At 40.6% G+C, this 1,153,433-nt stretch overlaps 5 protein-coding genes and 2 pseudogenes across 67 annotated transcripts; 4 read left to right on the top strand and 3 right to left on the bottom strand.

Annotated features, from left to right (window-relative positions):
- Positions 1 to 17,669: 17,669 nt before the first annotated feature.
- Arsj (arylsulfatase family member J) lies at positions 17,670 to 67,876 on the top strand. The gene is made up of 2 exons (XM_075981446.1): positions 17,670 to 18,893; positions 65,665 to 67,876. The coding sequence occupies exons 1-2, from the start codon at positions 18,496 to 18,498 to the stop codon at positions 67,067 to 67,069; spliced, it is 1,803 nt and encodes a 600-aa protein (XP_075837561.1). The 5' UTR covers positions 17,670 to 18,495; the 3' UTR covers positions 67,070 to 67,876.
- Positions 43,163 to 43,369, bottom strand: LOC142854939 (protein transport protein Sec61 subunit gamma pseudogene; annotated as a pseudogene).
- Positions 67,877 to 214,677: 146,801 nt separating the features above from the next.
- Positions 214,678 to 465,519, top strand: Camk2d (calcium/calmodulin dependent protein kinase II delta). Of its 13 annotated transcripts, none has more exons than XM_075981432.1 (21): positions 214,678 to 215,193; positions 216,734 to 216,828; positions 300,549 to 300,608; positions 347,862 to 347,916; positions 383,402 to 383,467; positions 389,804 to 389,876; positions 400,395 to 400,497; positions 403,624 to 403,707; positions 414,015 to 414,109; positions 415,495 to 415,617; positions 416,396 to 416,479; positions 416,933 to 416,975; positions 420,396 to 420,433; positions 424,175 to 424,234; positions 426,395 to 426,436; positions 428,800 to 428,848; positions 454,418 to 454,493; positions 458,923 to 459,017; positions 460,821 to 461,049; positions 462,155 to 462,243; positions 463,384 to 465,519. In XM_075981432.1, exons 1-20 carry the CDS (start codon positions 215,129 to 215,131, stop codon positions 462,219 to 462,221), a joined length of 1,602 nt encoding a protein of 533 aa, XP_075837547.1. In that variant the 5' UTR covers positions 214,678 to 215,128; the 3' UTR covers positions 462,222 to 462,243; positions 463,384 to 465,519. The 13 variants fall into 13 exon arrangements, with proteins under 13 accessions (XP_075837547.1, XP_075837554.1, XP_075837560.1 ...); XM_075981433.1 differs by lacking the exon at positions 389,804 to 389,876 and adding an exon at positions 390,805 to 390,877 and having other exon boundaries at positions 214,970 to 215,193; XM_075981439.1 differs by lacking the exon at positions 462,155 to 462,243 and having other exon boundaries at positions 214,680 to 215,193.
- Positions 465,520 to 523,244: 57,725 nt separating this feature from the next.
- On the bottom strand, positions 523,245 to 1,045,183 carry Ank2 (ankyrin 2). Of its 50 annotated transcripts, XM_075981391.1 has the most exons (53): positions 959,435 to 959,645; positions 897,755 to 897,815; positions 689,377 to 689,478; positions 672,028 to 672,126; positions 669,780 to 669,878; positions 652,934 to 653,032; positions 649,280 to 649,465; positions 648,832 to 648,855; positions 645,181 to 645,279; positions 643,614 to 643,712; positions 638,737 to 638,835; positions 631,742 to 631,939; positions 629,080 to 629,178; positions 628,822 to 628,920; positions 623,173 to 623,271; positions 616,473 to 616,670; positions 612,053 to 612,151; positions 611,333 to 611,431; positions 609,717 to 609,914; positions 604,621 to 604,719; positions 603,902 to 604,000; positions 598,720 to 598,818; positions 597,709 to 597,807; positions 588,621 to 588,693; positions 587,122 to 587,175; positions 581,768 to 581,912; positions 579,586 to 579,597; positions 576,735 to 576,837; positions 575,964 to 576,067; positions 571,669 to 571,704; positions 565,445 to 565,669; positions 563,877 to 563,975; positions 562,748 to 562,902; positions 561,250 to 561,461; positions 560,516 to 560,720; positions 558,629 to 558,725; positions 557,218 to 557,446; positions 556,900 to 557,025; positions 555,178 to 555,300; positions 553,328 to 553,360; positions 551,545 to 551,566; positions 542,328 to 548,534; positions 540,770 to 540,844; positions 538,721 to 538,852; positions 537,682 to 537,825; positions 535,871 to 536,129; positions 534,201 to 534,552; positions 531,219 to 531,311; positions 530,659 to 530,742; positions 530,383 to 530,547; positions 529,322 to 529,504; positions 528,097 to 528,188; positions 523,245 to 525,544 (listed from the first exon to the last, which is right to left on the bottom strand). In XM_075981391.1, the coding sequence occupies exons 2-53, from the start codon at positions 897,773 to 897,775 to the stop codon at positions 525,361 to 525,363; spliced, it is 12,435 nt and encodes a 4,144-aa protein (XP_075837506.1). In that variant the 5' UTR covers positions 897,776 to 897,815; positions 959,435 to 959,645; the 3' UTR covers positions 523,245 to 525,360. The 50 variants fall into 50 exon arrangements, with proteins under 50 accessions (XP_075837506.1, XP_075837518.1, XP_075837498.1 ...); XM_075981403.1 differs by lacking the exons at positions 897,755 to 897,815; positions 959,435 to 959,645 and adding an exon at positions 1,044,819 to 1,045,183; XM_075981383.1 differs by lacking the exons at positions 897,755 to 897,815; positions 959,435 to 959,645 and adding an exon at positions 800,867 to 801,116.
- Positions 920,846 to 921,337, top strand: LOC142853545 (large ribosomal subunit protein eL21 pseudogene; annotated as a pseudogene).
- A 36,837-nt stretch (positions 1,045,184 to 1,082,020) lies between the features above and the next one.
- Positions 1,082,021 to 1,098,109, bottom strand: Larp7 (La ribonucleoprotein 7, transcriptional regulator). 2 transcript variants are annotated; one of them, XM_075981377.1, is made up of 13 exons: positions 1,097,975 to 1,098,109; positions 1,092,713 to 1,092,900; positions 1,092,497 to 1,092,597; positions 1,092,168 to 1,092,251; positions 1,091,912 to 1,092,076; positions 1,091,729 to 1,091,822; positions 1,091,298 to 1,091,645; positions 1,091,072 to 1,091,219; positions 1,089,412 to 1,089,563; positions 1,088,658 to 1,088,764; positions 1,086,479 to 1,086,638; positions 1,086,221 to 1,086,312; positions 1,082,021 to 1,082,342 (listed from the first exon to the last, which is right to left on the bottom strand). In XM_075981377.1, the coding sequence occupies exons 2-13, from the start codon at positions 1,092,897 to 1,092,899 to the stop codon at positions 1,082,262 to 1,082,264; spliced, it is 1,719 nt and encodes a 572-aa protein (XP_075837492.1). In that variant the 5' UTR covers position 1,092,900; positions 1,097,975 to 1,098,109; the 3' UTR covers positions 1,082,021 to 1,082,261. The 2 variants fall into 2 exon arrangements, with proteins under 2 accessions (XP_075837492.1, XP_075837491.1); XM_075981376.1 differs by having other exon boundaries at positions 1,091,072 to 1,091,645.
- Positions 1,098,110 to 1,098,302: 193 nt separating this feature from the next.
- On the top strand, positions 1,098,303 to 1,151,550 carry Zgrf1 (zinc finger GRF-type containing 1). The gene is made up of 26 exons (XM_075979169.1): positions 1,098,303 to 1,098,454; positions 1,100,560 to 1,100,650; positions 1,101,930 to 1,102,007; positions 1,104,775 to 1,104,834; positions 1,106,586 to 1,106,771; positions 1,107,248 to 1,109,459; positions 1,112,540 to 1,112,610; positions 1,115,556 to 1,115,741; positions 1,118,607 to 1,118,730; positions 1,120,594 to 1,121,189; positions 1,121,743 to 1,121,881; positions 1,123,337 to 1,123,521; positions 1,125,794 to 1,125,990; positions 1,127,779 to 1,127,918; positions 1,130,199 to 1,130,342; positions 1,133,336 to 1,133,450; positions 1,135,574 to 1,135,836; positions 1,137,202 to 1,137,361; positions 1,140,939 to 1,141,016; positions 1,142,058 to 1,142,205; positions 1,144,490 to 1,144,617; positions 1,146,557 to 1,146,680; positions 1,148,971 to 1,149,147; positions 1,149,282 to 1,149,416; positions 1,150,087 to 1,150,348; positions 1,150,524 to 1,151,550. The coding sequence occupies exons 2-26, from the start codon at positions 1,100,630 to 1,100,632 to the stop codon at positions 1,150,658 to 1,150,660; spliced, it is 6,066 nt and encodes a 2,021-aa protein (XP_075835284.1). The 5' UTR covers positions 1,098,303 to 1,098,454; positions 1,100,560 to 1,100,629; the 3' UTR covers positions 1,150,661 to 1,151,550.
- Positions 1,151,551 to 1,153,433: the final 1,883 nt, after the last annotated feature.

Below are 1,153,433 nucleotides of genomic sequence, written 5' to 3'. Positions count from 1 at the left end.
AGAAGAAACAAACTATTTGATTTGCGTGGTAGAGGCTTAGGCTGATGTAGGATTCCCATCTGAGTGCTGTGACTACCACTGGTGAATAAGGAAACTGCCTTGGCCTGTTGATAGGGCAGAACTTAGGTAGACAGGGAAAATTAAACTGAATGCTGGGGGGAAGGAGGCAGAGGGGGAGAAGCCATTTAACTCTGCCTGAGGCAGACACTAGAACTTTAGCTGGTAAGCCACAGATTAAGAAAAATGAGTTAAATTAATATACAAGAGTTAGCCAATAAGAAGATAGAGCTCATGGGCCAAGCAGTGATTTAATTAATACAGTTTCTGTATGATTATTTTGGGAGTCTGAGCAGCTGGGAAATGAATAAGAAGCCTCCTTACAACATTAGGCCAGCTGACCTAACCAGGAAGGATTCCCTCCAATCTGTTGCACTGCCTGAATGCTATGGAGTATGTTCTAGATTGCCAACATTTGTGGGTTGTCACTCATGCTGGCATGGGCTTTGGTGATGCAGATGTCTTTGAATCAGTTTTGCTCCTGTAAGTAATCCTTGGCCATATTTCTGTAACCCAATAAAATTCACTGTTTCATTAAGCTGGACTGGTAGTATCATTATTTTGCTCTGTCATTGATTCCCTTTCCAAGGTGAATAGACATTTGTTCACAACTCCTAAGGAATACTATTTCATCATTTTGGATCAACTGATCCTTGATCTTTGAGTTGACACAACCTGCTTCCCATATGGTCATGCACTTTAATCAAGGAGTTCATGTACATCATCTGTACTTACTCTGAGATTATGTAAAGGGCAGAATCCTGTGTACGGGGTGTAGTTTTTTGTTGCAGTGAAGCGTCTGAAAACTCGAATCAATATAGTACTCCAGAAAAAGGAGTTTCAAATGAAAATGAGGCAGGGATTGCATAGTCACTTAGGGTATGTGTCATTAGAGAAAGACATCGCTGCCAACCTAGAGATTCTGGATAATCTCTAATTATTTTAATCCCACCAGTGAGCTGGAGGCTTATGACAATTGAATAAACTGAACTGCAGGAGGTTTTAAATCTCTTCCAGAAGAGGTACATGAGTGATTTACAAATGCAGGTAAAAGTAGTTAGTAAGAATAGTAAGTATAGCCAAATGTTAAAGTCACTGGCTGCATATAAATGATCAACAATAGCTTCTGTGAGCCCAAGACATAATCTTCAAAAGCCTCTCCCAAGCCCTCAGAAGGAAGACAAGCTGGAGCAAGAGACCTGAGAAAACCCATCCTTTTTCACCACATTTGAATCACAGCCAGTTGGTCCCTGAGTTCAACATCTACCGATTCCATAGCCATGGATCCGCCAATCACAGAGCAGAAATGTTTTTTTAAAGATTATGATTTTATGAAAATATATGGACCCTTTTTCTTATTGTTATTTTATAAACAGTACAGAAAAGAGCTACTTAAATAACATATATAACATACTATCTGTGTTTCTAAAATTCCTCTCATAGGTAGGGATATATAAACAATATCGACCCCCTCTCATAAGGTCCCAAACCAAGACACGATTCCACCAAATTTTCCATAAGGTGAAAGAAGGGATATAAGTATGGTTGGCTTTGTTTTGTTTTTAACTTGGCTTTAAACCCTATAATGTAAACAATATCTACACTATATGAAACTGTACATTAAAATGTCAATATACCCCTTATATGAAGAGAGCAGAGTCCTCTTGAGTAAGAGAACCTCCAAACAGGAAATGTGGTCCATGAATCAGCATGCCATCCCAGTCTACCACCACTCTGCCAGTGGTAAAAGAGCCTTATCTAAAAAGTCAGAGTTCTAACACCATTTGTTAGAGAGGAGAGTGTGATGAACTTCTTGAATGTTTATTGGCTACACAGGGAAGATGAAATAAGTAAATTAAAGATCTAACCTATCTCATTGTGCTTGTGAAAAACAATAGTGACTATGTTGGACATTTTTGATTAGCGATATAGCACCAAGTGTTCCTCAACTAGTCTTTCATTCCCAAAGATGAGGGAAGGGAGTTCTCTGTGAGACACATTTAGAATCTCAAGGATATAATATGAACCATCCTAGGACTTAATCGTCCCTGAAAGAACTAGTTGTGAAAAGAGAACTCCAGATGATGCATCCATAAACCCCCTATTTCTTTTTATTCATCTCATATTTATTAATCACTTGCTCTGGAACAGAGAGAGGCATTAGATCCAAAGACCACGATGATAAATAAACGTAAGTCTGTTTTATGTCCCAGTATATACATATATTATCAGTAGATTTTGGGTTGTGGTATCGCTCAACTTGGATACAAATTATGAAAAAGCGAAGTATAGGCTTGAACTGTTCAGCTCTGTGTTCAGTGTTACCAACTCTTGGGCCTATCACTTCAGTTGAGGGCTCTTTGGCTCAACATGAGAAATCAATTTACTGAAGCTTGTGCTGGAGCATGATGAAGACAATAAATGGAGAAAGGTCACAAGACTGGCTTTCCGAAGACAGGAGGAATGACCTTACTGTAGTCAAAGGGAATTGGCAGGTGTTTACTGCATTCTTTTTTCACATTTTTAAATTTATTTTTACTTAAAAGTTTCCACCTCCTCCCCTCCTCCCATTTCCCTCCCACTCCCCTATCCTCCTCCCCCTCCCTCTCCAGTTCAAAGAGAAGTCAGGGTTCCCTGCCCTGTGGGAAGTCCAAGGTCCTCCCCCCTCCATCCAGGTCTAGGAAGGTGAACATCCAAACAGACTAGGCTCCCACAAAGCCAGTATATGCAGTAAGATCAAAACCCAGTGCCATTGTCCTTGGCTTCTCAGTCAGCCCTCCTTGTCCAACACGTTCAGAGAGTCCAGTTTGATCACATGCTCTATCAGTCCCAGTCCAGCTGGCCTTGGTGAGCTCCCATTAGATCAGCCCCACCTTCTCAGTGGGTGGGCGCACCCCTCGGGATTCTGACTTCTTTGCTCATGCCCTCCCTCCTTCTGCTCCTCATTTGGACCTTGGGAGCTCAGTCCAGTGCTCCAATGTGGGTCTCTGTCTCTAGCTTCATCCATAGCCAGATGAAGGTTCTATGGTGATATGCAAGATATTCATTAGTATGGCTATAGGATAGGGCCATTTCAGGCTCCCTCTCCTCAGCTGCCCAAGGATCTAGCTGGGGACATCTCCATGGACACATGGGTACACCTCTAAGAGTCAAGTCTCTTGCCAACCCTAAAATGGCTCCCTTAATTAAGATATAAAACTTAGGCTTATACTTATTTTGCTCTCACAAAACTTCTCAATAATATGATATATGTTTACTCAGTTTACTCAGGAGATCTTGTCTTTTTCTGTGAACCATATAGTTTTGATCTATGTATGTCTCTCTTAGGGTCCTCATTGTTGCCTAGGTTCTCTGGGATTGTGAATTGTATGCTGTTTTTTCTTTGCTTTATGTCTAAAAGCCACTTATGAGTGAGTACATATGATATTTGTCTTTCTGGGTCTGGGTTACCTCACTCAATATGATGTTTTCTAGATCCATCCATTTGCCCACAAATTTCAAAATGTCAATTTTTTTCCTGCTGTGTAGTACTCCATTGTCTAAATTACCACATTTTTCTCATCCATTCTTCAGTCGAGGGGCATTTAGGTTGTTTCCAGGTTTTTATTATGACAAACAATTCTATGAACATAGATGAGCACATTGGTTATATGTACAGTGTACCCTCACATAAGAAAACTAGAAATTATCTGGAGTTAAGTAGTCTCACTAAGGCTGGTAAGGAGGGAGAAAGTAAGAAAGACAAGATGGCAGAGCTAGGGATGAATGGTTTGACCTTCTACATCCAGCGGCAACATCCCTGTTATTTAGGTGAATGTTACAGACACTCTCCTGAGCAGACACTGGAAATCTTATTGATGAAGAAGAGGCACTAAAGGCAGAGGACATCTTACCACTAATGTTACTCGGTTGTTTCAAGTCTTAGGAAGGCAAATGAGTGTATTAAGCTTGGTTGAGGACTAAGTGACTCTGACACCATTTTTATACCGTTGCCCACTCCTGGCCAAGTTTACTGTAGTCTTTAATAGAAGGTCATATTTTCTCCCTAGAAGTTCTGTGCCTGTTGCCACCCAACAACAAAGCATTTGTACCATTGGCCCTGCTGAGCTTCAACATCTTTAACCATCATGGAAATGCATCAAAGCCATGTTGCAATTTCATTTCATCCCCGTCAAAATGGCTATGATGAAGGACACAAAAACAAGGTGCTTGTAGGGATGCTGGGAGAAGGGATCTTGTTTATTGTTAGTGGAAATGGAATTAATGTTGCTAATCTAGGGCTCAATCAGGAGGCCCCTTGATATATGAAAATAGGACTACAATAACTACCCTGTTGCACAATTCCCGCACACACAATGAAAGAATCAAAGATAGGTTGCCTGCACGCCCACATTTACCAGGGCAATGTTCGCAGTAGCCCAGACACAGATTCAGTTTAGATGCCTAGTAATTAATGAACTGATAAAGAAAATGTGGTACAAATACATAATAGAGCATCAATGATAGGATAAAATCCTAGAAAGTCGATGGAACTGGAGAACATTGTGTTTAAATAAAATAAGTCAAACATGAAATTATGATTACCACATATTTTCCTCTCACATGTAGAACCTAGCAAAAAAGATGATATGAAAATAGGAGGAGGATGGGTAGGGCAGCTAAATGTCAACAGATGTCCCCTTGAGGATTTAACATAAATCATATCCAAACCACAGCAACAATTTTGAGCAAAAAGATTCCACATTCCAAACAGTATTGCAGCCTTGAAGGAAAGAGCAATTAGCTAGAATTATTTTCGACTTCATGTTGGGAATTTGAAAAAAAAAAACCATAATACCATCTGTCCACAAAAATTTATTAATCATTTTATCTTAAATTAAAATACATGTATATTAATTGTTGAGTCCACAAACATAGCTTATGATTTCATGTTTATTTATATGTATTTTTGCCAAAAGTCCTGGAACATTATTTCAAAGGAGGAAACGATTTCTTAAAATTAATTCATATAAAAAGAAATTCATGAATTTTACAGGACAAGTTTCCTTATGGCATTAAACAAAAGAAAACTAAAAAAAATGACTTCAAAGTGTTTTTAAGGTTTATTCTTGTAATTAAATTTAAGTAAGCTTTCTGGCTCAGATACTCAATATGCTAATAGAAACATCTGCAGAAAATCTGTTTTCCTGCTTATTATTGCAAGGAAACACAAGATAATCCTGAGGGAAATATTCTCCATCATATCTATAAGCCATTTCATTGACACAAGAAAGAAATCATGCCCATTACAGTGATGCTTAAATAATGAAAGTGTCCAAAATAGTTCTCATGAGATTAACTTAACAGGAAAACCTGACAGCATTTTAAAACAGTAAATCTCTTCAAGATGTATTTTTTAAAACCTTATGAATAAAATTAGCTCTCCTTATTTTGTACAAGAAATATTCCAAAATATTTGCATTTTCTTTAGTGTTGCCCAGCAAACAGCTTTATTTTTGCAGCTGACCCAGTGACTTAAAACCAAATATTTTCAAAAAGGTTTGAGTGGGGCATTATTAGTCAGGGTTCCTTAGAGGACTAGAGCTGATAAAATACATATACTATAAAAATTGATTAAATTGACTTACACAACCAGAGGAGGAACATTCCTACTGTGGCTGTCTACAGGGCAGCAAGGGAGACAAGTAACTATTTATTCTAAGTTTGGATCTAAGTGGGAGGCACACTGCAGCTCCAAGTTCAAGCTGAAGAACAGAACATTCTGTGGAGCCTCGCTGGTCCAAGTGTACACTGTAAGACTGAAGAGTCTAGAGTAGCCATTGTCGATAGAGAACAGGGTATAAAGAGGTGTCAAGCTGTACGCATGTCCCACATTCCCCATTCCTTTAGTTTTGTATTTGGGTTTTAGTTTTTTGGTCCCATCCAGATCTCCACCTTATAAAAGAGAGCCAAGCACATTCAGTGTTGGTCTCTTCCCTACATTTTGATGACCCACAAGTGAATCCAACCCCTTCACACACACACACACACACACACACACACACACACACACACACACACACACCACAAAGTGAACTTTATCAATTGTGCAGGTGCTTTTCAAACTGAATTGTAATTTCACCATCACAAAGGTTGAGCAGGAAAGAGAAGCAAAGGGCTCCTTAGGACTCTCATCATAATGCAGAGGTACTGCCATAGACAATGCATTTCATATTTTGGAAATTATATTTCTGCTAAACATAAGAATTGACCTCATAAATGATTCATGTGCATTCTTCTGGTTGAAAGTGTTTCCAACAATCGAAACCTGATGTTACTATGAGACACAGTCTCACAGCAAATCCCTGATCCTCTGACTCTTACAGTCTTTCTGCCTCCTCTTCCGAGTGTGGAGTGATTTGTAGATGTATCTATATGAACTGTATCTATATGAACTGGACTCCATAACTCTGCAGGTTGATTGATTGTGCTTTCCTGTAGCCACCTCTGTCTGTTTCAAAGAGAAGTTTCCTTGAGAAGAGGTCAAGACTACACTCATCTGTGTTGTAAGAATGAATGTTACAAACTGTTAGTAGGGCATATTCTGATTTAGTAAACCAGTGGCTGTGGTTCTCCACCAAGGACAATGAGAAGACTAACACTCAGTAACATCAGTACTTATCCTTGTATAATCTCACCATGACCACCCAAACATGAGCTAAACAAGAAGACACCAACGAAAATAAAATAGACCCTCATTATATAATGTAGAGTCCCAGCTACTATGTATCCTCTAGATCATATGCAAGGCCAGAAGCTGTCTGATGTGTGTACAGTTTAGATAAGTGCCCTGGATATCTGGGTCCTATATCCAAACACCTTGGAGTGCAAAAGTAGAGATAGAAGGAGAAGAAAGGCTTCAAATAGTTGCCAACCAATGTGATTCAATGTAGAAGATAGAAGGATTAAATCTAATTTATTAGTTTATTACTGAAGGGGGCATTTTTTTTTTACTTAGACAGTTAAATTATGTAGTCCAAGTTGCCATCAAACTCAGAGCCATCCTTCTGCATCAGCCTTCTAATAGCTGGAATCACAGAGATGTTAGCACCCATATCTGGATGTTAGCTTGGTTTATAAAAATTAGATACATTTTAAGGGCTATATGATCTGAATTGGCCCCATCGTACAATAGTGAGGGACTGCCTCCCAGGGTGCAGTTTTGAATGGTTCTTCTCTATAAGCTAGCGTCAGCTGCTTCTCCAGGCTCCCCCTTAGCCAGGCATTTAGCTTTAGCCCTTCGCCAACAGCTTCAGTAAAAAGGAATCATTTTTATTCTCAGGTGTCTTACATATAAAGAGTTTTTGAAGTCACAGATGAGGAGAAAATTGTCGAAAGATAGGAATTTGCAGAGAATCCTGAAAGGTAGAAAACACTTCTATTATTCCAACTCAATCCTTAGAAGAAGAAGAAAAGAAGCAGTGACAGCAGAGAGCACACTCCTCACACTTACAACAGTTGAAAAGATTGAAAAGCTGTTTGCCTATTGGTGGCCCACAGAAATAAAAGTCGAACCTTGTTTTAAACAATCCTTTTTCTTAACGTATGTGATCTATTTTAAAAAGTTTTTAAAGCTTTAGACATGTACAGTGAAGGTTTTATATATATAATTCTATTGTGAGATGGTCCAGTAGTCTTTAAGAGACACGAGCTCTTGGAACTGGCTTCTGTTTGAAAGTTTTCTGACTTATAGTTGGGCTGATGTCCAACTGGCTTCTGCCCTAGAAATCCAGCATTCTTCTGTTATGGACAGAGAAAAGGAATCTCAAAGAGAAAGGGACTGGGAATCATCTAACTCTTTTTATGTATCTGAAGCCAAGGAAGCTCAGAAAAGTTAAGAGAAGTGCTCTAGATCACAAGACGATAATGCGTGAGACTTCAGAAGCAGAGCTGATGGTCTCCTTGTGCTCAGAGAAGTGACCTCCACTCTGTCCAGGGCTGTTCTTTCTTCCCTGTTTCTTACTATTCTCTCTTCAGTTTAACACTATCTCTGCCCAGGACTCAACATTACTAATTCGAAACTATTAGAAGATGTGCACCTCTTCTGGAGCTACCGTAAATATCTAAATGTAGTATATAGGCTTAATGTACAAAATATTTTTATGTTCCTTATGTATTCTAAAATAGGTTTTGTTTGTTGTTACATTCAAAGTGATTACTTTTAATGACTGTAGTATTCACTATCTGGATGACCCCAAATTTCTTTAAGCCACTTTCCTAAACTATGTTCATGTTTTCTGTTGAGCTGGTACTATAGTGTTCAATTTTGTAAATGTACTTACTTTATTCTCCTGAATTGTTTGCTTAGGGTACATGTTAAAGAATGATACCACCTCATTACTATGTAGAGGTATTTGTAATTGTCATTGTTGCTATACTGTTTTTAAGACAAATGTATCAAATCAATAGCCATAGAAGTTGGCGGGTTTCACACACCCTTACCTAAATTGCACATCAGGAACCACTAAAATTGATGATTCCATGGGAATAAATTTAATGGGCAATATTGCGTATTTCATGTTACTTCATTACTAATAAAACAAATATTTTGTAATTGAATGTCAATGAATGTCTTTCTTGTCGTTCATTCCTGTTTATATTAACTTTGTCCAAGCTCTTTACATATGGATTGGGAAATATTTCTCTTATAAGCTTGAATCAACTCTTTTTAATTAAATACATGTTTAACTGTTTTCATTCTTTATTGATGAAAATAAAACAATTCCGTTTCATTCTCACACTTAATTTTGCTGTTTTCATGCTAACACGTCCATACCAAACTGTGTTGCATCGATTTACGTGAACATAACAAAAGTTAGAGTCATTGAAAAAGGAGTGTCGTGGCATTTCAATTATATTTTAATTAATAAAGCTTGCTTGGGAATAAGGAAAGTAAAACAACCACACTGGTCAACCTTACAGAGAGGCAGCAATGGCATACATCTTTAATCCCAGTAGTCACAATAACACGCACCTTTAATTCCAGTAGCCACACTAGTTGCCATAGAAACCGGGCAGTGCATGACTTTAATCCCAATGGTGCATGCCTTTCATTCCAGCCCTAGAGAGGATTATAAAATGGGAGGAGACAACTCTCAGTCACAATCTCATTCTGCAATTCCTGGAAGCAGGATCGCCATTTTCAGAGTGAGGTCAAGGCTGACCAGTGGGGCTGTTTTACTCTCTGATCTTCAGGCAAGCTTTATTTATTAAAATACAAATGAAATGCCACTATAAGGGAAAAGTCAATTAGGCGTTTCAATTAATAATGCCATGAAAAAAACTGGGCTGCAGGCAAGCATGTAGGGCATTTTCCTAATGAGCAATTGATGTGGGAGGGCCCAGACCATTATGGTTGGGACCACCCCTGTGCAGTACTCTGCCGTAGCCCCACCTTCAGTTTTCCTTCCCTGTTTGAGTCTGTCCTGATTTCTTTGATGATGAGCAATGACGTAGAAACATAAACCAAAAAATACTTTTTCTTCCCAAGTTGCTCTTTTCTTTTTTTTTTAAATTTATTTATTTATTTATTTATTAAGGATTTCTGCCTCCTCCCCTCAACCGCCTCCCATTTCCCTCCCCCTCCCCCGATCAAGTCACCCTCCCTCATCTGCTCGAAGAGCAATCAGGGTTCCCTGACCTGTGGGAAGCCCAAGGACCGCCCACCTCTATCCAGGTCTCCAAAGGTGAGCATCCAAACTGCCTAGGCTCCCCCAAAGCCAAGTTGCTCTTTTCATGGTGGATTTGTTTTATTTTTGTTTTTTTGTTTCTGACACAGGTTTTTCCTGTAATAGCCCTGGCTGTCCTGGAACTCATTCTGCAGAACAGACTGGCCTCACAGAGATCCTCCTGCCTCTGCCTTATGAGTGTTGGGATTAAAGGCATATGCCACCATGGCCGTGGTGTTTTATCAATAGTAACCCTGACTAAGACAGTAATACTACCGCATTGAAGAAGCCCAACCAATAATTTGAGCATTAGCAGTCTTTTTTGTCAATTAAAAGTCTTTTGATTACTACTCATCACAAAAAAACTGATCTCAATGCTGAAATGTGAGTTCAACAATATACAGTTACGACAAATGTAAGTTTCAGTTAAAGCAACCCCCTCCCCAGATGTAGAAAACTGTAGTGTTTATCACATAGTTCCAATCTTCCTTCTCTATGCAAGTGTTACAGCTCTGGAGGTAAAATATCCTGACTTGTTGGGAAGTCAGGCTATACCTACACCTGTGAAGGAAAGGGTGGAGGTGTTTTTCCCCCAGGGAGAAGACTTTCAGGGAGAGAATTAGTCAAATTTCAATTCCTTTGAGCCTGGGCAAGCCAGATTGGCTAGATTTGTACTCAGGGATTGATTGGTTTTCTGCTCAGGTATTGGTTGGTTTTCCTGTTCAGGGATTGTTTAGTTTTATGCTCAGTTGATCCGGAACTGATTTGGCTCTGGCTTTTCTTTCAATGGCCTGTTTTAGCATTTTGACTCTAGTTTCAGGGCTTTTGTGTGTTTCTTTCACTAACTCTAGTTCCAGAGCCAAAGTGTGTTTCATTGGCTCTGGTTTCAGGGTCAGGATGAGTTTCTTTGGCTGGCTCTTTTACCCTACACCCTATCTTCTTAAAATAAATGTCTCCAAGTTAAGTCAAAATGACCAGTATAATAAAGGCTGAGCCACTTTGTATCCAGGGTGACTTTGGATTGCAGGGGTGCCCCATCAACCCCTGAGGGCTTTTATCCAGAGATATAATCTAGAGTCACCTCTTCAGTGTAAAGCTTGCCCTCCATACTCTTCTCAGACCCCACCTGCACCCAGTTCACAGACCAAAGGCAAAGCTTTGCTTTGCAAGGGGTAGCATCTGGTTCCTATGAACCACGCAAGCAAACTTTTCTGGAAGGAAGTTGTGGAGGATCCAGCCACCTTCTGTGACCTCAGCTTTCCCTCCGGTTCACCAGTAATGACAAGTTGGATTTCTGGGAAAAGGCCAACCACCAGACCATGTGAACTTCAGGGGGTCAGAACTACCTACCACAGTCATGGGTCAGGCATAAGTGTATTCAGGGCACAGCTATCCCTCTGAAAAAGCATCTCCTCATGAATTCTCTCCAATCTATGTACTTTGGAGTGGGTAAGAATTTTAATAGTTGTTCAACTGGTTTTCTATAATCTGTATGGAAAATTGGCATCTTGTTTTGGCACACTGTTTTGGAAAATCACAGCTTTTTTTTCTTAGTTCCTCAGATAAACTTCTGACTTAATCATCTTTTGGATTTGTTTCATAATCAGTCACATGTCGCAAAAGCTCTTGTATCACTGAAAAGCTGAAAATAATATCCATCCATGAAAACATCTATTGGAGTTTCTTAAATACTTTTAAAACCTGATTCACTTTCTAAATGAGATTTTCTTTTAGCATATGCTAAAATATATGGGATAATTTTAACATAGTTAGATAATTATATAAATATTATGTTCAGTACTTGAAATGTTTACCCTTCCTTCCATTTTGAAAAGTTTATTTCACATATTGTTTTTCTATAACGCCAGATCCATTTTGCCTCTCCTGTACTTTATTTATGATCATATATCATGATTATGTAATATCATATTTTATATAATAAGAATGGGAGTATTTTGTTACATTGAAGTCATTGTATATTGAGTATTAAATTGTCCAAATTGGACTGATGTTTTCATTAGAATAGTGCTAACCTATAAATTAGTTTAGACAAGGATATAATCAGAATAAAAAATTAAAATGAATATTTATAGTCTTTAAAAGACACACTGTAATTTCTTAAATACTTCTCAAATATTAAATTACTTCATTCTCAAAGCAACTACTGTAGATTTAATTATCAGTGCCAATTCATTGCCCCTCCCTGGATCCACAGTTTTTTTCATAGCTTCACTCTAGGAGGGACGTATTTCTTACTCCTTGACATTAGTCTTTGTTTTGAGATTTTGTTTATTGAACAATGGGGTGTAAGGAGGTAGGCTGAGTCTTCATGTGTGCCTCCTTCTTTGGACTTATATTCCTCAGCTAATGTGTCAATGTGACTGATCACAGAAAGACAAAAAACACCAGGAGGAAAGCTGGCCTAATTCTGAGATTTGTAAAATTGTGTTATCTTTGCCTTCAATCGTTGAACTTTGTGGAGATTATTTAACAATAGCTTCTGGCAATAGCTAACTAACATAACACGTCTCAGAGTGGGTATTGTTTTTGTTCCTACTTTACAGATGACAAAAACTGAGGCAGATATAGGGCAAGTAACTCATTAGCTAACAGGTAGATAGACGCCTACAGTTTTTCATCATTATACTATTTAGTGCTGGTTTTCAAAGAAAAATATTATTCAAGCACATTTGCTTGGATTTTTCAACTTCTAATGAAACTGTACTGCTTATTATGAAGATTCTATATGGTTCATCCAGCAGTCTAATACTTTTATTATTTGTCAATATTAAGTAATTTTTATAGATTGAGTTAAAATCATTTCCTTCTTAATCCTACTTCATGGATGTCAATGTGTTTGACCTTGGAATTCTTTTTTACCAATGTTTGTAAACTCATACAAAAAAAGGCATCTGTAAGCTATTTGAGGGACTTTATCCTAATAAGGTGATACCTGACACCCAGGATTTATGTTCCATGCCATGGGTCCCCCTTGCCATACCTGGCATTCCGGACAGCTTCTCCCACTTCCTGGTGGGTTTTTTTATTGTTTATTTTCTTTCCTTTCTGGCCTTTATGTATTTGATTTTCTGCTCTTTTACTGTGTTCCTTTCCTTGCTCCCACCCCTTTATACAAACAACCTTAGCTTCTCTCATGGGCCTACCTGAATGGAGTGGTTCTGGAAACACTATGATAGTTCATGGGAAGCCTATCAGCAGGGTGCTGGCATCAGTCTTTTACTGGGTAACATTTAATTGATGGTGATTAAAAATATTTAATTGATGGTGATTATAATATATATATGAAATATAGTTAGTTACCATATTAGCAATAGGGTCATATTTTTAAATTATAGAAAATTGCAGATTTTGGTATTATAAAAATGTTGGTTAAGAGTTTGGTTTCACATAAAAATGTTAAATTAAAAAAAAAGTCTTCTTTGGCAGTTCAAATCCTCTGACATTTTGATGTCAAAAACTTTGCTATTGTTGGGGGGGTTTAATTTTGTACATTACATATCGAAAGTTCACTACCTCCTACATCTTTTCTTTTAAAAGTGTTATAGTTTATGACCAAAAGTTTCCCCAGAAGAAGAGATGAGTGCCACACAGAATTACTAACCCAGCTAGTTAACCATTCTGGTCTTATGTAATTCAAGCAGCATTGCTCAGTAATGAGTTTATTGTTAGGGTTGTGATGGTTTCAATGAGCATCCCCTGAAGATTCATTCACAAGTTCAAGGATCCATCTCCAACCGATACCACTGTTAGGAAGCAATGAAAGAGTTGAGATGGTAGTTAATGGGAGGTTGACGGTCAGTAATATTATGCCCTAACTGTGTACTGGGGAGCTCTGACCATTTCTATTCCGTCTATGATGCCCCAGCCTTCAGCCTTCCCCACCGTGATGTGTTGCTTTGCCACTAGCACAAAAGCAGCAAGGCCAAAGATCATTGACTGAGCTCCATAAAACTGTGCTAAAGTAAACCTCTCTCTTTGCACTGCCTCCCTTGGGTAGTCTGTAATAGTAATGCAGAGGTGACTGACACAGGCCCATGTCAAGATGACCACATCAGGACAGATATCTGTTCTGTATTACTCGTGCTTTAACTTAACGTTCGCAATATTTCTTCATTTTTGAGTTTTTAATGTACTCATAAACTTAACGAAGCTCTGATAAGGTTTTAAATTTCTTGAGTCATCCATAAGTGATTAATGTACTGTTTTCTCAGTGTCTAAACCTGCCTTTGAATTGGGTTGTATCTTCTAAACATCTGAGTACATGCTTATTTGAAAGTAAGCATATATTGACAGAAAGAATAATGAAACGGCAGGAATACTGTCTGATCACCTTTTGTAAAACTTAAGCATGCGCAGTTTGTAAAGCTAAAGCAATCCTGTCCTCACATTACAGGAATGAACAGTGTCATTTCTATGGAGTACCTGAACATGAATGCCACAGAGTGATACTTGTCCAGTTTGCCTGTGGTGTTCTTAGCTTTCCTATGCTCAGATGGGTCACTCATACTAAATGCTCTACTCTATTCTTAGTTTCAAGGATGTGACACCCAAGTCTGTCTCTGGATAGAGCTACAGTCTGTGTGCTTGCCTTATTTAGATTGTAGTAGTGACCGTCCTCCTAAGTTGTCCTAATTTTTATTTTCTTTTTATATTATCAGATTAAAGTTCTACTTGGAGTTCCCCACATTTGCATCCATTTCCCTCTCTTTGCCGAGTAATTTTATTGAGCCTTCAGTGAGCATTCGTTCTCATAACATAAGCATAGTATTTTAACCAAGGAACGAACTACTATAAAGAATTCAAACTCTCTAGCAATTGTGGGATTCCACCCTGTCCTTCTCCAAACCCTGGCTGAAAAAGAATTCTCCAAGTTCTCTTTCTATACCTTTCATCACTACTTGTTCTAATAAAAAGGTTTCACAAGTTTTAGCCATCTTGAAAGAACATTACAACCAGTCACACTGATGGGTTGAAATTTCATTTGTTGATTCTATCTTTATACTTCCAGCCCAGAAGAGCCCATGCTAAAATGGCATGTCCTACTCATAACCTATCCATTTCTAATGTCCAAAATGCCAAGTGCCAACTCTTCCAAAGTTTCTGGTCTCCTCAGTATCTGATGTCACAGAAATTCATTCATCTCATTTCCTGTACTGGCCCAGATGTTTCTAGCTAGTTCTCTCTCTCTCTCTTTGTCTCTCTGTGTGTCTCTCTGTCTCTGACTGTATGTGTGCCTCTCTCTGTGTGTGTATCTCTCTCTCTCTCTCTCTCTCTCTCTCTCTCTCTCTCTCTCTCTCCCTCAACACTGCCTGCCTTCTTGCTGCCATGGTAATTGACTCACTCTCTGAAACTGTAAACAAACCTCTAATTAAATTCTTTCTTTCTGAAGTTGCCTTGATCACAATGTCTTTTCACATCATTAGAACAGTAACTAAGACATACAGCCACTCCATAATAAAATGCAATGGGCTTTATTTATAATTAAGTATACCTAAGCTGCTGAAATAAGCCTAAGAATAGATTCCATAGAAACCACCGATGCCTGAGTATAAGAAAGTTGATTCTAAAACGAGGAAATAACTACTAAGCTGTACATATATTTCAACTTGACATTTCATGAGAGTGGTAAAACTATTGCCTCAAACAAGAGTGCGTGAAACCCAACTCCGTAGTAGGAAATGTTGAGTGTATGTACATATAATCCAAGCACACAGTCAATAGGATCATAGCTGCCAGTTGTGGTCAGTCAGTGCTTCTTGAATGGGAACAATTTTAAACCGCATTTGTAAGATCTTCTTTTAGAGAGAAGGAGCTTTAAACTCACATTTATATGCCCAAATTTTCTGCAAAAAAAGAGAAGATAATAAATAAAATAATACCCCTTCAGTTTAAAGGTTATTCCCTGACCTGCCTCACCTCCTAACCACATACAGCATAAACATAAGCTTTGTGATTTCTTTGAGTTCTTTTTCTCTTCTCCAGAATGCATTTTTCACAGTAACAATTGAGACTTGGGGTGGTTGCTGAGCAGAATGTTTTGTTTTCACCATAGTATAGGTTCTAGCAGCAGAAACATTTTGATTCAGTTGCTCCGTACCAGTGATATTTCTGGCTCAGCTGATCCGATGTTGTGGAATGGAAGACTGCTCCTCATGGCTGGGAGAGAATGGATAAAGTATATGAGGCACCACGTCAAGACTTAGTAGCACATGCGTGTGCATACAGGTGTCAGTGTCTAGGGTCCTATGGCTAGCTCACAAGAAATAGTCCATAAACGTTGGCTTAAAAATTTCTTGCCAGAAATATAATGGTATTATATTAATCAATTAATTAATTAATGGAATTAATCAATTAATATGGAATTGACTGTCTTTGTCACACAAAAACACAAACAGTTCTTCTCCTACCTCATTCATGAGCTCTCCAATTAAAAGTAGCTGGGTCTGTCAGAGGATTTCTGTCTTTTCGGCTCTAGTATCCCATGAGGCCAGTGAAGCCTGGAGCCCTGCCCCCCAGTACTCTAATCTCTAGTAGGACTTTCCTCATAAGTCTGGAAATTTAAACTCTCAGAATTTCTATTCCCAGTTCTAAACCTATCTTCTAAATCTCAACATCTCTCCCCTGAGCAGCGAGAATAAGCAACCGCCTGTGAGTGCTGGTGAAATGAGTTGCATGAAACAGCAGCCCATCTTCCAGGTTCAGTTTCTGTTTCGCCAGCTTCGCCTGAGATTTCGACAGGAACTGCAGTACCAGGAGGGAATGAAAGTTACAGTTAGTTGAAACTTAGAACTATGACTTCACCATTAATTGAGTCTAACGTGTTGTATGCCAGTCCTCGAGAGGTGTTCAGTGAAGTAAGTGTTAAACAAATACGAAAGAAGCAAGCAAGCAAACAAACAAACAAAAAAGCATATCTCAAGGATTTTTGACGGCCTCTTCCTTAGAGATCCTGCCTCTGAGCAGTGTTTTTAAAAGGCTACAATCATAGCAAGAGTATGTTTTCTCAAAGGAAACAAGCCACTGTTGTGGGGAGAAGAGAGAGAGAGATGGAAGAAGAAAAAGGGGAGAAACAAAAAGAAAGAGGGGGCAAGGGGAGAAAACCCGAAGATGCTAGACAGGAAACAATGTTTGCTGCAAAAATTCAAAGGCACAGCTCAGCTGACAAGTGCTGGGGAACTGATCCAACACTACATGAACCTGGCTTGGAAGAATCTTAAAATTAGGGGAGTGGAGGTTGTAGGATCAGAAGTTCCGAGTCATCCTCAGGCACACAGTGAGTTCCACGTCTCAAAACTACACACACAGATGGGCTTCCCGTCTTGAGGGTGTAATCCCCCCCCCCCCATCTCTCGTGTCTATCTCTCCCTCCCCCCATTCCTGGCCTGCAAATCCCTGAAAGTTTGGAAAGAGTAGGAAAAAAGCTTACACTCTTAACATCTTCACTTAGGAAGAGAGTAGGGGGTAAATCGGACTGGAGAGGTCAACTATTGATAGAAAAAGCATTACTTGAAAGGTTGTAATTATGACTGTCAAAAAAAAAATCGGAGAAAAGAAAAGGCAAAGTCAGGGAGAGATACAAAAGGAGGAGGCCAGCAAGGAAGAAAAGTGAACAGTCATCTGTTGCTTTTCTCTCTTCTCACTTGTTTCAGTGTCTTCAAAAGTTTCGGGATGGGCAAGGGGGGCTTCTATTTGCGTACCTAAGGAAAGACAACCTGCACCGGGACATCGCATAGGGGACCCCTAGGAGCCGCCCTGCAGCGAAGAAGCCGCCCTTCCAGGGTCCATCCTTCTCCTAGCAGAGAGAAGGGCGGAGAGCCAGCGCCTCCCCTGGCCTGGGCCCGCCCTCAGCCAGCAAGCATGGTTCTCCGGCTGCGGCTGCCTGGCGAGTAGAGAGAGAAAGCACAGGAGTCAAAGTTAAGTCAGCCACCCAAGCTCACGCTGGGGCAGCTGCAGCACCTACGGGGCACGTGTGCGCTGGCGATCACAGGCCAGGATCTTGTGAGTGTTCCCAAGCGCTGCGGGGCAGAGAAGGGATAGCCGAAGGGGTGGGAAGGCCGGCTCTAGAACAGGATCCTGTCTTCGCCTCTGGAGAAGGGGTCCAGGAGATTGACTAACGCACAGCGGAAGATGGGGAAACATCCCTGAAAAAGCCGGGAAGGCGGCCTGCCAGAAGCAGGTCCCCTAGGCTCAGTCTGTCATCCATCCAGAAGCAGGGAGTCAGTCGATCAGAGCAACTTGGCAAGGCTTCCGGAGTGCCGGGGCGGCGGGACTGATGCCAGCCAATTCCACCACCCCTGGTGCCGGCCTGCGCATGGGCACAGTCCTACTCCCCGACGAAGTGGAGAACTATATGAACACCAAACGTCCCTGCCCTGTGTGGCTATCAAGTCCTCTCTTGTTTGTTCTTTTCTCTTCGTGAGAACTTTTCTGCGAAGATACTAACTTTTCTGTGGAAACTGCTGGGCGGTGTTAGGAGAGGAAAAAGTGCAAACTGATGGAGAGGACCTGCTCCTTTCTACTTTTTCCAGCATCCGCGGGTTAAACCATCACCTCCAGAGCACCGAAGTTGTGGGAAGTGGAGACAGCTGGGAGGGGAGCAGGATTTCCTTGCCACCTTCAGCTGGATCTAGCCCTCCGCATGCATGAGTGTGCCAACACCAGCAAAGTGGGCAGGGTTCTGCATGTGGAGTCTCTGCTGGGACCCGAGTGAATGGCCCCCAAGGACAGCGCGGAGCCTCAGCCTCCGCCACCTCCTCAGGGCTGGGTGTGGCCTGGAAAGATAGTGGCAGTGGCAATGGGTGCCCTGGCAGGCTTCTGGGTCCTCAGCCTTCTCACCTTTGGCTACCTGTGCTGGGGCCAGGGCTTAGAAGAGGAGGGGCTCCTGGGAGCTCAAGCTGAAGAGAGATCTGAAGCAGGCGCCACGGGCACCACCCAGCCTCATCTCATTTTCATCTTAGCTGATGATCAGGGATTTAGAGACGTGGGTTACCACGGATCTGAGATAAAGACGCCCACTCTTGACAAACTCGCTGCGGAAGGAGTTAAACTAGAGAATTACTATGTCCAGCCTATTTGCACACCGTCCAGGAGCCAGTTTATCACCGGAAAGTAAGTGTTACCACTTCTAGTTATTATCTGAAAACATTGTAAACCTTCATTTACATTGGTTTCTCCATTTAAGAGAGAAACAGAAAGTATGGGGCGGTGGGAACAATCCAATGAATGAAGAGATGAGTGGGTGAATGATGTACCGTCTGTCAATATTAGTGTGAACAGCGAGGTCCTATTCTCCTGCCTTTCCTTTCCCTGACAGCTGCGAGCTTTTGAGTGGTGTCAGGCTCTTTATATTCATCCAGCAACCAGAGAACTCATTGGTTGCTGCTTGGATTCTGGTTCGATCCTCACGTATGTTCACATTTTTTGTTTCAGGTACAGAGCAGAAATCACAAGGCAAGGTGTCGTTTACAAACTCTTTGTTACAAAAATCTAGAATTGTGTGACCAAATCCCCAGGTCATCACAAAGAGAACAGAGGCCACAAAAGAAAAAAAAAGTGACGTTTAGTGTGATGGATATAGAATATGCCTCTGTTGGTCTCTTTGTTTCTTTGTTGGTGTATTTTTTTTTCTTATGGTGCCATATCTAACTGCTAAGATAATTCTGAAGATGCCGTGAAGCTGAGTGGAATTTGCTGCTGTTTCTCCGAGTGGGGTGGAAGTCTGAGTGACTGTCACAGTGCAGATACCTGAGAAATGCATAAAATGCTGTCGGTCTGCTAACTAGAATCTTCTTAAGGTGTTCATACATTTTTCTGTTTTTTTTTTTTTTACTCTGTTAGAATATCCATGATCTTAACTTTTTTTACATGATGCAAATTCAGTTTGAAAGGCAGGTAAAGCATTAGGGTCAAGGGTCAAGCTACTCCTCCTGAACAGTTCATGAGTTAATCTACGTGTCTATTGAGTTTGGTTTCAGGACAGAGAACTTCACTTGCTTCAAGTTGTTCTTGGAGTTCGATCCTGTCAGAGTAGCCAGTAACGAGTCTGGAAAAATCAAGACTCCAGTTTTTTGTAGGAATCTTGGTCTTGCAAAGACTTTTGCTTACAGCATAATTTCCACTGCTTAGCACACTGTCAAAAGTTGCCATCACTAGGATAAATTATCTTTTCATCCTGAGAAGAGCTAGAGTGCAGGGCATGGTGGCACACATTTTCAATCCCAGCACCCAGGAAGCAGAGGCAGGCAGACCTCTGAGAGGTTGATGTCAGCTTGGTGTATATAGTGAGTTCCTGGTCAGCCGGAGTTACAAAGTGAGATCCCTATCTCAGACATAAAAAAAGAAAAAACAATGGTAAATAAAAGAAGGAAGAGGATGGGGAGGAGAAAAGGGAAGGGTCTCAGTGTCCTCAGAGTCATTTTCATTGCATCATAAAGTCAAGAGCATTTGATGGTTATAAAAGAGCAATTGTTGGCTGGAAAAATAAGCCCATCTGTGGCCTAGGATTAAGTTCTTCATCTCTATTCCCAGCCGTCCTTATCCTTGGCTCATGAAATGAACGTGTCATAAAGACACTTCAACTGATTTATAGAATTCAAATTTGCACAGAGAGCCAACAGAAGTTGAAAAAAAATATGAAACTGAATTATATAAACTTACTTTACTCAATAAAGTATGTTCAAGGCTTTCCACTGAATCAGGACATTTGGTCCTGAACATCTTATACTGATAAAATATCTATCCTGCCTTTATGGTTATCTGGAAGTTTACCCAATAAGATGGAACAAGATGAAGATGGAAATGACTCCTGTTTTTCCCCCTTTAATCAAGGGCTGACTCAGCATTTTCAGGGGAGCCAAGCATCCAGTAAGAAGATGCTGATTCCTGCTAACATTTCATGTTCGGTCCAATAAGTTGCATAATTGCTTTGTAGACAAGAAAAGTTCAAATTGCTCCTGTGATTTGCTACAGCTTTTTACTTGAGTTAAGCAGTGAGAGATGTCTCACTTGGAGTTTTCCCTGGGACTTTCCTGTAAATGAGTACAGTTGTAAAAAAGTGGTCATGAGTGCCTAGTTCTGGGCTTAATAGCAATACTTCAGGCCCAAGAATATGGCACTTATCCTGTCTGTGAGAACATGTGTGTGCTTTCCGCATCCTCTAAAGAAAAAAAGGAAGGAAGCAATAAAATCCCGGTGGGATGGATTATTTCAAGAGGAAAGTAGGTTACGGGAAATGTGAGAGGAGTCAAATATCTTTACGCGAGTTGAGCAGAGTCTAATGTCTGGAGCTGAATTCACGTTCGATACCATCAACACAACACTCCTTTTTATGTTTGGTTTTTTTTTTTAATTTTTTTGAATCAAAATATGAAACTCTTTTTTATGCTGCCTAGCTAATGTAACAAATTCCCCTTACAATTTATGTCACACCGCTCTGACAACACTGCACATCAGTCACCGTCAGGAAGCTGTTATGCAGACTGAGGAGCCATTGAGAACCCTGCTCTCTAGGTGGTGGTAGTTCTCAAACTCAGAAATGCAGACTGAGTCACCTCAAGGGCCAGTCGAAGTGCAAATCTCTAGGCCTACACATCATTCAGCTTCAGCAGCGATGGGGGGCTTTCCAGAAATCACTAATAGTTTTATGAATACGTTCCATTATTCTGATGACAATTATGCTGATGATGAATTAAAAGCACCTTTGTTAAACACCAGAATCTAGGGAGCTATCATTGTTACACACGTTCCTGTTTTACATAGATTTGGGAAGAGGCCAAAAGGGATAATGATGCAGTGTGGTCAATGGATGCTCGTAATTGTTCTGATGACAGAAAGGATAATTGAGAAAGTGACTGCCTGCATTCAATCCATTTCAAGGTAACTTTATTATTCTTCAGGAATTGTTCCAAGTGGTAACCCAGAGAAATAACACCACTTCTCCTTTAAGAAGATCATAATGATGGCTTCTGAATCATGGACTTTGCAAACCTTAGACACACATTTCCAAAAACCTAAGGAAAGGCAGGAAATCTGAATTGGATTTCTCTCCTAATAAGTCAGTGTCTTCCTCTTATGGATTTCTCCACGTCGTTGTCTATTGATGTAACTTGTTGAATCTCTCAGTGTGATGGTGTTCCTTTGCGTAAATATGCTACAGTGTTTACCCATCCCATCACCAAGAATGTTGGTGCTTTCCAGTTTGATACTAGTATGAAAATACTGCTAAACAGTTGTCCACGCTTTGTTGAGCATATCTTTGCATTCGTCTTTATTTTTATCAAGTAGAATTGCTGAGGTACACAGGTCCATGGTGTGTGACTTTTGTAGATACTGCCCAGCAGTTCCCAAAGTCGTCACGTCTGAGTTGAACTATGAATCACTGCAACTATGTGGTAAATTCCATCTGTAACAACAGTTTGTGCTGTCTCTTTCCATTTTAGAATTCATGGTCATTGCACACTGGTATGCTGTCCTGATTAAAATTTCCATTTTCATAATAACTAATAATGTCAAGTGTCTTTTAGTAAATATTCATGCAAATTGTCCTTCTACTTTCTGTTTAAGTGCCTGTTCATTCCTTGATGGAGTGTGATGATTATTTATATAATCTCTTCCTTTTTCTGTTTGTACTGCACGACTCCTCCACTCTGGCTGGTTCAGTAATGGGGTTGTTACTGACTAGGTTTTAATTTTATTGTAGTTTAATTTCTATTATTTTCCTTCCTTGCTTATTTAAGACTCTAGCTTATACTATATCATCATAATAGGCTTTTCCTCCTAAATCTTTTATTGCTTTGTTTTTACATTTAAATCAACTAGAATTAACTTTTAATGTAGTATTAAATCAGAATTCCAAAGTATTCACTCTCATTTGTCTGTCCATTTGGCCGGACAACTTAAATTTGATCCCCAGAACCCACAAGGTGGCTGGAGAGAACTGACTCCCAAAAGACTCCCTAGAATTGTCCTCTGATCTGCATGAGCAGGTCCTGATGTGGGCATGCATGCTGTGGCACATGAAGGCCTGAACACGCGCACACACACATGCACACACGTATGCACACACATAGAGGAAGGGGAGAATGAGACAGAGATAACTTTTAAGACAACATGTTCTCCATAACATTGCATAATCATCATCAACTGTTAACGTTTGGTCCATTTCTAGAATCTTCTGTTCTAATAACTATCCTTTTCTCCAATGGAAACTTCGTTGTATGATAAATGTTAATGTGTAGACCAGTGGTCCTCAACCTTCCTCTTACTATGACCCTTTAATAGAGTGCTTCATGCTATAGTTATGGCCAACCCTAAAATTATTTCATTGCTACTTTGTAACTGTAATTTTCTACTGTTATGAATTGTACTGTAAATATCTGACATGCAGGATATATAATCCATGATCCTTATGAAAGGACTGTTAGACTCCCAAGGGGTTAGATTGCCACAAGTTGAAAACAGCTGATCTAGAACGTAAGTCCTCCTAATTGTCCCTTAAAATCACATTGGCTGTTTTTTATCTTTTCACTCATTATGAAAGGAACAAAGATGGTTATAAAGTGCAGAGAGATTGGAAACATGATTGGAGGACTATGGAGGAGTTCACTTTGGAATCATTCTGCTTTCTACATAACATGAAAAGTGAGATCACCAACTGAGAATTAAAATTTAGATGTCTGAGAAAGTTGGATATAAAATGGTTTCTAAAGGGACTGAAAAAAATGAACTGAGCAGGGAAATGTAGTCAGAAAGCTGGCAGTCCAGGAAACCCACCTGAGCTTTGTGGCTTAGTTTTGCTGGGGTCAGACATAGTGGTTTCTATCCTGCCATATTCAGGTGACACAAGGGTAAGCACCTCAATTGCAGAGCTGGATTTAAGCATATTGGGAGATTTCCAAAGTGAACACAGTGGCTGATCAAGGACTTGACTGTGGAAAGAAGACACATAGGGGATTTATGTTCTGACAGTTGGTGGTCTGAGTTTGTGGATACAGGTTGAGTGAATAGATTGCTAGGGGAAAGGACAGGAAATAGTGGTTGGGAAAACTCATGATGGGACAACATTCCAAGTAGTGCAGTGTTTACACATAATAGCGAAGTGAGGGCAGAGTGAGCTAGAGGGTGAGGTCTTTGGAAGTGAGGAAGTTAAGATGTTAGGATAGAGTGCTGGATGTCTCATTCCTGTGGACACCTAAACCACTGAAAATTATGAGAACAACCATAGAGAAGAGGATCGTGACCCAGTGCTGGTCCATGTCTTAGGGATAAGGGGTGAGGCACAGAATTAGCTAAAAGACTGTGAGACTAGTCTGTTTTGCTGCTTTTATTTCTTTCTTTTAAGGAATTATGCATCTGAAGGAGACAATAGCAATAGTTGATAAGAAGTGTTAATGAGAAAGTAAGACGATGAAAAAGCAACTAAATTTTGGAGTGACTCTCAGCATAAAGTGAGAAGCTTGAGGACTAGATTTAATTAGCCCATTGTATGTTGTATGGCCTTGTGTGTCGACACACACACACACAATTTCCCATCAACATCAAGGTCGTATATGCTTCCTACTCTATCTGCTTGTTGAAAATCCTAGTTGTAAGTAGTGTTCTGTACCCAGATAATGTTCAATACTAGCTATTAAAAATTCACTCCTTGCCTTCACAAATATTTAGTTAATGCCGAGGCACTTGAAAAATATAAATGTTTATAGTTATCTGTAGATAAACAAGAATTTCTTTCAAGACTTGCTTCACCTTTAGAAGATGAATATAGCAAGCAGAGAGTAGTTTTTCAAGTCTCTCTTAGACCATCAATAAAGAAGAACCCAAAGCCAAGGTCATCCAGCAGATAGCTGCTAGTCTTACTCAACTTTTGGATTAGCTGAGAGTAGACATGTTGATTAGGTAGGCTAGTGGCATACATTGATGTTCAAAGTGCTGAATATTCAATGAGCCTCAAAAGACTCATTTAAAATTAGACATATTCATCATCTGGATAAATATCTGTCCAGGTAATACTGTTGAGTTTCTTAAAAATGCTATTCTAGATGGTTGAAATGTATCCAGGTGCAGAGGGCTAAGAACTACGAATTCTAGCAAATTTCTACAGACAATTGTGATTTCATCTCACCCTGTGGCTATTTTACTATGATGTAATTAGTTTGATGAAATGTTCTTTTATTAGCCTAAATAGTAAACATCCCCACTAGTGGTTTTTCTTTGAGGCATCTGTTTCTGTGTGTGTTCTATTGTAATTAAAAGAAGAAGGAAATCTTTCTTACTCTCATCCTTTAGCTTTTACCCCCTCTCTCTTCCAATTCATCTAGTACAGTTGCTTTACTAAAACATGAGACTCATAACAACAGCCCCTTCAGCAAACAGCGCCCTTGGTTCCCCAATGTATCAAAAATGAGAAAAGAAATTAATTTTCTCTGGGGGATTTTACGTGCCTGTTTCTTTTCAAGCATCCTGCCTTTTAATCTTCACACCCAATATTTGAAAATATTCATAAAATATTTAACAAATGTTCTCATTTTTTCTGGGTAGAATATTAACATTTTAGGGAGTTTTATAAGCAGACCATGAGTACATAGCTTCTAAACTGTAGGGCATGCATTTTGAGCTTAAACTGTATGGCTCGGTCAATGTCCCCCAGGCTTTCTTCAGTACTTTCTGCCTTACATATAAACTATAATCACACCTTGGCCTAGTTTTTGAGCAGTTTCTTCTGCCTCTACATTTTCAAACTTTCCATACCAGAAGAAGGGACAAATGGCTCAAGGTTTCTAGGGTTCCTCTAACTGTTCCCCATCTCTTTGCTTCACTTCTGGAATTCACACCTTTGCACTGTTTGCCCAAATGCCAGCCACTAGTTAAGATTCAGCAGAAACCCCACATTCTTCATGCAGCTTCCCGTGAGCTCTTAGCCAGAAATAATTTATCTTAGCAGTGACCTTCCACAATTATTCCTATAACTGTCTTATTAGGCATGATTTTCCACTCCTTCACAGCTCTTAGGAAGCTTTTTACCTCCCTTGCTGGCCCTCTGAGAAGCAAGATTCTGATTTATAACTCCATAAATTTCACAGGACCCAGGCCAGGGCTCTGTATTCCTAGGTGCTAAGTAAACATCTGAGGAATGAGAGAAAGAAGAGTTGAATAAGCAATTACTTATTTCCCTTATGTAGAGAATGTGATCAAGCCAAAAAAATGGTCCAGAACTTTTTTATTGAAAATGGATTTTTAATAAAATATATTCTGATTACTGTTTCTCTTCCCCTAACTCCTCCCAGATCCTCTCCAATTTCCCATCCACCCAAATCCACACTTTTCTTTCTTTCTTTTAAAAATACTAATGAGAAATAAATAATAATGTAAGTAATAGTAATAATAGATAAAAAAAACAGAATAGGACTAAACAAACACACAGAAGAAAAGTAGCCAAAGAAAAGGCCAAGTAACGTGTGGATACAGAGATGCACACATTTGCACACACATATAAACTATAGGAACACAAAACTGGAAACCATAACATATACCCTAAGGACCTGAAAGGGAAAAGGAAAGACAAACAAACAAACAAACAATCCTGACAAAGTATTATCGGACAAAGAACCTCTAGAAATGCTAGAGAGTTTGTTTTGTGTTGGCCACATACACAAAACCTGCATGAGGCCTGCCCTTAAGACTGGCTTGTCTATGCAGTGAGCAGTGAGACTCCATCAGAGAAAACTAAAGTTTCATTTGCAAATGGTTATCAGCTGTAGATAGCTTTTGTGTTAGGGATGTGAGTTTGTGTCCACTTTCACTCTCAGGGCTGGGACCCCACTCATCAAGCCCAGACCAGTGTAGGATGATTTTTTTTCTTAGTTCCATTCATTTACTAGCAAATTTCATATTTATAAGAGCTGAGTAAATGTAAATAAATAGTCATGAATGTGTGGGGGTGGGGATTTGGAATGGGAGGGTCCGATGGAAAGGGGGAGGTAAGACTGGGGTAATTTAGCTTTGAATCCCATATTGCTTCATGGTTGACACTTAGTAGTTGCATCAAAACTAGTTTTGAATTAGTACATAATCTAGGCTTGGTGGAAATAAAACTTCATGTGCTTGGTGGCCACTATTTCAATTACCTCTTAAAAGACAGGGAATGCTTGCAGCATAAGAATCCACCCCTACAAAGAATCAGAGTGAAATTCCCACAGCACAGCACTAGTCCTGCCAGCTAACACTTCAGCACTTCCCATTCCCTGGAGGCTGCAATCCAATTCCTAAGTCCATCTGAAGACCTACAAAATCTGGCTCAACATTGATGAATCTACTCAGGGTCGGTCAGCACTGCAAAGGTTCTAACACTTTCTCACAGGGCTGTGTGCCCTTCCACAGTCATCTTTCTTGTAGGACTATTCTTCATTCTCCTCTGGGAAACTCCACCCAGGCCCTCTACCACTTTCATCTCCTTTTGCAGAGTTTTCTGATTGTTTTCTCACCCTATACCAGCACAATGGCACTCATGCGTCATTTTCATTCCTACAGTGGCTATTGCATTTCAATTATTGCAATATGTTGTAAACATGAACCTCATTCTTCCTAATCCCCAAATATGCAATATTACACTAAATTTAAAATCACATGCAAATATAAATTCTTGACATGGAGGTACACCTATCATCCCAGTTATGTAGTTACTGAGCCAGGAGAATTATGACTTCGAGGCCAACTTGGAAGTGGAACCCTAACTCTAAATAAACACAAGCACATGCATATGGAGAGCTTTATTTTTAACACAATTCTAGAGTCAATTTATTTAAGACCAATAGAAACAAATCTTCCTCAAATATCAAGTGTAGAACCTTTATCTGAAATTATGACCACACAAGGTTCTTCCTTCTGATATGTGTCTTAATCTTCAGAACTACCATTTCTAATTCTTTAAAATGTGAGTGTGTGTGTGTGTGTGTGTGTGTGTGTGTGTGTGTATCACACATATTCAGGTGCCTATCAAGGATAGAATAGGGTGTTTGATCTCCTTGAGTTGGAGTTACAGGTGGTTGTAAGCTGCTCAGTGTGCTTGTTAGAAACCAAACTCAGCTCCTTTAAGAGATCAATAAGTCTTTCTGACTTCTGGGTCATCTCTTCAGCCCCCATTCTTTAATTTCTTAATACTTTTGTCTTTACTTGGTTTCTATTGTTGTGAGACTATGGCAACTCTTATAAAGGAAAACATATAATTGGGGATGGCTTAGAGTTTCAAGGGTTTAGTCCATTATCATCATGGCAAGAAGCATGACAGCATGCAAGCATACAAGGTACTGGAGAAGGAGTCGAGAATTCTACATCTTGAGCCACAGACACTGAAGGAAGACTGAGTGCCATGCTGGATGTAACTTGAGCATATGAGACTTCAAAGCCCACTTCCACAGTAACACACTTTCTCCAACATGGCTACATCTACGCCAACAAGGCCATGCCTCCCCCTGGGTCAAACATTCAAACACATGAGTGTATGGGGACCATACTTATTCAAACCAGGCCATCTCCCAATATTGTAAAAGATCCCTGTAAAAGTGATCTCTTTCATATTATTGACGGCAAATTTATAAAGCTGCTATCATTGCTCATAAGCCATTTTCTATCTTCCTTCTCGTCTGCCTCAGTGTATCAAGAAAAGACAAAAGACTTGACTCCTTCCATTATCTCTCTCCTTCATAATTTATATTTATACCCCCCAAATCTTTCTATCAACATTTAGATGAGTTCAAGATGGTTTCTTCCATCTAAAATAAACCAACGTTCTATAGACAATTGACCCAAATTCTATGCCGTCTTACTTAAGAAAAAATAGAGTTACCTGTTCTTGCTAACCCCTTACATTAATAACCTATACTTTAATAACTTAGGCTGTAAATTTGATAGTATACCTATACTGGTAAAATATTAACTAACAATAACTATTTTATACTCTAATTTTATATAGATCCTCCAATGGATGGATGCCAAAATGTGTGGACCTATCTAAATCTGTGTCTCAATACATTCTCTAAACCTCATTTTGTGTGTGATGAACTCACACATAGAGAGATTTGTTATCTTGGCCAAAGACCCAAAGTAATGAAAATGGGATTCTAATTTAAGAACTGATTTTTCCATTCCATTTCCTAGATGATTGGCAGGACAGACTTGGTTTAGCTGTATAGTTTATCTTCAGGGTAGAAGTCAATAATATGTTCCTCCAGTAAAAGCAACTAGAGCAAAATAGACATAATTACTTAAAAATTCATTTTCTAACTGGCTCCCCCATTCAAATTTGGTGCATTGATATAAGTTCTTATTTTGGTTTGTTTCATATATAAATTTAAGATGACAATATCAGTTTATCTTCCCTTAGTGAGAGACAAAATTTGTTAATATTTTATCATCACTCTGATAACTTAAATGTTCAACATATATAGGTCCCCTAAGACAATTAAAATGTACCTGAAATCCAAGTTTTGTTACTGTTACAAACAGCAATTATCTACTTTCTATATTTTAACTTTGAAAATTTTAAATATTTCTTCAAATATATTGCTGATTCTAATATCCTTCCTTTAATGTTTTTATTTGGCTTTGAGACAGTATGCCATGCTGCCCAGGCTGATCTCAAACTTTCTATGTAGCTAAGAATGACTTTAAACCCTGAGTCTTCCTGCCCCCACCCCAAAGTGCTAAAATTACAGGCATTTTCCACCACACCTAGTTTGTTTTTAACAAGCTCCTAAGTGTTAATAATTAGAACTTATGACAGTAAATAGTACTGAGAATCACATGAAGGACTTTTTCTGCCTACTGCCCTTGGTTTCTACTCTAATATGGTTCTCCTACAGAAGGTCTAGTGCGGAGTGTGAGGTTTGTCTTTAGTAGCAAGCTCCCCTGTGATGGGGAATAGGTGTTTCTGAGGGCCATGTTGAGTGGTATTATAATAGAGCTCCAGTGCAGTGTTCTGTACAAGTATGTCTCTCATTTTCCCACTGCCATTGAAATAACACCTAGTGCAATCTCAGGAGGAAGATGGAAGACTTGTGTATCGGATTTTATAGATCCCACGTTTTGGAAAGAGATTCCTTTCTTAGGCAAAGCAATTTGTTTAAGATAAAAAGGCAATAGGCTTTCTGAGAACTAAGTCATAAAACTAAAGGTATTCAGACTTGTAAACATTTGGAACATTGCCATTTTTGAACTTTAATACCTCAATTCCAACTGGAAGAAAAAGTATGTCAACAGCACAGTGTGTAAGAGGTAGTAGCCTTCTTTGCAAAAGATGAGAAGGCAGGAAGGAGGGTTTAAGTCAGAAATTGTGGGCCAGCAATATTATGGAGATCAGGGAATAAGGGATAAACTTCTAGCTAACTGCTCCAAGAAAGAAGAACAGAAAATGCACAGGTCTTGGGAGAGTGGTACCTCTGATGTGCCCAGAAGTGATCCCAGCAAAACTGGAACAGAGAAATGAAGAAATGAAGGGGAAAAATGGGATGGAAGAAGTAACAGAAGCCATCTCCTAAAGGCAAGGACTTTCCCTCTAATCAAGCAGAAGTTTGGATCTTAGGAACGCTATGATCTCAAGTAGGTTTATGGGGTTCCTTTAGTAGCTGCACTGAGGATAAATTTAGACGTGAGGTTTACCCAAGGAAGACCTGCTATGGATACCTTTACTCTGCCCTATGCAAGGTTTAATGCTGTCTAGACATTAAGCGATGAGTGAGCTCTGATTGGTTGCTGAACAGATCCAGCAAGCATGGACATCTAACAAAGGGAGAGATCAAAAATCTTCAAAGCCAGGGGTTATTGTGCAAAACAGAAAGCATTTTAGTAAATGGGTGTTGTTCAAATGACAGAATCAATCACAAAGGAATTGCTGAAAATTGTGCTTTTTGTCTTAAAAGCCTACAATAAATAATAACCTTTGGCTTCCCCTTGCCTTTTCCTGGTCCTTTAGGTTTTGTAGCTTGAGAAGTTACAGCCATAAACATATTTTTAAATTAAGCACAATAGATAGAGCATAATATCTGCATGAAATTCTGACATGGACACTCAGTAATATTTTAAAAGAAGATGCAGCCACACTGGTGACTATGACCAAGAGGTGTTGCCAATGGAAAAGTGTTTGTCTGGCCATGATTGTCCAGGGCAGCATTAACTGAGTGAGTATGAGCTGTCCCTAGTTGGCTCATTTGTCTGAATACTCTCTCTTCAACCAGTAGGACTATATGGGAGGCTGTGAGGCCTGCCAGCTGGAGGTGAGTCATCAACAGAGGTCCATTATGAGGTCCTAGCTTCTCCCTGCTTCCTGCCCACCAATACATGAGTATACCACACTGCCATTGCTGCCACTACCACGGACCAAGCCACCTTACAACCCTGCCTTTCCAGAAATGTCAAAAGAAACCTCCCCTTCAAGTTCTTCTGTTGAGCATTTGGTTACAGCCATGAGTAAAGTAAAAGACTATGAAAATGAAAGTGCTGTGCTTTTAGATATTAGTCATATTAGATGTCAAATGTCCATCCATGCATACACAGGCACGCACGTTTGCCTTCTTTTCTCTTACTGTAGCAAAAGACTGGGCAAGCTGGTTCCACATGGGAAATTTTAGAGTTATAACTTTTAGGGATTTATTTCTGAGAGTACTCTTAATTGTGGCACATATTTTTTCTCTTTGTTTCCTAATTTTCATGTGCCTAAAAATGTGTCATTTTGCTTTTATTTTTAAAAAGTGGTCTTTTAAAAATAATCTTTTCCACATGGTGATCTCTTCTTTGTTCTCCAGGACACATCACTTGTTGAGCAACCTATGAGCCAGCCTGGGAAGTAATACTGCTGCGTTCTGCAGTGGCTTCTGGGCCAAAGAATAAACAACTGTGCCAATAGTAGAAACAAGTTTATAAAGATAAATGTTTCCTACAATACGCTCTTCTTAGTTACCACAGCAAACTTCGAAATTAAAGTATACAGTCTGTCCAACCTAACATATAAGCCCAAGCATCCATTCCCCTGGATTTTAAAGACAAATATTATAAAGTCTCTTTTTTAATACAAAAGAAAGTTCAGTCTTTCTTAAGTCAAACAAGGTCTAAGGAATTCACTATCATTTTGAATCTTCCCTCTCTGTGTCTCTGTCTTTCTCTTCTTTCTCATATTTAAAATTTTCCATTGTTTACAGAGTGATGCTCTCTGCGACAGTTGGGTTAAAATATATCATATCTGGGTACTCACATTCCCTTCTCCTGCTATTTAGTGTGAAACTCTGAAAAAGTTAGTTGTCTTATTCTGTGGAATTTTACCACTCAAGTTCCCAAAGCTTTCTGAAACCCCCACACCCTCATTGGCCTCTTATGCTGGCCTACCCACTGTCTACACAGAACCACACACTAGTCTACTTCTCCCATCATTCAGTTTTGGACTACAGAAGTCAGCAGGTTAGTACATGTTGTCTTCCATAGGTATATTGGCTTATTTCCTTGTTGGGCTTGAAACTTGTTCTGTGATTTGCTCTTTCTCATTGGGGAAATTCTTGTTCAAATGCCATCTTTGACAGAAAAGCCCAATACCTCAGACATGAAAGGTTCCCAGACACCAACTGCTGTCTTCTAAGGCAGATTCACAGCCCGTCCACCCAGGCTTCAGGGCTCCTAGGTCATTGTTTGAAAGACTCCGGGGTTTTATTTTTCTTTCTTTCCTTTTTAACATATTAAGGAAGACAAATTACCAAGTTATTTGCTGCAAATTAATAAAATGTTGAGCCATAATCATGTTCCAGAAATAGGCATCAAAGTTAGAAAACATAAAAATGACAATCCATCAACATCAGAAATAGAAAGCTACCAGGATCTTAAGCATGTATTTTATTAGGAAATGTGTTGTTGTTGTTGTTGTTTCGTGCAAAGTACGACCTTCATTTTAATGTGTATGCCAGAATTACACATAACTATTAATGATGAGGTAGTTCAATGACAATATTTTTTCCTATTTGTCTTAGATATAGCTCTTTATAGTTAAACCATTTTGAATTTGTTTCATCCATGAGAAGATACACTTAAGATCAGGTACTATCCATTGCTCATGCATACTCCTCAGTCCTATCTGACGCCATAAATAATTTGTATTCCATGAATTCTCATTTAATGTTTTCACTTCAAATGCTTTTTTTTTCTATTTTTACTCTTTTTTTAAGACAGCACAGGATTTCATTTGCAGGAAGATCCTGCAGTAGAGAAATGTTTAGGGTGGAAACCTCTGTAAGAATCACAGCGTGCTTATACACCCAGGTAGTTCTAGGGTAGAAAAGCAGCAGGCAGGGTTGATAATCTGTCTTTGTTAGGGTTTCTGTTGCTGTGAAGAGACACCATGACCATGGCAACTCTTATAAAGGAAAACATTTAATTCAGTGGTTTACAGTTCAGAGGTTTAGTCCAGTATCATCATGGCAGAACATAGCGGCATGGGAGAAGGAGCTGAGAGTTCTACATCTTGCATGCAACAAGAAGTAAACTGAGATACTGGGATTGGCTTGAGCATATATGAGACCTCAAAGTCCACCCCCACTATGACATACTTCCTCCAACAAGGCCACAGCCGCTCCAATAAAGCCACACTCCTAATAGTGCCACTCCCATGGGAACCATTTTCTTTGAAACCACCACATAATCTTATGACGTTGCAGTGCTCCAGAGGATGTAGACAAGAAACACTTAGGCTCAAGTCTAGGACACAAGGAGTATGTGGAAGATAATAACAAACACAGTTACTTCTGGGGTGTAGAGTTTCTCAGATGTCAAAATGCCCAGTTTTTCAAGCTGTTCTCCAGTACCATAAAATAGCCACTTAGAGAAGAGTACAAAGTAACAAACTATTGATCCGTATGGCAGAACAGATGCAGTGAACAATTATAGGACACAGGACTTTGATGTCTCTTGTGTGACATGCCTATTGATGCCACATTATACCAACACCTCATATTTAACATCTTACCATTGCCTCGTCACTGTTCACTGGTTCCTTTCCAGTCCTGTGAAACTACACTGTTGGCAAAGAAAAGGGAGCTGCTGAATAAAACCTGAAAAAATAAAATACCAACACTGCTAAGAATGGAGAAGCAACTAATCAGGAAACAACCAGTGACAGAAAGAATCCTACTAAAGGACGGGTCCTCAGAACCTTCAAATAAGAACAAGGGCAGCCAAAACTTTCAGAAAACATTCTGCTCAATGTATGGTGGATCATAACATTACTGTGAGGTGGGGAGTAATTTTAAACTATGCCATTTGGTTACATGTATTTATTTAATCTTTCAGGGAAAATAATACTTTAATACTACAGTGCCAAAAAAACCCCACATTCTGATGAAATAGTTAATCCTGTGCCAAATGGCAAAAAAAAAAAACCCCGTGAATTATCAAAAAGTAAGATACAACAGCTATCTGTAAAATCTTTGTTTAAATGCCACACATGGTAACTGTGAGCCTTTTAAGGAAAATCATGATAGGACTTGAGATTATCTGAATAGATGTCTAAGTTCAGGAAAGATAAGACAGGAAAAGAGCTTCATGCTGTTTCTCTCTTACTCTAACATCTTATAACAGCTAAAACTTCTGTCTCCCTTGAGACCAAGAAGTTGTTCACAAGTTTACATATTTCCCTCACGTTCAGTTAGCTACATGTCTGTCTGCAAGAGTTCTATTGCTCTGACTCATATTTGCCTAGATGATTCAATACTGGGGATTTGAGTCACCAACTTAAGAGTCAGTGAATTTGAAACATTAAGCAGACGGCTTCTGAGAAGAAATGGCATGCGTAGTTAGAGGCTGGACTATAAATGAGACAGAGCACTGAACTGAGTGTGAACAGAATTATTTCCCCACAGTCTAACACTGGATGACGTGGTTATGTTCCACGTGAGCCAAGCAGCACAATCCCCTGAGCAACTGGTGGCATATCGCTTAATTCCACAACGTTTGCCTGAAAAAGAAATGTTCTACTCTGAACTCTAATCATAATTTAGTTTATATTGTGCTTTAAATTGGCAAAACGGAAGTTCATTTAACTACCCAACCCCCACTACCACCATCACCCCCACTACACACTCCTAAACAAACGCTTTGACTCTTGAAGGATGCTTAAATTTGCTGATGGAATAGAAAAGGAGAGCGTTGTCGGCTAGATGTGGGTTTCAGCCTATAGTGAAGGAGAGAGAGGATACCACGATAATTAAAGGGGCCAGAGGTTCAAAAAGAAGGTGTTTCTGAGATGGAAAGACAAACTAGTGAAAAGTCAATGATTAAATCAGCAGGAGGAGTGAATTTGAATAATGAAACCTGATTGAAATTTTACTTACCCTTGAAAATGCATCCAATGTCATCATTTTCTTTTCTGATCTTCTGTGCTTTAACTGAGCTAAAGATGCAGTTGCATGTAAAAATAACACCTAAGATTGAAATAGGCAAGTTCACAGACACAGAGAAAAACAGCAGATCCATGATGTAGGGTCTAGTCTGAATTAAGGTATAGACATCATCTTGTCTGCTTAAGGGAGCATATTGCAAATAAATATATTAATCTTATATACATAGATAAACATGAAGTCATATGCTATCACTAGTCATAACATTGATGACTCTTTGCATTGCTAGAATGCACGCAAGTCTTTGAACACGGGTTTTTGCTTCTCTATATCTCTTGCCTATTAGACTTGGCTTTTTTATAAAGTAATGCTTTAAGCATAGAAGCAGCCAATACACCGGTGATCCTAATCTTTCCAGACAAGCACCCTGACACCAATGAGAGTGAAAGAGAGAAAATGTCACTGGTTGACCAAAACCAGGACAGCTTCTGAAAGCCTTAAATGCTGGGTCCAGTTTGTGTTCTCATCATAGACTCTAAAAGACAAAGTAGGTTGGGTAGGATTTTACAGATGCTTACCTAGTAGTTAGCAGGTTGTAAAGGGCAATGACCCATAGTTTTTATTTACCTGGGTCATTCTGATTGAGCTAAAAGTGAAGTCATGCTTGGTAAATAGGCAATACAAGCAGTTCCGTAAGTAAATCAGTAAATAAATCATAAATCAATATCTGATAGCCTTTTCTACCTTATTCTACTTAACTCCCCCTCTTTTTCTCCCCCTCCCATTCTCCCACCTCTCTCTTTTTGCTTTTAAGCCCATAGTATGTTTTGGAGGAAGAACTCAGAAGAGGCTTCGGATACTAGCAATAGCTGGAAGGCATCTCTAATTAGATTCCAGGTAACCTCTGGCTGTGTTTATAATCTTCCATGTGTTGGCTTACCATTTCTTTTTAACTGCTTCCCAAAACAACATTCAAATGTACAGAGATGTGCTGTACTTGTATATGTCATTCAGTGTGGTTGTTTTGCTTGGGCACCTACGCACGGAATATGAAATGGTAATGCCTAAGGTTTAACTTGGAAGATGTTATCCAGACAGGATGTCAGACTCATGTCGTGAATCAGTGTGCTACTTAGTCATAAAACTTTCAAGACTGCCATTACATCATAAAACTGAGAGAGGTACTTAAGCCTTGCAGATGAAGTCCTAGCTTGCTTTTAAGGTTTTTCTGTTTATAATCTTTTCTTGCAACTTGATGTTCCTTTTTTTTTAAGAATCAAAAATTACATAAAATAAGAAAGCAAATCATGTGTTCAGTATGTAAAAGGAACTCAGTCCCATAAAATATAAAAGCACATTTGTGGAGTGGGTTACATGTCTGTGCTCAAGGGGACTCACAGTATACATCCTTAGAGGCTCCGCCATCCAAAGGTTGATTTGAGCGGCTTCAGTGGAATTCTACATTGCTACAGAACAATTTGAAAAAAAAATTGTTTTTCTTCTCAAATAAATAATCATGCTGGGTGCTTTCTTTTTTCCACTATATTTTACAGTGTTGTTGCTTTTCATACACAAAGGAGTTATTTTTTTTTCTGTTTACCTGTCTCAGAAAAGGTCTTTTAAACTTAACTTTTTTTAAAAAAGAGAAAAACTGGTGTTAAATTGAATTGTAACAATACTTTTCCAAAAGCAGAATATAAAAAGAACCATTTCTGTCACAGGCATCAAATACTATGTTGAAGCCTCTGTTGCTATTAACTTTTTGTATAATGAATCTTCCCCAAGGGCCCTGCTCAAGACTAGTGTTACTGAAAGCATTCCATGTGAGTATTCCATGTTGTGAGTGCCCAATTCATTAAACATATATTTTTAATCATCAAAGTATCCTTTATTGCTTATTTAGGTTAACATGAAAAGCAAATGGGTTCATCATGGAATCTTCATACATATATGTCATATAATTTTTTGTCCTTCATTACCCTTCAGAGACTATGATCACCCAATTCCCCTCCCCTTTCCCAAACAACTGCTTTCATATTACATTGTATTCCTTAATTCCTTAACTTCATGAATTCCCAGCTTCCTTAAGATCTTTTTATTCTCTCTCATGATCTCCTTTCTAGTTTTGTGAACTACAATAATTACAATTACACTTGCAATAATTACACACACACATACACATACACACACACTTTAAATGTGAGTTCATGTGAGAAAAAATGTCATGTTTCTTATTCCAATTCCTTTTGCTTGCCATAGTAACTTTTAGTTGCATTCACTTGCCTCCAAATGTCATTATTTCATTTCTCTTATGACTCCATAAAAATCACACTGCATATGCATGCCACATTTCCTTTATCCAGTGTTGAAGGACATCTAGGCTAATTTCAAACCTTGCTATGGTGATTTGTTTTGTAATAGACACAGATATGCAAATACCTCTGTGGTATATTGACTTAGAATCCTTCCGTTTTATTCCCAAGAGCAGGATGAGTGGATTGTGTTTGGGCTTTGTAAGGAAACTCCACAGTGTTTTTCAAAGTGACTGCACCCGTTTGGAGTCCCACCAGCAGGGAATATGGCGTCCCTTTCCCTGCATCCTCCACCATTCGCACTGATGTATTTCTTCATGGCAGCCATCAGAACTAACCTAGATGGCATCTCAAAGGAGCTTTCGTTTTCGTTCTCCTCTTGACTTAGGATATTGAAGATTTTTCACCTTGCTTTCGTATTTCTTCCTTTAGTCTCAACAGTCCATTTACTGATTGGACGATGGGGTTGTGGCTGAATATATCGTTCTTTATATATCCTAGATACTAATTCCCCTTTGACATGCAGTTCTTCCCATGTTGAAGGACACCTCATCACTCTGGTGATTTGTTCCCTTTTTTGAGCAGACACCTTTCAATTTGAAATAATCCCAGATGGCAACTCCTGAGAGTCTTTCCTGTGCTGCTAGATACTTGTTCAAAAAATCCTTAACTATGTCTGCATCCTGAAGGGTCTTCCCTAGGGTTTCCTCCAGCAGCATCCAGTTAACAGTTCCTACCTTAAGATCTTTAATTTCTAAAACTGTATTTTTGTGCAAGGTGAGAAATATGGTTCTAATTTCATTCTGCCTTTGGAAACACAGTTGTACTGCAGAAGACATAACCCCATTTGTGTGAACTAACAAACAAACAGGCAGGTGTGTGTGTGTGTGTGTGTGTGTGTGTGTGTGTGTGTGTGTGTGTGTGTGTTTGATACCTTTGTCAAAATCTAAGTGGCCATAACTGCAGGAATTTATTTCTTAACGTTAATACTCATCTTCATTTCCTTTGTCCAGTGTGACTCCATTGCAAATGTAAGATTGATTAACTTGGGCTACATGAGACCATCTTAAAACAAAGTAACAAACAAAATGAAAGTGCTCACAAAATTAGTTCAATGGGATGATTTTAGCAACAATTATAAGTGTTCACAAATTAGTTAAATGCAATGATCTTAGCAATAATTGTAAGTGTTCACAAAATTAGTTAAATGCAATGATATTAGCAATAATAAAACATGAGAGTTAAATAAAGAGAAAAAAAAAACCCTAAAGCGAAGTCAGAATACTACCACAGGCAAGCAAAACTTTAAAAAGAAAGCTTCTGCCAGGCCCCCGGCCTAGGCTACCTGCCTTCCCCATGATCTGACATCTGACATCTGACTTTGCCTTCTCACCCTCACCAGCTGGGGGGATGTGTCAGGACCCATGGAGCCCGGGTGGGTGGATGTTCGGACCTAGTAAGCTTCCAAAGGCCTCCAGGGGTCTGGAATCCAGCTAAGGGTTGGACCTGGCTCAAAGGTATTGGGGATCACCCTTTGTCCCTGCTCTATGAGTTCCATGGAGGATGGCATATTGGGGACCTCAGGTTGGACTGGGCCTAGTGCTCCAGTTGGCCTGCAGACTTTGCAGCCTGAGGGCCAGGAAGGAGCCAGATTGGAGAACAACTCAGAGGCGGCCTTTCCTGGGCCCTGCACTGTCTACTTACTGCTGTGAAGTCAGAGAAGGTGGAAACAAGACCCAATTATCTCAGCTCTAAATGAGGATTTTAACAGTTATAGCCTGAAAACACTGCAGTGGAAAGGGCTGCATTTTAGTCATACTTTACTTGGTATTTTATTAAGCACTACCCTTGGAAACATGGGGCTTCTTTTACAAGAGAAACCACATCCTGGCCCTTGCAAGATGAACTAAAGCCTGGCTTCTGAGTGTTTCCATTGATTTTTCCCAGCCAGATTCCTTATTTAATTATACCATCACTGAGATGATCATACACAGCTAAGACCTTATAGAGCTTGGTGTAGTGTGCGAAGTGAATATCTCCATAGCAACCAGGATGCTCTTTCATTTTGATAAATTTTTGCTTCCAATTGACGGAGAGAAGGCCAGTGTAGCGTTTCTCCTGGACTACTAAAAGCGAGACTCATCCTGAGTTTATAAGATGCCTCTTGTTTGGTGGAAGTGGTTTCAGTATACTCCTGACCAGTGTGTGTTTTCTCGGTCCCACCATGCTTTCATCCTTCTCATCCTGCCTATGTAAAAAGCACGTTGACTTTCTTTTCCTCAGATTTTCCCAGTGATGGATTGTATCCATCTGGCTTGGGCTCTCAAACAGATGCTCACGCAAGCTAAAGAAAACAGTCGAGAAATTGAGAAAAAAAAAGAGAAAAGAGCAGAGGTCCATCTACAGAAGGGAACAGAACAGTAAACTAGCGCTAGACAAATAAGTGCACAGGGACCAGCGAAAGGAAGAGCGCTGCTGCCGTAGGACGGATCCCAGGCCACGTCTACGAGGTTGCATGGCTCCTAGAGTACAGGCAGAGGTTGTCCATGAGCCTCTTAGACACAGCCGCACTGTCAGAAGCTGCACTTTGCTGCCTGGTATAAGCTGTGAGCAGCTGTCCTGCTGCTATGAGATCAGTTTCCACCTATTGTGCTTGTACATCACAAATGCCCATAAGAACTATGGGAATATTCATCCTTGGAATAGTATGTACAGTGAAAGACAAGAGAGAATGTGTTTTAAAGTACCTCTGTATGGTTAAACTTTAAATGCAATAAAGAAAAAAATTCTTTTGCTATTTGGAGTTTCCTAGCTGTTCTTCTTGAGGCCAACTTTGGAATACAACATATTTTTATTTTTTTGGTACTCATGATTAATTTTGAATAATACTTTACAAAATTGAAAATATAAGCAAATGATGTGAATTAGGAGCCTATAGTCCATAAATCCGGAGCATTTTCTACTTCATACTGCCTAAACATTAGTGGGACTTTTTTTTGAGAGAGAAAGCAATTATGAAAGTGACATGTGTTAATTTTAAAGAAGAATTAGGGATTAGGTAAAAGTAATGTCATATTTGTGTGTGATAGGAAAGAGGAGGTGGAGCCAAGGGTGGTCATTACTACTAGCTTTTATGTTTTTAGATATGTAATGAATTCATTCAAACATTTAAAACATTAGCCACTCTGGGAAACAAAAATACAGGTTTTTCATTCAGAAGACTCCAGATAGATTATTGTCCTAACATAGTATTTATTTATTATTAATTATAAATTGATAGATATTTTAATTATTAATTAATTATTATATAATTAACACATTAATTATGCTTTTGCTGAGAAAGCTTCTAAAATCCCAGAACAGTAAAACTACAGAGAACTGTATTTACAAAAGAATTCTGCTTGTTACAGTCACTTATAGTTCACTATATGGTACTTCCAGGATGCATAGAAGTTCCAGGATGTTTGAGGTGTAGGCCTTCTCAAACAATTTTTTTTAAATGCATGCCATGCACTTTTGACCACAGTCTCCTTATCATTTTGAATCATGCTTATTTTTCAGAGTACTTGGTCTTTGCTATTTTGGTCAGTTCTTTAAAGGTTCGTTATTAAGCTTTCACTGATCATCTTAAACAAAGATGTATTTATCCATCCACCTAGTTTTATAGATGAACAAATTATAGTTTCTAGCCTTCTAAGCGTGACCACCCTTAACTTTATTTGGACACATCTTCTCTAAAGTTAGAATTGTTACTGAAACTTCTCACTGCACTTATTGTATGACATGCAGAGAGTTAAACTAAGTCTTATTTATTATACTTATATGGCATATGCTTTCCTTATGACTTTCAAGAAAACCAAATGTATCAGTAATTTTGTTTGCATTGCCATACAATGAACTTGCAATTGTGAAGGACTAATGAAGCCCGAGTTAAGACAGAAGACAGACCACCTCTTTACAAAGACTCAGAGGGATGGCTGGCTCTTGGGAGTAGATTTCTACCCCACTCCCTCCCGCCCCTGTTTCCTCCCAGGCAATCTCATTACTGAAGTCATATGCCCGCAGTCCTTCACTACATAGTCGGTGCTCTGCAGTGCAGCTGACTTCCCCTCATACCGTACATGGCTCTGTTGTCTAAATTCCTAACGCCCCATTCTCCAGTTTCCTACTCATGAAACAAGCATAATATCTCTTTACAAAAGTATTCCAAAAATGAGAGATATTGTGGTTCTCTAATAGACATGTGGTAGATAATAAGCGTGTTTAGGCTACTAATGCTGACTCTTCACTATTTTGATCTTGGCTTTAAATACAAATGTCGACTTCAATCAGCATTCCAAGGCTTCTATTGTCAAGACTTAGTAGTAATATCTGACATTACTTTGTGATTGGTTAAGCGTCTCCTAGCTGATTCATCCTACATTCTGGTTCTGTCCAAGTTATATCCATGTCCTCATGGGATTCTTATCTAGACTTTAATAAGCCTGAATGAGATTAGCCTCCCCTACAAAGAGGTAGGAACTGGTGTTTACTCACCCACCTGGAATGGTCCTGTTGGTCTATTTGTCCTTTTGACCAGGCCACTGCTTTGTACTTATTTCTTAACCCTCTATTGCCCTCTAGTGACCGCCTCCAGCACTACCTCGCCAGGGTTTAACCTCCCACAGAAACCGTTGATTATCTTAGTTAAGGTACTGTAAGAAGTTAGCTGAATCGAGAAGCAGAACAGATTAAATTACACACTATGTTTAAACACAAGTACGTATATGAAATTATTAATATAAGACACTGAATACTCACGACAATCAAGGATATAATACTGAAGGTGTTGAACGGGCCAGTGTCAAAAAGACAAACTCTGAATCTTAGAAATAGGACTGATTATTACAGTCACCATGATTAATTTTTTTGTCAAGTAATTGATTGCATTGAGGAAGTCACTAAAGGCATTAGCGATCACTAAGAGGTACCCTGTATTATTTGCAAAGAAACCATGCTGCAAAACATCATTTAAATTTGTTCTAGTATAATGACATCAGAGAAAGTTAAAGGTACGCTATTTCCTAGTTTCAATATGGAAGACTTATAGAAAAGGGTAATTAATTTAAATAAAAGGCAACAGTGAGCAATGAATAAAATGCTGTGCCATTCAAAGTGATTTTACTATTTATCATTAACTGAAGTACTGTTACTGCAAGCTCTAACATGATTCAGAGGAAGGCACACGATTCCTAAAATTAAGTAGAGGGTTTGGTGATACAGTGAGTGAGAAAACAAATACTTCAAGAATCATAAAGAGTGTGGAGAGGAAGACTCAAGAAATGGGAAAATTCTATAAAGATCAACAAATGAACTGTTCTACAAGATGAAGGAAACCTAGGTTAAGGACAACTTAGATGGAAAGAAAGTATCTTGGGATTTTTCTCTGCCTGGAAGTTCACAGGAAGATGCCTAACTTCCCATGCAGGAAGGTGATAGTCCCACTGAACGCTACACCACTGAGAACACATTCAGAATGCTACATTCAACTCAAAGTGAGATATTCTTATGGAAAAAAAATATTCATTTTGAAATAATTTTCATTTAGAAATAGAAGACATCTTAGGGAAGAGGAAATGAAAGAGAAACACAAAGTATACAGGCAGCCTGTATCCTGAGCTTCTCACACCCCATTTGTTCACTAGTTCCCACAATGAGCAAGCTCTCAGCCACACTCAACAATGTTATTCATAGGGATATGAGCCAATTTCACAAAGTAGTCAATGAGTCCCATGATAGCAAATCCTCTGGCTGTGGCCATGGCAATTTTCTAGGATTCTTTTCTATTGGGTTTGGTGTATCATTTAACCAGGCAAATTGAGTCCTTTGTGGACTGCCAACTTGTCTCAACAAACTGCATTATCTGATCCATGGCTGAATGCAGGATGGCGGTTTGAGAAGGTAGAGACACCTAGCATAGAAGAGGATTCCACAGTACCCTATTTTAAGAGCAGATTGATACAATGAAACATGTGCTAAAGACAACTGACAACCATGGAGCATGATGCTTGGCAAGTAACAGACAACTCAAAAACATGTGAGCAATCCTTACATGAGTGAAGAACTGAATTCTGGGGAGGGGGTTGGAATTCTGCACTTACTGAGATACCAGGCAAGGAGAACGTGGGTGAAGGCAAAAATAACAAACTCATTATTAGTAAATAGCTCGGATGGCCTGGAGAGAGGTGGCTCGGTAAGTTAGTAGTGCCTGCCGGGCAACTGTGGATACCTACTTGAGATTAGACGTAACAAGCCAGAGCAAGTCCGTGTGTGTGTGTGTGTGTGTGTGTGTGTGTGTGTGTGTTTGTATGTTTGTATTCCCTACATTGGAGGCGATGGACACAGAGGATTGGCAGGGCTTGTTGGTTATCAGCCTAGCAAAAAACACAGGAGCTCTGGGTTTAATGAAAGACCTTGTCTCAAAAGAACAAGGAAGGGAGTGAAAGAAAGGGACACCTGGTTCCCTCCACTGGTGTAGTCTGTTTTCTGGGACAGTTTCATAAAGCCCTGATTGACCTCAAAAGCTGATCTGCAGTACGTTCATGCCATAGATTTCTATTGGCAGAGCTCACAGAGTTAATAATACACCTTGAGGTCACTTAAGACGGATGTCCTACTCTGTATTAAGCCTATTTGTTTAAACTTCCTTGGCAAGAACAATTAACCTTACGTGCCTTGTATTCACCAGGTAGTCAGCTACCTAATGCAAAAAACACCTAAAATCTGATGTTGTGTTCTACCATGCTCCTGACCCACGGTAATGTGTGATAATGATCATTTGCTGAAAAAAGCAAGCACAGAGGTTTGAAGCAATCTTATGCCATGAATATCCACCATAAATGTTGAACACAGTAATCAGATATTGGTAGATAAACAGCGATGTTTGTAATACTGTTATCTGGGGCAGTTGGAGTCAGTGACACAATCCCTTTTAGAACCCTGTTACGATTCCTCTAACTTACTCCTCATTCTTTCCCAATGTGATCTTTTCTGTGTTGTTTAGTAGAAGAGAGAGCAAAGCCCTGTGTTGGAGATAGACACATACAAAGTCACATACGGGGACAGAACTAACCCTGGGACACATTCACAAAATGGCCATTAGCTCCACGCAGATTCAGGCTCTTACAACAGACATCCAGAGGACAGAAAAGACAGAGAATGACACAGAAATTCAAATCTAGACTAGTACTTAGTTAAATGTCACCAAAGAAAAGTGTTTTTATTTTTTCCCTAATGTTACCCTAGCATATTATTGGAGAATGAGTGATTATTGCTAATACATTCATTCCAACTGCGATGTGATACTTAAAGATTCACTTCTAAAAGTATGAACAGACAACACCTGACAATTCAGTCAGCTACACGGAAAATAGGGGATTTTAGTTTTCATCAAAACATTTTAGGTAAGATTGACATTTATTCAAATATTTAAAATTACAATATTTAAGCACTTCAGTAATGATTTTAAATTGAGGAATAATTAGCTCGTTCTTAACATGAAGACAAGACAGTTAAAACCAAAACTACATTGACTATAAAAGGTTCCTAGCATGTTTCACTATTTCCTTTTGTTTATCTTTAAAATCTACTATGTACTATAGTAATTGCCATATGATAAAACATTGCCAAACTTATTTTTCTCATATATTTTTAATTAAAGGTTCTTTCTTACCCTTTCTATAACTGCTTTCTGAGTTTTGGGATGAATAAAGAGGGAAAGTTTGATCTGAGAGAAGGAGATTCCTACATAAAGTGCAGTCTGAAGCTTCTAAGGGCAGCCAGGAAGGGTGTCTTTCATCCCTCTCCACTCCCAAGTCATATAGAGTAGTAAAACATACACGGATCTAGGGACTTTTGTGATTTTGCTTTTCAGACTTATTAAAAATATCATTCATTAACATCAAACAGGAATTTAGGCATCTATACAAAAATTAGTCCATCAGTTAAGAGGGTCTTAACTTTAGGACAAAGAAAGTTTTTCAAAAAATATATAAATATAAAAAAAATTATGTTGTTAGGAGGCATCCTTTCTCTTCCTTCTTCCATGCTCTCCATGTCCTGCTTCCCTTCTTTTTTTAATTTATTAAAAGCTTATCTTTTTTTCATTTTACATGCCAAATCCATTTCTTATTTGCTCTCCTACTCCTGCTTCCTCCACTTTCCCCCATCCCACCCCTATCCACTCCTCAGAGAGGGTGAGCCTTTCCATGGGAAGTCAGCAAAGTGTAGCATATTGTTTTGAGGCAGGACCAAGACCCTCCCTATTATATCTAGGCTGAGCAAGGTATCTTTCCAAAGAGAATGGGCTCCAAAAAGCCAGAACAAGCAGTACGGATAAATCCTGGTCCCACTGCCAGTAGCCCCTCAGTCTGCCACAGCCATAAAACTGTCACCGACATTCAGAGGGACTTGTTTGGTCGTATGCTGGTTCCCCTGTTGTCAGGCCGGAGTTGGAAGGCTTCCATTAGCTCAAGTAAGCAAGACATTACCAAATTTATAAGGGTACAGGTTATATCTTTTAATTGTATGAATCTCATTTAATCATTTTTATTACAATTTTAATCTTTCTATCTAATTAAAACATATTTACATATACCATTTTTCATATAGATGAGCTCCAGTTGGGAATTACTTGTTGTAATTTTCAGTTCTTCCTTTATGGATCATTGATTTCCTGACTTCAACAAAGAATTTGAACCAGGAAATATTTTAAATTTAAATACTTTCAATAAAGGAATACTTCATTCAGAACTTTCTTTGGAGTTAACAAAGATTTGAACACTTCTCAGAACCCTAGGGGTACATTAAACCTTGTATTTTATAGTTTCTAGGAAGTTTTAAAATGAAATGTTGACATTTTAGTTTATCTAGATAATAGTTGGAAATATTCTAATATTTTGCCCATCCACCTTGATGATACCCTTTTGAATTACTTCTCTATTATGCTTCTGATTTAATTATTTCTGTGTATCCAGGAAACCATACTTTAGAACTAAATTCCAGTGGACACACTGGAATCCCTAACAAGTACATGGCCATAGGATTTCAAAGAGAAACTCGGTGCTCCGTGCTATGGAGGAGTCGGCAGCAGCTCTCCTTTAGCTCTCTTTTTTTAAATCTGTCTTTGAATGTTCTCATGTCCTCATTGCACTTAGTCCCCATGCTCTTAAGGAACTACGGTAAGAAGCCTGCTACATCTTCCAGGCCTGTTTTTTCTGCTTATAGAATTGAAGATATGGTGCACATCAGAGAAAAGAACAGTTCTTCTTTGTGCTTGACTCCCATCAAACGTTGGAAAAGGGTTACATAGATATGATGTGTGGCAATGCACAGTAGACTCTCTTATGGCTAAGGGAGGTTTGTGATCTGTGAACATTCATTAAGACCAGTGCTCAGTGAACTTCCATTATACCAAGGGTACTCCATGACGGCACCTGTAATTCCCAACTTTAAAATGGAAATCGTGTGAGCAGCTGAATGTTATGGAGATATTCTCCAGACCAGACCAGCCACTGTGTTAAGGGGTTCCCCCCCCAATTCTCCACTTCTCACCAAAAGCACCTCACAGGATAGATGGATAATTTGCACATATTGGTGCCATCTTGAAAATGAAGAAACAAGGATGTAAAAATATGGAATAGGTTCACTCAGTGCTGATGGCACCTTTGAAATCTGTGGCCTTCTCCATGTGTTTCTCATTATACCTGCTAATATCTCTGTGAGGTCAAAGGTCACCACCATGGCTCCCAGTCTCTCCACTTGATGTTAAAAGATGTTCTTTAGAGAAACACAAGTATGGGGGATTTCCCTCAGTTGGATTTTCCCAGTTTTTGACCTGAGAAGAAAGTTATACACTTTAAAATTTTAGGTGTATAGCAATGCATGGCTCACAAATGCAAAGCTATCTGTTTTGGAGGGCAGTAAAATAAGTCCTGATAAGATCTATTGAAAAGTGGTTACACAGACTAATCCTGCCCAGCTGCTGGCAGGCAGTACAGTTCTCAGCTTCCCTCTTCTGAAGTGACTTCAGCTGTCGAGGCTGACCCTGAAGAAAATCCATCACAGAAAAGAAAGGAGCTTGCTATCTTCTCTTGCCCCATTCCTTTGAGGTTCTTTAATACCTGCACCCAGTAACCACACCCTTCTCTCTGCTTTATGGCCTGAAGAGAAATACTATTCCCATCACAGCAGATGCAGAAGCACCTTCCAGAACTATTAATATCGATTTGGGATAAGAAAGGGCTCCAGAGAACTGTAGGAAAAAAAAAACTGAATCACGGGGTTGGAGGGGAGTGGGGAGAAACACCAACATCTGGGAGACAGACCTAGAAATAAAAGAGTGAATGAGGGAAATATAAAAAAAGGATATGAGAAAGAAGGGCTGGCAATGACAAGGTCAGGAGGGCATAGGGGAGAAAAGTGGCAGAGGGAGAGAAGATAGAAAGACACAGTTGCTGATTCTGAATTCAACAGAGTCTTCCAAACACAGTCTTTTCGAATGTGAGAGAGATAATTCCATCCTAATACATGGCCACACTACATGTCACTCCATTTGCTGACTCTTCAACTCTAATGGATAAAAATTTAATATATTAGCATGTATTTTGTTGTTTGTTTTTATATTTGTTTTTGAGGGGTGGCTTTGGTTTTTAAGGAAGAATTTCACTATGTAGGCTAAGCTAGGCTTGGATTTGTGATCCTCTGGTCTCAGCTTCCTGAGGGCTGGAGTTACAGACTTGCATCACCAGGCCCAGTTCTAAAGGCATTAACCTTTTTTTAAAAATTTATTTATTTATTAAGGATTTCTGCCTCCTCCCCGCCACCGCCTCCCATTTCCCTCCCCCTCCCCCGATCAAGTCCCCCTCCCTCATCAGCTCGAAGAGCAATCAGGGTTCCCTGACCTGTGGGAAGTCCAAAGACCGCCCACCTCCATCCAGGTCTAGTAAGGTGAGCATCCAGACTGCCTAGGCTCCAATGGAAAAATGGATGAAGAAAGTATGGAATATATACATATTAGAGTATTACTCAGCAGTAAAAAAACAAGGCATTAACCTTTAACTGTGGTTGAAATGATGTTCCGACTTGACGCTTGTAATTTAAATAGTAAGTACGTATAGAAAGAGGAAGTAAGAAGCTAGAGACTTCTGTGCAAGGAACAGGAGAGACACACTCATGTCACATCAGCAACACAGCTGCTGCTTCTTGATGTGAAAGGCACTGCTCGACTCCAATGCTGTGTAGAGAGGGATGACATAATTCACACAAACATGAAATGATGAATATATTGCTATTATTATCGGGCAAAGAGAAACGTAGACTGTGCAAATCAGAATGGAACTCGGAGCTTGACATATTAAAGACATAAATTATTTTCCCTTATAGATGTATGTATGTAAAAAGAACCTATTATTTTATTATTACTCTAATTGTTCAGTGTTAGAATATGAGATGCTAGCTCATTGTTGAAAAGATGATGGTTTAAAGTTATTGTCAGTTTCCTTGTCTTTTGGTGCATTTGCTGCTGCTGTTAAAATGTCATTTTATATAGTCTCCTTCATATAAAACCCTTCTGCTACTGCATTATGGTATTTATGCTGGCTGCAGGTAAATCAAGGGTGGTGGCCGCATTTGAAAATGTGTTTGCTTTAATTATGGATTAGAACGAGCGCCGTCCCTGCTATGTGAAGTTCAAGGTAAACAGAGGATGCAGGTAACAAAATTGAAAAAACACACCAGAAAGGGTGAAAAAGGAGACTGAATTATTTCTCACCGTCTTTCACTCACCCAGGGAATATGGTTAAATGTGATTTACACTCCTTTATTTTAACTTAACCATTCCAATAGCTACAAAGCAAATTACTTTTATGCCAGGAGGGAAAAGTGATTCTGGAGGGAAATTTTTTTAAAGAATAGAAAGAAAAGTATTTTATGAGAAATTGTTTTCCTAAATTACTCTGCCAGCAACTCTGAACCAATCGATATTTTCAAGCCCCTCGGGGGTCCCATCAACAACCAAAATGGTTGTTGGTTAAAATTACAGAAGCTGTGTGGAAACTACATAAGAGAAGTGTTTTTGCCTTCCCGCAGAAAAAAAGAAGACAAAGACAGACCGAATGCATGAATCCAGGCCATTTCTAAACAATAATGATTGTATCTTTTTGTATAGACAGATCTATACAAACATAAAAGTAGCCTATGTCAAGCATGTTAATATTTCAGAGAGTTTATAATGGCAATTAAGTGAGTTTTGTCATGATTATTTATAATGTCTCTTTGAAAATTTCAATTACATCCCTCAACCCCTCCCCCAGTTGGGATCAATTCCGTAAGTATTCCATGATGGGAATGGTATTATGAATTTCTATAGGAAAGCTTGTTGTATTTCTATTCTATCTTGTCTCATTGTCAGAAAAATATTTGAGAATGAGACTAAAAAATAAGTAAAGGCATCATTTGTCTATTTGAACTCAGAAATGTTTGTTAGTTTTTCTGTGCACAACTGTTTTCCAGGCTAACACATAATTTCAAAAGCCAAAAATGTTATTCTCATATACAGAATTAAAACATATCCAATATTTTATTAAAACCATAGTTTTAAGAAATTAAAATACCACTATTTCAAATGAGAATGGGGGAGTTATGTATATAATCAGAAATGTTCAAGTGAATTTAATGTGCATAATACCATTTAGCTTGCTTTACAACATAGTATTTGAGGTAGTTTTTATATGAAGAAAAGTAAATTTTATCTCTATTGAACAAATTCAGTTGCATTCATATGGGTAAAATAGTTGTTAATGTCCTTAATTCTCTACCACTTATAAAATACCTTTTGCAGTCATAGGGAAAGTATGGCCCTTGTGATCTCAACTGAAGCCCTCTACCTCCTGTCCTACCCCTGAAAGGACACTATGTCACTCTTTAGCCTGTTTTCAGGCCACAGACAGCCTCTCTTTAACACATGACATAATTTCGCTGGACATGTAGATTTCAACTTTTTGTGTGTGTGTGAATGGGTATCTTTGGTGGCTAGCTGATTCTAAAGTTGTGAACTGAGCCATTACTTGAACTCCACCAAATGAAGCAGCTTCCAACATCCAGAAAGGTACAGGCCTTTAAAAAATGGTATTCTATTTTTATTAATTCAGGACAAGGGGAACTGTGCTTCAGGCTAGGTGAACACTCCAGGGAGTGCAATGTACTAGCAAAATAGGGATGAAAACAGAAAGAGAAATGTTGGGAGTCAATGGGAATCATGGATACACAGGTGCTCAGTTCATATGTGGTGTGTGATTTGCAAAAGTTAAAACACAGCTGGTGTTAGAGTTGAGCCCAGCAGTGAGGAGTGATGCAGACATCGGGGTGATGAACCTTATGGTCACAAGAACATCATTAACAAAGAGGCTGGAAAAACAGGTGTTTTAGGGAATAAGATATTTGTTTTGTGATTCCTGAGTGAATAAATTCTTAGGGATAAATAGGTATATGTCTCAATGGTTAAGAGTGCTTTGTTATACAAACATGGTGACATGGTATATGCATGAATCCCCAGATAGCCACCTAAAAACCTAGGCATTGCCACATCACCCCAGCATTATGGGAGGCAAACAGAAGAATTCCTGATTCTGCCATCCTGTTGACTCTATCTCAGGGTCGTCTGTTCCTGCCCCACGTTTGCATGCCAATTTGTTGTAGGAGGCCGCTTGTTTGTTCCAGGCTTCTAGGTCCCAAAATAACAACAAAGAAACTATATTATTTGCAACACTGTTTGTCCAATAGCTTAAGCATATTTCTGGCTAACTCTTATACCCTAAACATCTCCATTAATCTGTGTATCACCAAGTGGCTGTGGCATACTGGCAAAATTTCAGCATGTCTGTCTCTGGTGGCAGCTCCTTGGCTTCTCTCTGACTCTGCCTTCTTTCTCCCAGCATTCAGTATAGTTTTCTCAGCCTAGTTGTACTTTGCCCTATGAGCAAGCTAAGGCAGTTTCCTTATTCATTAACTAATAAAAGCAAAACATAGACAGAAGGACCTCCCACACCACCATCCTAATTCAAATTCATTTAGAGATCCATTCCTGGGGAAGGAAGGGGGGGGAGTGACAGAGCAGGGCACCCAATGTCCTCTTGCAGCCTCCACAGCATTAACGGCCACATATGAATGCAAGCACAAGTTATGCATGAGCAAAAGCTAATAAATAAAAATGGAATAAAATGTTCAAAATGTGAAAATATTTAACATTCACCAGAAAACTCTACCTCGAGCCATTTACAAATTAATGGACTGGGAATTTAGCCTAAACTGATTCAGTTTACAAAAGAAAACTCTTGCTTAGGGAATGTTTTGTGTGAGTTGTGTCACATCTAGGTTGTCATCGTGATTCCAGCATTTCATGCATGTTGTTATCATGCTCTTGAGCAGATGTGCTGTTTCATTTTCTGTAAGAGAGATAATTTCCTGCCTCCTCCATTCCCCTTCAGTTCCTTAGAATCTAAGTCTACACTAAGTAACATTCAGCTGGAGCCTGGTTATGATGGATATAGTACTCTGGCTGAACTAATTTTCTGGCCCAAGTACCAGTGCTAATTAGTTAAAAATATATCTATTCTCAAATTCTGCTTAGCAACAACATTGAGGCTGAAAATTAGATAATTGCCAGTTGTCTAAGTAATATCAAGTTGTTCTCCTCTCTGAGATATTTCCTGGCTCCTTTCCTCCCTCCTTTCCCTTCCTTCTGACCTTCTGATGAATTCTGTTTGTAGTCGTTGCTCCTGAACAGCTCTGCCAAGAGGCAGACTGGCCCTAGATTATACAGAGCAGAGTTTGTTGGAAATTTACAACAGAAGCACGGTCCTAGGGGGCAGCAAGACCAGTAGAATCTCTGGAGTTTGGATCTAGGTGACTTCATTCAACCTACTATGTACCTGGTTTTTAGTTTATTGTAATATCAGAGTCAAGTACATTCCTGATACCAGGTTTGATGTGAAGATACACACATCACCCATATAATTTGAGCATGCGTGAAAAATATCCAGCTGGAACAGAATTACTCTAGGGCAGTCAAGGGACCACATTTCATTACGGTTGCAGCCATGCTAGCTGAACCCACTGCCATTTATCTAGTAGCTCCTGTTTTACTTTTGTGCCCCTTTGTCTATACTTATTTTTTCATAGGTTCTACGTACCAGAAAAAAATGCAATCCCTACTTTTCTGAGTCTGCATTATTTCCCTTAATTCAATGACCTCCAGTTCTATCCATTTTTTTGCAAATGCATTAGTCTTATTCTTCTTTAAGATTGATTAAAACTCCACTGTGTGTGTGTGTGTGTGTGTGTGTGTGTGTGTGTGTGTGTGTGTGTGTGTAGGGAGAATATGTTTCATATTTTTGGTTCACATGAACACCTAAAATATTACCATAATTATTTAGCTATTGTTAATAGTGTCATGATAGGTGTGAGTGTGTATCTTTCTCTACAGTGAACTGACTGATTCTTTAGAGTATATACCGATAAGCAATATGGGCGAAAACCACCTAATAGTTTTATTTTATATATTTCAAATAACCTCCACGCTAATGTCTCTAGATAGTAGACTAATTTACACTCTCACACAAAGTAAATAAGTGCCACTTTTTCTGTTCATCCTCACCAATATTTGATGTTGTTTTCTTGAGAGAAATTTCTGACTGAAATGAAGTAGAGCTGGTACATCTTTGATTGGCAGCTCCTGGCAGCCAATAAAATTCAGCTCCATTCTGGGTTGTTGGTTTATTGTGAGTTACCATCAATGGTTCTTGATTAAGACTAATAATTTCCCGTCTTTTATATTTCAGTTTGTCTTAAATAAGAAAGTAAAATTACACTTTAATATTTTCCAGATGAAGATATCTCCCGCATTTCAGCCTTATTTTAATTTTTATTTATTTGACAGTTAATACTTTTTTTTTTACAAATGTTCCCTTCCCCATAGCACGACAGTTTGTTTGCATATGTTAATATTCCTCACAGGAAAGCCATTTAACCTCTTCTCACTTCAAAATCCAAAAGTTACTTTTAATCATAACTAGGTAAAAATAGTTTCTTTGACATTTGTTGAAAAAAAATTCTGGCAATCTAGTACCTTTGGGCCCCTTTGTCATTTGGCTTCGCTTTTGTCTGCCTTTGTTTTTCTTTTATTATATCATTGTTAATTTCTTTCCCCTTTTATTTGCATTTACCCCTCAAATCAGAGAGCAAAGTTGAAAGTCCATCCTGTTGAACATGGGTGTGTTTCAAAATTGTAAAGGCTGAGCCTTCAGCTGTTTTTGCTGCTGCATGTACTTATTTACTTAGATTTTATTGGACGGATATTTCCAAACAGTTAGTAGAATCAAATATATATGTGAACCATGTTGAAAATTAGTATTAGAAAGCAATACTTAAATGTTGGTACTATTGTGTGTTATTTTACTTTTCAATTTTCATGGTTCATGGGCTAGTATTTGGATTTTAGAAACTTAAGCAAAAACAGATATCTTTCACAGGACCTTAAGTAGCCAGATTCATAAGACAAGCCCATTTAGAGGCGATTGCTTATTTGTCAATCTGAAGCATAAGTTTTTACCTAGTAGAGAATGTTATTGTGTTTTCATAACCATGGTATCCCAAATGAGTGGGAGGAGTTCATAGGCAAAACCCTATTCAGTAAGCTTAGAACTAATGAAGATGCTTGAGTCAAGTGTTTTGCAGTTTCATAAGAACGAATACCTTTGAATGAAAGAATTTCGAGCACATATCTGTAACATATATGTCTCTAATGTATATGTGAATAGTTATGTAAGCATGAATTACAAATGAAAACACATATAAATATGCAATGTATGAAATAATAGCCTTGAAAGAGAAATTTTAAAAGAATTATGAAATACATACAATTTTTAATCTTTGTGTTTTTTGCTTTATAAGCCACCTTGATGTGATTATATCCAGTTTGTAGATTACTAACCAAATACCTGTCATAGCGTCTACAGAATGAGGGTCTGAAAGCCAATGCAGCTGAACTACTGAGCACTCGGGGAACACAAACATTAACAGTGTCCCCCTGGCTCCCCTTTCTAGGTTACCAATCCTCACCTTTAATTGCACACTCCTTTTGGAGGAAGTGTGGCTGTTACTGTTAGTAAACAGTAGATGCATCCATCCAACGCCTGTGACATATGTCCACATTCTTCCCTCATTCGGTTACTTTTGAGGTATAACTTTTGAAGGGAATAGCTTTAGCTTCTTCTGGAGTTTGTGATGCTGTTCTTCTCACACACCCCAAACAGCAGCCTACATGTTTGTGCTGTTTGTAGGGAAGCTAGCCTCAATTTTAGAAGATCCTCTAAGTGATTGAACATTGTCAAAATAGAAAGAGAGGAAGCAGGCTTCAGGAACTTTGACTTTTGGCTTCAGGCTCTATTGTAGGAGGCTGCTTGTTTGTTCCCAGCTGCTCAGCCCCAAAATTACCACATAGAAACTGTATTATTTGTAATACTGTTTGGCCAATAGCGTAAGCATATTCCTGGCTAACTCTTACATTTTACCCGTCTCCATTAATCTATGTATTGCCATGAGGCTGTGGCTTACTGGGTAAAGTTCCAAAATCTGTCTCTGGTGGGGCTACAAGGCTTCTCTCTCTGGATGGCATTAGTCAAAATTCTACAAAGAACAGAACAAATATGATAGATGGGGAATGATTTAAGTAATTACCTTGTGGCTGCCACAATCCCAGCTTCCATAAGATAATCAGGCACCCAGCAGGCTGGAGACACAGGAAGGATGGGGTGATGCCGCAGTTCAAGTCAAAAGGTGTTCTGCTGGCAGAATTCTGTTTTCAAGACAGATTCACTTTTTCCATCAAGTGTCTGGACTGATTCCATGAGACCCACAGATTGCCATGGGTAATCTGATTTATTCATAGTCAACTGACTTAAGTCAATCTCACCTAAAATTACTCTCAGAAACTATCTAGAATACAGGGGAATGAAATATCTGGGTGCCTGCCTTAGCCAAGTTGACTTGTTTCATCCCACAGTTTTTGTATGTACAGCAAATTGTATTCTTCCACGGAGCACACTGGAAGGGAATTTGATTAAAGAAAATTGCCTTATATAATCACATGGAGCTCCATCACTAGGTAGAGCTTTCCAATTCAATTTTATATTACATAGTTTCATGGTATCCTAAAACATTTGATACCATAATTTCTTGTTTTCTATAAGATAGGAGTATGTGTCTAAAGACCATAAAGTTTGCAATCACCCTAGAGAAACTATAACAGTGATTGATGAGAGCTAAATCCAGCATTGCTTATATCAAGTACCTATAAAACATGCCTATATATTAGGTGAAGTGTAAGAAGACAGAAATAAGATTAGATAGGACAATACTGTACTACATAGGCCATTATTAAACCAGAACAATAGCTAATCACAAAAGAATAATCAAAATATTTGATAGTAACTCTCTTCTTTATATTTTAAGTATGAAAATTAGGTGTTGAATTATATTTCTTCCTTGATTACAAACTCTCACAAATTAACACTAACTAAAACTGAGTGACAATATTTAATTGGTACTGGTTTACAATTTCACAATCCAAACTCCAACATCCAAAGGGATGAGGCTTAAGTTAATAAGATTGTTGATGTGGTAAAAGAGTTAGAGGCAACTGTTTCATTGTTTCTTAAATGTTCTAGCTTGTCATCAACACCGTACTTTCCTTGCAGTGACATTGGTGGATCCTAAAATGAGCTAAATCGTTGTGTGTTGCCGAGGCATGCTGCCTGTTATTTGACTCTTTCTTGTGGCTCCTTACCATGGAATTCCTAGAGATAACCCCACTTGGGTAACACAAGAGGCTCCACTCAGTGCTTGTCACTCACCAGGCTGCTTGAATGTGTCTGTCTGCTGCGAAAGAGGGACTCTTGTGTGCGATGTGGCTTAGAAACTGCTGGCTGCTGCCCTTGTTCAAGTAATCTGTGAAAGAGAAAGCTGAACTCAAGGGCATCTGCTCTCTGACTGAGAAGCAAAGCTAACAGGCTGGGGGACTGTACCTAGGGCTTCCGACTTTTCCTTAGACTACAGCAGCAAAGCTTTCCATAACAGCCTGTGGAGTGAGCGTGGTGGTATTTGGAACTTTGAACCTTGGTTAAATTTCCATCTCTGGCAATTTAAATGAATTTTGTCGTTCTGGATGAGCAACTGTGAATGCCTCCTCTCTCCCTCTTCATGGGCATTTAACAGAGAATGGGAAAAAGAGGACACAAATTAAATGAATTTTACTGGCATTCTCTCCTGATGAATGGCGGGCTGACTTAGGCCCTGTTCTCTCCACTCCTGTGTCCTGCTAACAGGAGTGATGCTCAGCATGGTGGCTGTAAGGCTCTGTGCCAAGACTCCACTCTCAGGGCTTTCTATCAAATATTCTTGTGTCCTAGTATCCCCCAGCGCTTGAAGCTTCGAATATTTATTCTTTACCGTTTTCCTGGGGGAATGAGGGGCCCAGACTAGCCTTAAACTCATTGTGTGCTGGAAGCTGATGTTGAACTCCTGATTTCCTTTCTCCACCATCCAAATGCTGGGGTTCCTGGCAGATATCACCACATCTGGGACAGATGTCTTTACTTTGGTTTCCCAGTCATGGACAATTAAAGTAAGAAAGTGTGTGTGTGTGTGTGTGTGTGTGTGTGTGTGTGTGTGTGTGTGTATGTTATCCGGGCTCCAAATTTGATTCTTGGCCTTCATTCTGTCTCTATATGATCTGATGAAACTATGCCTGCAAGCTAATGAGTCTCGAATCTCCCCTGCTTCAGTGTTACCTCTGAGGCAATTATTCTCTTCTAAGTACTTCTAGCAATACAAATAGGACTCACCGCCCTCCATTTCACTCCTATGCATCTATCTTCCTGGGTTGCAAGAAACCTCCTCACACCCAGTGTGTTCTGGCTTTGACCATTCTGTTTCTCTTGCTCGCACCCAGAGTTTATGTCCCTATCCAGAGTCCACCATAAACTCAAACATTGTATCTCACCTTCGCTTAACCATTCTGTTTCTGCTGTCATTGTTTATCTCTTAGACTAGAGTGAATATTCACAATTATGCCTTGTTTCATTAGACTCTGTCCTCACTACCACCTCAGTGAGTTTCCTAGTGCAAAGGTTTTACTGTGCATTCTGTTTGGAGCAGCACTGCCGTGCCTGCCCATGACCTACATGAAATTGGTTTGCTCTGCACTGCAATGCAGTCTGTGTCATTTGACAGTCTCCTTCCTCTGTTGAGCAGTGGTCCCATCAAGACGTGTGTGAATCTTTTACATTCCAAGTGATTCATCAACAGAGGGGCATGCTTTAATAGCTGCATTCCGCCCCTGTTACTGAAACATTCATTTTTTTTTGAGCCCTCACCTGGATGGATGATGCTTCATTTTGAATGACCTGTCTCAGATGTGGGTCCCCATGACAATGTGCGTTATTGTACTCTTCCCACTGCTTGTGATACTTGCCTCTGATCAGCATCTCCAGATACTCCATCTGTACTGAATTTCTAAACACAGTCCCTAAGGAGTGGTCTCCAATCCCGCCTGGAAACACTTAAGGAATCCTTTGACTCGTAGCTGGGGGTGCTTGCTGCTAATCAGGTGGTCCTCTAATTGCTTTTGTTCTCATCCACTAAACTGAACATCTTGAGAGCAGAGACCATTTTAATTATCTCTGTGGCCCCCAAAGTAAGCACTGTGTCTGTGAGATTGTAGGAAAATGAGTGTTAAGTGAGTAATTTATCCATTCATTCACCAGATGAAAAATTAGTCTTTCTCTTGTGATACTCCAACCCAATTGCACCACCCTCCAGGGTGTAACTAACTGAAAGATGAAATTAAAGCCTATAAATAGAATTATTTTTTGAGACAGCAGAGTCCATGAAAGCAAGTGATAAATGAATACATTTTTCAATATGTAATATTAATTATGTTTTGTGCATTATGAATATCTGTTACTTGATTTATAAAATACAATCTCCTATATCTGTTTCCCTCATATTAAAATTAATTTGTACTGAAATAGTGTCAAGTAACTTTTAAAATGGTTCAAGAAAAAAAGCATTTCTGACTATCCTTGCAATTTTTCTATAAATATGAGACAGTTTCAAGCATAGTAAAAATATATAAAAATAAGTATAATAAGTGAAAAATATTTCTGTAAAAATTTCAGTTAGACTGGGCAGTGGTGGAGCATGCCTTTAATCCCAGCACTTGGGAAGCATAGGCAGGAGGATCTCTGTGAGTTCGAGGCCAGCCTGGTCTACAAGAGCTCCAAAGCTACAAAGAAACCCTGTCTTGAAAAATAAAAAAAAATTCAATAACTTTAAAGACTATAAATGAATCCAAGGAATTAGATCCCTTTAACTATGAATTCTTGAATTCAATAAACAAAAAGAGAAAACATAATAATAAAAAAGAAAAAAAATATCTAAAATGTTAATAAGAACTATTGGGATTCATTTCATACGCCATTAATAAATGTAAATTAAATGTGCAATAAAAATAATAATTGAGCCTATATTTACAAGCAAGAATGCATTCTCTTTTAATATAATATAATTTCTTTGAATTATAATATCTAATACTTAGTGATACAAATTAGTATTTTTGAAAGATTATAAACTTCCTCATATATTCTTCTGCCAAGATGAAAGATTCATTTAGCTTCTTTCTTTTAAATTGACAGACAAGTGATGGCTATTGTTTTTAACAGAGTTGGCATTAATGCCTGATTCACTCCATGTATTATCAAAGTTTCTTTCCGTGGCATAGGGACAAAAAAAAGTCCACTCTATTTCAAAAGTATTTTCTCTATTTAACATAGGTGATGAAAACTTTCAAGTTATGATCTATAAAGAATACACACTTATATATTAATCACAGTTAACACAAAAAACTCAATGGTATTTTAACACACATCATACAGACCGACAGACACCCATGCACCATCTACTGCAAGAAGAAGCTTCTCTTGATAGTGGCTAAACAAGGCATTAATCAATGGGTATAGCAATACCATTGGGAGTCATTTTATTGCTATGATTTTTAGCAAAATAATAGTATTAGGCTCCCCCCAGGGTTCATGATCCATCTAGTTTCAGGCTCTTGGTCACTTTAGCAATGTCGAGCATGCATTCCACCGCATGGGCTAGATCTTAGGCATAGTCAAATGAAACTTTCTTTTGGTTACTCTCATTGCATATTGTACCAGTTTATCTTGCAGGAAGGTCACTGTTGTAGATCACAGGGTTTGTAGCCAGGTAAGAGTGATGATGAACTTTTTCTTCCAGTAATATACAGAGTCCCTTCAGAACCGTGAACACTTATCAGCAGGTGTAAAGCATCCATTAGGAATCAGCTTGACCTCTCGGTGGTTGATAATATGAATAAGTATTGTAGTCAGCAACAGGGACTTAGTGTCAGGTTGTAGTTAGTGAGCAACCAATAGCCTTGGCCATAGCCTGTGATGTTAAGGGAGTCCATGGGACCACTTTGGTCAATGACTCAACACATGTAACTCATTCTTGCCACTGGTGGTTTTACTTGGTGGAATAAGATATCAAGCTGGAGTATTATATCCCTCATTTTGGTGATCTCATTTAGATTTCATATATGTATATAAATTAGGATACTTCTACCATAGTAGGTACACATATGGCTTTTGAAAGGGTTTTTAGTATTAGTTCTTCCTCTCCATATTTGTTCCTTTACACTGCTCTTCCATCCCTTCCTCGTTTAGCCCTCCTATTCCAGTTTCTACTTTATCTCTCCATAGCACTAAATTCTTTGTCCCCTCCCTTGGGAGATCCTCTTATCCTCTTGGTCCCTTACTCGGTACCTAACTTGTGTGGTTCTTAGGTTGCAGCACTCACATATTTTTTATTAATATTTTAGATCTTATTTTTCTTTTTCATTCTTTTATTAATTAATTAATTTATTAAAGATTTCTGTCTCTTCCCCGCCACTGCCTCCCATATCCCTCCCCCTCCCCCAAACAACTCCCCCTCTCTCATCAGCCCAAAGAGCAGACCAGGTTCCCTGCCCTGTGGGGAGTCCAAGGACCTCCCACCTCCTTCCAGGTCTAGTAAGGTGAACATCCAAACAGCCTAGGCTCCCACAAAGCCAGTACGTGCAGTAGAATCAAAACCCAGTGCCATTGTTCTTGAGTTCTCAGCAGTCCTCATTGTCCGCAATGTTCAGTGAGTCCGTTTTTATCCCATGCTTTTTCAGACCCAGTCCAGCTGGCCTTGGTGAGTTCCCGAAAGAACATCCCCATTGTCTCAGTGTGTGGGTGCACCCCTCATGGCCCTGGGTTCCTTGCTCATGCTCTCTCTCCTTCTGCTCCTGATTTGGACCTTGGGGTTGTAGTCTGGTGCTCCACTGTGGGACTCTGTCTCTTATGTTTATTGAATTTATAGTAAAAGGGATCTAATTCCTTGGATTCACTTATACTCATTAAACTAGTTGCAATTCTAACAAAAATAATTTTCAGTCATTATAATTATTTTTATATATTTTTATTGTAGTTGAACCTATCTCATATTTATAGAAAAATGGCGGATAGCCTGAAATAGTCTTCCAGATAGTTGCTGCTGTCATGTGCAAGTCAGGTGAAAGTCATGTTCATCCCAGTCAGGCAAGTATTTCTTCCCCTTCCTGTTCTCAATTAAAACAATCTACCAACGTTCTTGACCAGAGAAAGAACAAAGAGAAACAGCATCTTGCTTTCCAAATGACTGGCAAGCACTGTTTCCATCACCACTTGGTCTTGGGGCAGGAGGAATTGTACCTTTAAGTTGCCTACAGTGTTAGTGCTGTCTTGATTGGGACATCCTAGGAAACAGCAAAACTTTAGAAGGGAAGAAGGCACGTGTGGGGGTGGGCTGGAGACATGCGATGAAGGACAGCAGCAATTTCTTTTTCCTTTGCCCAAATGGGTCCTGCCCAAAATGCTCAATCATTCATCTACTTCAAATTTTTTCTCAATTATTTCTGGAATAGGTGTAAGCCTCACTATCTGGTTCACTTTCGATGGCCCCTGGATGTTTTCAGAAGTATTCACAGTAACTAATAATTTAAAAACTGAGTGAGTAACAGACTTAGTGATGCTACTCCAAAATCAGTATCACAGCTTGATGGGAAGTTAAGGCGATTCATAAAAACACCACAAATCCATTGTGTAAATGTACCACATTTTCGTGATCCATACTTTAGTTGAGGGGCATCTAGGTTGTTTCCAGGTTCTGGCTATTACAAATAATGCTACTATGAACATAGTTGAGCACATGTCTTTGTGGTAGGATTGAGTTTTCTTTGAGTATATACCCAAAAATGGTATTGCTGGGTCTTGAGGTAGATTGTTTCCTAATTTTCTAAGAAATTGCCATACTGATTTCCAAAGTGGCTGTACAAGTTTGTTGTCCCACCAGCAATGGAGGGGTATTCCATTTACCCCACATCCTAGCTGGAAGAGTCTGTCATCAGTGATCTGGTCTTGGCCATTATGACAGGTGTAAGATGGTATCTCAGAGTTGTTTTGATTTTCATTTGTCTGTTGGTTAAGGATGTTGAGCATTTCCTTAAGTGTTTTTCAGCCCTTTGAAATCATCTGTTAAGAGTTCTCTGTTTAAATTTATTCCATTTTTAATTGGATTATTTGTTCTTTTGATGTCAAGTTTCTGGAGTTCTTTGTATAATTTGGAGAACAGTCCTTTGTCCAATGTGGGGTTGATGAAGATCTTTTCTCATTCTGTAGGCTGCCGTTTTGTCTTATAGGTCGTGTCTTTAGATTACAGAAGTTTCTCTGTTTCAGGAGGTCTCATTTATTAATTGTTGTTCTAACTGTCTGTGCTACTGTAGCTATATATAAAGAGTGATCTCCTGTGTCAATACGTTCTAGTGTACATCCCACTTTCTCTTCTGAGAGGTAAAAAATAATGGCATCTTGAGATTTTCAGGCAAATGGATGGATCTAGAAAGAAACATATTGAGTGTGATAACCTAGACCCAGAAAGAAAGTATAATATGTACTCATTCATAAGTGGCTTTAGACATAAAGCAAAGAAAAAGCATCTTACAGTCTACAACCCCAAAGAACCTAGACAACAAAGACGACATTAAGAGAGACATACATGGGTCTAAATAGGAAGGAGAAAAGGAAAAGACCTCCTGAGTAAATTGGGAGTATGGGAGTCACAGGAGAGAGTAGAAGGGAAGAGGGAAGGAAGGGTGGGGAGCAGAGAAAAAATATATAGTGCAATAAAATCATTTAAAAAATACAAAGCAAAACAGAAAACACCAAAGCTCTCTGCCCATCTGCTTTCCCAGTCATGAAATGAAGACACAGAGTGTGAGTTGCCCTCACTGCAGTAAGGAGGATGCGGTGCAATTGGACATTTGAAAGAAAATCTGTAAAACTTTCTACAAATGTGTCATAACATATCACTCTACATTTTGGGGTAGGCACAGTGACAGTTGCCATTTACTAAACTGTTCTCCTTAAGCTAGACTCCATGCTCCTCTCCAGGGCCTACCACGCCCAATATATCTCATCACTCAGTGTTTCTGATGAGAAAACCGAAGATCAGAGCTAATGTCCACAGGTAACTGGAAATCCAAACTCAGCTATGTCAGATGTCGGCACCTGACAGTGACCCACGTTCTTTTCCCAACTCAACAGTAGTCTGAGTCTCAGAACTACCAATAGAGAAACCAACTTGAGGAAGCTCTCATTTGTTATGAGTTGATGACAAGCCTTTATGTTATTGAGTCTACATTTCCCAACGAGGAAACTGTTCTACCTTCCAGAGAGGCAGAAGCCTCTTGGTTCACTAGTGACCCTAAGACTCTCGTTGATCTGCCAACATTACACCATCTCCTGAAAGCAGTTTTCTCTCCTCTCCCCTCCTCTATTTCCCCTTCCCTCCTCTCCCCAACCCAGAACATTTTTTATATTTTGATAATCATCTTTTTACTTTACCACTAGGTGAGAAATAATCAATTTAATTACAAAACTTAAAATTTTTAGCCTTTTGAACAATTAAATAACCATTCAGATTAAGGATAAGATCTTTGTATGATAACTATTTATTTAATAATGTATCCCTGTGAATTGTTGCTAAAATTTTTACAAATAAACACTTCTCCCCCTTTAGTTTTTTTCCCAAGTTTACATTGGTAGTCACTTCATGACAAGTGATTGTTATGGATCCTAAACTAGACCAAAATTATGAAGAACACCTTCTGAACTGGATGTGTAACAACACTTGTGAAAGGTCTTTATGAGTATATCCATCTTAAGTTCCCGTGACCGCGATTGCTGGGACATGCTAACTACTAACGATGAGTAGAGTAAAGGGTAATGCAAAAGCAGCTTTGAAGAGTGAGAAGTCGTCACCAGTGCCAACTAACTCATCAGCATGCATGTGCCATCAATACTCAAAAGTTCACACTTGCATGAAAATACCTGCTAGGCATTTAAACACAAATCAGACTAGTCACCCAAAGTATATAAGACATGTCACCCTTGCAGAATATATCACTGTGGACAAAAGGTGTCTGTTTGGGAGGCTGTGTGTGTGTGTGTGTGTGTGTGTGTGTGTGTGTGTGTGTGTGTGTGTGTTCTGGGAGGTCTATGTGTGTGCATATCTGTGGAGCTCAGTGAATCAGCTAGATGACTGGCCACTTAGCTCCAGGGATCTGCCTGGCCCCACCTTTGCTGGGGTTACAGACAAAAGCCACCATGCCCAGCTTTTCCTATATAGCTTCTGAGTCTCTAAATTCAGGTTTGCATTTTACCCATTGAACCATCTCCCAGCCCAAGTTTGGGTTTTCTGTCTTAGTTTTCCTCTTTACAATTCATTTGATTCCAAGAACACCTTCACATTTAACACCTTCACTTAAATGTTTGTATAGCCTTTGTGTTTCTGTTCTACTTTAAAAGTTATTTAGGGAATATGCAATAACCTCTGTCAATTCCTTTTTTTTTTATTATTGAGAAAAGGGAAAAAAAGTATCCGCCTCCTCCCAGCCTCCCATTTCCCTCCCCCTCCTCCCACCCTTCTCCCCCTCCCCCCACTCCTCTTCCCCTCCCTCTCCAGTCCAAAGAGCAGTCAGGGTTCCCTGCCCTGTGGAAAGTCAGGTGTAAAGGGATTCACACGAAGCTCACATGTTTAATGTGATAGCAACCAATTCTCAAAGGAAATCTCTTGGGAAAACGTGTAGGGAAAAAATTCTGGAAACCAGCTTTCTTATCATTTTAATATAGAAAGGTTACCTTGCTTTCTTAGATTCCAATCCGAGTGATTTATTGATGGTGGCAGGGGAGACACAGGCAAACAGAAGCACAGTTACTTCCTGTGGCACTGGAAGAACTGTTGCCAACACTAGCTACAAACACCAAGGTTTGTCATAAGCAGCCAAAGCCACTTCCTTTGTCAGAGATCCAACAGGTCAGGGGTGAAGTGTGAAATGATGTTTGACAAGCTACCAGGAGACTATTTCATAATAATTCTGCCTGTGTTCCAGAACATAAGAGTTAGTTTGAAACATACGCTCTCAGAAGCTACTGTCACATATAAGACTCCAATTCTGTGTATCCTTCTCTGTAGCGGCGTAAACGAATGCAGACAGATTGTAAAATTATATATAGTTTTAATGTAGAAATAGACTTACAGAACCACCGTTCCCGCGCAGACCAGGAAAGCAGAAGAGACAGCACGGAGCATGCTCGCCAAATTTATAGGCAGACATTAGCCCGAGGTGAACACGCCCCCTAAGGGGCGGGACTTATCCCTACACTTCTCTATCTCACTAGCACTCTGTCCTGTAATTAAAAGACTAAATTTCATTGTCGTTCATTCCCTTGTAAGGACTTTAAAAAGACTTTGAGATAAGTGGTAAAAATCTTAGTTGCCAAAGTGCTGAAAATGTACTTCACCTGTTAAGCATGAAGCCAAATTAAAGCTTTGGAACGAGAGTAGAGCTGATCTTATCTATTTTGAGGTTGAGTTGATCTTCAGAGAAACTTTATAATTTTAGGATCATCTGTATAAAGAATTTCCCTTTTACCCTGCCTTGACAAGATGTTTACTCTTCCCTTAAAGGTATCAGATCCACACGGGACTCCAGCATTCTATCATCAGACCTACCCAACCCAACTGTCTACCTCTAGACAACGCAACCCTACCTCAAAAGCTGAAGGAGGTCGGCTACTCAACTCATATGGTTGGGAAATGGCACTTGGGGTTTTACAGGAAAGAATGCATGCCCACCAAGAGAGGATTTGATACCTTCTTTGGCTCCCTTTTGGGAAGTGGAGATTATTATACCCACTACAAATGTGACAGCCCCGGGATGTGTGGCTATGACTTATATGAAAATGATAACGCTGCTTGGGACTATGACAATGGCATATATTCAACACAGATGTATACTCAGAGAGTGCAGCAAATCCTAGCTTCCCATGACCCCGCCAAACCTATATTTTTATATGTTGCTTACCAAGCTGTGCACTCACCACTACAAGCCCCTGGCAGGTATTTTGAACACTACCGATCCATCATCAACATAAACAGGAGGAGGTACGCAGCCATGCTCTCATGCTTGGATGAAGCGATCCACAATGTGACCCTGGCTCTAAAGCAGTATGGCTTCTATAACAATAGCATTATCATATACTCCTCAGATAACGGTGGACAGCCCACAGCAGGAGGAAGTAACTGGCCTCTCAGAGGTAGTAAAGGAACATATTGGGAAGGGGGCATCAGGGCAGTTGGCTTTGTGCATAGTCCACTTCTGAAAAACAAGGGAACGGTGTGTAAGGAACTTGTGCACATCACAGATTGGTACCCAACCCTGATTTCATTGGCGGAAGGGCAGATTGATGAAGACATTCAGCTGGATGGATACGATATCTGGGAGACGATAAGTGAAGGTCTTCGTTCACCCCGAGTGGATATTTTGCACAACATTGACCCCATTTACACCAAGGCGAAAAATGGCTCCTGGGCAGCAGGCTATGGAATCTGGAACACGGCAATCCAGTCAGCCATCCGGGTGCAACACTGGAAGCTGCTCACAGGAAATCCTGGCTACAGCGACTGGGTCCCCCCTCAGGCTTTCAGCAATCTGGGCCCAAACCGATGGCACAACGAGAGGATTACCTTGTCAACTGGCAAAAGCATCTGGCTTTTCAACATCACCGCTGATCCATACGAGAGGGTGGACCTCTCCAGCCGATATCCCGGCATCGTGAAGAAGCTGCTGCGGAGGCTGTCACAGTTCAACAAGACGGCTGTGCCAGTCAGGTATCCCCCGAAGGATCCCAGAAGCAACCCTAGACTCAATGGAGGAGTCTGGGGCCCGTGGTATAAAGAGGAAAACAAGAAAAAGAAAACAAACAAAACCAAGGCAAAAGAAAACAAGCAAAAGAAAAGTAAAGCAAGGACGAGAAAACAACCAGTGGCACACTCTTTAACAAAATACCACCCAAGTGTTACTGCCGGCTGAATGCAAGACTTTCTGACTTGGTTAAGCTTAAATCGCCTGGTTTCTAGGTAATTCAAAGAATTTGCCTCAGAAATACCACCGCCAGTCCCCTTGGGCGTATTTTCATTTTGCTCTCTGCCAGCGGCTTCTGGCACCTGGCTGCCAGTGTGGACCAAACTATCCTCCTGCGTGCCAAAGGCATTGCTTCTGTGGGCCACACAGAGAGCAGAGTGCAGTTATTTATTTCTCTCTGTCCTGTCAATGATTAGTCAGTTGACAAATCAGAATGCTTTGAATTGCAATAGGGACGGCGACCTATAGAGGATGGAAATCACAGCGTAACATGGTTAGAAATGACATTTGATAACAGTCAAAGACTGTGTTACCTCAAAAGCCTAAAAACAGTATTTTTAAGAGAAAATTTTTATCTGTATCATATGCAACTTGGGCTTTTAAACTAATTCTACGTTGTGTTGTCTTTGCCGCTTCTCTTAGTGAACAGCTTGCACCTCACCTCATCCTACTTAAAGCAACAGCGGATAACGTCTGAGCATTGCCAGAAATGAATGTAACTATACCCCAAACACTTTAATAGGACAATAATTTCAGGAGAAAGTGCCTAATTTATTTTTCAAAAAAAAGTTATGCAGATGATTTTAACTATTTTAAATTAATTAGTTTCTAAGTAAGAATTGTATTCCAATTCGTTAAAGTTACTAAGCACTGTCATGCCGTAAATCACTGTTATATTATGTATGTTCATAAAATATAAAAGGAAACTCATTCAGAAAAAAAATACAGCCTTCAGTTTTTCACCATTATTTGAATGTAAGACGATAAATATATTTTTTAAATTTTGTAAATTTGTGATTGTACAGAGTTGATTCTACTTTATTGTTTCCACCACAAACTATTTATGTATATTAATTATTAAAGTGATTTATTTTATGGCATTAGTGTGGCTTTTCCAATTTCATTATTACACTTCTAGATACAATTGTATTATTCATTTTGACAAATAGAAATCTTCTTAGTGATTTTAGCTGCCCAGGCTGGCATTGAATTTGTAATTACAGGTATAAAACAAATGCCTGGCAACAGGCAAAAGTCTGTGCAAATAGGCATTTGAAGGGACGGTGTGCTGGCATGGTAACAAATAAAGATTTTTCCAAATGAATAGAATTATTTTCTCCCATGGCTGCTGCATTGAGAACAATGTTTTGTTTTGAGAAATAATATATTATTTATATATATTATATATACATATGTGTATGTATAAACCCTCCTCTTACATAAAGTATAAGATAAAAAATAGAAATTGAAGATGCAGATAATCTGAAGACAGAATTAAAGGAAGATTATATGAAATGAAGCCAATCACGGGGCCATGGGACAGCAAATGTTCCTGGCAGCCTCAGAGCTTTCTTTGACATGTCTCCTCTTAATGAAGAAGCTGTGAAGCCACACCCGAAGTGCCACGACAGCAGAAACTGTGGCCTGGAAACTAACAACCATGATAAAACAGTTGGTAATAGAGAAGGTGAGTGGACCTGAACCGTTTATCATGCAAATATGAGTCAGCAAAGGCTGTCCTTCATGATTCTGAGAACTTGTGAAGGCATCTGCTAGCTAGTTCTGAAACTGCAGACCAAAATGGGCATAGTGGTTTTGTTGTTGTTGTTGTTGTTGTTTTTTGAAAGTGGTTGATTGAACCATTTTGTTTCTAAAGGATATAGTTCCGTTTTGCTCCATGGCATTTCCTGTAGCTTTTTCCCATGACAACATTGTCAGTCCATTTCTTTGTGGGATGCAAAACAGTGCTGTGACTGTTTTCAGAGATGTCATGAGCTTTGTTAAAGTTATAACTAAACTAAGGTTTAGAAGAAAACCGGGTGTAAGTAATGCTTGGTTGATCCAGGCATGGTGGCTCACACTTTTAACCCCAGCACTGGTCTCTAAAGTGAGTTCCAGGACATTCAAGGCTGTCATACTGAGAAACCTTGTCTCCAAAACAAAATAACGAATTTTACCATGTGGTCTTCTCTATGGTTCTAGTAAGGAAAGGGAAGAAAAGGGACCAAGGAGATAAATTAAAATTGTATTAACCCACAGTGGAACAGGTGAGTGCTATCTATTGTGTTAGGGTTATAAATAACTATAAATAACTGCGAATTCTTAATACTGTATTTACAACCAAAAGATTTTCTGCCCGAAAATGACTAAAGTGATCTGTTGCCATTATGAAAATATTTTTATTTATTATTTGGCAGTTTACTGCATGTAAACAATGTATTCTAATCAGCCCCCATTACCTACCCACACAGCCCACAGAACCCCCTTTTCTCCCTCCTGCTCCCTTTAAAAACAGAACTAATCATCTTTTTTTCTTGAGACAGTATCTCTTTGTGTAATCCCGGCTGTCCTAGAACTTACTATATAGACCAGGTTGGCCTTGAATTCACAGAGATCCTCATGCTGCTATAGCCCAAATGTTGGGATTTAAAGAGTATGCTATCACCAAGCCCAGATTTTCTTTTTGTTTTTAAACCAGGTCTCATGCAGCCCAGGCTGACTACAAATGCCCTATGCCCATGAGAAGGACTGTCTCAGTTACAGCTCTATTTCTGTTAAGAGACACCATAACTAAAGCAACTAATAAAAGAAAACTTTTAATTGGAGGCTTGTTTACAGTTTCAGAAGGTGTGTCCATGACCATGATAGTAGGGAACACAGCAGCAGGTAGGCAGGCATGTTGCTGGAGAAGTAGCTGAAGCTTATATCTTATCTGCAAATTGAAGGCAGAAAGAGAGAGAAACTGGGCCTAGGGTGAGATATCTAAGCCTCAAAGCCACTCCCAGTGACACTCCTTTTCCAAGAAGGCCACACCTCTTAATCCTTCCTAAACAGTCCATCAATTAACAACCAAGCCTTCAAATATATGAATCTATGGGGGCCATTCTCCTTTACACCACCATGGTGGTCTTGAGCTTCTGATCACCCTGCCTCTACTTCCAAGTGCTGGGATTACAGATGGGTACCACCATACCCACCTTAGAATTAATTATCTTTAATACCATTCCTCATAATAAAAGAATTGACACAAAATTCAGAAGTTTCTAAAGCTATAAAAACTTATTACTGGAACATGGAGTTACAGTTAAACGTTCAGAAAAAAATAACATAAAATAAAATAGAAAGCAAACCTTATCTGTATCATGTTTATTTCCTCATAACACAGACCACTGACTTTCTAGCACAGTGCTGAGGGTTACAGAATGCACTGCCTTAAAAGTGATCTCCAGAAAAGAAGCATCGTGAATGACTTCGTTGTATCACTTTGGGAAAAGGAAAAACTGTAATCATCAGATAAACATTTGTGTCTCTGTAGAAATATGGAAGCTGAATGATTTGTGGTTCGAATATTGGTATTTTGTTATGAAGCTATCCAGACTTACAGACTATGAATCTTGTTTCTGGAAAAGATGTGCCCCTTTCACCCAGCTTACTGGCCATCTGAGTGAAGCTGAGTCATTGACTGGATATGATGTTAAGCAAAGCACAGACTCAAGATGTTCTCTCAGAAAGGAGAGCCGATTAGATCAGACTTATCTAAATCCTGACTGCACTCCTCTGAGGAGAAGTTTCCTTGCTCTCAAATTTGCCACCATCCTGTCACAGTCTATGTCAACTGGCAAATATAATTTCAGGGAACAATAAATTCTCTGTTAAAATATAATAAGAAAATAGCAAAGGCTCATTAGCAATGTCCTGCCTATTCATTCACTACCTTTTTTTTTCCCCAAATGGTAATTAAGTGGAAAACATGCATCTCACAAATCAGAAGTAAAATTTGTCTTCCTGGTAAAAGTCTAAACACAGTCATTAATGCAATTATGTCATATGACCTTCTAGGACCAAAGCTTTCAGAATTAAAGTTCCTTTTGCTTTGAGAACTACCTGGGGAGGGCCATGAACTGACACCTAAATTCTAAACAACCATTGAAGTCTAATGCCCGAGAGTGAAGGCACAAGAGGAGGGTTGTCTGTGCCTTGGGAAGGTATCCAGAAATGGACTGCTGTCTATTTAATAGGAGAAACACGCTAATTGTTTACGTGCCCATAAGTATTCATAAGGAGAGTGCCAGAGCAACAGGAGACAGAATCCTCTACCCCACTTCCCAGAGGGGAGGGTGAAGGCAGAATGCAGACAGTTTGGGGGCACAATGGTAAATGATGTGTAGGAGAATCAATGGGCTTGGAGACACTTTGAAGAACAGAGCCTACTGTGCCCATGGAACAAAGGATTGCAAGGAATTCTCTTCGGAAGAGCAGAATAAACAGGCTCAAAATAGAAGAAAATGTTGTGTGACAATGGTGTGTATGACAGGGTGTGTGGCTAGAACTTGTTTTAAGACTCAGCAGGCTGTATTTACATTTTGTTAGCATGTGTGTATAATCAAGTATATATATATGTATATATGATATATATTGTATATATTTAAATAAAGAGACCATGAATTAGAGAGGAAGGTAGGAAATACAGAAATTAGAGGGCTGAGAATTAAATGATGTAAATGTAATTTCTGTTTACAATTATATATATATATATACTTATACACATATATAATATGCACACATACATAGATAATTTTGAAAGTAATTTTAAAACATACTTCAGTCTTCCCTCTTGTGATAGGTGTTTAACTAATGAAAACTCTAGGAATGAACCACAGATAGTTGCCTTCCTCTTCGGCAGATCAATATTTTGGCAAACAAGTAGATCTCACACTAAAGCGTCCTACATCTTATGGTCTATCACAGTGAAGCTTCTTCCTACATCCTGTGGGCTATCACAGTGAAGCTTCTTCCTACATCCTGTGCTCTAAATTCCTTTCACTTAAAACTATCACTCGTGATAGTTTTATTACTTGAAACTACTCTTTATGTTTTTTTCACATCTCTGACACCAAACCTCCAAAGAGTACCTAGCAGAAGAACTAGCTTAACATCAGCCATGGAAAATCCCTCTCTCCAACATGGGCACTGGTTGTCTGTGTTTAGCATTTCCTGGTAGGAACAATCCTGACCAACATCTATACAGAGAGAAAGGTAAGCACATTCACTATTCATTGCTAGGCATTTAAATTTAATAACAGCAGAATAATGTTATAAATTATTTTTCTTTTCTTCAATTTTTGCTGAAAGCTACAGTTGCCACACAATTCCAGATATTAGCTTTGCGGCTGCCGAGGTGTCCCGCTGTCTCTCAGCTGGCTTCAGGCAGTGCGGACAAAGTGATGAGCAGGATGAAGACGAACCACCCTTACCTACACTTGGTTTTGTGTTTTCCAGTTCCTGACATCCACACGGGCCTCCAGCTGTGCCTTTCTACATCTCCCAAATGATTGTTATCGCAGACTCAACAGTTGTTCTTGAACACCAGTCTCAATGCTCCCATTAAAGAGATGAATGATGGGGAAAAGTAGAGAAATTATACTGAATTACTGTGGCACATTAGAAAACGGAGAGCCGAAAAGGGGATGGAATGATCCCAAGTTCATCTCTGGGAAACTGACATGAGCTTCAGGGTTAAATGGAGGGAGAATTGGGGTGGGATGCAGAAGGTATGCACAATGAAGCAGTCCTGGTTATGAGTAGAGTCTCCTTAATTATGGTCTCAATTTGGGTTCTGCAAGGCAGTTCCAAGAAGTTCCTTGCTTGAGGAAACAAGCCAGTTCACATGGGATGATTACACCCACTCCAGGGTACACACCCTCATTTGTAATTGCCCTCATCCACTGAGGTTCTTTTTGGCTAGACCTTGTTCTTCCTAAAATCCTAGGTGACTGCATGCTTAGGACAAAGAATGCAGACCATCAGATGTCTTTTAGGGGTCTGGAATAGGATGCTGCAACACACTGCTGATACGATGGCTCATTTATTGTTGTAATAGGAGCGGTGGGCTGCGTCCCCGCACCCGGCTGCCGGCATGGCTAGCTTTACCCGAAATAATTACACGGAAACTGTATTCTTTTAAATACTGCTTGGCCCATTATATCTTGCCTTTTCTCGGCTAACATTCGCATCCGGACTAGCCCATTTCTAATAATCTGTTTAGCCCACGAGCTGGCTTACCAGGAATGATCTTAACCTGCATCTGTCTGGAGTGGAGGAATCATGGCGACTCCCTGACTCAGCTTCTTTCTCCCAGAATTCTGTTCTGTTTACTCCACCCACCTAAGGGTGGGCCTATCAAATGTGCCTAGCAGTTTCTTTATTGCTTAACCAATGAAATCAACAGATTGATATGACACTCCCACATCAATTTATCATTATGCCCACAGCCTTGAAAGGGAATAAGAACGATTGGGATTTCCTAGCTTTTGGATGGCTACTCTTTGTGTGAGTCTCATGGCTGCCTGCAGAGAAAGCAGCGATGCAGAAGTAGGTAGAAGTGCCAAGGTCGATCCTTTTGTTACCCTGCAGGCCAGTTCTCCTTAGCCAAAGCAATTTCTCAGTACCTAATATACAGGTATGATACATGTTTGGATTTAATGGAACCTTGACAACCTCCAGATCCCCGCATCCTTTCCTGACATGAAATAAGGCTCATAGAACCCAGGTGAACAGTGGTCAGTATTTGGTGCCTCCTCCCTGAGGCCTCTCAGCATAAAGAGATGGATTCTAGAGTTACCAGAACACCTGGTGGTCAAACCTGTGCCCCACCTGTAAACCGTAAAAGGCATGAAATGAGGGCAGAAAGGAAAGATGAGGGAAAAAACTGTCTACCCACAAGTAAGATCCAGGTTTTGGGGGTTTTTTTTGTTTGTTTGTTTTGGTTTTGTTTCGTTTTGGATCCAGAACAGTTTAGGAGTTGGAGCCCCTAAAGTCATTCTTAGCTTTGGGAGCAAATCCATTTTCTCTATTTAGAAAAGAACAGCAAGCAAAGCAACTTCTACTATTTGAAGCGCCCCCCCCCCCCAAATCTCACTTTTGGGAATTCTCATTCTTTACTCTCCAGGAACTGGGAGAGTTCTAAGATTCTTTCTCTGCAGAAAGCCCATGTTTAGAAAGTTCCAGATCTTCTTCCTTTCCCTGGAAACAAAGTCAGCTTTCAGTCTGCCTGACCCACAGCCCTCAGCCCAAGTCAGTACTTTCTCTGCCCACTTCAAATGTCTGCAGCTGGTCCTGTTGGCTTCCCTCAGATCCTGATAGTGAAAAGTAGGTCCCTTCTCTGTTTCTTGTAGACTATCATGTTCCAAAACCCAGCCCTGGTGGCACGAACCTAGAATTCCAACACTAAGGAGACTAAGGCAAGAAGGTTGCTTGGGATTCAAGGCAACCTGGGTGATATATGGCAAGACTGTTTCAATATGAAAATAAAAGGGCTGGTAAGTGAAGAGAAGGAAAGAGGCAGGAGAGAAGAATGGAGGGAAATAGGGAAAGGAAAGAAAACGAGAAGAGGAAAGGGAACCATATTTTAAATAAGAGGCCATCTTGTCAGCAAAGAGGGCCTCCAGGCCATTGCACCTGGTTCCTCTCGCTCTCTCCTCTTCCTTCCCCGCTTCTCCTCACATGACACAGCTCGTTCTAGTTATGCCCATTCCGCACTGCCCCAGATGCCCCTGTCTCTGCATCTGGCTGTGCTTTCCCACACATATACAATAACCTTTTCCTCCACAATACCTTAGAGCAGTCATAGTCCTTTCTTTATCTTTTCCTTTTTATTTCTTTTTTAACATTCATTCGGTGCTGACACTCGGGAATGGCAGAAATGAGCTCCCTTCTGGGGAACTCTGCCAAGCTGCTGATCTGACTCTCCTAAATGGATATTGGTTTCTGCTGGCTTCTGCCACTCACAAAATTTGGTTCCAAATTCTAGAGTCTGATTCTCTACCTGCTTTCTCTGGCCTGCCCTGCGCCTTCTCTTCTGGGCAATTGTCACTCAGCGTCACCTGCTCTGTGTACTGTTACTACCAAAGCCACACTGGTGTGCCAAGAAGCTCCTCTTGCTCACACTGAGTTCCAGTCAAAGAACAAGGGATGCCTTTCCTCTGTGATGTGGAACATTTTTCTCTTTTACCAGTTTCCCATCATGCTTAGAAATATCCGGATGGAAATTCCTCTTACTAAGGCATTTTACACATTCCAGCTACTCACGTCTCTCGGCTGCACTAGTCTGGGTCTCTCCATTCCCGCCCCCCTCGCTTTCTCTCACCTCCCCTAGTAATACAGACCACCCAGCAGGACCACTACCATTCTCTCTAGCCTGCAGGTCCTGCAGTTTCAGCTCTCAGCGCCTCCTTCCAAGTTTAAGGGGACACCCCTCTTCCATGCAAGGTTCTGTTTTGAGACCCTGTCCCTCTCTTCCACGGATTCAGGGTTTATTATTACAGTTTGCCTTTAGTGCAGAGCAATGGTCAAAAATTGGCACACTTGATTTGCAAGTTCTCACAAATTGTTAGAACTGCACAGACAAATGATCCCCAAATCGTTCTTATCTAAACCTGCTCTGCCCTCCTCTTCCAAACATCTCTTATCTCTAAGGTACCACTCCAGAATCTGCTGCCTCTGTGATTTCTCTATGTTGTGCTCTCAAAATATCTCTTAAGACTGCTGTAAACTCTGCCTTAAGATTTATAAATTCACTGGATGTGCCTAAGAATCTGTAAAATTTTGACAAAATAGCTTTAAAACTTATAACAAAGGACTTATAACTAAAACTTATACATAGAAATTTTAATTTGCTGCAACATCCTATATATGTGATTTGGCTCTTGTTTAAAATATACTGTATATATAATTTAGATACAACTCTTATTTAGAAAAAGAAAGAAGTCTTTAAATAATAAACAATGTGGCTTTCCTTGATATTGGGAGATAGCTTCAGTCTCTGGCCCATGTTTGAAACCTCACGTGCACTAAACAGGCTTCTTAGCGATAAATGGAGTTTAGGATTGCGAAGATATAAATGTTCATCAGAATCGATCAGCCTTAGGCTTAACTTCCCTAACAAAGGAAACAACCCTGACTTACAAAAAGGTCTTAGGCTCATGTCCCCACCAAACTATAGGTAACCCAAAGGGCAACACAGGATGGGCCTGCCATAATGCTCCCAGCTCTCTTCTTAAGTGAAGCCCAATTCCTCCATGTATGAGGAGTCAACCCTGGGTTAATTGAAAAGAGCAATGCCAGTGTGTTTAAGAAACAATCCTATCAACCTTCTCAGAAATTGACCACATGCTTGGTAACAAAACAAACCTCAACAAATATAAAAAATATTGGAATAAACCCATGTGTCTTATCAGATCACCATGGTTTAAAACTAGAATTCAGCAGCAATATTAATTCCAGAAAGCCCACAAACACATGAAAATTAAACAATGCTCACCTGAATCATCAAAGGGTCAAAGAAGAAATAAAGGGAGAAATTAAAGACTTTCTAAAATTCAATGAAAATGACCACACAACATATTCAAATTTGTGGGATACAATGATAGCAGTGAAGAGGAAAGTTCATAGCACTAAATACCTACATAAAGAAGCTGGGAAAATCCCACACTAGTGAATTAACAGAACATTTGTAAACTTTAGAACAAAAAGAAGCAAACTCACCTAAGAGAACTAGATGGCAGGAAATAATTGAATTGAGAGTTGAAATCAACAAAATAGAAACAAAGAAAACAATACAAAGAATCAATGAGACAAAGAGTTGGTTCTTTGAAAAAATCAACAAAATAGACAAACCTTTATCCAAACTAACCAAAAGGCAGTGAGAGAATATCCAAATTAACAAAATCAGAAATGAAAAGGGAGACATAACAACAGACACTGAGGAAATAAAGAGGATCATCAGGTCATATTTCAAAACCTGTACTCCACAAAATTGGAAAATAAAATAAATGGACAACTTTCTGGATAAATATCACTTACCAAAATTAAATCAAGACCAGATAAACAAATTAAACAGACCAATAACTGCTGAAGAAATAGAAACAGTCGTCAAAAGTCTCCCAACCAAAAAAAAAAAAAAAAGGCCCAGGACCAGATGGTTTCAACAAAGAATTCTACAAATTTTTTCAAAGAAGAACTAATACCAATACTCCTCAGATTATTCCACACTATAGAAACAGAAGATAGAATCCCTGCAAACAATATCCTCTGGGCATTGAACGCATTGGCCCAGGAGATCACTTCCTAAATATAACCCTCACAGCACAGACACTTAGAGAAACAATTAATAAATAGGACCTCCTGAAACTGAAAAGCTTCTGTAAAGCAATGGACATGGTCAATAAGACAAAATGACAGCCTACAGAATGGTAAAAGATCTTCACAAACCCCATGTCAGACAAAGGTCTGGTCTTTAAAATATACAAAGAACTCAAGAAATTGGTCACCAAAAGAACAAATAACCCAATAAAAAAAAATGGAGTACAGACCTAAACAGAGAACTCTCAACAGAGGAATCTAAAATGGCTGAAAGACACTTAAGGAAATGTTCAACATCCTTAGTCATCAGAGAAATGCAAATCAAAACAAATCTGAGATTCCATCTTACACCTGTAAGAAAGGTCAAGATCAAAAACACTGATGACAACTTATACTGGAGAGGTTGTGGGGTAAAGGGAACACTCCTGCATTGCTGGTGGGAATGCAAGCTGGTATAGCCCCTTTGGATGTCAGTTTGGCAATTTCTCAGAAAATTAGGAAACAATCTCCCTCAAGACCCAGTAATACCACTTTTGGGTATATATCCCAATTGTGTCTCAAGGACATGTGCTCAACTATGTTCATAGCAGCATTGTTTGTCATAACCAGAACCTGGAAACAACCTAAATGCCCCTTGACACAACGGAGTGTTGTGATCTAGCTGCCCTCACTCTCCCTGACCGGCAGCAGAACTTACTTGTGGTCTGTAATTGACAAGGATGTTTGTGTTCTTTCTGGCCAATGGTTTTCCACAGAAGGAGTAGAGGTATAAAGGGCTTTAGCTCAGGGAAAAATAAAGGTTACTATTCTGCCACCTGAAAGCAAGCCTCCCTGTCTCAATCCCAGCACCCCTCGCCAGTCTCAGCATCCAGGCTGTGCTAGTGGTGCAGCAATGGAGTACGACACAGCAAAAAAAAAAAAAAAAAAAAGGCATCTTGAATTTTTCAGGAAAATGGATGGAGCTAGAAAACATCATTTTGAGTGAGGTAACCCAGACCCAACAAAGACACGTATCACATGTACTCATTCATAAGTGGGTTTTAAAATAAAGCAAAGAAATACAGCCCACAAATCACAATCCCAGAGAACCTAGACAACAATGAGAACCCTAAGAGAGACTTACATAGATCTAATCTATATGGGAAGTAGACCTAGACAAGATCTCCTGAGTAAATTGAGAGCATAGGGATCTTGGGAGAGGGTTAAAGGGGAGGGGAGAAATAGGAAGGGGGGGCAAAGAAAAATCTAAAGCTCAATAAAAATCAATAAAAGAAGAAATAATCTTAGCAATGCATTTGCCGTGGAAATCTCCCATCTGCCTAAGTGGCTAGACTGGCAGTCTCCTGATTGTGTTTAAGTTGTTGAAAGTATAACCTGGGACTGGGGGATGAAAGCAGTTTTAAGTGTGCCCGTATAGGTGGAATGGATAAGCATAAGTTCTATCTATATAGGTTAGTAAATTTTTCTGTTTGAGGCCAGTTACCCTTTGGGCATTAGCCAGAACCGGATAAATTTTACTTATAATTAAAGTGCTGCTTCCTCATGTTTCCTCTCTGTGTGTAATGAGTTCTCACAGGAGGAGGCTAGATTTCTCTGCTTCAGTTTCACTGTCTTTATTTCTTCCTGTCATCTTGAAGAAGTGAGTCTTCAAGAACACAAGTCACAGTCAGCACAGCAGAGCAGTGTACAAGGCATACGTTCAAAGCTCATGCAGAGGTCAAGGGTCATTACTGGATAGAAACTCTGTAGTTCTGACCCTAAGGTCGAATAAAAAGAAAAGCACAACTTCTGCCCACCATCCCTATCTTTTCTTCCTGAGATGGGAAAACCTCCTTCTCCTTCAGTCTTTTAAGTAGGGAGCTTCACGTGTGTGTGTGTGTGTGTGTGTGTGTGTGTGTGTGTGTGTGTGTGTGTAGCTCTATCCTTTTCCTCTGGCACTCTCCTCCATGGTTTTCAATCTCTCACTGATTCCAGAATTTATTTATCAATTGGCTAAATTGAATTCTGGCAATCCACTCTCTGTTGTGCCCCGGCACCATTAGAGCTGAGGTTACAGATATGTGTCACCATGACCATTTTTATTTGACTGCTAAGGATGCAAACACTGGTCCTCATGCTTCCATGGCAGGCGCTTTGCCGACTGCGTCCCCCCGATATTCTTTTTGCAAGCCTTTGAAACCCAAGTGAATTGTCTCAAAGAGGTAAAAGAGTTAGTGAGAAACCCAGACTGCCAACCATTTGGTTCTGAGGAAAAAAAAAGTTTATTTTCCTTTCCCACAAGTGTTCTTTTGCCCAGGTGCTGGCAACATTTGCTCAGAAGGCTCTAACTGTTCTGAAACATAAGAATATTTGCTTCTTCATATTGCTCAGTGGCTGTCTGTGGGTGGAGGCTGGGATAGGGATTAACCACAGATAGGTATGACGGAATCTTTTGGGATAAAGGGAGAATTTATAACTGAACCATGGAGATGACTGTACAGCTGCATAGGTAATGTACTAAAGACTCCTAATTTATACACTTACAAAGAGCAATTTATACAGTGTTTAATGGATTAAATGAAGGTTGCCAATTGGGAAAATTGTCTTCAGTTCATACATTTCACAAAATATTAATTCTTGAAATACATAAAAAAAACTCCTACAAAGCAATGAGAGAAGTAAAAATTGTTTTATGAAATGACACATGTATAAGCAACAAATTCATAAAAATAAGATCAGAGTCATTAAATACCAAAGAAATACACCTAAAAACTATAGCATTTCTGCTATGCACTTCTATAGGAAGTGAAATGAAAAGACACTATAAAATAGTAATGATTATGTTGAACATCAGACTGATAGGACTGGTAAGAATCAAAGTTAATGCAGTCTCTTCATCTGAAACCTTTTAGGCATACCAGTGAAGTTGAGCATATATCAAATATTTTTGTTTGCATTAATCCAAGCTACTAGTGTATACCACTATGGCCTGTAACTTATACTCCTAGGGATATACCCACAAGCAGTGTGTTTCATATATTCAGCAAAATTGTCATAAAGATGTAAAAAAAAAACCAGTATTCTTAATAGCTCAATTCTGTAAATTTTTCCAAATACCCATCAATAGGAGTGCAACTGTGGTATGCCCTTAAAAAGAAATGCTATTCTATGGAGGAAGGAAGTGTTAGGAGCTTACTGAAAGGGCACAGTTGGGGATTCTGGGTGTAGTGGTTTGAATTTTAATGGCCTTTATAGACTCACATATTTGAATGTTGGGCTTGGTCCCAGTGGATGGGACTGTCTGAGAGAATTAGGGCATATGACCTTGTTGGAGGAGTTGTGTCATTGATGTGGACTTTTAGGTTTCAAAAGCCCACACCTGTCCCAGTTAGCCTACCCCTCGACCCCGTGTCTCTGCCTCCTATCTGAGTATAAGATACAAGTTTTCAGCCACTGCTCCATCACCACGTCTGCCTGCTTGCTTCCATGTTCCCTGCTGTGATAGTCATGGGTTCACCCTCTGAACTGTAAACTCTCAATAAACTCTTTCTTCTGTAAGTTACCTTGGTTATGGTGTCTCTCCACAGCAATCAAAAAGTAACTAAGATGTGATATTCTTTCTTTGTTTTCATCTGAGAGCCATTTATGAAAGTACAGTCATCTTCTTGAGTTTTATCTCTCTGTATAACTGTGATGATGTTATTCCTGTTTTAGTGCTTCACTCCTTTCTCAAAGCACCTCTGCTGAGTCCCCTCCACATGTCAGCATGGCTACTCTGTGCATATGTAGTTAAATAGGATTTCCACTTCCAGGTAGCTACACAATTCCAGCAAGAAAAACAAGACGCAGGTAGCAGAGTGTCTTGCCCATTATGGTATCCAACAATACAGAACACATTTGGAAAAGCAGCTTCTCCACTGAGCCACCTCCATTGTCCCTATTATAGTCTGAGTAGTTCAAATTAGTTCATTTGCAATTACAGCAAGAAAGTGAGGCCATGTAACTAAGATAATATGAGTAACATGAATACAGTTAATCAGATTCAGAAATGTAATAGAGTCTACATGTGTATTTAATTCACAAATGAGTCATGTCTGCTCATCACAACCGAAACTTAAAATTTTTAAAAATATGCTGTGAAACAATCTTTGTACATTGTAAGTATGTTTTACTCTCATTGGTTAATAAAGAGCTGATTGGCCTATAGCTGGGCAGGAAGAGATTGGGCAGGAGAGCCATATCAGGAGAATGCTAGGAGGAAGAAGGTGGAGCCTGAGGAGTCGCTAGAAGACACAGAGGAAGCAGGACAAGAACATGCTGTACTGAGATAAGGTACCAAGCCGTGGAATAGAATGTAAATTTTTTTTTAAAAAAAGTTAACTTAAAATATAAGTGTTAGTTAGTAAAAAGCCTGAGCTATTGGCTGAGCATATATAATTAATATTAAGCCTCATTGCGGTTATTTGGGAGCAGTTGCCGAGACACAGAGAAACTCCAACTATAAGAATTATGGCCTTGCATATATGCTCTCATATTAATTCCTCTTGAATGCTCTGTTATGCTGATTTTCCCCTGGGTCTATCCTTCTGTTCCCTGGGCTATCCCACTCCACCACTCCTTTTTTCCTCTATTCACCTCTTCTCAACACTGACTCTTCTCTTTCCCATTTCTTCCTTCACCCTCCTACAACAGTTAAAATCAGTTTAATAACTCTACTAGCTAAAGGAACTTGTTTGCTTAAACACATTAGAATCTATGCGCGTGTTTTCTGTTTTGTTAACTTTTAGGTTACCATACAGAGCAATCTTATTTATGGCACTTTTATATGCATTTTGTTCTCATTTACCCCTGTGCCTCACTCTCTCCTGTAACCCCTAATATTCAAATATTAGTATCTTCACCTTTAGCTAAAGATATTGAGGATATCTAATAAGAGCAAAGGCTTAATTAACTACTATCAGATTCACAATTTTCTTTGCATGTTTAATTATAATAGTTCTGCTTGTATAAGTTATGATACCCTGACCTCATGTTTTACTGTATTTCCTATTGAAAGGGGAACATATTGGTGGGTTATGTATTTTTAAGTGAATGAATATTTACCCTGAAATGAGACAACTAAAGTTATGCTTTTTGAATTAGGAATTGTTCATATATAATAATATTGTTTTCTGTTTTCCTTACCTATCCCTGTTTTATCATCCAAAACCATTTCTTGTTTTCTTCTAATATCTTTTAATTTTTGCTTAGCAAATTTTACTATAAAAATACAAATAAATCAAAAACATAACACCAAAATTTGGTAGACCCAAAGTCTACATAATTTAATGAACTTCTATATACCTAGAACTGGCATTTGAAACATTAAATTCATGGTTTTGGTATCAAGTGAATTTAATGCACTTATCCACCACATTCCCGGGCCCCAAATCCATTATAGAATTAAGATTTTAAAATAAATTAGCTATCAATTTGTAATCATAACTTTTTTTGTAAGTAAAATTGACATAAAATTGAATTTGAAAACCAGGGAATGAAAACAATAAGAAGGATCAGTTGGTAGAGTACTTGCCACGCAAGTTTGATGATCAGAGTTGGAGCCCCAGCAGGCACACAAAAGTAGACAGGTCAAAGGAGAACTAACTCCACAATTATCATCTAACTTCCAGCCATCCATAATGGCACGCGTGCGCACACACACACACACACACACACACACACTCCTGGAACATGCACAGCAGGCATGCACATAAACACATAACACTAACTAAAAATTAGTAATTTTAAAAACTCATGGACACAAAGATAGGCGACTCTCCTCAGTACCATCTCACCAACCCTTGACCAGAATTATAGTCTAACTTTCAGGCAATGATGTATTTGCCCAGTTTGCACTGCATTATGGAAAACCTTTTTGTAACATGTGGTTTGAATTATCTTTGACTTCAGTAAACTCACTTATTAATCTAAAGAAACAGTACCTATTTTGTGGGTTGCCTAATTTCATCTCCAAATGGAGCCTATTAAGCAAACTTCTTACCACACCATAAGCCTTCTCTTCTCTCAGAATGCATTCCAACCACTTTTCCACTATGAATTATTCTATTCCCTTTACTATCCACAAGTAAATCTGGCTTTTTATTAATGGGAAAATGTTCTGATTTTCTGTAGCATGTTATTGAAGCTAATCTGCTCCATAATTGATTTGCCCTTTGCAGCTTCTCTTTGACATTTATCTCTCTATGAGCAGCGGTTGCCAGTCTGCACATGTTGTTAGCTGATTTGGAAGCTGTACATATTCATTAAACATGGCCACACTCACGCTTGGGAGTTTCCCTGTAACTTCTAGCCTAGTCTTACACTGAAACATGTAGGATCTATTATTGGCTTGTCAATTTTCGATTTCTCAAACCCAGGTCTTACAATTTAGCTGAAAATGGAGAAAAGTTGGTGTAACACCCGATTTGGTGTTACACCCTCGGTACAGTTCGCGCGCCACTGTACCGAACGCGAGTCGGGCAAGGGCCTGGAGATTGAAAAGAAGACACAGAGAGACCAGGGTCATTCGGAAGGAGATCAGCCGAATGCCACTTTATTCAGCGTTGGGGGAGTTTTTATCTACCTGACTGCAGCACAAGGATCTCCGCCCAGGCAGGTGGGAAATTACCATATTATCAATGGAATGAATGCCCTGCAGCTAACCACCAGGCGGGGCAGGCATAGCACAGATACACACAGGAAGCTTAGCTGGTAGATCATAAACTGTCCCCATGAATGCACCACAGGAATAGGGGAGACCAGGGCCCTACAGGTCCCCCTTTTGTATAAATTATGACTAGGCCTGTCTTGGGTGGCATTGGACGTCAGGCAATACCCCTTACCCGTCATGGGAAAGCATCCAGGTCAAAACACATTTCCTGTCTTAGGTTGAGGCAGCCCCCCAAAAGCCTTTCCCGTCTTTGGCTCACTAGTCATCCATCACCGAGTTCAGCCAGATTTGTGCTGAAAGATTCTCTGGGGCAATAGCTAAGAGGACTTGCCACATGGCAACATTGACCTGAGCTTGCTTTTGGCTCTGGCATCATAACCATGAAGATGATGCTCCAGCATATGTAAGCATCCTTTAAGGAGACTGTGCTTGCTCAATTCTTAATAATTCTGCCCAAATTGGAGCCCTTTAAGTAAGGTCTCAGCGCTGGTGAAAATAACCCTGGTATAGCTAACTAGAATAATTTTAAGAGCCAATTTGTAAATTGTACACCTCAGGGTCCGTAAACAACAGCAATAAGCTTATTACTGTAACATCTAGCAGTGGTCTTTAACCACAACCAAGAGCAAAATTAACTGCAATATTCATTTGTAAATTTAGCTCAATTTGAATGGCTACGGCATTTGCAACCTGCCCTGAGAAGGTATCCTTTGTGCTAGCAGGAAGCAACTGACTGACTAATGAAAAATCCAGCAGCTTAGCTGCTGTGGCAGCAACAGCTGTGGCTGCCGATATAGATAGGTAGAAGGGCGAGGAACAATCCTTGGCACTCGGACCACCATAGCCAGCTCCTCAGGAAACCCGCAACTCTTCAGTTGACAAGCCAGAATCTCTTTGATCTCTCGGCTCTGTCCTGTCTTCAGGCTTCTGGACAGGAAAATCCACAGCACGCACCAGCCGCTCAGGTACCCATATTGGATTGTCAGCATCCTGCGGGAAAACACAAACAGCCCCTCTTCCCCACACCAGTACAGGATCTGGACCATGCCAGGTGCCATCTGATAGATTCTTCCATTTGACATGAGGCATCCCGGAAGAATCTGGCCGCCAATGCCTGTCAGCGGCAGTATGAGATTGAGCATCAACAGTCAAAAAATTTAAAATGTATAAAATAAAAGATAAATGATCTCTGGGGGTGGAACCATATTCCCCCTTTTTTGTTTTATGCAAATAGGCTTTGAGCGTACGATGCGCTCGCTCCACTATAGCTTGTCCTTGAGGATTATAAGGTATACCCGTTTTGTGAGAAATTGAAAACTCAGAACAAAATTTAGCAAAGCCAGTGCTAGTATAGGCTGGTCCATTATCAGTTTTAACAGTTTTAGGGACTCCCATGTAGGCAAAAGCCTGGAGACAATGACTTTTTACATCTCGTAATCTTACTCCTGTGTGAGCTGAGGCAAAAATGAGATGAGAATATGTATCCACGGTTACGTGAACATATTGCATGTGCCCAAAAGAAGGAACATGGGTGATATCCATTTGCCATAAATGATTAGGGGCAAGCCCACGAGGATTAACTCCCAAATGGGGAACAGTTAAAAGTTCTGTACACAGAGAGCACTTTTTAACAATATTAGTGGCTTGCTCTCGAGATATCTTAAAATTAAATCTTAAAGATCCAGCATTGAGATGAAAACGATTATGAGCTTTTTCTGCAGCTTCATAAGATTCCTGACTAACTACATAAATCTGACGAGTAAGCTGATCAGCCAAAGCGTTTCCCTCACTCAAAGGACCAGGGAGGTCAGTATGAGCCCGCAAATGCCCTACGTAAATGGGTACAGATCGGGCCCAAAGCAAAGTTTGAATAGCCAATAACTGCATCTGGACTCGAGATACAGAGGCAATATAAGCTGCAGTTTCCAACGGTGCAAGAATTTTGCTTATATACTGACTGTCAGTAAAAAGGTTAAATGGAATATCAGCATATTTCTCTAGGGCCATCTGGACAGCAACCAATTCAGCCACCTGAGCAGAGTTAGTATTAACAGACTGAATAACAAAATCAGGAGGGGAGGCTACTACAGCTCTCCCGGTGGAAGATCCATCAGTAAACACATTTCGTGCCCCTGCCAGAGGCTGCAAAGAAATAATTTTAGGGAAACATACCGGATGATTTTTAAAGAAGGTGACTAATTTATCAGAAGGATAATGATTGTCTAACTTGCAGGGATTAGTGCATAAAAATAAAGTCCAATCTTCAGCAAAATTTTGTAACCAAGTTATTTCTGCCTGGGTATAAGGTGTAATAACCTTATCAGGTAACATTCCAAAAGTTTGCAAACTAAGCTTATATCCTTTCTGAATAACACGTAGCACAGCTGATGGATAAGAGATAACAATTTTTACAGGTGACACATGTTCATGTACCCACAGGATGGGTCCTTGCTGCCAAAAAACTCCAGTAGGACTATGCTTGGAGGGGAAAATTATCAACAGCAGTGGCTGACTATAGTCAATATAATTAATATGAGCAGAGGCAAGCTTTTCTTCAATTAGAGTAATACATTGCCTTGCTTGAGGTGTTAACTCACGAAAGGAGGTTGGGTCTGGATTCCCCTGCAGAATGTCAAAAAGTGGTTTTAAGTCTCCAGTAGGAATTCCCAGACTGGGCCGGACCCAATTTAGGTCTCCAAGCAACTTTTGAAAATCATTCAAAGTTCGTAGTCTATCTAGGCGAAGAGTAACCTTCTGCGGTTTTACTCCTGTCTGCAACAGCTGATGCCCCAAGTATTGATATGGAAACTGTTGTTGTACCTTTTCGGAAGCAATAACTAACCCAGCATGTGCTAGGCATTCTTGCAAGTCAGCAAAAGCCTCAAGGACTACTTTTGGGTCCTGTCCAGCTAATAGGATGTCATCCAAATAATGACTTATATACAGTTGAGAATATTTATACCTAATAGGGGCAATAACCCGTGCCACAAACATTTGGCAAATTACAGAACTATTGGCCATACCCTGGGGCAATGTTACCCATTGGTAGCGCTTGTAAGGTTCTTTGAAATTTATAGAAGGTACACTGAAAGCAAATTTATCAGAGTCTTTTGGATGCAAGGGAATGGTGAAAAAACAATCCTTCAGGTCAATAACTAAAAGATAATATCCTGCAGGAATACCCACAGGCTGAGGCAACCCAGGTTGAGTTGCCCCCATAATTTCCATGCAATCATTTACTGCTCTAAGATCTTGCAATAACCTCCATTTACCAGACTTTTTCTTAATAACAAAGATAGGGGTATTCCAGGGAGAAGTGGATGGCACTATGTGTCCTGCTTCTAGCTGTTCCTGGACTAGAGTACGAGCAGCCTGTAATTTTTCTTTACTCAGGGGCCATTGCGCTATCCAAACAGGTTTTTCAGTTTTCCATTTTATAGGAATGCTTTCTGGCTGCTCTGCAATGGCCCCTAGGAAAAATTTCCTAACCCTGCACGCTGTCCAGGTGACTGTTGTATTATTTTCTTGTCTGCTAAAATCTGCACATCCCCCTGCAGATTTTTGCCCAAACCCTGACCAGGGACAAAGCCCTGCTTCAATAGCATACGCTGCACAGGTTCAGTGGTCAGAACTGCTCCCATAGCTTGCAAAACATCTCTTCCCCACAAATTAAGAGGAAGGTGTTCCAGGACAAATGGTTTAAAAATGCCTTTATGGCCTTCTTCGTCCTCCCAATCTAAATACTGAGTACTGCACTCTGGAGAACTGGCCGTTCCTACTCCCTGCAAGGTAGTAGAGGCTGGCTGTAGAGGCCAGGATGCAGGCCAGTGCCTTTTAGCAATCACTGAAGAATCAGCCCCTGTATCAGGAAGGCCTTGGAACCTTTTCCCATTGACTATTAAAGTAAGAGTGGGGCGATTTTCTAAACTAGAAACCCAATAAGCTCCAGGGGATCCTGTGGAGCCAAATCCCTTGTCCCCTCGTTCTTGTTTAAAGAAAGGATTAGTAGAGCGAAACATGGGCAAAAGCACTAATTGAGCTATTCTCGCTCCTTGAGGGATGACAAGGACTCCCATACCAGCTTCAATCATAATTTTAATTTCTCCAGTAAAATCACAGTCTATAATTCCTGGTAAAATTTTGATTCCTTTGAGCGCAGAACTACTTCTACCCAAAACTATACCTACTGAACCCTCTGGGATAGGTCCAAATACTCCAGTCCCCAAGGCTTGCACACCCATTTGTGGGGTCAACACTACTCGGGCGGAGGTACAGAGATCTAGTCCTGCACTTCCTGAGGTGCCTCGTACAAGGTCGCTGACAGTGAGGCATTTCTCTGAGGAATGAATCTGATGGGAGCTGCTGCTCCGCTCATGGCCCCGTACACTTGTGTATTGGGGGCCCGGGGCAGGCCCCTCCCCCCGTTTTTTGACCTGGGGATAAGATTTCCTTGACTGTCCGTCTTAGAGTGACAGTCGTTGGCCCAGTGAACTCCCTTTTGGCATTTTGGGCAAACACCTGGATTCCTTCTAGGCTGATTAATTGCTCCTTTGCCAGCAGGGCAGTTCCTTTTGAGATGTCCTGACCTTCCGCATTGAAAACAATTCCTAGGCCTAGCTCCACCCTGGCCTTCCTTGAGGGCAGAAACAATGACCTGGCCCATCACGTGGGTGCCATCAATGTCTCTGCATAATCGGATAAAGTCATTCAAATCTCCATCTCTATGGGGGCGTAAGACTTGCTGACAGAACTTGTTAGCATTTTCGAAAGCCAAATGTTTAACGACTGGCATAGCTGAATCCACATCCCCAAAAATGCGGCTTCCCACCTGTAGAAGGCGGTCAATGAACTCAGAATAAGGTTCTGAAGATCCTTGAAGGATCTTTGAAAGCTGTTCTCGTGATCCTTTGTTAGGTAAAGTTTTCCAAGCTTTAACGGCCGCTGCAGCTATCTGAGCATAAATAGCAGGATCATAAGCAATCTGTGCTTCTAAGCTAGCATATTGTCCTTCACCAGTTAACATGTCAAGGTTATTCTGGGGGAAACCTGCTTCAGCATTTTTGCCTGCAGTCTTTTTGCAATTTTCCTGCATTTCACCTCTCCATAACAAATAATCTCCCCCTGAAAGACAAGCCCTGCAAAGCTGCATCCAGTCATTTGGTATAAGGTTGAGGTCTGCAAAGGATTCCAATAAAGCTACAGTGAAAGGAGCATGAGCTCCATAGTCTACAACTGCTTCTTTCAACTGCTTAATATCCTTAAAAGCCAGAGGGTTATGTTGCCTGGTCCTCTGTCCCTGTTGATCAATCTTTTCCACAACAGGATAAATCTGCTTCTCTCCACTTAGATAATTTAACCTGTCCCGGATCTCTCGGATTTCTGCCTCTAAGTCCATAGGGGCAGAAGCAGTAGTGCAAGGATTATGCGGAGGCGGTCTCATGGAGACATCTCCGTTTGCTTCCTTCCTTTCCTCTTTTTCTAACTTCCTTTTTATAAGTGCGATCTCCTTTTCTAAAATTTCTTCTTCTTCTTCTATATCTTTTCTAATACTTCCTGTTCCTGTAACTTCCTGTTCCTCAAAACTCTTAATAGAACTCACAGACTCTACTTCCTGAATCTCCTCAAGGGTTTTGTTTAAACTCTCTAATTGCTCTTTCACTTTAACATCATCACTGAGAAGAGCGTCTCTGACCAAGCGCCATAGTGAAAATATCGCCACGGGGAATTCTTGTGGCCCTCGCTCTTTCAGTGCATTTTGAAGATCAGCCTTTACCTGCTCCCAATCAGTAATATTAAAACCCCCTGCATGTAGGAACCAGGGACTAAACTCTAAAACTGTCTTAATGATCTCTTGTGCTGTCTCAACTTTAATACCGGTGCCTTTATTTTCCAAAAGACCTAACAACTGGCCTGTTAACCGGCCCTTTAACACAGGAACAGAATAACTTGCACCCATAACCAATACACCCTCGCCGCACAATTTCTTACCTGCTGGCCAGCCTTCCCGAGGGCGACCTCTCAGGGATCCCTACTTCCCGATCTCGCAGATGGGTCTAGTTGCCGATGATCATCCCAGCGGTGCCTCCAATTGTAACACCCGATTTGGTGTTACACCCTCGGTACAGTTCGCGCGCCTCTGTACCGAACGCGAGTCGGGCAAGGGCCTGGAGATTGAAAAGAAGACACAGAGAGACCAGGGTCATTCGAAAGGAGATCAGCCGAATGCCACTTTATTCAGCGTTGGGGGAGTTTTTATCTACCTGACTGCAGCACAAGGATCTCCGCCCAGGCAGGTGGGAAATTACCATATTATCAATGGAATGAATGCCCTGCAGCTAACCACCAGGCGGGGCAGGCATAGCACAGATACACACAGGAAGCTTAGCTGGTAGATCATAAACTGTCCCCATGAATGCACCACAGGAATAGGGGAGACCAGGGCCCTACAAGTTGGCACATACACTTTTTGAATATTTCTTAACATTCTTTCATTTTTGAGGCTGCACTGGTGATTGGGCTGTTTTTCATTACTTTTTTTTTTTTTTTTTTTTTTTGGAGAACCTAGGTGCATCCTTTAGGGTACGAATCCTCTATAGCTTTTCTGAAGAAAGCCACACAATCATACTGTCGTGACAATGTCACTCACCCAGTTTTCAGTTCATTTCACAACAGGTGATATTTTTTAATTCCTATAGTGCTTGAAAATTAAACCAAAATCTTTGAATATTCTTTATGATTGTGTGTAAAAAGAAATGGTTAATGTCAATTACATAAGATCAATGATTTCATGATTTATTTTGTTCCCTTTGTCTAAGTCAAAGAAGCATCGTTGATGCTGAAAGGAGGGGAGACTTGTGCCAAGAGGCATCCTGTGCTCACATCTATCTTCTAGAGAGCACGCAAGAGTAGAGGTATTTTACTGATACCATGTTGTTGGTTTTTCTTTTTATCTGTTTTTCTCTTTTGTATTTTTAATTTTTTATTTAATATACGTCTTTATTGAATCTTGGGGTATTTCACCTCATGCACCACAATTCTGCTCACCTCCCATTCCCCCATATCTTCGCTGTTCCCCTGCAGTGACCTCCCAAAGAAAAACTTAAAAAAAATCAAACTAAAACAAAACATGCAAACAGATAAAAACAAAAAGAAAAATATAAAACAAAAGAACAAACAAAACAAACAAATCATCATCAGATCATGATGGCTCTGGTGGCAGCATGAACCCCAGAAATCAACAAGGCCTCAGGTTGTGGCCCTAACCCCAGAGTTTGTTTACACAGACCCTGGCTACAGTGGGACTACATACCCAGACATGATCCTCAGCAGCAGCAAGTAGGGGATGTCACCATTGTCCCAGGTGGCAGTGCAGGCCATTACACTGTGCATGGCCCCAGGGACAACATGGCCCTCTGACACTAACATGGCCTCAGGTCTCCGGCATCCACATGGCCTTCAATAGTAACAAGGACCTCAAACATCAACACAGACCCTGATTGCAGTAGGATCACAGATTCAGACATGGCCCTCAGCTGCAGCTCTGCCCGGATGTCACCAAGAGATCACATAACAGCAACAGCCACTTAGTACAGTCCCAGGGGCAGCATATCTCTGAGTTACCAACATGGACTCAAGTGGCTGACCTGACCTCAGGCATCAACATGGTCCTCAATGGTAACATGAGTCACAGACATCAACAGAGATCCAGGCTAAAGTCCTGCGCTTTTAGACCAGGCATGTGTATAGGGTATTTTGTATGTGAGAAGGAAAATGTTGGACTAAATCGAAACAGTTCAAAAACAGAAAAGATTGATTCTTTGCAAGTCATGGTGTCTAAAAATAGGTGTCTCCAACCTTTGATGTTGACACAGTCTCTGAGTTCCACCTGACTGTTGCTTCATCCTTGGGCTTTAGTAGGTTAGCAGAGCTCAGCTCTGTCCTCTCTGTACCTCATACTTATTCTCCAACTTGAAGAGTCTTGGATGCAAGGAGTGTTTATGTGTCTACTTATTCCTGAAAAATGTAAAATGATGTGTCTATAATTCCAAATAAGAAAAGAACATACTATTACTGCTGACAAGATGTTCAGAGTTTGCCACTAACTGGCAGGAACCTTGTGTTCTATGACTGAAATGGCTGACAAGGAGCTTCAGGGAGGAGGATGCAGTTTATCAAGGAGGGGAAGGCAGGTGGCAGGCACAAGAGGTAGCTGGCCACGTGGTGCTGACAGTCAGGAAGCAGAGAGCTAATGGGAAGTGGAACTGAGCAATGAAGCAAACTCCAAGGCTTAACCCTTGAGGTCCTCTTCCTCCAGCGATGCTGTACTTCTTAAAAGTTCCACAACTTTCCAACATGGTACCAACAGCAGGGGATCCTGTGAACCTATGGGAGTCATTTCGCCTTCAAACCACAATGAACACATTCTGGGAAAAGTGAATCATGAAACGTCACAAACTAATGTGACTACATCACCAGGTATGTAACTGTATGTAACCACCATCATTCATGAGATATACTGTTAACCAACAAGGTTCTTTGTTATATGGAGCGTGACCATATACTATTGTTATTTATACTGAGTAATGGTTTAAATGCAGCTAATAGGAGGTATATTTAAACACATCATTGTTAAATGCATTATATGAGGCATTATCTCAGTCATTAAAGCTCATGACTAGGTTAAAATGTTTTTAAAACAGCTGTGGGTGACTCACTAAAGTAAACTCATCAGGTGAAATTACTGGAAGACACATTTCAGTTCAGTATAAACAAGATCTTTCCAGCAATTAGTGCTCTTGCAGTGGAACGAGGCAGCCTCTCAAGACATCGTGTTTCCTGTTGTTGAAAGGAAGCTGAGAGAAACGGAGTGTAAACAGGCAGGAAGCATCCGGGCTCCCTGTGTGAAGGGACATGGAGCTCACTTCTCTCAGGCTGCTGGAACAGCTCGCAAAGGCATTCAGTACAGTCAGTGAGTCTAGCCCTCACTGTCCCATGCCAAGCTTTTTGGTAGCAGTGATTCCAAGAAAACTACAGTGGGAATCTACCTTCAACACAGGAGGCTTTGCCCCGTGTTACCTGAATTGGGTAGGAAAAAGAAAGAAAGAGAGAGAGAGAGAGAGAGAGAGAGAGAGAGAGAGAGAGAGAGAGAGAGAGAGAGAGAGAACTGAATTGCACCATACTTAAGAGCTTATAGGAATAAAGTCCCTACAAATCACCTAAATTTAATTAAATTTGCCCCTCATAATCTCATTTTTGTGGATGTCATACACTTCTATCCAATTCCATTCCATCCCTATCATCAAGGGTTTATTTATTTATTTCTATTATTTATTTGATTCTCTAAAAGAAAAAAAGAAAAAAATCATGACACACTATCATGAGAAGACAAGCTGTTGCCAAGGAAACGTAAGTGCACAGTTCCTTTCCTGAAATCCCTCCCTGTTCTCATCTGACCTCACTCTTGTGTCACTGAAGTGTGAATGTGCTGCATTTTCCCCTCCCTCTTTGACAATTCTCAAGTCTCATTCCTTTACTTTCCTTCCGTTCTACTGGCTGATGCTTTGTAACTCAGGCAAACACATTTCTCTGCCTTGAAAGCAAGGATATCTTCACCCTGTTTACACATCTACCTTAAATTTTTCGATTACATTAAAAAATGTAGTAATGAGGAACAGTTCAGGAGGTGGTGGTGCACGCCTTTAATCCCAGCACTCAGGAGGCAGAGGTAGGTGAGTTCGAGGCCAGCCTGGTCTACAAGAGCTAGTTCCAGAACAGTCAGGGCTGTTACACAGAAACCCTGTCTCAAAAAAAAAAAAAAAAAAAAAAAAAAAAGAGGAACAAATCCCACAATAAAAAAACAACTATAATTTACTAAGATGTTTGTTTTGTCTTGGGGCTTGAGAGAGGTTCTTTTGAGTTTTTGTTGCTGTTAGTTTTGATTTTGGCATATTTAAAATGAGTAAACAAGCATGAAGTAGGTGGGTAAAGAGGTGGGGGAGGATCTGGATCGACTTGGGTAGGAGAGAACATATCGCACGAAAAAAAATTAAAAGCTCATAAGAACAAAAAACTCATTAATGTACATCTAAAATAATTTAGGTTGGTCAATGCATTGCATTTTATATCAATATTGAACATCTATTTGAGTTTTCTAATCATTTTTTCACTTGAGAAGTTTCACAATGGAATTTTATTAGTTTCAATATACATCAAAATAAATGTAATCATTTTAATTTTCCTTTGTGGTGCTAAACTTCATGTATCAGAGTTCTGCAAGCCCTTTCCAAGCCTGGCATGAATGTTCTTTTTCCATTCATCTCAAATATTCCTGAAATCATCTTTGATTTCTGTTAAGATCAAGATTTTTCTGATATTAAGATAAGGAATTATCCAGACTTGAAGGCTTATGTCTGCAAACCTAGTCTTCAGAAAGCTGTGGGCACTTCATAATGAATTCCAAGGCAGCCTGAGGTAGAGAGCAAGACCTTGTCTCAAAACAACAATTGCCAGAAAAATAAGTAAAGGACACGACGTCATGTGTTCAGCTATAATTCACAGTGCCCACCTAAGTTTGGAAATAAAGACTATAAGAAGTTACGACGCTTATATGATAGGTCTTATGTGGAATTGTGCCTTGTGACAGAGAAATCAGAAAGGACACTAGAGGACTTAGGAAATGTGACAGAGTTGCTAACTAGTGGACCGTGCCTTAGCTCTTCACAATGGTGAACATGTTATGAGGGTAACAATAGTTCCCAAAATTTTCTTAACATTGGGACTAAATATAGGTGCCTACCAGAGTCTACAGGAAGGAGGGAATTAGTTAACAATAGTGTTTCCTAGAATTCTACTTTAAAAAGAAATATATGCAGCCAGAGGGAAGCAAACGGGCTTTTCTTTTCTAGAAATGACAGGATGTTTAAATGAGACAGTCAGTCGGAAAGAGCTCAAAGGCTCTTGTCTGTTCTTTCTTAAATATATTAATCTTTTAATTAAGTTAGAAACAAAAATAGTAAACCGGCCGAGCAAGCTCATAGGAGACAATCTAACATTTTGTGGCTATAGTTCATGTCTCACAGCGAGGATAAAGGAGCTTTGTGGGTTTTTCTTTGGACTTTTATTTTTAATCACTGTCTAGTAATTAAAATATAAGTTTCAGCAGATCAGTCAGCTGATCTCCTCAAATACCATCTCCAACATCAGCATCAAAGGCAGTGGAAAGAAAGCTCAAAGAAATCTGAGAAGATTTATACATGTACTTACTTCTGAATAAAACAAAAGGTAATGGTTAGTTCAGAATGACATCCTTGGAATGTATCTTGAAGATATATTTCTTCCACAAAATAGAACTGGTCTCTCTTTCAGGATGTGGCTCTGTGGGTGTAAGAAAAATGCTGTCCCTTTTATGACTTCATGTGGAAACTTTAGAGACAGATCAATTATCGCCAGTCCAGTTGCCAACCATTCATGTGATATTGGTTTGTGATACTTTGCCCCAGAGAGCTTATTAAAGTGTTGCATCAGTCTAGAGTCATTCATAAACCTTAGCATCTTTCAGACCTGGTGATGCTCCCAAGAGCATCAACTACAAATTTCCTACATCCATCCTCAGACACAACATATGCCGAGAATGCAAAAGGAGTCTTTACTTCCCTTCCACGACTCTTTGTTTTTTTTTAATTATTGAGAAGTTCGCCAATGAAGGGGACTATCTGTCATAATTTTCAATTAGGACTACTGAAAAACTTTGTTTTCTGAAGAAATACGATGGTTTTGAAGTATACTGTACCTGGGATGGAAAAATGGCTCAGTTTATAAACTTCCCACCATACAACCATGAAGTGCTTAGTTTGGATCCCAGCACCCACATAAAAGGCTAACATGGTGATATGCATATATATACAGCCCCAGTATTGGAGTGTAGGTGGGAAACAAGTGGATCCTCACAGCTCACTGGTCAACCACGTTAGTGAAATGGTGAGCTCCAGATTTGGTGAGAGAACTCGCCTTGAAAATTAAGGTGGAGAGATGTCGGGACCACGAGGAGTGCACCCACCCACTGAGACAGTGGAGATGATCTACTGGGAGCTCACCAAGGCCAGCTGGACTGTTACCAGAAAAAGCATGGGATAAAACTGGACTCTCGGAACATGGCGAACAATGAGGGCTGATGAGACGCCAAGGACATTGGCATGCGGTTTTGATCCTACGCAATGTGCTGGCTTGGTGGGAGCCTAGCCAGTCTGGATGTTCACCTTCCTAGATATGGATGGAGGGGGGAGGACCTAGGACTTACCACAGGGCAGGGAACCCTGACAGCTCTTTGGACTGGAAAGGAAGGGGGAGAGGAGTGGGGGGAAGGGGAGAGGGGTGGGAGGAGGGGGAGAAGAGTGGGAGGAGGGGGAGAAGAGTGGGAGGAGGGGGAGGGAAATGGGAGGCTGGTGGGAGGAGGTGGAAATTTGTTTTTTTTTCTTTTCTTTATCCTCCTTTTATCAATAAAAAAAACTATTTTTAAAGAAAATTGTTTAAAAATAAAGTTCACTTTTAAAATGCAAAAAAAAAAATTAAGGTGGAGAGCAATCAAGGAAAATGCCCGATGTTGACCTTCATACATACACGGCACATACAAACATGCAAGCACATACTATACCCAATATACACACAAAAAATAAGTTAAAAGAAAGATGCTGTATTAGTACTTGTGTGTTGGAAGACAAAATCGTCATGGAAACTGTCAATGTGGAATCCATAAGAATTTGTAAACAAAAATTAGCATCAAATGCAAACAAGGCTTACTGTGAGATAAGGAAGCATGGATATCAATCAAATTCTCACCTATTTACTTTATTATCAATAATATGTATGGGAGGAACTTACATTTTCTTAACTAATATGCAGAATAACTATTGTATATGTATAGTCTCCAAAATGTATTATTATTGTACTAATCCTGTTAAGGAGACAACAAAAATAAGAATAGAAAAAACTGACCTTTCCTTCTAAGTCCAGTACAGCTTGAGGCAAATCTCAAAAGTATAAAAGTAAATTTATGAAATAAATAAGCACCCCAGATGTTCCCAAGCCCACTAGCTCTGTTTGCTACTCATTCACAACAGTTCTGCAAATTGGAACACTCATTTATTTAGGATTGTAATGTGTGCTTGGTAAATTATTCACTTAATTATAATGAGGTGTCCTTCCTTATCTCTTTTGGTTAGTTTTATCTATCTTTTTCAGATACTAGGATTGTTATGCCTGTTTGTTTCCTGATCTCATTTGCTTGGAATACTGTTTCTTACAAAAAACAACAACAAAAAAAAAGGCTTTTGTTTCTTAATTCTTTCAGCCATACTGTATTTTAATCAAAGAGTTGAGACCCTTATTATTTCACATCATTATGGAGAAGTGTGTGTTGATTGCAGTCTTTTTTTTAATCATCTTGGAGTTTTTGTTTGTGTGTGTATTTAATTGTACTGGATATTTTAGTAATTATTGTTTCATTTGTTTTCTTTCTAGACTGTCTTAGTTATACTTATTCCTCTCTTCAGTCTAAAGAATTGCTTCTAGAATTCTCTTTAGGGTTGGTTTTGGAGGACATGAATTCCTTAGACTTGTCTGTATAATACAGGTTTTCTTTCTCTTTCAATTATGACAGATAGTTTTGCTGAATACAGAGATCTAGATAAGCAGTCATGGTTGTTTATGATTTGGAGTGGATTGCTCCAGGATCTTCTGGCTTTTCAAGTTTTCATTAAGAAATTAACTGTCATTCTCATGGGTTTTACATTATATGTGACTTGTATTTAAATCTCTTCTGATTTAAATGCTTTTCTTAGTTCTATATATTTAACGTTCTTAAACTATTTTATGTTCTGGGGATTTTTTCCAGTCTTTTCTATTTCATTTTCTGCATGCATCTGGTATCTGAATTTTCCTTTTATCTTTTTGTTTCTTAGTTTGAGAACTTTTATTCTATAATACTGTTGAAGATCTGGTCTGTGTAATTTACTTGGGATTCTTCTTCTTCATTTATGACCATAATTTGAAGACTTATTTTTTTCATGGTGTTTCACATGTTCCATATGTTTCATTCCTCTCTGTGTGTATACATATGTGTGTATATTTGTATTTAATCTTTAATACTCTTTGTTTATGTTGCATAATTCCTCTATTTTATCTTTGAGACATGACATTTGATTTTCTACTTAATCCATTCTAGCAAGAATCTCCCCAGAGTTTTATTTTATTATTCAGTTCTTCAATTCCATCTTCCTTTCAGCTTGAGTTCTCTTCACTATTTCTACCTCTTTTAAATTTGGTTCTCAAATACTGGGTTGTCTTTATCATTTCACTCAACCTATGTTTGCATTTTCTTGGGCATCACTCAAGCATGCATTCTCTGCGAGTGTTCTCTTTACATTCACTAATCTGTTCGTTTGTGTCTTTTTTTAAACTCCTTGGATTCTTTGAGGAAGATTATAATTGTTCTTTCTAATTCTCCATCTTCAATTTCACTTAGGTTATTTCTCGTTGGAGAACATTTATAGGACTGGTGAATTTGGGGAGTGGGGCATACTGTCTTGACCTTTCAATTGTTTCTGCAATGAGATCTGGGCATGTGGACTCCTCGTATTGGTTACATATGTGGTGTGGATATTGTAGACTATGGTGAAGCACACAATATACAACCTAATACAAACCTGGGGTTTACAGAAGCACCAGGAAGACTCGCTAGATTGGAACCATGCCTGTGGGATTCAGGGTAGGCCTGGGAATTAGGGAGCATATGGGAAGGATAGGGTGAGGCTGACTCACAAAGATGGGTCAGGGAACAGGATTTGTGCCTGGAAGCTGGATCTAGCCTAAGTAGGTCTGGAGTTTAGGGAAAGAGTGTCCCAGGGGATGAAAGCAGGTTACCTGCATTTCCATGCCATATGGACTGGTTGGACGGTTCCTGAGATTCAAGGCTCAGAGGGTCTCAAAAGTCACTAATGGAGGAAATGACCCCAGAGAAGGTCATGATCCCTTCAAGGAGCCACAGCAAAACTTGAGTTTGGCTCAATAAAGTCTTAATCTCGCCTACAAGACTGAGAATGCCAAAGCTGTTTTTCACTAAGTTGTAACTGAGTAAAATTTTCTAGGGTACTGGGCCATGCTGATTTGTGGCATTCTAGACTTAAAGCTGCTGCTGACAGAACTGGGGGACAAGAAGGAAAATAAGAACATGTAGCTACAATAGAAGATAAACTGTATGTCCACTGCGTAGCTGAGGCAATGATGTATTTCCCACAATCACCATGGGTGTTGAGTAGAAATTATCTTCCTAGTACTTTTGATGCTTGCTCTGAGACAGGAAACGCCCATCCACAACAAGGAATGAATTCCACCTTCCATTGCAGAAAGGAGGGAGAGTGACTCACTATACCAAGCTGTGGAACCATGAAGGAAAAGGAACCCCACATCCTGTACTCTCTCCAGAGTCAATAAGCACCTGGCATTTGGAAAACAAGCCTGCCACAGAGAAGAAGCTGCCCGTAACAAGAGAGAGAGGAGAGTTATCCACCTCGACTGCTTGTGAGCATTTAAGTGCTGTTTCTGCTAACAAATTAAATGATCACCAAAGAACTGTGTCCAGTCGTCTATGGAAATACAGTTTTAGATTTTCATCCTTCCTACTCCAGAACCGAAGTGAAGTCCTTGAAAAGAGGAAAACTAAGCAATGAAAGAGTTGTCTGTCACCATTAACCTAAGTCCCAACCCAATGGACACTGAAGAAAGAAAGGTCGGAATGCAGGCCAGGTCTTAGGCTCCAGAGGAAACAGGACTGTCCTAGCAGTAGTAGGTTGTGGTGTTAGTCTATTTGAAATGCTCCCTCCCATCATTTCTTAAAGTTCCTCTTAGCGTGTAATTCCATGGGAAAGGTGCTTTTCTCTCTATTCTTGCAATACACTGTGTTAGTGTTCTCTGGCTTTCATGGCTGCTGCTGCCAAGAAAGTAACTGTTAATTTGATTTTTCTTGCTTTGTGATGGATCTGTTTTTACCCTGTGATGCTTTGACCAGTTCAATCTTAATGTCTTACTTCTGCTATGTCTAGTTGCATATTTGTTTTCATTTACCTCCTTGGAACTCGTGTACCTCCAGAGTTCGATGTTTATGCTCGCATGGGTTCTGGAAGCATAAAAATTTTCTTCAAGGGTTTCCTGTGCACTGTCTTCTATTATTTAAGAACTGTTATTACAGGTAGCTAAGCACTCATTCCTCTGTCCCCATTCTAATATTTTCATTTCCCTCCCTCTCTTTGATGCATCCTGGATCATTTCTCTGAAAACATCTCACAGCTAGAAACTCTCTCTTCACCTAGTAAATATTTTTTCATTAATCATATTTTTATCTTACTTTTGTGTTTTAATTTTTAGAACTATTTTTAGTTTTTTATTATCAATACAATCTTCACCTTTGCTTATATTTATTATTATCTTCTCTTTCCTAGAAGATTCCATAATCATCCATTTTTTACCTGATTGTTACAAAGTCAACAGTCTTTGAAGGTATATAGCATGTTTTCTGTCTGGTCTGCTAACCTTATTTATTGCTTACTTACATTTTTAATATTTTACTGTAAGATGATATTCATTTGAACTAAAAAAAATGTGGGGAAATTGGTTTCCTAAGTTATTTCCTCTGCTGGAGGTTTGAGTTTCATTTTCTTAGGTTCTTGGGGTGAACGCCAAACCCCTTCAACTTAATTATTGATTTGTGCAATGAGATTCTTGTCTCATTCATATCCATGCATGTAATAAATACCCTTTGACTAGGAACTCTTATAGGACTCTTGTTATTCATGTTACATTCTACTCCACTCAGGGCCAATTTATTTTAATATCTACCTAGGATTTGCTGTGATTAATGGATAAGATGACAGAAAGAGACAACCAATTTGAAGAGGAATTGGCTCTTCACAGTCAGAAGAAAGGCGTATTACTTACACCTCTCATGGTTGTGATAAAATGCCCAGGCAAAAGCAACTTAATAAACAAAGGAGCTATTTTGGCTCATGGCTAAGGAAACAGTCCACCGTGATGGAGAAGGCATGATGCAAGGCGTGTGAGCCAACTGGTTGTGTTATGGTGACAGTCAAAAAGCTGAAATAGGTGAATGCTGGTGTTCAGATGGTTGTCCTCTTTGTAGATAATCTAAACCCCAGTCTATGGAATGCTGTAGCCCACATTTATGGTAAATATTTCCTCTTTAATCATCCTCATCTCTGAAAAACCCTATAGGGATGTCTAGACTCTCCTATGGGATTAGAGGTCCCATTGTCAATCATACGCTGCACCACGCAGAGTCATTTGGGGAAGAGCCAGGGTCATCCAGGAGGCCTCAGGGCCAGAGAAGCACAGACTAGCTCCTTCTTTTGTGGCTTTTCCAGGAAGGAAAGGGAGATGAAAGGAAGGTGAACTGAGTTGGTATATGACTGAAGAGCTTAAATATTGCTCTAGCCCATCAGGGTGATTGTCATTGTCTGATTCTAGCTGTGGCAATACTTTAGACCAGAGAGACTACTGAGAGGTTTTATGCGTTCAAAGGAGGCTGAATACGAAATCAAGATAATTGGCTTGTCCCTTAAAAGAATGCCCAGAGGCAGAGTGTTTGCTGTCTGTAGGAACTGTCACCTACCTTTTGGAGGGAGAGTCTCTCCAAGATCTTTGGGGCCTCAAGATGAGAAAGATCCATAAAGTCTTCTAAAAGCATATTTAATATGGAATACTAAGCAAGTTTTCCCGATACTTTCCTCGACAAAAACAGAATTCTCAACCGGCTTCAGATTCTGAGGTGCCCAAGAGAACTCTGGGAGACGGAGGCTGAGCTCACCAACAACTCTCATGCAGTTTCTGTGGATCAGGATCCTTGCTTTCCCTCTAGTCAGTTCAGACCCGAGGAGCAAAAGACCCAGGGTAGAGGGTTTGGACAGGTGGCTCAGCATTAGCATGTGCATAGGTTCAAAGTCGGTCTAACTCCAATTCCAGGGATCCAGTGCCCCGTTCTGACCTTTGTGGGCACCTGCACACATACAGTTCACATACACAATTAGGGGCACGCATAAACATAAAAATAATATAAAAATAAATGCCTCTTAGAAAGTGAAAAGTGTTGGGCCTACCAAGGAGCTGATGTGCAAGCATCTCCAGCTAGCATTGCTTTCCACATTCAGGTTTTCCTGTTAACTACACCCCCTTCTAAAACCCTTATGGTTTTTCTTAACTTGTGTCATTTTTAACTATGATTTTTAAAGGGATCATTAAGACTAATACATTATTCAGACATTCAATACAGAGGGTAGAGTCTCTGCTCGGATAATTTTATTTTCTGTATGAAATTTTAAATTTTTTCTACAGTTTTATATTCTGTTGTCAGAAGTCTAAATTACAAATTAAATTAAATGTCTGCTTCTTTTTCAAAATGAAAGCTAGTTCTTACAAGATATGAATATTTCTTGGTGTACTTACAATTCATTCAGTCTAGCTTACTAGTCACTTTATAATAACGAAGTCTCCAGGGTTATTTTTCTGAATATGCAATATGCCATAGCAAGAAAACATATTAAAACCAGCCAAAGAAGATTTGGCAGACAGTGGACATGAATGCTGATAATTGGTAAAATGTATATAAAAGCAAGATTTGCAACTGGTAGACTATCACATGTAATTTAAATGTTATATTAATTTGTATTATTTACTTTTAAATGCACATAATACAGTAATGCTACTCTATCATTGTAAGAGGAATGTTCAGTCATATACTTAGCTATTCCTGGTTGTACAATAGAGCAGATTTCATTCTATTTCTTTCATTTTTAACTTATTTAAACTAAGTACATCAGAAAAATAATCTTAGTAAATTTTATTTTTATTGTTCCCAAGTTAAACAAATATTAACTTTAATTGATCATTATTCCTATTCTATAGAAATCTTATATATTTTAATCATTGTTAATCATTTTAATTAATATTTTTAATGTTTAATTAGTATGTTAATTGTGGGAGTCAGGCTGGACTTGAGAAGGCATTAGCAAGCAGGAAGCTGGGGTAGAGCCAGCATGAGCCAAAAGGATCTGAAAGACAACATCTTATAGGTAATAGCTACATCGAGGTCATTTGCTAATTAACGTATAAAACATTCTGGATTGGTCTATATTAACACTGGCAGAGAGAGGAAAGAGGAAAAAATAGTTCTGAAAAATTTGCCTTGGATGAAAATGCTAATTTTCATCTGAACCTCGATGTTAATCATAGAAAAGCAATTTAGTACAAGGTATCATTTGACTATCAGTATCAGAAGATGAACAATGTGATACCCAGGTTAAACCAGAGTGGAGGAAACTGGATGTTTCCGTTGCTATCAGCCACAGAGAGATAAATTGGCCAGGTTAAAACAGAGTGGAGAAAACTCCAGAGTGAAGCAATGATATTTTCATTGCTACCAGCTAAGGAAGACAAATTCGCTTTTCACGTTATTAAAATCCTGAAAGTACTGTGTATTCCTTAACCAACTAAATGCTCAGAACATTTTTTCTCTAAAAATTGTGTGGAAAAAAAATGTAACTACATAAGTGTTTATCACACCTTGAAGGCACTTTCCTCTCAAATCTTCCTCTGCCTGACTGGATAGAGTGAGGTTAGGCTATTTTTCCTTCTCCAAAAGCTATTTCTGTGTTTGATCATCTCAACATAAACTTAGACTTATTACTAATTCATAAGATATTTTTTCCTAATTTTTATTATCAGTTCAGGGCTTTATTTTTATGTTTTATGAAACAAATGCCTACTTTTGTTTTCCTTAACAAATATTTTAATAAAAATAATTTGATTTTATTTGACTATTTGAAAACATCCTGCAGGTCTTTATAACCTTATCTGTGAGATTTTTTTTCCTGAGAACTATGGCTTATCATTATATATTATATCATGCATATGTTTATTTCCACTTCTACACATTTAAATTAAGATTTTCTCTTTAGGATAAGTTATCTTTTACTGAAGTCATTTCTGTACATTTTTTGTGTCGTATTCAGACTCACATATGTCTCTATCTCCACATACTGCCTTGGTTTTCTTGGGAGAATCCTTGCCTGTCCAATGCTAGTTCCTTGGTCTGCCTACCTGAAGAGGAGAGCTTGCTATTGCTTTACCCCAGTGATGCTGAACCTCAGCTCCCACTAAAGCATTCCGATGCTATTTGCCACCTCTGCTGGCATTAATTCAAAATGTCAGTGGTAACGTATCAATCTGACACAATTCCTAAAACAATTTCATTTGAAAGTTTTAAAATTGTCTGAGGATTGTCTGAAAGGAATGCAGGCCTTCCAAAACTTTGTAGGGTCCTCAGAATTCTTGGCTTTAGTCAGACCATGACAAGTTTCTGCGTGAAGGACTGTGGTCTGCTCCCATACATAAGTTCTTTAAGGACTCGCTTTTCAGGTAGTAAGAAATTGATTATCCTAGGAAGAACATTAATGCATTTACTCTGGAGAAGATACTCACAACTCAGTCTCCTTGGAGTTGTTACATCATGATGGTTTTGCACCTATTGGTAAGGTCACTTTTAGCTTAGTGACCCTCCGAACTGAATGAGCTATTTTTTTTTTTTTTACTCTTGCTGGTTAATAGAGAACACAGAGTCAAAATCATGGGCCAATTCCAACAAGCACACAGTAACTCTTGGCAAGTAAGTTATGATTCCCATGTTTATTTTCTTCTTCTCATTTCAACACATCGTCTTTGCATGATTTTCATAGTTACTTATACTGTTTGGGCAAAACAGACACGTTACGATATTCCATCTGGATAAATTTTTAAACAAGAGCTATACTGAAAGAAATACAAAGAGAAACAGGGATGTCAATTTATACCTAAGGGGAAGAAGACAGTAGAATGATAGGCAATTAGTTAGTAGCAGACGTGGAACTTAACAAGCATCAGTGGGGTATGAAAAGGCTCCAGTTCCAGAGCCCTGAAGCCATAGTCTGTATTGCTATGTTATCATTGCCAGCTTTCCATCAACACCAGGATCAACCAACAGTCAAAAATAGTCAAATTCCTTGTCCTGTTTCTGTACTTTATTTTGAGTAATATTAAAGTTCCATGAATACACCAGCCTAAGCAAAGCCAGTAAGGACATAATCAGCTCTTACTTCCACACCATATGCTCAGAAAAATCTCCAAATTCAACTGATGTTTCCTCAGATAAAATCACTTCACCAATGGGTGAAGGATCAGCTTGAAGTCCTCAAGAACTGTCAGGGTTATCTGAACAACCATAAAATAATACCCATTTTGTTATTAAAGTCCACTTTACTGTGCCATACTAACGTTTCAAAGAACACTGATGAAATGTTTTAGGAAGTGGGCTGAATTACTCTGACAGACACCATTTCTAAGCCACAAAACAGTTTGAAAATCAGACTCTGTTCCATGGTATTTTAAATTTATTTTAGAACTCTGTTCTGTGTTTGTATTGTTGGGAAGTTTTCTACAAGATTTCTTTTGCTTTGTTTTGTTTAGTGGATATACAAGTAACTTTGTGTTCTAGAAAAAAAATGGAAGGAGTGTAAAGTACAGAAAAAAGTGAATATCAAAATTTAATATCCAGAGAAGTAATTATAATGAACATTTATTAAGAACTGACTTTGTGTACACAAAGATAGTTAATTACTGTCAATCGCTGTAAGGAGACATTGTGACCAAGGACACATATGAAATAAATCATTTAACTGGAGGCTTTTTCACAGCCTCAAAGGGTGAGTCCATGTGCATCATGACAAGGATCATTGTAGCAAGCAGGCAGTCACGGTGCTTAGCAGCAGCTGAAAGCTCACATCTGGTCCTTAGGTTATAAGAAGAGGGGGAGGGAAAGAGAGACAGAGATGCACAGAAAGAGAAGAAGAGACACATAGATGGAGAGAGACTGATAGATGAACAGAGAGAGAGAATCAGAAAAAGAGGGAGACAGACAGACTGACAGACAGAAAATAAGAGAGGCAGAGACACAGAAAGACTGACATACAGAAAGAAAGAGAAAAAAGAGAGACTGACAAAGAACAGAGAGAATGAAAGAGAGAAAAAGAGAAATAGAGATATACACACAGGGAATAAAAGACACACACAGAGGTAATGAGAGACAGAGAGACTGACAGTCAGAGACAGAATGAGAGAGAAACATGGAGACAGAGAGAAACTATCAGAATGAGAGAGAGACAGGCAGACAGACAGACAGACAGAGACAGAGAGAAAGAGAAACTGGGTCTGGCATAGGCTTTTGAAACCTAAAAGTCCACCCCCAGGAACACATTTCCTCCAAGGCTTCACCTTGAATACTTTCCAAATGGTTCCAGTAACTAGAAACCAAGCATTCAAACATATAAGCCTATGAAGGCCAATGTCATTCAAACCACTACAACTTGCTGCATACTTCCCAGCAAGAGGACAAGACAGATACACTGTTTACCCCTATTTTATACCTGAAGAAAGCAAGGCTCAGGGAGGCTCATTAACTGATTCACAGACTAGGACCAATAATGATAAAGTTGAGACATTTGATGTACTATGTCACAATGTTATTTATTTTTTTTATTTGTGAGATGTATAAAAGCATAAACAAGAGAAAGATGCTTTTCTCATTATTAGTAACATTACGATTGAAATCTGACTCTGCTATATGCGGTTATGGGGTTGTAACCATTCTGAATTTTTGTCAAGTATTTAAAAATCCTGCTGGCTTTCTCTGAAGTGGGCTCAGCTAGGAGATGGAGAGATGGTTTTAACATGGAAAACAAAGAAAGAATAAGTTCCATTAGAAGAATGAACGCAGTGAGCATAAGGGAGCAGACATTATTTTGAAATAGATGAGCGGCGACCCAGTCATATTTCTTTTCTGTCATCCTTAACAGACAGGTCTTAATCCCCCTGCTATATTTCTTGCCATCATCTTTTAGGAATGAGAAAAAGAAGGGGACAAAAGATAAACAGGGCCTGCCTATGGTCTCTAACCCTCAGAAAGCCCTCCACACTATTCACCACATCTGGTTTACATAGTATTTCTGCTAAATGCTGCTGCATAGTTAAGCTCCCAAACACTGTACAGTCAAGAAAATGACACAATTCTGCCCTCTGTACAGGTGTCACCAGGGGAAGGTGAGTCTCTGGTCCGGGCAAATGTTAGCTGAAGCGGCAAAGTGGGCACTAGAGGATACAAAATGGCTGCCCCCCCCCCAAATGTTTCACCCACAGTACATGACTGGCTGGACTTCTCTTATTCTCTTTTTAATTTATCATCATCTAAGGTTTTTCTTCACTTTAGCCCCTAGGCAGACTCTTCAGACAAGGGCATAAAACAAACAAGGCTCTGGCTCTGCCCTAGCACTGCGCTCAATAAACAAATCATTCATTTTGCCAGCCCAGGGCCTCTCTTGGAGCTACCATCCTTTTTAGGATACTGTTCCCTTTGAGCCTAATGCTTCTCAGGTGACTGCCCTTTCTCGGCTCCTGTTATCTTGTGGAGGAATAGATAACAGCCTGAGCCAGTCGTTTATTTTTCTGCCTTACCTGTGGGAAACGGGCTGACAAAACCATATACATTTCTAACTTCTGCCAGCAGATGGTTCAATTTAAAGAGTTACACAAGATGGGCTTCCACGGCTGCCGCCATTTTGTTTGAGCTTAAAAAAGGGAGGAGCCACAGACTTGTGAGATTCTACCCCTAGCTAAAGGTGCCTGAAGAAGGTTTGAAAGACCCCAGCTTAGCTGCTGTAATGCCATTTTGCAAAGCCTTCACACAAATAAATGTAAGTTCTAGGTAAAGTCAGTACTCTTAGGTGGTCAAACAGGATATCTGTGGTCAGATACCAGGCCTAGGAGGGGAACGAACAGTTCTGGGAAAAACTACATGTACCCTAGATAGGGCCAAATCTGTTATTATTATCAGACCTTCATGTCTCCGGGGAACTTGTCCCCTAAATGAACCCATGGCCTCATTCGAACTGACCAATGAGATCCCTGTAACCATGCATTGCTTCTGTATGCCTGCTTTTGCCACCCTTTTCCTATAAAAAGACCTTCTCCCAGCCTGCAGGCGCGCAAGTCCTCCGAAAGAACTCTGCCGCCCACAGGTACCTGTGCCCACCCAATAAACCTCTTGCTAATTGCAGCCAGTGGTGTCGACTGTTCCTTGGGTTAGGGGTCTCCTCCTGAGGGAAGGACCACTCTGAGGGTCTTTCAGGTTCTCCACATGAGGTCCCACCACTAGCCATATGGTGCCAGTGCCAGCAGCCTACTTGATTGCTAACAGGCAAATGCACTCAGATAGTGGTTTGGCTGCCACCAGCTACATGATCTGTCACCAGCTACCTTTATTAGTAATGCTTTCTACAACTACTTTTATGCCCTGTTGTATTTGGTGTATTTGCATGATGGTTCACCTCAGCAAGGCCCACTGAGGCTCTCATTACACACAAAGAACCACCTGCAGTACATCTACTCCCCTGCAAAAACTCTACTTTCCCAATAAAAAGTCAGTTGCCTCTTGCTCACTTTTCATTTAACTTAATACAGTACTAAAATTCAAGTGTGTGTAAATGTACGTATACTTACTGTTAAATGAGACTAAGAAAGCAATAAGTTTCAAGTATTTTAAATTGCTTTAATCTCTTACAAAATGCCATGTATATAATCCAAGACTGCTTCAAAATATAGTAAGCTGTTTTCCATTAGTTTAAGTTTCTATTATAAACAGTTTTTTTTCTTCTTTGTCTTTCACAAGTATAAATTTTACCTGTTACATTAAAAACCAGTACAGTCAAGCTTAGACCCAGCTCTCCAGACAGATCCTATATTGTAGTCATAACTTTAAATATATGCTGGTTAAATAGCCCTCAAATGCTCAGAGATCTGGGAATGTGGCATATAAATGTTTTCTTATTAAAAGGTTTTTCATAACAGAGAAACAGATTTGCTCCTATCAGCAGCCCCCATTCTCCTCCAAAGAAGAAAGAAGACAAATGGGCACAAAGCAACATCCATATGCAAATTGCTTCATCAAACACTGAACAGAACTGCCTTTCATTTAAACTCCTGAGGATCTCTTGACAGTGGAGAGAATATCTGGAATTGATAGCCTAGCTGGTCGGGGTAAGGTAGGCTTGTCTTCCTCCAGATTTCCTGACCGACAGGATTTACTGGAGCCTGGCAGGCCCTGCTTCTAACAACAGAAGGCAAATACAAACACAGCTCTAAAAGCCCCTGCCCTCACTGAAGAGTGGCTCTAGGTAGCCAATCGAGTAAGTTTTCTGTCATTTTTTAAATCAATAATTCAAGTAAAATTTTATCCTTCTCAAAGATCTCTGATACAGTTTGACAGCTGAGAGGTAACACCAATTTCGTATAACTTCTTCTTACTACGTTTTAAATAAAGGATGTTTCAAGATAAAAATCTCAAACCAAAAAGCTATCCCTGAACGGAGGCCTAGTAGAGAGGCCATTGAATGAAGCTGTGAGGTAGAAGTCTGGATTGCCTTGAAGAGTTCAAGACGTTATAAATGCCAGAGCTGGGGGATAACCGCCAAGAAGAGCTGCAAACAGAGTGGAAGCAGCCAAAGACAAGGAAGTGTGCTGCAGTCAACAACGCTGAACAAAACTGGAGGTGTGGAGAGTGCTTTGACATCAGACATAGAGATGCAGAGCTTGGAGCTTGCCCGGCTGGTTTTTGGTCTTGCTTTAGTCCAGCATTTCGTCATTATGCTCCCTTCCCTACATTTTGGAATGGTAATGTATATCCTGTGCCATTATAGGTTGAAAGTATGTGATCTGGGTTTTGGTTTTTATTTTTCAAGGGATTACAATTAAGAGATTATATGAATCTCAGAAGAAACTTTGGACTTTTAAACATTGTTGAGACTATGAGGACTTTTGAAGATGGACTGAATGCATTTCTTTGCATTATGATATGGCTATAACTCTTTGGGGTCCAGGAAGTGGAATGTGGTGGTATGAAAGAAATGTCTCTCAAAGGGAGTGGCACTAGTAGACGATGTGGCCTTGTTAGAGGAAGTGTATCACTGTGGGGTGGGCTTTGAAGGCTCTTTTTCTCACGTTTCCCTCAGTATGACAGTCAGTCAGCATGCTGTTGCCTTCAAGATGTAGGACTCTCTGCTCCAGCACCATGTCTGCCTGCATACTGCCTTAATCCCCTTTGTGATAATAATGGACTGAACCTCTGAAACTGTGAGTCACCTCAATTAAATGTTTTCTTTATAAAAGTCATAATGGTTATGGGGTCTCTTCACAGTGATGAAAACCCTAATATACTATGCAGGATGTCTGAGGAGAAAATAATCATTATTCTTACCCGGTTATGGACCCTGAAATCTGTAGGACATGCCCCCTGGTTCCATACTAGCACAAATGCCATGCTAGGGAGTAACCAACCTATTTCTGACTAGATTTAAATTCCTTTCCCCAGCAAGAAAAACGGAACCATTGTTGATCAAACAAACTGTGACTGAACAGGCCCTAACACTAGGAAAAAGCTTACTACTATTGTAGTAATAAGCAGACATAATGTTAACCAGCTCCTGGAGGCTTAATTATTATTATACCTATAGACTGATGCTTCTTTCAACTTTCATCTGTTTCTATTTACAGTAGATGGTACTAACACAGAGACCCATAACTAGACAAGATACAAAGAAAGCGATTGTGGAATCCTGAGCCCTAAATGAAGCTCGTGGATCATTGCAGAAAAGACGGTACAAAGAATGTGAGACCCAGAAGTAGTGGGCAGATGAAAAAACAAAACAATGTATTCTGGACACAACAGAGTAGCTGCACGTAAGAACTCACAGTGTATGAGTGAGACCTGTGCATGATCAAGCCAGACCAAATCTCAACACAGAAAGAATAGACATGAAGTCCCACCCCTTGCTGAGGAGTTATTGACGATTGATAGTTACTGAGTAAGGAAGAGTCAATTTCATTTATGAACATAACTCCCGGTAAATAAACCGTGCTCCAGTGGGAGGAACCCAAGAACATGTGGCAGCACAAGTCAGACTTGATGAGTGTAAAACAAAACAAAGAAAGAAAAAAACAAAACAAAACAAGATACAACATTGGTTGGGTAGGGAAATGAGGTTGATCTTTAAATACATTGCGTGAAATTATTAAAGACCTAATACAAATTAATATTAAAAAAAGAAAAGTGGGAAGATTGCCACTCTGAAAACTTCTGGGAAGGAAAAACACATTATCTCATTAAAGGAATAATTTTCACCCTATCTCTTTACCAGAGCTTAAGTATCACATGACTTTTCAGTAGTGAAATCACCTTAGCCAGGTGACTGACCTGCCCAACTGGATTAACTCTTAAGGGAGGCAATATTGGCTCATCTCTACTTAGAAGCAGATTCCATTCTTTTGCTTAGAAGCAGCAGTTTTCATTTATTGGGTTTTCAATATTATGACAGCAAATTTTTATCATTTCCTGATCTTTCATAATAAAGTTATAATAGAAAATAATAAGTGCACAACTACAAAAACTAATTTTTGTCTAGTTGTAGACAGAAGTTTCTGTCCTGCCTGATCCTGCAGACATTCAATCCCAAATTAACATACAGGTGCTTGTATCAATTATGAACTACCTGGCCTGTTAGCTCAGACTTCTTATTAACTAGCTCTTACAACTTAAATTAACCCATAATTCTTGTCAATCTTTAGCCACAGGGCTTGGTACCTTTTCTCAGTGAGGCATTCTCATCTTGCTACTCTACATCTGCCTGGTGGCTGCATCTCTCTACCTTTTCTTTTCTTAGAATTCTTAGTCTGGTTGCCCCACCTATACTTCCTGCCTGGCTACTGGCCAGTCAGTGTTTTATTAAATCAATATGAGAGACAAATCATTACAGTATACAAAAGCATTATCCCCCAGCAACTAGTGACATAGTATCACATTTTCTAGTCAACAAAAGTAGTTTACATTGTTCTTTATAACTAATGATTGAAGTTCTTGATTATTTTCCCATTAAACTATGCAAAGATAAGCAAATATCTATAAATATGCAATTATGCTCTTAGAATTCTGTTTTTCAAGAAATAATACTTTCATTTAAACTTTGACCAGAAGCATATAAGGCAGTCTGCCCACTCATTTCTTCAGCAATACTGAATGCATCTACATTTGTTCACTTCCTATAATGTTTTCACTGCCAGTTTTTATAGTTTGTGAATCTAATATTCTATAAAGGAAATTTTGGCCATCAGTATATACTAACTAAATAAGCCATTGGCAAAGCTATCAGTTTTTCTGTTAGAAACCACAACGTTTCTTTCATTGGTCATTAGGCCTTCATATGATAAGCATATTTTCTTTTTGCCTGTAATCCACAGTATTTTTCTAGTCTCTCATTTGTCTTTATAATGTTTATTTGAGACAAAAAGTTTATTGTTATTGTTTTTCTTTTGTTTTTGAAGGATATTGATAGTTTTCATTGATATTCTATCTCAGGGCATATATGCTTCCATATATACAAGGTGATTTATGAAAAAATTAACATTTACTAATTTTCGCATGAAAATTTTTGGTCTGTGTATGCTGGGAGTTGAACTCAGGACATGCACATAACACAGGCACACAAACTTCTGAACTATACCTGTGCCCTGTTTTAAGAAATATTTCATGTCTTTACAATGAGACAATGGAGATCTTTCCTCTCTCCCTTCCTCCCTCTTTCATTTCTTCCTTCCTTTCTTGCTTTCATTTCTTTCTCTTTTTTCTTTTTTTTTAAAGTAAATGCTTATAAGTTTCATAATGGAGAGCATATTATTTATCCTTTGCATTGTTCTCTTGCAGTATTGGGAACGAAATAGCGTACACACTAAGGGCTAATTATTACTCCTGGAAGTTATTGATTTTTCCATTGTTCACATGACTGAACCGTTTATCATACTATTTTGCTCATATTACAGTTTCCACTCATTTTCTTGGTGACTCTTCATAGACATCATATAGCTAACAAGCAAATATTTTTTGTCTTATTTGCGACCAAAAAAAAAACCACTTTGTTTTTCTAACTAACATCTTATATGTTGACTTGAATCCCAGAACACTATTTTGTGATTTCATTCATTCACATAATGGCTAATTTCCAGTTTCCAGTCTGTGCTAGAGTCAGATAATTTTCCTATTTTAAAACTTTAAAAAAAATTGGCATACTCATCCCATTTTTCTAATTATGTTTCTTGAGTTTTTTGAGTGGGAAATCCCTCCCAATCCTCCCTTGTACTTTCCTTCCCTCTCCCTTTCTCTTCTGTGTGTTGGTGGTGGTATTTTTGTCTTTATGATCCTAAGAGCTACAAAGCTTCAAACCTTGGCCATTCATTAGCTGTTTCAGCAGGGGATGGATGAATGACGTAGTTTGCAGTCAAAGACCTCTCTACACAGAGCAAAAGTATGTGTTTGTTTAGTAAAAGTGTACAGTGGTTTCCCTGTTCTATCTGTTTATTGCTCAAGGTCACTTTATAGGTAAGAAGTTTCATTTCCTGTGGATGAGAACTCTTAGATTGCTTGTTTCCAAAGCTTACTTTATTTAAATTGTAACTCAGAGAGTGTTGGTGTCTTTACTCTGAAATACTTAGAAAGAAAAATCAGAGCAATAGGAAGCCACTATTTCCCCAAATCAGTGGAGTTACCTAAGAACTTACAGAATCTGGCTGCCTTAAGAGCCCAGATCTAATAGTACCTTTTGTCTTTCTTTTTTAAAAATCTGATCCATTCCAAACCTTAAAAATGAAAGCATTGTCGCGTCTCGAAAAACCAAAATAATAATAATAAAATGAAAGCTTTGAATAGAAAAGGCCTAGGCAAGCTTCCTTCTCAAGTATTAGGCAAAAAAATGTTGCATAATTGTCAGATACTTCTGGGCATGGCCCCAAAATATTACTTCATTAAAGTGGAAAATAAGTGTGCTAGGTATTTATGAAGAAAATTTAGTGGTTAATTACCACTGTAAGCTTGATTGGATCAAGAAATGCCAAGGATGCTAGAGAAAGGCACTCAGAGTGTACCTGTGATGCCTTCCCTAGGCAGCTGACCCCAGTGATGATTGAAGTTTTGAGCAGAATATTGGGGGCTGGGAAAGGATGAAGTCTGGATGAAGGAAGTGGGTCACTGGAGTCCTTGGTTCCCAGAACAGGCCTTGCCACTATTCTGCTATGTGTCCCTTCTGTAATCATGTGAACTCCTTTACATGGCACAGCTTCTCTGAGGTGGTACCCTGAAACCTCTGAGTCTGCCTGCCTGCCTTCCTTCCTTCCTTCCTTCCTTCCTTCCTTCCTTCCTTCCTCAGCATCAACATTTTCCCCCACAGCAATGAAAGCCTAATATGGGATAATTCGGGAGTGTCAGTCTCTGACATGTGAATGGTTTCAGAAAGAAGGAAATCTCATTGTATTTGTTACATATAAATTATTAACACATAGAAGCTACTTTGTGTTAGTGCTACTGCTTCAAAAATTACGGCAAGGGAACGTCTACACTGATAGGGTGATAGATAATAAACAGAACTTCAAAGAGCAGATCACTCAGGTGTAGGATTTTAAGTTAGGCATACATATGTAGAACTTAGGAAAGAAAATGGAGGCTAAATGAAGAATTTTCTAATTCTGCATTACCCACCAGAGGGAGCTTAGACAGGCAAGAACAATATAAAGAATAACTAAAGTTGACCAGAAAACTAAATAACTTGTTCTCTGGGTTTGGTTCTAAAAATACATATAACATTTTCTAAATGACACCGGCATTCTTTCATAGAAACAAAATGTCAGAAGAAATCAGATATCATTTGTGTACAATGTTTCTGTGACTATATTTATATTTTGAATCAGGCCTTTCATCATAACAGATTATAAATAAAATATGAAACTTCTGCTTCACACATTCATGGCAAATACATATACAGTGAAAGCCTAAATTAGTTTTCACTCTGCACAATGAATCCAGGCCTGATATGAAATAAGTACTTGCTATTTTAAGCTCTATAGCCTAGTTTAGTTGAAACTAACACAAGCTGGAGAGGAATGACTTAGAAAAGATGGCAAAGCTCACAGACAGCAACAAAACATAAAGAATCTCTTAGACAGCAGAACTTGGCATCCCACCAGCTGATGCTGCCTCCTGAAGATCTCTGTAACTCAGTCTTTTCAGTGACTATGGAACTCGCTTTCAAAATTCTAGAAATATGAAAAGATATATAAGCCATTGGGTGGCTTTCAAGACCCAAACAGAAAGAATCTCAGAGCAGTTTTCAGTATTAAATTTTCCTTTTGTCTATATTTGTGTGTGTGTGTCTGTGTTTCAACTGTGTTCATATGAGTATGTGCACATTTACACACGCATCCACACACCATTGTCATCCACCCTGAATATTCATCATCCTAGGGCTAAAAACGTGTTGACTATAATTATTAGAGAAGTACAACTTAACACCTGATAGCACTCTTTTTATAATGCAATATAAAGAGTTAATATATGAAAATATAGGATATTAATTCTATTAATTACAAATATTTTATATTGGAATTTTTGTAATGTGATATAAATTTAATGTTATTTTTTGCTAGAAAATACTCTATATATAGTTCTCCTACTTTGTTTAAGGTATTTTTGTATCTTGTTGCAAATTTAATGTTATTTTTGCTGTACCGTATATATACTTCTACTCTTGTTTAAGGTATTGTACCGATACAGATAATTTAAAAATGTAATGTATAATTAAGAAATACAGGTTACTAATTAGTCATCTATAATAATCAAACTTATAGTCATGTTAAGTATGTTTTTTTTTTTTTTTTGGTTTTTCGAGACAGGGTTTCTCTGTAGCTTTGGTGCCTGTCCTGGAACTAGCTCTTGTAGACCAGGCTGGCCTCGAACTCCCAGAGATCCGCCTGCCTCTGCCTCCCGAGTGCTGGGATTAAAGGCGTGCGCCACCACCGCCCGGCTTAAGTATGTTTTTAAGGTTAAACAGATATATTTTAGATAGAGAAGTGGTCTTCAAACACTTCAGAAACCTACAGAATATGACATTTAAGATGTTTTGATATTACAAGGATTTTCATGACAGTGAGACACATCTACTCCTGGCAGCATCAATTTACTTCAAAAAAGGATGATGGGCATTGAAGAAGCTCCATATGGAGTTTGCTTTCATTATGGCAAAGTTAACAACTAGACAAGAAACTGCCCTTGAGTCAACTGGTGACCGTACGGTGTCCAAATTGGACAGGCAGGATATAAAAGAAAGCAGCTGCCAGCTTTGCCGAGACAAATCAAGACAATCCTTCAAAATTCTTGTTTTACAGTAAAGTCTGTCAGCTGTTCTAGGCCTTTAGGCTGAAGATGAGTGCCCCAGTGCTGCATAGGAATCTTTGGTGACTGTCCAGGCACCCAGCCTTTTTTGTTATTTTTATAGTTTTGGAAGTTGCTTGCTTTGTACTTCCAATTTACTCAGGTAATATAATATCCTTCTTGGGTCTCTGTTGGGGTTGAAGAATAGGTAGTATAGTTATGATTTTCCTTGTTACCAAATTCAGAAATGAAACTTACATAAGAAATGTAAAGTTTATAAGGTTGAGAAATATAAAAGCTTAAGTTGTTTATCCAAGAAGATCTTTTAAGGTCTAAAAAGGTATTTTTAGGATGGTAATACAAGTAATAATAAAAAATGGCTTGGGTATAAAACTTTAACTTTTTCAAGAGATTATAGATAATAGATTATTTTCTCTGAATATGCCAACTACAAATTACTGGACTTTGCAAATATGATTGTTAACATGATAATTGTTCTTATCATATAAAGTTCTGCTACTTTAAAGTTAAAGTTTTTAATTTTTATATAGACAAAAAAGAAAAAGTTGTGGGATATTTGTACACTGTGTGAAGATGAGTCACTGTGATTGGTTTAATAAAAAGTCAAGCAGTCAATAGCTAGGCAGGTTAGCATACGTTTGACTGCAAAACAGAGAAAGAACTCTGGGAAGAAGAAAGGTGGGTCCCAGACTGACATGGAGATGAGGTAATGAGCCTTGTGGAAGAACACAGATTAAAATGTTTATGTTAATTTAAGTTATAAGGACTAATTAGGAACAAGCTTAAGCTAAGGTGGAGCTTTAATAATCAATAAGTTTCTGTCTCATTCTTTGGGGCTGGTGACGCAAAGATAGTCCAACAAGAAAGCTTGCTACACCTATTACATTATTAGCTCCTAAAAGTCTGAATAGCAGAGTATGCATGTCTACATGTGTGTTTTCCTGTACACACATGTCTGCATGCACACTTGCATGTACATTTTTCTGCATGCATGCTTGCCTATACATGGGCCTGCCCATGTGCTTGCCTCTACACGTGTCTGCATGTGTGCTTGCTTATGCATTTTTGTTAGTTCCATCTGTAAAGTGTTTGAAGGTAAACAGAGAATTTTATAGAGAACAATAATTTTAAGGAACATATGCTGTCTAAGCTACAAAGATGATCAGTTGTTTTCCTACCTTTAACGAGAATTTTGGACCCTAATGTCAATTTGCACATTTACATGGACATTCTTCATCCAGTCACATAATCAATTCCTGGATTCAGCCCCTGTCCTTCTATGTCCAACCCTTTTTCCTATATCAATTTTCACTAAACATCCTTGGGTAAAATTCATCAATAATTAAGATCGCCTCTCATCTGAAATTGACTTCTACTTTGTTTGCCAATACCATATAATATTTTGAATTCTCATCTCTTTGCTTAGAACAAATAAAACCTTGGAGGATTTTTGCTTCTTTCTATAACCCACAGAACAAGCTAAAGTGTTTTGCATGAGGAATAAATATCAATTAATATCATTGTTGTGTGATGACCTGCCTCAAATCTTTCATTTCACTACACGCCTTCATGTCAAAGGAGACCACACCAGTTGTCATTGCTGTGAGTAACACTTTCAAAGTTGAATGTGGGCTTCAGGGCACTAAAACTTGAAAACATTCTAAAACTTAGGAAATGTATTAAAACAGAAGACATATAAAATACATAAAATAATGGTTTCATTTATGCCTCCAATAACATTTAAATATGGATATTTTATTAGAGATTAAGTGATATTACTTTTTTGCATTCTTATGTTTGAATTTCATCTCTAAGTAGCCCCTGGGAAAGAACACAGTATGGCCAAATAATTTGTAAAGTAAAACTAATCATTAGTGAATTCTCCAAAGAATTCAGTTCTTAATATTAACTTTTTGTGTCACACTTTATAAAAAATAAATCTAATTAAATTGCATAGCCTCTATGGTCTTCTCTTTGGACTTAGGATATCATTTCTTTATCTCCAGAGAAAGTGATTTTTTTTTAATTTAATGTCAAACTTGAGATATTATTATTTCAAACCTTATAGAATACAAGTATATAAGCTGCCTTTAAAACTGTTATAATCTCATATATTCATAATGTGAAGAGTTCCATTTAAGTGAAACAACCTAATAATATGCTCCAATTCCAGTGCATAAACAGGATGTGAATAGCCTCAAGAAAGAAGTGTCTCAAGAAATCTTGAAACTTACACTCTCTTATTCTTTCAACTCATTTCTCTTTCTTCTGAGGACTGATATCTTTTGATAAGGGGAAATTGGATAAATAAGATGAATCAAAGAAGAAATATGAACAATAAAGCATAAATGAGGAGAGGATTAAATTCTGTTTCAGTCACACTTAACAACATCTTTATGTGTTTTAGGCATTTAATATGGAGATTATCGTGGTTTGAATATTAAATTTCCCCAATAGTGTAATGCGTTGAATGTTTGATCCTTGTTAGTGGCAGGAAGTGGAAAGTGGTAGAAACTTCAGGAAGTGAGGATCAACTGGAGGAAGTTGATTTTGAGCTTTGGAGGAATACACGTAGTATGGTGATTTGAATAGAAATGGCCCCTCATAGGCTAGCAGATTTGGATGCTTGGTCACCAGGAACTGGCACTATTAGAAGGTATGGCCTTGTTGAGGGAAGTGTGTCACTAAGGGTAGGCTTTGAAGATTTTATTGCTCAAGCCTATCCCAGAATCTCTTTCACTTCCTGCTGTGTGCTGATCCAGATGTGGGACTCTTGGCTCCTTTCGTACCATGTCTGCCTGAGTAACACCATGCTTCCAGACACGATGATAATGGAATAAATCACTGAAATGTAAGCAACCCTCATTTAAAAGGTTTCCTTTATAAGATTCGCTATAGTCATGGTCTCTCTTCACAGCAATTGGACATTAACGGAGAACTAGTTCCTCTATCTGTCTGTCTATCTCTCTCTGTATCAGCCTCTCTCTTTCTCCCTCTTTCCCTCCCTATCTTTTCCCTGCTTCAGTCTATCTTGACTTAAAAAAACTTCTACCACACACTCCCATAACCATATAATGTTCTGCTTAAGTGCATAACACCAAGCAACTATGGGTTAAATCTTCTGAAGTTATAATCCAAAAAGAGTTCCTCTCCCCTCAAGTGGTTTACGTGTACGAAAATTAATACCAAATAAATTAGTCATTGCTATGACTACCTGACCACTTGCTCCAGCAGCCTCTGAAACAGGTTTGGAGATGTTAGTTAGATAGACTTGGTTAGCTATAGCACAACTTAACCAGTGATACTGGTGTGGGCACAAAAGATCACAATGCTGATGAAAATACAGGCAGTGAAGTGGAGTTCATGAGATTTCAGATGGGAACAAGGACGCTTCACGTACCTGCACGAGAGATCCTTCATTTTATATTCTGGCAAGGAGCATTGTATCAAGGTCCTGAGACACTGAGGAAGGCTGAATTTGAAGGTGGATAATTAAGTAAGTACAAGAAATTGAAAGACTTTTAAGCTATGACATGTTTTGCTAAGTATTGTAAGACTGGCTCACCTACAATCAAAGTGAGAAGCTTTTTAAGCAGAGGGGAAAAAAACTTAAAATGTGCAGTCTGGTCAGAAAGCTGGTGTAAAATTGAGGCTATGGAAGGCAAAGTTTCTGAAAAGATCTACACCAGCACAAAGCAACCAAATTCTTTGAGTTATTACAATAGGAGAGATGCTTTGAAGGCATCTCAGGAATTACCTGACCTCCTGCAACAGTTTCCACCCAAGAACCCTTATGGAAAAACCAGCCATGGTCTAGAGTGGTACAGCTCCCCTTGGAGATGTCCACAGACTTTGATACACTGATGCCGGATTTGCAGCCATACTAAAATTCAGCTGTGGAGTCATGAAGACTTAAACTAAAGATTTAAAGGAAAATGTGAGAAATAGTGCAATGTGGGATAGCTTCTGGTTCCTGCGGGAGATTTCGGAGAAGACAATGTTCCCAAGAGAAGCCCCAAACAACCCAGTCTGACGCTAAGACAAAGGGTTGCTCTCCACAAATTGACAGCAGGGTTTGCATTGTCTGCATTGACAAAGGACCAGAGAACTAGGGTAAATACATACATAACTGATATATAGACAGATAGATGGTAGATGATAGATAGATAGATAGATAATATAGAAAAATTGAAATATATATGTATATATATATATATGTGTGTGCTTCTAATGATATTCTGCTATATTCCTAGATCAGTTTCTTATACAGTCTTCATAAGAGTGGCTTCCTCTGGCAGCAGATGGGAACAGATGCAGAGAGACATACAAGACATTATAGAGAGAGAGAAAGAGAGAGAGAGAGAGAGAGAGAGAGAGAGAGAGAGAGAGAGAGACTAAATGTGAGGTCTCCATCAGATCCCTCCCCACAGAGCTCAGGGAATCTTGAGGAAGAGGAGACTGAAAGATTTTAAGAGCCAAAGAAGATAGAGGACACCAGAAAAACAAGGCCCTCTAAATCAACTAAACCAAGTGCATCTGAACGCACAGAGACTGAAACAACAAGCACAGGCCCTACATGTGTCTGCCCCAGGTCACCTGTGTATATATTCTAGATATTAGTGTTTTATGGGATTCCTAACTGTGAGAACAAGTGGATCTCTGACTCTTGCCCCTGTCTTAAGACTCTTTTCCTCCTGTTGGCTTGCCATGTCCAACTTTGATATATAACTTTTTGCTTCATCTTGTAATTTTTGTAATTTTTTTGTCCTCTTTGGTTGCTATTTCTTAGAAGCCTATTCTTTTCTAATGAGAGAGAGAAAGGGAGTGGATCACAAAGAGAGGTGGAAGGAACTGGGAGGAGCAGAGGAGGGAAAACTATAAGCCAGGTATATTATATGAGGAAAGAATATTTTTAAAAAGAAAAATCATAATCATATTTTATGTTTGAATTCCAGAGAAATGTTTATATTTCAGCACTTGGCATTTAAACATTCTTACTGAATTTTAACAAGTTGAATTTGAGCATTGGCTGTATACTATGTATTATCTCTGATACAAGCATACCAAAGTCAGAGTTAGCCAATCCTCAACCTTCAATTTAGACCAAATTATTTAAGTCTTGCATGTGGATCCATAAAATGGGAATAAAATATTTTCTACCCATTTCAGTAAGAAAGGGTCATAATTGTCTTTCTTATTAAAAGAATTGTCTTTCTTATTGAAAAAAAACATAGACAGTTCCAATACCCAGTAGGCAGAGATAAGAAGTTTAAGACCAGTGGGAGCTGTATAGCAAATTCAAGACTAGTCCGGGATATTTAAAATGTTATCTCAAAAGGCAAATGAACAAAATCAACCTAGAGAGATAGTTCCATGGTTAAGAAAAGTTGCTACTACTCTGGCAGATGACTTAGGGTCATTTTCAAGAACCCACAAAGCAGTCCACAGCTGGCTGTAATTCCAGTTCCCATAGATTCAACACCCTAAACTGGCCTTGTTGGGCTCCTGTGTACATGGGATGCTCATCTTCTCATTCAGGATTACATGCGTACACATAGATTTTTAAAAAGTCTTTAAAAAGTAAATAAATAAACAAACATAGACAGGTGGATATTATTCTCATACCTGTAATACCATTAATGTCTTGTTTGGTATAATTTTCAAATTTGTTATTTTCTTTTATGTATATGGATGTTTTTCTGGCATACAACTCTGTGCACAACACATGTGCCTGGAGAGCAAGACTGAGTCCTCTGAAAGAGCAGCCAGTGCCCATTACCTTTGAGCTATCTCTCCAACCCTTTGCTCAGTATTTTTAATCCCTTAAGCTTCTTAGGAAAATGTCCATCATGTAGACTGTGCTTAAAAGATAATGAATACAGAAAGGTAGCTTGAGTTAAAGGACTAAAAAAAAAAATTGCCAAAATGTTCATACTATAAAAATACTACATACTACAGCTCCTGTGGGAATCTCTCAATATTCAAATGATTTTTAATTATTTTTATGTATTGATGTTTTGACTGAATGTTTGTCTGTACATCAAATGTATACAGTGTCCTCAGAAGCCAGAAGGGAGTCAGATTCTCTGAAACTGGAGAGTGCTTCTAACTAGTGGGCCATCCCCTCAGACTTCCAGTGCCATGTTTCCTAGAAACAGAAAAATAAATCTTACAATTTGCATGAAACTGAAAATAATTCTAAATAGCCAGATCAATCTTGAAGAAAAAGAATAAAAGTGTCACGCTAATTTCAAAATCAACACAAAGATGTCATAATCAGAGTACCACGGTAGTGCTATAAAATCAGATACATAAACCAAGGAAACAGCATAGAGATTGAGAAACAGACCCATGTAGTTAAAATCAGCTGGTTTGAGACCAAATTGTTAAGAACACACCATGGGAAGAGGAAAATCTCTCTGATAAGTATTATTTGGAAAACTAGATATCCATGAATAGAAGGGTGAAATTATACTCCTCATGTCACAACATAAAAAAGCAACAAAAATGGGTTAAAGTTATAAATGCAGGATCTGGAAATTTACTTCCACCACAAGACATAAGGGACAAAGGAAATTCTTGTGTCAATGTTCTAGATACAACCCCAGAGCCATAGACAAAAATAGACAAATAGAGTAATATCAAACCAAAATGTTTCTGCACAGCCAAGGCAACATCAATCAGCAGATTAAAGAGGCAAACTAAAGAATGGGAGAATATTTGAAAGTATAGTAAGCATATAAGTATGTAATAGATATGATAAGGGGGTCTAAACAGAGACCAATTTAACTCAATAGTTTAAAAAATAAAATGGCAAGTTGCCTGATTTTTAAATGCACCAAAGACCTAAACAGATATTTCTCAAAAGAAGACGAATATCTGGTAGGTGTATGAAAGCATGTTCATCACTACTAACCATCACTGAACACGGTTTTAACCACATGGGATTTTATCACACATTCTTTAATGGCTGTTTTCCAAAGGACAGAAGAAAAGCATTGAAAAGGGTAAGGAAAAAAGGAACCCTTGAAAACTATTAGGGGAAGAGGGACTTTTAATTTGGACCTAACACTCATGTGGCAAAAGACTTGAGATAGTGGAATTTTTCTAATTTATTTTTATTCTTTAACTGTCTCATGTACATCTAACATGCACTTGAATGCTTTTCACTCCTGAATTTAGCAGAACAGCATTAGCACATTTGCATACGGATGTGGCTCAGATTGCTTCTAAGACTGAACCCCTCACATCTCTGCTCACTTTGTGATTGCTCTTTCTACCTAAACAGCAGTTTTAACATCAATCAGTGCGTTAAAATACAATACATCTAAAGTCAGTAGCATGTCCAGCTTAATCATGCTTTGTGCCGGAGAGAAACACATGCTTCCCATACGCACTGGGGTGATGAGTACAGAATGGTCCCCAGGCTCTTACTGCTCTCCTGCTCCTTGGCTCCCTTATATCACAGCCAGACATTGTTTGGCTGCCATTCCAGTTCCAGGCTTTGGCCTTCACTACGGGATTTGGAACCCTAGCTCTTCTTCCCAACTTCACTGGAAAGTATTAACCAACAATGAATTCTTTTGTGTAAACGGCCCCAGCCCTTCATCGGCATGTGCTGTTTTCCTTGTGGCTGATATTTCATCAAGCCTGCTCCATGAGATATTGTTGCCTTGGCATAGCTGCAGCTGGTTATCCTTCTCCACTGGTGGCCTCCATGTTGTAGAAACTGGCCATCTGACCATCTCCAGGTCTTCCCAGGCACTACTCATTACAGAGATCCTGTTTCTGTGAGTGCCCAGATTCACTATCCCTCTCAGATTGCAGGTCATTTACTTTCTGTCCAAATCACCGACTGACCCGGAGAGTAAGAACAGTCACACATTCAAACAGACACTCGCCTCATTCAGGATAGTGAACTTGTTCACCTCAGAAAATACTTAAAGAAAAAAAAAAGAACAGGATTTGGAAACTTGTCACCGCTCAGCACTAAAAGTTTGCCAATCTTTGTTATGCTCAAATACACAAACCATCCAGAACATTGACCCAGCAGTAATTGACAGAGACTCCTAGAAAAAACCCTTAAGCCTTCATTCTTCAGTTTAAAAACCTGACAAGACCTACATAGAAGGGAAAAAATGAGGGAAAAAAATCCTCTGAAATCAATACTTTTCATCTGCACAAGACAGAAACTGAAGGAGAAAAACCTGGCCCCAGGCTGGCGTTTACCTCCTTCCATGGTTGTTCTGTTCCCTAGGCTCTAGAGACCATGAGGAGCAGCAGGCAACGAACAGAACCTGAAACTCATGCAGTTTGTTCTTTCGTAGACGTTATAATTTAAGCTTTCACTATTTCCTGGGAACATCAAGGTCACTACCTTCCCACAGCTTATAATGTCACGGAGGAGACAGACAAGAGGCATATAACTAAGTTTAGAACACAAGGTAAGTTGTGTTAAGTGGTGAGGAAAAATTAAGTAAGCAAAAGGAACATCACACATGCTGGTCTATTAGACATTGTACATGGGGGATGCCTGTCTGCCTTTCTCTTTCTTCTTCTCTTTCTGTCTTCTTGTTTGGGTTTGAGACAGGGCCTTGTGTATAACAGTGGACCTCAAACTCCCTAAGCCAAAGAGACGTTGAACTCCTGCTGTTCTGTGATTACAAGGGTGCACTACTTCATTGGCTGCTATGAGGTGCTGGAGATCAAACACAAGGCTCTCTGCTCTCCAACATCTGAGCTGCCTCCCTAGCCTGCAAACATCTTAAGATAACATTAAGTGTGGACAGAGTCAGGCAAAGCTCTAGGGATGTATGAGGGGACAGTCTGGCAGAAGGAAGGAGGAAAGCAAAATGCCCCTTAAGAATGTGCCCCCTAAGAACAGATTCGAGCACCATACAAAGAGAAGCAGGATATGCCATAAAGAGTGAACATTGAAAGCTGACAGGAAATTTACTTGAAGATTATCTTATTTTAAATTGATTTTCATTGAGCTCTATGTTTTCTTCTGCTCCCCTCCCTGACTCGCCCCTCCCCTTCAACCTTCTCCCAAGGTCCCCATGCTCCCAATTTACACAGGAGATCTTGAAAATTATCTTTTTGTAAGCTCTAGTAATGTTGTGATCACTTTTTCCCTTAAGTGCAAGAGGAAGACATTTTCTGAAGACTTAACTATAGGGCCCAATATTTCACTTACATGTAATACAACTATACACTTAAACTCTTGACTACATTCATTTTCACAGTGTCCTTCCATAAGCTTAGAATAGATTCTCCCCATATTCAACAAATGCCATTTTCTTTGGTGAAGAGAATATTATCAAATATGACATGAAGACCTTAAATATGCTCACAATAGTTGTCTAGGTTTCTGAGATATTAGCCTGGTGACTACTAGAGATTAAACTTCAGATACTGCCTCTTCAGCAAAAGCGCAGAGTCAGACCCATGGTGCACAACAGATCCATGGGAAAACCCAAAGCAGAGCCAGCCCAGCTGTCAATTCTTACCAGGTACATAAAAAAAATAAATAAACCTCTGAAAGTTAGGATGCTGTGTTAGGCATTCTTGCTGAAGCAAGAGCTGACTGGTGCACCACAGGAGAGTTTTAATCAAAGGAATAAGGTAGCCCTGGTTATATTTTTCAAAGGCTATCGTGAACTGCTGTTAAAGAACTTTATAACAAAAGAAAGACAAGTGGGGGAGTAGTGTGGTGTGGCGGCTGCTAAAAGGTCAGCGTGAGACTTGGTAGTGGTTTTGGCCATGGGAAGAGCAACGGAGTTGGTAGGGTTTGTTAGTGATGGAGAGCGGAGAGAGGAGGAGTGAATTAAGAAAGCATTAAAATGCTGCCTTCCAGTAATTTTATCATCCAGCTTGTTATTTCATCCCACCAGCCCGGCCTACGTTTCTAAGCATAAAAATCAGCACATAAAGAGTGTTTTTGTCAACTACCATATATCCAGGGACACAGTTGCTATGGCAGCCAAGCAATTCTCTTTAAGCAGCCAGGTGGAAACCAAATAGTTCTGAAGACTCCTAAGCTGAATAGGTTGCTTTTGTCAACATCACACAACAAATTTCGTAACTGCCTTTAAAAACTAAGAATATCTAATTCAAGCGCTCGGCTTTGACATATAATTATCTTTGGGGCAAATCGTTCTGTTTTTCCATTTTTGCATTTTGTGCAGGGGATTTTAGGCTGCTGTTGATCTGTCCTCGGGCCCTCTAATGGGAGTACAGCATGTCTCTCTTCTCAGCTGAATAAATTCCTGCAATGTACCCAGCCAGTGTACTTCACTCCTTATTGGCCAAGGCACTGCCTCAGACCTCTGTCCTCTCTCCTAGCCCATGTCAGACAACACCAGAACGTTAAAGGCCATCTGGCCGCTCTCTGCTACTCTTCCTCCTGGCTCTCCGTCAAGGCAGTCTCTGGGTAGCAAGCTACTTTCGTTCCCAGAGAGCATGCCTCCACTCAGCTTGCCAGAACCACTGTCTCTCATAGGCACAATGCGCACTCAACTCAAATCCTTCTTTACCAGATGACAAATGAATTGATGTAGTTTCCATGATTTGTAATCTCTTGTTCATATCATAAATTCTTAGCCTTTAGTTCCCATAATCTGAAGGATGCTTTACCCTGCATTATATTCCACTGTATTCCATTGCATATGGATATGACCATTTGGGTGCTCCCATGACTCCTGCAGTGGTCTTCACAGACATCTGAGTCCCTCCTCTCTGAACACCATAGTATATTAAGCATTACTTTGCTGCTTGTGGTGTTTGAATGAAAATGACCCCCAGAAGCACAGAGGAAGTGGTACTATTGGGAGGTGTGATCTTATTGAAGTAGGTGTGGATTTGCTGGAGAAAGTATATCAGTGGGGGTGAATTTGGGGGTTTCAGAAGCTCAAGCCAGGCCCGGTCTTTCTTTTCTGGCTGCTTGCTGACTGTAGAACTCCCAGCGACTTCAGCACCATGCCTGCCTGTGGTGCCACCATGCTTTCTGCTATGACAACTATAGGCTAAACCTCTGAACCACGTCCAGTTATAAGAATTTCCCTTAAAAAAAAAGATAATATGTTATCTAAATTGGACAAACAGGACACAACAGAAAGTGACTGCTTAGCTTTGCAAGACAAGGAGGGTCAATTCTTCAAAAATATTTCTCTGCAGAAGAGTCTGTCAGCTATTCTTGGCATGCAGGCTGAAGATAACTGCATAATGTTATGGAGTGACTTAGGTGCCAGACTATCCAGGCATGCAGCTCTTTCTGTCAGGTTTTTTTTTTTTTTGGAAGTTATTTGCTTTGCACTTACTATTTATTCAGGTAATATTAGTTCCTTCTCAGGTCTTTGATGGAGTTGAAGACTAGAAAATTATAGTCTTTCTTTGTTATGATTAAAAAGGCATATTAAATGTAAAACTTTCTACTCAAAATGATAAAGTAGATAATAGAGTATTTTCTTTAATTTTGTCAAATACAAATAGACTAGATGTTATATCTGTAATTCTTACTTAATAACTGTTTTGTTGTATATAATTTTACTATGTTAAAATAAAACCTTTTTTTAATAAGACAAAAAAAAGAATTTCCCTTATAAGAGTTATGGTGATCATGGTGTCTCTTCATAGCAATAGACCCCCTAACTGACACACAGCTGTTCTTTATAACATTCAGAATCAAGTTTAAAATACATAATGTCCATCTTCTAGTCAGAAAAAAAGTTGGTCTAGTGAAATGGAACAAAGAACTAGTACCCCAAAGCTCTTGGCTATTCAAAATAGACAATACCAATGTGAGAAAAGACAGCCAAACAATCCATTAAACTCATGAAAGTCCTGAGAAACTCTAGAGTACTTGAAATAAATTACATTTTGGCACAGAAATTAGAGAGAAATTGCTCAGGAAGGAGTTTAGAACTGTTTGTTATCTGTGGGACTGTGTTTCCTGTGTTTTAAGAAGCCTTGCAAAAAGGAGAGATTTGTTTTCTGATTTTTATGGAGCCAGTAAGTGCTAGGTAAATAGGATAGCCTACTGATGAGAAGGCTGTTGCCTGTTCTTGCATTTTGGTAAATGTGAGCTTGCTGTCATATGACAATTAAACATACATTTGGAGCCCTACAGGCACAGAACTTGCCTGATCCAATCATATTCTTCAAGGAAAATGACGTCCCCCTGCCATATACTTCATAATCTTCTCCATGCTTGTGGAAACACATATCACTATTTGCTCCTCTAATTTATTCAAATTCACAAACGACATGTGACTCTAAATGTCTCAACTAGAATCATTAGCATCTGGATGAAGAATTGATTTCATGATATTCCCTGGAAAACAATGTCAGTAACACATCTCCTTATACTCTAGATGAGAGTCCAGAGGTAGATTCTTCAACATCTTTGGAGAACCACAAGCTATACATAAAAATGTGGGAAATCAGAAAATGTACCTCTGTCCCACCGTGAATTCCCATAATACCTGGAGCAAATTTCCATTTTTGGCTCTGTGGCCCTGTTGCTTCTGTCCTTGAGGGTTGTATACACTCCTCCTCAATGATGAGCATTGAGCAAAAAGAGGGACAAGGAACTTGTGAACTTAACTTTCTCACTCCTGATCTTTCGTGTGTAGTGCTGACTACGCTGTAGTTAAATAAGGGTAATCATTTCAGGTCTTTGGTTCCCTGGGTGTCCACAAGTTGAGATTGTCTCCAGTAGAATGATAGGAGATGCTTTGGAACTTTTAAGAGATAAAGCCTCCCTAAGAGTATCCTTAAGTCACGGAGGTATCCTTGGGATAATCCTTCGAAGGGATTAGCAGAAACAAGAACAGTGGGGTCAGAGAGTGATGGTGTCTACGCTGACATGCCCGAGAGCAGGTCTCAGCTCACGAGAAACCGAGAGTAAGAAGCAGTGGTACTGTCATTAACCTGAGGTCGGCCAAGTCCTTTAAAGTAAGAACCTAAAAACAAGGTGTCTGAGGACCTAACATATAGCCAGCTGAAGAAAATTAAGATGAAACCCACAGATACAGAATATTGGAAAAGTCAGAAGAGGAAAACCATTCCGAAGGACAGTGACTAAGACTCACTCCCTTATGCACTTAGCCACCTGCTCAACCTCACTTATCATGGTTCCCTCTCCTCTTTCCCTGTCCCCGTCAGCTCTTGTGATATCAGTAGGAAGAACACTAATAGTAATAGCTCAGTGGCTTTTTCTATGACAATGTAAAGTCAAGTTTTATGCCTTGATATTCAGCTCATATAATTCCCATGCTTTATAGAAATGGCACTGTTATTAGCCCAAAGTAACAGAAAAAGAAATCAGTGCTAACAGACTAACGTTTCCTTCCATGATAACACTGCTAGTAATACAGCCTAGCTTTTCTTTAAATCCAGGCATATTTAATGCACTAAACCATTTGCCAGTCCCAAACATAGCCAAGTGTTTTCATGTCTTCCTGACTTTGTACTTGCTTAAAATAACCTTGCTACACCCACCTTGTCTGGTGCAGTTGCATTCTTCCTTAGAAACACAATTTGTGTTTAACAAGTCAAGTTATGTCTTTGATGGAGCTTCTCTCTGTGCTACCTTTTTTCAGACAACACTGTCATTCCCTCTCTCAGGATTATCCTTAACATTTCATTCCTCCTTTGTCACATGTGTGATAAGAAGGTGGACTCCCAAAGAGATCCTTACTGTAATCCTTGGATTAGAATATGCTACCTCACATAGGAAAAGGAACATTTTAATACAAGAGTTATCATGAATTACACAGATTAACCGGATCTCGTGACACAAATTCTTAAAAGTAGAGAGCTTACTCTGGCTAGAATCAGAGACATTTGTAGAAAAAAGAGAAGTGATAGAGACCTGCAAGGAACATAAGGGGAAAATGCATGCAGTCCAAGGAGGAAAGATTGACAGCCAGCCCAAATAAAGACATTAGACCTGCAACCAGAAGGGAGACAAGACAGCCAATAACCTGGATAGTCTTGGAAGCTGTCTTCTCCAGTTCTTCAAGTAAGAAATTCAGCCTAGTCAAACCTGAGACTCTAAGTAAAGGACCCAACAATTTGGCTTATTGAAGTTTTGTATTATCCTTGAGATATTTGTTCTTACAATTGTGAATAGCCCAGAAAACAAATATAGTCCTGAGTAAATTGAATGGACTAGAAGATATTTAGGATGGTCATCTCCGTCACAACATGAATCTCCATGTTGTGATTATTTTTGTTCTGGGTTGAAAATGACCTTTCTTCTACTTGAAGATCATCTTAGTACAAAGTAACAAAGAGAATATGGGCTGCCATTACTTCAGGATTTCCAGAATTTGCCACTTAATGTCTGTTCCACCAAGTTGAATTAGTTTGTTTTCAGTGATGGCCCTAATCTGGACCCAAACACACATTCTACAACATGCCCATTTTATTGCCTGACTAAGAACTGCTTGCCTTGCTGTCTTCTAAAGCATGAGGCATGTTAAAGAACATGGGGTCTGTTATTTTGGCAAGGGCTTGGAAATTCTACTCCACTGGGGGTGTGGTACCCACTGACTGCATGCAAGCTCTTTGACCAAATATTTGGGGCTTTTAGTTCAATCAAGGTAGCATAAAATTAACAGTCATGGTGGTGAATTACTTTAGCTTTTGTAACACAGAGTTCTGCTTTGTTCTCCTGATTTAATACTATAGAGAAATATAATTGCTTGCCACAAATCATCTGTTTAACTGTGTGTGCCTTTTAGAATGTTCCCTTCATTCTCTGCCTTTTGTTGTTTTAAAGCATTATTTTCCTCACTCCATGCATATTTATCTAGTGGTTGCTGAACCTGAACTACAGCTTTCTGGGGAGACTTCAAAAGCATCTCCTTAAAACACATCCCAGATAGTCAATGTTCTTGCCCTCGAAGTAATTCATAATGAACCCACCAGAGGATGCACACCAATGGACGTCCATTCAGATTAGATTTCACCACTTCGTGATGTCTTGCATACAATATTACTGTCTGCCTCTGGGCAAAGGCAGAGAGGTTCCTACTGCAGATGACGGAATCTCTGCCGAGCTTTCTTCTGTGAGATCTTTTATTTTCCTTTAGCTCTTTGGTGAAAGCCGCTGTTGTCATTCATTAGCAGACGCTAGGTCAGCTACACCTCTGGAAGTTCTGGAGGAAGGAACTTCCATTTCTTACTCATCGTACTGCATCTTCATCCTTCTTGTCAGCATCTCTAGAGCATCTGTCAGTCCCAGACAGTACCCTAGTTTTGAGACTAGCTTTGGGTATTTGCCCTACAAAGGCAAATTATTTTTTCATAGTCAAGGTGTAGGGTAAATTGGACTTCAAATCTAACAGCATAGTTATTTTCTGACTTGCTAACTAAGGGAAAGTTCTTTTATCTGGGATATTGGTGTTAATTTTAAACATCTTTTTTATTCAAAATATTTTCAACTGTGAATTTCATATGTCCAGTGTAGCTAGTGACACAAAGGAAATTTATTAGGAGAAAGCTAATCATCTCTCATGCTTCCCTGAGGAGACTAACATCAACAAATAAATGTGCATCATCTAACCTTTCCCTAAGGTGAGGTCAACACACAAAGGTATTCTAAAGTTGCTTAATTTTATGAATGATACAACATACACTAATCCAAAAAATTGCTTTTTCTCATTTAACACTTCTCTCTGAAAAACCCTGTAGGTTAACTAACTAACTAACTAACACACACACACACACACACACACACACACACACACACACACACACATAGTTAGTGTTTTATCCTCAGTCCCTATAAAGATCCAGAATCAAGAGGCTTCCATGGTCATTTTATTTTGGAAAGGAAGCCCTAGGCCAAGAAGTAGAGAACTGAGCCAAGTGAGGCAGAGGAGGCAGAAAGGCATCCAATGGTGACCTTCAAGATGACCATAACTATAAATAGTATGGCATGTGAGGAACAGACATAGAACAGTCCCAAATCAACTCTGATATGCCCCCCACTCCCTGGTGGTCAGGGCATTACTTGTACCCTTTGCAATTTCAGGTTCCCATGTATACTGGAAAAGCTGAAGTCCCTCCTACACATGTCACAAGTTAACTGAGCATCTCACTGCATGGTGAAAGATATGCTGCAGCTGAAGCAAAGTATTGTCAATTATACCTACATGCAGTTGGTTGCTATAGCAACAGCTAGAGAGCAATATGGACTGAGAGGATGTGAGATGATGCCCAAAAGATGAGTAAAACAATCATGTCCATAAAATTTTGTGTATATTTGTTTAACCATACACAGTTGAGCAGATGCTCATATACTAATTTTATGTTTGCACCATCACAATACTACAGTGTATATCCTTAAATGCAAATCCTTATTTCCTAGTATATTTATACCTATGTAATGTATTCCTCAAAGTGAACTTGCTTTTTCAAAGCACTTTTCATCTATTAATACATCTGTGCCTTCCAGAGCACAGCCATTATTCTGTCTGCAATTTTAAGTGAGGAACACAGGGTGTGAAGACAGTTTGTTCAGTGTCATATGAATTATTAAATTCAAAACTCATTCTTGGACACTGAAAAATAAAATGCTTTAATACTATTAATTTTTATTCATTCATTTTTCTGTTATTGGAAATTGTTCACCAACTCTGATAGATGCGAGACAAGCACTCTACTCTTGAGCTAAGTAGTGGTTTGAAAAAGTTTGACTCACATAGACTTATGTATTAGAATTCCCATAGGGAGTAGCACTATTAGGAGGTGTAGCCTTGTTGGAGGAAGTGTGATCTTGCTGGGGGAAGTACGTCACTGTGGAGGCACATGTAAGACTTGAGGTCTTGTATGCTCAAGCTACACCCAGTGCGGGACACATAGTTTACTTTCTACTGCTTGCAGATCACGTAGAACTCTCAGCTCCTTCTCCAGCACCACATCTGCTCTATGTACCACCAAAATTCCAATCATGATGATAATGGACTAAACCAGCCCCAGTTAAATATTTTCCTTTATGAGAACTACCATGGTCAGTGTGTCTCTTTGGGGCAATAGAAACCTTACCTAAAACAGGATACATCTCTATCCCTGTGCTCATTTCCTTAATCTATATTATTATGTTTCCTTTCAGCCATTTCAGTATCATAACTCTAGCAGATGAAGGCTGGATACTGTAGCACAAATTCTAGTAGATCTTAATAATAAAAGCCCAGAGTCAGATATAAAGAAAAATGCTGAAAGATCAGAGAAATGAAGAAGCAAAAAAACCACAACTACCTTATATGCTCACCTTTCCAGCTGAAAAGAAACGAAGTTTCTGTCTTCTTCCTCCTTATCACTTCCTCTGTCTGTACAGATCTCCAGACCTCTGTGGTTAGCTAGTGGCTAGTTTTTGCCCACTGATCTTTAGACAAGCTTTATTTGTACAGACAAGATATCACCACTTTCCCCCTTTTTATCTAAAAATTTAAAAAGAAGGTTATAAATAATATAATAAAAAGTATACACAGTAAGTATTAACTATATACAATATATACAGCAATAAATACATCAACAGTTTCTAGTCCATTAGCAATTGAAAAACTCAGAGAAAACAGTCCATATCCATCCTGTCTTGGTGAATTCAAAAGCTTTACCTAATTCACTTTCTATTCTAACTTGCATTACAAAATCTATCTTTTTGTGTCTCTCAATCTTATACATGTTACATTTCTTTAGTGAATTTCTGTTCTGAATCTGGTAACAAGGAAAACTATAATTATAACTATAACATCTCCAACTCCATCAGAGCCATGAGAAGAAAATTATGTTACCTGAATAAACAAGAAGTGTCAGCAAACGGCTTCCAAAATCTGTGAGAAATGACAGAAACAGAAGGCTGCCTGGACAGTCACCCAAGATTCCTCTACAACGTTGGGGCATCCATTTCCAGTCTATACACCTATCATATCTTATAGACTTTTCTGTGATGCAGGATATTCTTATGGGCTGTTCTAGATTGTCTTGGCAGAGTTCAATAATCCTCTCTTTTGTGTCCTGCTTGTCCAATTTGGACAGCATTCTACCAGCAATCGAGGTAAGAGCACGTTCTTTCGCAGTGGCTTACTTTCCCCCAAAGAAACTAAACTTCATGTAGAGTTTCTTCAATGCCCATCATCTTCTATGAAGTAGATTGGTGCTGCCAGGAGCAGAAATGTCTCATTGTTATAAAAAAAGAAAAGAGAAACCTATGTTATGAAAACATCCTAAATATCATATTCTGTAGATCTCTGAAGTGTTTGAAGACGACATCTAAAATGTATTTCTGTTTAATCTTGAAAACATACCTAATATGACTACAAATTCAATTGTAATAAGTGACTAATTGCTAACCTGCGTTTCTTTATTATCCTAAAGAGTTGGCAATAATAACATTCAAGAGCTAGAAATTTGCATTATATTGTTAAATAAGTTGCAAAGGAATCATACCTTGAACAAGATTAAAAATGTATGTACAATATGTTCTAACAAAAATAATATCAAATTTATATCAATATACAAAATCCAAGGTGATATAAAATAATTAAAACTAGTAATCACTTTTTTGTTTAAAAGTAGATTCAACAATCTACCTTCTAATCCTGTTTCTATATCCCCCTTATTTCTTTTCAGAGTTCACTCAATAAGCTACCCTATCATATCTATATTCCCTTTTTTTTCAAAACAAGAACTCTGAATCTAATCTCATTTGTTCAACTTTCTTCCTTACTATAATTAATAACAACTTGTAAACAACTCCCTTAAACAATGACAAATACCCATAACCTACTGAACAACTAAAATCCATCATCCCACCTCTTGGGAATGTGGGTATCAAATTACATTAAATTTACTTCCTCCCATGGAGGGCGAACAGCATCTTTTGGGGATCCTGAAAAGAAAAATTTGGGTTAATTGTCAAGTCTGAAAGAGGTAGCTCTATCATTTGTTGTCCAGTCTCTGGAAACTAGTTAAAGCCTTTTTCTATAATTATTTAGTACCATTAATATGACCATTAATATCATGATAAAACTTTAAAATTTATATTTTTAACCATATAAAATTTTAGATAATTTATAATACCTCAAGGAAAGCTCTAAAAACTCAAAATAGAACCAAAGAATTATGAGATTACTGGCAATAAAATAGTCCTTTAATTTTGTTTTTCTTCTGTCCCATCTCAGGATATCATTCCCAGAAGAGAATGCTATGGTCTAGCAGAACTCTTCACACAGGAGGATGAATAGGGAAACCCTTGCCTGTAAGAATGTTCGCCAGGAAGGGCACCTTACCTCAAGGTGGCGAATATAATCTTCAGCTGAGAACAACAGGACTGACATCTTGAGCGCAGCACCTAGGGGCTGCTGTATCTTTTATAAAGGATAAACCCAATGCCTTATCTATGCCTGGATTACTGGTTTTAAAAGTTAATCAGCAGGGTCAGTCTGTGGTAAAACTATCCCTAACAAGTACCCTCTTCTTATCTCCCACCTTACACTAAAGCCAAAGCCTGCAATCTATTTATAAGAAATAACACTTTTTTATACTTAGGAAAATCAACTTTAAAGAGATCAAAAATATACACATGCCAGGTTACATGAAGCAGGAATGCAGCTTATAATTCTAGCTATAAAAATTTTAATAAACCCTATCAATAAAAGCCTCTTACCCCTTGGTCTACTTATGATGTTAAAGATTCGGTAATAACATCTCTTTATTTTTTTTTATAAAGACACACAGAACTCAAGATAATTAACTTTTTTAAGACCATAAAAAGTAAGGACACTCCAGGGAAATTTTACCAGCTGTTTCCAGAAGGAAATAATTGCCAAACTTTCTGAAACCATGGATATTATTAGTCTTGATTAAAAAAGAAGAAAAACAATGTTAATAGATTTGTCCAACTGAAAAAAAATAGAGTAGATGGAGCTGGAGAGATGGCTCAGAGGTTAAGAGCATTGGCTGCTCTTCCAGAGGTCCAGAGTTCAATTCCCAGCAACCACATGGTGGCTCACAACCATCTGTAATGAGATCTGGTGCCCTCTCCTGGATGCACCGCATACATAATAAATATAATAAAACTTTATAAAGAAAAAAAATACAGTGGAAAGACTTCTCAAAAGTAAAATGCTTACCATAACAAAAACATTCTTAAGTTCTGAAAAACAGTTGACATGGTCTGATTAGTGCAATTGAAAATCAGAGATTTTCTTCCCTTTTTAGAATTTATTTTATTTATGTTTGTGTCTATGTGTCTGCGTGTGTGGCTTGCACACGTGCATGTGTGGATACTCACAGGGGCCTAAAGGGGATGTCTGACCTTTTGGAATTGGAGTTACACATATTTGTGAACCACATAACAAGGCTGCTGGAGTCCAAACTCTGGCAGAACTGTAATTGCTCTTTAACTGCTTTTCTGCTCCACAAGTTTTTCCACTGCTGAAGGCGATTTATTTAAATTCAGAGTTTTCCCATCCTCATTGTTACCTCCTCCCTCGTATCACCTAGAAAGTGAGCAATTAAGAGTGTGCAATCAGTGTCCACTTTACAGTGTGCCACTTGTAAAGCCGTCAAAGTCTTGTTTTGCTCATAGGGGGTATGGAAGGGGTGTTAGCACATGCCTCTCAGGTTTCCCGTGGGAAGGAAATGGGACAGTACAGGAAGTACAATGGGAACGAGCTTTGCACATTTGACAACCAGGGTGTATCAGCTGTTCCTGTCACGTTGTTCATCACAGGAGAAAAAAGCAGAGTTCTCTCAAGGAAGCAATTATAGTTATTAAGGAAGAGGATATTGCTGTAGCTGAGAGCACTGAGCATTTACCTGGCCCAGAACTCAGAACAGCAATAAGTTTTAACTTCAATAGAGTGAAAGAGAAGCTTCAAATATGAATCAAAATGTACATTCCCCTACAACTTCCCTTATAGGTAATTCTAGACCGACTAGTAAATGGTGAGAAAAGAACACATTGAAAAATAGTGTTTTCCAGAGATTTAGTTTATTATAAATTACTATATTTAATGTGCTAGTTTAGTTATAAACTAAAATCTCCGATGAATAAAAACACTGTTCACAATAACCCACAATGTTGCTTAGCATCTTTGGAATCAATCCAAAGGTTTTAGTTACTTGAAGTTCCATAAAGCTTTATTAAAATATGATTATAACTGTCAATAGTCTTCATCACTGAAGGTGGCATTCTAAAGAACTACAAGACCATCATAGAATCATATGATATATAAATTAAAAACTACTGCAGAATTCATCATTCAGTCCTTTTGCTGTTTACCTAAGGAAACACTGAGAAGTCTACTGTCCAGTAATGTTTTTAATGTAAATACAAAACAATATTTCTGAAATGGCACCAGCCTGGTAACAGAACAGGACAAGGAAGGGGTAATGTCATGACTCTGGGGAAGGCATAACAAAATTCTTAGCAGACACATCTGTTTTTTGCCTTTAATCATATTCTGCTGATCACATTATATGTTTGTGTTTTCTTAGTTGACTCAAGCCTTAGCTCTCTCATTTAGCAGTGACCCTAATGGCTCAGTGATGAGTCATGTTGGTAATAACAACCTCCTACCACCAGGGCAGATTCCACCAACATAGCTAATGAAGCCGACACAAGCCTTGCTTCCTGATCATCACAGCTTCTAATCATCATGTTTAGCCTGTCTCTGCAAGAAAAACAAGAATAGGAAGTGAAAGAAGTCCTGACTGATGTGTGCTGTTGACATGGGCAAAGCCACACAAAGAACCCCAGTGTCTCAGTCCCATTGGGCAGCAAAGCCTTGGCTGAGTGAGGCTTAGAGGGATGGCAAAGCCTTCCTCGGATCCACGAGTGGATATTGATAGTTTGTAGAGAATTCCACCATAGCTTCTCCATCTGGAATAATGGTCTGAAATCTTCTCTCCTATAGAGATAGCTCCAACCAAAATCAACTAAACTTATGTCTTTGTTAATCTGTATATAATAAACCATGTCTGTGTTTCTCCACCCCAGAGCCTAATCCATCCAATCCCAGATTTTTTGTCTAAACATGTGTCTGTCCTTTCTCCATTTCCTCACAACCCCTGGTTAAGGTTTTGGGACTCAGGCAAGGACGCAGCAAATGATAGCATAATAACACTTCTCCTATGTTTTTATATACTCTTAAAGATGATAGTTACATTCCTGGGCTGCACTTATGTATAAGTCATCATTGAAAAAAACACTTTAAAGCAATAACAAGGTGGAATAATTTAATATTTCCTTGAGATGCAAAACTTGAGGCCAAACTGTCAGTTAGAATGGCCTAAAAGCAGAAACTAATATCCACACCCAAGGAATCTCATGTGTGACCTCTTAATTCTACAAATAGTTCATTCAACACCACCACCCCCCCCAAAAGAATTGAGGAGTCTTTAACACCATGAAGGATTAGTGAAAAATTGAGGTTTAAGGAGTTAAGTGTAAAGAGGACATTGAAAATGAGGAGACATAGCCAAGCCATGTTATAACCCAAATCTTAGTTGTACCCAAACCTGAACTTCAGCTTTGCAATTAGAAGTCAGGAGCAATATTGCCTGTTTAGACTATAACAGAAAGGCTCTGACCCGGTTCTTAGGGGCTGCATTTTCTTCTCTGCAATCCCGGCTTAGGGAAAGACCAGCTGGTCCCCTACCATACACACTGCCCTACTGCCTGTGGCAGCTCCTGAAAACCCTTCCTGCTTTGCCTTACCAGCTTTGCTCATTTCCCTGTAGACCAGTCGTTTTCATTTTTTTTTTTTCAAGACAGGGTTTCTTTGTAGCTTTGAGTCTTGTCCTGGTCCTAGCTCTTGTAGACCAGGCTGGCCTTGAACTCACAAAGATCCACCGGCCTTTGCCTCCCAAGTGCTGGGTTTAAAGGCATGCCCCATCATGGCCTGGCCTAGACCAGTGGTTTTCAACCTGTGGGAGGGAATTTCTTTGATGGTCGAATGATCCTCCAATCAGTTATCCTGCCTGCCCGATATTTACATTATTATTATTCATAATGGTAGCAAAATTACAGTTATGAAACGGCAGTGAAAATAATCGGTCACCACAACAGGAAGACTTGTACTAAAGGGTAGCAGCATTAGGAAGGTTGGAAACCACCGCTGTAGACAAAAGTAGTGAGTGCTGGATATCCCTTCTGTTATGAACCCAGCTACCCAAAGAAGTGAGAAAGGGGGAGGAAAAAGCAGTGCCCCAGGACAGCTTCATTTGATTTGTCCCAGCTTCCTTTCTCCTGTCTATTGGTCTGTAAAACTAGTGTCAGATTCAGTGCTGAGCCAGCCAAGTGAATCTAGAATTTGTGTTTTAATTAACAATAGTTCAGTATGTTATAATTTATAAGATTTTCATGTGTATTCTCATAGATATATGAATTATACTTTTATCTTATATATTTATTTAATAAATAAATCTAATAAAATATATTTGGTTCTATAAATATGTATTGCAGTATATTGAGTATTCAAGTTCATTTGTTATCCTCATCATAATGTCTTAATGTCTTCTTCTCTTTTTTTAAATTATATTTACCTGTTTAAATGATACATTCCTAAGCCCACAGATATTGCCCCTCTTCATTGTTTAATATTTTGGAAATTTTAGTTATTTTATTCTATTTAAAATTATGTGTATATGTGTGTCTCTGCATATAGGTAAAGGCAGTAGTGCAAAGCTTGTGGAGACCAGAGAGAATATCAGATCCCTTGAAGCTGGACTTACAGGCAACCTGACATGGGTGCTGAGCTTCAGTCCTCTGCAAGAGCAGCACAGCCTCTTAACTGCTGAGCTATCTCTCCAGCCTATATTTGGGAATTTTTATCCTTAAGCCACTATGTTTTGAGGTAACTACATGAAACTGGGCAAAGTAATCCAATTACATCCATTTACTCTGCTAACTTCAGAATGCTTTCAATTAGCTGTGTCTGCTCTGCTGTTAATGAACCAGGTGTCCTTGAAATCAGCCTGCATCTTATCCTTGTGCTTGTGTAGAAGAGCAATCTAACAATAACGTGGGCAAAGCACTAGAAAATGCCCTTAAAACTATTTAACATTATTTGTATGCATACCTGTGGCAAAGAGTGAATCATGGACAAGATATTCAACGTAAGGCATCAATCAGGTGCTGCCAAGCAAGAGAGAGGTTCTTGGCCTTAAGATGACTTTTTTTTTTGTTTTTGTGGATGTCAATGTAGTCTGTACTATATCCCTAATGTAAGACTCTGTCAAAAAAAGAAAGAGAGAGAGAGAAAGAGAGAGAGAGAGAGAAAGCATTCCTTTGAGCTTCCAATGTGTAATTAACTTTGGTGTGAACAGAGTAAATAAACAGCTAAGCTAATGCCAGTTCTGAAAGGGCTAACTGTTCAAAAGAGCTTTCCAACATTAGAATCCACAGTTTTCAGGAGTAGGAGAGGCCCTGAGTTGCACATTTTGCAGTCCTACTGTGAAGGTGTTGCAATGGTTATCTATTTACTCTTACAAATGCACTTTGGTATAGTTATGCAATCATTTTCCAATACACTGTCACCTCTGAACCAGAATGACCTTTTAGAAGTAGATTATTACAATGACTAGTATGTTTCACACTGTGTTTGTTTGAATAGGAATGCATGCCCCCCATAGACTCATGGGTTTGAATGTTTGTTCTTCACAGAGTGATACTAATAGGAGATATGACCTTGTTGGAGTAGATGTAGCCTTGTTAGAGAAAGTGTGTCACTAGGAGTGGTCTTTGGGGTCTCAGAAGCTCAAACCATGTTCAGCATATCATTTTTTTCCTGCTAATTGCCTATGTGGATACAGAACTCTCAGCTCCTTCTTCAGCACCATGTTTGCCAGCAGGCCTCCATGCTTTTCACCATGTTTACCATGACTATAATGGACTAAACCTCTGGAACTATAAACCCACCCTAATTAAATGCTTTCCTTTATAAGAGTATCTTTTTTATTTATTTATTTTTATTTATTTATTTATTAAAGATTTCTGTCTCTTCCCCACCACCGCTTCCCATTTCCCTCCCCCTCCCCCAATCAAGGCCCCCCTCCCTCGTCAGCTCAAAGAGCAATCAGGGTTTCCTGCCCTGTGGGAAGTCCAAGGACCAACCACCTCCATCCAGGTCTAGTAAGATGAGCATCCAAACTGCCTAGGCTCCCACAAAGCCAGTACGTGCAGTAGGCTAAAAAACCCATTGCCATTGTTCTTGAGTTCTTAGTAGTCCTCATTGTCCGCTATGTTCAGCGAGTCCGGTTTTATCCCAGGCTTTTTCAGACCCAGGCCAACCGGCCTTGGTGAGTTCCCGATAGAACATCCCCATTGTCCATAGCAATAGAGACCCTAACTAAGACTACCACCAAAACTCACCCTCAATGTCATTTTTCAGTAATACATTCATCAAAAGACTTTTAACTTAACCAGACAGGAAAGTTAAAAGATTTTAATATATATCAATTGTATACTTTTCACATTAAAATGAAAAATTGTGATTTTTAGCAATGTCATGTATATTTAAGTCTCACCATTAAAAATATAAATGAAGAAAAATAACACCATGTGTTCTAGTTTGATAGTTCTGATAAAACACTGACAAAACAACAGCCTAGAGAAGGAAGGGGTTTATTTGCCTTATGTTTCTAGGTCATAATCTATTATTGAGGGAAGTCAAGGCAGTTTGAAGCACAAACAATGGAGTGGTGTGGGAAGTCCTTCTGTATATGTGTTGCTTTTGTTGGTTAATGAATAAAGAAACTGCAGTGGCCTGTGATAGGGTAGAATAGAGATAGGTGGGAAAAATTAAACTGAATGCTGGGAGAAAGAAGGCAGGGTGACTAGATGCCATGTAGCTGCCCATGGGAGACATATGCACCAGAACTTTGTCAGTAAGCCACAGTCACGTGGCAATACACTGATTAATAGAAGCATTTGTTCACATTTCTCCGACAATAGAGTCACATACAGATAGATATCTTACAACTTGAACAGACTCAAGTTTAAGGCATAAGGTGTGACATAGGTTCAGCAACAGTGAGTCATAGAAAAGACTGGCCTTTACAGCCAGATAAACCTACATCTGACTACTGGTTCTTTATTCCTCTATGGGTATCACTGGTCAAGTACTTGTGCTCTTTCAGGCTCCAGATTATCAGAAGCATGTAGGAAATGTGCCTGCTGTTTTGTAATTCTCTTACCTAATTCTGCTACCTACCTTACCTTCCCCCTGGTTTTTTCTAGCCAAAGTACCAGAATCTTAACTATAAGATGTGTGTCATTTCTGTTAGAGTCCTAGAAAAGTCCAACAAAAGATCACCACCCACATATGTGATCAGCAAGAGTGCTTATTTTTCCAACGTGTCAGGGCCAACCATCCTACACAAAGGTAAGATGGTGACAACCCCCAGAGGAGCTAACAGGCTCCTTTTAAGCACAGGCAAGGGGAGGTCATAAGGCAGGTTATGTTGAAAGGAGGCTGCTCATTTGTTCCCGGCTGCTTAGACCCAAAATAATTACACAGAAAATATGTTATTTAAATCACTGCTTGGCCTATTAGATCTAGCTTTGACTCCACCCTTCTTTCTCCCAGCATTCAGTTTAGTTATTTCTGTTCATCTCAGTTCCCCTATAGCTCTGCTATAGGCCAAAAGCAGTTCCTTTATTAACCAATGGTATTCACAGCATATGGGGGATGGGCGGAAATCCCACATCAAGGTTAGTTTGAATAAGATTGGCTCAAGCAAGTGGCAATCATATTAGTGCATTCTAATTGGCTTGGGCTAGTTAGAGGTTGGTCAGGGTTACAGTTTTACAGTTTTCCATTTTGAGGCAGGCCTGGGCAAATGCCAGGCTTTGTCCTTATTTAGTGATCACCTTGAGTTTATTGATTGTGGATGCTGACTCAGGCCTGGTCTGGACTAGTGCTGCATGTACCAGGGCTCCTCCTTGCTGTTGGGGGTATTGGACACTGACTGTCCTTTCTTCATGGCTCTTTCTCAGAAGCTGCTTTCTCAGACTCGGGAAACTGAAATGGAGGCCTGGATCTCCAAGAGAAGACTGAACAGCTTGCTATGGCATCTGCTCATTCTTTTCAATTTCATGTAAAAATCTTTATCTAACAGGATTTCTGTCTTAGGGTTTTAGTAATATGAAGAGACACCTTGACAATGGCAATGATTATAAAGTGAAACATTTAGTTGGGAGTGGCTTACTGTTTCAGAAGTTTTGCCCATTATTATCATGGCGGGAAGCAAGGCAGCATGCAGGCAGCCATGGTGTTGGAGAGATAGCTGAGAGTTCTATATATTTATCTACAGGCAACAGGAAGTGACTAAGTGAGCTACTAGGTCTGGTTTGAGCTTCTGAGATATCAAAGCTCAAGCCCAGTGGTGTACGTTCTCCAACAAGACCACACCTACTCCAACAGGGCCACACCTCCTAATAGTGCCAATCACTAAGAGCTTATGGGTCCATTTTCATTCAAACTTCCATAATTTCTAAGGCTCAGCTCACTAGAAACTACATGAAAATGTTAAAAAAAAAGATTATTCAATTTAACTGTGCCCACATTCCTTAATGAAAAATATACTAACCTTTTCTGTATAACCTTAAATAGATGATCCTTAAAGGATATATCGGTGCATTCCCTGAAGGATTTGCTGATGTTTTCACTAAGGGCTTATATTTCTATGCTTCTGCTGTGGCACACTAACCAACTAGATTAGATCTAATGTATCTGCTTCCTTCTTCCAGAGTCTTCTAATTAATAGGCTGTTGTTAGACTGTTTTTTTTTATCAAATTATAATTTCGAGGGGCAAGTTGGGGAGATGGCTCAATTAGGGATGTGCTTGCCAAGTCAGCACGAATACCTGAAGTCATACTTTGGCCCCCATTGAAAAAAGATGGGGGCAAAGGTGTGTGCATACCAGCGCTGGGAGGCAGAGAGAGGAGGTTGTCTGGGGCTTGCTGATCTATGTCTCTGTGATTCCCCAGTCAATGAGAGTTCTGTCTCAAAACACCTCATGTTGATGCTCCCCCCACAGGACACCTGGGATCCCCCACATGACACCTGGGATTCCCCACAGGACACGTGGGCTTCTCCACAGGACACTGATCCCTGGCCTATGCACATGTGCACATGCAGCTACAGAAATATGTATATATAAACAAACATAGACTCTCACAAAGTAACATTGTATGCACCAATATCCTCAGAGTCAACAGGTTTATTGCTCTCTTGATAAGCCCTAACCTGCAAGCTATATAATGTGAGGCCTTGTTTGCCCCATAGTCTGGCATCCGTTAAATCATCTCTTCCTCTGGGCAGGGCCACTTTTCTTTCCCATGCTGTGGAACTTCACAAAAGTTTAAATACCTCTAGGCAAGAAAGTGATTTCCTGTTCGGAGCATAAAATGAAACCATATCCATATGCTGGATGCCCGTCAGGCTTACGATGCACTGTGTTACCCACTCCCGGAAACAATAGTTCAAAGACTTTTCTGTTTAATCATTTCATGCTTGCCTTCTTCTTGTGAGCAGGAACTGTTACAAGGCATAATCCTGGTAAGATAATATTTTAATGTTAAGTGTAAAGCTCTTAATCCCTCCTGCTGGAACCGGGACATGTAATGGCAAGTGGCAGGAAGCAAGGAGGCAAGCAATGGATTTTGAGGAATCTGAGGGAGAAGAGACTAGATGAAGGAGGAAAAAAGGGTGACTTTAGAGGAAACAAAATGAACCTTACTAAACCAAACTAGAAGGTGTGTGTGTGTGTGTGTGTGTGTGTGTGTGTGTGTGTGTGTGTGTGTGTGCGTAGCATGAATTCCAACAGGTCTTTATAATAAAAAGTCAGAGTCGACTATCAGGGGAGGCTGAAGGATCAGAGAAGCAGAGCAGTCTGCCACTAGAGTTCTTACTTCAGTCAATGCTCAGACCAAAGGGGCCATCTTGTCCCTACGAAACCTCAGACTGAATTCTCAGACTGCATCTGTTTCTATGAATCCTCAGACTGCCTTGAGCTCTAGTCTTCCCCCTCCACTGCCTTATATTCTTCTCTCCACCCAATGTATCACTCCTGTCTCCATCTCCCTAGTGCTGGGTTTAAAGGCATGGGATCCCAAGTGCTGGGATCACCTTTGTATGAGCTGAGTTTCTCATTTAGACAGATGCAATCTCCTGTAGCCCACAGTGGATTTGAACTAACAGAGATCCGTCTGCCTCCGTCTCCAGAGTGCTGGGATTAAAGGTGTGTGCCACCTCTGCTCCTGGCCTCTGTGGCTAAGCTCAACCAATACCTTAGGCTTGTACCTAACTAGCTCTTATAATTTAAATTAACCCATTTATGTTAATCTCTGTTCTGTCTCGCGGCAATATCTCTTTTCCATCTTGCACCTCCTGTTTCTTTTCCATGTCTTCTGGCATTTCCTGCACACCTAGATTCCTCTTCCTCTTCCTTTCTCTCCCCAGAAATCCAGCCTATACCTCCAGCCTAGCTATTGGTCATTTAGCTTTTTATTGCATCAAACACAGCTATATATCTTCAAACGGTGCACACCACTGTTGCTTTAATAATCCTTTCTTCCTTCAGAAATGTTTTGAAATTTCAAGATCTTAAACATCATTATTGATTCTGGTACACTTAGCTCGTGAATGTGTCTAACTAGTAAAGGGCTACCACAACAAGCATTTTGTGAGCAGCAATGAGAATGAAGAAGCCATTAACTAAGGTGATTTTGAAGAAACAGATGAGATCTTAGAAAGACTGGTAGTGGTAGCAGTGGATAGACTTCAAGAATGGGAAACTGTTCCCACGTGAAAGTTATTTAAGATGTTTTTCTACACAGCTTTCAAAACAATGAGCTCCTAGGTAGGCTTGAGATGATTTGAACAAAGTCACAGCATCAGCTCTCTCTTGCCCATCATTTATCTCTCTCTCTCTCTAGCATCTAGCTTTTGACTCCAGAATTTGTGTATTGCTATTTTTCCATCTCTCTTTCTCTACCTTACCCATTACCTCTCTGCAACCCCTCATGGCCTCATTTCCAACCACACTTTCTTCTTCAATCAGAATAAACTCTGGATGTGTTAACATCTGATTACGCTGAAAAGGCCTCTTCTCTACCGACCTTATAATTCTTTATTCTGTGAAGCTTGGTTTAACTTCTGCATGCTCAACACCTGAACTGAGCATCCTTTCCTCCACACGTCCTTGTCATTGGTCCTGTGCTTTTCTGCCTGTTTTTTTTTATTCCTGCTTATAACATATGTATTTACCAGTACATTACACAGATACTTAAGTAGGCCTTGTTTATCAATGACATTTCAGCATCTGGTATTTGTTCAGTCCATACCAACGTATAGGTTGTCAATTGAAATATTGAAAGATAAATTTAAAAGTTCATATATGTATCAAGTGGTATAGCGTTCAGTTAGTTCAGGCTCCCTGGAATTTCTCCTCTTCCTTTGTATTCCAGGGATACCAAAGACTGTTTGCATTTCATCGTGGGATTGTTAGAGGAAATCACATAAGATAAGGTATGTAAAGATACATGATGGGGGCTCCAGAACACAACAAAGAATGACTCTTGTTATGAAATAAACTGTGTTCTGGCCATGTTGCACAATTGTTTTTCTCTACAAGTGGGTAAACTTTATCATACTTTGATGATGCCATGGAAGAAAGTAGCTGCAGAAATTTCGACAGGTCATGTGGAGAAATGAAGTCTAACTCTGCCCTTACCTGCCCCCAGTACCAGAATCTTTGGCCTCCTGCCATTCTCACGTCTTATCCCATGAATAATCCATCTATTATAATCCATTCTGCCAGGATGCTTTCCCTGGAATTTTGGCTACCATGCTTTGAAAAGCCAAAGCCACAGGGATATGGAGGTCCTCAGGCACATACTGTGGCTGAGCCTGTTTTTCGGGTATTTTAGCTCAAGAGTGTGATGTGCATGAAGACAGCTGAAGTGACTTTGACAGATGCAATTCTAGAGCCACCCCCACTGGGAACCAGAGTATCCACTCCCAATTTGCACTTCAGAATTGCTGGCCCATAGAAGACAAAAGCACAGTAGAAGCATCATTTATGCCAATAAATCTTCATTTTATAAATAACTGGGAAAGGATTTTAGATATGCCATGACATCTTTACCTTTACTGTTTATTTATGTGTTGCTCAAAGCAGGCTAGGTAGCTGAGGAAAAACCAGCAACCAGCAGTCTCAGTGATTTTAAGAAAACTACTACATTCATCCAAATAACAAAATATTATATCTCAGATTGTTTAAAATGACTTATATTGCAAATACATGGTAGGTCGATGGGAAGGCTCACCTCATTTTCATTTAATCAAGGACTCAACTAATTGGCACTACCAATCATTGAGATAACAGGTACTAGAATTGTGTGAAGTCTTGTACCAGTAGCTACATGTTGGACCTGGAAAATATACGTCATTTCTGCTCACAGTTTATCCCTAAGAACTAAGCCAGTGTCTCTCTCAACCCATCCCCCAGAAAACACCAGAACCGTTAGCCTTGTCATGAACTTAAAATAAAGAGACCCAGAAAGACTCGAATATTTCTTTGGTTTTGCGTTTTGTTTTTCGCAGTATTGAGGATCAAACCTAGGGCTTCATGCATGCTAGACAAGCACTGTGCTATAGCCACAGCCCCTAGAAATAATTGGCAAACAGATATGAAGATTATCACATAAAGATATTGCAAGACTGGCCTTTCGAGCCCAAACCCTCACCTCAACCTCTGGGTCCAAAGTATTACCCGTTTCTTCTTAAAAAACCCAGTGCCTTTTTATTGCTACCTTTTTTTTTTTTACCATACTGAACAACATCTGCATCTAATCTTACCTATCCTGCGGCACATTGTCTGCATATAAAGCAGTGGTTTAGTGGTCTCCATGGAAACCAAGACGATTTGCTGGTTCTGCTAAACCTCTAATCACAGTTTGGGATTCTCTCTCTCTCTCTCTCTCTCTCTCTCCCTCCCTCCTTCCATCCCTCTCTTTCTGTCCCTCCCTCTGTCTCTCCATGTCTGACTTTTCTTTATCAGAGACAATATCAGATTTACATAAACAATTTACTGTCCTTTTAACCTCACATAAATAGATAACTTAGGCATACATCTCTAGCATAAGAATAGCTAAGAAGCATTAGAAAAAAGAAAAAATTTTCACATAGATTTTTAAGAAGGAAATATGACGAGTAAAGATATGTATGGACTGATGTGTATTTGGATGGGAATTCTATGACAAATTCAAGCACCCAGACGTTTCACTTACTCTGTTTTTAAGATTGGAAGAATTTTACATTTGTATATATCACAGTACGCTACAAAGCTTCTTGATAGTCAGGTGGCTGGTTAAAGGGATAAAATAGCTAGGTTAATTAACCAAGTAATCCTGAATTAAAATGAAAAGTACCAAGCATTGGTATTATATCTGCTTTAGAAGAGAGTATTACATCTGCTTTAAAAATGGTGGCTGCTCAAAAGGGTCTCTGATAGGTCTTGAAGGTTTGTAGAAGGGTCTAGAAATTCCCAACCTATGATACATGTCATCTTGATGCTTAAGATGTCTAGGTATAAGATGAAGAATGAGCAGCAGAAATGATACAATGGGATGGCATAACGCCAATTAAGCACTTTCGGGAAAGTCTTGCCAAAGGCAAGAAATGCTCACCTGACAGAAATGCCTTTCAACACTACCGGTGTCCTCAATATCTTCTCTCAGCATCTCTCCCTCCTTGAGATTTTAGCAAACTCTGATGAACCCTGTTTCCCAGTTCCTTTAGAAATGTACTATGTCGTATTTACTAATTTATTTTTTTCTAAAAAATTTTAATGACAAATAGTCAATGTTACCAAGTTTGCAATGTAATTTCTACCAAATAAGCCACCCTTCATGTTTTGGCCAGTTTTATGTTAACTTGACACAAACTATAGTCATCTTAGAGGAGGGAACCTTGATTGAGAAAATGCTTCTATAAGATCTGGATGGACAGAAGCTGTAGAGCTTTTCTTCATTAGAAATTGATGTGAGAGGGCCCAGTCATCAAGGTGACTGATGCCATCCCTGGGCTGGTGGTCCTGGCTTCTATAAGTAAGCAGATTGAGCAAGCCATGTGGAGCAAGCCAGTAAGCAGCATTCCTCCATGGCCTCTGCATCAGCCCCTGCCTCCAGGTTCCTGCCCTGTTTGAGTTCCAACCTTCCGTGATAAACAGTGATGTGGAAACAAGAGCCAATAAACCTTTTCCTCCCCAAGTTGCTTTTGGTCATGTCCTGTCACCACAGCGATAATAGCCCTAATTAGAACAATTTGTGTGCCTTTACTTTTCTTAATTTACTTCTTTTGCTATGGGAAACAAAGTGGTGCATTTTAGAACCCAACGGGCAGTGAATAGATCAAGCTTAGCAGCACCTTTCTCTTCAGTTGTTTTGTGTATTTGGAGCTGAGAACTTTATCAATTTACTCTTTCGGCAGCATTAAAACACACGGTGTTAAGTCATTAGGTGCAACAGCTTTCTGCCTGTGGCTCCGGCTTTTCATTCTCCAACACCTTTAAAGGATCTTGCTTGCTGTGTCCTAAATGTGCAAACTTCCACTGGTGCTGGTCTTGCTTCAATACCAGGCAAAACCGTACAGAGACCCCTACCTTCCTTCGTCTGCAAGTCCTAAACTTAGACTTCTCCCTGCTCACTGACAATACTATTAAAAACAAAATAGCTGACTGCCAATGAGCCACAGCCCTCTGAGGGGGCTTCATGCACACGATTTCATTTAACCCACACAAACATATTTCAGTATTACAGCTATCTTCATTCTATAGCCAAGGACCCTAAGGCTAGAGAGATGAGGAAAATTTCCCAAATGTGTGGTGGGGAGCAATCAAGCCTGAGTCTCCTTGTGCCTATAAGTAACATTTCTTCTTCTGTGATTTTTTTTTCCTGAATCACTGGAAGCATCTCAAAATCAAAAGACCTAAATTCAAACATCTAAAACAAAAAGTTTGTCCTATTTCTGTTAATATTTTTTACTAATCGCCTAGCTTTATTGTCATATATTCCATAAATATGTTTTCATTGTATTATCAAATCATACAGTTTAACCATATTCAACACCCACAGGCTCCCTTCTCTCCACTTCTTGATCTTTGTTTCTTCTAGATGCTTTCCTGTCTTATCCACACATATAACAAATATATACGTCTCAAATCCAGGACCAATATAGGAGAGATAAGGCTCATTTCACTCAATGTGATGATCACTAGCTACATCAGTTGTCATGAAATTTGCATAATTTCATTTTTCCTTATCGTTTACTCAACTCCGCAGTACAGACACATCACATTTTCTTTGTCTGCTGATCTGTTGACAGACATCTAGGCTGATTCTAAAACTTGCTGTTGTAGATAGCGTTGTAGATATGGACGTGCAAGTACATCTGTAGCACACTTAAGGGGGGTTTCTGCAGGTGTCATACAGGGAAACTAACCACTCAAACACGTAAAAATAAAAATCGGGTGAGGATTGACTTCATTAACCTGGATCAGGCTTTAAGGAGTCTAATTGAAGGAGCAGGTGATTTACTCCCGAAGTATTTAAGCCCAGTATAGTTAGAAAAAAAAGTTTCTGGGTGTATTACAATCCCCATTGCACAAGGAATTATAATTACATGAAACTTAACTCAGGGAACATGTCATTTTTTTTAAGAAGATGGATTCTAAAAATAGGCTACCTGTTCTAGCTTCAGGGCCTCAAGATCTGGCCTGGTTTCTGCCATACAGATAGCATAGAGGTCATTCGGGCTGTTAGCCACCTCTGTTCCTGGTTGTGGGAGATTGGGTGAGCCTCTGGCTATCAGAACCGCTTAGATTACTAGCCATGTCCAATCCTGGTTGTAGGAGCTTGACATGGCCTGGCCCAAGAGATAACACAGATCCCAAGGATGTTAATCACTTCCAATTATCAGCTGTCTAGATGGAAAATTAGATTTTTCATCTTTCCCATTGGAAAGATAATTTTGTATGTTTAACATTCTTGGTTTCTCTGGGCTCAAGAACCCTTGTGCTATGCTCCCAGTTCACACTGACTTAGAGGTGTAGTAATAAGGGTGGCGGGGCTGCGTCCCCAACACCCCAGCCGCCCCCACGGCTAGCTTTACCAGAAATAACAACACACAAACTGTATTCATTTAATCACTGCTTGGCCCTTTAGTTCTAGCCCTTACTGGCTAATTCTGATATCCTGATCAACCCATCTCTAATAATCTGTGAGCACCGGTCTTACCGGGAAGATTCTAGCATAAGTCCATCCTGGGTCGGAGCTTCATGTGTGCGTTTGCCCAGGAGCCGGGAGCATGGCGTCTCTCTGAGGTGTCTGCTCCGGAGAGGAGAGCTGTGGAGTCTGAGCTCACTTCCTCTTCCTCCCGGCATTCTGTTCTGTTCACTCCACCTACCTATGTCCTAACCAATAAAATGGGCCAAGGCAGTTCCTTTATTAGCCAATGACCTTCCTCCATCATAGAGGCCTTCAGATATAAAACCAGAGAGTAATGGCTGGACCATGTGGGGCTTATGGTAAGTTTTCTGAGGAAGCTCCACACTGATTCCCTTAGTGGCTGACCTAATTTATATTCTTATACACTTCCTCACCAACATTTGTTGGGCTTTGTTTTCTTAGTAATAGCCATTCTGATTGGAGTGAGACAGATCCTCAGTGTTGTCTCCATTAACCTTTACCTCAAGACATGTTTTATTGCCATTGGTACCTCATCCTTTAAAAGCTGTCTGCTCATTTTATTAGTGCATTTATTGATTGGATTAATTAGGAGTTTTTAATTTAGATTTCAAGGGTTTTTTTTAATACATTCTAGATAATAATCATCTCCCAGAAGGTAGAACTAGCAAAACTTTCTCATATTTGCAAGGCTGGTCCTCCCCTCAAAGAATTGCTATCTTTCCTGATCAGAAAAGTCTTCATTTTATGCAATGCATTTATCAATTCTTAGTATTATTTTTTGAAGTTTTTTTTTTTGAGCCCTTTTCAGAGTGGCATATACCTACATCTTGAAATATTTTCTATTTGTTTTCCTCAGACAGTTTCTGCATTTCAGGTCTTATATTAAGGCCTTCAATCCTTTTATAAAATGGTTTTTATATAGGGTAAGAAAGAAAGAGCTGGGTGGTGGTGGCAAAGGCCTTTAATCCCAGCACTCAGGAGGAAGAGGGAGATGGATCTCTGAGTGATCGAGGCAGGCTTTTTCCACAGAGTGAATTCCAGGATAGTCACCAAAGCTACACAGAAAAATTCTGTCTCAAAAAAAAAAGAAAGAAAGAAAAGAAAAAAGGAAAAAAATTAAGTAAAAAAAAAAAGGAAAGAAAGAAGGATCCTACTTCATTCTTCTACATGTAGATAATCCAGCTTTCTCAGCACTGTTTATAGCGGAGGATGTGTTTTCTACTCTACAATGTCTGTTTGTATCACATCTGTCAACAATTAGGCAACTGTAGCTGTATGGATTTATCAGGGTCCTGTATTCTACCCTATTGGTCTACATCTCTGCTTTTGCTCCAGTGCCCTGCTGTTTTTGCTACTGTAGCTCTGTAGTATAGTTTAAGATAAGAAGTTATGAAACCTCAGCTATTGTTCTTTTTGCTTAATAACGGTTCAGTTGTTAGTGGGTTTTTTTTACTTTGTTTTGAATTTTAGAATTTTTTCCTATGTTTGTAAATAATGTTAGAATTTTGATGGGGATTGTGTTGAATCTGTAGGTCACCTTTAGTTGGTAACATAGCTGTTTTTATATTAATTCGATCAACCCAATGCCTGGGAGGAATTTTCAACCTTTAAAATCAATTATTTTCTTTAGTGTATTAACATTTTCACTGTAGGTCTGGGAAGATGGCTCAGAAGGTAAAGCTGCCTGATAATTCACATTTACTGGCTCCCAGGGAAGCAGGTGAAAGGCTGGTTTTGGCACCCCAGCATTCCTGCAGGAAGGTGAGACAGAGCTAGTTAGCTAGTGTATATAGTGCACCAATAGCCACAAAAGGGACCCCAGATCTGTCTTCTCTCTCCTTGGTATCTCTCTCTCTCTCTCTCTCTCTCTCTCTCTCTCTCTCTCTCTCTCTCTCTCTGCCTCTCTGCCTCTGTCTCTCACTCTAGTTGGCTCTCTCATTTTCTCTTTATCTCTTCTGCTCACATGTACATACACACATACAGACAGAATAAAATAAAACAAAAAAATGAAAACTATAATAAAATTTCATCATAGAAGTCCTTCACTTCTGTAGTCAGCTTTATGCCAGGGCGATTGTTCTGCTTTCAAAACTATCAGCTCCCTATCTTCCTTCCTCACCACCACTTCCCCGGCACTGCATTCTGTGATTAGGGCTTTTTACTACCCTTCACACCAGCCCATGTCAGGGATTCTGATCCCTGTGATTATACAGCATCTGTATCCTTCCTGTAGCTCCCCATATTTCACGTCTCTTCTGCTAGATACAATTCTCAGAATGTTTCCTTCCTCCTCTTCTAGATATTCAAGTACAGGCCCCTACACCACTGCCATCAGCATGTGCTCAATCTGCCAGCAGACTTGATCTACAGGGTTCCTCTGTAGGAAACTCAGCTGAGCACATCTAACCACAACAGAGTATTCTTTTCTTTCTTCTGCCCTTTTTCACTCCATAAAAATCTAATAACAAACAACATTGGATTACTCCAACACTTGTAACTCTGGCACCTGGGAGACAAATGCAAAAAGATAAGAGTTCAAGGCTAGTACAGGCTGCATGCCAAGGCACTCTTTCACAATGCAGTCAAAAGTAAGCTGCAACACCCCAGTTTACAATGAGATCCTTCCCACTAGCTACAACCATAGTCAAAGCTGTTTCCTCTTTGAAGCCCAAGAGAGTCTTCCCAACAAGATTCACTTCTCTGATTTCATGACTTTTTTATTTGTACTCTTCTGAATGTACTTATCAGGCATGCCTTTGCGTTCTGGTCCTCTGTAGTTACCTCGTTTGCTGTTCTAGTACTGCCATGGTCACTATGTAGGAAAGCAGTTTGTTTTCTATAGTGTTGCATGTTTCACGGTCCTAACGCTGTTTTGCACACTGAGTGCTACCTGGGTAGATAAAAAAAGAAACTCAGACTTGAAGCGTATCTTCAGAAAGGTGCCTTATACATCACACAAACAAGCAATTTATGAAGTGGATGGTGCTGTATGCTGGGTGTGTATGCCATGCATCACAGTATATATTAGTCATCAGCAACCACATCCAACTGTCTACCTTCCAGAAGCTACATCTCAAGCAGAAGGGACATTGTTTTAAAGATCTTGTCTTAATTAAACTTTGGCTCTCTGACAGTCAACACTGGAAAGAAAGTGAAGTGACTATTTCCAACTCTTTGTATTACATTACCTAATACAACTATGCTACATGCCAAAAAGCAAAGGGAAAAAAATTAAAAAGCACGATGATTATTTTGTGCAAAATGACAAACTGAATTATTTGGATTATAATGCAGTTGAGAACTAAACTTCTGTGAATCCCAATGCCCAAAAATAGCATTTGGAAATGCTAGATGTTAAAAATAGATGACTGTCTACTTTTTTTATTCAGTCTTCCAACACCATTTCTGAGACATACAAACATGTTCAATATAATTTTTATTATATTTGTTTTTTATGGGGGGAGTAATGTATGCCACAGCACTCTCGTAGATGTCGGGAGACAGTCTGTGGGGTCCAGTTGTCTCCTTCCACAATGTTGGTTCCAGAGTTGGATAGAGGCAATTCCTTTTATCTGCTGAGTCATCTTGATGGCCTCAACCATCCATGTTCAACGTGAAACCTGAGAAATCCTTCACAACTTAAAACTAGGATGGGTGTATAACGTGTCACGTTATGCTGTGGGTCTTAAATGATTTATGGCTCCATTTATTAGATCAGTTATTTTGCATAAAAAAAAGCAAATAGCATCTTAAGACTTTGGTTGGGACTGTTCAGAAATTCTTTGAGTAATGAAGCAGGAGGCAAGTTAAGAGGCCATTTCAAGCTTGTGGCTGATGCATGAATTTCTGTTGATGCATAGCAGAAGGCAAAAAAGTCTCCATTGCTTTCCACACAAGGTACCGCACAAGGTAATCAATTCTATTTTTATACTGAAGCTGTCTTAGATTTTTCATTGCTGTAAAGAGACATCATGACCACAGGAACTCTTATAAAGGAAAGATTTAATTGGGGTGGCTCACGTACAGTTTCAGAGGTTCAGTCCATTAGCATCATGGCGGCATACAGGCAGGACTGGAGCTGACAGCTCTTACAGCTTGACTCAGAGGCAACAGGAAGTTGACCGACTGTCACACTGAGGAAAGCCTGAGAAAAAGACCTCAAAGCCCCCCCCCCCCATGATACACTTCCTCATACAAGACCACACCACTCCAATAAGGCCATACCTCCTAATAGTGCCACTCCCTTTAACGGCTATTTTCTTTCAAACCACCACAGCAGCCACTGCCAGAAAACTATCTGACAAAATTCTAACCAGTATTTTAGACTAAAGACCTAAGGCTACTTAATTGAATGCCACTTCATTGACTTGAAGACAAGTATAGCATCTGCCTTCATCCAGATAAAAAATGTAAGAGGATATGAGCTTACTTTTAGTTCAAAGGATAATTGCATTCAGTACCTGCTATTGTGGGAGTTTGATGAGCTTTCTGCTGGGGTTTAGGCTTTAGTCGAGTCTCTGTAGGCATGCCTACAGATATGTTCATAGAGGACAGTCCTAACCCGCAGTGGATGCTTTAAACTACAGATAATTATAGAAGTTGGTTGTGGTCTCTCGGCGTGTTCCTGCCCTCACCCTGCCTCTTGTGATGAGATGGTACGCTGCTGCACCTGCCACAGGTAATAGAAAAGGCTGGCAAGGGGCAACTAATCGGACTGTGATGTGTTCCTTTTACACGAAACTACTCACTAAGCTCCATTAATGCAGTTGTAGATCCATCTTGTTATTGTCTTCATTTTTTTCATGTCATAAATCTATATCATCTCAGATATATTGGTCACTTCAATCACCATCCTATTCATGAGCAAGTCAGTAAGACGCATTCCTCCATGGGTGCTTCTTCAGTCCCTGCCTTGAGCTTTTGCTGTGGCTTTGCTGAACGATGAACTATTAAAGTGTAAGGTGAAGTAACTTACACCAAGTTGCATTTGGGTCATGGTGTTTGTCACAGCAACAGAAACCAAACTAGAACAATAGGCATCTTAGAGTGGGGAGAAAGAGATGGAGAAATAAAAGCTTCTGGGGAGCCGAAGAGATCTGTCAAACACTTGTGGGTGTGAAATGGGTCAACACTAAGCGGGAGAAAACTCTCAGCATCAGGGAGGATCTGCAGTCACCACCAAGCAGCCATGTCTAGGACTTGGAAAAGCCCACTCACGAATGTTTTCTGGGGCGTACTTGAAGAACTGTGGTTTTTACATTTGTCTATAATTATTTGATTAGTGTATGTCTCTGTCCATCTCAGACTAACACCACACAAGAACAATGTACCCTTTGTATTCAGGAATGTAGACTACCGTCTAACATTTAGTAAGCACACAACAAAGGTTTTTTATATGAATGAAGGATGAAAATAAATGGTGCTAGTGTAAGAGAGAGTGTAAAGTCATCGAGAATAAGTAATTAGGTCATTGTAGTCACTCTTTCTGCTGTTGCTTGTGGAGACAAGATCTCAGGTGTCCCAGAATAATTATGACTTGGTATGTAGTCAGTTAATTTATTAATGTAGCCAAGGATGGCCTTAAATTCTTGGTCCCCCTGGCTTCACTTCTTACAAGCTGGATTACAAGCAAGTGTCACCATGCCTGGTATTATCTACACATTCCTAGCTATTGGAGACACTGGCATAGAGTTTACAATCACAGTGCTTGCAGTTTTCTTAGCTAGCCATTTTACAGTTAACAGTATTTGCAGTACTCCACTAAATAATCTTTGCAGACACTGGAAGCCAAAATGGAACAAAACAGACACATGAAGACCTTTGAAACAGAAAGAAAAAAAAAAACAATGTGCTACTTGGAGATCATCAACATAGGATTCAGTAGACAGCCACAGCACTGGGTCCTGGCAAAAATAACGGCACACATGGCATCAAAACATGGCCTATTTCAGGCTTGAACAAGCCATGCATTGTGTAATAATCAACAGTCATCCAGGGCGGGTGCTCCAAACTGGCATCCCTAGATTCTGCTCCAAGCTGGAAAAAAAAAGCCAAACAAACAAACAAAAAACATCTCAATGATTTTTTTTTTGTCTTTTCTGCAGCCAGTTTGAATAGTCACAGTAATAGAGTACTCAAAATGTTAAAGCTGATTCCACTCCAACTTTTTTAGTGATGCACTTAGTTAGCTGATTATATACAGTTTCTTAGAATGGGCTAATTGGAAAAGGATTGAGTGCCTGCGCTCCCTCTGAGACAGCTGAGGGCACCCTTTTGACCTTGAAGCCTCAAGAACCAGAACACTGGATTGCTCTTCTCAGCAAGGTTCAAAACTGGTAGGACTGGCAGAGATCTCTTGGACTTTCAGCGCAGGAAAAATGCCAGTGTTTAGGCAAATAATCCCTAATCCATACTGCTGTAAACAGCCCTAATTATAGTCATTAGTGCGCACATGTGCACACATGCACACACACACACATGCAATAGTTTTACTCACAAGCTTCAGAAGCAGGAAACAACTCACAGGCCCTTTGTTCAATGAATGAGTAAGTCAACTATAGGAAATATGTCTTCTAAAGTGAAATTAAATACTTCAAGAACAAAAAAAAATGATAAGGATACATTTAAAGAACCAGTGATTGGCAGTGTATTCTCAAGGTAGCTTGTGGATGAGGACACAGAATTTTTAAGCTGTTTTCAATCTGCTATTTGACACTGGCTCATCCCTGGCCGCTGTACTTAGTCCCTCAGAACATTAATACTCCTCCATGATATTTTTCTCAGCAGTCAACATCCTTAAATGAAGTAGACTGTCGAAAAGTAGTTGTGTTACAAATACCAACAGGACTACAATCACCAGAGAGAATAGATCATGTCCTCTATCCCTGAGAATAACTTAATTTAGAAATTAATCTCTATCTAATGATGACAAAACTAAAGTTTTTGAGACTACATGTATTATATATATATATATATATATATATATATATATGTTACACACACACAGTTGGTGTGTGTACTGTGCATGATAGAGATTCATTCTGGTGGATGACATCTCTTTTCCTAGGTGGGTATTTTATAGTATTATAAAAATTAGCATCATTAGCACCCATTAGCATCAGGAGGATTGCATTTCCATTGAAGTAACAGAACCAGGCAAAATACCTTTGCCTAGATTAATAGACAATTTATTAGATAATTAAAGAAATTCCTGAGAACCTTTTTAACCTATTAAGGTTTAACTTCCAGCTTGTTCTAATTATCAGTTGTATAATTCTAATCACTTGGAGCAGTTCCCCTGTAAAGAAACAAACATTTGACCTCCAACTTCCATCGTCTTTCTCCAGCGTGTCTAAAAACATTTGAGCAATGTGTCAGCAGCCAATGCCTCACTTTTCTCTCTTCCTTCAGGATGGCAACTTTAATTAGGTAGTTTCACCTCCTACCATCATCGACTCTGGGCTCAGTAATATTTTACTTGCAATTATCCTAGGCCTCCCACTGGTTGCTTTAAAGAGTAAGCAGAACTTCTCTGACTAGAGTTTTGGTTTCCCCTTTGTTTTTCCTGGCAGATACAGTTTGCCTTATAATATGTAACACCTACGGTAATTGCTGCTGCTTCAAAAACTCTGTGAGCTCTTTTCTGAGTGTTACTAAGCCATGCAGAAAGAAGAGTTCACAACATAGAGACATTACTTTGTTTGTATTTCAGCGTTCTCAGAGGGAGAAGAGTGCAAAACCCTTCACCCTGGTGTCTCATTAATTCTGACAATATCCCTGGAGGCAGGGAAGTGACGAGAGCCGTTATTCTTGTTATAGTGGAGAAAACATTGAAGAACCCAGAGAGGTTAGCTATCTTGCTGAAGGTGACATACAGTTATTTAGAGCCCAGAGGGGAATTTTTTTTTTAATGCACACAAACTTCAAGTTTCTGACTCTTAAATAGTTCATCCTTTCTCAGCTCTGCTTATGTGTCTGTTTGTTAAGGCTGCTTCACATTAAATTAATACACACAGTTACCTCTGAAATTTAATGTAGGACATGCCCCAGAAAAAATCTCAGGTAACTCCAAACAACCTGTCCATGTCCAAATTTACCAGTGTGAAGAATCCTGTACCTAAGCAAGTATTCTGGCATTACATAGAAAAGGCAACTAGAGGAGCACACACTAGCAACTAGATTGCCGAGATTTTATTCTGTTCTCCTGGTGGGTAGCATTCAGAGGTTAAAAACACGAGAATACATTTTCTCAGATTCCTTGGCAGTTAGAACAAACAGGCACTGGCAGTAAGATGTCCTTGAACAGTTTGGAAGGCAGAAATGAGGAAGAGGGTGTTTCTTGTTTCCGTGGCTTGCTGTTTCTAGCAAAGGTTCTTATGCAGATGCTTAATATTTTACAGAAGAACCCAGTGGTACAGATTGAGTGGTACCTAGGCTGGCCTTGCCAGCCATGCTCTTCACGGAGCCGTCGAGTCACTTATTCTAGCAGCAGAAGCAGTTGTCACCACTGGGCAGCTAAGTGTTTCTGTATCCTGCTTGAAAGGCATAAACAATATAACTAGAAAAGGCAGGGACTTAAGAAAATCCTAGAACTACAATTGCCCTCTGCCATTGCCTCTTATTTACATTTTAGTCTTAGCCACTTCCTCATATGATAAGGCAAGGGCTCTGTAAAACAATAATAATAATAATGCTGACATTGAGCAGGTATGATAACCATTAGAGAACCCAGAATGAAGGATTAGGCACAGTATCTACAACAGGCACCCATTCTATCAAATCCAAAGCCACAAGGCAGAAGCAATGACTGTTTTCATCGTTTTTGTGATTGATGTCAATAATATGCCTATGCATGAATATGTCTAAGCGGCTAGCTTTTACATCTAGAATTAACCCATTTCCATTATTTTATATTTTACCATGATGCCCATGGCCTACTAGCAAGGTTCCAGCTGGCAGCTTGCATCGTTCCCCTCTGGCAGCTCCTTGACTCCGCCTTCTCTTTCTAGATATATCTCTTCCAGCCTTCCTATATTCTGCTAAGCCACTGGCAAAAAGAAGCTTCTTTATTCATTAACCAATAAAAGCAACACACATACAGAAGGACCTCCCACACCATTTGCGTATAAAAATGAGACCATAATTCAATTCCGAAAGATGCTTCGATGACAACAGTATGTTTCTTCCTGTCTGGCAGAATAAAGAGTCTTATTACATGGCATTTGCTCATCACCTATGCAAACATCATTTAAAGACTGCTTTATCCAGGCCTCTTAATATTATTTTCCGCTGTCCAATGTCCTGAGTTTCCAGTAATCTAAAGATGTCCTTCTTCCTCTGAAATTACCTTATCTTGCTCTCAGTTGTCAGCCATGCTTAGGTTTTAGAGATGATTTTTACCAAGCTCATCCTGCAGCAGCAAGCTGAGACTATAAAGTTTAATTTTTGAAAACAGCTACAGAAAAGTATCTCAGAACACAGGAGAATAACAATGTTATAAGAGTATCTTTAAGAACAAGACTGAATGTAGCCCAGATTTCAGAAATACCAGAACCCAGAAATGCTAAGCAGTTGTGTGAATCATAAGAATGCTACCTTTGTGTGTCTCATTCTTATTCTTTTGCAAGCCAGATTTCCAGGACTTCTAATTGATAGGAGAGAATTTAGCTGTCAACAACCCTGACTTTATGGGTTCTGACTCTGGTTGTGTAGCATCTGGATCCTTCTCTAGTTCCACATCCCACACTCCTAAATTGGAAATTCCAATTGATTCCGCTATGATCTGAGCACATTCACACTGAACTGTGAAACTCCACAAGAACAACAGCTTCATGCATTTTGCTAATTATTGCACAGTGCACATGTTGAGTTTCAGTACATTCTTGAAAACTGTGGAAGTATATTTATATACAAACATGGCTGCTGGGAGTATACCCTTGTGATTTGAATCTGTGAGGTTGGCTGGCTCTCTAAGATGTCCCATTGTACATACTTCACAATCTGTCTCCTGGCTTCCTTTCCAATTTCCAGTCACAATATTTTGCTGTCTTAGCCCTTGAAAACAACAGCTTTTGACTACACAAGTCTTTCTAGTTTCTATCTGTCCAGAATTCACATTTGCCTTTTACACAGTGACATCCTCTCAACTGTTAAAACAACTAATTATAGGAGGCTCATAGCCCTACATCCAGTTATCCCCTTCATAGAAAACACCAAAATCTATAAGCATCCTATTAATCTACTTTTTCTTATCATTTTCTCTCTTTATGCCTTTTTCCCTTCCCTGGCCCTAATAGCTAGTATAGCATCTGAGGATTATGGGGTTACACACACACTCGGTGAGTCTGTGTGGCAAGATACCAAGCTCTCTCCATGGCTGCTTTGTCTGGAGAAATTACAGAATCAGGTGACCAAAGCCTGAACTCATGAATTTACAACAGAAACCTTCAACTTGTGGCAATCAATTAAGTAAATGGTTTTCTACCTTCTTATTATGGATGAAAAAGAACAGCATTTTTTATACTTTTTCCTCATAGGCTTAAAGAAAGAAGAAATGATATCCTACAGAAGATCTTTAGCAGTTAGAAGGTGAAAGGTTAATGCCATGCTTAGCACAGCCCTTAGCAGTGGTAACTGACATTCATAGTAAAAACTGTGTCTGTCTGTTTACCAAGTGTCAGGGCTGAAACTGTCCTGAGTTGATACAAAAGGAATTTGTGCAATTAGCATGGGATACTATATCATCTCTCCATGTGTTTCTAGAAGGCAAGTGGACCACAAAAGTTGTGGAATTTTCCTTGTTTTCCTAGCAAAGTTTCCACAGACTGTCACCAGTGAAGGGGGGGGGGGGGCTTCTGTGCACTTACCTTGGCCATTCCCGTTTCCCACAATGCTCTTCTTTCCACCTTTGCTCATCTCTATCACCGTCACCTCAGAGTTTCCACCTCTAAACATATATTTCCTTGACACTTTATTGGGCTTCCCATGGGCCTTTGTTTGTTAGCAGGACTTATGTGTTGGAAGTCTGAAGGGATGGACGAAGGAAGGTGAGCAGGCTTGTGAATTGGGAGTTTGGGGAAAAGGGAGCAGGAGGAAAAGACAGTTTTGTTGTTGCTGTTGCCGGGTTGTTTTTCCCTAAGGAAGAGAGAGAAAGGATGGGTCAGTGGCAAACAGGAAAACATGAAACTGATATCACCTAGAAAAAGAAATGACCCATGGGAACTCTCTATTTTTCAGTCCCTTCCACTCAGCTCCTTTTCATTTTTCCTTCATAAACCTATGTTCACTTTGCTTTTTTTAAAAAAATGTACATTAAAATATAGCGTAAAGTGACTAATATTCACTCTAGAAGTCAAAAAAGAGTATCTGCTATGTGTTCTGACAAATTTGAAAAAGCACTAAATTTAAAAAGACTAATACCTATCAATATCTTATGTAGACAACAAAAGCATAACAATGTAGCAATCTGCTGAACAATGTACCAAGAGTTTTATAAATATTATAGCCTCATTTAATTCTGAAAGAACTCTATACAGCTGCTATATCCATATTATAGATTAGAACACTGATGTCCATAGATGATGTAGGATTCCCCTCTGTATGCTGTAAATATGTTTTATTACCATTAGTTAACAAAGAAGTCACCTTGGGACTATGGAAGGTAGAATTTTAAGGTAGGAATTCCAAGCAGAGACAGAGGAGAAAAGAGGGCAGAGTCAGGGGGACATCATATAGCCTCTAAAGGAGAATGACATGAGCTACCAGCTAGAACCTTACAGATAAACCACGAGACTCATGGTAAAATATAAATAAAAGGAATGGGTTAACTTAAGATGTAAGAGTTAGTTAATAATAAGGCTGGACAAATAGGCTGAGCAGTGTTTTTAAGTAATACAGCTTCTGTGTGATTATTTCACGCCTGGGCCATTGAGAAGCATACAAGCAATCTCCACCTACAAAGTGGACCCACTGTCTGGGGCATGGATCCAAATAAGACCTAAAAAAGCTTAAGGAAAAAAAGAGGGCTTCTAGAACCACAAAATTGGGAGCCAAGCACAGATTCTTAGTAGCTGCATTTATTCACAGAGACTCTGTTTGCTGGCGGCAAGTACAGGCATGGCTCCTTTAAGAAAAGTTTTCCTGACTCAGTGTTCATGGCAAAAAAAAAAAATGCATTGCTTCTTTAAGATCAAGCTCTCTGGTTCATGCTGGCAGAATGAACTCTGACTCTTTCAGAAAATCATGCACTTAAATGGGATCTATGAGCAGCATGCTATAAATTGCTTCAAGGTGGCATAGACCTGCTGTATTCCTGGAGCTGGGGCACTGTGCATGGCTCCCAGAGGTGGTGAACATGCCTCCACCCTATTGGAGTGGTTGAAGCAAACAGACAGGACTCAGAGTTGGTCCTAGTGATGCCCACTTAGCATGCTTATTTATTTTTTTTAAAGAGGTGCTTCTGGTCAGAAAATGATTACATATAAGCAACAAAGACAAATTCAGATTAAAAGTACCTCTAATTGGGTTTTGAATAAATGTGCTTGGGAGAGAGAAGAAATAGTTATAAAAAGAAGTAATTTTTTTTGAAAGAGACCGAGTGGAGGGAATGGAAACTATGATTAGGATGTATTATATGAGAAAAAAATAAATAAAAAGAAAGGGGAAAACGTTGGGTTGGGCTGCGTTCATGGCTACCCTGAAATGGCTGCAGGCTGGAATTGAGGGTTGGGCAAGCCTGGTAGCAATTATTCTCAGCGTCAGAGATGGTGCACCCTCTGGACGTATGTGCATAATTTACCACCATCTCCCTGTCATATTGCTCTTTGTGGATATGGTTTATAAATACGCAGACCAGTTTGAAGCTCATTTATACTATGAAGAGTCTCAGTAAAGTGAGGAACTTAACTCCATATCCTTTACACCCTCTGTGTATAACTAAGGATTGGAATGCTATGAAAATTAAATTTGTTTCCTTAAGGTATTCTGTTTTGTTCACATAAAAATTATAATAAAGTTTATCTTTGTAGTTATGATTATTGTTAATAAAGTCTTAATACCTAAAAATACATAAGTGAGAATTCAGGCTGAGCCCGTTCTGCAATGCTCTTTCTTCACCAAGAATTTTGTTGGACTTAGCAGGTGTTAGTAACTAGAAAAAAAAGAACAGAAGAAATGGGGCACTTACTTCAGCAATAATTAGGTTCGCTGTAAAAACAGTATTCTTCATGGTCTACTGTGAGAGTTATTTGTAGGCACACCAGTTCTTACATAAAATAGCACTTTTAAATCATTTATTTTTATTGCTACTGCCAGACCTACACTATAGGTATGTCATACTTTTTCCATTTCTGTTCTTTGCATACCTAGAAGTTAATGAAATATTTACAATATTTATTCTTTAATTATTCAAATTCAATCAGCTTTGTGGGTAGATTGAAACCATGGAAATAATAAACATCTCCTCAGCCAGCGCCTGCATGTGACAGAGCATCAACTCCCATCCAGATGTTGGCAGCTCCTCACATTGCTCCCCCACAGAAAAGCACAGATCTGAATTTTGGTTTTGGGTTTTTGTTTCCAAACAAATAGGTTAAAATTCTTTGCACATACACAAAAGAAAGTATGGTACACAAACATGTTGCCAATAAAAAATTGATGTAAAAATTAGCACAGAATCTGTAAGGAAGTATGACTAGGATCACAGTACAATAAAAATAGAACAAAGCTGTGGGTAGGTGCTAAAGGAAGCCCTCCAAGAAAGGTAGCCAGCTCACACAATTGCATATTGAAGTATAATTTTAGGATCCATTAAGACTACATTGCCAGCAATTTTGTACTTTATTCTATATTTCCTTCTCTTGGTAGGTAGCAGCCATTTCTCTGTGTGTTCAAAGGTGCAGAGAAAGCTGTCTGGTGTCTCTCCTTTCAGGAACACTGATCCGACCAGGAAGTCCACCTTCATGATACGGATGTCTAATATCCCAAAGTCATCATTTCAGTATTAGCATCCCAACCTATGATCTCAAAGGAGCACAAACTTTCAAACTCTAATGCACAAGACCCATATGGCTTTATCTCATTTAACCTTTACCGTGACCCAATGAGACGTAATCAAGTCAATTGCTTTTATATTTCAGAAATAAAGAATCTGTGCTCTTGGGGGTGAAATTCATTTATATAATATTAACACCATCCATAAATACACATTTTAAGGTCTTCACAAAGAGCCTATTTATGTTTTGTCCACTCATCTAGCTTTAGCTAACTGAAAGGTCTATTGGTTGGGTGAGTGGGTAAGGATATAGAAGGTTGGGTTTGTTTGTTTTCCTTTAGCAAGTGTTCTGAGTCTTAAGACATGAATATGTTATAACTTCTTTTGCTAAGAACGGATTCTAGAGATGACTCATTTTTCCTCATATGTAAAATGAAAGAAATGCTAAGTCATATTCAAGTTTTGCTTCTCTTTTCAAATATTTTTTTTTAATTTTAAAGTGTAAATACTTGTAATTTACAGCAGCATTCTTAGCAACACACAAAATACACAAATTTTAATTCTATGGATCAAAACTCTTGTTTTTCTATGAACTGTTTTTATGCTCTGAAGGGACATCGTAATCTTATGAAACATACCTAAAATCACAGCACAGGCACTACTGTTCCCTTGATCTCTGTGCCCACTTATCAGTTTGCCCCACAAAGGAAATGTGTTCCAGGGTGCTCTCATGATCAAGAATAAAATACTGAACTGAGAAACAGTGTGAGTTAAGCAGAGTTTGGGGTTGTGTGCTTCTGCAGCACTTCTTTGTGTTTATTCAAAGTGTTTCTGAAAACACAAACAGAGAGAGAGAGAGAGAGAGAGAGAGAGAGAGAGAGAGAGAGAGAGAGAGAGAGCGCTAGAACAACTGAGGAAGCCCAGAGACTCACAGCATGTATCCCAGTCAGCCACTCAATGCAGGGCGTTCCTCTGCTTGTTCCCTTCCCTCAGAGAATGCTGACCCCCTGTGTGGCTTCCACTCAATCTGCCATACCAAGGTGAAGACTGGAGCACATGTTTAATCTACACTATCTGGGTAATTCAAATAAAGCCTGGAATGAAAGATGCTCACCCTTTGCAGAATCCGAGTGGGACTTGTGAGAGCAAATGTTTTAATGAAGTGCCCCTGGGTCTCCAGGAGAGGCAGAAAATCAATGATCAGATGCTGTAACTTTCCACTTCAGAGCGTGCAACGTGTGTCTTTATTACTGGTGTGTGAAACGTGTTAATCTTTAAATGCTGACAAAATGTCCTCATCAAAAGGATTGTGATTCAACCTGACTTAAAAGTGGACCTTAAAACAGGCCCCCTTGTTCTCCAGCTGCTTTCCAAACAGTGTGTGAAATATCGATGCATAGAGAAACCTTTGCCAATATTGACTCCTCTGCTTTGAACTCTCCCTTTCATTGTAATTCCTTCCTTGATTAAACAAAACATGTAAACAGCTTGGTGTATGCAAACCATTTCTGAAATGCTACCAGAATGTGTTCATATTTCCATCACCCTTCGGATGAGGGAAAACATTTCATGATATGTTGTCGACAAACAGCACGGAAGGAGTCTTCCTCCAAAAGGAAGTGTTGGTCCATTCCTAAATGACTCGCACACACTCATCATGTTGAACTTAAGTTGAACTTTATTCTTGCCAATTTTTTTCCAAAGAAATATCACCAGAAACTGCAAAGCAGAAAATATGAGAGGGAAACTCAGAGAAAGAACTCTACCATGGCACATAAAGCCTGCTGCGGCGCAAGGTCATCCCCAAGCTGGTTTGACTTCTGGAGCAGGCAAAGTACTACCCTCATCTTCAGTGAAGCCACATCAAGGGCTGATTCTGAGATTTGCTGCCAGGCATTTGGGAGAATTTTGATAGTCTTGTCATCTCAGATCCAAAGGAAGTACAAGCAGAAATATAATGAATTGTTTCTACAAAAAAGACAATTTTAGATTTTATGTGATATACTTGGTTGAATAAAAATATATTTAAGAAATCCTGATTATATGATACTAAAAGCCTTTGCGCGCTCTCTCTTTCCCTGAAGCACTTTCCTGACACTTTTGTTCCCAAATCCTTTCCCCACAGTAAGTACTCATTTCAGCTAATTCTGGGATGGCTCGGCAGTATAGGTATGAGGTCATCAGCCCAGGCTTCTTTCCAAAGCTCCAATTTGACTCACCCCTTATTTGAGCAACTTTCAAAGAATAAGAATTTGATTCGTGACTTTCATTTCTAGCAAACAGCATGTTTAAAAGGCATCAGGAACGTGGCAACTCAAGATCTAAACCTCTAGGGGTTCTTTCTTCTTGGGAATTGCTTGCTAAATTCTTTCTATAAATAGCAGCATAACAAAGAAGCATATATAGTTGCTGGGCAAGGCAAAGGGGCCATGTTTTCTGAGCAGAAGGTAGGAAATCAATCAAGGAAATTGCTTCTAGTGCTGGTTCACATTTACCTTTCATTTGAATTGCAGATCTCACACATGCTGGGACAGAACTGGACTATAAGGCCACACCCCTTAGCAGTATCTTTGGGATCTTGAAATTATTTTTTGAAATACTGAGTTAAAATGAATATTATACGTTAAGAAAATGAATGTTTGCACAAAAGGGAAATACATTTAGTACAGAAAATGCTGGTTCTTCTCCAAATTATTTCTAACAAGGAAATAATCAAAAGTTTGGGTTACTGAAGTGAGGGTTCTTTTATTTTTCTTATTCGTTGAGATTATAATATAATTACAACATTCTCCCGTTTTTTCTCTCCTCCAAAAGCCTCTCATACACCTCTCCTTGTTCTCTTTCAAATTCATGACCACTTTTTTCATTATCATTGCATGCACACCCATATAGACATATACATTCCTAAAGATATGAGTACAAAGTGTTCAGACTGTCTGATGCCTCTTGGATGTATCATTTCAGGGGTGACTACTTGGCACTGGATAACCATTTGGTGTGCTCTCTCCTGGGGAAGATTGCTTCTCCCACTCTCAACATTCCTTAGTTGCCTGTCATTCTGGGTGCAAGATTAAGGCCTCTATTTGTCTTAGCTTATGTATTGCTGTTAGTATATGTAGCACTGTCGTATAGAACACTATGTAGTGTTGTTCTTCTTGACCAGCTCATGCTTGGAGAGTCATGTTGGTAAGACTGAGTGGGTGTAGCTTCTGACATCCTTAGAAGACACTGTCTCACAGCAAACTCCCTGATCCTCTAACTCTTACAATCTTTCCACGTCCTCTTCTGCATTCTTGGGCCTAGGTGTAGATGATGGAATTGCGTTGTATATGGATTCATTGGGACTGGGCTGCACAACTCTGCATTTTGATTGGTTATGGTTGTCTATAATGATTTGTCTGCTACCATAAGAAGTTTTCTTAATAAGGGGAGGAACTGCATAAGTGAGGGTTTAAAAAACAAAATAGTTATCACTTCCCAACCTTTTAGCTGCAATCAAGTGTAAGAACAATGGAAAATGAGAGGAAAAGAAAATTGAACTTTCAATATTTGATCAACTAAAAAAAAATCAGGTATGGGAACACTCTTTCTTAATACCATTACAGCTGCCTTTGGCCATGTAGATTCTGTCAGCACTAAAAGCCAGTGGTTTCTCTAAGGTTAGTATTCAACTTCAGGATGCAACCCACTTCACTGAACAATAATACACAGTATAAAAAATAAATTAAACACTGTGCACACAGACACACACACACACACACACACTTAATTGCAGTAGAAATCGATGACTCCAGAAGGAAAGGTGCAGTGAATCCTGGAAATAAGATTTCTGGCAATCAATAAATTACATATTTCCATCATTCAATATGTCATAAATCTTCATGCAGCCTTCTCCGTCAGTACTAACATGAATATTTTTAAATGTATCCTCCCTACCGCAGCACGATGCTACAAATCATACTGAACACTGCAAAAGGAACCCGTGGGTCAGGAACTTCTATTAATACCCAGATAATCACCTCTAATGAGGTGATTCTTTAGTGCCATTATAATGAGACCTGCAGTAATTTGAATTTTGTGCTTTCCATTATTCAAATGTATGAGATTTTTTGTTACACATTACTCTACAAAAAAAATAGCCAAAAAGGGTCTTCTTTTCTTCCCCTTTTGCAAAACATAATAAGACATAAAGAATTCTATCAAAAAATTTAAAGATAGATTAGAATTTATTTTAAGCCTTGGTTTCTATAACAACAATAATGCAATAGCAATCCAGACACGGTGTTCAAGTTTGGATTTACATTACAATGTATTCTAAGGGACTTTAGTACTCATCACCCACCTTGTGATGTTATTTTGATGAACAACAGCAGCATTTATTGATGGGAGGGACAGAGAACCAGAGTCGGTCCACCCCAATCTCGTCTTTACCCTTTCATGATTATCTTGAGAATGTAACCAAGACTAAGAATCCTTCACTTTGGGTGATGGAGTCAACTGCACAGTTGTCCTGAGTCTTTCCAGATTTAACTTTCCATGACCCTAGAGCTCTTGACACTGACTCACTGGTGAATTGTAAAATGGAACCTCTAACAGTACGAACTTGGCAGCGAGTTTGAGGCTGGTGCCGTACATAAAACTCTGGTCAGTTTTTTTTTTCCTTCTCTGCCCCATGTCAGACCAGTCCTCAATTTGACAACAATAATGGGCTCAGGATCACTTAAAAGATTTAAAAAAAAAATTAATCAAGTGAAAAAGTATTTCTTGACAGATTATGCCTGTTGCAGATGGAAAACTACTAGTCCCTCACAAAGGACCAATCTAGAGATTATGGGTGGCGGGAATTACAACTTAATATTTAGGCTAGCAGATGAGACACTTGGCAGGGACTGCTTACGAGCATGTAGTTTGGGTATTGGGGAAACTTCTCAGCATGGGAAGCTGAAGAGAGAACTGTGCATGGGCAGGCACTCTGGCAACAGGATGAAAAAAAAAAAGCCTGCTACTAAAAGCCTGAAGTTGAATACTAACCTTAGAGAAACCACTGGCTTTTAGTGCTGACAGAATCTACCTGGCCAAAGGCAGCTGTAATGGTATTAAGAAAGAGTGTTCCCATACCTGATTTTTTTTTTAGTTGATCAAATATTGAAAGTTCAATTTTCTTTTCCTCTCATTTTCCATTGTTCTTACACTTGATTGCAGCTAAAAGGTTGGGAAGTGATAACTATTTTGTTTTTTAAACCCTCACTTATGCAGTTCCTCCCCTTATTAAGAAAATGCTACTAAAAGGCTACTAAAAGCCTGCCATTCAGAACAAGGAGACTCAGAGATGCCTGAGATCACAGCCTGTAGCAGGGACCTTTCTTGCTTCTGCTAAGACTTTTTTAGAGTTCCATTTTCAAGGGCATCCATGAAGGAAGGAAAATATTGCCATAGCCGGTAGCTAGTTGTAGGCAGTCTGTTGCTGGGAATTCCAGCTCCCAAATAATCACACAGAGACCCATTTCAATCACGAAAGCTCATCCAATAGCCCAGGCCTGGTTTCAACGAGCTCGTATAACTTAAATCAACCCATTTTCATTTATTTATGTGCTGCCCTGAGGCTCGTTTACTTCATCTGTGTACTTCTCTTGCAGCCTCTTTCTGCCTGGGTAGAGGCCCCAGACTTCACCTTCTTCTTCCCAGAATTCTCTCTGCTCCAAAATTCCTGCCAATCTACTTGCCAATTAGCATTTTTTAATTAAACCAATCACTGTGACATATAATCACAGAACATAAAGGAATATTCTACAGCTAGTAGCTTTGAGGAAGAAAAATTTCTTTAGCTTCTTAGCTGGAGTTATTTAGGTTTCCTAGAAATCATAATAAACACCACCATCTTGGTTTTTGTGTTCGTCTGGTTTTTTTTGGGGGGGGTAGGTTTTTGTTTTCAAATACAGATATCATACAGGGTAAATTGTGTAAAGAAGACACAATTTACCTCTGCATCCTTAAAGTTTTTGTCTTGAACTGATGACAAAACTAACATAAGACATTAGAAGAAACAGATCAAGAGATATGTCAAACTATGACAAGAGAAAGAGACTTAAATTAGGAGAGTTACTGGGGTAACAGCAACTAGAAAGGTGAGATGAGGATTTTTAAAAGATTTAATTATTTTAATTTTATGTACATGTTTTTCCAGAATATATATATATACTTCCTGAAAGCCTAGTGTACTAGAAGAGGGTATTTGATCACTTGGAAATGAAGTTACAGATGACTATCAGGTGTCATGTGGTGCTAGAATTCAGTTGTGTGTGTGCGTGCACACACGCACATGTGAATGTGTGTGGTGTTTTGAGATTAGTTTTATAAGGCATGTTTATGCTGATTTTTCTCAGCCTGATCCCCCATTCCCTGATGTTAAGGATGCAACTTTCCTCCAGGAATGAAACCGCCTCTAACATAAGGCATTTTATCTTCTGCTTTCAGAAAGCCCTGAAGGTCACAATGCCTTTGTCTTGTCTGCTGTTCTTTTCTGTGTGCTGTTAACTCAATATCCTTCCCATGCCAAAATAGCATATTTTGGACTGGTGTTTTCTGTCATCATTCTAAGTTTTATGTATCCTGATATCAAAAGGAAATGGGTGATTGAAGCAGATGTATCTATCATATCTGATAAAATTATAGAAATAAAACCTGTTTTTCACTTTAGTTATCACTAGAAATTGTCTTCAGTATTAGAAATCATTTAAATGCAGTTTTTTTAAAAAATTATGTTTCTTAAATTCTAGTTATTTTATACGTCTTCAAAATTAATATATTCCGTTGAAAAAGGCTACACTTGTGGGATGCGTCCATGGTAAAGATGCTTACCAACAACCGATGACCTGAGATCACCTTGGGATCTAGATGCTAGGAGGAGAAAACAAACTCCTACAAGTTGTCTTCTGAGTGAATTTTCTTTTTCCCCATGTGGACTGCAGTTGGAGGTTATTCAGTTATTGGCTTTAGGATACCAATAAGACGATCACACGGGAACTTACCAGAGAAACAGGTCCTACTTTGTCCTCTGATGTGGGAGTGATTTCTTATTAATAAAGAAACTGCCTAGACCCATTTGATAGGCCAACCCTTAGGTAGGCAGAGTAAACAGAACAGAATGCTGGGAGAAAGAAGCTGAGTCAAGGAGTCGCCATGATTCTCCCACTCCAGGCAGACGCAGGTTAAGATCATTCCTGGTAAGCCAGCTCGTGGGCTACACAGATTATAAGAAATGGGCTAGTCCAGGTGCGAGAGTTAGCCGAGAAAAGGCTAGATATAATGGGCCAAGCGGTGTTTAAAAGAATACAGTTTCCGTGTAATTATTTCGGGGCATAAGCTAGAGCTAGCCATGTGGGCGGCTGGGTGCCAGGGACGCAGCCCCGCCGCTCCTATTACAACAGTCCTCCATTCAGCTAATGTCCTAAACCAAAGGGATAGATCCAGAGAGTCTCTGGCTGCACTAGGGTTTCAGCACATTAGCAATAGATCTTAAACATGTGCCTCAATGAATTATAACTTTGTAAATACAACCATGAAACCACTGAGAACAAGAAGTAGACCGTCTCAAAAGTTCTCAAAGCCCACTGATGCCTCCTCCTCCACAGGTTTTCACTATTCTGACTTCTACAACCAGAAATGTGGTTTTGATCTCTTTTTGAACCTTGGGAAAGTATGCACAATATTCTACTTATGCTTCACATCTGTCATTCAAAATTATGTTTGTAGTTATTAGCTATTAGTTTGAGTATCTACATTTTATTCTTTTTTGGACTTTTTTCTTTTATTTTTGAGATTATAATACAACATTTTACCCTTCCTTTTCTTCCCTCTAAACCCTTCCATATATTCCTCCTTGTTCTTTCAAATCCATAGCCTCCTTTTTCATTGATTATTACACACACACACACACACACACACACACACACATACACAAAGGTTTTATTTAGATCTTAAAACCTGCTCAGTCTATATAATGTTACCTGGATGTGTTTTCAGGGCTGTGGTGTTTATCACAGCAATGGAAATTAAACTAGAACACTAAGGTGAAGGAAATTTTTTTAATTGTAAGGCAGCAGGTTACTGTGTCAGCTATAGATGACAATCCTAATAATCTCACCACCGAATGCATTTGGTTGTTGTATTTTAACATAATTCCCTCTAGGAAAGAATAATCCCTCTTAAGATTAAGCTGCAAAGGGATTGATTGTTGAATTGCACTGCACAAATCAATTGCAGAAACCAAATGCACCATGACTCCACTATAAAGCCTGATTGATAATCATTGTAAAGATAGAAACTCACTGATCCTTAAGGCTATACATACAAATGCTATACTCATTTTTCCACCAAGCCGTTGACTAGTGGGATTTAATATTAACTTCATTTATTACATACAAATTGGAGCTCCTTTATATCATGCCTGCCCAAAGCACTTTGATCTTTTCATGTTTTTATATATGTGTTGCCTTCTCTAAACAACATTTCTAGGAGAACAGTTTTTAAACTATTATTATGCCTAAATACACAGTTTTGTTGATTATTGAATTATTTATTATGGAATTATTATTTTTACTTATAGTTCTAAAATAACATTGATATATGATAGTATTTAAACTATGTAGGGTATATAAGATTACTTTGAATGTTATTAACCGTACATAATCCCCAAGAATAACAGAGTGTGAATAAAACTGGGAATGAAAACTAAATTATACTCTATGTCCTCACCAATATTTCTTGCAGTTGTTAAGATTCATATCAGACCAGGATCTCAGTCTGGCCTCCCTTGGTGCTCAGGTCTTTGTTCTCTGTCAAATGAGTTCAGACCTGATTCAGAATCGTGTGCAGAAGGCATCACTGTGGGTTTTTTTTCTTTCTTGAGGATACAGAAGCAAACCTCTACTCACCACAGACAGGTGGAGTAGATAATATATGGGTAAATTATCTTGTGTTGTTTGATCTCACAGAGAAACTACCTACAGAAGGGGTTGCCTCTCCCATTTAAGACCCAAGCATGTCTGCCTCCAAGTGTCCTTTAGGCCCTTTCCTGGGGTTATGGGAACCTAGCCCCACTGACCCTATGACAGGGAGGGAAGAGAACAATAAACCAGCCCAAGAATAAAACACTCTGTCCTTGAGAACACTTACAGGGTGAACAGTCTTTTCCAACAGAAGTTAGTTGTGAGACATTAGTTTAATGATTCAAAGATATGCTGCATTCTTTCATGTTGCATTTGTTTAACTCTATAAAGCTGTGCTACTTTGCCTGTCTAAAACACCTGATTGGCATAATAAAGAGTTGAACGTTTTATAGCAAGGCAGGAGAGAGAAATAGGTGGAGCTGGTGGGCAGAGAGAATAAATAGGAGTAGAAACCTAGGCTCAGGAAAAGAAAAGGGGAGGAATGAGAAAAAGAGGAGAGAAGGACACTAGGTGCAAGCCACCCAGCCACCCAGCCAGCCATGGAGTAAGGAAGAAAGAAAGATATATAGAGTATAGAAAGGTAAAAGGCCCAGAGGCAAAAGTGTAGTTAAAAGAGAAACAGGATAATTTCAGTTAGAAACAAGCCAAGCTAAGGCTGAGCATTTATAAGCAATAATAAGAGACTCAGTGTGCCGTGTATTTATTTGAAAGCTGAGTGGTAGGCCCACAAAGAATTAAAAAAAAAAAGGTTACTGTTGTCCATTCCATGATATAAACTGCCTGTCGTGGAAAGGGAAGCCAGTTCAACCACGGGAAGCTCAGCCACCAACAGAAAGCTCAATCAAGAATTCCATCTGACTGCCTGAAGTTCCCAAATTGATTTCTGTTGAGTTGTAAGTATTCAATTTGAGGATGTCATCTCTCTGTGTTCTTTTACTTGAAAGCCTCACAAAATCGAATATTCTGATTTCCCCAGGACTCTAGCTGCCTGACTTAGAGAGACTTCCCCCTCATTAATTTTTGTGGCTGCTTTGAGAACCCAATTTGATGACATTTACTATCTATCTATTCATCCATCCATCCTCTCCATTGTTTGCTGTTTGTTATTTTTCTTTGGCTTACTATTTACTTAATAAGCTCACTCATTACAAACTAAGTGTGGTTATCACAGATCATCTCCTTGACTATATAAAACAACAGGGCACCAAAGACAGAAACAAAGGAACTGCTCCATCAAATTGTAGCTCGGTGATTCAGTAAGTTTTATTGTGGTTATTTCCAAGAGCATGGGTAAAGAGCTACTTAGAGGAGCATGAGAAAGGAATGGGTGGCTGAACTATGGAAGAAAAAATATTCTCTCAACATGGTGATTAGTATTGTCAATCTGACAGGATCTGGAACCCTCTAGGACATAAACTCCCAGACATTCCAGCGAGTTATCGTTTGTCCTCTGGGTGTCCTTTTGAAAAATTATGTTAATTAGGCCAATTGAAGTGGAAAGATCCATTGTAAGAGCAGGTGGTACGATTCCCTAGGTTTGGGTCCTTGACTGTGTAAAAATGTGAAAACTAGCTGGACACCAACATTGCACTCTTCTTCCTGACCCCAGACCCAAGGACCAGCTCTTCAAGCTCCTGCTGTTTTGTCTACAGTACGTGATGAACTGTATCTTAAACTGAAAGCCTTTCTCCTTTAAGTTGTTCTTATCCTATCCAGGTATTCTATTGCAGCAACAGCAAGAGACACTCACCAATTCTTAGTCATCCATATATCCTCAGGACTCCCTCCCTCCTTCACCATGGAGTATTAACGGGCCCAATCTTGCGAAGCTCTGCTGTCAGTTATTACAGCTACTGTGAGTTCAAAATAGCAGCAGCCATATCATAGTGGAGGAAAGAGTCTTACAACAGACAGAATTTATTAGAGATCATCTAACGCACTCAAATTATGAGAATGGGAATGCAGAGGAAGGGGTCACTGCAGAGGAAAACACTCTTTTGTTGGACAATGGAGGAAAACAAATAAGCTCTCTCCCAGAGAGTGGAGAGTAACCAAAGGAACCACTGTGCCAACCTACTTGCTGATGTAGATGTTACAATAGTCTTAAAGTTTCTGGAGCACATTACTCTCTTAAGGGTCAGTTTTCCCATCTATGTGATTGGCAACCAATTGGGTTAACTCTTAAAGGAGGGCAGTACTGAGCCAGGATATAAAAGTGGAAAAGAGAGAAGATGCAGGTAAAGGGTTATTCACTCCTGCATCTGGCTGAAGTTTCTCACCATCTGAGAGGTAAGAATTCTGCAGAGTTAACAAAATTCTAGTGACATTGCCTTCATAGAGATAATATTTCCTTTATATGGACATGTTTTCAAATGAGAGAGTTAAAACAGCAAAAAGCTGTGCTTAAGACCTAAACACACAGGATTTTACTCCTTTTCCAGACACAAACCTTCCACTATCTGAGAATGTCACAAGACTATTCACTTTTGTTTTAACTTCTTCTGCAACTTTTTGTGACTCAGGGTTTTACCCTAACCAGCTCCACGCTAACAAATCTGGGATTCTTGACTTTGTTCTTCAGGCTGTTTGGGCAGCAATGTATAACTGTGTTTCTGGTGTGCACCTCGTGGCCACTGACAATATGTCTTCATTGTTTGTTTCTTTGTTTGCCAGAAAGCCTCTGCTAAGTGAATGGCAATATGTGACCTATTTGGATAGTTTGAACTGCCGTGTATTCTCTCCGGGGCCAGCTGCATGACAGCTCCTGTTCTTTTGACCAAAAATCATGTAAAATAGTCCATTTAAAAGAATATTAAAAGTTGGGGCTGGTGACATACATTGTTTTTCCACAACATAATATTTTTATGGTTATTTGGGAGTTTTGCATAATGAACACTAATCATATTCACTTCCCAGTCTTCCTAGATCCACCCCCCAACTTCTGTGAATCCCCCCGAAACAAACAAACAAACAAAAATAAACAACAGCAAACAAACAAAGCTTTAGTTTACCAGGAGGAGCTCGTTTTCCTTTTATATGTCAACAAAGTCCTGCTACAAGTCTGAAGGACTATGGTACTGCCTCATACTTAAATTTGGTGTGTTACAAGAGACTTAGGAGTCAGGGTCCAAAGCTAACTATGAAAGAGAGGTCCAGCCTTAATTTTAGAGCTACCTAATACACTATTTCAAATAACAAAACATAACATTAATGAAAATAATCTTCCCTAAAGCTCTATGTGCTTCCTTTTATTTTTCATTAGAAGAAAATATCATCTGAAATGAAAACTACCAAAATATTATAAATTCACATAAGAATTTTCTTATCTCTGTCACAATCTTATCTGATGAGGCTTTCCTCTGAACAAGAGAAGTGCAGATATACAAGTGGTATGTCCCTGGTAACAAATGCCATAAAATACATGTTTCATTTTGGGGCCTTCACAAGCAGCAGTTTTTAATTAGATACCTCCAGTGCTCGCATAAATTTAAAAGCACAACCACCATGACTACGAAACTTCCTGAATCAAAACTTGTGAACCAGCTATCAATATTTTCCTTTTTTAGAACAAGAGGACTCAATGTTATCAGGGAGTCAGGCTGCTAGCCAGCCAGTCTAAAAGTGCTTGCTAAAAGAAGGCAGATTGTTAGGGAGTTTGGCTAGCCATTATTGTCCCTGGCAAATAGGAATTATCAACAGAACACTGAAAAAATTGGGTTGGCTGCTGGATTTATTACCCAGCTACTCCAGGAATTACCTGGCTTCGTCTAGTCTGATCAGGCCAACATCAGTCGGCTTGAAAGGCAGGGAAAAATATAACTTCCCAGTTCTAGCAATGAGTCTTAGCAATATGATACTTTCAAAAAAAGTTAGCTACCTGAGGTCAATTAAAAAAATAACTATCGGTAATTAAATGCATCTTTTCAGTGTCTGTGATTTCCGACAGCAAGGGATGCCTTCAGTGCCTTAGCTCACTTCTGGCCTTTGCAAACCTCTAGGTATGAATAATGTATTCCTAGGAGCTGCTGCTGCTGTTTTTGTTCTTGATGTCTAGACTGGCAGAGGCAGGAAGCACAGTGCTGCTCTGTCCCTACAGCAGCTGGAGGAGTTCCCCTAGTCTTTTAGGAACCGCTGCAAGTCAGTACAAACTGGCATCCGCGGCTTTGCTGCAGAAAGAATTTCAAGGCATCCCAGTGTGAAAAAACAGTTAAAACAGTTAGGGTTTATGGGAATACATTTTTAATACAGATTTTAAGTGTGTGAGTTAAGTACAAGGGCTGAGAGTGGGCGTGAGCTTCTCTGAGAGTCCGACATTTCATTTTCTTTAGAAAAGCTATGTATAAGATATTGATGGGTTGAAGCTCTTCCCTTCTAGGGTTAGTTCAGGAACCTAGATAATATCACAGTGTCATTCCTGAGGGGCACCTGACAGGATTATAATTTATAAGGTCAAAGTCGGGATCACAAGGATGCTAAAAGGTAGGAGATTTTACTCTTAGCTTGTCTGAGCCCAGAGTATTTCTGGGGAAAGGATTAAGGCCATACCCAAGGTCATTTATACCCAAGCCTGGGCCATTGCTGTTAGAAATAAAATGTGTGTCTAAGAAAGAAACCGCATCAGCAACCTTCATAGCAAATGTTAACTGTGTTGCAATTTTGGCTTCTCACATTGTTACCAAAGGGGGTTTTAGGATGTCAGATGAGACATTAGGTTCTTTGTGTCTTGAAAACTATGCAAGACCTGTAACCAAGGAACTGGGGTTATCTTCCACACATTCTTTGTCTCCTTGATAAAAGAATTTAAAAAGAGACTCAAAGCTTAATGGCCAATTATTAAAGTTTTCGAGCAAAAGCACAGAACAAGCAAGCTGTGAGGAATATAGATATGGAAGAGAAAATGTCGTGCTTTTGAGTTTTGATCAGAAATAGAGGTCTGGAAGCAAGCAGATTCCTAAGAAAAGCCCACGGTCTGAAGACCAGCAAGGCTGAAGGTTTTGATTAGCATTAAAAGAAGAAATGCTGTAGATTATTTGAGAGCTACAGAGCCTTTCTCTACTCTTGGTAAACATAAACTGAGGGTTAAGGTGCTGGATGATCATGGCCACCAAAGTCACAGTGGTTTCCAAGTTCTTCATCTCACAGTCAAGTAAGAAATGAGAAATAATCAGAGGGTCACACCTCTTGAGGCTAGTATCTAACATGCAGAAGCCTCCTGAAACTGGCAGGGTCTAGGAGACACTGGTGTGCTGCCCTGACCAAAGGTCATCTGTGGGACTCATGGTGGGAACTAAACAGAGACAAAGATCAGCTGTATTGGGATTGCCCATTTGTTTGTTTGTTTGCTTGTTTGTCATGGTAATAATTGGGATTGATCCCTTGTGTAAGCTAGTCAACCACTCTTCCACTGAGCTGTCTCCAAGGTGGGACTGGTCATTTTTTGAGTGCATCATGGCTGAACAAGTAAACAGTTCAAACAGCCTATGCATGTTTCCTCAGTCCAACCTCCAGCCATCACACAGGATGTGTGACTAGCACATGACCCACCATGGGCCCTGCTCTTATTGCCAAAGACATGTTAACTAGTCTCCATCACACGGTGGAAGGGGAAAGGGGAAAGAGTTTGGAGAAAGGTCTGAACTGGTCTTTTATAATGGCGTTGATCTCCCCAGTGGGGTAGAACCCTTATAACACACCACTTCTTAGAGTGATTAGAGTGTTAGGTAATATGGTTACAATGTTAGATAAATTTCATCGGGTTGAAAAGGACAAACCTTCAAACCTTAACACTTACTTGGAACACAGATAATTTACTCCTTATATTTACCACTTGACTTAAATGTTCAGATTGAAAATCTCTAATGAGACCATGCTTCCAGTTGCCTTTATGTTGCAAATTCTAGCCTGAATGTATGACTATCTTTATCCCTTGGACAGAGGTTTCTAAAGTCTTGCTTGAATGAAAATAACAGCTTTTCAAAGGCAGTAACTTTTGAGCAGGCCTTAAAGAACCTGTACTATTCCATCTGCCAAGAAAGGCATCCCTGGGAAGAAAAGTAACAGAGCCAAAGACCTAGAGGAGCAAAGGCCTGGTTCCATGCAGAACCCCTATTTTATAGCTAAAGACAGGTTGACTGGAGTGGATCTTAAAAAGAAAGAGCTTCCTTGCTGTTGGACTTGGTTCTTTAAGGTCTGAAGAGCAATACATATTTTTTAAAAATGGCAGTAGCATGTGTCAACAATTGGCTACTTACACACAGGATCAAAGGAGTCACATAAAGAAAACAGAAGAGATCATTGTGGTGGTCTGAATGAGTCTGGTTCCCATAAACTCACAGATTCGAAAGCTTGCTCACCAGGGAGTGGACTATTTGAAAGGGTTAGGAGGTGTGGCCTTTGTGGGAGAATGTGTCACTGAGGGTGGGCTTTAAGACTTCAAAAAGTGCATTCTAAGGCTAGAGTCTCTCTTCTTGCTGTCTGTTGTTGGAGGCCGCTCATTTCTTTCCCAGCTGCCCTGACTCAAAATAATCACACTGAAACTAGATTAATTTCAATACTGTTTGGCCAATAGCTTAAGGGTATTCCTGGTTAACTCTTACATCTTAAATTAACTCATTTTTATTATTTTATATTTTACCACAAGACTTGTGGATTACTGGCAAAGTACCAGTTGGTGACTTGCATCTTTCTTCTCTGGCGGCTACATGGCTTCTTCCTGATTTGCTTCTTTCTCCAGCATTCAGTTTAGTTTTCCTGTCCAGCTCTACTCTGCCCTATCACAAGCAAAAGCAGAGTCTTTATTCATTAACCAATAAAATCAACACATATACAGAAGGAGCTGCCACACCAGCTGTCTGCAAATCCAGATGTAGAACTCTAAGCTTACTTCTCCAGTGCCATGTCTGCCTACAAGCCACTATGGTCCCTGCCATGAAAACCCTGGGCTAAACCTCTGAAACTATAAGCAAGCCCTGGTTAAATACTTTCCTTTGAAAAAGTTGCCATGGTCATGGGTCTTTTCACAGCAACAGAACACTAACTAAAACAACCATTTAAACAGATATTCAAAGAACAATGGTAATGATATTTTAGGCAGAAATTCAGCCGAATTTTTTTTATTTAATTCCTGAAACCACCTTTTTCTAGCCAGTAGCCTATACCTTTTGCTAAATATGCATTATTTTGAATTTCCATTTGACTCCTGTGTTTAAACTCAAAATAATTATGAACATCTACAGATTCTCCTCTCCTTCAACACTTTTTATATGTCTATCTGTACTATGTATAAGTCTATATAATGTGGAAATACCAATAGAAATCAGAATGCATTTACTTGGTGTCTATTGAAACTGATGTAATTCTCTTTTCCTTGACATCAGTCTTCTCTTTGTATCTCACTTCTGGCATGATCGATTTTCAGTCATACTTAGAAGAAATTCTTTGAATTTTGCCAAAGAATTTATTTGTTGAGCACAGCATAATTTATTTGAATTGCCAAGGAAATTCTAGGCAAATAGAGTCTGTCCAAAGATGTTATGAAGTAAAGCATGTTCAGCCAGGACAGCTGTTTCTATGCCTGTCCTACAACTTCAACAGACTTCTCTTTCATCATCAATAGGACAGTAACAGCCAGAACAACCCAAGGAAACAGGCCAGGAACTGAGCAGTGTATGTAAGAGACTATGCCAGATGGTTTAATTTTGATATAAGTCAAGTTGGATCAAATTGAAGGCTGGCAACTAGTCAAAGACATTATCTGGAGTCAGGAAAGACACTGAAGTCAACACAGGCACCGGACCAGCTTCTGAGACCTGGGACCTAAGCCAGTAAGCCAGAAGTCACCACAGTCCAGTCCCTTAGAGAGTTTCTCAAATACACAGATCTAGGAAGGACATGAATGCTTCTCAACAAAGTGACATTTAAATAGAAACAAGGAGGAAATGGAGAAGGAAATCTTGCCCTGACCGTCTATATTCTAGGGAGAGGAAATGATAAATATAATTCAGTAACCATTTGGTGAGAAGCAGATGGCAAAAGCCAGCAATGCTGAAGCACAGCGAAGGGAATGAAAAGTAGAGCTCACGAGCCCAGAGAAGTTCGGGAGCAGAAAAGACTTCAAGGATGAGAGACCAGACTTTTGACTTTGGTGGGCACAGTGGGGAAAGGCATGATCTGAATGTACTGAAAGATTCTCATTGTTGTAGAAAGCAATTCCACGATTTTAGGTCAGATGTAAGTAGACTGGAGAAAGAGCCTTAAAGTCACCCAAAAGTTGATGAGGTATTGATGGAAACTGAAAAAAAATGGAGATATATATAGTTGATAAAATTTACTGATGGAGATTGGACCCGAGGAAGAAAGAGTGAGTTTGGTATTTTGCTAAGATCAACTGAGAAGATGAGAGTTTTCACTGACATTACAGTGGCATGTGAAGAGGACTAGGAAATCCTGGGGAATGGGGTCAGGGGTCTGCTGAAATGTGAGAAGCCCAGCTCATGTATAATTGGAAGCACCAATCTGATATCTGGACATGTAAGACTTAAGTTTAAAGGGGAGATGTAAGATGGAGCTTTGAGTTTTAGAATCTGTGTCATTTAAAACACAAAATTATATTGGAATTATAAGAAGTGAGTGTAGAGAAGAGAACTGTTGCCAAGATCGAGATTCAGGAAATTTCAAATCAAAAGATTGAAAAAAATGAAAAAGAGCCTTTTTGAGACAGGGAATAACAAAGTCTGAATGAGAGAGAAAATGGGTGTTTCAATGTTCAAGAACAGTAGTTCAAATGAGAGAAGCTAATTAATGGTAATTCTGATTATATGGATCAGGCAATCAGAAGACGGAAAAATGACTGTCGGAATGGTAGACATTGAGTCTTGAGCAGATTCTGGTGGAATAGGAAAAGAAAACTCGGAGAGTAGATTCAAGAGAAAATGAAAACAGAGAGAATTAGAATAGACAACTTCTCCTTGAATGTTTCTTAAAATGGAGCAAATCACGGAAGAAATGTGAAAAGCGGGTGAGGTCTGTTAAGGCAAGTGATATCATCGAATGTGGTCCAGATAATCCAACAGGGTAAAATCTAGTGCTGTGAAGGATGTGGTCCTTTAGTGCGTGGAAGTGAATATGGTATGGAGTAGTCCACAACTTTGTTGAGGACTGGACCCTGCCATGTAACCAGTAACTCTGGATGTTTCTCTCTGAATTCCCTTCTCTTTATCAGCAGCGTGTAACTCCTACCTACCAAACTCAAGTTTCTAAAAGCATGTTATAATTTCTTCCCTCTTCCTTTCTCTTTTCTCTGGCTATGTGTTGTCCCTGTTACTGTTGTGAGAGCATTAGTAAACTTTAACTCACATTTATCATTATAAAGCCTTCCTCCTCCCTGCAAATGCCCTTTGCCATTACTACCATCATGGTAAAATACCAAGAAATGGGAATATACATTCTGAGTAACTTGAGCAACAGCATATTTTAATTTATTCCTTTGGCTCTATTGTCAGTTAGATTTGGTCTTTTAAGGGTATTGACTGCTGACAGAATCTCTAGAAAGACTAATGACAAAAAAGATGCATAAAGACTGTCCAAAATTATGCTGCATGCTGAATACACTCTACACCATGACCCTGGTGTTAGGTCACACCCCAGAACTATGCCAATCCAACCTATGCTCTCATGTTCACATTCCTACTGCTCTAGAGGGGATTCGCAACTAGCCAGCAACTGGGGTTGTTACCTTGCTTAGCACAATTAGCACAGTTTGTGTGTGCGGGAAAGAACAGAAAAATAAGTAGCTAATATTTCAACTGTCTGTACCTTGGTTTTGGAGTTGGCTTAGTTTCTGATTCCTACCCTAGAAAGTTCCATCAGTTTTTCTCTCAGTTTACACTGGCATGTGCCCTGGGAAAAACAAATGGAAGAACAAGTGTTGTTGGTGTCTAACTTCTTGATCAAATTTTGAATGTCTGAAGTTCCAAGTTTGTCCCTTTGTTCCCAATGTCCTTAAGGACAGTCAATTTCACACACACTGTTCCTGGAGCACCTAGTCATACTGCATTCTGGCTTTGAGACAGTGACCACAGACTTTCTGCAATCAGACCTTTGTAACCTTTGAGGAACATAGAATGCATTTAATACTGCAAAGTTGGCATGCTTAACTGACTGATGAAGAAAAATGGAGGTTATCTCTTGTTAGAGACTGCTGTGACTCCGAGGTGGAGTCAGACACATTTCATTGTTATCACAGTAACCCTAAATATTAAATATTATAAGAGTAACTAAATGAACTTAATTTAATCATTCACATAGTATATGATGGAAATAAAATATAAACCTAAGAATCTCTTTCTTTTTATTTTCTTTCTTTCTTTCTTTCTTTCTTTCTTTCTTTCTTTCTTTCTTTCTTTCTTTCTTTATTCCTTTCTTTCCTTTTTGTAATAGGGTCTCATGTAACTCATGCTAGCCTCCAGTTCTCACTGAGGAGTTGAAGATGTTGTTCTTAAACTCTATCTTCCTGATTCCACCTCTGAAGTGCTGGGGCTATTGACATGTGCCACAACACCCAGATCAGAATTCTTTTGGGGATTCTATGTGTAGGAAACTGACTCTTTGTGGTGGTTTGAATGAGAATGGACCCTCCCCACCCCCATAGTCTCATAAATTTTAATGTTGGTTCTCAGTTGGTAGAACTATTTAGAAAGGATTAGGAGCTGTGGTCTTCTTGGGAGAGGAGTGCTTCTGGGAATGGGCCTTGAGATTTCAAAAGCCCAAGCCAAGCCCAGGTCCAGTCTCTCTCTCTCTCTCTCTCTCTCTCTCTCTCTCTCTCTCTCTCTCTCTCTCTCTCCTTACATATTTGGATGTTATCTCTTAGTCTGCCTGCCTGCTGTTATGATTTCCACTATGATGGCCATGGACTAACCCCCTGAAACTGTAAGCAAGCCCCAATTAAATGTTTTTTTACAAGTTCCCTTGGTTACAGTATCTCCTCACAGAAATAGAACAGTAACTAATATTCTCTCTACCCAACATCTTATCACTCCATAGAAGTCCCCCTGCATCTGGCTTATACATCTTATTTAAAATAATAAAATAGCTACAAATAACTATTACTCATGATAATGTTTTATAACTATTTAGGTGACACTTTAGACTCTGGCCCCTACTACATGTGAGTTGAAGTACTTGACTCCTCTACATTCTCACCCCGACTAGATCTCACCATTTTGTCCTCAACATCTTAGTCTGGTGTATTAGTCCTACAATATGGCAGTTCTAAACACTTAATGTTTTTGTACTGTCCTTCTGGTTCCAAGTTGACCCCTATACACAGCAGCTTGCATTTCTGTTAACCTATTGCCCAACTTCATTCCTATCCAGCCAACTCAAATTTCATCTTATTCTAACACACTTGTATATTCAGGAACCATCTCAGAAGGACAGCTGATTTTAGGATGTGATCTGAAGCTCTGGTGAATAGATTCTATAACTAGCTCTGAAGTAATCAAATACCTTCTGAGGATATCATTGATAAGATTAATAACCTGTGAACAGCCCATGTCTCTTTTTTGTTTCTTTTTTGTGAAAAACTTCTGATATTCAAAAATGAATTCTACTGAGATTTGTCTAGCTTTCTGGGTGCATGTGGGCCTCATCTGATTTGTTCTACACTGCAATTATGGCTATTCAAACAGTTCAGCCAAGTACATCTGAAGGTTGAGAGTCCAGCAGTTTGGACAGAGTAGTCAATAAGCAGTTAGTACTGTTCCTTCAGAACACTCTTATCCGCACAGCTAAACACTAATTTCATCAGCCTGGCCTCTCTGAGAGCCACTTAATTTATAATCTACCTACCACTGCCCTGTTTTCCTGTAAACCCCAAGATGCTTATGCAGTAACAAATGACGTGAAGATTTACCAATTTTCTGACTATCTGAATGCTGACCATCAAGCTATGTAATTCAGAACTTGGTGTTTTACGGATTTTAGTTGTTTCCTTGAATTATTTGGCTTAGCTGGCCACTTCAATCAAGTTAATTAAATACATAATACATTTATTTAATCTAAAATCTAATAGCATTTTTAATTCCACGAACATACTTGCTGTTGATGGCACCCCAGGGAGAGTCACCATACTGTCACAGAACTGATGGCAGTGGGCATTTTTCTCATGATTTGGGATACTTTGGTTTTTCCAGACTAGATGTGATTCTTCTGTCAATGCCCTGGAAGATAAACAAATAATATTCTTCGTTGTTTCTAAGATTTGAAGATTTGCTGAACTTTTTCCTCCCTCCAGACAGTCAGAGAGTTGTCTTCTCAGACCTTTTACAATGTGAGCTGCTACCAGAGAAAGAACTTGCTGGGATTCCTTCTGCAGATGAGAAAAAAATGAGTAACAACAGTAGTCCTCCAGGATTCTGCTTCAGAGAAGTTCTGCATGGACCCTGGTCATTCCATGGTGTTTTCTTTAGGGTAAAAAAGTGTTGCAAACTTAAAAGCACATGAAGCTAGTTGGTTTCATTGGGGGGGAAAAAGTGTTGCAATTTTTTCTTTTTCTTTTTTTTTTTTTTTACTTTTTAAAGAAGAAAACAAACTATCTCTTTTTTATTTTACATACCAATCCCAATTCCCACCCCCTCCCCTCCTCTCATTCCTCTACCTTCCCCCTCACTTCACACCCATCCACTCCTCAGAGAGGGTAAGGCACATTGCTTTGGGGGAAGGTCCAAGACTCTCCCTACTATATCTAGGCTGAGCAAAGTATCCTTCCAAAGAGAATGGATTCCCAAAAAGCTAGAACAAGCAGTAGGGATAAATCCTGGTCTCACTGCCAGTGGCCCCACAGTCTGTCCCAGCCAAACAACTGTCACCCACATTCAGAGGGTTTAGTTTGGTCCTATGCTGGTTCCCTCACTGTCAGGTCAGAGTAGGTGGGTTCCCATTAGCTCAGGTAAATTATTTCAGTGGGTATCCCCATCTTGATCTTGACCTCGTTGTGATGTGGGATTTCCCTCTGTATGCTGTGATCACCATTGATTAATAAAGAAACTGCTTTGGACCTATAGCAAGGCAGAACTTAGCTAGGCCGGGAAAACTAAACTGAATTCTGGGAGGAAGAGGCAGAGTTAGAGAGAAGCCATGTAGCTCCGCTAGAGCCAGATGAAACTTTTCCCAGGAAGCCACAGCCACGTGGCTATACGCAGATTACTAGAAATTGATTAAATTAAGATATAAGAGTTAGTCTATAAGAAACTAGAGCTAATGGGCCAAGCAGTGATTTAATTAATATAGTTTCTGTGTGATTATATCAGGAGTCTGGAAGGCCAGGAAATAGACAAGTGGCCTCCATACAACATCTTTGCTTGTATTCTCACTCTTCCCAGTCTTCAACAAAACTTTGGGAGCTCACCCCAGTGCTCTGCTGTGGATCTTTGCATCTGTTTCCATCAGTTGCTAGATGGAGGTTCAATGATGACAATTAGGATAATCATCAATCTGACTACAGGGCAATGCCAGTTCAACAACACTCTCCACTATTGCTTAGGGTCTTAGCTGGGGAAGTGTTGCAATTTTAAGGACTCAAATGCAGAACAGAGCTTCTAATTTTACTGTTTATTTCAAATTTTCTGCAAACATCATGACAAATAAAGGTATTTGCATATTTCTTTGGAACTAACATTTGAGAGTTCTCTGACTATTCATAAACAGATTTATACTTTCCACAATTTTCTACAAGCCAAAATATGCACCATGTGCATACAGTGCCTTTAGAGGCCAGAAAAGTGTTTCAGAATCTCAGGAATTAGGATTACAGTCAGTTGTAAGTCACCATGTGAGTGCTAGGAATTGAACCTCAGTCCTCTAGTAGAGCAACAAGTGAACTTAACTACTAAGCTATCTAGCCATTTTTCTCTTTAATTCTAGAAAGACATCTTTGTTTTAATAGTTACCTTAATAAATGAGACTGGAGAGATAGCTTAGTAGTATGCCCATGGTATACATGCATACATGTAGAAAAATTTCCATACACACTAAACAAACAAACGAATGAATAAATAAAGACAACGGAATTAACATCATACATTCATTTTCTACATTTACTCGACAATTTCAATGACTCTCATGTCTTTTAGAATGAAAACACGAACAGAGTTAAGATAACACCTACACAACCAGACTTACATAGGTACAGCACCTACCAAAATGCTCACTCAGAGGAAACTCTCGACAACTAGCACTAATATTGATAGAGTTGATATGGTCTTTGTTCAGTCACTCCTCAAAGACTGGTAACTACTTCCTAGGTCCTGAGTTTGTGACCCAGTTCATAGATACAATCCACTCTGTGCCACAGGAAAATCTAAGCCACATTCTGGGATTGAGTGAGTCAGTGCATAACAGAAAAGTCAGATAAGAAAGAACGGCATGTAAATGCCACCCCAGTTGAGAGCTCTTTGTGGACAAAGCTTCGAATTGTAGAGGAAGACTGTGGGGTGAACAGATCTGCAAAGGAGTCATGGACAAGGGACTTCAGGGTTTAAAGGTTCTGGGAGAGATTTTCCAGTTACTAGAGTCACTGAAAAGACCCTTGATAGAAAGGAAAGGTCATTGGGTGGCATTCATTCTCTGGCCTTTGAGACCAAGATTTCCATATATCTCTTGCTCTGGCGTCTCAGGGACGAGACCACCTCCTCCCCACTACTCTTGCTCCAGCAGTATCAGCTATGCTACACCACTGCACAAGAATATTATGTGGTTTCCAAAGCAAAGTAATACCATCGGCAACACGGGGTTCTCCAGGAACTCAGTTTCACAGACTTTATCCCCACTTCCTCTCCCCAACAATCAGTTGTTATCAAATGGTATTTAATTTTCTATTAGATGTCAAATACACTGATCTATGAGTAATGCAGCCGCCTTTGTGACTTTTGCTTTTTCCAGATTTTTAATGCCAGTAAATTCCAAATTTCAATTCTTTTGAAGAAACTATCTGCTTTATCAAAAAGTTGTTGTGATGTAATAAATTGCACAGTGGTAAAGTCCTGGAATATATTAAGAATCCTCTAAAGGTCATATCCATAATAATTATTATTTAGCACATTCTCAGCTCCTGGCTTCCCATTACCAAGCATTTGCTATCCACCCAAGAAGAGGATACTGAATGTGTTATTATTGATTTATTTTTTTCCTTTGCTATAGTTTCTCTTCAAAAGAATCTCTTCTAGTTTTTGCTGGCTACTTGTATGTACAAGTACTCTAAAGTTCTCCAAGGTTTCCCACCAGATGTCACTTCAATTGCATTGTCTTCTGCTTTCCCCATGATGGTCTGACAAATTCATCAAATGATAACTGGAAAAACCTACCCTGATGGTAGAATTGCTTACAATCATTAACTGTTTCATTTTACACAAATTTAGTTATAACACGTTTAACATATAATAGCCATGGAGTCAGTGTGTCTGCTTTTTGGGACCCTAGTCTAATTGGATGCAAAGCTTCCTAGGCCTGGATATAGGGGGGAAGGGCCTTGGACTGCCCTCTCTTAGTGAGGGGGGAGGAGGGAGGAGGGTGAGTGGGGGAGCAGGAGAATAATGGGAGGAGGGGAGGAAGTGTAAATTTTTGAATGGAAAAATAAATAATTTTTTTAAAAAATTCACTAAAACCCCTGGTGAGAGGGCAGTGAGGACCCCTAGAATACTAAAAGGAATCACATACTTGTTCAGCCCTCTAGTGGTGGGCATGGTTGTGCATTCTCTTCAAAGAGTGAAAAAATTACTTTTACTCAAAAGGTATTTTTGCCCAAAGGTAACTGGACATTTTTCAAACCCTTTAATATGCTGTATCACAGCAGAGGTGAATTCTTCTTTGCACCAAAAACAATATTGGTTACTAATTCCAGTTAATTCTTAAAAGTGATGCTTATCTTTAATAAAGCAGAAAATCAATACTTCTTTTCTTGAAAGTTGGCCAAATAGTTTAGAAAAAGAGTAAATTTATAGGTTTTAGGACCAGCTGTAACCTCCTTATGTATGTTACTCCGAGGAAGTGGTAAAAAACCTCTGCGCTCCCATTTCTAACAGTGTTTTGATTTAGATCATGGCAAAGTTATTCTTGGTAAATCAGCTTGACTGGATTTGGAATTTACCATGCAATAAGCATCTGAGCACATTGATATGAAACTTTCTGAATTGAAGTGGAAAAACCTACCCTTTATGTGAGCAATAACATCCAGCGACTTCCCAGCTATAAAACATGTTGCAAGGAAAAGCTTTTGCTTTTCGCCACTTGCCTTCTGGTCCTGCTGTTGAGTTTATCTGCTGTTGGTGCCACCACAGCAGCGGTTTATCCATCACTGGTATCAGGACCCACCTTCTTCAGCCTTCAACAAGGATTGATAACCCGTGACTCCAGATCTTTGGGCAGACTGGACCTCTTGAGTCAGTTATGGTCTGGGCATGGACCAGTTCCCAGCTTCTCCTATGTTTAGTTACCTAGACATTGTGGTGTAAGACAATCTATCTCCTTTAATACATCTACCTACTCAGTTCTGTTTCCCTGGAGAATCCCTATTAATATAATCATAATATGACCTGTTAGGAATCACAATCATAATTTTGTTGTGGTGGTGGTGGAGGTTGTCGTTGTTTTCAAGACAGGGATTTTCTGTGTTAACATCCCTGCCTAGTCTGGAACTCACTTTGTAGACCGGGTGGACTTCAAAGTCACAGAGATCCACCTGCATCTGCCTCCCAAGTGATGGAATTAAAGGCATGCGCCACCATGCCCAACCAAAAATAACTACATTTGTATATAAATTTATAAATATATATAGACAAATATACTCCATTAAACATTCAAGTAAGTGCTTATTGACTGGACAAAATAATGGTGGTGGCTTTAGTTTTGAGTAATAAACAAAAATAAGTTATTTATTTAATTTATTAAAAAATTATACTCTTAAGAGAAATATGTGATTAATTCTGAGTCCTCATATAATTTCTGTATTGTTAAATAACAACTTTCATGTTGCATGTAATTTTCTAAGACACATATCCTTCAACTTTTTAAGTTAAACACCACGGTGCAATTTTCAAAAAGTAAAGACCATTCATCTTCCTTAGTTTTGATAATAACAGGCAAAAACAAATGTTCTTTGGTAATCATTTTGTACATTGTAAAGATGTGTCATTGTAATTGGTTTAATAAAAAGCTGAATGTCCAATAGCTAGGAAGGAGAGAACAGGTGGGATTTTTGGGTAGAGAAAGAAGAAAAGCGACAGGGAGACACTGAGGAGGTCATACATATGACAAAGAGTAGAGGTAACTGAGTCGTGCGACACAACATAGATTAATAAAAGCAGATTAATTTAAGTTACAGGAGCTACTGGGACAAGCCTAGGCTAATAGCCAAGCTTTCATAATTAATAGGAAGTCTTCATATAGTCATTTAGGGGCTGGCAATCCAAAGATAGTGCATCAAGAAACCTTAGTACATTTGGTGTTCCAACTTGTGGCACAATCAGGCAGACAGAAAAGCCACATCAGTCAACACTGCCACAGTCACCACCTGGGCCTATTCGTGAGCACTCACAAGAGTCAGCTGCTGCTCACTCATGGGGACTCCAGAAAGTGGGCTCAGCAACTTCCCAGAGATAGGGTGATAAATGTGTCTCTCACTGACATGAGGCTAGGTACTCAGGGAACTGTGGGAGTGGGGTGGAGACAAAGATAGCTGCTAAAGCCACAAGGCAGAGGACCTAATCACTACCACCTACCAGTTTAACCTTTCGCTCACGTGGTCAGAGAGTGCTGCAGGCACTTAGTAAAGCAAAGTCAGGGGAGCAACACTTCTAATAGATGCAGAATGCTTTAAAATGTGTGTATATGCTAAAAAGAAAAGAAAATGGGTATAGATAGTCATAAAAATAGTTTAAAAATAATAGTAAATTCTTTAAAAATAGAGTAAAATAATATAAAATAAAAAATAATTCACATAAAGATGGGAAATATGTAGGGTGTCTGGATACAGTATGGTGCTTTGTTGACTTTGAATTTTTAAAATGCTAATGTACAAAAACAATAGCTGCGGAGAGGCACTGGATTATAAAAAGTACTAAATTAAACCAGGCTTTGTGTTTTAAGAATATATTAACTTCAAAATGGAAAACAGAAAATATCTTGCAGTAGTAGAAAGAATATACCTTTGTTTCTACGGGAAACAAAAAGCTATGGATTTCTACAAAATTAATAAAGATGAGATCTGACCAATATAGTGAAGCAAAATAACCTTAAAGTTGTATAAATATAGAATAATCCATACCAATGTAAAATATTTGAGGCTAGTTAAAAGTATTGTACCTATGCAGCTCAATTTAAAATATAATGTAAATTTCTAGTTCACAAAGTTATTATTGCAAACTATTTAAGATAATTAAAAAATGCAGGTTACTGCAACCAAATGTGTGCATATGTTATCTATGCCTTCGAGGCTAAACAGAAATATATTTTAGAAGACAGATGGTCTTCAAACTCCAGAGATCTACATACTATGGCATTTAAGATGTTTTAATAACTTAAGACTTTTTATGACAGTAAGACACAACTGCTTCTGGTTCTGGCAGCACCAATTCACTTCAAAGAGGATGATGGGCATTGAAGAACCTTCATATGGAGTTTGCTTTCATTATGGCAAAGTTAGCCACTGGACAAGAACTGTGCTTGCCTTGACTGCTGACAGAATGCTGTCCAAATTGGATAAGCAGGACATAAAAGAAGGTCACTGCCAAAATTTGCCAAGACAAGGTAGAACAGTCCTTCAAAATTCCTGCTTCGCAAAAACTGTTTGTCATATATTCTCACTCTGTAGGCCAAAGATGGGTACCCCAGTGTTATAGAGGAACCTTGGGTAACCGACTAGACAACCAACTCTCTGTCATTTCTATAGTTTTGGAAGTTTTTTGTTCTTCACTTCCTGTTTACTTAGATAACATTTTGTCCTTCTTGAGTCTCTGCTGGGGGTTGATGACTAGATAGTTAGTTATACTGTTTACCAAGTTCAAAAAAGAAGCTTAAAAATGAGATGTAATGTTTATAAAGTTTGAGATACATAAAAAAGCTTAAGTAGCTCACCCAAGAAAATGTTTTAAGGTCTAAAAAGATATTTTTAGGATGGTAATACAAGTTATGATAGAAAGTGGTTTAGGTACAAAAATTTGGACTCACTGAGATAGGATATATAATACAGTACTTTCTCTGAATTTGCCAAATTAAAAATGGAATAGATATTGGGGATGTAATTTTTACCTAATAATTATCCTTATTGTATATATTTTACTGTGCTAGAGTTAAATACCTTTCCTTTTTATTTAGACATAAAGGAGAGATGTTGCGCAACAATTTTTTGTACAATGTGTCACTATAATTGTTTTAATAATAAAAATAAAGAGAATGGAAAATAGCTAGGTAGGAGAGAATAGGTGGGATTTCCAAGGAAAAAGGACTCTGGGAAGAAGCAAGGTGGGGAGAAGGCAGGGAGACACTGAGGTCAGACATATAGCCCAGAATAGCAGTAACTGAGTCAGGTAGCACAACATAGATTAATAAAAGTGATTAATTTAAGTTATAAGAGCTAGTGGGACAAGCCTAAATGAATGGCCAAGCTTTCATAAATAATAAGTCTTGGTGTCATTATTTGTGAGCTGGCAGTTCAAAGGAGAAAGTTCTCCTACAACCAGATTGTTTTAAATGGCTACCTATAAATAATTACAGTGATTCTATGTAGTTAATTTAATATCATTACAATATTTGATATAAATACTAGTATGAAAAAGTATAAAATATGAATGGAGGGCTATATCATCTGCCTTATTTCCTCTCTAAAAAGGAAGTTAGCTCACATTATTTAATCATATTTAAAAGTAAAACATTTTTCTTTCACTATTATTGAAACCACATATAGTACTATGAAAACAAAGTAACCTGTCATTCTTCTCTCATATTATTTAAAGAAAATCTATAGGCCTTTTTCATTCATATGGAATAACTCCATATCATATTTTAAATTAAGTCACCAATTAACGACTTTTATGTGTCTGTTTTTTATTTTCTTGACTATATCTTCCAACTTAAGCTGGATCTGGAAGTGGTTCAAAAAGGACCAGAGCATGTCCTTTAACAACTATGGATTCTTAATTAGATTGAATTTCTGAACCTAATGACAGATTAACTAGAGAAAATTAAACAAGAAAAACAATATGTCTACTTCATATGTGCATGCCAGACACCCAGAGAATGTGTATCTCAGAAAAATGGTGCAAGAGTGTAGTGTACCTGTGATATACTGCATGGAACACATTTGCATACATAGTTACCTATTCTCTGAAATTTGCATGTTACTGGGGATATTTAATTTTACTTGACAGCCTTACTGTCTTTTTAAAAATATGTATGTAAGTTGAACTCTATACAGTTACACTCATCATTTACATGAAACTCAAATTAATCTGGGAGCCCTGAATTTTTATTTAATAAATTTGATACATTCATAAAGAATTTTAAAATTATTTTGAAGAGAAACCTAAACCAAATATTTTTAACCAATCACACCGTGATTAATCAAAAACTGGATGGATTTCAGAGTCCCTCAAAAATGTACGGCTAACCTGTAAAGAATTATCTGCACATAGAAAAAGCACTTCCTCCAGATTTACGTCATTTTCACAGCTTTTGGCAAATTTCCCACCCGACATTAATGGCAGAAGTAATTGAGTGCTAGAAACGTCTACGTTAGAGAGCGAACTGAAATTGTTCTGAATAGCTAACCTTTCCTTCAAAATCTATACAATTGGCAACCAAAACCCAACAAACTCAAATACCCAAACCTTCTAAACAGAAGGAGTTGCACATTCCCACAAACCCTCTTGGGAGGGTTAAATTTTCAAGAGTATTTATTTGGGGGTAAGGGCATGATTTAGACTTAAAACATACAGATCCATGACAGTCTGATGGCGACTCCACTTGGCCATATGCTTTCTTTTAGAAACTGGGAGAAGAGCCCTTTCTAGGTCAGCTCAGCCTGGAGGGATAGAATTTAGCTGGCAGAAGGAGGATTATGTTTAACTCCCTCAGCTGGGCACCCTTTCGCAGTGAGTGAGCCACCTGTATAACCTTAAGGGACAACTTCCCATTTGACACTGTGAAAAACAAAATGTCAAGCATGGAATGAAGCACAAGCATGAGAATGCTGGTGAATTCTTAGATCTTCAATGCTCTTCCACTTCCAAATTAGAAACCTCTTTGAGACAAAAGTTATTGCTTCTAATGTTTGCTTCTATCAAGCAATCTTGAGTTCTTATAAAAAGTTCTTTGGTTTTGCTGAAGGTAGTTTTAGCACATTCCTGTCACTTGAGAGAGAGAAAAAAAGATTGTAATTATGTAAACACTGACTTTAAAGTAATGTCTTAGGAATCACTGGAAAAGCCTGGTAAGATTCCAGTAATAACACATATATTGAATTGACATTTGCATATACCAAAGTGCTTTTCTTCTGCGTCTATGTTGGGCTTTTGAAATGTCTTTCAGGTTCTACATCTCTTATGGTTTCAGAACTGACAAATCTCTCTGGAAGACACAGAACACAATGGATTGCCTTCTACTGCACAGAATAAATTTAACTTTCACCCACTTCTTGTGTATAATGGGTTCTTCAAGATGGACAATAAGCCGCCTTGTTTAGTATAAAATGTTCTTTCTTTCTTCAGAAAACTTTGTACATGTAGAATTGAAGAGGTGGTATAAAAACAAGGGACAAGAAGTTTCCAGAACAACACAGTCTAACAGGAAGAAATGACGCTGGAGGCTAAGGGATAGACAAGTATTTATGATAGAATGATTCAATGTTGAAAATCCCCATCTGGGCAATGGCTTGGGACTTTGTGTTTTTAATTTCTGAAGCTTGCTATGTTTTGCCATATTTTATTTTACTTCTAAGATTGTAGAGAAAGCTTTCCTTTTTCTTAATCTGTGGCATCACAGGTATTTGAAGAGTCATTTTTGTGTACATATTTACTTTCCTTCCAGCTGAAGGAATGGCAAGTTGTCTCTTTTTTTCTTTATCACTGTGCACAAGGGCCCAACTCACTTGAGTACATAGTTCACTAGAATGTCGTTTGTACTTATATGTTTACATGACAACTTCCAGAGGCTGCCCCTGCCACTGTTTGCCATGTATTAAATTGCTTTTCTTTCTTACAGTCGTCATCACACTTACATCTAAATAAACTCTTGGTGACCTAGAAATGACCATCTCTTGAATCTGAGAAAATAGATTTAGACTAGATTAGAGCATTAATACCCATATTTTCATATTAACATTTAATTTTATTCTCTGTCATTAATGGAAGTTTCTGTCCCATCCTGATCCACAGCCATTCAGTCCCAACAAAACACACAGAGGCATATATCAATTATAAACTGTTCGGCCTACTAACTCAAGATTATTAACTAGCTCTTACAACTTAAATTAACTCATAATTCTTACCTATGTTTAGCCATGTGGTTTGGTACCTTACTCAGTGAGGCATTCTCATCTTGCTTCCTCTGCATCTGACTGGTAACTGTAGACTGAGTCTTTCTTCTGCCCAGAATTCCCCATGTCTGCTCATCCCACCTATATTTCCTACCTGGCTACTGGCCAATCAGCATTTTATTAAACCAATACAAGTGATAAATCTTCACAGGATACAGAGCATTATCCCACAGCAACCTTGGACAAACACCATTTAGTATTTGGTGGCAAACCCACTTAAAAGAGCTGTGAGATTTTTGCTGCTAACACTGAGTCAAGAAGCCTCTCTTAAAGGAGCTGTGCCTCTACTTGCCTCTAGAAAACTGAGTCCACCTGCAAAAATGCTTCTACCAAGAAGTCATGCTTAACTCCATTCTTGTCTATCTAGAATCCTTTCTCAAGTTCTTTCAGGCTTTATGTGGATGTACATTGCCCCACATTGGGCACCATTTTGTAAACAGAGACTGTGCCTTCATTTCCTGATTGCCCAGACCCAAATAATCATACAGAAGCGATATTAATTACAACACTGTTTGGCCAATAGCTTTAGGTGTATTCCTAACTAGCTCTTACATCTTAAATTAACCCATTTCTATTAATCTGTGTTTCACAATGAGGTTCTGGAGCTACAGGTAAGGTTCTGGTATCTTTCTCCTTTGGAAGCTATGTGGCATCTCCCTGATTCTGTCTTTCTCCCTGCATTCAGTTTAGTTTTCCTGCCTAGTTCTGTTCTGCTCTGTCATAGGCCAAGGAGATTCTTTATTAACCAATAGCAATAAAACAAATTCACAACATATAGCTGTGAATCCCACATCACTCTAACAACAAAAATGTCTATGAAGTGAATATACTAGCCTCCTTAATTTTGTTCCAGGAGTTGACTTCTTAAGGTTCAGAATAATAGACAGCCAACTAGAGATGGAAGATAGAACTCTGATCATGAGCAAGTCAGGTGGGCAGTCTCCCAAGCAAAGACAGAGAGAAGGGGATACAGGAGAGGTTCTCATCAAAAGTTTTTATCCTGCTCCATTATGCAATCAAGGAGTTCAAACTTGCAAAGAGAGCCTAGCTCCAAAGGCTAACATCAGGTCTTCTAAGCAATAGCAGATTCAAGTTTGCATCACGTGCTTGATCCCAAGAGGTCAATGAGCTTCATGGTGGGCAGTTCATCTCTGCTTCTAGAGTAAGAGAGGTCTGGGGGGAGGCTGGCTCTAGTTAAACATGTGTTAGTTGAATGAAAATGAGTACATGACTTGTCCAACGTATAGTTGAGGAGAAAGTTTCTTATTATAGTTATGAAGGAGAGAACAGCGAGATGCATCTTGAAGAGTCCAGACTGAAAAGTGGCCAGCAGCATAGACCAACTCCTGGGAAGAGGAGACAGCTCAAGAGAAGAGAGAAGGGATAAGAGAAGGATCCAAGAGCTAAGAGCAAGTCAAGAAGGCAAAAGAGAACCAAGAAGTCAGAAAAGTGCCAAAAGAGTACATGGCCAAAATGACTGAGTTATATATAGGCATCAGAAGCCAAAGGAAGGGACGGTCTGGAGAGGTTTAAGAGGGTGTAGTGAGGGGTAGTGAGAAGTGCTGAGAAGAGCCAGGACTCTGGAACAAGTACCTGCTCAGAAAGTCTGGCAGCCAGGATAGCTTTGATATATTAATAGCATCTCAACCATTTGTCCAGGGTTTCTTAGAAGCCTAAGGTTAGTAGGATACATGTTATCTGTGTAACTGTTACACCTTTAACTGAGGGTAGGGGTTGCAAGTGTGCTCTGCATGTGAGCTCATGTGATCCCTACAGTGTTCTTTCCCAGTATCTGATTATCCATCCCTTATCTGAAAGGCTTCAACCATCTCAGACTGAGTTTCTATGTTTTTCTAATATAGAAGCATAAAAACAAATAATTTCATTTAATTAAATAACATTTGTCTTACATGTGTTTCTGAGATTATATATAACTATTATACATTATATATACATTCACACACACACATATACAATCTCGGAATAATGGGCCTTGAATTAAGAGGCAGGCAACATTCTAGGATGATCACATGAAAACAAAAATACCACTGAGCAAAGTCGGTTTTCTCAGCTATACAAGTGATAAAATAAGCTTTACTTTTTAAGGCAATCATTACAAAGATCATTTAAAAATAAACAGTTAAAAAACAGATTAATGGGAATATTGTTAGCAACATGTTTAACAAATGCTAAAAAATAGTCACTATGGATGAGCTGTCTATACCTTCATATCTTAATGTAATCTCATTTTCAATATAGAAAGCAACTACTATAATTTGTAGGAGGCTAGCGAACTGGGCTGGTGTTTTGAAAAGGGGAACCCAGTAAATGGAACATATTGGAGACAATGTAGCCCCTGCGTATACCTTCGTCTTAGGGTTTCCATTATGACCAAAAGCAACTTGGTAAGGAAAGGGTTTATTTCCCCTTACACCCCACCCCACAATCTATCACTGAAAGAAGTCAAGACAGTAACTCAAACAGGGCAGGAACAAAAAAGCAGAAGCTGATACAAAGGTCATGGAGGGGTGCTACTTACTGGCTTTCTCTGCATGGCTTGCTGAACGTGCTCTTATATACCTCCCTGTACTACCTACCCAGACATGACACTACCCACAATGGACTGGGTTTTTCTGCTTGTCTTAGTTATGGTTTTAATGCTCTTAAGAGACACTGTGACCAGGGCAACTCTTCTAAAGAAAAACATTTATTGGGGCGGCTTGCCTACAGGTTAGAAGTTTAGCCCATCATCATCACGGTGTGACATGGTGGCATAGAAGAAGACATGGTGTTGCATCTGAGGCTGAGAGTCCTACATTCTGCAGGCATTAGGAAGTGATCTGAGGCAAATTTGCTTCCACAAATCAACAGAGCAAGCTGTGATGGCTACAGGTGCATTCTTTTCAGAAAACACATCTGGTCTCTCTGGAAAAACAGTTGTTGACTAGATAATATTATTTGACACTGAGAGAGTAGGGTAGGGCATTGATGAGAAAGGAAATATAGTTGAATTTTCCCCTGGAGACAAATTATTATACTTCAGGAGTGTATTTGCTCACTTGAAATTGTTCCTCCTTCAAAGAGCGGCTCCCCCTAAATAACTCAGTATTTTCAGCATTACACACCTGAAAAGTTTAGTGTGTTTGTGAGTATCAAGCTTTGGCATATGTTCTGGGTTAGTTTTTGACAACTTGACACAAACTGGGTCATCCGGAAAGAGGGAATCTTAATTGAGAAAATGCCGCCATTGGACTGGCCTGTTGACAAGACTGCAGGGCATTTTTTTTATTGATTAATGATTAATGCCAGTGAACCCAGACCACTGTGGGTGTTGTCACCTCTGTAGAGTGTCCTGAGCTGTATAGAACAGCACAGTGAGAACTGGAGAAATGACTCAGAGGTTCAAAGCACTTGGTGATCTTTCAGAGGTCCTAGGTTCAATTCCCAGCAACCATATGGTGGCTCACAAACCATCTACAATGAGATCTGGTGCCCTCTTTTGACATGCAGACATGCGAGCAGGCAGAACACTGGGTACACAATAAATAAATAAACCTTAATAAAAAAAAAACAGCATGGTGGGAAAGTCATGAGAACAATACAGCAAGCAGCATTCCTCAGTGATCTCTGCTTCCATTCATTCTTCCAAGTTCCAGCTCTGAATTCCTGCCTTGGCTTCCCTTCCCCTGATTATGTACTATAATCTGTAAGTCAAATAAACCCTTTCTTATCAAGATTGCTGTTTTGTCACAGCAATAAAAAGCAAGTTTCATAAATAAATGAATAGAATATGAAGACAATAAAGTTATTGAAAATACATGTTCTAGGGACTGGAAAGATACTTCAATTTGTAATGTGCTTGCTCTACAAGCAGGAGGATCTAGGTTGCAACCGCAGGGCCATGTAGAAATAGCAAGGCAGGGGGAATGGACTTGCAAACCCACCACTGGGGAGGTAAGTAGATCTGTGGTGCTTATTGCAGCCAACTTCCCCTCCTCAGTGAGTTCCAGGTCAATGAAACCTTGTCAAAAAGACATGTGAGGTTGTTCTCCAGCTTACACACACACACACACACACACACACACACACACACACACACACACACACACACACGCTTTCGATTTAGCCTTCCAGGCTATCATCCCTCAAGTCAGTCCCTTTCTTTGGACTGAGTACCTGTTAACAAAGGCTATAGAGAATGACTTCACAGTGTTGTGAGCCCTATGGTGAACAGTTAATGGTCACCTGGTGTTAAGTATCAAGAAAGAACCTACGGACCTAACATTTTAAACTTCTGCTGGACTACCTATAAACTCAGAAGTTTTATCCTCTTTCACTACTCATTGCTTTTATTCTACAAGTAAAATAGAGTTCAGAAAATGCTGGGAAACTTCATTCACACTTCTGCCTCTGCACATCGTCATCGAAAATGTTTGCTTGGAGAACTGAATATCTACACCTACGCATACCTTCCTCCCAACAGCCAAACAGATAAAAGTGAGCTTAAAAATATATAAATCATTCAATAACTTTAAGTATTGGTCAATACATTGCACCATTTCTCTATGCAAATACTTTCTGTGGAATAATTCATGCTAGCTTTTCATTTCTGTTACTAAATATCTGAGAATGTCAACTTGAGGGAGGAAAGATTAATTTGGCTCATGCTTCCAGAGGATTCAGTCCACGATGGTAAGCACGGTGGGACAGGGAAGGGAACTCATATGGTACTTATTCCATCTGGGGTTCTAGCCAGCAGGTTGGTGCTGCCCACATGCAGGGCAGATCTGTCCCCTCAGTGAACCCTCTCTGAAAGTGCCACCATAGACAGCCCAAAGGTACGCTTTATTAGTTTCCTAGGCAGTATTCAATCTAATCAAGTTGACAGCCAAGATTAATCATCACAGAATTTGATGCAGTAACACTCAAATACTTCTATTACTTCACTGTGTCATTATATCTGTTTTTGTGAAATAAAATCAGGCATTCCCATTATTGAACTGTTTTAAATGTCCTCAGCTGACCTGCTGATACTGCACAATCTTACTGCGCTTATATTGCACTGCAAACCCTCATCTGGACAGTCTTCATGTTTCAGAAGGAGCCTGAGGTCAGATTTGGACTGGCCTCAAGCAACTTAACAAAGTCTTTCAAGAAAGTAGATTGAAAGTAAGAAAAAAAAATCACATTGCGATGGTTTAAAAGTGGGGAACACAGTGAAATAAATTTTGATAACTAAACAGATAAGCTATTTTTTCAGGTAACAATTTTTTTGAGCAAAATGATATTTATTGTTTTGCAGTCTTGTGTTATCTAAGTAAAATATAGAAACCAAAATTTTAAGTCATGCTTACATAGATGGTTTATATAGTTTATCTAATTTCTATTAATACAAACAATTATCAGATACCAAATCATTTATCATTTCAGTGTTCCTTTTAAAGTTTATTTATCTGGCTATTTTTATATATCTATCTTTATTTTTGCCCTTACCCTACCACCTGAATTCAAGCTATAATTTTTGTTTCCTTATTTTCAAGTCAGTCATCATAGATCAATAAAATCAATTTAAAAGCCATAATGCAATATGATTCCGAAACATCAAGTTCAGCCATTCTTGAGTAGTTTCTCTATCCTCACATCATTGCTTGTACTATTTAAAGGTTTCCCCAAGATCCTCTCCTGCCTACTCCAGTGACTCATTCTCCTCTTTGTACCTTAGCCACACTGGGCCTCCTTCCATTCCTTGAATTTCTGAATTGATATGTTGCATCTCCTAGAATGATTTTTTTTACACCTCACCTAGTTATTTCCTACTTGCCCTCTAGATCTAATTTTGTTCATCCTTTCTCAGAATAACCTGCTGTGCCTGTTTCACCAGAAAATGCTATGCATACTTTAAAAAGATTTATGCTTATTTACGTGTGTGTGTGCACACATGTATGTGTGCATTTGTGTATGTGTGTGTGCGCACACAAGCACGTGCATGTGTATCTCTGTCACATGTGTGCAGATACCTATATGGGTCAGAGGAGGACATCAGATCTCCTGGAGCTAGACTTATAGGCAGTTGTAAGCCGCTCACTGTGGGAGCTGAAAACTGAATTCGTTAGAAGATATGCAAGTTTCTCCTATTCAAATGTTGAGTCGTCTCTCCAGCCCATTTTGCATTCTTATAGATCTTAGATTCTCCCCTATATTACTTAAATTTATTGTATTAAAACGATGTAATGCCTATTTGCCCAACTCGAAAGTAAATCCTGTAAAACTGAGTTATTTACTTGTCTGGAAACCATATGCTTAGAGTGCTTATCTTAATAACCCAAGTACAAGCACACATACGCCACAGAAACCTCCTGCCAAACTAATGACTCTCCTCTTCACGTGTAAGCTCCAGGGCACTCCGGTTTGTTTTCCACCGCTGGGCTCCTTGGCAACCCCTACCCCTCCCCCAACCCAGGTTAGTTGCCCTCCTATTCAAAAACACCTTTTCATACTGAGTTGAGAACACACCTTCTTTCTGTCAGGCAGTTGTGAAGAGCGACGTTGTTCACAAACAGGTACTAATTGAGCACTCTCACCTTCCTGCAGATGTAAAAAGAGAAATAGAAGAACAACATTCATTACAAATGAACCCAATTTAAAGTTAATGTGCTTGGCCCTTTTCAGGGATATTGTCATCACTTCTGGACCCTCTAAATACACGTGATTTCTACTGCACGGCAATCTTTGCATGGAAAATATAGAGGGAAAGCATAGGCAGTAAGAAATATAAACTGATTCTTCATTTAACTTGAGCTGCGTGTGGATTTGTTCTGACCGAATTTGGGTCATTCTCCAACAGCCAGCTCTCAAATGGCATGCCAAGGGAAACAGGCACAGTATGAAAAACATGTAACATGGACACAATCCAAACACATAGATCTTTTCAGGTATTAGCTGTAATTTTATCCCTAAATTTTGAGTTAGAATGATAACGCATTTGTCCCGACTTTTGATATAAACCCCCACCACACCTCCTGCTATTTTAGATCTGGTAACCTCAAGTCGCCTAGGACACTCAAGTTTCAAGTCCTTAAAGAACAACTTTATGACTTTGGCCCAGAGCGGAACTTCTGCGTTTGCAGCTTTGCTCTATGAAGTCCTTGCCCAGACTGGCAGCTACTTTTCCATCCTCAATGGGCTTCTTATAAGACTACCTTTGGCTTTACCACACCAGTGATTGAGAATCTGTCAGGAACAGCAAAACCATGAATGGGACGTTTCCACGGGCCAGGTCTGGAAGTGCAGGATTCCTTCTGTTCTTCCACGTTTGCCAAAAATACACCCTCAAGTCAGAGATGTCTGCTATGTATATATATTCCAGCTAAGTATGAAACTCCAAACCTATTTCTCTAGTGGGATGGAACACATCTTGGTGAATGGTTTAGCAACATGTGTTGTGTGATGAGGCAAACAGATTTTGAAATTTTTCTGGTTTTTGAAGGAATGAAAGTATAATTATATAACCAATGTTGGAAAACCCCGAAACCCAAGAATAAGAAACATCAGCACCTTGATGATTTAGGAAAGTAATACATAGAACCTGAGCAATAGTAAGTTAGCTGGATTTCTCAATATGCAAATGGGATAGGTTTGCCATAATTATATAGGTTTGGTGAGATCAGATTAAGAAAGAGATTTTGTTTTAGATTCATTATGTGGCTGTGACAATTAGCATGACCTAAATAGCTTCGAGGAGGGAAGGACTTATTCGATTACTTTTCCAGGCAATAGTCCACCACTAGGGGTGGTCAAGCAGAAACTCAAGCAGGAACTTCAAAGGCAGGCAAGCCTGCCATGTATTCCATGCAAAATTGTTTCTGACCAGAGAACTCACAACCAAGGGAGAACAGCAGAAACCATGGAAGAATGTTGCCAGATGGCTTGAGTCGGCTCATGCCTAATTAACCTCCCTTACAGAGCCTACACCGCCTGCCTAGGACATGGTTCTGTCCACAGTTACATGGGCCCTCTTACATTACTTAACAAGACAGTCCCCCACAGTTGTGCCCACAGGTCAATGTATTCCAGGTAATGAATCACTTGAGATTTGCTTCTCAGGTAGCTGGAGAGTGTGACGGGCTGATTGTTAAAGCCAACTAGCGCACACCTAAGTAAGGTCTGTTCTTGATCCTGTTTGAATTATCTGCTTGAAACAGAGCATCCAGCCAATTCTGGCCATTGGTATGATGCAAAAGAAAATCTCAGTTTCTACTTTCTTTCTTTTTATTTTTTAGGTTTACCTATTTTTATTTTATGTGTATAGGTGTTTGCCTACCTGCATGTTTGTGCCCGGTACTCATGGAGGCAAGAAGGAGTTAGATCCCCTGAAAATGGAGTTATTGCGTGAGCCACCATGTGTATGTGGAATCCTCTAGAAGAGCAACAAGCGATCTTAACCATGGAGTCATTTGTCCCTCCCCATGATCTTTTCACGAAATTTTAAGTTATTTCCTTTAAAGTTAATTTTTAAACATCAACAGTCATGCTCTGCAAATTAGTAAGAAATTGTCACAAAAGTACAGAAGCTAACAGACAGAACATAATTGAGCACTGAAACGGTCTAGGGCATACATAAATGCATGATTACCTGAAAGCGTCTTTCCAGGAATAATAATGATGGGCTACTTACTTAACGTATTGGGAGTGCTGTGATACTGTTTGTTGTCATTTGGTTCTTTTTTTAATATTTATTTATTATGTATACAATATTCTGTCTGTATGCCTGAAGGCCAGAAGAGGGCGCCAGACCTCTTTACAGATGGTTGTGAGCCACCATGTGGTTGCTGGGAATTGAACTCAGAACCTTTGGAAGAACAGGCAATGCTCTTAACCACTGAGCCATCTCTCCAGCCCATTATTTGGTTCTTGAATGATAACAAATCCCACAGGTTGAAGGCTGGATTCCCAGCCTGTGGAGCTGTAAGTGAGAACTGCACTGGGTATGGCAGGACACGCCTTTAATGCTGACACTCACAAGCAGGTCTCTGTGATTTGGAGGCCAGCCTGTTCTATACAGCCAATTCTAGATCAGCCAAGACTACACAGTGAAATGAGAGAGAGAGAGAGAGGGAGAGAGAGAGAGAGAGAGAGAAAAAGAGAGAGAGAGAGAGAGAGAGAGAGAGAGAGAGAGAGAGAAAGTGAAACCTACTTAAGCTCCTAGCAAAGGGTGCCTTGCACGGGCCCAGGAGTCAACCAAACCTGCCCAGAGAATTACCCATTTAAGGAAAAAAGGAAAGTAGATCCTTACATCATTCACACACAAAAACCGCAGTCAGGATTAAATACTAACCACAGTCACTCTAACGTTAAAGGAGGACATTTTTATGGCTTTGGGGATTTGGAACGTCTTAAACAACATGAGGCACAGACAGCTCACGTAAGGCTTTTTGAAATAGGAAAGATTTTAGTTTCCATGTTAAGATCATCAAAGAGGTGTGTGCAATACTTCAATATTTCAGAAGACAAGAGTCTCAGTTGTGCGTAGGAACTGGGGATATGCAGAAGGATTAGTGCACTTCAGACGCTGCTCCCAGAAACTGGGTTGGCAGAGAATTGGAGAGTAGTTACACAATCTAGAAACCTTGAGGAATCGGGGATGGGGTGGAGACAGGAGAGGAGTATGAAATTAAGCAGGGCTCAGACCTCTAAATGCTTGCTTGATGTACTAAAGAAATTTGGATTACGTTCCTAAAGGAGCCAACAATGCTACTACCTACACTGAGATGGGGCTCATTAGGTTTCCTTAGTGAAAACTCCTGGGGGAAGGTTGACCTCTACATGTCTGAATTTAAGCGGGAATATGTGAAATAGTCTTATGAGAAATTGTGCGAACATGGAAGACAGAGACCTGCACTTTCACTGAGCTAATGAAAAAGTAAGTCATGTTTGTTTGTTTTGGATGTGTTTCACCAGAGGCAGAATATCGAAGAGGAAATTTCCAGCAGGGAGTGAACACAGGACTTGGAGTGCAGGGAGATATTGGAGCTGAGGTATCAACTTCAGGGCCACTAGCATGTGGCTGCCTGCCCTCCCCACTCTCCAGAACAGAGTTCTAAGACCACATACGAGTTCTGGGCTCACACCGCTGTCCTGTGTTCACATCCAAATTCTAGAGGCTTTGCTTACATCCTAGGGTAGCAAATCCTGGGGCTACTGTACCTAATTAGCCTGGAAACTGGGGTGTCTCGCTCTGATATTGCAATACTGAACACTCATGCAACCAATGACTGACGGACAGGATCTAAAGTCCCTTGCATCCCAAGAAAAACACGAGGCACGTTTTATCTTCCCAAGAGTCCTTAAGACAGGCGGGTGCTGGCTCTTTCCTTGATAACTCTTGACGCTCTGAAGAGCTGTTTCACTTCTGTGCAGTTTCCTGGGCTGCTTTGCTCACTGTCTCTCTTTGAATTTTATTTGGTTTCCATCCAACCTTCTTCTCTGCCCTTGACTTGAGACTTCTGTATCCATCTTCCATGCCCAGCCTTCTCCCACAAGAATCCTCTGAGGTCAGGCCACCACCAGCATGCTTGCTGACCCTGATATTTCTTTCCTCTTAGCAATGCCCCCTCATGCTCTCCATCAGGTATATGCTTCTGCTTTTTTTCTTCCTTCCTTCCTTCCTTCCTTCCTTCCTTCCTTCCTTCCTTCCTTCCTTCCTTCCTTCCTTCCTTTCTTTTTTAAATTGGGAATGGCTCACTCTCCCCCTCTGCAGTAATTCATATACCCACTGTGATGTCTTTCTTACTGTACTGTAGAAAGTATCATTAAGTTAAATGTTCTCCTGGTGCTGGTGAAAAGGAAACTCAGAGATAATAGGATTCTAGAATGGTGACCGCTAGCCTAGCAGAGGGGAACTAGCCTAGCACAGTGGACTTATAAAAGTGGTTCTCTTGCTGTCAGTCATGACCCGTTGGGGTTGAATGACATTTTCACAGTAGTCACATATCAGATATTCACATTAGGATTCATAATAGTAGCAAAATTACAGTTACGATGAAGTAGCAAAGAAGACAGTTTTATGGTTGGGGTCACCACATCATGAGGAACTATATTCAAGGGTTGCAGCATTAGGAAGGTTGAAAACCACTGACTGTAACAACCTAGTCTCTCTTGGAATAGTGAAAACACTGAAAAAGTAATAAAAGTAAACGGAAATTAAAGACAAAAAGAAGTGTAAGCAACAATCTAGCTCCAGGTACTCAAGTCCAGGGGTAACACAAAAGTGACAGGAAAAGTCAAGGCAACATCATTCGTCCGAGTGTACGAATTCTGAAGTAATGGCATCCAGGAAATTCCAAGGAGAGAGGGTGAGTTTGTTCACAGAAATCAGAAAAGAAAATAAACTTCTGAATAAATCTCAAGAGAACATGAATTGTTAAGTGAAATAAAAATGTTGGTAAGACAGGGAAGAAAAATTCTAAAAGGGAAACATTTGGAGAGGTGGCTTAGCAGCTAAGGGCACTGCCTGCTCTTGCGTTTTCACACAAATGGCGGCTCACTAACACCTATAATTCCGGTTGTAGAAGACAACCTCTTTTGGCGTCTGTGGGCACTGCACACACGTAGTGCATATACATCATACATTTAGGAAAAATATTCATACATGCACACTTGGGGATGGTGGCGAGGAATTATCAAACTGAAAGGCTAGAAATGAACATGTTCATTCAAACTGAAACTCTGTGGAAGGCCTCATCGGCAGAACAGGTCAAGGTGAGGACAGAGTATCCAAGCTTCAAGACCAGGTAGAAGAGTTGGGACATTCTGACAGTATGATGAACAAATAAGGAATAAGCAGTATTTTTCACGGTATTTAGGGCACTATATAAAGCGTTTGGAGTGCCCAGCACTTGTTCCCACAGATCACCAGAGAAAGAAATGTTAAGCATGCAGGATTGTCTTTATAATAGGAAAGATTAAAACCCAGTTTTTTTTTCATCCAGAAAGCTGGGGATTAGAAATAATTAATAGTCTCATGATTTCTGTTACCTGTTGGGCCAGGCAATAACAAGCTTCCACAACCAGGACCATCAGTAGCTAGTAATATGAATGACCCTTATAACCAGGGGCTCCCCAAGCTTCCACAACCAGGACTAGAGATATCTAACAGGATAAAAGACCCTTATAACAAAGGCTCCCCCAAGCTCCCTCAACGAGGACCAGAGGTGGCTAATAGCCCAAATGAACGCTACAATATCTGTATGACCTCGACCAGTCCCTTCTTAGACCTGTAAGCTAGTACTGGTAGTCTATCTCTGGAACCCATACTCTCAGAAGAAATGACATATACCCTGTGTCAAGTTTCGATGTAATAATGCTTCCTTGTGCTTTGGGGATTATATTACAACAGGAAACTTTTTTCCAAATTATACTGTATTTGAATTTGTTGGGAATAAACTACCTGAGACAAGACTCCTTAAAGTCTTCATAAAGGTTGATGAAGTCAATCTAACTGAGTTTTTATTCTTACTTCTTTGTCATTTGCTTCCCTGCCAGAAAAGTACAAACCTAATCATAAAAATAAGGTGAAGAATTCAATTCTAAATTCTAAGATCTTCAATAAAATTCTCAGGAAAATGAATGGAACTCTAAACTAGTACAATATTTGCAGGTAACCCAGGCTCAGAAAGACAAATCCAGCATGTTTCCTCACCTCTGCTTGCCTGGCCAGAATCAGATTAGACTTTTAGTGATTGTGAAGAGGTTGAAATGGTGAAGGCCGGGGTCTAATTACACATCATCTTGGGCTATGTTGGCCCTCAATAGTCATTTGTCATTCACCTCTGTATGTGACATAATATCTTTGTGACTATTAGATGAATCTTTGAGAATATATAAGTAGACCCTTTGTTTCTGTCAATCAAGGCTAAGAATGACACCAGGCAGTGTCTGAGGCTCAGAACTGAGATTTCCTCTTTTCTTTATCTGCCTACCTGATATGTTCCATCAATGTCCTTGGAAAATGTCTTTATTTACAACTTACTTTGTTCTGTTACCATAAGACTTTATTAAACTATTACTACTACATTGGAATACGGAATGGTAACCTGCATTCCTGGGCAATGGTCACCCATATCTGGCTCCAGAATAAATTTTTTGAGGTAAGAGCTGTGTTTCATGAAAAGTTTGTATGAAGAATAATAAAAGAATGCTAAGTCTTCGTATACTAAGTACATTCAACATTTGTCCATTCTGAGAGTACTGAAGCATCGCAGTTTTTAATTTCAAGTACCAAATGAGAGGAGCAGAAGAAAATGCTCAGTATTTACACTAACTGATCTCTGCTATCCTCCTTGGTTATAAATCTCTGCTTGTCCTCTTTTGAATCAGAGTTGAAAGATTAGGTTACATCATGGGCCCAGTTTGAATAAAATATCTTACTATTTTAATACCAATGCAGCAGATTATTACTGTGACAGACCTGATTATGCTTTTGGGAGGATTACGGAAGGACTTTGGAACTTTGGGCTAGATGAACCCAAGTGTTAAGAGCTCTGGGGTAACTTGGAAGATAAAAATGTGGAGAGCAGGCAGAGGATAGAGGCCTGGCTTGTGAAGTTTCAGAGGGAAGTTTAAAGACTCTATCAGGGTCATTTGTTACTTTGAATTAAGAGTCTGTGGTTCCGGTTGGCTGGAACTGAAGAATCAGCTGTGATTAACAATAACAGAAGTACTAAAGTGAAACCTTTACATGACTGGGACATTTGATGCTGGTCAGATGGAACTAAAAAGTTAGCAGTGATTAAGAAGATACCAGCATCACTGAGGTGAAATCTTTGGGGAAGTATTTCCTGAGAGCACAGAGAAGCTGTGGTTCAGAGGTGGCCACTGTACTTTATGTTGGCAGCAGGACTTGGTAATGTGTAAGCATCACCTAGGTGGTACTGGTTTTGAAGGCAAGAAAAAGTCATGGAGAACAGCTGAGGATTGGCCCTGTGGGAGGTCAGAAGAGGTCACATTGGTGGAGGTGCAGCCTCAATAGCAGTTGAAAGACCAGGATTGAAGGGTCAAGCAAAAAAGTTGAGGCTTGGCACCATGAAAAGAGTCTATGAGAGGCCATTAGTGAAAGTACAGCTTTGTTGCAGCAAGAGACCCCACATTTTGGAGATGATGGGATGACCATCAAGAACAGTAGCACAGTGGAGTGGAGTTAGGTAGATCCTAGAAGACAAGCTGTGTGTGTGCAGAGGGCAGAGGCAGAGAAGTGACCTGAGCCCTTTGAAGAGACTAAAAGATTGTAAGTGAATCCCAGATAATTGGACTGAATTATTTGTAGCTTGGTTTTGCTTGGTTCAGGTTGTGATGGTGTTTTAATTTTTCCTTCCTGAAGAACATATTTAATTTACAATACATTTTGATTTTTAAAGGAGCCCGCATGTTGACAGAGGTTTCTGTCCCACCTGGTCCGCAGCCGTTCAGCCCCAAAGAAACACACAGAGGTCTACATTAATTATAAACTGGTTGGACTATTAGCTTCTTATTAACTCTTACATCTTGAATTAACTCATTATTCTTGTCTGTGTTAGCCATGTGGCCTGGACCTTTTATCAGTGAGGTGTTCTCATCTTACTTCTTCTGTGTCTGGCTTTCTCTGTGACAACTACAGACTGAGTCTTTTCTCTTCCCAGAATTCTCCTCTTCTCATCACCCCACCTATACTAAGTCAGGGGAAGCAAGCCAGTAAGCAGCACCTCTCCATGGCCTCTGCATCAGCTCCTGTTTCCAGGTTCCTGCTTTGTTTGGGTTCTTGTCTTGATTTTCTTTGGAGATGAAGAGCAATTCTGAACTGTAAGCCAAATAAACACCTTTGTAATGAGTTTTTTCTCTGTCCTACCAGCCAGCTCCCAAATGACAACAGAACTTATTATTAATTATGAAAGCTCAGCCTTAGCTTAGGTTTGTCCCACTAGCTCTTGTAACTTAAACCAACCTGCTTTTATTGCCACCCTTTACCATGTGGCTTTTTACCTTTCTTTCATCTTGTACCTCCTGTTTCCTCTCTGTGTCACTTGGCATCTCACTCACAACTCTTTTCTCCTCCCACTTCCTCTCTCTGCCCAGAAGACCCTCCCATATACCTCCTGCGTAGCTATCAGTCATTCAGCTCTTTTGGTTTGGTTTGTAAGACATTGTTTCTCAATGTAACAGTCCTAGCTGTCCTGGAACTTGGCTTTATAGACCAGGCTGGCCTTGAACTCACTGAGATCCCCCTGCCTCTGCCTCCCAAGTGCTAGCATTAAATACATGCATCACCACCACTGATTCGGCTCTTTATTATACCTTCTCAGCAATATATCTTCACACAGTGTACAAATATCCCATAATACCCTTTCCTCCTCTCCTTGCTTTTGGTCTCATGGTGTTTCATCACAACAATGGAAACCCTAACTAAGACAACATGCTTTGTGAATTATCTTTTGGTTTAACATCCCCCTTTCTTTGTTAGTCTTCCTCTCTTCTTTGTTCACTGGAATAGTCAGGTAAGGATGCTTCACTAAATGTAATAACCTCCAGAGTCACTCCGTTTAGAAGTATATCTTCTAAAAACTTGACTCTGTTTTGCAGCTCTTCCTAAAGTGCTAAAGCAGAATAAAAAGAAAATAAAGTCAATCTGCTAGTGTCTTAAGGAGGTCTGACCTTCAGAAATAACTGAAATAAAGTTAAATAAAAGGAACATTTTAATGAGACCACAATGCAGATCAAAAATGAATCAAAATTACATAAAAATCAGAGAACTTTCTAGAATCCTTTAACAGTGTTCCACAATGACAACTGAATAGCAGAGGTCTCCAGGTAGGATACAGAATAGACGGGACATGCGCAGACCCCGTGTGCTTGGCAATGTCAAAAACCCGCAGTAGGAATCTAATGCATGGGAAGAAGAACAAAAGATACAAGTAAACCCGAGGGGAAAATTATAGTAAAATAGGCCAGCAAATGACATTTTCATGGGCAGAACAATGCAGACATTGAATGATGACTCAACACAAAAACTATCTTCGTGTGGTGTTGAGTGGGAGAGGTCTATTGGAAGTATGAGCAATATTTGAAAAACCTACAACAGAAAAGCATTTAAAGATTTTCTGACTAGCTTGAGTACTTGAGTTCAGGCGGAATAACATTCTTTAAAACAGGAAATCAAAGACTTAGGAACATGTGTGTCAGTGAGCAAAGAGTGTCTCAGAACTGGCGACAAAGTCTGTACAATCGCCATAACTGAAAGTTATCTATTACCTTTCTGCTGTGAAATTTTAAGCGCCTGATGTAATTCTAAGAACGAGCAAATTAGCAATAGGAATGCAGGATTTCATGATATCCTGTAGAACAAAAAGCAGAAAAAAAAAGAAAAAAACCCTGCTCATGATGCTTCTGTTTTCTGTAGGCCTCTATCTCTTCAATTGCCATGTTTATTAAATACCCAGAAATTATCCTAGCAACCAGTGACAACTTAACCTATCTAACAAGCTAGTGTTTTCTCCAGGCTAATTTTTAAACAACAGTGGCAGATCTGCCCAAGAGCAGGCACCCTGGCACTCTTTAGAGGCTTTCAGGATAGCCACTGTCGGGGGTGCATTCCTGTGCCCCTACCCGGCCTGCTCGATGAGAACGTGAAGCCAAGAACTCAGGATGTCCCCTCTCTTTTTCCCTTCTCCCCTAGCAAAGTGAAACAGGCTGGCCACGCTCACGTGATGCCAATGACGTCAGCCCCCACTGGGTCGCGTGACCCGCAGCCAACCTTCCTACCGCCCCACCCCCTCGGCAGCCGAGTGGGACGTCTCGCGAGAGCCCTGATTACTATCAGAACTTGCTGAGGTTACCGGGGAGTTTACTCGGGAGAGGCAGGAAGGTGTGGTGGAGTGTTGGACTTTCTGCTTTCATTATGTTAGGATTTATGGCCAAGCAAGGGCTTATGGGGCTTGCCCCAGTCAGGAAAACAACCGGAGAGCAGGGCGAAGAGGGGGACAGTAAAACCTGAAGTGAAATGTGGCGCCCGGGCCATCCTCGCCCCTAGCTGAGGGACAGCGGGGCGCAGCAGAGGTGGCCAGGGTTAGCATCGCTGCGACCCGGGGGGGGGGGGAGGGGGACGTGGGACCCGGGTCTGGGGAGCAGTAAATGCCAACCGCGCCCTGATGCAGCGGCTGCATCCCTCCCTCGGCTTCCCCGGCACCGTGGTTGAGTGGCCGGCCTAGAGACGTCCCCGGTGTGGGAGCTGCGAGTAGTCCATCATCTTCCAGACCCCTCGTGGGTCACTGCGACATCCCGGTGCACCCCGGTCCCCTAAGTACGCTCCCCAGCCACTCTGCACATCCCCTCCCTGCGGTCTCCCTAGACGGCTGCAGGAGAGCAGCCCGGAGGGACTCGGCTGGAGTCGCTAGAGGGAGGTGTAGGGCCGGCGAGGAGGGGGCTTCGCAGGGCGGGGAGAGGCGGGAGGAGGCGCCGGGGAGGAGCTGCGGCCGCCAGCTTCGCCCGCCCGAGCCGAGCGCACTCGGTCGCCGCGCGGGTTCCCAGGCTCGCGGCCCCGTGGGGAGCGCGGGCCACCAGCGCCGCCTCCGCTCATAGGAGCAGCCGGCCGGCTCTTCACTCTCTGTCGCCGCTCGTCCGCCAACCCGGGCGCTGCGCCAAGCTGCTGTGCGAGCCTTGGTGTCAGCGGCCACCCCTCCTGCGGGTCCCCCTCGACCCCTTTCTGGAGTACTCTGCCCCGCGGCCGCGGCGGCAGGAGGAGAAGGAGGAGGGATCGCGGGCGGCGCGGGTTGGTCTGGCCACCTCGCCCCGCGCCCCGCCCCTGCGCGCACTCCCTCGCGGGCGAGCTACTTTCGGACAAGGAAAGTGAGGGCGGCCCCGGGTGACAGCGCGGCGGCGCCAGTCCCGGGAAGCCGCGTCTGTTCGCGTGTCGCCCGTCGCGCTGCCAGCGGTGCACTGCCCAGACCCCGCCATGGCTTCGACCACCACCTGCACCCGGTTCACCGACGAGTATCAGCTCTTCGAGGAGCTCGGAAAGTAAGCGTCCTTGCCTGGCATCTCCTCCCGCGACCCCCGTGTTCCCCGTGGGGGGAGAGGAAGCCCACAGGCCGAAGCGGGGTGACGGACCCCTGACTTGGTGCGGGTGGGGCACACAGAGGAGGAAATCCCTGCCCCACTGTGGCGGGTGCCCCGAAACCCCAGCCCACCTCTTTGGGTCCTCCACCTCTCCACAGGAGACTTAGTGAATTTACGATCTCTGCAGTTGTAGCTGTCATCCTGGGAAGTGTGCGCGCACGCGAGTGTGTGTGTGTGTGTGTGTGTGTGTGTGTGTGTGTGTGTGTGATCTTCGGAGAGGAAAGGAGATGCATGCAAAAACGCAACCTTTATCACATTTTCGGTAAATAGATGTCTCCTGCTCAGCCCGCGGTCGGTGTGTCTGCCGTCTGACCCAGGTTCGGATGAGCTGATGAGCACTGGCTCTCAGAGATGGTGCCATATTTATCGATGCCGAAAGTTCAACTTGGCTTGGTGGAGAGTCTGGTTCGGCATCCAAATAGTTGTTCTGTCCAGGAAAAGGGCCACCCAACAGAACCCACGCCCCTGCCCCATATCCGCTATTCTTTGCACTAAAGGATTCGCTCACCATCATTCTTATAGGATTAAGTACGTGCACATCTTATCGGAGATTTTTTTTATTGAGGCAGCAGAAAAGCCCCCTCTCTGGAGCTCAGGAAAGCGCTTCCCAAGGTAGCCTAGCCTTGTGGTTGCTTAAAACGACCTCCTCCACTTAAGTGCCAGAACTTCTTGTTAAGGAGGGACAGGGTACCTAACAGAAGATCTGTACAGAGATCCAGCCAGGAATGCTGATTTGCCAAAGCATCCAACCTCAAAACAGTTCTTCTGTCGCTAATTTCGACAATTAGGGAAAAGATGCATTTCTGTGTGTGCCATGGGTTCCCACAGTTGCATAAAAGGAAGTGTAAGCATTTTTAATGGAATGGAAATGATATCTTTATAGATGATCTGCTGTTGAAACATGGAGACATGTCGGAAGAGCAGCTTAATTCAAATCTCTCCCCTCCCCCAGCCCAAACCAGGCAGAGAAATCACCTTACCCCAGGATCTGGTAAAGCACCAGTGAGCCCCAGATTTATGTTGTAATGAAAACAATCACCATATTTACTTACTTGGAGCCACGTTAATTATTTTTCCTACCGAAATAAACAGGCAGCAGATTATTTTTTTCCTCCCCTGTTCCCAGCTCTGCTCTTTGCAGGGTTTGCTCTGAGCATTTGGTGTTTTGTGAAATGTTTGCACAAATTTCATGTGCAAACAAGAGTGGTCATAATTGGCATTTCCTTTTATTTTGTTGATTAATAATGTGTGTTTCCAGGCAATTAAAAACTACTTTTTATTCCTCAACATCTAGAAATAATTGTTTGTTTTCTAGATAATGTTTTTATTATGCTGATATTTCACAGACTGCTCAAGACTCACAAATATGCTCAGGTTTGTAAGTTTCTAAGTGGATACTGGATCTGATTATATTGCTGACTTGCTGACTGTTGGTTTCTAGGGGGGCATTCTCAGTGGTGAGAAGATGTATGAAGATCCCTACTGGACAGGAGTATGCTGCCAAAATTATCAACACCAAAAAGCTTTCTGCTAGGGGTGGGTATTTTAAACCACATTTATTTACACATGTTAATTCTGTATTTGTTGTGTGGATTGGTGTTGTCTTGTAAGTAAATATAGCATGTAGTTTTAATTGAATTTTAAGCTTAGGTGTCATATTACATACTGATATTTTTTTTGTTGCCAAATGTCTCTGGGTCTGTACACTTTGAAAGTAAATGGAAAAAAATGTAATTGTTATCAGTGACTGATTGAAATGCTGTCTTATGAGCAGTAACATAAATAAATATTTTGCAAAGCAAGTAAATGCCACAAAGTGCATTTTGCTTTTAGTTCTAGTGTGAAATAACTTTCAGAAGGATCTTAGAATGGAAAAAATGTAAGTCTCCTAACTGACATAATTCCCTTTTACTTCTGAGATGAAAAACAGGTCATGGTTCAGTTGAATGTACACTGCAGCTGTAGTTACTGCTGAACTTAATACATTGAGGTCTATTTAACTTCAGTGGCTTTGGCAAGATAAAAAAAGACCATTGCTGTAATCTAGGAAGTTAGCTTAATTTTGATGTGTGTAGGTTAGGCCTTTAACTTGGTCTTCTGAATTACATTTCCCACCAGATCATGCGATGTATGTTATACCTGCAGTTTATAGCCATGGAGATAATTCATACTTAAAGCTGTTGATATAAGTATTTTTAAAAAGCAACTTGGAGCCATGTGTTCACGTTTTTTAAAAATCATTTTGTTTGAAATCATGCAAAAACACGTATGCTGAAATGCTGGGCATCGCAGTGTCTACAGGCATGTGGCTAAGGTATTTCCATGGGGATTTATGGTTTGATGGAATTAAACTGAAATCAAAATGAGCAGAATACCATACTGCATCCCATCTCAGTGACCTGGTTTATTTTAAGTAATGAGAGGAAATTCCATTAGAGCTAGTTTTCCTCACTGAGTATATCTTTTAAGACATGCCACTTAAGGATGTCTAGATAGCATTGCTTTTGTCCTTTGCTGAGGTAAATGGATTTACAAATCCTACTTTTAAGGTGCGCTGTAGGGTTCGGTGTATCTATTATCTTGATCTGATGTGCTGTAGCTCGGAGAAAGGTATATGCTAAACTACCCGCGAGCACTGGGGAGTCCTGCTATGAAAACAGATGAGGAACAAGCTATGCTAATTACATTTCCCCTTCAGTCTCCACTCCATTGGAAGGTTTGAAAGAATGACAAGGGGTGCAGAAGTATAAATGGCAGTTTAAGGGAAAGAAGAAGACTGAAACCAGTCAGACCTTTCCTGGTGATTGTGTTATTTTCTCTGATGTGATAGGCACTTTGCCCGTGGTGGGCTATCAGATTTGGAGAGTGTTACCATGCCTAGTCCGAGTGTTTTAATGACTTTAAATTTCACCTCAGGACCAATGAGACGGATAGTCCCTTTTACTAACTTTATTAACTAGAGTCAACACTTTTTATCTTCTTTATCCCATCCTCCCTATATCAGACCTGCAGTCTTGCTCCCTCTCTTCTCTATGGGAGAAGCGTGCCCCGGACTGATTGGCTCCTCCTCTTTCCTCTCTGTGCCATTCTACCTGTAGAATGCCATTCCTTCCCTCATCTGCTCAAGCTGAGCTTGTACTCATTCTTCCTATCTTTTTTTGCTACTATTCAGTTATTCTTTATTATTTTTAGTTGTGTGTGTGTGTGTGTGTGTGTGTGTGTGTGTGTGTGTGTGTGTGTAGGTGCCCTGGAGGCCAGACACATCTGATTCCCATAGCTGTGAACCCTCAAGCATGAATAGTAGGAACTAAGCTCCTACCTCCTGTTGGAACAGGAAGATCTTTTATCTGCTGAGCCTTCTCCAGCCTCTTTCTCTGCATTTTCTTCCCCTCCCAAGAACAATGTCTGTCCGGGAATGATGTGTTCTGATTCCTGTAGCTGCTAGCCATGCGATCTTAGGAAGTTTACCCATTTTAATCTGAGCCTCAGTGTTTTCATCTGCAAAATGGGGTGAGATCGAGCCCTTTCTTACAGGGTTTTGATTGATCTGATTGCCTTAATGTATAGTGCAGAGTGGTGTCTCTTATAGCGTATGCACTTAGTATCAACCGCTACTGTTATATGACAGGAGTGTAGTAATGATTAAATCGCTTTACTTTTTTTTGAAAGATCTTACTTAAAGTAAAAGCACTTGAGAATTGTCGATCTTGTGACAGTTCTGATATGGTCCACTTGAAACAGTGACTCAATTGCCTAGTGTGTAAATTTGATCCAGACATATACTTTTCTAAGATCTCAGATTCTTCATCAATAAAACGGTAAAACTTATACAATGAGTCCCATGGGGTGTTTCAGGGAGTTAGTGAATTTTGTGAGAACTATATCTTAATTTGGAAAGTGTCTTGCCGGTTTGACTTATTACACTCCTATGTAAAGAATATAGTCATTTCTTATCAAATGCTGGGCAACTTTATGTGATAGCCGCCTATTGAAGGTGGTTATAGAATAGTTTTATTTTGCACTGTATATATTTGTTTGAATTGTTTCCATATTGGATTACAGATTATTTGAAGGAAAATGCCATCTTTTACCTTTGACTTAACATTCAAGTGTATGGCTTTGAGGACATTGAAGCGCTTCAGGACAAAGCAGCTGGAATGAAGTGTGCTTACTATATGCTTACTATATTATTTGTGAAGCCATTAAGTACTTCATTAATTTCTGAGAACCAGCCCATACTGAAATCTGTCAAGTCTATCCAGAGACTGTGTTTTAAAAAACAAATTTTGGAAGCTGGAACAATAGCTCAGCAGTTAAGAGTAGCAACTGCTCTCGCAGAGGATCCTGGGTTTGATTCCCAGCGTCCACGTGGTGGCTAAGAACTGTCTCTAATTCCAGTTCCAGAAGATCTGAGGCCCTCTTCTGATCTCTGCGAACAATTCATACGTGGTGGACAGACTTACATGCAGGAAAAACATCTACACACATAAAAATAAATATTAAAAATACATAACTATTAACACTCATTTTACAATAATCTAGTATAAATGTTTTTTGCAGGAAATTTTTACAGTGAGAAACATTCAAAGGCAAATATAGAATTCAGTGCAATATAGTATGCTTAATTTTTTCCAAGAAAATAATTTTTTGGGAACTCCATCAGACACTTTTGTGAAATGGACAATTTTTTTTGTGTAACTTTTTGCTTATATTATTTGATATAGCATGCCTTTGTAAATCTAATCCTTAAGGCTGTGTGTTTTAAAGACAAGAATATTTCTACCACTCAACTAATTATTTTTAAAATTCCTTTTGTGCTGGGAATTTAACCTGGGGCCTCACACATGTTAGGCAAACACACTACCATTGAGCTGTGTTATCTGCTCTCAACTAAGGCTCTTTAGCTGTAACAGACAGAAAGAGAAAGTGCCACTTGTCAATAAATCCAGGGCTATGAGGGAAAGTGCCAAACATTTGGCCGGATTCCTGCACAAATTTGCACATCCCTCTCCGTTGTCACTTGGGCCTTTTGCTGTGCCTAGCCTGCACTGGGTTTTCAGCAGACAGTTTCAGTTACATTTTCTCTCACCGTTAGTCACACACACCGCGTTTGGGAGACCCAGAGTCTGTTGAAGAATTTCTTTGTGTTTTCATCTGCATATGTCTACAGTACATTTGGTGGGAGTGTTACTGAGGATGTAGGTCAGTGGGCGCAGTATACTCATTTGGTAGCTTGTTAAAAACTTCTTTGAAAAGCTCCTAAGCATAGTCAACATGTGATACCTTATATATGGCTTACAAATTCTGAAAAGTTGTTTTAATTAGGGGTATTTAGTAAGTAGTGAGTAGTGATGGTAGAACGTGTCTTGGTTTTTCATCATAGGAACTGGCTATGCTGACATTTTGATCCAAGCCCTTAGCTTAGTATCTATCAGATGCTAACTTGTTGTAGTGTAGATATTTTGTCCATCATCTGGGCATGTTTAGGGCTGTGAGCTGTTGCTAGGTGATTGGAAGACAGTGGTGTACGCCCCAGTCGGCTGGTGGTGCCGACCCCAAGAGCCTTCAGGGACAGTTCATGTGGTAGATGGTGCGGTTTTTTTTCATTGATAATTTTTTAAATTTATTTATTTATTAAAGATCTCTGTCTCTTCCCCGCCACCGCCTCCCATTTTCCTCCCCCTCCCCCAATCAAGTTCCCCTCCCTCGTGTTTTAAAACTCTTCAGTCATGGTGATGATTTCTTGATGTTCATTTCCTAACATGTGTTTTCATCCTTGGAAAGCCCTCACGACATCATAACCAGGCATGTCATAGTTACTGTTTTTACAAAAGGAAAATTAATTATAAGCTTGAAGTAACAAATGGCATAGAAGTTTTTTTTACATTTACTCCATTGCTAAAATTGGCAAGTTATATTTCTGTAATGTAAATCATTTTAATTTTATTATCCTAATTCTGTTAGTTCCTAATTTCATAGTATTAGGTGGAACATACATCAGGACCCTAGGAAACTAGTTGACCATGTATGTGAATTCAGTGTTGTATCTATACCCCAAGTAATATTTCCTTTTGTTTATTTCAAGAAAGATGTCAAAAAACTGAGGCTTGCTGCTTTTGTTTTGAACATCTAAAAAGTTAAGAAATTATCTTAGTCTTAATTTTATGCCTACTTTCTTGAATCGCAAGTAAGACTGAGATTGAATGAAGCTTCAATTCTATCTTGTTGATTTGTCACTTTGGACCAATTGAACAACAACAACAATAGTAAAATATTGAAAATAATGATCTAAGAAGGCATTAAAAGTTGTTCTTGTTCTGTATGTTCTGAAAATAGTGTATGCTATTAGCATTACCTTGTGTCCTGTTACTATGGTTAGTCATACTTAACTTTTGTGTTTGGAAAGATTTTTTTTAATGTGTGTTTTTCTCTGTATGTGTGGGGGTAAATCAAATGCCATCTGATGTAAAAGGCCTCAACCTTTCCTTGGAGCTGGAGATGTTTGTGAACCACCCTGTGGGTACTGGGAACTGAACCCAGGTCCTTTGTTCGCACACCAAGTGCTCTTACCTGCTAGGTCACCTCTCCAGCTCCATATCCTTTTTTTATACTGGAACTTTTTTCATACGATATATTCAGGTCATGCTTTCCTTTCTCTTGCTCCTCCCAGACCGTCCACCTCCCCATCCACACAGCTCCTACCTTTTTCTTTCTTCAGAAAACAAACAATCAAAAACCATAAACAAACTAGAATAGAATAAAACGCACACACACAAATACAGGAACAAACAAACACACAACCCCTCTCAACCAAAACGGATAAAACAGCAAAATCAGAAGCTTCAATTTACAAGCACAAACCAGTAAGACGTAAAATGTCCAAACAAAGCCATAGTAGGAAAAAGTCTATAAAAATACCATTGAGTTCATTTTGTGTTGGCTGTCTACTGCTAGGCATGGGGCCTGTTTTTAAGTATGGTTCATCACCCAGTGAAACTCTGTTGAAGAAAACTAAGTTTTTCCTTTCCAAGCAGATGTCCATTAGGGGTGGGAGCCTGTGTCCAGTTCCCCCTCTTGGTGCTGGGACCCCATCTGGCTTGAACCTGTGCAGGCCCTGTGCATGCTGCCAGTCTCTGTGGTTCTTATATGCATCACGATTTAGAACACTATTTTCTTATGTCATCTATATATTGTTATGTGGGTCTTAATATTGGACATCTATTTTCTTCAGGAAATGAATTAGATTACTGTTGACAGTAAAACTATTTAAATGATTAAAATATTTTAGTCTATATCCAGGTTTTCTGCTTTCCAATAATAAGACTTAATAAACACTGTAACACAGGTACCTCTCTGTGATACTAAAAATATTGTCACTGTCTCTTTGTATGAGACTGTTCACCAACAAAATATCTTTGTTCATACATTTAGGTGAACACTTCCATTTTCATTGAAATATTCAATAAAATCAATGTGAAAAAAGTTACCTTTAAAAAATATTGTATTTATTATGTGTGCGAGAGAGAGAGAGAGAGAGAGAGAGAGAGAGAGAGAGTGTTCATCCACAAGTAGCAACAGATAGTTCACCTACAAGCATGTGGGTGCTTGTGTAAATCAAACATTCAGGAGTGGGTTCTCTCCTGAGTGTTGAATTCAGGTCATCAGGCTTGGTGGCAGGCATCTTTACCCAATAAGCCATTTCTCCAGCTTATAAGTAATTCCTTATGAATCCCTTTTATGTTGATCATGATATACTCGCAATCCTATTGGGATTTTTCCCTACATCTTATCTTCAAAAGTTTTGCCTTGAGCCAATGCATAGTGCTCTAGATTTGCCTTTTCCCTTCCTGTCCATTTTATTAGGGTGCAGTATATTTTACAATGTGTTTTGTATTTCACTGGTAGTTGATTAATGGTTGTTTACATAGGGATCTATGTTAAACAGTTTGCTACAAGACATTTAGTGAAATTCCCTGAAACACCCTGAATAGATGGGGTATTAGCAGGCTCTTAATACTTAGCACCTGTCTATCTATTGACAACTTATAGTTCACTTCCTTCTACAGGCTATTAAACGAGTTCACATGATTTGCTTAAGTAATTGTTGGATACGTTTCGAGCGTGATTACAGCATAGGAAACTAAAGATTACACACATAGACATCATAGAAGATACAGTGTGTTACAATCTAGTGAGAATAACATACTATAGGGTTTTAAAAGAAGAAAAATGGGTTCTTCCTGGGAAAATCAAGGGAAACTGTTTCTCCTAACGTAGATTTAAAAGAAGCTTAAAGTCACAACGCCCCACTGCCAGGCCCAGCTCTGCAATTTGAGGAAGTTGTTGAGAATGCCGAAATATCTGATTAGAAAGAAAATGACATTGTATTACTGCAGTAGGTTTATTGAAATTATTCATACATATACCTTTTTTTTTTCTTTTAAATACGATCTGTTCTTAGTTTAGTTTACTTTTTGCTTTTGGGAGATTTTGAGACAGGATTTCACTCTGATGTCCAGGCTGACTCGAAACTCAGCACATGGATTAGGGTAACTTCAAACTTTCGGCAGTCTCCTCAGTGCAGGGAAGATAACTATGAACCCCCACACCCAGCTATTTTATTTGTTTCATTGTGCTGCTGGGGACTGAACCAGGGGCCTTGAACACACTCAGTCAGAAGAGCTCTCCACTGAGCTGTCACTCGGCTCTTTGGGAGGAAATCATTTTAAGTTAAAGCAGGGCAGTTTTCAGCTGACAGAACTGTTCTGATCCCGGTTCAGATCCGTTCCATAGTTGTACATAAATGCAGGAAATCGCATTAGTTTTTGCATTCAGCTGCAGCCCGCGCTATTCTGATACTCTCTTACTCTCCCAATCAATAATGCCATCTTCATCAATAATGATTTAGAAAAAAATGAGGTGGTCTTAGCTATTATTTAAAGAGTACCTTGTAGGTGTCATGGCTGCACATCCATAAGGCACTTGGTTTCATTTTGTTCAGTCTATATCGCAGACTACTAGAAGCATACTCTTATCTCATTTTTTTTTAATTGGAAGCTGAACCTGTTGCATAAGGCTAAAGGTAATAAGCTGGGGCTGTTGCTCATTTGGTACAGTGCTTGCCTAACATGCAGGAAGCACTGGGATAAACCAGACGAGACAGTAGAGGCCTGTAATTCCAGGACTTCAGAGGTGGGGCAGAAGAATCTAAAGTTCAAGACCATCGTTGTCTCTTTAAAGAATTTGAGGTCAGCCTGGGCTACCTGGAATGGGGTCTTGTCTTAAAAACATAGTAAAGTGCTAGATTGAGAATTTCAAGCCAGTTCCTCTTGCTCTGGAGGCTGACTCTTTCCATTGTCCTACCCCATGGACTGCTGGTACCCAGAACTTAAGCCTTCTCTATTCGCTGGTACGTGCTTGGCTCTATGCAAAGCACCAAGTCTTACACCTTTTTACATTTCTGTTGAAGTGAGGGCCTTGAGTCATACTTTTTGGAGAATACATTTAGAATTTCAACTTGTGAGAAAAGATAGCATTTTAATCGCTATGGTAACATCAGATCCAGTTGAGGTTTCAGATGACTGTGTGTTCCTTTCGAGAAGGAAAAATAATACAGTGGAAATGTTGTCGAATGCTAGGCAAGTGATTGCAGAAGAGTTTCTGATGCCCAGCAATGCGTTCCTAGGATCACTTCTGAACAAGGCACCTGTGTCTGCAGAGAAAACCAGCCATTTAACCAAAGGTAGACTAGGAGACATGTACTTAGGAAGCTATTCTAGTTCTCTGGTTCATTTTCTTTAACCAGTGAGAAAAGGAAGACAGCTTTGTTATTTTGCAGTTTCTTTTTCAGCAGTAGTATTGAGCGTGACAGACTCATACAGAAAGAATGGAGCAATTGAAAGGAAATAAAACATTGTATTCAATGTGCATTGTAAAAATAGGTGTAGCAGGAACAGGACAGGTGTCCAGATGACCCGTGATGATACTGCTGGTTAACAGTTAATCTTTTACTGAAGGTGCTCAGCGGTGTCCAGGTTACATAGGGCTTTAAATGTTTTATTTCATAAATGTTGGTATATATATATATATATGTATATATATATGTCTGTGTGTGTATATATATATATTTAATTATGAAACAACTATCAAGGGCTCAAAAGTCTCTAGTTGACTCTGACTGGGCTGTGTCCTGTTCTTTTGAGGCTGTCTGTTAGCTCCTTGCTTTTCTTTTATCTTTTCTCTGTCCAGCATCAGTTACTGTCCCTTGTGATTTTCGGAGAGAAACCCCTATCAGCCTTTCAGTTGATTTTTAGTTAACGGGGAGATCTTCAGTCATGGAAAACTTACACACTCAAGATACAGGTTAACTGCATTTTGTTTTGTGTTGTATAATATAGACTCATAAAATAGAAGGCATCTTTTTTATGTATTAATGTATCATTTTGGCCTGGTCAGATGCCTGGGTAGTTAAAGGTGCCCGTCCCACAAGCCTGGAAACTTACGTTTGATCTGATCCCTTGACTCCATGTAAAGGTGAACGAAGAGAATCAACTGCACAGAGTTGTCTTCTGACCTTCACACACATATAATAATAATAAAATACCATTTAACCTTTTCCTTTAAGGTTTTCAAAAGATGCAAAGTATTTGGAGTTTTTATTAGTATATTCTTTTTTTTCTATTTTTTGCAGAAACCTTATTAATATGATGAATACACATTGAAAAATTAAGAATAATTTATATTAAATGGATTTGTTAAATATTAGGGTTGGAGAGCCATATCAGCAGTTAGGAGCAGTCACCGCTCTTGCAGAGGACTGGAGTTCAGGTTCCAGTGTTCACTTTGGATGGTTAGCACCTTCCTGTAACTTCAGCTCAGGGGATTTGAGGGTGACTCCTAAACCCCCTGGTACCCACATGCACGTATGCAGACACTTATACACAGAAATAAGAAATAAATATTTCTACAGAAGTAATATAGCCAGAGCAAATTTATTAAAATATCATACTGTCCTTTAAAGTCTATGGAAGGTTGAATTATGCCATGTTACACTATTTGTATTTAATTTAAAATTTTAAGTTTTGATGTGGGAACTAAACAGTGTGTGATATTTGGAGGACTGTGCTTCAGTACAACCTCAAACTGCGAAGGGGGTCATCTTTCTTTGGTTTTTTTTTTTTTTTCGAGACAGGGTTTCTCTGTGGCTTTGGAGTCTGTCCTGGAACTAGCTCTGTAGACCAGCTGGTCTCGAACTCACAGAGATCCACCTGCCTCTGCCTCCTGAGTGCTGGGATTAAAGGCGTGTGCCACCATCGCCCGGCTAGGGGGTCATCTTTCTTTCTTCCCTGAATGGTACCTGAATTTCCCCCAGAATCCCAAGCACATGTGGTTGTCTTTTCCTTACCCCATCTCAACACACTTTGGTGTTTGTAGGGATTCATCTCAACTGGTGCTCAGTTTCCTTCTTGCTACAGCACTATTCAGTAGCTTCCCAATCAGGTTTTCTGTCCTTACAGTTAGTCAGTTCCTCCTTATAGCTTTCAGCAGTGACTTAGCTGTGGGCATCTTGATTAGTTCTTGCTAGCACAGAGTAGAGGGTTTCTGTCCTCTAGTACTTCCTGGTCTATTGGGGTGGACTTCAGCCTGGAGAATACAGAATTGTGAGAGGGCTCTTAGGAGGTCAGGCCTTTGGGGAAATTGTGCTTAGAGTTAAGATAAGGACAGGAAGGGACTCTGTACAGAGGAACAAGAAAGCAGGTCCCACCCTAAGGTTGGAGTGTGAGCCTTCCAAAAGAACAGCACTGAAATCTTCCTCCTTCCAAGTCCTGCCCAGCTGCTGCCTCCTCTACAGCATCACCTCCAGGATCACTCTCCCTTCCTCTCTTTCCTAGCTCTAGCCAGAAGTGCCTTTGCTCCCTTTCAGTCTGTTGTATTTTGAATTGTTTATAGTGCCTTTCCTTTTATTGCAATAATACATGCCGCAGTTTTGAGGCACCTTGTGGAGATTTCTTCATGAATCGTAGCATGTGCCTGCTGTGGTGACTGTAAGATTGTAAGAACTTGCCACTGTTGAATGAATGGAGAAAAGAGAGGGAAAGAATCAATACAATGCTGCCTCTTAGAGTAGACCTCACAGAGAGACAATAGGCAAGGAGCAATGGAGCTGGGGCTTCACGTCAGATGACATGCAGTTATTTCAAAATTTAACTGCTGACTCACGAATTATTTCCTCAATTCTCTGCTTACAGATGCCACAGTTTTGTCTAATCTTGTAATTTTTTGAGCAAACTCAAAGTTTCTCACTGGTGTTTCCCTCTTGTTCTATTCTAAATGTCTGTTATTCGGGAGTGTGGGAGCGTTTTGATGCCTGTGAGCCCCACATCAACACTGCCAGGCTCATGCCATCATTGCACTATTTTAAAACATATGAGCTTGTAAATTTTTGATTCATTCCACAAAGACCAGTAAATACTTACTTCTCCATTTATTCTTGAAGCTCATTGTGAAAGCCTTTTGTTGAGCTTCAATCCTGGGTGCTGTTTACTTAAAGTTGGCAATGGGTTTTTGATCCTACCACACTTAACTGGCTTTGTGGAAGCCTAGGCAGTTTGGATGCTCACCTTACTAGACCTGGATGGAGGTGGGTGGTCCTTGGACTTCCCACAGGGCAGGGAACCCTGATTGCTCTTTGGGCTGACGAGGGAGGGGGACTTGATTCGGGGAGGGGGAGGGAAATGGGAGGCAGACGGGGGGGGGGGGGGAGAGACAGAAATCTTAAATAAATAAAATAAATAAAGTTTTTCTTTTTAATTTTAATTTTTTTTAAAAAAAATTTACTAATGGCAGTGAGAGGCCAGCTGATACAGTGACTTGTCTGTCACTTCAGAAATGTGGTGAAAGGAAAATGGCTTTATTTCCATGTTGTGGGCTCTGAAAACAGCTGTGTGTTGGTTAACATTTGTCTTCCATATATGTTGTAAGACAACGAGGGTCTATTGTGTATTTATGCCTAAAAATTAAACATACAAGCCTAATATATTATGATACAAATTATATGTTATATCCTGTTGTGTATTATAGAGAATAGAAAATACTTTCATAGAAATATTTCAATAATGTTTTTAGGTGATAACTTAGTGACTACAGTCATGAGGAAATTTCAGAAATTAGTTTAGGCGAATGAATGTTTTAAGCATTTTTTAGATATTATCTAGGCTGAAACCTTTATTATATTAATCAAATGATACATTCTTATATTAGATATATTAATATTTGTTAAATATATAATTATAAACTTCTGAAAGAAATTATTAATTCTTATAAATACATTTAAAATCAATTATAGCATAGAATGCATATCCTTATGTAGAATTTAGGAAAATATAGCAAAACTAAAAACGGACCTATTTATGTCTTTGCAAACAAGCACTATAATTTTTTATTAAAAAATTAATTACATTTATTTATTTTGTGTTGCTTATGTGCAAATGACATTGTTGTATATGGAGGTTAGAGGACAGTTTTGCAGCAATCCTGGTTTAGGATTGAGCTCAGATCTTCAGATTTGAGTAGAAGTTCATTAATCCACTGAGCCATCTCAGCTGACCCTGACCTTCCCCTAAGCACTTATTTTCCTTGTTTTTTCTTTCCTTCTTTCCTTCTTTCCTTCCTTCCTTCCTTCCTTCCTTCCTTCCTTCCTCCCTCCCTCCCTCCCTCCTTCCCTCCTTCCCTTCCTTCCTTTCTTCCTTCTTTCCTTCCTTTCATCCTTCCATCCTTCCTTTGAAACTAGACATTTCGGTATGCATTTTTATTTACAATTATGACATGACCCTGGGTTGTGGTAATTCCTTTCAATTCTTAATAACTGAACTATGCTTCACCGAGTGAGTGTACAGAACAGCAGTTCATTATTTGATATCATTGTTTACTCTTCTCCCATAACCTGTGCTCTTTACTGTGTGGACAATGGATACAGCCTAAGCCATGGTTTTGTAAAATTTTTCATCCTTATGCTTTTTCCGGAGTATTCACAGAGGAGAAGTAGTGAGACAGAGGGTTAGCTGTTTTCAGAATCCTTTATGATATTGTCCTGTTGCTTCATGAAGGCCTTGTCCATTTTCCTGGAGGACATTTAATTACAGTTGTGCTAACTAAATTGAATTTTGAAAAAATATATATAAATTTCGTTTTCACCTTAATGAAAAAAAGAAGTTCTTGCCAAGTCCCACTCCCTCTGCTAGTTAGGAAATAAATAAAGGCGCAGGCAAAGTCCTCTGGAGGTGAATGGACACAGAGTGAACTCAATTGCCAAGGTGTCTTCTGGGCTCCGAGCACCTCAGAGATAACTGTTGGACTGATGGAGACTTCTTTGAGGAGCTGGTACCTGCACTAGGCTTTGGAAATAATCAGTTTCGAATAGCTAGGAAAACAAGCAGGTGGGGAATTATGAGAAAATATTTGTGAGAAGGAATCAAATCCAAAAGCCCCAGTGAAGGATTTAGCTTTCATTAAAGCATGCGGAACCCGATAACAGGAAGTGGAATTTTTTTTCACGTTCTGTAAGTCCTGAAGTGGCAAACTCCCTGGGAAGGATGAATGGGCAGGGGGGGGGGCACGATCATGAGATTTTATAGCTCTGAGTCATTAGGGATGAACAGCTGATAAGAGAGCCACAACTAACTTCTTATCAACCTCACATTCTGTTTTATTAAGCCTTGGGGCAAAATACAGAAAACAGTAGGCACAACAAAGTAGAAAACAGAGGACTGAAAATAATTAGATTTTTTTTTTTAAAAAATCAAGCGTCATAAGAGTGCCCAAGAGAAAATTCTGTTTGTGTTTATGCATGTGGAAAACTAGTCTGCAGCTGCAAGTATTCTGTGTCCGGTTTGAGAACTATTGGAGGACTCTACATAAAGCCAGAGGTGGCTAAACCATCTAAAACTGTGTTATGGTATTTCTTGTCAGAATGCTTGGGTCCAGAAGAAGGCCGTGCTCTGGTCTTTACCGATCTGATGGAGGAGTAAATGCCTCCCGAAGTCTGTTCTCTTATAGTCTTGCTAGTACACGTTTATGGGCTCAGAGCTTTTTCTTTTAGCTTTGTATATACTGCACTGAACTGCTGCCTTCTTCCTCTTCCTCTTCTTTCTCCTCTTTCTCCCGCTACCCCTCAGCTGTGGGCACACAGTGAGGGCAATTTTATCCCACAGTTTTGAATTTAGCAAACTGGTTGGAAAATAGGAACTTTTTATTCCGTATTTCCACTACTTAAATAATGAAAAAAAATCATTCATTCACTTAGACGACTTCAGTTTAAACATTTAACCTCCCTAGGGTGGCTCAGCCATGCTAATTTTGCTCTGTCTTAAAAACAGTAAAAAAATGATTAAGTAAGAGCTCTGAGTTCTGTTCACATTAAGGTTTTCATGATTTTAGTTAAAGGGAAAGAAAGATCTTTGTTTTATCCAATACAAATATGTAATTGATAATAATTCAACTTTTTTTTAAGTTAAAGTTGGAGCTTTGGGTATGGAGCAGAAAGTCGTCTATTGACTGAAAGCTCAGTGACTCAAGATTTACATAGTCATTGGAAAGACTGAAAAAACTGTATTTCCATAAGTAGTGTTGGACTGCGAACGGCCAACACCGTCCTCCATACTTAAGTAGACCCGCTGTCTTTGAAGTTTGGAAACAAGTTTTGGAAATAGCTTTCTTGTTTAACTTTGACCATTGCTCCCCATTTGTCTGTTATATGAGCAGGAAAAAGAAAAGTGAGATTTAACCTAATTTTATTTAATTCTGTTTGAAAGAAAAACGTTTGTAATGCTTTACCCTGGCAGACAACTAGTTCTGAGACGGCCGTTCCTTCTACTCGCTGTGATAATCCTAATGCCAGTAATTCTCTAATGGCAAATGGAGGTGGTATTAACATGGGTAAGGATGGCTCATGGAACAGAAATCGCTATGTTTTAACTGATAACAACTTTAAAAACTGGAACTCATTAGTTTACACGTATATGGTTTGAAAGAATGTTTTGAGATTATCCAAATGAAATAACCATACACCTCGAAACAGCGGTGTTAGAAATATACCATGGCCACACACAGGGACAGTTTTAAAAATAACGCATAACTTTGAGAATGTCCTTCCTTTTCTCCTTGCATGTAAATGATTTATTCAGATTGTCTATAATAAGCTTAGGGGAAAAGGGAAGGAGGAAGTGAGAAGTGAGACTTTGAGAAATCCTAACAGCCCATACTAGGGCTCATTATGAGCACCTTTCACCCGAGGATCTCAAGACCTCCTCTAGCTGAGAGCCACAGTTCTTCTGGAAGGGACAGGGATGCGGTACACTTAAGGAATTCCTGTGCCCAGTGCTGTTTGCCTGCCTTCCCTCAGGGACTTGTCGCAGTTATATCCTAACACACCACATTCCTTCCAGGGTCTAGGAACAGATGACATAGCTCCCCACTGAAACAACAGAGGGATTATGGGAGCAAGAGTGTTACCTTGATGGGGATCTCATTGGTCTTCAGATCAGTTATCTTATTTCTGTAAAAATGTTCTATCCTGGAGATGCTTGATATCCCACTTTATCTCCCCCAAATCAACTGTTTTAATTCTGGAAGACACATTGAAGGGGACATCGAAGACATCACTTAGCAGGAGGGAGTCAGGAGGGTAGACTGACACAGACGGTGAAGGACACTGAGATCCAGAATGCTCAATTTAGTAAGGGGTAACACAAAATGATGAGTGAGTGGGGCTTCAAGTCCAAGACTCCTGGGGAGACCGCAATTTTCATAAAACAAGTTGAGAGGTGTCAGCTGATCTTGGCGAGGGGAGATGAATTTGTGTTGAAGATACAAACGCTAGATTTGTAGGATGAAGTTCCTAAAAGAACGTGGGAAACTGGGTGTGGCCCTTTAGAAAGGACTTTGGAGGCAGTGCAGTGCACCCATAAGTTAACAACGCTGACTCTGAAATCCACTCACCAAGATTCAAGAATACCTCATGCTCCTTGTGGCTTTGGGGAAACCGCATGGCCTCCCCAAGCCTTGGCCTTCTCTGTGGAACTTGAGTGGCCACTTCAGCTGCTGGCAATTATGATACACATGGCTGGAGAGTACTGGAGAGCAATTCTGTGTTTTGTGGGTGAAATGAAGAAGTGGTACTAGTTTGAGGAGAGAAAGGATTTGCTAGAAAGGTAGAAAAAATGGCAAGTGTGAACTTCACATTCCAAGGGAGGGAGTTACAAAGGCTAGTAAGAGTGCTATATCAATGCCGTGAAGACCAGCCTTCAGCAGTGCAGGAGTTGAAGGGGATCCACAGAGTCTTCTGCGAACTAATCAATTGACTTGACTTTTCTATCTGAGGGAATAAAACTCTCTGGGACTGATGAAAAAGGGATAAAACACACACACACTTTTGCTATGAAAAAGGGAAAAAACACACACATACCTTTAGGGTCTCTCCATTATTTTTTTCAGTTCTTTATTTCTTATTCCTGTCTCTATTGATATCTTTCTTCTATGTAACTTTATTTTTTCCCTTATAGCCTATATATCCCAGCAAAATCTTTCAAGTAGAATGAAAATTATAATGTGGTTACATTCTTTTTCTAAGTGAATGATTATAATGAATACAAGTAAAATTTTTTCCCCATTTTCCTTACATAACTAAACATCTTACATATTACAGAGTTATATGAAAAACAGATTATCCCAAGAACCCACATACATTCATATCCAAGCAACTTGTTATGGATTAATGGAGTGTGAGCAAGCAAGGTATTTTTCTGAGCCAGTTCTTTTACTGGCAGGCTGCATTTTGTGGTTACAAAGGAAGGAAAAATCATTTTATTCCTTATGTCAAAAGGTAATCTTAGAAAGAATCTTAAGAGAATCACAAACCTAAACTCTACATATAAAAAACAATCAGTTATCTCTATTTTAAATCCTCAGGGTGCATATCCATTCCTCAACAGTTATTTTATTAAATCATATCAGGAAACTGAGGGTATAAGTGGGTACAAGGAATTAATCATTGCCTTTGAATTATCCTGGCAAGAAAGACACATCAGCTAGCAGTAGCCAACCTACTATTGTTCCTGTTCCCCGACCCCAAGGAGTTCCTCACTCAGCTATTAAAGTATGCCTTTCTAAACTTCAAATTGTTTCCCAAGATTTTCTACCTCAAAGTCATTAATAAAAATGTCTTAACCTAAACTTAAGCCATATTTAAATCTTTTTTCCAGTTATGATACTAACCAAAATCCATGAATACATCTCTCAACAAAAGATTAAAAACAATTTGAACTAACTTAGCTTCTGGGCCTCAATTGTTTTTCTTAACCATTAACCTAAGCCACAGTCTGTATAGCTCCTCCAGAGAAGCTAGCTGAGTGACATTTCCTATTCTTATTTTCTATCCTCTGTAGCCCCTGCTATATCAGGGGTGCAGACAACACTGAATCTTGCTTTTACTTATAGGTACTCATATATTCGTTTTCCCATTCAGCTAACCTCTATCATAATTCCTTACTATTTCTATTAAAGACCCTCAATCATCAAAATCCTATTTAAGCTAACGCTATTATTGTTTAAAATCATTTCTTCAATTAAACAGTACAATTTAAGAGGAAATCATCTTCATAATAATCCATAGGTAAAAGTGCCCAGTAGAATGGGATATTTCCTTGAGATAATCATACAACATTAAAGGTAGTGGAGACTTCCCAATATCCGTTCACATCATGCCAGATACTAGAGAAAAATGGCAGGGGCAAACATGTAAAGGCACATCAGTAACAAGGGACATTCTGGGCCTGAAGCCCTCTGGACCTCGCCTGTCAGGCTTTGCTTCCTGGTGGGTCAACCTCACAAACCTCGATTGCCACCTGCTGCTCCTCTGACATAGCCATTAGCAGTATTGGTTAGTTTCTGTCACTGGAGGCAAACCAGAGACACCTTGGAAGAGGACGTTTCAAGTTAGGAATTGGCTCTTTCAGATTGGCAAATCTGTGAGGCGTTTTCTTGCTTGCTAATTGATGGAGAAGGGCCTAGCCCAAAAAAAAGTGAAGACCAAGAAAAAGCTTTGCACTGCCATGTAGTAGAGCTAGAATAGTTCTGTGGACAAGTTCATGTGGATTGAGTCTGTCTTAGTTAGTGTTTCTGTTGCTGTGAAGAAACACCATGACCACAGGACCTCTTATACAGGGAAAGGATTAATAGTTTCAGAGAATTAGTCCACTATCAATATGGTGGGAAGCTTGGTGGTGTACAGTTAGACATGGTGCTGGAGAAGGAACTTGAGAGTTCTAGGTCATGGTCTGCAGGCAAGAGGAAGTGAACTGTGTTCCACACTAGGTGTAGCTTGAGCATAGGAAACCTCAAAGCCCACCCCCACAGTGACACACTTACTCCAAAAGGCCAAACCTACTTTACAAAGACACACCTCCTAATAGTACCACTTGCTGTGGGGGCCATTTTCTTTCAAACCACCACAGGATCATTAATTAGCCATGCACCATCTTCTCATCCTCAGAACCTAGTACACTGCATGAAAAATACTACTATTTTTTTGAGATTAAGTAATAAAGTGATAGCCTGTAAAAAGCTTACTTATTTATGAAAATAGTGGCTGGGGTGGGGAGCATGAATAGCAGTGATTTCCTAAGTCAGAGGAAATAACTCAGGGATAAATAAAGCTAAAGTTTGTTATTTGAAAGAGAAAAAGAATGAGAAAGAGAAATGTTATACGAAAAAGATGAGAAAATTCATGGCACAGAATCCTGGAGGAGGTGAGTATAAGAATTTGAAATTAGCCAAGTTGAGAGTTTGAGGGGGCAGTCTTGGGGTAGCTATGTGGGACCTTAAAAGAAGTCTGCCAGAAACAGCAGTTGTGACAACAGCCTGAGTAACAGCAGGTTAGGCTGAGATAATAGGATTTGCACTAAAGGGCTCCAGGACTCTTGCAACTTAGGACTTAGCAAGGTAACTGCAAGGAATCTGACTTTTTTCTTTTTCTTTCTTTCTTTCTTTCTTTCTTTCTTTCTTTCTTTCTTTCTTTCTTTCTTTCTTTCTTTTTAAAAAAAAGACTTTGACAAAACATTCGTTTTCTGTCTTACATTATTTTCCTTAATTGGGCTGGCTCATGAGAATGAAAGAGCTGGAAATTCAGTGGAAGCCAGGTAACAGAAAAGCATCACCCCCCCCCCCCCAAAGATGCAAGAAATAGCAAGAGAGGTGAAATCAAAAGCAGAACCCTGATTAAAAAAAATAATAATAAAGTATGTTTCCCAAGAGTAAGTGCTAGAATGGTGCCATTTGGATTTAAAAAGAGAATAAGAACAAAAACAATTGTTACCTCCACCTGAAAGCAAAACCTGGGAGATCTGTGGTTCATTATCTAAATGAGCCAGTTCCCATCGTCTACTCAGCTTCTCTCCATAGCAAAGGCCCTGTAGGCAGCTTTTGATAGGCCAGGGTTGTGCGTAATTTCATCAGCAGGAAAGCTCTGTTTGTGGAGGAAAATGATTGTACATCAGGAATAATATTTAACTACTGTAAAGATAGAAGCTGGTTCATCTCAGGCCTAGTTCCATAGACTCATTACTCAAACTTTATACTGTTCATTCATATTGACTGTCTCCTGGGCCCCCTTGGCCTTTCTTTCTAAATTAACCCCCTGGTTCCATAATTGTGATGATATCAACTTTTGATTCAGGAAGTTTTATCAGCCCTCTTGGTACCTTCGCTGGCTCTTAAAGACACTTTGTTCATTTCCACTTTGCTTTTCCAAGTTCACTAACAAAAGCTTGTGTTAGAAAGTACAGAGAAACCCTGTCTCGATAGACAAAAAACAAACAAAAAGAGAGTACCACCAGGGATTCTTATTGCTGGAGCTATGATTGAAATATGTTTGATTTTTTTCTTTTTACATCAAATAGTTAAAAAGGTTTTTGTTCTACCACCATTCTTGACCCATTGTTGTTTATATTGAGGCTAATCATCTAATTATGCCTACGTTTTGCTTTGTGTAATAACCTATTTCTCATGAACAGAACAGGACCTGGAGTTTAGATTGCCATTCTAGAAATGAAGCCATCATCTTCCTACTTTTCTTGGATCCCATGTTATAGCTTCTACAGAGAATGTGATTGTTTCTTATGGTGGAACTGGACTTTGTTTTCCAAGTGATATTGAGCTTTATCTTATCCCTGTCATGATACTCATTATAATCTAGTAGCTTTCTATTGAGCACATGCTAGAGGCAGCTGCAGGTTCTGAGTGTAGGGATACAGTAGTGAAGTGAAGAAGTTAGGTGGGAGAAGCACAGTGAGTCATTAAGGCAGAAAACTGCTATTTAATGCTATGAAGGAAAATAAGCAGGCCTACTAAGCCCTGTAGTAACTCATATGAAGATAATCTAGGTTGGCCTCTCAGAGATGTAGCATGTAAGATGAAGTATTAATAACGAGAGGAAATAAAACATGAGAAAATAGGAGGTCATTCTGGACCAAAGGATGAAGGCGACACATAACTTGCATAGGGGTAGAAGGAAAGAGAACATGGCTGGAGTGTGCTCAGTCAAGAGGAAAAGCATGATTGTGTTGGACAGTAGGCAGAGGATGGACTGGCAAGAGGGTCGTCCTATGGGAGATGTCAGCATGGAAATGGAATAACTTTGGGAGGAAGAAAATAGGACCAGCTGTTGGAAAGGAAACACGAGGCTTCATTAGGAGGCCAGGATTCACAGGCAAAAGAACTATCACAATATGTACCTGACAGGGAGGGATGAAGAGAGTTGGGTTGAGATGAACAATGAGGAATGCAGTCTTGGCATGCTAGGTGGGAACTTCATCATCCCCCAGAGAGCGATTTCATATTGGTACCTCTCCACTCAAATCTGGGAACTGCTGATCTGTTTTCTGACTTGATGGATTAGAATTATGCATTACGTAGTCTTTTGTGGTTGGTGTTCTTCATTCTCAGTATAGCTCTTTCAACTCACCGACGTAGCATGCTTTATTGTTAAACCATGTTATGTTCTGTTCTGTACCGTATGCTTAGTCGTTCATGTGTTTATCTGTTAGTTTCTTGGTGGTCAATCTGGTCAGGATAGTGAGTTTCAGGGCCCCTGGCTATGACGCTAGAGCTTACCTCTAAACAACAAAGCAAAGCAAAAACAGTTAGCTGGAAAACAACAGAAATCAAAGTCAAATTTATACTGTAGAAGGCATCTTACAGGACACCATAGGAATTAGTGACCACTCCTGATTCAATGTCCAGATTCAGTTAAAGTTCTGCGGTTTGCACAGCTTGGTATGTGAGAAAGGAATGGGTTTCAGAGTAAGAGAATGAAGTGTGGCTGTGCCCCTCGGACAAGGAGGGAGTATATCGTTTTGGAAGGGCTTCATTTAGTCATTATTTTAAATTAACTCTGACCAGAGGTGAAAGCATGGATGTCAAGGATGCATCAATCTAGCCTGTTACTGTAGCAACTCTTCTTTCCCTGACAGCTCTCACTGGAAAGAATTTGGCACGGTCCCCTTGTGCCCTGGCTCTTTGTTATAGTGTTGATACAGGTGCCTGCTTTTCTTTAAACTGAACAGGAAGTTTCCTAAGAGTCTCATTCCAGACTGATTCCCCTCCTTTTCTTATTGTGTTGGAGAAGTGTGTGCCTCTGCACATTGCCTGCTGGCTGTAGCAGAGGTTCACAATATGTTGACACTGGCATAAAATTTGCTAGGCTTTTGCCTTCACAGTAAGAAGCTGTTTGGGGGCGTGATATGGCAGCAGCTGAGAGTCTGTGGAAGTTTCATTCTCTCAGGCTTTGGATTTGTATGAAAATCATTTTTTTTAAAGTTCCATTTTATTCATTGAAATTGAAGGGTGAATTTAGGATTCTTTGAAGATCTAATAACACAGTACATTGCTGTTTTATTCTTGATGAATTTCAGTTATGTTGTAGCATTGTCTTTTCGTGGTTGGCCTGACAGAGTGAGATTAGCACATCTGTCAAACATTCCATGGAATGTGGCTCTCATTTCCATGAGCAGCTTGAAGATAGAAAAAACATAGTTAGAAGTAGATACTTTAATTCATAATTAATGTTTGTTATAAAATTAAAAACTCAGTACTGTTGGCAGGCTATTTTTGGAATGGATTGTATATTGTACGTTATTTACAATTAGATGCACATTTCCAAAGACAAATAATAAGTATGTTTCTTCATGTTATGTCCATCAGGAGATACTTTAATTAGACTTAGAGAGTCGAATGATTTAATAAACCTTGAAAGATCCTCAGAATTGATTCTTCTCAGTAACTTATTGGTGACATGGAGCCTTTCATATGGAAAAATTTGTCATTAGGAAATAGCGGGGACTGCGGATTCAGCTCAGTTGTCCAGCATAGACCTAGCGTATGTGAGGAGACCCTGTCACCACACGTGCATGTGTGTGTGATCCTAGTTACTTTTCGGTTGCTGTGATAAAATACCACGACTAAGGCAATTTATAGAGAACCAAGAGTTTATTTAGTTCCAGAGGGCTAAGACTCAATCATGGCAGAGAAGCATGGGAACAGGCTACAGATATGGCATCAGGAACAACTGAAAGCTCACATCTGAAATCCAAGCAGATTTCATCATCTAAGAGATGATGAACAGGGAATGGCCTGTGTCTTTGAAACCTTAAAGTATGACCCAAGTGACATACTTTCTCCAGCAAGAGCATACCTCCTAAGCATCCCCAAATAGCACGACCAACTGGTGAACAAGTCTCCAAACATCTGAGCCTATGGGGACAGTCCCGTTCACACCACAATGTTATATTTGCGTATGTACAGAATAAGAAATACCTATTATTGTAATATTTTACCATTGTGTGTGTGTTTAGTATAAGGATAAATATATCCATTGATCCATTTTCTATAACTGAGATAAAACACCAAGACCAAAAGTGACTTGGAGAGGGAGGGGTTATTTCATCTTACAGCTTATCTATTCAAGAAAGTCACAGGAACCTGGAATCGGGAACTGATGCAGAGATCACAGAGAGGTGCTGCTTACTGACCATGGCCCACTCAGCCTGCTTTCTTATACCATCCAGGACCACCAGCTCATGGGTAGTAGCACTCACATGTGCTGGGCCAATTTATATCCATCATCAAACAAGAAAATGTGCTATAGTTTTGCCCACAGGCCAGTCTGGTAGGGTCATTTTCTCATTTGAGGATCTTTCTTCCTAAATGACTCTAGCTTATGCCAAATTGGCAGAAAACTAGCCAGCACAACTGACCCCTTTTGAACTTGACACACAAACATATTATTCATTAATTGTAACCTTTCGTTTCTTACTCACCCCAAGAACTCGTATGAATAGTGCAATATAAAACTTTAAAAGTCCCACTTTAAAACTCTTAATAACTTTAAGAACTTTAAAAGTTCTTAAAAATTCACTCAAGAAGTTCAATCTCTTTAAAATATCTAGTCTCTCCAAATTGCAAAGTTTCTCTAAAACTCTAAAGTCTCTAAAATTGCAAACTTTCTCCAAAATACCTAAGCTTTTATAACTCTGAGTTCCCATAAAAATGAAAGAAAACAAAAGTTAAATACTTGATTACTCCAAGAGGGGAGGACAAGAGTACAACCACAATCAAATCCAGGCACTCTCTGTCCAATAGTCTGGACTCAGAGTTAGACTCCTGGAACTCACCACCTTCTGAGCGCCAAAGACAGAGCTTGCCACGGCACACACAGCTTGGCCAGACTCAGTTGGCTCCACTTCACAGCTGTAGTCGTCTTTGTTAGCCATCCAGTGGTATTGGCATCTCCAAAACGTTGGGGTCTACATTGCAATTGGGCTGCACTTTGACCAATAAAGCCTCTCCTGGCCTCTCTTCGAGGACTCTAACCCTGCCACATGGTACTGTGCCTCCTCTTCTTCTCTCCATGACCCCTCAGTCCTGGAGCTTCTACTTCAGTTGAAGTTACACATTCACCAGTGGCCACTTCCAGCCCCTCACGGGGTCAAGCCTTAGCTGTTCTCTATGATGCCTTCATGTCTTATGAACCAGTGCCACCTGGGAAATCTGCCTACTCAGTCCCAAGTTTCACTGCCAGTGCCAGGTAAAACCATGGTGCTCTCTGGACTACAACTTCTGTGTTCTGACCCGCAGGAAGCACTTCCCAGGAGATTTCACCTCAGTGATGCTTCTCTTCTTAATCACAGAGCTTTCTGCAGCCTCATATGGCCAGCATCCTGTCATTTGTCCCAGCAAAGCAAAGCTTTCAGCATTGTCTTCTAAGTTCCTACAGGACAGGCCCATAAGCTCTGAGCACTCAAGAGCTTTTCCAGCTAAAAGTTCAAATGCTGCCACAGCCCTCCCAAAACACACGGTCTGGTCTGTCAAAGCATTATCCCATGATCTGGTGCAAATTTCAGTCTTCGTTAGCATTTCTATTCCTGTGATAAAACACCATGACCAAAGTGACTTGGGGAGGAAAGGGTTTATTTCATTTTACAGCCTATAGTCTATCATGAAGGCAAATCAGGACAGGACCTCAAGGCAAGAACTGTTGCAGAGGCCATGGAGGGATGCTGCTCCTTGCCTTGCTCCCATGGCTTGCTCAACCTGCTTTCTTATGTCTTCCAGGACCACTAGCCAAGGGTTGACACTATCCATAGTGAGCTGGGACATCACCCATCAGCCATTGATTACCACAGGCTTGCCTACAGACCTATATGGTGGGGGCAATCTTTTCAGCAAGGTTCTCTTTTGCTTAATGACTTTTGCCAAGATTATGTAAAGTCAGTATATCCATATGCATACTTGGTGAGTTCTAAGAAGGAAAAAGTTCATAATTTGGACCCACTCTTTTTGGCCAGTATCCACTAAAAAGCATGATGATACGATAAAAATGTTTTGTATGTGTTTGTTTCTTGCATAATACTCTGCTTCATACAGAAAATAATGAACTGGAAATCTAAGGCTGGCTACATTCCCCATATTCTTTTCCCCTGTGGGTTTTTTTTTTATGGGTATCTTTTAAAAACCACCTGAAACTAGTATTTGTGGAGGATCAAGTAGAAGGGAGCATTCATAAAATGTCTTGAGTAATAGTCTGGTCTACTTTAGGGAAAACGATTAGACAACTAACAGTGATTTTTATGGACTTCCTTTAACTTACTGTTTCATGTGGCCTGGTTTTCCTCCGCACAGTAGTGATTTTCAAAGGACATACTTCGATGCTTTACTCATTCTTGTGATGAATAAAAACTGGGATTTGTTATTTTTTTCCTAAAAAAATGGAAACTTTGATTTCTAACATCAACAAAAACCTTAGGTAATTTGCTTAAGTTACTGCTTTTGCAGAAGCTCATTTATTAGAATACACATGAGATGAGAACAGAAATTAGTACTACCTGGGGGAAGGAATGGAGCCAATAAGAACTGGGGAGTTCAAAGAGGAGGGCATGGTATGTGTGTATGGAGGGCGGGCATCATGGTGCACGATGGGGTTGTGGGGAAGGAGATGAGTTTGAACAAAGTGGAATAGCACGTTTATATAGAAGTGCTGTAATGAAGTAAGTCTGTTGCTTAGTGTGCTACTGTTAAAAACATAATAAGACATAATTTGTGGTTGTGAAAAATAATGAGGAGACTGGAAATCATAGTGTCTTCAGTGTATATATATTTCATATGATTGGCTTCTCAGATGGAGAGACGTACTGGAAGTCATTGTCCTGCAGGAAATCACCCCTGCAGTGTTTCCTATTGCATATTCTTATTTATTAGAGGGCTTGATGTCCTGTTTTTGATCTCTTTTCAAGTTCATTATAATAAATATTACTCCGTGAAAAACGGAACTTTACGTCGTGAAATATTTACCAATTCATGGGGGAAATGGCTATAACTAAAATGTAAAGGGGAATGAAGGATAGATACAATTAATAAAGATTGTATATGTGTGTGTGAATACCTTATGAACCTCCCATTTGGCTGTTTGTGAGTGTGGTTCAGTGGCATTAACTTACCCTGTAGGACAGTTGTCATTATGATCGCTCTACAGAGGGCATTCATCTTCCCCTCTTGCCCCTCCCACCCAGCTCCTTCTGGTCATTAACTCTTCACCCCTGTTCTTCTTTCCCACAGTCCCTAGTAACCACCATGTTCCTTTCTGTCTCTTCATTTGACACCTCTTGACACCTTGTATGGGTAGTATCAAAGCAAGAGTTCCTTGTTTGTGATTTATCCAGTGACATGCTCTCCGGTTTCCTCCATGTGGTAGCACATGTCGAAACTTCTCTCTCTTTCCAGGACTGGACAGTGGTGTCTCAATGTCTCTGCCTCATACTCCTTAAACACTGATCTGTTGCTAGGGATTATCGGTGGCAGGCATCGGTTTCTTCAATGTTCTTGTATTTGTTAACAGTAAAGAATTTTTAGAGTTCTGTCTTAAAAGCTGTATATGTTTATTAAATTAAATATGGCAATTGAAGGAAATAGGGAAACAAGCAATGAAGGATATAAATTGTATATTGTACGCTTTCGATTTCTCACACACAGGAAAGTATTAGGTCATTTTACCCCGGATATCATCGTCTACTGCTTCCCTTTAGTACGCCATCCCAGGGAAGGAGGGATTGGAGTACTCATCTTGATGCATCCTTTACCTACCAGGGAAGGTGGGATTCTCCCTAATCTGCATATTTGATGATCTGCTGGGTTTGCCAGCTCTCAACTCTCATTTTCGTTTTGACTTCTTAGTATGTGATGATGTGGTTTAGTACGTCTGGAGAAGTCAGAGAGATTTTATTTTTTTGCCCTTTTTGTAAAACCCTTCACTTTCCTGCCCTATTCGTATTTTTTCTTTTGCCCTTATGGTTTTACTTTAACTGATTTTATCACATCAGCTTTAACGTGCATGCAGACCAGCCATGTTTGCTATTGTCAAATCTAAAATGCGTTGTACTGTTGGGAAAACTGGGTCGCTCTGTGGTAGGAAATGCTACCAATGCCCAGACTTGAAGGAATTCTGAAACTTTATTAAAATGTTTTCAGGTACACTTTTTAAAATATTCATATGGAATGCATGGGATTTTGTTACTCTTTTGTTCCTTTGTTTTACTTGTTTTAAAAGTAATAAAGCAAACTTTGCTTGAATCCAACTGATGAATTTTTGCTGTAAATTGTCTTTCTAAACCCATGGTCTTTTTTTTAACTGTTTTATTTCTTTATCGACATCACACAGAAACAGAACAAGGTATGTCATAGAGTTGTCTGATTCAAGAATGTCTGTTGGTCTGCAAAGAAAGTAACAGAAAGCAAAAAGTAAGAGGGAACAGGGCCAACTGTGCTCTTTTCTTAAAACCTTTCCATAGAAGAGTTATTCCTTCATGAAATGGATTTTATTTTATTTTATTTATACATTTGTGTGTGTGTGTGTGTGTATAGTATACATGTACAGTAAAGCTCCCACCTTCTGAAATATCTGTAATCCATTTTTTTCTTCTCTTACAACAAGTTCTCTAGGGAGAGTTCACTCCAATCCAAGTCAGTGCCCCAAAGAGTGTTATACACTTTTTCATAAAACTCCTCCCAGCTAAGAGTTTTACATTTTAAAGCTCTAAGAAAGTGTGGAATATATACATATTAGAGTACTACTCAGCGGTAAAAACAATGACTTCGTGAATTTTGCATGCAAATGGATGGAAATAGAAAACACTATCCTGAGTGAGGTATCCCAGACCCAAAAAGATGAACATGGGATGTACTCACTCATAATTTGTTTCTAGCCATAAATAAAGGACATTGAGAGCATATAATTTGTGATCCTAGAGAAGCTAAATAAGAAGGTGAACCCAAAGAAAAACATATAGTCATCCGCTGGGATATGGGAAGTAGACAAGATTGCCGGGCAAAAACTGGGAACTTGGGGGTGAGGTGGCATGGAGCTAAGGGGAAATGGGGTGAGAAATGTGAGAAGGAGAGGATGGGGGAGCTTGGAGGAATGGGATGGGTGTGATAAAGGAAGGGTGGATACGAGAGCAGAGAAATATATATCCTAATTAAGGGAGCCATCTTAGGGTTGGCAAGAGACTTGACTCTAGAGGGGTTCGCAGGTGTCCAGGGAGATGTCCCCAGCTTGTACCTTGGGCAACTGAGGAGAGGGAACCTGAAATAAACCCATGGGTCTTTAAATGCTAGTTGTGTCTAATAGTTTTGCTTTTGGGCATTCATTTAGGGTTAAACAGGTGTCCTTATGGCCTTACAGTTTAACACTAATGCACCAAAACTGTAATCACAGTAAATGAGCACTGGAGAATACCATCTAAAGGCTGGACTGGAATTAAGTAGTCTGCCTAGATTTCACTTGGTTTCAAGGTTTCAATGGGAAAGGAGACTTGAGAAAAGCCCTTCAGGTGAAGTTTGTGTTTTGCTCTAGTTTTCATTTCCCTGTTTCTAAGTTCTCACATGTGTGAGGGATCCTATCCCAGGTCTGCTGCCTCTGTACCAGTAGGACTGCCATTCAAAGAGAGCAGCATGCACGTAATGTGCTTTCTCTAATGTCATTAAGCTGTAGTCTGCCCAGTCTTGTCTCTTTACCTTCCTTTCATTATAACTGTATTTAGAAAATAGAAATATTTCCTGGCTATTTCTAATGAAATTGGTGTTCTTTAGTTTGCAAATTGGATAGATTTGCATATAAGAACACAGATTCTTTTAAAGGCAGAGTTACATACATTCCTCATTTCTGACCCTCAGTTGGCACTGCAATTTCTGTGACAGTCCAACGGGGTTTCATTTTAGACCTGTGGTTTAGTTCTTATTCTAGATAAGTTGTGAAATCCAATTTATTAATTTGGTCTTTATAAACTGTAACTTAGAACCTTGCTATGAATGACAATGACCATGTCCCCTTTTCCACTTTTCTAAGTCTGTTAGGAACAAAACTGGGTCACCGAATTCTTTTGAGATACTTGGAAATGTTAACTTTTAAGAGTGGTTGTATTGTCTCTTTTCCCCCTTTATTTTCCTTTTGTATGGAATGAACTCAAGGGTTGCATTTAAAGAAATGTGGTCATACAAGAATGTTTGTTCTTCAGCCACTTTTCAGGTTTGTTTTATGGTGTTGATTCTGAAGGTGTTGGTTTTAATGCCCATCCTTTGGGGATGCAGCTGGTTCTTAACATGGGAAGCTGCTTCCAGCTTTAATATTTGGGCTCCTCACTCTCCTGCCATCAACACAGAATCCTAGACAATTAGCACTGTTTGTTTTGCATACGCTTTAAGTGTCCATCTATGTCATTATTTGGAAAAATTACTATGAAATTTCTGTGAGATTTCTGCAGAAAAGTAGAACAGCATAGCATATTGGGCTCCATTAGAGCATGATGCAGCATTTTGCAAATTTTCAAGACATTCTGCAGTCCACATTTCTGTAACTTTCCCTCTAGTGTCCCCTCCATGCGCCATTACATAAGAATTAGCAGAGGGTTTTTAACATGCCCATTTAAAGTTTTATTACCTAAAGCTAAGAGAAAAACAATTAGAAATGAGTGAATTAATAATTGCTTGTTACTAATAATCCAAATAAGATGTTTAAGCTATACTGATTTGTCTGAGTTTCTTTTTTAGTGGGCTCGTACATCCAGACTTTATTTTTTATCCTGTCTAAAAGCTGAAATATTAAAAAATAAGCAGGGAGTTTTAAGAAATCTTATGCTTTCTGTGTATTGAAGAAGTCCAGTGAGACTCCTTGTTTTTAATAAACGAAAGTTATTATTTCCTGTAAAGGCAGAATAGACATTTGTTCTCCTTTGTACATTTTAGGCCTGGTCACCTGGCTTACCAGTGTTTAAATCAGGAACAAAGTGAGTTGATGTAAAACTCATCACTTTATGAAGAGACTCGTGGAGAAAATACCACTGATAGAATTCTGTCCTGGAAAAGCCATGTAGTTGAGCAGGGCTTATACGCCTATATTTAAAAAGATGAAGCGGCCTTTTCTCTTTCTGTGAGAATGTACAAGGACAGTTTCCCACCACCATAGTTCCGCTTTTAGGATTGTTTCTGAACGTTCAATAGATGAAGTAGCAAATCAATTTCCAATAATTTAAGCATTGATGTATCAGGCTTCTGCACGTGTAATACTTTGACATTTGTCTTCATGTGAAAAACAGCCGAAAAAGGAAGGAAAAGGGCAGAGTTTAGCAATTCAAAGGATTTGTATTTGCTGAGAAGGGGTTTTTAGTTTTTACGTTGAGTCAGCATCTAGTTCCTCTTTGACGTTTCCTTTGTGGTATTTGTGACTAGACCTTTAAGTACCAACTAAAGGAAGAGTGCTTATGTAAGGCATCAGGGACCCAGGATTCCTTCCATAACACGGGAAATGATGAGAGGCTTGTACCCTTCTCCTTACCTCTGATCCTCTGGATGACAAGGTGCGGGGTCATTCTACCTCTCTGGTCGGTCTCCCCGAGCCTAGACTCTTAGGGACAGCAAAGTCCTCCCCAGCTGGGGTGTTACATTGGTGTTTCTAGTGTTACAGGTTGGATTGCTTAAATTCAGTAAAACATTTTTTAATGAATCATAAGTTCTGTTAAGTGTTAAACTTTATAAGATTCTGAAATGCTACAAGGAAGACATGACAGCCCTGACATAGCTGCGTGTTCGGCTTTTTTAAAAAAAGTAATCTAAAATTACTGTGGCTTCAAAATTAAATCCTTTATTTTCCATTGTCCATTGAAAAGCAATTTTACAATAATTACTGTTTTAAAATTCACAACTATAGTATCACGAGAGGCTTTTTGTTGTAACTTACTGTGGCAAGAAATTAGTTTTAGATGAAGAATCATATGTGTGCTTAGCTGTGATTGTGTTAGGCAAGTTCTTTGGAAAGCTTTGATTAGTAATAAGTTAGTAATTATAGTGAAAATATTTTAGCAGACTCTATTCCATGCACTGTAGTGTTTTCTTGTTTTGTTTGTCTTTTGTTTTTTGTTTTTCGAGATAGGGTTTCTCTGTGCCTTTGGAGCCTGTCCTGGAACTAGCTCTGTAGACCAGGCTGGTCTCGAACTCACAGAGATCCGCCTGCCTCTGCCTCCCGAGTGCTGGGATTAAAGGGGTGCGCCACCATCGTGTTTTCTATCCTTTATCTTACACTACAATAGGGCTGTTGCAGAGAAGTTGAGGAACTTTCCAAGATCACAAAAAGAAATGATGTAACCAGAGGTTGTACTTTCTGGTATCACAGAATGCTTTAAAAAAAAAAAAACCCAAAGTATCTTCGTTGAGATAAAATTTAAATTTAAATATAAAAATGCACAGATGTTAAATCTATAATCTGAAGAATTTTGGGATTTTTACATCCCTGTTACTACCTCCCCAAACTAAATACAGACTATTTCTGCCACAGGAGAATGCTCCAGGGCTCATTTTCTCTGAGTTCTCTCAAAATCCTTTTACCCCACAGAGAACTTTTAGTTCATGTCAACATTTGTTGGTTTTGACTTTCTTGTATTTCATGTGCATGGGATAAAAAAAATAAAACATAAATTGGAAATTAATGTGTTGCTTGTTTTTTCTTGCTCATATATAGTATTTCATTGTGTTAGTATAAATCATTTCATATGTTGAGACATTTAAATATGCCCCAACCCTAGATACTTTATGTGTGGAGTTGTTATGAGCATTTGTGTTCAAGAATGTGTCCCATTTCTGCTGGGCTAATACTTCAGAGCAGAGTTACTGGAGCATGAGGCCAGCTGTGCGTTTCCCTTTTTGGGAACTTGTCCAGTCACTCTTTGGAGTGCTGTGCCATCTCACTTTCTCATCAGGAGTGTGTGTGCACCATAGCTGCTCACACTCATACCAACACTGGGCATTGATACTGTATTTTAGTCATTCTTGGATGTGAAATGTTATCTCACTGTGTTTTGAATACCCATTTCCCAAGAGACATATGGCTTTGGATACCTTTCAATCTCTTTCTCTCTCTCTCTCTCTCTCTCTCTCTCTCTCTCTCTCTCTCTCTCTCTCTCTCTCTCTCTGTGTGTGTGTGTGTGTGTGTGTGTGTGTGTGAAATGACCAAGATTGCCTTTAGTGTTTTTGGATTCCTTGATTTTTGTTAGCTATTTCTAGGGCTTCCTCATACATTGTCAATATTGCTTCTTGTTAGATGAACAGTGTTCTTAGGGTGGTTTGCCTTTTCATTGCCTTGGTGTTGGACTTCAATGAGCAGACGTGTTTCTCGTGAGTGTCTGTCTAGCTTTCAGCTCTGCCTTCACAGCGAGGGATGTCAGGGGCCCTGGCTCTGCCTCAGAGTCACAGGTATTTTCTCTTGTGTTTTCCTGGCAGGTTTACTTCACTTGAGCTTGGTATTTGCACCTTTGATTTACTTAGAACTCATTTCCCTGTGAATGAAGGTAAAGGGCAAGGTTCTTTTTCTTCCGTGTTGTTCTGTCATCTATGTCGATGCTTTCTTTTTGCCATTAGGATGTTTTTGCTACCTGCCAGGCCAGCTGACCAGCTTCTAGACACTGCTCAGTCACTGCTCCATCCTTATGCCATCACCTCCTTGTCTTGTCCACTGTAGTGAAAAAATTCACTTTTTTTGAAGCTACTAGGATCTATCCTAGATTCTTGTGTTTTCATTCAACTTTTAGGAACCGATCATAAATTTCTCTAAAGTATAATGTGTTACTTTTTGTTGTTGGAATAACACAGGATGATTTTTGAGGTCTTTACTGAGTATTCTGACATAGAGATGTAGTTTCATCTGCATTGTTCAGTAGCCTAGGTTATATTATCAGTTTCCTCCCTCAGATGTGGAATTGGTCTTTTTTTTCAATTCTGTCTAACGAAACACTGATTCTGAGATAACATAATGTGATGTTGGAAAGGCTGTTGCCAGTGAGAAGTGGGTGAGCTCTGCTTCTATACAGTAATAGGACTAGTTAGATCTTCAACACAACACTTGTGTCTTAAGAAATACTGTTTCAAAAACTGTACAATTCTTTGACTAATATTACGTACTTTTCTAATAATGCGTGAATTCTCATAGTTTAATTTGCCTATCTAGTAAATCACTTTATGAAGATTAATATTATAAATAACCACATATGAAATGAACTGATTTAGGAGAACATAGAAAGGCCTTTAGATGGTGAGCATGGCTGCATTCTTTCAACATAGGGAAAGTGTGCAACAGAGCTAATGAAACAACAACGCTCAGGGTGTGAGCTTCTCGGTGGTAACACTGATCCAGAACATTTGTCTTTGAACAGTCAGCTTTGGAGTTGTGACAGGTGGGCCTTGCAGGATGCTGCAGGGCCAGTGTCAGGTGCTGAGCGCAGGGATTGGCAGGAGGTCCCAGGGTGAGTTCTACCGCAGTCGCTCCTCCTTGTCCATCTGTGCTCCTCTCTCCACATGCTCCTGCACAGCCTCATGCTTAATGGGTCTGCTAAAGCGCTGCCTTTCTCAAATACTGCTTTGACTTTGAGTCTTATCTCCTTAGCAAGAAGAGAGTACTGTACTGCATGCCTGTGTGTGGACTCCTGTGTGCATCGCATGACACCAGTGTTCATTTTACAAAAAGGACTTGTTTCTCCTTTTGCTAGGCTTGGAACTACTGTTAATTTAACAGAATGGCGCTCCACAATTCTTAAAAAAAAATCTGTGCCAGAGATGAATGATTTTGGACCCATAGCACTTGGTATTATTTTAATATTAAAATATGTGTTGTTTTAATTTGTAATCTCTACACTAGAGCTAGGTTTTAGTATCTCCACCTTAGAAAGTAATTTGTTATATCAATTATATGCGTTGTTTGCAATGTGTGACTAATTGATAATATTAGTGCTCATTCATAATGTAAATGACCTTCAGTCTAGATATAGTCAGAGATAGGAACAAAATAAGGCAAACGAGAGGAATGCATGGGGATGGAATGTAATGAGTTTTTTTTCTTTTGGTTAAGCAATAGGTGTTTGCTGCAGAGACAGCTTTCTTTAGATATTAATACCAAATACTTCAATGAGATTATGCATTGTTAATGAAATTAAACTTTCTTTCTGTGCCTAGGATACGGATGTATATGAGTTCAGCTCCATGTCTTAAACATGTTTGTGCAAATTTTGATAATATTCAGATAAGGCTTGGCTTAACATTTTTTTTGGAACTATGCCACAGGACCCAGAAAATATGTTTTTCTAAATTCTGGTAGTATTTGTGCCACAGGTCCTAAATCAAGCCTATTTAGTTTCGCAATTTTTTTTTTCATGGTTAAAATGTCTCTAACCAGCATTGCAGAGAACTCTTTTCCAAGGAACTTGGAGTGTGCCAGATGGTGTGTGTGTCCCATCTAGGTCAGGAAACCGGTGATGGGGGAAGTGTTGATCATTTCCAAAGCTTTACTGGGTGTGGGGGTGGGGTTGGAAGATAGAATTCCAGGAGGCAAACCCACCTTTTAAACAAATATTTTCATCAGATCCCCTTATCAGCCCATTGAGATAGACAAGCTATCCCCACCTTAAGGTACTCACTTAGCCTGTTTTGTGGGTTCTTTGTTTCTCTTTCTCGAGGTTTGTGTTATATGCTCATAGTTTACTTTCAACATTTTTATAGTGTTTTAGTAATAAAGAATTTTTAGGGAAAATCAGCCCAGATACATTCATGACACCACAAAACCCGGGAGTCTCTAGGGGGGGTGCATGTGGAAGGCAGATGCGATGTCACTATAGCTGTGTGAGGCAGAGGTTTTCAAACATGCTAGCTGCTTACCGTCCTCAGTGCAGTGCGGCTTCACAAGGGCTGCCTTTCAATAATAATCAGCGATAGCTTTTCATTTTATCACAACTTGCATTATAAAGTAGAGTTCTCTTTAGACCAGTGGTTCTCAACCTTCCTAACGCTGCGACCCTTTAATACAGTTCATGGGTGGTGACCCCCAACCATCCAATTATTCTGTTGGCACTTCATAACAATTTGCTGCTGTTAGGAATCGTAATGCAAATATTTGCCGTGCAGGACGTCTGATGGCCATTCCCGTGAAAGAAAGCACCATTGAACCTGAAGAGTGTCACAACTCACAGGTTGAGAGCCACTGCGATAGACTATGCCAATGTTTTACCAAATAAAACTGAGCGTTAAGCACAGGGATGAACTAAAGCTATACTGGGAAATCAATAGAAAAAGAATGCTGTATTTGTGTGAGGGGGAAGAGCTGTATGCCCGTGAATACATTGGATACACATTGTATTCCTGTGAATTCCTTGTTAACATTCCTTTGAAATAAAGTGCATTTTATGAACTTCTTTATTGCCTAAGGAACATTGAGTTTTTATTGTTATGTCCATTTTTCTGCTTGATTTTTTATTTAGCAAATGTAACAGGGAAGGCACTGGAGATCTAAGGGTGTACTGTTTCTATCAGCAGTGTCCATGAAAACAGCTCAGAGGATTGATTCTTTTAAGCTTTCCTTAACGCATTTATTTAGATCCACTTTGTTAATATAAATGAGGAAATTCAGTGGCTCCTGAGAACACAGCATGTAGTGCTGTGAAAAAAAGGGCACAATGCTTTTGGTTTTAGTAGCTCTGTGCGCTTCTAAGTGGGATGCGCATTGATGGACAGATGAGTTGTAGAGCGGTTTACGTTCAGAGCAAAATGAGTAAAACGCAGCAGGGAGGCTTGAGTGTTCCCGTGTGCACGGTTTCCACCTCTGTTCACTCTGACGTCTCTGTGAAAAATAAATGCCACAGCGGGAAGGCAGTTACCAGGCGGACTCAGGGAGGTATTAAAATAATCCAGAGAAGAGATAATGGTGATTTGTTATGAGGTAGGGAGGTGTTCTAGAGAGAGCAATGTTGGATTTTGATAAATTTTGAAAACAGAGCACATGGGATTCTTCAGGGAGGAAAGGGAAAGAGTTGATGCTATAACCTCTCAAACTCTTTATATTGTCAAAATCTTATGTTGAAATGTCTTATCTATACTGAGAAGACATTGGTATCTATTAATACTTCATAAAAAATTAGATTCCAAGTTATGCAACTGCCAAAACCCATGTCCAGCTCTCTGAAGGCATTCTAGACGTGTGTGTGTGATACATTTAACAGGGGCTCCTTCTAAGCAGATTAACACCATTCATAGCTTTTATAAGCCGCTTGTAAGCTATTTAAGGCAAGAGAGCTTTGTTTCACCTTGTTGGCTTAGCTAGAGAGAGGAAAGGAGAGGAAGAGGATATGGTCCTTTTCAGGCAACTTGCAATTTGAATTAGTGGAGAATTCACATTTTAAAATGCATTTTTATTACTATGCCTAATTTACCTTCCATGAATAAAACACCAGTGTTAAGGTTGAAAAAGGTGATTTTTGAAAATTGGCTTTATTGAAATGTACAGGTGTACGTATTTAATATATATGCTGGATGTTTATATCCTCACGTGAAGATCACCAATTTAAAGGGAGTACTATTTGTCAGCCTGTTTCACTCTGCAAAGATAGCTTTCTTTGTTTCTGTGAACAGTGATTTGCATCTCCTTCCAGAATTGTGGTGGGCATTTATCACCTCACTATTAATTTCTAGAATTTATACAGATAGTTAGATTTCAGTGAGGTTTTGATTCTCAATCAGAAACCCTTTCACTTTGTAGCTTCAGAATAATCACACTGTTCTTTTTTGTGTGGTGTAGGTTTTTTTTTTCCTGAGACAAGGTTTTATGTAGCCCAAACTGACTGTCACTTCAGCCATGTATGGAGTACTTTGGACAGTGTATTGGCTATATAAAAAATAAATTTAAAGCAAAAATCAATTACAAAGGAATAGCTACCAAACCTGAATCACAAACACGAAAGACTGTTGTAAAAAGAAAACCTCTCATAATCTTGAAAATGTTTGTGCTGATTAACCTGGAAGGTTACTGCACTACTGCCTAACTCTATATTAAGGCTTTAGAGCAACAGAAATCAAACAAGGAAAGCTAGAGGAAACACTTACACAAAGACAAGTCATAGGAGAAACTCCGGGGTAGTCACCGATCGGCCCAAAAGCTGGTTGATTTATACCATGAGGAAGATTGGAGAAACACCAGCCACCGGGGATATTTAATTTTACTTTATTTGTTCTTCCTGCCCAGGGTCAGGCAGTGCCTGGATGTTAGTACGCCCTCTGAAGAGTTTGCTAATGTGTAATTATTTCTTGCAGTACTATTTGGTTGCATTTTGCTTTGCTTTGTGTTAATTCTTCTTGTCTTTTGAGACATGAGCTCATGTAGTCCAGCCTGGTCTGAAACTGCATATCCTCCTGCTTTTTACCACTCAAACACTGGGATTATGGAAATGCACTTGGCTAAAGATTGCTTCTATCTTCATTTTTAATAGAATGTGAAATTTAAAAATATAAATGAAAAGAGAATATAATAGTAATGAAGAAAATATTATATATTTATATGTGACTCTCTGAATTACACTCATAATTTCCTGGTAAAAATGGCACAGTAGCTAGTAAAACTGAACATACCAATAATAATCAGTGAAGAAAAATTATTTGAAAAATTCCATAACAAACTGGTATGTTATGATTTTGCCATTGAAGCCCACAGATCTGTGTAAGCAATTCAAGACTTAGAAATGAAGAAAATTTCTGTTTCACTTTATAAAAGAAGTTTCTTAAAACATGAACCATCCTGATGAAAAAATATACAAGGCTGTAAGCAAATGGACTCACGAGGAGGGTTAATCTAACGAGTGCACACCTGATTCAGTAGTGAGAATTTAATACACATCCCCTTTGTTCTGCCAAAGATGGCTGTAGCAAAGGCAATCAGTAATATTCAGTCCTTCGTCTCGTAAAGAAAAAAGTCATGAAATACAAGTAGGATTTTTAAAAGCCCCGTGATTGTAGCATTCTGCAAGGTTCTTCCTCATTTTTTTTCTGTGCTGTCCGAATACCACATAAGATACTTACAAACTGAGTTAGGAACATAAACATGATGTTTTTATGAACAGTGTCATTTTCCATTCATTGAGCATTGGGTTCGTGGACATCTCACCGTGGTAGGGAGAATTTTGTTTAGTAGATCCCAACACCACAGTTTCATTGATAGTTAAATTTAAGAACTCTCTAGATTACTGTCAAAAACCATGGTAGATAATTCTCCCTGATAAGTTTCTTAGTTGCACAGCTTAGATTTATTTCTTCTTGCTTGCTTAGTAATGATATTTGTAGAAGACTCACTAAAGTAAGTGTATACCTTCTTCTTTGTCTCCTTCTTCTTCTTCTTCCTCTTCTTCTTCTTCTTCTTCTTCTTCTTCTTCTTCTTCTTCTTCTTCTTCTTCTTCTTCTTCTTCTTCCTCTTCCTCTTCCTCTTCCTCTTCTCTTTTCTTCTTTTTAATATGGGTTTCATGTAGCCTGAGCTGGACTAGAAGTTGCTATGTAGCTGAGGAAAACCTTGAATTTCTGATCTTCCTTCTCCCTCCTGATTGCTAGGATCAGAGAGAGACCTGTGCTCTAGGCTTTATGAGGTTGTGAGGATTGAGCATGGGACTTGGTATGTGCTAGGCAAGGACTCTACCAACTAAGTCACATCCACAGCTCTTTGAATGTGTATTTCTCAGTGGATATTTATCTTTATCTAAACAGCCCACATACAACTAAACGTTTGCTTTGCCCTAGCTTGCCAGAAACTTAAAATATTCATTTATATTTAATACGATGCAATAAATTTTATTCAATAAGATATAGACCTATAACAAAATTGGGCACTATATCTGGAAGAAATAGAGTCAGATAAATGTCATCACTTCTCTTTCATGGAATTACATATTGAAAATATGACATATTTTAAAATCAGCATAATAGATAAAACTATTCGCATGTGCTTAAAATAATAATAAAGTGTTGATATGAAGCTATGATTTTTTTATTGTCCAAATTATTATTCTTTACTTTTATTTATAATGCTTATTCCACAGAAAGCAAAATGTTTCAGGCAGTAACATACTTTCGGTTAAACTGACAGCAGCTTCTATGCACTGCTGTCTAAAATTCTTTCTCCCACATCAACCCCAGGGAACCTTAAATGTTCAGTTAGTGTGTTGAACTCTGAGCCATGGATTTAACTAGTCAGCCACCAGTTAAGTTGCTTCCTGTCCTATTTCAAAGCACTGCTTTCAAGATTGTCAAAAGACCGTAAATTTACTTTAAAGATCTAAACTTGCCATTAGTACATGCTCATCCAAAAATTTAGAGAGGTTCTTAAGGTAGTAGGATAACTATTGTTTTCCATTTTTGTTGGATGGTATGGATTAGATGTATAAAGTAATGAGTTTCACTATGACAGTTCTATACTTGCATATATTATACTTTGATCATATTCATCCCCGCTTCCCTTTTGTATAACTTCCACCTCCCTTTTCCTTCCATATCTCCCCCTTTATCTCTGCATCCTCTTCCCCACTTTCAGTTCAAATGAGCGAAAACACCTAAACTTATATTGAAACTTAGTGCATGTCACATGGTGATCTTCAGTTTCATTTTTCTACAGAGAACGTAGTTTCATTCTTCTTGGTAACTGAATAAAGCTCCTATTGTGTGTTTGTCCTCTCTTCCTTACCCCTTCCTCTCCCCTTCCCTCCCTTTTCAACACACACACACACACACACACACACACACACACACACACACACACCTACTTCATTTCTTTTAGCCATTGAGCCAGCTCTAGCCAATTTTTGGACGATAGATTGAGCAGGACACAGGAGGCGGCACGATACTCAACAACGTGAACTGTGTGACATCAGGTGGCTTTCTTGTGAGGGGTTTAAGCAGAGCTGCTTTCCTCCCCATGCCTGGGACACTGTCTTGTTCATTCAGAAGTGGGCTGATCGCACTCTCCTGATTCTGGGAAAGTTGGATAACAACTTAGTTTTCGTTTCCTGACATGGAATTTTCGCATTAATAATTCCGTTTGATGCAGTTTGTTCTGTTGGGAGCCAGTGTGGAGAACTCAGTCCAAAGCAATGGCCTTCCACATATTTCACTTAGCAGGATTAATGGGCATCATTTTCAATGAAATTCTGAGATGACAGATGTGCAAGTCTGTGTAATCTTTTTAATTATCCAGAGACAGTTTGAGTTTGAATAGCATGCATTTTTCTGTCAGTCCATTTCTTGTTTTAGGATAAATGTTAACACACCATTTTCTCAAATTGTTACCTGTTACTTTTTTATTTTGAATCTAGACCTCCTTGGGCTTTTCTTGATATTTGACACTATTGTTTACTGTCATTAAAAAGAATCAACTTTATTTTACACTATGATTTTGTCCAACATTGTATTTATATCCATCTTTTGATTCTATTTTTGCTTGAAAAACAATTCTGCTAGATTTTCTTTAAAATGTGAACCATCTTCTAATTAAATCTTTTTGAACTTTGTTTTGAAATGTTAATGGGCACTTTGGAGCTTGCTGTAATATGGCAGAAGTGCAAGTAAATACGATGTGGATCATCATCCTCTTACCTGGTTCTCAAATACCACCGTCACATAGTTGTAATCACATAGTTACATAACCACAGGATGAAAGCTTAATTGGTTAAATAGAACCAGTTGTTTAAGATGGAAATAAAACATAGTCAAGCGTATGAGCAAGTCCTTAGCCAATAATAAAAACCTGGCGAAGACAGACTCCACACCCTCATCTCTAACTAATTTAAAGCTAGAATGTAGAGATTTAATGCAGGCATTTAAAGTGTTTATGAAAAGGCTTTGACTTTCCCTCAATACTCTCTTAGGAGGTGAAGATTTATTTTTCTTTTGCTTGTCACTGAATACAAGGTCAGTTGAAGTATAGTTTTGTAACTCCAGTTTCAGGCCATACTGAATCCTTACCTTTTTTGAGAACTTAATCATAAGCATGCTATAAAATTTTATGAATGAGGTTCTCCAATTTATGGCTATAAATTTCGTGTGTGTGTGTGTGCATGTGTGTGGCGCGAGGGACTAAAGAGATACCCAGACTGCAGCAGCAGAGGATCTGAGCTCCATTCCCAGTATCCAAAATCGGTAGTGTTCCACCCCCACTCATTCCAGCTCCAATGGATCTGATGTCCTCTTCTGAGTTCCATGGGTAACTGCCTACACAGATTCAGATGCTCACACACAGATGACACATAATTAAAGAAGTAAATTTTGTGTGTGGTTGTGCATGTGCTTACACATGGGGGTGGGTGGGTGGGTGGGTGGGTGTGCCCACATGTATTCATGCCTCTCAGCCATTGGTGACTACTTGTGTCTACTGTAAAAGTTTATACAGAAAGGTGCAGATGACTGACAATATATGATTAGTCTCATCTCCAAATGATGCTTTCAACTTAAGAATTTTCCAGAAGTTGAAGTAAAATAACGAGTTTCTAAAATCAGAAGTTAAGGCTTCCTCACAAATCTGTTGCCCCAAGACAAACACCCACTTCTTACCTCAGAGGCTAAATGAAGGGGAAAATTAATGCCGTGGAAATGACAGTCACAAAATGGAGATAAATTAGAAATCACAAACATCTGTTTCCTTGAACATGTTTAGTGTAACATTCTTTGTGCCCTGAATGAAGCATTTAAAGAGAAGAGGGTACTGTGATGGGGACCCCCTGATAGATTCTGTGTGAGGTCTATTTTGGTGCAATGAAAATTATAAGGAAGTTGCTAGATCATTATTCTCATGGAAAGTCATAAAAGCTCTCTTAATGCTGTTCTGCATCTTTTGTGAATGACCATCTCATTATAAACCAATATAATCATGTATGTCAGTTTCATTTTGTATTTTGCTCTGAGGCCAGAATTTTACTCACATTAAAACAGGTACACCCCTTTAGGTAAAATATATGCTCTTACTTAGACTAAGTAGACAGATTTTAAATTTATTTCTGTGTTAAATACTTTCTTTCAGGCTTCTTTTCAGACAGTTTCTGTAAAAACAGACATCTATTAGTGGTTTAAAAGTGTTCTGCATAGGATATGTTGAGGTGTTGTAAAGTGTCAGTGAATCATATATGTACATACATGTAGGCACTCAACTCTAAATATCTGTGATAAAACGGTAGTGTAATGAAGCTTTAGAGATATAAATATTATTTATATACATATCTTTTCTGTAAACTCAGTGACATGTAAAATTTCAAGTAGGTATTAGAACTTAAAACTACTGTAATGAAACTGCGTATTTCCATAGGATTAGAATTTTAAGGAGTGTGATCCAGACACATTATGTACAACACATTCAGAATTCGTGAGAAGATGGCATGTACTAGACAGGTGATCAATCTCTTACTACAGAAGCGGAGCACTTGATCGATTCCCTCGATGCTTATTAAGACATTTTCCAATTTTTTTTGGTCTCAGCTTGGTATTATCTAAAGTCAGCAGCCTGTGAGCCTGTATTTTCTCTGGAGACATCACTTTCTTACCCCTCTACTTCTGATTGCTTTGCCTCACTGCTGAAGCCTTAGCAGTAGCGACACTGAGACAGCCGTAGCCTGTCAGTCGATGAGGTTGCTAGACTGGAACTGGCCAAGGCTCAATGTAGACACGTCTGCCTGCTCCACTGGCTGTATCAATGTACTTCCTTATCCCTTAGCCGTAGTGCTTTTCCTTTGCTCTTTCTTGACTAAATGGGGGAAAGGAATAATTGTCATTTGTTCCTGATGGTGTACGTGGGTGTGCACATGTGCACGCGCAATGGTAACTTAAGTTAGGTGGCTACAAAACAAGGTTTGTCATCTTTAAGGGCTAGGAGAACAGGACATCTAGGAACATAGAATGTCTTTGTATCTATACTTTCAGCTCCTTGGTGGTGTTCCCCAGTTCTAAAGAACGCTACTTCAGTTTCTGCCAGATGTGATATGTGCGCCCAGGGCTCCGCAGCCATCCCAGTGAGTGATGGCTTTACCAGCGTTTGCCTTGCTTTCCAGTGAATAAACACACCCTCTTCAGTCATGCCCTGGCCATCTTTTTTGTTTTAAATGACAGAAATCTAATCAAAAACAGATGAATAAATCTTGCCAAAGGCATCCTAGTCTATAAGTATCAAAATACAGCTGTCATAAACTCTTTAATCTGAGACTTGGTGGGTTCAAAGAGTGGTTCTTTAAGTGGTTTCCTTACAGCTACACTAATTCCTTCTCTTATCTTAATTATCAGATTAAAGTTAATCTGTGGAAACAAAATTAAGGATGGTTGTTCATCTTATTCCCCTCCGCACACAGAGATTTTTACTTGCGTGATTTTTGTTTCCTTTCTGCATGTTTAATATTCTAAGGCTCTTTCCTAGCTTCCTGTGTCTCATAGATGCCACCTTTATTCTACATATAAAAGCTCCCTTGAAGAATGACCAGACAGAACTGCTATGTAGTTCTTTATCTGTGATGTTGGGTACTTTGGAACCAGATGTGTGTGCAGGCTGCAGTGACTCACGAGATCCATAAAAATCATCCCATAAAATATCTCAGGGATTCTACCTCTACCTTTCCCCTTCTGAAGTGTAAATAATTACATGTCAAGAAAATCATTCCTTTTTCCAGTAGCTTTGCTGCTTCTTTTTTTCAACTCTGAGATAATTCACATATTTTAGCTCAGATTACAAACAAATAACTCAAATTACAAATGAATAAACTCTAAATAAATGTAAATTACAAAAAAATTGTTACGGTTTGGTTATGAAATGTCAATTTGATTCAAGTACCATGTGTTGGATTTTTGGTTCCTTGGCCCCCACTGGTGGCAAAATTGACAAGTGATTGGGTCATGGGGTCACTGACATCATCAGGGGTTAATCTGTTGAGCTCACAGCTGAATGGGCTGTTAGAAGGTGGGGCATCGTTGGAAGAAGTGACTCACAGAGGGTCCACTTGCCTTCCAAGAGTATATCTTCTCGTTTTCCTCTCTTTCTGTGTCCGCATCTTTCCTCCTTCCTTCCCACTTCTGTTTCCCCCATTTTTCCTTCTCTCTTCTCCCCCCACTTTCCTACTTGCCATGTGGAACCACCTGCAATCATGCCCTTCGACTCTGATGTTTCTGCCTCATCACAGGCTAAAAGTCACAAAGCCAGCCAGAGCCTGAGACCTCTGAGATGAGAAATAGAATGTTTGCCCCTTTAAGTACTGTCCCCCTCACATGGACGCGCACACACAAACACATGAACACACAAGGGCACATACAACAGCATAAAACGGACTACCCCAGAGACCACTGCTGTCAACTTTCCATGCATGAATCGAGATAACATTCATTTTTTATTACAGACTAAGATTTCTCTGAAATGAGCCATAAGTTATAAATCCTCAGACAAATAACGTTTTGAGACAATATGATTCGTTACGTAGATGGCTGGGGATTTAGTAAACTAAATAGAAAGACAAAGACTTTTCTGTTGTTATTACTGGATGAGCTTAGTATATTAATGTCATTTTGTCCTTCGAGTTCCGTGTGGTTTGACTCCATCAAAAAGCAAGAAAACCGTCTTTGAGTCTGAAGGGAAGAAATCAAATTCAGCTTGAGAGCACATTGTGGATTCAAATACAGACTTCTGTAAGAGTTCCCAAAGTTTCTCCATCCACCTATTCTCTGGGCTATCTGTGTGCTGCAATGATGCTGCCACTGCATGAGGTGGTTAGAGGATAGAGTCAAGCACAGTAGCCAGGCAACAAATAGACTAAAAATCTGTACCCGCACCAAAGGTTGCCAGCACTTTCATCTTTTCCTTTGAGTGAAGAGACGCTCCAGCAATGCAGGCCATGGCCCTGGAGTTATTTATAGTGTTAGATGATTCTGGAAGAATCCATTCCCAACGTTTGTCTGCCGACTGCTAGAATACTTTGGAAGCCTTCAGGTTATGACAGCATTAATCCTGTGGACCACCTAAAACATGAACTGCATTATGGAAAATGTAGAGCCCCTCTGGAGTGCTACCCTCTGTGCAGTACGGTAACTGTGATTTTCGAAGCCAAGCTGCTGTCTGTGAACATTAGGCAGAAAGTAGAGAGGGAAGGGGTAGAGCGATTGAATGAATGTGAACTGAAATTAGAGCGAGCCCTTTCTTGAGGGTCGATATGTGTGCACCTTGCTGCTTTTCAGTCATGTGAATAGTGTTAGGAAAGATTCAGGGCAGGTTTGTGGTGCAAATCTGTTGCTTAAGGAACATTCCAATCTTTCTGCATTAGCGCCATCAGGGAATGGAAGGGAACATCTTTTAAAAATAGAACTCTGAGGTTAAAGTTCTTACTTAGTGTCTCATATTATGGTCAAAAGCATTTTTTTAAATTGTCTTCTTTAATTCAGAAAAATCAGTTCTGTTTAGTAAAACCTAATGCCTCTTGATACATTTAATGAGCATCTTGATAAAGACTATCCAGATATTAGCATTTAGAGGTGCCCTGAGATGCAGCTCGCAGACCTGTACCTTAACCACCACAGATGCATTGCTTGTCTAACCAGTTTTAAGTGACCTTTGAAGATTCCCCAATTTCCATTAAGACCTAAATTTGCCATTACTTTGATTGAAGCCATTTCCTTCTGGTTTGTCGTTAGTAGACATGAGAATAGCTGGTTAGCATTTCCACTACAATACTCCACATCATTCTGGATCGCAAATAGGAAGTCCCAGCTTTCCCTTCCCAGCTTGGATACACATTGTCGTTTGACCTGTCTTTTCCAACCCTTTCATCCTCTGTGTGTGCTTCCCTTTCCACTTCTCTGCATTCCCTTCAGATATCAAGATGGTCACCAGGCATGGGCATCTAGCACAAGACAAACAGCTAAGAGTAAATAAAGCAGTTGAGCATAGTTTCTAAGTGAGCCCTCTGTTTATGAACCTACTAGTGTGCCCCCCCCGTTTCCCTCTTGGCATCCACAAGCAACAGCCTTATTTTGACTATCACAGGCTACTGCATCATAGCCTGGGTGTTTTGGTCCAAAGGACCTCTGCACTTTCCATTCCTAGAACTGTGGCCTGCTCTCATATTTCACCCATCTCTGTTTTGGTTCAAGGTATTTTCCCTACTGTGTTACATTTGTTGACCACAGCCAGCTCTCACCTGTGTTTGTTGGATGTTAGATTGTGAAACATTTTTGCAGAATGAACAGAAAAGACCCAAATCAGTATGGTAAACGTTTTGATGAGTAAAAAATCTTGTAATATTTTAATCCATTAAAATAGTCGTGTTACAAATGCTTTGTTATCTGCATACACTGGAACGTCAAAGAACTCCATTTATGTCTAAATAGTTGGTATTTCAGCTGTCTCCATCATTTTGTTACTTATGTATTGGCTTTCTGATATCCTAACCTCGTGTTGGAAATTATTGTAATACAGACAATTGTTTCTTTTATTTCTCTTATGTTGAAATAGGAGCGGCGGGGCTGCGTCCCCCGCACCCCCGCCACCTGCACGGCTAGCTTTAGCTTATGCCCCAAAATAATTACACGGAAACTGTATTCTTTTAAACACTCTTTGGCCCCTTAGTTTCAGCCTCTTAACCCATTTCTATTAATCTATGTAGCACCACGAGGTGCGCTTACCAGGGAGATTCTAGCCTACGTCTGTCTGGAGTGGGAGAATCATGGCGACTCCTTCACTCAGCTTCTTTCTCCCAGCATTCTGTTCTGTTTACTCCTCCCACCTATGTTTTAACCTATGAGGACCAACCAGTTTCTTTATTGCTTAACCAATGAAATCAACAGATTGATATATGACACTCCCACATCACTCTTATGTACTAAAGAGAATGTGAGAAGCTCACCATATAATACACTCTGTATTTTTCTGAAGAAATGTTAAGTAATACAGAGTATGATGACAGCGTTCAATTACACACCCACACTCCAGAACACATCTTCCTGGAGTAGCCTCCATATCCCACTTCAGAACCTTTCAAGTTCGAAATTCACAGTGCATCTTAGACCCTTCTTCCACTTCACTTTCTCTACTTTATGTCAATAATTTATCTTTTTGAATGGTCAACCATATTTTGCTAGTATCCCTTCAATATTTAAGTGTTTTTAATTAATTAATTACCTATATGTGTGTATGGTTTTTTTATATGTATGTATGTATGTTTGTGTGTGTGTGTGTGTGTGTATGTGTATTTGTATATACATGTGGAAGCCAGGACAACTTAAATGAGTTGGTTCTCTTCTATCATGTTGGTTCTGAAAACTGAACTCAGGTCTTAAGGCTTGGCAGCAAGCACCCTTAACCCACTGAACTATTTCATTGGCCCTTACATCAATCTTAAAGAGAAATTAACGAGTACTGGATACATCACTGAAGTCAGTCATTGTATAGAAAACATGTGGGAACTCAACACATTTAGAAAAGCCTTAACTAACTCTTAACTCGTACCTGCACTGAAGTTCTAGGTTTGATGAATGTATTGCTTACTTTTTCTTCAGTGTGGTAAAGTGCCTGAGAAGACACAGCTTGAGGGAGATGTTTATTTTGGCTCACGGTTTGAGGAAACACAGTCCGTGTGGTAGACAAGGCAAGACCTTGGTAGGAGCAGGAAGTAGTTGCTTTATCACAGGCAGGTGGATCAGGAAACAGAGTCATGCTGGTATTATTAAGTCCCCCTTTTTCTCTTCCAGTTTTTATCTGCTTCCTCCAATGGGTTGGTCCCACCTACACAGACACACTCAGAAGATTGCCTCCTAGGGAATTCAAAATTAAATCGATAGTGCTGATTTACTGTCATACCGGTCCCTTTATGACCCCTTACCCCTTTAGCACTGTATAACACTCTCTGGTTCACTAATACCTCTTGTTACTAAATATCTACCTGTAACCACTATGAAATACTGTCGGCTATGAAAAAAATTGAATCATATTGATCTGTATTTTTATATTTATCTTAGATCAGTTTGGATTCTTAGTAACTAGTTCCTAGTGAGTGTCCATGAAATGAACATATTTGTGTGTGTGGAAAACACCATCCCTGTGTTCTTCCTGTCCAGCATGGCAACCACTGCCCATGTAGTAAAGTAGCACTTAAGATGTATCTATTTTGAGTTGAGATTAGATTTAAATATAAAATATATACTCAGGTTGTGAAGATTTATAGGTTAATATAACATATATATATATATATATATATATATATATATATATATATATATAATTTTATATGGAATCAATTGCAATGAGAGTTCTAAAATATATTCATTAAACATATCATTAAATTGATTTCTTATGTTTTTTTTTAATGTATGACTGTCAAACAATTTAAAATTGAATCTGTGGTTTGCATTGGTGGCTTATACTAAATATCCTTTGTCAGAGCTGTCATTAACAAAAACTGAGAAGTGGTGAAACATAGGCTGTATCTGGCCAGTTTTCAAGTGGACAGCAAGCTAAGAAGAGTTTTTCCATTTGTAAAGAGCTGTTTTTAAAAGTATGAGCAACAGTGACATCATGTGCTCTACAGGACTTACATAGCTACTGTCTGGTCCTTACTGTGTGCCCATTGCTTTCTCGTGTTCTGAAGAAGTTCTGAGGGTAGAACTTGAGATTCTCACCCTCCAGCAGCATACAGACGAAAGGAAGTAACATTTTAAATGTAATTTAATTTGGCGATAGTATTTTGAATCTGTTCAGATATGGTATAAGGCTAGAGGGGGAGAGGAAGGGTGGTCTGCCCGGATTGTGCAGAAGAATGATGGGCACCTTCACATCTGCTTTGTGAAGAGTGGCTTTTCCCATCCGCAGTATGCTGCCCAGGCGCTACAGGCTGCAGTGGGTGAACAGCAATCTCACTCTCTGAGAATTTAGCAAACAAGGGACAGGGAGGAATAAGTAACAACTTCCCTGGGGATTAGTGAGATTAATTACCTGGACAGTCAGTGTTTCTGTTCGGGATGATAAGCCATAACGCTGCCAAAAAGCTTCCTCCTGGGGAGAGAGGCGAGCCTCTTGGGCAGAATATTGTAGTATGTGTTTAGGAAACAAATTGTTAAAGAATGTGCCTGTTTCTTTGCCATTTCCTTAAACCTATATCATCCTTAAATCCGATCATGGCTGAGTGCAGTGCTTAACTAGATTTTAAAGTTTGGGATGATTCTAAGAATAGATTTGGGAATCTTTCCTCAAGGCTCACTTGAGTTCCCTCTCTGTAGTGTGTTTTGTTCCTAAGATAATAAGGGTGATCTTCTAGAGTGTACTAGGACAATCCACAGGGTCACTGGCATCCAGTCATTCCTGGTTACACAGTTTCTGCCTGGTTGCCCTCTTCTGCAAGGAAGACAGTAGCCCACATCTTGGAGCTCAGAGGGAGCACAACCATGGCCAATGAAGGATTCACTTGGGATTCTGTGTCCTCCTGAACTGCACCATTCTAGCTGCTTTGGAGGGACATGGTTACATTTTTATTGTTTATTCTGAAGGATTGAAGAAGGAATGGCTTTTTAAAACTGCCTTTTAGAGCTAAGAAGAACCCCTTGTTCCAGGACTGGGAAATGTGGCTTAAGACTGGGGTTTAGAAGCAAACGGAATTTATGCAACCTCCTCCCCTACCTAAGTATCAGGCTCCAGAACAGGGAGGAAAAAAATACATATTTTTCATCTGTGCATGCTTATGCCAATTTTCTCAAATAAAAGAACTTTTTCCTCCTTTGACATTTATTACAATTGGTAGAATATAATTTGCATAAATTTCATTGACAAAAGTGAAGATAGGCAATGTTAAATTTTAAACTTCTTAAAAATAAAGGCAATTGAATGACACTTTGTTAATAGCATACAGAGTTTTGAAAAGTAGCCTTACCTTTCCTGGCTTTGGTCATTAATTTAGGTAAATTCAGTTTTAGTTGCCTGTTGAATGCTACATGTTCTGTATCCACATCAAAATAAAAAATTAAAGTTGATATTCAGAGAGATGGCAGTATTAGAGGTTTCAGTACATATTCAGTTGGAATGAAATAAACAATCCAATCAATTTGTTATTATAAAACATATTTTCTGGGGAATATTTGCATTGTAAATGTGCCCAGTCATTTTATAAATCAGTTACTGCCACTTCTGCATAAATCTTGTTTCTAAAAGTTGGTGCTTTTGGTTTATCTAAATACAAACTTCAGATATATAATATATGGCATAATACATATAGAATGAATATAAATTACATACATGATGAATGAAACTTTATATATATAACTAAACATACACATATATAATAAATACATATTATATACATCATGAATGAAACTTTATATATATGATAACTGAACTTTATATATATGATAGCATCTGGGAATGAGCTTTTAATTTTTAGAATTAGTTTTGTCATGAAATTCACGTTTACGCTTACACCTTTGGGGTTTTGGAATGCATACATCACGATCTTGATCCTAAACATTTGTAATAATCTCCCATTTCCTTCGTTCGTGTTTGCATTCAGCTCCTTTACCTTACATTCTGGTCTAAAGCAGGCTGATGTTGTTGCTACCTCTTTGCTGTTTCTGAGATTTGATAGAAATGTAAGCCTACAGCATTAAGTTTTTACGAAATCTCTTGGCTAATATAATGCTTTGTAAAAATTCAGTGTTGCTGCATGTGTCGAGAGTTGGTCTCTTTTTGTTGCTAAGTAGTGTTCCTTTGTGTGGCTGTGCTACCCTTTATCAGTTTACTGTGGATATTTGGTTTCTCTGCAGTTTTTGATTATTGCAAATAAACTATAGCAACAGTTCAAATGCACCTCTTTGTGAGGAAATGCCTTCATGAGTAAGATATGGTAACATGTTTCCATAAGAAGTTTGTCATGCATTCTCTTTCTGAGTCAGGGTCTCACTGTGTAGTCCTGGCCATCCTGGAACACACTATGTTGACCAGGCCGTCCTGGAACTCAAAGAGATTATTCTTCCTCTGCATCCACAGCATTGGAATTAAATTCTGCATTCTTGTGCCTATTTTTGAACAACATATTTGCTTTAATCTCTCAGTTAAAACAAAAAGAACCACATGTCTTCGGATTGTTCCATGACATCATAATGAAAGGATTGCACAGTCCTTAAACATGTCAGTGTTTTTCCGGAGTGCATCGTCTGGAACGGCAGGGTCAAGGCAGTTCAGCTCCAGGGGTGGCATTATAAATATTCCAAAAGAACTGTGCTTGAGATAAGCACAGTAAAAGCAGTATGCGCATGATCTTTTGGAGTTTAATTCTAGTATGAGAGTTGGTCCTACTATTGCCTCTTCCAGTTACTTGCCAACAAGCATTCTTGCACCTGTTAGTAGCTCTTAGTCTACTTCATTAACTTTTCTCTGAAGGTATTTCTGCTGGTAGATAAAGCCAAAGGTGTCATCATATGTATTTTCAGCTACTGAAATCCATCCATATATTTGTGTTCTTACTATTTTCCAATTTAGATTAACTTGTTTTTAAGACTTTAAAAGTATGACATACCTCAGGAGATTTCACATTATTATTCTAATTTAAATATGAATGTAGCCCTGGATCAAGGAGCAATATCTCTAGGATTTATTATCAGGATATAATTCCAAAAGGATGTGTGCTAATATAATATTTGTTTCTCTATTATTTAGTAATAATCAAAGCTGATGGCTATCAGAGGCTATACCTGCAAAGAAATGTATTTATTCAAAGCATGTTGGGGGGGAGGGAAGCAAATTAGAGAGTTGTTTATACAGTGTGAATCATTTTACACAGTAACTGTTTGGATCAGGAACTATATCACATGAGATAAAATATACCTGGAAGAGCATACATGGAGATACCTTTGGAGACCAGGATTAAGAAATGGAGATGAAAATATTCACGTCTAAATTTTTATCTTATAAGTTATTTGAATTGCTTCAATATGAATGTGCTCGTAAAGCATTTTAAATTAAAATGCAAACCACTAAGAAAAAGAAGAAAACAAGCGATAAAGACCGATTTTCATTGAGTGCTTCCAGTGAACATGGTGCTCTTCATGAGTTACATACTCACTCAGTTGCTATAGGTGCATGACCAGGTGATCTGCTGAGAACTCTTGGTGCATGATGAGTCAGAAGCATAAGATTTTGGTTCTATATCTACGTCAATGTTTGAGGAAAGATTTCAAGTAAAAATGCTAACTGTAGGCATTAGGGAAGATTAGTGATTATCAATAACGTTTTCAGCATGGCCAGAACGACTCCAGAGATTGTGGCTGGCTCGTTGTATAAACCAGGGGGAAAGCAAAGATGTGTTCTTTAGCTTCTAATGTCTCCAGTGGTTCATGGGATTTTAATTCAAGGAGAAAATTTGATATTTGATATATTCCAAGGACTCTTTTCTGAGAAAGAAAGTTTCAAACTAAAAAAGGTATGCACTTTGAAGTTTCTTTCTTTTATTTTGTTCGCTCCAGACAGAAATATCTGAGTAAGTTCTTACAAGAACTGTATTACTTTAGCTAGAAAGAATTCTCATGTTTCCCTGGGTTATTGTGTTATTGAGAGAAGCTAACAAATGACTTCCTCTTTGAAATAGTTGCCCAACTACAGAAAGGGGAAAACCAGGCCATATGCCAGGACTTTGAAATAGTCGCCTAACTACAGAAAGGGGAAAACCAGGCCATATGCCAGGACTTTGAATGCATCTCAGATTCTTTTCCATTCCAAAAATATTTGCTTCTCACACCTTTATTCCCAGCATGGCAGAGGCAGGCAGATCTCTGAGAGTTCCTGGCCAGCCTGGTCTACGTAGTGAAGCCAGGACAACCAGGGCTAACACAAAGAAACCCTGTCTGGAAAAACAAAACATACTAAGAAAACTTGTGCATTCGTTAGTTAATATATTCTTATAAATAATCTCAGTGTCTCAGTGTATATAGTCTTGAATAACCTCTTTCCTTTTATGTGCTAACTAACCCCATTGCCTGCTGTTTCCCATTATACTCCCTGTGCATCTGTGATCTACTTGCTCTGATTGTATCCTCACCCTGAAACTACCTATGCCAAGGCTTCAATTCTTTATCCTCCAGGGCTATTTCTTACTCTAGTCCCAGATAGAGTAATGTCAGTGGAATGAACACATTTCCAGATGTAGATTTCCCCTTCCAATTCTCCAACTCCTTCAGCCCTCAGAGGAAAATCACCAGCTTCCTGTGCAGCCTCCTATTGCTGCCTACTGTACCCGATCATCCTCTTTTGACATTAACGGGACGTTATACCTAGCAATATCTGTGTGTAGTTTCATGTGGTATCATTTCTGATATTACCCCAAACATGAATGTATCATCTTCCCTGTACCCCCAACCCTCTGGTTATCTTTCCTTTGGAGAGAATAGTGTAGTTTCTAAAAGGCAGGCCAGTTTCAAATTGCAACTTGTGAGTGCTTCTGTGTCTCAGTATTTTCTTCAGAATGAACCAGGAGCTTGCACCGCAGAATTATCGTGAGGACTGAATAATCTTTTACAGCACTTAGAAGAGTGCCTGGTATTTTGTAAGCATGCCTGCATTCTAGGTTGTGTTTGTATGCGCTGTGTCTTGGGTGCTGGGAAGAGTAGGGGTGCTTTCATCCTCCACAATTGCAGTCGCTTAAGAGCTGTTGTGAACAGATTGTAAAGTGAATTTCAGCCTTGAGTAGGAGTGGGGGAGACTAAAGATTCATCATGAGTGCTTGTAAAGGTTTTATGTTTTATTTATAAATTCACTTATTTGGCCCTGGGAATCAAATTCAGGACCTCATACTCCATTTAAGCACTCTACTACTGGGCAATACCAGCCTGTACACTTAAAATCTCTCCTGCTTCTCAGCAAGTCCACTAATTGATCAAACTGACAATTATTGTTTGGTATATGTTATGTGCTGTTTCTAGGACCTAGTGATAATTCAGAGGTTGAAAAAGTGGTATCTTTCATCATGCTGTTTAGACTTAAATAATAGGAAACATGCTAAGTGTGTGAGATAGATAGTAGGTATGCGAAGAATGAAGCAAGGAAGTGGGACTCAGGGCTGTGCGTGTATGTAATGGGTAGTAGATTACAATCTTAAGGGCAGATGGCTAGGAAACATTTCACGTAATACGCTTTACCTGAGAAGTCCTGCCAGAGGGAAAGGAGAAGCCTTGGGTTCATCTGGGAGAAGGGCTTCCCAAACCAGAGTTCGGAAGGCACGAGGTTCTTGAGTCGGGAGCATTGTCGAATGCAAGTGAAGGATGGAGAAAGAAGTTTGGGTTTGCAACCGTTTTATACACAGCACCCCAAACTCCAAGACTGAAGGAGTGGTTTGGAAGCTCTCGACTTTGTGACACCATTGCCCCCTCGGCTTGTCGATTTTACTTTTCTTTCCTGTCCACCCTCACATTCCCACGATCCCAGAATGACAACATACAGTGCCATTATCCTCTAACTTGGGAGTGTAGAACAGTCTGTTTTCCTCACCTTGAGATGTAATCAATTGATTCTTCTCCTTGAGAGGCCTTTTTTAATGAGGACTCTTTTTGGTAGATGAGGAGCTGTGATTTGATTATATTCTGAATTGAAAGGTGCAAACTGCTGCATTCCTTTTGTGGGTATCAGTTCCTTTTGCATCAGTTATACCACTCCCGTCAATTTGCTTATAAACCTGTACAGAAGGAATCTACAGGCTAGTGCTGGATTAGTTCAGCCATGCCTATCTAAACTAACGAGAGCACAATGTTAGGTGCTGCCAAAGTGTGCTTCAGGTCTCTTGATATGTAGGGAAAGCTTATGTTTTTTTTTTTTTTTTGACAACACTCTGATGAATTTTCAGTATATAGATAAGAGGTAGAACATGCAGCAGAGGAGACCTGCCCTTCCTGTTTGTCCTGTTCCCACAGGTTCATGTGGTACCATGGGGAAACATTAAAGTCAAACCTGCTTCTTCTGTCACTCCAAACTTAATGAGCACGTGACCTACATTGTCAGAGTTAGAGCTTTTGGGAACCCCGATGATGGCCATTTTATTCATAAAAATGCCCATCTTTTCTTGAAGTTACGTGTGTTTTAGTGGTCTGCAGGTACATTTTTCTTGGCTACTCGCTGCCAAAACAAGCACGTCCATGGCAGTTGGAAGGCAGCTTCATCGCGAGGATTGAAGGCATTAGCGGAGGTTAGTATTGAGGCTTCATGAATAACTCAGCGCAGGCTAGAAATTAGATCTTCCTTTTGTGAAGGCTTTGACTGTGTCTCCACTCTCATTGGTCTAGAGGTCAGGAAACTCGCAGTTTGAGGTCAGTTGGTATCACATAGCACTTCCATTCCCTGGATACCGGGACTGACTCCTATACTCCTGATGTATCCACTGGTTCACACAGACCCTAGTCAGCTGGTGTGGACCATGAACGTCCATTTTGTTTTTATACGAGGTTTTTAAAGACCAACAAGTAGAAATGGTTTCTATGTAGAAGCAGAGTTTTGACTCTATCTTGACAATACTCCTCCAGCAGCAGTAAGTGAGGGACCTGATATAGTGAGGGAGAGAACTCTCAAAATCATGATGTTTTTAAGTCTTTTGTGAGTGTCGTGTGTGTGTGTTTGAGTATGGGGAGAAGTGCACTTGTGGTGTGGCACAGTGTGGTCAGAGAACAGCCTCAGGTATCTGTCCTCACTTTCCACCTCGTCCTGTCACCGCCTGCCACCCCTCTGTAGGAACACTGGGATTATGAACACATGTTGCTGCAGGGAATTTGAATCCAGGTCCTCATGCTTGCACAGCAAGTTCATAAACCCACTGAGACAGATTCCTCTCTTGTTCGTGAAACTGCACTGGGCAGGATTGCTGCTGCTGCTGCTTGGTTTTATATAGGATTGACTCGTTCACCCCAACCTCCCTCTCAGATCGTTTTATTCACTCTGGTTGGTGGATGGTGCCCGTCTGTAAGGTTAGCTTAGTGCCAGCATCTAGACAGCTGCTTCAGGCTGGTTTTAGTAAGCCCGAGGCTCCCGCTTAAGTAAGGAAGTAAAACTGCCATGAACTTTGTGGCTTTGTGCAAACTGCTGTGAGAAGCTCTGCACATTTATAGAAACGGAACTTCAAAAGATTTATTTCAGATGATCGGCCACAAAGGAAACCCTTGGCCAGGCATGGAGACATTCTACTGTAGTGCACCGAGGCAGGAAGATCCCAAGTTCAAAGGCAACCTGAGCATGATGAAACCCTGTCTCATAAAGTAGAAAATATTAAAAAGAACAGTGTAACTTTTATAGATTTGTATCCAGAATATCTGTATATAGTTCCAAATTTGTGTATTTCTGTTTCCTGTGAATATCTAGTGCAACAAAAAATAACGCTCTGTAAATGTAAATAATCAAAATGTTGTTATTCAACTGTTCACCAACATTGAAGATTATAGACATTTCTTTTGTGTATGGAGTGACATTATCCACTTATGCTACATATTTGAAGTGTGTACTTAAAGAGGTCTGAGGACGCCTGTTTTCCTCCCTTATGGATAAGGTTGAATTGGTGTTTTAACGTCTGAATGGAATAAACACGATCAACAGAAGCTGCTAAACTGAGACAAGACACCAGGATTTGATGAAAGGACCCTGAATGTGAGACATAATCTTTCCTTAGAGAACACGAGATTGAAGATTGAAGCGCTGCGAGAGAACTCTTCAATGATTCAGTGACTTCCTTAGTAGCATTTTAGTTCTTGCCTATGAGGTTGTTTCATGGTTGACTTTATTCATCTCTTGCATTGCTATTTTTCTTTGTCTTTCCTCCAGAATATGAAGAAAAATTCATTCAAGATTATGAATAAAATCGCATTAAGGCGCAGCACAGAGTTTTATTTATTGGCCAGGCTTCATGAAAGATGGATCGCACAATTTGGCATTTGCCTTGTCGCCCATTTAAACAGTGTGGCAAATATAATTGGGACTTTCCCAACCACCCTTGAACATTTATTATTAATCTTTTGTAATGTAGACACAGCTCATGAAACTCTGCTCAGCCTGAAGGCGTTGCCTATTTCTTCTTTTAACTGTATATGGCTTTGTACATAGTTTTCCAACTTGGACAAGGTATAGTTACCTTTAACCTCTTTATAAAAAAACACTTATTTACGCACATGTGCATAGGTATATGTGTATGTGTGTGTTTATGTGTATGTGGGTGCATGTATTTATGTGTCTGTGTGGGTGCATTGTATGTGTGTGTTCCCTGGGTTAAGGTCAGAAGACAACTTTCAGGATTTAGTTCTTGTTTTCTATCATGTGGTTTTGGGAATTGAATGCAGGTCTCCAGTCAAGTGTCATAATCCACTAAGCTATCTTTCTAGCCCCAAAAGTATTTGTTTTGTTGTTTGTGTGTGTGTGTGTGTGTGTGTGTGTGTGTGGTGGTTAGCTGTGTTTCATGCAGGTCAAGGTATAACTGTTGGGAGCCACTTTTTTCCTTCTACCTTGGGTTTCAGAGACTAAACTTAGGTTGTAGGGCTTGAGGACAAAATCTTTTACCCAATGAACCATCTCACCATCAGTTTAATCTTATAAAGTGTATCCCTTCATTTCTAACTATGGTAGAACCTGTGTGATACTTTAACTAAGGGTCTATGCTGGAATTCCGTCTTCAGGTTTCAGGAATCCTTTTGTTTTCTAGTATATTTAGTTGGAGTGTGTGTGTGTGTGTGTGTGTGTGTGTGTGTGTGTGTGTGTGTGAGCACTGATGGTGACTGTCTTCAAAACATCTGGGTTGTTGTGAGTATAGATGACCTTAGCAGATAATCTTCCTGATTAAAGATGTGAAGCTGTTCTGATTCTTACTGTCTGATGTAATAACTTCTTTAGTCCACTAAATTAATCTGATTTTGGTTTCTGCCTAAGGGTTTTGGGCCTTGTGGTATTTACAAACATGCCTGTCATATTTCCTGTGTAATCTCGTAGCGAAGTGTTCAGAAAGAGGAGACAATAGGTTGAAGACGGTGAGGTAATTAGTATCCTTGCATAGAATGGCAGTACTTAGTTTCCAAGCAACTTGTAGGTCACTGTGGAATAAGTGAAGATGCAATAATGTAAATTAAAGGCTGCTAGGACTGACAGAAATTGTTCACTGTTAGTAAGGAAGTAGTCACTATTATAAATGGAGGGAGAAATTGCACCTTCATGTATGGGAAAATGATAAGTTGGCTGTTGGGAAATTCCTACCAATATGAAAAGGATTGAGTGAATACTTTGAGAAATACAATTTTGGTTACAAAATAGTAGCAATTTCAATTAAATAGTGTCTCTGCAGTGTCAGCTTGTTTGGAGACCGTTGATGACAATTCAGTCTAGGTCTAGGGTTCCAGGAAGCTGCTGCTACCATTAGAGACTCCTTTTCTTTATTTCACAGGTTGTCAATTGAAAACATTTAGAACTCCCCTCCCCCATAGTCTCCTTGCTGTGTGCCATTGAACAACAGGTGAGAGGATGCCAGGGATGTAGACTTGCAGCCTTTTGTTCTGCTGTGGTTTGCTCAACACCTCCACCAGCATGAAGTCAGGAATCGGGAGACAGCTGCAAGGAGATGAATCATAAGTCATGCCGCAATGCACAATAATCTCCTGGTGCCACACAAGGTCATCATAATTTGAAATTTTCAAAGTCCAGCTCTTCTCTTTTTTTAAAGTTCCCTTGCTTCAGGTTGTTATTCTTGGTTTGGCCTCATTTTGCCATTTTCATGTTGCTGTTTCTACGTGTGCCCTCCTCCTCTAATGTGACATCAGTGGTAGTTAGATTTAAAGTTAATGCCTATGTAGTAAGTTCCTCATTCTTGAAACAATATTTATTGGGCACCTATTATGTGCCTGGCACTATTTTTGCCTTTGGAAGAAGACTGGAAAACACGATTCCATGTTCCCTGTCATCGAGTACTTAAGGCTTTAGTAGGAGTGTAGGAATGTTGGAGGTGGCAATGGGTTCCTTTTACCGAACTAGTCAAATAAGTGTGATCATTTGAGACCATGAGAAGGGCTCTGACGGAAATCAGCATGATATGATTCAGATTAGCAGAATGACAGTGAAGCTACCTGAGAACAGTGAGGGACAGTTGCTAGCACTTCAATCCTGAATGCTTAGCAGGCATGTGGGAAAAGCCAAGGAGACACATGTACGCCAGAGAGAAAGGAAGATGGACATTGAGACCAGGGACAAGAGTAAAGAGTAGGATGGGGTGAAAGAAAGGGTTTAGCTATTCATGAAAGAAAGAGACGACTACAGCGAGGTCAGAAGCATTGAAAAGAACCAACTTAAGAAGGAATTTATCTTTGATCGAGTTCCCCACGCACCAGGGTCAGAGCTGGAGGTTTGTGAGCGAAGTGTTATTGGGGAGATTTGCTCTAGGTCCATATCACGAGGGAGTGATATGAACAACTAGCAAGGGGCTAATTCTGTAATGCATCCTAAGAAAGGCCTTGACCTGTCCTACAGTGGACTCAAAGTTAGGATGGCCCTTCCACATTGTCCTTCGTTTAGAGGATGGGACATGTCTTTATGGTAGCACAAAAACTATTACTAAACGCAAGAGTGACCTTCATTGAGAGCGTTTCCTCAGCTGGGGCAGGTCTTTCTGGCCCAGAGCCTTCCCAGAGAAAAGCTGCACTGAGAGCCAGCTGCTCCCTCAGCTGCAGCAGTTGGGGGATGAGTTCCCTAGCCCTGAAGATGGATGATGCCAAGCATCCATCACACCACAGAAGGAGGTCAACGATGAGCCCTCAGTCTGTTTTTCTGAATGCTATCTTTAAATAGTTGGTAAATAATTGAAATGGCAATAGATCATGCTATCTATACACATTGTTGTGTGTGTGTGTGTGTGTGTGTGTGTGTAGTTTTCTCATGTATATCTCTGTGTTTTTAAAGGATAAATGTGGTCTATGGAGCATTAACTATTGACAGGAAAGTTACAGCTTTGTAACACATATAGTTTTGGACAGGCCTGTTTTATAGAGCGAGTTCCAGGACAGGATCCAAAGTTACAGAGAAATCCCGTCTCAAAAAACAAAAACAAAAACTAATATGTGTGTGTGTGTGTGTGTGTATAAATTCTTCTGTAATATAATATATGCAAATATGTATATATATTGACTATTCTAGAAGATCTTTGAAATTAAACTGCTGTTAAGAACTCAGTCATTATTTAGTCAAGAGATTAAATATTCTTTTTCTTGGCTGAGACTGTTGTACTCAATGGTTGTTTTATTGGATTAGACCCCCTCCCCCCACCAGTGTGACTTTATTCTTTTATGAATATCAGCATTATTTGGTCATATCTACCACGCATGCTCCTGTAACAGAACCATCTGATAATGCCTTGTTTCCGTGATGAGTGAAACAAGAACAGATAAAGGAAACAGGACCTGCTGATCTTATATTCCATCTTGGGGCAAAGGAAGAGTGGATGCTTCCTGTTGAGTTTTGGCTGCTCTACCATGACTGACAGGAACCGTCAGAAGCTGCCCAGACCCTCTGGCACAGGGTAAGCCAAAGAATTCTTCAACTTCTCGGTTCTCATAAAGCAGATGCCAGTTATAAGATCTCAGAGACTGAAAAGTTTCCTTGTTCAGCCGCAATAGGAACTCAGTATTTGCTGAATGAAGCACACTTTGTCACTGCCTGCTTTGGGGTCTTGTGTTACTTCCAAGCTTGTGGACAAATCCCTCTGGTCCATTCCAGACATTCGTGCTCCAGTAAGGGGATTGGTGACTTTTTGGGCTACTTCCTTTTATATTCTTGCAGGTTTGACCTCGAATTGATTTGGTTCATGACCTGACTTGCTTTTAAAATATTTTGTGTCCATATTCTACAGAAAATACCATAGCTGGCCAGTCAGTATTAGGTAAAACATTTTGAGCCAACCGTATTATATGGACATTGTACTCTTTGGATGATTCTTATTGGTTATAACTTATTAGTGATTTGTAACAGAATACTGTGGAGCATAAAACACTGTGTCAGAATGCTCTTAAGTATGTCTTCTTCCACTTCAGTGATACATGGCTGAAAATCTAGCATGAGGGTTATTTCCCTCAAATTGGGGCAGGGGAGAAGGGAAGGACGTCAATAGTTTCATGAACTCTGGTTTGGAAATAAAAAAACAGTTGGTACAATTGAAGAAAATGTGTGCTCATGGCTAGCTTTCTGGTGACTATTGTAAACATTTTAATATATATTGTGTGTGTGTTTCTGGGAAATTTGTATCCTCTCTTCAAGTTTTATATTTTCAAACTTTTCTATTTTTCTGTTTTAAAAAGTCCTTTTAAGATGGATAGGGGTGGTGCACACCTTGAATCTCAGCACTTGGGGGGCAGAGGCAGGTGGATCTCTGTGATTTCGAGGCCAGCCTGTTCTACAGAGGGAGTTCCAGGACAGGCTTTAAAGTAACAAAGAAACCCTTTCTCAAACTCCAACAACAAAAACAAAACAAAACAAAATTCTTTTAAGTCGAAAAAAGTCAGTATTTGAGCAATTTGTTATATTTCAATACCTATATTGAAAACAAGAAAGAAGCTTAGTAAGTTTACATTGACAAATGTGTGAATTTGGCATAAGCTGTCTCACTGACCAATATCAATAAGAGCATGACCTTTGAAGACTGTAGTGGTTTCTGCCTCTAGACTCAGATACTTGGGAAGCTTGAGGCACAGGTGTCCGTTGAAGTTAGGGGTCCTGAACAAGCTTGTGCAGTAAAGCAAGATCCTATCTCAAAACAAACAGACAACAAACCCCGGAGAAAGCTATCTATGTTACTGAGAAATCATGGCTGAAGGCTTTTGTTCTTTTGACAATTATCATATTAAAAATATATCCAGGGCTAAATAGGACGCTAGAGACCTGACATATGGCTCAACATTTTTGCAGATCTAATTTCAAATATTCTTAATGACTCAGGAAAGAGAGTAATTATGTAGTATTCTTCGTGTTTCTGTCATAAAAGTGAATGTGTTGAAGCTGGGTTACACGAACCACGACAGCTTGTTTTGAGGCAGTGTCACACTGCGCAGCCCAGGTTGTCCATCAACCTGGAGTCCCCTCCTCTCTCAACTTCTACAACGTGCAACCTCTACAATGTGCCACCGTGCCTGGTTCCAAAGTGACTTCTTCGTAAAAAGACTTAGGACGTCATGGTGGACATGAGAAAGAGAGCTTAACTAAAATTTTAGCAGTTTTAATATTTTTAAAGTTCTCCATGACTAATTATTTAGATATTCGTACAAGGATTTCTATGGGGCACCTTCTGTATATGTTATTATTTGGGACTTAGAAGCGTCTCAATAGCTTAAATTGTCGCCTAAAATTGAGCACACTTTAATGACTCAGCATTTGCAGTCATCATCTGTTTTATTTTTTTAATTGTCATTTCCTTGAAAAGGAACGATGGCACAGAGACTTTCAAAAGCTGTCTGTTACGCATTCTAGTAAGTGCACGGTTTTTAGGACTATATTCACATAAGGCTAAATTCTCCATTTCCTTTGAAGTATCATAATTTTGATTGCTTTGTCTGAGTTTTTGTGGTTGGTTAAATGAATCTATGAGCCTTCATTGACGCTCAAATTTCCAATTTGGTAAGCTGGATGGATCTATGCAGCGATCTGAACAGGTGGAAGTCTCGTACTTGGTGGTAGTTTCAGCTTTTTGCAGATGGCAGGTATTAGGAGAGACACCTAGCTGTTTTTGGAAAAAACTGCTGGTTTGGGGGCCTTTGCTCTGCTTTGCTTGCCTGGGTGCCTCCCTAAAGAGAAGAGGCCCAGTCCTGGGGAATTTGAGCCTCCATCCAGAGACCTGTGCGGAGAGCAGCAGCTGGTTCTCGGCAGATGGTGTCCAAAGTGAGGAAAAGCAGATCCGTCCTAGGGAGTCCTCTGCCCACTGTGGGACAGATTGGGGCCACTGCTCCTGTGGCTGCCATAGCACATTACTTGAAACTGACCTCAAGACTTTGATTCGTTCAGCTTATTTTTAGAAGTAATGACAGTGTAGCATTTTGAGGGTTTAGATGTTATTTCTAAACTGGTGAGCAATGTTATTTTATTTTTTTGAGAAGTAGAATTTCAGGATTTTGAATGGGCTTTTTTGGTAAAGGTTTCTGAACTTTTTCCAGTAATTGAGACTTTGTGAGCAGAAAGCAGAGCTGGGAAACCAGAAGCTGCCCCGGTTCCTGCTGGCCGCTGTTTCAGGCACTGTGACTCACTCCGTCTCTTAGTGGGTACACCGTCATCCTGTCCCTTATCTGAGAGTCTCCTGATAGACAAAGAAGGAAAAGAATCATCATTTAAGTCATTTGCATTACAACTTACTACATTTCAAATTATTCATTCGCGAGTGGTGCTTTCTAGGTCGTGTCTAGGAAACACGCGTTTTTCATTTCATTTGTAAGCTACATTTAGGACCTACATATGCACAGACAAAGCTGGAATGCGCCCGCAGCAACTTAGGCTGTATTTTAGCTTTTGTGTTAATTGTATGACATAATGAACGAGTATGGATATCTGTACAGAGAAAGGTACTCAAACTCCCTAATTTTCTCATATAAAATTTTCAGTAGCATCCTAAGTGAATTCTTTCCCTATACTCCTTTCCCCATCTGGTTGGTACTCCACAATCAACTCTTTTTCTAAAATAAAATGGTATCCAGAATTTTTCGCTTAAATTTATTTTTCTTATCTCTTTACTATGTGTGTGAATGTACGTGAGCATGTGTGTAGATACAGTGTCTAACTCCAACCTCGGTTTGGTCCTCGCCACCCATGTGGGTTCAGCTCAAGTCGATGATGGACGTGGCAGGCTTCTATCTCTCATCTGGGAGAGAGACCCTTGCTTCCTTTTATGTACAAGGGTTTTTATGTGGAAATCTCTCTTAGCAATCCTGTGAATAGATGGTGTTCATATCGTCACTTCACAGAAGAGGAAACTGAGGCCTGGTGACATCAGAGGCTTGTCCTACTGGTACATCTCCTCAGTGCCCGCTAGAGATGACCTGAAAGCCCAAACAGCTTACCTCAGATGTCAGGACACTGAGCCATTGTGTTAGTTAGACTGCCTTGCATACAAAAATCAAGCTACCACATCCTTTCAATTGCATGTCCCCCGGCAGTTCCATGTGTCCTTTTCTTCAATAGAACATCCAGGCTATTTACTATGGGGATAAGTCAACTATTTCTGGTTCACATTTGAGGTTGTGGTCCACAGACAAACATTTCTTACTTCTTACTGTTCTCCAAACCCTCTGAGTGTGTTTCTTCCTGACTGTGAGTCACTGTGTGCTTTTTGCCAGAGTTTCACTTCGTCACTTTCTAAGTGGGAAAACCTCTGTACTCTCTTACAAGGCCAAATCCTCCTTCACCTAGTCCTTGCTTCTATTTTTCTTCTCTCTTGTCCCCACAATAGTTAAGTATGTTCCTGTGCTGGGTGTTTCTTACGTTGTGTACTGTTCATGGCTCACATGGCTGTCCTTCTTCGTCTCCTGGGCTTCTGTGAGGTAGGGTCTACTTGGTGTCACTGAAGCCTCTGCATGGCTCACACAGTACATCCATGCCAGTCATCAGAGAGTTAGCCTGTGTCTTAGCGAGCAAGGGCCTGAGCGACAATGTCCTGTATCTTAAGCTTGTCCCACTTGTTGATTTCATTCTACTGTGTGATAACTAGATGTGACCCTGGCCTACTCCTCCTGCCCCCCCATCCTTGCCGCCCCACCGGAGCCTGTCTGGTTTTCAGTCAGAGTTTCCTGTGCAGGTGGTGGAGGATTTTGAAATGCTTGAAACGAAGCCATTACACCCACTTGAAATAGTTTCTCTCATCTGTGTGATAAGAGGTGGGTAGGAAAAACGAGTTCACAGAGCCCATGACAGAGAGCTGAGATCACCGATTAAATGTCATGAATGGTGCATTAAAAAATAAAAAGCTCAGTATTGGTTGCACTCCGAATATTTTCTCTGACTTCTGTTGCCTTTCATTTCGAAAGGCAGTTTTCGGATGTTGGAGGAACGCTGACTAACTCCCCTGTCCACGCCTTCTCTGTTTTCTGGGTTTATTGATCATCTGACTCATGTGTGTTTAGGGAACTGGCAGATGACTGGACATGGTGAAGCCAGGAGCCATTTAGATCTCCAAGGAAAACAGGGGCTCCAGTCATGCTTGTTACAGCCTTGCCCTTCGCCCTCCTTTGATCCGGCAGCTCCGGTGACTCACTTTAGCATGGTTGGCGGAATGTTGGAATGAAAACTTCATTCACAGTGCTAGTAGTACAGGAGCAGTCCTGTTGACTGAAGTAGGACAAGATGGTAGAATTCCTCATTTCAAATAAAGCAGGCGCCAAATGAAAAGTCTTTGTGTGATTTCAGCAACGAACGAGATTATTTGAAAAAGCTGGACACTTGGCTGGAGTAGAGAAACATGTATGCAGGCAAACTTGGCCTCTTCTTCACAGCACTCAGGACAAGATAGCAGGGAACTGAGTTAAAAAACCTACAGATCATGAATATGTGTTAGGAATAGTAAATGGGAACATTTTGCAGCTTTGAAAAATGTCAGTGTAACTTTTAAAATCAATTCAAAAAATTTAAATACTTGTTTTGCTCATACATCTTGCTCTCTAGACTAGTATTTAGAATTTTTTTTTAAAAAAAATGAATTCGCTGAAACAAAATATTGTTTATTTCTCTAACCTCAAGCTGCTGAAATCTTAGGCTTGTTTACTGTGGTACAAAGTTCTCTCTCTCTGTCTCTATTTCTACAAACACACACACACACACACACACACACACACACACACACACACACACACTCCAACACATTCTTTCTGTGTGTGTATGCTCCTGTTCCATATCTGTTTTGATCTCTAGGGGCTTAAGAACATGGTATTGCTTAGCATTAATTGATGGAGTCATTTACATAGGAGAAAGCAAAAAGACCAATGGGGATAGCCCAGCACACGTTGTAACCACTTGGTCTCCTGGTAACCTGTGGTTTCCTTTGATGCACCTCTCTCGCAAAGGTGGGGTCTCCAGCGACTAAACACCTCCCATCTCAGAAAGGTGCTGTCCTCTGTTAGTGTCAATCTTGTAGTCCGAGTATAGAGACCTTTCTAAGTGTGACCCATATCTGAACCGTAGTTTCCTGTTAAAAAAAAAAAAGCCTTATTTTGTCTTGTAAACAAGGAAAAGAAAAAGGGCAGATGCAGTTCACATGCCCCTGTAGTTTTTGTGTTTTCCTCCCTTTATGGAGACAGGGTCTTGCTATATAACACTGACTGTCCCGAGATTCACTATGTAAACCAGCCTCATGAGCTCACAGGGATCTTCCTGCTTCTGCCTCAGAGTGCTGGGATTACATGTGTGTATCATGATACTCCATGAGAGCTGTGGTTCTGAGTATAGCTATTTCTTAAATTAAGGAAACATTTATACTGAAATTATAAAACCAACCAATTAGTGAAGTAAAACTCATGAAGGCTGTTTTTTATTCTTTTTAAATTAAGTAAAATATTAATTCACATGTCAATTATTTAAATTCCAATAGACCACTTAATTAAATGTACTTCAAACAGGTCTTTAGCCATCTTTTTTTTTAATCACTCAATTTACGATCACTTATTTCAGGGAATGAACTCAGGATGTAATTTGAGATGAGATGTGTTCCTGGTCATGAACTGAATTTTCTGGTGGTTAGCGAATGTTCTCTTGGTACTGACTGTGTCATTCCTGGCATTTGGACTGAAAATAAAGAAAATCCAGTTTCTTGGTTTTTCACCTTGCACACAACAGTATCATACACGACAGGAAAGGAAGCTGGAGGAGAGAAGAAACTTACATTCATGGGTCACTGGTAGGAAAGTGAACTGTCACTTCAGTAGTCAGCAATGAACTGAGAATTCCTGAGTCTTCCTCCAGCATCCTTTAACCCATGAATGGCTGGAGGAAAATTGTGAGCATTCTTATTGTTGAGGATCTCTGACTGTAAATTAGGGTCAAGCTCTTTGTGGCTTACCTAGCTCATAAGGAAAAGGTAAAGATTATTTAGCTGGTGACAGCTGCATGCTCAGTCCCCAAGAAAGGTGTTCCATAGATCAGACCATTCACTAAGAGGTCACTCTGTCTCCATGTCTCAAGCAATGGGGCTTTACTCAATTTTGGCTTTAGAACATTCTAAGGGGAGCCACCCACACTCAGGCTAAAGGCAGATTTTCCCGCGACACCAGGGACGTTTGTTCTAATTTGATATGGCAAGGCTCATTTCCCCACTATATGCTATAGTCTCCTCATCTGTCAAAAGCAGCAGCCCATGACTAGGTAACATTAAGAGAAACATATTCCAGACATGCCATAATCTATGTTCTTTTCATTCTCTTGTCCCACCCATTAAACTACTGCTAAGGTATTTTTCAAAGCCATGCCCCAGGAAAGTGCAGTGACAGATATTCAGATCCCTTTCTAAGGAAGAACCCATAGTAGCTAGTACAGCCTCTAGGTCAGGGTCAGTTTCAGGTGCACAGAGCTGGTCCTCAAGAGATCACATTCCTCCTGTGGCATTTCACATCTGCTGGCCGCAATGGGAATGTCGATTCTGACTGTGGGCTACATTAACGGAAACCTCCTTTAAAGCTCCCGGCTAACACAAAACCTTTTTGGGTTTGCTTTCAGTTTGCTTCTTATATGGCTTGGCTTATGCTCTCTCTTTCTCCAGTTCTAGGAATATAATTTTAGAGGTTTTTTTCCCCCTCTAAAAATATCGTGCACCACACATGACATTTCAGCATCTGTTTCCACAGAATCTGACCTGTGAGAAGAACTTGAGCAGAATGTAGAAGAGAAGTAGCCGGGGGGAATATTAGCATAGAGGATGGTTTCGCAGTCTGCGTCTTATTCATTTGAAAACTGTATCTCTAAACTAAAACAAAACGAGCCTAACAAGGGAAAAGTCAGTTGCTATTGGGCGCTTGATACCCATGACACCTCTGGCAGGTGAGGTTGCTTGCTAGTCCTCGCAGTGACAGGTATACGCCTTCAAACGCCTTCTTAATCATGAAATCCATCATTTACATTGTTGCTTAGAGAATTTTGTCAGTCTTTGGAAAGAAGCATCGTACATTCACCATCACCAGATATCTTTGGTTTATTTTAGAGATGCGGGTTCTTCAGATCACGCACCCTTTCTGCTCTCCGTGGCTTTGGCTGGTTATAGATTGTTTGTATTTGGGTTGTCTTTCTCAAAAAAAAAAAAAGGTCTTTGACAGATGCTGTGAAGTTGACCTCTAAAGACTATTGTATGATGAGTGTAAGAGATTTATTTCTTAATTGGAATGGAAGGTTTGTCTATCCTTGCAGGTACTCTTTCCCATTTAAGAATTTGGCATATTTTTGTTTTAAAATGAGAATTACCACACTTTACTGCATAAAGTTACGTAACTTAAAAACATTTTGCTTTTTCCCTTTCCATGGCTTCCATGATAAGACTTATGTGTGTTCCTGTTTCCTCTTATGTTGTGTTTTCATTTATTTACTTTTTATTCTTTTTTTTTTCTTTTGGTTTTTTGAGACAGGGTTTCTCTGTAGCTTTGGTGCCTGTCCTGGAACTAGCTCTTGTAGACCAGGCTGGCCTCGAACTCCCAGAGATCTGCCTGCCTCTGCCTCCTGAGTGCTGGGATTAAAGGTGTGTGCCACCACCGCTGGGCTACTTTTTATTCTTAACAAGCTGTTCGGAAGTGGCAAAGCTAAGCTTCTTTTGACTCCACCCTCTATTCATCTATTCTGCGACCACACAGTAAATTATATTTCTTATCCCGTGGTCTGAAAAGCTTTACCGCTTTAGCATTCATGATCATTCACACTGCTCTCTCCTTCTGTCCACCCACACCCCCCAGCCCAAAACATAGATGCACACATGCCGCACATAAACACACACCACCAGTTTGCACCTAGCCCGGGGACAAATGGGGTCTGGCAGCAATCTGGAAAGTGAGTAGTTGGCGGTAAAAGACTGGGAATTTTAACTTTCTGGTACTGAAGGGGGGGTGGCAAGAGTGACGACTGAGATAAAGTGGGAAGTAGATCTGCGGTGACAGCGAGGTCAAGGGACCCGGCGGCCAAACATTGGGCCAGTTCCCTATGTTTGTTAAAGTAGCACAGGGTATTGGCAAGCTTTCAGGGAAGTGCAATGCTGGCGGCATGCCAGGCCTTTAACAAATAAAGCAGGCTGAGCAGTGAGCAGTGCGAGATGGAGAAGCACTCAGTGTGCCGAATAAGCCATCCACAAGCCTCAGGTGGCTTGGGCAGCACAACCCCTGGATTCTCAGGGGAATTGTTTCTCCATTTTTCATCATCCTTTGGTTATTATCTTGACTGATCAAAATCTGAACCACAGGAGCTGTCCACTTTTGGCTGTGTATTACAAGGTGACAGGAATTGCATCTTTATTGCTAGGTTAGATCTTGTTGCTTTGCACAAGCAGTAGACACTGATGGCTATGGCACAGTGATAAATTATGAAGGAAGTTATTTTTAAGAGAAGATGGCATTGTTTTTATTTTTGCTTAAGTCAACAGAATTTCAGAAACTTAACCTGGAATTTTATTTCTGCCACCACAGGAGCCCTCCCTTGTGCCTTATTAATGTAGTAGTTTGTTATGGTTTCCTTAAAAATATTCCCTCTAGTCAGAATAATTAATTTTAATTCTACTCCATTTTTTCCCAGTTTTATAGAGTCAATTAGATTCTGTAAATGGAGTTACACTTGGGAAGCAAGCAGTGATTTGTTATGATATGTTTCGCCTCCTCCCAACCCCAATTTCAGTTCATGTGCCTTTTAATAGTTTCATCCTGCAGTTTCTCTATACCAAGAAATGATCTAAGGAAGATTTAGTTTACAAACATAAACAAAAGCCCATGTAGTGTGCATAGGGAGACACTGGCAGGGTATGCATTGAAGCTGTCAATGATCATCTATTTACAAAGTAAAGCTTTAGGAGATTTTCTTTTTCATTTAGTTGAAATGCATTCACAATTTCTATGAAAATGTATCATTTGAGAGTCAAACTTCTCAAAGAAACAATAGGGGAAATTTAAACCAGTATAGGGGAAAAAAATCTTGGGAATTGAGATCTGAAAAGGGAGGAAAAAGATTTACCTTGTGGGAGGCAGGCAGGCTGTAGAAGGTGGGCTATTCAGGTGTCAGGCAGGAGGACTGTGAAACGTGGGTTGTGCAGGTGGGAGGCAGGTGGGTTGTGGAAGGTGGGCTGTGGAAGGTGGGCTGTGCAGGTGGGAGGCAGGTGGGCTGTGCAGGTGGGAGGCAGGTGGGTCGTGGAAGGTGGGAGGCAGGTGGGCTGTAGAAGGTGGGCTATTCAGGTGTCAGGCAGGAGGACTGTGAAACGTGGGTTGTGCAGGTGGGAGGCAGGTGGGTTGTGGAAGGTGGGCTGTGCAGGTGGGAGGCAGGTGGGCTGTGCAGGTGAGAGGCAGGTGGGCTGTAGAAGGTGGGCTGTACTGCAGGAGGCTTATGCAGGATGTATCACAGAGGCTTCCATCACCTATTTCCAAGTCACCTGGCAGAATTTTTAGTCTCGGGATTTAAGGAGCGAATACCCATTTGCACCTCCCTTGCTCTATTCCTCAGAGTTAGATAGTAATGGGACTGATGTGCAAAACTCGGTGAAGGCCAGGCTTCCTCTGACTCTGCCCAGATACTGAGAAACCTCGTTTCCATCCTGTTGTATTCGTGGCCTAACACAGATTAGAGATCGCTTCTGTTGCTGTAGCGGCGTAAACGAATGCAGACAGTTTGTAAAGATATATATAGTTTTAATGTAGAAATAGACTTACAGAACCACCGTTCCCGCGGAGACCAGGAAAGTAGAAGAGACCGCTCGGAGCACGCTCGCCAAATTTATAGGCAGACATTAGCCCGAGGCGAACACGCCCCCTAAGGGGCGGGACTTATCCCTACATCTCCCCTTTTTGTCTAAATAAGACAGAACTAAACCAAATACAACTACATACAATAACAACAAATAATAAATATAACAAACAATATTGAGAACAAAAGCTTTGCTAAACATTCTATCTCAAGGAGCCTAAATAATGTAGAGAGTAACTACAATTATATAATCTTCAACTCCATCAAAGATCTCAGAAGGGAATAAATATTACTTAACAAACGAGATATATCCAAAATGTGCAACAATTGACAGAGACAACTGACTACCTGGGCAATCACCCAAAGTCTCGTTTGCAATGTTGAGTCAACCAATTTTGGCTAAGGGCTATTTTGCCCTCCACTCAAGCGGGTAGCCCGGCTAGCTCAGTCGGTAGAGCATGAGACTCTTAATCTCAGGGTCGTGGGTTCAAGCCCCACGTTGGGCGCCAAAATGTAGCGGCGTAAACGAATGCAGACAGTTTGTAAAGATATATATAGTTTTAATGTAGAAATAGACTTACAGAACCACCGTTCCCGCGGAGACCAGGAAAGTAGAAGAGACCGCTCGGAGCACGCTCGCCAAATTTATAGGCAGACATTAGCCCGAGGCGAACACGCCCCCTAAGGGGCGGGACTTATCCCTACATGTTGCCATTTGCACTTAGCAAGCCGAGAGTGGCTCTGCTGCTTTTATGGAGTGATTCCCAACTCTAGGACAGATTCTCACTTGCTGTTTTAGAAGTTTGCCACACAGAAGGAAGCAGAGTCAGTTTTGTTGACATTGATTATCTATGCCTCCTTATGAACTGTGATCTTGAGCCAGGCAGGGTTGCAAAAAGCTCTTGCTTTAGAGCTAACCCAGTTGGAATGCCACATGAATGTCCAACACATGTTCTAAATGATGCAGCACTTGCTTGAGATGCAGCATCCTAGGCCAAAGACGGCTCATTCATCTCCAGTGAGTCAGATAAAGGATCTAGAACAGTGATGAAGATACCATTTTCTTGAGACTGGAAAAATGTCTTGCTGACTAAGAGCAATAGCTGCTCTTGCAGAGGTCCTCTGTAATTATTGTTCACAACCATCTGTAATTATAGTTCCAGGGGACCTGGCCCCGCACTTATGACCTCCATGAGAACTATACATGCATGTGGTATGCGTGCATGTGGACAAAACCCACATTATATAAAGTGAAATAAAGTAATCTAAAGGGGAAAATGCCATTTCTTCAAGTCTTCTGACTTACAGTTTTAGCAGCTTATGCATTCCACCCTGTATGATTGTTTTGCCTCCCAAACAGACACCCTTGGGAATTGTTCTTTCCTTACGGGACAACCCCATCCTAAGAAACACATATTTTGTTTTTGCTATTGTTGGAAGCACAGTTCAGCCACAACAGAGACTCCAGGCCTGCAGTGTAAGAGAGGAGTCCTACTGAATTTCATCCCTGTTAGTCAGGGGTAGAATAATTATCCTTGCTCTTCTCAAGCAGCAGGAGTTACACTGATGCATCTTTCCAGTTGTTCGCTGTTCAGAGCCAGACCTTCCCTCCAGCTTTGTACCTTAAATAAACTCCTGCCCTGTCAGGAGTAGGAGGGGTTGCAGGAAGTCCTGGCCATTCTCTCCAGAGCAGTGCCCTCTGATGGGCTCATTATCCACTCTTACATAATTGGAAGTGAGCAGTGGGTTCCTGATTGCAAAATGATGTGAGCACCCACCCGTCGTTTGGTTCCGAATGCATGATTTTGGGGCCCTATACCAGACAACCATTTAAATTTTACCCTTCAGGGTTTCCACCAAAATGAATGTTGTTTCACTTTAATATCTTGTCTCAGTAGGAAGTTTTGCATTTAAGTGGCTGCATTTGTCTTCCTGTATTTGTACAGGTAGGAAATAAAAGCACTCGCAGAGTGTGACAGACCAAGAATGAATAATAAAAATACACAGTTTTTTGAAGTATGGTCTTACATAGGCATAGAAAGTGATGGGGTCCACTATGCCAGTTTTATAAACATATGCCATTATACTCTGTTTTGATTTATCCCTGTTCCTCATTCTCCTTCCCCATCTCCCCTGTCTATCCCTTCCATTACCTAAGACTGTATCTTTTTTTAAAAAAATTATTTATATTTTTATGCATGATAAAGGATTTTATTTTAAAATTTTCAAAGTCAAGCAACTTGTAGGAAGTAATCTAGAAAATGCCAGACAGTATTTTGTGTATTGTTGTGGTTTTTTTCTTCTTTCATTTTTTTGAGATTCTAACCAAGCCTGTATCTTACTTACAGTGTTTTACCTATGCATTCTTCAAATACCTTCAGAATTTCAGGGCTTTCCTACCACTGTTTAATCCACTTATGAGTTGATTAGATTTGCAGCTAATAAAGTAGGTAAAAGTTCAGTTTTCTTGCACTAACATGGGTAATAAATGCAGTCTGATAAATGATAATTTCACTTTCCTCTGTAGGGCACCTCCCCCATTCTATAGTCAGTCTCTCTCTCTCTCTTTCTCTCTCTCTCTCCCTCCCTCTCTCTCTCCCTCAACCCTCATGTGTTTGTGTCATGGGATGACAAAGACCAGTTGTCACTATGTAGTAGAACCCAGGCTATCCTTCCACTTGGCAATCTTCCTCCTTCTTCCTATCGTTGCGATTACAGGCTTGTGATCTTACACCAGTCTTGTAAGTCATCCTTATTTAAACTATCACCTTCTGGTTTTATTACTAGTTTGTAAGTATGTGAACCTTTCCAAAACAGTTGTCAGAAGCTGCATAAGTTCTCTTATTGCTGTGACAAAATACCCACATTTGGGGAACAGTGTCTTCTCACCCTATTTATCTTAACTTAGATAGTTCCTCACAGATAGGTCCAGAGCTTTCTTTCTATGACAATTTTAAGGTCAACCAGTTTTCAATCAAAATTAACCAACACAATATCCCGACTCTGTTTGATCATGTGGTTATGAAGAATGACAGTGGTGAATATGCTCTAGTACCATACATGACAGAAGTTATTTTCCCACTGATAATGAAGTTATATTACCTCAAATTTGTAATATTTTAATGAGATAATTAATTAATTTATGCCTCTCTCATTAATATGTTAATATTAAATACAAGGTTTTGGTTTCATTGTTTTGAATTCATAAGGTTTTCTGTCTTTTGCTTTTGTTGCTTCGAAAGTCTTTCTGGAATCCATTTTTTTTTCCTTTAAGTTTTTTTTTTGATTTTTCGAGACAGGGTTTCTCCGTAGCTTTTGGTTACTGTCCTGGAACTAGCTCTTGTAGACCAGGCTGGCCTCGAACTCCCAGAGATCTGCCTGACTCTGCCTCCCGAGTGCTGGGATTAAAGGCGTGCGCCACCACCGCCCGGCTCCTTTAAGTTTTCAACTTGGTATTTTTTTTTCTATGTGGTGGGTGTGTATGTATGACTGATGTAATACAGGACTAGGTCTTTGGTGACTTGTTTGACAAAATAAATAACTTTATTGACTTAAAGAGGACAGCAGTTATATAACTTTTGTGAGCTATCTTAGTGTGCAAATCTGATCTTTTACATTTAGCATTGAAACCACAAGTAATATTCTATCTTCCATCATAAATGTAGCAAACCCTGAGCACCGAAGCAGTGTGATTTATAACAGTCTTTAAAAAGTAAACAACCTGGGACTTAGAAAGTCAATTCAAAATAAATATATATTATAATGAAGATAGGCAGAGAAGTCCTAAGTTTTCTTTTATTCGTTTTATTGTTTTGTTTTTGAGACAAGGTCTCTGTAACCTAGGCAGGCCTCAGACTCACCATGTACCCAAGGGTGACCTTGAACTCCTGATCCTCCTGAGTCTGTCTCAAGCACCCTAGGTCCAGTTGAGTTTTAACGAGCTGACAAATATTATGAAATATATAAAATCCAGAAATAATAAAACTAAATGTTTCTATCTCTCTCCCCGTACATGTGTGGAGCAACCTGCAATGTGGGTTCATAATTATGACGCTATCGATGGGGTGTCACATCCTCCCGCTGACGGCTAGATGCTGGCTGTTACTAGAAACATTCCTACACTCGGCTGACTAGTAATAATTCTGCACAGATGTGGCCTGCAAGTCAGGTGCATTTATTTTGAAATTTACTTGCTAAATAGATCTTCAGCTCAGCTTCTCTTTGGTTGGCTCTCAAAGACCTTTGCTGTCACCCCAGGGCCACCAGACATAAATGTGTTGGGAAGAGAAGAGGGGCAAGGGGGAAAGATTAATTGCTGGTGAAATACCTTGTGCTAAAGTTTTTGTGGAAGCATAGTAGCAGACTATGAAATCGCCGCATAGGCCAGTGTGGGAGCCCCTGCACAGAAGCTGCAGCTTCCTCCATTCTTAGGGGAATTGGCTGCTGGAATGAAAAACTCCAGGCGCTTCAAGCATCATAAAAATTCACTTTGCTTGTAGTTCTTTATTCCTCTATGTTGTTATTCAAAATCACTTTTTATCTCTATTTTAAGTTGTTAATATTAAAACTACATTAAAATTGTCCCTTAGAAATCTGTAAGAAAAAAAACACAGCCCATGCTTTTCACCTTTAGAATAAATTGTGTATATTTAATTCTTAATTAAAGTAAAATACATTTATTTTAAAACACACATACACATATGACCCAGAAAAAAAATCCACTCTTGTGTTACTAATCAACTGCCTGTATAGATTGCTAAGGTTGCTGTGAAGAGTGGAAACGTATGGATTATATTTATATTTAGTATGTATTATGCCCATTCTGGGTCCCTTTAATCTCTAGGCAGTCAGAGTTTAAAGGATTTTCATACAAATTATGTCAAATGGCTCAGCTCCATTGTGTCTAACATGAAAATGGAGTGGTATCTTAAAATCCCTCCAGCCTCACCGGTAACACTACACTGGAGGATTCTGGGAAACAGCAAATGTGGAAGCAAGGTAAAGTATTACACAGGATTCATCACATAACTATTTATAGAATTGCATTGCTGGCATAGTTTAAATACATACACAAAAATAAACCACTTTAATCTTAATAGGCGTCCCAATTATTTCCTCCCGTCCTTATTTTTAAGGGCCTGTTTTTAAATGATATTGACAATCACTTGAGATGATAGTTTATACCATAGACAGACTTCTGGGTAAACACTCTCACAAACAACTTGTACTATAAATGCTCCACTTACACCCCTCATCCACCTTCATCTTGGATTGACCTTGATATGACCTTCATTCCACTGTTTCTCTTTACCCTATAGGGTCATGCCCTGCTCTGGGCCTGTCCAGGACACTGCTCCTCCCATCAGAGTCTGTGACAACCTTAATAAGTCAAGTGCCCTGTGAAGAAACTGCCTGAGATGCAGCCATGTTTGCAGAAGGCAGAGGAAGTCATTGAGGGGCAGTAGGAAAACCATTCAAGGGACCCGGATCAGGGTTGGCTAATCAGGCAGGGCTACAAGTTGTGATAAGACACACGATACATACACTCTCTTGGTTTTATAGAGCAATCTACAGTCTGGTATCTGGTCCTTTGGACCCTCCTGTCTGCATTTAACTATACAACAGTGTTTCCACTTTGTTCCTAAGCTTCTAACCCAGAGTTCAGCACCTAGAGGTAGTGATAGGCTTCCGTGGAGGTTCTTCTAAGGCTTGTTAGGTCCTGGCAGGTATCTCCATCTTCAAATGTAGATATGCTTATACTCTATATAGTCAGACCTTAAATACATGGCCATAGAAAAATGTTTTATGAGTTTATTACACAGTACTTAGAATATTAAATCCCAAGACATACTGTGTGATTTGAATTGCAATTGAATAAGACCCCTACAAGATACGGATTTTGCCATGTACCATCTCCCAGCTAAATAAAATATTAAAAATTACATAACAGGCTTATATATGACATACACCAATTTAATTTGTTTAAAAAGCTTCACACATAGACTAAGTATTTCCCTGGTTTGGGATTTGCTTAGGAGACAAAATATACTGTAAATATGAATAACTTTTAAAAAATGTTTTGATTTTTCTTTCTTGTTTTAATAGTGATTCTGATAATTTTGTCGTTCATAGAGAACCTACTTCAACCTAGGTGCCGTACCTGGTGCTCCATATGCCATGCCTATTTTGTATGTGAATATATTTTTAAAATATACTTTTAATTAGTACATGCTTATAGGTTTCAGTATGATTTTTTTATAACGTATTCAATGTATAATCATCAGATCAAAGTGATTTGTATATTTGTCATCTCAGGGATTTATTATTTCTCTGTATTGGGAACATTAAAAGTTTGCTCTACTCATGATTTTGAATATTCTATAAACTGTAGTCAACTACAGTTGTGTTTTAAAACATTGGAAGTTCATTCTCCTATGTAAATGAGCTAGCTAGCCCACAGTTCATTAGTCTGTAAGTCATGTGATGTGTCAAGTGACTGAGGTCTATGGTGCCTGGTACAGAAACCAAGTTGTCTAGAGACCCTTCCAATCTCATAAGTAAAACTCCACATAGAAGAAAGCCCAATACAGGTCAAATGGTGAAAGCTTGGGGGCAGGTCATTGAGGTATTCAACTGTCAATTAGTGCTAGAACCTGGGTAGCAACTCTTGTTCACTCTGTCCCGAAACCTTCTTCCCATCTCTCCGAGTTGCATTTTTTACCACGTGTGTAAGGTTCTACAACATCAGGTACTATATTTATCCAGAGTTAGTCCCCTTTTCTCCAGAGGCAAACATGCGGAAATAAGTCAAATCAAACAGAATGCCTCCTCCTTCTCTCCTTCCTCCTTCTCTTTTAATGAAACGAGTTACTAAATAAATGGAAGGGAAGACATCTCTATAAAGACTATAGCATCTGCTTAGTCTATACTGATATTGGATCAGCATCATAACTCATAATTTAGTGTTTGTATGAACTTCCTGCACAAAGAAAACACAGGGAGAGTTCACTTCTCAATCAGAAGAAACGAACATAGGGTGCAGGAAGATTCTCATCCGTATCATTGTGAAGTGTCACTGGCATGGTCAGGGTGTCATTAGAAATAGTGAGGGTTTGTTGACACTCAGTGTCAGAAAGAATCTAGATCAGGCAGTTAAGAGTTTAAATTTGTATTGTAACACATTCACAAGAGAAGAATAAAATGAAAAACATGAATGGATTTGAAGACCTTTAATTACATGATGACTTTAAATCCATATTCAATGATGTGTTTTTTAATGTGACCTATTTAAATGGGCAAAATTTATAGTCTTTCCAGAGGACTGCTTTAATTAGTGAGATAATTTTTTTTTTTCACTAGGAAAGCTTGTTCAGAATGTAATTCTGGAGCTTCTAGGAGTAAGGCCCTGTAAGATGGAACTGTTTCTAAGACAGCTTCTCTCCAGGTTTCCCCACTAACAAGTTTATGTTTTGCTAACCTTGTCTGCCTTCATTTTAGCTCACAGAAGTTGTCAATAAAGAGTGGAGCATCCATTTTTTTCCCTTAAAAAAAACACCAAATATTTATTTAATGCCTTTTTTGTGCATCTGAAACTGTCAAACTGTCTTATATGTTTAACATGTTTATAGCAGTTAGAGTGGACAACAAAACTTTCTTTTAATTTTTTTAACGTTTTTGAGAGTATAATTACATTATCCCCCCCTTTTTTCCTTGCATACAAACCATTCCATATACCTCTCCATTCTCTCTTTCAAATTCATGGTCTCTTTTTTTATTAACTGTTGCTACATACATACATACTGACACACACACGTATCTATACATATACTTACATATATCCCAAAATGCAGTCTTCCCAGTGTGTATAATATTACTCCTGTGAATGTTTTTAGGGCGGACCATTGGTAGCGGCCTCGTGGGCTTTCCCCTTCCACCTTAGCACATCTATATTGTCCTTGTCCACTCATTCACACAGTCACGTTGATGAGACTTCATGGGTGTAGCGCCTGGCATTAGGAGATACAGTCTCCTAGGAAACTTCCTGATCCTCTGGCTCTTAGATTCTTTCTGACTTCTCTTCGTAAATGTGCCTTAGGTGTAGGAGTTGTTTTGTAGATTTATCTGTTGGGACCGGGCTCCACAAATCTGAATTTTTTAATTTAATTTTATTTATGTTTTAAAAAACAATATTTTCTCATTTTGCATACCAATCCAGTTCCCACTTTCTCCCCTCCTGCCACTCCCCCCACCTTCCCACCACCCCATCCCCCATCCACTCCTCAGAGAGGGTGAGACATCCCAAGAGGCGTCAATAAAGTCTGGCACATCATTTGGGACAGGACTAAGGCCCTCCCCACACTATCTAGGCTGAGCAAGGTATCCCTCCATAGAGAATAGGCTCCAAAACATCAATTCATGCACTAGGGATAAATTCTGATCCTATTGCCAGTGACCCCACAGACTGCCCAAGCCACAAAACTGTCACCCACATTCAGAAGGCCTAGTTTGGTCCTATGTAGGTTCCCCCACTGTCAGTCTGGAGTCAGTGCGCTCCCACTAGCTCAGGTCAGCTGTTTCTCTGGGTTTCCCCATCATGGTCTTGACCCCTTTGCTCATGTTATCGCTCCTCCCTCTCTTCTATTAGACTCTGAGAGCTCGGCCCAGTGCTTAGCTGTGGATCTCTGCATCTGCTTCCATCAGTTGCTAGATGAAGGTTCTAGGATGATAATTAAGATAGCCATAAATCTGATTACAGGGGAAGGTCAGTTCAGGCACCCTCTTCCCTTTCCCTTAGGGTCTTAGCTGGGGTCATCCTTGCAGATTCCTAGGAATTTCCCTAGTGCCAGGTTTCTCACTAACCCCATAATGACTCCCTCCATCAAGACAACTCTGCCTTTTGATCCATTGCGGTTGTCTGTAATGGTCTCTGTCAGACAGCAAAGCTTTAAAAGTAGGAAGATACACAGTGAACACATGCAACAGCACAGCATTGGAAGTCCACATCACTTAATCCTCCCTCTTCTGGGAGTGACTCACTTACCACATTTAGTTCCTACAAGTCAGGGGTGTCTCCTCTTAACTGTGCCTGTGATTGGTGACTAAACAAAGGCAACAGAACTGAAATTGGATTCAGCCTAATTGACCAGAAGCCAGAGGAGCATGGATAGCCTGAGCTCAAAACAGACAGACCCAGGAGATGAATCCCAGACTGGAGCATCGGGCCTTCGGAAGTGAGGACCAACCTAGGCAATAAACAAAAGAGCTGCTGTGTGAAAAGCCATCAGACAGAAAGGGGTGATAGAGGTAGATGTTCAGCCCTTCATTTTCATGGACCTGATGGGCGAGATGAGACATCCACAATTTCATAGATTTGATAGAAGTTACTTAAGAGTGAGCTTCTCTTTGTGTGGAGGGGGATCTGGGATAGGCAAACCCTTTTGGCTGTGGCAACCCCAAGCCTTTTTCAGACTGCACATTCATGTAAGCAGGTAGTTTGTGTCTCGTGTGTAGGTATGTGCATGTGCTGGCAAAATGGATGGTAACTGATGATCACGACAGAAGGTCAACCTCTTCCTCTGCCCTGCTGTTTCTCAACGCTGCGCTAAGATGCCCCATTGGACAAAGCTGTCGGTTGTCACACCTAAGATCCCCAGGGCCTATACTGCATGAGAACCAACTGATCATGTTAAATGATGACATCACAAAGCAATGTGAGAAGTCAGTGACAGCTCCCCTCCCCATGCCAGATCAGCACGTGGTCGTCTTCTATAGTTCTCATGGCACCGGTGTTGCTGCGGGAAAGTGGCTGAGGGCTAGCACTTACGTGTTTGATCAGTCGGTTTGCAACATACTAAAATTTCATTCTTGAACACGTGAAACAGTCACGACTTCATGATGTCTGAATTTTAAGTTTTCATTTTGTTTGACATTAAGCTATCCTATTATAGTATCTTAAGCAGGCGAAGGTGGATATGGGTACTCAGATTCTCAGAAACTCTTTCCCAACCCATAGGTCTGTTCTTGGTGACGCTATTCCCCACCACCTCCGTGTCAAAACCGGATGAAAATATGTTTTCTTTATGGCATTGTTTATGACAGCTCTTCAGTCATGTATTGCTAGCGCTGTGTGTCTTATCAGATCGGAAAGAAATCATAGCCTCAAAGATTATATGGTTATTCATAAAAGTGTGGGTTTTAGCTTCACAGGAAGAGGGGAGCCCAACTGTTACCACTAGTGTGCTTTAATCAATATAGAATGCCAAGAAAGACAGTTCTATATTAGCCTCAGCGCCTATGGCTAATAACATCTTCAGGTCTGGGGATGCAACTGAGTCCATACAGTGCTTGCCTGTTATGTGCAGAGCCTTGGGTTCCATCCCGAGACCCACACACCGGTAAGTCCTGCTATGGAAAAGTGCTGTGAGTATCAGAAGGTTAAGATCAACCTCAGCTCTATAGTGAACTGAAGGTCAGCATGGACTACATGAGGCACTATCTCAAAAAACAAAGCAGAACTTCCCAAGTTTTCAAATAGTGCTAAACAGTATCCTGAGTCTCTTGCCTTTTACAACCATCCGTGTCTGTTGCTGTTGTAGCTGTGAGTGTTGGGAATAATGAGGCAGGATGTAGGAGTTTTGCTGCTGACTGAATTAAAATAAAGGAAACTTTAAATGTATAATGAATTTATCTCTTTGGCAGGATAAATACAGACATGCTTTTGAAGGAATAGGTACTTAATCCCTCCTCCTCAGTTGCCTACTCCCTTTAAACGTAAAACGGTGAATTTGATATTGAATTTGAATCACACCAGGTGATATGCATATCCATTATTATAAAATTCTCAATTTAGTGAAAACTAGGATTTACATAGATCATCATACTTTTTGGAGTGTCAAAACACGCCCCGGGTGGGAGAGTGCAGAATATCTGATGATTCACAGGAGAGTTCTAGCTTGATGCCTGGGTGGGAGCAAAAAAGTCAGGGAAGCTGCTCAAGAAGTGAAAGTGTGGAATTGCAATGTTGGAAAGTGAGCTGTGGTGGGCAGACCATAGAAGAGTCCTACATCCCTTGCCGCCTGCTGCCTTTGCCCTTGTGTATCCTTATCTCCATCATGAAGTTATGAATCTTGTAAGCATCTGACTTGCGTATGCTTCCGCATAAAACATTCTACTTGTGGAAGATAATGGTAATAAGTACATTTTCAAAATTTGGTGTAACTTTCTGTGTTTACTTATATATTTTAAAATAATAATCTTTACATATAGTTAAGAATCAGAAGTTATTCAAGGCATCACAGCTTGAAGAATTTCCAGGGAAAGACACATGGCTTTAGGTAGCGTAGACTACTGTTTGTCAGTCTAGAGACAATGGTTTTTGTGCTCTCCGTACAATGCGGCTACTTGATGAAAACACTGCTTTTCTCACAGTTGCATGTGCACACAGACACACATGTGTTTGTACACATTATTTCCTATAACTCCAGAAGAAAGTTTCTATGTGCAACAGCAGTTGGCAGTTCTAAAAATATGACAGTTCTGGGAGAACTTCTGCACTTAGTGGATTTGTAAGGTCACATGTATTTTTAAATAAAACTAAGACCTTATTTGCCTTTTGCAAACAAGCTGTGAACGTGTGTGTGTGTGTGTGTGTGTGTGTGTATGTGTGTGTTGACATGTGATGTGTCATGGATGCAGAAGAAATGGCAAGCAGCATTGCTGGAATTTGCATGTCTTAAGGCAGTGGTACTTAACCATAGTTCCAATCCTGGTATATTTAGCACCGTTATCCCACTATGAGAAATAGAAGGGGGTTTGATTTTGTTTAGTATTATCTATGATGAAGAAATCAACGTTGTTAAGCTTAAACTGTTGCATCTTTGTAACAGTCTACGTGATGGCTAAGCTGTATTTGCTCAGCAGAGAATCTGTGTGATGGCCTGCGGGGATGCTCCACCAGCTGTTCCTTCAGCAACATCAGTGTTACTGGAGAAAAAGGTTGACAAGCTAGCTGTGCTCAATCAGACTCATGTGGACAGACATGATCAGAGAGCCTCTCATGTCACAAGGAAGGCAACTGCAGCAGGCAGTGTTTAATGCTGGTATCATAAGCTTTAAAGAAAATTAATTAGAACTTAGGGATAAATGTATCTATCCGTGAGAGCTGTCTGGCACCCCAAACTAACGGTTCTTCTCATGAGAGTGGTGGTGATGTTAACAGATTCTACCTTTATGAAGGCCTATAATGAAATATGACATCATTAGGAAGATCTATATTTTAGGAAGAACCACTATTTTCCAATGACAGTGATATCATGTGCTAATATTGTGTACGTCTTCCTAGGTTAAAAACCAAGAACAAAACCAAAAGATTTTAATATATTGGAGTAAAATTTAGTTATATTAGACAATACGTAATGTTGATAGTCCATTAGATTTAAACATTACATTTATAACCTCATTTGATAGGGGTCATAAATTTAATTTGTAAAGTTTCACCTTTCACATGGCACCTAAGTTTTAAAAACAACAACAAAGAAACTACCATATGTTGAGTTTGGGTCTAATATTGAAGAACAATATTCATAGTTATCTGAGACGCCCATTAAATTATGTCCAGTACATGCTTGTAAGGTCAGATGTTGGTCATACACTGAAACACCAACCAAGTGGCACAGCAAACTGAATATCAAAGCTAACATGTTGGTGTGATTCTTCATTTGTTGAACAGAAATCAAAGGGACTCACAAAATTGTAAAGTGGATTCTCTATTTTCATTATTATATTTACCTGAGAAAATGGAATATGTTTCCCATGAAAAATATGGTGAACCAGCAGAGGAGGGTGGAGCTGAGCAACAGATGTGGATTGTTGGGAGTGTTACTGGCAGGGGGAACACCTCACACATAGTGATGTAGCCATGCAACTATACAGAGAACACTTGATCTATGCTCCCCCAGGTGCTCATCAGCATTTAGATGACTGCATCCTATATAAATTTGCTTATTTTGAGTGACTTCAGGTGTAATGAATGCTGGTCATCCCAGCACATGAGAGGCTGAGGCAGGAGGATCTTGAGCTCGAAGTCAGCCTGGAGTAAACCAGCAAATCCCAAACTCCCCCATAGAAAAATAAATGCTAATCAAAATTCAAAGACAGGAGTGTTATTGTTCCGTGCCAGCTCCATCCCGTCCAACATTCCAAGTGTGCATTCTGCTGTGCTCTGTACCTTAGTAAGACACCAAGGCAACACAGGCTACATAACACTAGGTTGCTGCAGTAGGTACTCTTCACCTAAATGCAGCTTCAAATGATCACTGTTTTCAAAAGAAATCAAAAGATGAATAAGAGCAAAGAGCTTCATGCTGTCTGTAAGCTGCCTGTTATGCTGTGACTTACTGTTTTTGGCTTTCTTGTAATTTCTAGTTTCTCTGTCATTTTTCAACAGATCACCAGAAACTGGAAAGGGAAGCTAGAATCTGCCGTCTTTTGAAGCACCCCAATATTGGTGAGGAAATATTTTTAATGTTACTTAAATGCTATATGCTATATACTGTATGAAACTAAAGTAGAAATGTTAATTTTCATAATTAGAATATTTACAACTACTAACAAATAGATTCTAATCTCTTGATCATGGTTACATTTGATCCTTCATAAGTTTATAAATGCATATATATATATTATTGAATCATTCCTTTTGATACAATTTTTGAAGCAAGATTGAAATTTTTTAAAAATATTTCAGTTAATTGCTTCTTTGGGGGAAATAAGCATAACAATGAAATAGATATTGTTTATTTCCTGTTGTACTGAACATTGATTGCACATTATTAGCCAATGAGCATGCTGAGAATAATTTAGTAATGCCTGACTTTACTATTAATATTATTATTAGAAGAATAATAAGTAATGTCGGACTGTAACTTATTCACCTTATTTTAACATGTTTTGAAGTCTGCTCTGTTAGCTTACAGTTTCCCTCTGAAAATCTCTTGAAATAAAAATGATGACCTTTTACCCAGTTAGGAAAGGAATTGTAAAAACAGCCACAACTTGTTAAAATTTGTAGCTATATTTTTTCAAGAATTAGTGATTCTACATAGACAAGCAGTGTAAAAACAAACAAACAAAAACCCCCATCTGTTAAAACCGTTAAAGAGTTTAAAATTGGGAAAGAAGAAATAAAAAGCACAACGAACAATGATACTATTTGGAATCTCAGTTTGTGTGTGAGTGCATTTAAGAGTTGTTCAGCCGCTGCTGGTGAAGGACGGAGAGAAAGAGGCTCAGTTGCTTCTCACTTGCCCTGCCCCACTGAGATTCCAATTCAGAGAAATAAGTGGTCAGGACCATAGCGCTCTCAATAGAGAACCTGAGTAAAGCTCCACTTGAGATGACCTCCTGAGAAGGAGCTAGTCACGTGGCCTGCTGGAACTAGAAGATAGTCATTATAAAGAGAGGGGGAGGGGGTAAATAGTGAAGGGGAGGACCCCAAGGCAGAACCTTGCCCACTGAATTCCACCAGCTTTGTTTTCTAGTTGGAGGAAATAGGAGCGATTGAGTTTTTTTGCTTTATCTTAACTGTTATAATTGCTGGGTCCCTAATTACCTAATCCAACTCTCTTGTATTTGCTTATGTGAAGAACAGTGATTTAGAAACAACACTAGCAACTATCCCAGGGGAGTAATCGACTGCCAACAAACAAGGGATGTTTTAGCCTGAAAGAGGCATCACGGTGGAGCAGGCCTTAATCCCACTCAGGAGTCAGAGGCAGGTGAATTTCTGAGTTCTAAACCAGCATAGGCTGCATAGGGAGACTGACTCAAACCAGCACTAAAGCAAATAAGTTTGAAAGAGCACTTGTGCTGGGGAGAGCGGCGGGGTGCCACCCAGCAGAGCTTCCTGCAGCTGCTGTTCCCTGCTGTCTAGACTGCACCAGGAGGGAGGCCCAGAGGGTCCTTGATTGCCCAGCAGCTGAGATGCTTAACCTCAATCTTATGACTTGCTCTTTTCACTGCCTTGTTTATTATATCATTTAAAATTCTGTTGCATTCTGAAATTTCAAGAAAACAAACGCTGTTCTTAACAGTTGTGAAATTTTTCTTTTTTCATTTCTTTTCCTCTCTCTCTCTTTTTTTTTTTCCTTAGACAGGCTCTCACTGCATGTTCTGAAGCTCACTATGTAGACCAGGCTGGCCTGGAAGTTACAGAAATCCACCTTCTTTTGCTTCTCAGCTTTAGGATTAGAGGCATATTCCACCAAAGAGGCAGGGCTTGAGGACTTAGAGTAAATAAAAGTGTTTTGTTTTTCCCTAAAGAGAAACATTTTAAATGACTTCAAGTCATTTAAAGACACAACTTTTCTTCAGTGCTTTTTAAAACACATGTTTTTTTCTGATCGTAAAAGTAATTTGTAAACTTAGAAATAATGTCAGGAAAAGATACTGATAATTAAATAAGAAACCAGAAAAAAAAACAATTTGTAATATTTGTTCATGTTTCTGACTTTTTATATGAACCTTATGCATGGCTAACTTTCAACCTTCCTCAGTGTGCGTTTTCTTAGATTGTCCTCACATTATAAGAAGTGTCCCACTCAAACAAGGTGTCTGGAGAATAGAGTACTAGGCTAGCAGTGTCCTGGGCTGTCACAAAGGCAGGGAAGCAGTAGTCAAGAGACATAATGTCTCTGCCTCCCAACCTCTCATTTGAGTGTGTAAACAAGCCAACCTCCCGATAATGTCATAGAGATTCCTTATGCTTGCAATTGATGTAAGGTAATTGGATATGTAGAGACTGAGTGGCTCCAGTAACAAAAAAAAAAAAAAAAAGCAGAGACAGATGCAGGGTAGAGATGAAGTATGAAGACAGATTTTACCCAGAACTATTATACTATGGGAAAGAAGTGAGCTGCACAGTCACATGCTAACATGCAGCTTGACTGACTGGATTCTTTTTTTTTATTTTTTTATAAAACAATTTATTTTTCTCCACTCCCCTCCCTTCTTCCCCCCTTCCCTTTTATTCTCTCCCATGATTCCCATGTTCCTAATTTACTCAGCAGATATATTGTCTCTTTCTACTTCCCATGTAGATTTAGGTCTATGTATGTCTCTCTAAGAGTTCTCTTTGTTGTCTAGGTTTTCTGGGGTTGTGAATTGTAGGCTAGTTTTTCCTTGCTTTATGTCTAAAAGCCACTTATAAGTGAGTACATATGATATTTGCCTTTCTGGGTCTGGGTTACCCTCACTCAATATGATGTTTTCTAGAGCCATCCATTTGCCTGCAAATTTCAAGATGTCTTTTTTCCTGCTGTGTAGTACTCCATTGTGTAAATGTACCACATTTTCCTTATCCATTTTTTGGTCGAGGGGCCCTTAGGTTGTTTCCGGGTTCTGGCTATGACAAAGAAAGCTGCTATGAACAGAGTTGAACACATGTCCTAGTAATACGATTGAGCATCCTTTGGATATATACCCAAAAGTGGTATTGCTGGGTCTTGAGGAAGGTTGTTTTCTAATTTTCTGAGAAATCACCATACTGATATCTAAAGTGGCTGTACCATTTTACACTCCCACCAGCAATGTAGGAGTGTTCCCTTTACCCCACATCCTCTCCCTCATGAGCTATCAGTGTTTTTTATCTTGGCTGTTCTTACAGGAGTAAGATGGAATCTCAGAGTTGTTCTGATTTGCATTTCTCTGATGGCTAAGGATTTTGAGCATTTCCTTAAGTGTCTTTTAGCCATTTTAGATTCATCTGTTGAGAGTTCTCTGTTTATATCTGTACCCCATTATTTAAAATTGGGTTGTCTTTTGATGATCAATTTCTTGAGTTTTTCATATATTTTGGAGATCAACCCTCTGTCCTTTATGGAGTTGGTAAAGATCTTTTCCCATTTTATAGACCGTAGGGGAAAAAAGAGCATATTCAACAAATGGTGCTGGCAAAACTGGATATCAACGTGTAGAAGAATGAAAATAGATCCATATCTATCACCATGCACAAAACTCAAGTCCAAATGTACCAAAGAAACAATGAAAAAAAAAAAACCACACTGAACCTCACAGAAGAGAAAGTGGAAAGTACACTTGAATGAATCAGCACAGGAGACCATTTCCTAAATATAACACCAGTAGCCCAGACACTGAGAGAAACAATTAATAAATGGGACCTCCTAAAACTGAGAAGCTTCTGTAATGCAAAGGACACGGTCTACTGACAGGATTCTTTAGTCACAGACAGTCCTAGGAAGGTCATGAGCAGCATCGAGGGCAGTGCCTGTTTGAAAAGAAGAATTTCTCTAGGGTTTGATCAAGGAGAGCATATTTGTCACTGCCTTAAAATGGCTTGTCCCGCAAAATATGACTGTGGTGATCACATTGAAAGTAACATGGAAACAACTGTGGAAGATTCATGAGCGCACCCAGGGAACAGTTCAGGCTGGAGAGACCTTCTCTTGTCAGGAAGAGTGAAGGGAGCAGCCAGAGAAGAAGAGAATGAGTGAGCGGCTGCGTGGGTGTCTGGTCCCATGGGACTGCATATGCTGGCTTAGGGAGCTTGGCTCTCCTTCTAAGTAAGTGCAAGGGGAGGCCAGTAGGCCAGTAGGAGGATTTTAATCTGATTGCCTTTGCCTTCTGTGTGGAAAGCAGATTATAGCCAAGTTCTATATATATAGTCAGAGATCATAGTCTCCAATGTGTTACAATTCCAGCTTTCCAACAACAGGCCAAAGATTATGTAATATAAACTCATTTGTTTGTTTTCAGAAATGAGGACATATTGTTTGAGTCTCTGATATAATAATTCAGTCATAATTCTTAAATGAGTCTGAATTCTCAATGGCCTAAGTCTTCAATGTCCTTCATAAAGAGGCACTGGCGTTTAGAGATGCTAACTCGAGGATTACAAAGATATAGGTGCTTTTGTTCCCTCTTTAAGCAACAACAAAATCGAGGCTGTTTGCTTCATATAAGTTCCTCTGATTATAAGCAAGGCATTAAATAATAAATTTCGGTTCCTAGGTAGGCATGGTGAAGCACACCTGTAACCCGAGTGCTTCGAAGGTGGAGGCAGGAGGATTAGGGGTTCAAGTGTATCTTTAATTACATAGTGTGGTTTAATGCCCTCCTGGGATGCATGACACACTGTCTCAATAACATAAAGAAAACTAGGTCAAATACTGAAGAAAAACATCTAATATAGAGCTGTTTCAAGACATGTTCTGTGTGCACAGGTATCACACAACACATACAGCAGCACATGACGTTCCACTTGCTGACAAGTGTTGACTTAATAGAGAGATGTTCCGCTCCCTACAAAAATGTTTTTAAAGGCCTACTATTGCTAAGTACATTTAGAATCTACATAATCTTCTTTTCCTAAACCGTAAGCCTCAAAGTTTCCTTAAGAATGGTTTAAGCCTACTTTATGTTCTTCAGATAGAGACTGAAGGTTCTAGTAGCTAAGCATATGCAAAGGTCACACACACACAGGGCTCTCATGGGAGCTGTTTGTCCCCCCCCTCCCCCTATCCTGCCTCTGCTGGTGTGAGGTTTCCACTGCAAGCTGATGCTGTGACTCTCCTCCTAGACCTTCCTGGTCTTTACATCATCCCATCCCTCAAGTTCCCACAAGACATTATCAGCAATGGTTTTTGTGCGTGTGTCTTTTTGCTGTTTTAGCAGATCACTGCATCCAACTTGTAAATTCCATTTTTCCATTCTACCCTGCCAGCATTTGTCTTCCAGCATCCTCACGTTCTGTGGAGAACTAGTGCCGCCAGACACTGTGACTATCAAGCCAAAATAATGCTGTCATTACTTAACAAAAGAATAAATAACCATCACTGTGGTATTTATAACTTTGAACCCTTTGGGAAAAAAAGTAACACAGAGAAGGCAAGTGGAGTTGAGTAAATACTGATTGGTCTCCAAGAAAAGGAATAAAAATGATAAAATTCCAGTGGTCCTTTGAGGCAGCACTGAACTTTTTTCTTTTGGATGATGGAAATTCAAAATCTCCAAAAGCAACACTTCCCGGTTTTTCCCGTGTGATCCTTCCTTTGTTATTGGTTATTTTAATATCCAAAGCATTTTATTTACACAGCGGGAATAATTTGTACTGCTGAGCTACTTTCTCTAGTGATTTCTGAGAGAGAAAAGAAGGTCACATATTGCTTAGTATAGAAAGCAAAGCTGACTTCTTTTATGGTTAACTTTTATTTGATTAAATCTCACCTCTTTATCTTGATTATTTGGTGTGAAGGGCAAATTTCCTATTATATATTACCATCTGAAGAATTGATTGTCTTTTCCAATAAATGTGAAAAACAGCAGGAAGAGATTTTTCCCCTTAAAATAAATGTTTTCAAAATTTATTTTTATCCGTATGTTTTATTTGCTCTTCCCTTCTTTCTTCTTGGCTCCCAACTGCTCCATCTCCTTCCCTTTTTTCCCTCCCTCACCTCCTCTCTTCCTCCTTTCTTCTTTCTTTTTCCTTCATTTCCTCCCCTCTTAGTTTCTTCCTTCCTTTTTTCCTCTGTCTTCCCTCTCACCCTTCCTTGTTCATATCATATTGCACCAGCATTACACCCTTTATAATACTTGATTGAAAGTGAAATTCATCATTCTTATGTAGACAATTCAGTAGAAAGGCAATCTGAATAGAAAAGATAAATATTCAATATGATACTTCAAAAGCTATTAAATGGTAATCTGTTAATCTGAATGTGAAGTTACTTGCTTCTTTGTAGATAAAGTTTTTTTTTAATTTTGTATTTTTATAAAAATTCTTGGAAGTGGTAATATCATTTATGCATATCAATATTATTGTGGCACTGCCCCACCAACTTTTCTGTATTATTGACAGAAAATTACCTCTTACAAACTATCACACTAAGATTGGAAAATGGGCTTAATAACCACAAATAAATAGTGTTGTGTTGGAATTCCAAGGAACTTTGCCCCTAGAATTAGTAATATTGTTCCCAGGCACTGATCTAAGGGCAATCTTCTTGTGCATTCTGCCCTTTAGTTCTCATAGCAAACACATGCTGTTGTTGGAGGTCACTTGTTTGTTTCCCAGACTCCCAAAATAATCACACAGAAACTATATTTTTTTTGCAATACTGTTTGGCCAATAGCTTAAGCATATTACTAGCTAGCCCTTACAGCTAGAATTAACACATTTCCATTATTTTATATGTTACCATGAAGCTCATGGCCTACAGGCAAGGTTCCAGCACATCTGTCCCCAGCTGTGACTACATGGTGTCTTTCTTGACTCTACTTTCTTTCTACCTGCATTCCGTTTATAGTTTTTCCTGCCTACCCAAAGCAGTTTCTTTATTAATCAATAGCAAGCACAGCATACAGAGGGGAATCCTACATCAACTTGTCATTATTTTATAGACAAAAAATAGAAACGAAAGCCCTTAGAGATGGCTGAGCTTAACTTTGTCAGGTTGGAATCCACACGCCTGTACTCTAGTTTCACAACTCAGATCTTCCGTGCTCCAAGTTGGTGCTACCCACTGTAGCAGTGTGTGTTAGTCACCCAAATCCACACATCTGTGCTCTAGCGTCACAACTCAAGACTTCCCATGCTCCATGTTGCTACTACCCACTGTGGCATTCGCCCTGTCCTTTCAGACATATAGAAAAGAGTCTTAGGATTTTATGGAAATTGCTTGGACCAGTTCCTTGGCATAGAGAAATTACTGATTTGGGTCTTTATCTTTTGCCAGAGGGAAATACCAGCATTAAATTATTTAAACACTAATGATTAAGACAGATTCTATAGACCCAAGTACACGTCAGTAACATGGGTTAGTATTTTGGTGACACACTTACCTTGTCATTTAGGTGAGCATGATTGACCTGTAATCAATTTTATATGTTGTGCAAGATAGGCTTTTACTTTCTTCTCATTGGTTAGAATAAAATCAATGAGCCATTTAAACGAAACATAAGGAAGCAACTTAGGATAGCAACTGATGTGATGTTGTATAATTTTTTTCAAAATTAATTGCAAACACTGCCATCTTACAATGTGTGGAGGGCGAAGTCAGGATCAGGTTGCTGTGTGATACTGAAAATTAAGTGATGACTAGGAGCACGATGAGTCATGCAAGCACACGAATGTCTTTAAAATAAACCTACTTAAAGCACCTAGAATATTGATTTACTAATTTAAAGGTGTTTATAGTTTTTAAATTGTTATACAAAGTCTTGTGGGGTGCCTAGTCTGGCCTAGACATGCCATCTCCTGAATGCTGGGATTACAAATGTGTGCCACTCTGCCCAGAACATGTTAGAATGTTAAGATAATTTCTGACAGTGTACTTTAGCGTGCAATTATAGCATATTTTTGGGCATTTTGCTAACTGTCATTTATTATGGTAGAGAAGTTTCTGCATTGAGAAAAGTAGCACTAAACTTTTATTGCTAATACATTTAAATATGGGATTTTATTTCTTTAGAAACACTCCATACGTAGACAGCTTTCCCTCTTAATTTGATTCATAGTGCATCATGTAACAAAATCAAATTCAGGTTGAATTAAGTTGCCACGAACTGGTCTCATTTGATATAATGTTACATTTAGCATCTAGCTTTAAGACTGATAGCCTGCGCTGAAGAGAATGGAAACATTCAGAGGAGTGGCTTCATTTCCTCTCTTGAAATATTCCTTCATGTGTTTCACTTAAGTAACATTTTAAACTCATTTTCCATGAATTGACATAAAAGTTGTTTGGTATGCTTATGTATTACATTTAAAACCTTTTGTAATTCATTTTTAAACTTTAGAATTTTAGTAATGAGTTTATTTACTAAATATTTAAAAAGTAGTAAGAAATTTTTAATAGCCTGAAAACCAAAGAATGTGAAAGTTTTGTGAGCATATTATTTTAAAGTATTTGTCTTTCTTCTGTTCTTCTGAGAAAAATAAATGCCTCTTTTGTTGTTCTTTTTACAATTATCTAAGAAATCTTACATTCTTTAAATATTTCCTTTGTAAGCACATCCAAAATTATTGCCTTTGAAGCTTCAGTATTTTGCCTATTTACATGCATTTGTGTGAGACATTTATTTTTTTAAAAAAAGCTTTTATCTTATCTATTTTTATATACATAGAACTGATGAAACAACATTGTATTTTAATTAGCTCTTAAATGTTTCTTAAATTATTTTTAAAATGCAATTTCCCCACTTGTTAATTTGTTTATAATTTATTAGATATCACTAGATGGGTTTTACATACAAATTTGATTTGGGAATTAAAGAAAATTAGATCTGTGTGAGTAATGGTACAAATGCGGCAAAAAGCAAACAGATGAACGTGTATAAATAGTTTCAGAAACTGTCAACTGTTTCCAGTGAATAGAGTTTTGATTGAGTCTGGTAGTTGGCCAATCACTAACTCTTACTGCTAAACTACTGAAAGACCACGAAGATAGAGGGGCATATGCCTTGATCCCAAGCAGAGAGCCAAGAGTTACTTATGCAACTATAATGTAGTAACAATGACATTCTATAAAGAAGCTGTTAATTAGGTGTCTCTGAAGTTGATACAGTCTAAGAATATTAAAGTTGTAAAAGCCCTTATCATTCCCGAGTACAGAGAACTGGAATGATTTTTTTTTTGTTGTCATCCATGATGGTTTATTGGAAGTAATAGTGGAGAAATTCTACCTCCTAAGGGAAAGGATTTGATCTTTAACCTGTAGAAACCGGCGAGTTTACTAAAAATGTAACAATGATCACTTTTTCAGAGGAATGCATTGGTAGTAAAAGACCAAGGTGTTTGGCATCAGGAGAAACTGATACAGAGCACACCACACCACAGAACTGTTCAAACTTCTGGAAATGGGTAGATAACAAATGCATCGAGTCAGATTCTCAGTGTAGATAACGAATGCATCAGTTCAGATTCTTACTGTAGATAATGCATCGAGTCAGATGATTCTCAGTGTAGATAACGAATGCATCTAATCAGATTCTCACCATAGATAACGAATGCATCGAGTCAGATTCTCAGTGTAGACAGTGAATGCAGAAACAGCACCATTCAGTCGTGGCTTAGTATAGTCTCCCTGCTCTTCCATGCCTTTGCAAACTGCGTCTCAAGTTGACATAGTTGTATAAATGTGTATGTTTGCATACTTGTGTTTTATTTCTGTGAGGTAAAATTGCACGGAAATCTAGAGAGCATTAATCTATATTTCCTGAGCCCCCATTACATACAAGAGACAGTGGATGTGGGTAAGTCCATCTGCCTTGTAGTATAATTAGGTTTTAGTACAGACCGTAGTCAGATGAGAAGACTGATTAATAAACAAAACTTTTTATAAAGAGCAATAGCAATATTTTTCTTAGATTACTTTCATTCTGGATATGCTTAAAGCAGACGTTAAAGCAGCTATTTTTAAATTTTAAATAAATATGCTTCTTTTCCAGCCTTCAGGGACGTTGGCCCCTCCACTTTCTCCTTCTTCTGCAGACATTTGACAATGCGGGGAAGAATTTTTTAGTGTCACAACTGGAGTAACCTGATGACATCTTTGGAACATGCTGCAGGGCATCCTTCCCTGCACAAGACAGCATATAATAATCATTAATTATTAGGTCCAAGGCTGCAAAACCTGGACCTCAAAAAAACTGCATCAGTAATAGAAAAACAGCAGACAGTGTATCTTATTGGTGTACCTGCAGAATCATGAATCTTCCTTACATATCTGAAGAATCAGTCAGTAGATCTCTCTCAAGTAAAGGGCACGTCTAGTGAACAGAGTGAACTGGCTCGGAATAATATTCATTCACTAATTAAACTGAAGCATAGGAAGTCCAGTGGAAGGCGAGAGCGAGGGAACACAGCTGGGGACTCACACACTCTGACTCTATTTTTGCAAAACAGTCTAATTACAACCATACCAAGCATGACTCCGACTGTCACATACCAAATGGTGACAGCATTAATTTAAATGAAGTAGAATAATTCAAACTTCTGCCTAATTTTGACATGCCTTCTCCTCAATTCATCTGAGTCAGTGGCTTGTCTCTGCGATGGAACTGAGTGGATCAGCTACCTCAAAAAAAGAAGAAAAACAAAAAGGGCGATGTGAACCTCTATGGGATATTTTTTCTATAAAACAAAAACTATTAAATTTTTTGAGACAGAAAATAGGCACAGTAGTTGAATGCAGTTACTTGCTTTTCCTTAGGGGAGATTTTAGTTTGAAGAGTGAGATGGCAGTGCCCAATTTCATTTTAAAAGATTGTCCTGGCTGCTGAAAGTGTCACCCCAGTCACCCTCTGTCAGAAACTTCCTACAGCACTCCGAACAAGCCAGAGTCCTCAAGGGACGGCAAGACCAAGTCCAGTGAATGGCTGCCCTTCCCCCTAACCATCCTGATATTGCCATCTTTGGTTTTAACTGGTACTCCGCTCCAGTCCCTGTGAAGGGCTTGTGTTTCTTTGGCTATAACTGAGTTCTGTGGCGTGGCGGGGCAGGGCCTAACTCTCTTCCTGAGCATGTTTCTTCCAGGACCTCAGCATCACCTCTCACCTGGCAGGTCTGGGCTGACCCCATCCAGCTGGCAACGAAGGAAGGCTGCTGCTGGTAGCTCAGCTCGCCTCTTAGCCTAGGCGAGCATTCCCAACCAACCTTCTCATTTCCATTCTTTTTCTCAGTCACACTTAGTAGGTTACTGTATAGTTATTCTTGATTGTTTTCCTCCTGGTTGCACATAAATCCCGTGAGGGAGGAATTTGCCTGTGTAGTGTCATCTAAGCGTGGAGTCACTTCACAGGCATGTAGGTAACCAAAAGTTCTATTAATACAGTTTAAGAAGTCACACAAATTTTGATTTATGACATGACCAGTTTATGCAATCACAAGAAAGACTTCTGTTTTTCTTCTGGTTACAGTGAATGCCAGTGGTCTAAGGCTGAGCCACACCTAATAGAAGACTATCTAGTTTGGCCCTTGAAGAAGGATGGGTGGGTGGTTGTCAGCATGCTTCTTTCATAAATCTGTTCTTCATCACTTACTCTTACATTCCAAGAATTGGTCTCTCTTGGCCAGATTCTTGTGCTTTTTGCTGTCTCCTTCACTGTATAGAGAACCTGAGTCCTCTTGTCAGGAGTGTAAATGGTTCCTTGTCTCTTTTATCTGCTGGGCAACTAAAGCTGCTAACTGCTTCCTCATCCTTCAAGGAAGTGATTAGATGATCTCTCAGAAAGCATAACTATAAATTAAAGTTATGGGTTAACCCCCCCCCCCTTCCAGACTGTCTTTGAACTCAGGCTCCAGATTGTTGGGATTATAGCCTGTGCCACCATGCTTGGATGAATATTTCTTAAAGACTTAGCATTTAAATAGACTGCCCTGTAATTTAAAGCCAAAACCTACTCCAGATGAAATCGCGAAACCAGTCACTAGAAAGAGAGTTGGTTGTGTCTCCCCGCTGTTAGCACCAGCTTGTCCTGCTGCATGTGATTCCTGGAAAGGATCTCGGGAGTCCTGGTGTGAAATGAGGATTGCGTAGTTTTCCAAGGGAGCCTCTCTTACTAAACATCCCAAGCTTGGGTGCCTCTGCTCTCCAGTCTCATTTGTGTGACTCGTGTTGCTATAAAGCTGTCATACCATTTCATAAAGGAAGGCATGCGTGATGGTGTCCTAGCAGAATCATGAATGGGCATTGAAAGCTATATGTCATAAAATATTATTCTTCAGGGGCTGAAGAGATGGCTCAGCGATGAAGGATGTTTGATGGTTCTTATGAAGAACTTGAGTTCAATTCCCAATACCCAAGTAACACACAGTGGCCTGTAACTCCAGTTCCAGCAGATCTAACATCCCTTTCTGGCTCCTTAGGCAATTGAATGCATATGGAACATATAAACTTTTGAAGCCCTACACACATATTTAAAAAAATAAATAAATCTTTAGAAATATTGTTTTTGATTTATTTCACACAATTAAAAATATGAGCCCATTGCCAGGCCACATCTAGAAGCATGGGTGGTGAGCTGGGTTTGCCTAATCCCTGCTTCAGAGTCTAGAAGACTTTCCTGTGTAGGTTTCTTGAATCTGGGCTATGAGCTGACTCCTTGACTCTACAGAACAGCTCAGTAGCTCCTGGCTACTTCACATATCCCAAGAAGATAAACTGCTGACTGAAGTGGTAACCTATCTGGCTTTGGAATTCAGAATTCTTCCTGTTCTGGAAGATGGGTCCAGTCTGTACATTAGTTCTGCTGTAGAGTCTCAGTGTAATGTGACCTGAAAGGCTTTTCCGCAATTGCTCAGTTTGAATTGTGTCTTCAGGTTGATTTGCGCTTACCTGTGCTACCCTTACAGTAGAGTTTCTGTCCCAGGATGAAGTTATAGATGTCTGTTTCCCATCTCTTTATGCATCATTACTCAACTTCCACCCCTAGGTTACCTATGGCTCTGGGACTAAGTTTAATACCACTCCAGGCTCATCTCTATTTGTGTTTTGTTGTTGTTGTTGTTTGACATAGAGTCTCCTGCTGTGGCCCTGGCCAGCCTGGAACTGGCTTTGTAGACCAGGCTGACCTTGAACTCACGGCGATCACTTGCCTGTACCTCTCTAGTGTGGGGATTACATGCATATGCCACTGTGCCTAGCCCTCTATTTTTGTTTCTTACAAATCAACTATTTGATTCAGATGATCTTTGAATTTATGCATACATGATAGCACTAGGATAATTTTCACTATGGACTTTTTCCTCACAGTTTTAAGCTTCTGGCCTATACATAACCGAGGCCAACTTTGTTTCCCGATTTAGAATTCATTCCCATCTCAGGTGGGAAACAAAGAAGACACTCATTTATTTTCCCATTTCTTTCAGTTGTATTGATGCTGTCTTTTTCTTCTTTTTTCTTTCTTTTTTTTTTTTTTTGAATCTCTCCCTTCCCACCTTTCCCCAAATCCCCTGAGTTCTCCAGTTGCTCCTCTTATGGAATTGACCTAGAATGGCCCCAGTGAGAGCTTGTCTTTATATATAACAAAAGCTAGTCTCAAAGCGATGGATGTACACCAGAATGAAATAACTTGCCATAATAAAAGCCCTTTCTAGGAGAGTACAGAAGAAAACATATTCATCTTCATTTCTTATGAGGCAATTCTTATTATCTTTTGGAAGTTTTATTTTTAGTCGTGAAGCGGACTTTAGTCCATTTAGAAGCTCATTGCAGTTTCATCAAGATGTGTAGTGTGGTTGCTGGCAGATACAGAAAGAGAGAGAAACGGTCAGGGACAGAGAGACAGAGAGAGACAGAGAGACAGAGGTGAGGGGCAGCCAGCTCTGAATGTGTCCACCCTTACCAGGTATAAACAAATTTCCCAAATGAAAGAAATAAGCAAATCCTGCCGAGGCACAGAGCCAGAGCCAGAGCCAGCAGGTTATCAAGATGGTCAGTAAGAGGAAAGACTGATGGTGTCACTGCCAAGCGTGAGAGACTCTGACTCATAAGCCTTCACTGGCTTAGGCATAGATAGGAACCATGAGCTGCCAGAAAAGGAACAAGCCTTGCTTTGTGTAGGCAGTACAGCAGAGTCCCAGGCCTCATCGGCTGTCACTGCTCCAGACTCTCTCATCCTGCTAGTGATTGATACTGCTGTCTGAGCTCATGCTGGAGGTGTACGTCTAAGGCTCTGGACAATTTATTCCATACAGTGGCAGGTTAGGCCCCTGAGCTCCCGTGCATGACTTCACAAACAGCCCTGTGGGTGACCTAGATCTGTGACAACTACTCCTGACCCTGTTCTTTTGCCCTCTGCCCTTACTGGACTTGTCTGCCTTGTTTGTCTCACATCCTCCGAGATAGAATTCTTCCCTTCCCCTTGAGACGTCACATTTTTTTTTTAATACTAATTGGGATAAATGTAAACTGAAGAAACACAGTATAACTGATCTCCAAGCAGTGTTTTCCATTTCTCTGGATTTCGTAGCGCTTTGATTGTTTCTCATCCTTGACTTGTATAGAGAAGAGATGCCCACCCCCCTCATTTCTGTGTGATAAATCTGTCTTAAAATAATTTACAGTTCTGTTCAGGTATTCTCATTCCTCATTCTTAATTTTAAAGTGGGGTCTATTGCTTTTATTTTATGGGTGTATCTTAACTTGAGCCAAGTGTTCATTTTGTAAGCCAAGGAATTTAGTGATCACCATGAGTGGCTAATTGTATAACATTTTCAATAAGTGGTCAACAGCAACCTATAGCATTATTCTAATTATTAGAGTTCTTGGTAGTATTTTGTTTTATAAATAACCTTTTAAATATAATTCTACAGAATACCAAACTTCCAGTTCTTTATTCTATTTGGAAGATAAAAACTTTAAGAAAGATAAATATATTTTTAGATAGTAGTCACCTGAATCTTACTGATTTTGAACATTTATTTTAATTATCTTACTGTTTTTCCCAACTACTCTTCAAGTCTTGGTAGACTTAATCTCCTTTTTATTTTATTTTATTTTATTTTATTTTATTTTATTTTAACTATTGGTAACTGATTGTGTGTCTATATAAATGGAGACTCAGTGAGTTTCAAAGATGTTAATTAAATTTGGTTGAGCTTGCTTAGTTTACAAGGGTGGAACCAAGATTCAAATACATTTGTTTGATTCCGAAGTTCACATTTCGGCCTGACAAACCTTCCGTTGTTTACTTCCTCATTCATACAAATGCCCTACAGCTCTCTGTGTAAGAATATTGCTTTGCATTTGCATAAAGTACTAAAACACAGTACCAGCCATGTCATGAGGTTCCACTTTGTGAGTGATGTAAGATTCTGTCTTGTGCGGAAAGCTAGGACAGTGCATGGGAGCATGCAAAAGAAGTGCCTACATTAGGTATATGAAGAATAGAGGGTTGTGGCAGCTGTGGAAAGTTTTCTACAAACTTGACTATCTCTAAGGACAGGAAGGGAAGAGACAAAAATCTAGAACAAACAAGTAGCACTCCTACAACATCCCCAAATCAAAGCTATGCCTGTGGTCACTACTAGGTCATCATCTTTACCTTCAAAACGTCGCTCACTAGTTTTCAAGGAGGAATATCCAGTACAAGACCCGTTAAGGCCTTCTGACTCAGGCCCCCACTGTTGCTGAGTGAAAGAGCTCTGGGTCACTCCATCACCTCCTGGTTACCAAGTCCACTGGAGCCTCCTTGGCTCCAGTCTTCCTCATTGTCCTTCTAGATTTGAAAATTAGTCCCCGCCTCAGGCTTTTGTATAATACTTCGGTTTTTAAGCTTTCTTCTTTGTCTCTATCTTCTTGTTTCCCATATTCTTTATGAATTTCTCTTCCTCTGTGTCCCTCTTAAGTCTACCCAGGGTATCTCATTAACATACTGGTTTTCCTCATTTTCCTCTAGACATGGTCCTCATTGCTTACTGGAATATTCATATGGATTTGTATCAATACCTTCCTAATAAGATTGTGTTTGAAATGGCCTTTGATATGCACCCTACCCAAGCCTGCTGCTGGCCTACTGTTAGCTTGCAAAGCTTCTGCTTCACCTTAGAGACACCCCCAGACTGCAGACTTGGTGTCCTCTTGACCCCTCCTTTTTCCTTGAGGATTTATGTAACCAAATTCCTCTCCCTTTAACTTCCCCCAACAACTTGTAATGGCTGCTGCTGCCTCTTAATTCACACTCATTAGCCCAGGCTCTGCTAAGCCTTTCCTAGAGCTTGCTTTGGTTACTGAGTAAGGGATCTTTTATAAGGCACAGTCAATACCAATTCCCTTCTTAATGCCTTTCTACAGATCCTTAGTTCCTCAAGGTAAATTCTAAAATCCCGACATTGAAAGCTTCTAACATTCTAAGTTCCTAAAATTGTTTTCTCTGTATATGTCTCACGATATGTACACCCATCTCCACAGCCACAGTTTCTTATTTTCCCATCTTTTCTCAGTGCCTTCCTACTTGTACTTTTTGGGTGGTAAATATTCTTTTTTTCCTTCTCCTTCTCTCTAGTTGATTTATATTCAATCATTTTTTCTCTCTCCTATTCCTCCCTCAAGCTAAGGACCACACCCTGGTGTTGGGGGCTTCCAGACATGTTATGATACCCTTGAGCTATACCACATCTCCCAACCTGTGTTCTCCTTTCTGTCTCAGACTCATCTCCAAATTTTTTTGATATCCCTAATTTGGCGGGTGGGTCAGAAATAGGAGAAAGCTTTTTTTCTTATTTGTCTAGAGGTGTTGGGTATGTTGAGGTGCCGTGCTATCTGTTCACATGTGGGGTTGCCCTAGACCAGGGATAAGCTCCTTGACCTGAGGAACTTTGCTCATGTCCTAGCACAACACAAGTTGTCCTTAAAAGTACGGTACAAACTATACCAACCCTTTGTACCCGTATGTATAGCTTCAAAATTTACTAAACATTTTGATTTTTTTTTCTTTTTTTGAGTGTTACTAAGAAGTCTGGGAGAAGGGTAGAAAGGAGATTAAAATGGTACCTTTTTTAAGTCACTTGAAAAATTCTGCCCTCTTCACTATTTGGTTCATAACGCAGCTCTGCATCCTTGGAATGTCTCTGTACTTATCTGTTATTTTTCCTGGTGGATGAAATTAGTACGAGACAGATTTGGAGGGCATTTGGGTCGTACTTTGCTTAGAGTTTCTTCTACAAAATCAGAGTAGGAACAAAGCCTTCCTGAGTGGTTGTTAAAAGCCATAACTACTTTCCGAGGTAGAATCCTGAGCCTCGCTTTGCAAATGTCATAAACTAGCCCAGTTGCCTTTTACCTCTAATTCCAAGCTGTTTTCTAAAAGCGCAGCTGGCAGAACCAAGAGCACATTCTGTATCTCGTAAGTTCCTAACCTTCCTTCTTGGGCGTTGCCCTCTGTGGGAGTCACACCACAGAAAAGACAACAATGAACTTCCTGCCTGCTTCTCATTATTCACGTATTCACATTGTCCAAATACCCAGCTCACTCCCCCTTACACATGGTGATTCTCGCACCACCCCCATACACGTAGGTAGTACCCACCATGCGTGCGCAACTGCAACTGGGACTTTTTCTGTGTTTCCATTCAAGGTCTATAATTTTCAACATGATATGCTTAATCTGGCATACTCTTTTATATCTAAACTTGGTTTTTTTCATATTAGGTTTCAACAAATGTATAAAGTTACTTTACATAGCTTCTGCTCAGTGGACTGGTGTATCTATCTAATCACGACAGGCACTGGAATTGCACGTTGGGACGTTGGGGGCATAGCAGAAGTGAATACACGACACAGTTCTTTTCATAAAAACAGTAAGAAAAAAATAGCCCATGCTAGGTCGGAGGAGTAGGGAAGAGAGAGCAGAGTGCCATCCGTCTGGGTTAGAGTGGACCAGGATGGGATAGTAATCCTTTTCTATTGGTACCCTAACCATCGAGACCTAGGAAACCAGCCCGAGTGCTTGATTCCCTGTGATGAGATCTGAGTATTTCGAACTGCTTCAGAAGCACTGAGCTCTGGTTTGCCTAGGCAGCCTTTCTCAGCCAATTTCAGTAAAGGTTGGGAACAAACCTAGAGACTAAAACCAAGCATTTTTTATCCTTTTATATGTTTTGTAAAGAAGGATTTCAGATGCTTTCTTTCTCAAGGGTTATTTTGTTGGCATCTAAGTTCATGACTCCGTAAATCTCTAGATGATGGATTTCAGTCTGCTGAATAGTTGGATTATTGTGTGCTTGCTGCTGAAATTGTTGGTTGTGTGCCCACACTGAAACAGAAGGATACTCTTAGCTTCCTCGGTGAGGACTAGTGAAACCAAACACAATTGAAACCAAGGGAAGAAAGATAAGGGTCTGTGAGTTTCTCGAACAGGCTAATGGTACTTTAAATAACTCCCCTGTGGACTTTGATCTCATTCAGCTTTCTTAACTTCTCTTGATATTTTTTTTTTAAGTCAGGCTCTCACTATATAGTAAACCAGTCTTGCCTCTAAATCACAGAGGCATGTCTGTCTCTACCTCTCCAGTGCTGAGATTAAAAGCACACAACCTGTTCCTTGTTTTGTTGTTGTTGTTGTTGCTTTTAAAAACCAAAATGTGGGGCTTTGCTCTATTTTTAATATAGAGCTGCTTACAGAAATACAGACTGTTCATTGTAGATTTAGAATTATATTATTCTTCAATAATATAATTATTATATTATATAATATAGTCTGCAAAATCATATCATTCATTTCTCACTCATTTGTCATTTTAAAAACTCAGTCTTCCAGACACCTTCAGTACAACAATGACCCAAGCTGACAAGCGAACAGATGAGAAAGTCGCTCCTTGGTTATATTGTTATAATGAGCCATATTCTGAGGAAGGAGGGGATGGGAGAGGCTTTGCAGGCACTGGAGGTCATGTGAAATGGAGCCTGACTGGCCTGGATGAGACATTGAGTGTGACATGGAGTAAGGGGATCAGAACTCCTACTAATGGTAGCAGAAAGGGGCCAGAGTCTCTGCACCCTGTGAGAGAATCGCATCTTTCTCTCTCCATGAGATAGTACATGGAGTGAACATTTGCCCCTGCTCATATGTTGAAACCTTGACCCCCAATATGGTCGTCTTTAGAGGTCAGACCCATGGGTCTTCTGAAGAAGACTGGACCTAAATAAAGTGATCACAGGTGGGGTTATTCTTCTAAGATCAAAGAAGAGGCCAGAATGCCTTTTCTTCCATCTGAGGATGCAAGAACCACCAGCAGCCTGCCAGGAAGGACGCCTTTCTTTTAAACCTTAGACTTTCCAGCTTCAGGTACTCTGAGAACTAGAATGTTCTGTTTAAGCCACCAGCTTCTTCTTCCCCAGCTGCCCACACTGATTTCCACAGTCAGGAAGGCTTTGACTATTGCGAGGAGAGAAGGGAGCTGCTCTGAGTTCTTGGTTGAGATGACTCTAACCACTGCAGTCCAAGGAGATGACAAGGGCTAAGGCAAAGGCTGGAAAACTACTCAGAAGGCAGCTGCCATAATTCATGACTCAGGCTGAAGAGGCAGCAGTGGAAATGTCTCCATCCTCAGATGTGGGGTGTGTTCTGAGAGCTGAATGTACAGGTAGAGTGGCTAGGACTTGTCAAAGGAAAGTTGGGGAGAGGGTCCTAGAAACTGGAAGGATGGACTTTCCCAAGAGAAGATTGTGAAGGGCAGAGAAGAGCATTAGCTACTCATCCATTAATCTCTAAACGCTGTCAGACCTCTTAGTTGAGATGCCAAGAACGCTGGATACAAGTCTGAGGTTTGGTGGAGGGAGGGCAGAGCTGGAAATGCAAAAGCAGAAGCTGTCAATGTGCAAATGGAAATGCTATTTAAAATATTGACCAAATTGGTGTGGTCTGAGTATGAATCAATCAGAACAAACGCCCGCCTTGCCAAGAGGCATGGCAGGACAGCTCCCTGTAGGCATAGTACTGGTCCAGCATGTGCTGGCATTGGCTGAGGACTTTGTTCTCACCTTGTCTAGTCTGAGTGCTTACAGATAGACTACAGACCTAGAGTCCAAACCCAAAATGCGAGTTCTTCATTTAAAATGAGTAAGAGAGGCACTGACATTTATGTCCTGTATTATTATATTTCTCCACTTTTAGACTATGCTCACTTTCTGTTTTTAGGTAGAGTTCAAATACAATGTGTTATATTTTTAAAACCAAGGACCGATTTGTAATTGCTAGCTTCGAGTACCTAAGAACTTTGAGTCCCCGGCCTTCCATTTTCTACTCGTTTTTACAGAAATACGTGCTTTTCCTTCCCTATCTCTGAAAATCAAGCCTGTGTAGACAGAAGGAACTGGAGCTCACATTGTTAAGAGGATACGAAGCTCCACATATGGAAGATTTACCCACGTGCCTACTAGCTGTGAGCAATAGCTCTTTAAGCTTCTAGTTGTATTCACTTTACATTTTTAATAGTAGCTATTCCAATGATCTTAATAGTGTTGATGCCAAAGCTGAGGTATGGTTTGGTAGCACTTGCCTAGGATACAGGAGGCTCTGGATTCAATCCTAGCAGTTGCAAAATCTAAAACAAGCAACAAAATGGCAGGGGAGGGGAGGCGAAGTTTGTCTCACATCATCCAACATTGTCTATGTTGGGTTCAGAGAGAGAGAAATGTTCAGACTTAAACTTACACACATGTCCACTTTTATTTACTGAGAAGAAACACAAGTCATTATCAAGGAAAAGAATGATTTGGGTTACCCCTTTTTAAAAGTCATGTTGAAAACTCCAGTAAAAAGTGTTTTCTAATGCTGTGGGATGTTTCAATTATATTGTTCACTCCCCTTTCTCCAGGCGAGTGGCAGCCGTCCCCTTTATTGACATGCTTCTACAAGACAGAGATTCCATCTCTTTTCTCTGATTTTCTAGAACCCAGCCTATGTACTGTTATGTGAGGATAATTGCACGTAAAGTTTACAAGTAATTATTATGTAAAACTTATAAGCAAATGTGTGTGCTTGGAGAAGGAGAGCCTTGACCACCCACCAATGCCTGTGAAGGTCTGGTGCTCTCTGGGATTGATGCTTTTTGTTCTGGATAAAATGGAGAAGGCCTTCATTGCATACTTCTCATGTAAATTATTCCCGAGGCTGTTCTGCTTTCAATTTATTCCTCTCGTACCTTGAAAGTTTCCCAACATGCAATGCTGGGAAAACGCTCAGGGCACTCATTGAACTAATACATATTAACAAAGCACTGTGGTTGTAATTATACAATAGCATCTGTAGATTTTTACAGGAAACAGACACCACCCGAGCATCTCATTTCTGTGAATGCACTCGTGATTGATTTACAAATGACATCCCTTGAAGCTGTGACAGATGGTATTGGTTTTGGTGTCCTGTTGCATTCAATATAGCTCTTTGTTTTTTCTCCTTGTTAAAATTATGGATTTTGCTTACCAACTTTGCTCCACATCAAAGAAATGTAGAAGAAACTGTGCTCTCCAGTTTTCAATGAGTCATTTCTAATTGTCTACTTCACATTTCTTTGAAAGCGTTCTTTCCTGGGAGGCATCTGTCACTGTTGTGGGCATTGACCTTCATTTTCCAGACAAGCTTGAATGAAATTGTTAGGAGGTAGAAGTGGATGGAGCCCAGAGTCCAAACTTTGTTCTGAAAGACATGCAATAAAAATGTGGGTAGACATACAGGATCAAAGAAGGAAATAAAATTTGAAAAATTGAACCCTGTTTTTTTTTTTTTTTGTGAATGACATTGTAGAAAGCTGAAGAATGGCTGTCAATCTTCTTTCAAACTTTATTAATAGAGTTGAGACTCTGTTTTCTATTTTTTAAAAGTGAATAAAAGGGAGTTGGTAAGATGGGTCTTCCAGAGAACCCAGAGAACATGGAACATGGGTTCCATTTACTGCACCCATATGATGGCTCCCAACCTTTTGTAACTCCAGTTCCAAGGTATCCAACATCTTTTTCTTGCTTCTATGGGCACCAAATAGATAATATGGTTTACAGGCATCCATCCAAAGTATCCATGCACATAAAATAAAACAAAAAAAAGAGAATAAGTATTTTCTCTAAAAATATTCTCATATTCCTCTCTCTATATATCTCTGTGTGGATGTGGATGTGCGTGTGTGCGTGCATTTGAGTATGCACGTACCTGAGTACAAGGTCAGAGAACAACGTAAGGAATCAGTTCTCTCCTGCCATTTAGGTTCTGGGGATTAATTCCAGGTGCCCAGGCATAGAGATGAACACCTTTACCCACAGCCTTGACTCTTGATTGGTTGATTTTGATGTTGTTGTTCTTGTTATCTCAGCACAAGCCAGAGTCATCTGGGAAGAGAATCCTCATTTGACAAAATGCTTCCTTAAAATTTCCTATTTGAGTCAAATTCTATTAGTGATTGAAGTGGAAGGGCCAAACTCACTGTGAGTGGTACCACCTCTGGGCAGGTGGTCCTGGGCTGTATAAGAAAGTAGATGAGCAAGAAACAGGACCAAGTATGCAAGCAGCATTCCTCTGTGGTCTTTGCTTCAGGTCTTGTCTTGGGTTTCTGCCGTGACCTCCCTCAGTGATAGACTAGAAAGTGCAAGCTGAAATAAACATTTTCCTCCCCAGTTGGTTCTGCTTAGTGTTTTGCTACAGCAATACAAGTAAACTAAAACATATACTGAGCCTTCTCTCCAGCCTCCTAAGTATCTTTAATGCAATTTGCCTAGTAACTCTTTCCAGTTTTTTATCCTAAATCTTTGAACCCAATAACAACAGTAAAAATGTTTAAGGTGCATATATATGTTTGTCTGCCTGCAATATATATATCGGCCAATGCTGAGTGCTCTATAGGATTCTTGAGTTTTTCGTATCTAAACAACTGCCTAAGCAGGTACTTTCTATTACGTTCATCTATATTGGTACAAAAAAGATGACAGAGTAACCGAGTCCTTTGCCTTCAAGTATCGTGTCCACAGACCAGTTGGAACTACTGCCACTACTGCCAGGCATTCTGCTGTCAGAGTCACACTCACGTCTGTGCTCTGGCTTTCAGTGACAGCTGAGGAAATCTGAGATGGTTTTGTTTATCCTATTAGAAATGACAATTACAGTAATGGCCAAACATACTGTGACATTAATTCCCCCTGGAAGTGTAATTTGATTATGTTTGGTTAGCTGAATGAGTGTGCGGTATGTCTGGATGTTGCTTTTAATTGATTTACAAATGACATTACTTGGAGCCATGGCTCCTGTATTGGACTGGGAGCCATGGCTGCTGTATTGGGCGTGGAGCCATGCCTGCTGTATTTATTGGACTTCGTGCTCAATGATGTACTCTGCATTGCTGATTTTGGTCTCCCTGTATGAGCAGTGTTTTTTTGGTGGTTTTTTCTTTTTTTTTTTTTTTTGTATTATACTTTTTGAATCATAGACTTTAAAAGTAGCCGTCTAAAGAGAACTAAGTCACTGTGGTACCCACAGTGAGGATACCTTTGAGTGTGAGTAGTCAAAAGCATTATTTAAACTCTAAGTGGAGAAAAAAAGAAAAGGTTGACCACTATTATTCTGTGAGTCAAGGATCCAGACTTGACTATACTATAGACAGAAGACTATAAGCAGGCCTGCTGATCACACTCTGAACTCCAAATAATACTGTTTCAACTATGTAAGTAGTGTATCTGCAAGTCCAGTATTGGGGCCCTGTTATTTTATAGTCTTCTTCAAAATGCCCATAATAAGATTAAACTCTAAAGGCATTTTGCTTTCAGCATTGTCGGAGAAAAGCTTGCTGTCATCCAGGATGCTTGTCCTCTCATTCAGTGTTGGGGAATGACTGACTCCCTTGAAAATTATTTTTCAGATTCTTGATAACTGCCATCACGCCCATGGTCCACACTTTCACGCTACCCTCTGGACTCACGTCAGCTCTGACACTGTAACTCCAAGGAAAAGCGAAGGCAGCATTTGATTTTTGCCTAGACATCATTCTAGGACATTCAGCTTTTTCTTGTGCATTTGAGTTGGCAGAAATGAGTAGAAGCTCATATATTCCAGAAGCCTGCTATCTTATAGACAGCATACAAAGTCACGAGCTAGCAGATTCGCAGAGGTGAGAACATGTTAGCCACTGTTGGATGCATTGGCTGCAGTGATTATAGGTACTGTTTAAAATCGTAAACTGGTTGGCAATGTGCCCCAGAAGTAGAGTTCTTACCAGGTATATGCAAGACTCTGGTTGATGCCCTAAACTGTGCTACAGACACACATGTGTGTGCTCGCACACATGCCCATGCACACGGATAAACCAAGTATACAACCAATGATATAGTTCCATATGTTTTTGGTTGAGCCATTCTCTGTTGATAAATAATACTAGTGATAGAGGATAGTAAACCTCAGTTTTTACTAACCCAATAAAAGTATTACCTGCTTTATAATAAATATCAACTTATGCTGGAGAGAGATCTGTGTTTGTAAATACTTGCTAAACTAGCATGAGGATCCAAGTTAATCCCTAGCACCCATATCAAATGGTGGGTATGGTAGCATAAGCTCCTAATTCCAGTACTGGCTGAAGGGGGGCAAGCCAGGTGGATTCCATGGAATCATTGGCCAGTCACCCTCGCAAGGGAGTCCTATATCCCAGTGAGAGAACCTGTGCCAGTCAATAGTGTAAATGGCTCGTGAAGAATGGCTCTGCTTGTATATGTTCATGTGTTTATTGTGCACACACACACACACCTGTGCATATACATACCTACTCAACCACACACTCTAAATGAAGGCCCTGTTCTTTAAAAAATAAAGAAAGCATACATCAACTTGTGCTTTGCTTTTAATTAATAAACAACTCTCCTAGACTCCGTTTATATAGCATGGAAATGAGTTATAATTGTTTGATAAGGTTCCTGTCAAATTTTATTTGCTGAGGCATTTTCTTTTTGGTTTTTAAAAAGAAAATAGTTTGTGTTTATGACATGATGCACAAAGTACAATTAAGGTAGGCCAATTGCCATATCCCATTATATTATGAGTAGGCTATCTAAATTTATTAAAAGTAGAGCATTGCAACTCCTGTTCTCTTATTATAGGCATCAGAAATCAGTTGCCCTGAGTCGGGCATGTCATCAGTCTGACGTCCAATCTAGCAGTTGTCCTATTCCATCTGAAATTTGATTAGTGCCAGGAAAAGGTTTGCATAGGTTGTCTTGCCTGTCAGTGAGTGGGATGATCCAAAGCTGGTTTGAGACATCAGAGCTTTAAGCTCTCATTCTCATTTCACTGATAGCATTTGTTCTGATGACACTGACAGTTGGGGTTATCACTGGTGTTAGTGACTGGTGATCTGTGGTTGCTGTCTTCTCATCAGCTTTCCTGGACCCTTTAATGCTGAACTAGCCCAATGATGCAGGAAGATATTTGATATTAATTTAGGAAATTTATTAGACTAGCTAGAATCATAACGAATGTTTGCCTTCAATATAGTGACCTGGAGACCCAACTAAACAAATGCCTAAGTCATTTTCTCTAAAATTGCATAGGGTTAATCTTGATTAGAATGAATTAATGGCAGATTCAAAGTCACAATGGATAATGAATTTATGGAGCCTCTTATTGATAGAATTGTAAAATGTTCATTTCTTAAGGGTGTTTAAAACCTTGTATTTATACTTCTTCTCCCATCTCCCTACAGCCAAACAGTATATAGGACTTTCCACTGAAAATAACTAAACAATCATATTTTGCTACCTACAAAATGAATATTTGGTGTAGTAATGAAATTACGTGACAAGGAAGAAAGATAGTGGTGTTGGTTGTATGTCTTCATTGTCTGGCTTTTGAGTAGTTTAGAACTGATTCCTCACGATGCTAAATGAAGTCACTCCCGTTAGTCAACACTGTGATGTCTACTGAGGAGCTCTTCAAATGCTCTGAGATATGCATCATTTCCTGCATGCAAGTCTTCCCAACCAAAGTTGCATTCGAGAACTACCAAAATAAAATTGGAGCATAGAGAGTTTGCTTTTTCTCTGTCTCTTGAATCATTATTTGTTTGTTTGCTTGTTTATTTTAAGAACATAAGTTAAAAGCCACTTATGAGTGAGTACATATGATATTTGTCTTTCTGGGTCTGGGTTACCTCACTCAATAGGTCCAACCATTTGCCTGCAAATTTCAAGATATCATTATTTTTTCTGCTGTGTATAATGTACCACATTTTCCTTATCCATTCTTTGGTCAGGGGCAGTTATGTTGTTTACACATTCTGGCTATGACAGGCAATGCTGCTATGAACATAGTTGAGCACCTGTCCTTGTGGTACGATTGAGCATCCTTTGGTTACATTTCACAATCCTAGAGAACCTAGACAACAGTGAAGACCCTAAAAGAGATACATATATCTAATCTACATAGGAAGTAGAAAAAGACAAGATCTCCTGAGTAAATTGGGCTCATGGGGATCATGGGAAAGGGTAGAAGGGGAGGGAGAGGAAGGGAGAGGAGCAGAGAAATATGTATGGCTCAATAAGATAAAAAAGAACATAATTTATTTGACAAGAGAGAATTTATTTGACATGATTATCATCTAATGAACTTAAGAAATATAACATTTTTCCATTATTGAGTAAATTCAATAATGCTAATACTGAGGGCCCGAACTTTTGAGTAATTATGTATCCTATATATTATACTTAAAGTCATTATTTGTGCCACAATGCACATGTTTAGGTCAGATAACAGCCTTAGGCATCTATCCTCATTCTCTGTTCTTTGTTGTTCACACTGGCTGGCCTGGGGACATCAAGAGATCTTCCCATCTCTGCTTCCCGTCTTCCACAGCAGCCCAGGGATCACAGACACACACTGCTGCTCCTGTCTTTATATGAATTATGTGGATTCAGGTTCTCATGTTTGCCCAGCAAGCTATTTACTCCATAAACCTTCTTTCCAACCTATAATCGTTTTTCATTGAAAAAAATTAAGTTAGCAGGTATGAGTTAGATGACCGAAAAGTACTTTTGTCAAGGTACGTCCATCTTTGCCTTAAATGTTAAATTTTTAAAATTGTTTTGTGTCTGTTTTTGTTGTTTTATTTTGGTTTCAGATTGTATATGGCTCAAATGGTCACCTCAAAATTGTTCTAGTATTTTCTGATATAAATGTTTTTATTTAGATGACTCTGGTGTGTTTGTCATGGAGTATCAGTCTGATTCTTGGCAGTCTCTATCTCATTGTGTATCTCTCTCATGTGTGTGTGTGTGTGTGTGTGTGTGTGTGCATGCATGTGCATGCGTGTATTTAATGTACAATATCACAGGGGAATCACATGCTTCACATAATAAACCTTAGTCTCTAATGGTTGTCAGTATTCTTTTACTGTTTATGTTTTATCCAATTGTAGAAATGAAGACACTTTAGGCTAGTGGGAAGCTATTCCAACTGACTGTGCTGTCACTAAGGGTAACGTGGAGGGGAAGCCCAGCCCAGCCACTGGACCCAAGCTCTCAGTCTACTACACAAAATTTCAGAAAGTTTGCTGCCACAGAGATATTTTGAATGTATTTTTTCCAAAATGATGCTGAACTAACATTTCATTTTCTAAAATTTTATTACCCTTTCAAAAGAAAAAGCAAAGGGAAATTCACCTATGTTGGACAGAGCATGGCCTTCATTCTATTGTGTGATGGATCTTTACTTTCCACTGCTGTCTTTACAGCATCATCTTTGGAAAGGTGCTTTTTCCAGCGAGCCCTAAATCTGTCATGAGATGACGAATGATTTGAACATGCAGAGGCTTTGTAGCAGGGAAGATAAGTCCTCTGAGAGGATCAGAGGGAGTGATAGATACCAAACTCATGGCGGACCTCACTGATGCCAGGCAGGAATCCAAAAGGGAGGTCACCTGAGCCTTACATTTTCCTGCTCATTTTTAAACATAATTTACATATTAATGTTAAGGATAGTTCTTATTCATATTCAAGGTGACCTTCTAATATTATCAAGGATATATCATATTCTATTTTTATGTGCCTTTCCTGTATGAAAAGTAATCTTAGAGTAGGTTTTAAACTGTAGCTTAATTTGCCAGTAATGGAGTCTTTTTATAGTGTTTATGATTATCCATGAAATATTAAATATTTAGAAATTCAAATACAAAAAATATAAGTTTGCAAAGCACATGGGTTATGTAGTAATTTATTTATAGAAAATTTTGCTTAATTTCCACACCCACAACTAAGTATTTGTATTTATTAATTAATAATATTCTGATCATTGTGTCCAAAACCAGAGAACAATGGAGAGCTAAAAGCAATGATCATATGTGTTTGAACAGAAAATACAATTGACCTTTGCTGCTTGTGGATTCAACACCTGCAGGGTCACCTGTTGTGTACTTATTGACAGCTCTGTTAGTGTGTGAAGGATTTTGATTGACACTCATGGGCATTCACAGACAGGAACCATAAAGTGCTGAAGTATCCCAAATCTGTGTCCTTTCCCACTGAGTTCTAACCCTCAGCCTTGTGTTAGCTTTAAATAACACATCCTCTCTTTACTTGCTGTGGAATACAATGTGTTTTTGTCGGTTCTTTCTATTTGAAGCGGGCACCATGCCTGATGTTTCTCAGCTAAGAAGGCTTCTATGTGCCCTATGGAGGAAACAGATATGGTAGCTAAGTTTCACATGTATGACTTACGGTGTTCTTGCCACAGAACTCAATGTCAGTGTGTCAATAATTTGTGTTAAATGAGCTATCTTTGTACAGAAACACAAATAAAACAAGTCTATATAGTGATTAGTTGGGAAAAAATTTATGATCCTGGCCTATAGGATGCTAATCATATGTTTTCCAGAAAGCTGCAGTTTAGCATTGCTAATTCAGTGTTCATATTGACTATGTAGAATTTCTGTAGACAACAACTGCATGCACTAAGGGTCATTAAACTATCTGAATTTGTTGTACTTAAATGTGATGAAAAATAAGGATTTGAGCCAAAGAAGCAAATTTACCTTCACTTTCATGGAAACAATCCTTTTCTCTTTCTCCCCATTGCCCAATATATGGTTCTCTCTCTCTCTCTCTCTCTCTCTCTCTCTCTCTCTCTCTCTCTCTCTCTCTCTCTCTCTCTCTCTCTCTTTCTCTCTCTCTCTGTGTGTGTGTGTGTGTGTGTGTGTTTCGTTGGAATACAGCCCAGAGACTCCAGCATGCTAGGTGAGCACCCTATCCCAGAACTACACTTCAAGACCGCAAGTGAATATGTTTCTGTATAGAAATGTGTATATATTCATTAGCATCATAATTATTTTATTATTTTGAAAGAAATTTCTGTACCTCCTTTATTTTTAAAGTGAATATCAAAATACTACCAGCACTTAACAAAAACTAATGGATGTGGAGCAATGGCTCAGATAAGAATATTTGCTTTTCTGGCAGGGGGCCTGGTTTGGTTCCCAGAACCCACACTGCAGCTCCCAGAGGCCTGAAACCTTAGTTCCCAGGAGTCTGAAGTCCTCTCTGGCCTTCATGGGCACAAGGCACACATGTGGTGCACACACATATATTCAGGCACTCACATGGCCACATAAAACAAACATAAATCCTTGTTAGATGTCACTGGATTGTTTTTGCTTTGTCCTCCTAACTCTGAGTGACAAATGGAGAGATTCACCTATATTGTCCTGAGATTAGAGACCAAGTCAGAACCTAACTGAATGCTTTCTGACTCAGCAGCCCTGGCTTCAGCTCTTCCAGTATAATAATTAGGCTAAGGCTCCTGAAGCCATCTTATTAAATACCCCACCTCATGTCTGTTGGGAGGTCTCATCCGCTAATCAATTCTGTATCCTGAGTTGTAAGGAGAGGAGGTGGAGAGACATGAATGCAGACTCTTGACATAGTCACAGCCATGTTAAAGACCCAAGAATCTCAGACCCATGAAGGAATGGCAAAGCCTTCTTCCTGGGCGGAGGTTCAGAGACATAGAAAAGCCTTCCTCTGGGACCAGGTGCTAGTGTTGACAATGTGTGCAGAATGTGTCCTTCATTGCTTTCCCTTCTCCTGGATGTTTATGGCCTGGAGACTGTTTCTACGCAGAATAGATAAAACTGCCTCCGTGAGCCAGCTCTACACCGTAAACCGCACCTCCTTATTTATCTGTAATCCTGCCTCCTTGTTTGGATGTATGCAATAACCTCACCTCTGTGTTCAACTCTATTATAGTAAATACACAGAACCCTGGCGTGTTGTGGTTCCTCCAGTTGAGAGTCCAGACTATCTGATTCCAAACGTTTCTGTCTGTGTTTCTCTTTCTTCATTTTCTCACCCCACCCTCTTAGTCACGTCCAAGGAACATGGACACCACGCTCAAGGTTACTTCCCTCCCTCATCTGAAAGTTGCCGGCATCACAGTGTACCTTCAACACTTCAGCCATGTTGTTCTTGTTGTTGTTTTGAAAGAAGCAAAATACCTCATCTCCTCCTCTGAGCCCTACACTGAATTGCCATTTACCCCAGGGAGAAGCTAATGCCCTTAATAGGACTCCCACAAAAGCCCCGTGGACATCCTTCCACACAGGCATAGCTCTGACCTCATCTCCTGCCGTCGCCTCTACTGCAGAGCGCTTTCTCCATCACGTCATAAGCGGTTTTGTCATGTGACTTTGCACGGCCTTCCATCTAGCTTACGGCTTGTTTTTCTGGAGGCTTGTTGTCTGCATTTCCTCTGTCTCCTTTTAGAATTCACTTTGTCAATGCTGTAGTTTCCAACTACTTCTGTCTGCCTCCTCCCCATACTCTCTTTTCTCTTGCTTTATTGATGTTCAGACCAATTAGCACCCCTACCTTTATATTTACTTTAGTCAGTCTTTCCACATTTGAGCATCAGCTTCATGGCATCAGTCATTACTTCCCACTATGTATAATATTCTACACAATCTGTGGGCTCAGTAAATACTTCTTGCAGGAATTAACGAGTTCATCACCAACGGCTCATTACTGAGTTCCTGCAAAACCATCTTCGTTATTCTAAACTACTTATTCCATATTAAAGAAGATGTGCTCAATGAATCGTAGGATAAGACTGATCTTGCTACACTCTCCTGTGTCTGCCCCATTGATCACCAGCCTGGGATTTGGCAGGCCAGGCAGCTGGCCCTTTCCTTGTTACTCCACTTGCTTGTCCTTCTATCAAGGACATCTGTCAAACTCGAGATACGGCAAGTTTTGATAAAACATTTTTGTACATAGTAGGATATTAATAAAGTTTATAAAAATGTAGACACTTTCTAGGGGATTCTTCGCTTACCTATATGGTAACTGTAGGCCGTTCGAGGCCCAGGATTGAGTTTCCATTTGTTTTGAGAAGCATGAGTTTATTGTATACAAACATAAATTTTTGTAAGGAATACTCAGAGCAAACCCAACAACGGACTAATACCTGATCAATATGTTCCTTCATAGTGCATTTACCTAAAAGGTTATATATGCTAAAATATACTATTCACAGAGAGTATTGTTACCAGAAGTACAGTACCAGGTTTAGGGGTTCAGTAACTTTGGTGCCACTATCTTGACTGCCCAGTGAACAGTAGGTACCACTCCTGGGTAGGAGTTCCTGGAGAGAGCCATGGAAAGCAAGTCAGTGAGCAGTGTTTTTTCAGGGTCTTAACTTTAGTTTCTGCCTCCAGTGCCAGCCTTCAGTTCTTACCCCAACCTCATTCATGATGAACTGTGATCAGGATGTATAAGTAAAATAAACCCTTTCTCCCCAAGTTCATTCTGGTCGAAGTGTTTGCCACAGCAACAGAAAGCAAACTGAGCAGAAGATTTCCAGAGTGACATTCTAGGCCTTAAACTCAGTGTAACTCAGTGATAGTATATGCAATGAAAAGGTGCCATTAACATAAGCAAGATCCTATGTTAAGTCCTCAGCACTAAACAGTTCTGATAACTGGCTAAGTGGTCCATAGTACATCTCTATAATGTAATACGGCTCCCCAATTAGAACAATTGAACCTGCATATAGGTCTACATAGAGAGATATGAGATGCACAGTTATATTACCTGTTACATAAGACTCACTTAGCTGATTTTTGAGGGAAATCTTGGGATTGTACAATTATAGGAATATCAGAAATGCTTCCAGTCTCCAGCAGAAAGCAGGCCAGCACAGGATTGCTAAAAACTAAACTGATCGTGGCTTTACACACCATAGAGCTATAATCCTGGACAGTTGTTTGCTTTATCATGGACTTCCCAATTGTAAAATATCATAATCTAGACTTTTCTTTAAAGAGGTAAATATTTTAGGCTTTGTTGGCTGTGGACTATTTTTTGCTTTGTTTTCTGATTGTTTTACAACTCCCTAAATATGAAAAAGAATATCATGAGCATGATTTGTATAAAAGTAGGCACTAAGGTTATAGGCCTTTGTTATAGACTCCTTATTAGAGCCTTAATTGATGACGAATTATGAAACTATATCTAAAACAAGATTCTTTTTCTAGAGAAGCCGTCCTCAGTCTGTGGTTTGGGAGCCCCACAGAGGTTGAATATCAGATACCCTGCATATCAGATAGTTCCATTACAGTTCATAACAGTAACAACATTACAGTGATAAAGTCGTAATGAAATAATTTTATGGTTGGGAGTCACCACAACATGAGGAACTGTATTAAATGCCACAGCATTAGGAAGGTTGAGAACCACAGGCCTAGAGAATTAAATAATCCTTGGATGATCAAGTCAAACAGTATCTCTATGACATTTTAAAATATATGTTTATTCTTCTACAGCTTTTGAAATACATATATTATTAAGTGCTCATTTTTTTAACAGAGGTGTCTGAAAGTATTTACTAGGTTGCATGAGTCTTGTGAAAACAATCAAGTAAGGAAGACAATGTTAATTAAATAGCCACAGGATCAAAAGTATTTCAGTGTGTCCAGTTCTATAAAAGACAGGTGTCAGGGCAATGGAGTTGGTTCAGGGAACAAAGAGACACTCCAGAATCATCAGTATGTGGAAAATAAGTTTGTAAGGATAGACAGGTTAACTTGAGTGGAAGACCAAGCCAAAGAACCAGCAGTGGAGATGTGACTTAAGGCCAAAGGGGCTGAGAAAACCTGCGTGGTGAGGGCCCTGATGTTGGAGGGAGCATGAGTGGATGAGTTGAGACCAGAGGACAAAAGGCAAGGCTGGGTGATACTTTCCCCACTCTCCCAGGGCCCGTCCTGCTTTACTGATGTAAAATTAGTCATTCTCTTGCGCTCTCATAGTGTCCCAGTTTGGGTGATAAACTGGAGCATAACTGGACCATGTTAAGGAGTTCATTCCCTGCCTTAAGTCAATAGGAAGGACAGAATTGTGAGCTCTGTGAGTGAAGAGTGCAGTCTGTGTTTCGAGAGGACAGCATCTACTTCATGTTCAGTGAATCCGAGGCGGGTCACTGAGGATATCAAATGGCTGCTTACCATTATCTTACAGATTAAGCAGTTTATTAACTTTTCTAAATATCAGGCTAATTCAGAAGCAACAACATTGAAAGGCTATGAAATCATTTGGTTGAAAAGTCCTTATCTGTGGGTAAAGGCACTTGATATAGCAGCTATGTGAAGAGATTTTCCTACTTCATTCAGCTATAGCTTGCGTCTCATTTACACTGTTGGCTGTGCAATACTGAAGCTCTAGGAAGATTAAAAAATGAAAATGCTAGAAAAGGATTAAAGTGCAGATCCAAGAATCTAGAGTCTAGAATCAAAATTATTGAGGTAGTTTGTCCCAGTGACTGTGGGGGGCTGAGACCTTACTCACTTATTGGTGTCTACACACCACAACATAATCCTCAAGAAAATGTTCTGAATGATTGAAACAATGTATCACCCAAGAACTTTACTTCCAATGGATGTGCTACTGTTCCTTTTTTAAAATCTTAGCTGTGACCATTTGTCCAGCTCATTAAACAATTTAATCCAGAGCCTTAGAGTTGCTGAATGGAGAATCTTCTCAAGACTACAGAGCTAAAATAATTACTTACAATACTTAATATTCCTATTAATGTTGTGACAAAATATTTTGCTTTAAGAATAAAGATGATAATTTTTTGTGGGCAAATGAATGGATCTAGAAAATATCATATTGAGTGAGGTGACCCAGACCCAGAAAGACAAATATAATATGTACTCACTTATAAGAGGCTTTTAGACATAAAACAAAGAAAAACCAGCCTACAATTACAGCCTCAGAGAACCTAGACAACAATGAGGACCCTAAGAGAGAGATGGATGGATATAAATAGAAAAGATAAAAAGACAGGAGAGAGGAGACGGGGAGAGGGGAGGAAGGAAAGAGAGCAGAGAAAAATGTGTAGCACAATAAAAACAATTTAAAAAAATAGAAAGAGTAAAGATGGAACATTTTTTTTGTTGCCGTTCTTTTGGTCAGAGGTGTCCTCCCTTTGAGTGCTGGTAGTATAGGCATGTGCCGGCACATCCAGCAGCAAAGCAAATCTCCATCTAAAAAAACCCAAAAAACAACAACAAAAAAAAACCAATTAATGTCATATGAGTGTTTTACTGAGAAAAAAATGAAAATGTATTTTTTTCAGGCAAATAGAAACCAGGAAAAAAAAAACGAGCATAAAGAAAGTATCAAGACATTAGCATCTTTCTTACGTGAAATGTTAACACCATGTGAACACTGTGATAAAGTGATGCTGTGGATACATGTGCTCAAAGGTGTAAAACTCTTAATAATGCTTGAGTAAGACTGAGGTTCCCCCAAGGCTTTACGGTAGTCAAGGGGCAGAACATCACAGCCCTCAGATTTTATGTTTCAAAGCGTATCTGCTTCAAAGAGGAAGTAATTTAAAAAAATTATCTGCATGATCGAATCTATAGCAATTTTTCTAGACTCTGAGGAAATTGCTGTTTTAGCGACTCTCACCTCCCTTTAATTTTGAAATCCTGAACCTGACTTAATAGTTGTAATAGTTACTTTTCTCATTGCTGTGGCAGAATGACTATCAAGAGTTGCTTGACGGAAGAGGCTTATTACTGCCCACAGTTTAGGGGATATTGTCCATCCGGGAGGAAGTCATGGAGACTGGGACAGTATTCTTCTTTTCTGTGTCACCTGTGACATCCCAGTGCCAAGTGTGAAACAGGATGCTTGGATCCACTGGGGCCTTCAATGTCTGCCTCTAATGGACTACATCAGTTAATCTACTTCCTGAGTCCCATGGCCTCCTCCAACAGTGGCACCAGCTGTGAACCAAGCATTCAAACACATGAGCCCTTGGCTCATTCAACATACAAAATGAAGATAGTCTCAGAGTTAGTCTATTTTATACTGCTATTATATTACATGAGTCTGAGAGATTTCTGTTGAGCAGAAACTTCTAGCTCATAGGGATGGTTGTTGGGAAGTCAAAGTATCACATGACAGAAAGGCAAAGGGACCGTGTGGGACAGCAGGGGTATTTAACTCCATTTTTAAAAGCAAGAATATTGTCCTATAATAATGCCGTCCGTCCATTCTCTCCACCTTCATGGCCTTCCCATCTCTCATTAGGCTCCACACCCAGTAGTGTTGCATTGAGATTAAATTTCAATACATTGGGGAATATATTTGAAGACTTTCTGGATGTCCCTTCCCGAGTCCCTCTGACTGGGCCTGCCTTGACCTTGACTTGGCTGCTGTTTCTGCAGTGCTAAGCAATGGATACTGGTTTTCTCTTTGCTCTCCGCTCTTCTGTCCAGGGATGGGTGGCTGTTTCCTCGCAGTGCTTTGGTTTTGTAAAATAACTGCTAGGAGCTCCTCCCTCGGCCTCCTCGCCATCCATCCTTCCACCCCTTCTGAAGCGCATTTGCTCACTTAGCACATACGATGTTTCTTAGTACAGCCGTTTTCCGCCATTTTCCCTGGAAGTCCCCTGCTTTGTTTAATTGCATAGCAACTGACTGCTCCTACCTTCCGTCTTCTATCTCTCATTCAGTGTGTGCTAACCATTGCAGGACGGAACCTCGCTTTCTCCCACCTCCCACCATCATTGTTTAGGGGTAGAATTAGGCACACAGGTAGTCATGCCTCCCCATAGCCCCTCCCAGGCTTCCTCGGTCTTTCACCCGTTCTTGTCTTCCCTTCGGTGGTCAACATGCTCTTGACCAGGAGTGGGGACTGGAAGGAAATGAGAAAGCCATGGAAAAATATCAGGAAGAAGTATTTTCAGGAGGGAGCAGAAAGTTTAAAGATGAAGCCAAGGCCTGACAGTTCTCCAGAGACACCCAAGCATCCTGTTTCACACTTGGCACTGGGATGTCACAGGTGACACAGAAAAGAAGAATACTGTCCCAGTCCCCGTGACTTCCTCCCAGAAGTATGGAAAGGGCCAAATAATTAGTAGATTGCTTCCTGGAAGTAAATCTTCGTTTCACAGACTAAACATTGCCATCCTAACTTGAAAGAAGTCTTATGTAAAACATATACAAATGGACACAGCAGTGTCTCAATGAAGCCATAAGAAGCAAGTCTTATGGAAAGCTCAGGAGTGGGGGCTGGAAGGAAATGAGAAAGCCATGGAAAAATATCAGAAAGAAGTATTTTCAGGAGGGAGCAGAAAGTTTCAAGATGAAGCCAAGGTCTGTCAGTTCTCCAGAGACACCCAGGATACTCGTCCAGGGGAGAGCAGTAGAAGGGGCAAAAACAGTAACGGAGAGATGTGACGAGACTGGGTTTGGGCTGCTGCACAAAGGCAAAGGAGAATCCCTGGAGGGTGCTGAGCTGACAGACAGTAATCAGACCTAAGGATGGTCAGGCTTCTGATAGAGAGAGGTCAGGCTAGAAGAACAGAAATGAGCTCAGGGGCTCCTGAACTACGTCAAAGGCCAGGCTACTAACAGTAGAGGAGGTGAAAAGTGATTGGGCTAGCAACAGAGGAAGAATCAAGAGTGATTGTGTGTGTGGTACACACACACATGTATGTACGTATGTATGTGTGTATGTGTTATGTATGTGTGCATATGTATGTATGTAATCATTGCAAATATTTTTATCTCTATATATTATAAACAATTGTCTTTGATATTGGATATTGCTTCACAGGAGAGAGGCAGATATTTCACATTCATGTTTTTCTTGACCAAATGTAAAGTCACCGTGGGTAGAATAGGTTTCAGTAGAAAGATCACAAATTCTTGTGTTGTATAATTCAAGATGCCCATGAGATTTAAAAAAAAAATGTGAAAATGTTTGCAATGCCAGACATTGATTATAGTTTAATTTCTTAAGAAATATACAACTATTTTTTTTAATCTTAAAAAAATCATGGCCTGAGCATAACTAACCCATAAGTGCCCCATAGTTACAGACTGGTTTAACAGTGCATAAAGGTTCATTTATCTGTAGATTCTATCATTCCACTCGCAATGAATTCACGAGAAATTCATAAATAACATTAATGGTTCTCCACAACCCACAAACTGAGATTATGGAATTATTTTAGTATGCTTCGTTTTTGCATATTATTCCTAAGGGTAAGCTAACTTACTTTAATGTGTGTATATGTCTATGTTTATGTGTGTGTATGCATGTGTGGTTATGCACACATGTGGTGGTTTATGTGCCATTTGTAGAAAAGTTGTCCAGCTTCTTTGAGACAGGCTCTGTGATTGACGTGGTGCTTACCGGTTTGGCTAGGCTGACTTGCCAGTCAACCACACTGACCACAGTCGCTCTCACTGCTCAGGACTGCCATTACCGCCCCATGCCGCTGCTCCCTGCGTTTACTTCACACGGTTTCCAGGGATCAAACTCTGGTCCTCTTGCTTACAGGACAAGCGCAGACCACCAAACCCTGTAGATGTCATGAAAATACTTATTGTCATGAAAATACTTATGAGAGAAATGTGTTAGCCTAGTAAAAATCTATCACAATTCAGTATATCATGGTTACTTGCTACAGATTTTCTTTGCACCTATTGTAGCAAAATTTTGAATTCACGTGTTTATGGTTCATAGGCAAAATCAAGATCAGATGCAATATTTTATATGAAGGGTTAATTTCAGAAAAAATTGACAGATGAAAAGATGCTCAGCCTGTTGATCTGCCAGGGAATTGCAGTCGTGAGTGTCAGGTGCAGAGAAAGGATGAGTTAATGCCTTCTCCATTCTCTGCTCACGGGGACTGCTATCAGAAGTGTCAATCACCTGCTTAGCTAGAGTGTTGAAAGTCCAAGCAGGATAAATGGTGTAAATATTATCTCTAGTTCATCATTAAAAACAATTCCCAAATCAAATGAGGTGAACTCTAAAATTGTTGGGATGTTGAGAAGAGAAAGACCTCACACTTGAGGGTTGTATAATGCTTTGTATTAACAGGAACCATTTGTCTTTCTGGCTGTGGTGCTGGGAATGACATCCAGTACCTCACACATGCAAGGCAAGCACTTCTTAGGTGAGATGCCTCTCCAGCACAGCCAGCTGACTGCCATCTTCCTATGTGAATATTCCTTACTGTTAAGGATATCCTTGGCAATTAGCTTAGTACAAATGGATATTATCTCCAAAAGGAAAGGGGAAAAAAACAGAAGGGAAGAAGTGGGAGCTACTAATTGTAATAAATAACATTTTTGAAAGAAAGAAATCTTGAAATTTGTACTACTTGTTTCAAGAAATGCAGTTAACAAAAAACTAAACAGATCATAGTAAATAGAATGGATTCACTCAATTAAAATATACAGGAAGTCCATCAAATTATTTTTAGAAGAAAATGGGCATTTTCAGATGTCACAATATATAATTTATTCTTACATGTATATATGCATAATTCATTTCAAATGAGCAGAATAAGGTTTAAAATAACTGAACTATTTACTCTTCTGTTTCCTCAACCATCCTTGAGAATCTATATTCAGCCATTTGTGTCTTCTTATAATAAACAGCCACCGATGACCTCTCTGTACTCCCCACCTCCTCTTGGGTTGAAATTCTCCCCAGTAACAGATATTCTGACAAGCTAGAAGTCCCAGGGACTAAGGTGCTCCGTAGCTGAGTGATGGGAACACATCACTGTTTCACCTAGTTGGTCTTGAAGGTTACTACGTATCCTTGATAATATTGCTAGTCTAACTTGGCTATTAACTTTGAATCAAGAATAGGGTGGAAAATTGGAAATAAGAAAGAAGATTGTATTCAGGAAAGTTGATATTAGACACTGAGGGGATCCCCCAATTGCCCCTGGCAGAGAAGTGAACCACAAGAAGAGGTAAGAATGAAAACCCTGTACAGATTGGCTTTGCCAACCTGGATCAGACTTCAGGGAGCCTATTGTTAGGTGGAGCATCGTCAGCATATTTAAAACACAGTGCAATTTGTGAAAAGTTTCCAGACAACAATCAGCCCAGGTGCACAATGAAGCTTAAGGTGTGACTACATGGAAACTCTTCTCCTAAGCACATGTGACAGTGAGGGCGGGCTTTATAGCCAAAAGGCCTAGCATCTAAGTGTGGTCTCTGGCTGATAGTATAGAGGCCAGCAGGCCATAGAGTACTGGTGACATCTCCCCTAAGGATGAGTAGTGGTCTAGGTAGGGAAGAGTCTGGGGACTTAAGGTGAGGTCTGCTTCTATAGTAAAAGGTGGGTGAGGTCTGCCTCCACAGACAGCAGAAAGGTCACCAGGTCATTAACAAAATCCATTCTTGGCTTTCTGGTAAGGTTCCCAGCTTTCTGGCTGGAATGCCGGTATTTGAGTAACCCTGTGTGGATAACATTCCTGATTCTCTTGGTGCTTCTCTGTGAGTACAAGGATCTCTGCCCCCTAACAAGCCACTCCAGGAATCATGTTCAACTCCACCCTTTTTTGTATACCTCTAGAATAATTTGTAAATTAATGTGGATTGAACTTCCCATCGAGATTTTATGTAAGAGTTGAATTGATTGCTTCAAAAAGTGCTCAACTACTTTTCAGTCTTTGTTCTTAAGGTATCAAATTGCTTTTAAATATGAGTGAATATTGGTTAATGTTAATTTGGAATCCTAAACTTTTCCTGGCACTACAAGAAAAAAATGAAATTTTATTAAATATTTTTGTTCTTTTGGAAGTAGGTAGAATTTTAATTCCTGAATAATAATTTATTGGCATTTATTAATAAAATAATACCAGATATTTTGTCAAAAATTCTCATTTTTTCGTAGCTTTAGAAAAGTATGTATTCTCGTGTTGCCTATGAGGATGCGTGTCATAATCTCAAGACTTTGGACACTGAGATAGGAGAAGCCTAATAGTGAGTCCTAGGCTACCCTGAGGTACCTAATAAGACCTTGTCTCAAAAATAGTAAGCAAAAAAAAAGTTTAAGAAGAAAAAAGAAATCCATGTGTTCAGATATCCAAATTTAGCAGATTATGGATTTTGTGCCTAACCTTAACCAATGCAGTCAAAATTCCAATTTATAAATGTGATGTTAAAAAAACAAAAACATGAAGGAAATCAAAGTACAGATAGATGTTAGTGACTTAAACCACAGCCCCAATACAGCAGTAAACATGTATACCTCTAGCTATATTTTACTAACGAAAAATAAAATAAGTCATGTCCTTGGACCTGTATGCCAAGGAAATAGATGATGTATATTTTCAAACATATTTAATTAAAATCTTTTATTTAAGAATATAAAAATGATTCTATTTTGTTAATTTATATTGCTTACATTATAGAAAGACGGAGATTAATTAAAGCAAGATATATTTGTAGATCTACCTACAGGGATTTTTTTTTTTTTTACAAATGTTAGACTTTGATTAATTTTTCAGTGTTTCTGTTTTGTTTTTGAAAAGTCTTTTTTTCTAAATGGAGCAACTTTATTAGAAGACCTGGTAGGAAAGACTGAGCTGCAATTCCTCTAGAGTACGTCTATTTGACTGTTAAGTGTTCTCATACTAGCATAATTTAAAAAAATCACAGACAGACCAGGGTTGGCATCCCTCTCGTGGGGAAGGCCTGGCGTGTTGCATTACCTGACTTGGCTGGGACTGACTCTAGCTGTGAATTATAATTAAACCACTGAGGGGACTCTAAGGAGGCTCTGGCTTACAAGCTGCCATTTTTACATCTCAGTATGTGAACCGAATCCAACTCGCTCCATCCTTGCACCACAACAAAGCTGAAAATGCAAAATCTGCCTCGTTTATAATCAGGACTGTGAGTCAGAGCTGACAAACAGTGCTTACGAGAACGCAATACAATCTGTTAGCTATGAAATTCTCTATTAGTATTGTGCTAACATTGGCAGCGTGTCGCCCTACCATGCTTAGCTTCAGAGAGCTATAGTAATTCGGGCTTTTGTTCCAGGCCAAGCTTATTACTCCTCCCTGAAAACTGCTTGTGATAGGGAACCATCGTTTGAGGGCAGTGACACGTTTCAGATTAAATATTTCCTACGCGTCTGTCTATCATTGCTTAACTATCTGCATCCCTGACTCGGTGGTCTGAAATAGTATCCGCTTGTTATTTGTCATGGTTCTGTGGGCTGACTGCTTCATCAGATGGCTTTTCTGCTCAGTTGGAGGTGAGGTCACTCATGCGGTTACATTTAGCTCTGAGCTCTGCCAGGGATGGAATGTCAGGGTGACCTCTCTTTCTCCAGGGTATCTGTCCACTTGGCCTCTTGTCTTTCAGTAGTCTAACCACACCTTTCTTTTAGCACAGCAGGTGCTTTCCAAGAGGTCAGGTGCCATAGATAGAGCTCAGGAGGGCTCTGCTGCCTTCACGCGTGCTTCTCATGGAGAGCAGACTTCATAGCCAGGCTCCGAGGGGTGTGGGGCACTTCTGGAAAAGACGCAAACATGGATGAGTTCACTTGGTCCACCAGTGTGACTGACTGCTCATCTCCATAATGGATGTTCAGCGGGGAAAAGTCCCAAATTCGGGGTGTGCAGAAGAAGTGTAATAATAACAAGTTATAGTCATTATAACTTGAGCCAGAGCAAGTTGCCTGAGTAATTTCACAAAATCATAATAATGAATGAATTTGATTTCATCTCATCAAGGATATGAAATAGAGGCATAAGGAAGTAGTGCTTAAATGTTAACAAAGAATCTCATATTCTGTCAAGGATTTCTTTAAGAAAATGCATCTCTCTAAGATAATATGGTAGGGGATATTTTTGTGGGCTTGGTGGAGATTTACCCAAGAGTTCTGTACATTCTCAGTATGTTTTATGCCACTGGGCTACATGCGAAGCTGCTGTTCCTTCTCTTGACCAAACTGTTTTAGTATGATGTGCCTAACAAGTAATCTTGACATGCTTTCTATTTAGACTTTATTAGACTAATTAGAGTTAATTCTCCCACTTTCCCTCTTTCTCTCTACCAGGAAAAATATGGGTCGTGAAACAATATTATGTTCATAATACAAAGTATAAAAGTAACACTGTTCTTATGTATTGAGTGATATACGAAAGGCCAGTGTGGCTTCGCTGGCCCTGCATCTTACATGTCTTCTCTACATCTTCAAACTGCATGTCAGGGCATCTTAAACTGACGCTCAGAACGACTTTCTCTCTTTGTGAAAATGTTCTTCACTCAGCACCACCTTTGCTTCTTTAGTCGCTGGACTGTTTTTCTTTTTCTTTTTCTGCTGTCTAAATAGTGTTGCACACTGACCTATTAATTTGTTGCAAGATAGTGAGGAGTTTGCTGATACACGAACACACACATCTGCACAAACATAAGTATACACACATACACATATATACACACACATAAACATAATGCATTTTGGACCTAAATGCATACACACTAATATATACACACAAACATGTCTAACTATATATAGGTATAGACACACATGCAAACAAATTTATACATATACACACATGAACATTTAGTATGTGCACATAGAAATTCATGCAGACACACATCTATACATATATATAAATATACAAGCATAGTAACATATACAAACACATGGAATCAATATACATATATACATACAAGTGCATGTATACACATACCCCTCATATATACAGACACACACACACACACACACCCCACACTCCTTACCCTTCACACACCATTTCTCATTCTACTACAGTATCTGTGCATATTTGAGGAAGTACACACAATATGCTGAATTTGGGCCTAGCGTGGCCACATGCTAGCCATAACTGGATATTTCCTTACTATCTCTAATGCTATACACATTCACTATAAAAATCCATCACATTTATAGTCCTGATCCTTTCATACACCAAATACAATAACTCTTAAGAAAATCATTCGAATTGTGCCTGACATAGTAAGAATTATAACTATTTTATCTTTTATTTCTTAAATAAAATTGACTCTTAAAATTAGTAGAATGTTACTCATAGTAAAATTCTTTTTTCCCAGCCCATTCAAGGCCATGGTCTGATATGGGCCCTTCTATCGTTCAGCTGGAATTGTATAACAACAGCGTAGGGCAGGAAGAGGAAATAGCAAACCATCAAATTTATGCAGTACAGAGACAAAGAATATTAGGCCATAAAAAGAATTTTAGCTTCAGTAGCATTTTTCTCAAGTCCCATACTTAAAGTTACAGAACTTAAATTTTTCTTCCGGGCAATCATAATACTGTTTTGCTTTATGAGAATTCATCTATTTATTCTTACACTTGATGTTACTTTTGAGAAAATGTCAAAAAGCAGTGACGTATTTTAATCTGTTTTCTCAAATGCTTTTCTCATGATCTTTAAAATTTCCCTCTTAAAAACATTCAATTAATGTAATTGTGTGTGCCCATATGTGCGGCGTATGGCAGTGATAGAGCAGCTGAGGCAAGAATGGGATACAATCTGGTCCGGCACACAGCCGCCATCCTGCTTTGAGAGCCTGCGTGCAATCAGGCACAGGCTAACAGCTGTGTGAACAGAATGCCATGCAATTCCTTTAGTTTGTAAAGGAATTAACTGTTATTTATAGGGAATAATTAATGTAACATTTATATGGGTAAACACATTTTCAACCCTTGAGAATCTGTTAAATTTTATTTTTTTAAGTATGGAAGATGAGGAATGCTCTCAGATGCCAGCAAAAGTATGAGAGCCAGTTTATGTTTAAATATAAAATAATTCTGCAGACTGTGGAGACAGATCAGCTCTAACATGAAGCCCAAGAGTTCACAATTAGAGAAGACCCGTTCTCATATTTGTAACCATGTAAATATACTCATGAGAATATTCACACAGTTCTGTTTAGAAGCGAAAATTCCAATGCTTCCATGTGCTTCTGTCTTTCTATTTTTTTTATTCTCAAAACAGAATGGACAAGGACCAGAAAGGGTATAAAAAACGAAAGAAGGAAAAGACAATGCTGATTTGTCTACCATAAGAGGAAGGTCATTTATCAACATTAATCGCCAAGCATCAAATTACTGGGTACTTTGGATGTGTGTGATGCTAAGCACTAAATTTGGACAAATGGTTTGTCTTGATCCCCCATCACGTTTGTTGGCTATATTCTTTGTGATCATAGATTTGATAATAAGGCTTTGATCTACTTGTATGACCCGCTGGCCTCTGAATAAGGATCATTTGCAATGATTAGATTACCTTTGAGATAGCAGTGAATCATTCTATGAGAACATTTCTCCTGCCGTGATCAGAAACTAGTAGTGTTTCTCAAATTGCACCTGAAATAATATTTTCTGAATAGTTTTTTAATCATCCAAATATTGAAGAGCTCACCTCCCCTTGAAGCTTTTCTCTGAAACAACAGGAGAAAATAGTGGTGGTCTGCTGACGAGCGAGCTTTGAGTCATGGAAATGCTATTGTAGTTTCTAAAGTAATAAAGACTTTTTTAAAGTAACCATATCATTGATTCAGTTTGTTTAAACACCAGCTGTGCAGGTATCTCAGGCACTCTCTTTGGAGAATTAATATTCTATGAATACTAATTACAATTAGTGGCCATGGTCTGTCTTCTTTTTTTTAAAGATTTATTTATTTATTATGTACACAGTGTTCAGCCTCCATGCCTGCAGGCCATAAGAGGGCACCAGATCTCATTACAGATGGTTGTGAGCCACCATGTGGTTGCTGGGAATTGAACTCAAGACCTCTGGAAGAGCAGTCAGTTCTCTTAACCTCTGAGCCATCTCTCCAGCCCATGGTCTGTCTTCTTTCATTGTGCCAAATAATCATGGACAGGACAGGCAGTTCAAATCAATCTCTTCCTTTCCATCAGCAGGGGACATGTAAGCAATGGTATCTTTGATCCTGGAAAATTGAAGAGCACTCTTGACACAATTAAAATTATATGACAATCACTTTCATATCTGTAATTTTAGAATTATAGGAACATTGAGATTGGGTGACAGTTTTCCTCCCAAATCCTGATATGACTGTGAAAGACAGGGAACAGTGTGCTGGCTTTCTTGGAGAGATGCAGGGATTTAGGAGTATGTTTTCTACTTCATGATACCAACAAGAAGGAGGTTCTATATTCTGAAGAAGGGAAAGGGCTTTGATTTAGCTGCATTCCAGAATTCAAGAGTAATGCCAAGCTGCTCAGACAGGAAGGATACCACAGTGTTCGTTGCCCTTCCATGCACCAAAGAGTGACATGTGTTAAGGTCTGGGACTGAATTCATGAGCCCAATTTGTTGTCTCCATTTTAGGTTTCATTCATGCTAATGACTATGGGAAATCCACATTTTTATAAATAATCATTTGTAATTTAATGTTGGAAGAAAATTTTCTCTTCCTCTACCTCCAGGGGCTACTGGAGAGGGATTTAGAAAACCAGTGGTTGCACATAGAGACCTAAAGTGGATGGAGCAGCGTTATGAGGATTGGACATGGTAGTAAGTGTGTGGGTTAGGAGTTACATCCCTAGTGTAGATTCTGGATCTAGATGCTTGTAGTTTGAGTCTACTTAAATACTCTTCCTGGTACACTTTTTCCATGTAACCGCCATCGTCAATGAGGCCTGCACCAAGTGTCTTAGTTAGGGTTTCTATTGTTGTGATAAAATACCATAACCAAAAGTAACTTGGAGAATAACGAGTTTATTACAGCTTATACTCTCAAGTTACACTTCATCACTGAGGAAAGGACAGAAACTCAAGGCAGTGACCCTAGGGCAGGCACTGAAACAGAAGCCACGAGAAATGCAGCTTATTGGTTTGTTGCTACTGGCTTCTTCAGCCTGCTTTCTTGCAGCATCCAGGACCACCTGCTTAGGGGTGGCACCACCCACAGTGAGCCGAGCCCTCCCATATCAAACATTAGTCAAATCATATCCCACAGATTAGACTACAGGCCATGCTTATGGTGATACTCTCAATTAAAATTTCCTCTTCCTAGATATGGCTATGTTTCTTTCTCGGGATTGATTGGGTAGAAAACTTTATGTTCTCTCATGACTTTTGTGAAATTCGTTGTGTCCTTCACATTGCTTGTTTTTCTATCCTTCTTGGTCCCCAATAAAAATCAAACAGAAAGAATTACCACCAATGAGAGAAGAGAGGAGAAAATGAGGACTTTGACAAACTAAATAGTAGATAGATAAAGCAGTAAGTTTACATGTGTGGTTTGAGTAAATAGTGTTTTGAGTTCCTTGGATTCGTATATAGGTTCAGCTATTGTCACTTATGAGCCTACCCCACTGGGAAGTCTTCATGGAGTAGAGAAACTGGTTTATTTTTTTACCAGAAAATTCTAAGAGTTGCATTTAGCTACTTTTGGTGACTTAAACAAAGAAGGCACATTGGTCATGTAGGGACTCAAGGACAAAGAGAAGGTCGGGGAAGGGATACCTCTTTCTAGACTTCCAATGTCCATCTTTCTGTTCCTGGTGTGGTGGTGATCAAGGCATGTTGATGAAGACTTCGATAAGGGCAACATCAAGATGAAAGACAGGGAAGTGTGAAACGTTTTCTGAACCTGGAAACTTTGGATGTATACTATAATCACCAGTGACATTTCTATAGCATTTACCTGGTCATATATGGATTATCTTTTTTTATTTTCTCATTTAAATTCCAGCAATTTAGTACATATATGAATGTCATTACAACTTAAGTAAATTTCTTAAGCTCAGATAGTTAATAATGATCAGGACTAAAGCCCAGATCTTGGATCTTTCTTCACTCAGACCTTGCTGTAAATGATATTGATATATCACTAGTTTGAAATAATGGGATGCTTTAGTCATAATAATGACTTTCTGTAGGAGATTGCAATAACAACAATACAAACTTTCTTCTCTTTTCTTTTCTTTAGTGAGACTTCATGACAGTATATCGGAAGAGGGCTTCCATTACTTGGTGTTTGACTTGTAAGTACATGCTTTATATGTTTATATATTTTTGTCATATAATTGAAAACTATTTTGGTTCCAACATGATTCTTCTCATTGCATAGTCCAAATTAAGGACTACTATAATATTTTAAGTTTTTTTTCAAGTGATTTTTCCACTTTAATTTTTTTTAAAAGAGAGAAGCTACACCAACAGTGTACTGTTCACATCTCAAACTGTTGTGTGTATTCTGCTTTGCATTGTCCATGGGAATCTTACAAATATGACTGACATGAACAAAGTTTTCCATTGAATTTTCTAAGAGCTTCTAAAATGTATCTTCAATAAAAAGAAGAATCCAGAGATGCAACCCTGATATTCAAGGCTCATTTAAACTAATTACAACTTAAATCAAAGTCCTGCCAACAAGAGTCAAGGGGAGATGTTGACTCCTGGCAGGCATATAGCAAAACAGCCCACAGGTGTGACTGGCAGGAGCTGAATAAGGACACACTTACTTGAAAGCAGCTTGATACTAATTATTTAAGAGATTAAAAAAATAGTTGTGTCATTTGATAATAATTTGACTTCTTGCAAAAAAAAGTCAAATATTATTTTTATATATATTTATATATATATTATAATTTTTATAAATTATATTCTAAATCCAGTTAAAGTTTTATGCCCAGAGATATTCTAGGTATAAGTTATATCACGTTTATAGTGTGTGGAAGGAGAAAACAGCTTAAAAATCCAGCCATGAGAAAGAATTCTGCAATTACAGTACACTTATTTAATGCATGTTCTCTTGCATTGTGTTGTTTGATCACAATGCGTTTGAAAGTACACAACAAAAACATAAAAGCATTTCATATTAATCTAAAAGTAGTTTAGTAATAGGTTTAATTAAGTTGGATTTTACTGGTTTCATGAAATCATCCTTCTATCTGACTTCTGTAACATGTGGGTTTGCCTTCATCTTAAACTCTACGTGTCCTCCAAAACTGATGGCTTTATTTTCAGTTGTCAGACTGACTTCCAAAAGAAGCACAAGAGAATGGTGATGATGTCAAAACTATTTTATCCATTGAACAAAGCTTTCCCAGGAAGAGAGCTGACTCCCCCAGATCTTATGATATAGGCTATCACAGAAGGACAATTTATTATTATTTTATTATTGTGATGATAAAAATCAAGACGAGCTTGGATAGGCAGCTATGCACCTCCTTCTGTTATACAGCGATCCATGTGTATTTGGAAAAACAGTATCCAAAGACTGCTTAGACACAGCTCTAGAATACAGGCTTGTCCTCACAGGCACAGGCCATCCTTGGTGTCCTCATTCTGTCCGTGTCATCCTTTATCCTCTGCCTCTTCTAGGGCTTTCATTCTTAACCCTTTCAGTTCTTCCTTCTGGCTTCCTCTTCCTCATGGACCGAAGCCCTGCTTTATACTTTTCTCTCTGAACTCTCTTTGGCCATTCTTTTGTTTGTTTGATATTGATGAGGTGTAAATATATAGATTTTGCTCTCTGTGCCTCCTAGTTCCTGTATTACAGAGATGGTCCAGAACACCTTCCCCTTCGGTTTTCCTTGAGAGCAGCAAGCTAGCAAGAAATTCATATTTTTCTCTTTTTCCAACCTCTCCATTTGTTTCGTTTTCTATGATTATTGTTTAGTCTCTCCCTCCCCCTTCTATACTGTGAATTAAGTATAGTGTCTCATGTGTGCTAAACAAAGACTCTACCCCAGCCCTGTTTCTTCAGCAATGTGCCACTTCCTACTCTATATGTTACAAAGGAGAAATCCCATCATCCTAATAATCATCTCCCTAAAGATAGTGTTATTTCTCCCTGGTAGTTCTCAAGATTCTCCTTTTATCTTGTTTTTCTGAAATGTGATTGTATTCTGTTTCGACTTGTACTTCTGAATTTTTCTTATTTGTGGTTGGTTTTGTCTTTTGTGGGTTTCTGTCTGTCATATTTGCACATTTTTAGGCACTGTTTTTTGAATACGAAATTCAACCTCTCTTTCTCCTTTACTCTGAAGCGCTGACAGTGTAATTGTTGGATTTTGTTGGTGTTCGTCTTCTCCCATTGGTTTTTCAGGCTCTCCCTGTCCAGTTTTGTTTGCAGTCTTTTTGTTCACTTGAGTAATTTCTTCTGTCCTGTCTTCAGATTTGATGTTGATTTTCTGCCTCTTTCCTCTGTTTTGTTTTTCTTTCTTTCTGTTGTTGAGCTTATCAATTGAGTCTTAGAAAACTGCAATTATTCTGTATTTTAGTTCTGTGATGTGTTTTGGGGTTTTCTGTATATCCTTTGCTTTGCTCCTGAGACCTCCTGTTGTTCCTATTTGTTCCAAGCATGTTCTTGTTGAGTCATTAAAGTACTTTTATTTGACAGATTGACAATTCCTCTCTGTAATTGCTAGCTTTGTAGTGATGCTTTCCGCATCAAATTGAGCTTTTCTGATTCCTAATATGATTAGAGATTTGAGATTATATTCTCACTTTGTATTATTTTTCCAAACTCTAGATTGACTTAATCTTTCTTTTTGGTCGTCCTGCAATGATATCACAGCAGCAGGGAAGGGAGGAGGGGTAGACAATGGTAGGCAGCTACCCTGTGGCATAGTTCTTTGCTATTGATCAGGGATTGTGCTGACAGTAGCATTGGAACAAGGATGGGACTATATTTACCAGGAGAAATGCATCTATTTTGTTTTTTCTTCCCTCAGTATGCGATGTATTGGTATTTATTGATGACTTCATTAGTCAATAAACTTAGGTATATAAGACATGGCATCGTGGTTTTCCTGTACTCGTCCAGTTACTGATATCTGTACTATTTATTTTATAGGCTTTTGTATTCTTTATTAAATTAAAGAGGTGATAAGAATCCATTATTTCTCATAATTTCCATAATTCTGAAAAAAATAACTGACAAAACATATAAGAGCAGTTCACATTAAAACAATGCTTGTTATTAAATGCAGTTAAGCAAGTGTAGTCTTAAAGGTATATGAGCTTTTGTGGTATATTGGAAACCACTTGGGCAGTTGCTTCCAACATTTAAAAAAATTCTTAAAGAGGGAGTATACCCCTTTAGATCTTTTTTTTTTTTTTTTTTTGGTTTTTCGAGACAGGGTTTCTCTGTGGCTTTGGAGCCTGTCTTGGAACTAGCTCTGTAGACCAGGCTGGTCTCAAACTCACAGAGATCTGCCTGCCTCTGCCTCCCGAGTGCTGGGATTAAAGGCGTGCACCACCATCGCCCGGCTTTAGATGTTCTTTTTGAGGCCACTTGACTACCTGAACATTCATGCAGGCATGGAGAGAACTCTATGCTCTCTATATAATTTATAAAGATTATGTAATTAATAAGTTACATAATTAATTCATTAGTTGGGATCCTGTAAATTCCACTAACATGTAATTTAAAGACTTAAAAAAGCAAAAAGAATTTTGTGAACATGTATATCCTATGTCCCGAGACAAATAACTCAAACTGTAAAATTTCTTCCAAAACATGTTCATTCGGCATCTCAACAATATAATATACAGTTTGGTTTTAGAAAACATCTTGACAAAATAATCATTTTTTTAGGAAGTCGTGACAAAGGGAAAAACATCTTGTGGGGCAGCAAGTTAGATGTCGGGAGAGCTAATGGCACATGAAGGTCACTCTAGTAAGTAAGGTCTGTTAAGTGGGTTTTTTTCACGTGTAATGTTCAAGCTGATAAAGACTGAAGGAGTAACTGGGTGAGACATCAAGGAAAACAACTTCACAAAATTATATCCTGCTCCTATCTTTTCCAATGGAAAGTCAGAGACATTTCCTCTCAGTTGCATTCAAGTCAAAGGAATTGCTATCAGTATTTAGAATACAGTTAAAAATGTTATTTGTTTATAAAAATGGCAATAATAGGTTCTTTGGGGTCTAGGACCTCTCCTGTTTTGGGTATTTAGCTAAGTTTACAGTATCAGGCATATTCTTTCTTCTAGATCTAGCCTTAAGTCCTGTTAGACAGCTGTTCATTATCCTATGATAAAAGGGCCACTATCTTACCCTTGGGGTCTTTTCAGGCAGGTCATTATGTGATTGACCAGCTTTGTAGCTGGGTAGGATTCTTGGCTGCTCTTCCCTCTTGGCAGCTTGCATAGCATCTTCAGATACTATCAAAGCTAATCCTTGGGGAAGAGGCTACTATGACAGTTCCTGCTCAATTCCTCCAAGTCCTGTGTCTGAAGAGTGTGGTATTTTCAACAGCAGAATATTAATTTTAGGCTTACCAGAAGCTTCTTTATGCAACATATTGAGACTATGACAGAGATACACAAATGGTCAAAATATAGAGAGTAAGTGAATTTTGACCAAGTACCAATTGTTAACATCTGTAACCAACACTTACACCCAAGACTCAGAGAAAACTGTGGAAGAGGGAGTAAAAAGGTTGCAAGAACCAAAGGATCAGTTGCTAGATAGTGTCTTCTAGACATGATAGAAAGGCTGTACCCATGAAATCTCAATAGCACAGCTACCTAAACCACACCTGCATAATGATAACACCATTCGACTTGCTAAAGAGGGCGAGGGTCACTAGGTCAAGGTCACACCCCTAGATGAAGAACAATCAATGGCTTCTGAGAGAAAGAGAATGAGTTTTCTTTAGGGAGATGTTACCTGATAGGTTATCAAGTTCTGAGTGGTCAGCCTAAAAACATGTAAATGTGAGCAAGATTAAATGGACTCAGACGTACGTGTGAATGTACGCATGTGTGTATACACATGCATATGTATATATAGCAGTAGTAATTACAGAAGAGGTCATGAATGTCAAGGGAAGTATCAGAATTCAGGAGGAAACGGAGATGGAAAAGGAGGGGTAGAAATGATGTAAATATAATACAAATATATGAAATTCTCAAAAATTTAATTTTAGATGAAAAATGTTATGACAGAGTGACATGTGTTGGGCATTATGTTTTCCTCATCTTCATTTGAGACATAATGTGCAACGGGAACTGACAGGAGGCACACGCATTGTACGTCTGTGGACACGCTGTGTATGTATATATTGGAATACACATTTGTCACAGCACTGTAAGCCATTGGAAAATGTTGTAGAGAATAACACTGGGGTTGAATATTTGCAGTCTTCTTATGAAACTACGCAGAGAGAATTGAATAGGTTTATGAAAAAGAGTCGATAATAAAAACTTAATTTTTGTTCTCAGAGACGCCCACTGAAAACCATTTAGCATTGCCAGTCCTCTTAGCCCCTTCGTTTTTATAGAACACGTGCCGGTGGGGCTCACTGAGAAACGTGAGACATCTCTGTCTCTCAGGTCCGTTCTGTTTTAGGAGCCTGGGAAGCTAGTTTCATTTTTTAGGCTTGTGATATAATTAATAGGAATGCTTGGTGTCCTTTACAAATATAAGAACATTTCTTACATTTCTAGGCTATTAGAGGAAAATGCTGTTATTACTTCTAATGTACAAAAGGTCACTTTCCTCCTAGTGAAAACACCGCTTGGAACATAAAGTCCTCTTTGTTTCTCTTATTTAAAGTGTTTCTATCAGTGTACCAAATATGAAGTTTTCTTCAATATGCAATAGCAGCCTATTAAATGCCTTAGTTTCCCTCAGATGTCTATAATAAAAGTGCCATTTTCAAAATTTCGAAAAGGAGAATTTTAAGAGGCTGTAACACATTGTTTCTGTCGTTCCCATTTGATTTTTTTTGCCATCAAAAATAAAGCTTGTTTGATTCCTAGTTATTAGGAAAACATATTTTTCATTCTTAACAACAGAAATAATTTTTGAGTCACACTCTTGAAGCTATGGAACAGACATTTTTCTTGGTGATATTAGAAATAAAGAGATTAGTTAAGTGTCATATTTTTCAGACTGCACAGATGGAGTTCTTAAAGCGATTAGGTGACCTTTAAAATCCCAAATCTCAGGCTTAATGACTGTATGGTGATGAGAGCCACCACTCATCCGGTCAGAGTCGTGAGAAGTCAACGGAAGGAGCGGAAACTGAGGTGAACACACTCATGTCCTTGGAAACATTTCTTCACTGAATAAACATGTTCTGAGCATCTCTTCCAGTAGTTCCTGTTTCTACTTGACACAGTTCTTGGACCTTGCTGTGGTTTGTGTCCCCAGAGGGTCCATGTATTGAGATTTCATCTACCTTTGAAAGCGTGAAGAAGGTTGAACCTTAATCCAGCCACAGTGTTTGGAAGTGATGGCTTTGGGAGTCACTTAGCATTAGATAGGTTTGTTGGGTGGAGCCTATGATTTGATGCTAGGAAGTTAAGAAGAGGGATGGTCCAAAACAGGCTCATCATGAGACACATTGTCTATCTGTACTGTCTGCACCAGAGGGCCATCAGCAAGTAGGGGTCTTTGAATACAGAACTGTGAGCTAAAGAAATGCCTTTCTAAAGTTACCCAGATCCAACTATTTTATTATAATAATGAAAAACAGACCAGGGAAAAGGTTAAGCTCATCAATGTTTACAGAGACTTTAACGAGATTCTAAAGATTGTGTTCCCATGGAGTTTTTAATCTACTAATACTGCTTACCATGAGCTTTACTAATTCATCAAAAATTATGATTTCTAAATTTCCACTGGATTTGAGGAAGTGTTCACTGTCAACTTCTGGGGTGGTAAACAATAATGTGCTATAGTCATTTGTCTGACTTTCCATACGTAGAGCATGGATTTACATTGTAATTTCACTTTCGACGTCTCTACGAAGAGTTGTTCATTTCCCAGTTTCTTTATCTCCTTGTTTATTATTTCAAAGTGATGGTTTGTAAGCTCTTCACACACTGGCCAAGTAAGTGGAAAGTTTCACAGTGTTGCTATAATTAGTTAAGTCTATTTTCTTCAAAACTTATAAATTGTTCTGATTCAAAAATACAAAGAAAATGTAGTTATTTATTAGCTAGATGTAAGAAATAAAAACCAAGAGTTTGAATTTTTACAGCTAATCTTAGTATATAGAAGACTAGGCTATATTTTCTCATACACTAAAAAGAATCAATGCTGATAAAATAGGTACTTTTTGTATTTCTGGGCAAATAATGGAAACTAATCATGTTTAAAAGCACACCAACACTGGTATTCAATTTCTAAATTCAGTAAAGATGTTTACTCCTTCTTTTGTGCAGACAGATTCTGAAAGCACACCATTCTCAAAAAAATTAATTAAATATAAAGTTGTGGATGGTTATTAATTTTGTCTTACTAAATAATCTTACTGCAACTCCTCCATCCAAAGTTTCACCTTGAAACAGACTAGAATTGCTTGCTATACTAGTTATAATTGTCATTTTTGAGGACAGTGTCTGGGGACTGTCAGTGATATGCTGCTATGTAGAGGATCTGGAAAAGTTACAGTTTCAAAGATGTTGGACTAAGTTTAGCAGACAGCTTCTTCAGTGTGGGATATTTTCTGCTATGTGCTCATCCATTTCATCTCCCAGCCTAGACGCTGTGGCAGGAAGCCCAGATCCCACCTGATCTCTGCTTACTTTTCACTTCTTCTTGAGCCACTCAAACTTGGCAGGTTCTACTCTTGGCTCATGATTCAGACACCCCTCCCCACCTCATACCTGGGTGCTTTAGACATTCTCCACAAATAGATTTGCTATTATAATACATTCATTCAGTGAATACTGACTGAGTGCTAATTGCGTGTATAACACTTTGCTAAATACTAGGGATAAACCAGTGAATAAGACACAGTCCCTGCCTAAGAGGAACTTACATGTAACCAGAAGGGGAGGCTACAAGCTGTAGTGAGCCCCAAGCAAGGAGAATGCATGGGCAACACCCAACAGCACAGGTGCTAACAAAAGCAGCATGTGGAAAGTACCAAAGAAGACTAGAAAGTTCTAGAAATGGGTTGGACATGGTGGGTAAACCATTAAGTCTGAAGGTAGAAGGAGAGGGCACCAATAAGGCACTGAGACTAAAAGGAAAGCAGGCTATAAGAAGTTCCAAATGCTCCTATTAGATTTATCTCTTCTTGCGCTAAAATTTCATCCCAACTTAAAAAAAAACATAAAGATAATAATGCAATATATGTAGGGGAAAATTCTACATCTAGTGATGAAAGGTGTTGCCAATCTGATGCAAGTTTATAGATTATAGGGTCAAAATAAGAAAGAAGAATGATGGCAAGCAAGCCATTTTTAGTAAGGTGGTAGAAAATAAATGTAATGATTAATTGGAGTGAAATTCTTTTCATGTACTTTATTGAAAATACATTTTTAAATACAATGTATTCTAATTATGGTTTCCCTATCCCTTTACTCCTCCTAGTTCCTCCTTACCTTCCCTCCCATCTGGGTCTACTGCATTCTGTCTCTCCTTAAACAAGCAGGTAGCAGGGTGGTGGTGACACACATCTTTAATCCCAGCAATGGGGAGGCAGAGGCAGGCAAATCTCTAAGTTCCAGGCCAGCCTTATCCACAGAGTGAGTTCCAGGACAGCCTGAACTATGGAGAGAAACCCATGTCTTGGAAAGCAAAAATAACAAAGCAAACAAACAAACAGGCATCCAAGGAATAATAATAAAATAGAATAAGATAAAATAAAAGCAAACAATTCAGAATAGAACAAAAACAAACAGAAGGAAAAGAGCCCAAGAAAAGGCACAGGAAGCTGATACAGATGCAGACACACTAATCTGTTGTTGGAGGCCACTCATTTGCCCCTGCTGCCCAGACCAGAAATAATCACACAGAAACTATATTATTTAAATCACTGCTTGGTCAATCACTAAGCATATTGCTAGCTAGCTCTTACATCTAGAATTAACACATTTCCATTATTTTATATTTTACCACAAAGCTCATCGCCTACTAGCAAGTTTCCATCTGGCAGCTCATGTCTTTCCCCTCTGGAGGCTCCATGGCATCTCACGACTCTGCCTTCTTTCTCCCAGCATTTAGTTTAGCTTTCCCCACCTACCTCTACTCTGCCCTATCACTGGCCAAGCCAGCTTCTTTATTCATTAACCAATAAAAGCAACACATATACAGAAGGACCTCCCGCACCACTAATACTTTCATTGAAGACTTCTGTCTCTCGAAAACATTCCATTCTTAAAGTAGTTACAAAGCTCTGATTAGAGAAAAGGAAATTTTAACTCTCACAGAGCTTTTATGGCTCCGTGATTGGGAACATGTTTAGCTGTGTGTTTCAAATTGTGTGCATGTGAATATAGTGATAAAGCATCGCATTAAAGGCAACGATGACAACAAATCCAGGGAGTACACGCCTACTAACAGTCACACTTCAAGAAAGAGCAAGAATGTAAACAGCACAGAAGCACAGGGAGGTTTCAGAAGGATCCCCTGGATAAATGACTTGACACTTTAAATAAATCAGAAAAGAAGAGGAAACAGTTGCAGAGAATGCTGCTTATATGATCATATGCATTACCTGGCGATGCACAGACATCCTTCCATCACATGCTTTCTCCTAGTGTGATGTGCAGCCATTCTGTGAGGGGCTATATGCCCAATATTCAACTGAGCAGAGTTCCTGGGAGTCGAGTCAAAACTTAGCACAATAATGCCCTTCCTCGTTTATTTGATTCTAAAGATAGAACCAAAGTATATAAAAGACGAAAAGTGGTTCCTGTTGGTTCAGAAATATCTCTGTTCTGAGTGCTGATAAATCATAAAATTTTAGTGTGAGGTCGTATTCATGCCTTTACATCCTTTCCATATGCTTTCATATCTGTCTTTTAGTCCACTTGCTTGGTTGGTTGATTACCAGTCTCTTTATCCATAGAGCAAGCTCTCTCTCTCTCTCTCTCTCTCTCTCTCTCTCTCTCTCTCTCTCTCTCTCTCTGTGTGTGTGTGTGTGTGTGTGTGACTATTATTGGTCTGTATGGTACTGCATGTACATATTGTATGTTTGTATTCTTAAAGTTTACTGTTTCATTTGGTAACATCAATTATTTTAAGATATTTCTTTGTCTTTCAAAGAATACTTGAAAGAAAAATGGTAATCTGATTTTTCATAGGTGTTGCTAAATTAATAAGGTAATGTTATTTAGGACTTTCTCTGAGCCTCCAAAAAATAAAGCTTTCAAGAAATGGGGAGTGGGACAAGACCAAATCATGTTATAAAAGTAAAGTATGTGTATGAAAATGTCACAATGAAATCTATTAATTTATACAGTTAATAAATGCTAATGAAATAAGTGCTCTCAAAATAGAATTTTAATGAAAAGCCACAGCTTCTTCTGTCCCATTTTAGCATAATAATGTGTTTATGTAAAGTTTTATGTGATGTACATTTAGTGAGCTGGGATTCATGGCACAGTAGTAAAACACTTGCTTAATATGCTCAATGTCCTGAATTCTATCCCCAGCATATGTGCATCACACACACACAAACACACACACACAAACACACACACACACACACACACACACCCTACTGCAGATTTTCAATTGTATCATGACCCTTCGATGTTTTTCCTTATTTTATACTGTGTAATTAACGTTTATTATATCTTGTTAAATGAGAAGGTGGGAAGTCAGATCTTAGCAAATGATATTTAAGAAGAAACTATCTGTTCCCTAATGCGCATTCCATTTTCATCTCTGCATAGCATTTTCATATTAGCTAGTCCGATGCTTCCTTCATAACAAATGAAACCATGTATTTAAATTCAGATATTGATTTTTCTTAATTTTTAAGATGCTTAAACATCCTGGTTCTTCATATATTTTAATTACCTGTGTTTAGTGAGCAAGCTAAACAAATCATTTAATTATCCTGAAAGCCTGACACTGGTGGCTGTAATTATTGAAGCAATGGAAGTTGCCATTCTGGTTGTGAGACCCACAGAGTACTAGGATGCTGGAAACACACAGTGTAAACAAGGCCTGGTATGATTTCCTCTTTGGTTGAATTTGTAATTAGAAAACATGGAAAGAAGGGCATTTAGGGGTTTTTGTTTGTTTGTCTGTCTATTTTTGGCAGCCTTTTATTTTAGAATTTGGAACTTATTCAAGTTTCTCCAGAAATGGTGACCCAAATGAGTCATTTTCATTTCATGGTCAATAGGAAGTATTTTGCCTGTTCTTGCTTGAACAAGGAAGCCATGAACATTATGATCAGCATTTGGTTCCTGCCTTAACATTGGATATTTAATTATTTGTGATACAGGCTTCTTCTGAGCCTCATTGCTAGGCAGAAAAACCCATGGGAACTATATGCAGAAGTACAGTGATTATTAGAAAATACAGTACCAGCGCTATGTAGCATTCAGACCCTTAAAATCATGCCTTTGTATCAGCTAGCCTTCTGTTTCCATGACAAAATACCAAACTGAGATAACCAACTTCTAAGAAGGAAAGGGGATTTTGGCTCAGAGTTTCATAGGTTTCAAAATCCTTGGGCAATTGACTCTGTTGCTGTGGTTCTTAACCTTCCTAACGTTGCGACACTTTAACACAGTTCCTCAAGTTGGGGTAACCCCCAACCATAAGATTATTCTCATTGCTACTTCATAACTACAATTTTGCTACTGTTATGAATTGTAATGTAAGTATCAGTGTTTTCTGATGATCTCAGGTGACTCTGTAAAAGGATCACTCAACCCCAAAGGGTTGAGACCCTCTGCTTCATTGTTATACTTCACAGAGTTCATGTATGTAAGAAATAGGTGATAACGTGGTAGCACAGTAGGAGATGAGGTTACCTCAAGTTCCTCAGGAAACAGAAAAAAAATGGCGACAGGCCAGAAGGCCAATGACCCATGACCCCTTCATGGGTATGTGTGTGTGGCATGGGGCCACATCAGTGACCTAACTTCCTTCACAAATACCTCTTTAAAGCGTTCCTGTCTTCTCAATATTACATTGCAGAAGAGAATTTTAAGGATTGTAATCTAGGGTTGGTCTCCGATAAATGCAAGCCTAAGCCATGCAAATGATGCCTAGAATTAAATGATGTTTGCTTACATGAAATTGTTAAGTGAATGCTATTGAACAACCCCTATCAACACATTGTGTTGTGGGAAATTTAGTTTTTGTAAAGGAATTTCTGGCCTTAACAAAAACTAACATTTGCTGAATAGTTAATCATGACTACTCTTTCCCAAACTGTTATAAGCATATTGCCAATGTTGATTTTTTATAGTAACTCTGTAACATAATGTTGGTATACTTCTTATCTCTAATGGAGCGCTTGAGGCAAAAGAGGTAGGTGGCTTATATGCCTGAGCTCACAGACCAAGTAGTTAGATTTACTTGTTTCCCTGACATGGAACACAGTGCTGCGGACCATTGAAGTCCTACCTTTTATTTATTCTTGGTCAAAATTTAGATGGATAGTATCTTATACTTGCATTTAGTTTGAATGATCTTATTGTATTTTGGTACACAGGTGAACAGGGTGGCTTTCTGAAACCTATTATTTTTTTAATTCTTTCCACTTTTCATATCCTCCCCTTCATGTGCCTTTCTACTTATCCCTGTGCCTGAAATGGAGCTAAAAGAAGTTCCATTTTAATTTCCTTATTTTGTTTCTTTTACAAGGAAATGTTCAAAGAAGTTTTCTGTAACTTCTGGATGTTACAGACCCTCAGTCATTACTACTGGACAAAGCTTATTTACTGATTGAAGGCAAAAGCCCTAAGTTATTAAAACAAATCCAAATGATTCTTCTTAGTCGGGCAGTTGGGTAAAGGAGAGCAGAACTAACTCCTCCCAGGTCCTCCCCACCCACAACAGGTAAGTATCATTGCAAAGAGAATCTGTATCTAGTCATCATAGCATCTTCCATCTTTGACATAATTAATTTGACTAAAGTAATTAACTGTCAACCCATGGAGCTACAAATGTGCTACATAAGCAGGATGGGCCACATGGGTCAAGAATTTGGGCTGGATGCTTGTTGTGGGGAAATGGCGAGCAATTAACTCAGGAGACATGATTATCTGGCAGGCAAAACACCCAAATCCAGTACAAAAGATGAGAGGCTGATAGGTTTAGTCCATTATCATGATGGGGAGCATGGTGTCACATAGGCAGACATGATGCTAGTGAAATTGAGAATCCTACATTTGACCAACAGGTAGTAGGAAGAGGAGAGAAACACTTGGCCTGGCTTGAGCTTTTGAAACCCCAAAGCCCACCCCACAGTGGCATACTTCCTCCAACAAGGCCATGCCTCCTCATTCACTCGGAGTCCAGGCTCAGGCTTTGTAATGAGTGCTGAGCCCATCAAAGCCTTTGGAACTGTTAGACAAAGAAATGAGAAACTAGAGGACTTTCCCTTTTTTGTTCCATCCCCTATCTTCTCTTCTCCACTCCCCTCCCCCTGCCTTTTTCCCTCATTTACCCAGGAGAGCTCATCTGTTTTCCTTTCCCAAGGAAATCCACGGAAACCTCTTAGGGCCCTCCTTGTTACCTAGCCTCTCTGGGGCTGAAGATTGTAGTCTGATTATCCTCCACGTCACATCTAATATCCAATCACGTGTGAGTCCATACTGTACTTGTCTTTGTTGGTCTGGGTTATCTCACTAAGGATGATTTTTTTTCTAGTTCCATCCATTTGCTGCATACTTGTTCAACTATGTTCATAGCAGCATTATTCATAATAGTCAGAAGCTGGAAACAACCTAGATGCCCCTCAACCAAAGAATGGATAAAGAAAATGTGGTACACTTACACCATGTAGTATTACTCAGTGGTTAAAAACAAAAAACAAGTACTTACCTTTTTTAAAGATAGAAGTAGGTATCATGGATACCCTTTGTTCTTGCTAGACTTCTGTTCTATTGTTTTGAAAACAACCACAAGTTAACTAGGAGTAGCCATTCCCCACTTTGTACCACTTGGGGCTCTGTTCAGATATGTTGTGTTCTCCCTTATCTAATGACATGACTGAGCCATGTAACTAAGAGACTGGAAATCCTGGCTAGTGCATTCATGCTATGGTAACCCAGAAGAGACATCTGTGCTGCCCCTAGACCAGAAAGCTTTCCTGTGTTGTGTGTTTCTCTGAGATGCCCAGTATAATGTCAAGAATCCCCTTCCTTTCCTCCATAAGCCACATACATTTCCTTTGGCTACAAATCCCTAGTTGAAACAGACACAAAATCAAGAAAAAGAAGAGGGGAGAATAGAAAGAAAACATTAAGAGGGCAAACCAAGCCCAAGGTGCAACAGAAAGGACTGCGAGGGGCCTCAGTCTGTGTGATCTCGGGTAACTATCCATTTTTTGTTTTGTTTTTCTATGTTTAGGTGGCTCTTACCTCTCACAGTGATGTTCATGTCAAATTAATGGCATGGTTGTTAAGCTGGAATCACAGGCCTGCAGACACTTGTGTAGATTTGGTCTCTAGTCCTGCCAATTACTGCTATTCTAATTTTGAGCAGTCTACTCAAAAGCTCTTAGACCCTCAGTTTTGTCGATTATTTAATCAAAATAGAAATACCCATGTTGTCTAGAAAAATTAACTCCACTGATATAAAATTTGCCAGAGAAGTGTTTGCCAGAGAATAAGCATCGAATAGGTATCACTGTAGTTTACGAATTCTGAGTTCTGTGAAAATAAAGAGTATCCACTCAGTTCATACCCTAATGTTTCAGAAATAAGTGTTGGTAGGCGATGGAATTGCGTGCGATGAAGGAACTGGGAGTAAGCAAAATGAGTCCAAAAAGTCTGGAGGAAGGAAAATCTTTCCCAACTAGTCATTGATAAACTGCTCTGCCCATGACTGGTCATGAAATATGCATGAATTTTTACCAACAGAGCACAGCAAGAGTCAAGATCTGCAGTCTTTGGACAATAAGTAGCTTTTTGGGCTGTACACCCTTTCTCCTCTTCATCAGAACCATGACAATGAAGCGCTTGCCTCTACTGTATCTTTCTGTCCTGACCATCATTACTCAGAAAGAAGCCCAGAAACAACTTATGTCCGCTCTCGTCCTCCAACTCACACAGCCCCCGTGTCTGAGTCCTCTGATCTAACTTCGCATTGTCCATCTTTAGCCCTTCCTTGGGACAGTCCCTCCAGGAAACTTCTCTCCCATGCTGCTGTCCACTGAGTTACAAACTCTTTCCTGCGTAAAGCATGTCATCTAGAACGTGCGCTTCACATGAGGAGCTCCAACAACTTCTGAGCCACGTTCTGTAGCTAACAGCAGGCTTCCACGGCCAGTGGAGGGGGTGTGGGAAAGAACTGAGATTGGGCCTCATGGGAAAAATCGTTTCAGATCTTCCGGTCTAAGAAAATGTCATCAGCGTATGCTGTTAGAAAGGTGGTGACTGGTTCAGACCTTTCGGTCTGTCTCGTGTACAGGGAAGCAGCTGATCTGATAGACCATGGTAGTAATAAAGGGCATGACCGGATGATGTGAATCTTCCTTTTGAATTCCACAGTGCACTAAAAGGTAGTAAGGAGTCATGAACAAGTGAAAAAACTGCTTTTGCTGGTATGTTTTGCCTGTATCCTTGTTTTATATAAAGGTAACTGTAGCAAGCAAACAGGAAAATTGCATTCTTTATCGCCACATGTTCCCATTTCAAACCGCAGGTGCTTTATTTTTTTTTCTGCCTTCCGACCTTTATTTTCAATGTATTATAATAAAATCGCTTCATTTCTCTTATATAATACTTTTTTTTGATTTTTGGTTTTTTTTTAACTTTCTTTTTGTTTTATTGAGAAAAAAACAATTTCCGCCTCCTCCCAGCCTCCCACTCCTCCCTCCCCCACTCCTCTCCCCGTCCCCCCACTCCTCTCACTCTCCCCCCACTCCTCTCCCCCTCCCTCTCAAGTCTGAAGAGCAGTCAGGGTTCCCTGCCCTGTGGAAAGTCCAAAGTCCTCCCCCCTCCATCCTGGTCTAGGAAGGTGAACATCCAAACTGGCTAGGCTCCCACATAGCCAGAACATGAAGTAGGATCAAAACCCAGTGCCATTGTCCTTGGCTTCTCAGCAGCCCTCATTGTCCGCCATATTTAGAGTCTAGTTTTATCCCCTGCTTTTTCAGTCACAGTCCAGCTGGCCTTGGTGAGCTCCCAATAGATCAGCCCCACTGTCTCCGTGGGTGGGTGCACCCCTCTTGGTCCTGACTTCCTTGCTCATCTTCTCCCTCCTTCTGTTCCTCATTGGGACTTTGGGAGCTCAGTCCAGTACTCCAGTGTGGGTCTCTGTCTCTATCTCCATCCATCGCCAGATGAAGGTTCTATGGTGATACGCAAAATATTCATCAGTATGGCTATAGGATAGGATCATTTCAAGTTCCCTATCTTCAGCTGCCCCAGGAACTAACTGCGGACCTCGCCTTGGGCACCTGGAAGCCCCTCTAGGTCCAAGTCTCTTGCCAACCCTACGATGACTCCCTTAATTAAGATATGTGCTTCCCTGTTCCCCTATCCAACCTTCCTTTATTCCAATCATCCCGTAGCCCCAAGTTCTCCCCATCCTACCCTTCTCACTTTTCTCTCCCCATCTTCCCTTACCCCCTTACCCCCCCCCACCCTTAAGATCCCGATTTTTTGTCTGGCAATCTTGTCTACTTCCCCTACCCAGGAGGATAGCTATATGTTTTTCTTTGGGTTCACCTTTTTATTTAGCTTCTTTAGGATATCCAATTATAGACTCACTGACCTTTATTTAAGGCTAGAAACCAATTATGAGTGAGTACATCCCATGTGCAGGTGCTTTAAACAGCAGTTAATAATTGGGCTTTCCTCCTGGCACAGTTAGTAGAGAATGTTGGATCTGGGCAAAGTTATCTGGAAGAATGATACTTCCTAGCCATGTAAAGGAGTTGAATTTCAAAGTAGGTGATATCGCCCATTTTTTGTGGGTCATGCCCCATCATAACGCCATGGCAATGCATTTCTCAGTGGCATTTAAAGAAGAATTCTAGCTTGTTATTCCAGGAATAATTGGTTATGTTTTTTTTAATTTCCTTTTAGTGATTTATTTTTTATCATAGAGTGTGATATCAGTTATGTTAGAATATTTTAGGTTAAGTTCTCATGTGAAACATATCAAAACTTGATAATGGAAGCTTTGATTCAGGTGATAAGTCAATTCTTATTGCTTTGTGCCCCCTGTGGGCTGCCTAATCACAGAGTGGACACTGGAAGTTACCGCCCTGGGAAATTCTTATGTAAAACCAGAGGTACATCTGAACAAACTGGGCGGAGCTTCAGGGTGACACTTGGGAGAAAATTTAGCGTGCAGCAATTTAAAATTAGAAGCCCTGGTGAAAGATGAGCTCTGTCTGAAGCCACTTGGTGAGCCCCACCTTTTAAAGGCGAGACCAGACTCCAGTGGGTTCTCACTGTCATGGGAGGACACTCTGTCTCTGCCCAGAAAGAATCCCTCTCTCTTCCCATTCGGTGTGCGGTGGTGTTAAATAAAGCTGCGACCTCTGATTATCACCCAAGCATTTCCACTGGCAGAGCTCCATGAAAGAGTGCATCAAGAAGTTGGGTCTGAATTCAGACACAGTCTGGGCTCAGAACACTATCTAATGCATGTAGTGTACATGCAGTAAAAGAAACATTTTCCCCGAGGAGTAAGAGACATTGTTGGGATCCCTATGCACCAGCGACAACTTACAGATCGCTGGTTTCCTGAAGTCCTCTCTAAATTGGTTCCCTGAGTGCTTAAATGAGAGTGGGAGGGTGGTGTCGTCTAATCTCCTAGAATCTCCCAAGTATATCACATGTATGCTGCCCCTTAAAGGAAGATTTTAAGTTTTAACAATTTTATTTATTTAATTTATGGGCAACTGAATGTGGACTAGTGTGTATATGTGGTTATCAGAGGACAAGTTGTGGGAGTCATTTCTTTCCTTCTGCCATGTTGCCCAGGGTTAGGGGTGTGGACATCAAGTTGCCATGCTTAGTGGCAAACACCTTTACTAGCTGAGCCATCTTGCCAGCCCTGACTTTTGTGGTTGTTGTTGTTTTATGGAGATGTACTAAAGACAGTATTATAATCTGTCTTAAAAGTGCAAAGGGCGATATTTAAAATATGTGTCTTTAAAAATGTGAAGTTATGAGTTTTCTGACTTGGTCCCCTGTGATGACTGCACAACTACATGTTTTTCACAGTTCATAGGAATGTACCCTGAAGAGATCATGCAAATTGTTTCTCAACAAATGAAGGTGAAAAGAAGGTCGTGCAGAAGAAAAATCAGTATGGGCCAGAAGCATGGGTCTTCAGTTAAACACTTTTATTTACTTTATGACTTCTAAACAAATTTTCTTCTTCCAGTCATTCTCTAACGTCCTGAACGTCACATGATTCCAACCTCTAGACAAAGTTTCCTGGATCAAATGGAGAAAGCTTCCTAACCAACCTCAGTTAGAACTAAGCAGCAGACTAATATTCCAAGAGCTTACAGACTTGGGAACAGAGAGAAAAATGTATCCATGCCCCTAATGGTTGAAATGGAAGCTGCAGGAAAGGGTTATGCAAAAGAAGCCATGAGGAAGTGAGGGCATGGGACCAGGTCTTCTGGACAGCTGAGCAAACCTGTGCATTTTCATGTAAAAAGAAGGGAGAGGTGTGGTCTCATCACTTCCCATGTTCTCAGAACCTGAGCTAAACTTGGAACTGAATTCTCCGACTTGCCCTTATGAACCCACTTTTTCTGCTTTTTACAGCTGTTGTGAGTTCCAGTTTTCATGTTAAGAGCAAAAGAAAAAGATATTTTTATTACATTTTTTTTCTAAAAACTAATTTCTCAAAAATTGGCATTTGATATTTTAAATCAAAATGTATAGGCTTTATTAGTTACTTTTCTGTTGCTGTGATAAAATACCCTGACCAAGACAATTTATAGAAGGAAGGGTTTATTTGGGCTCAAGGCTCCAGACGGACAGGCATCATCACCATCACGGCAGGGAAGCTTGGCAGCAGAAAGGCAATGGCCGCGAGAGGAGCAAGCTGAGAGAACTCACTTCTTAAACCACCAATACAAGTTTGTCCAGAGTCTTTAAACTCTCAGTGTCCACCTGCAGGGATGCACTTGATCCAGCAAGGCCACACCTCTGAAATCTCCCAAATAATACCATCAACCAGGGACCAAGTATTCAAATGCCCAAAACTATGAGGGACGTCACATTCAAACTACCATATAGCCATTATCCTCTCTCTTTCTCTCTCGTTTTGGCTAATGTCAGGCTTTCTATTCCTAAACTATAATAAACTACAGGCACTAAGTGTGGAAAGAATAGACTCTCATGGAAAACAAAGTTAGTTTTTCAACTCTGTTGGAATGTACTTTAGTAGTAATCCTATGTCCAAGTAAACAGTTGCTCTTTGATGTGGGACGCCATCTGTATACTGTGAATGCCTTATTTCCATTGGTTAATAAAAAAAAGCTGCTTTGGCCTATGGTAGTGCAGAATATAGCTAAGAAGGAAAATCCAAACACAGGGAGAAAGGAGGTGAAGTCAGAGAGACACCAGCAGCCACCACAGAGGCAAGATGTGAGGTAACGAGCCACGAGCCTCATGGTAAAATATGGAATAACAGAAATGGGTGAGTTTAAGTTGTAGGAGCTACTTAATAACCCTGAACTCATAGGCCAGACAGTTTGTAATTAATATTAAACCTCTGAGTGGTTATTCAGGAACTGATGGATGGAGCAGAAACCTCCAGTGACAGTTATTGGTCCCTTTTATTTCTGGTATACATAAGCCTGATACTCAATATAATGATGTCAAGTTAAATGGTTGGACTCTATCAACCCAAGCAGATGTGTTATGTGGAGTTATGATAACTATAACAAATATTCACTGAGCACCTGTTGTGGACCTCATGCTGTTTATATTCTCCTTTAATCTTCCATCATCAGTATTTGGTATCTTTTTGCCACATTGTAGAGTTGGACACTGAAGCTCAGAGAGGCTAAGTCACAGCTAAGTGACAGAGCCGCGATTCTGCTCCTAGCAGATAAGTTTTAAGTTAGCATTCTAACCAACTTCACGAGTTACAGTAAAAAACGTTCGAGTGTGGGGTGAGGGAGAATAAAATATTGTGGCCGTCAGAGGACAACTCATTTGAATCAGGTCTCTCTCCTTGCACCGTGTGGGTTTTAAGACTGGGACTGGGGACCTGAGGCTTGATGGGGAGCACCTTTGCCCCTGAGCCTGACCGGCCTGATTTTAACCAATTTCAAATTTTACCCAGACTTTGTTTTGAGACATATAAAAAATTGGCTATGTTTAAAATATCATGAATGATAAAGTTAACAGTTGGAACTCTACCGTAGGCACTGGAGATGTTTCCCTCACTAACAGGTCAATAGATAGGAGATCTGGCAATCTCACTGGTGTGTCTTGGCGCTGGTCTGCCTTCTTCACAGTTTCAATGTCGGTACTTCCGGCTGTGTATCATCAGCTAAGAAACACATACAGATGCTGCCAATGTTTATACTCGGCAAGCCCTGGTAACACGGGCTGGAGAGGATGGAACTATGCCCCAACCCAGGGAGAATGGATAAACATAAGTAAATAGCCAAGTGAATCCACAGAAATAATTTTGGGTATGCTATGATTAATACACCTGAGAGATCCAGAGGGTGATGACGTGCTGATGGATGACTTAAAGGGGTACCAGGGTTTGGTCACCATGGGACATCAGGAGCACAGGCCTTCATACTGAGCTCTGTCCCTCAAGATTCTCCCAGGGTGAGCAACAGGTGCAACCCTAAGAGGAGCCTAAGTGAGGGTCATAAGAAAGGACGGAGTAGGGGACCAAGATAGAAAACTCTGTGAAGTAGTTATGAGGCAGAATGCAAAAGGCCTCAACGGCCAGGAAAGTCAATTTAAGGTTATCCTGTGTGCTGTGGGAAGCCATGGGCAGGCTTTTAAAATGGGAAAGGAAATAATCCAATTTCATTTCTGCAAAGCTCTTTCTTGTGGCGGTGTGGCAAAGGGATTACAGGAGCCCAAAATAGAATGGGGATGGGGAGGGGAGGGTATTGACAAAGTCAAAACAAACAAAAATTTAAAAAATGAATGCAATTCAGACATAAAAAGAGGGGCAGAAAAGACTAAAGCTTTGCTTTTTATCTTAAAGATAAACCAGACTTAAAGCAGACTTTTAAAAAATGCTCAAACTCTATGTGCATAACATAGACACTGTGGATGTTGTATACCCAGAGCTTTGGAACAAAAGAGGGACTTAAAACAGGCTTTCCCAGTCCTGGAGCAGAAATACCCGAGCTGACCCTCATGATGGAGGTGTCAGCTACTTTTTCCTCAGAGGGGAGAAAGGCTGAATCTTTCCTCTACCATATCAGCTACCCCTCTCCAGCTTAGATCTGTTCTCTCATGGAACTAATGATAACACTGGAAAGAAAAATGAATAACAAAGGAAACGAAAACATATTTTACAATGAGGAAAGTAGGTTGAATTTCTAATGATCAGTGTGCCAGAAAACGCACACAAACGTCTTCTAAAGACCCTGAACTCATTGAAGCCTCTGGTGAACTGGTCACCATTCTGCTGAAAGCCACTCAGCCATGACACTTGAAAGGTCTTCAGGGTTCAGGGAAGCTCGTCTGTAGGGACACAGACCTCAAGTTACGGTGGCTTTCTTATCCTCCAGCATCCGCGTCCTGTTTACGTTCACTCACTCTATGTCATAACTTCTGAGTGAAAGCATTCCTGATTCTGACGGCCATGAAATAGAGGCATCGCACCACATTTTGAATGATCCTTTTAGAATCTGTGATCCATTTATGGAGTGGCTGCAGTCCGATTCCAGTCTCCAACCCCATGCTCAATGTGTTTGCTCTCCTGTACACTCTGGTGAGGGCTATGCCTGTTTCTAGTCAGAGCGTTCATGGTACCATACTTGCTGTCTGAGTAAAGACTCATCACATTCTCTGTGTTAAAGCAAGGCTTTTGATGACTCTTTTTGTTTTTTATTTTGATTTTATGTTATGTGCATTATGTGTGTGTCTGTGCACCTTGGGTATGTCTGGTGCCTGTGGAGGCCAGTAGAGGGCATCAGATCCCCTGGAACTGGAGTTACAGAAGTTGGTGGGTGCTGGGAATCTAGTTCAGGATCTGTGCAAGGACAGCCAGAGCTCTTCACTCATGGGCCATCCCCAATCCTTGAAGACTCTTGAATTATCTTAGCTGTTTAACTGACCATTCATCAATATCATTTATGCCCTGGCAATACTTAAGCATGCATGGGCAGCCCGTTTACAGCCGTTCTCCAGTTGTTCCTATCCTGGGCAATCTTAGATGACTGTGTTATTGTCATACCCAAGGTTCCACAGTCTTCCTTTATGGTGTCTATCCAGTGTTTTTTTTGACCCCTCCTCTTCACATTATCCCATGCACTCCTCCAAGCAGCATCTGCTGGCATTCATTTTTATAACATGACCGAAGTATCTCAAGCACTGTTCCTGTATCGTGTAGTTTACTTCCTTCTGCAGATGGAGATGCTTCTTAATGTCTTCCTTGCGCAGACTATCTCTTCTTGTGACGCCTAGAATCCTCCTAAGACATACAATCTCAAGCACATTCAGCTGCTGTTCTAAGGAGCATTTCATTGCCCAGGTTTTGTTTGGAGTTGTAAAGAAGGCAGCTCAAGACAGGTGTCTCATATACTTGTAATTTTGTCATTGATATTATGTTTCTAGCAGATCAAACCTTTCCTAGTGCCTGGAATGAAGCTCTCAATGACTCTTGAATTATTTTAGTTGTTCTTTAGGTGTTTTAACTGCCTTTTTTTCTAATAACTAAATCTTTATCTTTTGAAGCATGAGTGAGAATCTTTTTATAATATCCCATTTCACAGTATATTTTGTTTTCTTTTCTTTTATGTATTTATTTATTTATTCAGGTTTTTTTTGAGACATGATTTCTTTGTGTAACCTGAAACTAGCTTTTGTAGGCTAGGTTGACCTCCAACTGACAGAGATCTCGGGGATTAAAGGCATGTGCCACCACCACTCAGCTTTACTGTATTTTCTAGTCATTTTTTAAGTTAGAAACTGTCACATCCTTCATATAACATAGGGGTCACGTTAGATGAGTGTTAAAGGAATGAAGTTGTGAATAAGTATGAAGGTTAAAATCCCCTCGTAAAGGAAAATCTCAATCTGAAAGTCCCCATAGTTTCACTTCCCATTTTAACCACTTTTATATTTGCATTGAACCTTAACACCTTAAGCCAACCAATGCTTCCTGAGCAGCAACTGTGACTCAGGTGGTTCGTTAATTTTGGAAGATACAAATGACAAATAAGACATGTCCCTTGTCTGTGGCAAGAGGTATATAAACACGTGGTCTCAATGTCCTGTGAAATATAAGTCCGGGAAACACAAAAGATTGTGAGCATCTGGGAAAGGAAGTTCCAGCGACTTCCTGGAGAAATCCCAGGCCAGGCTCTTCCTTAACAGATAGGCAATAACATCATAAGTAGGTTGTTTCAGCACTGCTAGCAGGAATTGCATTGAAAAGAAATACATGAGACTGGGCATGGGGACACATGACTGACATAAACATCCTACTGCAATTTCCAGACCAACCTGGTCTGCAAAACCAGCCCCTGTCCAAAGGAACAAATAAATTAGTTAGGTCATGAAGATTTAGTATGTTACAGTAATGACTTAAAATCCATACTGTGGGAAATTTTGAAAGGGAGGGCACTGATGTCTCAAAGCCGCACATGAAGCACATACATGCAAATACACCTTATTCCATCACCAACTCAGGGATGAGTATGCATGTAAATATTTTAAGCAGGAACATGACATGGTCCGTTTGCCTTTTTGCAGTAGTAACATGGCAAATGACATAGGCACGAAAAGAGAAAGGTGTTTTATAAATAACAGAAAATTGTCTCATTTATTTACGTTTCCAGTCATATATACTAGCTTGTATACGTACTAGCTTGTATATGGACCAGCTTGTTGTATTCTAATGCTTGCACGTCTATTGTAAACACATCTTTCATGGCTGCAAATGAGCCCCATAAGCAGGTCAGTGTCAGCATTATGTCTCGTTGTGCTGTATCAAAATTACTAAATAAGTTTGCAATGACGAGTGCTTATATGACTTCTGTTCTTTCTCTGTTAGAGATGAGGATTGTTGTCCTGTACTGTAGGCTGCCCCTGTGCTCTAATCAGGATGCCCTCTACAAAAGCATTTTAGAAATTTGCAGAAGCATGTGAGGTGCCATGTCTCTCTCCTGTTTTACAGATTCTTGAGAGAATTGTTAAATATTGGGGTAGGGTCCTCCAATAGCGTCATAATCTGTACTATTGTCTACTCACCCTCCTTTTCTCCTCAAGAATTACTAATGTTAGAATTTCCTCATGAAAAGCATGGATCTTGATCCTGTGGACATGATTCTGTGATCTTGTTCTCACAGGGCTTCATCGAGCAATAGGTGAGGACAGACCCATTTCAGACTCGAGTAAAGTAGCCGCACACACAGCTTGCAGGTTATCAAGTAGAGTAGAATCCTGCCACATCTCTCCCCTTTATAGATTTGTCTTTCCTTATCCAAGACGAAAGTCCTGTGGGATGGCATCGTCACCAGTGTATCCATCATCCCGCCACCTTCAATTTGGAACGTGGTCAAAACCTGAAGCATTTGGGACTTTGCTATATAAGGTTCTACCACATCGTCTCCCTGTATTGTTGGAGAGGGGAAGATGGATACAGGAAGAGCCAGGAGTGAGACACAGAAGAGCCATCACTGAAGGGAAAGCCCAAACAGGAGCCCTTCCACATGTGTGCATATCCCGATACGACGCTCACCCTGACAATTGATACCATGCATCTGAACTGCAGCCACTTGACATCTGCATCCCAGAAGTCAACTGCTGTCAGTAATGGTGGCTAACACGCTACGCTCATGGCCAAAGTGTGAATGGGTCTCATATTTGAGCTCATCGCTGAGGGCTATATTTTTTATGGTTGAGTGGTGACAAAACCACTAATTCTGTGCTGAGTGGATGAAGAAATTGTGTAATAAGTTAAAAACACAGTCTGTTTTAATAAAACATTTATTTCCTAGCAGGGAGTCTTGTGCATAAGTAATAATTATTTTCACACACACACACATACAGACTTATGAACAAATTAGTTATTAAAATCGGGCACATTTACGCTTTCTGATCTTTATAAAAATTTAGAGCACTTGTTAGTCACACAGATCTTCGTAAGTAGCAATTGAGCATAAAATCTGTTACTTCTTTCATAAGAAGCTTTGCGTGGAGGTGTAGGAAGATGATACCATTAGTACAGTGAGTGAGAAAAGTTGGGTACAGTAGTACATCTGTATGAGCATGGGCAGACAGAGAGAGGGATCCTGGTGCTCTCTATCCAGCCACTCTGGCTTCATTAACGGACCCTGACTCTGAAAATAATGCAGAGAGTGCTTGAGATACCCTGGGTCAAACTCTGGCCTCCACACGCACACACAAGCACACTACATAAAAAACATAAACAGCCTCACACACAAATGCACAGGGAGCTCAGGTTAGAGAACTGGATAATTTGGAGACAATAAGATGTTTCAGATCCCTTAAAGGGAACATATAGTTTTTGATTGGAAAAATTGGCATACAATATTTTTTATCATGTTCCCCTCCCCTAGTTTTTCCCAGACTCTCCTCATCTCTATACCCATCCAGATTAATATGTTCTCTTTCCCTCTCCCCCATCTCTCTCCTTCCCTACCTCCATCTGTCCCTCTAAGTCAACAAAAAAGCAAAACCAGTAACTTTTAAAGTGATGATGATTAGAAAAACCTTGCATGTGGCAGGCTGACACTAAGCTATTTCTTAATGGAACTCCGGTAGATCTTTTCATTTCTAAAGGAGACTAAGCTCTCTGTTACATTTACTTTAGAAGAAGTAATACTCTGTTTTCTTAAGAGAAAATCGATAATTCAGAAACATAGATATTCAGACCAACTTTCTCTCTTCTAATTATCCTTGAAATAAAGTAGCATTAACATAATGCTTATTTTTCATTTTGAAATCATTGAACCCTCCGTAGCCAGTAAAAGTCATGAAATTACTAGAGAAAATATTACTCTTATTAAGGAGGTGTGTGTGTGTGTGTGTGTGTGTGTGTGTGTGTGTGTGTGTGTGTGTTTGCACACGAATGTGTGGGCAATAGACCATGTAATTTGTAGCTTTCCAGACAGACAACTGGAATGTCCCTGAAAACAACCAATCTCTTTTTCTGAGCACACTCAGGCTGCAGCATGGGAAAATTGTGGCTATAAAGACGTCAATCCTAGAAAGAGTTATTAAGTCACTAATTTGTTATTGACTAAATCAAAAGCTTGGAAATAAAACAAGTGTTCCTCTTGATTGATATTTAAAAATGAAATTGCTCCCCAGGCATCCCTGCAGGAAGCATTATCTCTGTACTTCTATGTGAGAATTAATCTGTCAATGTCTTGATCGATTTAAGCCTTTATTCACATAAATGAGGAAACATGATACCAAAAATGAGCATTCTGCAGAAGCTCAGCTACTTGCACACACCAGCAAGATTGTTGATAGAAAGTAGGAAGCTGAAAGCATTTGAGAGAAAGTAGTTTCTAGAATGTTCTTTAGTAGTAAGACCTCAGAAACTCTGATTTCCAATAATTTTGTTCCCTTTTGCCCATGTCCTTCTCAAACTGTTTCTGTCCAACCAGCTATTATGTCTGTGGGGTCACCCTGGAACAGTACCTTCTTGAAGGAGACTCTGACCCCCATGGAGCACTTCCTTGTTTCTTAGTCTTGGTGACTTTACCACACCCCCTAGGTTGCTTGTTTTGCTGTTGTTTCTTTTGTTTGTTTGTTCTTGGTTTATTTCACATATAGTATATGCTGTGGGATGGGACAGTGGTCTGTGCCCTGTCACTTGTATTATTTTTAATAAAATGCTGATTGGCAATAGCCAGGCAGGCAGTATAGGCACGGCAACCAGGCAACGTGGTATCTTAAAGGCTATTGGCTGAAGGAGTCAAAGGAGCTCCCACAGCAAGTATAACTTTTAGACAGTGATGTTCTAGAACCCTCAAAATGGTGGGAGTAAGAAGGATTCTTCTCAATCTGTAGTTAAGTGACCAAAGGGGATAGGAGATGGGCCTTGTTGGTTGATTGGCTGCTCTCTTGGGACAGTGTACCAGGTACTCCTCAGCCTGTTAATGCTGGGAGAGCTACAAGAGAGCCATTGGTGTTTGTTTTCCTTATCCATCATGCCAAAGGGATGAGTATAAGGTGAGACACATGTGCTCACAGTTATGTGTACTTCCTTATAAACAGGACGAATATCTAACTTGGGATTTGCCAGGCCATAAGGATTCTGACTTCAGAAACAGACCTATGCTTTAAATAATGTTCCTAAGAAACATTTGCAGTTGTTATTTTTCTCAGTCTCCTTGTGTTTTGTAATAGAATTCATAACCCAGTTCTCTATGCCGATCCATTAGCATGGCCAAATTCATATTTCCAGATACCATCTAGGAGCTTTGACAGCAATAGAATTAGTGTAAAAATTACTACTTTACAAATAATATTTGGGTATGTGTGTATATGTTTGATAGTAAATTACCAAAAATACTGATATTAGTAAATATTAGTGAATCTACTATATAACAATGTGGTATAAATATAAAAAGAATAGCAAACTGAATAGTATGTGCAGTTGACTTGGGTAGCTGAAGTAGGAAGTTGTGACTATAAATGTTCAGTTTGCCTTTATGGATCATCTAGATTAGAAACTAGTGAAGTTGTCGCCTCTACCTTCTCCTCTTCCTCCTTATTTTTGTGATATGTGTTTGTGTGTGTATGTGTATTTGCATGTATGTGGTGTTTGCATGCTCACATATGCATGTTCACCCATGCTGGTATTTGAAGGTCAAAGGTTGATGTTGGCTTTTTTTTCCCTCAATGTCTTTTTCGCCTTATTTCTTGAGACAGGCTTTCTCAATGGACTTAGTGCTGGGAGTTCCCTATTTTGTCTAGACTGGACAGCCTACAAGTCCCAGAGATCCTTCTGCCTCAACCCCTCCGTCCTGGGGTTACACGTGCATATTCCATGCCCGACTTTCTTTCTGTGAGTGCTGGGATTCACACTCAAGTCCTCATGCTTGTTCAGCAAGTCCTTTACTGGTCAACCATCTCCCCAGCTCTGTTCTTTTTCATATTGTCTCATGTTTTTAAATGGAAGATTATTGTTGTCCAATTTAGAGCCGAGACTGTACCAGACTCCTCAGGCAGATCCTTCACCTGGACAAAAATGTCTCCCTCATTTGAGTGTGAGAGGGGCTTCCACTTCAGGGCTAGACATCTGAAGGACCCCTGGGAGCTTGGTGCCCTGGATAGACTGTCAGTGTTTATTGATTTGGTTTTTATATTTTACATCATAACACACATGTGTTTTCATATCAACTGTTGAGTCTTCCTGCAAAGTATTGTTTATTTTTGTATCACTTCATTCATGTTCATGGGTCCAGCATGATTTGGATGAGTTGAGATAAATGGAGGATATATAGTTATAAGTCACAGGGTCCCTAGGAGGTAATATCTGAATAGATTGTCAAAAAAGTCTTGCTATACTCTGAGAAGACCTGGTCTACTTAGTCTTCAATGCATAATAGCCCTAAATTCAATACTAAGATTTTTATGAAGGTTTGTGAAAGCGTCTGTGAATGACTCACACCTTAGAGACACTTCACCTACACCACAGAAACACCCCCCAATACCCTTTGGTGTTGTTGTGGTGGTTATGTTTTTCCATGAGTGTCTTATCCTTATGCTTACGCACTGATCATGTTATTGACTGACCCAACTCCCTAGCCTAAACTAAGACCACTAATTTCCAAATTCTGTGTTCCCAGAGAAAGAACACTTTCCCTGCTTCCGTGAGCATCCTTGGGACCATAAAGAAATTCTGGGGCAAGGCTAGAGTTATATCTTGATGAGCTGGGGACACAGAACTAAATTATTCATGGAGCTATTTTTCTTTTTAATTTGTGTGTCACACATTTGGAAGTGCGAGAACAACTTCTGAAAGATGGTCCTCCCTAGCATGTGGGCTCCAGGCATTGAATTCAGACCATCAGTTTGATAGTAAATGGAGGCATTTATCAGCTGTGCCATCCCACTGGCCCACTAGTGGAACTCAATTAAAAGTGGATGGAGTTGTGTGTTAGCCCATTTGCTGATTCTGTTCCATGAGAAATGGTTCTTGGTAAGGCCTGGCTTAGAGGGCCTGTGTCTTAATTACATCATGTCCACTGTGATTCTTAGTCTGACTCAGCAGACTAAGGTCACTGAACCATACAATGATCAGTTAAAAAGAACTTGGGTCATTAAAGAACACCTTTGGCCTCTTAAAAAAGGTATATTTCATTAGTGTCAATTATGCATACGTGTGTCTGTGTAGGAGCATGTATACCCGAATGCAGGTGCCCTCAGAGGCTTGAGAAATCAGTGTCCCTGGAGCTACAGTTAGAAATGGCTGGGAGTTGACTAGCATAGGCCATGGGACCTGAACTCAGGTCCTCTGCTAGAGTGATATGTGTTCTTGACCTCTGAACCATGTCGCCATCTTGTCTCTGTTGCCTTCTTGATTTTCATCCACCCTACTTAACATCCATCATGAGCATTTATCTGGACACCCTCTGGTAACCTACTACCTTGGAGGTATTGTAGAATGCTGGGTATTCAAATGTGAAATAACTTGGCTGATCTTAGCTGGGAACGGTATTGGCTATGAAGCTAAAGAGAGCTATGTGTTTAAAACCTTCCCTCTTTGCTTGTGTGGGACTCACACACCTGCTCCTGCAGCTGCTGTAGTACAGGCTAGCACACCTGATTCTGGCCTTAGCTAGTGATATTGCATGATACATGTGGAAAATCTGATTGTTGACCAAGAACGTTGAAACTTTCTAAACACATGAAATAGGCCAAGTTTCAAAGAGTCATTGAGTATAAAAGTTTTCTCGCTCTCTGTATTGGGTCATACTAAAAGAGACATGGGTTCCATTCATTAAGAAATTAAATATAAGCAAAATACTTGTCTGATCCTGGTTTATTTTGCTCAAGAGGGTCTCCAATCCTATCCATTTTCCTGCAAATTACATAATTTCATTTTTATTTGTGACTGAATAATACTTGGTCATGTGTGCATGCGTGTGTCACACACACACATGTGCGAGTGTGTGTATGTGTGTTTCTCCATTATTCATCTCTTGACAGACATATAGACTGATTCCATGTCTTATTTATTGTGAATATTGTAGCATTAAACAAAGATGTGTGTGTGTGTGTTTGAGAGAGAGAGAGAGAGAGAGAGAGAGAGAGAGAGAGAGAGAGAGAGAGAGAGAGAGAGAGAGATTTTTATTCTTTTGGGTATATACCTAAGAATGAGCTAGCTACATTTTCATTTTCTCAGGAACTTCCATACTCATCAACACAATCACTGGACTAATTTACAATGTTCTTTTTATATTCCAAAATACTTCTTGAGAAGTACATTTACAAGGTATAATACATGGGACAATTGCCTTCAAGTAGAAACTGGTTTGGAGCCACATACAATGGTTTTTATGATAGCCATTCTAACTAGAATGAGATGGAATGTCAATGGAGGTGTGGCTGTGCATGGGCACAGATGTGCAAGGATGGGCCTGCATGCTTCTGACCAGAAGACAAACTCAAGTGGCCTAGAGAACAGCAAATAGGCCAGTGTCTCAAGTCCATCCCTCTCTGGCCTGTCTCTGCCTTCCAAGCTCTGAGATTATAAGTGGGTTCTTAGGATGGAAATCTTTTCCACATATTTGCAAGACAAACACCTTATCAACTGAGTCACCGAGCCAACTCCCCTGTTCTCCCTGTAACTTTATTTGCATTTCCTTCATGGCTAAAGGTATTATTTCTTGAACACATTTATTGTCCATTTGTCCTTCTTTTGAGAATTCCCTCATCAACTCAGTTTTTCATTCATTGATTGAATTATTTGTGTCTTAGGTGTTTGATTTACATATGCTGAATATTGATCCCTAGTCAGATGAATAGTTGATAGTTGCCACAAGTTTTCTCCCATTTGATGAGCTGCCTGTTAATCCCTGTTGTCAACTCTTGCTGTTATTATCTGAGATTTTTGCCTCTTATTCTGAAAGTTGTTGTCTTTCCCTGTATATGAAAGTGTTGTGGCTAATAGATTCAGAGTTTCAAGTCTAGCGTTAAGGACTTTGTTCCATTTTGTTTGGGTGGATCTTTATGCTGGTTAGGAGGTAGAGATCTCAACTTTCCAATCTCCTGAAGAGTCTTTCTCCTCTCTAGTGAATGGTTTGAGTGCTCCCACCAACAGTTAGAAAACTGCAGCTATGCGGCTCGTTTCTGAGCACTCTGTTTCATTCATTTGATCTACTACATGCTTGTGCCAGTACCCTGATGTTTAGTTACTATGACTCTGTAGTGTAATTTCAAGTCTAGTATTATGATACTTCTCACATTGCTTCTCCCCCCTTCAGGGTTATTTTTTTTTTCTATTTGAGGTCTTTTGTGCTTCCTTGTAAATGTTAGGGTTGTCTTGTCTCCTGCTGTGAAGAGTTTTGTAGAAATTTTAATTGCATTTAATCTATAGATAACTTTGAGTAATGAATATAACTGTTTTCACAATGGTAATTCCTCCAACCCATACACATGAGATGTCTTTCCGTCTTCTAGTGTCCTCTTCAATTGCTTTCTCAAGTGCTCTATAGTGTTAAGTGTAGAAATCTTTCATCTGTTTGGTTGAATTTATTTCTAGATAAGTTTGGAATGTTTGTAGCTTTTGTTGTTGTTTTCTGTTTGAATTATCTTTTCAGAGGGTAAGTCTATTATGAATGGGATTCTTTTCTTGATTTCATTCTTACTATATTTATTATTGGCATATAGAAAAAGTACTGGTTTCTGCCCATTGACTCTATTTTATAATCTGCAACTTTCAGTAAATGTTTATTAAGCTACCTCTAAAGGCTAGCCAGACACTATGTACAATGCTAAATTTACAATGTCTCCTTTCTATGTCTGCCTAAAAGATTCTTATTCCAATGTTTTACTGGACTTAGTCAACATCTTAGATCTTACCTTTCCTACTGAATCTCCTCAGACTTTGCTTCCTTTGCTCAGTGTTTCTTCAGAGGTTCTCAGGGGACCTTTGAGGTAACTGGGATTAGATGGGATTAACACATTGGTTACTACGATACTGTAGTGCTGCTGGCACTCAGTGTGGGGACTGGGCTGACAGTCTTGCCATGTTGGGAACAGACACATGAAATAAACTCTCATCAGCTTTAGTCTGACCACTGACTGTTCTCCAACTCTACTCACAGTCCAATGGGCTGATGTCTTCCCTATGCATAACTGGGCCCTGATGGTACTTCCTGTTTTCGAACTCCAGCCCAAGACTTCTGGCTTTCCCTCTACCACACTGGGAACCAGTTCTGATCTCCAACTCTGCTTTTTGGATCACTTTATCTTGTGGGACCCCACCTTGATCTATACCAACTGTCTAATCTTGTTGTCAAAGCCATATTATTCATGAAATGTTATAAGTCAAGATGAAAATACTTTTGATCATTTCTAGGGAAATATATAAACTAGAAACAAAAGAAAAATTAATTCTGAATAGTAATACAGCATGAATCAGAATCACTATAAATAATACAAATAGCAAATATTTATCTTTTTTATACACAGAACCTCCTATTTCAAGAAGTAAATTATCCTTTTCTCTGTAAGTCTTCATGTTTTTAAGATTTATAAACAGTTATTAGTGCTTCAAGCCTATAGTTGGTAGGCTTCAGATCATAGCAGAACTCTGGCATTATTTTATTCACAAATGTCTAATTGGTTAATTAATCTAGCAGTTTATTTATGGAACTGATTTAATTTGTGGCATTATGAAATCTTACATGTCTCCCTAAAAATTTTCCAAACTTCAATAGCTTAATTTAGTGCTTCATTAAACAGTAATGTGAATATGATAACAGTTTCTCTTTAGGACAGGACATTTCATTATAATTCCCTTGTTTTTCTTTTGTCGATGTTTGTCATGCATGATGCTGAAAGAATAATGTGGTTTCATTGAGAGAAAAATATTTTAAGTAGTGCAAAAGGAGTGTGGAAAATTGAGAAAGAATGCTGTCCAAGATATCTAACTCTAAGCTCTAAACTCGACATTAAAAGCTCAGCATCTGACAGAGGATATAATAATAATAGCAGTGGAGTGCACACACATAACATGGGCAGGGCGCTGGTCTAGTATCTATATCCCAACACCCCTCACAAACATTCTTCAGTTCTGAACAAACTATAACTGCTTAATGCTGCCACCAAAGATTACCAGGGTGTCAGCTCCTCTGACTCTTTAATATCCCCCCCTTAAGTACAGATCCCTTAATAAATAAAATCCATTGCAATACATATCCAACCTTAAGTGTATGATGATGCCATTACCCCATTTCCTAAGCCCATGCAATAGACTGACTTAGAGTAATTGGCACAGATAGTGTCCTTCTAACTCAATTAGTTGATTTGATTATTATTCAAATAGTTTTTAATTAAACAGGCATTTTGTGTTAATGCTGGAGGGTACTAATGTAACAAATATTGAACAGATTTTATTAACAGAAACAAACTTTTCAATTTGTTTGTGCTTCTTGTCTTTTTTCTTTTCCTTTCTGAACCCTGGGCTCCACACATGCTGAGCATGTGTCTCACCACTGCGCTATACTACCAGCTCCTAGATTTTCTAACGAGTGTTTAGTGAGCGCTTTAACCATCAAGTTGTAACATAGAGAGAAAAAATAGAAATAAAAGTATAATTATATTATCCTTGATCATAATGCAGGAAGAAAGTCCACAAAGTCTTACTTTACAACAGTAAAAGATTTGCGAAAAGTGCTTTGGTGTCTGATCATTTTATATGAATTTTATATAGGGCACATTTTAATTGCATTATTAAAGATTCTAGCAGAGAGAAAATAAGTATGTTAGTGAATTAAATTACATGTACCATTGTTTCAAGGGGAAAAAAGCAACATATAAATTCACGTAATCAATTTCCATATACTTTTTCTGTGAAAATGGTGGTTGGGAAAAAAAATAGGACTCATATTACAAGACTTTGAAGAATTCAGAATGCTGCGAAGAGGGGAGAAAGTTACTCAAGTGTTAGATACGCATACAGACTTAATGCCTTGTGTCTACAGTATTGGTGCTGCTACCCGGAGGGTACAGTCCTTCGGTGATGCCCCAGGCCAAGAGAACCAAGCAGGCAATGGAGAGAACAAAAGGAAGTGTATTACTAGGGCCTAAGCTGATGCACACGACTTGTTACCATCAGTCGATATCTTTCCAAAGGTTGTAAGCCCATGATTGACAGTGTCTTACTGGAAAGGCTGTGCTGGTTAGTGGCTGGGAGCCGAGCTGTGCAGTATGGGATCTGCTCCATGCTGGATGCTCTGTAGTCACTGGCTTCTATTTTATCAAGAATAAACCTGACTATCTCAATTGTGAAGCTTTATAAGCTAGCCTAAGGCGTTTTGCACCTTGTGACACACTCTGAAAAAAGATACTAGTTGCACAAATATAACTTACAACAAGGTACCGCCAAACTGAATCCTTCTCTTCAAACCCAAACACAACGTAATGGAGGAAGGACTAATGCATAAATATTATCAGAAGACCTGTCTCAACAGTAATAAATGAATTCATATTGATATGAGATAATGCTTTTTACTAGATAGATATTTTTACTGATTTTTAGCAAATACTAAGAATGATTTAGCCTTGAAAAGGCAGCTTGCCTTGTCTTCTCCACAATTTAAATGGGTGCACTTTGACGTGGAAATTTTACTGGTAAGAATTTTCCTTCTAGAATTAACCTACAACATGGAAATATGTATGTACACACATACACACATATAATAATATTTGTTGTATTAAACAGGAGAATCTATTTCCAATACTAAGAAATGCCCTTGATTCAACATAATACTATAAGTACGGTTTATTTATCAATGTTATATAATCTGCTACTTATTAGAAAATTATTTCTCTGTGCATCTTTCCAAAGGGAAAAAACCCTAAAGAGATAACAATTGTGGCCTTCAGGGTGTCTTTTACCCTATGTAGCAGTCATATTTATATCTTTTTTTTCATAAAATGTTGCTAGGGTATGCCATATATTATTGTTGGACCTCAAATGATATCTATGAAACTAAAATGAAAAATTTCTTAGAAACCCTTTTATGTAGAAGATTTTGCTGTATGTATTTTGAAATAAACTCTAGACCTATTGATAACACAAGTCTGAGTACTAGGAAACTAAATGCCATACTGTTTTAAAATAGTTTGGTTTAACTTAGTATTGAAAAATAATACAAGGAAAAAATTCTGTATGAACATTAGATACTTACTATGCCCAATTCTTTTCTTCTTTTTATTTGAAATGTGTTCCTCTTGTTATCCCAGAGTGACTGGAGGTGAACTCTTTGAAGACATAGTGGCGCGAGAGTACTACAGCGAAGCTGATGCCAGGTAAGTGGCTTGCTCTGAGCAAGATAACCTCACCCTTCCATCACCGACACTTGTTCTCTATACATATGTGGAGCTTTGAGTACATCATGACGCAGCCGTTATGAGAATCTCATATCCCCACCTTGGGTTCTCATTATGATGAGCCCTTCATCGGAGACGTTTCTCTCCTCTAAAGATTTCCAGAATGGCATTCAGAAAAAGGAAAAACTATAGTCTGTTTTAAATCTTATTTTTAATCAATTTCCACTTGAGCTTCCATGTTGTGATGGCTTAATAGCCACAGTAACTGTAGAGTGTGAGTGGAATAGAGTTTCTGTCACCACAGGAAGTTCCACAGTGCAGCACAGGTCCTGTCAGCAAAGAGAAAGAGACTGCAGACGGTCTCAGTAGCCCCTTTATGGTATATGCTAATAGTAATATTAGCATGTAAAGCTTTTGGAGGTTTCATTAGAACCTTTGGAATGCTGATGTGAAAAATCATCTATTTTTCTATTTCTGAGGATTCACAAGTAACTTCCTGAATTCATTAATTAGCAAAATTTTCGTGGAAATTTTATAAAAGGCCAGCATTTTATCTAATTTTAAGTTCGCTGGGTTGTTCAAAAATATTTTTGGAATAAAATAGCATTAATCTACTTACCTAGACATATTTAGACTTGGTGATGTTAATTTTCCTTCTGTATTCTATAATTTTTATTATGTTGAAAAACCTGATGAAGAACAAGTAACTTGCCATAACATAATTGATGCTATGAAAGTTCAATCATAGGCTGTCTGCCCCATCTCTACTGCTCTCCAGGTTTCCCCAAGTTGTAGGGAGCCTTAGTGATACCCAGCTGATTCTGAGTATCACATGGTATGTAAAAGCTCACCTTTCAACTAAGTGTGGTAGCTGTCTATCACCCTAGCTCTTTGGATATGGAGGCTGGAAGGTCAAGAATTCCAGGCCAGCATGCACTGTAGAGTTGAAACACTGCCTTAAACTAAAAACAGACATAAATAAATTACTTTCCAAAAAATCTCAGCTATCACTTTCTAATTTTTCTTGGGTTTTAGCCACTACATTTTCATGGCATAATACTAATGTTCATGGTATTCTGTACATCTGACTGTACATGACTACACTTTAATCTCTAGCCTTTGTGTTGCTGTCAAAGTCAAGTAGAAAATTCTGTTTGTGCTATGTTGATTAAATGCTTAGTTGCTTAATATACTCAAATCCTCATATTTATCCCCAGAAAAGGAACCTAGAGCAGTTCAAGAATAGCTATTTGCCCATTTGCCAAGCAGAACCAATAATTTTAATTAGAGAATCAATTGAAGAGAAGATTTGTAGCATGATTAGTAAAACCTGCAAGACAGAAACTGGGGTTCAACCTGAAGGTGAGGAAAACAGAACAGCCAATCAATGACTCCTACCTCTACCTCCATCCAAAATGGCGATCCTGCCTCCGAGAATCTCAGAATAAGACTGTGTGTGCAAGCTGTATCCTCTCTTTTACTTCTCTCTAGTGCTGGGATTAAAAGTATGCTTTGCTGCCACCGGCTTTCTATGCAAACTAGTGTGGCTACTGGGACTAGAGGTGTGTGCCACCACTGCCTGGTCTGTAAGGCTAATCAGTATGATTATTTTACTCTCTGGATTTCAGGGAAGCTTTATTTATTAAAATAAAAATGAAATATCACTACAAAGTTTAGCAATTAAGAGCACTTGCTGCTCTTGCAGAGGTTCAATGCTTGGTTTCCAGAGCCCACGTGGTGGCCTACAACCACCCCCTAACTCCACTTAACAGGGATTTGATGCCTTCTTCTGACCTCTGTGGCCACCAAGCACACATGTGCACATGCAGACAAACCTTCATACACATAAAATAAAGTAAATAAATCTAAAAAGTAAAAAGATCTCTAAAGGAAACTTTATCTTCTTTGCCTTTCTAAGTAAGAGAAACATGTTCTGTTTGAAAACTTGTGGTTGAAGTGAGCTAGAGACTATTATAGCTGTTGGCAAACAGTTTAGAAAGCAAGACAAAATCCACAGACTGGGCCACATCACATGTAGGTGTATATTAGCTGAGGAATTAATTATGGAATAATTCTATACCCAGATATAAGCACTAAGAGGCTATCTTTTCATATATTCAGGCTTTGTTTTCTCATTAGCCCTCAAGATCTTAGGCATGAAATCCACCCTCACTAATAAAGAGTAGTGAAATTAATTTAATATGAATCATTACTTCTTAATTTTGGCCATAAGCCAAGTAAGTCATTTTTATGGTTAGACAAAACAGAAATGTTCCAAAAAGACTATGTTGTGGATTTCAAATTATGAGATGAGAACCACACAGTTAAAAAAGTATGAGTAATAATCCAGGGAGCTATGCAGTTGACACCTCCAGTTTGAGTCTGTTTCAGTAGCCATATCAATAGGTTTGTTATCAAAAACTCACAACCATCATGGGCATTTTGGTGTATGTATTGTTAAAAATTAGACAGTGATTGCTTATTTTCAGTTCAGTAATTTCTGGCAGAGTACCATGATGTTGCACAGCAAGTGTAGTTTCCTGTAGAGTACCATGATCTTACACACCAAGTGTACTTTCCTGTAGAGTAAGTATCATGATGTTAACACATCAAGTGTAGTTTCCTGTAGGGTACCATGATCTTACACACCAAGTGTACTTTCCTGTAGAGTAAGTATCATGATGTTAACACATCAAGTGTAGTTTCCTGTAGGGTACCATGATCTTACACACCAAGTGTACTTTCCTGTAGAGTAAGTATCATGATGTTAACACATCAAGTGTAGTTTCCTGTAGGGTACCATGATCTTACACACCAAGTGTACTTTCCTGTAGAGTAAGTATCATGATGTTAACATATCAAGTGTAGTTTCCTGTAGGGTACCATGATCTTACACACCAAGTGTACTTTCCTGTAGAGTAAGTATCATGATGTTAACACATCAAGTGTAGTTTCCTGTAGGGTACCATGATCTTACACACCAAGTGTACTTTCCTGTAGAGTAAGTATCATGATGTTAACACATCAAGTGTAGTTTCCTGTAGGGTACCATGATCTTACACACCAAGTGTACTTTCCTGTAGAGTAAGTATCATGATGTTAACACATCAAGTGTAGTTTCCTGTAGGGTACCATGATCTTACACACCAAGTGTACTTTCCTGTAGAGTAAGTATCATGATGTTAACATATCAAGTGTAGTTTCCTGTAGGGTACCATGATCTTACACACCAAGTGTACTTTCCTGTAGAGTAAGTATCATGATGTTAACATATCAAGTGTAGTTTCCTGTAGGGTACCATGATCTTACACACCAAGTGTACTTTCCTGTAGAGTAAGTATCATGATGTTAACACATCAAGTGTAGTTTCCTGTAGGGTACCATGATCTTACACACCAAGTGTACTTTCCTGTAGAGTAAGTATCATGATGTTAACACATCAAGTGTAGTTTCCTGTAGGGTACCATGATCTTACACACCAAGTGTACTTTCCTGTAGAGTAAGTATCATGATGTTAACACATCAAGTGTAGTTTCCTGTAGGGTACCATGATCTTACACACCAAGTGTACTTTCCTGTAGAGTAAGTATCATGATGTTAACACATCAAGTGTAGTTTCCTGTAGGGTACCATGATCTTACACACCAAGTGTACTTTCCTGTAGAGTAAGTATCATGATGTTAACACATCAAGTGTAGTTTCCTGTAGGGTACCATGATCTTACACACCAAGTGTACTTTCCTGTAGAGTAAGTATCATGATGTTAACACATCAAGTGTAGTTTCCTGTAGGGTACCATGATCTTACACACCAAGTGTACTTTCCTGTAGAGTAAGTATCATGATGTTAACACATCAAGTGTAGTTTCCTGTAGGGTACCATGATCTTACACACCAAGTGTACTTTCCTGTAGAGTAAGTATCATGATGTTAACACATCAAGTGTAGTTTCCTGTAGGGTACCATGATCTTACACACCAAGTGTACTTTCCTGTAGAGTAAGTATCATGATGTTAACACATCAAGTGTAGTTTCCTGTAGGGTACCATGATCTTACACACCAAGTGTACTTTCCTGTAGAGTAAGTATCATGATGTTAACACATCAAGTGTAGTTTCCTGTAGGGTACCATGATCTTACACACCAAGTGTACTTTCCTGTAGAGTAAGTATCATGATGTTAACACATCAAGTGTAGTTTCCTGTAGGGTACCATGATCTTACACACCAAGTGTACTTTCCTGTAGAGTAAGTATCATGATGTTAACACATCAAGTGTAGTTTCCTGTAGGGTACCATGATCTTACACACCAAGTGTACTTTCCTGTAGAGTAAGTATCATGATGTTAACACATCAAGTGTAGTTTCCTGTAGGGTACCATGATCTTACACACCAAGTGTACTTTCCTGTAGAGTAAGTATCATGATGTTAACACATCAAGTGTAGTTTCCTGTAGGGTACCATGATCTTACACACCAAGTGTACTTTCCTGTAGAGTAAGTATCATGATGTTAACACATCAAGTGTAGTTTCCTGTAGGGTACCATGATCTTACACACCAAGTGTACTTTCCTGTAGAGTAAGTATCATGATGTTAACACATCAAGTGTAGTTTCCTGTAGGGTACCATGATCTTACACACCAAGTGTACTTTCCTGTAGAGTAAGTATCATGATGTTAACACATCAAGTGTAGTTTCCTGTAGAGTAAGTATCATGATGTTAACACATCAAGTGTAGTTTCCTGTAGGGTACCATGATCTTACACACCAAGTGTACTTTCCTGTAGAGTAAGTATCATGATGTTAACACATCAAGTGTAGTTTCCTGTAGGGTACCATGATCTTACACACCAAGTGTACTTTCCTGTAGAGTAAGTATCATGATGTTAACACACCAAGTGTACTTTCCTGTAGAGTAAGTATCATGATGTTAACACATCAAGTGTAGTTTCCTGTAGGGTACCATGATGTTACACACCAAGTGTACTTTCCTGTAGAGTAAGTATCATGATGTTAACACATCAAGTGTAGTTTCCTGTAGGGTACCATGATCTTACACACCAAGTGTACTTTCCTGTAGAGTAAGTATCATGATGTTAACACATCAAGTGTAGTTTCCTGTAGGGTACCATGATCTTACACACCAAGTGTACTTTCCTGTAGAGTAAGTATCATGATGTTAACATATCAAGTGTAGTTTCCTGTAGGGTACCATGATGTTACACACCAAGTGTACTTTCCTGTAGAATAAGTACAATGGTTTTTGTTGCGCACCAAGTGTCCTGTAGAGTATCATGATGTTACGCACCAAGTGACCGAAAATGTCTTTATCAGGTTATGTACTTTTCTAGTGATTCAGGGAATGTGCCTTTGTTTGTACTCAGGTTTGAACTGCACCATAAATACGCACAAGACTTGTCAGTATGTGTTCTGCCTTGTTGTGTGTCAGATGGCAGCTTGTCGGGGTCTTGCTGCTGACAGTCAAAAATTTTCTTCTCTCTAATTTAATTAGCCATTAATTTGGTATCAGTAAGCTTCTAATAAGAATAGCATTAATGGTGCAATTTAACATGATAATAAGTTAAACTTCCTTTGCTAAAAGGTATAGAAATGGACTTAGCAAATTACCTGTCCCCAGGGGATTGTAAGCTTATTTGAAAGCATCTTAGCCCTTCCCTGGACTCTTCTTACTGTGAAAGGGGTTTATTTTATGTCATGGGTCAACTCTCGATCTCCCCCAGCCCCTCCCTGTCCTCTTGGAGCTTGTCCTTATGTTCTTATTCCTGTGTAACACAGGAGACACCCCTTCTAAATCACTGGTACATGTGTCTCTTCCTTTGAAATCCCTGCTTCACCTACCACTTCATCTGTGTTTACCCTCTTGTTTCAACATATTTAATTGTGACCTCAGATCTTAAACAGTTTAGATTGTGTATGACAAACACAATGAGATTTTTATATCTCTAGATAATCTTCCCAGGACATTTTGGGAATTAAACATCAAATTTTCTTCCTGAATATGGAGATCCAGACTTCTATAACAGATGACTTAATCTGTAGACTAACAAGAAGAAACACAGCTTAAATTGTTTTGTCTGAATATGTCACAAATTCTATGTTGGATGTCATTTTAGTAAAGATCAGAATTAGCTTTCTGCAGCATTATTTATTCCCAGTGTAAAGCTAAGAAGTGTGAATAAATATAATTTTGTCCGTTTGTTTCGTTTCGTTTGAACCTTCATTTTATTTTGTATCCAATGTGATTATGTGCCTTTAAAATGTTCTCCCTTCCATTCTGCCCTTGTATCTTTGCAGTCATTGTATACAACAGATTCTAGAGAGTGTAAATCATTGTCACCTAAATGGCATAGTTCACAGGGACCTGAAGGTCAGTATATGGAGTCCATAAATCTGAATCAAAGAAGTTTCTTTGGTTTTGTTTTTTTCCTGGGGGGAAAGGGCAGAGGTGGGGGGTATCGAAAATGGTGTTGAAAATGCCTTTCCCAACTTGTTCTTGAAATGGATAATGAAATGACGATGCATGATGCCTCTTCAGTTTGCTCATCTACAGGCTAAATATACATCATAGCAGGAAGGGAAGAGCAGCACCAATACAACCTGCTACGTTTCCAAGCAACAAATTCCCAGAGTTGGTTTGAGGGCAGGCTTTCCTGAACTGTCCAGCACTGGCCTGGAATGACCTTGGCCTGTGATGTATGTCTGCCTGTAGATTCAAAACACCACTTCTGTTCTGAGACCACGGGTTGCTGAAGCAGGACAACTGGGTACACACTGCTCACTTGAGCCTGACGAACCCTAGGCACGGGGTGACAACGGCCAGCCTGACGATTGTCAACAACTCACTGTGTGTCCTCATTTAAACCTAATGGTTCCTTGTGTGCTAACAGGATAGTTTTTCAAAGAAGGATCCTGGGAAAACGGGAAAAGAATGGGGAGAGAGTTTATGTGTGTGGAGTAGCGGCAGAGCATAACAACTTCAGAGATTATATTTGTGTTCCTGTTCATTTCCTGGAAGAATTTATAACCAGGAAATGAGCTCCAGAACAAAATGAGATATTGGCCAAATGGATCTTTTTTAGAACAAGTTGATGCACACCATGGCTCACAGCTGGCAATATCCTGATTGTTCCCAGGCAGTAGTCACTCTCCTTGAGCAATGTGTTACTCTGACTGAAGGAGGTGAATTCAACACTAGTTGTCCCCTAGCTTTGCTCTTTAACCCGGTCTCTCTAAGGGTATACAGACAGTGAGTGTACGCTTGGAACTAACACACGCCCCCTGGTGTTTGCATGCAGTCATTGCATTCAGCAGATCCTGGAGGCTGTGCTACACTGCCATCAGATGGGCGTAGTCCATCGGGACCTGAAGGTGAGTAATGCTGTTGGAGAAGATAAAGGAAGAGCCACAGAGTTGCTAGTGACTGTTCAGCTGCAGTTATGCCCGGAAAGGCAAAAGTTCCAGTAATATAGATACATGGACCCATTGCAACACACGTTTCCTAGTGCTTCCCCTCACCATAGCCTCTCATGTTATCTCCTAACATGTGCTTGAAACAGAGAGAAATAGTTCCCAACATTAGCAATAAATAGCTTGCTTTATTTCCATACTCCAAGGAATAGGCAACTAGTTTAAGATGATAGTTTACATTTATACTGCATATCTAATATTATATAAATGATTTTTAAAATTGCAAGCATAGACTTAGCTTCAGTGATTGAGTGCCTTTTTGAAGTCTGAACTCTTTCCCATACCAGCAGTTCTTGGACTTCTAGAACTGTAGACTTCCTGCTTCTTTTATTTGTATTTCTAGGGGACATACTTCGATCTCATAAAAATACATAAAAAGATAATATCAGATCAAGCATATGAAACATGTTTGTATTTTTCCATGGGGGCCTACTAATAGTTGTAGGAGTTTACTCAGTTCCTGTTACCACCAAGAAAAAAAATAGATTGCTTAGGATGAGATAGTTTAGGGGACTCTTCCAATTATTTCCTGTTCCCATTCTATCATGATTCTAGTTTCACTTGTTATATTTCTGAGAAACACAGAAACATACAATAGCAAATAAAATAAAGCCACAAAGTGAGGAGAAGGTGGCCGGTGTACATCACTGTATATTACAGTTTCGGTTATTTGTTTGCAATCTCAGCATTCCAGTTATTACTGCAGAGGCAATGTAGTGGTCAGTGGAAGGGCCTGGGCATTCTCATACACACTTCTGCAGCTTTAGAAACTATGAATTTGTAGTTTCACTTAATGCTCAACAAGAATATACATCTGAATCCCCGGTGCTATTAGTATGTGGAGGTATGATGGGTACCAAAGCATTGACTTTGTTTTCCAGACACCTTTTCAATTTCAGTTGATTCTGAGAATCTTAACTATGAAAAGCAAAGCTATGGTTAAGGTTATTTTCTTTGGAAGAGTCAGGATAGAATAGTGCATATTTTCTAACACTTACCACATATGTGTATTAGGATAAAGAGAAACAACAACATGTTCCTTTGAAAAGTCCTGTCTTGGACAACCATGTCAAAAATTCATTAGTGGTCAAGGGAACAGTCAGAAGCCCTGTGTTAGCTGTCAGGACCCATAGGACTTTTTACCTTTCCAGGGTGCTTTCATGGATAGGCACATCCTTTGTGCTGTTTATCAGATGCTGAGACCCACTTGGAACATTTTACTGCATTTATGTGACCAAATGTATATTCTTAAGCTAAACATAAAAAATGGGAATTCTCTTCCCTCGGTTGTATGATATGTTTTATGGGGTCAGGATATGGATTGCTGCTATTGTGTCCAGACTTAGCCAAACCCTTCAAAATCTGGAATTTGAATCAAAGATGGCAGAGGTCCTGGGGCATTGCCTGGAAAGGAAACAGTTTCCTGATAAAAGATCTAAACTCAGTGATCAAAGTCCCAGGCAAGTACTTTCTAGCAAGGCTAACTACCAAAAGAAATAGTGTACTATATGCCTTGGTTTCTCCATCCTGCCTCTCCAATCTTCAGAAAGCATGGAGATGACATTTTGAGAGCATGTTCTGTAATTTCTGTAATTGCTGACCTAGTTCTGTCAAATTTGATGACTAGGGTAGACTCCTACAGAGTCTGCTTCCCAGTGCTTGTCAGCCAACCACTTCCTAATCACTCTAATGGAAGCAAAACTTGTACAATAAAAACATCATGTGTACATGTAATCTTGGTAAACCCCTGACTTTTTTTGTGCCTTTTTAACCAAATGAATACATTCTGTGTGATAAATACACACTGGAAGTGTCATATTGACCAATTAATCAAATATAAAGGCATTCACCACCAGATTTTAAACCAAGTTTCCCTCCTGGTTCCCATACCTCCTGTCTTTATTTCTTTCTTTATACTGATTTGTGTGTTAGTTCACATCTAATTTACTGACTGTATGTGGTTTAGTTCATCTAAATCACTTAGAGAAGAACATAGGCTGCACTGTGTTTATTATCATTATTAAAGGTACTTGTGAGTGCTGTGCATTTTCAAGTACTCCTAGACTAACATCCATGTGACACCACGGTGCCTAGCAAAGGACCTTAACCTAATCAAGGCTTACAACATGCTTCTTAAATTCAGGAAAAGATAAAATTCAAACAAAAGAATAAATGTATATTAAGTACACGTTTATAATGTAAGAGTAATCATAATAGATTATCCATAAACTATGAGGATAACTATATCTTAAAATAACTATAACACTCACTATTTTGAATACTTGATTAACTGCTAACCTCTTTAATCTAAAATTATGATACAAAATTATTCTGTCTAAGGCAAGAAGGCAAATTGGGGAAAAGAAACAGGAGGTGGCTCAAAGATGGGGAGAAGAGATCAGTCACCACCAGACTTTTCTCAGTGGACATTTGGACAACAGTATTTTATTTCTTCAATAATTTTGGGGACCTAAATATTTTTTTAAAAAAATTAGGGGCTGGAGAGATGGCTCAATGGTTAAGAGCATTGCCTGCTCTTCCAAAGGTCCTGAGTTCAATTCCCAGCAACCACATGGTGGTTCACAACCATTTGTAATGAGGTCTGGTTCCCTCTTCTGGCCTGCAGACGTACAGACAGAATATTATAGACATAATAAATAAATATTTAAAAAATAATAATGTTGGGGACCATGCTTTGACAAGCGTACCACTTACCAGGAAGGGGGCATGGGGATTAGAAAAATAAGAAAAGAGAGTGAAGATATAAGTGAAAATAACGAACAGAAGCACAGGATAGTATCAGAAGTGAGTTCCAGTGAATACTGAAATAGACCTGTGTTTAATTTTCCATACATTTTATGTCCCGATACAAAAAGGGGGAAGAAGGCAAAAGATTGCTTTAACATGATACAAAGGACAATTGGAACAGTTACGTGGTTCCTCAATACTTGAGACATCAAGTCACTGGTTCTTGAGAAAAACAATCTTAGGCAGTGAACCCACACTAGATCAAGTATCCTGAAGGCAGCCACTTCTTAGGTCAAACCTCTTAAATCAAAAGAAGGAACAGAAGTATGCTTGAATTTCCGGACCTTTGGTCATGAGTGAGTGGATCTACATGTATGGACCATCTTCATGAACAAAACACCAAGCAACCATAACCTAGGTCGGGTTGTGTAGCCTCACTTGTCAGCAACTTTGAACAAGCTAAAACTCTCTGAAGAGACAAGTTGGAAGTAAGCTCACATTTTTGGGCCTCCACACAGTAGTGGGACCATTGGTTCACATCTAGATAGGATTAGAGGTTCTAACAGTAATGCTCACATTATGGTGTTATTGGATAAGTAGGAAGCTTCGTGGCACAACTGAAGCTATTAGCCACAAAAACGAAACTCTGTGTATCCCTCAGCAGAGGATGCTGATTTTCTACTGGCCTCTTTTTTAGTAGCAGGTAATGGAAGAATCATCAAGTAGGTGGATAAACAGATGGATGGATAGATTGACAGAGGGATATTAGTTAAGAGATAGATAGATAGATAGATAGATAGATAGATAGATAGATAGATAGATAGATAGATAGATGCTTTAATTCTAGAAATGTTTATGGCAACCTCATAGAAATTCATAACTGAATAGAAAGAAATTAGTTGTCAGAGAGCATGGATGATGGAAAGCATTTAGTAAGTCTTTGTTAGTTATGGTATGTAAATGGAATTTACATAATATTGCAAATTCTAAATTTTGAATAGTTAGAAAATACTGTTTTTCTCAGATCTTTCTTACAATAAAGTTCTTTAGATAAAGATCTGTGTATCCTGTTTTTTTTCAGACCTACCTTTAGATAAAAACTTAAAGGACAGTCATTTCTGCATAACATTTGTCTAGTTATCTAAAATCCAGTTCGTGGGGGGAGGGGTTGATTCTCTCATTTATTGTGTGTCTGGGGTGTGGGAGGCTGTAGAGAAGCAGGGGCTGTGGAGTGCGGTCCCAACAGTGCCACTCTGCTTCCTTTGATCAACGCAGCACACTTCACTCAGAGCATAGAAGTAAAGTAAGAGAGAAAAATAGGGTGCAGAGTGCTTTCAGTGAACCTGTCTGTGCGTGTACTAGAAGTATGGTCCTGAATGAAACTCACGTGCCTACATCAGCCGGAACCCCCCGGTTCTCAATACAGGAAACCAGGAATTTGCTCCTGTTTAAAAAACAAACTGAATAAAAGCTAAAACCATCTGTCCTGGTGCACAAATGAAGCAAGTGTAGATGGCATTCAGGCTTTTTCAACTCGGGCTAAATCGCACTGAGTTGTTCCGGGAGCTTTGCTCACACCATCTCTGGCAAAAGAAAGAGTGACTGCAAACATACCAAAGCAGAGAACAGCCAGCTTCTAGTTAGATTCTTGAGATTCTAAAATAAAGGGAAGGAAACTTAAAAGACCTTTAAAATTCACTGTAGCCCAAATAATAAAAACCCAGAGACAGATATTAGGGTTCAACCTGAAAAACCATGAAAGCAAAGCAGCCAAACCACTAAAGAAGACTAGAGAAGTCTTCCCTCTACCAACGCTAGGCAACTGCAACTGAGCCCCGAGCCTCTGTCTCCTCCCATTTTATATTCCCAGTTAGTGCTCAGATTAAAGGTGTGTGGCTCTCTAGTACTGGGATTAAAGGTGTGAGCCGCCACCACCTTGATTTGTTGCTGCCTTGTTCTTGTGTAGCCTACAGTGGCCTTGAACTCACAGAGATTCAACTGCCTCTGCCTCCCACATCCTGGGATTAAAGGTGTTTGCCACCACTGCCTGACCTCTACTGGTTTAGCTTTGCCCTTTTGATCTTTAGGCAAACTTAATTTATTAAACATAAATAAAATATCACTATAATTCATTACAAATAATATCTAGGCGAATTTGATAATCAATACCTCACAATAAAATCGTGTGTTTTTATGATAAAATATAAAAATATTTAGAGTAAATACTTATTTGACATGTATCACATTAATGCTGGATAAACTCTGCGACTAATGCCCATGTGGTCACTGTCTTTTCAGATTAATCTCTTAATAAAGATGGTGCTAATTAAAGACTCAAGATTAAGATCGTATCTTATGTTTCTTCGGTTTTCTCTTGTTTCATTTAGATATAAATGGCAATTACTTTTTGATTACTTCAAAAGTGTCTTAAAATACCTACCAAATGGACTGCCTTATGAAAATGAACCATTTTTATATCATCAGAATGGAATACCAATACTTTCTTGGTCAATGTTCTAATGCTGTAAAATCACACCACGAGCACCGGAACTCTTATAAAAAAGAAAGTAGTTATTGGTGCTTGCTTACAGTTCAGACGTTTAGTTCATTATCATCATGGAGGGAGCATGGTGGCATGCATGCAGACATGGTGCCAGAGAAATAACTGAGAATTCTACATCCAAATCAATAGGCAACAAGAAGAGAGAGACTCTGGGCTTAGAATGAGCATTATGAGACCTCAAAGCCCACTCCCAGTGACACACTGCCAACAAGGCCATACCTTCTAATCCTTTCAAATAGTGTCACTCTGTGGTGACCAGTTATTCAAATCTGTGAGCCTATGTAAAATATTCTCAATCAACCCACCACAAGTACTAAATCCATAAAAGAATTATGGGGCTAAAGAGATGTCTCGGTGGGTAAAGTGTTTGCTGCCTGAGCATGATGAACTGATTCTGAATCACCAAGGCCATATAAGAGTCTGGTTCTGCACTCCTGTGGCCCCAGCACTGTGAGGCATAGACAGGAGGATCCCGGGGGCTAACTAGCTAGCCAACGTAGCCACTCACCAAGATTCATGTTCAGTGAAAGACCCTGTTTCAAAAAGCAAAGTGGGGTGTGCTAGAACAAAACACTCCGTATTGGCTTCTATGTGAACATGTACATGTACCCTCTTTCTTTTGGACATTTCTCCATTTATAAACTGAGGGGCTTGGGATTTATTTTCGTTTCCAAGTTTCCACTAGTTCTGAAGGCGGTTGCACAACTTGCTTAAGTAATTCAAGCTATCTGAATAATTTTAATAACTCTTCGCATTCTCCTGGAAGCTATTGCTTTCATATCCATATGGAAACACAGAACAAAACTTGTACACAGTTGCTGCTCATTGCAGCTGATATGCTATAAATGGTTGTTGACACTGAGACCAGATGTCATGGAAAATCCTGCACCATTAGGAAGAAATGGGGTGGGGAAGGAAACCTATGTGTGAGAATGTCAGGAGACGCTATTTTAAAACCAACCTAAAAAGTGATCGCATTGTAAGAGGGTAGAGATCATTGCGAAGTATACAGGCTAACCTAGGGATTGATATGAACATTTCTTCAGTTTGAAACACGCGTTACAGATTGAAAATGTTTCCGCATGTTGAAATGACCAGCCCCAGGGGATTATAATACCTGATCACCAACATGTATAAAGTATGCTGTTCTTATGATTCACTTCCACTAGCTATTGCCATGAGATACAATTCAGTAGCTTCACGATACTGTTTGAGAGATGAAGGCAGTGATCAATCAACAGCAGGGGTCCATGGGTTGCCCAAGCGTGCAGCATCAAAATGAAAGTGAGGACATGAGTTTTGAATTCACATATTTTTCTACTTCATCGTTCTACCCACTTCACTCCTGTTGCTGAGTCAGCGTTCATACGCAGGTGTGTGGGAAGATGCCTGCTGATCCTGCCCATCACATTCATCCTAGGAAGTCAAAGCAATGGGATAGCAGCAACTGGTATGTGGCAGAAATCCTTCCTAAGGACTGCGCCACCACCATTCTTGTTTCCAGATGAACGTTCGGAGTGAAAACCCAAAACAAATGTGCCAGTTCCCATTAGAGGTTTCTTTAGAAATTATGAGTGAGTCAGCCACCTGCACCCCCACAGACCATGACAGACAAATTATTCTAACTGCCCTTTCTAAAAAGTCGAAAGAAACCCTACGCAAGTAAAATGAGAGTGACATTTTAAGGGTTTTATTAAAGCTAGCCACTTAAAGCAATCTTCAAGTGAAATAATAAAAAGCAGATTCCTGTAATAAAATCAAAAACTGTTCTAACTTTTCAACTTCCATTCCATATTCTCTGTGTTATTTTTTCCCAAATGATATACACAGAGGCAAAGCTGTCTGATTTAAAATGTATCTTAATTTTAATTCTTAATCTTAAAATGTATCCCATCCCTTGGAAGTAGGCCTGCCTTCTCCTGTCCATAGCTGCTGCTGAACAGTCTTCATGGGTGCCAGGTGAAACTCATATACAAATTGCCATTTTCTTGGATGACTCATGCGTCCTAGAGTGAGGCCTTTTAGGTCATCTCTAGCTAGCAATACTGCCCCAGTCAGAGACTTGGGTTTTCAGGGCATTATGCATAAAGCCCTGCCCAGAAACTTTTTAGTGTAGTGGGGAGAGTGAAGGCACATTAAATTTTAAAGGGCTTTACTCACTAATGACACTGGCATTTGCTCAAGTGGCTTCTATACCAAAGGTTCTAAAACGACCTTGATTTCTTAAGTGATTGGAACATTTTCCTTGAATGAGTCTGTGGCTGGCAAATTAGATTGGAGTATATGAACAGGCATTTCTGAAATCCCAGTGCTTTGGAATGTGAAAGTTCCAAAGAAGGGGAATCAATTATTGCCTACAGTTCAGTGTGCTTGGTCTAAGTTGCTTATTCCATAAATAAGCAGTAGAAAATTATGTCGATTAAATTAGAAAATGGAAAGGTAGTTAGTTAGTTGACCATAAATTTTTGTTATGAAATTAAAATGTCAAAAGTAAATAATTTAGCTTGATTAAATACATTAGCACACTGATAAATATCCAAGGTTCCAATTTCAAACATTAAATCATAATAAAAGTTACATCAGCTGAAGGGCTTTCAATTCTTGAAACATGTTCATCTCAAACTCCAAATTAAACGATGTTTTTGATGTCGACTTAGTTCAAAACCATACTCAAGCCTGAAAAGCTACCAAGGTCCTTTCACATGTCCAGTGGTCACAATAGTAGTGAATCTGATGGCAGTGGGCAGCAATTGCCTGAAGAATTCTGGTATTTAACTGAAACTTGCTTGCTCGCCCTCTAATTTCTTATACATTTAACCTGATTTCTTCTAAACTCTGCTTATGGGTGTTGCTGTCTTGCATGGCTGGCTTGATTAATAACTACTGGCTTAGGCTGTGTTTACACAAGTCCAAAACAACCCATGAAACTGACAAATCCAACAAAGAGAGAGAAGTCAAATTGAGGAAACTTGTTTGTCAACACATAAACAAAATCATTTGGCTGACGTTTTCATATTTATAGAGAACAGTTTTGGTACTTGGAAGGACCATTGTTTCCCAACTGTTTTGGTGGAGACATAGACTCAAAATTCATGGGTTCTTATCCAAAGCAGGAAGACCTTGGACCATTCTCCCTATCCAGATACCTGGGTGGGCAAGGCTTCATAATATTCAATACTCTTCTCCTAACCATATCCCCACTCTGTTCCTTAGAATCCATGAGGACTACCAGGGAAATTGAAGGCTCTATCTTGATGCTAGTTTTCAAAATTCCAGTGTGGTTGGGAAACAATGGTGTAGACACAGCCTCGTTCCAAGACTGCTTTGTCAGTCCTTGAGGAAGGATCAACAACAAAGAAAAATGTTTCTTTCCCGCAGTATTTTAGGTGGGAGAGTAAGTATCTGTATAATATTTTAGTTACACTTTAAAGGAATGTAAGTTACACAGTAAAAAGTGGCTGATAAATTTTTGTTTAAAGCTAACTATAACATTTGGCAAACCGTACACTCTTTCTGCCTTTAAGAATAAACAGATTCTTAAAGACCGCCATTTCAATACATAATTCAGAGTAAGTCTCTAAAATTTGTGCAGAAATTGTTTGGAAACATTGAGGAATCAAAATCACTGCATTTGAGTCCAAACTCTTACAAATCAAGTGGGATTTAATTTGCTGTTTCATTTGCCAAATGTCTGTAGGTTGATCCAACTCTGGTTATCATCTTGCCAGGTTTCCTCCTGCTGAAAATGTCTGTGCTTTGTTAGGCTTCTAAGTCCGTGTCAGTGGCCAAATGTGCACTTGAATGGTCCTTGGAGGCATGTGAGCAGGTGAAGCCAGCGGCTCTACTAACTGCATCCCTCCCCATTGCCTCTGCAGTACCCAATGCATCTGTCTGAAGCCTGCATCCATGGTTCTTCTCCATAGTTTTCTAATTATCCTTTCCCTGGGATTTAGGAATGGAAATCTCCACAGGAGACAACAGTGCATGAGTTGGTTTCCCAAACCCCACCTCCCCGTTTAATCTTGTACAAATGTCGGTCATTTTAAGTAGTTGCTTAAAATAGAGTCTCAATTTAGTCTCTCTCTCTCTTTTTCTTTCTAAATAAAGCCTGAGAATTTGCTTTTAGCTAGCAAATCCAAAGGAGCAGCTGTGAAACTGGCAGACTTCGGCTTAGCCATAGAAGTTCAAGGCGACCAACAGGCGTGGTTTGGTGAGTAGGGCGATTCTCCTTCCTGTAACTGTGTTCTCCCAGCCTGGAACTCCAGGTTCCTGACACCACTTTCTAGCCAGAGGACAGTAGCCATGGTCATCCAGCAGCTTCTTCACTAATTCTAAAACATGAAACCTGATATTAAATTAGTCATAACCAGAAAATATTGCAAAAACAAGCCATGTATACCTTTTCAAAAGGTTCACGGTAAAAGGGATTCTGTGCTAAGACTCAGTAGGAGGGTTTTAATACAGAATGTGACCTCCAAACAAGTGTTGCAGATGCATGCACTCTCTCTTCACAGTAATAATAGATAGTATTTTTCATATTTAATCTAGAGATGGTAGTTTGTGTTTATCATCCCCACACTAGGGGAAAAGAGACAGACAGCAGGACCCTGGAGCTCACTGACAGGCCAGCCTAACCTCCTTGGTGAGCTAGTCTAAACTATTGACTCACCCTGTGTCAGACAGCAAGGTGGATGGTACCTAAGAAACTAAACCTGAGGTGTTCTTCTGGCACACACATTATGGTGCATACTGAAAAATACAAATAAACCTTTTATTTTCATTCTCATTTTCAGTTCCACGAACTTTGGTCCTTTTATTCACTTTTCACTCTATAATTCTGGTCTCTTTAAATAGTGGCCAAAACTATGAGAATTAGCATCCAATGTAGCACATTTGATAAACTGTAAAAAATAAAATAAAATAAATTTCCACAGCATTATTCATATACATCCCATTTATCCTAAGGTACGGGGTGCAAAATATATCTGCAATATTATTTTAGCATCATATTATTGCTATGGCAGCAGAGGCTCTAGAAAAATCTTGCATCAAAGAAGATTTTCTTAGTTACTATCATGTCTCTCATTTTAAATATTAAGTGATTTTATGAATGAGAAGACAATCTAATGGATATATTTCCGATAAGGTAATATTTCTGTTTCTTTCTTTGTCTGTTTTGATACTCCTATTACTTCTTCGAAGTAAAATCATGCTATCTCTGGAGAAAGCAAGTTCTTATTAACCTTGATAGCATTTATCATAACAATCCTACATTCCTAGGAATTAAATTCCCTGATGAATAAGACCTTGTCTACTGTATTCCAGAATGCTGTATTCATGAGGTCATTGTTCAGTGTATTGTGTATGATTTTGAATACTCAGGATTAGAACCAACAGGCAGCTCAAGTAATAGGGGTTCTCAGTAAGGATAATAATGATAGCATTCTCGTGGAACTTCAGTCTCAGAGTGAGGGTTCAAATAGTTTATATCTGGAATACTTAATTATTTATCACTTTATAACCCAGGTTGTCTTGAACCCACACTCCTCTGATCTCAGTACCCCAAAATGCTGGGATTTTACTCATGTGTGTCTCCATGCTCAATTTGGTCTTTTTATTTTTTACTCGTTTGTAGTAATTTTCTTCTATGTTTTTTCCAAGGAAAATATCATTAATTCTCCTGCACTTGGCCAGTTGTAAGACAAACAGAAGTTGACTAGTCGTCAATTGTGGAATACATGTATTTCTTGTAAAAGTGAAATCAAAGGACGCAAATATACACATCTAATGAGACCAATGATGGAACAAAAATGAGATGCAAGTATTAGCATCATTGTAAGAATGAGAAGTTAATTTCCAAGAGAACTAGAAGAGGCTAGTCAGGTCATGTACTCAAAATCAAACCAGTCTGTGTGTTTGAGAGGGATCTGAACGCACACGCTCAGGACACTAGTCTTCATCAGATTTTAGATGATTTTCTCATTGGATTCTCTTTGTATACTATTCAAGAATTGGAAAAGAGTGGTGAGCATGGAAAGGGTAAGGACCATATACCTGACCATTTTAAAGCCACTTGCAACAATTGTACCCACCCCTACTTTGCAGTGATACCACATTATGTCTTTGGGTAATCCTTGAGCTACAGGTGGTGGAACCTCAGTGGATTCATGATGCCTTGTAAAACTTAGGCACAGAGGGACCCTATCCTGGAGCCCTTTCTCATGGTCCATCACTTTCTTCCAAACAGATGAGAAAAGTACTAAAATGAATGAAGATTAGGCAAAAGAAAATCCTTTGGCTTAAATTCAATCCAATTTTGCTTGTTTCTATTTTAAAGTAGTAAGTATAACTTCATTGCAGAAATGAGGACTCACTCATTTCTTGGATACTTTGCCTCCTGGTAAATAAAGACTGTGACTTGACATTAGTTTGTGATCAGAAGAACTTCTGATTGTGTGTTTTTTTTTAATGAAACTTTCCATTTTCCATTTCTTTTTGCCTTTTAAAAGAACACTTTCAAATGAACATAGTTACCTTTGTGATTTTTTAAGTATTCTCTACTTGACAAACTCATTTTCAGGAATAGAAAATATTTTCCACTTGAGTCTACTTACAGATTTTATTGTTGCTCAAGCATTCCTTATCAAATTCTACACTGCTTTATATAATACAAAGCTTTCTCTGCCATCAGCCCTCTTCATTGTGTCTTCTGGAGTTGGCGGTCTCATTGGTTGGTGTTCAGTGGTGATTCATCTGAGTGTCCTTGAGTCTCCTCTTAGTTGCCAGTTATTTATTAGTACACATTGAACTGATATATTTCTGGGCTTATTTCTTCTCCGAATGTGAGTCTTTCAGTTACTGGTAGCCCTGTCCACCTTCATGGTTCTGTACTAAAGGACTAAAGGATGTCCCTTTTAAAAAATATTTTCTGAAGATCTGCTTTTGATTTGTCCATAGTATGTAGTTGTTCCGACCCCCTCTTTTATAGGTGACTGATTGTCAGAGGCATTCGGGTGTCATCTTTTGCAAAGAACTAATCTGCCTCCAGTTTTCTCATTATTTCTTTACAGCCGTAGTTTAAACTTCAATATAAGTGATGTCAAAACATCTAAACAAAAGTAGTGTCAGCATATTATAGTAGATTGACCTCCACACCTCCAGTGTGTTTGTGTATATGTGTCTGTGTGCGTGTGTATGTTTTAAATAATCTACAAGGTAGGACAGGCAGAGCTTATCTTAAGTTAAAGAAGTCCCTAAATCATTCTTTCTTAGCTGGCCATTTCTCACTGATGTTTGTCATGCCAACCCTGACTCATGAGCTTCTCTTTTTCCCTAGGTTTTGCTGGCACACCTGGCTATCTTTCTCCAGAAGTCCTGCGTAAAGATCCTTATGGAAAACCAGTGGATATGTGGGCATGCGGTGAGAAATTGTATTGTCCATTCGGGGTACAATAATAAAGCATGAAAGACTGACTAACTTAAATACCTAAACATGTATTTGTAATGGTTCTAGAAGCTGGACAGATTATGGTTATGGTGTTTATGACTTGCTGTCTAATAAGGGTGTACTTCTGGATTCATAGATACCCATCTTCTCTATGAGGCCACACATGGTAAAGGGGCCTTTCTCATAAGAGCTTGCTCTGAGTCCTGAGGCCTTTTCTCTACCAAAGGCTTCACTATTGACTTCATCACAGTAGCAATGAGGATTTCAGCATGGGAGCTGGGGGAAGGCACAAATGCTCTGTAGCAAGAAGAGCTGTTAGGCTTGAACTCAGTATGTCTCAAACTTTAGACTCCTAAAGATTGATGGCTAGGTGGGTAAGGGATAGATCTCTGTTTCCGATGAGGTCTGGAGTGGGCAGATTGACACTCCCCTGGTGACTCCAGTGCTTTATCGAGGAACCCTGAGGACAGAGATGCAGAGAGCCTTGTTTGCAATGTTGCACACTTACTCTCCTGAGCCACCCAGTCCTTCAGAAAGAAACCATCTGCCTAGGATGCTTGGCGAGAAGTACCGGAATGAGAGTCAATCTTGAACATAGCGAATGAATGAGGTTTGATTCCAGCCCTAACCAGTCTAGCCCTAATTTAAAATGAAACAAAACATCCTGGGCAGACCCAGCCACACACTGGGGAAAACTGCAGCATCATTTCTCAGAGTAAATCTCTATGTGTTGACTCATTCTTCAAATAGACAGAGGATTGGAATAAGAGGATGCTGCCAGTCGTTCTGAAATGTTTTTCTAGTGAGGCTCTCTGCACAAGCCAGTGTCCTGTGCTCCACAGTCTCCTTTGTACTCTCTAAAAACAAGTGTGAGCTGCTAACATTTGGCAGTAGCACTCTGTAGGCTTGTTTCAGTGCCCTGTTTGCCGGCAAACCAAGAAGACATTGATTAAAAATTGATTCATAGGTTCTGGAAATAACTTCCTCAGTTCAGTTTTGGTTTGGTTTATGTTGGAATGATAAACTATACCATACTCTATTCCTTGTCAGATTTCAGATTTCCATCCCCCAAAGCAACTTGATATTGAATGCAAACTGATGGGATCCTGTGTGTTCTGAGTTCCCTCCATATCCAAAAAGGCAGCTACAAGGAGCTGGATTTTCATCATACTTGGCTGCCAGTCTTTGGTTCTCAAAGGCTCTAATATCTGAGCTCCCCTGCCCCATTTTGCTTTAAAAAAATATTATACCCTCCCAGAGTTGTGAGAGGGCTAGACAAGGCACATATTAAGGGAAAATGTTTTATGGTGGATAAAGCAGTATGAAATGCAAAGAGGTACCATTATTCTTGAGAGTTAGAAGTGACACTTAATCAAAGACTAAGGCCTTGGTTATATCCCAAACGCTCTCTTCCCCCTGCCCTCCTCAAGCTGGACTCCAAAGTGCCTGTAAGCAAGAGCTGGTGCAAACTGTTCTTATCCACGTCTGAATCCTAATGAGGTGAAAACTCGAACATTTCCCTTATACTGAATTAACTCTGAGCTTAGATCTGTTTCTGCTGATGAACTTCCAGCAGATTGGACCAAGATTCAGACTGACTGACAATGGCAGGTTTTATGGAGTATAGTCATATTTTTGAAATATTTTAAAATATAATAGAGTCATATTTTCTTGAAGATATGGGGCTGTGGAGAGGAAAGGTTATGCTCTGATGTTAAACTCTATAGTGACTGTGTGGTCAGTTACTGGTCCAGAGCAAGGGGAGAATTATTTCAGTATGAGGGTCAGGGTCCCAGTTCTGGGAGTCCTAAAAAGCTAGACTTGGCCACCCCCTCTAAACGCTAGTTAGAGACTACTAGATTGAAAAGCATAGTAAGCATATTTAACCAAGGTGACCATACTGGCAAAAATGAGAAACAGGGGTCTGTGATCCCAGGTCTGTTTGAGGTATTGGCATGGACTTCAGGGTAAGGAGCAGGAGAACTGTAGCAAGAAAGCAAGATGGATGCATGATTGAGAACCCTGGGTCACGTGTGTCTCGTTTACTGTCTCGGTTCTGCTTTGGCAGTGTTTGAAGAACTCTTTATCCTTAGAGGGACACGCTGGTCCTGTGAACTGCTCCAGGATGCAGTCTGGCCATCATGGATAATTGTCTCCCTTTAGGGGTGGTCTGTCCTCTTGGACTTTGCTGCAATTGGAATCCAAGGTAGCTGGAGGTGTAAGACAGTGGCTCTGGTTTGTGTGGCTTGGGCCTTGATGAGGAATCATCTGGGTTGACTGTGGCAAGTTGCTAGATAGATATTCCGTGAACAATGAACATACCTATGAGGGATTAAATGGGACTCTGACCCATAGCACTGAGTAGACATAAAATAGAAGGGAAGCGATGCAGGCTTTTATCCTGCTTTCAGTTACCCTGTGTGCCCAGAGGAGGAGGAGTGAGTGCTTTATAGGAACAGTAACCCGTGGTTGGCACAGGTGTATAAAGGTCTTGTGTGTGAGTGTGTGTGCACCTGTTTCGGTAGATACTCATCTCTGGCTTGCCAATCCCATGTAATTCTTCCATCCTGGTTTTCCTCCATACTCTGCCATCTTGGTTCTCCCTCCCTCCCGTCCATTTGGTAGCATATGCCGTGGTAGGAAGAACACACACATCTCTTCAGCTGCTTGCTGTAAGAGAGTTGAAATTCTTTGTTCTCTTTGTCTCAGCCTACTCTTAAAAAATGGAGATAGCATAGGGCTTGACTCAGCACTGCCAAAGAGATGTGAGAAGATTCGCTTAATGCATGCTCGTTCCTCTTACTATTGTTGCTAGAAAGTTATTTTTTGTTTTTGTTTTGCTTTGTTTGTTGGGATGAACTTTCTGGATAACTGATGTAGCCTTATTTTAGAAACAAATTTTAATAGCTAATTTAACATTACAAGCAATTGTGATAATTGGTTGAATATTATAATGACCTCATGATTTTCTGAATATCAAATTCTCTCTGTGTGTCTCTCCTGTCCTCCCCTTCTTTTTCTCCCTTCTTCTCTCTTTGTCACCTCACAGGTTTCAGCGTCTTATTTTCTGCTCTCCTCTGTGCTGTCCTTTGCTTTCTTCTCCCGGCTTTCTGCAAACAGCAGGATGCCTTTGCATTAAGCAAGGTTTCAGCTGGAGCATGAATCTGTAATCAGTTCCCGTTTCCTTCAGAGACTATGGACAAGCTTTAGTTAGAAATTCAATTAGATATTTTCATAGCACATATTTAGGGAAGTGACCACTACTGTACATAGCATAAGTATTATTATTATCATTATTATTATTATTACACTTCTGGGCCATTGTTATTGGTTTCAGCTGACTGCTTCACCATTTTATTGTGTCCTCTCACTCAGGTGACATGACAAAATATTAAATTTACTTTAGTTATAAAATGTTGTCTTCTCCTTGCTTATCTTTTTTTTCAGCTTATGGTGTACCTTGAGGGTAAACTTTTCATCATCAGGTCTCACTTGCCAACTCATTCTTTTCAAAAATAGGTACTGCATTGTGAGCTAAGAAATGATGCTAGCCAATTAAAAAAAAACAATTCCAGAGACTAAGCTATGATTTTATGTGAACTAAGGTATAAACATTTGCTAAAACAAGGTCTTTGTCATACTAGCAGTTGACACAGAATAGAGTGTCCCCCAACGTGGGCGCAGGGACTAAAGCAAGGCTGTGTAGTATTCAAAACATGTACTTGTCTGCACTTGGGAATTCTCAAGTATGGTCTGGTTGATAACTGGTCTTTGAAAGCAACCAGTCCATTAGTGAGATGTAAATTGCAGACACGAAGGAAGCCAGAACATAACACTGTGCTCTGCCATTACCAATACTAAATTGGTTTTAATGGTTTTCCTTGTATGAAGTGGCTTCCATAATTCCCTACTGGGATGAGCAAATGTTTGTAGACAGCACTGGATTGCTGGATTTTAGTAGTGCTCCTTCCCGAAAATTCCTTGAAACTAAAGGAGAGAAGGAAGAGGGACAAGTCTGTAAGCAAAGGCCTGCCTTCCAGAATATATTTATGCTTTTCCAACTTTATCTGTCTCATTAGATGTCTCTCGGAATGATCATAAGTAACAGTATATCAGCAGTCACCACCCAGGGGACCTTGACTTCAAATATAATCTCTACCGCCATCCTCCTGCTCATAACACACAGTGTTTTCTTACATTTCTCTTAACTGAGTATGTGCAATTTCCTGAATTTGGTGCCCTTCAAGACGTGAACCACAGATTATGCTTAAGTATGATCTGAAGTCTTATCAACACGTCAGCTTTCTGGGACATGCCCCAGAAGTACTGAATGAAACTCTCTGAGGTCATATGATCCTATAGTCCCACTCTTGGGTGTATATTCAAAAGGCTTGGAAATAAGAGTCTTGAAGAAACGCTGTCTGACTGTATTCATAGCAGCACTTTATCTCCACAAGGTGGTGAATAAATCTATTAACAAGTCTATCAATTAAGCACAAGGTCATACACAACAGAATATTATATAGCCTTAATATTTATATTTATATAGCCTTAAAAAGAAAGAAAATGTTCTCACAGGCGCTACTGGACAGATGAACACCAATGGCATTACCTTAGTAAAATAAAAGAACAGTATAAAAAGAGTAGCCCTGTGTGATTCTGTTCAGGTGAAGTTTCTGGAGCACTCTCATTTGCAAAGCCTGAAAGAAGAAAAGTTTCCATGTTGCAAGACGCAAGCCTTCTGGAGAGATGCCCTTCTACTTGGCACCACCGAACTGCACCCTTGAAAACCACGCATCTAGTTCTTGTACATCTTCATATTCTATTTTTAAATGTAATGTTTTCCTTTTTAAAAAAACTGTGATAGAAAAAGTCTGCCAGGTAAAGTCCAGGATCTTGCGTTTTCCAAGCTTGCCACAGGATTCTGATGATAACTACATCTGAGTCAGCCAGAGTCTCCTCTGGGACAGCAGCTTTTAGGGTTTGTATGCAGCACAGCAGAGGCTGCTGGCAGCTGGCGTCCAGGTTGCTGGGAGGAAGCCGCATGTAAACAGCACAGATGTAGGACTGACTCATAGTTTTGGAAGCTGGGAGGCAAAGGTGAGGAAGGCAGCATGGTGGTTCTTGTAAGGATTCTTCCAAATTACACGTTGTCACCTTGCTCTTATTCTTCAGCTAGTCTCTGACCTACCTCTGAAGGGCACCAATTCTTTTCCTGGGGTCTCGCTACCTTTCATTTCCAGAAAGCATCACAGAGGGGTTAGGGTTTCAACATACAAATTTTTTTGAGAGGACTTGGGCATGCAATCCATTGTATGTCCTCCTCGGTGATCTTGGCCAGATACCTGGACCTTCTATTTGGGGAAATACTGACACTTATTATTAATCTTTGCCAACCCTATTCTATGGCATAGATAGTTATGTCCTCTGAGAAATGACTTTTCTCCTGCTGGCTTCCATTTTTCTACGGCATGTTCCACCCATCATTTCTGTTGAGTGTTTTCTTTCCTTGATTTTTTTTGTTGCTTTTGTTATTCTGTTTTGTTTGTTTGTTTGTTAAAAGCATTGCAAGATCTGTGTGAACCAGGCTTATCCCTCTGGCTAATTGTGCGTGTCTAAATCCTCCTGTGGGCAAACCGTATAGTGGACTCCACTTGCCAAGATGAAATAGATGTCTTGGTTGATTTCTCCCTTAACTTTCCCCAGCTTCTCAACTTTCCATCCTTTTTTCTTCCATGACAGCAGTCTTTAGAATGTTTGATCATTTGTGTGATTACAGGCTTAATCATTTTTTTCTAACATTAGCTTTCATTAAAATAAGTTTGGAATGTTCTTGATAATGTAGGCTTTCTGCCTAATCAGCAATCAGTGCTTCCCCAAACTCTAATTACTCGAGCATCTCTCATCTCCTCCAAGCACAAATTAACACATAAGCCAAAGAAAAATAGGCAGCGTCACTTAACAGTGTTACATGAAACCGATGGTATCTAAAACAGTTTTTAAGCTGTTGATTTTAGGAATATCCAAATTTACAAAAGGAGAGAGTAGCACAATGAACAGATGGTCTTACCCTCAATTATTCCCCTATCTGAGATTGTTTTTTTCCAAATCTAAAAGTCATGCTAATATATCTATACAAAAAAAGAATTCATTTGTAAGTGTAGAAATAATGCAACTTGCTAAAAATTTCACAGTAATAGCTACTATAATTATCTTCGCATTTTCCCTATCACTTTCTTGGCTCACAAGTTTGCTATTCATTGGTTATCTTTAGTCTCTTCCATCTCTCTTGATATGTAGGTTCCACCACTATGTCTCCCTTCCCTCATTTTCAATGTCTTTGTCTCTCCACAGAGCGCACATAAGTGGCCGCCCTGGCTACTAGTATACCATTTGCCCTCCTATCACTTGCACTAGCTGATTCCACATCTTGGTCAAGGAGAGTACAGGAGTATCTTGTCACTCCGGAAGACAAGAAAAAAACTTACTGGTGTTCACCAGACCTAGGAGGCAAACTCATTTCCGCCTAGGAAGAAAAGTACCTGCAAGGATTTTGAAAGTGTTACTCTTGGCAAGAGTTACTCTGCTTACTCTTGGCAAGCCTGCTAGTAACTCAGCCTCTTTATCTCCTTTCCTTTATCTACGAAATGCTATAGTAGCATATTTACCACTATATAGGATTAAATGGAGTAATGCAATAAACAAATGTGCTAAACATTATTTATGAAAAAATTTTATGAGGCAGTGTTATCATTATGCTACAACTCTGCTAGCCATTCCTTATTAGACCAGAACTATGATTCAGAAACCCTTGAACTGTACCGAACAAATCCAAAGAAGTCTACAGAATACTTGAAAGAAGCATTGACAATTTCACCTCAGTTATTCAATGGTACTTTCTTTTCTACACCTTCAAGTCTAAAGCATTTTTTTTATTTCTAAGATTTGTACTACTCTATCAAAGGTCTATTTTCTGTAGAAACCCCTTTTATCATTTATCAAATGGCTAAATCATGAGATTGTGTGACTTTCTGGGGAGCTTTCTAGACAAAGTTATACTCAACTCAAATATGGCACCAGTGACAGATGAAAGAAAGAACTACACCAAAGTCCAAGCTGGTGAACCTGTGAGTTTACTGGTACTACCTACATGAGCGTGGATGACTCAGAAGCATGCGCATCACCAAAATCTCACAAAAGCTGCAGTCCCTGAACTCTGCACCATGTGAAGGTGGCTTGACCAGTGGGAGAGTCTCCTCTCCACAGCAGTGCTCACTGCCTAAATAACGTTGGTGAACAAGGGCCTTGGGAATCTTTTTAGTTTTAGGGACTTCATCAGATACAGTTTGTGAGTTGCTTTCTTCCTGACCCTTAAAGAGCCTGCTTCCAGGATGGAGAGTTTTGATAGAGAACTTCCTGAGCCTTAGCAAGCCTGCCTGCAGTGTGGAGTGTTTCGGTCTTGGGGAAAATGGTGCAGTCTGTGCAGAATATGCATTCGCAGCTCTCCCTTGGGCAAAAGGCCTCCCTGAGCTCCTGCTACCCAGAGAAGTGATGTCAGATGCCAGCTGAATACAAAAGCCCCAGGAAAGAAAAGTCAGAGTCAGAGTGCAAAATACCTCAGTTGTGAAGTTGATTAATCATTTTGTAACATCTTAACTCCATGTTTATATGAGAAATTGTCCAGATACACCAGACACTGTTGACATTACAAACAAAATATTTTTCTTCACTTTTTGATCCGTAAGTGAGAAGTAAAACTACTTAAAATGGGTTTGTTTTTAACTCACCCTAGAAAAATAAGTATGGTAATTCGTCATCACTGTCACCATCATCACTATTGAAGCATCTGCTCCATTCAATAATAAAAATACCAAAAGCTACGGAGAAACCCTGTCTTGAAAATCCAAATAATAATAATAATATGAAAATTAAATTTGTGCACATTATTTCTATAATAGTACAATTTATAGAATAAATTTTCAGTCTTTGTTTAGAAGACATGATAGTTTTTCTTAAATGAATATTATTTAAAATATTTCATTCCATGCTAGTCACCTTCCCATGACTAGGGCAAATTGTCACAGATAATCAGCTTACAGGGATAACAGGTTTATTCTGGATTAAAGTTCTGTAAGTTGCAGTCCATGAAACAGTGGCCTCCAAAGCATTTGGGTCTGCCTATGGTGAGCAAATGGCTAGCTCATGGCCAAAACACATGACAGAACAAAACCACTTAACTAATGAACAGAGAGCAAAAGGGGAAGGTGACCAGACTCCAACATACCCCAATCAGTTGGAGATCTCTGTAAGCCTTACCTCTTAAAATAGCTTCTCGGGGACCAATACTCTACACCTGCAAACATTCAAGATAAAGAGCATCTGTTGCAAGGAGAGGGCTGCTTGTTTGTCCCGGCCATCCAGAACCAAAATAATCACACAGAAAATGTATTAATTAAATCACTGCTTGGCCCATTAGCTCTAACTCCTTATTGGCTAACTGTTACATCTTAGTTTTACCCATTTCTATTAATCTGTATATTGCCACATGGCAGTGGCTTACTGGCAAAGCACGTCTGTCTATCTCTGGCAGTGAATTCATGGTGTCTCTCTCTGACTCTGCTTTCTTCCTCCCAGAATTCAGTTCCATCTTCCCCGCCTACCTAAGTTCTGCCCTATCAACAGGCTGGGGCAATTTCTTTATTCATTAACCAATGAAAGATGCACATGGACAGAAGGACCTCTTACACCAACCACCATCCTGCCGTGTAACTCTATAGAGTGTTGTTGCTTGGTTAGCTTTGCATGGATGGATTTGGTTATTTGTTGGTTTTTTCACAGTTCTGAGGATCAGACCCAGCAGGGATTCACACAGCTAGGCAATAACTCCACCACTGAACTATTCTCGGGCCAAATCTAGACTCTAAAAATCAATCTCAAACTCTATTCCTATGAAAGTCCCAGGAGATGAAACTGTTTCTTCAAAGCAATTTTAATTCAGTGGTGATTTTTTGTATAAATACGTCCAGACTAATTGACAAGAGCAGGGATAGGCTTCCTCTACCATGAGTTCTGGAAACCAAGGAACTACAGACTCAAAGGGGAAGAACATCTGAAGGCCCTGCTCTTCTCCCCTTGGCCTTCCCAGGCTTGAGAAAGCAATAAGGGTGGAACTCAGAGGTGAGGCCAAGGGACCTCAGACTTTCCTCTAGAAAAGAAAAGAAACAAAGCCCTTAGGAGGTTAGAAGTGTCAAAATTAACAGAAGGATATTTGAAGGCAAGTGGGACTTCTGTTTTTAGGAGAGCTAGTATTCATGTATGGCTTCAGATAAAGTTCTAAGTCTACAAGTATATTTTTAATTTAAAAGTTGTATCACATATTGACTATTAGTACAGTTACTCTTCGGTAGATGGGTTCTACATCTGCAGACTCAATGAAGCATACATAAAATATTTGAGGGGAAAAATACAATCACATCAGTGATGTGCACAGATGTGTTCCTTGCCCCTAAACAGCACAGCATAGCACAGCAACTCCTTCAGAGCATTCGCCTGACTTTTAAGGTTAAGAAGCCTGTAGATTTTCTCAATTACACAGAATTGCATAAATTAGTGAATCCCACAATTCTATTAAACAGACCTGAGCATGCACAGACTTTGATATCTGTGGGGTGATCCTGGAACCAGTCTCCTCTGTGTACCAACAATGCCTTTAGTTGCATATTTTTGCAATAAATTGCAAATTGTAGTACAACTGTGTACACATGACTTTGGACTTTTCTTGCAATTTCACCCTTCCCTTTCCTTTCACTTTCCTATAATATATGCATCTTTGGTGAATTCTAACTATTTAATAGAAAACAACTTTTAGTATTGAAAATTCATATTATTGAAGAGAAGACAGTTATGTCTTTTTATATATTATCTGCATTCTAAGGGGAACTGGTTATTTAGAGCATAAATTTGTAACCAGGACAGTACATTCAACAAAGGTGCACATTGTCAGACAATTAAATTAGTAGGAGTAGACAGTAGAAAGTTAAGCATCAACCTGTATAGAATCTATATGGAAAAGAATTCAGGGAGGCAAAAAAAATGTCCTTCAAATTGACAGAAGTATTCCACCTTTGTGTGTTTTCACTTTACTTTACTTTGTTCCATGGAGTGGACTGACCTCAGGACAGGTCATGGTGTGTCTCTCTGGAGTCATCCCCATTTCCTCCATGTCTTAACACCACATCAGTCAGCCACATTTGACTCATTGTCTTTTATGATCTCCTCAGGTGTCATCCTCTACATCTTGCTGGTGGGGTACCCACCCTTCTGGGATGAAGACCAGCACAGACTGTATCAGCAGATCAAGGCTGGAGCTTATGATGTATGTAATAAGTATTCATACAGCTTTGGATGAGGGTTGGTTGGTTTACTGCCAGGGCCAAGGGCTGTCGTTCTTATTTTTGTTAATAACAATTTTATATTCTGTCATTTGACAACCAGTGTGAGGCAAATATTTCTTAGCATGTGAAGAACATTATATCTAATATAAAATATACTTATGTACAAGGAAGATTAACTATGAAAATTAGTTATGATAAGCAATGGATTGGTGTAAAATGTTTATAGTTTCAAACCACAAATTTAAGTCATTATAACTAAAACTCAAATACATCTTTATTAAAAAAAATAGGAGCTATTATAAGCAATATTTTTGACAGTGAGAAGTAAGTTTATTTTTGTTTTGTAAAATTCATATTTCAGGAGTCAGTGAGTTTTGGGGGAAGTATTTCTGCATCATGTTGCTTGTAGAAGTGTTTTTTGGAGAAGATGTGTGGTCAGTTGGGGAGAGTCCAGGTGGCTGAAACAGATGAGTTAACACGTCACAGCCCAATTTGCTCAACTTTTGAACCATTGTGCCCTGTGTGTCAGGTGGGGGTTGTCATAAAGAATAGCGTAGCTGTAGGTAGTGCATTTCTGGGCATATGTATCTCGTCAATTTTCTGAGCAGACTTCTCAGATGTAATGGTTTCCTGCAGTTCAAGAAGTTGTAGTGGATGTGATTGGCATCAATTGACCAAACAGTGACCACAGCCTTATTTTGGGGGGCAAATTTGGCCTTGGGATATGCTTTGGATCTGTTTCTTGGTACAGCCACTGTCCAGCCAGTTCTTGTCTGCAGGCTGCTCTTCTTCCTATCACCGTATGATAAGAAGTGGTTTCTAGTTGGATAGAATGAGAGATGATGGCCGCTCAAGATAATTTCTTTCTCCAGTCAGCACACGGGGCCCATTTATGATCATGTCTGTCTTGCAAGCATTATTTCTAATTAAGTGTTTTAGAAATTCACACATTAATATTTCATACATGCTCATGTAAAAGCCAGTGGACCAAATTGAAAAAAAGAAACATGACCAGCTTTATCTTATTATTCTTTTTGTAGCACTAGCCATTGTTGTGAATTGATCGATTTTTTTAATAATGAGAAAATTTATGAAGCAATACACTCATTGCAGAAATGAGGACTATGTTTGGCTTTTCCCTATTTGACTCAGGGTGTGTGTTGTTGTTGTTATTGTTGTTGTTTTTAAGACAAGATTTCATGCTTTCCAGGTTATCCTTGAGCCTCTGTGTAACTGAGGCTTGACTAGAAGTCCTGGTCCTCTGCCTCTGCCTCTGCTTCCCAGTGTTGAGATTATAAACCTGTACCTACATGCCTGGTCTGTGCGTCTGTCTCTACAAATGTCTTACTAATTTCTGTCTTTGAAGTTTCCATCACCAGAATGGGACACAGTGACTCCTGAAGCCAAAGACCTAATCAACAAAATGCTTACCATCAACCCTGCCAAACGCATCACAGCCTCTGAGGCTCTGAAACACCCATGGATCTGTGTAAGTCACTTTCCCATATGCCCTAGGAGCCAAACCAAAAAGTAAACTCTTAGTCGGTTTTTATAGATTTTAAATAATCTTGCAAAAAAAAAGATGAAGCTTAATGCCTTTTTTGGTCTCATGGTATTAAAGAAATGAATTTTATAACAATGAAAGTCACCATTGCCTATAGCAAACTCAAAATTGTATAAATGGCTAAATAAGTATTGTTGGCAGTAATAGGAATGAGTAATTCCCATGCCAATTATTGATTAGACTCATGAGCAGGGAATAAGAAAATGATACTAGGATAATATATCCCAGAAAGAAAATTTTGACAGAGTCCAAATATTTATCATTAAAGAGCTTTAAAAATGTAGAGGTTTGGAAGCTAGAGGTAGTTTTAGGTAGTCTGAGTTTCTTGCAGAAGCCCTAAGGAAAAACAAATCATAAGGGGATCTAAAAACTCTAGTAAGTTCCTAGGGTTGAGAATGAAATATTTAGGTAATGATAAAATGCTGAGCAAATGGAAGGTATTCTAATATAATGGAATGCTTACTGAAATGTTGATCTGAGGAGTTAATGATCTTCATCTCTGCCCCTTCTCTTCGTCGGTGTTTGATCAAAGTCATTCATGGTCTTTATGAAATCATGCTTTGTTGTAGGAAACTCGGGCAGTTGGATCCTTGCAAGTTGCCTGCATGGGTGCAGGCGCCCTTAGGAAAGACTGGAGGAGACTCTTTATGGTCTTTGGTATGCTTTAACTATCCTTAAGTTGCTCTCTCCCCTCTTCTTCCAGCAACGTTCTACTGTGGCTTCCATGATGCACAGGCAGGAGACTGTGGACTGCTTGAAGAAATTCAATGCTAGACGGAAATTGAAGGTAAGAAACTTGACAGTGTTGTGTGCTGGGGTTGGGAAGGTTGATTTGGTGAGGTGGGGAGAAAAGTACTGTAAGGGAAGTTTTACCAGAGCTTTTGATACTGTTGACCTCAACAGTTAGTCCTGCGGGACCTGAGGGAAACTCGGGGTGCTCCGTAATCAAGCCCGGGGTGAGAAGTGGGCTGGATGCGGTAGTGTGTGCTGTGGTTTCTCTCCTTGGAGGAAACAGCTGTGCAGTCTGATCTAAATCTGACTCAGACCGTTAGAGCTGTCCCAGCATCCTGAGAACCACAGACTAGGACTCTCAGGAAGCCAAAAGGGGAAAAAAAAAGCAGACAATCTGAAGTCCTGTCTCGGAAAATAAAGCTAGGAGATTTGTTAGTCCCTGCTATGTATTTTTAGGTCAGAGATTTGTAGAGGCAATTATGATCTTGATCTCTGTTTTCTTTGATAGGGTGCCATCTTGACAACTATGCTGGCTACGAGAAATTTTTCAGGTATACATATTTGAACTCTGCTCTTTGTCTTCGGTTCTTCTCTAGTATTTGTGTGAGTGTGTTTTTAAAGGAATTTAGAAAGTCTAGTAACTACAGGTGGTTATCTCTCATACACACACACACATATACATACATACATACACACACACATATATTTAGAAAGAGAGAGGGAGGGGAGAGAGGGAGGGAGGGAGACACACACACACACACACAGAGAGAGAGAGAGAGAGAGAGAGAGAGAGAGAGAGAGAGAGAGAGAGAGAGAGACTCCTTATGCTCCTGTGGCTGTCTGTAGGACTCTACCAGACTGAACACCCACTTGTCAAATGCTGGGATTGCACAAGCTTATCTATGTCTCATTTTAAAGCTGAGCATTTGAAACCTGGAATTTATTATTGACTGATGTTTCATAAATAACTATAAGGGTGTTTTATCTCTGGTTACTATAAGGAATTGCAATAAGAAAGACCTTTAAAATAATGCATCTTGTGGAACCCCATTCTTGTAAGCCTAATTCCTTTTGTTTCTTCTCATTCCTTAAGACTAATTACAAGGGCCGAAACTGTCTAATGAGGAATTACAGGGAACCGACCACATGGGCACATGGGGGTGACATCCAATTATAGTATTCCTCAAAGTGATCATCACATCAGGGGAGATAGCAGAAAACAAAAAAAGAAAAAGAAAAACGTGCATATGAACTAAATTCAGTCAAGATATTTCTCTTCTTTAAAGTGACTCTCCAGGATGGAGACACAGTGTGTGTTAGTTCCAGAAAATTATTTTTAAGTTTGGAGCCTCCTTTGATAGATTATCTAAAAGCAGTAGCCATCCAAAGCCAAATGTTGGTAGGTGCTAAGCAGACATGTGTGGAGTAGACTGAAGCAGCAACTAAGATCCATTTGATAAATTTATAATTGGGGATAGGTCGTCAGGTGATGCATATCAATCCCAGCACTCAGGGGGCAGAGGAACACGGAACTCGGTGAGTTCAAGGTCAGCCTCCTCTACCTAGAGAGACTCTGTTTTAAAAAGAAAAGGAAACCCTTTTAGTTCAGATGTTCAGTCTTAGAACGGTTGTCAAAAAACGCGTTACTTTTGCTTTTGGATAGTGATGTGCAGCATTTGGCGACCTGTTCTGACTTCATTTTGCCTAACCCGGATGTTAAAGTGATAATCAGACAGCCATCATCACATGAGTGTCAGACATCCTTCCGCCGATTCCTAGTTATTGCTTAGACCTCTGTTAACAGGTCAGCCCCCCTTCCTACTTAGAAGCAATGTGAAATGAGAGGCTGATGCGCAGCGATCTCTCCAGGCCAGCGTAGCGCTGCACATTCAGGGGCCGTGCTGCCCAGCTGTTCCGTGTTCTGTCCGACGTGCTTGGTCCGACAAGCCAGGCCGCTGCCTTTATCAAATCAGGTGTTTTATAAATACCTGGTGAACGTCATTGACATTTACGTGGGTGACTTTAATGTCAGTTCATTAAGCATTAACCCATATGTATATGACCTTAAACTAAATAGATATTTCCCTGTGGCCCGAAGCTCAGTGAATCATAAAAATATACATTTATATAGTATATATCATTTATATAGTGATGGTGAAAAACTGCCTTTTTAAAGATTTTCCAGAATTGAAATAACATATTTGGCTGAAGTTTTAAATAACAACCTTAAATGTAAATTGGGTCTTTATTAATAGTGTTTATACCCATTGGTAGATGCTATAGTTTACCGCATGTGTTTCTTTTCACCAATTCTTGCAAACTAAAACCCATTACAAATGTGTGGATTTTGTAATGTCTCGGAATGGTTTTGCACGAAAATCAAACATTTGTACCCATTTCTTCTACATCAGCTGAACAGCACGAGACTCCGTTACATCTTCTAGTCCATTCTGTAGTTGCATTTTAGTCTCGAGTATCGAGTGTGTTCTTCATTCTGTTCATTGCCAAATGTGCTCTTTAAAGTAACCGTCCGTATTATGTGGTTGTAAAGCTGTTTTTATTTCTTCTTTTCTCCCTGAATGTGGAATATATTTCTTGTGAGGTAAGGCAGTAGTCACACAGGGGTTGGCTCTGCATCTCCCAAGCCAGACCGCTTCTTACCCCAAATCATTGTCTTCTTTTTGCTTGCCACTTCAATTCAAATTATTCTGTTTGTTTTCTAACTTATTAAGGGCCACGGGAGTTCACTAGTGCTCCTTTTTAACCACAGGCAACCGGTACCATAACCAAGGCAACTAGTGAATCTCCATTGATAAAAATTTAATAGCATTGTTGCTAGAAACCAGACGAAATCCATATTCGTGTCTTTTAAATAAATTTAAAGTGTTGCCAGATTGAAAACTAAAAGGAAAAAATCACAAAGCAACGGAATATCAATAAATGAAATGTTCATTTAGTTTAGTTACTGCTAGGTGGTTCATTTCAAATGTCGTGCTCTGTGTGCTTAAATGACTGCACATAACATTAAAGGGAACCGTGTGTACTTTGTCCTCCATATCCGTGATTGTTCTACACCAGTGTACTAATCGTCATTACAGCTTTAACTGGCTGTTCATTGTGGATGTGCACATTGTTAAAAGGATGCTGTCTAGGTTTAATAGCCTGAAGAAACTTGTTAACGATGAAAGCCATGCTTAAGTCCCCTGGGAAAAGGAAGTTTCCTATGAGAACCTACACCCTAAAGATTTTATTTTATTTTAGATCTTGTTTTAGATGTTATGGTTTTTAATTTTTCAATTCAAAGACCTTCATTTAGGAAGCCTTTGTATTCTGATTTTGAAGTCTAAATGAACACAGAATGCATTTTTTTTATTATCATATGCTAAGCATTTAAAAAAAATTTGCTCCTGGTCAATAAGGTACCATTTGATGTTATATAGATATTTGTATATTCAATCCAACTGAAGTTCTCTGATTTCAAAAATAAAGGAGGTACATTGTTTAGCCAGAGCAAATTTTTGTGACTGAGATTTCAACCTCTGGCAAGAGGGGCTTCAGTGGCAGAACTGACATGGTCACCAGACATGGCAGGAATGAACATGTAGTGAGTCTGCCGGCTGGTGTCTAGAGACCAAGTCAACTTTCTGGATTATGAAGGATGGTCCAGTAAAAGTTCCAGTATCCTTTTCAGGACCAACAGTGACACAAAGTCCAACGCTCACAACTGGCAAAGTGTTCCATTTCATGCCATGAACTATGTAAGAATTGATCTCTAAATTTGCTGTGGTGAAACCAGAAAAGCGATACTGTATTTCTGTGTCCTGTAAGCTCTTGCTCATCGGTGTGACCTTGAAGGCTTGGTGTATGTTGGTCATAGCTCAGCAAAGGTGGCAAGAGACGATAACTTGATTTGTCATCTCACTGTGGCTTTGTGGATAACTCACTGAGGCGATTTTACTCTCATTTTGCAGCAGCCAAGAGTCTGTTGAAGAAACCCGATGGAGTAAAGGTAAGTCAAGTGGCTGTCTTAAACCATCTCTGACTTTCAGATGCTGGGGAGTTTAAGTGCTACCTGCAAATCCCAAGTCCGGATAGCTTCTGTACTTTACAGTTCCCTAAAGAAGGTACAGGCTGAAGCACAAGATAGTTTAATAAATACACATGATTATCATTGATGCTAGCATTCAATCATTTCACTAGATTATATATTAACTAGGAAAAGTTATAAACTGATGTCTAAGTCTCTCTACCTCTCTACAGTTCCAAGCCACTCTGGTGACCTAAGAATCTACAAAAACCAAATGCTTTTCTGAGTAATTATGATGTGCACTTGAAGCCTTCCAAGACCTGGGAACAAACTCAGTTGGCCCGAGAAATCAGGGTATCAGTGACTAAGTGCCCTTATTTGGGAAGAGTTTTTTTAAAAGCCCATAACTTTCTTGTGTTTCAGTCATAATTATTAGAGATATATTCAAGGTGACTACCCTGTACAGATACTAGGAAAGCCTTCCAAGAAAGATGGTGACAAAATATTTTTACTTTCTTCAATTTCTAACCAATAAAATACAACTTTCTTTCTAATGATAATATCTTTAATAGAGAGTAGCTTATTTTCATAATAATCTTTGTTATTTTTCCAGATTATCACCTAAATGTCTTGTTAATGGTTTTCTCTCTTTTCCAATGGCAGATGCATACATTCCTCCACAGGTCAACCCTCCTGGGAATTAGTTAATAGTCTAACTGTTGAACTGGACCCAATCAGGTGGCCAGTTCATATTGAAAATGTAGCATAGAAAACCGTTTGTCAGTTGGTTCCTAAATTCATATGGAGTCATTGCTCTAGCACCTGTTTGTGTGTGACTTGAGAATTTTCAGCTCTGAGGTCACTATGCCCTGTACTTGCTAGGTCGCCATTTTCCATTCTTCAAGCTAACAGTACCTTCCTTCTGCTTTTGTCACTCAGTTTAGATTCCAATAATGACAGTGGCTATCTGTCTCTTCCACAGTGTGACACTGGTGGAAATTTTAAGTTTCCAGATGTTTCCCTGTGATCTTTCTATACTGCTCAGGGCTGGAGAGTTCACAAGTCCAATCGACAGTTATTCCCATTGTGATCCTGATACGAAAACCTTTTGAGAGCAGTTTCCCTCCAGTCAACTGACAACACCTTTTCCACAGCAAAATGATTATATATTCCCTGCTTTGGTCATGCTTTTGTTTTCTCTTCCTTTCTCTTTGACTGGTCAATTCAGAAAAGGAAGTCCAGTTCGAGTGTTCAGATGATGGTGAGGATCTGTGTCCACCAGAGTTCTCCTACTGGGAAAAATACACACTTAGAAATGAAAGAGTCTCATTTACCTGAGTTAATGGAGTAGAAAAGAGTAAGAGCGTCATAGGTCAGCGCTAATCGGCACGCATAACATGCTCCTCCGCTTTCACATTACGTTGTTTTTCTCTGATAGAATTTTTCAGGTAAATAACAAGTTGAAGTCTTATCCATACTCTGTTAATGAGTTCCACCGTCTGTGAGATCAAAGCCCAATTTTCTCCTTGAGAGTAAAGAAGCCAGGACACAGGGAATGTTTCCTCGTACAGGAAGAAACGCTGTAGGGTTATCCTTTAATTGATACTCATAAATACATTCAGATATAACTTAATATACTTGCCATGAGTTTACAAATAATGTGAAAGTGATTTCAGCATGGGTCCATTCTAGCTAAGCTTCTTTAAAAGGAGTATGTGTTAAGTGAATGAATGCAACCCCTTGTTCATGCCTCCTGAGGGTAATACTGTATCATTTAAATATCCAATTGCATTCAGGTTTCAAACAACAAAACTCCATTGCTTCCATAATATAAAGTATATAAATTCACATGTACATTTAAAAGACAACTATGGTTGAACATGGTGCTTGATAACTAACTCTTTAAAAGCTAGTTCTTCTCTGGCTTTTACTGAGAAAATAATTTATTATTTCGGAATAATATCATATATATCTCCAAAGCATGATGGTGTGTCTGTTTTCATGTATGAACGTGGACAGTGGTTATAGTAGTCAGGCACTTTGACTGATAAGTTTGTGTGTATTTAAATACAAATAAGTCACATTTTTCACAAGCAATTCTCAGCAACTATATCCTAGGGAAAAGTCTGTCTCCTCTCAAAACAGGAAGAAGAGTATTCCAGAGACTTTCTATCTCATTTGCATCTACTGATAAACCCTAAACCCGTTCAGGACACGTGGCACTTTCATCAAGTACTCTTTCTGAATAGGAAGCTACTTGTGGTCGTCCTTCTAAGGTCTAATGCAGCCTGGAGTAACATGAACACATTCTGTACCCAGCTCACATATTCCCGGACCTCCCATATCTTTTTGACTGTTGCACACACAACAGTCTAATCTTTAATAAGTTGTCTAAGTAAAGGGAATTTTCAACACTTTCTCTCATTTTGCATAACGCAGAGCACTGTTTCATAGCTTATTAAATAGTGCTCGTACCAGCAACCACACAAAGTGAATGAAAACAAAAGCCAAGCATATACCTGCGTTCATTTCTGTTCACTTGTGTCTTTCTCTCAGTGACAGCCCCCAAACAGCCTGTAGGCCTAAGCTTAAATGAGTAAACCCAAATAATGACTTGTGTTATAAATAATATAAATAATCATTTGCTATGAACGCCAGGTTCCTCTCTAAGTCCCCAGGTATATTTTCGTTCATATTAAAACTATGGATGGATCCCTTTAGAAATAATATACAATGCAAATGCCTATATAACTTGATATGCAAAACTGGATGTGAATTTAAATTTCTGTCTGATAACCATAATGTAATATGTCATGCATGGGTTTAAAATAATATCGATTATTCCATCTCAGTATTTTATTCTTTAGTGTAAAACTCAACAGAGCTCCAAGCCCCCACATGTCTACACAGAGTTTCCTCTGTGGGCCATTGCCATATTTATCGGTCCCATGAGCTTCTTTGGAAACGTGGTTCCCATGGTAGCAACCACATCTCCTTTAAAGATAAACTCGCCTGTGTTGATGCAAGGGTTTGGTCCCACCGGTTGTACTAGGCAAGAATAACGGAACAGTCACAAGCTGCTGAGCTGTCTCTTGGGCAGCTGTGGACAAGAAAGTCCCTTTACACTCAGGCTACAGAATGAATGCGGTTTGATTTCTTCCACTTATCAAAGAAGATGGATTCCTAAAGGAGACCCAAACTTACCATTTTCAATAAAACACTTTAATGTCCGCACTTTGCCAGAAGAGTCAGGATTTTAATTGGATACCTGGTAAACAAAGTAATGATAGCTCCCCCAGGGAAAGCTGGTCTGTGTGTGACTTCAGGCTCAAGAAGAAAATGAGAAGAAAAAACTATAAGATAATAAAGGAACGTGTTCGTAGCAGTGAATAACGGAAAATGTCAAGACAGGATGGACCTAACTTGAAGAGTATGAAAGCGGCTACAGCCTCCTCATACTCTGCAGCTTGGTTTGGGCTCACTGAAGCCCCGCAGAGGAGGCAGCATGCTCAGAGCAGCCACCACTGATCTCATTCTCTCGTCGTAGAGTCCCAGGCTGCGTGGGATCTTCAGGGACTAGATGTGCCCTTCCTTCGTGTCCGTCATTCATCTCCAGTGGCTCTTTATTTTCATGTCTGTATTTCCATGTAGACATGCTCCTTGTAGACATTGGCTACTCAGAAGATTAAGGCATCTCTGTTTCTATTTTCTGCATATCCACAGATAAACAACAAAGCCAACGTGGTAACCAGCCCCAAAGAAAATATTCCTACCCCGGCGCTGGTATACCTGGACTCTTGTACCTTTCTTCAGTTCTGCACTGTTTGCTGTTGTTTCTCTCGTTTGCTTTCACTAAATCAGTATTTGTGTATCAATACTTCATTTGTTGTTAGGTTGTTTTGTTTTTGGTTGTTTTGGTTTTGTTTTTTTTTTCAAATTCAGAAGAAAAGTTTACATGGTTTGATTTCCTTTTCTTGAGCTAGTTGTCAAGCAGTGTGTTTCTAACATGAGCCTTCTCATTTCATTGTGGGACCTCATGCTTTCTCTGCAGTTGGAATTCTTGCATGCTGGCTTGGAAACGCAGCAGAATGCGCTTCGGTTACCCTTAGCTCTTCCAGTGATGGTTGCTACTGATCTTGCAAACAATGGTTTCTCTTTCTGCCAAGAAAGTGTTGACATCAAGGAGAGCTAACAGGATTCTTGCAAGAGGACATAAAAAGTAGACCTTATTCAGAGTTCCCATTTCTTTCGTACTGAAAGACAACTTGGCTTTGCAAGACTTTACTTTCTGAGATAAAGAGGCACTGCATAAGTCAAAGCTTTCTGTTTATTGTGTTTCCAATTAATTGTCCAATTAAATTGTTCACTTTCTTCCACAGAATGAGAGGATGTGACACAAAAGTTTAAACTATCAGTGACAGTGTTGTCCATTTCGATCAAACATACATAACTAGCAACTAAGTCAGTTAGTTCTCCACAGAGGAGTAGTGTTATGCCACAATGCAAAATCTGAATACTGGCATTTAGTACATAGGGATGTATAAGATTTTCTTCAAATGTTTTCATAATTTGTCTTATGATTCCATAATTTGTTTTATAATTATTTTTATTCATTACTATGCCAAGACTGGTATTGTCATTGACTTAAAAATGTTAGGCATTATGTTACTTGAGTTAGCCAATTGGAGATTTGATTTAAAAACATTTGAAGGAAAAGATATGTCAAGATAGAGGGTTATCGGGGCTGAAAGCATAGCTTAGTGGAGAATATTTTCTTAACTTAGAAGAAACCCTGGGGTTCAATCCATACCCCTGTAAAAGGAAAAAATGTTTTCTTAAAAATGGGTAAGAAAAAAAGGGGCCAAAAAATAGTGGCTTATCTACTAGTAAGGTCAGTTTCACAGCTGAAACCACAGACGGGAAGAAAAGAAGCAACACTTGTGTTTTTCTAAGTGTGCAGTGCAGGCTGTCTCTTGGGGACGTTCCTGTGGAGAAGGTTGGCCATGGTTACAGCCACTCACAGGTGCTAAAGTGCCCGTTAATGTACGCACCAAGCATGCTGTCACTGTGTGAACGCTCCGTCTATTTTTTTACCATCAGTATTTGAATATACTTTCCACTTAAGAATTTTTTCACAGAAAACCATAGGAAAATAATAATTTCTTCATGGAAAAAGATTACCTAACAACTTACAATTCTGCATATGAAGCTCATAAAGCAGAACTTTTCCTTTCCATGTGAGTAATGTAGAAAAGAATATATCAATATATTAGCGTTACTAATGATAGTGTTTTATGATTAGTTCTAAAAAACACTTAAATAAACTTTTTAAGTATTCTTTAGATTTTTTTCATGAGCTTTAGACTGTATTCGTTTGGACAGTTTTGTAGGGACTTTTGTTTGTTTTGTTTTTTAAACTGAGGTCCAGTATTTCAGGATTCTCCAAAGGGTATTCAACTATGAGTTGATTATAATAACATCTGAGTCCAGTCCCAAGGCAATACAGCTGAAAAAAAAATACCTTCATAAAGAATTTGATGTCTTCTGAAATACTTCCATCTATGGCATCCTTGGCCAATTTTTGTGAGCTAGACAGCAACAGAGTATTCAGTAGAGAAGAAAGGACAGCTCTACCTGGCTTAGGGCCTGGTGAAACAGCAGGTGCCTCTTTAGATCTCCAAACTGCAAAGCCCTGCCTGTTTGTTCATCTATCAGGAATAAGGTCTCCTGCATGCTGCTTCTGGGTAGGGAGGTGCCTGATCTCATAGGCTCACCAGGGAGGCCTCCCCAGAGATCCTGTCGGCTGTTGACAGCCCTTGACATGGCTTTAGCTCTTATCACTCTTTAGTCTTGTCTGTTGGCTCACTCTGCTCTGTCCCACAGACTAGTAAGAATGTACTTACCAATACAAACTGTTTCTTTCTCTATTTTGTTCTCACTCAGGAGCCCCAAACCACTGTAATCCACAACCCTGACGGAAACAAGGTATTAAGAAAGAATCAACACCATTTGCTTTGATAAGATTGCACATCTCATCAAATGCCCTGTCCAAAACTGAATCATGATCTCAAGTGGGAAAGAAAAACTTGGCCCTCTTTCCATCACGTGTTCTTTTGTGCCTAATTAGTCTAGAATTATACATAGACTTCTTTCAGATCAAAAAGAATGGCATCCTGAAGGAGAAGCCAGTGATCCCTTAGTAAATAAAAAAAAAATAAGGGTCAGGTTAAATCTTTCTGTTGAGATGACTATACCTTAGGCAATTCCATGTGGTCTTTTTCCTTTCTGTGCCTGTTTGCTCATTGTGTGATAAACACTCATAGCATGAAATCTCAGAATTTCCTGCTATCCTTCCATTGTCTTCAAATAGAATGACTTTGTTTCTTTTCTCCTAAAACTTGTTTCTGAGCTTTTCAGCTGTCTTCTGTTGTCACAATGGTTGTGTTGTTGCTGTTGTTGTTTGCCTGTGTTTCAGTTCCCTGTTATTGATGATATTGTTGGTGGTGTTACTGTTTGCCATGAATGTGAAGAGAATCAGGCATTCCGTTTCTTGTTAAATGTTTGTTGTCCATCTATATAAATTATAGTAACAGATATTAAAGGATTATGCTGAATGAAGACCAATGTGTTCTACCGTTTATAAATTATGTGTATACCGTGATCATACCAACACTTGCATACTTGTCTGAGGGATTAAAAGAAACATTTTTTTATATGTGTTCTCTGTCCAGCTTATCACTTGCTATACACTATCATATCGAAGGGGAGGGGAAAAAAGCATGACTTTTCTAAGGTGCTGAATACAGTCACAGGTCTTTCCCTTCCTGTAATCAACAATGTTGGAGGATCAGGAAATACATTTCATCTCTGGTTCAATATTTTATTCACCCATGATGAAAATGAAATGTTTTGTGTCTTAATCGGAGATGTACGTTAGTGTCACGACACTGGAGATGTTCTAGGTCCCCAGAAAGAGTTGAGGTAGTCAGGGCCAGCACATATGAGAGCAGTCCCCATTAATGGCACTATCAGATGGAAAACCAGGCCTAGCAGCTGGAGTGGACACTGCTATAGTTCTAGCTCTCGCACTTGTAAGAGTTACTGCATGGTATTATTGCCTACATGAATTCATTTCTTTTTATGTGCATGGTTTAACCTTCATTTTGTGTTTAATTCTGAATGCCACATCACATTAAAGAAATGCATGAAGATTTTTTCCTTGGTTTTGTATGCGTGGAGACTCTGGACAGTAGCTAGTGTATCTCTTTAATTTAAATATTAAATATTACATATAAGCAGATGGCTTTCCAAAATTGCCCCAATCTATAAATGGACACTGACAGAGATTATTATTATTATTATTATTATTATTATTATTACCTTCCCAACCTGTTTTCCATTCACTGAATATACAGCTATTGCCTGAACTTTGGTCCAAATTATTTTCAGCTCTGGTCTTCAATCATTCCAAGTGGAAAATGAAAATTAATACTTATGAACACTGTAACATGCTTTTGCTGGAAAATACTTCACTGGTACATTTTAATGTAACTACTTTAAGAAATGTATTTTAACCACTAGCGTCTGCAGCGCACTTTCTAGTGTGCTTACTACTCTTCACCTTAATTTGTAGTTTTACAAAGAACTTTGTCTTTTCATTGTGGAAAGAGATTTTCTTTTGAATGACTGATTGTTTCTGAGTTAGAAAGGAATGAAGTGAAAAAAGTCTCGCTGACCTTGGAAATAAATGATTTATTATGATTCCACTGTCCTTAACATATACCCGAAACAGTTTCCGACAATTCTGATCAGCCTGGCTCAGCTATAGCCCCAGCTTCTGAATCAATTGCTGGAGGAATGTCTTTTCTCTACAAAGTGAGAGGGTAGACACATAGCCCCAAATTCTGTGCTTGACATAGTGCCCAACACAAAGAAGGTGCTCTTCACTGATTGGTCTGTTAGAAATAAAACCATGCATTCTAAGTTTCAAGGTTATTCTGCTAAAATATTTCGTTTTTCCTCCTAAAAACACAGTGTGAGACACTAGAATATGAACTCATCTTACTCAATTCTTAAATAAAGTACATACTTCTTCTGCTTCTGCACCTACCTGGGTTCATCCTGCATCAGGGACCAGGTGGCCAGAGTACTCCCTTTGACATGTTTGCAGCGTATGACATCGTGTTTCTGTTGAAAATCACGTGGTGCATTTGTCCATTTGCATGTCAGCGTATGCACACAGCCTGCTGAAGAAATTTGCATGATAATGTATGTCCCACCAGCCAAGTTTGTCAGAAGAATCAGCTCTGCGTTGTGTGACGCTCTAAACTGTCTTTTCTTCTGAACAGGAGTCAACTGAGAGCTCCAACACCACCATTGAGGATGAAGACGTGAAAGGTAGGCTGGGATCAAAACCTGGGAAGGCTCTAACTGAGAGCTCCACGTGCATTTAGCAAAGCTTGTTCCAAGTGATCAATAAGTGTAGATCACAAAGAAGGCTTATCCCAAAAGAAATTCCTTTTTATTTTATGAATTCATTATTCTGAATAGTGAACCACTATGAATATATCAATGTTTTTCACATTTTATATGTTTTAAATTGAAACATGTGATCTGTGAAACAGGTATACAGTTGACATCACAGCTAACAATGGGTGATGTTAAACACATCAGTCAAACTCAGCACACAATATATATGTGCTTTAGGTATATCATTAAAATTTGTATAGAAGACTGTGTTCAAGACTATATTCAAAGGACGTGGTCTGAAATGTACTAGTATTTTCTCAAACTTTTGATTGAATGGCATTCTGTTGAATTCCTGTGGAACTTAATTTTTCGAAGTCTTTTGCCTAGGCTTCATACACTTTCTTTTTTTATTTTTATTTTTCCATTCAAATATTTACACTTCCCTCCTCCCAATCCCCTCCTGCTCCCTTGCTTACTCTCCTCTTCTCCTCCTGACTCCTTGAGAGAGTGCAGGGAACCCTGCCATGTGGGAAGTCCAAGGCCCTCCCTACTACATCCAGGCCTAGGAAGCTGTGCATCCATATAGACTAGGGTCCCCAAAAGCCAGAACATGCCATAAAAACAAGTCCCAGTGCCTTTATCAATGGCTTCTCAGTCAGCCCCCATGTCAGCCACAATCAGAGAGTCCGGTTTGATCACATGCTCATTCAGACCCTGTCCAGCTGGATTTGGTGAGCTCCCATTAGAATAGGCACACTGCCTCAGTTGGTGTACCAACCCCTCGCAGTCCTGACTTCCTTGCTCATCTTCTCCCTCCTTCTGTCCTTCAGCTGGACCTTGAGAGCTCAGTCCATTGCTCTGGTGAGGGTCTCTGCCTCTATCTCCATCTTTCGCCAGACAAAGATGATATATGGTGATATTCAAGATAATCATCAGTGTGATAGTGGGGCAAGGCCAGTTCAGGCACCCTCTCCTCTGCTGCCCAAGGACCTAGCTGGGGACATCCCTGTGGACACCTGGGATCCCCTCTAGAGCCAAGTCTCTTGCCAACCCTAAAATGGCTCCTTTAATGTAGATATCTTCTTCCCTGCTCCTATATCCGCCCTTCCTCCATCTCCACACTCCCACTCCCCCAAGCTCTCGCATATTCTTGACTTCTGTTTCATTTTGTTTGGCAAAGCTTTCTAACTGTTGAAATCTTTCCATAAACACACTCAATATGCACTCCTACTAACTCTACTTCCTTTAACCATGTGACTGTTTGTAAAGTGTTAATTTTCCTACAGTTTTGTGTTCTTTTTGTAATTCATTATTTGCAGCTTCACCTTCAGTGGTCTGCTTGGCTAGAATTATAATGATAAAGATATTTAAAATAAAAATTTTAAAGAATAAGAAATATCTTTGAAGAATTGAGAGGTATGGTTCATCAGTTATCTAAATCTTCACTTGGAAATACCTTCCCTATAAACATCACTAAATGCTGTAATTGTTTAGGTGACATTAATATAATAAAGTCCCGAAGGGGAAAAAAATGTCCTTGTGTTATAGAACAAAGAACCAAGAAATCTCAGGTCAAGGAGAAATTTTAGGGAATGAAAATGCAGAGTACAGTTAACAGTCACCTCTGCTGACTTTTTTCTTCTTGGTTTAGTGGAACGACTAACACTATTAACATACATTCTTTATATTATCAGTGCACTGCCCTATCTCTACTCCAGGGAGCCCCTCATTGTTTCTTGGAGTGCAAAAGTCAAGGATGCGATTAAGTCTATTCATCCCACTTTTGTCTCTGATCTAAAATTTGAACAAAAGTAATCTTATGAATGTGTTAGATAAAGACACGTTTGATAGCCAAGTAAACAGATGTACCATTTAGCTTTCCAAGGAGCATCATCTTGTAAGTGTTTTAGATTCATCGGCTCTTCAACTAAATGAAATGTCTTGTATGGTTTTGGTATCAGCTTATATAAGTGTTTGGGGGGACACCTAGAGAGGTTCTAGACTATTGTGTATCCGAACAAAGAATTAAGCAAAGGTTGATGCAGCTGAAATAGAAACAGAGAAAGTAGATCATGGGAGAGAAAGCTCACAGCTCAAATAGTCCTGCTTTATGGAGGATGGGAGTTTGTATGTCACACAGTGTGAGCTTTCAGGCTCATCTGCATACTTTAGTCTGTTTCACACATAATCTATTACATGCAGTTCTACATAGAGCTTCATGCATTCCATGTTTCACTGGCATTTACAATCTCTGCTTGAGGAGGAGTGATTTACTATTAGAATGCCACAACACTGGTGCTCTGTGCCTGTTCAGTGCCAGGGTACAGTTGGCCTCAGCTAAGAGTACTCTTCAGCCATTCACTTTGCCAGCTAGTTTTTCTCATATGTTCGTTGTTTTTAACCTTTGCTGTGGCTTACTAGATCTTAGTTGCCACTCCACGTTCCGGCCTCGATTTTTCACCAAGTGTCTGAAAACCTATCCATTAGCCACCAGAGGAACTGAATCTTTAAATAACTAAGTATAATAAGGGGAATACCAGGACCTCAGTATATGGAGCTCATCCATCGAGGATGTTTTCACACTTTGGTAATTATGGGGATGGTTTTAATTTGTAATGTTTCTTATCTGAATTTGACTGAAGCTATTAAATACTTGCTCAGGATAACTTACATTAGTTTATATAAATACCAATGTCTAATATGAGTCTCTCAGTTGGGCATGATAGTACACATCTGTAATCTCAGCCCTTAAGAAGCTGAGGCAAAAGAATACAGAGTTCCATGTCAAGTGTCTGTATAAAACAATTTCTAGATCAGCCCCGGTGGGCATAATGAGATGTGCCTCAAAGAAATAAATCAAAACCAAACAAATCAAAGGTTCCCTCAGCAATTTGAAAAACTGAGTAATGATTTTTTTAGAGTTATACTGAACACACACACAAACACACACACCAAATGTTAGAGAAATTAAGTATAACATTAAGATTAAAAAGTATAATATAATATTAAAAGAAATGCCTTGCTGATAATTGAACACAGAGTTTCATTTGTACTCTGGAGTCTAATGAATAAATTACATTTCTTCTTGATCATACTGGTGTAGAGCTGGCCAGAGGCATAGATATGCAGGCATCACTGTCTTCGCTCTACAACATGTACAGCTGTTTGATAGCTGATCCTTTTAATACTGACAGACTCTGGAAACCAGTAGGACTAGAAGGTGCTTCAGAAGACCTCAGGCATTCTAGATGTAAGGGAGGTAGAAGATGAAAGACTGGACATCATTTTAATTTGTTTGTTTTGTTGATGATCTGCTTTTGCAGGAATCTCATAATAAGTCATTGCATAATTCCCCCAAGAAAAGGCCTAATATCCTTAATTCATGTGGATAATTTTGCTCTGCTCACCCCAGGATTTGCCATATCTGTCTAATTTAGTAGGAAGTATGTTTATTGTTTTGCTCTGTTAGAAGACAAAGTTACATAGATATCTTCCATGTAGGAACCTTTAAAAACCATTATATAATTTGACCAAAGTCATGTCCTTTATGCCTGACGATATCACATCTAGAACATTCCTTTCCTTCCTTCCACTGCTTATGCTGTCTGAGCAAAGCTGTATACAGCATTGTTACTCAGGTGAAACCCCACACTTGGCATCTAGACCTTTCCGTAGCATAGTCCTAAGTGCTAACACCTGTTCTCCCATGAAGCACATCTGGCAGCATCCCCTACACCACCAATGCTGCTTCATTGAGCCGCATGGCCCTTGCTACCATATCACAAGACCAGTGTGTGGTCCTGATGAGTTACCCGGGAAATGAAAGTTTCCCTCTCTTCTCCACTGCAAAGAGCTTGGGTGGCTCACACATAAAGTGGCCTAATCAAAGAAAGAAATTAAGTATATCAACAACACAGTTCTTCCTCCCAGGGTCTTAGGGGTAGCTGGAATATTAACCACCAGGCCAGCTGTTTGCATAATAAAGTCAGCAGAAGTGGCAAATAGATGACTGGAACTTTCTAGGCAAAGAATATGGATTATCCTAGAAGCCAGATCTGGGAGAAGAGTGGTTTCTTTTAGGTCTACTTGTTCAGTTTTCTTTAGTGGCTTGGGTTCTCCCAGGCTCCTGCCTACTTGTTACTTTTGAACTGCCTAGTGTAGGTTATCTGGGTCTCTTCACTCACTCAGCAAATACTCAACTGAGTGTCTACTTTTCACCCGAGCTCCTTGTAAGCTAGTCATGGTCAAGGGATTTCAAAGATGCAGAGCCAACACCTCACGTATGGTGTACATGAAGCTCTTTTTCTGGAAGGTAGGCTCATTTCTCCTAACTCAATAAACAGTAAGGGAACAATGAGAAAGTAAGACTCAAGATCTCCCCATGATTGAGCCAAAACTTTTTTGTTTGTTTTTTGGTAGGAATTTTGTTTTGTTTAGACGTAGTTAAGAATCTGAGTATGGTGACACCTTCCTGTAATCCCAACACTCAGGAGGCTGAAGTTGTAGGATCGCTAGTTGGAGGCCAACCTCTGCTATGTAGAAATAGACTGTCACAAAAGAAAACAAATCTGAGTAAATGAACAAAGCTAAAATATTACATTACAGCTATTTGTTCCTTCCCAAGCATGCAGTCATCCTGATGACTTCCCCTGTGAAGTGATCTTACAAATCTCCCAGAGTGCACTGTCCTCCCTCTCCAAAGGCAAAGTGCTCACATCCTAGTGCTGACATTTTGCACAACTTTCTAATATTGTCTTGTGTTTGGAAGCCAAATATTATTTTTGATGCTGCATCAAGAAGCTCAGCAGCTGTTCAGTGTCATGGAGAGTTAGCAATAGTTTGGAAGGTAATGGCATCATAACCATGGGCAGTTATTGCCATAGACATGAAGTGGTCATGCATGGCCCATGATACAAAATAAAATTTCTGATGCTAAAATTTAACTGTCTTCAAAATTTAAGCTATTAGTCCAAAATTGTTGCACTAGCTGTCTGCATTTTGAATACATTCCTAACCTTACATTAATTTCTAGTTTTATCAACCAGTGTCACCTGTAACCTTTCCCTGGTGGCTGGCACATCTAACACTGCTCCTTTCTGTAGGCATGAGGGTGCGCTTCCACACTGTCTGCATGTGAAGACTGTCCTTTGGTTTGTGGCCGTGGCCACAGTTTGCAGGGCCTGTCGCTGTATGCCACATTGCCTCTCCACCTCCTAACCCACCCAGCATCACTGCTCAGCGCCAGCTCCTTCCTGATGAGCACACGTCTGTCTGCTGTACCCGATGCTCTTTCCCAGCATGCCAGAGTTGTGTGTCGCCTGTGGAAGCTGGGCTTCTCTATGTCCTTGTCATCTGCCATTCATCCTGCTTCCAGCATGTCACTTCAGCTCACCACTCAGCAGCCGCTCACTCGGATCCCTTGCTGCCTGTCATCCACCTTGCAGGTCTAGCCCAGTGCAGCTCAGCACACCAAGCAAAGATCCCTAGTTCTGGGGTCAACTGGCAGGGGCTACGTCCTTGCTCAACCTTTTCTCTATTTCGTGGGGTGGTGGTAAAGAAGCTGTATAGGATGCTTCCAGAAAGCCTTGTTAAAGACAAAGATGTTGAACCCTTATCACCTGCATGGGATCTGATGCCTGGTAACACCCCCTTTTCAGCTCCTGAGCTAATCTATCAATCTCCTGGAGAATGAACTTTGTGTATGTATCTTCTAAATCTGCACATTAGTATACAGTGTGGTCACCAAGTGCTTAGACTCAGCACCCCATGTGGGACTGTTACCTTGAGGCAGACGATCAGATGCTGCTGCTCTTCTTCAGACTTGCATCCTGCTTGTCATTCAGGACTTCTCTTGCTTGAAAAACTCACTTCCAGAAGACATGAATCAAGAAACACCTTTGCTCAAGGAATAGGGGTAATTGCGCCATTCTATCAGCCTAAAGTGTCTTAGACAGTTTGCAGCATATACACTAATCTCTTTCAGATTTCTAACCTACAACTTCATTTTTGATGTCTGCAAATATGTACTTACCTACTAGTCTTTAGCTTCTCAGAGGATCAGAAGCATAGGAGGATTCGTGCAGGACTTGGCTCTCACCTGCCGCGCATAAGCCTTCTCCTTTTCTCTAGATGGCTCTTCTTTCAGCACGCTTCTGATTTACCTACCCCAGTGTGGACCCACTGATTTGCTCAGTACCAGCCACCCGCTGTCAAGTTTGTATCTTGAGTCTGTCAGTGACGGCCTTGTGCTTGTGTAAGTAGCCCTTCTGACAAAATGCAGGGTCAAAACTGCTGCCAGCCCAGTTCAGACAGAGAGAGAGGCAGGGAGAGCTACATTTCTATAACAGAAAGCAAACTCACTCTATATTTAAATAAACTATGGGCTTTGAGGTCCTAGCAATAGCTTTTCTTGCAATTTTATAAAACTCAATTATAGTTTAAAATAGCTATAGAGAGGCTGAGGACTTAATTCAATGGCAGAGCACTTGTCTACCCCGTGAGACTTTAGGATCAACTTACAGTACGAGAAATGGGTGTGAGTGTGTATGAGTGTGTGTGCGTGTGTGTGTGTGTAAAATAATATAGCACTATTTTTTTAAATGGCCCATAAATCATAAACAACATACAGTCAGGCACCACACTCACATGCTACTCATCTGAAAATTCAACCCACGATCCAAAATTTCTGGGGACCTTGAGCCACCTCAGATTTTCTCCGCAGAAGTCTAGGAATTTTCTATGGATATGCTTTAAGATTCCATCTAACAGTTTCTAAACTTTGGTTAGGTTATGACTTATAAATTTTCAACTCATTTTAATCATTCAAAAACTTTGAAATCTGAAATTTTTTATAAATAGGAAGTAATCTACATGAGTTTTCGAAAGATGTCAGATGTCACTATACACACCTGTATTCCCAGCTCTCTGGATGTCCAGGTTGGAGAGTACCAAGTCCTAAGCCATCCTGATCCACAGAGGCAGGTCTCTGCCACCCTGGGCAAAGGAAGGCCGGTCTGTAAATAAATAAATAATAGATCAAGCTCACCATTCACAGCATCAGACATTCTATAGGCAGTCTGCTGTCAGTTAACTATGATATAGTTGTATACGTGTTGCATTAAGTACAAAACTTTCTTGGTTCTATTCATGTTTTTGTTTTTCCCACTGCCTACTTTTAAAAATGGTCCAGTTTAACGGGAGGAGTTAAATATATATAAACTTTCATCACATTCTGTCTCCTCCATAAGTTCTTATTGTATCCTTACCACTGTTTTTAGTGATGTGGAATATAAACGGTCGGCAGTAACCTGGCTGGAATCGGAGATCTGCAGTCTACTTCTAATTCCATCCTCCATTAAACTTGCTTAGAGCAGGTCTCTTAACGTCTCTGTTATTCCAGTTGTCTTCTGAGAGTACAATATAGATACTGGAATTACTAATACAGGAGTTTAACCTTTCTTCTACACTCCTGTAGTATAATACTATTATTAGATTGTTGCCCTATCTGTGGCGGCACATGCCTTGAATCCTAGCACTCAGGAGGCAATGGCAGGTGAATCTCTGTGTGTGTCTGAAGTCAGCCTGGTTTACAGAGTAATCTCTAGGATAGCCAGGGCTTCACAGAAAACCCCTGTCTAAAATAATCCTAAGGATGGATGAAGAGCTATAGAGATAGAGAAATAGATAAAGAGATACATAGATGATAGATTAAAAAAAACATCATAGATGTTAGTCATGTAAGCTATCCAAAATGATCATAGAAATTCATTTAATTCTAAGCTGAAAAGCACAAACAATTGCAATAAATTAATACAATTGTAGAGAATGTGTTTATAATTGGAAGAAAGCTTCCACTGACATATATACATGTTATCAGTTGCACTACACAGTGAGTAGATACATTCTAGTACAAGCTCTTATGGGGGCATATTTCATTTTCTAAAATTATCAACCATAGAAAATTATAACAAAATCAGGGGCTAAAAATTTGGATCAGTGGATAACAGTGCTTACTGCATAAATGTGAGAACATAAATTTGAATCCCCAGAACCCACACAGAAGCAGACACACAGTACGAACATCTGTAATTAACAGGGAAATGGAAGTTGGAGACAGGAGAATCCCCAGAAGCTCTTGGGCCAGCTAGCCTAGTGTTCATAGCTCAGGAACAACAAAGAGGACCTGTCTCAAGCAAGGTTTCAATGAGGACCAAAGCCTGAGGTTATCCTTTGACTTCATGCATAGCCGTCTTATAAATTAAACAACTTTTCTGAAACCAGATATCTAAAATCACAAGTTGAATCCATTCATTTGTATATAGGAGTTCAATCTCAATTACTTATTTTTCTCACCGTAAATTTTGTATAATTCTTAAATTACTTGCTATAATGCAGTAGTTACTTAAAATGCCATCTTCTTCTGATTGTGAATTGTTTTCTTCTTATAAATATATCTGAAAATTCTGTGAAACTATATGATTATATTGTGATTCTTCCTATAAATTAAACAGTTCAAATATATTTACTACAATGAATTTCTGGAACATTCTTTTTTCAATTTAATTTAAAAATAGTTACCTAGATTTCCCCCTGCCACTCATCCTTCCTGCCTCCCTCATGTATACTCCCCCTCATTTGCCTTCCAAATCCAGTCTCTCTCTCTTCTTTATCCATTCCTGTTACACGTATCAATGAGTGGACATATAAATACAACCTGCCAACTCTGTTCAGTGTTGCCTGCACGTAAATGTTTCTAGGGCTGACTACTCGATATTAGGTAACAAATCAGCAAACTCATTTTTGGGGAAGAATAGTTCTCCCTCTCTTGGGAGTTGTTAATTGCTTGTAGTTCTTCATCTAGGAGTGGATCCCTGCTAGACTTTCTCTATCCATTTTAGGATGTCAGTTGGTGTTGGAAATATTCAGGTCTGATTTAAGCAGCCATACTGTTAAGAGTCGTGATTGGAACTTCCGTGCCACAGCTAGAAGGCACAGCCTTATTGCAGATTTCACAATCCTCTGGATATTATAGTCTCTCACACCCCTCCAAGGTATCCACTCAGCCTTTGGTACTGAAGTTGTATTCAGTTTGTTGTTCTCTGGGTTTTGACTTGGTTGTAGTTTTTGGCAATAGTCTCCTGCTGCTGCAAAAAGCAAAAATTTCTTAGTTTTATTTGTGTATGTTTTTCCCACTACCTAATTTAAAGCATGGTCCCATTTAATAGAAGCTAAACAGAGTTATATATAAATTATAAATTGTTTTATCATGTTTCGTCTCCTCTGTCATTGCATGTTGCATTCTTATCACTGTTTTAGTGCAAACTGCAGCTTCATTCATGAAAGCTGATAGATACATTAACTCCTGAGCAAGCTCCTTGAAAATCAGACTTCTAAACTAGAGAAAGATACGTAATTACAGCTGGGTGGTGGTAGCTCATGCCTTTCAATCCAGCACCTGGTAGGCAGAGGCAGGGGGATCTTGTTGAGGTTGTTGCCAGCCTGGTCTACAGAGTGAGTTTCAGGACAGCTAGGACTGTTACACAGAGAAACCCCATCTTGAAAAAATGAAAAAGAGAAAAAGTATAAGTCATTAGCATGCAGAGAGAAAGTACACTGTCTTAGGAAAGCAATGGTCATAGTTTCTCCTCAGAGATCCTCGTGGAGCTGCCTAGGTTTACAAATGGTTTGGGCTAATCTGGAATGAGTTCTGGAGACTGTCGTCTACTGTCAGTCAGCAGGGAGTGAACTGTAATCAGAAGGGCTTAACTGGACCACAGGAGTTGTGTGGAGTTAGAGGAGAAGGCAACTTTCCTAAACATCTCCAAGCTTTAGCACGTTCATTGGGAAGGAGGTAAGTATTGGGAAGTGCAAGCTGTGTGTGAGGAATCATGAGAGGTGTCATAAATCCAGTCTCAAGATTTTCCGTCCATGGTCACTATAGAACCCACAGGTGGCGTGGCTTTAAGAAGCAAAGATTTTGTGTTTATTCGGCTTTGAGTTTTGCTTTGCAGAGTTTTCTAATCTGTCACTGAACTACAGGATTTTCTTAGCAGGACTGCTGAGATAAAAACCATCAGAGGAGGAACTGTTTAGTTTCTTCTTTTGTGCTTTTCATTGGAAAACTGAGTTTGTAGAAAATCACTGTCCTCTGAGGGCATTCATAATGCTCACTCCTCATTTCTTTATAGTAACTAAGGCACGGTTAAATGTCACCAGTTTTAATCTTGGCCCCATCACCTACTGACTACAGGAGCTTAAAGAGAACTAAATTCACTGAAGCTTGATTTCCATCTGACAAAGGGATACAGCAGCATTATTTTCAGATTATGAGAATTAGATTAAAAGCACTTGTTCCTTTTGCAGAGGACCCAGGTTTGGTCCTCAGTATGAACACAGACATGTACAACTATCCCTAACTCCAGTTCCATGACATCTTATCCCCTTGTCTTTAACCCAGCTCTAGCCATGCAAGTGATGCATGTCCACACATGCTAGCAAAAGATTCGTATGCATAAATTAAAGACAAGTATCTGAAAAGAACTTTTTAACTCAGACCTTCGGCATGTAAGGTTTTTTTTGTTTGTTTGTTTGTTTGTTTTTTGTTTTTTTTCAACACTGAAGCCACAACAACATTTTGACATTTTGAAGAGTTAGCATCAGTTCTGAGCACTAAGTTCTGTGTCAGGGAAGAGAAATAGATGCAGCAATGCCACTATATTCAAGACCTTCACAGGGGGTCAATGACACACTTACAGTCAAGTGTGTTATACAGACACAGAGCCCAAACTCTTATTCATACTGCAGTCTTCCTGAACAAGCTTCTTGAAGATCTGAATCCTGTTTCTAGCTTTAAGGGGTAAGGAATTCTCTTAACCAGAGAGGAAGTGAGGGAAGAGAAATACATTCCATACAGAAGGCATAGGAACAGAGCACCATATGTTCAAACTATTCAGAATGCTGAGGATATTACTGCAGAGTGAAGTTCAAACCCAAAACATAATAGATGAAACCAGAGAGGAGGGAAGCTGGGCCATGCTGAGGAAGACAGGTGACATACCCAGGGACTTGTCAGGAGGTTCCCTCAGGTGAGTGGTGCAGTATGGTGTCCTTAGGGCAAACATTATGGAGCTTTGTGGCATGTGTGTAAGGGCGGGGAAAGGTGGAGGGAAAGAAAGACACACACAGTCAAGACAGAGTTGGTTTCTTTTGTTTGCAGGATGAGGGAGGTTGGATCATACTTCTAGGCTGGTGAGAGCAGGCAGACAGAACGATAACATTTCCTGTTCTTTCTTGACTTTTTCCCTCAGCTCCTCTTTCAGCAAGTGTGTATTGAAGGCCAAGCCCCATTCAAAAAAAAAAAAGTAGGTAGCGCATTCCAAAGTGAGTGTGAGTAGGAGCTGCACTTGTAGAAAAATTGCCCTTTGTTATGGAGAAGTAAATAAAATGAAGATGGTTCATAGTTTTTATCTGACACAACCTTGTCATAAAGATGACCGCAGAGTGTCTAGTGACTTGGCCTGACATTATCTTGGTGTAAATGCACTACTAAGTAAATCTTATCAATGCATCAGTGCAGTCTTTCAGAACACATGAGAGCTTAGGGAAGTTAGCTATGTGGCCTCAGAGCTGCAGCTACACTGTCAGCCGCTGTCCTGAATCCCACGGTTCTGAACATCTAGGTTTCGGAGCCTAACACGATGCTGTGTATTTGGAGGAATAGCATATGAAACTCTTCCCTAAAGTGATGATGAAGACACATGCCTGGTAGGTTTTCTAGCAAGCATAAAGATTTGTAAGAGCAGACACTGGCCCAGGTTTTACAAATCTAAGCTTTTACAAGTAGAAAGAGAAATGTTAAAACCATTGCTGGTGAAATAGCCTATAACAGAAATGGGTGTAGATACTAAACTACCCATTAGAACTCTGCCAGGTTTGTTACTCTATGGCTGGTGGAGTAAGTGATGTATGATGTCTCACCAGAACCCTGACACCAGGTTGGAGTGGGAAAGGAGGGAACCTTGAGCAGACTGTGTGTACAGGTTCGGGACTTACCTGCTCCGGTAAGAACCCCACAATTGGCAAACCTGACACTGACTTGTCTCAAAATGCCTTAAGAGCATGAGCATATCAGTAACTCCCCCACCTACGCAGTTCAGATCCTGTGGAATCTTGCTTCTCTTGGTTCCCTGGTGTGTTCCTGCCTTTAGTTTTGACATTTTGCTGTTTGCCTTTTAAGGCTTATTTCCGGCATGCAGTTTAGCCTCAAAGGACTTGAACTAATATTAGAGCTCAGAGTCATGAAAGATATAACTGCCCTTAACCATTTTTGGTCTCCTCTCATTTCTGAAAATGATGCATCTTGGGATGGGACAGGGTGGAATTTCCCTTTAAATAGCCACAGCTTGTCTTTTATTTTCTAGTTCTCAGTTTCTGGATAATACTGAGATAAATCTAAAACAAAGAATAATACGGGCATTAAAATTTTAACCAAAAAAAAATCAGGTGTGGTGGTGATTCCTAAAATCATAGAACCATAGAGACTGAAGCAAGGCAATTGGGAGTTGGAGGCTAATCTTGAAAACCCAGAGAAACTGTCTCCTATAAAAAACCAAAAGCAAAAAGTTCACATGAGGACATAACTCTCATCATATGTGAAAAGTCTAGATGCTTTGTAATTCCCATAGAGGGTCCTATATTTAAACGATCTAAATTCATTCATTTTTTTTTAATGACTGAAAACCCCATGTATGCAGGAAATGGAGAGGCAGGCAGGGGCAGGAGGCTGAGCTGTCCTGTTGGTCCAGCCCTGGAATGAGACCCAGTGCACCCTGCAGTTCCCCACGAATGACCTTTTTGTTGTTGTTCTGCATTAATATTTTAGTCAGTATTAAAAATTAACTATTCACTCTGGTGTACAAATAAGTGTTTTCTTCCTAAAATTTGGGTGTTTTGCAGAGCATCTTCGTTTCTTTTGGCATATGCAGTATTCTGTTAGCCAATGCTGGGCAGAATTGGCTGGTCTGTTTTATTGGGGTGGGGAGAGTAGGACCAGTAAAGAAGGGCTGGCTTAGTGAGGAGTGCTGGGAGTCACTTGACTGTGACAGAGACAACACCTCTGCCAGAGCCGTATTGTCCCTCTGATCACTTACATGTGATTACATTGGCACCTGCAAGACAGTGTTAGCAACATGCAAGTTCCTTTGCATGGCTGGTTTCATCTCTTTTGATTAGAACAGAAAATTTTACAACTGTAATAAATTGGCTCATTCCTGAACTTTTCATTATTATTTTTGTTATCTGTCTGTCCTTTCCTTCCTTCCTTTTATTCTTTTTTATCCAAGACAGAGTTTCTCTATGTAGTCCTGACTGTCACAGAACTAGCTCTGTAGACTAGGCTGCTTGAATTCAGAGATACACCTGCCTCTGCCTCCTGAGTGCTGAGATTAAAGGCAAGAGCTGCCACCACCGGGCCTCCTTATTATTTTCATAGATACATAAGTAAGTAGTCTGTGTGGATGTATTTCACACCACATACACGATACGTAACACATTTTCAAAGTGCCATTGTACATTGACACCCCCACAAAACCACCCCCCATTCCTCCTTCCTCATTTTATGGACTCGTTGCAATCTACACAGTTTTGATCACATTTCGTTACTCCAAGATAGTAATTCGCCAACCTCTTTTTCCATATCTGTGTCCAAACGCATCTATAAATTATAAATTGAATTTGACATATTTGTGTCACAGTCTAGGTTCTTTAAAATAGCTGAGTCATCTGTCTTGCTGATACCCCACATCTAGTCTCTGAGCTGGTCTTCTGGTTCCTACTTCATACCTCAGAACACATACTGTGGTGTTTTTGTCTTGTTACTTTGAATTGGCTTTTTTTCTTTGCAGACTTCTCCATTGCTCTGGCCCAAAGTAACAGCGCCTTTTGCCTGCTTATTGGCACAGCTTCTCCCCTGCATTTTCTGTCCGTAGTCTATTCTTGACACAGTATTCAGAGTTCTGCTTTTAAAATATATCTGTGTTCTGCTTAGCATTCTCCAGTGCTTTGCCAAATCCATTAGAATCCATTAAGAGCCTCACCCCAACAGCCCTCCCTCCCCGGCTGACTTCTTCTCTATAGTGCATGCAACACAAGAACAATCTTCCTGCTGTGTGAAGCCAGCTTCTACCTGAGTACCTTTGTGCTTGCTTTTGCTTCCTAGTGCATCCTGATAGGCATTTCCTTTCTAGTCTCTCACCAGATGTTGCCCTGGTGAGACCTTCCAACAGAAATTCTGATTACAAGGAAATGCCTCCAAAACCCAGCCTTCATTGTCCCCTTCTCCCTTTTTCTTTCCTCCTAATAATGTATGATTATCAGAAATACTGGTTTACTGATTGAGTGACTGTCTCTCTTCCCCATACTACTATATAAATTTCTTTAGGGTCAATGTTTGTTTGTTCATTTGTTTTTGTAGAATCTGGGTAATGTTGGGTAGTAGCAAGAATAGTTACTTAACTGATAGAGAAGGGAAGCAAATTATATACCAATTAAATCATGTCCTAGCAGCCATTAAAATATCTAGAACTTCTCAAATGTTAAATGTACATCACAGTATTTACTTCTCCAGGTTTTTATATACTTGGCACTACCCCTTATAATCTTAGAGCTAAACCGCAGAAGGAATGCTGCGGTGAAGTTCAGTGGCAGAGCATCTGCTTGGTCTGCAAGTCCCAGAGTTCCATCTCAGTATACACACCAAGAAAGAACAAAAACTAGAAAGTATAGTTTTGAATAAGTTTAGGGTCTTTTGCTTTAGAATAAATCATACACTTTGGTGTCTATTGTGAGTGCGCTTTTTGTCCGAAACATAGGTGTACATGTTTGTGTTTTTCCACAGTATCATAATGTATTTAAGAGCAATAAGTTCACAAAGTGTGGTGATTTCAATGGCACAGTACTTGCCACACTTTCCTTGATAGCCCAGAAGGCAAACACGCGGGTGTTTCATTTGCATCTTAATTATTAACATCAATACTCAGATCTGTTATCACCCTGTTATATTTAGGTATCTGTATATGTATAGGCTAAAGAATGCAAGGGTTAAGAGGCGACAGTTGCAAGGAATCTCCAAGAAACCCGAGAGACAGAAGCTGGGAAACTAATAGAGATGCTAGACCATCGTTTTTGATGTGACGATAAGCCAAACCAAGCAGGAGGTCTTGTGGGAAAAGCTGCTGTGACTGTTGTCTGTCAGGCAGCTATTGCTGCTGCTGCTGCTGCTACCACAGCCTGGAGTGGAGTTGCAGCATCAAGCCCAACTAAAGAGGAAAAACATGACAAACACAGAAAGACAAAAGGTAGATAGACGGATGGTGTGTCAAGGTGAGGCAAGAGAAACATAGACAACAGGATCCTCAACAGTGGGAAGTGAATGGAGCGGAAGCCCCTTAACAGTCATAGTGCACACTAGAATTCCTGACAGGTCATATACATCAGACCTCATTTCTCATTGGCTGGCATGCTTGTACTCAGCCTGAGCCCTGTGAGAGACAACCGTACAGGGTACTCTCACAGGTTCTCATCAGAAACTCCAAATAAGTGTCAGTCACCATGTTGTCCCAAAGTTCTTCTCTGTGGGGGACTCCTGTTATTACCTTACTCTCTGTTAATGTCAGGTGGACATGAGTTTCCTGTGTGGAATATTAATCATTTGCCAACCAATGGCAGTGATATCTGATGAATGCTCATCCTTTTAAATTTTAAGTTTTTTATTTTTAAAGTTTTATTGCATTATTTTTATTGCATTTATTTGCTTATTCGTCCATTCATTCATTTAGTGCATGTGTGTCTTTTTTTTCTGACGAAAATCTCCATCACTACTTTATACACCCCTTTCTTTTGTTGTTCCCTAAAAAAAGGATTCGCCAGTGGCCTTTGCTCTCCTGGAATTTGCTATGTAGAACAGGCTGGCCTTGAACTCATAGAGATCCACCTGCCCAAGTGTTGGAATTAAAGGCTTGCGCCCCCAGGCCTGGCTATACATCCCTTGATTTTTAAAATAGTATATATTTTGTTTCATTTTTAGCTCAAAGATAACTTTAGGAATCTTAAAATTCTAATATACACACTGTGTCTGTCATTTGTTAATTGTCAGATCATGAAAAGCTGAGAGGGAGAAGGTGCTGGTATTTGCTCTTAAAGTTGAAGCTACTGTGTACTCTAGAGAAATTCCCAAAGATACTTTGAGTAATTTTCCTGTTATTTTTGGGAGGCTAGAGAGATTGAAACACTGAGGAATTTTCAAATATATCATCATCATCGTTATTAATGTATATGGATGTTTTGCCTGGATATATGTCTGGGCACCATGTGTATGCCTGGTGCCTTCAGAGGCCAGAAGAAGGTGCCCTGGAGCTGGAGGTACAGAAGGTACATATGAGCTGCCATATGAATCAACCTGGGTCCTCTGGAAGAGCAGCCACTATTCTTAACCACTGAGCCATCTCCCCAGCCCTGAGAAGTGGGCATTTTAGCTGCTTCTATAGTAGAAGCTGGATAGTAACTTTTGAAAACATTCCTATATATAAATTTGGTGATTATTAGTCTTATATTTGAATAAAATCTTATAGATTACTAAACCAACCAGTCCTACCCTTTAATAGGTGTGATTTTTCAGTGATAAAATAATAGGAGTTATTTTCTGCAGTGTTAACTAACACAAAATTGCTGAAGGGAAAATAAAGTCACTGAGAAACAAGTTGTTAATTGCACAGAGAAGGCTAAGCATAAGTGGGCTTATAAGTACCTTTTCTCTGAAACCACCGACAGCGTGAAAACGATCCTAGTTTGTGTATTTGCCTGACGTAACTGTTCCCAAGGGTTATTTTTGTTGATGGCAGCATGGAGAACGACAATAAAGCCACGGGGCTCCCAGATGTGGGAAACTGGCGTCGTAATTAATTGCAAACCTGGCCCAGTAATTAAATAGTCAGTCACCTTGTCAGAGTGAGTTCAAAGACATTTAGCTGGCTCATTTAGGTTTATGATTTCAAAATATTGAATTAAGCACTGTGGGCTATAAAGAAACAGAGGTTAGCGATTTGAATAGCAAGGGTGGGGGGTGGCTGAGCCACATCAAGCTCAAGTTCTGGCCTGGTCTGAACGTACTGAGTGGCTTAGCAAGTCCTTCCATCTCTCCGTCCTTCAAGCGTCTGGGAGCCAAATGACCTCCCTCCAAGAGAGGTAGGCAAGGGTTAGACTAAACTGCAGTACATGGGTGGGAAAGACTGGGTAGAACTGCATAGTGTTCCCGCAGAGCAAAGACAGCTCTGGACAGACCCAACCACCGTTTTTACAAGGCAGCTTTTGATGACTGAGTAAGTAATCTTTAGACACAGCCCAGTAAAGCGTTTCAACGTGTAACAAATCTGCAAACATCCGGGAGTAAAAAGCCACATTTGCAGGCAGTTAGATGCCTGGGTCTGTTTAATCACAAATGTAAACAAATAAAAATCTCAAACCCATATAGTTAGGATGTTTCCATTACGCTCCTTCTTTTCTTGAAGTGAAACATCTTTCAACATTGCCTGGAATCCCCTAGCTTTCCCTACTGTGCGCGTATGCACTGTATCTTCTCTGGCTCCATCATGGAAACCCTGCAGCCTGATGTTCTGTCCTCCTGCTGACTCTGACATCCAGATTTACTCTCAGAGCAGCAGCTGGGCATCTTCCAAGTGCCTGACATCTCCTTAATGGTTTTGAATGTACACTATATTTTTATAGACTGGGTATGTGTACACAAATACATGTGCATTTGGAAACATTAGCGTAGTTCCAAGTGTTCAGAATATAAAATGGTCACACACTCATTGGGGAATGCAGCACAATCACAGTGAGATAAAAATAGCTGGGGGTGGAGCCCTTAGGAACTGCAGCCAGGCGGAGAAGGTAACCTATGAGTGGGACATTGGAGAAGATATCCAGACAGAACTCAGTGTGGCAGAAAAAGGGGAAATAGAGGGAAGACACAATGTCATCAAAGATTCAGGGCTCAGTAAAGAACAGAGCCCCTGGGGTGGCTGAAGAATGGGTCAGAAAGCTGGAAAAGTACTGAAGTGCACAGAGAAGGTCAGCCTTTGATTTATGAACAGTAAATGCCCTGAAAACATAAAGGGATTGGGGTGGATGGTTCTGCTGCAGTGAGGGGCAGAATGGAGAAGACCCTGGAGATGGGAACTTGTGCGAGCCTAGATCAGATCAAAGGCTTGGGCTCTGAGAGAAAGGACTGACAGAAAGATTCAGCGGTGAGGAGACCCTCGTGTTACATTATATGAGGAAGTGATCCAAAGGGAGATACCAATGCTTCTGGCTGGAGCAGCTCAGTAGACTGGGTTGCCATTGGCCCAGGTGAAAGGTGCGGAGACACAGCAGCTTCAGCCAGAAAGTGAAGCGAGTCTGAAATGCCCTATACCCAGGGATGTTTAGAATATGGCATGCTGACTGGAGAGATGGCTCAGCGGTGAAGAGCACTGGCTGCTCTTCCAGAGGACCTGGGTTCAATTCCCAGCACCTACCTGGCTGCTCACAACTGTTCAAAGGGATCCGCCACCCTCACACAGACATACATGTAGGCAAAACACCCATACACATAAAATAAAACAGAAATAAATTCTTAGAATATGGCAAACTATAAGAAACAGGAACATAGAGGCTGGAAAGATGAGGACTCCGTGGTGGAGATTGGGCAGTCCTCAGCATGAGGTTAAGGCGAGAGGAGCGCATGAGCTTGTCATGCAATGTGAAGGTTGAGAGTATGCCCTGGGAAACATCACAAGTACCGAAGAAAATTAATGACTCATGGATGATTGTGTATGAGGATAAAGGAACAGCAGACCGCAGAAGTACACCCAGCTGGGAGCCTTGGTAAATTATGGCTCCATTAGTAAAAAGGAGAAAATATGGAAAAGGAAAGGGGTTTAATAACCACTCCATGTGAGTCAGAAGGGAAAACAGGCTGCTTTCATCTAAGTTGATTTCTATTAGGTTCTTATATTACGGATTTGGTTTTGGTGCTGAGGATTGAACCTGAGGCCTCCCTGCATGTTAAGCGCATGCTCTATTACTGAGCTGTAGCCTCTGTTCCTACTTTAAATTGATTAGAGGAAGCTGGGCGGTGGTGGCACATGCCTTTAATCCCAGCACTCGGGAGGCAGAGGCAGGGAGAGCCCTGTGAATTCAAGGCCAGCCTGGTCTACCAGAGCTAGTTCCAGGACAGGAACCAAAAGCTACAGAGAAACCCTGTCTTGAAAATCCAAAAAATATAAAAAATAAAAATAAATTGATTAGAAGATTTATCAGACACCAAATAAGGCAATATTGTGCACTGGAAAGACCATTGGACTGGGGATTATAAACCGGGTTCATTCATTCAAATACTCATTGGACATTTCCTCTAAGACAGGAACTGTGTTAGATGCTGGTATTGCAATGGTGTCGTTCCTGCCCCATACAAAGAGACAGAGGAAGCTGACTAACTGGGTGAGCCTGTAAAGGCAAGGGTACTAACTGATTTTTAAAATCAAGTATAAGACATGTGTAACTGTATAATATCCTTTCAACCTGACGTAAAATGAAGGCCAAGGATGTTTTATTTTATTTAAAATATAATTAAATCATTTCCCTCTTTCCATTTTGTCCTTCTAACCCTTCCCATCCACACCTTGTTTCCTCTCAAATTCAGTCTCTTTGCTCTTCATTCCTGTTTTATACACACACTCACACACACAAACATGTAAATTCCACCTATTTCATTCATTTACTATTACTTGTATGTCACCTGGTGTAAGATCACCAGTTGGGGTCTCCTCCCTCGGGATGACTGTTTCTCTCTCTGCCATCATTCCTTAGTTGTTTATGATTCTTTGTTTAAAGGTAAGGCCCCGTGAGATTCTCCCTTCCTTATGACCACGCCTGTGGGTGCTATCAAGTCCTTTTTTTTTCTTCTCTTGTTTTTCTTTTTATTTATTTATTTATTTAAGATTTCTGTCTCTCCCCCCGCCCCCGTCCGCCTCCCATTTCCCTCCCCCTCCCCCAGTCAAGTCCCCCTCCCTCGTCAGCCCAAAGAGCAATCAGGGTTTCCTGCCCTGTGGGAAGTCCAAGGACCACCCACCTCCATCCAGGTCTAGTAAGGTGAGCATCCAAACTGCCTAGGCTCCCACAAAGCCAGTACATGCAGTAGGATCAAAAACCCATTGCCATTGTTCTTGAGTTCTCAGTAGTCCTCATTGTCCGCTATGTTCAGTTAGTCCGGTTTTATCCCATGCTTTTTATGGAATATATACATATTAGAGTACTACTCAGCAGTAAAAAACAAGGACTTCTTGAATTTTGCATGCAAATGGATGGAAATAGAAAACACTATCCTGAGTGAGGAAAGCCAGACCCAAAAAGAGGAACATGGGATGTTACTCACTCATATTTGGTTTCTAGCCATAAATATCAAGTCCTTTTAAAGGAAAACTAGTTGAGATCTGATTTAAAAAAAAAAAAAGTACAAGCATGGACATGGGAAAGGTTCACTAGGACCAAAGGACAGCACATGTGCGTGGCTGGGGGTAGGAAGAGGAGTGATTAAAATAACCTTTGATGAGATCTGGTGAGATGGGCAGGATTGAAGCTGAGGAAAGCTTTGGGGTCTCATTTTGAATGCTAACAGCAGTGAGAAGACTCTAGAAGACTTCAAAGGGGACATTCTTGAGGAGATATGCATTTGGAAGCATCTGAATGTTCCTAAAGAGAAAGGTGGCCGGCGGCGGTCTGAATTATTCCCAGAAACTCGGGCAGCACGGTAGGGAACCTGAACAGGGAGAGTACTCGGACTCACAGTGGTGCAGAAGTGGACCAATGTGGAACACTAGAAGATGAAAGCAGCATTTGATGGACTGGAGAGAAGGGTGGGATATGCCCTCTGGTTCTCAAGCTCTTTCTTTTTTATACATCTGGATAGAGACCCATGGGAAACCAATTATGTCTGTGTAACGGACTATGGTGACCCTATTGCTTGCCACCAGGAAGCCAATGAAGAGGCAGGAATTGAAATCTGTAAGCTATGCTTTCTTCAGTGCCTGAGACAGCAGCAGATCAGTATCACAATGACAACTAGACCGGCCCCTCTCTCCAACCAGCAGATTCCACAGGGAAGGAAGAGCTGAGAAACAAGGAAGGGAGTCACTGCAGGCTTGTTCCTCTGGTCAGGTGACCAGCTCTGTTTCTGAGACTCACAGCATTGGAGTATCTCTCCCATATCTCCTGCATGGTCCCTCTTGCGCTCTCCCTCCTCAGCATCTCTGTGCACTTGGATTTGTACTCTCTCTTGAGACCTCACGTTCTGTCTAAGACATGAGCTTATTAGAAGGTCACTCAGACTAAAGCAATCTATTATCCATGTGTAGGTGCTGAGATATTTACGGTGTGCATACACAGGCTTCTTTCCACATTGTGAGATATGATCTCATAATATGAAACACACTAGCATCTATCTATCCTGCCTGTCTCTTCTCATTGGTGGTGGTTGAACTTGGCAAACTTAGTTCAGGTAGTTGGGTTTGAAGTGCATGAAATATTCAAGGGAGACTTTGAAAATAGGCTTTAAGGTATAGATCTGAAGGGTAGAATTATGAAAGAAATCACAGACGAGAAGAGTACCTGTGCAGATACTCTTTCCTGTGAAGATGATCTCTCTACAATAGATGCTAACAGACAGAGCTCAAAAGAAGACTGGAGTCTCTCACACAGGACAGCCTTTCAACCACTGGGGTGGGTACACAATCTTTAGGAGATCATTAGGAGAGACATCACATTGTACCAGAGGCAACCAGTGAGGAAAAAGGGCTTCCATCACAAACCTGGCTAGAAGCTTAGAGTGGAGGAGTTGGAGGCACAGCCTCCAGGTGCAGCAACAACTGAGCTCTTTAAAAAAAAGACAGACACTTCAGTCTCCACTCAGAAAACCAGAAGAACAAAAGAAGTCCTTACTTCTGTAGGTTTTCCAAGAGGTGGGGTGGAGAAAATTCCACTCCATCTAGTTTAGTCTGTCCTAATCTGAGCGCTAAGGGGCACAGAGGAGAAGGCGGATTCTGATAGGGCCACAGACTTACCCTGTAGTTGCCATGGGATGGGGATGCCTTGCACCCCTCTGCTGGAGGGCTGTCAGATCTTTTTAGGGGCCAATGTAGGGATCTAGGGCCGGGCCTGATTTCCCATAGATTGCTGTACCTGGTCTCAGAGCATCCGCACCTTCAAGCTGTAGGTTCTTTATCAAACAATAATAAAATTTGCTCCACTGTAGTTCTTACACAGAAGTAACTCTGAAATCACCTGATGCTTATCAATCATTTTTCCAATATTCACCTTGTTCTCTTCACACAAGAAAGTAACTTTGAAATGTGCAGTCTTTGTCCTAGGGACTGAAGATTTTTTGATATCTAGATCAATAAATAAGTCAGAGGAGCTGTGACTTTGGGTAGGGGAAGATGCCCAATGTGTTTGTATGCAGGCATGGAAAGAGCTCCGAGAATATGGACCATCTTTCCTGCTTGCTTCTGCCCTTCTATTTTCCCAAACTAGAAATCCTCACAAACTACTTTGGGTCCTACTGACTGACTGACAGCATTCGGAGATTAAACTGGTAGCATCCTACAGGTGGTGGGGAATGCCATAAGGCATTGCCCTCCCCTTTGGTGATATTCCCCATCTTGCCTCTGGGGCTGTCACTTCTTACCTTGAGGAAGAAGGGAGAGCAAAGAGTAGACCCTCTTCATAGAAAACAGCTAGCCAGGGACCTGGCACAGTGACTGTCCCCTGGGCTCGCTGCTGTTGGGGAAGAGCTAACTGGCACCCACCCCACCCTCACGCCCTAGATCAGATGTTGAGCTTGTAACAACAGCTCTAACTTCTAACCTCGGAGCCTTGTACAGGAGTGATTCATTTTCAGCCTTCTGCTTTCCTTCCAAGAGTCAGCTGTCATGTGCCAGGCCCAACTGTGACTCACTCACACGCCTTTGCCTGGAGGAAATGAACACTTCAGAGATTCCTGAGTTCCAGGCCCCCCCTAAACCAAGGCTCGGCTTACACTGGCTCCAGGATGCTACAGCCCAGAAACATCCTGCTTTGAGCCCTGTCTGTGTGTTGCTCGGCCAGGCCAGCTAGCAAGCCATTGTTTCTGAGAACGAGAACTAATCTGGAAGACAGTTTACATGACTGATATTGCAAAAACAAGCTTAAGCCACCGTAGCAAAACTCAAGAAAGCAAGGGAATATTTGGGCAATGGTGGTTCTGAGTGAAAGATGGTCACTCACTGCTGCTGCTCCTGACTCCATCCTGTGCTTGTGAGAGATTGTGGGGTTTTCAGGACCTCGGGAACTGTTCCAGAAGTTTGCACACTCTGTGAACTGCCCAGCCTGCTGAAGTAACACAGTCAGCACTTGACATTGGTCTTTATTTTCTCCTTTTTGGTTAGTTTGAAAAGATTGTCGTTGTTTTCTAATTATACTTTTCCACCTGGCCAATACTTACTAAAAACACTGTTAGTTTTAAATGCAGAGTCTTGTGTGAGGAGGGAGCTTGGGCAGCCAGGTCCTTACACTCCCCCTTTCTGAGCAGCTCTTCATGGATGCCCTTCAGGATCCAGAGTCAGGTTAGCTGTCCAGGCCTTTGCCAAAGCTTAACACTGCCAAGGCCACAGACAGACGAATCACCTCACTAAACTGAATGTGTCACTGGCAGCCTCCCTGCTACAGAACTCTCGGCTGTTACGACTCCATCAATATGTCCTAAGGATGGCTGTGATATTCATACCAATCAGTCAAACAAACAAACAAAAAAAACACAAAATTATGTGTGCAGAGGAGCTAGGAACGCCCATGTTCTGCTCTTGCATACACAACTACTATGAGCTTCTAATAGTGATGCTTTCATATTGTCAGCATTTACATTGTTAGTAGCCACTGTATGGACTAATCGAATAATTATTTTATAAGATATGTGACTGCTGTGTTTGTGATGAGATAGTATCACATATTTTTAATGGAGTCAAATTAATTTTCCAATTTTATTCTTCATTAAGAAATGATTTCACCTAGATCACTTGGATTTTGAAAGCGAACACACACTAAAGTTTGTGTTAAAGCATGAAGAACAGATTCATTTTAAAAAGTGGTTCCTGTAACCAATAAAGAATTAAAAGCAAACGTTAGCATCTTCATGATGAGTGGGAAAGTCGCAATGCCTCACACAGAAAAACCGAGAACAACTTTGTGACCACCGATCTGATTCTGATGATGGACAGTGTTCTGAAAATGAAACCTAATCAACTTAATTTTTTAATATAATTTATATTTAAACATGATAAATATTAATATTGGAACATAATTTCATGAGTAAAACATTCTGAAATTAAGAAAATGTTGTCAGTAATCTCAATGGATCAAATTTACAAATATAGTTAACATCTAAGAGCAAAAGTTTCTTAGGCAACTCAAAGAAATAACATGTTCTTTGCTCATAAGGAATTTTCTATTTAAATAGGAGGGCACAGCTGACACAGTTAACAAAGCTTAATAGCAACCAAATAAGCCATGTGCTTTAACTTAAGGAGGTGTCAGGGATACCCAGGGGACAGCTCAGGAACTATGGGTATTCAATAAAAGGGTGGGAGCACTTGAAGCAGATGCAACTGGAAAAGAATTTGCTGAAAGAGTGATGTCTGAACCAGAACCACCATTAATAATTTTACCAATCCTAGGTAGGAAAAGACACTAATGATACTTGATGTTTGTTGGGTTTGATAGTTTTGCAAGGGGCTTCTGTCTGCTTATTGCTCACATTGGCAGCATTCGTATGTCTCTGTCTCAATTTTAAGAGTTTACTAATGGCCATTTACCTAAATACAATGGCCTATCACAGTGTTAATGCCCTCTTCTGGAAGGGCCAGGCAGGTTGACCTGAAACATAAGTCTAGTCACCTAATGTTGGACGTATTGATGCAACATACCATCTTCACTCTGAAGCTGAATGTTTGTTCTTTGGTACGTTTATAACCTGAATTTTTTGGTGGCACATTTGTTAATAGAGAGCACGTTCTCTAAGTCACAGTGATAAAGATAGCAAAAGTAAATTCAACCTTCCGGGTACCTGTTGTTTGTCATCAAATGAGATAGAGTAGTGTCTCCTAGACAACTGAGACCTTAGAGCCCTATTACAATCCAGATTCTGAATCTCTTGGTCTGGGCTGGAGCCTGGATATCTGTGCTTCTAAGTGTTCCTAGGAGACATAGTTGTTGGCCTCCCATTTTGAGCTAAAGACTGTGCAAAAGGAGCGGCCATTTTTTTCCAGGAGAGATGGTTTATATGATACCCTCATTTAGCAGAGTAGCTGTATCATTGACCAAAATCGTGGGTGATTCTTGTCCTTTGTTCTCATCCAATTCTATCTTTGCTTTTAGCGCGAAAGCAGGAGATCATCAAAGTCACCGAGCAACTGATTGAAGCTATCAACAATGGGGACTTCGAAGCTTACACGTGAGTAGAGACAGACACATTTGCTTTGCTTCCACACACTGGCCAAGAGCATTCTTTCCGCCGTTGTATTTTCTAGGGTATCTGAAGTCCTGCCCATTTAAGCCCTGCTTTAACATGTTGACAAGAGCTTTCTGTCATATAAATGACAAAGGACACTCAAGAAAGAAACAGCTTGTTTGTAATTTCAGAGAGATGACTCAACTTCTGATCTAAAAACCGAGAATGGCTTTGTGAATGACGCTTCTTTGTAATCACCCACAGTTCTGCGCAAAAGTAGGCCACCAGAAAAATCCAGGAAGACTAGGATTTACAAAGAGTGTAAGCAGAGAAGTGGGTTAAGAACATTGTTCCTTTGTCGTTCTGCCAGGGCTTGAGACAGAAAAAGATAATAAATATTGATGTCAAGGATTCTTTCCCCTCATAAATCAATGAAGCTCAGCTTCATCTCCATCAGTTCAGTATGTTTTTGTATTAAGGAGATTTTTGACTGAAGAGGAGGATTTTATGCTTAATTTAAATAGTTACACACTTCTGCGTTACATTTTTTATATAAAGGAAATCAGTTTTCTTGGGGAAAAATAAAACATTTTATTTAAGTAATACAGGAAGTGTCATTGCGAAGCTATTTGGTAATGTAAATCCATGGTTTTTCCTTATTACATAATCCCACTATATGAAAGCATTAAATGCAAAAAAAAGAATAAATAAATAAATAAAAAGAAAAGGATTTATTCTGATCCCTCATTAGAAAAATGTTTCTTAGTTTAACGGCAGGAAAAATTATCACAAAGGAGAAGATACACTAATCTCCCGGCTGGTAAAATTGGTACGCATCACTAATTTTAAAAGGCAAAACCAAAACTGCCAGAGAATCAACTTAGAAAGGCATTTACAAAATGTGTCAAAAGTTAGCTTTTGTGCTGAGTGGATAAGACTGGAAAGAAACAAAATTTGAAAAGAATATGAGCTGGACTTTAGTAGACAAAAATATCAATGATAAAATGAATATGGCCTGCCTAAGTGTGTGCCCAAGCAAAGCCTGTGATAAACTGAAGCCCTAAAAACCATAAACCCAAATAAATTCTTTTCCCCTTAAATTGTGGCAAAAGTAAGTAATAGAAGGATGTTCACTGTCCAGACACACACAAAATAGGCAATGTAAAATATGGAAGAGTCACTCAGTCTACAGACTAAGCTATCTTACACATACAAACATGTGCATACGCCTGAACATGCGTGTGGGCAACAACTCTTCACCAGCATCTTATAAAGGGCACTTGGTAATAGAAACAGTACGGTTGGAGCTTGGATCCCTATTGTCCCCAAGCTCTCTCAAAAACTGTGGCTGATAATGCCTCCTTGCTGTATAAATTGCTTTTTTTTAAATTCTTTTTACCGTTAAAACCTTGTGAGTCCTCTCTGCATCTCTTAAGAATTCGAAGACTCTTAAAAAAGCTCTTTTTTGTGATAGCCATCCTCTTTGGAAGACAAAAATTGTGTCTTGCTTTTGTTTCACCGATAGGGTATAATTGTAACCAGTAGATATGAGGTATTTACAGTTCCCACACAGGTCAAAGTAGGATATTTAAGTAACTCATTGTCTTAAGAGCCCATCACCTCTTCGTTGCCTGGAGAGGCCTGTCATTTGGCCGAGATTTGTACTTCCAGGCCCCAGGATAATCCAGTATTACTTCCATTCTTAAGCTTCTTAGGTTGAAGAACATGTTGGTGAGGCTCTGGCAGCTGGTCCCTAAGTTTTCCTCACAGTACCACCCAACCAATATGTCTAGAATACTGTCAGTCTTTATTAATCTGAGACCTGTGGCAAGAGAATGAGTAATAGAGAAATGGTGGATAAGTGGTAACTGTAGATGATAGATAGGTGAGTAGATGGAAGACTGATAGATGATAGATAAATGATAGATTGATAGATAGATAGATGATAGATAGATAGATAGATAGATAGATAGATAGATAGATAGATAGATAGATACAGACAGGCAGACAGACAGACAGACAGACAGATAGAAGACTGATAGATGATAGATAGATAGATAGATAGATACATAGATAGATGATAGATAGAAAGAAGATGGATAGATAGATACATAGATAGATAGATAGATAGATAGATAGATAGATAGATAGATAGAGACAGACAGATAGAGACAGACAGACAGATAGAAGATAGATAGATAGATGATAGATAGATAGATAGATAGATAGAGACAGATAGAGACAGACAGATAGAAGATAGATAGATAGATGATAGATAGATAGATAGATAGATAGATAGATAGATAGATAGATAGATACAGACAGGCAGACAGACAGACAGATAGAAGATTGATAGATGATAGATAGATAGATACATAGATAGATACATAGATAGATGATAGATAGAAAGAAGATGGATAGATAGATAGATAGATAGATAGATAGATAGATAGATAGATAGAGACAGACAGATAGAGACAGACAGACAGATAGAAGATAGATAGATAGATGATAGATAGATAGATAGATAGATAGATAGAGACAGATAGAGACAGACAGATAGAAGATAGATAGATAGATGATAGATAGATAGATAGATAGATAGATAGATAGATAGATAGATAGATAGATAGATAGAGACAGGCAGACAGACAGACAGACAGATAGAAGATTGATAGATGATAGATAAGATAGATAGATAGATAGATAGATAGATAGATAGATAGATAGATACAGATAGAAGATAGATAGATGATAGATAGATAGATAGATAGATAGATAGATAGATAGATAGATAGATAGATAGATAGATAGATAGATAGATAGAGACAGATAGAAGATAGATAGATAGATAGATAGATAGATAGATAGATAGATAGATAGATAGATAGATAGATAGATAGATAGATAGATAATGAATGACAAAGAAGCTAAAAAAGAGAATAACATTTGCAAATGCCAATGTGAGGTAGTATGGAGTTTGGTTTGACAGACTGACAACTAAGCCATATTTTAGAGAGGAAATAATAACACCTGGCAGAATAAATTTCTGTTGCCATAGGAACACTGTTCTTCCCGCTTCACTCCTTAGGAAGAAATTATATGTATATTTGACTTGGGCTTAAAAATACCTGCCCAGCAGGCAGTCGGAGACAAAGTTCATTATTTCCCCTCTACCACCGCCTTGCTCGCAAAGGATAATTGCTGCGGTTTGAGACTCAAAGTGTTCTCTCCAGGCCACCAGCTCTGCATTCCTTTGTTTGTGTTTTTTGAAGCAGGGACTCATGTTGCCCAGGCTGGCCTGGGACTCCTGCTGAAAAACATGTGTGCCCCACCGTTCCTGGTGTGCCAGCACCATGTTCCATCAACTGTGCTAAGCTCTGAAAAACCACAGGGAGTTAGGCTTGCAAATTTGTTTCCCTGATGAACAGTTAAGAAAGTTTCCCTCCAGTATTGAGCATGTCCATTTGGAATTAAATGGGTTCCCACCCACTGCATTTCTCATTTGAAGCAAATTAATAAATAGGCCGAAATTTTTTTTATTTGTACCCTGAGTCCTTGCTGCCTTCCTCCAACTCGGGACCTTCCACGTCCCTGCAAAACTCTGACTCATTCTTAAAAACCCAGCTCTAATTTTCTTTCTTTCTTGTATCATTTCTATCCATTATAACCTGCCTTTGAAGCATGTTGTATTAACTTCTATTTTAATATCAATGACTTATAGTCGCCTCCTACTATAGATCACGTTTAATAGTTTGAATAAGTAAATTTCTCCAAAGAAAGCCCATTGGTTTCTTGTGAATTGTTTAGAGATGCATACCCCTTTGCTGAATTCTGCTTCCGGAATTAAAAGAACTATCATGCCCATTTGAAGCACCTATTACTTTTCTTTTGAAAGTGAAATGAGCATTAAGCATATGCTTAAAGCAATCTTATGGACATTCCCGGGAAATTCAAACTGACATTCTACCCTTCAAGTCACTTACAACCTGGATGTTGGAGAAGAATGGAGAAAGTGGGTCCCTTAAAAATCATTCCAAAAATTATTGATTTCCCAAACCAAAGATGATTTGAAAGGACTTAGAGTATGTCCTCGACTTTGAGAAAACTTGAAACATAAGAAACTTAAGTCAAAAGTTAGAAAACTAAAGAATTAGCTTTGGAAATTAAACAGCAAGAAATGGTTGTACTTGAGCTGGTTAACTTGGTTTTGTGCCTCTGCAAAATGACAATTTGGAGTCTGCTTTCTGATCACCTTGTCAAGGTCTATGGTTAAAAAAAAAAAGAAAAAAAATAGAAATTTCCTATTTGGTTTTATTTATTTATTTATTTTTAGAATCTCTTTCCTTCACTGACCATAAGCAAGAATGCTTAGACTTAAAAGAACAAAACTGTCAGCACAGTTACTCATGAAATCTTTCTCTTGTTGCAGAAAAATCTGCGATCCAGGCCTCACTGCCTTTGAACCTGAAGCTTTGGGCAACTTAGTGGAAGGGATGGACTTTCACAGATTCTACTTTGAAAACGGTAGCTATTCTGCGTTCTTTGCCAACTTCTCCTTGAACTTCTCCCAACCTCACAGACTCCTTGGTTCTTTCCTGCAGTGGGGATTTTTACTGACATATATCCACCATGAAAATTGTGCTTTGGGGGACCAAAAGATATGTACTTCATACCTAAAAAGTCCTTTATGTTTTGGAAAATATGGAAACACCTGTTAAGACCAAGTGAATGGACAAGATAAGCCATATAACGTTATGAACATGTATTACTTTGAGTTTTTGTCATATGGTTAATATGGGGAAGAGAAACCACAGCCATGATACCCACAGTGGCTGAGCACTACTGGAAAGTCTAGAGTCACTTTCAAGTTACGGCACGAACAAAGATGAGCAATCAGGAAGTGTTTCCACTCAGATTGCAAAGGTCTTAATATCTGAGAGGCTCAGAGGAAGCATATAGCTTTCAGAAAACAAACATTCCAAAGCAGTTTCTGCAAATCAGAATAAATAAAGATAAAACCAAGCCAAAGGCCCAGCATTAGCAAGATTTCCCTCCATCATTTTACTTGGGCCTCACAGCCTTAAATGTTGCCTTACATTTCCATGGTATGTGAAAGGAATTCAGTCTTTTTGGCATGAGATCCTGTTGAATTAAGGAAGACTTGTATGATAATTAAGGTAATTAGGTTCGCTTTTAGTGATCAAAAGCATTGACAAGTCTACGTGGCATGTGTTTTTAGTGCATGAGTTTCTCTCTCTCTCTCTCTCTCTCACCATGTGTTAGGTGTTTGCAAACAAATAAGCAACAATAAGTAATTTAAATTAATTTGTGTTAACAAAGCTTGGTTAAATATTCTCATATTCTTTATATTTCAGCATTTTGATGGAGGCATCTCATATTACTTCTTTAATCTGCCTGTCCATAAACACCATTTTATTTCTAGTAAAAATCGTTAATTGATCCATTAATATTTCAACCATTTCAACATTACACTGTGCACTATTATTTTCCATAAGTGTGTACTATCCATAATGGGGTATTTTTTTATGTCACTAACATTTCAAGTAATGTAAAGAAGCATTGCCTAAGAATGAGAAGTGTTTGGGTAACAGCTGGAATAACTCAGCCTCTTCTAAGCTACAGAACACCATCAATAGGAATTGTGTTCAGAATCCACAAATCTCTTGGTCAAGTGATTAGAATGGATATAGGTATTATCCCAACGCCAGAGGTTGGAGCCTGGTGGGGAACATCTGTTCATAACCAACTGTGTGAGCAAGCAATAGATTGTGAAGTGTGACTAGCTGATCACAAGTCCATTCTGACCAAACTGAAGAGGCACAGGATTTGATGCGGAAACATCCATTCAGGGAAACAGTGACTTTAAAATTGACACTTGAGGTACTTCCCTCATCCCCCATGCTACTTACAGAAATACCACTGCAAATCACCTCATCAAATCCCTCACCAGTGGGAGTAGTTCAGGGTACCTGAGCCAGGGTTTCTCCTCTTCTCCTCATAGGGTGGCTTCTGCTTCTAGCCCTTGCTTTATAAGTGCATCTGTGCAGCTTTTCTGCCTAATCAATGAAAATTTCCAGAGTGGTACAAATTGCCTCTTAAGGAAATCAAGGAAAATGAAGATTATCCATTTTTGTTTCATTGTTTGCACCTTATACAACACCCAGCACTCAACTGGTGCAAATCGGTTAATGCATTAAGGCATGGATGAGTACCATTCCTCATCGATCCCACCTGAAGTTAATCCTGATTTTAGTTTACTACATTTTAAGACCTTACCTTGTTTTCTTTTATATCGTTCTCTTTCAGCTTTGTCCAAAAGCAATAAACCAATCCACACTATCATCCTGAACCCTCACGTGCATCTGGTGGGAGACGACGCAGCCTGCATCGCATACATCCGGCTCACGCAGTACATGGACGGCAGTGGAATGCCAAAGACGATGCAGTCGGAAGAGACGCGTGTGTGGCACCGCCGTGATGGGAAGTGGCAGAATGTTCACTTTCATCGTTCGGGGTCGCCCACAGTACCCATCAAGTAAATATTTCTAGGCTGTCATATCTTGTTAATGTGCCCCCTTGTAGTAGGCAAATTTAGAAAACAGTATTTAAAGAGAAAATATCAGGTGTTATCAATATTCTTCCTCAAATGTTTAATTCCCAACAGACAGAAAATAATAATAATAAGACAGATAACTCACAACACACCTTGTGAGTGCCTCTCCTATGCTAGATGCAGGGAGAAAAGGCATTTTCCACAGGAAGCATACATTCTGCTTTGGGAGGCAATTATTCATTAAGACCGTGGAAAAAATAAACTACACGCTTGACTTGAGAGTTGGATGCAGCGAACAACCAGTGCATCAGAACATCCATACTCTGCCTAAGAGACTAAATTCTGAGCAAAATTTTACACAGGGAACAGAATCTGAAGATACAGACATGGTTAAAGTACACAAGTGAGGGAGTCCAAGCTAGGGAAACATCGTGAAGTTACAGTGCTAGGACTTAGAAGCATTAGAAAACAGGGCGGAACAGGACAGGCTGGCTCGCTGGGGAATGATAGGAAATCATTTGAATCAGTGAAAGGGGATGAGCTGAAAGTGAGAAGAAAACAAAGCCGGGTGAAGCCTGGCCCACTGATCATCTCTTTGCAGCATCCCCTGGCACTGTTTGAAGATGCCAGGTGTGGAGCCCAGCTCTCACAAACAGCCACTCAACACGCCCCAGCAAAGCCATTTCGACTTCTCAGTTTGAAGGCCGATTATCAACCACAGTGATTTTCAAAGGTCCTGTCATTTTAGCCACCATCTACCACTGTTGGATATGCAAAAAAGGAATAAAGAGGATCAATAAAGGCAAAAATAAATCCCAATAACAAAAAATAGGTTAAAATAACGTAGCTATGTTATCAAAAGGAAGACACAAAAGGAGTGAAAAATAAAGTGTGTGTTAGTGTTTCTGTGGTTTTCACCCCCAAAGAGGTAACCACAAATTGCCAGCTGTTCTAGATAGGATGGATGTGCTTTGTATTGGGCAAGGGGCTAGGTTTCTCTGCAGTTCTCTGAAGTGTTAAGGGATAGAGCCTATTTAAGAAAACTTCCTTTTATGCCAGGTGGCTTAAATGGGGCTTCTCTTAATAGGCCACCCTGTATTCCAAATGGGAAAGACAACTTCTCAGGAAGCTCCTCTTTGTGGCAAAACATCTGAAATCCATTCACATTTGGGTCTTGTAAGTAGCATCCTGCCCCACGGTTCTGTGTGATGTGGCTCATGCTGGAAAAGCTGCATGGCTGCTGTTCTTCCCTTTCTGGACATTGGCTCAGCAATCTACTCAGTGAAACACAGAGGAAATCTTTGGAAATCCATCGTGGCTTTGCATGAGTCCTTAGTTCTAGCGTCCATTTTCTAGCATCACCACTATTTGCGAGGTAACAGGCGTCAAGGAGGAACTTTTCCCAATAGCCGGATCGCATCACTTTCACATCCCGGAGTTCTCACATCAAAAGCCAGTGATACCTGGGTTAATGCAAACAACTCTAAGTTATCCGCAGCAATTTCTATTAAGCATTGAAATCCTTTGAGCCTTGCTGTCTTTCGGAAGGTGCAATGTTAGGTGTCGACGGGTTAATATGTACATGAGCTCACTGTGTCTGACTGAATGGAACGGTGGGAGCCTGGGGGGCAGGGACACAACTGAAAGTCCAGCTGAACTTGAACTTGAAACAAACACAAAGGAGGTCATTCTGATAACAGACAGATGACTGCAAGTAAATCCATGCTTGTGTTGTTGTTTTTAAAGATTTAGGGTACAGACGTGAGTAGGTGTCATTGTTTCTATTTTCTGTTCAAGATGGAACAGAACCTTTAAGGAATGATGCTCCTGGTTATAGCTTTAAAGACCTGAATGAGAATCATTCTCTACTTTTGAGACTAGATTCCTTGCTGAACTGACTTTTAATTTTGATTTCCCAAGAAATTTACGCATAATGAGCAAAGCACACAGAATGAAGTTGAACTTTGATTCTGTTTCAACCAAATACTAACATGAATTTATTAAATTTGTCTAGTAAATATGAATACTTAAGACATATATTTATATTTAATAATGTGATTGAAGCCTGTGACCCCTTCTTTTCTTTTTTTTCAGCTTAACTTTGTTTGAACAAATACATACTATGGATTGCCTAGAATTGTCTTTGTTAAAAGTGTGTTATTTTGTCTTCCAAAGATCACAGGCAAAGATCTCATCCAGCATGTTTCCAAATCTGAGGTTGAGCTACGTTATAAAAATTGTACCTTAGGAACATCTGTGGCCAAAAGTCGTGTATTTTATAGAAAACAATATAATTTATTTATTCCTCCTTTTCAGCTAACTGTCAACAGTGCCACTTCTGCGTTCTGTTCTCAAGGCACCTGGCGGGAAACCCTGGGACGGCCTCTCCCCCTCTTCATGCATGTTTCTGATGCATGAAGCTGTGAAGGTTCTCCACGTAATGCACATGCGACCCGTCATCGTATCATATATTCCTTCCTATGTGTTGTTTACACTCCGGCTACTGGATGGGACACTCCATGCAAACGTAAATCACCGTTGGAAAACCATAGAGGGAGGTCAGACGAGAAAATTCCACAATATTCCAAGTTCAGCATATCCATCAGGTTTCTCTGTTTATGCCAAGATTTAGAAGATTTCGTTAAAAATTATTATTCTCGGAATGACAGTTTATGAGAGAAAAGTAAATCTTTTTAGAACGCTGCCATTAATCTTTTGGGGGCTTTTGTTGGGATTTTGGGTTTGATTTTTTGTTTGTTTATTTGTTTGTTTTTAAGGCTAATATGTGTGTACCTTCAGTTCCTGGTGTGATCCTGGTAGAAATGAATGCTTTTCTCTGAAAGTGTTGGTGTTGTGTAAATGGAGTGGTTAGGTGGACAGAATCTTGTGTGATTGCAGGGACAAGAATCAGTTGGTGTTCTACCATCAAAGCCATGTTGATTTGAGTCAAACTGAATACTGGGAAAAATTAACATCATTTATGAGTTTGATTGCTTTCAGATAAGCACAATTCTGGTGAACACTTGGCACTGATTTTGCTTTTTTTTTCTTTCTCAAATTCTGTTGTTTTTGTTTTGTAATATTTGTTTGCTTTTAATTTTCCCATTCTCTCTCTCTCTCTCCCTCTCTCTCTTTCTCTCCCTCTCTCTCTTTCTCTCCCTCTCAATCTATCTATCTGTTGGTCTGTCTGTCTTTCTGTAGCTGGTAGTGTGTAAAAATAACAGTAAAATTTGCATATGAAGGTAAAAATAGAAATCAAGGTCTTTTGGAGGAAGCTAAGACTAGCACTTCCTGTCTTTTCAGGGCCCGCAGAGTTGTTATAGGATTTTAAATAAAGGTTTTTAATTCAGCTTAGGCCACCCCTTGTGCATAGGTATCCCAGCTAGATTAAAAGCATTGGAAGTGTTGAGACTTGCGCTAACAGCAGTCAGAACCTGCAACAATGTCCTGGTTCTCTACCGACTAGGGACATCGTCTGAAGACCAAGTGGAGGGTGACCAGGGTGGCATGCAGAGCACTTGCTTGGACCTGGTGGCATGTGAGGGCCTTGACTGCCTCACTCTCTCTAGCTAGTACCGTGAGGGATATTCTTCATTCTCCATCGTGTTTGAACTTGATCTTTATGCCATGTGCAGGCCTAGCTTCTCTCTTGAGTCACAGTGTCAACTTCCTGCCAGGAGCTAGGGGTTTTCCAGATTAAAGCAACGAAGAAAAGGAAATGCCCCAGTTTTCTTTGTGGTTCTCATTTGGTCTTGTTGATTCAGTCCCGGTGAGGCTGTTTCTCCACCCCGAAATGCTTTGTGGTGCATGGACTCTCCATCAGCATTGAACAACCATAGCTACTCACAGTCCTCAGAAGCCTATTTTTAAAGTGGAAGCAAACAGCAAAAAGAGAACACCCCCCTCCCCTCTTTTTTCTCATTTCACCTTTTGGTGTTGATTGCTAATCACTTTAGATATTGTTGCTAGTGAATGTATGGTAGATGGGTTGAAGCTTTTTCTGATAATTACATGATTTAAAACAATATATATTTAAAATGAATATATACAGTAAATGTATTGAGCCGTGTTAACCTGCCAAGGAGATCTGTGAAAAACGTAATGGCCTCACTTTTCCCTTTTTAATTTCTTTTATCTTTCTGTGAAGCAGCTATACGTGGCATACATGTATTTAAAGACACAAATAGTGGTAGGATTTTTTTTCTCTCTTTTTGTACACTTTGAACTTAGCATGTGGTGTTGAAGTATTACATAGATCCAGTCTGTCTTCTGCACTAAGATGCGAGGAAATTGTGACTTGCTCTCTCCAGCACAGTGGAATCACACGTTCATCACCTTCCATTGTTTGGAAAATACTGCAGTTTACCATGGGACACTGTATATATTTCTTGCCATAATGGTAAATGACTGATTGATATATTTAAGAGTTAATAAATTTGTGATTTCTGCTGACAGCGTGTCCATCTTTATTTCTTAAGGAATACTATATGAATGCATGGTGCTGGACACTACCTAGGACATTATGTCCTGCCCTGGTCTCCTTGACAATGGCAAGCTGTGTGTTCTCTGCACACAACAGTGCTGTCTTCCTACAGGAACATTAGCCGAAAGGAAAGTTGTTGGCAACTGAGTATCCTAAACGTTTCTCTATGTGCACCATTCTGTCCACCTCTTGCTAAACTGCTAGACCATCTCCCTCTGTTAACATGAATCTGACAGACATCCCCAGGACACAGCCCTGCCCCTCCACAACTACAGATTAGAAGAGCACCGTTAGTTAAATCACCACATGCAATTTCTCAAGTGCACTCATGTGATTTACTTTCTCACCGAGACTATTCTTTCTTCGTTCCATGAACCCAAACCTTGACTCATCCATTGAGGTTCAGAATAGATTTGTGCCTCCTCCAGCCACTTGCCTTGGCAGCTTCTAGGCTCTTATTTGCTCTGTCGTGACTTTCATGGCAGCCTGCATTCACCATCCCTACTAGCCACACTGCTTTGACAGTATATTTTTTCATTGTCTTTACTGTGGCAGAGAAGTCGATACAGACAGTGCGTTCATCAGTGTACCCCTCCAGCCAAAGCAGGGCAAGGAAGGGAGAGGGTGTTAATAAACAGCTGTTGAACTGATGCTTACTATACATGGCAACCTCAAGGTGAGATCAGACAGTCCAGGGTTGGGTGCTGGACTCTGTCGTCATTATATTCATATTTTATGCAAGTTGCTTCTTCCCCCTGAACTTCAGTTTCCATAATTATAAGATGAATATAATTATAAAAGTTAAGTTATAACATCCTGAGGATTAGAAATAAATTATACAAAATGCCTAGAATACTATTTGGCGTGTATTCAATGGACACCATTGGGCGTGGTGGTAAATGGCTGTAATCTCAGCAGTTTTGAAAGCGGAAAAGGGGATCTAGAGTTCAAGGCCAGTGTAGGCTACATAGAAAGACCCTGCCTCAACCAAACTTACATATAAACCCTTGCTACTCACTGCGCACCCCTACTCTGGTGCTCACTGCTTGTTCGAGTTCAGGCGGGTGTGTAACTCTTGCTTTGCCCTGAGAAGTTCAGGCTACTGCCATTGCACTAACAGTTTAACAGGATAAACTTGTATCCCAATGGCTCATCAAGATGAAAGCCACAGAGGGAGGGAGCCACCTACGTGAAGATGAGAAAGAGGAGGCTGAGTTGATTGGTACATTCTGGGGAGCCTTTCAAGAGTGTTAACTTCGACTCGCTACAATTTTGAGTTTCTATGTAAATAAAAGAATTTTATCTAAAGTGAGGATAAATGGAGAAAACACAGCTTTTGGGTCATTTCATTAAATAAAATCCCGACTTCAAACTTTTCATGTCTTTTGTGTCTTCCTTTGTGTGATTTTTTTATAATGACAATCTTATCTTAATTTTTGCTTTGGGGGTTTGTATATGTGTGTGTATTCACCCGTCAATGTCTAGTAGGTTCCTTCACTGATCTCTGCCTGGTTTTGTTTCTGCGTTTGAAGCAGGATCTCTCGGTGAAAATGGAGCTTACTGTTTTAGCTAGGCTCACAGGCCATCAAGCCCCCGAGACCCCCCTAGTTCCTCCTTGTGAGTGCTGGGGTTACAGTTGCAGGCTTCTAGACATGGCCTTTACAGGCAGGCTAAGGATCCAAACGCAGGTCCTCATTAATGTGTGCCTAACCCTTTCCCCACTGAGCCATCTCCCGGCCCATTTTGACCTTTTGCAAATGAGTTTCCAACCTTTTATAATGAGACATTTCAAACAAAAGTCATGATTTGGGCCTTAGTTAATTTCAAAAGTCACAAACTTCTGGCTCTCTGATCTCTCACTCCAGCATCCTCACAAAAGCTCATGTTCCCGTGAAATGTCGGCCAGCTGGACTAGGCTGCCTAGTTAGCAAGGCCTAAGGGTATGCCTGTCTGTCTCCCTCTTACTGGTATTACAGGCTTTTGCCACCACACCTGACTTTTATTTAAGATTTACTTACTCTATGTGTATGTGTGAGGGCCTGCATGTTTGTTTGTACACAATGGGGGAGAGGCTGGTACTTGTGGATTCCAGAAGAGGGCATCAGAGCCCCTGGAACAAGAGTCATAGATGGCCGTGAACTTCCATCTGAGTGCCAAGAACTGAACCCAGGTCCTCTGCAAGAGCAGGAAGTGGTCTTTAGGGCAGAGTCAGCTCTCCAGCCTTTCTCTGTTCAGGAAGCCTCCGCAGCTCACACTCAGCTCACAGACACAGCCAACTTTCCCTACTGTGTCAGCATCAATGTCCCCAGACAGTACCTGTCACAATCAGCCGCAGTTCCTGAAAGGCTATGCTTGTCCAGGCCACGCCTCTGCCCTGCATAGCTTGTGCTGGCCTCAGATGTGTGACAAATTCCCTGTTTCTGCCTGGCAATTACCTAGGACTCTAGGCTTGAGCCCCCAGCTCTGGGTCTCCCCCACCCGGAGCTTTATCTGTCTTAAAGATTCCAACTTCCCATCTCACACTGTGTTTTCTTTTTTCAGCCTTAGTAACACAGTGACCATTCTGTTGCTAAAGCGAGAATAGATTTTTGCTCTTAATTTTACTTAACTATCTCAGCGGTACCTCACCCAGTGACTCACGGTCTCCATTGTGAAACACATGCTGTGTAGGTGACATTTGTCTAGAGCTCCACCAGCCTGGGTAAATGCTGCTTCTCGCTCTTTGCTTGATCCTTTTACTTAATTTTTTTTCCGTTCTGAATTCTTCACTTGTTCCCAGAATAATTGCATCTAATCACCATGACTGTTAGTTACTTTAATGATCCTCGAATATATTCTCCTCACCTAGATCATATTTCCCAACTCCAAACATATATGCCCAGCTTATTATAGGAAATCTACGTTAGGCTCAGATAGACATCTCAAGTCAACATTTCGTCCCATCATTCTGCTCAAACCTTCTCTTGCTGCTCATTCTATACGTCAAGAATTGACAACTTAGTTCTTACTGATCAGACTAGAAACCTTGCCTTCAATTCTAACTCTTTTTCCACTTTAAAATCCATCATCTTTCAAATATACACCAGACTGTGAGCACTAGCATCTGCTTGGTCTGCTGTCCCGGAATCCAATACCATCATCTGGTTTATATTCCTGGAACATAGTCCTCACTGGTCTCTCCGCTTCTGCTCTTACGGTTTCCCCATACCCAAAGCAGCAGTCAGAGTGCTGTGTTAAAATAGAAGTCAAAGCGTGTTCCTGCTCCATGCAAACCCATGGGATGGTTTATGCTCTCATTCAGAGTAATCCCCTAGAGCAGTCCCTACCTGACATGGATCTCCGTTGTCTGTTTTACCACTTTCTTCCATGAACCTTCCAGCATGTTCCTATCTCAGAAATTTCCTGTGCATGAAATACTCATTCTTTGAGATCAAAGCAGATGGCGCCTTCATCCCTTTGCATACTCAACTTCCTTTCTTGGCAATATCACCGCTGATGATCCTGAGATGCCAAACTTCCTCCCCTTGGACCCTTCACATCCATCCTCTTTTCCTGAACATTTTCTCCTGAACATTTACTATTTTTCATACATTCATATTTTCTCATTTGTCTTATTTATCATGTATCTCCTCTGGTCAGATATGCCCAGCTCTGAGGACAGGCATTCCCAGTTCCTAGAAATATCTGAACTATAAGAAGTGATCAACAGATGTGTCTTAATGAGTGAATTGCCTGCCCCTCCCCCGTCTTATGCTCAATGTGTGTTCCCTCATAGTAACCCTCAAGGTTGCAGGTTGCTTGTATCACAGTTAATTGGGAGAAAATGAGGAGAAAGAAGCCATTATTGGGGCTGGAGGGATGGCTCAGTGGTGAAGAGCATTGCCTGCTCTTCCAAAGGTCCTGAGTTCAGTTCCCGGCAACCTGATGGTGGCTCACAACCTTATGTAATGAGGTCTGGTGCCCTCCTCTGGCCTGCAGACATACACGCAGACAGAATATTGTATACATAATAAATAAATAATTTTTTTAAAAAAAAGGATTAGCAAGCAACAAACATAAGAATCACATTCACCGTCCAACTAACGATTCTTCAGACGCAAAGCCAGGAACTGAGAGTTGGCTCCTCTGCAGAGCTGAGCCACCGCACCCCCGAAGAGGCTTACTGCAGCAAGGGAGTGGTGTGTGAGGTGTTCTGTGCGACACTTTCTGTGTGCTGTTCCTGCTCATCACAGGTGACTCAGAAGCTCCTCTGGGAGCTGCTTAGTCACCACAGTCTGGGGAAAGCAATCATCAGTCTCATGATTTACTCTGCACTCATCTGAGCCCCTTCAATGTTATTACTAGCAGCCCTTTTTACCCCCATGCCACCCACAAAGGATCTGCCACTCCGCTGCTTAAAACTCCCTGCGGGTCACAGACTTGGAGGACTGATCCTCAACACTGACAAAAAGCGTACTCTCCTGCTTTCCCTCTCTGCTAAGCAAACCACTCTACTGAAGGATGACTTGATATACAGCTTCACACAATCTGAAAAACCACAGGAAACTGGGTATCTGGGGATGCTGCACACGGATCTGGCTGACGCTCAGAGATGATGAGTATGAAAGATAACATCATGTCCCTGGTGTTAGGAACCGAGAACAGGAGGTATTGATGGAGTGTCTGTGACAGGTATTACAGGGGAAACGTGTGCTATGGACCCGTGCCTGTCATGTCCTGTCCTGTCTGAGTCATGCTTCGGTCACAAATTCATTAAGCGCTAACCAGATAGATAAGTTCTGCTTATGGAGGAGTCAAACTCAGCCAGGAGCAGCGGCTTAAACAGACGTCAAACCCTACCACACAACTCATTACTCATTCCCCAAGAGATATTCCAAGGTTTCAGGGAGAGGCACCCAAGGCCTTGCACAGCATGTCCACTCTGCTGATGCCATGGTTCTGTTTAAAGGAAGTGGGCAAAGGGAATGAGAAGAGGGACCAGAGAGTGAGTTCCAAAGCCCCAGGTTTACCAGAAAGAAACAGCAGTGTGTCTCCATCAAATTAATCTAACCATTGAGGATTCTTTAGGACATCGTGGGTGTGTTCCTGGGAGGAAACTGTGGAACCTTAGCCTTTCTTCCTTGTTGCTTCCTGATTGAGGTGAAGGGTTTTGCATTAGGCATGCTACCACCATGCCCGGGCTCCAGAGCTTGAAGACTTCAACCTGAAAAACTACAAGTAGTTAAAGCATTTCTCTATATAATTTTCTCAGATTTTTAATACTATGATGGTGAGAACTTGATTTGTCTAAGTATTATGACAGTGAGTTTTGATTCAGGCAACCCTTGACTACCTTTCAGGGACCCTAAGGATGTTTTTAGGTCACATTTTAAGAATGTCTTACAGAGATGTTGGAAGGAAGACCCGTGGTGCACAACCAGAAGGGTGTTGCTAAAAGCTTGGCAGCCAGTAGACTAAGAGGAATCCACCTTCCACCCCCACATTTGGAATAAGAGACTGTAAGTAGGGATTGGATATTAAATAGATAACTAAATGTAAGAGGAGAACAAAGTACAGGCCACCAACAGTGAGTTGGGTTAAAATAGATTTGGAAAGAAACAGGGAGGAAAACACAGTAATTGATTGCATGAGCTTGATGTTCAGTCGATGAAAGAAAGGAGAAAAGGAAACAGTCTTTTTGAAGGACAACATGCTAGAGCAGCGGTTATCAACATGTGAGCCACGGCCTCTGGGGGGTGACTAACCCTTTCTCAGGGGTCACATAGCAAACACTTTGCATATCTGATATCTACATTCCAATTCATAGCAGTAGCAAAATTAGGGTTATGAAGTAGCTACAAAAAATGATTTTATGGCTCTCTTCCTATCCCATCCAGCTTACATCCAGATCCCCCCACCCTCTGTTTCTCTTCCCCCTCCCTTCCCTGGTGGCAGAGAGCCTCCCTGCTCTGCCTGCTTGGGCGCTGGGTCCTAACCCCAAGCGTAGGGTAAAGGGGAGCTCGGGGGCTTCTTTGTCCCCATAGCCCGCCTGCAGCAAGCAGGGTGGGCCCTTTGTCTGCGAGCGAACCAAGCAGCACGGAGTTTCATCAGGGCACCTAGTGAGACATCATTGTGGTGAGTGAGTGCTGCGGCACCCGGGAACAGCCCGCCTACACTTCCTGATCAACCTACAGGGCTACACTGCCCAGTACCTCCTCTCTCTTCCTATCCCATCCAGCTTACATCCAGATCCCCCTACCCCCTGTCTCCCTCCATCCCTCCCTTCTTGGAGCAGAGTGCCTCCCTGTTCAGCCTGCCTGGGCGCTGGGACTGAACCCGAAGGTGAGTGCAAAGGGGAAGGTGGTAGCTCCTTTGTCTCCATAACCTGCCTGCAGCAAGCAGGGTGGGCCTTTGTTTGGAAGCTAACCAAGCAGCAAGGAGATCGGAACTGGACTCCAGGAGAAACATCACGGGGGAGTGACATCACTTGGAAGGTACATCAGTTGGCAAGAAGACCTGATCCTGTAAAAGAAGATCCATAGGAGAATATTGGAAGGAAGAGATGGGGAGACGCCAATGCAAGAATTCACCCAACAATCTGAAGAACAACACGAAACCACCAGAAGCCAGCGACCTCACAACAGGAGGACATGAACACCTTAATCATGAAGAAGGAGAAAAAACTGACTTCATGACAGTGATTGACACCCTTAAACAGCATATAAAAAACGCCCTTATAGAAATGGATGAGAAGTATAACAGAAAGTTCGAGGAATTGAGTAAATCAGTGAATGATACCCTAGGAAAGCAAGGAAAAACAATCAAGCAGATAATGGAAACAGTTCATGATTTGAAAAATGAAATGGAGGCAAAGAAGAAAACACAAACAGAGGGCCGGCTGGACATGGAAAATCTAGGTAAACGAATAGAGACTACAGAAACAAGCATAACCAGCAGAATACAAGAGATAGAAGAAAGAATCTCAGAGTCTGAGGATAACATAGAGAAAATAAACGCACTGATCAAAGAAAACAGCAAGTCCAACAAACTCTCATCACAAAACATTCAGGAAATATGGGACACAATAAAAAGACCAAACCTAAGAATAATTGGAGTAGAAGAAGGAGAAGAAGTGCAGCTCAACGGTCCAGAAAATATACTTAACAAAATTATAGAAGAAAACTTTCCCAACCTGAAGAAGGATGTACCTATGAAGGTTCAAGAGGCATACAGAACCCCAAATAGGCTGGATCAAAAAAAAACATCCCCTCGCCATATAATAATCAAAACACAAAATATACAGAATAAAGAAAGAATATTAAGAGCCGCAAAGGAAAAAGGCCAACTTACTTATAAAGGTAAACCTATCAGACTTACACCTGACTTCTCTATGGAAACCATGAAAGCCAGAAGGTCCTGGATAGATGTACTGCAAAAACTAAGAGACCATGGATGCAAGCCCAGACTACTATATCCAGCCAAGCTTTCGTTCACCATAAATGGAGAAAACAAAATTTTCCAGGATAAAAACAAATTTAAGCAATACGTAGCCACAAATCCAGCCTTACAGAAAATAATAGAAGGAAAATCACTAACCAAGGAGTCCAACAAAGACCTCAATAACTCAGACATCTAGAGACCCTTCACCAGCGCAACTCAAAGAAGGGAAACACACAAACCCTACTACTTAAAAAGTGACCGGAGTTAACAACCACTGGTCATTAATATCACTTAATGTCAATGGACTCAACTCACCTATAAAAAGGCACAGGCTAAGAGACTGGATACGAAAACAGGATCCAACATTCTGCTGTCTACAAGAAACACACCTCAACCACAAAGACAGGCACCTACTCAGAGTAAAGGGCTGGGAAAAGGCTTATCAAGCAAATGGACCTAAGAAACAAGCAGGTATGGCCATACTAATTTCTAACAAAGTTGACTTCAAACTTAAATCAATCAAAAGAGATGGAGAGGGACATTTTATACTCATAACAGGAAAAATTCATCAGGAAGAAATCTCAATCCTGAATATCTATGCCCCTAATATAAAAGCACCCACGTATGTAAAAGAAACATTGCTAAAATTCAAGGCAGCCATCAAACCGCACACATTAATAGTAGGAGACTTCAACACTCCTCTTTCACCAATGGACAGGTCAATCAGACAGAAACCTAACAGAGAAATTAGAGAATTAATGGAGGTAATGAAGCAAATGGACTTAACAGACATCTATAGAATATTCCACCCAAATAGGAAAGAATATACCTTTTTCTCTGCAGCTCATGGAACCTTCTCGAAAATTGACCACATACTTGGTAACAAAGCTAACTTACACAGCTACAAAAAAATATTACTAACCACCTGTGTCTTATCAGACCACCATGGATTAAAGTTAGAATTCAACAACAATGCTACCCCCAGAAAGCCTACAAACTCATGGAAACTGAACAGTCAACTACTGAACCATACCTGGATTAAGGAGGAAATAAAGAAAGAAATTAAAGTCTTCCTTGAATTCAATGAAAATAAAGAAACAACATACTCGAACTTATGGGACACTATGAAAGCAGTCCTGAGAGGAAAGTTCATAGCACTAAGTGCCCACTTAAAGAAAACAGAGAAAGCACATATTGGAGACTTAACAGCCCACCTGAAAGCTCTAGAAAAAAAAGAAGCAGACTCACCTAGGAGGAGTAGAAGACTGGAAATAATCAAACTGAGGGCTGAAATCAACAAAATAGAAACACAAAAAACAATCCAAAGAATCAATGAATCACGAAGCTGGTTCCTGGAAAAAATCAACAAGATTGACAAACCCCTATCCAAACTAATCAAACGGCAGAGAGAAAATTTGCAAATTAATAAGATCAGAAATGAAAAGGGGGACATAACCACAAACACAGAGGAAATTCAGAGAGTCATTAGATCTTACTACAAAAGCTTGTATGCCACTAAACTGGAAAATGTAAAAGAAATGGACACTTTCTTAGATAAATACGATTTACCAAAATTAAATCAGGACCAGGTGAACAAGCTAAACAGACCTGTCAGTCGCGAAGAACTAGAAGCTGTTATCAAAAACCTCCCTACCAAAAAAAGCCCAGGGCCAGATGGTTTCAATGCGGAATTCTACCAGAACTTCCAAGAAGACCTAATACCTATACTCCTCAATGTATTCCACAATATAGAAACAGAAGGGTCATTACCAAATTCCTTTTATGAAGCTACAGTTACTCTGATACCAAAACCACACAAAGACTCAACCAGGAAAGAGAATTACAGGCCGATCTCACTCATGAATATCGACGCAAAAATCCTCAACAAAATACTGGCAAACCGAATCCAAGAACACATCCGAAAAATTATCCATTATGATCAAGTAGGCTTCATTCCTGAGATGCAGGGCTGGTTCAACATACGAAAATCTATCAATGTAATCCATCATATAAATAAATTGAAAGAAAAAAACCATATGATCATTTCATTAGATGCTGAAAAAGCATTTGACAAAATTCAACATCCATTTATGTTAAAAGTCTTGGAGAGATTAGGGATACAAGGGTCATACCTAAATATAATAAAAGCTATATACAGCAAGCCGACAGCTAACATCAAATTAAATGGAGAGAAACTCAAAGCCATCCCGCTTAACTCAGGAACGCGACAAGGCTGCCCACTTTCGCCATACCTCTTCAATATAGTGCTGGAAGTTCTAGCAATAGCAATAAGACAGCATAATGGGATCAAGGGGATTCGAATTGGAAATGAAGAAGTTAAACTTTCATTATTCGCAGATGATATGATAGTGTACATAAGCGACCCCCAAAATTCCGCCAAAGAACTTTTACAGCTGATAAACAGCTTTAGTAATGTGGCAGGATACAAGATCAACTCCAAAAAATCAGTCGCCCTCCTATACTCAAAGGATATGGAAGCAGAGAGGGAAATCAGAGAAGCTTCTCCATTCACGATAGCCACAAACAGCATAAAATATCTTGGGGTAAATCTAACCAAGGAAGTGAAAGATCTATTTGACAAGAACTTTAAGGCATTGAAGAAAGAAATTGAAGAGGATACCAAAAAATGGATGGACATCCCTTGCTCTTGGATTGGGAGGATCAACATAGTAAAAATGGCAATTCTACCAAAGGCAATTTATAGATTCAATGCAATCCCCATCAAGATCCCATCAAAATTCTTCACAGATCTGGAGAGGACAATAATCAACTTTATATGGAAAAACAAAAAACCCAGGATAGCCAAAACAATCCTATACAATAAAGGATCTTCTGGAGGCATTACCATCCCTGACTTCAAACTCTATTACAGAGCTACAGTAATGAAAACAGGGTGGTACTGGCATAAAAACAGAGAAGTCGACCAATGGAATCGTATAGAAGACCCGGACTTTATCCCACAAACCTATGAACACCTCATTTTCGATAAAGGAGCTAAAAGTTTACATTGGAAGAAAGAAAGCATCTTCAACAAATGGTGCTGGCACAACTGGATGTCAACCTGTAGAAGAATGAAAATAGACCCATATCTATCACCGTGCACAAAACTCAAGTCCAAATGGATTAAAGACCTCAATATCAGCCCGAAAACACTGAACCTGATAGAAGAGAAAGTGGGCAATACCCTACAACAGATGGGCACAGGCGATCGCTTCTTAGGTATAACCCCAGAAGCACAGACATTAAGGGCAACATTGAATAAATGGGACCTACTAAAACTGAGAAGCTTCTGTAAAGCAAAGGACACTGTCACTAAGACACAAAGGCAACCTACTGACTGGGAGAAGATCTTCACCAACCCCGCAACAGACAAAGGTCTGATCTCCAAAATATATAGAGAACTCAAGAAACTAGACTTTAAAATGCTAATTAACCCAATTAAAAAATGGGGCGCTGAACTGAACAGAGAATTCTCAACAGAAGAAGTTCAAATGGCCAAAAGACACTTAAGGTCATGCTCAACCTCCTTAGCGATCAGGGAAATGCAAATCAAAACAACTTTGAGATATCATCTTACACCTGTAAGATTGGCTAAAGTCAAAAACACCAACGATAGCCTTTGCTGGAGAGGCTGTGGAGGAAGGGGTACCCTCATCCATTGCTGGTGGGAATGCAATCTTGTGCAACCACTGTGGAAGTCAGTGTTTCGGTTTCTCCGGAAATTCGGGATCAACCTACCCCTGGACCCAGCAATACCACTCTTGGGAATTTACCCAAGAGATGCTCTATCACATGTCAAAAGCATTTGTTCAACTATGTTCATAGCAGTATTATTTGTAATAGCCAGAACCTGGAAACAACCTAGATGCCCTTCAATGGAAGAATGGATGAAGAAAGTATGGAATATATACACACTAGAGTACTACGTTGCGGTAAAAAACAATGACTTCTCGAATTTTGCATGCAAATGGATGGAAATAGAAAACACTATCCTGAGTGAGGTATCCCAGGCCCAAAAAGACGAACATGGGATGTACTCACTCATAATTGGTTTCTAGCCATAAATAGGGTTCACGGAGTCTACAATAGGCGAATCTAAAGAAGCTAAGTAAGAAGGTGAACCCAAGGAAAAACATATAGTTATCCTCTTGGATAAGGGAAGTAGACAAAATTGCCGGGGGGAAAAGTGGGATCTTGGGGGTGGGGTGGGATGGGGGTTAGGGGAGATGGGGAGAGAAAAGGTAGAAGGGAAGGAGGGTGGACTTGGGGAAACAGGAGGATCGGGATAAAGGAAGGTTGGATAGGGGAGCACGGAACCACAATTCTTAGTTAAGGGACCCACTTTAGGGTGGGCAGGAGACTTGACCCTAGAGGGGCTCCCAGGTGCCCAAGCTGAGGTCCCCAGTTAGTTCCCTGGGCAGCTGAGGATAGGGAACCTGAAATGACCCTACCCTAGAGCAATACTGACGAATATATTGCATACCATCCTAGAACTTGCATCTGGCGATGGATGGAGATAGAGACAGAGACCCACACTGGAGCACTGGACTGAGCTCCCAAGGTCCCAATGAGGAGCAAAAGGAGTGAGAACATGAGCAAAGATGTCGGGACCACGAGGAGTGCACCCACCCACTGAGACAGTGGAGATGATCTACTGGGAGCTCACCAAGGCCAGCTGGACTGTTACCAGAAAAAGCATGGGATAAAACTGGACTCTCGGAACATGGCGAACAATGAGGGCTGATGAGACGCCAAGGACAATGGCATGCGGTTTTGATCCTATGCAATGTGCTGGCTTGGTGGGAGCCTAGCCAGTCTGGATGTTCACCTTCCTAGATATGGATGGAGGGGGGAGGACCTAGGACGTACCACAGGGCAGGGAACCCTGACAGCTCTTTGGACTGGAAAGGGAGGGGGAGAGGAGTGGGGGGAAGGGGAGAGGGGTGGGAGGAGGGGGAGAAGAGTGGGAGGAGGGGGAGGGAAATGGGAGGCTGGTGGGAGGAGGTGGAAATTTGTTTTTTTTTCTTTTCTTTATCCTCCTTTTATCAATAAAAAAATTTAAAAAAAAAATGATTTTATGGTTGTGGGTCACCATACCATGAGAAACTGTATTCAAGGGTCCCAAACGTAAGAAGGTATTGTGCTAGAGAGGAAATAACTGCTCACCAGTGATGAGGAGCTTGAAGAAGGGCTTCTTTGAGTCTTCAGCTGAGAGCCGGTGAGGGAACCTAGGCAAAAACATCAAACAAATGAAAGGAAAACAAATGTTCCAGGGCTCACAAAAGCCAAGAGACAAGTTGTGCTCTTCCTGAGCAGAAACGCTGTCCCGAGATGTGGATTTTTCTGTTTGCAGGACAGGGAGTTGCCATTTTCTTTCTTCTACTTCCTCCTGACTGGTGCCCCTGCCATAAGGATCAAAAGTGATAAAAAAAAAAAAAAACTTTGTTGATATCATCTTTTACTTTGGAGAACAAAATTTTCTCTAATTTCTTATGGATATTTTCTATGTTTCAGGTGAAGCTAGCTTAGATGGCATAACTCGGTCAGAGTGAGTCAAAGAAGACTGAAATATTTATTTGGTGAAAGTATTAGGGGGATCAATGCCTCTTACATATAATACAAAAGTATAAGCAATAAAAGTAAACTTGTTAGTCAAAGGGACACATGAAGAAAGTAAAAAGGCAAAGTATGATATGGAAGAAACCATTTCCAATCTTGTGAAAGTCTAGGACACAAAATGTGCTTGTATGTGCACACATATACTCTTACATCTCAATGAAAAAGCTCAGTTTTAAATGTGGAAAATAATTTGAATGACCTGTGAGCACATGAAAAATTATCTTTAGGGAAATACATATCAAACAGACAAGATGTCATAGTGTCACAGGTATAGTCAGGGATACAAAGAAATGAAAAATCCTTGCGCATCACTGAGGGGATGTAAAGTGCTCCAGTCACTAAGAAAAACAGTATTACAGGTTCTCAAAATCATAAGATGGTGTTTTATCCAGTCATTTTATACCAAACTCTTTACCCCCAAGCACTGAAAACATACATACATATAAAAACCTATACAAGTAATAATCACTATTCAATAGTAATATTCTTAGACAAAATATAGAATACAGCATTGTGAAAAACTTATCCAAATGTAGCACAATCAACTAAAGGAGTATTATTCAGCAACAGGAAAGATTGTATTTAGTTAGGTGTTCATTGCTGTGAAGAGACACCATAAACACAACAACTCATAGAAGGAAGTTTATTCAGGATTACATTGTCAGAGGCTGAGTCCTTAACCATCATGGCAGAAAGCATAACAGCAGGCAGGCACATCACTGGAGCAGTAACTGAGCTCTTACATCTGATTCCCAGGCAGGAAGCGGAATCAAAGCTAATTTCAGAATGGCATGGACTTTTGAAACCTCAAAACACATCCCCAGTGGCACAGTTCTTCCAACAAGGCCACATTTCCTAATCCTTCCCAAGCAGTTCCAACAACTGGGGATCAAGCGTTCAAATATGCAAGCATGGGGCAATTCTCATTCAAGCCCTTACAGATTTTAAGAGCCGGAGGATTAAAAAGTCTGATGTGAGATTGTTTTTCCTAGAAATGACAGGGAAGTCACACCCATGATACCTTAACAATGTGGTTACCCAAACAATGACAGTATCAACAGACATGCTAATATTGAAAGGGAAACTATCATGGAGTCCCACTCCTAGACAAAATAACTATTGGCAATTGATTACCCACAAAGGGAGAATTAGCATCCCTCGGGGATGAGTTTCCTAATTGGTCATCCAATAGAAAGCAGGCTATATTCATAAATTGTGTGAGTGTGTGTGTGAGAGAGAGTGTGTCATAAATTGTGTGTGTGTGTGTGTTGTATAGCAATTTTCACAGTGATTGAAACATCCTGCAAGGGAAGCTCTTTAAAACAAAAGATAAAAACTCAAAATAGCTTCACAAAGTCCCTGTAACTGACCAAATTCACTAGGCACTTAATTTCCAAAAGGAAACAATAAACATGCCTGAGAGGCACTCTCAGACAAGCAAGACCTGAGACCAGACCAGCTGCCTACAAGAAGCAGAAACCAGCCCAATTGCCTGGAAGAGGTTTAGACCAACTGAGTTTTTTGGAAAGGATACTCTCCAACCTGCTGGGATGCCTGCAAGTTGTGCAATGTGTTTCTGATTTCCAGCTTTTGTGAGATTTCGCCCATATTGGGTTTGGCATTGGTGATGCAGCTGTGTTTCAGTAAGTAGTCACTCCCTCATATTCCTATAAATAACTTCAAAAAAAGTCATTGGTTCACCAAGTTGGACTTTGGTGATATCTATACTTTGGTACTTGTTGTGTGCTCTTGTATTGGGATGAATAGACATACATATAGTGTCTCCCAAAAAAATTTCATCACACAACAATATGTAACAATAATTATCAAAGAAGTTGAGGCCATCAGTTTGAGAGAAAATGAGGAAGAAGATATAGGAGGAGGTGGCAGGCAGAAAGAGACAGGATGAGTGATGTAATATTTTAATTAAAATTAATGAATAAAATATTAAAAGGAAAAATTTACTCTTGTCTTAGAGTTTCTTTTACTATAATAAAACACCATGACCAAAACCAGCTTGTAGACTATAATGAAGGAAAATCAAGGAAGGAACTCAGCGCAAAGCTGAAGACAGGAAATAAAGCAGGGGCCATGGAGGAGAACTATGCACTTCATAGCTTGTTCCATCTGTTTTCTTATAAGCCCAGGACCATGTGCCACAGGGTGGCACCATCTGTAGTGGGCTCTATTCTCCTACATCAGGCACTCATTAAGAAAATGCCACAGACTTGTCTACAGGCAATCTGATGGAAACACTTTCTCAGCTGAGGTTTCTCTTCCCAGATAACCCTCACCTGTGTCAAAGTTGACCAAAACCTAGCCATGGCTATGCTAAACTACAGATGAACCTGGAAAACATTACACTAAGTGAAATAAGGCAAGGGCAAAAAGCCATATTCTCTATGAGTTTGTTTATATAAAATATGTAGATTAGGCAAACCCACAGAGAGAACTTAGATAGTGGTCTAGTAATGGTAGAGGGGCAATTTACTCAAAAGCATTGCAAACATTGTGCACATATGATAGGAATTTAGGTTTCTTAATTGATGCTAGAAATGTTCCAGAGTACATACTAAATTGTGTATTGTATAATGTTTACATTGGTACATTTTATGGTACTTGAATATAATATAAGCCATGTTTGGTGCCCCAGGCCTTTAATTCTAGCACTCAAGAGGAAGAGGAAGGCAAATCTCTATGAGTTTGAGGTCAGCCTGGTCCACATAACAAATTCCAGGCAAGCCAAAATAACCTAATGAGATCCTATCTTAAAAAATAGAAAAAAAGGTGTTGAAAACATGGGCTGGAGACATGACTCACTGGCTAAGAGTGCTGGTTGATCATCAAGAAGGACCTAGGTTTGATTTCCTGTACCCAGATGAAAGCTCACAATCATCTGTATCTTCTGCTTCACAGATTCAATACATTCTTCTGGTCTCTGTAGCAAAAGACATGTCAGTGATACCCATAGGCCAAATAACCATCCATAGACATAAAATAAACATTTTTAAAAAAACTTTTGAAAACCTATAATTCTATGGCTACCATCTTAGAATTTAGAATGTTCACCCGGAATAGAAAAAAAATACTACTTGAAATGGTACAACAAAGAGGAATGGCATATCTAGCATTCTAAAAGAGTCCTCTTTAGTGTGAAGTCTGTACCATTGCTCCCTGAGAGCATTCTCCACATCACTTGTGTTATAGCACAGTGTCTAAAGTTTCATCTGATGTCCTTCTGTGGTAGACGACCTAAGAGTTTTCCTTAAGTGAGAGTAAGAATTAAGGTCAAAGATGAGCTGTAAGTGATGGTGAGGAAATAGTGGGGGGGGGGGGGGATCACACAATCACAAAATTCAAGTCAAAGAAAAATTCATCCAGCACTTCAATTAGTGAATTAAAAAGTTACCAGTGTTACACTGTTAATTGAAAAATCTGCATTTCTGTGAAAACATTAAAATTGATTGAGTAGCAGACACCAGAGGGAAGAATAGGGCTAGAAAGATAATTCAAAGTAACCCTGACTTTTCTGTAATAGTTTTATTATTGTAAAACTGGACAAAAGCATATGAAAACACACTCCCCACATATTTCCATAATTCTCACAGAAGGACTGAGGGACTTTCCTCAAAGTCATTCCAGATACAGTCACTTGGCAAGGGCATGGAGCCAAGATCAAAAGAATAACGGTGGAATTCAAATCAGAAAGCCATTTTCTCTTCTAATCAAGGGCAATGCAAGTAAAATTTCAAGTGAAAAGGCAGGTTTAGAACAAACTACAATGAAAGAGAATATGACCTTAATGGAAGCTAGCGTGCCTAAAGAAACAAGTCACAAATGGAGTATTGACCAAGTTTCAGTGTCTCCAATCAAGCCATTCAAGCAAAGAATTGCTTCAGCAGAGCAAAGTATGCAATACAATAGGTAATGAACTACAGAATAATTTAACAGTATTCTATGCCAGTAGGAAGAAGGTCCTAGAGCGAAGCCTCTGTGGGTAAGCCACACTTGGCAGGTGAGTTACTTCCCCAGGTGAACAGATAATCATAGAATGAGAACAGTGACCTGTGGAAATTTCCTGAGGCAAGCCATAAAATTATTTCTTGATTTGCAACTTTTTAAATCAAGTCTTATAAGCATTTCCTGATCAAACATTTTTTCCAAACAGGCTCTAAAGCATTTTGACAAATACGGTCTCAGATCTCACTATTCAGCTCTCCTGCACGGCTCTTCCATCCTGTGGGTGTTGGGATACTTTTTAAACATTTGTTGGCATGGCTTATAGAGCTGTGCTCATGACCACAGGGCAGGACTGAAGAGTTTGAGAAGTAGGGGAGGGGCAGTAGAAGCAAATATATTCTGTGTACCTTGTACACGTATTGACTGACCCGTTGAATGGAGTGTGCATAGAAACATTTAATAACCAATCTTGTGTGCTTCCATTCCATTGTGCAGCATTATGAGTGGGAACCAGCTGCCCAGAAACAGACCGCATTTCCCAACTCCCTGCATGAGCCAGCAGGGCCTTGTGAACAGTTCCCAGCAATATGGACAGAAAGAAAGTGGGTCGCTTTTAAACCTTCAATCTATAAAACAGATGTGATTTTTTTTTTGTTTTTGCTTTCTTAATTTGGCTTGAGAAGCAGAGGATTTTGTAACTCTAAGGGGAGACAAAACCACAAGGGGACAAATTCTGGATCTACAGACTTCCACGTGTGAATGTTCACAGACCACAGCAACCCACACTGGTTATTCCATTTTTACTGGCCTGACTCACCGAGACTTGGCAGAAATTTATAATATTTATGATGGTGAATATCATGAAAAGTAGAATATACATGTGATTTAGTCATTTAAGCTGACAATTGGTGGACTAATTGAAGATTCAATTAAAGACATTTCAGAGTCACACTATTTTGTTAAGAAAATGTATAAACAGGAATAATAAGAATATATAGTCCAACCCACCTACATTTCCTAAATTCAATCTCTAGGTGCAGACCCAGGGTTCCCCTAGTTTTTCCTGGAAGGCCCATCCAGTCTAGCCCATATAGTCCATCTCTATTCCTTTGTGACTCCCAGATGTTTTACAAAGAAGTTTTCTGCCAGGATCCCCATAACCACCACACTTGGCTGGAATGTAGAAACAGTTTCTACCAGGGATACCACAGTCTCCACAATTGCCTGGGACTTGAGGCTTCCATAACCAATGCACTTGGCTAGGACCCAGATTGGGCAACAGCAGCTAAAGAATGGAACATCCACCCAACAAATCTGACACCAGATATCTGTACCAAGAAACACTTCAACTATCATATTCTATCTAGGTACCGGGATTCCACTGTAAAAACACCTACATGAACAAACAACATTCTCCTTCCTCAAGAAGTTCAGAAACAATAGAAGCAATTTTGCTAAAGTACAAGACAAATACTTCAAAATAGCAATGATGAATATGTTCAAAAACATTGAAGAGGATATAAATAAATGCCTTAATGAAGACCATGAAAACACAAACAGTTGAATGAATATTGAAAAAAAACCAATGCATGAAAGCACAATTTACCAAAGAAATGGAATCACTAAAGAAAATCAACACTGAAATAAAACTGGAAATGAAAAACTGAGTGTATCAGGTAAAATAAGTAAGCCTCACAGGTTAAAAGACATGAGAAAGAGAATTTCAGATCTTGAACAAAAGGTAGGAGAAATCGATAGCTCCATCAAAGAAATGTTAAATCCAAAGACATTCAGGATATCTGGAATACTATGAAAAGACCAAACCTATGAATAGTAGGTATAGAAGAAGGTCAAAGGCACCGAAAATATATTTTTTTATTGATAAAAGGAGAATAAAAAAAAACAAATTTCCACCTCCTCCCAGCCTCCCATTTCCCTCCCACTCCTTCCACTCCCACTCTTCTCCCCCTCCTCCCACCCCTATCCCCTTCCCCCCACTCCTCTCCCCCTCCCTCTCCAGTCCAAAGAGCAGTCAGGGTTCCCTGCCCTGTGGTAAGTCCTAGGTCCTCCCCCCTCCGTCCATATCTAGGAAGGTGAACATCCAAACTGGCTAGGCTCCCATCAAGCCAGCACATTAAGTAGGATCAAAACCCAGTGCCATTGTCCTTGGCGTCTCATCAGCCTTCATTGTTCGCCATATTAAGAGAGTCCAGTTTTATCCCATGCTTTTTCGGTAACAGTCCAGCTGGCCTTGGTGAGCTCCCAGTAGATCAGCTCCACTGTCTCAGTGGGTGGGTGCACCCCTCGTGGTCCCAACTTCTTTGCTCATGTTCTCCCTCCTTCTGCTCCTCATTGGGACCTTGGGAGCTCAGTCCAGTGCTCCAGTGTGGGTCTCTGTCTCTATCTCCATCCATCACCAGATGAAGGTTCTATGATGATATGCAAGATATTCGTCAGTATTGCTCTAGGATAGGGTCATTTCAGGTTCCCTATCCTCAGCTGCCCAAGGAACTAACTGGGGACCTCAGCTTGGGCACCTGGGAGCCCCTCTAGGGTCAAGTCTCTTGCCCACCCTAAAGTGGGTCCCTTAACTAAGAATTGTGGTTCCGTGCTCCCCTATCCAACCTTCCTTTATCCCAATGCTCCTGTTTCCCCAAGTCCCCCCTCCTTCCCTTCTACCTTTTCTCTCCCCATCTCTCCTTACCCCCATCCCACCCCACCCCCAAAATCCCAGTTTTCTCCCCAGAAATTTTGTCTACTTCCCTTAGCCAAGAGGATAACTATATGTTTTTCCTTGGGTTCACCTTCTTACTTAGCTTCTTTAGGTTCACCTATTGTAGACTCCGTGACCCCTATTTATGGCTAGAAACCAATTATGAGTGAGTACATCCCATGTTCATCTTTTGGGGTCTGGGATACCTCACTCAGGATAGTGTTTTCTATTTCCATCCATTTGCATGCAAAATTCGAGAAGTCATTGTTTTTTACCGCAGCGTAGTACTCTAGTGTGTATATATTCCATACTTTCTTCATCCATTTTTCCATTGAAGGGCATCTAGGTTGTTTCCAGGTTCTGGCTATTACAAATAATACTGCTATGAACATAGTTGAACAAATGCTTTTGTCATATGATAGAGCATCTCTTGGGTATATTCCCAAGAGTGGTATTGCTGGGTCCAGGGGTAGGTTGATCCCGAATTTCCTGAGAAACTGAAACACTGATTTCCACAGAGTACATTTGCTGGTGTTCTCGTTATAGAAAGAGAGAACTATCTCCCACAAGTTGTTCTTTTACCTCTACAGGCACAGCATGGCATTTGTGCTAGTTGTAGTTTTGATACAAATGGCCCCCTCATAGGCTCATATATTTGAACACTTGGTCCCTAGTTAATGGAACTGTTTGAGAAGGACTGGGAGTATGGCCTTGTTAGAACTATGTAACTAGGAGCCCATGCCAAACCCAGTTTCTCTCTCTCTCTCTGCCTGTCTACAATTTGTGCATCAGATGTAAGCTCTCAGCTACTCTTCTAGCCCCAAGATTTTCTGCCTGGCCTCACCCTCCATACTGTGCTGATCATAAACTTACCTTCTGAAACTGTAATCAAGTACCCAATTAAATGATTCCTTTATAAGATGCCTTGGCCATGGTGTTCCTCCACAACAATAGAACAGTGACTAAGACGTGTGCTCTCTCACCACCAATAAATAAATGTAACAAAAACTTCTAACTCATTAAAATAATAAAAAGAGGACTCTAATACACTTTAGATTGGATTGAGAATGTCACAGAAGCAGAAAGTTTTATTAATGTCATTTTTTTAAAAAGATAATGTCACATCATCATAAACCTTCTAAAGCAAGCTAAGTGTGTAGGCTGTAACAGCAGCTTCCCAGACATGACTGACCTAATGCTGTGACTCATAATTAAGAACTGTCTAATTGGGGTAAAAATTGGCTCCTGAAATCACTTGGGATCAGCATGGCATTGCAGGTGATGGTGTCATTCCCCAGAGGAAAGCTGAAGTGCCACCAACTCTGACTACCTGTGCAAACATGCTCTCTGTCGTTATTAAACAGGTTTCTGCTCTCAGTCCCATAAGAGTAAAATCAGCTCTCCCAGACACCAGATGAATCATTGCTTTAGCCTCCTTAGCATGCTATCGTCCCTTCTGTCTGCTAACAACAGACATTTAACCTGATGGTTAAAGCAATCCAGCCAAGCAGCAAAGATCCCAGTAAGCAATACCACAGCCAAACTTAGCTTTGGAAGCAGAGGCAATGAAGTAAACAGCAAAGCAGATGAAAGCTAGTGAAAAGTACCATTAAGCCTTTAAATGTGCATATATTTTCTAAGAGCCAGAACTATCTAGTTATGACAAGTTAACACCAGGGTGCCGTGTACAGAACCCCACAAAAATTTCACTTAGTCCTGAAGAACGGACAAGGTTTCTGGGACAAAAGAACTCTCATTCCTGATGATTTCATATGGTTTCCTCAAAAGGAAACTGGAGCCAGAGGAGAAAATGTGTCCTCTCACTGCTGAAACAGAGGGCTGAGTGGACAGGAAGAAGAAAGTCCAGTGCCTACTTTTGTGTGGAAAAGAACGAATTAAACACTTGGTGACCTTCTGAAGCAACTGTTCATTTTTGAAACTGCAGGGAGCCAGACAGAATCGCCATTACAAGATGGCGCTGACATCCTGTCCCTTTGGGAGCTGCGTGTCCCCTGCTTCCCTCATGCACAGTGGATAAGGGCCCTTGGACCTATCCCGATGCAGTCTGGTGACAGCTGATGGTGGCAACCAATCACAGGGCGACCCGTGTGCCTACTCCCTATATAAGCAGCTGCTTTAGTGCTCTTGGCCCCTCTCGCTTCCTGCTCCCCATCAACCAAGAGGCACTCCATTAAAGCGCGATCTGAGAAGAATCCTCGTGTGGTGGTCGTTCTTCCTTGCTGGTCGAGAAGTTCGCTGCATGAAACCGTAACCATTTTCCTAGAAGACAAAGGATACTAAGCTGGAGGCTAAGATAAAATTTGGATCAGGTTTTCCCATAGTCTACACACACACACACAGAGAGAGAGAGACAGAGACAGAGAGAGCAAGATTTGACGCATCATTTTTCTAAGCAACATGCCACAATTTTGCAATCTTTAGATAGCAAGTCTTTTGACAGTCTTATATGTAGCGTGTTGATGGAAATTCTCATTATGAGGAGTCTATTTGGAATATAGTACACTGATAACATTATGTTTCTTCAATGCAATGGAAGGCAAGTTTAATGACTTGTCTATAGGAACTCTGAAGCGCTGGGGCCAAGGAGAGGGCTCAGGTGGTACAGTGCTTGCTATTTAAACATGAGGACCTAAGTTTGGACCACCTGCACATATGTAAACACTAGGCAAAGTGACCTCATTTGTAACTGCTACACCGGAGGAGGAGAAGAAGGGAGGCAAACTGATCCTGGACACTTGTGAGCTCAAGGTACAGTGGGAGACACTGTTTTAAAAAAAATAAGGTTGAAGAACAATAGAAGACAATGCACTCACAAAAGGCTCTTGTACACATGCTTGTCTCTGTATACATACACATACAGGGCACATATAAAAGTATTACTAGAGTTAAGAATACCTTATATGAATATGGTTGTCTTGTTAAAAATAAATATTTTTTATAAAAAATAATGACATCTTGAAATTTGTAGGCAAATGGATAGAGCTAGAAAATATCATTCTGAGTGATGTAAGCCAGACCCAGAAAGACAAATATCATATGTACTCACTCATCAGTGGTTTTTAAACATAAAGCAAAGAAACCAGTCTACAAATCACAATCCCAGAGAACCTAGACAACAATGAGGATCCTAAGAAAGACATACATGGATCTAAACTACATGGGAAGTAGAAAAAGACAAGATCTCCTGAGTAAATTGTGAGCATGGGGACCGTGGAAGAGGGTTGAAGGGGAGAGGAGCAGAGAAAAATTATAGCTCAAAACATCAATAAAAAAACAGAATACACCAAAATCTGTTAATAAAATAGCAATACTGAAGGAAACAGATTCATCTGGGACAGAATGGAAAGCTGAAAGGAGTAACTTCACTTGCAATTGAAGGTCAGCTCAGGCTGCATAGGTGCATTGTAGACGAACAACAGCAAGTGAGTCTGGGTTTCGGAGCACAGCACTAGAAGAAATCCAATAGATTCCACAAAGTAGATTTAGGCTATAAAGAGTTCCTAACCAAATCGGGTTGCTAAGGGGAAGACACTCAATAGCAAATTGTATACTAACAAGGTCCGGAAATAAAGAGCCAAAGAACCCAGTTGGCCTGAAATGTACTAGTCAATTGAATTTCACATTCCCTAAAACAGCCTCGTTTCCTGGCTTACATGGGTACATGATTTTTCACCTACATGAGCATGCCAATTGTTGTTAATACAGCTCAGAGAAACAAAGTGAGATTGATGGCAAATCCTCCAGGGCCTATAAAAATGTCTTTAAAATAAATGATACCTAAAATCTGCTAATAGCACCTTTCATTGTGTGTGCTAAAGACTGCTGGCTAACCTTTCTCTGATTTCTTTGGGAAATATGCTTTACCGAGGAAACAAATATGGAAATTTGTTTAGCAGTCTCTGTCTCTCTTCATTCCCCTCTTCATCTTAAATATGGTTCCTACTCGAGTTCACTCGTGCTTGTATGTAAATATTTAAGGCAGTGTTCATTACAACCCATAATTGAGGCCAACTCAGATGCCCATTACCTGATGGGTGGCTGAATAAAATATCTTGTGTCCACACCCTAAAAGAACATTTGGAAGTAAGGTGAGGTCCTAATAGTTGTTCATTGGTGACCTTGAAGAGATTATGCAAAAGATCATGCACTCGAAGATTCCATTAATCTAAAATGAAGTGGAGAACCCACTAGCAGTTTCCTGGACCTGGGGTTGGGGTGCTAGTAGATATGGGGTTATTTTGAGGGATGAGAACATATTCTAAATTGGTGATGACACCCACCTCTAGATATAATACAATTACTGAATTATAATTTAAAGTGGGGAAAGTTTCTGGTATATGAAATGATTCTTAATAAAAAGATTCTTTTAAAAAGCCAGCATTAAAGTAAGGTAGGAAAAGGTACTTCCTACTCTGCTCTGAATATGTTTAACTAATCACCATTATCACTCCCAATATCATCGTTATCGTTAATATTCATTAGGCATTTGTTCAGGGCACTTATTTAAATTGTCTTGCATTCACTGTCTCATCCTACAATTCACTCTTGCTATTGCTGTCCTATCCATAACAGAATATGTGATAGTTCTAGAAAGAACCGAATAAGTTGCCTAAGACTACAGAGCTAATGATATCAGAACTATGAAGTTTATAATTATAAACAAATTTTATTTCTATTTTTTTAAGTTTGAGGCAGCGTCTTGCTATGTAGCTCAGGCTGTCTTGGAACTCACTGTTTAGCCTAGGCTGGTTTCAAACTCATAATCCTCCTGCTTTGGCAACTGGAGCACTAAAATTATAGGCCTTTATTCCTATTACTGCTAATAAAAAAAAAACATTTACATTATGCTAGTGACACTGCCCGTGTATCGTAATGATTATACATTTATATGTCCTGTGCTCTACGATGCTTAAAAAGAGAGTTTAAATCACATCTTCAATCTTATTAGTCATTTGACTTTAATTTGGACTATCAAGCTAATGCACCTCTCTACTAATGGGAGCTGATTAACAATCCTGCCCCAGTAAGATGGCTTCTACAGATTAATCAGACAGTAACGTGTCTGGAACAGTAACTTCTGCTGGAAGTTGCTACATTTTCTCCATATACTGGTATGACAAACTATCGAGGAAATGAGGACAGTTATTGAAAATGGAGAAACAACAAAGAGTGTTTTGGGTCTTGCCAAACACACAGATGAGTAATTGGGGGGTTATTTTTTTAAAGACAGTGGTAAAATGCTGAATATGTGATAAGAAATGTTCTCCACGTCAAGGATTTCTGTGTCCAGAAGTTAGACGTTGAGTGAACGGCTTCCTGGAATACAACCTTACCGACTTCAGTTAGGAAGATGATAACTTGCGGGTGGAAGACTGCTGGAAAAGATAACGGCACAATCTGTCAGGCTCGTGTTTCGTGCCCAGGAACAAAATCTGGTCTGGGCAAGAATCTAGATAAAAGCCCCATCCATTGATGAGGCTGACTCCAAGCAGCTTTTATTTATAAAATAAAACGATTTTTGAACATTAAAGAAAAAGCTGATTATTTTGGATAAAAAGTGTTGATCTTTCCGAGTTAAAGCTAGTGCTGCCAAGGAGGAATGAAAGGTGCACTACCAATGTCACAACCAGTGGTCATCACTACGGATGCCCTGGATATCAGAAGCCCAATAAAGGAAATCCATAGGCAACTCTGTCTGCATGACTGAGAGCTGAGATGGGAGGGACCAACAAATTGAAAAACAGAACGGATGACCAAAACTCAAATAAAGAGATGCAGATAATATGACTAATTTCGTATATATTAAGAAATTGAGTTAGTAATAGATAACTTTTTTTAAAAGTGCCACTGGGGCTGGAGACATGACTCAAATGTTCAGAGTGGCAACTGCTCATGCAGGGACCCAAGTTTGTTTTCTAGCACCCATGTGTGGCAGCTCACAACTATCTGTAACTCCAACTTCAGAGGGATCCAACCCCTCTGGCCTCTATAGGCATCTGTACAAGCACACATACATGCTCTCTCTCTCTTTCTCTCTCTCACACACACACATGCACACATGAACACACACACATGCAAATAATAAAAGTACTTTGCTCAGAATATTTCCTTGGTGAATACTGTTAAACAGGGTTTCTGTTTCAGGAATAAAACACCATGATCAAAAGCAACTGTGGAAGAAAGAGTTTCTTTCAATTTGCAACTTATAATCCATCATCCAGGGAAGTGGGGGCAGGACTTTAAGGTAAGAACATAGAGCCAGAAGTTGATCTAGGAGCCATGAAGAAATGCTACCAATGACTTGTTCAGCATGATTTTTTTCAACCATCCAGGAACACTTGCCCAAGGTTGGCACCATTCCCTGTGAGATGGGCTCACTCACATCAGTCACAATCAGGAAAGTGCCCTACCGACTTGCCTATGAGTCAGTCTTATGTTGGCATTTTCTCCACTAAGACCCCTTCTTCCCAGATGGCCCTAGCCTGTGTCAAGTTGACTTCAGACACAAACAGTTAAAAATAATATACTTTCCCACAATTTCTTTGGTGAAATAGGAGTTGAATTTACATATTACATTATGCTTTATAAGTTCAAATTTATTCTAACACCAGAACCAAATAAATAGACTTGAAGAGATAAACCATATACCAATATCACTCAGGAGCATAGGTGCAAGAATTTTCAAAAAAAAAATAGAAAATGAACCTAACAACTAGAAAAAGAAGTATATGTCATGAGAAATTGGGATTTATTTGGGGGTATGAAAGACTGCTTTGGTATTTAAAAATCAATTGAAGTCAGGTGGTGGCACACACCTTTAATCCCAGCAGTCAGGGAGGCAAAGGAAAATGAATCTCTGTTGTTACTATGTTGCTTTTTAAGTTGTTGGATAAATTCTTGCATTGGGGCCTACGCATCTCTTCCTTCAAATGAGGTTGGCAGTGTCTTTGCATCTTGGTCCAATCCTTGCAGCGGTTGTCTGAGTATTTGGGAATTTTTCTTGGACTGCTCTGTACTGTCAGTATCTGTGTCTCAGAAAGCCTATGAGGTCTCTCTAAGCCTGCTCTCTTGGTATTCTCTCCTGGATCTCTCTCTTGGTCCTCTCTCTTAGTCCTCGCAGTGTTGTAGCAAGAGATTACTCTTCAGTACTGTAGCAAGCTGTAAAGTGCCCTCATTATTGAAGCAAGCTGTGTTTCAGAGTTCCACTGAGGTTGCAGGATAGGCGAGTTTGGAGGTGGTGTTCGGCTAGTAACTTGAAGGGACTGATAGATGGGGTTGGGTATTGGGGGGAGCCTACCTGCAGAAACCTCTCCTGCTGGCTGGCTAAAAAAAAGCTAAGGGAGTTGGGGGAGAGCCTGGAGTTTTGTCCCACTGAGGAGGTCCTAGAGAATGGGGTGTCCCACCGTGTGGCTGTTCATTCACCTCTTAAGTCCCCTTGGTATTGGAGCAAGCTATGTTTCAGAGTTCCACTGAGGGTGCAGAAGGTTTTTTTCTTTTGTTTTTGTTTTTGTTTGTTAGTTCTGATTGTCATGCTTGGTCAACACTCTGCCACCAAACTGCACCTCACCTCAGGAGACAGTCAGATACAACACAAGAAACACAAAAAGAAACTTGTTGAGTTAGACTTTTGCTTTGCCAAAGGACACTATGGAGAGGAGGCTCAGACAAGTCTGAGTGGAAGGAAACATTCTGCAGAACACACTTTCGATAGAGGACTTGGATGACATACATATGAATAAATCCAAGAAGATAACAAGAAAGCAGAAAGAAAAATTAAAATTTATGAAAAATAGCTGAACAAATGCCTCACCCATAAATTTGAGTAGGTGATAATTATGAATATAAAAGGATGGTTATTGTCATATGTGATTATAGATCTGGACCCAAGTGTGATTGCATGACAGGTCTATTAGACTGGAACAAATATCCCCAAAGTTTCCAATACCCTTTGCTATTGAGTAGCCACCCAAGTATTTATGGTAGCTGTGTTCACAATCTTCTCCAACTGGAAACTACATTATACATAGGTCAAAGGGGAACAGAAGAGAAACTGTGGTACATACATGGAGTGATTTGAGAGGGGGAAAATCCAGTCATAGAAAGTATACAGTCTACATGACAACTTCTTGTTACATAATATAAAATTCTATTTGTGATAATAAAAATGATTTCCAGAGCCTTTTGGAGGAATTGTTAAAAGGTAAAGAACAATATTGTTACCGTTTGTAAAAGCAATCCAGTATTATGGTTGTAATGCTAGACACGTGACCATGAGAATGCGCCCAACTCAGTATTCCACATGACAAAGAATGAATCTTGATGTAGTTTTAAAACATCATATAGGGATCCAGAGTTGGAGTGAAAAATCTACAGGGGGAAATAGTGCTGACTTCGCAAACTCTGTAAACTCACCTCTCAGAAGACAGGTGAAGCCACATGCAAATGGAGAACAGGTAGCTGAAAAGGCAACACTACAAATTAGAATTGGAGACAGCAATATCAGTTTATGTTTATTCTAGTAAAGATACACTTGAGCCCATGCAACTTCATATATGTGTGTGTGCACATATATGCATAAATACATGGATGGATTATGATATATGTATATTGTTTGTTTCTCTATAGGCCAATACTGCCACTGAGAAGCCAAGTCCCAGGGAACACTGAACCCAATATTCTTATCTTTTTGTATTATCTAATAAAAGCAACCAGAGATCTTCAGAACATTAGTTTATTCCAGAATTGAAAATAAACAAAATAAAAAAAATCAAGAAAATATTTAAAACAAAGGCCAAAACAGACTCACTCACAGAAATAGGAATATGTCAAAGGTTTACTGGAACCAAATGCAAAAATGCCCAGGAGACAAAGCTAAAAGAGTTTAGTTGTCAAAATCAATAATCATTTTGGACCATAACCTAGGGTATAAAATAAGAATGACTGTTTTTATACTGATATGAATAACTGGGAAAAATAGGTAAACGTTCTACACATAAGAATTCCAAACAATGTAGGCCGCTCTCTCCTTCAAAGGAAAACGCTCTCCGTTCCTTACCTGTGCTCCGTGCTGGATGTCTTTCTTCTACAATCTACGTGAGCGGGAGAGAAAGTCACTTAGTGGAGAAATCTGCCACTCACTTCCTTAGCCAGTGGCTGGAGACTTAATCTCAGTAGTAATGTCATTGTGATACAAATCATCTTAAACACAATGTGATTAGATATCGCATACTCCCTATGGAGTGTCCCCAAGCAAATATTATAGTATAACCAGGAAAAAAAATCATGAGACAAATTCTTATTCCAGGAAATTGTTTGAATGGTGCTCCTCAACACTGTCGGGGTCCTAAAGGAGGAAAGTATGAGAAATTGCCAAGAGGAGGCTGATTGGTTATCACTAAATTTAATATGATGTCTTGGGAAAGTGTTGGTCATAAGGTAGTGAAGAAATTCTTAATAAAGTCTGAATTTTAGCTAACACCTTGTTTGTGACATTGAGGCACTGTAACAAATACAAGCTTCTAATATAATGTAATTTAATAGTGGGGGACCTTGCATGTGGCCTGACTAGACACACACTTCATGCTTCTCTAAATCTAAAGCTGCTTCCAAATTAAAGGCAGTTTCAAATTATTGCTAGAGATTATGAAATTTACCAGTTGACACAGACACAGAGCCCTGACCAAACTGCATGGGATCATATGTGCAGTTACTAGAGAATGCTGTTTGCTTCAATACCCAAACCAGTGATTATCTAAGAAGAAGTACTTTTACTAGCTTTTACTGCCTACATTTATTGCCCTGCATTAAATCAACCTCCCCCTTTTATCCCATCTTTCATCTTATACCATAGCTCCTAAAAAATTAAGGCAAGGTCACATTTGGCAGTTTTAGCTTTCTAGGTTAAAAAAAATAAAAGCTAAAACATTCCATTTGTGTGGTGGTACAGTTCGTGAGTACTGATCTTCAGTTCTGATAGGAAGGTACCGTCCATATTAGGAGACTATTGTATCCTGCATCCATATTCAACAAATCTTCTCAAACATGGAGACCTTACTATATGAGTCAGGCTCCCCATGAAAGCATTGAAAGCTTCCTATTCTCAGTTGTTATATAGAACATCCACATGACAGAAGATTTTGAAAGACTCTTCTACATTTTTTCTTACATTTTGAGAAACTCATACATGTGTACAATGAAATATCCTACCTACTGCCCACAGCCCCTCCAACTTCCCCATATTCCCCCACCATAAAAGACTTCTTCAATGCTGTTCTTGTGGTTTTAAGTCACACCCCCCCTTACCACTTGTATTATTTATTGTACTATTATGACAATACCTCAAGAAAACAGCTCATGGGATGGAAGGTTTATTTTGAATTACAGTTTAGTGTGTGTGGCCGTGGTGAGCCAGCCCCACTACTGCAGGGACTGAAGAGAAGCAGAAGCCGGTAGTGGAAGGGTTTGGCAGTCAGTAAGCAGAGAATGGTGACAGCAAAGGATAGGAAAAAGATACTCTTCAAAGACCCTCACCTAGTAAGCTTCTTCCTCCTCCTCCCAGTAATGTCACCAACTTATGACTCCATCAATGGAGCAACACAGGGACGACATCAGAGCTAACCAATGTTAGCTGACGGCTTGCTGTAAATAGCTTTTATTATATTTAGGTATGACCCTTGTATCCCTAGTCTCTCCAAGACTTTTATCATAAAGGGGTGTTGAATTTTGTCAAATGCTTTTTCAGTATCTAATGAAATGATCATATGGTTTTTTTCTTTCAGTTTATTTATATGGTGGATTACATTGATAGATTTGCATATGTTGAACCAGCCCTGCATCTTTGGGATGAAGCCTACTTGATCATAATGGATAATTTTTCTAATGTGTTCTTGGATTCGGTTTGCCAGTATTTTATTGAGAATTTTTGCGTCGATATTCATGAGTGAGATAGGCTTGTAATTTTCTTTCTTGGTTGGGTCTTTGTGTGGTTTTGGTATCAGGGTAACTGTAGCTTCATAAAAAGAATTTGGCAATGACTCTTCTGTTTCTATATTGTGAAATACATTAAGGAGTATAGGTATTAGCTCTTCTTGGAAGTTCTGGTAGAATTCTGCATTGAAACCATCTGGTCCTGGGCTTTTTTTGGAAGGTAGATTTTTGATAACGGTTTCTAGCTCTTCGAGACTAACAGGTCTATTTAGATCGTTCACCTGGTCTTGGTTTAGCTTTGGTATGTGGTACTTATCTAAAAAAATGTCCATTTCTTTTGCATTTTCTAGTTTTGTGGCATACAGGCTTTTGTAGTAAGATCTAATGAGTCTCTGAATTTCCTCTGTGTCTGTGGTTATGTCCCCCTTTTCATTTCTGATCTTATTTATTTGCGTGTTCTCTCTCTGTCGTTTAATTAGTTTGGATAGGGGTTTGTCGATCTTGTTGATTTTCTCCAAGAACCAACTTTTTGTTTCATTGATTCTTTGGACTGTTTTCTGCGTTTCTATTTTGTTGATTTCCGCCCTCAGTTTGATTATTTCCAGTCTTCTACTCCTCCTGGGCGCGTCTGCTTCTTTTTTTTCTAAAGCTTTCAGGTGTGCTGTTAAGTCTCCTATGTATGCTTTCTCTGTTTTCTTTAAGTGGGCACTTAGTGCTATGAACTTTCCTCTTAGCACTGCTTTCAGAGTGTCCCATAGGTTTGAGTATGTTGTCCCTTTATTTTCATTGAATTCAAGGAAGACTTTAATTTCTTTCTTGATTTCTTCCTTGACCCAGGTGTGGTTCAGTAGTTAACTGTTCAGTTTCCATGAGTTTGTCGGCTTTCTGGAGGTAGGATTGTTGTTGAATTCTAACTTTAATCCGTGGTGATCTGATAGGACACAGGTGGACACTGATATTTTTTTGTATCTGTGGAGGTTTCCTTTGTTTCCGAGTATGTGGTCAATTTTCGAGAAGGTTCCATGGGCTGCAGAGAAGAAGGTATATTCTTTCCTATTTGGGTGGAATGTTCTATAGATGTCTGTTAAGTCCATTTGCTTCATTACCTCTAGTAGTTCTCTTACTTCTCTATTAGGTTTCTGTCTGATTGACCTGTCCATTGCTGAGAGAGGTGTATTGAAGTCTCCTACTACTAGTGTGTGTGGTTTGATGTCTACCTTGAGTTTTAGTAATATTTCTTTTACATATGTGGGTGCTTTTATATTAGGGGCGTAAATATTCAGGATTGAGACGTCATCCTGACAAATTGTTCCTGTTATGAGTATAAAGTGTCCATCTCGATCTCTTCTGATTGATTTTAGTTTGAAGTCAGTTTTGTTAGAAATTAATATGGCCACACCTGCTTTTTTCTTAGGACCATTTGCTTGAAAGACCTTTTCCCAGCCCTTTACTCTGAGTAGATGCCTGTCTTTGTGGTTGAGATGTGTTTCTTGCAAACAGCAGAATGTTGGATCCTGTTTTCGTATCCAATCTCTTAGCCTGTGCCTTTTTATAGGTGAATTGAGACCATTAATATTAAGTGATATTAATGACCAGTGCTTGTTTATGCCTGATATTCTTATTGTTTTTGGAAGTAGAATTTGTGTGTCTCCCTTCTTTGAGTTGTGCTAGTGAAGGGTTGCTAGATGCCTGAGTTATTGTAGGCAATGTTGGCAATGTTGGATTCCTTGGGTTGCGGTTTTCCTTCTATTACTTTCTGTAGGGCTGGATTCGTGGCTACGTATTGTTTAAATTTGTTCTTATCCTGGAATGTCTTGATTTCACCATTTATAGTGAACGAAAGCTTGGCTGGGTATAGTAGTCTGGGCTTGCATCCATGGTCTCTTAGCTTCTGCAGTACTTCTATCCAGGACCTTCTGGCTTTCATTGTTTCCATAGAGAAATCAGGTGTAAGTCTGATCGGTTTAACTTTATAAGTTACTTGGCCTTTTTCCTTTGCAGCTCTTAGTATTCTTTCTTTAACCTGTATATTTTGTGTTTTGATTATTATATGGCGAGGGGATGTTTTCCTTTGATCCAGTCTGTTTGGTGTTCTGTATGCTTCTTGAATATTCAAAGGAATATCTTTCTTTATGTTGGGAAAGTTTTCTTCCATAATTTTGTTAAAAATATTTTCTGGGCCTTTGAGCTGTGACTCTTCTCCTTCTTCTATTCCTATTATTCTTAGATTTGGTCTTTTTATTGTGTCCCATAATTCCTGAATGTTTTGTGATGAGAATTTGTTGGCTTTGCAGTTTTCTTTGATCAGAGCGCTTATTTTCTCTATGGTGTCCTCAGAATCTGAGATTCTTCTATTTCTTGTATTCTATTGATTATGCTTGTTTCTGTAGGCTCTGCTCGTTGACCTAGATTTTCCATATCCAGCTGGTCCTCAGTTTGTGTTTTCTTCCTTGCTTCCATTTCAGTTTTCAATTCTTGAACTGTTTCCATTACCTGTTTGATCGTTCTTTCTTGGTTTCCCAGGGTATTATGTACGTATTTACTCATTTCTTCAAATTTTTGGTTATACTTCTCATCCATTTCTATAAGGGCATTTTTCACATGCTGTTTAAGGGACTCTACTGCTTTCATAAAGTCAATTTTTTCCACTTCTTCTGTGTTAGGGTGTTGGAGACCTTCTGTTATAAGATCATTGGGTTCTGGTGTTTTCATGTTGTTTTTCAGATTATTGGGTGAATTCTTTCCTTGGTGCCTGCCCATCTCCTATCGATGCTATCTAAGGGGTCTGTTAAAACTGGTTCAGGTTTCCCTGCTGGCCAGGGGCTCCTCTTACAAAATGCCCTTGCTCTGTTTCCTGGTTCCTGCCGGGGGGCCAAGATCCCTCTCACCCCTCAGAAGGGTCTTCAGGAATAGGACCCGGCTCCTCCTTTGCCAGGGACCTCCCCAACCGAAGGCCTACCTCTTTGGTTTAATTGTAGTGGGGCGATCTGTTCTCAGTGTTGCGTGCAGTCCCTGCAGCCTGCTTCTGCTGCTGGGACGGTTCCCGCTGCCAGCAGCCTGTGTCCTCTGCTGCCGCTCTGGTCCCAGTCAGTCCCTGCAGGCTGCGCTGGGCGTCCTCCAGCCGCCTTCCGCCGCCCCGCCTGGTGTTCCGGCCGCCTGAGCCCCATTTTTATAATTAATCTCCTGCCTGCCTCTAATTTCTTCTGCACTCCTCAAATTCATGACCTCCTATAATTATTATTGCTACACACACACACACACACACACACACACACACACACTTAAAGTACAACTTACTGGCTTCATTTAGTTTTATTCATATTTATATGTAATTAGGGTTGACTACTCGGAATTGGATCATCTATGCTCAGATCATAAGGTTGCTCTATACACCTTCACATTTGAAGAACACATTTATAGTCCCCATCCCCAGCAGCACAAGGGACAGAGGACCCATTACCACCACAGCATCTTCATGTACCATTTCTGTACATAATGACTGTGACAGTTGGGCAATTTTCTACCTTTGATATATAATTGGTAAGCTAAAAAAAAAAGATGAAGCTTCTACCTGAGGTTCCTGCTATAAATAAAACAGTATAGGTATAGCAGGAAATAAAATGATTACTCTTCACATCTGACCCTGACACCTGGTGGTTGAAAGCTCTGATACACAAAGGTGAAAAGAACAGCCAAAGCCTGGGAGAATTTAGAAGATTTTCTAAAGTGTGTTCTTCATTATAGATTCCCTCTTGGTATTAGCTCAGACCAGAGGATCCATGTGCCCTCCAACAGCTAAGGGTTTGGTGATTCTAAGGAGAACTTCTAGGGTCAGACAAAACTAGCCAGCTCTCGGAACTTCTGTTTTATTGCCCAGAAAAATGCAAGTTAAAATATCTCACAGATGAAAATACCTCCAGCTTGTGCCAGCAAGAACCGTATATCCCTAGATGACAAACACAGACCATAAGGCTGTTTAGAGAGATCAATTGTGCACAGTTCATTGAAAACATTCCACAAAATCAGACTGCATTACATTTTGATAAATGCAAAAGACACAAAATAGACAAGGCTTCTGAATGGCCACTTACCATGTTTTAATCATGTGTGTGTGATATGTGTGTTTGTGTGTGTATGTGGTATATATGAGAGATGTATGTTTATGTGGTGTTTATGTATGCTGTGTATGCGTGATATACATGTTTATGTATGCGTGTATGTGGTATGTGGTGTGTGAGGGTGTGTATGTATGATTGTACTGCGTGTGTATGTGGAGTATGTGAGCGTGTGTGGGGGGTGTGTATGTGGTGCTTATGTATGGTATGTGTGTGTGTGTACATGCATGCCCAGATGCACAGAGGTCAGAAGACAACATTTAGTAGTCAGTGTTTGCAGCACACAACACCTGTCTGCGCCCTCTGCGCTACCATACAGTTCCAGAGCTTTGGGCAAGGGGCTGGAAGTTGAAACACACAAACACACACAGACAGACACAGAGAGACAGAGACACAGACCCCTAGTCACCGGTAAAAAGCCCTTTTATTCAATAGCACCGTGGAGGCTTATATACCTCAACAGTCAAGTGGGCCAACAGGTGAAAACCTTATCCTCTGTTCCTCAAGGCCAAGGCAACACGTGCTCATGAAGCAGAACTGGTAAACAACTTTGACACAGCTTTTAGTAACTCAAATCAGAAAGAAAGTAAAGATCTCTAGCAGGGAAGAGCAGCTGGAGGCCAGGACTCCAAATGGTCCCAAGTGTTGACCTTTCACCCAGAGGCTGAGTCTCCCCTGCAGTTTCTGCTGTTGAGGTGTGCACTCCAGGCTAGCCGGCCCATGAGCTTCCTAGTGTTCTCCTAGCTCTGTCTCCCATCTTGCTACAAGAGTATTGGGGTTGCAGGCATGCACCAACACACCCAGTTTTGATATGGCTTCCAGAAATTGAAGTCAGATTTGTGTCACTGGGTAATTAGGCCACTGCATTTTTATTCTTTTTTTTTTTATTTCCTCTACTACTCTCGGTCTTCCATTTTGAGTCAAACTTTATGAAACTGCCAATATTCCTGTATTTTTAACCTAAAAATTTATTGTACATGGTCTAACCAACTATCTGTATGTTTGCTAAAGTTTATTGTACTTTTTTGAGAATTTTTTTTCTAGCAAATACACTGAATGGACTAATTATTTTCAGCAGGCTGAAATCATATCTGATTAGCTTACCTACTGAGTGTAAATGGTCCCTAGGACATGACATTTTACTCACTCATAAAAAGCAAAAACAGATACACAAAACAGCCCTCTTTAGGGCAATTTTCATGTTAAAGCACCTGTGATGAATCCCAGCAAAAGACTCCTCTGTGTTTCACAATAGAAGTATAGGAAATTATGTGCGAGCTAACTAGGGATTTCAACAACACTTTTTTCTATATAGAATCCCAAACTGCTTATTTTGCTTTATCATCTATGAAATCAGAGAACTGCAAAGAGATTGTTACAGAAAGTAAAACCCTCCCAGGCAGCCCCATATAATAGGAGAGTAATCTAATGGCAGCAGGAATGGCCCCTTGGAAATAGAAGCTCATTTGTTTCCCGTTCTTTTGTTACAGCCTCTGGTGATCAGGGAGTGAGAAATAGAGAGAGGAGACTGCCGAGAATTCTTAAGGACACACCCGGTTAGAGACAAATCACATGGTGTGGTTTAGATTAAAAGTAAACAAACACACAGAAATAGTCAGGTCTGAAGTCATTGCTGAAGAGCATGTGCTCTGTCGGAATCCTGACAGATTCCTGAACTCTCTACAAAGAAGAGAGACTGTTTCCGTGCTCTCGTTCAAACAGTCACATATGTTAAAGGAGTTAAAGGGGGAAAGGGAGAGAACACAAGCTCTTGGCTAGAATTTGGAAACATCGAATGAGAGTTTGAAAGCGTCTGGTGGCTCTTGACACCACGGCTTTCAATGGATGGTGCTTCTTTCAGCAGAAGCAGAACCTCTGTGGTCGATACAGAGCTAAGCGCTCTGTCTGATCTGGAATTTTCTGTGCATTGCCAAGGCTTTCTTTGTGTTGTCCACTTAACATCACTGAGCCAATGCTTGAACTCTAATGAATCACTGTGTCCACATGGGAGAGTTTTTCTGAATTCTTGCTGAATGCCAAACATGACTTGATTTTCAAGAGACTTGTGGGTGTGATGCTCCCAGGGCAAAACTAGAATAAGTCAGGGTACTTGGAAGACTTATGCTAAGTCCTAAGGGCACTATCTTCTCTTTCTGGGCGATGGGGAGTGCTACCAGTGAGGGAAAATATGCACTAGTATTACATTTCACTCCCTTCCTGCCTTTTACCACATCCGAGAACAAGATAATGATTGTATAGGGGTTGAAGATTTTTCCCATGGGATTTTTGTGTTGTTTTGTTTTTACTGATTTTTATTGAGTTCTACATTTTTCTTTGCTCCCCTCCCTGCCTCTCCCCTCCCCTTCAACCATCTCCCAAGGTCCCCATGCTCCCAATTTACTCAGGAGATCTTGTCTTCTTCTACTTCCCATGTAAATTAGATCCATGTATGTCTCTCTTGGGGTCCTTCTTGTTGTCAATTGGAATAACGGCGTGGGATTTTTTGAACTAGAAAGGGTTGACTAGTTTTCCTCATTCACACTAAAACTAACTCAAAGCATTTCTTATTAATAGAGGGATCAAAAAGGTGAAACATTTCAGACTTGCAAAAGGAAAGTCTCCTGAACTGTTAGATTTGATTAGCTTGATAAACAAAAGCAGGGTAAACAAAGGTTGTATGTATTTGCCATTGACAAAAGACTTTTGCCCGGATACATTGCTGACTGAGAGAATCATATCTTCTTCACATTTTCTCTGCCCACAGAATCTTTCCTCTTACAGCAAACGTAAGGATTCATAAATGGCATGTAATTAAATCAGGTATTTGTTAAAATGCACTATTTTTTGGTTTTATTTTATCTCAATGCAATAATGCTTTGAAAAAAATTAATCTGTTTATGCAAACAAAGCCAAGTAGACAAAAGCTCTCGAGAGGTCTTCACAATATGTTTGATTCTGCAAAACCAATTACGACAGTTAAACATTCAGGTCTTAATCAGAAACAGGAGCAGTCACTGGACAGCTAGTGTCTACAGCACAAGGGTGAACTAGAATTAGCTGGCTGCCCGTCACCACAGTAGCACTTAGTCTGCTCAGATTGTCTTCTGAAACATTACTTTGTTCCCTACTGTCTGTGGAAAACTACAACTTAACCTCTGAGTTTAGGGTCCTACGGGGCCTCCTTGATCAACACTTCCCAATCGGACCTTTATCTCGTGTACTGTTATGTAAATATAAATTCATTGTATTTATGAAGGCGTCTACAGAAGGAGGGAGTCTTTGTCTCTGTTGTTGTATGAGTTGGAAGTGCCAGGCAGGTGGAGAGTGGTAAATAGAGCCTTGCTGGATAAAGTAGGGAGAATTATGCCCCGCAGTGTTCTTTGCAACCATCTCTGAAAACACTCCATTTGAATGGAATTAAATTTATCTCTGGGAAAATTCCTCATTAAAGACCTCTTCAGGAGAAATCAAATGTACTAAAACGAAGAGTGGCGGTGAATGAGATCTGTTAGTTTGGGCCATTAGGACACAAACCAGGAGAAAGCATTCCCTGGGGCAGAGACAGAAAGTCTCTGGAGGGACACACTATCCAAAGTGCCCCGCAGTGCGTGAGTCTTGAACTGTTCCAAATGAGAGGAAGGTGTTTCAGACTCCCAGCACTTGGGAGGCAGAGGCAGGCAGTTCTCTGTGAGTTTGAGGCCAGCATAGACTAGAATGAGAGTTTCAGGATAGTTAGGACTGTTGTATAGAGAAACCCTGTCTTGAGAGAAGAAAAACAAAAAACAGATTCACGTGTAAAAATCCACCTGAGCAAACAGGCAGTAAACCTATGTGTTAGCGATCAGGGCAGCTCCTCTCATAGGCGTGTAAAGAAGGGGAGGACAAGATGGGGCTGTCAGGAGTGTGTTGTTCTGTTTCTTGGCTGTATACTGGCTACAAGTTCATTCTCATTTTGAAAATTTTATAAGAGTTGTATTTGCATTCTGTGATGCTCTTTATTCATGCTCCAGTGATGAAGTTTATATTAAGGCCTCTGGCTTGAGTGTACACTTGTAATGTTTTTTTGTTTCTGTTTTTGCTTACCTTGGCCTTAAGTTGGTATTTGTTTAATGGTCTCTATTGTTTCATGTGTCAAGGTGGCTGCATTTCAGAGTTAACCAGCCAGTTAGTTGCATCCCTTAGTTCAATCCCATTTAGCACAGTAAATGTTTGTAGAGAATTCTGGGCACAGTGAGAGATCAGCATTCTTGGTTGCTTTTCAGACCTCCGTGTTACCAGTATTTTCCTGTTCATCTGTTGGATATCTAAGTTAGTTCCTTTTCTCGGCTATTGTGAAGAATGCAACAATATGCAAGTATCTCTGCAACATACACAGAATCCTCAGTTGTACACCCTGGGTGGTATAGTGAAATCCTATAATTTGATTTTAGGGTTTATCTTTATTTTTTTCTTTATTTTCCACAGCCTTCATTGCCATCCTCAGTGTAAAGAATATTTCCTTCCCTGCATCCACGCCAGCATTTCTTGACTGGGTTCAAACAGAACTTCTTGATTGGGTTCAGACAGAATCGCAAGGCTCATTTTAATGTTCTATTGTTTGTTCTTCCCAAGACTCAAACAACTATTTTTTTAAGGTGCTTAATTTTGTAGAGCAAAATGTGTTAATTGCCTTCTGGAAAATAGACATTGAATATTCCCAGTGATTATTTTCAGCTCTTTGTTTGTCCCTTGAAATGAAGAACTTTTTCTCCACATACTTCTTCATTATTGACCATACTCAGGAAGATTCAAGTTCAGAAAGACAGGAAAGACTTCTATTATTGCAGGAGCTGGGGATGAATGGGACTTTGAACATTTTGAAGAGATAGAATGAAAGAGCCCTTTCCCCTCCCATTTTTTGGGTTATTAGTGATAAGCCTTCCCCAAAGCTCTCTGGCCTTGATTCAAGACAAGATTCTTGTCTTCTTATCGAAAACTCTTACTACACAGCAAATTCTGGCTCTCTACACAAAAGCTTGGACGATTACTGAGGACTGCAGTCCAGACACAAACAAGGTCACTGTACATTCTTGTCCCGGTGCTGCAGAGCTAACGTGGGTTAGGAGATGAAGTTGACTCTCCTAACCCACTGTGTTATCCTAATTATACCAAGAGCTATCTCTTGAAAATGTGAAGAGAGTAATTCTTGTAGTTATGGTTTTATTGCTGGAAAGAGATGCCATGACCAAGGAAACTCTCATAAAAATAAATCATTTAGTTGGGGGCCTGTTTTCAGTTCTGGAGAGTCAGTCCATTATCATGCGAGTGGGGAGGAACCCACCTGTAAGCCTGGTCCTTTCTTTGTTACCTACAATGAATCTGATATTTACTCTACAGATTTTTTTTCTATTTTGCTCAACAACATTTTTCGTTTAAAACTTTCCCCTAGATGGATCACACAATCAGAACACACAGGACAGAATATATTTATGAGCATCTTCAGACCACATAGTAACTTGGAAGAAAAAAGGAACAGATGGAAGAGGAATAGCAACATCCTTGGGCATAAATTCAGGCTTAGACTGGGTTTATAGCACGTGTTTTAATCTAGGCATGGTGGAACCTTGTGGTGATATTTTGTTTGTGCTGTAACAAATCAAGCTTGCCTGAAGATGAGAGTGAAGAGTTAGCCATAGAGGCCAGGTAGTGGTGGGACACATCTCTAATCCTAGCACTTGGGAGACAGACAGATTTCTGGGAGTTCAAGGCCATCCTGGACTACGTGAAATTGATCAAGTCTAAAAGAGAAACAGAGTCAGGCAGTGGTGGCTCACACCTTTAATCCCAGTACTTAGGAGTCACAGGCCTTTAATCCCAGCAGTAGGAAGGTGGGGACAGGAAAATATGTGGCTGGTTGGAGAGAGGTATATAAGGCTGGAGGAGACAGGAGTATCACAGTCAGTCTAAGGATTTGGAGAGACAGAACCCTTTCCATCTGAGGTAGAGGTAAGAACTGGTGGCTGACAGCTCTGCTTCTCTCATCTTTCAGCATTAACCCCTTTATCTGACTCTGGGTTTTTATTATTAAGATCAATTAGAATTCATGCTACAGGACGTGCCTGTAATTCCAGTGCTCAAGAAGCCAAGGAAAGAGGCTTGAGAGCTCGGGGCTAGGCTACAAAGGGAACTCAGCCATATGATATCATATGGCTCTTTGAAGAGTTAATTTTGAATGTAGAAAATATAGAAATTCCAATACCCCTTCAAAATGACCTATTGTATCTATGTTCTTCAAATTCAGGACCACTTGTGACAGAGTGACAGAGTGGATGGTTGACACCTCAGGCCCAAACTGAGATTAAATCCAGAGCACTAGTCTTGTGATGGGGAGAATTTCTTAATGTATGAGTCATGTATTTTATTGATACATGTGTGACTCAAAGTGTATTTTGTGATTATTCAGAGAGAAAAGAAAAACATTCAGTATTAATCAGATTCCGAAATAAATATTTATGAACCCAAACCACCTTGAATGAAGTAAAATGCTTCAAACCGAACTTCAAATAGATGTAAATCGCATTCTTGCATGATAACATTTGGAAGATGCACTGACTTTAATATATAACCAGTATTTATGCATGGTAAGGAACAAGACTATAAATCACCATGACTAAGAGGGAACCTAATGGGCCATTTAAAGAGGAAACACACTTTCTCTGAGAAGCTTTATTAGATTGCAGCATGAAGAATACACAGTTTGCTTTGCTTATAGCTTATCTTGCAATATTTCTTACTGTGTTCTGTATAAAAAGCAACATATTTTTAAACATAATTTTTATTGATTCTTTGGGAATTTCACATCATGCATCACGATACCACTTATTTCCCAGTCCCTCCATGCCTGCCCTTCACCCTTGAAGCATCCCTCCATAAAAAGAAAAATCAAATATATATTTATCCTTCCTACCTCTCCATTACCTCTTCATTCATCTTAGTGTCATTGGGAGCTGCAATATGTTGTGCACCCTTTTGTTCAAACAGCTTTACTTGCGTTCATTGTAATGAGTTGTTGGTTTGGTTCAAGGCCTCTGGCTTTTGGTACACCATCAATACTTGGCCTTCACCATAACTCCTCTTGGGTATCCTGATGTTGCCCCAGGCATGAAAATCCTGCATGGTTACACAGGCCAGTCCCTCACACTCTCCAACAGGTTATATATAAATGGGGTAGATGCTGAGGTGGGCCAATGCAAAGCCTTGGATGTGGGCCTGGGTGAGAGCTGAGTTGGTCAGTCTGGGCCTCTGCAGGGACCACTCTTCCTCAGGTGAGGGGCAGAGTTGCCTCTCCTTTGCCCATGGTGAGGGCTGGGCTTCTACATGTGCATCTTTTCCTATTGCCTTCTTTGGTAAAATAATGTTTACTTTACATCTTAGGAATATTTGTTTAAAATTAAGCATGAGACATCCAACCTGGCCACTCAGACAGATCCGCAAAACCCTTCTCCAAGGTCTATCTGGGTGGATTCTCCTGATCCCTGCTCCACACAATACACACGAGCCCCCAGATCTATCCTGGGTTCCACATCCAGTCGAGTATGGCCATCTCTCTCAGTATCACAACCAAACTCTAGGTTTCTACCATGAGCTTCCCTGGCTGCCACTGGCCCGCAGGCTACACCCATACCACATCCAACCTTTCCAAACAGCACATCTTTCTCCAGGGTCTGCCTCAGTGAGTCTGCCTGATCCTATTCTCCATGTATACCCAATAACCCCCCAAATTCTAGACTTGAATCAACATCCACATCCTGCACACCATCCCAGGCCCATGTGTCTACCTGACTTCATTCCACCTAAACCTTTTCCAGCCCCTCGGCCCAACTTGACCCACAAATCCTTTCTTTTGGCCCATCCTACTCTACCCATAACTGATATGAAATTAATAAAAGAAGTCCACATGCCAAGATTCCATCACAAAAATAGAAAAAATACAAAAAATTAAGCCAGTATCTCATCTACAAGACCTACCAGTCTTATATAAATGTTTGCCAGTGAAATTACCTAGATGAACACCAGAGCGTAGAATTTAAAATAACAATTAATTATAAACTTCATCAAAGAATTAAAAAAAAGAAACATTGACAATATGGAACTGAAAATCCCATAATCCAGCATGATAACTCAAGCATAATGAATCAAGCAAGAATATAGAATATCAGGACTTCAATATAATGTAGAGCTTCTAAATAAAATAAAAGAGAATATGAAACTTTTTTTAAAAAAAAAGACCAAATGTCATCAAATCGTAAGTATAGATGGGTGATAAAAATCCCAAGTCAATGACATAAACCAGACTGTCAATAAGATCATGGGAGAAAACTCATCCAAACTAAGGAAAGATATAAATAACTTCACAGGTACAAGAAGCACAAGGAACACCAAATAGATAAGACCAGAAAAGAAAATCCCCACAACATATCATAGTCATGATACTAAGTATGCAGAACAAAGAAACTGTATTGGAAGCTTCAAGAGAAAAAAAAGTCACATGTAAAGAAAAATTCATCAGAAAAGCAACTGATTTCTCAATGAAAACTTTGAAAGACAAAAGGGCTTGGGTCAATGCATGCCAAGTCTAGATGAAGGAGAAAGGAAAGCTTCCAATGATCTAAACAAATTATACCCAACAAATCAAACTTAAGGAAACTACAGGGCACAGTATTTCAGAATAAATAGGGAATGAGCACAGCTAAGAGATTGTAGAACACAAACACTGGTGCCAGAATTCAAGCCACGCCAAATCCCACCACGCAGGTAGTGTGAAGATAAAAGTTCCCAACTTGAGCTGAGGAGCTGCTGGGAACTGATAGCTGCCAGGAGAGGTCGTTGGTTTTCTTGAAGAATGTAGACCCTGGTAGGTCAACCACACTCTTGTAGAAGACAAGACATTCAAGACTATATAAATAGCATCAGTTGGACTCAGTGGGCATAAAAATAAGCAAAAACAGAAACCAGACACAAAGTTGGATGGGTAGAGAAGAGAGTATATATCAGGAAGGGGTTGTGGGAGAGGTAAGTGTGATATAAACATTAAGTTTTCCAAAAACTAATAAAGAGATGTGCAAATCAAAATACAGAAACACAAAAAGCTACGTATGAGGATGTAAATGTTTTAATCCCAAACTCATGAAAGAAAGAAAAATTGCTGTATTTTAGGACCAGCATGGTCCACAAAACAAGTTCCACACTACATAGTGAGTCTTTGTTGAAAAACAAAAACAAAAGCAACAAAACACACAGAAACTAGAAATTCAAACCAATGTGAAGAGGCACAGCAACTTGATTCCTCCATAAATTCACAACTCATCAGCCACCTAATGCAAAGAGACAAAATAGCAGATGAAGACTTTAAAAGATTATTAATAAAAAAAATATCGGCAACCTTAAGGAAACCATGAACACCTGCTTTCAATATAGGACGTGAGAGGAAAGCTAAGGGAATTGTTAGCCAAAAGGACTGAACACCCAACCAGCTTGGAAAGAAAGTTTAGCAAGAAAATCGAAACAGGAGGACGGGAACAAAAACATTAAAAAGAAAAACCTCAATGAGTCAAACAAAAAACACAGCAGAAAGCATCACCAAGAGACTAAACCAACCAGATGAGAGAATATCTGGAAAGGAGGTTGGTGCTGAGGAAGTACTGACGTAAACATTAACAAAAATTAATAAGGAAGCAGAACCACAGCATCCAATACTTCTTGAATACAACCAAATCATCAAGCTCAATGGGGTGGGGGGATCTGAGATAAAATCAAAAGGCATGGACAATTCATCAAGCGAGCTTACAACAGAAGATTTCCCAAAGTGAGAGAACAGAGAGCACAGCAAATGATAGACACTTGCCAGAAAAAACTTCTCAATGACACTTTAGTAAGACAACAGCAACAACCACAAAGTCGGAAGAAAACTAGTAAGAGATAAAAGGTAAAAACACCTGCTCATCTATCTCCAAAAGCAAACACTCCAGGTTAACATCAGCCCTCCAGTCAGTAATCCCAAATTCTAGGAAAGCATTCAAAGGTATCCTTCAAGCTCTAAAAGGAAATAATTTCCAGTCAAGATGGCTACATTCAGCCCAGCAATCTGAAAACAGATGGGTGTTTCAAGACAAACACAGAATAAGGCAGTTCATGGTCAGGAAGCCTGCACTAGAAGAGACTTAAAGGAATGCTGTACATTGAGGAAGAAAGAGAGTCTCAACACAAAATTACAGGAAGAATAAAGAATAAATATGAGAAAATACATGAATAATACTAGAAATAACATCATGTCCAGCTCAGTAAACTGTCATATTCCTAAAATCAACTGGAGAGAAAATAAAGGACAATCATCCAATCATCTATGTGAACAATCAACAAAATTAGAGGACTTAGTATATGTTTCTCAGCAGTAGCTTAGGTGTGAATGCCCCTGGTTCACCAATAGAGAGATACAGATTGAGTTTAAAATTAGATTCAACTATCTCTAACCTCCAAGAAACTCACTCACTCGCAAAGATACCCATAGACTGAATCAAAGGAAGGAAACGGTTTGGAAAGTGAATGAAAGCTGGAAAAAAAAACTGATGCAGCTATGCAGCTATTCTGGGCTATTCTGGAAGTAATCGAAGGATCAATTCATTAAGTAGATATAACAATTATATTTGTGTATGTGCTAAATTCTGGGGCACCTGGTTTCATAAAGCAAGCACTAAAGGACAAACATGGTCATACAGGTTCCGGTGACAGTGAAAGAGTGTGATTCCAGGTCAACTCATCTTTAGACAATCCTCTAAATTAAAAGTTAACAGACGAACTGCCAACAGGTCAAGTGGATTTTCAGGTCTATACAGAATGTTCCATCCAGCCAGCAGATATGGAAGACACATTTGTCTTAGCAGCCCACCTAGCCTTCTCTGATGCAGACCACATTCTAGGCCACAAAGCAGACCTTAAAGAACACAAGAAATTTAAAGAATTGTTTGCATCTTATCTGATCATAGTTGGCTAAAACTAGAAGTAAAAAAAAAAACTATGGAAACTACACAACTACTTGAGATTAAACAAAATAACACTCTTGAATAACTAGTGGGTCATTAAAGAAATAAAAAACGAAATATCATATGAATCTAAAATCAAATGAAAATTAAACACGATTTGCCAGAAATAACCCTGAGGCACATCTAAAGCAACCCCAAGAAGAAAGATTACAACTCTAATCTTAGATACTAAACTATCAGAGATCTCCAGTAGACAACGCAATCACACAACTTGAATTCTTAGAGAAACAAGAACAAGCAAAACCCAAAGCAGTATGTGGAAGAATTTAAAAAGATGAGGGCAGAAATGAATGAAAAGATGATTAAAAGAATAGTATAAAGAGTCAAGCAATGAGTTGACCTGCCAGCATTAAATCAAGAGATATAAAAAACCACGAGTCCATAGTGACACTGCTGCTTCTTCACGAGTATGGAAAAAGTGTGTCCCAGAGCAACTCACTTGTGAACTGCACTGAGATATAAGGAAGCAAGCTTTGGGGACAGGGGAATACCAGGGACACCCCCAGGCCTATGTATGCTGTGTATGTATGGGATGTATTAGTGTGTGTATCTGTGTGTATGATGTGTGCGGCATGTACATGTATGTGTGTGTGATGTGTATGCGGTGTGAATGTATGTGTGTGTGATGTGTGTAGTGTGTGTATATGTGTGTGTTGTGTGATGTGTGTGGTGTGTTGTGTATGTGGTATATCTGAGATGTGTGTATGTGATGTGTGTGTGGTGTGTGTGATGTGTGTGTGGTGTGTATGTGTGTGTTTGTGGTGTGTGTGTGTTTGTGTGTGTGTGTGTTGCATGTGAATGTCACAGGACAACTTGTTTGAGGAGTTTGATTTCCTCCTTCCATCAGGCAGGGTCTGGGGATGGGTCTCTGGCTGTCGGAGCTGGCAGCGAGTAGTCTTACTCAGCTTCTCTTAGCCCCCAGCAGTGCAATGCTTATTAAAAAGAGCAACTAGCTCATCCCATCAAATTTGAGCTAAAATAACATTTGTTGGTTCAGTGGTTAAACTTCAGTAGTCAATACATGAGTGTATTTTGTGTTTAAAATACAGCCTGTAGGCAAAGATGTTCAAGCTATAGATCTACAACCCACTTCACATTTTTAAGACAGAATTGTAAACTGGAAAAGTCCAGCCACGTTTCACAAGCCTGTGTAGTGGGTGATTTTGTCATTCCAGAGTCATGCATCTTCTACAGATGCCTGATCCCCTGCTGTCCTCTAGTGGTAGAGCCAGGGATAACTTCACTTATAGAGTAAATGGCACTTTTGTGTCAATCACGTTGGTCTTCATAGATTGTACAACAAAATTAAAAGTCCTTGCTACCTATATTTGTACTAGCTAACATTCATTTACTAGAAATCATTTTGCACATGGTCCTCTTTGGGGGAACAATCTATTTACAAAGTTTTGCTATATTTAACTCATCTCTACAATGGTCAGAAACCAAAATATTATTCATGAGCTAACAATACCCTATCAACAGTATTTATCTTAGGCTTGCTCACCTATATAATGAATGGAACATATTCCCCCATCATACAGCATGTGGTAGGAATAATCAAAAGGAGGGAAAGAAAGAGAGAAGGGAGAGGGGACAGAGGGAAGAAGGGAGGGAGAGAGGAAGGAAGCAAGCAAGCAAGGAAGTAAGGAGGGAGGGACGGAGGAAGGGAGTGAGTGAGGGAGGGGTGAGTGAAAATTACATTTACAGTGTAAATTACATTTTAAAAATCTGTAGATATGGCTTACCTCCACCCTTAGCTCTTGCTAATACACATCTCGATAGTTAAAGCTTTGTGCTATTATACCTCCTATTATATTTACAAACTATCACAAGGGCTTTTACACTATTATTTTTTAAAGATACTGTAGTGTGTTCTACATGGAGATACCAGTGAATTTCTTAGGGTGGAGTTGTTAAATATATTTATGTATTTAAATATAAAGAGCACCGGTTTTGTATTGTGCCCCACAGGCACTTGAGCACCCCGTTCTCCTATACCAGCACTTATGAAAATTGGAATTGTGTCTAAATTGACAGGTTGAAGATCACCGTGTTATTTTAATGTAGGTTTAATGTAGGGAATGAACCTACCTGCTTTCCCAGGGAAACAAGACATGTGTATCTTCTGTTTTCATTCTTAGTTGTTAATGTTTGAGATCTTCTCACACAACCAATACATCTATACTTTTCCGTGTGTCTTGTAATTGCATTGCTGCACAGAAATTTAAATAGCTAACGGTTAAATGAATGATGCTGACCTAACGCTTTATAGAGCGGTCTACCCTTTCTGATTGTGTTGACAGGCTACATTTGCCATATAGCAAATTTCCACTGATTCTGATCAATTTCTCTTTCTGGATTCCCAATCTGTTTTGTCCCTGTCTGCTATCTATGGCAACTGTGTTATGAACTGTTTTAATACAAGTAACTTGAAATGCATCTCTTTTCTGATACAAGAGCCAGGTTGGGCAAAGCATCCTCCATTTGCAGGCTGGGGAATCTTCCTGATGAACCCATGTGATTTCTTTTGTTTACCTTCTGTGCATGAGAATGTGATTGGAGACCAGAAATAAGTGTTTTCCCCTGTTGCTTACCACCTTGTTTTTTTTTTAAATTTATTTATTTATTAAGGATTTTTGCCTCCTCCCCGCCACTGCCTCCCATTTCCCTCCCCCTCCCCCGATCAAGTCCCTCTCCCTCATCAGCTCGAAGAGCAATCAGGGTTTGCTGACCTGTGGGAAGTCCAAGGACCATCCACCTACATCCAGGTTTAGTAAGGTGAACATCCAAACTGCCTAGGCTCCCACAAAGCCAGTATGTGCAGTAGGATCAAAAACCCATTGCCATTGTTCTTGAGTTCTCGGTATTCCTCATTGTCCACTATGTTCAGCAAGTCCGGTTTTATCCCATGTTTTTTCAGACCCAGGCCAGCTGGCCTTGGTGAGTTCCCGATAGAACATCCCCATTGTCTCAGTGTGTGGGTGTACCCCTCGCGGTCCTGAGTTCCTTGCTCGTGCTCCCTCTCCTTCTGCTCCTGATTTGGACCTTGAGATTTCTGTCCGGTGCTCCAATGTGGGTCTCTGTCTCTGTCTCCTTTCATCGACTGATGAAGGTTAATATTCAGGAGGATGCCTATATGTTTGTCTTTGGATTCACCTTCTTATTTAGCTTCTTTAGGATCGCGAATTATAAGCTCAATGTCCTTTATTTATGGCTAGAAACCAAATATGAGTGAGTACATCCCATGTTCCTCTTTTTGGGTCTGGCTTACCTCACTCAGGATAGTGTTTTATATTTCCATTCATTTGTACGCAAAATTCAAGAAGCCCTTGTTTTTTACTGCTGAGAAATACTCTAATATGTATATATTCCATACTTTCTTCATCCATTCTTCCATTGAAGGGCATCTAGGTTGTTTCCAGGTTCTGGCTATTACAAACAATGCTGCTATGAACATAGTTGAGCATATACTTTTGTTGTATGATAAGGCCTCTCTTGGGTATATTCCCAAGAGTGATATTGCTGAGTCCAGGGGTAGGTTGATCCCAAATTTCCTGAGAAACCGCCACACTGCTTTCCAGAGTGGTTGCACAAGTTTGCATTCCCACCAGCAATGGATGAGTGTACCCCTTTCTCCACAACCTCTTCAGCAAAGGCTATCCTTGGTGTTTTTTATTTTAGCCATTCTGACAGGTGTAAGATGGTATCTCAAAGTTGTCTTGATTTGCATTTCCCTGATCGCTAGGGAAGTTGAGCATGACCTTAAGTGTCTTTTGGCCATTTGAAGTTCTTCTGTTGAGAATTCTCTGTTCAGCTCAGTGCCCCATTTTATAATTGGGTTGATTAGCCTTTTGTGGTCTAGTTTCTTGAGTTCTTTATATATTTTGGAGATCAGACCTTTGTCAGTTGCGGGGTTGGTGAAGATCTTCTCCCAGTCAGTGGGTTGCCTTTTTGTCTTGTTTTTAACTGTTATCATTGGTCTTTTTGTTTCCTTTTTCTTTCTACATTTTTTACACATAAATGCTATGCAGACTAACCTTTCTCACTCCCCTGCCTCACTACTACCCCTGCCCACTCTCCCCCCAGATCTCTTTGTCACCTTCATGTCTATTCATTTTGTCATGTGACCCGCCAAGATAACCAAGGCCATCAGTGTGACCACAGATTTGGAGTTAGCCATTGGATGCAGGATGGCTTAACAGTGGATACAAAATTGAAGACAGAGATTCTATCTCCACCAAATTCTATCAGGTGATTCCACCTCCCCTAGATTCTGTCAGGTGATTCCACCCCCCCTAGATTCTGTCAGGTGATTCTACCTCCCCTGGATTCTATCCGTAGCCAATAATTCTAAGAAGTGTAGAGCCCCTTTAGCTGTTTCCCCTACCTTTCTTCCTGCATTATCTGTTGATATGACCAGTTCGGGCCCTGCAGGCAATGGCAGTTGTGTGTTAGTCATGGCCATGGTTCCCTTGAATCTAGAGGCTGTACTGAGTCCAGCCCTTCACCCTGTCTTCCGCTGCTCACATCCTTCCGGCCCTCTCTTCCACAGTGTTCTCTGAGCCACAGAGGGGTGGTATCAGTGCCCTGTTTATGGCTGGGTCCACAACTCTCATTTATTTATTTATTTATTGGTTTTTCGAGACAGGGTTTCTCTGTGGTTTTGGAGCCATTGTTTGTCTCTTTTGAGCCAATATTTCTCTCGGAAGCTGAAGCCACTAATTGAGCTTGCCAGTGCTCATCCTGTCCCAGGTCCCACACAGCTTCTAGGGTTGGAATTAGAACTGCCACACCCAACTTTTATGGAGGTTCAGGGTTCCAAAGTCAGGTCCTCACGCTTGTGCAGCAAACACTTTATCAACTGATCCATCTCCCTATTCTCCTCTTTTAAAACTAACTTTACAATAAGCATGCAGAGTAATGGGCTTTATCACAGCATTTTCAAACACATTCGTTACTACACCTTGTTCTCAATCAAATGCCTCTCTCACTGCCCTCCCCCACAGCCAGTGAGTGAATTTTTAAAAAATATTTAAATCATTTTGTTGTTTTTAGTTTTTTGCATTTTTATTTTTAATGTATAACTTCTTGTTCAGAAATATAAACACAACTAACATCTCATTAATCTGGGGAGTCATTTTAAAAATAAATCAATACAAATTTCTTCAGACATATTCCTTTCATTTTTTGAGATTACAATATCACATCATTTCCCGCTCCCCATTTCTCCCTCATACTCTTCCATGTACCCCTCCTTGTTCTCTTTCAAATTCATGGCCTTTTTTTTCCAGTAATTGTTGTTACATGTATATACATGTGTGCACAGGGGAAGACTGTTTCCCTGACTCTCATCACTGAGAGCCAAGAAGGAGGGCAAATTGCTCTCCCTTCTCCTCATGCTATCAGTAGGGGCCAACATAGGACAAAGCAACTGAGGAAGACTCTCCTGCCCTACGGCCTTCGGCTTTTCCTGTTGGGCTCACTAACACAACTTTGGGATGGGCAAAATGATCAGCTGCCCTTGATCTCCAGTTTGCTGACTATGGATTTAAGGGTTCTCAGTCTCCACAATCTTGTGAGCCAATTCTCTACCCAAACCCAAAACAGAAAATCTCTTGATATCTATATCTATATATACATATTTGTTCTGCTTCTTTGAAGTCATTAATGGCCATTGACAATTATTTTCTTATAAAAACAAAGTGAAGGACTTCTGGGAGTGTGAGCCTGCTGCTTTCTTGTTTTGCTTTGTTTTGTTTTGTCTTTGTCGTCAGTTGGATATGATTCAGAGTCGTCTAAGAAAGGGACCATCAGTTGAAAAAGTGCTTCTATCAGGTTGCTTGTAGGCAAATCTGTGAGGTGTATTCTCAATATGACTGAGATAGGGAGGCCTATCCCGCTGTGAGCATTGTCACTCCTGGGTTGGTAGCCCTAGCTTGCTGAATGAGCCATGGGGAACAAGCCAGTCAGAAGCTTCCTCCACGGGCTCTGCTTCAGCTCCTGCCCTGGCTTCCCTCAAGGATGACTAGACAGTGAGGTGACAAAGACTTTTCTCCCTGAGCTCTTTTTGATCAGTGTTTTATCACAGAAAAGCAGATTGAGGCAGTGATGCAGGCGAGAAGTAGGAGGGCAGTTTGAGAACAAGGAAGGGTTTGCTTTCCTCTTTTAGGTTTTTGTTTTGTTTTGTTTTTCAGAAGAAGAGTTAGAGCTAGTGAACTGGCCCGTTCTCTTGTACAACAGCTATTTCTTCTGAAGAAAACTTACTTTTTATTACTTGTGAAATGATTGTTTTGCTGTATTCCTTGGCAGCATTACAGATGGAAGGTATAGGACCTGTGACTTCCAGGGACAGAGGGCACCATTGGAGATACAGACTGGGGTTCTAAGTCCAGTTTTGTCATCTTCCAGCTACATGACGGTGGTGGTTTGAAGTAGTGACCTCTAAAGGGAGTGGCACTATTAGGAGATGAGGCCTTCTTGGAGTGGGTGTGGTCTTGCTGTTGGAAGTGTGCAGGGTGGAGGCGGGTTTGGGGTCTCATATATGCTCAAGACACACCCAGTGTCTCCGACTATTTTTTTCTTATTGCCTGTACATGGTGTAGAACTCTCAGCTACCTCTCCAGCATCATGTCTGCCTGCACAGCACCATGTCCCCACATGCTGATTTTGGACTAAACCTCTGAAACCATAAGCCACGGCCTCATTAAATGTTTTCCTATATAAGAGTTGTCGTGGTCATGGTGTCTCTTTACAGCAATAGAAACCCTAAGACAATGATCTTACGCAAATTATTCAATTTCTCTGCCCCCGTTTCTTATCTGTTGCTGCCCATTAAGATTTGGGTGGAGATGACAGAAGTTTCTGGGACACTTTGCAGTAGTAAGCCTGCAGTGACGGTGACTCACCGTGAGGATCCTGGCTCCTGCCTACCTGAGCACTCAGAACAATGGGTGGGGTCATGATGAAGCATGAGTCACCGAACAGAGGAACACAGTGGTTCCTGCTGTGTTCCTGTTTAATTGCTGCCCACCCAACCAGGCATTTCCTCCAAGTTTCACTCCGCCAGCACACTATGGGAAAGGCTTCAGCAGTTCGACAGTTTTGACCGCCTTTCCAGGGGCGGTGTGAATTCAGTTCTTCCAGTGGAAGATATATTATTTGCTGAAAATCCAAAAGGGGAGAGAAGGAGGGAAAAAGCCATTCAGAGGCAGCTGGAGAGGGGGTATGCGTGGCAGGTGTCCTTGGCAGAAGACTCATGGATGCTTTTGTAGGTACAACTGGGCATTGCCTAAAGAAACACATATTTTGCTACTGCTCATCCCAGCAGCTTGAGCCCACCCTGGTAGCCTGGATTTCTGTGTGCAACTTGAGTAGACTTTCCCAGAGCAGCTTCCCTGGCTTTATTCTTAGAGGTTTTCTAATATTTTATGCAAACTTAAAATTCCATGATTAAATCCTTCCTGCTTAAAATGTCTAGACACGTCTGTATTTTGGGCACATCCCAATAGTTAGAGGCAGAAATGCCCCCCCCCCATTCATTTATTGAAGACCAAATAGCGGCTGCCCCCGAAAGGACTGCATTTAGAGACAAGGTCTTCCCTAACGGGCAGCTGCTGGTACCTTCACACAGACTTTTCTCCGTATCCACACTTCCTGGAACCATGGCGTCTCTTTCTTTTCTTTTCTTTTCTTTTTTTTTTTTTTTTGGTTTTTTTTTGAGACAGGGTTTCTCTGTGGTTTTGGAGTCTGTCCTGGAAGTAGCTCTTGTAGACCAGGTTGGTCTCGAACTCACAGAGATCCGCCTGCCTCTGCCTCCCTTTTCTTATACAGTGCCCAGTCTTCTAAAATCAGTATCTCTGCTGTGACTAATTTAAATTTAGTTACATATTAAATGCCAAATCTTTCAGTACTATCACTTTGGGGAAACTCCAATTGGTTCATAATAGTATTTAAATATTTTCGTATGAAGCAATGCAAATCATTGCTAGGGCTCGTCCATTGTTTATCATTGCTATTAACTGCATTATACCAGGCAAGCTGTCTGTCATTTCCGGTTTTATTCTGACGGTTGGCGATTTCCTTTTTGTCTGTGGCCCTTACAGGTCTCTGCTTTGAAATTATAACCTCACAGAATGGAAAAGTAAGAACATCACCAACTCCAATAAAAACATTGAATTACTTGCTGTTATTAAAATGCACATATTAAGCTCAGACATTAACTATATAAAATAATATATTAAAATTAGAATCTATGCAGAGATACAGATGACTAGATGCTAATTACTTTAAGATATGTTTTTGCAATATGGGATGCAACAATTCATTAGAAATGACTTACAGTCCTTATAGACAATGTGCATACCTGATAAAGTGGCAAATAATATATAAAATATCGTTATACATAGAGAGTTTGCATGAAACTCAACTTTATTTCATGTACTTATGGGTACAGTTCCTATGAGAAATAAAGCATTTTTCTTGGAAAAAATAAATGTTAAGATGAAAAAATGAGGGCAGGCCCTAATTCAGTCTGGCTGGAGGCCTCACAAGAAGAGGCAGTTTGGACCCTCGGAGACACTGGAATGGACACATACAGAAGAAAGAGGCTGGGAGGTCACAGTGTGTAGGTCCTAGGGAGGCTGCAGAAGAACCCAACCTTGCCAATACCTTGACCATAAATAGTTTAGCTTTCAGACATATAAGAAAATGCAATGGCAATTGTGTCTAAACACCCACTGTCGCGGTGGAACTACATATCCCTCTCATTGTCCCCTATCTTGGGCTGGGGTTGGGGTATGGTGGGCAGTTCTCGAAGGTTCCACCTATTTGCAAGTCACTTAAAAGGGTCCTATCAAATCCTTCGTATGCAGAAGTTGTGGGTCCACAGCACTATGAGGAAATCTATCCTGAAAGATCTGGGGAGGTGGCTCACAGAAGAGGGCAGTTGCTGCATCGTCGTGAGGACCACAGTTGCAAACCCCCGAACCCAGGTCCACAAGCTGCATGGAGGTGGTGGCCCACCTGCAATTGTAGGCCTCTAGAGGTGGAGCTGGAACCCTCAGGGCAAGTTATTAGATTACCCAACCAGCTAGCCCAGCTTCACCGAGAAAGCCTAGGCATGTAAAATAGAAGTCAAAGACAGCATGTACAGAACACACACGTGTATCAACAGACATGCAAACACACATGCACATCAGAGACATACATGTTCTCTCTCTCGTTCTCTCTCTCTGTGTCTGTCTCTCTCTCCCCTTCTCTCTATCTCTCCTGACCTAGATGAGGGCTGGAGTTTTAATACACCCCAGGGAAAGGGGCAAGGGTCCACTTTGTACAGAGGCTGTGCATCTATCTAACTGTAAGGACTACTGTGCACCTCCAGACAGCCAGGCCCGCAGCTCCCTCCTGGGGCTACTTTGTGGGGCTTATTGCTTGCAAGGCACAGCTACTCAGGCAGGGATGTGACAACTTTATCCAATTCTGTACTCAGTTTTCAGAAAGATAAAAACATAAAATAAAAAACAGAGCGTGAGTGCTGCTGGAAAGGGAATAGAAAGGAGAGCTCTTGAGCAGTTTGAGAAAGAACTCTTGGGGTCCCTCCCTGAATTGCAGGAGGATGATAGCCATGTGCTGCTGACACAGGAAGTGGCTTAGCATTCTAACCAGGAGCAAACGTGTTGAAGGTCGTCAACACTTGCTCCAAGCTTACTCCACCCCAAGTGTGGGTATGTATCAGAACAGATTCTGTGGCACACCGGCTTCTGTGGAATCAGGTCAGAGCTCGCAGCTCTTGCTTGCATCTGCAGGATGATGCACATGGAGGCAAGAACTATCCTCTCTTTCAGGTGAGGAAATCATGTTCTAATAGGTAGCTTTCACAGAGGCCAATCAGTGGAAACGTCGCTGAATGGATTCCAACCCAGGATTTAGGCAAAGCCACACATGAGCCATGAAATCCAAACATGTGACCATAAACAACACATCTGACTCTTTTATTACGTGGCCTCTAGAACTTTGAAGTGCTCTCTGAATTCAACATCCGAGAATGCCCGAATCTGCCAAGTCTATTGAATTAGTAGAAACATCACTCCCAAAGTGCACCTGTGCCACACAGAACCACTGCACCCCGAGTACGCCTTTATATCCCAAGTACCTTAATATACTCTTTGCTCCATCCTCTGGCAATAACAAAAAGTGACAGGGAGTTTTTACTATTACCAGAAAATTGGAGTATAAACAGGAATTTAATTTGTATAAAGAAACTAGGAAGCAGGTCTGCTTTTTCTTTCTTAGGTATCTAAAAGATTTTCTTAAGTGGTGTTTTTACGCTGAGATAATGTTGTACTACATATTCAGTCATATGGTTCACTGGAAGACTGCAGCTGGATTCTGTCTTGATTAGATAAGACACTGAAACGGCAGCTCACCCAAAGGGAAGAAAGTACGGGCTTTAAGCAGAGATAGCCAATGACGCTTACAAAAAGCTTTGATTGGCTTTTATACTAATGAGGGAAGGCAGATTATCTTTATTCTGTTACTCAAAAAAACCTGGCAGTGATTTTGGTTTGCATTAAGTATTTGCTTAGTTTCTCTTCATCTGACTGATTCTCAGGCCTGGCATTTGCCCACAAGCAGACTGTCCACGCCGACATAAACTGAATGACTCCCACGAGCAATCTCATTTTCAATGGATGCCAGCATCTGAGCACTGGCTTGCAATTCACACCTCTGTGTGACAAATGCAGGTCATTTACAAGCCATGCATCATCTTCCCTCAGATCGGAGCTTCTCTCCGCCCACTTCTAAATATATTTAAGCAAAAGGGCATATGAGTCACTGAAGTTCATTTTTCACATTGGGGTTTGCACAGGAGATAATTAACCAGGAGGAGAGACAGTGTTTCTCTTGCTGTTGAATGTTCTCCACAGAGACACAGGCAAAGCCAGCCTTGCCGTAAGCAGGAAGCACAGCACAGTAAGCAAGTGACAGGGACACATTCACTGTGTCCTTTGAAAAAGAGAGGAAAAAAAAGCCAACTTCAATACTCTGTTTTCTTAGAAAAAAAACCTGTCAGGCAGAATTGTTATGTTAATGAACCAGAAACAGCACAGATCTAGTTGGCCTGCTGATGGTGTAGTAAGATTTAAACAAACCCACTCGGTTTTACAACATTTGCTTTCATTGTCCATACACACGAGAAGCATAGACACATAGACAGATGGACAGACAGACAGACAGACACACACACACACAGAGAGAGAGATAAGAGAGAATGATAAAGCATTTTTTTTTCTTATATTTTTTTCAAACCCAACCATTCGTCCACAGGATATCAGTTTGACGTATTCCTGCCTTGTCTTCCTATGAATATATTCAATCAATTTCCTGTTCCCTGGTTGCAAAAGAGAAAGAAAACCCAGGGCTAACTGCTGTTTCCAAAGTCTCTCTTGCCACTGTCACTGTACAAACACGAACCCAATCCTTGTGGCCTTGCCACCTGTGCTGCTGATGAGATCACCCAGTGTCCTGTGCTCCAAGTCCTCGAAGACTCTGACTTTTCATTTACTAGGCATCCTCAAAACAGACATATGTTCTTGTTTTCCCCAGGTGGGTGGCGGCAGGAATGAAAGTTTCTTGGGGCTCTGACACGCTAATCCAGGGCCTGCCACCGTCTGGGCTCATGGGACAGTAACCACTAAATAAAAACACTACGGGAAAAAAAGGCAGTTGATGTGTTTCTGTTGGCTTCATCTGTGCTTCACTGAACAACCTCAGATTCTCCGAACATCACAGACTGGTGATAAAGAAGGACAGAGCACCGCCGCCACATTTAACACTTGTACATTTTATTTAGTTAAATCAGCCATTGTACAACATTGCAGCTATGTATTGTTAGTGTTGTATTGTTTTCCATTAACTAATACATGCCCTCATAGATATATTCAATTAGTGTTATCACCATGGGAACAAGATGCTGATTCATCAACTGAAAATTCACTTCTTCTCACAGTATTCAAGTTTTTTTTTTTGATAACACAGCAAAAAAAAATCAGAATCGAAAAAAGGTGAGTAACCATTATGTTGCTACACAGACATCATCTGCACTGCAAATAACACAACAGAAAGGCTTTTCATGAGCTCCGGTGAAGGTCTGACAAGATGGCCAGGGCATCTCTCAAAAAGGGCTGCCACCTGCTTCTTCTCTTGTTCTGGATGCCAACGAATACTTTGTTTCCACTCAATCCCCCCCGGAAAGTGCTAGAGTTAGGCGCTCGGGAGATTAGGCTGATGGGAAACCTCTCTCCCAAGCAAATTCCTTTCTTGGCAATGTTACTTTAAAGATGAAGTGCCGTTGTTTGTCCTGTTTGTGTCTGACATTCCGAGCAATGAGTCAGTTCTGCACACAGGAAAAGGCCAGATAGGATTGGAAAAAGTTCAATCTCAGGAGAGTACACTGTTTCCTTCCTTTCTTTTTTTTTTTTTTAAATTTCATCTTCATTGAATATACTTTTCTTTAACAAATAACTGGTTCAAAACGTATACTGTTTATATGAATATATTTGTGAATATATATATTTATATGTTAAAATGCTACACAGCTTCAACCACTAAAGGGATTAGACGTGGGGCATGGGGATCACTCAGACTGTCATTGTCGCTTCTCTGAAACAAACAGAAAGTTACACAACTGCACTTCAGTTTCCAAGGGTTTCAAATAAATAAATCAAATAAAAAAAAAAGAATTAATCAAAACCCAAACCAAATTTTCCAAGGATTTCTCAATCTTGTCTGCCAGCTGAAAAGCAGACGTAGCTAGAAAGTGAAAGCCCAGGGTGAAAACCATTAATATGATAAGAAGGGCTTGTGTGTGTGTGTGTGTGTGTGTGTGTGTGTTTAATGCCACATGCAGGTACTAGAAAAGAGATACATCTGGAGGTGGGATGAAAAAAAAAAGAAAAAGAAACCACTCCAACATGGTGACAGCATTTAACGTTTTCTGTGGTGCGTACATCTTGTTTCCAATGAATTATCTACAGTGCAGTGGCCAGAAGGAAGTACCACCGGTAAGACAGCATGGTTTGCTAAAGCAGCAATGAACACTGGAAAACTACAGTAGTTATAGCTTTGAAAATACCCTGCCAACGTGTCCAAAATCGAAAACACCTGAAAGTGCCAGAACACCACCCGTGCAGCTTCTAGCACCAGAATACCTCATCGTTTCCATCCGCGTGTCTGGGCCCCCTTCGTCCCCTCCCTCAGGGTGGCAGTTGGAGAGCCATCAGCCATGGCTGACCAGTACTAGAGACAGCTCCTTGGGATCATTCTCCAAGATTATGACCCTGTCTTTCGAAGCAATGGCTACTCTGGACGTGCTAAGGACATGTCTAGGTCTGAAGTGTTCCCTCTGGAGAACTGCATTACCCTTCGACTGTGTTAGCGCTATCTTAATGAACCGTGGTTCGGCAATCCCGAGAGGCTTTTAGTCCGTGATGCCCAGTGTAATTATGACAGGCAGTGGTTTCAGTTTTACTGTTGTTCATCTGAGAATTTCAGCTATGTACATTATACATGGATATCCTCGGGCGGATCCCCCTCTGTCGCTTGAAGAAGTCTGCAGGTGAAGTTCTTCTGATTAGTGGATTTTCATGGAGCTGGGGCAGAAGCAAAGAACAAGGGAGGCGCCAGTTCCCAGGTTAGCACGGATGCTCAAAAGAGTGGATACAGCATCCAGAATGAAGGATGCTATCTTTGGTCACAAATTAGCTTAATAGTTAGAGAGGGGATGGGAGAAGGAAGCAAAAGAAAATGCCGTGTATTTGCCGAGACTGGAAATGTCACGGGATCCCAGGAATTAATTAGGTCACTTAGGTTACTCAGTGAGGAAATGGGAAGTTGCATATCGAGTAGGTGTGTGGTTTCTGCTGAGAACTGGGCAGCTCCTCATTTGGCCTCTTGCATTGTGTTCTCCTTGCAGAAATGCCGAAGGAGTTGCTGGAGATCTCTCTGGAGGTTGTCTTGGTCTAGGGCTCCTGGGACATCCTCCAGGTGCTCCAGGCTGATGCGTTTCCCCTGCTGGTCCTTCACCACAGCCCTCTTCTGTGTACTGGCTTTATTCATTGTTGTCCTACAGGGAGCAGATGAGAGAATCAGACCCCTTCCCTGGAGGCCCGTGCACTTCCCGCCTTAGCCTCGCATCTATTCCTATTAGCTTAGTGACAGCAGGTCATTAAGACAGGTGTGCTTCTCACATGTGTCGTGAGTGAGACTCTCCTATCAGAAATGACTCACGAAGCTTTAAGAAGTGTGTTTTGGAACAAGACATATTAATTTTTAATTTTTTTTGCAATTACTTCAAATAAAAGACACTATGCCTTCGTTACATTTTCTCAAAGAGAAGCCAGGCCATGACTCAGATTTTGGTCAAGAATCCAAAATATCCTTGTTGTTTAATCTGAAGAAATGATTCCAAAAGTACTGTTGACAAGCTCAGAAAATCATTTAAAATCCATTTAACTTTGTCCAAATTTTGTTTTACTAGAACTTTTCTATGAGGTTTAGTTCTTTAAAAAATGGAAATATTCTACCAATCTTTGAAACAGGGGGTACCAACAAGAAGGCTTCTGATAGTTCCTTGAGAGTCAGCAAGAAAAGGCAAGGAGCTGGAAGTGACTCCTAAGGGTCAAGATCTTCACGTGTCTTATTCTCAGCATGCCACCATGCCAGGCAGCAGGCTTCTTCCTTCCCTGCCTCCTCACCCCTGGGGCGCCTGGAGAAAAGACGCTGCCACTTGCTATTTTATTTCATACTCTTATTTTCTTAGAGAATTCATTTGAAAATAATACTGCAATTTGTTCTTTCTCTATTCTTCTCACTGACTACTTACGAGAATAAAGCTTCATTGTGCAAATACGTGTTGAATATATTTTATGTACTATCTATACCTATAACAAATAAGAAAAACTGACCTTAGAGGATTTAAATAGCACCCAACATTAAATTTTTTTAAAAACATTAGCTAAGGGTCCAAGATTCCTGAGTTGGGGCCATAACAAGGAGGCCATGAATCTTCAACTCCAACAAAATGAAGAAAGACCAGGCATTTTCCTTATGAATCCCCAGTGTTTTGAAGCTAAAGGTTCTAATCATGGTCATTCTAAACTTACGCTAATTTCTAAAAATTTACTTCTGCCAAAGTAATTCCAACTTTCCTTTGGACACCCTTGCTTCCTACCTCTTTCTCTGAGTCTCTCACTTTCTAAGATATTACATAAATTATACTTTCATTTGATGATGTATCTAAATTTGTTCCTCTTGATGGAATGGTCAAATTCTATCTCTGTGGCTTCAATCAATTTGTATATTTCTAGTTGTTCCCAGTCATTTCTGCTCATTCACTCCACAAAAGGCAAATATCTGTCTCTTTCTGTCAGGGATTTGGAGAGGGTTCCATAGTTCTGGTGTCAGTGAGCAGCCTGGGACGTTTTTAAAAAGTTTTCTGCAGATGTGAGCAGATGTTTCAGCATAGGCATATATACGATAAAATGAATTCAATAACATACGTACTCAAGTGCAAGTTGTCCCTCACTGTCTGCAGCTTTGTGCCCACCACTACAAGGAGACAAGGAGTCAACTGCCTCTAAATCTATTCCAGTTCAAAGATCCTGGGATGCCAAGGTTTTTACAGAGGATGTCTAGTTTCATCCGAATGATTGGGCAAAAGAGTTCAACATTCAGAACGGAAGAAGCATTTTATCTTCAATTCATTTGGCATTTGAAAGCTCTAGGCGACCAATTATGTTCTTTCCAATTCATAGCTGCTACTGTCTCTCACATTTGAGCAGAAGGCGGGACTGTGACAGGACCTTTAATTTTGCTCTTTTAATTATCGTGTTCCAGAAACCTAAAATAGCCTGGTGGAGTACTATAAAGGACAGTCTCTCTCCCATTTTCAATGAGATGAGAAGCACAACAATAACTTGGGTTCCCACTGAGAAGCTGGGAGGGCTGGGGGAGAACCGATGCTGACAGTGGCGCTAAGGGACCAAAGACGTGAGAGAGCAACCACGGAGGCGATGCCTGGTTCAGACAGCAGATCCGCAGTGGAGCAGGCAGCTCACCGACACACGTGGGGAAGGCTGCTTACTCCTTGTGCATGCTCTTACGAAATCAGCTTTCGGCAACACTGTACATTCAGGACCTCAAACATCAAACTTGGGCTCCTGTTTCTTGCCACACACACATGAAGCATCATGGGACTTGCTAACAGTGAAAAGCAGCTACTATCCAAAGCCAGCATAGAGGAAGACTGAGCTGGATAGAGTTAGTTGCCAAGTTAATCAAACAGTGTGCCATTGATTAGACTTCTCTTTATCCGGTCTCCAAATCTGACAACACAGTGGTATTCCCCACCAGCTTAGCTCCAACTGTATTAGCAGTTTGCTTAAACCCAGAAAGTCAAGTTGTATAAACAAATGGCTCACCACCGCTGTGTCTCAGTATTAATTTGTAAGTACCAGTGGGCATGCTAGGAAGAACACACTGACACACCCACGCCTGAACCGTGCATTCTCATTCAGGGCAGTCGGCAGCCCAGAAGGGCACTACCTTTCCTTTCTAGCATTAGAAACTATCTGTATCATGTTAGTTGACAAAGCATCACCCCATGCTAACCCAAACCTCTTAATTACTGATCCATCCTCCTTCAGGATTTTGTTCTCTACTAAACTGGGGAAATGGACTTTCATGTGGCTACCTGTGTAACCCAACGCCTGAGGTAAGAAAGAAAGAAGACAAGACTTGACTCAGACCACGGACGTTTAAGTAAACCAGTCTACTGCTTTACTAATTAACCTACTGCTTCACTAATTAGTCTACTGCTTTACTAATTAGCCTTCTGCTTTACTAACTCTGGTGGCACAGAGAGAGGTATCTGATGGGGCAAGTAACAACTCCTCCAAACTCATATGGGTATTGAGTTTTATTTAACACATCCTAAAAATTCCATTTGTGTCACAGATATTTTTACACTCCTTGTCAAAAGCTTGTAACTTATATCTACACTGACTGACTCTAAATTTTCTCCTTGTTTGGCCACCTTCCTTCTGACTGTGGAGACTTGAATGATAAATGAGATGATCAAAGACAAAACCAGAAGTAGGAAACTCAGACAATTCACCTTATGGACATCCAAGAAGTCAAATGCGCAGGACCAAAAGTATTTAAAGAAAGTTCACTTTTAATATGCAAATACATTAAGGTGCTACTTAAATATAGTTGTTAATACTATTATGGTTGTTCTAGTAGCTAGGGCTCAAACGCAGTGCTTTGTGCAGGCTACACAGCCACCCTAAAATACAGCTGGATCCCCCAGGTCTACCGTGAGTAAGTACAGTGGAGGGCACAGATTATAGCATTTAACTTTAAGAATTTAAGCTAATTCTGCAACTATTATAATTTTATTTATTTATTTAACAAAGAAGTCCAGGCTGGCCTGAACTCATCTTGGGGCATAAGTTAACTTTGAAGATATAGCATCCTGCCTTCGCCACTGCAGTGCCAGTGTTTCCAGCCTAAGCCACCACACCTGCCTTTATAATTTTAACAGACATCGAAAATCATGCCCCAACTCTGGAGAGTCGGATTCTGCCCCAGCAGGAATGAATCTTAGCAACCTGAATTTTAAAGAGGCTCCTTGGTGACAGGAATTTCTGGGCTGAGGAAATACTACTTCACCACACAAATTGTTCAAGAAGGAAATCTGGTCTCTGGGATTATCCTAACACCTCCCGTGAATCTGGGCATGAAATGGCACAGTGACAAATGCTTTTCTTTCCAGACACAAAGCAACCATAAAATGCACATCGAAGGAAAACAAACACAAAATGAGACAAGGCTTCTGTACCTCTTCAAAGTCATCTTTGGCTGAAGGAAGGTCAGTGGCTAAGCTAGAGTCCCCCAGGCTTTTCTCCATCCTTTCTCCGTGTACCACTGTTGTTTTAACAACTTTGCTCACTTTACGGCCTTCTACTGGTTCGGCCTGAAACTGTGAGGTACTGGACAAAATGCTGGGTTCAGCCAAGGTCATCTAATGAATGAAGGATACACAACAGACAATTCCCAATGGCCAAAATGGAACAAGCAATGACATTTCTGTGAAATAAAATGGTTGTAATACTGGCCTTCTTACAAAATAAAAACAGTAATTAGGAACAAATCTCATGAATTGGTCTCTTTAAGGATATATCACTACTGCACTGAACCAGTTAATGGGCCATTTGAATAAGTCTTACCAACCACATTTCTTAAAGACTGACAGTTGCAATGTGGATTGGCAACCTAAGCTTAGTCTCTTTCCCACAATTAACTTATTTCTTCACAACATGAAAATAAGTCAACCCCTGAAGGGAGATCTTGAAAATCTATAAGAAATCAGTGTAGATTAGTATACAGCTTCGCGTCTATAATCATATGATTTTGAAGATGTAAGCAAAACAGAACCGTAAGAATTTCAAGTTCTGTGTCTAAGAGATCCAGCGTATGTGGTGGTCTCAAGCCTTCAAACAGAAAGCGATGAAGTGATAAATCAGAGTCACAGATCGTAATTTTTTTCAGATTATGATTTTAATGACCCTGAGATGCAAAAGCTTGAGCATCAAACACACATCTAAAGTGACCCTCGGAAGGCTGATGTGCCAATGAGGACCAAGAACTGCAGTACATTTGGACACTGTTTCTTCACGACACATGCCTGGCCAGAAAATAGATTTAATTCTCTTAAAATCTGAACTCGGATTTCTACCGTAATGAACTATTGAATGAAATACAACATAGAAATGAAAAGAACCAAACAAAGACAATGAATACGATGACCACATCAAATCAGATTCGATGGGGACTGACACGTTTTGGCCTATGTTTTGTCTTTCACTACAGAACGAGCTCTGCAGAGCTGGCTGCCCTCACCTCTGACTGCTGGGTGTCACTCTTCAATACCACACGCTTTATGACTTTGGAATAACTGTCCCCATCCTCAATGGTGACTGGCTCCTGTGGCGTTCCCTGCATTGTGATCTCCTCTTTCTCCACGCCATCAGAGGACACGTACCGCCTAATGATTTTCCTGGTAACCTGAAACACATTCCATGTGTCTATCTTACGTTTCAGTTAGGGTACCACACTAGTGCTGGCATTTACGTAGGACGTATAAAAACAGCCCCGTATCGAGCCACGGGCCAGTACCTTCTTCACCACGGTGTGTCCATTCTCATCAACATATTCTTCTTCTGTGACGGTTTCTGGGGGTATGTCAGGCATATCATCTCCCTAAACAATAGGAGAAACAAAATGTTAATTGTCTAGCCTGGTCCTGGGGAGCTACATCCAAGTGTTTTTGATGTGAGGAATGTTAGAAAGCCAGAGGTCATGTTGCGAAGTATTGCTGAGATGCAAAATCCTGTCAGTTTGATTAATTAAAAAAAAAATAAGCAGGTAGATTAAAAAAAAAAAACATGCTCAGGAAAATCTCACCAAAGTTAGATAAAACTTAATCAAACACCAAAAATGAATAAGCAAGAAGAGAGGCAGGTGGATCTAGAAGCCAATCCTTCTTCTGCATGTTGGCTCGTGGAGAAGGGCTGCAAATACCCTTGGCTCTGCATTCCCTTACAAACGAGACAGGAAGACAGGAGTGACCAGCCACGCATGCACAACCTACAGAGCATGCTCAGTCTCTGCTGTCCCGGATCTCTCTTAGTGAAGGACAGAACCGTCCCAACGTGCAGCAACTTAATAGTGGGTACCTGGATAATCACTCTCCGGCGGACAACCCTGGTAGTTACCATGGCCTCCTCATCAGAGCTGGCCTCCAGCTCCCCTAATTCCTCTGTTAGCTCCTGGTGGAAGCATGTAAGAATCATTGTTTGGGGTTTTATTTTTTAATTAAGAAAATACTTAATAAAATTTTTATTTTATTTGGTCTTTTGGGACAGGGTTTCTCTATATAAAAACCCTCACTATCCTAGAACTCACTTTTCTTTTCTTTCTTTCTTTTTTCCTATTTATTTATTTATTTTTGTTTTTTCAAGACAAGGTTTCTCTTTGTAGCTTTGGAGCTTGTTCTGGAACTCTCTCTGTAGACCAGGTTGGCCTCGAACTCACAGAGATCCAAGTGCTGGGGTTAAAGGCGTGCACCACCACCACCCAGATTCAAATGTAATTTTTAAGATAGGGTCTCACTTGGTCGACCACCCTGACTTGAACTTGCAATCCTTTTGTCCCGAGCTTGTGAGTGTTGGGTTTACAGATGTGCACCACTACACGTGGCGGCACACTTTGTTTAATTCGCTATTGGGTGTCTTTACTGCTGGTTGCTTTATTTAGCCATATCATATTCTGAAATTTTATGCGGGGAGATGTTGGTGGAAAATCATCAGGAGAAAAAAAAATAAATGTGTGGTGATCTTAAGCCTCAACAAGTATGCAGTCTTACTGTTTTCAGAATCATAATGAAATTCTGCAATCTGAGAGAAACTGGAGAACCTACCAGTCAAAACTGGTCCCAAGGAGACATCCTTTCCCACATGAGTCCTGTACTTAAAACGGTTAATAAAAAATAAATGTGTGGTGATCTTAAGCCTCAACAAGTATGCAGTCTTACTGTTTTCAGAATCATAATGAAATTCGGCAATCTGAGAGAAACTGGAGAAGCTACCAGTCAAAACTGGTCCCAAGGAGACGTCCTTTCCCACATGAGTCCTGTACTTAAAACGGTTAATAAAAGTTAGCTGAAAATACAGGACTAAGTAGCACATGAAATACTGTGACCCAGGGACCGGCCTTGACTGGACAAGGGACTCTAATCCCACACAGGGGACAGCTCCTATTTGCAACAGAGCTTTCTCCAGTAAGTCAAATTTCCTGTAGCTATTGGTTAATAAGACATTTTCCTGGCATCAAAAATTGTAGGCTTTAAATAATATTAGACTCATTTTTCAGAGAAGCTGAGAGAATACTCTCATTTATGAGCCTGATCAAAAGCCAGACATGAGGCTAGAGACATAATTTTAGACCAGAAAATATGCCTTAGGAGTCTTAATCAGCATCAGTTTTTCCTAAGGGAACATGATTTCCTTCCTCCTTTCCCTTCCCATACCTCCCCTTCTCCTCCTCACTTCTTCCCTTCCAAATTTTTTTTTGACAAAATCAAGCAATGTTGTATCCAACAAAGGTTCTAAACAGGAAGGCTGTCCTGCATCAGCCTTCAGGGCACTGAGCTGACAGGAATGACCACCACACTCAGCTTGGCATGACATTTTTTTTTAAGGGAAAGAATACATTCGGTTGGCTTAATGTCTCAAAATGCCCAAGATATAACTCTGCAATCTTCTTTTCTAAAGAAAAAGATATAAATTAAAAACTAAATTAAATATTTAAATACAATCAGGAACCTACTGCTAGAAATATGGTCAGCAGGAAGAGTAACTGAAATTACATGTTCTGGTTAGTGTCGGAAGAAGTTAGGGGTTCACAAATGAAGCAGATGAGGGACAACTAGAAATTCATTGAGCTAAGAAGAGGCTGTGAAAACCCTAGGAGGCACAGTGGCTTGTCCCAATACATGTCTGCACAATCCAGATGGTAGGATTTTTCGGATAACCTTCAAGCCTGTATTCCACGTTGCCCATGACTTTTTCCATTGAACTTTGGTAACTTTTTAGCCTGACAGATATACAAACTTTTTTCTAGTATTCAATCAGGCCAAGAGCTTGAGGTGGTAGCTTTGTGCAAAGACAAATGTGGAATAAAACTTCCCTGGCAGAATGAGCACATTCTTTAAGACAAATGCCAGGAGCCTGTGCCCGTGCACCCAGATCTCGCCTTACTGTAGGTGTGGTTTTCGATGAATTCTGACCTCAGAGGTCACCCTCTGAGTGAACACTTTTTTGATAATGACAAAAGACGCACTAGAATGTGCTCTCACGCCACAGGCAAGAATTTGGACAATAAAACATGTTAACACACTTAGACACGATGTTATTCTTCTAGGTTATTCCTAAAACAAACCTGAGGAATCCTAATTTGAAAACTGCACTGGTTAAGATGGCTCCTTTGGCACAGGCTCTTCTGTGGAGACCTCTGTGGAGACCTGAGGAACTGGGTCTCCACACTCCACAAGGGAGCAGGAAAGGACCAGCTTCAACTTCTACACTTGTACTGTGGTGTGTACAATGTATACACACACACACACACACACACACACACACACACACACAAATGCACAAACTCAACCCTCACACATACAAAAAAATTTTGAAAGAAAGCTATACTTTTTGCACTGAGGAAAGTTTGGGGGCTAGCCCACCCAGGTGTGCCGGTGAGAGCTCTGATCTCTAGATAACGCACACATCCTGAGGGCCCAGCATCACACTGGCAGACTTTCTGTAGATTTGCCCATCAACACCAGCACACAAAACCCTACTAGTTTTTCAACACCGTGCTATATTGGTGGCTACTACAGTTTATTTTTCTTAGCAGGATTTGCCATGATGAAATCTGGGCCTGCAGTACAACAGTTAACACTGGGATTGTGTACTATTTCCTCTAGATTGACAAGTTTGCAGACAGTCAAAGCTTAGGCATTTCCTGTGTCCTAGTTTAACTTATCTGACCAATCTTTTTATATTTATATAAAAAATAAAAAATTAAAGACCCATCAATAGAAACAGAAAGTTCATAGCTTTGGCACAGGTGAGGAAGGACACATGGAGGAAGGGAAACCTGACCTTTTGAAAGGCCGCATCACCGTCAAGCCTTTTCAAGACCTGGGGCTGGTCGTCTGCTGACTCGACTATCACCAGGCTCGTTTTCCTTGGAGACCTCTCCTCTTTGGGCTCAGGAGCCTCCTCAGGTTCTTGCACAATAGGAGAACCACGCTCGCTAGTCACCGGGGTCTGGAGACAAGACTTTGCGTCCTCAGGAGGGGTCCTGGCATCCTCAGGAGGGGTCCTGGCATCCTCAGGAGGGGTCCTGGCATCCTCAGGAGGGGTCCTGATGTCATCAGGAGTCTTACAGAGAGAGCCAGGAACCTCTGTGGCCTTTTGAGTCTCTGCTCCTTCTGACCCTGATGTTGTCACACTGAAACAGAAAAGTCAATTTGCCACTTAGGCACACTGGAAGGGAAAATGAAATTTCTCTTCGTGATAGCTAAGACGGTATGTCTTCAAGGATGCACGCACATGGAGATGCCCATATGTGATAAGTATGAAAAACAATTGAGTTTCACAGAACAAATATTTATAGATAATGCTTTTGAAGAAAGCAAGAAAATTAGCAGAATGAAATAAACCCGTGTTAATGTAGTTAGTATAATTACAAACATAAGGGAGCATAATTGTATATCTATTATTTGATGGAAGGACCTGTTGACACTGACACTTTCTGGTAGCCTCTCCAAACCTCAGTTTATAAACGAGAACATATTGCCCTTTTCTGCTCCTTACTTTGTATCCAGCACCCTTCTGCCCTGAAAACAAATGACCGGAGCCCCTCTCTGGAAGTCCTGGTCTTCCCACATTTTACTTCCCCCAGCCTTCTTTCTGTACCTTTTCTGCAGGTTGCCCCTTGGACCCTATAGGCAGGTGAAGGAGGAAGGGGCTTGGGAGGAAGAAAGCATTTTGTATCTATGCTCATGTTCCGGTGACAAGAAACCAAGACTCACTGTCAACGGAAGTATTGGGCTGTGAGCTCTTGACACACTAAGGTTGCTTCTCCTCAGCCGTTCTCTCCTGGACAGCCAGTGTCCCCAGGCAGCTCTCTCCTTTACCTGGTAAAGTTCTGAGCTAAACAACTCCCCAGGGCTTCTTTCAGGCAGGCGATGCCTCCCTATCCTTACTCTAACTCTGCCCGGATTCGAACTAACGGTACTGCATTCTATTTGCATGTTTTCTACTGTGCTGATGGCTTTATATTCAGATGCTGCGTAGCTTTGCTGAAGCACTCATGGGCTGTCTTTCCTACACCGTCACTCTTCAAACTCCCAGGCAGCCACGGCACCACGTGGAAGCATTCCAATAAGATACAAAAATCCTACAAGACTGTAGTGACTGCGGTCTGCAAGGATCATTCTGTAAAGGTGGCTCAGGGCTTATCCCTGGCCTCCGACCCTGTTAAATAAGTAAAACGTATATAATTTTCATGATCTTTAGATGTGGGTATGGAAACTTGGAACACTGAGGATTGTTCAAGGTCGTGAACTAGAATCTGGCTCAGGTAGGACTGTGCCACACAACACCATCACAATTGTGTATCTTGACTGTTTGACTTTTTCTACAGCACAGCTTATAGTGACAGGTGAGTCACTGTGAGACTGGAAGTTCCCTGTGTAGAACTATCCTTGCTCCCTTTCGTGGCAGCTTTTCTTTGGAAATGCATTTAACAGACTTCTGAAACTCACTAGCATTCCTGCTGGTCTTGTATTTTCCCTGAGAAATCTTGTTGAACTGGTTCCTGGTGCATTTGGGGAGAGAGCACCGCTGCTGGGCTGTCCCCCTCAGTTTTGGGGATGCAATCCTGAAATGTGGAATAACCAACAGAAATGTCTTCTTCGGAGACCATAGGTGGGTGGTCACTGGACTCGCTTTCTTTGGAAGTCGCTTGCTCCTCTTTCTGCTTGTGCCGGGCTGCACAGAGCTCCTCTTGAAGTACGGAAAACCCTGTAGGGAAGAATAATTGAAAATATTCAGAAATTTTACTCACACTAGGGGCCTGTTTGGTAAGGAATGCTTTGCTCCACACCCTGCTGGAGGAGATGTTAGAGAGATGAAAAAGAGATGCTGCTGGTGACTTTGGGATGCTGACCACTTAGGGGAGGCTAGGGAAGATGCATGGTGCCTGTCAGTGAACTATGGAACCACTTCCTTGGTGATGTGTTTGAAGGAGCCCTAGTGGCAAGCAGTTATCTCCTGTGATAGTCGGGTCATAGAGTCTAAGAGGGAAGAAGAATCCACAACACCTTGCGTTCAGGTGCTCACGTGGGGCTAAGGAATCCCACTACATCCAGAACAATGCTGCGTCACTGAGAGACTGAGACGGATTGGAGTGTGGAAAGGAGATAAAAAAACATCAAAATTGGGTTTGAAAAAAAGGAGAGATAATAATTATTTTCATCAAATGCTACCAAGGTATGGAGGAATTTGAACGTGGAGGATTTGATGAGAAAACAATTACTGGATTTTACAAAGGGATTGGAATAGCACAAAGGTCTCAAGAGACAGGAAGAAGAAACAGGACATCCCAGCTTCTCTCTTGAAGAGATTTCCTACAAAACGGACAGAGAAACAAAGCAGACCCAGGGAGGGGGCTACGCAGGGTCAGAAGACCTATGCACTTTGTTTTTCTTTTAAGGATGGGACTCTTAAAGTGCAATGGCATTGGACATGGCTCCAACTATAAGAGCCAAATGGATATTTGCAGGAGTGAAGCCCTCGATCACATAGAGGATAAAATTCAGCACAAAAGGTGCAGTAGCTTTAGCAAATAAGGGAACTTAGCATACTGTGGCAGGAAGAAAGGTAAAGTGTGCACACTTAGACACCTCATCTTGGTGGATTTTACGGTGGAAAAGTGTAGAGATTTACTTATAAATGTTTCTAGGAAACCTGAAGTGTGTCCAATAAGTAGGAATAAATAAGGGGAAGAGAAATGAAATGTTGAGGAAGGGCTGAAGGAAGAAGTGAAAGCAGAAACTAGAGAGAAGGAGCAGAAGTAAGAAGGGTCGAAGTTGGGAAAGAATGGAGGAGAGACAAGCAAGTGAGAATGAATTCAGTATAAATTTATATGTAAAGGTCCCAGGGCTAGTGCTCAAAGGCTCCAGCCGGTCTGAAGAACTCTCCATTCAGAAATAAAGACCAAAGTGGGATGCTGATGTACTGTAGTACTTAATTGCCACAGGGTGACTGGCAATGATGTTTTAGTGCAAAACATAAATTCAGTGGTTAAAATAGATCAACTTATGTAAGCATCAGAAGTGTTCTTCAAGGGACTGAGGAAAAAGAAACTGGGTTGGGGCACCCATGGTAGGGAGACAATAAAGACTGAGTAGAGGGAGTTACCAAATGGACAGGGAGAGAAATGGAGGTGGAATAGAAACAAATACATCGTCACCAAGGGCTATAGTCTGTTGCCTAAAAACAAAACAAAACAAAAAAAATGCAGGCAGCTCCTGAATTATTCACTACCCCGTACGGCCAACAGACATCACTTGACCTTCACTGTTGTCCAGCACAATGGTCTGTTCCATTTCTGCATAGCTGTGGCTCAGGCGCTCCTGGAGGGGTTCTGTGTTGGTCTCCAGGAGATGGACAATATCCATCCTGTTGATCTTGGTGAGGCATTCGATGAGGATAGTATCTGAGAGATTAGAGAAAAGGCGCATTCCGTACATGTGAGAGGTCGTCTCTGGGGGTTCTTTCACTCAGTGGCCACACTAAGTTCTTGGTTTCTATATCAGAACCTGGTGACACCTAACTAGGTCCTTCGTAAAGAGAGGCAAATAGCAATGTGTGGACCCTACATACTCTAAACCCTGAAAGCAGAGTTGCCAGATGAGCCACAGGACTCAGCTCCATGTGAACTCCAGGCAGAAACAGAGACTTCAGCTCTATCTCAAATACTGTGTGAAATTTAGTTATATTAAACTATATTTGATGATCATCTGTTTTCTTAAGTTCAATCGAGTACCTTCCTGTTTTTATTGGCCAAATATTCCAGTGCTGCTAAAAAGGAATATGGGAGAAAAACAAGCAGCAAAGGATATGAAGGCAGATCTTCACAGAGACTTGAGAGAAAGGGATGAAGGTGTGTGGCAGCCATGGTCTGTCTCCCTTAACCATATCACTCACCATCAGAGTAGCTGCTTGCTTCCCCTCCCTATATACCTAAACTCCAAGAGAGGAACAGGAACATGAGCTGCAGGCAGCACACCACCCATAAATAGTTATGACCACACAACTGTGCCCATTAACCAATGCTTAGGACCTGCTAGGTCTCCGTGATCCTTCCGTTGGCAGCTGGCACTGGTAGCATTGCCAAATACTTGGCATTGTTTGCAAACACACCATGCAGGATTTCTCACGGAACAATATTATTTTACAAAATGACAGCAGCCTGTTGTCCTTCACTAACAGTGCTTCTTAGAATGCTGATGTTCAGCAGTTTATCTTAACTGATTTTGTGAGAATGAAATCTTTGGGTGCTCCTCTTTCACCTTGGGATAACACTTCTAGCTGAGCGTTTCCCCACCTACCTGTGGCATGCTTCCCATCCCTCTCCAGCCAGTACTTCAGCAGTGCATGGCTCTGGTCTTGAAGGGAGTTGGGGTTCTCAATTCGAATTTGGTGGATCTGCTCTTCGGTGAAATCCAGTTCTCTTGCTAATTCTAAAACAAGAACAACAAAAGGCTCCATTGTCTACATTGTTAGCGCAATGACTCTTCAGGTTTGAGTCTCCACACCTTGCTTCGTGATTTGTAAGTGATAGGATCCTGTGTTGCTAAGAGCATTCAGGTTAGAAGTGACTCATACATACCTTTGATACATTAGCATTAACAATCTCTCTCCCTTAAAATTGGATATAGAATTAATTATATGTAAATGGAGATCAGAACATTATCACTCGTTTAGATTTTAATCGAGATGATGGAAGATAAATGACTGTACAGGAGAAACCGCATTTCCTACGTTTGTAGATTTCCATCTTCTTCAAATCCTGTTTCTGGAAATGTACGCAAACATTTGTTGTAGCTAATTTATAGTGGTCAGGTATGCTCCTTTCTTTATTTGATGTCCATAAAGGGAAGGTCTGTGAAACATTAAACTAGCATAGCGTAGAAGTAAAATAGATTTTTTTCCAAGCTGGGCATAGTGGTGCACATCTTTAATCCTCCCCAGCACTCGGGAGGCAGAGGCAGGCAGATCTCTGTGAGCTGAGGCCAGCCTGGTCTTTACTGGGAGTTCCAGGATGGCCAGGGCTACATAGAGAAATCCTTTCTCAAACGTATCTTCTACAAAAAGTTTCTTTATTTTACTATTAATATTCTATATGAATACTTGATGCTTGTGCACACTATTGCAATGTGTAGGTATGCATTTGTGTGTAAAAGCAAATGGCTTCTATTGTCTACCTGGTATCTTCAATATTAAAAATATCCTTGATCTAGTAATTTTATTTTACTGATGTATTGGCTTTTCCTTTTCTTTCATTCTGTTTGATTATAAGGTTTACAGTTTTGCTACCTTTATACTTAACACATTTAGTACGTATTATTACATACATATTCAAGGAAAATAATACATATCTAATATGCCAACAAGGGATATTTTGGTATCATTATCTCCTCCAAATCCTTACAGAATTATTCTAAAATTACCAAAAGAGAGAAAATGGCCATTTCTACTGCTTCCAGTCATTTATTCCAAGTTATCAATCATCTTTGAGAATAGGTAGGTTCTTATTCTTTTCCAAATCTTCAAGAAACTGATAGAAGAGTATTATCTCTGCACTGTTTGTCTCAGTGAAGCATATTCAAGTAATACTCAAGAAACCAAATCAGAGTTTAAAATAATACATATAAAAGCAAGGTAGACTATAATACTGCTGAATATTAAGTCACAGGCAGATGAAAAAATATTTTAAATTTATAAATCATAATTTGCAAGTAACAATATGGATATTAGAATTCATTTTCTCTTAATAAATTGCTCAGCATATACTCTATACTTCAATACCCCTACAGCAAAAAAATCACATCTCATTTGTATGTTCTTTAACATTCTCCCAGAACACACTCTAGTATTATTTACTATGAAGACACTTGACATCAAACATCAAAAATATGCAGCCCTGGTGAAATCTCAAATGTTACAAAAATTGCCAGACTTGGTAGCTCACATCTGTATTCTCAGCACTGAGGCAGAGGGGTTTACCATGAGTTTAGGCCAGTTTAAGGTATTTAGTGAGCTCCAGGTTGGCCTGGAACCTGTCTCATGAAAAAAAAAAGATTATAAAAATTGAATCTAAAATTGTGTGAAACGTGGGAATCTTCCTGCAGTTTAGCTAACTATAAGAGGATGGGTAAACAGGGTTATTCTCAAAGTCTTCAAACCTAAGCTCTAAACTCCAGAATTGTTGTGAACCCTACGCTCAGGCTGCACCATTAGCTATGGCATTGGATTCTTCAACTCACAGATTTCTCCTCACACTATTCCTTATAGTCTTCCTCGAGAAAGATAAAGAAAAATTCTTTAACTGAGTGTTTTTTGTTATATATATAAAAAAACTAGATCACACCAATTACCTGTCCAGCTGAAGCCAAGATGATCAGCAATATAAGCCAGCCTCTCTTCAATCCGCTCCTGCTCATCTTGGGGATCTACAGAAGGTCAAAAACAGAATGGCCAAAGAGTATCTGGGACAGCAAGGGAACCACAGTACTGATCATCCAAGGAAGGGAGTCACTGATATCTGAAGTTGCACAAATTAGCTATCATGGTTTCGGTCATATGAAGTGCTGTGTTTTCTGATTTCTGGGGTAGAATGGGAGAATGAATCCCATGTGGTGAATCGTGGGAACCATCTGCTTCCATATCCCTTTAATGAAGACTAATAACTGAGCAGAATGTCTAGTTATCTCAGGGCTTTCCTTTTCCAGTTTTGAAAAAAACGGCCCGTGTAAGCATGCTCATTTTGCACACGAAATATTGGAAAAAAAATCACAAATGGGATATAGAAGTGGAGTGACTGGCTGGGCTCTACTACTAAAGCCTATGGAGGTGTCAGTCACCACCACGTCCCGCCCGAAAGAAAGCACGAAGAATTATCTTAGTCATGGTTGGACCGACCAGCCTGTCCAGGAACAACACTGTCCTACTGACCTCGAAAGAAGACAAGATAAAGGCACTTTAACTTTGTCTGTCAGGCTGGTAGGATATTTGCTTCTGAGGCAGAGTTTCTGGCACCTGTTCCTAAGTAAAGGCATGAGCGCTCCCTCTCACAAACTAGAATTCATCCTAGTCCATTTAACTGCTGTAGATTGATGGGCAATATCAAGAAATTCTATGTCACCCAAATTTAGGAGTAAGTCTTCATTTAGAGATAGTGGAAGTCTGCCGGTGACCTCCCAAAGTCACCCGTGGTTTCCTTTCTTCACACTTTCAAGAGCCATCATTCCGTTATATCGTGCAAAGTTTGAGATTTGTTGTCTGCTGAATCTCATCTAAACACGTTCACCATCTGTCTACTTCACAAATAAAGAGCGATTTTTTTTACCTTAGGTTTGTTTGTTTAATATGGTTACCATGGTATCTGAAAGCCAACCTCTCTGAATTGAAAACCAGACCCACAATAATTAGAATTTCAGGATGTGAGCAATCTTTTTGAGTAAAGGGCTTCCTAATCATGACAAAATTGAATGTACCAATTATTGAAAGTACATAAAGATGAGAAATTCAAGCACTAAGTCCTTGTGCTGTGAAACCCATATGCTCAGGTGTAAAAGCGAAAGTATTTAACTTGAGGTTAAACCTGGAACTCCAGAACAACAAAACTCAAAGCTTGTGTGGCTTTACGTGCAGCAGCTAAAGAAAGGCAAGGTCCCCGATGCTTGGTTATGTTTATGTTTCTGATAAGCATTCTCATTACTCAATCTTGAGATTGTTTCATAGACAAGAGTATACAGAAAAAGCACAAAACACAAAAAGGGCTTACACAAACACATTAACCACTACAGAAAGCTTAAAGAAAAATGAGACACAAATCACAAAATAAAACAAACGTTACACACCAAAGAAGAAAAAAAAATCTCTATTGAATTTATGACATGCGTAGCACAGGGAATTCCAGCGGCTGGCAAATACCTTCAGTACGGTCATGGCCATTTTCATCAGGGATGCGTTCAATCATAGTCTCAATGGACTCATCCCAAATGGGCCTTGTGTCAAAGATGTCCTCAGGAACTGAAAGCTCAGGCTCAACAGCTGGCAGATTTTCAATGACTGACACCTCCAGGGCACTACTACTTTCATCATCTGAAGGCGGCTCCTGCTCCCTTTCCGACTGTGTGAGCCTGTCCACTAACTTAGAAGCCTCGTCACTAATCTCCTCAAAGAATTCTATGGAGTTTCTATAAAGGTCAAAGAAATGTTCCCTACTCTCTTTTGTGGGGCTTGTGCCTGTCCTGCTGGAAGATGGGGTGCTTCTGCTTTTAACTGGCAATCGGGATGCAAACAGCTTTGGTTTGGTGGCCCCTTCTTCCGATTCTGACTCAAACCCTTCTGCCCTTTCCCGACTCTCTGTTTCTGTCTCAATGTAACTTCTGGCTTTTACTGGGCATTTGGTCTTAGCATCCAAAGCACTAGCATCTGATTCAGATTTGCTTCTACCATCTGGGGCTCTGCTTAATGTGTCTTGTCCCTGGGGAACAGCTGTCTTCTGGAAAGATGTGTCTGGATGGGAGAGCTGCCACTCGGTTCTTTGGGTGGGTGCTTTGATGGGGATTTTGGACTTTGGTTTGGTGTCGTCCTCCTTACTTTCCTCATCCATACCAGATGAGAAATCATCAGAAAATGCGCTCTCATCCTCTGCAGATGGAGGGACTGGGACCGAAGCAGAGACAGCCTGCATAGGAATTTGAGGTTTGCTTTCAGCAGAAGGCACATTCTCCATGGGTGCAGTAGGGATCTCAATCACAGACTTCTGTTCCTCTGGAGAAGACTCTAGGGACTCATCATCCCGGTCTGAATGAATAGACCTGGTGACTGTGGAAAAGTCCATCTGAACAACAGGCTGAGGGAAGGCAGGGCAAGACAGCTGCCTCACAGTGCTCAGAGAAGATGTATCACTAGACGGCACGGTGGGGAGGCCCTCCGCTGCTGTGGAGACGGGCTCTTTTGCGGGCAGTTCAGAGGAAGCGAGAGTCATCATTTCGGCATCAAGGTTAGCATCTGAGGCAGGTGATTCCTCTATCTCTTCACTCACATCATCAGGAAGTAATTCTCCCTCATCGTCTACGGCTTCTTTGGAGTCTGAAAGTTCCAGTGACTCACTTGTGTTTTCCAGCTGTGGCAGCTCGGCCCCTGTGGCTCCTTCCTTCGAGTCTTTGGAGACAGTCTCTTCATTGGACTCTTGACCAATCTGGAAAAACGGTAGGCTTTCATCCGCATAGGACCTTTTTGTCATATCAATAGCACCACTTCGGGTCATCTCAAACAACTTGCCTTCCTGGAAGAGGAATGGGTTTTGTTCACTCGTTGGGGTCCCCTCTTCAGTTGGGGTCCTGGCAGGAGTCGTATCGGGAGTGGTACCCTGGGATTGTCGGTCTACCATCAAACCAAATATCTTCTGTTCTTCCTCCTTCACTCGAGCTTCAAAGGCTTCATCATCTTCGCGGATTTCACTCCAGGAGTCAGCATCCACATCGGTTTTGGTGATGATGACTTTGCTCACTTGCTCACCGGCGACCGCAGGTGCATTTGGTGTCACGGGGGCTACAGATGAGGGAGGCTCATCTGCCTGCATGCCCCACAAGGTACTTTTTTGCTCGGGTTCAGTTTCTAGGCCACGGCTCTCAAATTTTGACTCTTGGCTTGAGACAGTTCTACTCGAGGAGTTTGTCGTTACTGCATCCTCAGCACAGGATCTGAGGACAACAGAGTACACTTCCGGTGAAGAAACAACTGTGGCATGACAGGTATCTGTTTGGATTTTGCTCTCCTCACCAGAGAAAAATGATGACGAAGGAACGTTTTCATATGGGCTGGTTATTTGATGGTCAGAATTGTCATCCGTCTCAGCTAAGTCAGACACTGGAACGTTCATGGCAAACCTATCCGTTTGAGGTGTAGGAGATACATCTTCAGTCAGACAGTCCCCTGACGTGTTCTCCAAAGTCTCAGTAGTTATTGTGGCCTCTGCTTTTACAGGGGAAGATGGAGAGGGTATTTCTTTAGCTGATTCCTTTCTTTCAGACACTGCACAATGCGACAAAGACAAGCAAGAGCCATCACTGGGGAAATCCATTTGCGCAGATTCCACTCCAGAAGGATCAGGCTCTCTTCCTTTAGGATCATTTTCACAAGGCTTCTGGAGAACCAGCGACTCTTTATCAATGGTCAGCTGTTCCTCAACATCATTATATGCTGAACTCTGAACTCCTAAGGAGATAGGGGTGGCTGAGTCACCAGGGCTCACAGCCTCACAACCATGGCCATCACAGGTTTTTGACTGATGGGTCTCTCTGTTCAGATCATCGTAAGACCTATCAACACCATCAGTAGAAGGAGTCTGATGGTCTTCAGCTAAATGAGATTCGCCATCTTTGTCTTCTTCTGACTTACCCGGCTCCTCTTGAATATCCTCATTCATCTTGAAAGTGTATTGTTTGGTAATGATAGGCTGGAACTGGGATTCTTCAGGGCTGGAATTTGAGTCTATGCTGGATGGAAGGGGAGATGGAGGTTGCACTCGAATAACCGGCTCTGTCAGAAGTCCTGAGTCAGCACCTTTACTTAGATGTGTCAGCTCAGGTTCACTTTCAGAGGAGGAAGAAGCTTTTCTGCTCTCTGAAGTCACCAGTACAGGGACCTCACCCTCATCAGCCACGCTCTCCATCTGTTTCTGTTCATCTGCTTCTACTGAACAGTCAGCATCGGGGTCTGAGGCCGAGGAGGATTCATCTTGCCTGGGTTCTTTCTTGTAGTCCCTTTTCTGCTTTGCCTCTTGCTCAAGTTCATCAAACGTTTTAATTTTGGTTACCATTTTGAACATTTCCTCTTCTGGCGTGAATCTCTTTTTCTCCCCATTTTCAGAGTCCTCCTCCTCTGCGCATTCATGAATCACAGCTGGTTTCGGTGTGCTTGAATCTGAAGTCTTGGGTGTGACCTCATAGCTAACCTCTTCAGAGCTGGGTGTGTCAGGGGAGAGGGGGCTTTTCCCGGAGCTCTCCATGAGGGACGTCTGCTCAAGGCTATCATCCTCAGCACTGCCATCGGGGTCTCGGAGCAGCCGAGAACGCATGGAAGCCACTTCAACAACAAGATCTGTTTTGGTCATAGCTGCAGGGAGAGGAAAGTGACTTGGGAGAATTCCTGCTTTCATTTTAGGCTCCACTGGGCTGCTCTCAAGGGAGTCCCTGCAAGGGGACTCTTTCAGAGGACTGGGTTCCAGAGAATCGGGAGTCTTGTGTGAGGAGTTGTCTTCCAGCACAGGGCTGGCTTCTAGAGAGTCTTTGTGGCTTACTGCTAATGATTCATCAGCCATTGGGCTGAGGATCTCACTATCCCGGCTAGGGAGTGGAAGTTCTAACCCTTGGGGACTTCTAACGGCTCCCTGGGGCTTTGCTTCTGTCCCCTCACCTGTCTTCACAGAAGCATCTGATGGTGGAAAGGTCTTTGTCACCTCGGAGGGCGTTGTGGATTCCTGAGTTTCACTTTCTGGTTGGGTCTCATAAGCGGAACTAACAAGTGGGAGCTGACTTACATCACAAGACCCCTTCTCAGTAAACGCCTGGCTTGTTTCATTGGCTAATGATACACGGTGGCTGCTAGGGCAACCGTCTTGTTTGGAGTACGCATCTTGGGAAGCATCTTGGGTGACCTCCTTCTGACCATGCTCAGTGGAGGACTCTGAACCCCCAGTTACCTCAGCACCTTGTGTTTCAGAACTATCAGGAATGTCTTTAGCTACAGGAAGCTCTGTTTCTGAATGACTTTCTGTGCGTGTGTCTACCTTGGTTTCCTTGATATCTCCAATTTGTTCCTCACTTTTCTTTGGTGAAAAAGAAAGACTCTCTGGACTTGTCTCGGGGGTTTCTGCTAGGCCCTCATGCTTGTAGCTCTCTTCTGAACTGATCTGAGGGGTGCCCTCCATCAGGCTGCCACAAGGGGAGCCTGCTATAACTTCCTGCTTCAGGCTTTCGGAGCTGCCACCCAGAGCCCCGCTCTGTAAAGACAGAGCTGGAAGAAACTCGTCTTTCATGTAATCTAGCGGAAGGGTTGTGTTGAAAGGACTTGTGATTATTTGGTCTAACTGAATCTGAGCCTTCTCTGTCTCCTCGGTGAGGCGGAACTGCTGGTATTTGTCATTGTCTTCTAACTCTTGCTTGATGACGTCAGAAAAGTCAGTGGAGGTTTTCCTGTCTGGGCTGATCTGAAGATCCATGTCTCCTTGCTCATCTACTATTTTGTCTTGAAGGGTCTCACTGCCCCGAGGGCTTCCGTCTGCCACCACTGATGGAATGGGCTCAGGTGTTTTAATAACATGGGCTTTCTCAAACCTTTCTCTAACTGGATCTTCTGTCCTGAGCCCAACAGTGATGGTGGAAGAACGGAACCTTCTGGATTCAGTAGGAGCTGTCACTGGAAACCTCTGGCTACGCTTGACTGTCTGGCTCTCTGCTCTCTGAGTTACTGTGTGCCCCTTTTCTTTTTCTACCCGAGTTTTACTTTTGTCTTGTGGTTGCTTTTGCTTTGTTGATTTGTGCTCAAAGAGTCCTGTCTTGTGTTTCGATGGGTCCTGACCTGATTGGAAGGCTTTCATCAACTCCCGGACAGACATTGTCTCCTCAATTCGTTCTGTTTTGGAGGTGGGAGATACAGGTGGCTGCTTTTCTGTCTTCCCAGGGGACACAGGTAGGTGCTTATCGTTTTTCCCAGTAGTTGACATGGGGGCCTGCTTCTCTGCGGTTCTTGCAGATGGTGAAACTGGCAAGCGTTTCTCGGTTCTCCCGGGTGACACAGGAGGGCGCTTCTCTGTTCTTCCACATGACGGTACTGGGGGACGTTTGTCTGTTTTACCCGAAGGTGACACAGGTGTGTGCCGCTCCGTTTTCACAGATGACACAGGGGAATGCCTTTCATTTTTTGTTGACGGGGATCCGGGTGAGTGTTTCTCAGGCTTACCTGAGGATACTGGTGAATGTCGTTCGGTTTTTGGCGACGGTGACACGGGTGAGTGTTTCTCCGTTTTGCCTGAAGGTGACACTGGCGTGTGTCTTTCAGTTTTTGCAGAGGAAGAAAGGGAAGAGTGCCGGTCTGTTTTAGAGGAAGGAGATGACTTTGAAGAAGGTGACCCAGCTGGCTGTGTCCTGGGCGTGGTCTTTTTAGGCACATCCTCTTTGCCTTTGACTCTGATGGGCAACTTGCTTCGACCTTTCTGCTCATCTTCTACTCGCTTCTGAAGGGCCTTTACTTTGTCCTTTATGGAACCAATAGGAGTTTCTTCTATCAGAGGAGAGGTGGCCTTGGCAGTGGGAAGGGGTTCGGGGGCCAGGCCTCGCTCTTCATCTACCGACTCCTCTGAGCTACCTTTCTTAAGTTCAGTCGTTTCTTCACTGCCTTGAGGGCTTTCATCTTTTGGTTTCTGCTTTTCTTTTAGTTTCCTCCGCACTGGCTTCTTTATCACCAGGCTTGGTTTGGACTGCTTCTGGGCACTCTGTTTCTCCTCTGCTGGCACAGCCTTCCCTTTATTATTCTCAGAGCTCTTGCCAACAGCTGAGGCCTGACTCGTCTCCCCTGACTTCTCCTGAGCTGTTTGTGGCTTCTTTTCATGAGAAGCGTATGAGTTTAGGTCATCCGTAAGGTAATTCACTAAGCCAGTGGAGTCCTTCTCTGATTTGACCTTGGTGCCCCTGTCTACTCTGACTTCTACACATGGGCGTTCAGTGATTTCTACAGGTGCGTGCTGCTTGGCCTCTTCAATTTCCTCATCACTGACAATGACCCATTCCTCTTCTAGCTCTCGCTCAGACTGAGACCTCTGCACTCTGCCTTCATCTCTGACACAGGTGCCACTTCGCAGGATTGCGTTCACCTTCTCTAAGTCCTCCTTAACTCTTTCAACAATTTCGAACGGTTCGCCTGGCTCCTCGTCAGCAGCCTTCGCCAGCTCTTTCACTTTGAGGGAACCTGCCTTATCAGACACATCTGTGGTCAAGATGGCCGTCATTTTGATCAGATCTTGTTTCATCTCAGAAACTTCAGAGAGCAAGTCCGGACTGGCTAAGACGGGAACTTCATTAACCAGGTGGCTTTTCAGGACAGATGTTTCTGTCGACTCTGTCTCATCATCTTTGATGTGAATGAAAAACATCGAAAGTAAAATGGAAATCAAAAAAGATATCTGGCAAAATGTAATCAGGACCAAAACAACACAGCGTCTTTTCCTGGTGGTGGAAGGGGCAACAGAATGGGCTGGGGATGGTGGATCCACAAGGTCTCAAGGAACAAGAGCAAAGCAAGGCTAACGGAAAAAAATAACTGAAAAGGAAAATGAGCAGGAAATAACTTGCTTAATTTTCTCACTTGTAGCACATTCATACATACAACAGAGCTATCACAGATACTCAAGACATACATTAAAAAATCACAAATCAAAAGAAGAAGAGCGCAGTGAAATTACACAGAGATATCTCAAGATTGTCCAGATATTACAGATCAATGTCAGAAAACAAAACAAAACAAAAAAAACCATGGGTAAAAAAAATAGAAAAAAAAAAGCGTTAGAAATTGCAGAAACCCGATTTCCTCTCTGAGTAAGCCAGTCGGAGCCGATTCAGAATTGCACCCAACTATATCCATACATTTTCAATTCCACAGGTTTCGAATTTGGTCAAGTACCGTCCTGCCAGCATACAGCAATGGCAGAACACACGTCTGAGTCAGCTGCAGACTGGCATTTCGTCGAGGGGAAATCCACACCTGACGATGACACACATCTCGTGCGGAGAGGCATGGCCCTTTCCTCGGAGGGACCTCCTTGTTTAGAGATGTTGTAGACAGACCAAGGAGGAGGATAAAGGAAAGGGAAGGACAAATGGACGGAAACAACAGTTGTGATGGAACGTTTATGTGAGGCCAGAGTTAAAAGGTGATGCGTGGCAAACCCAAATTAGAGACAGTCACACAGGACACACACACAGTTGATGTAAGCCAAGTTATTTCCATGCAAAGCAAAGGTGGAGTAAAGCTGCTGGGCAGGGGCCGCCTTGCAGAAAAGTGCAGGCAAGGAAGGAGGTGAGAAATTAGAACAAAAAGTAAAACGTTACTGTGATGAAGCATAGTTACTCCCTACCAGTCCGTGCGGGGGTCTGTGAGATCTACTGGAGTCACAGGTGGGGTGGGGCTCCTTTAATCACGACAAATGCAAGAAACTCTCGGGGTTGGCTTACATAAAAGCTTCAGTAAAGGCCTTACTAAGAGAACCCTTCTCTGGATGTTATTTTATGGCTGTGTGAAAACTCTGAGGTGATTGTCTTTTAAACAAAACCAAGCATGAATCTGCCGTTGAGATCTGGAAGATATTCCAAGTATTTAGGTGTCATTCAAGAGAACCCATAGTATTATAGCAACATGGGAACATTACTATTTTTTTAACTGACCCAGACCAATAATTTTAACTCTGACTAGCTTGTACAAAGGAGTAAATGAAGGGGCCATTTCATTTACATTTCATTAAGTCAATACAATAGCCCTATAGAAGGAGGAGAAAGAGAAAATAAAAACACTTAAAAAAAAAAACCAATGAAGGCAAAAATAATATGTGGCATATGCAAAACTGTATTCTCTAGAGAGAACTTGTATTTGTTTAGAGGCTAGCACATGTGATTAGACACATGTGCTCTATATAAAATATATTAAAATCAATCTATAGTAATGCTGATATGTTTATTCATATATATTATTGAAGACATCAGAATCTCAGAGTTTCAACTTGAACATAAGTTCAAGGGACATAAGGATAAGCCCCAGTTAAAGTCAATCCAACAGGACAGCAGCAAATTACAATGAACTAAGACTTCTAGGAGAACAGGCCTGTAGGTCGCCAGCGTGATGCTTTGAATAAGACCTGCCTATAAAGTTTGGGGTACTTGGTCCCGAGGTGACGTTTGTTTGGTGAGGCTTAGGGGGTATGGCCTTGCTGGAGGAAGTGTGTCACTAGGACAATAGTGCTCTCTCTGCCCATTGGTGGTTTCCAGAGTCCAACAGGTCTGCCGCCTACTACCCCTGCTCTGCCATCACGGGCTCTAACGCTCAGCAACCGTAAGCCCCACAAAAGACTCTTCTTTGTAAGTTGCTTTGTTCATGTGTTTTATAGCAGCACCACAAAAGTGACTAACCTAACCATCTAGGGCAAGATGACCACGACATACGGCTCTGTGTACTTTCCTTTCAGGAAAATGCTACCCTGGGATAAGATGAATCAACATAAATCTTAATACTTAATAAGATTAAAAATTAGAATATTTTTCTCAAGTGTTTAAGGCATAAGGTGGAAAAAAAATCTATAAAATTCAACTTGGGTTTCTACACAGGAAGCCAGACGGTCACAGAGACCAGGCTGACAAGATGAAACGTGGCTAGATCATTACAAACCTCGCGTGAACTCAGGAATGCTTCCTGTATTAGATTTTGTTGGGGATTTTGAATTGTTATTTAAATATAACCACACTGTGATCAGTAATTGCATCCAGTAGTCTTTAATTTTTGCATTCTTTTCTTTTTGTGCCCCCCCTCCCCTTTAGAAATTTTCACAAAATTCTGTTAGCTCTCACCTAAAGACTTAAGTATACTTCACCACAGTAAGAGGGCAAGGAGGGCGGGGTATGGGGGGGCGCTTGAGCTTCGGCTCAAAACTCTGAGACAGTATCGCTTTTGTAGGCGTTCTTCCAGAGGCAAGGCTCTTTACAGAGGCCACTGTGGCTTTGTGTAGAAAGTAATACTGTCATGTCAGTGCAGGGGAAAAAAATGAGGTGGCAATGTTACGCTAACAGATGGACGAAACGGTGGGGTGGCTTTCTAAACAAGCTTGACAGCAATGCCAGGGTTACAGGAATGTCAAAAGAAAGTGAATGCTTAATGAATAATCATTGCATTTAATGCTAATTAATTCACAAATTAGGCATACTTATGATTTAACTGGCCAAGCTGCGTTTATAAGTATACATTAATGATTAATAAGAACTATACAAAAATGTAATTATTATAGTGGTTAGTAATGGCAACTAGCTTGCATCTTAATTCATGCTTCTTTTCATTACAGCCAGCTTTCAAACAAACTCAATTTTATTCAAAGTCTTACTTTTTTCTGATGTCATACCGATCTGAAAGAAAACATACACAAATTCAATGGTTACAAACAGCTCTTGGCTCAGAGTCGCTTATGTGCATAGTAAGATCCTATTTGTGGTTATGCACATAGGAGTGACAACGTATACTAGAAGAAAGCCAAAGACATCAGCTACCGTTTTGTATATATAAATAAACACATATTCATACATCATTTCTAGAAACTACAGGAAGAATATGTTACCCTTGGAAAGAGGCAAGCCAACTGTGTTTGATGTAAGAAAATGCATATTAGGGAAAAGGTTACAAGTTACAATTAAATGAGAAAAAAAAAAGAATGGCAAAGCATCCTGGGTGATAAGTTCTATAGAAGTCATTTCCTAGCAACACTGCTCCAAACTGCTCCACAGCTGTTCACACGTTCCTTTAAGGAAGAACAGAAACTTCCTGAAAGTATTTCACAGGAAACAACCACGTATCTAATGGAAATGGCTCAGCTGTGAACACAGTAAAATCGGTTTCACCATTTTTATGCTCTTTGTGGATGGGGTGAAGGTGTCACATTTCATGAGCCAGGGAGACAGAATCCCTGAGCACAGAAGGACATTGTGTATGTGACAGTGACCCACACAGGAAATGACCAATCACACACCTGATGGCCTGTGTGACTGCCAGTCCACCTCTGTTCCCTAGCTTCCTATGAAAGAAGAGGGAAATGGTGGCAGTCCTATGGACTAAGGCCATGCATTTGAAGTTGGTGGGCACAGAACATTTATTATGCTTTTCTTTGTATTTTTACATTTCAGGCACATTGGCATAAACATTTAAAAATGAAGGCATATTAAAATGTATGCACTAGTGATAATTAGTTTGGAAACAGTTAAACACAGACAGGAAACAGAAGTTCTTATATTTGTGGATAAATATAAGGAGTTTTTCAATAATTTCTTTCATCTCTGTTATAACAATGGGTGTTTTGCGACCGTTAAAAAGAAGAGAAACATATATTTGCTTTAAGAATCAATATGGATATCACTCAGATATTTCAAGATGCCATCCTTAGAACTTGTTTTCTACATCTGTATGTAACTTCACACAGAAGATAGGTGAGAGAAAACCATGCTGGTAAGGTGTGCAGAACACTGAGATCTGCAAATATACTTTATGAGGAATGCTAATTATAAATATGTTTGTATCATGATCATGGAGTCTAATAAATGGCTGAAGGTGGGTTAGTCTTAGTGATTCTCGGCCATGGTGTTAGGACCACAGTGCACTCATAAAAGGTACTAACTTTAATTTACATAAACTAAACATAAACAAATCTGCACAGTGCAGATTAGAGCCGAGAAGATTCAAGAACCCCCAAATACACCAGCACACACCCTAGTAATTACCAGAGTGCTGATGTCAGCACAGGCCCAGCTTCAGGAAAACTTTGCTGCTAGTGAGGCTATGAGAGCTACAAAGCTAACCATTGTGTCTGCTCGCTGTCACCTTCAGACTCCGCCAGTCTAGCCTTTGAGTGTCACCAAGACAACGGCCTGGCCATTAGGAGTGGCAGAGAATTACATACTCTTACGTAGAGGGCTAAAATAAAAAAGGAAACTGCGGTTCTCTGAATGCCAGTCACAAGATGAAAAAAAAATAGGAGTAGGAAGGTAGACTAAAATTCTGCTCATCTAATTGCTAAAAATAGCTGCCTACTCTCCAAAAATTAGAGGTCAACCACATGCTCTTCTTAGTAGCTCCAGCAATGACAGAGCCAGGAACAAGTGACGCTGTTGTAAAATTACCTCTTCCTCCTGCTCTTGATCTGACTCAGATTCCTGGATGCCCCAAGATGCCGTGCAAGATGGAAAAAAGGGAGAAGGAAGAAACGTTTAGAGGAAAAGAGTAAATACGTCCATCTGCAAGCATCAAGGCAGGCACACAGTACATTCAGGCTGCTTTGTTAAATAGTTTATAGAAGACAGCTAAAGAAGATTGATCAAAGTTTATACATTCAAAGACACACACACACACACACACACAAATGACAAATATACCAATTCCTGACCTGAAGTTACCAACAGCCCAAAGCTTGATATTTAATGGATCTGGTGGAATTGATTCACAGAAAAGGTGATGATGACATTACCCCAGTTATAATGGGACTGACTGAAACTGTCAAACTGCATCACTAAGTTTGTGCTGCAAATGTTTTCAACACTTGGGCACTACACACGTTTTATTATATACTACATCCTCAGTATATCTTAAAGATGCAATGTTTGGCATTTTATTCTTTTCATCTTGAGTGACTAAATAGAAAACCACCATAGCATTAATAACACTGTGTGCTGTATCTTGTCTCAAAAAATACAAAATGAAGTAAATGCTTTCTCTCACAGAACATGGAGAGCCCGGAGACCAGTCATAGCACGTTCATACTATATCTCTGGGTGGCCTGTGCAGCTTTCCCGTGGCTCTTAACTCTGCCTCTAGAGACTAACCACCAAGGTGCATTTGTGTCATGGGATTGCAATTAGATCACATTTTCATGGTTGATCTATCTGCTGCTACATTTCAATGGCATCGGAACATCATGAATATCATATATGGAAATAGATACTCAATTTCTGTTTTTAATTATTAAGAAGTAACAACATAAAACATACGCTAAGAGCCGTCTTCTATAAAACTGGTATCTATTTCCAAGACTGAATATTTAAACCAATACATTCTGTGGCAACTATGAGGAGGTAAAAGTAATATAGAGAATTCTTGGTTCTGCAGATTCAGGAGTGAAAGTTGAAGCATTCCCCTACTTCCCATGCATCACCCACTATTCAGCCCTTTGCCAAGTGCAGAACAAACTGAACATCTGTAGCAGCTACGCACAGACTGCCATCTGCAGCTGGCTGTTTTTAAATGGTATTAGCTTATAGGGGAAAAAGGCTTTCAGAATAACATTCCCCATGTCATTTAACTGGTTCAGTCACCTCCTTTGATACCCTAGTAATAGTCAATGTATAATGCCATCGAGAAAGAGTTAGATTGAAAGTAATATTAGGTAGACTTGCATCAGAAAAAAACAAAAGTCTTTCTGGTGTTGCATCAAATGTACTCCTGTCAAGAGGACATTTTTATCCTGATCATGTTAAATTAACTGAAAAGTTACTTTAAAATTCTTACACCATTTAAACAGGACAGGTTATAATATAAACAGGCAAAGCTAAAACACGAGTCGTATGCTCCGAACCTTTAAGCTGACCCAGCTGAGTGAGTAGTGAGGAATAACTACCACACTAGCACCCTGGTGGGAGGCAAGGCACCATGTGGTCTCAGGAATGCACAGAGAAACAAGAACAGAAAAATTGCCAATTGCTTTTTCTTTAAAACCCAGCTCAAAAGGCATTAAAATTAAAGCGAATTTTTTCTCTGCCATATCTGCTATATAAAAATAAAAGCCTCCATAAAAGTGCATTAAATGCCAAAGAAGGCGAGAATTGCTTTTTTTCTTTACTGAATTGAAAAAAAAAATCACTTAAGGGGCAGGATACCAAAAATAATGTGTGCATGTTCTTGTGCTGAATATCTCTTATAAAGAAGTTGAAACTCAAATTTCTGGACTGCCCTGAGAACACTACAGGATTCACAATACCTTTGCATAAATCGGCAGGGTGATGTTTAAGTTGCAAATGGCTTGATGCACCAGGCCTCTTGTGGATTTGGGTTCCTTCATGAACGAGAGTCGCCCGCAAGGTTCCTGAGTTGTATCACGTACCTTGAACAAGAAAGACATGGGTTTCACTGACGTCTGACATCAGATGAGGTTGGGGGGGCATAATTACACTCGGGTGACACTTCAAGGAGGGACATAGGAACCACAGACTCCAAGCTCTTCTCCTTTCTATTTTGGTATCGTTGTTTACAATCACTCTTTCAGGCATTGCTGATTGAAAAAGCTGTACCTCTATTAAGGTGGCTACCAGGATGGTTGGATATGCACGCAATGTCAGATGAAGCTAACCGTCATGTTAAGTCACATGCATGGGATTCCCTTCAGACCTTATATAAAGTTTTACATACAAAATAACCAGTAGCTGTGGTTACTTTTCTGTATATCAGGTTGCCAAAATGAATTTGCGTTTCTTGAGATTGTGGTAAAATATACTTGTCATACAACCATACATTTCTATGATTTTTAAGTGCTATGAAAGTGCATTCATGAAGTTGTGCAATCACCACTATTTTCCAGAGCTTTCTATTCACCCAGACAGAAACTGTGCCCAGTACACATTTCACCTACCACTCCTTGTCCCTGACAACTTCCAAACAATTTTGGGTCTCCATGGATTTCTCTGCTTTGTAAAGTGGACTCATATAGTATTTTCCCTGTGTTTTACTGACTTAGGATATTTTTAAGTTCATTGCCAACATCAGAATTTCATTCTATTTTAACTGTGGTTTTGTAATGGGAAACATCATTTCAGGTGTATTTAGCCATTTTAGGTGTATAATTCAGAGGTGACAGAGCATGCATTTTGTTGTATAGCTGTCACGACCATCCATGTGCATGCAGAATTGCTTCCCAAATTGAAAGTCTCCATGTATTAAGCAACAGCTCCTCTTTCCTCGGACCCCTTTTCCATGATACCCACCCTTTTACTTTCTGCATTTATGAGTTTTACTACCCTGGGTATCCCTTAGTAATTGGACCCATTCAACAACAAACTTTCTATATGTTGAACTGATGAAAGTACATGAAGTCTACAGCTCTAACTAGAATGATTTCTTATTGGACCCTGAGATTCTGGGTCTTTGAAGAAATTACTACAAAAAGTTATCAGTGCTCTTTTGGTGTCTACATTAGTGACATCCACATACATTTTAAAATCTAAGTATGAATATCTAAAAGTGACAGCAGTGAACAAACGGGAGGGGTGGGAGTTTAAGCCACTAGTAGAGTCACTGCCTACGCCTAGTAATAGCTAGGAGTGAAGCCCTAAGTTTAATTCTCAGCAACACAGAGAGATGGAGACACAGAAAGAGACAGAGACCGAGACAGACAGAGCAGGCTCCATCTGGGGAACAGTTATTAATGTTTCTACTTAATAACGTGGTCATAGTTTGTCCTCATTTCTCTCATAAATGTGCTCTCTCATCAAAATAAACAGTTGACTTTGAAATTCAAGAATAAACTAAAAGGTATGCTTTTTTGTAAACATTTGTAAAATGTGTTTCAAAATCATTGGAAATGTTTGAAAAGCACATATTCTCATTATGAAGGTAACTAAAAACAACCCTTGGACTTTCTGTATGGATGTATGTACTTGTATGTATGTAAAGGCATAACTGATTTTTGGTTTTATATATACATTACCTTGACAAAGAGAGGAAGTCTGTTTTCTTTGAAGGCAAAAAAGCTGAATATATGATGTTGGCCACTCTTGGTTAGTGGTACCAGGTTTCCAAAACAATCAACATAAATTGGTTTTCCTTCTAGTACCTAAGATAAGACAGAAAACCAACATGGTCTGAGATAGCTACAATCACTTTCATGTCATTTATAACAAACAGGTAGTAAGTGTACTTGGAACCTTCAGTTCTCAGAATATACATACAACAATGTTCACACTGCTCACTGCCATCTGTCATAGACATGACAAGTCCCCAGGATGCACCAAGGCTATATTCTTACCTCCACATCCCTGCTCCTGGCCACCTCAGAGAAGTTTTCTTGTTGTTCAAGGGTCTTATCTACTTTATCATCTGTCATACAGAAGCACCGCAACCTGGCTTCAATGGGGTCATGTGATTTGGCAAAGACTACAAATTTGGCCATATATGGTACACAGATAATTTCTCTATACACTTGCGATGCAAAGGAAACAGATTCCTGAATCTGTCGACAATCTATCAGCCAGAACCTACAAAAAGAGAGAAAACCAGTTACCTAAAGTTTAAAGTATGCCATTTGAAAAAAATTTAGTTTCTTTAATATGATCAATATAGCCACCAAATGTTTTTTGAAAAAGAAAGGAGAGAGAAAGAGATCAAAAAGAAACAAAGACAGAAATGGCAAGGAAAACAAGGGATGGGCATTTAAGTCTGGAGGCATCAAGAAGGAGAGATATATCAGATTTTTAAGATTGGTTACGATGAAGAGGGAATATGCTCAATGGACAATAAACACTTAGAACTAAAAGCCATTATGTAGCATACTACCATGCATAAGTAATGAATCCAGTAGAGATTATGTACCTCCCAAAGCAAAATAAAACCAAACAAATAGATTGACTTAAATGTTCTAGCTGTGTTTCTCTTTTTGAAAACTCTTCTTTATAATCAATCTTTTGACATATAAAGTGATGGCTTTTAGAATATTTGGGAATAAAAGTTCCACATCAGACAGTATGATATAGATTTCTCTGACTGAGCACTCTTTCCCTTGATTTCGCTTCTATTCATTTAATCTTCTGACGATTCAATGCCATGCCCTCACTGCGTCATCATCCAAGGGACTCGCTCGCCACCAAGACTGAATCAGACCAAGCAGAAACTTAAAGATGTTCACCTATCCATCAAAGACTATACGAATAAAAATGAATATTAGAATTCAATTACTGTATGTAAAAGAAATAATAGAAGAAATAATGGAAGATACCTTCAGTCTCTTAAGTCTCATGCAAATGTGTTAGGGTGTATAACACATTGTAACTCTTTAGCCACTAAGCAAGGTACACTGACTATGTGTCATTCTACTGAAAAAGCAACTCTTCATGTGTATTGTTGGCTAACAGGAAACTTTTCATTCCTTGGGGACTGGAAGTACCACGAGCGGTTGCCAAAGCTAGCATCAGAATCCTACTGCCAAAGCAGAGAGACACGTATTTCCCAAAAAATCTATTCTGAATGCATGCAGGACTTGGTTATTGTAGTGTTACTATACAAGTCAAAATAAATACAAGCCCAACTTAATATTAAACAACTGCAACCAAAATTCCCTTGAAAGAATTAAGAAACAACATCAAACAACAAAAAGAAAAGATCGTTTTGGGGAGAAAGAAAGAAATCCAGTGAATGGGCTTTTCTGGGCTGCACACACATACCTGGCAGACACGTTGGTTGTAAAGGAAACACATTCATTGACGAATGTTAGTGGCGTAGTTCCTGTGATGTCTTCCCACTGCGCAGGCGTGGTTCCACCTGAAATAGCATGAGTGTGGAAGATGGTTGGGCAAAATGCCAGACACTAGATTGTAAATAAAGTCTTTGTGGGTTCTGACTATTCACTTGTGTGGTCCCTCCATCCACAAAAAGACACAATGAGACTACCATGAACTGGGATACAGGTTAGTAAATTTATAGGATGCAGGTTAGAGCAATTGCCTAGTGTGTGACCAGCCCCATGTTCAATCCTCACTGCCAAGAAATAAAGAAAAGAGGGAGGGATGGAGGGAAGGAGGGAGGGAGGGAGGAAGGGAGGGATGGAAAGAGAAAGAGAGGAAGAGAGAGAGAGAGAGAGAGAGAGAGAGAGAGAGAGAGAGAGAGAGAACAGCCAAACAAAACAACTTTCAGGGCTAAGAATATGTAGCTCAGGAGTAAAGTGCTTGCCTTTTCTAGCAAATAACATGTCCTAGGTTCAATCACCAGCACCACAAGCAAACAATAAAATGAAATAAAATAAGAAATAAAAAAGAAGAAAATAAATTTAATTAAATCAAAATGAGAGTACAAACTCTCAAAACTACATACTAAAAAATGACACTTCAAAAAGGCAAATGCCACCTTAAGATAAGCTAAATTTATGGGAAATTATTTGAATATCTGTTTACTAGGCATTGTGTATCTTGGCCTGCTAAAAAGACTGCTGAAAAAGAAAAAAGAATCATTGATTTTATCCAGTGCTGGACCCCACATGCTACGAGACTGATCTGGCAGGCAAGATGTGCCCACTGGTGCAATGGTGACCAGACTGTTGATGGGGAACCAGCTGCTCTCTTGGTTGGCTTGAGACTGCTCCACTGCAGGAAATGCATGTATAGTTCTCTAATCATGGTCACAGAAAAACCATAAGCCCTAGGGGGAAAACCATATTGCCAAACGGCCTTCTGTTTATATCCAGAGCTGTAAACCTTGGCCAGAGAAGCTCCTTACTGATGTAGGTCGTGGTTAAGGCAGAGATGCATACCTGCTCTCAGTGCTAAGAACAGGACATTGTGAGTGGGACAACTACATCACCCCGTCTCCCCCTCTAGGCAAGGGAGCATTGCAGAAGAGGAACAAGAGGAATAAAGAAGAAGAAGGAGCGGATAAAGGGGGTGGGAGGAGTGTTGTGAGATGCTGGCTGCTGAACACAGGGTGTTGGGCGGCTCAATTCTCAGAACTGGGTCACCTGCACTAGATCACCCCAGGAAATCCTGCATATACAGGAAAGAGCCGTCAAGACAACACTCATAAATGAGGAGATACTGGCAATCTATGCTTACTAGGAGAAAGAAAGGGTCACTTTTCTTCTTCGAGGGGCAGTCACTGGTAGATTGGGTTGCCCACGTCTATCAGCTGGTGGGTGGCCCTATACCATGCACATATGGACAGCACTAATAACTCAGTAGGTTACAAATATTAAATTTAAAACATTTATTTTAAAAATAAATATGCATATCAAGTATATACGCTTGATACATACAAACTATTACAATAGTTTGATATACAAACATGGTTGAGAAAATATTTTTTTAACCTTTTGTTCACCTAGTTAATTAAAAATGCTTTCCCTGAATTATTGTATCTAACCACATAGCTTTTTGATACAAGGTCTTGTTATATTGTCCAGATAGGCCTTGAACTCAAAATCCACCAGCCTCAGCCTTCCAAATACTGGCTCACAGACGTTCGCCTACATTCTCAGCTTCCAGGGCATAATTAACCTGGCACGTCCTGAGTTTTTTACTATTATTTCAATATCTTCTAGAACTCTCCATGCTATGCCTCACCTGTTATGCTGCAGAGTAATCTTAGGGTTGGTGCATCTCCCCCAAAACCATTCAGCATGACATCACTTGAAGCTTTGGGAACAGGAATCGTCATGGTGATAGGCTTGTGAAACTTCCTTCTCCTGGGTTCCAAAGTGACTATAGGACTGAAGGTTGCTTTATTGCCTAGAATCTTCTTCACCAACTCACTGTGCATGGGTTGAGCCTTTCGAGGGAAGAAAAAAAAAGACATTGAACTATATAGTATCCTACATAATGTCAACAATCACAACCAGACAAACAATGTTTATTATTTCACAAATGAGGTGAATGGATTTCATATGTGGTAGCTGTTAAGTTTATTTAGCACTATTAATCGCTCACAATTGAGAAAAGAATTTATTACATTTTATTTTTATTTATTTATTGCATGTTAGAAGTGTGTGTGGCTGGGTTACATGCTATAGCCCACATACGCAGGTCAGAAGACAACCTGAGGAAGTCATGTCGCATTTTCCATCACGTGGTTTCCAGAACCGCATTCAGGTCGTCGGGGCTCAGCAGCCAGCCCCTTCACCAGCCGAGTCATCTCACCTGCCCCACCCCCACAATTTGTGGCTCTTTGGTCTCCTGTGTTAGCCTTTGTTCGCTCAGGGAAACTTTATTTAGGTGATATTTCAACTCTCATGTGAAAACCTAATTGCAACCCGGGTGATAAAATCCCACAGTATCTTCTGCCGCCTACTTGCACATACCTGCAGACCTACACGGATGCGCTTGGTGAGCGCACCCTCGGGGAAGACGGCTTGCACCTGGGACACCACGGTGCTGCTCAGCACTCCACCCTCTGGGCCAATCAGGTTGCTGTCCTGTTTGATGCGGGACACCACCGCAAAGTACTGTGGGAAGTCACGAGTGATGATTCGGCAGATTCGTTTCTTTTCCAGGTCCTCCGGACTGTCCAGCACTGAGACAAGAAATGATCCATCCTCATGAAGCTAGTGACTCCTGAGAACATTCTAGCAGACTCATGGGCTCATGATTAATAGTAATCAGGGGGAACGGCAAAGCTCCCCTTTAGTAAATGTTAAAACACAAGGCCATCCTTACACTAAATACATAAATACTGGGATCTTTCCTCAACTCTCGGCAATTTGCAGGTACACTTTTGGGGAACGTAGGCCTTTCCAGAGTAGTGGGAAAGAAATGTATCTCGGGTCAGATGTGCCTGTGCAGTGCGGTGTCTGTGAGGGCGTTTGCGGGCAAATCTGTAGCGGAAGTGAACATATGCTATTCTTGGTTCACGTGATAGAGAGGAAGCTGCATGGGAACTCCTTTTCTTTGCAAATTTCTTTTTTTTCTTTTTTTTATTTTAATTTATTTTTTTTATTGAGAAAAGGAAGAAAAAAAAACAAGTTTCCACCTCCTCCCAGCCTCCCATTTCCCTCCCCCTCCTCCCACCCTTCTCCCCCTCCTCCCACTCCTCTCCCCCTCCCTCTCCAGTCCAAAGAGCAGTCAGGGTTCCCTGCCCTGTGGTAAATTTCAAAGTTAGCTCAAAGACCAATTCTTGTGGTCTTAAGAAAATACATGGTCCTTTAGGTTCTGGGGGACCAGCCTAGTAATAAACGCTGCAGTGATTAAAAGTAAGTTTTCTGATTATGTATTCTGTCTCGTGACTTGGTTTGACTCTGTGATTGACATCGGTGGTGACATCAGACTTTCAATATTCCTCTGATGCCAATGACTTACCAAATACTAAGAGCAGAAGGTGGGATCATGGGCTCTGCGTTGCTCTAGTGTAGGCATTTAGAGAAATACCCAATATTAGACTAAGTCTCCATGTGAATAACTGAATGTACTTAATGTTCCTGTCTCTTTAATAGTAGAAAGTTGAAAGGTTTTGAGCAGAGTTATTTGCAATGAAACAACATCTATTCTCCTGTTAGTTTTAGATTCAACAGAAGTTTGCCTTAAAAGAAAAAAATCACGCTGACTATTCTTGTTAAAGTAAGATATTTAATACCTTAAAGGGCTTTATTTTCCTGAATTTAACATAGACACAGTTAAGAAAATGGATGGGTTGTGCACTGAAACTTGCTGCAGTCAGAGCCCAGCAGGCAGTGTGCTGGAGTAAAACACCCCAAGAGACACGCATGTGCACACAAGTGCTCAGACAGCTAAGGCTCTGAAAGCAGGGCAGAACTGGCATGTCTCCACCTGAGATTTCTGTCAGTCCCCTTAACCCAGAGATACCTTCGTCCATGCCATTGAGGATTTCGTTCAGTTCGTCCTCCGTGTATTCACAGAAGTGCTCTTTCCAGCTGTCCCCATTTTCACTGCGCAGAACCACCAGCTCCCTCTCCTTTCCTCGAAGGGCAGCGAAGTGAGGAATCTCCACGATCACGGGCCTGACATAGCAATGCAGAACACTCAGTGGAGACAGGGTAACCCATCCCAAGACAAGCACCTCCACACTGTCTGTTGCAAAGTGACCTGGAATTCTGCTCATTCTGGGGGCAGGGACACAGTGGGCCTTCCTCCAGAGCCCAGTGACCTAACAGAGGGTGACACAGGGGCACTGGTCCTCAGGTTCATGCTGCTACCTTAAGCCAAATGCTATTTCTCTGTGAGTGCATGTGGCATTCTGGAACGTCTCCTTTGATAAATGTCGGTGTAGCACATTTAACCAAAAGAAATGTACATGCAGGTCTATGATGTATGCCAATCTCCTAAAACATGTTCTACAGGTGCAAAATGACAACATGAGTTAGGAAAGAAAATGGCTCGTACGTTGCGTAACTCAATGTGCTATACATGAGATGTTAGGGAGGTAAACTACGTGTGCTCGTGAGCCATGCACATGTGACTTGTGCTCAGATTTGTCTTCATTCAGGAAAACAATAGGCATGTGCACACAAGGTGGCCCTAAAGAGCCACTCGGCAGAGAGTCCAGTACTGTCCAATGCCTATTATGCTCAGGATCCAGAACATGCACTGTCCTGCGAGTTGTTTTTTTTAGGTCACATTCATCCTCAACATAGACAGAGGCTTTCCATGTCTGAGTCCAGGTTGCTTTGATACAGACTCCAAACTCGTCAGAACCACATCAGGACTAGCACAGAGTACAACTAGGCAAGTCTCATGCTTGAACGAAAATGAAGGTCACAGCACTTGAAAAGGAGAAGATATAAAAAACGTCACTCGAAAATAAAAGTCACATACCACAAGGGTCAGAAATGGTCCACTAGAGATAGGTCATACAGAGTTCAAATCATAGAGAAGGGACATGTCATGGGCACAATGACGAAAAGAGAAATCATATCGCAGAAGGAGGAGAAGAATGGGGGCCAGCAGCCATCAATTTGTTTTAAGTCGCTCCTACCCAAGGAATTTGGTTCCAGGAGGCCCCAGCTGAAGGATGCGGCTGACCAAACTTTCTCCCTCATTAAGTGGGGGAGGAGCCGTTGGCAGGTGAAGTTTACTGAGTACATCCAAAGCAGCAGTGAAAGAAAGAACAGAAGTAAGCTTCAGGTACCGTGTCCACAGAACCCCAGCATCACAGGGTGAAGTATGCTTTCACACTGCGTTTGGTTCTGCCCCCTCCATTGGTCACAAAGAGCAAGGAAGCAGGAACTGAGACCCAGAGTGTACAATGGAGGTGCTTCTTTCTGTGCCAGGGGAGCACATGGCTGTCAAGTCTGTTCCCACTTAGGTACACTGCTGGGGCACTAGCCAAAAGAAAAAAAAAATGGAGGGGAAAAATGTCTCTCCCGGAAGGACAAAACTGTTGGGAATATAATAAAAACTCTGTGCAGCAGCCTGCCGTTTTCATAGATATTCCTCAACAGCTTTGAGGGTTACCGAAAGCCTTCAACTACCTGAGCAGGGGGGGAACTAGGCTCTAAATGGAACATCAAGAACCTCGAAAGAATCCAACCATAGTGACATTTTCTGAGGCAACCCAGAACTTCACAGGCTCTTTCCAAAGCTCTGTCTGATAAGACGAAGGAGAGGTGCCTTCTACACCTGGGAACTAGCAACACACCCCTTTTTAATTTGGAGCAATCTCTTAACAGTTTGCCCCAAATTACAAGCTTTAGAACATTTTCAGAGTTCTAAAGCAAGAAATCTTCTCCCCCAGTATGACATTGACAACAATCAAACGGAATCCTGATTAGTAAGATTTTTTTTTCTCTCTCTCAGTTTTAAGCACCAAGACTTAAATACAATTGATTTGTTTCAAAATGATTTGAAACCCATTTCCCCCTCCAAAGTCTCATCCTTTTGTTACCATTCAGTGGCAACTTTTCACCTGATACACTGGAGGGTCACCTCGTATGACAGTAGCCATACAGACAGACAGAAGGAAGAAGAAATGCTAATTTCTGCTCAAAATTGCCAAAATGAGAATGGCAGAGGTTAAATCTCAGTATTTTCACCTTACACCATGGCTTAAAAGCTGAAAGTAGCAGTTTTAATAATAGAAAATGCACACATCATTTAGACTGAACTTTAGACATTCTATGAAGGCAACACTCCGCTCCAAAGTGAAGGTGGCAACTGGATCCATAACCACACAAGGCGGTAAACGTATTTCAAACAGAGCACTTTTTTTTCTTTATACTTGGCCTTTTAGTCTCAGACAAGAAACAAAAATACTTACCAAGGCCTAAAAAACATGGATATCTCGTTTGGGAATCTGACAGTTATTCCCACATCCAAGAAGCAAAAATAGTAGCAACCTACATTTCACTCACTGACACCTTATCATGGAAGCGTGGAAGTTAAGTCAGGCATCGAGGCACTATGTCCAATGTTAACAAAATGTCACAGGAGCCTATTCGTTTTCAAAATGGCTTAACGTACCTTTGGCGTTTCATCCCATTGGTCTCGGGGTAGCGGGCATAAGCCCATCGGAGACTAAGTAGGAGGCTTATGGGAAACCCTTACCCAAGGAACTGAGCTCCGGAAGGTCCCACTTCAATGAGGCGGCTGGCCAGGCCTTCTCCTTCCACCATTGGCGGCATGGTTGCCAGTCTATGGCGTTTCACCAGGCGGCAGGTGACTCGCGTTGGCGCCGTACATTTCCGAGGTGGGATAATGATCCTAAGCCCGTTGTGTCTGCATCCTCGCATGGCACCACCACGGGCATCCACCATAAAACTGACCAGGAAACTGAAAATTGAAAGAGAAGATTAGGCGTGCTTCGAAGAAACACGGCAGATAAACCCAGTCTGTGAGTTTGTTTCTTTTCTATACTCTTTAGTTCTTCTCAGAACAATTCTTTTAAATGCAAATGCCCCGTGGAAAAGTATTTCTCAAGTTTATGCTAATACCTATATTTGTATTGCTTATTTTAATTTCTGTATGATCTTCATATGCTACTGAAGAATAATTCAATTTTTGTTAGTAAGTGGCATGAAATTGCAAAGAACGTGGGCAAGCCTTCTCTCTCCTTATGTATCCTATGTAATTCATGTGTTCAAATAATATAAGGCTAGATCACACAGGAAAGACCAAATGTCATATGTTTTAAGTTAATTCAATTTAACTTTCCAAGATTACTTCTGTCTAGATCATTTTAATATGATCTCATGACTGAAAAACGACCTCAAAGACCTTTTCTTAAGGTCAAATCCATGCCAATGTGTCCTGCCCACAAATCATCATTCCCGGGGTGCCAACTTGTTACAATATGGGAAAACTGGAATAGGACTGATTTTCTGGTTAAAGCGATAGTTGAACTTTTAAGATTTCTCAGAAATCAGCCATCCTAACTGAAACAGAGGGTAAACAGTGGAAACAAACGGAACACCCTCTGCTCTGTTTTCTGTGGGAGAAGTCCGGCATGGGAAGCCCGGACTCATGCTGATAGAGGTACTTGCACGGCATGGTTTTGCCCAAATTATAATGAACTGGAATTGAAAAAAAATCATAATTTAAATTTGCAAAAGCATCTCTGTAACTTTGGCTTCTCTACTGGTCATGGATCATGACAAAAAAAATGGTAATCTCAAGTGACTAAGGCTGTGGAGTGTGCCGAGAGAAAGTTTCTAATGTCTCTTTGGGGTGGTCACAAATCCTGGAGCAGCTTAGCTTAGAATGCTTGTTCCTTCATTCATCGTGACACTCACCAAGGTCCCTTGGGCACGCACCTCCTATAGGAGCAAAAGTTAAATAGCATAACAATCTAGCTGTCCTGTACATAGACACGAGGACACATGTAAACAGTGTGTAGGCTCTTCCACAATCACGCCAGTGTCCTCCCATTTTCACTGCATTTGCAAAGTCTTTACGACAGCCACAAAATGGAAGCAACATATAGGTGTTTCATAGATCAGCGAATAACCGTGCCGAGCCAGATCAACATGCCTAGATATTGCTTCCATGACAACACTGAAAACGTTTGCAAGGTATTCCACCCAAGTAAGTTGTGGGATAGAAACACGATACACTTAGGTTATTTTTTTATTTTTTAGGCGAGTGAAATATCAGAGCATCCTCTTGGCAGCAGAACACAGAATGCATTAGACATGCCATTAAACAGAGAACCTGTTGCTAGTAAGAGAAATGGGTGCGGAGGAGCCCAGAATGCCCTCTGAAGCACGTCATGCAGCGGAAACCACAGGAGCCACAGTCCTCCCACATGCAGTAGCCAGGCTGGGCCTACCATTCTCCCCTAGCAGCTGAGTGTTGAGTAGGGGTAATAACTGCTGAGTACAAGCAACAGTCCATATGGGATTAACCGTTGACATTCTGGGTGTTACTAAAACACCCTGAGGACAAAAGCTGTAGCTTTTCTCACTCTTAGTCTTTCATATGAATTCTGAACTGTTTTCTTTCTGACTTTTAAATATAGACAGACATTCACCCAAGAGAAGAACTGGAAATACTTCCAGATGAATGTGTGGATTTTCCTCTATTATTTTTATTTGAGTACATTTATGTTGGTTTTCATTTAAAAGTGGAAAAAATGCTGCTGTTTCAGCTAGCAGTGTTTCCAGACTTGCTGCACTATTTCCACATTATTTATAGTTAACACTAATGCTTCCTTTGATTTTTTTTCCCTCCTCAACTTTTTGAGATAGGATCTTGTGTAATACAGGCTAACCTTGAACTTTCTACATTTAGGAGATTAACTTTGTACTCTTGATCTCTTGCCTTTAACTCTAAAGTTCTGCTACTAAAAATTGTCACCACACCTAGGGAATTTTTCAAGTCTCGGCTACTATGTGCTAAGAATATAGGTGTTGAAACTAGAAGGGATAATTATTAAGCATCTGCCTATTGTTCCATAGAGTATCTATGTCTTTTGAAGAAAGAAGCAAAGTTACTCATGTCCCAGGCCTTTATATGTCCATGGTATTTTTTTTCCAGTGATGGCCTTTAGCCTCCAGGATATCAATTCTCTACCAAAAAGAACTTGTAGGATACTCTGGTGGTCTACCCGCAAAACAGAGAATCAGCAGCTGAGACCTTGACATATTCTATTACTTTCCCTGGCAGGCGCCACTAAAGCCCTCTTTTCTGTATTACTTCCTCCCTGGTTTCTGCTTCCATAATCCTTTTGTGTGATCTGTTACTTTACCATAAATGTCAGGAGCTGTGCCAAGAGACTCACACTCTAAGCCAAGATGTCATTCTGTGCTTTCTTCCTTGCTTGGACCTCTAACTTCCTTGGTCAATAAGATTTGATCTATGGAGGTGTCATCAAAGGGCTGTAGCAATAGTGGGCCCAGTCTCAGCCCCCTAGTACTCGCTACAGTGTGGATACAGTGCACAGTATGGAGTCATAAATAATTTTTGAGTAAATGAATGAATCTAAAGATGAAATGTCAGGCTATGGCAAGTGTGTGCGCTTACAGGGATCAGAGAGGACAAGACATGAGGCAAGTGAATTCTTTGATGTCTGGCCAGCTATTATGATCAAGCAGGACTCGAATCCCTACCTTCAGATGTAGCAAAGCAGCTGGAAAATACTACATCTAATTTTAAAGAGTCTACCCTGTGCATTTATGCTCTACCAGGAAATCTGGTGTAGTTATTTCCCTGGGTAGAGGATTAGTAGACAATGAGAGATTACGAAAACTAAGAGTTTGAATCTAACAAAGTGATTTTTTTTTAAAAGTGATAACAAGATTGTATGAAGAAAAACTGCAGAAAAGGAGAATCAAAATAGCATAACTTAAAGACTGAGACAGCATATAGATACACTTCCCAGCAATCATTCCTGTGTCCTTATTGATCTGAAAAGCAGTCCTAAGTACTGAATCAAATACAAAGCAAATTGGAAGAATTAAGAGCCCAAAATGCATAATCCAGGGGAAAGTGGCAAACTCCAGGGAGGGGAAACCTCCGTATTCTACCAAGTAATGGAAAAAATGGCACAGGCTACCAGAAAACTACAAAGTCCAGTGAAGACATTTTCCTGAGAAAGTGAGAAGAGAGAGGAGGGGAGGAAGGGAGGGAGAGAGAGAAATCAAAAATACCAAGAAAAAGAAAGGTCTGGAAGACACAAAACGACTGTCATCGTCAGAAGAAACAAAGGGCATTGTAAGCTTAGCCTAGCAGTAAACATTCTAGGCAAATTTGACTCATAATGTAATCATCAAATGACTAATTAAGACCGAACTTCACAGTGTATTCCCAGAGCCTCTCCTCTACGCAGAAAGAGTAAGAGAAACAGTGCCTGGACTTTGTACCTAGGTACCAATGGACTTTACTTGTAAAGCCAGCAAGCTAACCAGTCAATCCCAATAATTTCTAGCATAAAACTGGGTAAACATTTGAAGATTTTCATCAAAAGTGGAAGAATACCAAAAGGTGCCACTACCTGGGTGACTAAGGGAATTAGAAGCCAATTACTCTGCCGTGTCTAAAGCAACTGGCAACTCCACAAGAGTCTTTTCATTATGAGGACTGGCGGGAAAAGAGAGAGGACGAAAGGAGTGAGCCATGCAAGGCTGCAGTGCATCAGCTAGCCTGCTGGAGTGAACTGAATGAATACAATTCTCCCACGTTTGGGGGGACATTAGAAATGAGACAATGCGATTCCTGCAAAACAGATGAAAAGAACGGAAGGAAACCAAAGAAGGCAGCTATGTGCAAAGAAGGTGGGAGAAATGTGAACTGAAGCTCAGCTCTCCAGTCTGGAGTGTGACTTGAAAGCACCCTAGGCTTGAGGGCTGGCCCTGTCACCATTTACAGGTATAGGGAGAAATAAATCATGAGTGGGTAAAGAATACAGCTTTACTAAATGGCTGCTCCCATGATCTTCTTTTTCCTGCCTTTTTATCTTTTTAATGTCATGATCATTGAAATGTACATCATACGTCACCTAAAACGGGGGGAAAAACTTATTAAGAACCTTCAATGCATTCACATTTGCGCTAAGGAGTTTAATATGATCAATAGAGTTATGGTGGCCTTATGAAATTGATTATTCAAATATGGCTGTGAGAATTCTGTTACTACAGCACAGGGCTCTGTGGTACCATGTTCTTTCCAAGTCTGTTATGAATTATTTCTGTAACCACAGTCAAGCAAGTTGAAAACTTCATTAGTTTTTGTTTTCTATGCATCAATTAAGAGATTTAGGTGAATAAACTCTGACGTGACTGCCTAATGTTACAAATTTGACGCAGCTAATGGCTAACTAGATCAGTCAAGCTACCTAAATATTTGATTTTAGCTGCTCTGGAGGAATTCCTAATTAAAAAGAAAACTGTTACTACTCCAATAAATACAGTTTCTGGCCCATGGTTAAATAGATACTTTCTTGAAAACTTCGTAGGCATACTGCATTAGACATGGACTTAAGACTACACAAAGCTGGGGGGATAACCAGGGGACATTGGCTCTGATGCATCTAACTCTTCAAATGACAGCAGTCATGCAAAGTAGAAACTCTGAAGTTTTCTAAATTGTGAGATACAATGTTTTCACAATTTAAAAAGGAATAAAAGCAAACATGATTCACTTTTATTAGGCAGATGACTTGCTGATAAATATGCAATTTGATTAGCTGAACAGGTACATGCTTCAGAGGAGAGCGCAGAAAACAAGGATTTGGACTTTGAAAATGACTACACTGTACACCCCCAGAGGCACTGATACTTCAAATTTCCGTTTAACTCATCTAGGACCATGGACTGGGAACAGGGAGGAGACTGCAGCATTCGGAGTTAGTCACTGGGTGAAGGACAGGAGAAAAGATCCATCAGGGTGCTTCAGTGATGCCGTGTGCACAGCAGAGGACCTGACATCGCTCTGATTCTCAGAGTGGTCTGAAACCACACCAGGAGCTGCCTGCTCCATCCTTCCCCAGTCCCTTCCTAGTTCTCCAAATCCCACAAACTAAAACATGGGTTAAAAAAATGACACTGGAGAGGGTGATTCAAATTTGTTCAAATCACTCAGTAATTGTTCACAAATCGCTCTGTTCGAGAATAGAAATGCAATATTTAGGGTGTGCCTGAGAAGACATGAAAGGATGCTTACAACCTTCAAAAATGAAAATATAGAGCTGTCTTAATTTAGAGGGATAACCCATATTATCATCATGGATGGACAAAGAATAAAAATACTATAATCAGTAGCCCAAAGGGATACTTCATCTAAATAATACAGACTGATTGCTATATTTAGAATGCAGATAAGTCATTCTATAGCACAATTCCAAAATATCCAAAGGTTGAGCTTGAAACAGAGGAGCAAGGATATGTACTATTATTAAGCTTTTAGCCTTTGGCTCACCTAGAATATGGCAAGATAAGAGCAAAACGAAGAAAAGGTCTGAGTGCTACTAAAAAAAATCACAACCTTTAATAAAACTTCAAAATAGCTCTACCAATTTGCGTAATTGTGGGAACATAAGATTTTACTTGGATGTAGCACTTTTCCTCACAAAGAAGCTGAGATGTGGAGGCCATGACCAAAACAGGAGTCCATTTTCATTTTGATCCAGCCAACGTCATACCAACTGTATTAAATATACCCACTTTTCCTTGGAAAAGTGAGCAATGACCTTGATTTGGAGAACGTAAGCCTCTGTCTATGTTTCACTAGACATCATCAAAACTAAAGCATCCTGAGGTGTGGCACAGGCAGAAGGAGATGGTGAGGGAGAGGAGAACATGGGACATGTTCAGAGAAGGAATTACGCAGAGGTTCACCTGCTGTTGTCACGATCAAGACATGGAGAGGCGCGGCTGCAATAGAATAGATACTTTAGCATAGAGAAGGAGTGGATAAGGAAATATAAAGAGTGAAATTAGATGTGACTATGATTCAGATATTTAATTCATATACCAACACAATGTTCACTGGAAAAAAAAGATGGAAATACAAGTAAGATATCATCACTCTATGCAAACATAACTGAAATATCACTCTATGTACGCAGAGAGAAGAACAAGTTTTGGGACCTTCGTGGCCACTCCCAGTTTAGGAATCTGGGGATGTTAAATAGTCACTCATAGGGAAGTGAAGCCTTAGCATTGGTTTGTGGGGACACTTAGCAAAGACAAAGTTTCCAAGAGCGAGGAAACACCGCGTGATAATATAATGACAAGTACAAAGTCTTGGATTCTGTAGCTGTAGCTTCGATTCAACGGCTGTCCATTTGCAATTCTTCTGAGACTTTCCTGGTAAGATAATTCCCTGTTGGGCTACAGCAGATCAAACACAAACTGGAAAGGAACAGCTTCAATCATAGCTTCTGTGACAGCTAGAGCATAAAGTCTACGGCAGAGTAGGTAACATTAATCACCTACTAGTGGGTAGTAAAGAGCTATACAGACTTGGTCTTAGTTCTTGTCCTCAAGATACCAACTGCCTGTTTTGAGCACTGTGGTCATCCTCCCCATACCTAATGTCTAGTCCTTTCTAGCCCTACTCTTCACAACTCTTTCCCCCATGGAGTCTGCTTCCTTAACCCCACCCCCACAGGGTTTCATAAAGTTCCAATATTTGCTGACATATGTAAATATATTTTGTTCAATGAACCAGAAATTTAAGGCTCCAGATCAGTTTATTTGCTACTTTATAAAACAACCTTCTTTATCTGAAAGAATTAGCCTTTGTGAATCTAAAAGGACTCCCAAGATATTTTAAGAAATATGAAAAGCTAAATTAAACACTGGAAGAGCTTCTGTAAGCATTTATATTATATTTTCCCATGCAAAAGAGACTTGGGCTGCCTTATGCCTCAAACATTCTGTGATTTGAGCAAACAGTTTTGAAAACAGCTTTTATGACTTTTTTTATAAAGTGTTGTGCAAGGTTCACAACAAAGTTGTCTTCAGTATGTTTTAAAAGATCATATTCTTGGGGCTTTATTTTACTGTGTTTAACACCTCATGAGTTGGTATTTAATTAGTAGCACCTGGATATCATTAAAACATTACAAAGACTTTCAAAGTGACAATATATAAAGTGAGTTGCAAAACTAATCATTGGTATAAACTGTCTTAGATCAGCCAATTTATTATGTATACAGTTAATTAAGAAGAATCGTGAAGTTCATATTTTTGTAGAAACTTTACTGTTACGATCTCTACTGGAAGCCTCTTAGAATAACTGTTTCTTGGATTCATTAGGAGTCAGTTAGACAACTCAACTCAAATAATAACAAAAAGTCAAGCCTCTCATTTGGCCAGATACGAAATGCATCCATGCAGGAAGCAGTGTTTTATCATCGACCCAGTCCTTTTCAGCCAAGAACATCTCTTAAAAATGAAGTAGAGCGAAGGTAAACAATCAGTACTGATTAGTGGTAGAAAATGCAGCTTGAATTTAATGCAGCATTATTCTCATGTATAAGTTAGGTATAATCACAAGCTCTCTTCACTGTCCCCTTACCGAAAAGTCACCTTTTCCTTACATTTTAAGTGAATTAAAACTCAAATCCTTGAAAAATATCTAACGGCTCCTACTTAAGAACCTGATATATTATGAGTGATTAATAATAAATATTACAAGATACGATAAATGCTACTCATATATATTAATCTGAATATTACTTTCAAACGTCACAACTCTTAGAATCCTTAACTTTTCAAGGGTAATTTTCCCACTCCCTAGAGTCATCTGTAGCCCCACGTTTGCTTAACCACTACAGTAGAGACACCAACAGATGATGCTACCTGGTAGAAACAAAGCCATATTGCCATCACGGGCTGAATGCATGTGTACTGTCATTCAGAAGACTTGGGGCATGTCTGGTTTAACTGATTTAGAGATTGTGGGAAATGTGGGATGTATCTAGGGAGAATTAAAAATAGTGAAAGTTATTTTATGCTGAGTCCTTGTTGTTTCTAGGTAAAGTCTGAAGATATCAAAAGTGTTTACTTTTTAAAACTCCCCAATAGAATAAAAATACAACACTCATTTTACAGAGAAGTAAACAGAAACTCAGAGAATTTTTCCCATAATGTGCCCACTGCCACATAGAGAGAGTTGGTATCAGGGTCTGAGATAAGACAGTCTGATGCTAAGGCACAGAGTGAGCCATAACAATCCTCTCAGTCACATGGTCTTTTGACTTTATAGAACACTCCCTGAAGTGTCCCTGGAAGGGATGCTGCTAGGTTTTCCTTCTCTACTTTCTTTGACAGTTGACAGAGTCTAGCACTTTGCAGAGTTTAACCAATATGTAGAGAACGAATATATAAGTAGAAATGAGGTGGACGAAATGAGGAACATGACAGAGAACCAGGTGTGTGCTAACTTCTCTTCCTGACAAAAGAGGCTTTACTGAGCTAAGTTTTTCCTAAACCTGGACTCACAGAAATACAGAAGCCTGAGATTGGAGATTCAGGCAGAATCCATTTGGGATGCGGCTTGGACTTTGATGTCTTTGTGACCCCACAGTGATTTCAATATACAGCCAGTGTCGAGTAACTGCGATCAGTATAATAAACGTTTGCAATGCACAAAAGATGGTTTGCTGCAGACCAATTTTTATATCTTTTTTAAAAGGTGTATATCTTAACTTATTAATCTTTAGCTGTTGGATGCTCATGTTTCATTACCAGTAGTCCAGCACAATGATATAACCATTAGTCATGATAAACTCACAGATGTTACTTAGTTTGGTGAAACAGATTGGATATTGATGAACTAATATATTTTTATGACCTTCAGTAAAAAGCTTAAAAATTCCCTTTTTAAAGCTTATAATTAATTTGAAAACTAAGCTATTACTCTTTTTGTTACATTCATTCTTTTTAAAAATTCAGCTATTGTTGTTATATTTTACCCAAAATAATGTTTTTATTTTGTGGTGTGGGGTCTGGATTCTTATCTTTTGTCATTAGAGGTCTAGACTTCTTTTCTCCCTTATTCATTGTGTGGGGGACCTCAGAAGGCAATGCTATTGTTGGTTTTGACCAATTTATAATAGCAATTTTAATTTTTCGATTTTTCATTTAGAATAATTAAATTTGAATGGAGTTTAAATTTTTTAAAGCCTCCAAGCAAGTTGTACTGTACCAAGTAGTTGCAATTACTTAACAAGGAAAATAGGGTGTTTATTTTCAATATCTACCTAATTTTATATTCTATGGCATTTAGTAGCCTATTAGACTAAAAAGTCCAAAGTGTTTACAACGTCATGGAGTATTTTCCTGGAAGGAGGCTTATTTTAAAACACTTTGAACAAGAGAGGGCCCACTGCTCAAAACATTTACAGAGATTATACATACGAGTTTGGGATAATAATTAAAGCCAAAATAGTCCATTTTGTTACATAAAATATAGGTAGAAATTTCACTTAAATATTACTAAAACATGAGGATAGAAAACTATTCAAAAAGTATTATATTTTAGATCTGTAAGAGATGTGGCCTGTACTTAGTTGATCGTATACCCCAAAGGAATCTCTAAAACCTTGAGAATGCTGGAGAGTCCTGTTCCAAGTATGGCTTTAACTCTTAGAGAGTGACAAGCAGGCAGTGTGGTGTGCACTCTAGGAAAGACATTGAAAGGACATCTGAGAAAATCACCACTTGAATGTGAACTCTTTATTTCTACCCCTCATTGAGTGTATGGATCCATCTGTGTGCGCCTGTGGTCGTAACCATTGTTTTAAATGTGTCAGTATGTGAGGAAAGGCGTTTATTTCAAGGCCAGTCATTCCTTTTAGCAGACTGAAACTTTCGATCCAGCAGCTGGCCTAGCCTCCTTTTGAAAGATGGCTTTAAGGACTGCACACACAATCTGTGAGAAGGTGATTCTATTCCAGTTGGTTATGCTAAAAACACCAGTTTTCTCTGCCAAACTCAACCTCATTTTGCTGTCTCATTGGTGCGGCTGGAACTATGGTGGAAAAAAGCAAAGTCAGTCAAAAGTTGAAACAAAGGTCACCTCCTCGGTAAGCTAACCATCCACTCAAGCCGGCGAACAAAGCTGTGACTTTTCTCATCTCTTTTTACCTCTTGATCTGGATACATAATATTGATTCACTCACCCTGAATGAATAGGGCTGGAAGAAAGAGCCACGTTGTCTAAGTTCTCCGTGCCCCAGCTCAGACGATAAGAATTTCTTTCTGCCTCCTTGGCTAGAGCCGACACCTACACACAAAGAACATCAGCTTTAATGGAAAGCACTGCTTCAAAACTCAAGTAAAATGCAACTGAAAGAGCAGCAAACAATAGGTGCTCTGACAGAAATTTTTTATTTAAAAACAAAATCAGATCATCTCTTCTAGAGCATTCCCTTCTGAATTATATTATGATAGTAGAGTATTTTGAAGAGAGCAACTGTTCCTCTATTTTCCTATAGCCAATCCATCAAGGGGAAAAATTATACCTAAAGTTAATAGATTTCAAAATAAACTTTAAGCCTTTTCTTATAGTCACTTTAAATATGCAACAAAATGTATTTTACAAGGTACTGGTCATCATATAAACATGTCCTGATTTTCTTTCTCATAATGAAGATACTACCTATACAACACAAATCTTTATACAAAAATCTCCATAGAGGACTTCAGTGTGGCTAAAGAAAGAAACAGTGTATTGATTTCAGGGAGAAAATGTTCTGTGAAAAATCTAGTGAACATTTGCAAGTTGTAGGACACCCTCAAATCTCTTGCCCTAATTTTTATGTTAAGAATGAATTCAGGTTTTTGTTGTTCTCTCTCTCCCTCTGGAGCCCCACCCCCACCCGGCTTCCTCGGGATATCTGGGATACTAGGACACTGAAATCAGACATGAAGACAGAAAGAAAGTCATGTACCTGGTGGCTGGGAATCACAACCGTGTCGTCGATCATGGCACTGTCCCTCAGGTACGATGCATGGCTCAGAGTGTGAGACCTGTCGGAACTGAAGGATCGGAGGCTGGTAGGTTGGCAGGAGGTCATGATCATGAAGCAACAGCGGTGGAGGGTTGGGAAGATGAAATGAGCCGAGCAGGAGAGTGGAAAAAGCGTGCTGTTAGCGAACAGTGCAACTTCCAGGGGACACAGGTCTCAGCATGGCCCTAACTCTCTGTCCAAAAGCTTAGACACATCCTCAGACTCTGCTTAACAGTGAATGGCAAGGGCACAGGGGAATCCACAAGTTAAATGTGATACTCCTAATCTGATTTGTTTTCTTTCCAGAAATATTTGAAACCAGCAACTGTCATTTATTTGCCAGTAGGAACAATCTATACAGGTAAAAATTCTTAAGTCTGGGCAAAATAACCTGCCTGAAGCCATGGGAAAGTATTTGGTGGAAGGCAGACAGCACTCAGAGAGCAAAAGCAAAACGAAAAGGCAGGTTTCGGTTTTTGCCCTTGACTTTCTATTCTCGTCCCGTGCATCTTTTCTCTCCACACTGGGAATGGCTGAACGTCAGTCTCCTCCCCTGGAAGGTACAGAGTGAAATGAACTGTAGCCAGATGTGTGCTTCCTGTGGAAGCAGAGTTCCTCTTGTTTATCTCCGGAGAGTCCAGCAATGCTGTTATTTCAGAGGAAAGCAGTGTCCCCTTTGTATGCCCTGAGTGTAGTGCAGGAAGCCCTAAAGAGTGTTCGTTGCCATGGGGATGAGAGGCAAGAGCAGGGGGAACTCAGCACCAGCCCAAACAGACACATGCCAAAACATGGACAAATCGCCAAAGGACACTGCCCAAAAGTGATGTTGGACTTCAAAATGGAATTATGGCCTTGCTATTCAATGCTTTATAATTTTGATAAATCTGAATTTTGTTATTCCAAATTATAGACTCAAATGTAATAGACAAAAAATTGTACTTTGCAAAATTCAATCATTCTAATCAATCTTTATACTCAAATGACATTATATTGGTGTAATCTTTTTTATTTTCCTGAAGAAAGGTCTTACTATGTCACCCAGGCTAGTCTGGAACTCACTATGTAACCGAGACTGGCCCTGAACACTTGGTCGTCCTGCCTCAGTCTCCCAAGTGCTGAGATTACAGGTCCGAGCACCATGCTTAGCTTATAGATTGATATTTTAAATACTGTATGACATATAGATTTTATACATAGCAGAAATTAATAGTTTGCATTCAAACTATTAGCCAAAAACCACAAATGGGTAAAACAAAGGATAAGCAAGCTTTCCTAAAACTATAGAAGCAAACTTCCATTTCCTTTCACCTAGTAGATACTGGTCAGTGAAGCATGATAGAATTATGGACTGACTGGAAAACTCACATTAAATAAAAGGAAAATAAACATGTGGATTAGTAGAAACAGTGTAATCTTACAAATGCATCAACGTTTGTAACCATATGCTCTGATCCATGAGGTGCCGGTGATAACCGGCTATTCACATGAAGGATTATTCATAGGAACATTTTCCCGTGGTCTGTCAGTAGGTTTCCAGAGCTCACACTTTAAAGAGTAAGTGATATGACTAAAAGAAATTGATATTGACTGTACTGTCAATCTATTTTTTCATAATAAAATTAAACAAAATGTAATTTGAACTCCGTTCTTCAGGGCCTTTGGGGTAGACTGAGAGTTTTAACACAGGGCCCAGGCAGCCTAGGTGCCTTGGTAGTTAATCAGCTGAGGTTTGAACTCTAGCAAGAGGCAGCAGCTGAGTTGACAGCTGACTTTACAGCTGTGGAATTGGCTTTTGATGGGGTCTTGCTGAGTTCTTAAACTTAGGCTGAGATAGGAATTCAATAACCAGGATAACAATCTTTCAATTTAGCAAAAGTGTGCTTCTGCTGGCGGACTAAAGTGTTGCTCTTCCTTGCTTTAAGCCAGACAGACAGCAGAGGTGCGCCAAAGTGTGTTTTGTCCCCAGCCACAGTCCGGCATGCTTACATTCTATTCTTTATTTTGTTTTGACTTTGGCCAAAGGCAGAGGGCCAAACTTATGAAATGATAGAGTCTGCGGACTCAATCATCTTCTTTTCCCATCAAGTGCCTTCTACTGGGCCCAGATTTGGTAATTACATAATCTCTGGCCATGGTTTTATAATCTAAATATTCAGACCATAACTTTGCATAATAGAGATGCTAGCTGTGGGTGAATTAATACTACAAAAGATATGAACCAGTTAAGAACACTTGGTTCCAAAGGCCAGCTCATTTGCTAGGTAAAATTGACCTTTTCATGCACCCTAGGTAGAGAAGAAACACTGGTTTAAAATGGAAATTTATACTGTGAAATTAAACAGTGGTAACAAAGGCATTACACATAAAACCCTGTGACAAAGCGATCAGGATTGTATTATACCTAAACTGTGACGGAAGGCACTGGGTCTCACTGATCACGGGAGTGACCGTGCCCAATTGGCAGGTCTATTTGAAGAGAGTGGCATGAAAGACCTCAGTGCTTGGTATGTTTGGGGGAAGCCATGCTCCTGTGTCATCAGCCACAAGGGGGCACTGTAGGGATTAAGAGTCATGCCTGGTTCTTGTGGCGCTGTCGTTCCAATAACAGAGCATCTCTTCCAACTCCAACAGTTACTGAGTTTAACACAAAGGGGCAAAAATCCATAATTCTAGAATGTAAGCAACCCTAAGCACCACACGCGCACACACACAAGAATATACACAGTGAGCAGTGAGCAGGGAATGCGGATGTGTACAGGCAGGCCATGGTTGCATGCTATGTAATACCTACCTGGGAATGGTACTATTGAGAGCAGACCAAATAAAGAAATAAATGAAAAAGGAGAATGGTTACCAAAAATGGGGCGTGCCGAACTGCTCAAGCAAAACCGAAATAGTAATTAATAAACATGAAAACGAGATGTTGCCCGTACTCTGGTGTGGGCTTGTTGTGTACATGTGGCACTCGAGAAATGCAGGTGGCAACCCAAGACAAGAACGTGCGATGTTTGTTCCATGCCTCCGTCTTTAGATGCTGGTAAGTTTCTTATTCTATGGAAAGGACACCATAATTCTCCAATCTTAGTTTGAAAAAGAGAAATATGACTGAATCCGGCATTTTTTAAATAATTAGAAACTGATAAAAAAAATTATTCTTTGGTTGAGGGTAAGCAAGTGTAGAATATTGTGAATTCACACAAAGTCACAGAAAATTTTTATGTGGAATCATAGTTTTTTTTTTTAAAAAAAACGACTCAGATTATAAATCCAAATTTGTCAGTGGATGAGAATTTAATGTATGGAACACCCCAGGGGCTCCTCCTTGTTACCCTGACCCTAAGGGTCACCCTCTATCTAAGTCACCCAAACCAAGGGTCACCCTCCTTCTTTCTCAGCTGCCCCCATAAAATCCTCCAACAAATCTCACTGCCCAGGTTTCAAAATTGTCGCTGCTGGATTCTTTCCACAGCTGGCCCAGGGTTAGAGTTCAGTTGGGTCGTAACCACCAAGCAAACAAGATCTGCAGTTGGGTGGTCTAGCCCAGGGGCCACTCTCTACAAGGGATTCTTATAAAACACAGGTGTGACTCCCTCCCTTCACGCCCCCACTCCAGCCCACTGCACCTGTGTGTTACTGCTAGCATAAGCCTTAGCTGCCCCCACCAGTTAAGTATCCCCTGCTTTTCCCAGCATTATTGCTCCGTGTTCTGCCTGTGTTTGGGCTTCTGTCTTTCAAAAAGCTTGAAACTCTGTCCTGCAGAAGCACTGTATGCTCTCGTGCCCTGGCCTTCCAGAGTCTCTCTTAGGCTATAAATTTAGTGAATGCATTTTAATCAGGTTGATACCTCCAGGACTTACCAGCATGCCCAGCTCAAGAATTAACTTAACACAGTAAAAAAAAAAAAGAAAGGAAAAAAAAGTGAGGTACAAGACAAGAGGGGGAAAATGAGGTAGGGATCCTGGTACTCAAGGAGCAAGTCCCCAGATAGGTTGCCTTTAATAAATTATCAATGTAGAATTGATAATTCCGTAAGCTGTACGTCGGTGGGAAATTCATAACGCAGCTGGCAAAAGAACCAGCTTTGTACCATGAGCATGCGAGTGTTGATGGGAGAGACATTACAGTAACATGGACAGGCAGACATGTGACCCAAGTTAGCAGCCATACTTTGGAAGAAGTACCTAGAATAAGCTTATTCATCTTGCTGTTGAGAGTAGCAAAAACCAGGTGTATTAGTTAATGGTAGCCAAGATAACACTGAATCTCACAGTTCAGAATACTAGAAAGCCTCCTGAGATTTGTCTATAACGTCACCTCAGAAGATCATGTCTTTGTTTTAATGGAAACATTAATTACAGGGCAGCTTCCCTTTGCACTTTCTATGATTCTTCGTTATTTTGTTGACACAGAAATTACAGCACCCATAGTTAAGTTAGAATTAGAGGTACCCGGAGATGCTAAGCACATCTGCCAGGCAAAACCGTCCTTAGAATTTGCCTACAGAACCATGTGGCAGCTGGTTAAATACATCACTTTGAAAGGCAGGGCCCCCTGCTCACCCTTACTCAGCTTCGCAGTAGGTGAACGACTGTACCGCATTAATCGGTGTCTCTGAACTTGTTTCCTGTCCTTCAAAATAGGCTCTACTTAAAGGGTTAGAGGCATGAATGAGACAGCATGTGAACTGAAGAACATGGTGAACTCCCCATTAAGTGTTCAATAACTGTGTCTACGTTAATTATCACCACTACAAAAAGTAAGTGGTCAGCCAGGCAGAGTGGTACCTGCCTTTCATGCAAGCCCAACACCCAGCAAGTTGTTCATCTGAGAAAGTTCCATGCCATTCTGGGCTGCACAGTGAGACCTTATCTCTAAACACCAAAATAAAAATAGGAAAGGGAAGGGGGTGTTGAGTTTAAAAAAATGTGTTGTGCACACTTCTGTCGGATATTCAAAGGAAGTTTGGTGGATACCTATCAGATCTTCCTCCTTCTAGGCTGTACCGCAGGTAGTTCATGCCATCCAGGAACTGGCTGCTGGGCAGCGAGTCATCACCAAGTTCTTTGAGATCTTCTGGCCTAAGGTATTCTCCTCCATCGCCGGTCATTGTATCATCACCTTAAGGTAACCAGAGGATGGGGCAGGAAGTTACTTGTTGAATTTAGTACCAGCAACAAAATATGCCCATAATTAAGAAGGGCCTTTACATGGAAGCTTGGATAACCACAAAACACTGCACAGCAAGAAGACACAGAGTACATGCACAGGGCTAGGGATTCGATCCATGTCCCTAAAATGCACCAATAAATAACCCGCTGAGATGTTGGGGCTGATCTAATGGGAGCTCACCAAGGTCAGCTGGATGATGGAGCATGTGATCAAACCGGACTCCCTGAATGTGGTTGGCAAGGAGGGCTGACTGAGAAGCCAAGGACTATGGCACTGGGTTTTGATCCTACTGCATGTACTAACTTTGTGGGAGCCTAGTCTGTTTGGATGCTCACCTTCCTAGTACTGGATGGAGGGGGGAGGACCTTGGACTTCCCACAGGGCAGGGAACCCTGACTGCTCTTTGGACTAGAGAGGGAGGGGAAGGAGAGTGGGGGGAGCGGGAGGGAAATGGAAGGAGGGGAGGAGGTGGAAATTTTTAATTAAATAATATAAAAATAAATAAAATAAAGAAAAACCAAAAAAATAATTCTCTGATTATAATTCTTTGAATGCCTCTCAATGGACGTTGTTCATTATGCTTGTTATCACAATGGCTAGTATAGCTTAAAGGTTAGCCTAGTTAAAGGTTAGCCTAGTGTGCAGACTACTAAAATTCTCGCAGTAGCTCCAATAATTCTGATATGATCCATTATTAACAGACTCCTAATGCCATTGACAATATGCTACGAAATATCTATTGTTCTATAATAAATGAGAGATTCTAAATTTACTTATTTAATGTATATGTGTGTGCTGTTGTGTTTTGTGTGTGTATTTGCTTCTCTGTGTGTGTGCCTCTGTTTTGTGTGTATGCACAACACGTGCAAAAGAGGTCAGAGGAATGTGGTCTCTCCTTCCACTGTGTGGGACCCAGGATTAATTCAGTTTGTCAGGCTTAGCAGCCATCAAGTTACCTGCTAAACCATATTGCTGGTTGTAAATATAATAGTATTTTATAAGATTAAATATACACAACAGCAAAAGAGCACGGAAGTAGAAATAAATTCTAAGAACTGGACTACTAAAATCTAGGCATGCTCTAACTAATCTTCTTTTAGAGAGTTTTATTAACATTTGGGAAGACAGTCTGTGACCTATTTTCATGTGTGAGATGCAAGATCCATGACACAATAAAAGCTGCATCTTACATATCCCTTGAACAAGAAGTCAAACATCACCAAAATCTCAAAAGTTGGTTTGCATCTTCCTCTTGCCCCTCATTCCTTACCCCAACCTGAGGATCCAATACAACTGAACTTGACTTAATTCCCTACTACTACACAAATTAGGGCATCCTGCACCTCCCAAGTCAGCTGTTTTCAGAAGTCAACCTGTCTCTCCTGTTTCCAGTTTTGACCCCAATCACCCAGCAGCCAAGGTGGTCACAGGGAGCAAAGATAAACTCAAAATAAGTTTCTGTTACTTGTGTCTTCAAACTTCTCAATACTTCATAATAAAACAGGGCTGGCGTTTTAGATTTCCTTACTCAACCTCTTTCTTGCTCTGTCCTGGTGAGGAGAAGAAGGTTCAAGAGGTGCAAAGAAATAGAGGGGAGGGAAGGCAGAGTCTAGCTGCAGAATTGCAGTCTGATAGAGCAAGGCACTAGGTTAGCGGATCTGTGAGACCCTGGGAATGAACACATCCCTAACCTCCCACTCTTATGATTATAGAATTGTGTTATAAATAGAGAACCAGCCATCTGAATAGTATATTTAAAATAAAATATAGCCTTTTAAAAACTCTGATGACAAGCCAAGGCACTATTTGAAACCCTCAGATCATACTGATTTCATGACACCCGTGGCTGTCCTTAATATTCTCCCCAGTTCTCTGCCTGATGGTGGATTTTGTGAGGAGGATGTCTGGCTCCAGCATCTGATATGCTCAGTGTATTAAAAGTGAGGCTTCAGCCATAGTGAGCCTTAGGAATAGAGCATGATTCCTAGTGCTTGTGAAACTGTCTAGAATCTCACCAATACTGTTAAACAGAAGGGGTACTTGTCTCAAAACAACAACAACAACCCCCCCCCCAAAAAACTGCAAAAGAAAGATAAACAAAACCAAAATGAAACAAAAAAATAAAAAAACCCAAAGCAACAAAAAACAAAATTTCAGTATGCTGATGCATTACAATTAGTGGGAAAGAGTTGCCCAAAATGTATCTGGAAAAATATAACTCATTTTGTAAACCAGGCTGGCCTCAAACTCATAGAGATCCACCTGCCTTTGCCTCCTGAGTGCTGGAATTAAAAGCATGTGCCATCACCACCAGGCTCATACTGCAGTTTTTTAAAGTAAGATTAATTTTGGTTATTTGGAAGCTACAAGATTCTATATGAGGTACATCAGCCATGCCAAGACTCTGTTGAACAAAGATCAAAAACATGGGGATAAAAGAAGGTTAAATGGTGTGGGTTGCCTATCTTGATAGCCTCTGTGATGCTCAGATAAAGAGACTCTCCGAAATGTCATTGAGCCACTGCCCTTGCCCTTCCTACTGAAATACAGGGAGAAGTGAAATGAGGAGGAGGCTATGTGCTCACAAAAGAGAACATGAAAAAGCTGAAACTGGTTTCCCCATTTGTCTTCTCAACCCCTTCAAAACTTCTGCCGTTTTGAAGTTCTCTTGTTTGCTGGATCATGTTGATACAGGGCACTTGTGGAGAAATGTGCATGAGCTGTTCACTAACTGATGGTGAATCTCAAGAATAAGTCATTTGTATTTGCCATCATAGTCAGTAAAGGATTTCTCTAGCCTCAGATACATGACTTCTTCCCGTTCCCAATAAAACATCCTTTCTATGGACTACTATTGAATTAATATTCATAAAAGCAGATTTATATTCATCATTAGTTGAAACCTTTATGATATTCGAATTTCTCTAGACTCAGCTAAGAATTCAGAGTGTCCCCTCCCCCCGCCACAACTATCCTCATAACCAGTTGTTATGCAATGGAGTGCGTGACTAAATCATTTTGCCACTCATTGTCACTCGGCTGCACATTCCGACATTGAGACCCCTATACTGATTATTCTCTACCCCTTTACAACCTGGGCCACCCTCTGGTTAATCTCTCATTTCTTGGCCAATGCATCTGATTGTGTGGGTGGCCCCAGCTGTAGAGCTAGCTCCCTGAGCAGACATGGGAACTGACGGCACTGTACCATCATTTACAGCTCTTCATGCACTACTCCCCCTATGTGCTTGTTGAAGGCTGGCCCTGTGCTCATTTTTGAGTCCCCGTGATGTAAATTATCAAGCTCCCCTATCATAATATCACATTCACCAGCGATGCTTTCGCTGCGTGGGAGGATAATACCAACTGCTTTACCACATGCCACGTTAGTCTGAGCAGGCATCTAAACTCATCTTAGGAATGCCCTTAGGTATTTGTTGCCACCAGTAGATGCTGGAGAGAACGGGGGTTGGCTAACACCTTCTGAACATGCGTGGCCGCACTCCGTCCATGTGGATGATAGTAGGTTTATGAAAACATTCAACTGCACACAATGTTAGAGTTGGCAGTCAACTAATGTTACCCTGACCCTTTGCATAAAAAGCAACTTTGCACAACTCAAATGCATTATTTATGTAAAAGTTATTAGATTTAAATTCTCTGCTGGCAATAAAATGCTGTTACTTTTTTATTATTTCTAAAAATAAAACATTTATCTTATCACAAGATGTTCTTGTTAGCTAATCATTATTCCTGTCACAAGAGTTTTTAATCACTATCAAATGTTGTTATTTAACAGTTTGGTTTTAAAAAAAAGATGTATCTACATCTCATTTTATATATCAGGCAGACATGAGAGTCTTACAAATGAAGTTTCTAGTAATTCCACAGTAATCACTTTATTTGTGTTAGGTAATAAGTCCTTTACCAACTATTTTTTAAATAGTGATCTGTTTTGAAATCAAATGTATTTCATGTTTACACTGGGTTTTCATGTAATAAGCTTGCTATGAAGAGATACCCCATCATCTCTGGAAATTGCATATCACATAGAACATTTTACGTCATTCATTTTTTCTTCAAATGCCAAATTCACACTAAATGACTTTTAAAAATATTTACTTTGTTTTTATGTGTTGGGGGGCAAGGGTAAGTGTATGTGTGTGCAAGTGTATATAGTTGCCCCCAGAGACCAGAAAAGGGAATAACATCCACTGAAGCTTGAGTTACAGGTGGTTGTAAGCTGCCAGACATGAATGCTGGGAACACTTGGGTCCTTTGTTAAGAGAGCAAACACCCTTAAATACTGGGCAGTCTTCTTATCCCTAGCCCTCTCCTCCCTGGATGATCGTTAGAGATCATTTGGAATTGTGTGACTTATCTCTACTCTTGACTGTCTTTTAAAAACCAATCACATTATGACTCTTAATTATATATTTGTTTTTTAAAAAGGGTCTCACTGCATTGCTAAGACTGACTTTTTTTTTTAAAGAGAGATTCTTTCTACATAGCATAGCTCTGATTGACGTTAAACTCACTTCCTCTGTCACCTGGGTGCTGGGATTAAAGGTGTGTGCCACTATTCCCAGGCAGGCTGACTTGAATGTCTGTTCTCAGTTACCATCCAGCCTGTGCCTCCTGAGTAATCATGACTATAGATGCATGCTACCATACCTGGCTTCTAGTTTATTATATTTTTGCCTTATCTAAAAGGAGTAATGTGAGTATTCACCTCAAGCAACCTTAGCTGAAAGTGCATCTAGTAACTAATAAACTAGTTACCAATATGTCATGCTTACTTTTGTATTAATATACCAAAGAATTACTTTTCCTCAAAATCTCTACCCTAAAATAATAAAGCTATGACTCTGAGGAAGCATTCTTATAATGTACCTCAGATAGGGTAATGTTGTTTAGTTGGTCTCCATATAGTTGCTAAACTATTACCAGAATAAGCAAACATGGCTTTAAACTTACACAATAATAAAATGCACGCATCCAATGCACACATGCACAATTCTACCCACACTATACAAGCTGTTTCCAAAGAAACATTAGTATCAAGCACAAAGATTTAAGAATTAACAAGTTGCTTCGAGGTAGTTAAGAAAAATTAAAAGCAAAGAAAGGCAATCACTCTGAGTCCCTTGAATGGTACCTGAATCACTAAGCGTTTCCCCATCAATAAAGTGGTCACCAAACTGCTTAAGAGCTGCATAACATATGAATGAGAATGAGAAAGAAAATCCCCTGAAATATGGTGTGCATATACAAATGCTCGAACTCAGCTGGCTGATACTAGAACAAAGCTCAGACTTATAATAAATACTCAGAATTACAGCCTTTGGCAGGACTTTTAAAATTACTCATCATCATACATCGATCCAACATTTATTCGTTCTTGTCATAATTCTTATGCAAACTGACACAGCTCAGTGCCTAGTTGCCAATAACGAAACAAGCTGGTTCCAAGAAAGACTTAAGAATATAAAGCTTGGCCTTGAGATTTCATGTCAAAGAACCTAGAGACATATTTAATATTTTTCATAGAGTCTTTTAATATCAGGCCTAGCACTGCCTTTGTGGCAATGATTTTGCAAAGGCGTGGATGAATGTTCCATGCACATATACATGGCAATAGGTTTTTTAATCTCATATGCTGGTTCTACTAGTGAAGCTTGCATACTCTATGAGAGTAGTAGGTTCTTTTTTATTATTATTCAGAAGAAACAATACATGGAAATTTAAAATATGGAACAAAGAAGTCGCTGGTAAAGTAAATAAGGAGCCTCTCTGTGTCAAGCCTGGCTTCTGACCTCTACCCCCTAGTCCCTAGCACGTTTTAGAGAAACAGTCCTTTTCAGGACTCTGAAGTCCACTGTCTAGATCAGCAGCTCTCAACCTGTGAGTTGCAAGTCCTTTGGCAATCACATATCAGACATCCTGTATATCACATATTTACATTATAATTCATAACAGTAGCAAAATTACAGTTAGGAAGTAGCAATGAAATAATTTTATGACTGGGGGTCACCACAGCAAAAAGAACTGTACTAAAGGGTCACAGCATTAGGAAGGCTGAGGACCACTAGACTAGATAATTTTTATCAATTCTAAAACCATCATGAAAGTAAAAATCTTTCCTGGCTCTTTCCTGGCATAAAGAATGACTTACTCAGGTTGGGACTGCACTATTTTGTGCTGAGGTCCTTTTGTGCCTTTTCTAAGGTTCTTTTCTTCTGGGTTTGATATATATTCTGGATGTTTGAACTCATCAGACAGCAGAGATTTCTTAATATACCACTAATAAAAATGGTTTAAGGTCTCTCAAGACATTTGAGTATGAAATATGTTGGCATAATTAGTATATGTATTAGTAATAACTATTATATCAGACAGCTCTTTTAGTACATGGATAATTAGAAACTTCTTTCTCATTCCCTAGTCTTACTTGGTATTAGAGATTAAAAATAATAATGGGAAAAAGTAGGTAGACATGACCTGCCTACTTCCTCAATGTCAAGACTAAATATAGTAGACTATAGTTGGTGGCTGGGTTTTAAATATTAGGATGCTATAATCTATACTACCACCTTTATCTCAAATAAAACTTTTGTTTCCTTGTGTGGAACTCAGCAGCTGTCACCAAAGACTTACCCTCTTCATCAGAAACATCAAGAACCTCCGTCATTGTCTCAGGAACATTCAGCTTGTGTTTTTCTGTGATAGTCTGGAAAGACAAAAATCATTCAGTGCAAAGTTAAAAATAAAATCAAACAAAACTTAAATGGAGTCACAGAGGTGCCATACTCTGCAGCAGCAGCAAGCCATCGGACCCCAAACATCCCATCTTATCCATGTGGATGTTTTGGAATCTTACTCGCTTTCATGAAAATTCCTTTGTTCTTTCTGAAGACAAATGACTAAGGACTCCAGGAACATTGTCCATGAGAAGATTCATTACTGTTAGTTCCCAATTGAAAAATGAAGTCTTTAGTAATGGCGTTAGTAATTAGTCTTATCGAAAAGGCAAACTAATGTCTTCAAGACGTCTCTAGCCGTTTCCAGCAAAACTTTACAATGAAGTAATAAACATGCAATGTATTAACAGCAAAGCTGTTACAGAGACGCTGCAAAAGAAATGAAGCGCATAAATTATATGTGACACATGTTGTCAGGGGTTAGAGGACCAGCAGTAGAGAATTAGTCATCTCTATAGTATTCAGACTGCAGTTATGGTTTATTGCTCCTGGGCCTTCTCTGGTGCTCCCTTGAGTGGCCAAATCCAATGATTTCATTCCTGATAGAGGCTCAAAAGCTGAAAGAGCAGGCTCATTTGACTGCATGGCTTCCACTTCCAGACTCATCTTAGCTGTAAGGCCTCTGCACGTCCTTGATCTCAGCTATGCCTCAGTTTCATTGTTGGGAAACCAGAGAGCAATGTTTTATAAGCTGTGATGAGTATCAATGCAGGAGCTCCTAGGGAACAGTCCTTGGACTGTAGACTCAATAAGCATCAGCTGGGGTAACTGATGGATGTAATTGAAAATTACATTCATCCTAGGCATGAAGGGTCTCAGAACATTTTAGTCATGTATGTAACACATTCCTTTCTCTATCAAAACCTTTTCCTTAGACTATCAGATGTGATTACCACAGAGAAATACTTCCTGATGTTCTACCAATAACTTTATTTATTGAACTCTGCTAAATATATATCACACACAACTGTGTGTGGCTCATCTATTTCTCTACCTCCCACAGAAGAGTGGGAGTCATTCCAGAGGTAGAGTGTTACCATAGAACCTGAAACAGAGTAGATGCCTCTCTCATACATACGAAATGATATAAAAGTATGATGCTGTAAAATTATGTTAACATATACTTAAAATTCACTAAGTGACAAAACAGATTTTCTTTTGAGTGGAATCTTTGTTTAAAGATAAGGAAAAACGTACAATGCTAGAGAACCTTGTGGGGTGTAGGTGAGGGCACAATTGAAGCCCACATCAATAAATCCAACTTGCCTACGTTTCTTGGGATATTTATGTAAGGCAACAGGTTTTGACTAGATGAGAACAAGCTAAACACTGCAGTCAAAATAAAGCAAAGGCCCAATGATCTCCCACACACTAGGTAGCAGATAAACATTTGTGAAATGAATAAATTTAAAGGGCTTTCATAAGACACAACTTTATTATTATTTCAGTATTTCAAACTTGGGTTATAAATTTAACTCAGTTAAATTATAATCAATATATCATAGAATTCAACTCTAGCAGTACACTAGAATTGCCAAAAAGTATTTTAAAATATCAATCATCTGAGCTGATAATATGGCGCAGATGATAAAATGTCTGCTACATAAACATGAGGGTCTGAGTTCAGATGACTGGCACATGGTGACCAGGTGCAAGTGCACATAATTGTCACACTAGTGCTGGGAAAACAGGGAGACACCTAGAGCTCACTGGCCATTCTGACTCGCTAAATGAATGAGCTCCAGGTTCAGTGAGATTTTGCCTGAAAACCTAAGACTGACAATGACTGGGGAAGACACTGGATACATGGACCTCTGGCCTTAAGTGTACACACACACACACACACACACACACACACACACACACACACACACTGTTACTTGTGTCTCAATACAGAATAATAATTCTGCATCTTGGGGTCCAGCTAACAGTATTTTTTATAAAAGTCCCATTTAGTTTGAAGTCAGCCTGGCCTACATAGTGAGTTCTCGAGCTACATATTGAGATCTGATCTCCAGGACAGATGTCCCATTTTGTTATATTATACAACTCAATTTGAGGCCCATATTTTAGCCTTAGGGAGACAGTCATACAACAGGCATATCCTGTTAAACTTTCTTGAGACATTCTAAATAAGTATCTAAATGTAAATAAAATGATTTAATAATGTGACTATGTCTATTGTGTTAGACTACTCAGGAAGTTCATTTCATATGAGAATGTTCTAGAGTAATTTCTACGCGAAGAAGTGTCTCCATTAGTAAGTAAACGACTGTGTGGCAGCCCATGGACCATTGTCAGATGCTGGTAGTGTGAGTATACGTTCTTTTTCCTTGCCAGAATGACTAGCCAGGCTGCCGTGTTTGGGATTAAGTGCTATCTGTTATATTAGAAAATGTATATAGCAGGATAAACACAGCACACAATAATCATGTTGCTCACAGATGTTTTCCTGAATAATACTCACAATGCCTTCAATGTACAATGCAATATGTAGCTGTATTTGAATCTAATACTTGCCCAATCTTCACAGGGCATCAGCAAATGTTTGTTGAATGTATCACAAACAGATCTTTCTACTCATGAGGTATATAATTAGATATAATATACAATTTTCTTTTGAAATGAAATATCCTTAAGATATTTGGTTACTGAAACATAGTTTGTTTAAACAACTGCATTTGCACAATAGATGGAGGACAAAGCTATAATTCAAGGCTCATGTACTCTTGCTTTTGCTACAGAGTCTAAGATGTCATGGTCAAGATCTGAAACAACTTTAAAAGTTAAAATAAAGAATATGTTATGCACAAGACTAATGAGATATAATTAAGTCAGACAATGAGTGAGTCATCATGCTATTGGAACACAGAGAAAATTAAATATAAGCTCTTATGAGGCTTTATAATTAGTGGATAATATCTGGTTTTCCCTGGGCGAGGAAACTGTATGCTAAGTGGCCCCACTTGGCCAACACCCCCTACCTAGTCATGCCTTGTATTCACAGACCTCCCAAGCCATCACAGCATAGACAATGATCTCGGCCACCATGTCACCTTTCAACACCTTCACCCTGTGGCTGTCATCAGAGCACTTGTAGGCTACCCTTCTTTTGTTAATGCCAACCATATTTGTCAATATAACTGTTGTAACTAAGCAAACAAACTATTAAATGTATAATTGTTTTCATTTTTCTAGAAAGATAAAGGTAAGTACTCTAGGAAGTTTCAACAAAGATGTGCCCCCCCCCAAATAACTGCTACCAAATTAGGTGTGGGTGAGACAATTATAAATGAATTTAAAAATATATCAGACAAAGTTAAAGGTTCTATACTCCACATGTTTCTTTAAGAACACACAAAAAATGCATAAATGTTATATAAAACTTTTGAAAATATTTGTTTATAATATGCATGAATATTTGCCTTCGTGTATGTACTTACAATGCATTCTGGACCCTATGTAGGCAAGAAGAGGGTTTTGGATCTGCTGGAACTAGGGCAATAGGCAGCTATAAACTGCCATTTGGATAGCAAGGGCTAACCACCAGGCCATCTCTTGAGCCCCAGGAAGTGATAACTAGGTGTTATAAAGCACATACACACATAATGACTATTGATAGTGTTTGTGCAAAGATGACAATCCAGACATTTGATCAAGGAACTATATTCACAGAAAAAAAAATTATGATCAGACAGCGTGAAAGGACATTATCTGTATGCATTGAATTTTTATTTCAATGATTCTTTTAACAAACATGGTATCAAATCAAATTTCGGACTTAGAATTACATTTTCTTTACTGCTTTAAAAAAACCTACCTAATGAGCAAAGGAAAATATATCTAATATGATTTATATGTGGTAATTTTGGGTAATTTATTAGATAATTATGTTCTTTCTAGCAACGACTCTTTGCCATATAATATATTACTTTAAAATTACACCAATAATCTGATGATAGCAGATTGACAGGTGGAGGAATGAGTAATTTTTCATAGTTTTTCCAATCTTACTAGACTAGGGCTGTTGGCTATTGCTGTTGGGAATACGCCCCCAGTTTTGTGATGACGATTCCTGCAAACACAGAGAACTTCATCCTAAGACAATGCTGAACTATCCCACCTCCCCTGCTGCGTCTCTCAGTGTAAACTTAGAATGCCACAATTCCACAGTGTTTGGGCGATCTCGGCCGCCCCAGCCTCTCCCTTACAATCCACTGCCTCTCATCCGCTCTCTCACAATGCCTTCATTCATGCTTTGGGGCAAAGGACTTGGGGAAGAAGTTTCTTTTCAAAAGACCTCACATGACTGCACAGCGGCACACCCTGGAAATGCAATGGGTGGTAAGCGAGCCCATCACTTGTGCAGCTACAATTCAATGGCCGCATCCAATGGACGCGTCTAACCTCATCACGTGAAATTCGATCCCCTTTGCCTCATTATAAAATGCCGTGCACTGCTGGCTATCACTGTGGTGCTGGGTTTTGTTTGTTTTTGTTTTGGCTAGTCAGTAAACTTTAGAAAATGACATGAAATAGGACATGCCCATTGAAATCAGTAAAGTATAATTCTTGTGTGGCATTTTATTTTATTTTATTTTGTGGAAAACTCGGCAGGAATAGTTCTTTCATAGAATTCTGGTTAAGCTATTTTTCAGCAAAACCAAGATTAATTAGATGGGAATGGTTAGGAAAGAGGCTTTTGCGATCCAGCAGCCTAAACTGAATTCCAGATGTGTCCTCCGAAGCTAGCACAATACTAATCTTACATATTAGCTATTTGAGATATCACAGACAGCGCCCTATAGGAAAAAGAATGACTGAGCGCTATTTCCCACAGAGAGGTGTACTGCATGAAGACCTCCACACTAGAAGAGAATGCATAGATACTTTTTTAGCTCCAAATTTCATATCTCAGAACAAACTCACAATTCTATCAGGAACCAATTGGGAGCATCAGACAATAAACATAAAGCAGAATCAAATCATGCAGCCATTGAGATAGAGAGAGGGCTCAGTAGTTAAGAGCACTGACTGCTCTTCCAGGGGATACAGGTTCACTCCCCGGCATCCACTAATGGCCAACAATTGTCTGTAACTCCAGTTCCAGGGGATCTGATGCCCTCTGTAGGCACCCGGCATAGACATACATGCAAGCGAACTATAAATAAAACAACAACCCGCCACTAACACCACCCTCCAGATAAAGGGGATTGGTGGAAATGGTGGTTTATTTAATGTGAGTGACACACTGAAGCTGAAATCTGACATTCTGTGTGTTATTTATGGCTTACTGGGTTTTTCACCTAGAAATTTCAAATATGGTGAGTTTTTTTTCAAATAATGTTCAACTTTAAAATGAACATAAATAATAATATAGTAGTGAAAATATAATTAAATATAAATAATTCAAAAGCAAAACCTCATAAAATGTTCTAAAAACAATTGCCTTGTGTTAGAGTTAACTGTCAGGGATAAGACTTTCCATATCTTTTTTTTTTAAATTTATTTATTATGTGTACACTATTCTGTCTGTGTATATGCCTGCAGGCCAGAAGAGGGCACCAGACCCCATTACAGATGGTTGTGAGCCACCATGTGGTTGCTGGGAATTGAACTCAGGACCTTTGGAAGAGCAGGCAATGCTCTTAACCACTGAGCCATCTCTCCAGCCCCTCCATATCTTCCCTGTATATCTGGTTTCTGGCAAACCATCTGCCTGCTTACTTAGAGACGGTAAATATTTTTTTTTAAAAAAAATCAGCATGTGTGTATGTCTTTGGAGTTGGATTGTGGCTCTCTCCTTCTCTAAATCCAGGCATGTTTATTTAAGTGAAATCAAAAATTTCTGTCTCATGTCAGAAGAGCCACCTGATCTGGGACATAAGATAAACAAATATTTAAGGACTACTTTATTGCCACTGATCTTATAATCTTTTGGTTTTATATTGACTCTTTAACAGCTTTTATTTTTTTATTTTTTATTTATTTATTTATTAAAGATTTCTGCCTCCTCCCTGCCACCGCCTCCCATTTCCCTCCCCCTCCCCCGATCAAGTCCCCCTCCCTCATCAGCTCGAAGAGCAATCAGTTTTTGATCCTACTGCAAGTACTGGCTTTGTGGGAGCCTAGGCAGTTTGGATGCTCACCTTACTAGACCTGGATGGAGGTGGGTGGTCCTTGGACTTTCCACAGGTCAGGGAACCCTGATTTAACAGCTTTTCTTAAGGTTCAAAATTTATAAGATTATAAAATTTATAAGATGAATATATACATCAATATTATAAATATATTTTAAACTTTTTGTCATGGTATTAATGGTCATACAGAGTACTAACAATTAAAAAAAAAAATGTTTCAACTACCTTCCTGTACATGATTTTGGGTCTGAGTACCAGTTTTCTGCAGTGAATCATGAGCCTGCCTAACAACGACCTTTGAAGTCTCCGTAAAGACAATGGGGCCATATATTGGACGCCATGTAGCTGCCCAAGAAGCAACACGTGAGGTAACAAACCAACCACGAGCCTCATGGTAAAATATAAAATAATAGAAATGGGTTAACTTAAGACGCAAGAGTTAGTTAATAAGAAGCCTGAGCTAAAAGGCCAAAGAATACGTAATTAACATTAAGCCTCAGAGTGGTTATTTTATAAGCGACTTCAGAAACAGAGGGCGGAGAAAACTTGGTCCAGGGGGCCCACGGGATGGAGAATATTTATAATTGTGTGTGTGTATGTGTGTGTGTGTGTGTGTGTGTGTGTGTGTGTGTATTTCACCTGTGTGACTGCAGAGCACACACACCAAGTTGCACAGTGAGAGCTGGAGAACAGCCTAGGATTGTCACTCTAAACTTTCCACTTTGTTTTGAGATAGGAACTCACTGCTTGCTGCTGGGAAGCCCATGTTCTATGGCCCTCCAACTTCTGAGAATTCTCCTGCCTCCACCTCCTATCTGTCCACAGAAAGACCACAATTGCAGATGTCCATTACCATTGTGTGGTTCTGGGGACAAAACTTAGTTTCTCACACTGGTAAGGCAAGTGTGTTAGCCACTGTGTCAATCCCCAGCCTAGTACTTAGAATGCTTAGAAACAAATTAAGAAATGTTAGCTGCTTCTGTTTTAAAATATGGATCTTTTGCATTTAAAAACATTTGCTCTAATATTTATGTACCGGAAATCTTAATGAGATGTATACGTTTCACCATGTTGTTGATGTACCAAAAAAAAAATGCATTTTCCTCTGGGTTATAACTCTCTTTTCCCCTCCCACTACGCTTGTGCAGAAGAACTCTTTCAACCACTGATGATCTTCAGCTGATAGCACAGAGGCCCCACACATCTTTCCTTCCTTAAAGAAGAAATGTTACTTAGCAAAGTAGGACCAGAGGAAAAGAGCCACAGCTTGCCATCTAGCGGTCATTCCGTAAAAATACACATCCATTATTTCCAGCGTGAAAAAAGTATTGAAGTTAACAAAATCCAAGACTCTGACAGCACCCATGCTCAGCCAATCTTCTCACTAACACCTTTGTGTCTTTGTGAAGTGCATGCCGCTCTGAGGTGAAATAGCTGCGCAAGTCTTCATACGAAGACTTCCCTGTTACGAAAAACCACTCGTTTTTAAAGTGGTTAAGATTCAGCCAAGCGGAAAGATTTTTAAATATTCTCACCACAAGGAAATGAATTTTTGTGGGGACAGACATATCTATCCTCATTTGAGTGACACAGAATGGAAACACGCACCATACTATCCCGAGCAATCACAGAAGCCTGACCATTTCCCACTAACTGATTCCAAATGTTTAAATAGAAGAAAATTAAGAAAAAATAAAAGGCCATGGCCTTGTATCATGACCTGTAAGTAGAATGTTAAACATTAGCAAGACTTTTTCGCATTTATAAATGATCCGATCTATATCTTTAAAACCCCTGTGTGCGCTGGCTAAAGGAGATGGCTCTGCTTGCACAATGAGCAGCTGCCTCCCATCAAAAAGTTCAGGCGATATTGTGCAGTTCATTAATTATTCATACGCCACTCTATTTAAAACTGCATGTTACATCGACTGTGTTTCATCTACCTCAATGGCTGTCCACGGGGGCTTTTCGCTGGCCTGTAAAACAAAATTCCTTTCTTTTCCCTCCCCTCTATTTAAAAGAATCCAGTGTTCCCAAACTCTGTATGCAGTGGTTCCAGCTTGGAGCATTCAGCACAGCCTTACTCCGAACACTTGGTTGATCTGTGGTGTCACTGTTTCCATGGAACATCTCAGATCTTGTTGTTTCTCCGCTTTACAACGATAAATTGAAACGCTGTTGTTCGTCGAACTCGTGCTTAAATTAAAGTTTAAAAACTCCCCCTGGAGCCTATGCAGAGATAAGGATGCAGCACTCTCTGGATTTGCTCTTGGGATTTTCTCTGGCCAAGAGCCATGACTATCACTGGTCCCTTCTCGGGGATCATTAGGTGTTTTAAAGCAGTGGAAATAAAGGATCGTAGGCATACACCAGACATCTGCAATTTTTATTCTAAAAAAAAAATCAGCAGACATAAGAAGGAAAAGAAGAAATTTGAGGAGACTCTGTTGTCTGTGGAAGTGCATTTGACCTAGCCAGGGTCTCTTTTGAGAAGAGGCTGCTTGACCTCTAGGCCAAGTTCAAGCTGGTGACAGCCTGTGATACCTTTCTGCCAGCGGTAGGTGTCACACAACCAGAAGAAAGAAGCAGAAGAACCAGAAAAGAACTCACAGGGTAAAGCACTTTTCTATAATTACAAAGCTATATTCATATATTTGATTTGGAATTATACTGACAGAAACCCTGCACCCGTTGGTAAGCACATTTATAGCTGCATATTCCTGAGCCTATTCTACCATGCATGCAACAACAACAACAAAAAAAAGTTCAAGCCGCAAACACTGAGCAAAAGGTATGTGGCGGGAAAAACAAGAGGACAGGAGCAGACCAGTCATCAGGACTCACCGTGGTGGTGGTGGTGACCTCCTCAGTCACAACCTTCAGGGTATCAACCACAGAGATGTAGCCCAGCCGCTTAGCAATCGCCAGAGCTGTGTTACCATTCTGAAGAGAGAGAAAGAGGGAAAGAGTGAGGAAGGCTAGGGAGGACTGCCTTCGGAGCCAATGAGCTCACCCGGGGCTAGGCATGAGCCAGCACTTCCTTCCAAAACAAGGCAAGCTCGGGAAAATCACTAGTTTTTACCATTACGTCTAAATCTGTCTTTGTAACTTCTTTAGACTATAGCCCAGGTCACCATGGTAACACAACAAGCTTGCATCTGCCTGCTCTTTTTAATAAGAAGCACTTGATGCTTAACCCTGAGGTTGTCAAGCAGCTCCAAAGGCTGCCCTGGTCTTCTAAAGCCACCCCTGGAACTGAGGACAGTGTCTGCCAAAACTACCAGGGAGAACCTGGTATGCACATTGCTCACCAAGGGTCAGGCCATCTGCTGCAGGTAAGATGTTACCATAGGGACCCAGTGACAGATTTAGCTTCTGCTCCGTAGGAGCTCCAGGGCTGCAAAAACTACACAAGCCAGCAATTCCAGCCGCCTCCAGCCCAGGCCACTGGGGACCCCGTTTGTTTAATTGCACCGCTTAGTTTACATTTCAATGGCTCCACATCCCAATGAGGCCCGTTCGAAGCCAGCAGCTCAGAAACTGGGCTCTGTTAAGAAGACGGGGGAGGGAGGGGCGGATATGTGCTCACATCTGAGAGCCAGCTGTAAGCAAAGCCCTTCCAGCAGTCCAAGTGGAGGGCCCCATTCCCCAGAGCCCCAACTGACTTCCTTCCCGGCAAACACTCCCCAGAAATCACAGACTACTAGAAAGGATTTTTGCCCAAATCTGGGGCTTTCCACAGCCTGGGAGTTTGTTTAAGGAGGATGGGTCACACTTAATCTCTGACAATAGGACGCAGAGCAGGGCAAGGGAGGAGAAAGATGAAAGCCCAGGGAAGGACACAGGCATCCTTACCGCGGTGGTGGCATTTGGCTTGGCCCCATGCTGGAGCAGGACATTAATGATGTGTGTGTGGCCCTGTTGGGCAGCTTGGTGCAGAGGTGTGTAGCCATTCTGTAGATCATGATGGCGCCGATTTGCAGAGGGAGAAGAAAATCAGGTTAGCCTTCAGTCTCAGTTCTGTCGTCTTATTTACAGCAAACCCACCAAGCAAGCACCTCATTGTTTATTTGGAGCACAATTTTCCCAGCAACCCGCGTCTCAGCAGCAAACACTCCCTCACACCTTATGGTGGACTAAACAAGAAGAGACGAGATTATGAAACACGAGATAAACAGACTCAATTTATAACGGTTATTATATTCTAACCAATTGACATTTAAAATGATTCCGCAGAGAGAAGATTTAAAAAGGGAAAGAACAACAAAGCTGTGATATTTTTCCTCAGGAAAGATGAAGAGTAACTGGGTATTTCACCGAGGGCTGTTGAGGGTCACACAAACTGCTATCAACCCTCGAAGTTAGCTTTAGATCTACGACAATAAAAGAATTTAACCTCAAGCTTATCCCAGGAGATAGCCTTGGTTAGAGAAAGCTGCATGCGGAAGCTTCTGAATAGAAAACTCCATTAGAAGCCCAATGCCCTGCCCCAGTAAAATGTGTCTAAAAACTAGAATTTTGACATGCAATCAAAACTTTGACGGAGATGAAAGTCCCTGGCTTGGAGTTGATGTTGGGACTAGCATGGGGCCAGCCTTGAGCAGAGCTGTAGTAGATGGCAGGGGTGGTACAAATTAGCGTTTATATTAACTCCAAATTTTTACTGGAATCCTTGATGGGGGAACGGGAGTCATCCCTTGGGCGTTCATTTTATGCTGGACCTTAGAGTGCGGTCCCTTCTAATCAACACCATCACCCTGAAATGACTTGCAGTGCTTAGTATAGAAAAAGAATTTTGCAAATAATAGTTGACTAAAAGAATAATGAACAAGTGGTTCATAAGTGAGTATTTTTTCTCCCCATTGCAAAAACAACAAAACTGAAAATAACAGGGTTAACCTATTCCTCCACAGTCACTCGAAGCGCAATTTCTATGCAGAAGATCACGGACATCAGTGACTACTTGGCAATTCTCTGCAAAAAAATAATTATTTGTCTGTATGAGAGTCCATTGCATTACGCTGTAACTTCTGAGTGGTATATTTGTCTATGCTTAAAAGAATATGCACACCCGTGTGCACATTTCCTGCAGTGTCAAAGCAGACAACATGTATACCTGGTCATTTCATGAGCGTCATAGGACCCCTTCCATATAGTCACGGTGGCCTTTCTGCCCAGGTGTCCCTAACTCTGTCATGTCAGGAGTCCGACAGCTGCTACGGATCCCCACAACAGAATAAACCCAATGTCCTGAAAATGCAGTCTATTTAAAAAGACTCTTAGAATCCTACAGTTATTATTATTTTATTTTATTTTATTTTGGTTTTGGTGCCTGTCCCAGAACTAGCTCTTGTAGACCAGGCTGGCCTCGAACTCCCAGAGATCCGCCTGCCTCTGCCTCCCGAGTGCTGGGATTAAAGGTGTGCGCCACCACCGTCTGGCTCCTACAGTTATTATAAGACCCTGTTCTCAAGTCAGCCAAATCCATGGACATTTGAGAAGGATAAAGTAAGTGGTTTTTATTTTCCTAAAAATTTTTCCTTTCCATTTTATTTATAAGATTCAGCCAAATGAATTTGCCTGTCTTTTTCATTATCACTCAAGTTGGTTTATTTAAAAAGCATTCACTAACCATGTGCTATGTGCTAAATACTTTGTTATATAAATAACATTCCTTATATTAAACTAATATGATATATTTTAAAGGATAGATTGCCTCCATAAATAATGCTAAATATAATTAGTCATGGTGTAGACCATATTAAATGGAGTCCTCAGTGACAGACAGCTATGGTCTGGAAAACGACCCCTGCATGCGATTCAATCGGACCTTCGCCTGAAGCTGTGACGACTGAGAATGTTCACTGGAAGCTGGAGCAGGTCAAAAACTTTACCTTGACATTGACTTCATGTTTATGTGACTCTCCAACTCGCTGGCACACCAGCTTCAGATCTACCCCTTCTACTGAGGACAAACAAGACTCCAAATCCCTGTTTCATTTCTTCATATATGTATGTCTTGTACAAGACATTTATCATTGTATTGTTCTGAAAGTGGGTTGTTCTTAATATTATTGTAGTGTAATAATTCTAGTTGATTCACAAGAACATAGATTGTGATTATGACCATACTAAGATTTCTTGTGTAAGAAACATTAATTCTGATCAGAAAGTAAAAATATAGCATGTTTCTAAGCTTGTCAAATCCTGCTAGGATCTTTGTAAACCTACACCTTTAACTCTTCCTTTAAAGGAGAGCTTATAAAATAAATTTGTTTTCAACATGACATTTCTAAGACAACTTAAATTGATGGTGATACATTTATCTCAGATGTCCCCTAAGATATCTTCTCTGTTTATTAAAAGGGGAATTTTCCATGACTTTACTTGATGATGAAGAAATACTAAACCATTAATCTATGCTAGTTGTATGAAAACAAAGGACACTTCTTGGTTCCAAAGCTGAGGGATGTTATTGCATTACAGAGAAGCACAATCAGCAAGTTGGAAACATTGTTTGTGCTGGTATAATATGAGCTCAGTGCTGCCTACTTTAGACATGTTTTATTTTAATCAATTACTTATTTGTTTTCTTATTTATTTTGTTTATGCTGTCAACAATAAATACTTAAGAATTCACTGTTTGAGCGATGGGGAATACAGCTCAGACATTAAAGAGGTAATATATTGTGGCTAAAATTAATGAGCAAGTCAGATTTAATGAAGGTTTTGTAATTCTTTGGAGGAATGTGATAGATTTCACTAAAGATTATGTATAGACATGAGTTTTTCACAGCTGAGGCCAAAATGCATAATTTGAGTATAACTCTACTTCTGTTAACCACTTCGGATTCATAGAATTCATTCACAAAATGAATGGTAATCACAGTGTATAAATAAAATCCTTAAAAGAGTAAGAGGGCAAATTATTGACTACAATTATGTATTTTAAATTAATTATGATTTTTACCTGTTATATTATAAAACCAAGCACTTTGAAATCTTAATCAATTACCATTTTCTATGCACAAGTAATAAATGAAATTGCTTAAAAATAGTGGATAGCTTTTGTATGTTATACACAACTGAAAAGTAAAAATTCATTAAAAATTTAAAAAATAAAAAAAAAGACTCCAAATCCCTCACGCTTCCATTTTCCTCACTTGTAATACAGAAATGGCTGAAGGTCTAAGTTCCAAGAAGGACCAAAGAAGTTTCCCATGAAGATATGTATAGCTCATAGTAGTTATATGCAAATGCCAGCAACCTGTGCCATTTCCTCATAGACTCTCTTTTATCTTTGCGGTGTGTCTGATCAAAGAAATTTTCAGTTTGTACTAGAGTTTAAACACTCTTCACAAGTTAAATCCCTTTAAGTCCAGTTTGTTTCAATCTAATATAACAGAGCTTTATTATAATTCTAAGAAAATAATGATTTCATTTTTAAAAGTTTACATTTCTTAATCTTTACGTCAAATTTTATAAAGAGTTATAGAGTAAAGGCAGTACATGTTTGCATTCTAAAAGTAGCTAAACATCCTTTAGTAACTATGGTAACACATAAAACATCAGGAAGAGAATGAAATTCCTGCAGCATAGGTATCATATCATTCCATGCGAAAGAATTCTCAAGAACTTATTAACAGATTGCCTCTTAAGACATGCATCTGTCTACTGCACTGAAATACACACACACAAATGTCACAGTAAATGTTATCTCGTTCACCTAAAATGTTAAAGTTGGATTTTGTTTTTCTCTTAATCAAATGTTTGCCTAGTATAGATCTAATTCCACAGAGGCCCAGACAGTACCACACAGTGCTTAGCATCTAAATGCTGAAGCCATCTCAGTGGACCAACACCGCAACCACAGACTGTTGCTGATACTGCCAGTGTTCCCAATTGCATGGTGCATTTGTACGGTTCACTCTGTCGTGACTGTGCCTCTGAGCTGGCTCAACAAAAAGGGTGCTAGAAACGAAAGCCCGAGGAGCTGCAGGGAAGCTCTTCTGCAAGCACCAACGAAAGCTTTGCAGAATTATGTAGGTCAGACACGAGACAATGGCCATCGTAGGACAAGCTCAGAGGTTTGAATCTTAAGTGCCCCAGGACTATTTATAGTTTACAAAATAAGTTTGTGTTGGATTAGTTTAGGAACATGCTTTTGCACGAAAATGATGGTGTTTCTACTTCTAGGAGGAGAGAAAAGGAAACACCGATTTACAAAACATCTAGTAATTTATTTCTAATTAGTACCATCTTGAAAGGATGCCTCTAAAACCCTTCCATGTGCTCGCGCTCAGGCACCTGCGCTGTGGCGGGTCTTCCCGATGGCCGAACTCAACCCCACCGAGCCCCCACTTCTCCATGGCAGTGAGCAGCAGAGTCACACCATCCATCAAGAGCAGCCGTTACGCCATGCTTTTCTCTTGCATGTGGACCAATCTGTGTGCACTAAGATGTGTTGATACTCTGACTTGCTTTGTCCAGCTGGACCTTTGACCTACATTGTGCAGCACTGTTAGAGACGTGCTATCCCCGAGTAATCCCTGAGAGCCTACAACACAGGCATTTCACACTTTGTCACTAAGCACTAACGCGCGGCGTTCCCAAAGAAATAGTTAGTTCAAAATGGGATCCATGCTGTGTGAGCTGTACAGGTCTGTATGTCCACAGGAGGGAATGTGGAGCTAGGGGACAGGGCCAAGGGCCTGAAACACAAGAGGAAGTCTGCCAGGGCTTCAGGATGATCTCTGAGGATCAGCTGTATCCAGCAGCAAATTGGTAAGCCAAAGCTGTTTTCACTTTATAACACAAGCAGTTCTGAAGCTGACCTCCATGGCCACTGAAAGCTATTAGAAGGAAAAGCCCGAAACAGGCAGAAAACGACACTGCCTCTTCAAAAATGACTGTGAGAACTAAAAAGCAAAATTAAATTCAAATCAAAAAGCAACTTGCGGCTGTTGTCGAGCATCCTTATTGTACCCTTGACAGGAGGAGTTTCATTGCCGAGAAGGAAAATGAGTATATATTTTACCTTGGTTTTTGCATTGACATTCGCTCCCTGCTTCAGAAGGAAGTTGACCATTTTCACGTTCCCATAGTGACAGGCCACGATTAATGGGGTGTAACCAAGCTGCAATGACGAATCCCAAATTACAAGTATTATACTTCTGGTAGTTAATCAACAAAGGAAGGTTCCAATTATTACACATGATATCTTTTGGGTGCAAATACAGGTTGAGCAGCCCCTAACCATACAGAACTTTACAGCAGCAAGGGAGATAAGACACACAGGTAATTTAACTTAGTGAAAAGAACTGACCAGTGCAAAATGATAGGCTATGTCAACAGGAGGAAGAACTCTAGTGGAAGAAGCAGGTGGAGGTGAGCAAAAGGTGGTGGGAAGAATGGGAAGATGGGAAGATGTACAACAGAGTCTTCCGTCATGACATATTCATAGCACTCAAACTGACTAAGGTTGTCGTATCTGCACAAAACTTGCACCATAGTGAATCCATCAATATTTTATTCTGAAGGAGAAAGGGAGCCCCTGAGGCCTCATCCCTCCCAGAGGGGCTATCAGCAATTAACACTTGTTTGGGGAGCAATGTCACTGTCTTTAGTAGTGTAGCTATAAATAAGCTGCCCTGACTCCATGGAATAACTTCCCACCTATGCTCAGAGAAGATCTCAGCCAACCAAGAATCAGCCAAGCCTGAACTGGGGACAACAGTGACGAAAGATGTGCTGTACCTTTGTGCAGGCATCCTGGTCAGCCCCGTGTTTGGTGAGAATGTCAGCGACGTTCACTTTGTCTTCTTGGGCTGCAAGGTGTAAGGACGTGAGCCCACTCTGCAGCAAGAATGGAAGCAAGGGAACACATCAGAGAGGGAAAGACTGTCATCTACCGGACCGTGTCTTCAAAGGAGCTGGAAATCATATGGCCTCTCTCCAGGCATCCATATTCTCACATTTTAGACAAATCCTTACAGCGAACATAAGTTTTCAACCAAGGTCTCTGTAGCGAATGACATTTTCTGTTTTCTGCATTTGTTATGTTCAATTTGAGTCTTTAAAATAGACCTACCTATACCTCCTCATGAGTCTACCTATTTACTTAAATTAACGGACTATATAAATATTGTTGCAACTATATACCTTGGCAATAATCCATATTTTCATCAATAAAGTATCATATTAATGTTTAAAATATATTGAGTTATGGGAAGTAGGCTCAGAATATTTTTTCCAGCATTCGATTTATTTGGGGGGGTTAAGGGTTGTCCTCTAGATGGTAAATTTTTATATATATCACTGTAATATTTAACCAGTTTTATGAGGGGGAGGTTTATCCTTTGGACATCCAGTAATCAATGTGTTGATTTGAATACATGACTAAGGTTCAGTTTGAATTAATTTCTTTTTTAAAAAATTAAATAATAGAGCGGGGAGAAACAGTTTATTCACCCAGTGCCACATCCCAGCAGCCTCACTATAGATAAGTAGCTCCCTCAAGCAAAACTTGATTTAAGGGTATCAAATACAGTTTTAGCAATTTTTGAGTACTTTTGCTATACAAGAAAGAACTCAGATGGTGTAGACATAGCTGTGAGCCACATTCCTGCCTATATAGAGTCTACAGTCTAGTTTAGGATACATGTATGCTATGTCTTCTACCTCAACTAATACTCCAATATCCTTAGTATTTTTTATCTTTTTCTATTTTCAGTGGGTATTGGTGATTGGACATAGGGCCTCCAGGATAGCACATAAATACTTCATTATTGAGTCAAAACCCCAGTTCCCCTTTTACATTTTATTATAAAACAAGTTCTCACTAAAGGGCCCAGACTAATCTCAAGGAGGTTTTGAGTTTATACGGCTCCTGATTCAGCCTCTCAGTAGCCATGAGTACAAGCCTATGTCATCAAACCTAGCAATGCTGCTACCTTGGTCAAGGTCAGTTAGCATCCTGGCTAATAGGTCAGCAATATTGACCATAGAGATGGAAAGCTCATTCTCCCCATTAGCATGACCTTCAAAGCCCATTGCTTCTAGCATGACACTAATTCTAGAAATGAATAGCCAGTCTGACCACTAAAAACAAGGGTGGCACACATAGAGAAGAATATTCTGGAACCCTGTTGGGCTTTCGAATGAGGGCATGATGCTTATTAATACTTGAGCTAGCTGAGCTCAGCTTTGAGTTTCATAAAACATCAGCTTGAGAAAGAAATATTTTTTAACATTAAAATTCTGTCAGTTATAAACAAATATCATTTAATCAAACAGCATGAAAACCTTAATATTGATAAGGAGAGGATACTTAATGATCTGAATATTGGCTAAAAACAAAAGATTCTTTTTAGAGTTGATTTTTTTCTTGTGTTTTCTTGAGGGAGAGTCTCTAGCCCAATGATCTCAAAGTCGGGATCTTCCAAAACTGAATAATTTTCTTCATGGTTGGTTATTCAAGTAAAAAATCTCCTTAAATATTTGCTAGCTGGCTGCTTAAATTCTTTGAAAGCAAGTAGTAATACACTAAAAAGGGCACCAACAAGGGGAACAGAGTAAATCCACATATCTATTTTAAAAATTAAAAACCATACCATCAGAAGTATTGTGATTAGTTTCACTACCATCTCGAATGTTTCTCTTTGAGTTGTCAATGAGAACTGACCTGAAGACACCCTAAACAATACAGGCTATTTATCTTGATTGATAATCAGAACTTGATGATGAGACCTTATCACTAAAAACACTACATACTTTGGTCACAGGACATGAAAAATCAAGTTGCAACTGGCCAAATATCTTCCCCTCTGATGGATAGTTCTCACAGTATTGAAGGTGTTATGCAGGCTGCTTGGGGTTGGCAGGAGACATCAAAATGCTCAGCCAACTGGGAACCTGTGTGTAGCATGTTTAATAAAAACTCAGAGACAAAAATTGGGGTTCAACCTGAAGACCAGTCACTGGTTCTTACCTCTATCTCAGTCCAAAATGGCAATCCTGCCTCTAGGAATCTCAGAATCTTGTATTCATCTCTAGTGCTGGGATTAAAGGCATGCACCACTACTGCCCAGTTTCTATGGCAAACTAGTGTGGCTACTGAGATTAAAGGTGTGTGCCACCACTGCAAATTTTTCTCTCTGAACTTCAGGCAAGCTTTATTTATTAAAGTACAAATGAAATATCACTACACCTGTGAATCTGTGTAATAAGATAAGTTCATAGGTGCAATAGTGGCACAGGTGTTATGAAGGTCACCAATTGCTTTATGAATGGGTTTAAGGCTCACTCTGTAGGATAAACATGCATGCTTGGTACTGAAAAACTGTGGCTGGGTAGGGTTAGCTCACAGGCGCCAAGAGTGAATTAATTATTTTGCTAAATGTACACAATATCAAATATCTGTCTATATTATAAATGCAGATTTCTGATCTCACCAGAGAAATTTTTTATATAATAGATATCTGTTAACATAGAAAATAATAACTGATTAAAGTGCACAAAATAAGTATCTGTAGATTGCTCACCCATAAACAGGGCATTGATAACATCCCTATCTCCAATATTCGGGGACTATCATGGCAGAAGGGACAAAAAGAATGTAAGAGTCAGAGGTTGGTCAGGAGTAGAGCAAAACAAGGTCTTCTGGAAATGACAGGTCTGTTGCACTTAGGAACCCACAGCAGTTTTAGATGCCAGCACAAGTACTACACAAGTTATAGCTAACCCATATTCCTGCAGAGAAACAGAAGAGGGACTCATGAGCCCCTAACTGGAGAGATATGGACAGTTTATAGCTTCTAGGGATGGGTAAGTCAGTTTCCTTTTTGAGCTATCCCTATCAATAGGTCAACTTCCACCAGTAGATGGTGCCATGTCATTGAGTCTATGGGCTGCACAAATTGAACACTATGTGTTATTTAAAAAAAAAAGACAAGGGATTAGGAGGGGATGGAAGATGGGAAAGTAATGGAAGAAGAGTGAGGGGTGAATATGACCAAAATATATAGAATGACATTCTCAAAGAATTAATAAAATATTACATATAAAAGGATTTTTATCCTACTCAAGATAGTACTTAATATTTAAATAAGTTTTCTCCTGACTATTTTCAAATGAATATGCTTTTAGTCATATTATAAACAATTGTATGCCCTCTCCTCTTTAAACTGATATTAAATAAAATATTTTGTATCTCAATGTCAGGATTTCTCAATTTGAACAAATAATCAACTGAAAAACAGGATTTCAGTTTGGTTCAGACTTTCCCTACTGTCTGGATGCCAATAGCTTTCACTGTTAGGTTTTATGTTTATTCTTTTTAAAATGCATATCTGGGAAGACTATACAAGCCCTGTGTTATGGTTTAAACATATCTGTCAAAATTTCAAGGCAAACTAAATATCCAAATTCACATATTGATGCTACTTGAAGTTGGGGTCACTGGGCTGACTTAGAATTCTGGGAGTCCACAAGGATGAGGAGCCCACCTTCCATCTGTGATGCTCTCGACTGCATCCTCCTGTATCACGAAAACCCTCACCAGATGCCACAGATCTGCTCTCAGCATCCTGCTGGACTTCTCAGCCTCCAGAACCACAAGCCAATTCAAACTGTTATTCCTTATAAAGTTTCCAGTCTCAAGTACTTTGTCACAACAAGAGACCACAGCATGACACCTTAAGAAAAGGATCTGGGAGGACTTTCAATAAAAAGGACTTTCAACACGAAGATGAAGGATGCAATGAAGGCACTTCCGAGTGATAAAGTCGGGGACCAGAGCTCTAGACACACTGGAGACAACCTAAGGTATCACAGTTCCTCGAAAGGGTGCATGTTATCTAACCCCTCTGATGTTAGTAAGCAAATGTGTACTTGATATTCCAAAGATACTGGTTAAGTTACTAGCCACACATGGAAAGCGTAGTGTTTGTGAAAAATCCTAAGTTTAATTTTTATCTTGCCCAATCACATGGTACAAACAAAAAGCACCAAGAGATTCAAATAGCCAGGTAGGAAGCATAACTATAATTTTTAGTTTCTCAGCAGGTGTTTCCAGGTTGATATAAGTAAGTTAGTCTGTAGTAGGCATACACTTTCATGTTTGAATGATTTTACCCTTATATGCTTGACTATTACATTATAATTAATATAGTCAGCTACAAAGGCTATTCACTGGGAGGGGGAACTTAGATTATTGTGGAGCTTTCTCTAAAATGGATTTCTAACCAGATCCACTGTCTAAGGTGGGCTGAAGGTGCCTTAAGAGTCTGTATTTTACTAAGTTCTTGGGCCACAGTGCAGAGGTAACTGTCATTTGGCTTGGATGGTAGACACGGACCTGTTAACTCATATTCACCTGTTGAAGCCCAACTTCAAGTTGGAACTCTCTTATCGGTCTCTGTCCCTGGATCCCTAACGACTTTCTTACTGCAATTTGCAATTACCACCAGCAGAAACTAGGGCACTGTGGCTGCCAGAGTGCTTAGTTCTTAGAAACTATGGGCTAGCCTCTTGAGATGTGCACACCACGCTGAGCAACTGTGAACTCAGAGTGGTACAAAGAGATAATGAAAGTGACTTGAAAAGACAAGTAAAGACCCACAATGCAGGTTTATGGGAAGTAAACCCATGAGAACAACTGGCATGCTCCCCTGGCTTTCTAGCTTGCCTTCCTTGCTAACTTGGGGTTTGTGACATAGCCTTGCTTCTTTGGCGCGTGCGCGCGCGCACACACACACACACACACACACACACACACAGCTCATTTCTTTGCTTGGCTTCTGTTTAAATTTCTCCAGCAGACTTTATTGCAGCCAGGGTCTAGAAAACAATACCTTGGTTGACATGTGGATATTGGCTCCTTTTTCCAGAAGCAAGGTGACCATATCTGTGTGGCCTTCTTGTGAGGCCAGATGCAGTGGGGTGACCCCTTGCTTCGTCACAGTGTTAGTCTCAGCTCCATAGCTCAGCAGTGTGGAAGCTATCTGCATCTGGTTCTTCTTGGCAGCAATGTGTAAAGGAGTGTAACCATTCTACAACAGAAACAAAAGAATGAATGTGACACACACAGTACACACACACGCATCATACACACATCACATCACACACACACACACACACACACACACAGAGAGAGAGAGCACTTAGTAAATACTCCAATGTTGACCTCCAATGAAAATAATAAAGCATAACCAGCCAGAAAAGATAAATGTAAGCTTTTTAATTCAAACTCTTACTTATGACATTTCCATCTAACCATACCCATCTTTGTAACCAAAGACAAAATAGTCCCCATTATACTCAAGAATAGATACAGACATAAAAGCATGAAACCTGAAAGTCTCGTCATTATTACATTCTCTCCCAAATAAGAAAGTATGGCAGATACCTCTTCTATGCGATAGTTCTTAAATACCTGGAGGTGGATTTCATCTCTAGCTAATTAATTCTCTAGAGTCTTCTCTCTTCTAGGCTAAACATCCCATTCCTTCAATTCTTCCTCACCCTTTGGTCTCCCTGAAAAACGACCTACTCTGAGCTATGATCTGCCCATAATGCTCCCAAACACACAATTTCATATCACTGAATTCTATATATCAGATCCAATTCTAACCCCACAGAATCAAATTGAGCAACTTCTATGGGATTGCTACAATGCTTGTATTCTAACTCGAGTGTTCTTTTCACTCCTTGAACAAATGCTGTTGCAGTCCCAGAATAAGCCAGGCTCTGATAGGTAAAGGAACACAAAGGATGATAAGATTTGTGTTGTTAGGAACCTGATGTGACATTACTCTTTTCCAATCATGATCAATATTTTAAAGATGTGATCCTAAAATATACTTTTTTAAATAAGTGACTGAAAGATGTGACATCGTGTATAATTTCAACATAAATACATATTCATAAACAGCACAAACTAAGATAGTCTGTTGACAGGTAACCAGGCTTGGCAGGAGCTGTGTTTGATTATAGATGAATGATATACACCAAGAAGGGGCTGGGAGTCTAGAGGCCCACTTAAAAAGATCCACAATGCAGCTGACCCAGATGCACATTGAAAAGGCAAAGAAACAAGAGACTCTTTATAGGGGCAGAGTGAGAAGTTTGGTGCTAGAAGGAACAGGGATATGAAAGTTCTGTTTTATAGGCAAGAAGGAAAAACCTATAATGCCTTTGTCAGGTTACATTTCTCAGTATCTAAAACACTGACTGCTAGGAAGAAGATTCATCTCCACAAACTCCTCTGCACTCTCAATGGATAACTTCCAACTCTAAAAATCGCAAAAAAAAAAAAAAAAAAAGAAGGAAAAAAAAAAAGGTTTGTAGAAACAGAACAAAAAGGGAAAAGTTATCAAAAAATTATAACTATCTCATTGCAGTTATTTGAAAGCAAGGTCCATGTATACTCAGATTATAGCTACATGGCAGCTGGGGCTGTGGTCCTCACCTTGGCAGTGGCATGAGGGGAAGCACCCTTCTCCAGCAGCAGCAGCGCCACCTTCTGGTTGTCATAATGAGCAGCAACATGGAGCGGGGTAAGGCCATTCTGTAAGGGGGGGTGTTTAAATCTCAGCATTAATACATTAGCGTTAGCTGCTCGGAAGCTACCAGGATGCATGGACGGTGCTATCAATTAATTACATGTTAATTAATTAATATGGTCAATGGAAAGAAAAAACATAATATGATAATTTTCATATTAGAAACACAACTAAAATGGAAAATGTTTGTGCTGAAAATTAGCAAAGGGCAGCTTCCTGGTCATGACAAACAGAAGTTAAATGTCTGTGTACATCACAAGGATTCTTCTTGGCATAGAGGAGCCGTGGGCTCCTTAGGATAAGAATACACATTAGAGACACTGCAAGAAAAAAAAAATGCTTCTAAATTGTAGTGTCTGACAACAGTCGGGCCATGTACGTGTGTATTTGCTGTACATTTGCCTGGAGCATTCATCTTCTTTTTTGATAACTGTGGTGGCGCATGCCTTTAATCCCAGCAGAAGGAGGCAGAGGCAGGAGGATCTCTGTGAGTTCGAGGCCAGCCTGCTCTACAAGAGCTAGTTCAGGACAGACATCAAAACTACAGAAAAACCTTGTCTCGAGAAAACAAACAAACAAAAAAAGTCAACAGTCGATGATTAAAGCATACTATGGAAACTGCTTACCTTTCCTGCCGAGTCTGCGGCTGCGCGGCGCTGCAAGAGAAGTTTTGCCACATCCAAACTTCCATACTTGGCTGCTACGTGCAGGGGAGTGAAACCCTTCTATAGTGCGACAAAGAAATATGAAAATTAGGGAATTAGGGTTTTTTTTCTTCAAGTCCTTACAAAACTTTTGTTAACCCATTAAACAAACACTATTGATTCTCCATTTGTTAAAAATGACGGCACGATATCTGTTATGTAGATAAGTAAAAGGGTTAGGAATGAAATTTAAGAGGAACTGGTAGAAGCTCTGTTAGGCTTCATGGGGTGAACAACAAATGTATCTGAAGTACTGGAGACTGAAACTTGCCGTTAACAGATTTGAGGTTCATAATATCCTCTGGTGTCAGTATACTGTTCTGATTTATGAATGGAAAACAAAATACCAAAAAGCCTGCCTTTCCTTTTGCCTCTAACGTGAACACAACCAAGTAAAAAGCTGCCTTTGATTTCTTTCATTAATATTTTTCATTAAAAAATATTTCTTTAAGTTTTAGAATATTTAGGAAGCTTGACTTAAAAACAATTATTTGATTCAACTGACATTTTTTTTTGCAAAACTGGCTAGATTATCTACATAATAAAAATATTCTATTAAAAATACCTTTTTAACATTCTGACATTTCTCCCCTTTCCCAGAATACCATGCTGTCCAAAGACCAATTTATCTAGTCAAATCTATCGTCCTGGTTTTCCATTGGCTGACCAATAACCAGATACTTAACCACACTGAAGCTTCAACAATGTGCTTTTAAAGGATGCCTGTCCAAGTCTGGACCGACAACCAGGGAGCTTGCATGGGACCAACCTAGACCCTCTATGTATATGTGACAGTTGTATAGTTTGGTCTACTTGTGGGACTCCTAGCAGTAAGAGTACAAACTGTCCCTAACACTTTGGCTGGCTTTGGGCAACCTATTTCTCATTTTGGGTTGTTTTGCCAAGCCTTAAGACAAGGGGTGGGGATAGTTTAGTCCTACCAAAACTTGGTAAATCATGTTTTGTTGATACCCATGAGAGGCCTGCTCCTTTCTGAACAGAAACAGAGGAGGAGTGGATTAGGGAGGGGGCAAAGGGAAGGTGGAGGGAGGGAATGGGAGAAGAGGAGGAAGGGGAATCTGCAGTAGAGTTGTAAGATAAATGAATAAATTTTATTAATAATAAAAAGATGCCTATCCTATACATTTATATGCACACATTCATTGTTCTGTGAGCCTAACCAACAGCCATACTTCAATGAGTAGCATGCTATAAATAGGGTCCCAGTCCTGAAACCTCCAGGTGGCACAGGTCCTGAGCTGTGATGTCTACCCGTCCTCCAGGGCAGATACTTCAGTCACCTGCTTTTCTGGAACAGTAGTGGGAGTTGGAGAATTCTAACACTGACCAGGATATAGAAAATAAACCCAGAAAATACTTCTTCTGCACTGAGCACTATTTAAGTCCCTGTACTGGGTGACTGTGTGTGTCAACTTGACACAAGCTTGAGTCATCAGGGAGGAAGGAGCCACAGTTGAGAAAACGCCTCCATAAGATCCAACTGTAAGGCATTTTCTCAATTAGTAACCAATGCAGCAGAGCCCAGCCCACAGTGGGGCCATCCCTGGGCTGGGGGGTCCTGGCTTATATAAGAGAGCAGGCTGAGCAAGTCATGAGGAGCAAACCAGTAAGTGGAACTCCTCCGTGGCCTCTGCATCAGCTCCTCCCTCTAGGATCCTTCCCTGTTTGTGTTCCTGTCCTGACTTCCTTCAGTAATGAACAGCAGTATAGAAATATAATCCACAGAAGCTCTTTTATCCCCAATTTGATTTTTGGTCACATTATTTTTTTTCAATGCAAAAGACCCTAACTAAGTCCCCATCAAAATCATTATTCAATGATTCAAATAGTCATCTCCCGAGAACCAATACTGCCCTTTCTTAGTGCCATAAGACAAATTATTTTTAATTATGATAATGTTTTTCTTTCTATCAAAAAAGAAAAGAGAAAAAAATGGTCTTAATAGTTGTTGGAAGAGAGTGGATCGTCTGGCCTTTCCCCTGTGTGGGACAGATGTGGGAATTACTTCTTCCTCGAGCATCCATCCCCAGAAATTCGACTGCTGCCAAGGCTCCGCTCTGTGCACCCTGGGCACAACAGGGTTGGATGTCGCTACCCTGGGGTGAAGTTGATTTCTCTGACACAACCTCACAGGGAGGAAGAAAAAGAAGCTCCTTGTCCTTACAATGCAGCTGAAGTTGGGCTGACCCCTCTGTACAGCTGGAAACCCTTATCAGACAAAACTGCATAGTGATGTCAATGCACAGTGATGGGCAAGGGTAGGGGACATCGCTTGAGTCACAGGGCCACTCCTCCCCATGTGAATCTCAGCAGCGCGTCATCTCCCTCTGGTATTTATAAACACTTTGACGGCTTTAACGATGACGAGTCACCAACATCCAGCCGGCCTCGGTCACTAAACTGTTCTGTTTAACAACCGCTTCTATTTTATTGCCCTACTGTACTATGGCATTGGTTATTTTTTAAATCCTAAAAATCCTTGAAAGACAAGAGACTATTTTCCACGCTTCTACCTTTACACATATTAATTCTATTCCTCGTCCACTGGGATGGCCTCCGTGTTTCATGGGTTACCATTATCCACTGTGCATTTGTTGTTTAGGGTCTAAGTTCTGATTTTTTTTCTTTTTGAAGAATTTTTTTTTTAACATTTGTTCACCTTTTCAGGTGTCATAGTTTGAAATTTTGTCAATGTGTTATGTCAGAACATTTTAAAAGATATATTATTCTTATTCTACGTATCAGAGTGCATGCCTGAATGTATGATGGTGTACCACATGGCACTTCAGAGGGCAGTAGAAGGCGTCATAATCGCTAGAACTGGAGTCATAGGTGGCTGTACATTTCTTTGTGAGTGGCAGATCCTCTGTAAGTGCAGCAGGTGCCCTTAACTACTACGCTATCTCTCCAGCCCCATTTCTGAACATTGTTGACAGTCATGGTCCAGTAGGCTTGTATTAATAGTAACTACTGGGCAGTTCTCACTTCTGAGGGCTCAGAGGTCACAGCGCGACTGCAGTCCACACTTATTAGCTTCCCTCTAGTCATGCACAGTATTTACTATGTAATTTAATGTCATTTTAATTCATCTGAACTGCTATTGCATGTGTGGGAAGCATTTTACCCTGGGACAAGCTCATGTATTCTAGGATCCTATGTGCCTTCTTTTTCTGTTCTTCTGCACTCGCTCCATCTAATTTTCTCCAGCTATGTGGGCATGTTCACACTTTATTGTAACTCATCTCCATGTAGTGAGTTTCTAGCGAATATATCCAAGAGAAGGAAAAGCGGCCCTGCATCACCATGGAGCCTTGCACACGGGTTAGGATAGTATAGTCTTTGTTTGGTGTTAGTACCTGTGCTGATGTGCTCATGAGTTGATATGCAAACCTCTTCTGTGTAGAAACTGAGGTAACTTGGAGAAGAGTGAAGGCAGGAAAGGTTGCTGTGGTGGTTTGGATAAGTGCCCCCCCCACCCCCATTGGCTCAGGCATCTGAATACTTCGTCTCTAGTTAGTCACACTCTTTGGGGCAGTTATGGAACTTATAGATACAGCCGTGCTAGAGGAAGTATATCAATAGGGATACCTTCTGAATGTTTACAGCCTGGCCTTACTTCACATTCTTTTTCTGCTTCCTAGTATGCTGATAAAATGTGACCACCCAGGTTCCTTCTCTGGCCACCCACTGCCATGTCATCCCTGCCATTGTAAGCATCGACCTTCTGGAACCACAAGCCAAAATAAACTCTCTCTTATATAAGCTGCTTTTGGTCATGGCAATGTATCTTAGCAACAAAAAAGTAACTGATACAGTCGGATACTACAAAGGAAATGAGATACCAAATGAGAGGTGGGGCAAATACTGGGAAAGGCGGGATGAAGCAAAGGGAGCTGTAGCTCAGCTCTGTTACCCAGCAGAAAACAGTGCTAATCTAATGCAGTATTTTCTACTTCATCATTGATGTCATTTGGACATATTAGGGACCCCCTTTTTTCCCCTAGAGAATATGTTTTATAGCTTTTTTATTATGAAAAGAAAAAGTAACCTTTGCTTTGTGGTAAAGAAGTTATGATAATTACATTTCTGGATGCTTATACCAAAAGGAACTAGCACTTTAATTAGAAGATAGGAATATGAGACTTTTCCTTGAAGATGTTACATAAAATTTTGCAATCCCTTCTCATCGTTTAGATTACAGTCTAAACAACTTGAGGAAGACACAAGTCAGAGGCCTGGCAGAGGTTTTTCCCCTCCTAAAGCTTCTGCAGTTGAGCACGGCCTGGACTTGGCACTTGCGCTCTCTTAGCTGGCTCCTTACCTTGGTCGCTAAGGAGTGTGCTGCTCCTGCTTCCAGCAGGACAGAGGCCACGTCTACCTGTCCTTCCCGAGCAGAGATGTGCAGGGGTGTGTACCCATTTGTAGTGGCTGCATCTGGATGAGCCATATGTTGTAGAAGTAGCTGGACAATTTCTGTCTTACCCAGTCGGGAGGCAATATGTAAAGGCGTCTGTTCCTCCTACAACTCAAGGCAAGAGATCAGTTAGCTCCTGGCAAACCCAATCTTACTAGGAATGTGTGCTTCTCAAAACACTCAGTGATACCTTCTTCGAATCTCTACTCAGAAACAAAAATTGTTATTACCCTCCCATGGCTTCATTTGTATTTGTTGTAGAGTGATCAATTTGGTTACAAAATCTCCCTTAAGTTTTTAAAATGGTTTTATATGTTTGTTTGTTTATGTGTATGAGTGTACATGTATGAAAGTGCAGCATGCATGTACAGTTCCCGTGGAAGTCAGAAGAGGCATCAGATCCCCTGGAACTGGAGTTACAGACAGCCATGAGCTCCATGTGAGTGTGGAAGCTAAAACCAGTCTTCTGAGAGAGCAGCAGGTACCCTTAACTACTAAGCCTTCCCTTAGATTTTTAAATAGGTTGTACTCTCATAAACTTGGTCTTTGCTTGATGAACACCCAAAGAGCATCTCTTAACTACTTAAGTCTTCAATCCTATCTTATGCTTACTAGTATGCGAACTCGTGGTTTTGAAGAAGAAAGAAATTCAGTCCAGAAATCCTAAGACCTAGGTTCTCCTCCTCCAAGAGCTTTCACTGAGAGGCAGGGTTATTCTGGGAACGGAACTAAGAGAAAAGACCCAACTGGAAAATGCTATTCCTACTTCTCTCCTGAGCCAAGGACACAACTGCTGGTCATTTTGTTCTAGGAGAACTGCGAATAAAGACGGCATTGTGATATGATTTAAAGAGAGGCTCTTCCAGGAAGTGCTGCAGATGGGCCTGTACCACACATCTAGGACTTCAAAGATGAAATGGAACGCTGGCAAAATGAAAATGGAGGGAACTCTCTGCCAAGTGATTTTTGTTCTAAAAGCAGAGAGGATGGAGCTGAATAGAAGGGATAGGAAGATCATATCCAGCGAGGCTCATAAGATCACCTGACTCTAACGTGTAGTCACAGATAATGTTCTCAGGGTTTATAGAACCAGGAAAAGCCACTGTCTCTTATAAAAGTAAAAAGGAGCATGCTGTTAGGAATGCAAAGGGGTGTATCTTTATAATCTTCCCCAGGGTAAGTCATCATAAAAGCAAGGAAGGAAAAGCTGGGGAAGCTGCCAGGGATAAAAATGAAAGGAGAAAAAAATATAATAGATCTGTCCAAATAAATATAATACTTTAACATTATTTTTTAAAAATATATAGGAAGAGATGAAATAGGATAACATGAGTTTCAAAGAAGGGAGAAATTAATGAGTTCTATAAAAATCCTCAGCTTATAAATTTCTTTTGTGCATGATGCATATATGACTTGCCATAGTAGGCACCAAAAGGAAGCATAAAATGTACTATTTGCTAACTTTTCCAGTTAAAATGAACAAGAATGTAATGGGGTCTCGAAAGAGATACGGTAAGATGGTCAAGAAGAAAATGGCCAGGACAAAGTGAGCAGGAATGAGCAGAAAAATAAATGGTGAAGAAGCATTAGGTCAGGATGCTGAGAAGAGACCCAGCGACTGTCTGCAGCAAGGGTCTCCTGTAGACCTCTGCCGGGATAGCCCAGTAGAAGGGGGTGCAGAGAGTGACACACTCAAATGTAGCTTTAAAAACTATTTTTTATTTTATTTTTTAATATTTATTTATTTATTATGTATACAATATTCTGTCTGTGTGTATGTCTGCAGGCCAGAAGAGGGCACCAGACCCCATTACAGATGGTTGTGAGCCACCATGTGGTTGCTGGGAATTGAACTCAGGACCTTTGGAAGAGCAGGCAATGCTCTTAACCACTGAGCCATCTCTCCAGCCCCTAAAAACTATTTTTTAAAGAGTATTGATTTTATTTTACATGTATGGGGAAATTGTGGCTTTTAATGAGTAGGGAGAGGTTGGCGGATGATGACGTTTGGAGCACTCTCTAGTCAAGTAACAATCCCTAGCAGGCAGTAGTTCCTGGATTGGTGATGTTAGTTAATTAACCAGGAGTTACTGGTTAAATGATTTACTGTGATTCCCTAGCCCTCAGACCCCAGAGTGGGAAGGGCTTGTCTGTTCACTTCTCTGTTGGTTTGTTTAAATAAAAGTTAATCATGCTTTATCTACTTTAAAAATGCTTTTGGTATATTTCCATTTGAAAATGAAAAAGTAAATAATATAATTTTATTATTATGAAAATCTTTCAATGTTTAAGCAGGTATATAAAGTCTTTTCAGGCTTGGGCATTTACTTCTTTGTTGAATGGCAAAACTTGTATCTGCTTCCTTGGGATAAATTTAACCGAAATCAAGGCACAGAATTGGGAAGCGCAGAAGACTCAGGAGAATGACAAAATTACAGAGGAGTTCTGGTCCCCTGACCCTTTCCAATACAGCCTTTTCACAAAGCATAAGGGACTGGGCCACAGCCCAGACAGGAAGCAGGTGGTCTCTGCTTCACTATGGAAGTCTACTATTTATTTTGCTCCTAGGCAACCAAAATTAGGGAGACTTGCTGAACCCAAGCTTTTTACAAAAAGATAGAAAGAACAGCATCTGGGCCAAGGTTTAAAATTTTGATGAGATTCCTGCTACTAATGCTTCCCCAAACCATGTCTGCTGTCAGCTGAGCAAAATTTTAGGAGTTGAGCTTTAAATAAGCTTAAACCCGAGGATCCTGCCATTGCTCAAACCTAAAAGCAAAGGCAAGGCCCACAACTGTGCTAACAGAACACATCTCTAAACAAAAGGGATTCCAGAGGGCAGACCTTGGTAGGCTTCTGACTTAAATCCACGAAGGGCAAAGGACAAATAGGGACTTTCAGAAAGGACTGGCCAAGGTCAACACATTGGCTCACCAAGACACAAATGCATAGTGACCCCAAATCTGTCTAGAAAAATATGCCTCATGCCATGGGCTGATGAGAATGCAATACCTGCATTTCTGCTTTTTGGGGGTGGTGGTGGTGGTGCTGGGTAATAACTTGCTAGTCTATCTGGGTTCTCTAGCAATGAGTTCTACCTTCAGCCCCAGCTTACAATTTTAAAATTAAAAATATTAATGTGATTACATGCATTTTCTTTTGTTACATATTGGAAGTAGGAAAAACATGACTTAGCCCCTGGTTATATGAAGATAGCATATTTCTTTAAAAAATCCAAGAGATAAAACTACATACCAAGAGTTCTTGAGCATGAGCCCAATGTAACAAATGAGCAGAATTTTAAACTATTTCCTCTTTGGGAAGGGATGAGTTCCAGAGAAGTGGTATCAGGTGAAGAAAGGAACTTGTCATAAACGTGCTTCCTTCCTGTCCAGTACCTGCCCACCTTCTTCTGAGAGAAAGCAGGCATCTCCTGGTCTTGTGGCTCTATCAGGGATGTCAATCATCACCTTCCCCTCCCTAACTAGGCTGATTTATGGGCAGGGCTCAGAGCTGATCCCAGGCTCAATACAGAATATGACGAAAAACTACTCATTTTCTTGGGTAGGTGGGGCAGAAATGAGAGCCTAAGATACATAACAGTTTGTTGACTTCTTTCAGCAAGCCACACACCAGTCAGCGGGACTTTGATGGAGAGGAATTATTGTCTCCTGGCAGAACCAGTTAGGAGAAAAAAAATCAGAGGTATGGAAGGTGTTTTATTTACTCTAATTATGTGATCACAGTTCATCAAGGACATCTTGAGAAGAGGGCAGAGCCAGTCACTAAAACCACAGTGGAGATCCTAGCCATGCCACATACCAGTCAGTTTAAAGTTTCATGAACTCAAAAAAAACGTTAAGAGGTATGCAGTAAAACAGGTCCAGAGAGAGAAAACCTCAAAACAGGCTAGAGTGTGTTCAAAACTGTACATAGGCTTAAGAAAGAAAAGAGAAAGAAAAAAAAGAGAAAGAATGTAGATAGATAAAGAAAAATAGCTTTAAAATGATAATATATATGTATGTATGTATGTATAAAGACTAAGCCATGTAAAGATAGAAAATACACATGGAGACTGGACCCTATACAGTATTATGTTAATTTTGAATTTTTTGATTGCTGATAAACAAATGACAGCTTCCAAGAGACCTGGGGTCTGAATGAGACTGCTAAATTGACAAATTTAGATACTCTAGTGCTCTCTTAACTTTAAAAAAGAATTTTGAAAAACTGTCAAATGGAAGTCAAAAATACTTTGGCAAAGAGGTTTTGCATTTGTTTCCACAGGAAAGGAGAGGCTGTGGGTTCCTTCAGAATTAATGTGGATCAGGTATGATTGGTGAGATCTTCTGAATCTTGACAGGCGATGTATATCAGCAAAAGTTATAGCTGATCTTCTCAGGACTTGGCCATTATCTCAATTTTCTCTGGGACCACTAAAGATGTTTTCTCCCACAGGCAACAAGAAGCAGTCTGGGAAACATAATGCCCACTTTCCCAATAGATAGAGTGAGTGGCTATTGGCTACTTGGTGGGTTACGGATGTTTGTTATCATTTGGGGGAAAACAGGAATATAGGATAAAAAGACTACTATTAATCTAATATTTTGCATTGGCATGGATTTTGGTATATTGATAGAAATTAAAAGTTATTTTTGTTATACTGTATATTTGTTTCTATTCCTGTTTGGGGTCTTGTGCTTATGCAGCTTGTTTAAAAATGCAATGGATAATTAAGAAAGGAGTAGTTAATCATAATAATCAAACTATTCTGTAAATTATGTAAAATTAGTCACATGAGGTATGTTTTTAAGGTTAAATGGGTATATTTTAGACAGATGATTCTCAAATACTTCAAAGACCTTTAGAATGTGGCATTTAAGATGTTTAATAACCCCAGGTTTTTCATGTCAATGAAACACATCTGATCCTGGCAGCACCAATTTGCTTCATAAAAAGGATAATGGCTATCAAAGAAACTCCATATAGAGTTTGCTTTCAATACAGCAAAGCTAGCCATTTGGGTAAGAAACTGTTCTTGCCTTGATTGCTGACAGTATGCTGTACAGATTGGACAAACAGGGCACAGAAAAAGACTGTCAAACTTTTCTAAGACAAGGTAGGACAGTCCTTTGAGATTCCTGCTACACAGAAGAGTCTGCCAGACATTCTTTAGGACACAAACAAAACCAACTGAAGAACTTTGCCAATACAAAGAAGGATAGTATTACATCATTCTGGGGTCTTAGATGGAGTTAAAACTAAATAGAGTTATAGTTTTCCTTAGTTACAATCAAAGTAAATTAGGTACAAAACTTTGAAATACTAAGATAAGACAGATAATGGACTATTTTCTCTGAAGGTGCTAAATACAAATGGACTGAATATTATAAATATAATTCTTACTTGATAACTGTTTTTGTTGTACATAGTTTTACTATTTTAAAGTTGAAACTTTTCATTTTTATTTGGACAATGTGGAAAAGGAAATAGAAAATATAGTAGGGCGAGGAAGCATAGCTGTAATTAGGAAAGATGCAGCACAAATTTTTTAAGAAGAAGAAAAATTTTTTAAAAATTTTTTAAAAAAGAAGAAAAATAAAACAGCTATGTGGAAGTTAGAACTGACTGGAAATGGACAAATGTTATCAGGTGATCTCCAGCACCTATTATCTGGGAAAATAAATATGCAGAATATTCAAATATATAAACATCAAAGTAGAGAGACAGGCAAACATGATAACAAAAATAGAAGAAATAAAACAGGGAAAGGAAAGCATTATAAATTTGAAGCCATTTTGTTTTTTCAGTAACTTGGTAAGAGTATGCAAATCTGATTGGCTCTAGTAGAAAGAAATGACGTTTAGTATGTATAGTGCCATATGATACAGGCAAGACTATAAATTTACAGAATAATAAATGTAAAAGAGATTTTAAAGATTAAAGACTGATAAAGTCAATTCTATACTTCTTGCATGCCAAATGTATCAAATAAAGCTATACTCCATTCCAATGTTCCCATAACCTCAATGCATTTTTATTGTATGTACTTACATAGTATTTCTTTTTTCTAGAGTATTATTGATCTGATGCTTTCAATTTAATATCCTACAGTAACTCCTACTGACAGTTAACTCGAGAGATTGAGAAACACCTAGAAAACTGGTTGTGCACACTTCTGAGCATCTGTGGGGATATTCCCAGAGATGATTAACTAAGGGATAGGGAGTAAATCTTCCCTAATTGTGAGCATCACCATCCAACAGACTGGGTTCCCTGGATGAAGTGCACTAGCAAAAGCATGCGCCTGCATCCTCTTTGCTTCCCAGTCACTGTGAAGTGTGTAGCTTTGCTTTGCTATGCTATTTAGCTTCACATCAAGTCCAGAAATATAGATCCATCCAATCCTAGTCTGTGAGCCCTGGTCCAGTTAGCCCCCAAAATTATTTCCTTCCTCCAAGTTATTTTCTCAGGTATTTATCGCATTAATAAGAAGTTGATGGATATGTACACAGTGGAAATTCAAAACCAAGGAACTAAAGAAGACACAATCTTAATAAGGGAGTCATGTGCTGCAATAGAAGAATGCTGGTGAGCTAGCACCTACCCTGGCTCTGGCATCCACAAGGGCACCATTCCTCAAGAGACATCGGACCACTTCCACCTGCCCAGCCCGGGCCGCCATGTGAAGTGCTGTTTCACCACGCTGCCAGAAAGAAAGATTGCCCAATCATAAATAAACTCATTGCTCTTGATAGCAAAGAATAAAGATGTCCTTTTTGGTGAAATTCAGCAAGACATCCACGTGTATAAATGATCTATGAGGAGGCATAATTATTCTGTTTAGAAAAACATAGAATTGCATCTTCTCTATCTTTAGAAGAATAAACGTTTATAAATGTTTTCCATCAATGGCAAACCAGTGAACTTACCCAAACATCCAGGATGCCCTATGGTTTAACTTCAGGACCAGTCTTGTGTAACTTACATGGGGTTAGGTGAAGGTGTGATCTTTCATCCTACAAACCTAAAATTTTTCATCCATCCCATTCAATGAGAAACTCCAGATGTCAAAGGTCAAGTCAATACATTGCAAAAATAAATCATATCACTTATACCATGCATAAATAATTTCCTTTCAACTTGCAAACCTTCCTTCTGAACAAAATTTCATGCCTGATTTGTCTTTTTGTTCTGAAATTAGACCACAACTACTCATAGGAGAAAACTAATTTTTCCAGGAGGTACCCTGCTTATTTGGATGGTTGTATTTGATTATAAATGGTGATGCAGTAGGTTACCAAGAGGTAAGGGAAGCAGCTGTTAACAGTTTTCATTTGCTGCATGGGCATCATGTCAGTCCTCGGCTGTCTATGCCATAGCAAGGTCTGACATACTCCTCAGGAGAAGATGAAGAAAGTGGTTAGAGACAAGGGATTATTCTCATAGGAGGACCTGTTATTATGGAAGGGGGCAGGGATCTTGTCATTCAAATAATCTCATAGTTAGACCACGATATTAGAATAAGTCAGGTGGACGCAGCACAACTGTTCTAGAGGGTAAGCCAACGATAAATAACCAAGCAGAGGAACACACCCCACAGGAACTAAATCGACTTCAAACTTGCCTATGTTGGGATGGGATATTTCTGAAAAAAAAAAATCCTATGAATTTTCGGAAAACACTCTTAAATTTAAAAGATATAGCGTGAAATTGGTGGGGGTTCATCGCTCACGGCCCCCTTTTCGCACCATGATGTCCTTTGCTTTGGGGGATATGAGAAACTTGTGTTAAGTGATGTGATTGGAAAACATTGACCTAGAAGTTGACATGAAAATTCTCTTCTCACTGACAGTTAACTTGTCTTCTGTAGGCCTTATTTTCTGATGCAAAATTTTGACTTTTAAAGCAAATGTATATGAAACTTGTTTTATAAAATGACATTAGTCAAGCTTGTCTGTAATTCTCCAGGTACAGAGTGAGAATTTTCTTCCTTAGGCAACCATGGTATTATCCTTTGTTCTTCTGTAATCCACACATATTATAATTATATAACTTATATCTTATAATTAGAGAATTTATAATTACAAAAAAAACTCAAAATTTCATTTTTAGGTCTGATGAAGATTTGCTATTTCAGTAATTTTGTAGAAATACAGGCAAGATGATTCTTTTTAGAAATTAAGTCAAAGATGCCCTTAGGAGTTCGTTCAATTTACATGTTTATTTTTAAGCTATATTTTATTATTATGTTTTCAAAATATAAAAATATTTCTAATGCTAGCTTTATTATTTTAAAAACCTTTATTTTTATACCTATATTAAGTTATCCTCTGACTTCTACACATTTGAAGTGATGAATATATATATATATATATATATATATATATATATATATATATATATATACATATACATATATGCGCTTGATATAAGCCTGAGCTTCCTAGTACAGAAGCAGTTGACTATATACTCAAAATGGGTCACCCTACTTCATAAAGATTGTCTCCTTTAAGTCTCATTTAAGGACTCTGGAGTAACTGACATTTACTATAAACTTGTGATTACCTCTTTAAATTTAAATTCCTAATGTTTGTGCAGAAGGATAAGAAAAAGAAACTCAGCAAATATTGCATATTACCTTACTTGGGACCTTCTGTTTCCTAATTGTTAGGGATAGTCTGATATCCTATTTAAACAACTTAACTTTAGAGATTTGTAAATAATAATAATATAAAGTGGGAAATTAAGCATAAATCTTCTAATTGGTTCTAAGGAGATGGAAATCCTTACTGACCCACGTTGTACTCTCCAGAGCCCCCAAGTGCTTGCTGTTCTACTCTCGTGGCTGCCAGTGAATATGTCGGGGAGTTTTATAGAGCACAGGTTACCAGTTAAAGTCCACATATAAATTGTATGGGAAGGGAATTTGTCAGGAAAAAAAATGTGTCTGCAAATGTCTGAGTTCTTGGTGCATCTTAGACTTAGTGTGGATTTTCAGGCAGAATGAAACTGGCAGGAGAATGCACATGTTCACGTTCAAAGCGAGCACCGAGAGTCATGCCCCTGTTCCGCAGCTCTGAACTGGCTCAGCAGACAGCTACATTGACTCCCGCTTTGGTTGCATGTAGTTGGAAAGCATCAAAGCACAAAAGACAGAATTGCATTCTGGATGCAACACAATGTCAGCAACACACAGAGGTGCCAAGGGTGGGTGCACTGGGGTCAGGACAGGACTGACACTGTCACAGCAAGCAGGCAGTCTGTGTCCACACAGCTCCGTAATCAAATCGCAAAGTTCTGGGTCCAGTAGCAACGTCCTAATATCTGGAGAACACACAAGTTCACAGGCACCACACTGCTAGAGAAAGTGACATTCCGTCTGATGTAGGGTTGCCAGACTTAGCAAATAAAAAGTTCAAGTGTTCATTTCAATTTTAATTCCAGACAATCGAGTAATTATTTTATCATGTTTCAACAGTTGCATGACATCTACTCACACGCAAAGGAATCCAGTGTTTATCTGGAATGAAAATTGAACAAAGAGTTTTGTATTCTGACCAGTAACTCTACACTGTCTCCTATCAGAAGGATATAGCTTTTAAAAACAAAATGAACAAACAAACAAACAAACAAAAAAATCCAGGGATCCTGTAGAGAAGGGGGTGGGGATTGACTGGTGTGTCCCAAGTGTTTGTTGGAGGGAGCAGAAGAGAAACAATATAAAGGACAAACAGAAGAAACCAGTGAAGAAATTTAGGACAACTGTCTTGTGGGAGCTAAAGATTCACGCGTCATTGCCAAATCCAAGATTCTTCCAAAGACTAAAGGTTGGGAACACTGGAAATCTGAGGGCAGTCTTACTTTCGTGTCCCTGAGGAGACCACACGACAGTACAGTAATCGACAAATTATTCAGAATTGGTCACTTAAATGGTTGGTTGTGGATTATTTTGTGAAGAATTTTCAAAACTGTCTACTAAAAGAAACTTCAGCTGGGCAGTGGTGGAGCACACCTTTAATCCCTGCACTCAGGTGGCAGAAACAAGCAGATTCCTAAGTTCAAGACCAGACTGGTCTAGAGAGTGAGTTCCCGGACAGCCAGGGCAACACAGAGGAAACCCTGTCTTGGAAAACCAAAAAAGAAAGAAAGAAAGAAAAAATTTCATCCATGCTCTCTGCTTAATATAATTGCAGACATCATTGCGGTGATATGATGATATATTCTAACATATCACTATTGCTTCTGCCATTCCTGGAGGTTTTGAAATGCAAGCAAGGAAAGCGGAAAAATACCGGGGGAAAAAATAAAAACAAAATAGCAAGAGTGGGTGGCCACACAGGAGTGCTTTTCTTGAAAGTTACTGTGCTGTGTGCAAGGCGGTTCAGGTTCAATTATTTTTTAAAGAGAAAATGAAATGAAAATTACAAAATTTTTATTTTTTAGGAAATGACAAATCCATGTAATGTAATTATAAAAAGGGAGAATTTGATATTGAGTAAAATAATTCTCACCACTGATCTGTCTCTGTAAACTTTTGATAAGAGCTTTTGAAAATAAAAGATTAATAAGAAGCAAAAAGATATTTTTTTTCTTTTTCTCTCTCTGTGGATGTGTGCGCGCACATGTGCGTGTGCCAGGGATTCGGATGACTTCCTCAATTGCTCTTCACTTATTTTTTTGAGACAGAGTCTCCCAGCAAACTTGAAGCCCATCAATTGCTAGACTATCTGGTCAAAAGCCTCAGGAGTCCTATCTGTCTCCATAGTGAGCTCTGGGACTGCAGAAACACACAGGACTTTTATGTGGAGTGACATGGATGGAGCTTAGACTCTCATACTTACATGGCAAGCACTCACTGACTGAGCCGTCTCTCTGGCCCCATGAGTTCTTTAAGCATTCAACAACTATTCAACTCAAGTTGGCACATTAGGAAATGACTCTTGTACTTGGCGGTTAAAAATTGCCATGTAATGTTATATTTTTATAAGGCCAATATGTTATAATTAAGGAAACATATAAATACAGACCTGAAGTTCTTTAATGGTTTTACGTTCTCACTCTTGAGTAATATAAAGAGTATATCAAATGAATTGGGTTCTCCCATGGACTCTGTTCCAGCACCAGAGCCTTCAAAAACTGCATAAAGAACCGAGAAATGAGAACGTGGGAAGAGTGTGGTAAGAGAGAACCCAGGTATTCTCTTTCCCAGCACACAAGGGGAGAGCCAGCCCCAAATGAGCACACGCTGCAACCAACAGCTGCAATAGGTTAACTTTAGTAGTGACTGCTGATGTTCGTGTGGGGAGAATTATTCTGTTTCATGTGCTTTTTAAAATCTGAATCCTCCTGCAGTCTTGGAGTGTCTATTATCTGAATAAAAACACACGGTGGGTTCTCCTTCCTTGGGGAAATTTTGTATCAAGGTTAATTGCGATGAAAAAGTGACCAGAGATAGTTTAAAGGGTGATTCAAGACAGCAAGAGAAATACACATATCCCGTGAAAAATCCTACTTTAGGCCGGACAGAATTCTGGAACACCCAGTACTTAGTGGCAAGGTGCCCAGAAACTAGCGTTCATTTCACAATATTGTTGATACCGCTTCAGGTGTGAGAAACCTTCACTGCACGTATGAGTAAGATGGAAGCTGAAACTCACTAGGAAATGGCAACTGTCATGTAGAATAGAGGATACTCTGATACGAAGAGCAATTATCCTCCCTGGAGCCTCTGTCTGATTAGTCTTTGCCAAGACTGATTATGGAGCTTACCTAGTGGAAATTACCTGAAATACAATGCATTCAAGCAAGCTAGGGTGAACCCTGAAGACTTTTTTGCAAGCCATCCTTCATTTGTTTTCAGAGATGTGGGTTTGTTTGAAGCACACTGTTAAGGCTGCCTCAGACTCACAAGACTCCTGCCTCAGCTTCCTGACGGCCAGAGACTGCAGATGTGCGTTCAACCACACTCAGCCTCAGGGGAGTTTTAAAAACATACTCTGTTCTCCTGTATGCATTAGATGAATGTTTACTTCATCTGCACCAGGAAACCTAAGCCATGTCAAACCCAGCTTCCATTTATTTTCTGACACTTGGATTCTGCATTTAGGAAAGTTCCAAATGTTAGGTTACAAAATGTTGTTCCAGAGGCCCTTCTCTGAGCTCTGATGACACACACATACAGGCCCACACAGACACCCACTCTGAATACCTCATCCTTTCTCCCTGTGGTTATTCTGACCCAAGCCATACTCACAATGTTAGTGACATCTGGAGAGGCTCCGTTCTGCAGCAGAAGGAGGACAATGTTCAAGTGGCCCATGAAGGCAGCCACATGTATTGGTGTGAGGCCAGACTGCGAAACAAAGCAACAGTAGCTTTACTCCTCTGCACGGTGGGCTTTGGGGGGCTTCTTCAGATCAATAAGACGAGTGAAGAGGACAGAGGATGGGTGAGAGGAAGAGGAAGGTGTAAGAGAAGGAATGTTTGGTGAGAAGCTGGAACACTTTTCTACCTCTGTTATAGCTTGGATTGAAGCCCCATATTTCACCAGCAGTTCCATGACTTTGATGCGGTTTTTCTTGCAGGCAATGTGCAGTGGAGTAAAACCATTCTGTGCAAAAGACAATCGAGTTAGTTGAAAACATGCAGAAACAATTCTCACGCAACTCCATGCTGGCACAGCACAGCCAATAATGTTGGATCGTCACATAATGTCTCCGTCTCTTCAAACCGTATTGAAGTGGAAATTTGGGAAGAGAAGTGGTGGTGTGGGGGGGGGGGCAGAATAAGCTGAATTTTGCTTCTGTCATTTTGAGTGCAGACAGTGGAGACAGACAAAAGCAGAGGGAAGTATGTGAGCCTACTTTTCACAGGAGAAAAAAAATAGAGGGCAAATATGCTTTAGGTGGCCTAAGGTGTTTTAGGCTGTCTGGACTGGTCAGGTGAGTGAGAAAAGATGGAGGGAGTAGAAGAATATTTCAAAAGTGGAGGTCCAGTTTCTCAGGGCATAAGAATTGTCATCTATTTTCAAAAAACTAACAATATGACATCTTTATAAAAGTGTTTCAACTTTGCTATTTTTTCCTCGGGGAGAGTTTCAAATTAGCTGAAATTTTTATGCTGACAATATTTATGAAGAGAAGTTAAGTTTCATATTATACCAATCAGATGCATTCAATTTTATAAAGAAACAATTAAGTTCCCAGATATATTTTATTTTATGTGGAAATCATTACATCACAGAGTATTTTCAAGAATGATACGGTGAATTTCGAGAACGGCTGTCAGACGACACCCGAAGTTAAAGTTCAGCGATGCCTCTGAAAGGCAGGAGAAGTTTTGTAAACTAGGCTACCAGTTTCAGAAACTGGAAAAATCGCATCAACAGTTACCTAGTTCCGGGCTAAATTGTTACGTATTATACCTTTTGTCTTTGTATTTGAACAGTTGCTCTTTTACAGAATGACACCTGTCTTGCCAGTTAACAGTTTTAAATGTCCTGGGGGACTGAGTGTCATTTGGAGTTCTATGTTACCAGTTCTCAGCTGAACATATGGTCTCACTTAAGTGGTGACTTTGTGTTCTTCACAGTGGAGTGATGAGCAGAATGTGTTGAGTCATGTTCCCTGTTTATAAACTATGTCATGAGCCAGAGATCAGTAGCCAAATGGACATGCGGCATTAAGATACATGCAACTGATTGCCTGTTGTAGTTTCTAAGCTCTTTCATCACTATCTAGTTAAAAAGTGTTTTCAACTTCTTGTGAGAAAATGTAAGGTCTTTATGTATTTAAACATGACCTTGAAAGTATAATCACTTGATAAGTAATTAGTAATCGGTGAATTCCACTGAAATTTTTCAAATAAATCAATATGCTCAATTTTTAATAATCTAATAGATCGATTATTTCGCTTAGTGATCACATGATTGATTGACTTTTGAGAAAGGATGATCTCATTTATCCCAGACTGGCCTCAAACTTATGATGTAGCCAAGGATGACCTTGAACCTCTGATCTCCTACCTACAGCTCCCGAATTCTAAGATAATAAGCATGCCCCACCATGCCTCATTTTCGTGGTGCTGGGGATGAAGCCTTCCATTCCATACATGCTAGGCAAGTATTCTACAAATCCAGCTCCTATCCTAGCCCAATATTTAGTCATTTTAACAACAGACTCTCAAAACTATTTGAAAGGAATTTTAGTTGGCATAAATCATGTGAACATATAGGAAAGCAAAACAGTGTGCTTAGAGTGAGAATTAGGAAATGAACGACATAAATTAGTGCCTGCCTAACGTACTAATTAGTTAGCTATAAGTGAAGCAAGAAAGATTTGTTCCATATTATTACACTGTGGGAGACACAAAGCTGCTGTGGGAATGGCTTCCTACAGGATCTCTTGAGCAGGTCCTGGAATGCTTTCTTTACAATGCTTTGCAAAGCAGTAATACACCAAGCATCACCCAGCCCATGGTTGAGTAGTCCGTCCATAAAGAAAATGTCCAAGGGACTCTCACCAGCTTCTGTCTTAGACCTCCTCATAGAGTCAAATATATTCGCCATTTTAAAATCTTCATTTTCCTTAAGAGATTCATCAAGATCAAACTCTTCATACCTGTATCCTAAATCTATCTAGTATTTAGAGGCACCTAGAAAGGACCTTTTCTTTCTTTCTTTCTTTCTTTCTTTCTTTCTTTCTTTCTTTCTTTCTTTCTTTCTTTCTTTCTCCCTCATGATGGGGGTTTCCTGTGTAGCCCTGGGTGTCTTGGAACTAGTTCTGTAGACCAGGCTGGCCTTGAACTCAGAGATCAGCCTCCCCCTATCTCCTGAGTGCTGAGATTAAAGGAAAGCACCAGCACACTCTGACATTTCTTATTTTTTATCATCTAACTTCTATTTTAAAACATTTATCATCCCAGAGTTTTATACCATTTGCAACTTGTGGGTTTCAGAAATAACAATCTGGTGTTCTCCTAAATCTGCTCATGTTCATGACCACTTAGGAAACTATGAAAGCATAAAGTAGGCTGTCAGCTCTCAGGGAGTGACAAGCTTGGCAGTTATTAACTGTGGATCTATAACCACACATTGGTGTAGCTGACATTGGCCAATTAATGTGATTTTGCTTTCTCAAGCTATATTTGGTGAATGTGGATTGGGCCAGGTTTACCAGGGCTCTCGCATTCGGGTTGGCTCTCTTGTCCAGAAGGAGTTTGGTGACACGGTAGTGACCACAATGGGCAGCAACATGAAGGGCCGTCAGGTAATCCAGGGTGACATCATCTACAGGCGCCTTGTGCTGTAGCAGGTGCTTCACACATTCCACGTGGTCCCCCTGTGCAGCCATGTGAAGTGGAGACAGCCCATTCTGCACATCAAAAGAGAAAAAACCAAATCCATGTTCTGTTTGCATTCCTTTGGTGTTTAGGACCCTTTCAAAGTCAGTCTTGATCCTCAACACAGTTGGAGGCAGGACAAATAACTCTTCCTTAATATCCAAATGTAGAGTAGACTATGTTAGGTAAGAGTGTATTTAAGTTTATAACCATAATAATCTTTAGCAAAAGACATTACATGCTTTTCACAGTATGTGTCAATTCAGCTTGATTTTACAAATTATAAGAACAGTATTAGATACATAGGAATGATGGTTCATACATAAATCATTTGCATTTTATACTATAAAAAGCAGTCTACATTAAATTATCTCTCTGCCTGCATTTCCCTTTCTGTATAAACGGAGGAGTACTTGGATAAAGAAGGGAAAAGTGAATGCACTGGGCAAGAAAATAGGAAAAAATTCACCGTACCTTAGATTTAGGCTTTAGAAAAATTCTGAGATGCTTTTTTTCCCCAATAATAATACAAGAATTACATTAAAGTATAAATGAAGAGGCAGGTAGGTGTTGGAAGAGCATGAAGCCACTGAAGATCATGTATCAATGACCTCAGGGCTCTCAACCTTGAGGACAGTCTAGATTTGCAATATTAATATAGACTCAAACAGTCTTCACCTTTACTGGGAAGGCAATCAAGAGTAAAACTTAAAGGATAGGGCAAGCTATTCTTCATAATCAGTGTAAGTCAAAACAACTTCCTATTTTGTGAAGTTCTATTTTGTGGTTGTCTCCTTCCGCCTTTACATGGGCTCTTGAAGACTTGCTTGACAAGCACTTTTTAACCTGCTGAGCCATCTTGCCCAATCCCCAATTTCTCCCTCCACCCCATTTTTTTAAGTAGGCAAATAAATGTCAGAAAGAAGAACTCACACAATGTTTAGAAAATAATTAGAACATTATCCATTCAAGAGACCATACTATTGCTAGCGCTTAATAACCATGCAGGAACCATCAAATCTAGTTTGTTGATCAAATAACTATTTTGGTAATCATGTTATCAATTCAAAGAAGTAGAAATCATGTTTACAAAAAAAATGATAGAAAAGGCTCACAGTTCAATATTCTCAATAAGAAAGATGACTTCGAGAATGAGAAATAGCTACAACTAAACATATAAAAATCCTAACTGTGGTTGTTTATGGGTGGAAGAGTTCAAGGGAACTGGAAATTATGTTATTTGTTCCTGAAATGAACGGCATTAGGAATCATTGTTTTGATATTTAGAAATACATTAAATGGACTTTGAAAAGAGGAGCAGGTAGGTAAGAAAGTACACACTTCAGGGAAAGAAAATGGCTAAGTACAGATAAACTGGAGTAGTGATCATCTGAATTTCTGTCATCCATTGTTGCTGCTTGAAGGTTATTAATCTACTTGAATATTATGTCTGAAATTAGACAACTTTTCAGTCTTTGTCTAACCTAGGGTCCCCCAGTTATTTTCAACCCTCCATTTCAACCTTCCCATTTCAACACATCTCCATTTCTTTGTGTTAGCTACCACCCTCAGAAACACTTTCTGCCTTGGACCACCAGTACCTACACTGGGCTGAGAAACAGTTGATTTTCACTATCTTTCCCTTCTTCCATTACAGGACTCTCCAAAATTACTCATAGTCCTGCAGCATCCTGCCTGCAGAAGCTCTCCTCCGACCCTACTTCTGCTCCCTGGGGACTCTGTCTCTTGGTCCATAGACCCAGGTCCTTCTAGCATTTCCCTGTTGTCCCTCTCGGCCTTTCTTCCTAGCCCCTCCACTCCTTTGTGCCGGTCACTGACCTGCAGAAACAATCTTCACCAAGGACCCCACAGCCACTACACTTGCTTCAGATCCAGAGGAGGCAATAGCAATGAACAAAACATCTACCCAAAAACCACAAGGACAGATATCTACACCAGAAAACAACTTACACCATTACACCAGATGCCTGGATCCCAGCACAAAAACACAAGCATGAGCAGCCAAGACAATACACCTCCTCCAGAAGCCAGAAACCTTATAACAATAGTTCTCTTCACCCCAATTGTGATTTAGCTGAAGCACAAGACAAGGACTTCAAAACAACAATTATGAATATATTCAAAGAACTTAAAGAGTATATAAATAAATGGCTTAATGAAGACTATGAAAGCACAAACAGTTGAATGAAATAATAAAAACATTTCAAGAAATAAGAGAAATAGAATCACTAGAGAAAATCCAAACTAAAATAAAACTGAAAATCAAAACATTAGATACAGAACAAAAACCTCAGAGGTAAGCCCCACCAGAGATTACAAGCTATGGAAATGAGAATTCCAGATTTTTAAGATACGGTCAGAGAAATGGATAGCTCAGTCCAAGAAGATGTTAAATCTAAAAAGTCCAGGTACAAAACATTCAGGATATCTGGGACACCATGAAAAGATCAAACCTATAAATAATAGGTATAGAGGAATAAGAAGAAACCCAGGTCAAAGAAGACTATAGAAAAAAATTTCTCCAGTCTAAAGAAAGATATAGTGATCATGATATGAGAAGCATATGGAACACCAAACAGACAGGACTAAACCAGAAACTACCCAGGACCCATAATAATCAAGGCACTAAATGTTCAGAACAAAGAAAGGACATTAAAAGCTTCATGGGAGAAAGACTAAGTCATGTATAAAGTCAGACTCATTATGATGACACCTGACTTTTCAGCAGAGACTATGAAAGCCATAAGGAGTCATATTATACAACCTCTAAGAGACAACAGATGCCATCCCAGACACTATACCTGATGATCTGAAGAAAGAGTCCTATAAAACTATAGAACAGAGGAAACACAAAAGGCAAGCACTCCAGGATGGGAACACACGTGAAAGACCTCCACAGACAGGAAGGAAGGGGCTGTGTCTTAAGGTAAGTGGATTGGGAGGGCAAATAAGGAGAGGAGTTCAAAGGGATAAGAGACTTTGTGAGAGAGGTCTGGCATGGTTGGAAGGACTGGGACACAGGATTTGCCTTGGGTAATGTGTTCAGAACAGCTGGGTTGCAGAAAAAACGAACAGAAAACAGTTAGGGACCTCTTCCACCATCCAAGTGGGACACGTGTGGCAATGCAGCTCTTCGACAGCTTCTGGTTTAATGATGAATATAGAAGGAAGAGGCAAAGAACGGAGAGAGAGAAACAGAGTCCTGCATGATATGAAGGATTGGAGCAATTGAAAGAACGAGATGCCCATGAAGGAAGGTACAAGACTCAAAAAGAACTATATTTAGGGGTGGGCAAAATACCATCACAGAATTCTAGAAATATCCGCATGTGTGTCAGCAAAGCGCAGGAACTGTTTAAAGATAAACTTCAGGACATGTCAGAGGAAGTGTGTATGGAGAGAGAGAGAGAGAGAGAGAGAGAGAGAGAGAGAGAGAGAGAGAGAGAGAGAGAGAGAACAAAGACAGACTGGGACCTCTAACCCAGGATTACTAACAGCCAGAGAGCTGGGGGGATAGAGAGGAAATCGTCACGGAGACTGGGAAACAGATGCCTGCGATACAGAAGGAATCCAAAAAAAAAAAAAAAATGATGTCCTAGAAGGCAAATGAGGGAAGCGTTTGGAGAGAGGAGGAATGGGAAGAGGTGCCAGGTGACAGAAATAGGAAGGAACACAGATTCCACGGGCTCTGATTCATGGGCCCAGAGAGCTGGGAAAGTGGGAGTTTGTGGACATTGTTTGCTTCCCATCATGTCCAGCTTGTTTCAGTTTTTCTCACGGTTACATGAAGAAAAAAAATATGTCTAAGCAATTTAAAGAACAAAATGTGGCTTAGTTAGGTAGCAGGGAGCGAGGTGAATCACTATGGAAATTGCAGTGTAATGTGTCACTGGGTTAAGCTAAGGTTAGTGACCACAGTCTGTAGGGACTACATCACTGTTGCCACACTCAGGTACAGGAATGTGACATGGATTTAGTCACCAGAGGCCACAGGGAGTTGTTCAAGGGAGTGGTAGAAAGTGAACTTCGTTGTTCAGAGGTAAAGGACCAGGGGGAGGATAGAGACAGTGCAAAAGGCTCAACTGCCTGGGGTTGGAGACTCAGAGTGAGCTGAGGCCTAGGAGGGTGGGTGGATAATGTGAGGTTAGAGATGAGGACGATAGAGGCCTTTAGGACACTGAGAATTCGGCATGGATTATAGTGAGGATTCATCTTACTGAGAGCTACAGCTTTCAAAGAATGAGGAGAAGTTGCTTTGAGGAGGAAGCCTGGGTGACTCAAAACTGAGAGCTGTAGTGGGGAGAGAGGGAGGGCATGATGCTACGCATATGCTAGTGGCTAGTCCTCCTCCAACCTGATCAGTTCCTCCGCTCAGATTCCTTTACGCTTACAGAGCTCTGCTTTTCACAGTCTCCTGTCCCTGCTGCCCTGGAGAGTCTAAGCTTCTTCAAGATACTTTCTGATGGGAATTCACCTTGCTAGTTCCTTGGTACCCAGAACAGCACCTGGCACATTGCATTTTCCTCATACGTGATATAGCTGGATGCAGGACTGGATGGGTATAACCATGTGGTCACCAGTGCTCTGTGCTGGACCCTTAAATTTAAATGACTCCTCCTATGACAGGAAGCTCACCTTAAAACTCACACTCAGGTAATCCATATTCTCGCAGGTTATGAATCCATTGTCAGTGCAAGCGAAGGTTATTTGAAAATTTTCGTGGAAGATCACATAAGCTTCAGTTTTATAAGGATATTAAAAAATTGAGTGTAACACAACTGGACTGCGATTTTGTTTCCATTTAAATTGCAGCCTGTTCCTTCAACAAGCTCTCCATGACAGCTCCACAGAACCCAGTCTAAACTGTTGCATATTTTAAGATATATTTTTGCAACATTCACCATACAGAATGATAATGAAAACAATGCAGGAAACTTACTTCACTTTGTGTCTTTCATGTATAAAGTCAGTTTCTCTAGTGGCTGGCGGGGCTGGCGGGGCATATCTTTTAATGACTGAGTTCTCTATAAATGGTAAGAGTGTGTGCTGGTTCCCTCCAAATGATACCAGGGAAATTATCAATTACAGTAGGAATTGAGCCAGGCGTGGAGGCACAGGTCTGTAATCAGCACATGGGAGGCAAAGGCAGGCTGATTTCTGATTTGCAGGCCAACCTGGTCTACAGAGCAAGTTTCAGGACTATATAGAGAAACCCTGTCTCAAAACACCAGTGCATCATAACATACAGGAAATTATCTATCAAGATGATACCATTAACACTGAAAGATAAAGCTTTGCATTTCTATGTTCTTTTTCTTTTGAGTAATATTAATTAGAACAATTACTTAATAGTAGAGTTGTTGACTACATTAATTATCTACATTATTTCCATTATCATTCTATACTGTGAATAGCGTGTGTGTCTGTGTGTGTGTGTGTGTGTGTGTTTGTGTGTGTTGAAGATATGTCATGTGAGGCCAGTATCTTGGTTTTCTTCATCTTGTCCTATTACTAGCACTGGGGAATATCAGCATTATTGTAGGAATATGGGCGGTGGGGCTGTGTCCCCAACACCCCAGCCGCCTGCTCAGCTAGCTTATGCCCCGAAATAATTACACGGACACTGTATTCATTTAAACACTGCTTGGCCCTCTAGCCCTAGCCCTTACTGGCTAATTCTGATATACCGATCAACCCATCTCTAATAATCTGTGAGCACCGGTCTTACCCGTAAGATTCTAGGTCGGAGCTTCATCACGTGTGTCTGCCCGGGAGAGGGGCATGGCGTCTCTCTGAGGCGTCTGCTCCCGAGAGGAGAGCTGTGGAGTCTGAGCTCACTTCCTCTTCCTCCCAGCGTTTTGTTTACTCCTCCTACCTATCTTCTAACCAATGAAATGGGCCAAGGCAGTTCCTTTATTAGCCAATGACCTTCTTCCATCACATTATTAAGTGGTAGGATCAGGGTGGAATCAGGAGAAAATGTAAGAGGTTCACATCAGAATTTTTATTGTATTTAAGGATCTAAAAATTGTTGCGTATCCCATTTAATAATTCTGGGTGATTAAATGTCCATTTATGCTTCACAGTATTTTCTGGTAGGTATTAGAGAAATCTAAAACAATAAAATTTATAAATATCGATAATGCAAACCTCCAAACAACTCATTTACCGTGTGATTTTTATTCACATGGAAATGGGTTTTTCTTGCCTGAACACTGTAATAAAGTGAGGGAAGAAAACGCTCATTGTATTTTACCATAAAGAACAGAATGATTGCTATAGCTTTGCAGTTCTTTATATATGACTAATCCTAAGGTATGCTGTTCCTATCACCGTTATAAATCCCTACTATAGTCAACAACTCTACTATTCCGTAAATATTCTAATTAGTGTTACCCAAAAGAGAAATATTTAATAAATTCTAAGCTTTATCTTCCAGTGGTAATGGTATTACCTTGAAAGATAATTCCACATGTGTTATATAGTCATCTTAGAAAGTCATAAAAAAATTTAGCTTATGCAATGTAATAGTCTCATATATATTAATATATTTAATATAATATTGTTAGTCAAGTTTTCATTTACAGTAAAATAATAGTTTTTAAAAAAATGCAGTAGGAAACTAGAGGTATTCATTTAGCACATCTTGATGTATGCATTTGCTCATTTTAATAATTTTGCAAATTTGGTATTTATTTCTTATTTTTAGCACATTCAATAAGTTTTACTGGTGGTTTAGTTTTAAGAAGAAAGACCACCCAAAGTGCCTTAAGTGTCCTCGGATGTCATCTTACTCACAATGACTCACCTTGGTCCTTGCCAGCAAGGGGGCACCCCGTTCCAGCAGCAGCTCCACCGCTTGGTCATGCCCACTTCGCGCAGCACAGTGAAGTGGTGTCAACCCGTCCTGGCAAGAGAATGAAGATACTAAGCCTGAGTTCACACTCCTTTAAAAAGACACAAACCAAAACAAGATTATGCCTTTTGCCACTGATAGGAAAGAGGCTGAAATTTGATCCTGGTGACCTGATAAAAGCATAACAGAATGGCAACTTACCTAACAGAGAGAGGGGAGTGAAAGAGAGAAGACAGAAACAGATCATGACGTAGAATTAGAAAGGGAAAACAGAGGCTCCCCGCAACTCTGCTCCAATATAGGCAGACTGTCTGTATTGGAACAGGTTGAATTCTGGTCAAATGTTTGCACATCACAAAAGACGGGAAGGCACAGAGCACATTGATGTATAGCCTACTCGCTGGAAACCAAAGCTGTGGTTGTGCTGTTATGCCCGTTGATTTTGGTTTTCTTTGCATCAACAAGAGACTGTGTCCTTTGCTTTACAGAAGCTTCTCAGTTTCAGGAGGTCCCATTTATTATTTGTTGCTCTCAGTGTCTGTCCTACTGGAGTTATATTTAGGAAGTGGTCTCCTGTGCCTATGTGTTCAAGGCTATTTCCCACTTTCTCTTCTATGAGGTTCTGTGTGGTTGGTTTTATGTTGAGGTCTAAGGCATAAACCCAAAAGATGCTCAATCATACCACAAGTACATTTGCTCAACCGTGTTCATAGCAGCATTATTCATGATAGACAGAATCTGGAAACAACCTAGATGCCCCTCAACTGAACAATGGATGAGGAAAATGTGGTACATTTACACAGTTGAGTACTACTCAGCAGTCAAAATCAGATTAAAAAAAAAGAATGACATCTTGAAATTTGCAGGCAAATGAACAGAACTAGAAAAAATACTGAGTAGGTAACCCAGAATCATAAAGACACATATAATATTTACTCACTCATAAGTGGTTTTTAGATATAGCCAAAAATAGCCAGCCTATAGTTCACAACCCAAAGAAACTAGATAACAAAGAAGACCCTAAGAGACAAATACATGGATCCACCTAGGAAGATCTAGACAAGATCTCATGAGTAAATTGGGAGCATGGGGGCAATGTGGGACAATGAAAGGGGAAAGGGGAGGAAGGAAGGTGAGTGGGAGAAAACATATAGCTTAGTTAAAAACAATAAACCGTAAAAAAAAATTACAAACACATTTGGGCACAGTTGTACGGGGAGGGTTGCCACATTATTTTCAAGATTTCCCAGCAGGAGATGAAAGGGAGATTGAGCTGGGAAAAAATGGAAATGATAATGTTTTCTGTCTTGATACCAGCACACTGTAATAGCAATATAAGTTGTATAGTAAATGACATAGGATGGTTTCTCAAGTACATGCTTGGTGGGCTTCATCGGTCTTCAGTTTGAGGAATGTCAGACAGTAAGCAGAGGACTCTGTGCCTTGGACTGCAGAGACACAAAGCCCTGTGGTGAATCAAAGATCAGAAGTCTTTGACCAAAGTCTTTGACCAAATTCTACAAGGAGAGGATCCATGCTGTGCACAAAGAGAAAGCAACTTCTTCTTCTGTTTGTCTTAAAGCCTTAAGAGAATGGCAAGGGGAGAGATGCTGGCTTACATGCTTCAAGTAAAGGGAGATATATCATTTTGTATGAACTGCCTGAAATATGCTCTTTGTAAATAGGGAAAAATCCCAAAAATACCCTTCAGGAAACGGAAACAACAGGAACTCTGTAGGGAACTTTTAGCATTCCCACAAGAGCATCAAAGAACTAGTGAGGCCTAAGTTCTCAGTCTCATGGTTAATGATGCGATGCACCTGCTCACACGAGAGCCCAGCAACTAGTGATGCTAAAGTCATTGTCTTCCATGCTCACCTTGGCTGGAATTTGAATCCTTACTACAAAGCACACCATCAAATTATTGGCAATTCTTGTCCGGGTTTTATATTCCGGGACCTCTAAGTTATAGTTTGAAGGCTAAATTTCTCTGCCCTCCGAAGTTCCCTTCTTCATGTGCCCTTTCTTCGTCACTAAAACCAGACAGACACGCTGGCTTCTCTGCTGTGAGTGATTTGGCCAAGGCTACTCAGTTAACAAAAGAGAGGCATCACCTCTCCAGCTGGCAGCTCAAAACTGCTTTGTTCAATCCTTGCTTCCCTATCTTTTCCACTCTTTGCTCTCTGACTGTGCTATTTTTCCAGTAATGGATGCTGAAATCAGATCGTTGTTATAAAAATGCTGCATGTCCTAGCTCACATTACATAATGGTGCAAAAATCCATTTCGCCCTTTTAGCAATCTCATTTCTCAAATGAAGACCTTCATATTTCTCAGGAAAATCATGTTTCATAAGTTGTTCCGAAGAGGAAATACGGTGATATTTCTAGTGTATGTAGCAAGATGCCTAGAACATCACACACATATGATCTCTGGTAGCTGTTACCGCTCTCTAATTATCTCTTCTGATGTGTTTTGTTCAACATCCTTTAGCATTTTTGTGTACTTCTATTGTTGACAATAAAATATGTGTTTTAATATTTTAAATATAGTCCTCTTATGGGGGTAGCTCTGCATTTAAATAATAAATAAGTTTTAAAACAGGAAAGAGTAATGTTCTTAATAAAAGCCAAATTATTAGTCTCACTAACTATCTATAAAATTTATAGTTCAACATTAAAGTTGGGGGGTAGACATTATCAAAGGGCTGTGATTAAAACGCCTCCGAGTTGCACTCTAAGGCCTTCCAATGGTGAGGTTTCCAAGATGCCCATCGCCTCAGTGGTTGCCAAAACAGAAGTGACAGTGGGGAGAAAAAGGCACAGATTCATTTTTATGCCAACAAAAAAACTCTATAAATTTTGCTTTCCTTCAGATAATGGAACCCTCAAATATGTGAAAAGGAACAAGCAGATGAGGGATAATTCCAGACAGAATAAGTGATATTCTGATGATTTGTGAACATCTTGATTGCTAGAACTGAAAATAAAGATAATTAAGACTTTGAAATTATGTGTATAGAAACCTATTTATAAAAATAGTCAAACAATTAAGCATTTCCTATTTCAAATATGCTTTAAGAGATCGGAAAGCAAACTTGACTCCATTATCTTCTAGTAACTTAGTAATCAAGTACTGTATTCCAGAATGGGCCTCTCACCCCACGTCACAATCCTTGAGTTCAGGCTTCACCTTGGCTTTGGTAAGAGGCATAGGATCCTTTTAGCTGTGGCCAGGGTATGGGACTCTAACAATGCAGTAAAGCAGTGCTACTTAGGCACCAGGGATGCTTAGCTCCTGCGCGAATGGCGTACCCGAGCAACACTGTGCACTATGCTACATGTGCTGAATGAAGCTAGCCCACAAGGAGCTCACTTTTTCATCCCATGCCACTTCTGCCTACAGCAACACCATGTCACCATCTCTCAGCAGATAATGGAGAGAGTATTTATACCACGAAAATCAGCAAGGGGAAAGACTACAGACTAAGCCATTTTATTTCATCTTGTTTTTAAAGAACCTGCTATTAAATATTCACCAGCATACAGTATCCTTTGGGTACCAGTGGTCAATCCTTCCTCCCCACCACGGCGTGTGTGTGTGTGTGTGTTGTGTATCTTTGACTCTGACCCAAACCTGCTCTCTTTTCTGCCTACTCCACAATACTAAGCATCAAGTGTGGCCTCAGATATACTGGGCAAGTGCTCTTTTACTGAGCAGTGCCACCAGCCCATGACTTGATCTTGGAATAGGGAGATAAGATCTGGCTTGTTCGGTATTGGGTCTCCTGAATTCATGGCACGAGCAGAAACTCAAAAAACTGGGGAGAGGATGAAAGAACAGAATGTCCACACTCTATACAGAACTAGAAAATCTGCTCTTTGCATCTTAATGCTTGATTCAAATTCAATTTACTTTCTCTAGCCAAAAGCTACAGAGGACAAAATGTGGTCCCAAATTCACTTCTCAGTGCTTCCAAATTGATAACTTTCCTAAATAATTAAAGGCAAGACAATCATAAGAGTCCATGTCTCTTTATTTCTGAGCACTCCGATTTTTGAAAACAGTGCTATCAGTGTTAGACTTTGTATATGCAATGCATGCATGTGACCCATGAAGACAAGAACATCTTTGAAGAATCCAAGAAGTACTATAATGGCAAATGGAAACAAACTCGGTTGTTCACTAATGAGTATCTGCTTCAGAACAGCATTAACAAGAGTAGTGAATATCCTTAATATGCCGGCTAGGGTTTTTAAAAATTATTGCACTAAGGTTTAAAAACAAGGGGTGAACTGGGGGAAGAACATGGACAGCAAGGCAGGAAGCAAGAAGCAGGCAAAGCCTGAGCATGCCCAAATTCTCAGATTGCCCCTTTTCCTATCCACAGCACAGCAAAAGTTGGAACCAGGCAAAACCCCTATGCAAGAATAGGGTACCACACTCTGGACAGACAAAAAAACTCCCAAACTCTCTCATAGCATGATGCTGCTATCCTGGAATAAATGTTATAAGAGAAATCAGGTGAGGTTTCTTTGTTTTGTTTTTAGCACCGTTTTCTGAGTCTTTGATCTTTGTTCCCAGTAACTGATCATGAAAAACTACAACACTGAGGGGCTAGCAGTCTGTTGCTCTAGGCATTTATGAACAAACATTAATTTTATTTTATCAGCTGAAACCTTTACATGTTGTATGAGAGTGATATCAAACCCAAGAACAGTCTCCTAGCAACACACTGCTTGTATTTGCTGTCTAGTGTTAGAAGGTACGGTGTGAGAGGCAGCAGGGCTTAAAAGGATGGAAAGAAATTCAAAGTGCAAAGATACTCACCCTTGTTTTGGCATCAATCTGACCACCTCGATCCAGTAGGAGCTTCACCATATTGGTATTGCCCCTTTTGGAAGCCACGTGCAGGGGAGTAATTCCATTCTATACCGTGGAAACAGCAAACAGAACAGGGTGGATATGGCAGGGTTAAGAGCAGGGCTTCCTAGTAAAAAGTACCAAGGGGTTGTGACTTGTGTGTGGTGATTTGACCCATGATATCTATGGTTCAATAGGTTTGGTCATAAGAAACAAAGAAGCCCTAAACCATGGGAGACAAATTGTTAGAAAATGAAAAGTGTAATGAAAATGCATATTTGTCAAGAACTACCATAGACACATTGAATGTAAAACAAGAGACAGATGGGGGATGCCTGTGTGGCAGAAGCAAAGCCTCCATTTCTAATACAGAGCCCGGTAAATGTCTCTCTATAATACTCATATACTATAGAGCTTGAGATCTCAAAGTTTTATACGTTTAAAAATGGGGGGGAAATACGTGTGTCAATATCCTGTTATAATTATTCTTTAAGATCCCCCCAGAATAATTCACAGAGAAAAACAGCTGGAAAGTAATACAAGGTACTTTCAGAACAGAAGTTTTTTTTCCCCAAACAGGATTTCACTACATAGCTCAGGATAGCCTAGAACTTGCTATATAACCTAGGCTACTGTTAGAATGGAACTCCTCCTATCTGAGCGTCCAGATTCCTAGGATTCATAGGCCTTATGCCACCACACATATAGAAGACTTCCAAGGACTATAACAGTGCACACAAAATTTAGTTTGTCTTATGAGATATCAAGTGTCATCATAATGGCATGAATATGTGTCTGAGTTTTTGTGTGTCGCAATTTTCCAAGTATTTAAATATTACAACAGTTGAATCATGTTAAAAACCATGCTATATGTGAATTTTATAGTATTATGTAAATGAATTTTTCTAACAGAAGTAGACCATTATTATAATTTTATGTACTGTCTTACAGTAACTTTTACGAAGACATCAGAGTAAAATTTTAATTTTTTAGACCAAGAGAGGGAAAATCAAAACTCATCCCCTTGTGTGCCTACTTGTTAAGAAATGGCCCTTACAGAGTTCATGCTTTCTATTTTAACACCGTCATCCAATCACTGGACATTGAGCATTTATGATTTCTATATTGTTTTATAATGTAACAGTTGAATGCCATGTCAAAATTAGCCTCCTCTACTCCTGACGCAGTCTTTATTTTTTATTGATTTTCATTTTCTATGTGTTTGAGTGTTCTCTGCCCTCAGAGACCAAAAGAGGGCAATGGTTCCCCTGGAGCTGGACTTGAATGTGGTGAACAACTCAGGAAAGGGTAGGAGTCGAACTCCGGCCCTCTTGAAAAGCTATAAGCTCATCCTTGAGCCATCTCTCCAGCTTCCAGGGTCTTGTTCTATTCATTGGGTTATAATTTTATCCTGTGTAAGACAGTGAAAACTTCAGAATCTTTAGGATGGCGGAAGGGGGTTAAATACGAGACCCATGAGAAGCCATTAATGTTCACATTTGTTTTCTTAAAATACACGTGCTTTACCACGTACCCTGGCCGTGAAGTCCACCGAGGCTCCCCGGTTTAGAAGAAGAGTCGCCACATTGACGTTTCCATAGTGTGCAGCTATGTGCAAGGGGGTGAAGCCGCTCTAGGGAAAGAGAGAAATCGTGGGTAGGAATGCACCTCACACTGTGGAAAGCGATCACTAACTAACCAGAAAGCTTACAGTGAAACCGCCTGCCAAGTGCATGAGCGATGCAACTCACGTAACAAATGCTTTAATACAACTCTATCACTTAGTGCTGTAAGGGAAAACCAAATACCCTACACTTGCTAGCAAATTGATTTTAATATATGAAACTAGTTGTCTATCCAAAACTGTGCGTCTTGAGTCTCTCAAAATACCTGGATTCAGCTGGCAACCACTAAGCATGAGCAATCCCTTGTTTCCATCCTCTAGGCAGAAACGTAACGGGCTTCATACGTGGCCACACAAGGCTTTTTAATATGGCTTCTGGCAACGGGAAGTGGGGATCCTTATGATTGCACAGAGCGTGCACTTAGCCACTGAGCCATCTTTCCTACCCCTTGATCTTATTTGTAAAAGAGCATTAGTTAGTGTTTTATCTGCAGGAGTGTGACAATTTCTCAGGAAATATGTCTACTTCATTCTGCAGTATCAACGCTGACTTCCTATCCCCGTCACAACTGCTTAGATGGTGATTTATAGTGAAAAAGAATTTAAAAACCAATATTAAACAACCCTTCCTCCTATTGGGTTGCCCCATCCTGCCTTGATATGAGGGGTTTTGCCTTGTCTTATTATATGCTGTTTTTTCATTTTTGGTTGTTGTCTCTTGGAGGCCTCTTTTCTGAAGGGAAATAGGTATGGGGAAGAGGGGAGTTGGGATAATATCGGGAGGGATGGAAAGGGGAAATTGCAGTCAGGATATATTGAATAAGAGAAGAATCTCTATCTTCAATTTAAAATATGTTTGGTATCAATATGATTATGAAATAAAAGAGGGTTCAATTGTATCTAATTTTAAATATGAATTAGATATAATTTTATCACTAAAATAAAATACGTTAAAAATAACCACATCGATGAAATGATGTGGGCATCTGATAAATATTTTATTTCCCACATGCTTCAAAAACAAAGCCTGAGAGCCAAATAAAGAAATCCTTTCTATTTCTGATGAAGATGTGGTTAGATCTTTTTGCTGTTCTTCCCAATAAATGCACATTATCTCTTTTTTTTATTGAAGTGCTCACACAGCTGGTAAATTTCCTTACTCTGTAGTTTTCATAACTTAATAAAAATATGGGGAAACAAACAGCATTTGTTAGTTAACACACACCACAGTTTGCAGGCTATTTCCTATTCTCTTGGACTTGGAAATGGATTTTAACATGTAACCAATTGCTTGAAGAAATATTTTACAAGCCACAGTCAGTTTTTTTTTTATAGACTTTGTATATAGAATTTGGTTTTACTGTTTTCAAAATGCCAAGATAAGCATTGAGATGGCTTAGGTAACTGAAGGTTGCCGATGCATTCAGCAATGTTAGTTGCAAATAATTTTTGTTTTGTTTAGCTTTGTTTTTTCAAGACAGGGTTTCTCTGTAGCTTTGGAGCCTGTCCTGGAACTCATTCTCTAGACCAGGCTAACCTCGAAATCTCAGAGATCCACCTGTCTCTGCCTCCCAAGTGCTGGCATTAAAGGCATGTACCACTATCGTCCAGCTAGTTGCCAATAATTTTTAACTGTAAAGAAGTGAGATATGAAAATAAGAATAGTAAATGTGAATTCTATCTCCACAAATGTGACCAAGATTATTTTACTATGCATGGAGCTGCTGCATTCATGCCAAAACTAAGGGGAAAATCAGTATACAACCCATAATTATTTTATAAAATGTCAAATCCGTTTTCTATTTTCATCTTAAAAGTTCCTGTCACCCAGACATATTCTGAATATGTGTCTATTATTGTTGCAACAGTTATCTCAGAGATTAAAACATTTCAACCTGCAGGGGAACTCCTTAAAAGCAGGTAGGTACAAAATTCAAATGAGTTCCACGAAGTCCCTGAACGTGACTAGATCCACAAGGCCCCTCCCAGGTGGAGTAAGCAATAAAAGCTGAGCGTCCTGTGAGGCAAGCTTCAAAGGCAGACCAGCAGCCTGGGAGACGTGAAACCAGCTGAGCTGACTGCAAGGGGTGCAGACCAGAGTGGCAGAGCAAACACTCCAGTCTACTGCTCCGCCTGCAGGCTGTGCAGTGTGCTCCAGTTTCTCTGGTTTCGTGAGCTGTCGCCCATGTTGGGGTGGGCTCTGGTGATGCAGCTGTCTCTGGGTCATTTCTGCTCCATTAAGTATCCCCTAGCCCATATTCTTGTAAGTAGCCTCAATAAAACTCATTGGTTCACCAAGCTAGACTTCGGCAGTATCTGTACTTTGGTTGGATGTGGGCTCCTTATCTGGGGTGAGTAGTCATGTGTGCTGTGCCTCCCCAGGAAAAGTTTTGTTACACACAATTATTCAAGTTATAATTTAATTTCTAATAATTTTATTGAATGCTGGAAAAACATTTCCTAATCATTCGAGTATACTAAAATTATTTTATCACTTATAATAATTAATTTATGCTTTTTCATTGGCCTTCATGATCATGATGCCTCAGGCTGTTACACTGCACAACTCTCTGCTGGTTACACCCACCATAATGCATAAAAATAATTCCCAAGGAATACATAAGAAAATAAAGTACTAAAATTAGTAAATAAGATCAATTTGTATAATTCCATTCCTAAACAATTTTACCAAGCATTTGAGTTGAAGTTCCCTCAGCCCCCAATGCCATGCACAAAAAAGGGAAGAAACAAAAAAGCAGTGCAAATAATTCAAGTAAATTGCATCTCAGTAGATGAATGTGTTAATAAAAATTTGAGAAATATGATATTTTCTGTGAATGCCCAAAGACCTACAACTTCTCCAGAATTATTCTAGAGACCTGACCCACCAGAACAAAAGTCAACCTTTATAAACAGTCCCTTGCTTTTGAGTGTAGATTATTTTTATAGTATACATTCAATAATGTTTATATTGTGACAAAAGAGAGAAAACACACACCCACTAGAGGCTCCCAAACTTATTTATAATGACCTATTTTATAAGAAGAAGATTATTTAATGGCAAATATTTTAAGAGTTACAGGAAAAAAGCAGTTGCTTTGCTCGTAACGCACAGAGCCATTATCGATCATAAATAATGCACTAAAGGAAAAATGCTGGAAAGGGCCACTGCTATTGAATAACAGAGAATCCACCCAAATTTTACTTCCCTAAATTCTAATCTTTACATTCTCATTAAGAGGAAAAATTCATATCTCTTTGCAAAAGTTTCAGAATAAGGCTCACTCATTAAATTATAAGCAACAATAGTCTTTTATTTCATGCTGGACTCACAAACTATTCAAATGGTTGGTCTAACAATATCTGTTGCATCCAATATATGTTGCATTAAATATATTTGAGTTACCAATCTCTCTTGATTATAAGAATTTTTCTCTAAATATTTTTCCCACTAATAGAACTTTAATAATTAGTGTGAATTAGTGAGCATATATTCTATCTGGGCAAAAACTAAAAATAAACAAAAACAAGGTAAATGTTGGTATAATGGCAATACTGTACCTCGGTTGTCCTATTCACCATCATCTGAAGCAGTGTTTGGTGGGAAAAAGAGGGAAGATGTTACACAATGCAAAATGAAAGAAACAGTAGATGTGCTGGCTGCAACTGAGTACCGTGTTCCCAACAAGACAGAGTGGGAAAAGCCTACTCCATTACACCGTAGTCATTCTTTCAGACTCTCGCTATAATTAACGGTGTAAACAGAATGTCTAACTAAATGTCTCAAAGATGGAAACTGGCTTTCTAAAGAAAATCGTTGAGCCCTAATATTTATTAATATTACTATCTCCCAACAGACAGGCCCCTTCCATCTGAACTACCCATGGAAACGATTTACATGTTTTTCTGACCAGAAGGCTGCATTATCAGCAGAGACTGTGCCTTGATCATCACCCAGGAGGATGCTGGCAGTCAGAGGGGACCTCTCCACAGATGCACCAGCTCTTACCTTGGATTGGACATCAGCGTTGTGATCATTCTGAAGCAAGAGGGCAGCGGACTTGGTGTCATCTTTCCGAGCCGCAATGTGCAGAGCTGGCAGCCTCACCTTCCCTTTGGTGTCATTCTCCAGGAGGATGGCCACTGCCTGGTTGTGTCCCTGCTGGAGTGCCACAGCTAGAGGAGTGAAGCCGTCCTAGAATATAATTTTCATGAGTGAGTGGGACTGACAACCAGGACGGAAAACTCACTGTGAGGAGCAGAAACAGAGTGGACTCTGCCTTTCCCCCACAGTGCAAAGGCTTTATCAGATTGCTTTCGTGATTTCTATTCTGCATCATAACAAAGCCTGCTGATTATGGTATGTGGCCATTTTACAGGAGTGGGCTGAATGTGTGTCTGTAAAAGGAAAATCAAAATCAGTGTCCAATCAACAGTGCAAGATAGACGACTGTCTCTGCATTCTCTCTGGGAAGATGATAACTGCTGTGAATGGAGTAATTGATACTATTTATGTGAGGATGCTGGAGATTTAATGGGACCTAAAGCTTTTTGGTAAATTAGAGTAGGCATTAATTTTGCAATTACTTACATTTTAGATCGCTAAGATCATTTCAGTATGAGTTTTTTATGCCATATAACATTTTAAACCCAATCTCTCAATTGTCGAGAGAGAGGGAGGGAGAGAGAGAGATCCATAAAAAACAGCACAGACAATGCAAAGTTAGAAAGATCTCCAGAATAAGATAGAAAACCATCCTAAAAAATTTGGAAAGTCATCTCTATATTTTCATAAGCAAGTATTTAAGTCCTGAAAAGATGGCAAGTGTAATCCTCCTGAATTCCCTGAAGTCCGCAAGCAAATGTTATAAGTATTGTTCATATAACAAGAATGAGGGTGTTAGGCAAATTTAACTATTCAATTTGTTTTCAAAATTAATTGTTTATGTGATAACTGTGGCCTTTTGAGGGAAAATATCTACTCAAATGTATTATACCATGTATGTAGCATGAATCATTTATGCAATATGAACCATGTATGCAGCTGAACCATGTATGCAACATGAACCATGTATAAGGCATGAATCTTGTATGAAGCATGAACCATGTATTCAGCATGAACCATGCAAGCAGCACAAACCATGTATGCAACATGAACTGTAGTAATATGTTGACTGTTCTTTGGAGTAAGTTTGAATTTTGAACATGGCACACTACTTCACGGAGCAGAGGAGGAGGGCAGTGTCTTACGGTAGAGGCCAGCAAGCAGCTGCCGTGTGTGGGTGTGTCTGAACAGGAGACTGTGGGAATGAAGGGCACACCCATCATCGTGTGCATATCTGGGTTTCAAACCCTCCCACTCTGCAGCAGTCTGTATTAAAGGCACGTGGACTTTGCTTTCATTCTGTGTTGTTTTTCCTTAGAGACACCGTCTACAAAATGGACCAGGAAAAAGATTGTAGCCTAACTTTTGGCAGAATTCAGGAGGAAGGAAGGGAGAAGAGATCAATAAAAATTGTGCTGGCCAGACACAGAGCTAACTCCCTCTGGAGGACTAAAAGCTGGATCCCAACCATGCAGAATTCATTCTGATCTCTATTTCAGGGAAGAAGTCTAAAAAGGTGTAATAATTTGTTAAAATCCCTCAATGAACTCTGTGGAAAAACCAGCTAAGCTCAGCAGTTTTGGTTCCATCATTTATTCACTAATCCTATCAATGAGAAATTTTCAAACCAAGCATGTCTTCATGTGCACGTGTTTGACTGCCATATGAAAGGATTGCATCATTATCTGATATTTTATTTTAGGTGGTTGTAGTGTTTGTTGGGCAATCGGCTTTTACACATTATTGCTGCTCACGAGCACAGAACCGCTGCTTGTGCGTATCAAACGACGATGTTTCATGACAAAGCATTGGCACACCAGCACACCAGCTCCTCGTCCCTGAAACAGTATTCTCTCTTACAGAACGGTGAGGTTAAAAGGCGGTGTACACAGGTTTAACCCATGTGAACCCGGGTAACTATTAGGATAGGTTATACGCTCAGTACATTAAGTTTATAAATTTCCAATCAATATAAGAAAGTGGCTTCAGTTATTCAAAGATATTTCTTAAATAAAATGTAAGTCACACTCGTGTCTAGGCTAGGATCCAACCCCTACCCTGCTTTGTTGCCTTTGAAAAGTGTTAGATTTGGTTAGAAAAGAGAGTTCTGCAGGCCAGTCTACAGTATGGCCTTTGCTGAGGCAGTGATTACTAAGGGCTGTTTTGGGAATCACACTGCAACTCCGTGATGATTAAGTAGATCAAAGCAATAGTAAATCTGCTGAGAAAGTCAGGAACTGAGTTCAGCGAAAACCCATGTTAGACACACTAAGTCTCCTGGGTGGGTGAAAGAATCCTGGTGTGAAGGTTTCATCTGATTAACGATTCAGCCTTTAAGGAAAACGAGAACAGATGGGTTCCCTTATGCCGGAACGTCTCTCTGAGATACAGTTCCTTGGTTAGCTGAGCATTGTCTTGAGAGAGTCACACTCTACGTGCAGACAAATTTAGTGTCTCGAGGGACATAAAGGCCCCAGGTTATTAAAAAAAACTACATATCTATACTGCAAGTACATAAATTATGTCTGTGTTGCTGAATACAGAACACTGATGCACGTCATAGGGGAAGTTGTGTTTTCTAGTTAGATGATGTAACTTACTTGATTGGTAACTTACTTAGTATTGAGAGGGACTTCCTTGTTAGTGAGAACAAGCTTCCAGAAAGTAATGGTGAGTGGTTACATTAAAATTTAATAATCCCCCCGCCAAAAAATTAGAAGCAGATTTAATGCATTTCAGTTGACTTTTCCATCCAGCGCAGCGTGGAAGAAAGTTTGTGTTCACTTTACCTAAAGATTTACATGTCAGAAAAAAGCTAGAAGCTATATTAAACATTAAGGGATATCGAAATGGCTTCTGGGTGCCTGTCATGTTTTTACTGTGGACCAAGAAATGGGAAGCAGAAAGGCATTTCTGCATCAGAAGAAGGTGTGCATAGGAAAGAGGGGTGATGAACTGATCTCCTCTCCAGATGTGCCGAACCCTTAGAAGCCAAGCTAATTTCAAACATTCTTGACATAGTTTCCAGGATCACAGTCACATGTGTGTCATGATTTCTATTTTGTCATAAATAACATTGCTGTGGTAGAATCCCTAGAAAATTATACTAACACAGATAGCTATAAATTATTCCTGATGGTCAGAAATTGTTCCTTCAAGGAGTGCTTTGGATCTTAAGATAAAATATTGACAAAAAGCAACAAGGATAATTGAATTTAAAAATGCTGAAAACCCCAAAGCAAGAAGTGTGATTCAATGGTGTGCACTCCTATAATCCGACGAGAACTGTAAATTCAACCCTGACTTAGGTTTCACCGAGAGAAAAAACAAAAACCCAGGCTTAATGATGATGGAAATAAGAATGCATGATCAGGAACCTAAAATGAAAGTATGAACTAATGGTGATGGTACAAGCCCATGTCCCTCACGGCCATGACGGTAGACTGTGAGAGTAATGGGAACTTCCCCAGCTTGCCATAGACAAAACAGTGAAGATGCTTTGCAACTGATAGAATGAACATAGACCTTAAAACAAAAGAGCCAGAGAGAAAGACTTACCTCCGTAGCAGTGCTCTGGTTAGCTCCGTTCTCCAGCAAATATTTTACAACATCAATGTGATTCTCCTGGGCAGCCATGTACAAAGGAGTGAAGCCATTCTGAGGACAGACAGCAAAGGCAGAAATCTCAACCATTTGTAATGTTTTAGCAAAACCAAAGCTACACCTTGAGGGAATTCACACACTCTACGAAATAATGCCCACGTAATATCTTCTGTATTTATGATAAATGAAGCAGACGATATGAACTGCTTAAGATACACAAAACATGAACTCTATGGAATATATGTCTCTAACAGATCCTTATTATACATACATATAACGGTATCTATAAAAATATCTTCTGTATTTATCAATCCACAAACCATTTACACAGACTACTATTGTCTTGAATATACATACTTGCTTTGCATTTTTTGGTGTTTCATTTATTATTCATAACAGATCATGCTGTTATGAACCTGAATGAAAATGAGAAAATCTATACTTTTGATCACAGAGGCATTACATTATTTTTGAAACTACTCTGAAATTTTGTCATTCATTTGCTTGATTATTTACTGAAGTGCAGCTACCAGGAGCTGAGCCATCCCTAGGGAACAGTGATAAACCGGACAAACACATGCTTTCATGAAGTACATACCATAATAATATTCATTATTATGTACTTATATAAAATATCAACAGAAATATTACACCAGAAGTTTTAAATTATGTTTAATTGTCACATTTCCTTTTTATCTCTGTATACTTAAAGATATACCAACTTTGTTAAGGGGGAAAAAACACAATTTTAAGAAATTCTCAATCTTTTGTCAGATTATTAAACATTGATGTTCATACTTCCTCTATAATAATGAGAATTAGTAAAAGTGAGATGAACATGTGATTATCAACCACTCGCAGAAAGTAGCAAAAATAGGTTTTAAACTATTTTGTTGACATGAAATTCTTTTGCAAGCATTGTAAAAATGGAAACATTATTCAAAGTGACCGATAACTAGCAAAATATAAATACGAAAGGACAATAAGTAAAGAAATTTAACTTTTGTTTATTAAATAAAATATACAAGGTGAAAATAATCTTTAATTTAAAATAGAAATCATCTCTAGTGTTATAATTTGTGAATAAGTACTGCTAGCTGGAGAGTATATTTCCCAAGGATTATCAAGCAGGTGAAACGCGGTGTATTTTAAGAACACTGAAGAGGTGGCGGAAGGATGGAATTAGAGATTCGAAGGAAGGGAAAGCCAAGGAAGACTGTTCAAAACAACGAGTGGGTGTGAAATGAGGATCTTTCGAGACAAGTAAGAGGTAGGGATGCAGTAAGAGAAAAAGAACTTTAACAGAGCACAGCCATCGCTAACGGTTTTCCTCTGATGGAATTCTCTAGGTAGAGCAAGAGAAAAAGACACAGAAAGAGGTCATGAATTCCTCAGGGACAGAGCCACCATGCTTAGACCTTTGCCAGTAAGAGATTCGCCCCTGGGTCTTGAGCTGCAGAGAGACTTTTTTGCTGAACCATTTGAATTGTTCAAACTACCTAAGATTGATAGATATTATTTCCATAGAATATCATTCTGTAACATATAAATTCTCATTGTATATAGGACCTACATAAAACAGTATCTGTATAATGTCTTCTGTATTTATCAGTTCACAGACCACCATTATCTCAAATGTACATAACTTACACAGCACTCTTAGGTTTCAGACTACCATCTCTAACACATTAGGCTAGACGGTACTACACACCTGGCTGAAAATAAACAGGTTCAGGTGAACCAGGAGCCCATCTCTCCTTGGTGTCCAGACTATGGTGGAGATGACCTGACACCAGACGCTTCCTAGTGTTCCCAAGCACAGTCCCAGTCCTCGCTCACTCCTCTCTGTCATCTGTTGCGGAATATTCCTTTACACTGTGTGAAGGTATGTCACTGTGATTGATTTAATAAAAGGCTGAATGGCCATTATCCAGGCAGGAAGAAATATACATGGACTTCCGGACAGAGAGAACTCTGGGAGGAAGAAAGGCAGAGTCTCCAGCCAGATCCGGAGTCACTAGGATGGGCATGATGAAGAAGAGATAACAAGTGCATAGGAGAACATAGATTAAAAATTACAGGCTAATTTAAGTTGCAAGTGCTAGTTAGAAACAAGCCCAAGTTTCTTAATTAAAATAAGTCTCTGTTTCGCTTTTTGTGAGCTGACAGCACAAAGAAAAGTCCAACTACAGTTGTCCTCTCAGACATCCTTTGGCCAGCACAGTGATGGCCTTACATATTCTAATCATTAGAAGCTGAAAATTCTACAAAAAGAACTTTGTAGATGTGATTAAGTTAAAGATCTTGAAGAGCAGAGATGGTGATCCAGAGGGCTAAAGATAACTATGAGAACCTTTACAAGACTTGTAAGGCAGAAGCAAAAGCTGAGAGTGGAGGGGGCAGCTCTATCTGCTAGATATAATGATGGAGGGAGGGACCATGATCCAAGGAATACAACTTTCGAAGATGGAACCAGCCAAAAAATGGATTATCACTGAAAGCTTCCAGAAGAAAACAGCCTTGTAAACACTACAATCTTAACTCTGGATTATTAATTTGCAAAACTAAGGGAGAATAGTTTTCTGTTGTTGTAAGCCACTGATTTTGTTAATTGTGTCTGTTAATTTGTTACAACAAAAAGAAGAACCAAATGTCTTGGCTTGGGGTTATAGGAGACCAGAACAGACACTGGCCTTTAGTCAGATTTTGTAGCATCTGCAATAATATACATTAAAAATGGAGAACTGGAGTCATGATGTCACCACAGTTAAGGGATGAAGAGCTGGAGCCATGGTGTCACCGTGGTTATAATATGGAGAACTGGAGCCATGATGTCACCATGGTTGAGAGATGGAGAACTGGATCCATGATGTCACCATGGTTGAGAGATGGAGAACTGGAGCCTTGATGTCACCATGGTTAAGAGATAAAAAACTGGAGCCATGATGTCACCATGGTTGAGAGATGGAGAACTGGAGCCATGATGTCACCATGGTTGAGAGATGGAGAACTGGATCCATGATGTCACCATGGTTGAGAGATGGAGAACTGGATCCATGATGTCACTATAGTTATGATATGGAGAACTGGAGTCATGATGTCACTATAGTAATGATATGGAGAACTGGAGTCATGATGTCACTATAGTTATGATATGGAGAACTGGAGCCATGATGTCACTATAGTTATGATATGGAGAACTGGAGCCATGATGTCACTATAGTTATGATATGGAGAACTGGAGCCATGATGTCACCATGGTTGAGAGTGGAGAACTGGAGTCATGATGTCACTATAGTTATGATATGGAGAACTGGAGCCATGATGTCACTATAGTTATGATATGGAGAACTGGAGCCATGATGTCACCATGGTTGAGAGTGGAGAACTGGAGTCATGATGTCACTATAGTTATGATATGGAGAACTGGAGCCATGATGTCACCATAGTTATGATATGGAGAACTGGAGCCATGATGTCACCATGGTTGAGAGACGGAGAACTGGAGCCATGATGCTTCTGTAGTTATGAGATGGAGCATAAAGCCATGGCTCTATGCTGCCACGAATATAATGTGGAGAACTAGTGCCACAATGCCATCATGGTTAAGGAATGAGGGGCATCTTATTGTAAAACATGTTGAATAAGGAAATACGGATTTATTACAGATCCCAAATACTGGAAATATCCTTTACTTTCCTTACAATATTTATCAAGAAACATCTCACTTGGGAATAAGGACTACTCCTCTGAGCAATTAGGACAGAGCAAGGCCGTATACCTACACCATTGTAAACTGTATAGGAAACTGTTCATCTTCACTCAACACAGTATTACCGGTCTCCTCACATACACATAAAAGTGCTATTAAATATATCATGCCCCTATGGTTTTCTAAAAGGGTTTAAGTTGAAATAGTTATGAAAGCATTTACAATTTCTCATTGCTGGTATAAAATGTTTCTGGCTTATCCTAGGTACAAGCAAGGAGAGTCGTATACAGGAGTTCTGGAATAGTGCATTCATACCCCTAGAGTACAAATGGTTTCATTCCATATTATTTACTAATCATTGTTCGTGGTTCTCAGATTAGTTATAATGCTTTTTCAGACCCAGAAATCATTCTGAACTTTGGAGAACTCAGCATCGAATAGGACTCTCATCTAGAATCTTTATTTTATGCTTATAGAAATGCCTTGCAGATGGATGGGCGGGTGGCTTGATGGGTAAAGAGCTTTACTGAGTGAGCAAGAGGACCTGAGTTCAGATCCTCAGCAGTGACATAAATGTGGGATACAACTGTGTGTCCCTGCTTATTAAATATTATAAGCAGTACCTCTGTCTATAAGAAAATATCAATTATTTATCATTCATTTATATTTATTTAACCAAAAGAAAATAATGTTTGGTAACTATTTACTGCTGGCATTATACTCAGAGAGTGACTCAGAAACAAACACAAAACCTCTTTGCCACATCCAGACAGACAGTTTGGTCCTGGAAACTGGACTGGGGAAAAGAGGGAGTGAAGGACAGACAGACACAGAGACACAGTTAGAGAGTGCTACAGTCAGCTGGTTCATGGTTGCTCTGATGGAACAACACCAAGGAATGCAGAACCTCAGTGGGTGTTATGATGTACAATCACTATCTACACAGAGACCAGAGGAAGGCTTTGCCTACTCCCTCATCCTGGCCCAAGAAGGCTTTGCCTACTGCCATGGGTCTGAATCAACGTGCGGACACCTGATAACGATACCTATTCCCTAGAATTTATTTACACCATCACTCAAGACTTCCTCTGCTTTCCACACTTCTTTCCATGAGAATACCCAGTCCAAAGCTGAGAGAACCAAGCTTAAACTACCATAGACAAATTGAGGGACATGTCTCACTACTGCTTTTTATTACATGTTATATAAGGAGAACACAGATAAGGGACACAGAACTCAACTGTGTGAGGAAATTCTGCCAGCATGACTCAGTGTAAAGAGTAGGGGAAAGACAGAAGTGCAGAAGGAAAAAAAGCTTTTTAGATGAAGATGAGAAAAGAAAAGACAAATGGGTCTTGCACATCAATCAGTGCCAGATGGTGAGGGGATTGGATTCGGCAGGACTTAGCCCTATCTGCCTCAGTAAGAACTGGGCTCTTTGTTTTAAATGGATTGAGAGTCATTTGGGTTTTTTAAACAGGGATTTGGCAGGAACATATCTGCATTTAAGGAGATTACAATGCCAAGAATAGAGAGAAAGAACCAGAAAACACTCTGACTATATAGTTACTGACAACGAAAGGAAGGGTTTTGTAATGCTCTTGATGAGAGTTGAAAAGGAAAAATAATGAGATTATTTTGGTCCATTCAAAGGCAAGCTTGTATTCAGATATTTATATTACACTCCATGACTAGAAGGAGTATAAGTGGTTTCAATCCATATATTTATCAATGTTAATAGTTTTCAATTAGCTATAACTCTTTTCCAGATCCAGAAATCATGCTAAACTTTGGAGACTCCAGATATCAAATAGGATCTATATTTTATGCTTATAGAAGTGCCTTGCAGAGGGACGGGTGGGTTGCTTGATGGATAAAATGTTTTCTGTGTGAGTATGAGGACCTGAGTTCATCCCCAACATTGCTATAAAAGTGGGGTTCACCTGTGTGCCTCTGCAAGAGGTGGAGACACACACACACACACACACACACACACACAGAGAGAGAGAGAGAGAGAGAGAGAGAGAGAGAGAGAGAGAGAGAGAGAGAGCTCTGGATCCCACCAGCCATTCAGTCTAGCTAGTTGAGGAGCTCTGGGTTCAGTGAGAGGCCCTGTCTCAAATATAATGATGACGATGATGATGATGTGGAGATCAACAGATGAAGGCACACAGTATCTGGCTCTGGCCTCCACATGTACATATTCCCACATACAATGCTTATCCTGCAACAGGTATTCAATTCATGTGCCTTAAATAGGTGATGGACAAAATTAACAGAACAAATTTCTTCTACATCTGTGGTGTTTTCAATTTATGTCAAAATTAGTCTCAAACACATAAGTCTGGTCCCTTCTTTTTAAATGTAGAATGTCTTAAGAGTTTGGTCTTAAGGCATCAATTAAAGAGGATTTGGTGCTGGGCGGCTTCTAAGTCTAATACTTAAAAGTTATTGCTTTTTAGGATTGTGCCCTCTTCTAGGTCACCTTTTTTAGGGAGAATGAATCTTTCTCATGATATCATTTAAGCAGCCACATGTGACCCACAGGAAAAGGAACTGAGATTTCTCACCAGGGTTATCTTGCTGGCCATTTGAAAAGTATGTGGAGAGTATACGCTCCAGCCCAGAAATGCCTTCAGGGACTGCAGTTCTGGAGGGCCTCACGGTGACCTCATGAGGGACTCTAGAGCACAGCCACCCAAGATAAGCACTTGCTCAGAAACTGTGATGATAATACATGTGTGTCATTTCAAGTGGTGAAGTTTGGTCACTAAACTATTTAGTGGCAATGCTTAATAAGCACAATGCCCAGTGAGGGACGTCCCACGAGCTCAGACATGGGTCTCTCTTGCCAGTTATACCTCTTGCCATTCTTACTTCATACTCCTTCCTTTTTCTTGAGGAAAGAAATTATGTTAAACAGCTATCCTAAAATATTTTAGAAATATAAATCTTTGAATGCTAAAAATAAAAATCTAAACACACCGATCTTCTTGAGGATGAATGAGTTATAAGTGTCCTTCAGTGTCCACCAACCCCCTAAGAGGACAATGGTATTTAACTGTGCTGGATTCCAAAAAGGCGCATGAGGGATGCTTCCAGTAGAACCCTGGGATCTGGGTAAGCTATGAGTGAAAGAATTATGACCCAACAGCCATTATATTCAGTTACCATCTATAGAGTACTTTGAAGTCAAAAGATTAGACCTTTGCATTGATAAGAAATAATATATGGAGCTGGGCAGTGCTGGCGCAGGCCTTTAATCCCAGCACTCGGGAGGCAGAGGCAGGCGGATCTCTGTGAGTTCGAGACCAGCCTGGTCTACACAGCTAGTTCCAGGACAGGCTCCAAAGCCACAGAGAAACCCTGTCTCGAAAAACAAAAACAAAAACAAAAACAAAAAAAAAAAAGAATATATGGGACAGATAGCTAGTGTGTATTTGTCTATGTCAAACCACACACAGTCTGAAGCAGTATTAAAAAAAAAACTAAAAAAAAACTATAGCTTTCTATATTCATAATGCCCTAAATTCCAGTGTGTTCTTTGGATTTACTTTCTGTGCTCACAGGAAGACTCAGTGAACAAATCTTATAACCATCTCTAATAATAAAAAATAGGAATGGATACATATAGTCTGGAGTCAGTGAAAGTCAAATCTCCCATCTGAAGGAGTCGTCTGTCTTTTGTAAGAAGGTGACATCAAGATTGAGGGTTTGGCATTACTTTTTGCACAGAGCAAAAAGTATCTTAGCTCTGTGCTAAGAGATTCTTCAGCACCTTGACAGTCTTTCAGTTAACACACACCAGGACGGGTTGGAAGTTACTACCATGGTCATTCTCAGTGCCTCACATCCTCCTCTTCTATTGAAGCAGAATATAAGATGATGTAGGAAATAATCCTACATTATTTATCCTACATTAGTTATCAGCAAGCTTGAAGGTCAGAGTGATTCAAATCCTATCCCTAAATACACCACAAACACCCAGCTGTGAAGGATGCAGGAAACCAATCTGAACTAATTTTAGTCATGTAAATAAAGCAGACTTTGGGTATTCTGGGGTGTTCTTAGGGAAGAAGAAGGAAAAAATAGGATTGCAAATTATTTGATAGTAAAGTTCAACTGCTCTGCTTATCTTCCAGGTTCAAAAGACACTCAGATCACTGACGCTGACCAACCCAGGGCATTCTCTAGGATAAGGTGGCTTCAAGTTTACACGACACATTTGAGCCACTCCCCTCAACCAAATTTAAGATTATTTTATAAAATTGGGACAGAGGGACAGCAATTGTCTCCTTTTATAAACTACAGACAACAGGAGTGTAGCCACCAACATAGGAATACAGTGAAATTATCTAGAATAAATCAGATGTTGCAGGAAACACGGGAGTGACAGAGCAAGACTCTGAACCTTTGGCTGTGGAGGAATCATTCACTGGGGGCTCATTGACACATCTAAATTTATACCAAGAAAGTCAAGAAAGTTTTCTTTTTTTTATTCAAGGACAGGGTGATCTATTTTCTTATTTGCAATTGGAAACATCTTAATTAATACGGCATCTAGATAAAAATGCAGTTTTCAGTATCACCATTAGTTTAAAATAAAGCACCTTTGGTTGGAGACATGACTCAGCAAATTAAGAGCACTTATTACTATTCAAGAGGACCTAGGTTCCATTCGCAGTACGCACACGGTGGCTCACAGCCATCTGTAACTTCCAGTTCTAGGGGCCCCAATACTATCTTCTGGATTCTGAGGGTATCAAACATACACATAGTGTATAGACATACATACATACAGCAAAATACCCAATACACACAAAATGAAAATAAGTTAGCCTCTTTATTTTTTAAAAAAGTAAAGATAAAACATTTTATCCAAGAAATTGGAAGAGTACATGAAGTGTAATAAGTCACCTGGTGCAAGCAATGAAACTGATTATTATTATTTCTTTTAGTTTTTGAGATTAAAATATAATTACATCATTTTCCCTTCTCTTTCAACCCTCCAAAGTATCCCATATACTCCTCCTCCTTGTTCCTATTCAAATTCATAACCTTTTCACTAATTGTTGTGATATATATTTTTTTCCTAAATTCATAATGACAACTTGCTCAATCTCTAATATTACTTGCATATATATGTCTTCGGAGCTGATGATTTGGTAATGGATAACCAATTGGTGTGCTGTTTCCTGGGAAAGACTATTCTTCTCCTCATGGTTTTTTTGGGTTGCCTGTTCATAACTTGAGTAACTTCGGGAATCAGGGAAGGTGCCATTGCAGGAGGGGAGTAATAAAGAGGACAATAGCAATGTACAAGTGTTCTGAATGGGAAAATGAAAAAAAAAGAGGCTCTAATTAGGGGGAGGAAGGAGATAAGTACGGAAAAAGAAAGGAGAAGGGTAAAACAATAGTAAGGGTGCCTGGAAAAGTATAGATTATAAGATCTAGGGGGTTTGTTGTTGTTGTTTTGGTTTTGGGTTTTTGTTTCATTTTGATTTCCTTTTCTTTTATCTTCTTCTTTTTTTTTTTAAGTGTGCAGTGTGCTCTGCCTAGCATTGAAGCAAGAGCTTTAAAACATATGGATAAACAATCATCCATAGTAACCTATGAAAGAGAATATGTTACATTCAAAAAGCAAAATATTGACTGCTCTACATATGCAATGAGAAATTTAAGTCAATAGCAACCACGGTAGGGTACTTTAATTTCCCCTAACAGAGCACAAGCACATTAGCCTGAAATTCTCATCTTGAATTAAGTCACTGTGCTAATTTAATCAGTTATCATTATTTTATTTTGAAGTTGATGAAATGGGCATCAAAAATTTAACTTCAAAGATTAAATAGTCAAAAGAAGCTATGGCCCTTTTTCTTCTTTCATCCACTACACACACACACACAGAGAGAGAGAGAGAGAGAGAGAGAGAGAGAGAGAGAGAGACAGAGACAGAGACAGAGACAGAGACAGAGAGACACAGAGAGACAGAGAGAGAGAGAGACAGAGACAGAGAGACAGAGAGACAGAGAGAGAGACAATTCCTTTTAATGAGTAACTGTTAAATGTGTTTCCTTTCATCTCAGAAAATAAAATGTTGGTCTAAGCCTCTAAAGGCACACCCAGCATAAAGGCACTGCAGTATTGATGGAGAACAGTTCACAGACAGACTCATTTCTTATGGAGTTGTAAACTGCAGACAGTAGCTAGGGCTTTGTCAGGAAATATAGCTGGTAACAACGTAGCTTTTCTTCCCCCTGAGATATATCCAGAAAATCTGAATCTTCACTCAAATAAAATTATTGCTTCCTCCAACAATGTCAATCATTTTGCCACTTAACGATTACTATCAACTTGAGAGAGTACTTGCAAACCAAAATTTACAATATGCGGTCTCACACATGCAGACACACAAACACACTGGGGATTCAAAAATATCTTTGAGTTTTCCAAAATAAAAATTCTCATTTCATTTGCATAATATTTGCTGTGTATTTATTTTCTGAGAGTCACATAAAAAGTGGCAAAACCATAGATATATTCTTATCCTACGTCTGTTACTACAAAGCTTGGGAAGGCTAGGACTGTGGTGCAGGAGTAGAGGCACATGTGTCTAACATGTGTGCGGCCCAAGATTCATCTCTGTACAGAGCCAAAAATCAAACAGACAAGAAATCATTTTTGAATATTACCAAGGTCCCACTTTATGTGGTTTTCCATGTGTTAGAATACCTGAGGTTATTATTATAAATTGGAACCTTAGTACAAAGCCTTTTCCAGGGTAGGTATTGGGACTGTGCTATGTGACCCATTCAGTTAGATTGCGCCATCAGAAGCACAGAGACCGAGAGGGGCACCAACTCCAGTGGATACACCACTTCACAGCTGTTTGACTGTTTTACTTTACAACTCGTCACAGACAGACCCTTCGAGTGATGGATATGTTCAATAAAAATAATCCAAAAACTCTGGGGCTGGAGAGATGGCTTAGTGATTCACAGCACAGCTTGCTCATTTAGAAGACCCAGGACAGATTCCTAGCACCCACATGACAGTCCACTGCTGATGTGGGATTCCCCTCTGTATGCTGTCAACACCATTGGCGAATAAAGAAACTGCCTTGGCCTGTTGACAGGGAAGAACTTGGATAGGCGGGGAAAATTAAACTGAATGCCAGAAAGGAAGGGGTGGAGTCAGGGAGAAGCCACGTAGCTCCTGTCAGAGACAGATACTGGGAACTTTACCCAGTAAGCCACAGCCATGTGGCGATACACAGATTATTAGAAATGGGTTAAATTAAGACATAAGTGTTAGCCAATAAGAAGCTAGAGCTAATGAGCCAAGCAGTGATTTAAATAATATAGATTCTGTGTGATTATTTTGGAGCCAAGCAGCCAAGAACCAACAGCAACTCCTGCAACACACAACCATTTGCAATAACAGTTCCAAGCGATCTGATGCCTCTTTGGGCCTTCATGGGCACTGCACTTATACAGTATGCAAACATACATGCAGGCAAACCATACACACAAATTAAAGGAAAACCTAAAATAATTTTTAAAATGTCCAAAAACTTGTATAAAGAACACACATACCCAATCGTGTACTTATATTTTGTATCCTTTGGGTTATTTATTTATAATTTACAACTTGAAGTATATTAATAAGGGAATTAAGCCTCCTTAACGTACTTTATACATACACATAATAAATACACATGTACACACTACACACACACACATACACACATTTAGTTAAAATAAGGGCATAAAGGTATACTTCAACAAATTTACTTTTAATGTGTCAAACCGATAAACTGGCCATGATGAAAACAAAATAGCTAAAGAACTGGAACTCGTCAGTCACAAAAAGACAAGAATTGTGATTGACGGGTAAGCTGGCACACTTCTAAGAAAAGAGAACGTGTTGATTCCATGTGAAGGATGGGGAACACACAGAAGCTACACACTTAGGTATACTAAGTGCCCCAGACTACCCTAGTTCACATGTGAAGAGAAGATCCCTGGCTGGTGAGGCAGATAAATCCCCTTTCAGGCAATGAGCTGAGATCAGCTCATTATGATAACTGTAGAGTGTGCTTGCAGCCATCCAGAGACAGGCTGCCACATTCCAAAAAGGCGGCACTTACGACATCCTGTAAATAAAGTGCCTTATTTACTTTAAAAACAAATCTGATATAGAGATTTTCAGTCCTAAAGTAAACACCACAGCTTGGGCCCCAAAGCCTAAGGAAATATGTTCACCTCTTACGTTCATCCATGAAAGGACATATTTACACCTAACTAACACCGTATCTTTTCATTGAAAGTCATAATTTTAAGACGAACAACAATCTATTTTGATTGCCTTACTACTAACCAAAGAGATCCAAGGGGAGACTCCTAATGGACACTTAAAACAGGACATACAGAAAAATAATTATTAGTGGTCAACTTAGACAATAGCGGTTGGTCCCGAAGGACCTGATGAGGGCCCTGGAAAACTGGAAGGCAACCCTAGCTGTGACAAACCAGCTTCAGGACTTCCTGCCAGGGAACAGACAGTGTATTCACTTTCCCTAGGAGCAGTTTTTAACTTTAAGGTTCTTAAACTCCTACACATATTCTTGCATCTCATACGTCTAATTATAACAGACTGAATTCAAGGTAAAATAGGCTTCCAAGAAAAGCACGCCCCATTCCTGAGAGAAAGGAATGGAAAGGATAACATGGACATAAAAGATGGGTCCCTGTCTCCTGGAATCAGGCTGCTGCTGCTTGGCTCAGCCCCCTCTTTTTCTGAAGAGAGTTTTTGAGTTCTTCCTTTGAGAAGCACCAAAAGAAACACACACACATGCATCAACAATGCTCCTGAGGTGAAAAACCAGAATAAACTATTGATTGCCCATAACACTGCCTGGATGTAGCAATGCCAAAATATAGCTGTTTCCAAATACAAACCACACACACACATACACACACATCTATTTAGATATAATTTCTGTAACATACCATCTAAGACAATAGTTGTCAAAGCCGATGAGATATTTATTATTATGCTTTCAAATGATGATGCTTGCATGGGGCCAGTTGTTCACAAGCCCCTACCCTTGTTGTTGGGCAGGATTTTTATCATAGATTATATGAATTCCATGAACACCAGTTCTCCTAAGTGACGCCTCTGTTTCAATGTAAGTACTTTTACAAAGTCTATAATTGGAATTTGATCTGTCAATAAATAATGCTTCCCTGCCCCAGTGGCATAAACCATGCATATGGACTCTTGGGGGAAACAAAACAAAACATATATACTAAAACACACACACACACTTAACCAGACAGACCGAAAACAAAAGTAAACTAACAGAAAAAAGTTAATAAAACAGAGACAGTATGTTGTACTTCAATGGTGCTAGGCACCTGGTGCAAACACTGTGCTCAGATCTCTCTGTCTGTTTCTACTTTTTCCAAAGCTTTGTGCCCCACGTTTCAAAGTTCTTACCCCAAAGAAAGTTCCACACTCCTGATTACTGAAAGAAAAAAAATAAACTCAACAGAGCTTGAACAATCTTTCAACTCCAAAAGAACCATTAATAAAAAATTACAGATGGCGTTATCCACAGCTCAAAGCTGATGATTATCTCTTTTCAGTAAAGGAGATAGATAACACGATCTGCCTAATAATTACATCTGCAGATGATATTTATTCTGTATTTTCTGTGAGTCAGGAATCTGCATCTATCTCATGTTTGCAGAAACTCTGTGTAGCAAATATTACTACCCATGGATCAGAGGTAAGATACAGAGCCACTGAGAGCTTAGGAAACAGGCTTAACCTCCCAAATACAAGCAGGTGAAACCACGGTTCTCAACTGCTTGACCACAGGCACTTACAGAGAGCCTCCGTCTCTGGTGCCACACCCCTGGAATTTGCCTTGCCACTGTTTATCTCATCTCCCCTCGATACTCCCTTTCTTTTGCTAGTCTCTGAAAAGAACAACCTGCCCCCTTTGACGGTGTTGTTGTGTTTGCGATTGGATAACTTAGGCTACTTGTCTGGTCCTTTTTCTTCTGAAAACACATAAACTTTTAAAGATAACATATAAATATACATATTAGCATATATAAGAATATATATTTTTACAGATATATGGATTGTATGGTACATACAAGTCAGCTAAACATAATATTTGTTTTATGTTTGAGCATGTAAAAGGCATCTGTCAACTTTGCTTGAACTGTATAACCAAACCTCTAGCCATGCCATATGAAAAGATCCCATATAATAATAAGTCATGATGATTCTGTTGCCAAAAAGACTTATCCAGTCTCAGAGCTATTCCCATAATAAGGTATCATCATATATGTCACCTGTCTTGTAATCTTTCTGAATTTATTTTTTCAGGTCTGCAGCCAAATATTTTAGGTGGTGTCCCCCAATCAAATCTGATCTTCATAATTTTAAAGAGAACCATAACATTTTGTTTTCTGTGGAAACAAAGGCATAACCTCTCCCCCCAATGCAGCATATTTTTCAACCTCCATTTTAAAGTTAAGACATTCTTAAATATATAGGTTGGATTAATTGAGCAGTTTCATAATCCAAGGTCTCTCAGTAACCATTGATTTTCTACATTCGCATTTAAAAAATTCAAAGTCAACAAAGCACTATATAGGATCCAGTTGCCCTGTGTATTTTCCATCTTTGCATGACAAAATTTTTTAATATTACTTTACTCTTTCTACACCCATTTTCTTTTCTTTCTTCAGTATCTAAGCACATTGTAAAACATACTCTACCTTTTTAGAGGTTTTGTCTGTCTGGACCTGGCTTTACTAAGTGCCTGCAGCATTCTCGAACTGCATGAGAAAAATCTTAAAATGTCACATCAGCCGCTGTGCATCTCAGCTTAGTGCATGGCACTGGCATGTGACATTGGCGGCTGATACCATCACCCTTCCTTTAAGGCCTGTTATAAGCTGATATGATTAGGACCACAAGGAAAAGCTTCAGTGAGATGATTTTAGTTTATTATCCTTGAGCTGTCTCCAAAGCACATCGAGCACCATGTGATAACTAATATCACAGCTTCTAACAAGCATTTACTTTGCAACATTCGCCACTTGTCAACTCATATCACATCGGTAAATTCAATGAATCATTTGGAAAAAATACAACCCTGTTCTTTTTGCAGACTGAAATCTCTGCATCGCAGGTTGGTGTCCTGTCATTCTAAATGAAAGCCCCAGTGCCCATTCAAAGCTTTCAGCTTTATGCTTTCTACGTTTACTACTGATTGAGACAGTCTGGGGTACATGACACACCAGCCTTCTCTAGTGCCCTCTGTAGCAAGAGTGGCTCCCAGACTGGCAGCACCCACATCATCTGAGAACTTTCTACTATAGAGACCCCAGAAACGTAATTTAGCAAGCAAGCTCTGTGGGTGACCACAATTCAGGTGAATGTTTGAGAACTCCCGCTCTTGAGTAAAAGGATGCTATTTTGCTATAAGCGAAAACATCTGTTTTGCAGGGCTAGGGAAAAAGCCCAGAGCCAACTGCCTGCAGGACAACTGCTCTGTCACTAAAGGGACACTTCTAGCTCACACCCAAAAGTTGTTATTGAAGTAGTATATTTAGTAGCAGCCTGTGTTTCCAAGCCTAAGATGTTGCTGTACTGAATGGAACATACCAATGTTTTTTACAATGCTACCAATCTTTATAATAAAAAAAATATATATTAAAGGTTTATACTAAAGTATGCTGCAATTACTAATAAATCATTGTTACAAATTTAGCTAAAAGTTTGAGTTGCAACCAAAACTAGAAGTGATTAATTAAAACTTCATATCATTATACAGTCAAAAATGGATGTCTCATCTGTCATAAATAGACTTACTAATCAGTGTAATCAAAATGAAAGAAAAAAAAGTAAGCTGATTCCATCATTTATTTTTAGTATTTCCTGGTCTGGAATGTGTGTCATCTACACAGTCATATGTCTGTAGATATGATGAGAATTAAACAAACGGCACAGGGAGCAGATCCTGCTACACAAAGGCAAGCCAGCAGTGGTGTTCCGGCGAATGGATCAAAATGAGCTGCCTTTATCGCCTGTACTAGAGTCTGTGTGATTAGCATGCTAAAAAGAAAGCCTGAGGAAATAGAAAGATGTTTTTGTTTGTTTTGTTTCTTAGTGTGGTATCAACCCCAGGGCTTCCCACATGTGGAAGGAAAGGATTTTGTTAAAAAGCTACATAGTGCAATTTGTCCTGCACAAAGACATCATAGACACCAAGAGTAAAGTGATGGCCAAAATATCATGCATACGCACTTTCTACCAAAAGATATAGAAATCAAGCCTATTGTATGATTTATATTGCTTCTTTTTTCTTAATTTCAATAGAATGATGAACTTCCTTTTATGATTATATATATCATAAAGCTGTAAGGTTAGAATCTGCCATTTTCTCTCAGCATTTTAATAAAGCCACAGTTGGGTATGAGATAAAAAAAAAAAGGATAGGGAGTCCTGTACTGTAGTAGATATCTCTGTTTGGAATGTTCAGTTTTTGATAAAGTTTCAAATTTATAGGAAAAAGCACCAATCACAGAGCAGCATAGAACTTCCATGAATTACATTTCACGTACATCACCGCCACCAGTTCCTCTTCTTAAAGGCCACATTTGCTTACTTATTTGTTTGTTTATTTATTTGTATGTCCATGGGTGTTTTGCCTATGTAAGGGTGTCGGGTCCCCTGGAACTCTAGTTACAGAGAGTTGTAAGCTGCCACATGGGTGCTGGAAATTGAACCTGGGTCCTCTGGAAGAGCAGTCAGTCTTCTTAATTGCTGAGCCATGTCTCCAGCCCCCTAATTCTTCTTTTTGAAGTACATAAGACAACAATGGACTAGCATTTGCCAAGTACTTGGAAATAAAAAATTGAATTACAAGATTTGATAGAATATTTCAGTTAAGATAAAAAAAAGAATTTGAAAGAATGCAAATCCATTAAATCAGTATCACAGTATCACGAAACCATACTAAAAACCTCTTCACAGCAGAGAAAATGCAAATGTAATGAATACCTGCGACTGTGCGTTGATATTGGCTCCTTCTTTAACAAGAACTTTGACAACTTCCGCTTGTCCGGCCAGTGAGGCAATGTGAAGAGCAGTGTTTCCCTTCTGTTTTGACAAAGCAGAATAGAAAAGCATTACAGATTTCCAAATTGGGTAGAAACCAAAATGTACAAGCACTTTCAAGCAGTTATTAAAATCTGGTATTTTGTGGAGGCAAAGCATTCACTTTTATCAAGCTCACTTTGTGAAGAACTTTTTAACCCCAAAAAGATGGTTGTAATATCTTCCAGCATAATACTGGTGCCGTGTTGGGAACATCAGAGGGCTGAATTTTAACCAAACCACAGTTTGTGGGTATGTGTGCATGTGACATTTCCTGTAGAATTCAAGGAATTTTACAAAGAAAATAAAAAGCAGTACTATTATTTAACAAAAAATTCCAACTTAAAAATGTTCCTTGGAACATTGCTTATTTAACTGTACAAAAGTAGGAAGGCTGGGGACACAGCTCCGCAGTTAAGAGCATATGCACACAGATCCCATCACCCACATTAGGTGCCTTACAGCCACCTGGAACTCCAGCTCCAGGACACTGGATGTCCTGTTATAGTCTCCTCAGGCACCTGCACATAAGTGCAGATATGCACAAGATGTGTACACACACACAATTTATAAAACCAATCTTTCAAGAAGGCAATTTGGGGCTCTTGGTGAGTGAAGAAATTTTGCTCAGAGTTAGGTTCCGACCTACAACGACACATGCTTTTGCTCAAATCATTTCATAAATTCAAAAGTAAATTCCTTATCAACCATAGAATTGCTTATGATTTCTACCACTTGCCACATCAAAATTTATGAAACGAGTCAACACCCATCAAAAAAAAAAAGAAAACATGGTTAAGAGAAAGAAGAAAATTAAAACAAAAACACAGATTTTTGAACCATAAAGTTCAATTTTCTTTCCCTTCTGCTACTAGATCACTGAGAGCCACGATCCATTCACACGAGACTCCATTTCCTTCTTTTAAAAATCTCTTCTTCTCCAGAAAATTCTACAGCTCCATTATAGGATTAAAAGTAAATCTGAGCTGGGCGTGTTGGTGCACATCTTTAATCTCAGCACTCTGGAGGCAGAGGCAGAGGCAGGTGGATCTTCCTGAGTTAGAGGCCAGCCTGGACTACAAGACCTAGTTCCAGGTCAGGCTCCAAAAGCTGCAGAGAAACCCTGTCTCGAAAAACAAACAAACAACAATAAAAAAGTAAACTAAAACTGGGTGTGGTTGAACACAACTGAAATCTCTGCACTACCGAGGATGAGGCAGGGACACCCAGAGTCCCAGAGCACCTGGGATCCGCAGTTGGAATCTTTATCTTAAAAAGGCAAGAGCTGCAGATTGGTGGTAACGCAGCTTCTTAGAATGTGCAAGACCCTGGATTTGAACCCAAGCACTCAGCCCCGCCCTGCCCCACTGGCAAAAGTGAAGGAAAAAGAACAATAACAAAAAAAAAACAAATAAACAAAAAAACCCCGAGAACATTAAAGAAAAAAGAAAAGAAGAAGGTAGTAGAGGGGGCTAAGAAGAGAATAATCTATAATATTAAAATGCCAGTAGACTTAAGAAAGAAAAATAGTGATGGGTTTAATGAATATGTTAGGTTAATATGGACAATTCAAGGGAGACAAATACCTTGACCTATATTAAAATCAATATTTTAATAATCCTAGTAATTGAGTCCATGACCCCAAAGACCCAAAAGTTCTCTCACAGAACTGATATAGTCATATCAAACAGAATGAATACAAGGACAGACAAATCAGTTTAACCAAAGCATGAAAATGACCTGCTCATCTCAATTGAGAAGACAGCCATATCAGGTGAACTGTTTGTTGTTTGTTTGTTTCTAATGAATTGACTTTAGGAACACAGGTGTAAGTGTCTACAAAGGATCATGTTGATCTAGGCCTCTTTGTGAAACAAAGAAAGAAAGATAGTACATTAGGAACTGGATCTAGGCTTCCAGACTTCTTGAGTCTCACATCCAAATCCTCAAAACGAAATGATCCAAATGCTGCTGGGTAATGAAAAGGTTTCCTGAGCGTTCAAATAATCCCCAGAAATCTTGTGAATAACTGGAAAAGGCTTTAGACCTCTTCCTCTTTAAAAACTGTACAAATTACTATAAATTAAAAACAAACAAACAAAAAAGCCTCTTCCTCATTGTTACAAAACAATTGTACGGGTAGGAGCAGTACCTTAGTGGCAGAATCCACGGAGGAGCCTCTTCCCAGCAGCTCCTGCACGAGGCCCACGTGGCCTTCCTTGGCTGCCAGATGGAGAGCATTGAGTCCATTCTGAGAGGAGAACAAGGCAGGCTTAGAAGCAGAGAAATGAAAAGGAGACAGTGTGCCAATCATACTCGGACACAATCCAGAACAGACACACACTCATATCTGTCTCTACTTCCCTTTTCTTTCTGTTTTGTTTTATTTATTTACTTACTTTGTGTGTTAACTGGAGTCTATTCCCATTCAGAGAGATGAATTTCCAGAGACAGAGGAGCAGTGGTAATGCACGTTAGGAACAAGGTCCAGAGAACTTCATTTCAACAAGCTTTTACTTCTCTAATTAAGAGGTGTAAAACGTGGGGCTGGAGAGAGGCCTCTGTAGCAAGGGCACTTGCTGGGAAAGAGTGAGACGCTAAGTTCAGATCCCTGTCCCTCCATCGCACACATCAAAAGCAGGGTATCGGGGCCAAGAATATGATTCAGTGGGTAAGTTAGACTGCTCTTCCAAAGGGCCCAGTTTGGTCTCTAGCACCTACATAGTGGCTCACAGCTGTCTGTATCTCCAGTTCTAGGGTTTTCCATGTCCTCTGCTGGCCTCTGTGGGTACCAGTGATACATGCACTGTACAGAAACACATGTAGTGTGTAGACATGCATGCAGATAAAACACCCACATGTTAAAAATTTTAACTTAAATATTAATATTAAAAAAGCTATTTGGGTGGAATTTTCTTATTTCTCTGTTAGGTTTCTGTCTGATTGACCTGTCCATTGGTGAGAGAGGAGTGTTGAAGTCTCCTACTATTAGTGTGTGCAGTTGGGGGTGGGGTGGGGTGGGGGTAAGGGGAGATGGGGAGAGAAAAGGGAGAAGGGGAGGATGGGGGGAACTTGGGGAAACAGGATGATTGGGATAAAAGAAGGCTGGATAGGGGAGCATGGAAGCACAATTCTTAGTTAAGGGAGCCATCTTAGGGTTGGCAAGAGACTTGAACCTAGAGTGGCTCTCAGGAGCCCAAGGCAATGTCCCCAGTTAGTTCCTTGGGCAGATGAGGATAGAGATCCTGAAAGGACCCTATCCTATAGCAATACTGACGAATATCTTGCATATCACCAAAGAACCTTCATCTGGTGATGGTTGGAGATAGAGACAGAGACCCACACTGGAGCACTGGTCTGAGCTCCCAAGGTCCCAATGAGGAGCGGAATGAGGGAGAAGATGAGCAAGGAAGTCAGGACCACGAGGGGTGCACCCACCCACTGAGACAGTGGGGCTGATTTATTGGGAGGTCACCAAGGCCAGCTGGACTATGACTGAAAAAGCATGGGATAAAACCGGACTCTCTGAACATGGCGAACAATGAGGGCTGATGAGAAGCCAAGGACAATGGCACGGGGTTTTGATCCTACTTCATGTTCTGGCTTTTTGGGAGCCTAGCCAGTTTGGATGTTCACCTTCCTAGACACGGACGGAGGGGGGAGGACCTTGGACTTTCCACAGGGCAGGGAACCCTGACTGCTCTTTGGACTGGAGAGGGAGGGGGAGAGGAGTGGGGGGAGGGGGAGAAGGGTGGGAGGAGGGGGAGGGAAATGGGAGGCTGGGAGGAGGGGGAAACTTTTTTTTCCTTTTCTCAAAAAAAAAAGCTAGTTATTACTACATACCATCTGGAACCCAAGTATTCATAGGGGACAGGACAAGGGGATCCCTAAGCTAGCTGGTGAGGAGCTAGCACAAGGTTCATTGAGAAACTGTCTCAAAAGAATAAGGTAGAGAGTAGTACAGCAAACACCAGATTTCCTTCTTTGGCTTCTGCAGATACATAAGCAATCACAGGACACACAAATGTGCACATATGCCATGCACACACGCATATGTGTGCACTCTCTCACACACACACACACACATACATATACACACAAAGCATTGAAGTGTTTTTCTAATGAGAAAACAAATAGAATGATTCTGTATTATTTACTGTTTTGGCTGAAGTCAAAACTCTGTCCAATTAAAAATAAGGTTTTTCAAAAAATGATAGAAAATCCCTTTTACAAAGTGGGTAAAAGCGAAAAGCAAAAGACCATGTGTAAAGTTACAGAACTCTGCAATGATAGTATTATATTATACTTAAAATAACTTTAGAACCTAAGCACCTTTACTTTTTTTAATATTTGTTTATTTACTATGTATACAATATTCTGTGTGTGTGTGTGTGTGTGTGTGTGTGTGTGTGTGTGTGTGTGTCTGCAGGCCAGAAGAAAGCACCAGACCTCATTACAGATGGTTGTGAGCCACCGTGTGGTTGCTGGGAATTGAACGCAGGACCTTTGGAAGAGCAAGCAATGCTCTTAACCACTGAGCCATCTCTCCAGCCCTAGCACCTTTTCTTTTCTTAAAAAAAAAAAATATATCCTAGGATCTCTGGTAAACCTGTTAAATCCAGTTTTCACCTACCTAAATCTCTAAAACCTAACTCTACTACAGCACTGAAAAAAGTAACCTGAATTGCCCTATAAATTCAATATGGTATTTGTTAAAGCTCCAGTGGCATTCTTCACAAATAAATCCACATTTATTCAAATCTCCTAAAATTCAAGAAATCATAAAAGACCCAGTATAGCCAAAACTGACCTCAAAAATATATAACAGGGTTCAAGCAACCCAAACAGCATGATATGGACATAGAAAGACACATGCATTAACAGGACTGAATAGAGAGCCCAGGAATGAATCACACTTCAGTCAGCTGAATTTGGACTAGTGAATCAAGAGCACACATTTGGGAAAGTGGGCCTTTTCAAGAAATCGAACAAAAAGATTCAACAATACATAAATGAGTGAAGCAAGTCCCATATATCTCTCCAGTTAGAAAACAACACAAACAGAACTGAAGACTTAAATGTAAGACCAGAAACAATAAACCAATTAGAAAAAGTGGGGGGAAATGCTTCATGACCTTGAACTGGACAGGATTGTTTTGGTAAGGATTATTTTCTTTGTAAATAATAAAAACTGATGTATTTGAAATAAAAAGATAATAGCCATCATAGTGACAAGATTTTGTATGCCAGGGTTTCATCTAAATAGGAATAGATATTTGGGGTTTGAAGATATTTTTTTTTTCAGATACTGTAGGTCCACTAATGAAACCAAGACTTGCTTTGCCAAAGACATCTCCTCTCTAAAGCATGAGGTCACACAATTCAGTAAGCCTCTTTTTTGAGGCCCATTGGTGTGCTGACTCACAGTTCTCCCAATGCAACTTTCTGTGATGATCTACACTGTGAACTTCCTTTCTGAGGACAGAGAAATGAAGTATCACTTCCTTTTGTTTGCTCTCCTGAAATTCTGTCTCTTTTGGTTTAAATATAGGATCTTCAGACTAGAGAGATGGTCATGTAAGTATGACATCATTCATTAAGGATTTGTCCTTAGCATCTGTGCAGGAAGCTGAGTGTACCTGAAATCCCTCTGCTAGCGGAGAAGGGGTGGGAAAAGGAGTTCATTAGGCCAGTTAGCCTAGTGAAATCAATGAGGTTCCATGGTAGAACAGGTCTCAAGAAGTAAGGTGACATCAATTAAGGAAGAAACCTGATGTAGAACTGAAACCTCCGTGCACATGTGTATATACCACACACACACACACACACACACACACAAGATCTTTTTGGTAATCATTGTACAGAACTAGGATTTTCCTTTTCATAACTTAAATTTTTTTAATTTTCTTTAAAAAAAAACTAATGCCTACATTTATTATAAGTTAAAACAATGGTAAACCTTTTTTCTTTTGAAATTTGTAGTTAATTATCTCTTATGCTAAACATCCAAACTGCAGCTTCTCCTTCCTCCACAATTTTTAAAATGACATTACCAACTGAGACAAAATGAAGGAGGATTTCTCACCACAAGCTCTTAAATTTTTTAACCATAGCAAGTAGATGCCAAAAGCCCTCACACTGATCTCTTGGCATTGGAACTTGTAACTAAAAATAGAATTAATCAGAAACAGCTTTTGTTCAATACATGTTGTCACAAATAGCAACTTAGCACATGCACATGGCACAGTGAGTTAAGATGCTTGCTACCAAGCCTGACAACCTGAGTTTAATCACTGGGTTCCATGTGGTAGAAGACAGTCCTGAAAACTGTTCTCTGATAACCTCAGGTTTGCTGTGGCACATTTGTGCACACACACACACACGATACATACATACATACATACATACACACACGCATACATATATATACACACACAGAGAGACAGCACAAGAAATAGCTACCTAGTATTTATCTATTTTATCTTATGAACATGAGGTAGCATTGACGTTATCAGAGTGCACAGTGATGGATTCCACTTAATCGTACAACTCAGTTAATTTATTGTGAATACATTCACTGCTACTAATGTTGCTGTACATCCTGTAGATCATCCTCCTGAGGACCAGATGTCCTGCAGGAGCCTTCATTCCACCGCAGTACAGCACAGACACCTGGTAACACTGGCCACATTTTGCAGGACTTTTCACTTTTGCTAAATATGCTTCACATTGCTCAGGGACCAGAAAGGAGAGCAACAAAGTGACTGGACAGCCTTCATGTTTGGAAAGAAACACAAGGCAAGCCCTAGAACTTTCCCAACAGGGGTTCATGCACATGTTTGAGGACTAATTGTTCTTTCCACATCAAAACATTCAGTTTCTGCATTCATTAGAACATTCAACATAAGTTTATTGAGTTTGGCTTGAAACAAAGAATTTTCTGGGACAATTTATTTATCTGAGACATTAAAGATTCATTCCCCAGATATCAGTATAGACACAAAGTGAGGCTATCAGAAAGCTCTGTGTCTGGAACATGTTATCTCTATTCCCTGCAGAAAGGGCTTCATCGCATTATGGGATATCATGCACTTCACATTTGGTTTTTACATAAGGTGGATAAGGACGTTCATCTGAGCAACATTCATGGCTTTGTGTGCACATTTCATTCTCTCGGTTAACTACTGCTGTGCTCCAAAATGAGAACAGAAGGCCCTCTGCTTCTTTATTCTGTCCTTTAATTTCGAAAGAGAAGCATAATTTAATTATTTGTCTTTTTTGCTAGTTATTAGAAAATGGAATACAGTCTGAATTAAGGAACCCATATTCTGTCTCTTCCTACTTATTATCTGTTTTTTGAGTTTCATTTTTAATGATATCATAATCACAATACCTGTGAGCATGCATATATACATGCTATAAACATGTCAATAATTTATTGATGACTTTTGTGGCCCTTTTTCACCTCAGCCCAGCAATGTGCTGTGCTTTCACACTGATTTTGTTATGTGCCCTGCTCCCTAGGGCTGATAAGCTGAGTAATTATACTTTATCAATACGATGACTCCTTTTAAAAAAGACAGCAATGAATCTAAATGCTTACAAACTCTGGCTTAAAAAAATCCTTAAAATTTTAATATAAAGAATTAAAATAAATCTAGAGCTACTTAAACTTGAAAATACTAACGAGTTAATATAATTAGTACACCTGTGTGTGTGTGTGTGTGTGTGTGTGTGTGTGTGCTGGGGAAATACCATTTAATGTACTACAGCAAATCTGAAAGAAAATAGATGAATACGGAGTAAAAAGAATTTCCAAATAATGATTGAAGTGCCAGCTGCTGCTGAGTTCATAGGAAAGGACAGGACGTCTTTCTGTCTCTGTTTTAAAAGGACAGTGTTTTTTATTTGTGTGCAACTATTAAGCTTTTATTCTTTTTCTATCTTTTCTTATTTTATTTCCTCTTTTTTTATAGTTCAGAAGTAGGAAGATGTTGCTGGGTTAAAGCAAAATTGCAATCTTTCCCTATGCTCCTACATACCAGCACTGTGGCTTTGGGCAACCTGGCCCTCTCAATCCTCTGCCTGAAACATCTGCTGGAACATCTATAAGCAATGACAATGGAAACATTTAACACCAGAGACCCTCTTTTCACCAATAGCATGGCAAACATAAAAGTGTAAGACCACCAGTTCCATGCTTCATGTCCATTGTTTTGGACAGGGAAGGATGGAGGCGTTTGGGTCCTTGAGCTGCCTGTTGGTCCACATGCTGCTGGACAAACACTAGCCCCTTCGTGCCCACAGCTGAAGCAGTCTGCACCAGGCACGGTAGTGCAACTTAGCCAGAAAAATCTAAAGGAAAGGGATGGCTGGGCGGACGGCAAGGGAGGTCAAAATTTAGCCCACTTCCCTTAGGATAAGATCATAATATTTACTGCAGTGATACATTGTTGTGAAAATATTTCTTGACCTCCAAAAGACTAAACTTTTGCTGAACTTTGCCGTCAAATTAATAACAAGTTTCGAGATCAATCATGACTATGTACTTAGCTTGCTATAGTCAGCCTGCTTAAGTTTAACCTGCCTTTCAGAGAACAATGTAAGCAACATTACTATGCTTTGAATTTTCTGTGCAAACAGCTTTCATAACCCCAGCACAGCTTTAAAATATTCAATCATGTACTCTTCCATAATCTCAAAGCAAATATCTACCCTAAATGTGACTGTGGCTTAGAAACTTTTGTTCTCAGTGATGAGTGATATTCAGGGTCAGCTGGGGCCAGTAAGATGACTGTTTCCCTAGTAAAACTCTGATAAAGACTTCTATAGAGCCCTTTCTTACAGCGTGTTTTCTGGGGCAGTCAATGAATGCCTTTGGTTAGGGGTGAGAATAGCAGATTTCTGACTTATAAATCAGGCAACAGAAACAGTCAGGTCAGATAAACAGCAGAGAGATGGCAGATACACTAGCAACCCCAGCTACAGACTGCAGAAGGCAAGGGGGAGACCAGAGAATTCCAATTCGGGTTTGCTCTAGTTTAAACTAATCCCAACGAGAGCTGCTTTATTTCCAATCTTTATGTGACATCAACGCATTTTGGTGCCTTCTAAGGTTACCCTTAATGAGTTAACTAGGGCAACTGGCACTGAATAAGTTTTCCACACACAAACTGAAATACCTTCTCTTGTACAAACCATGTAAACAGAGCAATCTACAAAATGGTATTTCATGAATAATCTAAGGCTCAGAGTAATTAATTTTGGTAAATGAATATAAAAATGACTTATACAATATCAACAGTTATGTTCAAGAAATATTTACTTTACATACTTTATTTTAAAGATTTTTTAAAAAAATTTATGTGTATGGTTGTGTGTCTGACTATATGTGCACCATGTGTGTGGGTGACCCCAGAGGCCAGAAGAGAGCATTCGATTCTCTGGAACTGGAGTAACAGGCAGTGGTGAACTCCCTGACACGGACACTAGGGACTGAACATTTGTCCTCTAAAAGAGCAGCAAGTGTTCTTAACCACTGAGCCATCTCTTTGGATGCTATATAGTTTATTATACAAGAATACTTATATAATAATGATTGAGGGGTATGTTAAGAGATAATGTAGCATTAAATCCTAACAAGGACCATAATAGTCCATTCTTAATAGTCCCTATGACCCAGTCCACTAGGCAAGAGACTAAGTCTTATGATGCTGGAGTCAGGGATACAGGATAGTCTTAATATCTGTGAGGAGAACTGTGAATTTAAACATGGTAAAGAAACAGACACTGGCATGGAGTCTGATCAGTTGTGTGGATGCAGTAGTGGTATGGATGAGACTCCTGCTGGATAAGCACTTGCAACAGAAGATTTGTAACATGACTGGAACACATCACCTCGAGGTGTAGGTTCACTTCACCCATTACTTGTTCACCTGCTGGTTATACTGCAGCAAGTAGAGATTTATTTCTAGCAACATTTCGAGCATCTGTCAATCATATTGAACAGGCATATTGAATCATAATGAAGCAGCATTGTCAGGATAAATCATTGATAATGGTTTCATGTACATCGATGCTGATGAAGTAAAATGAACTTGGTTTTTTTAAACAACCAACACATATTCACCGAGGTCTTACTTCAAGTCATTGGGTTCTGCAGCCCTTTGATCATCGAGAGAGCTGTCATTTTTGATAATGCATTTTTAAAATAATGCTATTTCTATACATCATGCCTAAATATACCTACAGCAAGTGGTTAAACAATAAGAACATTCTGCTTCTCTGTAAAAGCCATGCACACATGGTTTCATTAAGGCGTCTCTATTTCTCTAAAAAGCAATATCATTACAGTGTAATTATATCTATATTCTATCTTCATGGAGATGTTGGTCATTTCAAAATGGCCCAGTCTATTGCTTTTCTGTGTGTGTTAGAAATGTAACTAACACTCAGAGGCTCTAAAATTTTTTTATTACTATTTATTCCTCTTGAGGTTTTATCCAGTAGTTTCATGCAAACAAAGAAAAGCAAGAAATGGACAAATAGCTCATGAAGTCAGAAAGAGAGACAGTGAATGGGACATAGTGAAAACCCAATAGCAAGCATCGTGTTACCTACTGTTTTACTGTTGGTGGGTGTTCTCAACAAGAAGACAATCTAGCATAGTTTTCTATCCCCCTGGTAACCTGTAAGTGTGGTGCTTAAGCAATAAAAATCAACTAACTACCACACAGACTTGTTAATAATTTCATTTCCATATCTCAAGATAATCTACTTTGTTAATCCGACAAGCCTTCTACTCTGGCTTTTACATATCAGAAAAACCTAACTAACTTGTATAATTTCTTTAATTACAGTAAAACGTATACAATTGGTGGAAAACAGTTAAAATGTATGAGTTCAAGAAAAAGTTCAGAAGAAATGGTCACTCTGTCGTTGTCGTTGTTGTTGTTGTTGTTTGAGACAGGTTTTTTTCTTTGTAGCCCTGGCTATCCTGGAACTCGTCCTGTAGACCAGTTTGGCCTCAAACCCAGCTACAGAAGAATAATGGAGAAACTTGGTTCTCACATCCTCCAACTATGGGCATGGTACCTTGTCTATACTAAATAAGCTCGTTTAGAGCTACAATGCTAGTTTCCATTACGATGAGTTGAGCTGGGCATTTTTTATTTCCAATTATGTTTACCAATAAAAGTATTCATTTATACAAAGGTTTATTTTTTAAAAGTTTCTGAATTCCAACGGAACTTGGGAAGCAAGTATATGAGAGAAGCTCAGCCCCAGCAGTAGTGACCTACTGGGTAATTCAGATGCTGATGTCTGACCCTGGGAATCTGAATGCACTTCATTTCCTTCCTAGTTTCTTATAGCCTTACTCTGTGGTTAAATCATGTTTTACAAGAAATTAATTATAGATAGAGTCTTTAGTTAATAGCTTAATAAGTGTTCAAATGAAATAGTCACATGAATCTCAAAGGAAAACTACTTTATCTACTTATAACTGCCATATTTTAAAGAGGTTTAAATATTGAACTTAAAGGGGACACACTATTTGAATAATGGCCAAAGCTTACTCTAGCTTTTTCTTATGATTCAAGCCCTATGTTAAGCACACAATTGTATTAATTCAGCTAATCTTGGAATTAAACCTACACGATAGGAACTAACTGGTGACTGTGGTGAGGGACCAAACTCAGCCTGTCCCTCCTTGGTGTAATCCTATTTTACTCTTGATAACTCAGTTTCTCCTCATCCCTATTTGCAATGCTAATTACTGAGAAGTAGCTCAGACTCTGAAAATTATTTCTTAAGCTTTTACAATTACACCACTCAAATGTGTCAATGTGATAAAAAGGAATATTAAAATGGATTACAGGATACTGTGGTATCAAATGAATACTAAACTTAGCTGGTTTTCATTTAAAAGTAAAAATGAAAGAACGGAGCTGGGGTGGCTGGATTTTTTAGGTTTCTTACAGTAATCAAGTACTATGGTTCAAAGGTCAGGTGCTAATCAATGGCAGCATCCTTCTCTACTTTTTTTTTAAAAAAATTATTAACTTCAGTATTTGAAAAACATGCAAATACCTAAAGACATCATTCACCAAATCTAACCAGTCCCAACTGGTTATACAACTCAAAGAGCTTTTCCACAATTAGAATAGACATTCAGAATGGAAACTGTCTTCCATTTTATGCCTTAATTTTATTCATTCACTGTTGAATTGTCCTTCAAGATCTGTTTTACCATCGAATCCTTTGATCTTCACTCATCTGATGTCAACAATCCTCCCAGCTCTGATGTCCAGAATTCATTCATTTGTTTACCACAGTGTTCTCTTGTCTCTGCTCAGGACCAATCTGTGCATGCTCTTTGTAACGATGCCATGCATTTCCTTCCATGTATCCTAAGTTCACTTGCATGTCTGTAGCTTTCCATACATGTTTACTTAAACCACATTCCCAATCACAAGCAATGCCATCTTCTGCCTGAACTTGACTTCAGAAGAACACACATACATGTCACCTAGATTCACTAAAAGTACATGCTCATGAGCCTCAAGCAGGTCCTTAGCATTATTTGTCAATTACGACCATCAAAGTTACCCTTGGGCATTCTCTCCTCCTTTCCTGGATCAATCATTTCACACCTTTCTCCACAACCCCCATCACCTCTCTCCTATAATTCAGATAACAACTTCAACTCATTTCACTGAAAGACCAAGAAGGCAGCTTAAAGCTCCTACCCCACACCCACCTTTCCAGCCCCATAGCCATTCTACTTCCTGCTTTACCCACATGCCCTTTGCCTCCTTAAATAGCTACAGTCCCAGGAAAGGACAAATCTCCATTGTGTGCCAGCCCTCATCAATCAAAGAGCACTTGGTTTTTTTTTACCATCTCTCTTTAGTTTCCAGCTGTCTCTTCCTTAAATCACCAATGGCTTTTCTTTCCCTGATGATCTTTTCCATCAATGAAACAAACATGCCGTCGCTTCTTTTACATAAACAGAAATGTCTCTCATGACCCTGTTTTCCTTTCCAGACACTCCCTTGTCTCTTCTATGCTTTACAGAAAAGACCTGAAGGAATAGTTGGCCAGACCATTGTCCAGTGAATGAATTCCATCTGACTCACTCCACCCGCCACTGAAAATTATGCTATGAGATCATCTCTTACTACTACAATGCTTCAGATATTATTCAGTTCCTCAGCTTATTTTCTCAACAACATTCTATGAAGCTGACCATTTCATAGACCTGAAAATAGCTTTTTTTGTGTAGTTTTCAAGACACAAATGTCTTCAGGTTTCCCTTCTCCATCTTTGAGTACTCTTGCCCATTCTCACCCCCTGAGTGACCTATGAACCTCATCTGTCAAACACCCTTATTATCCATAGACACTCATAAATACTTCTCTTGGTAATCTCATCCAGTATGATGTTTTGAGAATTGTCTAGACATTGACTGAACTAAAGCTTCTATCTTTGGCCAAAGCTTCTTTTCCGAACTTCAGACTCAATGTGTCCAACTGCCTAATCTTAGGTACCACATAGACAAACTTAAAATGTGCAAAATTGGCCAACTATTCCTTCAAGCCTGCTCATCTCACAGACTTCTCCATCAATAGTTCATGAAAAATCAACCCTCCCTTTTCCCACGGCAACCCCAAACTTCATTCTTCACCCCCTCTTCTGCCCTCATCCTGTATCAAATCCATCCGAATGGAGGGCACAAGGTCCTTGTGCTTACAGATGGGCACTAGGGAAACCAGGAATGTTAAACATGCGGCATGGTCTCTTCAAATAAAAAAAGAGATGTTTGACCTGTTTTCTGCCCAGAAGGTTGGGAGTAGATGTGCTTAGCAGATTAGTGACCTCTGTGCTGTCTCTATGACAAGGCCACACCTGGCTTCCCCATACAAACAAGGCTCACCACTTCTCTATATTGCCCTAATGTAAAACAACTCATTGCTCACCTAAAGCAACTTAAGACCTTTCCCTAGGCTGTCCTTGCTTCCGTCTGTCTGGGTGCTACTACCAGACTTCAGATAAGTCAGTCCCTACCACTTCTTTCCTAAAATTTCTCTAGACACTTTTCTTTTTAGAATCAAAGCCAAGGTTATTTCTTAAACTAACCTACAAACATTCACGGCTGTAGCCTTCTGCTCTCCTCAACCTCCTGCTGTTCTTCTCCCTCATTTTATTTCAGGCAGGCTGGCTGACCTCCCCGCTGATCACAGGACACATCACCATATTCTATGGGCTCTCTCCTCAAGGATTGTAAAATACGCTCCTTGTGAATAATGGATGGCTTCACGTTCGGCTCTGCTGAGTATTCATTGGCCCATCTTGTCAGCCATGACACACTGCTTTCCACCCATTCTCTCCTCTCCTACTGTACGTTCCTTGTCCATGTCTTTTACTGTTTTTGTTTTTCTGTTATTTTCCCTTTTTTTCAATATGGATTTTATTATTTATTTCTAGTTGGCTCTGAGTTCACAGATATCCATGTGCCTCTGTCTCCTGAGTGCTGAGATTAAAGGTACGCCCCAGCACACCCAGTAATCTACTGCTTTTCCTCTTTCCCTGTATATTAGTTAATATTCTATTGTTATGAATAAAAAAACACCATGCCAAGGCAAATTGTAAGAGAAATCATTTACTTGAGCCTATGGTTTCTGTGGGTTTTAGTGATGATAGAGTAAAGGCATGTGGCCAGGAACAGCTGAGAGATCACTTCACCATCCATAAAGAGGCAGCAGAGAGACAACACACTGGGAATGGAGCAATTCTTGATATTGCAAACCCTGCCCCGGTGGCATACTTCCTCCAATAAGGCCACACCTCCTGGTCTTTTCCAAACAGTTCTACCAACTTGGGACTGGGTAGTCAAATATTTGAGCTTATGGAACCTATTCTCATATCTTGCTAACTTCCTTGCTCTTATCTTTCTCATTTGAGGGTTTGGATTGTAAACTACAAGACAGCAGAGGTCTTTCTTCCTTCTGACTACTGCATCCTCAGCACCAAAAATTTGTTTGAATAAACAGATGAACAAGTGCTGTGCCCGACATCAGATTGGAATACAAGAATTCTGTGGTTAGGATAGCTGAAGCAAGTTAAGGAGACGGGTGGCTGCCGGGAAATCAAGCATTACAATCCATGTCCTTTGGTCACAGGAAGAGAGGACTCAAGAGAATTCCCGGAATATAGAGTATTCTGTTCCAATCTAGACCATGCAGACAGTACTTAAGAGCACAGCCACAGAAATAATTTGAATAAGGTCACCCCTGCGTTTCCAAAATGAAAGAGTCATCACATTTGAAACCTCTTTCTCAGTACCCGGAGGTACAAATACAGTCAAAACCTTTTAGTGCTGGGGATGAGTACCTAATGAATGTCTCCTAGAATTGCTTACCACTGAATAAATATCAATGCTGAAATTCAAGAGATTAGAAAGACCATATTTAGTTTGAATTTGAATTGAAATCACCTAATATAAGGCAGGAAGCTTTTGCTTCTATTAAATGAGGTATCAGCAATAAACACTGGTTGGGTTTTGTCAACTTGATACAAGCTAGGGTCATCTAGGAAGAGGGAATCTCGACTGAGAAAATGCCCCCATCATATTGATCTGTAGGCAAGCCTGTAGGGGCATTTCCTTAATGATTGATGTGTGAAGGCCCGAGCCACTGTGAGTGTCCCATCTTTGGGCAGAGGGCATCTGTTTTCTAAGAAGGCAAATGGAATGAGCCATTTGGAACATGTCAAGGAATCTTCCTTCGTGGCCTCTGCTTTACTTCCTACCTCCAGGTTATTCCTGCCTTGAGTTCCTGCCCTGGCTTCCCTTCATGATGTAGTAATCCAGATGTGTAAGCCAAATAAACCCTTTTATCCACATGCTATTTTTGGTCTTGGTGTTTTATCACAGCAAGAGAAAGCAAACTATGACAATCATATTGATATTTAGCTATGTTTTACAAATATATTTATGTCTAATTTAATTTAACTATTTATAAAACTGTAACATATTCTATTGCTCTAAATTCCATGAATTCAATTATTTCTTATTCATTTTTATTGCCCTTATTAAGACCCAAACTAGTAATACTGTTCTTGGCATTTTTAAAGACAGGGCTACACCGATGAATCCACATGGCATCTATGAGAAACATTTTAGTTGCAGAAAAACATCTTAGTTTAACACAACCCAGATAAGTAGTGACTGTTACCAAATTACACTTAAGTATAATCTTTCCTCTCTGATGGCACAGACCATGGACATGCACTTAAGATTCTGTACTACCTATGAAAATAGTACTGCTTCTGCCAACAGTAATCAATATGAGATGACTGCCCTAATCTACTGTAAGCTGTCATGTTCAATAATATCCACGGAGTGTTTATTGCACTAGGAACTTCTCAAGCATTCCCTCACGTTATCTACAACCCTGACTTCAGGTGGTTATGATCAGTAAGGCTAAGCAAATTCAGACATGAGGAGGGAATTTGCCCAAGGTCGATACCCACCTTTTTAACTTGACTTCCAAAACTAGTCAGAGTCCCACTTGCTAATGCTATTATTGAATGTATTAGCTTATTGCTGAATGCTTGTCATGCTCGAAACATCAATATTGCCTTAACATGAAGTTTTTTTTTTAAAAAAATCTGATCCTAATTTCAGTTTAAGGACCCTTAGCGCGCCAACACATGTGATATTTTTAGAAAGCTGGTACAGCCCAAATTGTCTTTTATTGAGAAATGCAACAGGGACAGAGAGTCCCGGCTCTTATACTGTATGTCACAATGCTTCCTGGAAACCCCAGCTTAGAAGACAAACACGGAATATACTTTCTTCTCTTGGTCCCTATACCATAGCATGTGAATGTCACCTAATTAGAAATAGGATAATTTGGCTTAAATAACTGCCGCTTCCATCCACATATGAATTTAGAAATTATTTTCAGTTTTACATTTTATTTGAATTTTAGTAGAATTCTTAGTAACTGTGGTAGAATTTCTGGTGATGTTCCCTGCCTGCTACCATGTGGCAGATGTCCATGTCAGCTTAACTCTGCATGCCCCCCCACCCCCCCCACCCCCGTGTCTGAACACCTTCCTTCTGACAGCTGGATTTACAGCTTGCCTCCCTGAGCTTTGTTGTAACTGTAATCAAAGGGTCCAGGAGCTGTTGTTGGAGCCTGTTCCCAAGTTCCTTCACTAACAGGATGAAGACCCTAGAGGACACCCGGATGGTGACATGTGGCAACTCCCATTGGGCTCTCCCAACGCTTTAGTGACACAACTGGGGAAGAAATGAATAAATGGGAATTTAGGAAGATAATAATTTGGGAATGTAAATAACCAGGCTGCATTTTATAAAGTATTCGAGAGATTTACTGATTTCAATATTATAGAGCAAGACTTCTTAACCTTCTTACACTTATTTTTGTGTACATGGTTTTTTTTAATTTATTTATTTATTAAAGATTTCTGTCTCTTCCCTGCCACCGTCTCCCATTTCCCTCCCCCTCCCCCAATCAAGTCCCCCTCCCTCGTCAGCCCAAAGAGCAATCAGGGTTCCCTTCCCTTTTGACCCCTTTCTACTCAAGTAATTTTCATGGAACTCTGAGTACGTATAGAAATATAAAGTGGGTACATAAATCATGCATTTCCTAATAATGAAGCATGAGGAGATTTATTTTAAGGTAGTTTTGTATTTTACCATTTACTAAAGATGAAGGTACATCTGTGCACCACTGAGAGAGATGTGCTTGTTTATGTTTACAGGAAAGTTAAATCTTGGCTGAATATTTGATAAATGAAGATCTTTAGATACTCGGGTTTTATCTATCTATCTATCTATCTATCATCTATCTATCTATCATCTATTTGTTTTTGTTTTGGGGGGCAGGGTTTCTCTATTTGGCCATGGCTGTCCTTAGAACCTGCTTTGGAGATCACCTGCCTCTGCCTCCCATGTGCCACCACCACCTGGCAGGTACTCTGATTTTATAGTCGCCAGTTCTGACAACGCCATCTCATATGAGTACATACTGGAAAATTGGAGAAATACGTTTGGTATCATTTCTGAAACCATTGAAAATTCTGTCCCTAAACACAGCTCAAAAATTCTTTTAATGCTTTTTTTAAATGAAACTAAGGTCAGGAATTCATATGGCAATTTTAAAAACCAAACATTCTAATACAATATAATACAGAGACATACTAATTTGACACTGGCATGCTGAAGAGATAGCGGTAGGGAAATATTTAAAGTCTTCTTTTTATAATTAAACTATTAAATTTCTTTATGAGAAGAAAACTTTGCAAATGTTCAGGTTGTGGCCTCTCCAGAGGCCAAAGTGCTCATGCTGTGCGTCTAGGACCAGGGCTGAAGAGAAGCTCTACCGGAGTGCAGAGAAAGCGTGAGACATACAGTTTGGGTTCATTATCATTTGATTTCAATTGATGGTGGTTGTTCCACATCCCAGAGCCTTTTCTTGTTAAGAACTTTTTGTGACAGCACATTCACTTCTATAACCTTGCATGGGTCACAAGCCGCAGCTTAGGGAGCTTGTGTCCAGAGATTTAAGAAAAGTGGGCCAAATGCATAGGAGGATGGAGCAACAGCATCCAAGCACTCCTGGATCATTAGAAATCAGAAAATAGCCTCACATAAACATGATATTAATACTTAGCTTTTCATCTTACTGTCTCTCTCTGTCTCTCTGTCTCTGTCTCTCTGTCTCTCTCTCTCTGTCTCTCTCTCTCTCTCTCTCTCTCTCTCTCTCTCTCTCACACACACACACACACACACATCACCACCACCACAAACAACAACAGCAACAAAAACACCATCACCAATAACAACATTTACAAACTATAGGATTACTGGGGTCTCCTAGACACTTTAACTTATGATACAAAAACCTTCATCAAAATGTCAAGAAAATATCAGTACTCTTGAGGGAAAATAATATCAAAAATAAATAATTTTATCCCTAATTAATAATCCAGACACTTGATTTAAACTAATATAGTAATTTTCTATATCCTCAGAATTAACCATATTTCTATACCGGTGTTGTTTTCAGTTTTTTTTTGTTGTGTGACTTTTGTTTGTTTGAGACACTGTCTTATGTAGGTAGCCCAGGTTGGCCTTGACCTCACTGTGTAGCTGAAGATGAACTTTAACAAGTTATAATACATCATTCTTGACTAATTAACATATCAGATCAGGAGGGTCACATCATTTCTGAAGAAAATACTAATACTGAATTTATTTTTTTTCTATACTTCACTAGAAATGGCAATTCTAAAACCCAAAATGGCACTTCAAAAGTTGGGAAATTGCTAAAAATTGGGTTGGCTCAAGACCGACTTCCTGATACCTCAGTAAATCGATATGAACAGAAAAGAGCCCTGTGCTCTGAGACTCTGCCTGGATCTTGGGCGCTTCCTGATCCACGGGCCAAAGCCTGTCCCTCACGCTTACCTGGTTGCAGGTGTTGATGTCGATGCCTCCCTTTAGATACTCCACAACTTTGTCCAGGTTGCCTGCTCTGGCAGCACGGAGGAAGCTGGCATTGCTGTCAGACTGGAAGAGAAAGAAAAGGCCTTTGGTGAGTCAAGTTGAACATCAAATGCACCAGCTACAGCAAGTGTTGACACTACACATAGGGCAAGCTTTGCCTGAGAAACGTTTCAGTGCCAGCTTTCAGACACTGAGCTACCATTCACAGCATGAGGCAGCAACCACACCGTGGCTTGTGGATATCGATATAGATGGGAAAGACACTCTGTACATACAAGAATACAAAGGAACCGTTAAAATGAAAATGACCATTACTGCTTTATTCCAAACCTTCAGCCAATTCAAGGATGAATTTACACTATGCAAAATTCCACTAAATTTCACTGAATCTAAAATATTATATTATTTTTCCATGCTTGAGTGTTGTGTGCAATGGTGTTTACATGTGTATGAGTGGCCCTGTGAACAGGTCTGCACAAAAATATATGCTCATGGAGGCCTGGATTGATGTGAGGTGTCTTGCTCCATCACCACCACCCTATGTTCTACTTTCCTTATGGAGGAAGGATCTGGCCATTGAACTGAGAGCTCACCAATGACTTAATCAACCAAGCCTGCTTGCCCTGGGTTCCTCTGTCTCCGCCTCCCCGGTATTGGGACTCCCATCATGCCTGCTAAGATCTTTATGTGGGTTCTGGGGATCCTAGTTCTGGTCCTCTGCTAGTGTGGCACATGCTTTGTGCACTGGGCTATCTCCACAGCCCCTATTCTTTTGCTTTCTCATTGGGTTTTTAGTAAATGAATACGGAGCCTGGTGGAAAATTAAAAAAAAAAACAACAACAACAAAACAGTTTAAAACTAGATGCAGCAAAAGCTGCTTGGGTTCCTCTTTCTTTCTTTCTCTACTGTTAGATTCTAGATGACTCAGCGGAAGGACACTGAGTCAGGGTCACTCCAGTCATCCAGCCTCACGTTGGGAGAATAAGGAGCTTTGCAGAGGAGGAAAGCATCAGTTGGCAGGTGTGGACTGGGCTGATGCAAATTTTGTCCTCCTGGTGATTTCAGGGAAAACACTATTAAATGTAAGCCAGCTGACATAATACCAGACTGAAATGCCCTGGTAAAGATGATAGCTCTCTGGATGGAGACTTTTGTTTTAAGGTTTTCATCTTCCCACAGTCTCCTCAACTCTGGTCCTGGGAAAATCAGCTGCATTTGCCTCGTGAAAAGTCTAGAGAACTGTTCCAAAGGCAAAGTTACAACCATCGCCCCGGGGCTTGGATTCTGACTTTTAAACCTTAACATAATAATGACAAAAAACTTTTGTCAAGGTTAAAGACATTTACATAACTATTATAAATTTCTTGTGGTATACTATCTAACCAAGGAGAAGAGGGGCCTGAAGAGGGATGTAATTCACATATTTGGATGTGAGCTCTGAGTTTGATAACTTCTGTTTTCTTTCAGGTTTAACAACACTCCCCTTAGCAAAATGCATAGCCTCCTTCCCTCAAAGAAGACGACGCTTGGCAGGGATTCTTGGCACACTCTCTCAAAGCTGTTTTTTAAATTTGTGAGGATGGGCAGGTAATAGAAATGGGAACATTTTCTCAGGGAGTTTCAAATACATGATTGCTTGCACATTGCTAAGTGATTTACACTCAGGAACCCTGAAAACCCAAGAACTGAATGATCTCACATCAGTCTGAGTATCTTTGGGTTACAATTTTCCAAGCCAGCCAGATGCTTAAAGGGGGAACAGCATGGCCGAAATCCAGACACCCAGAATCCATGTTCTGTCTCTTTGGAGATGCATCACGGTGTGACTAGTGTAAGAACGTTCTCCTTCCCGGGATGCCTCGCTTCTCCTTCCCAGGATGTCTCGTTCTACATCCTTCCTGAAAGTCATGCCCATGGCAGAGTGCCCTGAGTCCATCTGCAATGCAGGGACTGAATTATGACTCACTTCAAAATGCTTCTTCTATGAAATTATTTTGCTGTTTTTAGCTAATGTTGAAAACTCCTATGGGGTTTCCCCCTCTGAGTTTCTTGCTACAAGAAAGTAAAACTTGATGTGTCACATGGCACTATGAAGAGCACACAATAAATATTATTTTTTGCTATAAATCAATAAAAATAAAATAACATGAAGTCCCAAATGTGAACTCTAAAAGTACTATTATGTAAACAGAAATTTTCCAAATTAGATTCATTATAAATTGTACTAAAAACTGAGCAAAGGAAATACTTACAATTTGTGCAAGAAGCAAATAATTGAGGTAAGATTTACTGAGTGTATACTGTGGGCCAAGAAAAGAGCTAACGGAGCCATACACATCGAATAATCAAGATTCATAGTAAGACTATAAAGAATGGTGTATCATTGTGAGGGAAGAGGTCTAGAAAGTTTCTTAGGTCATAGGATTACTCGGGGATAGGGGAAGATTCAAGATTTATTTCCCATTTATCAGACTCAGAGTCAGAAACCTTCTCTGCTATTACATCCCCAGCAACGCAAATTTCCGAAGTAGAAAACAGTACAGATTCCCCCACTTCAGCAGGACCACACACGACCTTGGTCTACAAGTCCTCGGTAAACCCTGTCATTTATGATGTAAGTGCCGCACAGGAAATGCCTCCTGGCTACACCTAGTGAGTGCTATTTGCAACTAGCAAACACTAAACTCAAGATCTAGGTGAGAAAGCCCCAGAAACTCCTTCATTTGCAAATGAGGGGGAAAGTGGGAAGGTAAAAGGGAGTTGATAGGGCTTGAGAGAGGGCTCCCTGGCTAAACAACACCCGCTGCTCTTCCAGAAGACCGATGTCTGGTGCCCGGCACCCACATTCGGCAGCATACAACCGTGACTCCAGTTCCCGGGTACCCCGTATCCTATTCTGGCCTTTGTGTGCACCCACACACACAGGGCATATACTCACACAAATACACATGTATACATAAACACAAATTAATCTTTTATTTTTAGGAGACATCTGTTACATGTCTCTACGTGTCTCTAGGGCTCCAATACAGCAAAAGATCAAGTTGCATTTTGTTCTTAGAGAAACAAGCAAAAAATGCAGTAAACAAGCCAGGGCAGAGGGAGAGACCATCTTGAAAGCATAGGACATCAGGGCAGAAGCTGAGATAGACTGAAGACCACAGTGAATACCAGGAAGTCCACAAGGCCCTCTGCCAAACTTGTCTGAAGAATGGGCAGCTGGCAGGTGCTTTTGTTGTTACAGAGTATCAAGTGTTCTTAACTGGTTGTCTATTTTCCCAGTTAAATTTTTAAAAATGGATACAAGTTCAAGACTTAGAGCAAAACCCTGAAATTTTAGCAAATAATATTCCTAGTTTTAAATGTAACATTTGTGCCATCCTGCCAGGAATCTCTAAGGCAGATTCTTCTTCCACCCCATTGAAGAACTTAGTTTTCCCCAAGTGAGGAAATGCATTAAATGAAACGGTTATTATCATATGGTTTAAGAGCATGAATTTCAGAGAAACCCTGTTTTTTAAAAAAACAAAAACACTAAAATCATGAATTGTCAGGACAGAATTAAAATAAACTTCCAAAATTTGTATGTAGAAAAAAAAACTATTCTGAAGTTCAAATTCATACCCTTACACAGAAATATGTATTCTCTTTCTTGTACAACATTGACAAATACACATGTCAATACGCTGTGTCCTACAATGAGGTCAGTCTGTGATTACAGTTCTTGACAAAACAGCTTTTGACAGCAGGAGCATGGTTACCTTTAATCAATAAGGAGATAAAAGAGGATTCAAACACACAGAGAGACAGAGACAGAGAGAGACGACAGAGACAGAAAGACAAGAGAGGAGAGAAGAAGACAGGAGGGGAGGGAAGGGAAGGGGGATTTTTGTCCGTCTGTCTGTCCCATCGCTTATGAAAAGAAAAGCAGAGCTTTTAAATCAAGGCTGAGCATGAAGAAAGCAAACTTTCAAAACTGTTTACTTTATTCAGTCAGGAACATTCTTACATCAAAGCTCAATAAAGGAAAAAGGAAGCAATGGCAACTCCTTTGGGAGAAGGTCTAGATACACCAGGGACTAACCCCTCTTTCTGCTCTGCTACTTTGTGTCTGTCCCTAGGACCCTTACACCCTACAACCAACTGTACCTCAGCCTGTAAAGCTCCACTCCCGGGAAGGAAGTCAAATGTTCCGTTCTGCCTGAATATTTTAATAAGCAGCATATGGTTATCATTAAGTGCACCCGCTTTGTAACTCTCATGGGACATCTCCAGCCAAAAAAGAAAAGCTTCCTCTCCAATTTGTCTTGACACAGTTCCATTTTTGTATCTGAGCATCAGAAAATAGGATTTTTCTTGCACCCAGCATGAGCATGAGGAGGAATGTGTGTGCCCAAGGCCAATTATATCCTAAAGGAATGCTCCACCAAAGGTTCAGAGCCCATGACTACCTAGATTTAAAAATAAGTTCACTTATTATTAGATTATTTCAATACTAAACTAACAAGGAAAATAAAGCATGCTGCAGGTCATGTCGCTGGCTAGCCTATGACAGAGCACAAACAGATTATTTGGTATTTGTTTTTCTAAATCAGTGCCTAACAAGAGAAATCTAGAGGGCATGTGTGGATGGTTTTGGTTTTGTATTTATTTATTTATTCATTCATTCATTTATATTTATTGTGTGTGTGTGTGTGCACATGCACACACGTGTTTGTGTCTATGTGTGTGTTCTATGTAAAATGTTTTGCTGTGGTGCAGAGAGAGAATGCTCTGAAAGTCTGGTCCTGAGACAGGGCAGGATAGTCGAGAACCTGACAAACTGAAAGAGTCCGAAGGAAGTACAGCAGAAAGTGTGCACCAACATCGATGCTGACGTCGCCTCTGCATGGGCAACTTGCACAAACTTAGCAGCAAGGGCAAAAGAAACCCTCTGAGAAACGATTCTCAGTTTCAACTTCTACTTAGAAGCTGCTTGGGGTGAAACTCCTGCTTGACAGGTATGATATTCGTTCATTCTCTGTTCAACCTGTCTCGCCCACTTCCACATTGGACACAACTGTGGGCAAGTATCCTAAGTCAGTAGGCACCTTGAGTTCCAGGAACAGCCAAACCTGCCTGCCTGGAACCCCCAGAAGAGGGCAATGATCTGATATGACAAGAAAGTGCCCAGAATCAAAAAGTGCGGAATCAGAATGAATATCCTCAAGCAGTAGCAATGACAGCTTTTGAGCCACCTTACAGAACTAGAACCAAGAAGATGATCAGTGGGATGATGACTTGGCCAGCTTTCCTTAATTACGTGACCTCTCACCCCAATATGACCCCGAATTAAATAAGACACATGTGTTAGTACCTTGAAGATGAACTTGGATCACTATTTTTTCCTGTACTCGAGTATTGATTAAATACCTCTGTCTGCTTTTGCTCTTATTTGTTTAGTTAGCATAGAAGGTCAGGTGCCTAGGCTTAGGGGTGCAGGAGCTCAGGCTTTTGCCCAAAATTCAAGTTACTATAGAGTTTACTGAGTTCCGTGGTTTTAATATTCTATTAACACTGAAATGACACTGGGGATCATAAATCGTCTCTTATACTTTAAAATTAATAAATCCATTATTTAAGACTGACAGAGACTGGGATAAGAGCGGGACTCAGGTGGCAGTCTTGAGCCTTAACAGAAGGACAAAGAACACCCATCCCCCTTTCATTTCCCGTAGGTATACATCCCACCAACCCTCACGCAAGTCTCTGCTGACTGAGGAAGTCACGCAGTTTAAATCCTGTGAAATTTCACTTACTGATTTGAGAAATCATTATAGCTTAGTAGAAACACAGTCATTTACCAGGCAACCCTGTGATCAATGGCAACACAAAGTCAAGAAAACTTAGTGAAATGTACTGGGAGGTGGGGATAATAATGTGAACACTGAGAAAATTAGAATTCTTGTTGTAGGTTCTTGGATCTCTGTCTAGAAACAGGGTCAGCTAAATCCCATTTCATCGATGATGAATTGTATGATATTGGTTTTTTAATATACTTGTTTTATCATGTTTATATGTGTCTGGGTGGATGAGAGTATACCATAAACATGTAGGAGTCCTCAGAGGTGAGGACAGAAGAGGCATTAGATTCCCCAGAACTGGAGTTAAAGACAGTTGTGAGCTACCATGTGGGCACTGGGAACCCAATCTGGGGCCTCGGAAAAAGTGGTAAGTATTCTTGACGACCAAATTGTCTCTCCAGGCCCATGATGGTACCAATTTCCGATCAAAAAACACACTTCCTAGAACTGCAGGGAAAATGTAACACCACATAGTCTGACTACAGGCACGGAAGAAACCTGCTGTTTGTTTCACAATCTGTGGCTTTTCCTGAAGGGGCTGAATGCAAAAGAACATAAGGAATCACATCACAGGCGTGCATACATGGTCTCGTTTAAGTCAGAAGGTTTTTGCCATGACCAAAACAGAGCACATGGATACACTCTGGGGTATATTGGTACAAAGAAACGAAACGGATCTGGAATACAGACTATCTCTCCAGTAGGGAGGATTCTACACACTCTCTTCTTAATATGTAGGCATACATTTGCACAAGGATTATCACCAGATAAAGCTGCTATGTTCAATGTTTTTAGAAACTGGGAGTGATCAGAATACCTAACATTTACGTTTGACTCCTTATGCAACACTTGAAAGTTTGGACTGAACTCAAAATGCTGTGTAAAGACAAGCAAAATGTACAAGTCCGAAATTGAATGTCATGGGTTTCCTATAATACTCTCTAACAGTTTCAAGAGTTAAAATAACATGGAAATCTGTACTTCATGTACCAACACTATAAAAAAAGAAATGAGCCTCACATTTGGATTTTTTCATCTTCTTTCCTTTCTTTATCTCTTTCTTCTTTATTTCTTTCTTTCTCCTTTCTTTCTTCCTCTCTGCCTCTCTTTCCTTTTTCCCCCCCTTTAGACAGTATCTCCTTGTGTTGGCTGTCCTGGAACTCACTATGTGGACAAGACTGGCCTCAATATTAAAAGCATATGCTACCACACCCAGATGGAAAAAAATTTTGTAATATTTCTTTTTATTTCTAGTGTAATTGTTTGCCTACATGTATGTATTTATAGCACAGATGTTCCTGGTGCCCACAGAAGGGCAGAAAGGGGCATCAGAGCCCCTGCTACTGGATTTTCCAACAATTGTGAGTTACCATGTGGGTGCAGGGAACTGAAGACAGGTTCCATGCAAGAGCAGCAAATAGCCAGGGGTGGGGCACTCATCTGTAGTCCCAGCACTGAGGAGGCAGAGGCAAGTACACTTCTGTGAGTTCGAAGCTAGCCTGGTTTACATAGCAAGATCCAGGTGGGCCATGGCTACGAAGTGACACCCTGTTGTGGGAAAAGGGGTTGGCCTGCCCCTCTGAGCCACCCCTCTTGCCCCTATGCTGAAAGTTCATTAACACATCTACATTCTGTTGAAGTCTAAACAGCCCTCAGACATCAGCTAAGGGTCTTCAATTGATATTCATTGGACAGTAAGGAAATATGCCTTTTTTTTTTTTGTTATAGGATCTTATGTATTGTAGGTTGGCTTTGAACCTATTATGTAGCAAAAGAAAAAAGTGCCTCCACTCCTGGATGGGTGGAGACATAAGTATGCTCCACCTCACTTGGTTTATGTGATTCTGAGACTAATCCTCATTACTCCTTGCATATGAGGCAAGCAGTCTATCAGCTGAGCTATATCACCAGCCCTCAAAATTATATATGTACAAATCCTATCCTTAATCATGCTCCTAATTTCCAATCAGCCAGGCATCTTTGCTAAGAAAGTTTTTACCAGCATCAACCCAACATGCACTGGATGAATGCATGAAAGCGTCCATCCAACTACTACGAAATGTAGACAAATGTAAACAAATTCAAAGGAATTCCCTTTTGGATGTTCACTATTGGTTTTGTAGTTGAATAATAATCAACTCTAACAGCTCTTGGTCAGGGATAAAGAGAGAGTTATGCTACAACAGTCTGCTTGACAATTTAAGATACGTGCGCATGAAATGCTTTCCGGTCCCTGACTAATCAGCGGGCTAAGATATTGCAGCGTATTTCCCAGGCAAGACATTAAAGTTTACCCCAACACAATACTTAAAGACGAGGCTAAATGGACCTAAATTAAGCTTCATCTCCCTTTATGTGCTTTACAATTCTCATGATATGAAAGAAACAGACCCAATCAAGTGAAAATATCTTTCATGGGTGTTTTATTGCGCTAGACGTCCTGCGGTGCTAATTCACGACCGCCCCCTTGAGACAGGCAATGTGATTTTGGTCCCCATTGGTCTGATTACTCTCTGGCTTCAGAGACCATCTGCTCGAAAGCAGACATCCATCAGTCAGAGTGGCTTTGTGGTGCCGACCGTGCCCCACCCCCGCAGCTCAGTCTCACCTAGATGGCTCTTTTCACATTGAATTATTCAAGGTTGAAGCAAGCATCAAGTCTTGAAGGAAAAGTCGCCCAGTGCCTTCCCTGACATTATCACCTCCATTTTAAAAGAACCTGCCCAGGCTTTTCCATTGCAATACATTTCCTTAGGCTCATGATTTCGTGTGGCCCCAGTGAGATGGACATGGAAATATAAACGGACTGAGATCTTCATTTATAACACCCGGGAATCTGCCTATAATTACCAGTGAGATTGCCTTTTCTTGAGGGTATCACTTAATTACAGCTGGATAACCCACTCATCATAATTGCAGGACTCAAAATAAAATTCTGAACTCAAATTTTAATCTTTGACAGTATTAATATCTACATTATTATATGTTATATAATATAACCTAAAAACTCAAATTCATTATTTTTATGATATCATTTCTTGCCCCATAACAATATTTTATTTTCTGGGAATAATGGACCCACAAATTGTTCATGCAATTTTTGGAATTCTTGACTTTTTTTAAGTCTTTTTAATCATTAGGTATCTGAAGTTTCAGTATGGTAATTATGCTGTTTATTAGAAATCATTTGTCTCTAAGCCCATTCATAGAACTGTTATTAAGTTCATTACCTCTATAAAATGTCGAGAGCCCATCTTTCTAATGTTCATTTAATTGTTGGAAACATATTCATGTATCCCATTTTCCAAAGCATGTGGGATTTATAGGAGGATGAAAGGCTCTGAAATGTTTCTATAAATATGCAAACATTCAAACACTTGTAACATACATATTTACATACTACAGTCCACATGGATGCTCAATACAAACAATGAAGACAAAACCAGAATTCTAGCATGCCAGAATTATGGCAAATTAAACATATAAAATTCCTTTCTATCAGTTTCTTTACCTTAACCACATTACTCCAATATAAAGAGATCTAACGCTAACTTTAAAACAAAAAAAGAAAATCGCATACATGTGTTCCATATGACAAGGGAACTATTCCCCAGTGTGACTCACTAAGTTAAGATGTATGAAATTCCTGACAGGATTCATAGTTGTACCAATCTAAATGTACGCACATTGGAAAACAAGAGTATCCCATTTAGAAATAAAGAAATTAAGTTAATCAAGTAAGTATTTCAAGAGCAAATGGTTAAAAATAACTAGTCATTAACACCAAGTTATTTTGCCGATAGTTGATTATTTCCAAAGCATGTACTCTGTGCCAGATGGTTACATGTTCGAGGTTAAATGAAGAAGCGAGAGGATCCAACTTCGGAACGATCCGTATTTTCACATACATAAAAATAGGGACAACAATGTTGTATTTGATTCAGGGTTCTGAAAATGTTGGGTGAAATCATGGCTGGCACAGAACCCGCAGGTGCAGTGTCATAGAAACAACAAAGGGCTCACTGCGCTGCTTCTAGAAGGGACCACAGATGACCTGCCCATACCTACAAGAGAGGCAGAAAGTTCTGATTGACAGAACAGAAATTCTCCACGTGGCTGTGTGCATGTGTACCCGAGAAACTGAGAACTCAGAACACACTGAGACGCCACAGCTGTCATGTCCCCGTGAAGCCACGACATAACTGAGATACCACTTCCTCCTCACGGGGTAGAGCCTGCTGACTTTCCAAACTTAATCCCCCTGTGCCATTAATTTCAATCATCAGAAATGGCTTGTACAATTTAAATTTCACTCTATGCTGCTCCTGAAAGCGAGAGCATATAATCCTACACCCAAAGTGTAAAGGATAAAATGGGAAATTGGTTTAGAAAAGAATGTGTTTGATAAATGACAATATGTAATACACACAGTGGGTAAGAGGCTTCGAAAATCAAGTATCCTAAACTCACAAAGCCTTCAGCACCCCCTCTAACATTTAGCTAATACTACAAAGCTAATTCTGTTGCAACTCAGTAAAAACCCCTAAAGTTTCAGAAGAAGGTGGGGGGGGGGGTTGCTTGTTCACAACTAGTAACAAGCAAAAACTACACTCGAGGCCAAATTTGAGTTCATTTTCATTATTGAGCACGGATGGAGAACAAGACAGCAGATCCGCTCTGTCCCAGGAATTTGTAAGAGATACTAAGAACTTCGCGGAGAGAGTACCGCAATCCTGTCATTTCTGGCCAGCGGCGTGTAAAAGGGGAAACCACCAGGGTAAACATGGCCTGGCGAGGGCACAGGGCCACTCTTAGGTCTGTGCCGCTAGGCATGAGCCACTTGTATTTTCTAAGTTTCCTCATCAGTGGTATGCATTGTTTTCTAACTGTGTTTCCCCACCAATACAGCCATTACGTCATCGCTGCCTGCGTCAAGCAGACACTGACTGATGCCTTCCTTCTGTGGTTTCAATTTAAGGAGACAGAGACCCACGTCGGAGCACCGGACAGAAATCTCACGGTCCAAATCAGGAGCAGAAGGAGAGAGAGCACGAGCAAGGAACTCAGGACCACGAGGGGTGCACCCACACACTGAGACAATGGGGATGTTCTATCGGGAACTCACCAAGGCCAGCTGGCCTGGGTCTGAAAAAGCCTGGGATAAAACCGGACTCGCTGAACATAGCGGACAATGAGGACTACTGAGAACTCAAGATCAATGGCAATGGGTTTTTGATCCCACTGCACGTACTGGCTTTGTGGGAGCCTAGGCAGTTTGGATGCTCACCTTACTAGACCTGCATGGAGGTGGGTGGTCCTTGGACTTCCCACAGGGCAGGGAACCCTGATTGCTCTTTGGGCTGACGAGGGAGGGGGACTTGATTGGGGGAGAAGGAGGGAAATGGGAGGCGGTGGCGGGAGACAGAAATCTTTAATAAATAAATAAATAAATTTAAAAAAACAGTTATCAAAAAAAAAGGATGAGAATTAATTACAATGTGTTTTATGTACTGAACTTGTTTTAAGGTAACACTCGCCAAACACCAAATCGAGCAATCATGTGTAGTCATTTTACAAGACTGTGTGGGTGTGTGCAGATACGGATATATAGATATGGATGCAGTTTTAGTGATTTGTTCATGTTAAATATTTTCTCCACAAATGTAACATCCTGATAGAAGTCTGTCTTCCCTATAGCCCTCTATCTATCCCTGAGACTTAAGACGCAAACTGTTTAGTGTGCACGTTTGGGCTGTGCCACTAGATTCTCAGCGCATTGACAGAATAAGCAATACACACTCATGCATTTCTTTCTAGTACCCTGTAACTAGGCACAACGTGAACAGCTAGTCTCACTACATAACAAATACATTCATAATCTTATTTAATAAACCTCATAAGCTTCTCAAGGGAAGAAGCCCAGGCTCGGTGGAATTGTGCCACTTGCCCGTGGATTGGAGGAGGGGGTAGAAAATGATAGAACTGAGGATTAAATCCAGTCTTGCTGGAGGGACCCCCCATTTATCACCACCGTCCCCAGATCCCTGCATAAGTTCTGACCATTAATCATCTGTTGACTGGGGAACAGGTGGCTACTACCACATTTCCTGGCTCAGCGTTCATTCCGATCCTCTGGTGCCCGATTCCCTTTCTCGTCTTGCAGCAAAGTCAGCAATTTCATCTGTATCCAGAATGAAAATAATTCCTTTTTTTGTGTGTGATGAGGCTAACCCAAGAGTTGGAAATCCAAAGGACCCGATTGCCTTATCTCAAAATGCTACTGCGTGCTATGCTCAACACATAGGACAAGAATGTGACCATCACTATTATCGCTGTTACCCTGGAAAGGAAAACCCTTCCCAACTGTGTTGCATTGGTGGCTTCCATGCTGCCACTTATTCCTCTGCTTCGGAGGCAGCATAATTTCTAGTGCACAGGCAGAAGTGTTTTCCTGAGTGGGACTGCTTCCAGAAGCGTCCAGAACCTCTCTCTGCTGTTCTTAATTAACCGCTCCACCTGCTACTTAAAGGTTGGCCGCACTTTCAAGAAACGATAGGAGTAAATTCCTTTTCTTACTAAAAAGTAAAAATGCATTCGTTAGTCATTCCTCCACACCGATCGAAAGTCTAAATTAAGGTGACATTAAATGAAATGGCTTGTTGCAAGCATAAGGAAATATTTAAAGGCATGTTCTTAAAAGAATGTGTGAGGCATAGAAACAAAGTTATTTCACTCACTTTTGCTTTTAATAATCTCCCATATCTCAAAAGGGGTAGATAATTATAAATATACACATACATACACACACAGCTCATAGAACACTTAAAAACTGAATTTTTAAAAAATGGCTAAAGTCACAATAGCCTATGACCTAATTTTAACAATTTATATTATCATATATTCTTTTTGAGAATTTTCTATAGACGTATTCTATATGTGTATAGAGATGTTTTCACAAATTTGGGGTGATGACATTCCATATTTCACTTTTAAAAAAAATAACTTTACCAAATAAGTATTGGATCTCCTGTGTAAAAAGGTTGGAACATATTCTAAATCTAAATCTCACAAATGTATTACAGACAGATTATTATTTTTAGCTTTCTGCAAACATTTATACATAACTATTCTCATTGACTTTTATTATTTGAAACAATTTTATGACTAAAAAGTACTCGTAAGTTTCTCTCTCTGCTTAACTGTAGCCTCCTGACATCCAATGATGTGACAATGACTTCAAGGGCTAGGGATGTGCACATTTCTGACCGGCCTTGAGCTCATCCTAAGAAAGGCAACCTCAGCACGATCTCACATTGCCTTGCCCCACTGACATTACAGTCTTGTGATCTGCCATGGCCTTCTCATTTCTGGAACATTTGGAAACTTAGTCATAAATTTACTGCCAACTACATGTGGCTTCTTTGATTTTTGTCTGTCTTTTCTTACAGTTTAAAATGCCTTTTGTTTTGAAATATTTACAGAGACATTGTAAAATTCTGTTGTTTTTTATAACCAAATTAATCTGTTTGTTATATAAAGTACAAAGTGTAAACTTCAACTTCTATGGGAGTTTGGTTTTTATTACTTTTACATTTTCAAGGCCTAAAATCAATAAAATATTTCTCTATTTTCTTCTAGATTAATTTTTCCTCATTCTTATTTCTTTAACTCTTAATTTTATGTGTGTGAAGAGGGGGTGAGTTACAAACATGCAATTTTTCAAGTGGGTAGAACCTCCCACTGCCCACAAATTACACATATGCCGTCTACTTTCTCTCACGTCTTCCTTCTTCTGTTGCTCTTTGCTTAGAGGGCCAGACAGCAGCAGGACATGCTGAGAACTGCTTTCCTAATCCTGTTTCTGTCTCTTCCCATGAACTGTGCGACTTAAGTCACCAAGTTCCAATAATCCTCATTTGGTTTATAATAAAATGGGGGGGGGACTGTGAGAATTAACGTAGTTAGTATATGTCAATCCTTGAGAATGTAGTTCTAGTGTAGTAGAGAACCACAAAACTATGGTTTAGAAAAAGACTCACAATTGTGAGGAGTTATGAAAATTTATACTTGTTTAATTCTATACAGTGTACCAGAACAGAATCCAGGGATAACCAAGAATCAATAATGGGTAATTAATATGGTTTCCTACACACATTCCCACATCTCATGTTTTTATAATTCTTTTTTCTTTTCCTATTTTCCACCTCTAGGTCACCTTGCGATCCTATGGAGAATAGATATAGTCTCAGTAACATATCAAGTTCTTAGACACAAAATAGGTAAGCACACTAACAACTTGGCTGAGCAATGCTTATGGCTGGTTTCTGGCACACAGCTGTAATTGAATGAACAATATGCAAAAATGAGAACGGCGATTGGCATGCACATCTGGATTGCTGTGTCATTCCTTAAGCATCACCAAAGCCAAGATTAGCTCTTTAATGTATGTCTGTACAAAGGGAAGGAAGAGAAGCAAGGGAAAGAGGGAGGGAGGGAAGGAAGGAGGGACAAAAGAATAAAAGAAGGAAAGGGAGCAGTAAGGAAAGAGGGAGAGAAGGAAGGAAACTTAATGGAATTCAATATTTATTATCTTGTAATGCATTGACTCAGTATTTAATCTTACAGGCAATTAAAATAAATTATACAGACAATTTAAAAATATATGGAATGGAGAATTAAATAGAAACGGAAATGGAAAGAGCAGGTAAGGGAGACAGCTAAAACTCAAGAAAATTTGAGAAGCTCATATGGAAACCTACTAAAGTAGAGGCATTTTAAAATATAGACACATATGGCTGGGCAGTGATGGTACACCCTTTAATCCCAGCACTTGGGAGGCAGAGGCAGGTGGATCTCAGTGAGTTCAAAACCAGACTGGTCTTCAAAGCAATTGTAGGACAGCCAGGATGGTTATACAGATAAACCCTGTCTCAAAACACATAATAATAATAATAATAATATATACATAAATGAAGGTGATCTAACTAGAACTGCCAAATAATAGAATAGATGGTGCCCCAATTGAACATCTCTTGCCACCAAATGAAACCTTCAGTGCCAGGAATGGGCTATACCTAATCAAGTTGTTGGCCAAAGGAGCCTGGAAACTCACAAACTGAGCTATATACAAAGCTCTTGGTTGCGCTCCACAAACTGATGGCAGAATCCTACTGCTGAAGACACCTGCGTAACTCAGCGAACACAGAGAAGTTGAGCTGATGACTACATAGAACCTTCACTCTTACTGACTAGTCTTACCGGAAGCTACTCTGCACACTACCAGGAGAAAAAGATAAACACCAACACAGCTACAAATCCTCACGTACAGTGGTGACCTGCATGGAAGGTACATTAGTGTAACGGTGACACAAAATTAGTGGAAATAACCAACCACTATCTGATTGGATTTAAGGTTCACTGCATGGGATAGAACCCATACTCAACACTGCTAGGGTGGGCCAAGAACCTAAACTAGACAGGTTACACAGACCTAGCTGGAAACCAAACACTCTTGTTCTGCTAATAGGAACATGGCAATAAAATGCCTCCTAATAACATTCTGCTATATTCATGGATTCGTGTCTCACTCAGCTTCACACCATCAGAAAAGCTTCCTCTTGCAGTAGGTAGGAATACAGAGACTCACAGCTGCCTAGCAGTAGACAGTCAACACAAAGCAGACTAAATGGTAGTTGTAGAAGTTTTTTGTCTCGTAATGCTTTGTTTGTTTTTTTTTAATCCTTATAGGTCTCCTGTTTATATATTATGCTTTTCCAATTGTGTCTTTTTATGGCATTTCTGTGTGTCTCTGTGTCTGTACGTGTTTCCTATGCTTTTAGTTCTTTCTTCAGTTTGTTGTTTGCTTGATCATATACAGCTTTGTTGATATTTTTATTTTATTATTATTTTTAGGTCCCCATTTATTTTCTAATTATGGAAGGAAGAAAGAGTATTTGGTGGGTGGGAAGGTGAGAAGGAACTGGGAGAAATTGGTAGAAGGAAAAGCCTATTCCGAATATGTTGTGTGTGTGTGTATATGTATATATATATATGTATATGTATATGTAATACTTAATATTTTCTGTTTCATATTATTTATACTAAATAAAGTACATTTTGCCCAGAAGTTGTCTGAGAACTCTCTACCATGAGTCCCTCTGTAGCAAACTGGGATTTGTAACCCCCAGATAAAAGCGTAGCTAACAGTATACTCTTAGAGAAATTGCCAAGTCCAGAAAAAACGGCAGCTAAGTTTTACAGTCTCAGATCACTAACTAATCCGACCATGGCCAGATAAGCAAAAGGTTCCTTCAATCAGACTCAAACAAGACCAATGCAGAACTGTAGCCATTTCCATACATCACCTTTTTCTGTCCATACTTCCTGCCTGCCTGGTCTTCCTTCCAGTCCTGGCTCGGGGTTGATTCATCAGCTGCCTTTTGCTGGAACAAACTGCTAACTCTACTACGTCCATAGTCTTGCTTTTAACAGTTGACGTGATAAGAACGTCTAACGAGGCCAGAGATATTTGTTAGTCATCTCTCATGTGCCGTGTGACTTTTTGAGAAGAAATATGGAATGCAGCCAGGATAACGGGCTGGACTTCAACTCAGAGGGAATAACGGGCAATTCTGAACAATCTTGTTATTCAAAGTGCCCGACAGTGGAGTCAAATTCTAATTTTGAAAGGTTGGGAACACATTTCATAACCTCTTTGGTGCCTCTGTGCCTGTACTTCTGGCGACAGCTGGCAAGGTCAAAGCACAAAGAAAGGGACTCCTCTCTGTAGGTATGCACGAGATGAGTTGCTTTGGAGAGTGGGACTTAAATGTCTTCTAAGTGCCTTGGTTTCAAACTCCTCTGCAGCACAGCACAGAATCGTTCTGGCTGTTAAGGGGATGCACAAACCCACAGGGGTGCAGTGGCGGAGCATGCTCTGTTCCTACATGCCCCGTGTGGCCTTGGCTTCTGTAATTACCAATAGAGTGTTGCCAACAAGTTCGACAAGAAAGGCCTATTAACATTCTTGTGTCCTTGTGTGCTGACAGTACACACCCAGTCTGTCTCTTTGGGAAAATCAACCCACCCCACTTTCAACACCACGTAGTAGTTATCCTGCCAGATTTCACTTATGAGCTTTTTAGAGGTCGTGCTTCAGCTAGTTAAACATATATTCCTTACTACCACCTTTCATGCTGTGTACTTATTACACATTACAAAATAGGCTTTATCAACTAAGCCATCATCAACCATCAAAAATCATCCTGTAACGAAGCACAAGAAATTAAATACCATGTGCCATTTCGTTTTGTTCTGTTTTGTTTTCATAGGGTCTCACTATGCAACCCTAGCTGTCCTGAAACTCACTCTGTAAACCCTGCTGGCCTCAGTCTCACAGAGATCAGCCTGCCTCAGCCTCTCAAGCGCTGGTATTAAATGCATGCACTACTACACTGAACCCCCATAATGAAAACGATGACTGCTCGTTCATTTCCCAGCCACCAACGCCTTAATAATTACACAGAAACTATATTAATTACATCACTATTTAGCCAATATCTTAGGCATATTCCTAACTAGCTCTTACATCTTAAATTAACCAATTTCTATTAATCTGAGTATTACCACGAGGCTGTGGCCTACTGGTAAAGTTCCAGTGTCCTTCTTCTTGGCAGCTACATGGCATCTCCCTGACTCCACCTACTCACTTTCTCTCTCTCTCTCTCTCTCTCTCTCTCTCTCTCTCTCTCTCTCTCTCCCTCTCTCCCTCCCTCCCTCCCTCCCTCCCTCTTTCTCTGTGTTCTGATTTCTCACCTGGCTTTACTCTGCTAGGCCATTGGCCCAAACAGCTTTATTCATCAACCAATAAAAGCAACACATATACAGAAGGACATCCCACATCACCATAAGCCATTTTTGAAAAGAAATAATCACACAGAACACTTGTCTGAATAAATCTGTAAAATAGTCACATTATGAACAGAAAATTGTTGATCATCTTTTACTCCTAAAAAGGCTATGGAGGTTTGAATAAGAATGTTCCCCATAGGCTCATGTACTGGAGCACTTAATCCACAGCTAGTGGTACTGTTGGGAAAGTTTAGGGGTTGTGGCCTTGCTGGAGGAAGCATTCGCATGTGTGCTTTGAGAGTTTGATAACTTGAGATACTTCTATTTTGTAACTTCTGCTTTGTGCATGCAATTCAAGATGTGAGTTCTCAACATTCAGTGCCTGGCACTTGCTACCATGGTGGCACCTTATCCCTTTGCAACTGGAAAGCTAAATAAACCCTTCCTCCTTAGGTTTGCCTCAGCCATGGGATTTTTATCTCAAAGGTAAAAAAGTAATGAGCACACATCCCTTTTTCTTTATAACTCAGGGACCAACGTAACAACTGGGGCTTCAAAAATGTTTCAGAAATTCTCCTGGCCATCAGAGCCCTACCAGGAGTCTCAGTGGATGCTTCGTTCTTTCACATAGGTGGCCAACAATCTAGAAAGATAAGGTACTGAAATAACAGATTATAAGAAATAATAATACATTTTTCTATCAGAGTAGAATTTTAATTTCTTATTTTTCCATGGTAAAGTGATACTTCTTCATTAGGTCACTTATCAATCTTAACATTTAAGTTTAGTGCGCTGTGTGTTTATTTCAGAAGGGTTACTGTTAGACTATAGAGACCCCTACACTGTCAGACAAAAAAAAATCTCAGATTGTTTCCAATTCCCTTTTGTAACACATTAGTGTCAGGTAGGTAGAGTGGAGAAAAAAAGAAAATTAAGATTTTAAATAAACTATATGTCAGCAGCACATACAATTCCTCAAAAACCAGTTTCAGTGAATAATGTCTAATACTAAATACTCAGCTTACACATAGCTTTAATACATAATTGACTGCTCGGGAATGTCACTGCAAAGATTTCATGTCAGGTAATCATGCTGATGTTTGAGCTCTTATATGGGAATATTACAGAAAGGTGCACAAAGACTTTCCTGTGCTTACAAAAGCCCACACAAATACGATGCGAATATAAGCATTGAAAAGTCAAACCGCCAAGATTTTTATAATGAAATGTGATATAAGATTGCATAAATTTCAAAGGCGCCCTTAGGCTGAAAATAAAGGAATCACAAAACAGGTGGATGTTTCCTGTGGCATAATAAATTTAACTAAGGAATTAAATCAGGAACTGGAAATGAGTAAGAACCGCAGCAGATGTCTGCTTGGGAAGGAAGCAAATGCTCAAAAAATAGGAGAGCTTTCTCTCCCGTGAATTCTCAGCTCCATCCCAGGCGGGTGACCTTGAAGAGACACTGTGGGTGGAGTGGAGTTCATCTTAGGAAATTCAGCAGAAGAAATGGTGCTTGAAAAATCAACACAGAGCTCAAATAAACACAAATGTTTGGTTTGGACGTACTCGTCATAAGACAGATATAGAGGGATGAGCCAGATACTGAGTTAGCTATTACTGTTTGCATTAAGTTATTCCTCCTATAATAATACAATCTTTAAACACATGTCTTAAAAATGCAATTATTGGTCTTGTTTGTTACCCAGGTAAATAACTGTCCAAGAACAGATCTATTTATTATTTTACAGGATAATACATAAATTACAGGAAGGTTCCTTCACTTCTTGAACTTAAGTTGATGGCAGAAACTTCTTAGTCCTCTACGTTTTTGTTTTTATTGTAACTTTACCACTTTACCATCTCAGCCAGATTTGAGGACATATTGCCTCCATCTAGAAAGCGTCCACAATGAGATCTGCTTCTTTGGGTGACTTTCAAGGTAATTCTAATCAGTTCTCCATAAATGCCTTTGGTCTGTGGTCTTCCTCTAGTACACAATTCATGCTTTAAATCTTGGTTTATATTACAACAATGATAATATAATAGTATAATAATAGTAACATAATATTACTAGTATATAATTATTTTATATAATATAAAAATATAATATTAGTGTAATATAGTAATGCAATAGTAAAATAATAATAACAAAATCCCATGATTTTTACCCAAATTTCCTTGTTTCTGTGCCTGACCAGCAGGTCTTACAGCTAGAGAGGGTACATGGTATTTCTAAACCACTCTAATGTCACACCACTGACTCCAAGATTAACTGGATGGTCTTTACACGAGCTAAGTAAACTTCATATTTTGGTAGCTCTTATGGAAACTGAGTTGCCAATCTCAGAGGCTCCGTAGCACCTTCAAATCCTCTAATGGAACATCTACTTTGTCCATCTTAGGACATTTTTTCAGATCAGTGCCTGGCTCGCTCATGCTTACTGACAGCAGAAGTGTAATTTCTTCACACAGCAATCCAAACTCTACTTTCCAACAGCTTCCAAGATCTACTCCAAGTTCCCCCTCCTCCATGATCAGGAGTGACATTCTGCATATTAAGAGCTAATTCCACCTAGGCACCCGCTAATCACAGTGGATCCTGGCTTCAACACTGAGGCTGATGGCCTTAGAAATCCAGGTGTCATCTTGCTTTCTTATTTAAAGGGTGTAGGAAGGCTGGGGGCGAGGGGGGGCATTCGATCCTGGAGACAGGGTCTGGTTGGCATCAGTAGAAAGTCTAGGTTGATAGGCTCATAGCAGCAGCTCTCTAGTGAGCTAGTCTGAATGAAAGTTCTTCTGCTACAGATCTGCTGAATGCCCCTGGCCATGAATCATTCCAGAATACAAAGGCCTACAGCGGTCCTTCTCTTCATCAGCAACCTACAAGGATCTACTTCATCCCTCATGACACTGCTTAATTTTGTCTTACACTGTGATTTTATTTGTCTAAGTCCTACTTCTAAAATTAGACCACTTCTGATCTCTATCATTAAATAATATATCCCAAAGGTACATGGCCATGCTCTGTATCATTTATTATTCTTAGAAATACTTTAATGGGATGGTTTTTTTTTTTACTATATCTTTAGCTCTTATTGGAGTTACTATCTAAGTACATGAATAACTTTTCTTATCTTTTATATAATTTCAACTTGCCTATTTTATTCCTTTTGTATAAAAAAAAACCCTGAAAAGTTTAACCCTCTTGACATACTAATAGGATTCACAATATTCTCTCTCTCCTACGCCTCTCCCCCAACACACTGGGTCATTTCACTCTCAGTGAGGCAGCATGCTTGTCTCGCCCCGCTTGGTTAGAATGCTCCCCATACTGCAGGATTGCATCTTGTAGCTACACGTCCTGCCCTATAATAACTACGTCTCACTCAGTAAAGAGCTGCTGTGGACTTGGTTTTTGCATCAACCTAAGAGTGTTGGCTTGTTTTTATAATATCACACGGCTCGCTGCTCACAGTACAAAGTCATAAGCAGACTATGGAATGATGCAAAGTGCAAAATAAAAAGCTGAAATGTTTCTACTGTAATTGGGGCAAAGTATGAAAATAAATGAGGCAAGGAAATGGAAACCTCTGAGAAGGAACACATTAAAGTGAAGATGATTCCAAACTCAACCGAGCTGGGTAATCTAAACAACATTCGTGATGAAGTGCCACATTTTTGGTCTCCATTTCCTCTTAGAATGAATTTAAAAAGCAATTTGATATAATGAAGTACAAAAAAGTGATCATAATGCAAAACAATAGAGTATATGTAAACCAATATGTAAATTAATAAGTGAGGGCAATGAGAATATAGGGCAAAGCAAAGATAATGTTCTCTGACAGTGTTCTCAATGGAGCCTTAGCAGATCATGTCAAAATCCCATGAAGCCTACATGGATGCTGCAAGGCCTTCAGGCGATGTCCCAGACAGAAACATCCTGGGGAGCAGACTTGCTACATCTCTCACAATTGAAATTAAAAGATGCAAAGGCCACCTAAAAAGTGGGACTAGAGATGAATCTGAGAAGTGATCCATTTCCCCTTCTGTAATAAAACATGATATTAACATGACACAGATATGATATGAGGGACTGAAAATCCCTGCAGGACCTACTCTATATAAAAATCTATAGAAGTTGCTTTTGTCTTCACTCTCTCCTGCCCTGAATGGTTCTTCTTTTTAGGAGCTCAGAAGGCAATGATGAGAATGGCAGATCTTTGAGCCCTATATAGACTAACGCAATGTAAGCAGCATTAGTTAGATTCAGAGGAAATCCATAAGCTAAGGAGGGGTGACATTTTCATTAGGAAGGCAGCCATGTTCTCAGTAGATCTGGAAGAACACTTTCACAGGTGAGTGTTCTCTTGGGCCTTTGCAGGATGAGTAGCTGGGGGAATACTCAGCTGCGTGACTCTGCAACCAGTTATATGAAGTTGGATGTGGTGCATCTGTCTAGCCGGTCAGTCTGCCTTTGTTCTCACTGCAAATACCTCTGGGTAATCGAGTTCTAAATGGCATTGGCTAAGTGAAAACCAGGAATTGCAAACAAATGTTGATATTTTTTCCCAAACTGCTTTCAAAATAACTTCTACAATCTATGTACCCAAAATGCCTATAAGTCTGCACAATTTTCCAAAACTAAAGATCATTAGATTATATACTTTTAATAACATAATAGGTATATAGTAACTTTTAATTTTTACTTTTATAAATGAACAAAATAGTAACTAAAATCATTAATTACTGATTGCATCATTTAGTCAAAGCTTTCATAACAGAAGGACCTTGCCACTATGTGACTATAGCTAAGTCCATTTGTGTATCTGTCGCTATGACGACCAATGCAGAGAGGTGTAGTCTAGTCTACAATGGAGACCCTGTGCCAGAAGACTAGAGCATTCACTCACTGGACCTTTCCAGAGAGAGTCTGATTAACTGTATTCTAGATTTAAGCCTCCATCTATGGAGACCTTCTAACAATAATATACTACTTCCCAAATACAGAATTTTAAAAAGTTGATATCCCCCCTTCTTTTACTTTAATTTTCTAAAAATTTGCTTTAAAACTGAAGAGTTATCATCCAGTCAAAATAATGCTTAGACCGATGTTTGCAATTACTTTATATGTGCCCAATCGCTTAATTATACTAGTATCTGGCAATCATTCTGCACTGACTTCCTATTTCTTAACACCTATCTAGGAAATCTCAAATGTAAATGCATAATAATGGAACTGAACAAGAATGTATTGTTTTGCATTATCACCAATATTTGGGAAATGAAGTCAGCCTGCAAAAGTCTCCTGAGTTTGGGGATTCCAGGTGTGTACCAGAAAAAAGCACAACACTCTGAAATATCATTTTAGTGAAATTTCGAAACCTGAACTCTGGATGAATTTCTCATTCTAGCCCTGGAGTTTCAAGATTACCTTGTCACTTCCTCTTTACCTTAAAAAATTATACCAACACCATAGAAACTCAGGAAGCTATCCCTTCTCCATCCTCTACATTTAAAGGGTACCTTTGCTTCACTCTTGCATTTTAATTCTCCAGCCCTTATACTTAAAAGATAATTGGCATATACATATATAATTTAAAGACAGCAATGTAATTATTAACCAGTATTTTGAATTTCCTAAATTCTAAACTATCTTGAAAATCTTACGAACATACAGATTTTAAGTAAGGTAATTAATTCTTACAGGTTATATTTTTTATTCCGGAACAGGCAAGCATGTGGTTACTTCTCGCCCACCTTGTTTTGCCCTTTAGCTCTGTAGCATTAGAAGAAATCACTGTGGGATTCTTAAGAATCTTCACCTGGATGTGATTAGTTTCAACTCTGACCCAAAGAAGCAACTCCCTGCTCTTGGCTCCCCCTCACGGAGCAACCTAGAGCCATTCTTTTCCCTGTAGAAGGCTTTTGCTTCCCAAATCTCACACTTCCTCCTGTCTGGGTAACTCCCTCACTCCAGGGCTTTCTGCTCTCCTTGGCCAGCTATAGCCTTGCTCTGTGTCTTGTTCTCAGTGACAGGCTCTAAGTCAAGGTTTCATTTTCAATACAATCTGACAATTCCCAAGATCCAGCTCAGAGTAAAAGCCAAGAAGCCAGGCACACCTCACAGCCGGTGATCACTCCTGGAAACCCTTGTGCCAGCACTCTGAAATTCTGGTCAACTTGTGACTCTTCCAGCACACACGACAACCCAGGCCAACACTGACTGACCTTGAAGTCAGATTGAGTCTTTGCACACCACGTTAGAGAATTACTAAAATCTGAAGGCCATCTTATCTTTCATCTCCCTATTTAAGTCTTTTCACAAACTAGTATGATCCTACCTGGACCTTTATCTAAAGGCCTCATGGAAGTTACTCACTAAAGGCATATAGCTAGAACGGGGATTCTAAGTTAGCACAGGTTTGCAAAATGTCCTCTGGCCTAATGAAAGGATGAAGTGTACAAGAATAGATAAATAGGAAAAAGAATTTGGCAGCATGAACGTGAGTCTTTACAATACTACTGAAACTCATTCTATAATGGTGTATGTGTGCAAACACACACGCACACAAACATACACACACACACACACACACACAAACACATGCACGCACGTTCAGCCTTGCTGAAACTCCAAGCTAAAGAGACAATTCAAAGTTCCTCTTCACGTGCCAGTTCGTAACTATAGAGAAGCAAAAAGAGATAAATGCATGGCCTATTGTGGCACACAGACCACACAGCAGCCAGTCCCTGAGTCCCAGACAGTCAAGTGGTGAAATCACTTTGATTTCACGCCAGCTTCCTTCCAGGAAGTTGAGAGATTTGACCAATGAGCACCACTGTTGATTCTTAGACCGACATCTTCCCAACTTCTTCCTTCGTGGCCTAGCACTTACCCGTGACACAGGTTCTTTGGCTTCCTCACTGTTACAGCCATAGTAGTCTGGAGTTGGATCCAGCTCCAGCATGTTGCCCTGTGCTCTGACGCTCTTGTTCGCATGGCAAGACGAGCAGAAAGCAGCATTGCCCATCTCAGCTCAACAGTGGTGATCTGTGGGCCTGCCCTGGCCCGGGGTGCGCTGCCCTGGGCTCCCGGGTATGCGCTATCAGGATCAATCATTCTCCGTGACCCCACTGCTCAGTTCTCCGACATATCCCTCGCCAGTTCTCCCCATCGGCTGCTGGGTTTGCTGGTGTCAGAGAGAACTCAAAACCCCAGCAACTGTAGCCCGCATTCAGTGACCATTTCCAGTTCAGGGACTGCCGGTCTATTTTTACACCTACCAGGCCAGCTATGCATGTCAATGGAGTGGGGGGGGGGAGCCGACCGAGAGCAGGGGAGGGGGCGGCGTTGTTTTGTTTTTCACCATGCAAGCAGCCTGCCTCACACATGGGCTGAAGTCCCTGCTGTGTAAAGCGTCTCTCCATATGAGAAGTTTTGCATTCCTCAATAAATTCCTGGTAATCCTTTGATTTTTTTTTCCCCTCTGCGTTCTTGTACTCACACAAAATACAAACTCTCTTAGTGATTTTGCTCCACTGACATAACAGACAACTATTATTTTGTAATGGCTCAAACCACGTGGCATCCAGAGTGGTCGAGAGCCCCTACCTTTCATCGCCAGAAAAGAATTAGTCGTGGAAACAGATTGGTCAAAATGGTTCATTTGAACCTTGTGTGGAGGTTTTAATTTTTATAAATAGTGCACAACTTGTCGTTGCCCTCTAGGGTCTGCGTGAGAGCCAACGCTTTGATTCATTTGTAATTCTCGTTCATTTTTAATATTTAAAAATATCTTCACAAACTGCCTAAGAGAATATTCAACATGGCACAATCTTAAAAATTGTATTATAGGTTTTTGAAATATTTATTTTGTTTCTCATTAAGATAAATACTGTGAATACATGAGGATTTAGGAGGAGCACTGGGATAGGATTTGAGGAGTTGCTATTGATTACCGTGGAGTGGATACCACTGACTCCATTAGGATTCCAGTATATAATGATTGGAATTAGTCCACCCCTTTCTTATCTGTCACCTGGACAGACTGTGCACATGTGTGGGTAAAAACCATCTTCAAATAACCGCAAGTTATGACAACTGGAGATTATTGTTTTGCATAGGACCTCAAGCTACCTCATTCCAGAGCCATGGGGATAAATTACATTACATATTATAAAGATCTTATCCCTCTACTCCAATTACTTAGAGGCATCACCAGTCATTAAATTTCTTTACATTTCTTTACTTTTCAACTATAAGAGAAGGTATCTTTTAAAACCAGATCTTTTTTTAAGTTATTGACTGATGTAAAAGTACTCTAACAATCTGTGGGTCACATTCCCCACTACATTAAAGAGGAGTGGGGTCTAAACACTGTTAGTGCTAAAGCATTATGAGAATACCTGAAGATAGTACCTCGGTTTCAGCAACAAGGTTAGACTGGGGGCTGAGCTGTGGCAGACAAAGGCTTTCGTGTTGCTTGGATAATTGGAGTCAGTTGAAATGCCTGACTCACAACAACACCGCAATTTCTCACCAAATGTTCCATACACTTGAGGCATGGGCTGCAGGAATCAAGCAAGCTATGATGTTTAATTATGTGTTTAAAGTCTCTTCTCCAAAGATGTATCTTTCCTTTTTCTTTTTCTCTCAGGTTCTCAGAGCCTGGGGAGGATCTACAGTCAGCCCACAAAGGCTTCCAAGGGCTACTTCTTACATATGTATGAGCTATTCAGAATCTAAGCCAAGAGTTTTCTGGCTCCTAACAGAGATGCACTCCCCCACACTTTACAATGAACATTTTCGAAATACAAAACTTCAACATTTGACCTAATGTTTAACATAGGATTATGCAACTTACAGGGTTGGAAGGAAATTCTACAAACCTTCTCTAGGTTCCCTGTGTCATTCTGGAGCTGAGATCTGGATGTGCACTTCTATAAATAAATGGGACAGTTAGCCACTCCAGAGAGGGGCACCCGAGTTGCTGAGTGACCCGTCGTGTTGTGCTTTGCAGGCATGAGTTGTTCCCTGGCATTTCTCTGTCTCGTGGGTGTTGCCCGATCCACCTGGTGCCTTCCTTGCTTTTTTGCTGCTTCTCCTCCTCCAGCCCCTGTTCACTACCACTGCCTTCCTCCTCGGCTTACATTTCACACTCGCCTGAAGTTCTACTCCACACCTTTGCACCTGTTGGCTCACCATTTGCTCTAAAGTCTTCTTGAATAAGGTTGGAACCCTATCAGATTTAATTCCTTGTCCTACAGGCCTCTTCTCTCTCACTCGCTGACCCCTTCCAACCTAATAAAACACATTAACACATTAATTAACACATTAACGAAACACATTAACGTGAAGCAAAGAAAAAAAAACACAGCCTCATCGCACCTATTTTTCACTTAGCGATACTGACCTCAGTTTCTCCTCTCTGCTACAACAGTACCAGACAGAATGATTTTAAGCATCACAAAATTTTCAGTCCGCTTCCTGCCTTAATAATAAACATCCCTCTTCCCGTATTTGAAAACTATTATTACTGTATGGGGCGAATTTTACTAGAAGAGAAATTGCAGTACATTGTTGAGTCTTTTAACAGTCAGGCGGACACTTGAAGCAAGACATTTTAAAGGAGCCAGTTGCCAGCTCTCAGATCCTTTCCCACAGAGACATTTTTATTCTTTCTTCAACAGAGAAAGTTTCTGCTTCTGAGTATCTCTATTCCTATCACTAGGGTCTCCCTAAGGACAACATATGCCAGTCCCCAAATCCCACTGCTGAATAACAGGCAGAGGAGAGATCCATGAGTTTCTGTCATGGCTGAAATTCTCTAGTTTCTACTGATCAAGTTTAAATGATCATCCCAGAAGTTCCTAATATCTGTGAAAATGAAATTGCCCATGAGCAACTTTCTATTTGAAATCACTTAAGACTTTTCCAAAAATTCTAGTGCTTTCTAAATGACAACAAACTTGTGGGTGGCCTGCAGAAAAGCTCAGATAGCTCTTGTTCTATAGCTTGGTAGTCAGCAGCTCAGAGCCAGGTGGGCATGTCTCCAAGGTGTCGGTGATATGATAATCTACACACCCAACACTTTGTCAAGTTGAAGACAAGGTTAATAAACGCAGCACCATGTCTTCAAACCATCCTGGTGGACTGTTTTCATCTCTAAGGACATCTGACAAAAGATGTCCTTGCTGCCGGGGCAGAACAATGCCACCACTGTTCCTTAAAAATGTTTCCAAGTCATTAGGGCAAATTACTCCGAAAGCAAATATTTGAATGTTTGACCACGCTTGGAGAAGGATACATGAGTCCGATACATGATTTTGAAGGTGAAATTCAAGTCCCTCACGATGTGACATTTGCAGTATCCTCTCAAGTTCCCGGGCACTTTGCTGTTATTATTTCATCTGTATTGGTCTTTTGATCCATTACAAGAAGAGAACAGTGATGAACCGAGAACAAAGGCTGGCTTCTTCTCTATAAAAGTCCTTGCTCAAGTCCCTAAAACAGCAAATCTTAAAAAACAGCCATTGCTGTTTTCAATTTCACCTTTTTCAATGAGGGGGTCCCAGTTACAGAATCATCAGGAAAGTCACACGTTGGCGAAGAAATCACTGTCTCAATTGTGTCATTTGACTTAAAGACTTCTGCAGGGAGTTTTGAAAAGCTCTTGGTAGGCATTACTCATTGAAGTCCTGGTTCAACCACTACCTGACCTGGGAATTTGTAAAACATTATCAAATCTGCGCTTCAGTTTTCTGCTGTGGGAAGTACAGGGCTTCAACTAGATCCAACCAGATCTGTAAAACATTATCTGCTGTGGGCAGTACAGGAATCTGACTCAATTGCTAAGTTCCTTTATGGTCCAAGGCTTTTGTCTTCTAGGATACAAAACCTGTTAACACTGAGCCACTACTTAACACACAGTTAACACCAGAGTGGTAGCTGAAGCTGAACATCTTCTATTCAGACTATCTTGTGACTGGGAACATAGAATTAATTACTGGTGTGTTGCATCTGGTGCCATTTCTATGAGCTGCCTTTATTTACTCGGCTTTCCCTGGGGAACCAATGGCTGTGATAGGACTTGGTGGAATAGAATGGACTCTTTCTGGGTCCACAGGAGGATGCTCTCAAGGAGAGAGCCTTCTTGCCCTGCCTTACTTGAACGTTAACCAGAATGACAGTTTTGCTACAGCTCTCGGAGTCCACCACTATAAAATAATGGTTATATTGACCTAAAGGTAGACTTCCTATCCAGACTGATGACAAGACATTACAGGACACAATAAGGCAGGCCCCCAAAGTCTGTGAAGGCTAAGTGGGGCCTTGGTGCCCCTCAAATATTCTGATTAACTTGTCCACAAAGTGTGAGTACTATCACATTAATATATATATATATAAATATATATATAATATATATAAATATATATATATATTTTAAATTACCACAAGTCTGTTAAGGAGCAAAGTAGAAAGAACGCTTCACTTAGAATTATGAAATTCATTTTTTTCTTGGTGTTGGAGATATGGCTCAGCAGTTAAAATCAAATTCTGCTCTTTAAGAGGATATGCATATATTACACACACATACACACGTGCGGGCAAAACACTCATACACAAAGTATATTCTTTAAAATATATAAATCTTTTTTTTAAAAAATCTGCTTAGATTACAGTCTTCCCCCTTGCCATTTTTTTAGTATACTCAAATGTATTCATCTGATTAAACTAATATATTGTTATTCCACTGCATGTAAATTCTCCCGGAACACTATCACATGAAACCAAGGACAAGTTAATCCAACTTTCTGAACCACTGAACTAGGGAAATAAAGCTAGCTGTTTCCTTCTATGCCTCAGCCCACTTGATAGAATTTCTTTGGCTAAAAATGAAACCTAACGATTTTTGTCAGCTGCATCTGTTATGTAATAGATCGATAAGGAAAAGTGCATAACGTATGGATTTCCACTGGATTCCCTGTATCAGTGGGTGGCTCGGCTTCTCTAATTGAGGTCAGTACAAATGACTTCAGTTTGTGCTTAAAACTCATTAACCAAAGCGAATGTCACCAAGCTATTCCCGGGCCCACAAACGTCAATTAGGCGGTTTCCTTGTACAATCCTTCCAGCTATTATTTCATTCCAGACTGCTGCCTCTGGGCTTGTGGCATATCAAGGACAGCATTCCTTAAAAGGGGGGCTAACAACTCATGAAGTTGTCCAAAGGCCACTCCGCTCTATACCCAGTACAAAGTGGGCTTTCAAGAAATGTCACTTACTGACATTAAAGAGCCCGTGAGGCAAGAAAGGTAGGGTGTCCAGAGAAAGCCGTTTGAATAATTCTGTGTTTTGTGAAGGGGGTTTTGAAATGGAACACGGTAACAATGCAACCATTATGCACCCCCTACTCGATCTGACGAAAAGATATGCACAGACAATACTTAGAAAATAGTCTGACGTGGCAGTGTCCGGTGAAGAATCCAGAAAGTGATTAAAACCAAAAGCCAAAAACGGCCTCTACCACAGTATAGTTTTAAAAGATATTTTTAGAAATCAATCCAGTTTCTCTTTTCACTTTTCTAACCTTTTTGAACTAGGGGAAACAGCTGAGAGGAAGAAGCAGGGCTCTATGCTCTATTCAGTTAAAGTACGCTTAAAAGGAACAGGAGGTGGCATTGCTCTTGGTCAAGTTCATGGGGTGGTGGCCAAAGGACCTCCATTCTTAGATAAGGTGACCCACAGGGGGAGTTAGGGAGAAAGCTGCCCGGGTGCGCTCTGACCTGCATGTCACAGCTGTCAAGTCCCCATCAAAAAGAAACTAGAAAAACACATACAAAAGTAGCTTACCACACTGAGTAACAAAACTGGGTAACAGTTCCTTACCAGTGAGGGTTTATAGGGAATCGGAATCCCTGGAATAATGCCTTACTGTTATGTGTACACTCAACTGAATGACCCATCACTGAGACCAACAAATGAAACCACCTCAATTCTTTACTATCATTGTCACTTCACGTTGTGTTTGCTTTCCTTCAAGGCTCCTAGGCCTTGAGCCATAGCATTAACACGCTGTTTGTACATGTATTTCGTCAAGAGAGGTCATTGCTGGTACACATTTTGACCTACGCCACAGAAAGCTTTTTATTACTTTGGTCCATTTGATATTAGTAAAATTTTCTTTTCAGTGCCAATTCCATGAAATTATGTATGCATAATATGTATTCAATCTAATGGTCACAAAATATTGTGTGTGTGTGTGTGTGTGTGAGAGAGAGAGAGAGAGAGAGAGAGAGAGAGAGAGAGAGAGAGAGAGAGATCGTTTATGTGCATGATGAGGAAGTAAGAGGTATCAGGTGGCTTCCTCTACTTCCCTCCACCTTTTTAAAAATAAACTTTATTATAAAAAAATTCATAGCACTCCAGGGCAGGCATCCTGTTCATGAGTGATTGGCTAACATATAATGGACTCTAAAGGTTGTTTGTGTGTGTGTGTGTGTGTGTGTGTGTGTGTGTGTGTGTGTGTGTGTGTGCGCGCGCATGGTTATAGGTTTGGTGTTTGGTTTTGTGTTTGTTTTATTTTGAAATGTTATTTTATTGGTTCGGATGGTTTCTTGCTGTATTGGGTTTCTGTTTGTTGAGAAAGAACTTGAGGTTGGGTGGGTAGGGAGAAGGAGAGGCTCTGAAGGATTGTGGGAAGGAAAGAATATGACCAAAATAAACTTACACACAAAATGGTTTTAAATGATAAAAAAAATACAATAAAAATTCACAGATAGACCTAAAATCTCAATGAACTTCTATAATTTGAATTGCAATTCTGAAGCTGTGGAAGTTCACGTTAAACTCTACACTTTCATTATTTTATGCACCTGTCCACCACTGAAACTAAAAACTTCATGACAGGGTTGGACCTAGAAACACAACTAGCTTGGTAAAGCTAATTGGTTAGGGCTTTTGTTTTGTGTTTGTTTAATCAGTGTTTCTCACTGAAGCCAGACCTCACTGATGAGCTAGATTGGCTGGCCAGTCACCACTCAGGAATCCATCGTCCCCACCCCTTTCCATGTCTTTCCCAGAGTACTGGGAATCCAAATGTTGATCCTCATGCTTAGACAGCAGGCACTTTACCAACTGAAGCTGACACCTGGCCTCGGTTTCTGAGTATGTTAAGATAACAATCTCCCAGCAAAATACATACAAACCCACGTTTGAAATCAATCAGAAGATACAGGCGTTTGAAATATGCAGCATGCTGGACTAGGGACAGACTGTTTATATATCGTGCACAAGGCCCTGGGTTCAATCCCTCATACCACAAACAAATAAATAAAATTAGAACAGCCTCCTGCATACATCTTCCAAGCATTAGCCAATCAAGAAAAAAAATTCAGGTTCAAGATCAACATCCAATCTCATTCGCACTGGACACTGGGAACATCCGCAGGACACTCTCTGGTTTACTGTGAGGAGAGCCACCATTTCCCTTGTTCTGTGTAATACATTGAGTCAAGCGAGTGTCTCCTACACTGCTTACTAACTTCAGCAACTGTTTGCAAATATGGTGTCTTTTATTTTAAATTGTGCATTGAGCTGGCACCTAATAGAGAACAGTAACACTGAGACAATGGACTGATAGACTAAATTCAATTTATTACAAACATGAGAACACAGAGTGCCAAAAAGAACCTGAATCTCACAGTCCAAACACTTTACACACTGTTACAAGGTCTCTTTAGAACAAGGACAATGGCACTGGGTTTTGATCCTACTGCATTTACTGGCTTTATGGGAGCCTAGAGTTTGTGGGATGCTCACCTTCCTAGACCTGGATGGAGGGGGGAGGACCTTGGACTTCCCACAGGGCAGGGAACCCTGACTGCTCTTTAAACTGGAGAGGGAGGGGGAGAGGGGTGGGGGAGGGGGAGAGGAGTGGGGGGAGGGGGAGAGGAGTGGGGGGAGGGGGAGAGGAGTGGGGGAGGGGGAGAGGAGTGGGGGGAGGGGAGGAGGTGGAAATTTTTAAGTAAAAAAAAAAAGAACAAACACATTTTGTGAATCTTTTTGTTTTGGTTTGTTTTATTTTTTTTTCCCCCTGAGACAAAATTTCTCTGTAGCTTTGGAGCCTATATTGGAACTCACTTTGTAGACCATGACTCTGCCTCCTAAGTGCTGGGATTAAAAACATGTGCCACCACCATATATATATTATTCATTGTAGTATAACGATCATGATTATATATTATTTGTTCTCTCCCTGGAGAAGGGCAAAATTATTTTAAGTTTTCAATTACACTCTTCCTTAGCATTGGACTCACTTTACAGGCAAAACTCTGAGAATATACTCATAAGGCATAAAATATTATAAGATCAATACTGTCAATTTACTCTTCTAAAATTATTGCCAGTGTGGTCTCTGGTCTCCGAGCTAAGATATTCCTGGGCATATGCTGTAAATGGATCCATTTTGAACTTTAGTGTTCCCATCTGTATAATCATGAGCCATAATAAAAAAAAAGACTCCTGCTAAAGTTTGTATTTAATCTTTAAAGTCATATATTTATAAATCATGTTGTTAGATCAGCTTATACTACACCTGCTCTACAGGAAGAGGAAGGAAGGAAATGGGGGAGAAGAGGAGAGACAGAGGTAGTAAGCAAAATATACGAAAACGAAAAGCTAGCACTGACAACTAGGGGGGTTGTATTTTAAGAGCATTAAAGAAAAAAATTTTTAAATGAAATGTTTTTCCTTTCTACTGGGTTTTAGGGTTTTAGGACTATATAAACACGGCTTGTGCTTTCGTCGGTCAGTAGAGAGCCTGTCCCCTAAGCTGATGCCCTGCCCTCACCCGCTCCTGGTACAGCCTTCTCCAGCTGGAGAGGCAGTACAGCCTCTGTCTTGCTGCCTCAGATGGAGAGTGTGATGTTTGGGCGGTCCCTTCCCCATATACCCAGTCCTACGGAATATATGGTTTCCTATTCCATTGCTACTTTAGGTCAGTAATCCTCCTGCCAGAATTACTGGGATATCACCCAGACAGTTTCCTGCTGCAGCCCTGCTGTATTTCATCCCATTCCCCCACACTGTAACCAGAGAGATCTTTCGAAGGTTCAGCAGTGTGCAGGACACCCCTAAAATCTTCAGGGCAGAAAACCTAATGTAGTACAGACCTGGTCCTCAATAATCACACCAGTCCAGAATCTCTGTGCCTTTTCTTCCATGCAGTTCGCTTTTGGGGCTTTTGCTAATGGTCCTCAACCTGGTCCCCTCCCTTTTCTTGTCAATGGGGACTTTGCTTTGAAGCCCTTCTGGGCCAACAAGAGTAGGGGTCGGCTGTGGACAGAGGGACAGCATGGTCATTGTAAATCCATATGCAACCGTTTCATGTGTTTGGCTGCTTCACTAGAATATGGATTCATGATATACATCGTATTTTATTATGCCTGCTTGTCCCTAGTACTTTGAACAATGCCTCTGCATAGCAGGCATGCACAATTACAGAAAAATGAAGTGAAAATATTCCTTCACGTGTTTAAAATGATGGATTTCTACAAACATTTACTTCATTTATCCCATAAATATTTATTCAGCACTGCATGCTAGGTCCAAACCCATCATCTAAATAAAAAGATGAAAACGTATGATATTAATGATGCGCACACAGAAGCGGCTTCAATGGATCTCTGAAAATAGCAATCTGCAGTAATTTATCCAATTACCATTAAATGTCCCTTTGTTTTGTTCTCATTACCATCCTGGCAGTTCTTGTTTGGCTATTTTTTTTCAGAAGCTTGATTTTGTTATGAGATGTTCCAGACACTGAATCTATTGGTCGTCATCTCAGTATGAGGAATAATGAAAAGATCAAACATGTAAATGACCACAGGAGCAATAGCAGGCACTGAGAAGGTGGTTCATCAGGAAAGGATGGGGTTGCTGAGTACACGGTGGCTATCAGGATAGCCTCTCTATACACTGGTGGGGGGTACGCAGTCACTGTTGCTAACCCTGCAAATACAGTAAAGGTTTATGGATTACCCCTACAATAAGGATGCACACATATGCACACGCACATGCATGCTCGTGCACACATGCATGCTCATGCACACATGCATGCTCATGCACACATGCACGCGCGCGCGCACACACACACACACACATCACACTTTCCTGAGGATTGGCTATCTGTAAAAACATTATGTATGTTAAAACTCTAGTCTTTGTAGAGCTGCCCTGTGTTCTTTCACTGCTGGCTCCCCACTGCCCGCCACACCTCCCTTACTGTTCCTGCCCAGCACCTCTTAGTCCCAATCACCATCTCTGTGGACCACCACTTCTCTAAGATTGCATCCAATTCCTAACCCTTTCCTTTTCTCCACCATTTTCTTTGTTTAACGTATTTCTTTACTTCCAACATTTTGCCTTCTATACAAATGTCAGCGGCTTACGCACAACCTCCATCAATAATGTAGGAACCGCACAAATACATCATAGTCATGCAATTGCTGGAAGCGCCAATAGAAAATAAGTACCTTTCGCATTTTCTCATGGACCAACAAAGTTACTCGCCGAAAGCCTTCTCTCCTTCACTATTGGATGTCATTTAGATGTCTGCCTGTGGTAACTAGTCCTCTGAAACAATGAAAAGTCAGTCTTGCTTCCTTTTTATGATGTTATAGTTTGAAATTACAGTTTTCAATTTTAAAATCCCTATGTTTATAAAACTTACTTTGAAAATACACATTATTTAGGGGCTGCCACTCTGTAGCCTCCGCTGGCCTCAGCACACACACACACCCTTCAGCCTCTCAGAGTAACTGGAATCACAGATACGCTCCACCACAGCTGGCTCTCTGCATTCACATTTGATCACTCAGCTGGTTTAATTTGATTTTGCCCAGATTTACTAAACACAGAACTTAAGCTTTATCTAGTTGGCCAAGAATATCATGGGCCTTTAATTTTCTTTAACTTCTTCCCTAGAAAGAATCACCAATACGAGTGACTGTAGCTTCCATTAACCAGTGACATTTTAAAATGCCAATTTTGCCGGGCGGTGGTGGCGCACGCCTTTAATCCCAGCACTCGGGAGGCAGAGGCAGGCGGATCTCTGTGAGTTCGAGACCAGCCTGGTCTACAGAGCTAGTTCCAGGACAGGCTCCATAGTTACAGAGAAACCCTGTCTCGAAAATGCAAATAAATAAATAAATAAAAATAAAAAATAAATAAAATAAAATGCCAATTTTGCTGAAATGTTTGATTCTAATAACAGCTGTTGCTGGTTGGGGTATCAAATGCCATAACCCATTTCTGATAAAGTGCTACCTTCTGCTCATTCTGAGACCTGATAGGGCTTGATCTATTATTATCTCACTTTATAATGCAGGCAGATTATCTTCCCATGGTGGCAAGGTGCTGATAGAGCCATGACCTCCCTGGTTAGCAGGGCCAAGGTGCGGTTTGGATCCTTATATATGGCCCAGCATTTTATATCTATGCCCAGCAGCCTTCCCTTTCCTGTTTGTCTTGTGTTCTCTCTAGTTTCGACAACAAATAAGCAACACTAGCAGTCAAACATCTCTCGTGTCTACCTGTAGTGCAACGAAGTGTGTACAGACTAACCACGCAAAGTGGAAACCTTTGTGGCTGGAGGACCTATTCACCTCTCTCTGGACTCTCGACGATTCCTATGGAAGATTTCTAGGATTTATATGGAACACTTGCATGGAGGCTGTTTAGGTCACTGGAGGTGCAGATAATGTTGGCTCTAGAGCTGATAATTCTGAGTGCTCTATACTCCCTCCTATGACCTTATTATTGGAGACCTGGCTGTAGTATAAAAATACATGACAAATCATGAGACTGTCCTATAGCCTGCTTGTTCTGATCCTTGAAACAGAGACAATACTTTTGTGTTTACTGATATACTTTCTCTGTTTTTATCATCTTTCCTTGAGCATTATAAGGTCAACTGGAGAAGCACAAGAGGCGAGTTGTCCTGAGTCTTAATTTCATTCTTCATTATTAAATCTCACTTTCTGCATTTAACTGAAGAGTTGCTACATTGGTGTCCCTGAGAAGGGCAAATAAATGCCACTGGACCTTCTTGGACCAGAGCCTGATCTGTGGCACTGTCCAAAGAGTCAGCTTAGATCACTGCCCCTCTGCTTTAATCGTCATTCTCTTTTGGAATCAGGTGACTCCAAAATTTTGTTATCTTTACTGCAGGTAGTAATTTTAAAGTACAAAACATCCTATGTTTCATCTTCACAGACTAGCATAGTCTGGAGAAAAGGCACAGGCTTTCAATCCAACACTTGTGACCCATCCTTTAAGACATTTATTTGAGAATTTGGGGGAAATGAATCATTTTCAGGCTCATTTTCCTCCCTGCCCCCCTCCCAAATAAAGGGAAGTTAAAAATATCCGCCTCGTGGTGGGAACTTCGTGATACACTAAAATGCACAGTGCCAACATCTGCACCCAGTCTTCTCTCCGGGACTCCTGATGTACCCCACCCACCACACGTCTCATCCCTGATTTCAGAATAAGTGGGGTGAAGCTCTTCAGGCTTCCGGCCGGTGGTGAGTCACAGTGGGCTCATCTCCGGATTCGGTGCCCCCTGCTTTTCTATTCCACTCTCAACCACTTAGATACAAGCCACTGTACCTTCCCCTCTATCTGGGGACAACCAATAATTAAGTTGCTGATTCTCTTTCCTTGGTGCTAAGGAGGATTAACCCGTTTCTAAATTCAGCCCTATCCTGCTGGAAGGCTGCCATCCTGAGGGCTGTGGGGAGGATGACCCTTAATGCAATCCAGCAGTGCTTTCTTTCCCAGTACTGAACCTTGTCCCATAATAAACATGAGTTAGCAGTGACTGCCCAAGAGCAAGCATTAAGCCCCTTCTTGTTGACATCCAAATGATGCCGGAATTCCCTGTTTCTGTAGTCCTCCCCTCCTGAATGAAATCCCAGTGTTGATGATTTCCAACAAGGACCAGGCAAATATGTAACACTATGATGAAAGAACTTCCAGGTCAGCTATCTCCCCAGGTCCATTTCTTCACCCCATCCCAGATGTCCCCATTCACGACACAGGAAGTAGTTCTCTTTCCCTACTGTAAACTGTGACACCTATTAATTGGGGAAAAAAAAAAAGTTTCCAGCAAGGCCGTGGTGGTGGTGGCCGCGCACGCCTTTTATCCCAGATCTCAGGAAGCAAAAGGAGGTGGATCTCTAAGTTCAAGGCCAGCCTGGTCTACAGAGTGAGTTCCAAGACAATCAGGACTCCACAGGGAAACCCTGTCTCAAATAACCAAAATAATAATAATAATAATAATAAATTATAATAGTAATAAAACTTTTCTTTAATTGCTCATATTTGAGAAAAGAATCATTCTTAGTGATAAATCTTATTAAAATTATCACACTGATAAGTACATTTGAAATACAAACTATAATATAACTGCAGTATTGCAACTTGAATATGTTGAAAACTTAGGGAAAGAACTAAAAGGACAAACATAATTAAAACACATATTAAACTGAAATATAGGGCTGGAGAGATGGCTCTGCAGTTATTAGCAATGGCTGCTCTTGCAGAGGACCTGGGTTCAGTTTTCAGCACCTACAAGGCAGCACACAACCTTATTCTAAGTCCAGTCCCAGAGAATTCTGACACCAACCTCTGGTCCCCTCGGGTACCACTCACTTGAGGTGCACATGCAGGCAAAACCCTCACACATATAAAATAAAAATGAATAAACCTTAAAGTAAAATGCATTTAAAAATTATAGGCTACAACACATATCTATACATACAGGCATATATCCATTATACCATATGAACAGAATTACAAAGATTTTTTTTTCCCCAAGAATCTGCTCTGATGTGAACTAATGAAGAAAGAACAGAAAAGATGTAACCAGGCTGCACAGATCATTAACAGAGGTGAGCGGAGTCAGCTAGGCACTGTTTTCTGTTTTCTCTCTCACATGGTGAAGATCTTTCCCTAGTCAACTTTATTACTCTGCTGGGTCAAATTCTTGGTCCCTAGGACCCACGACATTAAATGGTAATTGAGCTCAAAGAGGAAGGGGCATAAAAATGAAAGAAAAAGCCTTTGAACCCTCAAGCCTTTGTCTATATATGCCACTTTAATATCTTGCCAGATGTTTGTATCTCTCCATCTTCTATGAGAATGCACGCAGTTTCACACAGAGAGAAACTGCTCCTTCAGGATGCATGGGACCACAAAGATCCCATTGACATCCACTGCGCTCTACTGTTCAGGAACACCAGGGCGTTGAAAATCAGTCACAATACTCTGCTTGTTACAGCACAAGTGTTCCTTGGGTGCTCTCCTTTGCAGGTCTGTCTTCATTTCATTGTCTATTAAAACACTGACACGCCACAGCCACCAGAGCCTTGGTGAGCTCTGCACTCCTATTCCCTAAGTCACTGCTGAGTTCCAATGATGCACATGCTCTTTAGCAGCTTCCAAACGGGAGACACCCGCGGCCATCGGGGACTTGAAAGTTTCAGAATCTGAAACCCTGATATGTTCTACAAGGAATGAAGGTCTGTATCACAGCCGACCCTCCGATTATCCGCACGCCTAGGTCAAGCAAGTGCAGCTCTTGCATGAGAGAAGCGTAGGTGGCATTCATCAAATCAGAGGAGAAGGAAGAGAGAAGCAGCAGAGCCTAGCAAATCTTGGAGCGTTAAACATGACTGGCAGTGTGGCAACAAGCCAGGTTAATGAGAGAGGAGAGGAAGGGCAGAGGGAGTGGAGGGAGGACTGCCAACCTGTGGTGGTGGCGTTCATGCACCCCAGAGGAGAGGGTCACATCCTGCAGAATGGGAATTCTTATTTAACATTATAAAATGAGTAAAAATGTTAGGGTTTTGACACACTGGTGTGACTATATGAAAGCGGAATATATTACATTTGAACTGATGTTATTGACAAAGACAAAAATGGATCTCTAGGGAAAATCTGTTCCAATCTTCAAATGCCTCCAATTTTTTTTTGCTAATTTATAATATCAAGAACAAGTCTACATAAACAGCCTAAAGATTCTGATCCAGGCTGCTTGTGAAATTACTGTTTATGCTTATTATTATCTGTAGTTTGCCTAGGAATCCTTTTTTCTCCAGGCTTGATTCAGGAGATTAGCCCACGACAATTGGAGTTTAGAACAGGGAAACTAGATGTTTAGAATCAGCTGGGCATCGTGGCCTCTGAGGCAATGTTGACATGATATGGGGGAAATCAGTGATCATGGCATGATCAGGTCTCAGTACAGCAACACTGCATGTGATGCTCTGGGCAGACAGCTTTTCTCTGGTACATTTAACCTTCAGAGGACATATCATGGCGTGCGCGGCCACCACCACCACGGCCTTGCTGGAAAACTTTTTTTTTTCCCCCAATTAAAAGGTGTCACAGTTTACAGTAGGGAAACAGAACTACTTCCTGTGTCGTGAATGGGGACATCTGGGATGGGGTGAAGAAATGGACCTGGGGAGATAGCTGACCTGGAAGTTCTTTCATCATAGTGTTACATATTTGCCTGGTCCTTGTTGGAAATCATCCTTTATATTTATCTGGGCAATATTTTAAACAGTAAGCTCATACTGATTCTTCTATGGGCATTTTTAATCCTTGAATGGCATTTTCTTTTTTCTCACAGAAAAGGGGGGGAACCTGTTGATATAATAATATATAAAAATATAGTGCATAGTGCTTCAACACTTTCATTTCAGTCTCTACACCTGCACTTTGTTCATATATATTTCATTCATATATAAACTATCATATCGTTTATTAGCAGTTTGTTGATAAGAAAGTTGTGACCAACAATCTGAGACCTGAGTTAAAGCATTCCAACTCTAGTCTATCTCTACTATGCCAAGCCGAAAAACAAAACACTTTTAACTGTTAGTAATTTACATGCAAAGCCTCTGCCGTTGAAGCATGACCACCTGGCGCCTGTTCACACTCTCGCTATATAAAGTAATGTAGTCTCTATTTTTTCCCCCGGCATCTTCTTGAGATTCATTCGGGCAGATGATTACAGCTTCTGACGTCACTGAAGTGTAGAGCTCCGCCATCATATCTTTTACTTAAACTTTTTATACAGTTGATTATATTCTTTCCCATTTCCCAGGCCTTCACTACCTCCCTCCTATCCAACTTTCATGTTTTTTCTCTCTCTCAAAACAAAAACAGCAACAAAAACAAAAAATTAAAATAAAAAAGTAAGACCGAAACAAACAAACCAAAAAAAAAAAAAAAAACAACTCACATACATACAAATACACACACACACACACACACACACACACACACACACACACACACACACACACAAACAAAACAAAAACAAAAACATGAACCTGGTTTGTGTTGGCCAGTTATTCCTGGACATCGGGACTGCTCTAACATGGTTGATACATCCATTGGAGAACACTGATTTTCCCTATTCTAGCAGCCTTCAGTTGGAAATGTCTCATTGGTTAGGGGTATGTCCACCTCCCCTTCTCAGAGCTGGGGCTTGACTGGGCAGTTCTTATGCCTGTAGCCACACAGTCTTTTGGAGTTCACACACGTGTCAGTCACGCTGTGCCTGGAAGACACTGTTTCCACAGAGGCCCCCATCACCTCCGGCTCCTATCATCTTTCTGCTCCCTTTTCTGCACAGATCCCTGAGCCTCGAGTGGAGAGGTGTGATACAGACTTCTTAGAGATGTTCTTCCTTTCCCTAGAAAACCAACTCTGAAATAGACTTGCTAGAGATTATCCTACCTGTCAAGGCCGCTCTCTGGTACGAGGCTCACAGTTGGGAAATGCTGCTTCCTGTGTGGAGTGACTGGATACGCATGCCCTGTTTCATGTACACAGGCCCGGCACACTTCAGCAGAGCGCTGCAGTGTGGGTTTGGTGCCTTCTCCTTGCTCCTCTGTCAGCTGCCTTCTTCCCACTCACGGTAATGTGTACATTTTTCCTCTCTCACCCACATCTGGGCCTTGATGCCTGCTCCTCTGAGCCCACACTAAAGCCCTGGGATTAGCAGGTGACTTCCTCAAAGAAAAACTCCTCAGTTCCCAAGTTACTTCTATCCCAGAGGAATGACAGCTTCCAGGTTGCCTGGCCCACTTGCACTTGGCTGACTGCAATCATTTTGTGATGCGGCATGGTTTAATTAAGGATTCTGACCCAGTATGAGTTAGGGGCCAGAAGGGAGGAGTTCGTGTCATCACCCTAGATCTGGAGAGTCGTGATGCTCATCCAGTGTACAGTTGAGTGGTCCATGCATGCCTGGATTTCTCTTCAAGAGCTTACAAAAGTGCTTATCGGCTTGGTGTCACACAAGTTCGAAGGCAGCCATCATTCCTGACGTAGAGCTTTGTGAAGTGATTAACACCATTACAGTGATATTTCTCTGTGGGTTTTTTAATCTAGCATTATCAGTCCACAGATCCTCTAATAGAAAGTAAAAGAACCACAATAAACTTCCTCCAAGTGACTCAGATCAACACAGGAGACGCAAGACAATAACCGCACACTTCACGGGGTGATCTCATTTTCTAAATGAGACCTCAGTAACTTTCAGAGAATGCCAAACACCACGGCAGGAACCATTTCTTCCCACAACATCAACTGCCAGGTAAGACCTTTTAAAGAAAATTTGCATCATACATACAAAAACATAGACCATCGCAAACCCAACTTAATGGCCCAAATGATGTTCTCTTCCTGTATTTTTGGAAGCTCCCATCACCACAGGTGGTCTGTGGGATCTTTCAAGGACAGTAACTGTGTCAGGGACCGAGAATTCGCTCAAAAAGAAAATGTCGTATTAAATGAAGAAAACTTTGAAATACCACCAAACTATCTTACTTACAATAGTGAAAGAGGACAAAGACATCATCAAATATGGCACAGAACCACCAAAAACCAAAAGTGATGCTAACAGATCTCAGGTCTCCATCTTGGCACTGTTTAAACTATAATCAGGTAAAAGAACCAGGGTCACCATTGGCAAATAGAACTGAGCACAGATTTCCCAATTTTGCTTTTCTGAAGCTTTATGGAAGTTTAGATGATCAGTCCTAAAGTAAGCCACAATGGACTGGTATGATGCCTGTTGTTTTGTTCACTGTCTTTGTTTTGTGTGTATATGTGTGAGTGGGTGTGCACATGCATGCATGTGAAGATGAAGGTTAAAGGTCAATGACTGGTGTCTTCCTTAGTGGCTCTCCATCTAATTTTTGGAAGAGAGTCGCTCATTGAACCTGGAGGTCACAAGCTCTGCCACACCAGCGGGACAGCTTGCTCCAGGGATACCCTGGTCTCTGCTTTCCCAGGGCTAGGAAATTCAAACTCAGTTCTTCATGCTCTGCACAGCAAATACTTTACCACTAAGCCATTTCAATTTGCAAGCCCCTGTTGCCTATTCTTTATAATCTTAAATCCCACATCCATCTCTCATTTTGAGCAGTGTTTCAGAAGGGGTAGCAGCTGAACTTTATTCCTAAAGCACTTTGCATTTGAACTTTACTAACAAATGTAGATTCTTGGTCATCATTTTTGAGAGAATGATACAAATTAAAATGCCCCTGAAAAACAGAAATTTTGGAAAACAGCCTCCTTGATCAATGGAAATTACGAAGGAAGCAGTCCGGCAAGCCCACTAGGAAAGAAAGACTGTAGAGTCAAGGTCACTTTGAGCTATTGAGGAAGTTCAAAGCCTATCTGGGCAATTTGATAAGACCACGTCAAAATGCAAAGCAAAAAGAAAGCTGGAGCAATACCACTCTTGGGAATATACCCAAGAGAGGCCCTATCATACAACAAAAGTATATGCTCAACTATGTTCATAGCAGCATTGTGTGTAATAGCCAGAACCTGGAAACAACCTAGATGCCCTTCAACGGAAGAATGGATGAAGAAAGTGTGGAATATATACATATTAGAGTATTACTCAGCAGTAAAAAACAAGGACTTCTTGAATTTTGCATACAAATGGATGGAAATAGAAAACACTATCCTGAGTGAGGTAAGCCAGACCCAAAAAGAGGAACATGGTGTACTCACTCATATTTCGTTTCTAGCCATAAATCAAGGACATTGAGCTTATAATTCATGTTCCTAGAGAAGCTAAATAAGAAGGTGAACCCAAAGACAAACACATAGGCATCCTCCTGAATACTAACCTTCATCAGGCGATGAAAGGAGACAGAGACAGAGACCCACATTGGAGCACCGGACAGAAATCTCAAGGTCCAAATCAGGAGCAGAAAGAGAGGGAGCACGAGCAAGGAACTCAGGACTGCGAGAGGTGCACCCACACACTGAGACAATGGGGATGTTCTATTGGGAACTCACCAAGGCCAGCTGGCCTGGGTCTGAAAAAGCATGGGATAAATCCGGACTAGCTGAACATAGCGGACAATGAGGAAGAATGGGAACTCAAGAACAATCGCAGTGGGTTTTTGATCCTACTGCACGTACTGGCTTTGGGGGAGCCTAGGCAGTTTGGATGCTCACCTTATGAGACCTGGATAGAGGTGGGTGGTCCTTGGGCTTCCCACAGGTCAGGGAACCCTGATTGCTCTTTGAGCAGATGAGGGAAGGTAACTTGATCGGGGGAGGGGGAGGGAAATGGGAGGCGGTGGCGGGGAGGAGGCAGAAATCCTTAATAAATAAATAAATTTAAAAAAAAAGAAAGCTGGAGATATCCCAGGGATAGAAGTCCTTGTTTAGAAAGAATGAGACCCTGGGTCCAATTACCAATACATGGAAGAAAAAGATAAATTATTATATGCACAAAAAAGTGATGCTTTTAATTTCAACTTTTCTAGCAGATATGAAAGACAAGTGAGATAAATTAATAATGAACAAGTCCGTTTGCATACATACATATAGCCAAGAAATGTACAAAAATAAGATGTAACACCATATTCATAACCAAATAAGAGGATTCAATTTGGAGTCTTTATTTATAACAATTGTTCCCTGGTGAGTCTCTTCCTTAATGACGCTCCTGTTGAAATGTTACCCATGACAGAAACAGCACAACAATGACAAACAATGAAGGGACCACAGTGGGTGAGGTAGAAGATATTTTCCTCTGTCAGAAAAGCTAATGACAGAAAATTGGAGGTAAGGTTCCAAGTGAACATACCCAAAAGATACATTCCAGAAGCCCGTGCAGTATGGAATCCCTTTCTGGCTGCCCTGGAAGCTGTCGTAGCCAGTAAGAGAAGGAGAAAGCAGTTTCATGAAAAAAAAATATTCATGAAAAACACTAAACCAACAACAAAACAGAGAAGCCCTCACCATAAGAAGCTAGTGAGGGGTGGGGTTAAAGCTAGTGAAGGGCGGAGCTAAAGCTGGAGGTGGTCCTCCTCAGAGATGACCCATTTCTCCCTTGCTCCATTTGTACCATTTCCTATGATGTCAGGATCAGCCCGAGCCAAGCACAGGAAACAAAAGGCAGTTACTGACTTATGGTAGGAGCTGGAGGAACGTCAGTGCCTCCAAATATTTGAGGTCTCCCAGGCTGCTAAGTTAACGATTAAATCCCTAGGACATTCCACCCAGTCCCTTCAAAACAGAACCAAATGTTGCACACAGAACATTTAAATCACGATTCATAGCATTCCTTATACAACTACACACACACACACACACACACACACACACACACACTTTTGGACCTGACGATTATCCAGTTGAGGCAAAAATAGATAACCTGGATCCTGAAGCCTTCTGACTTAACTCTTAAAAACTTATTTCTTTCTCTCTGTCCCTAGAATTAATTGGTTGCTATATACACCAATTAGCCTTATTAAGCTTTTAGAAGCTTTCCTATTACACATGGAAAACTTTTCTCAATGGCAATTTAGAGTCACACTAATTATTAGAAGGAAATAGTTGCTGATCTAGATGTCAAGATGAAGAACATAGGCTTGTGGAGAAGTGGAAATGTTGATTCTCGTTGTTTTAGCCTTGGTTTGCTATCGCTGAGGAGATTCAAAAATATGTAGGTTATAGGGCTGAAAAGATGACTCAACATTAAAAGTACTTGCTGCTCTTCCAGAGGACCCAGGCTTGGTTCTCAGTACCTACACGGTGGCTCACAACCATCGAAAACTATTTCCAGGGGATGTGATGCCCTCGTCTGGCACATCTGGGTACCACACACACACAGGGTGCACAAACATACATGAAAACAAAACATTGCATACATAAAATAAAAATAATATTTTTGTTGTTTTAGTTTTTCAAGACAGGGTTTCTTTGGTAATCTTGGCTACCCTAGAACTAGCTCTGTACACCGGAGTGGCCTCAAACTTACAGAGACCCACCTGTCTCTGCCTCCTGAATGCTGGGATTAAAGGCTTGTGCCACCAATGCCCTGCATGGTTTTTAAGTTTTAAGTGGAGGTTACATTCTATCTTCCCTCACACCCCACCCCAAGGATGAGATAAAACCAGAAGAGTGTGAGTAGATACAGTAAACATTTGAAAACATATTTCTCTCACATTCACCTAGCTGATTCCACTAGCAATGTATACAAGCCTCTAGGATTTGAAGTGCCTTCTTAATTATTCTCTATTTCAATATATAATATTCCCCACTGAGAATAAAGCTAAGTGGTCTTGGCAAAGAATTTATTTTGAGAACTAAGTGAAAAAGAATGACTTAGAAATAAAAACAAAAACAGTCATCAGAGATGGTGTGAGTAGGTCTTAATTTCCTGGTGTTCCCACAGCTCAGCGCACACACAAAACATGCTCACTGTCCTGTTTGGATGGCAAAGTCGCTTTTCTAAATGAAGATTTTCCTTTTTCTTCAGTACCTGAATTTTTAGCCCAAGTCATAAGGTTGCGACTATTTTTCCAACCACATGGATTTGGCAGCTGAAACCCTCAGCTGGCCACCCGCTCAGTGACTGAAGGAGGTTCTTCAGAAGTAAAACCAATAAAATCTCCAGATTCACAGGGCTGGTGGAGGGCACTCTTGTAAAGCCAAGAAGGGACTTGTGAATTAGGGAAATAGAAAAGGCACAGGATGAATAGCAAAGAAGAAAATGTTTGCTTTCTGTGGATCTGTGGGAGTGTTCACATTTAAATAGCTCTCTGCACATTTTTAGTTAGACTCAAACGGGAAAGTGAATGCAACAAGATTTTTCCATATTCACTTACAAGTGGACACTAGACATGAGAACGGCATCTGTCCAGCAGAGTTCAACGACACCTCCCATCCACAAGCACCCCACATATTGAAGGGAGCCGTAGAAAGTTACAGATGACTGGATGTAGTTCTTTGAAAATGCTGATTGGAATTTTCCATGCGTGGAGAGTCTAGAATATAATGCACCATGCAGGGCCATGTTATTTGTTGTGGTTTGAATCTTTAAACCTATATTTAGTTTGTTGTCCAGAAGTCTCTGTGCATTTACAGTTCTGGACTAAGTGTGGCTGCTTCAGGATGCAGCTGCCCTTTGGAACCTGGCTGCCTGGCGCACGAGCAGAAGGCGCAGGGACAGGAGTGATGACGAGCTTCCCCAGTCTGCTCCTACACATACAGCAGCTCTCACCCACAGACGGCGAGGAAAAGGCCACGCTGTTTGTCACTACGGTTTATGTTTATAGTCTCCCATTATCTATGGAGAGCACAGTCCAGTGGACACCTGGAATTAGGAGAGCACTAAGGACTATGCACACTGGAAATTTCCTCTACATGTAGCCCTAGAGCAGAGGTTGGCTGATAAAGTGGGTTCAGTAAGAGACTGAGAAGGATGAATGATCAAATGAAGGCTTTGGAACAATACGTTTCAACGAAGGTATGTGAGATTACCTTCACTGTTCTCTTAAAGGAATCACAGTGTATCTGGACTGTCAGCATCACTACTATTGCTCTTTGGGATCATTGTTAAGAAATTGACCACTAAACACAGATGTGTGATACACTGACAGTCATCTAACAGCCCAGAGGACTAGCACATAGTTCACAGGCAGAAGTGAATAACAGGGGCCCATGGTGGACAAATGTATTCTCATCCCAGGAAGGGCAGGGCAGGATTCTGGAAGGTTTCACCATGTCAATCAGAATAGCACACAACTGGCAATTTATGAGCTGTTTGCTTCTGGAATATTTTCAAGTCTCATTTGACCTCTTGTAACTGAGACCATAGCAAGGCAAAATGGACAACTGGGGGACTACTGAGTCCCAACGTACTTGTGCAACACAATTTAAAGTTCTAGAAAATATTCTTCTCAACTTACAAATAAGTAAAGCATACTTAGATTTAAACACCATCCCAATACCCCATTCAGAAACCTTCCTCTCTCCATATCCCTTCATGACCTAATGAGTGACCCATTGCACACACCCATTAAGGAAGCTCATTGTCATCGAGTGCATGACCAAATGGGGAATATGGGAATAAAGACCTCGGCAGGGGTGTTCCACTAAAGTAAGGGTGCAAGGAGAAAGGCTTGTTCCTCCAAGACCATAACTATGTATACGAAAATAAAGATAAGACTTGACCAGAACCTCTCCTGCTCCTGAAGAATTCATTGAAAAGGACTTGATTTTAAATTCTCTTGGGTTTCACCTTGGAGTCTAATACATATAAATATGCAGTGTTTTTTAGAAATCCTGACAAAGACACCAAAAAGAGATGGCAACAGTTTAGCATGGGGTGCAACTGGCCACAATTTAAGGTAAAAAATCTTGACTTCAAATAGTTTATTTCCCAAGAAACCTATGAAATGTTTGGATGGAATTATATTAAAACATAACCTTAAATTTATGCAATTTCCCTAAAATACATTGTTTAATATATCCTTAAAATGCCTACATTTCTTCAATTGTGGAATGTCGCTTGGGGGTGAAAAAATTTCCAACATTGGTAGATTAAAGGTTTACTTACAGTCTTCATTGCTGGTATAATCATACTATCTGTTTCCCTGGTAAAATTTGGACCCAGACAGATCTGAGTTCAAATCCCAACTCAACTACCTAATAGCTGTATATGGTGAAAGAAGTTCCGCTTCTAGGTCTTGGCTTGCAGGTCTGTGAAACCAAGAGAATTTCTAATGTATACAATTACTATTGGAGCTAAATGACCATATGTATATGTGTGTGTGTCCAATATCAGATCCATTGATACTTAATAAATCACATTTTTAAAGTTCTACAAGGTCTAGCAATTTTAACAATATAAATCATTAAGCTGTTCATCAAAAATAAATAGATAGCTGGGTATGGTGGTGCACCTGCTTTTAATCCCAGCACTGGGGAGGCAGAGCCAGGCAGGTCTCTGTGAGTTCAAGGCCAGCCTGGTCTACAAAGCAAGTTTCAGGACAGGTTCCAAAGTTACAGAGAAACCCTGTCTCAAAATAGAAGAAGAAAGGAGGAGGAGAAGAATTTGATAAAAGAGAATGCTGTATATATACATAATTGAGTTTTTAAGAGAGAGAGAGAGAGAGAGAGAGAGAGAGAGAGAGAGAGAGAGAGAGAGAGAGAATATGAGAATGCCGGCACATGTACATGTTGGAAGGGTGTCATTATACAATCAGAGGCCAGAGGAGAACAATAAGTACACTGCACTACCACTTTCCACCTTATTTCCCTCGGGCAAAGTCTCACTAAACCTAGAGCTAGGCTGATCAGCAACCCTCATGGACCAGAGGTCCTCATTTCTCTGCTCCCAACAGTGTTAGGTTTACATATACACATATGGCCAAGCCTAGGTAATGAGATCAGAAACCAGGTCTGTCTTCTCTGAGCCATCTCTCCAGCCCCTACAATGAAATTTTACTCAGCCTTAAAGAACAAGCTATGCCGGAAAAACAGATAGAAATCATCGTTTAATAAAAATGAAGTAGACTAGAAAACACAAATAATTTTCTTTATGTGAATGCTTTAAAAATGAGCTAGAACTCATTTAAAGATATATCTTTAAAAATGAGAGGAAACTATGAGGGAAGAGGAAGGGACTGTTGGGCCAGGGACAAGAGAGACAAATGGGGAGGGAGTGGATATGATCAAAGTACATGCTAAGCATGTATGAAAATGTCATATCTTATGATAGTGAGCAATGCAGACATGACGGATGAGAATAATTTGTCCCTGCTGAGACACGGGAAATACAAAAGTTTCTTTGAAAATTCATAGTAAACTTAAGATTTAATGAAAAATTATTTAAGTATATATACTTTGCTTTCAGCAATGTAATTGTGTTGCTACTTCTTATTCCTTATAAATTATTTATTTTCAAAATTTAAAAAAGCACAAATGGGAAATATTACGCAGCTGTAGTAAAAAAGATCTTATACTCGGAATCACTTTCTAGGGCTAGGACTGTCTTGCCAGCATGAGAATTTTGGTCTCTCACTTAGCAGGTTCATCTGGCAGCTCAGGTCTCAAACTCTGGATTTCTAGTATAGGAACTAGACTTTGTACATGTAGCGATTACTCAGTTACTACTAAGGTGATAGAACAGAATAGCCTCCTACCCCATGAATGGTAGATCAGTGGCCATTTTACCAAACAAGTTAAATTTGTTTGTTTCAACTACCCTTGAACTTGGTTCATTAGCTTAAAGCTTAGATTCATTGTATAGCTACTTAGTATTCACAAATACAATGGACACCAGCCGGATACTATATTTAAACATTAATTACCCAGAGTATAGCCAAAGAAGACTGAACATTTGGTTTATTATGGGGTTGAAGTGAAATTCCTTAATATGCCAACAGTTGCTTTTTTAAAAACACACAAATGGTAAGTTGGTGTGAGGGTTACAGTCAAGACAGGGTATGATTGAAGTTTACAAATAGCTAAAATTTAATTTAGAAGGTTTATATAATGTAAAATAAGTATTCTTTTAATTAAGAGCAAGTTTACAAAGCCAAATTAAAATGCCACCTAACTGAATTATTTTAATAATCAACAACTGTATCTTAGTAAAATTTCCTTTTTAAAATCAGTGTATTTTCCCCCAAGCTCTGCAGTTTTATCTACACTGGAAATGGCTCGTCTCTGAACTCTTTGCATAAAGAGGTTTTTGGGTAAGAAACCTTCCACAGACATGAAAATGATACTCTATATACTCTTAGACTTACAACTGATACATTCCCTTACAACCATGAAATGGTATCAACTGAAAACATGGTCTTTTAAAATGGTTTTCTGAAGATGGTGTTCTAGAGTCCAGTTAGGCATTTTCATTTGTCCATGACCTGTTGTTTTCTACACCTTAAGAAATAATAAAGAACTAGGCCTTTCTTCTTTCAGATCATATTTAAAACTGGGTTGGTTCAGAATGTGGGGGGGGGGGAGGGAAAGTTGTCTGTCTAGGAAAGAAATTTGATATAGTTCAAAAGTATGCCCCATCAATTGGTAAACCTGTATTGTGCTATGGAATCCTACATGCATTTGCAGAGAAGTAAGTGTATATGAAAACAGAAGAACAGGTATAAAGACTATCAATTACTCTGCTTCTAGTTTAATGATATCTAAACGTGCGGAGATGAACTTGTCCTATGACCACTATGACACTACTAACCAGTGATCTTGCTGACAGGCTAGATTCAAGCTAAAGCAAGACAGCTTCCAAGTAACTGAAGTTCTGGACAACTACTGACACTTGCTATTTTAACAGTGTAACTTTTCCAGCATAAGGAGGTTTGGGGATATAGCCATGGACTCCATACGGAAACCCAACAGAGCAAAGGTTCCCCATGAATGGAATGCATGATGCTTGGTGGATGTTATTCAAGCAACCCTGGCCAAGAACTAATACATGGTAATTGGGGGGAAATGATTTAAAAAGGATATAAGTATAAGACGATGCTTTAGGCAGTGATATTCTATTTAGAAGATTAAAAACAAAGCTAGGGGAGCAGTAAGGGAAGTAGACAACCTAACAAAATGGCCAATAAGACTTGGATACTGTAAAAGAATCAAAGCCCCCTTGAATCAAGGCACATTAAAGGTCAAAGAAACAGCATTAAATTTTTCCCAGAAGGGAAACCATTAAATACACTAATTTTATTTGTTTCCAGGTACCAATGATTTTTATCTAACTAGTGGAGAAGTAAAACAGAAACAGGATGAATGTCTATGCAGTAAGATCTCAACTCAGTGTGGCTCCTTAAGTGCATCCCCCTTTCTTCCAAAAGGAGGCAAAGACAACACCTCTCAAATGCAAAGGTGAATGAGGCTATTATGGAAAGAAGAGGAGGGGGTCCATGGAGCACATATGTTAGTAAGCATGTGGGTCCCTGGTGCATCTTTAATCCCAGAGCTGTTTAAAAACAGTTTGTGTACAAGGCACTATTTTTACATTCTGCTAATATAAAATAGCATTTATCATCTGAAATTTTTCAGTGGCCTACTTTGTTAATTAACATGTTTACCTACAACAACTTCCTTTACAGATCTAGACCACTAGCTGGGTGAGTATTTCATTACTGTCGGCTTGTAAAATGTATGCTTTTGGAAAATTTAATTAAGAAAACCGTTTAAGGTAAAGAAAGACATTCAATATGTAGTGTTAGGAGAATCGATGATTCATTGCCTTGGTTAGCTAGATATTTCCATTTGATTGGCAAATTGAAAAAGTAAATTCCAGAATAAATGATAGAAAACAGAATTTCTAAAAATGCAGAAACACCACTCATGGCACCAATGTTTTCCGTCTATTCTCATGTAGAATAATGTCAACCCTCAGGAGGGCAAGGGCGCATACGGATCCTGTGGCTTATTCCCAAACCGAGACCGTTATGGAATCCAGAGTAAGTGCCAGCGGTCCAGAGACAGAGAAGGTTGCCATACAGCAACCCTTCCTTCTGTGCAAGTGCTCAGAAGAAACTGGAAGACCACAGAACCCGGTTTAGAGATGGTAATAATCTGAGGGAGAGAGAGAGAGAGAGAGAGAGAGAGAGAGAGAGAGAGAGAGAGAGAGAGAGAGAGAGAGAGAGAGAGAGAGAGAGAGAGAGAATGAACTGAAGACAGCTTTTGCTCTGCTTGATCAAAGCAGAGGAAATCCATCCTGCTCAGGCATCTCCTCCCAATGCAGCAAATTCAGGCAAGAGCTCCGAGCTGCTAACTGAGCTTGGAAATGGTGCAGGGAAGTGATGGGAAAAGGGAGGATGAAGTTGCCAGTTCTAAAGGCTGATGATTCTACACAGCGCTGTGAAGTGGGGAGGGGACAGGGACAACCGGAGGCTTTCCATACCTTTCTTTTCCGCTCCATTCGATCCCTGGGGATTTTCCGTTGTTTTTTTCTCTCTCTCTCCAAATTTTTTTCCTTTTCATCCAGTTCAGCCTCTCGAACTTTTTTGATAGAAGCAGCAGCGTGAGCCATTTTTGCAGGCGAAACCAGCAGTGGATCACTTTCCACTCCCCAGCAATACAGGTGATTTTGCTGCTGTGTGGAGATGTGATTTTCCCCAGCAGAGCAATGGCTGGCAGCCAGAACACTCACAAAATAATCCAAGCCGCCCACGAGCTAGGTCATAATCTTGCTCCAGCCTCTGCAGCACCCATAATTCACTCGAGTGTCCCCCAGGTTGCCAGTCGAGCCCCCACAGTAGCACACACCTGCACACAGGCATGCACAGGTGAGCACCCACGTTCAGCAATGGTCCCAAGGGAGGGCGGGGCTCTGGACCCGGAGCTCCTCAGCAGTTGGGTGGCCCCGAGCACAGACCAGCATCCTAATAGTTGCAAAAGCCTTCCTCAGGTTCTCATCACCAGTTGGAACGGTCTTGGGGGACTCCTCCAGACAGTCTGTCTTCAGACCGGAGCCAGGAAGAGGCCACCTCGTTGAAAGTCCTAGGGGGTGGGGAGTTCGCTGCCGCTTGCAACCACACCTCTATGCAGGGCGAGAGAAAATGGTGCAGTCTCACTAAGGACTCGCCGCCGCCGCGGTTGCTACGGGCAGCACGTGACACGGATCCCTGCGTCTTAAATCTCTCAGCCCTTCCCTTCTCCAAGGTACATTTCAAAAAAAGAATCAACGCTGTGGGGCCGAGAGGAGAGGAGCAGAGCTGGGAGTGACTCTCCACTTGCAAGGCAATGAGGGGAGAACGCATCTGAAAAGGACTGGGAGTAGCCAGGGCTTCCCGATGCGGTTTACCGGAACACGTGAGACAGTCTGAGCAGCAAGCTTAGGCAAGGACTCAAACCCAGCTGTATGCCAGTGAGCACCGTGGCGTGGTTATCCTGAGGGGCAGGGGTTGAGGAAGGCAAAGAGGAAAACGGGTACCAGGAAAACCAACTTCCATCTCTCCAAGAGGCGCTTGCATTGTACCCTCGGAGGCGCCTTTGGAATTCGCAAAGGTGTTTTTACCCACACATTAACATGAAAAGCAACGGAATGAAATATGTAAAATTAGAATTTCTGGATGTTCTCTTACATAGTCAGTAGGGAAATACAGTAGAAGAAGACAATGTATATTATTATTATTATTATTACTATTACCCGGAGGGAGCAAGAGAAAGAAGACAGAGAACATCACCTGTAAACTCAAGATGGAATTCTCCAATCACATACACTGTCCAGTTTTCAAAGTTTGCTAAAATCAAGGACTAATTGAGTACGAAGAACAGCAGCACTCACTTCTCAGTGTCTCGTTTTCAACTAGACAGTCTCATCGCTGTTAATCCAAGTGGATTGTCCAGGCCCTTCCTCTACAACCTTTATGTTTTAGAGGAACCATTACGACTGCTATAGCAAGTAAGAGTAAACCCGTATAATATGATTCTACCTGTAACCTGTAAGTAGGGAAAAAAAATGTTCAGGGCTCTTTAAAAATGATTATAATGAAACCCATCACTAAGCTAACTTAAAATTTCAATAATAAATGATGTGTTTATGTTGCTAAATAAGACTACAAGGGTCTCAATTTCTCCAATATGTGAAAAGGATACAATAGTGAAGTTTTGTTTTATTTTTTAAGAGAAAAATGCTAGGGTTTTTTTTTGTACTTTGGTCTTCCATGTTTTAGCTTATATAGTGTACAATTTTGTTTCCTATTTGAACTCAGTTGAAGGCAGTGGTTGCTAAATGCACTCCGTGGTAGTAGAGAAACTTTAGCTCCTCATCTGATTCAAACGTTGGTTGGAAGCAGAGAATTACACTTGCACTGGGCCACAGGGCATTAGTGTTGTGGTGGTTCCAGGTCAACCAGCTTACAACAGATTAAATCCCGGGAAGGGGAGGGGGGACCGGTCCTCTTACGTAAGAGGAGCATCATCCATTTGGCAACCCACAGCTGAGAATTCAGATCCACATAACACGGAAAACCTTACCCACTTCATCATGCCTTCTGCCCTCCTAAGCCTTCCCTGGAAAGTCTTTTATATATTGCCATAGAAACACACATGTTCATCCAGGCTTCTTGGGAAGTTAACATGGATTTGGGGGAAGCCAGCTATCTCCTTGGCAAAGTCCATGGTTGTCCCCTAGTTATATCATACTCCATACATGCCCTCTACTGGGTCATGAAATCAAATCCATCACTACTCGAGGGTACTTTTGGGAAACAGCAAGAACTCAGCACTGGCTGTCTCTGGTGCCATCTGGCATTCCCTTTTCTTCTAAATCCTCATTTTTAAAAAGGTTTACAGCAAGCAAGCCACACCTCAGGCATGGATGTTCTTTTAGCTTAATAATCCGAGTCCTGATGGGATGTGGTTGAGCCTCCTGCAGTGATCTTCCTGTTGGGGAGGGTGCCTGGGGAGTCTTCTAGGATACATACACCTCTCCTGCTGCTTCAGTAGGGTCTGTTTCTACCATCTCAGATACCGTCTCCCTTTTCAGACTTCTCAGTAGAAAAGTAAAGATCACAACATGGCTACAGCAGAAGGTGAACAGCCCTTGTCGCCAAAACCATTGGCTTATTTCATTAGTTCTTCAGAAGCTCACTGCAGAACCACTTGGAAAATCAGCCAGCAGCAGTTTCACTATGTTTTTCTCTTATACCAGGAACATGTCACATTTTAAAGCTTCGATCTGATGGCTAAAAGCAAATCTCAGATATAGTTAACACTTTAGCCCCCAGGACTCTTTCAACTCTTATACTCTGTCTCATCAAGAAAGAGCATGATCAGATAGCCATTAGCTTGAGTGACAGAGACATTACAGAAAGAATTGTATTGGTCTTTAAAACCAATAGTGACACGACTTTGCTTATGTTTTTCCTGGTTATCTTTGCATGTGACACAGAGAAGCAAAGGTACTGGGTATTTGCAGATGCGACTGGAGGCAAATAACATTCTAGATAGCTTTCCTCAAGACACCATGCAATAACAGCAGGAAGGTTACGGCTCTTTCTTGACTGCCAATCCACCTCAGGGAAAGGAAGCGCTGAGGGAGCCACCAATCTCCAGTCACAAAACCAGAAATCTCAGACAGTTAGTAAACATACTTTTAAATAAAACTGATCCCAAGTCCTTTTTGTGTGTGCTATTTTCATTTATCTTTTTCCCAACTAGGAAATGCATTTATTTTATTTTATTTTACTTTAAATTGCTCCCAAATGAAATGATTAGCAGAAGGCCATCCTTTCAAGAAAGATTCGACATTCCTATACAGTGCTATCTACCTACAGCTGACTTATTCAGCAGTGAAAACTGTTGACTTCTGAAAGACATCCCTTCTTGTTGCCTTGCTATTGTTCAACCTTCTCTATCATTTCTATTTGGGTGGGAAAAAATCCCTCAATTTTCTTTGGAAAGGGAGCAATGCACACTCACCAGCTGACCTCTGCATAGACAGGGCACCAGGTTCCAGTCCCAGGAGCTCACAGCCATTTAAATGATGCATACACCACATTAAATGGGATCTTCCCCTCAAGCCTCCAGCGGAGATACAATACTGGCTGCACTTTGAATGTGTACCAAAAGCTGATTCCTTCCACAAAGCATCTTGATCGGTAATGAGAAATGCTGGCGTCTTGCCTTCAAAGGTGAGGAACACACGGTGGCCCTGTCGTTTACATTTGAGAAGCAGACTTGAGAGACTGCCCTTCAGAGAGGGCACGCTTCATTTTGAAGATAGGAGAAAAGCAGCTATTTGCTGTCCTTACTGTACAGCAAACCATTGATCAGAATCCAAAGAAAATCCTCTGCAACACCGGGCATCAAGTAAGGGCAGCGTTCAATATCAACTGAGCTGGCCACATGCAACTTAATCCCTTATCTCCCTCCTCCCTCTACAGCTCCACCCAGGAGAAGTGGCCATGCAACTGAACAGCATAATCACTCTATACAGCCCAATTGTGGGAGAGAAGGGGGAGTGGTGAAAATGAGCCCGCTAATCAGATGATGTTGATGATGATGATGAGGATGTGCCCACTTGGGCTGTGATCCAAGAGCTGATTCTTCACAAATTCATGGTGCTAGTCCATCTTTGAGAGTCTGTGTGTTTTCTGAAGATGATGAGTGATCGCCATAAGACAAAGCAAACTGAATGACTTCAGTGACGCATCACCTTCGATTTGTTTTATCTGAAGTCAAAGTCAATTTTGATAGCCCAAGATTACCAAGGTGCAAAGTTTGTGTAAGGTCACATGACCCAAGAGGTACTACTTTCTTCTATTTCTGTCCAAGGAAAGAAGCAAGGACTCCAGTCTAAATCAAGGATGGAGAAGCAGCTGATTCAGGCCCATCACCATCTTGCCTCAGAAACACACCCCAAATTCTTCCAAGTTACACAGCACATTTCTAGCTAGTGACATTCGTCAAAAGACAAGGCTGAACGGCTTCCCCACCAAGGCCTTTCTACATAAGGAAGATAAAGCCACACAATCTGGGTCATAGACAGTTACCATTCTGTCCCCACAGACCTCTCTCGGCTCAGACCCTAACGATGGTCTCCATTAAAGGCTAGGGCTAAGTCTGTAAGGGGCAAAGGGAAAGAGAAGGAGAGAGAAGAGAAAGCCAAGGAAGCCACAGCTTGGAAGGAAAGGAGATTGCCAGGCAAAAATCTTCTTGCACATTCCCAAGCTCATCTCCAGTGCCAGCCCCTCAGCCACAAAGTGTGAGCCTCCATTGACAAGGAGCAGCTCCATCTGTTTATGGGAACAGGCTTCCTAATTAACAGTGTGTGTGTGTGTGTGTGTGTGTGTGTGTGTGTGTGTGTGTGTGTGATTTGACTGTTAATAAATTTAGCAAACAGAAACAGCTACAAAGAGGAAAGCATTCTTTTTCTTTCAGCTTACACTGAAAACTTGGGAGTAACCGTATAATTCTTTCCCCACTAACATTCTTTAAAATTGAGACCTTCTGGCTGCCCCCATCTCATTGCTGTGCAGTCTCTAGCTGTGCCTCTGTCTTTAATCAAGCACCATTCCAGGAGGCACACAAGGAGGCATCTCCATCCCTCCAGAGATGAGCACCCAGCCTCTCCAGAACAGAGCTTCTCCAATCTCTTGTGAGCAGAGCTCATATGCAGATCTTGGACAGGATACTGCTTCAGAGTTTTTAAGCATCTGGACTCAAGTTTCAAATTACTTATAAATATCTTCAAGTGTTCTCAGGACTTCTCTCTTCCCAATAATGACATCTTACTCTATGACTCAGAGACAAATAAATATCCATAGGTAAATATAAAAAGATGTGCTGATTCTGAATAAAACTATGACGGTGATTGTTAAAGGGTTGAAACTTTGACGTGGACCTCAACTCTGTTTGACCAAATAAAAATCACTGGGACTGGTAATATGGCTCAGTCGGTAGAAGCTCTTGGCACACAGGCCTGGTGACCTGAGTTCAGTCCCAGAGATCTGTGGTGGAAGAAGAGACCTGACTCCAGGGAGATATTTTCTGATCTTCACATGCACAGATCCCCTGTCTGTTAAAAACCCGGCGCACTCCTGTAATCCCAAGACTCTGAGGGGAAGACTGGTGGATCCATGGCGCTCAATAGCCAGCCTGACTGACTAGGCCAGCTCTAGGCCAATGACAGACTGACTCAAAACACAAGCTTTTGAGGAATGATACTCCAGGTAGTTCTCTGGCTCATAAAAATATGCTCATTCCTGTATTCACACATCATAGAAAAAAAGAATAACTTCAGCATCTCAAAGGAAGCTATCGGTAAGGGAAAGAAAACAGGATCAATACTTGTGCATTTTCCATTTATAAGTCAATTCAAAGTATTGTTTAGATAAATAGCTTGCTAGCTCAACTAAGAGAAAAGATTACATGGAGTAAAGCTATTTTTAATTATTATTATTTATGTGATATGAAAGTTGTCAGGTATGTTTTATATTTTTATGAAATGATAATATTTAAAACCTACTAAGTATAGAATAACTGAGTTACTGCAATATGTTTTATAGCACATGAAGTATAATTCTCTAACAATATTCTTCCAGGAAACAATTAATTGAAATATTTCAAACTTTTTCAAAATTAAAAATAGGAATACAAAAATGTAATTTTGGAGTATGTCTGAATCTCCTGAGTTTAATATCAACTTTATGGTGATGTCACCAGTCTCTGGTGTTTTAATCCAAATCTCATATCACTAAAATATGGACATAAATATTTTCAACAATTTTAGGAAAATAATTCTGTATCAAATAGATTCTCAATCTAGTAGAAACTCCAATAAATGTAAAAGATTCATGAAAAATATGTTTTAATTACACAACCACCCCTAAGCAGTCTCCTTGAAGGGGATTTCTCTACTGTTGACACCAGAAAAATGACATTGTGTCACCTGGTCACAATGTGGAAAAGACAGGCATATCCATGAGGTGCTAGGAATGAAGATATGAACATGTCCATTAGTACTGCTTCTGGGTTCTTCACAACCTTTTTTCCCTCCCAGAAAGTGCTTCTAGATCCACTTTCATTTCTTTACTAGGTAGAAGATATTCTTTTTCTTGCAACCATGTTTATCTTACAAATAAAATATACTGTTATCATTTCTGTTTTTCAGATATGACAATTGTTTTTATGTTACATATTTTATGTGAATTCATATCCCAAACATGTCCCATATGGAAACCAAAACTCAAGCCTTTTTTTGGAAATTACGTTTTCTGAGAAAAGCATCCTTGAATCTTTCTAATTAATAAACAAGACACAAGCACTAACATGCATCATTTTTCCAGCTACTGGGAGAAAATCTACTCAAACAACATTATTACCGAAAACTTGAAATATAGAAAAAATATAAATAATGTCTTTAATCAGGTTTTTACTTCATGTGAGTGCCTGTAGAGGCTAAAAGAGGGCATATGATTCTCCTTGAGCTGGAATTACAGGTGGATGTCAGTCACCTGATGTGGGTGCTGAAATTTGAACGTGGGTCCCCTAAAAGAGAAGCAAATTCTCTCTTAACCTCTAAGCCATCCCTCCTAAAATATAAACAGCTTCTTAAGATCAATACATGGCTAACATGATAATTAGGGATTTCTGAGCAAGACCGAAAGAAAATGGAGCCACTAAGAGATAAGCAAGTGCAGACAATGTGTTTGCTTGAAAATGGAGCCGCTAAGAGATGAGCAAGCGCAGACAATGTGCTTGTTTCCTGCGTGCATTTCCATAGCAAATCTGCACTTTCTGGGGAAAAGGGCAAAAACCAATAGCCAGTATCTACACAAAGTGCACAGCCAGATAGCAAAGCCCCTCCACAATCACCTGAGACTGGGAAGAGAGATATTCAGGATAAGGATAGAATGAAAGGCAGCCATCCCTCCAGCAGATCAACCACCACGGAGCCAACCTGAAGTCCCCGCACATCTGCTTGCTCTGAAGGGGTTATTACCATCCGCTCCCAGAAATTATCGGTTTAAATAACATCTTAAGTACAGTGATCAGTATCCAAAATGATTGGTTGTGGGGCAGGGCAGGGCAGCAGATCTGTGAAGAGTGCCAGAATTTGAGTATGGACAAGACATGCATCACATAAGGGACACAGTTCTGACTCCCAAAGTGGTGTCACTCAAGGAGGAAGCTAAGACATGTCAGTTCCTGGAGTGCAGACTGCGTTAGTGGGCCTTCCCCTTCACTGTTTCTAATAAGCCACATGATTTTCTACAGGAACAGAGAACAGTATCATTAAACCTTTAAGCATCATGAGGATTAAGTGAATGGTGGAAGCAATATGTACTATGGCAGAAAGTCTTTCTCTTAATAAAAGCTTTAATAATGATACAGTGAATCTTTGTTGTTTATAGCTGCTCTGGGAAAAGAGGATACCACGGTATGCAGAGCCATTTGGGCTCTTGTAAAGGATCATGTGAACAGCAATGGGAGGCAGGCTTTGCAAAGCCGGGCAGGAGAGCTCTCGAAGACACCTAAAGGAGGATGTGAGAGCTTTGTCTTAGAATACTGTGATAGGCAGGAAACAAAACCCACTACATGGGCACGAAGAGGAACAGGGTCTCATGGCTCAGCTATGGAAGGCACCTAAGTAGGGCACCTGGTTCACTGGAGTGAGTGGGCAGAACTTCCCATTAGGTCATGTAGGTGCCTCTTAGTTCACCAGATTCCAAAGCCACACATAAGACTGAGCTTTAACTTTTGGTCTTACACTATGGCAGTCCATCACAGACTTGCTAGGTCAGTGGCAGCTTTCCTTCACAGAGATCTAGATGTCCACCATAAACTTGCCATCATTTGCTTTCAGTCAACAGCAGATGAGAAGGAAGGCAGCAGAGGTAGAACATTGCCCCCCATGCTTATTTTCCTTCCACAGGACAACGGTTTGGGGAAGGTAGGCAATTGAATTCAAAGTCAATTCTTGATTGCAAGCGTCTGTGCCTTGTTCCTGGACTATCAACCAACCCGTCTAGCCAGCATCATCTCACTGTCTCACTATATTTTCAAGTAAATTATGAGAGGCTCCCAGCACTGTAAAACATTCAAGTTTATCCAGAGGTAGATATGAAAGCAATGGAGAAAAAAAGGAATTACACTTGCAATATAAAACAATGCCTTTCATTTTTTAGTACTTTAATTAACACATAACACATATATTTATAGGTTATAGCATAAATGTATACATAATATAATAAATTTTCATAGAAAATTGAAACCTTAAACCCTTCAGAATTCAATTTCACTGAGATATAATAGATAAACATGAAGTAGTAGAAATAAAATAGTTTTTTTTCAGAAATTGTAAATTTTATATGAAAAGAGATGGACTAAGTAAAAGCTCGGATCAATATTTAACTCAACTAGCCTTCTAAACTACAAACATCAATAGAGTTCTTTTCTGTTTCAGGTACTTTAATCACATAGCTTTCAATGTCTTCACAGAAAATGATTGGCTCTTTCCCCTCTGATTTTCAGGAAAACAGAACAAAAAGCTTTGTCAACAAATGAACAAAATGTCCCCATCTCCTCTAATGTCCACACAGTAGAAGCTTAGAGCTTGGCAACCACTACATATTCTGTGTATATTGTTCTCCTACTGTTAAGTTATAGTTTACCATGAGTCTGGCATGTTTGCTAAATTTTTTTGTCTCCATTGCACTTCTTATTTTAATTAAATAAGTTAAACAAGTTTTCAACTATCTAAAGAAGTGGGAGTTGGAACAAAATGTTCTTATTCAAAGAGCTATCAAGATGGCTCTTTACCAATAGGTTACCACCAAACCTATTGATCTCAGCTCAATCCCTGCAACCCACACTGTAGAAGGAGAGAACCAAATTCCTCAGGTTGTCCTCTAACCTCCACAGAGATGGAATGGCATGCATGTACTCATGCACATGTCAGAATACACAGATTAACAAAATGTTTTTAAGTTGATTCATGAAAATAATACTAACGTTTTGTAAGTGCCCACTAAATTTAGTCCCTTATGCTATTGAAATCTGGGAAAGCATGAAGCAAATGTAGAATACTGATGCAGACCCATTAGAAACATCTAGAAATTCTACAGTAAAATTATTTTCCAAATATCTTAACACATCTACTGCATTTAATAGATATCAAACCAGAAAAGAAGCAAGGTAAGGCCCAGGTGTCGTTGTCTAAAAGGAAGACAATGCCACACCTTAAACAGTAGAAAACTGTCAAACGTCAAGTGTTTTCACAAAGATCCTGATCTCAATCATCACTGCAAGACGATCCAGTGATGTGTGTTAGATTAAACAAAATGCTACATTTCGTTTTCAGACAAGGCTGGTCTGGAGCTTACTATATACCCAAAGATGATCTTAAATTCGTAATCCTCTTGCCTCTGCCCCCTGAGTACTGACCCTGCAAGGGTGCATACGCATGCCTAATTTAGTATTGCCAGGGACTGAACCTGGGGGTTTCTGCATGCTAGGTAAGCATTTTACACACTGAACTGCATCTCTAGGCCTTAAACAGAATATTTAAATATATCATTTTTATCATTTTCCTTTCTAAGCATCCTTTTTACTAACTGAACATCACAGTTTTGATTCCATTATAAAAGCAGGGCTTTTTCATTCAGTGAGCTCTCTTTTGTCTCAACTTGAGCCCTGTGTTGAATGTATTTTCTACACTACTTCAATGTCTGTTTACCATTAATGGGGATGTCCAGTTAGCAGAACCAAGTAAATGGGATGCTTTGTATATGTGGTAGGAACTCAGCAACTAGAAACCTATAACCATTATTTTTTTTTAGAGGAAAACATGATATAAAATGTAAAAGGGGGAAAGGCCAAAAACCCACAGTGAATGGACCAGGAACACAATAGAACCATAGCCCAAAATAGTATGTAAGTGACAGCTGATGGCTAGCCATCACCCTTCTTCCAGTAGTCAACAGATGTAAATTACTGGGTAAAGAGGAAACCCTGACATAACCTGTCCTGTAGCATGGTGGACTTAGTCTTATAGAAAGGCCAACATAAACAGGAAAACAGGCCAATCAGCCCTGATGGAGCACAGCTCCTAAGACACACAGGACTTATGTGATTTTACAATCAGAGGTTTAGAGCCAGCCTCAATCACAATAAAGGGTTACATCACAAAGCTTTGTTTGGAGTGAAAAAACAAAGAACAATTGCCATTTGACAATCACATAGGCACAATTCCAAGTGGAAGGTTCTGGAACAAGTTCTTTTTACAAACAGTGACAAAGAATCAGGCAGTAGAAGCTCTTTTCATTCCTATAATTGATCCCTAAATTCAGGTTTTAGTAAAGAACCTTCATATGGTCCCTTCATATAGACTTTACATGCACACCTATGAGTTATTGTGAAGAATGTTTGTTAAAATAATGTTTTCTTCTTCATAACCCTAGAAATAAAATGCCACCTTCCTCTAAACCACATCATAAGCACGAACCACAAATATAGTGGAAATCAAAACGCAGCATGAGAAACCACTCTATTTATGTACTGGTCTGTAGTGTCAGCTTTAGGGGGGCGGGGATGTTCACTGCTTAATCCACGAAGAGCTGACATTAGAGGTGGAAGGGTGCTTTTAGATAAATCAGAGTGGAGGGTTCCTTCTGGAACCTTCTGGAAAGGCAACTCTGACCTTTCCACGTAAAGACACTGGTTTTTGGTTACAAATTATACAACTTCAAGGAAAGGTTCTGCTAAAGTAAAACAAAAAAAATCTGAAAACTAACTAACAAACTCCAAAGCTTGACTATCATGTGTGTTCTTGGAAATTAATGGAGGTTGGTAGCCCTCTACTGGATGGAAGACAGTACAATTCAGTTGCTCTAAAATCACTTGAGATATTGTATCTTAAGGTTTAAAGGAATCCCTTTATTCTTGCTACATATATATTTTGTTTTAGTGAGTATTTTGTTCTCCATTCTACAGAAAATAGGTAATGTATTTTCCAACAAGTCATACAATGTGACATTAAGCTCTAAAACTCTAATACAAAATATGGATTAATTACCATAATTTTCCAGGTAAAACGGAACTTGAAGCACAGTGAGGCAAAGCCATGTAGGTACATGTAGTTACAGGATCTTGGGTATGATATATCTGCTTAAGATGTTGTTGACTTCATTTTAGGTTATATCAAAATATTTACAACTAATTTTAAAAAGAGCTTTGTTGATGCAACCTCAGACTATACACTAATCTGCATAACATCAGGCCTCAAGCATATACCCATGTGTCGAAAATACATTATGTGATCAGACTTTTTGGATTAAAAATGTTCAAACATCACGGGAGAGTTAACTTAAAATAGTCAGCCCCTAATTTGCATGCACAGACACAATTTCTGAAGATATAAAGTCCTCGGAAATGGTCTCCATGAAGAAATTGTCTCACACATTGAGTCTTGGTGCTTATCTCAGACCCAGTGGGAAAATTAATATCCTGACATAGTCTCCAATGACATAGATTTACTTGGGGTGAAGATTATTCTACAAACGTAACTGTCTCAAAAACTTCGCTTCTTAATTATTCCAGCTCTTACTTTAGACCTCGTTCCTCTTTTTACAGTAGCCTTTGTCACTGTAGCACCCCGAACCAATCAATAAGACTTACCTGGTTTAGTCCTTCAGCTATCCAATTCCCACAGCAAAGCCCATGTGATACTCACTTAGGAATTCTGCTAAGTGATTACAGAATTGTTTTTTGCAGTTTCCAAAAATGCATGACCAACTCAATGGAATCTATTCTGATAACTGGGTTATACTCTGGGGTCAAGACTTAATTTCTACCTGAAGTTAGTAACACCCCAGCACTCCCCCACTTGATAAGATTGACCTGTGATCAACTACCAGTAATTCTACTGAATACAAAGACACCTCTCCGTGGGATTTCTACATTTTGCCTGCCAGCTGGGAAAACTTCACTCTCTAAGGTTAGAGCTTCTCTTCCTGATTGCGTTAGCATCTCTGTCTTGGAACCCTTTCTCCCCAACCACTGAGTTCACCAGCTCTAGCTGGCTCCAACTCTGCTCTTCACTGTAAATAGACGCTGCCCAGAGGAGACCCAAGGTTGGCAGAATGATGCCCCTTACCCTCATCCGTCACCCATCACAAGCCACTGATGACTTTCTTTCTTTGTTTCTTTGCCTTCTCTTATGGTTTATATTCATACTTAGATTTTTACAATTTTACCATCCTTCCTCTTCATCAAAGTGACTTAAGAACTCTATAGGAGAATGTGCTTTTCAGGTTTTTTTTTAATTAGAAGCAGAACAGCTGTATTTATTACTTTAATTTCTAAGCCCAGGAACCTCATATGTCCATCAAAAATCAAAATCACAACACACGCACACACACAGAGAGAGAGAGATACAAACCCAGCATGTTTTTTTTAAAAAAAAAGACTATGTGTAGCATTTAATATATTGAATGTGAGCATTAAGCATTATGCTCTCTTAAATGTCCTCATAAGCCCATCTGTTAAACACTCAATCCCCAGCTTGTTCGACAGCTTGTGCTATGGAGAGATGCTGGAGTATTGGAAAGGTGAGCCAAGAGAGGAAAATGCCCTTGAAGGAGCTATCAGAACGGCACTTCGCTCCTCTGCTTCTTGTGCTTCCCAGACACAAAGCGAGCAGCTTTGTGTAACATGAGATAGTGATGTGCTTCCTCCCGCATTGGCCTAAAGCAACAGAACCAGCTGTGTGTAGACTGAAACCTCCAGAGTCATGAGCCCAGACAAAGCTTCCCTCTTCATAACTTAACCCGGGAGTGGCAGAAACCTGGCTAACACATCCTCTCGTTTTTACTTAAACCAGAGTCATGCTGGTGTATGATAACCTAAAAGGTTATCAGCTAAACTGCCAGGGGGTTAACTAGCACATAGCCAATACCAAGTTTCTGGAAATTCTTTGTACTTTAAATCATACTGTCTAACAATGATAAAAAAGGAGAACAAAAGTTATAATTGATATATTTTTAGTTTATTAAAAATCCAAATATAGGTCTTTCACTATAATATAAATCTCATTTTAAGCATCTAATTCTTATATCTCAATAGACATTTAGAGGTGTGCTCATGCTTCACAATGAAGAATGACTAATGAAAATGTCTAATATGGACAGCTGTCAACTCGAGACAGCTGACTTTTAAAACACTGACAGTAAAAGCCTCTCCTTTAAATGTTGATGCATCATCAAGGCACAAGCGAGGTTCCAGTAATGCATTTTCAGAGTACCACCTCCCTCAAAGGGTCTAAAGCCATATTTTAACTCAATTTTGCTTAGTGACTAAGCAGGATGCTGAATTATTTTAATTTAAAATAAATTCATAGTGACATATCCTAGGGTGTTTTCTGACTACTTTGAAAAATGACCATTAAAACATCACTAACATTCATTTCTCTTATTTCCCAATACATTTTCCACTTGAAAGAAATCTGCAGTCTTGGGTGGTACAATTGTTAGAACAGTTGATGTTTTTATGTTGAGAAGCCTCTCAGTTTCTGGACATCAAAACCTGTGTTTGTTGGCATCTCATGCCAGAGCTCTCCTTGCATGACTGTTATTTATTACAACATAAAATAAATAATAAATAAGGATGGAGTTCCCAAGCATCTTGAATTAAGCCGATATGCAATATTGGCATTCCATATGAATACTCTGTATTGTGGCAAATGCTCTACTTTGGGACTAAACCACTTCACTTCAGGAGCAGACAAAACAAGGAGTGCTGTCTATGGGAACTTGATGCAATGGGTGACATAAAACATATATATTTATTGTGGGGGCTTGGGGTATAGTTCAGTGGTAGTCCTCGTTGCACCACGTTCAGCACCCAACACAGCAAATAATAGCAACAGTAGCAGAATCAATAATAAATATGCATTCTGCACCATACCGTGAGCTCCTCAAAACAAAAGCCAACATGAGGGACTCCCACCTGTGATCCCAGCACAAAGGGCTCTGGAGATCCAGTCTGGTCTGAGCTACAAAGTGAAGACCCAGTTTTCAAAACATAAATAAATTGTTGATAGATAGATAATTTTTTCTAAGTAAGCAAAAGTATCATGTATATATCATATATATACACATAATAAAATATATGTATATATAAATATATACTATATATACAAAAGTAATATGTATATATTACATAAATACAATAAAAACAAAAGCAATTGTAAAGATTCAACAAAATTCAACTTCAACACCATGCTTTGATAACTTTTTCCTTCCTCCTATTTTCTCCCTTTCCTACATGTAATGCTTTCATCTTGGTTCAAAAAAGAACTACTACACAGACAGCAAAACCAAAACAAAAGCCTAAAGAAGAAGGGAGTAGAGAAGGCAGTGAAATCCTGGGACAAGGCAAACAAAGGAGAAAAGGAGAGAATGCCCTATAAAGGTGGATCAAAAGACATAGAAATACCTTGTCAAGCAACCAGCTACCAGATATAATGGAAATTTGTCAGTCCTTGTAGTACTAGGCCTCAAAACCACTTCCCAGCTGGACATTCTACCTCTCATGAAACTCCACTTAACTCTGATACTCAAAAAATCTGATGCTCTTAATTTATCTTTTTAACAAGATTAAATCCTTCTCTTTCATCAGAACTCAAATGTGCAGAATTGTCCTGGTGAGGCTGCAGAGACAAGGAAAATGAAAGGGACATAGGAAGGAGAAAAACCCTTCACCATGTCTCAAGTCAGAAACTTCAACACAACTATTAAAACTGAAATTGCTATGGAAACCCTGCTTATCCTAAAGACGTGTCAAGCAAGGACGTTCTTTGGACTACAGCAATTGTGACTTTAAGTGTAACACTTCTGGCTTTCCTCTCACTCCCAAAGCTAAACAATATACCTCATAAGAATACCTTATGTCATTTACTGGGGGAAATTCTTTAAGAGACTTGGGGAAACTTAAATTTTAAACTCTCCTTAATTTTAAATCAATTTCTTTATGTTAAAATGTGTTATAAGTTTCTACCTTGTGAACAATATAGTATTAGGAACATACAGAGTCATATACACAACCATGACAAGATAGCTAAGCAAGATTTGGTCAAGAACCCCACCATGACTTGAGGGTGTGCAGTATCTTTCTTATACATCTGTCTAAACTTACTAACTTTGCCTCACTGATGTAAAACTCTCTTCCACAGCCTAGTGAAGGATTTGGCTTTGCCTAAGTGGAGGACACAACATGAGGGGACTAACAAGGCTGCTGGTGACTAGACTGTATCTTCCATCTGCTCAATGTCAACTGAGATGTTCTCTTCTCCCGCTGTACACTCTTTCTATTCTCTCCAGCTGTAACATCTATTCCCACAACTTTACATATCCTATCTGTGCCAAATGCATAGTTCCTATCTCTGACTCTCATTTCTCTTCAACTACCAATTCCACACGCTCATTTGGCCAACCTTAGGAACCTGTGGATCTTTCTCCAAACTGCATTTCTCCTCCAGACTTCAAATTTCAGTAATGAGAACCAGGAAAAAACCTGAGAATTAGCCACATTACTTGGTTCCCTGAATCTTGTAAATTTTGCTACTAAACTGTCTTCTAGCTATACTTTCTCTTCATACCTTCAGACTCTATACTATACATTTCTGTTTCTCACTTGGTCTTTAACAAGAGCTTCCTGTCAGTTCCCCCACTTTACCATTCCTCCACCCTCCTCACTGCAAAGATAAATAAATGGCTAAATTAAAAACCTGTTTCTGCTTAGCACAGGCCAAAGCAAATCCAATGAGTTTCCACTATGCTGAGAAACAATTCTAAATTGTTTCTAAATTGTTCACTATCTGGTCTCTCTCTCTGCCACCATCTCCTGGTCATGTATCCACCACACTAAACTTCTCCACTTCAGGACTTGCATGCGTGCTTAGACTGTCGTCAGAAATGGACAGATGCATGAACATCTGGCTTGATGACTAAGAACACTAGAAGAATGTTGATGACTGCAAATGTTGACCTTGTATGTATCTTGGAAGACCAGTCAACACCACTAATGTAGAGTTTTCGACTTTTCTTGACAAATACAGAATCACGCATCCTCTAAATGATTATAATAGAATTGCTTCACTTCCGTAAGTTTCCAATGTTGTGTTGAATATAAATGGTAGGAGGAGGAGTCTTGATTTGCTCCCAATTATAGGGGAAAGCCGCTTGTTTTGCACCATTTTGAATGTTAGCTAGAGGAATTTTTTTTTGTAGACAATATTTGGCGAGTTGAAAAGGCTCCCCTGTATCCTTAATCTTTTGTAATTGCATTTTAAATCAATAGTAGGGGTATGTATTGGGAGCTGAGGATATATTTAGTAGTAGAGTACTTTCCCTGCCATGCCTTAGACCCCTCAGTTCAATTCCCAGAACCACTACTATTTTTTTAAAAAAGATGGATTTTGTTATTTAGGTTTTTTTTACAAATTCATAAAAGCAGTGTTTCCTTCAACCTATTCATTTATATCATAACACCTGACTTCCAAATGTTGAACAAGAATAAATTGATTTTGATAGTGGTGCAAAACCCTTTTTTCATACAACATTGTATTCCACGTGTTAATTTTTGCTAAATATTTTTGTATCTATTTCAACAAGAACTGTTGTCTTTGGTTTTCCTTCTTCCTCAAGTATCTGGTTTACTTTTAATTTTTTATTTGACATGTTTATTCACTATGTGATATGAACAAGTGGTATCATTTTTTCTTTAAGTGTTTGATACATCTGGGCCCATGCTTTTTTTGGGAGATTAATTACTGATTCAATGTCTTTCATGAGCATGAGCTTACTGATTAACTGTTTCTCTTCCTATGGATTTTGGTAGGGTGTGGTTACTAAAAACTGGTGCATTCCATCCATGCTGATTGCAATATTTATGGTCCTTCTAACGCACATGAGATCAGTGTTAATGGTTCTTTTCCCATTTCTGACATTAGCAATTAGCATTTTCTCTTCTTGGTTATTCTAGCTAGAGTCATGTCATTTTTATTAATCTTTCCAAAGAACCAGCTTTTTGTTTCACTGACTATTTTTCTCTGTTTCAGCTTTCTCAAATACATTGATATCTGTTCTCATTCGTCTATCTTCTCTTTTTTGCTTAAATTTTATACTGATCTCCTTCCTCTAGTTTTCTAAGACAGAAATCCTTTGGGTATTGGATTTTGGATCGTCTTTTCTAAAAATACACTCATTGATGTAAAATTCCCTTTTTAGGGAACCATAGAAAGGAAACATAAATTCTGAAACAGCCTGCCAAGCATCCTATGAGTAACATTTATTGACTAACAAAGTATATCAGGCTTTAGTCATCATTTTGTTCAAATCATATCTGTGTGTATTTATATGGATATGCAAAAAAGCATCAACAGATATTTTTCCTTTAATCAATCACCTGATTTCAAAACTAGCTTCATAGAAAGTCAAATAGTCAGTGGTGCTCAAATATCTGCATATGTGTCTCTTCGTTTTCTCTTCTTTATATATAAAATATCAGTCAGAGCTAAATATGGTGTGGTGCTCCTATAAAGCCAGCACTTGGGAATCACCTGCAGAAGAGTCACAGGCTCAAAGCCAAAATAGACTATATTTATGTTTCTATTTCAAAAATAAATAAGTATATAAATAATAAGCAAACAAGCAAACATTCCCACCAATAGAGTTAACCCTCATTAATTCACAGGAGGCCTTTCAACTACATAGTGCAGTAAATAAGCTTATATGAAAATTAATACGAACCATGAGCTACCACCAATCAGGCCCATATTAGTTCCCTTTTGTTTAGGAAAATAGTTAAACTTCATTATAATAATAAACCCCACACATCATGCACAATTTACATATAATCATTCAAAGCAGCCATATGGACCATGCACAAGGACTCTAGAGCTCAACCGGAAAAGCAGGAATTAAATTGCCAAGTGTCCTGACAAACGCCATAACCAATCTCTGGGAGTTCTATTAACTTAGCTCCAGCAGAGAAAGTTCTTTTGGAAATAAACATAAGCTCATACCTTCTACAGGCAGAATTTAGGAGAATACTTATAATCAAAACACATTGTCTGGAAAAATTATTACAAGAGCCACAGTATAGACTATACCATCCCAATAGAAACACTGAAAGGCTTACTTTGAGAAAAGTCTAATGAGATAAAAAAGGTGAATGAGAATCTTTAACTAGAATGTGTAATTCAAGGAGTAATAATGCTTGCATAGGAAAGGCCAAAGGGCCATTCATCGAGGTTTTGGAAACAATACTGGTTTAGCCCACATCACAATCTATTGTATCAAGAAACAAAATTAAATGAGGAGATAGACAGTACATTTAATTTGAGTGGCCTGGTGTCCTGGTTTTCCAGAAACTCACAAGCCCCATAGCAAGGGTGGCTTATCTCCTAAGAAGGTGGCGGGGAGGAGGCAGAAATCCTTAATAAATAAATTTTAAAAAAAAGAAGTGCTCACTGTGCTTCAAAAAATCATAACACAACAATAATTGCACATGGGTCACTAAAGATTGTGATTCCCAATCTCGCCAGAAGACAAATACCACATAATTATGAGACAACCAGGAAAATAATTTTTAAAGGGTTACTTGTAAATTTGGGGAATGTCCTTAAAGATATACATGAACACCACCCTTTACTCCCCCACCCCGACTCTGCTGGCAGGATGGTTAGAGCTTCAGCTGTCAGGGCAAGCCCTGATGTGGAAGTCTATGGTGATGATGCAGAGAAACAAGACAGGAGAACCTTTGGTTTTTGTCCCATATGGATGCTTAACAATCCCGAACTTTCTCTGTCTACATTTGCTTCATATAAGAGAGAATACTGTTGCCTTGGGGGTTCATTAATTCAAGTAACCAGTCAATGATCCATTAAATCACAATTGATGAAGACACCAAAAGCTTTTGGGGAATTGATGGACCAATGCTGTTGTTTCGTTTTGCTTACTCATGTTTGGAACTGAACCCAGGATCTCTCACACGCCTGGCCTGTGTTACTACTACTGACTCATATATTCAGCCCTTCTGAATCCCTTCTGTGAAGACCATGTTCACATAGATGAAGAAGCAAGTCATGAGAAGCATGTCATCACACTCTTCATATTACAGAAAATACTGGCTGTCATAATGAGCATTTAAATCCTTTCACAGGCCAGAGGACCTCATAGTTGATGAACTTTTATAGAATTCAGATGAACCCTGTAAGGTACACAGATAGGCCACTTTCTCAACCTGTCAGCATAGTACCATGGGGAAGGTGCGTCCCAGTCAGATCTGCCATAGGTGCTGAAGTCACAGTTGCTCCTGGTAGTAGAGCAGTGGGCAGTGGGAGAAAATGAAAGAGTCCTCAGTCACTGTATAGAGCTGGTAAGATGCCTCTCCAGACTTATCCATGGACACATATGAGACTGACCCGAAGAGCTCTCTATAAGAAGGATGCTGAATGGAGACGTTCCCAAAGCAGGCTTGTCTGGAGAAGGAAATCATGCCGTGATTAAATTAATTTTCTTTATATTTATTATAAATAAGGTCCAAGAAACTTAGGACGTCTGCATGTTTTGAATAATCTGAGTTCACAAAAACATATGTTGAATATTGCTCACTAACATGACGGTGTTGGAGAGTGTTGGACCTTCAGGAGGGGGTGGGGTCATAAGTGGGGTTAACACCCTTCTCTCAATAGCAGGTGTTTATGTCAAGGAACTGTATTAGTGAGTTAAAGTGAGTTAGATTTCCTCACTGGCCTTCTGGTTTCACTCTTCCTACGTGATCTCATCTACATGTTAATCCTTATCTACCACTAATGGAGGAGCACACAGACTCCACCAGGGACTAGCAGATCCTGCATGATGTTTGCAACCTTCCAGAATAGTAAACTAATAGAACTTCTTCTCTCTCTGATTTATCTGCCCTTGAGTACTATCTTCATCTTCCATTGCCTAAATCACAGTATTATAAGCCAATATAGAAACCTTGAGAACATGAATAGAACTATGCATAGACAGTGAGAAGCATAACACACATAGTTAGACAAGAGTAAAGGTTATATAGTTCTTGGCACAGGATGGAAGACAAAGGAAAATGCAGACTAGGAGGCGCCGGCTAGTTAAAAAAAAAAAAAAGGTAGGCAGAAAGGTTTAAGAATAATTTAGAGCCGGGCGGTGGTGGCGCACGCCTTTAATCCCAGCACTTGGGAGGCAGAGGCAGGAGGATCTTTGTGAATTCAAGGCCAGCCTGATCTACAAGAGCTAGTTCCAGGACAGGCACCAAAAACTACAGAGAAACCCTGTCTCAAAAATCCAAACAAAAAAAAAAGGAATAATTTAGTATTCAAATTGTGGTGATTATATCAAAAACAGTCTTGGCCAATGCAAGTATTTGAAGTCTTCCTGTTTGTGTGAAGAAGAATTTGATTCTCTACTGATGAGCATCCTGGTAAGTATAATAACTAAAAGCACATGTCTGCTTCATTCTAAACTCCCTTCCTGGTCCTCATCATGTTGATGAGTTCTCTTCCTTTACAGAGGACAACAGTAGAATAATAGGAGGACTTGTGAACGGATCTGCTAAAACAGAGCAAGTCAAAATCCGGGCACTTGCTGTCTCTCTGCCTGATGCTAATCAAGGCAATCCTCACTACTAGAATAGCTTTACATTAAAAAACCAATCAAATTGAAAATGCCATTTTAAGTACTTTCTCCAACTTTATGTATAATTCTTTAATACAATTTCCGTTTGTATAACTTCAGAGTTATTGGAATATTTAGTCAAAGTTATAAGAAAAAAAGTACAAATCAGAAAAGTTAATAAAAATAAATATTTTGGAATACAAATGCTGCAGAAAGGAGAAAAGAGAAAACAATCCACCTTCATAGAAAATGGAATAAGTGCGTATAAATCATTGAAACTGAAAGTACAAAATCCAATGTAAATCTCCACAGCTTCAGAAGGCCATTCTAAATATACAGAGCTCACTGAAATATATAGGCATTGAGTCTGGCTAATATCACTGCACAGTGTTTGGGTTTTTTTTTATTTGAAAGTTCTTTGCCATTGAATTATAAATTAGAAAATAAAAACCAATATAGATCTGTGTGTTTTCTGCAAGAAAAACTCCTGAGTGATATACGCATTAAAGCCTGCTCAGCTTCAGAATGTGTCTGCCATATAGGGCAATCTCAAGATAAGGGAGACAAATCCCATTTCCCCTTATGGAGATCTAACTGTCCATTTCATCAGCCTCCACCAATTAAATGTGCAGCATGTGATTTTGATTTTCCACTGTAGCTTCGGATGCAGCAAACATGCTGTTCATCAAAGCTGCCACTGGAGGCCACTCATGCTGCAGTATGTATCCCAGCCACACCCTAAAGTTTTAAACAAAACAAAACCTACTCCGAATTACAGCAACAAAAACAATACGTTTTGAATAAACACAAATAAATGTACACAAATCTACACATATGTCTTAAAGTTTAGCCTAAGGTTAAAGTTTGGCTGAGAAAAGATGGAATCTAATTCCAACCTATCAATTAAACACATCTATCCATCCCAAAGTAACTAAGTATAGTCCTTATCTTAATCACGGTGGTGGATTTACGGTATATATATTACACTGAATATTTATGTCATATCTATCTTATAAAACATGCAAATATGAAAGATAAATGGAATCCACTGTCTTTAACTTTACAATAGCTATAAGCTCCTGTTTATAGCAGTAAATTCCTTCTGGTCCTCTTAATGCTAGAAATAATTGTTTTGAATCTGTAACCAAAGCTCTCCCTTTAGATCCATGACCACATTTTTAATCCTTATTATGTGAGCATAGTTCTCTTGAGACAGTCTCTTTCCTAATGACTTGAGTCTTTGTTTCAGAGATGTGTTGATAAGAAAGGTCGTTATCTATTTATGAAACCAATACTTAAGCAAAATAGCAGTCCCCAATTTTTAAGAAACTGCTCTCTCTTTCTTCTTTCCTTTCTTTCTTTCTTAACATGACAAGCCTCTTCAGTGGGATGTGATTTTCCAGACATAAAAGCAGGGGAAAATTCTGCTTAATTTAATTTACATTCCCTCCAACATGCAAGTCAATTTAAATATTTATTCAATGTGTTGGCTGCCTGCTCACTAAGAAAATTTATCATCACCAATAAAGAACGAGAAACAAAGCGCATCAACTGGAGAATGGTTCAAGTAGGTTTATTCTTCTTTAAAGCATCCTAACACACGTTAAGTCCAAGATAACTCAAAATTGGGAGCAGGTTTTCAAGCAAAGGAGGATTATCAAGTTCTCGGATATCATAGAGTTGATACTTTGCTACAAGCTCTACTACCAAACAAGAGAAGAATCCAATCTTAGTGGATTTTTATTTTATTTTTGTTTTGATTTTTGAGATCAGGTCTTACTAGATCCCAGGTTGGCCTCAAATTTACTACATAGCTAAAGATAACCATGAAGTTCTAATCCTCCTGCCTCTACCTCCGTGGAGCTCTAATTGCAGGCACATACCATCAAACCTATTCTATGTGGTGCTGGGATTACAGGCACACAGAATCCCACCTATTCTATGTGGTGCTGGGATTACAGGCACACAGAATCCCACCTATTCTATGTGGTACTGGGATTACAGCACACACCATCCCACCTATTCTATGTGGTGCTGGGATTACAGGCACACAGAATCCCACCTATTCTATGTGGTGCTGGGATTACAGCACACACCATCCCACCTATTCTATGTGGTGCTCAGGAAGGAAGCCAGGGCTTCCTGTATGCTGGAAGGACATTGTTCATGGCATTCTACCTCAGTCCCTTGAGTGAAGTTTTAAACGAAGAGCACTAGAGTGAAGTCCCTTTCTCTCACCCTGTCAGCTGTGATTTGGGAGAGTGCCTCTTCCACACAGAAAGGTGGTTTTCCAAAGAAGGCAGCAGCAGCCTTCTTGAACAATCTTTTGTTCTACTATATCTTGAGATAGGGCCTCAGTGCATAGGCTAGGCTAATATTGAACTCTACAAATTGCCCAGGGTGGCCTTGAACTCAAAGTGCTTCTTCCTCAGTCTCGTGAATGCTGGGATTACAGATGTGTGCCACCACAGCTGACCTTTATCTAAAGCTTTAAAACGTGTGTTAACCTCATCACACATGGAACAGATTTTCAAATAGCAATTGCTTCCTGTAGAAAAATGAACTTGGGAATAGAAACGAGCAATTTAGGCACGTGTCTGTGGCTAAAGCAGAAAGTTGATAATCTGAACAATGTTCTGGAACTTCTAAAAGTGCCCAGTCTAATGCTGTGTGAAACCTCAAGGTATCTGGCCCTGCATCACTGTTCTCACAGATTCAGATAATGCGTGCACAGGGCCTGGCCATTACTCCCTAAGAGACGTATAAAACTGTACTAAGGCAACCTCAGATATCTTATATGTTATACAGTGGCCACAAAACCTAAAGAAGGTCAGTGACCAATCCAAATGAACTTAGAAGGAATGCAGCTGGTTTAATCTGGCTCCAGTGTCCTATTGAGCTCTTTAAGTCATCTCAGACATCTTGCCTTCTCTTAAGTTTTAAAAAGTCAAATGTATGTATCTGCACATGAAGTTTTGAGACCAATTTCTTAATCCATTTGTCCTGCAATCTATAGGATAACCTTGTACACAGAGAAACCATAGCTAAACTAACCACTGCACACAGTTATTAGCCATGTCCTCAGTATCCCACATACGTTACATTTATTTCATTTAATTCTTACAATAATGTGAGGTAGACAAGATTATTTCTCTTTTTTATACAACTAAATGACAATATCAAATTAATTAGCCCAAAATTAGCATTTAGTCACCAGCAAGGGATGAAGGGAACTGAAACCCATGATGTAGTGAGTAGCTTAGTAGAGGTTACACAGCCAATTGGAGGTGGAGTCCAGTCTCCTGCCTGGGCTTCTCTAACTTCAGTGGATATAGGATTAGCCGTGGGTATAAACACAGATTCTGAGCCTGTAGCGCTAGTGTCTGGAGCTTGTCACATCTCAAGCTCCAACCCAGGTGCTCTCAGACTGCTGGTTTGAGAATAGTTGAATTAATAAAGATTTATGTCACTGTCACCCCCAGGGTGGCCATGAAGCTTCTTCCCAGTACCACTGCTCTTATATTCACACACTCAGGTCTCAGTCAGCATCAGACTATATTAAATGTTAGAATGTGTTTGCTGTTTCACATAGTGAGGCTTGTGTCTTGTGGCCAGATGCCATCCTAAATAAACTCAAATATTCTCACCCTGATTTTCATCCTTATACATCCCCACAACCTAAAAATACCTTCGAGTACGCTGACACAATTGAGACAGCCGCAGATGAGCGCAGCCATGACAACACAACATATGTTTTTGTTTTATAAGGAAATTTTAATTTCCACCTATCTTTACTCTGGTTGATTTTGTTGCCCGTCATTATAATATCTATGATTATAAATTCTAACATCTCACTTAGACTGTCAGAAAGCTCATTTAAAATGGCTGAAAAAGACAATTTTGGAATTTGGTGGCAACCATGATGTGTGTTTCAGAGTTGGAGGAACAGACCTGGAAACAAGGTCATGGTAAACAAAATCCTGCTTGTTTTTTTTTTCAATGTTACCCAAGGGTCATTGTGTCTCTGTCTTCCAGTGTTTCATCTAAGGACTGCTATCTAGCTCAGGTATTGGCACAAACACAGGGACTCACTGACATTAGTTTCTGTGGACAGAAACCATCTGGGTAATTTTTCTATAATATTGACTCACTCCATTTCTCTGATTTCAAAACAGAAATAGACTCATTTGTGTACATTTACTTATTTTATTTTTTGAGGGTTTTTTAGTTTGGTTGTTTTTATTTATGTATTTTATTTCTTTCGAGACAGGGTTTCTCTGTAGCTTTGGAGGCTGTCCTAGAACTAGCTCTTACAGACCAGGCTGGTCTCAAGCTCAAAGAGATCCACCTGCCTCTGCCTCCCGAGTGCTACAATTAAAGTCATGCACCACCACCGCCCCAAAGGTTGCTTTTTTTTATTGCATTTTTTATTGTTTTTCTTGAGGGTAGCAGTGAAAAATGTATAGCTCAGTAGATTTACTTTTTAATCAGCAATAAATTTTCCAACTCCTATGAAAATGATAATTAGATTTTAGGTAAGTTTAATAATGACCAAGTTGTGGAATACACAATTTAAGAATACAAATCAGGAGGCTCAGCGATTAAGAGTACTTGTTCTTGCAGTTGTATGAAGTTCACTTCCCAGCACCCATACACTGGCTCACAATACCAGTCCCAAGGGATCTGGCACCCTCTTCTGGATTCTGCAGGCACCGGGCATCCACACCGTGCATATACATTCATGCAAGCAAAACATTCGTATGCATAAGTAGAAGTCAGTTTTTTTAAAAAAAAACACACATCATATATCAAAACTCCTAAAGATTGTGCTAGCCCAACACTTAATCAAAAGATTTGCCTATGCTTGGCTTAATTTGTCTAAAGTATTGAATTCAGAATTTAAGATAATTTGGAATACCAATTATTTCCCCCCCTTTTTCTAGCTTTACAAGGACATTAAGGGAAGTCAAAATTTTCAGGTTGGGTTGGCCTCGATAACAAAGTGCTGGTAATGATGACTGATAGGAAGGATTTTTTTTTAAGCAGCAGGTACAATCTGTGCTGGAGTATCACTGCCAAGACCGGCTTCATGATCATCTGCGCGCAATCTACAGCACTGTTTTCAGAGCTTGAGGAGGCAGAAGGTTCTGAAATTCAATCCTTTTCCCCCCACTCATCTACCTGAGAGTCTCCATTCTTACTACTGAGGCAAAATCAACATCCGTAATAGCAGTTCCCAAATTATCTTTAATTATTAAGCATCAGAGTCGTGTTTGGCTCCTTCTAGCCATTATTATTGCACCATTGGCTCGGACTCAAACACCAAACACAGCCAACCAGGTTATGTAAGCATGGGATGTAGGTGATGGTAACCGGGTTGTAAGTATCCCATCTCCATCGGAATCAGCTTCAAATTGTTATGTTCAAGCCATAAGGCTGGCTTGATGCTGCAGTATTTTTATACAGACACCAGAATTGCAAACATTTTTTTATAGAAAATCTTCTGATAGTAAATTGGTAAACTCAAATGTAAAATATATTTTGAGAAAACTGGAATGTGTTTGTGGTTTCATGCCTAAGTTTTTTTTTAAGCCCCAGGCTTCCTGGTAAAGGCTGTAATTTGAGCAGATATGCATATATAACAACTCATTAAACATAACAAACCCTGAAAAGCCAGCTTTCTGTCCTTATGATAGTTACAGCTTTCTCCAGGTAATTATGCAGAATCTCTTCCATTAAAGCTCTAAAGTCTCATCTACCCCTTCAAACAGGGAGAACTAAGGAGGAGACCCATTTGGTTACAATCTTTTAAGATTTTCTAACTCAATTTAGCATACTGTAATAGTATTTTGATTTTTTTAAAGAAAACAATTTTTTTATATTACATACCAATCCCAGTTCCTACTCCCTCCCCTCCTCCCATTTTCTCTAACTTTCCCTCCATCTACTCCTCAGAGAGGGTAAGTCACATTGCTTTGGGGAATGTCCAAGGCCCTCCCTACTATATCTAGGCTGAGCAAGGTATCTATCCAAAGAGAATGTGTTCCCAAAAAGCCAGTACAAGCAGTAGGGATAAACCTGAGGCCACAGCCAATGGCACTGCAGTCTGCCCCAGCCATACAACTGTCACCCACATTCAGACGGTCTAGTTTGGTCCTATGCTGGTTCCTTCCCTGTTTGGCTGGAGTTGGTGACTTCCCATCAGCTCAGGTAGACTGTTTCAATGGATGTTCCCATCATGGTCTTGATCCCTTTGCTCAGATTCTCATTCCTCCCACTCTTCAACTGGACTTTGGGAGCTCAGCCCAGTGCTCTGCTGCAGATCTCTGCCTCTGTTTCCATCAGTTGCTGGATGAAGGCTCTATGGTGACAATTTAAAATAGTCATCAATCTGACTACAGGGCAAGGCCAGTTTGGGCATCTTCTTCTTTATTGCTTAGGTCTTAGTTGGGGTCATCCTTTTGGATTCCTGGGAATATCTCTAGTGTCAGGTTTCTTGCTAGCCCCATAGTGGCTCACTCAATCAAATATCTATTTCCTTGCTCTCATCTTTGTCTTTCCTCCATATCAACTATCCTATTTGGTACAGAACAAAACAGAGAATTCTCAACAGAAGATTCTCAAATGGCCAAAAGACACTTAAGGAAATGTTCAACATCATTAGCCATCAGGGAAATGCAGATCAAAATACATCTGAGATACCATCTTACACCAGTCAGAATGGCTAAAATCAAAACCACCAATGACAGCTTATGCTGAAGGGGAGTAAGGGAAACACTCCTCCATAGCTTGTAGGAATCCAAACAAGTTCATTTGTTCAACTATCTTCATAATAGCATTATTTGTAATAGACAAAACCTAGAAACAACCTAAATCCCCCCCAATTGAAGAATGGATAAAGAAAATGTGGTACATTTACACAATGGAGTATTACTCAGCGGTAAAAAAAAATAATGACATCTTGAAATTTGCATGCAAATGGATGGATCTAGAAAAAAAAATATCCTGAGTGAGAGTAACCCAGACCCAGAAATATGAACATCGTATGTACTCACTCATAAGTAGATACTAACTGTAAGGCAAAGTATAACACGTCTATAGTTCATGGACCTAGAGAAGCTAAGTAACAAGGTGAGCCATAAGAAAAACATATAAATCCACCTGGAAAGGAGAAATAGACAAGATCGCCTGACAAAATTGGGAGCATGGATGTGGGGGAAGAAGGGAGGGTAGGAGGAGAAGAGGAGGAGTGAATGGGAGGAAGGAGGAGAACTTGAGGGAATAGGATGGTCAAGATGCAATAGTATTATGGGATGCCAAAAGGAAGGAGATTTTGGAAAGAGAGAATGTTAAAGAGTAATAATATATGATATAAAATGGTTGCTTACCAGAGATCTTTATTTTTATAAAAGTTATACTCAAGGCTAGAGAAATCTGTAGAAAGAGAAGATTTAAGCTGAAAGTTTTGGGTTTTTTTTGGGGGGGGGGGGCTTTTATGAGATAGCAGTGTATCTACATTAGTCAAAGTCTCTTTCTACTAGATGACTACAGTGACATCTTGTATGAGTGCTCCTGGTTCTAAAACTATTAACAACTCAAAAATGTAGATTCTTCATACAACCCTTACTGTCTGCTTGATTTTATACACAAAAAACTACCACGTCATAGTATATTTCAGAAAAACATTATTAGGGCTTTTCTTCCTCTAAAAAGAAGGAGGAGGAGGAGGAGGAGGAGGAGGAGGAGGAGGAGGAGGAGGAGGAAGAAGATGCTCGGTGAACTGAAGGTAACATTTGTATCATTTTCTCATCTAATTTTCTTTTTTTTAATTTATTTATTTATTAAAGATTTCTGCCTCCTTCCCACCACCGCCTCCCATTTCCCTCCCCCAATCAAGTCCCCCTCCTTCATCAGCTCGAAGAGCAATCAGGGTTCCCTGACCTGTGGGAAGTCCAAGGACCACCCACCTCCATCCAGGTCTAGTAAGGTGAGCATCCAAACTGCCTAGGCTCCCCCAAAGTCAGTACGTGCAGTAGGATCAAAAACCCATTGCCATTGTTCTTGAGTTCTCAGTAGTTTCAAAATCAACGGGGCTCTCTCTTCAACTAGGATCCTAGCACCTTTGAACTGTAATAACCCCTTAGGTTACAAGTGGCTCCGTTGGTACAGCTTTTGAAGGACTTTCATGACTATTATCTCTTTCCAAAGCATTGTCTTCTTCATAACGGTAAAATTAGGAACCACACTTTATGGATCAAGAGTCTAAGGATTTTTTTAATATACAAGATGTTTATTACAGTTTATTTATTTATAACCATATATGGAGGTCAGAGGACAGCTAGCTTGTGGGAGTTGGTTCTCTCATCATGTAGGTCAAGGGTTCAAAGTCAGGTTTAGCATCAAGTGCCTTCACCCATTGAGCCATCTCACCTCTTTGAGCACTAAAGTTTTATTTTCTAGCATTCTTAAGTTTGGACTAACACAAAATGGCACAACATATTAGCAATTAAAATCAGTAGAGAGTCACAACAGATTTCATAGATCGTGAAATGTTTACAATTTCTTCCCATCAAGAAGGATCCATTTTCCACCAGGAGTGTTCGAGGTGGGCCTATGACTTCTGCTGGTAAGCAGATTGTGGAATTTCTAGAAACTGCCTCTGAGAATGCTGCCCTGAGCCCCGCATAAAGCAAAGCCAACCTAGCCCACAGGAGAATGAGAAAAGATGAACTGCCAGGGTTTCAAGCCATGGATGTGTCTGTCGTGCTTTGGGAATCAAATGGAGCAGAGCTCCGGCTCAGAAAGAGCAAAGTCGGTGCTTTGGCAGAGTTAACCTAGTGACAGGAGAAAGTCACCAAAGCCATGGCCCACCCGCTTCCCTTAACCTTCTTACTCATCTGTAAGGCGTGATGCTCATGCTTCTGTGTGCCAGACAGAATCGGCACCAAAGCTACCACTACAGACCAGTGACAGCTTCCTCCACCGCGTCATTTGATTTCTGCTTCATTTGTTTTGAAATTATATTTTAAGAAATTAAGATATCAAAATACTCAAGTTTTGTCATGAAAAGCTCATGAAATAGGACTACAAATAACGAGATGCCGGGCAGCTATGGCTTTGGGGGTGCAGGCGTTCACAGAGCACCGCACAAACCTTTGCTGTTTGTAAGCTGATACTGCCACTTTAAATTTATGCTTGAAGGGGTTGGGTAGATTGCTCAGCCACTAAAAGCACTGGCTGCTCTTTCAGAAGCCCCAGTTCCTTTCCCAGCACCCACTTGGTGGTTCACAATCATCTGTAACTCCAGTTCCAGAGGATCGGATACCCTCTTCTGCACTCTGAAGGCGCCAGGCATACATACGGTGCATGGGCAAAACACCCCAACACTCGTAATTTTTAATTAAAAATACGTAAATAAAATGATTCTTGAATCCCAGAGAAAGCATCGCTTCCTTCTCATGAACATGTATATTCGAGAATGTTTGTGCAACCAGCCCAGCTCTTCACCGTTACTCCTAAATGAATTGTGAGGGCAGCCAGCCCCTAAGGAAAAGCCTTCAGTGCAGCCAGAACGGCACCTGTAAAAATTCCCAGGGGTGCTTCTCCGGGCTCCTTCAGAGCCCCAGAGCCTCTGGTTCCCATGGCACTGGCTCCCCATTCTAATCAAGGGAGCATCACCTCATAATTCATTAGTGAACAGCACTCCCGAGTCTGCTTCGGGTACCTAACAGAAGACATCCCATGCTCTTCTAGGAAATTTAGAAACACGGAATCATCAAAAGGAGAACCAATGGAACCAGTATGCAGTCTGTCGTTTGATGGTCAGAGATTAAAGCAACATGTTAGGGATACACGTAAAACCTAGTATTTAGGGCCCCAGAGACGCTCGGCCGACACAGAAAGGTGCTCACAACCCAAGCCTGACACCAAAACTCCAGTCCTGGACCCATAGAGGGGAGAATTAACTCCTCCAAGTTGTCCTTAGACCTCAATCTGTGTGATGCTGCACCCACACCCCCTACACACAATCAATAAATGCAATAAACTTATAAAATATAGAATTTACCTATAATTTATTTTTAAAAGGTTCAGCCATAATGCAAGGCAACAAAGCAAGTTGATTTTAAGCAGTAATAACAGCCATACAAAATACATAAGAGCGTGAAAGAGTCACTACAGTTCTTTATTCTAGAACTCTGGAACCCAGGAAGGCAAGAAATCCTAAACACTTCCTAATCATTTTCAAAAAGTGAATAATTATCAAATGACATTGGTAGAATGTGGAGATTGAGATTTTTATCTCAAAGCCTAAAAATGAAACAGCCCTGTAAGTTCTGCTTACAAGCACTGAGAAAATACACAAGCCGTTCCCTTGGTTGTTAGTCGTTCTCCCTTCTTAGAGGTGTCTGTCACAAACAGGGATAAAATGAAACAATAATTGAGTGTACTGAAATAAAGCCTTCAACTGGGGAATAAAGCAACTCAGTTGCAAAGGGAGAAAAGGTGCATCTAAAAGATTTTTCCCTCCCCTGGAACTTCCCTGTTTGGTTACAATTGATTTCCTACCCTGACTTCCTATATTTTTCCAGTGTCTTCAAATGGCTTTTGTTTGATTTGTTGTTACATAAAACATTTTGACAAACACTGCAAAAGCCAGAACCTCTCACAATTCCTTGACCTTGTCGTGTGCTGCTGTCTGTTGGGAAAGACTTTTCCTCCTTCCTTTTCCTGAGCCCCCACCCCAACCCTTTACACCCTGCTCCATAGCATTTTCTTAGATATGCAGTCGCTTACACTGCCCACTGGGCTTCACCTCCTTACAACGGCTCCTATCACAATTAATTATAACCTATGGCACATTCACCTGGACATGCTCCAATACAAACAACCTCTCCACCACTACCGCTGCCGCCACCACCTCATCCTTCTTCTCGTCCTTCTTCTCTTCCCTTCTCTACTCCATCCTTCCCTCCTCTGCTCTCATTAGATAACCCCTAGCCTCAAAGGTACAATCCTCCTGCTTCTCCCCTATAAGCACTGGATTACAGGAATCCAGCAACACGCCCAGCTTAATACAAAGTTCTTGACGCTAAGGGCTGCTTCAGTCACCTCTGTTTCTACACTTAACGGCATTCCTCTGACTTCATCGCAAGCCTTCTTGCTCTCCAGACTCCAGAATTGCTGGCAATCCTACTCCTCGCTCACAGGCCAGGCAATTCCCTCCGAGGGAACCCTGAGCTTGCCAGTCCTTCACCAAGAAGCCACTCACTATGCCCTCACAGAGGTGATTCCCTCCTGTTTCTCAGCCTCTAATCAAATATCACCTACTTGAAGAGGCTTCCCTGACTATCCTAGTTCACACAGTCACCCAAGATCTCTTCCTTTGCATTTGCCCTTTATTTTCTACACACACACACACACACACACACACACACGTTGACATCTGTCAACTAAATAAAGGCATCTTTGAATATTTTTTAATCCAAGTCCCTCTAGAAATGCATGAGTATAGCTATGGGCTTAAGTAGGACTAGATTGAAGCTCCTGGTTTGATGAGTTACACATCTTAATTGCCTAGTTTTGACATTTTACTCAATACCCTTTAGAAGCCAATACATAAACTATGACTGTACCAGCAAAATAAAAACTGCACCAGGCTGATCTGTTGGCTTGGTCACCTTGGTAACTCACATCACTTGCATCAATGGTCCTTCTTACAGACTGTGTAAATGAAAAAGCTAAACTAATGATCCTTTCCAGGGTCCAGATGGGGACCACTCATCACTGTGGGTAATGAAAAGAACATTACACAATGTAAGCTCTCACTTACCTAACCTTGACCATCTAGAGAATTTTAGGCTAGTGATGTAAACAAGAAGGCTCATATTCTTCATCTAATGTGGACGGCTAATAATATCTATTCTAAAGTAGTCAAAAAGTCATTAAGGGCCTCAAGTGCCATAGGGCTTGAAAGTATAAGTGTAAAATACAATAAAAGCGTAGTTACTGTTTTCTCTTTACTTTCAAAATTTGTTCAGTGTGAAACAGTCTACCTGAGCCAATGGGAGCACACCAACACCAGGCAGACTGGGGAGGAACCAACATAGAACCAAACTAGTCCCTCTGAATGTGGTTGACAGTTGCATGGCTGGGGCAGACTGAGGGGCCACTGACAGTGGCACCAGGATTTATCCCTACTGCTTGTACTGGCTTTTTGGGAACCTATTCTCTTTGAATGGATACCTTGCTGGCCTAGATAGAGTAGGGAGGGCATTGGACATTCCACAAAGCAATGTGCCTTACCATCTCTGAGGAGTGGGTGGGGGTGGGGTAGGAGGGTACGTGGAGGGGATGGGAGGAGGGGAGGAAAATGAGTTGACTCATTCTTCTACCACGTGGGTTCTGGGGATCAGTTTCAAGTACTCAAGAAGGATCACAAGCACTTTTACCCCTGAGCTATCTCATAGCTCCATGGTTAGTCTTCAACACGGGCATATAAATTAGCATCACAGAACACACATGCATTATAATCATTGTAATGAGGTGATGTGCTGCAAACATATGTTCAAAGAAAAAAAATGATCATCTCAGCAGACTTTTTCAGCAACTACAGAAAGATTTTTCGCTCTTTACTGAAAAAAGCACCACCAGAGGGGGAAAAACAGGGAAACAACTGCTTTAAATTTCAGACAACCAAACGCATCTCCCTAATCATCAAAATGAGATTCTACTTGGCAGCAAAACATTTCTGCATATAAAGCAATATTTCTAAATTTATCCAATTGCGGGTTTAATACTTTTCAGTTCCATTTTTTTTAATGGTCGCATTTCCAATACCGTCACCCAGGGATAATTTTCATTTGTGTCTAAATACAATAAATAATCACAGTAACTCCCGTCCCATGGTGAAGAAAGTCAGATGTCCACCAAAACTCCACACTGCCTTTCACAGAGAAGTATTGTTTGTGGTGTTTTCTATGAAAGACCTCATTTTCTAGCCATTTTGCATTTGACTTGACCGCACACTGGGGTTCAGTACATAAGCAGAAGGCACATCTCTTTCAGGCATGGTCTGTCGAAGTGTCCTCCCGCTCTCTGTATTCTTACTTCCTCAGATAGCTCCCTGGATGCCAACTCCTGGGAAGATCACAGAAGCCAAATGTTTGTGGAAGCAGTGGACTGTCAACGTGTCTCTAAACAAACCAATGTAAACTTGACTCCACCAACAACCAGCTACTAAAGAAGATACAGGTGTTGTTCATCCCCCTCAACACCATCAACAAAATGAATCATCTTTTTTGCTAAACCATGAAGTTTCAGCCCTATGTGTAACAGCAGCCATAAACTGCTCTTATATCACCAAAATCTTTCCAAAACAAATAAATAAACAAAAACAAACTCAGCATTCATTAGACAGACATTCTCAGAAAAAAAAACCAGCCTAAGTGAATTAATTCAAAACATTATATATAGTGCTGCAAATAAATCTGACTTCTGGTGCTGACTAGTTTATGTCATCTTGGTACAAGTTAGAATCATTTGGAAGACAGAATATCAGTTGAGAAAATGTCCCACTAGGTCGACACCAAAGGTAGGTCCCTCTCCTACATGCTTCCAATGTGTTAGAAACTTAATCACCAGTGCAGCCCTGCTGGGAGGTGAGTTTGAGAAGAAAGCAACTAGTAACTATTAGTTTGGGCAATTTTTGCTCTGATTCAGAGCTGGGCATGATGGCACACACCTGTGATCCTAGCACTTCCAGCGTGGAGGCAGGAGGATCAGGAATTCAAGGGCAACCAGGAGCTAGGTGAGACTGTGTCTCGACGGAAAATAAAGAAGCAATGGAAAAGAGAAATCAAGAGTGTGAGAGAGAGGCTGAGTGACTCCTGGGACCAATGGGAAGAATTGTTGAGTTGGGCATATGCGGAACATTTAGCGCAATGCTGGCACATAGTAATTGTTCCCTTCTTCTCTCTGCTGGATTCTAAGAGGATTGAGAGCCACTTTCTAGAGTTCCCCAGCTGTCGAATCTATGAGTCTAACGTCATCTTTATCCTTCAACCTACAGCAGTTAATTTTACTTTCAAAATATTTGTTCAATCCTTTGTCTCCTCCTTAAAGAAACTGTCGAATGTCTGATACATGACTCCACACGCACACCACAAAGCTCTCAGAGTGGTTTTTGCAAACTGTTAATACTTTCTTTTTATAAAAATATTTTAACTGTATATGTGTATGTGCGTATGTGTGAGTGCGTGTGTGAAAGAGAAAGAGAGAGACCCAATGGAGGCAAGAAGAGGATACCCAATTTCTCTGATTGAGAATTACAGGCAGTTATAAGGTTAGAAGTCAACAGATGAGGGTACTAGGACCCAAACATGCCTCCTCTGAATAAACACTACCCATTCTTGAGCTCTCAGCCATCTCTTCAGTCCCCATTACTCCCTCTCTTGATCAAAATTTCACTCCCTGAAAGATGATGTAGCTCAATTTCTAAGGCTTTTAAACCACATAGTGGCCACCAGCTTCTCTTTGCTCACGAAGCTACAGGGAAAAAAAAAAACACATAAATCTTCTCATACAGAGAACCAGGAAAGATTTCATAGTGAGGCAGCATGAAACCAAAGCAGTGTCAGATGTCCTTCCTCTGTCCAAAGAGTAACACTGATCTAGAGACTTGGGAACAAACAGTTGAAGAGCAGATGGCAACATGAACTCAGGCTTGGATATTTGTGGGGGGGGGGGGGGGGGCAACCCAGCAGGTTTATCCTCTAGAAAGTTAATAAACTTTTTGAGGTTGAAAAAAAAAAGGTAGGACTAACTCTCTGAGGTTTAGGCTTCATTTTGGAAACTTGTGATGTGTGCACCTCTGGCAGGGTATGCCTCTCAGGCACTGCTCAACCACAGCATCACCTGACTTGGCTACCCCAGACACCAGGGCGACTCTTGACCAGCAGCACCAAATCTGCCAAAAGAACAACATGAAGAAAAGTCCCTGGCAGTTCTGCCTTCTGGAGGTGCTGCTGCTGCCAATGGGATCACAGCTTGTTAATGCAATATGCCACCTGCACATGGGCTCGATTGGATGGCTGTAATGGATAGCACCGTTCCAGTCTTATTTAGATCAATCACGGTGCACTTGCGAAGGAAAAGGGATCACAAGAGAACTGTGGACATAACCAACTGACAATAAATATTTTTCAATTTTTGTTTGCAAACCATGAATTGCATCCTTTGCAGGAGAAAACTGGCTCAAGTCATTATGATTCCTACTTTAAAGGTCTATATTGATGTCGGTTGAGCTTTCCAACTGTGCCAATATGAAGTGACCCTTCACATGTTTGTCTTCATATTTCAGGAGCAGAAGCAGAAACACATGCAACCAGCCTGGGTTGTGCATGCTTTGTGTGAAGGCTTACACAGATGGATTGTTTGGAAATTGAACTTGAACCATCACCCGTGATAGCATTGTGATCAGCTACGGGCTTTGATTCCTTAGCCACTTGTAAAATATGTACAAGTCTTTCACAGACACACAGTAGAATTCAGCTCTCCTGGGGGACAGATTGAACTCAATAACTAGCTCTATTTGTTTAAGAGACAAATATGTATGAAGAGACAGAGAACCCACAAAGACAGTTTCTCTTTCTACCCTTGCTAATTGGATCTAAGTTCTCTTGGTGGATTCTGGTCAATAGACATAGGTAAGAACTGAAGGGATGTGTCTGTTCACTTGAGCTATGCCTAATTCCTCTTAAGTAACTCAAGTTTTTAAGAATGCTCCTTTAAAATCTTTACATATTTACAAAACTAGCATTTTCTCACTGAAAATATTTTGAGCCCTATAGAAAGCTGTAAAGAAGATACCTTAAATCATCTATATTCAACGGTTCAGATATGACCATTGTAGTGATTTGAATAGGAGTGGTCCCCATGCACTCATGTGTTTGAATGCTTGGCCCATAGGGAGTGACACTATTAAAAGGTGTGGCCTTCTTGAAGTAGGGATGGCCTTGTTGGAGGAAGTGTGTCACTGTGGAGATAGGCCTAGGGTGGCAGCCTCCTTCTGCTACCTGCAGATCAAGATGTAGAACTCTCAGCTCCATCTCCAGCACCATGTCTGAACACTGCCATGCTTCTTGTCAGGAGAATAATGGACTGAACCTCTGAAACTGTAAGCCAGCCCCAACCAAATGCTTCCCTTCATAACAGCTACAGTGCTCATGGTGTCCCTTCACAGAAATAAAGCCCTAAGACATCATGGTGTTTTTTTTTTTCTTTTTGGAGACAAGATCTCAGCCTAGACATGAGCCACCTGGCACTGTTGTTAATTGTTATGTTTCTGTCCAATGCTCATGTAGCTGTTTTCATCATTGTCAAAATTCAGCATTTAATATCCTATTTCTTCATATGGTAAACGTGTTGAGTGTACATTTTCTTATATTAACTGGCTACATTTTCCTCTTCTGTGGATGTCACAAAATACATGTTTGCTCATAATCCAGCGGGGGAATTGAGATTTTGACAAAGAACAAATAGGAAGGCTGGAAAGGGAAAAAAATTAATCAAATAACAAACACCTCTGTTTTGCAGATGTTTGTTTTGCTCTTGATAAGCAATAATCATTTCGTGAAATAAATCCCCTACTCATAGCTATTATTTCCTTAAGACAAATGCCCAGGGACAGGGAATTACTGAGTAACAGTGTTCAGATTCTCTGACTTTTACTAAAATACTATTTTCTAGTCAAAAAGTATTTTTAAAAACATCTTATTCTACCCATATTGAATATTCTTGTATTTTTAGATTGACAATCCAGAAATGCCTAAGTATTTTGAAAGATTTTATTTTTAAAGGCATCCAGACAATGAGACTTTGTTGTCGTTGTCCATTGACAAATCATTGTATGACTGATTGTAACTGGAGTACCACAAAAACTAAGACATTGCAAACGCTATTTGATGAAAATTTAAAAACACAAGGTAAGGTGATACACAACATGAAGGTAATTTATCATCATCTGGTCACACCATAAACCCTCAAACCCTCAAACCGGGAATTAATGGTAACTCCAACACCTAAGAATGTTACTCCCACATATATCCAAATTGTATTCCAAATTTTTCAAACTAAATATTAAACTTCATAGTTACATACATATACAAATATGTGTAACTTCACCCGCCCTATTACACAGCAGGAGTATGATGAAGTCAATAGCCGCAGGTGCAGACTCCAGTAATAAACTGAGCATAAGAACTTACTGGAAAACATTGAATTTCCAAAGGTAAAAAGTTGCTGGCGGGACTGACATGGACTCCTGTGGAAAGTTTACAGAGAGACGACTTTGTCATGAAAAGCCAGGTACATCTATTACTTCTGTTTTTATCCCTCCTATCTCTAATGCCATATGGCGGTAACAGCACATATCTTTCAAGTACCAAAATGTTGAAACTGCTGGCACTTTCCTCCAGCAATTATGCCCTCAACTGCTTTCTGTAGATTATGGTTTTCCATAACAACCTCCAATTTACTTTTCTTTCCCTTTTCAAGTTGAACAGATACTACAAACCATTTGTGCAATTTTCAACATCAGAGTACTTGAAATAACCCAAGATAAGACATACTTTCTGCCAGTGTCAAAGAAAATAAGTCACACAGGTGTCCAGTATGCTGAGTACGGGCAACTCGGGCACCAGGGAAAAGAGTCTTTGTACAAGCTATGTACCAGTGCTATCAAAGGTTCAGCTCCGCACCACTTCTTCCCCTACCGGCCTCCATTCTTATATGTTTCTAAAGGAAAGCTTCCTGGCAAGGGGACCAGATCTATCCATGGAAGCAAGAGAATGGGGAGCCCCTGGAACAACCTACTAAGAAAGGATTTATTTCAGCTCACATTTTAAGACACACCCAGACAGCAAAGTCAAAGCAATGGGAGCTTGCAGCAGCTAGTCACATCTCATCTACATTCAGGAAACAAGAAAGACTTCTAACTCACCTGGAGATTGCTTTTTCTACTCTCTACAGTCCAGATTCCAGAACCAAAGAGATGGTCCCATCCACAACTAAGAGGGGTCTTCCCATGTCTATTAACATAAACCCCTTCTAGGCAAACCTAGAAGTCCCTCTCCCGAGGAGATTCTGGATTCTGCCAAGTTGACAGTCGGCACTACCCATCACTCCATGTAAAGATTGTTACAAATGCCACCTTTCGTTGACTCCTTCACATCCTGGGCCACCCTTGAGTTCTCATGAAGCCAGAGTTCCACTCTTCTTGTATCAGCAAAAGTTACGGAAAGGAACAAACATCTGTGGGGAGATTTAACTCTAAAGGCCACTCAGGTACTTTCCTGTCTCTACTCTCCCTAGCCTTAGAATGGTGCTCTCATCCAACGTGGGGGAAAGATGTGTGCCTACTACCTAAGTCAGAGTAGTAATGTACTAATTATTAGGAAGCAAGTAGAAGGTGGCAATGGGTTCTGATAGGATCGCGTGCAGTGAGTAGATATTCTAGTTTCCTTCTGAGGCTGTGATGAACACCCTGATTAAAAGCAGTTTGGGGAGGACAGGCTTTATTTGTTTTCCACTTTCAGATTACAATCCATCATTGAGAAAAGGCAAAGCAGGAAGTCAATGCGGGAACCAGGAGGAGACAGAATCACAGAATCATAGAGACATGCTGCTTGCTGGTTCGTTCTTTGGCTTCTGCTTACCTAGTACAGTAGACAGCCAGGACACCCTACCCAGGAAATGGTGCTACCTACACAGGGCTGGGCCCTCCTACATCAGCTAAAACTATCCAATCAAGGCAATCCCTCAAGGAATGTCCATAGGCCAACCTGATAAAGACAAATACTCAATTAAGATTCCCTTTTTGATAGTGTCAGGATGTGTCAATGATAGTTAATGCTAACTAGGACAGGAAGAGTGAACATGCTAATGGTTAAAGAAAGAAGAAGTCTGGCTTAAGGAAAAGTAGCTGGAGTTTATGTACAAAGGAGGCCACAGTGGGCTACAGTCCAGCTAACGCATAGCCATGAGCTACATGGGGATGAGTTTATAAGCTCTGTGCCTTTCCATTTCATTCTCTAACAAGATGCACAGTGCTTTTCTCACACTGGGATGCTGTCCCTATTACGCCTGGAAAGTCATCGGCTCTTATGTACCTCCGCCCTTTCTTACAATGAGTTGTTGTCCCTATTCTGACCCGAAAGGCATTGGTTCTAAGTTTTTGTCCACTCTCAGAGCATTCAGACAAGCAAGTCATGGGCAAGAGCATGGTAGAGGAGGGATTATTTTAGCACTACAAGTTAGCTGTATCTCCTCTTAAAGTGAACCCAGTTTTATTCTGAGGACTTATTATGTTACTTCAGCCTATGTAAATCTAAGTTGACATTGTGGGTTCATCACCTCTCTGGGGTGTAAGGATCCTCCTTATTCATCACTGCTACTGTCATCCAGATGTGATGTGACATTGAGTAGTCGGGACTCATCAAGCAAAAGAAAATGTCTCAAAGGGCTTATCACCTAGAGCTGAAAAGACCAGGCAGAGGGCTACAATGGCACAGACCGTAAATTAGTGCGTCAGAGTCTTCAAAGGACAGTCCATTCAATGGCTGTCATTGAGTGCAGTCAGGGAGGCTGCACAGGGATTGATTGGGGTTGCTGGATCTCCCTTGTAGGAAACTGTAGTATAGTCTGAAGCTGAAGGGGTCAAAACCACATTTCACTGATTGATTACAAAACTACCAGTAGGACGAACAGAGAAAACAGACTATCTCCTGTTGAACATATCGCTTTCAAGCTAGACCACAACCAGATTAAAAGAATATTTTTATTTAAATTGAGACTGAGATTCACCGTATTCGGTCAAAACTTACAGAAAGAATTCTAAAGTAGAAGAATACATTATGTGACTTGCTTTGAGTAAAGGAGGCCAAGTAGCCTGGTCCTAAGAGCATTCCCCAAACCCTTCTAAGAAGAGCTCCAGGGTTAGTGATCTGCCATGATGGGGATGGTAAGATCAGCAAGGCACAAGGGAAAACTCATCAGCTTCCTCAAGCACAGAGCAGAGCACAGTGAGACCAGAGACAGAAACCAACAAAGGAAGCAACATCTCGGTTAGAGAAACAGGAGATGTAGTCTATCAGGCAGAGAGGCACAGAGAGCAGTTAACACGCCATTTCCATGTAATGTTCACCCAACATCAACAAAAAGATCTACAGACGGTGCTAAGACTGCAGCATGGACCAATCTTATGACCACAGTGAAAGGACAGGTTGAACAGGACATCCCTCAGGGCTCAGGATTAGACTGTTCTGGTCAAGTGCTAGCTAACAGAGCAAGGCAATATCAAGTAACATGATATTTCATTTCAACCAGGGCTAGAAATTGAGATGAGGGAAGAGCTGGAGGCACCTTTGGTAGCAGTAGGCTATGAGCTAACTAGAGTGTCAAGTGGCCCTGTCCTTCGGTAAGGCCAGGGAACAAGACTGAACAGGAATTGTATCGAAGGAAGGTACAAGTGGTGACTTCAAAACATCACTGGAGATTCAGGACCCGAAACGGCAGTGACTCTCATGAGATCCCACAGGTTAAAAAGAAGCAGGATTTCCCACGCAAGTTTAGCTTAACTTTGTGGCACAGACACGGCATCTCTTTGGTCATCCTACTTATTTTCATGTGTCAGCAGGGTGCTCAGGTTAAAACAGCATGCGGCTAAGCCAAGAGTCAATGGATTCATTAACTTTGAAGAGACTCAGCTGTGCCAGGCAGTGGCTACAGAGTGCTTGCCTCGCACATGTGAAACCATAGGTCCTATCCTCTATAGCGCACAAACTGGACCTGGCGCATATATCTATAATCCCAGTAGTCAGGAGGTAGAAGTGGGTAGATCCAAAATTCAAGGTCATCTTTGGCTGCACAGTTAGTTTGAGGCCAACCTGGGCTACATTAGACCTTATCTCAAAACTGATTTTCTTTTTTTTTTCTTTTTCTTTTCTCTCTCTCTCTCTCTCTCTCTCTCTCTCTCTCTCTCTCTCTCTCTCTCTCTCTCTTTTTTTTGTACCAGGCACAATGACAATTGCCTGTCACCTCAGCACGCAAGAGGATGAAGCAAGAGGATGGGAAGTTTAAGGCCAGCCTGGGCTACAGAGAGACCTTGTCAAACAAACAAAAACCAATCAAAAAGATGGCTCACAATGTCCAGCACTCAATCCTATAGTGATCTTCCACTTGATTTGCCTTGCTTTCTGGAAACATGTTCTCTTCTCTCTCTAATGTCTAATGGTCACTGCAGCCTGAGCTGGAGACCTGGAAGGCAGCCTGCTCTAATTTGGCTGACTTGGTGGTTTGTGCCAAAAACAGTTGTTAAATTCTGCTCTCCAGGCGGCACGGCTGTTTTATAACAAACTTCTGGCTAATTAGGGCATCCATGTTCTTTATTTCTCCTTGACCTTGCCCATTGCCTCCTCGCGGCTTCCCTGCTCCCGGCACTATCTTTCCATTCTTTTACTGTCTCGTCTGCTCCTCAGCTTGCTTTTCACTTCCAGGGCTTTTATCCCCATTTCCAGCTTTCTGCAGCTGTTGGGTCTGATGCTTCTTGTGTGGCTTCTACTTTGATGCTTCCTTAATTCTAAAGTGATTACTTGAGCTGGAGAGATGACCAGTGGATAAAGTCGATTGCCGCCAAGTCTGGTGATCTGTGTTCAACACCGGAACCCACATTAAGGTGGAAAGAGAGAACTAACTTTATAAAGTTGTCCTCTGATCTTCACAGGCATGCTGTGGTACATGTCTGCCTCTCACAGACCCTCACACACAATAGTGACACAAAAATGTAATAACATGCCAAATTATCATCTCTTATTGTCTTTTACTTTTAGCTATATCATTATTCTTCCTATAATACAAATAGATAATCTTGTAAGTTATTTCTAATCATTTTCTTTATGTGATAAAAAATCCTATCTGAAACCTAGACAATACATTTAAGTGTTCCACTAGACAACTTACTAATGACCTACTAAAATGCTTTTATATATTGTTTTCATCATATGGTAGAAAGTTGGAATTTTTTCATTTTCTTTTTTTGATGTCCTTCATTATTTGGGCTACCTGTTTGTTTTTGAGACCAGGTCTAACCCTGTAGGCCAGGCTGAACTAGAACTATGTAGCAATCTCCTGTCAGCAATCCTCCTGCCTCAGTCTCACAAGTCCTGCCATTCCAGACATGTACTACTATGCATAGCATAGTTTCCAAGGTTTTAATGGTTTGTGAGTTTATATGATATACACAACCGAATAGGCAGTAGAAAACAAGTCTATCATACTTTTAAAGATCTCTAGAAATCTCCAATATGCAAATGACGTTTTTGTTTGTTTGATTTTGAGAAAGGGTTTCTCTGTGTAACAGCCCTAGCTATCATGGAACTAGCTCTGTAGTCTAGGCTTGAACTCATAGAGATCCGCCTGCATCTGCCCCTAGAGTGCTGCCCTTTTTTTACCTATAATCTAACAACAGAGCATTAACACAGAGCACACTGTGGCAAACACTAGTCTAAGCATTTGACACTTGGTGACTTCCTTAGCTCTCACAGAAACCCTCATGGGTGGGTCCTGTAATATTCTCCATTTTTATAGATGAGGAAACTGAGGCACAAAAACTTGGCTGTCTCTACAAAGTTGCAGATGCAACACAAGACCCCAAGTCTGTGTTCTACCTGGTATATCCTTCTTTGTTCAGTGTGATCCTTCTCTCTTTCTGGAACACAGATCATACTCAGTCCTCTGCTTAAAATGCTTCTTTCGTGATGTGCCTAGCTTCTCTCCCACCCATCCAGCCACGGTAGCTTGAGTTGTTGCCTAGCCTCTTCCCTCTCAGAGGCCTTCCCTGTGCCACAGTAATAAGCTCTGTAAGCTTCCACTGCTGTAGTTTCCATGCGATAGAGCTTACAAGAGATAACACCTATTGATGTGCTCGCCATCCTCCATAAACTCCCTGAAGCCAAGAATAGGTTTCTCTCCTTTTGATGGTTTATATTTGACCAGATTTGGAAATACCCAGCCCTTGAAATGGGTCATAAAAATGTGCTATGAGAAGACACAGTGATGTACAGAGGATAACGGAGACCTCGCCAGTTAGCTACAAACCTCCCCAATAATAGAATCATAGTAACTGAACTTCAAGGGCTCACGATAAGTATAACAGTCCCTGCAGTTAGCATAAGAAGACTGTAGAAGGCATAGGAGTGTGTGCTCCTAAGATATCTCAATAAAGGTAGAAAGGAACCAAAAATACAACTGCACACAATTAAACTGAAACCAAACACCTTTAAATAATTAGGTATTAGTCAATAAAATATGTTGTTTTGCCAAAATATTTATACTTCAACTACATTTTTAGTTTATTGTATGATTTTTTTTCTTTACGTATATTGACTTATTCCATACATACTGTATCAGTTTGCCTTCTTTTTTTAAATTTTACTGATTTTTATTGAGCTCTATGTTTTTCTCTGCTCCCCTTTCTGCCTCTCCCCTCCCCTTCAACCCTTTACCAAGGTCCCCATGCTCCCCAATTTACTCAAGAAATTCTTGCCCTTTTCTATTTCTCATGTAGATTAGATAGATCCATGTATGTTTCTCTTAGGGCATTGTTGTCTAGGTTCTCTGGGATTGTGATTTGTAGGCTGATTTTTTTGCTTTATTTTTAAAAGCCACTTATGAGTGAGTATATGTGATAATTATCTTACTGGGTCTGGGTTACCTCACTTAAAATGATGTTTTCTAGCTCCATCCATTTGCCTGCAAAATTCAAGATTGTATGAGTCTTTATAGAGAAAGTGCTAAGGTATAAAACACACCTGAACAATAATCCAGGAAGGCAGTCTCACATATGACAGCTGAATGAAGACCTTCGGTTTGGGAACACTTGGATGACAAGGTCTTCAGAAACCTTTGGTTTGGGAGCACTTGCGTGACAAGGTCTTCAGAAACAATCAAATAGGAAATGTAGGGAAGTGAGCTTTAATGGAGTAGCCTCACCCAGGAAATGCCAACTTTTACAATTCAGCTCCTCAAGTTCTACGCTTGCTGTTGATTTTCAGGTATTTTTAGAATTAAGTATATATAAAAGCAACCAGCCACAACTTCTGGCCAATGAATGTAACCTGATGTCATTATGTGTTCATTTACTTGGTCTCCAAACCAAGATTGTAGCTACACAAATACAGTACATCTTCTATGAGCTGGACAAAAAGCAATTATTTTTAAGACAGAAGACATCTTTTTAAAATACGCTGTGGGAATAGAACTTGAGTCAGGCAAGAGGAAAAAGGTGAACTCAAAATGTTTTCTAAGAAAAGGCAATGCTGAGTTCTGCCTTTCCAAGAATCTCTCATGTTATTAATGACTATTATCAACTTTTTTATCTATAGTGTTGGCTGCAGGTATGAGATGTTTACTCAGCTATAACCAAAGGCTTTCATTCCAGACACATTGCAAAACTGATGGTCTCTGTTTCAGTTTGGTAACATCCAAGCACAAATATTAGATTCCAAGGAGATAAAAGACCCAGAGCCATGGGTTAGCCGTCACACAGGCACTTCTCTCTGTTGCCTAAATTGGTTTTAGTGCAGTAATTCCTCCAGGTCATCCTAGGGTCAACAGATACAATTATAAGAGTAAGCCAGGATAAATAATCAAATTTGCAGAGAGAAAAGGCAAAATATTCATCCAATTATTAAATGTCATAGCCATACCGCCTTGTAATTATTACAGGACAGAAAACAAATGAGTGTTTACTGGATAACTGCTGGTAAACAGATGTGTGGGATCACTCTCACACTCAGTGAACACCCAGTGTATCAAGAGTGTTAGCCAAAGCCGCTTCAGTATTAATTATCCTTGGGATGTAACTGTTTCTATCAAAAGTCTCCCAGCTGCCTAGCATGTGCAAGAACCTCTGCTCAATCTACAGTACAAACTCTCTCTCTCTCTCTCTCTCTCTCTCTCTCTCTCTCTCTCTCTCTCTCTCCCTCCCTCCCTCCCTCCCCCTCCCTCCTTCTCTCTCTATCTCTCTTTCTCTCTCTCATATACAAATACACACACACACACTTCTAAAAGGGCCAGTTTAATCATGTATCTTTACTTTATGGAATTATTCACAACTGGTATCCAATTAACAAAGTATGTGATATCTACCTAAACATGGTTCTATGTGTTACCGAAAATACCTTCTGAGAGTATGCTGTAGAAAAACATACAGCAATAGGCAAAGCTGGACAGTCAGAAAAGACACAGACCATAAGAAGGACTGAGCACGCAGCTCAGCTGGCAAAATGCTTGTCCAGCACACTCGAAGCCCTGGGTTCAATTCCCTCACCACAAAAACCTAACTTGGTAGCACACAGCCAGAGTCCCTGCACTGGAGAGGTGGATTGTCTGGACTGCATAGTGAGCCTCGGGCCATCAAGGGCTGTAGTGATACCTTGTCTCATAAAACAGAACAGAGTGATCTTAAAGCTGTGACTAGGAGGAACCTATGAAGGGGAGGAAGTTCACTATTTTGTGTGATGGCCCATGATTTGGTACTTCCTAATCTGAGCAAGGTGTTCTGTGAAGCCACACACAACCTGTCACTTGTCACTGTGGTCAGGAAATGCCCTGAAAAGTCAAGTGTGGAAACCACTTCAGGTCACCAACGCCTCTGACCCACTCAGGAACATTCAGAGTACTGGTTCCTCTGCAGGCCAGAACACAGAATGGATGAATGCCCCATGTAATAAACCTGTCAGTCCCACTGACTTCTTAACAACTGGGAAGGGGGTCCTGGTGTGTAATGAAATTACAGAGCACATGATGGATTGCTGACCTTTTGATTTAGGACAAGCATCACGAACTCATTAACAAATTCACCCTTATACTGGCCAAGCTACGTGAAGAGAGTCAGGCATTTGTCAAAGGCAGTTGAAGCACAGATGAAAATACAAAAGCATAAAGCTTCTTCATTCTCCAGTGTTCCACTTCAGAGTGGGAACTCACATCTGACTTCAAAATTCTGAAAGCTTCATGGTTGCAGTCAACAAGTACATGAAGACTATTTTCCCAATTGGGTTTATACTTCTACTTTGACTAGTATTTGAAAGAGGGGTTTAAAAATTAGCTTTTTAACCTCACTGGCCAACCAGAATAAATATATGTCTTATTTACTTCCCTATTGCTGGGACAAAACACCATGGCCACGCACTTTATAAGAGAGAGGAATTATTTAGGCTTAGGGTTACAGGTGGGAAAACAGGGCAGCAGACAGGCATGGTGGCCTTGAAGTGAAATCTCAGAATCTAGGGCTCACGCCTCAGACAGCAAACAGAAAGCAGACAGAGCACACTGAAAACAGTGCATGACATTTGACCTCAGAGCCCACACCGTGACATACTTCCTCCAGCACGGTCATACCCCCTAAACCTAATCCCACAGTATTACCAACTGGGGACCAATGACGCAGATGTCGAGAACATCAGGGATGCCTAGTTTATTCAAACCTCCATCACATGTCAATGAGATGAGTTTCCAATGTAAAGAAAGCCCCTTCTGTGACACTTTATTTCAGTTGTATGGCACATTGTAGTGTTCACATGGAGCGTAGGGTGGGAGAGACCAGATCATCAGCTTGACTAGGAGTCAAACCACAGCTCATCATTTAGTACCTTGATGGGTTCAGTCAGGGAAGATGTTTTAACTCTGTCTCCTCACTTTACATAGGAGGATAATGGCTATAATGCTATGGAAGGATAATGGTGCGTGTATGTGTGCATCCTAGAACCAAGGAGGCTGAATAAGGCAGGAGGGTTGCAGTTTGAGACCTGTCTGGACCAAAGAGCTAGAGTCTTTCTCAACCAAAGAAAACACACAACCCTCCTTCTTAAAGAAATATGGTAGAGATAAAAAAGTACTCTTGATAAAAAATATATGAAGATAATACAAGGCCAAATTAGATATTGAACTCAGCATATATATCAATGTATATTATCTATTGTTATCATAAAATAGTACTCCAATAATTTTTATCATTAAATGTCTCAGTCCATTGAGCAAAACATAATTTATTCAAGTATAAAGTAATGTAGGCCCTCCATCTTTCTTTAATTACATTACTCTTCCTGTATACCTTCCAAAAATACCAGAGTTCTTTCTTATATTTAGAAAATGAGTGATTGTGAATCTCAACAATAAAGAAGAGTCACAGAGAACTGTTTAAAAAATGTTTGTTTTGATGCTGAAGTTAGGTATGTCTATGCTTAGCATAGGTGTTTCCTCACTTTGACCAGCGGCTCTCTGCAGTTGACAGGCATACATGGTGAGTGGCACCTGTAACCACAACACTGGGTTCAAGGCCAGCCTGTTCCACAAGGTGAGTTCTATGCCAACCTGGTCTACCCAGTAAGACCCTGTCCCAAGCAACAACAACAATGGAATTATATTGGAATCATGGTAGAAAGAATCGTGTTACACTTTGGAAAACTGAACAGTTGAAATCAAAACCCAACTCATCCCAAAACTTCATAATGCGGATTTATTCTGAGTCTCGGGGCATAGTTATGTCTTATTGATTTACATTTTATTAATAATACTCAAATGCAGTTTTCAGAGCAGCCTTAGAAACTGTGAAAACAAACTGACATTAAGAGTGTCTGCCCTCTCTGCTCTCAGCCCACCAGCTCCTCAAGTCTCAGTCCCTGTAACTGGAAGACAAAGTATGGCAGCGAGAACCACCCACGGGCGTGCTCCCTGCCCCAGTGTGGAAACCCCTTCTGTGCACAACAGAGCTGATTCTCTTTCAAACACATTCCTTTACATGTGTTTATGAAGTGTGTGTGTGTGCATGTGTGGAGGTCAAAGAACAACTTCTGGAGGTCAGTTCTCTCCTGCCATGTGGATTCTAGGGTCAAATTCAAGACATCCTGCTTGGCGACAAGTTCCTTCACCTCACGAGCCATCTTGCTGAGGCAAGGCTTATAGGCTATGTATATAATCACTTTTAGACAACTTTCCTATACATATGACAATATATGGTGGATTATGATAGTATACAGAAATAATTAAATTTACTATACTTCATTGCAATAAGAAATGCATAAACCAAATTTATATGCATACCTCATCTTTAGGATCTAACTGACTTAAGAGAATATACAATATTTACTATGTCAATGTGTGTGTGTGTGTGTGTAGTTTAAGGGCTTCCTCAGCTAGATAGCAAGTTTCAGGAGAGTCTGGGCTAAATGAGGCCCTGTGTAAAAAAAGTCAACAACAAAAACAAAAAATAGAGTTGATAAATGTTTGATGAGTCAAACATTTGAACAAGAAAATGATGTTTGATGAAACAAACATCTGGACATTATATAATATACACATGTATCAAAACATCACATGGCATGTATCACAAATATATATAATTTTTGTTTCATGTATCCATGAAAATTGATTTAATAAAAATACTTGGAACACTGCCATCTAAACAGACTCAAACTGCCACATGGAAATACTGATCAAGAATGAAGAAAAAAATGAACGATAACTTAAAGGGTTACACTGTTGCCCGCAGCACTGGCCAAAGCATTCCAGGATGATGCTCAAATTATTTTGGATTTCTTCAGAATCTCGATACCAACACAGGCCCTAGCAGTTGGCTCTGGTTCTGTATTTTGACTTCTAAAATATCTTCCTTTCTCTCTCTCTCTCTCTCTCTCTCTCTCTCTCTCTCTCTCTCTCTCTCTCTTTCTCTCTCCTTAATCTTGACTGTTTTCTGAAGAAGGGGTAGATACATGCTCTTGTTTAGAGGAGTAGAGTAGAAAGGAAAAAGTGGCCAGAGGTACAAAGATTAGACATGAGTCCCTCTGCCTTCCACCGAAGGTAAACAAAGAAAAATGCAAAATTTGGAGGCCAGATCAAGAACTACAAAAGAGGGAAGAGTCATTTGTTTCTCACTCAAAGATCAGCAAATCCAACATGAAACTCAGGAAGAACTCAACCATATACCACAAAGCTACACTGTAACCAATAGTGATTAAGTAATGCATTATGATAGCATAAGCAAACGGTAGACAAAGTCTTATATGAGTGTTCCAGATAATTGCCATCCTGGATTACCATGTCCCTTTTACTAAGCATCAATACTAGCCTGGTTATTCAGAAGATTCATTAGCTGGAATTTACTACTAATTGCATGAGTAGTTTAAACATATAAATACATAAAAATATATTTGTATAAACAAATATATACAAAACGTATAAATATACACAAACTAATCGGAAAATGAGTGACAGGTATTTTAGGAGAGGGGCACAGAGCAAGTTTCCCAAGCAAACTGGATTCTGCATTGGAAGCCTGAGCTGACCCAGAGCTCGAAGCACACAGAGAGCCATGTGGGAGTGCATCCACCCGTGTTACAATTCACCCACCCAATTTCTACGTCTCTGTATTGTAATTAACATTTCTCTTTATAGCTCCCTAACTCCTAAAGTGGCCTGGGAATTGTGTGGCTTGAAGGTGTCTGCATAACCAAGTTCTTCAAACCCAAGTATTTGTCAAAATCCAGCATTCAGCACTATTACTTTTCCATTGGGATTACCCTTCTATCAAATGCTCACTGACCTGTTATTCTGCAGGGCTCTCGAGAGTTTGTTACTCACAAAGCACAACCAAATACTTGTGTATACTCAGTCACAATACTTGTGACATTACATTTCATGGCAGTATAATATTTCTCTAGATTAGTCATTATTTTATTTTTGGATGGTAATATCCAGTCAGATTGCAAATTTCACCAAAGTATCTAATCAGTGACTTTCAGTTAGGTCCATAGCGCCAGTGAGTTATGTCCAGCAAATCAATGTCAAATTATTGTATTGAGAGGGCTTTCTTACACGTGAAGGAGAAGGACCTACATTAGACCAGTTAGGACAGACTGATTCTTGGAATTCTTGCTCATTATGCAAATGTTAGAAATCAAGGTCTTCGTCTTAATGACTACAAACACAAATTAATATGTAGAAGAAAGTAAGCGTGTGTGAGCTCAAAGAAAAACAGGAATAAAAAAGAAACAGATTTAAAGGGCCGGGTTTGCTAGCACAAGCCTGTAACTCCAGTGCTTGCGAGACAGATTTCTGTGATTTCAAGGTAGAAAATTTAATCCAGTCAAAGCTATGTAGTGAGACACTATTTAAAAAAATAAATCAACAAACAAACAAACAGCCAGATCTGGGCTGTAGATCACTGGCAAAAAAAAACAAAAACAAAAAACTTGTCTCACATACACAATCCTAAGTTTGAACCCCAGTACTGAAACCAAAAAAAAAAAAAAATTAGCTCTAATGATTAGTATTTCATCCCTCAGACATGTGTGTGTGTCTCTCTGTGTGTGTATGTCTTAGACTGAGTCTTACTATATTGTATAGTCCCAGATTGTCTGAAAATTGCTATGTAGGCCAATCTGGCCTCTAGTTTACAGCAGTCTCCGGGCCTCTGCCTCCATCCCAAGTGCTGCTGTTACAGGCATGCCCCCACCATGCCCAGCCCTAGATTACAGAAGATATTAAGTAGATCACATTTTACCATCTCACTCTGGTTTAAAAAGATTGACCTTGCCGGGCGATGGTGGCGCACGCCTTTAATCCCAGCACTTGGGAGGCAGAGACAGACGGATCTCTGTGAGTTCGAGACCAGCCTGGTCTACAAGAGCTAGTTCCAGGACAGGCTCCAAAGCCACAGAGAAACCCTGTCTCGAAAAACCAAAAAAAAAAAAAAAAAAAAAAGATTGACCTTCCTTCAAGGGATAGGAAGTACCAGTGGAACTCAGATAAAAAGAATCATTTATAATATTTACTTGTCTCAATTACACAAAAGATTGTCTTCGATAAAAATACCTTATTTGGTGGCAATGCTACTTTGTCTTATCAAGTAAAAGAAAATTCAAATCGAAACTTTATTTGCTGTCAGGAATTCTTCCAGTGTCCACGGAGATAAAAATAAGCAATGGCTTTGTTTCTGTTCCCAACAGAAATTAAAAAAGAACACCCGCAGGAAGGCGAAGGAGCTGTAAGTGTTTTCATAATTCCGCTTGCTCTGCACCGGACACAAGCCAAAGACATGCAGATTAAAAAACGTGAAGCCTCTTTCAAAGCGCAATCACGTGACTCCGTAGGGCATTCATGAAGAAGGTAAGAGACCCTTAACACTTCAGAAGAGAGTGGGTGCGAAGGAATGAGTAATAGAACAAACACCGGGAGCGCCATGCGCACAGAGTTCCTCAGAAGAGCCCGAGACCTAGTAGAGTCATGAAGGTAGCGTTACCCTTATAGGCTAGCGTAAGCCGGCGTGCCTAATTCACGCAAAGGTACCCACTTATTTATCTGTGCTGTTCTCCCTCTTTTACGTGCATATTCCACGTCAAGCATGTTATCTGTCTAGGCCAATTCCTAGGAAAATAAGTAAGATTTGTGAGAACAAACGTCAATCCTAGGATTTAGACATAAAGAGAGGGAAAAACTGCTTTCTGCTTCCTTGTGTCTGAATCTAGACAAAGAACAAAGGTGACTGTGAGAACCATGGAATAGCAATATGGCAAATGCAACCAGAGAGTCTTCTTTTCTTCGTTCTCTAAATGTTAACTAACTGATTTTATTTTATTCTGACTGTCTTGACACAGTTGGCCTTCATTGCTACAGTAGCCGAGATTGGCCTTGAACTATGAATCCTCAGTGTCTATGACAGATATGTATCACCATGCCCAGGTAAAGAGTTCTTCTTATGAAGACAAAGCATAGTCCCCATGAACAACTCTAAAGTAATGACTAAACTTGACTGAGAGAAGAGATAGGAGCCTGGTAAATATCCCTAAACATTCTGATAACAGCAGGTTTGAAGATGGTCCAAAGAACAGAATTCTAGCAGTGCCCAGGTAGTCCTGGTAATGTAGTGAGCAAAAAAAAAAAAAAAATACTTCAACACCTACTGCTTTTATCAGGATAGTATAGTATAAATTATTACCATAATATGAAATTGTCATTGCAAAGTGTCATAAAGATGAGTAGACAAAAGAAAAAGACACAGAAAACCTACAGAGGACAAGTAAGAAAGAATTTTTCCAGTACTAAAATTTCATCACCCCGACAGATGGTCATTTTAAATACCTTCAGTGACAGAGAATTGCTGTCTTCGGGCAACATAGACCATTTTGTCCTATAAATTGATGTTCTGTGAAAGGTCAGATTATAAGTTACTTGGGAAATAAGTAATGGAGATATTACTCAGTACAAGGGATGCATGAAAGCCTCTCTATGTTTGGCTGAACTAGGAAGACCCCATTTTTAATTTAAAACCAATTTGAGCTCATGAGCACGTGAACATTCAAATGTTGGACTTGCTATCTGATCCATCAAACCATGCTCTGTGTGGCTGCTGTAAAAATAAGATCTTTAGCATGTTCCTAATTCTGATTTCTGTGCCACAATACTTCAGTCACACATCTGGTGACATCTGTCATCTCTCTAGTTAGCCAGTGGCAAGTCCATAGAAATAAAAATGCCAGTGTCTGGCTGGTGACCTGAGTTCCATCCCCAAATCCACACAATGAAAGGAAAGAACTAACTCCCACAAGGTCCTCTGACTTCCACACATCCCCTGTGGCACATATGCCTTTATCCCAATACAGAAAATAAACAAATGTTAAAAATTATTCAAAACACATACATAATAAAAAATACAATATGTATTAATATTCCAACAACCTGCATCACAGCCCCTTAAATGAATATAAGGCATCCTACATAGCTCTTTTCTCCCACTACCCTGTTAAAAACAACCACACTTCCATTTTATTTTTACCTGTATATGGGTATCTTATCACATGACAAAAGTAGTGATGAAGCCACTTATTTGTTTACTTGTCTTGGAACAAATTACCAAGTCTAGAGGTCTTAAGGGACTGTCCCATGTAACTGATGCTTGGCCATTTCCATTTTCACTCATATAAATTATCTAAGGCTCCTTCAGCCTCTTCTGGGGCCAAGTCACTGCCGCCTTATTGGTATCAAGTTGGAAAACATGTTGAGCCGAATGACAACATGCTTCTAGGTTATTTTAATATAATCAGACAAGATACTACATGGAATAAGAAGTTTCTGTGGAGTCACCGCGGATTTAGAGTAGGCTCAAAACTTCCCTATTCTCTTCATTTCCATACTTCTTAATGATCATTTTTGACCCAGAATCTAGCCCAGAATTGGCAAAGCCATTTATCTTTCTTCCCGTATTACCCCGAACATCAACCTCAGTTCTTCACCTGGTTAATACTGAGTTTGTGTGAAACAATTGCGTCTTAAGGAAACTGTTCTTTGAAACATTAGTAGCATTAGTAGCCACAGCTTATTTTACCCGGACCTAAATAGCAGGCAAGGATAAGCAGATCTGTCTCTCAGCAGAAGTAGCTTAGTGTTGAAGCTTGAGAGAGAAAACAGGAGCCACTAACTTCCAGCAGCTGGCCTTGGTGTCCTATGGAACAAGGGCAATTCCAGGAGCACCAACATCTCCCAAGATCACTCTGTGTCCAGTGTGGAGTGAGACAGAAACAGCACCTCCCCCTTATCATATCCAAACACAGACAAAGTGCAGACACAGCCCAAGCCACAAAATACCAAACACTTTAGATAAATGGGAGCGATGCCTTTGTCAATCAGGGCTCTAATAACACTGAATTGTACCTGCTTTTTGACGATACACCATCCAGAGAAAGAATTGCTACTGCCTGGAAACCCCTTTCTACTGTAAATACTGTCTGTCATCAGGACCAATCCATATCTTATGATTTCCTGGGCACCTCTCACTGCAGTGGTCCACTGCCCCTGTGTTGTGTTTCTTCCTGCCCACTGCAGTAGGTCAAACACACACAGGTCAACTGCAAGTGAATTCCTAGTGGTCATGGAGTGCAGAAGACAAACAAGCTCAATTACTGAAGCTAAACAAGAAAGTCCCTGAAGAATTTTCTGTCCTTAAAGTACTACCCAAAATTCTGCTTTATTTCTTGAGCCTATTTTCTAACAGGCTCTTACGGTCAAAGACCTCTGGTCCTTTCCCTCAGAACCACTTTTCATGATGTATAAAGATGAGGTCATGGCCCATCTGCCCTTCCTTTACTAAAGCAGAGGACCATTTATAAGAAACATAATGAGCAGATGGATCTCTACCTAGGCCAAGGCAAGCTGGTGGCCAATCATCCTGGAGACTCAGAATTCCACACCAGATCACAGTGAACCTCTAACAGAAAACAACAACAACATAAACAAAAATCCACTGCTAGACAGGCAGGCTTGGCATGGCCTTCACTTCAGCTCTTGTTTTTCTCTGCTTGTATGTCATTCCCAGATGCTTATGCTTTGATTAGTATTTCCTAACCAAAGAACATTGGATGGTCTAGTTTTCACACAGGAAAGATTTAGCAGCAGCAATCCAGTGGTAGAGAGCTTACCTAGAACACATGCCCCAAAGGCTAGTACCACAGGAAGAAAGCTAGGATGGGAAGACGGGGCTGGTTCAGTCAATAAAGTGCGGCCCTGCAAACATAAGGACCTGAATTCAATCCCCACATCAAAATGCCACAGAGTTTTTCAATTGTGTGTGTGTGCCCTGGGGGTGGGGCAAGAGACAGGAGTAGCCGTTGGGATTACTGGTCAGTCACATCGTTAAGAAGCATCAGGCCAATGAGAGATCTTCTAAAAGAAGTAGATAGCCTTCCTAAGACCACCACAGGCTCTTCTCTGGAGGCTATATGTGCACACACGTGCCTACACACACATACATGAACACACACCAAGTAAGTACAAAAGAGAAAGAAGAGGGGAAGTGAGAAAGGAACGAGGGAAGAATGGAGGAAGGGAGACATTTAAGTTACCTGCTATGCAAAATAATAGGAGACAATAATCAGCTCCATCACACACTCATGTACATCTCAATGATTTAAAAACAAAAATGTATTTTTAAAAATAATTTCAAATTAGAGCAAATAACTTTCAGTATTTAAAAGACTGCTGGCCTTTCATCTCTAATATTCTGTCATTTCACTTCTTTTAAAAGCACAACAGACTTCCTTCCCTTCTTGAAAGGCTTACTACAATGAACACCCATTAAGAAAACAATAACAACACACAATTCTGTCAACTACACCCTACATGGTATCCAAATAGTCTTGCATCTATTATTTTAAATCCTCACAAGATACTCAGGCATCTGTACGATTACCCTGTTTTCACAGATGAGTGCTGATGTATGTTCCAAATACCAAGGGAGGCACGGAGGGTCACACCTCCTTTCATCAGACTTGACATACGGAGGGTGTGTGGGCACCTCCTCTGCACCATGTGATAATGTTTCTAACAGCGATTCTTAGATGAAATGGCTTTCAACACTCAATAATTCAGTGTTCAAGTGCATGCACATACAAACACACATGTATGTACACACAGATATATATTTAAAACTTACTACTGACTGCTATATTTTAGCTATAAAAAGAATAAGCTCCTAAAATCAACTGAGGAAAAAAAATGAAATCTAAAAGAATACTATACTTGTTACACGGAGGGTCTAGTGTCTCACTATCCTGTAATACTTTGAGATGGCTTCTGCCCTGTGGATTTACTATCATCTACGAGAGCTTAAAATTTCATCGAGACACATTTCCCACCCCCTTAGCAATCCTGAGGATACTGCTTACAATGCAGCACAGGGGCTCCAGAGCAGAACTAGGAGAATCTTGAAAAGATAGTGTGGATTACAGCAGATCCCCACCCCGCCCCCCAATCAGCTAATCCTCTATGAAAACACCATGCGGTGAAGGGGAATCCAGAACTCTCAGGGACTGACGGATTCTGTGCTCACATCTCCCTGAATTATTTACTTGCCTCCTATCAAACATCACTGTCTTCATGCTATTATTAAAAACTGTCATGTGTGGGCACGCGTGTTTCTAAGGCATTACACGACCACATGACACCATCCAACAAATACACCACTCTCTGGTTTGTTGTGTCTTTTAAATATCACAGATTTCAAATTATTTAGACTCTTATTAGGAGACGTTTATTATACCACAGAGCTGTACTTTTGAGACAACAAACACCATACAAATCCAACAGTGGTGAAATAAGAAATAGTCATTTGTTCACAACTATGATTTTTTGTCATCTGCTCTTTCAAAATCCAAAGACATCAAAGCGGCAGAAATCATCTCTGGAAGAATCAGATGAAATACCCCGCCCATATTTTTGCTCCAGGACATGAAGGGATCTTAGAATTGATCTGGGAAGCCTCTGTTTCAGAGGTGGGGCTCAAGAGCTCTGGAAGGCAGCAGTACTCCAGGAGTCGCGGGCCATAAAGAGGTGCTGGCTTCGGGTGGGGCTGCCTAGTTTGCATTCCCCCCACCACACACACATTGCTGTCATTTCCCTGAAATCCAAGGATGTGGGATTGTATCAGAGTAAGAAATCCTACAAACTGCTTTGTGTGCCCAACCCCTCCCCCAAGCCCATAATATCTTTAGCTGTTTATCTTAATCTTTGAAAGAGCCATCACGCTAATGTCAGAGTAAACTGTAGAAGGTCTAAGAAAGCAAAGAAATAGCATGCTGAGGAATCTGATTACCACTCTTTTCTGCATAGGAAGAACACAGCAAGGGTGGGACCAAAAAGGCATCCCCTGTCTAGCCATCTCCAAGATTGTCGCCGGGCAAATACAGCTGGCTAAAAAAAATCTACCTTCTGCTTCCAAAACCACCTTGCTAAGCATTCTGACTCGGAAACTCAGTTATTCAAAGAAAAAATAATAATAAACGACTTGTAGCCAGTGAACACCCAAAGCATACACAGGCGATGACAAGCCTCAGTAAGGCACCGAACACACCTTATCTGAGCTCACTTCACCGTGCTCCAGGCACGGGTTCATACCGCACCTTAGGCTTCATTCCGAATCCCCAGAAAGCAGGCGCTTGCACCTGCCTCTTCCCAGACCAAGGCTTGGCACTCTTACTGTCTATAACTAGTTACTCCTAAGCCCCAACGGCTCCCCCAGCCTTGCAGTGGCATGTACACACAAACACACACGCGCTCACGCGCGTACACACACACACACACACACACACACACACATTTATATACAGACGTTCTGGAGCCTCCAATGCACCTTCTTGGGTCTTTTTCTTCTCTGACTATAGCCGTTGAACTTCTCGCCACTGTCGCTTTTCTGAGCTGCATCTTCGTTCATCATTTTCAGCAGTTTGGGAAGAAAATAGCTGTGCCATCCACCCCGGCCGCGGGAACAGACCACTGGCGAGCACGCACTTGCAGGAGGCAGGCAGGAGCGGGAGGAGGGGTGGGGAAGGGGCGCGCGCTAGGAGGGCGAGGACGGTGACGTTGCCATGGCAGCAGCTGCCACAACTGTTTATCTGACTGCATTGTTAAATCGGATTCAACCAATTACCATCAGGGGACAGACTACAATAAAGAACGCTGTAGGGAGAAAAAAAAAAAAGAATGCCTGGGACAGAAGCAATTTGGGGAACCCTGCTGCTTGCCTTTCGACACACCCATTACAGGATCGGTGCCTGCCACGCATAAAACCCGCACTTCATTTTCTTCCTCCAGGTACTTCAGTGGGACAGACACAATGCATAATGACACTTGAATGTCTGAACCCAAAGGGGTGCATTGCACGTCCGGATGAGCAAATGGAGGTTATTCATATCCCAAAGTAATTATAAGAAAGTTACATTTTTACCACGCTATTCTCTTGGTTCAAGGCTATAACCTTTGAAAACCCTTACAGATGGCTTCTGTCATAAAGCTTGCTAACAGCTTCAACAGCCATCAGCAACCTGACCACTCCCTCCTGGGCCTCCTGGCAGGGCAAGCTCTGAAGGCACCTGTAACGCAGGAGCCCCACCCACTGACCACTTGACACAGGAGGATAAGCGGGTGGGGGGATGGGGGAAGAGTGTTGATTTTCTCAGAACCTTCCTTAACAGCAGTTGGCCAAGGTCTGTTAAACATATAAGATTGTCATGGAGGTAAAACATTTCATGCCTGTTATCGAGATTTTCTGAGCACAGTTCTATTGGCTGATGCATAAAACATAAGCTCTAATCTCACGGACCTTTTCATCTGATTTTCCACAGTCTTGGCTTGCTTATGTAACAAGAATCCTAATTCCATCTATTGGATCAAGGTGGCTATATTTCTATATTTAATGTTAAACTGTGGGTGCAAGCAGAGCAAGCTATATTTTGCACAGGCACACATGCTAAATACTCATCCTTATTCCTAGAAACCTCCAAGTATAACATGCAGGATAGTTAAGTGTAAAAACAGCGAGGATGAAGCCAGGGAGATAATGTATGTGTGTGTGCTGGGACGGCTGAAAGCATCTCTGGGTTCTCCTTAGGAAGCCCATTACCATGGCAAACGTGGTGTTTTCAACTCAGACATGTCTTTCTTAAACACGGTTCCAACATGACAATGCAGCCGCCTGCCAAGAAACACCTCAACAAAAAAAACTCACAGTTTTCTCAGTGCTCTTTCTCTCTGCCTCCTGTCCCAAGATGTTTCCCCATGCCACACACAGTTAGCCACACCTTGGTGCCCTCACTCCCTCCCTTGCTTCTGTACCATCTAATCCATCCCACAAACACCATGCCACAGTGACACCAGGGTCCCACAGACGGGGCAAAGACTCTGAGCATCCTTTGTTCTTTGTCTACAAGAAGTTTCCAGAAGTCGCTTCCACTGACTGGTATCAGAGTCCATACCAAAATGTCCATGATGTCCCCTCTCTCATCCTTCCTTATCCCCCCTCCCCACTTCCCTAGGGGAATTCCTTTCCTTTCCTTTTCTTGGGAGCAACTTCAGCTTCGAAACCTGAATTATGACTCAATAAATATGCATTGAATGTCTTCCACATGGCAAAAACTAAGAACCAGGGAGACTATATCTGATCCCTAAGGACATGGGAGTAAAACAAAATAGAAACCATGCTTGTCACTAGATGGCTTATACTATAATAGGGAAATTAGACAAGAAACAAAAAATATTAGCTGTAAATGCTATGTGGGAAAAGTAGAGCAAAGGGTGATGAGAGACAGATGCTGTTTAATAAAAGGTGCCTGGGCAGGTTCCCCAGAAACCTGAATGAAGTGAGGGATTAAGCCAAGCGACTCTCTGAAAGAAAAATATTACAGTCAAGGAGAATGGCCATTGAAAGGCCCTCAGGGAAAAAAAAAAGACAATGTCTATAGTAGCTAGATCTACCAGAGACACATAACGAACAGTCTTCGTTCACAGATTCAGCTTTTCAATCAGTAGAGTTGGTAGATAAATCAGAATACCCATTGCAATACTTACCTGGCAGGGGAGATATCATAATGACAGAATATCCATTGCTCATTTCTATATAAACCAGAAACAAACAAACTGCATATTATAGCAGTTTATGAACTGATAACTTGTGAGAACGTTTGGCCAACCTCTTGTAACAGCGCCTTCCATATAGGCAGTGAAGAACTTTAAATACCCAGGTTCATTCAGTCCTCTTCCTCAGAAAATCAGCCAAAGATGCCAGGGTGTTTGTCCTACCCCTTTTCCGGTGTTAGATGATTCATAAATTATACAAATGTACACCTCACAGTTCCAGAGACTAGGAAATCCAAGATCATGGCACAGTGTGCTTGGCTCTGGAGAGGGCCCAGTAGTTCCTTCCAAGACAGTACCTAAATGCTTTTTGCTGTGGATACCTGATGGAAGGGACAGAAGGGCAAAGGAGAAGGCCCAGCTAGTATCCTTTTGAAAGTTCCCTAATCCCATCCACAGCTCTGTCTTTGTGATCCAGTCATCTCCTGAAGACTTTCCTCCCCCAAGACCATCTTAATGGGGATGATGTTTCAGCATGAATTTGGGAGAAAGCACAAAAATTCAATGCATAACAGTGTTGTTATAGAAATAGAAAAATAGAAAATCTTACACACGCTTGTTTTTCAGAGAGAAAAAAATGGCAGTAATGCAATGCCGGCTCCTGACAGAGGTAAACACCTACATTAACCTACAATAAATATTTCACCCAGAAGACATTGTCCAAATGTCTAAGGGGGTAGTTGTTCTTTCACCTTCTGAGGTTTTCAATCTGTGCCTCTCATCCAGAAACCCTTTCATTTCCACCCTAATAATGTGTAGTGGACATGTTGTCCAAATAGACTCTAAACTTTTTGAAGGCGGGTTTTTTTTTGTTTTGTTTGTTTTGTTTTTGTTTTACAAGACAGGATTTCTCTGTAGCTTTGGAGCCTGTCGTGGAACTAGCTCTTGTAGACCAGGCTGGCCTGGAACTCACAGAGATCCACCTGCCTCTGCCTCTGGAGTGCTGGAATTAAAGGCGTGCGCCACCACCGCCCGGCTAAGGCAGGGTTTTATATGTCTTTTGACATTCCATGTGAACCTGATACAGTGTGCAGTATCTGGTAGAGGCCAAGGAACTAATTCTAAATACAATAAAGAAATACATTCAATAATGATCCAGACATGGCGGTGCATGGACATCGTCCCAGTGGATGGAAGGCTGAAGGAGAAGGATTGATACAATTTCAAGGCCAGCCTGGGCTGCACAGTAAGACGTGCCTAGAAGAAAGAAGGAGTACGGCGGTACACTCCTGTAATCACAGCAGTTGGGAGGCGGAGGCAGAAGGATCAGGAATTAAAGGACAACTTTAATCATTTGGGAAGGACATTTTCAATATTTACCATGAGTTTCAGCTTATGACAGGGCATATGTTTTCAAATCTTAGATTTCCCTTTTCTTTTATGCTCTTCTTGTTATCTAGAAGGTGTAAAATTTTTTTCAAATAAGATTTTTTATGTTCATGGCAGCATTGTTTGTAATAGCCAGAACCTGGAAACAACCTAGATGCCCTTCAATGGAAGAATGGATGAAGAAAGTATGGAATATATACATATTAGAGTATTACTCAGCAGTAAAAAACAAGGACTTCTTGAATTTTGCATACAAATGAATGGAAATAGAAAACACTATCCTGAGTGAGGTAAGCCAGACCCAAAAAGAGGAACATGGGATGTACTCACTCATATTTGGTTTCTAGCCATAAATAAAGGACATTGAGCTTATAATGCATGTTCCTAGAGAAGCTAAGTAAGAAGGTGAACCCAAAGACAAACACATAGGCATCCTCATGAATATTAACCTTCATCAGGCGATGAAAGGAGACAGAGACAGAGGAGCATGGGACAGAAATCTCAAGGTCCAAATCAGGAGCAGAAGGAGACGGAGCACGAGCAAGGAACTCAGGACCGCGAGAGGCGCACCCACACACTGAGACAATGGGGATGTTCTATCGGGAACTCACCAAGGCCAGCTGGCCTGGGTCTGAAAAAGCATGGGATAAATCCGGACTAGCTGAACATAGCGGACAATGAGGACTACTGAGAACTCAAGAACAATCGCAGTGGGTTTTTGATCCTACTGCACGTACTGGCTTTGGGGGAGCCTAGGCAGTTTGGATGCTCACCTTAGGAGACCTGGATAGAGGTGGGTGGTCCTTGGGCTTCCCACAGGTCAGGGAACCCTGACTGCTCTTTGAGCAGATGAGGAAGGGTGACTTGATCGGGGGAGGGTGAGGGAAATGGGAGGCGGTTGCGGGGAGGAGGCAGAAATCCTTAATAAATAAATAAATTAAAAGAAAATAAAAAAAAAGATTTTTTAAGAATATTTGAAAATCGGAACTGATGGGTTCAGAATAGCAGTGATAATAACACCTATAACACAGTCATAATTTATAAACTCCTTGTTTTCTTTAGGGATGGAACCCCACGAGCACTGGGCTCTCTATTCTCCCTTTACTGCACCCAAGCATCCACAGCCATGCACATAATAAGCACTTAGTCATTTTTAACGAGGCTCTCATAATCACAAAGGGAGAAGACTCATTTTAATTCCAATATGGATAAGAAAACCAGGGCACAGGCAGTTTGACTGATTTGCCCAAGGTAACAAAGTTAATTCAACCTAGAGATTACATTTCTCTAGTCGAAACCCAATATTCCTTTTCTAAATCATGATGACTTTCAATGAAAAGCAGATAGCTACTTTATACAATAAAGTAAGATAGGCAAAGACTAAGATGGAAAATGCCAGAAGCAGACACCAGTCACATGTCAGCAACCCACAGAGAGAAAGCGTGAGTTCTTGATTGGTTTTATACCACGTACTTTAAAGGCATGGAGATTTATAGATGCTTCTATTAATTTTAGTACGCTTGCTCTATTTTATTAAACCATTAGAGCTAATAGTGTTTTACAAATCTAACTCAGACTTTTTTTTCTTAATCATAAGTCTATCTGGGTGGAGTAAAGTCCTTTGGAGAATAAGCAATGATACCATCGAGACAGATCACCTTCCATTTGTGAGTCAGGACTGTCTGACGTTGCAAATGCATTTTCAGACACAACGCTTAAAAGGTTCACTTCTAGGAAGTTCTCAAAATGCTTTGCCCCTGGGACTGAAACCCTTAACAACTTGGCAGACATCGGACAGGAGTTCCCCAGTCCATTTTCCACCTGGAGGAGCTATACAGGTACACCACTGCTACGAATGAAACTGTCAATCAATATCTTCATCTGAGTAAATGTGGCTGCTTCTGGAAACTGGGTCTTTACAGAGCCAGTCACTCTTAGAGGAGGCTGTGATGGTTTGGAGGAAATCCTAATCTGCAATGGGTATACTCTGTGAAAAGAGAGGACTGTGTGGAGACGCATGGTGAGGAGGTGTGTGAGGACAGGGGAAGAAACTGGAGGTAGGCAGCTGCAAGGAGAGGAATACCAAGAAGTGCCAGACACCACCAGATCTCAGGAGGAGGCGGAGAGGCATCCTTTGGAGTTTCAGAAAGAACGTGACCTGACTACTGCCCCCCCCACCCCTCTTCCACTCCCTGCAAGGTCTTATGCAGCTTAGAATGGCCTCAAATTCAATTTGTAACAAAGAATTACCTTGAATTACCTGCTGAATCCTCTTGCCTCTACCCGTCAGTGCTAGGATCAGAGCATGGTTCACCACACGCAGTTTTATGTTGTGCTGGGAGGGGGTGGGGGGGTCAAACTCAGGGCTTTGTGCATGCTAGGCAAGCACTCTAGCAACTAAGCTGCATCCTTAACCCCCACCCCTCCTGGGGCACTGCTTAACTTTGGACTTCAGATTTCATAACTGTGAGGACAGGAGTTATAATGTCCTACTCTTCCGTGTCATACATGGATGCTTTGCTACGAAGTGACAGCAGCCACAGTCACCCGTCTCAGTGTGGCTGGTTCCAGTGGTGAGACTTGATTCTACACTGTATGATATGAGTAGACTTGCATGTCACCTTCATGGCTTGCTAGTCCTGCCCACCCATAATGATGTTCTGCTCTTGTTATACACATGCTGACTGAAGGAGAAGGAAGATCTCACCCATGAGGTAGAAGAGCTACGGACTGCAAAAGGCTCAGGCAGGTCTCTATTAGTGTGTGGAGCCAATTCTCATTCTTCTACTGATATCATGGGGCATGGAAAACTATTTCTCCAGTGTCTTTAGTCATGGAAATTGTGATGGTGCTTTCACAGCAGCTAGTCAGGTGTAGCCAACCGTAGCTGCTCACTTCAGAATGTTACACGAACGACAGACACTCTCAGTACATCAAAGTTCTGAGCTGTGAGAAATGGGTCTTATTTCCTGGACTAAAAGCACTGGCCTGATTAGAAAGTGAGGAATTAAAGCAGGGGCAGTAGAGTCACAGAGAGAAACGGCGCTTATAAACGGTGTGAAGAAGACGTGGTCATAGGTTTATGGCATCATGTTAACAGATCAACTCCTGTCCATTCTCCTTTTCCTCCTGGCCCTCTTCCTGCTGACATTCTTTGAGTTCTTTTCGGCTGCTGGAAATCACTGGGCAGATCACTGCTGACTCTCCCTTGACCTACAGAGAATGGAAACTTAGAACATGCAATGGTTTATCTTGATTGTCAGTTGGATGTGTATGTGTATGCGTGTGCGTGAGAGAGAGAGAGAGAGACAGAGAGAGACAGAGAGAGACAGAGAGAGAGACAGAGAGAGAGACAGAGAGAGAGACAGAGAGAGAGACAGAGAGAGAGAATATGAGTGTGTATACAGTGTCTCCATGTGAGAATTCTGAGGTGGCCATATATGAGTATGCAAAGACCAGAGAAATTCGTTAAGTCAGTCTCTCTCTCTCTCTCTCTCTCTCTCTCTCTCTCTCTCTCTCTCTCTCTCTCTCTCTGCCATATTGTCTTTACAAGGGGCCTCTCACTGAACTGGAGGCTCGTCACTTAGATCAGGCTGGCTGACCAGTGAGCTCTCAGGATTACCCCCTCAGCACTGAGGTGACAGACGCACACAGTCCTTTATGCCTGGGGTGCTGGGGATTTGATCTCAGGTCCTCACTCTTGTAGAGCAAGCACTCCTAATCACTGATCCATCACCCCAGGCTCTTGACAGGGTTTAGAATTAATTAACCTAGGAGACCAACATCTGGGCCTGTCTATGAAGGTGTGTCTAGAGCACATTAAAGGAGGTAGAAAGACACATCCGGAATGTGAGCGGCGCCACCTGTTGTCTGGAATCCTGAACTAGGTAAAAAGGAGACCACAGGATAAACACAGACTCCTAACTGGTAAACGTGAGCCTCACAACCCTGCTGCCCCTGCTACAGCAGCCCTCAGCACAGCATCCTCCCTGGCGTGGTGGACAGCTTCCTCAACCTTGGAGCCCCAATGACCCTTTCTTTCCTTCAGTTGCTTCTCCCGGGCATTTTCCCACCAGAAAATCCACTAATTTTACCTGTCTTGAATTAAATAAAGCATGCCCTTTTTGAGGCACTCTTGGGGTTTCTTGGTTCTATGTTTGTTTAATCTTTTTTCCCAGAGGGAGAAACATAGCAAAATTCACACCAACAAAGGCCCTGGTGTTTGTAGTGCTTCCAGCTCCCAGGGCTGCCCACCTCCAGAGCTCTGTCCTGAATTTGCCTGCTGTTCTTACTCCACTTACTGTAGTGCTGTGTTCCTCTTTGAGAGATGATCTGAAGACTCTGGATAGTATTACATTTACTCAGGAGCGAACACCAGGCTTGTGAACCAGGCAGGGAAGCTCCCATGTTTCACTGGCTGTTTGGAGCTTCATTATCGCCACCAATGGGAAGCAGTTCCTCTCTCTCTCCTTCGAGCCTTTCCCTCCTCTCACTGTGTCTGACCCTTACACCACTCACTTATAATTTACTTCAAGGATATCTAACGCTGAGATCCACACATTGGGACCTTAGAGTGAATTAAGCCACCCCCCCCCCAAAAAAAATGCCTGTTCTAAACGCGAGAGTCATCAGGGAACTGTGGGTGGCTCTCTTTGTAAGATGTAGAAGCACAGAGCAGGACACACAACCCAGACTGAGTAAAATGGGGGAAAGCTGAGAGGAGGGAAGCTCCCTGTAAATGGAGAATATCCACATTGAAAGTTTTGACAAATCTATGTGAAGAACAACGTTCGAGATGGAAGTTGGGAAAAGTGACCTCCTCAGACACACAATGTGGGTGTGTGCCCTCTGATGGCTGCATCCTAGGCCTTAAGACATCACCATGTGTGACTCTGTAGGAACTGACACTGTCGTGTGTGGTTCTCTGTCCCATCTCCCCTGGCCCATGCGGTTATTTCTGTGCCTCCATGTTGGTGATGCTTCAACCCTGGAATCCTAAGTGAGGTGAGCACCACTTTCCAAAGAGTCTTCCTTACAGGCAGCTGCTGGGTGAGAGCTGAGCAGAAGAGTGGGGAGAGCTGTGCTTGAGTCTATAACAGACAGAGTCCTGGGAGACATGATGCTGATGGAGTGGACAGATGTGTTCATTAGTCTGTCACCATTAAAGGTGTTACAGTCACAGTTCAGAAAGAAGTGAGAAGGAAGAGGGACGGGCAAGAGGAGCTTTCTGGGGGACATCTTTGAAATCCATTTCATTTAGGAAAGGTGAGAACATGACTCAGAAACATTTGCTACTCCCTAGATGCCAAAACCGATCAGAAGGAGAAAAACCAAGCCCAGCATTCATGCTACAGCCTGAGGCGCCTGACTGTGGGAATCTTCTTATGGACACATGTCGAAAAGCCTGAGTCAAACTTTATCTGTGGCTATTTGAAATCAAGGAACCCTTAATTCTTACTTGAATGAGTACAGTGAATGGCCACTCACCTTAGACAGTCAAAGGAGCATAATCATTGCTACGCATACACTTACAACAGAGTGTGTCCTGTCGTGATGAGAGCAGGCTCAGGAACGGGTTCACAGAGTGGATGCTGTTGTTTTCTTGACAGAATCTCACAAAGAAACTGAGGCTGCCCTCGAACTTTAGATCTTCCTAGCACAGTATATTCCTGGCACAGTACTCGGATGCCAGGCTGGAGTCACCAAACCCAGAAGGATGGATTTTGAAGCAGTATTACAGCAATAAGAAGTTTGTTTTTATGTTATTCCAGTCAGGCATATGATTTACCAAACAGGTATTTGACTTCAAATTTTATCTTTTTGACCTAAAAATAAAGGCTTTGGAGCCCATGCTGTATAATCTGAGCCTTCTACCTTACCTCCAAATCCACAGTTACTGAAATCAGTATGAGGCTCCTTTTATGTAAATATTAGCCACAATATTTTAGATCAAATGTAGACTCTCACAGCATATCAGAATGTGGGTGAGCTCTCGGTGTGCGTTTTCCTGGCTAGGTCAGTTTTTTAGGACGTACTGTTACCTGCTTGCTCCACTGTATCTCCGGTCTCTGGTGATATGAGTTCTTGAAAATAGATGTTCTAATTGGGGTTCCCTGTAGGTGCAAAGGAGTGGGACGCTGAGGCAGGTTGTGTCCTTGACAGACATTGTCCCAGGGTGATTTGACTATCCCTGTAAAGATTTGGAATCTCAAACGACTTTCACTATGTGACGAAATCCTTTTCCTCTAACCTATAAAGAGTAACTGTGTCCATTGATGAAAACCCAGCATACAAACAATCCATAGCCTCCACATTTAATCCCTATATAAACATACATCATACTTTAAAAGATACATGAGAACATGACATCCAAAGGAATGTAGACCCTCAGACCCACTTCCCTTTCTAACATGCGGTAAGCTAGAATTCACAGGTTAGGCTATCTCTTCAAGGTTACACATTACAAGCTTTCTCATTCTGAATCCAGTGCCCACATCTTCCAGTAGCTGTCATTTTTGCTAAAAACGACCTTTGGGATTCTTCAACCGCAGCAAACATACAAACCCTTAAGTTGCTTAGATGTGCCAGGGTGAAAAGAGAAGCTATATAAATCACTAAGCCCCAGGCAGAAATGTTTGGTATTACTCTCAAGTATAAGCTATTATTTTAAACTTTAGAAACATAGAGTAGAGGCTGGGGCTGTAGCTCAGCTGGAAGAGTGCTTGCCTAGCATACACAGAGCCCTGAGTTTGATCCTGAGTGGTTCCTGCCTGTAATCCCAGCCCTGCCAAGGCTGAGGCGGAAGAATCAGATATTCAAGGTCATGTTCAGGTACATAGTTCTAGACTAGCCTGGGCTTAAAGAGTCTCTTTCTCAAACATAGATAGATAGATAGATAGATAGATAGATAGATAGATAGATAGATAGATAGAAAGATAGATAAATGTAAAATAAAAATAAAGAAAACAAAAGAAACAAAAAGCTAATGAGATAATTCCGGGCCGGGTGGTGGTGGCGCACGCCTTTAATCCCAGCACTCGGGAGGCAGAGGCAGGCGGATCTCTGTGAGTTCGAGACCAGCCTGGTCTACAAGAGCTAGTTCCAGGACAGGCTCCAAAACCACAGAGAAACCCTGTCTCGAAAAACCAAAAAAAAAAAAAAAAAAAGATAATTCCGCATTCCCCCCCCCAGGCTCAAAACATTGCAAGAATAGGTGAGGGATCACTGACTGTGGTAACCACATTGGAAAAGTCAAAAGAGAATTAATGTAGTGGTGAGCTAGAAGTTTTATATTATTACCCTTTCCCAGGAAGAATACTGGAGAATCCATGATAAACATTACAGCTTCAGTCTTTATATAGTTTAAACAAATTTTAAAAAAGACAATGGGTAGTAAAGAAAAATCAGTCTGCAATTTTACCCCTCCGACTGAATAAACTAATCATCTTAGTGTTTCTATTGCTGTGAAGAGACACTGTGACCACAGCAATTCTTATAAAGGAAAACGTTTCACTGGGGCTGACTTACAGGTTCAGACGTTTAATACACTCTCATCACAGGGAGAAGCATGGCAGCACAGAGGCAGACACGGTGCTCAAGAAGGAGCGTACTACATCCTGGCCCACAGGCAGCAGGGAGAGAGAGAAAGCCACTGGGCCTGGCCAGAGCTTCTGAAACCTCAAATCCCACCCCAGTGACCCACTTCCTCCAGTAAGGCCATACCTACTCCAACAAAGTCGCACCTCCCATTCCTTTCCAATAATGCTACTCCCTATGAACCTATTGAGGCTCATTCAAACCACACACTAATTATGGGCCACTACTCTCCCTCCCATTTAAAATTTGTTCAAAATGAACTTCTACTTCCCATCAGTCCAGACTGACACTAATCCATTTATCCATTACTGTCACAAATTACTTCATAAACCTACTGGCTTTATTAATGCTTTTATTTTGCTCAAAAATCTGTGGGTCAGGGACTCAGGCCAGGATCTGCTTTCTGGCTCATTCTGACTCATGTTATGTGTGCTGAGCCCAACGCTACAGCGGATCCTTGTTAACTCTCCAGATCCTCAGAACTCATTACTCCGTCCTGCATGTCAATTTGTTCCTCAGAGCTTCCCCAGGCGGCCTGAGCATCTCTCTGTTTAGTGGTCCCAAGGTAGATGCATTCCTCCATGACAGCTGGCTTCCAAGAGGTAGGCAATGGAAACTGCCGAATCATAAAAAGCAGGTGTGCGCCGTTCCAGGATGGGGCTGTTTTGGACGCATGCATGTTCCAGTGTTTAGCCTCTTCCCTGGGTACCTGTAGGTAACGCCAATAAACTCACTAGCTTAGCAAGCTAGACAAGGTAAGACTTGTTTCTTTAGTCTTAGTTGGAACGCTATGTGGAGTGGATGAACATTCTCTTCTTAACAGAGCATTCCAAAGACTGCAGCTTGTTCTCTGTTTCTGCAATAACATGCTAAGCTGTCCTTTGTACTTTTCTGTAGCTAAAAGGAAAATATATCTTTCCTTCACATTCCATATTCTATACAACTGGAAACAATAATAATATAGCCCAGTGGTTAAGAGCACTTGTTGCTCTTGCAAGAGGACCCAGGTTTGGTTCTCAGGACCCAGATCAAACAGTCATCACTACTTTTAACTCCAGCCCCAAGGGATCTAATAACCTCTTTGGCAGTCATGGGTACTGCATACATGTGGAGCACATACAGGCAAGCAGGTATGCACACATACACATTAGTAAATCATTTTTTTACACACAGTGAAAGGGAAAATAATAGTCAATTTTCAAAAGTACCCAAACCAGCTTAGGTCCAGCTACAGATAAACAAGAAACACTTGGTTCTGCTGTCAGGCTGCTTTGTTGTTGTTGTTGTTGTTTGTTTGTTTGTTGTTTGTTTTTCTGCTAAGAGTCCCTAAATCTATGAGCTTATGTTGTAAAGTAGGAGAAAAGGAGACTCACACGGAGATTAAAGTAGTTAAAAGACCAGCGCTCTACTATCAGACGAATTTAATGGGGCTGCCTTTGCTTTAAATACCCTGAAGTTTCTTCCACTTGGAAAACAGGTGTTGGAAGACATGAGAAATGGAAGAATTTCATTTTTCTCAAGGTCGCCAAATAAGGCTAAAGAGTGAAGCCACACGGTGATGCTGACAGTAATTTAGACCTAGAAAATGATTTTGTCGGCTGAGCAGGTGCTGCGGGGGCAATCAGTCTGGACAGAAACAGCCAGTGAGCCTTGAATTGATTACTCTTCCCTTTTCTCATTCCCAACATATCCAGGAAACACAGCCTTTTGCTTCTGCCTTAGAAACACATCAGACAGACTCCTTCTACACTGCTGTCCCATCTCTTTCCTCCCAGATTTGACACCAGACCAAACAAGCTGTGTTCCAGTTCTGCGCTCCCATCTAGACGGCTGCGCATTTATTTCTGAGGAACCCGTATTTGAGTCCCCACTAGTTTCAGAATAAATTTCAAATGCCTGCAGCCAGTGCTCAAAATCACCTATGCTTCTAAACATTCTACTCAAAGCTATCTAGAGAGGAAGACGGGAAGAAAAAGTAAATCAAAATAGAATGTATGATTACATTTTGTTAACAAAAAAAAAAAAAAGGAAAGAAACGAGAACATCCAGAAGAAATGCATATCCTAATTTGGTGTGTCAGTAAAAACTCCCAAGATAAAAATTCCTATTCCTGCTGGGCAGTAGTGGCGCATACCTCTCATCCCAGCACTCAAGAGGCAGAGGCAGGCAGATCTCTGTGAGTTTGATGCCACCCTGGTCTACAGAGTGAATTCCAGGACAGGCTCCAAAGCTACAGAGAAACCCTGTCTTGAAAATAAAAAACCCAAAAACAAACAAACAAACAAAAAAGACTCCTATTCCTGTTTTCTTTATTCTCCCTACAGTCTGCCCTCCTCGGGTCTTGCAACTGACTTGATTCTTTGGACATATCAAGCAAATATATTCCTTTTATGCTGTCTAAATGTCTTTATTATTACTGGGCACCGTGCATGCCACAGAGAGTATGTGGAGGCCAAAGGACAGCATTTGAGAGTCACCTCTCTCCTTCCACTGTGGAGCCAGGGAATTGAACTTAGGTCATCTAGAGTTGGTGGCAAGCGCTTTTGCCAGCTAGCCCTCAGGTGGAATCTTCCAACAATGACAAACTTGGGTAAACGCCTTTTCTAAGCCCCTCACTCTTCCATATCTTGTCTGCATTGATGACACAAGCTAGTATCTACTTAATGTGCATCTGCCTTTTCTTCCCTTGCAGATAAACCCAGGACAACTCATCCTCCTGGAAGACACCAAAGAAAATCTACCCTGTTGATAAGCAGTTTTGTTTTCTTCAATAATAAGATCAAACCCAAGACTTCCTGTGCTCCATGCAAGCTTTCTAGCTCGAGCTACACCCTAACTCTAATAACTGTCTTTCCCATTCTGAGTTAAAGCTGCTGCTGCTGCTGCTGTTGTTGTTTGCTCTGGTTTTGGTCTCCCTTCCACCAACTCATAGCATCTGCACTGATAGAAAAGTCTGGTTTCCTTTTTTTTTTTTTTTAAGTAGATGTCAGCCTGACTTAGAAGAAAGGATGAGTTCCAGAAGTTTGAAATGTTTAGTCTGTGAGATATTCGACATCAGTTCTTGGATGACCCACAGAAAGCCTTTGTGCCTCTCCACAGGGTTCTCAGATATGTTGCTAACATTTTAAATATTTATGCAAGAAGATGAATTTCAAAATCCAGAGATGCCAAAACAACTTTTCTAATAAGGCATCTTACTCCAGAACTGTGCTAGAGAAGAGAAGGATATCATTGGGCAAAATGAATCAAGTAGTATTCTTGTGTTCCACACATGCTCAGAAACAGGCCAATATGGCTTCAGCGAACACCAACACGAGGTGCTGAGAGCCTGCAAATTAAGATGCAATAGTCTCCTCAAGGACTTATAGAAAGAGATACTCTCTTCTCATTGCGTACTTTCGCTTCATTCCTATCACTCTAGCCTGTGAAAGTTAAAACTGGCCACGGGGAGGCTCCTTTTAATTACCCAGGCTTTTCTCATCAATATTTTCTTACCAACAGTTCTGGCCAAATGGCATGTAATGTGTTGACCAGTTGAACAGACTGCATAGAAATCTGAATTATTTGGCTATTACTTGTTTAATTGGGAAATTCCATCTGGTTGCTATCTTTAAGAGGTGCAGACAGCAGCAGACTCCTCTCAGATAATCTAAGGAACATTTAAGATTCAAGAAACTCTCTTTTCCCATAATCCTCCTTCTTAAACTTAAGCCACATTCAGGGTCTTTCTATTCTGGCACATAAGCCAACTCTTCTATTTGAGTTGAGTATTTTTCCCTCTTATTTTTTTTTTAAATTGTCCCCAGCAAGCTACTCATTCCACTCTGTTAGCTGACTTGGCATAGCTACAGTCGCACAAAAACGAAGTGAGGAGGACAAAAGGGAAGTGGACAGCTCCAGATCCATTTACTGGGACCATGGCCCTGGCAGACACTGCAGGCTCATCCAGCAGGCCAAGGAGCACTGTCAAGGATGGCGATGATGCTCATTCTGTCACTCAGGACCCCGAGCATCCCTGGAGTAGAGGCAAGACAAGACAGCAGAGAGAATCGGGCCGAAGACTGCTGGTGGCTGTCATTATCAAGCTAGCAATAAATGGGTGGTGAAAGATTCTTTCAACTCTCTGAGAAACCACCCTCCAAGAACAAAACATCCATCAATTTGGTTCTCAACATTCCCAGTTCATTGCAGGATGAGATTCTTGATAATGTTCACAAAGGGTCCTAATAAAGAGAACCTCCGTCTTACCAAACTTGAACACAAAAGCGTCTTTCTCAAACTGTCAGCCATTATTAGGAAAGACAGAAAGCTCACTTCTTCAAATCCACAATCATGCACATGCTAATAGCACCATTGGCATTTGATGGGTAAAGGAGAACTTTTGCTCTAACCTGGAGAGTTCTTAGTCCTTGCTGTACCACTGGAGACCCTAAACTCAGGATATGCTCCATAGCATGAATTACTAAGCACACAACAATGCCTTTCCTGGGTGGACCACTCTCTGAATTAGCGACCATGGCCAAATAACTTTGCCTAATTTTAGTGCCTCCCTTCTAAGACAACAGTTTAGACTCTACCTGCGGTTTCCAAGGCTCTGGCCCCAGCACACGCTCAGCCATGCAGGGCACACGCATCTTCACATAATCCAAGGATGGATGAAATCTTGTTACGCTTGAGGCTTCTGTGTGATCAAGGCCAGCCTGGTCTACATAGTGAGTTCCAAGACAACCAGGGCAGTGACACAGAGAAACCCTATCTTCAAAAACACAAAAAACAAAATCTTGTCTTACATTTTGTGTATAGGGAGACGTGGGGCTGCCCACCGAGACCAGAGGCATCAGATTCCCAAGAACTGGAGTGACGGGGAGTTGTGAACCATCTGACATGGATGCTGGGACCTGAGCTCAGATCCTCTGCATGAACGGTCTGAACTCTTACCCACCCACTGAATCATATTGCGATCCTGGGAACGTGTCTGTCTTCCATGTGACTAAAAGTTATTTTATAGGGTATCCAGTGTCAACTGAACTTCCAAATTTCAATTCCTCTCATGTAACTGCAGCTGCAAGAGTGTTTCAAAAAAAAAAAAAAAAAGAAAAGATACTGATGGATATTCTTAGGAGATGTCTGTCTATATGGATTTGAGTCCTAGGAATGCCACCCCAGCTAAAGCACACAGTGGGTGGTTTGCTTGGGTAACATAAAACAAATAAGGCACATTCAATTGGAAAAAGAGTACTGCCCTTCTCGCTAAAAGAGTTTTAAATCTTTCATTGGTAACACTGACCTTGCAAAATAAAGGGAGCTATTTTGGAGCAATATTTCCTAGACATATCACAGCCTAACTGAAAGATTTGGGCTCATATAAACACTCTATGACTATTTCCAAAGCTCAACACCATCAGGATTACATTGGGCAATGTAAGAGTCTACACTGTGGCCATGGGATTCCTTCAAACTAACACTTAAACAAGGAAACGTGAGAATGGAGACTATAGAGAAGGACTCACGAGACAATGAGGATTGATATTTCATTACTCTGGAATCCATTTTAAACCCCACCGGGGAAACCAGCATTCAATTTCCCAATGAGGAGGCAAACTGGTACTGTATTAGGTCGACATTTGATGTTCACAGAACATCTTTATCGAGATCATTGGCCTCGGCTCTAACCATAGCCCTCTGTAAGAAACCATCTGAGGTGTGCGCTCTCTCTCTCTCTCTCTCTCTCTCTCTCTCTCTCTCTCTCTCTCTCTCTCTCTCTCTCTTTCTCTCTCCATAGACCTCTGTAAGAAACCATCTGAGGCTCTCTCTCTCTCTCTGTCTCTCTCTCCATAGCCCTCTAAAAGAAACCATCTGAGGCTCTCTCTCTCTCTCCATAGCCCTCTGTAAGAAACCATCTGAGGCTCGCTCTCTCTCTCTCTCTCTCTCTCTCTCTCTCTCTCTCTCTCTCTCTCTCTCTCTCACCATAGCCCTCTGTAAGGAGTCATCTGTGGCTCTCAACCTGCAGAGAACTAAGCAAGGAAAGCCTCGGTGTGTGGCAGGGGACGGCAGTCACGTTTTCCACCCCCGTATGTATTTAACCCACAGCCTTGAGTTTTCATACACTTTGTCCTCATGCCTAGACCAAACCTATCTAGCAATACATTTTCTATATGTAGAAACAGTTCAAAATGCCTAAAAAGGAGCACATCAAATCATTTAACATTTTTCTCCCTCCAAAAACTCAACATGGTTCACACTGCACATGTCCCACAAACAGTGTGTGTAGCTAAATACACTAGGCAGAACTATTCAGTGGAGCTCTGCTAATGCTTTCATCCATGTCGGACAGAATGGACATCCCTGCTGCAGATTCCAGGATGCTTTGGTCTCAGGAGGTCTCAAACTGCAACTTGAACACATGCTCGCTACATGCCATTGTCACTCCCTCAAAACACACTTGGTTTAGCTTGAAAAAAGAAATACAAATATTTTGTCTTAGAGAAGAAAGGGAAGGAAAGAAAAGAGACACGCACACAAAAGGGTACGCGGTTTGCAGAGGCCTGCGTTGGATACCACGGCCCGCTGCTTATTCATTCCGTGTTTCACATTTACTAACTGAGAGCACAGGGCTGTTCCAGAGGGATTTCCCCACCCTCCTGTAATGAGCAGCTTCCCTTAGCTGCCTCCTGCTCAAGGCTGCAGTTACATCTGTCCCGTCCTGATAACAAAAGAACAAAGGAAAAAATCCCCATCTCCTTAAGGTTCCATCAGGAATAATGCGGTCATCAAATGAAACCAGAATTAAAAATAAAAGAGAAAGAGTATGGGAGAGTGGAAAGTGAAATCATTTCTTCATTTTTAATTACATTTTAGTGCCCAAGTAAATCTCATTGTAAGTGGCTGCAATCCCTTAGGATGAAGTTTAAAGTCAAAACATCCCAGCTAACCAATAGGCACAAAATCAGCCCATCTGCCCATTACTGTGCGACAGTCCCCAAGGCATCTCTCTCCCTCAAGGCAAGATGAGAGGAAGTCAGAGAAAGACAAATATCTCCAAAAGAGAGGAACTACAGAGAAATTTTGAGCAACTTAATAAACTGATTATAAAATTAGTTCTTTCTACTGCATCTCTTATAGAAGTCTCATAAACAATAATGTCATACAATTCTTCTTTGCATTTACTGCAAAGTAAATTTCAAAGCCTTTTTGGCCAATTATGAATTACAGTCACAGAGCTGGCACACAACCTGAGCCATCAAATAAGTATTTTTCAAGCAAATGAATCTCTTGGGCCATAAGGAGAAACTAAGGTGTCTCCGCCCAGCTTTCTATTATTGTTCTTGACTTTTTGAATATTTCTCACCCTTAAAATCCACTAAAAAAAAAAACACTTTCCCTCTGTCTGTGTAGAAAAGACCAAGACCCATCCCACTAAGAAATCCTTCTGTGTTCAAAAATATTTATATTTGCCACTTTCCAATTTACATTTTTTTTAGTTAGAACTACCTGAAATGGTCAAACCTCTATGCTTTCTTCTTTTTTTAACATATGTATGAGTATGTTCACGGGTGTATGCATGCATGTGTGTGTGTATATGGGTGTGTATGTGCATGTGTGTGTTTTGTGTGTGTTCATGCACATATGTGTGCACGTGCATCTATATGCATGTGTGTTTATGCATGTGTGTATGCATGTGCATATGTGTGCATTGCATATGCGTGTGTGTGCACGTGTGTGAGTATACATGCACTGGCATATGGAATTCATAGCTGGATGTCAAATGTCCTCCTAATTCCCTTCCACTTTATTCACTGAGGCAGGCCTCTTGCTGAGCCAGGAGCCAGCAGCTTGACAAATGGAGCTAAGTTCTCTTGTTCTGTGTCTTCCTCCTGCACTCTGGGTTTGTAGGTGGCTACCACGCTCACCAAGCTTTTATGTAAGTGCTGGGGATCCAAAATGTCCCTCACGTTTATGTAGCAAGTGCTTTATCCACTCAACCATCACCCCATCCCCTAATCTCTTCTTTACTGTTATTCTGATTACTTTTTGTGGTAGTTTGAATACTTGGACCACAGGGAGTGGCACTATTAAGAAGTGTGGCCTTGTTGGAGGAAGTGTGTCACAGTGGCTTTGAGGTCTCAGAAGCTCAAGTCAGTTCTTTGACTGCAGATCAAGATGCAGAAATCTCAGCTCCTTCTCCAGCACCAACTCTGTGGTCATGCTTCTCGCCATGATGATATTGGAGAAAACTTCTGAGACTGTAAGCCAGCACCAATTAAATATTTTCTTTTATAAAAATTTCCTTAGTTAGCAAGGCAGTGGTGAAGCATGTCTTTAATCCCAGCATTTAGAAGGCAGAGATGTTGAATCTCTGTGAATTTAAGACCAGCCTAGTATACAGAGTGAGTTCCAGAACAGCCAGGTCTATACAGAGAAACTCTGTCTCAAAAACAAACAACAAAAAACAAAAACAAAAAAGAATGCCTTGGTCACGGTGTCTCTTCACAGCAATAAGAACCCTAGCCAAGACATCTTTGAATGCTCTCCAGTTTTACTTTACAGTTTTGGGGGGTTTTTTCTTTGGTTGGTTGTTTGTTTGGTTTTGGGTTTTGGTTTTTCAAGACAGGGTTTCTCTGTGTAACTTTGGAACCTGTCCTGGAACTTTCTCTATAGACCAGGTTAACTTTGAACTCACAGAGACTTGCCTGCCTCTGCTTCCTGAGTGCTGGAATTAAAGGCATGAACCATCACTGCCAGGCTGCTTTATAGTTCTTTTTTTTTTACTCTTTTATTCTATTTCTTTTATTTTTAATTTTTAAGTTTTGGTTTTTTGAGAAGGGCTTCTCTGTGTAGCCCTGGCTGTCCTGAATCTCACTCTAGACCAGGCTGGCTTTGAACTCACAGAGCTCCACCTGCTTCTGCCTCCCAAGTGCTGGGATTAAAGGTGTGTGCCATGACCTCCTGGCCCTATGTATATTTATTTTTAAACACTGTAAACCATTTAGAATATTTTTTGTCTGAATCTGTCTTGTATACCTTTATCTTTTTCTGACCTCATGAGTCTTAATCTGCTAAGTGATATGGCTAGAATTTTTTTTAATTTATTTATTTATTAAAGATTTCTGTCTCTTCCCCGCCACCGCCTCCCATTTCCCTCCCCCTCCCCCAATTAAATTTCGGGGCTAGCTTATGCCCCGAAATAATTACACGGACACCGTATTCTTTTAATCACTGCTTGGCCCATTTCTATATAACCTCTTCTAAGCTAACTCTCGCACCTGGACTAGCCCATTTCTAATATTCTATGTAGCACAGCTAGGTGCGCTTACCAGGAAGATTCTAGCCTATGTCCATCCTGGGTCGGAGCTTCATCGCGTGCGTCTGCCTGGGAGCTGGGAGCATGGTGTCTCTCTGAGGCGTCTGCTCCCGAGAGGAGAGTTGTGGAGTCTGAGCTCACTTCCTCTTCCTCCCAGCGTTCTGTTCTGTTTACTCCTCCCACCTATCTTCTAACCAATGAGGGCCAAGCAGTTTCTTTTTATTTAACCAGTGACCTTCCTCCATCATTCCCCTTTTTCGGTTTAAACAAAAAAAAAAAGGCTTTAACTTTAACATAGCAAAATTACATATAACGAAACAGTTATCAAGTAAAAGTTACAATAATCTTTATCATAACTAAGGAAAACTATAACTATAACTAACTATTCTTAACTCCATCAAAGACTCCAGAAAGATACAATACTACCTAAGCAAACAAGAAAAAAGCAACTTTTAAAACTCTAGAAATCACAGAGACATCTCGCTGCCTGGACATAAATCTCAAGGTCCGAATCAGGAGCAGAAGGAGAGAGAGCACGAGCCAGGAACTTAGGACCACAAGGGGTGCACCCACACACTGAGACAATGGGGATGTTCTACTGGGAACTCACCAAGGCCAGCTGGCCTGGGTCTGGAAAAGCCTGGGATAAAACCGGACTCTCTGAACATAGCGGACAATGAGGACTACTGAGAACTCAAGAACAATGGCAATGGGTTTCTGATCCTACTGCACGCACTGGCTTTGTGGGAGCCTAGGCAGTTTGGATGCTCAACTTACTAGACCTGGATGGAGGTGGGGGTTCCTTGGACTTCCCACAGGACAAGGAACCCTAATTGCTTTTCGGGCTGAGGGGGGGGGGACTTAATTAGTTCTTTTTTTTAAGATTTATTTATTTATTATGCATACAACATTCTGCCTCGATGTATGTCTGCACGCCAAAGGAGGGCGCTAGATCCCAGTACAGATGGTTGTGAGCCACCATGTGGTTGCTGGGAATTGACCTCAGGACCTCTGGTAGAGCAGCCAGTGCGCTTAACCTCTGAGCCATCTCTCCAGCCCCTATAGTTCTTAAAGTATATAGACTGCTGTGACTCATACAAACAACACAATCCACACTCATTATGGTACAGACATAGTACAAACAATGGCAGTGAATTGTTGATTCATATTTTGCTTATAATAGATTTTTTCTTGTCCTTTTCCTCTATTTATTGTACCAAATCTAATCCTGTATTTGCATCCCTATATTGGGCTATCATTCCTTATTTGTAAAGCTAACCTTTTTTCTAGATTTTGGAGACTTGCCTAATAGGTGCATCAAGGAAAAATCTCATAGACATAGGCTAGATTGGTTTTTGCCAGAATGCTATTCAATCAGGTGGACCCAAACCAGACGCACTGTTCAGTGTTCCACAAGAAGGAACTAGAACTATTCCATACATCAATGCTTCAATGGTTTTTGCCTTGGGCCAGGCTGGAAGTAACCATTTCATTGGGAAAATATCAAGTGAGCCAAATGGAAGACTAACTGGCTGATCCCTCTCCTTATGTGATTTAAAAGACTATTCGATTTTGACTTTATTTTAATCCTACAGTTGAAATAGTCTATTTTCAATGTTATCTGTTACCTTTTGAATATATTTATAAATCACAAAGTAGTCTATACTTCTTTATTTGCATTTATTTTCAATAATAAATATTAAATTTTCATGTGAAAAGCTGTGCCCTAGTAGCAAGAAATCCAGAAAGTAAGTCAGATTATACAATTCAACTCTGAATAAGACAATGAGAAAAACATGCAAAATTGTGTGGGTGTTGATTAAGTAAGAAGACACAAATGTGTTACTACTTCTCAGGTGTGATTTGAGAACAAATGAACAGAGATATCCTTATACCTATCAAGACATTTGGACAGTTGTTTCTTGTTTGGTTTATTTTTATTTTTTTATTTTTGACTGTCCAATTAAGTAAGTCATTCTTCATTAGTGAAGTTCAGAGAAAATGGCACAGCAGGAAATGAGGAGAGGGCATGACAGGCTTTGTTTGGGAATGAGAAGGCTGTTCCACCCGTTCCAACCTATCAGTGCTCAGGGGACTTCAGACACACTGAACACCAAGCTTCTTAAGTCCACAGAGAAAAGAAAACTGAACAAACTGGTGTGTTTGCTTTCATGCGCCGTTCAGCTCAGTTCACTTCTGCCCTGTTCTGCTTCATTTGAGAAAGGGTCTCTCTGTGCAGCCTTAACTGGCCCAGAATTCACTTTGTAGGTCAGGCTGACCTCAAAATCAATATCCTCCTGCCTCTGCCTCCCAAGAGCTGGGCTCACAAGGATGAAGGATCAGTCTTAGCCTTGCAAAACACATCTCCAACCTTTCTTCTAACCTGTATCAGAAACAGCTGTTCTTCCTTTAACTTAACTGTATTCTCAGAGCATGGCTATGTTATCACTTACACAGATATACACCATCCTTCAATGTCTTTAATGTGCCAACCTTATGTCCCTTATTATTAAATATCATATAATAATCCCTTTACATTTTATAGTTCCCAGTGTCTATCACTGTACTCAGTGCCTTGCACAAAATAGGTGTGCAGTGCACTTGCCTGTTGGATGAAGATGGGCTAACAAAGGTTCTGCCAACTTTCCTAACTTTTTATGTCCTGACTGGCTTCTGAGACATCCCCATGTTCTCCCTCCTGTTCCTTCCTGCTCATTTGTTCAGCTACTTCAGAGGCCTCTTAGCTTTCAGGACACTTTCTTTGAGAAACCTCTGTCCTCTTAGGAGGGTAATTTACCTACCATCAGAATATTCTGTATTTCTCTAGCATGTCCTTTATCTCATTCTATTGCAGTTGCTGGATTGTATGCACCCTGCAAAATTTAAGAAAATCATTGGTCATTAACAGGAAAGCAGAATATTCATAGTGAGAGCTACATAAACACGTGTTGAATAGGTGCCCCTCAGTTGCCAGTGAAGAAGAACAGCTGGAATAAGCAAATGGACAAGTCAGGAAACACTCACCATGAAGCTTCATAGTTTTGCTATATTTAACATCAATAAAATTGGGCACAACATATGGCAATATGAGAGTTTATGGCAAACAAAGATCAATTATTTTATCCATGTCACCATTTCCATGTAAGTCCACCAATCTCCTGTGAGATGTTTCTGTGTTTTTAAGGAAATGTCAACAAAAAGACTTCGATTCACTCTCTATACACATCCCAAAAGGTAATTCAATGTCATTTTCCTGAGACCACAGACTTAAAGGAATTTTTAAGCTTTTAAAAGTAAAAATCTTTCAAACCATTCAATAGAGATGAAAGAAAACATCTGTATGACGCCTAGGGAAAAGAGCTCCTCTTTAGCTCTGGGTAACCTGATGTAATGTTGGCGCCCCAGGGTCAGGTACCTGCTGTTCAGCTGTGGTAATGGTAGCCCCAAGAAAGGGTCAGGCACTGAGTTGAGCAGAAGAGTTGCATTCAAGTAGAGATCGGGGTCTGCACAATCAGCAAAAACCACACATTCTTTGGGCTCAGAGTGAACCTGCAGTATTATAATTGGAAGAATAAGCCACATTTAAGGAAATGCCATGGACCTGGAGCACTGTTACAAACTAGAGTGACATTCAAATACATATTTTCCTGCAATCATTGAGGTAGCGATGACACTGAACTTCCAAGCACCTACAGATAGAAACTCAAAACTTTATGAATTATCCCACACAGAAGTCCCCGAGAAATGCTTTAGCTATTCCAGCTACAGAAGGGTTTGCCTGTCACCAGATACTCAAGTCAGAAGAAAAGAATCACTTACTTTCCAGGGAAGCAGCGACCATGAAGATGTCGCATTGCTGCCCAACTTCAAGCAAGTCCAAATGCTCCCCATACCTGGCACACCGTTCCTCACCCTCCCTGACACAGATGGCTTCCTTCAATCTCAACTTTGCCTGCTTCTCTTCCTGTGCAAGGCCTTGGTAAAGTGACCCATCTCAGAGATTTCCACTTTCTGACCTCTAATGCCTCTCCAGTCTGGCTCCATGCCAACCAAGGCAAAACGCCATCCCATCCAAGGTTTCTAATAGCCGACACTCAGCTAAATCAAACTGTGTCTTCCCTGAACTAAGACATTCACTTCTTCCCTTTGGAAAGTCTCTCAGCACGGCGCAGTTTAGGCATAGACTCTCTGCCCTGGCTCCTCATCATCCTGCATTTCCAGACAGGAGCCTGCCCTCCATGGCTGTTTCTTTCTAATTCTTTTGCGTGTTATTAGCCAGATTTGCCCTTTGCACAGCTTAGCATGTGTGCCTCTCATATAAACAGCCATCCTCATATTTACCAACGTTCTCTATCCACCGAAACCACCCACCCTTGTAGCTCAAAACTTCCAGCTGTAAGTCAATACGATCAAAGCTCTGATGTGGTAAACATGTCTATAGTTGAGAATAGACAGTAACAATGCTTGGTTGCTAAAAGGAGGGAAAATAAGACATGGCTCCTGCTATCAGGGAACTTAAAATGGTAGCTCTCCAATGCACAGAGTCTTTAACCTGCCTAGTCACCAGAATGCATGTCATGGGGGTCCTTGGGTTGGATGCAGCTTGATTGTGTGGCTTGCTTCATCGCGTGGAGTTTGCCTCACACACCTGTTTTGGTGCTGTTAGAATGCACGTTAAAAATAAGATTTTATTTCTAATGTTTTACTATTGACTTCTGAAAACTCAGGTCTGGCAATAGGGTGCTACAAGGTGCAGCTGAGTTTATAGTGACCTTTTAAGATAGTATATGTGCCTCCATGCCAGGTCCCTGGTGTCAGTGGCCACTCATCCTGGCATTCAAGCTGTTGGATTTCTTACAATGGAGTTGTAAGAACTCTATCAAATACGCAAGTCCAAATTAATGGAGAAACCAAGAGAGTCTTCTAATTCCAAGGGAGTTTCACTCATTTAGTTGAACTAATTATCCCTATTTTAAAGCTCGAATACTAAAAAATGAACACATATGAAGGTTAACTAATCTACTTTAGTTTACCTCTCCATCATTCCTCTTCCTTAAAGCCACCTAGCCATCAGGAAGGCCACCTGTGCCCCCACGTTAGCTGTAGCACCCATGCCCCTACAACTCCACAAATTTCAAAAGCTGCTGTTTTTTCTTTCCTTCCTTTTCTTTTTTTTTTTTGGTGGGGGTATTTTGGTTTGGGGGGGAGTCTTGCTACATACTTCAGGTTGGATTGGAATTCATCATGTAGCCAGGCTGGCCTCCAACTCACAATTCCCCTGCCTCTTTCTCCCAGCTACTGCAATGATAGATAAGCCATGTCTGGCTAAATACTGCTTTTCCACCAAATGGTACCTCATCTGAGAATGGGACCCCTTCCTTTAGCCCTTGGATGTCCTTAGCAATTTATAATTGCAAGTTTCCCGGAGAAAACCAAAGGTATTCGTCAGCTCTTCACAAAGAGCCAAGAAACATAATGTACAAAGCTAATTACTGCTGCCCAGGACACAGGCGCATTCATTCTGAAAGCCTGAAGACATGATTGAAGAGAAGCTACAGAAAGCATCCCAGAGACTAATTTTAAGTAGGGCTTTTGAATAGAAGAATGTTACATGCATAAGGCACCGAAAGAAAAATACGTTTGCTTGAATAAAATGAAAAAAAAATTCAGTGTCAACGGGCAAAAGAAATGGAAGGGAAAAGAAGGTGACTGGAGTAACAGCCAAAGACTGGCTCTTATTGTAATTAAGGTAAATCAAGGCAAGCAGGACAGGGAAGAGCAATATGACAGCTACTTTGCCTAAGGATTATAAACTTAAGAATTAGGGGGAAATGTTTATCTAAAGAATTTTGGTTTTGCATGATGGTAGTAAAAAATTCTAACAGTAAAAAAAAATCTGTTATAGGCTCTTATAATGATATCTAAATCAAATGCAATATATTTTAAATTTCCCTCAAACATGATTTTACTGTTAACATGAACTTCTTTGGGTTCAAAGCATAAAAGAAAACACAGTTGGAAAAGATAAATCTATACCACTTTAAAGAAAGTATCCTCCATACTTTTTCAAAACTATCACAAGGTCTGAGATTCTGTGCCCAACACATATTTAGAGAAATAATGAATCACGCTGTCTTTTAGCCACAGGATGCTGTTTGAAATGCCGGGTGGCAAGGATGTGTCTAAATTTGCATAATGTGATTGAAGTCTATGTTGGTCACTTTCGGCTGCTGTGATAAACATCAGGACCAAAGCAACTTACAGAATAGAGAAAGCTTATTTGGTTTATGGTCTCTTATTTGGTTTATGGGTGAGTCCATAGCGGTGAGGACTGGGAGAGGGGAGCATGGCACAGGTGGTGAGGGGTGGGCAAGGGGAGCATGGCAGCAGGCGGCAAGAGTAGGAAGCTGAGAAATCACATTCTCAACCACAAACACAAAACAGAGTAATGATGGAGGAAGGTCATTGGCTAATAAAGGAACTGCCTTGGCCCATTTTATTGGTTAGGACATAGGTAGGTGTGTAGTGAGCTGGACAGGATCGCCATTACAAGATGGCACCGACATCCTGTCTTGTTTGTTACAAACAACTCCATATTTGGCTATGGCTTTGAGAGCTGCGCTCCCCGCTTCCCGCATGCGCGGTGGATGTAGATTCTTGAGCCTATCCCGGTGCGGTCTGGTGTCAGCTGTTGGTGGCAGCCAATCACAGAGCGACCCGTGTGCCAATTCCCTATTTAAGCGGCTGCCTAAGTGCACCCCCTTCCCTTCGCTTCCTGCTGCCTCTCTCCTGTGCTCCCTGCCCCTTTGCTCCCTGTCCCTCGCTTTCCTGCCCCCTCCTTTCCTGCTCCCCATCAATCAAGGGCACTCCAGTAAAGCGTGATCTGAGTGGAATCCTGGTGTGGTGGTCGTTCTTCCGTCACTGGTCAAGAAGTCCGCCGCATAGGTGGAGTAAACAGAACAGAATGCCAGGAGGAAGAGGAAGTGAGCTCAGACTAGACAGCTCTCCTCTAGGGAGCAGACGCCTCAGAGAGACACCATGCCCGCTCCGGGGCAGACACACGCGATGAAGCTCCGACCTAGAATCTTCCCGGTAAGACCGGTGCTCACAGATTATTAGAGATGGGTTGATCGGTATATCAGAATTAGCCAGTAAGGGCTAAAGCTAAAGGGCCAAGCAGTGTTTAAAAGAATACAGTTTGTGTATTGTTATTTCGGGGCAAAAGCTAGCTGAGCAGACAGCTGGGGTGTTGGGGACGCAGCCCCGCTGCTCATATTACTACAGAGTAAATGCACTGGAGCAGGCAATGCTATAAACTCTCAAAGCCTGCTCCCTAGTGATGTAATCCTCCAGCAAGCCAACACCTCCCTAAAATGTCACAAATACCAAAACTACCTGAGGAGCAAGTGTTCGGATGCATGAGTCTATAGGAGACATGTCTCATTCCAAACAACACAGACTCCTTTAAGAAACAAGCTATGAGGGCCTTCAAAGACTTGAGAGAGCAGATCCACTTCACTCAGCTCAGGATTATCCGGCAACGCTACAAGCCATGTGACTATGGCCTTAGCTACAGAAACAGCAAGAATAGTTTGGTTATATGAACTAGTTGCCTTGGGATTTTTCCCCCTTTTAGTGTTTCATTTGCTTGTTTTTGTAGATCAAGGAAAAAATTAATGTTCCATTGAGTTTCTTTTCTATGAGGCAAGTTGGCAGTTTTAATGAGGGATATCTAATAGCCCCCAATTCAGCAAGGTGTCTCCCTGTGTCTGACTGAGACAGTATCTTTCATGTTAGTCATTTTCAGTAGGAGGAAGCCTGATTAACAACACTGTTGAGGACAAACACTGTCTCTGCCATGGAGGAGGACGCTATGTTGGTAAATAGGCCTCTTAGGGCTTCGAGGTGCCACGCTGAGGTACTGAACCAGAACACGTGTGACATCACTACACTAGGAGATTAAACCTGATCCCTGGCAAAACAAACAAACAGAAAACAGATCTCAGTCCCATGAAAAAGAGGATTTCATCAGCTCCCTTCACTGCTCCTTTCCCAAATTCCTCCTCATGAAAGCAACACGCTGCATTTCTCAGAATTGCTCGCAATTCTGCAAACAGCCACTGAGTACCAGACACTGATTCAGGTGCTTGAGCTGCAGTATTGAACAAAGACCCTTTCATTGTTGTGTGTGGCATCGGCAGGGACACGGAGACAGGAGCCTCTTAAACAAGAGAGGAAGGAAGATGGCTGGTAGTGATACAAGCGGGGGTGACGGGTGATGTGGAGGTCACGGTATTTCATACGCGAGTCGCCGAGAGGTCACGTTTGTTCAGGGACCTAAAAGGAGTTGGGGCAACCACATGCATGTTCAGAGTGTTCTAGGCAAAGGAGAACCTTCAATGTACACGAAGGGGACCAAACCTCTGTGGTACCGTATGCAGGTGTAAGGCCCTTGAGTGGCATCTGAGAGAAACAGACTGGAGCGTGGGAAGCTGACTGTAACCACCCGCTGGGGTTGCCCTTGCAGGACCAGCACCTTGCTCGATTAGATTATGTATAGCGAGGTTATGAATTGAGACAGGGACTTCATGTTTAAGCATGAACCAAAGCAGTATGAAACTTAAGATTTAGCCCGATTTCTACATGATAATATATTAGTCTTTGGCTTACATCTGTGAAATTGCTCCTTCCTCTCTTCCTCTCTGGTCATACTCTAAATGTTTTTTTTTAATATCAGACATTGTGGTGATTTGAATAACAATGGCCTCCATGGGCTTCCATATTTGCCTGCTTGGTCCTCAGTTGATTAACTGTTTGGAAAGGATTAGGAGGAGTTGTCTTGTTGGAAAAAGTGGGTCACTGGGAGGGGACTTTGAGGTTTCAAAAGAAAACAGCAGAACCAGTGTCTGTCTGTCTGTCTGTTTCTCTCTGACTACTCACTGGATCAGGGTGTACAGCACTCAGCTACTGCCCTGGTGCCATGTCTGTCTGCTTTCTGCCATGATGATCAAGAACTAACCCTCCAAAACTGTAAACAAGGCCCCAATGGAAATGCTCTTTTATAAGAGTTGCCTTGGTCATGATGCCTTTCACAGTGATAAAACAGTAAATAAGACATCCCCAGGGGCATAGATATGTACTTTTAAAAGTTCAGTCCTGACATTTATTCCTTTTACTAAAATTAAAGAAACAGAGGGAGAAGCCTTCCCTCCCTCTGTGCCTTCATTGTATTGGTGAGGCTATCCTGTAGACCTTCGGCAACATGCTCCCTCCTGGATGGAAAAATACAACAATGGGAACGTGCCTGAGTTCTCTGTCATCATTCTTGCGTCAGTCAGCCAAAGGAAAGTGATATGGCAGCTCCCCAAAATAGGCATGCCTTTTATTACACCCAATCTACTCTCTAACACCCTCAAGGTTAAGTGAATTAGAGTGTCATCCAGAAAGATAGGAGAGGGAGCAACTTTATCTTGAGTTTAAAATTTCTCTATCAGAGTTCATTCCAAAGAATACAACATACCCCAACTTTCTATATTCACTCAGTGCTGGCCACGGGCAATGGCCAGCTGACCTCAGGAGATCACCTAGACTCCAGGGCCACAACCAGCAAGGCATTGGATCAATGTCTGAGCTGTCCTGAGTAAGTGTCCATACTGTGCACAGTGTAGTGTTAGAACTACAGCCACTAACAGATGGGAAATACTATTATCCCGGAGCTATCACACATAGCAAGAAATGCTCAGATTAACAATGGGAAACAAAAGGCTTTAAGAGAAATAATTGCTCTTAGTTTGCAATCTGGTAAAACATACATTTAAAAAAATGGCAAGAACCGCAAGGCTGAATTTGCCTAAACTACAAATTTATAAACATGTTTATATTTTAAAAACATACATGATCAATAACACTGTGCAAATAAAACTGATAATTTATCCAGTTTTTTTCTTGCAGGGAAGGAAACACACACACATTTGTCTTCTTGCAGGGAAGGAAACACACACACATTTGTAGAAACAACCTTGACCACCAAAGAATTCATTAATACGTAATAAAATGCCTCACTTGGTAATTATAAATATTTATCTATATTTCATGAAGTCCTGCCTTTATACAGCTTTGGAGCTTAGACCACGATGCCCTGGAGCGAGATTGGCATCTTGTGCTGACAATTTTGCAGAAAAGGAGGTGGAAAGGCATGCGGAGTGGTCTTCCTGGCCCCAATAAAACACACGGCAAGACTAGAATTCTTCTCCTCTGAAAGCTAGAAATACTTACAGCAAGCCAGTTCTAGGGCAGTCCCTTCTGGTTCCCTGGAGACTCATTCTAGAAAGAGTCCATGGGGAGGAGGGGATGATATAGAAAGAGGTAACGGAAACTCTGACACAGAGACCCTATGGGCTCCCCAACTCTCTCATATACTCCGTTCATCTCATTTTTACACAGCTGATTATTGCTTTTGAAATCAAAGCACAAAAGCAGGCAGCTTCTGCCCAGCTCTTGGATATCCATTTTTGAAAGCCCTACAACACAAAACAACATAAAAACTAGGGATTAAGTAAGTGTGTTAGACTGGTCCCTTGCTAGCCCACTGCTTACACGAGTGTTGGCTGTGATGGTGAGCAAGGGGGTCATCATCCTGTAATAGCAAAGCTCCTTTCCGAGATGGTTTTCCTGTTATCTGTGAAAACTACACTAAATAAGAGCTCCATGGTAGTGTTTTACCGTGTATGTATGTATGTATAATAGCTTTCTACTGTAGCATAGTGCCTTAGCCAATGTTCAACTGCTGTGAAGAGACACCATGACCATGGCAATTCTTTTTTTTTTTTTTAAAGAAAGCATTTACTTGGGACTTGCTTACTGTTTCAGAGGTTTAGTCTAATATCCTCATGGTAGGGAGCATGGTAGCATGCAGGCAGACACGGTAGCCCAGAGTTCTACATCCAGATCCTAAGGTGGCAGGAAGATAGATGGCCACTGGGCCTGGCGTGGGCTGATGAAACCTCAAAGTCCACCCCCAGTGACACAGTTCCTCCAATGAAGCCAGCCTTCTAATTCCTCTCAAAGTAGCCCTGCTCCCTAATGGCATTCAACCACCACACATGGTATACATGAAGTAGAAAGTTAGGCCTGATAACAAGGTCTGCGTTAAAAAAAATAATTAATTAATAAAATACCACGGCCTTTGTCCTTGTCCTCTTGGGGCACCCACCATGTACCTATCCGCTACAGCTTTGCTCTGATGTGTCATTGTTTTTTCCAGTAATGGGCGGTGGCCCCAGCACCTTGTAAATGTTAAGAACATGAACTTCTAGCTATATCCCTAAAACCGCCTTTCCCTGCTTTGTATTTTAAAACAGGATTTCACTAAGTTAAGACTAACCACGAACTCTCCATCCTCCTGCCTCATCCTTTTCCAGGCAGCTGGCAATGGGTTAGCACTACCAAGAGCTCTGCCGTGAATTTGCTTCCACAACCAATGCCATCATGGGCACTCCCAGGATAACTTCCCCTGACAATGTAGAAGACATGTCACTCGCAGAAGGCGTAAGTTTCAGAAAGTTAGGTTTATTTTTCTACTTCAGTGTTAAGAAAGAAAATTCTGGCATGATGCCACTAATATATAATCCTAGCATTCAGGAATTGAGCAAGAGAATGAGGAGTTCAAAGTCATCCTCAGTTCAAGGTTAATCTGAACTATATGATGCCCTGTCTCTGGAAGGAAAAAAAAAGGAGCAGAAAGAAATGCGGCATTGAGATGTATATGGGCTGGCACCTGGGACTGCCACTTGTCACTTAATGGCGGTTAGAACCAAGGCCTAGTCATCCTTGTGGGTTCCACAACTTGCTACCTTTGTACCTCTGATGGAAAAACTTCAGGTCCTTTGACCTCATTCATGGGTCCCTTTGTTTTGAAAAGTTCTTGACTTCTATAAATACGTCGGGGAAATATTTTTTTTTCGAAGCCATGTTGTCTTGAAATGGGAAGGGAAATTGAACAGAAATTTATGAGACTCCGTCACTAGAGCTGTTGCTCACATGGAGGAAGCTGGTCTCATCGGGACAGCTGGACAAACTGTTAACTCTAACCTGCAAGCGTTTCAGGGTTGGCCTGAATTCCACGGGTGGTCTAGTTCCTCATGAATTAGTTGTTTAGAGATGAAAAGCTGTGTATCTTGACGTCAGTATTAGCAAGAAGTTTCAGAAAAGCCAACTGGCCTTCAATCGAGAAATCAAGAGAGGTTTTTTATAAAGTACATCTGGTCTCCATCTTAGCCAGAGACAGATCAACAGCTGTCCTGGCAGCTGCCGAATCCCAGTGTGAGCCTACACCACCAGGTGGAATTGCCGAGTGAGCTCTCTTCTCTGTTGGGAATCGCCCTAGGAGAAGGACGTCAAATATTTTGTACTACAACATTTTTTTAAATTGCAGCTTTAAAGTACGAGAACAACAAAATCAGAAAGCAGTGGGGGAGGGGGGAGATGCCATTTGGCCTGAGACTAAACTTGCTTATGGAGCTTTCCCCACGCCGCTGAGTACGAATTCCCTTCTACTAAAGCATTACCATTCACAGCCTACTGACACCATTTCGTTAGCTTTTCTTAGAAGTCCCCGTGAGGTAAGTAAGTGCTGGCAGCAACATAGATAGGACTGGACTGAAACCCACAAACACCGCCTAGTGCTGCTCCTGGGACACTGATGTTCTTTACAGTTACTTCCAAATTCGTCCGGTGGCCATGCAGAAAAATTATACACTGTATCATACTCTTGTCTACTGCTTTATTTTTCTTTTCTTTTTTGGGGGGACTTAGCATAGCGCTCCACAATATAGTTTATTTTTAACAATTTTTGTTCATTCCTGTTCCCTATCATAATAGGAAGCCGTAAGGACAGGAATTCTGTCTGTGTGGTTCCAGCTACACCTCCTATGTCAGGGCAAAGGCTGTATACAAGGCATTCGGTGGGTACCTTTTAAATTAGCAGGATTAGATGCTTCTCTGTACTTTTTTTAATGCTATAATGGCTCCTCTCAGCTAAGGTGTCAAAATTTGAGAAACTGAGGTACAGGAAGCACTGGGCACAATAGCAGCCTGAAGCTCCAGACAGGCAGCTAGCAGGGCACCAATGCCACCATTGTCCCAATCATCAGATGAAAACAAGAGAGGTTACTAACCTCTTACACCACACATCTGACCAGCATCTGGTTAGGCTTCCATCCTGGTACTGAATTAGTTAACAGAAAGGGTATCACGTACCCAGGTTTGCCTCAAGGTGGTTATATAAGTAGCTGAGGATGGCTTTGAATTTCTGATCTTCCTGCCTTCACCTCCCCAAGTTCTGAGGTGACAGACTGGACTGCCGCCATACCTGGTTTGTTCAGTGCCAGGGCTCAAACGTTGTGTTCACTAAGCAAGCCCTCTGCACTGGAGCCAGATCCCTAGACAGATCCTCGCGACATTTTTAAACAAAGGATATTTAATAGCAGTCTCTTTCTGCACACCAACCTTTTACAGAGTGGTGTTAGGACACAATATAAAGATAGCCACCGCTTATTCAGTGGCTACTAAAAATCAAGCTCTCTTTCCATGGATTCTTTTCTGTGACTCTGTGAAGTCAGTTCTATTGTTCATACCCACTGATTTTATATATATATATATATATATATATATATATATATATATATATATATATATATATATATATATATATCCGAGTTACAGAGAAGCTGTGTGGCTTGGTGAATGTCAGAGCTGAGAGTTTCTCCTCGAACTCAAAGAGATCCGTCTGCCTCTCTGCACCCCAAATGCTGGGATTAAAGGCGTAAACCACGTGAGCTGAGGGCGGCAATAAAACTCTTGCAACTCCTGAGTCCTTAGGTGGCACACCCACTCTCCACTAGCTCCGCCCAGGTTTTCTCCACCTGGCACTGCAGTCTGTTTTCACCCCTGATGAGTTGCTGAAAACAGGTCCAGCACCCTATTTTGACTCTAGAGGGCTCTGGTTCTGAAGGATTTGTGGAGTGACAGATCAAATATCCATGTGCTACCAGAAACCCAAGAAGCCACGCCCACTAAGGACCCCCGAGGAATTGTAAGAAGGGAAGAAATGAGCCGCTGCTCTCAGACTTGCTCCTCTGTACAAAAGACTCTTTTCATCTGGGCTTAGAGAGAAGAAACAATGCCCTCTACTCTCTCATCCTCGGAAGACCTTACATCACTGCTTCTCACATTCCAAGAATTCAGCAGAAACAGCTGTTCTCTTGCAGGCACCAGGCCCCGCTGAGTTCCAGGGAAAAATGCTGCCTGCCACTGTCAACTATTAGCCTGTGCTGTACCTCGGCTTACAATAAAAACCTGCAATAACAATAACAACAACAACAACGATAATATAAAAGGAAGAGAAATCTCTTAAGTCCCCCAAACAGCGCTCTGGTCTGGTATTCCTGTCCTTCAAGGGAACTGCCTCATCACTCCCCTCATTCTTAAATACATTCATTAAGATTCTTGCTTGTTCTCACAGAGCAAGGTCTTTACAAATGTGGACATTAAAACTACTCAGGGCTACCAGATGGCTACAGGGGCACTAACTGAACAAGCCTGGAGATGAGGGGTGGATGCCCAAAGTCCACATTAAAGTGGAAAGAGAGAGAAGACCACACAAGTTGTCCTCTGGCTTCTGCATGCGCACAGGGTGTCACAGGAATGTGCACACAGACACACACACACGCGCGCGCGCGCGTGCACACACACACATGCACTGACACATTAATCAACTAAATTCCCAACACGGAAAAAAAATAAAGTAAGATGAAATAATTTAAAAACTACTTTGAGACAAAAATGTAGGCTCTTCTTTGATTCATATTAACTAAAAGATAGATGTAAACAAAAATAGAAAATGGGAGAGTAGATCTGGGAGGAGTTGGGAGGAGAAGCAAATACTTTGAAATTCTCAGAACAAAAACATTATTTTTTAAATGCTAAAACTAGGGAATGTCTTAATATGGAATTATTATCATACACATTTAAAATGATTTCTGTTCTACCCTTATTCTGATTCCAAATGCTGAGCCCTGCTCACACTTCTGAAGCTCCAGGCTCCCATCTTTCCTGTGCTGGGCAGCGTCTAGTGAGCTGTGGCATCGACTACAGGGCAAGCTGGAGTTTTGTTTTGTTTTGAGACAGGATTTCTCTGTGTGTCCCTGACTGGCCTGGAACTCACTCTGTAAACGAAACTGGCCTTGAACTCGGAGATCCTCCTACCTCGGTTTCTGCCTCCCTTTAAGGCATTTGCCACAACAACCCTGCACACTTCAGCCCTTATAGCAAACAAAATACAGTGAAGAAATGCCTCTCTCTCTCTCTCTCTCTCTCTCTCTCTCTCTCTCTCTCTCTCTCTCTGTGTGTGTGTGTGTGTGTGTGTGTATGTGTGTGTGTGTGTGTCTTTCTCTCTCTCTCTCTCTCTCTGGAAGATCCAAGTGTCAGATCCTGGCAGGCACTGGCATTCTGTTGAATGCCATTGTAAGTTTTTCTTGCACAGATGGCCTTTTATGCTAAAAATAATCGTTAATCTGTGTTCATAAATAACTCACCTCCTAGTTCATATCTGAGAATGAATTTATTCTTTCAAACAAAATTTAAAAACTAATTTGAACAAAAGCTGGCTATAATTACACAGTCATCAAAAACAAGTCTAATTTTTTCCCTGGGATATTTTATGTGTTGGCTGATTTATTTTATTTATCTATCAAAGGTAAATGATGCCATTTAATTGAAAACATAAATAACATAAAAACTGACTTTTATATACCTAGGCTAATTATAAATGTAAAAAAGATAAACTCTCAACTTTATTTACATATGTAGTTTTTTCAAATATTCTCTATGTATCGATTTCACACTGTAATGTAATGATGGAGAATTGGTAAGAACTTTTTATTTAATGTTTTTGAAAAATACTATGTTTAAATAATATGTTAAAATAAGAAAAGGCTTGCAGTGGATGGCTAGCCATCTTACAAATATAGCACATGTGTGTATATTCATGTATGTGTATTTAAATGCAAGAATAAGCAAAGGCCTTAAATGCATTAAATTTATAATCCCTGAGCCCTTATCTGAAATGCTCAAGGGAAAAGTACTGTACAGTTGTTCTCTTCCAAAATATAATTTGAGCAAGGGTCTCATAATGTAAAAGATCTAGCTTCAATTTATAAATGTGTCCAAAAATAGATCTTTAGATGAGACATTTAGAGATATAATAGTGGGTCCCAGGGGACTATAGAAATGATGAATGAAACTTTTGTAAAGAATCAGCAGTCAAAATCAGTTATCCGATTCCACTTATTCCTACCCAGCAAATTGGAAGACACAAAAGAATGGTGCCCCTCGCCAGTTGGCCCTTAAGAGGAGGACAAGAGAATGCAGCTGCTTCCCTTAGCTGAAACACTGTGGGGAACGGCTGGAGGAACATCCTCACTGCCTGTCTAGGTCCTCCGCCCCTCGGGATGGCTGGAGGAGAAACTGCGCAGGCGCAGGTTCTGTATTTCTTAGCGCATTGGCTTGGGTTGGTCCTGGCAACGACCCTGAAACTCATCTCACACACTGCATCTCGGGGACCTGAAAAGGGTGCTAAATTCAGGTCTGGACTCAAATTTCTGAACTGACAAGCTATGAAATAGTAAAGAATGATTTAATCTATCTCGCCCTTGCCCTGGCTCTTAAGAGAACGTGCCCAGCTCCTGTGGCATTGATTCTTAACACAATAGTTCCTTAGAGATTTTTCTTCTGAGCAAAACTAGTCATTTTAATAGTAAGCTGGTGTTTTGATTGATGCTCAGCAGCTAATATCTCTCAAACTATGGTCCTCACTCCAGAGCAGACTTCATTTCAAATTTTCTCCTAGTCGCAACCACTAGATCCGGGAAACGACTTCCTGCCAAGAAGCCTGTGTTTTATATCATTAATTTTGGTCACTTGCCTTAGGCTACAGAGCACTAGTCTTGTCGGTCTGAACACAGAGATGTCGAATCTGACTGACACCTAAAGCTCTTTGAAAACCGAACACATTGTACATTTTATCTTGTTATTTTTCAAGGGAAATAGAGTTGAGAATTGTGAGGAACCCCCACTGTTCTCACACCGAGCATAGAACTTTTCCCCTTTTTCCTATCCCCTTACATCCACAAAAGAAAGAATGTCTCAGCAGCCCTTTGCTCTTCTGCCCACCACAGCCAATTACTCAGAAAAAGAGTGTCCTCAATAGCAGAGGATCAGGTCTGAAGGGTCACCTGACACTAAAATAAATGGGAGAAGATAAAGCTTCTCAGAGGAATGGATCCCACAACATCATACGCCATTGCTTCAAAGTGTCCAGTTAATAGGAAACGCCGTGAAAATGGAAGGCGTGGCTAACACTCCACCTTCGCCAGCCAAGTTTTCCCAGGACATCTTCGATTGCACTTGATACAATTGGTGCCTTAAAAACCGTGTGAAAACCTGCATGCTAATGAGGGGTGCAAACCAACATTTGGATGGAAGCCAAATAGCTTTGGTTTCTAAAGATTCATAGATGCTGTGTGCATCAAGAGAGCTGGTTAACACAATTATAGACTGGAAGAAAAACAGATGAATTACAGCCCTAATTTTTCAGTGATGGTTTAGTCTTCTCTTTGTATGATGGGCCAAATTAGAGGCTTCAGCTTACACAATTTGTCCATCAAAGACCATGAAACTATATGTGCACTTGTCTGAAATTCACCTATTTTTTTTTTAAGTAAAGAGTTTTTGCAAGCTAGGGGTAAAGAAACATATCTGTAATCCTAGCACTTGAGGGTAGAGGTAGGAATATCTGAGATATATCAAAGACAAGATTATGACACTGGGCAAGCCAGAGGGTAAAGGCACTTGCTCCCAACTCTAAGACCTGAGTTCAATTCCTGGGTACCACAGTTTAAAAAAGAAAGGGAGGAAAGAAGAAAGAAGGGAGGGAGGGAAAAAGAGAGGGGGGTATGGAGGGAGGAAGGGCGGGAGGGAGGAAGGAAGGAGCACAGCCGTATGGGCAAAGTACTGGCCACTCAATCATGGAGATCTGAGCTGGTACCCCAGCACCTATGTCAAAAGTTGGGCTTGGCAAGGTGCCCTTGTAATCCCAGAGTTAGGGAAGTAGAGACAAATAAGATCCCTGACACTTTCTGGCCAGCCAGCCTATGAGCCAGTCTGTGAGTCCCTGGTCCCAATGACAGATGCTACCTCAAAAAATAAAAGATTGATAGTTCTACAGGAGGGATACCCATCTACTATCTTTGCTTGAAAGGTTAGGGGTAAAAACAAGGGGAAAATGGCAATTTTAAGTGTCATCAAAATGTCAATTTACACAACCCTTAAACTAAAGGTCTGTGATCTCCACAGGTAGAGGCAGGAGGCTCAGAAGTTCAGTGTTATTTTTACCTACACAGAAATATAATGAGTTTGAAGCCAGGCTAGGATACATGAAATCCTGGGTTTGGAATTTTTGAAATATGACAAAGCAGGTCGTTAATAAATAGCATGATTTTTCAACTTCCAATAAACAAGTATGTGTCAGTATTTTGAGTGTGCCTTTAAGTGGGGAGAGTGTTCTTTTGTTGTTGCTGTTGTTTGTTTTTTGCTTGTTTGTTTGTTTTTCGAGATAGGGTTTCTCTATGTAGCCCCTGACTGTCCTGGAACTCACTTTGTAGACGAAACTGGCCTCAAATTCACAAAGATCCACCTGCCTCTGTCTCTCAAGTGCTGGGATTAAAGTTATATACCACCACCACCACCTGGCAGGGTGAGGGTTCAAAGCCAGAATAAGCATGCCTGAGATCCAGCTTGTGGATGCAGTGTAGCTATGGTAGAGTGCTTGCCTAGCACAAACAAAGCCTTAGCATCAAATCCCAACACCTCTCCCCATTTATGGCACAATTTTCAGTTCTGCTGGTTGAGCATGGCAGCACTCATACAATCCCATCGTCTCAGGACCTAGTGGGTAGTGTTCCAATACCAACTTCTGCTATCAAGACGTGGAGGCCAGCCTGGGCTACATGAAAACAAAGCAAGAAAAATAAATAGCTATGAAACATGTGAAAAACATAATTTTGCCCTTTTTAAAACTGCCAAGACCATATGGGTGTGTATACATTTAGAAACTATAGACATACATAATTTTACAAAATGTTAAAAGTAGCTAACTAGAGATTTTTTTTGAACTATCCGTTTCATGCTTTCTAAATTGTTACTGAATTTTGGGTGAGTATTAAATATTACTATTGAATGAAAAAAATTATATGCTAGATAGGAGGTGTTTTGTAGTTATGAGAGATAGCAGAGCCAGAGGCATCTGGAATGGTTCAGATGGAACCTGGCCATGAGGGGATGAAAGGGGGAACAAAGAGAGTACCTGAAAAACATAATTTTGCCCTTTTTAAAACTGCCAAGACCATATGGGTGTGTATACATTTAGAAACTATAGACATACATAATTTTACAAAATGTTAAAAGTAGCTAACTAGAGATTTTTTTTTGAACTATCCGTTTCATGCTTTCTAAATTGTTACTGAACAAGAGACCACGTAGCCAAAATGGCCGAGGTTCTATAAAAATCTGAGAAGTGAAGCTGTGTCTTTGTCACAGCTTCTGTGCCTTTTGATTGGTTTAATAAAGACCGATTCTCCAGAGTTGTGAGCAGACACAGAGAGAAGATGAACGTGCCATGTTGAAAGAAGGTACTGCCATGTGGCAGAAGGTAAATAAGAAATGTGAGTGAATTTAAAATGTAAGAGTTAGCTAGTAATAAGCCTGAGCTATCAGCCAAGAATTTATAATTAATAAATCTCTGAGTAGCTATTTGGGAGCAACTGCTGGAGACACAGAGAAACTCTGCATGAAGAGAAGCTGGAGGAAGGGAAGGGAAGCCCAGAGGTTGGTTAGGTTAGGGGCTGGGTGAGAAGTATTGAGGGGAGCCAGGACTCTGAAACAGGTAATGGTGATACTGAAAGAGAATGGCTCCAGCATCTGCGTTGACATGTTAAACAGGCACCTCAGTCAGCCATTTTAGAGTTTGAGACCTAACAACTATCAGTAGAAAACTGGAGCTATTTTTATTTCATAAAAGGAATAAATACCAACACTAATAAAGATTTTTGGTTCCTTGTGTGTCCTGTTCTGTGACATTCACATGAAATTATACTCTTTCTTTTAAATAATTGATAACTGATGACTGATTATCCAGCAACTTGATGAGCCCCTGGAAAAGTCTGATGAAATAGCCTTGAACTAACCAGGCTTTAGGAAATCAATACACTAATACTGTAGATTGTATTACTTAAGTAACAGTAAACTGAGGTATACTTAGTGTAGGAGTCCTGCATTGTGCTAGATAGGATTATGTTCAACAGTGTCTCTCACTTATGAGTTCTAACTGATTGTGGGGAAGCTTTAAAGTCCTAGCAACACTGTTGCCATAGCAACGCAACCTGATTAGCTATTCTTAGCAACCAGCCACAACTCACGCCCACACAGTCCCTTCATTTATTCCAAGAAGAATAATGTTGACATTCCAATTTCTAAAATATACAGATCTCAGTGATAGACATCCACAGATGAGACGCCTGTGAGAGCCAGTGGAATGGTGTGGCAATAAACATTGCCTCTTGGCCCTGACGATGTCATGTATACATACATCCAATAAACACATAGGAAAGTACACTTTGTACAGCTAGAAACTGCAGGATCCCATGGGACTCTTGAGGTATATGTAAATAATGCCAGACTCTTCGATTTCCTACTGCTGCAGTTCAGCACGCTTCTCAAATTAACTACACATTCTTTTCTACTCAGCTACCAGAAATAGTGAGGGAAAAAATATTGTGTTCATCATTAATAATGAATTGGTTTTCTGATGCTAAACTGCCATCAAAACTGGCACCTCTCTTGGAAATCCACAGGTGCTAGACACAGCAAGGGCACATGGTTTAGTGAGGGGGTACAATAGAAATATGGCCTCAAACATGTTTCAGACAGCTGGTGCCAGTGCAGACATACTATATTCTAAACAGAATTAACCTTGAGGATTAGATTCTGAAGCCAACCAGACAGACTTTACTCTGGAAGGTCAAATGCATGATCAGACCTACAAACATTGAGAAAAGACACTAACCCAGAAATGCATCGGTGTGGCCCACCATTCTGCAATAAATAGAAAATGGTTTTCTGGATGTTTAGATCACAAATTGTTATACTTTGATGAGAAAGGAAACCCAATCCCCTTGTCAATGAAGCTTCTAATACAGGCAGAACAGAGGGGTAGAAAGGAATTAAAATGAAAAACATGAACCAAACATCATCTTTGTTGTTATTGGTTTTAAGGCCTATTAATTGTTATCATTTTTAATAAATTATTTTAAAATACCAATTTCTATTTAAGAAATCCTCAAAAAAACTGTGTTTATATCCCAGCCAAGCACTGGTAGTAATCCTTGGGAGACAGAGCCAGGCAGAGCTCTCAGTTCAAAGCCAGCCTGGTTTACAGAGTGAGTTCCAGGACAGCCAAGGATATTCAGAAAAACTATGTCTTAAAAATCAAGCAAACAAAAAAGTGTGTGCATCCCGATAAAGATTGACTTCATGAAGGGACTGGAGAACTGGCACATGGTGCTTACATAGTACCCAAATTTGGTTCCCAGCACCCACATGGTGGCTCACAAACCACCTGTAACTCCAGTTCTGGGGGATCTGGCACCCTCTTCCGGCCTCTATGGGTACTGTAGTGATATCCACAGACACACACACAACTAAAAATTAATAAAAATAATGATGAAGTACTGTAACACAGAACATGTCACTTTAGCTGAGCATGGTGGCACACAAAGATCCACCTGCCTCTGTCTCCCGAGTGCTGGGATTACAGGCATGCACCACCACTGGCAAGCGTTCAAACACTTTAAAATACACAATTTGTAAAACTGGTTTCTCATACCACCGAGTTAGTGTGGATTGCTTTGCAAAACACACAGTCAAACGATTAATTCCAAACTCATGATCGCACACACAATCCTCCGTGGGACACTAACCAACCTCTAGCTAGAAAATAGGGAAGGGATTTTCAGGAATGCGGTGGAGCTGGTAGGGGTGGGAAGAAAATCAAAGGTGATAGGGGCGGGGAGGAAAAGAGGCAAAATACACAAGTGCAAATTATAAAATTGTGAAAGAACAAAGTTTACTTTAAAAAAGAAACCTAACAAACAAAAGCGTCCTCTTGGTTTAGGAATGAGGGAGAGCAGCTCCCCAGAAGCCTTCCATTATCTCTTTGTAGACAGATGTGTGGCCTTGTCGTTCAACCCACAGTGCTCACCCCCCTAAGTGAGGCGGCCACAGACCAGCGGTTGCAGACTTCTGTCCCCAGCTTGCCTTCTGTCAGCTCCAGTCCCCGAGCTCTTTGCCTAATGAGCAACCACAGCTGTGGGGCAGCTGTGGGGACAGCCATAAAGAACCTTCCCCAATCACCACCTAGATGCAGACAGCAGAAGCGCAGAGCTGCCAAGGGCCCTCAGTCAGCAAGAACCAGCCTTCCTCCTTTGGGACACATTGTCCGCTGTGTGAAGCAGTAATGGGACCCACTGACAGTGTCAAATTGAGACGCACATCTCCCTGTGGTCTTCATGTCCCATCCGGGTTAGTTCATGTGCAGAGAAAACACCTGATTTCTTCTCGTTCACATAGAAATATCAGAGGTGTATTTCAACTGTAAGTCAAGCACAAGTTGAACTGAAATTCTGATTTTGCTTACCCTAATTTAATTTGAAATAAGCAGATTTCAGAACTTTAGTCTAATAAGTAGCTTACAATCTGGGCGGGGGAGGGTCATAGATATGCTTTAGTATGTAATTAGATTCCCCCATCCATAAGTCCTATTAAAACTAAACTAATTTTCATTTTTAAATTTACTAATACTGTGTGCATGTGTGCACACGATGTGTTTGGGGAACGCAGATGCCACAACATGTGTGTGGAGATCAAAGGAGATCTCTGTGAAATGAGTTACAAGGCTCTGGGTATGGAACTCTGCTCCCTGGACTTGTGCAAGCGAGTGCCTTTACCTGCTAGGTCATCTCAGGCTCACCGACCCGTAAAATAATATTGCTATTGCTACATCTGTATGCCAGAACTAGATCCCAAAGCAACATTTGCAAAAGTAAATGGATTGTAGTCACGTGAGGTTTTTTTCCCCCTAACTATAAATGCAAGACTTAGAATAGACCCTACACAACTGCCTTTAAAAGCCAGTAACGTGCAGTATGCCAGGCTTCCTGCAGGGTTCTTTCTGTGCAATCAGGAAATTACAACCTGAGTCTATTTCCATCACAAATTTAGTCCATAAGGAAAAATAAAATGATTCTATCAAGGGGGTGTGGATGGGAAGACTTGAAAGGTGAACGGCATAGGCGCCATATGGTCAGAGTAAATATACTCTTGTAAAGCACAGCAATTCCACTCTACCATGATGAGGGGTGGCTCCAGGAGGTCTCCAGACTGCAGCTTGACTCACTGGTGTGGGTTTACCTGGGCTCTGCAGTTTCACCTCGATGTCATGTCAGATAACACCTCCACAGCCTAGTCTGACCCCTTCATGCCTCTGCAAGCCACAGCCCCACAGGTTTTGCTTTAGTCAGTCTTGTTTGTAAAGTGTGGCTTGGTTTGTTCAGTTTTCAGCTTGTTTGCCTCTGCTTTGTTTTTGGTTTTGTTTGAGCCAGGGTTTCTCTATTTTGCCTTGGCTATCCTGAAACTCACTACGTAGATTGGGCTGACCTCATACTCACAGGGATCCACCTGCCTCTGCCTTTTAAGTACTGGGTTAAAAGTATTAAAAGTATATACCATCTATCAGTTGGGGTATCTGTCTTAAGACTTATTTAATTTTTAGATATTCTCTCCCTCCCTCCCTCCCTCCCTCCCTCCCTCCCTCCCTCCCTCTCTCTCTCTCTCTCTCTCTCTCTATCTCTCTCTCCCTCCCTCTCTGCAATACTGAGGATCAAACCCAGGATCTCCAGCATGCTGATCAAGCACTCTACCACTGAGGTATATATCTCTAGCCTGCAGTAAATTTTAAAATGAGGGCAGACACTTGTGTGTAATCTGCCTCTTCTTATGAGCTTCAGATCTGGACATGATTCCCATGTCCTCCACAAAGACCTGTGAGTCCAGGATTAAGGACACACCAGGGGCACAGTCCATTAGTATTGGTTCACAGTCCTTCCACAGCAGTGAGGTACAAGTAGAGAGTAGGTTCGAGTAGAAATAAGGACATAGAGAATTTATTTGACTTGCTTCAGGAGGGAAAAAAAGTGGATGTGTGAGGTGGGGGAGGAGACAGAATTGCATTTAAAGATATCCTGCTTTTTATTTTTTTAAAATTAATTTATTTATTAAGGATTTCTGCCTCCTCCCCGCAACCGCCTCCATTTCCCTCCCCCTCCCCCGATCAAGTCACCCTCCCTCATCAGCTCGAAGAGCAATCAGGGTTCCCTGACCTGTGGGAAGCCCAAGGACCGCCCACCTCTATCCAGGTCTCCTAAGGTGAGCATCCAAACTGCCTAGGCTCCCCCAAAGCCAGTACGTGCAGTAGGATCAAAAACCCATTGCCATTGTTCTTGAGTTCTCAGTATTCCTCATTGTCCTCTATGTTCAGCTAGTCCGGATTTATCCCATGCTTTTTCAGACCCAGGCCAGCTGGCCTTGGTGAGTTCCCGATAGAACATCCCCATTGTCTCAGTGTGTGGGTGCATCCCTCGCGGTCCTGAGTTCCTTGCTCATGCTCCGTCTCCTTCTGCTCCTGATTTGGACCTTGAGATTTCTGTCCGGTGCTCCTCTGTCTCTGTCTCCTTTCATCGCCTGATGAAGGTTAATATTCATGAGGATGCCTATGTGTTTGTCTTTGGGTTCACCTTCTTATTTAGCTTCTCTAGGAACATGCATTATAAGCTCAATGTCCTTTATTTATGGCTAGAAACCAAATATGAGTGAGTACATCCCATGTTCCTCTTTTTGGGTCTGGCTTACCTCACTCAGGATAGTGTTTTCTATTTCCATCCATTTGTATGCAAAATTTTTTAAAAAAGTAAAATTACAAAATTCATCACCTGTCATTGGTATATCAACATAAAGGGCATTACAAGCAAGGTTTAGCTTGGACAATGCTGATAAAATTTCTCTGAGTTATCCATTTATAAGTACGTAAATATGCACACTACTTTTGCAGCAACAGCTTCTGAAAGAGGCAAGACTTCTTTGAAGCCCTTGTAGCCACGTTCCTTTCCATTCCGGCTGTAATTACCAGGACTCTCAAAAGCTGCCACAGCTAGGTCACTTTCACCCCAGCCTCCTTTCTAAGGCTGCCCCAGAGGTGGAAGTGTGGTAGATCTGCCTCGGCTTTGATGCTTTTCCATTAATTCCCTTCTGGTTGGAAACTGTGGCAGGTCTTCTACTTCAATGCCGTCAGCCATTTCTATCATTTCATCCAGAAAAAAAGAAAAGTCTTTCTTATGACTGCAACTCAGGAAGAGGTGGTTGGCCCAGACCCTGGACAGGGAGAGCAACTGGTCCAGGTTTTATCCTGTGGGTCTTGTGGTCATGCTGGTGGAGCAGGATGAACTCCATGCACGGTTTCCTGCTTCGGCTCTGAGCAGGAGCAGAATTGCTAAGTGAGGAACTGAAAACCAGCTCCTTCGCTGTAGTAGTTATCTCAGTACCCACTTGCCCTCGTGGTTCTTGCTGCCATTGGCACCAAGGGTCACACCAGCTCCTTCTTTTCGTCTTAATTCTGTACGTCAAGCTACAAACTCCCTCGCTGTCAGTAACTTTAATGAGTATACACTCCGTTGATTGATTAAATAGTACAAATCTAAGTGATATTTCCTCATCTTGAAGTCTTTCAGAACTTCTTTTTTCTTGAGTCATGGTGGGTTTTTTTTGTTTTTTTCTGGGCTGGGCAAGCAAGCCAATATTAAGGAAACAGATGAGGAAAACTACAAACTATTGCGTCCTGGGAGTCTGGTACACCAGACTTTGATGGACTGATGATTGTTTACACTTTGTGAGGGCAGTTGCCAGGTAAGGACGAATGTTCAGTCACCGGTGGCCAGGACCTGGATGCTCGCCTGCTTCTCCAGAACAACCTGTGTGGCTGCATGTGACAAAGCTCCCTCCTGAAAAGCTTAGGGCTTACTCTGCCACAAAGCAAGGTGAAGAAGAACATATTCACACCAAATACTCCATAGCTGATACTTTTCTCAAATGGGAACATTTTCTCTTGGGCATATGTACCCATAAGGGAGAAAGGGAGGAAGGAGGGGTGATAGATCAGACCTACATCTGTAACACAAATATTTCTGAATTGTTGATTATTTCTTAAATTTATTTATATTGATTTTTTAAAAAAATATTTATTTATTTATTATGTATACAACATTCCTTCCATGCCTGCCTGCATGCCAGAAGAGGACACCAGATCTCATTATAGATGGTTGTGAGCCACCATGTGTTTGCTGGGAATTGAACTCAGGACCTTTGGAAGAGCAGGCAATGCTCTTAACCTCTGAGCCATCTCTCCAGCCCCCTATATTGATTTTTATATGTAGAAATTCTTGATTTTTATGTCATAGCTGACAATATTCTCATTCTTCTAAGACTATGAAAAAATGACTCCATGGCTTAGTAAAGTATTTTCTTTCACTATTTCATTCTTCATAAGCCTTGGCTGGTATACTACAGATGAGGAAAATATTGGCTAGTGAATTGAGATGTACAGAGCTCCCATCGAGGGATCCAGACACAACCCTTCTTCACTGTCATGCGAATTACGTGGAGCTGGAGACCGCTGGAAAGCAATAGATTCAGGAAGAATCCTGTTCCTTCTATCCCACTGGAGACAGAACATGAGTTCCCCATTGCAAAGCATCCCTCAGGCTCCCCAGAAGACAGAGAGACGCTTACCCCAAGAAAGAGGCATCCCCCAAAGGAGCCTGCACAGGCAGCCTTTGCTGAAATCTTTCTATTTTCTCTTCCAGACTCTTTGCCTCTCTCACTCTGCAGCATTACTCAGAGCCAGGTTCTGTCCATTTGTTAAACACCACATCAAATACCTGTACTTTCTTAAGCTCATGACAAGAAGCCTGTGGACCTTTTCTTCTGCTCTCCTATCAGTTAAGTTTGCAGGCTCTTCAGTAAACCCAAAGGGATAGAGGGTCTGCTTTCTCCCTGCCCCTCACAATCCCCACAGCATTATTCTGTTAAGGAATACTTCCCTTCATCTCTCTGGGCTTTGGGCATTAACCCTAAGAGCTAGATATCCCAAGAGGCTGCCAAGAAAAACAAACATTTCCAAGGAGTTCCGAGCTGTCATTCTGAATACAGGGGATACTGCCCCTTTTATATGTTTATTTTTATTGGTTTTGAGTCAGGATAGCCTAGGCCAACGGATATCTTGGAACTTATGATCCTTCTGCCTCAGCCTCCCACATTCAGCCCAATAAAGACTTTAAACACACATTTTGTCCCTTCCCTGATGTCAGATAATAGGCAAACGAGCAGACCTGGCTAAATAGTGATCCTAAAGCTGTGTGATCTTCACTGAGTCTTTTAATCATCCTGGTCCCCATTCTTCAATGAGAGAAGATGTCATGTGGGGCCTGTCTACTCTGCAAATGACTGTGGCACTAATGAGCTCTCGGCATCTAGCTGTAGCACGGGAGAAGACAGGAGAGAAACAAAGTATGATCAGACGCTGAGCTTTCAATATTTAAAAGGCCAGGCATTATACACAGTATTTTGTGTGATATATACATTGCCATAGTTCATACATGTATATTCTTTACCCATATTCATAAAAACAGGGATGTCCTGGCTAACTTTATAGTTAGCTTTTGAATATTTCCCATTTTGATTTCTAATTAAAATGTATATTTAAAAACGCTCACAGGAAGCATTCTCCAAACTCATTTAGAACTATTTCCCTTTTGAAAAGTGAAAAGTGGCATTTTTTAAACTAAAAAAACAAAGCACTATGATGAAATATCTTTAGACAATGCCATGCATTGTATGTATCTTTGGTATTCAAAAAATTCACAATATTTGAAAGGTCTGAGGAACCCAGAAGCAAAGCTACCTACTCCACTTGAACACACTTTTTCCAGATTTATGGAAGCACAGTAATTTTTCGACCATTCATCTTTGAATATCTCATGAACCTCTGGCATCCATATAACACAGTTTTGGGGAAATCTGACAGATGGGTTTGTTTTAAAAAGGCAGCGTTTCCTATGAAGTGAGCCCCCAGCGCTAAGCGTGAACCACCTTCCTGCCATGTATTTCTGCTCTCCCAGTCCTTCCTAAAGGTTCTCCCAGAAACCCCTGGCAAATGCAGCAGAACCGATGCTGTGCGGAGGTTGAGTGAGAGGCAGGGACACTTCTGGCAAACCACACGGCATGTTATGGGCATGAAAGACTGTAGCTAATTTTAGGCACAAAATCTCTTCTGAATTGCACCCTAAGGGTCTCAAAGGTGCAGAGAAATCAAACTGACAAGAGGCAGACATAATTGACCTCAGGGTGGGAGTCAGCTTGCCTTCAGCAAAACAGTGAAATGTATATTGAAAACAGCAATTATCCATTGCCATTGGGTTATCTGCAATCCATGAAGAACACAGTATGTCATATTCTGTATAAAAATTAAACTCTATTCGTGGATGTGTTATCATTTCAGTGGCTTTTGAGAACAAAATGTGAGGAATTAAAAATCCATCTCATTAAAGAAGATATCCACATGAGGTGACATTTGCATAAGTACCTGTGCCATTATTAAAAACAGCCAATGACATGAAAGTTTTGTGAAAACTGAATCCACAATTTGAGAATAAGAGCCAAAATGCATAGTATATACATATACCAAAGTGTCTTAGTGTCAGTACACAATGTCACTTGTCCATTTAAGTTAAATGAGTAAAATACGGCCAAAACTTCCACGTGCACATATTCTGTAAGAAAAGAAAGGCTCTTTTCTCCAAAGCCAGGGGAATCCTGTCCAGTTTTTTTTTAGTATCCGACCTGAACAGGCTTCCAACAGTGGGAAGCCCAGAGATGCCTCTGCACACAAAAGGACTGGAGCAAAGGAGATGTTCTTGGAGCATTGGTTGGACACACAGCATGCCAGGAGCTCGAGGGGAGAGAGAAAAAAGACTGGACGAAGGAAGGAAGGAATGTAAAGCGCTCAGATTTGTCAGTCAGAGAGACCCCAGGTACAGGGACAAGGCACAGCTCCAGCGCAGAGCCCTTAGCCAGCACACCTGCTCACCTGGTTTCCGTCCCCAGCAGAACCTGTAAAACGTAAAAAAGTGAGAAAGAAAAGAGAGAGAGGCATCCCACAGAGTCAAGAAAAGTATTATACAACACAGTGAGTATAATAGCAACTGTGGGAACTGAAGACATGGCGTGGTGGCAAAGGGCTCGGCCAGCACATGGGAAGCCCTGAGTTTCAGCCAAAGCATCGACCACAGTCATAAAACATCCTTGAGAGCTGAGCATGGGTTTGGGGGCTAGTACCACGAAGTACAAGAACATGAGGTAGTGTGTGTGTCATGGAAGTGTTTAGCTGCCTCACAGTACCGGTCACTCTGAAACATCATGTTTTATACCATAAACAGAGTTTCTGTTTGTCAATTTAAAAGACAGGGATGGCAAAAAGCCTTAAAAAAAAAAAGTAAAATTTCACCAAGCACCAGAGCATATTAAGTCTGAAAAACCTTTGCATAGTCTAACTTAGGGAAAACTAATGTCAACATAACCGTGATTAAGAAAGATACCAGTGTGCACAGTATTAGGAGAAAACACTGAAATCACTGCGTGTGAGGACAAATACTGCTTCTGGAAGCCTGGGATGTGATACATAAAATTAATGTATGTTTCCCTTTTTTAATATAATTTTATTGAGATATAATTGATAGACAGTGACTCGCATATATTTAACGCACAATTTGATAAATCTTAATACATGTAGATGCTCAGAAGCCATCACCGAAGTAAAGATAATGACCACATCCATCATACCCCCAAGTTTCCTCGCCCCTCCCCTTTGTAACCTGCCCCTGCCTAATCCTATCCCTGTTTTCAGACACACAGCCGCAAGTATTCTGGGAGAGAGTCATCTATGCTCTTGTGTATGTCAGTAATTTACCCCTTCCTGTCTATCGCTTCACCAGCTAGTAGACATTTATATACCAATCTCTATCTGGATTCACACTTTAATTTCAGGAAAGCACAAGTTAGTAGGGAATGTAGCTCCCCTGATAGTGTACTTGTCTAGCATACAGCAAGCCTTGGATTCCCTCCCCAGCTCTGCAAAAATCAGATGTAGTGGCACCTGGAGTCCCAGCCCTGAGGAGGTGGAAACAGGAGGACCAGAAGCTCAAGGTCATCCGTGGACTCTAGCAAGTTTGGAACCATCCCGAATTTGCCTCCAAAAGCAGAAATCAGAAATGTATGCATACACAAAGTATTGTTTGCCTCCTCAGCAAGAGCACACGGCTATTGTGAAACCTTTTTTCTCCCATCAGAATTGCGGCTACCTTTTCATTTTGGCTACTCAGCAAACTTTCGCACTGGTCTGGTGAAAAGCCATCACTTGTACAAAAAGTCTAACCTTCATGGCACTCACAATTAGACACACATAAATGCTGTCCAATCAAAACTTAAGCTCATATCTTTCTGAAAAGACACAGGAAGGAACTGCTGTCATGAGAGTGACTTGCCTGGTAGTGACTTGCTCTCGGTGACTACTTCTCACCCATCAGAAGTTGACTTGAGAGAAACAGGGAGAAGAAAACACTTCAAGCTGGCATGCTTAATATGTTAGCACGGGTGGGTGTTGTGGGGAGCTCGATTGTAATGCAAATGTCTTAGGTGTCAGACTCAAACACAAGTTTGCTAACATAGTCAACTGATTAATACCTAGAAGAGAATCTCAGCTCAAGTGGTTTAAGGGCGGAATAATATTGCCAAGTACATTTTAAAGGAGCCCCTTAAATAAATACAGTAGACATGCGAGAATCCATGCACCTCTACCTTCATATCATGGGCACAGCAACACACTTCAGTTCGAGCGGCGACATCATCATTATCTTTAAAGAGCAAGCCATACGACAACTTACTCTTTTAGGGGCTGGAGAGATGGCTCCGTAGTTAAGGGCACCGACTGCTCTGGCAGAGGACCCGGGATCAGTTCCCAGCACCCACACAATGACACACTGGCACCTGGAAATCTCTAATTCCAGGAGATTTGACACTCTCTTCCATCTTCTACAGGCCTCAGGGATGCACATGGCACACATACATACAAGCAAAGCACTTGTATCCATGAAATAAAAAGAAAAGTTTTTAAAAGTTTAATTAAATAGAACTGGGCAGTGGCGGCACACACCTTCAATCCCAACACCTCAGGAGGCAGAGGCAGGCAGGTCTCTGAATTCCAGACCAGCCTGGTCTACAGAGCTAATAGTATAGGCTAAAGCTACAGAGAGAAACCCTGTCTCAAAAAAAAAAAAAAGAAAGAAAGAAAGAAAGAAAGAAAGAAAGAAAGAAAAAAGTTCAACTATAATGCCTGAGGGGTGGGCATTGGGATATTCACTACAAAACCATTTTGGTTTTCCATACTGTTATTCATAACAAAATTGTTATGAGGTTGCAGGGAAACTCAAGCTGTATAAGAGGGTTAGTCATTGCGCTCAGTTTATCACGCCCTACACATGACTAGCGACATCGCTGGTTTGCTGGTATAGATATCACCAAGATTCAGATGGCCCAAATGTTCTATTTAGGCTAGGAGCGACAGCTCACTCTTGACCACTTTAACAGCAAACACCAAGCAACTGAAACATAGGTGACGGAATCATGAAGTTGTAGTATTCTGTAAAATGGGCTCAGGACAGAGGGGATCTACAGCTCATAACAACACACTCATATAATTTATGCATAGCTAAAAGAGGGGAACTACAGATCTCTGAGCACAAAGCAATGGCAAGAAAATGGAAATGCGAATTATCTAGATTTAATCAGCGCAGAGAGAACACACATATGAAAATATCACACTGTATCTTACAAGTGCACTTAACTGCTACAGTCTAATTATGCAAATGACCTTGATTTGGTCATGGCATGCTGTGTACACATACCGAATTATCATAAGGTACCCCATAAACATGTATAAATCAAATAAAACTAACAAGACTGTATGCAAGTCCACTGGTAGAGCATGTGCCTTGTATGTGTCGAGTCTTGGAGGGGAGGTAATTTCCAGTAATAAAAACAAGCAACAGTGAAGGAACCCCAGTGGCAGAAAGTCCACAGGTAACCTCCTATGATCAAGTGACTGTCTTAAAAGTCACTTTTAGCCTGACAGATTTAGTTATCCAGATTTCTTTATACAGAATGCTGGAGAGACGTATAAATTTTGTAACTGTCCACTAATGTCACTGGACGGATCTACAAAAAAACACAGGGTTGCCGGTGACAAGCTGCAAGCACATGCATTTTCTGAGGTGTGTGTTAAATCAGTTAAGTGCTGGGGATTACAAGGAAAGAGGGCCGGCCGCTTGCTTTGCTCATGAAATCAGTCTCCACCTCAGCAAGCTGCCTTTTGTGCTCGTCAGGACATGGAGAAAGAAAAGCAAGCAGAAGACGCACTCTAAAGGGGATCAATTCTTCTTCAGCTCATACTTGGTCCTGTAGCATTAGAAATCTGCGTACTCTAGAAAGAGATCAGACAGCCATCTATATTTAAGACGCTAACAAGACAAATATTTTTGTAACTATGTAATTATTTTGAGTTATGTATGAGAACATAAAAAGTCGTGTACCTTCAATAAAAAGAAACACACAACAATGTGAGAAAATGCATTCATTATATTCAGAAATGCATGATAGTTTAAAATTCAGTATAAGGCTAGAGAAATGGCTCGGTAGCTAAGAGCACTTGCTGCTTTTTGCAGAGGTGCCAAGTTTGGTTCCCAGCACCTATTTAGTGACTCACAACTATCTATAACTCCAACTCCAGATGACTCAGCACCCTCTTCTGGCCTCGGTGGGCAGCAGGCAGGAATACGATGCACATACAAACATACAGACAGACAGACAGAACACTCATACATAAAGTAAAATAAATAAATGTTCAATAAAACATTTTAAAATTCAAGTTTTCTTAAAGCTAATAAAAAGGATTTTGAGTTCAACCATGACTAAAAATACTGCTTAGAGTTTGTGGAAAAGTGACAACTGTTTTCAGCTTGTTGGGGTGGCTGGGCTACTGTGTGTATCTGAGAGTCTGGTTGCCATGGTATGTGTGTTGAACTCTTCCAGTAGAGGAAACGTTGTTCTTGGTCAAGGGTAGGAAGAATGACTTCTACTGCATAAAGAGCCCTTTCACTAGGCTTTATCCCTTAACCACCAGAAAGAGCCAAAAAATATACACCAAATTAAGGACTTTGATAGAACTGCTTTATGGAAGGGTTAAACAGTGTGTTAGTGGCTTTGAATCTAATTTGCCCAGCTTTATCTCATTTTTTCTCATCTATAAAGGTCCATCCTCCAACAAGGGATGACTGGTCCTATGAGATCAGAAGGAAGACTACATCGTTTTTGATGTATCTCAAGCTGATGTATAGTGTAGTAAAGGGTGACCAAAGGACCGTGCAAGCAAGGCAACCATCCAAATCTGTTTATAAGACCTCTGCTTCTTGCCTGCTTATGGACATTCTCTCTAGTCCTCACTGCCATCTGCATAAAACCTCCTAGAATACTTACCACATATATGTCGTGGACTATGTTTAACTAGGCAAAGGTGTTACATTTGTTCATGCTGCATTCAAGGATGACTAATAAAAACTCAGAGAGAAAAACTGAAGACCAGAAAAGCAAAGCAACCAGCCACTGGCTCTTACCTCAACTTCAGTCCAAAAATGGTGATCCTGCCTCTAGGAATCTCAGAAGGAAACTGTGTTTGAGAGCTGTTTCTTCCCATCTAACAAATCTTGTAGGGCTGGGGTTAAAGGCGTGCATCACTGGGATTAAAGACTTGCACTGCCCAGTTTCTATGGCAAACTAGTGTGGCTACTGGGTTTAAAGGTGTGTGTTACCATTATCTGGTCTGTAAGGCTCACCAGTCGGGTTGTTTTACTCTCAAATCTTCAGGCAAGCTCTGTTTACTAAAATACAATTGAAATGCCACTACAGCATTTGTTTAACTAGGCAAAGATGTGTTGCATTTCTTTATGCTATATTTGTTTAACTAAGTAAAGATGTGTTATATTTGCATTAATTAAATAAAATTTACCTGGGTTCATAGAGGCAGAGTTCACAACTAGTTGACAGGAAGTAGCAGAAAGAAGCATAGGGGCCTTTTTCAGTTGGGGCAGTGTAGAAGGAAAGAGGCTTCAGAGGACACCAGCTAAGAGAGAAAGTTAGCCAGTTGCTATTCTAAGTCTCTGAGCTCACAGTTTTCACTCCAGCCTTTGAATATTGAGTTTTATTAGAATGCTGAGACATTCTAATATAGAGCCACAACCGAGCCATTGCCCGGGCGAACAGAATTGCTCCCAGGCTATGGCCTGAGCGGCCAGGTGGCTAACAGTTTAATGATGAAGGTACAACCACACATATATATTTAGAAGTTAAAGAGACACCTCTCCAGGCGGAGGCTGGAGAGATAGCTCAGTGGTTAAGAGCACTGGCTGCAGTTCCAGAGGTCCTGAGTTCAATTCCTAGCAACCACATGGTGGCTCACAACCATCTGTAATGAGATCTGGCGCCCTCTTCTGGCGTGCGGGCATACATGGAGGCAGAATGTTGTATACATAATAAATAAATAAATAAATAAATAAATAAATAAATAAATAAATAAATAAATCTTAAAAAAACAAAAAGAGAGAGACAGCCAGACATAGTGCCCTATGCTGTTACTTCCAGCACTCAGGGAGAAGGCAGAAGCAGGTGACTGTAAGTTTGAACACAACATGATTTACACAAGTTCAAGGCCAATCAAGTTTACATAGTAAAACTGTGTATGGGGGGGAGGGGGGGCACTAATTGTCTGCAGAGTCAAGAGTAATTCCACAGGAATGGGCACATTCTATGTGACCAGGCCATCCTCTCTCTAATGAAATGCATAGGTGGTAAAGCATTTTTAAATTGCCTAAATTACAGTCCCAAAAGAATTAGGTACTGGGAATATTTTCTACATCTGGAAATAACCTATATGTCTATCCATAAGTGATACACACACAATGAGACATGACTCGGCCTTTAAAGGAGATGAAGTGATTGCATGGCTCTAACCTCCATGAGCCATGCCACAGAAACGACAGGTAGGATGATGGATGCCAGGGTACGGTAGGTCAAGAATGGAGAGTCTCTTGCTGTTTCAAGGGTCAAAGTTGGGATGTTGCAAACCTTGTAGACACGGGCGGGAGGGTGGCTGCCTAGCATTGTGAGTGTAACTTTTTATGTTGTCTTGGGTTTTGCTGTTGTTCGTTTGTTTGCTTTAGAGACAGGATTTTGCTGTAATCTACACTGATCTCAAACTCAAATCTCTTAAACTGGGGTAACAGGCATGTGCCACTGTTTCTGTGAGAATGTATTTGAGCCACTAAACTTATCATTGAAAATGGCTAAAACTATAAATTTTACATTAACTGTATCTTACTGTGGTAAAAAAAAAAAAGATAGTATATTAAAAATCAAGATCAAAGGTTCTGTTGTTTTTAGTCTGGTGGTGGTGGTGCACACCTTTAATCCCAGTACTCGGGAGGCAGAAGCTGGTGGGTCTCGGTGAGTTTTAGGCCAGTCTGGTCTACAGAATGAGCTCCAGGATAGTTAAGGCTGTACACAGAGAAACCTTGTCTCAAGAAAAGAAGAAAAAATTATTTTTTTTAATTTATTGTTTTGTTGTTGTTGTTGTAGGGGGTGGTCCAGGAGTGGTAGTTTCAAGACAGGATCTCACTGTATAGCTCTAGATGTCCTGGTGCCAACTATGTAGACCAGGCTGACCTTGAACTCACAGAGATCTGCCTGCTTCTGCCTCCCAAGTGCTGGAATTAAAAGCCACTACACCCAGAAAATGTTTTTAAAACATTTGTAGATCAGAGTAAAACAAACTGGCTTTTAGAGACTAGGTATTTTTTTCAGAATCTTATGAATAAAATCAATGCACCTGTGTTTATTAGATATTTAAAGAGGAGCAGTACAAACAGATGTTATAAATCATCACAATATTGTACCCCATGAGTCAATGCACGTGCATGCATACACACACACGTACACACACACACACACACACACACACACGCTTTCAAGGAATGAGTCCAGGAAAAAAAAACTGTATTTAGATTTGTCTCTGTACTGTGGACAGACTCTAAGAGATAGATTTAATACAAGTATATCAAAAGTTTCACAGCAAAGCTGTTGACCCAAAACAGAGTTCTCTCTCCAAAGGGAACAGGAGGTGTTTTGTCATGAGCCAAATCTAAGTCACCATGGCCCAAAAATGCTAATGCAGGTTGCCCCACATGACATGTCTCACTATGGAAGTGGTCATGGAAATTTTTATAATCACAGAACAAAAGAGCAGTCATAAATAATGCATTTGCCAAAGCCATTGGTGGGAACAGTAGATAATTGGGCTACAGGGAAACGGAGATGGTGTGCAACTCCACTGCAGATTTCAGAGGTCTGTGGAAGGTAATGGTCTGTTAAGAATATAGCTCAGAAGCCGGGCGATAGTGGCGCACACCTTTAATCCCAGCACGCGGGAAGCAGAAACAGGTGGATCTCGGCACACACACACACCCTCTCCACTTACACAAGTGGAACTGGAGAAAACCAAGATAATCTTGGCTTTTGAGCTGTAGCATTCCAACTCTTCACAATCAGGAAGCTCTCATCAAGCAATCCATCTTCTGATCTATCTATTATTTGATTGGTTGGTTGGCTGGTTGGTTGGTTGAATTGTTGGTTGGTTGGTTGGTTGGTTGGTTGGTTGGTTGGTTGGTTGGTTGGTTTTAAAGACAGGGTTGCCATGTATTCCTGAACTTACAGTGTACCCCAGGGCTTAGAACTTACTATGTGCCCCCAGGCTGGCATGTGATTCATAGAACTCCTCTTGCCTCAGTTTCCCAAGGACTGGGATTACAATCTGGGCCACCACACCAGGCACCGAAACTACAGTTAATCCATCCGAAGATGAAATAGTAATCCCCCTCATGGCAATTCCCCCATCTCTCGATAACTCCGCTTCCTTCCTCAGAACACCCACAGGTCACACCTACTCTTACTTCCTTCTTCCTGTTTGTATTTTTCCCAAGGCTAGGATGGGAGCTACACTGGAATGTAAGAGAAAAGAAAGAAATGGTTTCTGCCGAGAATGAGTTCTCCATAGAACATTAACCAGATGAACAAATCAATTTATTACTCGTTCTACACTACACTACCACCACCTCCAAAGAGAAACTAAGACATTCCTAAGGTCCAGGAGGAGGATGCGCCTTCAATTCCTAATACCTCTGAGATGCTGCAAGCAGCTCCTCTGTTGAGTATCTGGGGCAGAGGGGAAGGAGGGGCAGCACCCAGAGCTCTCTGCATCTTCTCTTTCTTGCCTTTTACTCTGTTTCCCTCTCCTCACAGACGTTTTGCAATTCCCCTGCACACTGGAGTACCGAGTAGCATACCAAGTTTAGATTAGCATTTGATGTTGTTGTTTCTCCCGTCCCTCCAGGTCTCTAAATTGGACACAGGGAAGCAGCAGGCCACCTTTTAATGGGAGACGTTTCTCTTGCTAAATTTGTATTGCTTTCCAGTTTAAGCCCTTGCCATTGTGTTCCCACAAATGACACAATTTAACAGTGCAGGGGCGGATTCGCTGGAGACTGAGCTGGTTCATGAAAATATTCATAAGAGAGGTGTGTCATTTTCCCCCTGCACTACCCACAGCTCCCAATTTAGAAAGACAAACTCTCGGCAGATGGGGCTCCTGGCCTCGTTCCAATACGTGATTTGAATTGTTTTTCAGACATCACAAATCAAGAGGCTGACTGAGGCTGCGGATAACTTTTTCTGTCGCAGAGACTCAAGCGACATGTTGGGGTGAGGCAGGGCGTGTGTTATTCTGCCTCATAATGGCCTGTCAAGGAATGGGAGCTGGTGAAGCGAGCTGTTCGGGGGGGGGCTCCTCGGATTGCGGTCAGGTTCTTCTCATTTCCACTTATCTCTCCAGTCAGATGGACAGGGGCTGACCCCTAACAATAGCGCAGTGGCCCGGAAGAAATCAGCTTCTCCTTTCAATCCAGTTCCTTAATGGTGAACCACCAACATTACATAGCCCCTCATCCAAACCATGACTATTTGGACAGAAGGAACAATGGCCAGCAGTGGGCCCCAATCTGCACTACTGAACATGTTAATCAACGTCCTTGGGGATGGCACAAGGAACACGCTCATTAAGTTTACATGAGACGCTGGCTCAGAAGAGGCAAGGGCAGCCTCTGAGGAAATGGGATCAGCTCGCTGTGCCCACATCCAGCTGGATCCTTTGTCAACAGCAGGGCGACAAACCTCAGTTTAAGGAAAACAAGGACCGCATCACCAGGAAGGAGAGACGCCATTTTGTCATTTCTGGTGCATAACAAGGTCTCAGGAATTAAAATGCCTCCAGTAAAAAACTATGGGGGATATGAAGATGAACCACCCCACAAGAGCCCTGATGATAGAAAAAAGGTTCCTTTTGCTATAATTCGTGGTCTCCAGTGAATGAAATACTGAAACCTCCACCTTCTCTCTGTGCCTGTCTTCTTTCCTTAGGCTGACAACACAGAGACGCGTCGTCCTAAGTCTCTTGAGTCACCCAGAAGAGCAGGACAGACTTCTCATCCCACACACTCAGGAAGTTATCCCTAGTACCTGGGGTCACACCCTAACATAGAGGTGATTAGCTTGTAAGAGTCAGGTTAATGGACTTTGGGGCTATCTTCCAGAGTGAGAGTTGAGACAGCCCACATTTGGACCACGTCTGCTTCAGTGGGCATAAGACCCCATGCCTCCTGCCTCATTTCTTCCTCTGTTTAAGTCTAAAGCTCACGAACCAGAACAATGACTCACTGTGATGATCATTTGCAAGTAAAGTCGATTGGACGAAAGGGTGTCCTGTGTGACATACCATAGCTCCCAATGCCACCAGGACAAATGAAGAAGGGGTGTTGGAGAGGGCCGAGAGACAGAGGAGTGAGGAGGTTTTATATAATGTTTTGAAATATTATCCTTTGAGGACTCTTTTTTTTTTCTTTTGAATGAGATAACTAAAAATACCCTTCCTTAGCCGTCCTCACATACAAGGTGCATTGTTGAGCTCAGCCACCGAGTAGAATGGAATGTCTCTTTCTGAAGATTTTATTTCTTTTTATTTTATGTATATGGGTGTTCTGCCTGCATGTGTGTCTTAGTATCATGTGCACGCATCAGAAGAGGATGCTGGGTCCTCTCGAACTATACTTACAGATGACTATGAGCTGCCATGTAGGTTCTGGGACTTGAACCCAGGTTCCCTGGAAGGAGAGGTAAGCTCTTTTAGTCCCTGGATCATCTCTGACGCCCCCAATATTCTCATTGACTTCTTTCTTTTAGCTGTAATTTTGCATCCATTTAACAAAATCTCCCATAGTCTTCTTGTCTTGCTTTGTCTGTCTGTTTATTTGTTTTGAGCCAGGATTTCTCTTCACAGTCCTGGCTGTCCAAGAACACTCTATGCAGAGCAGGCTGGCCTCAAACTCATAGAGATACACTTACATCTGCCTCCCACATGCTGAAATAAAAAGTGTGCACCACTCCACCCGATTTCCAATGCCTTTCTTGTTCTGTGTTTTTCTTAAAAGCTGGCCTGAAACATTTGAAGAAAAAAAGCCACATGATAATAAAGTAAAATGTAATGGAATCTATATATGGACAGGTGAATATGTGTCTTTAATAGTATAATACAGTATGTTGTTTATGTTTATGTCCTATAGTTTAGCAATTTAGCGAAAGAAAACAATATGGCAGGTGTTTGCCATTGAACAGTATTAGAATTAGATATGACAACTCTCATACCTTGGGAAGCACCGCAGACATTATGAGTTGCTTCTTTGCCTTTTGGCTAAGCTCAAGTGTGGTATCTGAAGCACAACAAAGGGGTCAGCTATAAGAAATATAATATTTATCAAATATAAAAAAGGCTGTGGGGCTGGGGATGCAGCTCAGTGATGGAGTTATGAACAAGGTTTAATGCTAGCACCATGGCATAAAGGAATGGAGAATTTAACTAAAAGAAACAGCTGCCCTTATTTACCAGGAACAAAACGAGAGTGCAGTATCTCCTTGTAAAGGCACCGTCTGGGTTACTTGGAAGAAGAGCACTCTGTAAGCCAGCCAGATGAGTTTTTCTCCTCTGTGCCTTTCAGTTGGAATCCTGCTGTTCAGAGCATTGAATGCACAGTTTCTCCCTCTTTTCCTTTCCCCTCCAATTCATCCCTTGCACCTCCTTTACCTTCAAACTTTCCCCCAAATCACCCACCTTACAACAAGGTACAGCGTAAATATCGAAGTTCTTGGCCAAACCAACAGCACTTCAGAAGTTAGCCTGGGCTACATAACAAGACTCTGGGACAGTCAATCAAACAGTCAATAAACACATTTTTTTTATAGTTTGAAAGAATAAAGCTTTATTTTTTGTTTTTTTTTTTTAAGAGAGATTTGGAAGTAAGAAAAATTTGAGAAATGGCCCACCTAGACAAACCTATACAGGGCTACTCATCAAGGAACAGCCTCTTTCTCGGGAGAAACACAATGTCACTCAACCTGATCAAGGACTATTCAGGGAGCCAATGGGCTGTAAAACTAAGTGGAGCCCCAGGTAGTTCTCACTAACTGTGGATTCATGAACAGTGCTCACTGTCTGGCATTTGAAGGATTTATATACTCTCTATTGCCCATCAGCCTTGAGCAAACACCTCCCAGAATCTGTGTTCTCATCTGCTGGATACAGGTCATCACACCCACCTGCTGTGGACGAGACAGCGTGGGTAGAACCTTCAGCATCCCTCCTGGATCACACAGTGTCCTCACCAAATGACCCTGCACTAATTACTGTTATGGAAGTGTGCTTTTCAGAATTGAGACTGTAGTGTTTAAAGACTGTTTCTCTCAGGGAATTACTGAAAAGGTATGGATGGTACACTTTTTTCATCTTTATTATAGCAAGCACATTTGTATTCCATATTGTAAAGAAGGGATTGTCCTATGTCTGCTGTTAATAGCTTAATATGTGCACACTGTAAATGGTTGTATGTCCCTGTGCCCTGGGCGGAGTAAAAGGTTGATACCAGCAGACACAAACTACACTTGTCATTTTAAGAAGTGCCTCCTGTTTAGTGGGAGATAAAGATTGGGGGTGGAAGACATCAAAATTAACATATGAAAGAATCCAGTTAGCAGAGAAAGGGCCTGTGTTATGTAACCATGGGAAAGACAGATGCTCTATAAATGGCCTATACAGGGTCACACCTAATACTTTGGGGGCATTACCCTCAATTACTAGCCTACTCCCCTTCTTAGGAGTGCCCTCTCTTCCTTACAAACTGTCCATACTTCTAACCATATACACTGGTCTAATTCTTTGCTGTAGGACACAGGAACCTGGACACTTCAACAGGCATCTTCGGGATATCCCTTGCAGGTACTTGAGACTTAGATCTGCACCTGCTACTCTGGAGCCTAGCCATCCAGAGAATGAGGGAAAACCGGTGCAAATGATAATGAGAGAAGCCCAGAAACGTGGCTGGTCACCTGACCAGAGGGACAAAAAACGAGCAAGCACCCTGGAATGAGCCTTTGTTCCCTACAGCCACCCCTGTAAAAGGCGCTGGTTAGAGAGGAGATGGCAGGCAGTTTTGCTGCTTATGCTTTTGTTTTTAATACTAATCTGCTGCCTTCTAAGACCATAGGCCAAATACAGGGCAATAGAAAGCTTCACTTCCTGTCTCTGCTCTTTGACCTTCCCAGGGACTGGCACCGTGAGCTCTGCCATTCCAAATTACACTATCTGAAGGTTAGCAGGACAGAAGCAATCGGGGAAGATGGATTCTCATGAAGATAACAGGCTTTTATAGAAAACCACACACTCCTCATTTAGGACTGCAGGATACCTAAAATCAGCATGGAAGTCTGCCTCCTTTACAGGGGGGCAGGCACAGCAAGAGTCCTTCATTTCATTTCTTGAGTCCTCTTGCACTCTTGAGTCCCACAGGCACTCAGATGAGGCAAATTGTCTGCGGTGGTGCAGCTGCATCCTAATGGAAATGACTCCGACCCTCTGGCTCCCCACCCCTGCAACACATTTTCCCCTCAAGCAGACAGGACTTCTTCCTGGAAGAGCCAAAGTTGAGACAAAGATGGGTGGCACTACATTTTGACCCAGCCTGCTTGAGTATGCATACTGTTTGCTCCTTGCCCCAATTATTATTACTGAAATAACTCAAGTCAGTACCCAATGATGGGCTTGGGGTCACTGGGCCCTTTTAGCTGTTCCTTTTCATAAGGCAGCCACATGGACCAAATCTCACTCTGTGTTCCTCTTTTTCTGGAGTATTGGGATGGGTGGCGAAGCCTACCTCATGGAGGCTGCTGGAGCCTAGGTGTTTGTTCTCAAACTTCAGATACTCAGCCACTAAAAAGCCAGCATTAAAGGGCAGGGAAGGTGGCTCAGTCAGAAAAGTGCTCGCCACACAAGCGTGAGGACCTGGCTTCAACCCCCCGAGTCCATGTGGGCTTTCTGTTGCTTCAGTAAACCACCCTTGTTGGTAGAGACCCGAAATAACTGCACAGAAACTATATTATTTGCAATACTGTTTGGCCAATAGCTTAAGCATATTTCTAGCTAGCTCTTAGAGCCTAAACTAACCCATCTCCATTAATCTGTGCAACACCACGAGGTCGTGGCCTACGGGCAAAGTTCCAAAGTCTGTCTCCTCCGGTGACAGCTACATGACATCTCTCTGACTCTCTATTATATATCTTTTCCAGCCTGGCTATATTCTGTTAAGCCATTGGCCAAAAGCAGCTTCTTTATTAACCAATGGTATACAGAGGGGAATCCCACATCACAACCTGACCAAAAGCAACGTGGGGACCAAAGAGTTATTTCATCTTCAACTTTACAAGACACAGTTCATCACTGAGGGAAGTCATTGCTGGAGCCCCAGCAGGAACTAAAAAGGGTTTCTCTTCAGCTCACTTTCTTCCATCCCCCAGATCTATCTGCCAAGGGAGGCACAACCCACTGTGGGCTCAATTAGCAATCAAGAACCAATCACAGACCAAGCTGATCAAGGCAATGCTTCAACTGAGCTTCCTTCTTCCCAGGCAAATTGTTATCCGTTAATTGAAGGGGTGGAGACAAGGAAAGAGGTGGAGACAGGAAGATTCCTGGGGGGTGGAGGGTGGGGTTCGGGGGGAGGCTCGCTGTCTAGCCAGGCTAGCCTACTCAGTAGCTCCAGGCCATTGAGAGACCCTGCCTCAGAAAACAGTGGATGGATCCTGAAGAAACTACCTTTGAAGTGACCTCTGGCCTTCACATGAACTTGCACGCAGGTCATATGCATCAGCTTACATGCATGTACTCACGTGAACACATACATGCATTTGCACACACACACCAAGTACACATTCTAGAACAGAGTTTTTAATTCTTTAACCCTATGTTAAGCTAATTAAATAATGAAAGATTATGTTACTGCCTAGAAAAGACACAGTTTCCAATTTTAGATCCCCTTACACTGTAGTAAAGAACTTCTGTGGATGGTATATGGTGGTTGCTATAGCAACCACAGTCACATGCAATGACGCTAACAGGGAATTCGTCGTTGCAAAAATTTTCCATACCCCTTTTTAAACTTGGCTGGTGGGATAAATTTACCAAAACTGAGGAGAAGAAAAAAACCTGGCCCAGGTTTTCATGTGCAACTCTTCAATCAAAGCCTCTATCTCCTCATGTCGGCCTTCCTGTCAGCCAAGGGTGTGGTAGAGCAAGCTGTCCAAAGAAACTAAAGTCTTCCTCACCAGCTTAATCTAAGAAGCATAGTCCATGAGGAGATAGAACTTGCCAGAACACTCTGAGAGTATATAGAGCTTATAACTGGGAGCCTCGGGGCTTCCAGTGTCCGGCTGGATCACTATCTTTAAGCCTGTGCAGTGATACGCATCTCAGTTCAAACACTAACAGCTCATAAGAAAGTTCCTCAAATAGATCATCACTGGAAGAATATTTTATGCTTCTGAGTTTGTATATTCTATGGGCAAATCTCCCTGAAATTAAAAATAGACAAAAAAATCTGAAAATATTATAGAAATCACCTCAGTAGTCTACCTCAGCCCCCCCCCCGGGAAAATTTTATGTATTTTATATGAAATGGTACATTAGATTTCTCTCTGTGAGGGACAGTAAGCTCCACAATTTTCCTTGCTACCCTCACAAGCTCCTTTGTCTACATACCTCAAGCTGAGAGGGAAGTGATTAAATATTAAATAAGCAAGCTGCTACCTGTTTCTGCCACTTGTACCAAGCTTTTCTGTGTAAGGTCTGTTAGATGAAAGAGCTAAAACTGAAGGTTCTAACTAAAATAACACTGATATTGATGTTAAAATTTTAAACGTCAAAAGATATGTGGGTTTGACAGATTTTTTTTTTGAGCAAGTCATTAAATCACTTAACATTTCTTGGCTTACTACAGAATGCTATACTCTTGGTAACTGTTACTGTCCCATAACTTTGGAAGCATAAGCTTTTCTACAGATAAGAAAGGACATGATGTTCAAGGGAAATTTTGGTCATCTTGGGTCCTACTTGAGCATCAAAGCAGGGGACCTCCAAGTCCTCTTACTGAATGTCAGGGTGGCCATCACGGAGGTCCTGTGGTTTTCAAGGTTCAGCTCTGGCAGAGAATTGTGCAATCTGAGTAATCTAAATTACTTAAGCCTTCAGTTTCCCTGTGCTCACTTGTAAGAGGAAAGACTTGGGTTAAGAATCAACTAGTCCTGACTCCATTCTTTATCCAAGGAGAACCAGGCCATAGCCCAAACTCACAGATGCCCTCCTCCTTGGAAAGCAACGCACCACATTCACTTAGAACTCAGGACAGTACCAGCCCTTGCCAGTATGAAACATTAACAGGCACCTACTTCATGAGGGGTTCAGTTGAGAAGCTTCTGAATTCTCTGTAGGAAGCCTATTCCCTCCCACCTCTTAGGATTAGTTAATAAATTTTAATGGCATCCCAAATGGCTCTGATACCAGAATCCAGCCATTTGCCCTGGACCCCTGGCCCACGGTCCCCACTGAAGGTCTTTCATGTGTCAGCTGTGCCCATTCAGGCTGCAAATGAAAGGTGGCAACCCAAGCGCATAGGGTCAGGAGGGAAGCTGCAGTCAGTAAAGATTTGCCAGAATTGATGCCTCAAACGCCACAGACTGAGAGGCATTAAATATTTATAAAACTTCATAATGGTGTAAAAAGCCGATGTGCAACATCTGGTGGAATACCAACCATCTTCATGGCTAGGGTCATGACTGATACTCAGTATGGATGTCACAGCTGCCTAAAACAAAGCAAAATTCTAGTCCTAGTCCTTATGAACTGGAGATATATATATATATATATATATATATATATATATATATATATATATATATAATTTAATATATATATTTTATTTATGTGTGTGTATGTGTGTTTGTTGTGGTGTGTATGGGCTTGCGTGCCACAGTGTGTATGTGGAGGCCAAGGATGCCTTTGGGGAGTTGGTTCTCTCATTCCCCTTTACATAGGTTCTAAGTGTTGGATTCAGGTCGTTGGGTTTGTGTTGCAAGCTCTTTACTCACTGAGCCATCTCACTAGCCCCCCCCCCCACAGATAGGTAACAGTAATACTGCAATCATTCAGAATTGGTTTTATTTAGAGATAAAAAGACAGTGAAAATCTCACCCCAGCCTACTAAACCTAGGAGCAGCGACTGCCTTAGATCCCGTGCCATTCTGAATATTTGAAGTTAGCAGGCAATAATAGATGCATGAAATAGACTGAGTTGTCAAAAGGAGAAAGTGTTTGCCTTACACATTACAGTTATAAAAGTGGACATGGATTTAGTGCATCAAGATCATCAAAAATTGCTGTGCATGGTGATGCCAACACTGGGGAGGATGGAGGCTATAGTAGGAGCTCCAGGAAAGGCCATGCTGACCTACACTGAAAGACCCTGCATCAAAAAAAAAAGAAAAAAGAAAAAAAAGAAAAAAGAAAATAGCACTAATGAGCAACAGCACTATCTATGGAAACACACATATTTTTGAAAGAGAAAGGATGAAGTCTAAAAGCATTCTCCTGGGGTCTTGAGGAAGAGCTTCCTGGGGAAATGTGAGCCTGTGCGTGGCACAGAGGTAAAGATAGCAGAACCTAGGGACACTCGGGACATACCATCACCTACAGAAGCATCTGCTAGCTCACTGGCTATCTCAGTAAGAGAAACAAGTCGATAATGAGAAAATATTCACCTATTAATTTAAAATATAGGATAGCAAATGAATACTCCATCATAAAAATGATGAGCAAGAACTACCCGGAGCATCCTAGCGTAAATAACTCACTTCTCCATCCTTCGGTGACTCCAAACTAAAATTTATTCAAAAAACAAATTAGTGGGGCTGGGGTTGCGGCTCAGTGGGTAGAGTGTTAGCTTAGCACACAGCCCTGGATTCAGCACCACAGAAACCGAGTGTGGTGGTGCACACCTCTAATCTCAGTGCTTGGGAAGTAGAGGCAGGTAGATCTGGAGTTCAAGGTCATCCTCAGCTATATAGTGAGTTTGAGGCCAACCTGGGCTACATGAAACCCAGTCTCAAAAACAAAACAGAGACATGGTGAATCATACCCATCATCCTCATGCCCAGGAGACAGAGGAAGGAGAATGTATAGAAATTCAAGACCAGCCTGCTTACATAGTTCACATCTTATCATAACACAACCCCTACACGGATGGCTCAAGAAACTTAGGACAAGGGGGGTAGAGAAGCAGTAAGAGCCCGAGGACCAGGAGAGCTGCTGGGAAATGGTGTCTCCTAGAAATGACAGGGAAGCTTCACACACCACACCTCAACAACATGGCTGTCTAAACAAGACCAGAAGAACACAATCAACAGAGAAGCTAACCCAGAGGAGGGACACCTCATAGGTCTCACCCTTGACAAAGAACTACAAGAAACTACGTACTACTGAGAGATGGGACAAATTCTCCAGAGATGAGCCCTCTTGTTGGTGACCAATACCAAGTGGTCAGCCCTGAAATCGTGTATGTACAAATAATACCAGATGAACTCGGGTTCTATATGTATGTATGTTTATTTATATACTTATGTGGAACAATCATAATTAAAGAAAAAGAGACTATAAATTTGATGGGGAACAAGAGCAGAATGGGAGGAGTTGAGGGGAGGATAGGAGAAGGAGGAAATGATAGTATTGTATTTTAATTTAAGTAATAAAATATTTGTAGATGGAGCCGGAGATATAGATAACTCAGTAGTTAAGAGCACTGACCAATCTTCCAGAGAGCTGTGTTTCCATGTCCAGCACCCACACAGCAGTCCATAACACTCTGTAATTCCAGTTCCAGGGCATCCACAGCCCCCTTCTCGCCTCTGAGGTCAGGAGGCATGACCATGGTACACAGACATACAAACCCATACACATATTTTTTAATCATGAAATGGATCTGGAAAGTATAATATGGAGCAAGGTAACCCAAACTCAGAAAGCAAACACTGCATGTTCTGTCACGTGTGGTCCCTAACCTGCATATGTACTTATATATACATGGATGGATATAAACGTGGATAAGGTTTAAAAACCCAGAGAGGGCCTACGATGAAATGGCACCTGACTTCTGAGTTGTCATCGACAAGCTGACATGTGTAATCCAAGAAAGCCCTTGATTTTCTTCATGCACAATCCCCTGTCACCACAGGACACAAATAACTTTCCCCAGGCTCTTAGCCCAAAAAAGGAAATAGCTTCATTCTAGAGCTTTGGAATCTTATTCGTAGCCCATTTGTCTCCATTAGGCTTTCTATTAAAAATAATCATAGTTATGGACACAATTATAACATGCTTTAAAAGGTGATGCAAGATTGTGATACACCAGATTGCTATGGAAGTGGAGTAGAACACAATTCTTGCAGACAGTGGTAAACTCTCAATAATACTACAGAGCAGTTAGTTGGTCAGCAGGTAAGTTACATAAAAGTATAGCTAAACTATATCTAAATTCAAGTCAACTATATCTTTCCGATACATACCACTCCCTATTGGTTTTATTGCATCGCTGTATTTTTACTATGCTTTTGAGATCATTATCTCCCACACCGAGAAAAAACACTACACAACAAGGTGCCTTGTGCCCAAATCCAGTTTGCTGCTTTTGCGTTGAAACCCAAAAGTAATCAGAGCAAGCCTTGGATAGCCTGCCCGAGGCATCCACAATGGCGAGGCTTCTAATGGTTACTCATAAGGGCTTCATTTGGTGCTAATGCTGAGTGGAAATTGTGGGTAATATAAAATTTGTATGATGATGGGGAATGATGGAACAGTAGACGTATCAGCTCTGATGAGTAGAAAGGTTGTGCATAGAAACCTGGATATGACTCCCCTATCAAATCACAATTGCACTACAAGCACAGCTTGCTAACAGGCACAGAGTCATCTTATGATAAATTAGTCACATGTAATTTTAAGGCAGAATATTATGCTATCATTTATAATTGTGTACGTTTTTAAAGGGGACTTTTACAAATGTACAAATAAATGCTTATAGAAATGTTACTTTTGGCTAACATGCCAATGGGTTTGCTTAGTCTTTTTGCTTTCTTTTCTATTATTTTTTTCACCTCTGAAAGAGCCATCCTCGGGGGGGGGGGGGGACAAAAAACAAGCTACAATTTCAGATAGTAAAACCCATAAAGGAACCATCACCCACTAGGTGGCAGTAAGAACAGATAAAAATATCAGGAAAAAAAAACTAAAAGGGAAAAAAAAAGCAATTACTTTATTTATTTTCTTTTTTTAAAAAAATCATTAAACATTTCTTTAAAAGGAGATTATGACCTTTAAAATAAATCTATTTTGGGGGCTGGTGAGCCGGCTCAGTGAGTGAAAGTGAGTGCCGCCCAAGCCTAGTGACCTGAGTTTGAACCCTGGGATGTTCCGTAGGAGAGAAGTGACTCTCAAAAGTGGTCCTCTGGACTCCGCATGTATGTTGTGTGCATCATGTGTACATCCCCATCATGCACGAGCACACACACATATGCACTCATGTGCACATACATGCACGTGTGTGCACCACACGCACACACACAAATAATAATAATTAACTTTGGTGTTTTGAAAGAAAAGGGCCCCCCAAAAAGTGATACTACTGGGAGGTGTGGCCTTGTTGGACGAAGTGTGTCACTGTGGAGGTGAACTTTGAGGTCTTTTTCTTAAGCATTGTTCAGTGTCACAGTTCACTTCCTGTTGCCTGCAAGATGCAGGGCTCTCAGCTACTACTCCTGCACCCCCTCTGCCTCCTTGTCACCATGCTCCCCGCCGTGATGATAATGGACTGAACCTGTGAAACTGTAAGCAAGCCAACCCAATTAAATGTTTTCTTTATGAATTACCATGGTCATGATTTCTCTTCACAGCAATAAAAACCCTAAGACAACAACTTCTAAAAACCTTGTACTAGCTGCTTATTCAAATTTCTATGACTTCTATAAAATGTTCAGACTGTGAAAGTGAGCACATAAAAGTGGCCACGAAAATTTACTATGGCTACTATTTTAGCAGCTGGCATTATTTTGCAGATTTCTTGCAAAAACAGAATTAAATTACATGCTGAATTTTGAGACGGGGTCTCATGTAGTCCATATTGTCTTCAAATCACTATGTAGCTGAGGATGATCGTGAACTCCAAACCCTCCTGCGCCTACTTCCCACATGCTGGATCACAGGTGTGTGCCACGATATCTGATTGTGCAAATACCTTTGATATCAACAGATATTGGTCTATAAAGTCGCTTTAGAATGACTAAGCAATATTTGATTGCCTTGTAAATGTAAATTTCTGATTTATTAATAGGTGTTCCACTGAATAATAATTTTCCTTTAAAAATAATACTTTATTAAAGAGCCAAGTGTACCTTTGTATACTTTACAACAATTTTTTCTTAGGATAAATTTCTCTTTTAATATTCTATTCTATTATGTGTATGGTTGTTTTGCCTACATATGTCTGAGTACAATGTACAGTCAATGCCCAGGAGGCCAGAAGAGGGCATCAGATCCCGTGGAACTGAAATTACTGGCAACTGTGCACCACCACCTGGATGCTGGGATTTGAACCCTGGTCCTCTGCAAGAGGAGTCAGTGCTCTTAACCAACAGCCATATCTCCAGCCTGTCTTAAAATAAATTTCTAGACATGGAATTATTTGATCAAAAAGGTGCACCTCTCACTGATTTACACCTCAAGAATGAGAACACACTAATATTCCCACGCTGGTGTTTTCAGTTTTAAATCTTCTTCAATACAGAATGCAAATATATAAGTATTTCCATTTAATTTCTGTGAATTCTTTCATTTATCTATGCATTCATCCCACAAATGCATGAACATCTTCTGTGGGGAAGCACTGGATATGCAGTGGGGAACAAAATAAAGATGCTATCTCATGGAGGAAGGACAGTGTGACCCAGAGAGCGGCATAAAGCTTTAGAATGAAGGCTGAGGGAGGAGAGGAGGCAAGGGAAGAAGAAAGGTTATTTTTAGGGTTGAACACGCGATCACAATTGCTTGTGGAACAACTGATGTTGTCCTTGTTTGAGCTATTTATTTTTTATCCTTTATTCATTTCTGTCATATTTTCTTGATGATCTCATTATATACTGAATGCTATCAAGTACTTTCTATACATTACTCTCACACTGTATGATTTATCCTTTTCCAATTAGTTTAGTTAGTACATTTGAATGAGAATCTAGCATAAAACCCCCTTAGCTCAGGAATTAAGCCAAAGCCTCAGGCAGTGAACATGGCAGGCACCCATCCTGTGAGGAGTTATAAAAATAGTTTACAGGGGCTGGAGAGATGGCTCAGTGGTTAAGAGCATTGCCTGCTCTTCCAAAGGTCCTGAGTTCAATTCCCAGCAACCACATGGTGGCTCACAACCATCTGTAATAAGGTCTGGTGCCCTCTTCTGACCTTTGGCATACACACAGATAGACTATTGTATACATAATAAATAATAAATAAATATATAAAAAATAGTTTACAGAATCCTTTGGGATACTGTTTCTTCTGAAGAGAATTTTAGGTAGAAAATGCTGTAGGCTCACAAAGTAAGCTGCATGGGACAAAGAGGGACCAAACTTTTTTGGAGAAGTTTGTAGGTTTTCCCAGCTATAAATAATCCAACTTCTTTCAAGATGAAAGCAATAAAACTAACTTTGAGCAGTTACCGGGGCATAGGTCACGTGAGTGCTCACGGCTCAGAAGCTGCTGAATGCTGAGAGGCAAGCATTGTATTGCAGTGGGAAATGACTATCAGGACCCGGCTAACTCTAAAACGTACCAGAAACACCCTCACTCAAGTCCAGCGGCCTTAGCAAATGGACAGGAAAAGACAACACCTTGGCCTCCATTTCTCTAAGCGCTATCTTAGTGTCTCCACAAGAGACCCAAAAGCAAAAGGATGGGCAAGGGCTCAGAGGTCTAACAGCGGCTCTCTCAGTCTGTTCACGGTCAGCCACAGGTCAGTTCTGAAGCAGGAGGGAGACAGGACTTTTCAATTAGACATTAGAATAAAGGCTGGCTGTATTTGGCCAAGACTCCTACTGTTTCAAATGAGACCATTTTATCACATTAAAGTGACCAAAAAAAGGTAGAAGATTACTTGAGAAAATATCCAAGTCAAGGAAAGAGAAATGGCAAAATTTATTTAAATTAAATATTGAGAGATAATCAAAGCTGTTTCCTGTTTGCACCCCTTCATTGATTCCAGACAGTTATTCATGTATCATATAATTTGATTCCTTTCTTGACTCTAATATGGCTTATTAATTTGTCTCTTCCTTCACCAGGCCCATGAAGCTTTAATTAGATATCGCTGCTAGTTTTCATTGTTTAAAGACAAGAAAACAAAACAGAGTAAACTTTAATCCAAGCTAAACTTTTATGTGGGACCACTAGTTTAAAAAAAATTAGGAAGGTAGAACATAGACAAGTTACAAATTTCAAGATCTATATAATATACATATATTATATTATATTATATTGTGCATAATATGTATATATCTCTAGATTATATTTCTCCATCATGCTGGTTTTTGTGTTTGTTGGTTTGTTTGTTTTTCTAGGCAGGGTCCTTTTGTATAGCCCTGACTATCCTGGGACTCTCTGTAGACCAGACTGGCCTCAGACTCAAAGAAATCCACCTGCCTCTGCCTCCCGAGTGCTGGGATTAAAGGTGTGTGCCCCTACCACCCACCTTAAGATGCTGGTTTTTAACATAAGCCAGGGCAACTGCCAACCCCTAAATAACTGTTCAGACCACCAGTACCTAAGTATTGCATGGTCTGTGTGATCTACGTGATCAGTTTCCCCATTACCTTCAACCTATAGGTATATCATCCCCATCCCCTGTTTCTCATTTCTGATTTAGGTAGAAAAGGATATAGAGACAAGAATGTTCGATGTGGATATACATGTATACATTAGGAAATGCATGTAATAAAACGGTAAGAGTTGGGCTGGGAATGTGCCTCAGAAGTAGAACACTTGCCTTGTTTGCTTGTGGCCCCAAGTTCAAAAGACATGTTCTGTGACTTTTCCTGGGAAGACATGAACAAGCCTCTACTCACACTTGACATTGTTGGGCACCAACAATGGACCCAAGTCTAATTTAGGGAGCCACTGGGTTTCTTCGGGTGACTCTAAGGCATTACATCATCAAAAGTTCACCTCATCATGGGCAATAACTAATGAAAGCTGCATCCCTCTGGCTTCACACGGCTCTGAGGCAATTCTGCTGAGATGTCTCCCCCTGCCTCAATACATTACTGTATCGCTGGAGGAGCCCTGTAAATCATGTACATTTCAGGAACTTCCTAACACTTGTAAATGTGACTTTCTGAGGCTTACCTAGTGAAATGTATTAATTTGGAGGGATAGCTACAAACTGGCCTGCACCACAAAAGACTAACAGTGCTGGGAAGGTCGGGGAGAGAGGACTGACTCAGAAAAGGAGTAAACTAAGAATTTTAAATTTTCCACACAAGATTAGTGGCTACCATAAAAATTTGTCCTTACCACAGTATGGTTTGTAGATATAAGGAGAATATGACAACTGTCCTAGGTTTGGCTTTTTGTGGTCCTGAAGACTGAACCAGAATATCGCATGCTGGGTAAACTCCACCATTCAGCTATGCCTTCAGCCCTATAGTACATCTGCTGATATAGGAGACCTTAGTCCTGGGTCAGGGGCTTCGCCATGCTGAGAATAGCCATCCCTGCTCACACCAAGTCTACCTATTAATATACATTTCATCCTCAGAAGACACCTACAAGTTAGGAACTACAAACTCCATACAGTAGCTATCCGGAAGTCGGTTTCTAAATGATGATTTAAGGAGTTGAGTGTCTCATGGCTACTCGTGAGACACCGTAGTCAGGAACCAAGTCTATGTGACAACTTTGTCCCATGTGCCTCACGGCTTCTCCCAAGTTGTCTGCCTGGGCACCAAACACAGCACCCATTTATTTTCATTTGATAAATTAATGTTTTGGAGCCCATCAGAATAGCACCTTTTGAAAATACATGCCTTCAAGCTTCCTGGAACCAGCTAGCTAAATTATAACCTCTAATGTCACAGGTTCCAGCTGGCAACAGCCCTAATTTTGTAGGCTCCTCCTTCCCACATCTTAAGGATATGGAAGTATAGCTAAATAACTCTATAAACTCTATACATTTGGGGGCCTAATTCAGAGGAAACTGTAATCACCTTATATGACACATGCTCATGAAACAAAGATTCCCATTCAAATTTAAGGCATATGTCTTCTCTTAATGAGCAAAATATAATGGCTAACTATAAAATAGGGGCTCTTCCTAAAACCAGCCCTTAATTAAAAGGTGCCACATCGGGAGTAATGGGTGTAAAGCAAATGTTTAGTTGTGGTCTTACAGAGGGTCGGGTGTTGTGTGACAACAATCTGTGCTTGACGAACCTGAAGCCACTCATAAGAATGCTGCTGGGCTCTTTCTGCACCAAACCATACCGGTACTGACCAGGAACGTGATCTGAAAGGGAGGAACACTGAGTGGAGACTTAAAGTTTTACATTTCAGTTTGTCAAGAACCCCTCAGCTGAGCACTGTCACAGATAAAGGGTGTTTCTAAAGGAAGCAGATGTCCGACACAGAACACCGCTGTCGCCAGCTCCAGCGTGTAGGGGAAATAGGTACTCTCGCTGGAATTCAGTCTGCCTTCCTCTAATTGAGATAATGACACCTACCTCCCAAAGCGGCACTGAAGATTCAATAACACAATCTGGGTAAGTGCTTGGCATGGTATCTGGCACGCTTTAGTAGTCATTTCTAAAAGAAATTTAGAGTTTTATCGTGATGAGCCCCCAAATTAGTTGACCCCATGCTATTCCTACTGTGCTAAGTAGACCTCACTTCTTTTATAAGTTAAACACAGCGAGTAAACTTCATGGCTAAAAATGCCACCGTCTGCCTTCTGTTTGTCTGAAATGCCACCCTCTGAATGTCATTGATTTTAAGCACTCCTTTCAGGCCCATTAGACTCTGGGCAATGCTGACTAACACCACAGGCCTGTGAACTTCCCCAGGGTTTAGACTCCTAAGCTGATGTGATGCACTCTCCACATCCGGGCATAGAGGCAGCTCTGCCGGGAACCCACCCAGAAGGGCTCTGGTGCCTTCTGGATTACCCTCAGCTCCCACTTCTGACAAAGCCAAGAAAAACAAGGATGACTAGGCTTCTAAAGCCAAAGCCTAGAAAATCATTAACAAAGTATTTGCTCGCTCTGCTGCGGCTGTGTGCAAGATGACCACTGAATGCTAAGGTCGGAGACTCCTCCCCAAGGTCTACTGGCTAGCTGCTTAACTCTCTCCCAGTCACCCTCCTGAATCACGTGGGGTGCGGGCATACAGCACCTCGGAGTAGAGAAGGCAGTGCGTGCTTGGGGGTTCTGGGAAAAGCTCCATTTGTTAACATCTTTTCTGTTGCCGTTTCGGTGCTCCAGGTAGTGGAGGCTGTGCCGGGTCGTAAGTCAGATGACAAGAGAGAGCAGAGACCACCAGCCCAAGGGGCACCCATGGAAGAATTTTAAGCCAGGGAGCTTGTGGTTGTTACCACAGCCTCTGACTCATTCTCGCTGGTGTACAATTGCTTAAATGTTGTAAGTGGATTCTATGAATTTTTAATTGGCACACTCCTGACTCACAAAATATTGCTCTCTTGGTAAGGTACTTTTCCCTAGTGTTAACCAACCCTGGAAGGTGGAGCTCTATGCATTAGATACTATTTTTTCTTACGTCTAAGATGTCATCCTCTCCAGGCCAAGGACAGCTGTGTCACTCCAAGGGTGGCATTTTATGTCCTCTATTCTATGCTATCTACCTCAGTCCTACAGTAGAAATAGCTAATCTAGTTAGTTTAGTTTTAATCTAACTAACTAATATAATTAGTTAGAATTAGCTAATTCTAGTTTTACTATGCTAAAATTGTATTCTTGGGGTTGTCATGTACAAACTACCCTCCCTGCTCAGGGACTTACCCATTCAGAGGTGTCTAGAGTGGGGGGGGGGGGGAGGAGACAGACATAGTAAACAAAACTAGGCTTGTAAGCTCTGAGACTCCTAAATATGGAGACCTTTTAGAGAACAGTGACTAAATAGCCCCATTATCAACAGTCACTTGCCATTATCCTTCCCTTATCACAGAGAAGTCATATTTTATGAGACATGGTCTCGTGCAGCCCTAACTGGCCTTGAGTACGATATATAGACAAACGTGATCTTGAACTCCTGATCCTCCTGCCTCAACCTCCCCAGCACTGGGATTAAAGACATATGTCACCAGACCCAGGTGATGTATTTTTTTTTAATTCCTGATAAATGGATAGTTGAATTTAGTTGAATTAACCCAAATTAAAGGAAAGTATTGTCTGACAGGCCTGTCAACTCCAAAGATCATTTCCTTGGTCTATGAACTACAAATAAAATAATTGTGCAGCAGTCTGTGGATGAGATCATCTGAATAAAGAGATAAGAGGATAGAGCGGCTAATTCAATATATCATTTCTTATTAATTAGGAAAATTAAGAGATGCATGCTAGGCCTTCCCAGAACCATTGATAGGAAGAGTTGGCTGCCTAGCAGAGGCGGTTGATTTTTGCAAAGATAAACCCTTACACATGTGTTCCTTGGCTCCTGTTAGATATAAGTATTAGTGCAATGGACCAAAAAATAGACCACAGACTTCGCTATCAAGGTCACTAAAATCCATCCTTGTTTGCCATACGTAGTCCGAAGCCATCTAAATCACATCTGACATACGAAATAGCTTTGATCCATAAGGCTTGTAACTAAACACCAATCTGAGCTCCTAATGAAAGCCCTTTACCGGAAAGTGCCAGGAGAGAAATTAAATTATATCCTTTCGCACTCAACTCCTTTCCCCATCCCCCAGATCCCGTCTTCTAAATGTCTACAATAAAATGAGGTAGAGGAAAAAGGGAGGAGTATAGGCGCCACTTTACAGCGCTACTTTGTGGAATTTCATGAATCCCAACCTTGTCACTTTGTCTACATACAACACACTCAAACCCCAAGATACAGAAGACATTTAGAGGCAAGAGCTCCCTGGGATACCTACAACCATTGTTTTGAACATGGGGAACCAGAATTCTGCAGAAATGGAATCCAGGACTGCATAACACCAGATGTGATGGACAACCTTAGCAAGGCCAGCGGGGGGAGACAAATTCAACCTGGGCTACGTGAAACTTTGTCTCAAAAAAATAAAGCAGCACAAAAATAAAGAAACCAATTATCTTCAAAGTATAATGCTAGTGATAAAAACATCAAAAACACCTATCATTATGCCATCCACTCTTCTAAGTGTTTTATTAATATTATTTTTGTTGGCTTTAGAGACAGGACCTTGCTATGTAGAAATCCTCCTGCTTCTGTTTCTCAAGGGCTGGGGTTACAGCTATAAACCACTATGCTTGGATGTTTTATTTATTTTGGGAAGATTTGTAGTGTTGCATCATTTCCCCCTTCCCTCTCCTCTCCCGTTCTTCTTTCGCTCCCTCTCAAATGCATAGCCTTTCCTTAATTGTTATTGCTGTGTGTGTGTGTGTGTGTGTTGTGTGTGTGTGTGTGTTGTGTGTGTGCATCCACATAGAAATGCAACCTGATGGGTTTGGTTAGTGCTGCTTGTGTGTGTACGATTGCAGAACTAACCACTCGGGGCCATCCCTGAAGAGGACTAATTCTCCCACTCTCAGCAGCCCTTGGTTGCCATAGTTCTTTGTCTCGGGGTGGGCCCCATGAGATTTCTCCCTTCCTTGTCTACCGGTGCTGTCTGTCAGGTCCTGTTCACTGTCATGTGATTCTAGAGTAGTATAAATGAAAACTTAGATGTCTTAAAGATACACTGAACTTTGATGCCAAAGCAGCCAAACTCTCCACGCATCTCAGCATGCTTTCCCAACCTTTAAAATAATTCCAAAGTTCTGTTGCTAACAAGAAGGGTTTCAAAGTCCCCATTCCTCCTCCCAGGGACCTTAGATTCTAGAATTGCATCAGCAATTGCTCCACACATGAATTGTGAATATTCTGCTTGGCTAAAGGCTCAGGTCAGAAGCTGCGTCTCAGGGACAAAGCAATCTACTTGAAGATCTCTGACCACAAAATACTGTTCTTCCATGAGGAGAACATTCAAAGATAAGAATAGGAGCTTTTCTTTGGAGTTCCTGAAAGGTAAATCCTGAGCTGGTGTCTTAGTTCTGGTGTAGCGGTCCTGCTATCAAATGGTGGCCCAGCAGTCGGAACATCTGGAGACCCTACTCTCCACTGCACAGAGTCGTGGACACCCGGAAAGCCCCTGAGACCTGATCACATCACTCTGCATTATAATCAATATTAGAAATGAACTTAGTGGTAATATTTGGTAAGCAGTTAGATCTTCCTCTTTATGTTCTGATAGAATCAATTTTTAACGTCACTAATTCCTCAATATTCTCTGCCCTGCTAATGTTCTAAACAATTGGCTCCTTCTCCAATCTCTACCGTACTTTCTGGTTCATGAGAGTCTGGGCAAATGACCTATGGGTTACTAAGCTATGGCTTCTCTTTATCACTTTCTTAAAAGAAAAATAAAGAGATGGATTTTAAAAACTGATCTGAGTAATGGGCAAAGAAATATTTTTTAAATGTAAAGGAACACACACAATGTTGTAGATGCCTAAGAGTGTTCCATTCCCAAACAAACATCTGGTACACAAGTCAGGAGCCCATGATTGTTCCGCACGTTTGCTGCTACGATGGTGACAGTTACTAAGGCCCTGGAAACAGGGGCCGGGAAGGTTACAGCCTCATAAAACTATCAGACCACAAAATGGGAACCTGTGGCAACGACTTTCTCTGCAAACATAAATTGATGGTTTAATTGGGAAGGTGACAGCCGCAGGCAAGGAGCAGGGCTCCGCAGGGAAGGGTGCTTGCTGCCAGAGTGGGCGACCTAAGTCCAGTCACTAGATGCTGCGTGGTGGGAGAAGGGTAACACTTCCAACAGGCTGACCTCTGACCTCCACAAATACACTGCATGCACACGCGCATGTATGCACACACACTCTAAATATAAAAACAAAAGTTTAAGTTTCTGTTTTTTTTTTAAATATTTATTTATGTATTTATTATGTATACAATGTTCCGTTTGTGTGTATGCCTGCATGCCAGAAGAGGGCACCAGACCTCATTACAGATGGTTGTGAGCCACCATGTGGTTGCTGGGAATTGAACTTAGGACCTTTGGAAGAGTAGGCAATGCTCTTAACCACTGAGCCATCTCTCCAGCCCAAGTTTCTGTTTTTTTTAAAAAAGAAGTTGAGAGCAGACATGGAGCTGCAACCCAAGCAGGGCAAAGACTGGGGCAGAGTGGTGATAAGGGCCAGCCTGTGCTATGTACAACCCAAGGCTGTGATGTACCCAAGTTTGGAATTGCAGAGTGGTGATAAGGGCCAGCCTGTGCTATGTACAACCCAAGGCTGTGATGTACCCAAGTTTGGAATTGCAGATGTCCATCACCACATAGGTCCAAAACGGTCATGAAAGTGAGTCCCCAAACTACCACAGTGGGTTTTTTTAAAATATTTTAATTTCTAAGAAGTATCACTCACTTTGCAATAGGAGCTGGGTACAAAACTCAAAAATGAGCCTGGCATAGTGGTGCACACCTTTAACCCCAGTACTCAGAAGGCAGAGGCAGGCGGATCTCTGTGAGTTTGAGGACAGCCTGGTCTGCTACACAGAGAAACCCTGTCTTGAAAAAAAAAGTCTCTAAAATGCACAGGTTTTTAAAACATTTTTTTAATATATGTTTCTTTTATTTCTAGTATTCTATTTTCTGATATTCTATTCTCATAGAATATTCTCCAGGAAGAAGGAAAAAACATGAACTAGAAATAAATTTTAATAGTTAGTTTGTTCATTAATTAATGAGTTCCTAGGGAATCTACAGCAAACAGAGAGACCTCACCTACAGGGATCATCCCATCAGGGTGACAGTCCACCTAGATGCTTTCTTTATGCTCAACTTTGATGACACCAGATTTTTATGATCGCTGATATCTGAAGGAAATCCACTAGGTGGCACTGTTTCATCAACTAGAATAAAAGAACGTCCGTGTTTTCTGCAGTAATCACTTCTAAAGGATGAGAGGCTCTGTTACACAGCACAGGCTTCCTGGTAATCTTCACCTTTGAAGCCTTGAGATTCTATGTCCTCTTCTATGTGAGTGCTGACCAAACCCTGGTAACAGTGCTTGGCTATTTGGGTTTCTCTCTTGAGGTACTGTACATGTCGGGGGATCCCATTTGTTACTCTTGTCTGCTGTCTTTACAAATATTCTTGCACATGCCCGTGTGCACACACCCCACACACATACACACATATAGTTATCACTCCAAGGCTTTCCTAAGTGATAGTCTTGCTCCCCTATTTGTGATTACTCCCAGACAGAACTTTTCCGGCAAGCAGGAAGGTGCCTGTAGATGAGGGCTCTCTCCTTCCTCACAGAATCTTATCCCACTCTCAATCCTCCACTCCTTCACCACATCCTTCTCGCCAACTCTTTGACACGAGACTGGAAGCAATGATGCCCATTGTCTATCAAAATCAAGATGGTCATTCAAAGACACTGCAGTCCCCAAGTCAGAGACCCCACCTTCACCTCCTCACTGACACACCTATACCTACTGTAAACTTAGTAGAGAAAAGTCTCCCCTAACATTTGAATAGTTCGCCACTTCCTGAGAGCAAAGGGAAGAGCCCACCACAGCAGCCACACCTAATAGAGGGGAAATGTTAGGTCTATGGTCCTCAGAAAGACAGAAGTCTGAGTCTCAGGATAGACCTCTAGGTCTAGACTAATCAAGGAAGAGTCTAACTCGGAAAGCAAAATAGTTTCTCACGGTAATCCAGGGCTGCCTCTGCCTTCTCCTGAAAACCATAACTTAAGGTCAAGAGACAGACGATTTTTTAGGAAACAATTAGCATGCGCAGCTGGTTAGTGCCCATACTGGCCATGACAGAAGCAAAGGGAAGATTAATGTGCTGAGCACACAAACCCAAAAGTAAAATGAATCCCCAAAATAGGACGAGCATTTGTCACAGCAAACCAACTCGCTCTAGAGCGGCTGCCACACGGCTCTTTCCGTTTCTTCCCTCTCTCATAACCCTGAAGCAATTTATCTTGTTCTTTGCAAGGCTGCGTTAAAATACACTTGCATCAAAGTAGTAAATACGACGTGAGTCATTCTTAAACTGGCCACAATAGCTTAGAGCCCAAATTAGAGACATCCTGGAACCAGAGGACTTTGAAGGAGGGAGCCAAGTATATTTTGACCAGAAAATATACATTATCAATGTCCTATCATTTAATTTTTAAGAAGAAAGAAAAACTAAAGCTAACTGCTTTAAGCAACAGACATTTATTTTCTCGCCATTCTGGATGCTCCGAGTTGAGGACCACGATGCTGATAAAGCCGGCCTCTCCCGAGCCCTCTCTCTGCCTTACTTCCCTCCTTCCTGTGTCACCATGGAGTCTTCTCTATGCTCATGCCCAGGCCTTCTGTCCTCCAGTGTCTGAGTCTCAAGTCTACTTCTTACAAAGACACCAGTGGTGTGGGATCAGGACTCGTCCCGATGACTCATTTATTTAATACCTTCTTAAAGAACCATATCCAGGTATGCTTGCTTTCTGAGACACCAACAATCCAGACTTAAATATACCAGTTCCAAGGAGAACCCGCTACAACCCCTAACAATCGTTATGGCCAAACAGTTGCATCTTTTAAGAAAAATGTACATTTTATAGTGAAAAATGGGAATGCCCAGCAAAGTCTTTTCCCCCCTTTAATCAGAAGTGCTAACAAGATAACATATACATTTAAAAAAAAACATGTTGTGCTTTTTGTTACAACATTTCCTAATTGCATAAACTTAGGAAAATAAAAGGGGCTAATTCGGACAATTATTACTTCAGCTAGGTGTGAGGGCAGTTATGAGAGGCCAGGAGTTCAAAGCCAGCTTCAGCAGCATAGTAAATTCAAAGCCAGCCTAGGTTACTTGAGAACCTGTCTCAAAAAACAAACAAAGAACTGGAACAGGAAGAAAATGCAAACTTCATGATTACTTCAAATCCTAGTTGAAAAGGAAGAACACTTAAGAAGCATATGTCCAGTCCTCACGACCACAAAATGAATTTTAAATATATAAATAAGAACACACAGAATAATGTCCTTTCCCCTGTATTTGTACTATTTTTAAAATGTGACTGTAATCATTATCTAGGAGAGAGCTTTTAATGCTTTAATTATTATTATCAGTTCTATGTATCTCTGTGTGTGTGTGTGTGTGTGTGTGTGTGTGTGTGTGTGTGTGTGTGCGCGTGCGTAACTGGAGATGTGCTTGTGTGAAGTCAAAAAACACTGGCGGGAAAGAAATCAGTTCTCCTCTTCCACTGTGGGTCTGGGGTTAAACTCAGGTAGTTGTAATTGCAGATCGAGCTCTTTTGCGGCCTGAATCCTCTTACCAACCCACAGTCAATATTGTAAAGCATAATAAATAAGTGAACCCAGATGATTCTACTCATTGAATATAGGATGATTTTTTCTGATGCCTTCCAAAAAGATGCATATCCGTTTCTTCTTTTTACATTTTTCAAACAAAATGAGCACAATGGGCCATTAGAAAAATCAGAAAATGCCAGTAAACTTAATAGGGTAATGGCTCAGCAGGGACCTTCTTAATTAAGTGTGAAGAGAGGCTAGAGACAGCCTTGTCTTGCTCTGGTTATTTGTGATGAGAAAGTTTATTGGCCTGGAAAACACGTGGGAATGTGTTTGAACGATCTCAAGAACAAAGTCACACACCTACACAGCGAGCCAAAGAAATAATCACAAGTTACACATAACTGTGACTGATTCCGCCACTGTGGGCAGGCGACATTTTAGAGAGAATGACTGCAGCTTAGCAAAAGATGGCAGCGTGACCACGACATGATCAATGATGCCAGCCTAGATAGGATGAAATCAATAGACAGCAGTGTGACTAAGACGCCATCAATAACTGGAATATGCTTGACTTTTGTCAGCAAATCTACAATAGACATGACATATAATTTATAATTTTGTTCTGGTTTCTCATGGGACAATAAGAGAGTAACTTAGCAATGTATCACATCAGCTTCCGAAAGAAGTAGGCTGGCAAGGAGGCTCTATCAAAAGTCCCCAACTTGGGATACCTTCATGTAATCCACAAAGGACACTCATTTCATGCTCTATAATTTTAATTAAACTGCTCATTATATTCTGTCCCAGCCAGCTCTTCCAAAGTTCTTCAAAATTACTTCACCCAAATAGCCCCAAATGCTTACAGCATTCCTAGTACCTCATGATTTTTTGAAATATAAATTCCACTGAGGTACTTCCTTCTGTCCTCCTCAACACTATTCCAGATGTTCTGGTCTCATTCTGTCACTATTACAGGCACAAATGACATGCAAGCTACAATTTACCACTGATGAAAGTCAGGGCTAGAGACCAAAGTAGACACCATGGGGAAATGCAAAGGCCAGATATTTTGTGCAGTGAGGACTCCCTGCCCAGGGCATGATGCTGCCCACATCAATAAAGATCTGGATAAGATCTCAATTAAGGCTCCCTTCTCAGATGACCCTTGGCTGCCTCAAGTAGACAGTTGATGCTAACTAGGACACCACGCTTCATTTTATCAGGGACCTGTCAAATTAACATTATTATTTTCTTTAAATCACATGAAGTTTTTATTCTAGAACATAACTCGCAGTTAATGGGATCTGCAGCGGGCAGGTGTACCTTCTGTCTTAATAATAAAGCAAAGCTATATATTCCTAAAGCGGTGACATCACTTCTCATGGCCAGACAGAAAATGGCTGGCTGCTACTCTCCTAAGATATAGATTGCTACACTTGAGTATGAGTCAAATCCTTTCCAGAGAGTTTCAAGGTTTACCTGGCGCTTTCGCATCCTCTCAGCGCAATACTATCAAGACCTGGCTCTGCTTTGGAGATCTGACAAGATCAGGTGTGATCTTCATTGCTCTCCACGTATTTCAGAATGAGTTTCTGTCCTATGCCATTGACAAACATTACAGTAGAGGGCTGGAGATATGGCTCAGAGGTTAAGGGCACTGGGAGTTCTTCCAGAGGTCCTGAATTCAACTCCCAGCGACCACGTGGTGGCTCCCAACCATCTGTAGTGAGATCAGATACCCTCTTCTGGTGTGCAGGTACATGAGGATAGAGCACTCATATACATAAAATAAGTAAATAAATCTTTTTAAAAAGTTGCAGTAACCTTGAAAATGAGTGCAGTTTTTTAAACGTAGCTTTTCTATGAATTCTAGTAACCCAGGTGAAAACACGGTGGACAAGCTTTTGTTATTGTTTCCTGATTCTTGATTGTTTGCGTGTTTTCTAGCAGAGTCTCTTGCAGCCACATGTGGCCCTGAACTCCCTATCTAGGCAAGGATGACCTGAAGTCCTGCCTCTGTCTTCTCAAGGGGGACTGGGGATTGACCCAGGGCTTTCTACATGCTGAGCGAGCATTGTACCAACTCAGCCACATGAAATGTTTCAATTAGTAAGTTGCAAAAAATTTCATGACACTAAATTTCTCTTTAAACTACTTTGGGGGGGGGGGGTGGGCGTGTGTGTGTGAGCGTGTGTGTGTGTGTGTGTGTGTGTGTGTGTGTGTGTTTAATTCGTAGATTTTCCATAATTTGGCTAATGACTTATTATGTTGACTGTCTTGCAATTTAAGTCACTATAATTATAAGTCAGATTTTAATTCACTTATCTTAGTAATGTATTTACTATTGTGCACATGCATGAGGCGGAAGTGTCACGCAAGGTGTGCATATGGAAGTTAGAGGGCAGCTCTGTGCAGTCGGTTCTCTCCATCCACCACGCTCTCCCCAGGACTGAACACTAGCTTCCAGCCTGTCCTGGTGGCACTGTTACCTCCTGAGCAATCTTACCAGTCTGTTTTTGCAAACCAGTTTTCCCACCAAGCAGTAGCCGAATGAGTACTGGTTATCTAACGTGAATGTTAGCCACTAACACACAACTCAAACCTTTTGCTGTTTCAGAAGCTCTACAAAGCAGCTAAACATCAATATAACCACTTTGTACCTTAATTTAAAGACTAATTTGCATATATCACCCTTTTATTTTTTACAGAGACGCTTGAGAGTACTGTCGTTTGAACCCTTAAAGCAGAGCTGTGACTAAAACAGTTCAAAACAGGAAGTTGAGCATTTTGCTGTATTGCTTCCCAGATTCCTCTTTTCTCCTTATTCTGGTGTCTAGTAACAGAATAATGAGAATGACCAGGATTCTTCTAATTGCTGTACTCAGGACATTACTTAATGCTCATATTTCAGTTCCCATTTGATTCCTTTTACTGTTCAAATTCTAACACATGGCCCTTTGGGGTACCTAAAATGAACGGTCTAACTTTGAAGTCGTTATGAATTGTTGTTGAAGATCTAATTCCTATTAATTACTGTCTATCTCATGTTGTTTTTACCCAAATTAATTACCTCCCGCCCTCCAGGTGCCATGACTTGAACCCAGGGCTTTGCACACTATAGGCAATCAATTTACCACTGACCACACCTTAAAAAAGAAAAAAGAAAAGCTGTCAACATTATCCTTATTTGAGTTTATGTTTGTATTTCTCTCTGTGTGTATGTGTCTGTGTGTGTGGAGGGGCGTGTAAGTACCCATGGAAACCAAAGAGGGTGTTCCATTCCCAGGAGTTAGAGTCACAGGCAAATATGAATTGCACAGTGCAGATGCTGGGAGCTCAGTTTGGGTCCTGTGGAGAAGCAGCCTGGCTCTTAACGACTCAGCGCATCTCCAGATCCTGTGGGGGTTTTTTCTATTTAGAAAGTGCAAATTTATTTTTTTAATTTATTTATTTATTAAGGATTTCTGTCTCCTCCCCGCCACCGCCTCCCATTTCCCTCCCCCTCCCCCAGTCAAGTTCCCCTCCCTCATCAGCTCGAAGAGCAATCAGGGTTCCCTGACCTGTGGGAAGTCCAAGGACCACCCACCTCTATCCAGGTCTAGTAAGGTGAGCGTCCAAACTGCCTAGGCTCCCCCAAAGCCAATACGTGCAGTAGGATCAGAAACCCACTGCCATTGTTCTTGAGTTCTCAGTAGTCCTCATTCTGTGTTTTCTTTTTAAAGTCTAGTAAAAACAACTTGTCTTTATAACAAGAAGAAAACAAAACAAAACAAAAACAAACAGCTACCACTTCGAATTAGAATCAATTCACTCTTCTTCCTGTCACATCTCAGGTTTGGCTAAGTCGCTGTCAGTCATTTGCAATCAGCGATGTTTTTTCTGGGGTTTGCTTGTTTGTTTGTTTGTTTGTTTGTTTGGGGTGCTGGTGATTAACCCAGAACCTCACGCAGGGTAAGTATGTGTTCACCCACTGATCTGTCCCATCCTAAACCATTTTTACAGTTTTGTTGATTCTTACCTTCAACACTGATCTTGCACTGTCTGAACTGATTCATGCATGAAGTAGATCAACATCGAACTTCTTTTTCATATTCAAGTAGGCTCTTGACAAAGCCTTTGCTCAAAACAACAAACTTGGGTGCATGAGGTAGCTCAACAGGTAAAGTCACTTGACACACATGCCTGATGATCAACCTGAAATCAATCCCCAAATTGTAGATAAGGATGGAAGGAAAGAAGCCAGTTCCATAAAATTGTGTTCTGACCTTCAAACTGTTGTTATATGTGTAGTCCCCAACCACACACACATCATACACACAGAGACATAGATAGATGATAGATAGATAGATAGATGATAGATAGATAGATAGATGATAGATAGATAGATTGATTGATAGATAAATGATAGATAGATAATAGATAATAGATAGATAGATAGATAGATAGATAGATAGATAGATAGATAGATAGATAGATGATAGATAGATAGATAGATAGATAGATAGATAGATAGATAGATAGATAATAGATAGATAGATAATAGATAGATAGATTGATTGATAGATAAATGATAGATAGATAGACAGATAATAGATAGATAGATAGATAGATAGATAGATAGATAGACAGACAGACAGACAGATGACATTTTAAATAACTAACTTATCCTATGTCTGTTTATCATACCAGGATCAACTTCAAACACTGCTCAGTCAAACTGAATTATTCATTTTGCACACCATTATTGTTAATTCTTGACTTGAACAAAAGGCAATAAATGTCAATGCTATGTGACATTTGGCAATGAAAAGGTAATACATTTTTCTCAGCTGCCATGGTAACAAACAAGCTTAGGCACAAATAGAGGGACTAGCAAAGAAATATATTTTAAATTCTACTTTTCTCCAGAGTGCTAAGCACATCAGTGAAATTGAAAACTGTCCATCAAACTGCCTAGCTAGGCTAAATCAGATAACCCTTCTCAATCCTTCTCATAGTATGTTCATGCAGGTAGCAGGCAACCCAGTTCCACACTGAGTGGTTGTGCTGCTTAATTTTATGTCACTTCGATACAGGCTAGAGTCATCTGAGAGGAGGGAAGCCCATTTGAGAAAATGCCTCCATAATACTGGGCTGTAGGCAAGCCTGAATGGCATTTTCTTAATTGGCAATGGATGGGGGAGGGCCCAGCCCATTGTGGGTGGAGTCATCCCTGAGCTGGTGGTCCTGAGTTCTGTAACAAAGCAGATTGAGCAAGCCATAGGGACCAAGCCAGGAAGCAGCACTCCTCCATGGCCTCTGCATCATCTCCTGCCTCCAGATTTCTGCCTTGTTTGAGTCCTGTCTTGACTTTCTTCCAAAGATGATGAACAGTGATGTGGAAGTGTATGCTGATAAACCCTTTCCTCCCCTAGTGGCTTTGGTCATGGTTTTTCATTACAGCAATAGTAACCCTCACACAGACAAGCATCAGGAATAGATATTAAGCTATATAAAAAGATAACTAACCAATCATGCATGAATGTTGCAGGTGTCGGCCCAGTGTGTTAGAATATAGACCTACTCAAATATCATTCCCTTTCCAAAATCCTCCCCCAAAATAATTAGCCTCTCTTTGAAGCTTCCATTTAAGGGGTACAAAGGTCCTAGGGCTGGGTACAGGACCAAGATCAGCCAGAGCAATCTTTCAATTTCATTCCCTGCAGTACTTAATTAAAAAGAACTTTAGAACCTTTGAAGTCATCCACCCATTTTGCTTCTGTATTTATTAATTCAAGAAACTGAGTTTAGGCTGCCTGTTGTTGTCTAAGGCCACAGTGCTAACCAGTACTGGAACTGATGCTAGCAGCCGTCTCGTGGTTTCTAGACAGTTCTCTCACTCTGCTGCCAGTCAGATAACAGTTCCCAGGCTGACACACCCAAGGGCAAAGATGCTGTGCTGAATTGCTATAAACCGAAGCGCTATTTGACACTTATCCATGAAAGCCTAATATATTTTTCTTAGCTGCCATGGCAACAAACATTTAAGCATAAGCCCAAATAGAGGAAGTAAGAATGAATTGCCTTTTATAATCTTTTCAAAATATACAAGCGCTAAGATGAAATGAAGCATGCTTGTGATCCCAGCACTTGAGTGAGGAGAATTGGATGTTAAGGCCAGCCAGCTTCTGCTACATAGTGATTTCAAGGCCAGTCTAGACCAAACAAGTCCTTATTTCAAAACAACTGGAAATAAAAAAGATAACTTGGATAGATGGCATCTCATAAACCTCAAAATGATTTCCTCATAATAACAAATTATAAAACTAAAATAATAAAGAAATTTATTGCAGATAAATGTTCCATAAGATTACATATAGAATTCCCTTGGATTAGTAACCAATAAAACATTTTTCTGATAGCATGTGTGTAAATAGTTATGGTTCTTAGAAATTCCTGCTTTTCAATATAAATTTTGACTAGTTAATACTTGAAATTAAGCACAATATTAAACAAAACATGGGAGATGGAACAGAAGAGCACATCCTTGATCCTTAAATGTGTGTGTGTGTGTGTTTGTGTGTGTGTGTGTTTGTGTGTGTGTGTACTAAGAGCTAAAGAAGACCTTCAGAATAACCACAGCAATGCGCTGGGTAAGATCTCCCCATGGCAAGAGGAAAATAAACAAAGGAATGTCTCCTTTGTGTTAATCTACACATTACTCATAAGGAATATGGGAATGTTCAAATCATATTTCTACAGATGAAAATAAAGGATGTTTGATGTTGTTAAAGACCCACAGCCAAGCACTGGGCTGAGCTCCTGGAGTTCAGCTAAAGAGAGGGAGGAGAAGAGATCATTTGACTAAGGGGGAGGGGTCAAGAGCATGATGGGGAAACCACAGAGACAGCTAACCTGAACTAGTGGGAGCTGCCAGCTAGGGAATATGCATGGGACCAAACTAAACCTTCTGGATGTGGGTGATAGTTACGTGGCTTGATTTGCTGAGGGGAGGGTGGGGGAAGGCTGGTGGTGGCACCAGGACCTATCCCAGGTGCATGAACTAGCTTTTTGGAGCCCATTCCCTACAGTGGGATACTTTGCTCAGCCTTGATACGGGGGGGGGGGGGGGGGGGGGGGGGGGAGGGGCTTGACCCTGCCTCAAGTTGCTATGCCAAACTTTGACTCCCCAAGGAAGGCCTTACCCCCTCTGAGGAGTGGATGGGGGATGAAAAGGGGGAGGTAGAAAGTGGGGGAAGTAAGGGGAACTGGGGTTGGTATGTAAAATGATATTAATGTCTCATATCCCTACATGCATCCCGACAGACTTCTCTCTTCGTGAGAGTGTTATACCAGCAGAATTCTGCCTGATACGTCTTTATGGAAATGAAAGAATCCAAAGCAAAACTGTTTTCAGCACATTCAAGGTTTGGCTCATCTGTTCATCAAAAGGAACTATGTTTGAAAGGGCCCAAAGCAGATTTCTCCTTGGGTGGTTTTTTTCTTTGTCTGTCTGTCTTTTTGTTTGTTTGTTTGTTTGTTTTCAGAGACAGGGTTTCTCTATAGCTTTGTAGCCTGTTCTGGAACTCACTCTGTAGACAAACAGGCCTTGAACTCACAGAGATCCACCTGTCTCTGCCTCCCAAGTGCTGGGATTAAAGGCGTGTGCCACCACTACCTGATCTTTGCTTTTTGTTTAACATATCATTTCAGAATATTCATCAAAAAAGAGAAAAATATTTTGAACTAAGAGCATTTTCTGTTTTTTGCACAATAACCAATTAAACAGAAATATGTTTAGCTCGCTCCCTTCAGAAGCTTAAGCTATTTTTCTGTTTTAAATAGTGCTCCAACTATTTGGCTCTCATACCATTTCTGCTGTTTTTTAACCTGAATGAGATGGAAGAAATACCTAGAGTAAGGCAAGTAAGCTTCTCTCTGGTGCCACGGGCAGCGTAATGGGAAAACGACAGTGTGATACTTTGTTTTAGACATATTAATCATAGTACATGTTTTATGACAATAAAAAGTTATGTTAAGTTATCTTGGTGGTACACACCTGTAATGGAGCCAGCATGGTGGCACACAGGGTACTGAGCCAGCTTAGTGGGACACACAGTACTGAGCCAGAACGGTGGTACACACAAAGTACTCAGCCAGCATGGTGGTACACAATGTATGGGAGCCAGTTTGGTGGCGCACACGGTACTGAGCCAGCATGGTGGTACACATGGAATTAAACCAGGTAGCACCCACTGAATCCCAGCACTGAAGAGGCTAAGGGAAGAGGATCATAAACCCAAGTCTGAGCTATATAGTGAGACCCTGCCTCATAAAACACAAGGCAAATGCTGACTTTATATGCAAGAGTCACATGACAAGGATTAGTAAACCCAACATCCCTCCGGGTGGATGCTGATGTACATCCTCTCAAAGCCAGGCATTCTGTGAAATTCTTTAGCTGCAAAGATTTGCTGTATTGCTCACTCTGACTTATTGAGAAGATGCTAAATATTTGCGTTTGGATTTCAAACGTTATTCATAAATCGCTCGCTCCCACCTGGCCTCACATGTATACAGAGCTTAGCCAACAACACACTTTTAGACAATTATACAGATATCCATTGGGAAAAGTTAACAGACTTAGAGATGCACAGATGTAATCAATCTCAGAGCCTGAGTAATTAAACCCATCCAATCAATCAATCTTAACCTGTGGATGATCTAATGAGTGCCCTTTAAAGTAAGAATCAGGTCACTCCTCCTTCCTTTCCCACATATCTAATGCATATACCCTTTATTTACACACCAAAAAAAAAAACTGTGTGAAATTTCAGAATGATTTTTATTATATTACTAAAACAAATAATATTTTATTTGCTTGTACTTTCCCATTATTTTTATCCATTCATCTCCTGAGAATCCAATTTTGTTTATTCATTCAACTTTTCCACCTCACTGATGACCTACAACTTGTCCAGTTTGATTTTTTTCCCTATGTAGATTTTGTTTGACTCAGCAGAAAATAAAAATAAAATGTGAGCAAAGAGAAAGCCAAAACCCTGAGTGTACCGTCGGCAGTGCAACCCCAAGGCTCACAGAAAGAATGTAAGTTCAGCTGAGCATCAAAAGATTGAGATTAAAATCAGGGTGATCATCTTTGGTCCCGAAATCTAAGATTTGAAAATGCTCCCAAATCCAAGGTTTAAAGATCTGGTGGAAAATACTTCATCAGGAAGCTTTGTTCTGTACACAAAATTAGTAAAAAGTATTGTGTTAGTTAGCTACCTTCTGGGTACACATACTTTAAAAAGCCAACACTAAACAATAAACCAAACTCTTCAAATCACAAAGATTCTGGCTTGGGTGTCTGTTAATTATTATAAATCATTTTTGGAACACAAACAGGTATTTCCAACTCTCTTTAAAGGGAAACACACAGTAGGGTTGTTTTTAAACAGTTTTTAAACACTGCTTCTAAGATCTGTCAGAAGTATATTGCCCTCCAAATATTATTCTCCTTCTAAAGTGAGGAAGACAGAGGATAATTGGTTCCTTTTGAAGTCTCAGTATTTGGCTACTTATACTGAACAGAAATGCGTGCATTCAAATCTGGGAAGTTCAACATATTTTAATGAATAATTTCCAATGCACTGGATCCTTGACCAAAAGTTACGTTGGGTTATTTCAAGTACCTTTTCATCCATCTGCAAAATTCTGCTGTCTCCTTCTGCTGGCTCCCACACACCCATGAAGCACACACTTATTCCCTATCTGCAATGAGTGTGCCCTGCTTTTGAGTCTCACTCAAGAGTAGCTCTTGGGAACTGGAAGACACGATGCCCTGTGGAACTAAATAAAGCTTCCCTGAGATGGGCACTTCCTATAAGTTTTGCGACGCTTACAATTATTTGAGGTGCTCAAAAGCACTTTCTGAAAACTGTTAATATTTGATAACATTTTCTTTGCACCATTGAGCAACCACAGCTAATGGAAGCAAAATGAAGAGAGCCAGATGCATGCTGAGGAGGGCATGAACTCTTCCATGAAATTCCTATTTCTGGTTTCACTCCTATGATCAGGCTAAAGTCATACTTTCCTCCTATGTTTTGTTCTAAGTATGCTGCAGACTCAGGACTCGGAGACTTCTGTGATTCATATAAGTCTGTGGGAAAGTCCTTTTAATACGCCACAAAGGGACAAACATATTTGGTTATTTGTTTGCAAAATCAGTGAAGAATTTGGTTGGGAAGTCACACAGATCTTGTTCTTGTTCCTTGTCAAATCATAAGACCAACACAGTAGCTCATCACTAGTTCCTCTTAGACTACCTAACAGACAGGAGTTACATAAATGAATTGTGAGCCAGGGGAACGACTTTTGTTTTGAGAAAGTCATTAATAAACTCGTTAAAACTCTACTACAAACCACAATCCCAGAGAACTTAGACAACAATGAGGACCCTAAAAGAGATGTACATAGATCTAATCTACATGGGAAGTAGAAAAAGACAAGATCTCCTGAGTAAATTGGGAGCATGGGGACCTTGGAGGAGGTTTGGAAGGGAGAGGGGAGAGGCAGAGAAAAATGTAGAGCTCAATAAAAATCAATAAAACAAAATCTGAAAAAAAAAAACTTCATTTCTTTCATCAGATCCCTATGTTTTCTTTTTCACTTTGTCTGTGTAGATGTTCATGTGGGGGGGGTGTGCATGTTCGTGTGTACACATGCATGCACATCCACAGTCATGCACTTGCCAGAGGTTGATATTGCACCTTTCTCGATCATCTCTCCACCTTATTTTTTGAGACACTTCACTGAATCTGGACCTTGCCAATGCAGTTGGACTGGCTGGCCAGTGACCCTCTGACCTTACCAGTGCAGTTGGACTGGCTAACCACTGACCCTCTGGAATTTACCAGTGCAGTTGAACTGACTGGCCAGTGACCCTCTGACCTTACCAATGCAGCTGGACTGGCTGGCCAGTGACCCTCTAATTTCCACCTGTCAGTGTCCTCTTGCGCTGGGATCAAAGCACACTGTTCTGGGCTGAAGTTACTAGTGTGAATGATGTGGCACCAGCAGTGATGGTGACGGAACTGAAGTCTTGGTGCATGCATGACAAACACTCTACCACCTGAGCTCTCATCCCAGTCCCTGCTTTCTCTGGATTCTCTCTTATACACAGCTTCACAACAAAGGGTTGGGGTCCCGGGTACAATGAAGAAAAATTTATCATAGAATAAATACTTTTCTTTGAAAAGTCTATTCTTTTTCCGTTTGTAAGAGTAGGTGGTGATCTTTAGCTTACCAAATTTTTAATTTATCTTTTTTTCCACAACAAAGAAAGAACACATTTTAATGAAGATTGTGAATGCCTTTAACCCCAAACAGCAGGAAAAAATAAGAAATAAGAGTATTATTTTCTCTAGTCACAAAAACTAGATGTAAAATACAATTACAGTGTCATAGAGACGCTACATCTAATTATATTTAATGAGAAAACTATGAGCTCCCATTTGATTTGTTGGTTAGAAATACTTAAATCAATCAAGACAAACAAATCTAATTCTATCATTATTAGCAACGATGTATGTGCTTCGGGAGAAAATAATCACATAAAATGAACAGTTTGCAAGATGTAGTTACCTAAAGTTCAAACAGATTATTCATGGGTAGAAGGAAAGGTCAATGTCCCATTACTTCGGGACATGTCTCAAGAACTGCATCTGATTTATGTTTAAAGATACAAACTGGCATATTGACTTTTAGGTGAAAATTTTTGGTTATCATGAGTAAACAAACAAAAAAAAGGTGTATCAATGACCATGTCAGTATAGACTACCCTACTCCCTAATGGAGGAAAATTTTAATCTTTGATATTTTCTTCCAGTTCTTACATGTTAAGTAGGCCTTTTATCTTAAAAAATGTCCACTTCTTTTGCATTTTCCAGTTTTTTTTTTTTTTAAATATTTGTTTATTTATTTATTATGTATACAATATTCTGTCTGTATGCCTGAAGGCCAGAAGAGGGCGCCAGACCTCTTTACAGGTGGTTGTGAGCCACCATGTGGTTGCTGGGAATTGAACTCAGGACCTTTGGAAGAGCAGGCAATGCTCTTAACCACTGAGCCATCTCTCCAGCCCTGCATTTTCCAGTTTTGTGGCAAAAGAAATGGACACTTTAATCTTTGATATTTTCTTCCAGTTCTTACAAGTTAAGTAGGCCTTTTAAAGAAGACATCTGAAATATATGAATGATATATCTGGACCACCTGGTTTCACACTTAACCGTCTTAATTATTTTAATTTCCTCTTACTGCCTTCTTCTGTATAACTAGACTCGACTTCACACTAAACATAGATTCTAATGTGGAAATCAGAGACATAGATCTAAAGTTTAGGTCCTAAACAGAGGTCAAGGACACAAGCCAGAACTGAGAGACGTCTCCCGTGGAAAGGGAAGCATAGGATGAAGGGATAAAGCTCCCCTACTCAGTGAGCCAGCCTTCCAAAATCAGTTCCCGCAGAACAGTTAAGAAAAGGTCATTCCCAAAGTCACCACAAATCCCTCAACTGCCCCACGGGACTCTCTCCAGCTCTAACCCACCACTCACACTGGGAAGCCTCGCTTGCTTGTACTTGAAGAAAATGAAATGATATTATTAGATCCTTCTACAAACACTATTAGTCATCAAACAAGACAGAGTGCTGTCTACCCTCCCTGAAAACAGCCCAAGTGGAACGGTGTTCTCTCATTAACAACAATAATAAAACTCTTCAAGAACTGTGTATAAAACACTGCAAAGTATAGAAATTTATTCTAATTAAATGTCATCATTCAAAGAGCATAAACATTTCACCGTGAAGTTATTTCCTAAACCTTTTTTTCTTTCAAACACGGCCTCAGACAATGCCTCCTCAGTGGTCAAACTTTTATAAGAGAATTTCTCAGCAAAACTGGAAGTTCTTTAAAATGGCATTTTTTATTTTAAAAAAAGGAACAGATCTTTTCTCCTCTTCTGTATCTCCGACATCATCTAGTCATTTGTGCTTAGTTATTAACCTTGTGTGAAGGGATAACACATACTTTTTAATAACCAAAACACCACGGCCACAAATGCTGTGACATCACACAGCTAGCCTGATAGTTTATAATGTAGATTTTTTTCTCTGTAATGAGATTGAGATAGTTTCTACAATATTTTGAAGATTACTTCTAGAGAGAAAAATTCTCCTGGATATGATCATGCCTTTTAAAAAGAACATAATTCCAAACACCACATGTGTGATGCCCCAGAGTGAGGAATTTCACACCCTGTGGTTCCTCCATGTGATATGTTCCCTGTTTCCCTATATTTTCTTTATCAGAAAAACAACTTCTGTGCATATATTTCTTCCCCTGGAGAATTCTCCATATGGATGCGCTCTGAGTTAATTATACAAAAATCAAATACCCCTTAAAGCAATGAAAGCTGTCATTCTGAAGACAGTTTGGCCCCAGAAAATAAACCCTAAGAACAGAACTGAGAGCTGAGTATGGAATAAATCCCAGTGTGACCTGTTCTACCTATTACAGTCAGACAGCTTCCTCCTGCATTTCCCAGAAATGAGGCTTGCGGAAAAGACGGTTTCCCTTTCCATCCCCACATAACATTATAATTGATAATAACTGCTCCAACACAGAAAAAGGGATCATCGTACTTACTTTCTTCATAATTTAATATGATTAATGATATATCTTTATATCTGATTCACAAGATTTTCAAGCAAAGGAGTAGTGAGTTATATTTTAGCCCCCGTGTTCTTTGGATCGGATTCTTTTAAAATAACATTAAAATACCAAAAGTACCTTTTGCAACATGGTTGTCATTTGAAATGTCAGTTCTTCATTTCCCTGATCAGTTACTTACCTAAAAGGAAAAGAAAAGAGAAAACATTAGAAGTTTGGAATCATATGTCATTAACAGTAGCTAGATTTGAACTAAAAGTAAGTTTGCAGTGCACACTGAGACAACTCTTTCTAATGCAAAAGACTAAAACAAAACCATTATTTCAAGTACTCAAAAAAGCAGACAAAATATAATATAAAAATAGCATATAATATGCCAGAGGCATAAATTGCAGAATATATAAGAATTTCCATCATTATATGCATTGCTAGGGGAGTGATTGAGGGGATTATGAGCAATGGAAATATTTGTGTTTACTCATACAAATGGCTCTCCGAAGCCATATATCTTGATTAACACTTGGCTCACTTCTATGCACCCAAAAATATGTTGATTTAACTTAAATAAAAACTGTTAGGTAGCCAATTCTGTCACTGTCATGCTTGTTGTTCACTTTACAGTGTACTACAGAAAATTCAAACCTTACTGTTGAAGCACTCTAACAATTGAACTCTAAAAAAATTGAAATCTCTTATTCCACTGTTTAAATCCAACACTGCTTTCCCTCACTCATCTCCCTTCAAATCTATGAGTATTTCTATGTGTTCCCTTATAAACCTGATACATACATTTACACAGCACGTGATCAGCCCACCATGCTTTATTCCACATTCTACACAACCTGCATGTCACTGTTTATGGATTTGTATGTGTGTGGTGCATATGCACATACCGTGTGCATGTGTATATGTATACGCCCTTTCCTGCACATGCGGTGGCCAGGGCAGGACACCGGGTGTCTTTCTCTACTGCTCTCTGACTGATTGCCTTGAGACGGAGTCTCTCGCTGAACTACACGTCTCCATATTGACTAGGCTTGCTGACAGTGAGCTTTGGGGAGCCTACCTCATCCCAATTTTTTTTCATTCTTTGAGAATTTCACACATGAGATATGATCATATACATCACATATACTTACTCCCCTCCCTGACTCCCCTTAAACCTCCTTCCCTTCTTAACTTTTTTTTTTTTGATAACTCAGTGCTGCTCATGTGTGCATAGTTTGGAGGCCATCCACTGGAGCACTGGAAATCTTACCACGAATCCCAGCCCTAGTTCTGAGGTTACAAGAACCAACACACAGCCATGTCTGGCTATGCTGAGTGCTGGGGATTCCAACTCAGTGTTCTCATTGAGTATCTACTCTGCCCACCATGCATCTCATTTTAATGTGTGCAAATCTGGGCACTAAGCTGCTACTGAAGAGTTTATCCAGCCATGATCTTCACAATGATCATATAGAGCAGTGGTTCTCGGCCTTCCTACTGCTGCAACCATTTTATACAGCTCCTCACACTGTGGTGACCCCCAACCGTAAGACTATCTCCATTGCCACTTCCTAACTGTACTTTCGCCACCGCTCTGAATCATAGTGTGAATATCTGTGTCTTAGGTGACCTCTGTAGAAGAGCCCTTTGACCCCTCCAGCGGGGGCGCTACCCACGGGAAGAAAGTCACTGATTTAGATGCTGACTGATGTGTGCTGAACTATCTGGCAGGGTGCAGGTCATTATTCTTTTCTTAATTTTCCAGGAATTATTTTATGTGTACGGGTGTTTGTCCTGCATATATGTCTGTCCACCACATTATTTATTTGACTCTTCCTTCTCAGTTTTCCAAAACAATCATATATAATTCATACAGAACCTTTTCTACACCCATTATTAAGTATTTCATTCATTTTCTATTACCAATAAAATCTGTCTCATTATGCTTATTACATAAACCATTAGTCCCTGTCTCTTTACTTCGGGTTTATTTTCTTTAGAAAGCTCACAGATTCTTCTATGTTTTTGTCATTTTCTTGATTAATTAATTTTAAAACAATCTTTAAAATTCAGAAGTTCTTCCTGGACTTCCCATATGTGGCTTAACATCATGAAGCAGGCCGACTGAGAGACGCTGAATGATCTGGTGACAGTGAGGAGGCCCAGATAATTCACTGAGAACAATACAAAAGCAAGCTTGGATTCACTGTGCGCATCCATTTGGAAATTGTGCTGCTTGGCACATTATATTCAAATGTTTTATACCTTTTCAGAAGGAGCTTGTATATTCATCAACTTCAATGCTTTTCCTGGACAGAATCTCAAAGAAAACTCACCCCACAGTCGCATCATTTGACTTCAGGGAAAGCTTTTTCAAGAGTATTTGCCTTGTGAGAGAAAAAAGGACAAAGCCTGTGGGCTGAGCTTTACCAGGAAAGGCCTGGCAAGGCCATCCAACTGGCCCGGCTTCAAGACCTGGCACAGCCTCTTGCTAACTACAGGCCTTGTACAAATTACTGAGCACTGAGCCTCCAGTGTCTGCATGAAACGAAGTTACTTAAAGAATTATGGATAGTAAGTCGGATATGCCTGGCATAAATTAGGCATGCAAACATCAGATATGTATTCTTAAATTGTTAGATATATTGACAGCAGGCTAGGTCTAGGCCCATCCCAATGCATTTCCCATATATAAACTCCTTTAGTCTCACAATGACCGCGTGGCGTAGTACACATCTAGTCCATGAGGAGTAAATCTAGTATCTATCTAGTTCACCACAATGAGAATGCAGGGCGTGGATGACAGCCACTGCTACTCTAACGCTAAGCCAGTTCTCTCCTTTGCGACCTTCCATCTTCTGTCTCCTTTCCTTTTCCCCAGGAAGACTCAGTCTTTGACACTAAGATTTCCTTGTCATTCGAGGTGGTTAGAAAAGAATGCCTTTACATTTACTAGTGAACAGCATCTATAATCTGCAAACTATCTTTGAAAACCATGTATCGGAACATCTTTCCAACATAATCTCTTTCATTCATCTTGCATCTAGACCACAGCTCCTTCTGTACAAGCAAGCACCTGATCCTATTTTCCTGTACCCTTGATTCACCTCAAAGCATTGTTGTTGTTGTTGCTTGACAAAAGAAATGGCTGCACGTGCTGGTTACTTCCTAGCTCCAACCCAAGTGCATGTTTTTCTATCTGTGTTTACTTTTCTTCCTCTGACCTGCTCTAGTCCTAGGATGCTGCCCCTACAGATGTCATCACATGAGCTCTGCTGCCCACTGAACTCCATCCACTTAGTGTGGCCAGTGGGCTGACAAGGCAGCAGATTTCTAGATGGAAGGGGAGAGAGATAAAGATACTTATTCATCTGTTCCCTCCTGCTCACACATGACTCTGGCAACGGCGGCATCTCTCTATCACTGCAGTTTCTATCAGATGGTCCCCCCACCCATCCTCCAAAAGCATGCTTTTCTTACTGCAGTCCTTCTTGCCTAGGATTGATGATGGATGTCCTAAGGTAATGTACCACACTCCTTATTGGTTCCTACAATTTGACTACTTTGTATGTTCATTAAAGTTCCTTCAACAATCCTAGCTGAGTCTCTCCGTCTGTTCTTCCTCAGTGAAGGAAAAAGAGGAATGGAGGAGTGTGCTAGAGAAAAGGATACTCCTTGCAGTTACCAAGCTTAACAATGAATGCCAGAATTTTTTAATACATTCATATAATCATGATCTTTCAAATAACATATATTGATTTGGAACTGGCTTTTATTATTCTTATGGACTTTGGCCAAGACAATATATACAAACATACCTCATTTTTTCAAATCTTTCATTAGCATTCCAGAAAATATGCATGCACCATGCCTATTTGATATAGAAAGGAATCCTTTCCATTGCGCAACATCTAAAAAAAATTGTTTTAAATTTTCTTTAATTTATATCTTCAAAAAGATTCCTAAATCTTACAGAAAAGACTCTTTTAGACTTAATCAAAATCCTTTCAAATGCTTTGGCTGAAATTGCTGGCTGAGGAGTATGATGTTGGACAGCAATCTTACCTGAGAGCCAGTGGAACAAACTAAGAAATGAGAGACGTGTTATCTACCATTACTTCCTTTATTATAATGTTTGGGATGACTTGAACGTGAATGGTTCCCATAGGCTCATATCTTTGACAGTTAATGGAACTGCTTGGAAGGATGAGGTATGGCGTTGCTAAGGTGTGTCACTACAGAAGGCCTTTGAGGTTTCAAAAGACTGGCACCATTCTCTGTGTGCACCCTCTCTGCCTCGGGGCTGTGGATGGAGATGCGAACTCTCAGTGATGCTCTGTTCCACCATTATGAACTCTAACCCTCTAAAACCGTAAGCTCAGTCAACTAACTGGTCTTTTTTGTTTTGTATTGTTTTTGTTTTGTTTTTTGTTTTACAAGTTGCCTTGGTAATGGTATTTTATTACAGCAATATAAAAGTGACTAAGACAATGTTTTTTTTAACTCTTTGAGAATTTCAGACATGTATACAATGTACTTTGATCCTATTCACTGCACACTCCTCCCCTGCCTCTTTGTTTTATAGCTGTCTTATTTAACACTCACTCACAGTGCATGGGAATCTACACCATACATCTGACACATATCACACTCTTACTCTTCACAGTGTGAGTCGGGAATTGCTATTTCTTTCCAGAAGAGAAAACCAACCACCACACCTTGCCCAAGAAGTGGAAGTAGCAGAGTTGGAATCTATCCACCTTGAAAAGTCTCTTCTTTTTCCATCACATTTTACTGTCTCCTTTGAAAAGACGTGGTTGACTTGAGAGCAGGGGGCATCAGATTTTTGCTAACAATTTGTCATATTGAATCACAACTCGTTCTGCAAAGTTATGAGAAGTGATTTAGCCTATGGCACGATTAAGCCATTAAACTATTATAATGTTCCCACGTGATTTCCTCTTACCCTTAAAGGAACATTAGAACTTCTCTATAGATACTTGTGAAAACATAGAGGGCTCATCTCTAACAAGCTATGGATATTTCTGCAGCTTAAAGTCTTCAGATCACTATCCTTGAGGCTGAAGTACCAGAATCACCATAAGGCTTTTTAATAGACATGCCAAAGTAGACAGGGGAGAACCCATGAGGTCTCAACCTCATGTAAAGAACTACAGGCAACTAAGGAACGCTGAGAGTGGAAGAAATAATGGTTTCCAGGGATGAGAATATCAATTAATTATCCAATACCAAATAGTTAGCCCCAAAAACATACTCACAAGTAACATTATACAGATTGAACAGGTGTATTTAGAAATATATATGTATATGCATATGTACATATTCATGTAAGAACAATTAATGAAAAAAAAAGGACATGAATTTCAAAGAAAGCAAGGAAGAATGTATGTGAGGATTTTGAATGAGGGAAGAAATAAATTATGTAATTATATTATAATCTCAAAAATAAAGGAAAAAAATATTTTTTAATGATTTTTATTTATTTATTCTTATTTTATATGCATTACTGTTTTATTTGCATGTATGTCTGTATGAGAATGTCAGATCCCTGAAACTGAAGTAACAGACAATTGTGAGGTGCCATTTGGGTGCTGGGAATTGAACCTGGGTCCTCTGGAAGAGCAGCCAGTGCTCTTAATGGCTAAGCCATTTCTCCAGCCCCAAGGGGGAAAACATTAAATCACTGACTCTTGAGTCCCATGAGATGTTCTTGATGGAGACTTTCTGGGCTCTCCAAGGTGATTATTCTGCACAATAAATCATGAGAATAATTCTTATTTCAGAAGTCTCTGGATCTGCAAGATTGGCACAAGCATCACCTAGGAACTTAGACACGCGAGTTCTTAGCCATCCCACCCCACTTTCATCTCTCGAATTAGAAATTCTCAAGTGGAACCCACTGCTGTGTGTTTTGATGAAGGCATCAAAAACATTTCACAGAGAACTTGCCCGGATCCTCTCTTCTATTCACACTTTCCTATACAGACCATCAGGAGCCACCATGGACTGAAGGACTGGTCACTCTCCCAGTTCCCATGGTGTCTCTCTGAGCACCCACAAGCATGCCCACCATTTGTCTTTCCTGGTCTATTTTATCAAAATTAAGACCACAGTTTCAACAGACATAGTGTTCACATTCACAAAACCTTCTCGGAGCCATCAAAATCACAAACAAGTATTCAGATACTTAAATCACAACCACTCTTTTCAATTTCCTGGAACAGTGACCGTGGATTTCAGATGGCTAGTCTTATGTTATTTTACAAAATGTTTCCACAGTTCACTTTGTATGTGGTCAAGAACCCTCTGTGTTCCTTAGCACTAATTTAGAAAGTGTAACACTTAGGCATCCACAAGGAGTTTCCATTGGAGGGGGGAGGTAATCACGGGGGGGGGGGGGGAAGCATGGTCTCTGAGGATCAAAAGGATAAAACAAGTTCACAAAAACTTGCTCAATTAAAGTCCCAGGCATACTGGTAATGACATCACATCACAGAATCTTAATTGTAAACCAAGTTGGTTTTTGGCTCTTGTATCGGTGAAGTGCTAAGAGGGCGGGATCCAGCATCTCACACGATAGGCCATGGCACAAGAGGAAAGTCGACACTGTATGCTGCCTGCTGAGCAGCATTCAGTCTGACATTTAGAACTGTTGGACGACTTTTAATTTTAGTTCCAGTTTCCAGAGGCTGACAAAGTCGCTGAGCCACTGCTTGAAGCCCTTGCTTTCTGCTCCCATGGAGCCGCTCAGCAGAATCTCTGAGGGCCCGTTGCCACCGACAGAACAGGCATTACTCCTGTTATTTGCAGAGTACCAGGTAAACTCCATCCTGGTCTTTCCTACATATTTATTCTTCTCCGAGAGAGAAGAGAGATGGGGCAGTCAAAGGGCACCCCTCTCTACAGATTAATAGAAATGGGTTAATTTAAGGTATAAGAGCCAGCTAGCAACACACTTAGGATATTGGCCAAACAGTATTGCAAGTAATATAGTTTCTATGTGATTATTTCAGGTCTGGGCAACCAGGAACGAACAAGCAGCCTCCTACAACAGTTGCTGTGGGAAACCCATGATCCAAAGCAACTTGGGGAGAAAGGGTTTATTTCATCTTACAGCACTTAATGCCATCATCAAGGGACACTAAGACAGGAACTAAAGTGGAGACTATGGAGGAACGCTGCTTACAGGCTTGCTCTCCACAGCATGCTCAGTCTAGCTCCACAGCCTTCTTATACCAACCAGGACCACAAGGGGTAGCACTGCTCACAGTGGGTCAGGCTCCACTGTATCAACCATTAATCAAGAAAATGTCCCCGCAGATCTGTAGAGGCCAAGGAATGGTTTTGAGAAAATGCCATTTTCTCAATTGAGGTTTGCTCTTCTTAAGTGACCCATGTGTTGTCATGCTGAAAAAAAAAAAGCTAAACACACCAAGACAAAAAGCATAGCCCCCCAGCTCCTAAAGGACAAATGTGGTCAGTTAAGCCTCTGGGTTTATTGCTTACTTCTTTTCCCCACGTCAAAGCTGGTGTCAGCAGCAGTAGGCACTGAGCTGTGAGCTCCACAAAGCAGGGAGCTCCACAGTTCATTCCCAACATGAATCCTGGTGTCTAGCCCAACAGCAGCCATAAACTTGGCGTTTGAGTATATTTACTGAATAACAGAAAGAAGGAATGAGTCGAAGTGATCATGGAAACACCAGATTTCAGCCTTAATATGATGGAGGTGGAAGGAAACCACAGAGAAGTAAAAATGGAAATACATTCATTGCACAGACCATCATGGAACTTAGCCATTAAGCAAACTCCCCTAATAAGAAGATTAAGCAATGTAGCCTAAGGCAATGAAGAGACTGAATGGGGATGACTTGAACAAACCAGTCATTCAAAATAAAAAAGGCAGGTTTGAAACCATTAGGGAGATTTGGATGTATTTTTTAAGAATTATATTAAAGAAGTTTAAAGAACTGAGGAGATTGCTCAGGGGTTAAAGCACCTGCCGTGCAAACATGAAGAGTGGAATTTGGATCCACGGAATTCATATAAATGCTCAGCGGGAGGGTATGGTGGTTCCCTGTAATTTCAGCACTCATGATGGAGGAAAGGGATCCCTAGAATAAGCTGGCTAACAAGACCTGATGTAACAGGAAGCTCGGGGCTCAAGTGAGAGAGCGAGACCTTGCCTCCGTGAATAAGGTAGAGAGCAATGGAGGAAGACACCTGCCATCAGTTTCAGGGAGGTTTCTACATGCACACAGACATGTGTGCACGCACCGCCACACGCACATGTATTCACACACATCCAGACACATACAATGGGGATTTTTGCACAACCTGTACCCTCAGCGATGGGAGAGGCAGAGAGAGGAGGATCCCAAGGGCTTACGGGCCCACTAGTCTGGTCAATTAATGGATTCCATGGTCAATGGCATCCTGGATCTTCAGCAAGGTAGAGAAGCCAGGCATGTTGGCATAATAGCATTGGCTTTAAAAGTGTGATGGACACAGGAATGTTTAAGATGCAATCCAATCTAATGCACAGACATCTTTTAATTTACTTCCACTAGGAATGAAATAACTCTAAGGGGCCTACCATGTGCCTAAATTCTAGAAAGAAAATGGTGTAGTTTTTACCCTACTGTCTATGTTAATGGCTAAGAAAATGTCGTTTATAGGGCATGTGTGGAAAAGAGGTTAATTGTACATGTGTGCTGATGTAAGTAATAGCATAAATGTTAAATTTCAAAACAAAGGTAAATGTATGAAGAAATAGATGCATAATTTTTAAATTACTTTGGATGTCACTAATGAAATAGATAAGTGCACATGAGTTTATGCAAAAGGTTTGGTTTAAAGGGAAACTCCTTGGGTTCAGATGCAGAGAATCACACTGAGAACTCATAAACAGTCCGCTAAGGAAGTGACTTTTCTAGCACCACTAGTATAAAAAAATAAGACAAAAACCCGAGTCAACATTACCTACACTACACTAAAATGCACTTTCCGGTATTTCTTTTCTTGGTTTCTCAAAACAGGGTTTCTCTGTCGCTTTGGAGCCTGTCCTGGAACTAGCTCTTGTAGACCAGGCTGGCCTCGAACTCACAGAGATCCGCCTGCCTCTGCCTCCCGAGCTCTGGGATTAAAGGTGTGTGCCACCATCGCCCAGCTCCAGTATTTCTTTCAGTTGTTTTTGCTCTTGTTTTGGCTTTGGTGGCTAGAGAAGGAACTCGGGGCCTTGCACGTTCTAGGCAGGCACTCCGCCATTGCGCTACCTCTTCTGCCCTTCTTTTTGTTTTAAATAAAGACAACGACTCTGTGCCCGCTGGCCAGGCTTTGCAATCCCATCAGCTTGAGCTGAGTCTGCTAGAAAGAAGTCTGCCAGCGAGAGTTAGGAAATATTTTTTGCTCTCTAAGCAAGGCTTTCACAAAAGCTGAAAATACCCATGGTGCTATGTCAGAGATCTCAGCGCCTGGGGAGCTATGGGAACTGACAAGCCTAGGTCAGTGTCCACAGGGCAGCCATTCCTCCATGGAGCTGAAGCATTCCGGAGGAAAATGTCACATCCCCCCTTTCCCTGCTTCCTGAGTGCTGACTGCAACCAGGGAGGCTGGCCTCCTATGGAGAGTGGTGGGAAAGAAGTTGTGAGCTTAGCTAATGAAGTTCTATAGTCTTCAGACAGAAAAGGGGGCGGGAAGGGCAGCATTTCAATCATTTTCATTATTCCCAAGACTATGTGTGTGTAAGTTTCCAAATTAACTTGTAAATCTGGAATCTAGAATCTTTGTTTGGAATACTAGTCAAGAATGGTTTCAAAATAGTTGACTTCCCTGGAAAACCCACACTCACAGACAGACAGTATTTCAGCCAAACGGCCAGGCTCACATCAATGGGTGAGTCACGTCAGTGAAGTTATCTCTGATGGGATGTGATGGAGATGAAACTCTATTCTGGGATCATCTTCCCCAAAGCATAATGTGATCTAATTATGAGGGGAAAATCACCCCACAAATTCTGACCAAGGGATAGCCCACAATGACCTCATTGCCTCAGTGCTCCTAAACTGTGAAAGTCACTGAAAACAGAAAAAGCAATACACTGTCACAGCACGGAAGCCACTAAGAAGACAGGACCAAAGTGGCCTGCTGGAACAGAAAGAGGTCTTTAAGTTAAACATCAGGGAAAGATGCTTGCCACGCAAGCTCACAGCCTGAGTTTGATCCCCCGAACCCACATAAAGACAGGAGATAAGAGACACACACCATGGCATGTCCACACACAAAGCACACACATACACAGTAACAAATAATTTTTTAAAAAATATTTAAAAAATTCACCCCAAAATGTCAATCAACTGTGCGCTGTAATCATCACAATAAACTAATAAACGTAATGGTTAGTAACGTGTGCCAGTTATAATATATGCACCAGATTAATGTGCAATGTTATTTATGGAAGCAAATGATAAAAGATGTAATAGGAGATGTTCAACTTTGTTTCTCTGTTATTATGATTGAACACTGACCAAAAAGCAACTTGAGGAGGAAAGGGTTTCCTTGGCTTACACTTTCAGGTTATAGCCCACAATCGGGGACGCCAAGGGCAGAACCTGAGGCAGACACCAGAGAGGAATGCTGTTTCCTGCCTTGCTTTCCCCTCTCTGACTCAGCTGGCTTTCTAATACCATCCAGAACCACCTGCCTAGGGGTGGCACTGCTCACCCTGAGCTGGGCCCTCCTCATCGATGATCAATCAAGCCAGGGCTCCTCCATTGTGCCCACAAGCCAGCCTGATGGAAGCAATTCCCCAATTGCAGGTTCCCTCTTCCCAAGGAACTGTAGTTTGTGTCCATTTGACAAAAACTAGCCAGCACTCTCAAACACCCCTACTACCTGCTCAGCTTTTCCGTCAACATTAAACTGCTTTAGAATAGAGAACAATAAAAAAAAATGGTTGGCTTATTCCTTTATGAAACAAATAGAAGTATTTTCACCTTTTAAATTTGTGTTTTGATGTATGTTTAATAAATTAATGCTCTGATTAGACAGTCAATTTCTGCTCATTCAGAATATTTGAATATACGTAATTTCTCCAGCACCCCGAAATAGACTTTCCTCTTTCAAAAAGAAAATACAGAAGAAATTAGCTGTCAGAGCTGTTGGATTACTGAGGCTACAGGAATTCCAAGCTGCTCCAGAAACACCACTGGAGGGGCATTTTGCTGCTCCAAGCTAAAAGGGAGTGCTCTGGGTACTACAGGGGATGGCTCTTAACAATCCCAAGCAGGTGTTCAGGCACTGACCAAGAAAACACAATCTATGGGAAGACAGGCTTCCATATGTCCTCCCCTGTCCAAGGAAACACAAGCTCATCAGTGCGTGGACATTTTTAGGGCTAGAAACACCCCACAGAGATCATTGCTTCTATCCATTTCCACACAGAAAAGAATTTTAGCAGCTAGTTCATCTCTGAGAAGCAATTCTCTTACCACTTCAACAACAGGTAAAAATAAAAGATATAATATCTTGTGATATTAAAAAGTCAGCCTCTCTTTTAAATCATGTATCCAAAAGTACTTGCTTGATACAGATGATCTTCTCCATTTAAATTCTGTCTTAGTTAGGGTTACCATTGTTATAGTGAAACACCATGACCAAAAGCAAGTTGGGGAGCACTTTTTTGCCTTACACCTCCAGATCCATAGTCCATCATGGAAGGAAGTCAGGATAGGCACTCAAAAAGGGCAGAAACCTGGAGGCAGGAGCTGATGCAGAGGCCATGGAGGAGTGCTGCTTATTGGCTTTCTCACTCTGGCTTGTTCAGCCTGCTTTCTTATAGAACTCAGGACCACCAGCCTAGGGATGACAACACCCACAATGGGCTGGGCCCACCCCCTTCAATCACTAATTAAGAAAATGACCTATAGGCTTGCCTACAGCTCGGTCTTGTTGAGGCTTGCTTTTCTCCAGTGACTTTAACTTGTGTCAAGGTGACATAAAACTAGCCAGCATAAATTTTGATTATAGAAATGGGGAGAAATGAGGAAAAAGAACTTAAGTAGAGCAAAGGTACAAATAAGAAACACTGAACAAAGAAAGACAGAAATGGCCGCAATGAGTGCGTTCACACAGCAAAGCCAGGAAGGTGAAGGGTTTCCCCTGAGACCAGGAGTTATGGCCATATGGGAATTTTGGAAACAAAGTTGTCACTTTGCCTAGATGCAAATTTAAACAATCAGTCATTTCCTCCATGCAGGGACTCAGAGAACTCAGTGAGAGCATTATAAGCTCACTAAGTCAGGTAAAACACATCCAGTTAGGGAGCTGGAAGAGAAAGTGTGAGCACACCTTCCTATTCTGTTCCATTTCTAGTGTGAGTCAAATGTGCTGCTGGAGAATAAATGGTTTTGCTCTCAACAAAACCTACAATCTGCAGTCTATATCATAAACAGTAAAACAAACAAAAACTTTGAAATTGTATTGCAACTCCCCTGGTGGCTAGAAACACACACACACACAGCTAAGTACTCTGAAGAGCCAAGAGACATAAATTAAGGCAGTCATGTCCTGAGTCCAGGCAGTCTGCTGATCCTTCCAGGCACTCCAGGGTGAGTGCCTTTTCTCCTGGCAGAGTTGAGCAGAAAGGCCCGGAACTTGGGCAGTGGAGTAACGGGTGAGGGGTGATGGGTGATGAGACACTGAAAACAAATGCTTCCTTTGTGCAACTTCTGAAACGAGATGAGTTTGACTCACAAATGCAACACAGTTGCAAGTCTGCAAAGCTATGGCGTACAAACCCTGAACCATGGACAGTTCAAATGCTTTCTCTTTCACATATGCTCTTGAGGGTGAATGGTTTTCTCAAATTACTGTCAGCCAAGGATGTTACTTTTTCACTTGCTAACATTTCTTTCTTCATCCATCCATTCATTCATTATGCATTCATGGAGGTGGGCATATGCGCCTTGGTGACCGCAGGGATCAGAGGACAATTCATGGAGCCTACCAAGTTAGTTCTCAGCTCCACCCTGTTCCTGAGATGGAACTTGAATTATCAGGCTTGGAGACAATCCACACTGACCCATCTCACTGGCCCACAAAGCTTGTTTTTAACCCACTTTTGTTTGTATTTTGATTTCGGGGATTATAAGTACTCCGGAGAGTGAATGAGGTCATTAGCTTGACGGCAGGCTTTGCAGGACCTTAGGCAGGATGTCAAAGGAAGAAAGCTGTGGAGCCAAGATGTCCTTGCATTAAGAGGGCTCCTTTGAGGTCTGCTGATGAGTACCTTGCCTGAGATAATATGGACACATCCACATCTGGGAGAGGGCTGCTGCCTGAACATCATGGAGAAATTGGGACCTCAGCAGAACGGTGAAAACTACCCCTGTGAGTCTCTAGAGTAGACACCCACTCTTCAGAGAGAAATAGGGCACTCTGCACCAAAAAATTAAGTTCGTGGGGAATGTAATACTGACTGCCAATAATAAAAGAAAAGTCCTTCTGAAAACCCCACTTGGAGTGATTTTCTTCTTCTAATTTGAAAATGGACTTGCCTACTGAAAAGTCTATGACAGATTACTAAAAGACTTTATGGTAAGTGTATCAAGTTCTCTCTAAGTATTATACTGATGTCATCCATGTGGTATTAGCCTAATAGACCTGTTTTTGGTGTTATTTGTATTTTTACCCAGACAAATGGAATATGGGAGCAACAACAATGCTAAGTGCTTCATTGCTTATCTTGATAAAAATTTCCACTAGGAAAATATGTCCTCCACCACCCCAGGCCTGGGATTCCTAACAGGTGCCACCATGTCCATGAGATTTTATGCCTTGAATTCCACCCCAGAACCACATGCCTATCGCTCTCTGCTATACTCTGCTCTACAACTGAGCTACGTTCCCACCCTTGAGAGTCTCTGTGACAAATTAGGATCCCATGGACTTATGATCATAATCATACACTCACATCTGTAGGTGTAGTGGGCTTTCTCAGCATTCTCTCAACTTTATTACATTAATCCACTCAATCACTATAAGAAAAAGAGAACCTTGATTACACATGAGAAAATTGAAGGCAACATTCTTGTTGCTGCTTACAAGACTGTAGTTAAAATTAGTGCAGTTTTTGTTTCATTTTCCAGCCCCAGAAATTGAACTGTCACATTCTGGCAAGGACTAGGCAAAGAGCTCTACTACTGAGCTACAAGATAAAGTTAGGATATCAGAATGGACTTTTAATAGAACATAAAAGCAATTAAGTAAAAGAAAAATTTTCCAAATATGTAGTTAATATAATCATACCCCAGGTATATCATCAGTTGTCATAATGAATTCATCATCATTTGTTGAAGTAAGGTGCCGCTTGTTTGTATCACCATGAGGTCGTGGCCTACCAGCAAAGTTCTGGCATGTCTGACTCTGGCAGCGGCTCCATACATCTGACTCTGCCTTCCTCAGCAAATTCTACCAGCGTGTGCCATTGGTAAACTATTAAAACCCCATATTCTATGAGCCCAGGACTCTAAAAAGATAAGCCAAACAAGCACAAAGAGAACAGTTATGCTTTACAGGTTAACCTCAATACCCCCCTAGCACAACCGTGACAACCTTGATTGTAAAGCTTTGCTGTACCTGTCGTGACTAGGAACCACTGTTGTTTCCTTGCTCCAGGGCACACAGGTTCTAGCATGGCGCTAGAACAGTGCCAGCATTCCCAGCCAATGTTTTACATCCCCAGAGCTTTTAAACACCTGACTTCAAGATTCTGAGTCTGATAGGGGCTAAATGTTTTCTTCTTCTTTTTTTCTTTTTCTTTTCATTTTTCAAGGCAAGGTCTCATTATGTATCTCTGCCTGCCCTGAAACGTGATATATAGACCCAATCTGTCTTTGAACTCATAAAGATCCACCTGTGTCTGCATCTAACCCTTCCTCTGCCTCCTGAGTGCTGGCATTAAAAGCATGCACCAGCGTGCCTGGTTAGAGCCTGAATAACTATAAGAATTACCATTTGTTGAGTTTCTTTTTTAAAAATTTATTTTATTTATTTATTAAATATTTCTGTCTCTTCCCCACCACCGCCTCCCATTTCCCTCCCCAAACTACTATACCCAGCCAAGCTATTGTTCACTATCAATGGAGAAAACAAGACATTACAGGATAAGAACAAATTTAAACAATACGTAGCCACAAATCCAGCCCTACAGAAAGTAATAGAAGGAAAATTGCAACCCAAGGAATCCAACATTGCCAACACTGCCTACAATAACTCAGGCATCTAGCGACCCTTCACCAGCACAACTCAAAGAAGGGAGACACACAAACTCTACTACCAAAGGCAATAAGAATAACCGGAGTAAACAACCACTGGTCATTAATATCACTTAATATTAATGGTCTCAATTCACCTATAAAAAGGCACAGGCTAAAAGATTGGATATGAAAACAGGAACCAACATTCTGCTGTTTTCAAGAAACACATCTCAACCACAAAGGCAGGCATCTACTCAGAGTAAAGGGTTGGGAAAAGGTGTTTCAAGCAAATGGTCCTAAGAAAAAAGCAGGTGTGGGCATACTAATTTCTAACAAAACTGACTTCAAACTAAAATCAATCAGAAGAGATCAAGATGGACACTTTATACTCTTTTTTTTATTTATTTATTTATTTATTTATTTATTTATTTATTAAAGATTTTTGGCTCTTCCCCGCCACCGCCTCCCATTTCCCTTCCCCTCCCCCGATCAAGTCTCCCTCCCTCGTCAGCCCAAAGAGCAATCAGGGTTCCCTGCCCTGTGGGAAGTCCAAGGACCGCCCACCTCCATCCAGGTCTAGTAAGGTGAGCATCCAAACTGCCTTGGCTCCCCCAAAGCCAGTACGTGCAGTAGGATCAGAAACCCATTGCCTCCTGCAACAAAGGCTATCATTGGTATTTTTGATTTTAGCCATTCTGACAGGTGTAAGATGGTATCTTAAAGTTGTCTTGATTTGCATTTCCCTGATCGCTAAGGAAGTTGAGCATGACCTTAAGTGTCTTTTGGCCATTTGAAGTTCTTCTGTTGAGAATTCTCTGTTCAGCTCAATGCCCCATTTTATAATTGGGTTGATTAGCCTTTTACGGTCTAGTTTCTTGAGTTCTTTATATATTTTGGAGATCAGACCTTTGTCAGTTGCGAAGCCTGGGATAAAACCGGACTCTCTGAACATAGCGGACAATGAGGACTACTGAGAACTCAAGAACAATGGCAATGGGTTTCTGATCCTACTGCACGCACTGGCTTTGTGGGAGCCTAGGCAGTTTGGATGCTCAACTTACTAGACCTGGATGGAGGTGGGGGTTCCTTGGACTTCCCACAGGACAGGGAACCCTGATTGCTTTTCGGGCTGGGGGGAGACTTAATTGGGGGAGGGGGAGGGAAATGGGAGGCGGTGGCGGGGAAGAGACAGAAATCTTTAATAAATAAATAAATTTAAAAAAAAAAAAGAAAGAAACCCATTGCCATTGTTCTTGAGTTCTCGGTAGTCCTCATTGTCCACTATGTTCAGCGAGTCCGGTTTTCTCCCATGATTTTTCAGACCCAGGCCAGCTGGCCTTGGTGAATTCCCGATAGAACATCCCCATTGTCTCAGTGTGTGGGTGCACCCCTCGCGGTCCTGAGTTCCTTGCTCATGCTCTCTCTCCTTCTGCTCCTGATTTGGACCTTGAGATTTCTGTCCAGTGCTCCAATGTGGGTCTCTGTCTCTGTCTCCTTTCATCGCCTGATGAAGGTTAATATTCAGGAGGATGCCTATATGTTTTTCTTTGGGTTCTCCTTCTTATTTAGCTTCTCTAGGATCACTAATTATAGGCGCAATGTCCTTTATTTATGGCTAGAAACCAAATATGAGTGAGTACATCCCATGTTCCTCTTTTTGGGTCTGGCTTACCTCACTCAGAATAGTGTTTTCTATTTCCATCCATTTGCATGCAAAATTCAAGAAGTCCTTGTTTTTTACTGCTGAGTAGTACTCTAATGTGTATATATTCCATACTTTCTTCATCCATTCTTCCGTTGAAGGGCATCTAGGTTGTTTCCAGGTTCTGGCTATTACAAACAATGCTGACATGAACATAGTTGAGCATATACTTTTGTTGTATGATAGGGCATCTCTTAGGTATATTCCCAAGAGTGGTATTGCTGGGTCCAGGGGTAGGTTGATCCCGAATTTCCTGAGAAACCGTCACACTGCTTTCCAAAGTGGTTGCACAAGTTTGCATTCCCACCAGCAATGGATGAGTGTACCCCTTTCTCCACAACCTCTCCAGCAAAGGCTATCATTGGTGTTTTTATTTTAGCCATTTTGACAGGTGTAAGATGGTATCTTAAAGTTATCTTGATTTGCATTTTCCTGATCACTAAGGAAGTTGAGCATGACCTTAAGTGTCTTTTGGCCATTTGAACTTCTTCTGTTGAGAATTCTCTGTTCAGCTCAGTGCCCCATTTTAAAATTGGGTTGATTAGCCTTTTACGGTCTAGTTTCTTGAGTTCTTTATATATTTTGGAGATCAGACCATTGTCAGTTGAGGGGTTGGTGAAGATCTTCTCCCAGTCAGTGGAATTGTATACACGCATGCACATGTACACATATGTTTCATTCTAACCACTAGACCATCCTTAAAGATAAATATAGATAGGGTGGGGAAGTTGAATAGTATAGCACTTGCCTGCCATGCACATGGCCACAGGTTCTATCAGCAGCAGTGGAAGAAGAGGAGGAGGAAAGCAAGGAAGGAAGAAAGGAAGGAAAGAGGAGGGAGGGAGGGAAGGAAGGGAGGGAGGGAGGGAGGGAGGGAGGGAGGGAAGGAAGGGAGGGAGGGAGGGAGGGAGGGAGGGAGGGAGGGAGGGAGGGAGGGAGGGAAGGAAGGGAGGGAGGGAGGGAGGGAGGGAGGGAGGATTATCCTTCCTAGTTCACCAATGAAGGAATTAAAGCCACTTGCTCAGCAGGTTTACCAAGATTAATAAAGATAGTGTAACTCCAAAGGCCAAGCTTTCCTCCCATACCAAAGTTACTCCCCTTGTCCAGCAAGCAATACCCTGATATCTCTGAGAAAATAGCGTCTGGCCAGTGGCTTCCTCCATTTCCACCTAGAATGTCAATGAGTTTCATTATCCCTGGCCTGTCTGGAGCTCTCACATTCCATCCAGCTGTCCTGCCAGGAGCTCCAGGTACAACACAGGAACAGTGCCTTAAACAGCAGTTTTTTAATCAAAAAGATCGCTGCAATGATTCTTTGGAACACAATTTTATTGTTCCTATATGCCATCTTCTGCCTTAGTGAAAATAAATTCTTGAGGATTTAAGCAGCCTTTGAGTGGGCATACGATGCGACAGAGCCCGTGGAAATGTATATCAATTCCTTCCTAGTCTCACTCTTTAGTGCGAAGGGGATTATACATAAAATGAATCCATTTCATAATCCCGTGCAAGACAACCCGTGTCGACTGCTGTAGGTGGCCTCACACACAGGCTTGGATTTTGGGATGACAGCACAGTCATACATATTTATTTTCATTCCGGAATCTGGAACTTCAAAGAGCCAAGTTTCATGACTCACATTGAGGGACTGGGAAGGAAATCCCAGAACAGTGATGCAGCACAAAGGAAGCTCTTTCCCTCTCTCCCACCATGAAAGAACGAAACTGCTCGGCAAGAGATGTTGTGTTTATTTATATGCCTTGCGTTTAAAGGAAGAGAAGGAGAACGGAGGGGGCTGAACGAATTACAACCCATAAATATTGGTGCTGTCACATGTTTTAAGCCCATCGGATGCTTTTTTCGTCTCTTGTTAGTCTCTTCCCATGGTATCTTTGCAAGGCAGCAGTGAGACAAGCTGCTGAAGAATGCTGTGTTCTTGCTCAAAGTTGCAAAAAGGGTAAATAAATTTACATCTGCACTCCACTAGGAGAACACCGCAGTCCCACCGAGAGTCATAACCCTGCATCCTTGAAAAGGGCAGCTCCATTCAGCTCTGCCTAACATAGAGAGTGAGTGTGCTTCCACAAATGCAAATAATTCCAGCCGATTACATAACTCACACAACTCCCAGTGGGCTTAGTGATTCCTGAACAGCTGGGACACGAAATGAAGGCCATAAACTCAGTTCTTCCCAAGGATAAAATAAAACATTTAATTTGTGCTGTATCGTCACATTCTCTACTAATAAGAAAGCATCATGTTTCACTTTCTCATAAAATTTTTCAAGGTAAAAATAGTCACTTTTTTAAATTAAAAAAAAATCAGGAAATCAAAGGGGAAAAAACAAATCTGGGTGAGGGGACTAAAAGGAAACATGGCTGAGCATGATATTGCATATCTGTAACTCAACTTTGGAAGCTTCAACAATATGTTCATGAGTTCAAGGCCAGCCTAGGCTACCTAGTGAGACTCTGACTCAAAACAAAATCTACAAGAAGAAATAACAAAGTAACTGAAAGAGGTACCATCAACAATGCTGAAGAAAATATGCATGTTACCAACTCAACAGAATCACTGGACTCCAGGGTAGCAGAAAGAATCTAGCTGGCCACAGGAGGTGCACTCCTAAGTGTATAGAATGGTCTGTAATAGTCTGCTGGTTGCTGAAATGGCACCACATGTTGCCAGACCTTGACGGTGAGACCCTTTTGTTAAAGGCACCACAGATTTTGGTCACAAGACAGAAATCAAACTAGAACTGAACTGAAAGCTGTCTCCCTGCTGGCTGGTTTTCATAATGTTCAAAGGGAAGGAAATTCATCAACAGCTGTACCAAGCTGTGGGCAACAATAACGACCTGCCAAGATACGTGTCTGGTGCAACTGTGGCATGACTCTTAAGGGGATAACCACTCGTTTTCTGATTGGAATTAAGGCCTATGCAATAAGAGGGAATCCCTATCTGGTGCTATAAATCTTGTCAGGAGTCCATGGCTAGGGAGGTCACAGGGCACAGGAGGAACCTCTTCCCATTGTTTTGCTAATTGGTCATGTTGTCAAATTGCCTTTCAAATATTCATGTTAAAATCCATAGACAAGCCAGGCAATGGTGGCGCACACCTTTAATCCCAGCACTCGGGAGGCAGAGACAGGCGGATCTCTGTGAGTTCGAGACCAGCCTGGTCTACAGAGCTAATTCCAGGACAGGCTCCAAAAGTCACAGAGAAACCCTGTCTCGAAAAAAAAAAAAAAACCATAGACGAGTCCTGTGCTCAGCCTTCAGAGGGGTTTCTTCTCGCATGGGGTTAGTTCAGAGACTCTCAGCTGGTTGAAAGGCTCAGACCTCAATAGACATCTTTACCATCCCCGTCCCCAAGGCACAGAGAACATCGTGGAAGAAAGGGGTGGAGAGAATGTAGGAGCCAGGGGATGGTCTCCTTCTGACTTCACAAAGACATCGTCTGGGCATGATAGGCACTCCTAAACTCAAGCAGCCATTGTTATCTACACAAGGCCTGAACAAGACTGTGCCTGTCAATATCTCATCATGGATGAGGGAGGAGCTGATGAGGCCCCACCCTTCTCTGAGGGTCCATCGACAATGAGGCAATGAACTCCTCCTCATGCTGGGAGGAGGGGGTTGCTTTCTTCTGTGGTGTAGCCACTAGTAAGTTGCCTCCACTCCAGTAAACAACTGTCCCATCCATCCTCATGCAAGCAACCCTAATCACAAGTAGTGAGCCCCACAAGAAGACGTGGGAGTCAAAGATGAGCTTCAGTGGGAGTCAGTGGGACAGAAGACAGATGAAACAGGGTAACAGAGGAGAAACAACTAAAATAAGTACATTCACATATGAAAGTGTAAAAGAATAAAAATAAGTGAAAAAAAAAAGAGCAGCATTCCCCGTGGAAGATGATGAACGGTGAGCATTGTTTTCGTGGGAATTTAAGGATCATTTTTTTATGAGTAACTTTAATAGCAAGATCATCGCAGAATCCAGGAACTGTAAGTGTTCTAGTTTCTAACAAATAAACTCTAAACGCTGACTGAAACTTATCTTGAGGACATCTTCATAAATTGAAATTTACAAAGCTTGAGATCATAACTCACAGTTTTATGACACACACAATCCTAGCAACTGAATTAAGGTGAGGTTTAGGTTTTGGCTTCTTTTCCATCACCTTAGCAAGAAAACCTTCCAAAGTTCCACCAGAGTTGATGATCTATACACCTCTCTGGCCAGAACACTGGGTCAGCACTCTGGGTCAGCCCTCTGGGTCATCCCTGCCTTTCTTTGGCTGTTCTGCCATGATGCATCTTGGTACCACAGAGACTGCTGACAATGGCTCTTCTTGTTTTGAAAGGACTTTGCCATTCAACGCAGACCAAAACCTTGGGCAAAATGTGGGCACTGAATTAACTAAAATCAGTCCAGGCCATGGTGGTGCCAGCAAAAGCCAGGCAGGACCTGGTGGAACAAAAGCTGTCTTTCCCTCCAAGCACTGTTGGCTCATTTCTTTGGGAACAGAAAGGGAACGAAACGACAAGAGAATTGATGAGACTTCTGTGCTATGTGAAGTTAAAAGAAGAAAATCTAAGAGAGCTGTCTTAAGCTATTTATTCTACTAAAACTTGACTATCCAAAGAAGATATTTAAATGTTGACTAGCTATCTTTTAAAATACAAACTCTTGGGCTGGAGAGATGGCTCAGCGGTTAAAAGCATTGCCTGCTCTTCCAAAGGTCCTGAGTTCAATTCCCAGCAACCACAGAGTGGCTCACAGCCATCTGTAATGAGGTCTGGCGCCCTCTTCTGGCCTGTAGGAATACACGCAGACAGAATATTGTATACATGATAAATAAATAAATATTTTAAAAAAATACAAACTCTCCTATTTTCAGATTCTAAAAGCTTCCTTATATTATTAGAATGAAAAGTACATTTTAATTATATAAGATATGAGTATATTCTGACTTTAGACAATTTCCTTTAAGTTTCTGGCATGCATTTTTCATCATTTCTGGTCATTGGATGCTCTAGCTTCATTCTAGCTATAGAATATGATGACATTAATCATTTTGGCAGGCCTGCCAAATTACTCAGTGTATACATGAACTTGTTATACAAGCCTGATGACCTGAGACTAATTTCTGACTCCCAAAACTTGTCTTCTGACCTCCACATGCATACATGAGGTGAGTGCACTAGCACACACACACAATAAACAAATGTACATAAAAAATTTTGATGGGGCTGGAGAGATGGCTCAGCGGTTAAGAGCATTGCCTGCTCTTCCAAAGGTCCTGAGTTCAATTACCAGCAACCACATGGTGGTTCACAACCATCTGTAATGAGGTCTGGTGCCCCTTTCTGGCCTTTAGGCATACACGCCAACAGAATATTGTATACATAATAAATAAATAAATATTTTTAAAAAATTTGAGAAGAAGATAAAAAGATCCACTCTTTTAAAAATTAGTGCTGAGCAAGTGAAGCTAAGCATGGTAACACATGCCTTTAATTCCAGCACTCAGGAAGCACAGATAGGCGAATCTCTGAGCTTGAGGCTCCAGCCTGGTCTACATAGTGAGTTCCAGGACAGTCAGAGCTACACAGAGAAACTCTGTCTCGAAAGAAAAAAGAATTCAAACGTAAGAAAGGTGGGAAATAATTTCCTTTTCAAAACCCCTGACACAGCTAAATATTCATTGACAATAGTAAAGAACCATCACATGTTTAAAATTAAATATACTTCAAATGTTCATGAATAATATAAGCTGTTCATAACCTACTTAGACCTAAAACGGAATTTTAAGGCAATTTTTAGATTTATTTGTTTGTTTGTTTGTTTAATGTGTATAAGTGTGTGTTTGAGTTTGTGTATATGTAGCACACACATAGATGGACCTCAGGTCATCAGAAGAGGGATCTGGATTTTGTAGTTTTGAAGCTACAGGCAGCTATGAGCTCCCACATGGATTCTAGGAATTGACCCTGGGTCCTCTGCAAGAACAACAAATGCTTGCTCTTAGCCACTGCGAGCCATCTCTCCAGACCCTATTTCTGTTTTTATTTAGAAGGAAAATAAATGTGGCTTATACTAAAATAGAAAGCATTGTTTATTTTTTAGTGCTTATGTACGTGGGTTTTAATCAATAAACTCTTGAAATCTGAAACAATAGTTGGAAGTGTTCTCTAGGAAAAGAAGAGGGATCGCTTTCGGCCGCGGTAGCCATCTTTCAGTAACTCGCCAAAATAACAAACACAAAGGGAAAGAGGAGGGGCACTCGCTATATGTTCTCTAGGCCCTTTAGGAAACATGGAGTTGTTCCTTTGGCCATGTACATGCGAATCTACAAGAAGGGCGATATTGTAGACATCAAGGGAATGGGCACTGTTCAAAAAGGAATGCCCCATAAATGTTACCATGGCAAAACCGGAAGAGTCTACAATGTCACCCAGCATGCTGTGGGCATCATTGTAAACAAGCAAGTTAAGGGCAAGATTCTTGCCAAGAGAATTAATGTGCGGATTGAACACATCAAGCACTCGAAGAGCAGAGACAGCTTCCTGAAGCGGGTGAAGGAGAACGACCAGAAGAAAAAGGAAGCCAAAGAGAAGGGCACCTGGGTTCAGCTGAAGCGCCAGCCTGCTCCACCCAGAGAAGCACACTTCGTGAGGACTAACAGGAAGGAGCCTGAGCTGCTGGAGCCCATTCCCTATGAATTCATGGCCTGATGTACAAAAGGAAATAAAAGACCTGGGCTATTAAAAAAAGAAGAAGAAGAAGAGGGATCATACTGCCTTGCCCTTGGATGTGAAGAACCTCTTTAAACCCAGTAAGCTCTGAGGGAATTATTACAAAGTCACCAATCTCTGGTCTAAATAATTAAGGGGAAAGAGGAATATGAACGAGAGTTAGAGGACTCAGGTAAAGGTGCCCTTGTCAAAGTGGCATCTGCTGATTCCATGAAAGAAATGGCCCTTTTGCTTTATGTTCCTCTCTCTGTCAGAGACAAGCCCCTCTCTCCACCCACACAGCTAACTTCTCTCCTTACCACCAGGAGCTAGTTTCCTGGAAGGAGATGGTGTTTCCATTGGTATATGACACCCTGCGCAACACTATGAACTTGGCATAGCTCTGCCGACCCAGCAGAAAGATCTCTAAAATCCATCAGCCAGTTAATCCACGATGATCAATAGAAAGAATGTTTTTCCTGTACTGTGAGGTCCTGGTGCTCACTGACTTCATAAACAACCGGAGGGTTAACTACATTGAAACAAACAAAACGGGGTATTCTTCACAGCAATGATTCAATTCCCTCCCAACAAGAACTTCCATCATCGTGGAGATATTCTAGCATCTCTCTAGAGACGTACTCTGAGGCATGAGGTGAAAGGGAAAGAGAGATTATAAAAGAGATCACAGGAGACTTTCGAGAATAAGAGATAAGCTGGACATAGTGATGATTCCAACATTTATTCTTAATTTGCTGAAGTAAAAGTTTTAAATATGTGCTGTTTGTTTTACATCAGTCATAGCTCTGTCAAGTTGTGAACACGTATGTGTGTGGACACAGCAAGGGCATCATGTTACAGATAAGGAGATGGCGCTTTTTGCTAAGGAGATTGGAGTTTTGCCCAATCTTTATTTCTGGAACTCGAAAGCCTTACAACATGATGGCAGTCAAGATGCCCCAGCACTAAATATCTACTGATTGGAGACAGAAAAGGGAGGCAGGTGCCAGGCTGCATAAACCGGAGAGGTAAGAGCGAGGAATCCCCTCCACCAACCCCCAGACAGTTATCCTGGAACTCTCACTCTGTAAACAGGATGACCTCAAACTCACAGAGATCCACCTGCCTCTGCCTCCTGAGTGCTGGGACTAAAGGTGCACGACCACCACCCAACTCCGGGAATTTCTATTTAATAAAAATAAGAAAGTAATGAAAAACTATCTAAAAACTAAGACAAAGATGGTAGGTAATACGAGTCTTTAATTATAGCATTCAGGAGGTAGCAGAAGGCAGATCTCGGTGAGTTCGAGGCCATCCTGATCTACAAAAGCAAGTTCCAGGAAAGCTAGGGCTACACAGAGAGATTGAGTCTTGAAAAACAAAAGAAAAAAAACATATTTTCAATTTTCTTTCTTTGTGGTATTCATTTATATAATATAATATAATATATATATATATATATATATATATATATATATATATATATTCCTATGGTTCCTGTGGCTCAGAGGTTCAAACAGATGGGAATCTCTCTCTGCATTAGATAGTTGCTGCTGGAGAACCAGTAACCACAAACTTATTGACTTCCAGCAGCGGCTCCCAACCTTCCTCGTGCTGTGGCCCTCTAATACAATTCTTCGTTTTCTGGCAAACCTCAACTACAAAATTATTTCCGTTGCAACTTCATAACTATAATTTTGCTACAGTTATGAATCATAATGTAGATATCTGATACACGACCCCAATGGGGGTTGTGACCTAAAGGTTGAGAACTACTGGCCTAGAACAACACCAATTGTTTTTCCCATTCCCTATGGAGCAAGAGCTCAGGAGTGGCTTGGCAGAGTGGTTTCTAGCAGGAGTCTCTCCAGAACATACTCAAGATACAGGCTGGGACTGCAAACATCCAAGGGCTTGTCTTGGGGAGACAGCTAAGATGGGATATAAATATGGGCAGTTGTCTGGACAGGAAGGAACTTGTTGTCTTAAACAAGGATCTCTACCAAAGAGCAGAATCTTCAAACCAGTGGTCCAAGAGAACAGAGTAGAAGCCAAGGTATTGCTTGTGACTAAGCATTAGAAAGGACAAACTGTTTTGTCTCAGTGATTTTTGGAGACTGCACAAGTCAGCCCCGTTCAATGAGAGAACCAGTAAGAACACAAATATCAGGTCAAGCACTATGGTTCACCTGGAATCCCAGCACTCAGGAGCTTCAAGCAGAAAGACTGTCGTGAATTTGAGGCCAGCCTGGACTACACAGTGAGTTCTAGGCCAGCCTGGGCTACAGTGTGGTTCATGAATATTCTCAGTATACACACAAAAATAATAACAAATGTCTGTAATGGTGGCTATGCCAATTAGCTTAATCTATTAATTACATGTTGTACACATGTGTAGAAAAGCCCCACTATAACCACACCCTGTGGCAAGTTAGAGCAAAAATGTATTTTAAAACTAAAAAACGGTTGCTGAGAGGGAGTCTTCTCCGGGATGAGTCCCCTGTTGGCTAGCTAATCCCAAGAGCTCAGCCCTAAGTACACGTGAGCAATACTAAATTATTTCAGCAGGTTGTATTTATAAATTATATAATATATGTAACAATTATAAAGAAAAAGAGGCCATGAATTTTGGGAGTGAAAGGAAGGTAGGATGGAGAATGATGTAAATTATAAATTAATAATAAAAAGATTAATTAAATATGTGAAAGTGAAAAAAAGTAGACAAAAAAATGAAGTCTGTAGAGACAGCTCAATGCTTAAGAATATTTGCTGCTCTTCCAGGGGACACGAAATGGGACAAAACCGTCTGTAACTCCAGTTCCAGGGGACCCACTGGCACCCAGATAACCATCAAGCACACATGCACGCACTCTAGTGCACATGCACACACATACACACACAAATAAACCTTTAAATAAAATAAAAATGAACCTTCCTAATGTATTTTCAGTGTGCCAGCAGTTTCCTGTTAGAATTTTGATTGAAACATTGTATAGTGTCTCATAATGATCCCTCAGGATATACGCAATAGCACACTGATCCAAAGTAACATCTTTCAAAACTCAAAAGGAATTCCAAGTGGGACTCCCAATTCTACAAAAGAGATGCAGTGATTAACTCCGTGGTAAGTCCCAGGAACTGCTTTGTGCTTAGTGTATAAACCGCCTTCCAGTTTTCTCAAATTATAATCTTATCTGTGAAGCAGTCTTAATTACACTCGCTGAAAGAAATAAACGGTTGGTAAGATACTGAAAGTTCTACAGGTGTGGTAGTGGGGTCTGCAATCCCAGAACTTGGGATGTGGAAGCAGGGAAATAAGGAGTGTATGGTCACCCTCATTTTCTAAGTTAGGGTTTCTATTGCTGTGAAGAGACACCATGACTACAGCCACTCTTATAAAGGACACATTTCATTGGGACTGGCTTACAGTTCAGAGGTTTAGTCTATTATTGTAATAGCAGGAAGCATGGTGGCATGCAGGCAGACATGGTACTGGAGGGGTGGCTGAGAGTTCTACATCTGAATCAGCAGGCAGAAGGAAGAGCGTGAGACACTGGACCTGGTTTGAGCATCTGAAACCTCAAAGCCCTTCTTCTCTGACGTACTACCTCCAACAAAACCACACCTACTCTAACAAGGCCACACCTCCAAAAATTACTCTCTGTGAGTCAATGGGGACCATTTTCATTCAAATTTACCACGATTCAGAATATTGCAAGCCAAAAACCTATTAATACACATAATCTTCCAAACATCAGAGCCTAGCAACACAGGACATCAGGGACTTTTGTGGCTTGCCCTCCTAATCAAGTGGCTGACTGCACCTTGCAAACTCAAGAAAGAGTACTGTGAACATACATTTCTAGTTAAAAAAAATCAAAGTCTCTTTCTAGTGAATGTATACTATATTCACATCATTATAAAATGGGAAAACTACCATAATGTCATAATTGACTACACTAGTTCACAAGTTTAGTAATACATAAAAGTTGTACATCATAACTGTGTGGAATTTATCACTGAAATGTAAACCTGGCTCTATACCTAGAAGTCAATCAGTATAATATGCCACATCAATGTAAAAAGTATAAACTAGATGACCATCTTAATTGATACATTAAAATTACTTAATAAAATTTTATACCTTGCATAATAAAAAAAAAAAACACTAAGGAAACAAGAGTAGCTGGAAAATCCTAAGCCTGAAGAAGGGCATTGAAGAAAATCTCACAGCTAACATCAAAGGCAGTGGTGAACTGTTGTGAACTTTTCTGACTGAAAGTCTGGCAAGGGCCATTTGGACAGATATGGAAAGAAAAGACATTCGGGCTGGAAGAAAAGGAAAACTATCTCTGCTTTTTTTTTTGTGTGTGTGTGTGTGTGTGTGTGTGTGTGTGTGTGTGTGTGTGTGTGTGTCTGTGTCTGTGTGTCTGTGTGTGTGTATGTGTCTGTGTGTGTCTTGGCCTCTAGAAGTGCTGGGGTCACCTGTGTGGGTAACCACACCTGTCAAATGACAGACTCTTATGAATCAACCCTCCTAAAGAATCTACTTCTGTTTCTTTGGCTTTTGTTTAATTTTTTCAAGACAGGGTTCTTCTCTGTGGCTCCGGTTATTCTGCTAAAGAATCTTTAAATCAGTAAGCTAGTAAAGTTAATAACAGCAGAATTGTTTCTGTGTACAAGATCGTTCATTCCAGAGTATCAGCCACAGCCCCACCCATTTATGAACAATGAACAATTATGAACATTACTTCACTCATCAGCCTAAAAATAAGCAGGTCTTTAAAATTAAAGTTCTAAGTTAAAAATAAATTTTATGTAAGAACTACAAACCTTTTATGATTTTTTTTATGTGTATAGGTGTTTGGTCTGCATGTATGTCTGGGCATCATGTGTGTGCAATGCCCTCAGAGTTCAGAAGGAGGTACTGGATTCTCTGGAACAGGAGAAAGAGACAGGGGTAAACCACCATGAGGTACTTACACTCATGGAAACACAACCACGCACATATACATAATTAAAAATAAAATCAAATATTTAAAAATAAATAATGTAATATTTAATAATGAACTTGAAAACGATCTCTCACAACTGTCCAGCTCTGATAAAATATCTTGATGTCATGTGCTCCAATTTCTTTTAACTATGTATATGGATACGTGCATGTGAGTGCAGTGCCCAAAGAGGCCAGAAGAGGGAGCTAGGTACAAGTCATTTGTTTGCTTTGTTTGTTTTGATGAAAATCAGGGGACATGGCTCAGTGGTAGAAAGAACTTCTCCAGTACATGTAAAATACTGGGAAAACATTTTTTTTAGCTATTCTTTTTATAGAATAGCAAAGTATAGGGCTGGAGAGATGGCTTAGAGGTTCAAAGTATTGACTGCTCTTCCAAAGGTCCTGAGTTCAATTCCCAGTAATCACAAGGTCAAAACCCATATCTAGGGAAGTCACAAACCCTAGGGAAGAACTTGCTGGTGATATTTTGCTAAATGGTCATATTGCCAAACTGCATTCTCATTAAATAACTAGTGTCTTTTGGAAAAAACATTGTTCATCCACACAGGATACTTCTAGCTTACAAACTAATGTGGTTTCTTATGGCCTCTCTCCCCACCCCATTCTTTCCCAGTACACTCAACTGCTGAATTTGGTTTATATCCACCTCACAATTGCAAAAGGTCTCAATGGTAATGTTTACAGTCTAATTCAGGCTAAGATGTATTTTTGTTTTGTTTGAGGAAGGGTCTCCTTAGGTGGCCCTGGGTAAGCTGGAACTCAGTACATGGACAGGACTGGCCTAAAACTCACAGAGATCCTTCTGCTTCTTAAGTGTCAGGGTTAAAGTCATGCATCACTATGGTCAGTTTTAAAAAGTATTAACAGGGACTGGAGAGATGGCTCAGAGGTTAAGAGACTGATTGTTCTTCTAGAGGTCCTGAGTTCAATTCTTAGCAACCACATGGTGGCTCACAACCATCTATAATTAAATCTGGTGCCTTCTTCTGGCCTGCAGGCATACATGCAGATAGAACACTGTAAACAAAATCAATAATTTTTTAAAAAGTATTAACAATAACAACAACAGCAAAGACTTCTACATCCTGACTGGGTAGAGTGGTACATGCCCACCTTCCCAGTACTTGAGTGGTGGAGGCAGGGGCATCAGTAGTTCAGGTCATCCTTGGCTAAGGAGGAAGTTTGGACAGCCTGAGTTACTTGAAACCCTACCTCTAAACCAAACCAAGATATGACTAAAACTATTTCTAGCTTCCTGCAAAGCACCACGATGTCATATGAGAAAGCTATATTTTGATCCAAAGTTTTGACTCTAATTAATGCCAGTTCATCAGTGGGAAGAAATTAATAAAGCACTCACAAAACAGAGTGACAGTGAATATGGGGTGGAGGCAGCAGATCTGATGAGTCCCGTGATTTCCTGCTGCAGTTGGAGTTTGGAGAGTGCCCTCTACACAGTGATCTCAGCCAGTATAACCTAGGAGGGCATTTCTGCAAAACTGGAGAATGACAATAAAAAGATTGAGTGTCTGAATAAACACACAACAAAATGTCATTAGTTTGAGAATTCTCCAGGCACCTCACACGTTCTTGCTTATATAAGCTAGATTTTCTTTTTATTCTTTTATTGATGCTTGGTGTCATAGAAAAGAGATAAAACATTAACAGAGCAAAGGAAATGAAGATAATAAAGTTGGGTTATTATTTAACCACTCAGAAATCAAATCAACAAGCATGGAATGTGTAGTGCGTACAAGTCAGCTAAAGATGATTTTTTTGTTTTATATTTGGGAAGGTAAAAGGCATCTGTCAACTTTATACATCCATTAGGACTGTATAACCAAATTGTAATATATATCTATCCATGCCATATGAAAGGATAGCAGGTAACAATATGCCATGAGGACTCTATAGCCAACAAGATTTATCATGTCTCAAGATCTCCTGAGTAAATTGGGAGCATGGAGACCTTGGGGAAGGATTGAAGTGGGGAGGAGAGAGGCAGGGAGGGGAGCAAAGAAAAATGTAGAGCTCAATAAATATCCATAAAAAAAAAGACCTGACTTTCTGTATGTCTGCAGTCTCCTCTGACCCCATGGACCAAATCTTAACCTGCTAGGCTACTGCTGTAAGGCTCAGCTTCACTCATGGCACCCTCCTCAATTCTGGGAGGGCTTAGCCTCAGACCAGAGGGTACCACCCTGGAGCTGTGTTTACCCACTCTGGAAATGCTGTGTCCACCTGCAGCAGGCATTTGTACTCGGTGCTGGCTGCTGAAGTGCTCAGGTGCACAGCAGGACCTCTTAAAAAGAGGTCTATATCTCTGTCATCCAAGCCTACCCATGATCACCAGGAAGCCATGTGTTCAGAAGTTTATTTTACAGCTTTCTCAGGCCTTATATGCATAGACTTGGCCAGTGTTGGATATCATATAATGAGTCTTTCTCTGTCCCACCAACTCCCAAATAACGACACAGAGACTTCTTATTAATTATGAAAGCTCCACCTATAACTTAGGCTTGTTTCTCACTAGTTCTTATAACTTAAACTAACCTGTTTTTATTAATCTACATTCTACCACGTGCACATGTTACCTCTCCTTCTGCACACCCTGCTTGTTCTGCATCTCCTGGTGTGTCCCGCATACCTAGATTCCCTCTCCTCTTCCTTTCTCTTCCCAGAAATCTCACCCACACCTCCTACCTCACTATTGGCCTAGCTATCAGCTTTTTATGACACCTCCTACCTCACTATTGGCCTAGCTATCAGCTTTTTATGACAGCAGACACAGTAAAACATCTTCACACAGAAGTGCAAATGTCCCACAGCTGTGAAATGCTGGCCTCTGGATGGGCCATGGTGGTTACGCACGGCTGGGGTTACCTGCATTGATCGGCACAGTACATAACTCCAACAAGGAGGGGAACAGGCTCCAGAGGAGCTAGAGGCAGCTGATGGCTGATGAGGGAGGGACAGTCATTCTTCTTTGGGGAGGTGACCATTGGTAAGTTGCCTATGCCCCCGTGGATGACCCCACTCATTGGGAGAAAGAAAGAGAACGTGTAGTTGGAGGGGATTTGTTGGAGGGGACAGAAGGAAGAGGAGGGAGAAAGAGAGTGGTGGATATAATGAAGATACATTGTATAGATGTACAGATTTTTCAAAAAAATCAATAATGAAATTAAATTTTCTTCTATTTAAAATTTTTAAAGCTGGCCAGCACATGAAGAACAACATACATGTTATCCTCTGGTGTGTAAACACACACACACACACACACACACACACACACACACACACACACATTGCTCTGACGGTAGGGCAGGCAATGAAGGGCGTAACCTTCACCCAGACACTCAGACATGCCTTTTTTTGACGTCTGTATTTCCCTCTTCACAGTCACCTCAGACTATTATCATCTGCAACATTTTAGATGAAGAAGCCAAACTTCTGGAGGCACACAACCTGTCGCCATCACTCAGGAAGTAGCACACGCAAGATGTGAATCAGTCAGCCAAGACGTGGACATGGTACCAATTCTTGAGGCCTTTAAGTACAGACAATTTTTCTTAAGTCATGTTTTTCCATAAGAATTGCAACCCTAATTCCCTGGCCCAGGCGAAGACCACCCATCTCACCGATTTTCACTGCGCTTGCATGTTTGTTTTTAACAAAGAATTAACTCAGTTCATGTCTATCATAAAATGCTACCGTGCTATAAGAACCACAGTTTCAAACAGTATACCATGTTAGGGTTAGAAGCTCTTCAGTTCTCTGGGGCATTAACGATATCAGTAAATTTAATTTAGTCTTCAACATTCCACACATATCTCACTTTATACACAAGCTCAGACAACTGGCCTCAGAACAAATATCCGTTTATTATACAACTGAGCTTTTATACAGCTGAGTCAGAAACCCACAGATGATTTACTGCAGAATCTATTTCCCACAGGATAAAAACATACTAACAAACTAGTATTATTGAAGAAGTCTATGAAGCCCCTGGTATATCAGAGGCAGTAAATGTCTGGCTTAGGTCTCCATCTAAGTCTGAATTAGCTTTCAAAAGAATTCCGTGCTCATCAGAAAAGGGTTAAGACATGCCCGATTCCTTGGAATTCCAGCACAAAAGGTGGCCCATGTGCAATTTCGACTTGTCCTTCCTCTAACAAGATACAAGCCCAAGAGCCTCAGTGCAGCCTTGCTAATTAGCTCTGTGCTAAACAATAGCCCTTTTCTTGGAGTCCGTGGCTTCTCACCCAGATGATAAAAAGCTATTTCAGTTCAAGACTTTCTCTTAATTGATTTGCACCCTCGCAGGGAGCCCCTGGCTCCTCTCGCATACCCTACATCAGAGAGGAGCCCCATTTCTCTGCCTCCCAGGAAAATGCAGATCTCCTTAAGATTTATGCCCGACTTTCATGTTCACCCACTGAGTTAAATCCAAAGCCCTGCTCCTTTCAGCTTCAACTACCTTCCCCGAGGAAAGCATGGCTTTGGAAACTTGGGAAAGGAAGCTTGTTTTCCCTTAGAAATGTCCAGCGAAATTAACAGAGAAGCATTCTTTTGTGCCATTTGGCAGCCCCTATAGCTAAGGACTCCAAGTCACAATAGCTCCAGTCACCCAACCTTGACGAGCAAAACTAAGGCTCCCAAATAACAATATCTTTCTGCTTTACAATGATGGGTTTTTTCTATATGCCACTGGCATTCATCAAAACCATGCCAGTCAACAATTCCACACTAAGCAGCAACTGTCTTTTCCAAAATACAAGGTGACACAATTCTTAGATCTAAGGATATTAGATGTCATTTTTTCCAAACACTTCATTTTTCCAGATACTTAATTTAAGGCCCAGAGGGTTCAAGTGTCTTTTCCAGTTAGCAGCAGGGTGGGTCCCACTAAACAATCTTCTCAGTTATTTTCTAGCGTTCACAGAAAAAATGTTTTAAAAGGAGAGCATTATGAGAGGAAAAAAAAACAAAAAAAGAAACTTGGGTCACATTAAACGGCAAGTCTGGCTCAAAGGGACTGTGTGGATGAGAACGTGCACAGGACAAGAATGACACTTAACCAAATATGTCTTGTTCCCTGAGGGACAGCGCACAGCAATGATACCACACGGTGAATTCTGTCTCCACTAGAGCTCTTTTTCGCGTGAGGGTGGAGCCAATTTTCTGGTGCATGCCACCCTACCAACTAGACAGCGTCCATCCTTCTACTACAGATAACATCACTGTGTTGTTGGCAGAGCAGTGATCTCTGTGCGTTTGCATCTACTAGATTGCCAACAAGCGTCAGGCAGACCAAGACAAATTTAGCAAGCAACTGAAACTTCATCTTTTTGTTTGTGTCTCTCAGGTAGTAAGGTCACCAAATCAGGAAATAAGACTCAATGAGCCAGTCTTCTTAATCTCATGCCAAATCAGCCAAACATGGGGGAGCTTTGGGGAAATGTTACGCAGTACTGGTAGGATGGCCCAGAGAAGTTACTGTACATCTATACCCGTGCAGATAGTACCATCTTACTTTTGAAAATGGAGACTTTCTGGAAGATACTCTGAGCAGCAGAGCGTGGTCCTCCGCCTTCCTTCTTGTGCCATTATGTTGTGAATTACCTTGCATAAACCGCTTAAGGCGGTTTATATATCTTATATATCTTATATATCATGAATATTAGAGAAACATTACTAATCTTCACAAGTATTTATTCTTTTGCAACAGATAGCTTCTGAGGGAAATAGTTCATATTCCACAAAACTGAGAGGCTAAAAGCATGTACTACTCTTACAGAGGACCTAGGTTCAGTTCCCAGCACCACACGGCAGTGGACAGCCTTCTATAACTCCAGCTCTAGAGGGCTGATGTACCTGTCCTCTTCCCTGAGTGCCCGAAAACACACACATACACAGAAAACATAGCACAAAAGGGGTTTTATAAGCCAGGTGTGGGGGCACACAGCTGTCCTCCCAGCCCTGGGGAAAGGGTGAGCAGGCTGACGAAGGAAATGGAAATTTCAAGCTCAGCCTGAGCAATAAAGTAAGTTCCAGACTATATCTGGATGACATAGCAAGACCATGCCTCAAAAAATAAGAACAAAAGGAAAGAGAAGGGATGTGCTTCTGCAAACAGTGCAATTTATCTACATTGATAGCAGGTTCAGAAGTTTGTTTCCATACCTCCAAAGCACCTCCTCTCACCCAGAGTCAAACAGCATTTTACCATCTAGCTGCCTTAGTCCCATAACAATGGTGGTTTAGTCATAATTCACGTAGAAAAGACGAACATATTAATCTCCGAGCTAATAAATTTCTATTTTAAAATGAAAGCCTGGAGGAAAGAATAATGAAACTTGCCCAATTATTATATATCTCGGCAGAGTTCAAATTCATTTTTTTGTCCAGAGTTAGAAGCCTGCCAATTAATGTTTTGAAAGATTAAGGAACTAAATGGCGTTGGGCATGGTAGTGGTATGCCTTTTATATGGGAGGCAGAGCCAGGAGGATCTCTGTGAGTTTGAGGCCAGTCTGGTCTACAAAGTGAGTTCCAGGACAGCTAAGGCTATTACACAGAGAAACCCTGTCTCAAAAAAACCAAAAGAAAGAGAGTAAACAGGAGCCAAGGATTTGGCCCATGGATACAGCACTTGCCCAGTCAAGGAAGAAAGGGGAAGGAAGAGAGAGAGGGAGGGAGGGAGGGAGGGAGGGAGGGAGGGAGGGAGGAAGGAAGGAAGGAAGGAAGGAAGGAAGGAAGGAAGGAAGGAAGGAAGGAAGGAAGGAAGGAAGGAAAGTCCTAACACTTGTTTATTAGAAACTCAAATTTCGGAAACATTGAAAAGTCATTATTATAAACTATGTGTCATTGCTAATTCTCTAACTCCAACAAGAAAAAAATCAGAAAGACATAATAAATTACTAACGTTAAATTGTATTATGATCTGTTCCACCCTCTGCCTCCCATATGGAGTCCTGTATCCTAATTTTTTGTTTCCTCACCCACTGCTTCCATTTATTGACTGTCATCCCTCAGCCAAATCCTTAAAGCACATGCCCAGGAGGAATTCATTATAATTCTTTGCTCCAAACATCAATCTCCCTTATACAACATCAATATCAATTGCTTGTCATTTTTTGAACCAATATATTAATCACCTGTCAGTCACTGGACTAAGATATTTTATTTCTTCTGCCCCCACCCCCCTCCTTCATCATTGACAAGATCATGCTGTATAAACTGGGCTTCCCTTAAAGTTAAGAGCCTCCTGCCTTAGACTGCCATGTGCTGAGATTATAGGTTATAATATCAAACATGACTTTCAAGCCAGAACTCGGTATGTCTCCCAAGAACACTGTGGTAGTTTGAATGTAATTAGACCCATAAGCTCACAGGGAGTGGTATTATTAGGAAGTGTGGCCTTGTTGGAGTACATATGGTCTTGTTGGAGAAAGTATGCCACTGTGTAGGCAGGCTTTGAGGTCTCCTAAGCTTCACTCAGTGTGACATTCGGTCTATTTCCTGTTGTCTTCTGATCAAGATGTAGCCAGCACCATGTCTGCCTGCACACTGCCATGCTCCCTGCCGTGATGATAATGGACTGAGCCTCTGAACTGTGAGCCATCCCAGTGAAGTGTTTATAAGAGTTGCTGTGGTCATGGTGTCTCTTCAAGGCAACAGAAACCCTGACTAAAACAAACTCTGCATCACACTCATCCAGCAAGCCAGCCACTCAATCACTGAATCTTGTGAACCTAGCATCCTCTCATCCCAACAACACATATCCTCATCATTTCTCCCCGGGAGGCTACAATCGCCTCCCAACTTGTCTCCCTATCTCCCTACAACATGTCTACTGCTACCAAAGTACCCTCCCTAACACAAAGCTGCCATGTCCCCATGCACACCCCCCTTCCACTTGTCTACCTCCAACTATGCACCTGCACGTAAGATCCTGTTCGAAAGTCTTCCTCCTCTGTGATGCTTTTAATTATTTTTTATTGATTTTATTAAGCTCTACATTTTTCTCTGCTCCCCTCCCTGCCTCTCCCCTCCCCTTCAACCCTTCCCTATGGTCCCCATGCTCCCAGTTTACTCAGGAGATCTTTTTTTCTACTTTCCATGTAGATTAGATCTATGTATGTCTCTCTCAGGGTCCTCATTGCTGTCTAGGTTCTCTGGGATTGTGATTCATAGGCTGGTTTTCTCTGTTTTGTTTAAAAACTACTTATGAGGGCTGGAGAGATGGCTCAGTGGTTAAGAGCACTGACTGCTCTTCCAGAGGTCCTGAGTTCAATTCCCAGCAACCACATGGTGGCTCACAGCCATCTATAATGAGACCTGGCAGCCCCTTCTGGCATGCGGGCACACATAGAAGGAATGCTGTACACATAATAAATAAATAAATCTTTAAAAAAAACACTTATGAGTGAGTACATATGATAATTGTCTTTCTGGGTCTGGGCTACCTCACTCAAAATGATGTTTTCTAAGAAGTTCCATCCATTTGCCTGCAAATTTCAAGATGTCATTATTTTTTTTCTGCTGTGTAATACTCCACTGAGTAAATGTACCACATTTTCCTTATGTTTTTAAAACTCAGTCAGTGCCTTGCAGAAGTGCCCATTTTGCCTTCCTTGAGACCTCGTTCATCATATATTTCTATTATAGACATTACAGTGCTTGCCTGTCCTTAGGTTTGTCTTTTGTTCTTTATCTTTTCCTTTTTAGTTTTTTTTTTCAAGACAGGACTTCTCTGTGGAGCCCTGGCTGTTCTGGAACTCACTCTATCAACCAGGTTGGCCTCAAACTCACAGAGACCCACGCCCAGACTGCTGGAACTAAAGTCGTGTGTCATCATACTTCGCTAGTTTTGATACAAACAGCCACCTCTCTAGAGTTCAGTTTCCTGAGTAACTCTTGTATCCAGCCATGCTGGTTAGTTTTTGGTCAGCTTGGCACAAATCTAGACACATCTGGGACAAGGAACTCTCAGCTGAGAACATGACTCCATAAGAACAGCCTGTAAGCAAGTCTCGGGAGCATTTTGTTGTTTAATAATTCACGTGGGAGGGACCCAGGCCATTCTAGGAGGTGCCACCCCTGGGCAGGTGTTCTTGGTTGGCTAAGAAAGCTTGATGAGCACGTCAACAGGGAGTAAGCCAGAAAGCAACGCTCCTTTGTGATGTCCGCTTTGGCTCCTGCCTCCAGGTTCTTGCCTTGAGTTCTTGTACAGACTTCCCTCAGTGATGGCCTGTGGTCAGGAAATGGAAACCAAATAAACCCTTTCCTCCCCAAGTTCCTGGTGATGGTGTTTATCACAGCAAGAGAGAGCAAACTAAGACATTATCAGTATTACTGACATATCATTGGGATTATTAACTTTTATTTGCTGAATGAATGAACGACACTTTATTTCACATACCACCTTGTGGTATTCTAAAAGCTTAGAATCCTATGAATTGCCGGGCAGGGGTGGCACACACCTTTAATCCCAGCACTCCCGGGCACATCTCTGCGAGTTCAAGGCCATCCTGGTCTACAAGAGCTAGTTCCAGGCCAGGCTCCAAAGCTACAGAGAAACCCTGTCTCAAAAACCAAAGAAACAAGCAAACAAACAAAAAAAGTCCTATGAATTAAGAAATATTCCCACCAGATGTGGTGGTGTACACTTCTAGTCCCATCACTCAGGAGGCAGATGCAGAACCATTTCTAAGAGTTCAAGGCTAGGTAGTTTAGTGAGATCCTGTCTCAAAAAAAAATGAAAGAAAGAAAGAGGGAAGGAGAGAGGGGAGGGAGGGAGGAAGGAAGGAAGGGAGGAAGGGAGGAAATGAAAGAGTCTCCATCTCACCCAGATTTTTCTTATTCTAAAACATTTAAAATGCTAATAAAGATGGGAGAGTCCTTCAATTATCTAGTGATAACTAATTTTTAACGCTGAAACTCAAGAACAGCACAAGGGTAGGGAGCTAAGCACTCTCAAGATGCTGTTTTATTAAGTGAAAACCACAGGGGCAGGTATGGGTAATATAAAAGGTTTCTTATTGAAAAGCAGATTTTGAAGAGCTTTGTGGAGGTTTGTTCACTTTGTTTTTAGAGAACTGAATTATAGTAGTTATTTCTAGAGTTCCTGAAGAATTTTCCATCCTATGCTTTATACACAATCAATCCAAATTTTCATATACATCTTTAGACAACTCAGGGTAATTCTAAATAAATAACTTATTTTCTAAGAAGAAAGCCCATCAACAAAATGGCTTTAAATATTACAAATATTTTGTTTGTAAAAATCAATGAACCCAGATGACAATCTGTCGTTTTTCCAAATTCCTGCCTGATTTCTCCCAATGCTTTTTTGATGAAGTCCATGTGTTATCTTAAGAGTATTTTCTTTTTTGTCAACATTCCACTCTAATTCTCTCAGCTGGGACTTAACAACAACAAAGTTTGTGCTATCCAACAGAAATGCATTAGGACTTTTAAATAGAACACAGGTAAATATCTACTCATTTATAGAAATTCCAAACTAGAAAATATGGGGGAAATTCTGTTGTTGTTGCTGTCTTTAAAAAAAAAAACACTCTTAAATTTGGAATTTAATTTAGAACCTATTAAATTATTTAACTACCCTAATATTCACTGCTGACAAAACTCTTCCTCATCAAGTATTTACTATGTGCTTAACCTGTGTCTCACGTGTTAGGAAAGTCATGTTAGTGAGTAGATGCATGAAGCAGAGAATTACTTGTGGATTTAATGTATTAGTTCGAAATACTTTTTAAACATCAACAAACAAAAAAAAAAGGTCTTTTCTTTCTTTTTGAGACAGGATTTCTCTGTCTCCTCGGCTATTGTCTAACTATGTAGACCAGGTTAGCCTCAAACTCACAGGGCCTGTTTCTATCTTCCAAGTGTCGGTATTAAAGGTATGCACCAGGACACTCAAAAACTAAGCTCTTAAATTTAAACATATTTTTTAAATGTGATCAAACAGATGTGGATAGAAGATACAGCCATCTGGGGAAGACATGAATAAAGAATAGGAAGTAGAACGTGAAAGGTCACAGTTTGCTTTTTAGGGAAAAAAAATGGTCCTTGGGGCCATAAAATGAGCATTAATCGCAAACATATCACCTTCCCTAGAACGGTGCTGGCCTGCGCAGGAGTGTGTAAAAACGTGGGAAATCCCCGGAGATGGACGTGGACTTCAGTGCCTGTTTCTCATCTAATCCAAAACACTGGATTTAAGAACAGTCTTCTTTAGGAGACAAACCAGAAGCCAAGGAAAACACAGATTGAAAAATATATTCCACCAAAATTAGAGATAGGCCTGGGATGTAGCTCAATGGGGAAGCACATGCTTAGCATGCACGCGGCCCTGGCCACAACACACACACACATATGACAGAAACACACTCACTCACCCATCAATCAATTTACACACTCCATCAATTGAAATTAACAAAAATGAATAAATAGGCCACGTATGTTGATGTATACCTCTAATCCCATAACTTGAGTGCAGAAGCAGGCCAGTCTCTGGAAGTTTTAGGCCAGCCTAGTCTACATAGTGAAATCCAGAGCAGCAAGAAATACATAAAGAAACTCTCAAAAAAAAAAAAACCCAACATTTTTAAAGTAATAATTTTTGTTTTTGAGTCTATCCTTTAACAGATAAGCCATCTCTCTAGCCATGAAATAATAATCTTTAAAACTTTATTAACGTGCCGACAGTGGTGGTACATGCCTTTAATCACCATTTGGGAGGAAGAGGAGGGCAGATCTCTGTGTTAAAGGCCAGCCTTGTCTACAGAGCGAGCTTCAGGGCAGCCAGGGCTACACAGAGAAACCCTGTCTCCAAAAAGAGCAAAACAAACAAACAAACAATCAAAAACACACCTCATTAATATCCTACAGATGATGACATCATACAGAGATGATTCCTTAAGAGGCAACACACAGGTCAGAGTTGAAGGTTAATTCCCTTTAAGTGGGTATCTAGGGTTAGGAGCTGGTGGTGAAGGAGGACTGGGTGGGCAGCCACTAGAGCTTCCCAGTGCCTCTCAAGGAAACAGACCTATGTACAGAAGCCAAAGACAGGAACCTGGGGGAGACCCTTGGGGAGAAACTAACTCGTCATTACTCCTCCAGAGAAACAGAGCTCGGGGATGGACAGATGGGAAGACATGTGTGAGGAGGGCTGTATTATGGGATGTGGCTTACAGGTGTCTAAGAGCTAAGCGGTCTCATCTTCTGCAAGCTGAAGAGCTATTAGTTTAAAGGCCAGAGAACCCGGAACACTGGTAGATTGGAACACTGGTAGATTTGCTCCAATATGGAGCCAAAGGCCTAAGAATGGGAATGAGGTGGGTGCTGTGGCTTTAGTCTTGGATTCCAAAGGCTCAATAACAAGGGACCTCAATGCCCAAAGCCAGAAAAAATAGATGACCAGGGGAAGAGAATCCTTCTCTTGTTTGTCATACCCCAACCCTGAGCAGAGTGGATATTGACCAACACGTACTGATAAGAGTAGATAGATACTCTTCACTCAGTCAAGTGATTCAAATCCTTACTTCTAACACAGAAAGCGTGCTTTACCAGGCATCTAGGCATCCCTCCCTCAGTCTGTTCAAGTTTATGTATAGAATTAACCATCGCAACCCTATTAGAGAAGTTTGTGTAGGGATTGGATATAGGAGATAAAGGATGAGGCTGGAATGGGAGGCAAGAACCGGGTCGCAGAGTAACTCGAACATTTCTAGTTGACGAGAGAGAACTTCTGCTTTGAGCAGACCTTTGAGTGAGTATAAACTGTGCTCAATTAAAGCATAAACTAGAGGCAGTGTGTAACAGTCTAGATGCAAACTCTTACCCAGTCTAGGGGTAACATGGTACCTAGTCTAGAAGTGAGTAACATAATAGTCTAGAAGTAGCCCATTACCTAGTCTATAGGCGGCATATTACCCAGTCTGCAAAGACAATGGCTATCAAGGAGAGGCAAAAATCCAGAGACATGTGTTAAAACAGGTGGTAAATTGGGGTTGGGGTGCAGGGAGATTCGAGAATTAGTTGGGCTTAGGCAACAAGAAATCATAAAGAAGAAGCAAGAAGAAAAACATAATTTCAGGATTTTTGTACTTTGATAAGACAAGAGTAGTGATGCCTTGAACAAGAATAAAGAAGTAGAGCGGAGGGTTTTTGTTGGGGACAGGGAGCTGGTGCTGAGCCTGATTTTGTCACATAGATACCCACTCTGTGCTTAGTGCCAAAACGTCCTCTATAAAAACAGCAGATTGTGTTGTTGACTCCAAGTGCTTGAATACATCAATTTGTCTTACATGTCATTTTTTGGGACGGTGCCCCATTTTAACTCTGGCTCCCATGCAGACGCTCCTGTAATCCTCTCCATGGTTCAATAAGCCTAAACTATGAAGCGACACTCTATCCCACTGATGCCAACACAAAGCGCTTCAGGAAAAAATGCCATTTTGCAGATTATTTCACAGTCCAGCAGCTGCAATCTCATGCTCGGAATCAGGAGACTGCTCCTTTTATTACAGAACACTACATGCGCATCAATCAAAGTCTTGTTCCACCCTTTATACAGAGGGCAAGTCGGAGCTAAGGAAGTTAGTTGGTATTTATTTTTTTCAAGTTTAAGCCCATTTCGTTTTAATTCCGATTGATACATCAGACTTTAACAGAAATCTGAAGCAGCCTAATTTTGCCAGGCACTGAAAACCAAAGGTGAGAAAGTCAAAATGCCTGCCTTTGCAGAGCTCAAAGCCTTGTAGATATGAATAGAACATTACAAGTTAGCGCTCGGAATGCAGTTTGGTAGGTGGAGCACTTGTTTCATTGAGCATGAGCCCCAGCATCACCAGGAACAACAACCCCCAAAAAATACATAATAGAAATATTATTAAAATGCTGTAAAAACACAAGACTGGAGAAGAGTACTTCCTGCAGTTCTCAAAAAAAAAGTTACAGGGCTGGGCGTGGTGTACGCCTTTAATCCCAGAACTCAGGAGGCAGAGGCAGATAGATTTCTGTGAGTTTGAGGCCAGCCTGGTCTGCAAGGCCCTGCCTCAAAAACAAAATAAAGAATGCTGCAGAATAGAGGGTATTTGAGGAAAGGGAGAGATCTCTCCCTCTGAGGCTCAGCCCTGACAGGTGAGTTTATGCAGATCCCCTTATTATCTTTTTTAGACAAGGCTTCACTATGTACCTGAGGCTGGCCTTGAACCTGCAATCCTCTGGCCTTAACCTTCTTCATATTCATTTATCTGCCTGATCATTTATTTGTTTAGAATCTGGGTCTCTCTACATAGCTCTGGTGGTCCTGGAGCTCACTATGTAGACCAGACTGCCCTCAAATTCAGAGAGATCCACCTGTCTCTGCATCCTGAGTTCTGGGATTAAACACCTGTCTTCCCTTAACCTTCTAAGTATTTAAATTTATTTCTTTTGGTTTTATTTGTCTTTTTATTGTTTACGGAGCTCTGATCCCATTCTGTAGCTCAGGCTGACCTAGAATTCACATATATTCTCCAACTTCAACCTCCTATATGCTGGGATTACAGATGTAATCTTACCAACTTGGCTCACATTTTAAAATATCATTTGCTTGTTTGTTCTGTGTGTGTCCGTGGTGGGGAGGAGTGTGGCAGCACACACATAGGATGTGTGTGTGTACATCTTGCAGGAGCCAGTTCTCTCCTACCATGTGGGTTTTGGAGGTTGAACTAGGGTGATAAGCCTTGACAGTAAGCGTCTTTAGCATCTGGGGCATCTCATTGGCTCTGGCTTGTTGTTTTGATGAGGAAACAAAGCCTCAAAAGAGCTCATCCATTAGATCTTCAGAGCTCCGAAACTCATGTGTTTTATTTGAGCAATCGTAAGCTCAGTGGGAAATGGACAGTCTGTGACTGAAGGAATAAGAACCAACACAGACCCATGCCTGCATAGAGCAGGGAAATGACGGGAACCCTGGATGATGGTGTTTGGAAAGGTTAGCCGAGACTACATTGGAATGGCTATGTAAGGACCACAATCGATTTGACCTAAAACCCTGGAGGCCGGTGATTTTCAAACTATGTGGACTGGCAATGACCACTCAAGAAAGCCTACACTCATTTAATTTTTATAGACTGGAAGGGTTTGAGTAGGATTTATTTTAATAATAAAAATGTATCATTTCCAAAAATAATATTAAAAGAATATCCAGTAACAAAGGAAAGGTTCCTATAAATTAGCAAGAATGAAAAATGAAGCCTGGGGATCTAACTCAATGGTAGAGCATTTGCTACCAAAAGAGAAAGAAGAGAGCAGAGGACAGAACAGCAGCATTGCACAGATGCTTTATGATGTCACACATGGCCACTGTACAAAAGACAAATGGAAGGAAACAGATATATAGCTTCTGAAATGGCACAAGGTAAAGCTTCTGAGTGCCACAAGACACCAACCACAGTACTGTAACAAAGCCAAGAATTCAAATAAATAGGGGTGGAGACGTAGCTCACTGTGGAACAATCATCTATCATATTCTAAGGCCTGGAAAAATAAATAAAAAAATAAAAACAAGGGGGGCCTGGAGAGACGGCTCAGTGGTTAAGAGCATTGCCTGCTCTTCCAAAGGTCCTGAGTTCAATTCCCAGCAACCACATGGTGGCTCACAACCATCTGTAATGAGGTCTGGTGCCCTCTTCTGGCCTGCAGACATACACACGGACAGAATATTGTATACATAATAAATAAATAAATATTTAAAAAAATAAAAGAGAATGAACAATAGTTATGAATTCCATGACTGTATCCAAAGTAGTGCTGACATAATAATAAGGCAGAACAGAGTTTATTGGAGGCACACAGCCATCATTCTAGCAGGCCAGCCTGGGCTACATAGCAAGATTCTGATCCAAAAAAAACTTTTTTTTCTTTTCTTAACTCTGAAGGGAACTATCAGAAACAGCTGAGGAAGCCTGCCATGCTCAGAAGTAAAGAAGAAATAGCTGGAAAAAAGTCTCTTAAATGACTCCTAAGTCCAAACTCTGAGAGAAAGCCTGGTGGGCCAAAGGAACTACAAACCAATCCCAGAGATGGCCACCTGGATCTGGCTGGGCACCCTGCCAGCCGCAACGTCAGAGTCAAGAGGCGCAAAATCAGTTTGCCCTTGTTTTTGTTTTTGTGATGTTAGCCCTGCTGGAGAATCTCACTTAGTGCCATTCACAGCTATGTAAGTCCATCACCTATATTCAGAGTCTCCAACTAAAGCTTCAAGACCAAGCCCAGAGCCTCCAATATTAAGACAACAACCCCACCCCCCCCCCCAAAAAAATGCCTCAACATTTAAAAGCAACTTTTGGAAATCCACATTTTTATAAACTATTTCCAGCAAACTTTTGACAGAATTCCCAAACTGATACTAGGGATAACTCTCATGCATAAAGTGACAACCTAAACTTCAAGAAGACTCAAATGAAAGGGAGAGGAGACGAATCTCCCCAAAGACAAACGGGCTCCATCAATCACATCTTCGCTGTCACAGCGCTCCTATCCAACCTGCCCAGCCCCAAGGGAGGGCTCCAGGTGCAGGCCTTTCTCTAATTGGTTTCTATTCCCACACCTTCCTTTTAGGTCATCAGTTTCTGGGATAATTGGTACCTATACATTCTTGCTAGAGTCAGTTTCCTTTTATTGAAAAGGTGCTTATATTGCAAACCTAAGGAGCAATTATAGCCTATGTTTAACTAACTTTGCTCCTGCCGTTTAATACCTGGTGTCAGTTGCAGAACCTTGTAGGAATATTTCTAGAAAACAGACGAGAATGCACCCGACTAAGTGATGATAGTCTTTGAGTCTCACTTTCAGAAACATTATCATACTAATAGATCATAATTTACCTATTCTAATTTGGCAACATATGTTGCATTACTAATCTATTAGTGACAATGTATTCCCCCGTGACTTTGTTAAGTGAACATCTTGCCAAACTGTTTGATAGCTCTTTTGTATTTTGTGAGCATAACAGGATTGGATGTGCCACGGTTAACATCTTCCTACAGCAGCATTTCTTATTCGAGTACCTCCTGATGGTGGGGACCGGAGCTACCATAAGAAGCCCTTCTCTGAAATGCATGGTTGTGTTCAATGTAAAGAAAAGCTAAATATGTTTTCCCTTACATTACGTGGTAAATTCCTTCTGCTATCCCATAAGATGGATTCTTGTCCCTGGTTCTAGAGGCAGCTGTTTCATTTTATCAAGTGGAATCGTGATTTTATGCACACTGAAAAAGCAACTTTTTGGTCTGCATATGGTGGCACAAGCCTTTAATCCCAGCACTCAGGGGGCAGAAGTTAGTGGATCTCGGTGAGTTCAAGACCAACCTGATCTACATAACAAGCTTCAGGCCAGGCAAGGCTGAATAGTGAGACCCTGTCTCGAAAATAAAAAAGAAAAGAACGCAAGAAAGAATATCAATATTTTTCTTCATTAGCTCTTAGGAAGCTTAACACCAACCTAATGTATCTCCCTGCAAATGCATAGAACTTTCTGGCTATATCTTTCATAACTCAGCTCACTTCTAAATCCACTTCACCTTTACCTTGGTCATCTTACCTATTTTTAACTTGCTTTTTAGCCCTTTTCTGAAAATATTGTGATTTTCCTCAAGTTTTAAGCAAGTAAGAGCATGGATGGATGGATGGATGGCTAACTGAAAAATACACCTGATGTTGAATTGCTAGGATTCCCTTCCTGAGTCTGATTCCCTTACCTGAAAACACTGCCTCAGCTCTAATGATCAGGCATGCTTACTCTCGAGAACTTGATGTGTGATGAAATGCGACTCACAGTATAATAAACCAAAGAAGTACTATTAAAGTCTTACTGACCCAGTAGTCTAAGGGCCAACCAAGAGCCCAGAAAAGAAGGAAGAGGTATCTGCACACCATGTTAGGGCTATTGTGAGTCAACAGCTATCAAGTTCTGTTCTGATCACTTTAGAAGCAGCACTGTCCTCTACAGGAAAAAGATCATGGCCACATGTAGATGCTCTTCAGTCCTGTGGTTCCAAGATAGATTTTTCAACAGAGATTGATGCTGAGAAGGTATGGACCATAGTCAACTTTCCAGCCATCATCCAACGCAATCAAGATCCTATCTTACTTTTCAGAACAATTTTATGATGACAGTCACAAAATTGTTGCATATGTGTTATTCTTAATATGTTTTACATATATGTGCTTTTCTTGGAGCTGGAGAGATGGCTCAGCAGTTAAGAGCACTGGCTGCTCTTCCATAGCACACAGAAATACATACAGGCAAGACACCAAAACACAGTCAATAAATAAATGTAAACATGTATGTGTGCATATGTGTGGTGTTTGTGTGTGTGTGTGTGTGTGTGTATGTGTGCTTTTCTTAATATGATGTTGGAAAAAATTATGGCTTCAAAGTCTAAAGAAACCAAGTTCCATATAAGTAGAAAAAGAAAACTAGAGAGGGGGGATGGAGAGATGCTTCAGAAGTTAAGAACCCAAGCTGCTCTTCCAGAGGACCCAGGTTTAACTCTTCACTCACCATCTGTCACCCCTGCCCCAGGAGACATAATGCTGTCTCTGGCCTCCTCAGGTACCAGGTATGGGTGTGGTACACTGTCAAACATGCAGGCAAAACACCTCTACACATAAAAAATAGCAAAAGAATATTTTTTAAAGACTTGAGAGAATTATCACTTAAGAGATGCACAGAATCAGCTCTATATGCCTTCTTGATTTACTTTTTTTAGGGGCAATGTATTGAAGTTTTGGAGTAAAAAAAACTCATTAAAGGCAAGATGTTTCAAGCATAAGACATCACCTTTGGCATAATCTTCAGCACACTTTATTTCTTTTTAATCTTTTAAACATATGTGTGTGTTTATGTGTAGGTGTATGGATGCAAATGCAGCTGCACACAGAGACAAGAGGAGACAGAGCTAGAGTTATAGGCAGAAGAGGAAAAATGAGCTAGGATATTGTCCAGTGTTATAGTATCTGCATGGCACATTCAACTAAGTTACAACCACAGCAACACACACACAAACATGCACACACACATGCACACACATACACACACTTTGTAGGTGTGACAGGAAACATTACCCTTGATTTCCCGGTGACCCAGCCTCACCAGGGTCTTTGTGTGAGGGAAAGAAAAGAAAGAAGGAAAAATGTTGTCTGGCCTAGAGGATAAAAGGCAAAGGGCCCCCGGGGCCAAGAAATGGGAGCAGCTTTAGAACCTGGCAAAAGCAAAGAGGTCTGTCCCACAGAGGTCTATTCCCACTGAAGTCTATTCCCACTGAGTTCTATTCCCACAGAGGTCTATTCCCACTGAGGTCTGTTCCCCCTGAGGTCTATTCCCATGAAGGTCTATTCCCATGGAGGTCTATTCCCACAGAGGTCCGTTCTCAGTGATGTCTTTTCCCACTGAGATCTATTCCCACTGAGGTCTATTCACACAGAGGTCTGTTCCCACTGAGGTCTATTCACACTGAGGTCTGTTCCCGCTGAGGTCTGTTCCCACGGAGGTCTATTCACACTGAGGTCTATTCACAACTGGGACTGTTTAGGTCTGTTCCCACAGCTTTCAGACAGAGAAAATCCCATGGCCACCTGGAGTGAAACTGGGGCTTTAGCTCTCCAGACTGTACAACAATACATTTGTGTTATTTTAAGTGACTAATTGTTGAAAATTTTCTCTTTTTTTTTCTTTTTTATTTCTTTTTTGTTTGTTTGCTTGCTTGCTTGCTTGCTTTGTTTTTTGAGACAGGGTCTCTCTACATAGTCCTGGCAGTCCTGGAAGTTGCTATGTAGACCAGGCTAGTTTATGGAGCGCAGAACATCAATCCCTTTAGATACCTAGTCTGAAGCTAAAAAGTGTAATTTCTTCTCTGAAACAGAAGAAACCAACCCTTGAAGGGACCTAGGAGAGTAAGTCATCGGGGCTTCCAGACATGTTCTTTGTGCAGTGTGCAGCCCACAGAAAAAAGAGGACAGTGTTTTGACCAAAAAACAAAAACAAAAAAAAAAAACACCTAAAACTAAAAGAATCAATATTCAATGCAAAAACATGAAACACGTTAGCTTGAAATCCCACTCAACTCCTGTACCCACTATTTGAAATGTTGTGTTTCTGGTAGGAGGCTGAATAGGGAGGTGGTGTGGTAAGCTCGCACTGGATGTACCACATGACCTGGCTGGAGTCTAGCTCTGCTGACTGACTTTGGGCAAATTCTTTATTTAACTTCTTCATTCCCTACCACCTGAATGAGAATGACAGCAGAACCCTCCCTGCTCCACTCGGCATAACCAGAGATCATGTGCCTGTTAGCCCCTGTTTTAGCTGTGTATTTCTGTCCTCCCTCAGTAAATGTGACAATATGCTATTCCTGCTGTGGTTTTCCCACTCTGAACATCCCAGAATTATGTTATGAAGCATCTAGAGACACAAACACCGGGCTTTAATGGCTCCACCCACTATTCTCCATACAACCCAGAATCCATCCTTACCCAGGACTCTGACCTTCCAGAAGGCAGAATTCACACCATCCCCAGATCCACAGGAACCTCAGCCTTCCCCCACCAAGCTAAGGCAAGTGTTCCCGTCCTGAAGAGCCTCCAAGAAATATGAATGCTGAGTGGGAGCTCCCTGTGAGGCAGCTGTGAGACCTGTAGGTCTCATTCTTTCGGGTTTGCATACCAGATACTTGCATGACAATTCTTAAGAGCAGCGAAATTACAGTTGTGAAGTAGGAACAAAATAATTTATGATGGGAGTCACCACAACGTGCAGAACTATATTAAGGGGCACGGCACTAGGAAGGTTGAGAAACTCTGCTGTTGAAGATTACCCTGTGCCCACTGACGGTTCCTCTGCCGCTCTCCATTGCTTACTTGGCTTTGCCATGCTGTTGGACAGTGTACAGAAAACATGGCACAAACTGGAATCCCCAAAGCCCAACTCAAATCTCAACCCAGTAGTGCTGGTAGGGACTCCCGGAGAGCCCTGCAGCTGGCTTAGAAACTGGACCCGGGAACCCTGCCCAGCTTGCCCAGCCTAGTGCAGATACTCAAGCTAGTGCCCGCTGACAGAGGAAGGGCAAGGCCCAGGACCATGGACCTGCAGCGCAAGGCACAGTGGGTGCTCAGCAAGAGGTGGAAACTCAGTCTTCCCCAGGGCTGAGCCCCTAATTGGTTAGCCAACACCAAGGGGTCAGTCATAAACACATTCACACGAGTAACGCTCAACAGATCCAGCAGGGTGTGTTCCTACATTTGTTCATTTGGAAAGCCATGAAGTTGAGAGGGCACAGGGGAAGGCAAGGGAAGGGTTAGAAGGAGGAAATGATATAATAATTATATTTAAATTAAAAATAAATAAATCACGGTAGAATGAAGGAAAACAACAGTCCGTTGCTTCTCATATAAAGGAGTGTAACCCTGGCCCCAACAGTCACAAGCAGGGCCTGTGTTATGGCTGGGCTGTTGTCATTGTTGGAAGGTCTTTGAAATATGGTCTCACATTAACGACTCAGGCCAGCCTTGAACTCATGGCAACTCTCCTCCTGCAGTCTCCAAAGTGCCCTGATGATATCTGTCAGTACTCGGACTGTGAACAAAGAAAGGGCTGGAGAGATGGCTCAATTATTGAGAACACTTAGTGCTCTTCCAGAACTTATACTCATTTCCCAGCACCCACGTAGCGATGCTCTATCTCAAAAGAAAAAATAATTCATGAAAAAATAAAATAAATGAACTACCTCTTTGCTCTCAGATCTTTCCCCTTTTAGATTAATAATTAATATTCTTTTATTGTGCTGGGGATTGAACCCAGAGCTTTGAACATGCTAGGTAAGCACTCTGCCACTGAGCCACACCCCGGCCCTCTCCGTCTGTCATCTATAATTTCATTTCTATTAAGAAGCAGTACCATTTGGTGAGAGTTTGTGGCGTCCCATGTCTCAGTCAATCTGCCGCATGGCACACATCTTTACCAAGCCACGCTTGAGCACCGCAGGACGGCCGCTCGTGTTTGTCAAAATATTTAGCACCAACCACTCGCTAAAGTGTCAGCACACACTTAAGATAACCTCACGTCAAAACAGACAGAAGGCACACGCTGGAATGATCAAAGGGAGCACTTGCCTTCCAGGCTGTTCCTAAAATATGTGTGTGCTCCTGAAGCAGACGCCACGAGGCCCAGCTTGATCCTGAGCGTTGGCAGCCACCTGCTCGCTCCCAGTCCGCAGGGGTGGCTCTCGGTCATCTTCAGCATATCCTTGCCAAGTCCTAACCCTTTCTGAATGCTGCGTACCTGAAACCCGGGGATGCTGGAATGAAAACCCAATACTTCCCAGCTATTATGTAGGCACACAGGGAAGAGAAATGAAGTAATACTGAGAAAGGCTGGCTTTATCCATTATACAGACAATGTTCTCCAAGGAGGAGCGTAAAACTGCAGGTCACTTCATGGGCAAATGGCGCTCCTGAGAACTGAAAGATGAAAGCAAGACAGAGAACCTGTAAGAGCAAGAAATACCGAGAAGGCAGGGAACTCCGGCTCCCATGCGTCATCACAAAAAATACTGTGCTGTGCCAATTTTACAGCAAATGCCACATAGTCCCCAGGAAAGTTTGCGGGGACATTAGCGCCTTGTGATCCCTTTGTGCCTGAGTTCCCGGCACAGAAGAGGCAGAACACTAGGAAAAAAAAAAAAACAGCAATTCAGGTTTTTCTCAATAACTTTTGTATTGCAGAAAATGAGCCAGGAGCCATGATAAAGCTGGCGTGCGAGGCAAATCATCCAGTAGCCATGCTCAGGGGGAAAACAGGGCTGTCTGCATTCTACCTCTGTCTGTCTGGACCAAAGCATCCTGAACAGATGATACCAAACTCTAATCTGTTAAGTACTTGTTCTGATACAGGTATTTAACACAGATAGACGGGGATGACCAATGAGGATGCTGGGAACCGAATAAATGGGACTGTCCATGCTAAGTATACAACTGAGCATTTTATAGGATAGCTTAGTCCTTTGTTAACATAACAATTCCTTAATGTAAAGGGTGCTGCCAGGAGCAGATGTGTCTCATTGTCACAAAAAGTCCTAAGTTTTAAAAATATTTTAAATGCCATATTCTGAAGTCTTTGAAAGGTTTGACGAATAACTATCCATCTGAAATACATTTCTATACATCTAGAAAACCTAACTAACATGACTGCAAGCTTGACTATTATAGATGACTATCTGTTTACCTGTATTTCTTATAATGAGTAATTTTTTTAAAGAGCTTCTGCCATATAAGTCCACACTGAATTTCGTAGGTAAAATAATATATCTGAGCTGTTTGGGGCTTTGTTTTTGTTGTGCTAAGGAGCAGCCTGGCCCTCAATAGTATTCATTTTTCAATACTCCAAGAAAGCACCTCCAAATAAAGACACCTGTTGCCACTCCTGACAACCTGAGTTCGATGCCCAGGACTCACAGAGTGGAAGGAGGGAACTAACTCCTGAGCGTTTTCCTCTGGACTCCACCGGTCTGCTGTGGCTAATGTACACGCCTTTGCACACACACTAAATGTTGCTGGGAATTGAACTCAGGACCTCTGGAGGAGCAGTCAGTGCTCTTAACCACTGAGCCATCTCTCCAGTTCACACTAAATAAAATGTAATTAAAAATTTGAATAAATAAACAAATACTCCAGGAAGGAAGGACAGAAAAGAAAAGGCTGAGGAGAGAGAGAGACTGAGAGAGATGACAGGGGGACTCAGAAAGAAGATAGAAATGGCACCAGAATGGCGAATGGATTCATTATTGCGGAAATTTTCCAAACCAGGCGACTGTTAGCTGTAGGCCAGTGTGGTCTACATAGTGAGCTCCAGGCCATCCGGGGCTGCATAGTGAGACCCTATCTCAGTACATAAGCTAATAATTCGTTGAAATATGAATAAATTATACCTATATTAAAAGACAGCTATAAAACAAGCATGGGGCACACATCCATACTCCCAGTACTAAAGTGACAGATAATCAGGAAGGTCACCCTCAGCCATAACATATTCAAGGCTCCGTGAGTCTCTGTCTCAAAAACATCAAAAATAGGGTGAACAAGATGGCTTCACAGGTAAAGGCAATTGCCATGAAAGCCTGGTGGCTCGAGTTTAACGCTCAGAGCCCACACAGTAGAAGGAAAGAACAATTTCAAACTTGCCCTCTGACCTCTATGAGCACAACAGTGGCACACACAGCCACACTTACCTACACACACCAAAAAAAGATTAAAAATCAATATAAACATATAGAAATTTCTTAAAAATCGAAAACAACTACCAATGATTGCTGTATGTGTATAATATATAAAAGTGGAAGCTGGCAGCATAGCACTGGGAACTGTTGCTGTCTCCGAGAAAGAAATAAAACTTAGTTATCTTTTGCATTTTGAGACACTCTCTAGCGTGTGTTTTAAAATATAAATTATTCATAAAAGGCAGGGACTCCAGCCACTTGTGAGCATCAGGTGTCATCAGAACTAATTGTTAACTAATTGATCACCAGGAATTGATCGTCAGCCACTTGGTACAGCCATCTCCTTGTGGTGTCTTGTTCCATTTACGTTACAAATTGCCCTAGCAACCCTAAAGCAGAAATCCCCAGCCATCTGTCCTGGCCTGTATTCTAGTGTTCCAGGCTGTAGCCATACCAGGGCCTGAAGATTGACATTCTAGGTTCCTGTGTTTTTCCCTTACCCTCTACCTCATGTTTCGTTTATTCTGATTAAAACTTTTTACAGTTCTGCATCACCTGGCAAAACTGCTGGGGATTTGAAAAGCAAAGGCACTCTCTGTTTGCTCTTCTAGTGCCTTAAACAGAAACTAAGACCCCTTCAAAGCCCAGATCCAAATGAGGCTTGTCTCAGCAACCCAGACACGAGGGATCATTTTGTGTCCTTCCAACCTAATTGTCTGAGCAAAGTCCTGAGGAGCTTGCAATAGCTGCTGGCTGACTTTAGGGAGATGTTATCATTTTTCCAACTTAAACTCTGAACACAAAAGTACCTGAAAACACACAGCATTTACCTACTTATAGAAGTAAAAAAGATCAGACTGAAGCAACAGATTGGCATTTATGCAGTGCACATCCTTTTAAAGTATTTTTTTTCCTGAAATTCTTTTTTCAATCCCAAATGGAAAATGAAGCAAGCCTGCATAGCAAATGCAAGGGCTGGAATGTTATTCTCTGTGTGAAATTTTACAGCAACTATTATTTTTAGTAACATCTGGGCCAAATGTTCTCACTGGACTTGGTTTATTCTGAAATTGGATACCATGCAATCCCAGGATGAAACACACAAAGCTGCAGGACGAGTCTACAAGTGCCGCTAGAATCAGAGCCGTGTGCTTTCCTGCATAACAACTAAGCCGCCGTGAGAAACTTATAGCGCGAGGCGGTCATCGTCTTTTCTGCGCAAAACAAAATATTCCTGTGACTAAAAAATAAGGAAAATCTACTTTTCAAGTGTGCTTGCTCCCCGTCGAGGACGGTGTAATATTTCTTTCATTCGCTGTTCTCTTACGGATGGTTTAATGTCCTATTTGTTATAAAAGCCAATAATATCAAGTCCCCAGGGAAAGGCACAAATTACAGCGCCAGCACTTCAACACCAAATGGGGACATTCGTGTCCGATTTCTACAGCCTATTTTTCTCATTAGCACTTGAGTACCATAATTACGCTTATTCTAAAAGGCGGTGCTGGGGATAAAGCCCAAGACATTGCTGTGGCTCAACCCTTTCATTTTATGATGCAGAGTCTTGCTCTATAGCCAAGGCTGGACTTGAAGTCAAGATTCTCCTGCTTCTGGAGATATTATTTCACATGTCTAACATTTTGCTTATTTGTTTTTTCGAGACAGGGTGTCTCCATGTGTCCCTGGCTGTCCTGGAACTCACTCTATAGACCAGTCTGACCTTGAACTCAGAGATCCACCTGCTTCTGCTTCCCACCTCACCAGACTCCAAAAGTACTTTGAAATGTCTAAAACAAGACCTCAATAAAGTGTGCTCTGAATACATGGCCTGACAGACTTGAAGAAACTGAATTGGTAATAATAATAATAATAATAATAATAATATAATGCCCAAGCGGTCTGGTTCAAATCACTTAAGTTTTATTTTCTATTTTCGCTTACAATGGTAAGGACTCCTGGGCTAGAGTTTGAGCCCTCACTTCTCCAGCAGGACTCTCAGTGTGGCCGATTTTGCCAACAACCAACACCCTGGCTCAGGTACTCTGGGGAGTAAACAACATTTGACCCTATCCAGAAACCTAGGGAAGCCCAGGGTGAGTGGGCAAAGAACTATTCGAGCTCAGGGAAATGAGGGACACTGACAAAGGAGGGACATGGAATAAGCATGACATTGCACCTCTTTAGACTTAAGCAGTAAGTATTTGATCAGCACGTCAGATTTTGAGAAGTCTATACTGTGTGCTAACTTGATGATAAAGCTGCCATGTTTCAAGCCCGGCAGCATTAATACACGCCTTTAATCCCAGCATTCAGGAGGCAGAAGCAGGTGGATCTGAGTTCAGAGCCAGCCTGATCTATAGAGTGAGTTCCAGGACAACCAGGAATACATGGAGAAACCGTCTCAGGGAAACTGGGGGGGTAGGGGGGCGGGGGAGCTATCATGTTAGGAAGGCTGCTTAAAGAAGTCCCCAGGACACGTTTATTTAATTCTATTATTTTCTTTTCTGTGGGAGGGTAGGCTTTGTTTGTCTGTTTGTTTGTTTTGTATTATTTTGTTTCCAAGACAGGGTTTTTATGTGTAACAATCCTGGTTGTTTTGGAAATTACTTTGCACATCAAGTTGGCCTTGAACTCACAGAAATTCGCCTGCCTCTGCCTTCTGAATGCTGGCGTTAAAGGCATGCACCACCTGATTCTGCTATTTTTATTAAGACCATTCTATGCTGGAGAAGGGAAGGAAAAAAAGCAAACCCCGCCCCCCAAAAAAACACTAACCATCCTGTGGAGAACCTTCTAGAGACACCGAGAGCATAACTATGATATATATTTACATCTAATGACTTCCCATATATTTTAACAATATCATACTACAGTTTATTAGTCATGAAATCTAATCCAAAGGAAAAGCATTTTCTTCTGCAAGCCAACACCTCTTGCACTGCCCTCAGGAAGCAGAGGCGGGCAGAGCTCTGTGAGGTCAAGGTCAGACTCAGAATGGTTTACAGAGAGAGTTCTAGGACAACCAAGGCTACACAGGCAAAAGAAAAATATCTTGCACAAAACACCAGATGCATACTACACATGAAGAGGTTGCCATGGCAACTTCAACTTTGTGACTACAACACTACAGCAATTTATAATTGATAGGAATGGGTCTTAAGAAACAGAGCCTGAGCTGGGTTTAGTGGGGCATGCCTTTAAAAACAGGAAAAATCCCTGAATTCAAGACCAACCTGGTCTACCTGGTCTACGTAGTGACTTCAGGACAGCCAGGGCTACATGGAAACTCCCTGTCTCAGAAAATAAATAAATAAATATGAAAAGAAAATAAAAAGAAAGAGAGCCTTTGACTTACAGGGGCCTGTGTGGGATGGCCAGCCAAGTTTATCTATCGTCTGTGAAATGACCATTAGAGTGAAGTGCTAAAACAGTATCTTGCAATTGGAAGTGCTAGGTACCCAACAGTGATGAGGCTCAGGAGACACCACCCCAAAATATAACACCTTGACATTTGAGGAAAGCAAAGCAGAAAATGTGTTCTCTGATAACTAGCCATCTCTCTCCCAGGGAGGTTGGAGAAGGGAAATCTGTGACCTTCCCAGTTAGGTCTTAATCCTCCCTTGTAAGAGGTGCCCATGCTGTGCGTGAAGGAAAGAAACAGTCTTGCCGTTAAAGGAACTAATCTTGCTACCTTCTTCAGGCCCACAACCTTCAGCCTATACCTGCTGTGTCTCCCCTGCTTCTAGGCATCATCGAAACTCTTCTACATCTTCCCTTGTCACACACCAAGGTGGGGAAGCACGTTTACCTGCTTTCTTGGGTCTTAGTTTCTAAAGCTCCTGTGCCATGTAAAACTTTTATTTATAAACTGGGTTTAAGCAGTTTCCTTATTGGCTTATGTTTTTGTATAGGTGTTCAGCCATCAACCTAGTAATAAATAGGGCAAATCTTTTCTCTAATCGTTATTACTACCACTACTCGTGATGCCTCCGTGAAGGACCACTTAGTCTGATGCACAGAGCTGGTGGAATAGAGTGAAGGATCTAAATATGTCAATGAAGTCAGTACTGGGTCTTAAAGGGTGGAATTGTCTTTCCAATGGAGGACAGTGGATATTTCTCTAAACCAATATGCACAGAAATATTTTCCTACCCAGGCATCTCGAAGGTCATGTTGTAGCTCAAGGGTGAGTGTCATATAGGAGTCTGAATGCCTTCTACAAGAACAAAGGACAAAGGTAGGCTAAAGAATTACAGTACACCAAAGGTCCAAAAAGCGATAGACAGCCTTACAAGGAAGGACTCCATCTAAACAATCAAGACAGTTAGGTGTACATGAAATTTAAGAAACTGTTAAAAAAAATCAGCACTAATCAAAATAGACATATATATGGCACCTGTAAGTCCTGCTGATCATAAACACTAATCTCAGGTTTCAGGTTGAATCTGGGAAAGTCACCAGCACAGTGAACATATTTAAGAGCGTTGGGCTCTCACATGGGATGCTACAGACAATGGGCTGATCCATAACTTCAGTCTACTCTAGACACTTGGATGGATGGGCTAAGAGCCCAGTGTGCTGTAATAACCCTGCAAAGCTTTTGGCTCTGGCTGTGAACACATTAGCATGAACTTAAATCTGTTCCTTTGTTTGCAACAAGAGATATTTGCTTGCACTTTCTGCCCAAATGGATTGGGTAAAGAACCTAAGACCTCAAACAGCAAAATTCACAACTGGTACACAGCAGCCAGTCATAGAGTTGAGCCCCGAATGAACTTTTTTGGGGGAACGAGGGTGGCCTTTCTCCTTAGCTGTCCTTATTAAAATAAGCGATCTCTTTACGGGGTGTTTCTGTCCACATTAAGGAATTCGTGCTTTATTTTCCTTTCCTGGCTCCCCTCTGCTGTAATCTAAACCTTGTTATATGTTATCATTTGAAGGGGTCCCTAACGATGTCACCGTTTAGAAATGTCACACATGCAGCTAGAGTGCAGGCTGTGTAAAATGGAGTTTCAATCATTCTTACTAGAACTACTCAAAGCTACTAGAATAAATTTCTCTCAACGTATCACTTAGCTTAATGTCTAGAATGAAAGGGAGTCCCCTCACTGAACCAATAAAAGCGAGTATTTACACAACCAACAGATAATCAGAGAACCTCTACATGGAAATTGAGGTTTGTATAAGAGGTAATTAAACAACATGCAACTTAATCTTGTGTTCGTTGTTTCTACATACACACAGATGAATCACGTGTGACACTGATTCATATTTACACTGATTGCGATGCAGTAAGTGGATTTCACTCTGGCTAAAATTAGATTGAATAATTAACAGAGGGGTGCTTATAACATTACGGAGCACCATTTAGTCTTTGCTATGTAGGCCTGGCTGGCTAGGAACGGTGTAGAGCAGGCTGCCTTTGAATTTATAAGGATCCGCCTGCTAAGGCCTCTACCACCACACCCGGCTACCTCTCAAATGTCACTAAAGGTGAGCATGTGGCTCAGCGGTAGAGCCCCCACTCAGCATGTAAAAGGCCTTGGGTTCAACTCCCAGCACCACAGTGAATGAGAGAAATACAGAAATGGCATACTCATAAGCTGATATTGCAGTGTTGTATGTATTTGTTTCATTAGTCAGTCAACAAGTAATTTTTTGCCCATTTTAGACCTAGCATAAATTTAAAGAGAGAAAAATTAGTTTGAAACTTTACAGCAAATTAAACATCACTTAAATGGTTTTAAATAAGTTGACAGAGCTGCATTAAATGAAGAATATTGTATAACTCAGAGTACTATGCAGATAGGAGGCTGACAAAGATTGGTGGGTGTGGCATTTACAGTTATCGAGGAATGATGCTTGAACTCCTTAATCAGGGTGGTCCACATCCCTACAAAGCCAGACCAGAAAACATTAAGGAGCAGGTGTGTACAATCTCATCTTCAGACCAGAAGAGACGTTTTTTTCCCGTCTTTCTTTCATTGGTTTTGCAATTTTACTTTTTTCTTTCTTTCTTTTTTTTTTTTTTTTTTTTTTTTTTTTTTTTTTTTTTTTTTTGGTCTTTCAAGACAGAGTTGCTCTGTGTTACAGCTCTGGCTATCTTGGAACTTGCTCTGGCTGACCTCGAACTCACTGCCTCCCGAGTGCTGGGATTGCCGGTGTGCACCACCACCACCCAACTCTATCTTGTATTTTTGTTTTTCCAGACAGGACTTCTCTGCGTATCCCCGGGTTTCTCTGTGTAGCCTTAGCTGTCCCAGAACTCCTTCTGTAGACCAGGCTGGCCTCAAACTCAGAGAACCCCTGTCTCTGCCTGCCAAGTGCTGGGATTAAAGGCCTGTGCCACCACTACCCAGCTAGTCCCACTTTCTTAATAAAGCCTTTGTGATCTTTTTCAAGACAACATTTGGGAAGGAACATGAAGTTACAGTGATTTTACTATCCTGGGAATATGATGCTTTAATAAAAGGCAAAATAACTGAAAAGAGAAAAACCATTTTTTTAAGAGGGAAATGCTGTCCCCTGCAGCTGAGTTGGTGCAGAAACTGTCCTAAGCTGGAGTCATACACTCTGGATGCCAGAGCTGTCCCTCGTCTTCATCTCACTGGACGGCTTTCCTCCCTATAATGTGGAGACGACTGTTGGTCCTCAGCTCTAGTCTAGTACCTTCCCTGAGATGCAGAATGTGGTATGTGTGCTGGGCCCTGATCTCACCTGCAGTTTCCTTAATCTGACAAGTAGCACATCTGTTACACAAAGCTTACAGGAGGCTGAAAAAAATTGATAACTTTTTTCCATCTTTTCATAATAACCAATTTTTTTTTGAGGCAGTCACCATGTACCCCTTCCTGCCCTGAAATTTACCATGCAGACCAAGCTGGCTTCAGACTCACAGCAACCAAGCTGGCCTTGCCTCCCAAACACTGGGATTCAAGGTGTGCACCACCATACCACACCCAGCTATTAACATTTAAAAAGAAAATTCAAAAATCTAAAATACCCATAAGTGAGTATCTCCCTGAGGATCAGGTAGTAGGGTCTGGTCTGCAGGCAAGTGAGGGTTCCTCAGCTTGGGGCATTAATGTGTTGAACCGTGGGCATTATTTTATCAGGCCCCCACATTCAGAGAGATTGTCTTGGCATGGGACCAAAAAGGGGGGTGTGGTTTCCAGCTCGTCTCAGGACGCAGAGAGAGCTGGCTTAGAGACCTTCTTCGTGCTGGGCTCCCCCGAGTGAAGTGGCTCATGATGACCAGTAGTGGTAAAATCCTTTCCAGAATAAATCCATAGCACGGAAGCAGGAAAAAAACCTTCATTTTAGTCCCGATTTTCTCTTGTCATAAGGCTTACAACCTGTGGCACACAAGACTGGGAAGATGGATCCTAGCCCTGTTTCTGCATTAGCTTATGCAATTCAGGGGGGATGCGATGGGAAGGGAGGCCTCCATGTTTCACACATCGATGGGTGGGGCAAGATCCTGTCTGCTGTTTGGTGTTCTGTGACTGAACCTACGGAATGCAGAAAACTGTAGAGGGGGGGTCACCTACATCTAAAGAGACCTAGGCTTCCATCCCCAAAGTTTATCCCGTGCCTACATGTTTCTGGAATCAGTCTTTTAGCCCCAAAGTGTCAAAGCCTGTTGCTTATAAGAGGTTATTCCTTTATTTATTTTTTTTTAATTGGGGAGGGAGGTACCATTGCTTAGACACAGAGCCTAACTGTTTGTGTATTGTCTTTCAAGGAGACACCATTCAGCTAGATCTAAAGCTCTATAAAAGAGCTCACAGGGAAAAGGGGTCTCAGGCCAGAGCAAATAAACAAGCTGTTCTCCTAAATTCCCCTCCTATTGCCTTCCAAGGACACATGTTTATTTCCAGTCTCTGAAACAGATTGAGAGTGATACGCCGGAAGGAACAGTAAGATGGTATTCCATCTCTGCTCTCCTACTCCAAAAAGACCACACCTAAGATGCTGGAGAGCTGAGGATCCAGCCTGAGGCATGAGTTAGCATTGCACTCCTGACATCAGGGAAAAAAAAGAAAAAAAAAAACACTAAACAGCAGTGCTTAGAAATCTGCACTTCTAACTCTGCAGTATCTTAGTTGGGCTTTGGATGAAAAAAATAATAATAATAATTTGTTTGCTGGGAGAGTGAGACCTCCATCATTTTTCTGCCTCTGTCTGGGTTCTGCCAGCTGGCAGTACCTAATGCAAAATTTAACCATAAAAAAAAAGAATCTCCTAGCAGCTCCACTGTTCACCAAAACTAACCAAGTGTCCTTACCGCTGCTCCACCCTGCTTCCTTTTTCACCTACTTGCCCAAAGCAACGATGGGTGGCAACCACTACATATTCCTCTGGCATAACCACAACCTGAATCTTAAGAAGCAGTGATGTTGACGGAGGGAGCTCCCACCCTCTCCACACCCCTAGCTTGCCACAGAGAAAACAAGTACACACAGGGTTAGAGAATCCAAAATCAATTCACTTTAATCAGGTCTAAAAGAAAAATCTACCCCGAAATTACAAAAACAAAAACCAGAAACTGCAAATCAGAAAGAAAAAAAAAAACCACACATCACATGAAGAAAAAAACAAAATCCGGGCTGGGGACCATCTGCACATCGGGGCGCTGCCTTTGACCTCCCGGGATGGCATGTAAAGCCATGCTGCCCAGCCCAGATCCTGAGCACGATTTACAAAGGGCTTCCAACATCCCCCCCATCCACACCAACACTTCCTCCCGGCTTCCCAAACGCTCGGAACAAAGACCTTCTTGAAGCACTTACTGGAGCAGCAGCTTCTCTCAGCGATTGCCTGGGACCACGCAGCAGGAGGGGCCCTGAGCAGGGCGAGTCGGAGTCCCCAGCTTCCCCGCCCGCTGATATGTATGAGACAACAGCCCAGGAACCGACTTTCCCATCACAGCCTCAGACTGTAATCCATGTGCTTCCCGCGGGCCAGTCCCAGCTGCCTACGGAGCACCACATGATCTGCTCTGACATCAGATCAGCCCGAGACAGCCCATCCGCCAGCCCCTTCCACGCTTGTGGGTTGCATCACTCCCCGTGCCATGGCTGGCATCGAAGCAGGTGGTACAGAGTGGGGAACTGTTGTTTTCTTACAAAATATTTTTTGGTGGCCTGGTTCCTTCTGTTTCTACCAGAAGGGGGAAAAGCAGCATGAACTGCCTTCAGATTTGCTCGCAGCCTGTGTGTAGCAGAAGCACGGCAGTAACTGGAGACCCATGCCTGGTCTAGACAAGAAGGGGAATGAGTCAGGACGCCAAGTTTATGGGAGTGACCACATCTGCAGAACCCACGGCCACTGCCCAAACCACCTTGCAACAGATCATTTCCTGAACATAAGTTTATGCCACAAGATCTGTGTATATGTCTGTGTGTATCTGTGTGTATGTGTGTGTGCATCGTTTTAAGCAAGTCATCACAGAGTATGGTTCATGGAGGACTCAGGGACATAAATTGGACTTGGTGCCGCATGAAGTTCTCATCGTGAGAGAGCTCACATTCAGTCCAACCAAAATACACTTACAGACCCAGACAGACAGACGAGCAGGGAAGAAATCAAGGCAGCCTATTCCCACTGAATGCATTCACTCCGGAGCCATTTATTTATCACCTATATTCAGCTGACACAAAAGGAGCCCATCCTCCTCCCCCAGCACCGAGGCCACAGAAATGTGCTACCACACCCACATTTTATATGGGTGTTGGGGACCAGAACTCAGGGGTTCATATTTTCATAATAACCACTTTCTCACTGAGCCATCTCCCCAGTCCCACCCTGCCGCGCACCAGGCCCCCATGTTTGCGCTCTGTGCGCTAGAACCCAGTTACCGAGCTTCTGGCAAGGGGGCTGGAAATTAAGATACACAGACATACACAGACAAAGAGACAGCGACACGGGTCATCCTTGAATTCCCCAAGAATGCCCCCTTTTTATTGTGTTCAGGGGCAGATTAAACAGATAGCCATGCCCTAGCCAAACCCACCAGAAACCACTCTCTTGCCATCAGGAACTCCTGAAGGTCTAGTGCTCAGAGCAGCTGTAGGCACTCAGATCAGGGGATTACAAGAAATTCAGGATCTGGGGTCTCACTGCTCCCAACACCACCCCACCCCCTCTCTTTTTTGTTGTTTTTGTTTTTTGTTTTCCAAGACAAGGTTTCTCTGTATAACAGTCCTGGCTGTCCTGGAACTCATTCTGTAGACCAGACTGGCCTCAAACCCAGATTCGCCTGCCTCTGCCTCCCTAGTGCTGGGAGCCACCACTGGCAGACTCTCCAGTCCCTTCTTTTCTTGGTTCCTTTGAGACAAGGTTTTACCATGTAGCCCAGGAAGGTCCCCAACTCCCAGCAACCTCCATGCCTCCACCTCCTGAATGCTGGGGTTACAAAGATGAGCCACCACAACTAGCTTTGAATTGAAAGGTTTTTAACCAAACGGTTTTATCCTAATTTTATTATGTTACATTGCAATGAAAATAAAAATTTAAGGGAAGAAAATCCAAAATCATTAAGGTTTTTTTTTAATATTTATTTATTTATTATGTATACAATATTCTGTCTGTGTTTATGTCTGCAGGCCAGAAGAGGGCACCAGACCTCATTACAGATGGTTGTGAGCCACCATGTGGTTGCTGGGAATTGAACTCAGGACCTTTGGAAGAGCAGGCAATGCTCTTAACCACTGAGCCATCTCTCCAGCCCCATCATTAAGGTTTTAATGAAGCAAAATCATAGTCGAAATAGGCAGCGGTAATCAAAATGCAATTCAGTGGGAACTTCGAAGTTGCTCTTGTTAAACACGACACAAGGCACAAGCGTGAACATCTAACATCACTGCCTCCACCTCAGCTGTCTGTTTCCTTTAGTATGGCTGAGAGCACAGAAATAACTCATTGTCCTTTAGCCACAGTCACCTTGACAGGACACACACCCTCCACACGAGGCACACATCCTGGTGAGGCCACACATGGAGCAGAAGTGCTCATGTCCTGAGAGTCCTCTGCCCCCTCAGGAACAATCTCTTCAGACCGCCATGAGGGGCCAGCTCTGACCACACTCTGACCGGGACTGCTTAAGTAAGCATAGCTCCCACTCTTTGCAAACCTAAGCCTCGCATTGGTCTTCTAAAATTAAAGTTGGGGAGTCACCAGACCCCTTTATCATTTCTTCTTTCCCATGTGACCATACCAGTGCAATCTCCTCTTGTCAGTTTTTGCTGGCTAGCGTTCCATTATTTCACTCTGACTGAAATGCTGGGAAAGGTGGCCAAGCCTCACCTGTCATGACTGCCAGATACCAGGCTTGTCCCTAGCAGAGAATGCCACCCTCTATTCTAACTACATTTCCTCCCCCGCAGTTCAGGCATATGTGTGGAAACGGTCATAAAGTCATTGAATTCCATGTTCCCTGGTGCCATTTTTATTGACTTCCATATAACAAATGCCCAGCATATAGTAAGATTAAGAGAACTGTGAGAAGATAGTTATCAAAGGAGAAATGCAAAGGTTCAGTAAATATTGTTTAAAAGTGTTCAACATCCCTAGTCATCAGAGAAATATAGATTAAAACTATGTTGACATACCACCTCACTGAATTCAGAACAGTGAATGTTGGTTTTCAAGAAACCTACCAATAGGCTGGACGGTGGTGGCACATGCCTTTAATCCAAGGACTCAGGAGGCAGAGGTAACAGGATCTCTGAGTTTGAGACCAGCCTGGTCTACAAATCTAGGTCCAGGACTACACAGAGGAGAAACCCTGTCTCGATTCCCCACCACAGGTGTGGGAGGTCCTTCTGTCTATGTGTTGCCTTTATTGGTTAATGAATAAAGAAACTGCCTTGGCCTGTTGATAGGGCAGAACATAGGTAAGCAGGGAAAAGTGGGCTGAATGCTGAGAGAAGAAAGAGAGAGGGACGCCGGCAGAGATAGACATGCTGAAACTTTGCTGAGGTGATATACAGATTAATGGAGATGGGTTAAATTAATATATAAGAGGTAGCCAATAAGAAGCTAGAGCTAATGGGCCAAGCAGTGATTTAGTTAATACAGTTTTCGTGTGATTATTTTGGGGCTAAGCAGTTGGGACAAACAAGCAGCTCCTCCTACACACCACCAACAACAACAAAAAGAAAAATAACAACAATTCTAGTGAGGATGTGGGAAATAAAACCTCATATTTTCTGCTGGTTAGAGTACAAATGGGCTGGAGAGATGGCTCAGGGGTTAAGAGCATTGTCTGTTCTTCCACAGGTCCTAAGTTTAATTCTCAGCAACCACATGGGGGCTCTCAACCATCTATAATGAGATCTGGTGCCCTCTTGAGGAAGAGACCTGGTCAGTTGTCATCATCTTTTTTTTTCAATTTCAGAAGTTATGAAAATCAATTTGGAGGTCTCTCAAAAAATTACAAATAGCACTACTATATGACCCAACTCCACCACTCCTAGGCATATACCCAAAGGACTCCTCCATACCCTCAGAGACATCAATCACACCCACAACTTTTGCTGGTTTGTGCATAACATCAAAGAAATGGAACCAATCGAGATGACCATCAGAGATGAAAGGACAATGAAAATGTAACATGTATGCACAGTGGAATTTTATTCACTTAAAAGAAAAATAAAGCTTGTATGAAAATAAATGGATCTGAAGTATAATATTGAATGAAGTATAATATTAAGAAACTCAGAAAGACAGATACAGTATGTCCTCTCTCATATGCAGGTCTTAGCCTGTAATGCGTGTGCGTATGTATTCATGTAGATGTGTGTGGAGATGTATGTATGTGAGTGTGTGTAGAGCCTGAAAACCTAGGAGGGAGACCAAGAGACGGTAAGAATGGGCTATGGAGATGAGGAATGAGCAAAAAGATGCATGGGACATGGTAGAGAAAAGAAAGAAACTGTGTGGAGTGATCACAAGAGAGAACCAAAAGGCAGCAGACGCTGTGTAAGATGCCAGGGGAGGAGAACCATGAAAACATTTGATTGAAAATGCTATACTGATGTCTAAAGCCTTGTATACTAAATTTAAATCTTTTAAATGTCTTTAACTTATAAAAAACATGAGTGTGGCTGGTGTGGTGAGGTGAAAAGAATATACAGTTGCCCTCTCGTCCTGGCTTCCAGCACAGAGAGCCTCAAGTCTTGAATTTCCCAGACGAGAGGGTGAAGCAAGCATTTTGTTCTTTATAATAAACCCCTTTCACACAACCCTGTGTATTGTGCCAACAGCGTGACTGGAAAAAGGGGGCAGCCACATACAGCTACAGGGTGAGAGCTAGCAACCAAGGGATCTATAGGACTGAGGTTGGAAACCTCTCCATCTCCAGGAAGAAGAGAGAGATTGGAAACTGACTGACTCATAGATGACCAGTGATTTGATCGGGCACACGATGTCATGAGTCTTCCGGAAAGCCTAAATGGAGGGCCTGGTGGCTCCTACCCTTAATCCCAGCAATGGAAGGCTGAAGCAGAATTGCCACAGTTTGAAGTCAGCCTGGGCTGTAAACTTCAAGCAATCCTGAACCTGAGACCCTTTCTCAAAAAATAAACACCAAATAACTGTAAACTTCAGGGTCAAGGGGCTTCTGGGATGGCAAAAGCATTCATATTCCACAAATTCACAAAGGTGCAAACCCTACACTAAAGATTCTTCCTAGGTCGGGTGGGGGTAGCTTACAACTTTAATCCCAGAACTTGAGAGGCAGACGCAGGCGGATCTCTGTGAGTTTGAGGACAGACAGAGCTATTATACAGAGAAACCCTGTCTTTAAAATAATTAATTAACAATTTTTAAAAAGACCCTTCCTAACCTCAACTTACATACTCTTCACCAAGGTTTTTGTTGGTGGCCTTACTAATATTTTTCATGTGTGTGGGACATGTTTACATGTGTGCATATGGAGTTGGAAGTCTCTTACCCAATAGCTTTCTACTTGTTTATGTTTCCTACATTTATTCATTATTTGTGTGTATGTGTGTGTGTGTGTGTGCGCGCGCGCGTGTGTGTGTGTGTCTAAATAACTGCCACAGCATGTGTGTGAAGGTCAAAGAACAACTTGGAGCAGTCAGTTCTCTCCTTCTACCACGTATGTTCCAGGGATCAAACTCAGGCTTGGTGGCAGGCACCCTTACCCACCTAACCATCTCACTGCCTTATAATTTGAGACACAGTCTATAACAAAGCTTGCCAGGTCAGCTCTACTCATTGAACAATGAACCCCAAAGATCCTCCCATCTCTGCTCCCCCAGATTTGGGGTTACAGGTCCCCAAACCTGGCTTTCATGAGGGTCCTATGGATCTGAACTCAGGTCTTCATGTTTTATGGGCAAACACTTTATTGACTGAGCCTGCTCCCCAGTTCCCCTAATACTCTTTATGATAAGCCAGTAATGGTAAAGAAAGTACTTCATTGGGTTCTGAGAGCTGCTGCAACAAATTAGCAAATGAAGGGAACCCCAATTTGTAGCCAAAGTACACAGAAGTGTGGGCAGCCTGGAGACCCATTACTTGTAATTGGCATACGGAATTGAGGGCAAATTTGAGGGTCTGAGCTCTTAACCTTGGGTGCCTGCATTAACTCTCAGTAGTTAGCGTCAGAACTGAATGAAATTCTCAGACACCCAGTGGGGACCTGCAGAGAAATGGAGCAGTTCTTGGTGTGAAAAAACCCAGAGGTGCTGTGCGGATAGAAAACAAAAATTACTGCAGTGGGAAGCTCACAAAGCTTCTTCTTTATGTAGCCAATTTCCTGTAGTGATCAAATGGAAATTAGGTGTCCCAAGGAACCTCAGAGTGAATCCCACAGTCAAAGGCATCTTCTTAGCTTCCTAAGAAAAAACACTATGTGCTTGGTACATCCAAATAGATGCCTTAAATATTGTATGTATGTATGTATATAGATGGATATATATAGAAAATAAGAAATCAAATCTTAAGGGGATAATTACATACAAAATATCATTTCCATTGCATAAGTTACCTGAATAAATGTTATTTAAATATGCCAGTCAGTGGTGGTGCATGCCTTTAATTCCAGCACTCGGGAGGCAGAGACGGGGAGGATTTCTGTGAGTTCGAGGCCAGCCTGGTGTATAGAGAGAGTTCCAGGACAGGCTCCAATATTACAGAGAAACCCTGTCTCAAAAAACAAAAGACAAAAAACAAAAGTATAAAATACCATATTCCACTCATTTATGGTGCTGGGGACCAAACAAGAGATCATGTGTACTAGGCAAAAGCTCTTTCACTCAGCTACACCCTCAGTTGTTCATTTGCCTTTTCTTTTCTTTTGTGTGCATGTGTGTGAGTGTGTGTGTGTGGGAGGGGGGTTGTCAGCACGTATGCCTGTGCACCAAATTCATAGTGTCTGAGAAGCCCAGAGAACACACTGGATCACATGGAACTAGGGTTATAGACAGCTATAGACAGGGTTAGCAGTCATCTGGGTGCTAGAAATCAAACCTGGGTCCTCTGCAAGACGGGTCAGTGCTTTTACTCCTGAGCCCTCTCTCCAGCCCCGCCCACTCACTTTAAATGCAAGGAGCAAAGACAAAGGAATAAAATCCAAAGGTTTGCATTTTCTGTGATTATTCTGTAAAAGGACTAATTGTTAAGCTAAAATTTTTTTAAAAAAATTAAACTACTTATTTTTGTATACAAGGAGTGTATTTGGTCTGAATATCTTGGGATCTTGTTAACATTTATCTCATACATCCAATTAACCTTGGACATTTAAAAAATAATCCTTTTTAGATATCTGCCTGATTCTGTGATCTTTTGACACGCTTCCTTAGCCAATGAGCTAAGTCCTGTGGGAAATTTATCCCTCCACACAGAAGGTTTACCCAAAACATATGTAGTTTAAAAAATCTGGCGTATTCAAAAGTCTAATGGTTATTTCTACTCAGAATCCCTAGTTCAAGCTGTGATCCCTGTCACCTGGACTCTGGCGACTGCTTCCACTTGTCCTCCGTACAGCAAGCAAAATGCTCAGAAATTCATTCTCTCTTTTCTCAGACCCCACTAAGGTTTCCTTTCTCATTTAATTCCTTGCTGGGGTTCTTTAAACTGCGTCAGTAATACTGTGCAGATGTTTCTCAGCGAGCATCCTTCTCCAGAAAGCAATGTGCTTAACATCACTTTTACTGAGTTACTGGGTTTTCTGTGTGCATGTGTGTGTGTGTGCACGCGCGTGCGCTTGTGTGTTCATGTGCATGTGTGCCCGTGCTGCGACGCATTTGTGGAGGTCAGAAGACAGCTTTCTACAGTGAGCTCCTGTCCTCCACTGTGGGTTCCAGGAATCAAGCTCAGGTCGTCAGGCTTACGCACAAGTGCTTGCACCTGCTGACTCATCTCATTGGCCTGAGTTACCTACATTAAATAACGAATAATTTTTTTTAATATATATATCGAGTGGATGCAAATGTGTGTGGGTGACTGAGGTGGCCAGAAAAGGGTGCTGGATCTCCCGAGGCTCAGCTACAAGAGCTGGTAGGCTGACCCACTTACAGAAAAACTGGCTTCAGACCCGACACACAGACTCTAAAGCAAGCTTAGATGATGTTTTCTACCAAAAAGCAAGGGAATAATCTAGAGCACTGAGATGTGGTCAAAGGTCAAAAGTGTTGCCTTAGAAGGTTCATGCAAGCCAGCTTTACCACAGCATCATTGCAGGTACTGTGGCCTTTAAAAGGCCACGCCAAACAAATTAAAATAATATTTCCTTTTCTGCCAGACCTGCAGTCAGAGCGTGGCTCAGTGAGTAAGCTGGTTTCAACTCTCTGTATCTCCGTACTGGCTTCATATACTCTGTCCACCACAATGGATTTAGTGGTTGGGTTTCACTAAAAGCCTGCTCCCAGGAGAATGTCTGGGAGAAGTGATGGAAGTGTCAACATTACAGCCTAAGAACATATGGGACATACATATTGCTGTCGTCTGCTTTGCTAAACGCAATCTGTCTCAGCATCACAAAGAAATTATAGCTGATTGACTTGCTTCAATACCAAAAAATTAAATGATGGCCAATAAAGTCGTGGCTTTATAATAGACAGCTACCATCATTCCACGGCTGACCTCGGTATTATAAAACTATCATGGCTCATATTGTACAGCTCTTTATACACAACGACACGATAGCTTTATAATAAACAGCTACCATCATTCCACAGCTGACCTCGGTATTCGAAAACTATCACAGCTCATATTGTACAGCTCTTTATACACTACAACACGATAGTCACAGCACTGTGTACAGATTTTTTTGGGGAAGGGGAATGATGTGTGTATGTGTGGGGAGTACAGATGTGCATGTTTAGGAGGTCATAGGTCAACAGGTATCTTCATCAATCACTCCCCATGCTGGTTTTTTATTGATTTTTATTAAGCTCTACATATTTCTCTGCTCCCCTCCCTGACTCTCCCCTACCCTTTAACCCTCCCCCAAGGACCCCCCCATGCTCCCAATTTACTCACAAGATCTTCTCTTTTTCTATTTCCCATGTAGATTAGATCCATGTATGTATCTCTTAGGGTCCTCATTGTTGTCTAGGTTCTATGGGATTGATTTGTGGGCTGGTTTTCTTTGCTTTATGTTTAAAAAACATCTATGAGTGGGTACATGTGATAATTGTCTTTCTGGGTCTGGGTTACCTCACTCAAAATAATGTTTTCTAGCTCCATCCATATTCCTGCAAAATTCAAGATGTCGTTATTTTTTTCTGCTGTGTAGTACTCCGTTGTGTAAATGTACCACGTTTTCCTTATCCATTCTTCGGTCAAGGGGCATTTAGGTTGTTTTCAGGTTCTGTCTATGTTAAACAAAGCTGCTATGATCTCCATGATATTTTTTTCTTTTGGTTTGTTGTGGTTTGGTTTTGACTTTCGAAGACAGGGTTTCTCTGTGTAGCCCTGGCTATCCTGAAACTATCTCTGTAGATCAAACTGGCTTCAAACTCACAGAGACCCACCTCCCTCTGTCTCCTGTGTGCTGTTATTAAAGGAATGTGCTGTTACCACCCAGCTTTTTTCTTTTTTAAACATTGAACCTGGAGCTCATTGCCCCTCCTAGACTGGCAGTCCAGCAACTCCAGCAATCCTCCAGTCTCTCCCACTCCCAAGCACAGGTATGCACTGCCACATATAGTTTTTACATGAGTCACATTTGCAACTGTGCCATGTCCCCAGCCCATTTTTTTTTGAAACATGGTCTTGCTGGGCAACGGTGGCACATGCCTTCAATCTTAGCACTCAGGAGGCAGAGGCAGGTGGATCTCTGTGAGTCTGGTCTACAAAGCAAGTTCCAGGACAGCCAGAGCTGTTACACAGAGAAACCTTGTCTTAAAACAAAAATGAAACAGGGTCTCATTTAACCCTGATCAGATGGTGTTTTGACCTGATTTAGTCATAATTTTTATCAAAATTTCTAGCCTATAGGAGCTATAGTGTGAAGTAAATCAATGACAGCCAGAAACAGCAATCTTAAATCTACAAAGGAAAGTATACCAGAAAATTTGCCCAGTCCCTTCAACAAAAATTAGAAGAGACAAAAGAAGGGAGGAGGGGGTCGAGAGAGAGAGAGAGAGAGAGAGAGAGAGAGAGAGAGAGAGAGAGAGGGAGGGAGAGAGAGAGAGAGAGAGAGAGAAAGAAGGAGGGAAGGGGAGAAAAAAGGAGGGAGGAGAGTAGACCAAAAACCATAGTTCTGCTGTGAGACAAAGTTTGAAGGATAGGAATCACTTAATGGAATCTAGTTTGAGCAACTTAGTTTAAAAAAAAAAATAAAACACATTTTTGGAGACAACTGAGAAAAATCTGAATGTATGCTAGGCATTAGAAGATATCAGAGATAGATGTATTAATGATAACAGTGGAAAGCTTAATGAAGAAAATATCCTCATCGCAGAGTTATGAGGGAAGAACTAAAGAATGCAAGAGAAAGAAGAGCATGTTTGTAATTTACTTCTAAAATGCGTTCAAAAGAAAATAGAAAGTCAGGCATAAAGGTTCGTACCCAGGAGAGGCAAGAGGGTGCTAGCAGGGGGTACACCATGAGTCTGAATTCAAGACTACCCTGGGACGTATAATAAGTCCTTTCTCAAGAAGCAAGCCAAAAGAAAGGAGGAGGGATTGGAGGAAGAAAGAAATATGGCAAGATGTTAACAAATGCCAAATCAAAACAGACCATATATGAATTTGAATATTGTGTTATTTTCATAACTGAAATGTTCTATATAATGAACAAAAATTTATTTTCAAATTTACGTTTCCCTAAATACACACTTCTAAATTTTTCTAAGTTTCATGGCTTAACTTTAAAAAAAAACTATTTAAGTGTTAATTTCAATGACTTGGAATATTTGGGAGTTATTTTCTCTGTTCTCAGTTGTCTAGGCAATTTATTAAATAATCCCTCTGTTTTCCCCATTTATTATTCTTTATTAAATTATTAATATGGCAGGGTCCACTTCCGAGCTGTTCCATTGGTTTGTCTATATCAGTGCCATTTTAATATAATCATAGCTTTATTAGTAACAGTAACAAACTAACCTCTCTTCAAATCTCAAAGCCATCATTATCAATTTTCTAAGTAATATTTGGAGCCTTCCTGGTGCCCCTCCAAAACCACATAGTCATTTCTTTCTTGTTTTTTAATCTGTTGTGATTAGAACCAAGCTGGAGGAAGTGTCATGTCTAGAATCCTAAAATCCTGGTCTTTATTTTCTCTTAACTGTGGGTCCAGTTTGCTCTATTCAAATTCCCCAGCCCACTGGTGTTCTTCCTGTTCTCCTCGGTGGCATAAAAGTTGTGTCCTCCTTCTTCCACACAAATCTGAAGGGGACAATTTCACGGTCAGGGCTTCTGCTGCCACTTCCCACTGACTGGGTTCCCACTTCATTATGCTGTTCAACACTTCCGGATGTGCTCCGTTTTCTCTGCTTTCTTTTCAAAAGAACTTGTGTGTGTGGTCCCAGACTCACACACACACACACACAAAAAAAAAATAATCCTCAAATTATTGTTTCTCTTATTCTGGGCATTTAGCTGATACTTCCGCAGGCTATGTCCGTAGCCGCTCGTCCTGGCAACCCTCCTCACTGCTGGTCGCAAGCGTTTGAAATCACCAGCGTTCTCATTGATTCCTTCTGAAAACAGTCCTTCGCTTTCCCAACGCAGGCGCAGAGCGTGGAATCTCTTCCACACGTATGTATGGTTATCTAGATCCTTGTAAAGCAGTGGTCTGTCCTGTCAGTCTAATTCTTACTCCAGCTCCATTCTGCAAGTCATTAAAACTGAGTCATTCACACATTTAATTGCCACATACTTTTTGGTCCTGATGCATAAGGTCGGACACAGAGTAAAGGGCAATCTCTGTGGTGTGAGATCAAATGCCGCCTCAGCCGTGAGATCAACTGCTCCCTTCTGGGAGGATGTTCACCTGATTGTCTCATCATGATTCTGAGAGTTGGAACTTGCAGCAAACCTGTGAGAACTCATCAAAACTCTTCGTTTACATCAAAGCAGGACTTTAAAAGCTTACACTGCAACTCTCATGGGGAAAATATAAATTCTGAAAACATCATCCCTCCATCATTCCAGGTCTGCACCAAGCTCCCTGGGTGGGAGTCTTGTTTGGCTTCCCTGTGATCCACATAGAAATGTCCATCACTCCTCAGTGCCTCGATCCATGTGGAAGGATGTAGCACTCTTACCCTGTGCACACACATCCAGGCACCGGTAGCAGCTCGCGGGGCAGCACCACCAGAGGTGGGGCTTTGAAGTAGGGCAAATATTTTAAAACTGCAAATGTAGGAACTACATGATGGACATGGGGGAGGGCCTTGTACTCATCTCTCAACTGCTGAATATCCTTGGGGATCTCAGAGTTTAAAATGGCTTATAAAATTATCACATGATCCTGCCATTGTCCTAAGCCAATATGATTTTGAACTATATTCTTAATAAGTATTTATTAATACTTATATTTATACTCACAGAGGAGGGCAACTCTCTCCCCTCATCAAGAAAGCCCTTTGGGTAACAGATGGAGACTGCTACAGAGACTCACAATTGGTCAAAGTTCAGAGAACTGTGGGTTCTAGTAGAATAACACCCCTTAGGCATGGCAGCGAAAATGCAGCTATGAAATCTCAACAGTGTAATTGCCTGAGCAACACTGGCATCACGAATCTACTAGTTGACATACCAATGTGGACAGGGAACATTCCACATGGTCCCACCCCGAGATAAAGAGCTACAGGTGGTGAATAGATGCTGAGCGAGGAAGAATAGTTTCTTCCAGGGATGATGGCCAGTCTTGGGCAGCATACAAGCTATGCTCAGTGGACTTGGTACAATACACCCACACACACACACACACATGTGCATACATGTAGCAATAAAGAGACCATGAATAGGGAAGGGGAACACAGAAGGAGTGTAAGGAAGGCAGAGGTATGGAGTGTTGTAGATGCAATGCTTATGCCTGACATTCTGAAAAGAAAAATAAAAGATTTAAAAAGAATCGGGGGGGGGGGGGAGGCCTGGAGAGATGGCTCAGTGGTTAAGAGCATTGCCTGCTCTTCCAAAGGTCCTGAGTTCAATTCCCAGCAACCGCATGGTGGCTCACAACCATCTGTAATGAGGTCTGGTGCCCTCTTCTGGCCTGCAGACATACACACAGACAGAATATTGTATACATAATAAATAAATAAATAAATAAATATTTTAAAAAAAAAGAATCAGGGCTGAAGAGATGGCTAAGCAGTTAGAAACACATGTAGCTCTTGCAGACCTGGGTTTGGTTCTCAGCACCCAGAGAGTGGTTCACAATTACATGCAACTCCAGTTCCAAGGAATCCTAGCCCTTCTCCTGGGCTTCCTCAGGCTCCTGCATGCCCTCTGATGTATAAAAACTCATACAGGCGCATACATACATAAATAAAAATAAATAAATAAAATATGCTTTTGTCTTCCATCTTACTCTGTGGTCCACAAACAAGGAAGTCAGCACATCATAAGATGTGACCATATAAGAGCAGTCGTGTGTATAGACGCTTCCCTCCATTCCTGGGAGAAGGAGAAAGCAATCCCCTTAAACATTCTCTGCCCTGCTTCTAGATTTATCTTGACAGAGCTTCTGTTTCATCGCAATACAAATTCCCATCCTCTGGGCTCTTTAAAAAGTCTTTATTGCTCTCATGGACCCTGAGGAAGGCCTGGAGTACACCCCAGAGAGCTCCTCCTGTCTGTATAGTCACCCCCACCCTCCCACACCAGCCTTTCATTTCTCTGAACCCCAATCCTGTGCTAGAGTTCGCCAAGCACTGCTTCTGCTGGGAATGGCGCTTCCTGCTTTATTCCTTCACTTAACTAACGTGTCCTCAACTCTAAGACTTAATTTACCAGTTCCTTTGAGAGACCTCCCTTTATCTCCATAGTGGGAGTGAAGGGTCTCCTCTCTGGGCCACTACAGCATCCTTTGTTCCCTCTTTTGTTTATTAATACTTAGTGATCCTAGCTGCCACTTAGTTGCCCCTCACCACAGTATCCACCCACCACCTTACTGTCTGGACCCAGTAAGGTACCAGAGACACAGTAGGATCTCAATAATAGTTACCTTAGTGCTGTTAATGTAGATCTGAGTAGCATCGTCATCTGTATTTATGCCCAACGACCGAGCTCAATATACGGCGTAAGTATTGTGAACAACCGAATAGCATTATTATCTGAAACACTGACAATTAAAAACTAATCTGCATTCAAAACACATGAATCCCATAGAAAAATATGGACAAACTCTCTGTAAGAAAAAAAGAAGCTGATGCCGATACAGTGGTAAAGGTATGTCGTCCTCATTCTGAATTTGTACAAAAAGCAGTGACGTCACTGTGCCTATCCTACACATTCCTTCAAGACCTCTACATGGATGGTTCTCAATTTTGCAAGTTCAAGCACTCAGTTTTATCTTTTTGTTAAAAGGTGAGAGTCAACAATACTGACTATGGCAGTTTGTCATCTGAGCACAGAATACACACACGCAAAAGAACTCTTTACATAAGCATTTCTCAGTTCTTCCGAAGATGGCAACTAGCTAATGCCATTTCATTAAGGAAAGCACATGCTTTAGAGTCATTGGTGCTATTTTACCCCCAGGACATCAGAAAGATTAGCTCACACGTGATAAACTCCTGTGAGACACACTCATATGCTCTAGAACATGAACATGCACACAAACACACACCATTAAAACCAGAGCCCCGCATCCCTGCTACCTGTCATGTGCACTGAAAACTGCAAACTTCGCAGCTTTAAAGGATGCTTTAAAAGAGCTGGTGTATCCTCCTGATGCAGACTTCCTCTCTCGAGATCGGGCCGAACCTTCTGACAGAACCACTTCACTCCAGCACACCCTCCAGGTCACTGCTGACTGATGGGTGGGATGCAGTAGTCACGAGTGCTAGACTATTGTTTTCCAGGGTGTATGGTTCCTTTTCTTTAATAACTATGAAATGTGATGACTCAATAATTTTTTTTATTTTCTTGTAGGTGTTATGTCTACATGTATGTCTGTGCACCACATGCAAGACTGATTCCAAAAAGAGGCCAGAATAGGGCATCAGATCCCCACCATGTGGGTGCTGCTAAGTGAAGCCAGGTCCTTTGGAAGAACAGCTAGTGCTCTCAATTACTGACCCATCTCTCCAGAACTTCTTTTTTTCTGTGCGTATGTGTATGTATATGCTTGTATAGGAAAGAGAGATGTGGTCTGGATAATCTGGAACTTAATATGTATATCAGTGTGGCCTTGAATTCACAGATAGCCACTGCCTCTGCCCTCCCAAATGTTCTGGAATTAAGGACATGGACCACCATACTTGGATTGGTACATGGATTTGGGGGGTGGGGTTGTTTGGTTGGTTGTTTGGTTGGTTTGCTTTGGTATTTAGTTTTTCAAGACAGGGTTTCTCTCTGTAGCCTGGCCATCATGGAACTCACACTGTAGGCCAGGCTGGCCTCAGACTTGAAGATCTGCCTGCCTCTGCCTCCCAAGTGCTGGGATTGAAGCTGCCTAGCCCAGGAATATTTTTTAATATATTTATAATGTTGTGTGTATGAGCGTTTTGCCTACATGTATGTGTGTGCACTGCCTAGGATTCTCAAAGGCAGAAAAGGGCCTGTCCTCGTTAGGTTCCTATCCATGTGATGAGACACCATGACCAAAAGCAACGTGGAGAGGAAAGGGTTTATCTGGCTTACACTTCCACACCACTGTTCATCACTGAAGGAAGTCAGAGCAGGAACTCAAACAGGGCAGGAACCTGGAGGTAGGAGTTAATGCAGAGGTCATGGAGTGTTGTTGCTTATGTGCTCACTCAGGGTTGCTTCCTTACAGAACTCAGGACTACCAGCCCAGAGTTGGACCCACCCCAAATGGGCTGGGCCCTTCTCCATCAATCACCAATTAAGAAAATGGCCTATTGGCTTGTATACACCCCAATTTTATGGAGGTTTTTTTCAATAGAAAATCCCTCTTCCTTGATGACTCTTCCTCATGTCCAGTTGATATAAAACTAACCAGTGCCAGGACCTGACACTCAAGTTACATATGGCTGTGATTTCTGACACTGGAGTTACAAATGATTGTGATTTCCTGACACTGGAGTTACATATGGCTGTGATCCCTGACCCAGGAGTTACATATGGCTGTGATCCCCTGACCCAGAAGTTACATATGACTGTGATCCCCTGACCCAGGAGTTACATATGGCTGTGATCCCATGACCCAGGAGTTACATATGGCTGTGACCCCTGACCCAAGAGTTACATATGGCTGTGTCCCTGAAACTGGAGTTACATATGGCTGGGTCCCTGAAACTGGAGTTACATATGGCTGTGACCCCTGACACTGGAGTTACATATGGCTGTGACCCCTGACACTGGAGTTACATATGGCTGTGACCCCTGACCCAGAAGTTACATATGATTGTGGAGCACCATGTGAGTGCTAGGAACTGAACTCAGGGCCTCTACAACAATGCTAAGAGTTCTAAACCACTGAACCTCCTCCAACCATGAATTCTTATCCATGTGTTAGATAGGGACTTCTATGCCCCTGGATGCTAGTCCAGGAGCTGAAAGAGGGGTGTGAAAGATGCCATAGTACATATTCTTCTTTAAAATTAGTCATATCTTTAACACATCAGGCAGGCATTCTGAAAAAAGCCTCACATGACTCGATTTTCAGTACTTCAAAAAATTATGCTCAGAAAAATGTTTTAAGGTGATGAGCAGTTGCTCACACAATATTCAGACCCCTGAGGCAGGTAGAGATTGTCATGAGGTTGAGATCAACAGGAACTGTGTAGTGAGTTCCAGACACTTAATTGGGTTATACAATGTCATACTCTAAAAAGCTAAAATTAAAAGTGGACTTGTCCGATGACCTCACAGTTTCACTACTTGGGATAAACTCCAAAAAACTGGAAGCAGGGATCCAAGCCCATACGGGCACACCCATGCCTACAGACAGCAGCATTATGCAAAACAAGAAAATATGGAAGCAACCCAACTACCACTGCATGAATGAAAAATACACATGCTGGGGCTGGAGAGGAGGCTCAGTAGGTAAAGAACATGTAATATTCTTGCAGAGGACTCGGGTTCAGTTTCCACCACCCATAAGATGACACATAACCTTCTGTCACCCCAGTTCCAAGGGATCTGATCCCCTCTTTCTGACCTCCATGGATACTATATACACATGGTGAACTTACATACAGGCAGAGCTCTCATATACATGCAAATAAATGGGAAATAATTTTTAAATTTACACGCTGGCGTATTAGTTAGCTGGGAAAACAAAGGAAGTGCTGGCAAAAGCTACAGTATGGATGAGACTTAAAGACAGATGCTAATTCAATCAGTCACTAAAGCACAAAATCTGTACGATACCCCCTTATGTGAGAGAGTGAGTGCATCAATATCCAGAGAATGTAGAAGAATAGAATGCAATAATAGAACAACCATCATTTGGCCCTGGTTCATACAGCTCCGTGGAAGAAAAGAAGGGAGGGAGGGAGAAGGGAGGAGTGATAAAGAAGCAATCGCAGCTGGGAAGGCAGGGATACCCCCTCCCCAACACCCATTGGAGACTAAGGGCTAGGTGACTTACCCTAGCAGCCCCGTGGTCCTTGCCCAACTCTGTTTGTCTCCAAAGAGAGACAAGATGGATTTGTAAGGGACAGAGAGGGAATTAGAAACACGCAGTATGTGTGTACTGATCCTGCCATGGATGCATGACACGCATGCCCTCATCTGCTTCTCATAACAAACATGTATTACCTTCATTTCATAGATAGCCAGCTAAGGCCCAGAGCAATTAGTACTTCCCAAACTCATAGTGCTTGCAAGAGTTAGGACTAGGATTCCAATCTACTTATTTTGTACGGTGTTACCCAGGCTCATCCGACTGTCTGGTACAGCTCACTGTGGTCTGTAGACTTGGTGCCTATCCCTGCCTCCTCCTTGGAAAGAACTGTATTACCCTGAAATTAAAAATCTATGTCCAGGCTCCCTTGCTGGCAGACAAACGAGACGCTTGGCAGAAGCTGATTAGTGGATGAAGCACTTTAGAGTGGAAGAAGGAGGAAGAAAGAGCCCCTCTCCTCTGTACTCAGCACCTCCCTGGCTCAGACAGCAAATGTATACATGAAAAAAAATGAAACCCGCTGACTGGAAATCACTGAGTGCAAACCCCACTTCCCTTTACTCAAACTTAGTGATACTTCTCTTCCAGGAGTGTTCGTTACAGGATTCAGTTGGCTATATTGTCTAGGAATAGATAGGGCAATAAACAAGATAACTGTATTTCTGCTCCTATTAATCAATCGGTGAGATTTCTTCCAACAAATGGGCCCAATTCTTCCAGACAACCAGGAGACTTCTCTACCAAAATAGCATATTAAGTGCATCATATTCCTACATATGAAATCATAATAAACATCAACTTATTTTATATGATACTTAAAGCAAAGGCCTGGAGATATAGCTCAGTGGTAGTGAATCTGCCTATCACATACAAGGTCCTGGGTTTCATCCTCAGCGCCACAAAAGAAAGAAAAGACAAGACAATAAGATTCTCCAATTAGAAATCAGTGCAAATGAACCATTACTTGTACAGAACCACTCCAAAGCACTTTGTTTAGCCTGTCTCAAAAGCAAGTCACTCTGCCCTTGCTCTAGTTTCTTTTCTGTTGCTGCGATAAAATACTCCTGACCAACTCAACTAAGAGGAGGAGGGGGTTTATTTCATTTACAGGTTATTGTTCATCACTGAGGGAAGTCAGGGCAGGAACCGTGGAATCAGAAACCATGGAGGGCTGCAGCCTCTGAGTGAGCATAGGTTGTTTTCTCATATAGCTCAGGATCATCTGCCAGGGAATAGTGCCGCCCACAGTATGAGCCTTTCTACAGCGATTAAAAATCAGGATCGGCCCCTCTCACTTGCCATAGACCCAACCTGATGAAATTAATCCTTTTTTTCTAAGTGATTCTAAGCTGAGTCAGGTTGATTGCTAATGCAAACCCGCAGTCAGAAAAGCACTTCAGGCGTCTGTGTTTGCATTGTTATGTGTGTGTTCCAACAGATTAGAGAGGAGGAATGTTCAGGAATCCGTTACCTTAAACTGCACAAATAAAATCTGATGGTGCAGAGGAGGGAAGCAGCTAATTGCTCAGTGCAAAATAAAATTGTTTTCATTTCTCTATCATCTTGAGCTTTCTTAATTATGAAAGATAGAATAATCTCTAGCAAAAAAAATTCTAATGTATTATAGTCTTGGAACTTCTAGATTTTTGTTCTTTATTTTTTTGTTTTCCAAAATATCAATTCATTTCTAAGATGGACCTAGTGATATATATCATCAGCCCTAGGACTTGAGAGAAAGAGACCGGAAGGTTCCAAGTTCAAGACCATCCTCAACAACATGATAAATTCCAGGCCAGCCTGGGCTACATGAGACCGTGTCTCAAAAACACATGAATAAGATCAGGGGTGGCTAAGTCAATGAAGCACTGGCAACATAACCCTGATGACCTCAGTTCTTTCAACCCCAGAACCCACATAGAAAGCAAAATGTAGTAACGTACGTCTGGAATTCCAACACTTCTACCATGAGATGGAAGGCAGAAACAAGAAATTTTACAAAAACTCACTGGCCTGCTAGTCTGGAGCATGTACATCCCAGCAGCAGAAACAATAAACACCCTGCCTCATCAAGTTGGAAAACAAGAATCAAAGTATCTGGACCGAAGAGATGGCTCAGCAGTTAAGAGCACTGTCTGTTCTTCCAGGGGACCCAGTTCGATTCCCAGCACCCACATGGCAGCTCACAACCGTCTGAAACTCCAGCTCTAGGAGATCTGAAACCCTCACATCAATGTACATTAAATAAAATGAAAAAGAAACGAATAAAGGTATCCTCCGCATCCACATTTGTGCTGTAGAATGTACACACATACACAAAGAACAATAAATAAATAAAAATGGGAATATAGCTGGGGTGGGCGGTATAGCTTTTCTGGTAGAGGGCTTACACGGCATGCATAAAGCTCCAGCATGACAGAAAACCAGGTAAGGTGGCTCGCCACTGTAATGTCAGCACTGGGGAGATGGAGGCAGGAAGAACAGAATGAAGTTCATGGTCATCTTCTATAATATAAGAGTTTAAGACCAGCCTGACATGCCAAAGATTCTGTTTCAACAAGGCTTCTCCTTTGGCACATTTAATTTTGTTATTTACTTTTTTTATTATATTTTTATTATTTAAAACAATTTTCAAATTTAAATATACTTTGATCATATCCTTTCCTTCCCCCAAATTCTTCCAGATCAAGGCCCACCCTACCCAGGTTACTTTAAGTTCTTTCTCAAAAAGCAAACCAAAACCTAAAAGAGCAATAACCCTGCCATCCTTGACATTTAATTATGATACTTAACAGACATCTTTGTAATTTAAGATGACACTTTTAATATAAAATCCTGTGATTTAAAAGTCTACCCCAGGCTGGAGAGATGACTCAGTGGTTAAGAGCACTGGCTGTTCTTTTAGAGGACCCTGTTTCAATTCCCAGCATCCACATGGCAGCTCACAACTTCTGTGACTCCAGTTCCAGGAGAGTGGACACCCTTACAGACATGCAAGCAGGCAAAAATACCAATGCACATAAAAAGAAAAGAATTTTTTTTAAGTTTACCTCAAAATAAAATAGGATATAATAAAAAGGTTTCTAATGTTTAACAAGCAATGATATAATGAGATAAAGATCTTATCATAATATTTTTAAGATAAATAAAATTATTGAAATAGCATAATTATTTTTCTTAAAAAAAATTTTGCTCGGGGGGGGGGGGGCGTTAAGACAGGGTCTCATGTAGCCCAGGCTGGCCTCAAAATCCTCTGACCCTCCTGCCTCCACTTCCAGAGTCCTGGGATTACAGGTGTGTACTAACCCTCCCAGATTAGTTTTTAAGTTATTGCTTAATAACTAGTATGTCTTTAATACAATTGAATTATTTGAATAAGCTACTGATATTATTCCAGTATTATTTTGAAACTAGTTTGTCTTACCTTTCAAGTATAAGTTTTACTCATAAAATGTAAATTTAATTTTTAAATCTTTTGGGGGGGGCTGGAGAGATGGCTCAGTGATTAAGAGCATTGCCTGCCCTTCCAAAGGTCCTGAGTTCAATTCCTGGCAACCACATGGTGGCTCACAACCATCTGTAATGAGGTCTGGTGCCCTCTTCTGGCCTGCAGACATACACACAGACAGAATATTGTATACATATTAAATAAATAAATACATACATACATACATACATATCTTTTTTGTTTGTTTCTTTGTTTTTTGAGACAGATTATCTCTACATAGCCTTGGCTGTCCTGGAGCCAAGATCTCTGTAGATCAGGCTGGCCTGGAACTCAAAGATTAATTTTTAAAATCCTAACACTTCCAAGTTTAGGGGGTTTTGATTTCGGTTTTTTGTTTTTGTTTGTTTGTTTTGTTGTTTTTTGAGGCAGGGTCTTACTATGCAACTCCGGCTGCCTTAGAACTCGCTATGTAGACCAGGCTGGCCTCACGCTCATGAAGATCCACCCTTCTCCACCTCCTGAGTTCTGCAATGAAAGGTGTGCGCCACCACTTTAAGGTTTTTAAAAGCAAAATTGAAACTATCCTCCAAGAGAACCACATTCTTCTGTTTTCATTTTAAAATTGTGGTTCGAAAGGAATCATGAGCTCCTATTATCCAAAAGAGAACAAAGAAAGCTAGTTAAGAAGTAACAGATGGAAGTTTAAAAATAAGGTACTCATTTAAAACACTCTATAATAAGCGTGTATCGGTTTTATAATAAAACAATAGAAGCAATAGAATAGCATACTAATTAAATCCCTGTCCTCCTCCTTTATATCAAGGGAAAATTCTTCCATTTTTCTGCTCTCTTTGGCTCTGTATTTTTCCATGTTTCTAAAATAGAAGCAAGGGGCTGGAGAAATAGCTCAGTAGTTAGGAGCACTCACTACTCTCTCAGAGGACCCAGGTTCAATTCCCGGCACCTGCACGGTGGCTCAGGATCTCCCACAACTCCCGTCCCAGGGCATCTGACTCTCTCTTCTGACCTCAGTGGGCAGGAGGCATGCATGTGGTGCAGCAGACATACTTGCGGGCAAAATCCTCATATACATACATAAAATAAAATAAATTAACCTAAAAATTTTAAAGTAAAAAATATGTATCTTTTAAAAAAAGAACAAAGTGAAAACAAACTGACTAGGCAGAGGATCTACAGTGTATGTGGATCGACTGAGCAGAAAAGGAATAGGGCGGTGGGTAGCATCTTGCTCCAGAGGCCAAATCACCTTTTTACATACTTTGGCAAAGCATTTGTTCTGCTGTTATTACCACAATGCATTTATTTATTCATTTGTTTTGTGTGCGGTGCTATAGATCAAACCCAGGGCTTCTGCATGCTAAACGAGCAATGCTGTAAACCTCCAACCCCACGTGTGGACTTCAGTGAGACTCACAGGGATACCCCAAAACCTACAACCATCCGCTGCTGCTAGTAGCCACTTTAAAACTGCCAGCAACGGTGAGCACTTTAAACCGTCAGTCTTTATCAATGCAAAATTTAAATTCTGCGGTGATACTAGCCTGCATATCACTAAGGGTGTTTTACATGTTTCGTTGTCCATTGCTCCAGTTCTGATACCCTGCCTGTGGCAAAATTTCTATCATTGCCAACTGCAAAAGGAGTTACATGTTAGGACCTATTGAAGGACAGAAGAAGCGAGTCCGTGATCCCTGAGAGTAGTTATCAGTGTCTCTCCGTTACACAGGACATCTGCAACATTATCCCAGACCCATCTTTTAAAGAACCAGTCTCGGGGCTGGAGAGATGGCTCAGTGGTTAAGAGCATTGCCTGCCCTTCCAAAGGTCCTGAGTTCAATTCCCAGCAACCACATGGTGGCTCACAACCATCTGTAAAGAGGTCTGGCGCCCTCTTTTGGCCTTCAGGCATACACACAGAATATTCTATACATAATAAATAATTAAATAAATATTAAAGAGCCAATCTCATATCAAAACAGGTACAGGCATCTCTGGGAGCAAGAGGCTTGCTTCCCCCTCCTCTTTGATTTTCCGTCATCTATACACTCGTCCCTAAGAAGCTCACAAAATAAAGTCAATTTTTTTTTTTCAAAAATGTGTACCTCAGAGATGTCCATCTCCAGTGGTGGTGAGCTTGAGAGGCCTGGCCCCTCCCTAAATAATAAATTAGCCTTTATTACACTCCATTCTGGGCTAGTGTGGGACTGTTTTATTATAAGCAGTAACAGACCACTGAGAATGGATGGCCACTGGGAGGGAGGGAGGGAGTCGTTTCCTTCATTGGTGTAAACCACTAGTTAGTGGCCCGTGTGCCCGGAAATTGCACACACACCACCCCCACCACCTGCAACCCTAATTAAACTCAGTGCCTCAATTAAAAAAAGATAGGACACGCATATCCTTGAAATCCTTTAGGAAGAGACTAGCTAATTGACACCACTTGTCTTCACAAAAGACCTGCCCACTGATCAGTCTGCTGGTAATCTAGCTGCATGGCTTAGAAATCTCCAAGGCTGACTTGAGACCAAAGTGGAAATCTGACACTTCCTGGAAACAAGAGGGGCAGACACACCGGCATTCCTGTTAACAAGGAATCCTGTAACTCCTTCCCAGGAGTCAAAGTTAATTCAGTATTTCATACTGTTCCTCCTCTCCAAATTAGCTAAAGAGTATTCTCTCTCTGTCTCTGTCTCTGTCTCTCTCGCTCCTCTCTCCCTGCTCCCCTCCCCCACACACACTTTCTCCTACACGGACAAACAAGGCCATACACTCATACACTACAGTCAGCTTTCCCAACTGTGTTGAAAAAGTAAACAGCATTAATCTGAGACCCTCTGGGGAGCAACCTTGCCTGCCACTCCCATGAGTAACTCTGATGCTACCCTCACGGATCAAAAAGACAGAGCTGTTCTTTTTTACATTGTGATAAAAGGCACAAAATATAAAATTTGCCAATTTATCCATTTGCTTTCTTTTGTTCTCACAGAGCCCAGGCTGTCTTTAAATTTGGTGTATAGCAAAAGCTGCCTCACTGTCAAAGGTGTTGGGATTACAGGCACGTACTCAACCAATTTGGCTTTTATTTTGGTTTGGGTTTGATTTGGGTTTGGGTTTGGATTGGTTTGGTTTGGTTGAGACAGAGTCTCACTTTGTAACTCAGGCTGGCCTCAAACCCACAACAATCCTCCTGGCCCACCCGCAAGTGCAGGGATTACATATGTAAACCACCACACAGGGCTTCCAACGTAACCATGTTTTTCCTGTAGAGGCCCTTACCCATACGCCTGTCTTACAGCCCTAGAAAAGGAATCTCAGGACATTTTCTTCTGTGTGTTCTCATCTCACTCTATTGTTCTCCGTGATGCCAGCTGAGGCTGTCCATACAGTGAACCCACACTGACAGGACGGGAGATTAGCCATTCATTTTTCCAGGTCTTTGAGCAGCACATCAAATCCAGGGATCATCCCACCATGCCTTTTTAACCTGCCTGTGAGGGTCACAGTGATTTTTCCCAGCTCTGTGATCATCAAGGATTTCAAATTTGCTAACATAAACATGCTTCATCATCACAGCTAAGATCCGATCGCGGCTTTGGATAAGGACCAGCTTGATAAAGACCTGGTGTTTGATGCTCTTGAGAGCATTCACCAGGACCTTCATGAACACCATGATGACACTGTAGAAAGATGGGGAAGGCTGCAGAGATGGCCGGCCGAGTGGTTCAGAGCATTGGCTGCTCTTCCAGAGGTCCTGAGTTCAATAGGAGCAACCACGTGGTGGTTCACAGCCATCTATAATGGGATCTGATACCCTCTTCTGGCATGCAGGTGTACATGCAGCTAGATATACATAAAATAAAAACTTAGTTTTAAAAAAATGAAAGGACCCACCAACTTAAACATTTTTTGAGCACATAGTTTAGCAGCGTACACTTCCACACCATTTAAGAAACAGAATACACTTCGTACCCCTCGCTGTAATTACAGGCTACTTTCTTTTTCTTTTGTTTGGTTGGGTTCTGTTTGTTGCTTTTTGAGACAGGGTCTCACTATGAAGCTCTTGGTGTCCCGCATACATGATGTATCCTTAAATTTAACCACTTTGGTACTAGAAAAATGGATCAGTGGTTAAGAGTAGCTCACAACCATCCAGTTCCAGAAAATGGAGGGAGCTTTTTTTTTCACATCTAACTTTCATGGGCAACAGGAATGTGTGTTATAAATATACATACACGCAGGCAAAATATTTATACACATAATATAAAATGCATAAATTTGACTACTTTGGATACCTCCTAAGTGAAACCAGGCAGTATTTGTCTTTATTTATTAATTTATTTGGGGGTGGGGGCTAGGAAGCAATGTACATGCCCCTATGTACTCGTTGAGGTTAAAGGAGAACTTTTTAGGGTTGGTTCTCTCCTTCCACCTTTATGCAGGCTAGGTAGATTGGATTCGGGCTATCAGGTTTTGAGGTTAAGTGCTACCCCACCTTAATCATAGTGGCTAGAAAACAGAGTGGTAAGTGCCCCAGGGAGGATGTGAGGGAAAGACAGTCCTTAGCCACTACTGACAGAAATGTAAACTAACTGAATATCAGAATTGAAGTTCCTCAAAAGGTTAAAAATTAAACTAGTCAGCACCACCACTCCCTGGCAAATTCCCAGCAAAGACCCTGGCTCATCTGTGTTTATTGCTGCTCTACTCACTAGAGCCAGGAAATGAACCCAGCCTGTTTATCAGTTGATGAAACTTGTGGTGGATATACACACAAAACGGATTTTTACTCCGCTGCAAATGAAAATGTCACAAAATATTGTGTACTGACTAAGGCAATTCTGACCCAGAAAATCAGAAGGTCCACGCTCTCTCTCAGCTTTGAATTCTTAGATTACAGGAAAGGAGACATACGAGAAGTAGAGGGGACCCCAAGGGGGGTAGTTTTTAAGCCTGTATCAGTGTAAGAAAGAGGGGAAAGGCAGGGAATATAAAACTAAAAATATATGAGAAAAAGTCCTATAGAGAGCTACTGATCTGCAAACTTATTAATGACACATTTTTTTTAGAGCTTGAACTAACCTCCTATTTAGTCAGGGGCTTCATCTCAGCCCCCTGACATCCATCTTTAAAATGCTGGGCAGAAAACTCCATTCCAAGCTCCCTCCCCTGGGAGTTGCCTCAGTCCAAACTCCACCTCTGAGGAAGCCCACCAAACGGTGACCCCTCCCCAGGGAAGGTCAAGACCAGTCCCACAGACTACTTAAACTGCCCCCCAGAAAATAAACACATGGTCTCCCCTCTTCCTCTCCGGTGGTCATGTCAACTTTCCTTCCCCCCCCCCACCACCGTGTTTTCCCAGGACCACCCGAGAGCACAGGCATCCAATTAAACTTGGATATCATTTAATTCAGTTTGATTTGGTCTGATTGGGATTATTTGCGTCAGTGGAGAGGTTTGTTGGCAAGAAAATACTTAACACTACTATGAATGGTTCATTAAGGTTACCCCCACAAGACAGAAGTTATTAAATCAAAATCCCAAAGACAGAAATGGTAGCTCCCCCTATAAGTTATTGCTTAGGGAAGTTTCAGCACCCCTACCCCCAAATGATACAGGATATTGCCAGTGCTCTTTATGCCCACCAGAACCAGATGGCAAAGACCCTATTGCTGAAAACATCACACACTTTGCTTCCAGGGTGCAGAGAACTCAACAGAACTGCACTGAGATTTCCTTTCTGTTGACTAGCTTCTGTAGTGCCAGGAGATGCCATTCAGCCTCCTGGAAGAGAAAAGTCATCAACAGTCTTACTTAGCTCTGGACTCTAAGCTGCGATAACAATGCCAGGCAAAATGTCCCCACTGCGCAATAGTGGCAGGACTTGCAAGGGGTAACCAACCACTTTCTGATTTAATTTGAGGACCACTCCATGGGAAGGAATTCATACTTGGCACTATAAATCTAGTCCGGAGCATATGACTGGGGAGAAGACAGGCCACAGAGGAATATCAACCATGGTTCTGTTAAATGAACATGATGTCAAACTGTCTTTAACATTCATGATTATATCCATAGATTATTGCTGCTTTCGGTCTTCACTGGAGAAGCTTTCAGCACTACTCCCACACCCCCAGTGGGCAAAGTCAATGCAGAGACTCTTAACCAGTGCCGGAATAAGCAACTGTTGAGTGTTCAGCCCTAAGGGAGACCTAGAGGAAGATATAGAAAGAACGTCCGAGACAGAGAAGGATATAAGCCCTGTAAACCATGTCCTCTGGGTTTGAGAGGGCATTGCTCTCAGGAATTCACAGCAGCTGTGGCTACCTGCATGAGGCACCAGTCAAGACCAGCCATGGTGGCTTACCCCTTCAATCCCAACACTCAGAAAAGAGAGGCGAATGGATCTCTGTGAGTTCAAGGCTAGCCTCATTTACATAGTGAGTTCCAGGACAGCTAAAACTATGTACAGAGACCCTGTTGCAAACAAGCAAAAAACACACAAAAAATGACACGCCGGTCAACGTTTTGTCATTATGGACCTGAGGGGTATGAAAGGCCCCATTCTTCTCTGAGGGACTATTGGCAATTAATGATTGATTCCTACAATGGAGAAGCCACTGACAAGTTGCCCACGTTGCAGTAAACAAGCCCTCACCCATACTCATACAAGCAATCTGCATTGAACTCAGTTGGTCATAAAAGAGGTGAGGGGCTTTGGCAGAAATGGGGGTGGATAAGAACAAATAACACAAAGTGAAAATGACCAGCATTCATTATATACATGTATGATTATCAATAAATAAATAAATTTGGGCATGGTGGCTCACGTCTTTAATCCCAGCACCTAGGAGGCAGAGGCAGATGGCTCTCTGGGAGTTTGAGGCCAGTTGGTCTATATAGCCAATTCCAGAACAGTCAGAGCTACATAAAAGAGAAACCTTGTCTCAAATAAATAAATTAAATAATAAATAATAAATATTATAACCATATGACTCAGCTATATTACTCCTTTGCATATATCCAAAGGACAATTTTTTAGGTATATAGCTGTTTTGTCTGCATTTATGTCCATGAATCACACGTACCACGTGTGCTTAGTGCTTACAAAGATGAGAAAAGGGTGTTAGATCCCCTGGAACTGGAGTTGTAGATGGTTGTGTAGGGCTGGGAAGTGAATCTGGATCCTCTGCTGAGCCATCTCCCCATCCCCAAAACTCTGTACTTGCCGCAGAGACACCTGCACATCCATGTTTATTTGGGACTATTTACAATAGCAAGGAAATTGAACCAGCCTAGATGTTCATCAGGAGAAGAATGGATGACAAAGATGTAACATATACACACAATGAAACTTTCCTCAGCTCTGAAGACAGGTGAAACTAGGATTTGCAGGAAAAACAGGTAGACCTGGAGAGTATTGTGTTAAATGAATTAACCTAGACTCAGAAAAACAAAAACCATGAGTTCTTGCTCATATACAGATCCCAGCTTATAAGGTTTGTATGTATGTAAGTGTGAGTAATGAGAGTGGATACAGACTCTGAAATGAGAGAGGAAACCATGAGGAGAAAACAAGAGATACCGAGAAAAACGGGTGGGGAGGGCAAAAGGACCCATGTACCATGAAAGGGGAGAGAGGTATAAGACATGGGTATAAGACAGTACAGGGAAAGAGGGCTGAGGTGGAAATACAGAGGGATGGAGAAACAACAAAAACAAACTATGTTTGAAAAATACCAGCCGGGCGGTGGTGGCACATGCTTTTAATCCCAGTACTCGGGAGGCAGAGGTAGGAGGAAATCTGTGAGTTCGAGGCCAGCCTGGTCTACAAAAGCAAGTTCCAGGACAGGTTCCAAAGCTACAGAGAAACCTGTCTCAAAACACACACACACACACAAAAAAAAAAAAGAAAAGTATAATAATAAAACTTAACCCTTGTATGCTTATGCTTATAAAAAAAGAAAAGGAAAAGAATCAAGCCAGAAGGATTGGGAATTCATCAAAACCAGCCCAGGCTTCAGAGATCAGAGAGAGAGAGAATATCAGAAACAGATAGCAAAAAAGTGAACATTAAAAAAAGAAAGACTAACCATTCCCTGCAGTGCAGACCCACAGACCTCCCATCGCTCATATCCACAGCCCAGGGGAGCCTCAGATTTATTCCTTTCTACGGCAAGCATCTGCTTCACCAAAGTTGCACTGACGTCATTCGCTCTATGACATAACTGAGCTTCCTGACTGTACCTTATTAGAGCTGAAATAATATCTGACTGCTACCCACAGAGACAAGAGTCCTCACACGTCACTCCACTATGTGTGTGGCATTCAGTTAGCCCTGTGAGCTTGGAGACAATGCTACTTGACTTTCTGTCCCCATCTGTAAGATGAGGTGCGTGTGTGTGTGTGTGTGTGTGTGTGTGTGTGTGTGTGTATGTGTGTATATGTGTATGTGTACATGTGTGTATATATATGTATGTATGTGCCTGTATGTTTATGTGTGTGCGTGTATATATGTATATGTACGTATGTACTGTGTGTGTGTGTGTGCACATGTGTGTGTGTGTGTTGGAAGGACTGTGAGAGTAAACAAGTTAAGAAATGGAAAGGGCGCAGTCCTGGAACGCGGACAAACACAATTTGCTTTCCCTGCTAATCTTCCTGTAATTTTGCACAGCTTGACTGTGTCTCGGGTGGAAACCAACTGCAGAGAAAGTGGGAAGAGAGTGAGGCGCTCTCACGCTCTCAGGCACTTAACCTTCCGCTTCAACAACCAGCAAATCCTGGCAAGCGGGGTTTCCAGCCTTCTTAAGCCCCCTGCCCAGAAACACACTTGATTATTTTTGAAGAAAATTCTAAATTCCTTCATAAATATTGCAGTTTGTAAGTTTAGAACACAAGAACTTAAAAAACAGCTAACAGTGGTGGCGCGCGCCTTTAATCTCAGCCCTCGGGAGGCAGAGGCAGGAGGATCTCTGTGAGTTCAAGGACAGCCTGGTCTACAGAGCCATTTTCGGAATAGACAGGGCTACACAGAGAAACCCTGTTCAAAAAACAAAAAAAAAAGAGAAAGAAAAGAAAAAGAAAAAAAGAAAGAAAGAACAAAAGGGAAACATCATTGAATGCTGAAAACAGTTTTAATTTATGATCATTAATGTACGCTAGTTATAGACCCTCTGAATGTGGGTGACAGTTATATGGCTGGGGCAGACTGTGGGGCCACTGGCAGTGGCACCGGGATTTATCTCTATTGCTTGGCTTTTCGGGAGCCCATTCTCTTTGGATGGATACCTTGCTCAGCCTAGATATAGTAGGGAGGGCCTTGGACCTTCCCCGAAGCAATGTGTCTTACCCTCTCTGAAGAGTGGATGGAGGGGGGAGGGGGGTAGATGGAGGGGATGGGAGGAGGGGAGGAGTGGGAACTGGGATTGGTATGTAAAATGAAAAAAGATAGTTTTCTTTTTTTAAAAAAATGAATTATATAAAAATATGCTAGTTATATACGCATATATTCTTTAAATTCTACAAATACTTAATACTATCATCAGATTTTGTAGTTTGCTACTGTACAGAAAAGCCAATATATTGATTCCTCTTAGAATCCCTTGTTTCTTTCATAATCATAACTGTCTTCTTCCTTAACTACAGTGCCTCTGTCACTTAGGTTCCCAGGCTTGAGTCTAAATTGAAATGAAGGAGTTGGATTGATGCGCTGGCAATAGGATTTAAAAGTCTTTAGTCTGTATTATTGCAGTTTTGCCGAACCTAATGGCCTGCCCTTGAGTGGATGCCCAAGCAAACTCATTTCCTGTGGGGATCTCCACTAATGCACTTCTGCCTGCAGCTGCGACTGAGGTCTAAAGCCTCCACTTCAGAACGCAACGCCATCTTCTGGCGGACTTCCTGGGAGGAAAGAAACCTTGAAGGGCCCACTGCAAGGAACTCCTGGTTTGGGGAAAAGACACTGTCTGACTGGGTTGTGATTCTCGTCTTCCTCCTGCTTTAGGATTGTGGCCATCTTAAGGCAAAAATGATCTAAAACAGAAATAGGTACAATGAACAGCTGGAATACTTCACATTCCGGCGCGAGGAAGAAAATGCTAAATCCCGTCTCAATTCTGAGACTCTCAGAGGCTGGAGAGAAGGCTCAGAGGTTATGAACACTTGCTGCTCCTGCAGAGTCCTCGGGTTCAGTCCCAGCATTCCTAAAGCAGCTCACAACTCTGGTTCCAAGGGACCTGACATCCTCTTCTGGCCTCTGTAGGCACTCGACACGCACATGGTGCAAGTACATACATACAAGCCTAACACTCATCCGCATAAAATAACGTCTGAGGATCCCTCTTACATTCCTAAAGGTGAGATGATTCTGTAAGTAAATGAAAAATCTGCATATTAAACTCCACTGTCGATAAAAACTTTTAATTTTTGTTTATTTACTTAATATAAATTTTACTTTGTGTATATAGTTATTGAGCCTGAATTTTTGTCTGTGAACCAGGTATGTACCTAGTAATGACAAAGGCCAGAAAAGGGCATAAATCTCCTGGACTGGAGTCACAGACAGTCATGAGCCACCATGTGGATGCTAGGGTTGACCTCAGGTCCTTTAGAAGAGCAACAAGTGCTCTTAATCACTGAGCTATCTCTCCAGCCTTAGTAGATGATCTTAAAAAACAAATAAATAAAAAGTGGGCAGTGGTTGCATACATCTTTAATCCCAACACTCAGGAGGCAGAGGCAAGTGAATCTCTGTTAGTTCAAGGCCACCTTGGTCTATAGAGTGAGTTCCAGGACAGTCAAAACTACACATGAAAGTCCTGTCTTGAAAAATAAACAAACAAACAAACAAATAAGCTATCAGGCTAGACAAATGGCTCAACAGTGAAGAACACTAGCTGCTTTTACAGAAAACCAGAAGATCAGAGCTCCGTTCCCAGCGCCCATATCAAAAGGTCTATAACTGGAGCTCCAGGGGATCAGACATCTTCTCTAGCCTCTGTGGCATGTATATACACATGGCAGGCACACAGACACAGACATATACAAAAGTAAAATAAAATGAGTCTTTGGGGTTTTTGTTTGTTTGTTTGTTTTAAAGATTTATTTATTTATTAAGTACACAGTGTTCAGCCTCCATGTATGAGTGCAGGACAGAAGAGGGCACCAGATCTCATTACAGATGGTTATGAGCCACCATGTGGGTTGCTGGGAATTGAACTTAGGACCTCTGGAAGAGCAGTCAGTGCTCTCAACTTCTGAGCCATCTCTCCAGCCCCAAATAAAATGAATCTTTAAAAAATATTCTATTTATCTACCAGTTACTTATTTCATGTTGCCATTATAAGGCATGCATAACTATGGACACCATGCCAGGTCTCACCAGGAGGCTTGCCCCACAGTCCTAAAACAGTGTTGACAACTGGGGACTACACATCTCTTGCACTGAACGATGCTAGAATAAATTTCCCCAAGAGCAGACTTCAATTTCTGAACACTTTGGTACAAATTTGATTTCTCTAGAGGTTCCTGCAAGCCAGAAAGCAGAGGTAAGTGCCAGAATCGCCTACAAATGATAATGTTGAAAAGTCAGATACCATTATCAGAAGCTATTATGTATCCAATTTCCTACACACACACAGAAAAAAAAAATTCAACAACCCAAGGTAGTTCCAGGCCGCAATGCACTGGGCGATTATCTAAGAGGCACAGTAGCCCCTAAACAAGGACACAAACAATACAGCTGACATACTTTTATAAGATGTGTCCTTTCTTAAAAATTGGTTCCCTGGCAACACGCATAGTGACCCATGTCTTTATATATATATTATGTACGAGTGCTCTGCATATACACCTGCAGGCCAGAAGAGGGCGCCAGATCCTATTCTAGATGGTTGTGAGCCTCCATGTGGTTGCTGGGAATTGAACCCCTGGAAGAACAGCCAGTGCTCTAAACCCTTAAGCCATCTCTCCAGCCCCAGTGGTGCAAGCCTTTAATCCCAGCACTCGGGAGGCAGAGGAAGGAGAAGCACTGTGAGTTCCAGATCAGCGTGGTCTACAAAGTTTCCAGACAAGGCTGTTACACAGAGAAACCCCTTCTCAAAAGCAAAACAAAAGAAAACAAAACAAAAAAAAAAGACAAAAAAAAAACCGAAGAATTGGTTCCCTGGCACTTGCTCCAAGGAGACTATCAAAGCACCAATCTTTGCCTCCCTGCTCCAGGGGAGCTAGACTTGACACACTGTGTAAGGCCATGGATAGTGCAGTTGTCTGTTTCCTGGACCTCAATATACGTGATTTTGAATCACCCACGGATGTTTGTCACTATGGATCATAAATTATATTTCAGCTTTATTTAGCTAGTCACTGCAGTAGCAGGCGCTGGCTGGCAACCTTTAACTAACACATATTTGTAGCACAATAACGTATTATGGGTTCCTCCCCATACACACTGATGATGATTTTTTTAAACTATAATCTTGAGAGCTAGGAAGGCTGGCATTAGACCAATTGACGGAAGCAAACTGGGAAACTTTACTAAAGACCCTGACACAGGTTGCAGACATGGGTCTCAAACCGTGGGACTCCCTTGTCTGCTGAGCTTTTCTCCACACCTCATCTGCATTGAGTGATCCAATTTCAGCAACTGCAGAAAAGAGGGAATCTGGTGTCTGCTCCCCCAGACCTCAGTGTGAGGGACTGGAGGGATGGCGTGGTACTTAAGGGTATGGAGAGATGGCTCAGCAAGTAAGAGCATTGGCTGCTCTCCCAGGGCACCTGAATCTGATTCCTAGTACCCACATGGTGTATTGTGACCATCTGTAACTCCAGCTGCAGGGACTCTGTCTCCCCTTTCTGGCCTCCAAGGACACCAGGCATGCACATGGAACACACATGCAGGCAAAATATCCATATACATAGATATGTTTGTTAAAAATCTTGGCATAAGGTAAGAGCACTTGTCACCCAAGCCTGATGAACTGGGTTTGTATGCCAGAGCTGACATAAAAAGCAAAGGTGCCTATCGGCTTGAGCACTTTGGAGAAAAGAGACAGGGAGATCGCTAAGGCTCGCCAGCCACCAGCCTACACCAGGTTTAGTGAGAGACCCCACCTCATGGTGACAAGAACAATGAAGACACTAGACACTCAGTGTCTCCGTAGACGCATCCCAACACAGGCTCACATCTCGCTTTCTGTGATGATTTCACCATTGTTGATGGAGTTCAAAACACACTACTCCCAAACATAGCACCTGGGTAGATTGAGTATTTGAAGCTGGAGGAATCTAAACACCATCCAACAAGAATTTTCTGACGTTCTGCTGAAACAGGCCTAAAACTTTCCTGTGAAGGATGACTTCCTGAGGCCAAGAGAGAACCACGCTGCTCCCTGCAGACAGGGGACACTGAAAGGAACCATAAGGCAACCCACTTGCTGTATCTTCCAACCTGTTCCCGCTCATTCTGTGCTCTTCATCCTTTCATAGTCCCCCATGACTTTCCAATTCCCACCAAATCTAGCATTAAAGACAGGCTTAGGGCCAGTGAGATGGGCTCAGCAGATCTTAAAGGTACCTGCGACCAAAACAGATAACTTCGGTTCAGTTCCCAGGAGTCACATTGTAGAAGATGAGAACCTGCTCTCACGAGTTGCCCTTTGACCTCCTCACACACATCCTGGCATGCTCAAGCCCACAGATATACACACTGATTAGTTAATTGATTCATTAATGTAATAAAAATCTCTCTTAAAAAGGAGAATTTGAACTGGGCAGTGGTGGCACACACCTTTAATCTCAGCACTCAGGAGGGAGAGGCAGATGGATCTCTGTGAGTTTGAGGTCAGTCTGGTCTACAGAGCGAGTTCCAAGGCAAAGAGAGAGGGGGAAGAGAGAGAGGGAGGAAGGGAGGGAGGGAGGGAGGGAGGGAGGGAGAGAAAAAGAGAGAGAGAGAGAGAATCTCTGTATGGGGCTCAGGAATCTATTTTAGCAGTCCCTCCTAGTGATTCTAAAGCAGACAAGGCTGTGTTCAGCAGCTACTTCTTTGGGTTGGACATGGTCACCACCATTTTAAAGCAAAAATGCCAGGATGACCCATACAAGATACTCAGGAGATCAGGGCTGTTAACACCCCCCAGTAGAAGGAAACAGGTGAGTCGCACTACTCAGGGCTTCCAAGACAATGAGATCCTCACGAGTTCATCACTCCCCAAGCTTCCAGGTTCCAAAAGCCACTACATAAGAGCCAAACACAGCTGCTATGGGGCTTCCCTGAGTCACCCATGCACCGTAGATAAGGTCACCAAACTCATTGCTTCACCTGACAGAGTCTGGATAGAATCCTTTCTTCGTCTGTTGGTGTCCTCTCTTCCTCCGATGAACAGATATTTCTTTAAGTCTATCCCGGAAAAGTCATCCAACGGTTTGAAAAACAGCACTAAAGGTAATGAATGTTGACTTGAAATGACGTATTAACTTGTCGTCTACGTCCAGGTGTGGTGGTACATACCTTTTTATCCCAGTACTCTGGATGCAGAGGCAGGTGGATCTCTGTGAGTTCGAAGTCAATCTGGTCTACATTGTGAGTTTTGACATAGCCAGGGCCACACAGGGAGACCTTGTGGTCCAGAAAGAAGCTCCAAGAGTATAAATCAAATGCAGGAGAACAAAAAGCAATCAAACATTCATGAGCACACACACTGTATCGATACCCTGGCTCATTATGGATATTTATGTTTTGCCAGGACACAGCACCAATGAGGTATCCTCTGTTCAGACACCAAAAAGCACCGGGGTTCTCCTGCCCATGGTCCTCCCAGCTTCCCCCTCTGCTGATCACTTTCTAATCACCCTGTCCTGTTCTGTCTAAGAAACCTTGACATTCGTCTCCTATATATCGGGGTGGCAGACAAAAGAAGGCAGTGTGCAGAAAACTCATTTTCCACACAATTAATAAGCACTAGTAAACATAATTGCCAAAAAAGATGTTGATATTAGATGTGTCACTTGCTCACCCCACCATGATGGGCCTCGGGCTACAGTGTGACCAACACCATCAAGACTAGATGGAAATAGAACAATAAGCTGCCCAGGATTTTGTCCCCTTGGAAATGTGTCCGTGCCACGTGCTTCTGTCCTACAGGAAGCCTGAAGAATAAACAGCATCAGCAAACCAACACCCCAAAGGAAACATCAAATCACTGAGATGATGTCTCCCAGCCAATGCTCCTTTGGTGACATTTCAACAACTGCAGGAGAATTCTTCATCTCCAGTTCCCAGTCCTGGGTCCTCCAGATCACTGCCCCCATGTGTTCCCTGGGAATCCCACTCAGCATTATCCCCCTGCCGGGGATACAGAGAATGAGGCAAAAGCAGCTGGAATGTTTTCTGATACTCTGTCCATTGTTAAAGGGACAAACAGCACAGGGCCAAACACATTCACACCCGAATTTGTTTCTGTACAAGTCAGAGGGCTTGAGTGGGGTAGGAAAGACAAAGAGACAGAAAGGAAGGGAGGGGAGAAGAGAGAGAGGGAGAAAGAGAGAGAAGGGGGGAAAATAAACTACCTGTTCTTGCTACTTCACATATCATTGGCTGAAAGGAGAGAAGAAAGACCTAATACAAGCACTATTGTAGTCACCCAGGTAAGCTGTGCTAGCCTCAGTTCTCCAGAGAAATAAAATCAGTAGGAAAGATATGCATGGGTATACAGATGCAGAAATCGGAGTGGGATCGTGTGACCACATGAAGCCTAGGCCCCAGAGATTTCTGTCTGCAAGTCAGAAACCCAGGAAAGTTAAGAGTGCAAATTCTAATCCAAATCCGGAGGACAACTCAGAGTCACACATTTCCCTAAATTCCTCTAGGGGGCAGTATCACCCCTGGTCCAAGTGTTGCTTCAAGGCTTTAGGCCGGGCTTTCTAAGACCTGCGAACAGAGAGGTCCGCTGAAGTCCTTTGGCTGGAAAGGGTGAAAAGGGAAAGGGAAGGGGAAGGACAGAACTGACTTGCACTGAGTCCCTTTCCTTCAGATCAATGCATTCACTTTTCTAGAGCTCTGACTTTGTTTTGAGCCCAACATATTAAGGTAGGGGAAGAAATGGAGAAACAAACGTGTGGGCTCCAGAATTCAAATGCAAAAAGCAAATATGAATTTTAATGGACTTAAAAGAACAGGCTGAGTAGAGGATGTTTTTAAAAATAGCAAATAATCAAAGACCAACACACACACACACACACACACACACACACACACACACACGAATAAAATAAAAAAAATTTATTTTTTATTTTTTTTTGTTTTTCAAGACAGGGTTTCTCTGTAGCTTTGGAGCCTGTCCTGGAACTCCCTTGGTGGACCAGGCTGGCCTCGAACTCACAGAGATCCGCCTGTCTCTGCCTCCCAAGTGCTGGGATTACAAGCGTGCACCATCACCGCCCGGCTGATTTAAAGTCTTATTCCTGACAGTTTCGCCATCTAGGGGATGGCAACCCCATCCTCTCTCAACAGTCTTATCAAGGGTCTGGTTCCCACCTATCATCCAGGACTTGTATCTAAGGAACACAACTTCAGCAATGGAAAATAAGATGAACTAGAACAGAGGGTCTCACATTACATCCTAGGATCCACAAAGACGTCATGAATGCTAGTCTCCGAACCTAGTGTGGTCATTATCCTAGCTGACTCCATTCTTTAGGAAGAAGTGAATTTGATGGCCTGGCTTTTAGCAAAATGTGGAGGAAAGAAAAGGTGTATTTCCAAGAATCTGATACACCCTGGATAGTGTCCAGCAGCCTGTGCCAGCAATCACAGGACCTATCAGGACTGCCTGCTAAAGCTCCCTTCCCCCAATACAGGAATCATGGTTCTCAATATGTTTTGTGTGCTGTAGCCTTTACCTGAAGGTGCACATACTGAGTGTTAACCACTTGTTCAAGTTTCTTGACTGTGTCAAGCACTGGTGTAGCTTTGCACCCATGTATTACCTCCTTAGTCTTCACTGGTTAGTTGTAAGTTCAGGATCATGAGTATCATAACAAAAGTGAACATCTGGATAATACAATCAGACTGCATACAAGAAACCAGGTCTCTCCCTCAAGAGGGCACCAGATCTCACTGTGAGCCACCCCACAGGACCCTAAATCTTCAGGACATTAACCTTGTGAGCCAGCCTGTAGAAACACAGGGCACTGTGTGTGCCAGGAAAACACTTACCACAGGGTTACATCTCCAGGCCCTCACACATTTTTAAAAATGCTTTATTGTTGACTAAACTTGATGGGGAGGACTGGAGTAGAGACAGGACCTCTTGTAACTTGGGCTGGTCTCAAAGTCACTAATGCAGCTCTGGGATGATTCTGAACTCCCGATCCTCCCTCCTTTACAACCCAAGTGCAAGGGTAACAGGTGTATGCCACTGGACCCAGTTTCTGTTACCTGGTCACTAGCCAGTACTTTAATTTAGAGCTGAAATGGGAACTCTGGTCCCAAGAAGAAGTCAGAAGAGAGTCTTGGCATTTCCAGTGAAGAGGTGGGCTGGGAAATACCGGAAGACAGAAGAAAGATCGTTTCCAGTGAAAGAAAAAATAACAATGCGTTTAGATTTCAGTTTTGCTCCATAAATGCTTGCAACTGCTATGCCCTTAACTTAATGATACAAGTTATCTTTTTTTAATATTTCAGTTTTTATTTGTGCGTACATGTTTGTGCAGATGCACGTGGATGCCCTTATTTGTGCCAGATACTCTAAAAGGCCAGAAGAGGGCATCACATCCCCTGGAGCTGGAGTGGCTGTGAGCTGCTGATGTGGGTGCCAGACACCGAACTCAAATCCTCTGCAAGAGTGGCAAGCACACTTAACCTCTCAGCCATCCCTCCATCCCCAAGGCCAGTTCTTTTAGTACTGAGACACAAGCAGGTCCCTGGACTGACTCCTGAGCTCCAGCTGAGCCTCCACCCACCCTTGTGCCCAGGTTTTCCATTAGTGGTATCAAAAGGAGCTGGGAGTGTGGTCACAAAGACTATGAAGGAGATACAGGCCCAGAGACAAGTCTGTGAACCCAGAGGGGATGTCAGGAAATAAATCTAAGTGAAGTTGTAGGTTCAGCTCCTAGGTGAATGGACCTGTGTTCCCGAAGGCACTGAGGGTTAGCTCCTGACGGTGATGCCTCCCATTAGAGCAGGTAGGTAGGAAGTCAGGCCTTACTGGCTAGATCCTCTGTAAATTGTGGGAATGAGAAAATCCCTGTAAGATGCACTTTGGCAAAGTCCTAAATGATTCCCAGAGGAAAATACAAGTTCTACAGCTCCATGACGAGAACCCAGAGGAGACTACGAAGACAAAGCAACAATGAGCAGAGGGGTGGAGAGCCCCTTTGCTTTGAGAAACTAGACCCCAGGCCTGTCTGCCTTGCAGACCTAGCTGACTCTTTGCTCTACAGTCCTGATCACTTAAACTTCTGACCGGCTAAGCAGCTGCCCAAAGTTTAGTGGAAACAACCACTCTAAATGGCTCTCAGTCTCGACAGTTAGCAAATGCTGAGTGTGGTGGCACACACCTTTAGTCCCAGAACTCCGGAGGCAGAAGCAAGAGAATCTCTATGAGTTCAAGGCCAGCCTGAGCTATGTGGTGAGTTCCAGTTCAGTCTGGGCTGCACAGGGACTCCTTGTCTCAAGACAAAAACAAACAAACAAACAAAATTTAGCAAATGTTTTAATTATACATTTTACTTAATTTGCAAGAGTGATACATGGTAAAGGGTTAGTATGCCCCACTCAATGAATGAGAAAACTGGTCAGCAGAGACTGGGGCCACAGCCAGCCAGAATCTCTCCTGCTCAGTAACAAACACAGAGACTGACCTTGAACCAGAGTCCAGGTCTTCAAACACGCTCAACTGCACAAGTACTTTCTCTTTTTAATGTGTTTTCTTAAACGAACACTGTCATCAGTGTTACAAAATGATCCCACAAGTCATTATTTAAGTCCAATTGAGCACTTCCTTTCTATAATTTGCAAGTTTAATTCCCCCTAATGAGATATTGAATATGCATAGAATTAAACTATATCAAGTAATTAAGCATTTGCAAAACAAACTTCATTTTAACGGTAAATTCCTGCCGCAAGATGGCACTAGACGGTCAAAAGGCGTCTAAAAAAAAAAACATTAATTTTCACAAAATCTTAAGAACAAGTTAGTGTCAAAAGATATTGCCAGGCAGTGGCACAGGCCTTGAATAACATCCTTCGGGAAGCAGACGTAGGTGGATCTCTGTGAGTTCAATGCCAACCTGTTCTATGGAGAAACCTTGTTCCAAAAAACCAGGGGGGGGGAATATTTAGGGATCCTGGAGAGATGACTTAGTGGTTAAGAACACTACTACTCCTCTGGCAATTCCCAGCCCCCACACGGCACCTCGTGGGGATCCTATACCCTCACACAGATATACCTACACTTAAAACATAAAATTAAAGCAAATACATTTAAAAAATGAAAAAAGGTATTTAGAACGGGGCCAGGTAGGATGCTGCAAAACTGTAATCCAAGCTTTAGCATTCACTTTGGAGGTGGAGCCAAAGAGGGGATCAGCACTTCAAGGTTATCCTCAGCTACATAGTGAGCTTGAGGCCACCTTGGGCTGCCTGAGACCTTGCATCTAATGATAATAATAACAATAAATTTAGAACTGTTTTTATGTTACCTGACATCTTTTCCAATCGATATTTTTATAAACTTATTTGCAAATACAGCCAGTAGCTGTCATAAACTTACACCACCTTAAGTACACAACCTATTTCTTCATAGGCACTGTATGTCCCCGTGATAAGTGTCTTTTATGGTGGGGTTTAAGTCCGGTGTTAGAGCACATGCCTGGAGGCACTGTAACCTGGACTTAACACATACCCCCCATACAAAATTTTTTCTAAAAAAAAAAAAAAGGAAAGGAGGGGGACAAGCAGATTTTATGTAAGGAATACTTTGAATTCTAAAGAAACAGACTATTTCAGGTCATTCTTGGATGCATAGCCAGATTGAGGCAGGTAGACCGTGAGTTCAAGGTCAACCTGGTGGTCCACGTGATGGATTTCAGGCCAGCTAGGCTATACAGTGAGACACTGTTTAAAAAGGAAAGAAAAATAACAATAGCAAAGCTTGTATTTAGTTCGTTTAAAAAGTGCCTTGGGCTAGATAGGGCTACAGGGCTGGTATATTACTCAGTGGTCGAGTGCTTACCCAGCATGTGACACCCTTCACTGCATCTCCAGCTGATCAAAGAGGGAAAGGAGTATATATAAGAAACCTGCTTAAAACACTTTGACCTAAGGCATCCTAGAATAAGATGTGACATTAGAAATGACGGCTTGATTTGGTCAATCGTTTGTTTATAATGTTGGGGATCAACGCCATGGTTTTACATAAGCTCAGCAAACATTCTCCCCTCAGCCCTAACCCAAAGGGTACAGGAGAACGTTTTCTTCTCATGTCTACTCAGACAGAATGAAATAAGGGGAGGAAACACAGTACTCAATCATCAGAAATTGATTTGTGGCCTGGAAACTAGGGAGTCACGAGAGGGAAGATGGAAAATCTGTAATCTTACCAAAGCTATAACCTCATAACCTCATCAGATCTCAGTTTCTTCATTTACAAAATGGGAATCTTATGTTAAACAACATCTAAAGTTCTCTCAGTCCTTCTCCTTGCTGTAAATAGAGCAGTTGACAATAAAATGCAGAGCTGACAGGAGCTTAGTGACAAACTTAGGATGACAAAAAGAAGGGGCACGGGGATATAGGTGGGTGGCAGAGTCCTTGTGCATAGCATAGATAAGGTACCAGGACTGCCATTTAAAAAAAAAGAATAAAGACAAACACAAAAATATCATAGATCATAGATATGGAGCTGGAGAGATGGCTCGGTGGTTAAGAGCACTGACTGCTCTTCCAGAAAATCTGGGTTCAATTTCCTGCAACCACATGGCAGTGTACAACTATCGATACCTACAATTTCTGGGGACATGACACTCATGGCTAAACACCAATGCACATAAAATTAAATTAAAATATAGAATAATTAAATAAACAAACAAATAAAAATATCTTGGATAAGCCAGGCAGTGGTGGTACACAACTTTTGGGAGGCAGAGGCACTTAGGCGAGGCAGAGGCAGGTAGATTTCCTAGTTCGAGACCAGCGTGGTCTATAGAACAAGTTCCAGGACTGCCCAGGCTATACACAGAGAAAGCCTATCTTTAAAAAGAAATCATACTAAATCAACCCTTTGAAAAGCATAAACTGCTCTATGTGTAGTGTATCAAGGTTATAATCATCAGTGTTCATGAAATATAGTTACAGAACCAAACGGCAAGGGAGTGTTGAATGAACAGGAGACCCTGGAAATAATCTGAACACACATATACACACACACACACACACACACACACTTCCCAATTAAGAAAAGGGACTGACATTCTAGGAACAGGGCAGCGGTATGGGGTAATAATCTGATTTTTATACAGCTTCTTTCTTTATTGTCTTCATCTGATAATGTTTCTTAGGAAATGCTGTGATAAATATTTGGATTTGGACACTCCACCGTGTGTTGCTCTCTCACGACGGCTCTTGCAGCATTGTCTGCTATAGCACCGTGTTTCAAAACAGAAACAACTGGAAAGAGATGGCATTGATAACTGGCCGCAGAGTCAAATATAGTTGGAATTGTATCAGTATAAACTGAAGGGAGTCAGTCACCCCTAGAGGACCTAGGAAGGCATTAAACAAGGTAAGCGTTCCATGCTATGGTGTAAAATTCTTACTATGACTGTGGTCAGGGAGCATGCTTGCCCATTCTCTCAGTAGCTGCTGTGTCAGACTGCCTTAGAAGCTAGCTTGGGGGGGGGGGGATGCCTATCATACGTCTATCAAACAAAGTTTGATAGGATGAGAATGATCCATCCCTGGGGTTAATTGTCACCATGTTATTTAAGGAACACATTGATTATAGAAGGATTTGCTGGTAGAAGTTTGCACTGTGTCAGATAGCTTGTCCTGCATTTGAGGTAAAATGAAAAAAAATAAAGACTTTAACTATATAAAAGTGCTGTATTCCTAACATAATGATAACTTACATGTAACCATAAATTTACACTTAACTATACGCTTAAAACAACATAGTTTTGGAAAGATTACAATGTAAAATGACAGGGTCTCGCTATATAGTTCTGGCTGTCCTAGAACTCACTATGTAGACCAGGCTGGCCTTGAACTCACAGAGATCCATCTGCCTCTGTCTCTAGAATGCTGGGATTGAAGGTATGGGCCACCATGCCAGGCCCCTGTCTTTTTTCCCTAGGCATATACCACTTGTTGGGGTGGGGGATGTGGTAGTTTCAATCTCAGCTGAGATGGTACATTCCTGTAATCCTATCACCTGGGAGACGGAGACGTGAGGGGCACAACTTCAAGACGCCCTTGGCTACACAGAGAATTCAAGGACACCCGGAGCTGCATGAAATCTTGTATGAAAACACATACGGATGGGGTACGGAGGGGCTCGAGAGATGGCAAAGCAGCTAAGAGTGGGACTGGAGAGGTGGCTCAGTGGTTGAGAGCACTGGCTGATTAATCCTCCAGAAATCCTGAGCTCAATTCCCAGCAACCATCTGGTAGCTCACAACCATCTCTCGTGGTATCTGGACGCCCTCTTCTGGCATAAAGGTGTACATGCAGATAGAGCACACGTGCATAAATCTTAAAAAAAAAATGCAGCCAAGAGTGTGTACTGCCCTTTCACAGGGCCTAGGTTTCTGGCCCAACGCCCATGTAAAGCAACTCACAACTGCCTGTGATTCCGGTTCTAGAATAGCTGGCTCCTTGGACACCCACGGGCACATATACACAAGTCAAATATTTTCTTGAAAAAGCGTAAGTAGGGACAGCAGGTAAAGACACTTTGCTGGGCAAGCCTGGCCACCCGAGGTGAAGCCTCACAATGCCTGGGAACAGGGAAGGACAGAACTGACCCCACAAAGCTGTCCTTGACCTCAAACACGCTCCGTGACACTAGCACAATGACAAACGAATATTTCTGAAAGAAAATAAAGTAACTAAATAACACGTTTGTAGTCTGGGATGATCACTCTGGGGTAGCCCTGTGCTTCCTCTCGGTCATTCCTATTAGGCAGGTCTGGACCTGACTCTGGCACTCTGGGAGCCAGTGTGAGCCAGTTCTCATGCCTACTCCTCGACTTTTCCATTCACAGAGTCGGTGAGGAGATTAAAATGCAGACTTCGGAGTCAGAGTGCTCAAGTACAGACCATTAGTTCCTGTTTAACTACACGGCCCATGTCGAATGATTGAGCCATCTTTCCAGCATCCCTCAGTTTTCTCCTATGTGAAATGGGGTAATCGCTTTATTTCTTGCATAGGAGGAAGTGAGAAAGAAACTTTCCAACTCTACCTAGAGCGATACATTATACCATCGATTTTTTTTTTGTTTTTGTTTTTCGAGACAGGGTTTCTCTGTGGCTTTGGAGCCTGTCCTGGAACTAGCTCTGTAGACCAGGCTGGTCTCGAACTCACAGAGATCCACCTGGCTCTGCCTCCCAAGTGCTGGGATTAAAGGCGTGCGCCACCATCGCCTGGCTCCATCGATTTTTTTTTAAGTGCTTAATAAAATTAGCTTATTTGTTTTGTTTCTGTGTGAGGAGACATGGAGTCACTCTGCAGCCCAGGCTGGCTTGGGATCTACTATGTAGCACAGCAGGCCTCAAATCCATGACAGTCTTCCTGCCTTGGCCTTCCAAGAGCTGGGAGTACAGGCATGAGCCATGCGCATTGTAATGCCCAGCTCATCTTTACTATTCATCAGGTGGGGTACAGGACATGATCCCCTAAGACTTGCCACCTTGACGTCTGAGTTTTTGAAGTGAGGAACACTAAGTAAACTACAGGAAAGAGAGGTCATTTCCTCTCAGAAAAATCCTCAGGTGAAGTGTGGCCGTCTATGCTCCAAGGGGAGGAATGGCGCACACAGAGAGAAGGAATCTGAACAGGCAGGTCTTACTGCATTGTCACCTGTCTAGAACCATGGATCACATCCCACACCACGTCCAACCACATCCCCACCCTCTGTCCACTCTTCTCCCCCACAAGCATTAAAAAAAAGTTTTTAGGGAGGGAGTGGGAATTTGGATTGGTATTTTTTAAGTAATATGATAATAATAATTAAAATAAGATAAAAACTTTAAATAAAATCTCACAAATAACAAAAAATAAAAAATAAGTAAAAAAGTTTTCTTGGTTCTTCCAGCCTTCATCCCTAATGTCTCTTACACCATGTTTGAATACATTTGCTCTTTCTGTTCATCTGCCTTTCAGGATGCACCTGATAAGGAAAGGATACTGATTTTTCTCCCCTGCACTTCTAAGATTACTAATTCGAAAGAATCTTCCTTTTCCCCCCTGGACAGTCACCGTTTCCTGGGGCCACTGATGTTATCTTCTACCATTTCACCCTTCCAATTATCTCTTTGGCGAGTGGAGGGTAGGCACCTTTAGGGCAGGGGCTGTAAACTCAGTGCGGGTGATGGGGCCTGTGAACTGAAGTGGGTTGGTCCTGATGCATGGGAGGAGGGGAGTTCTCTCCAAGGAAAAGCAGGCTCAGGGTGTAATATTTTCTTGACTGCAGCTAGACAAGTGTACCTTTATATAAAACTAATGTCCCTGTCCCTCCAAATAAAGCACCAAAACAATAAAACATAATAGGTTATATTAAAATAAAAGATAACCTGGGTCTACCTTCTGCTTTTGACTTGCAAAAAGCTTTACAATGTCCGGAGAAATTTAGAACCAGGAATCCACTGACGTCAAAATTTTACAGCAAAAGTAAACGGGTCAGAGGGAGGCTGTGGCTGTGGGGCAACGGAACAGTGCTAAGTGGGGTCTAATTACCGTTCCAGGCAGAGGTGGATCAAGGTTTCGGGGAACAGAGAACCTGTGACTGTTTGGAAAACAGTCCTAACTACACCAACACAATAATAAAAGACTGGACAAGGCGCAGAAATAGAGCAAGGAAGGCTGCAGCAATTCCCTGGCAACCATTTGAGTCTTTCATTCTAACCCTGAGCTCCAAATGCTGTACCACACTGCCTAGACATACTATCTGGAGCTAGGCCAGACCCTCTGTCCATGAACTGTGGCAGCAGGATATGGAGGGCAAAGAGCAGCGTGGAGGACATATTCTAGTGTCTGGCAATCTTTGGAATGGAAGAAACACTGACCTTAGTGACTGACACCCAGGCCTTGGCCCCTGAGCTAAGTAAGCATCAGCCCGAGTCCTCTGTCATAGAATACAGAAAGTTGAAGCCTTAGTGGAGAGAATCAGACATGGGTTAAAGAGAGCTCATTATGCAAACTGAAAAGGTTAGACTAGAAAAGGCTTATGGTGCTGCCAATTTAGTGATTCTAGAACTTTTTATGGCCGACCTCACTAAAGCTCAAAGAACGTAGATAGCACTGTGTGGTCAGGAAACGCTAGAGAAAAGTTTGTGGCAGCCAGGATTAAGTTAGTCACCAAAGGATGAGAAGGATTAAGTAGCAGGGGGTAAAAGGAATGGAATTGGGGGATGGGGAAGACGACAGAAAAAAAAAACACTTTAGCAAAACCCTAGGGACAAGAATGCACCCAGAGATATGCTAAGAGTGGAGGGGCTTCACACCAGATGGCAGAGATCTTAGGAAGTGACATCCATCTGCATACAGAGTCCCAGCAGAGGTGTTGGGGGAGTTTGGGGAGATTTGCTTATGGGGGGTTGTAGAATGAGTGCTGGGGTCTCAGTCGGGAATGCTACAATAAGGTTTGGAAGGTCAGATGAGGTAGACTGAAATTTTAGCTGTTTTTAATATCAGTACAAAGCTTTTGTTACTTCTTGGAACCTAAGATAAAAGCCTCTCAAGCTAGAGACACACATATCGTCTCCCTTTCTCTCTTCATCTCTTTCCTTCTGTCTAGTGCTGCGGGTAGAATCCGTGGCCTTCTCGACTCTAGACAAGTACTCCAACACTGAGTTACACACACACACACAAAACCAGAGCATGACGGGGCAAAACAGGCCCCCTTACAAGGAATTTAAGCTTTGGTTTTATTTTTCTTTGCTTTTCTTTTTTGGGTTTTGCAAGACAGGATTCCTCTGTACGGTCCTGGCTGCCCTGGAACTCACTATGTAGACTAGACTGTCCTCAAAGCCAGAGATCCACCTACCTCGGCATTTTGCTCTTGGGTGTTCTGAGTTTTGATTGTCTACCTGCCACTGTGTCAGGAGCCTCGAGCTGTTCCTAGTCTTCAGGTCTTTACCCATCAGCCTGTTCTTCACCAGACATTCACCCCACCAGCTCTCCTCCCCGGGAGATACGCATGGGCATGTTCCCCCAGCAAACACTAGTCTATATCCAAATGCAGGGTCCAGATAGCCAGGAGAAAAGATGACAACCCTTGCTTTCTAGGTCATCAAATAGTAAGCAATAAGGCCATTTTCTTTGAACCCCAACTCTAGAGGACACAGACACTGGGCCTTTCTCAAGCACTTTCAAGGCTGGCTGTGATTATTCCTTCCCACTGCTGCCCTTCCTTTCACAGGGTACCACTGCTCTCCTTGGGGCTCTATCCTTTCTCCAGGTGTAAGCCTACTGCTTTAAATGCCCCCGGGCTGCTTCTCCTAGACACAAAGAGCACTTTCCTCTCCAAGTGTAGATATGGAAGGACTGTGTCAAGTGATGTGCGCAGCGCTGGGGACCACTGAGTAGGACAGAGTAAAGAGATCGCACTCACAGATGCACCGGGTGCGCGTCTATACGCACGTGCATGGAAAAGGCAGTAAATAACTTGGTTACATGGCACTTGCTGAGATTCCCGTCCACTGCCATGAGGACTCATCAGGTTTCAGTGCGTAATCTCTGAAAGGTGGCTGGTGGGTATTTCCTACCTAGAGAGCATCTGTCTGAGACCCTCCAGGCTTTTTTTTTTTAACTATTTTTTGATATGCTCAGTCACAAAACACAACAGGAAAGGGCGGTAGGGGGAGGAGGGTCATCCTACAGCTTCCTCCACTCGCTGATCCCTCCTGAGATTGTTCTTCAGTTTACCTGAGATTTGCCTCTTAAATATTTGCTTCACTCTAATAGGAAGAGCCATTCTCCTGGTGAAACAAATCGCAGAAACAAACAAGGGTTTAAGGCTTTACTTTGTCTGCTTGCTTACTTACTTTTTATTGGAAGGTACTAATGAATTTTGCTCATTTATAATCGCTGAGTGATATGTAATATTGGATTGAGGGCGATTTCTCTTTAAGTTCCTAAATCAAAAAACAGAAAGAGTCCACTGTTGGTCCTTTAGGTGTTTGTGGTCTGTAATTCAGACCCACGGCCTTGAGAACGCTAGGCAGGTGCTGCAGATGGGATTCTGTCCCAGCCACAACCACTTCATTTTAAATCACTTTAATCACTTCAGTTCTCTCTTGATGGACTACCTGCAGTTCTTGATCATAGCAATGGCGAGTACTTAGAGTTGCTGTGATAGCTGAACAGATGACCCTGGCTTCTCTAAAGGCTGAGGCTGGGGAACCCAAAATAGAACTCCGTTTAGGCAAAATACAAAGACTCAAAAAAAAATTTCTTTTAAACATAGCACGTGTTTTAAAGGCCTGTGAGGCAAATAGCTGTCAGTGATCCTGCTCCGTCAGACAATGAAACATGTATTTTGAGTGGCTCACTGTTCTCAGGACATATCCAGAACAAACGTGTGCTATGAGAAACTTCAGCCCCATCATCGGCAGGGGGATGGGAAATAAAACCAAGTCGGAATATTATCTACACATCAAGTCTATGTGGTCTTACTGTTGACCATGAGACAAAGGGAAAGCAAGCTGTAAAAGGAAGGGATTCAGGAAAGAGGACTCTTATTCGTGCGAATGAACCCTCTTCAGGAACTGAGGACCCATCATCTTGGGCACAGATTTGTTGGGCTGCGGATGGCTGAGACAGCAGAGCACTTGCCTAGCGTGGATGGGACCTGGGTTCTTTCTGCAGCTATGAGGGAAGGTACATACGCCAATCTTCTCAGGATCGCTATTGCTCCATTCATTCCCTTAGCATGGCCAAGTCTACCCATTCTGAATCAGATCCACCAGTGCTAATGAAGCAAATGGATTTGGTTTCTAATCTGGGTCACTATAAGAGTGCGAATTTATCTTTTTATAATTTTTATGGGAGTTTTTTTAGACTTATTTTTATTTATGTGTATGTGCCTGTGTGGGGCACATGTGTGGGTGACAGAAGACACTCTCAGATCCGCTGGAACTGGAGTTCCACCACAGGGACCACTTAAATTTGCTGAGTCACGGTTAGTGTGTGGTGAGACTGCTTCTCCGTGGAGACAGATGTGGTAATGTGACTTTCAGATGAAAAACCCTGGAGTTTTCCTCAGGTACACCTTGTAAATTGTGGACTCTTGGGGGGAAAGTCTTCAAAAACAGTTCTTAGGGGGGTAGCTCTGACCCCTAGCACCATCACACACACTCAAGAAAACAAGTCGTTAATTGAAAGTCGGATTTAGATACAAAATTGAAGATATTAAAATAATTTTAATTTGGAGAGGTGTTTTTATTCTTGTACGTTTCACAATATGAATGACATTTTCCTGACTGTTGCCAATATTGATGAGTCATGCATAGGATGGCTCAACAAACACTTATCTATGAAAAGAGCCTTGACTGCAATGGCCGATGTAGAGCTCCGTTTATAGCCAGGTCTGTTCAATGAAATAAAAACGAATATGTCCATAAGATACGGAGCTATTAACCAGCTGTGCCCAGAATTTTCAGCCTTGGGAATTCCCCAGCTGCTTCCTTTTCTTTACTTCATGCTATTGCTCCTTTCCACCCTAAGGCACCAGAGGGTTAAAGCCTGATCTGTCTTCCACTTCGGTCCTGCATTTTTAATTCTAAACATGAGGAAATTAGATTCCAAGAAAAGGAAGCAGACATTAGCGAACCACCATTAAAGCAAGTCTCTTCCCATCAGAAGCACTTTGCTTTGTTATCCACACCTAATATTTAATGTCCAATTTAAAAATAAACCCAAGCTTCGGTTTTAGTGCTTTTTCATGAAACTTTGCTCAGCTCCCCAAACCAACTGTTCCTCCAGCCCCAGTCCCCTCCACAAAAGGTATTCAGCTCACCAATTATGCACACACACCATCCATTTTCACATGCAAATACACAGCACATTGGCCCATTTGAATGTGATTTTTACATTTAAAATCCACTGGCTAAGCTTTAGAGATCCCAGCCAGTGGGCTAGGGATTAAGATTTCGTTTCTAATTATCATTTCCTTTTGGTGCTAATGTGTTTGTTCCTTATTAGTGCCACTCACTGGCTTGGACCTAAATCAGATTAAAAGAAATTCCTTTGATTTGCTTGGTTTCAAAGATACAAAAGAATTTCTCACTTTGCAGAATCCCCACGGAGTTTTGGGTGAAGAATGTATCACCTCAGGGTGTTGATGCTTTTCTATAATTTAGCCTGTTGGGAATTCCTCGACCTTCAAAGCTGTGTTTGGGCAGCTCCCCTTCTGCTAGGGAACGGGAAGGTACTCCGCTGTGTGAATCTCAGGCCATTGTTAACTGGCCTCAATTCCTGAAATAACAACACAAACTGCAATTGTTTTAGAAATTCTGCAAGAGTATGGCTATAGCTGTAGCAGCCATCAGGACTGCTTAGCGTTGGCTCTCTGAGCACACTGGAAGTATCTGCAGAAACAACAAAAGAATGATCTTTTGCCAGTGAGTAAATGAAGGAATCATTTTATGAAGTTTCCTATTGTTTTTGGATTATGTACGATTAAAATTTAAATTAGCCCATTCAAACTATTTTGATTATAAAACTGAGAATCTTTGTTCAAACTTTTGTAAATCTTCAGATGAGGCTGAATATTATTTAACATGAGAGCCCGAATGTAAATGAAGGAGCATGCCATCTCTGTTGCATCAATATAAGAAAGATAAAGATGTCCTTTACCCACAAAGCATGGAGAAGATATAAACTTGGTTTCCAAGTCCCTCAGGAACTGCTCCCCCACCACCTCAAACAACAATTCCTTTGGATACTGTTGACATATGCATTGTAGGTGGCTGCTTTAAAAAAAAAAAGCAGTCTTTCTTTTCTCAATCTTTCTCCTTTTTTTGATACAAGTTTTTTATTGGTGTCTTAAAAAAACGGGGGAGGGGGTAGAGTGGGGCTAGAGAGATGGCTCTGTGATCAAGAGCACTTGCTGTTCTTCCAAAAGCCCAAGTTCCCACAGCCACATGAAAGCTCCCAACCATCCTAACTCCAGCTATAAGGGATCCAACACCCTCTTCTCACTTCCAAGGGCACCACACACACATTGTATGGACACACATTCAGGCAAACCACCCGTGCATATAAAATTAACTAATAAAATCAGTTGTATTGAAAAAAGATTGAATTATGAAGAAGCAGAGAAGGAAGGGAGGGCAATGCTGACTCTGCTTGTTAATCTAGGGGGGACGAAGGAGGCAGGCGGTACCCAAGGAGTACAGCTGAGAAAACTGTTCAACCACAGGCGAAGGGAAAAAAAATTCTGCCAAGTCAACAAACAGTAAAATACAAAGGAAAAAGCAAATACTGAGAACCAGACACTCACAAATACCCAAGCAGCAGGACTGACAAACTCCCAGCTTCATGAGGGCCTAACTCATTAACCCAGTAAAAGTATCTTGTATTTTTTCTCTGTTTTGTGTGTGAGAGAGGGTATTGCTGTGTAATTTAAGCTGGCCTTGAACTCCAAAAACTCCTGCCTCAGCCTCTCCATTGCTGGAATTGCAGGCCTCCTCCCCTTCAGTATCCAAAGGAATTGTTGTTTGAGGTGGTGGGGGAGCAGTTCCTGAGGGACTTGGAAACCAAGTTTACATCTTCTCCATGCTTTGTGGGTAAAGGACATCTTTATCTTTCTTATATTGATGCAACAGAGATGGCATGCTCCTTCATTTACACTCGGGCTCTCATGTTAAATAATATTCAGCCTCATCTGAAGATTTATAAAAGTTTGAACAAAGATTTTAATTTAATTAACTTATTTATTTATATTTTATTTATTTTTGTAGTTGTTGCCATGGGCAATACTGGGCTCTAACTTAGGGACTTGTGCATGCTACCTAACTTTCCATCAAGGAAGTACTTCTCAAGCCCTAAAAAGTCTTTGGACTATCAGATTGGCAAATACAAAACAGAAAATAAAACGATTTAAAAAAAAAACAAGCAAACAAAACTTCCCATTAGTAAGTATGTGTACAAACACATGTGCATGCCCTATAAGAAGCCTGCACACACATCCTCCCTGGCCCAAACCTAAAGGTGCTGATGCTCCAGACTGTGACATCTCATCAGCCCTCCTCCTGCACCCCATCCCCACACCCACACCCATCTCAGCGAGTCTCTGCCTCTGCCTCCCAAGTGCGGGGATTTAAAACCACTGTGTATGGCTGGAGAGATGGTTCTGAAGTTAAGAGCACTGGTTCCTCTTGCAGAGGACACAGGTTCAATTCCCAGCACCCACATGGCAGCTCACAATGGTCTGTAACTCTAGAGCCAAGGGGACCTGATACCTTCATACCAATGTACATAAAGTTAAACAAATTAATTTTGTAAAAATCACAATGTAAACCAGGCGGTGGTGGCACACACTTTTAATGCAGCACTTGGGAGGCAGGTGAATCTCTGTAAGTTCAAGGCCAGCCTCGTTTTCAAGATGGCTAGGGCAGTTAAACAGAGAAACCCTATCTTGAAAACCCACACCCCCCCTCTGCCAAAAAAACAAAACAAAACAAAACAAAAAACCACTATGTAGTGAAAGATGACCTTAAACTCCTGATCTTGTCTCTATCTCCTGAGTGCTGGGATTATAAGCGTTTGCCATCATGCATAAGTCAAATGTCAATTTTAACATCTCTTCCGTGCATACATCAAAGGAAGAATCATGAAATCTGAGTGGGACACCAAGGGACAACAACAATTATAAAATTCCATAACTAAACTAAGCTTATATTAATTACATGATCCAGGCATGAGAGAGCCAGCAGTGGTATGCCGAGTGTGACGAACTGACATGCCTCCTGAGGGCTGACGGGAGCCCCTTCTCATCCCAGGCACAGGGCCCAGTTCCAGATCCAAAACAAACTATGCATCCAGCAGGCTTTGTCAAGATGGCCAGTTGAGAAGAAGGAAGCTCACTGGGGAGGTCTGAAAGCATGGATGCCCGGCCTGCTGAGAAAAGGAGAGCCTGCTAGTTAGAGAGAAGAACAGCTTACTGAGGGAACAAAAGTGTAGATCGCTCCCTGCATTTTGACAGGGTGGGTAAGACAGAACAGAAGCTCTGGAGACAGAAGCACACGACAAACAGTGGTTGCTAGGGAGAAAGTCCCCATTCCATGTAATAATAACCCTTAAGAGAATGATGATTTTACCCTTTGATAATAGCTGTTTGTCTCTGGTTTTTGGTTTTGGTTTTCTTTTCTTTTCTTTTCATCAGAACAGAGCCCAGACTACAACACTGACGGCCAAAAACATTTAAAAACAGCAGGCTGGTGGTGAGAATTTAAGAAACAAAATATGCTAAAAGAACCAGCATGCAACCAAGATTTTTAGGTGTTTAAAAGGCTCTTGCTCTCTCTCTCTCTCTCTCTCTCTCTCTCTCTCTCTCTCTCTCTCTCTCTCACACACACACACACACACACACACACACACACAAACACACACCCCACACTACTCCTTCATTTAACAATTCAGAAAGTGCATTTTCTGCCTTCCAGGCACTGTGCTGGCCACTGTAGAGTAGATGGATGAACTACGGCCTGTGCCCTACAAAACACTGCAGGAAAGATGGGGGTGTAGCAGAACACTTTCCTGACGTGCACAGGGCTCTAGGTACAATCTTTAGTACTAAAACCAGCATTTTCTAAGTAATGAAGCAATTGCTTATCACATTGGCAATAGAGATAAACAATGTTTTGAGTTATAGATATTAAAGAAGTAAGCTAAAGATGGATGCAGTAGCGCACACTTGTAATCCCAGCACTAGAGAAGTAGAGGCAGGATGAAGAATTTAAGGCCAACCTGCACTAAATAGTGAGAGCACATCTAAAAAAAACGCAACAAGTCAGGTAAGCTGTTGCTGTTCACTAGGAATAAGAACATCTGTTCAACCTGGGAGACTCGGCCAAAGCTCCATGCCAGGGTGAGAACTGATTGCTCCAAAAAAGACAAGTAGCTACAGTTAGTTCTCTGTGTAAAGTACTCCCTTCCGGTCCTTCCTTGCTTGCTTACGTGCTGAGGGATCCAGAGTTGTACATGCACCATCTCTTCTCCTCTGCTTCCTGAAAAAAGTGTAGAAACCACCCAAGGATGCAGCTGCACCCCAGAACTGATTCGTTCTGTCTTCCTGTAATTTGGGACTCCTTACCCAATTGATCTCTGTCCCCTCCTCTCTGCATGCTTCCCCGCCTTGTACAAACTCCATTCTGCGTTCTACCTGCAAATGATTGCCTTTTCAGCCTTTGTTTGTGAGTTAGAAGGGGCCCTGTGTTTCCACGGCTGGAATATTTCATCCAACATGATGTCCTTCAGGACACTATGTCTTCAGGACCAACCATTGCTGAAAATGACAGGATTACATTCTTACAGGCGAAAGGTCCAATGCCCCCCCCCCAATAAATAAATAGAGAAATAAAGTTAATGTGTACTTTCATTGATACAACCTTTTTGTTTGAGGGCTTTGGGAGTTTTGCTGCTCTGCTGTGGTCCTGGGGATTCAACCCAGGGTCTCAGACGCTACTTCTAGGCTGTACTCCCATTCAACCCTGTACAAGGAGGTTTTTGGTTGTTTTGTTTTGTTTTTGATTTTTTTGAGACAAGGTCTCCCTGGGTAGACCATGCTGTCTTGAAACTCAAGATCCACCTGCCTCAGCCACTTGAGTGTTCAGCATGCCTGGCTGCAGTACAACGTATTATACTTTACTTACTATTATTGTATGTGCATACATGGGTGCTCATGCCAAGCATGCAGAGTGTCAGTCAGGTCTCTCCTTTCATACACACACACACACACACACACTTTCCAGGAGACAGTGCCCAATCTCATTACAGATGGCTGTGAGCCACCATGTGGTTGCTGGGAATTGAACTCACAACCTCTGGCAGTGCTCTTGACTGCTGAGCCATCTCTCCAGCCCGTCTCCTTCCATCTTTATGTAAGTTTCAGGGCTAAAGCTTAGGCTCTCGAACCTGTGCTGGAAGTATTTTTATGCGTTGAGTCATCTTCTGGGCTCCAGTTATAATGTCTAATCATCCAAAACATTCAGGTATTTCTAAGCTTACACATTGAGTTTTCTCTCTCTATCCCTTCTTCCTTCTCTCTCTCCCAGATCACATGCTATGAATCCAACTCAGGACCTCATGGACTCCTGATCTAACATGTATCGCTACGTAACCCAGGCTAGCCAAAAACTAGAGGTCCTCTTGCCTCTGCCTACAGGTGCTAAGATTATAGGTACCCACCACCAAAGCCTGAATATTTACATTAGTCAACACTGTAAATTATTAAGACATGGTGACCTTTCAGGAGATAAAGAATGCATGAGGGGAAAATATAATCATCATAACTTTATATCCTTCCTCACCTACCATAGCCAGTCAGGAAGTGTGTCAATGACATCTCAATTCCCTCTATAAAACCCCATCTCCCAGCCTCCCCTGATGGCACTGATGGTCCCCATTAGACCTGAGGTAGAAGGATCTTCAGTCTTGTTAGCACTCTGCTCAGATTCCAGCTCATCCCCACACATCAGCCAGAGTGTTGCTTGGTTTTAAGAACATAATGCAGATGACATCACCATGTGTGTCCTCGCGATCAACGTGATGGCTGACAGCTAGCAATCAACTCTACAGAACGTCTCCATCACGACAGCGACCTTCCCTTCCGTTCATCAGGATAAAGGCTGTGGGGCATTTGTCGGCCCACGCGAGTGCCCCTCCCTTCTAATGTCCCCGCCTCGGCTGTTTGGTTTCCACCCCATCATTTTACTTACAACGAATCTGAGAAAGACTTGACCATGAGGAATCTTACAGGTCACAAACTCCAACAGCGTTTTGATTTTGATTCTGGCTGCATGGCTGTTATTTCAAACGATAACCATCCAGGAAACCAGTATCTAAAGTGATCTGTGTATGTTATATACATTCAAACCCAAATTCCTGGAAGACCCTTGCTAATAACCTATGGGGGACTTTGACTTGTTTTTTTTTTGTGTTTGTTTGTTTGTTTTTTGGTTTGTGGAGACAGGGTTTCTCTGTGTAACAATCCTGGCTGTCATAGAACTCACCATGTAGACCAAACTGGACTCGAACTCACAGATCCAACTGCCTCTACCTCCCAGATGCTGAGATTTAAAAGACTGTGCCACACCATCTAGCGATTTGTTTTGTTTTCCAAGGATGGAATTAATTGAAAAAAAAATTCGTTGCTAAATTTGTTCTTTGACAGTTTCTTATGTGTAACAATGGTGCTCTCTCTCTATATATCCTCTCCTGTCGCTCCTACCGGCCCTGCTCCTCTCCTAAAGGTCCCTCTCTCACCTTCATGTCTTTCTGCTTCACTTTGTGACTAGCTGGATGTAAACAAAGCCATCTTTGTGACCACAGATAGATTTGGAAGTGTGCACTGGAGCCTGCTGGACTCACTTATACACAGCCTACAATGACTGCTCCCCTCCCCCAATCCACTAACAGCCAGTCACTTAGCAGGAGAGGACTGGGTCTCCTGTGCTTCTCCCAGTTCATCACTGACAGTGACAGGCCCAGTCAGTGTCATTAAGCACAGCTCCTGTGAGCTCCTGACTGGATAGCTGTGTCATAGCCAGAAGACATTTCCCAGACTTTTCTCCCTGTCTATTTTCTGGCTTTTATATTCTTTCCATCACCTCTTCTATGATATTCCCTGAGCCTTAGCTAGGGTGCTAGAAATGTCGTGTGCTCACCAAGTATTCCTGTGCCAAGAATGCCCAAGGAAGTATCAGAAGCCAGAAGAGAGCATCTGATCCCCTAGGACTGGAGTTACAGATGATTGTGAGTGGCTGTGTGGTTACTGGTTATTCATCATATCCTGGTCCTCTAGAAGAGCAGCCAGTGTTTTTAAGCACTGAGTCATCTCTCCAGCCCCAGATTCCCAGTGAGTCTGGAAGCAAAACCATCAGCTGAGAGGGAAGACGAAGGAATGTTGCAAGTTAAAGAGAAAGGGGATGCTATCAAAGGATAAAGTATTAATCCAGAAACAGGGAAGATGCGTGGTCTAGGGTGCAGGGAATGTGGTGCCTGTGTCAACAGCACCTGTCTTACCTGCCAGCTACTAGAAATTATAAATGCCCACTCTGGGCCTCCCACATCATGAACTTGGGAGAGGAAATCTAGTCTCTATTTAACGAGGTGAACAATGGTGTTTGAGTCAAAATTTGAGTGTCGAAGCCTGCTACATGGACCAGTGGATGGTGATGCTGGCTGTCAAATACAATGACCCTGACCCACATGTAGAAAGAGAGAAGTAACTCTGAGAGCAAATCATCCTCGGACCTTCATACACAACTCAGCACGTGCATAGACACACACACTCACATAGACACACTCACATGAACAGAGAGAGAGACAGAGACGACAGAGAGTCAGAGATTAAAAATAAAGTACAGGCGTGTTTGATACATATTTATTCAGACACAAGTTCTCACTATTACAACCCAGGCTGGCCTTGAACTTGTGATTCTTCTGCCTCATCTTCTGGGGGCATAGGACTGCGGATTCATTTATCAATTTTTTTTTCTGTGCTAAGATCAAACTCAGAGCATGCTCAGCAACTGTGGTAACTGACCTAGCTGCATCCCCAGTCCCCATCATTTCTTTCCATCAGAATCATCCAATTGATGAGAATCCCTGTTCTCAAAATCAGGTGAGATGTCCATTCCATGGTGACAACTGGCTACTAAGCCACGTTTTCTGGGAACATTTCAGCATATTTAATTGTGACACTGTCTCTTACCATTTTCTTGTAACAAGGTATTCAAAGTCAGTTTTGAAAGTTATTAAGAGATTGACAGTGCTATGCTAACACTGTGGGAAGAAAAACAGATTTGTCAGGAAGACTGGAGGAGAAAACAGAGGAAATCCCTACCGTCACCCCCACACTGCATTAAAAGGGAGAGAGGATGGCTCAGGTGTCTTTCTCCCTGAGGAATTCCTTCATTGTTTTGCTGATTGCCTCAAGATTAAAGGTTAATCATAGATTCACTGGTAGTGGGGGAGCGCCTTCCAGGTGCTGTTTGTATTGACTTGAAGTTAGCAAACAGGAAAGAACAGCAGCACCAGACCACAGACCACACACACACACACACACACACACACACACACACACACACCTACACAAACTTCTAAAACCAGCACAGGATTCTTTCTTCCGCGGGGTTTCTGTACTACACGTTGCTATTTTGAGCACTTCGTGTCCTGACAAAACGGATTTTTCCTTATTTTTCCTTGCTTATTCATCGCTTAACGCTGGGCTGGTGAGATGGCTGGAGGGGTAGGGCACTTGCTGCACAAGGACGGTGACGAGTTTGAGCCCTGGAATCCACATAAAGCTGACGGGAAAGAACTGGCTCCGCAAAGTTGTTTCCTGACCTCCAGACTTAGTGCTGTGCTTCAGCACACACACTAATAATTGATTTAAAGAAAAAAAAAAGTTTAACAGTGCATTTTCAACCTCCTTTTCCCCGTCCTGTTCAGAACTTTCCTGAAGGTGCTGTGTTCTGCCAGCAGACAGCCCTTACTGCTCTCACAGCACCCACGGTGATCACCGGATACGGAGACCACTTCAGTGCCTGTGTGCTCCGTCTGAACAAGCATCTTTCCCTGTGGCTCAGCTGTATCTTTTCAGTGTCTACTAGAAGTAACTGTACTAGGTAGACACTCTGTGAAACATCAATAGGGGCTGAGTGTCTGCCAGGTGAATGATGCAGCAATCCGTCATTTCTCCTGGCTAAGTGCTTGTGCAAGGCTCTGAGTCTTGAGACACTTTAACCAACAGAAGACAACACGAGTTACCTGTTCCGGCCTCCCCTTCGAGAACACTTGGGAGCTTTCTCTCTTGGAACAATTGGAAGTTAATCCCCACATTCATAGGTCAGCTACCTTGGAGTCACCAGGCTAGGAAAGATGCCCGAGTTATCTCCATACTAAGACCACAGGGAAGATAACAGAGAGCCACACTGACAACAAACGCAGAGGAAGTCAGCTAAGTGGGACCTGAATCACTACCAGGATCAAACCCCCGGCTAGGGGCTGGCGCCAAAGGACCAGTGGGATAGGGCCACCCGGCAAGTGGCCACTCCAGCTGCCTCAGCTGATGATATCTGTAGTCCAGATGAGTTGTTCTGCTACCCTTGCATGAATTAAAGAACAGCTGCCAAATGATTGCTATTATTTTAAGCCGCTAACTATTTGAATGGTTTGTTGTGTAGCGGCTAATTACAGAGAAGATGATAGATAAGCAGACAGCATCTGTTTATTTGTTGACTTTTGTTTTTTGCAGGAAACCTTTGAGTAAACAATAGGTCTTTAATATCTGTGAGAGATTGGTCCCAAGATACCGGAAGGATGCCCAGACCTGCAGGTGCTCAGGTCCCTGTGTAAAAAGTGCGGCCTTTGCATAGAGTCTGTCTTCATGCTCTCTGATACCAGCCTACTTATTATTTCAGTGCTGGGGATCAAATTCACACTCCATGTGTGACAGTGAGGCACTTCTGCTGTAAAGCTCCCCTCAATAAGATTTAAATCATTTCCAGATTGATTATTCATCATATGGAATAAGTGGGTGTTATACTGTAGTTTACAGAACAGTGGCAAGAAAACTGAGTTTAATGCAGTTGTAATTTAAAGAAAAACTTTATTAGTAGTAGTATTGCTTTATTTATCTATTTATTTATCTGTTTTTGGTTTTTTTCAAGACAGGGTTTCTCTGTGTAACAGCCCTAACTGTCCTGGAACTAGCTCTTGTAGACCAGGCTGGCCTTGAACTGACCAAGTGTTGGGATTAAAGGCATGCACCACTACCGTCTTGCTATTATTATTATTATTATTATTATTATTATTATTATTATCACATCAGTGCTTGGCCTGCATGAATGTGTATATGCCACATGTGAGCTAGTGCTGATGGAGGCAAGAGGAGGTTATCAGCTTACTGGATCCAAATTTACAGACAGTTGAGAGCCTCCATGTGGGCGCTGGGAGCTGAACTCAAGTTCTTTGTGGAAAGCAACAGGCATTCTTAACTGCTGAGCCAACTCATCAGCTGCCCCACCCCAACCCCCCCCCCAGGCCTTTTTTTTTAATCTTTTGTTGTTTGGATCATCAAGTACAGAATCCACAGATTTGAGGGGACAGTTCTATGCTCAAAAATGCTGAGTGAGAGACAACAAAAACCATAGAAAAAATGTGTACATATATTATGAAAATAAAACAGTTTGATATGTTACTTGATTAACCATTGTAAAGTATTTGCCTACTCCCTCCTCTCAGGTAAACAAAAAAAACCTGTTTGTTTGTTTGTTTGTTTGCTTGTTTTATGTTGTTGTTGCTTGCTTGTATTTTGGAATTTTGAAAAAGTTCTCACTATATAGCCCTGACTGGCCTGGAACTCAGAAGATCCAACTGCCCATGCACCACACAACCAACATTCGTTCTCTCTCTCTCTCTCTCTCTCTCTCTCTCTCTCTCTCTCTCTCTCTCTGACTCTCTGTTTCTTCCCCTACCCCTGCCAGAGTCTCTCTGTGGATCCCTGGCTAGACTGGAATTTGCTATGTACACCAGGCTGTCTTTGAACGCACAGAAATTCACTTTGTCCTTGCTCAAAAACAAACAAAAAAGGAGAGAGAGAGAGAGAGAGAGAGAGAGAGAGAGAGAGAGAGAGAGAGAGAGAGAGAGAGGAAGAAAGAAAGAAAGAAAGAAAGAAAGAAAGAAAGAAAGAAAGAAAGAAAAAAAGAAAGAAAGAAAGGTAGAAGACCAACACTTATGAAGCATTTTGTGTTGCGCATCATTCGGTAATATGTGCACACACCTGGGGAGGATGAAGATTGATATCTAATGTCTTTATCAATCACTCTGCATCTAATTCTTGGAGCCAGAGTCTCTCAATGAATCCAAGCTCACTGGTTCAAGCAGGCTGAGTAGCCAGTGAGCTGCAAGGAACCAAACCCTGGTATCCACCTCCCCAGCGCTGAAATCATAGATCCTGGAAGCATAAATCATTTTATAGCCATGTCGAATAACAAACTCAGTGCCTCAGGCCTGTGCAGCAAGATGTCACCAACTGAGCCACTTCCCCAGGTCCCTTATGAAGTATTTTCTAGGTGGCAGTCAGTTTACAGCATTATACACTTCTTACAATAGGGCCAATGAATGGGCTTAGCCAGTGAAGGAGTCTGCCACCAAACCTGACAACCTGAGTTCAAGTCCCAGAACCCACAGAACAGAAGGTGAGAACTGACTCCTGAAAGTTGCCCTCTGACTTCCACACATGCCCTGTGACATGCATGCATACACATGCCTGTACACACATACACAGACTAAATAAATAGATAAATAAATAAATGTAAAAATGTAAATAAAGTGTTCACAAGGGTTCTGTATTACACACATCCTTTCCAATTTACAGACAAGGAACTAGGAGGCATGGTAACCTGTGCTGCTAGAGGTTGAGCAAAGATGGGGGTTAAACCCAGATCACACATCTTCAGAAGACGGGATCTTTGCGTGTCTTTCTTTTCTTTTTAGACAGGGTCTCATTTATCCATTTACCCCTGGCTGGTTGGCCTTGAACTCACCATGTAGCTGAGGATGGCTCTGCACTTTTCTGATCTTCTTGACTCTACCTCTCACATGCTGCTGGGATGACAGGCCTGTGCCAGCGTAGCCAGCTTATACAGACCTGGGTACCAAAACCCGGGCTCATGCACACCAGACAAGAACACTAGCATCTGAGCCACAGCAGGATTTTGGTAAGTAAAGTGACTTTGTGAGGAGAGCCTCAGCTCCCACCAACACCACAGGCTAATGCCATTTCCTTGTGATCCTTAAGGAAAGGGATGCTGGGAAGCTGGAGAGATGGCTCAGCCATTAAGAGCATTGGTTGCTCTTCCAGAGGACCTGGGTTCGATTCCCAGCACCCACATAGCAGCCCACAACTGTCTATAACTCCTGCCCCAGGGGAATCCAGTACCATTTCTGGCCTCGGTGGGCACTACACAAACATGGTGTAGACACACACACTCTCAGAATACACATGAAATAAAAATAAAGGTTGGAAAATATTTGGAAAAAAAAAACAAAACGAAAGAGTTGATTTCTCATTTCTTCTTCCTTTCTACTTTTAGCAGAGCTGGCTCCAGCTAACTGATGAGACCAGCAACCTCTCTGCAACACAGCCTCCATCAGTACACAGAAATGGAATAAGTCAGCCAACAGCGGACAAGCTGTAGAAGCTGGTTCTCTCCCTTCACCATATGGAACTTGGAGACTAATCTCAGGTCATTAGACTTGACAGCAAGTACCTTTACCTGCTGAGTCATCTTACCAGCCCAAGTTTCAGTTTTAGAAGATGAAGCTTGTGAGATCACGGTATACTGCTGAGATTATACTCACATTACCAAATTATACACTTAGAAATGACTGAGCTGGTAAATTTTTGTTGTCTTGATGTATTTTTGCCACAGCTGAAGAAAGTAAGTGGCTGAGAAGATAGCTCGGGAAATAAAATGTTGGCTGCGCAAGCATGAAGAGCCAAGTTTATCGCCCAGGCATGGGGTGCATGCTTAGACTCCCAGCACTGGGGAGGGAGATCCTGGTGTTCACTAGCCAGTCAGCCTAGCCTCAGTAGCAAGCTGTTTCACAAACTAAGGCAGATGTCTTCTGGCAAACGGAACCTAAGGTTGACCTATTGCAGCTGAACACACATACACACATTCTGTCACACACACACACACACACACAGGAACACACACACCTGTAACATAGACACAATAAGTAAACAGAAATAAACGTGGTATCAGCAACACAGCCAGTACTTAGCTCAGTGGCTCAGGAAGATGAGGGGCTATGAGAATAGGAAGCTTCCATGTAAGAAATAAGATTGATATCAATAGGGCTGGAGAGATGGCTCAGTGGTTAAGAGCGCCGTCTGCTCTTCTAGAGGTCCTGAGTTCAATTCCCAGCAATCACATGGTGGCTCCAAACCATCTGTAATGAGATCTGGCGCCCTCCTCTGGCGTTTACATGGAGGCAGAAAGTTGTATACATATTAAATAAATATATCTTTAAAAAAAAAGATTGATATCAATACTTGAAGATGACTGTAAGCTTTGGAAAATAGATGAGAAAAAGATGAAAATGAGCAAAACCGTAGAGGTAGAAAGAGCCACAGCATGGGGAAATAGGAAGGGACACTGTTTCTTTTTCACACAAGCAAAATATGCAAAGGAAAAAAATTAAGCTTAAAGCCCCACAAGTAAAGGACTGGATTCATTGTAGAGTTATTGCCACTGCTGATCCTTCAGACCAAAGCACTGTAAGAGATTGCTCTCGGGACAGAACTCAGTTGCTTCAGTTCTAGACAGCGAGCGCATTATGATATATCATTAGTAACAACTAATAACAGTAATAATCTAATAAATGCAACAAAATCTACGAAACTTCACAAATAAACAAAAATTAAACCAACTGGGCACAATGCCCAGATGACTTCCCACACACTCCAGCAAAGTACTACAACTAAATATGGAAGCAACTGTCTTACAATAATGGGGAGAGCAGGGTGAAACAATGGGAGACACCCTTCTCTGTATTACTGTTTATTTCTGTTTTAAAATTTAGAATAGAGACTGGAGAAATGGCTCAGCGGTTAAGCACTGGCTGCTCTGCCAGAGGACCCGGGTTCTATGCCCAGCTCCTACATGGCAGCTCACATCTGTCTGTAACTCCATTTCTTGGGGACCCGATGCCCTCTTCTTTCCACCCTGAGGCACATAAGTGTTGAGCCAATACACATGCAGGCAAAATACTGACACATGTAAAATAATAAAATAAGTTTAATAATATTTAAGTCCAGGCAGTGGTGGTGCACACCTTTAATCATAGCACTGAAGAGGCAGAGGCAGATTGATTTCTGTGAGGTTGAGGCCAGCCTGGTCTATAGAGCAAGTCTCATAGCTAGGGCTATATGAAGAAATCTTGTCTCAAAAGAAGTAATAATATTTAATAATGTGGGGCTGGAGAGATGGCTCAGAGGTTAAGAGCACTGCCTGCTCTTCCAGAGGTCCTGAGTTCAATTCCCAGCAGCCACATGGTGGTTCACAACCATCTATAATGAGATCTGGTGCCCTCTTCTGGTCTGGTGGCATCCATGCAGATAGAACACTGTATCCATAGTAAATAAATAAATCAAAAATAATTTAATAATGTGAAAACATTTAATAAAACAAATTTCTTTAAAGCCCTATCAAAAAAAATGAGAATCCCGCATAGCTATGATGAAGAAAAATTGGGACTGCCACTGGATGGGGATGACTAACTTATCTTCAATTGAAAATAAACTCCCTTAACTCAGTTCTTCACAGGGCACTTTCTCAGCAACTTCCCCTGACTGCTAGTCACTCTAAACACTGCAGAAGGAAAGGTACCCTCAGTGCATCCAAGACAGCCACACGTGTGCCAAGGTAGCCATGCATTTGATCCAGCACAAATCATCAGCTTAGTAGATCTTTTGTACTTTATTTATTTCATGAAGCCCTTACTGGCCTGGGATTTGCTATATAGACACAGGTGGCCTCAAACTCAGAGATCACCTGCCTCTGCCTCCTGAGTGCTGGGATCAAAAGCATGCACCACCATTTTAGGCTCGGTGCAGCTTTACCATGCAATTAAAAGCCAAAACAAATAAAACTTCTCTTAGTTATGGCACAATGTATAATACTGAAGACAGCATAAGATTTAGCCTGAAGCCAGGCCCGTGATAACGACACATCTTTGATCTCAGCACTCAGGAGACAGAGGCAGGCCTGATTCACATTTCAGGTTTCTTTAGGCCAGCCAGGGTTACACAGGGAGACCCTGTCTCTAAATACATAAATAAAGAAAAAAACTAGGGGCTGGAGAGATGACTCAGTGGTTAAGAGCACTGACTGCTCTTCCAGAGGTCCTGGGTTCAATTCCCAGCACCCAAATAGCAGCTCACAACTGTCTGAAGATCCAGTTGCAGGGGATCTGACGCCTTCACACCAATGCACATAAAATAAAGTTAAATAAGCCATAAAAAGAAAAAAAACTATAGGAGTTACATAACATATAATGTATTTTATAATTAATCTATACTGTATAACAGTTATTCTCTGAATTATATATTATTTAATTTTACATTAAGTCTCTAAACATAAACTAAGTATTTATAAACATTGAAAAAACCCATCATCTATGCATAATTCTGATAAAGAAGTTTAGCTTTAGCTGGAAGTGATAGTATACCCCTTTAATCCAGCATTCAGGAGGCAGAGGCAGAAAGGTTTCTCTGAGTTTGAAGCCAGCCTGGTATACAAAGTGAGTTCCAGAACATCCAGGGCTATATATACAAAGAAACCCTGTCTGGAAAAACAAAGAAACAATAACAAAAACCAACAACAACAAGGAAAAAGATGTTTAGTTTTGATTTCTGTACTTTGGAAGTTTACTTTTACAATAATAGAATTATTAAGTAAAAGTAAACAGAGAATGCATGTTCATTTCCCAGCTGCCCAGACCCAAATAATAACACAAAAACTATATTAATTGCAATATTGTTTGGCCAATGACTTAAACACATTCCTAGCTAGCCCTTATGTCTTAAATTTTACCCATTTTTATTAATCTATGTATCACCATGAGGCTGGGGCCTACCTACTGGTTCTGGCATCTTTCTCCTTCAGCAGCTACATGGCGTCTGCTTGAGCCTGCCTTCTGTCTCCCAGCATTCAGTTCAGTTTTCCTGCCTAGCTTTATTCTGCCCTGCCATAGGCTGAAGCAGTTTCTTTATTAGCAACAGTAACAAAACATTTTCACAGCATACAGAGTGGAATCCCACATCAAGTAAGTTTAATTTCTGCCTCTAAAGATATGAACACAGTATTCCTTCTGTATCTTAAAATTTTTGCAGTCTCTTCCTTTAGAAAAATCAAGATAGGAGAAGGGGAAGAATAATACTGAATATAGTTTAAGAGCTCTTTTTTGAGGTGGGAAGGATAGCTCAGCAGTTAAGAGCATTGGCTGCTCTTCCAGATGACCCAGGCTCCATTCCCAGCACCCACATGGCAGCTCACAACCATGTGTAAATCCAGTTCCAGGAGAGCCAATGCTCTCTCCTGCCTTCCTGCCACACATGGAGCACAAATATGGATGTAAGCAAAACACATTTGTATAATAAAGATAAATAAATCTTTATTTTGGTTTTTTGAGAGAGGGTTTCTCTACTTAACAGCCTCAGCTGTTCAGGAACTTACTTTGTAAACCAGGCTGGCCTTGAACTCAAAGAGATAGCTTGTCTCTGCCTCCTGAGTGCAGGGAGTAAAGGTGCATGCCATCACTGCTTAGCAAAAATAAGTAAATCTAAACAATGTTTTCAAATGTAAAATGTTAAACAATGTATGTGAATGTCTATATTCACATGTTAATAAAGATTTTAAGATTTTTTTTTTAATTATAGCCATGTGGAGATGGTGCACTCCTGAGGCAGGGGCAGGCAGATTTCTGAGTTAAAGGCCAGTCTGGTCTACAAAACAAACTCTGGGACAGCCAGGGAAGAAGCCTTGTCTGAAAACAGGAAAAAATGAAATTAAATTATGGTAAAATTAAGCTGAGGATATAGCTCAGTTGGCAGCAGGCTTGCCTATCATGCCCAGAGCCCTGGGTCCTAAACCCAGCATGGTATAAAACTGGTTGTGGTGGTACATGCCTGTAAGTAACCCTCGTCTTTTAAAGGAGGAAACAGGAGTTTAAGATCATCCCATACAGGGGGCTGGAGAGATGGCTCAGAGGTTAAGAGCACTGGCCGCTCTCCCGGAGGTCCTGAGTTCAATTCCCAGCAACCACATGGTGGCTCACAACCACCTGTAATGAGATCTGGCGCTCTCTTCTGGTGTGTGGGCATACATGGAGGCAAGATGTTGTATACATAATAAATAAATAAATCTTTAAATATATACATATACATATATATATATATATATATATAAAAGATCATCCCATACACCAAGTGTGATGTCAGCTTGGGTGTAAAAAGACTGACTCAAAAATAGATAAGTAAGAGGAATAAAATAGGGCCGGGTGGTGGTGGTGCATGCCTTTAATCCCAGCATTCGGGAGGCCGAGACAGGCGGATCTCTGTGAATTCCAGGCCAGCCTGGTCTAGGAAACAAGTTCCACGACAGCCAGAACTGTTACACAGAGAAGCCCTGCCTTGAAAAACCAAAAGTAATTAATTAATTAATAAAAATGGTAAAGTTTTTAGAAAAATAATAAAGCAGAAAGTATAAGAGAAAGGCACCGGATCTCAACCTTCTGCCTCCACATACAAACACACACGTGTGCACACACACACATAAGTGCATGCATGCTTGCACACACATACACACCAAGCACATGCACACACACATACATGTGCCTACGCATGCACATGAGCGCATTTACACACAACCCATTAAATCACAATTCTCCACTCCCTCCCCTCATTAATTCCCTGGCAATTACCACTTTTCTTTCTGTCTGTTGTGACAGGGCAGGATAAGAGGTTCCTCCATCTTGCATTCTTGCTGAAGCCATTTTAAGTTGAACTAGAATTGATTTCCATGATGGAGAATCCCATGGAACATTACCCAGCTCTGTTCTAGGAACTGGAAACCAAGATGTCTCAGCTAACTTAGCTTATGGGAAACTGCTTGGTTGCATAAAACCTCCCCCTGCAGCTGCCAAGGGGGATACCAAGATGCGGTTTTTTGTTTGTTTGTTTTTTGTGTTTTTTTGCCTTTAAAAGCTCCGTTCTCTAAACTGTCAGGGCTACACTAGAGTCCCTGAATACCTGTGTGTAGTACCAGCTGACAGTTGGCTATAACCTGTGTCTGAGTGCTCAGTTCTGAAGGACTCCCGTTTTCTCTGAGCTCGCCATAGAATGTAAGGTCTATGAGTGATAAGATTTGTTTGTCATTTTGTCATTGTATATTCTCAGAACGTTTAACGGTACCACAATCACCCCCAGAATATTATAGCTTAAATATTTCTATGTTAGTATAACTATTCAAATTGAAATAGAATAGCTGCTGTAAGAATTACCATATTCACCACCTTTAACTAAATCACAATAAAAGCCCTTCTTTTGAAATTATACTAAAAAACTTACATACGGAGCTGGTAGGATGGCTTGTTATATATAAAGATGCTTGACAGCAAGCCTGATAACCTGTTCAATTACAGGAAGGCACATGGTAGAAGCGAACTGACTCCCACAAGTTTTCCCGTCCGCCACAAGAGTACCTAACTCATAACATACACACATGTAAACACTCATACACAGAAATCAGCAAATGAATGAATATTTTTATTTTAATTTTTGTATGTCAGGTCCCACTATGTATACAAGTATGCACTAGGCGTGTGTGTGTGTGTGTGTGTGTGTGTGTGTGTGTGTGTGTGGTGTGTGGTGTGTATATCTCTGCGGAGCTATGTTTCAGGAAAATTCACAAAGAGATACAAGTAGCTGTCATACATTGTGGAGGCAGAAGAAAGGCTAAGTTAAAAGAGAAACGAAGACACCAACAAGGATGGATCACAGCTACACGGTGGTCTTTGCCAGAGGCGACCCAATCAACCTTGAGGCTAAATCCAAAGCTCTTTACAAAGGCTCACACTATGTGACTGCAGAACCAGAAGATTTAATGCAATGAAATATTTTATGAGTTTACTTTTGTGTATTAAATTTGAAAGAGCTAGTAATTAACATTTGATGAAAACACAGGCAAGGTACGGAAACTCCCTCTCTCTTGGTTACACTTCCCTCCAGAAGAGCCCTTTCAGAGATCTCTCTAGAGACCCTGGCTTTGGAGCTGCATGATCCCAGGTGCTTTTGACGTATCTTTTCTATTAATGCCTGCAGTGTGACTTCCATCACACCTGCCTCTGAGTCTCTAGCTAGATGCAATCGGCCTGCCACATTCATTTCAGGACTCGCGATTGCATTGTTCCCCTCTCCTTAGAAAAACAGCCATAGCTTGAGAATTATCACCACCACCACCACCCCCCCCCCCGCTTCCTGTTTCTCTCCTTCCAATTTGGAAGCTCACAGCCTTTCTCTCCTCACTTGCCATAACGCTGCCTTCTTAAGGGCAGCCAACTCCCCTTGAGTCTGCTCCAGGATAATAAGAGTCTATTATCTTCATCACAATGGCGCAGCCCAAGAGTTATGATGGAATTTTCCATCCTCAGTCCCAGTCCCACCCATTCCTCCGCATCCTGACTCCCTCTTACCTTTTGTATACCCATCCCAGAGCTTGATCTGGAAGGATGGGTTTCTGGTTTCTCTGCAGCAGGAAAGGAATAAACGGAGCCAATAGACACCTATGTGGGGGCAGTTCCTAAACACTGACACCGCTGGGAGCACTTAAAAATAAAATAATGATGATGATGATGATGATGCTAGCCTCTGTCCTCCACCAAGGACAAGTCCTTCAGTGCACAATAGCTTTTGTAATTTGTCCACAGAGTCTCTAGGCAGCAAACACTTGAGCGATGCAGCCCACAACAAAGTGCTGGGAAATACCTTCATTTTTAAAAGTACACTACAAAACCACCTATGTGCTGTTTCTATCCAGTTGCATGGGTGACTGTATTATCGGTTTAAAGATTAAACTACTCACTGAGCTCCTGTGATCAGCCATCCTGTTAGGCACCCGCTGTCAACGGGGCTTCCTATTATCCACAGCTCCTAACAGAGCAATTGAGGAAACACACATGTGATTCCATTAAGCAGAAATGACACGATCAGACATGATTGGAGAGAAGAGGGCTTGTAAAGGGAGGGGCTAAGGGGAGTGAAATCTATTGGGAAATATGGCAATGTAGCTGCAAAAGGAACAACGTAGGCCTGAACTTGGACAGTGAAAGTGAGATTGGAAAAAAAAAAAAAAAAGCAAGAAGGAGGATAGGCCGGGCGGTGGTGGCGCATGCCTTTCATCCCAGCATTTGGAAGGCAGAGTCAGATGGATCTCTGTGAGTTCGAGGCCAGCCTGGTCTACAGAGCGAGTTCCAGGACAGGCTCCACAGCTACAGAGAAACCAAGAGGGAGCGAAATCACAGGTAGTTCCAGGTTTCCTGATCAGATAGATGGCCGCCATGAGGGTACCACCCAAGATGGGGAGCAAAGACAACAGCCAGAGTGGAGTCCAGCTAGTGAGGTCTATTCAGCCAAGTTCTGTCTGCAGGACCTGATGGAGAAATGCACAGATAAAAAGCCTCGGGTACAAAGAGAGGATGTCACTGAAGATACCTACTGAAGGGACAGTAGTCTGTCACGATCACAGAAGCTGCAGGAACGGATGACTGGTCTGAGGGAAGTATAGATACACGAGAGGATATGAAGCCAAGATAAAAAGCAGAACCCGGGAAGCATCACCGGTTGGTGGTGATGGGGGGTGAGCGATAGTGCGACAGGAGAAACACTGGTGGGAAACCAGGGACCACCAGTCACGGTGACAAACACACTCTTTAGGCACTGGCTTCTCTTTGTGACTTCTGAATTCACCAAGCAAGCAAAGGGCCCCACTGGATTGGACCATAACCTCCACTATATCAAATCATACACACTCTGTCAGTGTGTTCGATTTCCCGCAGCTGAGATATTTGCGTCTGTGTTTCTGAGCTCCAGAATGACAGCTGACATAAGGTGGTGGCATTCCCTGTGCTATTTAAGGACGCAGGCTCTCGTGTCTAACATATGTGGGTGTGGATCGCTTTTTCTGCAGTTTACTTGTCTTTGATCTTGACAAATCTGCTAAGCCCGGGTTTCTTTTTTTCTTTTCTTCTTTTTTTCATTCGCTGGGGATCAAACTCGGGGCCATGCACAAACAAGGCAAGTGTTCTAACGGCAAGTCACATCACCAGCTCTTATTCCTTTTTTGAAACGGGATCTCACTATGTAGCTTAGCTGGCCTCAAAATGGAAGATCAACATGCCTCTCTCTTAAAAGCTGGAACGGCAGGCTCTGTTTTGTTTTATATTGATTTTTCGTTTGGTTGGGGGCGTTGTTTTTTGGTTCGCTTTTTGAAGATGAGACTTCTCTTAGTAGCCCTGGCTGTCCAGGAACTTTCCCTGTAGACTAGGCTGGCCTCGAAGCCCTGTGCCACCATGTCCAACTATTGTTTTCCTCTTAAGACAGGCTCTTGTTCAAATGGGACTTGAACTGGTAGCAATTGTTGTGTCTCCCGAGTGCTGGGATTATAAGCAGGCCTCATTTACGCTTGACCTTTTTAGCTCTCTCTTGTGATGGTTATCATGGCTGAGAGTGAGGAGATAGTCCACTTGGAGAGCAGAGCTTGCCCCAGAGAGTCAGAGGCATGCCAGCTAAGGAAGTACAAGCATCAGGGCTTCAAAGGGAGTGGAGGTAATTGCCGCATAATGAGTGGTGTCTACAGCCTTACCATCCTGAACCCACATTGATCTTATCTGACCGGATGAGTGGCATTTTCTAGCCTCACTGGAAACAGCTTCAGGAAGGAAAGATGGTTCACGAAATTGAAACTGCTAAAGGTCTCATAGGATGAAAGATGTTGGCAAACCTTTTTTTTTTTTTGGTTTTTGCAGACAGGGCTTCTCTGTAGCTTTAGAGCCCATCCTGGAACTCACTCTTGTAGACCAGAACTCGAACTCACAGAGAGATTCACCAACCTCTGCCTCCTGAGTGCTAGGATTAAAGGCAAGTGCCACCACCACCCGGCTGTTTGCAAACTTTCAACCAAAGCATCCCTCTTGCTGGTTTAATCTCACTGTCAAGCTTGGCCTTGGCCCAGGCTCTATGAGAAATGAAGACCAACGAGTAAAGGTAAAAAGGAAAGAGAGCACACACAGCACCACTAGCCTTGTGGGAGTCATTAGCTTGTGTGGTTTTAGAAGTGTACACACTTATACCCTTATTTTTAAAGATTGATCCTACTTGCGTCTGTGGAGTCTGTGTACCTGAGTGTATGGCATGGGTATGGGGCTGCCGCCAGACGCCAGGAGAGGGTGGACTGGGTACGGGGGCGGGGTGACTGCAGCCAGATACCAGGAGAGGGTGGACTGGGTACGGGTGTGTGTGTGTGTGTGGCCAGATGCCAGGAGAGTGGACTGGGTACAGGGTGGGGTGGCGGGGGTGGCTGCCGCCAGATGCCAGGAGAGGGCTTCAGGTCGGCTGGAGTTACAAGCTGCTGTGAGACAGACGTGGTTGCTCGGAAACAAACCTGGGACCTCTAAGAGAACAGCGAGGGCTCGCGACTGCTGAGCCAGCTCACCAGCTCGCCAGCCTGACCACTTCATTAGTTCTGAGAAATCATCTCACAGCATTGTTGCCCAGGCAGGTGTGGGGCTTGTAGACGCTCAGCGTCCTCCCACTTTACCTCCAAAGTGCTGTTAACTACAAATCTGTCCCTGGGCCTGATTCAAGTTCACATTTCAGGTAATCCCATAAGTCCACGTAGTTAGCATCTTTTTTCCTGTCTGGAGTTCTGCTACTCCACGGTGCAGCAGAACGCTTTCACCAAGCAACCATTTTAAGAGAAGGCTTTATTCAGCATGTTCCATCCCCAAATGAACTAGGGAGAAAGAACCTTATGGTATGAAAGCAGAGACAGCTCCAGCTAAACTCAATTTCCAAAATTCTCTAAAAAGATTTTAGTTTTATTAGCCCATCTTTGGACAATCTTGGCGGTGAAAGGTCAGTCGAATCCAACTTATACTGGATCATAAGTTGCAGAAAAATGACACTATTCTTCTTCATTAGAGCTGAATAAAGGTTAATGGATTTGAAAAATTGCATTTCCAGGAGTCTGGCTTTTAATGCCAAGTGCCTGGCAACAGGCCATGCATTCTATAGGAAACCAACAGATGGACAAGTTTGTATAAAAGATGCTGCGGAAGCTTCCCTGAGATTTGGTACATCTTTAGTGAAACAAAGGATTTCTTTTTTTACCTTTTTAACGACTTTAGAAAAGATTAGAATACGAAGTAGCAGGCTTCATTAAGGTGTTTCCATACACAAATGTTCATTATTACACATGTCCTTTCCACATGCCTTCCACATTCCCCACACCTCCATATCCTTGACCCCAGGAGACAAGACAGGGATGGGGACCTGAAGGAGGTTCAGGGGCCCTGGAGCTAGTTCAAGTCTGGCCACCTTAAGGACGGTGTCTCAAAACAGTAAAAAGACAACCAGGGAAATACCTCGGGGGCAAAGTGCCTGCCTAATATTTCAAGAGGCATTCAATCCTCAGTACCTTATTGAAGAAAAAAATGAACAAACGGTTTTCAACGACAATCAACAAAAGCAAAGTCATTGTGAAAATGCCAAAATAGGATTCATTACTTTCTGTGTTAATTTAAAAAAAAAAAAACAAAGAAAGAAAGAAAGAAACTAAGAAAATTTAAATTGCTCAATCCTGCTCAGGTAAAACAAAAGAATGTTTGCTTAATTTCATTGAAAGAAAAAATAAGTTCCAGGTGTAGAAATCACCAGTAACCTAGGTCAGAAAGTCTCTTTTAACTTCTTCCAGCTGTGTGTTGAGGTAGGATGTCCTTCTGTATATGTGTTGCTCTTATTGGTTAATGAATAAAGCTGCTTTGGCCTATGGCAAGGCAGAATATAGCCAGGCTGGAAGAGATAGAGAGAGAGAGAGTAGGCAGAGTCAAGGAGACACTATGTAGCTGCCAAAGGAGACAGATGCCAGAAATTTACCTGGTAAGCCACGACCTCGTGGCAACACACAGAATAATAGAAATGGGTTAGGATGTAAGAGTTAGTTAATAAGAAGCCTGAGCTAATAGGCCAAGCAGTGTTGTAATTGATATAGTTTCTGTGAGATTATTTGGGTCCAAGCAGCACATGCAGTCTCAGCTTACAGTGTGAGGGCATGCACAGGGCTGTGTTCCAACTCCCTCCAGCCTCTGGTTGGAACACTCCTCCATCCCTCCAACCCTAAGCTGGGAACATCCTCAGAGAAACTATTTCTGATCCTCTATCATAGCAAAGCTACTAGTCTCTGTTCCAACCTGGACAGTTCTGTTTGCAGCCTACAAACAGTCCGGATTTGCAATAGTTTAAAACATGTAAGCCCAGCAGCGGTAGTGCACACCTTTAGTACCAGCACTCAGGAAGCAGAGGGTGGCAGATCCCTGAGTTCGAGGCAAACCTGAACTATAGATGAGTTCCAAGATAGCCAGATATACATAGAGAAACACCCTACCTCGAAAAAAAAATCTATATACTCACTCCCACACCAGCCATAGCTTACCAGCTACCATGGCCAAGTATGTATATGTATGTGTGTGTGTGTGTATATATATTCAATACAGAAGACTGTGAGAAGCCCCAGATTCAATCCTTGCATAGCAAATAATAAATAAGTAAAATTTATTGAAAACACTGGCTAGACTCACACTGTTGTTATCTTCATGGTCTAGTATATAATGGAAGATTTTCATAGTAAGTTGACAGAAATAAACACCCCAGAAATGAAAGGATTACACCATACTTTATAAATGTAATAACATAGTAATAGTGACACAAATAAGATTAACAAATAACCTAGTTAAGTGGTAAATATTTGCATAGTTTTCATGAAGTCCAGGGTTCAATTCTTTTTTTTTTTTTTTTTTTTTTTTTGAGAAAGGGTTTCTGTGTGTGGCTCTAGCTGTCCTGGAACTCACTCTGTAGACCAGGATGGCCTCTAACTCACAGAGATCTGTCTACCTCTGCCTTCCTAGTGCTGGAATTAAAGGTGTGCACCACCATCAACCTGGCTTTGGGTTCAATCTTAGCATTGAGAATAAGAAAAAAAAAGTATTGATATAAAAATAATGATAATCGTCCTAAAAGTTTACAAACTTCAGCACAGGCATTGCTGGGAAATAGCATTATAGAATCTGGGGCTTCCTAATGAAAAGGCACAGAACTTTATATCCAAACCCTGTTTTCCAAGCTCTGTTATTCTCTATTAATTCTCTTATTAATCACCATAATGTTCCAAATTGAAAGCATCTCCCAAAATACTGTTATAAAAAAAGAGCTGGGAACGTGGAGAGATGGCACAAAGGTTCAGGAGGACTGGCTGCTTATTCAGTGAACCCCAGTTCCTTTCCCCGCATTCCATATGGCACTCACAACTATCTGTAACTCCAGTTCCAGATTTTTCAATGCCCATCTCTGGCCTTTGAGGGCACCAGACGTATACATGGTGCACAGACATACATGTAGGCAGAACTCTCATCCACAAAAACAAACTATCTGGGGCTAAACAGTTGGCTCAGTGGGTACTCCATGGTTATTTGCAAGGCCAGCCATGCAAGCCCGACAGCTTTGAGTCTAGTACTGAGGACCTGGTGGAAGAGACAACCAACTCTGGAAGGATGTCCTCTGACCTAATTTTAGCACTAACATTTGAACTCAGCATCTATCACTGAGGTCCACGCCCCTGCCCAGCAAGCAACATTAAAGAAGAAGAAAACAAATGAGGAATTAACAAATATAAATGTATACCTAAGTATATAGGTATACTGGAAATTGTATACCTAAGACCAAAGGTTCAGTTTATCACCTTGAGTTTTCCACAGTGCTGCAGTCAGGTGAGTAAGAAGCAGCCTTTGATGGAACAGTGTCACTCCCAGGAATGATCTACCTGGTGACTCTTTCAAAGACCTATCTATACGCCATACTTACACAGTTCTTTTTGTTTGTTTTTGTTTTGATTTGAGACAGGGTCTCACTGTGTAGACTAGACTGACCTGGAACTCATAGAGATCCACCTGTTTCTGCCTCCTGGGTGCTGGGATTAAGACCAAGCATCACCACACACAACTTTAGAATAGATTTTTATTTCAATAGCACAGTAAAAAGCAGGTTTCTCCCTGTGTAGGCAAAGGGAGGCTTGTGCGAAGATGAATTTTTCCACAGAGCACACTTTCCGCGGGGATATTCGCAAAGTGGCTACCCTGGGACTGTGGGGTTGTAAAGGCTGGGATGGGAGCAGTTTGCTCTTCCCAGTCACAAATTTGTAAAGTTATACTACATCCTCCAATAACTCCTTCAACTTAAACATTGCAGTAAGCTGGGCAGCGGCAAATGCCTCTAGTCCCAACCAGCACTTGAAAGGCAGAGACAGGCAGATCCTAGCCAGCCTGGTCTACATAGTGAGTTGTTTTTTACTCTTTAACTCTTTTGGGGAGCCTGCCACCCAACTCCCAAGTAAATGCACACGGAGACTTATTTCTCTCTTATGAATGTCCAGCCTGGCTTGGCTTGTTTCTAGCCAGCTTTTCTTAACTTAAATTACCCCCATCTATCTTTTACCTCTGGGTTTCCACCTTTCTCTATGTCTGCATACCTTTCTTTACTTTTTACTCCATGCCTGGCTGTGTAGCTGGGTAGCTGACCCCTGGCGTCCTCTTTTTGTTCTCTTGCTCCTCTCCTTAGCTCTTTTTCTCCTTCTACTTATTCTCTCTGCCTGCCAGCCCCACCTATCCTTTCTCTCCCCAGCTAGCTACTGTTGAGCTCTTTAATAGACCATCAGGTGTTTTAGACAGGCAAAGTATCACAGCTTCACAGAGTTAAACAAATGCAGCATAAAAGAATGCAACGCATCTTTGCATCATTGAAACAAATGTTCCATGGCATAAACAAATGCAACACGTCTTAAAATAATATTCCACAACAGGGAGTTCCAGGACAGATGGAGCTATACAGAGAAACTCAGTCTCAAAAACAAAACAAAACAAGCTGGGTGTGGTAGCACATACCTTTGATCCCAGCACCTGCGAGGCAGAGGAAGGCTGATTTCTGGGAGTTTGAGGCCAGCCTGATCTACAAAGTGATTTCAGGACAGCCAAGAGTGTTACACAGAGAAACTCTATCTGGAAAAACAATACCAAAAACAAAACAAAAAAAAATAGACAGATAAAAAGCACAGTAAAATTGTTTTAAAAACATGTTAGTATAGTGAATGACAACTGGCTAACGTAAGAATCAAGTAAGAATCAATAGTCAAAACCATGTGGTTTTCTTTTTTCACAACATTGACATGTGCAATGTCTATTTGTTGTTTCCTCCTCTTAGATGACATTAGCTTATGTCAAGTTGACATAAAAGTATCCAGTACACATATGACCCAGCAATCCTATTCCTAGACAAAAACATATCCAAGAGAAATATAATCTTACACTCACACAAAATCCTACATACAAATACTTAATATCAACTTCATTCATAATTGCCCTAACCTGGACACAACCCAAAATATTCATCTAGTGAATGGCCAGGAGTGTTAGACCACACAATAGATACAGCTCAGCAACAGCAAGGAATAAAACGTTGACACATGCAATAACTTAGAAGGCTTTACAGGCTGAGTGAAAAAAAATCAATTTCAACTGGATATATTCCAGGTAAGTCTACTCATCTGATGTTCTGGGAAAGGCAAAAATGTAAGGTCTTGGACTGTGGATATAGTGAAGTGGCTGAGCCCTTGTCTTCTTTTTTTTTTTTCTTTTTCTTCTTCTTCTTCTTCTTCTTCTTCTTCTTCTTCTTCTTCTTCTTCTTCTTCTTCTTCTTCTTCTTCTTCTCCTCCTCCTCCTACTCCTCCTCCTCCTCCTCCTCCTCCTCCTCCTCCTCCCCCCCCCCTTCCTCCTCCAGACATGGTTTCTCTGTAGCTTTGGAGCGTGTCTTGGAACTCATTTTGTAAACCAGGCTGGCCTCGAACTCACAGAGATCTGCCTGTCTCTGTCTCCTGATTGCTGTGATTAAAGGCATCCACCACCACCACCCAGCCAAACCCTTGTCTAGCATAAATCGACTCCTGTGTTCAGTGTCCAGCACTGGAGTAAACACACAAAACACACTCAGAATACAGCCTCTGACTACCAAGTGTCAAATGTGAGTGGAATCCTGGCACACAAAATTAGCAGATGAAATATGATAGCGACAGAACTACTCTGTACCCAGATGGTGATCATTACACATTTAATATTTATCAAAACTTGTTATGCTATATGTAAAAGAGAATTTTACTATACACAAATTAACAGCAAAATGTAAAACCTGGTGTGGAGACTATGCTTGTAATTATAGCAGTAAGAAAGAGGCAGGAAGATCAAGAAATCATGACCCTCCTCATCTTCATAGCTAGTTCTAGACCACCCAGGCTACAGGAGGCCCTGTATTTAAAAAACAATAAACAAAACCAAAAAAATTAATTTGAAATATAAATTTAGATGTTTAAAGATTGCTATATTCATTTATTGTTTTTTTCTCCCATCCTTTCACCGTCCAAATTTAATCGTCCTCTCCTAAAATTTAAATGTTTTGTAGAATATGAAAATTCAAAATTTAATACCTTTTTGTTCAGTTATGGGGGCAGAATATACAAGATGCAAGTGTGTGGGTGGGTGGATGGGTGTGGCGTGGTGTGGGTGGGTGTGTTCATACAGATATACGTATATACACACCCAAATACATACACACACATATATATATATATATCAAGATACAATATCTTCATCTTCACAAGTCTATGCAATAATACAAGAAATAAAAAAATAGAAAGTCTTGACACTGAAAGTATAAGTACTTTAGGGGGAGGAGAGAACCTGTTCAAGAAGCTTCTCCATAAACCCAAATTATTCAAACTTGACCTTTTTTAGGAGTGCAGTACAGAAATAACTGGGTAGTCCCCACAAGAGACAGAAACAAAGTGTGGCGGTCTCTGTCCTCAGGCACCCCGACACTGCTGAAATGCTCTTTGAGAGAACAGAAAAGTGAAGAGAGAATTCAAGTTATTCTCATCTGATGGATTTGACTAATTTCACTTCTGCTTAAAACGCACAGTCAAGTCAAGGCAGCTCAAAAGAGGATTTCATGAAAATAATTATGCCAGCTGGGAGCGCCAAGACGGCTGGAAGGGGCTCCCTTAATAGTCTCAGTGCCGGGATCAGAAGAGCAGGGCAGTAAACAGTGGCCGTGAGCTAAGCCACCAAGACCCATTTTAAATGCCCAGGTGAAAACTCTCTGTCTGTGAACTTGAACACACAGCAGTTTTCCTACACTCGTCCTTAATCAGCATGAGAATGAGAATGACAATACCTCGTTCCCAGGACTAGTGTGAGCTGAGCACGCTGACTGGTTCCTTGTAAACACTTTATTATTGCCACAAAAAAGGTCTTTAAATCACCACAGCATATACAAAAAGAATACCTTTTGGCTGGGTAGTGGTGGTGTATGTCTTTAATCCCAGTACTTGGGAGGCAGAGGTGGATCTCTGTGAGTTTGAGGCCAACCTAGTCTACAGGAGTGAGTTTCAGGACAGTTAGGGCTGTTACACAGAAAAACCCTGCCTCGAAAAACCAAAAAGAAAGAAAAGAAAGAAAAAAAGAAAATGAATGAAAAACAAACATAAGGCCCATAATATGTATGCTCCTTGTCCCAGGTCTTTAGGATACTGAACCAGCCAGAAAATTTACGAGCTCAAGGCCAGCCTAGGTAATTTAGCAAGATCTGTCTTAAAATCAATGGGGGGGGGGGGGGGGGGAGGCATGTCAGTCCTGAGAGACTAGTTAATAAGATGCTTGCCTACCATGCACAGGGTTTTGGGTTTGGTCATCTCATAAACTAGGTGTCTGGAAGAGAAGTTCAAGATCATCTTCAGCTGGAAAGCAACTTTGAAGCTGGCCTGGGATACATGAGACCCTGTCTTAACAAACAGGGCGGGGCAGGGATAGGAATGAATAATAGCTCAGCGACACAGTGTTGCTAAGCCCGGCAAAGCTATGGAATCAGTTAGCAGTACCAAAAATAAATAAATAAACACACAAATAAATGCATAAGCAAACACAAGCTGGCATGCAGGATATGTGTCTTCCTGGTTTGGTAATAATTTGGTTTATGAGTTTGAAAGGAGCAAGTAACACTTCTGAATTTTACTTATTCTGAAAATAAGAGTTTTTGGTTTGTGGTTGCTTTGTGGTTGTGGTTTGTTTGTTTGTTTAAGTGGAAACTCTAAAACTGGAAGCTAGAAGTTTTTTGCACAAGTTATACCTCAGGCACCAGCCTCCGTTGGAGCTCCATCTGGAGTTCACTAGGTAGGCTACTGAAGCCACAGATGACACCTGCCTCCACCTCTCCAATGCTGGGAACACAAGCGTACGTAACACCACACCAAGGTTTCTCTCTCTTTCTCTCTCTGTCAACAGGAGTTGTGAGTATGGAACTTGGTCCCTTGCGAGCATTACAAGCACTTACCAGCTGAGCCCCCTCTCTAGCCCTGTGTTACTGAGATAGGGTCTCATATAGCCCAGGTTGGCCTGGAACTCAATGTATCGTGGATGATGATGTAGAAGTAATGATCTTCCTTCATGCTGGCATTACAATTAGTGCTACCACACCCTATTTATGCATTGCTAGGAATTGAACCCAGGACCTTATGCATGCTAGGCAAGAATTCTGCCAACTGAGAGCTACATCCTCAGCCCCAAGATATGACTTTCATTAAAAGAAGGAAGTTGAAGGTCACTCATCCTTGACTCTCATTTTATTTTAAACCACTTTATGTGAAGATAATAAGTATTTCAGATATTTCATTTTGTATCAATATTTTCTAAAAGCTCTAAAGAAAGAAGGAAGGAAAGAAGGAAGGAAGGGAGGGAGGGAGAAAGAAAAGGAAAGGAAAGGAAAGGAAAGGAAAGGAAAGGAAAGGAAAGGAAAGGAAAGGAAAGGAAAGGAAAGGAAAGACCTCAGTCCAAAAGTGGCCAATGGTTCAGCCAGTCAAAGCACTTGCTTTGCAGGCTGGTGAGCTCAGCACAATCCTCACAGCTGACTTAAAAGTGAGCAGAGAGAAGCAACTGTGCTCATGTGCACCAGAGTGTGTGTGCCCACGCTTACACTACGTGTATGCATAGGCACCAACAAACACACACATCAGTAATAAAATATAATCTTAGTCCAAAAGACCAAATTTTAAACTAACATCTGATTGATAAACATTCCAATAATATATCAAATTGTTTAACAAGAGCATAAATGAAACAAGTAGATCAAAAAAATGAATTCAGTTATACACTCGTACTTTAGATCTATGCAAACTTACATATTATTCTCCTTAATAGAGAAATGATAAAAACAATGCTGAAAAATATCTATTTTATCTAAATTTAAAGAAGACCCCATAGACAATTCAAAATTCAAATAGTGCTGGGGCTGGAGAGATGGTTCAGCAGTTAAGAGCACTGACTGCTCTTCCAAAGGACCCAGGTTTAATTCCCAGCCAGCCCTACATGGCAGCTCACAACTGTCTGTAATTCCAGTTCCAGGGGGATTTGACATAATACCCACACACCAAAACACATAAAATAAAGATCAAATAATTCAATGCTTTCATTATAAAATTTAAAAATCCATACTAATAATGAAAATTTGTTTTGCCTTCTTTTCTTGCTTTTTTTTCGGTTTTTTGAGACAAGGCCTTGCTATCTAACTCCTGGTTGTCCTTGAACTCACAGCAATTTTCCTGCCTTGGTCTCCGAAAAGCTGGGCTTCCAGGTATGTGACCCACGCTCAGGTTGCCTTCTTCATTTTTCTACCTTAGGATAAAAAATTATTTTGCAGCATGATTGGTAACTCATCCCTGGACTCAGGAGGATCAAGGTCTTCCTCCCTCAGATAGCAAATTGGAGGCCACCTGGGTTCTGTGAAATGCTACCTTAAGAAAAAAGAAAGGAAGGAAGGAAGGAAGGAAGGAAGGAAGGAAGGAAGGAAGGAAGGAAGGAAGGAAGGAAAGAAAGAAGGAAGGAAGGAAAGAAGGGGAGTGGAACACAGGGAATATGATCAAAGCTCAAAACACAAGAATTTTTCTAACTTAAAAACCAAAAAAAAAAAAGAAAAACAAAAACAAAAAAACCTTGCCGGGCGGTGGTGGCGCATGCCTTTAATCCCAGCACTCGCACTCGGGAGGCAGAGGCAGGCGGATCTCTGTGAGTTCGAGACCAGCCTGGTCTACAAGAGCTAGTTCCAGGACAGGCTCCAAAACCACAGAGAAACCCTGTCTCGAAAAACCAAAAAAAGGAGAAAAACTTATGAATGAGTGCATTGAGTAAGTGAATTTCAACATAGTATGTTTTTTTTCTTTGGTTTTGGATTTGTTCTGTGAAAACAGTGTTTCTCTGTGTAGTCCTTCCTGGTTGTCCTGGAACTCGATTTGTAGACCCTCACAACTCAGAAATCCACCTGCCTCTGACTCCAGTGTTCAGATTAAAGTCATGAGCTATTACTGTCTAACTACATAGCATTTTTTTCAAATAACTAATGAAATATATTAATTTACCAATTGTACTCGTTATAAAAGAAGACCTACCAGACCTTTTCTTAAAAAAAATTAAATTTTTAATTATTTTTTTCATGTGCTTTGGTCTTTTGCCTGCATGTATGCCTGTTTGAGGGTATTAGATCCTCTGGAACTGGACTTACAGACAGTTGTGAACTACCATGTGGGTGCTGAGAATTGAACCTGGGTCCTCTAGAGGAGCAGCCAGTGATAGCTCTTAACTGCTGAGCTATCTTTCTAGACAATCTAAAATAATTTCATTTCTGAATTTTTATCATATATTAAAATTATGATTGGTGAGTTTATTGCTAAGAGCCATTTAATGTGCTTAATCATCATTTTGACTTCTTTGGACTTCTGTGTTTTTAGTTACATTTTTCTCTCAACATAGTTCAGAAAGAGGGAGGTTTAGATTTTAAGTCCAATTAAGCCCAGAATCCACTGGAAAAGAAGACTAAAAGACACAGAGAACCCTGTCCAGCAAACAATGACACAGTCACAACACAGTGGGACTGGGACGTCAAATAGCTCACCACTTAGCAGGGACAACCCAGCTAGACCTTCTATTTTGCTATTTTTAACTTGTTCCGAATAGCTTGCAGGCAAACGGAGGAGATTGGATTCTGCAGCCAGAGGTTGGCGATGTTTCTGTTCTACCTGACTGGGTAAGTCAGGTAGAGGGCAATGACCAATGTGAACAGCCCATTTCTACACCCTATGCAAATTAGTGCACCAATCACTGGAAGAGTGCCGGAAGGTCAAAAACACGGAATCCTGGACAGAGGACACCAGTTGGTGACTTCAGTGTTGCAGCATTAGGTCATTTCACACAGCTTTTAACGAGGTCTTCTCAGGAAAGTGTCTACTGCGCAGAACAGCAATGACCTTTCATGCAAATTTCTCCACGTAACTATTTTCATCCCTAGTATAGCTAAGGTCAGTAAAAGTGTTCTAAAAATAGAATAAGACTTCACAGAAACGTGTGTGCATGCTTATATCGTATCTGAGTTAATCTATTTAACATTTTACTTCCTATAAATATTCGTATCTGAGTGTTACACACATAATAACATATCTAGCCAATGCAGTTATAAAAATGATTTTTGCTTACAATGCGATTTCTGTTACACGGCAAAGAGAAATATCACATTCATTCTTCCATGCATAACTATCCCTAACCCAAATGTAATACTTGTTCTCACAATTTGAGAGGAAAAAAAAATAGCTTCAAGTGCAGTTTCAAACATTACCGTCATAAAACTGGAGTCCTGGTCCCCATAAGGATTTCAAATCCTAGCAATTGCTTTGGAAACAAGACGGCCATAAAAACGAGTTTCACACCAATTTTTAGACATTGAATTTTAAATGCCCATTAAAGAAAGCATACCATCGTACATAATACAATTCCACCTACAGATATTAGGTGTCAAATGAGACAAATTAAATGTCAACCAAATTTTACTATTACCCATGCATAAATTACGGAGTTAGGTGGTCTTTGAAAATTTCACACTGCTAGGGAAAAACATCATTTCTTTCTGTTGGGGGTTACCTTTCTGCCCAGATAGTAACCATGGTTTTTTTTGTTTGTTTGTTTGTTTTGTTTTTTTTACCGTTTGTAACTAGGAATCCAGTTCTCTCTGTTAAAAGAGTGCCTTGCTTGCCGTTAGCAAACCACGTCTCAGAATAATGCATCATCGGAATACGGCTGGAGGACAATCGCAACCACTGTGATAAAATAATCCAATGCACTAAGGGTGGAAATCCCGGCTATGGCAGCAAGTAAAAGGCCTAGACACCTAACCTCAGATCACTAGTGGATAGAGGAACACTTCCCCACAGCCCTACCACCACCACCATCACCACCACCACCACCACCTTGTTTTATAGAGACAATGTCTTACTAAGCAACCACCGCTGTCCTGGAATTCGCTATGTAGACCAGGCTGACCTCAATCAAATTCACAGAGATTCTCCCGCCTCTGCCTCTGGAGTGCTGGGCTGCCATGCTTGACCACTACTCCCTTTTAAAATTCTTAGCATGGAAACAGAAAGTAGGACTTATTCAAACAGCCAGACAAGTACAAGAGCCCTTCTTGTGGGGTTAGAGTGCTGGGCAAACTGTGTGAGCATAGATGTGGGCGAGCACGAACGATTTTCCCATAACTACATGACTACAATGGTTGGGAATAGCTGTCTTGAAAGTTGTGGTCCCTTCTCTCCTGTGGGTGAGAAGCCAACGTTTGCAGCCATCCCCTGGCAAAGGTCCTCAGGGAATTCCGTTCGGGGGGGTACAACCCCCTCCCAGCACCCTGAGTGGCTTCTAACGGTATAGCTCTGCAGTGGGTCATGTGACAGCTGGGTGTGTGCCTCGGTGCTGCGCAGAGGGAGCAGTTTGCGGGTGTGCCTGAGTGTGTACGGACAGAAGTTACATGCCTGGTTGGGGAAGGCGTGCGCCTGTGTGTGTGTGGGGGGGGGGGGGGGCGGAGAAGCGTGAGTGCATTGCAAAGGGAACTGTGAAATAGAGATTTCGAGAATACTCCTGGGCCAGGCAAGCTGTCCAGGCGCGCCTGTGTGGGTCCCCTGCGGGGCCAGCCCCTGCCCTGAGGTCGAGGTCCCGATCCTTGGGGGAGGCTAGGACGTGGGGGGCGGCGGCCCCTCACATCCAGCACCCACCTGACGGATCCGCGGTGGGTTCGTCGGGGTGCAGGCCCCGCCCTCCGGGCCGGGGGAGGTGGGAGAAGCCATGTCCGCGCTCTCGGGGCTCTTTGCCTCGGTCAAGCCCGGTCGTCCCTCGTGTCCTAGGCTCCTCCGCTCCGGGCCTGCAGCGTTCGGGCTCACCCGGAGAGCCGCGTGTTCCTGGGCGGCCGCGGCAGAAGGCCGGCTGTGGCCGCGATGGCCCGTGGGGGACAGCCGATCGCGCCCACCTACCTCCGCGCGGGGAGCCGCGGGGCCATGGCGCGCCGGGTGGGCTGCGGGCTGGGCAGGCGACTGTTGCTGGAGGCGCCGGGAGAAAGAGGAGGGCTCCTTCCCTCGCCGCGCGCCGGGAGGGCGATGAGCTCATGGACAGCTCCCAGAAATATGTCTATATGCACCACTGCCTGCCGGAGCTCGCGAGGTGGGTGGGGATAAGAAGCTCGGCGGCGCTCCCGCAGCCCGGGAGACGTCCCCCGGGAGGCCCGGCTGCGGCTCCTCCCTGCCCCGCGCGGGCCCGCTCTGTTCCCATTCACTCTCGTACCCGCTACACGCCGGATCTCCAGTCGGCGTGGGCGAGCCACCCACCCACCTCTAGCGCCCGCATTCTTTGTCCTTCCAACCACTCCCTCCTTATGAGGAAGAATTCATTTATGTGGAGTGACCAGAATGGTGAATGCCGCTGTGACCTTAGCTCCTGTCAAATGTGGACTGAGGGGGGTGAAATGTCACAAGCTGAGAATCTTTCTGGCTTTGGGCGTTTCCTCTTTCCCACCTTTTTCTCTATTAAAAAAAGAGCTTTTTAGCTTCCCTTCGCGGTGGTGACTTGGCTGCATCTTGCCTAAGGCACCCTGAGCTCTTTCACAGATCCGGAAGGAGCTTGAATGAGAGGACCAGGTTTTGTAGTACAAGTGTGTGTGCTGCAGGGGAGCTGACCTAACGTTGTTAATTGAGTAAAGCTGAAACTATCACTAGTAGGGAAAATTGCCATCCAAGACCTGATCATTTCGCTTCAATGGGTCTGCTGTCCCAGTGAGGTGGAAAGTTTGTTTGTTTGTTTGTTTGTTTGTTTTTAAAAGGATCGAGGACTGGGATGTATCTCAAAAGATTATCTATTTGTCTGTTATGAATGAAGCCCTAAGTGTTAACCCCAGCAGTACGTAAACCAGGCAAGTCTGTAATCCCAGTACTTGGAAGGTAGAGGCAGAAGAATCAGGTCAAGGTCATCATCGTTGGCTGTACAGTGATTTCGAGGCCAGCTTGTGAAACACAAGACCATTTATAAACAAACAAACAGATAAGTAAATAAATAAAAAGGAAAGAAGGAAGGAAGAAAATAAGTCTATCCAGGTGGCCTTCATGAGACTAAGTATCCCCTTTTCTTTTCCTATGAATCACCACTCAAATAGATCTTCACCATTCACAAAACAGCCAAGCTCCACATCCCATGTCTATGGTGGCAGCGCTGGTAGACTGAACCAAGAAGATGCTTGAACACAGGAATAGGGGGCAGTTTGGTTAATGTAGGAAGACAGAAACGGTCCTGCAACAGACAGACAAATCCTCAGAAATCTCATTAGTTATTGATTATCCTCGTGTCCCAATTTTGATCATCGGTAGATCATTTTGATTTTACAGTTCAGGCTCTTCTGTATTTTTTTCTACTCCTCTAGTCCAAGCCACCAACCCGGCTTAACATGCTAATATCCAAAGTCTAGCCAATCTGCGTGTTCCTACCCTTGTTCCTCATAGCTTGAAACAGTTCTAGAAAAATTACCTCTGGAAAACAAAAGCCTATCCTCTGCCTGCCATATACATCTGTCCCGCACACTTTGCTCCTGGTGACGGGATTTGTGTTTACTTCTTTATTCTTCCTGGCTCTTCCAGTTCTTCAACTCTACCATGGAAGGTAGAGTCCATGAGAACCTGGTTCTGTTTACCGTTTCAAACCCAGCACCTTGGCTATTATGTCCAATAGATGTTGAATATCCAAGTATTTTGGCTAAGGTTATTTAAAAGATTGGAGAGCCATAATTTGAATTCTCATTCACAACTTAAAGTTCACACGCTCTCTACACGTAAGGGTTTTCTCAAAATGTGCCTTAGAAACTACACATAGCTGGAACTGGAGGCATAGCTCGTTGATAGAGTGCTTGCCTAGAGTGTGTACCGTTCAGGACTTGAATCAAAGAGCTAGACTTATTTAATACAGCACATTCCTAATTAAGAGTAAGGTATATTTATATTCAAACATAAAAAACTTCATGATGTTGCATCATAAAAAACTGGTTTTAGCTGGCCAGTTGTTGGTACACACCAACACCCAGAACTCAGGAGACAGAGACAGACAAATCTCTGTGAGCTCGAGAACAGCCTAGTCTACCCAGAATAGCTAGGGTTACACAGAGACACCATGTCTCGCAAAAACAATAAATAAATAAATAATATATAAACAAATAAAATATAAATAGATAGATAAAAATAAAAACTCGTTTTAATCTCCAAAAGTCATCTTCTAACTCACCCAACAAGACTGATTTTCTGTATGTGTTTTGGAACAGGAACCCATGTAGCCCAGGATGGCCTGAGCTGAAGTCTGTTTCACTATGTAGCTGAAGATAACCTTGCACTTGTGATCCTCCTGCCTCTACTTCGCAAGTGCTGTGATTATAGACATAAACCACCCACTCCTATTCATGTGGTACTGGAGATCAAACCTAGAGTTTCCTGATGCTTGGAAAACTTTCTACCAACCAAGCTCTGTCCGCAGTCACAATCTGACCATTTGCAAGGCAGTAGCGTTACCTGATTTGTTTTTTTTTTATTTATTTATTAAAGATTTCTGCCTCCTCCCCGCCACCGCCTCCCATTTCCCTCCCCCTCCTCCAATCAAGTCCTCCTCCCTCATCAGCCCGAAGAGCAATCAGGGTTCCCTGACCTGTGGGAAGTCCAAGGACCACCCACCTTTATCCAGGTCTAGTAAGGTGAGCATCCAAACTGCCTAGGCTCCCACAAAGCCAGTACGTGCAGTAGGATCAAAAACCCATTGCCATTGTTCTTGAGTTCTCAGTAGTCCTCATTTTCCGCTATGTTCAGAGAGTCTGGTTTTATCCCATGCTTTTCAGACCCAGGCCAGCTGGCCTTGGTGAATTCCCCATAGAACATCCCCATTGTCTCAGTGTGTGGGTGCACCCCTCGCGGTCCTGAGTTCCTTGTTCGTGCTCTCTCTCCTTCTGCTCCTGATTCAGACCTTGAAATTTCAGTCCGGTGCTCCAATGTGGATCTCTGTCTCTGTCTCCTTTCATCGCCTGATGAAGGTTAATATTCAGGAGGATGCCTATATGTTTTTCTTTGGGTTCACCTTCTTATTTAGCCGTTACCTGATTTGTACCATGAACTGAAGTCAGTCCTTAACTCCGAGATCCTGATATGCCACAGCTCTATATTTTATTTTTCCTTCTTTGCGAAAGAGAAATAGCAATCATACTTACTTTGTACAGAGTTGCTATGACTACTAGTAAGTGAATCGTATACATAAACACTGTCAGCATATTGTGTAAATACTCAACAAAGGAGCTATTGCTGTTTAGGAACAGCATCCACCCGAAAATACGAGACCAGGGATGAAGGTGCTTAAAAAAAATTAGTCACTTATTCCATGAGAAAATTAAAGGAAACAAGGAGCAAATTCTGAGAGCTCTGCTATGGCCCAGATGCTGTGGAGTGTGAAGGGACTCGCACAAGCCCCAAATCAGCATCTTCCATTCCAAGCCATTTGTGTGCCTTATCCAATTCAACATCAATAAACGACATTTAAAATGTTAATGGACATGAAGCTGGGCTGTAGCTCTGATTCATAGTTGCTCACAACTGCGTGTGCCTCCTTTTCCACTACAGAACTCAAGTCCTCATCCAGGTTTAGTGGCATACACATATAATGCCACCACCGCCCCCACGCCCCCAGTACGCACACGTTCAAGAAGTGGAGGAGAACCAGAAGTTCAAGGTCATCCTTAATACTGAGTTTGATGTCAATCTGGCCTATGTGAAACTCTATCTCAAGAAAAATAAATAAAAATTAAAAAATAAAACCTCCACAAGCAGTGTCATGGCCAGTGGTCTTGGCCTCCAGCCCACCCTAGACAGCTGTTATCCACTTCCATGGTGATACCCTAGAGCTTTTGATAACTACATCTCTTTGACCTCAGCATTTAGCATCCCATTCTCTGATCACTATTTACAAACTTTCCAGCTGACTTCATAGATAGCAACAAGAATTTTTTTGGAGATGGTGAGGGATTAAAGGCAGCATGTCTCTGTGTAGCTCTAGCTGTCCTGGAACTCACTCTATGTACCAGGCTGGCTTTGAACTCACAGATATCTGCATGACTCTGCCTTCAAGAACCGGGACTAAAGGCATGTGCCACTATGACCTGGCTTCACCAAGAATTCTTTAGTCCTATTGAAATCTCCACTGAGTTCTACTTCCTTCAAGTTATCCTTTTTTCCTTACATGTTCTCCTTGTCTTCCTAATTTGTTGTGATTCCATGTACTAATATTATTCTGTTATAGCCGTAACTGTGTATAAACTTCAACTTGCCCCATCAGTTTATGCCATAATCAAGGGGCTGGAGCGATAGCTCAATGGTTATTAATACATATTACTCTTGCAGAGGATCTGAGTTCAATTCCCAGCACCTACATCAGTTGGCTCACATCTTCATTAAATTGAACTTTCTGTCTACCCTAAGCACAAAACCATGCCCTGTGTGCCTGGAGAAAAATGAAGAAATCTGTTATCAATGGTTGTTCATTTCAAGCACACCTTTGGTAAAGTGTGGCAAGCCTACCATGATTACTGATCAACTTATTCTTTCACGCAATCATTAGCAAGTTCCCACTCCTTGAAATTTAGCTTTTTCATTCTCAACTATTGACCTTCCTATTTCACTGAGCTGACAAGCAAACAAAACACAGTCCCATCATCATTTCTCTCAGCATGCCAATATTTTGAATGTCATCTTCTATCCGCTTACTATGATGAATTAGGCATGTTGTCGTGTAATGTTAAACCCTCCACTTGGACGTTTGAGAGTATGTACTCTTATCCTTTCAAACATACTTGCTGACATCGTTCTGGCAGGCCCCCCTTCCTCTCTCTTCCTCTCCCTTTCCATCCCTCTTTATCTCACCACGTACTTTCCCTCTTTACTCAGTCATTTCCCACACCCTGGATTAACAGGAAACCTCTGAAAAGCTGTCCGCACAGTGCTTGGCACCTCTAATTCCTCCCCACAGAGATCTCTTGAAACCATCCTATTAGGGTTTTCCCTTAATAGCTTTTGCAAAAGCTAACCTTGTCAGGGTTGCCTGTGACCTACTTGTCCTATGCTTGTGTGGATTTGGTGAGCTATTTCCAGTCCCTTGACTCTCAGGACTCCTTCCTGCCTTGGACAATGAAAGAGCCCCATCGTCCAGTATTCTTCCTCTCTACTTCCCAGCTGCCATGCCAGCAGCTCTACTCTGCCAGGCCTCTTTCCCCTCCAGATGGGGGAAGGTAGAATCCTCTATACCGTGAACCAGGTATTTGCTTGCCCAGATATTTGTCTCGGTGTTGAGAGCTTTAATCCCGGCTTCCAGCTACTCTCAATATACTGTGATTTCTTGATGCTGGCTCTCAAAGCTCTTCCTATCCTAGAACATCCTGCATAATTTATTAAGAATATCTTCCACGAAATAAATAAATAAACTCCCACTTAAAAAGCTTCAACGTCTTTGCCTTGCATCCCTTTGCTTTGAAATAAAAGCCCTTCTCGATACTTACATGCTTTCGGTGTTAAGGGCAGTAGTGAGTATAGTACTGAGATGAACAGCTCTAAAGGAAGGATAGAAAAAAAAAAGATTATTTTACAACAAAAAAATGTAAATCATCTTCATATTAAGATTTACTCAAGGGCCAGAGATATAGCACAGCTGGCAGAGTGCACGTCTTCTTATGCCCTGGTTTGTCCTCTTTGGCCACACAACAACTTGTTCTGTCTTATTTTTCTATTTTATTTACTTATTAATTAATTTATCTGTTTTTGAATTTTTTATTTTATTTGAGTGGTGTGTATGTGTGTGTGTACATGTGCGTTCTTATATTTTTGGTTGTGAGCCTAGCTTTTAACGGCTGAGCCATCTCTCCAGCCCACATGTCCATTCATGTATGTGTGTGAGAGTGTGTACATACTATGTTCATGCCACAGAGCCTGTCTGGAAATCAGAGGACAGTTGGCTCAAGTTGTTCTCTCCTTCCACCGTGTGGCTCCCTGGGATCAAACTATGTCATTAGGCCTGGTGACAGGCGCATTTACTCACTAAGCCATCTTGCCTACCATTTTGCTTGATTGTGAGATCGTGTCTCATGTAGTCTGGGTTGGCCTCAAACTCACTTTGCAACTGAAACTGCTGGCCTCTATCTCTCCAGCGTTTGAACGACAAGCTTTCACCGTCATGCGCAGCCTGTGTGGTGCCGATAGTCAGACTCAAGGAAGGCCTTGATGCTATGCAAGAACTCTGCCAACTAAGCCATATCCATCTGTCCACACAATTTCTCCAACCTGACTATGAGCAATTATTTTGTGACTTCCCAATGTGCATGGCAGTTCTTGATATTTAACAACTGTTAAATAAAACTTACGATTTGAGAAAACACAAGTTGGGGTAATAGTGACCCCCAGCTAGGTGCCAGCGACCGGATTCCACCATAGCATATAGATTAAATGGCACACGGATATGCATGTTTATATAAATAATTTGGAAAGACCATTGTCTGAGCTTTGAAGCAAAGAAACATATCACACATTTCAGAGAATTTTCAAATTCAGCCAAGGGGAAGGATAGGTGGTGTGGTGGTTTGAATGAGAATAGCCTCTATAGTACATTTGGATGCTCCTTCCTCAGTTAGTATACCTATTTGGGAAGGATTTGGAGGTGTGACCTTGTTAAAGGAGGTGTTTTACTGAGGGTGGGCTTTTAGGTTTCAATAGCTTACACCAGGAGGCATCTCCCACCACCCCTTACTGGGTACTCCATCCCTCACCCCCAACCCCACACATCAGGATGTAAAGCTCTCAGTGACTGCTCCAGCACCTGTCGGGGCCTGGGGTTATGACCATGGTCTAACCCTCTAAAACTGTACACAAGCCCCCAATTAAAGATCTTTTGCTTGTTTGTTTTTTTGGAGATTTTGTTTTGTTTTATGTTGCTGTTTGTTTTGTTTTTGGAGACAGGGTTTCTCTGTGTGACAGCCCTAGCTCTACTGGAACTCACTTTGTAGACCAGACTGGGCTTGAACTCATGAAGATCTGCCGGACTCTGTGTCTCAAACTCTGGGATTAAACACCATACCCTGCCCTTCTTTTGTTTTTAAATAAGAGTTGTCTTGGTCCTGTGTCTCTTCTCAACAATAGAACAGTAAGACAAAAGTCTCAGTGAGTAAGAACACTCATTACTCTTGCAGAGGACCCAAGTCTTATTCCCAGAACCCATATAGCTACTTAGAACTACTTGTAACTCCAGTTCCAGGGAATCTGACACCTTCTTCTATGTTCTGTGGGCTCTTGTATGTATATGGCTAACATGAACTTATGTAGTCCCAAACACATACATATAAGATCCATATTTAGCCAGAAAACAGGCTAAAGACCTTCTTAGCCTAAGACATTGAGAAATGGAGTGCCATTTTGGGTGGGGTTTGTAGTTGTTTAAAAGCTGTAGCCCTTGGTCCATCCTATAGCCCAACTAAGATTTAAAACATTGCTATACACTACAACTTCAGACAAAAGTGAGAGGGGTAATCAATCTCCATGGAGAAGTGGGCTCACTCCCAAATAAGCATCTGAGGCCAAATGCACCAGGTCCAAAGCCATATGAAAACTCATCAATCCAAAGACTTTGCAGTCATATCTATCAAATCAATAGCTTGAAATGCAGTATTCTGGCTTACCTGAATCTTGAACCAACTTCTGTTCATACTGAACGGAGACTGAACATTAGGAGACTGAAATTAAGAGCCATCACATGAAGGCTCTTTCTTTCTAGTATTTCTATTTTTTCTTTACATAAACCTTTTGTGTAGCTATAATAGTCTACTCAATCTTAAATGAAATACCAATCTTATTTCTCTAAACAAAGCAGTTATTGGATTTCCCTAGACTTCTGGAATTTCCTTGTCCTCTGGTCATTTTTAGCACTTATTATCTATAATAGTGATCACATAAAAATTATAATTTATGTATTACTAACACAAAATACATAATATTTATGCTATATTATATGGTTACTTACCTTTTCTCTTCACATCCTATTTCTCAGTAGCTATGTTATTGACTTTTTAGAGTCAGGGATTATATCATGTACTTATTAACCCAGTATGTGTTCTATAAATAGTAGAAATGAAATAGATGACTATTGATCATTTGAGGAATTCATTGGAAATGGAAAAATCATTAGAAGTGGGAATTTTGTTCAGAAGAGCCTTTAAAAGAAAATGTGTGACATAGAGGTACATGCCCATATTCCAGAATTTGGTGAGTTGGGCCAAAAGGATCACAAGTTTGAGGCTAGCCTGGGATACCTAGCAAGACTCTAACTCAAAAACAAATAACAATCACAATTTATATAAGTGATGACTTATTGGTACCGTACTATGAACAGTGATTCCAAATGTTATTATTTTTTAAGATTTATTTATTTATTAAGCATACAATGTATGCTGGCAAGGAAGGCACCAGGTCTCATCACAGATGATTGTGAGCTACCATGTGGTTGCTGGGAATTGAACTCGGGACCTCTGGAAAAGCAGCCAGTGCTCTTACCCTCTGAGCCATCTCTGCAGCCCCCAAATATTATTATTTACCACCCTCTCCTCTGGACAATGGCTCAGTACTTAGCAGCACTTACAGAAGATCTGAATTCTGTTCCTAAAACGGGTGCTGGACAGCTCACAACTACCTTTAACTCTGGCTCCAGGAGAGGCAACGTCCTCTCCTGCCTCTGAGGGAAGGAAGCAGATGCCTATAAACACATAGCACGTGCATTGCACACACAAAATAAATAAATAAATAAAAATAAATTTCAAAAAGAATTGTATTTATCATGCTTCATATTTGCAAGTAATAAATTGCAAGTATATTGTTTCTTGAAAGTGTTTAGATTCTAGAAGAAAAATGGAAAAGGGTTTGGGGGACGACTGGAGATTGGTCTGAAAGAAGGGTCAATAACCCCCCTTAAGAATTCTAGCTTTAGCTGGGCGATGGTGGCGCACGCCTTTAATCCCAGCACTCGGGAGGCAGAGGCAGGCGGATCTCTGTGAGTTCGAGACCAGCCTGGTCTACAGAGCTAGTTCCAGGACAGGCTCCAAAGCTACAGAGAAACCCTGTCTAGAAAAACCAAAAAAAAAAAAAAAAAAGAATTCTAGCTTTATTGCTGTACTCTAAGTCACTCCATATTATATAAAACAGTGATTTTTCAGGCTGTGCTTTGCCCCTGGAGACCCCATTTTACAAACAGCTTTGGACTCCATTCTTAGGAGAATGACTGTAGTCTTTGGGGGTGCACAGAAACTCTACCACTGTCTGGAGCCACTCAACTAGCATAGACTAGTAGGTGAATTATTCCTGGGGATTCAGTGGGGCTCCCCTATAGGTTTACAATGATGTGACCGTAGGACTACATACGTTCCATTAAAATCATAATTTATTTAGGCATGCTCTACTAAGGAAAGGTTATAACTCCCCTCCTAGACTCCCTAATACTGTGCTGCCATGGCCCCACACCACCAATGTACTATCTGATACCTGGTGTGTGCTTCAAGGACAAGGACTCTCTACCTGTTCCTTGAGCTTGGGGCTCAACTTGGTGGACCTGCCTTGACTGCCTGCTTGAGGATCTGCTCACCCACCTATCTGCCCATTTGAATCTGATCTGCCATTCCCTTGTTCCTGGTGTGTTTCCTGCCCTCAGATCCCAGTCTAGCCTCTAACCACACAGCTGAACTCAATGGCTTTGCTCCCAAACCTGATAGCAGTGGCTCCCCAAGCTATTCCAGCCTGGTCTGCAAAGCAAGTTCCAGGTCAGCTAGTTTTACACAGGGAAACCCTGTCTCAAAAAAAAAAAAATCAAAAATAAATAAATAAGCAAACAAACAAATAAATAAACTGAAATTTTAAATTAAGATCATTGTAGGGTGCCATCTCTCTCTCTCTCTCTCTCTCTCTCTCTCTCTCTCTCACACACACACACACACACACACACACAGAGAGAGAGAGAGAGAGAGAGAGAGAGAGAGAGAGAGAGAGAGAGCCCTTGCGAACATTCCCCAGCTACTCCTATTACGGCATATTTTTAAAGATACAAATATAATATAATCATAATAGAGACACGTTACAATCCACTAATCTTCTTCCAAATTCGCTTTGTTACTTTGTGGCTGAACGACTTTGTCTCCCACGTGTGTGTGTGTGTGTGTGTGTGTGTGTGTGTGTGTGTGTGTGTGAAGTCCTATATAGAGAAGTGTAGCGACAGATGCCTGTAATCCCAGCTACTTGGGAACATAAGGCAAGATGCCCTCAAATATAGACAGATTCACATCTCCACAACCACAGACAGCATTTTGAACGGCTCCTTTCTCACCTGTTTTATAAACACCTCCTCCAAATACTAATTTGTCCTCCGTTTCTAAAATGCTATTCCAAAAGCATCCTGTGAGTGGACTATCAGCATCTATAATCTTTTGAGGTTAGCTTCTTTTGCTCAGCAAAATTGTCTGAAGATTTATCCATGCTGCTGAATGCTTTAACACTTCATTCCTTTTTATTCTGGACTAGTGGAAGTTGTGGGCTTAATCCCAGACAGCGGAACGTGTCCCTCCGTAATCCATTTTAAGACTCTAAGCGCATGTGACTCCCAGTGAAGGAGTGCCATGAAGCTAGGACAGGCTTAATGTCACATCCAGGAGCACGGTATGAACTTTCTGAGTATGGCCGAAGATGATCTTCTTAATGGGAAACCTATAAGCTTAGGAAATACTACTGGGTTTATTCAGTCACTTGGCCAGCATGAACTACTTTGACCTTGAGGGACGAGAGTGGTAATCTTAGCTTGACTGAAGCCTCCAGAAGTAGCTTCTGACCTTCTTCTCCACTGGGATAATTTCCAGGCTTCACGGGGCACTGTGCCTGGTGCATGAGCAGCCAGTGTGAAAACAAGCTGAGTGAATCAACAGGATGAAGTCGTCCTTTTTGAGCCTGAGCTAGGGTTCAGAGAACTTCCTATCGAAGACCAGACGACCAGGGAGTGTAGTAAGAAAGTATCACTCAGCTGGACAGTGGTGGTGCACACCTTTAATTTCAGCACTGAGGACGCAGGGGCCGGTGGATCTCTGTGAGTTCGAGGCCAGTCTAGTCGACAAGAGCTAGTTCCAGGATGGGCTTGAAAGCTACAGAGACAACCTGTCTCGAAAAACAAAATAAACAAATAAATAAATGAAATAACATATCACTCCTGCGAAGCCTCCAGGAAGCTGTGAAGGAAAGGAACGCTGAGGAACACCACCAATTCAGGCCACCTTGGGTCTCACCACTACTCAAAGGGCTCTATGAGGTCCTTCAGAAAACGTGAAGTACTCTGCAGGAGTCCTTCTAAAAGAGGAAATCAGAATGCAAAATGTACAAATATGCATATCAGAATTCTGCCAAGTGACGGAGTTTCTTTCCTTCGAGACATTAACTCTTGGTAAGGTCATGAAGGGAAGACAGAAAAGGAAATAAAGATGTATATCGTGTATAGGTGGGAAAACACACACTCAACCCTGTTTGAGTTTTATTAATTAAAATATGGACTAAGGATCTGGAAATAGAAGCAGAGTATTCAGAGGCAACTAGGAAACATTTGAATAGCAAATTTCATTGGTTTGCAGATGGTACGTAAATGTGACTTTGCAAAAATAGACCAGAAAGAACAGGGGGAAATGAGAGAAATTTATTTCAGAGACCGAGAAAAAAAAATCTAGATGTCAGAAGTAGAACAACGCTTTTCTTACTTTTGCTAAGAAATGCCTTATATGCTCATGTTAGAGATAGTTACCGCTATGTTTCTTCTTCTGTTTAAGACATAAACAAACTTTCAGCTTGTGTCATTGAGCTCTTCCCCTCTCTCTTATTTGAAAATGAGAGTATGAAAAAGGCAAAGAGAGCAAAATGAGGAAAAAGCATTGTGTACAGGGCCTGACAAGCTTGTGGTGTAATCCCAGCACTCTAGAGACAGAGGCAGGCAGATCTCTCTGAGTGCAAGGCCAGGCAGGGCAACACGACATACACAAGGAGATCTTGTCTCAGTAGATAAATAATTAAATAAATGGAAATTTAAAGATAGAATAGTGTACAGGTCAGCTATTAGACCAAGCATCTCTAAGCTGAGCTGCTTCTCTGTTCTGGCTGAGAACCAGGGGCTCAGGATGTCCATAGTTCCCTTCTGTCTTCTCAATCTTCTTCACTTCAGCCCCCCAGTTCTTTCACGCCACTTTCCTCCTTGTCAAACAAGACAGCTGCCTCTGTCTTATTTGGGGGTTTTCACCCTTTTTCTCCTTGTTTGCACAGCAGGGTCTTCCTGATGGGCACCTCTGATGATGCTGATCTAGTTGTTGGTCCTGTTCTAAAGTAAGCCTGAACAGGGGCGCCACTGTTTCCATTCTTTTTTCTCCTTTTTTTTTTAAAGATTTATTTATTTATTATGTACATAGTATTCTGCCTACATATGTCCGATAGGCTACTAGAGGGCACCAGTTCTCATTATAGATGGTTGTGAGCCACCATGTGGTTGCTGGAAATTGAACTCAGGACCTCTGGAAGAGCAGTCAGTGCTCTTAACCTCTGAGCCACCTCTCCAGCCCCCTATTTCCATTCTTCTAAGGTTCTTTTTGTTTGTTTGCTTGCTTTATTTTATTTTGTTTTGTTTTTCATGACAGGATTTCTCTGCATCTATCTGGCTTTCCTGGAACTCACTCTGTGGACCAGGCTGGCCTCAAAAGCAGAGATTCTCCTGCCTCTGCTTCCTGGGTACTGTGATTAAAGACATTTGCCACCTCTTCCAGGCCTCTTCCAAAGTCCTGGACAGAGATAAATTTTGTTTTCCTCAAGTCATGAGCCCCTGGGCTTGATGCAGAACATTCAAAATAAATAATAAATAATGGTACTTTATAGTAGTTGGGATAAAATCCAAACTCTTCATTTAGTTTACTGGGTAAGGGTCTTCACAATCTGGTCCCAGTCTTTGTGGAAAGTCATGCAACTTCAACAACCACTGTATATATGCTGGGGCAGTTTAAAATTATTTTTGATGCTCAGTTAACTAAAAGACTCTATAGGCCTTTACTTGCCCTTTCTTCCTTTGCCTTTTGGTTCTACCCACCTAGTCAGCTGTCTTCCTTTCCTTAAAATTGTTTGTTTCCTTTTTTTACGGTGAGGGTTAAACTCAGGGCCTCATGATGCTGAGAATGTGCTCTGTCACTGAGCTCCACCTCCAGACTCTTTCACTGACTGGGCCACTCTTACAAAGGGTCTTGAGTTGCCTCCAAGAACAAAGCAAGCTTGCACTCATGGTGAACCACAGAAATGCTATGTCGTAGTCCCAAGCCTCTGACCAGTGAACTCTCCTGCAAAGCTTTCACCCAGCTTTGTAGTTTAGATCGTGAGTCTATACTAATGAATTTAATCAAGGGAGATAGATATTAACATCAAGCACATTTTACAGTGAGAAAGCTGTAGTGAAAGTTGAAGTCTGCACCATCCAATATCTTAGGCAACAGCACACGTGGCAACTGAATGCCTGAAATGTGTCCCAATGAAGATCTCAGTGTAAAACACGCCATAAGACAGCACAAAGAGAACAAATTGCCTCGTTAAAATTGACTTACATTAATTACACACGGAAATGTTGTTGATAAATTGCTTCAGTGAAATGCAATCCCCTACTTCCTTTCTTTGCCTTTTCCAGGGCTGGGGAATCACAGCCAGGCCTTGGCACGCGCTGGACCACTGACCCACACTTCCAACCCTCATCTGTTCTAGTGTTCTTTAGCCTGACTGCTGGAGAATGGATAATTCCTTATATGAGGGGAGCCAAGGGAGTCCTCAGCGAATGTGCATTGTTGGCATGGGCCCAGCCACATCAAGGACTTCATCATCATCACAGGAATGCCCCCCCACCCACCGCGAGTGAAGCTCACAGGGAGGGCAAATCCTTCCTCTGATCCAAGTGTCCAAGTGGATCAGAATGTTAGCAGTGTGTGTGTTAGTTAGGGTTTCTACTGCTGCAATGAAACACCATGACCAAAAAGCAATCGGGGAGGAAAGGGTTTATTTGGCTTACGCTTCCATATCACTGTTCATCGTCAAAGGAAATCAGGACAGTAAGTAACTCAAGCAGGGCAGAAACCTGAAGGCAGGAGCTGATGCAGAGGTATGTATGACTCTGTGTGTGTGTGTGTGTGTGTGTGTCCGTGCGCGCGCTGCACTGGCTTGCTTCACATGGTTTACCCAGCCTGATTTCTTATAGAGCCCAGGACCACTAGCTCAAGTATGGCACTATGGGCTCATGATGGGCTGGGTCCTCCCCCATTGATCTCCAACTAAGAAAATGCCTCACAGCTGTATCAATGGAGACGTTTTTTTTTCTCAATGAGGCTCCATTTTTATGACTCTAGCTTGTTTCTAGTAGGCCAGTCAGTACAGTGAGCAAAAGCCAGCAACTGCAGCTGCCTCCTCCAAGATGTTTCCAGCCTGAGATGGGCTACCTATGATGACCTCTAGTCGAGCCTGGCCAGCTCTGTCTCTGTGCTGTGCTTGATAAATTCGCCGAGGTTCTCGATTGTTTCATAGCTGTGGCTCCATCTGAGCATGCACAGCCCACCTGACCCCAGCTGGCTTTCTTCTTTCCCTTGCTGGCCTTAGTCAGGTTTCCGGGTCCCACGTTGGCCTGGCCAAAGAACTTACATCACACATCATGTGTCTATGGGATGGAGGAGCTTGACTGTACAAATTGCTTCAGCTCACCTTGCTAGTGTTAGAGGCAGAATTAGATCCAAGTGGTCATAAGATATCTATATTATGAATTAATTCTAACTGGTAATTAAGAGATTTTAATAATGGCATCAACCAAAATGCTGTCAATTAACATATTCTTAATTTGCCTTGCAATGTACATTTCAGGGCAGATGTGTGGTTATTTCCGGAACACAGCAAATCTTACCACATTATATTACTCGAAAACTATGACTTTTCAAAGTTGAGGTTAAATAAGAAATGAACTTAGTGTGTCCTTATTATAAATATCTGAGATGTTTCAGAGAGAAGAATAAGAATACACTATTGTGCCATCAAGATGGCTCAGTGGGTAAAGGTGTTTGCCATCAAGGCTGATAACCTGGGTTCCATCCCCAGGACCTATACAGTAGAAGGGAAGAACCAGTTTCCAACAAGCTAACCCTGATCAATATATGTGTACCTCCCTTCCACAATAAATAAACATTAAATACCTTTTAATTAATTCATTTACATTTTAAATTAAAACATAATCAGCTCTCCCTTGACTTTTCTCCCTTCAACCCCTTTTTTACCCCCCTCAAATTGGTAGTTTCTTTTTCTTTTCTCTCTCTCTTTTTAATTTATTTTTATTTTATAAACATCAGTGTTTTGCCTGCATGTATTTCTGTGTGAGGGTGTCAAGTTCCTGGAACTGGAGTTTCAGACAGTTGTGAGCTGCCATGTAGGTACTGGAAATTGAACCCCGGTCCCTTGGAAGAGCAACCAGTACTCTTAACTGCTGAGCCATCTCTCCAGCCTCTTCTTTTCTCTTTTTTGGACTTAAGATTTTTTTATTGAAGAAAAGTTTTTTATACAATTTATTTTGATCGTGTTTTTCCCTCCCCAACTCTTCCCACATCCTCTCTACCTTTCTATTCATTTAACTCCATACCCTTTCTTTCTCTCTTTTTAGTTGCCTATAATTCTTTGTCTAGGGGTAGGACCTCATGATAATTTTCATCTTCTCTGTTAGAATGTCTAATGATTTTGTCTCGTTCAAGTCTTGTTTATGCAGTCCTTTTAAAGGGTGGCTGTCCCACAGCAGACTTCCTGGTATTCTGGACTTACAAATTTTTTGCCTGTTCTTCCTCAATGTTCCCTAAACTATAGGTGCAGAAGCCTTGCTGCAGAGATATCCATTGGAGCTGTGTAGGCAGAAGTTCTTGTACCACCTGGCCCCACAGCCATATAGTCCCAAAGAAATACACAGAGGCCTACATTAATCATAAACTGGTTAGCCTATTAGCTCAGGTTTATTATTAACTAGCTCTTACAACTTAAATCAACCCATAATCCTTGTCTATGTTTAGCCATGTGGCTTAGTACCTTTTCTTAGTGCAGTATCTTCATCTTGCTTCTTCTGTGTCTGGTGGTGACTGCAGATTGAGTCTTTCCTCTTTTAATAATTCTCCTAGTCTGGTTGTCCTGCCTATACTTCCTGCTTAGCTGCTGGCCAGTCAACATTTTATTACAGCAGTATGAGTGGCAAATCTTTACAGGGTGTAAGAGCATCATCCCACAGCAGGACTGGACTCTGTTGATCTCTGCATTGTGTTTAGTTATTTTTTTATTGATTGTTAATGGTTTCCATTTGATGTAGAGAGACACTGTTTCGATGAGGGTTACAGGTACACTTCTCTGTAGGGATAAGAATAGTATTTAGAATGCAGTTAAGGCATTATGCTGGCCTAGCAAAGTGGTGATAATAGATTCTCTTCTACGATCCACTACTCACTAGCCCAGGTGGTTGGTTAGGGATTAGACCTGATTGTCCTGTTGACTGGGTCTTGTAAACGTCTTTTTGAAGAATACATCATAACCTTTTGACAGAATTTGTGTCTTCATTAAAACAAGAATAGTTTTAGGGTCAGGAATAGAGCTAGTCTGTCTAGCATGCACAAGGCCCTGGGCCCCAGGTATGAAAGCAGGTATGAGTGATGCATGCCTTGTAACCATAGCACTTTGGAGTGAGAGGCAGGAGGATCTAGACTCCAAGGCCAGCCTCAGCTAGAAAGCAAGTTCAAAGCAAGCCTGGGCCATACAATATCTTGTCTCAAAACAATAACGAAAATTAGTTTTGAGGAATTATTTTGTATGCATCAGTAAGGAGGGAGGGGATAGGAAAAATCTCTTTCTGACAGAACTGACATTCTCGTCGCAGGTTTGGGAGAGGAAACAGATATTAAACAAATCAATCTATATTAAATTTAAAAATTACATGGGGAGGCGAACTTAGTATAAGAGGACAGAGACTAACAAGACGATGGTGGAGGTGAAGGGTGCTGTTTCTAAGAGTAGGGCCTGAGAAGACGTCTCCGATATGCTGGCATTTGCTCTGGGATGCAAATGAGGCAGTGGAGCCCGATGCGAACTTATTTTGCGGATGAGCATTCCAGGCAAAGGCAAGCAGGTGCCACGGACCGAATGCAGAAGCAAAAGGCGATTGTCGTCAGAGTGGCAGGAACAAGGGTAGGAAATGAAGTCATAGAGAAGTGGGGCAAGGGAGTTCACGGAGGGCTCTATAACACTGGAGGGACTTTGGATTTCATTTTGATCGAAAGCTACAGGCAATTTTAGAGGCAAGGAGTGGTTAAGTTCTGAGTCACACTGCAGGTTTTATAAGAAGAGGGTGTAAGACACTGTGGACATGGTCCAGTTGAATATATTCATGTTGATTCTGATAGTGTCAGTGCCAAAAATGACAAACGTCCACTAAGGCTGAAAAAATCAGAGGGTAGATTAGAAATGTGGCAAAGAGCCAGGTGGTGGTGCTCGCCTTTAATCCCAGCATTCCCGAGCAGAGGCAGGTGGATTATAGAGTGAGTTTCAGGACAACCTGGGTTAAACAGAGAAATATTGTTTCAAAACAAACAAACAAACAGAAAAAAAGCATGACAAGAAAAAACAGCAATCGTTGTGGCCCGAGTGTTGGGGTTTTATCTGTGTAGCCTTGGCTGTCCTGGCACTTGCTCTAGTAGACTAAGCTGGCCTCGAACTCAGAGATCCACCTGCCTCTGCCTCCCAAGTGCTGAGATTAAAGGCATGCACCATAACTATGCAGCAAAACTTGTTCTTTTTTTTTTCTTCTTTTTTTTTCTTTTTCTTTTTTTCTTTTTTTTGCGAGACAGAGTTTCACTGTAGCTTTGGAACCTGTCCTGGAGATAGCTCTTGTAGACCAGACAAAACTTGTTCTTATGTGTAGTAATTTCTCTTGCTTCAAGAACTGTTTCTGTTTCATTTTGTTTGAGACAGTGTCTCACTTTTCGACTCCTGATAGTCCTGTCTAACCCTCTCCGCTGATGAGATCACTGATCTATACCACCCAGACTGCCTATTAAATGCAAGTTCCTTTTAAACTTTATATTTATTTATTTTGTGGGATCAGTGGGCAACTGTGGGGTGTTGGTTCTCTCCTTCAACCTTAATCTGGGTTCTGGGGATTGACTCCGGTCAGCAGGCTTTTTGGCAATCACCTCAACCTTGCTGGTCCTAATCCTTAGCATCTGCACAAGGCTCGAGTCAGGCTTGGTAATGTGTCTCAGCTGCATGGAAGTCTGAAAAAAGCAGACAGTTCAAGACTGACCTAGATAACATAACAGAAAACTAAAAATAAATAAATGAACTTGACTGTCACCTGCTCTTGTCATTTTTTTTTAAATCATCAATGATGGGGGAAAATCTACCTTTCCATCTTGAAAAAAAAAATCAGTAACACTGCATCTTTTAACTAACGTTTCTTAATCCTATGGTTTTCTCGGAAAGACTTAAAAAGACTTACCTATTCTGGGATGTGTGACACACAGAGAGAGGGTTTAACATTGCAAAGTAAGGTGGAACAAATGAGCCAAGGTTGGAGAGAAAGGGCAGCGTGGAAAGGACTGGTCCCTCCTTTTGCTGGGGCCTCAGCAGCTGTGGCTTCTCATTTTGCACTTGGCCTCCAGCCCAGCACCAGTTGCCCCCTCCATTTACCTCCTTCCTGCATCCTGCCCCAGACACACACGCTCAGGCCTATGCTCCTACCCTTTCGTCCTCTCCCTACAGCAGAAGTTCTAGGACATCCCCACTAGACAAAGTGTGGTTCCCACCAGCCAACATCGCCTTAACAGAATTCCCTGTGTTTGGACAACATGCTCAGCTGAATGAGAGATCAAAAGCATTGGTGACCACAAGAATACACACTGTGGATACTTTATATTTTGTATCTCAGAGAATATTGAAACTTCAAAATATAGTTGCTATTTACATCTTACCATCTGTGCTGGGCTTTCCTATCAGATGAACTTTAAATCTGATACCTGGCTTGGTCACTTACTGGTTATAGAAACTTTCATCTATTTTCATTTCTGTGCCACAGGTACCTTAGCCAGAATGAGGCTAGCATTATCTGACTCTAATGTAAATGATAAATGACATCATGTATTGAAAAAAAATAATGCAAGACTAGGCAAGTACTTTTAAGTATTTTCTTATCAGGCCGCAAATGCTATCTTCTGTGTGTTTGGGGCTAGTAAATTAAATAAATGAACTCCTAATAAACATGACTCCAATTCTTTGCCCCCACAGAAATCTGAGAACTTTGTTAAGGTATAGAATAGAAAAGGCTTGGTGACCTTCCTTCCTTTTTCCTTCTTTTGTTTTTTGAGACAGTGTTTCTGTAGCCCTGGCTATCCTGGAGCTCACACTGTAGATCAGGCTGGTCTTGAACTTGGAGATTTGCTCTGCCTCCCTAGTGCAGGGGTTAGGGGGTGTGGGGTGGGGTGGGAGGTGGGAGTGGAGCGTTGGGGGGCCGTGGGGGGTGGGGTACAGGCATGAGCCACCACACCCTGGCTGCTTGGTGGCCTTTCAATACATTGTAATGACACTTCAGGCTGCCATTCACTTGGGCACATTCCAGGTTTAGGATCTCAGTGTTTGTTCATGAAAAGGAAAGGAGAGTGGCTAACAGAACTCAGATCTTAGAGTTACAGAATGTTGCCAAAGAGCCTGCATTATTGAACTAATAGGTAAGTTATCCAAAACCTGAAATCTGAAATACTCATAAACTTCGAGAGCACTCATATCATGCCAAAAAAAGAAATTCCACACCTGACCTGAGGTCACAATCAAAACATAAAGTTGGGGACTGGAGAGATGGCTCATCAGTTAAGCAAAACAGTATGGTTGTTTAGCATTCAAAAAGTCCTGGGCTTTTTCCCAGCATCATACATGTGCACACACGCGCATTCCCCCCCCCCCCCCCCCGCTACACACACACACACTTAACCAAGTTCATCACAAAGCTATTATCACTGATAATATTATATTAGGGGTTGGGGTGTGAACTCAACGATATAGTTCTTCTTTGTCTTGTTTTGTTTTGTTTTGCAAGGCAGGGTTTCTCTGTGTAGCTTTGGAGCCTGTCCTGGAACTCACTCTGTAAACCAGGTTGGGCTCGAACTCATGAAGATATGCCTGCCTCTGCCTCCTGAGTGCTGGGATTAAAGGCATGCACCACCACTGCCTAGCAGAAGTTTATAAATCATTAAAAATCCAAATTTTATTTATTTATTTATTTATTTATTTATTTATTTATTTGGTTTTTCGAGACAGGGTTTCTCTGTAGCTTTGGAGCTTGTCCTGGAACTCCCTTGGTAGACCAGGCTGACCTTGAACTCACAGAGATCCGCCTGTCTCTGCCTCCCAAGTACTGGGATTACAGGCGTGCGCCACCAACGCCCGGGTAAAAATCCAAATTTTAAAACAGTTCTGATCCCACCTGCACAGGACACTAGCTGTCAGCTATAGACCTGGTCCAGACAGACAGTTTAGACGGAAAAGACATGAGAAGTGACTGCCTGGCAGCATCCGTCAGTAACGCGCATGCTGGAGAGGAGTCTCACTCAGCGTTCGATGACGGGAAAGCTGCGCCTCGGTCTGAGACTGATTATTGATATGTTCCACCAGAGGACAGTGCCTCCAGAACAATGTGATCTGAAACATCTTTTCTATGTTCCTTATTTCACTCTTTTCACTGAAAAATAATCTCACTCTCATATCATCCGCAATATGAAGAGCATCGCCCAGCTAGTCTTGCCCATGTCTAAGGGAAATGAGAATGAGGAGATTTCAGGATAATAGGTTCCCCAACTGAAAAAATCTATCATTTCCTGAAACTGGTACAGAAGCCCTCTGTAAAATGCTTGTCTTAGACCTTGCATGTCTACCTCTTCTAAACACAATAGTTTATTTATTTTATTTATTTTTTTTTTGGTTTTTCGAGACAGGGTTTCTCTGTGGCTTTGGAGCCTGTCCTGGAACTAGCTCTGTAGACCAGGCTGGTCTCGAACTCACAGAGATCCGCCTACCTCTGCCTCCCGAGTGCTGGGATTAAAGGTGTGCGCCACCATCGCCCGGCTTTTTTTTTTTTTTAACACAATAGTTTAGAATTGCTGCCATATCACACTGAATGTTGTAGGATGTCATTTTCTCTTTACAATTTTGTAACTCAGAAAGGGACAGTATTCTAGGCTTTTTTACCAATCTGCTTAAATTGTTTTGCTGCTCATGGTGGTTGGTGCCTAAAATCCTACTAGTTCAAAGGCTAAGGCAGGAGGACCATGAGTTTGAGGTCATCTTGGTTACATAGCGAGACCTTGTCTCGAAAAACCAAAATCAACCAAACAGTCACAGTCCCAAAAAGTCTCTCCACTCCTTCAGAATCAAGATTTAACATTTTTATGTCCACCTCCCAAGACCGTGTGCCTTCTGACCTCCAGCTTCAGGGCTGTCTTCTGCCACTAATGCTTGTTCCTCCAGTACTAGCCAAACGGGCCTCTGGGTTTTATCTCAGTATCCAGGTCATGCTCCCTCCCAAGGCCCTCACGCTTAGTCATTAGGCCTGAACATTTCTCCACTGTGCCCAACTTTGGATCTTCTAGTGCCTTGCTGAAATGTTATGTTATTGCTGCCTCAGCGAAAACTGTGACATTTCTAGCAGCCAAGCCCTGCACGGAGGCCAAGAGGGAGCATCCTTACCCAGGAGGAAGAGCCAACCAGCTCAGGTAGCACAGACTGCTGAAAATAAAACAAAGAAACAGAAAGGAAGTCTTAGTATTCCTCCCCACCACTTCCTGGTGCTCCCTCTTATTCTTCCTGACTTTCTATGGTGTGTATCATCATCTGATAGAGTACGTGTAGCTACCTATGCATTGCTATCTCCTTACTATACCCTCATTGAAGGTAGATACATTATTTTGCTACTGATGTTTGTCCCTTGGTAGCTACATATCTAATATGAATTAATGAATGAAAATGAGTGATATGCAGAACTACCGTGGTTATTGATTGTTGTTTGGTTGGTTAGTTTCAGGTTTTTTGTCTTGTTTTGTTTTATTAGATTATTTATTTACTTTTATATATGTGTATGGGCGGTCAGAGGAGAGCCTGCAGGCTCCAAAGCTCGTCTCTATCATGTGAGCTGTAGGGATTGAACTCAGGGTTGACAGGCTTGGCAGCAAATACTTTTACCCTCTGAGCCTTCACTGCCTGTCTTTGTTTTTGTTTGTCTGTTTTGTTTGTTTTCAGAGACAAGGTTTTGTGTGTCCGTGTGTCCCTGGCTGACTTCAAACGCGCTTTGAAGCCAAAGATGGCCTTAAACTTCTGTTCCTCCTGATTCCATCTCTAAGTGCTGGGTTGAGAGCTAGGCATGCACCACCACGCCTTGTTTCTTCCTGCATGCTCGACAAGCATCATGCAAGCCCCACGGCCAGCCCCTAAACTATTACTCTGCAACAGCTGATTTAGGAAAACACTTTAATGAAAGTACACTCAGACAGCAAGAGAAACAGGCAGGGGCTGAAGGAGAAAAGAGGACCACTGAGAGTATCTTAGGACCAACGTGGGCAGTGGGCAGCTTTGGAGCAGGCTAGCCCCTTCCATAGCATTCACCAATATCAAAGCTCAGATCTCGGTAATTCAGGAAAACTCAGACCTCAGAAATCCCGTTGACTTCTAAAAACCCTGTCCTTGTCATTTCTCATTCATGTTTATAGAGCTCTCCGCTTCCTCTCAGAGCAGTAGAGCCAAAAGAAATGACTTCAAGGGCCTCGAAGAGAACAACTAGCTAAATATAGCCACATGGTACTGTAAAAAACACCAGCCATGTAAGCCTGCCAAAACTGGATCACATCAACAAGGAACACATCGTGGCGTTCTTCGTTTCAACCTTGATGTAGAGAAGGTTAAGGAACGAGGAATCTTGATCCCTGTTTTAGACAAGAGTTAGAATTTTAGGGAACATGGTCCAGGGTTTCAGGCATGTTAGACAAGCCCTCTGCTACTGAGTCATCCTTCAGCTCCAGAATCTCAAGTGACCTAGCCTTTAACTGTCCTTTCAAAGTGCAACCTGGATATTTAAAGGCAGGGACTATGTGACTCCAGACGAAAATACACTGTATCACCCTGGAGGCTGCGTGTGCCTTCCCAGCTGCTGCCAGGACACTTGTGTGCTAATGGAATCTGCCTCTCTGCTAATAGCTCACTCTCTGACCAACGTTTTCAAGCACACTTTGAAAGAAGAGCATGAAGACCAGCTTAAATCTACTTTTTCAGGCCAGTCCAAAGTATATGGTCAGTAGAGATCACAGGTCAATAATAAGAAGCTTGAGGCCAGAAGGATGAAGAACCCAGACGACTCTTCAGGCCGACACTGGGTCTCCCAACACCAGGCTTGAGCATCAGCTTTAGGATAAGATAAACAAACAATGATAGCTACATCAAAGCCAAGCAGCCTTGTCTGAATATATGGCTTCCTCTGTGCTGTTTGCCAGGAAGGGATGAAAGGAGAGGTTCTGTTGTAGAGAAGGGGAGATCTTTTTTTGCATAAATGTGGTAGGTAGAAGATGGGAAAATGAGCTCAGGAAGGAGTACACTGGCAGTAGAGAGTAGGTTTGTTCACAAGAGAATACGATACAGAGCTAACGGGAGTGGATAAAGCCAAGTGGTGTGGAATAGCTTATTCTCTGTTAGAACCCAGGCCTGCACCTTTAGGTCGTGATAGGTCCTCAAGTGGCTTTTTAAAAAAAAAATATTTTGAGCATTCTTTTTTTTACTTTTATTTATTTATTTTCAAGACAGGGTTTCTCCATAGTTTTTTTGGTTCCTGTCCTGGAACTAGCTCTTGTAGACCAGGCTGGCCTCGAACTCACAGAGATCTGCCTGCCTCTGCCTCCCAAGTGCTGGGATTAAAGGCGTGCACCACCACCGCCTGGTGAATTTTGAGCATTCTTTATAGCTAACATAAGAGAAGTCTACTTCAGTGATGACCACAGTCTAGAGCCAGGGCCTGGAGTCATCCTAAAAGTCTCGGGTCCACTGCAGACCCACTGTGAGCAGAGTTCAGCAAGCTCGATGACATAACACTTGCCTAGTAGGCACCAGGCCCTAGATTCAATACCCAGAACTGAAAAGACATTACCAAAAGGGACTCATCCCCCAGCACCAGGTCACTACCTCTAATGCCCTGTGCTGAGTGGGTACATCACCAGTGCCTGTGGACTAGGGAAGGGAAGGAAGGGAAACAGGACAGACATACAGACACCCGGCACACCAGAAAACCAGACATCACTGCCACTCATCTCTTATGTACGAAAATTTTGAGGGGGCGTGGGTAGGGTTGTCAAGACAGAGTTTCTCTGCGTAACAATCCTGGTTATCTCGGAACTTGTTTTGTAGGACAGGCTAGCCCCAAACTCAGAGGTCCTCTTGCCTCTGCCTCCAGAATGCTGGGATTAAAGGCATCTGCCACCACTTGGCTTGTTTGTTCCTTTTCTTTTTAAGGAGGGGTGGGAGAGATTTCTTAGAGCGGTACAACCAAAACGTATTTTAAAAGTCTTAAAAACCAAACCAACCAAACAAAAAACCATAAAGCAGAGTCTTCCCCAGGAAGTTAAGCAGAAAGTAGTTTGCTTTTTGTTTACTTCAGCACACACATGAAATCGAGTATATAGTCCATGCAGTGGACTCATTTTCTAACATAGATGGTTTACAGTGAAAGTGAAAGATTAGGATGCTAGCCACGTTCCCCTCGCATCAAACAAGTGTGCCTCCTAGATATTTTCCTGCGTTAAAATGAATGTTTATGTAATATTTTGTGATCTGTGGTATGATAGTTTTCAATTCTGTGTTGCAGCGAATTAAACTGAATTAAATTAAATTAAAGGCATTGTGGAAGCATGTATTTTACCACATAGCTGCACAGATGTGTATGTGTGCGTGTTTGTGTATGTGTGTGTGTGTGTATATATATATATATGTCACATATATATATATGTCACATATATATGTAGGATCTTCTGCTTATGCTTTATAATACTTAGGGTTACTATATAGCGCTCCCATGTATTATATGTGTCATTTTAGGTCATAGTTTTGCTATTCTCATGGTTTATAATTTCTCAGTGGGTCTTTTCTCTCTACAAAATGACTAACCTGTGATTTTTATCTGAAAAGCAGAGGTAGTAATGTTTAAAACTGCTCTTAAAGGCAATTTTGAGAGCCACCCAGCAGGGAAATTCAGTTCAAATAGCAAAGAAACAAAGGATTGGTCCCTGCTCTGCAGAGAAATAGTCTCTTAAAAGTAACTTAGAGAATTAGCAGGGACCACACTGAGAAGCACCGAGGAGCTTATTAAGTCCTTGGGGAATGGGAAGTGATGGCCTGAAGACAATGGGGAGTTTCTCAGGAGAAAAGGAAGCTTTGGTCAACACAGGCAAAGCCATGGCTAAAGGACACCTTGGCAAAGAGTGGGGAAGTCATTCCAGGTTTGGAGAATGGCCTTTCTAGGGCCCGAGGAGAGGAACTAGCAAGTCATGTGCTGGGTGCTATCTGCCAATTAACTTGGCTCCAGAGGAAGGTCATGTTAGGGCATAACAAAAATGAGGCTGACAGCAAGCCCAGAATGCTAAACCCAGAAATACAGTGACCAGTAAACAAGGGATCTCAATGTATTCACGAAGAGGCAGTGAGATCATGAAAACTACAATATCCTTAAACAAAAAGAGTTGACACCAAGTAAACACAGTTTCAGAAATAAAATCCATGGGCACGAGCAAAGGAAGCCGTTTGGAGCAGTATTTACTATTATTGTCGTTATCATCAGTATTTCATCATCACTGTTAGTATTCTGTTTTGTTTTATTTTGCTTTGGTTGAGACAGGTTTTCTGTGTGCGGCCCTGGCTGACATGGAACTCACTCTGTAGACCAGGCTGGCCACAAACTCAGACTCTGCCTCTAGAGTGCTGGGACTAAATAAAGGTGTGTGCCACCACGCTCACCTTGGAGTAGGGTTTTTATGAATGAGATATATAGGAAGCGAAGAGATGGCTCAACACTTGAGAGCACTGGCTGCTTTGGCAGAGAACCTGGGTTAGTTTCCCATTGCCCACATTGCAGCTCACAAATCCCCTGTAATTCTGGAGACCCAACACTGTTCTAGCTTCTGTGGGCACTAGCACACAAACATGCATGGTGAACAGATACATGTAAATACACACACATACACATAAAATAAAAGTAAGTATTTTATTTTGAATTAATTTAATTTTTTTTTTTGAGATAGTAACTCTCTTTCTATGTAGCTTTGGTTGGCCTGGAACTTGATATGTAGACCAGGCTGGCCTCAAACGCAAAAGAGATCCTCCTGGCTCTGCCTCCCAACTGCCGGGCTTATAGGTGTGCACACCACTGCCTGGCTAAATCTTGTTATTTTTGTTTGTCGAGACAAGGTTTTTCTGTGTAACAGTCCTGGCTGTGCTGCAACTTGCCTTGTAGACCAGGTGAATCTCGAACTCACAGAGAGCCACCTGCCTCTGCTTCCCAACTGTTGGGATTAAAGGCGTGCACCACCATTGCCTGACCAGGCTAAAATTTTTTTTTTGAAAAATGAAAAAGATGCACTATTATGTCTTTCTTTTCTGTTTTTTTTCCTACTTAATGTGCTTTAACAACTCTATCCTATTACCCCAACATCACAATGAGAAATGATTCTAACGTGAATTATTTATGATAAGCAGTGACTCTTGCCACAGAATTAGCTTAGCCTTCCTTGAGCAAATTCCTGTGACAGTGGAAACTAAGATCTTGTTCATTTTGCACTGAGGTGTAAGGCTGTACCATTCAGGCTCAGTCCAACTAGAGAAGTCTGGGCCTGCTATGTATTTTCACACAAGCCCTGAGCCACAATGAGGACAACTGTACCTTCATTCATATGGCATTGCATTTTTAAAAATCGTGTGTGAGCCGGGTGGTGGTGGCGCACGCCTTTAATCCCAGCACTCGGGAGGCAGAGGCAGGCGGATCTCAGTGAGTTCGAGACCAGCCTGGTCTACAAGAGCTAGTTCCAGGACAGGCTCCAAAACCACAGAGAAACCCTGTCTCGAAAAACCAAAATAAATAAATAAATAAATAAATAAAATAAAAAATAAAAAAAAATAAAAATCGTGTGTGTGTGTGTGTGTGTGTGTGTGTATGTGTGCATTTGTGTGTGAATATATATATCAATGGAGATGTGTGTGCTTATGTGTGACTATGTATCTCAGTGGAGATGTGTGTGCTTATGTGTGACTATGTATCAGTGGAGATGTGTGTGCTTATGTGTGACTATGTGTCAGTGGAGATGTGTGTGCTTATGTGTGACTATGTAACAGTGGAGATGTGTGTGCTTATGTGTGACTATGTGTCAGTGGAGATGTGTGTGCTTATGTGTGACTATGTATCAGTGGAGATGTGTGTGCTTATGTGTGACTATGTATCAGTGGAGATGTGTGTGCTTATGTGTGACTATGTATCAGTGGAGATGTGTGTGCTTATGTGTGACTATGTATCAGTGGAGATGTGTGTGCTTATGTGTGACTATGTATCAGTGGAGATGTGTGTGCTTATGTGTGACTATGTATCAGTGGAGATGTGTGTGCTTATGTGTGACTATGTATCAGTGGAGATGTGTGTGCTTATGTGTGACTATGTATCAGTGGAGATGTGTGTGCTTATGTGTGACTATGTGTCAGTGGAGATGTGTGTGCTTATGTTACTATGTATCAGTAGAGATGTGTGTGCTTATGTGTGACTATGTATCAGTGGAGATGTGTGTGCTTATGTGTGACTATGTGTCAGTGGAGATGTGTGTGCTTATGTGTGACTATGTGTCAGTGGAGATGTGTGTGCTTATGTTACTATGTATCAGTAGAGATGTCCACAGAAGCTGTATCACACCTCTCAGACATGGGCTTACAGGTAGCTGTGGGCCATCTGGAACCAAACTCTGCCAAAGTAGGGCTGGAGAGATGGCTCAGCGGTTAAGAGCACCGGCTCCTTTTCCAGAGGATATCAGTTCAGTTTCCAGCTGCCACGTGGCAAGTCACAGTCATCTGTAGCTCAAGTTCCAGTGGACCTGACACTGTCGAGTGGACATACATGCAGACAAAACACCAATGCACATAAAAACAAACAAAAAAACAAAAACTCGGTGAGTTCCCGATAGAACATCCCCATTGTCTCAGTGTGTGGGTGCACCCCTCGCGGTCCTGAGGTCCTTGCTCGTGCTCTGTCTCCTTCTGCTCCTGATTTGGACCTTGAGATTTCTGTCCCGTGCTCCTCTGTCTCTGTCTCCTTTCATCACCTGATGAAGGTTAATATTCATGAGGATGACTATGTGTTTGTCTTTGGGTTCACCTTCTTACTTAGCTTCTCTAGGAACATGCATTATAAACTCATTGTCCTTTATTTATGGCTAGAAACCAAATATGAGTGAGTACATCCCATGTTCCTCTTTTTGGGTCTGGCTTACCTCACTCAGGATAGTGTTTTCTATTTCCATCCATTTGTATGCAAAATTCAAGAAGTCCTTGTTTTTTACTGCTGAGTAATACTCTAATATGTATATATTCCCTGGGTCTGAAAAAGCATGGGATAAATCCGGACTAGCTGAACATAGAGGACAATGAGGAATACTGAGAACTCAGGAACAATCGCAGTGGGTTTTTGATCCTACTGCACGTACTGGCTTTGGGGGAGCCTAGGCAGTTTGGATGCTCACCTTAGGAGACCTGGATAGAGGTGGGCGGTCCTTGGGCTTCCCACAGGTCAGAGAACCCTGATTGCTCTTCGAGCAGATGAGGGAGGGTGACTTGATCGGGGGAGGGGGAGGGAAATGGGAGGCGGTTGCGGGGAGGAGGCAGAAATCCTTAATAAATAAATTAAAAAAACAAAAAAAACCAAAAACTCTGCCAAAGCAGTCATCACTCTTAACTGCTGAGCTATCTCTCCAGCCCATGAATTGCATCATCTTTAACTACACAGCATGACCATGCTGAGCTTTTCAGATCTTGTGGTGCTTTGCTGTGTAGCACCAACCCTGTATTAAAATCTACAATCATAAGAAGCTATTTCTAATAACCTATAATTGCAGGGCCATGGAACTCAGGAATCCAAGAGTGATTTGGAAACAAGAACAAAGCCGCCAGATAACAGATGCCTGCAGGAATTTTGCAGCGGCTTTGATAGCCCAGGAAGTGATTGATGACTAAGTGAAACTGGCCAGGGATCAGGAGCTAGAGACAGAAAAATCCTAAAAAGCAGAGTCCACAGTTTAGCGCTGAGTGCTGGTCTTTCTGAGGCAAACTGCTAAGTTTTGAGAGATAAGGAAGGAGAGTGAGTAATGGAAACGGGAGAAAAGTGTAAAGATTTCATTGTAGATAAAACCAAAGAAGATCACTTAGTTTCTTCCTTAGCGGCACTTACGGGTCTTGCAGTTCATTTGTGTTCTCATTTAGCCTGATTCTTCTTGTCCCTAAGTGGGACCATAAACTACCAGGGATTCACAACATCCACTTATTTACTTTAACTAGCAACCATTGTGGGACTCACAAAGTGAGAGAGGAAGGAAATGGAGACAAGGACTGGATGAGGGAAAGGGGATAATTTAATTGACCTCAGAAATAGCCAACTTAATGGGGAAGTGAAAACACTCCCTTTTCATGGCTGGTGTCTTCTCTGAGTGTGAACATTAAGCTCCACTGGAGGGTGGCTTTGAATCTGAAGAGGCACATTTCTCCTGACTTGACCTCATATATTGGTGTCCAGTTGAAGGAACAGAAAACTGTTTCTAATAATGGTGAGAAATTGACTCTGTTGGGCTTAAGGAATTAATCTTTTCAGCTGGTTTAGTGGTCTCATCCTATAAGGTGGGGGCTGACGCAGGAAATTTTCAGGTTCAAAGTCAGCCTGGGATAGCAAGAGTGTTTGAGGGGGGGGGAGAGAAAGAGAGAGAGAGAGAGAGAGAGAGAGAGAGAGAGAGAGAGAGGAGAGAGAGAGGAGAAGAGAGAGATTTAGCCTATTTTAAATTTGCTACTTAAAGAAAAAAGGGAGTGTAAAGGATCAAAAATATTTAATATCATGAACTAATACATATACATTTTTTTTTTTGAGACAGCGTTTCTTTGTGTAGCCCTGGATGTGCTGGCAGTCACTCTGTAGAGCAGGCTGTCCTTGAACTCACAGAGATCCACTTGCCTCTGCCTCTCACCGGCTGGGATTGAAGAAGTGTTCCACCACTACAAGGCCATATTAAAATTTTCCGAAGTTGTGGCCTGGAGAGATGGCTCAGTGGTTAAGAGCACTGACTGCTCTCCTAGAGGACTGGGGTTCAATTCCCAGCAGCCAAAAGGGAGCTCACAGCTGTCTGTTACTCCATGTCCAAAAGACCCAAAACCCATGGCAAAACACCAATGCACATAAAATAAAAACGAAAGAAGAGATTTGTTTAAGAAGATATTTTTTTTCTAAAGTGATGGCTGAAGGTGGTTCAATTGGTAGAGTACTTGCTTAGCACAAAGTCCTGGTTTGATCCCAAAACCAGGTGTGGGTGTACACACCTGCAATCCTCGTACTCAGGAGGTGGAGGCAGGAGGGTCTTCTCATCCTTGGCTTCATAACAAGTTCAAGGGCAGCCTGGGGTATATGAGATTATCCAAATAAAATAAAATAAAAATTTAGCGTGTCTCCAAGTGTATTTGGGACCATTATTGTCTTTTGTGTTTTGTGTTGTGCGTGTTGTGTTGCCGAGAAAGGATATTACTATGTGGCCTACTCTGACTTGAGGTCCTTAGGCTGTGTCCTGTGTGCTGAGATAACAGATTGTGCCATCATGTCTGGTTAGGTAGTACTATTAATCAAGGAAACGCCCATGTCATAATACTCTTAAGTGCCACATACATTCTGTTAATTATACATTGCTGTGTTCCAAGCTGAGGAAAGTAATAGGTTTTTTGAAAACTCCATTGTCTTCATTCAGATTTTTTCTGTTACTATCTCTGTGAGACAGTTCTACTGATGTTTTATGTTTTCTACTATTTGTTTTGTGCTTCCAAACAAACTACTTTGTTAGGCAAAGGCACAACCGGGTACATTTAGGTTATTCAGATGGTTCGTGATTGAATGCAGGATGTCACATGTTCGGTGCAACTGCTCTACCATGAATGTAGAACTATTTCACTGCCACTCAGGGGACCGCAAATAGGAGATGCATTTTGGCATGTGAGTACGCTGTGGCTAATACTTCAACCATGAAGTACTGAGTTACTCTATTACTGAGACCTCTATGTTGACTAAGGCTGCTGCACATCCCAAGGGGGTTTAGTACTGAAATCTTGATCTATTTCTTCCTTGGATTTCATAAGCCTATCGTGAATTCTCAACAATCTTTTTCTTTCCTTTAGTGTAGTAGTTACTTTTTGTTTCTTGCAGTCAAAAGTACAAACAATACAACTTTTCAAGTGGTCTTGGATATTGAACAATTTAACATGTGTTTATGTGTGTGTGTGTGTGTATGTATGTGCATGTGTGTGTGGAGGGAGTTGGTCCCATGCTGGGGAGTACACGTGACAGTGTAAAGACAACTTGTGGGAGCTGCTTCTCTCCTACCATGAAGTCCCAGAGACTGCAGGTTTGGCAGCAGGCATTTTGTACCTGTTGAGCAATTTTGCCTGTCTGCTGTTGCATATCTAATTTTGTAAATGCATTGTTGTGCCCAGCATTACTCTATCCCTGCTTTGATTTGACAGGATGAGAAGAATGGAACCCAACAACCACCTAATGCTAATTTCAGAGGTTGAACAGAACTGTAGAATTCCTGTTATTTGGGGCCCTGAGCATGTTTCAGAAGCAGCATGAGACTTTGGGGCCAACTGTGCAGGAGCAACCAGGATGGACTTAGATTCAGGACAAAGCTGAAGAGTGGACTTCTCAGACAGGTTATTTTGGGTCCCCCAATGTGTTATTGAATAAACCTCAGATTTCCACTTCACTCTCAGATTAAAGGGATCTAAAATCTGAGTAGCAGTAGAAGTCTTTTTGGGTTTTAGAACTTGAAAGAGGTTAAGTTGTATATAGAAAATAAAGCTGACTTATAGAAAATATTTTTTTTGAGACAGGGATATATATATATATATCTCAATCACAGGCTGGCCTGGATCTTACTGTGTAGCTGAAGCTAGTCTTGAACTCACAGAGATTGCCTGTGTTATGATTTATGGCGCTGCAACCCTAGCAGGTCCCCTGGCAAGTGGGAGACAGATATGTTATGCAGAGAAAGTATGGGTATAGAGTTTATTTAGTGGGTATTGGGAAGGATATAAGGGTAAGGGGGTTATGAAGGAAAGAGAGAAAAGAAGGGGGAAGGAAGTGAGAAGAAAGAGAGAGAGAGAGAGAGAGAGAGAGAGACAGACAGAGAGAGAGACAGAGACAGAGAGAGAGAGAGAGAGAGAGAGAGAGAGAGAGAGAGAGAGAGAGAGAGAGAGAGAGAGAGAGAGAAAGGGCACAGATAGATCAGCTTGCCTAGGCAGGAAAGGGGAGACTGAGGGTGGGTGGAGCTTGTCTCTTAAAGGGATAGGGTACTCAGGTGACAGGGCAGGCCAGCAGAATTATTACAGTAGCCTGTCTCAGTCTCCAGAAAGCTGGGATGAAAGTCACATGCCACCACGTCTAGCTACAAAACCAAACAGTTATATCTTCTCGAAATTTCTTCTCCTTTTCCTCTTCTGATTTGGTTTTGCTGTTAATGTTTTTGTTGCTCCATTTGAGATAAAGTCTTATGTAATCTATGGTGGTCTCGAACTGCTCTGTATCCAGGGATGGTGGTCTTAAACGAATTCTCCTGCTTCTGCTTCCCCAGTATGAGAAAGACAGAAGGTCTGTAGCAGCACAGTTGGTTCAAGTTATAGTCCTTGTACATCTTAGCTTATAATCTGAGATTTAAATGGAACAGAAAGACAAAATTTTCTAAGACTTTAATTGAAACTTTATAAAATGCAAATTATTTGAGCAGTCATTTCCATTACATTAACTAGCCCACCAGCCATCAAGATTAACTTTAAAATGCACACCCAATCTTATTACATATCTATATTTTCATATTAAAATAAGGATTAGACAGGGGGTATAAGTCAATTTTTAACACTGTGTGTGTGTACACTCTCTTGTGCATGCATACCAGAATGCATCAGGGTTCAAGTGCCCCTGGCAGCCAGAGGCATCTGTCATTCTAGAGCTGCAGTAACAGGTAGTTGAGTTGCTCAATGCGGGTGCTGGGAACTAAATTCCGGAAGAGCAATAGAAGCACCTAACCACTGAGTTCTCTCTTCATCCCCCCCAACCCTACCCCATGGTAATTTTTAAGTAATTCTACACAACAAATTCCCCAAATCTTGATTTTTTTAAAAAGAGAACAGACCAAAGGATTGGCCCACATCAGAGTAAATACATTGTGGCAGAGCTACACCCCCAACCCTATAGCATGATGACTTCTATATAGTTATAGAGGTGTATGGACTCATAAGCCCAGATCTATTGCAGGTTAAAAGAAATTATATCAATAAAGTAAGGGCTGGTGGGATGGCTCAGCAGGTAGGCGTGCTTGCTATATAAGCCTGACAACCTGAGCTTGATCCCTGACACCAAGATGATTGGAGGACAAATCCTGAAAAGTGTTCATTGACTTTCATATATGCTCATGTGTTCACATTCACACATACATATAAAAGAAAGGGTAGGGAGGGAAGGAGGGAGAAGGGAAGTCTTTTTTTATTTTTTTACATTTATTTATTATGTATACAACATTCTGCCTCTATGTATGCCTTCATGCCAGAAAAGGGCACCAGATCTCATTACAGATGGTTGTGAGCCACCATGTGGTTGCTGGAAATGGAACTCAGGACCTCTGGAAGAACAACCAGTGTTCTTAACCACTGAGCCATCTCTCAAGCCCCGAAAGAAAAGTCTTGAAAGACAGACAGACAGACAGACAGAGAGAGAGAGAGAGAGAGAGAGAGAGAGAGAGAGAGAGATTATCAATGGAGTTTAGGCACAAAAATACTCTTTGAGCCAGGAGATGGTGGTGCTGCACACCTTTAATACCAGCACTTGGGAGGCTGAGGCAGGTGGATTTCTGTGAATTTGAGGCCAGCCTGGTCTACAAAGTGAGTTCCAGGACAGGCTCCAAAGCTACACAGAGAAACGCTGCCTCAAAATAAAAAAAATCTCCCCGTATCTGCACATTACCTAAGCCTTTTGAAGTAGTTTTAGATATTCTCATTTGACTCAGTCAGTAACTGTCAGTATAATGAGATAAATAGTCATCAATTCCAGTTGTACATATTTCCTAAATCAATGTTGTTCAATAAAAATTTAATATGAAGCTGGGCATGGTAGCACACATCTGTATCCTAGCACTTGGTGGCAGAAGCAGACACATCACTGCAATTTCAAGATCAGCCATGGGTCCATAGCAAGACAAAAGTCAAAGACGTGTACACACATACTTAAAAATAAGACAGTATAAAATTAAACCCACACATAATCCATTCGGTCCAGTAGACAAGTGATTAATCCAATATAAAAAGATTACTTTTTTTTTTTGAGACAGAGTTTCACAGTATATAACGTTGGCTGGCCTAGAATTTACTTTACAGAGCAAAGAGATGAACCCATTTCTACTTCGTAAATGTTGGGACAAAAGGCATGTACCACCAAGCCCAGGTTTCTTAGAATGATTATCTTTTTTTTTTTGTTTTTTGTTTTTTGGTTTTTCGAGACAGGGTTTCTCTGTGGCTTTGGAGCCTGTCCTGGAACTAGCTCTGTAGACCAGGCTAGTCTCGAACTCACAGAGATCCGCCTGCCTCTGCCTCCCGAGTGCTGGGATTAAAGGCGTGCGCCACCATCACCCGGCTGAATGATTATCTTTAAACAAATTTCAGGAAGGGCATATTCTTTATTTATATATACTTTTTTTTTTAAAAATTTATTTATTATGTATACCATATTCTGTCTGTCTGCAGGACAGAAAAGGGCACCAGACCCCATTACAGATGGTTGTGAGCCACCATGTGGTTGCTGGGAATTGAACTCAGGACCTTTGGAAGAGCAGGCAGTGCTCTTAACCTCTGAGCCATCTCTCCAGCCCTTATACATACTTTTATCCATTCAGATTGGCTACATTTCTAGTGCTCATTAGATATGTTGAAATAAAGTTGAGTAATTGCAAATTTATTTTAAATTTTCAAAACTCATTTTTAAAAATTTTGTATGTATGGGTATGTTGCCTGCATAGATATGTGCATGACAAACATGCTTGGTGGGGTAGAACTGGAGTTACAGTTGTGAGCTGCCATGTGGGTGCTGGGAATTGAACCCAGGTCCTCTAGAGGAGCAGCCAGAACTCTTAACCACTAAGCTATCTCTCCAGCTCCTTCAAGACTTGTTTTTATGCATGACATGCATGTATGTGCACCATATGCATGACAGGTACCTTTTTTAAAAGCATGTTTTATTATTTATGTATGATGGGGAAAGAGTACATGTATGTACATGAGTTTTAGGGACTGAATCCAGGCCAAGTAAGTAGTTTTTACCATTGAAGTATTTTGTCAGGTTACCAGGAACTTTCTAACAATCTTTCATTTTTAAAGCTTGTCTTTATAAACAATAGAGGTTTCATGAGAAAGAAACCTTGCTTCGTCCACTAGAATCTCTCAAGTGCAACAGATTTACTATAGAGTAATGATACTCTATAGTAAATGTAACATGGCTGTCCTAGACTTTGTGATTAACTATCCTTGAACCTACAGAGATCTACCGACTTCTGCTTCTATCACACAGAGGAGAGTCCGGAATGTTCAATTCTCTATTTATTGCAGCTCCTTTAGTTATAGGATATAACAACTATTTCCAGGTTTTCTGTTGCCGTAAGTGCAGACAGGTAAAAAAAGGCAAAGGCAACTTGCCAGGTACTTATATTTGGCAGTGTTCAGCTGCTGTTCCTCAGCTAGTGACCCTTTCTTTCTGTGGGTCACAGAGGTTAAGATGCCTGACCATAGGCCTCACAAAGTACACAGAAACTGCCACTCTGGCAGGCAGTGGTCAAAGCCAGTGGGAGCAGAAATGATATATTACCTCAAGGAACAGAGACACCTTTCAGAGGATTCTGATGGAGATGCCGCTCCTTCGAAACGACTGTAAATAAACTTCTGAAAACAACTTAATTACTTTAGTCTTATGAATTTCTGGAAAACATAACAGATTTCAGTTTTCCTCAAGCTCATAGTACCTGGCACATCATTCAATCAAATTAAAATGTCTTATTTATGAAAAACAAACTCAATGCTTTTAAAATTCAGTATTTAAATAAAACAGTCCATATGACCTGTTTCTCAAAGGAAGGGAAGATGAGAAAAAAATAGAATGGAAAACTTACCACATCTGCTTGTAGCAAAAAAAAAAAAAAAAAAAAGCAAGTTAGTTTGCATCTGATATTCATGCATTTTTATAATCATGTTGCTTTTTTCTTTTTTTGCTTTTTTGAGACAGGGTTTCTCTGGTTTTGGAGGCTCTCCTGGAACTAGCTCTTGTAGACCAGGCTGGTCTCAAACTCACAGAGATCCGCCTGCCTCTGCCTCCCAAGTGCTGGGACTAAAGGCGTGCGCCACCACCGCCTGGCTCATGTTGCTTTTTGTAAACACAAACAAAACAATAATTTTTAAAACATATTTATTTATAAAATCATTTGATGTTGACTGCATAATTTCAACATGAGCGTCATTGAAAAAAAAAATAACATATAATATGTTTGTCTCTAAGAAAAGTCTCAGTTCCACACTGAGGAACAAAGGTTTTCTTTTTCTTTAAATGTAGATCTCAGCAGAACATCCATCAAGCAGTCCCAGCATTCTTAGAACACTCTGGCAAGGAAACCCATAGGAAACTCATCTTTCTCAATCATACTCAGAGAATCGAATGTGCTGACTGGCTTGTTGAGTCTTGGCCAGTCTAATCTTCTCAGCTTTGGTGATTAACTATAGAGAAAAAGTAAGAAATTAGAATGTCTCAGAAACTTCAAAATTGAAAAAAAAATACAGTTGCCACTATGAAAGTCTTATGTTATCAGGTTGAATGACATTTTTAAAAGCCAGGGGTAGAATGACAAATAAGATCGTTATGTTTTGATCTAATCAGTTTACAGAGAACTGGAGATTTTTATGCAACAGATCTTAAATATCTGAAACCTCTATCTCCCTCCAATTATAGTGCATAACTCAAAATCTTTCAACTGAAATGTAGGTTACTCATCACTGAAGACTCACAGCTTAGCATTATTTTGTATGTTCTCTGGACTTGGTTATTAATTCCTAAGACTAAATGGTATGGGGTCCTCAATTACTTTGTGATTAAAGATTTACATACTACTTGAGTGAGATTTGATACCTCTGTGTACTACTCATATTTGCTTTACAAACTGCTAACTGAACAGGCAAGGTGCCACATACCTTTAATCCCTGCACTCCAAAGGCAGAGAAAGTTGGATCTCTGTGAATTCAAAGCCAGCCTGAGCAACACAGTGGGACCCTTTTTCAGGAAAACAAATCAAAATAACTGTTTACTGGAGAGATAATCCAAGCAGAGTGACACACATGGCCATTCTACACATTTATTATTATTTTGGTTTTTTGAGACAAGGTTTCTCTGTGTAGCCCTGGCTGTCCTGGAACTTGCTCTACTGACTAGGCTGGCCTCGAACTCAGAGAGTACTAAGGATAAAAGGCATATGCCACCACGCCCAGCTTACTCATTTAGTTTTGAGACCAAACCTTACTTTGTAGTCCTGTCGGGCTGGCCTCTAACTGGAGAGATTTAGCCTGAGTGCTGCCATTAAAGGTGTGCACCACCACACCAGGCTTAATTTTTTTACCCTACCTCAAATATTACACAATTCTTTTGTTGTTGTTCTGTTTTGTTGAGACAGGGTTTCTCTGTGTAGCCTTTGCTATCCTGGAACTCACTATGGGGCCAGGTTGGCTTTGAATGCCAAGTGCTAGGAATAAAGACATAAATCACCACACCCAGCTCATGTTACAATTCTTTTGTACCAATTATACCTCTTAAAATGTTTAAATTTATTTTACAAATGAAAAGTTAAGATTTCAAATAATAATCTACTATTAAAATCTGTCTTTATTAAATAAAAATGTACTAAATTACAGATTATATAAAATATGATTTTATATATACACCCACCCACACACACACACACACATATATGTGTGTGTGTGTGTGTGTGTGTGTGTATGTATATATGTATACAGGAGGAAAAAAAGATTTTTGGAAACACATAAGACAACAGATTGAAACATTCCCAAAGCAGATGCTGCTGCTTTTCAGCAGTAGGTCTCTGTAACCCAGGTTATTCTTCTGTCTTCTGAATAGCTGGGATTGCAAGCACAAACTATTGCACCAGAAGCCAAAAGCTTCCTTAAGAGAAAAAAAAATTATAGTGTAGTCTTATTTTTCTCTTAAAAATATTGGCTCTGGAGGTAGGGATGTAACTGAGTTGTAGAATATACAAAGCCCCAGGTTTTATACCTAAACACCACATAACTTGGATAGAGGGACCAGCCTGCAAGTTGAGCACTCAGTTGGCAAGAGCTGAGGGATCAGAATTGCAAAGTTGTTGTCAACTACACAGAGCTTGAGGTAAGAATGATAACACAAACCTTGTCTAAATCAATCAATCAATCCATGAGTCAAATATCATGCCATATCTGATTGGCAGGCAGTCATGACATAATTAAATGAAAATACTGTTCACAAATGTAAGAATAAAAAATTCTTGGCACCCTAGCACACCAATGTTGTTCACAAACAGGAATTCTGCCTTTGTCTGGAAACAGACAGCAGTAATTTGCATTGAAAAGGCCACTCTAATTAAAAACAAAGCCAAACATCTAAAAAAAAAAAAAGCAGGTGGTGGGAGATGCTTTAGGGTTAAAGGCACTTGCTTTAAAGCCTAACAATCAGAGTTCCATCCTTAGGACCCACATGGTAGAGGAACAGAACTGATTCCAGCAAGCTGTCCTTTAATTACCGAATGCACTCTGTGGGACAGACACATTCACATATATTTAAAAATATAGTTTAAATATTTTACAGAATATTTAAACAACTCAAGGAAGAAATAAAAATTTTACCATAAGTCCTTGGTTTGAAATTCCTGACTTATAAGGGCATCCTACCAAGATCTGGGGCAAAAAAAACCCAAGTCATTTCCCTTTGGCAGATCCTTCCTTAAGTTCCCAATCCTTTACGAGTTCATTTAGATGTCACTGATTTTCATATGTAAACATCTATGCAAAGTATACTCTACTGATTTAGTTTTCTACGTTCAGTCCTGATAAACTGAACAGGAACGAGGTTCTGAAATGTGTTCTACCCCACAGCATGAAACTAAGAATTTTGGGGTTTTAAGTTAAGTGCTTTTCTCCCACTGGAGGTGCACCAGCGTCTAGTGAGGAAGGAATCATGCCAGAATCACTGAAATTCTTCCACTGTTTTTTATACATCTAATTCCCATTTTTTTTAGCCTACAGTAATGCACTTCTGAACTCTTGGGTGGATGTAAAAGCTCCTGTGCCACGCTGAGGGACAACAAGAGGATTTATTATCCATACCTATTATTCTACTTGCAGGAATGGGGGCTAATATATTCAGAGAGTATTATCATGCCCTAGTTCATTGGCAGACCACTTACTTAATCTCCAGCACCAGGAAAAAAACACCACCAACAAGATTGGCAAACAAGTTAGCTGTGGTTAAATTTCTTCTAACAAGATTCCAATACCATTTACCAGGTGTGGAAGATTCACTGCATTTTAATCCCTGAAGTCAGCTGTTTCTACCTAGACCAGGCTAACAAGCTTGATAATAAAGCATGTAAAAACTGGAAAATGAGTAACTTAAATTTTTGTTGTTCTAGTTTAATTTTATAAAATACTCTGGAAATGCTTATTTCTTTGCGTGAGACTAAGATGAATCTTGATAAATTTATAGTGTTAAAATACTAGTAAGAAAAATACAGACAATTTAAACAGAACTTCACACAAATCAGAAGAATAAATATTGCTGACCTGATTACAGTTCATTTATCTGTTCTGAATTACTGACTTTAACATCTGACCATCTCAAACAAGCTTTAAAATTAACACCTCCAAGACTAAAAAGAGCTTTGAGAGAGGAAGGGGGAGCCTTCCCATCTCAGCAAGATCAGGCTCCATTCAAGAAAAAAAATTCACAAAGACCAATAGCAGCAAACGTTCCTGTCAATCATCATAAATGCCAAAGGAGCACTGATGAAAAACATACCCAAGCCAATAAGCAGAGGACATTTGAATCAGGGCTTTCAAAGTTCTTAACAAGTTGTTTTAAGCACTTTGGCTGAACAATATTTAAAAGAATAATACTGTTTGCAAAGAATAAACACTATTCTTGGTGAGCAACTAATTATATAAATTATCATAGAAATAAAATTGTTGATGATTGTTTTAATTATTTCAGTTTGCTTGGGCCACTTATTTATTATTAGAAAAATAACAATTTAACAACAACAATAATAGTAACAATTCTCATTGCCACTCAGAACCACATTATTCTCAAACTACAAAACACAGCAGTTACAAATCAAGACTGTGTATACTTAACATGTATCACTGCTTCAAAGCACAGAAAAATCCTAAATTACAATTATGGATCCCTGTGAGCAAATGATCTTAATCTCATCTATTTTGAAGCCAGGAGAAAACTGCATTCTTTCTCCGTCTGAAACAGTACTCTAATAGGAAAGCCAAAGTGAATTTATCCTCACTTATTACTGTCAGAAGATGCATTCAATGGTTGCCCTTACCTTCTCCGTGCCTCTTTTCTTTTCCCGAGGTTGATTAAGTTTGGCCTGTCTATCTACCAATATCTTCTGCCAGTACCTCTGCTCGTGATCACCTTAAAAACAAACAATAGCTCTGGTCACCGAGTAGAAGGATATAGATTCTAATCTTAGCAGGAGAATGTATGGGGATGGGTGAGAAGATACTTCCAACGCAGAACAATTAAAATTACCTACAATAATAACTGTTTATTAAAAAAGAAAAAACAAATTAGGTTTTACCAGAAAGGACCTCGAGGTTCCAACAGTGCTTCTTTCTAATTTCAGTCTGTGCACTCATTACTGCCTGCGCATCCTCAGGAGTTTTGAATCGGGCATGGCATTCAGTATCTCCTTCTAGCAAATCAACGTAAACAACTTCTGAGATTGTGGCCAAAACATCCTATAATGATAAAAAAGTATAAAGATTTAAAATCAAGACCTAAAATGGCTCACAATTAATGAATGTACCCACAAAGGTTGTCAAATGTATCAATAAGTTACTATGTAGTTGTAGGGTAAATACATAAACCACTTCTAAAATACACAAAAATACTCTTAAAATAATTCGGACAAAAATGAGAAGCAATCTAACAACTCACTGCAAACTACTTTCCCTCATCCTCTTGGAACTCTATTATTTAAACATGAACTTACATAGGTTACGGAGGATCAGCTAAAGGCAAGATTTGCAGAGTGGAATATAAATGACCCCTCCCCCAGCAACCTAGCCAGGTTAGTACAAGAAAGATTAAAAGAAAGGACTTGAGAAGTTTATTTTCACTCACCTATACAATACCATGTTTGACTTAGAACACATGGAACCATCTTTCAACATTTTACAAGAGGAATCCTAGGGTTCACGGGTAGATTTACTGGAACACAGCTGACAGCTCTCAGTTTCAGATAAAATACCTAAGTAACACTTTCTAAGCAAGCTGAGGTACCCCACAAGGGGGAGAGTTTTACCTATTATAATGTCCCGCTGTGAAGACTAATTAAGAAGATTCCTGCATTCTTAATCTATTTTTTTTCTCACAGTAGGTTCTCTAGAGAACACAATGCATTTATGCAGGAATGTTACAGTAATCTTACCTGCCAAATTTCCATCATTAAAGCAAAAGAAATAAATACAGATTTCTAACTGGAAAGGAAGTCTTTAGGTTAGACCAGAATTTTCTAGGCACAAAGAACTAAAATTACTTTAATGTAATAAATTTCCAGAGTCATAGAAGGAATTGAGGATCTTGAAATATTATTTCATTGTAGAATAAAAACAGCTTAATAACAGTAAAGGATAATAGAGATTTGCTATCTTTAGAAGATAGAAAGTCCTACACACAGTACACTGTAACATAAGAACACCCTTAGTAAAAAAAAAAAACACCCTTAGTAAAAACACGTGCTTAATAAATCAAGACAAAAGAGAAGTGGAGAGAATTATAACTGAGATGTCTTCACAGCTTTTAAATCTAGCTAATCAAATTAATTAGGATACAGTAAGAGATCAGTCTGTAGTAAGTTGATGAAACTGTAATGTAGCCCTTGGTAGTGGTAAGAGTTTAGAGTACCATAGTTCAAAAGATATTTACTATATATCCACTATCAAGTCAGGCTAATCTCTTCATGCGAAACCTATATAATGACCGACAGTCTGGTAATCAGTAACAAGAGTGCACGCAGATCACAGGGAATAAAACTACCTCACTGCTTATTTCAATTAAAATATGAGATTGGTACAGTTGTATAGAAAACAAAAACAACATAATGTATAGTATTAAAAGTCCTAAGATGTTAAAGAAGTAATTAAAATGTTATAAAAAAATTTATACAGTATAAAATAAAGTGGCTAGGCTGGAAAGTTGAAACAGGAGGATTGTTGGCCTGGGACAAATAATAAGTTGAGACAGCCTGTGCTACAACAGAAAACCTGTCTTAGAAAAACAACAAAAGGAACGGTCATTTGGGAATCTTAGTCCTGATGAATATAAATCCATAAATACAGTGGCTGGCTTCAAAACAAAACAGTAGCATATGGTTACAGCCTGCAAAATAAAGTCTTTAACAAGTATATTATTAAATCCAGTCTTAAAAAACTATGGCACCAAATAGCTTTGTAAAACTCTCAGAACTGACAAAACTTTCAGAGCACAACAGTGAATACTTATTCTCAACAACTGCAACTTAGAATCCCTGCACAGCTCTCCCTGAACTACACTGCAGGCATTAGTGACTCGGGAAGGTAAGGCATTCAGACAGTTCAATGCATATCTCATTTCCTGAAGGATTTGTATTCAGATTAAACCTATGAGTTATCAAAGTTACCAGAGACTCAAACTCTACAAAATCAGAGGTCCAAATTCTACCTGGACTTGTTTTGATTTTCATATTCTTTGAAAAACGTTTCACACATAAACATTACCCTGACTTGTTTCCTGCCTGGTAGAGGCTCTGTGCTCATGATCTTCACAATCACTCCGTTCACGAACTGTGGGCCCTGCGCATTAACCTTCTCCTGAGGGCAGCACTCTGTGAAAAGGAAAAGGCCAGAAATAACTTTCCCACACCTGACATTAACATGAGGCGCACCACTCTACAACAGCAGTAATGACTTCTCAGGCTAATGAACTGAAATAACTTAGTACTTGTACAATTTAAAATTACTATTAATGAATCACAATGCTCATCTGGAAATTAACATGAAATAAAATGCATCATTGCCCGAACCAAAGAATAAAACTCGAATAAAGGAGAATGGGGAATGAATGGGGAGGAGGGGCTGCAAGGGGAGGATGGGGGGAGGCTGCAGCTGGGATGTAAAATAAATAGATGAGCTAAAATAAACAAATAAAAAATATTTACAACAAAAAATCTTTACTAATGTCACAATCAATAAGAATAATTCTTTAATATGTTCATGATGAGAATTTATCTGACACTGAAACTTCAGTTTTCATTGGTACGTACAGGCAGTCGTGAGTAAACTCGCTGGTGATGAAGAGAGAATACAAACACTTCAATTTTCTCCCCTTCCCTTTTCAGTTTTTTCTGGGGCAGTTCATCTTAAATCTGGGGAAAGCACTCTACCACTGCAACACAAGCACCAGGAAATCCTCGGACTAGACCCAGTCCCCGGCGCATCACAGCACGAAAGCTGCTGTTACACTGACCCTCACCTTTGCCACTCCTCTCTCCAGACTTGCTGGGCACTGCACAGTCTGTGTCCATTTCTGATTCCAGTTTGATTTGAGATATTGTTTTTTTTAGAGAAGCCATACTGGCTTTTTGCAGTGCCAAATACTCTTTTTTCAAATCCATCCATTCAGTTCTGTAAAACAAAGAAATGAACTACTGAAATAGTGACATGATGACTCACTGAGAACTCTGAAATTCCGTCTTCCCAACTCTCCTTTCTTTTAAAAGCATACACTTAATTAGTTCTTAAGCCATAAATCTATCTAGCAAACACACAAAGTTCCTTTTCATTAATAGTAAGGTAAAATGCTTTCATTTCCCAGCTAAGTTCCTGATATGTTTCTAGAATTTTTAATTGCAAAAGGAAAATTCTGAGTTACTTCCTCCAAGTAATATTCACTAAATTAGGCAACTTTGGGGGAAAATGAGACACTAAAATTCAAAGATTTGTTAAATTGCTTCCAATTTGAGAGATAACATTCCTAAGGATTTACGTAAATCGAAAGGAATTTCTAAGAAGAAAAAAAACACCCCATGGAAGCAATTTATTTATTTACATACATTTACCATGTAGATGTCTCTTCAAACAGCCAGGACTCCTCCAGAGAGAAGCACAATGCATCTCCTGGCTCTGTGGGAGTGCTCATTGTTACCCTAATCTGTGCCATCAAACAAGCAGATAGGAGTTTTTTTTTTTTTTAAAGAGAAGGATATCTTGTGGTAATGGTTTTAGCAGTTAACATTGACATCTGTTTACTTCAAAAAAGAAAAAAAAAAATCCAGCCCTACCCAGGATCCCAGGATCTACTTTCCCTGAGAGCTGATACATTAAAATAACAAAGGCTCTTGTAATGATTCTCTGAGATAGAAAGCCAAAAGGAGTTCAGGAGTTTAGGAGTAGTATAAATACAAGTGTCTAAAGTTCCTCTCTTTCACTCTCCAAGCAGAGAACTGGATTCTTTGGCCGCCACTTCACAATGGTAAAGTATCTCTGCTATGCTTGACATTTCTTTTTCCTATCTTTTTATAACAGCAGCCTAGTGGGTGGGTTCCCTTCAACTTTAACATGGGAGTGCTTTCTGTCTTATTTAAGAAAGAGTAAGTGCTTCTCTGTTTTAGTAGAAGTGAATTCAATGTACACCTTTGGAGTGGAAAAAGCTAACCGCTTGTGAGTTTGAAGGGGTTTCCTCTGTTTTCACATGGGAATACCTGGCGTGTTGTCTCAACCATTTAGCATCTTAATTTAAAAATGCTACAGATTAAAACTAGAACTTGTAAAGACTGGGCTCCCCATCACTTAAACGTGGATGTACTTGCTTTGGAATTAAGAAAGTAAGTGCTCCCATGTTTTGGTGATGGTAAGTTTTCCTGTTATAATCTTGTGCCTTTAAGAGAGCTTCACCGAACTGTTTAAGGGGCCTCCTTTACTTTAACATGGAGCCACTTGCTGTGATTTTGTAAAAATAAGTGCTTCCATGTTTGAGTGTGGTGGCTCCTACTTATCTTCACTTTGTACTGCAAATGGACTGACCATAGGCCATCACTGTTGCTAATATACAACTCTGTCGAATAGAAATTGGAATTGCACTTTAGCAATGGTGATGGGCTTGTGTCCAACTGCCACGGAGAACGGGTACTTACTTAGACAAAACTCTCAACGGTATAACCTCTTCTCCCATCTTATGTCTCTCCTTGTGTTTCTTCTTGTGCTTCCTTTTCACTTTTAGGAGAGAATCACCTTTTCTGTCTCCAGACTCCTTCTCCTCTTCTGTAGAGCAGAATTCTAGGTCTGGAAGAAAGATTCTCTTAAGACAAGTTGTGGTTACGAAGTAGCTAAAATGTTTGCTGTCTAATCCTAACACAGTACCTCTGCTTTCTTTGGAGACTTCAGAAGCAGCCTCACTAATGCTGTCCTTCTGAGCCCTCTTCTTGGCTTTAGGCCTGAGGGGGAGGCAGTCTTCGTCCTCAGCACCGCTTCTCTCCCTTTTCCCTGCTCTAACTTCAGGCAAGATGGATGTCTCCACCTTTTCCCGTTTTTTCTTTTTCTTTGCAGGTTGCTTTGGAGCATCAGGGGTTTCTGCTTCAGAGCCCTCGGAAGCAGTCCTTTGTCTCTTCGCTTTAGACACTCCCACGCTGCTTGTGTCTAACTCTTTACCCTGCACACTGTCTTCCTTCTTTATCCTGCCTTTTTTCTTTTTCTTTTTTTTCTTCTCTTCTGTAACAACAATGTTGGAAAAATTATTTTATTTTCTCTGCCAATTCAATATTTGCTTCCTGAATTGAATCCTAGGTACTCACCAGCTACTCTTAAGGAAGGGATGGGTTTGTTTTTCACTGTCTTGGGAAATATGCCGGGTTTTCTTGGTGCTTCTTCGGGTGGGTTGTTAAGAAACTGAAAAAACAATTGCAAAAGGGAATGCAAATTTATTCATACTAACCTCATTTTAACTTTTCTTGGTTTTCAGGGCCCTACAGACATACCTCAATGGCTTTTGCTGCTTGCTCTTTTGTTTCAAACTCCACAAAGGCAAATCCCTTTGGATCCCCAGTAGACTTGTAATGTGGAATACTTATGTAAACCACATTGCCACATTTCCCAAATACTCTTTCAATCCAGCTATGGGTAACATTTTTGGGAAGTAACTCCTGTATAAATCAAAGTGTCATGAACAGTTTAAGCATTTTAAAATTCTACATTTTATCAATAAAAAATTATAATTAAATTTGTTTTTCTTACCACGTACACAGTGCGTTCCTCCTCATCCTTTGGTCTCTCACCTAGGGGCTTTTTTCTCCGGATTCTGGTTCCCTCTAAGTCCAACTTTTAAAATATTAATAAACTTGGTGTCGTTAATTTTCATCTCCTTTTTGATTAAAATTATATATTTCAATCCCAGTTCACTTTCCCTCCACTTCCCACCTCCCCCCATAAGGGTTATGGTATCCTACCACAGATGTTCCAAAACGCCAGTTCATGTACCTCGGGTATGGATACACGTAAAGGTCCCAGTGCCAGACCCCTCCCCTGCCCAAACAGATGTGGTTAATGTGTAATGAAAAAAATACCTCTACAACAGATGAGCTTTTCAATGCTCTGGCTATTAACTTCCCATCAGTGGTCAACTTCTTCATTTTGTTAAAAGACACCAAAAGAGATATGTCCACATCTAGTTGAAATGTGAAGCACAAGATGCTTTAAAACAGGGGTGGGATGTGTGATAGGAGTAAAATTTAATATAAACAAACTAGCTCTTGTAAGACCTTAAGAGGAAGGAAACTTACATCCATCTCTAGATTTTTCAATTTGCTCTCGAAGAAACCTGTCCTTGTGAAGGTTTGCATCTCCAAACCAGAAGTCCACTTGCTTAGCAATATCTGCAAGCACCTGTTTAACCCTCGAGCGCTTCTTTTTTTCTTCTTTTCTCTTCTCAGTGCTTTCTTCCATAATTTTTTGATTTTCAGTTTCCATTCTGTAAGTTAATATAGAAATGTACACATTACCTTTTGATAGGGAAGGCACATATCTTTTATGTCTAAGGCCCTACATGAGAGGAAGTTGCTGTACCTACTGTGTGTACTGTACACCCTCGAAAGTATATGTGTACGATATTTAAGCATCTGTCACCTGTGCCTTCCTGCTGCCAGGCAGGGGCTGGAGAGATGGCTCAGCAGTTAAGAGCACTGACTGCTCTTCCAGAGTACCCAGGTTCAATTCCCAGCACCCACAAGGCAGTTAACAAATGTCTGTAAATCCAAGTTCTGACACCCTCCCAAAGACAAACATTCAGGCAAAACACCAATGTGTATGTGTGTGTATATATGTGTATGTATGTGTGTGTGTGTGCGCGCGTATCTATATCACCCTGTATCTGTTCCTAAAAAATGAAAAAAAAAATGTGTTTTAAAGTGAAAGGGTAGAAGTAGCAAGGCCTTGATGCACCTCACAAGTAATAAAACATCTACCTGATAGCTGAAGATATAAAATGCAGGTAGGGATTCTCCTACCATTCTAGTGGAACCCTGATATTAGTGCTCAGTGTCTGCCCCACTGCACGGCTTCCCTGACCTCCCAGCAGCTCTTACAGTCAGAAATGCCTTCCTTGTAAACATTTTTTTCATACAGCTTTAAATGAGAGTTTCCCTTTTTGGTTCCTTCTACTGTGTTTTATCTTCATATGTTGCCTATGACTAAAGTCAGATCTTTGCTTCCTTTCTCGACTTACCCTTTCTGAGGGTCCTGGCTAATCAGTATTGGGCTATTACATACTTCACAAACCACATTCTCACATTAGTTCCACATTCCAGTAGTCAGTTGTACTTGACATCTTCATTTGTTCATTACAGGATATCTTAACCTTAACATGATAAACATAGAAGTCTAAAATTTTAACAGATTATTTATTTATTTATTAATTATGTATACAATATTCTGTCTGTGTTTATGTCTGCAGGCCAGAAGAGGGCACCAGACCTCTTTACAGATGGTTGTGAGCCACCATGTGGTTGCTGGAATTGAACTCAGGACCTTTGGAAGAGCAGGCAATGCTCTTTACCACTGAGCCATCTCTCCAGCCCCTTAACAGATGTTTTTTTATCACTTTAAAAAATATGAACTACAAGACAGAGTAAGAGCAGAAAATAGTCTCAATCCATCCTGAAGTCAATTCATTAGTGGTTATACTAGCATTGGCTTTAAAATAGAGCTTGAACATTAACTCTTCTCATCCTAATAAACCATTTGGCCCAAGTTATTATGTCTCACTTAACTATCCAAGGTCTTCCTTATTAGCCTACTTGCTTCTACTACTGCTTTCTTATAATCATTTTATTAACATAGGACAATCACTTAAATATGTTAATCAGGACAATTAGTACAAATGACTCACCACATTAAACATAGAGTCCAAAGACCTTACAAAGGTTTATTAGGTCCTATTCAATCTGCCCTGAACATATTTCTTCAACTTTATCTTCCACAAGTCTTTTTTTTTAAAGATTTATTTATTATGTATACAATATTCCTCCTGCAAGAACACCTCCATGCCAGAAGAGGGCACCAGATCTCATTGCAGATGGTTATGAGACATTATGTGGTTGCTGGGAATTGAACTTAGGACCTCTGGAAGAGCAGCCAGTATGCTTAACCTCTGTCTGAGCCACCTCTCCAGCCCTTCCAGCAGGCTTATAACATGTCATCTCTAAATTTCTTATGTATGTTAAAGCCCTTCCTGTCTCAGGTCTTTGTTCTTTCTGCTGTTTCTTTTCCCAGTACACCTATACAGTTTAATTCACCCAGATCTGGGAATGTTACTGTCTCAGAGAGGCCTTTCTAAAAATACAACCTAAAACAGTACCCTTGATGCCAATCTGAACTTTACTCCAAGCTTTTCTTCTTCTGCTCATCACTCTCTGCAATTAAAAGTTCTGTTTCTATATACCCCGTTACAATCTAAATATATAGAGGGAGAAACTTTAATTTGGTCATTATTTATTTGTGAAGTAGTTAGATACATTTAAAAGTACTTAGAGTTGGGCATGGTAGTGTACACCTAAATCCCAACACTCATGAAGTACTAGCAAGGGGACCTCTGTGAGTTTGAGGTCAGCTTGGTCTATATAATAAAAATAAGGTACCATGCATTTCAAATTCTTTTCTAAGGTGGTAAGGTATAAATACAGATTATCACATAGCAGTTCTATAGCTAACTGTTATAAGGGAAGACTTCAAACTCTATATTAACTTTTCCATTAAAGCCCACTATCTAAGGTAGAGGTTTTCAATTTGTGAGTCAAGAATTGGGGTCACATATTAGATCATTATGATTCATAACAGTAGCAAAATTACAGGTATGAAGTAGGAAGAGGATAATTTTATAGTTGGGGGTCACCACACCATGAGGAACTTGTACTAAAGGGTCAGAGAATTAAGAAGGTCGAGAACCATTCATCTCAGCCAAGCATAGTGGAATCTATAGCCACACTACTCTACATCCACTAGATTTAAAGCAGAGCAGACAGAACAGTAGAAACATAGTAGAATGTTACAGTTATCATTCCACTCTCTTAGTCCAGAGGCCCTCCTTCCTGGTTCTATTAAGGGTTACTTTTGTAGCTTAGCATATTCCAGTTCAGAACAATCAAACACACCTTCAATTTAGGGCAAGATACAGATAAACAGAAAGTCACAAGACTGTACAACAATTTAGCCGCCTTACATCATGGCAATACCTGGGTTACAGAGCCCCTATATCTTTATCCCCCTCTGTCTGTCTTTCTCCCTGATACTGATGGTCTTCCATATCCTAGGCCAGCATCCCACCACTGAACTATTCTTCAGTCCTTACTATACTCCTAGTGCTATTTGTACTTTCCTGAGGTTCTACGGCAATAACATTCCAAAGGGAATTTATCCTTTCCTTCCAATGCCTATTTACTCTCATTACCGCTAACTCACAAAGCTGATTAAGCAAGCTCTGTATGCTTCTCATCTCTGTGGTCCATAAAATGTGGACATAAATCTTGCCTATATAATAGTTACTGTGAAGACTAATTAAAGAAAATGCAATTTAAGCACTTAAAATGCTGCCGTGGAGAGGTCTGCAGATATGGCACAGTAGTTAACACTCATCACTTATGAGGACACAGGTTCAGTTTCTAGTACTGACATCAAAGTTCTCAACCTCCTATAACTCTAGTTAGAGGATCCAAAGCAGTCTTCTGGCCTCTGTGGGCATGTGGTACGCATGCGCACATTTAGACACATCTATTCATAATTAAAAAGATTCTCAAAACAAAACAAAAATAGCTGCTCTGGAGAACACAACATGCAGCCAAGCTGTTCTTTACCAATTTGTCATTGAATCCTACCAAACTGATCTTTGAAATGGCTTTCATCTCCCTTTAGTGTTCCCCATAATAGGAATCAGAATAAGACAAGTTTATAACATGCTCTACAAGTCATCTATTCTTTACAGAAGTCTATGTGTCATAATATTGATATGGTTTGTGAAGGTTATTTCTAACCTTGCAACATCAGTAACTCCTCATCAGGTTCTCTGTGCTGTCCTAAGTATTAAAGTACTGTTAAATGGGTGACGATGGTGCACAACTTTAATCCTAGAACTCAGGAGGCAGAGGTAGGCAGATGGGTGAGTTCCAAAAGAGTCAGGGCTGCACAAAGAAACCCTGTGTGGAAAAAACACCCTCCTCCCCAACACCATGGTTTTGGAACAAAGAATAAAAAAATTATTGTGAAACAATGCCAGTTATTTAATATACATAGTTTAAATCTTGACAATCATACTATGCAGTTTCTTTCAACTTTTTAAAAGGAGGCTGTTAGGTTATGCAACTTAGTCAAAGTTAGTTAGGTAAGCAAACATTGGTATGTTTGACTTTTACACTGCCACCTTTTAGTAGAAACTTCTACAAATTGTCACTATTCATATTATAGTCTGACCCAGGAATTCCTAGTCTGAAGCCCCATGACCCTTCAGGTGAGTTTCAAGAAACCTTAGGAATTCAAGAGATGGTTACAAGATAAATTTTAAAGAAAAGGAAAAATGTACAAATACAAAATGAATGGCAAAATTCAGTGCCACAAGTCCATTGAAAGGAGCAAAGAGCAGATCAATATGCAGTAGAAAGTAGAAATGAATGCTAACAGACCCTGGTCAGCCCAGTAACGAATTACATCTTACTCGGGCAAATATGGTTTCCATTTTTACGCTCTCCTACAAGTTACAAAGTTGTAACATTGTTCAAAGACAGTGAATGTCATATTTTCTACTAGATGTAAACACTTTGCTTGTAAAAGCATACACAATATGTTTCTATGGGTACATGTAAAATTTTCAAAGAAACTTGGCCATGATACTTTTATTATTATTATTATTATGAACAAAAAGAAGTGTGCCGAAAAGATTGAGAACCAAAGCTGTAGTCATGACAAGACTATCCAAAGGGAGCAAAAGACAATGGCCTGGATCTTTGCTCCGAATAAACCTTCTAGTGTAAACATGCTTTCTAAAGCCATTCGATGTCCCACTAAAGGTAGTCTTCCAGAGGCCTTCCAGTCTCAGTGAACTGTCCTAAGCGTGCTCGGAATTTGACACTCATCGCTTAATGCCAGCTCCTCCCTAAAACGGACTTTCCATAGGAGACTAAAAGGCCGGAAGTCTTGCCAAAGAAAAGCCTCAATTTTAGAATGCAAGTCCTCACAACTGCTGTGTTCTGGAAGCCGAAGCTCAACCCCAAGCTGCCTAGCGCCCAGAGCACCGCTCAGCCACTGGACAGCCCCCCCAGAAGCCGGGCGTGCCCCAAACCTCCCAACACTGAGCTCGGCCCGCCCCCTCCGTGCCGGGATGGGAACTGCAAGCGGAGTCAGAGCACTGCGCGTGCGCACCGAGCAGCAGAACCAACGGACTAGGGGCTAGGGGGGCGGGGTGAGGCGGGCCACGGCGGGTGTGCTGGACCGCAGGGGACCGGCCGCCGAGTGTACACCTCACCGCGTCCGAGTAGCACTACCGGCCATCTGTGACTTACTCTGTTCACGTCCCCAAAGCCACGGTCAGCGACTGCCTCCTTCCACGCTTTCCGCCTCCCGGTCCTTCAGGTCGGCGTAAATTCGCGTCATCCGACGAGCGACGAGCTTCCCTCGGCCCCCTGTGGGAAGCGGCGTCCGAGCCGGGACTTCCTTCGTGACGTCATGGGTGACGCCCCTCGGGGGCGGGATCTGGCTGGAGACCGAGGCGGTGACCGCTCTCCTATGAGGAATTCCATTGGTGCTTTGCGGACGGCGGCGGGGCCGGGGGGCGTGGCTCTCAGCAATCCGTCCCTGGCTGATGACGTCGCTCGAGTTCGCGGGAGAAATTCGAAAGTGGATTCTGTGTTCCTGAGGAGAAGTGAAGACTCTCTTCTACGGAATGTAGAGTGGAGAGGCCGGGCGACTTGGCACGGCTGGGAGAGCCTGGACCCTGATTCGCCTCCACGGGAGCGGCCCACGGGGCGCCGTTCGAATGCCGGGTGAGGCGGGTCACCATCGAGTCCCGGCCCGGTCATGGTTGTCTTAGGGGCTGACATAGAACCAAGGCTCCTGTTATTTAGGGTCACAAAACTGTGATCAGTCCGAAATTCTGCAAGTGAAAGTAATGTTTCTTGCAGTTATTTGTCCTGGTGGTGTCTTAACAGGATGCTCTTGGTTTGGGCGGTGCCAGGTAGCGAACCTGGGACTTCGGGCTAGCTCGGGTGCGCCCTCATTGAACTGCTCTAGCAGCTTTTCTCAGAAAGCACGGCTTCCCGTTGTCTTCACTGAAAGCTCTCCCTCTCGGCCTAACAGAATAAGGTTGCATACATCCGATTACTGATGAATCCAGCCCTGTCGCTCACCTCGCCCTCGAATGCTTCTTTAGGGATCAGGCTTCTACGCATTCTGTTTTCCGGGTTGGGCGTCACCACCACTGAGAGGCCTTGTTAGAGTCGTTTGTTGAGCTCCAGAACCAGACTTTCTAATTCAGTAGGCAAGAATAGGACCTAAAATGTTCATTGCTGTCTAGTTCTCCTGTAATGATGAGGTCATGGCCACGGAACCACTTGAAATGTACTCATTAGTGTGCTTTTTTGGCATCTCTATTCAATTCACCATCGATGATTTCAGATTTCAAAATTTGGCCATATTTTTAATATTTAATCCAGTAACAGGATAGTTAAAGTAGCTGCTGCAACACTATTCAAAAGAGTTTTCTTCCTGAGCGTGGTGGCCAGCTGCCTGTAATATATCCCAGCTACTCCAAAGGCCGAGACAGGAGAATTGTGCAACTTGGCCAGGTCCTGTCTCAAACAAACAGAAAACTGGGCATGTGGAAGCATTATTACTTAGCTTACATAGGGCCCTGTTGTATGCCCCTAGAAGTGGGGAAAGAAAGAAAAGATGTTTCCTTGAAGAGGTATTATAATAATAATGGGTGTTTGGTCCTATGGTGGGTTACATTGGCTAAGGTATAAGTCAGCCTTCTGTAACTGGATCCAGCCAGCTGTGAGTTGGAAATATTCAGAAAAAAATTGGCAGTATTGAACATGTAGGTTTTTTTTGGTTACAATTTCATATCTCCTTTTTTAGACAGGGTCTCTCATCTATGTACCCCTGGCTGTCCTGGAGCAGTCTATGTAGATCAGGCTACCAGGCTTACCTTGAACTCACAGAGAACCACTTGACTCTGCTGCTTCTGCACTGGAATCAAAGATGTGTGTTATCCAGCACTTGGGAGGCAGAGGCAGGCGGATCTCTGTGAGTTCTAGGCCAGCCTGGTCTACAGAGCTATTTCTAGGACAGCCAAAGCTACATAGGGAAACCCTGTCTCAAAAAACAAACAAAACAAAATCCCCAAAAAGTACACAAAAAGGTGTGTGCGACCAAGCCTGCCTACTTTCCTTCCTTCCTTCCTTCCTTCCTTCCTTCCTTCCTTCCTTCCTACCTACCTTTATTCCTTCCTTCTTAATTTCCTTTCCTTCTTTCCTTCTCTCCCTCTCTCCCTCTCCCCCTCTCTTTGAGACAGATGTTTTAAACAATAGTTTAATCATTCTCTATTTACATATTGCTTACAATGCATTAGGTATAAGTAATCTAGAGATAGTTTCGTGTATGTTGGAGAATATGCACCTACTCCTATATTATATACAAAAAACTATGACATTTTATATGTGAACTCATGTAGCCCTAGATGTTGGTTATTTGTGGTCCTGAAACTAGGCCCTGGATACTGAGGAACTACTCGAACAGGAAAAATGTAAGACACAAGGGGGCCATCTTGTGGTGAGTTTAATGCTTTAGGAAAATAATTGAATTTGAGTTCCGAGGAGCAAAACATTATTGAAGGAAAAGAAAATCCACTTTCTGATACATACTAAGGTACCTAGAGAGATGTTTACAGATTATTAGTAAGTTTAGTACTTTCATCTCAGTTGTGTCCTCCCCGACAGATACACTTTTGCTTCGCATGGTGGCTAGATAGACTGATAGTCTTAATTCTTTGGTTTCTGTCTCTAATCAAGATTTATTGAGAATCTTTGTATTTGATACTTATCCTTTTTGTCAGGGCTGATTGACCATTCTTTGCTGTTTTTCCTTTTAGTGCATATAAACTGTTGAGTAAAAACTGATTGCTTTCTGGACCTGACTGGTTTATAATTTCAGAAGGAACAATGGAAAGTCAAGAATTTATTGTAAGTTTTAATAGTTTTCCTTTTTGTAGGGGGAGGGGTCGGGGATAGGACTCATGTATCCCAGGCTGGCCTCAAACTCTTGATGAAGTTTGATGAAGTATTAGGGAGTATTTTTTCTTTGGACCAGGAAACAACATTTTTTGCTTTAAGACCTGTCACTGGTGACATTCCTGCCTATAGTGACACATAATTTGGTGTTAAACCCTTTTTGTACTCAAACAATATTGAAGACACTAAATAGCTTTTGTACTTAGAGCTTCTATCTATAATATTACTTATGTTAGGCATAGAAACAGTTTAAAAATATTAAAAAGTAACTAATATGTTACATTATAATGTAAAGTACATTTTTAATGATAAGTAGCTAACTTTTCCAAAGAAATAACATTTACAAGGGTAGCATTCTTAGATTTTGAAGACAATTAAGGCCTGTGTATATGCATATGTGTGTACGGTGTGTGCGTGTCAGCCTTAGAAACACCACCCACCTCCTTTGAGACAGGGTCTCTTAGTGGTCTGGAGCTTACCAATTAAGTTAGATTGGCTGGGATCCTACGTGTTTTCTTTGTGCCTAGAATACATTATCATGTCCAGCATTTTATGTAGATTCTGGGGCTCAAAGTCAGGTCCTCATGCCTACGAGGCAAATGCTTTTCAGCTGAGCTATGTCCCCAAACCTCTGCATTGCTAGGAATTTTTTTCCTAAATTTCTGTACCATTTGATTTAGTAATAGTCAGCTAGATTTTCATACTTGTTTCTCTGTTCAGTCTGTGATTGAATCTGGCACCATATATAATGCTTGGAAACTCCATTCTTTCGCTAATAGATGGGGAGTCTAAAGGCAGAGGCTGTGTGAAATCGTTCTATCCTCAGGTGCTGTGAAGGTGGGGTAGACTGTGTTCAGAGAGCTACATGAATAAGGAATGTGTAACCTAATAATTGTTTTTCCTTCCCTCTGATGATGTGGCAGTTTAAAATTATTTTTGATGCTCTGTTAAGACTCTATAGGCCTTCACTTACCCTTTCTTCCTTTGCCTTTTGGTTCTACCCACCTAGTCAGCTGTCTTCCTTTCCTTAAAATTGTTTGTTTCCTTTTATTATGTTGAGGGTTAAACTCAGGGCGTCATGATGCTGAGGATGTGCTCTGTCACTGACTTTGTTATTGTGGTGATGCCTGTGCTATTATTTTGATACGGATGTTTTATTTTTCTATGGCCTGTAAACTGTAATATTAAATGTGTAAATAGCAATGATTTCTTCTGTACTTTTGGAAATAAGGTCCTATATACTCATCAAAAGATGAAGAAGTCAAAAGTGTGGCAAGATGGCGTTCTGAAGACCACTTTAGGCAACAAGGTGAGTGCCAAGCAGTTGACTCTGGCGTGTAACAGCTGTGTTCTTGCCTTTTCATTGAGCATTAGGATAACCCTGTTGATAATAAGATGTCAGTTATGGCCATACATTGCCATGGTGTGAAAAAGAAATTTTCAGATCATTTTCTTATGTTCTTTGTATATTCTGAAAGTTCAGTAAGTGAGCATTCCTCAGTCTGTTTTGAGTAGGGAGACTTACGATGTGCGGTCATAGAGCTCTCAGTCTACCAGTTTAGTCTGCACCACTCTCCTCTGAGTTAGGCATTTATTATTTAACCGATGATCAAACTGGGGGGCACAGGTACATCATAGCCAGGAGTCCCAGGTGAAAGTGCTAGAGTCATTCATGAAGTTAGACATGGCTCCAGGGCCTGTTTTCTAGGTAAGAGTCATTCATGAAGTTAGACCCGGCTCCAGAGCCTGTTTCTAGGTAAGTCCCTCCCTCATCTTTCCACCCCCCAAGGCAGGATTTCTCAGTTTAGCCCTGGCTGTCCTGGAACTTGCTCTGTTTACCAGCCTGGCCTCAAACTCAAGAGATGCCCTGCTCTGCCACCTGAGTGCTGGGATTAAAGGCGTGTGCCACAACAACACTGCTCTAGCTAAGTCTTTTTTAATAATAACTCTTACAGAAACTTGGTTGTGGGTTTATGATATCATGTGCATACTAATGACAGTCATGGCCTCCTGATGAAGCACATGCTCTTAAGTGACGCTATTCAGGCCCTTCACATTCTGTCTTTATTCTGCTTCTGTCGTTGTAAATCAGGGCTTCTCAACTTTCTGAATGCTGGGACTCTTTAATACAGTTCCTCATGTTGCTATGACCCCAACCATAAAATTATTTTTGTTCCTACTTTATAATTGTGATTTTGTTACTGTTATTAATTGTAATGTAAATATTTTTGGAGATAGAGATTTGTTAAGGAGTTGTAACCCATATGCTGAGAGCCACTGTTGTAAAACTATCACTTACAGAAGCTTTTCAATAGGGAAGAGGTTATTTATTGTATTTTAAAAAAACATTTGATTTGTTAAAATAAAAATTAGCTTAGCAGTCTAGAGAGATGACTCAGTGGTTAAGAACACTAACTGCTCTTCCAGAGAACCTGGGTTCAATTCCCAGCATCCACATGGCAGCTCACAGCTGTCTGTAACTCCTGTTCAGGGGATCCAACACCTTCACACAGACATACATGCAGTCAAAATACTGATGCACAGCTGGGTGGTGGTGGCGCACGCCTTTAATCCCAGCACTCGGGAGGTGGAGGCAGGCGGATCTCTGTGAGTTTGAAGCCAGCCTGGTCTACAGAGCTAGTTCCAGGACAGGCTCCAAAGCTACAGAGAAACCGTATCTCAAAACAAAAACAAACAAACAAACAAAAAACCTGATAACATAAAATACAAATAAATAAATAATTTAAAAAATTAGCTTTGACTTAAGTCTGCAAGTTTAATGTATGCCACCGTGTATACATACACGTGTATTATATATATGCATACACACAAATACATGCACACACACATATATATTTTTGTTTTTGAGACAGAGTGATGTGGGATTTTCCTCTGTATGCTGTGAGTAGTATTGGTTAATAAAGGAACTGCTTTGGGCCTATAGCAGAGCTATAGGGGAAAAGAGCTAGGTGGGAAAACTAAATGGAATGCTGGGGAAAGGAGGCAGAGTCAGAGAGAAGCCATGAAGCTCCTGGAGACAATGAGCTGAAACTTTGCTAGTAGGTCACGACCTCATGGTAATGCACAGATTAATGGAGATGGGTTAAATTAAGATGTAAGAGTTAGCAAATAAGAAGCTAGAGCTAATGGGCCAAGAAGTGGTTTAAATAATATGGTTTCTGTGTGATTATTTTGGGGCTGAGCAGCCAGAAGCCAACAAGTGGCCTCCTCCTCCTACAATAGAGTCTTAGGATATAGATCAGGCTGGCCTTGAACTCACAGAGATCTACCTGCCTCTGCCTCCCAAGTGCTGGATTACAGGCATGAATCACCATACCTTCTTTTATTTATTTATATGTTTATTTTGTAAATTTATAAAGAAGACATTGGAGTTGTTTCAGGCAATTGTGAGTCGCTGGACATGAGTTCTGGGTACGAAACTCAAGCCATCTGGAAGCAAGTGTTCTTAACTGCTGAACCATCTCTTCAGTCCCTGATTTCATTTTTTATTGGCCACACTCAATGCATTCTAATTATATTTTGTTCCCAATTCCATTCAAGGATTTTTCTGGTAGGAATTATGTTTTTTTTTTTTATTTTTCTCTCTTTTTTTAAGGGTTTTGGGAGTGAGTATATATGTGCTCTTGAATGTATAGAGGCTAGAAAATCCACATTGGATGTCCCCTATCCACCTATCTTTTGAGACAGGGTCTTTCACTGAACTAACTGGCCTCCTGTCTCTCCATCTCCCTCATCTCGCCTAGAGATGTAGGCTCATACCACCATGTCAGACGTTTACGTGCTGAGAACTGATGTCGGGTCCTTTTGCTTGTCCAAAAGTGCATTGCTGAGCTGTTCCCCTGAGCCTGAGTCCTTGAGTTGCTTCCTCTATTCCTAAGCTCTCATGCTCATTGGATGCAGTAACACTTGAAAGAGATGTACTTACAATTCCAAGTTACAGAATGTATATAATTCTTTTATTACATGATTTACTTACGTGACAAATTTGATTTGCTATTGAAGATATTAAGAAATGAAAAGGAAAACTTTGTAACTTCTTTCTTGTTTTATAACAGGCAATTCTATATGATGACAAAGGAGCATGTTTGGAAAGTCTATTTCTTAAGAGCCTCGAGGTATTTTAATGTATTTACATTACTTTCCTTGAAATTTAAAAATTTACTTAGATACTTTATTATGAATGTTGTTAATGGCTAAGTTATAGTACTAATGCTGATTAATTATAGCCTGTATTATTGTTCATTTATTATAGTTGTACCTTGTACTAACAGCTTTTAGTTATTTCATTTTAATTTTTGTGACAATGTTATGATGTGTTTATATTAGGAATGCAGCACAGAAAGGTTTAGTAGCTGCTTATGCTCATAGAATGCTAGTTGCAGGACATATTCAAACCCAGGTTGTGATTCTAGAATCTAATAGGTGAGGATTTGTTGTGTTGGGCATGGGACGATAGGCTTCATGTACATGAGGTTGTGTGTTCCACTATTGAGCTCTGTCTTTTTTCTTTTTTAATATTTATTTATTATGTATACAATATTGTCTGTGTGTATGCCAGCAGGCCAGAAGAGGGCACCAGACCCCATTACAGATGGTTGTGAGTCACCATGTCGTTGCTGGGAATTGAACTTAGGACCTTTGGACGAGCAGGCAATGCTCTTAACCTCTGAGCCATCTCTCCAGCCCCCTTGAGCTCTGTCTTTAGCCTTCATGGTTGATAGTCTTTGAAATTATTCCCTTTTAAACACTTTCTCAAAAAAAAATACATTACACACATAATGTACTCAGTGTTTTTCTTGTGTTTGAAGAGGGAAAGGAATTGAAGGCCTTAGAACTGCTTTTGTTTCTTTTTAGACTCTGAAACACCTTTTATGCAGCCTGTGATCTGTGTCCACTCCTCAGCTAGAAACATAGATCAGTATTGTTCTGAAGATTAGAAATTACCTATTATAATGTCATGCGTTAAAATTCATACCGCTAACATCACTTTGTGACTATTTGGCCATGAAATCTTATATCATTCATAGTGGTTGTTCCTTTAAATTTATGAAAAGAGGGTCAAGGGGAGACATTTTCTTGGTAGGTGCTTAATTAATGTAACTACTGTTATTTTTATCCTAGGTAATTTCATTACTAAATGTTTGATAAAGATATATTTTCTAAGCTGATAATCTTAATGTTTTACCTAGAGTTGGTGACTAATAAAATGACTGAAAAATACTCTTTTTTTTCAAGGCAAGTGGTTATGTATGTAACTATTTGTGATAATTGTAAAGTTCTGCTTCACATACATTTGTAAGGATACAGAGTTGATAACTAATGGCTTTGACTTTTTTTTTTAATATTTATTTATTATGTATACAATATTCTGTCTGTGTGTATGCCTGCGGGCCAGAAGAGGGCACCAGACTCCATTACAGATGGTTGTGAGCCACCATGTGGTTGCTGGGAATTGAACTCAGGACCTTTGGAAGAGCAGTCAGTGCTCTTAACCTCTGAACCATCTCTCCAGCCCTGGCTTTGACTTTTTTAAATACTGCATTTAGTTGCGTGGACTCTAAGTGAGTTATTTGAAAGGAAGCTTTCCACTGTCTTATGTTCTTAGCAGAACAAAGGGCCTCTGTAGCACCACAGAATGAATGGCTGAAGAACAAATTAGTGACGCTTTTATTGCATTATTACCATTTTCTATTTTTGATGGTTACTTGGTACATAATAATGAATAGTTGAAGAATTTAGTTACTGACTGATTTCTTTAGCAAGGAGGTTGAATATTTGTTGGATCTTGTTCATTGCTAGTGAGGCTGCTAGTGAGGAAAATAAAATGACCCAAATGCAATTTTGATGTTTATTTTTTAAAATCTAGGTGAAACCTGGCGATGACTTGGAAAGTGAGCGTTACTTAATCACAGTTGAGGAGGCTAAGGCTGCTGGAAGTAGAGGTGTTAAACTGGATGGCCCTAGAGAAGCTCTGGAGTCAGGTCCAAGGACATTTATATCCTCGAGCCGGTCTCTTGGGTGTCAGCCCTCTGGCTTAAAAAGGAAGGCTACTGTAAGTTTCTGTGTGAACACTAATATTTCAGTGTATAGTTAAAAAGTTATTTTTGAAACTGGTAAATTTTTTTTTTTTTTTTTTTTTGGTTTTTCGAGACAGGGTTTCTCTGTGGCTTTGGAGCCTGTCCTGGAACTAACTCTGTAGACCAGGCTGGTCTCGAACTCACAGAGATCCGCCTGCCTCTGCCTCCCGAGTGCTGGGATTAAAGGCGTGCGCCACCATCGCCCGGCGAAACTGGTAAATTTTTATGATGGTTTGCTGGTAAAATGGTATCTCATAGTTTATTTAAGTGACAAGACAGTAGATCCAAATTAGGAAAGTCTTACTAATAAATGTTTATATTTTAATTGAACAAAATTTAAATACTATATACCTTGGGCAAGATATACATATCTGTTATTATTTTTAGAAAATTTATTTTACATTTTCCTTAGAAATAATGGTATCATTAACGATTGTTTTAATGTCTTTAGGGTTTTCAAATACCATATAAGGCACCAAAGAAAGTGACTGTTACAGAAAATGGTGAATCCGTTGCCTCATTTGATGATTTGAAATCTGGCCTGACACTTCCTCTCCCGTTCTCTAGCACACTTCCTTTGTTTTCTACTGTTGGTGAGAAAGATATGAATTATACACTGTCAGTCAATGAGAATACGTTCAGGAACAGAGAGAGAAGCGACAGGCCTTTTTCCCTTGTGTCTTCTTCATCCTTCAGTGTTAACTCAGACATACTAAGGAGAGAGGACAAGTTTTGCTCTCCTGTCACCTCTGCAACCCATCATTCAGATGCTTTACTGGGCAGTGAGCCCACAAGAAGTAATAGTTTGGAATCTCACTGTCCTGGAGTTTCACAAAACCTCAGGAGCAAAGCACAAATATTAGCTCTTCTGAAGTCCAAATCAGCCAACATGAGTAAGAATCTGACTTTTGAGATGCAACCACAGGGGTGCTCCAAGACTGCTTCTAAGCTAGAAGAAGAGTATGCTGAGAGAAAGAGCTCAGTGAATTCACTCTGTGAGCTACAGGCAGAAAACCCCACAAGAGCTACAAGCCGGTGGACCATGTTTTTACCCTCCCAGAGATCGCCTCCCTGTTCTCCTAGAGATGAGAATGGTACAGAGGACAAACCTGAAGCCCAAGGAGATGTGAACATTTTTAATTTGTCTGAACTTTTGGTGGAAAAAAAGGCAGAGCTCTTTGAAACATGTGCTGAAAAGGGAGAACTGTACCATGAAGACAAGCCAGTAGACAATAGTTGCCAGAGCTGGAATCACGAAGAAAACTTTGGAGCACCTCTGTTCTGTGAGAACAACAACTTACTGGTTAACTGTAGTAGTAAAGAAAATGTTGATTTATTATTAGAACCTGACATTCAGAACAATAACAAAGTAACTTCTAATCAAAATGACAAGGAGTGTATGGAAGCTTTGCTTTGCACTGGAGAAAGTATTCTGGCGGCAGATGCAGATGCCACACTGGAACAAGAGTGTATGTCCTGTTTATCAGTGTCACCGTTGCCAGAAGTAGAACATAAACACATTGAAGTCGAATCTTCTCCAAGTAAGAACTCTAGCACCTCTGATGACATGGGTTCTAAAAGTGATGCTGATAGAGGAAGTCTGGATACTATTCATAAATCTTCACAACCATTTCTGGAAGTTTCTTTTAATCTGAGCAATTTTGAGGACAGTGACACTGATGAAGCATCACAAGAGGATGACAAACTTTCCCAGGACTCAGAGAGTAGAGAAAAGGAAATTTTGCCTACAGATGATTCATGTGTTCTAAAGAGCTGTGGAGGTATAGGCTGCCAAGAAACTGCACGGCAACCCTTGCCATTTCCATCCTCTGCCAGTGGCAAGCCTAAAGACGTCCTTCCTGCTAACGAGACGCTGCTGTCAGAGTTTTGTGATAGAACCTGTGTTGGTTTTTACACAGGACCTCATGAAGATGCAAACCCTGGAGAAGCAGTGCTGGAGCGGGGTGGTGACACAGGGAGCAGTCTGGACTCATTGCAGGAATGGAATGAGGATGTGCCAGGAGATAGCAGAGACGATGCTAATAAATCTATCCAAAGAGATGGGACTAATTATGGTATTGTTTCACCCTCAAATACACCCAAAGGTATAAATACATGTTCACATATTCCTTATTTTTTAAACACAGTCACAACCCCGGCTCCTGAAAACAGTGACCTCTTCTCAGAAGGTACCCAGCCTCAGCCTTTTACTTTGGGAAGTCACGTAGGTAACGAGCAGCTTTTATCACCAGTCTCTACCAGTGGCGTTAGTATCCAGCTATTGAAAACCACTCAGCATCACTCTGAGTGTCATGAACTAGATGAATCCAACACCCAGGTTTCTAGCTCTTTATTTTACCCGGTAAGAACAGAACATCCTATTTATAAAGACACTGAAGCATACATTCCTGAATCTGAAGATTTAGGGTGGATTAGAAGTTTGCCATGTGATCGTTTTGCAGTGGAAACTACACAGAGAAACAAACAATCCTCAGCTACTTCTAGAAATTCTTCAGAACTTTCTGAAGTAATAAACAATATGTCCCTTTTAAAGTCACTGTCTGAGCATGGCACAACTTTAGGAAGCTTGGCAATACTGAATGAAAACCATGCCTCCCAACAAGAAGCTCGGCACATAGAAGACCCAGATGTCAGTCCTGAAGGTTAGAGTCACCTGTCTTATTTTGGTTGTTCCCTTTGTAGCTCAGAAAAATGAAGATACTATCAGTCTGCTGTATTTACATATGTGGTGGCTGAGCATGGTGGCTTATTCCTATAATCTCAGCACTTGGAAAACAAGGCAATATCAAGGGAATTTAAAGTTATCTTCAACTAGAGTGGGTTTGAGGCCAGTCTGCTACGAAGACTATCTCTCAACAGAGGGGGTTGGGGATTACAGAGTGTAACCCGTAAGTTTGGTAATGACAACTTTAATAGAGGATAATATAGTGATGACTGAGTCTCTTTCCTTTCACAATTCCCCAGTCTACTTAACATCAAACAGTGCGTGTGTTTGGTTTTTTGCTGGTTGGTTGGTCTTTATAGACAGGGTTTTCATGTAGCCCTGACTGTTCTAGAACTTGCTCTGTAAACCAGGCTAGCTTCAAACTCAGACATCTGCCTGTCTCTGCCCCCCTGAGTGCTGGGTGTCACCCCCAGTTTGTGTGTGTGTGTGGTTTAATTTTTTTAAAGATTTATTTATGTATGAGTGCTCTATCTGCATGTATGCCTTTATGCCAGAGAAGGGCATCAGATCCCACTATAGGTGGTTGTGACCCTTCATGTGGCTGCTGGAAATAGAACTCAAGACCTCTGGAAGAGCAGCCAATGCTCTTAACCACTGAGCCATCTCTCCAGCTATAATGTGTGTATGTTTTAAGACAACATCTTGTTGCATAGCTCCGACTGATCTATAATACATGACAATAAATGAACAACACTCTGTGATACGCAATGTTAAAATTAAATCTTATTTTATTTTATTTTGGTTTTTCAGACAGTATTTCTCTGTGTAGTACTGGCTGTTCTGGAACTCACTCTATAAGCCATGCTGGCCTTAAAGTCAGAGATCCGCCTGCCTCTGCGGGGGTTAAAGGCTTATGCCATCACCACCCGACTTTAATTTTAAATTCTTGTTCATATATGTTAGGTCATTTTTACTAAAAGTATGAGAAAATTACCGTACATTCTGAAATTCTTTGAAATGCAGTTTATTTTCTAAAAAATTCATAATAAAAATTAAACATGAATAGATATAACTGATCTATAAACTGAAATGAGCATAGCATTGTAATATGAAGATTTGAGAAATGTGGTATTTGAGGACATGATTCTTTCATCCATTTGAAAGATAAGATTCCACTTGCTTCATGTTAGTTGAAGTCATTGTGTTCTGTGATGAACTTAAACACCAAACTTTTGAATCACTGGTCACATAGGACATGCAAGGTTGGCTTCCTGCACATCTCTGGCCGGAACATTTTTTTTTTTAAACTTTATTTTAATTTTCTGTGCATTGGTGTTTTGCCTGGATGTCTGTGTGAGGGTGCCTCTGGAACTGGAGTCAGACAGTTGTGAGCTGCCATGTGGGTGCTGGGAGTTGAACCTGGGTCCTCTGGAAGAGCAGTCAGTGCTCTTAACCATGGAGCCATCTCTTCAGCCCCCTGGCTGGAACATTTTTCTCTTCTCACCATGTAATTAATTATGTCTTTATTTAAACACCACTTTATTTAATGTTTTTGATTTATTAACATAGTTGCCAGCAGTGCTATGAGTTGTTCATGATCAAAACAATCCACATATTTTCTCTGCAGCAGACACACTTAAGAACAATAGATAGTGAGCCAGACGGTGTGGTGGCGCATGCCTTTAATTCTAGCACTTGAGAGGCAGAGGCAGGCAGATCTCTGTGAGTTCGAGGCCAGCCTGGTCTACAGAGCTAGTTCCAGGAAGGCTCCAAAGCAACAGAGAAACCCTGCCTTGAAAAACAAAAATAAATAAATAAACAAAAAAATAAATAAAACAAGGAACGCTGTGTAGCACTCTAGGGGACTTTAAAATAGTGAAATCATCAATTTTGGTACTAAATATACTAAAAAACTACTTCTGAGTGCAGTATGAAGTGAGGCTGAGTGTTGTCTTGTTGGGAGTGTGCTCATGCTGTGCTGCTGGTCGGTCCACCTTGTCAGTCTTACCCCCTGCTTTCTTTTTCACACCTGACGTGTGGCTTAGTCTTGCTGTAGGTCTCAGTAACATCATTTTTCTGTATGACATCTTTTCCTATCATACTCTGACTTTGTCTGGTTTAACTGTGTGGCTGTCTTCTTTGTTGTTCCCTTTTCATTACTACTATGTTCCCCAGTGCTGGCTGGGCATTTCAGTACCTGCCTTAATTCCAACACTGCGTGGCAGATTTCTGCTCTACATAGTGGTTTGCAGGTCAGCAAATATAGCAGAGTTCCCACACTATAGTCAGATGGGTTTGAGAAAGGTTTGGATAGACTGGTGCCCCCTTGCCCCACTGTGATTGTGCATACAATAGTGTTAATTTTAGTTTTCTTAGTTTTCTTGTTCTTAACAATTGGGCAGTTCTCAACAATTTTTAACATTTGTAATATAGGTGATAAATATATTCTGTTGACTTAGAATATATTATTATTTTTTTAAACTAGGTGCCAAAAAAGTTGCAAGAACATATGCCCACTAAGATATAGTGAGCAGTAAGGGAACTGGACAGATGGCCCAGCAGCTACAAAGAACGTGCTGCTCTTACAGAGGATATAGATCTGGTTCCCAACATCCTCCCTGACCTCTGTAGGACCCAACATGCACACGGCACGTGTATAGGCCCGCAGACAAATACTCCTGCAAAACAAAGAAATTTATTTATTTATTTGAGCCAGGGTCTCTCTTCGTAGCCCTGGCTGTCCTGGAACTCACTGTAAACAAGACTGACCTTGAACCTACAATCTCTCTACCTTTGCTTCCTGAGTAAAGGAATTAAAGGCTTGTGCCCACACCTGGTCTTAATTTTTTTTTAAGTAATCATTAATGTTTTCAATTTGAATATATTGAATTTTTTGCCTTAAGAATGTACCAGTCTATATAGAATAGTACCTTGAATCTTAACTCATACTCCAGATTAAACCTTTTTAAAATGTATTATTTCAGTTTTAGAAGTAAATATTTTTGGAAACATTGTGATCCGTATGATAAGTAAGGCTGTTTAATTTTTCCATCCTAGCCAGGAACTTACGTGCCACAGTAGTTTCCCATATGCTAGAGCGTCCTCATGAGCAGTGGACTTCTCAGCAGGTACATTTCTCTCTCTCTCTAAACTACTGTGTGTTTCTTTGATAGAAAATAATATTTCTGTAACTGTATAGCATATATTTTGATCATACTTTGTACTGCCACCTCTTATGCCCCCTTCCTAGTATTTATGTGTCTCTTACCATATAGTTGATAAGAGTTTCCTTAGTTAGGATTGCTATTGCTATGATGAAACACCATGCCAAAAAAAAAAAAAAAAAGGTAGGGGAGAAAGGGGCTTATTTGGTTTACACTTCTTCATCATAGTTCTTCATTGAATGAAGTTGGGGCAGGAACTCAAACCGGGCAGGACCTGATGCAAAGACCACGGAGCAGTACTGCTTACTAGCTTGTTCCCCTTGACAATGTTCATGCTTTCTTATAGAACGCAGGACTATCAAGCCCAAGGGTGAAGCCGGGCGGTGGTGGCGCACGCCTTTAATCCCAGCACTCGGGAGGCAGAGGCAGGCGGATCTCTGTGAGTTCAAGACCAGCCTGGTCTACAAGAGCTAGTTCCAGGACAGGCTCCAAAACCACAGAGAAACCCTGTCTCGAAAAACCAAAAAAACAACAACAACAAAAAAACAAAAGCCCAAGGGTGGCACCATCCACAATAGGCTGGACCCTTCTTCATCAATTACTAGTTAAGAAATGCCCTACAGGCTCTTCTATAGTTCAGTCTTACAGAGGCATTTTCTCAGTTGAGGCTCCTTCCTCTCTGATGACTCTAGCTTGTATGAAGTTAACATAAAACTAGCCTATAGCATAACTGATCCCTACTCAGCTTGACACATGAACACATTACTGCTAAGCTATAACTTTCCTTTCTTGTTAATTCCCAAGATCATATATTAATATAAAACCACAGTATGAAACATTTTAAATACTTAAAAAATTCCATAGTTACATAGTTGCAAATTCAAACACTTTATAATCAATCTTTTTAAACAATTCAAAGTCTCTTTTAAAATACAGAATCCCCTTAAAAGTTCAAAGTTTTGGTTGTGAGCCTAGCCTTTAACGGCTGAACCATCTCTAAAAAAAAAAGTTCAAAATTTTTAAAGCATGGGCTCCTGTGAAAGCAATAAAAAGTTAAATACTTCCTTCAGGAGGGAAGAACCAGAGCACAGTCACAATCAAAGTATAGCAAAACAACAGTGTAAATAATCCAGTGTCTAATATCTGGGATCACTTCTCAGGCTCCACCCTCTGCAGCTCATACAGCTTGTCGTCTAAGCTCAGGTTGGCGTCACTTATACTTGCTACTGTGCCTGGGGGCCATCCCATGGAACTGGCATCTCCAAAGTGCTGGAGTTGCCAGCAATTGGCAAAAAGTTACAGTAACTGGGTTGCATGTTGATCAATAGCCTCTCCCTTCTCTGCATGACCCCTTTAATCCTGGGCCTTCAACTGCTACTGAGGATGCACCTTCACCAGTGGTCTCTTGGCCTCACAGTCCCAAGCCTCAGTGCTTCATGCCTTCACAACCAGTACAATGGGTGATTCTTATACTACCAAGTTCAGCTGCCAGCACAAGTTACAACTTTGGCCCACTTCTGGAATACAGCTGTGTGCTGACTCTGAGGAACCACTTCCCAGAAGATTTCATCTCGTGATGTTGGTTGCCTTTTATGCACAGCTGATTCTTCAGCAACAGCTGACCAGCATCCATTGTCCCGGGAAAGCAAGGGTTTTACTTTAGTGGTTCTGTCTCTTGGTGATCACAGCTCCAGCTGACCAGACACCACAGATTCTTCACACATCTGAAACTTCACAAGCAAAGTCTCCACTGCCTACACTGCTCTCAACATTCTTACTTTCCAAGCTCCTTTAGAGAAGCCTACTGAGGTTTGAACACTCAATGGCTTTTCCAGTCCAAAGTTCCAAAGTCCTTTCACTGTCCTCCCCAAAACACAATAGACGGGGTCGGTCCTTACTCATCAATTACTAAGAAAATGTCTACAAGCTTGTTTACAGTCCAATCTTGTAGATGCATTTTCTTAATTGAGGCTCCCTCATCTCTGATGACTCTAGCAGGTGTCAAGTTGATATAAAACTAACCAGCACAAGAATGCTCTGTAATTTATACTAAAACTGTAGCAGTACACAAGGTCCCAAACTTTCTGGATTCATGACTCCCCTCACAAATTTTTAAAACAATGTTTCTTGGCCCAAAGAAATCCCGACAGTCCATTTGTTGAATGCTAGCATTGAATTGTCAGTATGCCTGTCCTAGTAACTTAGCAATTCATTTCAGGTGAGCACGGCTAGAAATGCAGTGTAGGCCGCCAATCAGGTACTATATAGCGTTTTTCTCTTCTAAAGCTCTGAAAAAAAGCACATTAAGTTTGATTGTCCTTTCAAATGATCTTTAGGATCTTTATTTCTAAGTGATAGTAGATTCAGAGTTTCTATAGTTATCATTTTGTTAATTCATCCATCCATTAGAAATAAATCCTTTAAGGACATTCTTTTGGCCCTTTTAGCTGTTTTATTTTCCTGTATCCTAGGTGGGCTTTGTTAAACCCTGTGTGGCATAAATGCTAAAATCCTCAAGGGGGCAGCAGAGAAAGCCATTTGGAACCTGAAAGCATGGCATAGGTAGACATGAAGTAACTGAGGGAGTAACTCTGCTTTGCAGTCACACTTCAGAGCAGAAGATTCAGATATATAGGGCTGCAGAGATCCCACTGTCTACCTGATAAGTGTGCAGACTTCTCAAGCAAAGCAAAGTGCTTCTTCATTTCTTCTCTTTTATTTTGTGTTTATTGGCTCATTTCTGTATGAAAAATAATACATTACATGGTGGTGATTCTTAGACAAAATAGAAAGGCCTGTGCACTCAAAGGGCTTAGTGTACAATAAGGAAGAACATTTCTGTATGCATACAGTATGAATATTTGTGTCATATACTTACAAAATTCTTGTTTTTAATACTTTACCCATAGCCTGTTGAGTTTCAAGGCCATCAGGTGAAAGGATCAGCCACTAGTGGTGTAATGGTGAGAGGACACAGCACACAGCTAGGATACAGTCAGCTTCCAGATAGCGTTGAATATGAAAACTTCATGACATGTACTCCAGGCTGGACACCAGAGTTGCCTAGCGCTTGTGTGCAGACTGACTTCCTACAGGTAAAAGTCATTTTTATAGTTGCATTTCACCAAGTTGTTTTCTTTTACTACATTTTGTAAATCCTTATAAAAAGGAGTCCATGGGTAAATTGGCAAGAACCATAATAGCTCTAGTCAGACTACACAAGGCACTCTTGCTTTCTGACTTGTTGGCATGTTTGTAATTTTCTGACTTAGCCTCCTTTCAGCAGTACCAGATTTCGAGGCTTTCTACAATTACTGGACTAAATCAGCCTATGTGTTATGTGTTATTAGTTTTTCCTCTATGTTGGTTTGCTTTTTTTCTGTGTTTCCAAGTCTATACTGTTTCCCACTCTTCATAATATTATAATTTGTGATCACCATTGCTTGAGTTATTGAAAAAGAAACCTGTGTGTTTAGTGGCTCTTGACTGTAAATCCCAGCATTTGAGAGCCTGAAGCAGGAAAAAAAATGTTTGAGGCCAGCTTGGGCTGTATAGAGACTTCTAGGCAGTCACGGAAAAAAGAACAAAAGAGGAAGAAATTTGTATATTTGTGTCCATTGCCATATTTCTAATTATTGTTATATGCTAATTAGGGTCAGCTCTCTACCCCAGCACCATTTGCCACTTTCAAATCCGATTATCTTACAGTCTCTTGTCAGATGAATACTTTGCCCGTTCTTCTTCCATCCTGTATGTGGTCTCTGTTGATCTCTTCCTTTTCTATGCAGAAAGTTTTTAGTTTCTTAGAACCCCTTTTACTAATTTTTCCTTTTATTGCCTCTATGCTTTTGGGTCACATCATCTCCAGAATGGAGTCTGTTATTAATGAGCCCACCAATAAAAGGGATATAGAAATATGTCCCATTTCATTAGCTACTTGGAGATCATGGTGACCTTGGCAAGAACAATTGCAATGAAATAGTATGCGTAGTGGCCAATTCAGAGGGAATTAAAGAATGAATGAGAGATAGGAAAGTAGAATTATGGGTAATTCCTAAAAATGTATATGTTTGTCAACCATTCAACCCCACCTCCCACCTTCCCCACCCAGGGCTGTGAATCAAATCAGGACTTCACACTTGCTGGGCAAGTGCTCTGTCATTGAATTGTATTCCCAGGCAACAAACATATTCTCATGAACAACTGCCTACTTCTATTGTATTGTCAAAATAGGCTGTGAATAAAAGAGGCAAATTTTTGTCTTCATAGAACTTACATGCTAGTAAAGATAAATACATAGTACCTGGAAGGGCTTAAGTGCTCTGAGTTAGGATAGAGCCATGTAAGGGGTGGCAGTACAGATGGTCTGGGGATCTGTTGTATGTAGGAAAAGTCAGCTGTCTCTGATAGCTGACACTGGAGTAGAGATGAGAATGTCATGCCAGTATCCTGGGGGAAAGGGATTTGTGGCAACAGACAGTTGGCCAGTTTGTAGAATAATGTGGAGTGAATGAGGGACAAGGAAAGTGACAGAAGTGAAACCAGAGAGCAGGCCAGGGGCCTGGTCAGGTAGGGCCGTGTAACATATCACAAAGCAGTCTACATTGGAATAGACAGGGAGCAATTAGAGGGCTTGCATCAGTGAAGAAAAAAGATTTAGCTTAATTTTTAGAAATAACTCTGGCCAGTTGTGGAGAATGTACTAGGTAGAGGAATAGGGTGGAATACTTAAGAATTTCTTCTTTTATGTGTATGAGTATTTTGCTTGCGTGTTCGTCTGTTTACATGTATGTCTTGCATGTCTGGTGCCCAGGGAAGCTAGAAGAGGGTGTTGGAGTTCCTGAAGCTGGATAGTTGTGAGCTGCCATATCAGTACTAGGAGCTGAAAAACAAACACTACTTTTAATTGCTAAGCCATCTCTCCAGCCCTTTGTTTGTTTTTTTGAATCATGGCCTCACAGTGTAGCCCTGGCTGGCCTCACTCACTGTGCAGGCCAGGCTGATCCTGAACTCTCAGAGCTCTGCCTTCCTCTGTCTCCAGAATGTTGAGATTAAGCGCATGTGACACTGTGCCTGACAGTTCTTTATTGTTATCTTTACAAAGCCTAGAGTCACCTGGGAGGAGGGAACATCGATTGGGGAATTACTCCGATTAGATTGGCCTGCCTGTGGTCATATCTTTGAGGAACTGTCTTGATTGTTGATGGATGTGGGCAGTGGCATTCCTGGGCAGGTGGTCCTGAGCTGTGTAAGAGCCAGCAAGCCAGTAAGGATTCTTTCTTCAAGGTTTCTGATTCAGTTCCTGCATGAGTACTTGGCCCAGCATCCCTTAGTAATGGGCTGTTACCTGAAAACGTAAGCTGAAACAAACCATATCCTCTCCTAACTTGTTTTTAAGTGTTTATGACAGCAACTGAAGGCAAACTAGAACAGCATCAAGTGTGACTGTCATTACGTTTTGATTTTGGGCAAAAACTGCAACACAACTTAAAAACTATTCTAGTGAGAATTGTGACTGTTCAGATCTGAATATATTTAAAGAGTCCCTGCACTTGGAAGGAATATCTTAAAATGTATATCAACTATGCATAACCCGAAATCCACGAACATAAGAGAAAACTGCTCAGACCTTGTGTATGCGGAAATATAGTTTGCACACATGAGATGGGACTTGGGTTGAACCCATTAGAATGGAAATTTACCCTCAGAACTAAGTCTTCATAATGGAATCAGTCCACATCAGAATGACATCCACTTCACAATAAATCCTAACCTTTTTTGTACTTAAAATTATTGTTTATAGTAGTAAGTTTTTGCTAGCCTGTCCTTTTTGTTGATAATTTTATAGTTCTTTGTTCCCAATGTGCTTAGAATAGTGACTTCTGAAAGAGAGGTCACCAGAATTCAAGTAGGAAAGGGCACTGTAAGAACATCTTAGTAATTTTCTTTTTTCTGGACAGGTGATTTCACCAGAACAAAAGATCTCTGCATCAAGCTCTGCACCTACTTTTTCTTTCAACACGAGAAATGAAGACTCTGTGCTTGAGTTCTCTGAGGAATCTCTGAGAGCAAGGACTTTCCCTGGTGATCTTCGTTTTCTCTGCTGTTATCTGTGAGAGTGTTACTGGGCTAGAAGTGTCTCTTCCCTCAGGCTTTTTTCTGTTATGGATGCTGTTCCAAATGCATTTTCCTTCCTTTCTAGTTCTTGTTCCCTCCTCTACTGTCTTTTCACTGCCTCTGAAAGTGTCTCTACTGTCGAAGGACTTCTTGCAGCTAAAATGCCAATGTGCTAGACAGTGGCATGTGCCTTTAATCTCAGCACTCAGGAGGCTGAGGCAGGTGGATCTCTGTGAGTTTAAAGTCAGGACAGCCAAGGTAGTTACACAGAGAAACCCTGTCTCGAAAACCAAAACCAAACCAAAACCAACCAAACAAAAAAAACCCCACAGGCACCATATAAAATGCCAACACTTGGCTCCTCTTTTCTGTTGTGAAGTAGTTTGTAGCAAATGTCTCATGAACACCACTGGTTGAGACCTTAGCATAACTTCTTCATCTCCTCATTTTGCTTTGGGATACTGTCAGTATGAGGAACTCTTCAGTGGCTGATGCCATCATTGTTCCCAGGCCTCAAGCTTTTAACTCTATTTTGACTTTTCTTATAAGTCATTTTCTGCTTCTTGAAAACTGTATTGTTTAATAGGATCACTTCCCACTAACTTCTCTTTTTCTTGATAATTTCATTTATGTATTTTTGTTTTTTGGTTGTGAATTGATGATTAGTATGAAAAAATTTAATGTGAATCAGTACTTGAGTTGGAGTTGACTTCATGGTTATGTCTGATTGAAGGCAGGTGAAAAAAGGGAGGGTAGGAGGAGATGTGGATGGGTGTGAGATGGTATTATAATCCCAGCTCTCAGGAGACAAGGCAGGAGGATCAGTACTTAAAGGCTAGCTTGGGCTACTTGGGGATAAAAAAAGGATGGGGAAGAGATCTTTTGGGGGAAATATATCTTCTGAAACAGGCATGAATCTTTAGTTCTGTAATGACATTTTAATTTTCTGTCACTGTTACTCAATTAGGTTGTTGGATTATAACATAACACTTCATTTAAGAATATTCATTGACTCACTTATTGCTCTACTACTTCCCAAGTGGTCGTCAGAATTTAATCCCTATAAAATAGAGACTGTGTCAAATAAAGTAAGAATTTATATTTTTAGATAAAGACTTTAATAGTATTCAATTCCTATGCAGTTTTGCTGATTCATTAATCTATCAAATACATATTTATTGCTTTTTACACTTTCAGCAATGTCTCTATTCCAATAGCTGCTTCTAGAAAGAAGGAATTCCAAAGCTCATTCAGACAAAATCTGACATGAGTTCACTATCCCATCTATGATTAATTTAACATAGAAAGCTAAAAATTTTTGTTATGAAAGGTATCATAATTCATAAATATAATGAACAGTTGCAATCACATCATATTAAGTGAGCTGTTAACTTTGTCCACAGAAGGAATGTGAATAGATATCAACTCATTCTGTGTTCTTTCTACTTGATAGACACTGTGAGCTCTGGACTCTGTTACTTCATCTGTAAAATGAGAATGATGTAGCTTTTCTCCGATTTGAATACTTTGAAAACTTAGAGGTTCTATAAGTATGAATAATTAAATTAGATATTTAGTTCTGTAGAAGAAAAGAGGAGGACTTATTTGTTAGCCTTAACAGAGTCTTCAGATCTATACATTAAGTTTTGAACCTTTAGATTTTGATATTAAAGCATTTATTTTGGGAGGGGACAATAAAATAGTGTTATCTTCTTTTTCTATATAGCAAGTCAGAACCTTCTGCCCTTGCCCATGTACCCACTGTTTTCTAGAGTCTGGGTGATGACTGGTTAAATATTTGTATTGAATCAGCATTATGTTTTCTTTCAGGATTGGAAAACATTGGTTTTTTGAGGAGTAAGAACCTTCAAAGATTTCCATGTGCAACCAGAGCCTCAGTTCCCTTCATTACTTTGCCTCCTGATGATGGGCCAGCAGTCTTAGAGTCCTGTTCATTTATGGCTGATGACGACACACGAGAGTCCTCTAGTTCTTCTGTGTTGAACCTGTGTGAAGAATCAGTTCTTTCATTTGACCTTGGGCCTGAGGACCAGGGTGAGACTTCTCGCTGGAAAGGAACTCCAGGAGATGCTTCACTGCTTCATAAGAATTCTGTGCAAAGCAAGTGGCTGAAATATCAAAACACATCCCAGTGCAGCTCAGCTGCTCTAGGCAGAATTGGCGGTGAAGTGGCAGAGGACAGTGAGCAGCAGAGGAATGCTGTGAAGGAGAGCTCTGTAGACCCTGTGCACTTGCAGAGGATGAAAGGCATGCTCTATCAGCAGCAGCAGGACTTTAGCAGTCGAGCGTTGGCTTCCAGGAAGAAAGCTTTTTCTCTGAACTCAAAGCAGACTTCCGAGACAATGGAAATTCAAGCTATGTTAGGAAGCCCCGCCAGCTACAACTCCAGAGGCAAAGATTTACAGGTGAGGGAAGGCTTCAAGCTCTTGGAGCGTTTTCTCCGGTAGTTACTTTGTGAATTCCAGCAGAAGAAGGCACAGATTGTTTGGGAACGATTTACTTTTTGATCAGGTAGCTATTTGTTTGATGTTACCCAGTAATTATGAATATTGAATTATGTATTTAAAAGTCTTAGGTATGCTGTTGAGCATGTAAAAGGTATTTAATAAATATTAGCTCTTATTCCTCTTTCTGCCACTCCTTCTAGTACTGAGCTCACTATGACAGTTTTTATTTTTGACTATCAAATCAATTTTGCTGATTGGATTATTAAAATAAGACACATGCCTCTATTAAAAATTTGATATAACATATTAAAATCATATAAAGAGACCAATGAGAAAAGTTAGTATTTTTAAGACTTAAAAGTTTATGTAGATATTTAGGCTTTATTTTGTTTTTTATTTTAGATCATAAAACAATTTTCATGGATTCTAAAATTCAAAACTACAATTAGTGTTTTCTTCATTATATATATGAAAAGCAATTTGTTGGTAAACTGTGATTTTTTTTTTTCAGGAGATAAATGGTTCTGAGCTGTGCTTCCCAAATGGGCAGAAAATAATATCGGCTTATCTCCCTCAAAGGCAAGTTTACGTACCAGCTGTTTTCCAGTCTCCCATTCACTATAAGCAGATCTTTACATCTTCTATCATAGGTATGGCTGTTATATTTTTTTTCTGATGATTACCTATTGTGAGTATTAGAACTATAAAAAAGAATAATACCTTATGGATTTTCATAGTAAATTTTCTTCTGGAAATTTATTTTAGAAATTATCATTTCTTTATTTGAATGTCTGATCTGATCAAAAGCTTTAAAAGTGAGAAATTGCAATAATTTTTAAATTATGGCTTTTTATCTATTAAAATAGAAATAAATGAGTCCATTACATGTAAATGAAACCGTTAAATATGATCCATGCTTAGGTCTGAATGTGTTTTTTTTTCGAGACAGGGTTTCTCTGTGGGCTTTGGAGCCTGTCCTGGAACTAGCTCTTGTAGACCGGGCTGGCCTCGAACTCACAGAGATCTGCCCAGCTTAAGTCTGAATGTTTTGAGGTTTAAGAATAAAACTTGGATTTTGAAAGCTGGATTGTTATAAGGTGTGGCAGTGCCTGTCTGTTATTCTAGCACGTAGAAGACGGCAGGAGAGTACGAGCTGGAGGTCAGTTTAGACCACATAGTAAGACTGTCCCAAAACTACAATAAAATACGTAAATAACTGGTGTGGCTGCTAAAAGCACGATATTTATATGTATTGAAATGCTACAGTGAGGAATTAGAGAGATGGCTTAGCTATTAATTATGCTTTCTGCTCTTGCAGAGGACCTGTGCTCTATTACATAAGCCCAGAGTTACATGATTCACAACTATCAGTAACTCTGCTCCAGGGGAGCCAATACTCTTCTGGCCTCCTTGGGTATTGTAGTCATGTGCACAAACACACACACACAGACGCACACACGAACATAATTAAAAATAACAATTCTTAAAGAAAAAGGAATGATACAGTGAAGTCCTTTAATATATACAGTCAATTTGCAACAATAATGAAAAAGTGTGGATGACTTTCAGAGGGAGCATAACAGAATCTGATAGATAAGGGCTTCATACAATAGTATTTGCTTTGGGTGCATTATTTGGAAGGCAATGAAGCTGGGTTTTTTTTTTTTTTTGTTGTTGTTTGTTTGTTTGTTTTTGTTCCAGTTTGGCAAAATGAGTACAAAAGGGATAGTTAGGGGCTGACTCAGTGGTTAAAGTACTCAGTGCTCTTGCAGAGGGCCCAGATTCTGTTACTGACACCCACATGGAAGCACAGCCTTGTGTTACAGTTGATTGTTAAAAGGCTATTTTTTTCTTTCTTTTCTTTTTTTTTGAGACAGGGTTTCTCTGTAGCTGTGCAGCTTGTCCTAGAAATAGCACTTGTAGATGAGGCTGGTCTTGAACCCACAGAGATCCACCTGCCTCTGCCTCCCAACAGCTAGGATTAAAGGCGTGCACCACCACTGCTTGGCAAAAGGCTATTTTCAAATTGGCTAGGAAACAGTGAAATTGATACTAACATGAAATAATTTTGTATATGATTTTCAGTTCTTTTTTTTTTCTTGTAGAGCATCTGAATATATTGCTATTTGATTTGGCACAAAGGTTGTACAAAGCACTTTCCAATGTTGACATATCCTTTTATACATCGTCAAAAGGAGAGACACTAAAAAGTGGAAAAAATCATTTACTATCCTGCTATCATAATCAACCTGCCAAACTTGTCATGGTTAAAAAAGAAGGCCCAAATAAGGTATTGCTTCTGCTCCCTCCCCACACTTTCCTTATTCATAGTTTAGGTACTATGGAAACTGAGACGTGAATTTTCTTTGTGACATTAGTAACATAATAAGCTCTCAGTACTTTTCTAATGAAATGAATGATCTGTGTTCCAGAATACAAAAATAAGAATTAAAGTTAATTTTCAAAAAATTTAGGAGCTTATTGTATAGTAGTGGATGGAAACTGATACAGGGAAGAAAATTACATCTGTAAGGTAGGAAGGGTGTGCCTAAGCACAGTATCAGCACTGAGAAAGGGGTCTGCTTTAGAGTTTAGAAAATGCTGAGATGAGACTGAAAGAAATGAAGGTTGGAAACTGAACCAGCACTAGACAGGGCCCAGTGAGTAGAAAAGCATGCTGTCCTAATGTGTATTGTGGGTATTACAAAGAAGGGTTCGTAACACAGTGGTAGCTTTTACTCATTTGTAAAACTGCTTACACCTATAGTAGCAATTAAATAGTTGCACTATTTGTATGCATCTTTAGTTGAATATATAAATTTGACCTTAAAAATTCAAAAGCAAGCCAGGTGGTGGTGGCGCGCGCCTTTAATCCCAGCACTCGGGAGGCAGAGGCAGGCGGATCTCTGTGAGTTCGAGACCAGCCTGGTCTACAGAGCTAGTTCCAGGACAGGCTCCAAAAAGCCACAGAGAAACCCTGTCTCGAAAATACCAAAAAAAAAAAAAAACCAAAAAAAAATTCAAAAGCAGTCAGGCAGTAGTGGCATAATGCCTTTAATCTCAGCACTCAGGAGGCAGAGATGAGTTCTGGGACGGCCAGAGTTGTTACACAGAGAAACTGTCTCAAAAAAAAAAAATCAAAAGCAAGAATTCATAAATAATAGCATAGCTATATAGATTGAAATATGTAGCCACTAACATGTTGTTTTCAAGATTATTTGATAGTATGTTTGCATGTTCATGCTATGTTGTTTGTTTAAAGGGTTAGGTCACAAAGTATAAGATGCATCATTTGGTGAATTTCTTATACAAAATCTATGTATATGTTTGTGTGTGTGTATATGTGTATGTAGAAAGAAATGCACAGATATCGCTAGTAGTTGTTTCCGGGTCAATGTCAAGTTATAATTTATTACTAATTTTTAAATATATATTTGTAGTAATAAGGAGCAGCGGCGGGGCTGCGTCCCCAGCACCCCGGCCGCCTGCTCGGCTAGCTTATGCCCCGAAATAATTACACAGACACTGTATTCTTTTAATCACTGCTTGGCCCTTTAGCTCTAGCCCTTACTGGCTAATTCTGATATACCGATCAACCCATCTCTAATAATCTGTGAGCACCGGTCTTACCGGGAAGATTCTAGCATAAGTCCATCCTGGGTCGGAGCTGGGACATGGTGTCTCTCTGAGGCGTCTGCTCCGGAGAGGAGAGCTGTCGAGTCTGAGCTCACTTCCTCTTCCTCCCAGCGTTTTGTTCTGTTTACTCCTCCCACCTATCTCCTAACCAATGAGAGCCAAGCAGTTTCTTTTTATTTAACCAATGACCTTCCTCCATCATCTATATCTGTATCTACATACATATTGTCGTTGTTTTTTCAAGACAGGGTTTCTCTGTAGCTTTGGTGCTGCTCCTGGAACTAGCTCTTGTAGACCAGGTTGGCCTCGAACTCACAGAGATCCGCCTGCCTCTGTCTCCCAAGTGCTGGGATTAAAGGTGTGCACCACCACTGCCTGGCAAATTTTTAAATATATTTTAAAACAAGAGTTTTTTTTTAATGTGTATGTGTGAATGTCTGCATACATATATGTGTGTGTGTGTGTGTGTGTGTGTGTGTGTGTGTGTGTTCATCACATGTATACCTGGAGCCCATGGAAGCCAGAGGAGAGTGCTAGATTCTCTAGTCTAGGACTGGAATTACACATAGTTATCAGTTGTCATGTGGTTCCCAGAAACCAAGTCCAGGTTCTCAGGAGGAGCAGCAAGTACTCTTAATGCTGAGCCAGCTCTCCAGTCTCTTGAATTAGGTTTTGTTTTCAGGATAATATACTCTCTTGATGAAGAGAAAATAAATGGAAAAATAGGTACTTTATAATTTTAATGTATTGCTTAAATTAATAAGTGATTTGATTTTTGGAATATATTAATATCAGGCAGCTGTTATAAAATGCTTGACAAGCATAGTGCAGAAAACAGAAAAATAGAAATAGTTTTTCACTATTCTAATATGCATCCTAGGCAAACACTGTACATTAAGTTCTTTATATCTTTTTTTCCCCCTTAGGGTCGTCTCTTTTATACATGTGATAGGCCCAAAGGTAATCAATGTAAATTTTTCAAATGGCTTGAGGAAGCAACTCCAGGACAGTTATCACAGGATGGATCTCAGTCCAACATGGTTTTTAATGATGTTAAGAGTATTGGCTCATATTTAAGAAGTCAAAGGGTACCGGTCTATGAGGAATGCCAGCTTTTGTTGAGGTATGATTTATGGTACCATAAAATTTCCTGTAATTATGTCATGGAATAGCAGCCTTCGCAGAACTCACCAACAGGTACTCTGGAGTTGATCCTGTAATCATGTCATAGAATAGCAACCCTCGCAGAACTCACCAACAGGTACTCTGGGGTTAGTCCCATAGTCTTTCACATGCTTGACTGCTCTTCTCCTAAGCTATATTCCAAACCCATCAGTGGTTTGAAAAGAAATTGAGATGGTGTCTTAGTTAGGGTTTCTGTTGCTGAGAAGAGACCCCATGGCCATGGCAGCTTTTATAAAGGAAAACATGGTGGGACATAGTAGCATGCAGGCAGCTGGGGAAGGAGCTGAGAAGGAAGGAACTACATCTTGATCTCTCAAAGTAGCAGCAAGAGGTCTGAGACACTGGATATGGCTTGAGCATATATGAGACCTCAAAACCCACCCACATGGTGACACACTTCTTATAATAATACCATACCTACTCCAACAAAGCCACATCTCCTAATAGTGCCACTCCCTCTGAGTTTATGGGGGTCGGTTGCATTCAAACCACCACAGATGGGGAAAGTATATATCAAGGAGACTACTCTCAGTCCTATAATTTTAAATGAAAGTAAGGCTTTAAAGCTATTTTGGTTCTCTCAAGTGATGTCAATAGTATCACGACAACTTGCAAAAGGTAGTTTGTTTTTTCCTCCCTTCCTCCCTCCCTTCTTCCTTCTCATAGTTATTCACAAACCTAAGGGAAACCCTATTTATAAAACCACAATAATAATTCTTTAACAGTATAGGAATAGGTCATTCCCAAGCCTGAATTATAGAGCTGATAGGATGAAAGTGGGCTCAATAACAACTAAACATAATGAGTTTGCATGGAAATTTAATAACTTATTGCAGGCTTATAGATGCCAGGGTCTTTCCCAAGGATTTTGTGTATATTGCTTGCTCATAACAATAATGTATAAGATAATAGTAGTTAAGATTATTTATTATTTTAATTTTGCAGCTATATAAACATAGATGGTCTAGATTCTAAATACTTTTTCTGTCTCGATGATGATGATTTTGGTTTTTCAAGACAGGGTTTCTTGTGTAATAGCTCTAGCTGTCATGGAACTCTTTGTAGAACAGGCTGGCCTTGACTCACAGATATTCGTCTGCCTCTGCCTCCTTAGTGCTGGGATTAAAGGAATATACCACCTCTGCCTGACTTTGATGATGATGATGATGATGATGATGATGATTCACATCTGTGAATATCTCTCTCTTTCTGTCTGTCTATTTTGGTTTGGTTTTTCAAGACAGGGTTTTTGTGTAACTTTGAAGCCTGTCCTGGAACTCACTCTGTAGACCAGGCTAGCCTTGAACCTACAGAGATCCACCTGCTTCTCCCAAGTGCTGGGATTAAAGGCATGTGCTGCCACCACCCAGCTAATAGATATATTTATATATCTGTTTATAATATTTATATTTTGCAACATCTCTGAAAGTAAATGAACACACAAAGTTTGGTTCTTACTGTTATGTTCTGTGTTAAAAATGAAAATAATTCCTTTTTAAAGATTTTTATTTATTCATATTGTGTCTATGTGTATGTGCATATGTTTGTGGGTACTTGTGAAGCATAGAGGTTATTGGATCTATTGGAGCTGGAGTTACAAGTGTTTGTGAGCTGGAAGATATGGATGTGGGAACCAAAGGTTCCTGGGAAACCAGGGAGTTATTCTTAACCTGAGCAGTCTCTTAGCTACTCAAATTCATTTGAATCTTTTGTTATTTTTTTTCAGGAAAGCATTTGATTTTCAGAGGAAACAGTATGGTAAACTAAAGACGTTTGCAACTGTGAACCCTGAATTTTGCAGTGAAACAAAAAGTAGGATTTATCTTAAACTGAGTCGGAAGGAGAGCTCTTCAGTTTATAATAAAGGTAGGTGGACCTGACCGTGTTCATGATTGAGTTTCATAGCTCTGCAAATCCTTTATAGTAAAGAGAATTTTTAAAGTATAATTTAACAATGCCATATAGTGAAAATTGTGGTGTTTTAGATCATTTATAAAAAGTATACTCAGAATTTTTAGAGTTTTTAATCCCAGCACTCAAGAAACAGAGTAAGTAGAGGCCAGCATGGTCTACAGAGCGAGTTCCAAAACAGCCAGGGCCACACAGAGTAACTCTGCCTCCAAAAACTAAAAACAAAAAAATTTTAAGAGTTTTAAAAAATTTTATTCCAGAATCCACTTTATTGAAAAATTGCACCAAATTTTTGATACCATATAAATAATAAAGTAATTTAACTCTGTGTCAGACCTATTTTTTTTCTAAGACAGGGTCTCTCTGTGTAACAGCCGGGCTGACCTGGAACTCACTCTGTGCACCACCACCTCTCAGCGTCCATGACCTATTCTTACCCCAGTCCTCCCATAGCCTGGTATGGGGTTCTTAAACTTTTTTGTAGATATACAAAAGACTTTTTGAGATACAATCCTTGAAAGGGAAATGTTGTATTACAGATCATGAGAATGTAACATCCATCTTTATCTTAGAATTCCAAACTGATTTCCGTAGTAGTTTTTGCCAAGTGTAGTCTTAGTACAAGAGAAGCTGTGGTCAACCTACTCAAGTGGGTGTACAGTGAACCTGTAGTTTGGTTTGCACTTTTCTGTTCTCTGACTTCAAAGTGTTCTTTATGTGTTTACTAGCTGTATGTGTTTCTCATCTACTTTACTATTGAATTTTTAGCAATCCTTTTTATAAAAGATTTTTATGTGTTCATGTTATTCCTTTGTTGGTCAGGTATATTGTAAATATCTTCTCATGTACCAAGTCTTTTTATTTCAAGCCTTTTCTAGACTTCTTTTATACTGTAAGTGGGAGAAATCAAACCCAAGGTCTGGCATATGTTAGGAAGGGAATTTATCACTGAGCCACATCTCTTTCCTTTCTTAATTTCTTTCTTAATTCATTGAGACAGTGTCTTTCTGTCTTAAATTCACAGTTTCTCCTGCCCCAGCCACCTGAGCGCTGACTGGGATTAATGGCTGGGCTTCTATGTTATATATATATTTGTCCCAATCCCGCAGTGCTTAAATTGCTGTAGCTTAAGTCCTAATAGTCAGACTATACAGAGTTCCCCTCACTTCCAGAAACTGCTCTTGGCACTTAGCAATTTCATATGCATTTAAAGGCATGTGTGAAGTTTTATGAACAAAAGCCTGCTGGAATTCTGATGCAAGTTGAATCTCTAGATTACATTTAGACCCATCCCAGTATGCATGTGGAAATCAGGATAGCTGAGTGAATTAGTTTTCTCCTTTTCACCATGTGGGTTCCAAGTGCTTTATCTGCTCAGCTGCCTTGCCAGCCTTAGAGAATGACATCTTGTTTTATTATCTCTCAACTCAATAAATAAACTTTTGAAAACTTTTGTGTTTGTGGGGGACAGGATCTCACTACCTCTTTCCTCATCCCCTGAGGGCTGGGCAAACCTCTGTAGAAGTCATTGGTTCAATGTATTAATACTTTATATTTTCTGAAACTTATGTGGATTGTATATTTTGTTTTCTTGATTAGTTTTGCCTGAGATTTGTCTATTTTGTTAGTTTTGTGAATCATCTTTTGTCTTCATTGATCGAAATATCAGCAAATTGTTCTTATATTTTTGGTTGTGAGCCTAGCCTTTAACGGCTGAGCCATCCCTCTAGGCCTAGCAAATTGTTCTTTAAATTTTTGTTTTATTTATTTATTTATTTATTTTTATAAACAATAGAAACACATAATTTTTAAGATGTATTTTTATTTTATGTATATGCAAGTGCCTGTCTGAGTATATATGTATTCTGTTGTGAGTTTTAGTGATCTAATTTTCAGCATTAGCCAATCATAATGTATCGTTTACTTGAAATCTGCAAAAGGTGGAGATCTTAAGGGATCTTAGCAGGCACACAGAAGTAACCATGTCAGGTGATAGATATGTTAATTAGTTTGCTTGTGGAAACCACAGAAGACATCAAGTGTGTTGTACTAGACTTGTAGTGCAGGGATAGAATGGCTGCATAACGTACACAAAGCACTAAGTTCAATCCCTACTACCACCCACAAAGTGCCATGCTGAAATCCTAACGAGCTATAGTCTTGTTTTGTTTATTTATTTGTTTTGGTCAAGCTTACCTCACTAAAGCAGGAATTTGGAAATGTTTGACCTTTCAGGTGATCTTTGGGTGATTTCAAAAACCCTAGACTTCCAACTAGATACCTTCATTGCATGCAGTGCCTTCTATGGGCCATCTTCTGTCAATGAAGTGGAGCTGCTGCCTTTGAAAGGCTATTTCCCTTCTAACTGGCCCACGAACAGTAAGTATCATTGTGTCCACCTAATTTCTATTTAAACAGAACAACAGATTGTATGCGGTATGATCCTAAAATATGTATTGTTTCTCTATTGGGTCAGAATACTGAGCAAAAGCCACTTGTGGGAAGGAAGGGTCTAATTTTGGCTTACTGGTTGTGGCTAGTCATCAAGCCATGGCAGTTGTTCAAGACAGGAACACGGAGGCAGGAACTAAGGTAGAAATCACAGAGGAGCACTGCTTCTTGGCTTGTTTGTTCTCTGTGGCTTGTTCAGCCTACTTTGTTATACAGCCCAGGGTTACCTACCCAGAAGTAGCACTGCCTACAGTGGGCTGGGCCCTTCTGTCATAAATTCAGAAAATGCCCACAGGCTTGCCTACAGACTAGTCCAATGGAAGTATTAGTATTTCTCATTTGAGGTTACCTCTTCCTGGTTTGTGTCAGATTGAAATAAAACTAACACATGTATGAAAGTTGAATTTGTAAATATTTCTTTTTTGTTTTTTGTGGTTTTTTTGTTTTTGTTTTTTTGAGACATGGTTTCTCTGTAGCTTTGGAGCCTATCCTGGCTCTTATAGACCAGGCTGGCCTCTAACTCACAGAGATCCGCCTGCCTCTGCCTCTGCCTCTGCCTCCCGAGTGCTGGGATTAAAGTTGTACGCCACCACTGCCCAGCTTTGTAAATATTTCTACAGTTCAAGTCCCATAGAACTAATAGTATAATGAAATCGGCTTGAGAGATATATCAGTGGTTAAGGCAATTATTGTTCTTGCAGAGGACCCAGGTTTATTCTCAGCAAGTACACAATGGGTAATAATCATCTGTAATGACAGTTATGAAGATCTAGTACCCTCTTCTGACCTATTAAGGCATTGGGCACACATGTAGTATACATATACATGTATGCAGAAAAAAACACTTTTACACATAAAAAAGGAAATCTTGAACTAACACTTAATATTTGGTTAGGATTAAATTTTCTATATACCTGATGTTTTTAAAAATGTAAACTTCGGACATGAGTCCTTTTTCACATCATTTTATTTAGATGAGTTCTAATTTTCTTGGACTTTGAAGGTATATTTAGTAAACAATGTGTCTTTTCACTGAGGTTTTAGAAATTTGAGATTCAGCCGAATATTTTTATCTTGATTATCTAAGCCATTTTGAGAAATTCTCTTTATAGAATTTATTTTTATATGTCTAAGTGTTTTGCTTGCATGTATTTCTGTGCCATACATGTATGTCTGGTGTACACAGCAGCCAGAACATGGCATCGGGACCCCTGGACCTGGGATTCCAGATGGTTGTGAGCTGCCATGTGGGTGACGGCACTCCAACCCTGGCCATCCGGAAGAGAAACAGATACTCAACAGCTGAGTCAGCCCTCCAGTCCCTCTTGAGAAGTCTTTATGAAGTCAGACTACCCACCTTAGTTTTCTTTTAGCACGGAAAGTTTTAGGCCTGGGATACATAATATTTGTCTCAGATAGAAAATTACAAATTTCACTGATTTAGGGTCCTGAGAGTCTCGTAGCAGAAGAGACTTTAGTAAATTTATTTCCATCTATTTCTATGAATATGGAGGTTTCCGGAGACCACACTATACATTTCAGTCTCTATTTCTGATGCTTGAATTTAGTCCATAGTGAACTAAAGACACAGCGTTTAATGATCCCAGATTTCTAGTAGTTCATCTTTTTTAAGCTTTGATCTCCAACTACCCTCCAACCCCCTTCTTTGTGGTTGAGACAAGATCTTACTGTGGAGTCCAGGCTAGCCATGGACTCATAGAAATCCTGCCTCTGGAGTGCTAGGATAATAGCCTTGCATGACTTGCTCTTTTTCCCCCTTTATTTTCTTTCTTTCTTTCTTTCTTTCTTTCTTTCTTTCTTTCTTTCTTTCTTTCTTTGTTTTGTTTTGTTTTGTTTTGTTTTGTTTTTGTTTTTTCGAGACAGGGTTTCTCTGTGGCTTTGGAGCCTGTCCTGGAACTAGCTCTGTAGACCAGGCTGGTCTCGAACTCACAGAGATCCGCCTGCCTCTGCCTCCCGAGTGCTGGGATTAAAGGCGTGCGCCACCACCGCCCGGCTTTCTTTCTTTATTTAATGAGACCTGGCTGTTCTCAAACTCAGTGATTGACCTGTTTATGGGATAAAGGTGTGTTGGGATTAAAGGTATGCTTTTTTATACTCAACTGATCTATTCGTTTTTAACTGGCTAAACATAGTCAACCAGTATGACTCTAACAAGGGCCCAATTAACAATTCATCACTTTTCATGTGGACAATTTTGTTTGTTGCAGATGCTTTCTTAGCAATGTTCACATTCTAGTTTTATATGCTTTAATAAGTGATTGAAGAAGAAATACTCAAAAGTTTGAGAACTTCGTAAGCACATCTCTGCAGCACAAGCGCTGTGCTAACTGAGAAGAACTGCGGCTGTTGATTCTCATTTCCTGTGTGCTGTAACTTAAAAAGCAGCACGGGAGAAAAAGACACCATGCAACAGGACTCACATGGAGGAGATTTTATTAGGGGAAAGGGACTGACTTCTGAAGATAGAAGCACAGAAGTGGAGAGAGGCAGAGAGATGGGGGTGGGGAGAGACAAGGCAGAGAAGCAGAGAGAGAGAAAGGAACAGACAGAGAGAGATTGGAGGTGGGCGAGGCCTACCTTTTAAAAGGGAACGGAAGAGTGTGCACATAGGGTGCTCTTAGTGACTGCAGCCCAAGAGCAGGCCAGTACAGATGCCTAAATACCAATACTGTTGATCGTTCCAAGTGTGATTTCAGTTATGCAGCTTATGAGTGCTCACACTCAAAGGACTGGAGAACATAGAATGTAAAAGATAGACATTTAAACACCTCTGCGTGTCCTGAAAATTTTTTGTCTTCTGACTAGTTCAGAAGCTAACCTGAGTTGTAAGGACATTTAATCAGTTTGTTTGTGTTGTTTTTATTTACATCTAATATTCATTTTCTACGTTGTCTCTGTAGTAACAGTCCATGCATTATTGGTTTGTAATGCCAGCACAGAGCTGACAACACTGCAGAACATTCAGGACTACTTTAACCCAGCGACTCTTCCAGTAATGCCATACCTGTTAGCAATGTAAGTCATTTTTTATCCTTGATCATTGGTTTTAAATTATGGTGTTCTAGTTTGCTTTCTGTTGTTTTCTGTTGCTGTGATAAACACTATCATCAGAAGCAGCTTGGGAGGAAAGGCTTAATTTTATCTCCCAGTGTATAGTTTGTCATGAAGGGAATACAGGGCAGGAACTCAGTGCAGAAACCTGGAGGCAGGAACTGAAACAGAGACCATGGAGGAACATAGCTTACTGGCTTGCTGAATCTGCCTTTTTTTTTTTTTTCAACTCAGAGTCCCCTGCCTAGGGGTAGAGTAGCATAGCCTACAGTGGGCTGAACCCTTCTTCATCAATCATTAATCAAGAAAATGCCCCACAGGTTTTTCCATGGGCCAATATGATGGAGTTGTTTTCTTGACTGAGGTTCCCTCATCCCAGGTGACATGAACTTATATCAAGTTGACAAAAAAATTAATCAGCCTAGATGGTAACTGAAAGTGCAATAACAACATTAAATATATTTCACCAACAAAATTTTAATTATCTTTTAGATTAGGAGATTATCGTGTATTAGAAGTTAAGCATAAAACAGATGTGGCTCAGTGGTAGAATGCTGTCAGCATGTGGAAGGCTCTAGCTTTGATCCCTAGCACCAAAAATAAATAAATAAAATTTGTAAGAGGAAAGGAAAAAAAGTATGTATTACTTTCCTTCCATCTGTTTATTTATTGTGGTTTGGGCTCATATTGAAATTTATTTCTTTTTATCTTGGGGACAACTTTTTAAAGGATCGTTATAGTGCATAATTTTATTCATCTATATGGTTTTTACTGTGTATGATGTATCTGGTGTTTTGCCTACATACATGCATGTGTGTATACCATGTGTGTCCCTGGTCTGAGGGTCAGAAAGGCTATTGGATGTCCTAGGACTAGATACACAGCCAGTTGTGTATTGCTGTGTGGATGCTGGGAGTGGAACCTGGGTTCCCTGGAAGAACAGCCAGTGCTCTTCACCCCCGAGCCTCTCTCCAGCCTTTCTGTATCTTTATGTTATATATTGCTTAGCATCCAAAAGAATGATCTGATAGTGTTGATGTTGATACTATTTTTGTTCTAATTACCTGTATCTCACATTTTAATTTCTTTAATATCAAAACATTTTTTTAAAAAAAATCAGAAATGGGGCTCGGCTATAGCTCATTTTGCCATATCCCTGAGACCCTAGGTTTCATATTTATTACCACATAAAGCAGCTGTGGTAATATATTGTACTCTTTCCATTTCAGAGGTGGAGATGGGAAAATCATGAATTCTAGTCCATCTTTAACAACATTGAGAATTTCAGGTCAATCTGGGATACATGGCACCTTGTTTTAATAAATCAAAGAATGTATAACTTAATTATAACAACTGGAAAGTGAATGCATTAAAATGAGAAAAGAATGTTTTCTTGCACTAGGCATCCATCCCCATACAAGTGCTTTACCACTGTCTTCCAGTTTGGATTGTCATTATCTTGCAGCATTACCCTTTTCTTTGTCATAATACCCTAGGTTTTTGTTTTGTTTTGCTTTAAAGCCTTATAGCTTCACTTTTATATTTTAATTTTTTATACATTTTTAATTTAGTTTTATTTTATGTGCATTGGTATTTTGTCATGGGTGTTAGATCCCCTAGAATTGGACAGTTGTGAACTGCCATGTGGATGCTGGGAATTGAACCCAGATCCTCTGGAAGAGCAGCCAATGCTCTTAACCACAGAACCATTTCTCCAGACCGTAACTTCATTTTTATATCTTATACATAACAAAAAAATTATTTGTCTATTGTAATTTTGCCTGAAGTAGAAGCTATGTTAATTATCTAAACCAGTCTATTAATTAGATTATTAATTCAATATTTGAATATCTCTACTTGGGGTCATTATTTTTTTGGTGTGAAGAGTATATAAATTAATGAGTAAACTACTTAAGTTCATGCCAGAATATAGTATGTATTTCGTAAATATTAGTTCTCTTGCACCCTCCAAATTGAAGCCTATCCTCCAGAAATTCTCTGACAACTGTAAAATTAAAGCTAAGTTATGAATGAGTCCAGTCACACATTTCAAAAGTCATGTTTCTGATGTGCTCTCTTTTTACTAGGTCTCGGCCTGCTACAGTTAGCAATAAAAATGTCAGTAAAAGAAAATTTATCCCACCAGCCGTTGCAAATATTAAAACAAAATTTGAACTCCTGAACTTGGGAGCCACCCTGCAGTTAGCTAGTGAGTTGATTCATATACACAGGTTGAACAAGGATCAAGCTACAGCACTAATTCAGATAGCTCAAATGATGGCCTCTCAAGAAAGTGGTGAAGACGCACTGGAGCCCTGCACCCCTCCCCTGCCTATCACAATCATTCATGGTAAGAAATAGATAGTCATAGTAAATGTAGACATTTATATGTTATCCTGCTCTTTTGTAGTTTTCTAGTGGATAAGAATGTGGAATCTTAAATTAGAACACTGCTTTCATATCCTGGCTCCATCACTATTTATTGACTGTATGATTTTGAATAGGAGACTTACTTCTTAGCTTTGATTTCCTGGAAATGTGGATTAAAAATAGCATATACCTCATATGGTTGGGTGCTTAAATGATTAAATGTAAGTAGAATGCTTAGAGGAGTGCACAGCATGTGGGTCCCTCAGTACAGTTAGCATTCATTATGCTGATGCTCCATTTAGTTTCACTTTTTCACATTTGACCCATGTAGTCTGCCTTCCTTCCTTCTTTCCTTCCTTCCTTCCTTCCTTCCTTCCTTCCTTCCTTCCTTCCTTCCTTCTTTCCTTCCTTCTTTCCTTCCTTCTTCCTTCTTTCTTTCCTTCCTTCCTTCTTTCCTTCCTTCTTTCTTTCCTTCCTTCCTTCCTTCCTTCCTTCCTTCCTTCCTTCCTTCCTTCCTTCCTTCCTTCCATCCTCTCTCTCTCTCTCTCTCTCTCTCTCTCTCTCTCTCTCTCTCTCTCTCTCTCTCTCTTAAATGCTTTTCTGAGACAGTGTTTCTCTGTGTAACAGCCCTAACAATCCTGGAACTCACTTTGTAGGCCAGGCTGGTCTCAAACCGCCTGTGTCAGCCTCCCAAGTGCTAGAATTAAGGGTATGTGCCGCCACTGCTCAGCTTCCACATAGTTTCTAAGACACACACTCTTACAAGTCAGTCCTGTTGTTTAAAATCCTTCAGTGTCTGTCTACCAGCTTCCAGAGAAATTTCAAAAATTTTAGCCATAGTAGACTTATGATTTATCTTTGTTTGACATAGCCTGACTGGCCTGGAACTCACAGAGATCCACCTGCCTGTGCCTCCCAAGTTTGATTTATCCTCTGTGGTATATCACTTTGCCTACCCAAACCTCCATTCTTGCCTGCTTGCTATATACCTAGAAATTTCTAAGAATACTTTTAACATGCTTAGCTGACATTTTGTAGACTGTTGGTGTAGGATTCTGGGAGACTTAGTTCTGCAACTTCTTTTTTTAAAGGCCGTCTTCCCATCACCAGCAAGGCAAAGATAGTCTTCCTTCTCTGGTTCCATAGCAATGTTACCCTATTACCATACCATATCTTTACCTATTTATCCTGTTGACTGTAGCCTTACTGAAGATGATAATGTTTATCTGTTTATCCTCTTGCGAGCACAAGTGGACATTATTTTTGAATAAATTAATTAAATGAAGGAGGGCAAGATAGAGAAAATATTGCTTGTACATTCATAGAAGTTTTTGTGATATTTTAGGTGTTTTTGGAGCAGGCAAAAGCTATTTGCTGGCTGTGGTGATTTTGTTCTTTGTACAACTGTTTGAAAAGTGTAATGCTGAAACAGTTGGAAATGCAAGGCCTTGGAAGCTTCTCATTTCTTCTTCCACTAATGTAGCTGTTGATAGAGTGCTTCTTGGGTAAGTATGACAGGCGGATTTAAATAGCTGATATTTTAGATTATTCCCAATGTCCATATGTATTCTTTTTCTTTCTTTCTTTTTTATTATTCATCTTTATCCATATGTATTCTTGCTGCCTGACAAGAATGCAAGGCCATTGCTTCTGACCCAAGAGCTATGAAGTAGTAACAGTCTAGTTTCTTAAGTAGTAATTGTTCATTTATCTGACAGTTTGTCATAAACAGTTTAGAATAACCCTCTAAAATGCAAGTTCAGCCAAGAGCATGTAGGGCTGAAAGTGTGTTGTTGGGGGAGGCCGTCAGGTGTGAGCCTTGAGCATTCCTTTGAAAGGTATTTCTCAGGGTTGCAAGTTGGACTGATGAGGTAATATCACCCTTTGAAATTAAAGGGAGGACTGCTCATTGCTTGTTGCTAAGAGTGGTGGTGCTCCTTAGCTGACTGTTGAACCCATTGCATGTGCAGGCATCTGCCAGGATGCTCTACATCTCCTGGTGGATTGTGGGGACCAAAAGGACTCGCACACACCATGGTGCTTATGCTATTTCTTGTCATAAGTAAAAATCCTTTGCCTCTGACTCGGAGGGTTGGGTTTATTATTATAGATGTAAGTTAAAATCCAATCCCCAAACCAACAGTTATAGCCCATTCTCTTACTCATGAACCTGTATAAACACATTAATATAGCTGAACAATGTAAGTTATAGCATTGTTTTCATAAGAGGGATACAAAGAAGGCAATAACAATAATAGTAAATACATAAGAATTTTTAATTTACTCTCTCTCGGTGGTACAAGTGCACAACTTTATATGTATAGAGCTCAGAGGAGAATGCCATATCCTACTTTATCACTCTGCCTTATTACTTGGAGACAAGGTCTCTTTCTGAGCCTGGATCTAGCCTCTGTCCCACAGTGCGAGGTTATAGGTGATTGCATGACTGTGTCAGGTTTTTCGTTTCTAATGTGGTGTGCTAGGGATTTGAGCTCAGGACTCACGCTTGCATAGCAAGTGGTCTTACTTTTTTGTTTGTTTGTTAATTACAAAGACGGACTGGTGAGATGGACCAACAGGTAAAGGCATTTGCTGCCAAGCCTGATGAACGTAGGCATGTGTGCCCAAATTAGCATGAGCATGCACACATACACAGACAATAAATAAATACAGTTTTTAAATACCAAGGAAATGCTGAATATTTACCAATAATTTAGTATTTATCTGAATATCAGAGTAAATAACGGCTTTTATTTTATAAATCCATGACTCATAGCTAGTCTTTTTGTTAAATATCTCTCCCCTCCTCTCTATCTCTAATATCTGTCTGTCTGTCTGTCTGTGTATGTGTATGTGTGTGTACCACAGCATACATACATGTGGAGACAACATTTTACATTTAAAGATTATTTTAGACTGGGGATGTAGCTCAGTAGTGAAGCAGTGGCCTAAAATGTACAACACACATGCATGTGCACATACATGTGTACTGGAGCTTACTTCCTGGCTGTCTTGGAACTTAGAGATTCCTCTACCTCTGCCTTTTGAGCGCTTGGTTTCAAGCTATGTGATACAATGCCCAATAACTTTTCATAATTATATTTATTGATTTGCTTATGCCATTATTCAAGTGATTTTTAATCAGTAAATTTCAAAATTTTACCAATATAAATTGTATTGTGACAAAAATCTTGGACATAAGTCTTTATATCTATCTCTATTTCTTGTTTTTAAAATAACTTTAAAAAAACTACGTGTGACAGAGAGAGACAGAGAACAGTCAGACGGACAGATTATGGGCACACCTGTACCACAGCGCGTGCACGGAGGTGTGGGAACAATTTTCAGAAGTGAGTTCTCTCTTCATACCACAGGTTCTGTGGATCAAATGTAGCCTGTGTTGACTTATGCAACAAGCGCTGTTACCCACCAAGCCAACTTGTAAGCTAAGGAAAGCGACCTAAGCTAGGGTAAAAATTAGACACATCCTAAGCGTCTTGATATATTTTATAAAATTGCCCACCGGGAAAGTTTTGCTATTGTGCACTCTCATGAGAAATCTAAGAGTGACTAAGGATAGCATTTTTTAAAAATCTAAGATAATGAGGAATTTCCTAGCACTTCAATGGAAAGAACAAACTTAGATTTCTTAGCCTGAAATGAAAATTTATATGAGACTGTTAGAAAACATGTATTGAGAGATTAGAATGAAAAGAGCAGGTAAACATCCAATCTAAAAATACAGGAAGTCTGTGCACTCTCTGGCTCCCTCTGTCTCGCTCCCTCTCCCTTTGTGTGTGTGTGCGTGTGTGTGTGCGTGCGTGTGCGTGTGCGCGTGTGTATATATGTACAGTGCTAGGGATAGAACCTGAGGCTTTGTGCATACGGAGTGAGTGTTCTTCCACTGAACCACACTCACAGCCATTTTAGAAGACTATTTAATACTTGAATCTCTGAAAAGGACCTGAGAAATGTGAACCTGTGAATCTTACGTGTCTCAATTGCACATCGGCTGGGTTCCTCTATTTCTTCACAGTGAAATAGCGTTCTTCTGCGTTGGAACAGGCATTGTCTAGTGTGATAGACAGAATAAGACAAAGGGATTTTGTTTTTCATTTGTTTGTGTTTTAGAAAAAATGAAAGTACACAATACCCTATTACCCTATAGTAGCATCACTCTGAAAATACTGCCCCTCATTATTACAGATTTAATACAAACTTGTATTGAAAAATGACCACTAACTATTTTGGATTGAGAAGTACCTAACTTTTCTCTAAACAGAGGCCTATTAGTTACTTTTCTTCATATGCTGACAAAATTATTTAGAGAGGAAAAGGCTTATCATGTTCACAGTTCCAAGGTGCAGGGACTCCTGGTGGGGAAATCATGGCTGCAAAAGCATGGGGCAGTTGGGCATATGCACCCATACACTGGAAACAAAGTGTGAGGAGGGCAGAGGCTGGGGCTTTACTTCCTTTCTCCTTTTTAATTAATGTGGGACCAAGGAGGGGGTGCCACCCACAGTTAGGGTAGGACTTAAGTTCTGCAGTTGTAATGAAAGACTTAACCTCCAACTGCCTGAGTTAAATATGTTCTGTGAGAGGTCTCTCAACTACATTGCTTTACTTTATTTGAGTATAGATATTTCATATTGAATCTATAGCTCTTAGAACACAGTCCTATGAAATAATAATAATGTACTTGAACATGTTTGTGCACATCTGTATGTCCAGCACTCAGGAGGCTGAGCATTGAGAGTTTAAGGATTGCCTGGGCTATATACTGGTACACTGTCTTTAAAGAAAAGTTCAAAGGGTTGGAGAGATGGCTTAGCAGTTAAGAGCACTGATTCCAAAGGATCCAGGTTCAATTCCCAGCACCCACATGGTAGCTCACAACTGTCTGTAACTCTAGAATCCAGCACTCTCATAAAGATATACATTCAGGCAAAACACTAGTGCATACAAAATAAAAAATAAATTTTATACACACACACACATATATAAGAAAAACCCACATGAAACTGTTTTACATGATGTTTTGTAAGTAAGGAGAATTATTTTTGTCTTATTTTCTTTAAGGCTTCTCAGTCTTGGATTTGAAAAGTTCATCAGAGTTGGGAGTGTTAGGAAGATTGCCAAGCCAATCTTACCGTACAGGTGAGACTGCTAAATCCTAAAAGTTACAGAATATTCTAAGAAGTATGAAAATGGGTCCACCCCTACATCCATCCCATCTGTGATCTGCTGGAGCATTAGAGGCTGGGTGGTGGATGGACCCAGGGCTCCAGGATCTCCAAAACACAGGGCAGCAGTGGGATGTCCAGGAAGAGTCCCAGTGAGGGCTCATCATTGATGGTGCGAGGGCCTCGAACCAGACCAATGATTCTTTGCAATAAACACCTTCATGTAAAAAATGTATGGATAAGGGGGTTTACTGCATGACTCACCGTGTTACATTGCAGCATCCATGATAAGATTTCCCTTTCCCTTCTTCCTTTTTCCCCCTCCTTTTTCTCTTAAATTTTATTTTGATTTTTATTTTTGGGGTGTTGGGGGAGAGAGATGGGTGGGATTGGGAGGCATGATGTGAAAGTCACAAAGAATAAATATGAAGAAAGTTTAAAAAAGGAAATATGAAAATGTTTTTCAACCTGAAATTTGGCCTTTGAGAAAGAGATAGCTTTAATTAGATTAGGAAACCTAAGTAGAAATTCTAACTAGAAAGAGTAAGCCAAAGTAGATGTTGTGGTGCATGCCTTTAATTCTGGGTCTTGGGAGGCAGAAACAGGCGGTTCTCTGTGAGTTCGAAGTCAATATCATCTCCATAGCTAATCCCAGGACAGCTAGGACTAGACAGTGAGATCTTGTTTCAGGAAAGCAAAAACAAGTAAACAAACATAAAAAATCTAATCCACTTTATTCCTTTGGTGTATAAGAGTATATGATGAGAAATGAAATAGGGCCTGGGGAGGTGGCTCAGAGGTTAAGAACTGTGGCTGCTCTTCCAAAGGTCCTGAGTTCAACTGCCAGCAACCACATGGTGGTTCACAACCATCCATAATGAGATCTCATGACCTCTTCTGTCCTGCAGGCATGTATGCAAGCAGAACACTGTGTGCATAATAAATAAATAATCTCTTTTTTAAAAAAAGGAAATAAAATAAACAAGAAATATTCTTTCATGTTATTCAATTTCAGCTTGCATGCTGGCGCAGAAAATGAAAATGAACAATTGAAAGAACTCCATGCATTGATGAAGGAAGAACTGACTGCTATAGAAAGGGTTTATGTGAGAAAAAGTATCGAGCAGCATAAACTGGGGACCAATAGAACTCTGCTGAAGCAGGTGAGGTGAAATTGCATCAGTTCCTTTCTTGATTTGTCTGTTGTGCTCAGATTGATTCTCTTTAGTTGTGGGATGGATGATCTTAGATTCAACAAGTTGTGTGCCTTCTGTGTCCTTACATATCTTACCTACTGCATCTTTTGATTGCTGCAAACATTCTTCAAGTTTGTGGTGAACATCTTACCATGCCTGCAGCATTCTTTATTTTTCCTTTACATAGAAGCCTGAAGACAAAAATTGGAAGCTTTGAATAGGTTCTTGGTGAACTCAGTAAAAACTGTATTCTGGGAGAAAGAAAAAAGTTTTTACTATGGGTGAGATATCAAAGTGCAAATTTGTCTTTGATGTACTCCTAGAAAGCCAGGTCTGTGCCCAAGAATCCAAGTAGCACTCTACTTGCTCCCAGGCATTGGGTGCTAGGTGCCTGGGCTGTAATAAGTATTATCTCCTTGGTGAAGGGTTTTATGAATAGAATAGAAAGATTCAATGGCTTCATCTTATGAAAGTCGTACCTGAGGAACAGGACAATGGGTAAAGAAAAAGGAAAGTCATTGGCTCTCTTGGACCATGTGGATGTTGATCAATTTCTACAAAGAGATTTTGGGAAACCAGCCTATCCAAGACCTTGTCTTGGTCAGCTGTTGCTGAGATCATGCTGCTGAACAACAGGATCTCAGGATAACTATGACTCCATGTCAGCTGCTGTGTCTCAGCTTAGACTGGGAGCCAGGCTTTTTCTTTGTTCAGTTTGCAAACGACCTTGTACTTAAAGCAGCACATGAGAGCAGGCTAGACCTTTAAAGCTTCTGCTCATGTCCTGTTCTCTACATTCTGCCTGCTCTAACTTATCAGGCATGTGTCAGACTACATCAGTGAGGCCAGGAAGCAGCCTCCACCTGCCTCTCTGGTGGGGAGCAGTGCAAGTGTGGTGGGCGTCACAAAAACTTTACAGGGAAAGCAAAGTAGGAAGTAATGACCAGTACATGTTAGATTTGCATTCTAGGAGTTCCCAGGTTACTGTTTTTGTTTTTGTTATGGGGTCTTACTGTGTAGTCCTGGCTGATCTGATTATATTATAATCTCAAAAAATGAATTTTTTAAAGATTTATTTATATATGTATATGTGTATTCAGATGACAAGGGACTACAGTTACAGATGGTTGTGAGCCTCCATGTGGCTGTTGGGAATTGAACTCAGGACCTCTGGAAGAGCAAGCAGCTAGTGCTCTTAACTGCTGAGCCATCGCTCTAGTCCTAAAAAGAAGTAATTTTTTAAAAATAGATCTTCTGTTTATTTGGACTGCTCTCGCTATCAGGCATCATTATACTATAGATAATAGGAAGGGAAATGGATGTGGATATATTCATAGCATTCAAACAATATATATGTGTATAACTCACAGATAATGGATCAATAACAATGTATAATTTTAAAAGTTCATAAATTTTTCTATTGCATATTATATAATTGTTAAATATTAACCTTTCAAGCTTTGTGCCTTGAACTCAATGATGTTTTGATATAATACTTAAGGTTTATATAATTCAGATACACTAACGGGTAAGAAAGTACATTTGAAGTTTCTTTATTTGAGTCAAAGACTCACTGTGTAGCCCAGTCTGCCCTTGAACTTCTGGTCCTCTTGCCTCAACCCCCTGAGTATTGGAATTACAGGCATGTCCTGCTTAGATAGCTACCTATTTAAGTAAACACAGTGCTATAGCATTCAGAAGTTAAGCAAAGGCTGGTTTTGTTAACATATTCTGTGTTCTTTGTGGAAAACATGGATCAGTGTTAATAAAATATGTGTTTTATTAATTCAGGCATACCTGGAAGATAAAGGAAAACATACATCATCCTTGAAGCTTCCTGAACCATTCATGCTTTAATATGTTTCTTATGTTTAATATCAGAGTGAATGTGTTCTTGCTAATGACCTTATGAAGTAGCTTGTTTTCTGTAACACCTACTTTGTATGTGGAGAGTAATGAAAATATAGTAGTAAAATGACAACTGATTTCTTATGAAATCATAGGTTTGGTTAATCATCTGACTTAACCTTCAAGTTCTCCAGTAAATTCTTGATTTACTTTTAAAAGCCATTGGTTAGTGATATTTTTTTGTTTGTCTGGGCATGGTGACTCACAACCATAATCTCAACACTTTGGCGAGAGGCTGAGGTAGGTTTTGAGGCTAAGCATGGGCCACATAGTGCATTGTAAGCTAGCCTGGGCTATCTAGTCTTTGTCTCAAAAGCACATTTTTTTCTTTTTTTAAATAAAGGTTCGAGTTGTTGGCATTACCTGTGCAGCCTGCCCATTCCCCTGCATGAATGACCTTAAATTCCCTGTGGTTGTGCTGGATGAGTGCAGCCAGATGACAGAACCAGCCTCACTCCTTCCTATTGCAAGGTAACCCAAAAGACTTTTCCCAAAACACACACAAGTCAGTTATTTCAGACCTAACAGACCTTGTCAGAATTCTTAGCAATCCAGTTTACTAACATTAGTTTTGTAAATAATAGAGAGAAACTTTTTGAAGTAAATATATTAAAATTTTGTAGACCTATAGTTTAGCCATTGGAATCACACAGTCCTTAAAGCCATAAGAGGATTAGTGCTAGGACCATTATAGGACTTCTCTGTTTGTTAGCTAGATTAGTGGTTCCTAACTCTACTGGGCAGTGTCCTCTGGTTTCCTTTCTCTTGTATGATTTGATGGTTTAGCTTTTGAAAGTATTTTTTAAGCTTATGAAAGAATATATAGAAAAGCACATTGAAAATGAAAATTTTTTCCCCAGAATTTTTTAAAAATGTTTATTATTATGTGTACAGTGTTCTGCCTACATGTATGCCTGCACACCAGAAGAGACACCAGGTCTCTTTAGAGATGGTTGTGAGCCACCATGTGGCTGCTGGGAATTGAACTCAGGACCTCTAGAAGAGCAGCCAGTGCTCTTAACCACTTGCCTTTGCTCCACCCCCGTCTCCAGAAATTTAGGAGTGTGAAATCTAAACATGGTTAATATGATTCCTGGGTTTAATCCCAGTATCATGGAGAATAAAAATAAGGCAACTCTAAGGAAGAGTCCACCACTGTAGGACCTGGAGACTTGCTCAGCCCCCAGTTCATCAGTCGGTAGGACACCAGCTCTTAGGGCTTGCCTGGGACTCTGGAGACTCCCCGGCATTTAGCTTTTCACTGAAATGTCACTGGGCAATCAGGCTGATTTGGTCACTCTCCAGCAACCAGGTGGAGGGTCACTGAGGCCCTGGGTGGAGCACAGAGTAGTAACAGTTCTGCTGTATTCTAAGTAAATTGTGGCCTTCATTTGGTCCTTTAAACAGCCATGTGAGGAGTTTCTCCGTCCAGGAGATAAGAACGTGAAGCAAGGAGAGCCACAGATATGAAAGATAGGGTTGAGATTTGGATACAGGTTTGTCTGTGAACCTAGGACTTTCCCACACTATCTTGCTCTTACTTAGACATTTTGTTCTACAGGCCTTGTTTATCACACTTCTAAAATAGTTGAAGCCAAAGAATTCGATGACAGCTTTAGAGTTCTGGCGTCTTAAAATCACTGTTTCTCAAATGTGTTCTGTGAAACACTAACTCTATGTAGAAGCAAGGGACACCTAATATATTTTATGTGAAAAAAATGTATGTTAAGTGAAAGTGTGTCCGTCCACACGGGTGTGTGTATCAGTGTTCACCCACGTGTATCAGACAGATGTGTATACATGTGAGGCCAGAGTAGACATCTAATGTATTCCTTTGTAGTTCTTCACATTCTTTCCTTTTTTAATTTTAACATTTTATTTTTTTACTCTATTTTATGTGTATGAGTGTTTTGCTCATATGTCTGTGTACATGTGTGACCTGGAGTTGGTGGACAGTTGCTGCCCTGTGGGTGCTAGGAATCAAGCCTTGTCCTCTGCAAGAACAAGTGCTCCTACTCACTGAGCCATCTTTCCAGCTGTCTTCTCCTTATTTTTTGAGGTAGGGTCTCATTGAAGCCACGGCTCACCATTTCAGCTGGTCTGGCAGTGAGTCCCCAGATCCTCCTGTCTCTAAGCCCCCAGTGGATTTATACACTGCTGCTGTCCAGCTTTTATATGAAATGCCAGAAATCAAAGGTCTTAAAGCACTTTTCTACTCCGCCTAACCCAAGATTCTGTGAGGTAACATTTCAAAACCTTTAATATGCCGGCTAGCACCGTTGAACCTTGCTAGCTCTTAGAGCACTTTCTACATTTGAATTCTAAGAACACATTTCAGAAAGAGCAATGACTGATGTCAGTATACCTTTTCTCTTTGCTTAGATTAATTTTCTAAATTGTTCCTTTTTAGGTTTGAGTGTGAAAAGTTAATTCTTGTTGGAGACCCCAAACAGCTGCCTCCTACAATTCAGGGTTCTGATGCAGTTCATGAAAATGGATTGGAACAAACTCTTTTTGATCGGCTTTGCTTAATGGCATGTACTCCTCACTACTTCAAGTTATTGATTGTATACTGTGAGGGTGGGTAAAGGACACAGTACCTTATCCTTGTTCTTAAATAGTTTGTAGTTGGAGGTCTTTGAAAAGTATTCATCTTATAGGCAGTGGAATCCTCTTGTTCTAACATAGCTTTAAATACAGAAGTGTTTCTCTGTGTACGCCACCTTCCATTATCCATGAGTGTGAAGAGGAACAGTGAAGTGACATTTCGTCACAGTACCGAGCAACCACTACCTAGTTCTAATTTTTTCCCCTAATGGAGAAAAAAAAAAAAAGAATTTTCTGTAAATACTTAAATTTTTATTTATTTTTGTTAGCATGTAAAAATGCCTTTCACCTTGACATTTCACTCAAATGTGTTATGGTGGTCGGATGCTTAAAAGAAATCCCACACTCACTCAGAATCGAGAGATAGATAGTTATTCAGGGGTAAACTCACAAATCAGAATCCTCTGCTTGACCGGTTGAATCATGTGATCCAAAAGAGCAGCCAAACAAGGGGAACGACAGAAGGGCCACACGTGTAAATAGTATAAGAGGCCACACCCCAGTAGGCGGGTAAATATAAGCTGTAATACTTCCTACAGCACTCACAGAGCTCCGCCTGCCTATGCCTTCCGAGTGCTGGGATTAAAGAAATGTACCACCACCGCCGAGCTATGTATTTATATTTTTAAATTTATTTATTTATTAAGGAACTTCCAAACTGAATTTTTATAGTTGCCAAATCTCTTTTCACTCCTGCAACATGAGACCAAAGGGTGTCCTCCGCATGCTCACTGGCATTTATCACCATGTGTTTGCTTTCGTGGTTTTAGTTTTGTTTTTGAGATTGTACTTGTTTTTATACACACTGAGTGTTTACCTGCATGTATGTCTGTACACCATGTATGTGCAGTGCCTGCAGGGGCCAGGAAAGGCATTGGGACTGGAGTTAAAGTCGTTAAGCTGCCATGTGGCAGCTGGGGATTGAACATTGCTCTTAACCTTGGCATTGCCTCTCCAGTCCCCTTCATGTCTTTTCTTGATGGTAGTCATCGTGACTGTGAAATGGAATCTCAAAGCAGTTTTAATTTGCATTTCCCCCTTTCCTCCCCCCTCTCTGCTGCAGCCTTGTACCTGGTAACCTCTGGTCTTGTTTCTGAGAAGGCTTCCTTCTGTTCTCTGAGCACTCGGCTCCTGTCCCTAGACACAGCTCTCTTCTCTTGGCATTGCTTGGTTTGTTTTAGTAACACCAGGAAGTTTTTATTTATTTATTATGTATACAATATTCTGTCTATGTGTATGCCTGCAGGCCAGAAGAGGGCACAAGATCCCATTACAGATGGTTGTGAGCCACCATGTGGTTGCTGGGAATTGAACTCAGGACCTTTGGAAGAGCAGGCAATGCTCTTAACCACTGAGCCATCTCTCCAGCCCAGGAAGTTTTTTTTTTAAATTTTTATTTATTTATTATGTATATTCTCAGTATTCTGTCTGCATGTGTGCCTGCAGGCCAGAAGAGGGCACCAGATCTCACTACAGATGGCTGTGAGCCACCATGTGGTTGCTGGGAATTGAACTCAGGACCTTTGGAAGAGCAGGCGGTGCTCTTAACCACTGAGCCATCTCTCCAGCCCCACCAGGAAGTTTTGCAGATAATTTTCTCCAGAAGCTCACTGGAGTGGTGAGACTGGGATGCAAGGGCGCAGTAGTGAGAGCTGGAGCTGCTTTGCATATTCTGATGAAGCAGTGGCTGTACCAAGGAATAAAGTGAACAAACTGTCAGTAACTATCTGTGGTAGCTGTGGTAGCAGGTGTTGACCTAGGGCCTGGTGGATAGTAGGCAACACTGTTGCCTTGGGCAAACACCACAGCCCTCTTTTCACTTGGCATTTTGAGACAGTGTCTAAGTTGGCTTAGAACTTCTTGTTTAGTCCAGATAGAGCTTGCACTTGTGATCTACTTGCCTTAGCCTCCCTAGAGCTGAGATCACAGGCGTGTATACTAGGCCTGCCTAATGTTAGAAGACCTTAACTACTAGACCAAACTCCAGGAGATTATAAAAGCACAATGTTGGCTTACTCTGCATTTTTGGTTTTATAGTCTGTGAACATACTTTATAATTTGTTTTAAAATATTTTATCTGTAGTCTGTTCTCTCATTGTTGTGATTTATCTAAGAACATGATGTAACATTAAAAACTTCTAAATATGATTTCTTTTTCTCTAGAGAAAAGAAAATACTGTCTTTTAATTTTTGTTTTCCCCCATCTAAATTTCTTAGGGTCACAAACCCATTCTGCTGAGAACCCAATACCGCTGTCACCCGGTCATCAGTGCCATAGCTAACGATCTGTTTTATGAAGGAAACCTCGTGAATGGCGTTTCAGAGACAGAGAGGAGCCCTGTACTGGAGTGGCTGCCCACGCTGTGTTTCTATAATGTTACCGGAGCAGAGCAGGTGAATGACATCAGTGTTGATGGGAATCACTACTTAATTTCTGGTTTAATTTTATTGTTGTTGTTTGCCTGGTTTCACTGAGTCTTCCTGTGGCCTTTCTGGGAAGATAATTTGAGATCTGTTTCTTACTTCAGGTTGAAAGAGAAAACAGCTTTCAAAATGTGGCAGAAGCTGCTTTTACACTCAAGTTAATCCAATCACTGATTGCGAGTGGAATAGCGGGCTCCATGATTGGGGTGATAACATTATACAAATCACAAATGTACAAGGTATGTGCTGCATAGGGTGATATTTGTCACATGTTAAGCATCATATTCTATAATATTTGGTTTTACGTTTGTAGTAGTTCACTTTGGTCCCTGAGACCTTTGGGACTGTCATGTGTATACTTACAAAAGAACATTCTGATGTATTTTCCTGGCCTGGATTTTTTCTGCATAACTCAATGTAAACCTAACAAGGTTTAATTAAATTCACTTTACAGCTGTTGGGACAAAATGCAAATAAACAGATTAGAGGAAGAAATGTGGTGTATGCTTTGTGTCTGGGGACAGATGGAATTGAGACTCTGTTTTTCAAAATGTTCCTGCATTATTATATTTCATCAGTAAATTAAGGATGTACAAAAGAGCTAGTTACTTCTAAGTAGATTTTTATAATCTTCTTTCTCTTAGTATTTTTCTTTTTCATTATCAGCTTCTTATCAGTTCAAATTATCATATACAAATAAAATCCATGCAATAGGTTAATCATCACTCGGTTATGCTTCATAAATAAAAATAATGTCATTTTTAATTTTAGAGGCTTTTAACCTAAATCCTCATGAGTTATAAGAAAGATGTTCCTGAATTAGTTTGCTTCAAATGGTTGTGTTGACCAGTTTGGGGACTAGGTTCTTCATAATCTCTGTACTTTATGAGTCTGCTCCTTTCTCTGCAGATTTGCCATTTACTGAGCGCTGTGGACGCCGGCTATCCTGATGTTAAAGCTGTGCAGGTGTCCACAGTGGATGCCTTTCAGGGCGCTGAGAAGGAGATCATTATTCTGTCCTGCGTGAGGACGAGACAAGTAGGGTTCATCGACTCAGAAAAGCGAATGAATGTTGCGTTGACCAGAGGAAGGAGGCATTTGTTGATTGTGGGAAGCTTATCCTGTTTGAGGAAAAATCACCTATGGGGGCGTGTGATCCAACACTGTGAAGGTAAAATAAAAATGTACTTATTTCAAGCATTTTTAATCAAAACTGACTTTGTGGGCTTAATTCCTGGGTGGTTTATGAGGAAAAGCTGGGGCCCATGTCCCTTGGGAGATGCCTGAGGGGACAATAACATGGAAGCCCCTGTAAAGAACAGTTCTTATGTTCTGTATCTCTTCAGGAAGGGAAGATGGATTGCAACATGCAAGCCAGTGTGAACCACAGCTGGACCATCTTCTTAAAGATTATTTTGAAAAACAAGCAGAAGAAAAACAGAAGAAAAAGGAAAAAGAAAAATCTAAAGATAAATCTCATTAACAAAACCCACAACAACAAAAAACATGGCCAGGAGTATTGGTATTGTAAATTCAGAATTGTTTTATACTGTATATTTTTAATATTTTTCTTTACTGTAAAGCCTCTGATACAAAAAAGTTGCATTATTTAAACACCATGCTGAATAAGTGCATGTAAGAATTTGTTCTTTAAAAAGGGCTGCATTTTATATTAAGACAGGCAGATGTTTGTGTGACAGGCAGATGTCTTGTTTGTGAAAGAAACCAATTTTAAAAAGGTCAGAAAACCATTCCTGAGAATATCAGTATGCATAAACAATGTACAGTAGTATCTAAAGTTCATGTGCTCCAGTCCAGACCACTAGCAGACTCTTCTGAACTTGAAATACGTGAATTGTTCCACCACTTAAGAACTAAAACAATTCGCAATAAAAACTTAAAAAAACAACATGCAACAGAGAAGGTGGGCACAGCACTATACTGCATAGATACTTCTCCAGGGGATGGACAGGATGGGCCACCCTTAGCGCTCTTCAAGTCTCCCCTTGTGTGTTTATTTGCACAGTACTTACTGGTATATAGGTGGAATAAATGGATAAAACCCTTTTTATTTTAAAGCTAACATATTCTCCTTACAGAAAAATATGCAAAATACAGAAGCTATGTGAAAGAAAAGAAAGTTACTTAGAAATTCACTATTCACTAATCATTAACAAATTGCTTTAGTCTTTCTATATTTATAGTCACTCTATAAATATATACATATAAGTATCAAACCACTTGAGTCCACATGATTCTTGGCATTGTTCATAAAGGAATATATTGATATCCAGATGGAAAAAATGGCAAAGTCTTGATCATAATTGATATCATTGTGTTTATTTATAGCAAATAAAACATTTTAGTGACTGGTCTGAGTCATTCAGTGTTTATTTAAGAATTATTTTAGAATTTAGAATACAGAAAAATGTTTCTTTGAATTTCTTAAATTTCCTTATAATAAAAACTTACCAGTCTAGGGCCGGCAGGATGGTGCAGTGGGTGGAAGCACTGTGCACCCAGCTTCACAAGCTGAGTTCAGTCCTGGATCCCCTACTTGGTACACGGCAGGGAGAGCTGACTCCTGCAGGTTGTCCTCTGACCACACATGTGCCGTGACCCACAGGGCCCATTCTCACACAGATACTAAATAAATTAATGTAATAAAAATGGTAACTGGTTTGTTTATATTAAAAAATAACTGTCCCTATGAATCTCTTATGTGAAAGGAAAAGTAAATCCATCCACACTTGCGGTAGAGCAACAGCTGCTCTTTTTCATTTGTGTGGGTGGGTGTGTACCCCTGCTCTCGCATATGTGTGCACGTGTGAGTGGGTCAGGTGACATGTGTCTGCTGTCACCCCTACATTAAGGTTCCCCTGAACCTACAGCTCATGGTTTTTTGGCTAGATTGGCAAACAGCAAACCCCTTTAATTCTCCTACTACTCTTGGTCTCTCTCAGTTCTGGAGTGACGGACATGGGAGGTCACACGCAACCTGTCATGTAGGTGGTGGTACCCAAATTCTGGTCTTCATTGTTGCTCAGCAAGTGTTTTTACCGACTGAGCCATCTCCAACCCAGGAGTTATTCTTTTTAAGTGCTTGTCCACTTGTGAAGTAAAAGACTCCCCACATGTCTTTACAATGCATAAGGAATATTTGAGTATATCTAGCAAAATTATCTAAAATTGACAGAGAAATTAACAAGCATTTCAAGAATGGCACAGACTAAACAAACACATGACCACCAAGCCAGCACTGCAGAACATAATAAAGGAATCCCACACAGAAGAAGAAAGTCGCAATCATGAGAGTACAGAAAAGAATAAAGTTCAGGAGAGGAACAAGAGGAGCAAAAACAAAATAAACCCAAATTAGTGAAGAATCAATTGTGTTCAACTCAGAGAACTCTAATACTACTAAGGAAACAGACAATAAAGACAATCAGTAATTGAAGCAAACAGGAAAACAACAAAAGTACAACAACCAGTCAGCCCCTCTCAGTAGCGCAAAATGTAAACTGCCATTAAAAAGGCCTAACCATTGGGCTGAAAAACACCTCTTAGGAGGCCTTACCCTCTGACGAGTAGAGGGGGTAAAGGAGTAAGGGACAGGAGAAAGGGAGGAGGGGGAACTGGGGTTGGTATATAAAATGAGAAAAATTAAGTAAAATAAGAAAGAAAAGAAAAGCATCTCTCTGGCAGGCATGCTGAGAGAGCACCAAATGATGGGAGTTGGTGCACCAAAGTTATGACTAACTCTGGTGAGGTGACCTCAGGCAGAACCATAAAAGAATGTCGTTGCATGTTACTGACGGGAGCAATTCATCCTGAAGATATAATAATGGTGTACTCAGGTTCACAAACATAACAGCCACTCCTACTTATAAATGGCAGGTCTGTCCAGGTAAGTAATGGTGGGCAACTTCAACTTCAGTATCCCATTCTTATCAATCCAATTAGTCCATGTAAGACAAACTCATAGGCAGGAACCACGTGATCATCTCAATAGAGACAAAGGGGTGTTGGTTTTTGTTTTGTTTTGTTTTGTTTTGAGACATGGTTTCTCTGTATAGTCTTGACTGTCCTGGAACTCACTGTGTAACCTGGCTGGCATTGAACTCGGAGATCCACCTGCCTCTGCCTCCCAAGTGTTGGGATTAAAAGTGTGCGCCACTAATCCAGCCTTATGTTTGCACTTTAATCTGTTATAATGCTTGAAATTTTAGTTACAACAATAACCCAATAAAAAGACA

Source organism: Microtus pennsylvanicus, chromosome 7, assembly GCF_037038515.1.
Source record: "Microtus pennsylvanicus isolate mMicPen1 chromosome 7, mMicPen1.hap1, whole genome shotgun sequence".
NCBI classification, from domain to species: Eukaryota; Metazoa; Chordata; class Mammalia; order Rodentia; family Cricetidae; genus Microtus; species Microtus pennsylvanicus.
This window is presented reverse-complemented; position numbering and strand designations above follow the sequence as displayed.

What these genes read in the sequence shown, in the direction of transcription:
- Zgrf1 (XM_075979169.1), top strand. Translation starts at nt 1,100,630, where the DNA reads ATGGAAAGTCAAGAATTTATT. An exon ending in TGCAGACTGACTTCCTACAG is followed by an intron (nt 1,115,742 to 1,118,606) that starts GTAAAAGTCATT and finishes TTTTCTGGACAG; the next exon opens with GTGATTTCACCAGAACAAAA. An exon ending in TTCTAACTGGCCCACGAACA is followed by an intron (nt 1,130,343 to 1,133,335) that starts GTAAGTATCATT and finishes TTGTCTCTGTAG; the next exon opens with TAACAGTCCATGCATTATTG.
- Larp7 (XM_075981376.1), bottom strand. Translation starts at nt 1,092,899, where the DNA reads ATGGAAACTGAAAATCAAAAAATTATGGAAGAAAGCACTGAGAAGAGA. An exon ending in CAGGCAGGAAACAAGTCAGG is followed by an intron (nt 1,086,639 to 1,088,657) that starts GTAATGTTTATG and finishes TTATCATTATAG; the next exon opens with GATGTTTTGGCCACAATCTC. An exon ending in GAACCTCGAGGTCCTTTCTG is followed by an intron (nt 1,086,313 to 1,086,478) that starts GTAAAACCTAAT and finishes TTTGTTTTTAAG; the next exon opens with GTGATCACGAGCAGAGGTAC.
- Ank2 (XM_075981378.1), bottom strand. Translation starts at nt 714,146, where the DNA reads ATGGGCAATGCTGCTTTCTGCTCGTCTTGCCATGCGAACAAGAGCGTC. An exon ending in ACCCGAATGCGAGAGCCCTG is followed by an intron (nt 629,179 to 631,741) that starts GTAAACCTGGCC and finishes TCTTTTGCACAG; the next exon opens with AATGGTTTTACTCCACTGCA. An exon ending in CCTGGAACCAAATTCCTTGG is followed by an intron (nt 562,903 to 563,876) that starts GTAGGAGCGACT and finishes TTGCTATGTCAG; the next exon opens with GCCCGTGATCGTGGAGATTC.
- Camk2d (XM_075981432.1), top strand. Translation starts at nt 215,129, where the DNA reads ATGGCTTCGACCACCACCTGCACCCGGTTCACCGACGAGTATCAGCTC. An exon ending in CATTACTTGGTGTTTGACTT is followed by an intron (nt 347,917 to 383,401) that starts GTAAGTACATGC and finishes TTGTTATCCCAG; the next exon opens with AGTGACTGGAGGTGAACTCT. An exon ending in TCGCCCACAGTACCCATCAA is followed by an intron (nt 461,050 to 462,154) that starts GTAAATATTTCT and finishes TTCTCTTAATAG; the next exon opens with GCCACCCTGTATTCCAAATG.
- Arsj (XM_075981446.1), top strand. Translation starts at nt 18,496, where the DNA reads ATGGCCCCCAAGGACAGCGCGGAGCCTCAGCCTCCGCCACCTCCTCAG. An exon ending in AGCCAGTTTATCACCGGAAA is followed by an intron (nt 18,894 to 65,664) that starts GTAAGTGTTACC and finishes CTTCCCTTAAAG; the next exon opens with GTATCAGATCCACACGGGAC.